Source organism: Passer montanus, unplaced genomic scaffold (genome assembly GCF_014805655.1).
Source record: "Passer montanus isolate IOZ18808 unplaced genomic scaffold, ASM1480565v1 scaffold104, whole genome shotgun sequence".
NCBI lineage: Eukaryota > Metazoa > Chordata > Aves > Passeriformes > Passeridae > Passer > Passer montanus.
In genome coordinates, this window is record NW_024356948.1 from 462,204 (window position 1) to 1,534,373 (window position 1,072,170).

General features: G+C 40.4%; 1 protein-coding gene across 16 annotated transcripts; it reads right to left on the reverse strand.

Annotated features, from left to right (window-relative positions):
* Nucleotides 1–16,993: 16,993 nt before the first annotated feature.
* On the reverse strand, nt 16,994–732,516 carry CELF4 (CUGBP Elav-like family member 4). 16 transcript variants are annotated; one of them, XM_039718767.1, is made up of 15 exons: nt 731,930–732,516; nt 640,939–641,021; nt 336,428–336,476; nt 139,101–139,229; nt 134,338–134,417; nt 115,841–115,984; nt 107,771–107,918; nt 102,661–102,810; nt 91,572–91,652; nt 90,498–90,560; nt 88,941–89,021; nt 82,777–82,920; nt 61,377–61,543; nt 40,968–41,055; nt 37,647–39,106 (listed from the first exon to the last, which is right to left on the reverse strand). In XM_039718767.1, the coding sequence occupies exons 1-13, from the start codon at nt 732,207–732,209 to the stop codon at nt 61,416–61,418; spliced, it is 1,560 nt and encodes a 519-aa protein (XP_039574701.1). In that variant the 5' UTR covers nt 732,210–732,516; the 3' UTR covers nt 37,647–39,106; nt 40,968–41,055; nt 61,377–61,415. The 16 variants fall into 16 exon arrangements, with proteins under 16 accessions (XP_039574675.1, XP_039574701.1, XP_039574709.1 ...); XM_039718775.1 differs by having other exon boundaries at nt 82,837–82,920; nt 90,495–90,560; XM_039718715.1 differs by having other exon boundaries at nt 90,495–90,560; nt 731,930–732,515.
* Between the last annotated feature and the right edge of the window lie 339,654 nt (nt 732,517–1,072,170).

Sequence of the window (1,072,170 nt, forward strand, 5' to 3'; positions counted from 1 at the left end):
GGACCTTGCTGTGTGTGGCTGCAGCAGAGGGTATTCAATTTAATAGTTCCTGGGGGAAGGGGATGGTCCTGCTGCTGCTCCTCACCTGGCTGCAGGTGAGGTGTAGGACACTGAGGACTTCAGGGAGGGGGCTGGAGGTGGCCTGAGGATGTCTGGGCTGCTGGCATCGTGGGGCTGGACAGCTCGGGAAAGGGGAGGAGGGGACGGGGGAGGGACTCCCGTGCTCAGGGAAGTGATGGCAGGACCTCATCTGTCAGCGCAGAAAAATGTCTGGCTAATAAACTTGCCAAACGTCCCTAATAAAGGGCTGGATGTGTTATCATGTAGAATGGTTTTATAGGGGACAGCCATAAAACGTGCACATTGCCCTTTAAAATGCCAGGACAAGGATTGATTCCAGCAGGGCGGAGGGAGAGGAGGAGGGGAAATGAGGCTAATTGGAAAAGGGGGATAAATCCAGGGGCTCATTTCTCTGCCGTGGGTCCCCAGGGTGTCAAGGAGTAGTAACAAAGTGGGATTCACTGCCTTATGGACTATGCCTGGGCTTCTCTGCTGCATCCCCACAACTCTGTGTAGGGCTGGGTTCTCCTTTCTGGCATCTCTTCCTGCTGCAGGACTCTTGCTCCTCCTGACACCCAGCCCAGGGAAAGCTGTGGAGATACCTCCATCAGCCTCGTCCTCATCTGCTCTTCTCCTTTTAATCCCTGGAGTCCAACACCCATTTCCTCCTCTTGCTGGTTCTGGTAGCTGTGCCCTGCCTGCCCAGTGGTCCCATCATCAGCCTGTCACTCCCTCTCCTTCCTGGTGATTTCAGCTCCCCTCTGTGTGGTGCTGAGAGGTGAAACAAAGAGGCTGGGGCAGCAGTTTTGTGTCCCCTGTTCCAGGGCTCAGCCTGTCCTGGGGATGCAGGTGTGTGTCTGTACTTTGAGCTCTGCTTGAACAAACAGGAGAGAGGAAGCTGGAGGGAGGCCCAGGGTGTGTTTAGTAGCAATCAATAAATATATTGTACTCCAGCTCACTTTTAATGCTGCAGAAAACAGGCAGTGATTTCACTTAATAAATGTGGACAGTATTGCAGAGCTACAAGAGCATCTCTCGTGTAGCACAGAATTTCTGCACCACCAGGCTGCTTGTGACCACTGCCCAGTGCTGTCCACAGCTGAGGCCCATCAGCTGCCACGGGCACAGGGGCCAGCCTCTGCTTTTTCATTTTCTTCTTTCAATTTCCCTGGGCAGAGACACTTGGCAGCCGAACCTCTATGAGATCTGGTGGAGGGAGAAATAAAAAAAAAAACCCAGTCTCCTCAAAGTCACCGAAAACCTTGTGTATTTCAACACGGGGTGGAAGGTGGGCAGGTACTGGAGAGATGGAAAGAGACAGGAGAAGCCAGACTTTTTGTTGGCCAGGACTGCTTCAAAGAAATTTGTCAGTGTGCATTTGTTGGTATGTGCCAGATCTCACTTTTCTGCCCACTCTGTGCATGTGGCACTGCCAGATTTCAAATTTGCTGAGTTCCTGGCAATCCCCATTGGAGCTGGATGTGACACCCCTGGGAGGGAGGTGGTGCAGGAGGGGTGCCTGTGTCCACTGGCTCTGAAAATGCTCTTTGGCTACCCATGGTGATGGACAGAGATTTTGAATTCTCCAAGCTGAATAGTCCAGGTCTTTCATCCCTCTTCCACAGTTGTGAAGTTCAGAGCAAAGTCCAAGCTCCTGAGGTCTGGATTTGCTTCTTTGCTCCCTCTTGGCTCAGGCCCATCTCTACTGCACTCACCACAGTGAAATTTTCATTGAATACAGTTTTAGTTCTGGATTTGTAATTAAATTTAAGGGCTGGTAAATTTTGCTATGAACATTTTTCTGGCTCCCCTCCTAAGCATTTGGTCTGTTCAAATAGTACTTAGTGTTTTGCAGATGCTGTTGGATGTTACACTGCCAACCACAAGGATGAAAAAAAAAAGCATGATTTAGAAAAATACTAATGCATTTGAAGTCTTGTTTTTGCTTTTATTATTACGCTTCAAAGCTTTTTCCAGTGTTTTTTCAGTTATAAACTTATGTGGCACGTGGGAATATCATCCTAGCACTTGACTTCAAGAGCTGTGACCTTTCCACTTCATCAAACCTATGATCAAAACATGGGCATGGCAGCACTGCCCATAATTGCTTTCTGAGTTAAAAAATTTCCTCAATCTCCAGTAATAAGGAAAATGAAATCTTCAGGTGGGGTTTAGTAGTTCACCCTGAAAGAGTTCCACCTCATTCTAAATATTAAGCCACGTAGTGATTTCTGGGCACTTCTCTGCTTTGAGACCCGTGGGAGAATTAACTCAAATTCATTTTTAAAGGGGATTAATTAAACTGAATCAGGGCTCTGTTTCAACACTCAGAATTAAGATGAGTTGAAGGAAGACCCCTTCAATTAAGCAAAAGAGATGAGAGACCTCTTTGACATCAAATGGACGTGCCTGAGGAGCTGCTGGTGTGGTGTGACCAGTCCTGTTTTCATATATTTAATTCAGACTAAATGACCCAGTGTAGACAAACCCTGGGATGTTAAGACTGGCTGTGATCACACTGGGAATATCCACCTTCCTAGGTGTTTTATGAATGTAAGATGTGTGTGTAAGATGCAGGCTGGTCCATAAAAAGAGAGAATCAGTCTTGTTCTGTTCCAAGTCCAGTGACACCATGGAGCTTTCAGAGCTTTAGCAGCAGACACAGTCCTTAAAAAAAAAAAAAAAAAAAGTCATTAACAGACACACTCCTTAAAAAAAAAGTCATTAATCAAGGATGGTAAATCTCAACAGAGAAGGCAAACTGGAGATAAGAGCTCCAAAACTTTTGTTTGACCAAGTTTTGTACCATATCACTTTGACTGGGGTCTCTTTGTTAATTTATGGGGAGGAGAGGGGTTAAAGTTTAATCAGCTTTTGTGTACATTGGGAAAATTTTTACTTTTGAGTAAAGACTCAGACTCCTTTAGCTAATTAGATACCAAGGTGATGTGTGCACTATGTACACTTCTGACAGTTTCTTTTTCTTATCTCTGCCATCAGTTACTTGGCTGTGAAGTCTGATGTCTGAAACTCTGCCAGGATTTCTGAACAGAGTCCTTCACATGGGATTTCTCCACCTTTTAGTTCCCATCTCAGGGTATAAGAAGTTTTCTGTTTACTTTTATATTTTTCTTTCCCTCCTTTCTGATTTCTTCCAGCTGGGGATTCTGACACATGATTTACTCTCAGTGTCTTGGAGACATTCTCTAAGTATCTTTAGGTGCTTCTTTTTAAGAGGAGAACTGGCCAACTCACTTTCCTGCAGCAGAGGGGTTCAGAGTGTAGTGAGAGTAGGGGAAGCTCATGAAATTGTTCCTTCAAGCTTTGCGCCAGTGTGTATTCATATGGGATTTTCCCAATATCCAAATAAAGCTGTTAAATTCTCCAGTGGGGTGTCTGAGAAGCATCTTGTGGCTCGGAGCTCAAGACCCACCCATGGCATGAATGTTCCAGTGGGCCTCAGTGTAAAGTCCAGCTGGGAAAGGACAGATTCCCACCATGCCATGCCAAAACACCCTTGCATGTCTCCTGATCAATAACCCGTCATGCAGTGTAAGACACCAGATGTGCAGGAGAACTGCCTAAGTACCCCCTAGAAAATGCCAGGAAAAGTCTGGGCCAGCCTTTGTGGTCCTTGGGAGAGCTAGGGCAGCCAAGCTGGGACGTGCCAAGGGAGCTGTGCAGATGGTGGGGTCTCTGAAATCCCTGAGTGGGGAGTGCTGCCCTGACAAGTTCTTTGAAGGGCTGGGGGTGCCAAGGACAGCCTGACGTGCTGGTTATCCTGAGTGATTTGCTACAGGTCCTTTAGCAGGTCCTGTGGGAGCTTGGGCAAACCCCAGAGCTCACTGCCTGCTCTCACCCAGCCTCTCCTGGGTCGGTGCTGTTGAGCTGGTGCAGTGTTCTCCCACCACTGGGCCTGGGACTGAGGGACACGTGAGGATATCCTGTGGGTAAGAAGAGGTGCAGGAGGAAACTTCCCAGGAACAGCCTGAGAATTTGTGTTTTTGCTGGTCAGGGCAGGGAGGCTGGGAGCCTTCCTATCCCTTCTCTAAAGGAACAGCACAGAGTTTTCTGAGCTGGAAAATTAAACTCTTTACATCAGAGAAATCCAAAGCCAGGAATTAATTTTGGAAGAAGAGTTCCCTATTTTACAAACTCCAGCTGCATCTGAACAGGTTCAGTGTGGCTTTGCTAAATGCTTCTCTGAGCCCTGACAATCTTTGGAAAGGAATGTGGTCCTCCCTTCCAGCTCCCCAAGAAGGTGAGCGTCAGCATGGGATGTGATTTCTACAACTCCTGCACAAAGCAGCTTAGCAATGGGCTCACTGGCTGGTGCAAAAAGCTCCTGGTGCTCCACTTCGTTGCTCTTTCCTGAATGCCAGCCATGGCTCTGCAGAGAATTGTTTGCAAAAAGGCAAATGAGTCCAAAGAGAACACAGTAAATGTAGCCTTGCATTATGCTGTGGATTTTTAGGGTGAATGTACTCCTCTCCCCCTAATATTAGCACTGTCCTGGGCAGGCTGTGCTCTGGGCCATATACTTCAGGGGTGAATTTTCCCATTTCCCATCACCTACCCCTGAAGGGGATACACCCCCTCGGCACGTGGGGCTGTGCCAAGATAAAGCATGAAATCCTACACATGACTCCAATGTTCTCACAAATACAACTGGAGCCAAAATCTGTTGTTTTTAATGTTAAAAGCTGATGTTATTTTCCTTCCTTGCAGAAGCAGTTGATTAACCAAAGGCTGCTCGCATGGAGTTTGCTTTGAGTTGAGGTTAGAAAAACGGAAAGCCTGGATAGGGCAGGGATTTGGGGAGAAAGAAGAAATTTTCTCAGGTTTGCAGACTGGGATATGAGTTGCTGAAGATTTAAGGGGCCTTGCAGTCAAGGGGCTTATCTGAAAATGTTTCATTTTGACACAGAGCACACAGACTCACTATGGCCTGCTTTCCAATTCTGATGGTCACAGAAAATTCCTCGGAGGAAAAGGCCATTCCCAGGAGTATTAGGATGCTGGAGTGGACAGAGGTGTGCTGAAAGAGCAAGGGTGGTGAAGCTGGCTGTGTGACCAGAGACCAGAGGTGTCTGATTTGGATCACAGGGTGATTCAGGATGGCAAGGACCTCAGGAGGTCTCTGGTGCACCCTCCTAAAGGCAGGGCCAGCTGTGAGATGGGCCCAGGCTGCTCAGAGCTTTCTCCTGATGGTTCTTATACACCTTCAGGAATGGGCATGCCGTGGGCTCTGGGATGGATAAGATGTCTGGGCAGCTTTGCCAGTGCTCGACTGTCTTCATGGGGAAGAATCTTTTTCTTATACCCATCCCAAACTTGTCTTGTGCAGAGGCGTTGGTGTCTGATTTGGATCACAGGGTGATTCAGGATGGCAAGGACCTCAGGAGGTCTCTGGTGCACCCTCCTAAAGGCAGGGCCAGCTGTGAGATGGGCCCAGGCTGCTCAGAGCTTTCTCCTGATGGTTCTTATACACCTTCAGGAATGGGCATGCCGTGGGCTCTGGGATGGATAAGATGTCTGGGCAGCTTTGCCAGTGCTCGACTGTCTTCATGGGGAAGAATCTTTTTCTTAAACCCATCCCAAACTTGTCTTGTCTCTGAGCATAGCTCAGAGCAGTCCCCTAATTCTGGCACCACTTGCAAATTCTCATCCTCTCTCCAAGCTGCTGTTGAAGAACTTGATCCAGACTGGTCCCAGAACAGACCACTCCAGTCCTCCTTTTGTCTGTGGCACTTCAGAGATCTGCTTGAGAAATGGAATTTTTCCCTCTTTCTGTGTCACGAGCCATGCCCAGATGTTCATCACTTGGGCTTGGCTCATCCAAACAAAGCTACAAGGATCCTTTTTTGTAGTAATTAACAACCATCCAGCTGAAGGTGAGGGCTATTTTCACCAAGTATTCGCCTCTCCTCCCTCACCCTCATTCCCTCTGCTCTCCCACCAGCAGAGAGAGGAGAAGAGCTGATCATTGGAGTCCAGCTGGGGAAAGCCAGGCTGAGCCATAACTAGGTGAGGCAGTCTTTATTGGGATCAGAGGGTTATGGAAAACAGACTGTAGAAATGCTAAGAGGAAATTACAATTTCTCTCTTTTAATTTTTTTCCTCCTTCTCCTGTCACTGGTTTTTCCTCCTAGGTGTTGGGGTCTTTCCAGAGGCAATCGTTACTGTTAATGATTTTAGCTTGTTGGCTATTATCACATTTGTGCCTGGGGACTGCAGCTGGCTATCTGGGCTCTGGCAGGCCTTGACAGCAATCAGCTCCTTCCAGCTTCACACTAATTTTCTCGGGGGATCTCAGAAGAAAATACTTTTTCGTTCATTTTCCCCTCTCTTTCTGCGTGTCCCTCCTGTCCCACTTTCCTGCCTCCCTCTTCTGAGAGCTCTGGCCCAGGATGGGGGCACACAGGGGAGTCTGCTGGAGAAACCCACAGTGAGGGATGGGGCATTTGGATGTATCAAGGGGGGAAACATCTCCAGAGAAGAAGCACCCCAGCTTTTGTTACCCAGGCCATGTTTGGATCCAGGTTTGCATCACTGCTGATCCCCCAGCTGTTACAGAGGCAAGGGGAGATCATTGCAGCTCTTTCATGAAAAGTGTACGTGGATCTTTTTCAGTGGCTCAGCCTGAGAGCAGAGCTTTTACAGCCTTGAGTTTAATATTCTCTTTTTTCCCTCCATCATCATTTTATATTATTCAAAGCAAATCAGACAGCCTTTGAAGAACAGCTCAAAACCTTTTTCTTACCTTCTTTTCTTCTTCTTCCTTTTTTATTTTTTTTTTTTTTTAAGGCAGGAAAGAGTGGGAGCCACCTGGTACATTTTCTTTCTCAATTCAGTGATTTTATTCATTGGGGAAGAGATCGCTTTGCATCTTGTTCTTTAAAGGAGCGTAAAAGGCAGGTAAGATCTGTATTTCTAAAAGCCCCAAAAGAGAGTGCTTTTCTGTAAGGGTGACCAGCATCTTCCTTGCACTGAAAGCAGCCCACCTGGTGAAAATGTGACTACTCATGTGGGGAAGGGCTCTGGTCTGGAACCACTGTTACGCTCGGAGCTGCTTAGCAAAATCATTGCTCTGAGGCATCCCAGTGACTGTCCAGACTAATCTGGCAGCCTGAGGATCTCCAACGACCACCCAATCTGGTGAAGTGACCATCAGGAAACACCTTCCCCTTGTGTAAGTTGCCTTTTGGGGGTTTTTTGGTGGTGGGCACTGCATTGGCAAAGGAGATATTTTCCAAGGAAAAGTGTTTTTCCCATTGGGGAAGTGGAATAGAGATCTGAGGCTGCAGCCTGTCAGGTGTCAAGGTGTCTGCCTCCACAGCTGTCCTGGGATCCCCAGGTGCCTGGTACAGCCAGCCCCTCCACAGTGTGTACGTGCCAGCTTTTGTCCCTGCTGAAACTGGGGCTCATGAAGGCTGAGAGAGAGTCTGCAAAGGGATTTTACCCAGCTCCCCACTGAGACCACGGAGACACTCAGGTACTCAGTGGGTATTTTCTCTAAAGAGCCATTGTCACCTCAGTCAGAGTTAAAACACACTCTGTTTGCTGTCACATCGTCCCCCACCCCTTACAGGTGTGCCATTGCCAGAGGATGACCTGCATGCTTTTGTTTAGTTGTCACCCTTCTTTTCCCCCAGTTTTGCAGAGCAGGAAAAATCCCTGACCTAGAGTTATGTTCCCTATCAGCTCTCTTCCTCATGCCCTCTTGCCCCCTCTTAAAAAGCCCTGCTTGGGGCTGTCCCAGTGACCCCACACAGGGGTGGGGGGCAGGCAGAGATCATCAGGGCACTGAAAACGTGGAGATGTGGAGCTTCCCCTGGATCTTCCCTGTGCTGCTCAGGACCTTCCAGACCTGCTCTCACCACTCTGAGAGGTGCATAAAACAAGTCATCAACCCCAAAGGTAATGGCCCCTCTGGGCAGGCTGCCAGTCTTTTAATGTCTTCCCTAATCATCTAGAAGTGGGAATAAACAACATGTTAATGAAATGTGTGGGTGAAGCTAAACTGGGAGGAGCTAGAGGGGCTGGTTTGGACAGTGGAAGTAAAACAAAAAGATTTGGGGGAGGGGGCTGGAAAGACAAGCGGGGAATGACAGCTTGATGTTTGTCTTGGGAATAGTGTGAATACAAGTGGGCAGGGAAGCAGAGGTAAAAGGCCATGTGAGGACATTAGGTACCTGGGGGTGAAGAGGAAATGCAGCTTCTGTGCGTCACACAGCTCTGCTGCACACTCCTGAAGGTGGGGACACAGCAGTCTGTGTCCATGGAGTGATGGGCACAGCAGGATACCTCTGGGACAGAGTGTGGTGCCTTTGGCCAGGAAGGTGTGGGGAAAACCAGCAGCAAGGTGGAGAAAGAGTGAAATCATGAAGAATGACTGAAACATTACAAAGAGGTCTGTGCCCCACGTGAGTGGCCTTTGATGGAAGGCCTTTGAGTGAAAAACACTCTCAAGTCTGTCTGAAATAGCAGCACATCAGGAGGAGGGAGTTACTGAACAGAAAGGAGGCTTTTTACTCAGATTCATTATGCCAGTTCCTGATGGCAGGATCTGCTGACCATGGGTTAGAAGAAGAATCCCTTTACTTCAGCTGGAGAGAGTCTAAAGGGTTTGGTGTCCTTAACCTGAGTAACTGGGGGCAAAAGGGGACCCAGTGATTCCCCAGGGGATGGGCAGACTGGAGGAAAATGCTTTGTGGCAGTGCTAGAATGGAAACAAACTGGTGTAAGTGTGCCTTGGTGAGCAATCCAGAGGTAGTTTTCCAGGCTTTTGTGATGATGGCTGGCAGGAGTCTGATCTGGGAAAAAAGAAGGAACAAAGGAGCATGACCATATTCTAAAGATATCCCTACTAGCACTGGAAATTTTTACAGTGCTAACAGCAGGCCCCTGCAGCCCTGTGTGGACAGGACAGTCTCTATCTTTCCAAGGAGGAGATGGCCAACAGCCCTAGGGGCTGATGTGGAGGCACTGGAAATATGAACAGAGATCAGTCAAAATTGTCTGAATTAGAATTTTCCAGTGACATTTCTGTTGACATAATATTGGAAGATTTTGAATGTGCCAATTCCCTTTCACCCTTCCTTCCCTTCAGCTTTCCCTGGCAGAAAAAGAAAAAAAAATCATCATATTAAAAAGCAAATGGATGAATATTTAATGAAAATGTGCAGCCAGTTCTCTGCTCTGCTCACTACAGAATAGCTGTTGCAAGGTACCAAAGTGCCTCTGCTCTGGTCTGAGCTTCCTCCTGGCTTCATAGATTGCCTTGGGTCCATTTCATGCTTGGTCTGGGTTACTAAAAATATTTTCTGAGTTTCTGAGTTGAACGCAAAGTTTTTCTATGCCTCTGCAAACTTCCTTAGAGGAATTTTCTAAGGGAAACATATGAGAACCTCAGGAGTCTGAGTCGTGGAGATGAGTTCTGCTGTAAGGAGTTAAATCCCTGTGCCACAGCAAGTAAGATGACAGACTGAAATCAGTCAGTAAGTTTGTTGGCTCATCTTTCAGTAGGAAAACAGAAGGAATTTGTGATACAAGGGTCCTGAAAGGAGATTGACCTAAAACTCAGTCCCAGGTGTGGACTCATTGATTCCAAACTGAGTGATTTTAAGAGTAAGGGGCAGCAAAGGCTTATTTCAAGAAAATGGTCCAAGTAAAGCTATCAGAAGCATGCCCATTAGAGAAGGACCTACATGTGTGAAGAATTTAAAGGGAAAGCAGAGTGGGGATTTACCAGGAAAGGCAAGAAAGCCACCTCTCTCATCTCTGCTCCTGGCTCGGGTCTCTCCATGTCCACCCAACTCTGATGCTTTTGCTGCTCTCTCAGGGAGGGAAAATAAAACAAGTCATCAACCCCGGAGATCACAGCCTCCTGGGCAGGCTGCCAGTTGTTTAATATTGCTGCTAATGATCTACAAGCAGAAGTAAACAGCATGTTAATGAAATGAGTGAAGGAGGCTGAACTGGGGGAAGCTGCAAGAGCTGGTTTAGAGAGGAAATTAAACACAGAGGTTTGGGGAGGGCAGAAACTCACCAGGGAGGATCAGGAGAGAACTGGTTTGGGGGGGCTCAAGGGGATATTTTGCACAAAGTGAGTGGCTGGAGAAGGCCCCTCAGCAGGACTGAGGAAACAGCTCTGGGTGAGAGATCAGGAGAGTGGAGATTGCCCATCAGAAGTGCAGCCCAGCCTGGTGTCTCCTCTCCACCATGGTGACTGCCCATGGATTTACCTCTCATTGGAGAGAGCCTGACTCTGAGTAGAGCACAGCATTGCTCTAGCCCAAAGCTCTTTTCCATAATACAAAAAGGAAATGTACTTGACAGGCATGGTTTCCTGGGATGGAATCAGGAAATCTTGAGCCTAGCCCAGTGAGCCAGCTGTGGAGGAGTGCAAGCTTTATATTAACATAGCAGATCTGGAACTCACTGGCTTTATGGATCTTGCTTGTCTTGAGTACATGTATTGGGAGATGGAAACTCTCACCAGTGCCACTACCCCGAGCCAGCAGTGAGGTGAATTTGTCAGCATCCAGTCCTTGCATGGCCTGCAGGGAGGGGAAGTTGCTTTGAATAAATGGTCCCCCCAACATTTCTTTCCTCCTGCTTTTTATCCCTCCCTCCCCCTCATCTGAAATTCATTGGCTCTAATTGCAGAGGTAGTCAAACTTTGGCTGCTTCTGAACTGCAGGTCTTCGAGGGGACTCGCACGCGAGACAGTGAGATGAATGATTTATTATTATATTATTATTTATTCATTTAAATTCATGAATGCTTATCCAAATCCAAAATTGCCCAGTTTCATCCAGATCTGAATTTATAGATTTTCAGGCCAGATGGGACCGCTCTGATCAGCAGCCTGACCTCCAGCGCCGTGCAGGCCAGGGAATGCCACCCGGCAATTCCCACGGAGAGGGGAAGCTGCTCCACTATGTAAATCAGAATTATCGAGCTCAGTGGCTTCTCTGAGATGGTCTCTAGTGGAATCTGTGCAATTGCCTGGTGGTTTGCAGCTCTGTTTCCCAGGATGTGGCTGTGCATCACAGAAAATGCAGTTTCTGCTGAGGCAGCTGTGGAGAGGGATACCAGCAGGAGGTAAGGGCCAGGGGATCAGGCACTCTTTCCTACAGCCTGGAATGGAGAAAAAGTCCACAAAACTAATGAAAATCCCTATAACACTAACATGAAAACAGTTGCTTTGGCTACAGAAGCTTCCAGGAGCCCAGTAGAAATGAAGTCCCCAAGCCAAGCATGGTGGCTGCTGGCTCAGGGGAAGTCTTTATGGACATCTGAGCACAGAGAGCTGTGGCCTTTACTGTTCCCATGTCTTGTGTCCTCAGGAATATCCTTCTCAATTTCCTGAATTGTTTCATTGCCTGTGTTGAAGTCCCTGAACAGTGAGACACCACTGAAAGCTCAAAAGCCAAGTGGCAATTTCTGTGGGTTGCCAGGGTTTTGAAAGGAGCTTGGGGTGTGCTTGGGGAAGAAATTGGGAAGTCTTGCAGGAAACAAGTGAATGATTAAAGGCAGATAGGTTTGATAGGAGTCAACCACATAATGGGATCTAGCCTGCATCAAAGAGTGGGGTAAGTACCCCATTTCCCAGAAGTTCTTGTGTCTGTCTGTACTCCAAGGGAATGTTAGAAATCTGTCAACAAAAACAAGATAAAGGAAACCTCACAGAGATTATCTTATTCTGTTTCCAAATATTTTTTGGTTTTGCTGTAAACCAGCTACTTGGAAGGATTTCCCCCCTCTCCAGACACTGAAACCTTAATTCCCTTCTCTTCTTTGCAGAAGAGTCTGGGAAGAGACCCTGTCTGCCCACCTTTTGTGCCACAGGGCCTGCAACCCTGGGTAGCAAGTTCAGGCTGTGGAGTGTGTGGGCAGGTTGAGCACAGAGACCTGTTCTGCCTTCAGGGAGTGGTCCCATCCTTCCAGAATTCTGCTTTAATCAGCTTTAAAGAGAGGAGAACTACAGGCTGGAGAGCTGGGTTTGTGCACCAGTGTTGTCTTTTGTAAGACTGTACTTATCCTCCCAAGTCCATTAGATCTTCCTCATCCACCCACCTTGTGTTCTTTAAAAAGCTCAGACTGGAAAAGGTCTCTGATACATGGGTTTGTAGGTGGTTCTCCTGTCTCCTTCTTGGCTGAGATTTGTTGCCTGCCACATGGCAATAATGATTGTGGTTGTGTGCTCCCTCTGGTCTCATGGTCACTAGAGCTGGCATGGTGGGCTCAGCAGGAGAGACACGCCAGCCTCGCAAAATGAATAATGGTTTTGAATATTTTTGCACACGTGAAACACAAGCAGGATAGAAAGAAGAGACCCTAGTGGTTTGTGCTGCAGTCATATCTCATGTGGCCCTTCAAAGGAGCTCCAAAGACTTCATACACTCTAACTTTCAGAAATTCAAAGATCAACTTATCCAGGATCAAAAGACAAAACCATTTCAGTGGTCCACAGCAGCAATTAAAGATTAGAAGCATTGTGGCTTTCTTTTGCAATTCAGGCTGGTGAAATTGAAAGGAGGGTGCAATCATCATCTGGATGTTGTCCAGGACTCTGAGGCTGCATCTATACCTGTAAATTAACTGTAGCTAGGTCTGCTCTCTTGTGCAGAGGCCAGCTGGCACAGGATATCCTGCATCTGTACTATTGAATTCTCTCACCCTCCAAAAAAGGGGGATTGCATCCAAATTGCCTACTGAGAATGGGCACTAGTCTGTGCTAATTCCCAGGCTGTGTCTAGGCATCATTTGGGAGCATCCTAGCTAGACTGTGCCAAAAACATGCCAGGTAGTGTTTTAACAACTTACAATACAGAAGATCAAGTTCTAATGTCCAGGGACATTTTCACAACTGGTGGTAAAGCTATAGTATAGGAGTTTATTTTAATGCTTTGGCTAGGAAATCTCTGGGTTCTGTGAGTACTGCTGGTTGGTCTCTTGTCCTCAGGTCCCCTCTGAAGGTCAGTGCACTACTGGGATCTTCTTCTTTGCTCACAAGTTTCCTCTGATCTCCTGGTTGCAGTGCCACACATGCTTTTGCCATGCTGTGGGTAAAACAGAGGCAAAGGGCACTCAGGAGAGAATCTCGCATTGTAAAGTACTTCTAAATAGCATTGAGGCCACAGCAGTTGTCAGACATTGGCCTTTCAGATCTTCAGTGTCTTTCCAGACTGGTTTTTGGAGCAACCTGGGGAGTGACGAAGTAATCCTGGAGCATGGAGGTGTCATGGAGGAAATGAGATAGAACCTGTCACTGCTCTGGATAGTGTTCCTACCATAAAGCCACCCACTCCACAGATTTGGTGATTGTACCTTTATGTGCTGTCTCAGAAGTCTCCCTTCCAAGAGTGTTTCCCATCTTGTAGGAGAAGCTGGCATGATGGTGCAGGATCTGGACTGCAGTGTGCTGTAAGCTGATGGCATCTCCCTGGGCTCAAATGAGGGAAGGGTCACAAGTTTGGCTGTGAAAGCTGTGATGGTGGCTGTCAAAGGCTTTTTGGGAAGGAGTGAGGGATGAACCGACCCCTCTCACCCTTGCTGACACCCTGCACCCTGCTAATGGCAGCCAGGATGACTTTCTGCTAATGCAAATGTTCACAGCTGTACGCTGGATGTTGCTGAGTGGATAATGGCTGATGAGTTTGCCTGTAGACAGTCACTCCACTACCAGTGTGTAATTAATTGCTATGTAAAGTGCTCTGAGATGCGGTGCTGCTGAAATGCCGGGTGTATAAATGCCATCCCCACACAAAAGGGAACAACATGCAAATTCTCTCAATATATTTTTAAATACGAGCATTTTTCAGCTGTTTGCTCTTTTGTAAAATTTATTAGGCCCCCTCCTGGGAACAGGGAGGCAGCAAGGGCAGTGCGCATGGATGAGCTGGCTTCCAGGGGCTCTGACTGTTCGTGCTGCTCAGCCCTAGACTCCAGGGGGTTATCTGTTTTTCTTCTCCTATTCCCTTAACCACTGCTTAATTTTTGTTTCCCCTTCCGCGCGCTTGCTCGCGTGGTGAGCTGCGGTCTGCCTGCCTGCCCCGGGAGGGCAGCAGGGAAGGAGGATGCTTTTTGTGCAAAGGGCAGAAGCTTGTAAGGGCTCCAGCCTCTGTTTCCTTGTGAACCAGAGAGGTTCGTGCCCTGCTTCCTAAGAAAATGTGTTGTCCCGACTGGATGCAACCCAGACAGGGGTGATTTCAGGCCATTGGGAGCTGCAGAGGCAGCCTGGTGTGATAAAGGACAAAGCCCTGCCTGGCTATCTGCAGACATCTAGCACCAGCTCCAAGGAAGGAGTGGGAATGGTAGAACTCCTTCCCTGGAAATAAGCCTGACACAATGAGGCTGACAAGGTGGCCTGAATGGAAGGCTATGAAATCTTGAGTGCTAGGGATTACATGAAGAAGGGAGAATGACTCACAGCTTCCCATGTGGCATAAACATCCAGTGAAAACATCACACGAAAGTTTAGAACAAAAAAGGGGAAGTAGTTTTTCTTGGGGCATAAAATCATGTTAGGGAGTTCATTGTGACAGTGAACAACTAACATGCAAACCACTTAAAAAGAAGTAAAGTAACTCAGGCCCACTGCTGACTGTAGGACCCAACAGTTTGGTTGCCATTGCTGCTCTTAAATATGCAGCTGCTAGAAGCGTGGAGAATATGAGGGGGTGTGGATGTGTTGCAGTTCTTGCAGTCATTTCCTAGGTCTCTGTTGCTGTTAAATGGAGAGAAATAGGACATAAAGACTATATGGACTGGAAATCTGTGTTTCGTTTATGTGCTGATATTTGATGGATTGAGCAATGCGTATTTGACAGATCTTGGACAGAAATTATGAGCAGGAAATCTGTTTAATGAGCACTTTCCTATGGCATTCCTGAGAAGGCAGTCATAACTTAGATGCAAATTAATGTTTCCATCAATGGTCTGGAAATACATAAAAACAACACTGCTGGCTAAATTGTACAGATAACCTAAAGTTTGGAGGAGTGATTAATATGGCTTGAGGATGTGTGTAAAGGACATCAGCAGTCCAGGCATGTAGAACATATATTTTCACAGTATCAAACCAGGAGACAGAATAGGAACCAGGAGGACAGGTGGAAATATGGGCTGGTGAACATCAGAATCACAGAACAGCTGAAATTAGAAGTGTTAGAAGGCATCTCTGGGGTTCATCTGCTCCAGCCCCTTCTGCTCAGAATAGGGGCAGCCAGAACAGGTTGCTCAGGACCACATCCAGTTGTATTTTGAATATGTCCAAAGACGGAGACTCTACAACCTCTCTAGGAATTTGTTGCAGTGTTTTAGCATGATCACAGTTAAAAAGAGCTTTTCCATGCATTTAAATGGAATTTCCACTATTTCAGTCAGTGCTCCTCGGCCTTTCCCTCACACCACAGAGAAGATTATGGATCTGTCTCCTTTAGCTGTACCCACTAGGTATTTATACTTACTGATAAGATCCTCTTAAGATCCCCACCTCTTTAACAGTCAGGCCAATGCAGGGCTCAGTCCTCCCTCACACATCAGATGCCCATTTGTAGTTTTTGTGGCCCTTTGTGGGATGTGCTGTTCACTGATACTGGGACAGAGCTGGACATGGCATTCCAGCCTGTCTCACCTGTGCTGGGTATGGAAGAGGGATCTCCTCTCTCCATCTGCTGGCAGTGATCAGCCTAAGGCAGCCCAGGAGCCTGTTGGCCTTGTCTGTGACGGGGGCACATTGATGGCTCGGCCCAACTTGGTGTTCACCAGGACCCCTGGGTCCTGCTCTGCCAAGCTGCTTTCCAGCTGGCCAGTCCCAGGGTGCAGAGTGCCTTGGGAAGGCAATATCCCTAAAGGTGATTAAGAGGTCCTAAAGGAAGGTCCTTGGCCTGGGCCTGTATTCTCAGTGTGGTGGTGGGAGCAGCTGATGTCAGCTTGAAGGAGACTGGTGAAAGGACAGGTCTCGTTTTACCTTTGGAAGGGGTTGGGCAGCAGAAACCCATCTCCAGTCTGGGGACATGTGCTTTGTTAAGAAAAACAAGAAATTGGAGAGGATGCAGAAACCCACACAAATCTGGGCTGGAGAAAATGCTTCCAAGAGAGCAATTTGTTCAGCTCATCAGCGAGCTCGAGTGGCAGCTTGCTGTGTGTGTGCACCTGCTGTAGAGGACTCTTAAACCTCCAAGGGAAAGAAGGGCACAAGACAGACCGGTGCCCACAAGCCGAACACAAATACAGGGATCCAGGCACTTCTTGTGTTGGTCACTGTCTCCAGGAACAAACTGCCAAAGGTTTTGGGGGAGATTTCACCTGCAGAGGCCTTGGAAGCAAGGCTGTGTGGCTGCAGTTGAACCCAGTCTGTCAGGTGGCTCACTGGGGTGCCGTGAAGCCCAAATGGAAAGGCTGGGCTCCTCTTGCTGTGGTCTTTGGCTCTGACTTGAGTGTTCCCTGAGGGAGTAATGAGCACAACACATGATGTATGGCCTTTGCCTCCTCTCCACCTATCTGCCAGGCCCTGTTTAGCCCCTCTTGATGTGTCTTAGCCTGCACAGGCTGGGATTTCAGGTGGTTTAGGGGGAGGAATAGCCGGCGAGTTTGGTGCAGAGGATAGATGTTCCTTGGGGATTGAGGAGATGCTGTCACTCACAGGACAGCAAGAACCCTACAGAAGGTTTCTAGAGCACCCAAGGGAACAGCTGGCTGGAGTCCTTCTGTCTCAGAGGACAACAGAGATCAGTAGCAAGACACTGTCATTACCTTTAGGCTTTGATCGGGCTACTGAACTTGAAAGGAAGAATCTGTGGAATCTTCACACGGCGTAAGTGTCACCACATTGCAATCCTGGTGGATTTCTCAATTCTGTCAATCCTCCTTTCTTGGTTTTCCTTGGGATCTCTGCTGCTGCTGACAATACCAGTATCTATGGCTAGTAGTGGGTGTCCTGTGTAAGGAAGACCATTTGCCCAATGATAAGAAGACCCAAAATTTTCAGCCAAGTGCACCTTTAAGCCAGCAAGGGCCACTACCCATAAGTACTGCTGTAGCTTCCTGCAAACAAAGCAGAAATAGAGTTGCAGGACTATAATGGGGAGAAATCTATAGGCATAAATGTCTTTTCCTTTTTCTGTGCTTTTACTCATCACCCACAACAGCTTCTATTTCTAACCCTGTTCTTAAAAAAACCCAAAACAAACCCCTGAAAGTCAATATTTATTTTTCAGTCTCCCTCTCCCCTGCTGTTCGTCTCTGAATTTAATGCTTTTGAAAGGTGAATGATTGACGATTTACTGAAAATGAAGTTAAAATATAAATAATTCCACGATTTCGCTGCTGTATTAAGCAGGCATATGAGAAAAGCCCAGAAGACCAAGGTTGGCTTTTATTATTAACAAGGAAAGAAATTAAATTTAAATAAATGTAATATTTATTAAAATTTCCTTTCACGCTGTTACCTGAGGTTCATAAAACTTTTGAGCTGTGTCAGCTTTGCACTCCCCAGTACATTGAACTCCAGGGAAAACTATAAGCAAATTCTTAAGATCAATGCAAACTACTTCTCCATTACTCAAAAAAGGGAATTTTAACTATTTTTGAAGGCCCCAGGACTCCACTAATCCAGATATAAAGACTTTTTTCACCTTCAAACTTCACAGTTCCAACTACCCTTTCACCTTCTCCCGTCCCCACCCCAACACACACAGCCCTTTACGCACTGAGGAGAGCAACTGCACATCCATTAACTCTGTTTCCGTCCTTCCCATGGCCGGTTGCTAAAAGAAATTTGCCAAAAGGTGAAAAAAGCCACTCTGAAGCTACTGCTGTGCCCATGGCAGTGCCAGTGCTGAGGAGAAGAGATGTAAGGCCGTGCTAGGTGGGGATTGCCAGGTGATCCAGGTTTGGATTTTAAAGATCCTGTGGGACTTGCCTTGGTGTTTTTAATGGAAGCAGACCTGTGTGAAGTTGTCCTGTCTGGAACACAGTTGCAGACCAGTCTGGGCCTTGGAAACTTTCCTACCTATGCCGTGCAGACACACTGATATTTCTAGAGCTTGACAGAACCTGGCTGAGCTCTTCCTTACAGTGGAAGAAATCAGGGAGAGAAGGAGAAGTTTTAACAGCTCTGAGGGTGTGGGGCTAGAGGCTTAGACCTGTTCTTGGGTCCAAGTTTTCCTTCACTTCAGCTGTGTAGACACCTATTGCTGGAATATGTCACCTCAGGGGGCCTGGGGGCTACACGGGGAGGGAGCACCAGGTTTCAGCACCTTCAGCACTGCCCTGCCATCTGGGTGGGCTCTGCTCTGACAGGACTTGGCAGTCCTGAGCCCTGGCTGCCTGCAGTGCAGTGTGGTAGCTGCAGGAGCAAGCCTTTAGCATCTCTCTGGTGACAACAGCTCAGAGCAAAGCACTTGTTTGTCTGGGCTGAACATCCCGGATGCAGCCTATGAGTATAAAGCAGCATGAACCTCTGGTTTGGTTTGGTAGGTAGGAGGAATTCAGAGGTGAGGTAGCCATCAAGATTTAGCTTAGGCACAGTGGAGTCTGCAGGAGTATCGAATAAAAATGCTCTGTCTCAGAGGAATTCACCTTTGTGTAAGGGATCTCGGTCCCTGCATTAGGATGTCAATACTGCCCAGATTTGAAGAAGATTTTATGCACAGAAGCAAGTTTGTTCCTGGTGAATTCACTGGGTGTGGAGAGAAATAGTAGTTTGGATTTTGCAAGAGTGGATTCAGAAGAGAAAACTGAGCTGTAAGAGAATGTGCTTTGATGTTGATAAACGTGCCTTGTGAAGGCACTAAAAAAAAGAAAAAGCGAAAGAAAGAAGGATGTTGAAAAGGATGATAAAGCAAGAAAAAGATCCATGGGATTTGGAAGCATTTGAAGAAACCTTTTTATAAAGCTGTGCTAGGCACGTCCTGTCAAATCTCTCCTGCTGTGAGGAATTTTCATGTTACTTTGCAGATAAACTTGTTGAGAGCACGCTGTCTGCCTCCATGGTGACAGAACGGCATTGCGAAGGGAACAGCCCTGCATCATCATTTCTCCTTCAGTTCCAGGCAGCATCTGTCACTGCAGGGCTGGGCTGGGAGCTGTGAGTTAGACCCATGTCCTCCCTGGGCTGGGAAAGCTAAGCAAAGCTGCATTTGTTCCATTTTAGCCTGACTTTGCCAGGGTTTCCTTTGGAATTGGTTGGGCAGAGCATCATTTGTTCATGAGGGACTTGTTGCTTGACCTAAGCAACAAGTTTTTGTTCCAAAAAAACAGCTCATGATAACCTTTCTAGTTGCTGTTTTCTGTCTCAGGTTTGGGTGGGAGGAAGGGAGAAAGAGGTGAGGCTGACATAGGATGTGAGATAACCCAGGTCTGGGGTTGGTCAGGCAGCATGCATGAACTATCAGGCACAAGGAGGAGGGGGGATATGTGTCACCAAGGTCTGGCTTCTGAAAGGTGGAAAGGTAAATGGAATTGTACTTCATGTGCCCTCCAGCTGGTTGGTGCCCGTCTAATGTTAACTTTTAACTCCTTTGAGGAAGAATTAGGTAGAGGAGAAAGAAATCTCAACATTCTTAAGCTCCTGTGTGTTTTGTGAAGAAAGGTATGGAGGAAGGGTGTCTGTGGAACTGCCCTGATGTCCATGGGTTGTCCCTTCATAGGCCCTGGTAAGCACAGGATTCCAATGAAACAAAGAGAGACAAAAACACACAGACACACACACACATACAAAAGGACTTGGCCTTGAGTCATTTGAAATCAGTCTTGGTTCTTTAACTCACAGAAATTTTGGGTCGCTCAGCTGAAAATGAGGACGAGGAAAAGGAATAGCAAAAAATGAAAATGAGAAGAAACAAACATGTAATATTAGGATATCAGAATAGATAAAGTGTTTTTCATCGAAAGAGATTGGCAGCTCTGGGCTTTTCCTGCGTGCCCTCAGCTCACACCTTTTCCTGGTGAGACTAGCAACTGTGCCAGATTTCCATGGCCCTGCGTTGCAGGGAATAAGGATGCTTGTCTTTACCACAGAGCCATGGAAGCCAGCTGGACATGTGTCTTCAAGGAGGAGGCAGTTCATACCCTGTGTGCCTCTTTCCTGCTCCATCCTTATTTCCCTCACTGTCACTGAGGAGTCTGAGGCTCTTTCTCAGATAAAGGATGTGTTAAGTCTGGTAGACCTTAACCTTTTTACACTCAGCTCTTCCCAAAACGACACCCCAGCTCTGTAAGACAAAGATTGCTTTGGTTTGTTTGGTCAGTGGTCCCCTCACTGTCACTGCACCACCTTGAGAAGTCTGAGGCTCTTTCTCAGATAAAGGATTTATTAAGTCTGGTAGACTTAACCTTTTTACAGTCAGCTCTTCCCAAAATGACACCCCAGCTCTGTAAGACAAAGATTGCTTTGGTTTGTTTGGTCAGTGGTTGAAAGGCAAGTAACAGCTGACAGCCCTGACTGAAATGTATCCCCTGAAAATATTTCTCATTAGAAAATTGGCGCTTTTTTTTCATTAAATGGAATCTTTCTATAAAACGTCAGTTCTGTAGAATTAGAATTCTTCCACTTTAACAGAAAGGTTTTCACCTTTTTGGTTTTATTTTCTCTTTTGCTAATTTGAAAATTCTTTTTGTTGTTCAGTTTAAAACAGGAAAAATCCTATGGAAATGTTTACCTGATAGAAGTTCTTCACTTTTCTGTTACTTTGGGTTGTAGAACAGTGAGTAGGTCACAGCTGCTCCCAGTATAACACTGACCACTGAAGAATTCACCTTCACTTAGCCAGTCATACTCCAAATAAATGAAGGAGGCCATTAGTTTAGTAGAGCTCTGTGTGATTTTGGGGAATATTGCCTTTGAGTTTGTGGGTTAATATCATCCTTTGGACTGCAAGACATTTGAGTTTTGCATTTCTTCTGAGTTTAAATCAGTACCCTGTAGAGGAGAAATGTAGCTTCATGAAGGCAAAGGGGGAAGGGAAGGGATATGGCAGAGGATGGGAGGGGACAAGAAGGAGGTGGGGATGTGTGGGGACTCCACTGCCAGTTTCATGATTCCTCCAGCTTGACTTTTAAGGGATCAAGTCTTCCAATTCTTACAGGATAGTCCCTGAGGCCATGTTAAGTCACCCTTGCAATTACTGTCTTTAAACAGAAAATTTGGAGTGCTTTAAGAGCATATTCCCTCATATTAAGAGACAGTACAGATATGAAGCAGTGTGCTCCAGTGAGCTGGAGTTAACTCCCCATTTTTCCACCTCTGTGACTCTGGTACCAATCTCTGGTAATTTTGCTTTAGCAGCTCGGCTGCGGCGCGTTAACTTCTGCTCTGTGAGGTGAGAATTCGGGTATTGCTGCGGACCACAGCACTCCTGCAGCTGTGCTGAGCTGGGAGGGGCTGCAGCTCCCCCCTCATGTCAGACAGAAGTGTTTCGGGCTAAGCCTTTATGATAAATTAGGGAATGTGGTCAGCCAGAAACAGCCGGAGCGCTGTTTTATTAATCTGCGGGTGGATAACAATAAAAATGATGAAAGATCTAATCAGCTACATTATTACCTGGAGGTTGGTGGGGCCAGGAGGGAAGAGGGGTGTGTGGGTGATGCTGGTGCTGGGGAGAGTTCAAAAACAGGGAGAGACAAGAGCATTGTCTTCAAGCACTGTCAGATGGTAACCTGAGGGGTGGATACCTTGCTAGAGGTGGCACCTTCAAAATTTTAGCCTTCAGCACCCCTTTATCCTTTGCCATTTTACAGCTTTTTAAATCTGGGATATTTTTTAGCAGACAAGTTGCCCATCAGTGCCTGGTGCTCCCTGCCTCAGTTACACCTTCCTCCAGTTCCCTTGGGCAAGGCCATGCCAGGACACCAAAAAGACATTTCCTTCCTGTGTGGCAGAAGGTGGGGAGATGCCCCTTTTCTGCAGTGCATTCTACTGGTGTGTCTTGAAATTCTTCTGCAATACTTTTGATAGAAATTAGAGGGGTTGGCTATTCAGGCTCCTTTGTCTTCATTATTAGCTGTAGGGGTGTTGTACATGGTGAGTGGGATGCTTGTGGTGGTGGAAAAAGCCTTTCGTGTATTCTTTTCTCTTTCTTTTGGTGTAGTAAGGTAAACACAATACAGGGGAATCCTGTCTCAGTACCTGAATATGGAAGAACTGGAAGGCTCCAAGCCTCCATTAAAGCTTTGATTTGGCAGCATCACAAAGTCTTGCAGTCAACACATCTGTATGCAAATGCATTATGGGCAGATAAAGAGCCTCTTTTCTTCTCTCTCTGTCATATTTTGCGTATTATTTGCTTACAATTCATGTCTGTCTCATAGTCTCTGTGGTAAAAGCATATTGAGGAAAGTCATCTCCTTTCCCAGCAATTTTCTCAGCTTCTCTTGATCATTAACATGCTGGAAACCACTTGAAAGAAACACTGCAATTTTTTAAGGGATTTTATTCATTTATTCATCAAGGTTAAGGACCCTGAAAAACTGCTGTCTACATCTTTTAGCACTTACTTCTTTCAAATCTCATATACATTATAGTTCTCAATCTGGAGATCTCTTTTGCTATGGGGTTTTCTCTGCCCGTATCTTCTGTTGCAGTCTGAATATACAATAAACCCCTTTAAAATTAGTTATACTGCTACAGTTGTCAGGAGAACTCAAGTAATCTGATGAATTTAGTAAGAATTCCAGGCTGTGAAACAGACACAATGAAATTCTCTCCTTCAGCCTTCTTGCCTCATTATTAAACCTTCAGTTTATAGTGTGCAGACAGTCGTGCACTATAATTGAGGCTGAATTGCCATTCTCATTATAAATCCCCTTTTCTCGCGTGCTCATAACTTCTACCAACACATGGGCTGAAACTGTGTGCTCTCACTTTCAGCCCACAGTAGAATATTTAACTCCATGATCTATGGGCTTTAGCTCTGCTGCCATGCTCTGCTGCCCCATATATTTCACCATAACAAGAGCTTCTCTTGAGGTTAAAACACAAAAGTTGAACATTAGCAGGTGTGCCTGGCTTAGGCACCAGGCTTGCTACTGTATTTTAGGTAGCTGGTGGGGGCAGTGGCATTTGTTAGCCAGCCATCTGAGAGGATGGGGTTTTTTCCAAGACCCTATCTGACAGTTTCAGTAAAAGTTGTCTCTCTGAAGCCTTGAAAAGCAGATGTTCCTCCCCACTGGCTGGACAGGAATTTAGGTGTTTCCTTCATTCACTGCCCAGAACTTAGATACAGGTGAGATCCAGCAAAACCAACCCCCTGCTTCCTTCTTCTGTGAGGCTGAGGTCTGCAAGCCTGGTGTGAACCTCAGTAGGGGACCCAAAACTGCTGACTGCATCCACTTGGACTCTGAGCAACTCTGCAAAGCCCCCAGTGCGAGGAGCGAGGAGCTCCTTTCCTCTCTGAATGCTAGCATGTTCTGACTCCCCTCTGCTTTTCTGCCAGTGCTGGCATGTGGAGGGAAACCCTTGGATGCAGTTCCACACGCCTTGGTATCCAGTCCTCTGAGAAAGGGTCGGTTCAGGTGGACAGTTCAGTTCAGTGCTGCATCTCAGTCTGCAGCCAAGAAGAGCAGAAAGGAGCAGACTGCAGCACTCAAGGAGGAAGCAAAGGCTTGAGGTTTGGACTTCAGTGCTGGTCTTTGTCACAGGTTTTGTGCATGCAATCTGATGATGCAGTCAGGTCTGATGACTAGAGCTCTGCTGACCCAAACAGTGATGATCTCAGGCTCAGATGTTGGTATTGGCAGCTAGATGGGACCATTTCCACTATAACAACGACTGAAGTGATGCCTGCAATGAAATAAAACAGAATATCTACAGACAAACCATGCTGCATTGTCCTGTACACATGCTCACTCCATACCTTGTCCACTCTCCACAAGCAGAGGAAGAGTTCCCCTGCCCAGCTTCTACACACTGACTTCTCCCAAGGTGCTTCATGGAGAAGACTCAAGAGCTGAGCTTTGCCTGAAACTCTTGCTCGGAGTTTGTGGAGAAGAGTGAAATGTGAAGGATAAAGAAACGCTAGAATTTATAAAAAACATGAGCCAAAAGGATTTATGTCAAGAGCTGGTTGTTTGGTTGCTGTTGGCTGGTTTGTTTTTTCTCATATATTTATAATGGGAGGAAGGAGATGGAGAAAAGACTTTTGCTTGAAAAGGAATTTGTCATGTTGGGAAGTATGAGGAAGAGCAACAAAATGACATCTTACAGCCAGGGGAACCGTGGACCAAGAGCAGTCCTGTCTGAGGACAGCTGGCAGTGGGGAGTGTTTTTGATGCCTGCTGCCACAGAGGCCGTGGCTGCTCACTAAATCCCTCCCTCTGCCCTCGCTGCCATGGTCCAACACCTCCTCAGGGAGCAGGCAGAAGCAGTGAGGGAAGCTGCTGCCATTTATCCCCACAGTTTATTACCAACCCTTCCTTCCTGCAGCAGAGGGGGGAACCTCTGCCTGTCTCTGGAAGTCTGGCATCTCATCAATTTCCCTCCAGACTCCCGTCCATCTCCCCCGTGTGTGAGGGTGCCCGTGACAGGAACTGAGGATGCAGAAGCACGTGGCAGGACCTGAGGACACCATGGCAGTGTTTGCAGAGCTCATCTGCCAGTGCCTGTATCCCTGCTCTCCTCCAGGCAGATGGCTCAGCTTTCTCACACCTCTCCCCCACTTTCTTTGCTCTCCAAGCGCTGCCTGTGGGAGTTGAAAGTGAAGTGACAGAGCCCAAGGGAACGGGGAAAATACAGTCTGTGTCTCTGAAAATGTAAAAGGGACCCTTCTGTGTGTTTTGTTCCACTCCTGATACTCATCCCTGTCCCCGGCTGAACTGCTGTGACCAACTGCACTGAGAATTTTGCTCCAAAAGTGCATTGGAGATGAGAAAGAACTAAAGAGGTGGGGGAGGGTGGGGTGGGAAAGAAAGTGACTCCTATGTTGCTGGCATGGGGAGTTTTCTTTGCCATAAACTTTATTTTGGCTTAACATCTTCCTTAATGCTGCTTCCGCATTGCAGGTCCACTCACTGGAGGCTGCACTCTCTGGAAGCTGGTGGTGTTCCCCTGTGTGGTACATGTGTGTTTTGTGATGGTGTCAGGCATCCTGACATTTAGGCAAAGCACTTCCTAGTGCTGTTTCCCTCCTTCCTAGTGGCAGGAGGGGTCGGCAGGAGCTCTCCAGTCTGTCCTGTTTCACTGGGCTTAGCAGCTTCTTTCAAATCCTTTCCCTAAGAAGTAACTTCTGGCAATCACTGTCCATGTGTGCCTGGGCTGGGCAGGGTTTTGAGAAGTAGGTTGTGTGGAATAAGGTAGCTCTGGGTTTTGCTGACAGAGTTATCCCTAGGAACCATGTGAAGCTTTTCTGCAGCCACCAGAGCTGTTGTGAATTTTTAATGAATTTGAAAACCATGCCTCAAGCTCAGTCTGTTCCAGAGACAGTGTGTAACAAAGAATCACCTCCAGTAAACATCCAGCCTAGAAAATTAGTATAGGGTGGTTTGGGTAAATCCAAGTGTGTCTCTGCTCAAACACTGTTGCTAAGACAATTCTGCTGCTCTCCAGTTTTGACCATCTGATGAAAGCTTACATGCAGGACAGCTAAGGGCACACATTTTAGGCTGAGTGGTTGGCTGGATTTCTGTATAAGTTTGTAGGTGAGTGGATATAAGAAATAGATCAAAGTATGTGTCAACATAAAAGACAAAACATTTCTGTGAATTCTGCTCACCCATCTCCACCTCATTATTATGTTCAGCCTTCCTCTGATGAGCTAACCAACCTCTGTAGAACTGTGGTAGCAAATGGGAGGGCAGATTATTGTGTGTGTTGTCTGTCAGGCACTGTTACTGAGCTGACCTGAATAGGTGTCATGTATTGGTTTTGTTTTTGTTGTTGTTCCTCAGCTTGATTTTAAGCTTTGTGGGCAACACCATTTTGTCTGTGTTCCTGCAGTGAAGGGTTTTAGGCACACACAGAGTGTGACAAGTCACATTATGACCACTGGAGAAAGACAAATCTTTCCTGCTGAAATGTTTTTCACAAAGGTCCATCCTGTCTCCTTCTCCATCCTTCAACTCCTTTGTAATCGCTAGTAAGAAAATGCATTTATTTTTTAGTTTGCTGGACTTAGAGGACTTCATTGTTGGTTTTACATGTCAAGGTCCATGTGAATTGCTGCAGTACCTGACAAGAATCAAGACTCAGTTTGTGTAAGCAATTCTTCCATCCTGTGCCATTGGTTCTTTTCCTTCACCAAGTTCCATTTCCAATGAAATACTGAAATATCTTGCTAGCTAGGAACTTTTCTGTCAAGTTTTGCTTCTTTTGATTGAACAGTTTTCTCCATTAGAGTTTACATGTTTTCAATATTTTGGCCCTGTCTGGGCTGAAAAATGTAGATTTTGCGGCTAGATTTTTTTTTTCTTTTCTTTTTTTTTTCTTTCCCTCAGTGCGGTCTGCTGTAGAGGTGTGTGGGAGATTTGGCTCCTTCCTTCTTTCCTGCCAAAGTTCAAGTAGGTCAAATGCTACCAACGATGTTCTAACTTCGTCTTTACTCCTTCAAATCCCCACCAGCCTCCTGGACTTGACTTTACAAGTCCTTTCATGTCACTTCAGACTGTAGTAGGAGGAAGTGAAAATTACGGGCCACAGGCAGGGTTCCAAAAAGTGCTCTCTCTCTCAGAAAGGGGCTGGCACCTTTCCATGGGCCTTCATTGTATTTTATAACCATACTACAGTATTTAACAGCATAATTTAGTAAGTGTCGGTACTCTGTCGTGGAGTGTGGAGAAACTGTCTTATTCAACCCCTGGCGACGTGCGCCGATTCAAATAATGCACCGTGAGGTAAAGTTAATGTTTTCTGGAAATGGAATTGGAGTCAGAAATGCCCTTTTTGGCCATCAGCATAAATATTGTTGTCATCCTGATCAGCAAGCAGAATTCAAAACCTTTTGCCCTTAAAAAGTGACTCTCTCTCGTGTTTTAATTAATCCCCCACCAACATATGAAATAATTAAAGAAAAACAAATCCTTGCCATGGATTATATCCTTGCCAAAAGTATATCCCAAAAGTATCTGAAGACTTACTGCAATACAAAATCATACTGAGACTGTTTCTCACCCTTTTGACTATGGTGCCTCTTCATTCATTGTCTGCTTTTACTGCTTGGGGGAAGATAGGTCTGGCTGGGATCCTAGATTGCCATCTGATTTAGGGATGGGAAAACAATGACTCTTCTGGGCTGTCACAGAGACCATTTCATGTTTACCTCAGCTGTGCAGCTGCCATCTGTGTCTTACTTTGATTATCAGGGAGGTCAGCTGTCAAATGGAGTAGGAGGAGGCAACAGTTGCATAAGAAGCTGGTCAGATATCATCTCCTGAAGAGATTTTAATATGTTCTGCAGACCAGAAAGCTGCAATAGTCCATCATAATTTCTATTTGCCTTACCAGACTCTGTACTTGGATTAAAAAACCCAACAACCCAGACATCAAATCCATGTAAAAATCATTCATCACACTTTCAGTCACAATGTCAGGCCTTTCCTGCAGAACTGGTGCAGTTTGGTTTATGCTGTATTGATTTCTGACTTGTAGCTAGGTTTAAGTTGAAGTTTCCTCTGCCTGTCAGCCAGGGAGCAGTGGGATTTCCCTTATCTTAGAGCTGAGGATTGTGTCTGGAACGTGTGAGTACCTCACAAATGGTGCAGGTGGACCAGGCCTGGCGAGGAAAGGCAGTGATGGATTATCCCAGGGTACCTCTGGGAAACCACCTATTCTCCACTGGGTGCAACTGGAGCTGCTGTGTGGGGCAGGATAGTTCCTCATAATGTGCACTGAGGTCCTGGTCCCTCTGCATAGCCCAGTATTTCTCTGGGTGACTGCTTTTGTGCTCACCACTCACTCTGCCCACACTGGTTTTCCTTAAAGAGAAACCCAGTCCGGAAAGGAGATGGAGCAAACCCTGGTCCATCTGCCAGGCTGGACAATGGTGAGGAGAGGGCTTGCATTGGTTGCCAGTCCCCACAGCATAGGTGTGATTGTGGCCATACAAATGTACCTGTGTAGCCTTTAATAGCTTTATTTCGTGAGAATAACAAGGGACCTACCCAGAAGGCCCAACCTAATCTCAGTAGGAGGCTGGATGAGGAAACCACAGGTCCTTCCCAGCAGCACTGCCATGATGTGGGGACTGCACCTGCTCTCGTGGGGAGGTTCAGAGGGTTGGTGTCTGTCATGATAATGTGCTCACACATCTGTGTACACCTACAACAACCACAGGCCACAGAATCATGAAACATCCCATGTTGGAGGAGACCTAGAAAGTCCATGTGGTGCAAATTTTCTTGGTAAAGGGATCTTAGGTGAGATTATCTAGCACCCAGTGGAATACAATGGCACGTTGAAAACCTCCAGTGATGTAGACTCTACCACATCCCTGGGGAGGTTGTTCCAGTGATTGATAGTTTTCACTAATGTCTTTCCCATGTTGAGAACAAACTTCTCCTGGTGCAGCCTTGCACTTGTTCTGCTTTGTCTTCTCCTGAGGCTCCTTGTCAGGAATGTCTATCCTCTTTGTAGCCACTTTAAATTAACAGCATAATTCCTCTCTAGCCTTCACCTGAAATTGTCAAAGCAGGCAGGTTTGTATTGTAACAAGAATGAGCTAGTTGGGAAATGGACTCTCTAGTTTTAGGAGCGCCCTTTGTAAATCTCAAAACCAGTATGAGGCAAAGGCATATGCCATTTCACAAATGGGTAAAGTGAAGTGATGCAACCCAGAAACGGTGCTGAGCAGCACTGCCACAGGCTAAGCACTGGTCCATAACCTCCTCTCAAGATGGCATGTGGCTTGGTAACTGTCCAGCTCCACCATCTGCAGAGACTGAAACTCAATTGCTGTTAACGAGAATGAAATTATGGCGATATTAGCATAATTAAAATGAGAAGAATCCTAGTTCGGGGATGATTGATACCCCTGGAAAGCTGTGGATGGAGGCAGAAAAGGCAGGTCCAAAAGTGTTGGCTCAGATGTTATTTACCTGCATGATTTCTCCAGGTATGGGGGGGAATGTCCTCAACAAAAAAAAGGCAAAAAAAAAAAAAAAAGAAAAAAGCTTAATGTGGCTAGTGACTGGTATTAAATAAATGATGCATGTTGGCAAAGCGATAGATGAGAATAGCGGAAAACACATTGTGAAAGGAACCAGAAGAATTGCTGTCATAAATCTCCCCAAACTATTCCAGCCTGAGAGAGGCTTGAAACTAAGCAGGTTATTAGGAGCATAGGGAAGGGGGCTTTAGAAGAAGCCCATGACCCTGTAGGTTCACTGACACAAGTTTTGCCCATGTGTCCACCCTCTTAGGAGAGGAGAAATACGTGGCCAGGGAAAGGAAAGGGTTGTGTGGAAGTGTGACATTGCCACTTGGGTTGTTTGTCTCTTGGGTTTTATTTTTTATTTGAGGCAGGTTAAAAGAGCTCCAGGTGTTCTCTCTAGAAAGAAAGAGATTAGAAGGCAACATTAATCAAGTTTACAACATATTCAAACAAGTAGATAAAGAGGAAAGAAAAAAATACCCTGAAATGCTTTTGTAATGAATGCATATTTTAGCTGAAGAATTCACAGGGGTCGACATATATATATGCAAAACTAGGGTTAGAAGACAAAGTGGGATTATTTTCAAAGCTCATAAATAATTTAACTGTTGGAAGAAAAATGCAGAGGTTTCTGTTGATCTTATTGCCAAAGAAATGACTTTAGGCCTGATAAGGCAAAGGGCTAAAGGTGTTTTCACACAGAAGAATGACAGAGCATAGCTGTTTGTCTATTACAGCTTGTCACACCAATCGTGGATTTTATTGCGTAAAAGATGGGCATGTTGGGACATTCTGATATTCTGGCTCCTTTGACACATTAAAATTGCAGTTTCTTGTTGACTTTTGTAAGGTGTTCACTGAAAACAGTTGTAAATGTTCCCATTAACTTATTTTTCTGCGGAAAGAGGCCATCGTTGAATGCTTTTCACAACCCCAGTTGGAAAGACGTGGGAGGAGCTTTGTAAAAGACCAGCCACTGGAAGAATTTGTGCAGCAGTGTGCCTTCTTCATTGGTGTTTCCAGTCACCATGGAAATGGTGCCATTTCACAGTGACCAGGGCAGGTCATACCAGAACCCAGTGATCTGTTTAGCACAGTGCTGCACAGTGCCCCCAGATTCACTCATCTCCATACCTGTCACACTGTACATTAGTCATGTAGTGAAGTGGCTGAAAATCTGAAAATCTCTGCTCCATAACATTTCCCTTCTTGCCACGTGATGCTGACCAATACCTGTCCCTCTGGCTCAAATTCCAGTTTTGTCCCTCCTCTATATTTGTTTTTGAATTCATATTTCCAGAGAGTGGGAGAAGCTGGATTGACACCCCTTGAGTCCTGCTTTCCTGTGGCCACTTGGCCACACCAACACACCTCAAGCCTGTTGGCTGGGAGTCGCTGCTGCTCAGCTCAGGGTGGAGGTGCACAAGAACACTGGCACTTCCCTGCATGCAGAACCCAACCATGTGTGCCCTCTGAGGCTATTTCAAACAGGGAGTACAAACCATGGCTAATCTGTTTAACTTCCTGCTTCACTTGTTTTCTCCCAGTCACTACCTCCCCAATGAGATTTGCTGGTTTCCGTCTGCACAAAGCAGTTTCCTAATTTAGCCAGGTGTAATGCATGGCCATGTCCACCTGTCACCTCTGGGACAGGCGAGGCAGATCTGTGTGCTCAGGCCCTGGAGGACCAACCACTGAGAAGTGACATCTCACTCTTTTCCTGGGTCCCCAGCTGAAAGTGCAACAAAAAAGCACCAGCTGGGCTTGTGAGCAGTGATAGGGACCCCGCTGATCCAGCACCACCAAAGACTTCACATGATCTGGGTGGAGGCAAATCATTGTCCAGTCAGGCCAAGTTTGTCCTCTCATCTCATCTGCAGACCTTTGCCTGCTGTTCTTCACTGTTTGTGGGGAGGAAATGCTCCTTTAAATCTGATGTGTGAAAAACTGCCCTAAAATTTGGCATTTGGTTGTATCCATCCCTGCATGGATGGACAAATTCCCCAGTCTCTGGTTAAACTGGATTTGAACTGTAATTAATTCAGGCAAACGTGTTGCTTTATGTGGATTCCTTACTTCTAGAAAAAAATAAACCACCTTAGATGTCCAGTATTTCACTCAAACTCAGCCCCCTTCCAGCACTGCAAAAGCTTGGTAATCAAAGAGAGAAAATACTTAGTAAAGCTTTAAGGTGAGGCTTTTAGGCTGGAAACTGATAGGTGTAAATAAGCCAGATACAGGACAGCTCCTGCTTAAGCTACAGAGCTTAATCTGTAGAGCCAGGTAGCTCTCTAGCTCTTTATCCAGGTTTGGCTCAGGTTGTTCTATACAAGCAGGACAGAACAGGATTTTTGGCAAGAGTGGGATGCAGAGGCTGGGCAGAGGAGCCTGGTGACTGTTCCCCCACATAGGTCAGCCTGCTCTCCTCAGTTTTCTATGTGTCTCAGTCTAAATCTCATATTTCCTCTCTTAGCCTTGGCTGCTTGCTGCTAATTAGCTATCAGAGTTGTGTACAGGGACCCAGACCCTCTTTGGCATTTGGGCTCTGGAGCACAATTAGAGGTGTTTGGGATAGCTGTCCCGTGTTGTTATGAGAGTTGGGTCTAGAAGGGAAAGTGTCTCTTATCAGTCTCCTGGTTGCCAGCCCTCAAAACAAATCAGCCTGCACCTCAGAGCAGCCAAGATTGTGTGAATTGTGGTGCAAAGTGTAGTTTGATGGTTATTGTGAGAAATCTGTGTGGTCCTGCATGTGCTAGGGCTGCTACAGGAAGCAGCAGCAACGGACCAGACCAAGTGGAAGGAGTTAAAACAAGGATAAGTTGGGCTGACACTTTTCATCTGTGCTTGTGTGCCATTGTAACAGTGGCTGGGGGCTTCTATTGGCTTGGCTTAAAAAAGACATTGCTAATGTCTAACGCTTGATGACAGATGGTTCACCAATGCTGCTAGGCCCATTGTCTCACTTAATAGCTCTTTGTTCTAGCTGAAAGAAGGTAATCGTTTCTTGTAGGAGTTGGTAGGAGGATCTGTGTACAATATGCATTCTGACAACCCTTCCAGTTTTGGAGCCTGCTCTGTAGCTCGCTGAAGCGGAATCATCTCTCACCCTCTGTAGGAGGGAATCACAAAGGAGGCATCACAGTCATGATGCCTAATTTGTGGGTGTTTTGCTATCTGGTAGGACTCACCAAACTGAATTAGGCAATTGCATTCTCTGTGCTGTCTGTGGAAGAAAATAAAATATGTGATCAGATCTGCCTCAAAGGGTGAGGAGAAATTTAGAGCCTCTCTCTCTCTGTTGGGGGGGGAGAGGCACCCATTTTTGGGATGTCAGGCTGAGGTTCCCCACTGGGGAGAGTTTACCTACCCACTCACCAGCTGACTAGAAACCTGCATGTTTGTACCTCTTCTTTTTGAATGCTGAAAGCAGTAGCTGCACCCCAGCAATGAGTACACCCCAAGAAAATGCCATGAGGGGCAGACTAAGGAGCACCAAGGTGAAAGCCAGTGTCCTGTACAATGTGTATCATATTCAGGAGTGGTGTTAGGAGCCTGGGTCTCCTAGGAGAGGTTATAGAGTCACCCACTTCCTGATGCCATTTCTATTTCCACCTTTCTAAACAAGATGAGGCAGATCAATGAGAGGAGTTGTGAACACCTCCCTGGGCTGATCTACCATTTTATAATCAGGGCCATCTTCTATGTCACGGGATTCTCAGGGGGCAAACTTCATCTGGATGGGGAAGAATCTGAACCTGCTGTTCTTGTGTCTCATGTGAATGTGCTGTGCCCTGCAAGGCTGCTGCTTACAGGGGGAGAGCATGTGCTTACCTACGCCTGTGCAAGGAAACACCTTCCCCTGCCTTGCTTGCTGGAGGTGGTCCATGCCAAGTTCAGAACTTACCAGACTGAGACCCAGAATTCAGGATACCTCATGAATGCCACACTGAGAGGATGTTTGCTTCGAGGGAGTTTCTTGCCCCCAGTCATCATTGTGTGTTTACCAGTGCTGATGTTACAGAGGTTGCTCAGAGGCAATGTGGGGAAGGTTTCAGTTTGTGTGGGTGTTAACAGCAGCTTGCACAATGGTGAGGGCAAGTGTGCAGAGGGATGAGGTTCTGAGCAACCTGATCCAGCCCCTGCTTCCTGCAGGAGGGTTGGACCAAATGATCTATAAGATTCCTCCCAACTCAAACAATTCCATCATTCTATGAGACACCAGAGTGACCTCATACCTTAATAAATGAAACACAAGGGCTCTGACTTTGAGCCTTCTGAGTGTTTTTTGGGGATGTGTTTGCTCTAATGTGTTTAGTGTAGTGAGAGAGAAGCTGTGGTATTGAAACCTGCTTTAAGAACTGACTTCCTCAACAAGTAGACAGTAATGCTATTCCAGAAGATATTTTCATTTTGAGTTTGCAGCCTCTTCCTGTTTCATTGGCTCTGGATTGGCAGGACAAGTCAGGCTGTTTCAAATCAGCTTTTCTAAGGGACATTACTAAGGAAGAGCATCAGCAGCTTCCCTCTCCAAGAGGTGCTAAGCACAATCTTCCACAGTGTTGCACTGAAGCCCCTGGTGATGAGTTTGCCATCCGCCAATCCCCCTGTGATGTGTGAGTTATTTCTGTGATCACAAACACCTTTCATGGTTCTACATCTATGGGGCTGTCGCTGCCCCCAGGTCATATTTGGGACTGGGTGAAATGTGCTGTTGGAAACTGAAATGTTGGAGGTGGAGGACTCCTGACTTTGCTTTGCAAGGACATTTCCAAACATTATTTTGATATTTGTTATAGAAAGGGAAAACACGGAGAACTCTGAAGCCTTGTTCAAAGTCCTTAATATTATCCTTCAATAAAATAAAGTTTTTTAATGGATATCTTCCTGGAGTAGGAATGGGATGCAGATGGGAAGAGGAATTGTTTCACCTTGTGTGTGCAACAGGTGAGTGGCTCAGTGCTTATGTCAAGAAATGCTGATATGGAAAAGTGACTCCAGAAGGGTATGAACTGCTTTCTTAGGGACATGAAAATGTCCTAACCTAATTGGTTGAGGTGTCCTCATGGAACTCCCCAAAGAATGGCAGCAAACCCTGCCCTGTTCTTGTACCAAAGATTGCCTTGAGCTACTCATGGGTATAGGAATGAAGTTTACTGTAATCACAGTGGTACCAAGGAGCACATTGGTGAAAGATGAATGTTTGACCTTTAAAAAACCCTTTAGTTTAATATAATGTGACTTAGCAGCTACAAAGTAGAGAGAGGAGTCAGCATCAAACATGCAGTGGCTTTTGAACCTCTGTAATACAGTGTTCTGTGTGCTGGCACACACAGACGTGCAGCAACAGGCTTTCAGGTAGACCTGGTCTCTCTCTTCATTTTCATTGCTTCAGATTGGGATGTTTCTTTGGATAATTACCTGTCCTATCAACACAGCCCCATGCTGAAGCAGGGTTGTGCTGCAATTTGTTTTGCTTTGCAGCACCTGCAGTGTAAATGGATGAACTTTTTCTGGGGAGAAGCATGGAGTCTCTCTGAGACAGGCACTTAAATCAGGGCTGGTAGTCTGCACAGCCCAGAAGAGGGTGTTTTAACCAGCTGTTAGACCCTCTCTATATTTGTGCTTCAGTCCATTTTGTTCTAGTCAGTGCCTCTAGCACAGCCAGAAAGCTGAGTATGGCAAGTACCCATCACTTGGTTTAGGCAGAAGTGTGGTGACAGCTGTGCTTTATTTCCCAGCACACCAGTGTAAATGAACCTCCAGCAGGCTGAGAGCCTTGTAGTGCTTCCCTGTTCCCTGGGACTGAACTTGGAAATTTGACCACTTCTTTGGGCTTGCAGTGTAACACATGGGCATGACCTGGGAGAAAGGACAGTACCATGCATGGTATCTCTTTTGTTGTCCCTGCTTGTCCTCACATCCAGTTTCCCCACTCCAGTAACCCCAAAGGTTTCCCTTCAAAGTGTAACATTTTTGGGGTGTTGACCTAAGTCATAGAGTCATCTTTAATAGTGTTTTCTGGTCTCCCTTTGGGAACTGATTGCCCTCCAACACTGGATATTTTATCTGCTGCATATTGCAGGGTACCTGAAACAAGACGAAATCTTGTCTCACAATCATCACTCAACAGCCCTCAGCTGTATCTCATTGGCCAGAAGTGTTCCCAGCTGGATGCCCCGGGGGTGCAGCCCATCCTGCTTGGATAACAGGGATGTGTTCTTGCAGATACATCAGGATGTGACTCATGCTGCAGAGACACAGCATCTACCTCGAGCAGGGTAGGGAAGAGCTCTGGGGACACTGAAGGTCACAGAGAAGGGTATGGAAAGTGGCCTGGGAAGTGGGGAGACAATCAGGCAGCACCTTTTAGTTCTCCCTTTGCTGTGCCAGTTTGGGAAATTGAGTCTTCCCTGTTTTTGTGCTGTTTTCTTCCTTCAAGTAGTGATTTTCATCAGCCCTCCCTGACACTTTATCCTCAACCTGGCCCAGGTAAGAGGCCGTGCTTTTGTCTGTTCATCCTTGCAGCTCAGGACAGGACCCTGAATAACCTTTGGAACAAAAACCTCTTCTTACTGGAAATCTAGTCCTCATTTTTTCTTTCAGTGGCATCTGAGTTCCCACATTTCTAACTTACTCTGTCCTCTGCAGAGCATCTTCTCTGCTGAAAAGCAGGGATAGGTTTGTTGTACGTGCAGTTCTGTATTTGCCTTTACCTTTGGAAGAAAAGCAAATACTGACCGTGTTCCCTCCTTGTATTCACAATCTTATTTGTATTTAATTTATTTCTACTGCCCTGAACAGACTTAAGTAACTGATAGTATTAATAATAGGAGTTTCTACTTACAGAACTGCTTCCTATGGAGTTCAAATTATAACAAGCACATTGGTCTCATTTAGAGGTGGATTTAGCTGGTGCAACTTGTCCAAATGCAGATGTGGCTGCAAGAATCAGGGAGAAAATGCAAAGGCTCCTGATCTCAGCCCCAACCTCAGCTCAGCTGATCTGGTACAGCCATTTCAAGGGAAAGGAAAATAACCGTTCAAAAGAAAAGATGTGAGGGATGCTGAGGAAGAAATTGAGCCTTGTCTCTGGAGACTGCTGAATTTCACAGAGTTTTCCCAAAGCAGCAAAAGGAGCAATGTCCCGAGCTTTGGCCTCTATACTTATCAGCATGAAAAAACCATGAGCGTGAAATCAAACAACAGGCTTCAAATGGGAGCTACAATGACACTAATTTGTATGTACCATTATTTGATCTTCTAACCTACTAGGTTTAAGGTAAACCACTCTGGAATATCAAGCAGACATTAAATGAAACAGTGTCATTAATTCAATCCAATGAGATACGTTTTATATAACAAAGGGATTTGTTCTGATACTCAAACAATGTATATTAATGAAAGAGTCGAAATAGATTCATTTTTTTCTCAAAGCAAACACATTAAGAAAAGCCATCAAGAAGTAAAGAACACGGCTTTTTTTTTTTTTTTTTAAACTGTGCTTTATTTAGGGCTAAGCTGGAAAGCGTCATTCAATAATTACAGAAGATTACAAGGAGTTTTAGGGAATTGAGAGTGAAAGAGCAGTTGTATGGAACTGCAGCTGCGTTACACATCTGTACTTCCTAGCTGTGGGCTCAGTTTGCTTCAGTCCTTACTCTGGCAAAATGCTCGTTATATCCCCATGAGAGTTTTGGAAGAGTAAGGACTGCACGGTCAGGCCCAATATGTAATCAAAATTAACATTAAAAAAAAGAAAATAAACCAAAAAGGAAAAACAATAAAGAAAGAACGTTCAAGATCAAGATAAAAAATGCTGAGAAAAACAAACAAGAGCATTAACCAAAACCAAGAGTATAACCAAATAATAATCAAAAACAATTATCACACTGCTCAATCGATGCAAACAAGTGTGAGAATTATGTAAATCAAGTTTTAAGACTGTGAAAATAAATTATAATAAATATGATATTCTTTAAAATATATGTGTTCTTAAATAATTCATTGTTTTTTCTGAGTCAGATTTTTTAAAGCAATGTCTTATTTTTAACTGCTCTAAAGTCATTTACCAAAGATAAATATCGTGCTTTCATTAAATAGTTTTCCTTGTTTTTTCTCTATCATTACAATTAAAAGTCCTACAAAATATGCAAATTTATTTACAGAAAACAGAGCCAGCATCTTTTTTTTTTTAAACATCCCCCTGTTTTTCAAAATTCCTTGTAAACAGTTTCAGAAATTCTTCAAAGAGATTGTTTCTTTAGTTTACTTTTTATGGTTTTTTTTAAGGTTTTTTAGGTTTTTAGTTTTTTTTTTTTTTTTTTTTTTTTTTAAGATTAAGGTACTAGGCTAATCCCTTGCCCTGAAGGTTTCTAGAGCAAATATGGAAGCTACTGAAGCATAGGATGATGGGAATTTTGCGGACAGCAGATCATGAAGACATGAAGCGTTTAGCTGTGTTTTGTTCAAGTTAGAACTAACGTCTGATAAAAAAAGATTAAGGTACTAGGCTAATCCCTTGCCCTGAAGGTTTCTAGAGCAAATATGGAAGCTACTGAAGCATAGGATGATGGGAATTTTGCGGACAGCAGATCATGAAGACATGAAGCGTTTAGCTGTGTTTTGTTCAAGTTAGAACTAACGTCTGATAAAAAGACAGCTGTTTTTTTTTTTTTTCCCGTTTGCATTGTCTACAGAATTGAGTCTTGTCTTGTTTATTTTTTAATAGCTGGAATGCTTGCAGTTAAAAAAGCTGCCAAAATAGCCATTTTTCTCCTTTTTCTCCTCGATAAATAACAGCATCCAACAGCAATTGGCAGAGAGTAGGAATTTATGCTCAATCTAAACTCTACAAAATTACAGTTCTACAACATCTTTGTTTTTAGCATTAACGCTAACTTCTATGTAGTATTATTTTTTTTTGCTTTTTTGTTTTTTTTTATTTTTATGTTGTCTAATTTTTTTCTATTATATAGGTATTTTAAACTTTCTTTTTTAAATTCTGTACAACTATTAGGATTTTAAATGGGGAGAGTTAGAAGCATTTACAAACCTTTTTGTTTTCCATTTAATATCAACCATCTTTCCTTTCTCTTTTCTATGCCTTTTTATGTACTTAATTATGTATTTATTTATTTATTTTTTTTGCTTTTCATAGATATCCATCTTACCTGCCTTTAACAACGCAATCCTTGCGTATTATACAGAAAACCATATGAAAGCTTCATAGACTCTAATTAATGTATAACCAAAGAACCTCCCAAAGTATCAAAGAACTATTATCTTGCCATTTTAAAAGCATTTAAGCATTTGTAATTTTTTGTGGTTTTTTTTTTGGTGTTTTTGTGGTTTTGTGGTTTTTTTTTGTTTGGTTTTTTTTTTATTAATTTTTTTTTTTTTTTTAGGTTTTACATATTTCATATAATCACTCTCAAAAACTGTTTTAGGAACAGCTCAGAGAAAAGGAAAGAACTTCCATATTTTACATACAGCTACAAGTCTGCGGTAAAAAGTTTTGTCCTTTGGTCCCTATATAGCTAAGGAATGACAGATAAAGATGCTCAGTGACTGTTACCATGGGTCTCGCATGGTAACCGCATCCTTGGTGGCAAACAGGCACTCCTTTGCCAGAATCCAGGTTTGCATCTCCTGTTTGAAGAAAAGCCGCTGTGGTGATATCAGTGTCTCTTCAGAAATCCCGGTTCATCTTCCTCCTGCTCTGATTTTACTTTATGTGTTTGTTTGTTTTCAAGCGCATGTCCTTCGAAGTCAGCAGATGTGATACTTTTCTTGAAGAAATGTTACAGTCTAAACAATCAAAGAGAGAATAGGTCTGAAGTCTTCAGCTTGACTGATATTTGCTGATATGTCAAAGATGTAATCCAACAGTTCACTTTTTTTTTAATATATATATACTTTTTTTTTTTCTAAATGTGGCCCATTCAGCTGCTGCCCTAAAAAATGAAGAAGATCATTGCAAATTAAATCAAAAAGGGGAGGGGGAAGTAGGGAAGGTGTGGGGGGGAATATTTGAGACAGGAGGGGGGAAAAAAAGACCTAAAAATGAAAATGAAATTAAAATCAAGCCTGTTCTTTTGGGCCCAATCCTGCTCCCGTTGAAAGTAATGGATGTTTTCTTCTCCCTTCAATTGGGACAGGATGGGGCTTCTGCTTTGGTGTTTTGCTTTTGATTGCCTTGGCTCTGATTCTGCTCCCACTTATCATCAACAGAAGGATTCCCCTTGACTTCAGTGGGAACCGGATCAAACCCAAAGAAAGCAAGGTAGTCACGATCATGATAAAGAAAACCATAATTGTTCCTATTAGTAATAATAATATTAATAATAAATAAAAATAAAATTAGGGCATGTCTATGTAAATCTGTATCACTGCACACATGAAGACAGCGGCATTTTAATTATTTTTAAGTGCCGCTCTGCAACGCCAGATCACAATCTTGCTTGTCAGGCTTTTGTAGGGTGAAAGGCATCAGGAAAGGGGATATAGACTATATTTTAATGGGGTGCCATCTTTGACAGTGTATGAGCTTTCTGTGGAGACGTAGCTGCCAATAACATCTACTCCTTTGTGAATGTCAGAAAGTAGGACTTTGAACAGGCAATTTACAGGAGGTTAAATAAAAGAGACTGTTGGAATAAACTTTTTTTTTGGAAAAAAAAAAAAAGGTAAAGCTAACATTTCTTAAATAAAAAAAATTATTTAAAAAATATAATCATGATCCGACTAGGCTTGACATTTAAGTAGGATGCTTAATCATTAAGGATTAGCTCTTATCTCCTTCTAGCAAACAGGTTCTTCTTATACACTCGGTGATTTATTACATCAAGAAACTTAGAAACTGCAAAAGGTCCACTCTGGTGGAAAAGTGTCATGCGGAATATCAATCCATGCTGGCAGGTTTTCACACTGTTGGTTCAACAAACAGCAAACCGTACACAGCAGTCTAAACAATTACAACACCAAAAATAATAATATAATAAAAAAATAAAAAACACTCGTCAAGGACCCTTTTTCAGTTGTAAACAAAAAGATGCATTTTGCTTTTTGATCTGGATGGGTTTTTTTCCCACTCAATCCCTCCCTCCCTCTAAGCAATTAATTTTTGCTGGAGTTGCTGTAATACGGCACCTTAGAATTAGGAATTCTTGAAAAGACATACAATGAGGCTTTTCTTGGGGTTGGTTTTTTTGATTTCTATAGTTTGCAAACTACCATTACTATCATTAGTCTTTTTAGTTTTGATTTGGTTTTTCCGGTTTTGTTTTTTGTATTTTTTTTTTTAATTTTTAGAAAGTGATTTGAAATATCCTAAGGGGAAAAAAAAGTGTCAATTGAAAAAGGCCCCAATTCTCCGGAAAAAAAAAATAATCACAAGATTTTCAGTGCAAAAAATTAACCACACATTTTTCTCTCTACATTTTTTTTCCAAATTATCTGTAGTTACAACAATCCCATTTTTTTCTAAAGAATTAGGAATCCATCTTTTTTTTTTCCTTCTATGTGACATCTAAAGAAGCATAAAACGCTGACGAGAAATCAAACGACAAATAAAGAAACCACTGCAAGCACCAAAAACAAAACGAAAATGAGCACAGCAAAAAATTGTGGCAGCACAAAGTCAAAAAAGGCACATGTGATCATGACTGGCCAATCATCAACTGATACAACATCCAAGAAAAATGCTTCAATCACGGCACCTGCACGAAACTTGACGGCATGTCATGCAACCAATTCTTAGCTTGTTACATGACGCCATCATGTCACACTTTCAACTTCGAGTTGATTTGAACTTACGGCCTGGGGAACTGTATTCTCCACTTTCATGTCATTACGAGAACTTTTTTCCTAGCTCAGCGCGAGACTGTGGTGGATTTGACTGGCTCTTGGTTGGAATTTGATTGAATGACAAAAGAAGAAAAGATTTTTTATATATATATATTTATATATAGTGTGGTAAAAGGGAAAGGTGGGGAAAGAAGATATATATAAAAATAATAATTAAAAAAAATGTTACAAACACAGCATCAATTAAAAATAATTTCTAATGGAAATACTTGCCATTAAACTATAGAAAACTAAACAAGAATGAGAGCAAAACAAACCAACTGAACGGAAAGAAAAGAAAGGAAAAGAAGAAAATAAGGAAGAATTAAAAAGAAAAAAAAAAAAGGATGGAGAAGGCCTAGCCAGAGACACACATAAAACACACACTTAAATGTGGACACACGGTCAACAGCGAACAGGAACAGAGCGTGATGCAGCGGCTGTTGAGGAGAGCATGCACTGAATGGATGAGCGCAGACACAGATCGGTTTGCGGAGTCTGGAAAATAAAAACATTCACTGCCAACCAGAATGCTTTCGTTAGCACCGGCCTTCCCCGCACCACCCCCAGCCTCCTGGGCTTCGCTGGAAGGCTGGCCAGAGTCCTCCGGGGCGGGTACCACTCTGATTTGGTTTACATCCCAGGTTTAAATTCACGGGGGAGTAATAGGCCAAGAACTGCTTTGGCTACTGAGAATAAATAAATAAAAAAAACCAAAAACCAAACAAACAAAACAGCAACAAAAAAAAAAAAAAGAAAACTGAAAAGGAAAGCAGCTACTGCTGGCTGCTGCATGTCCGTTTAGCAGTTCACAGGATGGTGGGCTCTGAAACAGCAATGCTGGTATGGTGTGGGAAGCAGACTTGTAGGAGGATTCAGATGATACAATGGTCCCTAAATCAGCATCATTAAAAGAAGGATATTTGCTCCTTTGGTATTTAGCTCTGGCTTGAATTGAAAAGATAATGGAAAACAAAAGGCAAGACAAAGAGAAGAGAAGGGAAGAGAAGACAGAGGAGAGGAGAGGAGAGGAGAGGCAGAAAAGAAAGGGGGGAAAAAGAGGAGAAAAAAAAACCCAAAAAGAGAAAGGAAAATAAAAAGCAAAGGAAAAGAAAAAGGAAAAGGAATAAAACCTTCCAGGGATTGGTTGCTACAGCCTATAGAAATGCCCTGTTCCTTTCCTGTGAAGGAAAATGTCCCTTTACTGGCCCACGGACTTTTGCCTCGGTAAACACCAAAAATCACTGCACACAAAAATACACTTGTCTCAGTCAGCAGCTCTGCACCCTGTCCCTCAGGTATTGCCTTTCTGTCCCCTTGGCAGGGCTCATATCTCTCCTTGCAGCCTATTTCTGAAAAGTCACTGCACATGAATGAAATTTCACCTCGTGTTGGGGTGTCACAAGAATATTTTTGGCAGTTCTTATCCTGAAGTCATGCATGCTGGCTTCCCCAGCTTTCTGTTTGCTTGTCTTGGGTTTCTTTACTGTTTCTGTGAACTGAAACATGCTTTCTTGGCTACAGCAGTTGTGCTTAGCTGACAAGAGATGATGCTGAACTAAGCCCCTGATCTGAGCTCTGGCTTCAGCTCCACATTTTCCCCACAGTTGGATGCTGTCTTGGTTGCAGCTGACTCCTTCTTGATGGCCTGGCCCCAAAGTCTTGCCCTTTGATGATCTGGAAGTGTCAGCCTGAGCTTCCTGGGGTTTGACAAAGACAATAGACTGGTATCCCCAAGGCAGATGCAAGATCTGTGTCTACAGCTATTTCACAGTCCAAGATGGGGAAAACTGTCCTTTTGAAGATGGCCCAGGGAAGAATTGTTGTCATTCGTGTCCCTAGGTACCCAAGAGCAAATGGTGTCAGCTCTACAGTTCCTGGAAGAGGAAAAGATCTCTGGCATCCTTCTTACCCCTCTGGGCTTTCTGGCCATGTCATAACACAGGAAAACAAGCAGCTGGGGAAGGAAGGAGAGCTGTCAGAACCATCACAGCAAGGCCTGTGTCTTTCCTTACCTCAGCTGCACTAGCAGGAAAAGGAAGGGTTAACAAGCTTTGATTCAATGAATGGAGGGCAAAGGAGGCACAGGAATAGGAAAGATCTGGTGGAGCTGACAATATCCTGCCCTATTCCTGGGAAGTAGCAACAACACACATCTCCTGTCTGGGGTTGGAATATGGGATAGATAGCACCAACTGCAGGATCAGGAGTGGAGCTTAGTGGGTTTACACATGGATGCTGCAACCAGGCAACTGTCAAGATGGGGAGAAGTTCTTTGCTATAATTTTTATTAAGGAAAATATTTAATGTGCAGAGTGGGAAGGATGGGACTGGTCAATCAGTGACCACTGCTTTGGAGGTGGTACTACCATCCCTCTGCCTGTCCTCCACAGACACCCTCAGATACTGCAGGTGACACACACACACGCACACGCACACACACAAAAACATATATATGTACAGATGAAGGATTAGGACTTGCTGAGGCTAAAAAAACAGCAAAAAAAAAAAAAGTCCCTTAAAAATATTATTTCATGCCAAAGTGACATGTGGTAATCCTGTCTGCCTAACTTGGGTCTGTATTTCAAGGACCAAATGAAGCTGTTCTTCTAAAGCAGGAGTCTGCAGCAGCTACCTAGTCAGTGGAGAGGAGAGGACACTTTGGTAGTCTCTAGGGACATGCCCAAAATCTTGCTCCACTGAACAAACCATAGCCAAATAAATCTGGTAAATGTCCAACTTTTTTTTTTGGAAGCAGCAAGTGCCTAACATCCTGGGGCTGTACTCCTTTAACACTGGGGAGAAATAAGGGATTGAGGTCCTAATGATGGAATTCAAGGTGCAGACATCCTCATCTGAACAGATCACTCTAGGACAGCATTAGTGGAGACACACAGGGATTTTAGGTCCCAATTCACTCACGCTTAGGAACTGTTTCAGATAAGACTGTGAGTCATGGGCAAAAGGAACCAGTATCTCTTTCATGGTTATAATGAGGACCTTGACTGACTTGCTGTGAAGGGAATAGTTGCAGTGTAGGTCTGTACCATCAGGGGAAATGAATCTCAGTTAAAGCCTTGGTTAGACAAACATAAATCTAGTCATGTCCTTGCAACCTGTGCTGTCAGCACAGTAGTCCTATTGCTACAAACACCTCTGTCACAGTAAAGCTTTTAACAGCAGTTTCTGTCTGGACTGTGAGGATAATCTCTGCATTTTGGGAGATGGGAGACACTCACTGCCCATGTAGTGTGGTACTGGGTTCTGAGGGAGCTGGCAGAGGTGCTCACTAAGCAATTCCATCATTATCAGCATGCTTGTTAACCAGAAAAGTCCCAGTTGATGTAAGTTAGCCAGTGCAATGCCCACCCAAAAGAAGGACTGGAAGGAGGATCTAGGAAACTTCGGGTCTGTCAGCCTGACCTCAGCACTGGGGAAGCTTGTGAAGCAGATCATCCTCCGTGCCATCATGCAGCACATGCAGGACAACCAGGGGAGCAGGCTCAGCCAGCACGAGTTCATGAAAGACAGGTCCTGCTTGGCCAGCCTGATCTCCTTCTGTGACAAGGTGATCCATGTAGTTTATGAGGGAAATGCTGGGAATCAGTAGCGGTGCTCCCAGGGCACAGCTCAGTAGGAGGCTGAGGGGAGACCTCATCACTGTCCCTCTGAAAGCGGGTTGCAGAGTGGTGGGGGTCAGTCTCTTCCCCCAGTAACCAGTGACAGGGCAAGAGAAAACAGCCTTGGGTGGCAAGGAGTGGTTTAGATTGGATATTAGGAATAACTTTGTCACTGAAAGGCTTGTTGAGCACTGGAACTGGCTGCCTTGGTAAGTTGTGGTGTCACCATTCCTGGAGGTATTTAGAGGAGGCATAGATGTCGTGCTTAGAGCCAGAATTTAGAGGTGGACTTGTCAGTGCTGGGCTAATGACTGAATTTAATACTTTTACAGGTGTTTTTACAACCTAATCTGTACTATGATTCCATGATACCCTTACAGCAGGTAGATGACCTGAGAGGGGTGTGCAAGTGGCACAAGCCTAACACTCCCTGACTATCTGATGAGTACCACAGGAGCTGTCATTGTATATTTGCTAAGCAGCAAATGCAGCCAGCTGCAGGTACAAGTTTGCTCTGTGTCCTTCACAGGATGACACAATTGTGCCAACACTGCCACCACCATGGTGGGCTGCCAGGCTGGGCTCTTCTTCCACTGCAGAAATCTACTGCCTCCAGTTCCACATAATTTCTACTGTGTCTCTCCCCTGAGTCCTTATTAGTCAAGTCTCCACGGATCATCTCTAGACCTTTTTCCTTTCTTGGAGCTAACAAACCTCTCCCTGATGAAACTCAAAGGCCGCCACTTCTTCCAGCAGGAAACTGGCAGCCTCCTGTTCTTGCACAGTCTCTGCTCATGGCATATGACAACTTCTTCACCTTCATACAACATATATTAAGCTCTAATTACACACATGTGTGCCTTTGCACCCAAAACTGCAGTCAGAGTCCTGTCCATCTGTCTGCTGGAGCTGTGGCCATGCACACCTACTGGAAGGAACTGGAGATGTTTTTTCTACCTGTGGTAGACCTGCACAGCTATTGCCTCTGAAGCTGATCAATATTATTAAAACTCCAGCCTGTGTTTTTCTCCCCTGCCTTTTGTACTGTTTCTATAGCAATTTCCCTCTCTGTTTTCGCCTCCAGTGCTGCGGGATGGCTCTGCTTTCCTTATGCCTCAGTCCTCCTCTTCACTGTATCCCAATCCAACCCACAGAGACTCCCCCCACTCCAGCTCCTGCCCGGACTGTCTGGCAGAGGTGGAAAATGGAGGCAGGGCTCTCCAAAACAGACTCTATCCCTATGACAACCGCTGCAAAGGCTGTGTGGTGAGCCCAAGATGAGGAGCCCAAATGTGCTAGAGTGGGAAGGGCAGCGTGGTGAAGGGGACTTTGCATCCATGCTGGGATTAAAAGAAGCCTGATGATTTATACCAGACATCAACACATTTACCTGGACTCTTGGGGTGCTATTTTTAGAGGGGGGGTGAGGAGGGAAGGTGGGGAAAGAGTATTTTTGTCAGATGCTTCAGTTCTAACATCTGAAGGTTAAAAAGCAGACAGATTGTATACATGAATCTTTATATACATGAAAATGCACACCAACATATCCATATGTATATGTACAGAGGTATTACATGTACATATGTATCAACAGAGACAATTGCACACACACAGAGACAGAGAAGAGAAGCCAATGTGATCTAACAGGGAGATGGGAGTCCAACATTTCACATGTTAATGTTTAATGTTTTCTTTTTTTTTTCTTTTTTTTTTTTGTTTTGTTTGTTTGTTTGTTTGTGGCAGTTTTTTGGGGTTTTTTGGCTTTTTTTTCTTTTTTTTGTTTTGTTTTCTTCTTATATTCTTAATGACCCTGCCTCATTTTTCCCATTTATAAATTTAAGGTGATGATAAAAATTAGCTCCTAAATTGCAATGCCCTTCTTTCAAATAATTGTATGACTTACTTGCTGTGCAGTGTTGTTACTAGGATTGCTCTCATTTAGCTATGTTACATTAAGAGCTAGTTGAAAAATGACAATTATTTTCTGGAGGAAAATTGCCATTATTTTGGCTTTCTTTCCTGTGAGTATTTTAGTTAATAAACAAAACAAGTCTGGGGGGAGGAGGTGGCCAGAGAAATAGATTAATTTTTGCCTTTTTTTAAATCACTCTGAAAACCAGTCCATTTTTAAGAGGAATTTAGTGTTTTGAAGGACGACATTTTTAATCAAGACAGTTATGTTTTTTGTGCTGTTTGCATTTATTTTTTAATCCACTGGAATGAAAATTTGCTGCGGAAACATCCAGTTTGGTCAAAATGTCACTTTTTGGTCATCCCCTCCTCCCCCAGCTTGTTTGATGAAAAATTGTCAAGCAGCAATAGCTGTGTCACCTCTGATTTATCTATTTTTCTAGAGCCATTAGTCTCAAGCAGCGGATGAAAAAGCACCACAACGGAGCAGCTGCTCCTGCAGATCCAGCCTGGGCAGTCAGAAAATGTCACTGGCTCCCTGAGCAGCGCTGCCTTTTCTCCCTCTGCCCCCCAGCAGTGGCAGAAGAGGTGGCCACGGGGTGGTGGGGCTCACAGGGCGGGTGGAGGAGCCCTGAAGAGGTGAGCTGGGAGGAAGGGCTGGGCTGGGCAGAGTTGGGGTTCAGGAGGGCAGGCTGCAGCACGGAGCTCTGCCCGCCTCCAGGGCTGCAGCCAGGAGCAGCTAAGGGCTTGGTGGGCTCTGAGTGGTCACAGCCCTGTCCACCCTCCTCAGCAGCACCCAGAATTTATTGGCTCATTCAAACACAGCCATGGCTCTTTCCCTCTCCCAGCCCTGTTTTGCCAATCAAGAGCTTCGCAAGCAAAGATCAGTGCAATGAACTCGGGTCATTTCGAGAAGCAGTGATGGTAAAGGTCAAATGAGAGTTAAATGGCTACTTTTGCATCAAAGGATGTAGCCTCTTTCCCTCCCAATGGCCAAATCAGTGGGTCCTGTGCCCTGAGGAGCATTTATCCTGCCTCATACAGAGTGCTCACCCCTGCTTTTGCTGCAGATGAATATTAGGTGGGAGAGGAAATTAAGCTTGCCTTTCTGCTTACAATGAAAGGTTCTTTATTACAAGAGGGCCTCAAGGAGTTTTCTATCTCCTGAGCATTGTACCAACAGTTTAATTAAAAAAATGTGCATGGTTGAGAACTAAGTCTAATTGGGAAGCTGTAAGAAAGCCTCTGTGCCCAGTCTCTGCTGTTTCTGCTTTTTCCCTTTATAGATTGACTAGACCTTATCAAAATGCTGATCAAACCACTGCCACACTCTCCTGCTTTTGTTGCTGACAGTAAGATGGGGATCCTGCTCCCCTCTTCCTTTCCTCAGCAGCCCCCTAGGATGACCTCAAGACCATAATGAAGTCCAGCTCATGGATCTCAGCAGGTGCAATTGAGCTGCCTGTGCCCTCCCAGGAACACTCCAGCAGTGGCTCCAGTGTCTGCCATAAGAAACAAGAGCCTACAGCTGCCTGCTGGGCTGGAGGGGTAAGGATGTGGTCTGGAGTTGCTCACCAGCTACAGGAAGGATATGTTGGAGCGCTGTCTGTCTGGGGCTGGAAAAGGAGGAGAACTCATCTCATCTCCCAGCCTGACATCCCTTTCAGGAACGTGCTCTCCAGTGACCCTCTCAAAGCTGGTCCTGTGCCAGTGGCAGGGCTGGCCTTTGATCCATCCAGGCACTGCTCTCCAGAGGTGAGATTTCACTCTCCTTCTGCCAAGGCTGTCCAGCTCCATGCCCTGTCTCTACACCCCTTTAAATCAGAATGCAGCCAGAAACACAAACTTCCAGCTTGCAGCACTCAATTACACCTTCTGATATTTTATTTTTTTTGCCTGCAGCTTCAAATTACCTTCAAGGTGCACAGTGCAATTAGCTAAAAATATTTCCTGCTTCATTTTAATTGCACTAAAGCTCCCATGTACCTCCAGTGAGGAGTAGTAAGGTGGAAATTGGTGCCCCAAATATTTCAAATTGATTAAAGTCCAGGATGACTCAATAAACTTACATAGTTCTATTAATTATTAAATATTCATAATTTTTTATTAAAAACCCCACAAACATTCTTGAAGCCAAATTCTGTATGAAGCTTCTAAAAGAAGATACTTTAGCTAAGGAGATGGTAGTTCTTTCTGAGTTGGAGAAAGATAAGAATTCCACCATCTAGTTGGAGTGGTTTCTGTATGAAGAATTCACATCTCTTGGTGAATTTTAGTGTCTCAGAATTTGATTCTGAAAACACTTATGCATGTGACTTATGAGTCTGTGACTCATTTCACTGCTATAGCTGAGGTATTTATATGATTCTAATTTAGAACTGGATCACATTTTTGTTTAAAGCTTTTCTGGGTAGAAAATGCAGGTGATCAGTCAAACATTATTACTGCTTAAAAATAGTCAAAACTTTTTGTCTGAAAATTTAAAAAGAAATCCAAAACAAAATAATTTTTTTCTGAAAGCACTGAAAACCAATGTCCTGATTCCCACGATGCCTGGTTCATAAAATTACTTCAATGTACTTTGAAAAGAGTATTGAAAATAAATCTCAAATTCTATTTGCATCCAGTTGAGTCTGATCAGTCTCAGTTCTTTGGGTTTCTGGTTCACTGTCACCTCAGATAGCCTGTGCTTGTGAAGCATGTCCCCTTGTGCCTGCAGCTGTGCTGGCTTGGGAGTGCCTGATCCACAGAGCTGAACCAAGCAAATTCAGCAAGTTTCTCACCAGTCTCATACAAATGACAGGATCATGTTAACCTAAGCCTCTATGCTCCTGCCTGTGCCAAGCAGCTCAGGATTAACCTGTGTGAGGAATGGTAGTGGGCAAGAGGTGGGGTTCAGTGCATGTTTCCCCCACTTCCAAGGCTGTGAAGGAGGCCTGATTGCCATGGTGGAATCCAGGGCAAATATCAGAAAGGTGCTGCCCATCTCTGCAACTCTCCCTCCCTCTTCTGTGCTCACCAGGGCGAGAAAAACCTCTGACCATCTCCAGAGAAGCTTGTGTCAGCAACTGATTCTTACACGGTTTTGAGGGAAATTGAAGTTGTTCAGCCTCTTGCCAAAGGGCACACTGAGAAGATGAATCTCGGAAAAAACCCAAACCCACCAGCCCCTCGCTGCTGGTGTGCAAGTCTGTGCACTTGTTTCCCCTGAAGGAGAGCTCCGGGAAGGCAGGTATTGGCTCCTCCTTCCCCTTGGGAATACAGGAGACAGATTAAAGAGTAGGGGGAAAAAAAGTTATTTCACAGTTAGTCTGCCCTGAACAAGAAAAGGTTCCTGACACCAACAAACTAATCAACGCTGAAAGCTCATGAGGTCAAGCTTTCCCTTCTCCTCCATTATTCTTTTGATTTTTTCTAACTGGCTAGGACTCGATAGCTCTGGCAAGTCTATAAATATAAAATCCTTTTTTGCCTTCCCCTGAGCACACCAAGGACCATTTGAATACCCGCAGGGACAAGTTAAAACTAAACAAAACCAAAACAACTCGCAAGAAACAGGTTGTCCAGCCAATCTTCAAATGCTGACCATTCTGTAAGTCAGTCCCAAGAAGCTCTCCTCTGCTCAGCAGAAATTGGGAAAGGCAGTTCTCCCTCTTAAGAGCACTCCCTCTGGATTCAGTGTTTTGTGTGGAGACTTATGGCCAGGAATGTTAATGCCAGATAACTGAGCTGGCTGAGCTGGAGCAGGGAGAGAGCTGGGCCTGAAGGAGGCAGCCCCAGACCATCAGGGTTAAGCTCTGGGTATGTGGGCTGCCTCCAACACCTCCATGCCTGTGCCTGTGCCTGCTCCCCTGCGCTGCCTTGGACAGCCACCAGTGCACAGCTGTGGGAGTTTCCCTGACTTGACCACCAAGAAGACCCTAACTTTAGTATAGTCTGAAAAGAGCGATACATTTGCTGGTGGAAACACTGGCCCCTACCCTATAGAGTGCAAAATGCTCCTGAAGTCAAGTGAGAAGTGTTTATACACCATCTTGGTATGGAGGGGAAACCACAGAGGAGCTGGGAGGATTTATGGTTTCTGCTGCATTGGAAATACCCAAAGCTCCTGTCCCAGAGCACTGCCCGTGTTCTCTCCACTGCAGCACAGGGAACTTTACTCAGCAGCCTTCTCATGGCAAAGGAAAGGCTGCTACCTCAGTCTTTCCTGTCCTTGTGCTCTCTGCTGGTATCTGTGTTCCTTCAGAGCTCTGTCTGATAGAAAAAGAGGAAAGAAAAATGCCACATTCCCTACCAAGGGCTGACAAACAGGAATCATAGCTGCAGCATAAGCTTCTCTGATGGATTCTGCCTCAGCAAAATGAAATTAAGATTTCAGCAAACAAGCTCCAATTCTGTGGTACCAGTAGAACAAATGACATCTGATAATTGCTAACTCCTTTTGCTTATTCTTTGCTCTGTTCACCCCATCAGTCTCTCCAGATTATATTTTCAGCTGAGTTTAATGAACGCCATTTATTAAACTAACACCAGGGTTCTGCTTTGGCCTCAGACAGATGTGCCTGCTAATATGAATCATTTTGTTCAATTGGATTATTCTGATGGAGAGCGGATCCCTGCCACTCTGAGGAGCACAAACAAATGGGGAACAGCTCGCCTCCAGTTGTGCCCAGCCGCTCGCCTTCATTAGGAGGGAGCTCCAGGCTCCGCAGGCAGCCTGGCAGGATGGTGTCCCTACTGCTCCCATCAGCCAGCACTTCTGCTCCTTTCCACGTCCCTCTCATGGGCAGGGAGAGCCCAGATCTCAGTGTGGCCCTGAGCCTGGCTGGTCACTGCCACCTTTCCTGAGTTCACCAGCTCCACGGGCAACAGGATTCACCTCCTCCTTTGTCACGAGGAATGTTCCTTATCTGAATGCACACCAGACTTCCCTAACTGTGTATCCTTCCCTTCCCTCCCCAGTATGGCATGTCTGACCTCCTTTACATTGACACCTGAGAAAATGTAGACTACTTATTTGCTATTGATCCTTCTTTACTCTGATCTTCTCCAAATATTTGGGCAAAGGGACAGGGATGATATGCTTTTAAAGACTTGTATTAATCAGAAAAATAAAGATATAAAATCCATCTGAAATCTCCCAGCCAGAGATTCCCTCAGTCTATTGTTTGGGATTTTAGTGTTGAAAATTTTGGGTCAATCTCTGTAATACATTGTGTGCAGGCACCAGACATCCATCTATCTGTCTGTCTCAATACAAATCCTGCCTTCTGTGAACCATAAAACTCCTAGCAGAGTGACATTACCACTTCTCACATCGACAGAACACACTGAGCACACACAACTTGGGGAAAAAATTACAGAGGCAATTTGAAAGATTAGAAGAGAAAAAGCAGAAGATTTCTTCTCCCTGAGTGTAAGTGGCCAAATCCCACAGCAAGTCTTTGGTTGGCACAAATCATCATCACTCCTTTAAAGCCTACTTTTTTTCCCCAGATGAAGGACAGGCCCAGCACTTCTTCAGATACCTGTGAACCTCAGGACAACTCATTTATTCTAGAGCATTTCTGAAGAAAGAAATTATTTGCATTTTAATCCTAAGCAGTATCCTGGGGTTACTTCCAGGAATCCCTGGTGAGCAGCAGAAGTCAGGCTGTCAAGAAGTGGGTCTGTGCTGAAAGAGAAAACACCCCAGAGATAACCATGGTGCCAGTCTGCGTGCCTTTCCTAATTACTAACAGCATGTTACATGCTCTTCAACAAAGCCATCAAAGGACATGAATTCCTCCATTCATGTTTAAGGGTGGGAATACTTCTCCAGGTATGAGCTATTCCTTTACTCCTGATGAGGATCTGTACACCTTTCTCTAAATTGCATTACACTGGTCTTCATGGGTAATAGGAACAAGGCCTGTAGGAATTCCTGTTGGGATTTTGTGTAACAAGGTCTGTATGATCTTGTAACCTGAACAGAAGACAGAAACCCTCCAAATAAACCCCCTTCTGAAAGCACCAAATCTCTTAAAACTGACATGTAGGAGCCCAGTTTCCTACAGCTGGCTTTGGGCTGCATGTCTGGTTTCCTTTCCCAGTGTCCAATCTGCCATGGTGGGGAAATATGTACCATGCAAGGAGAATGCACAGAGGAAAATAAAGAGCATGGAAAGCATTCACTTGTCATACATCACAGCAAATGGGATGCAACCTCTGCTCATGAGTGAAGATGCTTCAAGAGAGAAGAGAAATGTAGAGAAAAATAGAGAATCTTATCCAGTAAAGACAAATGTTTAGCTGACTGCACAACCCATGGATTTAATGGCCCAATTATTTCCAAATCCTTAAGAAATCAAGGTAGTGAATACCTGTTTTCTTTTGGAACAATCTGCTTTTAAGGGTCTACCATGGCAACTGTGGTCTACAGCACATCCAAATCAACCAAAAGATATCTTTGGCGTCAAGGACTGGGCATCACAGAGCCAGAAATTTCAAAGGTAGGCATCATGTCACTGTGAGGATTTTAGAGTGTTATTGCTCTGCATAGAATAAATGCTTCAGGCAGCTCAGCTGCTGGATCTGTTTTACACAGGAAAAAGGGATATCTGAAGAGCTGGGGAGGGAGAATGTATCTTCCAATAAACGGGAAAAATCTGCTTTCTAAAGAGGATTACTAGAGTGTGGAGCTGCAGCTTTCCATGGGTGCAAGAGATTTTCCTCTGTTTGCAAGGCATTATCCTAAAAAGGCATTTTTAAAATGAGCCATGGTGATATTTGGAGGTGGGCATGATCATTCCCTAGTGTCTCTGCTCTAAGAAGACCAGAGCACCCAGAATGGGGACATTGCATCTCCCTCTAGAACCGCAAATAATTGAAACATCTCTGCTAGGAGAACATTTAGAGTTAAATAAGTAATAGTGGGCCTGAATCCTTGGCTGCCATAAATCAGTGTCACTTCACTGGCTTCAGAGGAGCTGGTGATTGACGCTGCCCGAGAACTTAGCCCGATCATGGCTGTGGTTAGTACTTTTCCAGACAGAGCACTGAGTTTTCATTTACTCTGCTTCTTGCTTGGGGAATGACTTGACTGCTGTTCTCCTTTCCCCTCCAGCTCAGCCTTCTACCCAATATTTCAAAAAGGTTGGATGAAGCTCAGCTAAGTGGAAAAATGAACCGTTTGAAATAAAAACTCTCTTTTTATTTTTTTATTTTTTTTTTTGCTAACTGCAGTCACAGGGCCGGATGAAAGACACCTGAGAAGCAAGGTTTGCACCGTAAACCTTCAATTCTCTGCTACAGCTGAATCAAACACTTCAGAGACCAGAGTTTTGATATTCACTTGTATCTGGCCAAAGTTACCGTACCTATGAATTATTCAAATATGCAATTATTGCATTTGATGTATCACTGGGTATAACCGTGGGAACGAGAAACAGTGTTCTAGTGCAGCTGATTGTATATGCCTTCCAAACCATAAGGACATCAATTTAAGGTGCTCACATTGATGGAGTGCTCTGCAACCCCTTATTAAGATTCTTGCCAACTCCTGTAGCAGTTTTCCCCTGCAGAGTAAATTTCATGGAGTTTTTTAGCCTCCCTTTTCTTTATCTCTACAGTGCAAGTGCCAAACACTATCCCACAGAGCTTCAATTCATGGTTCTGCAGTAGCTCTCAAAGGTCAGTGACAAAAAGATCAGATCATTTTCAGCTTACTAATCAATGCTGCACAAGTGACCTGAGTCCTGTGCACATGTTGGGGCTAACTCATAACTCTGACTTCATTGTGAAGTTCCAGTTTCCCTTGAGGGGGTTTTAACCTTCTTCTTAGACATAGAGGGCTGTGCCCTGCTTGCTGTTCATATTGTCTTTACCTAGACAAAAAACCACATTAATGGTGCTGATGTTTGTGTTAACTGAACACACCAAAGCTCTATCTGCCCTCAAATATGGGGCCATCTGAGAAGAGCATCTCTGAAGTTCTCAACCTTTCTTTGCTCTCTCCCTGAGCAGCATTTGCAAATTGATAACACTCCTGTTTCCTGTTTGCTCACTTGTGAGTACTGGTCTCTCTGTCCATGTCCCAGTATCAATGGATTTTGCTGACTTGTAACTTATTGGAAAGTCCTGAAGAAAAATGACTGTGCTTGTTTTCTAGGACTCATCCTGTATTTTCACAATCCTCTTTCATTGTGGGTCTTTGCCTTCTCTCATTTGTTTTGTACATATTTTATTTAGCAGAGGATTCATTCTGTCAGTGTTTGCTGCTGCTGCTTGAACAAAAAATTTGGCTATGGATGTCTCCTGTGTTTTTCCATCTCTTTGGCTCTCATTTCAAATCACTGCTGTTTCAAACGCCTACTCTTTCCTTTTCTTATATTTTCCCATTTCTCTTCAAGTTGCAGTCCCTCATGCACTGGCCCAGCAGATCTGTGTGCTGAATGAACCCGGTAGAAATGTTTCTTCCAAGGCTGCTGTTTCCAGGCTACTGCAGCTGGCCATTAACTGATGCAACTGAAGCTTACACTGAGCCCAGAAAGGCTCTAAAACCTGCCTTACTCAGATAATCTGTGACACTGTCTGTATGATCTCCTGCACTAATCTTGCTCAAGTGGCTGAATATGAAATTACCACCCTCCAGTCAACCCCGGAGCTTTGGTGGTTTTGCTGTTGGAAGCCTTTGAAGAGGGCACCACCATAGCAAGCTCCTGGTCTTTTCACAGTGTTGTACATATGGGGAAAAACTCAGAAGGTTCTTTGCTGGCTGAGTCTTTGGCAAAAGTTCTCACAATTCTCCAGAAGTTTACTTCAGAGCACCAGGGCCAAGAGTATCACAGTGAGATGAGAAGTAGGAGGCTGTTTTAATATATATTATTTAATTCTGAAGTATTTACATTATCTAACATTAAAAATGAAAAAGTGGGGACTTGGGTTTTAATGAAGAATTCCTGCTCCAAACTGAGGGAAAGTGTTGTGGTATTGCCTTGTGCTGCTCTATCACTCCCATGACAAATAGTGCAGATCTGCTAGTGACCTACATGGACTCATTTAGATGCAAACACAGCAATACTCCTGAAAAGCTGCCCTGCTTTGAGGAAGAACAAGTTCCAAATATTGCTGAATGGAATTCAGTCTCAGAGCAGTAATTAGTGATTGTAATTTTGGAGTAAATGCAGTAATTAATTATTGTCGTTTTCCATCAGTGCATTGTATTGTGTGCCAATCTTAGAATAAAATAATTAGCAATGGGATTTTGCATGCTCTGGTATCGAAACTGTGGTTTCTAGAACAGACATGAGAATTTTGCCATAATAAAGTTATCAGTAATTTAAATGGACAGACAGGTTAAAAATGATCAGACAGAAAAATAAAGGATTTTCTTGTCAGTCTTGCAAACACCTTCAGGGGTCCTGTTTTAGCCTCCCCCCCTAAAATTCACTTCCATTCTCTCAGTACACGCACAACAGCACAAAGTTTAGGTTGCAAACACAGTGAGTGATGCTTAATTTAATCACAGGTGTCAGTGGAAATGAAAAACAAAAGTAATCCAAAGAACAGAAAAAAATATTGGCTGAGGTGATGTTTTTCCAGTACCTGAACAGACTTTCCAAAATTAAGCTGTGCTGATTTTTTTTCTCTCTTTATTCACTCATATTAAAGCTTGTGCTGGAGTACTGTTTTGATGCAATTATACTAGTGCAAATTTCCATAATGTAAGCAAGTCCTAAACGATCTAAGTGATGACTAAAAGAGGGAAACAACAATAATCTGTGCAGGTGGAAGAGAAGCTGGTTAGCATGATTGTAGGAGGCATAACTACAAGAAATGGGATTTTATCTTGAAAAAGAGTATTTGGAATGAATCTCAAGATGAATAGCCTAATAGAAAACAGTGAGATCAATGCAGCTGCAGAATAGCCTCTCACTAGAGGTAATAGAAAGCTATCTAGGAGGCATAAGCAACAAAAATTTCAGTAAAAAATACTCTCACTAGACTTTGCATTGAAGCCATCTGAAATGACAAGAGAAGCCAGAAGTTTTCCTCTCACATATTTTTGTTTATGGCAATTTGGAATTTTGCTATTTTTTTTTTTATTTTTGGCTGATAGTATATTCTTACTTTAAAATGGAGTTTGGGTTGCTGTTATTTTTTTTCTCTTGTTAGGGAACAAAAAGAGAAAAAGCCAAAGTTTTCCAGTTTGGTAAAATATGAACTCCAATTAAAAAAAAAAAAACCCAACCAAAACCAAAAAATACATCCTCAGAGTAAAAATACTGCCTATTCCAGAGAGCTGCAAAAACATGTATTTCACACATTTTACAATAAACCAGACATCAGTCCATATTAAAAAAGCTGTGAAGTAGGATCTTTGAGCTTTGAACTATGTTATTTCCCCTGTTTTTTTGTAGAAGCAGGTTGCCTGGGCAGTGCATCTATTCAATGTTTTGTCACTAGTCTGGAGCACAGCTAAAAAAATCTTGCTGTTGATCTTATTTCTTATTTCTTTTTTTTTTCACTTTTCTGTTTCCTTTTTGCCTCGCTCAGTTTGTCTTGCTCACACTCACTTTGTCTCACTCAGTTTCATGCCAGTGCTCTGGGTTAGCTTCCCCCAAATGTCTCTGCATCTTTAGCTTTAAATAAAACTTCAGCAGCAGTGTCTGTCTGAGGTGGAAAGCATCACTGTGCCACTGCAATGAAGGCACAGAAGGGGAATGGACAGGATTTTCAGGGCTGTTGTATGCTGTGCCTTTCATTGATCTATCAGCTGGATGCTCCTGGGCTGCTCTGCCCTGGGCTCTGGGAGGGCTGAGAGCTCTGCACTTTTCCAGGCAGTGCTGTCCTACCCTGCCTGCCTCTCCTGGCAGTGGGCTCAGGGCTCACACAGCCCCAGGCACTGCAACTCCTCATAGCACAGGGCGTGAAGGGCTCCTAGCAATGGCCACCTAAGGGAGATGTGGGCTTCAGGTTGGTTTTTTTTTCTTAATTATTTTATGCATTTTCTATCTGAAAGGCACACAGAGTGTCTCCGAGTCCTTGTTTCCTAGTCCTCAGGGGGGATTGGCAATAGAATATACTGATTTTGGCAGAGTTCCCTCAAATGATCCTCCTCTCTTTTGCTTTCTCCCAGCCCATCATTCCTCCCTTCCTTTTTGTCCCCCTGCAGCCACCTCTTTAATTATAAAGAAAAAAGAGAAAAAAGAGAAAAAAGAGGGGCAGTCATTTTGCCATCTGAATTCTTCAGGGCTTTGCTTGCTGCAGCTTTGGACTTATCTGCTGCATCACAGAAAACCTTTCAGTGCTAGAGCACTTGCAAAGAAAACAAAGGACTTCAAATCACTGTGGCCTAGACTTCTTGTGTCCCAAAAGGGAGATTTGTACGCTTTTTTTAATTATTTTATGCATTTTCTATCTGAAAGCCACACAGAGTGTCTCCGAGTCCTTGTTTCCTAGTCCTCAGGGGGGATTGGCAATAGAATATACTGATTTTGGCAGAGTTCCCTCAAATGATCCTCCTCTCTTTTGCTTTCACCCAGCCCATCATTCCTCCCTTCATTTTTGTCCCCCTGCAGCCACCTCTTTAACTATAAAGAAAAAAGAGAAAAAAGAGGGGCAGTCATTTTGCCATCTGAATTCTTCAGGGCTTTGCTTGCTGCAGCTTTGGACTTATCTGCTGCATCACAGAAAATCTTTCAGTGCTAGAGCACTTGCAAAGAAAACAAAGGACTTCAAATCACTGTGGCCTAGACTTCTTGTGTCCCAAAAGGGAGATTTGTACGCTTTTTTTTTTTAAGTGCATCCAGAATTAAAATCCAGTGAGGGCCTTTCTTTCTTAGGAAAAAACACTTTGGTGGATTATGTCAAACTGGGTGCTGATTTTTTGTTGTTGTTGTTGTAGTTGTTGGCAACTTCTTATTTTTTGAAAGCAGTTCAATAGAAAAAAGCCCTTCCTTGGAAAAATCCCAATTAAAAAGTTTCTTGAGCATCCTCTTGAAGTACATGAGTAATTACTCTGGTGTCAATACGGTTATACACATGCTTCAAATTGGAATTAAAGGCCCTGAAGAGCTGCATCCAAAGTAAAGATAGATAAAAAACACAGTGAAGTTATTATCTTTCCATCAGTTAGAGGAAGTTGCAAATCAAGCCAGCAGTGGAGGTGCAATAATACTGTGCTTAGCCAAGAACAGCTGGCCTATCCCTGAGTCAGGCGTATTCCTGAGGGCTTAGCCCTCTGCTGATCACCATCGCCCAGCCCTGGTGGGAAAGCTGACCTCTGGCCTTCCTGACTGAGAATCCTGCCTGCTTCTGGAGTGCTGGTATCAATGTTCCCAATCTCTGGAAGGCAGATGAGCTGAAGAAAGACCTGGGTTTAAGCCCATGTGACCTTCTGGGTATCCTGGCTGTCACCAAGTGTCCTCTGCAGCCTATTGCAGCATGGCTCTCCCTGTGCTAACCCAAATCATCCCCTGGGGAATGCTTCTGCAGGGTCCTCCTGGGACCACATACACTTGGACAATTCCTTCTGTCAGCTGGAAAAACACATGTATAAAGCTTTGTTTTTCTGGAAAATTCCTTTCTACCAAAAGTTGGGTACAGCTCCTGCAAGAGTCTTAACAAGGTGTGAGTATGCAAGAGAACAAGGACATGTATCTGAGATACATTTTGATAAGGTCTCTAAAACAATTCTCTAAACAAGGTTCTCTAACCCAAGGGTGGAAGTGATCTGGTGGTAAAACTGATTTTTCTGGACAGCAGAGTAGTGAAGCCAAAGTCAAATCCAGGAAGGCTAAAGGACTTCCTATCTAGAGGCAGCTCTTCAAGACTGTTATGCTTAGTAGAAGCAAAAGAAAGGAAAAAATGCTTAAGAGAGACATATGGAATTATATTACTCTTTTACTTATAATTTAAAGTAAATTTTTTGGGGGGAGAAAAAGAACCAATCCAAAACCAAACCAAACCAAATCCAAGCAACAAATCTTCATCCTACTAGTGAGTAACCTTTTGTAGGAAACAAGCTGAGACCTCAGAGCACTTCATGGTGAACCATGATGATAAAAACCACCATAGACTCACGCTGGTGAGTCTTGAACAGCACAGATATCCACAGCCCTGCATCCTCTTACACCACCATGAGAAACAAACATATCCTCAGCCAGAACAGCTATGCTGAGACATAAAGCCTGGTGCCTACCTAGGGAGACCTTTGTGTCCCTTGGTCCCTTTGCAGGTGTCACAGAAAGCCTCCCTGACAAAGGCAGCCCCTGCTTTAACACAGTTGCACGCATGCACCCCCCACTCTCCCCCAGCAAAGCCTGCAGAAAAAAAAAGCCAGTGTGATGAAGCAAAAAGCATTTGGATATGGCAACATGTTTTGGTTTCAAGCTTCCAAGAGGCCTTTTCATAAGCAAGGAAAAGAAAAGAGGTTTTTGAAGGGGGAAAATGCATTGACGGTTATTTTCATGTGGTCACATATAAAGGAGATTCTAAACTATGGAGGCTGTTTCCTGCACATGCACCTAATATGTTTATTGAAAGGTTTCTTAATCTCCTTTATGCTGTCTTCAGTGCAGCACCTCTTTCAAAGACATTTTGATCCCATTCCTGAACTCTCACTGGAAAGGATACTGCTCTGAAGACTGGAAAAATATGTTTTTCAAAGATATTTGGGATCCCAGTGAAAAATTAAAACACTCTGTTTTTCTTTGGGAAAATTGAAGATAGTGATTTCCTGCCTGCCTTAGATAAATCAAAGGAGGCCTGAATAAAAATCACAGAATCTTAGACATTACAGCTAAAATTACATAGAAGAGTCACCTAAACAATCTCTTTATCACTAATTCAGGAGTACAAATTGCTTAGGGCCTCCCTAGGTGCTGAGTTTATTGGGGAATCTCTGGTGTGGAACAGTTTTAACAATAGGGAGACTCCTGTCTCTGTAAACAAACACATAAGGGTTTATATTTCTGTTTCTCAAAGAATTACCTAATGAAATAGCCAGCCAGTGTGGAAAATATTTCCGTTTTCGGAAACACCTTCATGTTTGTTATTGGTGATATGTTGAGATTCCAATGAGACAAGCTGTGGCTTCTGATATTTTTGGTGTTGTTACATGTATTAGAAGTTCCCTTGAAACATCCAGCTGGCTTCTTTCCAGCAATACATGGCGCATGAGTCTAAAAATGAGACCCCAGGTCCTTACTCCAGCTAAGCTTCCTTGGCTTTGTTGGGTTTTATCTACACACAGGAGTTTAAAGCAACTGTCCAAGAAGTGAACATGGAACCTGCTATTAATTTCTTGGGTTTGTGATGAAATAAATCCGGGGTTATTTGGTTGTCAGGGAGACATATTTACATTAAGTTATTATGCTGAGATGGAATTGGATACAGACTGTACCGCATGAAGAATGAAGAATGCTTTGAAACGTTTGCAACACAGAGCTGTTGAGACAGACACTGTCCCAGTCCAGTCACCTGGGATTAAACTGCAGCCCAGTCCCACCTCTTAACTGCAGATTGTCTTCAGGCACCAGAAGTGCTCTCTTGCACTGAGCAGGGGGAATCAGGACAGCTGCTGACTCTCCTCTAGTGACCAGAAACACTTTCTAGAGATGGCAGGATGCCCCTGGGATGAGGGAGTTGTCTTATCCCTTGTTAAGCATCCTTCCACCTCTTTTTCTAAAGAGACACACACACAAACAGTTCCTAGTTTATGCGCGGGTGCGTGTCTGAGCAGAGTGGCTCTAGCCAGAGTCAAAAAGGCAGAAAATAGAGAGTCACAGAGCTGAATCTCCTTGAGGGTCTACGACACAGAGAGACGCTACAGGTGTAGCTGACATCCCCTTCCCCATGCAGTTACCTGTGCTAGTGCTTTGTATCCAGTGGTTCCCACAACCCTTCAGTAGGGACGATTAGCATCCTTTGGCCTCTTCAGCTGCACCTTCAGCCTCTTCATGCCAATCTGGAATCCATTCATGGCCTGGATAGCAGCTTGGGCACTGGCAGGATTGTCAAAACTCACAAAACCTGTCAAAACATGAGGCAAGGCATGGGACTTAACGAGCTGAAGGGTGCCAAGGCACGTACATGCAACGACCACTGAGAATGAACATGGGGAAGGGGGTGAGGGCGCTGAGAGGGGGGAGGTGATCAGGAAGGAGGGTGGGCAGGAGAGTGAGGAGAGGATGATTGCCAATGTGGGACAAAGGATAGGAGGGGTTGTTACAGATCAGTGCCCCAGGACAGTGCCTGGTCTGAGTGCCAGTCTGAACACTAGGCTATGTGGAGCACAGGGATCCAAACGTTGGTGCCACAAGATTTGGGTCACTTTGAGCTGGGAGGCAGCAGATGTAATGCATGGTCTCAAGGCACTCTGTCTTCCTCTATCTCCCTCCACTGTGACTTGGGTAAATCTCTAAACCTTCCTTAACTTGCCATCATAGCCTTTCCTTTGCCTTCCAATACTAATGATGAGGGGAACCTGACACACCTACTGCTACTTCCTTATTAAGGCAATATAAGTAAAATGTGAATTTAATAAAGTCTTCATTATTGTAATAGTCAGCATGAATGGTTTGATTGCTGGCCAGCCAAGCAATATGAAGGGCTTGAATCACTGGCAATTTCTGCAAACTCCATGTTACTCTGCAGTTGAGAGATGAACACAAAGTGTTTCCTAACATTATTTTCCTATAGAATTTCAAATTTTGCCAGCAAATCTCCCAATCAATCACGGAGCACATCCAGCACTAGAAACAACTACAGTGACTGAATATTGTATGTAGGGGTCACCTAAGAAATTCTTTGTCTTCGTTTGCTCTCTAACAGTCTGATAAAATAATATAGGTCAACTACACAGGATGCAATGCATCTAATGCATTCAGCTATGGGGAGAGCTTTTGGTGTAGCTTTACTTTTTTTTTCCTGTTTGTTTTTTTGATTTTTAAATTTATTTTTATTTTTAATTTTTTTCTCGTGTTTGATCCAAAAAAGGCCTCATTTCCCCATGCTGTTTATGGCTGTAGCTGGAGCGACCACAGGTCTGAGATATTAGTGAGGCAGGGGGCCATCACATTGTACAAGCATTGCCTCTGCTGCTTTTGCCAGAAATGTCCCTGTGTGCCAGCAACATTTCTGAGCACAAACCTTGGGTGAGACTAGCCTAGACCAACCTGCTCTCCAGACAAAGCCATCTGTTTACCCACCCCTGCAAGGCTCTGGCAGCACAAATCAATCCTAGGAGCCTGGTGTTGCTCAACAGGCAGGCTGAAATGAAGAGACAGTTTGTGCAAGCCCCTCAAAAAGCCAGTGCTGAGTGTTTGCTGCCAGGTATACACCTGCTCCTGACGGCAGAAACAGGCCTGGCTTACAGCCTTGGGCTGTGCTGTGGATTCATTCTGCAGCCTCTCCTCTCTGGTCTAGTTCCTGTTTGGAATGAGTCTCACAGGGTATAGGGTGTCTTGCATCTGAAAAAGACACAGAGCTGTGCATGCAAAGGCACCTTCTCACCCCTGCACTAAGCTGTGCTCCCTGACCTCAGCTAATCATGTAACTTCATGACAGGTCATGGAACCCATGGTCCTAGTCTCTCAAAGTGAGACAACAGGTTTGCTGAGTATGGCACATGGGGTTTTAAAAGGGAGGCCAATGGAATAAACAGAGAACCTTCCTTGTCCTCCCCTCTGGAAGCCAAGGCTCCAAGTAAACTGGCTGTCCTCACAGTTCTCCTGCCAACCCCCTGGATGAGGAGGTAGCAACACTGCAGCTCTGAAGACAAACAGACAAAATTCTGTTCTTGTACGCTCAAGCTCCACACCAATCATCAAAGAAAACTGGAGGACTATAGTGAGTAATGAGCTGTGGTTTTATTCAACAGTAATGGATCTCCTCTTGCCCTCATGTTTTAGGCAGTCAGTGCCTGGCGATGTTACCAGTTTGCATCTGACTACTTTAATAATCTATCAACAAAGACCTATGATTCACTCTCAGCAACTGGATAAACTAAACTCTTCCTGGTTTCACCCAAGTATGTTCAGACTTCTGGAAACTCCCTTGGGGATGCCTTGCTTGAGCTTCAACCTTAAATATGTTGTCTATATACCTCATATCCTTGAATACAGGATGTAGTGAAACCCATTTCTTTTTAAAAATCACATCTTGTTTGCTGATCTTCCTGGCCAACACACATCAGTTACACCTAAAACAGTAGACTAAAGCTATTCCAGGGAAGTTCAGAGAAACTGGAACATAACAACCTGTAGTGCTGAGGGTTTTTTTGATTAATGTTTAATATCAAACAACTCCTGGACAAAGTGTGAGTTTTAGCACAGAAGACAGGCTGTGTTCAGTGGTTAACTTGGATGCATCCACCATGTTCTGAAGTTGAGAGAATTTAATAATTTGGGTGTATGCCATTTTGTGCCAGCTGTCCCCAGTGCTAGGGAGAAGTGCCAGATATTTTTACTTTACTGATATACACACAGCAGTCCCATATCAAAGCTGAGTTGGCTGCAGCTGGATAGTTGTTTAGCTCATGCCTTTAGAGAACATACCTTGCCTGGGAACTGTGATTTCTACTCTTGCTAGAGGTCCTTTTGGGATGTCCCTCCTCCTGCCTACATGTGCACATCCAGATTGTGCCTGCACATCCATCCTTTTTTGAACAAGACACTTTAGAATCCTACAGTGGAGGTCCTGCCAGTGCAGTCAGTGGAGGGTAGGGCAGGATTTCTCTCTTTTGTCAGGACACCCTTAGCTGTGCTCAAATGAATCACTGGTCAGGGAGCAGTGCAGGCTGCAGTGAAGGCAGGCACCAAGGTTAAATCAACCTCTGTTTTGGGATCTACCTGGTTCCATAAGTTAGAACTGACATCTCAAGGTAAAATCCCTGGTGGGTCACTCCCCAAAGTGATGTTAATTGCTGAATCAAACCTCTTCAGAAATGCTGCCCACTATGACAGAAAATTACTATCTCTCTACCTTTGCCAAGACTAGACCTTTGAGGGATTATAAGCCCTTGTGCTTGTATGCTAATATAGTTGTGCCTCTGGAAGAACTTTGCTGCGAGATAAGCTCACAAAGATACACCAGTTTTTATCATCACTTTGCTTTTGAGATGGAATTCTTAACCCACTTCCTCATTCTGTGCAAAGCTGTAAATAATACAGCATTTTAACAAATGGGACTAATAAGAGAGATCAGAAGAGCATTCGCTCACTATATTTCATTTAGACCAGATAATGAAGCTGGGAGTTGTACTCTGATTCTGGTATTAGTTGCCTAGATTTGGACCAGATTTTTTTCTCTTTAGTTGTTCTGGTATTCACTGATGCAATATAAAAATCTTCTCTGTCTGGATGCTGAGTGTAGAGGAACTGGGATTGGAAAGCTGGGGAAAGAGATGGGCAAATGCCAATAACTGTGTATTTTCTTTGTGATCATATTCTAGGGACAGAGCAGCTAATTACTCTAGCTTCATTTCACTGTTTTAGTTTTCGGGAGCCTTGATATGCTCAGAAGTTGCTGGTGCATCCAAGTCTCCCCCTTTCCTATTATTTATGTGTAGCTGTGTTTCATATTGTGGAAGGTATTTGGATGAACTCCAAAGAGAAGAAAAGCTATGGCTTATCCTGAGATTTAAGACTTTACCGTGGATAAGGGATGGGCAGAGAGACAGGCATGTTGGGCTAACAACAGCATATTCCTTTCTCTTCTCAGGTCAAATGCCTACTGGGAGATTTGACTATTTTTGTTGCTGTTAGATGCAGTATTGGCAGTCAACAATCTTTGTTTCTCCTCATCTGTGCCAGCAGAATTCATGGTACTATGACAGATCTGAACACGTATGACTAGGAATAGAATGCATGTACTTGGTAAATAACTTAAATACTCAGTTCCTGAATGGCTTTAGCATTTGATCCTGTGGGCTCAAAACATGATGGCAGTATTACAGCTGCTATCTGTGTTTTGAACACCACCCCTGCGTTGTCATCTACATGCTTGAAGGACGAAAGAGAAAGGGAGAGGTTAAAAAGCTTGAAGCTCTTTCTGTGCATCAGTTAATTAATAATCAGAGAAATATATGTTCTGGTCTGAAGACAGTTGGTAGGAGGACAGCATTTTGTGATAAATCTACTTTATGGGGGGGATATTGGTGGGTTTTTTTCTTTTTCCCTTTTTTTCCCCCCCAGGGATTATGTAAAAACGCTGTTCTAATAAATGATTTATCAAAAGCGGCAGAGAATGGTGAAAGCTTCTAGGACAGCAACAGAGGGCATCTAATCTTTCTGATTCTGCACAGCATCTTCCAGGAAAGAAACTGTTGTTGAGCCCACTACTTCTGGCTTGCTCTTTTCCTAGAGGATTGTGTTAACTGTTGGGGGCAAAAACTGGGGTACAATTTTGGAATTGCTTTATTTTCTCCCCCTTTCTTCCAGAGAAAGTTCTTGTGGTGTGACATGGGGAGGAAGGTTTGTGCCTTCCTCACTATGTGATCAGCACAATCACCAATTGCTTTATGTAGCAGATATTACCTAAGGGTTGTTTATCTCTTTTAATCAGCCAGGATAATAAAGAAGGGAATTCACAGTCTATGTAAGCGTACATCTGAAGACTCTTTTGTAACTGTAAACTTTTTGTTTATGGTCTGTGTTTTCTCTGCATGTCCATGAATTAGTTTGTGCACTAAGAGCAGTCTTGAATAGGAGCACACAGTTATATTTCCATGGATCCTTAATTGGTCCTTCTGAGTTTTCTGGTTTGCTTTGCATCCAGCAAGGAGAATTAGTGGTTAATGAGCAAAACAGCCTCTTGATGATCTGTTACCAGGTTGGAATAGCACGTTGTCTCTCTTGGGCAGAGGTTTTCCTCTGGATAGAGCCCATGCCATGGTAACTATACTGAACTTCCTTTAAATCAGTCAAGAGCAAAATGAGCAAGCTTTTCCTCCAGACTCCTGAACTGTGGGCAGCTGATCCTACAGCAGGTCCACTCATATAACTAGGTTGCCTTCAGGCGATAGGAAGGAAAAGAGGGACCTCAAAGAAATTGATATTAAACTTGTCTTAAAACTAAGAAGAATATTTTTATCCATGTTCCAGATACTCACTAGCATCTCAGAGATACACTTTGCAAGATACTGCAACAGAAGCAAGTAGAAATTGCTGCTTATTAGCTTGTTTCAGACCAGACTTTTTTTTTTTTCCTTACTAGTTCTGGCCATCAGAATATTTGTCTGACTGCCATGAAGGATCTTTCCTGGTGCTTCTTGTTCCTTCAGTTTTGAAAGTTACCAGCTAAGAAGAGCATCTCTGAACTTTTTCATTTTGACATTCAACCTGTATTCATTTTACTAGAGAGAAATGAGAGTAACAGAAGAGCAAGGATCTGCTGCTCAGCCTCTGGGAGAGAAAGGGAAGAAATGCCACATGCATGGCCTAGGCACTAGCAAAGGAGAAGTCCATGCCTCTTGCTTCCCTTGTGTCCAAAGTGCTTCCCCCTAGGCTGTGGGAAGGAAGCTTGGCCAGAGTAGAACAGCTGGATCATGGAATATCCTCACCTGAAAGTGTGATCCCACAAAGATCATTGAGTCCAGATCCTGGCCTTACATAGGACAGCCCCAAGAGTATCACCATGTATCTGAGAATACCAAAATGGAGGGACCTGCAGAAAGTGCTGGCAATCGCTTAGACCAGAGATCTTGCTCTCCTGTCCTTTCTCCAAGAATCTGAGACAGTAATTAAAGAATTAGTTATTGATATAATTGGTTATTAATATAACTGCTCCCTCAGCTCATGGGTTCCTTGCTTTTGTTACTGAGCACTGAAAGGTGAGATCTAGGGAGGCACTTTTTGCTGTGAAGGCAGCAGTAAGGTGCTCACATCAAAGCAGTCTTCCTGAGGGAAGGGTGGTGTTCAGTAACTCCTGTCCTCCCCTCCATGAGGACCTGCCCACCTGCTCCTCAGACCTTCCCTGCTACTTCAGCCTATTTAATTCCTACCACTCCTCAGTTTCTTTTTCTCCCTGTTTATTAGTCTTATCAGAGAATGGAGGGTTTCCTTTAATTGCTTTGCAAGGTCTTTACCTTGCTGTGTTCTTTACACAATGTACTAGCTGCTGCCTCGCAATTTTTTAGTGCTGTAAAGAATTTCAGGATACAATCTGTATGTAAGTAGCTCTATAATGTATGTGTGCATTGGAAGGTATTGTATTATAAGGTGATTTATGGGTACTGGAATACTCAATAAAGGAGTGTGTCTGCAGAGCAAGGGCATAGCACCTCAGCTGTTTTCCAGTGTCTAATAGGGTTGGATGACTTTTTGGATTATTTAACCTTCCACTGCTGTTTAATCATGTCCAAGAGAGATCTGTCTACCCAGCTATCCATCCCATCCATCCATCCATTTATTTTGTTTTAATGTATGAACAGTCAGTAACTGACGACTGTGCTAAACAACTAGTATTAAATATTTCCCATCTGTGGGATGAGATAATTGGAAACTCAGAATATTCAAGGAATTGGCTCAGAAATCTGCTGAACCATTAATGTTCATTTTAGAAATTTATGGAATATTAGAAAACCTTCAAAATGTTCCAGGAAAAGAAAAAAATCTAATATTAATTTTTAAGGGTATAAACTAGGTGACCTGATAAACTTAGTTAAACTTTCATAAGTGCCAGAAAAAGTAAGAAAATTTTGATATGAGATAATGTGGCAAAGAATTTAAAGATACACAATTAGTACCAATCATCATGGTTTCATGGAACATAACATCTATCAAATGAAACTGATTGCATGAAATTGCAAGTTCAGTGAATAAAGTAAGTTATCATAAAGTGTATTTAAACTTTGCTACAGTATTTCAGACAGCATTTCTTTAGAGAAAATGAAACCAGCCCAGAAATGAGACCACAAAAAAAATCTGTCAGTTGTGACAAACAAAATTGCAGAGATTCTAGTAGGCTCCTTCAGCGGTGTGCTGAAATCTCTGTGCTATTCAATTTCTCTAGCATTACTTGGAAGACATTTGAAGTAATTACTGGTAAAATTGGCCAATCATACAAAAATGGTGAAATAATGACAGAAGTAAGTGACCTGGGTCACTGTGTAGGCTGGACGCAGTTAAAGGGTGTTCATTTTAATCCAATCAAATGCAAAATTAAGTATCTCCAGGAAAAAGCAAGTAGGTCACTCATAAAAAGAGGAAATCCTCATTAGAAAACAGTGCCTCTTAAGAAGAAGATGGGTGTCATAGTAACAGCCAAATATATGAGCTCTCAGGACTGTGTTAAAATTCTCAAAGTCTCAAGACTTAGTTTTGGGATGAAGTTGCCTTTGCTGAATGTCCTCTAGAAACAGCAAGGTAGTTTTACCTGAGTATGACTGAGGAAAGATCCTTTCTGGAATCCTGCATTTAGTTCTAGTGATTGCTCTAGGAAAAAATTAAATACTTATTTGGAAGTAGAAGAGTAATTATAGGTCTGAAAGTGTAATGATAGTGGCCACAGTTTATTGAAGAGAAAGTTAAACTTACTTCTGGCCATTGCCTATAAATAATACCTACAAAACATGAGGTTCTTTTAGAATAGGGGGAAAAAGAAGAGCTTACTTATTTCTTCTCTGCCTTCTGTAAGCAAGCATTTGTCAAATTTAAAATGGAAATAAGACACCAAGTCTGCATGTTTTAAATGGTGAAGGTAATTAACTATTTTGGAAAACATCTTGTTTAGCAATAGGGGTGGATCACCTATCACATGAAACCTTGATTAAGAGATTTTCTAAAGGGGATGCCATGACTCAAGCAGAAGGTTCTAACCTGTCACATGAGCTGAGGCACCTGGCATATGTTTTTTCAGACTTCCATCCAAAGGATCAGAACAGTCTCTTCTGGCACTGCATATTTGTCTGTGTATTGTTCATTTTGCAGTTCAGATATTTAGAGAATCAGCTCTTCCTCACTAATCTGGAATGGATTGAGGTAACAGTCATGATACAGGTGACAATTGATGTTAATGCCTTATAATGAATGGCCCCAAAGTGTGAGCTGCAGACCACTGAGAGGGCTGACTGGTACTCGTTCTTCATCTTGCTTCCAGCTGAGAGAAACTGAACAGATGGGAAGGGGAGATTAAATGAAGAGTGAAAGTAGATGGCATGATTAACTTTCTCTAAAGGTCAGAACACCCAGTGCAGAAGGTAGCTTGAAATACACAAGTATCTTCCTTATGTTGCCTTCCTGTCTTCCTGTGCATGAAACTACCCCTCCACATTGCAACAGTGTGAGCTGGAGTGTGCAGAGAAGTTGGTCGTGCATTGCCTGTTGGATGATCTCCAGGTGGAGAAACATCCAGGCAGAAGAAGCAGCGTCTCCTCTGAAAGCAAGGGGGGCCATAGCAAAGGGCTATAGATCCTGACCCTGAATAAGATCATTAAGACCACTGTAGCTACAAGTCTTCTCTTTCATAATCTGTATGGTGTTTCATTTTCGTAGGAAAATTGTTGTCATGATTCATGCTGAAAGCACAACCATAAGGCTTTAGATTAGACTAGAATTTTGACAATTTAAACAACTGCATGGTCAGATCTGATCTGAGGGTTCAAAATCAATGAGGGGAAATTTAGATTATATATATGAAAGAAATTCTTTACTGTGAGAGGGATGAGACTCTGGCATATATAGCCCAGAGAGGATGTGGATGCCACATCCCTGCTCAAGGCCAGGTTGGATGGGGCTGGGAGCAATCTGGTCTAGTGGAAAGTATCCCTGCCCATGGCAGGAGACTGGAATGAGATGATCTTTAAAGTCCCTTCAAGTCCAAATACTTCTATGATTCTGTGATCCAAGGTTTTGGCTCATATATATACATCTGGGCACGTGATCAAGACTAACTTTTTAGAAAAAGATAAAAGGGAGTAAAATTTTCAAATAGAAAACCACAGCAGATCTCTCATCATAACAGTGGAGTAAAGATTAAAACTTCTCTTTTTCCTGTAAACAGAGGTTTTCTAAAGGATGAGCAATTACTTGTCTGGTGCTGTGGACTGTGGTTCTGCCCATTCTTATAAGTAGAATTGATGAATTGATGGAAGAAGTGAAGGATTGAGGCTTCAGCCATTTTTTGGAGAGCCCGTGAAACACACTGGACCAGTACACATACATGTCTGCTGTAGACAAAAAGCACTGTAGTTCTTCTATATGAAACATAATATTCCAGCCCAGGTGATGATGATTATCTTCCTCACAAGGAACAAACAGCCAGTGATGAATCACGCGTAGATGACTAAATAGTATTTGTCCTCTTTTTGAATGATGTGTAGGACTGAAGCTATTTCCTAAATGCTCTCACAAATGGACGGAATTCTTCTTGACTTATTTTCTGAACCTTCCTTGAAAACATCTGATGTCATCATGTGCCAGAATAAGGTTTATGGGGGAAATCACATGGTTGAAAAAAACAGGTGAACCTTTGAGGATATATGCTCTTCTCCAATGTGAATAATGGATGGAATAATTATTTCTCCACTGGAAATAAAGGATGAGTATAAAGTAGGTTTTGCACAGGTTCTAAATCAATGGTGATGCTCAGTTAAGGATGCACTGAGATTGTTATTGAATAAAAATAAAGGCTATTTTTACCTTTGTTTTGTTGAAGTTTGGAATATAAACCAGATGAAAATAATTATTGAAGTTCCCACCAGCCATGTCATAATCTGTTTTTCATCTAAATCTAATTTCTTTGCTCCTGGCTCTCTTTTGGATCCTGCTTCATTTGTGACTTTTTGATAAAGATGAACAAGGCAACTGTTAAAATCACCACTCATCTTTCTTGATCTATAAGACACAAGTATCATAAAAAGTGACCTTGTTCTTGAAAATATTTAATAGTAGGTAAGGTAATAAAATTCCTTCCTGGACTAATCAAGAAAAAGAAAACAAAAGCCAAAACACCTAAACGAACTAGGAAATCTTGTGATGAAGGTGAGCTGTGAACTAGTCAGTATTTTTAGCAGTTCTCTCATGTCCTAGGAAGACTCTGAAATATATTTGCTTTTGGTGCAGCAATGCACAGAACCTTCCCACCTTGCTCTTGCTGACCATTACTGAGATCGACAGCTGCCCACCCCTTCCCCGCTGGTTGTTGAACACCTGACACCTCATTATGGGCAGTTTGGGACAACTCAACAGACACTGAAAGGCCTGAAGCTTCTTGTGCAGCATTCTGGAAGTTTCTGTTCAGAAGCCAGAAGTGGTGATGAACAGTTTTTGGCCATGATTTTTGAAGGAATATTTTACTTTCTATGGAGGCGACTGTGTGAAAAACAGCTAACCAAACTAAAAGTGAACTTAACAGGAAAACAAACCTCCTCATATGGAGTGAGTCATTGGGAAAGGAAAGGAAAAAAGAAAATCTCTCAATATCTAGACCAGGAGGTTGTGAACTGGCACTGGCCTATGCTGGGTAGCAAGAGTAGAAAGTAAAGAGTTTTATACATTTATCAGATTCAACCAGCTATTACATTTGTGGTACTTTCTCTGTCATTGTAAAACCTTCACATTTTCAACCACCCCAAAAGGCAAGAAAATTATTATCTGGCTTCTTTTTTCAAAAACAACAATGGGAAAGAAAAACTGTCTTATTACAGCAGAGATGCTGGTAAATTCCTGTGGACCTGCTAGCAGAATATTCACCCTTAGTGGCCTTTAAAGGCCTGAATTTTGGAGCTCTCAGTGAAGAACAGTCTTTAGCTCCTCAGAATAGTTGCATTCAGTCTGTGGGACCTGAATTGTAACACAGATTTACTGAATCCTGATTTAGTTCTGGCTCTGGGGCCTCTGCACAGTGACCCATCTGAGCTCTTGATCCACCCTTAGGTAGAAGATTAGAAAATAAGATTGTGTTTTAATTACTGAACTAAGAGGACTAGAAAATATATTTCTAAGACATGGTTTTGTATATGCCTTTGAACAGAAAAATTAAAGACCTGAGAATGGATGATATGTTAGTAGTTTGTAGAGGGATCTTAATTTGAATGGATGGGGTGAAAATATGAGCCACCCCTAAAAAAAAAAGTGTCTTTTTGCATCAAATTCAAAACCCAGTAGTAAAAATTCTCTCATTAGAATTTTTGAAAAACATAGCAAAACAATAATTCTTCTGAAACTTATTCAGCCATGTCAGAAGATGCACAAAGACCTGGCTAAAGGCTTTATGATTTCTGAAGACCCTTCTAAAGAAGAATTTAAAGGGTCTGTAGAGACCTATCTTTAGGAAAATAAATTAATGTCACCTTTAACTGGTCAGAACACAATCAGATTTTTAGGTCATACTGCCCAAAAAGAAGAAAATCTGTTTCCTGTCAGAGTTCATGGAGCATCTGGACAATGCTCGTAACCATATTAATTAGTTTTTGGTAGTTCTGGGAGGAGCAAGGGGTTGGGCTCTGTGCACATTTTATAGGTCCCTTCTAACTTGAGATATGATTCACAGAGCTGCATGGTGGGAGAATAAGAGATAGGGGACATGAATTGGATCAGCAAAGGTTCAGTCTGAGTGCAAGGAAAACTCTTCACCTTGAAGGCCAGCAAGCATAGGAGCGGGTTGCTAAAATTCAAACAATTGTTCAGCAATTTTCATTGTTTTCAATAACAATTGCATCTGCAAATTTTTATATTTGTTATTGAATAAATGTATGTGTAGTACTTGCATAATGTGAATACCTATGCATATGTTATTTAATATATATATAAAATGTAATTACTTATATATGTGTGGTATGACAGATCAACACAGGTGAGAGCAGAGCTGATGCCAAATTGTTGTTGGGGATTTCTTATCGATGAAACAAAAAATTTCATCATTAGGAATGATACACCTGTTTTTATGGGGATCTGCAAGTTGTTACTCTGATGACAGCTCTTGAATATGTCAATATATACTATTTGAAGATGCTGATCTTATCTGGGAGTTTTTGATTTAGGGTTACTTACTTAAAAAGGGAAGATATCACATGTAACCACAAATTGAAACAACAATAAGGTTGCAAAATGAAGTACTCAATTTAGAAATGCAAGAAATTATGTTACCTATAAAATTTTAATTCTGTATTGCTTTGTATATGCATAAAGGCATTGCTTCTAACCACACATTTCTGTATTTTTCTCTTTCATGGCATCCTTGTTTTAATTACTGTTGAGAATGAATAACATAACAGGGCAAGGAAAATGGCAATGTTTCAGACGTGTTATTGTAAGTGTTGGAATTTAGACAGTAAATAAGGCAGGGAAAGGATAGTTTTGTAGTTGTACAAGCAGATGTTGCCTTGGAAAACTGGAATTTGTCCCTATTTCTGCCATGACATCCCAGTTATGCTAAGTATATAATATATCACAGAATTTCTTTAGTAAGACCTCTAGGCTGTTTTTTTATTATTAAATAAAATAGAGCAGGTTTGGAGAGCCAGTGGTAAACCACGGCTTGAATCTATGTCATTAAACTCTCCTATCTCTCAAAAGTGGATGTTCCTGTCCCTTGTCATTGCTGAGTCATGCCTAAGCAAAGTCCAGCTATAGCTTAATTGTCATGGCCCAAACTGAGATAATGGCACACAAATGTTCAAAAAAAATGTAAAATTGTGTCAGAGTGTTTTTGCAGATGTGTGAAGCCTCTTTAGTTTTCAGTGAAGAGAAAGATTTACCAGGTTTTCCTCTTCTTTTGGTGCATGGCCTGAGATTTCACTGGCAGAAAGGCTGCTGCCTATACCTGCATCTGATGCAGACAAAAACATAGCATGCTCTTCATTATTCTTAGACAAGACAGGTAAATAGACTGATCAGGTTTGTGGCAACTCAAATTAAGAATCCAAGATCAAAAAATAGTTTTGGATATTTCTCTACCTCGTTGTCCCCTTGGTGAAATGAGGACACTATGAGCACCAGCAAAATACCATTACTTAGCTCTGTGAACCTCTCAAATGCTCTGCTGGGAAGAGTCTCAGGAAAACAGATTAGGAAATAAAAATAAATTCATATTCATGGCCAAGTTTGAGTATCATATAAAAGGAAGGCTTGGGGCCAAGCATGAAGATGTGAGGACCAATTGAACAGCTGCTCAGCAACTAACCAGGCAACAGACTTCAAGATGGTGAAGAGCAGACCTGTGCAGTGGATGAGGCAGAATGGGTGGATATAAGGAAGCTAAAAATAGGTATATGGGGGGATGGATGGCTGCATGGACTGATAGAGACTCATCCATTCTACAGCTTGAATTTTCCTTGCATCAGAGATCTTGGGACATCAAAAAATAAACCCAGATGCCATGGGTTGACAAAATGCTCTAGCGGGTTTGCAGTCCCACAAGAGTAGGATGTGTTACCTCTGCACTCTGCAAATCCATCACTTTGAGTTCAGAAATGGGCCTGCCCATTGGAGGGGTCATTATTCTGACTTCTGAACAGAAACTTCTGACTGGAATCAAAGTAGCACTAAAAGTCCTCTTCTGGTATTAACTCTTAACTCTTATTTCTATTATTCAGATAGTGACCATTTCCCTTTTGAATGTCACTAAAGGAGGAATCACAATGACCCTGCAGTAATGAGTTCCTTCATCTAATTACCCTTGGAGAAAGAACATTTAAAAAGATGGTGTAACTGTGCATGTGAGTAGGTACATACAAACACACACCCATAACTTTTAAAAAAATAAATCTGGGTAGATTTTATCTCTTGTGGGGGGAGATGGACAGAACAGCAATAGACACATGGACACCCAGATAAATAGAAGATAGATTCTGCTAACATATTCTTGTCTAATAAATTGTTGAGCTACAAAAGAAAGCAGAAGTTCCTGTGTACAATATATAGGTTTTCTGTAATGTGAGTTATTGGGAAAAGACAGAGCTGTCCCTTTAACTGGAGAGCTGCAAACAGCTGTTCCTTATGCATACATGCTTGCTTGGTCTGAAAGTTTTGGTAAGTCAGTGCATAACTGACAGTTAGATTTATCTCCCCAATAAGCAATCAACATTATAATAAAGGAAAAATGCTTTCAGTGCACCTTTGAGAGTGCATCAGAAATTAATCTAAACATCAAATTAATTATAGTTTGTAAATGAATAGTGGCTCACAGCCCTAATACTTCTCCCGCTCGTCCTCCTCCCCCTAAAGCCTCCCCCAACCAACTGCAATGGCTGGAGGTGCTGTACAGCAAGTTTGATGAACAGCTCCTTCTCTTTCTTACTCACACAACTCTTTCCTTATCAGCTGGAAGAGCTCCATCCTCACTCTGCAGACCTGAAATCTCAGAGCTTTGGAATAGGCTAGCAAATATAAAACTTCTATGTCTCCTTCCCCTTCTCTCTGAGAGCTCAAAGCATCCCTTTGGGGGTGTCCTCCTCCCCTTGGATTAGTTTCCAGCTGAGCTGGACACACCTTATGAGTCCCTCCTTGGCTCTCTGGCTGTGCCAGGTCCTTCAGAGTGGAGAGGACCACAACAAACCAGTGCTGATCTGAACTGAAACATACCAGGGGTCAGTCGTGCTTAATGTGCCTGGAACATAATTTCTGTTTTGTCTCTACTGTGACACTCAAGCAAGTGGCTTCTTCCATTGCTCTTTGAGCTGAGATCTGTGGGCTGTAGCCTTATGGGAATGACAAACAGATTTTCCAGAGCCTTGAAACAAAATGTATTGTCACTAGATCATGTGAAATAAAGGACAGAGCCCAATTCTAAGGGCTACAGGGAGGAATGATCAGGTAGACACTTCCTTAGGAAATCTGAAATCAAGTTAATAGTAAAAAGAAAAAAATAAATCAAACAATCATAGTACTGATAACAGAAACAAACAGAGTTACATCCCTCAAGTCCTTTCTAATAATGCATCTATTTGGTGGGAATTTCTTGTTTACCAAAAGAAGAATCAGAAAAGAAACCCCTAAAACCTTTTGTCTGATAAATAACTCTCCTCATCCATGAATCCTAAAGACCTGTGCAAAGGAGTCAGTGTACTTTTCCAAGAAGAGGAGTCCAATCCTAACAGCTAGGTTGACCTAGCTGTGATCACCCATATGGGCTATGAACATGCATCTAGAATTTCTTTCATTTACAACACCTTACTTCTGCACCTGCTAATTTCCTGGATGAACCCAAGGAGAGTTGCTGCCTTTTTCTAATTTTTTTTATTATTAAATGAGAAACTGCCATATTTGGCAGTGCATATTGAAGGCACATTGTCAGCAGGTGCTGTACAATATTTTCCTAATGTACCTCAGGGTCCCTTGTTCCACTCCTATGTCTTATGGAGTGCTGCCAATGCACTTTAGACCTAATGTGCAATGCCCCTTGTCCCAGGGCCCTGTACAGCATTGCCAGTGTCCTATCCTCTTGACACATCTTACTTCTTTCTATTTCAGCTTCCAGATTGAAACTCTGTAGATCATCATGACCTGCCTGCTGCCTTGCATCTCCCACTCCACCTTTTTTGCCACCACACTGCAGCATTTAACTGCCACAGCATGTTTTTAATAACAGGATACAAGCTCTGCCCATCCCTCAGCCCTTCTCCCGAGCTTCACCCCCTCCTGTGTTCAGTTCTCATTCCTCACTGCTTTTCTCACTTTTAATCTCTCTCCTTTGTCTCCCCAGTTTCTTTTCATAAGCTAGGAGGAGTTTAGTAGGGAATAGAATTATTTAACAGCAAACTTAATTAACTATTATGACCCTCATCAAATGATGTTATTTTCCCTATTTTGGCATCTTCATATAAGACTGGATGTTTTTCCAAATGAGGTGGCCCATTAGCAACCTTCAAATGCACTCCCTGCAGGAATCTGTAATGAAACAATCAATGTTCATGTTGTACTAGGAGTCAAATAAGACATTTCCTTTAGGACATATAAACCTATGGTCCTAAGAAGTGTTTGCAGTTTATAAGATGGAATGCTCCTTGTTTTGTTTAATGTGGGACATTTCAAAAGGGGTTGGGGCATTTTGTGGGTGTGAAAGTGCATCTGGAATGCGCAGAAAAGGAGAAAAACTTATGCCACTTGTGTTTGCTTACACCTGCGGTGCCAGAGCATGTCAAGCTGAGTGGAGGGAAACCACAGTATCTCTCTGGGAATTAGACAGGTTGTTCACAGCCTTCCAGAGTCACTGTCCATGGGGAGAAGCTGAAGCTGCTACAGCAATGGGTATGAAGAACAGGCACATGCCAAGGAGACATGTAGGGGACAAAGCAGGGACATGGAGCAGAACTGGCCTGACAGTGTCTGCTGCTCAATGGTGTGCAAAAAGTTGGCAGATCGAGGTACTTATTGCTCTCAGAAAGGGGTGACTGGAGAAAAGCAAGTGTTCCAGTAAAGCAATTCCTCCAGCTTTAATTTATCTACATCTTATTTGACACTTTGGGATAACCATTTGACCTCTGCTTCCCCATCCTTGTTCTCTTTTTTCTAATTTCTGACATATCTTCCTAATTAATACTGCCCAAGCCTGTCTCGCTCGCTCTCTTCTCTGTTAAAACATTTTTCTAGAATATGTCTGTCTCTGTATTTCACTAACTTAATGTTTTCAAGTGCTTTCTTTAGATGTGTCTCATAAGACAACAGTGAGTGTTGCTGGGTTGTGTTGCAGCGTCACCCTATGACAGAGGTAGAGTTAGCCATGTGTGGGCAGGGTGAAAAGTTGCCCTTCTCACATTGCCTACTTGCCTTAGCAGCCTTAATAGTGTTGTTTTACTGGAGTTCTCTTTTAGCCTTGTACACAAACTGTTCACATTTAAACTATCTACATAACTGAGAGGGGAGTTATCACCAGAACCACTGAGACCAGCACAGAGATGTAATCCACGTCCTCTGACATTTAGCACACCTACACACAGAATGACTGGCACACATGTAGTGGGAACGTGAGAGACCCAGTGCAAACTCTGCCCTGTGCAGACACAAGCTCTGGGTTCCTGCAGGTGTTGACATTCAGGCTGCAGCACACTTTACCTCCATGCAAGTCTTCCTAGACCAGCCCACCCTGAGAAAGGGAGTCACCGTCTTCGAGGAGTGTCCAACTAAGTGTAATTTTTCTCTGAGTGAGACGAGTCCTGCCATTTCACTGGGAATTGACAGCACGGCCCAGTTGGAGAAACATGCTGGCTGCAAAAGGAGTGTGTGGGCAGAGGCTACAGGGGTCAGCTGGGCAGTGAGTGAAGAACCAGTGAGAGAGGAGAGAGAAGGGCAGAATGGTGAACAGCTGTGAAGGTGAAATCACTAAGTCTGAATGCAAGAGTGGGGAGAGGACAGTGCCTGAGAAGAAACCCAAGGGGATGCAGAAATGGTCATTGATGGAGGCCTAGGTCATGGGGATACACAGGGTGTTGGTGCATGGGAAGGACAAGGATGGTCTGCATTTGGCCATGTTACAGCTGCATCAGAACAGGGACAGGAGAAAAAAAAAAAGCCAGAGGTTTGAAAAATTGCGAGAGAAAATGAAGGATTTGGGTCTAGCCTGGATGTGTGTGGCAGAAGAAAAGTCATAGACAAAGAATCCTCCCAGACCAAACTACTTTTTTCAGTAAGAAGTCAGGGTTGTTTCTTAAGCAGCCTTACATGGTAGAGCAGGCAGTCCCACCAGGGAAAACAACAGACATACTCTGAGCACCTTCACATTTTATATCTGGTGTTGGTGTTTACTGTAGCTGGCATTCCTCACTACTCTTTGTCATCCAGGAGGCAGTGGCCTCTAAATTGAGAATGTCAAAACCACACTATAGTTTCTTTAGCATGTGCAGGTGCTAGTGGTTCTCTGCAGGCTCATGGACTCCAGAAGAAAAGCTTTTTTCTGGTCTCATTTTCTTGCTAATATTCCTGTAGCTGCCTCAACACTGTCCTGCCAGTAGTGGCAAAAAGAGATAAATTTGTGTTCAAAATGCAGGCAAGAATTCAGATGTTTTGGGTTGGAAGGCACCTTTGAGTTCAACAAGTTCCAATTACTCTTGCCTTGTGCAGGGACACTTTCCACCAGGCCAGGTTGGTCCCAGCTTCATCCAACCTGGCCTTGGCCACTTCCATCATATCCACAGCTTCTCTGGCCAGCCTGTCCCAGGACTTCACCATGCTCACAGTCAAGAATTTGTTCTCAATAGCTAAGCTGTATCTCCCCTCTTTCACTTTAAAGTCATTCCCCCTTGTCGTATCTGTACACGGTTTTGTAAAAAGTCCATCTCAGCTCTCTTGCAGCCACTTTAAATACTGGAAGGTGCTTTCAGGTTTCCCTGGAGCCTTCTCCAGGCTGAACACTCCAATTCTCTCAACCCATTTATAGGAATGGTGACCCAACCCCTTGATCATCCTTGTGGACCTCCACAATTCTATTTTGACATGCTGCTCTACTGACTTGTTCAGTTTGTGCCAGCTGTTTACAGGTTGTTCAACAGTGAGACAAAGGCATCAAATAAAGTTTTTTCTGTTCCTGTGGAAAAAAACATGGTGACATTTTTCTCCATAGAATTTTTAAAGTTTGTCTAAAGCAGGACTTCTTGACAATTTCTCGACAACCTGGGGCTAAACTCTGTTACAGCAATTTATTTGGGATCTGCTTAGCAGATATATTTTAAAAGGTCATATAATAGTGGAATATCTTTCTGGGGCCAGACAGAATTGTCCCCCCAGGCTAGCAGTTGGAGAGCTCTAGCTGCACTAAAAAAAAGTGAAATAGGATGCAAATGCTGTGTTCTTATATGTTGAGTTTTGGGAAATGTTTTAGCAGCTAAGAAGGAATTTTCTTACTTTCAAAGTTAATAAAATCCCTTATTTTCCTTTAGGAAAAAGTAATTTATTTTTTTATTTAAATTTATTTCCTCAACAAAAATGCCAGCTGCAGTAGACTTAGCAAAACAATTGAAAGGCCTGATTTCCTCTAATATCTTTTATATTTTTGCATTGCTTTAAATCTGAAGGTCAGGAGGGTGGGAAGTTTTGAAAATCAGTGTAACCTACCTGTGATAGTTAGCTACCTGTGCTTCTATTATTTCTATCCTTCTGGAGGTGGTGGGTGTGGAAGCATAGTCAACATATTTGTCTGAGACCAGCAGTCACAGCAGTCACTCAGCTCTATGGAAAACTAGGAGAAATCCAGAGAAAACTGGGACTTGACACCTGGGATCCCAAGCTAACTGGACCTGGGTGTTTGTATCTCACAAGCAGATATAAGGTGACCAAGACACACCAGCAATCTTTAATTCCTTCTTTTGCATGTCTGTGTGCTTGAGTCAACACTTCCAAAGGAACACCTCCCTACTTCAGCCTTCAATATCCCACAGTTAGTTTTGCAGTTCACTTCACCCAACAAGCTGATGTTTAGTTTCTCCAAGTAAAACTCAAGAAAAGTTTCTGCTAAGCCCCCTCAGGTCCTGCTTAACTCCCAGCCTTGATCTCACAGCACCGTGGAAGTGGCCCCAAATCCCTGCCCACAAACGGGGTGCGTGTTGTGTCCTCTGGGGCCTTGCAGCCATCAGCCTTTGAACTCAGTGGGGATAAGGCTCACAGCTGCCCAGAAGACTGCCATTTATGTGGAGAACCAGGCCCAGAATTCCTCTAAACATAGATGACAATTTCACTGTCAAAGGTTCATTTCCATTCTGTGGATCTCCTTGGAGCATCAGTTTCAGTGTCACCCAGAACTGTGCTGGTCTGCTCAACTTGTTTGAGATTTATGTGTACACATATATTTGTCAAATTTGTATATAAAAAGCAGATGGGCTCTGGATTCACTGGGGCTAATTCGTAGTTTTGAGTTTTAATTTGAATTTGCCAACTTCCTCTGCATGCCAGACTCTTTGTCCTTCATTCCTCTAGTGCTGGAGAGCAACCCAGTGACTCCTGGTGACTGGGAGGGCTGTGTCCCTCTCATCAGGGGTCAGGGTTCCTTCAAACAAAACTGAAAATAGCCTGTTCAGACCCTCTGTGGATGGGCAGGAGAAAATGTGCATAGATAAAGGGCACAAAACTCTGGAAGTACTCTCTGACATGCACCGTGGGTAGTAAGGGATGAGGTAAGAGATTTGGGAGGTGAGCTGTTCAGGAGGGGAAAGGGGAAGGCAGCATGGAAAGAAAGCACAGTGTGGAGATTGAGAGTGATTTTTAAATCAAATGAAAACTCCAATGAGTCTTAACTCTGGAAGTTTGCCTGAGAGACAGAATCCAGATTAGCTGCAAGTAACAGGAAAAGAAAAGCAATAGTTTGTTCTGTTGCACTTCCCAGGGAGGGTCTGCAAGAGGTGCAGGATGGCAGAGAATCAAAAATTACAGATCCCAGTGGTGGGCACATGGCTGTGAGAGATCCCCTGTCCACCAGGTGTGATAGGATCAAATGTGGCAGGGTCCCCATGCTGCCACACTGCCAAAAGGGACCCTTAGGAACCCCAGCCTTGCAAAAGGTGGTATCCCAGTGAGAGCCCAAACATACATCACTCCATGGCTGTTGGCTGGCTGAGCCCTCCCACTGGGGGTGCAGCTCAGGGTGTCCCTGCCTGGGCTCACAGGCAGCTCCAGGCTGTGCTCCTTCTCTGCTCCAGCTGGTGGGATGGAGCCAGCAGTGAGGCCAGAGCTGTGTCAGCCAGGTGCAGCTTTCAAACCCAGCTTCTTAGCACGGCCTGTCAGCTGAAGCACAGGGTTACCTTGGCCCATCTCTATCTGCTGGGGTGCTGCCTCAGGTCCAGTAGGTCAGAACATGTCTGAATGTGATCTACCAAGCAGCCACCATCCCACAGAAGAACAGGCTCTCAGCAGATGCTCAGCCCTTACCCCCTTGCAGTCTAATGCTTCACAGCTGCAGGAAAGCTGACCCTACAGCTCTGTCTTCCCTTCAGCCCCAGGGCCTATTTGTCCTTTGCCTTAGGTACAGAAATTCCCCTTCTGCAACATGATGCCTCTGCTAATCTCATAATTTCACCTATGTCCAGCCCCCTCCATTTTGCTCCAGTTGCTTTAGTCTATTCTGCACCCTCCCCACCTATACAAGTGGCGTATTTTCTGACCCCACCAGTGTCTGCAGCACCTTGCTGCTGGTGAGAAGCCAAACCTAGACCTCTAAGCAGCACACACAACTCTGAGCATGAGACAATCAGGAGAGAAAGAAGGAAGGGGGAAAGTATTGACAGGAGTAAGTTGAGAGAAATCATAAAGCTTAAGCAGAAAGAAAGCAGTTTGAAAGGTAAAGTATTCAGAGAAAGCCCTTTCCTGGATGAATCTAATTGTTTTGTTATCTTTACCCACCAAAGCATTTACTTTGGTTTGTCGCCCGATCCACAAACACTTTCGAGGAGATGACATTACCGAAAGGCAGGAACATCTGCATCAGCTCAGCATCCCCAAACTCCTGGGGCAGATGGTAGATAAACAGGTTACAGCCCTCTGGTCCTATCAAGAGAAAAAGAAGACCCATGAATGAAGAGAAATAGGATACAAGAAAGCACATGGTGGAGATTTACTTTGGCATCTTCTCTCTCTGCCTGGTGAGTGGTCACGCTAGGAAGCAGCCTGTAGACTCTCACAGGAATGGGCAAAGTAGAAGACCAGGAACTCAAAAAGTCACCTAGATGCTATGGTAACTTCAACAGCTTTCCCAGGACACCAGGATAAAATCTAGAGAGAGAGGAATGCGCCAGCACATGTGGCCATGGAAAGAACAGAATGGAGGAATAAGAACACAGAGAATGAAAGAATATGGTTCATAGACTTTATTGTTCCTCATTTAATAACCTCATTTAATCTGCAGAGTTTTGGATGACCCACACTATCCCTTGCCTCTTTCCAGTGTCTGAAGCATGCAGAAGTTTCATTACCTTTCTTGAATCTGTGTGATGACAATAACATCACACAAATGATGATAATAAGCAGAAAGATATGCTCAAACCTACAGGCTCATCTAGTTCTGTAGAATTTTACATTCATCCCCCCCACTCAAATCAGCCTGAAGACTCCCCCTGATCTGGACAGTTAGGCCATGTCCTTCATTCTAGAGCATTCTGCAGGAGAGATTTTAAGTGCATTTAAATCCAAATTACTAGACAAGAGGGATTGGACTTTTTGCCTCAATCCTGCAACACATATCTTACCAATTTTAGGGGGTGTTCTGGAAGACATCCAGAGAGGTGTCTTTAGCTGGAATATGAAGTTAAAGTAGAGACCCTCAAAAAATATTCTCTTGAAATTGTATTTTGGGGCAGAAGAGGGCAAACCTGCCTCTTGTCGAATGTAAATTTTCTACCTGACTTTTATTTTTATGCATGCTGTCCTTGAGCAACAGTCAAAAATGTGTGTCCAAGTGGTTTTGTTAAAGAAAATTAAACATTTAAAACATTTGCAGTGTTCAATAGCAGAAAACTGTATACTTTGATGAGACAGGGATTGTTTTTTTCATAATTTTATTTCTAAAGGTACTTCCAGCTGCTGCCCAGCTCTGCACTGACCTCGACAGGTAACTCCAGCTCTGTTTGACTCAGAGGGATAGAAGTGAAGGGGATACATTGTGTGCCCTTTGCCAAAAGGATTAGAGGTCAGAGAGAAGGAGGGTTTCCTCCTTCCCCCTTGCCCATGTGCCTACAACCCTCTGACCTGACTCAGTCAACTTTCCCCTTTTTACATCTGGGGCACAGTGTGGGGAAGGAAAAGGTTTTTTAATACTCTCGTTTTCTTCATCAGGGCATAATTACAGTGTCATAACACAGCAAATTACAACTTTGCCTTTCCTGTTAGGGAGAGGAGTTCGTCTAGATGCTCCCACCTTTTATTACCCATTACTCATCCCCCCGGCTGGCAAGAGAAGTACGGCGAAGTCAGGATTCTGGCAGATGCCCATTTAAAGCTCATTAAAATTCCTGGGCCTCAGCATGATTGAAGTCACAGGCTCTCCACATTTCCTTTTGGATTAATGGAAAATGAAGCCCTAATGAATATTTGCTAAGCACAATTTTCCCCACTAATTTGCTAAAAGGACTGTCATGAAGGAACAGCTGATCCTTTGCATCTTGTGCATTTCCTAAAGGTCATGAGGATGGTAACAGGGTTTCTTCCAAATGGGGGGGATAGTGGTATAGTGGGATAATTAACTAATTAGGCACCCGGTCATCTGCTTAGCCAAATTACTTTTGAACCTCAGTGGCCCATAATCAGGCTCCCCTATTTCATGCCAAGCTTTTCCAGCTTCCCCCCACCTCCCGTCTGCCTCTTCTTTAGTCTTCTCACTGGGCAACTATAATTTTTCCAATCCTTGCTGCCATCCATTTCCACACAATACAGAGTTATTGGCATAATAAGCTAGATATGAAACAGTCTGAAAGTGTTAAACAAACACTAACCCCCTTAGGTGTCTGTTAAAATTGAGAAAATTCTGCCCAGGAGCAGACCACAGTCCAGAATAACAGGGAAAAAATTCATTCCTTCATCTGAACGTGCCCCAGAGCACTTCTGCTGTGGGATTTGAGATCCACATTATAATAAAATGGGTAAAATCTTGGCTTTGCTGCAGTCGGTGGCAAAATTCCCACTGACATCACCAGAGCCAGCAGTTTGCACTGTAAAACTGGCCAATTCTTTCAAAAATACCAGCTGCATTTCCTGCGGTCTTGGATGTGTTGTGCATGAGTAGGGAGTCTGCCTGTGTGTGCTGAGAAACACCTACCAAGGCATAAGGCAGGCCAGGAGGCACACAACTTTAGCTACACCACCCTTAGCCTGGGCTCAAGGAGAGAACAACCCTTAGTTCACCTTGAAATCAACTTTTCCTCACGTGACTCAGAGACCAAAAGGAATAGACCAGGGAGTGTGTGAAAGAGCAGGCACCATTCTTGTAGATCAGCTTGGCTCTAAAATGTGCCTGGGAAACCTGTGCTGCAGCTTCCCTTACTGACCCAGACATTCAAGGCTGAACTCACTTTGTTTCCAGCTACAGAGGGGCTTTTCCTAACTTCCAATACTGAAAACTTCACTTGCTTCTGAGAAAAAAAACCCAAAAAACCCAAACAAAAAATGGGTTGATTTGTTTTGTTACCCTCTCATATGAAATTACTGCCTTTAGAATTTAACAAGTGATTTTTTGTTAAATCTGCCTGTAAGTCACCTGTCACAGCCAGAGCCCTCGGTAAAGAACTCACAAAACAAGATCTGTCTTCTTCAGCCCTCCTAGCTTTTTTGGGGTATGTTTTTGCCTGATTCACTTGGGCACTCCATAGAAGGCTGTGTGTGTGTGTGTATGTCTGTCTTGTTGTCTACTTAGGTATATTTTTATGAAACCAAAGACAAGATCATAAGGAACAAATTCTTTACTGTGAAGGTGGTGAGGTTTTGGAATAGGTTTCCCAGAGAATTTGTGGATGCCCCATTCCTGATAGTGTTCAAGGCCAGGGAGGATGGAACTCTGCTCAGAGCTCCATTTGTTTATCTCAGAATTCTTTAGAGATCTTAGTCAGTTCTCAGTGCATGAATGCAATGAGTTCTGAGGGGCTTGATCAGGATACTGGAACAACAGAAAAAACACAGCTGGTATGGAAAAAATCTTAACAAAGGCTACAAATCTCTTTTTGGGGAAAAAGTTCTTGTTTTGAACAGAGTTAATGGGTTATTGGAGACGACTATACTTGGCAATTCAGGGCTGAATACAATAATAAAATTATTTACGACAGGCTTTACTTTTGTTTTGAAAAGGTCTGTAGTGTAGCTTGAAATCTAACCCCCATGACACATTGTCAGAAAAAATGAAGCTTCATTTCAACGCTGATGTCTGCCATGCCTCTTGGTTTTATGACATGTATACATTTTATGATACATATACATTTCTGTTCATTTATACACAAGAAGAACTGTTAGCCTTGATTCGGACAAAAAAGCAAGGAAAGCTTTAAGGACTGTACAGTATATGGATGTTCTGTAGATTACAGACAAACTGCCCTGGATAATGGAAAAACCTGCGACTGAGGGTGCAGAACCACATAGTGTATTTGGCTGGGCTGGACCTGGGCTGAGTTTTTGACAAGCCATTTCTCTGCCCATGCTCCTCACACTTGAGCTCATTGTCAGTTTTTTAGCACAGGGACAGCTGCAGACCCTGCCTCTCCCTGCCTGCCCACCTTCAGCATATACCTCTTCTGACATCAGCTACCCATCATTGCATCCCAGCAGGCTGCAGCATTTTATTAGCTGCACACCTCGCCTCTACAGCAAACACTCAGAGGATGGAATTTCTTTGCCTCTTCTGCTTGCCCAGAATGTTTGAACACAGCACTGATAAAGAGTTGCAAACTTGTACCAAGGGGTTGCACTTCTTAGTTTCAGAAACTACATCAAGATGAGTAATACAGACTTAAAATTACCTCCAAGTTTTGTGTGGTTGACATGGTCTGAATCAAGATTTTACCTTGAGCTTTGGTAGTTTTGGATCAGTTCCACCCTATACACCCTGTCAGCTGCCAGTAGCCTCAGTGCTCATGTGGCAATAATGACTCATCTCTACAGGAATGTTGCAGCAGCAAAACGTCCCCGGGCTTGTTATCCAACTGGGATCCAGGAGTGGAGAGCTGAGATTGTCATTAATAATGTGATCACTGGTGTTATTGTGGTTGTAGGGCTGGTTCACTAACAAATCAATGTTTGTGCACATCCTTGCAAACCTAAAATACTCTCCTCAGCACTGAGCATTATTGTTATTATTGAGTTCCCTCTCGCTGTGTTTTCCTGCTAAAGGTTAGAGATGCTTAAAGGTCTTGACCCTCTGCTAAGGGGGAGTATTGTGCTTTACAGAATATTCCTCTAGCAAGAAACAGAGAAAGACAGAGCCACTCAGCACTGCAGGAAAATGAGGAACACTGGGAATGGCAGCCTGCACTGGACATTCATCTCACATGGCTGTCCCCCAGCCATCCTCATTCTCAATGCCAGCTGCTTTTAGCAAGGAGCAGAGTTATGAGAGAGCTTGTCCACTGGGTGACACTCACTCCTAACCCACAGAGACACACCGTGCCTTGTGAACACAGGGGTCTACAGGCAGAGGGTCTTCAAAGCATGCACCACAGCTTGCTCCTGCTTCTGGTGGTTCCTGGCACAGCACTTTGCTGAGCAATGATCTGCTCGCCATTTTGTCCTGTGCTTAATCTAGCCCCAGTAAGTAATAAAAAGCAAAGTCCTTCAGCATGGGGGAAACATCTCTGTAATGATACGATAGGTCTGTGCATCTGTTCTCACAGCAGGGACATGTACTAGAGCTAATCAGGAGCTGGAAGTTGTGTTCCCCAGGAAATTCTGACATAGGAAAAAATTAATTCCAAATTAGATGGAAATGACGACATTTCTAATTTTCTTACAAAATGAGATTTCTCCCCCAAAGTAGTTTTAGATCATCAGAATGTTTTAGTCTGATGGTGTAATCTAGATTAATTTCATTTTGACTGTTAGACTGTATTAAAATATTAACTGTAATTACATACATATAATAACACATATAATATAGAATATGTCTGAATTAGTGATCTAATAGAGGATAAAATTTAAAATGTAACTATTTAAAATGAGAGTTGCTAAACTGGAGCACCTGACTTTAATGTCTCACTCAGGCAAGCACACTCCTCCTTGACAAAAGGGAGCAGTTGTCCTTGGAGGACAACTGGAATGGAACCACTCAAGTTGCCCCTGGGGACTCCACTGCTCCCCACTGACTGTAAAAGAAATATTACACGGCACGGTTTTCTCCCAAGGCATGTACATGCAAAAATGGTAGATTCACCTCTCCTTACTCTTCATGTCTTCCGTGGAGCCATCCAGTCCTGTGGAGTAGATTACCCAGGCAACTCTCATAGTCATTGCAAAGAAATAGGAACTTTAGCTACAAGTTTTTTCTCATCCTGATATAGGGATTGTGCTCTGCAAGGTCTGACTGATGTTTCCAGATTATCGGTGGAGGCTGAAAGGCTGAAAGGACTAGATCAGCTGCTCTAAATAGCAAGTCCTTGTTCTCCAAACAGCAGGTGTCTGAAATGACGTTACTGCCTTTTAACGAAGGGCCACTAATGCTTTGCTTCCCATAAAGCTCTTTATTCCAATACAATTGCATTTTTATCTGCATTCTTGTTGCTTGTCTCTAACAGAGGCCCTCACTGGACGTTAATGACTATGTTGCTAGCTGGTCTTTCCATGTCCCATGCACACCAGCATGCTTTCCTCCCAGGGGACTGAAGAGATCTCATCAGCAGTTCCCCACATGGACAGTCCACCACAGTACTGTTGGTGACAGTGACACCATGCCACATATGGAAATGGAGAAAAACTCAGTGGACCAGGCATTCAAAGCAATTGGGTGTTTAATGGATGCTCTAGGTGCACGAGGAGGGGAACCAATGAGATGGAGATGGCTCGCTGGGGTCACAAAAGAAGACATCACTTTCACTTACCTTCTCTCTGTTGCTGTGGGATCATGGGAGGTGGCTGTGGGAACGCTTGGCTAATCTGGCCATAAGCAGCAGGATAAGCAGCTAAAGGGGAGAGAAAGGGAGAAAAGAAAGGACAGATTTCAGTGCTGGGAAGCAAGGAGCTTTCACTCCAAACCACCACACAAGCCAGACGTGGCTCTGCCCCTGTGTTTTGGCTCTGTGAAGGGCCATCTCGTGCAGCCTGAGGTGTGGCAAAAGAGCCATGGTTGTGCTCCAGGAGTGCCAGAGCACCTGAGCCATCCTTCCTCCCTCCCTCCCTCCAGCTCCACCAGCAGTGACACCTTGGGAGCCATGCATTGTAAATGGGGGGCTCTGCTGAGACCAATCCCATCAGAGCTGTCCAACCATTCCACAAGGTGACAGGAACACGTTCACTTGTGAGCTCAGAGGTGCCCATGCTGACAGCCACGCAGAAAGCACGTGCCCACCTTTCCCCCACCTCACCTCTGGCACCCTGATTAACTCCCATGCTCATAAAAACAGTTCACATGTGTGTTTTCCCCTTCATGTGCCCACAGGCTGTATAGGCACAGTTGCACATACACTCTCAGATATACATTTTCTTTCATGCCCGTAGAGACTTCCTCTCTCTCACACAAACACAGTGGAAACAGTGAGCAGCAATTAAACAATTTTCCCCATCTCAGCTCCCCCACCAAGCAAACAAGGGGAGCCATTCACTACCACAGATGGTAGATGATGTGCCTTGCTGCTAAAAATACAGAGTATGGGTCGCTTGCAAGACCAGAGAGAAGAGGATAGGGGCCATGTGTGTGCAGAGGGGTTAATTAACAGCTCAAAGGGTTGAGTTGCTTCCCATCTATCAAACCTCACAAGCAATAAATGACAATAACTAAAACACCGGCAAATGAAGCCCTACATGGAGAATTAAATTAAGTTTCCAGATACAGCGCTGACACGAGATAATAGCCATTCCTCAGCAGGAACCCATGATTGCTCCAGTTACCACAGGAAATAATGACTTTGGGGTGGCAGCTTCCTCGCAACGCTGGCCATGGACACTCGTGAGGGGAGGCTGAACACGGCAGGGTCATGGTCTGCACCAGGTCACTTTGGCTGGTGTCAGTCCATCAACTGCAAAGGAGCTGCTCAGCACACAGGGCAGCTCGAGTGGAGGCTGAACCGTGGGGAGCTGTGGTGAAACCTGCTGGGAAGCAGGAGGAGGTCTGGGTAGCTCTTAAGTAAGGTTCAGACGGACTAAGTGGGGCATGGCCAGTAGACACACCCTAAAAAAACCCTAAAAAGACTCAGTTCTACTGATGAAGCTTCACTGGGGTGCAGGTCAGTGGGAGCTTCTCCATGGAGATTACCTCCTCTGGGAGAGAACACCCTGGATGTCTCGATGTTTGTGCAAGTTGAATCAGGGAGTCTGTGGCCCCCAGCCTGTCCCTGTGTCAGTAAAAACCTCCCTTCCCTCAGCCCCCTGAGGTGTGTTCAGGGGGTGATGGCTTTAGAGAAGAGAAAGGTTTATTGGGAGAAAGTGTTAATACTAACGACCTGCGTACTGCTGCACTCCAGCGTAGGCTTGCTGCAAGGGGTCTGCTGCAGTGGGACTCTGTGCTGTGGAGACACAAGAGAGACAAGGAATTAAGGGGTTAAAACATGATAGGCACTCTCCCCTTATCTTTTATCATCAATATGTGTTATGAAACAGACAGACCCAGGGGCTGAGGTTTGAAGAGGAGCAGCTCACTTGCCCTATGGACAGGAATGCAGAGAACCCCCCAGGATGGCTAAGAGGGCTCTGTCGCCCAGCCATCGCCCTGTGAGACCTTGGAGCAGAGGAAAAATAAACCTCTCTCCTCATTTCCCAAGTTAAATTATGGATCTGCACTGATCATGCAGATTTTTGGCACTAATCAACCCCAAAGAACCCTCATCTTAAGCCAGGACTAACACTGTGCTAGGTGCTGTGCAAACTCAGATCTCAGTGACAGCTACAGTCACATGAAACTTTCAATCAGAGCAGAAAACAACAGGGGCATAGCAGGAGGAAGGAGAAGAGAACAAAGCAATGGCTCCTGTCATCCCCACATCCCTTCGAAGGACTGTGTTGCTGCCAGGCAGCCCCCAGTGAGAGAGAAGAAGCTGCATGGAGGGGAGGGGGACACCACTTGTCTGCTCCAGGGAGGATGCTGTGAATCTCTGCATAAGGCATGCAGTCTCTTGCTGGCTTCAAAGTGTATTTTCTCTCTTTACAAGTGTGCATTCCTCCCCACTAAAACTGTTTATTTTTGTGAAACTTTGAAGTCTTGCTCAAATACAACCAAAGCTAGTTAAGAATTTTTTTTTCTTTTTCTCCTTTGGTTGATAGGGAGAAAAAAGAGAGAGAAACGTGTTGGATAAGCTCTTTATCTGCATCAATAAAAAATTTAAAGCAAAGCTTGGCTAAACCTCCAGTCCAAATGTCACCTTGGCCCTAATATTTCACTTCTTCTAATGAGTTTAATTTGTATTTATTGGGACTGCACAGTTCTACATTTATGCAGTCCCTCCAACTTATTCCTTGTAGGATGATCCCTTAGGGAACTGCCACTTTCCCACATCCATCCCACCTTTTTTCCTTCTTACCCGCACAGAGGTGTGGCTGGAGGCAAGGCTTGGAGGATGCAAAGGTGGGGGCCTCTTGGAAGGAAATCTGGTGCCATACACCTATCCAAGGAAAGACACTGACTGTATGGCAAAGTGTGGGGGAGGTTGTCATACGTGAGTATTACATACCCAAGGAACACGGATAAAGTGTTTTCTTACAAATAGAAATACCAGCTTGAAACTTAACTTTAAAGATCACCATTGGTCATGATGGAAACTTGCAAGGTCTTACACTTTTCTCCCAAAATACAAGGAGGAATGGTGAAACGACCAAATTTGAGGTGGCAAACCCAATTAGCTGGCTAAGGCTTGGAAGCTCCTGTTCATTATGGATATGACTGGATCATGTAGACTTTGAGGTTGGGGTAGTCATAGGAAGAAATAAGTGGGATTGCAGTCTTAGCTTGGAATGGTTTCCTGGCTGACTTTTGGCAAGTCCCTCAACATATGTGTATGTGAAATGGGAAAGCACTGTCTCACTGTAAAGATTTTCATTTTTTACAAAACAGTGTGTGGAGAATATGTTAAAACCTGTGGGAGGTCAGTGGCAGGCAGACTAGAGATTCTACACTTCAATTTTAAAGAGTAGCTGTTCCAGAAAAATAATGGAGGTAATGTTTGGGAAATACAATTTATTTTATTTTTTTTTTTACTTACTACTTTCTTCTTGAAGAAGAAATGAACTAAAGTTCATTCTTTTTAACCTCTGCTTAAAACTGTTTTCCTCATAAAACAGAATATTGGTCATATTGCTCCACAAGAAAACTGAACAGCTATGAAAAGTTCAGTGATACATCAGTTCCCTCACCCATTTAGGAGAATGGATTATAATAACTTAGACCCTTCAAGTCCTGTCAGGTAGAAGATATCTCCTGAGAGAGGTGAGGGAACCTCTCTGAGAGAGGCAAATCTTTTTTTAACTATGGTTTTACAGACTGCAGTTAAGGAAAGGATCTGCCATCTCTGCCCCAAAGGCAACTTCATAGCACAGAAGAAGAAATTGTCTCTGCTGCTCAGGAAACGCATTTACAGTATTTCCTGCCTCCCAGATGAGGCTGATTTGGATATGATTGTTCTGCCCCCTGACCTGCTGATAATTAGCAATTCACTGATACAAGAGGACTCACTAAGCAGGACCTGTCCTGTGTTTTTTCCCTTTATTCCTTGCCTTATCTGGGAGCATGTGGGAGCTTCCTGACCTCCCAGCTATAGCTGAGTCTATCTCCTGGACACGACCATCTGGCTCACTGCAGAGTTGCTCTGCTTATCCCACCTGTGGATATCTCACCTGCTTTTAGAACCATACTTTGACCATCAGAACTAAGGTATTCTGCTTAGGAAACACATGCTGAGAATCCCCCACTTTTAAGGTTAAATATTAGAGCTGGGTAAATAATTTATTTAAAGTGTTTGGGATAACAGGCCATGAAATGAAGCCTTTCTGCCTTCCACACTAAAGCTTTCAGAGTTCATTATTTTCCCAAGTATTTATGACTTGCCACCAAGGGTAATATCTAACTGAGTGTTTCTCTTGAGGCTGCCTTGTGACCCAGGTCATGCATGGGGTTTTGTCTTGGTTCACAGCACATGCAAGCCAGTGGGAAGGTTACAGTTAGCTTTTCTCCAACCTGGGAATCCCTTCCAAATGGGAAAAAAATATTCTAAGTATCTGTTCTAACACACGGGGCCCTAACTGACCCAACCATCCCTGGATGCTCTTGAAAGGAGAGCTGAAAACACCTCTGGGGGGGGACAGCAGCTCTGTTTTACTTGTAGATTTTGGCTTGTGGCTCTGTTTTACTTGTAGATTCATACCCTGCCTTGGCCATTTGGGAAAAGCCAAAGTTGTGGTGAGTCACAACCAGCAGGAATTTAACTTGATACCTCTTAAAAGTGATGACTTCTCTCACTGCAGGACATGCCTTCCTTAGCTTGGAGACTGTGTTTACTCAGCAAATGAAGACTTGACTTTAGCATGGTGGACATGTCCATGCTGGGCAACACAGCCTATGAAGAGGCAGGGACACAGGTTCCAGGGCTGGCTGGACACCCTTGCAGGAAGCCAAGGCATCTTGGGCAGCCATGAGCACATCTTCATGCTGCTGCCACCCTGCCAGATGAATCAGACCTAGCTAAGGGCATAGCTGCCTCTGCTCCCAGCTGTATCATGGATGAAGCCAACAGCTGGTATTGATCCAGGAATCTCAAGACACAGATTAGACATTTGAGGAAGTTGTGGCCATGCTGCGTTCTGCAAAGTGACAGCCCTCTTACATGTTAATGACCTATGAGGAGTTCATCAAGGGCTTGGTTATGTGAGGAGCCCACAATTCAGAGTTGACCTACCACATGGGTTAGGTGTGGCTGTAGCCCACCTCTTGCTAAAATTCAAAGTGATCAGGAGTTATGAGTATTTTCTGTATCTCAGCACAAGGAGACCATCAGGTAGGGTTGCTTTGCTCCTCCATAAGCTACACATAACTTCATGGGGTGGCCTTCACATAGATCATTAGTGGGAGAGTTAACCTGCCTCAGTCACCCTTTCTCCCCATCCAGCTTACCAGTCTTCTTTGATACTGAAAATATTAGTTGAACACAAACGTACAGGGCTGGGAAAACACCTCAGCTCCTCTGTGTGCTTCCTGTGCCAGGTGCCAGCCCGCAGTGGCACACAAGGTAAGTAGGTGTACAACGGCTGATAAGAGATATGGATGAGAGACATGGACATCACAGAGCACCTTACAGCAGCTTTTGGACCAGCAGCAGTATGTCTCTAAGTTGAATCATCATCCAAAGACCTTGGATGTGCTGACTCTGTGCAAATGTGCCTAGGGAGAACATCTGAAACAGATTTCCTTGTGGCCAGACCCATGGAGGTGTCGTGTCCAACACACAGACATTTCCGAGATTAAAGGTGTTGCAATGTAAATGCTGGGGATCAGCTGGTGGAGAGGAAAAAAAAAGCAGAGAGGCTCCTGAGAGGCCAGAGGAGAACTATCAATCACATCAGCCCCACTGAAGTCCCTGTGGCCTTGCTGCTTTCCAGGATCTGGCCTTGCCAGGGCAAACTAAAGGTGTACCGTGAAAACAGATGCTAATAGTAACTTCATTTGGCAGCTCAGGGCAAGAGCCTTATCCCTCGACATCTCCTCTATATTAATTTGATAATTTCCATATCTCCACGGGAAAAATCTTGCTCAGATACAATTGTCTTTTTGCAAGACAGTCCTGGCCAAGATGCCACAAGGTGACCATGGCAGATAACCTTCCATAAACCTGGAGACATAAAACAAGCCAATGACCTACTATATGGCCATAAATATAAATTTAACGAAGGCAGCACTTATTCATTAGGCAGAAGTCAAGAAATAACTCCCAAGTCCTTCAAAGAAAGTAGATCCGTTAATGTCACTTTCCAAATCCTCTCCCTGATGCCAAAAACTGAGGATGATTTCCCAAGTCAGCATGAAATACAAGTGCTTTAAAATTAACACCAGGAAACTTTCTTACTCCTGATATATCTCTATATTGAAATCCAACTTTTTAAAGGGGCTTTCAGTTAGTGTTGGGCCTGACATTTAGCTTTTGTCAGAGAATGAATGGATGGAGGTACCAGAATGAAGCACGCTGTTAAAAATAAATAAAATTGGTTGAAGTTATAGTCTATAAAGAATCCTTCCTGAGGTGGCAGTAGCCTGACTCCAGTGTCTGTCCAAGACAAGCTGCCCCAAGTGAAATTGGTTGCAGGGGACAGAGGGCTGGAGTCTTCTGTGGTAGTCAGGGGTGTAAATCAGGAGGATCTGCACAGAAGTGAGTGGGCTGCCAAGGAAAAGGATGATAGTTACAGCCTTAGCCAGCAAAAGAGACCTCCAAATTCCATCAGTGGACTATGGGACAGCCTCCTAGTCCCAGCTCTGGTAAGAGAAATCCAAAGTGGTCTGCTCTCTAAAACCAGAAGAGTCCAGTGCTTCTGAAAGACAAAAGCAGAGCTTGGCACATTTTTGGCTCCTAAGATGCTCTGTGATTTCACTTTGGTGGAAGGAGTGAACTTACTTCTGTGTGATATTCTCTCCACTCCTTGCTTCTGATTATCTGTGCATTCCATGACTGACATGCTCAGTTCCATCTATTCCACTCTATTTTGCACAGACGCTTCCTAGATAGGTCTGGAACAGCATGTTGTGATCTGGGTCCTCAGCTTTGTGCTCTGCCCCACCTATTCATTCCTCTCACTGTCCCGGGGGGGTGTTCTACACATCTCAGGAGCTGCAGCTTGGCCATGATCTCCTTTGGGAAGGTGGATAGGGGAGGAGGGCAATCAAAGAGAGGCAGTGCTGTGCAGTCAGTGTGGGGGGGTAATAACATAATGATAGGAAAAAAAAAATCTATGTGAAGGCCAGGATTAAAATAAATAAATAACTGAGTGGGAGGGCTCTATTCACCTTCTCCTTAAATCCAATTTAAATCACTCTCTACAGCCCTAATCTATATCCATAATTATATCATTTCGTACAACAAGCTTGCGAGAGGTCTTAAGAAATTTATGTAGATTAAAATTCATGGGTGCCATAGTACAGATTCCATATTATTAAGATTGATTAGGACAGCTGATGCTGTGATTAAAGAAGCCAGCGCTTACTGTTGTAATTAATTAGGTATTCAGACACAACAATAACTGCAATAACAGAAAGAATGTGCTGATCTGGCAGAAAACAGAGGCCGATCCTGTGTTTTATAGTCTCGTTTTGCCATTTAAGGGTGGACACTACTCAGTTAAAGACGTGCTGTCCCTCTGTCTCTTCCCCTACACATCAAAAGAGCAAAGAAATCCAGGGGTTTTGTACCCTCTGTTTCACCCTGTTAGTAGGAAAAAGTCCTTTTGGTGGCATCCCCAGCTATTGTATGTGCTCGTTTGGAATGACACATGGATCTATAAAATTAATATAGTTCAGTCATGGAAACTAGGATTATCTTTATTATTTTCTTAACAGTGCCACCTCCAAGCCCCAGCCTTAATCAGATTCCTTTTGAGACAGATGCTGAGTGAAAACATGATGGGACACATGTCTGGCAATGAAGAGCTTCCAGATAACAAAGCAGGAAAGACACAGGTGATTCAAAAAGGCAGACAGGTGGACATAGCTAGTCACGGTGACAAACACTCTACAGGAAAGCCAGGACCAGACTTCCCTCTCTTTGCCAAAGACTATAATCACAGAAGTCAGGGTCAGGTTTAAAAGCTCTTAAGGCACTCTAACGTTTATATTTTGGGAGAGCTTAGTTTAAGTCATCTTTAAAAATTAGGCTCAAGGTCTTAACTCACATAGATGCTACTGAAGACATCAGCACGGAGTCTGATTTGTGTTTGCACCTTCTTCCAGATCAAAGGAGAAAACACTTTTGCTCTGGAAAGGCTCACACAACTGCCTTAAACAACCCCATTCATTACAGCTGCAGCACGGTCATTGGAAGTACATGGCATCATTAAAGTGGTTTAGACTACAATTGAAGATGGCAACTTGTTATTATATTTTTAATGAGTGCATTCCTTCACTTGTTTATTTTACCAGTAAAGCGTGGTTTATGGCACATGGCAGATTGTTACAAATGGGTCAAATAAATGCTTCCTAGTCATAATGATGTCTCAGGTGCTCACTGTTGCAGTTTAGGAACTGCTGATACAAAATATGAACAGGAAAGCTCTCACCTGGAGATTTAGGGTGGAGAAACAATACAGAGCCAGAGATTTCCCGCAGTGAGGAACTTAGCCTCAGGGTAGCTGAGCCAGGCACATTTCTAGGCCATATTGTATGTCTAGACCAAATGCTGTAGGGTTTGGTTTTCATTCTGGACCTTCTACAGATGGAGGCAGGTCACTCTTTATCTCTTCTCCTGATTCGCCTCCTCTCTAAACTCTTCTTGTCTAACACCTTTCAGGCCTGAAATATCAGGGTGGACACTGAGGTGTGGGAAGCCAGTCTTTTCCTCTCCCTGCACTAGGGAAGCCCTGGTCTTGCCCAGTGCCACTGGTTGGTGCCTGCTGTGGTCAGGACTGGCACTGGACTCACTGGTCTGGAGCAGCAGCCTGTCCATCAGCAGCACTGTTAAATGACAAACTGCAAAATTAACTTGGGTAATGATAATAAATACAGATGGAGTCTGAATGCTGTCTCTGCTGGCAGTGGGTGAAATTGGTTCCTGATACCTCTTTGTTGAACCAAGAAAAATGAATTGATGGTCTTGGTTTGTTACAAAGTCATGAGTTGCTACAGAACAAAAATTCCCCTGTGAGGCACACCTTACTGTCTCAGTGGTGACTTGGAAAAACATGGGCATAAAATCTTGGCTGCCCACTTTTTACAGACAGCTATTCCTCACCAGAGAGGGCTGGACTCTGAACAGGGTATGAAGTGGAGATTGCTGTCTTGCTAGCCCAGATGTACTGTGTGCTGAAGGGTGGAGAAACTTGTGCTGGGTCTTCAGGGTGGAATGATAGAGCCAGACCTGGATGTAGTGAGCAGTCAGAAACAGAACCACTGTGTGCCTGAAAATAATAAATGAGCTGACACACTTTTAATAGATTACAAAGAACTGAGGGGACTTAGCTTATTTTTCCTCAGCAACCTAATTCCAGACCAAATGCACTTAATCAGAATCATGGAATATCCTGATTAGGAAGGGATCTATAAGGATCATCAAAAGCCTGTACAGGACATCCCCAAGAGTCAAATCATGTGCCTGAGAGCATTGTCCAAATGTTCTTAAACTTGTCAGGCTTGGTGCTAGGATGATAATCTTAGGGAGCCTGTTCCAGTGCCCAGCCATCCTCTGGGTGAAGAACCTTTTGCTGATATCCAAATTTACTCTCCTCTGACACAATTTCAGACCATTCCCTCAGGTTCTGCTACTGGTCACCAGAGAAGAGATCAGTGTCTGCCCCTCTGCTTCCCCTTGTGAGGAAGCTGAAGAACTCAGCACTCATTAAAGTATTCCCCATCTAAGGCTCCACAAACCTGCCAAACTGCTGGGCCATCCCTGGCTTTGGTCAAGTTGGACATCCTTTAGCCCAGGAGCAGTAAAGGGGTGTGAGATGCTATGTGGTGTATTTCCACTATTTCCACTTCTTTCTGGGCACATCACCGGACAGGAGATTATGGAGCAGTCTTCAATTTTCTGGGAGCTCTGCTTTGTTCCTTCTTCCAGTTTTTCCAATTTCTAATTTCACTGATTCTTGGACAGCCAGTCCCTTCTCTCTCATTTGTTACCCTTTGGTCTCCTGATTTTCTCATCTTTATGTCCCCTTTCTCTTACCAAAGAGGCTTTATCTTTGGAGTGAGAATTTTGTCTAGTCCCTCACAATGTAATTCAGCAGGGCAGGACCTGTTAGCAGAGAGCAGAATTCTGATGATGTGAACACAGCAGAAGCCAGTGCAGATGGTGTCTACTGTTACTGTACATCACACATGGTTACAAGAGAGGCTCTGTGTGGCTAAGAAGCTTTGGCAGAAGAGTGCAATCCCTGCTACTGTGACTAATGTGGAAATGGCAAACGCTCTTGTGCTGCTGCAAAGTGACTCACAAGATCATGGCACAACAGATTATGCTCTTTGTCCCCACTATATATTGTGACACATTGCCACGTTCAATAGCTCTGCAAACTGAAAGATTAAAGGGCAGGAATTAATACACAAAAAGGTCAAATCTCCAAAGGGGCTTAGACTAGTGGAAGGGGGAATACTTATTGCCTTGTTATTCACTCTGTGGCAAAAAGTGCACTGAGGCATTATGCACTTGGAGAAGGTGAGACCCTGGCTTGCAAAGGTTGTGACTGCTAGGAATGTTTTTTTAGTGCCATGGCATGAATCCATAGCCTGACCAGATTAACAGAGAAAGCTAATTCCTGCAGGGACAGGGGCTGTGATCAAAGCCCTGGCAAGTAGGGATGTTCAAAGTATTCATCCATTTGCCACAAAGGCGTGGATGGTTTGGTAATCTGACTGAAGTGACACCATGTACATCCCTTCTCCAGTCAAAGGGAATCTTGAAAAAAGAGCATAGGGAAGACAAAAGCAAAAAGAGTGGAATTATAGACTAAATACAATAATGTAATATGTTCTTGTTTTTATAAAGACTATGGAATTCTGGAGTCCTTTGGATGCAGAATCAAAAATAATAAGGTTGGTCAGAAAGGTGAACATGTAGACAAACTGCACAATTAATGGAATTTATTAGGGTCTGAGTGATATGGATGTCATGCCTCTAGAGACATACACTGTCCTGTTTTGCTATTTTCAGGCAACAAAGAATATTCTGCTACAGGCTATAATGATGTGAACCCACATTTGAGGTTTTTTTTGTGGAGTATGAAGGAGTATCTGAAAGCAATATTCAAGATTTAAGCAATATATGGCAAGTCATAATCATAGCAAGACTATGATTATGTACATAATACAGCAGCAGTCTTAGCCACTTTCAGAATGAGAGATACACCATAAAAGAAAGCTGTTTGGAAGATGCTGGGACTGTCATGATCTTCCCTTCTCTATAGTGTTAGTGCAATTGCCTGCTCAGCTGTAATATTTTATTTTTACCCTTGCATTTAGGGACAGAGCCATGCAGAACCACAGGGCAGTAAGAGATGCAATAGAGGAGAGTGAGAAAAATCCCATAATGATGGAACAAGCTGCCCTGTGATGAAATTTTCTTTCTAACCCCAAGCAATTAGTGGCTGGCTTATATCATAAAACATGAAGTTTTGTGTCCTATCTACATTTTTATCCAGTCTAATATGGCTGTGGATGTTCTCATTACCCATATAAATGTCTAATCCTTTTATTTTTCATGCTGCTAAGCTCCAGGACTGAATAAAGCCTGTGGCAAGGAGGAAAGTTTGGAGAGTGCATAAATGCTCATGAGAAGGAACACAATTAGATGGAGCAAATGCGTGATGTAAGCTATGTGGACTTGCTTTCAGCATTTCAGGGACAGACAAAAGCATAATGAGAGGTGGGTGCTTGACCTGGCACTGTTCCCTTTCCACCTCTGGTATAACTTAAGGTGTCACCACATTATGGGGAAACTGAGCAATGAGAAAGACAAATATATTGCTGAAGTTACCCTGAGATAAATCCAAACTTTACACAGCTCAGAGTGTTTGGATGTCAGCTCTACTGGCAGAAGGGAGTCCCTCTGCCTGCAGCAAAGAGGGGCAGGGTGACTGTCACCTTTCTGTGTGTCAGCCTGTTGGTGTTTGTGCAGGGACTTACTGGGAATTGCTGCCTGAGCAAGTCTCTCTGAAACTCAGAGAGAATCAGATTAAGGCCATTGGCTTTTATATATCCATGGATGAAATACCTAACTGAGGTATTCTTTAATTATGGGGATAGATGGGGTAGTAACAAAAGCTCAAGCCATTAAGATTCACCTAGAAAGAACATATTTTCTCTGTACCCACAGTAATGGATCATTGAAATTGGCTAAAAGGATCTAAATAAAGCAGAAAAAAAGGACAGACATACATAGAAGTGGATGAATAAACAGAGAAATGATTGACTGGCAAATAGGCAAACTGAAATAAATGGACAGAAGAACAGATGGCCATGTTTATACAACCTTAAAGACAGAATGCTTTCTCAGTGTTGTGGTTGAACTCACTGAACATTCTAAGGGCTTTCTGCAGTCTTCTGATAACTCAAAAATCTCCCCTGTCCTTACACTGCTACAACACGTATACACATGCCTAATTTTGAGTACAGTAAGTCACTTGATTTTAATTCTGATTAGAGTTGAACTCAAAGTCCATGTTTGCAAAGTGTTGGGAGGAGGATAATAATTTGTCAACACCTAGGTAAGACTTTGGTATTTCTATACTATATGGTATTTTTCCTTGTAGCTCACAAATTTCCCTATGATGATGAATCTTCTGAGTTTTCGAACTGGCTAAGATTGAAATAATTATTTTTTTCTTAGAGTTTTTGTGGCTTTTTGGCTGGAACGTTAAATTCAGTATTTGATTTCTTAACAAACTAGATCAATCTATCAGTTCCCCAGGGTAAAATATTCCTTTGCCAGCTGGTGATTAGGATCAATTAGTAACATTTACTTAGATTTTTTATTGCTATGATTGTTACCATTAGTTTGTGTACAGGAATGGTATAAAATGACTTTCTAGAGGAAGTGTATTGGAGGAGAGAGCTATCTCAAGTCTTGAGGATGCTGAAAAAATGTAAGTGCACATTAAGGAATGGTAATTGGTAATTACAGATTTAGGCTGTATGTGTATTTGTAAATACAGGTATAGGGGCAGGTATGGATCCTTTAACCTCCCTCATCCATCTCTGCCAGTGCTTGCAAAATCACTTCTGTAGTGCTGGCATCTTCCAGCTAGGCATAGTGTGAATCCCAGCAGCAGTTCTCCTGCAGTGTGCCACCAAAGGATGACCCTGAGCCCATTCAGAGGCTATATTAATGCAGCTTCACTCCCCAGGCCTGGTAAGGCAGCAGGATTTGTGTGCGGCAGGAATTTTGGAGGTCAACACCTGCTCCCTGCACACAGGAAGCCGGTTGGGTCAGCGGGCACGTGGACCTTTGGATCATCCTCCCAGAGCCATCTGGCTGCAGGGGAATTCCAGCAGGAGATACCAGTGCTGGGTGCAGACAGGCTTAGCACAGCTCCTTCAAGGCTAACCAGAAGCAAGACCCTTGGGAGTACTGACAGGGGATCTGCCAGCACGAACTGCTCGGGAGTCAGGTCGATTTTCAGCTGAAGCAAAACATGCTGGTTGTCCTGTGTTCACCAGACATGCTATCCAGCAGATGAGCACTCAAATATTCAGTACACAGTTTTTCCACCTCCAACATGCCCTTGATGTTTATCATCCAGATTGAACCGTTTAACACTGTAGCTGCATAAGACACAATACACCAATGCAATAATGAGCCCTGGTGGTGTGGGGTGTAACCCTTCTGAACCTATGCCACGGGCTTTTGTTGGGCAAAGCCTGTGGGTGTGGACAGTATCTCTAGGAGTGAGGCAACAGGCTGTGGGCACAGGATTAGTCTGGCTTACCTGGATAAGGGTGAATGCCATTAGCAAACACGGCTTCAGCGGCTGGCTGCCCATTAGCCTGCGGCGGGAGGCCAGTGAAACCATTCACCCCAATTGGAGATGGGATGCTAGGCACAGCTGGTGCAGTTATGCCAGGAGGCGTGCTTCCACCTGAAAAGGAGGAGGACACAAGGGCAGAGCTGGTGAGTACTGGAAACAACAACATCGTAGAGAAAACTGCTGACACAACAGCTGCGACCACCACCCGCAAAAAAACCAAAAACACCTGAGAAATGAAAAAGCTCCTAAGCTGTTGAGCAAATAAATGGACTGCTTGCAGTTGCTCCCCTGCTCAGAAAGCACTCAAGACAAGCTTGAAAAACCTCCAAAAACTCTCGGAGAAAACTGCTGACACAACAGCTGTGACCACCACCCGCAAAAAAAACCAAACACCTGAGAAATGAAAAAGCTCCTAAGCTGTTGAGCAAATAAATGGACTGCTTGCAGTTGCTCCCCTGCTCAGAAAGCACTCAAGACAAGCTTGAAAAACCTCCAAAAACTCTCAGCCCCAGCTTTCTACAGCAGTACCTATCAGATTCCCTTTGGATCTCTGTGGGTGTACTGATTTCCAGGACTGCTCTGTCTGCACTCTCTCATGAATACACCTTTCATGTGCAAACTCATTCTGAACTTTCTCAGCACTAGGGATCCTTAAAAGACTTGTCAAGTTTATTTGTAGCCTAAAGGTAGCCAGTGATACATTTTTTAATGTTACTGTTTGGTCCGAACTTGACTTCATACTGTTTTAACAAATATCATAAATATCTCAATAAACTGGGGCAAAATTTGGACTAAAATTGTTCCTTTAATGGAATCTTATTCTTTCCTTCTTCCCAGATGCAACCTGTGGGGGACTGTAATGCTGCCATTTCAGAAAAACAAAATTTGTCTTTATGTTCTGAGTGGGATCTTGTCACCCACTGGTAGAGAATTCTTGAATTTCTGGGGAGAGAATTAAATCTGTCTGCTACCTCACTGTCTTACTCCTATGTATGTGTAAAATGACTGGACAGTCTGTTCTTCTTGCAACATGTTCAGGATGATTTCAGGGACCAAAAATGAGTTTTCAATGAGCCTGAAATCATATCTTTCTCTTGCTAGGTGTGCATGGGAAGTTAAACTATTTTATCTTCAGCAATATCTTTCTGTGTCAGGGTATACTACTGATTGAAAGCATGATTTTTTGCAGTAACCTCTCTTTTAAACCAATTGCACATATTTTCTTCACCATTGCAGCATTCCATGATAGGTTAGTCCTATAACACCCTTTAACCACTGCTTAAATCTGTATTGGCGCTTTAAGAAAGCTGCTAGAGATGCATGAGATATTTTAATATGTTCAGATTTGAGTAGCCCAAAAAAAAAAAAAAGGCAGTACTTTAGCTCATTTCTTATACCCTGAGCAGACAAGCTGCTGCTTCCCCTTTTCTTATTTAAATGGTGTTGGCCTTTAAAAACGTTCTCTGTGGAGGTACAGGGAGCCAGCAGTGGCAACTGAAGTCCAAAGGCAATGCTCTTAGCATATGCCATCAACTTCCAAATCACAAAGACTACTTAAAATTTCAGTTGCTTTTCTGGATCTCTCCTTTATTTGCATAGAAAATGTAAATAATTTTTTTTTTTTTTCTAAAATTGCAGCAGGGGATTTGTGCTTGCTGTTTTGTGCATGTCTGAGGTAGTTTGGCATATTTATTGGAATTCTTCAATTTTCTTCTTATAAAGAACCCCCCTGGAGAGGTCAGATCTGTAGCTGGAGTAAAGCTGGCATGATGCCACCGTGGAAAACAAATGGTGGTGGTGCATGCCAGTTGTGGATTTCATCCCTCATTTGAGATCTCTTGCTGTAGCCACACCAGGTGCAGATTTACAACAAGGAGAGAGAGGGGGAGGGAGGGAGGCAGGGAGAGGAGGAAGAAGGAAGAAAGCCTAAATGAAATTTCATTTCTAGCCCCTCTCTGCAGGTAACAGAGTAGCAGACCCACTGCCAGACCCACTTTTCACCCAGATTGTCGCAGTGATGGGAGAAATGTAAAACCTGAACCAAACTCTCAGAAATGTCAAATTAATTGCCTCACAATTCTGGACTGTTTTGTGCGATAAACCTGGCCCTTGATGGAAGACTGTTAAAATGACAGCAAAAGAGTGTTACAATTTTCTTGGTCTGAATTACCCATAGGGAGTGCTTATTGCACTCCAGTCACTGCAGTTCAAATGAGATGTCTAAGTTTTGTATGGTTAAAGCCAGGTGAGATGGATACTGTCTCTCATCTATTAGATTTTCCTGGATCCAAAACTCTGAGCCCCTAGGTCCCATGGAAATGAATGAACTTATGGTCATATTCCCAGGAATCCACTCTCCTAGAGGTGGGACACAGAGGAAACCAGGTGTATTAGGAGGCCTGAAGATACCAGCACAGAGGCACTGTGGTGAGCCAATACCTCCAAAGCCTCTAGGACTTCTAGGTTACCAAAATCTTTTTTCCTAGCACAATTTTTCTTTTGCTTCAGCAAGATCAAAACACTTCCTTTCTATTTTTTTTCAATGTTCCAAACATTTTTTCTAGTGCCTGTTTTTTTTTTTTTCTGAGAACTTTGAAATATTTCATTTTCCTTCCAAGGCAGAAAAAAGATATACTTCAATGACTAGAAATCCTGCTATGAAGCAGAATGATCATTTTCCATTTGGCTTTCTGAATGCTAACAAAAGCCAGCAGGAGAATTAATGTTAGGCTTCAGATATCTCCTGGCTACTCAGAAATTGCTGCTAGTGTTGTAGGCTTGCTTGCTCAGACATTATGTGAAACATTTTATATGCATCTTATCACATGCTTTGTGAGTGTTGTAGTAATACAAGGAGTAATTTCAAAGTCTAAACATTTCTCCTAAGGAATAATTGTCAATGGACATTTCCACAACCCACCACAGATGTTTTTCATGGAGGAAGCTACTCATTCAAGGTAAATCTGAAATAATGCCAAAGTGAATAGGCTCTGTGATTGAAAATATGTCATTAGGAGAGTGCAAAATCGGCTGCCATGAAAAACATCAAGGGATCATCTAAACCAGCATCTTATTTTCAATAATGACCAGTCATGGGTGATCCAGAAAGCATGTAAAAAACATGAGTTTCCTCTCCTCTATTCTGACAGCGAGAGTTTAACATGAGACCCCTCATCCTGTCAAACACTGGAATAGGCTGCCCAGGGAAATGGTGGAGTTGCCATCCCTGGATGTATTTTAAAGACACAGTGATGTGGTGTTGAAGGATGTGGTTTTAGTGGTGGGCTTGAACCCAGTGCTGGGTTAATGGTTAGCCTTGGTGATCTTCAAGGTCCTTCACAACCTAAATTGCATGATTCTATGACTCTGAAAGGCACTGGTCATAGCAGAAGAGGAAATGATTACACTAAAAAAGAGCTGGGATGTTTTTTGCGAGCTGGAGATACTGGTGGGCACAGAACTTGGTTATTGTACAGGTGCTCTCACAGCCATGGTATAGAACACACTATTTTCAAAATAGACTTATATGTATTCAAAAGAGCTTGTGCTTTTTTGTGGTGGGTCCATTGCAAGCTACTGATATAGAACACACTATTTTCAAGAATAGACTTACATATATTCAAAAGAGCTTGTGCTTTTTTGTGGTGGGTCCATTGCAAGCTACTGCCTAGATTCAGCTTTACAGACCCTGACAATATTTTAATTCCAGGCAGTCTTTGTTTGATGTTCTCTTTGCTCCCACCAACACAAAACAAATCTAGCTAATGCAAATATGATAATCTTGCCAGCAGTCGGTTTAAAGGGTGCACATATAATTAAGCCACTTTTTTATTTGGATTTGCAGTAGCTCCATCGACTTTTTGTTTATACATTTATCATTGTGTAAACATATATTTTGAAATGTGCAGTATAAGATTTTTGAGTCAAGTGCTTTTCCTTGGGTCTCCATAGTCTTGTGGAATGAGATCTGTCTTTCTTACTCTCCCTTCTCTCCCCACTCTCTCGTGATATTCTATTACAAATGGTCCTTTAAGATGTTCCTTTGAGTCCTCTGCCTCCCTACCAGACTCTAGTATATTGAAAAACTATCCAAATGCTCACTTCTTTCAAGGTTTGGCCCCATTTTCCTGCTTCCCTACCTCCTTGCTGTTAGGCCACATGTCAGTCCAGGACTACCAGAGCTGATGATTCCTTCACCTGTTCCTGCCGAAATGGTCACTATGTTCTTGAAGCCCCAAGAGAGACAATCCTGTTCCCATCCCAGCTTATTTCTCTGCCTGCTTAACCATATACTGCAGCTCCTAGAATGGGCTTTTTACAGCCTAGTTAGATCCTGGGAGCCCCTCACTGGCTACTTGTCTTTGTTGCTGCAGCCAGAAACCCCTTCACTAAAGACCCTCATTCCAGGTAGCAGCAGATGTCTTCCTTGAGTACCTTCTGTCCAATTTTACAACAGGGGGAAATGCTCATGTGTCCTAAGGGCAAAATTCACCTTGTTAATGATATTGCATCTCCCCACAATTCTATTTTGCTAGTCTGTGGGACAGCCTGGCTGTGATAGCACCAACACTGACCCCCTGGACACATATATGCCCCAATAACTCAGTGTAGGTCACTATGGGGGTGTTTTGGAGCTTTCTTAGAGTAAAGAGAAGTTGTGTGTGGGATCAGACTAAGAAATGTCATGGAAGCACAGAATAGAAAATGTTCTCAAAGACCACTAGGATCATTGAGTTCAACCATTAACCCAGCAGTGCCAAGCCTGCCACTAAGGCATGTCCCTAAATTCCACATCTACATGCCTTTTAAATAACGCCAGGGATGGACACTGTTTCACTGCCCTGGGCAGTCTGTTACTATGTTTGGCAACCATTTTGGAAAATAAACTTTTTCTAATATCCAATCCAAACCTCCCCTGGTGCCACTCGAGACCCTTTCCTCTGGTCCTTTCACTTGTCCCCTGGGGAGGAGAGCCTGATCCTCTAAAGAGCTAACAAATCCTGCCAGGTGTCCTGTGGGACGTGGCCCGATTTCCCTGCCCTTTGCCCTCTCCAGCCCGCTGTCCCCGTACCTGAGGTTGGAGTCATGGGGGCGGCTGCCAGGCCGTTCATGTTCAGAGCCGCCATCTGCTGCATCTGGGCCGCGGCGAAGGCGGCCATGGGGTTCAGGTATCCGCCCTGCGCCACCGAGGCCATGATCGCCGCTTGCTGCTGCATCAGCTGGAACAAAGAGAGCAGGGAAAAAATATCACGCGGTCGCTGGCGGGGCAGCCTGTGGCGCCGGCAGCGGGAGGGCCCCCGGTGAGGGTGGGATGCGTCCCCGATGTTTTGGGGTGTCAGCACACCACCCCTGTGGTACCCCCCAGGCTTGGTCGTTCTTCTTGCGGGAAGCAAAGGGCGCCTTTGCAAAGTGGGGTCATTATGGTCCCCACCCCGCCACGTGCTCCTGAGTGTGGAGTGCTCCAGTGACCTGGACTCGGCCCAACAGCTGCTTGGTACTTCTCTGGTCAGAAAGGCAGAGAAGAGTCTTCATACAGACAAAACACAATACACCTGAGCAGTGCGGTTTTGTGGCTTACGTTGCTTATATCAAAATTCTGGAAAAACCTGGAGGTTACTGATAGGAGACCAGGAAAAGGGGATTCTTTCTCCAAAGCAGAAGTTTTGACTAGTTCTCTAGGGATAATCTGTTTTTTCTCCACCTGTCAGTGACAAAAAAGACTTTTTCTGATGCTGCTAGGAGGTTTCAGCTGGGTACTGAGAAAAAAACCACAACCAAAACTTCTAACCAGGTCATAGCACTGATTTCCAACACTATCAGAGACAACCAGAAGTGCTGTACAAGAGAAGGGAGCTCCCCTGTTTTAGCAAGATTAGATTTGTCTAATGAGAAAACCATTTCCCTGTATTTTTGATCTAGATTTACCTTCTCAGTTAATTTTTTCTAGAAAGTCAAAATGCTGCTTCTTTCAGGGCACCTATAAAAAGAAATAAGGAACCCAGGCTGCATTTTCAGGCATTTGGGGCTAAAAATTTTGGAACAGAATGCTGGTGAATGTTTATGAATCCTGGGAATGCTTTTTTCATTACAAGGCTTTGTAATCCTTATGTTACACTCAGAGCCCAGCACACAGCTGATGCAGCTCATGTGTGCAATATGGCTGGAGAGAGATTTTAAAATGGTCCTGGTGTGAGGAAAAAGACAGTTTGGTTGAAGCTGCTTTTTGTTTTCTTCCCTGATGCTGTACAAAGAGCCAGACAGGGTAGGAATGTCTGAGTATCCAACCCTCAGCAGTGACAAGCTCTGGGTGCTTAGAGACGGTGTGTGGGGGGGAAAAAAGACGTGCAGAAAGTTTGGGAAACCTCACTCTGTACATTCCCCAATCCCTGGTAATCTGTGACTTGATGATAATAGTGGAAAAGAGAAATGTTTTTCTGTGGTGATTTTAGAAGTGATTCATGTCTTTGCTGTCTCCAAAATTGGAGTAACTCAGTTTCACTGCTCTCTCTGATTTCACTCTTTCTCCCATCAGGAAATCACCCTCTGATGCTGTCCTTTAAGCACATGGGACATGCTTCTCAGAATTAAACAGACCTCAGAAGTCATGGCAAGGAACAGACTGTTCCCTCCTGTTCATTTTAATATTGAAGCATCAACTAAATTAACTGGTCTTACACATGTACACTAAAACAAACCCTTGAGATCACTGCAGTCATCCAAATGCTGAAACTTTCCGTGTCAGCATCCATAAACAGTCCAAAGTAAGGGGTGCTCTGACAACAACCTGATGAATAACTATTCACATGTTATGCAAACTTGCTTTGATTTCTCCAGCAATGTAATGCAGGATACCTGACTTCACACATTGTCTGTTCAACAGGTGAAATGTGTTCTGCTGGATTTGAGTCTTATTTTTTGAAGCCTAATAAACTGTAGTGGCAAAGTGGTGGCTTTCCCTTTGATGGTTAATCACCCTGTTTTATTTTACCCTGCACAAGGTACTTTGACATTTTAATTAGTGATATTTTGCTCTTTGCAATTACTCATGGAGTGATTAGACAACCTTTTGTATTATACACTATGCTGATCCTCCTTTAAGGAGTACATTTGTTCCTGGGCATCATTTGAGTTTATTCTCCAGAGGAGGTACTGAGCAGGCAATACTAGAAAGTATGCCAAGGAAGTAAAGGAGGAAGGGGAATCCATCCACCCTTCTTTAACACTGGATTGACTCCAACACTAGGTGTGCTGACTCACATCTCATTTTCTGTTTTGGGTATTTTTACCTGATTGATACCTAGAGATTTGTTTTAGTTTTCAAAATATATTTCCCATATATTTGTAGCTTTGTAGATGTTTAAAAAATAGTTTTATAGCCTCCAGCACTTTCATACCCCTTTTCACTCTGATGCGGCAAAAATGAAGTCCTAGCCTGTGATATGAGAAACTAGACCAGGTGCTTCTGCTGCAAAGCAGAGGCACTCCTGCAGGGAACAGTCACCCAATATCTATTATACTCAGTGCTCTGTGGATGTATTCTCTGAGATGTCTTAAACCCCTGGGAACCCCTCTGGCATGTTGAAATGAGCCCTTTATACCACGATCCAGAGGACACAGTCCTCTCTGCAGCCTTCAGACCTAGTCAGCAGGGTAAAAGTGGGGCTCTCTGGAGCTGGAAGGAGTAGAGCATTGCACACCTGAACACAGCTGTGTACCACAGCTGATGGCTTTGTTTCCTTGGCTGGAGAGGTGGCCTCAGCCAAGGCCCAGGAATGTCTGGGTGTTTCAACCCTTGACAAATTTCCTGGCAAACTTCTGAGGTCACAGATCCCATTTGTGCCCATGCCACTCTGTTTGGAGTTGCTCAGGGGTAAAGGTTAGGGGGAAAGAAGAGGAGGCTCCTACCCAGCCCAGTGGTTGATGGTCGGAGCTTGGCTGAGTCCAATGGCACCACGAGGGTGGGAGGACAGGAATTCAGTCACCTTGAAAGAAGCTGACTGCATAACACCTACCTGCTTCCCCCCCAGGGTGGCTCTAGGGAAATTTACAGAAGGAGAACAAGTCCTGTAAGGGTCACTAGTCTTCCTTCTGAAACCTCCAAGGCATTCCCAGTGAAAGTCACCCCACTCCTTCCCCAGCTCCCCCTGAAGACAAATGTCCCATCCACTGTCCTTTCACTTTGAAAGAGACCCAGTGTATGGTCCCAGTTAATAAAGCTGCAGAAAGTGAGGCAGTGACCCCACCAGAGGCAAATCAATAGCAGCAGGGCCCCTGGGTATTGTGTACTTTAAAATATGCCATTTGAAATGCAGATTTTCCCTGCCTGGGCTGGGGCTACAGAGCACTAATCAGGAAGGCAGCAGCCTTATTATCTCAGACTGATCCAAGGGGACAGAGAGGAGCTTTTCCCTCTCTTAGCTGAAAGGACGTACTTCCTTCTGCTTCTCTTACTTCCCTTGCATGACCTTTGCCTCAGCATTTAGAGTTTTTCCCCATCCATTTTAAGGATTTGCTCCTTCTTTCCTGCCATCTTTTCTATTGCTCAAATATTTATCTTCTGAGGAGACCAGGAGGTGCTACCAGACTGGTTCCTGCCTTGGGCAGCACCCCAGGAGACAGGAGCCTGCAGTCACCACCCCAGTGCTGGAAACAGGGGGAGAGGCACTGGAAAAGCCATCTAAAGCATGGAAAGGGGTGGCAGTGTTGTGTGGTCAGTAGAGACACCTGTAAGGGTTTGTCTCACACATCTTTTTCCTGCTGATGGTACTCAAGGGCGGGAGATAATGTCTTTTTCTTACAGGAGGAAAAATTGCATGGAGGATGAAGGAACTTGGAGCAAAAAATCCTGCTAGAAATAGGAAAAGCATACACAGCCTGCCTTCCCCATCCCCCAAAAGAAATAAGTGTGAAACTGAAGAAGGGGAAGAGGAGAAAGGGGGATTATTTCTGATGAGCTCTTTCTGAAATAGCGTGATCATTGCCCTCCAGTCTTACTCTGAACAATGTGATGACCTTCTCCTTTTTTTCCAGTGCTATTTTCTATCTTTGTGTCTGAACCACACAATGCTTTGTCTGACTTTCCATATTCTTCATTCAGTGATAATAGTAATACTACTAATAATAATAACAATAATAGTAATAACAATAATAATAGTAACAGCATCCCACACTTCCCACCTCTAATGATCTATACAGGCTTAGCTAATGAATCCTCATGGTATCCCTGTGATAGAAAGAGGCAAGTAAAATAATCAATCAGGCTGTGATACGACTCATATTTGGTAAAATTGTGTAATTGACAAATTCATATCTGCTATACCTAACTGGCTATTTGGAGTTAAGTCTAAAAATACTTTCTAAGCCTTGAAACAAAAAGAAGATAATTGGTAGAAAAATTAGAATTGTCCTTCATACTTCTTATGTTTTCTTAGAAATAGAAATTTCTGTTTTGAAAATAAAATTTAAATATAATTAGGGTATTAAAAAACCCTAAACAAATATGCAACATCTTAATTCATGTCTTAGGGTCTTTCCAAGATATGACATACAATACCTTGGGTTCCTTACTTCCTGAGAATTGTGGAAAACCCCCCAAAAGACCTAAAAATTTGTATGTAGAGCCCAAATCTTAGTGTTCTTTATTTCTGAATTACCTGGGAGCCAGTGGTCAGAAATATAGTATTATCCCTGCTAAAAAGTATTATGGCTTCAAAATAGCTTCCTCTTCTGGAACTGATCAGTGCAAATAATTTGCATAACAGGTAGTATTTACCAAATATACTGTCCCATTTTGGTAATTTAAATATATTAACTATTACACCCAGAAGGCAGCCCATAGTCAGTAATTTTTCCCTGATTTCATAGGGCTAGCTGATTTTTTTTTAAGTATCTCTCCAAAATAATTTCACAGCCCAAACTGAAGAAGTATTGGGAAAAGCAATTCTTCCTGTCAGCACTCCCTCAGATCATTTAGCAGAAATATCCTTTCATCTCCATGGGAGCTGGACAGGGAGGCAGAACGGGGCACCCAGGGTTTTATGGTCAGCATGGTAGTAACTGCTGCCCTAACTTCCCAAGGAGACCACTTAAGGTGATGTCTGAGAGCTCTGCTGTGCTGGATATTCCAAGTTTTTGCTGCAGTTATTATCTGCAGTTCAGGAGCAGCAGCCATTTGTACCTTTTCAGAGTGAGGAGAGATGGGATTTACTGAGAAAGGACTTGTTCCAGGCCAGAGAACAAGTGTTAGCATTGCCTATGCTGTCTCTGTCCCAGCCTGTCTGTTTTCACACACTAACTCTGTGCCTATCCCCTGCTGCAGGATGCAATCAGTCCCATGGCTGGAGTTTGGCCAGAAGACTGTGGCTAACAGTCCCACCCCATTTTTTATGCAAACTTGATTTATGACTTTGATCTTATCTTAAATAATTTAAAAATTAAATAATTTATACTGTATCTGTCACTTTCCAAGTCTCTTTCCTTTGTTCTTGCTTTGCTCTTCTGCATTTTCCCATCTCCCTCACCCTTTTTTGATCTGTGCACATTTCCTTTCTGTGTGGTGAGGCATCACTGACATGAGACAAGCACGAAACACTCCTTGCCCCTTTTATTCAAAGAAAGACCTGCAGGAACTGTAGCTTATTTGTGCCAGGACTGTACTACCATTCACAGACTGTTTTGATTGTCACTGCTTGTGATTTTGGGCTTGGCCACCCTAAGTGGGTGTGCTGTGCTCTGTGAAGTGGAGAGTGTTCCTGCAGGTTCTTCCTAGGCTGGCAGCAAATCAAAGGTGGTGCCAGGTAGCATCACTCTCCTTCTCTCCAGGCTGAGTCCAGATCTATACCTCAACCTGGCCCTAGACTGCAGAGGCAGCTGTCAGTACCCAGCTGATGTAAATCCACAGTAACCTGACAATGAAAAGGGCTGGTGCTCTGTACACTTGTGAAATAAAATAAATAATTGCTCCATAAAAGGGGAAGTTAAATGAGTATGGGAAGATATTGCTGAAGAGAAAAAACCTAAAACAACCAAAAAACCCACCCTGAAATAAATTAGAGTAGGGGCTCTGGGAGCTTTAGGAAGCTATGAAATCTGACTTGCCTTGAGCTGCATACAAAAGAGGTGAGGCAGGTCTGATGTGACTTTCTGTGCCACTGAAACAGCAGACAGAACTGGTGCCAAGCTTTGTCTGGTCTGCTGGAAGGTGGCACATGAGGAAGGGATAGAAAAACACACACAGTGGAGAACTCCCTTTGCTTCCTCATTTTTTTCCTCTGTCTGAGGCCAGATGGCTGCTGAACCCCAGGACTGGTTGCTTGGCTGAGACCATGGCTGTTATCAAGGTTAAAGTTGTTTAAGTTGAGGCTGAGGGGGTTGGCAGGGTACAGCAGCAGGGAGCTGTGGCATGGCCATTTGCTGGGCTGTAAGGGAGGTAACCTTACCTCCCTTAAGGGGAGGAGCTGGGTCTCAAATCTGTCCTGATGGCAACACTAAAGGTTATCTGTCAAACTCTGATGGACTGAGACCCTTGCTGCCTCTCCTCAGTGGTTCTGCTGGGTTGGCAAACCCATGGCTGCCCACCAATCCATCAAGCAGCCACACCATGGGCGCTCCTGCCCTGACCACCTTGGTGTACTGAGACTTTTTGGGAGCTAATCCAGTCACAGTGACATGCAAGATGCTTCTCTGGGGGAAATTCAGCAAGAAACTGCACCAACAGGGTCCTGAGCAACCTCCCCCATGGGGACAGACCATTACAAACCATTAAAAAACCACTGCCATGGGATTGCTTGGGAATTCTTTTGTAGAGACATCAGTCAGGTTTGGACTGCTGGGGGATAGCTGGGAGGACACGCTGCAAATCAGAGAGCTTGATGTCTCATTCTTGTGCTGGCCTTACTATTAAGAGCTGAGGGAATTCTTACACTTCTGTTACTGTCATACCCCTCTGAGAAAGCTCATGGAGAGACAGTACAAGAGAGAGCCATGTCCCTGAGGGAGATGAGAAAATAAATAAATCTGATCATCAGGTTTATTTGTACATGAGGAAACAAGATCAGGGGGTCAAACAATTCAACCAATGTCACAAGAGTTGCTGGTGGCAGTGGCATCACCAGTCATGACAGTCGTGCTCCTGATTTTTCAGCTTCCCTCCTCTTGACTTGGCTTAGCTCTTTGACTCCAGGCTGAGCAAAACTGCTGTCTCCCTTTCCCCCTCCCCTATCGATTCCTCCATCTCCTGCTGGCATTTGTGAGGTGGAAATCACCCTGATATCTGAGAGCCAGCAGTCCGAGCTGGATTAATCGGGACCACGGCAACGTCACCGCGCCTCGACGCTCCCTTCCTTCCCTTTCATGCGAGCCTGTGAGATGGAGCAGATAGGGAGGCTGATTGAGAGACAGCATCTGAGCACGCTCTGGGTCTACAGGCGCCACACAGAAATGTGATCCCATCATTTAGACAGCTCCCAAGTCCCCAGGGTAATTGGTGTCACCAGCTTGTCATATCCAATGGGTCAAGATCTAAAACTTATTTTTTTCTCCTTATTAGCATTTTTATCAGAAAAAAATAATAATAAAAAAAGAGTATGGGTCCAATTCTGCTTTCACAGAAATCAAAATGAAAAATATCCATTTGTTTCAAGCAGATGGGAGAAGACCAAAAATTGTTTTTCCTCTTCCTTCCACCCTGATTCCCCCTCATAATGCACCTGTATTATCTGGTGAGAAACAGAGGAAACTTTTGTGATGTAAAGGTGCAGACTGTATCCTTTCATATCAGTATAAACTTTGTCTGGAAATTAGAAGAGTTATTCTAGATTAAAAATAATGCAAGAAGAGTTTTTGGACCAGAACATCAGGACAGTGGTGTCTTTGCCATCTCTCCAGCTGCCTGACCAATGTCTGTAGAGTGACACTGAAGCCACTTCTTCTGTCTATGGCACTTTGGACACACCTGGGGGATTCCCAGAGCCTACCCTGGGCAGCATGTCTAATTTTTACTCCCATCATGTAACCAGTTCAACAGATAAGCCACCGATTCCTCTTCTGCTCAGGCTTTTTGCCCACTCCCACGAGTTTTTGTGCATTTCCAGGTGAGACTCCCCCTCCCATGAACGTGCAGAGAGCTGTTGTCTATACTTACTGCCTGTGCATAGGCTCCATAGGCTCCAAACTGGATGGCCATGGGGTTGAACATGCCCATTTGTCCTGCCATTTGCTGCATGCGCCTCATCGTACGCTCCTTGTCCGTGTCAGCAAACTTCACCACCAGGCTTGAAGAGGCTCCCTGCAGCACAGGAAACAAAAAGGAGACACACAGGGAATGAGCCTGATGTACACCAGCTCATCAGTTCATACATCTAACACAGATTTAGTAGAATGGGATCCAGGTGCTGATATTTTCCATGCAACCTATCAGGCTGTGAATTTTGACTTTTGCAAGAGGGTGAGAGCATCAGGAAGTAAAGAACATTGGAGGGTGAATGCTAGCAGCCTGGCTCCTACTTTCCAAAATTCAAGCTTCTAGGATGTCATTTACATTTTCTCTGCAAAAGCTGTTGCCATATTCCTTCAATCTTCAGGCCCAGAATGCTGAATCAGAGGACAAAGGTCTGGACACAGTGCAACAAAAGGTAGGAGGGATTGCTGTATGAATGTGGTAGGATTCGTAGACTGATTTGTTTTGCTGGAATGGGTGAGGTCTCTGCATTCCAGACCCCTGAACTGGATCACCCTTTCAATGCTGTGTCTTGTAACCCTCAAGTCCAGTGAGAAATCTCAGCCCAGCCTAGAGACAGGAGTCAGTATGCTGAGCAGGGTGTATGTGTCATCATGAAAGAGCATCTCTTCAGCACTGCCAGACTAAGGGAGCAAAAATAGTACTGAATGGACCTGAGCTCTCACTCTACAAACAGTAGGAAATAGAGGCTACCATGAAAGAGCCCACACATTTCCAGGAAAGATTTACAATATTAAGATTATGTCTGCAGTCAGCACCAGCACAGAACTATGGATGATCATGAGAGCTGCCTGCAGAAATCTGTGAAAAATGTAGTGCTTTGGGAATGAAAGAAATCCTTCTCCTTCCCAAAACCAGATGAAGGGTCAATAGCTGCAATCCTTAAATTTCTGATAGGGGGCAGAGAAAAGAAGAAATAGATCTACCTAGGAAGGTATTTTTTGGTCCTTCTCCAAGGAAGTCCTCACTTCATGCATTGGTTTCTTCCCCACAGGGCAGCCTCCCCAGGGAAGGAGGAGGTGTAGGGGAGGGACAATCTGGCTGCAGCCCTGACAGCAGTGGAAGTTACCCTGGGATCTGGGCTGCCCCCCAGCCTGGGGAGATGGGCAGGTGAGCTGTCAGGACACTGACAGCGAGCAGCTGAATAATTGTGCTCCCATAGCTTCTGTTTTGACAAACTGGTGTTCACTGGTCAAAGTACTGTCAGTGAGGAAACAATCAGCTCAATTTCTGGCTGTGGCAGTAGAGGAAGACCAGCTCCATGCCAGAGGAGCTGAACTGTTGCAGGACCCTTGTTTTCCTAGCAGAGGGTGAATTTTCTGGAATTGCACAAGAAAACTATTGATAACTGGCTTACACACACCCCTGTGTACCTGTAATCAGAAAAAAATAGTCTCAGTGAAAGCAGAATTGCTCTGCTACAAATTGGGAAGAGTATGGTAAACCACAGCTATAGATGTACATATATATAAGTCTAAGCTATACATATTCAATAGCCTCTTCAGATCCTCAGTTATGAATAAAGACTTGAGGAACTAACCTGCTAAAAAAATACCCCAACAATCTAACGCCACACAATGAGTGATGTTCCCTTGGATTAGCAATCTGTACTGGGAGAAAGTGATTTTCATTGGCAAAGAATCATTCTTTTTGACCTGTTAGTCTCTCTTTAATAAATCTATAACCCCCTCACACAATGTGATGAAGAGCAACGTTTTGAAAGAAGTGCTTCAGGAAAACAAAGAGATGCAGAGATGAATGCTCCATTCAAAGATGGAGAGCAATCTTCTGCAGTTATTATAAAACCTAAACAGAAGGGGGAGTGGAGGAGAAGAGAGAAAAAAAAAACCCTGTAGCCAAAATTCCCCTGCATTTCTGTTGAAGGCTGGGTGACTTTTAATTTTTCTTCAGATCACATGATGCAGATATTGATCCTTCCCCAAATCACACACTTAATTGCAGCTCATCGACAAATGAATATTTTAATGCATACATTTCCTGCTAATTATCACCTGGACCAGTTCTTAATTAGATTTCAACACTCATTTAATTAACCCTGATCCAAGAGACTGTTTGGTAACTTGCATCTAATGATTTAAACCTATTTGCAGCTGTATTGGAGGGAGGCACTGGTCCACAGCAGATTGGGCTGTTCAGAGCTGCTGCTGTGATTTGCAGAGCAGAGCCTGCATCATGATGGGCACAATGCAGGATGGAGGATTTTGAAACTGAGTGAGAGTATATTCATTGCTGCAGAAGGGGTTTGAAGATGTGACCTGCTCTTGTTAGCATGACAGAGAAGTGTAAATAAGTTGGTGTCTTCTTCCTTCTCCTTTTCTCTCCATCTCTATTTGCCCTGGAAGTCTTAGGGCCAGGCAACTGCCTCAGGCATTTGTTGATGCCTCACACTGTTGAAAACCAAGCTATTATTGTAGATGGCATCATGAAAACATGGGTAACTTCCACATGAAGTGCTCGCCCCTGGAGTGTTCTTCCCTTCTGATGTGAGTCATAGTGACTGCACAGCAGCTGTTTGACCCAATGGGATCTCATCTTGCCTCCTGAGAGATGTTTTTCTGGGTTGCCTGTCGCAGCAGGACTTCAGGCCTCTTTGAACATTGCTATCATATACACAGGGCAGAAAGGCCACTGGCAAATAGATTGAAGCTAGACCATACACTACAGAGAAGGAAGAGAAAAAGAAGAGGTTTTTCTAAGAGTTCTCTGCAATGAGATGTGCATGTAAGCGGTTAAAGATGTGTAGCCAGTAGAAATGCTGCATTGCTCTTGAATATGAAGACTGACCTTGGGATTGATGCTTTCACTGTGTGGTTCCTCATGTGCAGCTCTTTCATGTGGCCCAAAGGAAATCAGGCAGTAAACTGTATCAGATCAGCCAGTGCGGGACTTTTAACAGTGGAGCCAAATATTGCTGTTCACATACAGCAGAACAGGGCTGCTTTCTACTCCAGTGACTTCTACTAATCCACTGGATAACAATAGAAATGGTCCAGAATGGACCAGGTTTTCCATAGGGTAAAAATGCCACAGCCCTTCATCTGGACTATTTATTGTTTCCGTGAGGAGTTAAACCGTGGTGTAAATCAGCTGTTGTCTGCTGGCAAAGGGAATAGGTTCTGTCTGCTCTGTCATTTACTAGTAATACATAATCTCCTTGCTCTCTCTGGTTCTTGGACTGGACCTCATATTTTGCCAAACCCCATGAGAGTTACGCTGGGTAAGTCAATAACGTTTAAAATGTACTTCTGCATTTTTCAGAGGAAAGGACCTGTTCATTTCTCTACCCTGCAGATCCACAGTCAGAAGATACTATCATGAAAGTGAGCCTTCCTGCTGGTGCCTCTGCAATGGGCTGCTTGCAATTGGAATTTATCTCTTTTCCCCTCAAATCAACCTCCTTTTTCAAGTGCTTTGATATCTACTGATGAAAAGAATGATAAGGGCTAAGTATTATTATTCTTCTCCTATTCTCTCTTGGGCCAGCAAGTCTACTTAATATGGCTATCTTTCTTTCCATCCCCCTCCAATGCATGGTAATGAATTGCTCCCCTTAGTCAGCAGAGCCAGGCATTCTCTAGGTTGGTGGGGCGAGGGAAAAGATGGAGGAAAAATCACTCTGCGCCACACTCACTTTGTAATCCCTAATCAGAGTCCTCTGTGAGAAAAACTAATTTCCCAGGCTGTCTTGACGTGTGAAATAAAGTCATTCTTGAAAACAGGAGCTTGACAGGTCGCTTGTGAAATTTCATATTCAGCTAAAAATAAAATATCCATCCATTGATATTTCATTTAAAGGCAAAGGAAAACAAATCTATTGCCTGGTTGTTGGAACTTTTTCCCATTAGATATGGTCTTCCAAATGGAGTGTATACACAGATTAAGTAAAAGCGTTTCAGAAGGCCAAACATTACTGCCTGGCAGAAGGGAAAAATCACAGATTCAACTAGGATGGAAAAGACCTTTGAGATAATTGAGATAATTGTGACCAGACACTAATATGTCAACCAGACCATGGCACTGAGTGACACATTCAGTCTTTTCTTAAACACTTCCAGGAACTGTGACTCTACCCCCTCCCTGGGCAGTCCCTTTCAATGTCTAATCACCCTTTCTGTGCAGAAATTCCTCCTAATGTCCAACCTAAACCACACCTGGAGCAGCTTAAGACTGTGTCCTCTTGTCCTATTGCCTAGGAGAAGAAACTGGCCCTCACTTGGCTACAGCCTGCTTTCAGGAAGTTGTAGAGAGTGATGCAGAGGTTCCCCCTGAGCCTCCTCTTTAGGCTGAACAAACTCATTCCTCAGACATTCCTCATGGACTTATGCTACCCTTCACCAGCTTTGTTGGCCCTTTCTGGACACACTCCAGCATCTCAACATCAAACCTAAACTGGGGGCCCAGAACTGGACACAGTATTTAAGGTGGAGCCTCACCAGTGCCAAGTACAGGAGAAGAATGACTTCCCTGCTCCTGCTGGCCACACTGTTCCTGGTACAGGCCAGGTGCCATTGGCCTTCTCAGCCACCTGGGCACTGCTGGTTCATGTTCAGTCAGCTGCCAACCAGCACCCCCACATCCCTTTCTGCCTGGCCACTGTCCAGCCACCCTCTCCCCAGACTGTAGCACTGCAGGGGGGTGTTGTGGCCCAAGTGCAGCACCCAGGACCCCATCCATTGTTGGAGTCAGCCTATACAGCCTGTTGAGGTCCCTCTGCAGAGCACTCCTACCCTTCCACACTCTCCCACAACTTTGTGTCCCCTGCAAAGTTGCTGATGGTGGACTCAACTCCCGCATCCAAATCATCAATAAAACAGGACTGGCCCCAAGACTGATCCCTGGAGGACATCACTTTGGCCCCAGCTGGATGCAGCACCGTTCACCACCACTCTGGGCTTGGCCATGCAGCCAGTTCTTAACACAGCAAAGAGTGCTCCTGTCCAGGCCATGGGTTGCCAGCTTTTCCTGGAGGATGCTGTGGGAGATGGAGTCAAAGGTTTTGCTGAAGTTCAGGCAGACACATCCACAGCCTTTATCTGATCATCAAAGGAGATCAGCTTGGTCAGGCAGGACCTGTCCCTCCTAAACCCATGCTGGCGGGGTCTCACCCCTCAGCTATCTTGTAGGTGCCATGTGATGGCACCCAAGATGATCTGTTCCATAACCTTGCTGGAGACCAAGGTCAGGCTGACAGGTCTGTATTTTTCCAGACCCTTCTTCCAGCCTTTCTGTCGGATGCATGTCACATTGGCACCTCCAGCCATCTGGGAGCTCCCCAGTGAGCTGGGACTGATGAAAAATGATGGAGAGTGGCTTTGTGAGCTCTTCCACCAGCTCCCTCATCACTTTAGGGTGGATCCCATCTGGTCCCATAGACTTGTGAGCACCTAAGTGACTCAGCAGGTCTCCTCCTGCTTCTGCTTGGATTACAGGGGGCTGCTCTGCTTCCAATCCCTGTCTACTTGCTCATGTGTCCAGTTGCTTCTCCCTAGAACAATATTTGGAAAAGTTCTGTGAGGGTCTGGCCTTGCAAAATATATGCCTGAATTTCCTTTTTCTGCCAGCCCTATAAATCTGCTCTGATTCCTTTGGTTACTAATCTCCACAGATGGTTAGACACCTTTTTCCTTCAAAACTGATGAATCTGGGCCTAATTTGCCTAAGTCATTAAACTGTGTTTCACTTTAAGCTTAGTGAATTTCCTGCTGGAGGCAAACATACATTTAAGTACTTTAACACAAGGGTGTCTCATGTAGGTGGACCTTTACATCTTTGTTAGCTCAAATAGAGCCAGTTAAAAGTTCTAGGCCAAAACAATTTATTTTTTTTTTAAATTGGTTCTATTAAAGTTCCAGTGTCTAAAGCTCCTGAGCATAAGAGATCTGAATGTGCAGATCCTTTAAAATACCTTCCGAAATGTCAGCCGTGAACACAAAGATGCTTAAATGAGTAGGTGCTGCTGGACGCTCATCTTTTGGGCAATGACTGTATTCCTAAGTGTCACCACAAAAATGGGTTTTCTTGTGGCGGAAATTTTGCCTTAGCACTCCCTTTGTGACTACAAAACAGAGCTGGGAGGATGTTGACCTTCAGCAAGTCAATCAGGGTGATATTTCCATGCGAGGATCCTTGATGTTAAGGCCCAAAAGCCGAAGGAGGATTTATTTGCTTTGGGCTCTGTCATCTCAGGTCATTTGGCAAGTTTAAAAACAAATTTGGAATTTTTTTGGAGATGCCTGTGCAGCTCTATTGAAAAGAGGGCTGCTGAATTCGATAGTGGGGTTTGACCCCAGCCTGGGATTTTAGGCAAGCGAGAAAGAAACTACTGTCCAATTAAACTGCGAAGCAGTGGGAATTTCTGCTAGGCAGAAATGTAATTACCCAGGCTGGAAGGTGACCAAAAGACCAGGACTAACATCCCTCCCATCTTGTGAAATATGTTATTTTTCTGCACTCAGGGCTTCAATTTCATGTCTCATCTGAAAGATGACTAGGACAGCAGTCACTAGGAGCTATTTCCACTTTACAGTCCTGAGAGCTGGTTTAGACACTCTTGAGAGTGACAGAGATGGAGAGGGGAAAGGAGGCATTCATCCAGGACTGTAGTGATGGACCCTTTGATAATGCTGCTCCCTCAGTAGAGAAGATTCTTCATGCAATGTCTAAGCAGAGAGAGTTGCTGCAGGTACTTCCCTTCACAGGTCTCCGGAGCTGTTAATTTATTTGGAGTGGAAGCTTGATTTAGGTTTTATTTGCCCATACACTACTTACCAGGTGTCTCTCAGAGCTAAAGTTATTGCTTTCCACAGGACAACAGAATCATTGAGTCCTGGTGTCACTGTACCCAATTCTAATTAGGAAGAACTCAATATATAACCCAGGTGTTAGTATGCCTCTCGAATCAAAGCCAGGTATCTGAAAAACCTAAACTTAAAAGCAGAGTTCTTCAAACACTTTTTTTCAAACATTTTTCAGCTCAGTCTATGAATGATAAAAGTCCTCACAAAATCATTCACCTCCCTTAATGCATTATGAAGTGGGAGGTATTGTTACACCAACAGACTAGAGATTCTTTCCTGATATTTAGGACGGTGAAAGCAGTAAATAATTTTTTTTTGTCTATGTGAAGAAAAACATAAAATTAAGAAGCCAAAAGAAAATGTGGTATATTTCCCCTTTCTAATAAGAGCAACATGGTTTGAAAGATTAGGTATGTTTAGTTCCATATTAACTAAAAATATACTTCCTCATAAAATATGCTTACACCAAAAAAATCCCTTAATATTTTTTTATAAATTATGATTACTATTAAAATCATATATGGTAGCTGCAGTACAGAGACCTATGCATGATCTTTCCATTCAGTTAAACAAGCAAGGATGAAAATAAGAGAAGTGGAATTATTCCAGGGTCATAATGTGAATTGGCTATTGTCAAAACAAAGTAGAATCTCAACCAGGTATGGAGATCCTGATCCTTCAGGACTCTGCTCACAAGAATTCCACACCTCTTTGGCACCTGAGGATGAGGCCATGAACAGCCTAAGATGACTTGGGGAAAGAAAGAGATTTGAGGGAGGGCTGGCAACCTGGGCAGATATATTTCAGCTGTTCATATGACAAAAAAGAACATTTCCATGGCGCTGCATTGCCAGCAGCCTGCACATGACTGTGCCTCCCAGATCCCTGTCGTGCTGCAAGACTCCAGGCTATTGTGGTGTAAACCATGTTGCTCAACTTAGATAGCAAAAGATTTGAATTTTTGCAGCATGTTTAAACTGAAGATCTCTGAGCACTGTCTAGCCAGGGGCTGGACCAGATGGGCTTTAAAGGTTACTCTTAACCCAAGTTTTTCTATGATTCCACAGTTAATTGAGAAAATATTCTGCTTTCAGGGAGGTATCACCCATGCTTTAACACAGATAAATAGATGGTCAACTGAAGCAATGAAATGGTGTAAATTCAGTGCAGCTCTCCTGGGTTTTGGTGAAATAAGAAGTTGAAGGTTTATGTTGAAGGATCTGCCTGTGCTGCATTCCACTCTACTAAGACTGAAACACTCCACCTTCACAACCACTATTCCTGTGAGCACCATACCAGAGAGACCTTTGGAATGGGAAGTCAAACATGCTCTTCCATGTGATTTTACTTGCCAGTGGCCATCCGAGGCAAAGATTTTGGTGTCTGGTAGGATGCTTCATATTCATGACTTCTTTGAAAGTCATTGTTTTGATTCTTTGTTTTGATTCTTTGAGGACATCTTTGTCCTCTAAAAATTAATTTTGAACTTTATAAAACCCATTTGGAAAATAGCTACTGCATCACTAATGCTATGTTTTGCAGGGATAGCATCCTACCATTTTCTAAGATCTTTCTGTTTTCCTCACAAGAATGCATGCTATCAGTACTGAGCACACACCTGAGCAAGGCTGGGAAGGAGTGAATTAAAGGGAAAAAATGAGAAGCATCCAGAGTGATTGAATGCTGATCTAGAGCCTACTTAACTATGTAGGAATCTCCCACTGATATAAATGAGGCTTAGATCAAAAGATACAGGAAGAGAAGAGGAGGAAGAAAGAAATGCCCCCAAAGCAAGCAGAAGAGGTAAAGACAATGCTGATATCTTTAATCCTTATTAGAGGAAGGTGGTGATGCCCAGTGGAGCTACCTCCAGTAGGCCAGGAAGTCCCTTGGCAGGCAGGGACTGTTTCATTTCTCCCAGGTTGGAGGCTTGTCAGTGGCTCTGATATTCCAGGAAAGTCATTGCTTGTGAATTATTTTAGCCCCTGAAGTGCTAATCTCACACAGATTAGACAAGAGTGGAGTGATCTCACACAGATTAGGCAAGAGTTGAGTGGAGCAAGAATTGCAGGGGCTGCTGTTATCACCAGGACCTGGGCAATTATCAGGAGTGGCATGATCCTCTTCCTGCTTCCCCATGGCCACTTCCACAGCTGCTGATTTAAAGCCCAGCACCTCCTGGACCTGTGAAGGGATGGGAGGGTGCCAATCAAATATTTTCTTCCAGATTGAGGTAACGTGGCTCACAAGCAATTACTGCTTGTGTCCTGTTTGGAGGCAGTGCAGGCTGTGGGTCAGAGGGAGCAGGGAAGCCCAGGGAAGATGCCCACTGATCTCCCTCATGTCACTTCAGTGTCCTGCTGGATGACTGTGTGGTTTTGGAGGTGTAACCAGACAAAAGAAGGCCAGCTTTGGTGCCAGCTTGATTCACACCCTGTGTCAGGCAGCCAGGCTGCTTGGATCTCTGCTCTGGGACCCAGAAACATGATTAATTAGTTAATTTATGAAACTATGGGAGAGGCAGAGAACACAGTCTTACAATTTTACTTTTTATAGGAAGAATTAAGGAAAATTATGACAACGCTGGGAACCTGCTGTCCCAAAGCTTATAGAATCAGCAGTCTTGATGGAGGTGCTGGGTTGGGGTCTATGAGCTTTATTCCCTCCTCCATCCAGAGCCCACTGCTCCATGGAAAGCAAAAATGAGCTACCAAGAGTCACTGGACTTTGGTGGTAGAAATGGCTGCACACTCACATGTAGGTATTACATGTTCATTGCTTTTTTCATCCTAAAGGACAACACACACCTTTATAAATGTTGTTTAAGTAGCATATTCAAAAAATCATTCATTACTAGAAAGAGGCCCAGGCCTGCTGCTGGTGACTTATTAATGGCTTTCTAAGTTATTACTATTTTTTAACCCAAGGAATGGACGTGCTGTGCTTTGCCCTGAGTTAAACAAGACAGCCTCTGTGTTGCACAAAAACATTGCAAGGAATGTGTGTCCTTTAGAGACTTCAAGATCAACAGAAAAGAGAAAAACAGGGTCAGAGTCGACATCTCAAATTTCACCCATCAGTTTTTCTAACATCAGTGGCGTAAAACGAGGCCTCAGTCCTCTGCATTAATTTGGCAGGTGGAGTAGCAGTGATGGTACCTCACTCTGGGCTAGGCTTTTTCACTTTGGGCAATTAGCTTTCAGCCAAACTTGGGTATGAGTCATGAAGGACACTTAGATACTGGAGTTTCATCAACTTTCAGCCTGGGTTACCTCTGAGAATCTCCTTTTTATGTTTCTGTGATCATGTAAAAGAAAAGTCTAATGGATTTTCCATTTCCTATTTTAGTTTCAAGAAGAGGAGGCTCAAGGGGAGAATTTATGGCTCTTTGTGACCACCTGAAAGGAGGTTACAAGGTGGGGACTGCTCTTTCCTACTATGGCTGCAATGGAAGGTCAGAGGAAATGAGACAGGAGACATCTTGATTAGATATTAGAAAAAAAATCTCTGTTAGGGTTGTCAGGCTTTGGACTATATCACCCTAGTGGAGTCATTATCCCTGAAGGCATTTAAGAGGCATCTGGGTCTGGGTGATGTGGTTTAAGAGTCAGAAAGGTGGTACTGGGTTGATAGTTGGACTTAGAGATCTTTTCCAACTTTGATGATTCTGTGATGCTGTGATTCTATTTACCCTGTCAGCCTGAGGGGCTCAGTGACTCTGTCTCTACTGACTCTCACAATGTGGCTTTTACTAACTGAGAACTTGAGCCCATGCTGGAATCTCAATGAAAGTGAATTTTGTTGGTTAATTAATATTCTGAATGGTGGTCTGTTTAGTTGTTATCTGTTTGTACTGTGGGTTTGTCTATGATTCTGTTTATGTTACCAGGATGTTTTGAAGACATTTTCAGTGAGTGACAGGATGAACTGAAGGCTTCAACTTTGATATTCTCAACTCTGTATTTCCCAGATATCAATAAATAATAAGATTTAGATTCTCAGGTGTTCACTGGTTACTACTTCTCTACTGGAACCAGGAACAAGAACTGCTGTCACTTGGCTAAGAACAGGCGAAACATATAGATAAATTATGCAAAAGACTTCTTCACTCCCATTCATTGGATTGTTTCTTTTGCTTCTCTCTTGTGTCTTGTCTATTAAGGAGACATTCAGATGATGTAATTGCAGGCATTTTGGGAATCAATGCTAAACCTTCAGCTACTCAAGACAGTCTCTCTGAAGTCCTAGACCCTCTCCATCAACTGTAACAAAAATGTAGATGACCTTGAAGTTTTATACTTTGACTGACACTTCAAAGTAATTCATCCAGCCAGGTTAACCCTGGCCTTTAGTTAGCAAACTGCTGAGTGTAGGAGCTGTCCTGTCACAGGTTTTTATGGTGTTTAGCACACAGCAATTTTCTCTAGGGACAACAGTAACCACATTTCCAACAGCAGTAGTCTGAGAGGATGTATACCAGCGTTTCTGGGAGGATGAAAATAATGTTCTAGTTAATGAGAGACCTGCAAACACAAAGATGTGGCTCCATGTACCTGGCTCACAGATTTGGGTAACTTCCTGAAGAATGTGTCTTGATGGAAATGGAATGCACTACAGCTTTTAAACAGCAGCCTCACTACCCCAACTTCATGGAAGTGACAAACCCTTCTGAGCACTAAATGCTGCCATGAGCCTGAGGGGAGAAGGGGAGTGTGCAGCTGGATGTGAGTGAGTATTTGCGAAGAAGGGAGGAGCGATGAGGAAAGTTTCTCCTATGAAAGAAATGATCTAATTTGAAGCAAGTCCCTCATGGGAAGAGCTGTGACAGAGGCTGCTCTGTTCCTGTTAATTTTCACAGTGCAGCTGTCAGCGGGTCTGTAAATAGTACTCTGCGAAGCCAACGCTTCCTATCCACACATCAACCATTCAATTAACAGAAGAACAGAAGAAGGAAATAAAGTGCACCACAGCCTTCTATCACGGCTTTGATGTTTTCCAGCAATTTATGAAAGTGTACACAAATCTAATTACAAGCCCCACTGCTTCCCATTTACATGGAGCTCCTCAAGTTCAGAGCTGTTTATATCAAAATAATTGTTAAAAATACCTCAGCTGATCTACGGCATTGTGGCCCCCCACTCACCGGAGCCACCAGGCTGCTCCTCCCAGGGAGTTCTTGCCGACTCAGTGCTTTGGTGCAGCCTGCTCCTGCAGAATCTGCTTCCCCACCACTTCTAAGTGCAGCACCCGGGCTGCAGCTTCATCGTGCCCACAAAGGCCCATTTTCCTCCTTTTCTCCACCTGCTCAGAGCTCCTTCTTGTAGACTCTGCCATGCTTTCCCCTCCACCGCGATTTCACCTAAATATTCCTCTGCTGTGTTAGTGGGGGGTGAGCACAGCTGTTCAGCTGGTTTCCACAGTGGGGCTGTGTCTGAAGGCAGCCTCACAGAGCTCTGCAAAGCCATAGCTGCACCACGGGAATGCACAGCAATAACAGCAGCAGTCATTAGTGTCAGCTGGGGGTGGTTTCCTTGGTGGGGTTCCCGAGCATCCAAAGCCAGGAGGATGAGAACCAGTGCCCCACCATTTGCCATTAGCTTGAAAGAGGCCACTGCCAAAGGACAAAACCCCTTGTAAGTGTTGGTTTAGTGCCTGGCATCCCTGCCCATGCCAGGGTGTTGGAACTAGATGATATCCAGGGTCCTTTCCTACCCAAACCATTCTGTGATTCCGTGATTCTTGGGACAGTTTTTGATACTCTCATATTTAAGTCACTCGTACCTGACAGGTCAAAGAGGTGATAAATTCCTTTAGCTTAAATAATGGGAAAAAGATCTCTAATGGTATGAAGGGATGGACAGTACATTGTCTAAGGAAAGAAGACAATTTTTTCACCTGACTGTTACCCATGTTTAGCTGGGAGTTTCTGAGCTATGGGTGGACTTCCAAAGAACATGATGGACAGACGCACAAAATCAACCTCATTCAAGGTGTTATGCAATTCATTTTTTCATGCTCAGTAAAAAGTGTAAAGTACAACAACTAGAGATCTAATCTATATGTCATCTAACAACACTGAGCGATTATTACATAATTTGATATCAGTGGTTCCTGGACAGAGATTTGAATTTGGTTTTGCCATTTGTGTTGATAAGAGCTGCATGGAAAAATATTTAAATGAAAGCCTCCAAGTTAACCAAGTTGTGCATTGCAACACTACTGTTTTTTCAAAGTTCAGCTAAACTGAGTCTTTCTCTGAAAGGCAGACGTCTGTTCAGTGCTTCTATCCAAGTCTCACATTTTCCCTTTTCACAAAAGCAAGGATTCCATCTGAAAAGTAATTTTCATGGAAAATATTCAGCCAGCCGGAGATAGACTTGGAATGCTATTGCCTGGATGCAGAGGAAATGCAGTGCTTTGACCAAGCTGCTGCAGGCTTCTGTAGTAAAACAAAGAGAGGATTTGGCCTGTGTGGTAGGAGAAGCCACCAGAAGCTGGAGGCCTTGATGGCCTTAAACATCATTAATTAAAGAAAGATATGGAATGAAGATAGTGCTGACAATTAGTGTGTTAAGCAAGTTCACAGCACATCTAATGGAACAGGAGTCAGGGGACTCTGCTGCAGGATGCCTGGTTTCTGAATCCCAAATTGCTTTTTCTGGGCAACAAACATCCAGGACAGATTTCAGGTCTCTCCACACTGAATGTGAAGTGGTGAAGTGTTCACTTTAAGCTGCACTGGCTTTATCTTTAGTTTTTAAGCACTGGTCTTTTTTTCATTCTAAGTTGCACTTTGGATGAAGATCCACTATTTTGGAGCTGGAGTACGGTAGCAAATTGATGCCTAAAATTAGCTAAAAAGCACACTTCTATTTGGGCTTGCCTATTAGTTTGACAGGTTTCAAAATCTATTTCTGTAAAATAAAATTTCTCCATAGGTGTCTATTTCCCTCTATTGATTATAAGAGAAACTTAAATGACAAACTTAGATGACAACCTCACACATGAGTTTCTTAACTTCTGGATGTCTCAAATTAGGTTAGATCCCACCATCAGGTATTCAGTCTAAGTCTGTTATTGAGTTATCCATTATAATGGGACAGGCATGCCCAGAAGGTGATACTGCCCGTCCTAGCACAGAAAAAGTTAAGAATGCACAAATCTCTGGAAATGTCTCTCTCTCCTTTCTGCAGGAATCCTAGAAGATATTGAGGATAGGTCACAAACTTTCAGACAGTTAAAGATAAGTCAAGCACACCACACTCTTCACTTCTTCTCAACCCTGTGCAGGAAATGTACACAGTACAGTTCTACCCCTTGCAGGAATGAATTCATAAACAAAGAAATTCCAAGTTGCCACAATGGGCAAGATGGTGAAAAGGATGCAAAAATACTCTAATTTTTAACCCTGTATAGCTTCTGGGTAGGATAGTTCCTGTGACTTAAATGTGTGTGACTCTGCCCTCTACTCCACTCTCTTGAGATCCCTCCTGCAGTGCCGCATCCTGCTCTGGGCCCCAAACACAAGAAGGACGTGGACCTGTTGGATTGAGTCCAGAGGAGACCACAAAGATGCTCAGAGGGCTGGGGCTCCTCTCCTGTGAAGACAGGCTGGGAGAGCTGGTGTTGTTCAGGGTGGAGAAAAGAAGGCTCCAGGGAGATTTTGTAGCACCTTCCTGTGCCTAAAGGGCTACAAGAGAGCTGAAGAGGAGCTTTTGACAAAATGGTCTGGAGTGACAGGATGGCAGGAATAGCTTCAGACTGAAAGAGGGCAGGCTTAGGTCAGCTGTGAGGAAAAGATTTGTTACTGTGACAGTGGTGAGGCAGTGGAGCCTGTTGCCCAGAGAAGCTGTGGGTGCTCCATCCCTGGCAGTGACCAAGGCCTGCTTGGATAAGGCCTTGGCCAAGCTGGTGCAGTTGGAAGTGTCTCTACTCCTGCTAATGGACATGTAGGTGATCTTTCAGGTCCCTTTCAATCCAAACCATTCTATGATAGTCCAACGAAGTTTTGGGAAGAGTTTTTTCTGTGTGGGTGGATGGACAAGGCCACATCTTAGATTAGTAAGATGTGTTCTGCAGAATGACCCTTCTGCAATTTGGCTGCTGTCCAGGTATGAAGACATGGGGAGAAGGAGAAAACCAAGTGAGGATGATGCCTAGGAAGGAGCATGACTGACAGGTAGAATGGTAATATTGTCCACTGTGATTGAGAATGAAGGTGGAGGATAGAAGAGACAGGTTTTGGATGAAAAAGTTCAAGAGCTCAGTTTTATACACATTGAGCTTGTTCTGACAGCTAAACATCCAGCAGGAGACAGAAAGATGGACCTAGATTTTGGGTTGGACAGGAGTCAGTCCTGAAGCAGAGAAATTAGTTAAGCAAGCTGTCACTACAGCAATAGCAGCTGAATTTGTGTTGGTGGAAAAGGCTGTTAGGGACAAGACTTGGAATAGGAAGAGAAGAGAATGATAGGAAGGGACCTGTTTATGTCCCCATATGGATGGGAAACAGAGACAGGAGGGGATGGAGTAATCAAAACTAAAAGTACAGAACATATAATTACTGTAAATATATTACAAATACAAGCAAAAGTACATTAAGATTATGATTTCTTATAAAGGATGATACAGAGATCCAGTAAAATGGTCTCATAAAGTTGATGAGCTAATAGAAAATATGATCTAAAAAGACAAAAAGGCAGCTCTCTTGACAGGTAGGTATAGAAGGAACTTCGTGCCTGCTCAGATGTAGGGGATTTTGGGTAGCTTATTTCTAAAGGAAATTGATTGTGTAAAAATTGGAAAGATTTAGACTTGGTGGACCCTTAGGAGAAGCAAGTGCCTTGCATTGAGAAATGGGTTTGTAATGGCTGATGGTCAGGCACTTGTCCAAGGTAAGGCTAATTAAAAAAAAAAAAAGGAAGAAAAAAAGAAAGGAACTTTCATAAAAGAAAGTTGCCTTTTGAAACTATTAGGCAACATATGTTGTGTGAACAGGAAGTCACAGTAGAGCAATAATCCTGACAGCTGTGGAGAAACAGGAGTCTGCCGCAGGAAGGAGCGGCTCGAGACCTGACAGGAATGATGATGGATGCCCTGCTGGTGGTACACGAGGACAAACCAAGAGATGCTGAAATTGGCTGAGCCACAGCAACAACGTTGAGTTGGCTTCGCAGCCAGGCAAATGAGGCCAGTCCTAGTGGCAAGAGGAATGGAAGGGGGCTGAGGGAAGATGGCAGAAATGCCCCGCTCCCTCCCAAGCAGGATGGGCTGCGGCAGCATCTCACCACGAGGTGGCTGCATTTCCCTGTGAACGTCCAAGGAATCCCCAGCAACGCTGCAGGGCCCCAAGTACCATGAAAACAAGAATGGGCACTGAGATCCTGGCAGGATTTGACCTATCTCATTCGAAGAGCCTTATAAATTTTCAGCCTTATAAATTTTCAGCACCTGTTGTGCTTCACGTCTTCATTGAGTGTTGGTCACTCTGCAGGTCCTCACAGGTCTGCAAAGACATGGTAGCAGTGTTGTGCCTGCTTGTAGCTCACGGGAGACACAAGGCAATGCCATGTAAGTTAGCTTATAATGAAATTAATTTCCTCCTTGCTTTTTCTGTGAGCTATGAGTATGTACTGTAGGGTTCAGCCAGTCCATGGAAACTTGTGAAGCTATGGAGATGGAAACTTTATTCTAAGATGGCCACCTAGTAAAGGATAAATTGCATTGTTGTTTTTTCAGATGCCCAGCTCTGGTTATTAAAGAATATTTCTATAACAGGTGTTTGAGTTAGATAAGTCAAGAGGACAAATGGCCCCATAAAATTGATCCGTGAAGTGGCCAAATTCTCAGGTGTTTTGTATATCCTAAGCTCAGGTGATACCACCAGGAGGAAGTCATAAGTTTTTTCCAGGTGGCTGTGACATGAGTATGTTTTTCTAATCCAAAGTGTTCTGAAAGTAGGAAGGGAAAGGCCTGGGGAGGAATAATGATATTTTGGAAATACTAGATCTAGACAAAAGCTTTAACTCTCCTTGAGTTTTGTCTGTTTTTTCATGTCTTCCTCTTGCCTTTGTCACAGGAATTTGCAGGATTTTTGGGATGAGGACTGACTTTTTACCAAACATTTTTGTGGTACCACACCCTACTGAATGAAATTCTTGATGTCAGCTTATAGACTCTATCACTTTGGGTCAAAGTATGAAAAAAAGTTACTAAAAGTACCTCTTTAACCTGTCTCAGGAAAGATGTCCATAATATATCAGTATGGGATATCAGCATCAAGCCCAACATCTGTTTTTTTTTTTTTTAGGAGGAGCCTTTTAGGAAGTAGTTCTTAAAAGTATTTAAGTACTTCAAAAAATGGAGACCCCATATTTGAGGAGACTTTTTTTGGTACTCTCACTGGTAAATATGTACCATTTTTAAACTGATTTGTCTAAGATAGGGTTCCAAAAAATGAGATCTTGATAGTTTGCTACTTTTAGAAACCTTTTATGCTTGTAAAGAATTTCCTTTTTCATCCCTGCAAAGATCTAGAGAAAATCTGTCGGGCCCATTTTAAACTTATTTGGATAAATTCATGAATTTACATTAGAGTCTCTTACTGGAAGGGAGATTTTACACTCTCAAATATTTTTAATTGAGCTTTCTTGTATCCTTTCCAAGTTGTCAACATGCTTCTTAGCCTTCCATGATTTATACTGTGAATAATTAGTAATAAAAATAATACACTATTATAATAAACCAAAACAACTTGTACCAGATTTTCTTCTCATACTGACAGTGGAATGCCTTATATCCTTCTCTGTCTCATGGTGGTGCAAAAATATCTATTTGCACAGAAATACAACCCCATTTCTATTTAATTGAACAATCAGTCTTGAAACCCCATATGACTAGAAATTTGTGTAAGTGGACTGATCTCTCAGATATTTCCTGGAAGATCCAGTAACTGGTCTGACACAGGTTGGTACTTTTGTGGTAACAGAGACAGGCACCCATCACTGCTGTGATTTGTCTCTAGCCCCTACGACCATGATGTGAACATACTGCTCTCTGCTGAGAGCTGGCAAAAAGTTCTTTATCCTTTGCCTAGAGACAGACGCTCTCTGGGGAGGTAGAATGACAAAAGCCTTACACACCAGTTTCTACTTGGTTCATTCCTCTGAAACTTGAATGGTTGTGCCCATGGCAAGTCTGACCCAAAGTTTTTGGCATGTATGAAATGTATGTCTTTTTTTCAGGACATCAAAACTGCTGATGGCAGAACACAGCACCCAGTGGGGTATTGTGCCCATGGCAAGTCTGACCCAAACTTTTTGGCATGTATGAAACATATTGTCTTTTTTTCAGGACATCAAAACTGCTGATGGCAGAACACAGCACCCAGTGGGGTTCTGTGCCTGTGAGGACTGACACTGCCATCCCAGCCTTTCCTCTGCTGAGTTAAGCACACCCAAGGCCCTGGGCCTTGCTGGATGATGAGTTGCAGAGCACAGATTAATAATTTCCCCTCCTCAATCAGGCCACAGGGCAGCCAGGGCTGGCCCAATTCTCACTTGCCTGTGTTACAGAGCTACTCACCGGCATTGTCTGGCTGCCATGCAAGGCATTGATGGCAGCTTGGGCCTCTGCATGTGAAGAGTATTTCACAAATGCACACCCTGCAAGAGGAAAAAAAGAGCATAAGAAAGTTTGCATGGATACCATGAAATTCCATCTGGCTAAGTATCCTGTGCTCAGAACTGCCCAATAATATGGTTGGGAAGACAGTATAACAACAAAAGTGTCCTGGTCCTTTTTCACAGTCCAGACCTCAGCAACCTGAGGACCTCTTAGGGCTAAGCTGCTCCCAGAATTCCCACATTACTTGTAGTAAGTACTGACAGACCCAAACTTAGCAAGAATGTCTTGAATCGAGTCATGTTTTGATGTCCACAGCTTTCCATGGCAGAATCTTACACAGTTTTACAATTTATTGAGTGAAAAAGCTGTTTCTTTTATTTATATTAGACCTAGTGATGAGTGTTCCTCCCTCTGTAGTTGTGAGAAAAAACATGGAAGCATGTGCAAGTTACTGGAAAGCTGCCCATTCGTGACACAAGCAACCACAGGACAAATGTACAGAAGGTATTCAAGTTACTCCAAACCCACAAGGTACCTTATAATTTCAGTGCTTGGTAGAGCTCTGTGACAGACTGCCCAGAGCTTGTCTTGGCTCCAAGCCACTTAGGTCTGGCAAAGCATGAGACACCTTCTGGTGAAGTAGCAGGGGTGGGAGAGGTACCCATGTGTTGATTACCATCCTGCCACCACTAAAACTTGAATCTTAGTTTTTCATAGCTGCAAAGTCAGTGTCTGTGTAGGTGTTCTCTTCTGGACATTAGAGAAATGTGGGCAGTGTTTCTCTGGCCTGTGTTGCTGTGTGGGGAATCTCACACCGAACTCTTACATAAGGTTTCAGGGCAGAAAGGTGCATTTATGGGTATGTGCTGGAGTGCAAAAATGATCAACACTTCAAAGGGTTACATGCACTTCTAAGGTGGGGGAAAGTATTGCCAACACTCCCAGCCACAAGCAAACTGACTCAGAGATGGGAAGGGTAATTTCCATATGCTAAGGCAGTTTCTGGAACAGATTGGGAGAGATCTGAGAAGTTTTGGCTTCCGTTCCCTTCTATTACTACCAATGACTTTTGAGCTTTTAATAAATTTGCAAAGCCCTCTCGGTTTTCCTGAAGGGGTGCAGATTGCAGGGCATGGGATGCCTGCCCTGACAGTGGGATGGCTCTCCTTCAGCCCCTTTACAGCAAGTTTAGGGAGTCTTCACACCATGTTGGATCCCTACAGTGCAGGGTAAAAGTACAAGAGATGCAAAGTAGAAGAATGAACCCCAAAGTTCCCTAAAATCATCACTGAAGGCTGAGAGAAGTGAGATTGAAGAAAGCAGTGATAGCCTGTTCTAAAAATAAGCTACACATATCTTACAGCTCACTTTGAGGGCTGTTCACTTTGTGTTCACCCTCAGCACTGTGCTTGGGCTGTATTTCAGGAAAGGCCCAATGATTATTGCTAATAGTTGGATCTAATTTATAAGGAGCTGAGAAGAGACAATCATGAGAAAATGAGATAGATAAACTTCATCTGGAAACAATAGGGATCAATTATGACATAATCCCAGCCCAGCATTCCCAGGCTCCTGAGATACTGCGTCTTCCTCTTCATTAATCAGAGATAATCCAGAATTAGGGTGTTTAATTATTTGCAGAGATTCTTTTGTACTTTCTGCCTCTAAAAAGAAGATGCTGATTAGCAAATATACAAAAGCTTTCCAGTTCCAGCCACCAATTTAATTTAGAGCAGGATTTTTGGCTGTGGTGCTGCTGTCATGTTGAAGGCTTCAGTCTTGTCAGGTGAAATTCACCCCTGTGCTGAGGGTCCTGATGGATCAGTGGAGCTGGATAAAGGTGGGAATAAAGGGAGTAGCAGGCATTTATCTTGTTTAATGCTCAGGATGCTAATGGGATCCCTCCTACTGCTTTCTATTAACTGCTTCCAGCAGGTTTTGAGGTAGCAGGATGAGTGAAAACTCAGCTTTTACTGGTATAAATGGCATGGCAATAGCAGAGATCCCAACGTTTTGTCCTTTTTGTTTGTGCATTCAATCAGATGGCTTCTGTACACAACACCAGAAGTGCATATAATCTTCCTTCCCATTGTCACCAGAACTGCCTCCAGGAGCGGGTGAGCTGGGGATGTGAGTCATGTCACTCTTCTCAGAACAATGGTGTCCTTTTGACAGGAGCAGCTCTGGACTGTGAAGGGATTTTGACACAGACAGAGATATAACCTCTGCTGAACAGGGTGATACATGTGCTTAAGAGTTTCTTGTTCCATTGCTTCCAGACTAGGGCTGGAAGGGCTGCCCTGATTGTTTTGTCAGCTTGGAGGAGACCGCAGAATCAGGCCTTAAGATTGTAATTGCACAGGGTGGTAAGGCTCTTCTTATGGAAGGTACTGTTGGAAATTTTTACTTTTTGAGTTATTGAGGCAGACTGCTGAATGGGAAAAAAAATAGAAAGGGAAAAAGAATAGCTGCACAGAGAGCAGCAGCATTGGAGACTCTCTGGGTCCTTCTGGATCCGCTTCAGATCCCTCACTTGAGAACTTCTGTACTCCTGCCTGGACCGTGGTGAGCTTTACCTACAGTGGTGTAGAAGCACTCCATCCTCTCCCAGGAAACACAGGTTCTGCATTCCCCTTCAGGGTTAGAAATTCCTCAGTCCCAGCTCTTCTACCACTTGGTTACCTGCTCCAACCACTGTTCTAGCATTGCAACTCATGCAGGAGGTATTCCTGCAGACTCTGAAGGCCATGGCCCATGGTGCTCAGGAGAGCATCCATGGCTTCAGGAAAGGCTTAGGCAGCTTTTTGGCTATGCCTAGACTGTGATAGGATTATTGTACTGAGCTACCTGAAGGGTGTAGAGGCTCACCACAGGGTTACCTGGTGGGCTGGGTAGGATTTAAGTGCATGGGATCTGACTGCTATCTGGAATTTAGACAATCTGCTTAAATCTCAACTTACATAGAATTTAAGCCTTATGGGTTTTACCCAAAATAAGTAGCTCACAAGCAATGTGTGTCACATATTGGTTTCTAGCAGATGGAAAACATTGCAGACTGGGAATAACTTTGTGGGAGTTGTGGCTTGCCTGACTGTCTCCTAAGATAAGGGCACTAGCCTTAAGTTTTCCATTGGATTGACTGCTCTGTGTGCATGTGTGCATGCACAAAACCATGTGTGTGTAAATTAGGAGCTTCACATTCTCAGTAAATAGCACCAGCAAATGGAAGCTGGTAATATTAACTCTGTCAAGGCTCAGTATTGATCCTGAACAGCTCAGTGAAACGTCAGCCTGAGACTGCAGCCTGCTAGCACTAATAATTAAACTGGTTAGCAATATGGAGCTGCCACTCAGATTCTGTCTTATAATGAAATTGTTTTAGAAGGAAAAAAAAAAAGGAAAGATAGAGCAAGTATGAAGACAAGTCTGTGGGTTGGATGTCCTCTGGAATTTGTTTCTTATAGAACTCAGACTTTATTGCCTTTATTATTACTCTGTTTAACTCCTTTGTCATTAGATTTTATTCCAGGTGGAAGCAGACAGACATGTTTTTTTTGCTTTTCCCCAATTTAACGATTTGCTCAGTGAATGACATGCTTAACTGTCAGCTGTTATGATGGTTGGAGCTTCTCTAGGACATCCTAGCCTACTGCTTTCCTGTGGGCCAGACCCTGTCTTTGGGTGCTGTGGAAATGAAGTAACCCCAAAACTGAAAAATGGTGCCCACAGTTTATTTGCAGCCATTTATATCAAAAAGGTTGATCTGTGCTGATGACTGTTGAACAGCTATGAGGCTGGTGTAAAGTAATTTTTTTCAGCCACCAGTGATTTTATGGAATAACCGTATCTTTCTCCAGTGCATCACTGCAATTTGGATTTTTTTTGCCTCCCTGTTGCAAAAAATGTGCTTGTTGATGTTGTCACTTGTCAAAATATGAGATAAGAACTGTGTCAGCAGGAGTGGCCTCTTCTCTGGTGTTGCAGATGCCAACACAGTTTATGCTCTCTTATATGCAGATCAATATTTAATGGACACATTAGCTGCCAGGAGGAGAGGGTTTCCTATTCAGATTGAAGTTACTTTGTCTAGAGACTTTTGGGGAAAAATATGACCTTTCTGCACAAAAAAGGAGCCTCACTCTTGTGCCTAGGCTGTAGCAGAAGATCTTTTGTGCTATACAGGTTAAAAAAGTGGCAGAAGGAGGAAAGGCACCTAGTTTTGCAATGAGGTACTTGTGTATTTCAAAGAGTAAATGTGTAATGAGCATAATATTTACACTGGCACCTGTACACTTGGAGCTGCAAGCACTGGCTGGTGTGAGTCCATGCAAAGACCAGGTGAAGAAGGGAAAGACCTGGGGCTGATGGATGAGACACCAAGAGAGGTGATGACGGAGCCAGTGAGTCAAGATGTAAAGTACCAATATTGGATTTTTTTAAGGAAAGAGTCACCCTGTTCAACAGAAACAGGAGTGGGGGGAGTCCATCTTGAGTGCAAAGACTCTGTTCAGAGGGGAGGCATCAGTTTTCATGTGGTGACCCATAGCCCACTGGAGATTAGTGTTTTATAACGTCATCAGCTTTTTCCTCTGATGCACAAGCAGAGAGTGACCAGCAGAGTAAAAATGTGCCCCCTCTTAAATAAGAGGTGCTGTTCTGGGGGCTGCATGACACTTTTGTCACTTCAGAACAGGGTCCAGCCCAGCACAGGCATCCCTTACCTTTGCTGTTGCCATCGGGTCCCCGGAGGATCGTGCACTCCTCGATGTTGCCAAACGCCTCGAATAGCCTGCGCACGTCGTCTTCCGACTGCTGCTTATTGAGCATGCCCACAAAGAGTTTTCTGTCTTCTGGAACAAAATAAAGAGATGCTTACCATATTTCAGGAGGGATGTGAAAGCCAGGATGGCTCAGTATCACATGCAACACAAACGGTGACTTCACCGAGGTGACACATCTCAGAAGCTGCTAGTCTTTTCAGGTGGCTGGCTTGAAAAAGCTTAACAGCTTCTGACTTCACATGAGTACTTGGAAATGATCCAGCAAATTTCGGAAAAACCAAACCACCACACAACAAACAAAAATGGTTTGGTTATTTATTTATAAAGTCTTTATCTGCCTCTTAAAATCTAGGCACCAAAGTCTTCCAAATCAGCTTCTTCTGATCAGTTTTTGCAGTCAGTTTGCAGTAGCTGAAATGACAACATTGCTCAGACTGCAATCCAAGAGGAATGTGATAAATATAGTGTATTGGAACCAAGTCCAAATGAAAAATAACATAAGTTAGTAGCCCTCGCAACACTAAATAAGTTGCAGGAAAAAAATGTTTAACATAAGCTTTTTGAAATCAGGATATAACGGAAGTCACAGCCTGTAAACTGGAGATTTGTCATTCATGCCCACTCAGAGACATGTATCTACAAGTTTGGATGAAATTTTAATATATTTATAAGTTCATTTGAAATGAGCCCAAATTTTTTGAAACTTAAACTGTTTTCTGAGATATAAAGTTAACTTATACAATTGTTAGTATCTGAGATAGCTCAGGCAGGTGGTATTTCATGCTAAAGCAGGACAATTTCTGCCAGTGGACAATTGTATTTTGAGCAAGGATGCTCAGTGTGACCCAGCACTGTGCACTCAAAGGCCCAAACATGTCCTGGGCTGCATCCAGAGCCCCGTAGCAGCAGGGCAGGGAGGGGATTCTGCCCCTCTGCTCTGCTCTGCTGACACCCACCTGGAGCACTGCATCCAGAGCTGGGCTCCAGCACAGGAGGGACAGGGACCTGCTGCAGTGAGCCCAGAGCCAGAATTGGAACTGGATAGTCTTCAAGGTCCCTCCCTACCCAAACAATTCTATGATTTATACTTGGACTTAAACCAAGTTTAGGGATCTTCATGGGACACCTCCAGAAAATATTGGTGAAAAAAAAAATGTTTATCAGAAGGATCTCCTAGAAGGCTGAGTGACTCCTCTCGATCAGGTTCTTGTTCCAAGACTACTACCATTACACTGAGAAAAATGGAAATTTACATTGTTTACATCGTGTATATAAACAGGCCATTTGCACATGATTCATAAATGTCTTATTTATGATTCATTAAACTCTATGTAAATGTGTGAACCAAGAGGGTTTTTTCAGAGCACATTACAGAGCAGATGTAACTAATTTGAATAAGTATATGTAAATATCGAAATAATTTTTTAAAATTTAATTTATTTTTTTAGTGTACAGGTTAACCTAAAGCTGAACAAAACACTGGTTTGCAATAACCCTTTTCTGGCTGACTAATTGGGCAATTCATGTCACTTTTGTTCACTGAGAAATCACTGGAGTAGGCAATCTGTTCTGCTTCAAACCAGTGTTTGATCAAAATTCCCCTCTCCAAGATGCACCTGCACATTGGCAAATTACTTTACAGCCTTGGATGTGAATAATTTTTCATGCAGTGGCTATTGAATGAGGATATTAGGAGCTTTCAACCCTGCAGTTGAGTTATCCACGACAACGAAAAGTGTACTGCCCACAGAAAAGCAGGAATTATGTTGCCTTCAGCTAGGCTGCTGAACTGATAGGAAAAATAGGTTTAGGGAGATACAGATAAACTTCTGATAGGTGAGAAAAACAGAAATAGCCTTCTGATAGACCTATTAAAGCAAGAAATATTCCTACTTTATGTTGGAATTTGTTATGCAGAGAGGTGTTTTGAGGTCTTTGCTGGCAAAAAAATAGTCCAGACTGTAGTGGTGGGGCACAAAGCCCCACCAAAACCCATGCAACTTGTAGGTTGTTCCCACCTCACAAGAAGGTGATTTGGACATGTGAAAGGCTTGTTTGCCCAATGGCACTGCAAAAGAGACTCCAAGATGTGAGGTACAAGCCTTAGAGAAGGAGCTGCTGTGCACTGGGGAGTGTCTTTTAGTCTAGGGCACAATAGAGCCTTAGGAAACGAGTCCAGTCCAAAGTTCAAAGGTTTCCCAGGTGTTGAAAAAAAATCCTACCTAGCAAATGGGACCAGCTTCCTCCAAGATATTTTAGGAAGGGGGCAGATCAGCTGGAAAGAGCTAGGAACATGATTGGCAAAAGGTTTTGCCTAGAAACTTTGTGTCTGCTAAACACTTCCAGCACAAGAGAAGAGTGTCATATTGTTCTTTATACAGCTTCCCCTGTTTCAAATAAGCTGCATCAGCAAAAGCACTCCTCTAGCTGTGTAACTGTTTTCACCAGACTTTTTGCTAATATAAATGTATCATCTTAAAAAAAAAAAAATCACATCCCTCCTCTGTCAGCAAAACTCTCTAGTGTGGAACTGGCCTGAAACTGCCTTGTCTGGTCTAGTTTATGCAAAGCTGAAACCAGGTGTTTTAGGAACTTCTCAAATTATTATTTTACATGCCCCCACCCCGCCTATTTGCAGTGCACTGGGACTGCACTGGCTGGCAGAGGATGTGGTGCTTTGGTGAGCTGCCCATGAGATGGTCATCTGACCATCAGGTCAGCTCTGCCAAAGGCGAGGATCACCTTCCCCAGGAACTGCTGGTCCAGGGAGATGGTGTGAAGGGGATCCCCGTGGACAGCCACTGCTTGGACATCACCCCCAAACCCATCTCCAAACCAGCATCCTGAGAAACAGCACCCTTTGTAGTCAGGGGAATAATTTGTTATACCTGCCATCAGAACTCTACACAATCACACTCTAAACTGATAAAAAATGAGTTGATTTAACAAGTTTTTTTTTACTTTTAGTAGTTTCTATAACAAAGTGATGCATTTGCCTCTCACATCCCAGCTCTTTCAGGGAAGTCAACACTGAGTTTTAACAATTCTTGTCACATATACTGAATAGAAAAAGCGAGGGAAGAATCCAGCAGAAGGGACCATTTAATATGTTCCAGGTCTTGGCTAATGATTTTATTCTCTTATGGTCTTTTATGAGCCTCTTACACTCTGGGCATCATCATACACTACTCTTCTACATCCCAGGCAAAAAAAATGGCATGAAAGCACAAGAAAACTACTTCTGTTTTGTAAATATGTCTAAAAAAGGCCACGAGTTTGCAAGAATAAAATGAAAAGGGGATGTGCTGATGTCATCAAGGTGTGTCTTGAGCACGTGAGCACACCACTGGTGCTCCTCACCAGATGTTTCCAGTGTCCTCTAGTGAGATTTGAGGGTGCTACATCCTACAAAAATCTGAGTCTCAGGCTGCACACAAGCCTGGAGCAGTTCTAGATGATGCTGTCCCTAAGCTCTTCCTGCCTGTAGGGTCTGTCTCTACCAAAAACAATCCACCCATATAATCATCCTGAGTCCCATGCTTCCTCCTTTTTCAGTGAGACATTGTTCCCATTACACATGTCTCAGAATCCACACTTAAATTTCAGAGCACCGGGCAGCATCATCCTGAGTCCCATGCTTCTTTTTCAGTGAGACATTGTTCCCACTACACGTGTCTCAGAATCCACACTTAAATTTCAGAGCACCGGGCAGACTCAGTCCTCTATCTCCTCCACTGCCAATCTCAATGCTCAATGTCATTTCAGACTGTGGGACAAAAAATCTTCAGACCAGACTTCCTAAGACATGGGTCCCAGACCAAAATGAACACTGTCCAGGGCAGAAGAGAAGGGTGAAAAGAGGCCATGATCTGACATGTCCTCAGTGTGAGTTGTGGACATGACCTTGTGCCCCAACCTAAACTGGTCTGTGGCCACAGAGAGGCAGCTGTACCTCACAGTACCACACAGACCTGCTCAACAGAGATGGGCACACAGGAGGAGCATCCTCCATCTCCTCCCTGTGAGGGGAATGAAGACAGTGAGCTTACTCAGCGCGTCTAAGAACAGCTGTGATGAAAGAGGCTATTCCATGTAGCCTCCTCAAGGACAAACATGGCTGTGCATCAAGTAGTCATTCATATATGAGCATTGTCCCTTTGCTTTTGTGAGGAACAACCTGTCCAAATTTCTCTCTTTTACATTCTCCCATGTCACAATTCAGTTTCTGTCTCATCTCAGGACTCCTCACTAACCATGCTGCAGCAACATCTCTAAACTGGCACCACTATGAGCAGTGACGCTTCCTGGCAACATTGCAACGAATATGGTGTCTACGTGAGCCTCTTCTCCTCATGTTTTTGTCTTCCCTCATCATTGTACACCCCACTATCAGTCTTTTTCTACAAGGTGAGCCATCATGCCTGCTTTGCCATGGAAATGTCCAACCATGGGTGAATATTTTTGTGTGTGGTGCCACCCAGGAGAGCCAAGGAGGTTTTGATGGTGAATTCTGATAATACTGAAAATTAAGTTCCTCTAAGCTCTGCCCTATTTTGCCATAAATAAATCACAACAGTGACATAAGGTAACACTCTAAGATCCTCACAGGAGGAGAGGAAGGGGGAGAAAGACCAGTGCAATGACAAACTAGAGTTCCCAGAGATGTCCCTTTGGTGACATTTCCAATACCCCTGTGGAACCAGGCATCCCTCTTCTTGACCACTCTGCCAGGAGTGGAGGCTCGTGCCTGTCAGGAAAAGCTGGCTGCAAAGCACCATGATGAAGAAACACAACTTGTCAGATAAATATATATCTATAGACCTTCCTGCGGTGTTTATATGCAGCCTTAGCACCTTCCCCAGTGCAAATAGGGGTTAAATTATTCCCTGTTCTATTTGTATTTAAATGTTATGTTTCCATGATGAGTGTAAGGCAGAGGTGTCAGATGGGCCCGGGCGAAGGAGGCGGCACACGTGAAAGGTGAAATAATAGAGCACTGCAAACCAAGTGCTGAAAGGAGATGGGAAGGGGGGACACTGGAGCGAGGGGGAGAAGGGGGAGGACGGGCACTAATTAAAGAGACAGAAGGGACAATGAGATGCAGGATGTTTGACCCCATGCGGAGCAAGAGGACAAGAACAAGAATCACAGCAATTGTGGAGGGACTGGGGGAAAATTAGGGTCACTCGCAGGGAGACATGACACAGGATTGTGTTTATCCAGATAGCTCTTGCTAATGTATGTGTGTGCGTGGGGGTACATTTAGATAAGAGTATATAAATACACTTGTGTTCTTGTATTCCTCATGCAAAACAAAGAGGTTGAATCCTTGTAGCGGGAAAGCGCGAAGCAGCTTTGCCATCTAGAACTTCCCAGGCCTTGGAAATGAGGAGGGACAGATTCACCATCTCTGTGTCCCAGGCTAATTTATATAGCTAATAATTATTTGTGCCTGCTGCTGTTCCCCTCCTTCCCAAACATGCTTGCACACAGAGGGGGAGCAGCTGCAGTGCCTTGGTGCTGGCACTGGGAAGGCCTTTAAGTTTATCTCCTTGGCACCACGACACAACAAACAAGCAGCCTGGAGAAGTTTTCTATGCAGGTGTGGGTGAGAAGAAAAGCCGGTGCACAGGACCAAGTGGCACATTTACCAGAGAGAATGCATGAAGCAGAGTTGATCTTGCTTGCCTGCTCTCCTGATTTGTCCTTGGCAAAGAAGGAAGAGGAGATGGCACAGAGAATGTTCATGACATGCACAGAATGAGAATGGTTTGGGTTGGGAGGGACCTTTAAAGATCATTTGGTCCAAGCCCCTGGCAGTGAGGAGGGACATCCTTAACTAGAGTAAGTTGCTGAGATCCTTGTCCAACAAAATCTTGAAGGTTTTCAAGAATGAGAAACTCCCCTCTGGGCAGCCTATGTCAGTGTTTCACCAGCTTTGTGGTGTAAAAAGTATTTCTTGTATCTAAAATGAATGGACTCCCTTTTGTTTGATAAGCAGGAGCCCTTATCCTGTTGGTGCTGGTAATATTCAGAAGTCTGTGCCCATCTCTCATAAGCATCCTAAAGTATTTAAAGACCCCAATAAGGTCTGCCTGAAGCCTTCTCTTCTCTCAGCCTGTCTTCATAGTGCTCCATAGGTGCTTCAGCCCCCTGATTATCTCTGTGGCCTCCTCTGGATGATCCACAACAGGTCCACAACCTTCTTATACCAGGGCATCAGAGCTGGGTGTAGCAGTCTCAAAAATACAAAAACAGCCTCACAAAAATGGAACAGAGGGACAGAACCACCTGCCTCAACTTTCCTTTGATGCAGTGCAGGACAAGGCTGGTTTCTGGGCTGCAAGAGCCCATTGCTGACTCATGTCCAGCCTTTCATTTCTCAGAACTCCCAACTGCAAACAATGGGATCAGGCATATGCCAAAGTGACGTGGTGAAAAAGAGCTATAAACCTGGGTTTCTTTCAGACAGTCATGACCAAAGAATCCTCCACAGATCAAAGAAGAAAGAAGGAACTTGAGAGAAGAAGGGTGAGCTGCAGATGCCCTGAATATTATGAAAGTTTGGTTTGAGCTCTGAACTCAAATCTGCAAACTCAAGCCTGTCATTCTCTTGAGTGAGAGTGCCCCAACACTCCCCTTAACCTGTGCTAATCAGGTGATCAATAGGCTAAAAGCAGGGCATTTCCCAGGGCCTGGGTTTCACACTCCTGTTGCCATTTTCACAGCAGTCCTACAGCTATGTGATGATGATTACCAGCCTTTCCACAGGGGAAGTGATTATGAATACTGTTGTAGCTAATTGTAAATTAGCTAATTATCTTCTCTGTGGTACCTTGCTGGAAAATACATGAACCTTGTAAACTAGAGGTGGTTCAAAAATTAGGATGGGGGAAAAATCCAACATGATTCAAAAGCCCAAACAACAGAAGCATAGTGCTACCTAACTCCAAACAATAGCAAACAAATCCTCCTTCCACCTGCATCTCCTATTTGGCCCCTTTTCCCTCCTCCTCCCCATATCAAACAACACCCTTAAGGGGCTAATTCTGCTGCAGGCTTTAAAATGTTTGCTGAGTTCACCTCTTTGTTGCAGCTGGGTGTTGTGGGACATCCCTAACCACATCTTAGCAGGACTGATTTCTTTGCACTGATCTCTCCCCCTCCTCTCTCCTTGGTTTGGTTTTACTTAACAGATCCTTTATATCCCATACGTTAGCAGATATGATTGCACAGCTGCTGGTCTCCAACTGCTGGAGACAGAGGCTTTGAGACACCCAGGCTAGGGAGAATAACACTAATCTGAACAGCTGTGTGATGGGGACAAGCGCAAATGAATATAAACCCAGGTGTGGGAGCATAATTCTCCTGTGCAAAGAAGGAAGCTTCATCCCACAGGTGCGTTACTCTCCATTGTTGCATGTCAAAAACTTGGTTTGAAGGATTTCTCTTACTTAATTGCTTGGCTGCACTCTGAGTCTTGACTTGGACATGGATCCTGTAAACAGAGTGAAATAACAGCTGAACAAGAGACACAGGGTCTGTCTGATTCTGTTTGCTGTGTCTGCAACAGCTAATTTGGATATCTAGGAAACAGTAAAAGAATAGGGAATTTTGTTGATCCCCCCAAATACTCTCCCCGAATTCAGTGCTCTGCAATTCAGAGAATTCTGGAGTCTGCAGTGTGGGGGTTTTTTTTGGTGTGGTTTTTTTTTTTGGTTTTTTTTGGGGGGTTTTTTTTTTTTGTTTGGTTTCGAATTCAGTGCACTGCAATTCAGGGAATTCTGGAGTCTGCAGTGTGGGGGGTTTTTTTGGTGTGTGTTTTTTTTTGTTTGTTTGTTTGTTTGTTTGTTTGTTTGTTTTGTTTGGTTTGGTTTGGGTTTTTTTTAACTTGTTTTGTTTTGTTTTTTTCATATGTAGTAGCTTCTGATGTGTCTTTCTTTGATGTAATTGTTCAGTGGACTTTTGAACCCGTGTGTTCTTGCAAGCATCCAGCACATCCTGCAGCGAGTCATTCTCCAGCTTAAGCACGCACTGAGTCAGGAACTTCTGTCTTCTGCTTATTTTCAACATGCCACAAACTATTTTCAATAGACAGAACCTAGATCTTGCTTTGGGAAAGTGAGAGTGAAAATCATTCCTGATCCAGTTATGGAAGATGAGGATATTCAAGAGGTTGGCTGAAGCTCTTTTCTGTACATTTCAGACTGGTTTTTGGGACTCCTGCGTCCCTTCTTAAGCTGTGCTTTGGAAACTAGGGGAAGCAAAACCTCTTTACTCTTAGAGTAATTTGTTATTCCTTGTACCAAAGAGGTGGATGACTATGCAGTTACTGTTATTAAATACTTATATCTCTGCCAAGGACAGTGGTCTCAGTGGAAATATGGGCTATGTAAATTACCCAGTGAAAAAGGCAGCCTCAGTTTCTCCATCTGCAAAAAGAATAATTGGTGTTTGCAGCTGGCAAAGCTGGGCATTGGTGAGGTTTGCCATACTCCAGGAACACAGGTAGCCCTGGCAGAAATAGTGAAATGTACCTGGCAGGCTGAGAGTCAGATCTGTGGCTGAACTCTACAATGGCTTCTATCAGATTTGAGTGGCTGGAGCGCCTTTACATGCAAGACTGTTGGGCAAGTCAAGGCAGGGTTTAGTCCTCAAAATACGTCTACTTTGGTAAATTACAATGGCTGTGAGTCTTGAAGTTATCTTCCAGGCAGAGATTTTAATGTCTTGCAGTAGTGTGACTCCTAAAGACAGTGGTGCAGTGATCAAAGTGCTTGTGTCTAAGAGAACACAGTTGTTGGCTGCTCTTGGCCCTGTGAGAAACTGGAAAGAAAATTAACTTGTTGCCAGATGTTGGACCCAATATTAAGATGATGTTTTTAAATTAAACATGACTGGGCCTATTCTCTTATTTTAGTGTCCTAGTCTATATTACAGTCCTACCTTTCTGAGGAAAGAAAGACCTGCTCTAAAGGGAACTGGGAAAGATCCTTGATGTGCAGCAGCTGTAAACCACATCCAGGTATTATTTGGGAGAGCAAGAGTACGAGCAGGATAGAAAATAGTGCAGAGCCATGATGAAATATGGAAGGAGATGGAGACGACTGTTCAGAGCAGGTGGGTGGGTGTGGTTTGGGTTTGGCTGGTCTGTGCTGCTGTAGCAACACCCTCTGAGCACCAACACTGAAGTGAAACTCAAGTGCAAACCGAGAGCCTCATTTGGGCTGCTCAGATGAAAACACACTCAGACTTCCTCTGTGCACATAGGGTATGGACAAAACTTTGGCCGTGGGCCAAGCAAAACCCATGAAGACATAGTCTAAACAATCCTAACAGCAGACTCTTCTTGTACTGCTGCAAATATTATAACCCCAAGACAAATATCTGTGGTTCTGACTTGCTGAACAGCATCGTCACAACTGTCCATTGCCAAGAGATATGCAGATTCCCTGTACATAACTTAAATGACAGGTTTTATGGTGTTTGATATTGAGCTGGGAAAATAACTTGAAAAGATCCATTTTATTTGTAGCCCTTGCTTTGGAAAGCTGCTGGTAAAAAAAGTCTAAAACCCCGTGCCAGGCAAAGCATAAAGGTTCTGCCTCTGAACTGTGCCTCACAGCTTATGATTCTTCTTAGTTGTTATCTGAAACACACAACTGGAATATTTTTGAGAATTGTTCCTGAGGCAGTGTTTTTTTAGGAAAAGTCTTGGGAGTCAAAATCTGATCTTTCTAAACCCAACTTATAGCCTAAACACACACTTTCTTTTCACAATCCTGCCAAAACAGGAAGAATATCTGAATCTAAATCAACCTTTCAATCATGAAAAAAAAGTAATATTAGACCTCTTTCCATAGCTGTTAGCAGCCTGTTGTTACAGTTCCCATTTCCCAGGAACAACCCTGGAAAGGTTCTTGGAAAAAAGCACCTAAGGAGACCCAGCATGGAAGAGCGGATGTGTCCAGCTGTGCCATGACTAAACTTCACAGGAATTTGCATGACTGTTTTGGCTCCTTCCTCTTGTGAATCCACAAATGTTATCTTGGCCCAGTTTGATGGATTTCCAGAAGAAGAAGGAGATGAAGGAGAAGACTGTCTTGTACTATTAAATGACACCTCAAATGAGCAGTGATTTATGCTTTTGCACTCATCTTTCAGAGGCAGGTCAGATTTGAATACAACTCCCACTGCCTTTGGTTCTGGGGAATTTAACAGATCTTAATTCTTATGTGTAATATCCCCTTTTCACTCTGTGGCCACACAAGGCTGAGGCTGAGCCTGAGGGGCCATTTGGTTTTCACACCCATTCAGAGCTAAGCTTAGAAGCTTCTTGACAAACTCCGCAGGGTCAGTGGTGTCAAGACTGGTATGTCAGGAAAATAAGTTTCAGTTCCTAAACTCATCTCACTGGTGACCTGTCGAAGCTTTGAAACCCTTTCCAGAAGCCTAGAAGGCCAAGACATTAATCTGTGGTAGCACTCCAGCCTTGAGCACCGAGGACTATTGAAACAGTGTGGGCATGGGCAGGAAGGGGGGTGGGAAGGACATATTTTCTCTTGCAGAAGCTGGGACGACATTTCAGATCAAATTAAACTTCAGTTTTTAAAGACTTCAGTGGAGGTAATTGAAACACTTCCTCACAATTGCCTGAACCTAAGTGTTATCTCTCTTTTCCTCTGTATATCATCCCTTTTCCCCCAAGCCTGAGACAGCCCCGCACGGCCACAGCCTCCTTAATATTAAAGATGGTGATTAAATGGGATTCGCCAAAAGACAAAGGGCTGAAAACCTGCCAATTGTTAATCCCTCCTTTGCTGTGCTTAAAAATTCCATTTTCTTCATTTGAAGAAAGGAGGGGGGGAAGAAAAGAGAATTATACGTCTATGTCTAATTTAAATTCTGGTGTCGCGGGTCCTGTTCCCTTCTCCCTCTCTTGACGTCTGAATATATTCCTTTATTACCATTATTACAGCTTTCTGATTGCATTAAAATTCATCCACACGCTTCTCTCCACATTCCACTTTTCTTTTGCCAGTTTTTTTGCTAATTCCCTTTTTCTCTCTCCCCTTTTCTCCCCACTTTCAAATTATACAGAATGTCATTAAAGATCTCCACAAAATGCCTCAACTCCCTTCTCTATTGCTTTTATAAACTTCCTGGCTTTTTTCCTCTCCATGCCCTCATCTACAAACAAAGAAAATGAAGAAAAGGCAAAAGAAAACAATAATAATAAAGGAATCCAAGCAGCACGTCTCAGAGGTCTCAATAACACCTTTCCTACTTCATACAGCTCTTAGCCTAATGTTCACTTCATTTATGAAGCTGTATTTCACACAGAAGTTTTGTGCATTTCTTGTTTGATGCTGTATCTGGAATCCTTAGTTAAAATCAAAAGTGGAGTTTTCCAGGCTGTGTTTATGAGCATGTAAAGAGATAGTCTTGCCTGCAACTGCAAGCAGAAAAATAAGAAGCCTGGGGGAAAAAAAAAATCACCCTGCTTTATGGAGCAAGAGCTGAAATCCTGTAAGGGTTTGCTTGTGGATGTGGGCAGCGAGCTGGGTATGCAGTGCATGTGGCCAGGTGCAGCTGAAGAGTACAAGACCTGAACCCCAATAGGATCCACCCAGTTAATTCTCCAGACATCCCACTGACTGCTGGGACAGCCTAACAGTGACTTTTTCCCCACAAGCCAGGTCACCTAAAAAGACAGTATAACTTTAGTTAAACCTGTTCTGCTCTATCTGGATGGAAGTCCCATTTGGAGTGTTTTTTTGATAAGAATGAAGGTGAGAATGGGACACTGCTTCTATATAGAACACACCTACGTATGGGCAGCTGAACAATAAGGTGGAGGCACATGATGTGGTGCCAGTGTGATTAGGCTGGGGTGTCTGATCCTCCCAACCTGTCCTTGTGACTCTCCTAGCCCAGCTGGCAGGAAGAAACTGCTATTATGAAATTTTAATGCATTCTTGCCAGTTCTTCCCAGGGTGCCTAAGTCAGTTTTTTGTTATTGGTGGTAGTTTTACATTTGGTTGGGTTTTTTTTTTGTTTTTTTTTTTTTTTTTTGTTTTTGTTATTGTTGGTAGTTTTACATTTGGTTGGTTTTTGGTTTTTTTTTTTTTTTTTTTTTTTTTTGCTATTATTATTTTTGCTGCTGTCACCCTCAATTACACTGATATAATGAAATGACTGAAACTGGATGAAAAGTGGATTTTTTTTCTATAAGAAATACTGATGTCTCAAAAAATGTACTTCCACTTTGAATTGGAGAGGCCAAAGTTCTTGTGAAACGGAAATTCTTCAGTTGTGAAATGTTACAGGGTATTGTCTCAGAGGAATAAAAAGCCTTTGTCTTAATAACCTCAAAACATAAAATATATAAAGCAGAATGGCCATGGTTTTCAGCCAGACAAAAGAAAGTATATTTTCACACACTATATGAATAAATAAAAGACATTTCTGTCATGGGATGTTGCTGAATGCAAAAGTAATAAATTAGCTCCAAGGCGAATGAGACAGATTAGTGCTTATGTCCACTCAGTGCTATAAAACATGAATATCCAGATGCAAAATCTATCTTAGTCACTAAACCTCTGTCTGCTGGAAGCCAGAGGGTATTAGGGGGAGGATCACTCTTCATAAAAGCCTTATTCCTACTGTTTCTAATGGGCACTGTTGGAACAGAGGATGCTGGACTAGACAAACCTTTGGTCTAACTCAGGATGGAAGCTAGTGGTTTAATGCAATACAGACTTGAAACAAAATTAAATCAAAAAGATCCCGTTAAAATGATAGATTTGTACCTCCTGAAAAGAGAACTCAATGCATTAATTTAAAGAAAAAAAAAATGTCCCCTGGCAAAAATCTCACTGAAATGAATCTGTTCCAGGGGAATGCTTTGCCTGTTACAAAACTACACATTGGGCTAGGCACCTGATCTTTTGAAATACTTTGGCCAGCTTGACAAATGACCCAGGAAATGAATGGGTCTGCTTCAGGATGTCACCCAGCAGGATCTGGCTTGACTTATCCACATATTCATTTAGACTGTTACCCTAAGGTGTGTCTGAGGAGGAACATTATATTCCAGTGATGTTACACCAGTGCTTGAAATAAACATTGGGGATTCAGGGTTAGAGCTGAAGCTTATTGAAGTTAATGAAAAAGAGTGCCACAGAGCCTTGCAGGCTTTGGATCAGACTCTTGATTTGCTGAAACACTGCTCAGATGTCCCTGCCACTGCTGGGTACTGCAGATTCTCCCTGATGCAGAACAATGTCTTACACCCATGCCAGGAGAGATCTGGTGAGGACAGAGCAGAAGGACAGCAAGAACCTGGACTACACCTATCACACCATTTCTGTGCCAGGGTTTGGTAGTCTGCATGTATTTCCCTGATTCAGCCTGTTTGCTTACACTCCTTTCGCCGTTCTGTTGCAGTAAGGAAAAGGAAACAAACCCCCTGTGAAATCTCCTCCACAGGCAAAACTCATCCTTCCTCTGAGTAGGAGACTTTCCTCCAGGTCTCACCGCAGGTTTTAAAACAGCACTGCAGAGAAGTGAAGGAATGCAGTAAAATTGGAATCAGACAGGGTGCCCTGAAATGCCAGGCAGGGCTTGCAACAGAATTCATAATCAACACACTCACAGGGGAACTATAGTGACAGTAATATTCAGCATACACTTGTCACTAAGTAAGGCCAGCTGGACCCAAAAGGAAGTTATCCATAAAGGTGGGATATCCAGAGCCCTTTCTGGAGTCTTCCAGTCACTTTTTCCCCCTGCATTTGGGCTGGTTTTAAACTCAGGGGAGACCCATCCCACTGAGCACGTTGAGCCAAAGATTATTCCTCTTGGGGAAAGCAGGGCTGCTTTCTTTGATGTCACTTAACATCTCCCTACAAACATTTTATTGAAGATTATTTCTTCCACCCACCTTCCCACCCCCCCAGCTCTCAACTCTGGCTGGCTTTAAATGCCACTGTCATTTCCATCCGCTGACAGAGCTCTTTAACTGCCGCGCCGAATGGCATTCGCTAAAACCAACTAATAGAAGGAAATGAGGTTAACCTTTAAGAAAGGTGAAAACGAGCCGGGTGCTATGCCAGCAGTAAAGAATTAGTTCATAAACAGCCTCCCGCTGCAGAGGCAGTTTAATGCAGGCACTGGTGCTGCTGGCAGGGCTGTGGACAGGTGGGTCTCAGGGTGAGCTTGGTCAGGAGAAGGCTCGGCACCTCCCCATTCTCACAGTTTAGTCAGCCCTTCCCTGGTGAGCCTGTGGGGACAGTCTCATAATTTTTGATCTTGGCTGCTGTGGTCTGAAATCACAGAAAACAGGTGTTGGTTGTAGTGGATGTCTATGATGTATGAGTGGCTTGCATCTGCAAATATTTTCTCCATCATCTTCTCTCACATGCAGGAGGATAGGATTGCTCAGGGCCAAATCCTGCCTCGTCTGTCTCCTTGCTGAGTTTCTCCTTTCCATCAGTCTTTTTTAATCCTTCTCAGCTCAGCCCAATGCTGCCTAGTAACTCTTACTGAATGAGGGCTCTGCTTTTGTAAAAGTAGCATAGCTGGGTGCCCTTGACCTATCTGAAGGACCACTATTGTCCTTACGTTTTCCTTCAGGATTAATGAATTTGTTGTCTGGCTCATCAAGAGTTAGATAAAATCCTGGCTTTAAACCACACCTTGATCCTACATGTGCCACTCAAGCTCATACCTGAGACTCTGTGCTATAGAACTCATGGAGGAAAGCAAAAGGGAAGAGCTGGAGACAAAAGACTTCCATACATCTGCAAGAGAAGGGGCATCTCTTTGTCTACTCAGAAGACTCATGCGTTTAAGGCCAGATTGGATTTGGCTTTGAACAAATTGTCTGGGAGAAGGAGGTCCCTGCCTGTGGCAAGGGTGTTGGACTGCATGCTTTTTTTCTTAACACCAGGTGAGTCTTAATAGGGGGGAACTCAATCCCTTACCAGTATGGGCATCAGAAGGAGATGCAGCACAATGCCATGATGGGAGAAAGACAAATATTTGTCAAGTAGTTTTCTACTGACAGTGCTCTGCTCCATCTAATTTTAATTAGACCAGAGAGCCTGAAGGATGCATATACCACCAACTGTATCAACAACAACTGGCAGTATAAGATGGAGTCCATATGAAGTTTGTCTCCTGTTTTCAGTCAGTTTGTATAGATACATCTCTGTTTTTTTACAGAAGTGCTCTGAAGTTGGTCTTTTATCTCAGCCCTGTACTGTGCTGCCCATACTATTGTCTTTCTCTTGCCACGGCATATTTTCCATGTCAAAAGTGTTTGAAACAGAAAATTATACACCTGGACCAAATGATTAGTAAGCATAAATCTCGAAAGCTTCCTGAAATTATATCTTATCAGGTATAAATCAACATTACAGACATACACCATGCAATAATAGAATTATTTGTCCCACCAACACAGCTAAGGCAAGATCAGCATATATAAAAAACTGTTATCCCATTCCTACTCAGTGTTAGTAATGGGATAAATTAATCAGCTAATTCAGGGTAATGTCCAAGTCTCAGAAAGGTGTTTCTAACCACTAGAGCTCTACTGTCCATATAGTAAAAAAATGACCCTCCAAAGGCTCTTTCCACCTCAGATTTCATCATTATTAATAACGCTTTTTGGCTAACAATGTTTTTTGGGGTGTGTGGAGAAAGGAGGGCTATGCAAGCCAGATCTGAACTTGGCTCTGGTCCCTATTACTGCAACAGTACTGTAACTGTGCTAAGGGGAGTCATCTCTTCCCTTCATCAGTAGCCAGGACTCAGAGACACAGAGAGAGGCAGAGAGCGAAGGTGCTGTTTTATAGCAAGCCTTTTCTGAGCTTGAGAGCTCGCTGTGCTATTATTTTCCCTTTTCCCCTCGTTTCAGGCCTTTTTTTGTGTTTCATGTTTGGCCCTCGGCAGGCTGAGAGACGTGCTGACAAGTTGTAACTCTCACTCGGCTTGGCGAGGGCTTTGTTCTCTGTGTGCGTGGCACAGACTCGCTTCCTCTTTCGAAATGTGACAGCGAGCGATAACACTGACACACGGAGCCCGCGCCCGGGCTCGGCACGCTCCCCAAGCTAAAGACCCTCTCCAGTGATCTGCAGCATCAGTCAGCAAGCAAAGATGGGCACTGCACAGGGGAAAATATTCTAGGGGCACACTCCTCCTTTCTCCCCAAACCCCCTTAACCCCAGGCTAGTCAGAGGCTCACACTGATTGTTCCAGAGGGATTTGTAGGGGTCTGGTTTCTCCCGCTTGGTACCGAGATGCCCACAGAGCTGCCCCAGGGGGCTGAACCACTGCTGAACCACTTCAGGGTGCTGAAGCCATCCTGCTGCTGCCCCGCAGCCATCCCCATAGGCTGTGTTTTGGCTAAAATGCGTGTCCTGGTCAGGAGCCAACTCTTACTACGAGGACAACAGGCAGAGCAACCGACAGTATCATAGCTTGCTTTGATGAGCATCCTCTTGTGACAAGAGCCTGTCTCTGACTTCTCGCTTTAATGTGTTTGGCATCGTGTTCAAATCAGAAAAGTTTTGGGGAAAAGTGCAGCCTCCCTCCAGGTGATTAAAGTGCTCTTTTGTATATAGCCTATTTTCCCAGAAAAGATACTTCCATAGTCTCTTGCAGCTCTCTCAGGCAAGCATAAGCACAACTTTTCAAATCTGGCACTTAGATTCATATGTTTCATTTACACAGTTTTTTTGAAAAAATTATTACAGTTTTAAAAGATGAATGCCAGGCTTGGATCAGTTTTCTGAAGTACTGTCTCCACCAGTGTCACTTACTAAAAAATCATCTTTGTCCTTCATGCTCTTTGTTTATATAGAAAGAAGCCTGCTAGATGATTTTGCCCACCACCGTGCTGGGAGATGATGTTGTCTTCTTCAGCCATGCTAACCACTTTTCTACACCAATGCCTAGGTACTTTTCTAGGCTGCTGTCTTATGAAATACAGCCCCTCATTCTTTAGGCCCATTTTGCAGCCCTACTCTGCCCTGAGTCAACTTAGATTTGGTTCTGCAGAAACACGCACATAATGTCTTAGCCAGCCAAAGCTTGTTCAGAGTGACCTAAGTGACTTAGATGACTCTGTATCAGAGTTCTGTCCTTACAATTTTCCATTTTGTGTTATCCACAGATTTTATCAGCCGGGATATTTAATTCCACATCATTCATGACAATGTTGACTAGCGTCAGAGCTGGCTACTGATCCGTGTAGAGCCCTGCTGCAAATACCCTCACTCTATCATGGTTTCTCTTTGACAACTGCATTTTGAGATTTGTCCATTACCCACTTCTTAATCCATTTAATGTCCACCCTCTTGAACACTGTGCTCAGCAAGAACTACAAGGAAGTTCCAATTCTAGAGAACCTTTGCAGCTCAAGATAACTTATACTGATAAGGAAAACTCAATCAGTCAGTTTTGCCACGGGGAAGATAGGATCTCAAAGACATACAGCCCCTCTCCTTCCTTCCCTTGCCTCTGGCATTGTTCCTTCTCCCAGCCTGAACAGCAGGACTTCACCTCTGCTGCAGCACCATCCTCTAACAACAGTATTTAAGTAATACTGCATTTTCATTTCTCCAGATATTGCTATAGAAGATGGGCACAGACCTCAGCTATTTCTGTTCTTTGCTCTTGGTTATTGCAGCTTATTTTTAATGGCTGGTTCACTGGTAGGTTGTGTTTGCTATGGGGGAGTAGATGTTATCTTTGCAAATATAGTGACTCAACTATCCTAAGAATGACTCTGTTCTTCTTTATCATATTCTTGCCACTATTATTTCTGTGGGACCCTGGGATTAAGTACCCTCTTACAAGCTACTCCCAAGGAGATTGTGAGACCTGGAGAGACCAGCAAATAAAGGAAACCAAAGTCATAATTCCTAAGAGTGTTTCATGCAACAAGAAGCACAGGACAGTTTTTTTCCTTTCTCCACCTCAATATCTTTTTTTCCTGGGAGCAAAAGCAGTTGTACTGTATGCACTCAGAGACTTCCCTGCACAGTGAAGGAATGTAAAGGCAATAGGGTTTTTTTCATTCAGATTCCCTGAACTTTTCTCTGAGCTGGAAACAAAGCCCAGGTCCCAGTTGGGTTGACATTTATTTAGCATATGTAATGTTAACCAAAATATGCCAGGGAACATGCACTGAGTCCTGCTTTGTCCTTTTCACTGTTTCATCATTGACTTCCACTGTCTTTTTTTTTTGACCTGTTCCAGCCACATTGTCCCAGACTGAGGAAGATCTAGCCCTGGGTGGTTTAGTGGTCTTTGGTCTTCCAGACAGCTACTTGTCCTGTCTTTTTTTCAGGTAGTAACTCACGCCTTATCTAAGTGGAAGTTAGGACCCAGAGAGCAGTAGCTTGAAGGATTTGGTGCAGACTTTCCTGAATTTTAACAAAAAGACTGAAAGTTTGTCCATCAATAACCCACTCATGAGAAGATACAACAGTTTGCCCCCAGGTCCCTGAGGATTCACCTCATATTCAAGAGACAGCCTTTTATCTCCCTGTTTTTGCTGTGAGAGTAGTTCTGGGCAAACCTCTTTCTTTTCATTTTTTTGTTTTTTCATCTCTTCACCTGCAATCCAGGGGAGTTTTGGCCTTGATTGTTTTGATACTCAGTTCTGAAAGAACATGCTACCACAGCAATGATAGCAGACTTAACGAAGGTCTAACATAATCATTCAAACACTGCCTAAGTATAGTAGGTGGTGGTGTTGGCCCAGATTCAGGCTTGAGGTGGCTGAGACCCACAGAAGTTAAACAGACACACAGCCTGGAACAGACTCTGGGGATTGTGAGCACTTGCCTTGCAGCACAGCCCCGCAAAAATCATGATCCTTTCCTCTGGACTTTTCTACAGCATTTTTCAGAAGACTAGTCCATAATCCTGACTTCAGAGAGCTTTGCACAGGCTGCCTAAATTATATTAAAGTGCAAGATTTGTAGCTCAGTTCACCCAGAAAAATCGTGTGTCTGCGTGTTTGCATATGGATGCGTGCAGCGTGTGGGAGTGATTCTCTAAATAGGAGGCGAAGTGCCTATCACAGAGAATAGACCTTAAAAGGGTTTTCTGAGCTGTGAGTGAGAAACCAAAGCTGGGAAGAAAAAAATAAAGCAAAAAGACAACCTTACCACTACCACCGGCAACTCAAATTAAAAAGCAATTGTGTGTGTAAGGAAATGGAAGATTTGGAAATACAGGGATAAATGACATTTGTTGTGAAAGCCTCCCCCACTCCTGTCCCCAAGTGATAAGGAAATGAGCTGGATGCCAAGGGAACTTCAGGTTGGATTCAGAAGAAAGAAACATTTTCAGGTCAAACTTCATTTGATGTTAGTTTGGGTTCCTCCATCATCTGACATTGGGCAAAGTTGCCACTGTCATCACTTCCCACACCTGTGTGTCCCAACAACTTGATGGAGACGTGGACAGATGCCCATGGGCATGACCCTTTCATGCCTTCCCCTCCACAAACACTACCAGCAAAATGCCACCCCACCCTCTGGATTTTGTACTGTCCAGGGGTCTCCATCCCAAAATCCTACCGCTGCCTTTTAATGAGCAAATCTTCAGGAGGGCTTAGAAAGACTTAGAAAAGAGGAGAAACTTAACAACTTGATGGACATGTGGACAGATGCCCATGGGCAGGTGACCCTTTCATGCCTTCCCCTCCACAAACACTACCAGCAAAATGCCACCCCACCCTCTGGATTTTGTACTGTCCAGGGGTCTCCATCCCAAAATCCTACCGCTGCCTTTTAATGAGCAAATCTTCAGGAGGGCTTAGAAAGACTTAGAAAAGAGGAGAAACTGCTCTTTTCCAGGGGAGCATGTGCTACCCAGGATCCTGGCAGGAATCTCCACTGTCCTGATTCACTTTTTGGAGAAGCAGGGAGCCAGGCAGTCAGTGCTGCCAACTTCTGGGCATCTGAGGGAGCTGGCACTTGTCAATCAGTGCTGATACAAGTGAGATTGACCCAACTAAAAGGTGTGCCAGCAGGGGTGGTGGGTACCTAGCCTGGGCAGAGGCAAACCAGCTCAAGTGTTTAAAATGCCAGAGACAGTGTGAGAGTTTATTTCCCTTGTCTGTGGTGGAGTTGTGGCCATTGCCTAATCTCCATTCCCATCACCCAGTGAGTCCTCAGAAATCTCTGCATGGTGCCAGACCCAGCCCAGCACCAAGCACTGCCTTGGAGGTGTTGAAGGGCTGACAGGATGGGGACTGCTGCTGATTTGCTTCCTTGCTGCTGTTTGGGCAAGCAGTGAGGTAGGAAAGGGGGGATGATTGAAAGGAGTGGGAGAGAAGACGAAAGGGGGAAGAAAAGATAATAAGAAAGCCCCCACTGCCCTCTGCTATTGTGCTGCTCACTAGAAGACTCCCTACAGAATTACGCTGTCGTCTTGCAGGAAAGCATGTAATAACTGAAAATACAGTGTCAAAAGGAATTTTTCAGTCTTTGACAGCTCATAAATTACAGTTCGTTGACTTCTTCCTGTGTCTAGATTTAAATTAATAGGCAAGCAGATATATATTTCTTTTGCTCCTTTCTCCTGAGCAGTAGCAGTTGTGGAAGTGACGAGGTTTCTTGCATCTCTATCTCCCCTTTCCCTCCCTTCCTTACAATCAGTCTCACCCTGATGCAGGCCAGACCCTTCTCTCGAACCCCAGGGTATGGCACAGCAGTCCTCCAAACACTGTGTCTCCCCAGCACACAAGTGGCACTGCAAAGGCAAAAAAATGCTCTGTTCACTTTAGCAAATGGTCACTTTTTAAAATCAAACCCTTTCAGAGGAGGTATTTGGTGGGACACGGTCACAGGCAGTAAAGGTCAGAGATGCTCAAGTAAGTCATGGCTGTAGCATCCAAAGTGAAGGCAAGGAAAAAAGAATAGGTCTGCCTTCTAAATAAATCAAAGTGAGATGAGATGGCCATAAATGAAAAAAATCTGCATTGCCCTTTCCATGGAAATGTAGGTGTTCACTTGTAGTGAGAATAATGGTGAATATGAGGATGGATGGATGGATGGATGGATGGATGGATGGATGGATGGATGGATGGATGTAATAGCAAACAGACGAGACAGGCGATCGTTGCTGCAGAAAGTATTCATGCTCTAAAGGGATTGCATTCCACCTTCCTTGAATTTTTGGATGCTCCACAGTAAGCCTGCTGGTCTGAGCAGCTCCAGTATTTTGCTGCTGGGAGAAACGATCTGGGAAGATGGAAGCTTGCGCAGCACAGACGCTGCCCTGGTGAACAGGAATGCTCAGAAGTGGAGGTGTTTGGTGGCACATCAAAGCACGGTGGGGAGCTGTTATGCTGCAGAGGACCCCTTGTTCCTTTGTATGGTGACGCAATTATGAGTCTCGGGCAGGACAGCCTGAGGTCTGTCTGTGATGTTGCTCTGCAGGTGCAAGGAGTTCAGCCTGCATCAGGCTGTGAAATTCCTCGGAGGGTGTGGATTTGCAACATGTAGGCAGCGAAATGCGTCAAGTGTTTTGGGTCCAGCAGTTTGAAAAGGTCTCATGTTAAAAAGAGGTTATTAATAGTATTAATGGTTCCTGCTACAAGTTGTAGTCTGTAGCTGCTAAGGAGCTGGGGTGAATACTGGGATGTGCTTGACAGCTCCTGGGAAAGAGCAGTTCAGGACGCGACTGTTGTTTTGGGAGGGTGGCAATGACTCAGAGCTGGGGGCTGAACATTTTCCTTTCTTGCCAAAGTAACACAAAGAAAGGGAGTGAAAAGTGCAGAGCCAGAAGGAACACAGGTCCTGGCTGCCTTGATAGGGGTGTGTGAAGGGACGAGTGTGACAATCACACATTTGAATCATCTGAAAGGTCTTGGTGCTTTCACCACTGGTTATGTTCACAGGGGCACTGAGGAGTGATCATGTCCCTCTGAGGAGGCAGCTCCTTGTGAAGCACTGGGGGTTCAGTCACCTCTTGGCTCAGCATTCCCTATGGGATGTCCTTTGCAGTGGGGCTTGGAGGGCTCAGAAGATGGAAAGGCAACTGAGGGGCTCTGGGGGCACAAGCTGAGTGCAGGAATGGAAAAGTAGGAGAGACAGCTGTCCCAGGTGCCTGCCCTGCAGGGAGCTCTCTCTCTGTGCAGTGACACAGGGAAGTTTTTTATTGACCAACTTCACTATGAAGTGACCACTCTTGGCGGTATTAGGAGAGATCTCCAGGTGCTCATGGTATCAGCTCAAGTGCAGTGACTGCAACGATGCAGGAGGGACAGAAACCCTATTTCAGCTCATGCAGGACAGATAATCTAATTAGTACCTAAGGTTTCTCATTCTGCAGTTACTTAAGGCCTGAGTTTGACCCCTTAGAGGAGGCTGCTGTTTGGGTATGCTGATGTTTTGAATGGGGAAACTTCTAGCACTCGGTGCTTATTTTCTGTGACTCAGTTCAAGAAAAACTGTTCTGAGGAAGTCACTTATTTGTGATGCCTCATTCAAAGGGGTATGGAATATCCCAGAAACTGTGATCCTACTTAGGGAGGTGTGGGGTGGGTGTATGGGACAAGTGTTGCCATTTGCAGTTTAGGTGACAATTTGTGCAGCGATGGAGAACTATCAGTCTCTCTCACAGTCTGACACATACCTGTATCAGCACTATTTCAACTGGAGTTACTATAAAAAGGGTGTAAATTAATCTCAAATGAGAAAATGAGTTATTCAACAGATTTTCACAAACCCACTGAAGGCCCTTTTCCATGGCTCCCAGACTGCCACAGACCACGGCAGTGTGACCCTGGTTTCAGCCCATGGCTACCACCACCAAAGGGACTGCAGGGACAACCAGCCTATGCCAGTTTGTACTAATTTCAGCTCCTAAATGTTTCTCACCAGCTTCTTGCTTCTTCCCCTCACTTGGACAGTCTAACCTCTTCTGCCCCTGCAGCCTTCCCTGCCATACTCTGATGAATACTTGTTGCAATCCCCATCTTTATGATTTGCAAAACAGCATTTTGCAGAGGACGCAAAGGCAGAAGTGACAGAGAAATAAGGCAACCTTTCAATCCATTTATCAAAGTCCTTGAATTTTCCATTTCAAGGAAACAATCAGAAATAGGGAGCATAAAAATTGAATATGAAATCCAGGGCATTTTAAATAAATGGAAAGGTTAACAGCAAAGCCAGTTCTCCTTGATGATAATAAAATAAAATCAGTCCTGAGACCTGTTGATCCCAAATGGATCTTGTTTATTAGAAAGAAGTAATTGAATGTACTGATAGAAGAAAAACACAGAAATATAATGTTTATTAAATGTCCTTTTTTTTTCTGTGTTACCTGGATGCCTGGTTTTGCAAAATGCAAAAAATGGGTCCAATATGATGTAGCCAAGAGAGACCCACTTAAACACACTCAGTGGGTCAATCTACATTAAGCCATGAGCTGCATTGCCCTGGAAAATGCATAATTAAGCATAAATGAACCACTCCAGCCTCACCTGGAGATAGGAACAGGTACTGCAAGGACCAGGCAGGAACCTCACAACCCGGCTTGAGAGCTAAGAAGTCATGGTCACTGATTTACTGCTGCCCATTTGACTGTCTCCTGGCTAAGGAGAAGTTTTCATTATAGTTTTCTGGCATAATTATTTTCAGGCATAGAAATATTTAAATAATGAAGCTCAGAGGTGTGATTTTTGAGCTGAGATCTCATCTCTTTAGGTGTTTACAGCACTAGTGTCACAATGATGTCTCATCTTCAGGCTCAATGAACCAAAGAGACCTTTGGGAGGTCGTGTTCTCCCACGTCTGTGAAATCTGTGAGGTTTGCTGTGTCTTAGTCCAGGAAGTTTGATGCAGTCTCTTCTAAGGGAAATGGTGCTGGACAACAAGGCCATGGGTCCAACCTCCTGCTCATTAAGTGTTAAAGATCCAAGATAAAGTGAGGAATAGATGGAATGAGCCCAGACCTCTTTGGGAGAGGGAACTGGTTAAATGCAAGGCATACAATTAATTTCCCCCCAGGGAATTTGCAAAGGAGCCTATGAGGAATGTAGTCTATTTCAGGAATAATTGAATAACAAACTTTTTTTTGCTGTGCAGCAAATCTCGGGTGGTTTTTATTATTGTTTTTCTGTAATTTTGATCACTCAGAGCCAAATGTCACCATTTTTTTCACTGCCTCCAACAATGATCTCCAGGAGCATCACAGCTGTTTAGAATCACGTTTCTCTTTCTTTCCATTTGTCTATCTTTCTCCTAATTTTCCTTGCTAACTTGCACCATTAACATAAAGCTCCTTGCTGCCAGTGTTGGAGGTGGTCCTGCCTGTGCTCTGCTCCTTATGAGAGTGGATGATGGTGCCTTTAGTGTCAAAAGTGACTGTGTCTGCCTGTGACAGCCTTGTCCAGGCAGCTGGAAAATGAAAGAGTGGAGGAGCTCGTGCTCCTGTCTGTCCTTTGGTTTCAGGACCTCTGGGTCAGGCCCACAGGAGACTGTGGGGTAGATTACACTGCCTGTCTCATGACTAAGCAGAGGACTGCCATGCCCAGGGTGCACAGTCTGACATCTCTCAACATCATGAAATGTACTAATTGGGGTTTTTTGTGTGCATTTTTTTTAACTTAATGGTACTCTAGGACACTGAACCTGCATTTTGATCAGAGGCTGATGAGTTAAGGATATGGGGAATTAGGCTCAGCTGGGCTTCTCTGCCATGGGCTACAATAGCTTATTATAGTCTGCACAGTATTTCCAGCAAAATGCTTTGAAATCTCAGAGCACCTTCTGTGTGAGGGACAGGGAACTCTTTACCGTCAAGGAGGCAGTGTGGGAAAGAAAGCAGGAAGCTTTTAACCCCTGTCACTCATCTGTCTGCTTCTCAAACCAAGGCCCAGAAAATCTCCCCCTCTAGCTGATGGGATGCCTTTGCCATGACATCGTCCTGACAGCTCCACTCTCCCACCCCATCCCCTGCCCCCACACTGAAACACCAGTTTTCATGTGCTTGTGAGTGTGCAGTGTATATGTGCATTTAAACACATGCAATTTGAGTAAAATCTTACACCACCTACTCAGCATCCCTTGGATAATCAAGTAAAATAAACCCAAACAAGCAATGAACCAACAATGTCCCCCTCCCCGTCTTGTACTGAGGTTCCAGCCTTAATGCCTAACCCAATTCTGACCCCCTGCCTTCCTGCCCTGCCTTGCAGAACAAGTTGTTTGCCTTGGCATGCAGTGCAGAGGGGTTTTCAGTGCTGGATTTTGTTCTACAAGGACTAGTTGTTTCTGGGACTAGGGAAGAGACAAAATATCTATCACGCAGGATGAAAGCCAATGTCTAATTCAGGAAAACTGGCAAGGAACTGGTTTGGTGTAAGGCTATCTTAAAACTGCCTTCTGCTCCTACTAGGGCACCTGCTGCTTCTGAAAGCTTGATTGAAAACACGCTAAAAAATACAATTTCTGTTTTCTTTATCCAGTGTTGCTCTAACTGTTTCATTGAATTGCATGCATTTATTTCCCCTCTGAGATGTTTCTACAACCTAACCATGCACACATGATCTGAAGAGGGGTCTGATTCTGTTGGAGGTGATGACTCTGGGGTTCATGCCCAGCAAAGGACAAGACAGTAATATCTGCATGCCAGGGAAATGCAAAGCCAGACACCTGTGCACGTCATTTGGCAGGAGATGCATAAAAGCACAGAGTGTAGTAAGGTGTGATTAAAGAAGAAAAAGGAGCACTGGAAAGAAAGAGAGCAAGAAAAGGAAAAAGAAAAGAATGAATGTGATGAGGCAATGATTGCACCTCTCAGTCCTACACTTATCTTTCAGTACAGTGACAAGAGACATGAACAAGTGTGTGTCTGATGATGTGGACGTACAGAGCCAGGTCAGAGAACAGCTGGCTCTTTCATCCTCTTTTTTTGTGTGCTGGTCCACTGGCTCAGGGCAGGTCTCTGAAGGGCTGGGGGCAAGTCTTGGGCAACAGAAGAAGCTCCTGTGTTTCCTTAAATCTAGCACTCTCTTGGCTGTGAAAAGAGGTGATACCTTCTATTAAGTAAATATTAGGAAGAAATTCTTCACTGTGAGGATGTTGAGACACTGGCACAGGTTGCCTGGAAAGGCTGTGGGTGTCATACCCAAGGTCAGGTTGGACTGGGCCTGAAGCTGTCCCTGCCCAGGGCAGTGGGGTGGATCTAGAGATCTTTAAGGGCCATTCCAACCCGAAACACTCTATGATTCTAGTAAACTATAAAACCTCCTTTCTTTCAAGGAGGTAAAGAATAGGCAGGAGTATTTTGAAATGTACTGATTTGTCATGTTTTCCCTCAATTTCAGAGACAGCTGCATTGTTTTGTGGGATCCCTGAAGAGACAATCCAGGGTTTTTAGGGGGTTCTTGGAGGGCACTGAAGCAACAATTATGCAGTGGGGTCCAAGCACATGCTTTTATAACTCCACACAGGGCTGTGAATGGGAGCATGCTCCTGTACTTATTGGGAATAGTTCCAGGTGAGCTGATCCCATAACTCTTGTGCCACATCATCTCACCACAGGCACAGGGCAAAGGCTTCTGCCACCTTGTAAAGGCACTGGAGGGGTTTGTGCACGTTGCAGCAACGTGTTCTCCATTGAACAGATCTGTCCTGTTGCTGCACCGGATGAAGGCGGCTTCCCTCCAGGATCTTGGAGGGTCAGAAGCAATTAGCATAGTCCTTCCCTCCTCCCCTGGGGGCAGGATTGGGTGTAATGTAGCCCACGACTGATCTTGCCACGCAGTATCATCGGGGGTGACACAGCTGAGCCCCTGATGAGATGTGGGCTGACATGTGTCAGGGAGCATCACGGCATGCTTCCCTAGGTGCCCACGTGGATTGTGGGAGCCACAAAGGAGGCAGGGGGCTTGTAAACATTTTCTAATATGGCATTTAAGACAAAAAAGAGTGAGCTGAGGCAGAACAAGACAAATTAATGTAGAATGACAACTGCCTTGAGGAAGATCAGATGTCCAGAGAAAATCAAAAGAATTCCTCTCTCAAGACGCCAATGTAAATCCATATATCTCTATCTATCTAAACATACATATGTAGGTCTGTGTGTAAATGTGCATATTAAAGCAGGTGGCCAGCTGGTGCTAAAAAAAAATAAAAGTAATTTTACTATGGTAAAAGTCCACTGAATTAGGGAAAGAACATGAAGATGCCTAAACAGTCTTCACCTGTTTGCTTCTTTGGTTGAATGCTTTGACTTCTCTGTATATAGGTGAGCATGTGCAAATATTCCATTCACTTTCCTATAGATCTGGGATACAGAATTTTTTCAAAGGTGATGAGAATGAGCAAAAATTAAGAAGAAAACTGGTGTGTGTTTTGGATGTGGCAGCTATCTGCAGATGAATATAAAGCATCGAGAAATGGAAGAATTGAATTATGTGGTTCATGGGACTTTGACTGCAGGTCAGAGAGAGAAATTAAGGAAGGAACCTTCTACTGAAAATCTTCTTGGCTTTGAGTTCCTAAAACTGAAGAATTGCTTTAAAATAAAGGTGGTGGAAATACCACAGTTTGAGAACCTTAGACACAATATGACTAACATGCACAATCCTGGAACAGCTGAAAGAAGCAGAGATAAGAACTGGTGAGTGTATGGGAGTTTTATATTATCAAAACCTGCTGTTCTTTCAAGTTTATTTACAAACACTGAGATGCTTACAGACTACTCAGTGCTGCAGAAGCCACTCTTGTTTAACTGTAAGAAATGTGGCACTCTCAGCATATCTGCCTGCATCAAATAATTCAGTATTCATCCTCTTAATGAAGCCATATTTCTGAGGTGAGATTTCAATGGCAGGTTAAATATCCACATTTTTACCTACAGATAGTCTGTCCTTTTATGTTGCCAAAGCCAGTGGAGGGATTGTTGTACAGACAGGGGAACTCAATACACTCCATTTACCCTGTACTGGACATTTGGTCAGCTGCACTGATCTCTCCTACCTAAAAAAGGTCAGGCAAGCTGCTCTGAGCCAGTGCCCACCTCTTTCCAGTGAGTATGAAGTAACTTCAAACAACTTTAGACTTAAATATTAATATTCAGATGGCTAAATTTAGGGGAGAACAATCCTGCCCACAACACATAAAATAAACACATATAATCCCTCAGTCCCTCACTGTGCCTTCCTGTGTATTTTTTCTGGATCATGTGCATTGTAGTTTATCTAACTGATCACAAACAACCAACACAGCTGGAATAGCCAATATCAAATAAACACAGGGATTTTCTTTGTGATGAGATCTACAGAAGTAAAAAAAAAAAAGAAGTTAAAAATATGTTTTCTAATAATTACCCAAAATTACTGTTTGATAAACCCATAATCTGCTTGCACATAGTGCATGATGGAAAAGCAAGTCAAAAGGAAAGGTGAAAAACTATTATTTTTAAATATCACACCATTAACACAATATATTACTGCTACCTGCAAAACAACTTTCTTAGACAAAGAACAAAAGCACTATAAAATGTAGTGATACCTGGCAAGACACTGCAGCTCCTGAGGTTTCAAGGTATTTTATAAAATTAATATCTCACACATATGCAGCAGGTTTCACCTGAAGATCTCAAAGCACTTTGTAAATATATATGCATTAATTAATCTTCACAGCAGCTCTATGAAATAAGCACTGTAAATATAATTATCTTGATTTTACAGATGGTTAACTTGAGACTCAGAGCACTGAAATAACTCCCCCAAGTTCACACTATGAATCAGCAGCACCGTAGTGACTGGAATCCAGTGTTTCCACTGCCACTTCTCTTTGCTAACACAAATGACAAAAGTCCCTTTGCTTAGGGTAGCAATAGGCTCCACACAGAGAAAAGAGCTGCTCTGGGACTTCACACTTTCTAGCTGGTAAAGCATTTCCCACCCTTTGGATCAGGGACATGATAAATGCACACAGTGTTATTTATTATTAATACGCTCATTATCATCTGCGTCATTGCCACAGGAGGAATGTTATCGATAGAGGTGCTGGTGAGCAGGTCAGATCCTGCCCCAGTATTGAACATGGCCAGTTCTGGTGGCTCTTTGCTGCTTAAAAGGATGATTTCCTTAATAAGCAGTTCTTAAGAAGGCACAGGCAGCAATCACACTTCCTGCACATCTTTCGTCTTCATTTAGTGTGACATTCCCGTTGTAGCTTGTAAATAAACTGTGGTTATCCCACTGGAGAGAGGCACAGTTTGATATAATGTCAGCCTGAGCTGAAGCTGAGGAAGCTGAGCCTGCTGTGAAGGGGAGGGTCTCTCAAGCACCCACATCTGAAATCTTCAGCCTACTCTTACCTAATTAAAAAGTCAACCTGCCAGCATGTAAATGGCAGTGAACAGAAAAGGGATGACATATGGCAAACACAGGCAGTAGTCAGGGGTAACACCTGTGCATGGAGGAGGCACTTGGGTTGTCAGAGCTGAGGGGCATCTGCAGGGGCACCTGGTGATCCTCCTTCTCCTTAAAGTAGTGAAGGTCTTTCATAGGGTGAGTGATGCATTTTGAAAGCATTTAAAGTGGAAATTATTTACCATTTTCATCTAAACTAGATTCATTAGTGTCATTCCACACAATTTTGTTCTGTTTGGATTTGTTCTTTACACAGAGCCCATCTCTGTGTGGTACCTTTGTTTATGGCAATCTGTTCTTCAACACTGGGTCTTGATTTTTATTTTTGGTGAAAATAATCTGTTTATATATTATAACATTTTGTCCTACTGCCCTGGGATTTGGAAAGGTATTTTTACCCAGTAAGATCCCAGTTGTGCTCCTTCAAAACTGTGCTGGGTCTGGGTGTTTGTCTGGAATCATGTAGGTTCATACTCTTTCTGACTCTTCCCAGCACATTCATGTCAAATGGTATCAGACCTCACCAGCTTCCCCTAGTAATGGTAGCTAAATCTCCATTAAAATGTTTTACCATTCTCTTTCCTGATGTGATAGAGAAAAAGATAAAAATGCATACCCCCAAACTACAGAGGCAGTAATTTGATCTGGTGAGGGTCATCACAGGGGGGCATTTTAGGCTGACATTAAAGGCCACAGACAGTTCCCACTTCACTCCAGGAAGGCATCTCCCCTGCAGCTTGCAGAGAGCTGGATGTCAGATCTTCCCCAGGGTCACTTTTCCAGGGGTCTCTGGTCACCCTTGTCCCCACAAAGACACTTGGCCCTTCTTGGGGCAGTCAGAGGGCAAAACCTGTCTGCCTACATTTCCTCCTGGGCATCTAAGCCTGATTAAGATGACATTCAGTTTTGCTGTGAAGGTTAGGATATATCCTCCTTTCTTGCAAAATCTTGGCTGAGGAAATCAGCTGTGTGGGTGGCAAGCCCAGAGGACAGAGGATTGTGAGCATCATTCAAAGCCAGATCCTGCCTTGGGTCTGCATCATGCTGCGGTCTTACTGTTTGCAGTCCCAGGCTCTCTGTTTTCCAAAGATGCCATGCTTTCTGTTTTATTTTAATAGAGGCTTAGTTTCAAATCCACTGCCCAGCTGTGCCTGCAGGGAGTTCCCAGCTGAGGCCAGTAGCAGGTGTGTGGAGACATTTGAAAGCAGGACATGCTCCTGAGCTGCCCCTCACACACCACTGCTCTGGGGATGGACCTCGACCACTGGGCATCACAAAGGATCCCTGAAGACTGCTCATGCCAGTTTTACTCACTTGTCTTTATGAAAGTACATTGAGGTGAGAGGATAAGAGGGAAGAGAGAGAGAAAAGTGAGAGGAGACTCCAAAATCAGGGAGCAATACCCACAAACTCTCTGAAGCATCACATGATTCATTCCCTGACATTTTTTTTCCCAATTTTGAAAGATACCCTGAGGTAGATTGCCATGTCTGCATAGAGTTATTTGTAAAGGGGAAGTTCTTCTACTGCACATATCTGTGTTGATTGCCACATTGTTACAGGCACCTGGGGAGTCCATAAAAGAATCAAAGAATAAAAAAAAGGTATAAAGTAAAAAATTTACAAACAACAAAAGCCATAATGCATTTCTTGTGAAGTCCTGAAATAAGGATTTCTCACAAACGAGGCCCAGGAACAAAGCTAACACATGAACACAGCTCTTGGTGTAACAGACAATCCCAGATCTACATACTAATCTAATTACTATCTTCATTTCTGTGTGGGTCCTTACCATCATTCCACTTTACTGCAAACACTGATTATGTAGAGAAGCTTGAAAATTGAACACAGGACAAGAAACAGGGCTGAAAACCCACATCATCTCCCCAAAAAGCCGAGACAACTACAGACCTTTTCTTAAGAGCAGAGGAATTTCCTCACTGTGAGCTGGAATGCTGTTTGGCTGACGTGGGCACAGCCTGCCATCCCTAGAACTGGCATGGTTTGCCAGCTGTTAAAAACCATTTCTTTTTCTGGACTGCTTGGCATATGGAAAAGGTGCCACAGGACCCTCTGAAAACCTCGTGCTCTTCGTCTTGCAGCTCTCACTTGTGACTGGAGATGGCTTTAACTCTGAAATGTGGAACCAGCTCACCTATGCTTCCACCAGCCTGGCCTTGGAGGTGCTTTCCTGCTGCAGAGCGGTACCACAGCTGCTGAACTCCTGCTGTTCACAGCTTTCCTACAGAGCACCGTGGGTTTGGGATTCTACCTTGAGTGATGACATCTGGTAAGCTTCACCGCCCTGAGCAGCCAGGCTTTTCTCTCTGAAACTGCCATGCCAGCTACATCCACGCTTTGCCTGACAGCATTTGGGGAAGTGAAAAGAGACTTCAGTGCTTTGTTTTATGAGTGTACAAGTTGTCAGTCTTGAGGTTCTTTGACTAACTTCTGCCTCCTCCAGGGACAAATGGTTCTGCTCAAACAATGAGAAATGCCAGTGATGCAAAACCAGAGTCTAAACATCCATGTGAACTCAAAAACAGCAGGACAGCTCATGGAAGAAAAATCCATTGAAAACTACTGATACAAAGAATGTACCCCTGACTCTGGAAATCCCTGAGCTGCCAATTGCAGGAAGCCAGGAAAGAATATTGCTCTTGTAATTTTTCCTCTGCTTTATGACTGACTAGACTAGGAAATGGGATATGTGTTAGAAAAACTGTTGGTCTGACTGACTATAGTTGTTCTATATTTTTCCTGTTTTCCTTGGAAAAAGTGAACCCATGATGTTGGGATTCAAGCAACACTAGTTCCCAGGATGGCACTACTGTTTATTGAGACAGGGGAGAATATTGGAAGAAAGGAAGGTTTTGTTTATAATGTTTTTCTCCCAACAGTTGCTTAAAGTGTTTCCATGAAGAATACTTGCAGATATAATGCCCATCATTTAGAATACACAAAAGCCATAGAAACATGGGCTTCCCAGAAAAAAATCTGGGCATTATTTGGTTTTTTAAATTGTAAACTCAAGAATCAAAGCTCTTTAGAGCTGGAAGTGGGAAAAAAACCCAAAAAAACAAAAAAAAACCAAAAAAACCCTTGCTTTTAAAGGCTTTCTTTTGGTAATAAAGTGCCCTGTTTTACAAGTGGGTCTGTTTCCAGCATGTGCCTGTGAAAAGGGAAGATTGCTGCAGGTTTGAAAAAGCACTGTTGAATCATTACAATGTCAACATGCTAATCTGGATTTGGAACAAAATGTGCTTAAAAGACCATCAGACTGACAGAAATTTTTCTCTGTGATCACTCAATGCTATGAATCTTTTACTAAACAGAAATTTAACTAGAGCTAGATAACAACTCCCTCCAAACTCTAGAAAAACCCTTTTTTATTTAAAAGCCCTCAAAATATTCAGTAAGTTCTTAAGCACCATCACACAATGACTTTCTTTTAGACACACAAGGATGCTACCAAAACCAGGGAACTAAGCTATTCACTTCTCTACCCCCACACTCCAGTCTTGATTGATTACAGAAAGCTGAAAAGCAGCTATTGCAAAAAGAAAGGTGGTTTAACTCAGGAAGGTGAGCTGAAAGATGAGCAGATAGAGCTCGAGGTGGATGGACTGATGTTGGATCAGGGAACTGCACAGACAGAACCTGACTTTTGAAGTCAATAACTAGGTACAGCCTTAGCAGTGTAGACAATTACTAAGATAAGATGCAGTTTTACCAATTGTACATCTGTATGTCAAGCAGAACAAATGAAATCCTTGACAGTCTCTTATAGGATACCAATCCAATTTTAAAGTGCATGGTACAGGGATGAGAGCAATAGACACAGGTTAAGATAAATCCTTCTGTTTTTCTGTACTTTCCCAGATAATTTATTCAGTCATTTTATTTATTTTTTCATAGTATGGAAATCTCTGTGCATGCTCCTTCCATAATAAATTTGAGCAAACATTCCTGTTTGGGGATTGGCAGGTCGAGTCTCTCTTTTGTGATAATTTTTTTTTTTTTTTTACTCCAAGAAACAACATGCAGTTCACTGGTAGTCCAAAGCTTTGCTAATTTTGTATTGATTCTTACTAATTTGATATTAATTTACACTGAGGGTATACTCCCTTGAAAGATGCAAATATTAGATCAAAAGGTTAACATTGCTGCACAGGCTCACAGCACAGATAAGGTCCATGGCTGCAATGCTTAGGGATATTAGAAACAATGAGTTTGTTTCAATACTTTTTAGTTTCAAACTTTGCTTTTCTGCTGACTTCAAGTGGAGAGAGCTGGGAAAAAAACCTGCTAGGCTTAGTATCAATAAAATCACTACAGATTTCATGTGGGAGAAAGTTGTTTCCTAGCTCTGAGTTTACTGTAGCACAAGATATGGTCTAAAAGAAATACCCTAACTGCTAGCCATCACTCCAAGGTCTTCATTAGACACAAACTTTGACAGTGCTGTCAAAACCTTAAATTAATCAGCTGGGATCATGACTCCACTGGTGTAAAGCAACATATTATTTTTTGAAATCTGTAGCTCTGCACCAGTTACTGCCACTACAGAAAAGGCTGTGTGTTACTGGTGTGTAAAAGCTGCTGTGTTCTACCCCAAAGGAACAGTATTTAAAGAGCAATAAAGTGTTATTTTGCACTTTTGCCTCCTGTGTCCATTATATACATCTAAGAACTTGCTTTTTCACAGTGTCATTCTCTACTTCTGTTTCCCTTAGTGCTTTGAAAAAAACAACTGTGTAACTTTTCCCTGTTCCCTTCAGGAAAAAGTTAATAAGTCCAAAATATTTCAGTAGGAGCACAACTGCCTTCCACTTGGATGAAAAACAAGTCCCATTTAGCTTCATCCAGATGAAAGGACTCTTCCTTTGGAATTTCCACTTCCCCTCAACAACCATTAAGTGTCACAGCCATGGAAAGCAGAATGGATGTAAGGGGAGACTGGAGTAATCAACTCAAAATCAGCCACCCTGCACCAGCTGTGGTCATTTGAGTGACACCAAAGCCTTCTTCTAACATCCTCCTCAAGGAGCTGCACTAAGCAAAGGTAAGGGGATGGACCCAGCTGATTGCAACCATCAGATGTGGGCTGGAAGTGGTGTCCCAAGTGCCCAATGTTGGAACCTCACTTTAATGTTTAATTTCGTGTTTAATTTTTAAAATTTGATTTGATCATTATCATAAACATTAAACAATATTTCCTGTTTAAATATGAATAGGCTGCATTATTTGATTGAAATGAGTGTTCAGATGGCTAATGCGTTTTATTATGGCCATAGAATTTTACTGTTATTTCCCCTCCAGCTGCTGCTGTTGCAGAGAACTCAAAGGGATTCAGTTTTCAATAAGATGGGCTCTATTGGATGGCATGGTGTGGTACACAAGCTTGCCAAGAAGAGTCTTTCCCAGCCTGGGGATACTGCTGCTGGTAGTTTTATACAGCTGATGAGTGGCTGTTATGGTTCAATGTCCATACAGGGACCTCTGAAAGGCTCCTCACCGCCTATCGCCCCCCTACCTCACATCTCTAATTTGCTTTTGGAATGCCAGCTCCCATCTTTGGTTATCCTGTGATAACATCCTCTATCAGCCAGTAATTGAATTTTGCAGACAAGTGTCTCACTGGTTTCTCCCATGCCGGCCCTTTATGCATGGTAGGAGCTCCTTAAAGTGAGCTGCAATCCCATCTCAGTTTCCTGAAATTTCTCCAGAACTGGTCCCCCTGCACTCACGTTTGACTTTGACAACACTGTGACCATGTGTGCATTGAAACTATTTCTCCTCTTGCTATAGTTCTCTCAACTCCACTTTCTGGTTTTGTTTCTTCCTCTCTGTTACTCATCTCACATTGTAAAAAGTTTGGAGTTGAGCGTGCCTCTGGCTGGTCTTTGCAAAGTGTACAGTCCTTCCCCATGACAAGCACTTCTCAGCACTATCTTAATTAGGGTGAGGTGGGAAACAAGAATTCCATTTAGCAGAAAATGTCAAGTTTTCATACATAATTTTTGTTCCACACCAGTGACCTTTAAAATATGGTTGGACTGACATCATCACTCTTCCCCCTTGAACACCCATGAGCACAGACATCAGGATAACTCAGCAGCAAAGGTAATCTGTGCCATCAGAATATGGGTTACACACTGAAGCACTTGCTATTGCATGAAGCCCATCCTGGAACTCAGAAACCTGTCCAATAACAATCTTATTGAATCCTCTACTTTTGTCTCCCAAGTAGGAACCACGAAAAATTAGCTTTTTTGCCTGAAAAATTACCTCAGTCAGGGCTAATTATCCTGTGGATAATAAGTATTTAAGAAAGTTGCTTTCTAGCACAATGTTTCAATACATCCAGGCCAAATGTTACTGGCAAAGCACAAGTGGTAATGGAGCTGGAAATCGGTAACAGTTCTCTTTGATTAACAAAAGAAGCATTTACAACTTTGTTAAGATGAAGATTTAGTCCAGTTAACCCTTTGGAACCATTATAATGAGGAAACAAGTCCTTAATACAAGATTATTATGAAACTCCATCAGAAAAGATTCTTCTTCTTGTGCTGGAGAGCAAAATTCTAAGCATTTAGAGATGGGGAAAAATAGTTATAGGTCTTTGAATCTAAAATTTCTATCAAAGGGAATTTCTCCAGCTTGAACAGGAATAAGTAGTTAAGGGAGGTATTCTTCTCTGATTTTTGCCATCCAGGAATTTACTTAAGCTGGCCACTGAACTCCAGAAAATGTGGGTAGATAGAAATGAACTTCCACAAAGTGATTCATTCTCATCAGTTTTAGAAGTGAATGAATGATTGTATTGGAAAATATATTTTCTTCCTTATTGATTGCTGAATGTATCTCAAATGAACAGCTGAGAATAAACACCTAATCTTCCTAAGATGGAAGGTATTGTCGACGAACATACTCCACCCTCAAATCACTTGCCCCAAATATTACAGCAACAGTGAGACCAATAGAAGTAAATTCTTATTTCCAGACCTGTGTTCTGCTATCTGAAAAATGGTGACCTCTGCAGTGGCAATAATGAGCAAAATCTACAATCTATAACATTTCCAATCAGGTATTTTTCAGTGTCTTCTCTTCAATACCATCAACATTTCTGATTGATTTGAGGCTTTATAAAATGTATGTATTTTGGTACATCTGAATTTTTTTCTTTCAAAGACAGAAGCAAATTCAAAGTGTACAGAATGAGGGCAGTAGTGTCAGACAACACAGTGGAGATAACTTACAGCAATCAAAAATGAAAAAGGCTTCTTAGGGTTTGTGGGTATCTGATAATATATCTCCCTACTGAATATTCAAAAATATATCGCCTATCCTCATTTTAGTGGTCTAAATAACAAGTTGCACATGTTCCTCTTGGAGGCCTGGCCCACAGTCTGAGAAAATTCACAATGAGGAATTTTCTTCATTGAACTTTGTCCACATTTTATAAATATTGTTGGACCTAGTGATCTTAAAGGTTTGTTCCAACCTAAATGAGTCTACAATTCTGCAAAATTCCCTTTTATTTGAACTTTGCACAAAAGCAGGGCTTCTCCTGCTTCCTTGGAAAGTTTAATTGCAGACCTCAAAATTGTCTAGCAGAAATTTAAGTGTGCACACACAAGTATTTGACAGCCATGGAAACTACAGGTTGTCCTTATGCAACAGAAGATACTTTCAGCAAAAAGGACACATCCTGCTGAGTCTCTGGAGGTACCAGATACTATTAATAAATAGATATGATCTATCACACAAAGGCAGACACCAGAAAACTCAGAGCTGTGACCCTTTAAAGCACATATACACCCATGAATCTGTGTGCTCCCTGAACAAGATGTGGTCCCTGTAACAGTAGTTACAGCACTGAGATGGATTCCTTGCTGCAGCAGGCTGAACCAAAGAAAATCACTGCAAGTCCTCTCCAGCAGCAAGACAGAGTGTGCAGCCCACATGGTTGTGATGTTCCTGTCTTCTATACAGATATTTACAATATGCACTTACATGGTCCTCCACATTGGCAAAACCAGGCCCTAATTGTGTTTGATAATCAAATCTGCTTCTCCACTCAGGTATTGTACAGCTGGCAATTCACAATGAATATAACAAATAGGTTCAATTTATATATATATATGTATATATTTAGTGCTCTCCTTGCTTTTCCCCAAACCTTACGTAAAATACAGCGGGTATAAATGATCCAGGAGGCATTCTCAGAGCCAAGATGTTTATATTAATAAAAAATACTGGAAATAGGATTATGTTAATGGAAATCAGTCCCTCTTGCATTCTGAAAATATCTTGTGCTCCATCGTATGAGTATACTTGAAAAAGAGCTGCTTTCTCTCCCTCCTCCCTGGTTTCTCCCTGTGTCTATTACAAGGATTTTAATAGAAAGACATTCAAACTGTAACACTCACCAGCCCATGAGAATCAATTATTTTTTTTTTTTCAGTTGCTGGTTACCATATTATTTTGTATAATTGTTGATGTCTGTCATCTATATTATCTCACCCAAAAAGTGATTGGTCTCTGTCTTTCTCTCTCTCTAACACACCCCCCGCCCCACCCCCAAAGAAAAGAATAACAACAATTAAAAATTCTAAACCACCTTCATGAATCAGACACAACCTTAATTGAAGAAAAGCAAAAAAAACCCCGAAAGAAATAATAGTAATAGTAATTAATAATAATAATAATAATAATAATAATAATAATAACTACAATAATAATAATAAAATAGAAGAGCCCATCTAGCTAATTCATCTGCCCAGTAAGTGCATGTGTGTGGTGGATCAGATAGGCTTGATAGCAGGTGATGGGGGTCGGGGCTTTGCACACACTCTGAAAGGGTTTTGATGATTGCAATTACTCGCCCACGCTTTGACACAGCACACAATGAAAGACTACAATTAGACAACTATTATTCCTAACTGCTGATACCAAAGATGTCCACACAAAGGCAGCTCACTTTGTCACTGCATTATTCACGCTGGAGGTACATTTGTGTATGTGAATTTGTGAAAGGTTGCTGTTTGTATTTGTGGCACTGTATAACTTATCTAGATTTATGTGCACTGTCTCTGTAAATTTCTCTTGGAGCACACAGTCATGCAGATTGTTCCTCTGCCCCTCTCTGCAGGCTTTTGCACATGGAGAGGCAGCAGATCATCTGGTCTGCACTCAGAGCCCACAGCAGGACTTAGATCAACATTTCTGGGGTTTGGATGAAGCCCTGGATAGGTATGTGGGAGACAGGGATGAAACTTTTGTCCTGAGCGCGTGTCTTTTCATTCTCTCTGGTTCACATTTCCCTTGCAGCACTATGTGCTGAATAGTGGCTTCTGGATTTGGTCTTGTTACCAAGAAGTTTACTGCTTTACTGCAGAAGATCAGGACAGAAGACTTCTAAACTGATTTTAGAACAGAAACTACTCCCTCTGATGAGCAGACACAACCCAGTGCTCTTGGCAAAAGCTTTAAATGGGGAGTGTGGGGACTTCTGCTCAACTCAGAGCACACTGGCCATTGTATACCACTGGAGATTTTGGGATATAACTAAATGTGGTGAGTTATTCCAGAATCATCAGTTTCTAAGAACTAATATTAATAATGCTTAATAAGAGAAAGTGATTGTTAGCAAGAATATCCAAAGTCGATTAATCTAATTTGGGCTACAGTAGTCTGACTGAAAAAAAAAAAGCAACTAGACAGGGAATTAATTAAGAACAGCTATTCTTTGCTAAATATACACTATACCTTAATCTGAATGAACATATCTGTGTAGAGAGCCCTTTCAAGAGCCCTTTCGATTTATTTTATCCTCTGGTAAAGGGAATTCTAGTCAAATGTTGCCAAAAGGAGTTAAATCACCAGTGGGACAAGGTTCTGTTCTCTGTGCAGGAGTAGAGCTGCAGGATATGCCAGGGCCAGGTTTAGCCCTTGCTCTTGCCTTAGCTATATGCATTATTAGGACTACAGATAATAATACTCACTGCAGATACCAGCAAGATGATCACTACATGACTAATACATTGTCAGATTTATACTGACTAACTTAGGTCATGTGAAATCCCAAAGCAAAAGCAAGTTAGCCACAATTTTACAATCAATCATGTTTTTAATTGATTTACTGCTGCATCATCAGGATAAAAACATCCATTGAGCCCTGCAACACACTCATATCTCCTGACAGCAAACATTTATTCATGGAAGTTCTTGGACTGTACTGAGAATTCCTTCCTGGAAAGTCAGTCACAATGAAATGAAATGCAAGTGTACCCATTAATGACCAAATCATAAGATACAAAAATAATAAAAAACAAGAGTAATAATATAAGACTAAAAATAAAGCTCTCCAGGGAATAGCATCATTGTTAATGAAGCAAGTAATCAATTGACCATTGTTTGAAAGTGATGCTTGTTGCATGACTGCTTAGATGGAGACTTGAATAGCAGCAGCATCCTGAAAAATGCATCTTGAAAGTAGATGCTCTGTGAGAGTTGTTTGGGAATCTAGGAAATTTAGGAGCTTCTTTGCTGATGGCAAAATTTTCAAGTCTACACATTTTGTCTCCTCAGAAAAGCAGCACCCAACTTTTTCTAGCCCCTAAAATCCATGTTGTGATTTACCTCCAGGAAACAGAACTTTGGGTACCAAAAACAGTGAAGCTGCAGGAAACTGAGACCCCAGGAAGGTGCTCAGATGATCCTCTTGTGCTGATATCTGTGCTTCTATCAGTCCTTGTGCTTAGGAGACTGCCCAGGGGAAAGCATGAAAATGAGTAAGCAGGGAGTCATAGACAGGGAGGATGCAAAGGATTGTAGCAGCTTATGTTACTCCCAGAGTAGAGATCTTTCAGCCAGGGGTTTCTCCTCTCATGGGAAGAGAAGAGACAAGGAGGAGAGGTGGGGTGAAACACTAATGCCATTTGTTTCCCTTTCTCTGCTTGCCTTGCTGGTGTCCTTTCATTGAGGCTGTTTCACCCAGGGAGCCAGCTGTGGAGGTTTGCTAACATGGATGCATTTGGCCTGAGTCAAGGCAGTTCCTTGTCATAAGTCTCTGGGGTTTTCTTTGGGGAAGCTGGAGCTGTTAACAGCATGACTGGCTTTCCCAGCTTTTGGAATGGTTGCATCAGGTAGCAGGTGACAGGGCTTGTCACTGTTTGTACATGTCAGGTGGGGAGCCAGGGAGACTGTGCCTCAGAGTTCAGGCCCAGTTAGATGTACTTTGCCTCCTGCCATCTCATAAACTGTCCAGGTTTCCTTCATGTCCCCAGCGGGGTTTCCAGCCTCAGATGTCCCTGAGACCTGACAGAGTGGTGACAGCCCTGCTGCTGGGCCCGTGATGCACAGCAGAGTGGGCAGGGGATTTGCAGGGACTCTTGCAGAAGGACAGAATGCAAACAGGGCACAGGCGGTGCTTGTGCTGGTGAAGCACGTGGCATTCCAAAGGGTAGCCACACCACTGGTCCTGCTTCCTGCACTGGGTGTTTTCCAACTTGTTTCCTGCTTTTACAGTGCCAGGAGCAGAGCTCTGTAAAATGCCTGTCTATCCAACTAAAAAGGTAGTGCACCATGTTTTCAGTAGTGCTGCCTAAGTACATGTGAATTACTTGCTGCAAGTGCCTGATCCATGAGAAGGAACCTTTCCAGGTAAAATTTCCAGCACTCAAGAAATGAGCCTCTGCTGAGAGGAACTTCTCTAGCAAAAATGCTCATCCTAAGAACATAGATCCCAGCTTGGATTCACATGTGGGAGCCACATGTCAGCAAGGGCAGACATTCCTCAATCTGACTGTTCAGGACATTTGTTTTCCTGCCTTGGGAAAACCTTTTGGCTTTCCAAGACCTGAGCACAGAAGCTTGGCACAGGAAAAAAAGGAGCTTCCACAGCTGATTGTACCTTAGACCTGGAGCAGCTTATGGGCATGACAGTCTGTACCCCAACATTACACACATTCTTTTAGGGACTATGTCCCAGAATTTAAGGCAGGTTAGTCTTAAATACAAGAGCAGCTCCATTGACTTTGGTGAGATGGCACAGGATTTAAACTATGCATGTGTTTAAGCACCTGGCATATGAGACTTTCTCTCTAGTGCACTTCTCTCTCCCCTGGGCTTAATTTCAACTCCTTCCACTTTATAGTCTGTGGGCTCTGCTGTAAATTCAGAGAGCCAGGGAACTAATTTTTAAAAAATATTTTCTGCTTGAAATATTGCAAGTAAAGAGCAGATGAGACTATATATCAGTTAAATGCTTTTTTAAAGGCATATATGACACGACATGACACGACACTGGATTTTAAAATGAAGTACAGTAACAAGGAACCCCCAGCTGGAATTTCCTAAAATATGGCTTTCTTCCTCTGGAACCACTTTTAATTTTAAGTGCTGACTTTCCTGACCCAGAATAAAGTTACAGGCAATGTTTACTAGCCAGCATAGAAGGGAATTGCTCCCTTATTGCATTCCAAGCATTCAAGCCACTGAAAATCAATATAACTAAGTAGGAAAGAAAGAATAAGAGCATACCCCTCCTCTCCCCACCTCCACATGCACGACAGACACATCCATAGAGCTGTCTCTCTCCTCCCCACTATGACAGGTAGTGGCCCTCTCTAACCTTAGAGGCTGCCAGTGAAGAAAGATGAAGTTTGTCACATTGTTCCTGACCAGTAAGTTGTACAGCTAGGTCACCTCCAATTTTTAGCTAGTCAGTCAAGGCTACCTTTCCACGAGCAGTGCACAGCTGCCATTCCCCAACAAATAGTGAAATGATGAGTCCATGTCACGGTGGAGGACACCATCTACACTCCTGGTATCCCCTTCAGTTTGGTAACATGATGGGAGATGACAGGGACATGAGGTGGGGCTGGTGTGAGGCAGGAATCTCCAGAACAGGTCTCCTTGTGGAGGCAGTGAGGGGCTGACCTCTGGACATTTCAGAGACACAGGGAGCTGTGAAGGGGTGGAAGGTCATGTCTGAAAACTGCTGCTTCAGGGCTGAAGGGAAGAAGCTGATCACTACTTGACACCAGAGCCTGAAGGCAGACAAGATGCTGCAGCAATGATCCAGAAGACATCTTCCTGATGTCTTGTTTTCTTAGTGCACTTTGGTGCCAAGGTGGGAGGAAGAGGAGAAAAAAGAGGGAAGGAGGAATGACTCACTTGTGGATTCTGCATCAATTACTAAAGTTTCTGCAGAAAGGCTGCACTGCTCTGAAAAGAGGTTGGATCTTCAGTAACAAGGATACTTTTGATTTCTCTGTGGCATTCAGACTTGCTCATGGCAAAAAGAAACCATCCTGTCTACAGCCCTGTGTTTTATCTGAGTGCTGCTCTTTCAACACCAAAGCAGAGATCCAGTGCAGAAGTGACACTCTCTCCTGTCTCCCCATGGCACAGACTGCGTGCTGTGCTCTTTAAGACAGATTTTGATTGCTGGTGGGGGCCTGAAAGTGCTTTTGACCCTGGATGCAGTCAGGGCAGGTGCCTTGTGAGCCACAGGGTTAGCAACACTTACCAAATGATGGATTGTCACCTGTGGGAAGGTAACATGAGCAGCTTTGCCATCTCAGGTTTTTTGGGGGGTTTTGTGTGCCACACAGAGCTTTTCTTCCCCTGATAATGAAGATAAAAGAGAGGAAAAAGGCAGAACCCTGATGTTCCAGCACTGTGAACTGACCAAAGATGAGTCCTCTGCAAGATCAGCAAACCCACCCCTATCCTCCAATCTACTCTTGCATCTCCAATCTACTCTTAAAACACATCCCAAGATGTGTCTCTAAACGACACAGCCTCTGCCAGTCCTTGGAGGCCAGAGCCTTGCCTACAGCCTGACAACTTTATCACCTCCCTCCCTCCTGCTCACTTTCACTTGTCTTTTGGTGCATGGGGTATTCAGGGTGATGGCTAGTGCCAATGTTAATGGGAATAACACTTGGAGGCTGCTGGAAGGAATCAAGGCCTCTGTCTTCCCAAGCCATCACTGCTTTGCAAGCTCTGGCTCTCACCTTTAATGTGGAGTCAGCTTTCTTGGCACATGGAGGATTCACCCTGTGGGATATTTTGCTGACTTTTCTCTTCACCTTGACTCAGACATGCACAATAGAAATAGCAGCTGTGGACTCCTATGGTTTCAGACCCTGCCCTGTTTCAATTAGAGAGACATGTGGGTTTGCAGAGGAGGTTTTCAGGAAGGACGTGTGGGTTTCCTTTTGAGTCTTAACACTGAGAAAAAAAGAGTTGCACAGAGCTGCCTGTTTCTCCTGAGTATCCCCAAGTACCAGCAGTCAGTGTCCTGCTGCCCTCCTTGTCTGATGGGGGGGAGCACAGAGTGTGCCCAGAGTGTATCACCACCACATCACACTGGTCATACTGACACAAGCCACACCTGGCCTCATTTTTGGGCCCCTCATGACAAGAAACACATTGTGGTGGTGGGGTGTATTCAGAGAAAGGAACAGTGCTAGTGAGGGATCTAGAGCACCTGTCTGATAAGGAGCATCTAAAGGGAGCAGTGGGGAGGGGGGCACAGCCTGGAGAGAAGGAGGCTCAGAGGGGCATGTTCTCACTCTCTACAACTCCCTGACAGGAGAGTACAGCCAGGTGGGCATCAGCCTCTTCTCCCAGATTGCAAGTGACAGGGCAAGAGGGAATCAGGCTTAAGCTGCACCAGCAGAAGTTTAGATTGGATATTGGAAAAATTATTCACTGAAATGGTGGTCAGGCATTCAAACAGTCTGCCCAGGGCAATGATGGAATCACCATCCCTAGAATCATTCCAAAGTGCATAGATGTGGCATCTGGGGACACGGTTTAATGGTGAAGACAAGGCTGGGTTAATTGTTTGATTCAATGACCTCAGAGGTTTTTCCCTAACCCTAACGATTCTGTGATTCTGTAAAGAGTTACATACTCACAAACTCCTGTTCTCCCAGCAGAATGACATGAGAACAACACCAAGGGGTGAAGGGCACTGCTGAGAGAAAGAAAGCTTGGAGAAGCAGAGTGTGTCTCACCTCCATGTCACCCTGCCCTGGTAACTGTGGGTAGCACAGGCAGGTGCATGGTAGTGATCAGGTCAGCTTAGTCCTGGGGCTGGAGGGGAGGTGACCCCTCAGCAGTGGAAGGCAGTCTCCCAGGGCTGCAGGAAAGGAACATTTCCCAAATATCATTTCCCAGCCCAGGTACATCAGAACTCCTGGTGTGGAACTGGGCAGAAGCTGATTTGGCCCCCAAGCACCTCCTGCTCCTGCAAGAGGGGGGAAATAGGTGGGAGAGCAAAAGATGATGCCTGAGCACCCCTTGAAGGTCATGCTCACACCTGGAATACTGTTTTAGGGTATCCCTGTGTCCTGGACAGTCTCACAAAAGCACCCAGGAGGGTGAGAAAACCTAAGAGATAAAACCATTTCCACAGCTTTTCAGAGGTGCTCTTGTTACTGAACAAGAGTCTTCTCCTTGCCCTGCTCCTCCATCTCCCTCACTAGGCTGGAGAGAAATAGGACAGATCACCTTCAACATTAGGCACCATCCTGGCCCAGAACAGGGAGGAAGAGAAAGAGATGTTAACCAAAAGATTAAGGAGCAAGAGTAAGCTAAAAAATAATTTGAAAAAATAAAGAGATCAGCAATTCTGAAATATAAATAGCAATTCTACTCTTTTTTTGTCTTTGAAGAATTAATATGAAATTGTTCTAAAAAAAGTCAAGCTAACATCTTGCCTGAGACACTCACCTCTTGGCCCTGGGGAAAGGCTGCATGCTCTGCAGCCTCCCATGAGGAGCCTAACTGGCTACAAGGAGTAGTGCCTGCTAGAGGCTTGCGACAATGATAGGGCTTAGAAACCCATCAGGATTTTTACAGCAATCTCAAGCTGTTTGAGGCCTTGCCCTCTGCTGTCATGTGTACACTTGAGAGTTTTTTTCCTTTCTTGTTCAATAAATCCCCGGTTTTCTAGACCTCAGGAGCATACCAAAGTTTGAAAGTGACCCAAGTTCAAGCTAAAGGCTCAGCAGGAGACAAATAAAGGAACCTAAACTCTATTATTAAACGAGCAAAACCTCACGACATCCTTAGGTCTGACTTATATTTTCTGAGTCCTTGAAATTGCTAATAAACACTGAGAAAATGTCTGGAGCTCTGATCCTTAGATAATATTTGGGAACATATTCAGAAATATACTTGTCAACATTTGAAGACATTTTCAAGTTTGGGCAGCTTGTATACAGGGTTTTGCAAAGTCAGGCTGTATTTGGTTTGAGTAGCAAGGTAGTGGGGAGCAGCAGGGCTACTATCTGTGATAAAGTGCCAGAAGCTTCCCTGCATCTCACAGAGCCAATGCCAGCCAGCTCCAAGAGGGACCTGCCACTGGTCCACACTGGTCCCCTGTGGTAGCACCTCTGGCATAAATTATTTAACAGGAAAGGGTGAAAACTGCTGCACAACAGCTCAGTAGCTGGAGGAGAGGATTGAGACCATGCGAGAGGAGCAGCCCTGCAGCCAGGCAGGGCAGTGCAGGAGGGGCAGGAGCTGCTCCAGGCTCTGGAGCTCAGGTTCCCCTGCAGCCCCTGCAGCAGCCCAGGCTGAGGCAGCTGTGCCCCTGCAGCCCAGGGAGGGCAGGGGGAGCAGAGATCCACCTGCAGCCCCTGGGGGAGCCCGGGCTGGAGCAGGGGGGTGCCCAGAGGAGGCTGTGACCCCATGGGAAGCCTGTGACACCTTGGGGGACCCAGAGTGGAGCAGCCTTTTCCGGAAGGAATGACCCCATGGGAGAGATCCAGGCTGCTCCTGGACGACAGACCCTTTGGAGGGGGATCCACACTGGAGCAGTTAATGGAGGACTGCCTCCTGTGGGAGTGACCCCCCAGGCTGGACCAGGATAAGAGTGAGAGGAGTCCAACTCCTGTGGGGGCGGGAGCAGCAGAGACAACATGCAGTGAACTGACCACAGTCAGAAATAAGGAGTCAAGTTAAGCCCAGGAAGAATGGAAGGGTGGGGTGAAGTTGTTTTCAGACTTGACTTTCATTTTGCATTGCCCTGTTCTGATTTGATTGGTAATAAATTCAATAAATGTCCCTGAGTTTGGTCTGGTTTGCCTCTGCTGGTAATTGGTGAGTGATCTCTACCCATTCCTATTTGACCCAGGAACTTGCTGAGGTATTTTTTCTCTCCCACGCTCAGCTGAGAACTGGAATGATAGAGTAGCTTGGTTAGCACCTGGTGTCCAACCCGGGTCAATCCATGACACAGACTTTTAGATGCATGCATTGTTTTTCATATCTCTGGCATGGAGTTAGTAAGGATGAGAAACAGACGGGTCTCAGGCAGAAAGCAAGCATTGAAGTGAGATGCCCCCAAGGCACAGCTCTCCTTATTGTTATTATTTCATCTTCTGACCAGTGATTAAAAAAGAAAATAGTTCTACCACATATCCTTCAACACAGATTTGTCTTACAATCCATTTTTTGGAATGGCCTAAATAAAATGCATAGTCATGGTCATGCATAACCTTGACCTACAGATATTCAAAATATAGCTCCTACTCAGAATTTGCTCCCTGAAGGGTAGGATAAATTTAACCAAACAGTCCTCCTGACTGAATCTCAGCACAGACCAGCACCCTTTTCACTAAAGATATCATAAGGACCAGGTTGCAAAATGAGCATGGCCAAATGTGAACCCTGAAAGTCGATCAAATGACTTTCAGCCTGCTGAAGTTTTGCACATATTAATTACACTTTAAATCACCTGGCTTAAAGAGGAACAGCAGAACTACTTCAAAACCAACTTTGAAGTCTTCCTGCTGTGAGCAGGAGGCTAGACTCCTGCGTCTTCTCCAGACTTTCATTCCAACAAAAATGACACAGTTTCATGAAAACCGAACAAAGATGTTGAAACCCTGAAAGTGGATTGATGAGACACTGGAATTTTACCACAACAGGTCATGTTATCTCTTTAGACCTAGAGGCTGAGTGCCACAGTCCTGCTTAGTGTTGGCCATCCCCACCCTCCAAATGCCACCCAGGATGAGCCTGGGCATGCGAGCTGTGTCTCTGCTGAGCAATTGCATCACTTTCAGAGGGAGCAAAAGCGTGAGGTGTTTGAAGGTGTCTCTGTCTCAGCAGATTTGCATGACCAGGTCCATCAGCAATCGCTGTCTCTGGCATGCCTGGGTAGTCAGATGCTCTTCAAAGACTTGTGGTGGGCAGTTTTAGCCATGCATCTTTTCATCTTTTATAGCCACACTCCTTATGTCAGGGCCATTAGCAATGTTTCTAAACTCCCTTTCAATCATGTTTTACAGTGTCTGTTCAGAGCATTGAGGTACCTTTTATGGCTGAGATGGCACTTTCATTATAAGCTGCTGTTTTCAGTGGTTTATAACTTTCCCCCAAAATTACCTTTGAGGGTTGAAATTTTCTTATGCTTTCTTATTAACAGTCCAGCAGTGAATTTATTTAGAAAGTTGGAAGATAATCTCCACAGCTCTTTTGGAGCTGTCAAAACTTCAGGAAAAAAACCCCAAACCAACCAAAGCAAAACTATTTTGGATCATTAAAAAGAAAATGTAGGCATTCACTTTGAACATCCTGTAACAAAAAAGAATGTGGTGACCACAGGGTCCATGAGATGCCACTTTATTATTATTAAATTTAGGCAACAAAAGAAATTAAAGACAATGAGAAATTGTAAACCACTCAGATACAGTGCAAGCCTAATAGTAAGAGATGGAAAATGTACTTATGTTTATTGGAGGTTGAAGGACCTTTTCTGCTGGCTTCAGCATTTTGAGCTTCCCTGGCTTTGTGCAGTGGGCCTTTACTACAGCATCAATAAATGCCTTTTGAATTCATAAGCTAAATGGTCTTTTCCATACAACAAATATATAAGTAATGCAACTAAGGTATTTATCCACTGCTCTGAAGGTATTTGCTCACTTTTCACTACATGTGTGTTCCAGATGGTCCTTGATAATGCTTATTGATGCCAATTATTTTCAGACTTTATTTTGGCTGAAGAACAGGAGTAACAGTCTGGGCATATGCTGCTTCCAATTGTGTCTACTTTTCTTTTCAGGGAAAGAAAATGGGTATTGTCTTCTTTCCTTCTCAATGCTTAAATCTGTTCTTGGGATATATTTGTTTGTTTGTGTGACCGAAGCTTTCATTTGAAGACCTGAACAACAACAAGATGAGGCTGCTGAAGGAGATGGATACCTGCTTTGTTGTAAAGTGAGATAATCTTCACAACAAACAGGTAGATATTAAGGCTGTTACAAATCTACTTGGGCTTGTTTTAGGTATATATCAAGAAGAAAATAAATATGAAGACAGATTTGGTTTGGATTATTCTCTGTGGAATTGCTCCAGTGTTGGCTCCAGCCAGTGGGTCCCTTTCCATTGGCTTTAATGGTTTTCCAGTCAGGCTCTGGGGTCTTGTTTTTTGTTCAATGACCCAGTTGTTCATCATGAGGTTTCAGCAATTTCAAAGTAACTGGTGTTATATATAAATGGTTCACCTTCCTCATAAATTTTACCAAAGCAGCTCCACCTACAAGATCCACCAAATTAATGAGAGTCAAGCAACTTCTGCAAAAAGGGCTGCAAAATCTTGCTTGACATTTTAAAATTTGCATTAGCCTTTGGTTAGGACCCCACTGTGCATTTTAGCCTGTGCAGCACTGTCTCAAACAGCATCTCCTTCAGAATTGCAATAGCTTGTCTCTCATAAGGCTAAAGGCAGAAATCACCACTGAGTCTAAAACTCTAATTCAGGGAACACTTAACGATACCCTTTTTGAGAAAAGAACTTAACTACTTTATTTTAATTTGCAAAACAAGGAAACCTGAACAAACTCTCAAGGAAACACTCACTTAAACATTAGGTAGTGCTGAATGGTCTCAGCATGTCTGATCCAACAGAATGAAGCAAAAACCTTTGCCCTCTCATCAGAGGTCACAAAAAGGATGATGTTTTCTCCTTATAATGTGAGTTACTTCATCCTTCAGCATGATATGCTGCATTTAGCACTGCATTTTAAGCTGCATTGAGCTCAAATGAATACAAATACCCAATGGTCATTCTCTTTATTAAACTGGAGATACACAAAGGACTAATAATCTGGTTGTCTTGTTGTTCAGTCTAATTATAGTAGGGAGTGTGAGGAATCCCATGTGGCTCCTAACTTTGGATGAAAACAATTAATCTGCATCTTTCATTTTTTGGCTTTTATTATTATCATTATTTCAATTAATAAACTTCATAATCCACTGCCACAGTCTACTAAAGTGCACACTGCAGACCAGAAGAGAAAGGGAAAATGAGATATTCGGCTTTTACACATGATTTCTGCCCTGCTTTCTCGGATAAAATTCGTTTTGTATATCAGGAAAGTAAGCTCAAAAGCTGAATCCTGAAGAAGAATATTAGAACAAAATGCTTAAAAATATTTTTGGTAATGGAGGCTGATGTCAACATTTCTCAAGAGTAGGCCAAGCACAAACCTTGAAGAGGGGCCCTAGGGAATGATTTATAGTATGGACTGATACAGTAAATGCAATTTGTTTTAATTAAAGTGATGGCTTATTGCATAATTCACATTGTGCTGGCTGAAATGACCGCACCAGGTAGTTTTGGAGAATCACAAGCTGTTCTCATAAATCCCATTAACTGTAATGCAGCAAATGTGGCAGGAAAAAGAGTTTCATCAAGAAACAGAAATGCAACATTCCTACTTCTCACAAGTTTACACCAAAATTAATGCTGCAGAATGTCCTCAGCTCGTAGCACCTGTATACTTTGAAGTATAATTTTTCATTCTCATCCTCTGCTACACTTAGCAAAGCTGTAAATATGGTCAAGATTCAAAACACCCAGACAAAGCAGCAGCAGACAGCCTTGTGCAAAGGAGGCAAACACAACCCAAAACCCACCCAGCTGGTTGTGGTCCCTAGAACAGCAGAGGTTGCTACACTTGCGTGCTGCAGCCTACAAGATATCAATAAGAGTGTAATTTTAAAGAGTAATTTCTGTTTTATTTGGGCAAGGGTGTCCATCACGACCTAAGATGCCTGTGCTCTTGAGTGAACACAACAAGCTGATTCACTACAGCTTTGGCTTTCGCACTCTGTTTTAGTAGCTCTCAAAAAACACAATGTAATTATCAAATCAAGAAGTGAGTAGTGAAATAATGAAATAGAAATACAATTGAGAAGAATTAAATTTGCCTGGCTTGGCCTCATATTGGTATTGTCTAACATTTTCATAGACAATTTTATAATATTTATCTTCTTTTAATGTAATTTCATACTTCTAAGATGAATATCATGGAATTTTTAAGGCTGGAAAAAACCTCTAAGATCACGGAGTCTGACCATTAACCCAGCACTGCAAAGTGATGACTAAACCATGTTTCTAAGCACCATATTCACCTTTTTTAAAAACATTTCCAGGGATGGTGATTCCACCATGCTTTTGGCAGCCTGTTCCAATGCCTGGGCACCCTTTTTTTTCCCTAATAGCCAATCTAAACCTCCCTTGGAGCAACTTGAGCCCATTTCCTCTCAACCTGTCTCTTGTTACCTGGAGGAAGAGACTGATTCCCACCTGGCTACACTCTCCTTTCAGGGAGTTGTCAAGGTTGCCCTTCAGCCTCTTTTTCTCCAAACTAAACTGAGCTGCTCCTTATCAGACTTGTGCTCCGGACCCTTCACCAACTTCATTGACCTCCTTTGGATACGCTCCTGCTCCTATATACTGTATGAATAGGGTTAGAAAGAACATGGGGATCTGGAAAAAACAAGGTGCCATTTACTAGTTAAATATTTACTCTTTCAAATGAATCACATTGCACTTCAGTTACTCCAGTCCCAGAAAACTGCAAAAAAAAAATCAAGTACTTGAAATGAAAAAAAACAACAACAATAAACATCTTACCACATTAGTGAGGTAATTAAAGAAAGAAGGGAAGGAAGGAAAGAGAAAAGATCTCAGATCAGCACTGGAATTCATGATTAGATATAATCACTGTATGTATTTCCTCAGTGAAACAATGATAATTGAAGTAGATGTAAAAAGCTGATTCCTAATACCCTGTCATGGATTTAGTTTACTTAATACCAGCTACATAAAGCTGATATGTCTATTCTTCTATGGGCAACAGCTGTAGGTTTACAGAAATCTATTTACGGTCTGTGGATAGGATTTTAATACAAACAGGGTGAACCAGCAGGGAAGTGAATTTAGAAGGCAACTGCTTCCAGTCTACTGCATGGGTCTGTGGGAGAAAACCAGAGTGGTACATGTTGTACTATCTGAGTAACTCTTGGTGAAACAAGCCCTGCTGAAGCTTAGATTTCCACGTTGCCAGGGATGCAGTGGCACTGCCAGCCCAACACCCTCTAGCCATGGTGCTCTGTGAGCATGAAGCGATGTGCGGAATAAATAGACTCCACAGCCTGATGTAAGAAGCTTCAGAAATTTGCATTTCCTATGCCCTTTGTACCATGGCAGAGGTTTCTTAAGAAAAAGGTTAAAATTCAACACATAATTCTAAAAAATTAAATGCTTAATTCATTTTGTTAACTCAAGTGAACTTCTAAAATTTCTGTTTCAGGCACACTGGCAAATCTTTCTGCCAGGGGTAACTGGGCACCCCCAGAGCTGGCCCAGGATGCTCCTGCAGACAGACAGCACTGACAGATGGACAGCTTGACTGGGACACACCTTTGTGACTGTGTGAGCAAGAGTGATAGCCTTGCAATGCTCCTGCTCATCTTCACTTTCCTCACATCTGGCTAGTGGAACAGCCATTACATCACAGTGTTGCTTCTTCTGTCCTTCTGTGCTTGCCTTGTCTATTTTGTTCTCTGCTGAAGGACACAGATCTCTCCTCTGTCTCTGGGAAATGCCACAGTCTTGAGCTGACAGGGGAGAAGAGGCAGATTCAGGTGCTGCCCAGCTACAGATGAGTGTCAGCTTACCCTAAGTTGGTGGCTCTTTCCTTCCCCTCCCACTCCACTACCTCTGGCGTGGTGTTATCCGTTTGCCTCCTGCTCTTTTTTGTAAATCGTAATATATAACAGCATCGTAAATATAACAGGGAGCCAAAGCTTAGCTTTGAGCAAAGTTCCTCGCTGCATTATACATGAGTTTGGAAACAAGAGGAGTTTGTTCTGAATCCCACTTAGCCTCATGAACTTTCACAGGTGAATTTCAGGCCTATTTGGCTGGCTAAAGCTGAAGTTTGAATTATTGAAACAACAGGGGGGCGCGTTGGAGCTCCTCTGCCAGGAAGGCTGAGGGAGACAGCATTTCATTTTCAGCCTTATTAGAACTTCTCTATAGAGAGGAAGTCGATCTTTTCAATTGCTCTTAATCTCCAGAGAAATCTCCCACTGATCCCTAAAATGCCGAACTTGCAATCTTGGAGCAGTTTTTAACCTGCAGTGCTGGAATGTTTCTAATGTTTCCAAGACTGTTTAAATGCATCTCCCTTTGCCGATTATCCTGCTGTGGCTGGATGCTGCCAGACCCTACCACGGCGTTAATTTGCACAAGGACAATGCTTGTTGTCCACAGACGTCTGGGACCACCTGTGACAAACTAGACTAAGTGGTAGACCCTGCCATTGCGGGTCCTGGGTAGGGATGCTGAAGTACAAGCCTGCAGCACAGTTTCAGGTCTTTGGCTGTCAGAAATAAGTGTCTCACCTAACTCTGGGAGTAGGATTCAGCTCCGGGCTGCGCACATCTACTTTGGAAAAATGTTTTTATGCGGCTGTCTCTGTGTTTTGACAGACAGATTAGCCACATGTCCTACAGCAAGGCGTCATGTTTGTCTGCAAAATGCTGCCTGGGCAGGACCCCCTGGGTCCTGGCAGGCAAAGGGGCAGAGGGACAAAGAAACCGCACTCCGGGGGGAGGCTGGGAACTGCGAGAAAAGTTTCCGTGATGTGGACAGGATTTCTCTCCTGCCTGAGAGCCGAGGAGCGGAGCTGAGGCTGAGGCTCCACTGGGATGAGATGTTCCGCCTGAGGGGATGGAAGTGGGGGAGGAAAGGAAAGGGGAAGAATTGTCAGCAGCTAGATCAAAATGAGGTTTGCCAAGACAAAAGACAACATCCCGGTCCGGTAATCTGAAGGCATCGGCTGAGCATTACCTTTTACCTGCTCCTTTAACGTGCTCTGTTTAAAGATGATGAGCGTGAGATTAACATCCTTTGTTTTCAGATTTTAGCTGCCTCCCTTCCTTAGCCTAGAGTGATTCTTTATCTCAATTGCCAGCTTTGCATGTCATTCAGTTCAACTTAATCTCAAGGATCCACAAATCAAGCGATTTCAGGCTGGGGGCTCTGCCTTACAAAGCCTTTGCACGTCAGCAAATAGGATTTTCGTGCACTTCCTCGTGGACTTAACAAAGACACTTGCTCTCAGTTTGCAGAATTTGCAGAGAGCAATTTGGGCATTTCACAGTGCTGTTTGCATGAGGAGCCTTTTGAAGTCAGCGATCTCGGGTGGCCTCTATGAGTGAATAGGCATTAGCTCTGCATATACAATCGCATCGCGGCTGGAAAGCTCCTAATTTAATGACCAAGCAGTTAAAAACCAGATTCAAGCTCAAGATCTTCAGCTGATTTGAATAGGTGGAAAATGTTCACTCTTAAAGGCTATGGGAAGAATTACACCAACCGAAAATTACACGCTAATATCGGGTTATTAAGCTGAGTTATTGTGAAGCATTCACCATGATTGCTGCACATACATCGTCAGACCTTCATGCGAAATAGCCAGCACGCCTCAGTGGACATGGTTTATCAGAATGTCCAAATGTGGGAGAAAATCTGAGTCTGAGAACATCCTCAAGTTGGACCTGATTGCCTCCCAGTAATCATCCTACAGTAAGAGTAAGATATGTGAGATATGCAAATTAGTAAGATAAGCAAACCCGAGGACATATGGCACATGGCTGGCTGAGAATTTGTGGGGTTTTTTTTGGTCCATTACTACATTCCATGGAGAGGAGAATTTTGTGTCAAAATTTAAATAGTGGGATTTTGGATCAAGGAACAATTAAAAACCTTAAATGAAAATATTGCCCTTGGAGCAAATATTTGATCCTGTACCAAAGCCCAACAGCTGATGACTTCTTGTTTCAAAGTAATATTAAATAAAATTTGATCTGAATTCTGTAAGAGCAAATTGCTTAAATAACCACCACATTAATTACAAATGTATATTTTATACAAAAAGTACATTTTGGGTTGACCTGAAATTAAAATAAATAAATAAATAAAATTTTAAAAAAAGGTAGGCTCACTCTAAAGAACACTGTCTAATGTTCAGGGGATTCATATCATTTTAGCCGAAATAAGGAGAGAGACGTAGACCACAAAGGCTTTCAGCCTTTCTGATCCAGTATTATTATATATCCAGCAGAGATCAATGCCTCAAAGAAAAGTGTAAAATCCCCTTAACTGCCCCATTAAAAGATATACATTTGACAATTACTAGTGTATGGCTGTCTGAGGTTCCACCTCTTCTTGTTGAGAAAGTCGCCCCATCCTTGTTAGGAAAGGTAGCTCTGGCTCATGTGATGTCCCCCATCAGGGCACCTGGGATCTCATTAATTCCTGCAGAATTGCATTGAAGGAGAGAGAAGAAGCAGAGAAGGTGTCTTATCCCTAAAACTTGTAGGTTGCTTTGTTATCTAAACAGTGGATGCCCTGTTTGAGGATTAATTGCTCTGGCCTCAAAACTCGTCCTTCTGCATGAGTTGTGGCAATATTCTGCCACACCATAACCAAGTGTTTAGGGAAGGATGCAAAGAGGGAATTTGTAGCCAGTTGCTTCAGTTGTGTGAGGCTGAATGGGTGTGCAGATAGGCATAATGGACCTTTCAAATTGGAATTTGGCTCTGGAAAATGCACAAACTATTGCAGCTTTCCCAGAAGTGCCATGTTATCTGTAACAGCCACACACTTATGGTTATAGGCTGCAGGCTGTGCCAAGGAATCAGGCACTGAGCTGTTTCACTGGAGCAGTGAAAACTGCTTCCTACAAAGTTGGAAGCTTCATTGTTTGTAATAATAGGAGATCAAAGACAGAGTTGATGCATTTGTTGTTGCTTTGTCATGTCTTGGAGAGTAATGCCATTTGATTCAGACAGTCTGATTTGTCTGTCTCTGCTGACATGTTAATAGCTCATCAGACCCAGTGCTGCACTGCAAAGGAAGGAAAGGATGATACAGGGAACTTGTCTCAGAATGAGCAAGACCAGCATGTCTCAATATCACTATTCCAACCCCAGCACCTCTTCTATGAGTAGTGGATTGGGAATGGCAGAAGAGATATACACCTGTTTGTGTGGATCTGTGGGATCAAAATCTCTCTGCTCCATTCAAAGTTTTAAAAACCAAAGTGGTCCCTGATCCATAAAGAAGAATTTATTTGTTGTGAGAGCTATAAGCCTTTCAGAACTCCTTTCTCCAAGGAAAGGAGTTCTATACAAACATGAGGAAGGCAATCTCAGCCCAAGCTGACTAACCCTCCAAAACAGAAGTAGACAGGAGAAAAGGTGGCAATAGAGATGCTTTGCCATGGCCTCATTTCTGAACGCACATCCCATGTTCCCTCAGAGAAGGATGTCAATCCTTTTTTTCACTTTTTCCCTTGCTGAGCAATAATTTCCCTCCTAGTGCAATAAATGTGGATGCAATCACCTTTCATAACCAATCAAGTCTGCAGGCTCTGTTTCATGGCTGTTGAAGTAAAAACAGTGGCATTTCTCTGCCTCATCCTCCCCACAGAGACATCTGAAGCCTCAGTGGTCCCTTCACACCATCAGGCTTGTCAGCATAAACTTTCATCCCTCAGAGGTTTCTGCTCACTCTCTGTCTGAAGTGAACTGAGAAAAACTCATGTTTTCCAGTTCAGAGTGGGTTTGGCACACAGTATGAGTATATTGGGTGAACTGTCCCAAAACCTCTTGCTTTAAGGACATGGGTACATTAATGGACCCTCCAGGAGGAGCTGCTGGCAGCTTTATCAAAGCTGTTGCCACAGGACAGACATCCCACTCTCAGAGCCACAGAGGAGCCAGTCACGCGACTTGCTGTGTGTTTGTTTTTCCATCTCAGCTTTCAGAAAAGGCAGCACCAAACATTACACAAGATGCAAACATACACACATTATGTGCAAGGGTTGCTACACACACACACACAAAATCCACCTTGCCAAGGCTGGTAGCAAAGAGCATTTACTGGAGAGTGTGAACACCTCCTGGTGAGAAGCCTGTTTTTTCTTTGAGAAAAGCTGCTTTGCTTTCGTAAATAGGGGTCATTATTTTAAGCTGGGTTTTTAATTTTTTTGTTTTGTTTTGTTTTGTTTTTTTTTCTCAGGTGTCAAATATAAAAATGAGATGAGATGTCAATCAGGGCCCAGGGATCTGGGGAGGGGTAAACAGATAGAGACAAAGAGCCTGAAAAATGCTTCCAATGCAGGCAGCTTGTTTAAGCACAGAATGTGTTGCAGCCAGCTGGATCTTTGGAGAAAAAGATTAATTTCTACCCATTTAAGCACGAATAAGGTGAGATGAAGGGAGGGGGTAGTGGGGGGTAGGGGGATGGGGGGAAATCCATGAAGGTGAAAAGCCTTTTTTCCCCCTTTCCCTAGTTGTGATGGATGATTTTAGCCTAAAGTACTGAGCCTCCCAGTGAAGAAAATATCTACAGTGATTTTGATAAATAAATTGTTAGACCTTGCATTTGCCACCTTGATGGTGGAAAGAAAGAAGTTTAGACTTCATTGTGGGATTATTTTTTTTTCTTTGCACAGTATTCAGAAGGCTGGGACAGTCCTACTGCCACTCCTGCATTAAGAAGAGGAACTTAACTCTTGGTCATTATTTCTCACTGTTTGTTTTTTTAGCTATGTAGGGAAAACTGGAACAGTCACAGAGGGTGGTCTGAGGATAACAGCAGGTAAACTGAGGATGGCATAGATGAGAATGCCAAGAGCTTGGAAGAGGAAGGAAATGGGCCACCCTGTCCTGCACACCTCCAGTGGTGGCTTCTCTCTTTCCTCATACATTTAGCATTGTGCTGTGTCCTGGATGGCATGCAGGCTGCCTGCACAGAGGTGTTACTGACTACTTTTTGAGCAGAAATAAACTTCCAAACCTCAAAATGTTTTTAGTGGAGACAGATGCATTTATTTTTTACATGGATCAAGCTTGCAGGGGTTCTGAGGTGCAAGAGCTCCTCACGGCTGTGTTCTCAAACTGCAGGTGTTGAGGCAGTCCCTTACTTTTCTTTCCTTCAGACTGTAGCTTCTTACTCAAAGGAGCTGTTTTACTGCCTCTTGCAAAATGAGGTGCTTCCATGGCAAGGCATCAGGGGATACACAAAGAGGCATTATAGTTCTCTATGTTTTTGCAGGAACATAAAGAAAATTATTCAATACCATTGCAAATACAATTGGCAAAACACAATAACCCAAGCTGGAATATAAGCTCATAAAGATTATGGAAAAAGGAGTCTGTAAAGCACTACCCAGGACTTCTGTTTTACAGCTCAGAAATGTTCTGGAGAAGGGTGCTAGGGAAGTGCTGTACAGCCATTGACCAACTCAGACTTCTACAGCAGCAACATTTCTTCCCCCGGAGCACTCCTTGTTCTGCCTTGGCCGGGTTTAACACCACTCTGCTGATGAGATGTAAACAGATCAGAAGTGTCAGGCTATGTCTTGGAGAAACTAGATTCTGACACTTCTGTTGGGCCTTAGAATTAGAAACAAACATTGCTGTATTTCCAACCCAACCTTCATTTCAAAAAGAAAGAAAGAAAAAAAGAATACTGGAAAAAACCCAAAAGCCCCATTCTTTAGCCTTCAGCATACATCTGCTTGTAACTCTTGTCCCCTAACTCCAGCTTCCAAAGCCATGGAGATAGTTCCCCATCAGCACATGGCAAAGGGCACATGAAGGCAAAGTATTCAAGGAGCATATACCCTGTTCTTTCATTCTCTACCCCAGCATGGGGATTCCTGAAGAGGATGGCCATGTTCCTACAAAAGCCAGTTGAAATTCTTCTCCCTCATTCCTGCCCAGCAATGAGGGGTTTGGACCTGCTCAGTATGAGTGTGGGGATACAGAAAACCTGATAAAAAAGACAGAGCTAAATGGAGAACACAAATATATCTCAAAGCTACACTAATGAGAACATAACTAATATGTTGCATATTCCCAGCAGCATGAAGAAAACCTAAGGGAAGCACAGGCATTCAGAAGTATTATTTCATTAGCTGTAAGCTAGTTTTTTCACAAAAAGGTATATCTTTCTGTGTATTTAAGTTCCTCTATGGTTTCTTATACCACCAAAATGCTCTAAATTTTGTATCTGAGCCTAAACTGCTCTGTTGTCTGTGCAAAGCTACATCTGTGCAAGGCTTAGTGGGAGGGGTGAGCTTTGGTTCAGTTAAGGTGTGGAGACTCCTGAAAACCTGCATGACTCTTTTTATTCCCTCTGAAGTTTGCTGGGTTCAGTTAGTAACCACTGAGCTTCTGAGAGGCTCCAGATGCACCCAAGCTGCAGGATGAAAGGAGGACTATAAGGAGGGCTACAAACAAGATATCTGTGGGCTTTATTTCCTCTGCAGGAGGCTGTGGCAGAGGTGGCAGCAGACAAGAATGCAGATGTCCATATAATTTTCTCCCCAGTATATCAGGGGAATGACAAGTCAGCACTTGGTCTTGCATGATTTGCATTTCTGGGATGAGAAGGGTGACAATTTGAGGTGACATGACAGCAGGAGGTGTTTGTAGCTCTATTGGCGCTTAGGGAACCAGGGGCAGGACATAAAAAATGACATTTCTTATTTGGTCAATGGGCAGGACCTTTTGGGGGGATCTTTCCAGAAGAGGATGCCCATCCTAACACCTGAAAAAAGAGGTAGGGAAGATTTTCTATTGGGCCTCTCACAGGGTTTCCTCTTCTGCGAGAGTGAAGATAGCCAGAGGACGACAAGAAACTGAATTTAATTTTGTTCTTCCACCCACGGTGTCACATCCCTGCCAGTTCATTGTGCAGAGGTAGATAAAGTACAGCCTGCCCTTCTTTCCAATTTGGTGCAGGACCTGGGTGTGACAGGATGTGCCAAAAAGCAGTTGTCCTGGGGACTTGCTAAAACACACTGTGAAAGATCACCCTTTTGAGGCTTTTATTTTTTTCCCCTCTCCACCTCACTGAAGTTGATTTGCTCACTGGGGTCAACTAACTATCTCTATCAGTGGCTTCTGCAGTAGCAATTAATTTGTGTTAAAAAAAAGAGTGAAAGCAGGAGAGAGAGGTGTGAGACATTGGAGACAGATAGGGAACAGGTGTCTTTTGGCACTGCTCTTGCCTGCTCCCCCTTGCAGAGCCTATTGATGCCTGACACTGCTCTGCAAACAACCGAGTGCTGCTCATCAGTCTTCCTGGGCTTTGCATTCTCTCCTTGGAGGACATTTGTCCTTAAACAGAGGGTCTTAAACAGGCTGAGGGAGAGGGAAATACTGACACTTTCTCAGGCTGTGAGCAGGCTGATCAAATAAAAAAAAAACAAAAACAAGACAAGCTTACTATTTCAAGAACTTCTGCAAGAATATTTCTGCAATGTCTACTTGGAAGGCAAGCTTTTGAGAGAGGAAAAAATTAATCAAAACTGTGAAAGTTTCCCTAGCAGCTCAAGCCAAGGTGGAAGATATTGTCCAAACTGAATTACCTAAATCCCCCTCAGGCCTTTTGGCAGGTCTACTAGGCAGGTGGCTTGTTGGGCAGGAAAAAAACAAAGTAACACAAAAAGCCCTTACTATGCAGGCTGTAAAGGTTTTCCTGCCTTGTTTCTAGCATTGTGTTTAAGGGATTCCTCTTCTGCCCAGTGGAGCATCTCCACTGACTTACAGCAGACCCCTGGGCAGATATGTGGCTTTCCCTTGCTGGAACAGCTGATGTATTACATCCCACAGGAAATTGCCTCTGAGTACCATATAAAGCAAAACTAGAGTGTACATAGGAGCATGGCTTGAAGTCTTAACTCAAGCAAAAGCCCATGGCAGAAGAGAAAGATTTAGCTGAATAGGAATAAAGAATTTGTGCTTTGGGGGTTGACAAGACATTTGGGATATGCTATGGGGAATGCTAGAGTGGAAAGGACTAGGCAAATATAGGACATCATAATCATTATTTGAAAAAATCTGTATCTAGAAACCCCAGCTCTGCCATTAACTAAAACATAAGCTCAGCTGACTTTCACAGACTTTATCCCTGTCAGAGACTGGGAAGACACAGTCTTTCTTAAGCAGTGCTCAGCACATTTACTTAGTTATTTTAAATCACACTATAAATGAATCTAATTTACCAAGTTCCCAAATAACTCAAAACATCTATTACTGAAAATAACATTAATGACAGAAGGAAAGGAAGCTGAAGTAAAGAGCCCAGTTGAGGGAGGTTTTGCCTATTAATCTCCCTTATGGGAAGCAGATCTGCACCTGAAGAACTGCAGTTGGGCAGTGGGGTGCAATTAATTAGAGCAATGCTCTGTCAGAAAGAAGTGCTTCTCTTTTGGGTCCATAGAAACCCAGATCAGTGGGGAGGGGAAGAAAAAATCTTTTAGGTTATTTTGGATTTAAGTGACTGAGAAGTCTCTCTTTGTGCTGAAAAGAAAGAGTTGTGAGGTGAACCACTGTCTACATAGTGAAGCACTGGGCAATTTTGCAGCTTTCACTGTGGTTTCTTGTGGGTTTTTCACTATATGATTTTCAGAGAAGGAAAAACAAAAGTATCTTGCCAAAGCTGATCTCCTGTGGGTTAGAGAGTGGCTGCAGCAGAGGTCATGTCCTGCAAGCTGGGCAGAAGGGTTGTTTGTGGGAGGAAGCCATACTCTGGTCTCACCATGGAAAGCTGTATCAGACCCTGCTCCCAGCTTTTACACTGCTCTAAAATCACTTGTCTCCATCACCTTTACTCATAAATACTTAGAACTGTCTAGTTCCTGTCAGGGAATTACAGAAAATGTGGTGATGAAATTAATCCCACAGATTCTGTCTGAAATAAATTTTTGTCCAGGCATTACAGGTAAGCAGTCAGAGACAGACCTGCCAATCTGACCAAATCCATCCTTTCTAAGGCTTCCTGCACTACCCATACACTATTTGAATTTCCTTTCGCATGACAGGACCTTGTGCTGTTAAGGTGAAAATCTGGAACACCACTGTTAATCTACACCAGCCCAAACAAATCCTTCAAGGAAGAATTAATATTTCATAGGCTTTTATAATCTCTAAAAGGAAATTTTCGGTCACATTGTCTGGGTAATTAGACAAATGTAACAGTTAAGGACACAGGGACCTCCCAGATTCTCAGGCTGCCTCAGTAGGGGAGTTCAGGGTGCAAGTAAACTGGTGGGAAATTGTGTAGAGGAGACAGTTTCTTACTGCTCATCAAATGTATTGGTGGAGGACACCAGTGTGCTGGAGCTGGGTGTTCTCAGCCTGCTATTCCCCACAACAGGGAAGTGAAATTTGGAGCCTTTTTTTTCTGCTTTGGAGAATTAAATGGAACCTGTGGACACACGCACATGTTTATGCTTGTTTTCTCTGTATACACACACACACCAACAGTGTTTAGCTTGGCAGAGCCCAAAGGTGTGTCTTTATTTCTGCCTGTCTTTTTCTTCCACAATGGTGTTTTTTCTGTGCATATTCAACAGATATATTTTGGTCCATTCCAGCTGGAATGAAACTTACAGTCCAAAAGAGATAAAAAGAAAGAGATGGGAAGAGTAAGTGAAAGAAATATGAAGAGCTGGTTGCCAGAGGCTGCCATCCAGATTTTTTTTTCACTTCCCTTTTCTAAGAAAATCAGAGTGAAGTAGTGCTGGACATCAGATTTCCCTGGCATGGAAAAGCTGGCTGTCTGGGAGAGATGTCTAGGAAAGCCATGAAGATCTACATAGTCCATGTAATTTTCAGGGAAAGGGATCGATTTAGAGTGAGCAAGACTTTCTTCCTCCTCCTTCCCCCTATGCTATCACAGAGTGGGATTTTTGGACATACTTAGTATTAGGGGTCAAACAGCATGACCTCTTCCTGTAGCATTACATCTGCTTTCCAGCAGTTATGGCAATATTTGGGATTTGAGAGTTTTAGAATTAGTTCTGGCTCTGACACAAATTTCTGGGGCACAAAACTTCTCGTTTTCTGTGAAACACTGAAACATTTCTATTACAAGTGGAGTTTTCTTCCTCACCCCTGATGCAAGGTCTTTTTTTAACCTCTTCTGAAAACACCTCTAGTGTCTCATTCTGGTGCCCAATTTGCCTTATAATTAAGATTTTTTTAAACTAATATCTAAACTCAATATTTTCTTTTTTAGGATTCAAATAATTGCTCCTTGTTATGCCTGTTTCAATGATGTCTACTTAATATGGATTGATATGGCAGTCAGGGAGAGTTTCAAAAGAAGCAAATCTATTAAGGCATGGCAATATAGGAATGAGCCATATAAAGTGTCCATCTATCTGTATATACATTTCTCTCTGTGTGCAGATGGACACACAAACCATTTTAAATACACACACACACAAATCAGACTGCCGTATTTCAAGGATTTCCAGCACTCAAAGACCCATAACAGCATGTTATCTCAGTCCCTGGATATCCTTAACCCAGGCTCTTATTCCCTTGTATAAGCCCAGGAAGTTGAGGCTGACAGGAAATCACCTTGTCTGCTGCTAACTAGGACACTCATGCTCATTTTACAACCTTGTGATACCTGCTTTTAGGTAGTGAAAGTTGAAATAAATCCCACCCAAACTCTATAAAGCTGTAGGTCTGAAACTAGTAATTATTTTAAGCGTCTACATTTGTGTGATGCAATGAAAGAGGCCTCCAGGCCCTGATTAAGATCACTATTTGTTGCTCTAATGCAAAACAGTATAGTTAATATTGTTAGTAATAAGCAGTCCAGAATGCAAATCATGAGAACATAGGTTATCAAAGCTTGTGCAACTTTAATGGTTGAATGTTTATAATGTACTTTTTGATCTTAAAATCATAATCTATAACTAAAGTGATTTATTGTTATTACTATTATTGCTTCTACTTTACTAGCCATGTGTTTTTCCCTCACTTTCCTCATTATTTGCACATTAAGTGCTGGGCTGGTAATGGCACCTGACTTTCCTCAGACAGGGTATGATTGTGTTTGGGCTGAGGTTGAGAAAGAAGGGCTACTTTTAGATGGATCATGTAGGTACTGAGATCAAAGTTCGCTTTCCATTGAAGGTGGTTGGGGTGAAAAATGTGAAGGACAGATGTAGTCTAATGCTGCTGACAAGAATTTTTCTTGGTGCTCAGAAACGTTCAAGTTTAATAATTAGACAGAAGTAGTTACTGTTTTAATGAACAATTTGCTTCACAGTGATGCCCAAACTAGAATTCTTTGATCATCACAGTAGACTCTTCCCTCCTTCTGTTCCCAAAGCCCATTAGAATAACTTCCCTCACCTAAGTTTCAGCACAGCTTGTTGTTACGGGAAATTAGCTACTTTGTCCAATCCAATTTCAAATTAGGCAACATAATCAGAAGAGCCTCTGCCACTTCACTGGAAGGACCATACTTCCACTATCAAAAGAAAATCTTATAGTTGTCACACTCTCAGGTTTGCTTAATTTTCAGCCTTCTCCTAATTGCAATTTATTTGGTGCTCACAAGAGTGCCACATCTTTAATTTTCTCCCTCCCATTGATAAAAAGTTGTCATGACTTCTCTGCTTGAAGTGATAAGTACTTTTCCTTAAAAAGTTTTGCTATGCCTTTCTCTGTCTTGTGTGTGCAGTTACACTCCTTTTATTTTGGCCCTCAGAAGAGGACAATCTACACAGTGAGTAATATCACAGCTGCACCTTTGTTCTACATATGCCACATATTTACCACGGAGATGCTAAAATCTGGGGGCAGCTTTTTCAAAATCTTTTCACTGCTGTGTTGTTCCCTGCCTGTGTGTTTATGGAATGATAGAAGACAAACTGACCTCGAAGCCTGTACCAAATGAAAATGAAATAGAAATATGAGCAGTATCTTTTCCTTCTAATCTTAGGCTCTTACAGGAATGGATACAAGGTGCTCCATCTCCTCCTTGCATCTGACATAAGAGGGATACAAAATGAACGTTCAGCAAATTTCATTTCTGAAGATTACCTCCTACAAATCGGAATATGAGATCTTAACTTTGCTGCTGTGAATTAATAAAAAAGCTCTGTAAGAGCAAATCATATGTGCTATAGTCCTCCAGTTACCACAGCTGTACTGTGAAAAAAAAAAACAAACAACAAAAAACCAACCAAACCAAACACCAAAACAAAAAAGAAAAGAAAAAAAGAAAAAAAAGAAAAAAATATCCCAAAACAAGTGAAAAGTGTCACAAAGGGACAGAACCCCATGGTGAACCTATCTCAGCTTAGGCCAGAGAGAAACAAACATTGCCATGACAATGAGGATTTATATGGGTGTCTGGAAAAGCATGTAGAGCTGAGACACTGAAAATCAACATTGCTTTCAAAAGACTTTCTCACCCCATTGGTTAGACTACAACTAAATATTGCATTTGAATGTTATTGGTTATATTATGTGGTTTCTTTTGTTTCTTTGTATCTGGATGGAGACTTAGTTATCTAATATTGGAAAAAGGGGAAAGAAAAATAACCTGTTTCTACAGTAGATCATATTGACATATTGGGATTTCATCTTGCATAGCTGAATCATTTGTATCTGACAGGTACCACTACATTGAAGATGTTGGACTTCACAGATAAATTAATTTTAAGAAATGTTTATAAATCTAGAGAGCTGCACCCATTGACTTCTGCTCCAAGCTGAGGCAGAGTAACCACATTTTCAGAAAGTGGCTTTCATGTTGCTGTGACAGGAGAGTTTTTGGTGAAGTCATTCATTTTTTATTGCTTGAAAAAGACAGTGCCAGGGTGAAAAATTTCACAGTAATGTTCATGATGTTAATGAACATAAATCACAGGTCGATTTCACCAGCAGCAGTGGCTCTGGGAAGGCTTTCATTAGCTAAAGGGGTGTGTGGTGGTGTGGGTATCATTTGGTCCAGAGGACAAAGAAACAGGAATCAACTTTCTCCCTTACTGGTGTGCTGAAAGGCAGGTGCCTCTGGCCTTGGCCAAAGTGGATGTGTGAGGGAAGAGTGTTGGAAGTAACAAGATGCCAAATGAGGACTGCCAGTCATGGGGAGCTACCTAAAAAATGTGTCACTGAGCCAGTCATTCACTGAAGGGATAAAGATTCCCCATAGCTTAATACTGTGGCACATGTTAAGTAACAATGGAAATGTAATCCTTGAAATCAAGTCTTTGCCCATCAGCTTGAGGATCAAGAGTTAACCAGTTATTAAAAGAAATGATCCATCTGAGAAAAGGGAAGGAGTGGGAAATAGCAACAGAAAATCATACTATACATATATAATTTATTCTATATACATAATATATAATGTATAATTTGTATATTTTTTAAATAACAAAAAGTATGCTTTTTCCTGGTAGGCTAGAGCTGCAGCAAGATGCTTCTGATGCTTTTATTTCTATCTGAGTTATGCCTACTACACTAGTCCATATATGCACACATAGATCCCTTACTCTACAGCCATCCATTTCTTCATTGAGTCAATAATCACTTCTGTTCTAGTTCTACAAAATTTTCATGGCCTGAAAACAGTCAAAGCAAAGTTTTTTGTCTAATTAAAACCTGTGGCTGAGAGAATCAAGCTGAGTATGAAGAAAGAGAATGAAAGAATGGCTAAGTACTTTTTATGGTCTACTAGCTAAACTACAAGGACCCTCCAGCGTTCTGGCAAAACCAATGCACAAATCGGCTCTTTTCTTATTTAATTTGCTGGTGGATGAGGGGGTGCTACTGTGGTCACTGGCAGCTCTCCCAGAACTGAATCCTCTGAAGAAGTCCTGTAGATGAAAAGAACTACCTAAGTATGCTTGTATTTTTGAACACAAAGATAATATGTACCTCTACCTGAGAGAGAAATTCTTGAAAAGTTCCCCTCTTTTTCCTGTGGAAGCTGTTTACATAACTAGGTAGAGTTATGTAAAGCAGAAGGATTTTTTCCCAGAAAATAAGGAGATCATTTGTAATATCTTGCTATCCCTATTCCCATGCTCTCCTGTCACCACAGAAGATCCTACTGTCAGCTGATATTCTCCACAAAGAAGAAAAGAGATATCAGAATCCTGCTAGAGGTTTTCATGAGGTAAAGAGTAGGAGAAGAAGGGCAAAGGGTGAAAAATAGGTTAGAAAAAAATTATCTTACAAGTTGTAGGAAAAAAGTCAGAAAAGAGTGCAATGAGGGGGATTCAGGGAATGTGGCTGAAAGTGCCTCAGGTGCCTCTGAGTACGTGGGTTTTACTGAGTGCCAAGTTCCCTCTCTGGCTAGACAGCCACCTCTAGGAAGCTCTTGGCTTCAACAGCATTTCTGCTGGGCAGACAGAAACCAGCAACGCTGAGGATGGTCCCACAGACTGGTAATGAAATGTCTTGCTAATGAGAGATGAGTTGGGCTGGGTACAAAGATCATTGCAAGGTGCTGCTGTATATGAGGACATCTGTCAAGTGCAGCTGACCTGCCAGAAATGAGCTGTTTTAATTGGATGTGACTCAAACTTCCTCTGTCTCTACTTGATATTTTTATGCTTTATGGAATAAGTGTTTCTTGTTACCTTCGTTAGCATGTGTCATTGAATATATAATGTCCTGTCACTTTTGCTAGTATGTTCTATTGACTATATTGCTCCTGCAAAGCTCATGTAGAGTTAATGTACCCGATTTATTTATACAATTCATTTTGCTTTATTTCCAGAGACGTGCTGTAACCATACTGTGATGCAGATCCTGTGAGAGTGACTGTAATAAATAAACCCAGTGAACAATTATCTCCCAAACACAGCTTCACTGACACAAATCAGTGGAGTATAGTTCTTCACTTACATTTAAGAGCTGGTGGTCGCATAACAAATGTGGAGTGTAACCAACAGGGAGTACAAGCAATGCATTTGTGATCAGAAATGGAGGTGCAGGAGGAAAAAGAACTACCAAACAGCTTCACTAGTAATAATTTGGAGGGCAAAAAAATGTTTTGTGGTGTGGGTGCACTGATAAAAGCAATGGTTTTGATTGTCTGTAGTTTTTCCCAAGTTTTCTGATAGATAGATAGATAGGTAAATAGATAAGAGTAGGATTTTCTTTTTAGTGAGTTTTTTGTCTTTTGCTGCTGGCACTTAAAATTGAAAAGCATTTTGTCCTTCAGCAAGGGAGCTACATTTTTTTTCCTTCTGTCTCCAAATATTTTGTTTTTGACTGGAAAGCATTTGATTCTCTGTACATTTTCACTTGACTTCTCTTGCAGCAAAACTTCTCTATATACCAGCTGAGAAGGCATCAGTCTACAGCTGATGAATAGTAGTAAGTTCTCTAGAAACTGGAAGAAAGTTACAAGGGCAGAGTGCTGCAGAAACAAAGGGATCAGACAATCACTGACTTGCCCTCTTTGTAGTGTTATGTGTCTCTGGCACTGTTAAAACTAGATGCTTCAGACCTGGAGCAATTGTGAAATGGATCCCAGCTAACAGCAGGTTTTATACTGTAGGTGTGAATGTTTGAGACATTGTCCAAATGGTGCCCAAATGCCCTGACAGGAGCTGAGATCTCATCAATACAGTCAGTATTACGCAGGGTAAAATTCTTGTGACTGAATGATGGGGACTTTGAGCTGAAATAAACCTTGATCAAACTCCACTGACCATATTGCCTAACTCCCTGTTGACTGTAGAGGCAGCCAAGAGAGATTTTCTCTGGTACAGATGTATGCCCTGCAGATACACATAGTCAAAGGAATCACTGCCTTGATTTTGAGGTAAACAAAATAGAAGATGAAGCCCAGCACTGTGCAGGTTGTTGTTGTTATCATTATTAATATATAATGATAATAATAGTAATAGATAACCAGGATATTGGAGAGTCTTCCTTATTCCATGACTTGGCAGTTGAGTTACATTATCTGCATTGATGTTTGTAGTTCCTCAAGGCTTCATGGTGACAACACAGCATCAATGAGAAGACAGCAGTTTTGATTGCAAGATTGCTCCAAAGCCCTGAAAAGCTAACAAATGTCTTATCCACTGTCATTCTTGTCACTTTGAGCTTTGAGCTCTGAGGTATTTAACTCGCGCTATCCTGCTCTGCCTTTGAGTAAGATCTGCTGGGAGAATGGCAATATCTTCACGTGGGCAGCATCTACCACCCGTGTGAGCCCCATGCCACTCTTTCAAAGGGGATGGATTTCTCTCTCCAAGTGTGGCTCTGTTCATTAAGTCACGCCACAGCAGTCAAAAACTAGAAGAGTAGGATTAAGCCCTGTGAGAGGTGCAGAACCTCCACAGGAGGAGTTTCTTTGTGCTGGCACTTCTTTGGGAGATGGGAAATTAAGTCAGACACTGAGAGCTGAAATTTCTCCCTCCACCCTCTGACTTCACACACCCAGTGAGTGGCTCATAGCTCAGCCTGTCCCTCAGCATCACAGTATTCAGGGCCATGGAACACCCTCACAACCACCTTAGCTAGGTCCTGGCCCTAATCAGTCTGGAAAGAATGGATATTGAATATCAGCCAAAGAAATATGAAGGTCTGTCCCTCAGGCTCCTGTTAGCAGCCATGGCATGGTTTGCTGGTACTGGAGCTCCTGGCAGGAACAAAAAGACTGCTTTTCCATGGTGGTCATGCACAGCCTGTCTCCTGAAAAGCCAGTGCATGGCAGGGCAGAGGGAAGGTAGGATTTCAACCTTCCCTCCAAGCTGCCTCGCTTTCTTGGGTTTATTTCAGGCCCGTAGCGTTATTTGAACATAGTTTTTCTGGTTTAATTTGCATAATTGATGAGATGGAAAATTATCTCAATGATTGATGGATGTTCTGCATGCACCAGAGTTTGTCACAAAATATAATGCATCTGTAGGATGAGCCTGCTGTTCCTGCCATGTTATTTCCCAACAGGGCTATAAAATTCTAACTTAACACTGCAGGTTTTTAAGTTTCTTTTCTTTTTAATCTTTTACAAGACAATGTGCAACATGGTAGACAAGCACCAAGATGCAGCATCAACTAGAGTAACCCTCTTTCTTCATTGTACTCTAGGATGTTGAGTAATGAAAGTGAAGAAGCTGTATCACACTTGTGGAGTTGATCCAAGACTTTCCTACATGAGGTGTTCTCACTTTCAGCAGACTTGCTCTACAGCTCTATATACATTTCCACCTGCTTTGGGAATGGTTTGTCTCTTTCAGACATTTACATTGAAAAAATTGTCTTTTCATTTGCAGAGAGTCAACAGTGTGTATACCATAATTCATGTGACAAGTGGACTTTATTTTCATAATGGCTTGTAGATATTTTTATAATCAAAAGATGATGCCAAGTGCTAAAGTACTCTTTTGTAATTAGCAATGCTTCCAAAAAAACCCCCCAAAACAAACAAACAAAAAACAAAAACAAAAAAAACTCAAAAAACCCAAAAAAACCATCCTGGCTTGATCCATTCCTGTACAGCAAAGCACTGACACACATGGGTAACTTGAAGCCTGTCCTAAAACTGTGTCAAGTTACACACATATTAAGTCCAGCATGTGTCAGAGTTCCCTGCAGAGCAGAGACATGCATGGACACATGTAACTTCTTTGATGAACAGGGAATTTGGAGGGGTGAAGTCTCCCTTTTCCTCTCTGCAAGTTATGCACTGGCACAGGAGGTGTTTTTGCTGTGTTTTCATTCACTGGAGTGGTGTGGTAGGTGGGGTGTGCCCTGCATTACCCGTCTCAGCAATCAGGAGATGTAGCTAATGAGCTCTTGCCCACGTTAAATGGTGAACCAGTCCCTCTGGGCAGTCTCAGATGCCAGTTTGAAACTGGGCCTGACATCCCAGGACACAGTCCTTTAGGGAATCAGAAAGTGTGGAACATTTTAGACATACATGGGCTATGCTCAGGGAGGATTTATAAGGAAAGCAGGGAGAGGAGGAGGATGAGAAGGGAGTTTTCTTCATCCTCAAACAGTTCATGCACAAAGACTATGAACAAGACTTTCAGGGCACTTTCAAAGTTTTTTCAGCAGACTAAAAGCATAGGTTAAGTCTAAGATTATCTAAATCTTAAGTCCAAGATTTTCACAGCGCTTAGAAAACAATTTTGCAGTGTCAGGTCAGTTTTCTAAACAGGTCTAATTTTGGTATAAGGAGGACATAACTGCAGTGATATCAGTGAGGATGGAAAGATGAACAACACTGGCAGTGCTCCAACCACTTAAGAAAAGGTACCAAAGTATTTACCTCAAGAACACATTACTGAGACAACTCATTGCACTGAATGAAAATTTGCTTCAATGAGAATTTGTTCTCCGGGCTACATATGGATTCCTCCAAGCTGTGAATAGGTCTAATCTGCTTTTCTCAGTGATTTGATTTAATACACTTTAGTTCACATTAACAAGAGGATAAAAAACATGTTTCCAGTATTAAGCCTGTATGTGGCACTCTGCATTTTTTTCCATCATACAGCATACTTCATTAATGTTCCCTGCAGAAAAAGGATAAATCAGACCAGGAACATGGGAAAAAATATAAATATAAGAACTAGAGGAAAGCATTGACAAGATTGTGTCTATGCATCTAGAAAATTACTCAAAACCTGAACTATTCAGGTATGAGACTGGATCTCTGGTACTTCTAAGCACTGTGTTAGAAAAATCATATGGCGATGGCCACGGTCTTTTTCCAACAAGGAACTTTTCTGCCAAGGAAAATGAACGACATTCTCCCCATCCCTGGTCCAAGCATGATGCTGCTCCAGCCTGAAGTGACAAAGGGTTGATTAGTTATGATCGGCTGCTACAGCTGAGGCAATACAGAACTCCAATCAATTCCCCAGCAATCAATTCGTTACACTGAACTCTCTTTCTCTCCATTTGCAGCTGCCTGACATCCATCAGGGCCCCCTTCTCCTGCCTGCAAGTCGTGGTGAGCATCTGAAGATAGCTCAGTGGGCTGAAATGGAGATCAGTGGCTGGCAGTGCTGCTGGGCAGGCGGGCGGGCGGCGTCAACCCTCTGGAGCTGCTCAGCTGTGCACTTCAAGTTTCCACTGTGATATTATATTTGACATTCAATTTGAAACCCTAAACTCCTTTAATGCAATATCTCAGCACAATGATAGTAATAAGGCAGTACCACTTGCTTTCGATTTAACTACCAAAGGCAAAGTGGACAGGGGGAGAAAGCAGCCCCAATTATGTTAACCCCTTTGCTACTACCCCAGTAGGTGACTTGTTTTATAAGTACAAAATTCTGTATTAAAATAAAGTCGAGAGGAGAAAAGGACTGCTTTTTCAGCTAGCAATTTAAATGTTTTGTTTTGTTTTGTTTTGCTCCCTGAAAGTGCCAGAGGCTGCCATTTGCTCTGAAAATTTCAACAAAACTGCATGTAGATGGGATTGCTTTCTGGTAGACCTGTCACCTTGCATATATGGCAAGAGATAAAGAGTTCAGATAATATTTTTTCTAAATGCAGGGCCAGAGTTTGCCCTCACCAAAGTCCCTCTGATTCTTCAGAATTCTACTTGCATGGTACTGTCAGCATCCCACAACACCTGAGATGATAGCCACGGTTTCAAATACTCCAAGTTCTTGTCCATCCACAGGAATATGTGGAAAACAGTGCACCAGTGCTCAATATTTATGTTTTACAAATGGGAACACTGATGTCCAGTTTTGACGGGAGAAGGAAATTTTGTTTACTGTTCAAACTGAAATACTGACTCTAGGCATTTTCAAGGCCCAGATATGGGGCTGTCAGCTCTGGAGAACTTTAAAACACCATTTCTAGCCCAAATTTGCCTCTAATCCTAAGGCACAGCAGGACTGTCGTCCAGAATTTAGTCAGCCTTCCAGGATGAGAAAATATAAAGTGTGGCTGTGCTACACCAAATTTTGCTCAGGTCTTCTGTGGACATTCACCTTCCCCTAGATTCAGTGGATCTGAACCATCATAAGTCAAAAGAGGAGTCAGTGTGAGAGAAAGGAGACACAGACCTAATGGATCAAATCTAAAGGCAGCTAATATTTATACTATGCATACTTTGTAGGATAAGGATTCTTTCTTCTGGTAACTTAATTTCCTTCTCTTCTAGTCCTTTCTAACCTTTCTATCCCTTTGCTTCTAGACTGTGTACAGACTGATCTGTGCTGTGGTGAGGATGGTGTAAAACTTCCTGTCTGCCTCTTCCCAGCTTGTCCTTAGACACCAAGTGAATGTCAGAGATCCAGTCTCAAACTATTTAAAACATTTAGCCAGCTTTACACAGCAACTCTCTGGTCAAACTTTCTCTGCTTTAGGAAAGGACATGTCGCCCCTCTTGGCAAATCAATTATTCAGACGCTGTGATAGTCCGAGGCATCGTATCAGTAATAAAGTAGTGAATTATTAATCACGGCTTGTGCCATTTCGATTAGATTTGGGAAATTCAGGATTAAATTTCTGGCACCCTGTGTCTCGGATTGAGCTCAGCCCAGCTGGCCTGACAGGCATGAGCTGGCTTTGTACTTCAGAGGAGGCTGGTGGATAAAAATTACTTGAAAAGCCTCAGAACTTCAATTATTATTATTAGTAGTATTTTGGAAGGAACTGGAATGACTGAAAATAGATTTCCAATCTGCAGGGCAGTTTTGGTTTCACACAAAACTTCTGCTGTAATAGCTCAGGCTTTTTTTTTCTGTTCCTCTGAGCTCATCTGCTTGCTGCAAGAAAGGCTAACTCGGCTTGAAAGATGAGGCAGTCTTGTGAGGAGTCTGTGTGTCTCTGTACAGTATTTACACTTTCTACATTTTATCTGGGCTCTGAGGACACTCTGAGAGATCGAAATCATATTAATTAGAAGAACAGGACCAGCATTCCTACTGCTCTGGCACTAGCTGTTGAGGGAGGGAGAGCCTTATTGCAGGAATGTGAGCCTTGGCATCCTGAGAGGTTGCTTGCAGCCTGCTTAAGGCTAGCGTGAAAAGAGTTTTGGCTTTATCTGCCCTGTGCCCAGCAGACAGCCATCCCCTGCAGTGCCCTGCCACATATATTCACCTGACTTCACTCAGCTGATATTGTTTAGCTCTTGCCTGTGCTTGGTGCCTGCTGTGGAGAGCCTGCTCTGAAGTGCTGGTGAGTGCTCCTTTCACTGGAGAAAGGCTTTTTGAAAGAGTGTCTGCCACAGAAAGAGGAGCAAAACCAGGAATGGGATAGGCAGCTGGGAGAGTTGAGGCTGTTGGGAGCATATGGGAATGTCACCTGCCCCACACATGGCCAGGGGACCGGTGGAGAACTGCTGGGATGCCAGGCCAGTGTGTCAAGGTTGAGCTGGTACATCTGAGCATGGCATGGGGCAATGCTGTGTGTGGGAGCTTGGTACTGCACGGTGTTGAAGGGACACCAGAGCTCAAACCATCTGGGACAACTAAGAGGAAGTGTTCTGGTGTACCCCTAACCAGGGTGAAAAATGTGCCATAGAGCTATGAAGAGAGCATTTCTTCTTAGGTGACTTTCATCCATGGGTGAAATTTAATTTTTCCTTGTTGCCTATAGGCATAGCAGGTTTGCTATAGAAGTTAGTAGTTTCTTCAGTAGTTAGTCTGAAAAGTTAAGTAAGTTTGTCCAGGCCTTAAGGAAATCAAAAGGAAAACTCTGGTGACCTGACCCTACACTCACATCCTTGTCAATGTGAACTGATAGCATGGTCTGAAATGAAGACTGCCGGGATTCTCTCTGTGAAGTTGGCCTTTTGCTAGACATACAACTGAGGGAGCAGCTTTTGCCACAAATGTAGTCCAATTCAAACCCTGAACAAGACTCAAAAGTGACCGAGTTGAAAACCCTTGACATGAAGGAAATAACATTTCACTCAGTGCAGTTTTAATTTCATCCCTCTGCCCTGGAGTCAGAGGTTTTTGAGCAGAACAGGGACTGTGGAGTGCATGTGCATTGTGGGGAGGAAAGTGTGTGGGGAGATGCTGCATGTAGCTAGTTTCTTACTCTTAGAAGCCTCCATGACTTTCGGGGAAAGGAAAAGCAAAAAAAAAAAAAAAAAAGGTTTTAAAAGAGTTTTTTTGAAAGAGGAGCTGAAAAAGACATCAAAACAGATCAAAGAAACTCATGGAAGTGGGAAAAAAATGGAGAGAGGGAGAAAAAAAAAGAAGGAAAAGCTCCTGCAGTAACATTGGATGAAAATTAAGCTTCTCAGATCTGTTTAAAAGATATTCTGTTTGATCTTTTATATCTTCTGCTCTGATTATCCAGGTTCCTTTTGATGTTGCTGAGCCCTATAGAACTGATATGTAAAAATACACATACATATGTATTAGTGCAGTGGGTACACACGCACATGCAGGGACCCTCTCATGCTGTCACTGCTGCCTGGGAATGGGATGTGCAGAGCCAGCAGAGGTGAGGCCACAGAGGAGCAAATCCAGTGATCTGACCCTGTGATGTGTGTCCCGTGCCATGGTGCCCCTGGAAACATAAAACCCTTCCTGCTCCTCTCCTCAGCAGCAACCACTGGAAGAAACTGAGCTCTGAGGCACACAATTTAAAGGCAGGAAGATGCAACTTTTTGGTGATGCACCACGTTCTACTCCCTGCACTTCCCAAACCCTTGGGAAGTCATGGGCTGATGGTCAGGATGAGGTGCAGCCATGGAGAAATACCTCAGAGACCATGCAAAAAGACACCCAGAGACAAAAGGGGCATATCTACTCCCTGGGATCTTGGAGCAGGTTGTGCAGCCCCAAAGTCCCCAGCAGAGATGCCCCACATTGTCCCCTCCTGCCTCCTGTCCTCCCCCTGCCTGCACACCAAGGCCAGCTCCACACTCCTCAGCCCTTTAGGAAAAACTGGTTTTGTTTCTGCCCTCCCCTTACCACAAGGGAGCATGGCCAGCCCTAGGAGGGGTCGCTGATGCTGTCAGGAAGATGGGAAGATATTTTGCACAAAGCAGCAGAGAGCCCCATCGCGCTAAGCCAGCTGCTGCTGCTGGGGCAAGAGGAGGGAGGTGGATAGAAGCTGCATCCAAATCCCTTGTTGACCAGGCAGTGAGCCTACTTTGCCTTAGTGCTGCCACCTGCGATGGCTTCTCACACTTGTGTGACACGTGAAGGCAGCAGGACCCAGCTCTGGTGGCTGCAATCTGCTCTGCATCCCCCCAAGCCCCGGCTGTGCCACACTGGCCTCTGCTCCCCACTGCTGTGGCGCCCACATGCTTCCAAACCTTTAATCTGCTTACCCTCAGGAAGCCCTGGGAGGCAGGCAAAGTGGTCTTAAGCTCATTTTACAGCGGGAAACATGAGTGATTTCCATACAAATACTGTTCAGGTTGTCAGCAGAGGTGGGACCCACACTGCATCCACCAAGTCACTCTCCCTGGAAAGGAGGGCAGCTCTCTGCCACCCCCCTGCATCTTCACATGTTTGGTTTTGCACTGCTAAGTGCCATCTCGGGCAAGGAAAACTCTGTCCTGCATGTCCCACCCCCACGTGGACCAGCATTCCCCACACTGCCTCCACCCTCATCTCAGTTTTCCTCTGCGGGTGAGCACAATGAAGCACTCCAGTTAAATTTGGGCTCAAATGCATGCTTTCCTGCAACTTTAATACACCAACATGCTTCTGACTGTTATGTTTGGAGAGGTGTAGGCAGCTTGGAACAGCAGGCAGAGTATTTTGGGTTTTCTGAGCTGAGGCTGGTACAGTTGGTTGCTTCACCCCCTGGGCTCTGGCAACCTGATCCCTCCTTGCTAGATGCAGCTTCATGTATTTACTCTAATTTCTCCTCTCCTTGCTCTCTCCCCCACCCTCATTTGGAGATTTTCCCAAGTAGGTCTGCCTATTGCCACTCCCCTCTTTAAGCTCCCAATTTAAAGGAAAAAAAAAAAAAAGGAAAATACATGGGAAAGTTATTTTTTTATAGACAGCAGTAAAATGATCAAAGGCTTATTTGTAGCTAACAGTGGACGTACACCACTCATTGAACTAAGATGGAGTGGAAGCATTATCTTCATATCCCTACAAATGTGTTCCTTTAAAAAAAAAATCAATGAAGGCAGATTTTTAATTAAAGCAGATGCTGATCCTTCCTGCCCCTGATGCTGCTACATGTTTTGTTGTTGTTGTGGCTGTTATCTTATCTGGGCCTTTATTTATTTATGTATTAGCCTCTGACAACAGAAGATTGAAACTCTGATTTCTCTGCTAGAGTTGGGGGAACAAAAAGGAGGTGGGCCTGTTGGAGTAAAATCTTTTTGTCTCCAATTTCTTTGCTACCCAGGTGAGGGTCAAACACCCCCTTCCTTGGCTTTCCCCTCCTCCAGCTCTGGCAATGTATACAAAGGCTAAGCCTTGCTGTCTCCTTCTCTCCGTCCTTTTTACAGATGCAAATCCCCTCTGCACAAGCTCAAGAGTGTCTCTGGGAATAAAATGTGCTCTGTGGTAATGCCTTCATTTGAAAGTGTTGTAGAGATCTGGAGCTGAACTGCTGAATGGCGAGCTTTCCTTTCTTTTTTTTTAAACACCTTTTAAATTTTTTTCAGAAAACCCCATTAATTTAGGTCTCTGATAAAATGATCAAGGAAGCATTTCCTAATACATTCACCCTACTTCCTCACCTAGCAGATTTGAATGTCCAATCTCCTTCCTCTGTAGGGATAGGTGGTGGACTCCATGATCCTCATGGGACCCTTCCAACACAGAAGATTCTGTGATTCTTTCTTCTTCAAACTTTCCCCTGGCTGCTCCCATTCCTCACGAGATCAAGGGGTTCCTAACAAGATTTTAATAATGAATATTGAAACAAACGTGTGCTATTAGCCTGCCACAGTCCTGGTACTGGGTTCTGAGGGTTTGGGCAGAACTGAGCACATGGATCATCTCCTTTCCCTTTCTGGTGCGCTGTCTGATGCTTACACAGGTCCCTGGCCCTTTTCTCTTCAAAATCAGGTAAGTGCATAAAGAGACCTGGGGGTTCATTTGCTGGAAGTGACTGGCAGTACCCAGACACTTCAATCACCCTAAAATACAAAGCAGAGCGATAGTGCCTTACTCAGCCTAAGTCAATCAGGCTCATCCCCCATGTCAGGCTCTCCTGCTATGAATGGTGACCAGGCCAAGGTGGAGGGAGCTGTCCTGGGCCTGGGCTGTCCTCTGCTGCAGGCCCTTCCCGTTTCAGTCCCCACAGATGCCTTTTGTCTCTGGAACTCCCTGACTTCGTGCATGTGTTGTACCCAGACATCGCCTAAGGGGCTGTCTTGACTCTGCAGGTGCAAAGATGACCTGCAACAACCCAGAATTTGGACAGAGCATTTGTCTTTGTGCATGTCAATAGTTCACCAGGTCAGTCTGCAGGGCCTGAGGAGAAATTTGTCCTTTCCATGCATTTGGCCAGGTGCTGCCAGCAGGGAAGGCTTCACACACACCAGGCACAGCCCACTGCTGTACCTGACAGGATGGATCACTTGTCCCATCTGCTGGGCAAACTGCACCTTTGTATGGGGAAGGAAAGATAAAACTGCCCAGGGAGTGGCTTTTCCTTTCATTTACAGCTGTATAAATGAACACAAGATCCATACAGGTTCAAGGAATTGTTTAGGTTGGAGAAGACCTCTCAGATCATCCAGTCCAGCTGTTAACTCATCAGCACCAAGCCATGTCCCCCAAGGGCCACATCCACACACCCTTTGAGCACTTCCAAGGATGGTATTGTACCACTGCCCTGGGCTGGTTTTTCAATGTCTGATCACGCTTTCAATGAAGACATTTTTCCTGATATCCAATCTAAATATAGTATGTAATATATCTGTTTGATCCTGACTCCCCAGACCTCCCACACACCCCTGACCTTCCCCCTCCTTCAAAGACTGCCCTGGGCAGCTCTTCCCCAGGTCTGTGGTTAGGTGCTGGCAGTCATTCACTTGGACTGAGATGTGTCTGAATACTCATTTACCAAAATGCACATTTAAAAAAAAATCACCACAGTTTTTGTGAGTGTCTCTCCTACCCAAAAGGTAACAACACTGAGATGTGTCTGAATATTCTTTACAGTCCAAAATGCACATTTAAAAAAATCACCACAGTTTTTGTGAGTGTCTCTCCTACCCAAAAGGTAACAACTTTTCATTTTGTTGTTTTGTTCCCTTTTCATTTAAAGCAAGTAGATTAATAAAGGAAATTGAGAAAAATGAAAAGAAATAGCTTTGTTTAAAAAATACCTCATCAGCAAAATTTCTCACATTTTCAATCAAGTAAACTGATTGTGGTATCTTATTATTTGATAGGAGCATGCATATATTTCCATTTTCCAGTTAATAAAGTATTTGTACAAAATCCATCCTCACTCATAATCTTGAATAGCATTTTCACTATGTCTGAAAAGACAACTAAATATTGATTTCAATAATACACAGATTTAGAGTTTTGTGTTTGAAAGGGGGAGAGATGCATTTGGAAAAATATAAGTGTTTACTACAAGACATACCTCTGTCTGAGATAATCATCTTTGTCTTTCTTTTGTAGTTTACAGGGATCTGCTCTGCAAAGTTGAGGGCACAACTCTCCTCGTAATATAGTAATCTGCTTTCAGCCAAATCACACTTCCCCTAAAAAAGCACTTTTCTCTCCATGTTCTATATTTCAAGTCTTGACTGACTTGGAAGGATCCTTGGAAGGATCTGCATTTTAATTAAATGTCTTAGATGTGGGTAAATTTAGGGAACATTAAACCTGACCAACTAGTTTAAAAGTGAGTTTGTTCCTTAAAGCTGTTCAGGATGCTAACAGGATTATGCAGAACCTAACAGGGCCATGGTTTCCCTAAAGCTGGCTGTGCAACAGCACATGAAAGTAAATACTTCTAATTTCAGATTGAGTGCCTATGGGCAGAGGCACCAAATGTGCACAATAGTGCACAATTTATTTAAAATTGCAGATACCCACTCTGTAGAGGAAACACTATTAGCTGTGTCCCATCTCTGCTGAACTCATCTTCATTCTTTTAATATTATCAAGACTTTAAAATGCATAGAAAAATGAGAAGCAACATATAAACTACTTCCCTTCTTCCTGCCACCTATACTTACATAAGAAAACACACTCAAAAGAGGTAAACCACATATACAATTGTATGTATATGTATATATACATATTCAAGTATATGCATATATGTACACATAAAAAAGATAAATTCCACTTAAAAATGCAGTCTATAATCATGACCCGGTTTTGGTTTTGTTTTGTTTTTTTTTTTTTTTTTTTTAATTAGGTGGCAAGTTAAGTCGGTTTTGGGTTTTTTTGTTTTTGTTTTTGGTTTTTTTTTTTTTAATTAGGTGGCAAGTTAAGGCTTTCACATCAATAGAGTGTGAATTCTGTTAGTGAATTCTGCTAGTAAATATATTTGAAATTGTGAGCTAGTAAGATATTACACCTGAAAATTGACTTATATCAGCCCTCAGCAGAACAGGAGGGAAAAACTTTTGGAGGACCTTGGTTAGGGCAAGGGGTTTTTAGGCATTTCTCTGTGCTTTTCACAGTGATCTGAAGTAGGACACTTCAATCACAGCGCCTTGGTATAGATGTGCCTTTCACTGCAGCCTTGTATAACTATCCATGTTTGGGTGTTATCATGGGAGTAGCTGCCTCGCTGTATCCATCTTTTCCCAATTGCATGGTATCGATTGATGGTGTAGCAAAGTTTTTGAGTGATAGCTCAACAATGAAGAAGTTCCAGAATCCCTCTCTCTTTCCTCTGCTAGTAGAAAGGAAAATGTCTAATCCTCAGCATTAATTAAACTCTGTGAAACCTGATCCTGGCTATGTAAGACCTGTGTGTACATTCATACTCTCTGACAGCATCTTAAATTCACTGAGTGACATTTACTTGGTAAATAAATAAGAGAATCACACCAGTACCACTTTAGAGAGGTCAAGAAAATCTCTGGTCTTCAGTGTAATGCATGGGCCAAATTATTTGCTCTTGAAAACCACCAAAACTGTCCTGAAACTTTCTGATTTAAGCCATGATGAGCTTCTGTAACAAATTTTCACATAAGGGAAAGTGTGAGCTAGAGAGAGACAGAGATTGACATAACCAGAGGGACCTTCTGGGCCTGGGAATGAGAGAGCTCTGTTTTATGCCTTGCCTTGGAAAACACAGGGTGATCCCTAAAACTCCCAAGTGTGTTTTCTTTATTGCACATCCTTTTTCTACATTCTTCCTTCCTGTGTTTGCAATGCACTGGTAAGTGTACAATGCTGCATGCCTAAATCTGCTTTCAAATCAGACTTTCATAAACTTCATCCTCAAATCATCAGGTTTTGATCTGTGTCCATGGCCCTGCCTAAAGGTCTGTTCATGCTGTGGGGTTTTTGGAAGGGTGAGGATGGAGTTCTCAGGACACCTAGAAGGAGGACTAATTATATGATTATTTAGGTTATCTTTGCAGTAAATTGGGTGAGAAAAGTGGGTTAAAGCAATAGCCTGTAATTATAAAAAATCTTTTTTTTTGTTGCTTTTGCAGACAAAGCATTCCTGTTATTTCTTCTAACTCCCACACCCATGTATACATTCCTGCTTAATCAGTCCCTTCCAACAACTGCATTTTTACCCCTTGAAAATCAAGGGTGACTTTCAGCTCCCAGCATGATTGGGAAAAAAAGTCTGGCAGAGATTAAAGAAAAGAGTTGCTTTTCCCTTCCAGAATCTGTGTGGGATGATGAGATTGGCAAAAGCTGTTGGCCAAAATATCACTTAGGAGAGGCAAAGCTCTTCCTAGGACAGTCTCTTTCACATCCCACTTACAATAACAACAATAGCCTCAGAATCATTTTAAAAGAGAGAGCAGAGAAGGTGTGGGGGTGGGAAGGACAGGAATTACAGCCCTTATACTAATCAGATAGAAAAGCTCTGTCTCCCACAATTCTTTCATTAGCTGGCGAGACAGGTGCCCTCCGACCTCCAGCATCACTTACTTCCTTGGTAACAACTACTGCTGGCAGATGATCCCTCTTGTAGACTTCATCCATATTCAAAGAGTTGTCACATCCAACTGATGCTAAGAAGCTAATCAAGTAGAATTTTCTATCCCTTTTCTGTGTCTTTTTGTCTCCCCCACACCCCCAACTCCTTCTCTCATGTTAGAAAGATATTTCCCCACCATACATTCAAATTCTTTTGAACCCTGAGAAAAGACCAGATCTGTGGGGAAAGGAAGGAAATCCCTTTTTGGTTGACATGTGGAGCCTCTGGTGATTTGTACATTTTTACAAGCATAGGACTGTTTTGCATTGCCATTAACAGCTTTTAAGGATGACCAAGCACAACCAGGAATTTGACTGGGACAGCCGTAACACCACGCTTGCTGTTTCAGGCCAGATTAAAGATTCCCCATCAAAACTATTTTGAGATTGGAAATTTAACTTCCAGTACTTTCTAGGTTTTGGAAGAATGTGGCCTTATTAAAGGAGTTGATTTTATGACAGATAGAAGATGAGTTAAAATTACATTTTCTACAGACAACAGTAATATTTTCACTGATGTTTTCATTTTTCCCCCATGGTAAGCCCATCAGCTATACTGTGCTTCTTTCCTGTGTTCAGAAATAAACTTGCCAGCATGGTTCTAAAGTAGCTAGCAAGAGTTTACATGAGGATATTTTATTTGCATTTGATGCATTTTGTACAAAACTATTTTCTAACTGAGAGGGTCATCTCTTCTAACCACATGCAAAGACTAATATGAAGGAATTTCAAACTTTAAGGATGAAAATGTTGAATCTGAAACAGCAACTACATATGAAAAACTGTCTCTTACATCCTTGATGAGAAAAAAGAACCAGAAGAATAACGAAGATGCCACTTCTGCACTTTTCCATTCTGAGATTTATAGATTTCTGATCATTTGAATAACATGAATCATCTAGGGGAATGTCTGAGGCCATTGAGTTCAGATAGACAGCAACTCTTCATTCACAACAGTGTGCCAATGGTTGTCAGTCAAACATGAGGGAAAGGAAATCAAACTCAGGAGTTTTTGCTCCAGAAAACATGGAGTTTTATTTCAGCATGAAAATCCAGAACACCTGGCAGATATTATTTCCAACTTTTGAAATTATGTATCATTAGATGAGAGAGAATTCCTAAATGGTCCCCAAATTTTCTGAAAAACATTTGTCAGCAACTGACCTTAAGAATCTCTAATAAAAAAAAAATCATCTATAAACAATAGCCCTGTTACAATGCCACTGATTTGTACAATTCAGAGGAAATGCTGACATCCTCCATTCAAACACTAGTTCCAAGCTACTGAAAATGCTGTTTTCATTCCTGACGGCATCTGTTTCTCTTCCATGAGTTAATTCAAGGGGAATAAATGTGCAAAACAAAGGAAAGGAAGTCAAAGGCAGACTGGTCCCAGACAAACATCAATCCTACAAATCTCCCTTATTTCCACCATCCGCTGCCAGGTTTCTTGTTTGGAATGTGCAAAGCATAATTTACTCCTCGTGTCTTTCCTTCCATCATCCTGTGAGAACAGATTCTTCCTTAGGCATCCTTGGTGCCACCACCATTCCCATTGTGGGTGCAAAGTGGAGCTGGCTGGTGGTTTTACTCCCAGAGGAGTCTGCTCTCTGCAGGACTGCTGCTGCGACTTTTTAGCAGCCTCTCTCTTCTCGACACTATTTTTGGACCTCCCTCTCACTCTCTCTTGTCTAGTAATGTCTCGTCTTGTGGAGACTGGAGAGCTAAGTTCATTAAAATGGAATTTGGTGGGTTATTGCACAAAATTGCCTCTATTTACATCTGCTGCCTGTCACTTTCAATGCTCTATGTCTTCTATCACTTAATACTTCCACTGCCTCTCCATGCCAACTTTCAGTGGGCTGCAGTTGTAAACTCAGGTTAGCATTGTTTGCTGCATGTGCTCCTTCCTACAGAAGCCCTTTAATGGTCTGTGAGAGCCCGTGTCTTGGCCAAGAATGTTTGTTCATGGGTGAGACAGGGCTACAGCTGTGCCGGTATCCAGAAATGCCAAGAATACCCATACATTATTTTCCTAGGCTGAATTATAGTTCCTACGCTGTTGTTAACTCTTTGTCTGCTGCAAAATGCCTTTGTTGAGATCAAAGCTGAGAAGAAAAGAGTGAAAATGAAAGTGAGCTTTTGGCTGGATGGAGTGAGCAGTGAACTGAATGTTTCTTATCTCAGTGGGGTTGGGCTGCAATATTTCAGCTGAAAGAGAAATGCTGAATTTTTGCTTGTGGAAGACAGTTTAACTGCAAGATCAATGAGTGACTGCATAACAAAATTTATGCCCAGGAGGCATTCAAGAGGTGGAGACCCATCTAGAACCCCAATGCCTTGAATTAAAAGGCCATACCTGGTACCTGCTCAGGCACAAGGCAGACTCTGCTGTCCTATGGCCGAATCACAGACTCCAGAGCAGCGTGTTGCTTAAGTCTAGTGTGCACTCCTGATTGTGCAGCACCACCCTAGGCACTAGAAAATCTTGAACACAACCCATTTTCCTGTCTAACATGCCACATCTATCACCTTCACCTCTGCTTACTTGTGTGAGCGATTCAGCAGAGACATTGAAAGGTTAAAGAGCAGCAGAACACCACAGACCTCAGCAGGCACTGGCTAATGTCCCACTTCTGCAGAAGCTCAAGAAATTACATTTTTTTTCTTGCTTGCTGGTAGTGTGACACCTAAACCTAAATGACCACCGCAGCAAAGCCAGAAAATCTGCCTCCATGAAAATTAGGCACGTACCAGCAAGGTACAGCTCAGATCTGGATCAGAAATGATGGCTTTAATGTCTTCCTAACTCACATTTTCTTCCTGCCCTTTTGTCAGTGAGTTAACACGGCATCAAAGAGTCTGCCACCCTGATCTCTGACCATGAGCCCATTAAAATTGCATTGGAAGTTAACAATAAGGATGGAAAACAAAGATCAAATGAATAATGCATAAACAAAGCACTTCAATTAGATATTGAAGAAAGTAATATAAATATATTAGATAGCAAAATATCTTGAATTATAAATTAGATGGGGAATTTCTTTTTCTTTCCCCCAATGGGAGGAAAAAATGAGAGGAAATAAAGAGATACACAGTCTTTTTTTGGTTGATGGGAATAAACTGTAGGGTTATTTATACTTCTTTGCTGTTGAAGCTTAGTAATTTCATGTGTTTTTGCAAGATAACACTTGGGTCATGTGATTTCATCAACCAATCGAGCTGCCAGGCTCTTTGCTGACACTTGGTAATGAAGTGATATGGCAGGGTAGGACAAAGTCACCTTATCTTTTTATAAATGCATTGAGTGGCATTTGGGATGCCTCCCTACCTTTCTGGTTCATTTGCATTACACAAGAACCCTCTAAATGTTAAAGCTTTCTCTCGCAGTGAAAGTTTGACGCTTCCAGCGGCATTCAAGGATATCTGTCTTGGAGTGGCATAAAAATAATGATGTGCAGCTGTGTGTGTGGGGACGGGGCTGTGTACGCGTGTGCGCAACAGCCGGCTGAGAGGCTCCGGAGCTGTCTCCGGCACCAAAGCAACGCGTGTCGTCCATCCAAGCTGACAGGCCTACCCAACCTGAAATCATCTGAGTGCAGTTTCTGAAATCGTTTGAAAGTGGAGTGTCAGGAAGATGTTTGCATGGCGGCTGACATCTCCTCCCGGCGTGGTTTAATGACATCCCTCTCTTGTCATAACTCTCCTCACGCTTCACAAATAATAACAGCGGTGGAAGAACTTGGCAAGACAGAGTTGGGAGAGGGAATGGGAATGTGGGGAAGGGATGGGAGGCAGGAAAGTGCAAATCGCTGGAGACAAAACCACTTGAAAGGGCTTGAATCAGCCTGAGCATTTGTACCTGGGAGGGTTGTGGGTGTTTCTTGCTTTCCATCATTTTCCCATCTCGTTAAACAAAGGGTAGGGATTTACCTGCCTTTGCCAATCAGCCCAATCTAGAGGAGCAGGTGAGGATGAAATCCCTGTTGGTATGGAGACCTGTCTATAAAAGTACTGATTGTCTCTGTCTATTTATTGCAATATGTTTTCCAGGTGCAAGGAGAGAGAGGGGAGGAAATACACTGCTGCCTGGAGAGTTTCCTCTTACCCTAGCTGGGCTTCTGGCTTTGTTGGGACTGCCAAGCAGGCTACAGACTGAAAGAAACAGATGAGATCTTAAGGAACCAAAGTGCTGGACCAAGTTTGAACTCCTGACTTTTAAAACTGGCTCGGCCACCTTCCTGCTGACATAGCTTGGGCACTTTGCCCATTCCTCCGTGCCTCAATCACCTGCTTTGTGCTAGGACTGAGGAATGAAGGTTAATCCTAGAGCACACCAAAACCGGCAAGATGACATGAAACACGTTACAGTGCTGTCAATAGGGGATTAACATGGTTCTTATAAAATGTCCCATGGGCACTTCTTACCCTTAATTAAATACAATTATAGCTAGGAAAAGTGATCAAGAGATAAATGGCTATTTAGCTATCAGTCTATACTGATTTCCAAAGAAAGAAGAACATTTACTAAGTGTTTACTTGTTAAAGTATGGGAAACCTAACTTCTGGCTCCATTTGTGGTCAGTGCAGTGTGTGTGTGTAAGATGCTGCCTCTGGATTTCTAGCAGGGAATGTATTGTGCAGAACAAGCCATGTGACCCACAAATTCTGTGTGCTGCCAGGCAGAGGAAAGACTTGTTTCTGTCAGGCATGGAGACAGTGAGAGAGCTGAGGAGCTGGAGAACCAGGTACGCTGCTTCCCGAGTCTCCAGATGGCTGTCTCAGCTGTCTTCTCAGCCATACCAGGGTGCTCAGGAACTGAAAGCCTGCACCTGCTGCTGAAAGAAACATGATTTTGTAGGTGCTCGGTGCCTGAGGGTTTCAGTGTGCAATGAAAAGATAATTTATAGTAATCATAACAATCACGGGTGAAGCCTTGACTCCTCCAACAGTCTGCTGTGGGGCAGAATGGCCGCATAAGCTGGTGACAAATTTGTGGTCTCAAGGACTCTGTAAATGACTGAGGTGCAGTCCAAGGACTATCTGAAGTAATGATATGGCAAAGGGAATGCAAAGACCCTCCTTGCTTTAGCTAATACTGCTGAGTAAGTGCTTATGTACTCCAGAATTTTCTCTTTTCCCTTCCCTCCATACTTAGTGGTCTTTAGCATGAAAGCTAATATGAACAGAAGGGTGGGGTTTTTCCTTATTAATTTTGTCTACAAGGCAGATATGACAGTACTTCATAGAAAAATTATAGCTTGTTGGGCCAAATACATCTGACATTACATATTTGAGCCCTGTGGAGGTGTCTGCTATCCTCTCTGTCCAGCTATGCAGGGGGCATCTGAGGCATGTCTACAGCTCCCCACTGACCCTTGAACACCTCCACACACCAGCCATGTGCAGAAATCACCCAAACCCATTTTTAAACATCTTTCCAGCTGATGTAGAGTGAGCAGGATTGTGCAAGGATGGAGGACAGGTTCTGTGAGGACAGAAGCCTGCATTCCTTCCCTTTGGAAGGAAGGACTGACACATGTGCTCCCAGCCATTTGGGAGAGTATTTACAAATTAAATGAAAGAGATAACAGATGCTTTCACATTATTTCACAAGGAACTGAATGATAAAGTCAAGGAAGAGGGAAGGGAGAAAAGACATTTGTCAAAAGGTGTGTGCACCCCAATGGTGTTATCTTACATGGGCTCACACCCATGGCACTGGAGGGGTCCCTGAGCAACAAGGAAGAGTTCCTTTGGGTGAGTTCTTCAGCTAGCATCCTTTCCCATGCTTCTCTTGAATTTTATGACAGAGTTAGGAGCTTAGTGTGTTTTACTTGTCCAAAGTACATGGTCCTATCTCTGTGCCACTATTCCCTAACTCTGCAGAGCAGACTCCCCTCTCCAAGGCCTTGTGTCAGCATCTGGATGACACAAAGGGATTAACATTTGTCCCCAACCTACAGACTGCTCTTCCAGGTTTCAGACTTTGCAAGGAATACGACAGGCAGTGAGCAGAGATGCAGAGCAAGGGATCCTCTCTTCCCTTGAAGCTTGCTGCTGGTACAAAATGCATCCCCTGAATGTACTGGGGGTGGCTAAGGCTCCTGGCTCCTTACCTCTACCATGAACATGGTTGAGGCTTGAGGAGGTGTGTGTGTAAGTGATGGACAACTTTAAGATGGAAACATAAGCTTGATTTTGCTGAGGGGTTAGATGTAGACCCTAGAGGAAGTCTTTCCCTCATTCTCATTGGTTTTAAAGAGAAGGCCAAACTGGATGGGTGAGAGTCTCTGAAGTTCATTTCACCTGCCAGCAAATACCTGAAAATCTGGGATAAATCTAAACTGAGCTATGCAAACTCTCTCTATTACCAATGGGAAGATCTAGACTCCTCACCCCTGAGTGTGATTTCAACTGCAGATGTAGATTTATAGTATGAACTTCATGTGAGAAATTTATTCAGGTTACTGGAGCAAGTATAAGCAAACAAGAACAGCACTGTGAGTCAATCAGAAAGAGTAGATGCTGGAATTTTAGTTAAATCTAGAGGTGAGCTTCATAGACACAATGCACAAATTGTATTTCTGTTAAGTGCAGAATGGAGGTAAGGCTCAAGTGGAGACGCTTGTGATTTTCTTATACTTTATATGGTTTGGTTTCCCCAAATATCTACATGACCTCAGCTAATGCTTTCTCTGCCATTCACCTCACAATAGAAGTGGGAAGAGTACAGTTTACTTGTTATCTCCAGGGAGCATTTAAAGTAAATACCAACCAATTCCCCACATTTAACTAACTCCAAAGGGATAGCACATCTATCTGTTGCAATATTTTTAACAGAGAGGATACCTAATTCCATTTGAGATATTCAGGATGAAGTTCTTAAGTGATTTAAGTAGGTGAGCATTGTGTGAATTTTGGTGGGATATGTGCTCTATCTCTTTTTCTTGTTTGATTTCTTTATTATATAAAATCCACATATTTAGGGGGATTGCAAACGTGAGGATAGAGCAGCTCTGCATCAGAGGCATTGCACAGGGTGAGAAGAGCAGCTCATGTTTTCTGTTTCCCTCATTCCCCCATACACTGACAACACTGCAGTCAATATTTTGCATGGACACACAGAATCTCAGTTTTACTTAGCCCTTCATTCTTACCGACATAACTCTGCTGTTTTTTAAACAACTCTGTTTGTCTGCTGGAGGATTTTGGGAAGAACTATCCAATGGTTCTTCCTTCTGCAGTCCAGGCATGCTAAGACTTCTTGTGGGCTCATTTAATCTGCATCACATTCCAGGCAAAGAAGGAACCTCCCCACTATTGCACCCTAAAGTGTGAATTATCAGATATTTCTTACTTTTGGTTTTGTTTTGGGTTTTTTTCCCCCTCACTCTCTACTCTGCCACCTCTGAAATTTCTCAAACTCTTTTTGTCTACCATGAAAATTAAATAAACAAATAAATAATCCCCCAGAACTCAAAGATTTCTTATTAAAGTTCTGAACATATGCTACTTATGAAAAAAAAAATCCAAGTGAAATTGGCTGATAAAGTAAGAATCCCACAAAGGGCTGTTCTTCCAATCATCCGGTATTTCTCCTGTAATTTCCTCAGAGATTGTGGAATGATTTTCCAGATGTCTCCGTTCCTTCCAGGTGGCGTGTTCAACATGATTTGGAACAAGGCCAATCTTAGGCTTCTTCCTATTCAGGGGAGATGATACTGTGCAAGGTACATATCTGCACATACTTCCACATTTTTGGAAACATAAATGTGTGTTTCTTTCAGTGTGCAAGTAAGAGACAACCCAGAGGAAGGGTGACTTTCTTTGAAGCTGGCAAAACAGCCCTGTCTGAGAAAAGTGCTTTTTCTGATCAGTAAGAAGAAAACCAAGGACAGCTTTGGCTATGGGAGCATTTTTAAGGGGTCAGTACAGTTTCCTGCTGCCCTTTAAGTTGACTCACCTGTATCCTCCTTATCCTCAAAGCTACTTTGGTTCCTTCCCAAATGCTGTGGCTCCTTGTTTGCCTGTTGAACATGAGCTAGCTGCAGAAATGGGCAGCCCTGGAATTAGGGCTGCAGGGAGTGGGGATTTCTCTGGGGCAAATTAAACAGTAAGTTTGGGTCAGTACATTAGATAAAGCCAAAAAACTTTGTTACATTCAAAAGAACAGAAAGCCTATGACAACCTGGATGATTCCTCAATAGCCAAGTCTGCTCTGCTTTTCACCCCCCACTCTTTTCACCCTGCAAATTTAACTGCTTCACTGTCAGTGAGAACCATTTTTGTTTTTGGGACTGACTCCTGTCTCTGCTCTGCATTATCAGAGAGATTAGGCAGATCAGCACTATCAGTGGCTGATCCCTGCCATGGCTGGATATGGCAGTGTAAATGCCATGGATGGATTAACAGCCTGTGATTTTCACATGACAAGGCAGATCCTTGCTGGGAGAACAGACAGAGCTGGATTTTGGCTGTGGCAGAGAGATCTGGGCACTGCCCTTGAACAAGGTTTTTGTTTTGTCTCCTCCCAGCACTGATAGCATGACCAGTAATGACCTATTGGGTTGTAAGATGAAAGAAGAAGGAAAGGCATTTCCCCTCTCCATGTTGGCCCCTGTGATATATTTAAATACCTCCAGCATGTCATTGTGACAAGCTAAGCGTGAGGGACCTTGGGTTTACATTGCTTCAGCTCTGCAGTTTACTGCTGCAATTCCCTCAGCTCAGACTCCGTGTACATGTTTCTGCCATTTTCACTCATGTTTTTTCAATCAAAATCCAGCCTTTTAATGGAGAAGTTTTTCTCCCAGCAAAGTGCCTAAATGCTGTTGGAGAGACATTTCGCTTCCTCCAGAAAATAAATGGGATTTTGAGGAAAACATCTTAATCTTATGCTGTCAAAAAGACCCAGCTTTAATTGAAAATTTGTATCACTCGTAGAAAGTGTAATACACATCATCTATCTGTGCTCACCTCAGCTCTTTCTCCAGAAATGTCCTATAAGGCAGTTTGTCTGCTTCCATGTATGAACACAGGTAATTTTCAAAGAAAAACAAGAAAATTAGGAATGAGGTAAGTTTCAGGAATTCCTAATTTTTTTTCCTTTACTGAATTGGGGTCAAGGTGCAGATTTTTTTAGAACTTCTCTTCTAAGAATAAATCTGAGGAACAAGGAAGAACTTTTTCTTAGCTCAGGCTCACAAGACTTTCCCTCTCACTACCCATACAAACATCACAATGATGTGCTATGATATTAACATTTTACATATTTTGCCCTTTTTATGATAACCCTTTCTTCTCTGCTTCCCTACAGCTTTGCCTGCATTTCACACATTTCTAGCACATTTTTAGTGCAATAGTCTGTGCTTCCTCCAATCCAAACATATATAGATATATTTCAATACTGTAAAAAGAAATTGGCATAAATTCCACTTAGTGTCCTTTGCACTGGGAAAGATGTTGCAAGCAACATTTTGTCTTGAATGCTTTTCTTTGGACAACCAAGTTTCCCAATAGTGTGGGATCCATCTTTTCTAGATGAGGATGTCTAAAAGGTGGATTTCTAAGCCTGTCATCCTGAGGTTCCTTTTTTTTTCTCCTTTTTTTTGATATATAAACACAACCTGAGAGGAATTCATTGGGCATTTCTTAGAAATTTGTCTTCGGCTGCAATGAAATTACCTCTGGAGGCACCTTCTTGTGTATTCATTATAAAAAAAGGCCTGGTATGACTAACCCAAATTAGACATTTGGCTTTTAGGATACCTGAGGGAAGGAAGATGAACCTTGTCCTAACTGGAATGGCAGAAAATGTCCTCGAGCCCTGTTATAGACAAATGTTCATCCCTCTGTCTGGTGCCCTGGTATCTGTTGTCTCCTGGACATTGTTCATGGGCAAATGGGACCATGTCTTTAATCTGAGGGCAGTGGGGAGAAACCCACAGGATGTCACTTGCAATGCATAACTTGCTTAGAAGCGTTGCTGAAGGGCCAGAAAGTTTGGAGACTGGTTTCTAGCAAGCCATCAAAGAAAGCACTGGAAACCAAACTATATTTTTCGCTAAACACCTCTCTTTCATTTGCACCTCAGGTTTATTTCCCCAGAGCTCGCAGCAGCCGGGTTCTAATTTTGGATACGTGACTATCTTTTAGTGAGACAGTCACCAACAACACGAGATTGACAATAAGTTTTTGGATGTGGGAATCAGTGACAAATTACTTTTTGAAAGTAATTTGAGCAACTCTGAGTAGCTGATAGATTCAGGCCTCAAACGCTTTCACCTAAATCAAGACAACCTCCAAAACAAATTCACCAGCCTGGAAGAAATGGAGGGATGATTCTGGAGGGATGATTGGGTCACTGAACATAGCTATACTCCTTAGAGACAGAAAAACATAAGAAGAAGGATAAGCAGGGAGACCTGATATGATCCAGAGAGGAGAAGGGTGTAGAGGGAGGTGCTGAGAACACTGGAGGTACCCTATGATGTTGAGATCCTAAAAGAAAGCTAAATGGGAGTTCAGAAAAGTGAGGGAAGGTAGAAGAAAGCATGTTGGCCCCTGTGATATATTTAAATAGAGTTTGGCATCTATGGTCTCAGCTGAACCTGCTGTGAGTCTGGAAACAAGACTCAGACTGAAGAGTTTCAGCTGTGCCTCTGGTGCAGAGCTTCTCTTGTCCCAGTGGAGAAGGGCAGAAGGAGCAATGGCCAGTGTTTCCACCCTGGCTTTTAATTCTCAAGAGCCCCTCAACCCTTCTGTCCCAAGACAGGAATAAAATCTGCTATTTCCCTCCTCCTGTCACAGAAAGCAGGAGCAACAGTGTGAAAGCAGACCCCTTCATGAGAGGATCCCATGTTTTGAGGGCTATGAGGCCATTTTCTCTCTCAAGGGCACCCTGTGCTGCCCTGGCCCTGCTCCCAGGCAGAGGGCTCATAGCAGGCCCTCCCAAATGGAGCAAGGACAGACTGGACAGTGCAGGAGCTCTTTGGAAAGCGCTGCTGATCTCATGTGCAGCTGCCCAGCAGGAGAGGGCTGTCTCTCGGCAGGACCTCAGTGGCTACATCTACATTATCCTGAAAGGGCACCATCTGGAGCAGCAGGAAGCATGGCACACTCCAGCTCCTGCTGCCTGCCTGCCTGTGGAGAGTTTGTTTGGGCCTGCCTGGTGACATGCTGGCCCACCAGGAGTCCCTGGGCATGTGAGGTCTTGTGCAGTGGGAGTGGAGTATACTTGACACACCTTGGGCCATTCTTGCAGGCTCATTATCTGCACAGAGGGTGATTTCCTGGTCTTGAGCTCTCAGGGCCACCCTGAACAGCCAGTGTAGACATTTAACATCAAGTGTTATTCAATCCCACCTGTTCACAAGCATTTTTTTTTCTGTCTCTTGGACAAGAAAGCATTTTACATCTCTGTCCACCTGGGTCGTTCCTCCCTCCTTCTCTCCACCCAACTATGTAAAACTGCACACAACATCAGACAAGGAAAAGCTGATTTACCATAACCAGACAGAGCGTGGGTACATTGCATAAAATATGCTGTTTGTGACAGAGGGAGCCATCCAGCCAATTTGATAGCTCTGCTCCCAGAGGATTAAGATACCTCCTTCATCTCAGCAGAGAGTCTGTGTATAGAAAGAACCTGAATTAAAAATCTACCTTTTGCTCCAGTGCTTTCAAAACACTGCTGCCTCACATGGGCAAAGCCAGACATAATCCTGGATTCAGTTCTCTCCCAGTATTGTTCAGTTATCTTGCCTTGCTTGTTTGTTCCTCTTGTTGTGTACCCCTGACACAAGGATAATCAAAATCTCTGGAGGAGGGGAGCACCTTCCCTATTGTAATGTGTAGACCCTGGTGCTCCCAGACGGTCACCAGCCACTCTCATGGGTTTGTGGTGGTCCCCTGACCATGGCACATAAACACATCCCCATCTTTATCCAGCAGGGCAGCTCACAGTGAGACCTTTCTTTTAAATAGACACTGTTAGGTAAGGTAAATAAATCTCATCTTAATTGCTGGATCAAGGTAACCCAGGTAGTCTGTGACAGAATAAGACACAGCTTATAACCAGCAATCTATGTCCTCCCTAGCCACAGGTCCATGCCCCTAATGTGAAACTAAAATGCATCAAGGGCTACCAAAAAGGAAAACATCACCTTTGTCTCAGCGATCTTTTGAACTACAAACTGAATAAGGTGGGATAAATGCCTTAGGGAAGAGACACTGCCTGCTTGCCCTCATTTTACATTTTGTTTTAGACACACAGTCTTGGCCATAGTCAAAGATAGAACATCAGGCAAGACTGATGTGCTTGCAGTATGGTCATTCTTGCTCCTCCCTCTGCCTTGGATTAGTCACTTAGGGGCAGCTTTTTAGTAGCAACATTGTTACCAACTTTCTTTGTCAAGGTCACATTGGAAGTCTGTGAAAGGTCTGAGAATTAAATCCAAATTTCTCAAGCGAAATACCTACACATTGTACTGTCCACTCCCTGATTCATGGCTGCTACAGCTACTTTCAACTGCAGACTATCAAACTTTTCCAGGAGCTGTGTCTGATTAGTTGATAGTGTTTTAGGAAAAAAAAAAAAAGGAAAAGGGAACATGTCAAATAAATTCAAATAATAAATAAGCCAGCTGAAATCGAGGTCTGCTCATGGATATTCAGTAAGCTGCAAAAGAATCAAAATCTGTTGGATAAATTATTCATTGCAAATTATTTGTTCATCTTGACAGTCATAAAATTATACAATCCATTAAAAAATAAAATTAAAAAAAAATCCAGTCACAGTATTTGACTCTAGTCCTGTGCTATAGAGAAAAATCTACTATGTTGGCATTTTGGATGATGAGCCTGTGCCCCCACTGATAGGATCTGTGGGTGTCCAGCACCCTTCAATTCATCCTGGGAGATGGAGTTCCATACAGACAACCACTGACTGCCTCTGGGAGTGGTGGTTTTGTTTGCTTTTAGGGGATCTGAGGAAATTCCTTCATATTTCTCTCCGTACTTCAGTAGAAATGAGAAGGTGTGGAGGTGACTCCTCTCACATAGCTCAGATCCCAAAGTCATACAAATCCACTTCACTCTGTGCCAATGGCTGTGTTCAAAGTAGGCTGTGCTGCCACACCTCCTGCTTTGACCTCTCTGTGTCCCTTTCTGCTGTTGGGCATGACTGTCACTCACAGTGGTCCTGTTTTATGGGGAATCCTTGGATGTCTGCTCCAAGAGACGAAAGGAAGAGCAGAACTGTGCTGCTGGACTTCCCCAGTTTCCATCCTCCTCTCTCAAATACAAACCTGGCACCTTGTCCCTGCACAGCACAATAAATCTGTCTCCACACAAGGGAGGGGCACGGAGCTATTCTGATAACTCCTGGCTGGGGACTCCCCTTGTGCCCACTCTGCACTGCCAGGTGCAGAGGGATTGCACTCGGGTTGATAAGCACAGAGGCCATGTCAGCTGTCACTTGGCTGCTATTCTTCCTACAACTTACAGCCCGAATCACTGAAAATACCCTTTATTTTCAAAATGAAAAATACAGCAGAGGCCTTATCAACATACAGCAAGGTGTAGCAGAGGAACACAGGGTCCAGTGCAGCCAGTCCCACATGGCTCTTATAGCCCACATATGGACTGAAACAAGTGGAGATGCCTTTGGTTACTTCTACACACACAGGCACACACAAACATTCACATGAACACGTGTATATGTGTGTGTGCATAAAGACCAGTGTGATCTGATTAGTATTAGAAGCAGTGGCAGACTTCAGAGAGTAAAAAACCCTGGTTCAAAGGCAGAGAGAAAATAAGTTCTATTCTGTTCTATCCAGCATCTAACACACCACCTTCATCACCATGGTATTTATTTTTCCCTCTGAATTTTTCTTCTTTTCAAGGTTTGATCTGAGGCCAGGTTTTCTAATGAGTTTAGTGAAGGGATCAAAGGATCTAACCATCTGCCTAAAGAAAACAATAGTATTTCCAATTGAATGATGGTATCTGGCAGGGAAGGCAGATTGCTGGGCTCCTTAGCTACATCATAGAAGAGAGATGGGAAGCACAACAGAGAAGGAAACCTTATCTAACCAGATGCCAGAAAAACTTCAAGTCTTTCCAAATCTTATCAATTACTTTGTTTTGGCAGCAAAAAGGGAGGAGAGGAGAGGAGAGGAGAGGAAAAGATATATCTATGCTCTCCTGGAAGGAGTTCCAGCAGTGCAGGAGGACAGGCACCAGTCAGACAGACCAAGATTATCAGGAAGAATTTTGTATGTCCAAGGCAGATTCTCTTCTCCCCCATTTGTTTCATCTGTTGACAGATCCCATTAAATGAACAGTGAACTAACTGGTTTGCAGAGCCCTGTTGCAAGGGAGTGGATGCTTACACAGCTCTTCTTTCCAGTAGTTCCTCCTTGGGCAAGGTGGTGTAGGAACAATTTAGTGTTTGCTCAGACTTAGCAGCTGATATTTAAAACAGGGAGAATAATTTCAAATTTTTAACTTAAGACCCTGGAAATTGTTTGGACTTCCAAAAATCACAAAACACACTCTTCTATCAGTGTTTAACATATCTGAGAATAAGCAGAAGGACTAAAAAATTACAAGTATATTTTATTAGTCTTGGCATGTAAATGAATGTCTTCAAGACCATCAGTCCTAAGATAGGAAGAAGGATTTAAAATAGATTTAGACTGCTAAGCAGATGGCCATTCCTCTGTCATGGACTTCTGTATATTTGTGGAGTTTTGCTGTTTACCTCATCAGTGATCCACTATCAGTGTGACCATATCACAGAACATGTCCAGAAAAAAAGCACACAGAAATCTCAGACAAATGTACAGCAGCTCAGATTCTATCTCTACACAGAAACAAAGAAAGTCTCTAGGGGAAAATGTGGATGTGTGGTGATTCTGCCTAAAGAGAAATGATGGTGTTTTTGCTGTCTCCTTTCTGGCTGCTTTTGAAAAAGACCACCAGTCACAGATTCATCTGAGCCCTTTCTCCACAAGACACCAAGACAGAGGAGGTTGGGTCCCAACCCTAGACGTTAGAGATGCAACCTTTGCAAATACCTCTTTTTGAAAGGAGAATACTCCATGTTAGCAGAATATTTGTATTTTTTAATGTTGGCATTGTCCTCTTCCTTCTAGGCAATTTACAGGTATAGAAGGGCATGCGAGCTAAGTGGGGACTGAGGGAAGGGAGAGACTCCAAATCCACAGCCCTAGAGAACAAGCTAAGCAAAGAGGGACTTCTCAAGGCTTTAATGCAGCATCCTCTTCCTGACTAGCTACTTGGCATTCCAGCAGGGTGGGTTAATCCTTTGCCTTTGATGAATCTTTAATCTTGGCACCTTGTGGCTGAAGCCGGCACTAACTAGCAGATCCTGGCGATCAAAGTCATGCACTTAAATATTTCATTTATAAATAAAAAGTAATAAAATAAAAAATAAAGACTTGTCTTCATAATAGCAATAAGGCAACTCCAGAGGGGTTGTTAGTGCCAATTAATCACACTCTTGGGACTGAAGTGTAGCTCCTCTGCTCCTTGTAACTCTAATTGCCCTGTGGGTGCAATTATCCATACCCCCCTCTTCCTCTCCCTGTCCAGTCAGACCTTATGGCTTAATTCCAGTGTAGGCATTCTAGTTTTTAACCTCTGTTGCTCTACTCCACCCTCCTGATGATCCAGGCTGGGAATGGAGAGTGATAAGAGTGATTGTTCTGCTCTTGTGCATGTTGACTCTGGCCAGCTGCAATGCAGGTGTATTCATGCCTGCTTCCCCGTGCACAGATCCTGGCTGCCTGTGGGGATCCTCAGGGGCAGCCTTGTGCTGCAGAAGAAAATTCATGAGCATTATCTTTGTGGACAGGCTCTGCAGCTCATGTCCATGAAGGCACATAATTCTCACTTCCTACTCAGTACCTCAAACTTCCCACTGATGGAACCTCTACTCAGATCTTGGGGGCTGGACCTGAGACATGAAATTTTGAGCAGGGAAAGGAGCCTCTTTCCACTGCTATTTGTACTACTTTGAACATTTGGAAAATGCTAGAACTAATCCTGTTAAACATACTTATCCCTTTTTTTTTCTTCATTATCCATTATTTAAGCATTTCCCAATATGAAGCTTGGACCTGACCCACAACACAACTAAACCTATGGATAAATGGAGGCACATGCAACAGTGATGTGGGACTGGCAGGAACAGGGGCAAGGAGAACACATCTAGTGACTTTTTGGGACTATTTATATGTTCTGCAGAAAAAGTTTAGACCACCTGACTGGGCCCCATTAAAAATGAATTTCCCTGGATCCATTATAAGCATGCTGGCTGATAACTTTTCTCAATGTCCCCCAGCTGGGAGAAGCAGTGAATGACTATTCTCTGTTCATCTTCTCTGAGACAGTCAGTTTTACATACATCTGTCATAATCCGGTTTTATCGGGAGAGACTAAAGGTACCAGTTAGCTGCAGAAAATTTAAATTAAGCATTTATTTAATCTCTTTCTGTAGAGCAGAAATATGGGAATTACAGGGTCCTTTATTTTATTAGATGTTGAGGTAGAGCCAAATCCTAGAAGACAAAGTCTGAGATGTAATGAAGAAAGAAGTTGCCCCTTTTTAGAGTAATTAACTATTAGAAACCTTTACCAAGGACTATAGAATATAACCTCTCACTAGCTACTTTAAAATGGGATTGAGTATTTTTCTGAAATACGTATTTCACTTTGACAATAGCTCTTGGACTGAAAATGGGAAATAATTCAGAGAAGTCTGAAGGCCTGTTATATGTAGCAGTGTAGCTTAGATTGTCACACCAGTCTCTACTGGGTTTAAAATGCATGAATTATTGAAGTCTGATACTGAGTCTCCAAGGCAAAGGTTGCTTTTGCTGCAAGGCTGAAGCATTTTGAAGGTTCACTTGTAACTTCCTGTGATGTTCATCACCTGCCATAGTGGAAGACCAAAGCTTTGAATTCAGGTCTTACAGAAAAAATTTGAAAATCAAGGACTGGGTTCTTATTGTTCATACTTTGTGGCTGATCTGAAGTTTGTCATCTTGTACTGCCTAACCGTGTGATTTGAGAGCCGCAAAAGAGCTGTCATACTGTGGGTCCAGAGCTCTGAATTCCTTAACGAAATCTGGTCTGTAGCAATAGGATTTCCTCATATTTTTGTTCACTAGTATATACTCAGCTAGTATAAAGAAGCAGAGCACCCTTTACTTCATCTGAGCTGTAGCAATTTTCCTCATCTGAGAATGTGTCTCATTTCACCTCTCCCTTCACTGACACTGATGGCATCACCTCTTGAGAGAATAAGAATGCAAATTTAATTCCCATCACCAATTCATTCCTTACCTTCACTGCTAAGACAACTAAGAATTACTGCTGACCACACACGCATACACAGAGAGATTTGCAGAGAATTGCTGCATTTCTGCAGTGAAAATGCTCTAATTCTCATAAAAATCAGGGATCAAGCTGTTCCTATGCCTTGTCCTTCCCTCTAGCATTTAAGGCCTGGAAAGCTTGCTGCTTGTGTTGTAATCTTACCCAGCTACAGGGTGTGTAACTGCATTGCTTATTCCTCCCCTGTGGAATGTAGACCTCCATGCCTCACATGAGCCAGAGCCTTGTATGAGTTATACAGCTATTATGTTATAAGTGGGACTGATGTATTACAGAATGCTGCCATACATCCTATGAATGGCACCTGGGCTCCATTTTTTTCTCCTTGTAGTAAATTCTGCACTTTTTTTGGAAATGGACAGCTTCACAAGGATGCAAAAATCCCACCTGGGAGTGGCTCGGGTAGAGTTCAGGGCTTGCAGGGTCAGGTGTTACTCACCTGAGCACCTCACTTCCCCTCAGAGGCAGGATTTTTGTTGACCAGCCCCAGCTGAAAATCTTCTGTCTTGTCCAGCCAAGTGATTCTTCCATTCCTTCACACATTAGTCCACTGCCTGAACTGCTCTCACCATGATAATATTTTCCCTTGTTCTGAATTTACTCTTACCTCAGCCCCTCACTACCATTCATTCTTTTTCTGTCCATTGACAGATTTGCAGGCACCTGCCCTTTTTGAAACGCTCTCCTGCACAGGAGCAAGACACAGCGTGATGTTCACATAGAGTAGCTTTTTTTTTTACAGGGTGATTTCGATAAAAGAAATATTTTTCAGGATCAAACATTTCTGATCTTCACTAGATATGCATATTTCTGGGCTGCAGTCCCATTCTGCTCTCAGTTCTTTAGAACAGGAAGAAACAGAAAGCCCAGGGTACCCACAGGTAGGGACTTCAAATCTCTATCTGGATATGAATTAGACTCTTCTTTTAATAATCAAAATTGAAGCACAACATGAATCCTTTCCTTTCGTTGTCTTGGAACACAACTGTTCTCTTATGAAGTTTGGGGTTTTCTCAAGTTTACAGCTAAATACCAGGGTAGGAGTTGAAATGGAGTTTGCAAATGTTAAAGGTAGTTGAATGCGCTTTTTCTCCTTTCCCAAATTTTGAAATTGGCACAAAGGCTTAGTACTGGGCTTTGTGTCTATTTATCAGCTAAACCAATAGAAGGCACAGACCCAGACACTGTGCTGGGTCCATACAGATTGTTATGAGCCAGGCATCCTTTCCAGGGATGCCTGCTTCACTCTCTCTGTTCTGGGTGGAAGAGAGTTTAGATAACTGGATAAAAGCTGTATATGTCTCTTGTCCTGTGGGCCAGAAAATGGGCCTTGGCTGGTTTAATTTGCTAGAGTAGATATATGTTTTAAGATTACATCATGTGATAATGATAACAGGACAGTAAGACATGAAAGTTTAAAGATAACAGTATCTTCCCTGCTAAAAGCCTGCTGTGGCTCTCCTGTATCTTGCAGTTCACTTTCCTATTCCTTCACTGTATCTTCCCTCCTTCCCAAAACCTGGTTAACATGCACTGTGTGGCTTCTTACTAGATGCCTGGAAATGGATTTGGAAAAAGCTGGGTTCTCTCCTTAGAGGAACTGTGGGGCTTGGGTGCTCTTGGTGATGCCTCTGCTCCAGCCCAAGTAACATCCAGCAGCACAGAGAGTGAATGAATGAGTGGTTGTAAAGCCATGATGCAATCCTTGCCTGTCATATCTCATCTAGGAAACAAAGTCAGATGGCCTTAAAAAATGAAAAAAAGAAAAGAAAATAGCATAACCAGTACTTCTGTGTTGGAATTGAAACATTAACAATCAGAGGAGAATATTGAAGCAGCGCAGCCAGCACATCCATCTCAGGCACATCAGACCAAATGGAAATCCATGTCCAATATATACAAGGAGCCTAAATACCTCGATGTCAGTAAGACAGAGACTCACCCTGGCTACAGGGAGGCTGGTGAAGTGCAGAAATGGGGTCATAAAACTGGTGTGCAGAGTGTTATGAAGGCAGATCTGACCAGGGGCTGGGATCCAGGTCTGGCATAACTGTGTCGGGTGCATGGGACTAGGGAATGCAGGTCTTGAACATTTACTGCCACTACAAAAACCGAGATTTTTTTGTTGCTGTTTTGTTTTGTTTTGTTTCTTTCCCCTTCCCCCCCGAACTTCAATGTATCTCTTATTGATAATGAAATAAAGTGTAATAATGTGTGGATAAGGCTCACTAAAAGGAGGGGTAAGAGAGGGAAATTATATTGAAAATTATTTACATTTATCTGTGTCAAATCATCATATTTGGCTTCTTTATTGACTCTATTGACTTTATTGACTGGGGTTTGGGATAAAAGCAGCACACCAAGTCCACAGTGAGTGTTAGAAATGTGGCCTGAATTGGGGACAAGCAAAAGAGCACTGGCCTGTTTGTATCCACTTGCCCTGTATTCCATAAGTTTCACAAAACCTGATGCTGGGAAATTTTAGTCCCACTTTGGAGACCAACATATAAGATTTTGGTAAAACTTCTCAGAAGTAAATTTGTTAAAATGTGTCTCAGCTTTGACCCTGAGTTCTCCTGAATCTGGATACCTGAACATTTCTAGATGTAGATTTTATATGTGTTTTACCATATACAAACATACCTCCTTTTAATAAAGGGAGGAAAAGAAAGATATAACAGGGCAATTCATAGTTCTGTGTTTGTCCCACTGGGTCCAGAAGCAGAAAATGAGTGGTGGAGTAAAGAGAAGGTAGAAAAGAAAGGGGAAATCACAGCCATCTTGCCAAACTACCCTATTTCTCCATCCTACTTAGATTTATCTTTTTCTTCCTTTGTTACTATGGCCCTGAAGATGAAGGCAGTATCCTTTCTGGGTCACACTCCCACGGCTCCTGCTTGTGGACCATCTCTAAACCCCTTGCTGATACAATTTCACAAAGCTTCACAGCACTCTTGTGAGAGAAGACAATATCATTAAGGACGATTGTACCTTACGATACATTTCCTAACGCCCCATCTATGCCACAATTAATCTCCAGTTCCAATCCAGTATTTGGCCTTCCAAGGTACACATTTACTTTCCAAAGCATGTAGTAATGATTTTCTGTCCCTGGCTCCTACTTTCCAGTGGTGTAAATCTATACAGAGCCTGCTCTGGCTCATTTTACACCAGCCCATCATCTCAGATGTTCTCTCTGTTATTTGTTGTCTGGTGGTGTTGCAGGTCATTAAGACAGATGCTTGTGGCTACCTCGGGACGGACGGATGTCGGTGTTGGGAAGATGTGTTTCCTTATATATGGTTTGCTGCACTCAGTGGGATATTTCAAGGTGGGAAGAACTATCTGAATACAAAGAGGAATTGAGTTCACACACTGTCACAACTGTTGGGCTTGAAGGCACCCAGAAAGAGCTCATTTTTCTTCTCAGCAGACAGGATCAGCCATATCTAGGTGGTTATAGGCAAAAGTTTGCTTATTCTGTTCTTTTAGGTCTGTAGTCCTGAAGCGGCTGTGTGAACAAAGGATTTCAGATTTCTTGGACTTTGCCATTTTACAGTGTGTTGTTAATGTGAGTAAATTTTACATTATCATTAATGTTACCTCTTCCAGCCAATTTTTTTTACACTACCACCTGGAATCCTGTAATAAAGACAGCATTATAAACTCACTGTTTGCATTAGGTTTTGAAGCACCCTAATCACTGCACCTCCCTCTCGCCCCACCCCTCAGCTCTTGGGGAAATGAAAAAAAATGAATGTATAAGGTCAGCCTGGGCCAATTTACCTGCTTCATGCACATGAGCACTGAGTGTTACCCTGCCCAAACTGGAAGTGGGAAAGCTGAACAAAGCCTCAGATGACAGGTGATGATTGCAGCTGCCATTTGGGTATGTGGGCACAGACTGGGAAGAGGACAAAGCTTTTGGCTAAGTTTGTGATTCAAACCCATCCAGGGTCACACCTTGACCCTCTGAAAGAACACCTACAGCTCACACTGAGATGCTGGGGAGTTCTTTTCCTGTGTCTGAGGGGCTAATTGGGCTCTTAATTGCCTAGCATGTCTGCACGAGAAAGGTGTGTGGTAATAATAATGCAGTAAATGAGAACAATGGCTATTTGAATATCAGTTCCTTTGTCAGCTTTATTTCACTTAATAATGTGACATGGCTTGGAGTGGGAAAAAAATTATTAACCTTGCCATTTTTAAGCCTGAATTGCTGGGAGTTTTTCTGTTGAAATTCATATCCTTAACTTTCTTTGATATTTAGGAAATTCTTAGTTTTATCTCCATGGAAGACTGTTTCAGGAGGAATAAGAGCTAAATATCTGTTAGGGGGGGAATGAGGAGAACATAGGGCAAGCCATGATTTGGGAATTGCGTGTAAAGTTGCCTGGCATTGTTAAAAGAAAGTGGGAGGGGAAGTGTAGTGAAAATGAGTGAAAGAATGGTATTGTAATCTGCTTTATTGCATCCCGAGATGCTTGACTTAGCCTCATTGTCATAGCAAGATGATGTGTACCCTATGAGTGTATAAAAATATATGAACTCCTGGGACAATATAGTTCAATCTGCTCTGCTATTACCCATCATGCTCATCTGAGCACACTACAGCTATTAGATCTGTTTGTGAAACAGCTGAGCCCATGGATGGATCTCCTGCCACGGGGCCAGAATGTACAGTTGAGACAGGGTCTGAATCTACAATAAATGGAAGGAGAAACAATGGAAATGAATGTACAATGGGGATGACTGCACAATGGGAGGTGCAAGAGGAATGAATCTGCTCCTACTGTGGGCATGTAATGGTAAAATAGACAGATTGCCATCTATAATTCATGGTGTTTGCTTCCCCCTTCCCCTTGTCAGATAGCCCTCAATCAGTTTGACTTGCAGAAGCCATCCTTCACGACTGAAAGTTGTTAAAATGCTGTCGTGTTTAACCCCAGAGGTAGCTGCATTTTAAACACAGGAACGGAGTGATGCATGTACAGAAAACCATCTCCTGTGCTCCTTCCTTCTCCAGATGGACCAAAGAAGGGCTACCCCTGGACGAGGAACAGCAAGACCAAAGCAGCCTCCTGCAATGTGCATAAAAAGGTAAAGCAGAACAACACCCAGGGAGTCAAGAGCCCTACTAAAATTATTTTAAAGACTAAGAATATATGCACCAGACGATAAGAACACACACATTCTTGTCTGAAGCCTTACATTAATATTCTTAAAGGGGTGCCATCACAATCCTAATAGCAATTAATTTTTAAGGCCCCTGAAGACAAGTATTGTTCTGTACACGCTACCAACGCTGCAAACACTGATGCTGGGCCATCAGTGGCACCATGAAGTAACTGAGTCACATTCTTCTAATTCCACATTGCAACAGATTTTACAGTGTTTTTCTAACAATTTTATTTCTGAATGGACTGAAAAATACTATGTTTTCACACACCTACATCTTTGTACTTCTGTCTGTAAGTAAATTTCCTGCATTTGGCTTAGAAGAATTATAAAATGTTCAAAATGCATTTTCTTGACTATTCCTGCAATAATACTCTTCACCAAAAGAGGAAAAGGAGAGGGGGAAAAAAAGGCAAATAAGAAAAGCTTGTCTAGTTATTTCTTTCTCTGAGTAATTGCATTTTCCAAACCCCCCCCCCCCTTCAGAGGCATTTACAGTGAATTCTGCCTTCCATTGCTTCTATTGATTTGCAGCTCTGCAGGGTGAAAGCCAGACCTTGGCAAAGCCAAAGGGAGTTTTGACTTCATTCTTTAAGAACAAATCCACCGGTGTGCTGAATCAATGCAAAGAGTCAGAGCACTGGCCTGTTAAACTGGATTTGTAACTGCTGCTCAGAGCTACAGCCATGCAAGGAGCCAAACTGCACTGCTGTATGTAGCATTTACTTTTTGGATGCCCTTTTAATAGGTGGGTAAGGTGTGTTAGAGCCAGGTGAAGGCCTGGGACGTCTCTTTCCACTCACAATGTTTGTTTATGCACTGGGATTCACCTGCTTGGTTTAACCCTACGGGCAGGACCTGGTTCAGAGCTGCCCCAAAGGGGCTCTGATACCCTGCTGTGGGATGCCCTGCTGTGGGCAGAGCTGGGGAGAGGTGCAAAGCCACATAAAGCATCCCAAGCACAGCTGTCCAACCTGTCGTGTTTTGTGTAGCAGAAGGTAGATTTAATCCCCCCCCCAAAAAGTCATAACTCCCAGTACAGCCAGCAGAACCCCACACATGACAGAGGAAGGAATGGAGCATCATCTCTGAGAACACATCAAATTCAAGAGCTGAATAAGTTGTTGACCTTGGCCTGTTTGTTGGCTATATCATCAGATCAATTATATACAATGGTTAATAGCACAGCCTAATTACTTCCTAATTTCTTCAAGAATACCCCAAGCATAAGAATTCAATTAACTGCAACCATACAGAAAGTTTGAAGTCTGAACTATTCTCTTATTGACATCATTTGGATGAAGAGTGTGAGCACAGATGATACATTTCTTAGAGAATCCAATTTTTAATTAATTTTAACTTATAATCTAATGAACAGGTTTCCTTTGTAAATTCTCTGAAAATTTCTTTCATCCTCCAAAAGTAAGAATGCTGAGTTTCAGAAGAATAAGCTGCTGTTTGCTTGCAAAACAATAAAACAGAATCCCTTCATTGTAAAGCAGAAAATTAATTTTTAAATAACCAGACCAAGGCTATATTCCTGCTTTTATTAGACTTCCTTACATTGTATGCCCTCTCCACAAATGAAAAATATAAAGTGGTCACATGCTTCTAGAAAATGTATGGGATTGTGGTATCTAGTAATGTTTTGCCAGATTTTCATTCTTTTCCTCTAAGTTTTGCTCCACTTACTAATGATTTGCACGCATGATCTGTAAACCACTTCGATGGCTGCTGAAATGCACAGCACTGTCCTGAAATACCAGGGAAGAGATTTAATCCAGTGTGTCCACTGGAGTTTACTTCTAACAATCAAGATTCCTGGTTTTTTTTGCAGGAAATTTGTGATGGTGAGCAAAATGCACCAGTCAGAGAAGCCCAGGAGGTGAAATCCAGACCCAGCAGGGGTAACACCATCCCCTGGTGTCACAGCATGGGGAAGCTGAAGGTTCCGAGAGAGAGCACATGGGTGGCCCTGCCCTCGTGTGATCACTTGGATGAAAATCCCACTGGAGCCCCTCTCTCCGGGACACTGCAGGGATTACACACACTCAGAGCTGTGCACGGGGCAGACAGGTTATAAATAATGGTCACTTTGGCTAAGTCTGAGCCAAAGCTGCTACTTCACCCCCTGTTTGGGTAAATGCGCCAACACACTGAGGGTGCACACACTGCAGTAACTGCTGCCAGGAGGATTAAAAGTGAATCATGGTCTCCCTTTAAGCCTTGGGATGCTGAGAAAGAGTGAGGTCCTCCCCGTTTTGCAGTTTCATATGTGGGCAGCTATTTGGGGAGGTTTTTGCTTTTTTTTTTTGCACTGCCACAACCATGATACAACAATGAAAAGCCTTAAAAGCCTTTTGCACTCTTGCACCATGTGGTTGTTTTGGGTTGGGTGGAGTAAGTTTTCCTCACAGTAACTGTGTTTTTTACGGGTTTTTCTGCTGGAGATGATAATACAGGGATGTTTTAGTCATTGCTATGTGAGCACCGCACAGCACTGAGCCCCTTCCTGCTCCTCACCCCACCCCACCAGTGAGGGGGCTGGGGATGCACAAGAAGTTGGGAGAGGACACAGCCAGGACAGCTGACCCCAAATGACCACAGGGATAATTCTTATAAAGCTGGAGGAAGAAGGAAGGATGGCACATTTACAGTGATGGTGGCTGTCTCCCCAAGTCAACATTATGCATGAGGGAGCCTTGCTCTTGTGGAGATGATGGAACACCTGTCTGCCCATGGGAGTGATGGATTAATTCCTTACTTTGCTTTATTTCTGTGTGCGGTGCTTGCTTCACTTATAAAACTATCTTAACTCTTGAATTTTCTCACTTTTACTCTTCTGATTCTCTCCTTCTCACTGGCAGGGAGTGAGTGAGCAGCTGTATGGGGATGAGTTGCGAGCTGGGCTTAAGCCACAATATCCCAGCAGGAGGTTGAACTACTTGGATATGCTGGAAAATGAAGACAAAACAACTTTAATGAAGAGAGGATGCCCCAGGACTGTAGGAGACATTACCATAGGTCATATATAAAAATTTAACTCACAAAGAAGAGTCTACATAGAAGACCTAGCTGTAAGGTTCCCAAGATGGGCATTAGCTGTCGAATTACAGGAGGATGAATGCCAGTGGAAAGTTGCAAAAAATCCCACTGAACAACTAAAGGTGTTACCAGGTCTTAGGATGTTGTCAGCAGAGTTCAGCACCGGTTCAACAGAGCTTTGTAACTGAAGGTTAATATTCATATTTATCTCTTTTCAACTGTTTTGTTAAAATTTTACCACAATACTGTCAGTCTTTTTTTTTTTATCCTTGTAAGGAGTGACAAAAGGACATTTTTTCCTGTTTGGAAAACTGTGAAATTCATTTACTTTTAAATTTTGTTACAGAAAAAGAAATCCAGCCGGCCTTTGAACCCTGACATAGAGGCAATTCTCACTGAAGATGGGTTGATTTCTTCACTAGATTGCAGAAAAAGGAGGAGGCAAAGGCAGAGACAAGCATGTCAAGATGTGGTAATGAAAATGCTCACAGGAAATATATTAGATCAGTAAATACCCTCTAATGGCATTTGCACTTATTTAACGTCTCTTTTACACATCCAGTTTGGCTTAGGGAAGCCTTAACATAAATGTGAATTGGGGTCACAGCAAGAGAAGGAGATGGAAGGAAATGGGCACAAACTCCGGATGATGTTCTCGAGTGGGATGCCTTGGCACAGCTCCTAATGTGTGGTGGGTAAAGTTTTGGCCGTGCAGTGTATTCCCACACACCAATGAAGACACACAGATGCTCGTACTTTTCCTTAAAAACAGCAAGATTTCACTGGGCCCCACTTCCCATTAAAGAGGACTTACATCCTATGAAAATTCATAAACTCTGCAGGCGTTTCTACGGCGATTTGACGGAGTAATCTCCCGTCATCTCAGCTTCTTGGTGACAATGACAAGAGGAAGATGGATTTATCAAATACACAGTGACATGTTTATGACCCTGTTTTGCATAAGCAGGAACCTGAGCCAAAGGCTGTGCAGCTTGAGATAGCAAGAGGGTTTTTATAAATATTGTGACAAGCAGAAGTGATATTTGGAAGAACATGAAAAAAAAATCTTACAGTTTTTTGTTTTTTTTTTTTTAAATTTGAGACAGACCGCATTGTGGTGCGGCGGGGGAAGAAAGCCTTTTCCCACACTTCTCCACAGTTCAATTTCTCAAGAGCATGAAGGCTTAGCTCTCTGCCTCACCTTGAAAAGTTTTTCTATTAACCCTTCTCATCCCTCTGCACAGAAAGAACACCCTTTTAACAAAAGTGTCATTAGGAAGAGGGCAGGGGGAAATTCTCTCCATCTTTCATCACAGGAAAGTAACAGGGAGAAGCTATCAGGACACAGATGGCAACATTAACTCCGTGTATGACATGCACACAGACACGCCAGTCCCAGCTCCAGATGCACTGCTGCCTTCCCCAGCATGGCTCTCAGATGGGGAGCACCACTAGAGGGACCACACACCATCGGGAAGTGGTTTTGCCCTATTATTGCACAAAATGCCTTTCTGTTATGGTGTTACTGCAGCTCCTAACCAGAGGTCTGGGCAACTCACAGGGCACAGTTCACAGGGTAACCTCTCATGTTGCTTGAGGCTGTGTAAAGTTTTTCTCTTGGAAGCAGGGCTGGACCTACAGAGTTGTGAAAAGGCTTTAGTGCCCACGTTAAGCAGGGTTTGCAGCAGACACCAGGTCTTTGCCATCAAACTCACCCGTTCAGTGCCTTAGGCTGAGCACTGAGAGATGGGTACAGACTCGCCGTCTCAAACATGGGGATGGATGAACCCTTTTGCTGCACTGCCCCCTCAGCAGCCCTGCCTGCATGAGAAATAGAGCTGTCAAGGGCTGTCGAGACAGCTTCAGCCTGAGGTGTGTCCACCAGAGGCTGTGGAGATGCTGCCAGCTCGGGAGTCTGGGGTGTGCTGAGGTTTGCACAGCTGTGCCATGCCCGGGAGGATGCACAGCAAAGGCAGGAGCAGGGAGTGAGTGATGGTGCAGAGCCGAGGACTGAGCCCCACAGTTCTACATTCACAAGTCCCACTGCAGGGGGTACCCTGAACACTGCTAGATACTCTTCTGGAGGCTGGCAGGGAGATAATAACATGCTTGAGCTGTCTTTCAACATCTCGTGAAACCAGGAGGGCTGGTTGAAAGTGCAGTAAATGAATCACAAAGAGCTAAAGAAGGAAAACATGAGTAAGAAATGTACTTGGATGTGTTTTTCCTCTCTGGATTCCACAATTTTTGTGATAATTTATACAGCAAATTAAAGGATGAAGCTAAGAGAGCAACCGTGTGGAAGAAAGGGTTGTGGGTACCCAGAGAGCTCATGTGCTAGACAGACTCAACCAAAACCTGCAATGCTCAATGTGAAATACAGTCTTTGTTTTAAGATTGTTTTTCTCCCTTTCTTACCCTTCTTTTTTTTCTTCCTTCAGATAAATATATTAATTAAATGACCCTTCCTTAGAATTACACAGAAAAGGGAGTTCAGGAACCTTTATTGAACCGACCTGTAAAACTAGAGCAAAATCAGCTTCTCTGTTGTTTCCCCTAAATGATTTTTCCATTGCATTTCACATCTTATCAGGGACTTGTTTGGGCTTGAAACTCTGAAGCTTTTTCTGTAGGTCAGTTCAATAAGGCACTCAAAGCTGCTTTTCTCTCCATTGATTGGGGAGTTTGGTATGGTTTTAGTTTCCTTTTTATTTTTTTTTGAAAGTAAAATAATAATCCGTGGTTTTGGGTTCTTTTTATTTTCTCCCTTTTTTTGTCTTGTATTTCTTTTATCTTTAAAGAAAAATAGACATTTTCTCATTCTTGGTCCATGAAAAAAATATTCCCCTTTTTACAATGAACTTATCCTCTTTCCTTACCTGGTATCTAGAGAGGAGTCTAGTTTCTTCACTAACCCTGGAGTGTTATAAAATATGACTGATAGTTGCAGATTCAAACAGTTATTTTTACCAGACATGAGATAGGAGCAAAACAACAGCTTCACCAACAATTCTACCCCTGGGTAAATTTTGCCCTCTGTTTTTGCATCCTACAGCCTTTTGCACAGAACAGTTCATTTGTTCTGATATCTATTTTTGGTGCCATCATATCTAAGGAAGAGATGGACACAGGCTGAGATTCAGGGGAATGGACAGTGTATGAATATTTTTAAAAATTAAATAATAATCGGGTGACAGACAATACATGGGGAGATGAGGATGATCCACAGGTCCCTGGGATCTTCTCAGGTGCTGGGTGGTGGTGAGTTTTAAGACAAATATGTACCCACAAGTATGAAATCACCCATCTCCTACTCCCCTGCAGCTGCCTGGCACCAGGGACAACAGTCAAGCACAGAGATGGGCTCTGGACTCTCATCTCTCCTTGATGCCATTTTTCTCCAAGAGCCCTCCTTAATTTCATTCCTGGTTAGTCCTGTTCTCAGAGAAGAGCCGCCAGAGGCTGTGGTTTCAGGCAGCCCCTGCACATCCTCCAGCAGCTTCTGGGCCTGCAGCGATGAGCAGGGATACCTGAAATCCCAAAGAACCCAAGGACGGATTTCCACAGGGATTGTCTGGCAGGGTGAAATCCAAAAGCCCCTCTGATGATAGCGCTGCACAAACATACATGACAGCTCCTCCCCACAACCTCTGCTCCAGCTTGAGGCAGCACCTCAAAATCCCAGGTGGCCAGATTTGAAATTTCTATTTAAAAAAGTCACCTTTCTTTTTGAGCATTAGTAAAAAAATCCTACTTCCAGTTGACTGATTATATATTTTATCTTTTGTGTTGTATTTCTTCTTTCTCCCCCCTTCAGCCTCTCTCCCCTCACAGCAAACAGTTCCATGCAAACCTAAGATTTCTGTAGGGAGTGGTAGGCAATAGAACTCTGTTGTCTAATGGGATTTCCACCAGCATTTGGCATCCTTCCTGGCATTTCACCCTTCATATTATAATTTATAGTGTAATGTAATTTTTTTCATATCACGCTATAACATAAATTATTGCCAGTTTGTCCTTAACACTCAAGGAGACAGTCTAGGGCTTTTTGAAACAGGAAAAAGAATGAGAGAAAGGGAGAGAGTGAGAAAGAGATGGAAGGATAGAAGTGGTGGGAGGGAAGGGGGGAGACGAGCAAAGGAAGGGATGGGAGAGAGGGATGAAGAATGGAAGGAGGGAGAGAGGAAGGAAATTTATTTTTTAAAAGCAAAACTCCCAAAGCTAAACCAGCTTTTCTGAAGGCAAAGTTAGCAAATAAAATTAAAGAAGAAAACTTTTTGTCTGAATAACTTATTGTAATGTTCTGCTTCAGCCTAGGATACATCAATGAGTCCTCAGTGGGCCAGACAGGATAGTCTGAGGAAAAGACTATCAGCCTGAAAAATAATGTATTTTTAAGTTTCCTTATCTTTCTGTAGTATGCCCCTTAAATTATTAAAAGTGAAAGACATTTTAATATCATTTGGAGGCTGTTTGTTTGTTTCTGGTATCTCATTTCACCTGGAGAATAACATTACAGAAGACAGCTTTACTGTCTATTTACTTTATTATTGTAAGTTATTTCCATTATGCGCGCCGTTAGGAGCCCCACTTGGTTAGGTGCTGCACAGATATGTCCCAAGGCAAGAGCAGCCCATTTAGCTAAGGAGACTGCAGGGATTGTGGCCGTGTCCCCTCCTCTCCGAGCTGGCACAGCTCCATGGGCACAGCCACGCTCTGCATGCGGCAGTGCTGGCAGAAGACTGCTTCTGCGTTCTTCATTTGCATCACTTGAGGAAATCATCACACTCCACCGACTGAAAAATGCCCTCCCTCTGCTCACATATCCCCTGCCTTCCTTTGGAAGCTTCCCCAAAGCAGACAGTGACAGCAGCAGAGGTGCCCTTGTGTGGTCAAGCCCTTGGGGACACTCTGCGAGCAAGTCCCAAAGATTGCCACATTGTTCCGTAATTAACGGCTCTCAATGAGGGAAAAAAAGATAGGAAAATGGAAACAAAATGTTTTTAAAGATACATGTGATCGAGGCTTGAAACTATCAGGCCAGAAAGAATCATTTGGCTCCTGACTGTGGTTTCCTGTGTCTGACAGGCTGGTCTGTGTCCCTGCATGGCAAGGCACAAGCTGGTCTCAGCCTGGTCTGTCTCTGCCATGCTGCAGGCAAGCGTGCTGCTGTGTGCCAGGTGGGCATGCTTGTGAGCTGGGACAGCTGGAGATAAACGCTGCAGCCAGCTCCTGCTGACAGCAACCTGGGCCATTGTACCAGCATTTGGTGCTGGATCACATCACACTTCATTTTCCTACACACCCAGTACAGGGGGACATCATGAGAGAAAAGGAGTTTTGGAGGAAGCATGGAACCACAGAAAGGTTTGGGTTGGAGTAGAACTAAAGATCATCTCGTTACATCATCATTACACCCCCTGCCAAGTCAGGGCTTCCTTCTAATATCCAAGGCTGCTCAGAGCCCCATCCAGCCTGGCCTTGAACAGTTCCAGGGATGGAGCAGCCACAGCTTCTCTGGGCAACCTGTGCCAGTGCCTCACCACCCTCACAGTCAAGAATTTCTTCCTAATGTCTAATTAAAAGCTGTTGTCCTTTAGTTTAAAGACATCACCTCTTGTCCTTTCAGTACCTGTCCTTTTAAAAGTCCCTCTCCCATTCTCTTTAGACCCTTCAGTTACCAGAAGGTGCTAGAAGGTCACCCCAGCTGATGAAAAGCCCCAGCTGTCTCAGTTGTCTCCATTCCAGAGGTGCCCCAGCACTCTGTTCATCTCTGTGGTCTTCTCTGGACCTGTTCTAACAGGACTTGCCTATGTTGAGGGTCCCACAGCTGGATTCAGCACTTGAGGCTGAGCCTCGCAAGAGCAGAGGGGTAGAATCACCTCTCTCTACCTGCTGATCACACTGCTTTTGATGCAGCCAGAAGCCAGTGCCTCCTTCCCCCTTTTGGACAGCATCCATGAGGCATTAAGTGCTGGAAAAATAGATGGGCTTTTGGATCAAGGGTTTTGCTAGAGCCCAGCTCCCCTCCTTCCTCCTCTTCCCTCCTGGTTTTCAGCAGCTGAAGTGGAGCAGAGAGGTTACAAAACCACCCAGAGCCTCCAGCTGCAATAATCACTCAGGCTTGTGTAGGATTTACACTCTGCAGTTGTAGGATTACATCTATAAACAGCTCAGAGAAAGAAAATAAAAAGAAAAAATACTTTGCAACATCCTTATCCCTCTACTTTCTCCATACCCTCAGTTCTAAACCTCCCTGGCCCAGGACCTGTGAATACCCATCTTTGATGGAATCTCAGTGATTTTAACTTCTCTCTCCACACTATTCTTCTCCCACAGCCTTGCTCAGTTACTTGAGCATGGTATTTTAGGGCAGCATCTTACATATGTCCTTTCTTGCTATGGTGTGCATTTGCCTTTTCCCCCACAGCTTGTGCAGGATGCCTGTGGTTTAGTAAAGCCAAACACTTCATCATGTGATAATCAGCCAGATTCAGAGTTTGACACCTTTCTTCCTAATGGGTTACTCCAAGAGCCATACAACTTTTGCAGGGTCTGTTTTGTAAATATCCTTTCAAATATGAGCAGCTGTGTTGGAAATGTATAGCAGTTTGCTTTTCAGAGGAGGGAATATCAATACCTCCAAGTAGGAATCAAAAGCAATGAAGGTGCAGAAGGGTTCTGTCACATCAGCCTCAAATTGCTTGGGGGAAGAACCCAAAATAATGACAGCACTGCTGAAAGATTCTCTGTTTCCTGGAAGTCTGAGGAATTCCTTACTAACTTATGCATAAAATCTGCCTCCTGCTTTTTCCAAATGCAATTTTCCTGGACACATCTGGTCATCAAGCTTTGCTTGTGGCTGATCCAAGCCCTTCCCCTGTTTCACCACCAGGAGGGAATGCAGGTCCTGTTCCGCTTAATCTAAGGATTTATCTGGGTTTCACTTTCTGCCTGATTGTAAATGAAGTTTGTCCATCCTAATCTTCTCTAGGGGCAGTTTGTGAGAACCACAGATGTTTTCTGAGCCTGTAGAGACTCTCAAAAGAAGGATTGCAAGGTGGAATTGCAGTATTGAGAAAGTCTATAGTAGTAGACACACCTGTATTAATTAATTACTCTGCTGAAACAACACACATGCCTCAACTGATGCTCACTGCATGGACCCACACTGCATTCTTTTACCTCCTTTCATCTCCTTATTTCTTAGTAATATTTTTTCCACTCTCCAAGTCCAAGTTCATGTCCAGACTTGTTTCCTTTTCCTCCTTTGTCTTCACACCCTGAGCAGAATTTAACTTAATATGTTTACTTAGACATTTTTGTCAGCCAGCTGAGCAGAACCACTACACAATAGGAACATATGTCAGCCTCTCATGGACTTATCCCTGTGTTTTTGACATGATAAATTCAATCGATTGGTAAATGGGTAAATAGTGAGAGAAATTGCTTTCTCTCATTACTCTGCATGGCTGTGTCATTACCCTTTAATATTACATCATTATTGACTGATGCAGCCTGTCAAGATATGGCCAGCGGGATGTAGTGCTGTTGTAGGAGATGTGCAAAATATTACATTCAAAGTCTACCAGTGGATGTATGGGTGAAGGAGGGTGAAAGAGGGAGAGGAAGTGAAATGTGCAACCCTATCAACCAAAATAACCAAACCTGTTTCTCACTTTATCTTGGACTCCAATATGTGATGAATGCTCTGGTGCAAATTTGCACCTCTCTTTATCAAAAACATCAGATCCCATTTAAGCCATGCTAAACTTATCCTGCTCCTGACATTCTTGTTCCTTACTGTAAAAACTTCACAACTTTTCCCATTAAATACTATTATGGCTTGATCTAACCAGTTCAATATGATCCAAGATATATAAGCCAGAAGATCAAAATAGATTTCTGTTGTTGCTGAACTTCCTAGCTCAGGAAGGAAGGAAGGGAGGGAGGAAGGGAAGAAGGAAGGCAGGCAGGAAGGAACGATTGATTTAGTTTTCTCCTAAATTTTGGATGCTGTATCAAATCTTTGCAATCTTTCTTGATTTCTTTATTTCATTTGATATTTCCAAAACCAATCTTCTGCTAAATACATTAGTAAAAGGACAGAGAAATTTATTTGAAAGACATGTTAGCTATCAGTTAAGAGGGAAAAAACCAAATATAAAAAGAAATATTATCAAAGACTTTGTTCTCTACCCTACTGTTGTGTTTCCCCTTTCCCTTGTTATCTTAGCCTTCCTTTGGGGAAGAAGACCCGTCAAATTAAAGATGAATAAAAACTCATTACAAAACAAGAGGCCTAAATGAAATTGCACTGGGATTATACTGATGGGGTGGTCTTCCTCCACCTTTACTTCCTTTCAAAGATTGCAAATGCTTTTTCTCCACTAGGGCTCTTGCCTCCATCCTGGTCCTGGCTAACCACTCCTGCATGAAACCCTGGGCATGAAGGGCCCATGTGGAAACAGAGTAGGAGAGAGAGGGATTTGCTTGTTACGCTTCCTTTTGTTGGTGTTTTCTTTGCCTAGAGACCAAATCCTCCCACCCTGATTTTTTACACATGCCTGCATGCAGACTGCAAAAAAGTGAGATCAAGAGAAAGAAAACCAGAAATAGTTAGAGGGGAAAAGAAGCCTCTCTGTCAAAAGTAGGAGCATTACATATAAAGGGAATTGCATTCTGTATAAGCTTTAAAGGCCAGTCTTTCCTCATTTATTCTGATATGAAACAAACCCAAGGGGGAGAAAACACACTCACAGATAGACAATGAGCTACCAGGCATCTGCAGCTCAGGATTCCTGCAGCAAACTCTCATTCCGGGGGCTGGCACAGGAATGTCAAGGTTGGTCTTTGACACAGAGATGTGCAACATAACCATCCCTCTGCAAGGCCTTTCTTGCTTTTCAGCCCACACACGTCTTAAAGACGCTGATGGTTTCATAAATACCTGAACTTATCCAACAGATCTAAGGTTATAGGTGAAGTGCATAGGGGTACTTTCATCTCCCCTTGTAGGTGGACCAATTAGAGGTCAAAAAACCTATAAAATAGCCAACATACCACTTAAACAAGAAGACAATCAACATGGTTAACTTTTGCTCTGGTTGTTTTAGGAAAAGCAAAAGAAATATTTTACATTTGTATTGGCGTAAAAATATAGGTGGGAGGCAGGACAGGAAGATTTTTTGCTAAGCAGATAAACTGAGGCAAAACAAAAGGCTGGATTAATAATCTACACTTAAACTTTTGTTCCACACAAATGTAGATTGAAGATATCTGCTGAAACTGAAGAGCAGATTTTGGTAAAATCCTCCTTCTGTGGACTTGTTTGACAACAGCCCAGCATTGTGCTGTGGAGGTTGGTCACTTCAGCACCCCGAGCCATTCCATGAGTGTTAGAGTCCTCATGTTTTTGGTCTCTCTACTTTGCCAGCAGTGCTGTTACATAAGGGAACACACCAAATAACAGCTTTCCTGTGAAAAGCGTTATCTTTCCCAGGGAGATACAGACCAGCAAAAAGCTTCTGTCACTTTCAGTAGGAGCTTTGGGCTAAAGTCTCAGCTCTTGTAAATCACTGTAGCTCCACTGAACCTCAAGTTGATGAAGCAGTTTGAAACCACTTGACCATCATCCTGGAGAATCCACAGCAAATGGTGGTGCATGAGTCACAAGTTAAAATAATAATGGTAATAATGACAATAACATAAATGGAATTTGCTGGGGGACTTCTTGAACACCACCACCACGTTGAAAACATGGACAGTGTAAAGATGTGAGTATGAGTTTCCTATTTTATACACCAGAGCTGGGAATTCCATGCTTTGTGTATCTTCACACAGTTTATAATCATTCTGCTGCTGCCCTGAAAATAGTGAAATTTGGAAGTCAGATGATTTTTACAGTAAAAATAAAATTATTTCCAACATTGTATAATTGAGTCCCTTACTCATTCACCATGTGTCCTAAATTCAAGACGGAGTCACATATGTTCCTCATCACTCATGCATACATATATATATATCATATTGAATATCCATAGAAAATAATCATGAAATGTTTAGATTTTCACTTCCACACACCTGGATTTCTTTGTCTTGCTATAAAAGAGAAATCCAGTCACTGTTAATGGTAGCAGGACCCTTATTGTGACAGAATCAGCCACCACACAACAAAGTTATTCATGCACAAGGCAGTGCTATACAGGTGGGCTCTGTGAAGCATATGCTTATGGAAGCCTTAAATCTTGTGAAATTGAGAACGCTTCTGAGTTTTATGATGCACTTATAAACTATTTCTCCTATTCAGCACTTAAGGACAATTCTGTGTCTTCCCAAATTCTTTGCTATTTGGGTACCAAACAGACAAACCCCGAGAGCTGTGAGGGTCTTCAAAAGCCTTGGGTCTGCTGCCTATGAAAGAAGGGCCAGAGCCAGAGAAAAGGTTTGGCAGGAACCTCAAGAAGCTCCCTAGCTCAACTGGCACAATGCAGAACCACATTAAGTGTATTTTTACTGACAGATACTTTTCCCCCATTTTTAACCAGCCTCCAGTGACAGAGAGCTTCAGCCTCCCCAGATCATGAGTTCTACCCACATAGTTTCTTTCCTCCCTGTTAGAAAGGATTTCTTTTGGTCAGAAACCTTCTCCATTCAATTCTCTGCCTCTTTCCAGTGGCAATAAAGAAGCGAATAGATCTTCAGGCAGGTAACAGAAGCCCTGTTCTTTCATTAAAGATGTCTGTTGTAACATCCATTAAATGGCTGGTGCCACGAGATGCAGACATTGATACAGGGCAGTGAGTTATCCTGACAGGGACAAGGGGAAGGACATGTCCTTCCACTTTCTTTTCCAAATTTTATCAGAGCCAGTCTTTGAAAATTCAATATTCGTTCTAAACTCCTGCTTAATAAACTTGGCAAACATGACATTTTTAAAACAAAACAAAACCATGCTGTTCACTTTCCCTTTTCATTCTTAATTGGCCCATCTAAAAGCAATCAAGTGAACATTTAGCTGTGGTAGAAAGATCTGCAGGAGACCTCTCCTCCAAATGCCATTATTCAGGAGTGAGCAGGAGTGTGGATATATTTATGGAGAGTGGGAGGCATACTGAAAATTCTCATTCAACAGTGACAGAGGAGCAGAAGCGTAGCCAGGGCTGGGACCAGGGGGAAAACCAGACACACAGTGCCCTGTTTTTCAGGATTAGGTGTCCAGAGGAAGTCACAGCCTTCTCTGCCTGTGGATTAGGCTCCTTTGATAGTGTTTGGGGGAAATTAGACCTTAAAGAATAAACTGTATAAACAACACACAGAATTGGGAAGTGCCTAAACTTGGCAAAAGAAAACACCTCAGAGGAAGGGATCTATTTCAACGGGTCTCACATAGCACCCTTTCCTAGGGGATTGGCTTGCCGGGATTTAGGTGTGTTAGTCCTTCCTGCCACAACACGCCCGCCCAGGGGAGGGTCCCCTCTCAATCAGCTGCTCAGTGAAAAGAAAGGTAAATTCCAAGAGAAGGTGAGGCGTGTGTAAAGCGTGGCTGTCAGCCTGTCTCTCCCACAGCTGAAATGCAGACCTACTGAAGCACTTAATCTGTTTCACCTGTTAATGGGTTTGGGGGTATGAAATCCTCTCTCGGCTGCTTGGGGTGCGTGATGAAAGACATCAGGTGTAGATCAAGCTAACTTTGCACAGCAGGTAATACAATTTCTAGAAATGCACACACAAGTGTGTCTAGGGCAGGAATCAGATTTCAACAGTGGAGCCATACAAAATGTATAATTATATTTTGCATTTTTAATAGACTTATTAGCATAATAATACATTAGTCTAATAGAATATTAATGTGATGCAGAAATATTAGCATATTATAGATCCTTATTCATTAATACATTAGACCCTTATTGTATTAGTGGCACAATCTACTAGAGAAAATGTTGCTTTGTGTCTGATATTGCAATCCCCAAAAAAAATTGAGATTGGCAAATACAGAGCCTCTCTGTGTCACAGTCATGCCTGAGTCTAGGTGTTAATCCAAGAGCTGAGAAGAAAATGCTTTTGCAGGCAGAAAGCAGTTGATATTTGAGCCGTTTTCCCACTCCATCTGAATTCAACCTAAAAACTTTTAAAGCTGTTTCCATTTAAAAAAATAAAAGCCCTCTAAATCCTAACTCTTAAAAATCTTAGGGCAGGAGGAAAAAGATTCCATTTTCTGCCATTCAGATGCCCTCCTAAAATGTAGGGAAATGGGTTCAGATCATAGCTCTCCCACTGTTTCAAATTCAGAATTTGAAACCCCATTTCAGAATCTCCCTGTGTCGGACTCTTCTAAAAGATTATCTCAGCAGCTCATACCCTGATACCCCACAGAACCGATGAGCAACTTCATCACCTGTTTGCCTGGCTTTCTGGCATTGGCTCCCTTTCCTCAACCACCCACCAGAATCGAGAAGACTGTCCTGAAAAACACTTAGTGGAAAACAGTAGTGTCCCATGAAAAGACCTGACAAATCCTATTAAATCTGGCCCCCCAAAATTCCTCTGTATCTTTGTTGAAATGCTGTCAGGTTGACAGCAGCCCTGGTGTCCCATTACTTATCTGCTCTCCCCATCCAGCCCTTGCCAGGAGCGAGGCCTTTTTGAGCTCTTGTTGCTGTGCATCCCTTTGTCCTGGGGAAACAGACTCCAAGGGCATTTTTAAGGCAGGCTCCTCAGACATCCAGAATGTCAAATCAGGGCTGCTTTCTCTGATAGGGACTCGACTCCCCTATGAATGGGGCTGCACGCTGCAGTTGCCTGCTCAAGCTGCATATCAGGCTGCATGACCCTGATGTCCTTATGTCAACTGAATAAACATTCTCTATAAGCTACGGAAAACAAATATCATCTAGCGACTTAATCCCACATCTCTCATTCACAGACAGACTGACAAACAGGACTAATTCCTCTTATTAATACTTTGGGTATAGGCAGCAGCACTGACCAAGATGACTCATAGGTTAGATTACGTGCTTTTAGCAGAACAGGAAAATGTGTGAAACAGAAAAATGAGGAATGTCAGTAGGGATGCAGAGTTTTGAAGTCTGTTACTTCTTTTCTTCTTTTGAGGAAATGCAGTGCAGCTCTTTCCAGAAGCAGATATTCCCCAAGATCCAGGTAACCCTCCCAAATAAGGAAAACAAAGAAAAGGTGAAAAATCATAATGCTTACCCTCCAGAAATTGTTTGCTTCAACCTGGCATCTCTATGGCTCAGGATTGTTTGAAAGTCCTTCTGAGGAGCCCAGCAAAATAAGAATTTTATTTTAAAAAATAATGTACTAGATCCCCAATAAACAAAGCTCTTGAATTGAACTGACCATAGTGCATTTTTTTCTGTCTTATATTAGACCCAAGAGGCTGTTTTCCTGGGCTTCTTTTTTTTCCTTGATGCATTTAAACAGCGTCTTTCCTCTTTTCCTTGTGATCATGTTAAATGTTTAATTGCTCTTTGCATTTGCTGACGGCACAACATAAGCCCCTGCAGTAAAAGAGATTTGTGCTAAAACTCAAGTGCTTAAGAAATAAGGAAAGGGGTTATATTTTGGGTCAGTTCAATTATCTCTATTTTTTTGGAATTATATATTAATTTTAATATAAGCTGCAGCACAGAAGTGCAATTAGCATTCAGACAATGTGAGAAAGTCTTGCCTGAAGTTAAGTGATGTGTAGAATCCATGCAGGGAATTCAGAGAGGTTAGGCAGTGCAGCTCACTGCCATAACAGAGCTAAGCCAGGTCCTCAGATGGTGTAAATCAGCACCATCAGTAAAACCATCCTGATTTGCACCACATAATTATGTCCCTTCACTGCTATTTGAGATGGGCCCAGGATGACAGAATTGGGATCACCCCTGGAATACAGACCTTTTTAAAGTTCCAAATTACATTAAAGCCACCCAGTCAGACTGAGAGCAAACCTTTTATTAGCAGCTATCAGCCATTCAGAACCAATGCCAGATACTCCAAAACTCCCCTGATTTAAGTAGTAAGAAGAAAACCTTGCTCCCCACTTTCACAACTGTCCAAAGCATATGCTTTTAAATTCCTCCATTTTAAGTTAAATTAAACAATTGCACTCTCTTTGTGGCCTAAAAGGAATGCTGAGTGCAGGAGGGCCAAACTATTCTGGTAAGACCCATCTCCTTCTAAGTTCATGTTTTGGGTAGCAATAAGCAGATGTTTATCCCCTTTCCATATCTGTCTCCTCACACCTAAATTTACTGCACCCCCTCAGCAGGACTGATCTGAGGACTTTGCTGAGTTAGGACCCTTATCTGTTGAACAACACAAGCAGACCAACTCCCTGTGTTTCCAGTCCCAAAACTCCCAAGCAGTTCAAGCTGGGAGGTTCATTTAGTGGTTTTGCAAGAGAATGTTTCCTGGTAGAATCTCTCTAAACTCAAAGAATAAATGAGCTTGTATTCTGCAACAGGCTGTGAAAGGAAACCAGCCAGAGAGACCCTCGATAGGACCCTTAATGCTGCTTTGTTACTGTCCTTTGTTCAGCCCCCCAGCAGACTGGGGCACTGCTGCCGAGCTGAGAGGGGGCCCAGCTGATCCTGAAATGCAATTAATGCATAACAGCTTCAGCCCATCCATCCAATTTAATGCCTGCATTTCTTCTGGGCTTGCTTTTCCCTTTATTTTACATCTCATCATGAAGAGTAGCTCTTCTTAAAAAAAAAAAAAAAAAAAAAAAAAAAAAAAAAAAAAGAGCAAAAATAATGTGTTGAAGTTTCTGTTTTGTTCTGTGTGAGGTTTTTTGTTTTGTTTATTTTTTTATTTGTTTGTTTTCCATGGATTCACCCCGCTTTTTCCCTTCCTGAATGCCATTTTGGATCTCTTTTTATTTGACAAAACAAGGTCAGCTCATGCAAAAAAGCCAAGAGTTTCACAGGGTCCAAGACTGCTACCATCTACGGAATTACTTTTTAACACATTCTGAGTAAAAATTATCCCCTCTGAGCCAAATACAGATTGACAGTCAAACATAAAACAATCACATTTCGTTAATTCATTTACAGAGGTGCAAATGCTTAATCCAACACCACTTTACTCTGACACCAGTAGTGTTTTTGGGCTGTCTTTTTTTTTTTTTTACAAGATTTTTTGGAGGGAGGTTCTTGTTACTGTTTAAGGGAGAAGACAGGATTCCTGTGAATCCCTGGGGCTGTGGGATTGCTCACCAACATCTCAAGTCCATTTTGCTTGTTTATAGTTCAGAATGCAGCTTTTGTGTCAAAAACTGAAGCCTTTAACATTTTCAAAGCCTGTCTTCCTCTCAGTTGTGGTGCACATGCTGATGGAGCAAAACAAGGGCACCCAGAGTTCACTAGCTCTTATAATTGGACCTAAACTGATTTCAGTCTAAGGTCAATTCAAAGAGGAGGCTTCAGGTGCCATTCAGAAATGACAGAGAGCCCAATGTAAACCCTAAATATCACAGGAATTATGTAGCACTGGTCAGTTGGAAATCACTGCTGGAAAGTTGCTGTTGGGATTGTCTTGCTTGCATATAAGATGTGGATCTAGATTATTTAGAGAGACAGATAGTCAGACAGACAGATATGGGTAAAGAGATGAAATTCCATCCTTGTCACTCTGTGATCCAATTTAAGCTGATTTTCCTCTGTTTAATTTTGTGTGCGTTACTACAAAGGTGTCTGTAACCTCATTATCTAAGTATGGGAGATGTGAAATTAGACTAATAGGTGAGGGAGATAAATAGTCATACCATTCAGCAGCTGTGTATTTTCCCTTACCTATCATTCTACTCATGCATGCATCTTTCAGTTTTCAGAGGTGTTGAAAAGGGAAACATTCAAGGCTTAATATTTGTCCGCATTTTTTTGAAGTGGTCGATACAAACACTGACAGACACACTCACAGCTCTGCAGCAATCTCAGTCCTCTCAAAATTGGTTCATTGAGCACCTCTGAAACATCAGTGTGAAGGCATTAGATCACACATGAGACACTGGAAAGCTATGCTAGTGTTGAAAATTCACCTTCCTTGTTTGCTTCTGCCTTGTCCTGCGTGTACAAAAGCCACAACTCCATGACCTGACCTTTAGAAAATATCTGATTCCCACTGCAGTTTTAAAACGTTGAGCCATGGGTTGGGTGATTGTTTTTGAGGATACACAGCAGGGCTGGAAATACAGAGGAAATTTATGACATGGCCCTTTTCCAAACTAACAGGTGGCTCGGTTGACATCAGGCAGGGTTACAGTGGTGGAGCCGAAAATCATGCCACCTCTTAAGCAGAATAACAAATTCCCACCTTCCACTTTATCTATTTGTAAAGGAGGAAAGGCTCACAGGGATCTGCTGCCCACCCACTGTCCCAAGGACTTGGGGGCTGAGTTAATCCCATCACACTACACAGAACGTAACAATGCGTTGGGAGTACTTACCACATTCCTTGAAATTGAAGAAAGTTGCCATGGTTATTAGTGGCTCCTAATGATATTTGCATAGATTAACAGACTTTAATGCAATCATGAATGCTACAATCCCGGGGAAAATAATGAAGAAATCCATTATGAGGTAATAAAATAACTAAGTCAATACAGTAATAATTTGATCCCATATTAGTAATAATTTCATCTCCTGCTGCAAGGCAATTTTAATGCACATACCATTTCTGGACAGTTTTATAAATATCACCTTTGTTTGAGATAATTAATTAGCAAAACCAAAAAATATATTGCTGGTATTTTGTACGATAAATTAGTCATTAGGTTTAAACTGGCAGGCTGTAATAAAACTTATTAAGATAAATATGCTGGGATTCTTAACACTTCAGAGAAGCTGTTCTCTGTCTTAAGGCTCTTCTGGTGCAAAGCTATCATCACTGCTGGATGGTTACTATGTAAGTTAAAACCCAATTATGAAAATCATGTTTATATCCCCAACTTGCTTGGCAATAGGAGCAGAATGCATTAGTCCATATGTGTCCAGTGGACAAGGCTAAGGTGAGGGTGAGTTGCTGAGGGCCCTATTATCTCACTTCCCTTCACCACTGAGAGCCCAGAGCCTCCTGCAAGACTAATCCAAACTAACTTCACTTCACAGGAACCCAGGTCCAGGTCATTCTGCTGATAAAGGGGGAGGTTTGCTGTCAGAGGTAGGGAGAGGGAAAATATTAACCATTAGGTGGATGCTTATCAATTTTACTTTTCCAGTTATTTTCTAATTTTGTGATTGCTGAATTATTTTTTGCCTTCCAGAAATGCCTGGAATTACAAAAGAACTCAGCAACATCTGTGACAAAGCGGCCACTGGGGCCAAAAACTACTGCACTTGACAGTGACCGCTGTTTCCAGCACTCTGAAATATTCCCTCCGTGTGTCTGGGGCTCTGAGAAAGGCTTTGCTGTGTGTTTGGGGAGCTGTCCCAGGCAGATGGCATAGGTTGGCTGAGACTGTCAAAACTGGATAGGGACCAGCTTCTTGCAAGGAGTGCAGATCTTGCAGTCTAATGAGCTGATCTTGGCTCCCTGGAAGACTGTGCTGTGTGGCCAAAGCAAGGATTGCCATTCTGGGCTTCATGACACCACTGTCCAGGAACAGGAGTATTAAATAATTAGATAGCCTTTGCATGGGGCACCATTTGGGCCTCGCTTAAGCTTCCCCTGAGCCAGTTTACTGTCACCTTCTCAAGGCATTACAATTTCCCACCCTAGCCAAACTCAGCCCTTTCGCCACAGTTCCGCATCTAGCAGGGTTTCCAAATCCTTGTCACTTTGAATTTGAAATGGTAGTAAGTGACACAAATTGATGATACATCATACTCTAGTCTTCGGTGTGGGCCAATTCTTAATTCAAAATAGGAATGTCCCCAAAACCTCATTCTCATTTATAAAAAACACAAGAGTTTCCTAGCTGGGAGTAGGCCATAAGTGCTGTTGGAAACTACTATTAAGCCAGTTTTGTAGTAAGTCAAAAGATAGGGAAAGTGGCCAAAACCATTTCTCCTCCTAGTCAGAAAACCACATCTGTTATAATACTATTAGGGTAGAAAAACACATTAAAGATCTAAGGAACTTGCTCTACTGTGGACACGCTCCCTTTCCTAATACACCATGGGCATCACTCTTGAAATAAAATGATGGAATCAATACTTTGTCATACTTGTTTAGCTTCTTTGGGGAGAGCAAATGTGCAGCAATGCCATCACTTAGTATATACTTTCACATTGATGTACGAAGTGCTTTATGTACAAGTTTGATTTAGGAATCCCATAAGCTCTGGAGTGCTGGAAGAGTAACTGGGACAAAAATAATTGTAACAAGCACTTTGCTCTCAGTTTCGGTTTTTTAAAGCATGCTTTGCTGGCCAGTGTTGGGGAAGGTTGTTGGACTATAAGGACCTTTGATGCGACACAGAATGGCTGCTATTACATAATCATGTCACATCCCAGTACTAACTGGCATGGTCCATGGAATTCAGCTGGTGGGCTGCATGCCTTGCTTTTTAATGAGACCTTCCTTGTTAGACCTGAATTTCCAGTCCTGATATTGGGTATGTTAATTGGAAAGCTGTTTAAAAGTGCTGTGACATGAAAAGGACCGCAAGTCTAGGCAAGAGCTTAGAGATTATTCAATTTGCTGTTATTTGTGGATGCATGTCAACCCCACTGCACTCTTATGTTCTGTCATCTCTGCTTTGGTGTCTTTGAACACACATTTGCTTTCATTGCTCAAAGGGGCAGGCAGGGTTGTTGAGGACCAGATTTTTGGGTGCAGGTTTCCCCAGAGTGGTCTGAGACTCTTAATTATCTATTGGAGCCATTTCTTTGGCTGATCTCCATCATGCCAGGCACACCTGACCCAAGTTCTGCTCAGTGTCTGTGACCCATAAGTGATCATGTGTCTCCAAAATTATGTTTCAATTTGTTTATTAGGTGGGTACTCTGTTGGCTGTTATGGTTCTCTCCAGTGTATGAACTGAGAAATGTAAGCATAGGATTAAAAAAAGACCTGTTTTTAAAATTACCACATGAAACCACTGAACTGCTTGGCAGTGTTGTGACTGATTCGTGGCACCATGACTCTCACTAAGACCTTGTAGCTCCACAGGCTGTGGTGAAAAACCATCTAAAGGTGCTTAGGCCAGCCCTGGGGTGGTCTACCCCATTTTGGTCAACTTGGAAAAGTCCTTGCACAATTGGCCATTTTAGGATTGGCTGGATCCTGAGATCCAGCTGGGATCCAACTGAGATCCAACTGAGCCTTGCAGCTCAGCTCTCTTTGGCACCAGGGATCCTCATCTTCACAGACCTCCCAGTAAATCAAAAGCTGCGAGAGGTGAGGGCAGTGAGGAAAAGGCCTTCAGCATCTCCTGTGGAAAAGTGACTTTAGCGACAGGCGTCTCACCACTGCCATTCCCACAATCGTTCCCCTTGTCAATACCGTGACCTTTCCGAGGCGGAAACTCCTTTTTATTACTCTGTGCACTGGGGTAAACCAGGCCATGCTGTGTTATCTACCCAATTTATCAACACTATTTACAGCAGGTCCATTCTACTGTCTGGCTTAACTCAGTGCCCAGAGACTCTGCATTGAGAGAGGAGGTTGCTGCTGAAGAGAAAGAAATGTCAATTCCAGCCTAGTCCCCTAAAGTGAAATAAAAGAAACACAGTAAATAAGTAAAGAGAAGTAAATACAGTATCTCCAGGGTGATTACGTCTATCTACTCCAATACAGGCAAGCATGAAACCAATAGAAACAGCATCTTATCCTCTTAGTTATCACCACACACAGAATGTCATCTCTTGGTGGTCAAAAAAGAAAGAAGCACGCCACATCCATCTTTAATGAGTACAACATATCTCTCACCTGCTTGTATTTTAGCAACCTGAAACTGCTGAAAAATGAGATAGGAGAGTATCTTCTCCTTGCTTTCCCTGAATCATGAGGGGGGATTAAAATGGCTCTTGTTCTGCTTTGTTTTTCAATTATTTCTCTGGGTAATTTTGGTGGGTTTTTTCTGCTCTTCTGTGCTGTAAGAGTTCAGGTTCTCCAGAAATCTGATCAGGATGTAATCTTTTACTCTTTTTAAATCAAAGAAAAAACAGGCTTTTATATTCACAAATACTTGTAAGAGCTGTGGGTAATTGGAAAGCCCTGAGTATCATGAGACTTACTGTCAAGTCACAAGGGTAGCAGTGTGCTCTTCATCAGGCTCATATCCTTGAGCCTGCCTTTCTAGCAGGTTCAGGTTCTCTGAAGTGGCAAAAAGGCCATACCCTTCCTCTGTGGTCTGCTGCTTCTGTAGGGATGCTCAAGCCATGCAAAGAGGGGATGATGTTCTGATACTTTACCACATTTCTCAGCAGATAGTTCTTTACATCATGTCCTCCTTCTGTATGATCTATACTGCTCTCTCACTTCAACAAGAATCATGCTATGCCCATCCTTACGTCCTTGAAATGATTTATATATTTATTATAAGTTTTTCTGTCTTACTCCCCTCAAGCCTGGATTGATGTCAATCCTTGCTAGCAACACTAACTCAAGACTAAACTGTCAGTCATCAATATCTTGGAATTTATCTTCTATTATTTACACCTGTATTGAACCACTACATGGATGGTCCATGGGGACTGTGATGAACAAAAGAATTTATTTGTTTCCCTACAGCTGAAATATGGCCTCCACAACCCCCATGGCTGTGATGTATCACGATATCTGGACATGCTCAGAAATCTAACTCAACCATGTCCTCAAAGATTTACAAACCAATCAGAGCAAAATCAGGGGACATGGTGGAGGCTACTTTCTTAAATCATACTTGAAATGTGAAATTAAGAAAATAGCAAGAACAAAAGAGGAAAAAAAAGACTGGTGTATAATGAGAGATTCAGACAGTCCACTGAAACTGTGGGCTGTGTTCATGTTTCCTATTATAATTACACTTTATTGTTGCCTCTCTCTGATGGCTGTGTACAAACCAGCCCTAGACTGCCCTCCCTCTAAACCAGTCTCTGTATTTATTGCCCTCCTGGAGCCAGGAGCCATGCCTGCCTACATGAAACAGCTAAACAGACACCTGGCTGAGGCCCTAAAGAAACATGAGACTGCACATGCCTTCAAGTCAGAGCTCCATTCTAGCCACTGTGGACCTTGGCCATGAAGGTGATACAGCAGATGACAGGAAAGGAGGAAGCTGAAGAGATCAAGACCACATTCCTCTGGTGCTTGTAAGCGCTTCACCAGGAGATAAGGGAGTCAGGTCAAGGTGATGTCTCCTAAGGGGAAAGGCCCATAACATTGCACTAGGTTTGCTCACAGCATGGCTGTTGACAACCTCAGGTTCCCCACAGCAAGAGCAACAAGCCCTGGAGACAGCCAAAGGCAAAGCAGAAAGAATTTAACAGGGTTCTATTGCACCTGTTCCAGAGCAACCATCCTTCCTGTGATTCCCTTTGTAACTCCCTCCTTGTTTACTGCTGAGCAGAATGCTGCCCATCACTGGTGGTGGGTTGTTCCAGGGTCACTGTCATTCAGCTTTTGGTAGCTGCCTCCTAAGAGTCTCATGGTCATTTAGGCACTGCCAGCCTTGTGAGATGCCTTTAACACTCCTATCTGACTGGCAGTGAAGTGTGACACCACTAGCACTGAACTTCTGCAGTGTCTGTTAAAGATAAGGGGGGGAAAGAAAGTTGAATAATTTATGTAGTTTGTTTAATTTAAATAATTTATATGCTAAGCATTGCAAACAGAGCTGAAGTTAATAATGAGTCCGAGAAGCACATTTTGAACTCAGTTGCAGATTCTACTGCATTGTAATTCTTGCAGGATACAGGATTTCCTAGCAGTATAAAGGCCTGGGAGTGTAAACAAGGTAGTTGCTTGAGGAAGACTCTATACAGATTCCTTCTTTGCCAATTAAGCACAAGATCTTCTTATGTTCTCTACAGTTTGTTCAGTTTGAACCTCCTAAAACTATCAAAAGCTTCATGCATTTTTCTGAGCTACGGAGAGAAGCCTGGTTCCATTGTTTGACAAATAACAGTTTGTAACTGGTGTAATCTGTAATCAGGAGTCAATTAAAGAGATATCAACAGGAAAGGAAAGATAAGGGAAAACCAGGAGAAAATCAATGAACAACATAAGGGAATTGATCATTCAAAGGGTCTTTCTTAAGCCACTGGGCCCTCTCAGAGGAATCTTTGCTGCACATTGCACAGGTTTTGTCTTATCTTTCTCAGCTTTTTTTGTCCCTTTTACATGAGAAAACTCTTTTCCAGTAAAGGGGGAAAAATATATATATCCAAGACCCCCACCTTCCAGGTTCACTGAGTGGCCACTGCCTTTTATACTTAGAATGCAAGAGAAATACATCTGAAAGGTTGCTTAGAGCTAAAGAAAATTGATGCTAAACTTTGTGAATTCTTGCATGAATTCACAGGGAATATTTCCAGGAACACTTTAAAAGATGTACATATCCTCCTCAGGGATGCAAGCATCAAAGACATCACTAGCACACACCTCATGAAAAATAATTTCTCACAAAACTTTACACAGTTTAAGAACCATCTTTGTCATAGCAGACCAGCTATTTGCTACTGGCTTCTTTTATCAAGTTTTTTTTTTTTTTTTTATGCTTGAATTTCTAATATGCTTAAAACCTTACTTGCTAGTTTCAAAGAAGCCACTAGAACAGAGTTAATGAACCCATATTACCAACACCAGTGACTGCTTTAAGTGTCAGAATGTTTTGTGTTGATCCATGACTCCTTTCAGAGTTCTGCAGTTATGTGTGCAAATCACAGGTTTTCAGTTAAAAAATAAATACCTTTCCAGACATGAATTGCTGTGAACAACAAAAGCTTGGAAATATGAACCAAGTCCTGAGCCCTAAAGACTTGAAAAGTACAAGAGAAATTATAAGAAGCTAAATTTAACTGCTAAGAAAAAAAAAACAACCAAAAACTTTTTAAGCAGATCAGTGCTAGGATTTTTTGGGGGTCTTTTTGATCACTTTTTAATATTTGTACATTTGCACAGTTGTGAAACCATGAAACACTTTGGAGCTTTTTCCTGTAAAATGCCAAAATTTGTGTCATATTTTCTTGTTGACTGTACCATAGTTAAGGAACTCATACACCCAGTGAAAACAACACTGATGGTGAAGCATAGAACTGGTTTCAGGGTTTTTTCAGGATCACAAGGGCATCAAAGACAGAAGTGTGAGGAAGTCTAGAGGACACCATCAGACTGCCAAGGAAGACAAAGGGAGTCCAGGCTCTCTTTGAGCCCCACCGGTGGGTTTGGGAAAGATCATACAAGTACAGAAGACCAGTTTGTGGTAAGATCTGCCTCCAGTGAAGTATCCAGCTACATTCCTAAAAGTAGGAAAGGCTTTGGGAAGCTGGGGTCATCACCTGTGGGAGCAGATTTTACTAACTGCTAAGATGGGCATCTTCTTGTATCTTAGCCAAAGCCAAAATGAAGACTGTGCATTCAGATAAGAGCTCCTGCACACCACACCTAAACTTTCTGTCTGAGCCCTCTACCCTTTGCTTGAAAAATCAAATACTTTGGTATCTGAAGCAATCATTCCACTGCTGTCTGCCACTGACTTTATTATTCCACATGTATTAGGAGGCAGAAGCTTTTTGGTAAAGCCAGCACTTTCCTTTTCTAAATGAAGTGTGGGATGTATGACAAGGAAACCTGCTCTTTTACTAACCACATATAAAAGCAGCAGAGTCTAGCTGGCTTCTCTTTGTTCTGGCAGTTTATCTCATAAATCAAAAATATCTCCAACCCCTTCTGGTGCTGACCTAGATGAACTCCAGAGACCATTTCCAACCCCAACTATTCTGTAATAAACTGAACCTAGTTGAACTGTCTTTAGAAAACATGGGTGGGGAGTGGGGGGACAAGGAACCAGACAGCTGGGTATGTTTCACAGCACTTCAGCATATAAAGGTGGCTAGAAATAAAACATCCACCAAGTTAATTTCTTGTCCAAATTGTCGGCAAGTGTTCTGAAGAAAAGGAACTTGGATTTACACTACTGATCAGATTTCCTTCTAGACAAGGATGAAATAAACCACGGCAAACAGCACTAGACTTACCTACTTCAGCATTGCACATTTTGGGTTCTGGTCTATGTCTCTCCAGGTGAAATACTGTGGATATTAAAAGAGTCAACAGAATTTGCTGCATTGAAATTTATAGTGTTGGTCCTTATCTTCTGCCAAGTAGTGCTTGCTGCCTTGGAAGATGGTGTTCTCCCCATTTCACTCCCTATAACTCACAGGGTCAATTATGCAAAACTAAACAGAGAGAGCAGGAGAATTATTTCCTGACCCCATGCACAGTCAGTTCAAAGATTCCTTTATCTTTAGCTGGTGATGTCTTGATACCAACAGAAAACTATTGCAAATTCTGGTAAATAAAGGCATTTAAAATCCATTACAGGAAGATATAAGTAAGTTTTCTTTCCATCAAGATTTCTTTTTGTAGTTCAAAACACAAGCAGGGATGAGCCTTTCTCCTGGTGGTGGGTGGTAACAGCCAGAGCTCTTCTGACCTCTTTGCATCTGACAGCCCTTTCCCTCTGCTCTTTAGGGAGGGAAAGGCTGAAGGTCACCTCTGCCTTTCTTGCTTCCTTCCCTGATGCTCTCTGAGAAGAAAAGGCCTGAAATTCATATCAGTGACATCAAGCACAGGGTCTGCTGTGCTTCTGCACTTTTAAATTAACAAAGCATTCAAAATTGCCTCTTCTCCTCTCTCCGCCTCTTGGCTTCTCTCTTCCTGATTCAAAGCTAAGCTGACCAAGCATTTCCTCTGCCTGATTCCCATCCAGGACTGAGCATCCCTGCTCTGCCCTCCCCACAGCAGGCCCATCTTTCTCCATTCCTCACTGATGACAGGACCTCAGCAGAATGGTGGGAGAAGAGGGTGAAGAGCAAGCTGATCTCATCCATCTGTCTCTCTTGAAACACTCAATGCACCTCTCAGTTTCTTCCCTAAATCTCTGTTTCCACACATCTGTGTTCCTTAAAATGTTTTCCATTCCACCCAGTTCTTTGGCATCACCCTTCCCATTCCCTTAAACCCCTTAATACAATCCTTTTTCTTTTCTCTCCTTCTCTGAAGTATTAGAGGATTGAGGTAGAGTTCACTGAATTAAAAATTTAACCATCTTTCTTCCTTCTCATAAAATCTCCTGTCACCACTAGCACCACTCTCACCAGCAACCTGGCTGTGTGGTGTTGTAACTCTGACCAACAGGGAGAAGAGCACAACACACAGCTCAAAGTCAGATTTTTTCATCACTTCCACTTATTGGAAATAGCAGAGAAAAAGAAATAGGGAGGGTATTAAAAGAGGCATAGGGAAAGATTCTCTACAAAGGAGACAGGAGTTTAACTAGAGACCTGCTGTAATCCACTTGCAACTACTGCTCTTTTGCTAGAATCAGGAGCCTCACAGACATGACATACAACTCCTTCCATGTTCCTGAACTAATGCATTAAGACATGTAATTGTGCATGGTGTATATCTACAGCTCTGAAGCCTCTTATTTGGTAAAAAATATTAATAATTTCTTCTTTTATGTTTTTTTGTTTGTTTTGTTGTTGTTATTGTTTTTGAGAAAGTCTTACTAAAAAAAAAAAAACCAACCTGAATTGCTCAAGTCATTGAGTTTGCTCAGACCTGAGGACTGCATTCATTACTATTATTGCATTTAATTAGCAATAACATTAAATTATGCAACAGAAAATAAGTCGTGATCCTTGCCATAAATGTCTCAAAATCCAGTAGACTAGTGGATTCTTAATGAAGAACACTGGTCAAACTCACTGAAGTGCAAACATCACATCAAATAAATAATTTGCACTTGTTGAAGGGGAGAGGAGAGTTTTTGTTTTGAGTTCTTCTGTGGTTTTTTTTTTCCTTCCCCTTCAAAATTATGCACAGAACACTTAATTTCACCTTTCAAGAATGTGTTTTTGGTCAAATGTCCCATTTCTTTAATAAACCCACAGATCATTTTCTCCTTTAAATGGGGATAATTATCTGTTGTTTGAAAAAAAAAGATAATAGAAGGACTTCTGATTAAAGTGGAATCTTCCCACAATTCAAATAATAGTGCTGAAAGCCATTTCTTGTGAGAGCAATAGTTTTGCTGTCGTACATCCCCATCCTTCACAGGGCTGGGCTCCCCTGCCAGGCTACAAATCCCACGGTGCCCCCCATCCACAGCATTTGCCTGAGGCACGGTGGCAGCTCAGGTCTGGCCGCTTGGAAATTGAATTTCAATTTGAGAAAAGTCCAAATGTTTTTCTTCAATCAAAGATGTCAGACTTAAAAAGTTTCAGTGTTTCCAGAACTCCTTACCCCAAGACAGCTTTTGATATTCTGCCGTTTTATTCCAATCCCGAACAAAACCAAATGTTGACAAAACTGTAATTGCTTAAGTCAGCTTTCCTGCTTGGGTTCATTTCGTGAGAGAAGGGCAGAAGATTATGAGGACATTTCCACTTTTGCTTGGTTCACTCAGGAAGTTTTAAAATAAGGTGGAATCTGTTGCCCTCTTAAAGGAATATTAGTGTTTGGTTTAACTATTTTAAGTAAGGCCATGGTTAAACTTTACCCAGGTACATGGAACCAGCTAAAGGATCACAAAAGCTTCGGGCACATGAAAAAAAGTGCTGATCTTAGATACTGCTACTTCAAATGTCTTTGATGTTTTTGATGTTTTAACTGTGTTTCAAAAAGTTTCAGATTCAACCTTGGGTTCTGATAGAATCTGGGATTAATGCCCAGTTGCAGAAAATCTATTTTCTATTCTTCAACATAAAACTAATGTTAAAACTTGAAGATTGTACCAGAGCTAGCTGTTTCACTGATGTAATTTGACTGTGTGCTCACACTTGATCTGGACATTTTAACACCATAGTGTTTAACACACAGCTCCTATATTAGAGATTTTTCTGCTATGCATAATTTATTGTCCTCTTTCCGTTGACCTGATGTAACTCATCAAATAAGTCTCCTTAGACCTGCTTCCCTTGCAGGTAAAAGAAGGCACAACGAGCCCAAAATGTGGATGGCAACTCATAAACTTTGGTAGCTGGATAATTTTAGACTACGTGGCCACACTTCCATCCTGTGTGATTACACTAGTACAACGTTGTTGCGGGTTCATTCCTGATTTTAGAGCCATAGTCAAAAGTAGCTGCAATATCAGGTACCTGCGAGATGACACCAGTAATGTTTAGTCACCTCCACGTTAAAAATAGATTTTCTTAACTGCTAACCCTGCCCAATTCAATTGTGATTTTAGCACTAAAGAAGCTGGTTCAGTTTTTGACATAATTGTAAGAAATAAACATACCATACTTTATAACCTGTCGATGGCTGCACAGGGAGAGCCTGTGGATCCTGGCAGCATGTCCTGTCTCTGACAAAGGCCAGCAGTGGATGTGTGGGAAAACTCCATAAGAGCAGGTGCTGATGCTGCCCAGGGATGTCTTCCTAGCCTTGAAACTTAATTGATAAATTTATTGACAAGGCTCAGTCATGCAGGGTACCATCACCACACACTTTTTTTGCAGGGAGGCTGACAAGGTGAAGCTATCACCCTTTTACCCAGGGATGGACTTTGCGACACTCCCTGGGCGACTGACAGTCGTCATTGGGCTTTCACATGGCAGCAAGGGAAGGAAAGGCATTTCAAAACATGTTTGTGAGACAACAGAAATCAGCAAAGGATACTCAAGGACAAACATAGCACCTGAAACTACTTGTAATTCACATTTTGTTCCTGAGAGGTAGAGCATGTTGGCAGTGTCCCTTTAACTGCTTTGACACCGCAGAGCCTGCAGCAACAGACTCTCCCTGCCAGTAGCCAAGTCAGTGGTGACTCAAAGATACACTGGGTTGGGGAAAGGCCAGCATGTTGCTCCCAGAGCCTTCACTGAAACAGCTCACTTTTTAATAATATTGCTCTTCAGTCCCTTGTTTCTCAGAACACCTTGTAACTGAACTTCCTCTCTTCTCACAAAACCCCTCACTAAATCTAACCCATTTCCAATGAAAACAGAAGATCAAATACCGGTCCTGAATGCACCTGAGACCCAGCAGCAGCAGGTGTGCACCTCTGGGATAACATGGGCTTGGATGACAGGCATCCCTCTTTTTTTAAATGCTTAAGAATAGCTCCATGTATAATTGAAATATTTCTGCTGCGCATTATCATCGCTCAGTTGATCCTGACATATGACAGCTGCTAACTAAACAAGTAACACGGGCAATAGCACAAATAATGTGTTTTAAAACCAATCTAGGAACTGAACAGCTGAAGCAAGGCCTCGTTGTATGGATGATTATGCTGAGAAAGAGTGAAAAGCTGCCTGAACTGTACAGAGTTCAGCTGACTTATGGTCTCAATCAAAACTCTTTAGAGAGTCTTTTAAATACCTAAAGTTGATGAGGTTAAAGTGCACTCAGAGTTACACTTCTGACTCATGTGGAGAAACTATCTTGTGTTCCCAGTCTGTAACAAAAAGCAGGGCAGGCAAAATAAATCTTCCCATTTACTCTAGTGATTTTAGAAGATGCTCTGCCAGAACAGAAGTGACCTTTGCAAAGCTGCACAAAGTGACTGCCTGACAGTTCTGTTTTTGCACCTTAGGGGAGGCTGTTCTTGATTCTGTGTGGCATATATCCTCTGCTCTCTGCAGACCACCACTGAAATCACCTGAATTCATGCACAGAGAAGACAGTGCCATCTCCAGTCTTGTGTTCAGCACAGAGGGCGAAAAAAGAAGAAAATCTCCTGTCCTCAGCCAAGGAATAGCTATAATCTGGACCCTAGTGAAGGCTCCAGGATGAGCATTAAGATGGAGGATTTGGCTGTGTGCTAGCACCAAGGAGATTTTAGGGCAATTTACCTGTCTGTGCAGACAATTTCTTCTTAGAAATGCCAAGGACTGCATCACTTCACTACTGCTAAAAATATCTGTTAGAGGAAAGGATGGAGAATGATGGAGAAATGAAAAAGGGTTATAAGCCATGTTCTGGCCATATACTGGCCATTAACACCAGTCTAAAAGAAGTCATGCTGTATTTGGGTGATATTTACCCTCTTCAATGGTCAGAATCCAAATGTATCATGGACTGACAAAGCTGAATCTACTTGTGGGCAACAGTGACAGCCGGAACCAGCCATGGGTACTTTGGGTGCTGAACAGTCAAAGCAAGCTTGCAGGAACAGTACCACACCCTATTGAGACACAAACAGCTGCCTTAATGAAAGCAGGAGTGTTGTTTGAGAGCATCCTCAGCAGGGCACACATATCAGGATGGACAAACAGCCAGGGTGACAACAGCTCTCAGTGGAGAGGGGGACCTTCACAGTCCAATTTAGATAACTGTGGTGGAAAGGAAAGGTGTTAACCCCAAATTAAATTTTTGCAGCCACCCCAAGGGCCAAAATCCCCTCCACTCTCTTTTAAAATACAGGGTGGCTTGCGAACACTGTACTGTTTTCAGTGGGAAAATCAGTTTTCTGACTGCATGAGAGGAAAAAAAAGCTGAAACAAACCAACAGCAAAAAAAACCCCAGAGAGGCAGAAGGGAAAGAAAAGGGTGAAGGGGTCCAACTGCAATGGTAAAACGTATGTCTGCCTCTCTAGACACAAAAACACCCTAAACTATCTTCTGAACCAAAATCCTGATGTGGGAAGGCTTGCAGGCTCAGAGGAAAATAACTGTAATTTGTGTGAAGAAGGCATTTGCAGCAATTCATTATAATTCCTTGCTTGCTGTCACCCGTCTCGAAAGTCACTGGCAGTGCAGTACTTGTGTGAAGTTATTAAGGCCAAACTCTCTTTAGATTCATGGCAAGTGCCGAATGACAAGGCGAGAGCCCAGGCAGTGATAAAGTGAGGTGACATGCCATACCCCCTTCCTCTCCCCCACCCCATCACCACCATGGCAAGGATGAAAACACTGCAGATTTTGCAAATGAGAGCCACCTCTCCTCTCCCTGCCCTGGGCTGAGTTCTGCCTGACATGCACACATCTCCTTGAAGCATGCATCCAGAGGAGGGAGCAGGAGGGAGTGGAGAAAGGCAAAGGAAAATGTGCTTTTCCTCACTTCCGTTCCACAAAGATCACACAGGTTTCTCTCAGAGGTTCCCAGACAGATGGCATATATGTGAAATACAGAGATAGGCAAGCTGTGCAGAGGAGAGATCCAGGTGGGAACTTTTCACTTATATGAGATAAAGATACCTGTTAGAAACAAAAAAAATTATATATACATCTATATATATAAATTGATTGCTAATTTCATTGTGTCTAGGTTTAGACATCTCCCTCTATCTGTGTTTCGCTGTCCATTTTAGTAACCCCTAGACTAGATAGGGAATGGATGAATTTCTTGCAATCGTACAGACTTCCAGCAAATAAATTGGGTAGGTAAAAGGTGATCACTCTGGCAATCAGGGCTCCTTTCAAACTGCTTTTCTGTGTCCCCTCCTGTTTTTTCCTTGCATCCTTGGCCTCTATGTTTTTTCTTTCCTCTGCCTGTCCCTTCTTTTCTTAAGCTGAGCAGAAAAATCAGCTTAAAGGATAATACCGCTCAGCTTTCAGTAGGATAACACAGCCAGCCCACGGGGAAGAGAAAACCTCAAACCCAACCAGAACGATGAAAACAAGCAGGTTATTAAAGGTCCTCCTAAAGCAACAGCTAAACCCGTGTTTGCAGATACTCACAGGCTGTTGCTCAGCAGTGAGGATCTCTGGTTCAAATCCAAATGCTTGCCAACAGCAGAGTTGTAGTGGGAAAATATCCTCTCCTCTCTGCTAGCCCCTTACTCTGGAAAAGCCATATGCTAGTTTAGCAGTATTGGGAGGCTCTGAGCAGAATCTGTCAGAAGCCAAAGAGGAATCACCTTGCCCAAAAGATTTCTACAAGTTAAATTAACCTGCTCATGTTAGGTTTTAAAACTGCAGCAAAACCTACATTGCAAAACTTCAAGGAGATGAGCAAAGGCATTAAGAGGCATCTGATGGGACTGGGTGAATAACCACAGTTCACTCTATTATCATGTAGTGGGTCATGACCACCGCTAAAGATTTCCTTCACACTGTGGTGCTGATGACCCATCTCACCTCCCCTGAGGCTGGGGAGAACATGTAGACCTTTTGAAGTATGTCTGAAAATTCAATCATTCAAAATCTTGGGAAAGCAGGCTTGCAAAAGTCTTCCATAATCAGCACCTGCAGCCAGGGAAAGGTCTATCAGCAGCTGCCCCTCACTGTTCTCCCAGGAGGAAACACCAATGCTCTATTCTCTTCTGATCTTAGCAGGGGAGAGAGGCTTTGCCCCTCAAACACCTGAGGTTTCAGATGAAGTCACCTCCTTGACTGGACCAGATAAGTATATGAGGCATGGATGGATGCTCCATGACAAGAAAGAAGTGGGGCCCTGACTCCTCAAGGGATCAGGGAATACTCACTCCTCTGAATTCAACAGGAGGTGGGTCTTGAAATGTACTGGGGAACCTGGGAGTGAGTTAACTTGGAGCCAAGATTTAAGGCTAGAGCACAACATAAATGTGCCCACTTGTTTAAATTAAAATTGCCCATAACCCTTTTATTTTCTTGCATCTGATTCTTCCCTGGCAGATGACAAGAAATTGCTGGTAGTTTGTGGTTTTTCTTGCAGTGAAAAGCCGCAATCAATCACACTTTCTTCTGACCCTGCAGTTATAGGGAAACAGAATGAATTTGAGCTGTATTTTCAGACTCCACAGGTTGCTCTGACTCTGTATTTGGTGCTGCATCCTCCCTCTCTGCTTCCATGTTATAAAAGATCAGGACTCTCTTTTATAAAATAGTTCTGGCATTTCCATTATCACACATGCCTGAGAACAGGGATGCGATTGCACTGAATAGTGTGAAAAAAAGAAAGGAGAAGGGAAAAAAAGAAGAAAAATCAAAGCACAGCCGAGTTGATTATTTAAAGAGCTGGGTGAAATTTGCCATCCTTTTAAAGCATCCTGAGCTCTGGAATATCACTGTGTCACTTAATGTTTGCAGTTAAGTATTTACAGATCTGTTTCCATGGCAACCGTTTCTTCAAAGTTACTTTTACAATTCTGTTTTCTAAAATGTGTTTCTTTGGTTGATTGCACAGGGATATTTGGAAAGCAGCCAGGTCTAAATCATGATTTTTTTCCCATTAAGGAGAGGTCCTTTCTAATCATGTTTAGTTAGTTCTTTGATGGCTTTATCTTGATTCGAAAATGTATTTTGTTTTTTTTTTTTTCGTTAGCAGGTGGGAGAGGGAAAGGGGAAAAACATGAACAAGCATCGTGGGACTCTAGCAAAAAAAATAGTGTTGGAAATTAGGAATGTGAAATAACCTTGTCTGAGTTGATTTTATTTATCCCTTCCTTGTTTAGGAGAGTAGTCCTTTAACCACAACAAAATAAATAAATAAATGTCCCACTGACAGCTTGAATGCATTTTGAGGCCACAGGAGAAGATGACTCACTTATTAATTAGTCAGGGAGATGGCAGCATGGGGCAGGATGATGAACAGTAGAAACAGTGCAGAGACTGAGACAGGTGGAGTCAGTACGTGCGAGGATTGGCTGCCCCCAGCTGTACCAAAATACCTGAAAGGAGCAGGTGAAGGTTGGCCCCACCAGTAATGAGACACCTCGAGGAACAGCAGCAGGGAAACAGTCAAACCCTGCCACAGCTCCCTCTGCAACTGTGGGCAAGGTAGTTTGAAATGTGTCTTTGCGGAGATGTGAAGGATGCCTTGAGTCCACTGACCTGTGCTCTTCCCATTGTGGTAGCACCTCACCCCCATCCCTCCATCTGGCCCCAGCTCTTCCCAAGCAAAAAAAGGGGAGTACAAGAGCTTAATCTAGAATGCAACTTGTCAGGAGTGGGATAGATGGGAAAGGGATGTATATATTACCTGTCTTAAGGTATTATCCCTACCTGAAGTGAAAGACAAATTTAAACTTGTCAGGACAAATGATAAAGGAGTGTGCTTAGCAGTGGTTAAGGAAAGGTGTAAACTTTGGGCACATGGTGGGGAAAAAAATCAGACCAGATGTGCTTGTAAACCTCACCACAAGCAAAACGTCCTGCAAAGTTCAGCAAGTTGTTCCCTGGGAAACATTCAGGGTCAGGTTGGACGAGACTCTCAACAACCAGATCTATCTGAAGATATGCCTGGTCATTGTAGGTGTTGGCCTAAATGACTTTTAAAGGCCCTTTAAAAGGAAGGAAAAGTATTAGGTTATTTGGCTGGATTCAATTGTTCTGGTAGCTGGAGGTGATCCTTTTGATTTAATTAATAGCCACCATGGTGCTAGAGCAGGTGAGGGGAGAATATCTCAAGGGAAAGGTTATGACCAGAAGACAGAGTATTGTGGAGTAACCAGAGTATCATACAGCAATACCTAGAGCAGATTGGTGAGGTATTTGTCATTGATAAAGTAGATTAAATATGGACAGGTAATTAGAATAAGATGAAGAGGGATGGGGAGAGAGATAGTCTGATCTGCCTGATCCATATTTTCCTATACTTTATGTGAGACAACATCAGATGGTCAAATCAAGGAATGAGGAGTCAGGACTCTTGGGCTCCCTTTCTCACTCTGCCACTAATTAAGCACCTGAATACTCAGGCACTCTGTGCCTCCAATCACCTACACTTTCAGAATTGTTATCAGATTCAGTTAATTACTGTCTGCAAAGAGCTTAGAAACATACAGGAAAGATGTTAGACAGATATCCTGATTTTAATGTTAAAGTTCAAAATATTATAATTGGAGAACTGAACAGGGGTGTGCATCTGAAACTGAAGCAACAGAATTAAAGGAAAGCTTAAAAAGTGAAAAAGCAAAGGAAGAAAAATCTGGAAGAATAAAGACAAGAAAATGAAGACTTCTAGGCAGGTGACAGGCCAGGTGAATTTTGGCTGACTGAGATAATAAGCCACTCTTTTTAAACTTTTTCACTTTTTCCTCTTGCTGCAGAAATGCTCCATTAACTCTCAGGAAGATGATTGACCATTTGCCCTTTCTAGACAGAGCTGAAATAGTGGAAACATCATAGCAAAACATATGACCCAGCTTTTGGCACACCCTGTGGCTCCAGACCTTTAACGCATAACAGTCTTGGAGTCTGAAGGGAGATGACAAAGAGACACTGCCTTGCTACGATGTTTATTAAGTGGGAAACAGCAATGAAGAGGACCAGAAGAAGTTGCAGGGGGCAAAATCCTTCCTTGAGGAAGATGGAGGGACTTGCTTTCTCCTGATTTTTTACCCTTCAGTGTACTGAGTGAGAAGAAATCTTCATAGTGCATGACCTTGAGGACAAGGAATAAACAAGAAGTGGGTACAGTCACCTCAATGAAAACACAGAAAGGAGGAGAAAAGGAAAAGGAAGTAAAAATTAAATGTAATAATAATAATGGAGTTTGGTAGTTACCTGCTATATTTTTAATTTTATCTAGCTGGTAGGTGTTCATAACCTCATAAAACGGGATCAAAATAATGAAAATAAGAGGTGATAATAACAGGTCTTACACCTCCTCTTTCTTTCCCTGTTAATTTTTTGGCTGGTCCAGCTGAGTGGACTGTGAATAAATGCTGGTGTATGAGAAGGAAAAAGGGAAAGACCTCACCAGCTCACAGTAACTGGCCCTTGCGCCCCCAAGCTCGAGATCATATTTGGAGAAGGAACAGAAAAGCTCATCAATGCTTAAAGATATGGATTTTCTGCTGCTGGAAACTGTTCCTTCCCTCCCGAAAGTAGCAGAGCAATGTCTTCATGTCTAAATAAAACAGGTCTAAGGAGCCTTCTCTAGCAACGTGGCCAGCTGATATATGCTGACCACACTCACAGCAAATAGGTCTGTTAATTTGTGTGGGTTCTGCTCAGAATCGCAGGAAAGAAAACCCACATAACAAAGCGGTTTGAAAAACCTGGAAATCAGAACATGTGCTAACGTCCTGAGGTGTGGCATGAGGATCTATCAGCACCCATAAGCATGCAGAACCTGTGGAAACACAGTGTAGGGCAGAGCAGGGTGAAAGGAGACAAACCTGACAGAAATTTATTCATGTAGCTTTTAGGAATGGTCTTTGAGATGATGTGTGCCTTCATGTAGGGACCAGTGGTCAGCTGGGACACGGGCCAAAGCTGTCAAAGGATATGCCAATCGTTCAGGAGTGTGGGAATCTGTGGGGCAGGGCACATACCAACAACCTCTTTTATTCACAGGGAGAGATGTAGGCACTGTTGACCATGAAGACAGCAACCTGTCTGCCTTCTGCTGCTCTTTGCTTTACACACTGTGGAGAAACTCAAACACAAAAGGCACCAGTGTGTAGATTTTCTGGGGCTCTCTTTAACAGTATGCTATTATTTCATTAGGGTACAAGCACATATTTTTTTCTCCTTGTTTATATGGGAAATATGTCAGAGAAGAGTCAAGACAAACTAGGCTTTCTCTCATAAGCTATGCTCTATAACACATTCATTATTTTTATGAAGACATCTTGGAAAGAAACTTTTCTAAGCCAGCAACTCTTTAAGACTTTCATATACAGTGTAATAAGTCTTTGTCCAGTCCTTCTGGAATGAAACAAGTTGACTTCACTAATAGTCTAGTGAGTTCTCACATCTCTATTATAAATAATTTTAGTTGCAGACATTTAATTAATGTTGTAAATATACTATTTACGATGTGCTTTGGGAAATGACTAGTTCTCTCATTATACATCACGTCCTGGTTTATTGTTTTACTTTGCTTTGCTGCAGTGGCCAGGTGCCTCTCAGCTTCCACAGCAATCACAGCCCTTGCTGTGGGGGCTCTGCCTTCATATTCACTCTGTCACTGGAGAGATGGGAGCTTACCATCTTCCTGGGGTCTTTAGGCACCTAATTTAAATGCAAATGGAGTGAATAGCATGCAATTGAGGTTCATCTAAGGATTAAGTGCCTAAGTGTTAGATGCCTACCCTGAGCTTGTCACTTATCCTCCCTTATGCACTGAGAGGAGAGCAGCAAAAACATAGATATCCACCTAGAACTAGTTGGGTATACATTCATTACTTGCCAATTATTTTTTTTTACTGGTTCTGAAAGAAAACCAGCTCAGACCTCATCCCCTGACTTGTAAATGCTGAAAAGAAAAGAAATAGAAATCCTACTCCTATATAATGAATAGGTGCAGTGCACAGGGGCCTCAAAATTTCTAAGGATTTTCTTCACATAGCGACAGCTAGAGGGTATGAACACTCCCTTCTGTGTTCAGGCTTTGATCCACCCCTGTGGCTCATCTTAGAAATGTGCTGTCAGGCTTGGATTTCCAAAAAGAAGCCAGAGGACTGAAAAACTCTCTTGGGATGAAAGTGCCCATCCGTACCAGTGAAAAGCCAGGACTGATTTTTCAGGACAATGCCATTCCTGGGGTGGTAGGATTGCATCTAGCAAAGAGGGGTTTGTAGCAAATAAGTTTGTTGGCTACATTGACTAAGTCCTCACCATGTTTTATGCAGTAGTTCACATCAGAAGGTCTGAAACTTACAAATAAGTTTGTTGGCTACACTGACTAAGTCCTCACTAAGTCCTCACCATGTTTTATGCAGTAGTTCACATCAGAAGGTCTGAAACTTCTCACACAGCTCACTGTAGCAGAGCTGAAAACTCATGTGATGTTTGGCATTGTCATGACTCAGATGTTTCTTTTTTTGATCTAGTACACTAAGGCACATTAGGTTATGAGACAGCAAGGAGCACACAATGAGCCAGTAGAGCACCTGACAAAATATAAAGCTGCATAGATGATCATGTCATTAAAGCACCCACCTGAGATTTACATACATGCACACTGCAAACCAGTAAAATATTTCATTTTAACTAATTAAATCACGAATTCCACCCTGTACTAAGTGTGGTGGTATCTCTTGTGCTTGGGAAAGCTGCTCTGGAGTGTTGGTGGAGCCTGCAAGCTTTGACACGTGCGACATGCACACACGTACTCACACACTCACAAGATAGAGCCTTCTGCCACTTTTTATCCGGCAGCATATTAATCTTGCGTTTCGCATTCTCTAAAAGCTTCACCATTATAACATAATTACTGCTGAAATTGACCTTTAAAATATATTCCAAATTTCAAATGTCTTTAAACCCCTCAGTGAGCACCATTTTTCAATTTCACATATTGTTTTCTTTTTTAGGAGAAGTGGGACAAAAGATGGGAAAGAGCATTAGAAAATGAATGTCAGCATGTGACATATGCACGTAGTGATAAAGCAAAATCTTGCAAAAATTTACCTGGGCATTCTAATATCCAATCTTCAAGCAGTTACAATTTCCCTTAAGCTAAATGAAAATGTAATAAGACTAACTAAAATGTTGCATTTGTGTCTCACCCTTCCCTAAAGTAATTCAATCAATCAGTTTAGCTTCACTAATATTCAAATGTTATCTGAAACTGGCAATATTAAAGTTCAAGTACTCCTCAGCCTCTAAATACATTTAAACTACCTTTATTAGAACATGCACTTTCCTAAATTAGTATTAGTACCTAAAATTGGTTGTGTTTCTAACTACCCTTAAAGGAAAACATAACCTTGCCTGCAAATGAGATGCTGAACTGTGTGTGGAGGCACATTTCTGTAACACAGCATCTAAGACTGAAAATGTGCATATTATAATGCACTGATGAACTTGTGTGCTCACATTACTGTGCAAATAAGAAAATATAAAAGCACATGGTGCAACTTCCACCCAGCAGTATTTGCATCCAGCTTTATTCCTTCCATCTCCCTGTCCCAGTAAAGGGAGCACAGAGGACCTGGAGGAGAGGGAGAAAATTCCCACCACCCACAGAGTATCCAGGGGAAGGACTGCTGAGGCATTGTCCCTTTGGTCAGAGGAAATCTGACATGGGTTTATTAACATGGTTTTCAGTTGTGGGGAAGCCTAGGAAAAACTTGTCTGGAGCAGAGGGCTCATGGGCCTCTCACCCAGTCTTCTCTCATGAAGTCAAGTGTATGGTCTTCACACAGGACCACTTATGCAGATATGCCTCTACTCATCCCTGGAAATGTACGCTCAAAGGGGGCTTTGCAATCTGAAGCTAACAAAGCCCACTTAGATTGGGGTGGCAGGGAGGGATAGAAAGCAAGGGGCAACTGTACCCACAGAGGGCCCTGGTGAAGAGCTTGCTGCTCTTCAGAGGTTGTTTTGAGCACACAAAGGGGCCAAGTGTCTGAAGATGAGCACAGCCCTGGCTTTACACTCAGCAAGCAGACCCTTTCATGGCCTCTGCTCTGTCCTATTGACAACACTTCCTGCAACCCTGAGCAAACCCTGGGCCTGAACCACATCTGGCAGAAGAGACAAGCCTGCATGCTCTGCAAACCTTCATAGATTCAGAGAAAGTTTTGGGTCAGAACAGATCTTAAAAAACATCTAGTTTCAACACCCCTGCTGTGGTCAGGGACACCTTCCACTATCCCACACTGCTCCAAGCCTCATCCAGCCCTTCCTTGAACACTTCCAGGGATAGGGCAGCCACATTTTCTCTGAACAACCAGTGCCTCAGCACTGTCAAGTTTTGTGCAGACCTTTTCCTACTTGACCAGGAAGCTGCTGACATGCCAAAGGGATGCAACTTCAGCTCCAACCTGGGAGCCATGCGGGCAATGACAGGCAGAGTCACACATGAGTTGTGCAGCTCTGTGACAGACATAAAAGAGAGAGCCTCACTGAGGAACAGTGGGTTTGTGTCCATTTACCCTAGCTAGATCCAGTCCATTATTCCCAATTAGGTTTGATGGAGGATTAGTCCAATCTGGAGTGTCAGTGTTCTGCCCCTGACAGCTGCTTACGGAGAGACACGTGTGCTGTAACCTGCTGGCCCACCTCACCCCTCGCTTTATGAAAAAATGCCATGCAGAGCCAACCTTGGTAGAAATGAAGACAAATGAAAATCATTGGAAATCTCATTAGTGACCATCCAACAACTTTGGTGAAAGGTAGAAGGTTTTTGCTTTCCCTTGCGTACACCTGGTTAGAGGTTGTGTGGTTTTGTTGCATATCCCACACCCACACACACACACACCCCTTCTCCTTCATCCTTTCTACAGGGTGGTGAGATAATGCAAATAAATTGCTCTGCCTACTTTGCACAAAGGTTTACATATTGTTCTGTTGATAACATTTTTGGTATACCTAATAGATGTAAGGGGGAAATATCTGTCTGTAGCACTTCTAAAGTTTGTGTATTATCTAACTAGCTCATACTGCTTTAGAGGCTTTAAGCCCTCCATAAGAAGTCCTTTTGCCTGTGAATCTTTTATGTTACACCTAGGTGTCCTCATTATAAGGGCTCTACTATTTGACAAGCAACGCTTGTCTCTACAGTCGGTGATGAACACAGCATGACAGGCAATGTGTGCCTCTGTCCAAAGCACTGAATCACAATAAAATGGTAAATTACTGTCTGTCATAGCTAGAAACTTCAGTGAGTAATATTCAATTCCCTATTCTACATAAGATGAGGTGGTGGTGGGGGAAGGGTGCATTCATTTGGTAGTGGTGGGAAAAGATTTTTTTTTTTTTTAATCTTTGCAGTTGAAAATGTACCTGGACACTGAGAAAGAAGGCAAACAGGGGGTTTTAGCAGGAGGAAAAGGATGAATTACTAGCAAATGGAGTTATCACTAGAATATTTTTGGACAGCTTAGAATTTGTTATTGTTTGGGGATCATCAGGATGGAGATATTTGCAAATGGGATTCACTCTTCTCACTCTCTGGCAGAAATATGGAATTCAGTTTAGATTAAAATGCAATAATAATTGTGAGTTGGACTGTGTGTCACTGATTCTCTGAAAGGCCCCCATTAGAAAAGTCTCTATTTTAAAACAAGCCATTCATCATTGGAGTATAATTTCCAGTAAATATATTGTTTGTTCAACTGTATTGCTAGAGATAATGTTTAAAATTCTCTCCTCATATCTCATTATGAAATAATTGATAGCAACATGGCCATTTCTTTTCATTCGCGAGGGTTTTTTTGCTGTTGTTTTTCTCCCCCTCTTCCTTTAAGGCAAACTCTTGAAACAATCAATATCAGCAGTTTCAAAAGTGTGATACAATAAATAAATCTCTCAGACAATGACAGAGAACATCCTTATAATAAATTTACCATAAATAAAACTGTGTGTGAAATTCCTAAGAGCCATTTTACATGAATGCCTTCAAATTTTGTGCAAGGAGAGAGAGGAAAAGGAGGGGGAGAGACGAGGACAAAGATGTGTATTCAACAAATTGCTTCATTCTCAAAATATCTTACATTTGGCTGGCTGTGTGGTGCATGAAAAGAAAACTTCCCCTCCCTGCAGAAACACACTGTGCAGTGTTTGGACTTGTTTAATTGATATTGGCCTTGGTTGCTACATATGAATACTTTTTTTTTAATAAGACACATAGCTACAACAGAGTTTGTAACTTAACTGCTGTCTCACCAAACATTTTGAAGCCTTTATCTTAAAATATTGTAATAGACCAAAATCAATAATGGCTTTTGCCACTAAGGTCCAGTTTTCAAGTCACCTAGCAAGAGCACACCTAACAGATTTAAATACCAACACGAATCTGAAATGTAGTTTATTGTTTATACCCTCCATGGTACAGTACAAAATTTCCTATTTTGCAGTCTATTTTTTCTCATTTCATATGCCACAATCTGGAATTTCGTGTGAGGTCGAATTTTCAGAGAAAATTTCTCTCTTCCCTCTCCTTCCCATTCTCTCTGGCTTTCAGTAAAACTGGGGTTCCACCAAGAATCTGGCACCCAGCTTTCTCAAGCCTAAAACCTGTGCTTTAGTTTAAATAGGTATTTAAGCAATTTGCTGAGGAGGAATCAAGCATATTGTTTACCTAGGGAGATGTTTTCCTAGAATTTGAACAAAGTGCTTTTTCAGCAAATCACAGTTCTAAGGTGTCTACACAAAACCCTGGAATAAGGACAGGCAGATTTTTGTGAAAGGCTTGTGATCTGTTAGGATGTCATATTGGCATGGGGACACCATGGTACAGAGGTGGAAATGCAGGCAGAGCCAAAGAAAATGGGCTCTTCTGAATTCTGGATTGCTTAAATTGAAATGCTTTCCTGAAAATCTTATGCTTTCCTTCTGACTTGTGCTGGTGTAATCTGAACTTCAGAACTATATTTTTTAGAGGGAAAAGCAGAAATAATAGCTGGTAGGAGGTATATGTTTTGTTATTAATAGTAATACTTGGCACTCAGATGTCACTTTTCATCTCCAAAGCACTTTACATAATTAGCTAATTCATCTTCACCATCCCTGCATGAGATGGAGGTTTTCAACTGAGGCAGCACCACAGCTCATGTGTTCAGGACTGACTCTGCTCACAGAGACCAATTTTGGGTGACAACCAGCTGACTTGTCCTAAGGATAGGGGTGTCTTAGGAGCTTGTGCAAGGATAAGTGCAGGTTTGAGACCTGCTAAGGAACCTGATGGTGCACAAGTCCATGGAACCTGATGAAATGCATCTGTGGGTCCTGAGAGAACTGGCAGGTAAAGTAGCTAAGGCATGGTGCATAATTTTTGAAAGCTGTGGCAGCCTGGTAAAATTTCCAGTGACTAGAAAAAGGTAAGTATATCCTCCATTTAAAAAGGGAAAAAAAAGGAAGGCTCATCTCTGTGTCCAGAAAGATCGTGGAGCAGATAGTGATGGAAGCTGTGCTAGAGCACATGGAAAATAACAAGGTGATAGATGACAGCCACTATGACATCACCAAATTGTGCCTGACATTTTTCACAGCCTTCTACAGCTGGATGAGAGCCCTGGTGGATAAGGGAAGAGTGACTGACATCATCTACCTGGAGTTGCACAAAGCATTTGACAATGACCCACAGAACCTCTTTGTCTAGACTGCACAGCCATGGGCTTGACAGATGGGCCACTCAGTGAATTAGGATTTGGCTGAATGGTTGCACTGAAAGACTTGAGTCCTTTCAGTGTCCAGCTGAAGAGCAGTCATGGGTGGCATTCCTCCAGGGTGAGTATTGGGACCACCATGGGTTGACTAAAGGAGCATTTCATGTGAAAATACTGGCATGTGGTGTCCCAGGACACACCCCAAAGTTCTGCCTACCCATGTGGGGAGGGGTATTGTGTGGAGTTTGTTCTAGTGACTGCCCTTCCTAGGACTGTGCCTGTGTCCATCCCCGGCCCTTTGGGTGCTTGGGGACGGGCTCCCAGTCTTATCAGTTTATCCACACCGACAGGACCTACACACCCAGTCAGAGCCATCCTGACCATCAGTGGAAGCTGCTGGAAAGAGGGTGCTGCTTGATTCAGGTCAGTTTTCAGAACCTACACATGAGGAAGACTCCTGAAAAATCTGCCTTTCCTTATGTTTGGGTTGATACCAGCCTTTTTGAGCAAATCACAGTGACAAAGGGCAACCTGTGGGCTCTGGACACTCCACGTATTTGCTGACATGATTATACTACCTTCTATATTTTTCTTTTTCTTATATGATGAAAGAACTTTTACATTAGGACTTAATCTAAAGCACCTTGAAGTCTTCCTTTCAGCCCTTTTTGCAGTGGGCATACCTATAGGTCAAATACCTCCATCCTCTCTGCAAACAGTTTGGAAGAATTGGTTTAGTCTTGCCAAGAGCTCAGACATGCAATAATGACTTCAGTGGTCCTGACCCTGCACTAATGTTCATAACAGGCATCTCCCAGTCCTAAACTCTGGGGAACAAACATGCCAAAGCAGTAGAAACTAGTTTTAGGCAACAGTAGAGGGCAGAAATTCCATGCAGGTAGCCTGCTGGATTCTCCTTTGTCCCCACTGACAAAGAGGGCTCACAGACAAATGACTTTTGCCACAGGCTCCATAGAGTGGCACCGAAAGTTAGGCTGCACAATCTCCCCATAGCTTTAGTGCTCTGCTGACTGTGGGAAGTGATGAGTCTTTTCCTGGTGCGTGGCCATCCACACGTGCGTGGGAGGACCTCTCTGCCAGAAGGCGAGTTTTCAGAACTTACACTGAAAGTCAAACCCTCCAATTATAAGGAGTGGCTGTACTTAAAAAAGATGTAGAACACCCAAGCACGCGCTCGGATTTATCATATTGAAGGAACATAGTCCTTTTTCTATGCAGTTGCACTTTTTGATAAACGGCCTACATTAGGGTACCTCAAAGGTGCTCTGCATCATTAATTACTAGGGTATATGCTGAAGAGGAAGTTAATGAAACTTATCTCTTGCATGGAAGTGAGAAATCTTACTACCTGATGATTCCTGATGGAAGAAGATGTTTCTGAAACCACAGGTGCAACCTTGTACAGGTAATAATAACATAACACTCAGGGGAGTCTTTTGTATCTGAGGATGTCATTTTTCTTTTTGATTTATAGGATACTAATGGCTTTTCTCCTTTTCTTCCTTTTTTTTTTTTTTTTTGAGCCAAGAGCTATGGTAAAAATCAACTGATGATGCTCAGATTCAGAGAGTAAAAGAGAAAAGAAAACAGAACAGAATAAAATGGGACAAATAAGAGTCCCTCTGGGAGGAATGCCAGCCGCTAGTTTTGCTATTATTATACTGGAGAATCTTATAAAACTCTAGCCATTAATAACGGGCTCTGCCAGATATTGATAATTTATTCAAATTGTAGGTCTGGATTTGAGGGAGCAGATGTTCCTCATGCAGACACTTTCAGAAAACGAATTCCAAAGAAACAAAATAGCATTCGGTGCTATCAGTAGAGAAGAAAGGCAGTATTTTAGTGTGCAGTAAACATCTGGACTGCCTTCTATTTTTATTGCCTCTCTCACCCCTGTTCTCTTCTACCCATACACCCTTACCACTGGATGATTCTGTTGCTTTCCTTCTTAGATATCAAATAAATAAATAAATACTCTGCTTAGCCTCCTGCCTTTGTTAGAATAGATAATGACAGATTTCACTAGGAGTAATGGGACCTGACCAACCTCAAATCACTTTGAACAGGAGCAAAGCCTCCAAACAAGCCACCTATTAGGAAGAGTAAAAATTAATTTTGATTGAGAACAATTTTTTTTCCTGGTCATTTCAGTGTTTTGATGATGCTCTACCCAATATGGAGCTTGGTTCTCCCCTCCAGCAAATTCACAGCTGTTCCCACTTTCTTTCTCGCTCTCTCTGCCTTGCTAGGTTGGAGGAAGGCTGAGTATTCATAACCCCAAAATCTCACTGTCACAGATGGTCCAAATTGAAGCAAGCTGTTCTATCACCTTCTCCAGTTGTTGGCTGCTCCATTTGAAACCACCCTCGACATGGTGCAACAGAATGTGCTGTGTGTCCAAAAACTGTTAAACATATTTCCTTGGGCACAGTGACAACAGTTGATGAACACTAAACTGCAATGCTTGCTACCAGTGGTCCTGTTCTCTCCAAAAAAGAAGCTAATCTCTAGGACCAGATCCAGAGGTTGTAGTGAGATCATGTTGGCCAGATCTTATCCCTGGGAGATCACTTTGCTTTCTGCAGATCTGTTTGGTTCTGCACTGTTTGGAAGCATAAGTAGGTCCAAGACTGCCGGGGAGCTAGGACTGTGGTCTAATTTTCAGCTCTTTGCAAATGACTGTACAGAATTACATTCCCAACCAGTCCCATTTTACAATTCCCATCCATTTCCAGCTAATCTCATGCAATAACTTGTCTTCCAACTGGTTGCACGTTGCCATCTGTCTCTGCTCCTGACCGATCCCAAGTTGCCATCTGCCCCTGGCTGGCCTTTTTTTAGCTATACCCCATTTGGAGAGGTGCATGAGTGATGATGCTGAAGGATGTCAGTCCTTCAGACTGTCTGTCCAACCCCCTGATGGACACATGGCTTTCAAAGCCTGCAGAGACCGAGGCACAACCCTCCCCATCACATATTCAGCCTCCCTCTTTGCAGTAACTGCTTCAAAGGAGTGTTTGCCAACAAAGGGAACCAAAAAGATTAATCCAGGGATCTACACAACAGGATGTGGGAAGTACAAGGAAAAGAATAGTCACAAGCAATTTATTTGCAAAGGGCATGCAGATGTGGTTTTGAGTCACTACACATGGAAAATAACCCTAAAACTAATGGAGCCCCTCTGTTTTCTCCCTGCTTCTGTGCCCATTGTCTGCAGTGACAGACATCCAGGGAAAGCTCTTGCATGGTAGGAGCCTAAAAGTGATCATATCTAATTTCCCTTCAAAGCTTGAGTTATGGCTTTTGAGACCTTTTCATGAAGAACTTGCACTGCTTCTGAGGCTGTCACTCTTGGAAGTATTTTCCTTTTGTGAGAGAAACAGAGCGTAGCTGTTGCAACATTCCTCTGGGGTAAATTGTCTCCTTTTTGTCTTCCCTATGTTTAGGTGACAGGAAAAACCTCCAAGTTTCACTCTGATGGTGACAGCACTTCACAGTTCAATAGTATAAGGGGAATGGAGTCATCAGTTCACTTCCCATCCTTTGCAACGTTGCCTTGGCCTCTAGTGCTGCACTTCCCATGCATGACGTACGGAAACGACTGGAAGAATCAGAGCTTAAAAAGTGTCTTCTAATTTTTCCTATGCCCAGTTACCAGCTGCCACTAACTTTGCAAACTTTATTGACTACTGCTGTGTCTGGTGCTAAGTATCTTCAGACTTCATTCCAAGTAATAGGGAAAAAAAACCGAGGGGCAATCAGCTAGTTCCATGATGAATGAAGCCCATGTCACTCAGAGAAAATGAATATTTCTTTGCAATAATGACCAGATGGTAGCAAGACTCAGATCCAAATTAAAACATGCATGATAAATGCCAAGAAAACACAGAAAGACAAAAACCCAACCTGGAGTGAAATCTCTCTATAAATCTTTCCCCCCTACAACACAGGCACTTCTAATGGGAATTAAATTATTAAGAGATGTTGCAAGGAGAATACAAATGTGAGACTCTTCCTCCTTCTTGGAACTTTTTGAAAGAGTATTTCAGCACAGCCAGCTGGCTTTTCTTCTCCATATGAGAGAGCACTGGGCTGAATAGGATCTTTTCATGTAGAAGCACAGGCAAAATACTAATCCAGAAAATAAATTATACATTGGAGTTGGCATAGAAATAGCATATATTTTGCCTTCTCTAGAGTTGACCTATGGAGCTCCTTGCTGCAAGAAATTATTGCAGCTGAAGGTCTTTGAGGACTTAGAAAGGGGGTAGTATTCATAACTACATGATCTTTAGGTCCCTTTCAACCCACACCATTTTATGATTCTCTGATTCTCTGATTTGCAAATAGTAATAGAATTCAAAATTACACTAAACAGAGACAATGTTTGGAGTGGTTTTACGATATCTTATTTCCAGGTGGACAGTAAAAGCAAATTACTGGTGTTAGAAAGAACTGTTGTTATGAAAAATGTAGGGTTTGCAATTTTTTTCTGATATTTTTCATGAGGTATATGATATTTGAAAGTGCTCTGATCGTGACAAAGAACAACGAATAGTGCTGGACCTGAGCTAATATGGCATTGGCAGAGATATTTGAAGGAAGACTCTATTTTGGCATCCTCCTCTATGTCTTTTAGGTGAGCCAAACCTAGCCCTTCACTGTCCAAAAAAGCAATACCCTCAGAAGCTTTATTTTTTAACTTCCTGTTTCTGATCCTGCATGATCCCTTCTATGACCCCTTCCTTCTATTCACAGACCTCATGGTGACACAAATGGTCTCTCAGGGAGCTGTCTGGCCTCTCCCTGTCGGCACTGACACCTTTTCCCAGCACTAAGTTAATGAGAAATATTAAATTACAGAGATGCACACACACTTAAGGAAGAAACATGGTGTTTGATCCCGCCAAACTGCCAAGCTCTACTTAAAACCGATAAAAAATGTTCTTCCCCAGCAAGATGTGATTAGCTTTTATACCTGTGCAGATTGTACAAACACACAGGAGGGAGCTTTTAAATATCATTGATTTGCCTATTTGAAATTATTAATTTCAAATTCGGCTGGAACAACCTTTGCTAAATTACACTGTGCCAGTGGGAGTTAGAGGACCCACAAGTCTAAACTTAACTTTAGAATGGGAGGAGGGAGGGCTAAAGAAGAAGGAAAAAAAAAACCTGAAACAACTAAAAGTCCATTTAAACTCAGTAGGTTTCCAGTTAATTACATTTTCACACCTATCTCAGTAGTTACAGATGTATTTATAATGTATGCCTGCCTCTGTGGTTACTGAATACTGCATTCTCCACGGACTCTAAGAGCCAGGATTTCTTTCCTACATCTAAAAGACCTTCCATTTTAATTGCAGTCACATCCAAGTACTGTCTGGGTTCAATTGTAGTGGCTCAAAGTAATTTTCTTCACTTCCCATTTCCCCCCTTCTTTCCCTCTCTCCTCCCCTCTTCCCATATAAAAGGAACAGCTGGATTTCCTATGGGGAGACATGACTGGTGTCTGAAGAAGCATATATCCACCCTTTGTCTGTGCTGTGGGACAGATGGACTCAACTACTCACCACAGCATTCCCTCCCCGTCCTCAAACATACCTTAGCTCTTTTGAATGGAGTTACACTAATCCATCCCCTCCACAGGTCCTTTTCGGATGAGAATGCACCACTTTCCTCTCTAAAGAATTTCTCTTCTTAAACCTTGCCTGATGTAAAACCTGGGATCTGCTCTCCAGGTTGTAGGTCCCAAAAAAGGGACCACAGCTGAGATTCAGCCTTTCATCTCCCAGCCACAACTTGTGTCCCACTGCTCTGCAGAGCAAAACCCATTCCTCCTGAAGTCAATTGTTCTGTGTTTTTTCCAAGGAGATGAATTGCCGCCTGAAGTAACTTTTCCTCTCTGTTGGATTTTAAAGGAGAAATAGGAGACTAGCTCAGTCCTGAATAAACTTTCACAACACAAAAATTAAAACAAGACAAGAAAAAATTAAAATTAAGACAAGAACTTAAGGTGCTTGTCAGGGCCATTTAATGAAGCTTTCACTGAGGGAAGGACTCAGTGTGAGCACACCTCACATTTTACTGAGCTCTCTCTGTTCCTGCAAAGGGCTCCTACCTTTTTGGGGTAGCAAGGAGTGGAGACAGACAGCTAGATAATCAGATTGTCTCCATTCCATTATCTCTTCCTGTGGAATGACCAACTTTTTGTCAGCTTGACCCCTTGGGCCAGAAGTCCCCAGTTCTGAGAAGCACTGGAGGTGAGCCCCATTATTGCACTCCTTAGCCTGTATTCATTTCACCTCTCCAAATATCCTGCCTATTCACCTGGACCTATATGAACAACAGCTTCCCACTGAAGTAAGAGACACTGAATGTCAGTGTCAGGTCTGAAACCATGCAAAAGTTTCTCAAGGGCTTTGTAAAAGCAGCTCTCACCAAAAAGAAAAAAAAGTTCATCACAGACTCTAGACATTCCTCAGTTGTGGAACTAGAGACACTTCCTCGTCTTGCATTCTGTACTGTACACCCCAAGAGAAGACATAGAGACAGACTTCAAAAATAAGACCAGTGAAACAAAAGTGGTTGTGCACTTAAATTTGTCCCCTTCACAAGAAAATGTCAGAAGAGTTTCACTGGGAGAAACTGGTCATAGTACTTAATGCGTGACTGGAGGGCTCTCTAGCATGCTGTTGCTGAGGATGGGATGAAAACCTATTTGGAACAGAACAGCGCTCAGGAGATTATTCACAGCTGCAGCATAAACAGTGAAAATTTACTAAAGTATATAGACCACCCAAGCATGCAGTAAATGAACTTCATAGTAATGGAATTGCCATATCCCCCTGAATTGTACCTGTATGTAAGGCTACCCTGCTGCTTCAAAAGCAAATTTAGACTGGATGGTAGGTGCCCAGGTGATTAGAATACAAGCCATATTGAGAAGATAAACCATCTAAGTTGATAAGGATAGCGTAGACTGCTCTGATAGAGCAAAACCAGTGTGAGCATTCAAGGAGACAAATGGGTTGTAGAAGCATGGCAACAGCTAAGGTTTGCAGAAACACTCACTTGATGCAATATCATACTGTCTGGAAAACTAATCTGTGATTGCTGTAAATGGCAGCTTTTCATCTGGTGTCAATCAGCACAGATCCATTGATGCCAGCCTCTTTTCTCAGTAGTGTAATGTGCTGTTTCTTTGCTAATGCAACACAATGTAATTCCAGACTTTTAAAAACTTCAGTGGAGTTACATGACTTCCACAAAGTGAGGGTTAGGTTGACAGCCTCATGCTGCACGTGCAGGGGGAGGCAGTGTTAAGATGACAGAAGCCACCTTAACTTCCTTCCCTGATGTCTGAGTGTTTGGCTGCAGAGCCACAGCACTACTACAGGGAGGTGCTCTCACGAAACACATCAACCCCTCCCAATCATTTCCATTTGCTGTCCTCTCCCTGCCTGTCTTGAAGAGCCTTATGAACACAGCTGAGTCCAGCCTTCCTGCCCAGCTCTCACAGCTGATCAGCGGGTGGCAAAACTGATGCACTAAGATGTTGGCTGGTTCACAGACATCACACAGGTTTACCTTTTTCTGACTGATTTTTCACTTTCTCCCTGATCACACTTTTATCAGCAGCAGTCAGCATGAAGCCAGAGTCAGCAGCGTGTTGTTCATAAGCTGAGGGAGGTCAAAGCACCATGGCCATCTCATGGTCCAAGGAGGCAGTTTGGGCTCAGGTGTTTTGCTTTTGTCCTCCCTATTGTTTTGTTACTGATGTAGACTGGCACACTGCCAGCCCTGAGCAGCTAGCACTCACAGTCAATACCTGTGCATGGTTTGGGGTGTACCATGAGCCAGGAACCTTTCCCAGAAGAGAAAATGGTTGATGCCATCTGGCTTTAAGGAGAAAAATATTACTAGAAGTGTGGGCATGAGTCATGCTGGTTCACTTGCCTGCAGAGCAAGTCTGGGGCAAGAGCAGAGGTAGCTGCCCAGACATCCCTGTCCTGGCACTAACACTACTGTAGGGACTTTTTGGTTAGCCAGAGCTGTTTAAGTGAAACACCTCTACTAAGACATAGGAAAATTCCTACACAGAGTGTTTTGCAAGGGGGAGGTGCCTCTTGACGCCAAGAGCATCCTGCTTCTGAGATGCTGCTCAGCCAAGAGGTTGGATTTTGGTCTCTCTGCTGCCAGCTCACAGCACCTGGGTGATGAGGCCAGGAGTGGCTGGGATGGGCCCCCCCTTGAAGACAGAGCTCAGTCACTGTCCTTGGCTTTGAGTGCTCACTCAGCAGAGGAGGGGAATGTGAGGTGGGAAAAGACAGCAAGGAGGGAAAGCAAAATTAAACCCTACCAAACCAAACAAAAATGTTTTCAGTTCCAGTCGGGGAAAGAAAGATTGAAAATGACATCAAGTCAGCTCTCATTGATTCTCTTTTGTTATAACCATTATATAGAGCCTCCCAATCCCTTATATTCTCCTGGCTGGCAAATGCTGTATGAGCATCTTAACCCAGAGTCTCTGGGCCACCCTCTCCATCTTCTCCTTTAAAATTATTATTATTACTATTATTATTTTTTCCTCATTGTTTTTAAATCACTCTCTATATAACAGTTGCTTTTCACATTAAATAACATCAGATGAGAGCTCACCACAGTCAGAAGAATGAAACTGTCATCTCTAATTTGCCTGGCAGAAGCCGTGTTGACAAGAAGTTGTCTGTGGTTATTTAGAAATAAAATAATGCTCTGAGGAGAAGTGCAGAAACTTAATAGGACTTTAAAAACAACAGGAGCCATGGGGACTGCAGATGGTTCCTAGGCCTAAGGACTAAATAAACAATGATTTTATAGGCAAGAATGTAGCCTAGGGGAGATGGCCTCTAAAGAGATGTTCACACATATTGTGTCCAACATCATTAGACTGCCCGGTGGGAGCAAACGTTCGGCAGTTAAAGACATTTTGAAAAGGAAAAATCAGCCTCAAAAGATGCTTTAAATGAACAGGAGGTGGAAGAGCAAGCCGTCTAAAGAACTTCGCGCAGCTAAATGACTCACCAAACATCTGTCTCAGGGACCAATAATTTGAAACTGATTGACTTACTGGGTATAAAATATATAGATAAATGTAGAGGAAAAAGAAAAGTAAAAAACATCCAAAGGGGAAGGTGGGATTTGCTGCAGGAAAACAAGAGGTGGAGGTTGGTGAGGAAGGGGGGATTGGGAGGGGGAGATGGGAGATTCATAAATAAGCAGCAATAAAGGTAGCAGGGATAAGCTCTTTCAAAGGTCCAGAACATGGCTCATATTCTCTCTCTCTCTCTCTCCGGTTTCATTTAAGCCTGAAACATGAGTGCAGAGAAAATAAAATAAAATAAAAAAATAGAAAAAAAAAAAGACAACCTGATATTCACTGATTGAAAAAGCAAACACAAGGACCAGCTTTGAAAGGGATCCAGTGCTGTGATTTTGAAAATAAAGGCCTTGAAACAGCAAGTGCAATCTTCTACCCAGGGCTGCTAAACCCTTTCTGTCAAACCATTTACATTTATAAGGCCTTCAATCATGTTGTGGTTTTATTTTTTTCCCCTTTCCCCACTTCCTGCCTCCCACCCCACCTCCTTTCTCCCTCTCTTTTCTGCAGAACACTCATTTCAGACTTACTCCTTTGTTACACCTGTTTGCAAGTGGGTATTTTGCAGTTAACTTCAGCTGGCCTCTTCATATTTATGGCTTTTAAGAAGGCAGAAGGTGGGGTGAGGGAGTGAGCCAAGAAAGGCTTTTTGTGAAGAATGTGGTAAATTTTGCATCTAGCAATTTTTGGCTGGAGGGTTTGCTGCAAAGAAAGGAATGTTGATGTTGCAGCTGCTGCTGGAGAGACCTTTTTCTGCCATGGATTGGGAAGAACAGTGAAATCCCTATTGTGTAAAAGCCAAATCCTTATTTTTGTATCTTAACAGCTGTATATACAAATCTGTCAGATTCCACACATTTTCTTGTATTAATTACCTGGGAATAAGATTACATTTCTGAAATAACAAATTCTATTGTAAGGAGAAAGAACCCATTTTTTCCCTTTGGCAGCAATGTCAGAATACATTTTGACAATTTTCTGAGATTTTTCTCTGGATTTTGCCCCCCCTCCAGATGAAAGACACTGGTTTTAATGATCTAGCACTTCCTAGCAAACTTAGTAACAACAGAAGCCAACCTAAGCCAAACAAAATACAATTTAATTGAAAATCCCCAACCCTCACACTGGACAAGGTCTGCTTTTGCTATCCAATCTTACTTTTCAGCCTTCTTTTGGAGTTGGCAGTTTAATTGATGTGAACCAGGTTGACCTGCTTTTTTTTGCTCATCTGAGAATACTTGGATCGTATTCTGTGTCCCTTGAAGCAGTAGAAAAATAGCACCAGTGCTCTTGAAACTAACAGGATGCTCATCACCTTGGGTTTGTAAGACGAACACCAGATAAAGAGAATCAATAATCTATCTCAGAGCAGCAAAAACATCAGAGCAAGCCCTTCCACACAACCCTCAAAGGCTCACAGTGAGTCACCATCAGCAAATGCGGATCTTGTTTGTGCCTCTCGCTCTCAGGATAACACGCTAGAAATAACACTGCTATTTAGATCTTGCGTAGCATTTGTAGGAGGGAAACAAGCCTCTCAAAGCTCTTGGCAAATGTGGTTGAAGCATCACTATTCCCATTTTGCAGGCTGTTCAAAAGGGTGACCCTCAGAGAGGGTCTGTGAGATAAGCTGGAGACCCCCATGAGCAGCTCAGTGCCCCAGCACCCCTGCACCCCTTGTCACCACGGCCACCAGTGAGGATGCCAGCCTTGGCTGCAGGCACTTAGGGGGGACAGTCATTTCTAGCTCTCACCTCACCCATTTCCACAAACCCTCCATTCCAAGGAGCCAGGTTTAGTCATGCCAAGACAGAAAAGGTGATTCCTATCACCAAAGGTCCAAAACATCTCTGTAGAGGAAGCAAATAGCTGCTCCTGATTGAAATGTGCATTGAGGAGCAAGCTTGGCTCTGCTCCTACTGCTCAGCCACCCTCTCTGCATGTGACTTTCATCACCCCACCTAAACCATTGTTTTCAAATATGGGTCCCTGAAATTAAATGTCTGAATCCTTACTCAGACATCAGAATAGTTGGCTATCATCTCAAAGTTGCTAAGCAACCATTGCTCATATCGGAGCCGATGGGACATGCAAACACACAGTGATACCACCTCTGGCAAGCATCCCTCTGGTCCCTAAATACAGAAGAAGTTTGCTGCCTTTAAGCGACCTGAGGATGAACTTTCTGACCTTAAAGCCTTTGCTCCCTTCTACGAAATAGTGCTGCACCTCACTGAGCACGGGCAGGCAGCTCAACTGCAGCTCGTCTGCAAAACGCCCGACTGCTCGGGTGAAAGAAACTGCAGAGGAAACAGGATAAACAGGAGGGCAAAGCAGGCAAGAGCAAGTGAAAGCCCTGGCACAAAACAACGCAACATTCAGGCGGTGCAGGCACAAGCAGGTCTCTTTTTTTCTGTAGCTGTGATATATAATTAAATCCTCATATTGATAACTGACACCTCACAGACAAAACCCTGCTAAATTCACATGCTGATGCAGAGTCCTATAATAGGTGTTTGGAAAGCCACGTATGAGGGCTGGGATGGGGAGGTGGGGGCTCACAAGCAGCTATGAAATTCAAAGAACTTCTGGTGTGAGGGTGACCACTCTGGGGTCTGGCTAATAGGTTTGTCTGCAGCTGGGCAGGCAGACAGACCAAAACGCAGTGTGCTAAGAAAGCTGGTGTTTGAGGGAGGAAGTGTGACCCCCAGACTGCTTTTGTGGATGTATGAGGGTGTGTAAACAAGAATGCAGTGGTCTGCCACCCTAAACACCTGTCTGAGGATCAAAGTGGTCATGGTCTAGACTTTGGTGACACAAAGTGTTCTATGTTGGTTGGCCTCAGTGATCCTCTCAGTTCTCACAGCAACATTTAATTTAACAGCCACCAGAAAGTCAAGAATCTGGGCACTTTTCATCTCCTGAAATTCAATCTCCTGAATGCAGCAAAATTAGGTATTTCACCCATCAGCTTCTATGTGCAACTGGTTTGCCTCTCTTTAGGAGAACATTTAATGGCAAATTTTGTCCAGGCTTTTTTCTGTTCTCCCCATGGCTCCCACAGAAATCAATCAAGAGGATCTCACAAAAACAGCTATGAGGTAAAATCCTGTCTTTATCAGTATTTCATAAGGTTAGGAGAGAGAAAATGCTCCATGGTTCAGATCAAGAAGAACCTCAGTTAAACTGGGAGCAATGATGAGCAACAGGGATTTAGAGTCTACGGGTTAGGAGAGAGAAAATGCTCCATGGCTCAGATCAAGAAGAAGATCAAGATCATTGCTCTCAGTTAAACTGGGAGCAATGATGAGCAACAGGGATTTAGAGTCTACTCCACATCTGCTGGGTGAGGCTGAGGATGGTGGAATCTGGTATGAAGAAGGAGCCTGGTCAGTCTTAGGGAAGAAGACAAAGAAGTGTGGCAAGAAATAAAACAGGATGAGGGACATTATTAGGGATATTATTATGGCCCAAATAAGAATTGAAACCCTTGAATTTGGTCCATCCCAGATTTCCTGGACATTTCAGAGAGATTCTTGTTGCCTTGCTCATCCAGGACTTTTTCCTAAACTCATATATCCCTTCATTATTATTACTATTTTCTGTCTACCTTTGCCATATTGACCTTAAACAGAATTTAAGAGGTTCAGGAATCTCAAATAAATTAATACACCACCATTTTGAAAACACCAGATGTAAAGGAAAAACTGAGTTTGGCGGCAGAAATTTGCGCAAATTCTTATTGTTTGCAGATTCCAAGGCAGGAATGTTCAGTTGCTTTTTCGTGTGTGTAGCTCTCTGGCCTGACCCCAGTCTTCCCCTCCCCTCTCTTCTAGCAAATAAATTAGGAGAGATTCTGATGAGCAGGGACAGGAGGGAGCTGTGACATGTAAAATGGCAGCCTCTGCCAGGCTGTGCTGCACAAACAACCCCCCCAGTGCTTGTGAAGGGGACAAAAAGTGGGAAGAGAGAAAGCAGGAGCTATAAGCAGCCTGGCTATTTTGAGGTTCTGTTCCAGGCGAAACTGGTACTAAATTATTTACCAACCAATTGTGTGAAGGACTCAAATCCGGTGGCATCCACAAGCGGCACTCATAACCTACTAACTGCATTAACTCAGCTGAGGATTAAGGGAGATTTGAATCAAAGTAATGGGAAGGATATCATGTGCTGGAGTATTTAGATGTAGTCACTTTTCATGCTGCCTTGATGCCTAGGGACTCATCTTCCCCCTTCCCTGGCAAGTGGCCTCAGCCAGCTACTAACCATTGGTGCTGACAGCTTCCAGCTCAGCCAAGCTTCCATTTTGGAGATCGAATTTGCAGAGATGCAGCTGGGTCCAGGAGGAAAAAAAAAGAAAAATAAAACCAAAAAATTCAAACCAACAACGAAACCAAGAAAACAGACAAAGAGAAAGGAAACTGAAATAAACCCCCCAGTGCTTTGGGGACTATTTGAATTAGTAGCAGGGGGTTGGCAATGGGAAGGGGAAGTCTGTTAAGGGTCTCCCAACTTTTCCCAGATGATTCTGCTAACCAGCTGACATCTTTTACTGGATTACTGCCTGCTGGGATGGGGAAACAAATATGAATAGTAATAAGGCAGAGAGCTGGAGCAGTTAATCTGTGAATGAGCAGCCAACTGCTGCAGTTCTGGGGACAGACATCCTTCCCCTTGACTGAGGGAGGAGAAGGGAGGGGATCTTAGAATCTGGGAAAAAATAGGGGGATTGGTGACTGGATTAAGATACCCTCCTGCATTTTACCAGTACTAGAGAACTGCTACACCAAAGCAGGACTTAAAAGGTGTAAGTTTAATAGTCTATCTCCTGTACTCATAGGCATACCATCACTGCGTGGTGAAGGGAAGAACTGAGCATGGGATCTCCCTTATTTTTTTGGGTTTTGAAATTTCATTGAATTTTTCTGCTCCAGAGCTCAGCCATGCTGAGGAAGAGCTATGTGAGTGAAACACAATGAGAAGAGCAGGATGGAACAAATGCAGTACACAGAAGTCATAGAGGTAAGGATTAGGTAGTCATCCTCAGCATATTTTTTAATTATTGTGCAGAGGGGAAAGTCCAGCCCTTGTAATCAGGCAACATCTCAATGCAGATACAATGCAGAGGATCCTCAAATGGGTGTCAGAGAGCCTCTGGCTTTGAGAGCGAGTTTCATGCCATGGATCACCACTCTGACACTGCATGGAGTGGTGTTTGGTGACAGTGGTGGTGGGCAGGAGGTTGTTTCTGCAGAGCCAGTCAGCCCAGGACATGATCTGCTCCTGCTTCCATTAAACCCTGGAAATCATCATATGCTCAGCTCACATCTGGGCTTTATGTTACAATGAGAGTGGAACTTTGGCAAAGACATTGAGGTCACACCTCTTCTGGAAATGTTACACTGGGATATTTTTAAGCCTTTTTTGAGCAGCAGCCACCAGAGATAGGTAGGACAAGGGAGCTCTGGTCAACAGTTTATCTGAAGGACATCAGTGCTGAGGATGCAGACCTGTGCTCTGGGGCAGTAAGGGATTGAAGGATGGGAGCAGGCACCTCTCACCGAGCCATCTTTGCTGCAGCCTTTTTAAAGCTGAGCCTGAAATCTTTATTCACTTCCAATACCCTTTGTAATGTGACTTTTTACATGTCAATCGTTGTGACAGCTTCAAAGGGCAGTGTTTACTCTTGCTAGGAAAGAGTGTCAGGATCAGACCTTAATGATGGGAGAGGAGGGAACCAAGAATTTCATGCTGGGGTTGAAAGCTCCAAACATAAAAACTGTGGACTTCCCACAAATCCAATACTAAATGAAATCCAATAGAACTTTCTATTAATTTTATCCTGCAAATGTTTCTTTTTTCTCTCTTGTGCGTTGATTCTACAGGATAGATCAATACATGTCTCCTGTACTTTGCTTAGTTTAGGAAACTGAGGCATGGGCAGGAAGAAGAGGGGCATGACTTGCTCTGGAGAGGCCGGATTCACACTGGCATTTTAACCTCAGCCCTGGCACAGGACTGCCTGGAGTCCAGGGGCTGGCCAGTGTCAGCTGCAAACAGGGCTCCCTGAGGGATGGGCGGGATGCACTGCAGGAATAGGGTGTAGGGAGAGCCACACCTGCTGCTTTACCCCAATATAGCCAGCACCAGCTACACATCTTCCAAACTGCCCAACAGCCCTCAGCAAATCTTGTTTGAAAAGTACAGTCCATTCCTGTCTGTGTGAATGATTAATGCCAAGGACTTGCACGTGCAGACAAGGGCTCATCAATATCTTTAAATGGTGATGGTTCTCGAATGCTTCACCTGATTTCAATGAATTTTCAAACCCCATTTTATTTTACTTGAGCTTGTCCCTCAAGGACTTACGTTGTGCAGTTTCTCTGAAAATGTGTTTTGCTTTAGATCTGTGCTTTGGAGCTGGTTAACCACCTACTTAGCCTGTCATTTGGGATTTTTTTTTTGTTTATTTAATAGTCTTAAATCTTATGAAGACATGAGTCCTAAATAAAATTCCTTCTGCTAACTACCAGTCATGGAGTCATTATTGGAAAGGGCAGCTGGTGGAGGATAGCAAAGGTGAGCTCAATATTCCTATTTGTAGTGGACAGCTTTGTACTCAGTAGAAAAAAAAGTCACAGCGTGTTTAAATTGTGTTTTCCTACATCTCAGCATTCAACCTGATCAGAGTTTGACTTTCCTGTAAAGTGAAACTGTTGATTCAAAACCACACTGATTTTATTTGGTTAATAATAATAATAATAATAATAATAATAATAATAATAATAATATAAATAACACTAAAAAAACTGTGTTCATGGGCATCTCTCAAACAAAAGGAAGCATTTACAATCATGCAGGTGCCATTACACTGCTTTAAGCCAACACTGTATGAAAGCAGGGTCTAAACAAAAACCCAGCACATTTAAGTAGAATAGACTCCTCATATATTTTAACTTTTAATCATCCTATCAAGCTGATTAAATAAACAAAAAAATTGGTGATTTATTTGGCTAAGGGAGTAAGGCGACAGGGGAACTTTAAACACATTCAAGGATTGGATGTGATGAAAAACCAAAAATCAGGTAGAGAAGGAGGTACAGCTCTAATCAGTCTTTCCTTTGGACTACCTCGTTTCTATCTGACTTGTAGTCCTTTGTTGTGAGCAGACCCCAAATCTGCAAATGAAACAAGGTTTAATTCACACTGGAATTGAACTGTCTGCATCTTGTTATTTGGGGTACTGGAGGGCAACAGAACTGGGGAAGGGAAGGTTCATTTGGACATCAGGAGGAATTTTTTAATGTAAAAGATTGTCAAGCATGCTTTCCTAGGAAAGCTCAGGAAAGTTCTTGAGTCATCATGCCTGGAGATCTTTAAAAGATGTGTAGGTGTGGTGCTCAGGGAAATGGTTTAGTAGTGGAATTGGCAGTGCTGGGTTAACAATTGGACTCTAATTATATGATTCTCTGAATCTATTCTAGCACAATATCTGAAATACTGGAAATAAACCCAGGGGGAAAAAAAAGTTCAGATCTGTATTCTTATTTCGATGTTTTTGTTGTTTTTGTCCCAAGTCTAACCATCTCCAACACTGGTACAACTTGGAACAAGACCCAGTAAAAAACTACTCTTCATATTATCAAACCTCCATCTGCTGTCAGATATCACTCTTCAATTTTGTTTTTACCCCTTGCACTTGAGTGTTACAATTTGAGTAACAAAAGCCATACAAAACACAGATGAATCATACAGGGAGGTTAGGGTGAACAGCTCTTGTATTAGTCACAAAAGCCTGAAAAACGAGATGACTTATGTGCATACCAGTCGCTGGGAGAAGATTCATTAGATTGCTGGGCCTTGAGCTTGGTTAAAATCATGCCCTTTTAAATCACCCTGGAGAGGTTTTCTGGTGCTGGAGATAATTCACCAGAGAGTGACTGAGAGCACTGGGGTCTAGGCAGGCTCTGACACGGTCAGGAATATGGCCTTGGAAAAGTCATTTCCACCTCTGTGCCTTTGTTTCCCCTCTGTCTTCTCTGTACAGCCAGGCAGAATCTGCAGATCAAGAACTACTGCATGGCATCAGGTGTGAATACATTGCTTGGGACCCACAAACCACTTGAAGGGAGCACCTGGAATTGCTACCAGAAGGCAAATGATGGTGCTGAGCCCAGGCATGCACAAAAAGGCAGAGAAACCACAGTACCAGGGCAGGATCCCCATTGCAAAAATCTTTCAGAGTGAAAATGTAGTGAGGAAATTGCATTGGTCTTGTGAATTAAACTGGGGTTTAATTAATCATCCCAATACAAACTGAAGAGAGGGAGGAAAAGGTGAGCAAAGCCCTGACTTGCCCTGAAGAAATGGACACTAGCCCAAAAGCTGCAGAAATTTTACAAATCTTTCAAGGAGGAACAAACACTTAAGCCAGAGTTTGCATGTAACCAACAGGCAAGATGCAAGAAGCTTATTAAATGTTAAGTATAAACAAATACAAAAAATGAAATTAAATAGAGAAAAGAGCTGAGATCAATACTCCCTCAAATACCTGTCTTATCAAACCTGGCAAGTTGATTGCAGTCCAACCAATATGACCTGCTGTGAATGATTCCCAATCTTTTTCTCCTTCATTTTATTTTTTCATTCCTGAACTCGGATAATCTTTTATTGATATGATACATGCTTGCAAGAACAATGCTTCAGAGATAGTGGGTTTGCATCATTTCACAGGCAATGTCATGTTTAGGACTTTTGCATCCTGCCCACCAAAATACAGAGTGGCACAGGCAGGATTTTCAAAGGACTCTGACCCCAAACTAAATAAATGGGAAACGTGTTTTTCTGCTCAGTGCTGGTTATCTATACTGGGGGATCTGGCTCTTTGTTTATTACTTCCACTTTAACAAAGGTGAACCTGAGGCTTGGAGACACTAAATTCAGTAGGGAAAAAACCCTACAGCCACCTTGTTGTCACTGAAGAGAATTAGTGAGAATAATTAACCAACAAGGGTAATTAACCATTGAGGCTAGGGATGGGGAAACCTCTCCTTTGCTGTGAGAATTTTCAAGGCAATTAAATACCTCTGGCTGAGCCACAGGCTGCGGGACAGAAGCAAGAGTCACTATCTGAAATTCAGCATTGTGTATGAGGCCAGGAAAAAGAGTCAAAGGCTACTGCTGCCTTCAAACCTCCAAGGAAGTGCAAAAGTTGGAAGTGTTGTCACTACTTGTATCAGCCCTTTGCTTTATGCTCCCAGTACAGGAGACCAGAGCTTATCCACACAATTGCAGCTCCATCTCTTTTCTGACTAGGGAGTTGCAGCTTCTATATAGAGCTGGATTTTCTGAGATTTCCATCCAAATTTTCTCCCTTGAAATAGAAAACAAAACAAATAACTCCTCCCTGCCTCACATTTGACTCTCCAGCTAAAAGGAATTTGGGAAGGAATATCAAAGGAACCTATTTAAAGGGCATTATTTGGACACAATAATGAATCTGATTCAAACTAAATGATTGCATGAATCCTTTGCATGTATTCAACAACTCATGGGCCATTTGCACCCTCTAATTTTATGAGATTGATATGCTGAATGTTAGGAGGCAACATAATTGAAAACTCAAGGAGCTGCACAAGGCAGAAACTGAGGTCTGAAATACTCCAGATCTAGAGGATGTTTTGATTTGACTCAAAATCATGGTTGGAAGTCATGGTCATGGAAAGACTTGTTGATCCCTTGATTGCTTGGATGTAGGGATATTTAGGCAGAGATGGGGAGCAGCAGCCTACAGTCATTAGTGTTGTCAATATCTTCCTCAACTGCCCTTCATAAATAAAGAAGTTATTTATGAATAACTACATAAATAACTTCTTCCTGACATTGTCATCTTCATCAAATTTACCACAATTTAAAATCCTCTCCATGATGTCAGCCCCTTATGCAAACCCTTTTTACCTCTCCAACTCTCACCACTTATTCACCTTTAACTTCACTCTTTTAACAATACCTTACTTGGCAAATGTTGGGAAGTAAACAGAAAGTGTGTCCTCCTCTACATGATTTGCCATCCCTAAAGGAATGGCAAATTCTTTGGGCCTGCAGGTCTAACATCTCATTCAATTTGCCCAAAGCATGCTGAGGTGAGACAAAGGGCAAAACAGTTGTCCTTCCTGAGAGGGCTACTGGACTAGATGATCAGATTTCTCTTTTCAGTCCTCTCCTATCTTTTTAAATCTTTCTATCCCCTTTCACTTAGGATGAAAAAAGGAAGTGAGAAAGTCCACAAAAGTATCACAGAAGCTTGGAAAATACAAGAAGCTCTAAGAAGAACCTGATGAAGATGATGAGGTTATTCTAGGAACAGAACTTACCCAGAAAGAGGCCTGGATTAATGAAGACACAGTGATGAGCTCCAAAAAAGATACCAAGTGGCATCAGTGCCTGTTATTCTAAGAAAGGCAAGTGCAGAGAGCTTGGGATCACACCTGATTCTGTTGCCGAGAGTTATAAATATCCCTGTCACTGAACAGAGTTGAGATGATATTACCAATTTGCACTATTGCCCAGTGGATTGGATAAGCTACCCAGGAGCAGGTCAACTTCAAATGAATGTGCCAGGGCCCAGGAACACCTCCCAGCTCTCCCGTGCATGCACAAAGGGTAGGACATGAGCACCAGTCTTTGAATCAGTTCAGACTAAGATTGTATCACCCTGCAGTCGTCATCCTTCCAAATTTAGAAGGGGATTCACTGACAAGCTCAACTTATCTCTGCTGCTGACCTTTACTGAGTTACACAATTGGTTTCCTGAACTGAAGAGGACTCAGATTCACAGTTTACTATGCACCAGCTGTCTCTGCTTTTATGGTTTGCACTTTTACTTTATTATCTTTAATTTTCTTCTTCCAACTCTTGAGTGGATATTAGAAAGTCAATACAAAACCTATTCCGGCCTTTTATTCTAAAATAACAGCACTAAGCTTGTTTATTTACACTGAGACAAGATGATATTTGTGACAGCCTTGTCAATAGTTCAATGGCATAACGCTAACTTTTTTCTTTAAACTCAAATGCACTTTATTTATGTGTGTTTGTCTGTCTCTCCAGATTAACAATTGTTTTCCACAATCAATATCAATATTCTCCAAAGAGCTGAAAAACTTCTCAGACAACAGTTGGTGAGCAAGGCATTTGGCCTTTGAATGCCTCACCCTAGGGTAGGGATGTGCTGATTCCTATGAATGAAGGGTCAGCTACTCTGAATTTGCAGTTTTCAACTTAGTTGAAGAGGACCCTTTGGCAGCTCTTACCAATCATCAGAGATTTTTATCTTTCAGTCCTATACCTTAGTCTAAATCCTGTGTCTTTCTGTGCCTCAGTTTCCCACTTGTAAAAATGGATGGATGCAAAAATATGCATTGGTTGCTTATAGATACTAGGTAATAACACCATCCATATTTTTGAATTTTAAGTCTGAGAATGAACAGAGAATCTACATACACTCATCTCTCAGAAAATTAATGGAACATGTGTTCTAGCAGAGGCAAAACCCAAAAGCATTAATAGTGTATGTAATAGTTTCCCTAAAAACTTAGCACTGGGGTTAAAACCAGAAGAATGGTTGCTCATCTGAACTATGCAAAACCCTCAAGCCTCAGGAATGGGTGATTCAACTGAGGATGCTCTGCCAACTCCCCTCTTCTCAGCTGATATAAAGAAAATCTGCAGCATACTCATCACAGACAGCTGTGATAAATACTGGGGCACCTCTTTTGCTTTCTTTATCCTTTCTTAAGTGCAGGTTATCCATGCCTTGCAAATCCCAGACAGACAGACTCTTGGTTTCTTATTCAGACCTGGCTAGTCTTTGAGTCTCCAGTTATGGCTTTGAACCTTATTTGAACACCTTGAAAAATAAATTAGAGTGTTGCTTAAATCCCATCCATTTTCATTCCACGTGAAATCTGTGGGAAAAATTAGCCCCATAACTCAAAATAACATTCACTCTAAGTCATCTGACTTTTGGGACATCTAACCCTGATGTCCCAAGGTTAGAATAACATAAGATATACCTTCCTAATCTCTCTTGTTCCTGCACACTTTTCCCTGTTCTACCCAGCACACAGAAGGATTTTTGTCCCATCTGCTACTCCAGGGCATCATTTTTCCTGAAGTTTGTCTTAGACCAGGGACCTGCTCTCAAAACTTGCTGGGTTTTCTGTCCTGTAGGAAGTGTTGCTCATGACTCCTAAGCCCTGCTCCAGAAGCAGCTGCCTTCTGGTACCAGCTCCAAGCAGCTTTTTGCCAGCTTCTGTAAGGGCACTGTGGAGAGAAGGTGTGCAACAAAGGCAGAGAGAGGTAGGTTTTGAATTATTTTTTAACTCTGATTAGCAGTAAAGCCGTGCCTGGGAATAAATGCTAACTGTGGAACTCAGATGTGGCTGGATGATTATTTCCCATCTCCTGTTGACCCTAAAAGTCGATAAAGCTCCTGTACTGCCCTTCTTTGAGATTCCTCTTTCCTCTCTATAGCAGTGTGATTAAAATACCCTAGTTCAGGTCCAGCCTATTTGGATGGTGCCATGTGCCTCTTCCCCATGGATTTCTTCACCCTGGCTGCCGGCCAATCAAGGCTTCAGCAATCTGATCAGCTGCATGATTTAATGAACCCTGCTTTTGTGAGGAAGGGCACATTCTTTTATAAAAACTGGTGAGCTATCACATTTCACAGGATGACCTCTAGTTTCATAAGATGATGGGAGAAAATTGGTTTTGGAAATCGAGGAGGATTGCATCTTGTGAAACAGAATCCAGAGAGTGACACAGAGACCACCTTTCCATTCCAGTCCATTTAATTTTCAGGTTTTGGCTTTGATGGGAAGCTAAATATAGTTTGGGTCACTAGACCAGAAGCACAAATAATTAACAATGAAAGAAATTCCTCTTCAACTCCACTTCTTTACTCTGTGAAACTCTCACAGCAGATGTACCATGCTCAAAAGTGAATACAGAAAAAGAGCTTATCCTCCATGCTCCTGCAAGAGCAATCTTTGAGGGCAGAAGTGTACTTCTATTAACAATATCCTGCAATGTTGTTCTGTTGCTACCAGTCTTCCCAAAAGGCAGATTTGAAGCGGCAGAATACAACACAGTCATTAAGACTTGGACACAGAGATTATGTCTGTGGTCCAAAGTTTGGGACCCATTCAATTTTCAGGGTGCTATCCCTATTTCTTGAGGGAAATGGCAAAAAATAGTTAATGACTAGAACAAGTAGAGATTAACTTTGAGAGTTGTTTAGAGAACTTAAGACAGATTCTCTTTCATGAGGTCATAAACTTGATGCTCTGGGCTAAATAGAGTCTGACAGGCATGTTTGTTCAGGATACATTTATTACTGATCTATCCAGGGACATCCACAATTACTGTCAGGAGTCGTCTGATGATTAAAGAGCAGAATGAGCAAAACGGAAGATTAAAGGCACAGAACAAGGAGCAGTGATGTCTGTCTTCACTGAGAGTACCCAGCTGACAGGAGATTCTGAGCCATTCAGGAATCTGCGTGTGTGTGGGTGTGTGTACACTGAAATTTGCTGTATGTTTCTTAGACAGTGACTGCCCAGCTTCTACAACATTTTACACGTGTAAGAGGCCACCAAAGGGCACAGATCCTGCTGTCTGCACCCTTGGTTCTTCAGAGGTCTTGTTGTGAAGAATTTGGACGCTAGCAGGGACATAGAAATGCTGCTCAAATATCAGCTTTTTTGTGATGCCTTCTGTAATCTCTACAAAATTTCATACTATTTTCACTTCTAATATTCCTGGAAGAAAACTGCAAGTAGCAGAAGTACCTTTTTTTTTTTTTTTTGCTACCTAGTGTCTTTCCCCAGTATTTTCTGGCTGCCAGTTTAGTCTAACACTTTTACTGTGATACAGGGTGGACACTTTTCCACTGTCGTATAGCGGAAGTGCAGTGACTGGAGTGGACAGAACCTGTCGGATTTCACTTGAAATGGAGGAAAAAAAGTTTTCTTTCTGTGTGTCCATTCACTGTCCCTGCAAAGCCAGGCTTTGTTCCTGTCCCTACCAGGGCTTTGCTCTCCTGGGGATCTCCCCAAAGATGACTAACTGCGATAAAAACTCCTCATTTAATATGCGAATTTCTTGAAATGTGTATAAGGGCCTGAAACTATGACAACCCCTATATAATCACTAGGATCCATTCTGAACAGCCAAAGTGAGAGGAAAAATTAAAGAAATAATGTTCAATCTGTAAACTGTGGAGGAAAAGAGGTGTTCCAAAAGTTTTACCTCTGGAAATAATGAGATTATAATAGAAGAGGGATGTTTTCTAGTACAACCTGCAGCTGAGATGATTCAGTGCATCTTCACCTATTCCTTCAAAAATCCTCTCAATCGTTATATTCATGCAAATACATCCTAGAAAAAGTGTGGGGATACTCATGAAATGGCCTATTATGGACATAGCATAGAGAGGGTTGGATTATTTAATTGTCTGCTAATATCTACCTATCAATTCTTCATTCCTCAAGGAATATTTTCCCTTTGTCCTTACCTAGAATGAACCTGACAAGCACCCTGCCTATAAATGGGTTTGAAACAAACAGAAGAATAAAGAAAAAGGAAAATCCATGCCCCTGGAGTCTCTTCACCTGCAAACACTTTTCTTTCTGTGTGTGCATGGCTACATGTACAACAACTTCATGACTGCACTGTGTTCCCCAGGGAACTTCAGACTCTGTTAATGCTTATGACCACCAGTCAATTTCTATCCAGAAATAACCTCCACAGAAAAGATGAGAAATAGGCAAGGAGAAAACAAATATTCATTACTCCAGGAGTTAAAGAAACATCCATTTGAATTGCACATCTGTAAAAGTCCAATAAATTGAAGGCAATGCACATAATTATATTACAGGACAATCTGAAAAAAATGATGCATTCCTCCAGAGCAATTTGCTATTGTTGGGGCTTAGAAAAATTCTCCCTTCCTGCTGCTGCCAAAGGAAAAAAAAAATAGAGAGAGAAAAAAGATACTTCTTTTTTTGGATGTTGATGATTAAATAAAAGAACGCTGAATGGCAATAGTCATTAGACCAGCAGGAGGAATAAATAAGGAACATCACTGGTAGTTGTAAATAATGGATGCCGTTTTGAGCACAAAGCAACACATCTGGTAATTATTCTCAATTCCACTCCAATTGCTTTGATTTGGCGGTGCAAGGTGCCACAATGAATTCTGCCTTTATTTATTTATTTATTTATTTGCAAATCAGTATTTAATTGTGAATTGTCTCAGAGGAATCAATGGGATTTATTGCTTCTGCCTTGTGAGGTGTGAAATGTTTGCTATTACTGAACAATGGACTAGTTTTTAATAATCTCTGCCTAATGTCCTTTTTGTTTGTAATGGGGTTGTTTTGGCATGGGCAGAAGTTGCTTTTGATCTTCCCCTTTCTCACATACTTACACTTTTTTGTCTTGCTGCTAATTCATGCATATGACTGCTCATTTGATATCTTATTAACATTATTTTCTTTATTAAAATAGAGTTTTAACAAGACTACTCTGCTAAAACCTCATTATGTGACCTTCTGCAAATTATTCTTATACAGAGGTTTTGGAGGGGCACATTTGGACCCAACCAAGACATATTTCCTTAGCCAAAAAATATTATTTTGGATATCTGTTCTTGTGCTGATTTCTTTTTTTTTTCATTAGGATTTGTGTTTGTATTTAGAAAGAGTCCTCTCTATCTATTCTTTCTTCTGGAATTCAAGATAAGATTCTTTTTCTCCAAAACAAAGGATGGATGAAGAATGAACATATTTTCTTATCCTTTTCAGTCACTATTAGGAAACTTTAAAGAAAGAGTAATCTGGCAGAAATTTTCATTTTTAAATGAAAATTACTTTGACTTCTAGCAGTTGTGGCTGTCCCTTTCCCCTGTCAAGAATTTCAATTTAGTCTTGCACGTAGTATAGCCAGAATGACACCAGAGGTGATGGTGACTTGGTGATGATAATACCTTTAAAATTTCTCTGGGCCTTGGCTTCTTATCCATGACACAGTAATAAACGACCTGTTGTTTTTTTTTTCCCCTTTTGAGTTGTCTGCTGAGATTATAACCATGCCAGGACTTCTCTTCTATTACAGTGCTTACAGTACTTAGCAGAACAGGGACACAGTCACAGTTGCTTTCTCCAGATGATAGTGTAATTACCACATTAATTTGTATAACAACCTTCAATCCTCTGGCTGGGACGCTCCTTCCCTTGAGCCACACTTATTCCTGTACTAAGCTGACACATCCTCCCTCCTAAGGATAGGACTCAGTTTGGTTGAGCCTGAAATCTCTTTTCTTTTTTTTTCTTTTTTGGAAAACATTTTGGGGTGGGGAGGGGGGAACAAGGATATTTTAGAGGAAACACTGATTTCCAAGACATTAGTCTTACTTTAAAACCAAATAAATAAGCAATCCCCCCTTCTCCAGGCCTGTAGCACATCAGTCTGGAGCTGATCTCTGGGAAACCAGAGCCCAGGTGGTCGCAGGGACAAATTCTGAGACTGGACTGCAGCTCCCCAGGCTCCAGGGGAGAGCAGCAAGACCCAGGAGCAGATTTCTCAGGAAATCAGAGGGGAGGGGAAGGATGGACCCTCCTGTTTGCCAGCTGTACAGACTCTGCTCCCCTGGGGATGGGTGGAAAACTGCCTCGTTGAAAGCCACTGCTGTGCAGAGCAGCACTGGGCACAGCGTCCCCTCTCCCTCGGGTGGCAATCACTGCACGTGGAGCTAATTAACACAGTAAGTCATAAAGAGATGGTGCCAATGGGGAAAATGCATTTGGGTGAGCTCTGTGTGTTGGTACCCTGCGCAGTCCTCTGCCACAAGACTGTAAGTGTGTGATTGAGAGTGACAAGTGTTAACCCCCTCCTGTCCTGGGGGCTCTTGGCTCTCTTGCTGCAATGCTCTCGCTCCATTTTCTTTCTCAAAATTACAGCAATTAGGAACAGAAAAGACTTATTAATTCTTCTGTCCCACATGCTCACTCTGCTCCCTGGATGGAGCAAAATGAATCCCCCTATTCAAGCAGTTCATTGTTCAGCCAATTTTTAAAAGTCTTGAACAATGAAGATTTCTTCAGAAAGCTGTCTCATTGAGTAATGCCTCTCTCTTAGACTGATTAACTCCCATACTTGAAAGAGTAAAATTTATTTGGGGAGGGGGTGAAACAAACATTCTTCTTGTAGAGCATTCACCAGATGGCTCCTTGGGGTGCTAACCCTCTAGTCAGCAATTATATGTGGACCAGCACTCTCTGTTTTGCCAACTGATTTTGTTTTTGTGTCCAGTTGACATTTTCAGATCTGCACAAAATTTCTGATGAACTAGAGAGGCAAAACTGGAACTTACACTGCTGCAAAACTGTTATGTGATAGCTGTTTTGTTTAAAACGAAATTTGTCTTGGGGGCATAAAGGGAGGTTAACCTCCAGAGAATGGAAATACACAATCTTGATGATGTTCCCTCAGCATGATTAAGCTGGGTTCAGGGATGAGTGTGGCTTGAAGCCCAGAGTCACGCTTTGAATGGGTTTTTGTTATGTATTGCAGTAGATGAGTGTGTGGGAAGGGAAGAAGGGAAATGAGCATTGGAGAATGGAGGGAGAAAGTATTCAGTCTATGGATCCAGATTAATCCAAACTCAATGGCTCTCAGACCCTTATTTCCCCCTTGGAGAAAATGAGGATAAAGACATTTCTTATGAACAGCAGAACCAGAGGATCATCTTTGATATTATTTTTCTTGGAGCAAATGTCCCTGTTTAAATTCTACAAAATAATAATAATTGAAGACACACAGAAAAGCTAGATAAATTCCATGCACAGCAACCCATTGGGAATGAATGTCGTTTTCAAGTAATATTTGGTTTTGCATTTGCTTTACTTCTTTTTAGCTAACATACTTAAATATCCCCTGAAGGGAAAAAAATATTAAAACCTACAGCTGACATAAAGGAAAGGATTGAAAAGAACACCTGACTAAAGTGGTTATTATTATTCACCATGATACACACACACACATAGATATTAATCCTTAGCAAGATCTGTACTAGCAACTTCTCTGATAGTTGAGAGGGTTTCACTTCAGTAATAATAGTTTATTGCATTTTATCAATAACAAGATCAAAATTTCCCAGGATTGTCCTTTCAACTCCAACAGTCATGTGTGTGCCCAGACATTTCTGTAAAACTTTGCAGGCTCGCTGATAGTCACAGCAGTGTTAACATGATCTGTACTGGATGTCTGGTGAGATCCTCAGGTATGTTTTCAATCCTTGCTCATAAGAAAAATTAAAAAGAATATTAAAATTAAAGCCTGATCCTGGCAAGATAGACAAATCTTCAGCCCACACAGATGGAACATTTTTCTCGTGGAATATAGAAATTGAGCAATTTGGAGTAGGGAGACAACTATGCATTTTACATACAAAAATAAGGAAGTAAAATTTTCACTAAGTAGATCACTCCACCAATTTTTTTCTGTCTAGCACATTGCTTACATCACCAGAAGACAAAAAGCTATCCAAATCAGGGAATATTGCCCATCCTAGATTCAAAATGCTCAGACCTTATGAGTAAGTCTGCAACAAAAGCCAATCTAGTAAAAGAATTTTTTCCAAGTCCCAGCTGAATTTCATCTTTAATAAAGCAAGAGACCTGGAAATGAACACAACCTTCAACAGCAAGTTTGTCATTATAGGTCACCATGTCAATGGTCACCAGGTCACCATGGAGGAGGTTGTAGGGTCTGGGGCTTCGAGCCAGGATTTCAGAACTTGAGTTGGAGAACAAACTACTTCTGCAGGACTGCTGCCAGGAGTGAAAAATAAGAACTATTAAAAGTTCTTCAGGCAATCTGAATAAAATTGATTGGAGGCTTAAGACCATACTAAAGCCTGACCAGTGAAAATCTAGTCTCAAAAACACTAAGGATAATGTGGGCTTGGGAAATAAGTATTCCCATTGAAAACTTTACGTGCTCCATGCAATATCAGATCAGGTACGGCCAAGCATGGCCTGAGGGAGTGTGCTTGCTGCAGTTTTACTCCTGGTTTCCTGGCTCAGTGGTGTGGTCAAAGATTCACTGTTACACTGGGAACTGGGAAGAAGAATTTGCATGAAATATGCAAAGGAGGCCTACCAAACATTCCCAAGGCTCCAAGCTCTATTTCCCCCCACTCACTCCCACCTCTCCCCCTGATATTTCAGAGAGCTCTGCCAGGTACTGGATGGTGTAGGGACTTCATCTGCTTTATTGACCCAATGCATTTATGGTTCTGTCCCTTTACCACAGAACACCTCATGGGGTGACATTAATGGTGGTGGACAGTGACAATGGTGGACATTACCCTTGTGGCATATCAGAGAACAAGCCCAGCAATGTTACTGTTTTAACATCAGCTGAGTGAAAAGGTGATTTCCCTTTGTGCTGCTACATTGCAAAGGCTATAATCTGATCCCACTTGGCTGGGACATTGCTCCAGGTCATCTGCCCACACAGAGGTTAAGCTAAGAGGAATCAAAAGGCTTAGACAATGCTGCAAACCTCTGTTGTCCTCTTGACGTGCTTCTCCAGGAAGTCAGGAAGTACTAGAGATACTTGAGACAAGCATTCCTCATGTGATTCCTAGCTTGATGTTTCACATGAGGAAAACAACATTATTAGGGCCAAATAATTACATTGTAAGGGCTGGGGTGAATAATGGTCACAGAAGGGGGCCTACCTTCAGAAAATAAATTTCAGCTTCTTCATAAGACCAGGCTGGCACACCTCCTGCTGCCAAGCTGCTCTCTCTGGTCTGGTTCCTCACCAGGCACACATCCAGCTATACAGAGGGTGGTCCACGTCAGGAGAGAGCACTGTGCAGAATCCTTGCAAGCAGAAATGCCCTCCTGGTGGAATTATCTCCTCCTCCTTGTCTCTTCTCCTGTTTTCTGTTTCCATTCATTCAGGAGGGACAGAAACCAGCCTTTTTTTCAGCTTCATCCTATTGGTCTTCCATACATATAAACAACTTATCTGGCAGGATAATGTATACCAGAGCCTGCTCTAATGTACCCCACAGTAAATCAAACTGACTTTTAAGAACTCATGTGGAGTTACTGCTTAGTCACCACCATTTAAAAAGAAGAAAGGCTGATCTTATTCTTTTGCCTGCTTGTTATAGCTTCTAGAAATTATGGTGATATTACCTAAGAGAGAGGCAGGCAGGCAGGTAGGTGAAAGAGGTAAAGAAAGGAAGAAAGCCAAAACCAAAAGAAATAAAGAAGGTGAGAAAGAAAGAAAATAAGATTTTTGTACTTTCAGCAAAGAGAATATAGAAATGAAGCCTAAGAAAAAATATCCAATACTTTGACAAATTGAAAATAAACCCAATAATTTTTCTGTAAAACTGCCACTGAATTTTAAAAAATCTAAAAGGGCATAGGACCTGAACAATGCATGTGCACACACATCCCACAGAGTGCCTAGTTATATGCAATCCACATATTCAAATTAGTGTGATTTTCTTTGAAAGGAGGAATTAAACTGACTTTTCCTTTATCCAGAATACTACAATGAGAACAAATAATGTAAGTACACATGTAAGAAATTTTTGATCTACAGAAATAACAGGATGGAGAATTTTCTGGTGCTTATGAAAAGCAGTAGCTCTGACATGACGTTAATTTTAAGTTGTCTTTCTTTAAAACATAGGTTTCCATACGACTGATATCAGCTTGGGGTATATCCAATGCTGTTCTTGCAAAAAAAGGGTTTTTTTAATATATATATACATATATATATATATATATATATGTATATGCATATATTTTTAATGCCATTTATTCCTTGTACTTTTTAACCAAGTTATATCAAATCTACTTCAAAATTCTGTGTTAGAGACAGAGACCCATGGTTTGTCTGTAGTAGATTACACTGTATACTGTGAACACTTCCATCCACATACCTCTGTCCACAGATATGCTTGGGTAATGACCAGAGATTTAGCATCAACCCAGGAAAGCACAGGGATTTCAGAACTAAAGCTGAAGAGCCATTTTTTCTGTTGCTACATGCACTACCATGTATCTAGAGCTTTTGAGTGTGCTTTCCTGTTTTAAACTTAGGTGCTTTGAACAACAGCTCAGATTTCTTTATTCTGCAGAACAAAGAAAAAAAAAAATTAACACTACTAATGCAAAAGGGTTTGGAAGAGGAATTGAGTCAGTCTGAACAATGTTAAATGAAATTAAGATTTGTTCACACACCTTTTTTAATCCTGAAGTCTGTTTTGGACAACGTGAAGATATGATTGAGTAAAGATACCTGTTTATTTTTGAGTATTACTTTTTGTGATGCTAGACAAAAAAATTTCAAAAGACCGTACTGTTTTTCTTGTTTCCTTCAGGTACTCCTCACTGAAAAGCAGCCACCTCTGATGTTGTGCTACTTGTTAAACATTGTGCAGAAACTCTCCCCAGTGGCTTTGGCTGAGGAGGGAAGGGAAATGCAACCAGCAGGCTGACTTTTCTGCCGTGTGAAGCATTGTTGAAATCAGCAGAAAGGAGCTAAGAAATCTGTCTGACATCCTGTTAAAACCAAGAAGCTGTTACTACAGGAGGCCTCTTGACAGGGTATCAGAGCTCACACACTGAAACAAGTTGCTTCATGGGCAGCCGAATGTGTAAACCCTCTTCCAGTGTCCCTACCCCCATGAGTTCATTGATGTCTAATAAAAGATGGGCTTATGAACACTAATGAGAACCCTCTGCTCTGCATGGCTGCCTATTTTCATGAAATTTATAGGAACACAGTAGCTTTGGGACTTCTTCCACCCCATCAACGACAGGTTAAATTACCCAGTGGGTTCAAAGCTCAGAGGAGGAACCCTTGACAGATTGACTGATGGGCCCAGACATGCACATACAAACAGCTTGACTGTACAAGTCTGACTTCCTTTGGCAAGAAGGAGCAGGGATTTTATTGGTCCTAGCCAATAGACTGGATAACTTACAGCAAATTGCTTCATATTGCCTTCTGAAGATGTTGCTTTAATATCAACTCAATGGCAAAACACTTTCTGAAGTTTTAAGACATTACTTTATTGTCTCCCTGGGCTGAGTGTTCTTGCTGAACTTGAGAAACTGTGATACCATCACTAGCAAAGGTGGTACAGCTGCAAACATGCTGAAAACAAAGGTCTGGAGAAGAAGGAGAGCTTTTCAGAAGCATGTCCTTCACTTTAAAGGGCAAGACCGTGGCTTTGAGAAGCCAAACAATTTTTCTGAAGCACGATTTTTGTTTGTGCTGCAGGGGTATTTACTGTTCTATGACTTCCTGGCATTTGGGTAGTGTAGGTAGAACAGATTTACATAAAAAGGGGGGAAAATTTGGAACCTTCAAAGAAGATTTAAAAGGACAATATCCAGACTCACAGTCTGTTTGGGGGATTTTATTTGGTCAGAGCTGTTGCTGAGCCTTTTGTGACCAGATATTTGTACGTGTTATGCTGCGTGTTTGCATGGCTTGGAGATAATATAACTGACAGGAGAGTGATGATGAATTCCTACAGCACAGAGGGTGCAGGGAGGTCAGGAATAGGGCTACATCCTCTCCAGCATGATAGCACCACCTTTTCCTTTGTTTCCTGCAATGCCAGCAGCAAGGTGTTCCCCATCCACAGGAAAGATGCAGATGAGTGGGTGCTATGGTGCTGACAGGCTGGACCCACAGGGAACTCCCCTGAAAACTCTCTAACCCTATGCACTCCTCTGCCCTCTGATTCATTTTATAGCACATTTACAAAATCCAGAAGACTCGTGAAAATCTGGGGGAAGGAAGGAGCACAAAATGAATGAAGAAGACCAGATTTAAGTAGGGCACTGAACAGGATTTAGAAGACGTGACTTCACCTCCAAGCTGTGTAGTGATGTGCTGTTCCCAACCACATTAGTCACAGTTCCTCAGTTTCCTTATTCATACACTGAGCAAGGTGAAGAGGCTGATTGCATCTGAAGGAGGCTTTGAGAGTCACTGACAGAGATGCAGAAGTGCTAATATATCTACATCATCCAGCAGAGCAGCATCCATTTTAAATCCATCTTTCTTCCCTTCTTCACTATCCGGATAAAGATGAGGTGCTTTATGCTACTGCTACAGCAGTGGGGATGGGAAGGAATTGCAATTTCATTTTGCATACAACTCTCTTTTTGTCTAAGGTTAGAAGTGGGTATGTTCACAACTGGTACAGTGTTTAAGAAATTTCCATAGGAAGCAATTTCTAACTGTGGAAAGCTACAAGAAATGTGGGGCAGATAAAAAGAAGAAAAAAACAACCAGTTGGAAGCATATACACACACAGGGAGAAATCCTTCTGTAAAATTTCTATGCCAGTTTCCACTACCCTCAACTTATTCTTTTCAATACCATCTTGCCAAAATAAACGATAGTTTGCATTTTCAGTGGTTGCTTTTTTGGCTCTAACTTTTCCTATGCTCAATTTCAGCTCTAAATACATTTGCAGGAAGGGAAATGAATGTGTGCCCTTCCTGGTAGCAAATCCACTAACTGTCTCTGCACTTCATCAGGCTGTGAAAGGCAGACTTCACACCGTGAGAAACAGTCCAGGATAAATCAGCCCATTCACTCTTTTCATTCATCTTTTAATGTCTTTTGCATGTGTTCAGATTGTATCATGGTGTAGATAATGCTGAAAGACTCTTCAATATTCACTTTTAATTATTGGCTGTTACAGTGCTCAGCTTTCAGTGAGGGAACATGATAGCTGACAAAAATTCAAATAAGCAAACACCAAAATTATGGTAGGAGGGTGCCTAAGGCTGAGGTCCTCAGACTGTTCTGCAGGAACACTTCCATGGTGGTGTTCATCCAAAGCCTACTCAGACTCCAGAGTCATTCTGAGAGGGTTTTGAACCAAATCCTAAATAGTTTCATGAGTTCACCCCGGTTTTAAAACTTATTTTTGTACATCTATAGACTTAGGAATTTTCCCAGAGTAGAAAGAAAACCTTAAACCCATTCATTACCAGACTGCCTGATCTGGTTGCAGAACATCCTCCTGGCAGGCAAAGCAGCTGCTTACAAGTAGAAGACACTGTTGGGAGACTACTTCATGCCTCTAACCTGTCCTTTGATGTGTGAAAAAAGAGCCAGACACAGTCACAAGACAGAGTGTCACAACTTGTCAAGAAACCTTACCAAATCTAAGCATTTATGACGTGTTTCTGCAGGAGTAGCTGATCATTTGGACTATGGACACCCAAACTGTAATTTTTCAAGGATACCAGCTGGTGAATGTGAGGATTCCTGGATTCCCATCTTTATTCTGAAGGCAAGACATATATGGTCTATTGGCTCTACTGGCTGATGCAACCACAGTGGGTCCAACCAAAGGCCATGTATTTGTTTATGAGACAGTAAAGAGCTGTCTCCTGATTTAGTACTAGCGGAAATATGTCATGCACAACTAGGGCTTCCTCTATTTCAATGTGCAAGAGAAGGCAATTTCACAGCAATCTGCTTGTCCCGAGCCTAACCTGTGACAGAGAAACCCATGGCATTGCCCTGAGGTGGAATCAGGAAGAACTCTTGCAGTCCATTTGTTGTTTTTCCTGCATTTGAAGGCAGGATCTTGAAAACAGCTGCTAGGACCAATGGAAACCTCAGGGTTGTATTGGCTTCAGAACTTTCCTTTGAACACTTGGTAGGCAGGAGGACAAGCTTATCAAACAAGAGTCATGTGAAGTATAATTTTCTACCCTGGCACAGCTAAATAACAACACTTGTGATAACTCTTTCCCATTCTGCTGACTGAAATAGCAGCAGCGGGTACCTATATGCCCACTAATGTAATTCTTTCTCCTGTAGGCAAAGGAAAAGGTCTCACACAGCATTCTGCCTTGCATGCTCAATCTTCACTGCACACTGAGCTACGGGGAGGTACAGATGTAAAAAGCAAGCAGTGATGTCCCAAAGGAGCCCAGAGATATGGCCAAGGTAACTCAGGCTGTTAGAGACAGAGCAGACACTTGAACAAAATGCTCAGGTTGGATCTTTAACTTTTGGCTGTCCTTTCCTGCTGATAACCGAAGCAAGTGACAGAAGGAGCCCAGCAACATCCACCAGCTTAGTAACAAGCATTACTATGCTGGGAGACCGGATGGATAAAGCAGTCCCAAAGCAGGGATGTGAGCTAATGCCATCAGCATTGGTGTAAATAGGGTGTCTGCATTTAATTAATAAATAATGGGCTACAATGCTAATCTCCTTCTGTTAACTTTTTCTAAAGGTGCAATCTATTAATCACATGTCACTGCCAGCTTGGTCAGTTCTTTTTTTAGATTCAAGACAGAAGTAAAAACAAAACAGAACAAAACAAAAACCCAGCTAGAAATAAACGTATCCTAAATACAGCAAGGCAATTGAATAGCACAGCCAGAATTATGATCCACTTCTGATTTCAATCCTTAGCTACAAGTTTTTCTCTCTAAGGACGGATATAACGCTTTAAAGAGAGAGTGAAAGCTTGTGATGTTGTTAAAGGTCACCATGTTACAGATGTCTGCAAAATGGAGGACTTCTCTCTACTGATAAGTTGCCCGTGGAAATTCTGTCACTCCACAGTGTCTGCAGACATGCAAACAACCATTTCTGTGGTCACTGGATCAGGCAGATGAGACATTTCTTTTGAGTTGGGGACAGCATAACTTTCTGAAAAGCCCTGAACATACCTCTTTGGCACATGGTCAGAATAGGAAGTTAGAAACTGAAGAAGAAACATTTGTGTTGGTATGGACATGTAGCAAGAAGGAAATCTCACCTCTTTGGCACATGGTCAGAATAGGAATGTTAGAAACTGAAGAAGAAACATTTGTGTTGGTATGGACATGTAGCAAGAAGGAAAAGACAGCACTGAGACCACATAGGAGGAGCCATGAAGATTGCATACTCTGCATGGGAATATCTGCTTTCCAGGATACTCCCTTTTTATTGTTCTGAATGAACTCCATTGCCCATAAACATGAATATTTCTACACAGGCAGTTTTAGGAGAATTACTCTGTTGTGTTTTTTCAAAGGTCTCTCTAGAAAAATCTGGAAAATTTTGCCCCAGCAAAAGATTGCCCCTTGTTTTTTGTAGGGGAAACTGGAGAAGTTTCCAAAATAAAAGTGGAATATATTTTTCTATCAAATACCAAATATTTAGGTATTTGATGGAAAACTATATTCCACTCGTTACATGTAATTGATCACCAAAATGTATCCTTACTAATTAAATTGAATTATTAAAAGCTTTTTAGAAGGTTCATATCAATTCCAACTTGTTTGATATCAAAGTTGTACTGAAGCCTCAAAAGAGTAATTCTCTGGCTAAATTTCTTCATTCTTCATTCAAATACAAGCCAGAAGTCTCAGCACAGATCATCTGGGTGAAATTTTACAGTCAGTTTATGCTGAAGGTTAAATGAGATCTAACGATTTCATCTAGATCTAAACCCTATTCCTGTCCTTTTTATCTAGACAGAAACACCAGAATGGCTAGTGCTCCAGTGTTTTGGCCTTTCCTCTCAAAGTCCAAACTTCAAAAAGGAAACATTAGAGGCTCTAATAAAACCCCATTGCCTGTAATACCAGGGAAGAGTGTGGGATCACACACTGAGATCAAGAAGAGGCAGGGATAAATTCAGTTAATTGCAGACACTGGATTCAAATTTCTGTTGTGAACATGATTTTTGACCTCTGTTTTGTCTTAGGTGGCCTTGGTCCCTTTGAAGACCTCTTTGTAAATATACAGTTGGTATTTTGAGACATCTATAGCCTTGCACCCTTGTTTCTATCCCAGTGCCCAAGGACCTCCCTCCTCTGTAGCGAGTGGCATGGTGGCATAACAGGCTCCTTATGTCCCTCAGATATCTGCTAAACCTGAGATTTTTATTTTTTTTTCCTGCTAGCAGGCTTGTACACCACAGGCAGCTGTCTGGCCTCTGGTGTGATCTCATTCACCCACCATGTGGTGTGAGGGTGCAGGAGAATGGTCCTTGTCAAGAAGGAGGCCGTGCTGTTGGCTTAGGCTCTTGCGTGTGCTATTCAGGATGTCACTTGCTCTGTGTCAGAAGATGTGTCTCCAAAAGGTGCTTTGCTTGAAGGCCATCCTACTGTTTTCTTGCCCTGGGCAGACGCTAAATTCTCAGCCCCTGACTTGATCTACTAATTTCTACTAATGTGCAACCCACCAAAATTCTTTTTGTCACACCTGGGGAGACATTGTATGACAACTCTGTATCCAGACTCTGCCTCTGGTTGTCCTTAGGGACTAATTTTTTAAGGAAGAGATGACTTTTGTCTGTTCTATGTTGTACAGTGAACATGGTGTTGTCATTCCTGGCTGGTCCTCTAGGCATTACCACAAGAAAGATAGTAAATAATTAGATTTCTGGTCTAGGGAGTGCAGAGACTGTGTTGGTTTAGTCCAATCTCTAAAGCTATTAAACTCACACAAACTTAATTCTCCCTTGCCTGTGGTTCTGGCCCACTCTTCCACACCTCTGTTTCATTAGATATTCATAATAATAATTATAGCCACAGTCATTTGGGGGAAAAAGAAAAAAAACACCAAAAAAAACCTTAAAAAAACCCAAGAAAGCACCACATGCAATGTACCTTAGGCTGTGGCAATATAATTTCATGATAATTGGCTGTGTGCTTGGAAGTGTTAGTATATTGTGGTTTGCAATCAATGCATCTGACCATTCATCAGTGACTCCAGAGATGTATAAAATAAAGATTTTTGGGAAGTAATTACCATTCATATGGCAGTTCATAGCCAGGAAGTATTTTATTAACTATCAATTCCTTCATTTAAGGTTTGGTGCTAAAAGAAAGCATTCCTTCACTAAGGCAACTCCTAAGACACTTAAGTTAGTTTTCCCTTATTTTTAACACTCTTCCAGTCCTTTTCATTGGGCAGTCTCAAATTGTTTTATGAAACAAACCTGCCCTGATATGGAACATGTCCTCCTCACCTTCCACAAGCATCCATAGGCAGCTTCTCCTATGGGAAAAAGATAGAGCTGATTCCATCATAAAAGTGTAAGGACTCAGCCCTACAAAGCTGGCTCCAACTATTTGGAAGAACATCATTATTTGGGGAGATTTTCAAAGGGAATATTTAGACACCCAAGGCCCATTGACTTTATGTGAGATTTGAGCAGTGAAACACATTTGACACTTTTGAACACCTCTATTTATCTAACCAAGTTATTTCTGTGGAACTAATGATTAGAGAACCTGAGCACCTAATAATCTTTAATGCATGTATCCTTGCAGCACCAATATTATTTTATAGAAGGAAGCTGGAGTCAGAGCAAGATGTTCGGCCAATTTTACGTGTATATTCAGACAGTCAAAGGTAATAATAGTCACCAGATAGAAATGGAGTGAAAATAATAGCCTGATCCTAAGTAACCTCTTCAAGGTCGAGGAGAATATCCGTGGCAAGGCAAGAATTTAAGCCTCAGTCTTCCAAGCTGCAGTCTATTGCCCTGTGTAGAGATTTCTCTTCCCCTGTGCAGGATCAAGCTGCAAGACTGTCCTTAAAATTGAAAAGAAAGGAAACAGTCCCTCACTAATTGAAGCCAACTGTTTATCCTCCCTGGGGGAAAATGTTTCAGTGCAGTGCTGCCTTGAAAATTACCTCTCTGCAAATGATATTACAAGGGGCCATATTCATTTTCTATCACAGATTCCAAAGCAAGCTGGTTTTAAAGATAAAAATACTTTTCTTAATTATGAAAACACATTTTAAAGACACTGATGCTGCACACCACTACTTTTAGTTTTAAGGTTTTGGGGAGGTTTTTTGTTCACTCTCTGTCCTAAGCATGTGAGCGGTAGCAAAGTAAAATACAAAAAATGAAAATGGAAGTTGACTTTAAGAAGGAATTAAAACTGATCAGATAATCTCTATTGCTCAGGCTGATAGGGATGCAATCCCTCCTATTCTTCCCCTGATATTATGACGCAAACACAGTAATGAAGAAAGATACCATTTCTTTTTATAACAAACCCCCAAATTCTAAAATCCATAGTTTTTATATTGTAATTTTTATTCATAGATCTTGCCTAGGGTTTCAGAAAAGTCAAGTATCATCCTTCATATGACACAGATAGAAAACTGAGGCCTGAAAAGGTGAAAGTTGCGATTCATCTTACCTCTCTTTAGGTGTCTAAAAGTGAGATATCTAAATCTAAGTTAATTGCCATAGGTTCATTCCTGATTCAGTGAGGAGAGAGAGAAGGGAAACTTTGAAGTACCATTTATCCAATCTGTCTTAGGACAGGATGAATCATAGTTTGGAAGCTCCTCTCTCTCTCCACTATCCATAGGAGGAGACTAGGTGACTAACTTAGACTATATGCTTAATATTTTGTGATAAAGCTACAAAAAGTGAATTCTGCCTGAAGTAACACACTAAGAACAGTGGCATAGTAGCCCTCTTTAAAATTTCTTCTGTCCCTAAATCTAAGGCTCCTAAGAGGCCCAGATTCTGGGTAAAAGCACTAGATACAGTTTACTCGGAGAGCTAAATTATTTACATAGAGAGATGTTCTTCCTCCCAAGCTGATTTAATGTACGTACTGCAAAATATATATAGCAATTGGAAAATGCTGTGTATGTCACGAAGAAAAGTTTTCTTGACCTCCAGTATTTCCGGAGTCTTAAAACTTCTTGCAAGCTGTGATACTCTAGTCTGAGATCTCAGCAGGCAAGAGGCAAAACCCTCCCCACTGAAACTCCCACTCAGAGAGAGTTTGTCTGTGTCAAAACTGGGCTGAGCCAGTCTGGGTGCCAACAGCTGAGGGTACTGCCCATGGTACAGACATTTCCTAGCTCCTGCTTTCCAGAAATATCCTGAATCTCTCTGGAGTCTACAATAAACAAGTGAGAGTTGAGAAGAAGCAGGCGTGTATCACAGAATCATAGAATATTCTATGAGTTGGAGAGGACCCAAAAGTGCAACTCTTAAGTGAATGGCCGATATGAGGATCAAACTCACAATTTGGCTTTATTAGCACCATCCACTAATCAACCGAATTTACACCAAAAATCCACCACTCACCATCTTCATGTGCTGAACACTGGACTCAGTTTCTACCGTGGACAGCACTATAACTATACCAAGTCTGAAAACAACAATTTTTTTTACTCAGATTCAGGGTTTCAGAAGTGGTTAGGTACTTGATTGACATTGATCACACTTGGGGATAGTTGGATAAACAAGTACACATTAATTAAATGTGTATGCCAGATTCATGTCACTCTAAATTTCCAGAAAAATCTGAAATTTAGACTTGGAATAATGGTGGCAGACAGGAAAAAAACCCCTGGGTACCTTCTTAGATTTTTTTGTTGCTAAATACAAAACATGGCTCTGTGAAAGGCCCTCATACCTAACAGATTGGTGACTGCATAGGAGTGGTTAGAATAGCACTGCTCCAAGAGATGCATTTGGACTCAATGTAAGAACATTTTGATTCTTTGTGAATGTCAGACGAAATACTCAAAGAAGAAGCTTGGAAAATCTCAACAAGCAAATGAAATCTCTAAGGTGTGAGCATCAGTCACCCTTACTTTATTCAACACAGGCAGAAAATTGGTCCATATATTTCTTTTCCTCCAAATGTTTTTTTGAAAGAACAGCAAAATATGCCTTACTTTTTTTTAAAGGAATGACTCTGTAACCGTAACTAGAAGTTCATCAGTGGAAAAAATACATAATGAATGGCTTGTTATTTCGACTCTTTTGTGAGACAGGTCATTAGAAACTTCATTTGTCTACACAGATTGCACTTATTCAGCTGTATTCTAATAAAATGCACATTGCTTCCAATAAAGGGAATGCATTTGCTATTGATGTGCTATAAACTACTATACAGAGAGGTGTTATTATATTCCTGTGTAATAACAAGCCAATTACAGTGATCAGCAAAACCTTTACAATAAAGTCAATGCACGAGGAGTGATTATCATAATGCATTCTAACTGTTCAGTGCCATAAATGCTTTGCAATTAATTGTGGAGCGTATATAAAAATGTATTATTAATTCTGTATAAAACCCCATTGACAAGCAACCTTTACATTAAGAAAAAGATACTGGGATTGTTAGGTGTACCCAAGTTCACCTAGGGGGCTGAACTGTATTTATAAAGGTAGGGTTTTTTATAGGATTATTTTTTAAATTTCCTCCTCTGTTCTCCTCCCACTGCTTCTTCCATTTTGCCCTTTTACTGAAGAAAACTCCAAATATCACTCTGCAGTATGAGGGGTCTTGATTACCCACTGCAGCTGATTTTTGGCCCTGTACACATCCTCCTGTGTACAGCTACGGGCTTTCACTGGTGCCTTAACCCTTTGACACTGACAGCCTTTGCATGAATGCCAAAGGCACTATCTACAAGAAATGAGCAAATAAAAGCATACCACAGCCCAAGAAGACAATAAAGGAAGGGTGTGAAGGAGAAGGGAATCAAAGTTACATAACTGATCAAAAGTTCTGTCATAGCAAGAAACAGAACCAATATCAAAACCTCGAGGAGATGAGCTCCCCAGTCTCTCCTCCTTCTTGTCAGTAAATTGTTAGGTTACAGACACTTTATGAAAAATGTGCAGTGTGGTTTTTGGGTTTTTTCCCTTTTATTCCCCTAATACCTGATTTTAAAAGGTTGTCCTCAGGACATGTACTAGAACACAATGTCCTGTGGATCCTTTCCAGTTCCTATTGATGGGCACACTTCCATTGATTTCAATCACCATGGGAAGGGCAGATGTGAACAAAAGTTTGATGTCCCTTATATTCTTTCAACATTTGACTGCAGAACACAGCACATCAGCCTTCAGCAGAGTCATCAAATATAAAACACTACACGTGAGGATCTGCTGAAGCCCTTCTTCTCACCCAGAATTAAGTTTTAACAGAGAATGGAGAGCATGAACGGGGTCATCCAGGGCCACTTTGAATTAACTGTTCCATTTGCATGCTGGTACACTGTCTCTGCTTGAAAATATAGCTTTCTGAGGACAACAGAGTGTCAGCTGTCAGTAGGGTCACATAGTGCTGAAATTCCACAATAAACCAAGAGATTTTGATTTCCCATTGACTGTAATCAGTCCCACAACCAGCTACATCTAGGAAGACAAGATTTCCATGAGTACTAAATTGGTCTTTTCTAGATCAGATTTATCTTAGGGCTGAAGGAAAAACACTGCAGGATATAAGAGATGTTCAGATCTGAAATAAAATCCAATGGACATATTCTCAGACTGTTGCTCAAATTTGTGGGATACCTTAAGTGGCTGTTGTGGTCCTGGACCCATCTCTTCCCCAGCCCTTGACATTACAAACAGGCTTCAAGGCCCTGACATCTCTCCAATGTCAGCATCTCCTACAGCTATTCCTCAGGAGCCTCTGAAAATGGCACCAAGGTTTGCTGCTGGTCCTGACACTTTCCCAGCCTCTGAGGCAGAAAGGTGCCTCCCAATTTAATATCAAGACCTTTGCCTAGGTTCTAGGTTTTTAATTTAATTTTTTTTCTCTTCCATTCATGAGCTCATCTTCACTTCTGATAGACATTTTAACAGACTATTAGGTTTATTTTTAACCAGTCATTTCTTCTCTTTACTGTCCACACAAATATACACTACAGCAATTCAGCTCTAGTGGGTAATATTTGATATATAATTGATGGAGAAAAAAGATTTAGATTTAAATGTGGGAGTATTTTTTCCAAATACCTCCTGAAAGAAGTCAAAACCAGCTGACCAGACTGGGTACAAATCTCTGGAAGATGAGATGTATGAGAGTTAGGAGGAGGATTTGACATGGAGCTGGGAACCTCCTTTCAGACTGCAAGAATTAACAAGAGGGGAGAGAGATGCTCTTTAAAAGATTGTAAACACTGAGGGAAAAAAAAGGGAATATGAGACCCTGGGTGTAGAGAATTATTTTTTTCAGAGGTTTTGAGTCCAGATTTCATACAATTTGTAAATGTTACTCTACAACTAATAGTCAGCATCTCCAGTAAAAAAAAAAAATTCAGCAAAGGCTGGGATGCATATGTGGTGTGACAATTGCAAGTCTCTGTCTGTGCCATTTTCTACCTGGGCTATAAAAGATCAATGTGAGCCATACTGCACACTTTGTGATGTTGAAAGAGTTAATAGAGATGGGTTCATTGAGATCTTTTCCCCAACTCTGAGATGGGAGAAAATGATCTTTTTCACCAAATAGTTTGCTAGTGCCACCTGATTACTCCTACTGAATGTGTAGACCATAAGAGGAAGGAAAAAAAAAAAAAGAGAGCAGTTGAGGAAAAAGCTGTGGCAGGACACATAAAGGTAGTTTGTATGGATTGCCACCTTGGAAGAGATATTCCCTCCACCTGCTCTTCAGCCTCTTGGGTGGGAAAACTTTTTAAGGCAAAAGATTGGAAACAGCTAAGTAAGTATCTTCCAAAGAGCTTGATGTTGCAGGCAACATGTGTGGATCAGAGCTAAGGAAGGGATGAGAGCTGCAGAGGTACAGCTCTGACACGTGCACAGCCCCAGACATCAGCACTTCTTGCACACATGCACAGCCCACCCTACAGCAGGGCAGAAGAGAAGATGCTGAGCTCTGTCAAGACCACCCTCTGCTTTCTCATCCTTAAATATCTTCTTCAGACTTTTCTGGTCTAATGTATGAGCAATCAACTTATTCTTTACAGAGGGCTTCCTAGGAGGAAGGAAATAATTCCACGTGGGACTGTTATACCAGTGTGAAGCCAAACTAAGTTGAAGGCAACCAGTCTTTCTTCACTGCAGCACCTAAATAGGCCTAGATCTGTACCCTAGTACCTAGATGGGAAGATTCCTGAGAGATTCGGGCATCTGCACAAGCTGTGTAATTCTCATCAGTTAAATAGAAAACAATGGAATAACAAGTAATTACTGGGACCTAGGACAGATTACCCTGCCACCCACAGAAAAGAGCTAGCAAGTTAGAAACTACCTACTTGAAGTAAGAATTAGACCCAGGCTTTTGTCCTAAATGAAAATTTGGCTTAGAACATGTGGAGAGGCTGTTCTGACCCCATGATCATTACCAAGCTGATGGAAGGGTATAAAAAGAAACAGAAAGTTGTGCATGAGCAAGGCACTCTGTTTGTTATTAACTCTAATTCAGTTCTTGAATATTTTGCTCTGAATCAGGAATAAACCATGATCAAACAGATAGTTTCAGACTTTGCACATCAAGTAACAGGTAGAGAAATACTGCTGGTTAGTTGAAATATACAGTCCAAGCCTTCCAGCTGCCAAGCAGCAAAACATGACACATCACATGCCTCCCTCAAACATGCACAAAAGATAATCTGCTTGGAAGCACAGACAGAAACTTCATCAGGTTGCTTGCATGCAGAAAACACTGCAATACAATGCACCACAGTCTCTCCTGCAAACCTCTTAACACTATCTCTGCAGGACACTGCACCCTTTCAACCCTAAACCACTTTCTACTTTTCATTTCTTTAGTCCAGTATCCTTCTGTTTCCCTTTCACAAAACGCTGGAGGACCCCAAAACCACCACAAAACCATTTTGGTAGTGACATTTGCACTGAGCCAGGGTAGCACACCGTGTACATCTTTGCATGGTTTCCTTCACGGACCTTCCTCTGTCCTTTGAGAGGAATGTGGGAGCAGTGGAGCATCTAAGCATCACTAACAGACTGCAACTGGAGCAGCAGGAGAGTCCTTTCCTTTTAAAAAATGTTACTGCCTGTACAACATAGTGGGACCTCGGGGCTGCGTTTATCATAGGTTAACCCTGCCAGCTGCAGTGAGAGTTGCCTAGTGAGAGCTGGAGATATTGTGGATGAAATAAGAAATGGCTCCAAACTTTCGCCCCAAACCACAAAACAGACTTGAGATCATTGTCCAAGTTTGAGAAACTTTAAGTGATAGATACCTGCAGGCTATTTTTAGAGCTTAATATCAGACAAGGAACTGAGGAAAACCACCTCCACCAAGATGAAAATAATAGCAAATTCTAACACTTTAGTTGGGATTTTTTATGTTCAAAATTTTGATGTGGAGTTATAACTTAAATCTCTAAAATTGTATTGGACTAATTAATTTCTGGCAAAGTAGTTTCCATATAGTCAAGATAAAATTTGACCAAAACAAAGGCCGAAGAGAGTTTATAAGTTATCCTTAATAGAGCTAGACTCACAATCTGATTTTTCAGAACAAAATGTGGAATTGCTTGCTTTCAATCATATTCTATCAATTCTGTCAGTGTTAAAGTATAAAATCTCAAAGGAGTCTGACCTTCTGATCAGGTATTTGAAGCTTCATGAAGCATTTTGTAGAAGAAGTACCCCAATAGAACATTTTGTATCTTGACTATGCACATATATGCACAAACAATGTAAAATGTAAAATTTTCCCAGTAATTTAGACTATTTCCCTAGAGAAATATATTGAAAACACATTAATTTCTACTTCCCATGGGATTAGGCAAATATAAATAATGCCAATTTTTGTTTAAAAGGTTTTCATGCTTAGTTTTGCTCATAGTACAATATGGAGATTAACAAAAAAAAAAAAGAAAAAAAGAAAATTATTAAGGGACACTCACCATATCTATTTTGGTGGGTTGACTGTAATTTTGGGCAAACAAAATATTGAACACTTTCCTAAACTTAGATAGTCTAAATTCTAGCCCACACACACTAAATGCTAACACTCTAATTTCAACTGAGAATTAAGACACAGGGAAGGTTAAAGCCCAAAAAAAAATCCAGACTCCAGAACAACAGGAAAAACTTAGCTGAATCTGATTGAAGGAGAGAATAAATTTGTGACTCTCATCACCTTTTACTTGTGGAAGAACTTGCTGAAAAATCCAAAGATTCATGTTTTTGTAAAATGCACGTATTTGTCCCCAAAGAAAACACAATCTCAATTCCACAAGAATGTTGCTCACCTTTTCCAGTAAAAACCTGCTTGCAAACTGCAGTTCCAGAGAACACTGCATTTTTTTCATTAACACTGTGGCCTGGCATCAGAATTCCCCTTAATGCAGGGTGTCTATTCCCCAAAATCCAGAGTGTGGATTTTGGGCAGACCAAAAACTTGTGCTGTGTGGAAGAGCTGCTTCACCTCCCAAGCCCCCCTCCTCCCCCATGTCCCATCCTGATAGAGGGACAGGGTATAATAAGCTACAACTTAAGTTTCTTTGTTGTTGAGGTTGACCTTTTTCTTGCAGCCCTAATGAAGCCTTTTGATGTGCTCCTAAGACACACGGCCTCCTTTTTAGCATTCTGTTTGCTGTGCCTGCTTTAACCGGTGGGCTCTTGAAGAACGTAAGTTTTCATACAATGCCTCCCTTGGGTGCCAATTGTTCTTTTCTCCCACAGCTGCCCTTGAGTCATGCCGTCCTGGAACATCACCAGCCCAGAAGCAGCTTGTCAGTGGGGAATTAGGACAACGTGTCTTTCACACCAATGATGAGAGCACCCGCTTGGCCTCTGCATTATGATCACCACTGACAGAAGAAATATGGGAGCAGACTGGATGGGAAAAGATGAGGTTTGTGTAAGATGAGGAGATAATTAGCTAAAATACAATGGGGAGGGGGCTACGGGTGTGATAATGTGGAATCAAGCTGCCACTGGAGCCCTTTGCTGTTCAAACCACTGCTCCTGAAAGCAGCTGTTCTTAGCAAAGGAGTTTGAAAACCCTCCCCAGAAAGCAAGGCATGTGTTCTCTATTACTGATTTGCATTAAAAAAAAAAAAAAGAAAGGAAAAAAAGAAAAAGATTGGGAGCTACATACCCTGTAGGCGCACTAAGCAAATTGGCCAGCCTAATTATTATTTTTTGGTATGTCTAATTAAATGGACAAAAGGCCCTCCCTTCACTCTTGCTGTCGGCACGAACTCCACTGGAATGTTCTTAATGTCCCCTCATTTGCCCAGGCAGCTGAGCCTTTCCTTTTTCCCCTAGGAGATTGGCATTGACAACTGCCCATGGCTTACCCAATCCTACTCAGACACAGAGCCAGATCATCAGACAAGGAGTGAAAGGGGAGGAAATTGACCTGGTTCTATTAAAAAAACACTGGACAATGCTGGAGGATGTGACACGTCTTTCTTGCAAGTCAGAAATGTGCCCTGGCCCTTGAATGCAGAACTTGCCAGATCCTATCAGATACTTTCCATCCTGTATTAACCAAATTTCCCCAAATTTTCTTTAGAGAAAGAATTTTCAAAGAAATTTCAATATTTATCTTTGAGATTTCTGGTGTTTTTCCAGTACTCGGTTCTTCTGTTCTGCAGCTAGAGAGCCCCTTTCGACCTGGTTTCACCAGCCTGTAACACCAGCCCTTTAACTACAAACTACATACAAATTCCTCCAACAACTTGACTCACTGGAGAGTTTCAGCCTCACCCTGATGCAGCCAAAGTCCCTGAAATCCACAGCTTTCAAATGAAAAGAGAGAGAACATGGTGCCTTTTCTCAGTGAGGCATTTTTCTCCTTTTAAATAGCTGTTGCCAGAGATTTCCACTAATGCCAGCACAAAGATAGTCATCCCACAAATGATGAAGAGTTTATATTTATGGTGGAAATTGAAAAGTTTTCAGACATCTAAGAGCCACATCATTACTAAATGACAAAATCTACTCCCACATTTATCAGATACATAAGCATTAGAGGTTTTTACTGAAAAGATGAGGAAAAGGCTCTCTATTTTTTTCCCAAAGAGATAGGGATAGAGAGGAAAAAAACATGTCATTATATATATGCGTGTGTGTATATATATAAATGTACAGATACAAGAAAAAAATAGCAGGATGGTAATTTATCCAGCATAACAGACCATCTCACACTCTCTCAGTGATCTGTGTGTTTGATCTGACAAACAGGCTCCTATTAGAAGAGTACGGTGAAGTATCACCACATCAGTTCAGGTAAAAAACCTTTTACAGGAAACACCTCATCACTGGTGATCTATTGAACAATCACTTAACAAAGCCTTCCAAATCCACTGTGTAGAATAGAAAAGCAAAATACCAGCTCCTGATTTCAGCTGTACCTGTGCAAATCCTGAATAACTCCCAGGGTCTGAGAGAAGCCTTCAGTTCCCACAACAGGTTTATCCAGATAAGCTGATACAGGTGCAGAAAACTCTGCCAGCTCAGAATTTGCTTTTTCCAGAAGCAGAGTTGCTTCAGTGCAAGCAGAAACAACATGGTTAGAGAAACCATAAAGTATCTGCTTTATCCTAACCAAATTAAACACCTCTACAGCTCAGCCTGACACAGGCCTGAAAAAACCCCCATTGCTGTCCACTGCTGTTAAACTTTGTTAAGTCAGTGCCTGATGCTTCACTTCTTAACGAGGCAGTTATTTGTTTCTCAGGCAATCGCTGGCACCTGCCTGCCTTTTAAAATCAAATAATAATTGAATATGAGGAAAGTGAGACGAAGTAAAGGAGATTTAATAAAGAGAATCTTTGCTGTGGAGGGAATTTCTTTGGCAGTGATTACGTTACTAATTGATCAGCACATTGCCTGAGAGAAGCCAGAGACAACAATTATATTTAGCACTGTGGCTGAAAGCAATGCAGTCAACTACCTCCTCGGCTTTCGCTGTCCGCTGGCTTCACCTGGATCGGTCTGTTCATCTGTAAGGAAGAACAAAGACAGACATGTAATTAATGGAGGACTCAGACATTCATATACAGAGGCTTGCTTTGCTTCTTTACTGCGCATCATAATTAGCACCAGAATTTACTCCACAAGGAGGGGGGGGGAAAAGCAATTAGTAAACAAAGAAGTAACCATTGCAGGCTGCAGCTTGGTCTGAGGCAAATAAATCAGTGTCACTCCTCTTAACAGTGGCTGTGTTGAATCACATTGGGAGAGGGATCTGACTCATTTCACACAGGTCATGAAATTTTAAACGTAACTTTTAAAATTTCTAATAGTTTCCCCTAGAAACACTGGTGCATAAGAACAAAAATGCTTTGTCAGAACATCAGGACCAGTGAAACTTAAACTGCAAAAATTTCTTGAGATTGGCATGATGGGAAGGAAATTGAAAAGCTAATTTCCACTTCTACTGTTAGTTCAGTAGGGTAGTCATGTGTAACATAGCAGCCTCCATTTCAAACCTGGATTTGGATCTAATTTGTCCACATGCTGCAGGAGTATTGGATACTGAGAATTTTCTGGGAGTAGAGGACCAGATGTTCCTTCTATTGCTTTTTCAGATATATTTTTCCATTCTCATATCACGATATAAGTAGGTCTAAAAACCTTGCCGCTGTGCCATGAACAGGTTTATGTTATTCAAATTATCCTTCTCTCACTCAGTAAAATCACTGGGGACCATCACTATCCCCAGAGCTGCTCACTCCCAGGAGAGAGGGCAACAGATGCTCGCAATGTTCTTCACTGGCAGTGCCTAACAAGCTGTGGGTGCCTGAAGAACAGGGATGAGGGTATACCCCTCCTGTCAGTAGCCAGAGATGCAGACTGGATCAGAACCAGCTAAGAATTTAGTCTGAAAGCCCTTCCCTGCCTCATACTTCTTGTCACATAAAGCAATCAATACCCTGTGCAGATGGACTATTCAAAATATCTTTCTATGTGTGACCACCTCTGAGCAAAATGAAAATATCTTTTTGATTTGTCAAGCAACAAAGAAAGTATAAGTTCAAACAAGCATCAAAAGGAGCACAAGGTCAGAAGGCAACAGGAATCTCCTAACATATGTCTTCCCAGTAAAGTCAGACCACAAATTGGCTGATGAATATCACAGAATGCCTTCAGGGAATTAATCCATCCCTTATTTGTGGCTAATCATAGCTGGGCAGCAAGGCCATTAGTTTTATTTTTTCTTTTTCTTTTTTTCCCCTTCCCTAATTTTTGCCTTTTTGTTTTTTTTGGAAAGTGCTCCATAATAAGTTAGATTTATTCTAATTGCTCTGCACACATTTTTAGTACCAACAAGTTATCAAGCTAGCTGACAAGTAGGTTAAGATGATGAAGAGCCTAGAAGATCCTGCTGTATTGTTGTCTCTAGAGGAAAATGTACTTATCCATAAACTGACTACAGTTAGACTCACACCCTGCAAGAGAAGGATCCATGGCTACAGATGCTACTGAGCAGTTTCTGCTCTCCTCTATGCCTGTGCCATCCAAAAAAATCCAGACAGCTGAAGTGCTAAAACCAACAAAGGATCTGCTAATAGTTAAACCTTGTATCGGCCCTTGCCCCTGCCTCTGCAAAGACCAGTTGCTCACATAAGTGCCACAAGGTATTGGCAGGGCAGAGGTGATGTGTGAAGCAGCAGCAGCAGGACAGATATCCTGCCACAGAGCTCCTTTATGCTTTATGCTCACCCACATGTGAGCAGCTAGCTGTTACACACATTCAGAGATCTGACACCACGCAGGTGAGGAGAGTACTCAGTGTCATGCAACTCCAAATGTGTAGGAAGTGCAACTCTAAGCCACTCTTAAGCTTAGAGGTGCATAAAACCGTGTGTGGTCTTCTGCAGCACCTCTTCGTCTCTACTGATCATGGAGTTTGCCTTTGCCTTTAGACTTAGCTGAGTTGAACCCCACCTTGCTTCTCATGTGCTGGACAATGAAGCCAAATTACTTGGTTGCTTCCCCCAGCTGCTCAGCCTCTGACTGCTCGTGCTTGCAGCAGGCTGGTGTTGACCATCCACGTGCCAACGTCTGACTCGAGACCTGATTACTTTTAACACTTGCCCCCTTATTCCAAACTATAGGCTCCTGATGGGAGCCCTATGGCTAATCCAACCCCTATGGTCAGAAGAGGGGGGTCAGAGGTCCCTGGTGATCATTCCAAGAGAGCAGAACCTGCATCCCAGGCAGTCAGTAAGAGAAATAGTCACAGTAGCCAGGAATTTGCAGGAGGTGTGCAGCCTACAGCCTTGAGAGGCTAAGTCTGGAGTCCAAATGGACACAGCCTTGAGATGCAGAGCATCCCATAAATCTACCCACATAGGTACTGATCTGAACTGTGCTAAAGTCCATGAATATTTGCACTGAACTCAAGTAACTTTTGGATCCAGCCTTGAGGAAAACTAGACAGATTTAATCCTTCTTTTTGAGTTGAATGAAGTCAGTTTGCACAAGGCAAAGGACATTATCAGACCCTTTGGCAAAACTTAAAGGAGGGAAATATGTGTTTGGACTTTTGTTGGTTTTTTGTTTTGTTTTGGTTTGGTTTTTTGTTTTGTTTTGCTTTGTTTTTTTCCTTTCTGATATTAAGGAGTGAGTAAAAGCAGTCAGTTCTGAAGAAAAAAAAAAAAAAAGAGCATCCAACAGAGGAAGAAAAAACTGGGGAAATTAATAAGTAAAAGACTAGTGTAATTTAATGTACACTATGATTTATACACTTGACAATTTCTTTATAGACCAAAGAGAAAGTGCTGCCTGAACGGAGCCCATAATACAAATTGAGATCATCTTGACATGAAAGACACCAATTATAGGGAGAAACACTGAGAGGAAAATAATTAAGTTTCCTTTCTCCATCTATGGAATTTTTATTTTTTTTTAATACAGACTCTGGGAGCAAGGACCTGTCATGGGGACCAGAAAAGGGCTAAGTGGGGAAATAAAATGGCAGAACAATGTAGCTTTCTAACTCCAGGGAAATGCCTTCTTGGGGAGCAGGGTATTCAAATATTCAAGTTCCCTGCTTATTCTTTATCTGGAAGTGACTATAAGTTAAGTGGAATAAAACCAAAGTTTATACTCCAAAATGCAGCCTTCTGAAGAGTGTTTGGGGAAATACTGTTATGGACATTCTTTAATATGTGTAATATCCTGTCTTGGTGGACCCTGAGAGTGTGACAGGAGAAAGAATATTTTTCAGACAGCAAATTTGATTAATACCATCAGGAAATCCACCTGGGATCTGTGAAATTACAGATGTGGCTGTAAGGTGTTATTAAACCCTGTCACTAGAAGGCTTCAAAAGGGATTTGGCTGCATGGGAAAAGACCTAGGGCAGGCTGACCCAACCTCTGAGCTGGTAGATAGAGTGAGTACACTGTTAGGCTTTCTCTAGGATGTGCTACACTGCTGTCCTTTCAGTGGTCCTTCTTTCCTCTGCTCATGGATGCTCTTTGTGCTCTCATTTGAAATATGACCATGCTTCTTCCTTTTTCTGTGTTGTCCCTTTTGGGGTGCCACTGAGAAAGGAGTAAATTGTTTTACCATTTGTTAATCTCAAAAGCATTCATCTCCTCTTTAAATTCTCTACCATCACTTAAGACCTGACTAAAATTTTTTATTCTCTCCATAATATGGAGATATCTGACTTTATGGCACCAGAATGCTCTGTATTATAAAACCATTATAAATCAAGACAATGTTTATCTTCATTCATGATTCAGAATCCCATTTGGCAAAAATATTACTTTGAAGTGCTTCACTCAACAACAATTTGGTAGCAAAGATGTGCTGAGGACCACTGAGGCCCAGAGATTTAGGCAAGAGTCAAACAATTTAGTTTGGATCTCTGGTTACATATATAGGCACAGTGTTCAGAGAGGTGGTGAGAGACTGGCACACCGGAGTTTTATGCACAATTGTGTTCCCCGTGTGGAGTCAGGAAAAGCCTGTGGCTCAAGTTCCCCATCTGTACTGGGAAGAAGAACCACAGCAGCTGTGGATGTGCCTGTTTCAGGAAGAGGGGTTGTGTCCTTTCCCCGCAAATGCCATAAATATCCGTGTTACTGGTGGAGTTAGAACCTCATGTGCATCACATTTCTCATTTTCCTGTGATTCTTTGCGTGTTCATCTATGATGAATACCACATTTACTATCACCTTTGCGAACCTTAGGCAAAGTGATCACACTTTCTTCATTTTGGGTTGTCCTTCCTTTTTTTTTTTTGCCAAAAACCAACCTATCCAAATTATGCCAGATATCACCATCTCACACCAAATTGCCACTGCCCCACCTACCCCCACCCCAATTCTCCTAGCAAGTAGAAACACAACATCATTTTTCATGTCCAATTACAGCCACCGTGGTGCCACTGTTAAAAGACAGCGCAGGTACCCCTGTCAAAAAGGGTTTGAGTTACAAGAAGCGATGAATTATAGCAAGCCCTTTTTCAATTCTCCACAGAAATGAAATGTCAGAGCTTGCTGCTGTATTTTTCTCAGCACCATCAGCTACAGGCCACTGCAGGAATTAGACAGGGGACAGACGCTTTTCTGCATCATGATTTTTCTTTTCCTAAGGTTGTCGTTTTTTTCCCCCACCAACCTTTTTCTGCTCCCTCTGGCTTTGATATTAATTTAGAGCAGGTAGAAGGATCACCTGGGAAAGAAGAGTAGGAAGCAGAGACAGCTGATTTCTCATTGTCTCCATCTTTCTTCCTCTCACTGTTCCTACCACCTTTTTCCTTCTTGTCTCACCCACTTTTTCATTGCTCATCAATGTACCTTGTGTTTTTAAGTAGATTTAAAACTCTACTTGAGAATGGACAAATACAGAGATTAAAAAAAAGAATTGAAAAAAATATCCCTTAAAATTATGAAGCTATCCTGAATAGCTTAAAATGTTCCCTGAGACAGGAAGAAAAAGGGAAAAGATGAGGAGATTACTGAAGATGAATTAAATGCCACTAATAGGAAGATCATGACCAAACAGAAGAGAGGCTGGAGATAATCTTCTGGTTGTGCTTAAGGATGATGTCACTTCAGCAGACAAAATGTTATTCTAGAGCTTGTGTGCCTTACAGAACCATAGAAGATTTTCCTGTTGATCATGTGAATAATAATGACCGTATGAATAATAATAATGATAATCTTTCCACCATCCTTAGAGGCCTTAAAATAATTGCATACTCCTTCAGGACATATTGGGGGCTTTGGTTTGTATCAAAACCATGATGAAAAGATTTCTGCTGCCCGCGTTTCTGGAATTTTCCAAAGAGTGTAAAAAAGTAGCAGTGCTAACTGCTGGCAAGGCCTGTTTCCAGCTCCCTACTGAGTTTCTGGGTGATTTTGGACACATAATTACATCTGCCTCTTTCTCAGCTTTTAAAGATATCATCACGTACTATGAAAATGGTTGATGGGGAAAAAAGTATCTAAATTCTGGTTTTAAACAAACATACAAATAAACAAACATCCTGTCACTTCTATGCTTGAATTATGTGGACAGACATAATGGCAAATAACGAACAGTTCATGCTAACTGATGTTGTGTTGTGTTTGGTATTGTTCGGGCATCAGCCCCCTAAATTGATGATGAAACTCGTCTGTGACCTAATCATGAAGGATGCCAGCTAGCAGGTCTTAGCAAATGTTTACTGGGGACTCCTGCATCTCTGTAGTTGCTGGTTAGCTTCATGGAAAAAAAGAATAATCCCAGAGCAACTTCTTCCCTAAAAATACTACGGTGTTCTTGATGGTCTGGTGACATAGCTCAAATGTTAATTGGAGGGAGGAATAGTTTAATACCTGCCCTGAAATTTTCAGAAAATTTGTTTACTATTTATTTCTTTGGCGGGTTTTTCCATTTCAAATCTCTCCCCAAAACACTAAGAAGAATTTCATTTTACCATTTCTGCCAACTGAGTCTGCCATGAGCACAATAGTAATTTCTCCAAATTCAATACAGCTATTTATGTGAGCAAAGGTATTGGCAGGAATGTGTTTATGGGAGTGGGTCATAATTTTTAAAGCATTGAACAAAATCTGCCCTGATAGAGGGCCCTAAGGAAATGCAAAGTATATCAGTGTCAAAGTTGGAAAAGCCAAGAAAATCACCTACAATTGAATTGTGTATGTGTAATTGCAAAGTTCAAGTAAATCACTCTGTACCTGATTCTGAGTGACATAATTGAATTACAGTGATCTAAACTAGATAGCCATAAGCGTGAATCCAAAGCAATCTCCTTTCTCTGAAGAAAAAAAAACAAAAAACCAAAGTCACGGCTCACATGCTCAACTCAGGGAAATTTCCCCAAATGCTACAGAATCAGGAAGGTTTCTTTACCACAGGTTTGCTACACAAGTAGACTCCTATATTTGCCTATTTCAGCTATAGTGCATGGAGCAAAAACCTGTCCCCATGGAAATCGAGGTGAGGGCTGTGTTTGCATGGATTGATGTGTAATTACACATTAACCACATTTACTGTGGGCACTCCGAATTGATACAATGTTGGATTAACAAAAGAGTAAGGAGAGGAAGTATTTTAGAAATTTGTTTAAAAAAACAAACCACGAAAAAAACCCCAAACTAAATTGCATAGGTTTACCTTGCTAGTAATGCGTTGCCTCTGAAATGACTATCCCAAACTTCATCTTGGTAAAGGACTCTTAATTCATGCCCACCACCCTCTTCCCTGCCTGTTGAGATGCGTGCCATAGGTATGTACACAAACAGATGAGAAGACCTGAAATGGCAATGTGTGAAATATAAAAAAAACCCCATTGAAGGGTCTGACCTTTCCAAATCAGTCAATGCTCTGGTGCCTACCCCTCAGAATGATTGCTACCGGCCATCCCTGCTCTCTGAGAGTATTTTCTATATATCACATAAAACACATTATAATCCATCTGTCTAACTATTGATTCATCTTTCTCCTTTTCTCCTGTGTGTAGATGAACCTAAAGGAGCTCCAGCTCAGCTCAGGCTCACATGCACAAGCCTGTGGCTTCAAATGCAAAACTTCTTCCTCACAGTTTGGGCTTGAGTTTGAAGAAATTGCTAATCTTGTTAATAGGCAACTACAGCCTTTCCAATTCAACAAATCATTTTGTTTGTTCCTGGGGTAGCTGAGCATGTGGTGTTTAATCTTATGGTGTCTCTGGTTTTAAAGGAAGTGTGGTAGGGTAAAGGGAGAGCTCAGTCTTCAACATGCTTGAAGACAAAACACAGGATGCTTGGAGTGAAGCCTCATTCTCCAAAATGAGAAAACCAGATTTTTTAGCTTTTTTTGTTTGATTGGTTGTCTGGGGTTTTTTTTTTGTTGTTTTTTTTGTTTGTTTGGTTTTTTGTTTGTTTTGTTTTGTTTTGTTTGTTTGGTTTTTTTTTTTTTTAATAACTTACAAATATTGTTCCACATGCAAATCTGCATGTGAAACAGACAGCAGGAGATTCCCTAAAAGTTTTGGGTAGTGACGCTGTAAAAATAGTGTTCAATAAGTGTATTTTCACTCACTAGACTGTGTTGCCACATGGTACCTTTAGTGACTAAGGACAGAAAGTGATGCCCTGGTCACCTGTATGGGTGTTTATTGCACTCATGGATCTGGCTTGGCTCCTGCACTTGACCTTTCTTTCCTGGAAAAGAAGGGTGTCTTGTGTATCGTGACTTTTGAAAAGGTGTCTGTAGCCCCAGATCCCTTACATGACTGAGAAAACCCTCAACATTTAGTTGCTACACTCAAGCATGTCAAGAGTCCCAGGACTTGCCCTCTGGCCATGCTAAGCTACATAAAAGGGTATATTTCTATGTGCATCCTGACAGCAGAGGTATAACTCTTGAGTAAGCATGCTGCTCATTAAATCTCATTCTCTGCTGATATGATGAGCAACTACAATGTGAAATTCTGTTCATAAATGCATCAAATTCTAATATAAAACTAAGTCAGTCTTTTGCTGTCCTTTCCTCTCTTCTTCCCTAGTATCAGTAGGGAAATTTTTTTCCACAATCCTATCTTTCTTCTAATCTCCTTCTCGAATTTATTTCAAGAAAATTTGGATCCAATTTTAAAGTATGCCCATACACCTTCTATCAAAAATCATTCTTCTTTATCCCTAACTTTTTCTATTACCCAACTTAGCTTCTGTTGAGGAAAAAGAGACCTCATTCTCTTTCACTGTGATCCCAAATTCCTTCAAGGCAAAGCAACAGTGTAGTCATAGCATGATGAAATAATTAATGTTGGAGAAGATCTCTAGGATCACCAAATCCAACTGTTTATACAACACTGACAAGTCCAGTACTAAACCATGCCCCAAAAATGCTCCACCTACAAGTTTTTTGAACACTTCCAAGGATGAATAAATATTGTTCCACATGCAAATCTGCATGTGAAACAGACAGCAGGAGATTCCCTAAAAGTTTTGGGTAGTGACGCTGTAAAAATAGTGTTCAATAAGTGTATTTTCACTCACTAGACTGTGTTGCCACATGGTACCTTTAGTGACTAAGGACAGAAAGTGATGCCCTGGTCACCTGTATGGGTGTTTATTGCACTCATGGATCTGGCTTGGCTCCTGCACTTGACCTTTCTTTCCTGGAAAAGAAGGGTGTCTTGTGTATCGTGACTTTTGAAAAGGTGTCTGTAGCCCCAGATCCCTTACATGACTGAGAAAACCCTCAACATTTAGTTGCTACACTCAAGCATGTCAAGAGTCCCAGGACTTGCCCTCTGGCCATGCTAAGCTACATAAAAGGGTATATTTCTATGTGCATCCTGACAGCAGAGGTATAACTCTTGAGTAAGCATGCTGCTCATTAAATCTCATTCTCTGCTGATATGATGAGCAACTACAATGTGAAATTCTGTTCATAAATGCATCAAATTCTAATATAAAACTAAGTCAGTCTTTTGCTGTCCTTTCCTCTCTTCTTCCCTAGTATCAGTAGGGAAATTTTTTTCCACAATCCTATCTTTCTTCTAATCTCCTTCTCGAATTTATTTCAAGAAAATTTGGATCCAATTTTAAAGTATGCCCATACACCTTCTATCAAAAATCATTCTTCTTTATCCCTAACTTTTTCTATTACCCAACTTAGCTTCTGTTGAGGAAAAAGAGACCTCATTCTCTTTCACTGTGATCCCAAATTCCTTCAAGGCAAAGCAACAGTGTAGTCATAGCATGATGAAATAATTAATGTTGGAGAAGATCTCTAGGATCACCAAATCCAACTGTTTATACAACACTGACAAGTCCAGTACTAAACCATGCCCCAAAAATGCTCCACCTACAAGTTTTTTGAACACTTCCAAGGATGATGGCTCCATCACTTCCTTTGGCAGTCTGTTCCAATGATTGATCACCTTTTTGGTGAAGAAATGTTTCCTAATATCCAACTTCAACCTGCCCTAGCAGCTCTACAGCTTAGACCATTTCATCTTGTTATCCAGGAGAGGAGACCCACCTCCACCTGGCAATGAGCCCCTTCCAGGTAGTTTTAGAGTGACAAGGTCTCCCCTGAACCTCCTTTCTCAGTGGCTGAGCACTCCATTTCCCCCAGCATATGAAGGTAGTCCAAATGGACACAACAAAGCCAGTCTCACCCTAACAAGCACAGATCCTTACCCTGCAGATGGCTAAATGCATCTATGAGGCGTCACAGCATTTAAATGAGTGATGAGAACACGTGCTGACGTCCTGGATCAGCTTTGCAGTGTGTGCTCAGCTAAGGTGTTATTGGTGGTGGATCTCTCTCTGTCTGCACCAGCTGAAAGCCTCCCCTCAGACTTCACATCCTAGGGGCCCCATAGGTGCTCCTGGTGCTATTCTGCTGCTCTCTGTTGGACAGGTGGGGTTTTCTCTGCGTGTGGGGCACACCATGGTCACACAGAGCCCTGAGGACTCCTCAGCACGGACATGAGCAAGGCAGCAATCAGACCAGAGAGACAGTTGTGTCCCTGAAGGCATTGTAGACATAACCCTTGTTCCCTCACTAGGAGATGAACATCTGCTCTTGTCTCTACCTTATCCTGAGCCCATGAGCTCTGGCTATTGGAACTTTCCTGCTGTGCTCTTCCCTCTCTGAGCTTTATCTCTTCTTCTGAAGCAAGACCCAAACGTTGCCTTTGCCACTAATGGTTGCTTGGCTTGACTCTGCAGACTTTAGGCAAGGCCAAGCTCCATTGACTTCAATGCTTTGAGTGCAAAAAGACCTTGGCCACAGTCCATCCAAGAAGATTAGACCTTCTGTGCTTGTAGCTTTGTATGCCTGGCCACAAAGATAAGAACCACAGCCAGCCCTTTTGCCTATGGAGAAATGCTTTCCACAGCATTGCCATTTAACAAACAACTGAGTAAGCTGTGTAAATTAACTAGCTGCTTTCACCCACTGCCAGGACCATGAAATACAGGCTCTCTCACCAATCTAAATGTGCAGGTAGCTTCAGAGCATGACTTTAAACACAGCCTCCCCAAACACTGAAAGAGGCTGTCACCAGGTTAAGATTGCAAGCAAGGTTTTCCTTGGTACTGGGAAAGATCCACCCTGAGCCAGAAAGTGTTTTTCCCCCACCACTGGCTCTGCTTTCAAGGTTAGTATGTTCACTCTCTTCCCCCTATGCTAATTTTCCTTTTTTCAAAGGTTAAAGTCACCTGCTTGCTGTAGTATAACAGAGAGCAGTCCATCACCTCAGTTCTCAACAACAGGAGGCCCAGACCCAAACCTATTCCAAGCAGAATGCTCTGACATTGCTGCAGCACAAGAGCTTCCTTCTAAAGGTGTATCCCTACCCTGTGCAGGTGTTACGGTTGTTCTCTCAGTTCTATTAACAAACAAATAAAGTTTAATCTTTTTTAGATAGCCTGAAACAGGTTCCATCTGAGCAGAAGAACCCCCAGCAGCCATGCCACTTTATCTACTGACTTGTCTAAGCTGGTTGGAAATCACATCTCAAATTAGATGTGTGAACATTTTGTTCTGATGATAAACCCCTTTAGCTGTGCACTGGATTAAGGCTCCTGCACTGGTAAAAGTAAAATAAAAAACAATTTTACAAAAAAAGGAAATGAAGAAGGAAATACTCAGAGGAAGAATAAGATTATCTTAGTTTTGATAGTGCCCCTTTAGAGAAAATCTTCTGTGAAGGGACTTAGAGTATTAACTTTTTCTTTTGCCCTCCTTTACAGCTAGGAAATGCATACAGGGTGTGATTTTAAGCCCATCCAGATGCTCAAGTCAGTCCTCAATTTCTAACAGTAAGTGAATAAGCACAAGCTGGAGCCTTGCAAATTTTAGTACAGCCTTCAAAAAGGGGAAAACCAATATTCCATAGATTCCCAAATATTTATTGAATTGGGAAAAGGATGTAAGGCTTCAAAAAACCCCAAACACAAACACTGAAAAAAAACCCCACAATCATTCTGGATTTCAGACCCTCAGTGCAATTCTCTGTACCACTTTCAGCCTCTATCAGGCCCTCTGGTGCAAAAAGAGCTACCTCTCACTCCCATCTATGTATAACTGGTATCATCTGGTCCTATGTTTTGACAATTATCTGTAACATAATTACCAGACTGATGAGTCTTGCTGATTAATTATGCCATCCTTCAAAGTTGATCTGGGTACTTAAAATAAACAAACACCCTGGTTGGGTAACAAAGGTGATTTTCTCTCTCTGTTCCAGGCAACAAAGGCTAGCAAGCTCATTCTGCTGTGTAGGGATTTGGTCAGGGACTCCCAGAGATTGGTTTCTGATCTGTCATTCATGTGGAACTACTTCTCTTCTGGTTCCTGACCACACCCTGACTTCCACCCCCCGAATGATAAATATTTCCTCTCTGCTGAGAGCTATCCAACAAAACTGGTGTCTGATACTAATGCATCACTGATGCTTTCCTCCTGTAATTATGCCTAAATATTGCTTTTCTTTCTTTTCTGCCTTGAACAGCCACTTTTTTTTTCTTTTTTTTTTTTTTTTTTGCATCAACATGTACCAAAGCATTAAACAAGACATTCCATTAATTTCTTCATCATCATAACTTAAGCCTGGGACATACCCTTTAAATATTCATTCAGCTATGAAAACTGGGCATTAAAATTTTAATAATGTCAAGCTCATTTGAACTGAGCTCCTGGGGGACTATTACGATACAATTAGAATAAATATGATGATTGATTTGGTGTAAAGGTTCACCTGTCCACATGTGTTAGTGGCTGGAAGCAGCATGCCACCTCTGGCATCACAGCCAATAGCTCCAAGTTATTTAAAGTTATTTACTACCTTCCCCATCACCCCAATTCCCACCTGCTCACAAGCTTGACCCCCTCACTTGCTCTCACAGAATGTTCAGCTTGGATTGAGTTGGAAAAGGCAAAGCAGAGGGGCCTCACTAGGAGCTGCATCCAGCAGCACTCTCCTCCTTCCTTCCCCTTGCTGTGCTGTGGCTGAAGAGGGAGCATTGTTCAGAGGCACGAGAAGTTCAGCTGTAAACTTCCTGGAGGCTGTGGCCAGTAACTTTTTGCTAAGTGTGTGTCTGAGCTCCTGGGCCCTGGTGCTCCCGGGTAGGTGGGTGGCAAACCCAAGCAGCACTGACATGTCTGAACCAGCTTGGAGGAGAACAAGGCTTGTGTTTCCTAGCAGGATCTATCCAAAATCACAGTGCAGAGATAGTCTGGAGATGTGATGCTGACAGTAAAAAAAAATGCAGAGGGGGAAACCGAGCAAGAAATCACACTACTTAAGGAGCCTTCTGTTTCAAACACAGGATGTTCTCAAATGCACAGAGAGATAATTAAAAGATTTTGGTCCACTGGGTGCTGAGCATATTTGAAAATTTGGGCCAGATTGTACTTTCTCTCTCTGCAGTGTGAATTGGGTGCTACATGGTGTAAATATGAAAGGAGATAAAATGGAACCATCACCACTGAGAACAATCGTTGGGCTTTTTTTTTTTTTAATCATATACTTTAAATAAACTACTCATTAATTCTTTGAATAAGGGTAAAATGAAAACCTCTCTGCATTTAAAGGTAACCCTGATCTAGCCTTGCTTACAAGCACTGCCAGAGCTTCTAGCTTTTGGGGCTTTACCATCAGTCTCCTGACATATGGTGTTTTCCTTAAATCCTCAACTTCTGGACCTGAACAACTTTTTAACAAGAATTTTAGTTCCAGAAGAAAGAAAATTTTTAATGCTTAAAATATCATTCAAAGAAAACAAAAAAGTGAAAATAAATTTTCATTATTTATATTATCCTATCATACAGGATTTCTTAAGATAATTTATGACTGATGCATTTTTTTTGTGGTTAGCAATGCTAATTGTTAGAAACATTATTTGATTTTCAGTGTTTTCAGCTTTTTTTTTCTCTCAGTTATTTGTTAAAAGAATGTACTGATCCTAAATCTGTCACTTTCTTTCTCAAATTCAAATCAAGTCATACTGTTTTTCATATTTATCACCTCTATTTCTGTATGATTTCCTTTTAATATTAACTTTTAGTATTACTTTGGTTTTATTTACTTTTATATTCCTACCTCTACTCCTTCCAAAAAATAAAGGACTTTTTTAAAAATTAACTCAACCCATTACACATTACAATATGGAGACAAGAAAGGGAGAAAATGGTCATTTGGTGTTGCTTTGCTGTGAAGAAAAGCAGCAATTTGGGGAACCTTCTTACTGTGAATGCAGACTGTGGAAAGATACGCTCTTTTATGCTTTTCCAAAGTCTATTACCTATCATCTCCTTCCTCACTAAGTTTCCTCCATGGAAAAAGGGGTTAGACAGTAATCTTTACCTTCAGGGCCCATTGTGAGGATTAATTAGATACTATTCCTACAAAATTGTAAAGTTTTAAGATGCTCTATGAGCTCTCACTGTTATTATAACGTGCCATACCTGCATAACGTCTACCACTGCAATATTACCCCTTGGTTGTTCAAGACTACAGAACTGCTGCTTCTAATTGAGTTAATGGCTTCATAGGTTGGTAATTTAATAAAACAGACTGCTTAAACCAGCAAGGTTTTGATTAAATGGGGTGTGTGCAAAGGGGAATTTATATTTGTTAGAAGCTCTGCAAACCCAAGGTATCAAGGCACGGATAATGCTGGTATAATAGTACCTTATACAGAGAGGAAGGAAGGACAGAGCTGAAAGCTAAGGAATCATGGAAAATCTTGAGTTGTAAGGGGCCCATAATGATCATTGTAGTTTACCTAACACTTGTCTATGTGACAGGAGCATTGTTTAGATGCTGCTTTAACTATGACAGTCTTGGTGCTCTTTTGAGCCTGTTCCAGTGACCAGACACCCACTCAGTGAAGAATCTTTTCCCAGTGTTTAGGCTGAACTTCCCCAGACACAGTTTTATTCCATGAGAGAACTAGGAGGTCAGCAGCCCCATCTCTGCGCCCCTTGAAAAAGTTGTGGGCTGGTTCACATCCTGCTACAGTCAGGTATTCTGGGCTGGTCTCGGGGGTATGCAGAGGTGTGTGATGGTGTGCACATACAGATGAGGCACTGTGCTGCTGCCACTGCTCACTGTGACAAGCAGATCTACTTTAGGATATCATGTGCCTTGCCTGACTTCAGGGACAATTCAGATGTTCCTTTCCAGCTGGCCTTGCCCCCTATCTTACCTCTAGTTCTAGAGGAAAAATTGGTAAATTTGGGGGAGACTCTATTTCCTGAATGGGAGAACTTAGCTTGTGCTGAAATCACAGGTACGTCTTGAAATTGCCTTTCTGAATGAAGTGCCTGGCCGTGCCCATGCGGAGGAACGGGCTGCTTGGAGACCTCCAGAGGGAGCTCTTGGCTGCCTAAATTTAAACAACTAAATTATGCAAACCCAATTTCCTAGATGGAGAAATTAAGGATTTACTCCGGGAAGCCTGCTTCATTAGGTACTTAAAATGTACTCAAAAGTTAGTTACTTCAGTACACAGACTGGATCGCACCTCTGACTCCAGTGATTGCCTGTCTGCAGTGATTTTGGACTGCAGAGGCGGCTCCAGGTGCTTCCACTGCCTGCTGGAGTAAGTGGGAGAATACTGCCCTGTTCTTGGAAAAGCAAGGCAAATAATGCCTGCATCGTGACACTTTTCTGTGCTGTAAATGCCAATTCATAGCTGCTTCCTTAGCACAGGTCAGAGCTATTGAGAGTTAAAATTTTATTCTTGTATTCTCTCTCAAGAACTCCCAGTCAGGCAAATCTGAAACCAAAGCAATCCTTCCTTTCATCCCCCTGACCCTGAGAAAACAAAGAAAGCCAGGCACAGCAGCATGGCTATTTTGTGTATAAAGAGCAGCACCCACAAAGCTAATGAGAAGCTTTTATGGCTGTATGGAGAGCACTGATAGATAATCAGGAGCAGCTCCAAGCTGCAAAGTTTCATCTGTCAAAAGCTGGGCAGGAGCCTTCCATAGTAAGGGTCAGGCACAAAATTCAGATGCTGACACAAACATGGACATCTTAGGAGGACATATGGCAATTGTGCAAGTGGTTTGGGTTATAACACCTGGTTCGGAAATCTGGCTCAGCTAAACAGGTACTCACTCACATCTCCATCTGACCCAGCCAAGCACACCAACTCACATACCTGCACTTCCACAGGCCTCCATTCAGGCACAGGATGGGGCTGGGGTCTCATCAGGGTGGATGGGGGGCAATGCCTGAACTTGTGGATCCAGAGGGGCACCTGAGGCCAGCCATGAACCCTGAGTATGCTTTCAGAAGGGCGACCAACACTTTGTGTCTCCAAAGGACCTGATGTCAGCACTTCGGAGGGGAGCAGCTGGCTCAGCAGAAAGAAAAAAATAATAGGAAATTGGGAAGACTGACATCAAAAGTGGATGTTTTTCCTTTTCCCTAAATGTTGTGCTCTGGTTTGGTGGCAGGTTATTGGTCCTGGTAGTTAGTCTCTCGACTGCCTTATGGCAGAGGTCAAAACTGCTTAATGAAAATTGTCCTCCTCAGCCTTAAAATCTGTGAACTCTGCTGAAGTTCATGAAAGGTTTGTGCTCTCATGGAGCCTCAGCTGAAGACTCAGGACAATCTGCTTTTGGCTGCAGATATTGTGCTTGCTCCTCACAAGAATCTTATTTAAAGGATCCTCAGAGATGTTTTGATTAATATTAATTTCATGCCAGGCCAAAATGCCCCTGTGACAAGCTCCATTGAGCCAGTGCTGAACAAACGAAATTCAAAATTCAGCTCCTTCACGTGAGATGGTGTGTGCGTGTTTGTGTGTGTGTGTGTGTGCACTTTAACTAAATCATTTATGGTCAATAATGCCAGGTTATTATAGGTCAATAACTTTCCATTATTCACTAGCCTTGCTGTGCTCCCACTGTCAGCCAGCACAACGGCATGTTGGCTCTTGTGAAGCAAAAAGCTCCTGATGGGAGCTTTGGAAAAGCAAGCACGAACACAGCTTGAGCAGAGAAAAAGAAAACAGGGGAAGGAGAGAGTGTGAAAAGTTCTAGCTGCTCTCAGGAGTGTCTTGGGGAATGCGTGTGTGACATACTCCCTATTTCTCACACATGCATGCACACTCAGCCCCTAAATTCATTATTCCTATGCTCCCAGCTGGTCAGATGTGAGGCAGCCCAGATCCCAAGGCTGCATGACCACAGAGCTGGTCCTGAGCAAACATTATCTCTCATTAAGGTCTACAAGCTCGGGCTTAATGCCACAGTAGCCTGCGGGTTGTCTAAGCTCTGTGTGTGGACAGTTAACGCTCACAGCTGCCTGCTTTGTACTGGTACCCTGGAGAGGAAGTGTATCATGTTTTTTTCAAGTCAGGGTGCAAATGCCAACAAAGAAACAAAATGAAGAAATCAAAAATTGCAGGACAACACGAAAATTGTATTTGCCCCTGTCTCTGGTGCACTGGTACTAATGCTCTGCCCTGTGTCTCATGAGAAGGGTGGTCAGGAGCCTGGAACTGCAAGCATATGTAAATAATAGTCTGTCTCCGTGGAAACTGCAGGAGGCAAAAGCCAGCCCTGTGGTTTGGCAGAGACTCCTTGGTGCTCCTGCCGAAGGTCTGAGTGTGCTTCTCCCAACCAAACATTTTGAGATGGCAATCCAGGACATGGGAGCTGTGGGATGGACTCATGACTTGTAAAGGGCAACCAGGAAAATGAACTTCTGTGTGGAAAGTTAAAGTGGTCAGTAACTAAAAGCTGTGAGAGGAGACAAGGAAGAAAAATGCTGATTTTTCACTGAAAAGAGGTTATCTCAGATTTTTTGCCTAAAAGCCTTTTTTAGCCCTTTGCTGGGCAGTGTATTGGCCCTAATTCCAGATAGCACTGAGATGGTGCCTCCTTCATGAGACATCTTGGCACTGATCACCCTGCACATGCGAGACTCAGCTGGGGGAAGAATGCCAGCTTTTCCTGATGTTCCAGAGGCCACTGCTGGAGATAATGTCCCTGGCAGCCTTGGCTTTTTATACTCCCACCTCTACACAGCCGCCATGGGCAAGGAGGAGTTAACAGAAGCTCTGAAGAGCTGGTCCATTTTGAATGTGAATAATGGGAATACTCTCCTTCAATCGGTATTCAGCACAGGGATGTACAGAGGTATAAAGTTAATCACTAGCTGGGCCACCCCTATTTCCAGAAAAAGAACTTTAATGCCTTCTTTATCCAATGAAGTACCATTGTTATACCTGCATATTATGAAGGGTTTATTAAACCGGTGATAATCTATTCAAGATAAAGTGATCTGTATGGCCAACTGAGCACAGATCAGACAGAATGATGGGAGGTTATTGTTAAAATATGCAAATTCACATCCTATTGAAATGCAAACCCTCCAGATAAGATTTTTTAATAAATCTGGTCTTTTTTCACTGCATGAAGGTAACCTAATGTTTATTGACTTCAAGACCATATAATGGAACGTAATATCTATTAGTCAGATCCTTGCCTCTCTTTCGATTACTGGAGGTACATGTTCTGGCTCCCGAAGAATTTTTGTTTTATAGTTTGGTACAAAAGAAAAGAGATTAAAACCCCCAAAATTAATTAACTTCTTTTTTACACAAAGCCCCCCTTCCTCCTCACATGCTGTCATTAGTTACTCAAGCAAAAGGAAGCAGTATCCATCAGCTGAGAAACTGTCCACTATTTTCACTATTTTCAGCATTAGGAAAAGCAACCAAAAGGAGAAATGCTATTTGGGAACACCTCTGTACAGCATAAAACATAAATTAAAACTTTTGGATGCCTTCCCTGGGTTTACTATTACCACATCAGAGAAATTTGAGTGAAGCTTCATTTCAGTCTTCTGTAAAATTGGACTAGGAAACATCTTGACCTGAATTCTATATGTGTGTTTCTGTGTATAAGGCTTGTTTAAGATATATATTCAGTGTGTCTTTATGATTTGGGGTGGGGGGGAAGGGGAGGGGCATGTGGTTACAGAATCAGACACAGCTCAGATACCAAAGTGATGGATGAAATAAAGGCTTTTATTTTAGTGAAATGCCAACGCTGTGATAGCAAAAGTTGAGAACCCATTTCTGCTTAAAGGTCACTTCTCCTCAAACCCTGTAAAATTTACATGTTGATGTAGATTGATCTGAGATTTGGTGTGTCTGGTGAAGGTGGAAGGTTTGTTTCTGATTTCAAAATGAAGGTCAACAAAGTAAAACTATCCTGAAACAGGAGCTTCCTAGCTCCTGGAAAAGCTCTGCCCATCCTAGCGATATTTTAATGTTGCTGTTAGGCTCTGACATGTTTTTGTGGTCAAATCAGGACTGTGATTGTGTCTAAAATGGTCTCACCCACTCAACATTTTACTCCAGCTGGTTCTTGGAGGACACTGAGTGGAAGCAGTAGGACAGGTAGGGGCTGGGCAGGGTGTCACTGCAGGGGATGGGGCAGGCAGCTCAGAGCTGGGCACAGATAGGAAGAACCCAAAAGGCCACAGAAGATATGTCAGTCAGGGTGTGTAAAAAGCTGCCTGCACTTGGTTATTTGAAGCATCTACACCTGCTCTGATCTGCACTGTTCTGCCCACACAGGGCTATACAACAGCACAGGGACTGACTTTTCAAGTATGGCAAAAACTTCTACAGGACTGGTCCTCTCTCCCACTGCAGACCTCTGGCTTCCATCTCAGCTGAAGAATAACCCAAGCTCAACCCTTCTGGACACTTTGCCTATGAGGCTGATGGGGATGGGCATAAAATGAGCTGCCTGCCTGAGTGTCTGTAGTGGGAACAGCAGTTTCCATCCCCAGTCTGCACTGCTGCCAAAACACAGACTCTCAACCCAGGCACCCTTCTCATCAGTCACTTCATTGGGTATACCACCAGTTACAAATTAGCACTTAATCAAGATAAATCCCATAGGAAGGATACGGATAATATGCAATGCATTAAGCCTGCAAATTAAGATGGTCTGATTTAGCCCTGGCTTTAAAACTCCCAAGCTTGCATTAGGACTAATGATGAATGGATGTACGTCCCTGGTTGGACAGGAGCTCTGTCAGGACAAGGCTGCCCAGCAGCGACAAAGCCAGTGCTGAACAAGTGCTCTGCTTAATGTTCATTAGGCCTTCCACACTGTCCCTGCTTGGGAATGTGCTTTCCCTTGTCATGGATGGTTGTAATAGTGACATTTCTCCAGGATCTACTGACTTATTGGTCCTGGAGTTCATAAATAAAACCTGAGGGTGGTGGCTGCTGGCATAGTTTGCACACTGATGATCAGAGAGGGGAAACTGAGGCACACAGCATCCTGTTTGGAAAGGCTGACCTGCACTGTGCCCAGGGTTTTCCATTCACTTGCTCTAAACAGGATCCTGCTTGTCACCTTGCTCAGGCAGTTTCAATCACGCTTGGGAGTGTCTTGTTCTTTCACTAACTAGCTGCAGGGATATAGGTGGCATTTCAGCTCTGAAAGTGTGGCCCAAGGTAGTTAAAGCTCAGTGGCCTGAATTCTCCTAGATTAGTGGAGTAACACAGCAAGGAAACTCTTTCCCACTCCATCTTGTGGGCTGCAGCATGGGTGATGCAGCAGGATTGTACCTCCAGGTATGAATACAGCAATAGCTCATGAGTGTCTTGCTCTGAGGTGCAGCACATTTTGCAAATGGAAAGTGGGAGGCTGCTTCCATCTCTCTGTGACTGGGAACTCTGGTTATCCTCTCTTCCTACCTCAGCTCCTGAAAGACCTGAAACAAGCCTGTTATCAGGCCTCACATCTACTATATATAGTCCAGAAATTAATCTCTGTGTGAGATCAGGGAAAAAGAAAAACCCTTATCAGCTTGTTCACCCATCAAGGTCAGGGTCCACATGGGCTGGAGTACACCTAAGTGTGAGTCCTGTAAAATGCAGGGGAGCTGCTATTTTAAGGCAGGACGTCTCTGATGCAGGCTTCAAGAGGAACCAGTTTTAAGATCCACAGCTGGGGAGCAGGAAATGGCTATGGTCTTCTAAGGGTTAAAGGGCTTTCCTCTGGCTGCAGGAGTAATTTAGAGAAAGAAAATCTTTTAAAATAACAAGCATAGAAACATCTCTGGTTTTAAAGGTACTTTTCTCCATATTTGAACTAGTGTTCAAACTTGTCACAATAGGGTATTTTTCCTGGATGTCATACTGCACTTATTACTGGGAATGACTACCTTCTACAGTGTGTCTCTACTTTATGGCTTTTTAAGATATGGATGCTGTCATCATATTCCCTGGAGATGTGTTCTGGTTCATGGAGAGGCTGTTTTATATAATCTCCCGTGAAAGATTAAAACAACAGCAGCAGGAACAACAATAATGCAACACACTACCTCCTGAGAAAAACTGTGGAGTGGTGGCACAGGCAACAAACTCTCCTCACCCACTGCAAAGTAGCAGGCTTAATTCACATGGTCAAACTTTGCTTTCCACAGGAAGATTACATCACATTAATTCCCAAGAGAACCATGCTCTCACTCTATCCTGGAAAGGGCCTTCACCAAAGCTGCCATTTCTCCACTGCCCTCATACCCTACAGCATCTCCTCTCTCTTCTGTATCAACATTCTCCTTGGTGTCTTTCCATGCAGCAGCTCAGACCAGGTACCAGAGAGTGGGGCTCTGCCAGCCACTGCAGCTCCTGAGATATTCTTTCTTCCTGGGCTAGAAAATGTCAAATCTCATATTTTATGCCTCTTTCTGTTCTTGGCAGAGGAAATGCCAGTCAAAACAAAACCCAGACATGATGGCAGGAGAGAAACTTGGGGAGAAGTCCCAGTTTCAATTAATAAAATACTACTAGGGAGTGCAAGGGATTACACTGGGGTACCTCACTCTGTGATCCAGGGTGTCAGCTTTCCCCAGTCTAAGCCAAAAGTAAGAGAAGTTGTGTCCAGTCAGACATGCAGAGCAATTTGCCAGGTATTGCCAAGGCCAGAGGTTATCTTACCAGGGTGACTTTCACTTCCAAACAGCACTTTAAGCCACTTATCAATAACAAGAAGATTGGTGTGGAGCTTATGCAAGAGTAGAAAGGTGTCTTTTTCCTTTTCCTTTGCCTTTCTTTTATTTACTTAGCCTCCAAGATAAGAAGCCAACAGCTGTGGATCCACGTCTGCAGGAAGAAGAGGGCTTTGGGATGAGTGAGCAGGATTAAGGAGGCTACTTGTTAATTTTGATAATGCTGAAGATAGAGCTGAAGGAACAGGATATGTCTGTGCCCTGGGGGTGTGTGCCCTGTGTTTGTGTGTCTTTCTCCATCTTGCTGGCCAGAGAAAAAGAGGCCAAGCAGCAGAGGTCTGAGTGTGTGCTTGCTCTGGACTGTAATGTGCTTCTGGTTTTACTTCAAACCCAGATTAACCCTATGGAATTGAAAATTTGACCATGAGCATGTGAGTTAAATCCTGAGGGAAAACTGTTCAAACCATACAAACATTGATATGCAAGACTGCTGAGGAAGGACAAGGGAAATGATGTAAAATGAAAGCTACGAACCAAAGACCCACAGTATAAAGGAGCTGAAAGAATTGAAAAATTCTTATGAAAAAAGAAGTATAACAAGTGCTGTCATGGATGATTATAAGGGTTTGAACCTGTCACCCACAGCAACAAGAGCACTGGCCTTTCTCACTTGACCTGAGGAGATAATGCTGTTAGCTGAGGTTAGAGAGGGCAGGTGATGTGTCACTGTTCAAATACAAAGCAAAGATGTCCTTTCACTCCAGATAATTAAACCAAAACATAAGCAAACAAGGCCTGAAGTTCTGGAATTGCCTGGCAAAGACCCTGAAATCCCTTAGGAAATGCTGCTAGACCTTCTCATCTTGACAGCATCTACCCATCCTTATGAAATGTTATTATCTTGAGGATATTCCATTTCCTGGTGTCTGCTTAAAAAATACCAGTCTAGACACAACCAAACTACACCCACAACGACATCCCAAAATGTCCTGTGGTACTTTACAGTACACTGAATTCATAAGAAATTTGTGCATGGCACTGCTGAAATGCAGCCATTTATAGAAGATAACACAGCAAGAGCTGTGTGAGAAGGTAAATTCCCTTTTCAGAGGACAGGACTGAGTTGCTTATAACATTTTCTTTACCTATTTTGTGCGCTTTCTGTGAACAGTGAAATGGGTCTCTATAGCAATGAATATTCAAGAAAACCTCACATTTCCAAGAATATATTCAAATATTACAGGAAGATGAGTACTCCATAACAGATATGTGTCTGCTTATTGAATAGGGAAAATGAAACACATTCACCAAATGATTTTGTGATTTTGCTGATCAATCACAACTCACCAAAACAGCCTGGAGAGTGAATATACATAGATAACAATTCAAATATGCAAAAAGGGAGAGAAAATGTGATGTATAGTTAAGGAAAATTATGAAGAATAATTGAATTAACAATTAGCCACTCATTGCTATAAATTCTTTGGGATGAGGAAATAGACTGACCAGTTATGAATATATTTAGCCTAGAAATTAGGAAGAGAATTATCTCTCAATAACAATAAGCAGTCCTGGCCTAGCTGGAAAAGTGAAGAGCAAGATACAAGGTCATGTTCAAGATGAACCTTGACAAATTCATGCAGTGGTAAGGGATCAAAGTTGCTGATCCAGGAAGGTTTTTCACTACTATGTGTTTCTGTGGTTTTTGTATTACTTTTGATTTTACGCCTATGCTTTCAAAGCAAGGATGGCTTTTGCAGCACTGTTATCAGTGCTGAGGATTGGCTTAGAAATAGCTCAGATTCTTAATTCTTCTTCATTTGAAAGAGAATGTTGTTCAAGCTTTCAAATATGGGTTGACAGAAACATAAGTTACATTTAATTATTATTAAGGTGAATCAGTACCAATTCACATGCCTCCAAAGGCAGGAGATTTAGGAAACTGATTAACAAATGTTGTTTTTGTTTTTTTAATGATAAAAATATTGTGAGAACTGGCAGAATGGCTCAGGAGTTTCGGTTTTCAAAACCAGTTTCCAAAAACCTGAACAAAGATGTTTTGATTATCTCTTCATCTGTTCACGATACTTAGTTTTCTCATTTGAAAGTCAAATAAGCCAATGTCATTTGAAATGAGAGACACTGCCTGACGCATATGAATAGGAGTCAAGGATTTCTGCGCACAGTGGTTCAGAAAACTGCCAATTTGTGTGCGAGCAAAAGTATCACCACCCTCTTGACAAAGCCACTGAGTTTGAATCAGGGACCTCTGGATCAGCGGGCTCCAGATCTGCAGCTTGTCTTGAAAGGCTGCTGGATGCCAGCTGGAAGCTTTAAAACCTCACATCTCCTCAGAACTGGAAAGGATGGGCTTATAATGTGCTAGTTTGTGATGTTTTTAATTTCTCGCACATATTTTGGGAAGGGACAGGGAGGAGGCTTAGGACAGGAAAGATTCAACAGAAAAACTAAAATAAGCAAACTATTTTTTCCAGGTTCTGGCAAATATTTAGATTATTTATATTGTCCATGAAGAATTATAACATTACTAAATGCAAAGCCATTATTCTTTTAGTTAAAAGCTGATTTTCTTTCTTGAACTACCTCCTCTGGTATTTCATCAACACCCAGAAAATTTCAACTTAAACAGCAACAATAAAGGCATATATTTAATAAAATTTATTGTGTATGAAAAGCCATGTTTCATACCCATATATGCCCAATTTCAATCAACACTTTTTCCAGTGCTAATGTTATGTTTATATCTCAATTCCAGCATTGCCTTTTATACTTCTGTTTCTCTACAATGAGCACCTCAATCACCTTCCCCTTTCATCAGTATTCAATTAATCACAAATTCTTCCAAAGATGAAGAACAGAGAAGCAACCTTGAACCCTAAATATTTACTGTGGTGTCTGGATATCAGTTTTGAAGTGTGGGGATTACATCAAATGTTGTAACATTTAAAACCCAGGGATAGGGATTTGTGGTGGAGAAATAACCTAATAATCAATACCACACGAAAAATATAGATGGATTGAGAGATAATTCCTAGACTAAGGATTCATAACACCTTAAAAAATAGAGGAAAATAAAAGCAGGAGATGTTAAAAAGGAAAAAAAATAAGTACCACTGAGAGGTGTAACAGAACTGCCCCCAAGCCGAAGACTGCTTTAAGACTTCTCTGTAGGCATGATTATTCCTGTCTGGGAGAAAAGCCCCATTAAAAAGCTTTTCTGCTTCCTCCCCTGGCTATGGGATACCATCCTGAAGAGAAATCATTGACAAGCCTGTCTTTTTTCTGAAAGGGTTAGTCAAACAAATTGTCTTTCTCTCCAGAGCTCCTCTCCCTGCTTCTGCCCTTTTGTCTTTCTCTTTTCTTGTTATAGTTAGAAGTGAACATTTTGGCACGTTAATTAAAAATAGTAATAGTTGCAACAGAAGAAAGAAAAGGAGGGGTAAGGTGGGGGAAGCAGAAGGGGGATGGTAACTGCAGCCCTAATTAATAGAATTACTCTCAGTTGAAAGCCAGTCTGTTGAGGACTCTTGTCCTTGAGTAAACAACTCCCTGTGTCTGCGTATGTATGTGCATATATATAGATAAATGTACATGTAAACACAGCTATTCTGTTGCTTAGCAGCCAGTGGTGTCCTTTCATAAGAAAACAAAATATATGACAGTCTCAAAAACATGAAGTTCCTTGAGCATATTTCTTTCCTCGTAGCTATTCAGATGAGGTGGAGAGTGGCCCTGAAATTAATGTCTCATCCAACGGACAAAGGCAGAACTAAGCTAATTGGATTCCCATCTGTTCCAAACATAGTCTCAACATCACACAATAACAATAAATAATATGGTAATCATGACTAACAATTAATCTTTTAGTTTAGATTTTTTACAGGGTGCTGGATGGATCTTAATATCACACAAATGTAGATTGTTGTCTGAACATATCCTCTAGATTAAACAGAAAAAAAAATCATAGTCTAACCAGTCACAATCATGTTGCTTTTTCAGTTTATTTCAGGAGAGAAGAGGCTGCCTGATCGAAATGCCTCCCATAGCCAAATACAAATCAGAATTTAACAAAATCTAATTTTGATCTAAACCCCAACAAATGTGAAAAGAACTGTCAGAGGGCTGTGTAAAGTGACACGTGTTCCTTTTTTAAACAATTTCTGGATGAATAAGCACTGCGTAAAACTTTCCCACTTCACCTGGAAGAGAAGCAGTCCCCTGGGGCTCACAGGGGCTCGCAGAGCACCCCTCACTGCCTCCTTTTCCCTCCCTTGTGGCTTTACCTCCATCATTCCCTGGTTAGGTAATTTAACTGCAAACTGGTAGCCCCAAATACTGACTTCCAGTTCTATGTTGGTGGTGCAACTTTACAGCAATCCATGTAGTAGTAAACACCAATGGAAATCTGAGCAAACTTCTTGCAATAAGCCAGTGAGGGATGACAGAGCAAACACTACCTGATGAAGTCCAGCTGGGCATGTCACTGCCCAGATAAGAGGTCCTGCTGTTGGGTCTTCTGTGTGGGCATTGTTATAGGAAAACCTACACAGACACCCCAAATCCAGCTGTGACATTAAAGGGTCTAGGTCTGCCAACAGTAATCTCCCCAGAGACACTGCATATCTCTGAGGCAGAGGTGGATATGGAATCAAGATTTTCTGTGAACTTGTGAGCATCCCCACACATCTGTGTAAACTTTTAACATCTAAGCATCTGCTGGCAATGAGGTGCCTTACTCTGCTTTACTACGCAAAAATCACCTCATCTCTTTTTGACCTGATTCCTTGAGAGCTTCATTTTCTGCTCTCTAATTTTAATTAGTGCTGAAGTCAATAGAGCTATGGAAGAGAAGCAGGGCTATGCCACAGAGCTGTTACTCCACACTGATGTGAGCTCTTAAAACATCAGCTACATCCCAAATCTGGAAATGCCACCCTTTAGTGGTGAAAGAAGTGCTCTGTGTAAGACTATAGCTGTGAACAGATGGGTAGATATAAGGTGACGTGTGGAGCTGGAACAACCAGTTAGTAAAGTTTATAAAGTACTTTGGGAGTCCATCTGGATGGATGGTGCTTTATAAATGTAAGACCATTATCAGTGCCTCCACAGCACCCGACCATCATTCAGCACTTTTTGGATGGACAGTTAAAGAAAACACATAAAATATATTCCTCAGCAGATATTTCACCCAGACTCTTTTACTTGTAATAGCAGAGAGATCTTGGCTTTTATTTGTACAGACCATTCCTATTTGCAGTCACAGGGAAAAATCCACAATAGCTCAACTCATGAAGCTGTTGGATTTGTTATGTTTGAAGAATGAGGTTTCACAGCACAGCCCTGGAAATAAATGAGTGGTTTGGGAATTTGTTAATGGCAGGTCTCTTGTAGAAGTAGGGGACAGGATAACTAAAGGGACAGTAATGGGAGAGGCACAGGTTATTTTAGTGTTGTGTTTTGGTTTTTTTCCTCCCCCAGGGGCACTACCCAGAATTAAATTCTTGTTGGTAACAAATGAAAAAAATAGATCACCATTCTGGTGACAAGGGGTGCCATGTGTGAATATTGCACATGGGCAGCAGTTGTACAAAATGTTCATTTTCCTTGTGGTTGCCCTGACTGTCCTTGGGAGTGTGGCTGTGGAGGAAACTGGAAGCTATTGCTCCTGAATATGACTTGGAGCCAAGCAGGATGATCACAAGGATCTCACTGAGACTCCTCCACAAGGTCGTGACGATCTTATTCCTCACAGAACTTCTTTGGCTAAAGAAATCTGGGGATGGGTGGGTGGCTGCATTCTGGAGAAAGCCTCTCCTCTTGGGTCTTAATCACCACATAGTGTGAAATCAAGCTGTTTCTTCAGAGAAATGTTGTGTTTGAGTTCTATGTTTTTTTCATAAAACTAATGTGGTGTCTACTGAGAGTTTTTTGCTTTTTTTCTTCAAATCCCAAGCACACCAATGATTTCAGTCTGGAGATGCTGCCAGAGGAAGTGCATTTTCATTTCCTATGCTGCCATCGTGCTCTGCTGTGAGATAGCTTCCCCAGATGTACTAAGCCTCTCAGGATACTTTGTAGAAAGAAAGTTCCCATGATGAACTCCCTTTTTCCACTAAGATTAGAGGCTATTATATGTACCATATCCGTGGAGTCTAATTTGGGATTATGGGGTATGGAAGAAGATATAAGCATCAGTTACCCAAATTGCTATTCACAGCATGGTGGTCTTTCAAAGTATAAATAAATATTTATGCATTCAGTTATTATTTGTCCATGGAATCAAAATATTCCATAGATAAATCTTAAGGACCTCATATTATTGTTTTTTTCAACTTTATTTTTTTTATGAGGAAAGGGAGCATAAATGAAGTTGTTTACATTTTTACTACAGACCTAGTTTCTCTCTATTTGTGTTGCTTCTGACATGGTATTTAAACCCTTGTTAAGAGGTAATATTGCAATAAACTCTTTCTATGCTCAAACTCAATTTCCAGCTGCAGTATCTTGGAGGACTGGTAACAGAATTGGCCACTACTTATAAAATCATCTTTTGGGACTTAGGGATCAGTGCACTTGTATCTTCATTTCATTTTCAAAACTTGGACAGTCTCATTAACTGTCAAGTTGATGTCAGCTGAGATGAAGACAGTAACTTCTCAGGGAGGTCTGCCACAAGAGACCAGCTTGAACTTGTCTTTTGACTTCTAAAAAAACCTGTCCATCTGCCTTTCATTAGCCCTGGCTTGCGGGTGGAATGGGGAAAAGCAGACCTATTCTGATAATAAGAGAGCTACACAGGTGGTCTAGTCTTGACATTTTGGAACATTTTTACATTTGACTACTAGGGGACTTCACTGCCTGAAAGTAGATGGGAGTGCAGACACACTCGAAGTGTTAACAAAGACATATATAATCAAAATAGTAAAGCATGAAAAAGGTAACACACATGATGGCCAAACTCTCGCAGGCTTAGAGCCATGGTAGAAAAAGACATGGTAGGTAACATGAGAACATTTACACAGCACCCACAGGAATATCACTATTTAGGTGCTGAGTAAAGTCAGCACAATAAAGAAGGAGCTTGAACACCCAGAAAAGCTACTTTGATCCCACAAGGACTGCAGGATGAAGAGTGACAGGTTATATACAAGATATATACTGTATGAATGATTGCCTCCAAAAAGTACTAGGACAAAGAGAAGGAAGAGGATGTCAAGGTCAAATTATTATTTTTTTTTTCACTACAGCAGCCAGACAGTTCTCAAATGGTTGATTTGAACAGCTCTAATAGAACAATGTAATTAAAACCCAACAGTCAGTGCTCAGGGAACAACATTGCTGAGTCGCTACCAATGTCTTGGCAGGTGAATATGAAGGTTCACACTGTTAATGACTAGCATTTGTAATGATTGCTTTATTTCTTTCCAGCAAATGTTCCGTTTCCTAAGGAACTCCATCACAGAGTTGGGAAATTGAATCAATGTGTATTTTGGGCTCCTGCAAGGCAGTAGCCTTTAGCCTGGTCACAGGAAGATCAAGCAGGTATCTTTCTGCATTGATAGGCAACACAGGACATTACTGTTTCAATGACTTTCACATCTGCATCTTTTAGACCCATTAATTGGGCATTTGCACTGTGAAATGAATTCCGCCCCCCTTTGTGAAGGCCTGTTCACTATCAGTGTCATGGATTAGGTCTCAGATTCAGCAGAAGTCTTCAGCTTTTTCCTCCTTTCTAACACAAGCACCTACCTGATTCAGCTCAGCACAACTAGAGTGTGTGTTGGACATGCAGTGTGGGGCAGAGAGGCAGCAGATGGGGAAACTGGCACAGCAGAGACTGACAGAGCATGGTTTTGTCACAGATATAGCTACGTGGTTTTTGGGTTATTTATACCTGTAGGGATGAGTGGGGAGAGAATGAGGGACACAGGGGGAAGCAGGCACAGAAATTACAGGAGGAGGAAAAGACTGAAATCAACACTTTACATGTCAAGGCAGAAGGATTGAGAAAAGTTCTCTAAAGATTCCCCAGTCAGATTTGGATATTTTTTATTCCATTTTTATTTTTACTTTTCATGATAGTGTCATTCAAGTAACACAATGGGATGCCGAGGCTGTTTGCTAATGGGCATGCAGAAATCTAGTCATTGGAAGAAGACACCAAGGAATTGGAAGGATGGAGAGGATGTCTTTTGGGATGACAGTGTTCTACCAAAACAAACTCTAATATGAGGAAAAAGCTCTATTTTATAACAAGCACCTGCTAGAGACAAGTGAGCTACTCAGACAAGTATGTGAATGTCTCCCAGAAAGCTGAGTGCATCCTACTGTGCACAAAACAGGTAGTGCCACACTCATCACCACTGGTGCTATTTGATTAAAGTATATTTTTTAGCATAACAGGACAGGAGCTGCAATCATCTGCCTCATGATTCCACTCTGATTCCCACTGTGCACAGCTTCCTTAGGTCTTAGGTCTAGGAGACAAACAAAGCCTTCAATGTTCTCTCTTTCCAAGACTAAGTGCTCTCTTCAAGTTATTTGAGAAGGGATTCTGACCTCGTGCCATGTTAAGGCATTAAGTCAAGTCAGTGAAATCTGAATGCTGATACCATCTTTGGAAGTTCACCTAGCCATGGAATCAAAAGTTACTTCTTGCTCACTCGAGGTGAGCAAAGATTGGTAATGCAGGATTTAACTGGGACAAGTAGAGAGGACATCTCTCTCAGGCTTAAGAAGGCAATGAATATCCCACTGTGCATCTTAGAATCACAGAATTGCAAAATGGTTTGGGCTGGAGAGGATATTAAAGACCATGTTGTTTCAACCCCCTTGACGTGGACAGGGACACCTACCACTAGACTGTGCTGCTCAGAGCCCTCTCCAAATGGGCCTTGAAGACTTCCAGGGATTGGCATCCACAGCTTCTCTGGATAACCTGTGCCAGTGCCTCACCACCCTCCAGCTCCTCCAGCTCCTGGCACATGCTGAGCACTCTCTTCTGCAGGGTTTCTCTGATAGGGTTGAATCACGCTGGAGGTAAGAGCTAACTACTTCTGATTTGCTCCTGGGCCCCAGAAGCAAGTTCCCACCACAGTCATACCTTCCCCTCGCCAAGAGAACAGTGTTAAATACAAGAAACTAATATTAATGCAGAAGATTATATACCCTACATAGGTGACAGTAGGTAGAAGAGAGAGCAGCATGGGGAGCACAGGGGAGCTCTGTACATTCATGTCCCTCATAGGGGTGAAGAAAGGAACTGAACCAAGTGCAGCAATCCACAATTTAACACTCCCCCTGCTAGATCAGGAGGGGCCTCTTTGAGACACACATGCCAGAAGCTTGTTTGCAAGGCACTTCACCACTGACCCAAAAGCTCCTGGGAGTGTGCTGGGTACACTTTAGAGAGCCCTGCTGATTCCTAATCTCTGCGTGAAACCGGCTCTGATAAAGAGTAGCTCTGGTGGCCAAAAATGATGCAGCGATTTTCAAGCAGACTACAAGCTAATCCCCAGGATCATGATTAACATGTTTATTTTGCTCAGTTAAACAGATTCTAATGTCCAGGGCTGGGTGTAAGCATTGCTAAGAGCACAGTTCGTAAGCTGCCAGCTTTGGGTTGCCTTTGGTGGTCTAGATGGCCTCACCTGGCTCTCTAAAAACACTGACATTATAGAAAGTGAGGAGGTGGGTTTATTTCCTTTTGCTGTATGTATTTATTCATTTATTTCTTTGATTTTCTGGAACTTAAATCTGCTCTGGTCTGTCATTCAGCAGTCTTCCTAAATATAAGACCATTGTTCTTTTTAACTAGTCAGCTACTGTCCTAGATTTAGGCAGCATATTTTCCTTCTCATTGCTCATCTAAACAAAATTTTACAGGCTAGGAAAAAAGCTTTCTTCTCAGTAAGAGATAGAATAAAGTAAACAATGAAAGATGCAGAAAATAGCTGCTGTCTTCTTGTCTGGTTGCTGCCTGGTTCTGTAGTAAAGGTTACCCATAAGATAGGAAGTAAAACAAGCTTGGCCTATAGAACATTTGTTTGCTTTTTGCTCTCACAAGAACAATTAAGTCATCTGACTTTTAAATAATAAACAGTTCACTTAACAGCCACTAATAAGAGAGCATTTTTACCATCCACACCAGACATTTCTTGGCTGAGAGATGGGGTATCTGTTCTTATATGGTTTGATTTGTGTGACTTACATGTCAGCTTACATGACTAGTTGGGGGGCTGGGTGTCCTTTATGTCCCCAGGCATGTGACGAGAGAAGAGGCAATAAAGACTGAATCAGCTCCCAGGGAAAGCACAAAGCAGAGTGATATCAGGACAATCAGACCTCATCTAAGGGTCATGATGTGCAGAACAGGAAATGTTCTCTTGTACTTTCTGCAAAACACCATCCTGCTTCTGACACAGTCCAGATACCTCTGAAGCTCTCCATGTTCTTTGGATACTTTCCCACTATGAACCATCAGAGTGTGATGTACATGAACAGTTACTAATCACATCAGAGGAAACCTGAGCTTAATTTGAATTGCACACACACTGGCAGGACCTTTCTTCTCATCTTTGAGAACAATATCTCTGCCTTCTCATGGCATCTGGTAGCCACTGACATCCTCCATGGTCCCTGATGCTCTGCACTGTCATCTCCTGTGCTCTGCATTCCTCACCATCCCTTTCCCATCACCCACAGCCAAATGACTCAAGGGTTACAGGCCTTGATGACAAGGGATGACAAAAGGATGACAAAGGGATGACAAAGGCAGAACTAATCCTGATTTGGGGCCTGAAGGTAGTTAAAACAATCTTTGTGTAGCTCCACATTTCATCATTTCATGCCTTATCTTCCCAAACAGAAATTAAGAAATATGTTCCAAATAAACAGAAAAGTAATTTGAAATTTAAGTTTTAGGGGGAATCAAATAAGTCAGAAATTTGGTCAGCATCCAGAATATTTTCTGGGGAAAAAAAAAAGTACAAAAGAGATTTGGAAATAAAGAAAATAGATGGGATTTATCCTTGTTTCAAAATGGCATGTTTTTTCTTTTAAACTGAAAGGAGAAGAGTGGACTAACCCCTGAAGAACATTTCTCTGAAATTCAGGAAAGTCTGGCAGAACTTCTACTTTTCCCTTGGTATAATTGTTTATTTCTTGGGATTTTTTTGTTCATTTGTTGTTTTTTTTTCCCTTTCATTACCTCTCTTTCCTCAGACCACCTTCTCTCTTTCTCTCGAAACATGACAGAATTTCTGGAGCAGGGAGCCCATCACATGTTCACACCATCCTCTACATTTTCAAACCTAGGAGTCACTGAAATATCTCTTTAAAGGGCTAAGACCCCAAGTTGATGTAAACACAGAAACTGCAGAAGAAGACAATTCCAAGGAAATGCCAGGGTTCACCTGTGCTGTACACAGATGTTTTTGTCTGATCACAGGCAGAAACTGGGCTTTAGTCTGTGAGAGCACAGTGCTTTAGAGCATGACTTTTCAGCACACCCAGGAATGTGAGCTGTCCTCCTTTTATCCTTGGTGTTGGGTATGATCTGGGGCAGATCAAAGGTCTTTGTGCCAGGGAAATTCCTACATGGACTGGATGACTGGTCCAGCACTGTGGTCCCAACGCAACAGGCTGAAGCCTGTACACTGAGATTTTGAGCCCAAACTCAAGTGGTTCAGGTGCCCTAGCTCAGCAAGGGCAACTGTCCCATGGAAGGCAATGTCACACTCAAACCACAGTGTAAGTGGAATAAGTGGTAATAAGTCATTTAAATGAATATCTGAGTAGATAGGTTTCCATTAATCAAGCATATGACTTGGAGAACAAACAGCCATTGAAAACATCTAGACAAGCTTGGAAGAGTGCAGCTGTTAGCATTGCACACTACATTATCACCATATATTTAGATTGTTATTAAGTGAACTTGAAGTAAGGCATTCTCCATTTGTCATTTTCCCCCTGGTGAATTCAGCTACCAACATTGATTATTTTCTTTTTTTTTTTAATCTGAAAATTTGTCTATTAACTTCTCAAAACTTATTAATCTCTTTTCACTTCATTGGTAGCAGCTTCCCCCCACCCTCTACTTAGCTTGTTAAAACTCAGAGTTGATTAAATATGACACAAGAGTAAAATATTACATAAGCTCACAAGAAAATTTTTATTTCATTATCAGCACAAAGTGAGTCATCTTGAATATGACACTGGCTTTGGCTCCATTTTCTCACAGTTTTTTTCTCTGGTTTTATATTTAATTACAGCTTTTTTCTCCCTCTCTTTGCACTTACGATTTTGTTTTTCAAATCCACAGCAGAACGATCCAACTTTGTTCTTACACTATTAATTAACACCACGCTCTAGTTTCCCCCATACTTAAATGATGAATAAGGTTAAATTCCAGACAATGTTCTGTACATTGCCATCAATTAACAATTTTCGAGGCAGTGCTTCATTAATAAACACTGATCAGCAGAGCCCTTGTGTGGAACTCATTGGAGCTCAGAAATTGTAATAGAGCTTCTTTAATATGTGAGCTGGAGTGTGTTGTGTGGCTGAGCGTGTGCACAAGCGTGTATGTGTGCGTGTGTGAAAAAAAAAATCAATGCAATATCCTAGGAAACTCATCAGCACATCATCTCCTTAAAGGTTAATTAAGAATTTGAGGAAGAACAGAGGGGCTGAAGCAGAGGTGATGGACATCCGTGTCTCTCCAGATCATTAAGTACTAATTAGGTTTGGAAAGTCTATTGAGCTTCCTTGGTCTCATCAAGCCATGTGATGGTCCCTGGATACCTCAGTGTGAAATGCCATCAGCACTATATCTCCCTTTATGAACAGGATGCACTTCAGTCTCAGGTGTGCCTGCTGTCTCTCACTCTGTGTGTGTGTGTCTGTATTCTTCTTTTGGTGTGTGTCTGATTAAGCTATTTATTTTATAAAATGCATAAAAATTGCATGAAGAATACAGACCCTTTCAGATTCATGTGTAATGCAGCATTTTTCTGCTGGAAGGCTAATGAGGCAAAAAAAAAGGGGGTTAAAAAAAAGGGCAAGAAAAGTTGCTGTTATCTTCAAGCCCAGAATGAGCGGAGGAAAGACTTCCAAGTTCATATAAACCCTTTTTCTGTGCTAGGATATAATTTAGGGAGGACTTCCAAACTGGATTTCCTTCACTTATGTTTCTTGAGCTCTGTATGGGGGTGGGTCAAGACAGGAACTCTGCAGTGAAAGTTATTAGAGCAAGACCCCACCATGCAGCTTCAAAGAGACCATAATATGTATTTTGTTAATTACCTCTTTTAAAACTCTTAGCCAGAAGTTCTGCACAGCTAAATCCCAGAAGTGGTGACAGGTTTTTTAGAAATGGTTTCCATGGAATATGTGATGCTGCTTTTATCTTAATTTCCTGGCTTTTCAGTATTTTCCAGCCTACAGGTCTTACAGGGACAGATTTTTCTCAGGATGTTTCCTTTAAATTGGATTGGAAATACAAATTTAGATGCTCAGCTGTAGACAAGGATCTAGCAAGCAAACCAATCTGTGCCTGAAAGAGACCTTTGAGGTGCCCAGAGATTGAGTCAGCTCTCACTGCTAATGTACAAAGTAATTCAAACCAGATGCCAGTGATCAAATAGATTCTTCTGGAAACCAGCCTTGATGGCGTTATTAGTAAAACAACACAGCTGGCTCTGTTATGAGGGTTCCCTCATGGTAACTCAATAAAATTTGTTAATTCTACTTTTTAGGTGGTTTTAAACTAGCAGGGCAGCACAAAGCTGCTTAAAGGCAAAGGAAGCCTGGTAGTACTTCAACACTGTCAGTCCAAAGAGATCCTTATTCAGGAATATGCAAGAGGTGTCTTGCTCACATATAAAGAGATAACCCACACACCTACTCCCTATCTCAGCATGGAGAGAAGAATATTGTGCTGTAGATAGTAGCACTCATTTAATAAAATTACACCAGAAATGTTGTCCTCTGGGCTGGCATTTTCAAGGGACACTTGGTGTAAGGGAGGATGGTGACACTGGAGATGGTTACCATTGCCTTTTTGATCCCCACTGAACTCTGACTTTGATTGCAAACGATGGGAGGGAAGTTAATGGTTACTGGCTCAAACTGTTGCCCTGCCAATACGGTGCTTTCAACATTTTAGTTATTAAGAGCAAGTCTAGTTGCATTAGCAACATCACTGGGGGGAAGGCAGCAGACTGGGAACCACTGGCATGTGGGTTCTTTAGGATGCATCTGAAATTAAAAACAACTGCCTCCCACTCCCACCACGACTGCCACCCAGTTTTCAGCAGGAGATGGCTGAATTGAAAAGCTGCTGATAATGTTGCAGCTTGCACGTCTGCTCCAGAATATCAAGGACCCCTTGATAAACCCACTGCAATGCCTGGAGCACTTCATCTGCAGGCGACTTGCTCTCTTCAATATGGAGAGGATTGCCACTAATCCTGGCGCATTACTGTTCACTTGACAGAAGTCGCCTGAAACAACTTGCGTCTGTTCTTGTCCTGATTTGCTGTCGGTATTTATTAAGAGCAGTGTGTTTAAAATGGCACACATTGTAGCCTGAAGATAACATCTTAAGCTTCCTGCCTATACCAACAAAAAAACCAAACACCCCCTCCCGAGAAAATCTTCTCTGAACACTGCCGTGCCCCTCTTTGCTCAGCCATGTTGATGCTGTTGCTTCATCCCCAAGAGATCCCTGTGAGAGCAGTGGTGGCAGCACGAGGCACCTTATCTCTGGTTTTACTGATCACCACTCCTGAGCTGCTCTGAAATGATTATCATATGTAACTGAAGTTATGGAAAGCAAAATATTAACCGCTCAAATCACCGTGACTTCAGTAGAGAAAAATGTTAAACTGACAAAGCCTCTGTTTCTCAATTAACTAATAATGCAAAGATGTTATCCAAGGATGTAAAGATCCAAGAGCTTCTCTGAACCTCCAATCTTAACCACTGCACTTAGAAGTAATCAAGATTCACTATTAAATGCTGAGCATGATGGTTATATGTTATGGGCTTCTATTTACTAAGCATGTGGTCTGATTCACTGCCACTGATCTGTCAAATTGACTGGATCTACATAGTTTGACTTTTTTCATGGCAAAGATGGGGAAACTTCCCCACTTACTCCTACTCTGATTCTGATTGGTGTTTGGACAAGAGCACAGAAGTACAGTGAGATCTCAGAATAAAAAAACAACGACTAATAATAAATTTTACTCTGCAACATGCCTTTCCCAGTTTACAGCAAAGGCTCTACAGTATTTGTTGATGAGTTGGTGACAGCCATTTCTCCTGGATTTTGAGATCTCTTGGTTTCAATATCATCTCAAACAAGGAAACATTATCAGCTTTAGAAGCAGAAGAGTGTTCTCAAGCACACCAGAAAAATAGAATCTGTTTTTCTGTCTCCTACATAAAAACTGTGATTCTTCTGCCAATTCAACAGACATACCAAAAAAATAAGCCTGTGAGGAGATGAGTGATCAGATTTTCTTTAAATTAGGAACATACTAGAAAAAAATAATTATATTTCTCTGTGGTTCCTCTAAAGGCCCTTGAAGATTTTCTCCTGCTAAACTGATTTTGTTAGGGTACAAAATGTTTGGACCTATCAGGTCCTTAAAGACCTGTTTCTTCTATTCTTGGATGGGCACTATGCTCAAGAATTAAGTATCAAACAAGATTTTTATTGCTCTTTTTTGCTCCCAGCACTTTGGTCTGATGAAAAATCTCATCGCTTATGCATGTGAAGCATATGTGTGCATGTGTGAAGGTATGCATATGCATAAGTCTAGCATGTTTTAAATAATTTTATATGTGTATATATATATATTTTTTTTTTTTTAATTTTTTTTTTTTTGTGAAGAGCTAATACTATTGTACCTGGTCTGGGTGTTTCTGTACTTCAGGCAGTGTACAGATAGAAAGAGTTGTGACTTACGAACCTCAGCAAAAGAAGGTTTATTTTGAGGTAGCATTCCTGAACAGCAAAAGGAGTTAATGTGTAGTGTAATTCTTCTGATCTCTTTAACAGACCAGAAGACAAACCTGTGCAATACCTTCCTTTCTGTCTTTAAAACAAAGGATAGATTTGCGAAGCAAGGCCCTGTACATCAGCTTAGTCCATGCAGCATCTTAACATTTGTCTGGGACAAGCAACATTAGGTATGGCAGACAGTAACAGTGCTCTCAAATGAGGGACAGATGGCTGTCCAACACTGACACTGCAGGTGTTCAAGACTTTTAATTCGGTTTCATTCAGTGGACCTTTTGCTCTGAAATCCCTTGCTACCGCTGTCAAACTTTTTCCAGAAGCAAGAAAGAGTGCGGGGACAATGTGATAGAATTACAGAAGGTGGTAGAGTCATCTGCTAATCCATTGGGGAAATTAGGCCATCAGAAAACAACCTGCTTCACACACAGATCTCTGGGAAACAGGTGTGTGCACTGCCTGTGTGTAGGTGTGTGGGGTAGTGGTAGAAAGCTGTGGATGCAAGGGAGAGGAAAAGGAAGAGGACTAGCTAGTAAGATCTGGGTTGGAAGGTGACAGAAATGACAGCCAGGTACTGATGGGATATTACAGGGTATCTATAAGACTAAGATATAATGTCTGCCAAAACCAGCCTCCTCTTGGTTTCATTTGAAAAGCTCAGATCAGAGAGGGACACAAGTTCTCTGGCACCACAGAGGCTCATCTGTCAATGTCCTTGTGGAAGTGGATGAGATGGAGAAGAATAGACTAAAGGCTCCTTTGTACTTTTCTTTCTTTGTCCATTCCTGCAAAGAGCACAGTGCTTGAAAGCTTTAAGCATTTAAAGTCACAGATGGAGATGTCCCTGTCAGCATAAGGCAGAGTCCTTGGTAACCCTACCTCTGGCCCTGGGAGTGGAAGGTGAACTGTATTACTTTTGTGCAGTGATGGTCTTTTCATTGTGATGGTCCTTCTGGGAATGCAAACCTGCCTGCAGCTGCATATTTCTGAAGACCCCTGTGACACTAGGTACCCCTCAGCATGGCTGATGAAAGTTCAGGTATGGAGTCACCCCAAGCAGCCTTTTCTCTCAATTTTCTCTTGCCTATACAAACTTGTTCAAAGTTGGCCACTGCATAACTCCCACAGAGTTACTGAGAGCTGGAAAAGGACAGGGAGACTCTGCCTTTGCTGGCTACATCATTTACAAAAAAAAACTTCCCGTGATCCCTGAAGACACGAAGCCTGTCTGCCTAGCAGTTTGTACTGTTAGTCATGAACTTATTTGAATTTTCTGGTGTGCAGTGAGCGGTGTGCTCCAGCATGTCCCCTCTTTCTGTGTAAGTGTGGTGCTCACAGCATCACATTGCAATTTATTCCTCTATAGTAGCTACAGATCCAAATCACTGTATGCATCTACTCTGCTTGAGGAGAGGCAGAGGGAGGAATCATAAATGATATCTGGAAATTTTGATTATTTTTAAGGAGGAATCTCCAAATTGTTGTTCCCCCAACTTTTAGCGACAGAGATTTTTCAAAATATCAGGAAATAGCAAAAGAATTTCCAAAGCATCTTACTAAAGCCAAGTTTGTTTGGAAAGGTATTTTCCACTGAAAAAAAAAATAATGCAAGTGCTTTCTTTTAACCATCCTTTGCACAGAGTTTACAATGACTTGCAAGTCCTAGATATCATGTATTCCATCTTTGATGAAATTATATAAATAAATGAGCATTTTTCTTTACATTCCCAAAGAGTGACTGTATTCCCTTATTCTGGCTTCTGGGGATGCTAAACTGTTGTGCTTCTCCAGGACAGACAATGCTGCAAGGATATATTCCTACACATACAACCAAAGTGCAGAATATCCTTCAAGAATTGTTCAGGGAAATTGTAAATAACATTTTGAAAAGTCATGTTCTTTACACTATATCTGAGCTAACCCATCAGCAAATTTGTCCATGATCTCTGCAACTTTTATTTTATTTATGGGATGAAAGGAGTCATGATTTGGTCAAATTTAAAAGTTCAGATGCTTTTTACTTTTCTACATTAGAAACAAACCTCCCAGGTCTCATCGCTTTTGTCTGTCTTTAGCTGAGGTGAACAGCCTGATTCAAATTTTTGTAAATATACTTCAGCTGGTCTCTGAGAGGTACTCCGCACTGCAGAGGAATGAGTCACGTTGTTGCTTTCACTTTTACACTGGGGATACTGCTCCTGCCAGATCTTGCCATTTACTTGGAAAACTAGTCAGCGTTCCTTTGATAGTCCAGATTGTCATCCTAGCCTTCCCTTTTCCCCCTTCCTCCAACCTCTGGGAGCTGCAGGACAGCATATTTCTATTGTCCTGCAGAGATTGAACTCAGTTGAGTGAAGTTGCCTGATCCCTGGAGAAGGAAGGAAGAAAAACAAACCCCTAGCAAAACAAAACCTGTTCCAATTCACACCCCAAACCTTGAATATTATCCTTTGTGACAGCTGCACCATCAGACTCCTGTATTCTTTCTTGCCATGATTTTTTTTTGGTGGAGAGCTGCCTATCCAATCTGTGAGCACTGTTGGAACAGCCCAATTTTACAAGCATAAAGTATTATGATTGCATTGATTTCCATCATAAATCATATTTTCCATCCTCTGTCTCTCTTTCCTTGCACTGACTGAATTAAGCCTTGGTGTTTTCTTTAGCTGCTGCCAGAGCTGAGTCTTGAGATGATATTAGGGTAATGATGATAAATTTTAGCCTCAAGCCAAACCATTTCCACATTACAGATAATGTTTTTTTCCAAATAAGTTCTGTTATTGGAATCCAGGACCCACCACATCTGCAGGCTCAGAGGCTGCCTCAACACAGTCTCTTTGCTGTAATGGGTTTATAGATTTGAAAATTTGCTCTAAACAAATAAATGAAAGAAGAGAGGAAAAAAAACAAATGAAGGAATGGAGGAGAATCAACTAGAAGGAGGAGAAGGAGGGAAGAAGGTAAGAGGGAATAAAAGGGAGAAAGGAAGAAGACAAGAATAAGGAAAAGAAGAAATAGAACCATAAGGGGAAAAGGAACTAGGGGGAATTATACACACAGCAAAGTGCTAGCCAGCCTGCCAATAGCTGTGTTTAGGAGAAGAGCTGGTCCCACGGACAGGCACAAGTGCCTTGCACCAGCACCAGGTACTGCAAGCCTGCAGTCTCAGAGCTGTGTGTTTCAGATTCCACCTCTTCTCACAAGACCATTCCCTGTCATCTCATTTTATCTCATCTCATCTCAGAAAGGTCTCAGACAAACTATTATAATATTCCTGCAGAATTTCAGCTGTCCCCACAATGGACCAGCTGAACTAAACGTGACCCAATATTAGTATCTCTACTAAAGCTTCAGTCTCAGGTGGTGTCTTACTGGAATAAATGATCCTCATTTTTTGAAGCTACTACTAAGCAGGTCACCTTCCCACTTTTGTCTGAGGGGAATTCAGTCTGTGTAATCAGGCCTGAAGGAGAGTGTCCCAAGCTCTGGAGAGTATAGATTCTGGGCACAGTGACCTTCAGGAGAGAAGCTGAGGGAGGCCAAACCCATTACTTGCTTGTTCTTCAGCTGCTGTAAAGGCAGGCAGTTCACCATTTCACTGTGGTGTCCTTCGGGGAAGCCCTGTATAACCCCGTATCCTGTGTCCCTCACTAGTGCTCTGTCCCTGATTTGGAGCAAAGATCAATAAATCTTGTGCCCCCTCTGTTGCTTGCAAGCACATAAGGGCCTCTCTGCTCTTGTCCTCCCATTAACCTGCTGGAGAGTTTTTGTTTATTACTCTACTGAGTGAGTGAAGTCCCCCACAGAGGAGCCCAGGCAGAGAAGTCTGCTTCAGCAGCAGGTGGTCCCTGGAAATCATTCTGGCTCAAAGCAGTGCAGAAGTTCTGAGGGGTGCTGGTTTGAGAAATCACCTACACACAGAGACATTCCAGTGGGAAAAAAGCACACCTTGGTTCCTTACTCTGTTTTTCTCATGGCTTGCCCTGATATGTGAGACTTTCTGAAGGAGCTGCTTAACACCTGCCAGCAATTGCACATGCAGGCAAACAACAGCTTCAGATTCTCCATTCACCTTGAGCTGTAAAATTGCACCTTGCTAGCTTACACTGTGATGGTGGGATTCATCTGAAAGCAAGCAGGTACCTTCATGCCCCAGGTTCCAGAAAAGCAGAGGGATAACTAATGACCTGATTCATGTTTTTTCCTCCAGAGCTCAGCTCTTCTTGTTCTTCTCAGCCCTAAGTCAGAAACCCTCACTGCAACAAGCCTGGGCAGTGCTGAAATACAACCTGATGCAGATGGTAGGGGCCAGCTCTGATTCTGACCAACATATTTACAGCCAGAAGAAGGAAAAAAAATGGACCTGCAGATAGGTAGGCAGGTGGCAGGCAGTTTATTTCGCTGGCAGTGCTGAAGTGCCTACTTCACGGGATGCTAAATGCAGTAAGTGGGGACAAGAACAAATTTAAGAGGGAAGAAGAAGGCAGTGAAGCAGTCAGTGCTCTTCGGGGTATGAAGGGAACATCCTGCACTTCCAGAGGAATCTCAAAAATAAAATCACCCTCAGGATGTTGCCTTTTCAGGGTCCATGTCTTTATTATTCATATCAGTCCCTAAAGAGGTGCTTTCTCTTAGGACATGAGTCATCTGGGAAACCCAGCATCCCTGCTGCAAGTGTGGGTTTGCAAAGACAGTGTGTCCTGTGCTAAGAGTGCCAAAAGATATGTCCTTAAAATTGGGCTAAAGCATTCTACTTGCTCACCTTGTTTGGGTGAACCATACTGCGATCAGTTCCACTTCACCAGGCTAACTGCTGATCCTGCCACAAGCCCACCATGAAAATGTACCCGGTACCCTGCTGCTGCAGCCAGACCCACCCAAAGCTTGTCCTGTCCTCTGCAACTCTCAAGGCTGACTGCTAACAAAGGTAGTGTTGAGTAACCAAATTGGACCTCTGTCCTGAGCCTGTACTCCTATTCCTAAGTCCAAAGTTCTCTGAGAACACAGCAGGATACCAACACATGGGGCAGGGCTCAGAAATACATTTTCCTCTCTATAGTTCTTATACCACAGTGGAAGAATTCAGTGAAGGCTTTACATGTGTTTCTTCACCCATGGATTGCCTCTTTTTTCACTGTGCTCATTGCAGAAAAGGAGGGACCATAACAGAAATGTGGAATTTCTGTGCAGTAATGCACAGCTTACAATGCAGGACTCGTTTCAGTGAATGGATTGACCGCAGGGGAGGTCAGCAAGGTGGGCAATGACAGCTGATGCTGTAGCTATGCAAACTGAAGCAGACATAAAGGCAAGCAACACGTAGGCTAAAAGAATAAAACTGTGCACCTGCAGGTACCAGGACCAGCACCCTAAGACAAGCAAGAAGAATGTGGAGCAAAATTTCCAGAAGCTTCATGCCCCAAGAAAGACTCTTACACAGTTCTTTCTCCTCTAACTACAAAAATTGGCCAGAAATAATGGTACCATTTTGCCTAGTAAGTCTGCAGTAGCAAAGACAGGAGTTTGATTGCCATTACTAGGACCTCATGGACAAGGTACATAAGAGGACAAAATCACTCTCACATTTACTAACAACCAGTATTGCTGCTGGCAGATATACCACGGGAGAAGGCTTAGATAAAGCACAGAGAGCTGCCCCATCTTCCACCTTGTAAGGAACATTTAAAAGCCAGTGCAATGGAGTATTTATAGCTACTGTGGCTGCACCAGGTGGCTTCAGTCTGCTGGGCTGTGGTACTGGGTCTGGTTTGGAATGAAAAGAAATACTAAAATACAGTCAGACTATTTCATGGATGGTATCTTACTTTATTCCATTTGAACAGTGTTTTGGTTTATCTTGCATTTAATTTGAAGGATTGAGCAGGTTCCCAATAAACCCCATAGTAAGATCTACATGAGAAAAACACTTAAAAAAACCCCCCAACCCAGCAACAACAAAACCTTTTATTCTGCTGCTGCTGATAACAAGGCCTATTACTTCCCAGCCTGTGTTTGGTTTCAACACTGTATAATCTCTCAGTTGCAAACAAGAGACCAAGACAGCTCTGACTAGAGCTACCCTATAAACGATTCTGTCCTCAATGTTTGTTCTGACTGGAGAGGTGCCAAACTCTCTGCTCATGTGGTTAGGTACAGGTGGTGAATAGGCTTTTTGGCTGGTTCATGGGTAATTCACTGGTGGGTTGCTAGGGAAAGCCAGATTTGCACCCAATGAGAAAACAAAACTCTAAAAAACTTGTGTCCTGTGGTTAATGTTTCAGTTCATCATACTTTATCCCTATCTAGACACAGCAGGGGATGTTCTCAACCTTGTAGGTTATCTTTTTAACACCTAATCTGAGCAATAAAGATCCCATGAGGTTATATGGGCGTGTAGCATACAGGGAATCACACCTGTCCTTGGCCATTACCTCTACCAAGCTCTTGATAACATTTCTCCCTGGACCTGGCCCAAAGCTGACAAAGACTGACAGCAAACTGGAGCTTCTTGGCTGTCCAAAGTGAGGGAGAGCACCTCTGTTTAAACTGATGGGTTTGGACTGGCTGTGAATAAATTTAGTCTAGAAATTAAGAGGAGACAGAGATGTGGAAAAGCCTTCCAAACCAGAACAAAGAATGGGAGTGATCTGAACAAATGCAGATGCCTATAACAGAGCCAGGCCCCTTCTATTCAATGGAGAGAATGAAGCATCGCTTATGAATCATCTCACCCTAATGAGGCATCCAAAATAGACCAGATGAATCACAGTCCAGAAACACCTCTTTTTCTCCCGTGCTGTGAGAGCCCAAGGTAACTGGTACAGAGACATTTACACTGTAGGTGGTTAAAGTTAGGTGAGATGAATTAAAAAAAAAAGTAAAGAAGAAATAATCAACAGCAAATCCCTTAGAGTTTTTAGGTGCAGCAGAACACTTTCACAAAGGTTATCTGACACAAAAGAATATAATTGAATGAGATGATGCAAGGAGTCCACTGCAGGTCAAATGCGTTAACTCTTGCAACAATCTGTTAATAAAAAACTACCTTGATGCAAACTGCTTACAACTCCTGCTATAAAAATGCAGATACTTTCCTTTGAAACAAAAACAGAAGGTCTCTGTTTATATTGGTGTAGTGAAGAACTGAATCTTCCCTGTTAATTTGAATTTAAAACCTAAAGATGACAACATTTTTCTTCTGTCTTAATTAATCTATTTTTATCCAATATTCCTGTATTGAACAGAGGTGAGGCAAGGGTTTTGTTTAAATAAGCAAGAAGCAGACACTCAGTCAAGAGTGACGGTTCTCTTTATACTCTTTTCCTCTAATTTGTCTCAAATATCACCTTCTAAAACTCCTTTCCCCTTGAATAAAACCAAGTTTCCACATGGTGGCTCCTGCTACCATTGCTGCCTCAAATCTCATAAAAAACCCACTATTGCTTATGAGAGGCTTCACTTGCCAAAACTAATGGGAAACAGTGGTAGGTGATGCAGAGCAAAGATGAAGAAGCTTCTGTGTTCTGTGTGGCTCTTTTTAGCAAAACCACAGTGACTGTTTTTACAAAAAACCACCAGGACCTCTGGTACACTTTGGATCCAAAATGCAGACAGCAATGGATCCCAGCAGAGGATCCCAGCACAGGTACCAGTTAGCTGAGTTATAAAGGGAGCCAGCACACATGGTCCCAAAGGTGTTGGCACCTTCTCCCGCCTAGAATGAAGTCCTGCTTTCCTGCTTTTGCCAGGAGCTGTCAGAATTAAATCCCGCTTATGACAGTAGTGGGGTGGATTTTTTTTGGTTCTGGTTTTATTTGTTTGTTTGTTGTTGTTGTTGAATTTTTTTGGGTGAGGCAGCATCTCAGATCTGGCCTGTGTATTCTGCTCTTGGTGTCTCTGTGTTGCGCCTGACTCTGGTTCTGAAGGGTGAATTTTTCAAACAGCTTGTGGATTGTGTTTTTGGGGAATCTTTACCTCAGTTCAAAAAACACCACAATCACACATGGAGGACCCCTGGGACAAACATCCCAAGCACTCTAAGCTTGCACCTACAGCTGAATGATTTTGTTCAGAGTTTGGAATGATCACTAGGGTGAGCAGATCCAGAAACCAACAACAGGGTGATGTAATTTCTTGCTGTGTTCATTTCCCTACTCATATTTTTTCCTCACTCTGCTGTATATCTAGTTTGACAAAGGAATCTCTGTGTACTGCATGGCTTGTCCAGCATTTCAGATCTCCTGCAAATTCCCCCACACCCCTCTCAGATTTCACAATAGTGACCAGCATGCTCTGAGCATGGTTCCTTTGTGACTCCACCTGTTCTGAAAGGCCTATGCTACCATCAGCCTTACCACAAATGAGATCATTCAAACACCAGGTTTTCATAGGAAATGGGATCTCTTTACACTTCCATCAAAGTAAGGACCTGAATTATCTGAGCTTGGCCTTCTACTAAATAATAATAATATATTTTTAACATATCACCTGGTACTCCAAAATATGTGAAAACTGTTTAGAAGGAGTCTGCCAAGGTTTACTGGATGCAGGTGGCTTCAGAGTATCACTTGGGTCCATTCAAAATTTAGATTATAATATCACCCATAGCCATTCACGCCCCTGACATATGGGTAGATGCTCATAAATTGCTCCTTTTGGTTCTCTCTTTCCTTTTTTTCCCCTGCCCTCTTTTTACAAGGTAATCACCTAATTTGGGGAAAACGTAACAGAAAAACAGGCTTCATGACTGAAGAAGCCACAAGATGGCATTATAGAGCAATTAAACGAGAAACCTGTACTGGAATCTGCTTTCCCCCTGCCTGCGCAGGAAGGATGAGGAGCTGGGAGCAGTGCTGGTTGTAAGAGGGGACAGGTGTTTCGAGCAGCCTCCAACACAGCCACTATCCCTTCTGCTGACGGTCTCACCTGGTTAACTCTTATTAACATTTCCAAGATTTCAAATGAAAGCCCTTCAGGAAGCAAAGGAGAGCACATGCCTCGTCAGCTAGCCTTTGCTACTGTTGTTTTCCTATTAGTGCACTGGTTTTTTTAGCTTATTCTCCCCCTTACTCACAGGTGTATGTGCTCATGCTTGTGCTGTTCTTTTTGGGGTGCATGTGGCAGACCAACCTGCTGTCCCCTGACTCTTTGGGAGTGACATAAGAGTGGGTTAAAGGTGTAAGTGTGTGAAGAGAGAGGTTGTGGGCCTGATGGACTGAAGGAACAGGGAAGCAAGGCTGTGTGTGTGCCCTGTGACCCGTCACACCTGCACCCAGAGGTCACCACACGAGTGCAGGCTGAAGTGCTGGGGCTGTTCTCCGGCCTCCTCTCTGTGAAACAGCAAGAAATTCCAGTGGGAAGTGATGCTGGGGAATGGTGGTAGGTGCAGGGTGTACTATTTTTGTTGTGCCAAGCTCTGTAGCTACCATGGTGAGCCTCTCTGGCGGCTGCAGGGCCTGGGGCGGGGTGTTGACCATTCAGGCAAACTGTGGCTGTGAGGCCACCCTGGACACAGCCGTGCTGGCCAGGCTCTGCCGTGCAGCATGTGTGCAGCAGCACCCAGTGCTCCGTGTCTCTGTGGAGCCCGTGATTTACGCGTGCATGGACACGGTGGAGGGCACATACAGCTGGTTTTGGGCAGTCACTGCCCACTGCAGCAGTGGGGAGGGGGAACCGGTGACATTTGGCCTGATCCTGCAGCACTTGTCAGTGCTGAGGGGCAAAAACAGGGATGAAAAGAAATCAAACCCCTTTGCTGACTTTTCTTGCAGCTCAGCTGAGAGTGCAGCACCTGCACAAACAGCTGCTCGCCAATACCTGACACACACTAGCTTTTTTTTGTAAATAATATAAAGTCCCCTTTATTTCTCATTGTGCATTGTTAGGGGCCAGGTCACTGAATGTGTTAGGGCTGATTCCTCAGAGTATCCTGCAAATGAGACAGACCTCAGGCTGCACATGCTTGAGAAATCAGCTATTCAAAATAAAAGCCAGGATCGACAGACCACTCCAGTGTTTTCTTTTTCTTATGGTCAGTGAGGGCAGGTACTTGGTGGCAGCTGGTGAACAAAGAGATGCAGTGGTACAAATATTGCCGTTTTACAAACAGCACTATTTGAAAGATAGTGTAAATAAACTGTTTTCCTTTTTCTTAGAAGTCATCTTAGTATTGCTATTTCTATTTTTTCTACTACTATGTTTATAATTGTTACTATTATTAAATTACTTTGTAGTCCAATTGGCTAAGGGAATCTTAGATTTTTAGATTTTTCCTTTTTTTTTTTTTTTTTTTTTTTTTTTTTCCAGGCTATAAAGAGCTAATAAGTTGCCGCACTGGGGCTCCAAGGAATTGATGAAAGATTATTCCCTTATGGATTACTCTCTCAGTGCTTTGTCCAGCTTAATTTTAATATTACTCATCATTGTTTCATATTTGCATTGTGCTCCAGTCAGGGTTCATTTCAGCTCTGCCTTTCCTTAAACATAAAGCTCCCAAAAGCCTAAAGACAGAAAAGTGCTCAGGGGTGAGGCTTTTGGTGTACTGAGATATTATTTTTCATTGCAATCCATGCCACAGCATTGTCCCTTTTGTGGCTGAACCCCTCTGTTTTGGAGTGCACCTGCACAGAGGGGCTGCTCCTGGGTTTCAAATCCTTGTCTGGGTAAAGCCAGTCCCTGTTCCCTACCAAGCTGCTCCCTTGAGATTCCGCTACCTTCATATAAACCTGTTTTGGTGCTTGTAAGACACAAAGATGATTCAACCTGTCAGTCCAGTAGAAAGCTAACACCTCTCTTTAGTTTTTTCCCCCCACTGGTCCTGGTAATTTCTGTCAGTTCAGTGAGTGAATTTTGTCCAGATGGGAGAGATAGAGTGGAACTAGCTTCCAAGAGTTTTGTTTCTGAAAAGGTTAATGAGGATAGGTGTCCAAGGTTGAGTCCTCAGAGTGTGTCTATGTCCCATTAAGGGAAAGAGAGAGATCTCCTGCCATGGGCACAAGAACACAAGGGCAGCAGAGAGTTAACATAGGATGGACAAGGGAAAACCAATATTCAAATGTGGAGAAAACATACTGCAGGACAGTAGAAAATAAACCTACAATGCAAAGAGCCACAGGGAACTACTGCAAATAGAGTGAGTTGTTTACTTGGTGACACCCTCATCCCAAAAGTGGGAGGATCCAGGTTCCTATGTGGAATCCCTGTGCTGCTACTGCTATGGCTAGAGTATTGCTACTGCTGCTGCAAAACACAGATGTGATGTAGAGAAACAGAGCAAAAGGGAGCTGTCTGGGGAGCCGAGGTTCCAGTGAAATGATTCCTCGGCATAACTAAAAGAGGAAGGCATCTCTAGCTCTAAGAGCCCAATATCCCAGTTATTCATGTGATACGAAGAGACAGCTCTGCACAACGCCTTAGAGGAGAAATCCCCTCCCAGGAACACTCTGAGGTCCTGATTTAGCACAGACTTAAAAATGCATTTGAGTCTCACTATCTGGAGTGACGCTTGCTTGTGTGCGTACGCCATGGCTTTCAGAGGCTGCACCAGAGCACAGCGTACCCGAGGAGAGAGCAGACGTAGGCACAACACAATTATTGAGGCTGCAGATGCAGGCTGCCTGAGAGCCTTCCCTTTAGTCACTATCCCTTTGCTACACATGACGTGGGGAGACCTTTCTGGTAGGGTATCATCTGCTTCAGGCTGAAAGAGCCTAGACATTAACAAGGATGAGATGATCACCCTCATACAGGACATTTCTTCTGAGTCTCTTCCTTAGCTCTATTCTTGGGAAAATTCCTTTCCACTAGGCTATCAGCTACACTGTTGAACCCTCTGCCTCCTAATACTGTGAAATTGGTGAAAAAAGACAGAAAGAATATATATATAGCCAAAGAAAGGGGAGTGACAGGAGTATATCTCCACAGCTCAGAGATTAGAGAGCACACCTTTGAGTGGGAAAGTTAATGCATTTGCCTTTTATCCAATGCTGATTTCATGCAAAATACATTCAGAGATTTAATTTTTTAAAGAAGAGTGAAAGAGAGGTTGGTCTGTTCTTCAAGAACATGTATATGGTCTATTCTTCAAGAACCTATGTATATGTTTGCAAACTAAGGGAGAAATGTTTTATGAAATTATTATAGAGGCCAGTATGATTAGACAGACAGAGAAAGACAGAACGAGACAGAAAGGCAGAAATATAAAAGAAAAAGCCAGGAAGCTTGCTAGCTCTTAGGAAAGCTGAGTATTATGAGAAATTATTGTGTAAAGTAGTAGTTGTGTAGAACAATAGATTAGGGAGAAAGAACCCTTAGCCTGTCACTGGGAAGGAAAAGCAGCGCAAGTTCAGGATGCAGCGATGCATCTAAAGGATGCTTGAGTGGGTTAATAATGTCACAGTGACATAATCAAATTAGTAATGCAATCTTGGCGATGTGGTCTAGTCTATCAAGGCATTTACCTGGTTGCATTGTTCAAAACAATACCATTCTAGGGCAGAGGAGTCCAGATGTCCTGCCCATCCTACGTGGGCACACGCCATCCCCTCTTACGTAAGCCCTCACTACAGGGAGAGGGGAGTTAATGGGGCAGAAATCGCCGCCCAGCTCTCTCCTCTCTCCCTGCCTCCAAGCCCTGTGCCCTGGATGCCAGCTTCCAGCAGCCTTGCTGGGGCAGAGGTTCAGGGCCTTGCTGACACAGCAGCATGATGCCTTCCCTGAGATAGCGCTGCAAAACGGGGCTGGCAGCAGGGAAGTGGCACCAGCCTCTCCAGACATGGGAAAAGCCAAGGTGAGGGGGATGTGTGTCCCTGGAGTCCCTGCTAGAAGAAAAATATCTACTTAGGAAAAGATTAGAAGTATTATAAAATGCATCCTCCCTTCTGATTCGTAGCAAGCAGCACAGCATCACTAAAGCTGCTCTCCCCCTCTTTTCTTTCCCCATCATCTTCCAGGATTCTCTGACTAGAAACTGCTGTGTGGCTTTCAGCATAAAAGCAAGGTAGCCTGATGGATCTAAGATGAATCTAACTAGTCAGAGCAATGAGATAGGAATAAGGGGATAAGGACTGATCTTAAATGGTGTGTCACATTCGCGACACCCAAAAGATGAAGCAGAAGAAAAGGTCTAGGGACGAATGGGAGGGATGAATTAATTTCATAAGAATGGGTATGTCCAGGCTATAAATTTGTACAGGGAAGGGAGAAGGAAAGACAGATCTTAAAAGGACAGTGATTGTATTTTACAGTTTCAAAGAACTCATTTGGGCTACTGCTTCATGAGAAGAAATTCCCGTGTTTCACTTTGTCAGACTGAGGTTGAAATGTGTTTATATTTACATAGAGGTGTTTCATTTAAATACATATTTGTGGTGTATATATGTATGTACAGGTATATGGAAAAAATAGAATCAATAGGTGTGAGGGTCTTTTCTTCAAATTTCCACAAACTAGAAAGTACCATAAAGGCCACTGATATCTGGGAGAGAAAAGGCTGGACCCAGCCCCCTCCATCTGCTCTTCTCTTCCAGGGCAGCAGGAGGAAAAGCAAAGAAATGCAATTCTCCCTGTTCCACTTCAGTGAGGAAGAAGCAGCACAAAAGAGTCCCTGTGTCTGTCAGCAGGATTCAGAGCTGGGCACGGGGCTCTTGGAGAAGGAAATAGAAAATAAAATCAAATGAGGCTTAATCCGAAAAGCAAACGTTTGCTGGGACAAAGCCACCATAGGGATTGTCATTTCACAAATTGTATTAATCTGGGCAAATAGTGCTTCAGAAACAGTAACCGTGGTGTTTATGTTTAGTTCCCCTTCCTGACCTTATCTTGCCTCCCTTGCTCTCCCTTAATATGGGCCAAACCCTTATCACTTTGCACCAAAGGCCTCTTCCTCAACAGGGCAATCATGCAAACCTGGAATTTGTGCATGAATCCGATAAGGAAAAGCAATGACTGATGTGAATTTTTTTTTTCCCTTTAACAAGTAGGGGTAGAGATTAGTGTCAGAAGATGACAAAACGAGGCACCCATATCCCTATGGAGCAGTTCCTGCAGTTTGTAGAGGCCGTGTGTTGGTAAGTAGGATTGTGTTATCACACATTCAAGGTCCAAATAAATATGCAAGGCTAAGCAGGTAGATGGAAGCTTGGAAAACTAGACCATACGTAAGTGAAACACTGTAAGCAGGAAAGAGCAAGGAAATAATTATAACCAGGCTTGCAACACTTCCTACGCTCCTTTTTGGTCCAGCCAACACATTGGCCACCTGTTTGCCTTGCAAGATGCTTTGCTATAGCTGTAGTCTTTCATTTCAGAAGGAAAATGAGAGGACAGTTTTTAGATCTTTTTTTTTCTGGAAGCTGATGGAATCTGTCTCAGTTTGCCTGGCTTGTTATCTCTCCTTTGGCATCTGGACACTTACAAATCCAAGTTTCTCTATATGGCTTTTACCATAAGGAAAAAGATATGGGAATTTCTGTTCTATGGGTGGAGACAGCACAGAAACAATGAAAGAAAATCAGCATTTTTCCCTAATAAACAGTCACTCAAAATGGTGCTGAGAAAAGAACTTTTTGTCTTGTTATGACAAAAAAATCTACCAGACCTGCTAATGCTTTGGGGAGATGGGGACAATTTTTTCTTAATTTCGAAGCCACTAAATATCATGGTTTCAACTCGATCTCTAAAGCTATTGAGTTCATGTTCTGAATAAGAGAAGCAGTGAACCAAAAGAGCAGAGAGTGTGTGGGGGAAGGAGGTAAAAGAATAAAAATCAACACAGTGAAAAATCAGGCAGAGTGAAAAATATATTGAAACTGTGAAAAAAAAGAAAAAAAGCTCCAGAAGTGTGGAAAGAGCAAAAAGTTACAGCACAGAAAAAAGCTACCAACTATGTCTACCCAACAGTTCCCCCTAATCTTATCTGTCATGCTAATTACCAGATTTAGGTGCTTGTACCAGAGAGGAGGATGTGTGTGAATTGTGAGCTCATGTGCAGGGCTTCTGACAACTCACACACACAACCCGCTGATTTCTCCCCTTTAGCTAGAGTAAAGATTTCTTTCTTTCTTTTTTTCTTTTTTTTTTTTTTTTCTCCTTCAATTGAATCACCATCAGAATGAGCTGAATTACAGGAAAGACAAGGTTAGGCAGCTTTTGAGAAATCCAATAAAAAAATCCAAAGGAATCCCCAAACCCCAGAACTGCAGGAAATGTGCTAGTTCCTGTGTATTACATGGTTTCCTTCCCAACATATTAATGTCCAATACCCAGAAATATGCAATGGCATGTGCTGCTTTACCTTTTCTTCCTAAGGATTTCACTCAGCCTGCAGTTCTGTACAGTCTTCTGCACCCCTCTGGAGCTGCACCGAGTTTTGCACCAGGTTTACCCCCTCTGCACCCCAGTAATTACTAGTTTTGTTTAAATTGTGCTTTAGGATGTAAATGGAGCTTAAGCCAGGGAAGGTGTGCAGAGGGCAGCTGATGCTGGTTTAGTAATGCTGTGAGGTAGCATCAGCTCGAGTGACAACTACTCATTAGCAGCTAATCCAATCGCCCCTGCTAATCCAATCGACTGGAGGAGCTGGAGTCATTGTTTTCCAAGAGTGGTCATCTTGCTCTCTCAAAAATCCCAGGAAGTTAAGGGACGATTTAAGGCACAAGCTGCTGGCTGAGTCCACCCAGTAAGTTCACTCGCCACACCAGGGGATAGCTCCTGCAAACTGGCCTTGAGTCCTTGTGGCAAAACAGCAACAAGCCAAAAGTCAAGGTGCTCCATACAGTCTTTGTGAAATATCACAAACAAGCTTCTCACTGGCTCCCTCTGAGTGCTAGGGATTGGAGCCTGGCTGGGAGCAGGAGGACAATGAGATGGAAAGGGTTAACACACCGTTATCCCCTCCCCGGGGCCCCCACTCCAGCAAATTGCAATCCAGCCCTGAAAATTTTCAGCAGCCGCATCGATATCATTCCACTGTGCCTTCATTACCTCCTGATCTCTAAATAAGGGCCAGCTGGGCTCAGAAAACATTATGTGGTGCTGTTACGACTGACATAAACCACCAAAGTGGCATTTTGCAGATGAGAAGAACGAGCAAAAGCCCCGCAAAATCCTCTGCAGTTGGGTTTAAACGAGGGCTGTAACTTCTTACACATGTCCTGCTCCCAGTCTACAGGAAGAGGCTGATTAATCCTGCATGTGTTAGGCTGGAATATTGCATTACTGGAAGCAAAGAAACCCCTTAATCATATTGCTGGTTATGCCAGAGGTCTGTTTTCTCTCAAATGCATCACATTAAGAGCCTTCCCTGGGCTACAGCACTATCCCAGGCTATTTTTCAGGTTGCTGCACTACATATAGGCTTTTTCATTCTGGCTTTGTTTTAGGGGGTGGCTGGCTGTGTTGTGGTTGACCTTGAGGTAACCACAAGCAGTAAGGAAGTTTAGGAGAGAAGACAAAAATGGTATTTTATCACTTCCCATCTCCAAGAGAAATACAAAGAATCTGTGAAAAAGAGCCTTGCTCCTAGTCTTCCTTTACTGCTTGCTCCAAAAGCACAGGTATGGAAGAGCTAACACCACACATGGGATGGGATGGGAAGCAGTGATCTGTCCCTCTCCTCTTCTACTCTGCTTTTCCATGTGGACTTGAAGGAAGGATTTCATAGGGATAATTGCTGTCTGCACCTTCAGGCTCTTTTTGAGTGCATAGTTCAATTCTATCTTACAGGACATGCCCACAACCTCATTCTTTGCCAGTGTAAAGGCTGGTCATTAAGGAGACGAAAACAAACTCCCCAAGACCATACTCACTTGGGAGATCTGGAGCTTTGGGAATCTGTAACTCTTCCCTAGGGCCACTGTGGGATTGTACAGGGAAAGAAAGAAACTGTCTTGTTGACACAGTTCCTCCCTAGGAAGCCCAGGGGAGCACATGAGAAATACACACATCTTGTGGGGGGACACACAGTGCACCTGATCTTAGTACCCTCTCCCAAAACAATTGTGGAAAAGACTGTGCCAAGGGAGAAAGGATTTGCTTCTGATACTACAGGAAAGATCTTGTTCTTTGTTTACATCACGGTAATTGAGATTCATGCACCTATGACTGGTCTCCTGTAAAAGCAGGATGTGCACACACCACCCCAAAAAATCCTGTCCTTTCCCAGCTAGATCAGTTTCAGAGATCCAACAACCAAATTAAAAAAACAATAAAATAAAACAACAAAAACATCTCCAGCATGGGAAGTCCTGGCAGCAGCTTCAACCATTACAAACACAGAGACAAGGTCTGTGACAGTAAACGATGTCCTGCATGAAACTAAGCAGAAATATCTTTGGGGATGGCTGGTTTTCACACTCAACCCCAGGGAGGAGGAGGCAACAGAAGGAGAAGAGCCTCTGTTTGTACAAGCCACTTTGGACTTTCCCTTTGAACAGGGCACAGGGGCACTGAGTCTTACAGCCTTTTTAATAGGAGCATCTGCTCCTGTTCCCATCCCAGCTGGATGGCATCTATGAGTGTTTGCTGTTAGCGAATTGTGCCATGTGTCACGAGGAGGGGTGTATCCTGGGCAGGGAGCACTTGCACATCTTGGAGGCCTTTACACCATGGCAGCGGGTCCATTTGTTTGGCCTGGGCACTTGCTTGGGGGCAGCAGCTGCATTCTCCATCTACTCTGGAATTTCCAAATGGTCAAGCCCCCAGGGGTGGTTGTCATTAACAGGGTAATGTGTGCAAGCAAGGGTGTGGAGGGAGAGGGCTTCATGGGTGACTTACACATTATCTTATTTTATTTTACTTTATTTTGTTTTATTTTATTTCTTCCACAGACATCTGGAAATGAGAGCTGTCTCGCTCCCACAGACCCTCTGAACTCAGGCCATCTGTGGGACCATCTTTTCCTCCCCCTCAGTGATGACCTGCCCTGCAGGAGGTTGATGGTGATGGAGAGGGAATATAGGGAAAGTCACAGGGATGTCCACATGGTCAGTAGCAAATTTGCCAAAATGGGATTTATTTCTATTTCACAGGCTAGTTACACAGCCCTTTACAGTTTAGTAGGTGTTCACAGGGACAGAAATGCCAAAACAACCCTATTTATTTGCACTGTGCTCTCCTTATTCCATCTATGCATTTTTTCTGCAGAAAAGTCTGCTAGCAATTTGTAAAATGCTCACAGTTATAGAGTGAGTGGAGGCAGATTAAGTAGTTCACCCTATCCTACCCCGTGTAAAGGATTCAGAAGCCCCATGGAGACCTGCAGCAGTCTCCTCTGCCCATCAGCAGCAAATTTAACTGCCCCATCTGCCACCCCAGCCCTCCAACAGAACAGAAAGTGGGCCAGCCCTTACAGCTGAAGGACAGACCATACACAAACTACCATGTGCAGTGGCTGCTGCAGGGTTTAGTCCAAATGACTGGCAAGCAAGAGCAGCCCCAGCACCATCATTCCCCAGATCTGAAGTAAGAGCTTGCACAGAATGGGGAAGAGCTTCCGCTTAGTAAAGAAACCTTTTCCTGAGAAAGCTTACTATGAGGTTTGTAAAAGGAGGCTGCATTGATTCAAGCTGGGTGTTAATAATAAATCTGGAGAGCTGCAGCAGCACTGGCTCCCCGCCACCCACCTTGGCGAACCCGGCTGAACCGAGCAGACGCACATACAAGACAAACTCTGTAGGCTGGATACACAACAAGGTACTGTTGTCCCATCTGTAGCAGTGTACATGCCAGTGGATATCAGCCTAACACAAGGCGAGGAGATACACAGGGAAGCAGTTGCTTTCCTTCTTCCTTCCCACCTTTTTTTTCTGCTCTGAGCTGGGAAGGAAGTCTGGAAGCCAGTGCCGTGTCCATGGGGCTCCCAATAGACTGGCTTTGTTACAGCAAACAGAAGAGGATGCTCAACATACGCTCTGTTTGTGCTGTGACACAGGGGCAGACGTCGTGGGACTGATGTAAGCACTACCTGGGATGCCAACACCCCAAATTGCCCACGGTGCCTCGGCAAACCGGGCTCCCACTGTTCCAACACCAGGAGTGTGCTCCTACAGGGAGCCACCAGCACCCATACCAGTGCCAACACCCCTGCAAGGGCCAGTGAGAAATTTGCTGGGCATGACCTGGTTAGTGTCTCGGAGGCCTAATTGGCATCCTCTGTGACCGGTCTGGCTCTGGCTGCCAGGAGAGAGTAAAGCGTCTCCTCCTTTCACAGATGGGCTGGGGGAAGGGGTGACCACCGCGTGTCTGTGTGTCGGTGTCAGGGGATGGCAACAAAGGATGTCAGGAACGTGGCGCTGCCAAGGGGCTTGCATATTTGGCTTATAACCTGATGAGTACAAGGCAGGTGGCAGAGTCTATGTCATGCCCTGTGGGGGGTGGAGAGGGAAGGGAAAGAGAGGAGGAAAAAATAGGATTGGTGCAGATGGGAAGTGCCAGCTCCTCTCGCTGGAACAGAGCTGTTCGACTGGGAAACTCAGCCAGAGAAACTTAAAAGGAGCAGGATGGGAGAAAACTGAACTGGCCAGCATCAGCAAGTGCCTCCTGATACTTTCCTCCAATCTACCTCATTGCTATTTTAAAAACCTCATTTTGATGGAAAATTAAATTAAAACCCCCACGATTAAAAAAAAAAAAAAAAAAAAAAAGGAGAACAAGCTAAATCTCAGCGATTTTGAGTAAGTATGTGACATGGGTGTGTGTGAAGGAAGGAAGGGAGAAAGGGAGAGACAGAGATTAAAACAAAAAAAAATACAACCTAGAAAAAACTTGGAACAAAACACACACGAGGTAATGCCAAAAACTTGAGAAGGAGAGTGGTTACACACTAATTTAATTCTCTAATCCCCCTACTCCTGTCACTGTTTACTCACTGATAAATGTGCAGTAGCTTCAGCAAGACAGCCACATTTGCAGAAACTGACAGCCTGACTCAGAGACTATTTACCTAAAGACCATGAATATTAAAACAGGTTTCCAAAAGGCCCCCGTCTTGAAGGAGAAGATTAGCATGGGGCCTCTTGCTGACAGACTCTTCCCTCTCCACCCCTCCTTCCCCCACTCCGTGATGCATCTCTTGTTCAAACACTCGAGAAGTATCACCTAGCTGAAGAACTGAAATATTGGAACAATGCCCTGGAGCTGTGCATTCGGCTTTAGCCTGACAGCAAAAACACCCATCCATCCAAGAGAAAAGTTGGGGTTAGATTTTTGGGGTGGATTTCATTTTTGTTTGTTTGTTTGCTTGTTTTGTGTATTTGGTTTTGGTTTTTTGTTCCTTTAAAATAACTGTTTGAAAACAAAAAAAAAAAAAATCTTTTTTTTGCTATTTTCCCCCCTCCTTTTGGAAGGTGAACTATGAGCACAGAGTCCTTTAATAGAATTAGAAAAGCAACAAAATTATATTCGAAAGTCATGATCCTTAAATGAGTTTGACTCTGTCTCCTATGATGGTGCACAGAATTCACCAGCAAGATAGAAAAGGAGCAAAGTAACACTAGAAAGGGCAGAGAAAAAGATGGCTTTAAAGATCAGAGGAAAAAGATAGTTTCTATAGGATGGGGAAGATGAAATGGTCTAGATACCCCAGCATGAATGACAAAACAGAGTGGAAATCAAATTGATTTATATATAAAAAAAAGAAATGTCAAATGGATTTTTAAACAGAAAGTCAAGATTGACTTACTTGTAATATTAAAAAAGTTAAACGATATTTGAAATAAAAGAATTATTGTTTGTTTATGCCATATACATTTTACTGGAGGAACTCTCTGCCACAGAACCTTCTGGGGAATAAAATTATAACTAGATTCAAGAAAACCTTAAGAAATCTTGGAAAATAGTGCAAAATTGCTTCTAAAGGCTGTGAATTGTTAGAATACTGTTAGAAGAAAGGCAAATTAGCCCTGTTCTACTAGGCAATGGAGCTGGAAGCACAATTTATTTACACTGACTTATATTTCTCTCTCTCGACTGTGTGTGAGGGACACTCCCTGTCCAGGGTGAAACACAGAGACAAGGATGTGCATGTATAGGCTGGCTGGGCATTGAGTGTGACTCCCACCCCCTGCTAACACGTCTCTGAGTGTCTGACACCCCCTGGGAAAGCAGGGAGACCACATCTCTCACAGCGGGTGACAACACTGCGCCGTGATGCACTTGTCCTGATACAGACAGTACTGCTTATCCCTGGAAACTAGTGAATGTCCTGGCTCTGGAGACAATGACATCCAGTCTCCCTCTCAGGTCAGTGAACTATTCAGACAGAATTAAGAGTTCATGATTTCCCAGCCTCTCAAGTGACTCTAAGGTCTCTTGATGTAGTTGCTCATCTGGCATGGAATGACACAACCTTGTTGAAGTCAGTGGAATTATTCTGCTGGGGTTTTTGATCCCCACCTGAGGATCAGGTGTTTCACTGCAAGCCTTTGGGAGCGCTACTGCCAACTGCATAATGGACAATGCTAGCACAAGGATGAACATATTTGGCTTTGAGGGAAAAGGGCAGCCAGCATCCCTGGATACCTTCCTAAGTGCAACCAGGCAGTCCATGCCTGGAAAACTACTGCCAGTGAGGCTGCCCCTCAGCTTTGCCTTTAGCAAGTAAACAGACTTCAGTAGAGCAGTGCCAGAGGCTGCTTGGTCAGAAAGGCTTTGCAGACACCTTGTGACTGAGAGTGTGAAAGGGTTAAACCATGAGGCCACCTGGCACACAGCCCTTCTCTGGCCAACATCAGGCTTCTGCCTCCACAGCAGTTCCAGAAACAACCACGGCCCCTTCAATATTCATGGTTCTCAGTTGCCATGAGGCTAAAATTACATCTACCCAAAGGAAGATGAAGCCTTCTTGTGAGCATACTGGAAGCTCCCCAAAGACGTGTTCAGAGGGGGTGGGGTGAGGCAGGAGACAAAGTGAATGGAAATCTTTGCTAACACAGATGGAAATCGTTGATGATTTTTTTTTTTTCAGGCTGGATTTGGTATCTTGTTTAAAAGAAGGGTTTAATTATAACCAGAGCTACTATAATGAACAGGCAAAGGTGGGATATTAGGAGAGCTTCCTGGAATTGGAAATGCAACATGAGAGTGCAGATGAAATGCAAGTCACTGAAGCTGCAGAATCTGGCCCCAGGACAGAGTGGCTCCTTCCACTTGGCTTTAGAGCACCTGTCTCCAGAAAACCTCTTCCTATCACCTGCATTCACACCACTTTCTTTGGCAATCACAGGCTTTTAAGTAGAATCTTGGAAGCTGTATCATGACTCTAAGCATATACGTGCACAGGCAAATCAAGCCTACATTAAAAGGAAATTTTAGTCCATGCTCAAAGGTTAAATAAAAAATGCTATGAGGCTTAGAAGTGTTACTTGATGACCTCACAAGCAAACATTTTACTTTCTGGTATACCTTAAACAAAAGAGGTTTTGGATTCCCTGTGGTTTTGTGTTTGCAAGAACCTTGGAGTGGGTTAATGTTGGGAGGCGTCACTCCATGCTACATTTGTTTTTTAAATGCCTCTTCCAAGCATTCACTTTTAGATCATTGAACAGATGGGTCTTGGGTATGTCTCTCCCAAGGAGGCTGAACAGGTATGATTTTCTGTATTGATTGATAGCTTATTGTGGACTTAATTACTTGGGAAGATCTTGTCTGTATGTTGTTTTCTGTTTTCTCTCCATTAAATACAAATATGGCATCTACACATGTGGAATTACAGCATCCTGGAAGTATAGACAACTTCCCCTTGAATCGAGAGGGTCCTTGAGTTTTTATGAAGTAGAGACATGACTGGATTACCAAAGGTGGAAAAATCCACTCTAAGTCCCTGACCAGGTGACTCATCCATCTCACTTGCAGTGGGTGCTCTGCTGTTGAATGCCACATTTTGCCCATACACTGAAGTGCCCCAAACCCATTCCTGCTCCATGTGTTTGTGTGCTCTGCCACAGGCTGAACTGGTATGGGTGTGAGGTGCGTGCCTGTGCCTGTGTCTGTGTGAGACACCACAGAACCCCTGCAAGGGGATGCATCCCCCAGCCTGACTCCTTGCTTGGAGGAGCTCCTGTGTTGGCCAGAAATGATGCTGTGCACAGGCTGTTGCTCTTGTGATGTGCCTCAGCAGAGCAATCACACATCCCTTTGTACATTTGTGTGCTCCTAGGGCACTTCTGCATCCCTGATCCATGATAAGACCACCATGCACAAAAATTAACACACTGGGAAGGGAGAAACTTAAGTGATCTGAAAAGACATAAAGGTCCCTGACTTCCATTTAGATATTTTATGCCCAGTATAAGGAAAGAAGATTAGGGTCCTAAAGAAGAATTTAAACACATAAACATTTTCATGGGTGTAGGAGGCTGTCAAAGAACATACCACCAAGACTCTGAGGAAATAGTTTCTGCTTTAACACCCGCAACCACGCACTCATCACCCAGTAGACATGCAGACAGTCCTCCTCTTCCCTCTCCCTTACTTCATCTACGGCAAAACCACACTATTCAAACTTTTCCACTATTCGTAAAAGAAGCTGCCATTTACACATTTGCAGAGCAGCAGACACAACACCAGTTTAATGATATAAGGAGGGAAAGAAATAAGGAGCAATCTGTGTATAATGTATACACATATATTTTAAATACCCGGCAGGAGAGACCCTGCTGCCAATTTAGTTTATTGTGAAATAGCTAAATATTAAAGAGAGAGGGGGCTGATGGAATTGGATGGAAAGTTATATCTCTGAATCTATTTGTAATCACCTGTGTCTCTGCTTCTTTTCTCATAATACCTGCAGAGGCATGACATACTGCTAGCTACCCCCAGAGCATCTTATAAAGAATGCAAGGGTTTTTCCAGCCTCTGGCACTCAGGTGGTGTTGGACTGGAGCACATGTCAGCCCTGATAAAGAGGAGGGAGCTCAGACCAGGCACTTCCAGCATTTGCCCGGAGCAGGAACGTGTGATGGCTACTCTACAGGAGGGATCACAGTGTCAGCAGCCATGTGTGGCTGACCTGTGTGGCTATCAGAGACCTTTAAATTCCCCCCTCTTGCCTGATGATCCATGCTTGCTCCTTGTAGCTCCTGAGACAAACCCCAGACTCCTGTGCCTCCCAAGCTCTCCACGTGGATTCACCACGTGCATCTCTTTATCTGTGCGCGCCCGCCCTTCCCTCTTCATTTCATAACAGCTCCAGATGGGTGTGATTAAAAACACACAGGCCTTACACACCTTCTGTGGGAAGCAGTTTTCAGCAAATTTCCCCAAATTACTTTAATTTTACAGGTAGGCAGAGGGAAAGTGAATAACACAAGCCATGCAGCACCCCCAATGGAAAAAAAAAAAAAAGATGAGAACATAATGCAGATTTGCTTCTTCTTATATTTTTCTTCTACTTTCTAGGCAACAGAGTGTCCTGTAATACTGGTATTATAGGTATTACTGATATTCTAAAAATCAGTCACAGCAGGGGAGTTGAGAAAAAGACTGAGAGACTTTCTGAGATTTATTTTTTTTGTCTCATACAGAGGCTCTCTCGAAATTATTTTTTGAGTAGGTACTTGCTATTTTTTTTTGAAGAGCTATTCACAACGGTGTATGGGAGGGACATTTCTTGGACTGCAGCCAAGTGGCAGCCATTTGTCATCAAGGCAAAACATTCAATACCCTGTTGTAGTGGAAGATTTTGATCAGAGAAGGAGTTTAGCTGCCAAGATGGGTACTAGGTTTTAAACCTTAGTTCAATTCCTAGCTCTGCCAAGTCCGCTTGTCCTTTCCCTTGTCTTGTCCCTGTCCCACAACTGGCCATTGAGTTAATATTTTTCTGATTATCCACAGTTTTTGAGGCAGTAGGTCAAGTTATGATCAAGAGGCACTCCACAGCCTGGCACAGGGAATACAAGCACCTAGGCAGGCAGATAAATTGTTTGTGCTCTCTGGAAGAGCATAACTTCTTCAGTTGTGTGTTTTCAGTAGGAGCATTGGTAATTATGAATTCAGCCAGTCACTGTGCTGTGCATATTCCAGAGCGGCTCATGGAGAAATCATTGTCTGTGAAAAATGATTCTTCTATGCAACAGGCATAAAAATTGAGTGCAAACTGGCCATGAACAGGCAGAACAAATTCAATTCAGGAGTCACAGGGCTATTGTGTCCTGCACAATGGTTGTTGTCACAGAGCTCTGTAAAGGCATCAGGGAGAGATGTAGGAAACTTTGACTTAGTTTTAAAATTATTTTTAGTTTTGTTCCCTAAAGAAATTAAGGATTTAGTGATTATTCTATATCTTAATGTCTATTTACATCTCTGTCTATTCTTTTCCCCTCAATAACTTTGAACCAATTGACACAAGAGGTTTCATTTGCAGCTTGACAGACAAGAAAGAAAGCAATCACAAGAAGCTGCAAAGAAATAGTTTCTGCTGTTTCATTTTCTCAGGAATATGAGTTTTTTGAAAAACTTTTCCTGAAAAAGTGGAGGTGGTTTTGAATATTGACCCCCTCCCACTATTAAATGCATAGTGAATAAAATTAGTTTCTTATTTGAAGAAAGTTCTAAGCTAAGACAGCTTCTATTTGTGATTTATCTGGTCCATGTAGGACAGAGCAGAGATCCTCCAGCCCTTGGCCAATTGGAAGATCAAGGAATGGAGCAAGTGTTGTCTCTAGTACCTGGTCTTAACAATTCACTCCTTTAGACACCATCCCTGAGGCTGATATTGAGGGGTCTCAAAGGCAAGAGACTGTGAGCTCAGGCTTAGGAATCATGGGCTTAAACTCATCAGAAAACCATCAGTTAGGTAGTGCTGTCTACTGTTCTATTGCTAGTTAGTGAAATAATCAGCCTGGCTCTGTAAACTCATTGAGCAATTTAGGGACAATTTTACAGTCATCCTCACAGCAGACTCAGGTATGCCTGTGTTGTTTCAGTCCTTAAGGCTGGTATAAATAATAGTAGCCTTCACACTGCTCTAAGTTTTGTGGAGGAGCAGCTTCAGTCAAAGCCCTGTGTAAAGAATTTACACAGCCTGTCTGCTCCTTCTCTCTGTGTACACAGACCAATGCTGACCTTGCAGCAGAAAGCCCAGTAGGTGAAGAACCAGCATGGGACTGAGTTGTGGGTAAGTCATTAGCCATTTTCAGCTGCAAGCTCATTAATTTCCACAGGTGCCTAAAAAATTTCCAAGATCTGGAGTTCTGTGCATCTGTGCTTTGGTTTGTCACCCTCCAGATAGGAGGGAAACACACTGGTCTGTTCACAGGAGGATGGATTTCAGCAGTGAGCTCCCATCCTGCCGTTCCCAGACACTACAGACAATAGCAGTGCTGCTTAGCACTGGTAGTCATGCATATGCATCCTTGTAGATCCTCCCCTTGCACCACAAGGTAAAATAAAGCCAGGGCAGAGCAGGCTAGACTCAATTCTTAGCTGGAGTAAGTTGAGATAGTCTCATGAACTGCCATTTTACACCTGCCTGTCTCTGGAGTACATGATGAACTGTTCAAGCTGGGTTCCTCCAGACTTCTAGGAAAAGCAGTCAAGCAAGAATTCCGATTAAGAGAAGTGTGCACAAATGTTTTCTTAATAATAATTAATACATGATTAATAGGAACAGATTTTGAAAATAAATGATTATAAGATGTCTCTATAGCATGCCACCAGGATGATGGGGATAAATGATGCTGAGACACCTGAAAGTTGAGAGCCCATTACTAAGCATTTATAAATGGGAATGCATAAAAATATTTATCCATGTCTTTCTGAAACATGCTCTAATGTTTCTTCAAGCAATTTATCAGCCAAAAAGTAATTTTCATTAATCACTTATTAATTATTAATAAAGTGTTTGTAAGTGTCACCTTAATTTAAAGTGCTTTTGAGTCAAGGTGCACTTCCCGACTTTCCTTCTCAAAGGAGATAACTTCTCCTGGACCAGAGTCCTTTAGACACAAGTGACCTTGATGCATCCTTCTTCACCCAGCCCACTCTTGGCCTCCACAACTGTTAGGCTTGCAAATGGGACTAAGGCATGTTTCTGGAAACCACAATTTGTCATTTCAGAAGGAAAGTTGATCAGATCCTCTCTCCCCACTCGCAAAGCTGGATGCCCAGACCTGGGAACGCAGCATTCAAATGTTTCAATTTATCATTACAGTGGAACCCTGAAGAGATCACATCTGCTAAGACCATAAATTGGACAAGATCCCACTTCAGAAGGAGCAGGCTCAGCTCAATATTCCCATTCTTGAACAAGGGACCAATTAGGCAGGCTTATTTACCTGCCATAAAATGAGTTGTTAGCCAGTAGGAGAAGTCACTTAAGGACAACAACAACAAAAAGTCTTTCTGATCTCTCTGTTAGAAATGGCCAGCTTCAAATCCTGCATCTCTGTACATTCTCACTTCAGTCTATATGTCCTCTGTTCCTCCTGTTTCTTCACTGCTGCTTTCAAGTTAGTCCCTGCCCCTCTGCATTTTCTCTTTTGTCTTATACATTTTATCTTTTTCTGTCCCTTCTGTCTCTTTCTTTCTCTTCACTCTCCTTTTACTTAATTTTTCCTCCTCCTCCTTTGTTCTCTCTCTCTTTTTTTTTCCTTTACATGCACACATCCAGATAAGATTTAATTTTGAGCTTTTCTACTGAACTAGCAATCAAAAAGGTCTTACATCTTGGAACAGAACCTGGGCTACAAAACGAGCAAATTGCTCACACCTCCTTCCCTTCATAAGATTTTACAGTGGGGATTGGATCTTCCTTTTGCCAAAAACTGGATTCAGGCCCCATGAGACACTAAGGGGGAAATCTTCAGGCTTAAAAAGTGATATTTTCTGCCTCTCCTCATAACTTTAAATCTGCTTCTTCTCTAGATGGATAATGGTGTGCAAGCATCCAGAGTGGAAGCAGAGAGAAGCAGACACACATCTGTCAGGGATGGTCTGTGCACATTTATCCTGCCTCCGTGCTGGGGGATGGATGAGATGACCTCTTGAGGTCCCTTCCAGATGTACTCGTCCATGAGTCCATGATTAATTGCCTTCATGATCTGCAGTTTATCTATCCAAAGAAATAAGCCTCAAAATCTCCTGCAAATACATATCCTGTGGGCTAGCTGAAGATACTGCCCCTCCATCCTTGGAGTTTTGCACCCTAATTTAGTCTCCACAGAGGAGACATATCCCTGCTGCTCCCTGCAGAAAGGTACATCCTTTCACACCCAGGAAAGGAATTAAAGAATAAAGCTGATTTATCTCAGTAGGGAAAGGAAAGAAAAAGGCCTTTAAATGCGGGAGAAATTTTCTGTATTCTGCTTCCTCAGAAAACAAAGACAGGAAACAGGTAACTGAACCTTGGCGAGGACAGCTGACACCTTATTCCGGTTTCCCAGTATTACTTCCCCACCAGTACAAGCAGGATTAACCTGTGTCTGCCTTCCTGGGGCACTGAGATAGGGTATGGCAGAAAGCACCACCATCCCTGCCAGAGGGGAGCCACAGCTGAGATGACTGTTTCCCCTTATACTTTTCCAGTCAAAGGGTATTCTTTGCTGACACTGAGGCAATGCTCATCCATGTGAGGATGATTTCCTCCAACATGTTCATCCATATAAGGATGGACGTGGGAAATGGCAGACATATTTTGCCAAAGTGGGCCAAAGGAAGAAATGAAAATAGTGAAAAGAAAAGAAATGATAACAAGGAAGGGGCTGGAGAGAAAGCTAACATGAGTGTTTTAGGAAAGGCAGATATGAAGGTGGGAACTTGTGCCTGTCTGGAGATACAAACTTGAACACCTCTACCTGAACTACCAGATATCTCCATCTGGTTTTTCTCAGGTATTTATTTGACATTGAGATTTATTTAACCTCAAACTCATTTTTTCTCTTAACAGTCTGTTTTGGATCAGCACAATAGAGACTGTTGTAAACACTGGCATTTGTCCAAAGGGAATGTAAGATGTCTTCACTATGGCAGGGGAAGTTTGTAGTAGAAAAGTGTCTCTTTTCTGGAGAAGCTGGTCATGCAACACTAATTTACTGGAAAAGTTCCTGGTTAATCAACACTGTGCATAATAAAGATAATCAAGACTTAAGTGGCATTTTTAGGTAGGTCAGATCTAGGATATGAGGAGTTTATATTATCCTACCTTTCAAAGATTCATGACAAAAATAATTGGGGAAGTTGGGTTGGTATCACACTTTCTGTCCCTTCTGAATCACCAGAAATCAAACTGAGTTAAAAGTCTGTAGGGATGAAATTCAACTCAGTAAATATAGACATCTGTACCTATGTGTATCTCACCAAGTCAACCTCGACTCCCTTGCTAGACAAATGAGAGAATTATACATTTCCATGCACTTCAGCAATTTATTTCTTCCTAACGTATGCATCTAAAACACAGATAGGGGAATTGAATTAAGAAAAAAATCTTATTTCAGACATTGGCAGTAATGGGAACTTATGGCAAGCAGTTCAGATAGAGATTTCTAAAGCTAGATCAGGTTTCAAATTTGTAAGTTACAAATAAAGAAAAAAATATAGAAAGTATTCTCCTTTTCTACACAGTTTATCAGGAAAACAGTGTCATTTTTATGGTTCACTTTAAGAGTGATAGAACAGAGGTATGTTTTTAAACTGAGTATTTCCTGGTCATATGCAAAACCTCACAATTTTAGCTTTCTATTTTTAAACTTACTTCTGACCAATTTTTCATTACCATTCTTATTTCTCTCGTTTTCCCTGTCTCCTTCCAACAATCTCACCACTTGTTTCGCTACTTCCTTTTAATCTTGAATACAAAGAGCAGGTTGATCCCAGCTCTGGCCCTGGAAATGTCAGGCTGAAAATGTTACTCTTGGAGTGATTTGCATGCATTACAAAGTGACAGGTGACAGGAGCACACAACCTCGGCTAATAGATGATTAATGATGTGATGTTGGCCAGCACTGTTGACTCGTTTTCCTGCTCTTCGGGAAACTTCAAAGGCAGCTGGCATTTCTGTTGCCTTGTGACAGGCTCATAGGTGAGTGTAATTGTTTAGTCCATATGTGCACTGCGTAGAAGGAACCGTGGGCATGTTCATGGAGCACATTTTTCTCTGTGTGTGTGTGTGTGCATGAAGCAATTTGAAGGGCTGTATGCATGAGCTCCTGTGTGCTTCTGTGTGCATACGAGTTCCTCATACACAAATTGCCTGGTTTCTGCAAGTTGCTGAGAGCATCATTATCCAGCTACTGTATTCTGAATAAAATACCATGGCCCATTTGGGGTTACAGTCTAAAGGAATGAGGGAAACTCACTGGAATTTTAATCTGGATGGAGAAAAATCGCCCTAAAGTAAACAGTATGTTTGGAAAGGAGCCCAGTAAATAGCAATCAGAACAGGATTAGAAATAGGTCAAGGCTGTAAAGTTGAATCTTTTTTTCACACCCATTTCTTTATTTTTTTTTTCTCAGCAAAATTTGGGAGAGTTGAGGTCATTAAAGAGATTAAGGCTACTTCAGCTTTCAAGCCCACTCAGATTTCAAGGCATAGCCTCACTTCTGATGCATACATTATAAATCTAGAGTTCAGCTGAAGAAGTATTTGGAGTTTTCTAGAAGAATATTCTTAGGCAGGATCCTCTCAACACATATAGATGCCAATGTTTAGATTTAAAATCCTTGTACTCGGTAAAGGTGAAGGAAATCTCATTTCCTACTCCACACATGAACACCTCTGCCTTCTGCCCTGGGTTTCCTATTCCCCAGCCCGCTGTATTCATGAATCTCTTTCAAAGTTGCTCAGCATTAGTAGAAAAGAAAGGAAACAAACTGTAGATGAAGGACAGGGTTTGCATTTGTGAACAAGGATTTGCCAAATCAGCCTCTTTTTAAACAAAAATGAGTAGTTCTCTGAATCAAAACCCTGCATCAAAATGTGTGTGGTTTTTTCTTCAGATGGAAAAGTCTGAAATTTGAGTGCTCTTTAAACCAACAAATTTCTCAATGCCCAATAAAGCATGAAGCTGCTGTAGCATAGAGCAAGGATGTAAGGAGAGTTTAAAACAAACAAGTTTTTTCCTTCCTTTTTCCAAAAGCTGTAATTTGGGAAGGCACAATGCAGATGTCAAAAGCTGAAAATGCATGTCCAGAGACAAATGGCCAGAGGAGGCCCTGAAAGATTTGTATCTTCTGCTGATTAAAAGGGGAATGTAGAAAAGTCCTTGAGTGAGATAAATATTCCTGCACAGAATCATGTAAAATTGAATTTGAAAGGTCCTCAAGAAATCAGCTAGGTTCTGGGCAAGAAACCTGTTCTGGGCAACGGAAGGCCATGCCTGAGCTCTGAATGAGCCACAGCATAGGATACACAAAAAATCAGCTGGACCCAGGACAGATTTGAGTCTGTGTCTGAGTGCCTACCAGAGATACATTTTACAGTGGTTTCTCATCTCTCTGACACCATGACAAGCTGCTCTCAACTTGAGGCAAAGGCTTCAGTGTTTCTGAAGCCATCACTTTTTTGTTTTGTTTTGTTGTTTTGCTTTGCTTAGTTTTGTTTCCCTTGTCTCACGGATGGTTCAGTTTGTTAACTCAATCCAAGACTTGCCATGTCCACTTCACACTTCCCAGCCCTAAGTAACCCTTCAATTCACAGGACATCACCCACTCCAACTCTGATGGTGTTCCCGACACGGCAAGACACTAAGTGCCAGGACACCAGAAAGCAGAGAGAAAGGAAAGAGCTTGTAGGCTTTGATCTATTTCAGACCTGTCAGATTAGGTAGGTCTGGAGGTTTGGGCGATGAGGCTTGTGCTTCATGCTTGCTTAAGCTGGATTGCCTTGGAGAAAGCTGAGCATTCCCTCGTGGTGAAGTCTGTGTCGCCTTACCTTCCATCTACAAGCAGCAGCAAAAGACATCTCAGCACTCTGGGCTTGTGAAAATAGCAGTTTCTAATTTGTGACATTTATTTTGCAGAACTACAGGTTGACCTGGGTACATGGTAAAGAGGGGTGTTGTTTCTAAGGTTCCTGGAAATGCAGTTCTTTGTATCTTAGTCAAAGTCTGTTGAATAACTTGTATGCATGACTTTGGGTGTCAAGGTGTTCAAGGCCACTGCCAGAGTGACAGAAAAATGGCAACAGCCAACCCACAGAAATTATTTCTTTAACTTGTTAATATTGCTGTGGAACATAGAAATACAGGTACTGTCATGGTGCACATACACAAATAGTCTAAGAAAAAGACAAAGAGACCTAGCCATTCTGCAGTACTGTTGATATTTTATGTGATACATAACTAGTTTCTTGTTACTTAGCACTTTGAAAAGCTGCTTTGAATACATTTTCTTTGTTTACTGATAAGTATTAACTTCAGGCACCTGTACCATGCAGCTAACTTTAAAAGCCTGAAAATTTAAAACTATGAAAATCAGTTTTTTTATGAATGTGCTTTGTGAAGTCAAATAATTTCCAAGAACAGTTATAAAACCAGAAGGAAATCAAGATGGAAGTTTCTGGTTCACACTTGCTTTTTTCCCTCAACACATTCAAGAATTTGCCTTTATCGTATCCTATTACTTTAAGGAAAATTTGAATGGCAACACTTTAGATGACTGGCTGGTTAGCTTATTTTATTTTTCTTCCAATGCTTGTCCTGAGCTTGGATTCTAGACAACCTTGCTGGTTGCCATTTGCCATTAAGAATGTAAATTTTCTATTAAAGGTAAATTGTCTTTAGGACCTTTCTGGCAAGCATAAGAAAATTTTAGTGAGAAGTTGGTAACTGGTTGAGAAGTTGGTAACTTGCTACAGTCACTTGACCAGAGTCACTGTTCATCCACAGAGTTGTGGTGGAATGTACTAACAGCAGAAAGTCCCAGTCTTGTTGTTTAAGGCATCAAGGGTTCTGGCATGCCTCAGTGGAATCAAGTTTAACTATCCATACTGTATAGAGGTGGGGTACGTAAGGAACAGTAATTTCTTTCAAAGTAGTTCTAAGTCTGTTAGAATTAGAAAGTTTCTGTTGTGCTCTAAGACTGAAAGGCTTCTTTTCTGAATCCTGCTGCTGTGACTTCTGCAATTTCGGTAGTGAAAGTGGCAACACTGAGGAAGAATGCATTGCAAATGGAAACTATCACAGAAAGAGAGGTGCAACACTCTGAAGTTTATCCTGTCATCTCAGTCACAACTTCACGTCCCCTACAACCCAGCTCCAAAGGGCTGCCAAAATGCTGCTCATGCCTTCTAGACAGTGTGTGTGTATCTGATCAATCCATTTGATTTGTAGGTTAGGGCTAAGCCTCACAGTCAGACCCAATGATCTCATTGCTGCCAGCATGAATGCAAAATACTTTGAGCGAAAACAAGGGGATTGATCTAAAAGGACACAGGTAATTTAGAGCAGAAGTTGGGCTTTTGTGTATTAATTAAAAAGTTTGCTGTAACCTATGGGACACATCAACTCTCTTGCAAAGGTTGTCATCTCTGTGCAGCCAGCCATTTGTTTTGTTTGCTTCTGAGAGAAACTTGATTTTTGTGATGGGCTGTGCCTTTTGCTACTATATCCTCTGGGAGAGAGGTCTGGTCAGATGATTAACATTATCTTCTCTCTTAAACATTACATTATGAAAATTGGGCAGGTTTTTTTTTTAATAGCAACTGACTAATTAGCCCCACGTCTCATCTCAGCTGTCAAAAATCTCTATTCATTGACAGTTTACTTTAAGTGGTTCAATTAGCATAACAAATGACTCACCAAAAGTTCTGTAGGCATCCTATTGATTAATGTCATTTATCTTGCAAACCAGCAGTAGATGCGTGAGTTGCTCCTAACAATTATTATATACATTTATACATGTATATAATAAGTGCCTCTCAGAGAAGCAATGCAATTTAGGAGTTATTTGCAGACGTTTAATAGCAATAAAGGGCTTTCATCAGCAGCAATAAGATGGATGATTTCCCAGTTAAGAAGCAGGTAGAAGACAGGGCTGTGTTTCCCTGTACATCACACTGCATGCATCCAAGTGATATAAAGAGGAGAAATTTCTGTAAATGTGTGATCAGACTGAGGAGGATAGAGACTGATCAGGAGCCACAGTCTATATTTTTGACTTTTTCCTATTGTTTGCACAAGCTTTTCAGTACATTGGTATATATTCTATTAACAGTACATTGTATAATTTTTGTTCATGCTCTTTGTGTTCATGTTTCATATTGGGTAATGCACAGAAAGAAAAGTGCTGGGTTCTTCTGTTTCAGCTTCAAAGACTTGCCTTGGAATTTTTGCCTTTAAAACTCTTATGGGATTTTTGAAGGCCCAGTGTTCTCAGCCCCCATGGCCAGAATTGATAGCAAATCAAGGTGCACAGTACAGCAACAGGGCAGCTAATTTTCAGTTTTAACAGGACTCTTAACTAGTAACAGTACAGCAGTACTAGGCAGGTGGGGAAGAGGAAAGGTTTTTCCCCTCAGTTCTTCCATTCACCTTTGGCACTCACTTTGGCCTTACTTAATCCCCTCTCTCATTTTTTTTTCCATCTGCTTTGATTTTATCCATGCTGCTCATGAGGTCTATGCAGTCCTTGCCACCAGGAAAGTCCCTCACTGAATGTTCATGCAGTGCCTCACCCTACAAAAGGTCAGAGCCTCAGAAACCCCCATGATATAAAAATGCAACATTTCACCACAGAGCAAATTTGAGGTATTCACCACTGGGGGGAAAAATGGTCTCCCATCAGTTAAAGACTTTGATCAAATGACAATGTTCTGAAACTTCTTCAGAAAGATGTTTTCTGCCAATGAAATCATAGATGACTATATAGTACACTGAAAGGCATTAGTATGGATACCTCTGTAATCATAGTGAAAAAGTATGTGTATGTTTCAGTTGTTTCAAAGTATTTCTCCTAGAGGAAGAAGCTTTTATGACTGAACTCTTTAATAAGGGCTCTTCCCCCCAGTCTCAAGAGGGACAGTGCAAGCTTTAAAGAAAGTACAGCAAGTGCTCTCACTACTGAAGCCACTAGGAGTATATTTTATAAAGCAATATTAAAGAAATACTGAAAGCAGAATAATTTAATCAGATTCATGAAATCAAATACCCCCAAGGCAGCGATGAAGATGCAGCTCAACAGGTACTGGCATTTCATTCCATAAGAAAAGGAAAATTCATCAGCTTCTTCTTTTTTTTTTTTTTCCCCTCTTTTCTTTTTATAGAAGGAAAGCTTGACACTAAATAAAACTAAAGCTAAATAACCTTAGGACTGGAGGATTAGTGCAAAGGCACCTTGGGCCTGTATTCAGTTACACTCTGTCTCTTCTTGTTTGGGAGCTGGAAACTAGTCATTGTTAGGGAGTTGGAGGGAATGCTGTCAAGTGTTTCTTTAAATGACATTTTTTTTCCTGATCACACGATCGGTAACTGAAAAAATGTTTCTTCTTTTCTTTCTTTACTTGTGTTATGTTGCCATGACTGCATTCTCTTATGGTAAAGGGCAGCAGAGCAGATCTTTATCCCAACCTGGGGTTTCCTCATGCTGCAGAAAAACGTTAACAATAATTTAGGAAAATCATCTTGAAAAATTAGCACTAGAAGAACATTCTAAAACTTGAAATTTAATGTTCCCATGTGTCCTAATTTTCAAAAATCTGCTGCTAGTAAAGAGATTATAGATTTTGTTCTTTTGTGCCGTTACTCATACACTCAGTTGATGGCTGATGGCTTTCTTAGAGTGGTTGCAGGAGCAGTGTTTCTGTAATTATATAAGTGTAGGCTATGAAAGGAGGACTAAACTGACTTTGATAGCAACTTGTAATATTAGGAGATCTTGGGGGAGAAAAAGGTACGAATCCTCAGCACCTGCTGTGCTCTCACTGAAATACCTAGTAACAAATCAGAGTGTACATATCCTGCTAACATCTCTGGAGAAGTCAGACCATTCTCATGTGTCAGGTACGTAACTGAGGGATAAATTCAGCTCACTTAAACCAAACCAGCAAAACTCAGACATCGGGTTTGCTCCAGGCATCTCCACTTGCTGTGTCATCAACGGGGAGTCAGGTGCCCCAGGCAGTGAATCATTCTGTGCTGCAAGAGGAGTCATCCACTGGCTTGCAAGGATGCGTGTGTCTCCCTACTGATGACTAAGAGAGCTATGAATAGTAACCTAGACTGAGTACCTTCCCTTTTACTAGCACTACAATTAGCTGAGAAGATTCCCACCCAGCTGCCTTCTCCAAAGTAACAGGAGAAAGTGGATAGTAGAGAAAATGATGCTTTCAGTTCACCAGGCAGATGTGCTGTGCAGAGGATCACCTTAGCTTTTGTATGGGCATCAAATTGACTCTGCAGTGAGGCAATGGAGTTGAAACACCAAATCTGTGTGCCTGAGGTCTGGGTGAATGCAGCTCACAAGGACTAAAGTAATCTGGAGCAGCTGAGCAAGTACAGAGGGACAAAACATTTAGGCAGTGCACGATTCTGACAAGTGGCAACAATATCCCTGAGACAGAATTTTGAAGAGTATGGAGAGACGAGCATTCCATTTATGATGCATATTTAGCAGCTAAAATATAGCAGCAGCACTGTCCTCTCCTGCCTCATGGCTTCTTTCTCCAACAAGGCCATCATAAATTCTGCCTTGAGCAAAGCAGAACTGATTGGACTCAATTTATTCTTCTTTAAAATACACACACAAACACATTCACTAGGGAAGGATGTAGAAGTTCCAGGAAAGAGCCATAACTCAATTGCCATTATAGAACAGAAAGATAATTAAGTAAATGTTGGCAGGGGATAGCATTGAATAACTTTAGCAGAATGAGTTCTTCTTTGCTTTGCCCTTTGCAGAAAGTATACTGCATTCTCCAGAGACCCCACCCTAAATTGCTTTGGATAGCTTCCTTTTCCCTGAAGGAAATCAGAGAGAACAAGGCTGGGAGGGAGCTCCAAAGGTCGGTTTCCCTCAGTGCAAAGCAGGATCAACTCAAGCTAAGCTGGTAAAGATGAATGTTTTCTCTGCTGAGGGGCAGGAGGTCAGCCTGTATCCTGTATAGGTATGCTGTTAACCCTTCCCATATTTCTAGCTGGAACTTAGGAGGATCCAGGTAACATCTAAATCACTTTGGTCTACAGTCTGGAGCAAAGAGAAGCCTTTTAGAGAGAAATTAATAACAAGTGAGACACAAGTAGACACCCTGAAGTGTAACTGGGTTCTGTTTGTGCTTGAGTATCAAGAGTATAAGGGATCCAGGAGCTGCAGTTACTAATTAGTTCCAAGGGCAGATAAATAGCAGCTCTGCTTTTTATTCATCCCATGTGGTGATCCACTGGGTTTGTAGACTTTGGCACATTTTCTGTCTGAAATTTATCATGAGTTTACAGCCAGACAATAAGTTAAAAGAAAAGGAAAACAAAACACCCATCATGGTAAATCTTACAAGACTTTACTTTTAAAACTAGAATATGAGAAAGAACGTATGTGATAAGAAAAGAAAGAAAATAGAACAGTAAAATGTTAAATTAGCATGTCTAAGTTCATTCTTGTAGAGGTAGGAGGGTTTCAAGTCAGTGAGCTTCTCTTTAATGTTGGTAAGGTTTGGACAATGCATTTCTCCTTTTTGACTGCATCGAAAGAATCCTGTGCACAATCCTATGTGTATAAAACATATGCAGCCACCTCTAAAATCTAATTATTTTAAATCAAAATCTTTGAAATATTTTGTCTTACTGTCTATCATGGAAGGTTATTCAAGCTTCTTGGTAATGAATCTTTGTCTAAAACATATTTGGCAATCTTTGCATAATCATGTCACTATATGTCATAGACTGCACCTTCAAGAATCACCACATGATGTGTGAAATGAAGCAAAAATAGCTGATATCCTTAGAGTGACTTTGGTAAAACAGTGCTAATTTCTCAACCTTCAGAAAGATCAATGTAATCTCAAAGTTTCAAACACATCAACAAAAATATCTTTGTGGGGGAAACAGAGATGTGTAAGTGGGCTGTTTTCATTTAATAGGAAAGTTAGTACAGAGAAATTTTGGGCTGTCACCAAAACTGAAATGCATGGTAAACTTGGGATGAGAAGAAATGTTTCATGATTGCACAATCACAGGCATTTCCAGCCTTACATGACATCTTTAGAGCTGCATTTTCTATTTTAGGGTCTGTTACAACAGCACCTGTTTAAAAAATGTTACTTTCAACAATGCTGTCCTGTGCTCACATGAGAAAGAGAAGACGATCAACAAGAGAAATGCATCTGAATCAGAAAATACAAAAGCAGAAGTGTCATGCTTATCCAGGACACTGGGTAAAACAGACACAGGAAGAAGAGTGTGTATTTAGCATATGATTAATTTGATCTCTGTCAATTGGAATTTTAACAGTGTACTATTTAGTTTAACCTAATCATTCCAACTCATTCTGTGATCAAATAAAGAGATGCACATATATCCAAAGAGAGATTTCTTTTGTCATAGTTTTGTAATATACAAGACAAACTTTATTCTGTGATGATCCTTTTTCTCCATTGTCTATAGAAAGGTTTAGATGACCAGATTAACCTTAGCACCTTACTTCCAGACATCTAAAGTTTGTGTGTGTTGAATGTAATCCAGTAAGAGCTCTCATTTTGGTCTGAAAAGGGCAAGATAACAATGGTTGAAAAGCAGATGAAAAACCATATATGTTTTGTTTAAATATAATATTGGAGAAGAGAGATGACCTTAATATAATTTATGATTTATATTTTAGTGCTACCAGGAAGCTTAAGCTGCTTAAAGACTCCACAATGTAAGCAGAGATGACGGATAGGAAAGGATGGAAAGTTACAGGAACTCTAGTACTGAGATTAAGTGACTACATGAAGGTCACAATAGATGAACACTTTTTTTGCCTGTGTATTGTAAAGGTACAGATAGAGACAGTGCAACAATGGGCAGCTGAAGAGGAAAAGGAGAGTGTTGCACACACGTTTCCCTAATGATTTGAATTTAACCACAGTTTTCATTAGGCAAGACACCTGAATTAGTTGTATCTGGCTCCTTCTGCAGATATCTCACAAAATAAGGGCACTTCTTGAGAATAAGTCAAACTACCAAGAGACTGATTTGCAACCTGAGTGAAACCTAATACTGACCCCAATTAGAAATACAGAGTCAAGTTTGATGAGAAGAAAGTCAGTATGAAAATTAGATTAATCAATAAACAAATGATCCAATAGGAATCTCCATAATTTGTAAATCATCCTATGGATTAACAGGGTTTGGGCACAAATCAGAGCTTTGCCACTGATTTCAGAAGAACCTGGATTTAACTAATATTGCAGAGTCCCAGAGGAGGTGCTCTGGAGTTTACAGATAGGATTGCCACAGGCTGATCTTGGGACAGGCATTCAAAGGATGAATAGGACATCTACAGGTGGTCTAGGTTTAAAATAATCCTCTAGGACAATCTAGCAGATGACATCTGTATCTGAGGCTCATCTGTCATAATTTCTTAGTAAAGAAGAAATGAGGGACAAGATCTGCCAAAAATACATAAGATGGATCAGCCAAATTGTTTCTAAATGGTACCTTAGTCAGAAATCTCCACAGGGGGCCAGCAGCCAGCTGCGCTGCACTATAGACTAAATGTTACTGTTTTGGAAAAGAGTCAGTGGCAAGTGATTTGCATTAAACAATTTTTTTTTCTTTTGTTGTTCTTGTTGTTGGTTTTGTTGCTATTTTTGGCTAACATAGAAATGCATCAGCATGTGAAATTTACAGGGCAAGTGCCCAGTTGCTGATTTCCAGTACAATTTTTGTCTCCATGCTAAGAGATTTTGCTCCCAAAAGGCAGGGAGGAGGGGGAAAGGAGCAGGGTAGAAGTGGTGATAAGGAATCTAAAAACCCAAATCAAACAGAGAGACAATCCAGAACCACAAATGGTTTCCATTTTCCAACATTTTCTTTCCAATTCAAGAATACACAGAAATCTGTGAATTAAGAATGTCTGTGGTTCTCTTGCCTTAGAAAGGAGGGCATAGAACAAAACCTATGTTGAAAGCCACTGAACTCGTGAATAAGAACAAGGGGCTAAAAGAAATGAAGCTCAGGGATTCATGGATCTTGTCAAGGTCTGGAGATGCTTTCAGCACATATCTAGGTTGCAGCAGGGTCTGGAAATTTTCCTGGTATCTAGGCTGATTTTGGGACTGCTGCTCTCCAGCACATGTTTGTCCTGGAGGATGGTTTTCACTGATATGGTGTGATGAAACTCCTATCTAAACACTTGCAGGTGTATGTAGAGATGGATCTGTCCAGAAACCTGGTTGCTTGCCCAGAGAAGAACATTGCTAAGGGGCAGCAAAATGGCTCTGCTCCTCAGCCTGGCTGCTCTCATCTAGGCACTGTTTGGTTGTGCTGGAAATATGTGACATTAATTCTGCATCCATCACTTTTTCAGGACTGCAAAGATAAAGAGGAAGATCAGGTTTTTCAAGGATCTGCCCCCAGTTCTGTTCCTTCTCTTCTGTGACAGAAGCAGCCTTGCCAAACCCAGCCTTTAATCCTTGGACTGGAAAACGCTTGGATTCTTCCAAGTGTTGTCTCTACAGATGTTTTTCCCACACCCAGACACCCATGGATTTACATGTAAGTGCAATCAGAAAACCATGTGGAATGGTTGCTATAAGGATAATTGTACAGGTAGTTATCTACATTAACATGCATCACACTTATGGGTGAATATGAATGTATTAGAAAGATGAGGAACTACAACAGAAGATTAAAAAAAGTTAATGCCAGAAAAGACCACAAGAACCATCCAAGGGTTTTTCTGCCTTGCATTAGTCAGTCATTATTATCTAAAGCAACCTCTGCTAGGCTGCACAAGATGCTGAAGTCATACAGTATGATGAGAAAAGAAACAAGAACAAACCATGAAATATTTAATATCTTCCAGTGGCACTGCTGCAATCTTTAAGCACAGTGCATTAACATTGTTCACTATGCCTCCTAACAAAAGTGGCTGTAACTAGACCATGGGAGAAAAGAGGTGAGCAGTTTTTACAGTCCTTTTGGGCTGAAAAAGCCCCAGCTGAACCAAGGTTTGGCACTCTCCTTGAAGAAATATGTGGATTGATCAGTGAATTCAGAGGAGGGTGAGTTAGAGGCTGAGAAAACACTGTGCATGAGAAACAGTTGAAAGAATTGTTCCTGCTTAGAGTGCAGAAGTGAAGAATGAATAAAGGTATGAAAATAGTCTTAAGGCATATCACTGAGAAAAACTTTAGCTCAGTTATGAGGAAGTATCAGTTAAGGCATCAGAGGATTTTGTCCAGGAAAGATTACACGTCTTAGTGCAAGGTAACTCATATCTTTCTGAGATGCCACTTTCTCTCTGCTGTTTGTGGAACAAGTTTAGTCAACACTGTTAATTTTTGTGTGTGATGATGAGAACACTTTCCAGGCTTGGCAACACTGCCTGAAATACAGATGTTTAATGAATCAGTGCCATCACTGTCTGGTTACTTTGTTTTTGGTACTTTTTTCCTGAGGGTGTGTCACTTGCCACAGTTAGATGTTCTGCTAGTCCATGAATCTCTAATTTGACTCAACAAGATTGTACACTTCTACTTCTTGTAGAAAAAGCCCTACCAGAATACCACTGGATTTATTTTGGACTGATGTGGACATGGATCTGTATTTTATTTGTGATCCTTTGCCCCACAGATAGGGTATAAGGATGGAACTTATATCCAAGAACCCAGAGCTACATTTAAATACCCTGAAAATGACAAGGATTCCTGCACTCTTTTACCAAATTCATGAAAATCTTGACTTGTTGAATAAAATAATGGTCACCCAGTTTGACATGTATTTCCTAGCTTTTAAAATGTTTGTACAATCATCCATAGGTTTTGATGCCTTACAGAGGAAATGCTGCTGGAAGAATTTGGTTGCTTTTTACATTGGTTTGTTTGGGTTTGTTTCTCTTTTTTTCTCTGAAAGTTCTAAACTCCAACCTTTCCTCAATTTTTTTTTTCTGTTACTTCTTTTTTCCTTGCTGTAGGAGAAACACATTTACAAGTAATTAATACTGATTAAAGCTCTAGCAATGTGCAAGCCTCCATGACCTGCCTGAAACACCCTGCTTGTGTACATGAAAAGGATGCATGTACAGTGATTACCAGATCTGCTGTTCAAGCAGACCTTTTCTTTCTGGGTCTGTTGGTCCTGGGTCAGGGTAGGTTGTTTGTAACTCCACTTAAGGAAGAATCAGAAGAGTATGGAATTCACTGTAGCAGAAGAAGCAACTTAAAATTCAAACACCTCAGTCTCAGCTGACTAAAGACTTTTCCCCCCTGAGCACTTTCTTGACCGTCCTGCCACATCTCCAAGAGGTGTACCTCAAAGGCTGGCAGGAGCTCCCAGACACTCAGAGCAGATTTGGTAAATGAGATCCAGTGCTCAGACTGCAGGTGAGCTAATTCAGTGCCATTAGCTGCAGCCAGGACTCCATCTCCTCATTAGGAAAGAGATAAATTATGCAAAGTGTACTCTCAGTACAAGCAGCAAGAGCCGGCAAAGCCACAGAAGAGGGAGATGGAAGGAAAAATGGTCTGCAAAGCAGGGCAGAGAAAATGAAACACTGCCCTGGAAATGCTGGGAGGAAACTCTCATCTTGGATCAGCCCCTGGATGGAAGCAAAATGCTTCACCTTCTTTGACCTCCTGCCAGCTGCAGTGACTGTCAAGTTGGAGCGAGGGCTCTCCCCTTCTGTCCTTGCCCATGCTCCAAAGGTCCCTTGCTCGTTACTCCTATTGTACCTTAATCTTTTATATGAAATTTATTTACATAAAACTCCAGAGCCCAAGAGGAAAATATTTATCTCTTGTATCCCAAATAGACCCTCCACAAGGGATTCTCTTCCCTGACAACACTTTGCGAAGTCTGAATTTTTTTCCTTATGGCTGTTGCCTTGAAGCATGGCATCAATGAAAGCTCTTCCCTGGTACTGTGCTTTTTTTATTTCCAAAGAAAACATCCACAGCAGGGAAGTGAATGTGTGAAATATCCTACAACCACCTGAGCAAGATAAAATATCCCAGGTATAGGCAGGAAAAAATAGTTGACATTAGCTTAGATACCAGACCCCTCTCAATCCTGATCCCTGCAGGACTGTCAGCATGGTGACCAACCATTCTGGCACCCTTCTGTGTGAGGGAAATCTTGCCAGGAGTTGGGCTGGACTCACATTAATTTTCTCCTGGCCAACAAAGACTGACCAGATTGCAAAGACTGTGAACTCGTGACCTTGACTTGTTTCCCCTCCAACAGCTTCCTGGAATGTTTGGTTTCTCAGCCTCCTCTCTGCCTCCTCCTTCTCTTAGCCCAGGAGCCATTACGGGGGCAGAGACAGTCTCGGGTTCCCTGTGGTCAGGATGATCCTGAGAGCTCTTTTTTCCCAGCTTGATGATTGAAGAAGGAGTCGGACTTTTTCGGCTCTGGTTCACAAGGTTGTTTATTGTCTCTTATCTAAAACATTCTTTTTCAGACCCACAGAGCTTTGTCTAGCAGGTCTGTCAAGGGCACACTGTCTGCCCCCGGGCTGGTGTCCACATCTTATACTATGAACTAAGTGCATTTTATTTACCATTATTTTCCAATACCTATCACCTATATTACACTGCCTACTTCTATTCTAAACCAATCCAAATGTGCCAATGTCAATCAGAAGATGGAGGCTAGGAAGAAGAACGAAGAAGGACAGGACAATATCCAAATCCCTCCATCTTGCCTCCTAGATTCCTATAGTAAAATCCTCAAAATCCACTTTTCATCCTGTGATAAATTCATTATCATTCTACTTAAACTTCTGTGACTTGTAATTCTTCATGCAAGGTTGATAATTTGCTCCATGGGTGAGGATCAAAATCCCAAGTGTCTTTGGCTTCCTGCCAGGGGCTTGAGCCATCCAGGGCACCCAGAGGGATGTCTTGGGTTCTGACAAGACAGCCCTGACAGTCAAGCCCAGCTGTGAACCAGGAGGAGCAGAGGATGCTGGATAAGCTGGAGTCCATCCCTCACCCCCTCAGCACAGGTAGGACTAGGCTGGAAGGATGGCATAACAAAGACAGACTACATTTAGCTGGATACTTTCCCTCAATCACTGCATTAGCTTTTCCTGATCCTATAGTTAAAAACAGCTATTTATTCTGTCACTACACGCTGGCAAAGATATATTGCACCAAGTCAGTGCCTACAATTATTATAGTACAGAAAACCTTTGCTGTAGCACGTTTAGTGCTGCTATTTATCAGGCACAGCTATTACATCCTGGCTCCCAACAAGGCTATACAATTCTGGCACCCAGAAAGACAGCAGGTGCTCTGAATTAAACCAGGGCCCAAAGACATTCCCTTCACCTTGCTCTGGCTTCCCTTAATAGCCTAGCAAGGATTGGGGGCTATCAGGAAGGAAAAGGGTGGCAAGAAAGCACTTTGCTTATCTGACACTACGTCTTAGTGTCACAAAATACCATGTGTAGTGTGGAAAACATTGCTGTTTCATGAGGGAGGTGACAGGATCTCTAGAAATCAAAATAAATTAGGATCCAAGTAGGTTATACAGTTCTTCAAGGTGCCAGAACCACAGTATTTAATTATAGAGGTTATTTTTGTGAAATGCTTATCCAATACTAACTCATATCTAAAAATATTGCACATCATGGCCCACCTGCATATCCAGCCATCAGAAAGCATACTGATACCATTGCTACTGGTACTTCTACTGCTCCATTCATACACAGTCTCAGAGCTCTGGGTATATTTTTCATATCCTTGCTATATCATCAAAACCGTGATCTATTATTACCAGCAAAACTATCTTGCCAATGGTCTGCACTTACTTAAGATTAATTTGAATTCATGTCTTTGAACAGAATGATATTTAAAAAGTTGTTTCTTATAGAATCCTCTCCAATTTTCTAACTTGTTGTTAGCAAACTGAAAATTTGATTCACAGAGTACATAGATTTATTGCAATGATTAAAAAAATAGAGAAGGAAATGCTAGAGAGTAACTGACTGATCAGCAAAAAAGGAATTTTTTTGGATAACTACCTGAAAGCCTGCTAATCCAGAGTCCTCTCTCTGCCACTGTCACTAATTTTCAAAAGAAATTCAAGCCTGAATCTAAGAGACTTCCCTGATAATTTCTCTCGGAAGAAAAAAAAAAAAAAGGAAGAAAAAAAGTTTTGGTTTTTTTTGGTTTTATTTTTTTAAAACAAGATTTTTCGGTAGAAAAACATTGTCTAAATTGCTTTGATTAGTCCTCTCCAAGATGTTTCCAGCCCGGAGTTGCCAGCAGCTGTGTGGAGTGATGTGGGTGTGTCTCGGCGGAGCACCGTCGCTGGCGATCGCACGCGTTCAAAGCGCCAAAAGGCTCGCGGTGCCTGTCACCTCCAAATGTAGGGGCAGGACCAAAGCTGCAGAACTTCTAAGTTCTATAGGAAGGCCCAAAGGCAGGGAGCCCTATATAGGAATAGCAGAATAGGGATCAACCCTCAGCCAAGTATGCAAGAGTGAGTAATAATGCAGAATATTTTGGCTCACTGCCATCAAGGATATTTTCCTTAAGAGGTTTTTGGGGTTCTTTGAGATACAAAGATTTAGCTTTATTCACACCAGCTCCCAGCCAAAGATATCTTTTTGAATCTGCTTTTGAAAGTCTTAAGCTTCCAGGCCTTCTGTTGGCAGGAAGCACATTGCCATCATATTGTGGAGTTGCTACTGACCACAGCTGCCTGACTGCAGCTGCCTAACTACTTTGCATTTACAGCATGGGTGGAGGTGGTTCATGGGATTTGGTGTGATTTATTTGTTTGGGTTTAATGTTCCAAGACAACAGGCTCATTTTTTTAGAAGGAATAAGCACAATAATCAGATTGTGCGAGAGAGGATCAAAGAGAAAAGGAAATTAAAATATTCTCAATAATAATAGTAATATTAATCACTAATGCAAAAGGAACATTTTGCTTCTGGCCATTGTTCGTGATATACAGGACATCCACACTGAGTGGATCTATTGACCTGATATTCCTGCTTACTGTGCAAGTGGTACTAATGTTAGCAGGACTATATTTAAGACACAGCAGCCCTTAAGAGGCATCTGCTGATGGAGCTGCAGACACCACCAAAGATTCATGCTACTAACTAGGAGAGAGACTCAGACAGTGGAAATAATTTGCTTAAAAGCATGTTGATTTGAACATCACTAATCTCAGCATTGATCTTTGCCGGCATTAACTTTGCTGTTAATGCAAATAACTGAACATAAGGATGCCATTAATTGTATTGATATAATGGAAGGCATTGCCCTTGACTTCAAGGCCCCCCTCTTTGATTTAGTGCTTGCCAACAACTCAACATTTTTGTCTCCTCTCCCCTTTTCTGCTTGTCCAAAATGATGTTTCATTCCTTTTTATGTCCCTGTTATGCTTGGAACATCCTGTCTCCACGTTCCACTCCTTCAAATGTTCCTTTCTTCCTGAAGGTCCTGCATTCACCTTCCCTCCTTTCCCCAAGTGTAGCCTCACAACTATAACAGGAAGAAAGCAAGAGTGCACATATATCCAGAACACAAAGGCAGCAACACACACGAAGAATTGAGGTTGTACTGCCAGCATGGCAAATTCCCTCTGTGATTTCCAGGACCAAGAGGATTGTGAATGCCAGGAGTAAAGGCTTAATGAGGAAAAGGCAACAAATGTGACTTATCCATAGGGCTTTAGTGAGGATGTTAAATCAAAACAGTGCATTTTTCAACTGCCTGTTTTACAAACTGGATACTGATAAAATGTGAAGGCACTGGAAGGGTTAAAAAAAAAAAAGAGGCTTGAAACTTTTTTTCAGAAAAGGATTTAAGGATGTTGTATATGTAGCTTCTACAAAGGAAAGTCAGGAAAATTTGTTGCCCTTTATTATTACCTATCAGAAGAAAAAATAGCTGATGGCAGAGGCCATTTTAGTTTAGGATGTGAAGATATCACAGAATATCACATTAGGCAAATAAGCCTAAAATTACGGCATGGTTTGTTTTGATTGAGTCAACTCTCTGAGTCTTAAAATCTTTAAATCAACTTTAATTTTCTACAAGACATGTTCAAGATTTGAAGAAAAAAAAAAATTATACATTGGGGACAAAATGCTTGTTTTCCCAACAGAAATGTTAATTTAGACCAGAAACTTAACAAATACATATGAGAATCACTTTCTCTGACCCAAAGACTCAGCAGTGCCAAAAGGGAAGACACAGGAAGAGAAATACTATTGCAGATCTATCATGGGCAACCACAATTTTCATTGAAGAATAGAACAAGCATCAATTAACTTTGCATTTTTCTCAGCCATTATTAATTGTTTGATTTCCCGAGGGCACTATCGTGGTAGAAACTGGTATTGAGTCGATCTGAAGAAGTAAGGGTATGGGGAAGATGTCATATGTGTAAGTGGCTTCCTGCATCAGGAGGCCTTCAGGCTGTCTTTTTTAACCAATCACCACAGCTTCGTTTAAAACAGGGTTGCTGACTGTTTGAAATGCTGTCATCTTTGAGATAATCAGAGGCATAGCCTCTGGAAAGTAGCACATTGTGGGACTGTAAAAGGAAGCCCCTGCAGGGGAAAGTAGGAATAGTGTACGTAGCAGCATTAAATTGGCATCTATTTGTCAAAAACATCCTTCGCCACCTCATTTCTCCAGCAAAAATATTCCACTGCAAAAAAAAAACCACCAAAACCCACAAAAAACAACAGCCCACACTCATCCTCCAGTTCCTCAATTAACATCTGAATTGTAATCAACAACTAAGGAGTCAAGGAACCTTTGAAGAGATGAGAAATCAAATGTTGTTTTTCAAACTGAACATGAAAACACTGTGATGATAGTGGGATTATTTTGGAACTACATGGCCAATAGAAACCTCGGAGGGACTTGATCTATTCCAAATCCAAATCCTTTTTGGTCCCTTAATCCATAAATCTTACTAGAGAAGTATACTAGTGCTAAATAGTTGTGTTTAAGATTTGCAGCTGGATTTTCATGAACAGTTGTCTGTCATCATACATCTGTAAATTCATCTTCAAAAATTGCTTTGTGCTTGCAAAGGGTTTTTCTTTAAAAATCAGATGCAAAAATGTTAATTTTGAATAACATTTCTGTAAATGGGGCATATTTATTAGCTCTCACAAATTGGAAAACTAAGGGACAGAGGGTTAATTGAGCCTAGTTAAAAAAAAATCTAAATTATTTTAATCAAAAGAGCACATAAAGATGCAGACATGAACCAAAGCCTGCCTATAATCACAACCATAAAGAAAACAAAGAAAAGCGAATTGCTGTCTCAAGTGTCTTTCACCCTAATTATAAGACAATAATAGTGTGGACAGGTGGATTATCAGAAAAAAATACCATGAATAAAGGTTGCTTTGTCCTTTCCCTTTCTTTTCACTGTATGGCATCCATATGGGTCTTAATGTCTCCCGATTTAGTGAAAGGGACAGGAATTTCCTGGTAAACTGAGGAAATGGGTCAGTGCCCTCAATTTATCCTTGATTTTCATCCATGTGGCTCATGCCACAGGCCCCAGTTACCCTAAATTGTCATTCTGTGGTGTAGACTGTGAGGAATATCGTCTGGAATGCTCCTGCCCAGTAAAGCAGCAGGATATTTGTAGCATCTGCCTTTCCATTATCACATGGAATATAACAGGATCTGTCTGTCCTTTAAACTAAGAAGCAAGCCAAGACACTCAGAAGGGCCAAATTTTGTGCTGCTTCACTCCACCTCCTCTTCAACTCACTTCATGCTGCTTTAGCTCCACTTCAATATCCATGACCTGGGGACCCCAAACACGCCACAGATCAGTCAAATTTCAGTGGCTGCACAGCTCCTGAGGAGGAGGAACAGATGGACAGGAACACAAAGAGGCTGATTGCATAAATTCTGTTTCTTAAGAAACTAGACTAAAATTAGGTGGTTTAAAATCCAGATCGAGGGTTAATTTTGTTTGGAAGTAGGTGCCTGAATACTAACATATATGGCTGGGACAGTAGCTGTTTCTGTTGGTGTTGGCAAACCTATGTTCTGGTATAGCAGATCCAGTTTTGGTATAGTATTAGGGACTGTTACATCGTGAGAGATGCTTTATGGCCATTTCCACTTCAGCCATGCAACCTGCTAACAGTAACTTCTGGTTTCAGTCAATTACTTTATAATTATGTTTTAAAATGTCATGTCTGATTTGAGCCAAACACTTGGCTTTTAGCCTCCCCAAGAAAAAATGAAGACAGTGATATGAAATTGCAATATTAAAACCAGAACCTGTGCCATCTATAGACGTATTCACAATCCAGGGCTATATTTCTACACATAACTTGGGGCATGGTTCCACAACAGATATCCCTTTACTGGAAAGTCCTCATAAATGCCTCAATTTAAATGCTTGAGCAACTATCCATTGGCAAAATAAGCACCAAAACAAGCAAAACCCCCCAAACCTAGAAATCCACACTGCTAAACCCCCCAGTCTTAAGTAGAAATGTCCCCAGAAATGGAGTTAGTTTAAAGTTCATCCAGACAAGAATTTTTTGTTTGTAGATTTGAGAAGGGCAATAACCCCTTGCAGAACAGTGCTGAGGACAGGAGATGCTAATCCAGAAGATTAGTTACATTTGGTGATTATGAATATAATCTCTTTCTGAAAGTCCAGAAAATTTTCTCTTCTGACACGCATTCCAGTTCTCAAAATTCCAGAGACACTCCTTATTGAATTCTTTTCTCACATATCAAGATAAACGGTTTTTCTCTGAGAGGAATTTGCACAGAATTATGGAGAGGGTGAGTTTCTCTAGCACTGTCCTGGAATATGCACATCATGCTACAGGTTCACAGGCTGCTGCAAATCCCAGTACAGCAGCCACCTTACAGGGCTCCCACAAATCTTCCTCCCATCAATTCCCCCAGCGTCCCCCCTACATGTCCTGATATGAATCATCTTTCACAGCAGGAAAAGAAGCTGAAATTCACTGGCATTACCTAGATGTGCTGCTTTAAGGACTGGAGTTGTACCTCTGAAAGTACCTACCCTTTCACAAGGCCAAAGCTCCCCTTGCTGGGTAATCTATGAGAACTGCCATTAACCGTGCATTCATGGCACTCACATCCAGCCCAAATCTCCACTTTGGCTTTGAAAAAATTTGCCCCCAGTGTTATTCCAACGTGGTTGTTTGTCTCCTTGTGAACTTATAATGACAATAATGATAATAATGATAGTAATAATGATTGACACTTATATAGTACCTTTCATCCAGAAGGATCCCAAAGTGCTTTGTAAACTGATTTACAAACAACTGCACACCCATATTAAACACTCCATCCCTATGTTAATGCAATGTTAATGTTGCAAATGTGAAGTGGCAAAAAATGAGAAGTGCAAAGATTGCAGCTTCAGGAGCAACATCCATACATGATGTACCTTGCCTATGAGGATCTATCATTTACAACATCACCTGGAAAATGCTGCACAGCAAATAATGCTTCCCAAACTGAAGAAAAGGTGATCAAAACCTTGTGCATCTGGCCATGAAGGTAATTGGGTGGAAATTTTGCTCAGTCCCCTTCCTCAGGTGCTGATATGGAAAGCTGAGTTCTCTAATTTTCTATTTTTATTTGCTGCAATTGAGAGGGCAACATTAGATGTAGATGCCCAACAGTTAGAAGTAATGTGGCTAATGATGCTGCAATTGGAAAAGGGAGGGAATGGAAAGAATCCTGCTGACTTCAGTGAATGCTGGATCAAACATTTGTTGAAATATCTGAACAGTAGCAAAATTCCACTCTCCTAGCTTTTTTCTACTTATTATTGTTATTGTGGATTTCTTTGTGTTTTTGCGAAGGGGAAAAACATTCTTTTCTCTTTTGTACCTTTTTTCTTTGTAACTGTGAGTAATGTCTTTTGGAATCAGATCTCATATGACAAGTTTCAGCTGCAAGGGGTTTTGCATCAATTTGGGCTGTGTTCCTCTGTTGATAGAACAGATCAGCCCAATGTTAATGGTGCAAATGGTGCTGTTTTCAATGCACAATTAACCAAGTCAACACCGTGATGAATAAAAATTAAAGCTGGCATCAGGGAAGACCCCATAGAAGTTGAAAACCGTTGTTCAGGTGCCTATAACTCTGAAAACATTCTTATCTTTCAACAAACACTTTTTGTCCTCCATGTAAGGTCAAATTACCTGCACCAAAAGACTGAAATAGAAGAATTTGAAGGAGAGGCATTTCTGTTTGTGAGTGAATGGATTAGCAAAATCAACAGCTCTAACCTTTTTGACTCCAACCACCTGTGAGTTGCTTTTTTGGACCATCTGGACAGATAGGAATTTTTTAATTTCCTTTTTTTTCTCTATTGGCAGATGACCTGCTTAAGAGGGTGAAAGTGCACACCAAAACACAACAGAAAGTGACTGTATGCGCAGGGTAAACACCTACCAAGTCATTGCTATAACTTGTTAAAAGGAAATCTTAAAATGAAATCATCTGTTAGGGCAGTCATTTCTCACATATTGGAAAGTAGATTCTGACCATGCAGATCATTTAGTGATTCTGGCAGGAGTTTGGCATTAATCTGGACTTGTCTGTCTGAGCTTCTGGCATAACTTTTATTGCAGGATAAATCTCTCAGCAGAGTGGGGAAATACACGTATAAATTTATCTATCAAGATCCTTAAGGCTTTTTTTCCTCTGTTTTGAGAGGATATTTCCTGCCAGCTCTGTTTATCTTCACACTGAGATGGCACCCAGAGAAAAAAAGGGGAAAAAAATGCACCAGCATTATATAGAATATAAATTATTTACTTTGGGAAGAACTTCAACCTGTGTTTGTCTCAACATCCATACCAGCCCAGAAGGGTTCAAATTCCTTCTCCTGTAGCTGTTGCTGTCAAGGCAGGTGGTAGACTGGCTTCCAAACATATTGAAGTTACCCTGGGGGTGAATTGAGTTTGTAATTTCTGCACCATGAAGGCTTTCATTCCATCTCAAATGATAATCTGTGGTGGCTAGCTTTGCTCAAGTCTGGGAAAATAATAGTTAATAGTGTCATTTTGGAATTTCTTATTAAAAGGCCAGCAAAACTGCAAGGTTGACAGCACTATTAAATATGACAAAGTCTTCTTCAAAACACTGACTGTTTGACTGGTTAGAGAAAAAAAAAAAAGTCATGGCATGATTTATACCCAGGTGTACAAGTCACAGACATTCCTCTACATCTTGTGTCCAGAGAATGATCGCTCATTTATAGTCAGCAGTGTCCTCCCAAAGCTCATCACAGATGGCTCATCTTGACTCTGAAAGTTGTTTTTGTGTCACCCTGCACGTTTGCAGGACAAACCAGCCCCTTATGGCCCCGAATACATAGGAGGGTTTCCTCCAAAATCAAAGTGTTTGTAATTGATCCTTACAGAGGTCAGCTGTTGGTTCTGGGTGAGAAAATCATACAGTGGATGACTTCACTCTTTGGGGTGAAGATTTCATAGCTAGATTGATAAGGTTGGAGGGTATCTCAAACCAGAAGGCCACTTTCAATTAGAAATAGAGAATTTATTAAAAAAGATTTTATGTATATACCTGGGAGTTTTTGAGGCAGACAAGAAAAATGCATTGGAATTAGATTAGATGAGATTAGATTAAAAAAGCACAGACATAGAGGACCAGATCAACAGTCAGTCTTAGTTCAATAGCCTGTCTCAGACAGTGGTCAATACCATCTGCTTCCCTGCAACAGGCAGGGCACCCTTCAGTGGGCAGCTATGGGGATAACATACTCATAAGGACAATGTCTTCCTAAACCCCATTAATTAGAAGTTGGTTTAGGCACTGAAGCAAGAAAGCTTTTATCCACTCTGAAGCTCTGGGATTTTTTTTTTAAAATCCTCGCAATACTAAATCTGGATGTTCTTGCTACCTAATATAAGTCTAATCCCATTCTCTTCCTTCCCCTCCTCCTCCTAAACTCCCCTCAAAATTTTGGTCTCAAATAGTACTTTGTATGTGTATTTTTTTTCTTTAACGGAATTGAAGATGTTGCTTGAACAGGACAGAGAAACTTGTCTAATAGCTCACAGCAGCTCCCCCCATCTTAGAAGAAAAAAGGAAGAAGAATAACTTGAGAAGAATTACTAAAAACAGAGATGACCAATATTTTTGTTATCTGGCTGTGATCATTAAAGCAGCCTGAAAAGTGCCCTTCCATGTATTTTCACTTCCCACACTTAGCACCCATTTCCTTTACAAAACAAGTCTAGTAACTAAACCAGCTTGGAAGGGATCCAGAGGACATGTTTAGCATTCTGTATTTCAGACATTTTAAGTGCATGTTTCTTGGCTGGTCCACTGTCTTTACACCCCATTTGAATAATACAAGGTTTTATTGAGAGGAAGAAGAGGTGTTATCCAAGAGAAAAAGGAGATACATCAGCTCTGATTCATGCCAAATGCCAGTCCACTGTCTCATTTTACTGGATGAGTTGCATTAGGTCAAAAATACAACCAGGACTCAGAGGGAGAGAATATTTGTAGAATTTCTCCACATGAAGCTCCAAAAAAGTTTAAAAAAGCAACAAAATATTTTTTAGACAAGAGTGTATAATTGCCAGACATTTGAGGTTTGGTTATTTTGGCCAATGTTTCTTGTTTGCATTTTACAGAACCTTGAAGTGTTTGTGGAGGTTTTAGCATTGGTCTGGGCATCCCTAAAGAAATAGTATGAGGTACTGTTCTTAGAGGCAACACTTTTTTGGTTGATTCACTTTGTTATAGTGGTATGTCCTTTATCTTATCCAACAGTTAATTTGGTCACCTGTAAAACCTTTTAAACAATAATTTGTTTCCTAAGGAAAGTAGTTCTGGGTTTTTTTGCCTTGCAGAGTTTTTATAGAAGTGCCCAAATATTTTGGTAAAGATTTGTTCCAATGAGCTAAAGGGTAGTTGCCAGAGATCTACTTTGTCCTCTCTGAGTAGTGATCCCCAGGTGGACTTCATGTCTGGCAATAAATTGCCCCTTTTAAAGCACAAGAGACAAGCAATGCAACTTAAAGATTTAAACCTACAGAGATAAATAAAAATGTGAGTAATTTGAACTTCCACCTGGTGTTGCTCCGACATTCTTTAATAAAAAATTTACAGCTTTCAAATTGAATACCTTATTTTAAAAAATGTTCTTGTACATGACATGTTTGTTTGGTTTTGTTTGGTTGGGTTTTTTGGGGGTTTTTTTTGGGGGGGGGGGGGGGGGGGCGAGGGGTGCTTTTTTCCATAGTAAAAGGGTAACATATTTTGAGCAGTAGCAGTTTTGGTTTTTGACTGCTGAGCTCCAGCTTTGAAAGGCAGGACTTCCCATTTAATCATTTGGAGGTAGACAGGATTTAACAGTTCAGATCCAGAGTGGTATAGAGGTCCTAGGAGACACCTGAAAATCTATACCCAGAAAGCATCTGAAGAAAATGTCTCTGCTTATCTATGGTTGCATGTATATGTGGGGTTTTGTTTTATTTTATAACAAGATATACTGGCTAACTGGGAGCATTTTATTAAAGAGAGAAGTCTGGGTAAAGCAAGCAAACTATTCACTGCCAAAATTTACCCAGAAGTACCTGTATAATTGAATTTGGCCAGCTCTAGCAAGATATTTGATTTTCTATAATTGGATTGGCTAATGGGGGAAAGAGGGTGGGGAGAGGGAGGAACTGGAAAGTTATCTATCTCCCTTGACAAAATGATCCAGTGAGTTGCGAAATTTCTCTGCCCTCAGGGAAAGAAGGGCCAGATAAAAACAAGAAAACAAAGGAAGTGATAGACTGAAGCAAGAGGTAGAGCTGGAAAACAGGTCCGTGGCTCTGCTACAGACTCCTGAGATGCTTGTGGGCAAGTCATTCAATCTTCCCATGCTTAAACTCTCCACTCTGTGCCTATCTAATTTCATATTTTGAGTTCTTTGTGTTGCAAGTGCCTCATGAGCTACATCACATAGCAAAAACTCTCACTGGATAACCAAAAGCCAGTAAGTGAATGAGGATGTAGAAAAGCGTTTTTGAAGGACTATCATGTCTCCAGCATACATCTGTTTCTACCACATCATTGCAGATGCATTGGATTAGAGGTCTTGGGTGATTTATTCTGGGCACTTAGCAATCCTGGACATACCTGGAGTGTGCAGCTCTGCTCTGTGGGTGTGCATCTGGCATGAAGAGTCATAAGGTTTCCTTCCAGCTCATTTCCTGTGGTGATGGATGCTATGCTTCCATCACAGGACAGTCATGATAGTAAATATTTGTGAGGAATAAGACCAGTTCTATTGGATTATACAGTAAGTCCATCTAGCTGAAGTTCCTCTCATCAGAGATGGAGCATAGGGCAGAAATAGGCAAGAAAGATTATATTTATCCTAAATAATCTCCTAAACTCCAATAATTTTCAGCTCAGGGGGTTATTGAGATGCAGTCTGTGTATAACCAGCAGCCTTCACTGCATTCCTACCTCCAACCTGCCTGCTGAACCCATGATAGACAGAGAAAGCAAGGCAACCTCACCTTATCACACAGCCATGTGACTGCCAAAATTGAGACTTTTAATAATATGGAGCACAAACTTGTCACCACAGCAAGACCAGATGGTATGGGAGGAAAATTGCACAGAGAGGGTAGAGATAGAGACAGACATCTTACCTAAACCCTCCCCACCTGTTTATACAAGTAATACTTCTACACCGGTGTTATGAATCTATTAAGTTTGGCAGTATTGTGGCACTTTTGGATAACAATATCTAGAAATACTCTAGTGCCATCCTTATTCTTCATTAAAAATGCAACATTTTCATTTTAAGGGATTTTAAATTGTCTAATCAATCTTCTTTAAAACATCAGTTAGATTTAAAGCCAAGACAGAATAAAATATTTGGTTCTTGGACATAGCTGTAGATTGAAAAGATTGCTAGAGCCCTTTTTAGTAAGTAGAGCTAGGTTTTCTAAAAAAATTAATATGATCAAGTTGTGTGTGTGTTAGCCTATGACTCTTTCCTGATTACATTATTGCATGATTCAGCTGAACAGAATAAATTCTATTTATTTTGCAGATAGATGAGCTATTACACTGAGGATTGTAAAACTTTTTGAAATTAAAATAGATGGAGGAGGAAGAAAGAAGAAGAAGAACACATACCTAAATCTTTCTTTAAGATTTAATGACAGTCTTCTTCTAAGAACAACCTGTTGGGAGGACTGGTTTTATAGCCTTACAAAACTGCATCCTGAGTTACCCTCCATACACCAAGCCTTGCCTGCCTGCACTTTGTAGGAAATTGTACCCTCCAGTATCAATATACATGAAGTCAACTTCCTTAATCAGTTTAAAAACCTTTCGAAAATGTATTTTGTGGGTGTCTCACCAGCTGAATCTTTTATTTATGGCCTTGTACTGGGATGGTCATTTGAATTTTTGTTGTAAGTTTGTATTTTATTATGCATTTTATTTGTTTTTTATTGAAAGCTTTCTGAAGCGCTAAGAAAGGTCCTGGACAAGTGATTGAATAAAAGCAAACTCATTTCAAAACCCCTCCCATTTCATCCTCTTCCCACTGCAGATATGTGCACACCTAGATTTCTGCCCTCTATTTCACAGCATATACTACTACTTTATTTTAATCTTCTATGAAAACCTATCAATTTCTGTTATTTCTAAGAACAACCAGCCATCACAATGCTAATATATGTGATAGGCCCTACAGCAAGTTTATTTATTTTTTATTGAACCTGAAGAAACATAGGAGCTGCCTTATTTTTCTGAAAGTTTAGGATGGTTTTTCCCATCATGTTTCACTCTGTGAAAGAAATTTAATATAAACAGAGTAAACGTAACTTAAATAACTATGAAAAGCTTTTAATTATAGAGAAGATATTATATTTTTATGATTCCATCTTATAATAAAATCGATATAATATTATAATTAAGATAATATAATTATAATATTGAGATCCTGTTTTCTAGGCATTTTTTGAAAATGAATCATTTATCAAATTATCAAAATTTTGTGTGGGGAAAAAAACATTCTTCTTGAAAAGAGACTGGAAGAACAGTATGTTCTGTTTTCTGATTTGCTTTGTATTTTCTTCTGCTGCTCCCCATATACTGGCAATTTTTCAAAATGGGCTATTCCACAGACAGATGAAGTTACAGTGTCCAAGTCCATAAAGATACTTCCCACTCAGACTTCTGGCCTACTCTCACTTTCCTTTGGAAACTGATGAAAGGTAAAATCTTAAAGGAAGCCAGTGATACATTCCAAAGCTTTTTACTACTGGCTGACCAAGCTACAGGAGTAATATGCTGTCCTGGGTTCCAAGATGCCATCAGTTTGGAACAGATCATCTGCTGATAGAGTTACACAAAAATACAGGAAGAAAAATGAAAGACGTAGATGCCAAGGAGAATTTTCACAAATGAAAAGTATATTAGGTTGTAACCACCCTGGGAAATAAAGAAAGCTCTTTTATTTAGGATCTTGAATACTCACTCAGACAGATGTAGGGGAAATACATAACAGGAAACAATTGGCAAAATTGCATCCTACATCACCTGCTCCATTCTCCTAGCTCTTTTTTTACAAGAGTGTTGAGATTGTAGGTATCTTCTGAATACGGCTGTCCACAGCCATATGATTGGATATTTACTCACTATAAGCCTCACCACACAATTCCCCCTTTATTTTAAGGCATCCTACTTAGAGAGCCCTTTATTTCTATATTTTACTTAAAAGACTATGTCAGCATCCTTCACCATAGTAATCTGTATTATGTTTATCCAGCTTATAAAAAGCTAACTTTATAGAAACACCTTTTGCAGGTCCTCATGATGAAGAGCAGAACAGGTGATTAACTGCATTAACCAAACACCTTTGACCAGGTCACCTGCACTCTGTGCACTGATTTATCACCTCTGTGTCAGACAAACATGACTAAGGTTTCAAGAAAACAGTAGAAATGTTGACAGATCTATCCCCAAAGTGCTCAAATACCAGCATTTTCTTCAGCACTTGCAACTAAGAGTTACTCATATACTGAAGACAGGCAGATATACTCTTATGTACTTTGACATCACATGGTCCAGCTGGACACAGATCAATATATAGCTCATGTTTTCTTTTTTTATTACTATTTTTTTAACATGGGGAAAAAATTCCAAGGTTTAAAGACTGAACACCTGTAAAGTTGTGATGCACTCTTTGTAAAAAAAATAAATGTTTCAATCTGACTGAGCTAAAAGTCTTGTAAGAACATATTTCTTCTAAGCCTTTTGCATAACACTTAGGTCAGGAGGAGCTTTTCATCATGCTACTACTTAAAGCCATGAATAAGATAGCTGCAGATTAAATATTCTTTGGAGAAAGCATCCTTGAACTGGCAGGGGGTGGGGACTTGAACGCTAAAATGATGATCATGCTGTCACCACACGATCTGATTGATATCCTTACAAGATGAGGGCAAGCTCAAACAAAACATCTCCATCCCATCTTGGTAAAGCTGAAGCCAGAGTAGTATCCAGGAAATGTCTGCATGTTTGGGGGTTTTATTCACATATGGAAAAGGTGCAACTGCACCTTCACTAATTTCCAGGCGTGCGGGAATCTTTGACATCATGGATATCACAGCTCTGTCATGAATGATGCTCAGGAGTAGGTGATATTATTTTGGGTTTGGTACCTCAAGAACACTTCTCCTCCAGGAGAATAGAGTCAGTTTAAGTTTATCCAGCCAGATGTGGTCATTGAACACAGATTATTTCATCTGAGTGAGTCACATTTGATATTCTCTATAATCAACAAAGAAATATGTGCTTTTGGGACACAATTCATTTGACTAATTTTAGATTTCAACATTAGGATGAGAGGAATCACATCATAAAAGACTGTATTTCTCTCTACTGACCTCAACAGAAGACCATGCTGATTAGCTCATGCATAGGTAAAAAAAAAATAAATCTCTGTAGCTAGAGATGATGCGTAGAGCGAGTGTATAGACAGACCGTAATGGGAGTTCTAGTAAGAAAAGGTGGGACAAGGGAGTAATTAAATAAAATCTCATCTTTTCTTATTCAAAATTTAAATATAGAATATGGCAAAGTGTCTGAACAAGAATTAACTGACAGAGTTAATGAGATGGAGGAAAAAACACTTGAAACAGAACGAGCGCCAGGCTTGGTGTATCAAGATTCCTGTGTGTACCTTGCAAATTTACAATGTCAAATTGACATAATTTGAAGGAGATGGCGGGCATTATCCTAGGAAAAAAAAAAAAAAGGCAGCCCATTTCTCATTTGCATATGCATATTTATTTATCTGATATAGCAGCAAATTCTGCTGTTCTCTGAGCGGCACCTTTGCATCTTACAAATTTTTCCCCATTTGCACAATTAGTGCTGGCAGATAAATGCACTGGCTGGTGAAGCATTCCCTCCTATACTTTCCCCTGCCAACAGCACAGGCCTCAGATATTTTGTTGAAATGCAAAACAGGAGCACATCACTGATAGGTTAACCTTCAAATTTGTTGTGAAACTTCTCTGGGGGTGATGAAGGATGGGGACATCTCTAATGTGTACTCACAACAAGGGATACTTACTATTGGAAAACTTGGAATAATTGCACTAGGAAAGTGAAAGAGCGACCATCCCTAGAAGTGTTCAAAAAGGTTCAAAAAATGAGCAGACATGGCTCATGATATGGTTTAGTAGGAATAGTGGTACTTGATGAAAGGCTGAACTTTATAATCTTCAGGGGTGTTTTCAGACTTTCATAGTTCTGTGATTCTACTTAGACTCTAACCTGCACTGGCCACAAGAGATGTGTGAGATCCAACAAACACAGATGAGCTGAGCACATGGTGTGGATGGTGGTTAGGGTTGCAAAGTGTTTATGTCCCAAAACATCAACACCCTAACAGCTCAATAGTCCAAAAGCCAGAATTTCTGAATTAGGCTTCCAGCTTTGTTGTTTTGTGTTTTTTTTTTTTTTTTTTTGTCAATTTGTTTGAGAAACTTGTATTTCTCAATAGCTTTTTTTGTCCACTAGTACAGCAGTTGGGTGCTGTACTACCGATTGCAAAGCTTAATGGTCATAAATTGTTCCTTGTTGCTCATTCCTAGAAGATTAAAACACAAAACATGCATTTCCACATAGAAGACAAGTTTCCTCCTGTATTTCTCTTTGTCCCACTGCAGAACATGCTTGGAAGAGCAAATAAAGGAAGGTTAAACTAATGGAGATATCATCTGTAGGGGCAAAAAGTACCCCATGTCTTTTTCTCCTAGGCCACATAGACCTCCCCAGATCAAGGAAGGGATTTTCAATTAGACATCAAATTAATAAGACACTTCTAATGCTCCTTTCCTGCAGGAAGACATTAGTAATTTGTTTGTTCCAAAGGCGCTACTCATATTCACACAAAATGGCATTTAAATGTTAATCGAGTCAGGGGATGGGGAGTGCTTGCCAATCACTACGCAACTTAAGGTCAAGGTTTTTGTCTTAAAGGAGGACTCAATGTTAATTTTAAATTTAAAATTCTTGACAGATAGCAGGTTTTCAAATGCCTGCTACAATCTGACCTGTTTGATTCATTTTAATGAGTAAGTAACTCCTGGCAAAATGAAGGTTTTCCCATGTCTTCAAGGAAATGGAAGGGCAAAGAGGCACAGTGGACTAATCCTGCAACCACTACAGGGAACAGGAAGCAAAACCAATTTAGACTCCCATTCATCTCCTTGCTTCCCACATAGAGACCAAAAAGAGTAATTTACATTCCTAGGAACACTAGGCAATTATTGGAGGTTTCAGTTTAAAAGGAAGAAAAAAAGTTCTCAGTATTAAATTCAGCTTTGACTCTGTGCTGGAGAAGCATTTTAGGTCCATGTCTGTGAACATGTTTGGTTTTGTTGTTTCTGTGCTTTTTTTCTTTGATAGCTTTGAATTTTTTGGTTGTGCCTTGTTGTTTTTTTTGGGTTTTTTTTAACTTTTCTAACACAATGGTCATGTAGTGTATGAAACCTGTGAGCTCTTCCCTTTTTCCCTCAATGTACCAGTTCCAGAAAAGAGCCAGAGAACTGGGCTGTATTTACTCCTGGCTGTTGCAAGCTGGATTTAGGACTGACATCTCTTTCAGGCAGTTCTCACCAGAACAGCACAGGTGTATAATAGACTGAAAAACCTCCCAGGCAGCCTTGCAGGAGGTGATGGATTCAGATCACTGCTAGCTTGTGACGTCAGTCATGTTGGAAGGTACAAGGACTACTTCTGGTTAGAGATTGGAATAGAATGAGAATGGTCAGTGCAATCCCTGAGAGAAAAAAAGCTGAGCAGTTGAGCAACCTGGTGCAGTAGTAGTAACATCCCTGCCCATGGAATGACATGATATTTAAGGTCCTTTCCAACTCAAACCATCCTATGATTGTGTGCTTATAGAAAGGGTGTGACATTACACTTTGTGTTCAGGAGAGGAATAGTTTTTCCAGGGTACAGTGCCTGAAGTGGCAGATGAAGGAGGACATGGGGACCTCAAAAGTAAAAGAGGCCATATGATTGTCACGCAACCATTTCTCTATGTTGATGACTTCTTCCAAACATTTAACCCAAGGGCTGTCAAGTTAGCTGAACTTCATAACCACTGTAGATAGTAATATTGTGAAAGAACTTATTTTTATGTCTTCCTACATCAATGAAGCTGTGTTCTGTCCTTTCCTGTGTATAAACTGGAGACCCACTGACATGTGTGTTGCTGGTGTGCAGATATAGATGGACAGAACTCATGGTACTGGATGCTTGGCACTGTTGAACCTTTCTGGACCAATCCCTCCCTATTTTATTGCCACATCCCCCAATCCTCCTATAAACTAGAGGAATAGCATTTCCATGACTCTCCAAGAGCACTTAACGGTGTGGAGCTGTTCAGATGCCCAGCAATAACACCATTGTTTTACACAGAGGGTATTTGAAGAATTAAGAGGTTTGACTGCTTTTCTACCATTTGACTTCATCAAAATTGGAGAGAGATGGTGAGATTATGCCTCTCCATGGAGCTTTTCAGTACAGGATCTGAAGCAACTTCCAAGAATATCAGATTCCTCTGTCAAATGGAATTAATCTGAACATTAACATTGTACCATACTAGAGCTGTCAATTATATAAACACATAATCCTTGATAAAGAGGCCTCTGAACTGTCATCTTGACCTCTACTTGTTTAAATAATGTTTCACAAACCCTTAACACACATCTGTCTTGGTCATATGCCAGCACCATAAGCACATGTCCTTTCTGTGGTTACATGAGAAAACATGATTTCTTTCACTGAGCTGGTATGCAATCTACTGATTTGAGCTCCTGAAAATCTCCCAGGCTTTTTAAAATATGAAGGTCAGGGAAGTGGTAAATCCCATAAAACAAATCAAAATCAAGCACACAGAATCAGAAGAAATACCAGCAAAAAGAAACGTCCATTTAAAAAAGTTGCATAGTCCAGCCTTCAACTAATACAGAACTATACCTCAAAAACATAATGTTGTTATTTCAAAGCAACAAAAATTCTTGACATTCCAGGTTTGACAGTGCCTGATCTGTGTGATGGTGCGTAGAGAGAACTTTCTATGGATATATAGTTCCCATCTATTGGCTTTTATCTATATATTAATTTATTGCTATTTGTTTTATTTTCCGTTACCATGCAATACACTCTAACTCTGTGCAATTATACCTTCTCTTACTAGTACTTCTCTTTATGGAGTTACCTAATTTCTTAACATTTTTTCATAGAATATGTAAGTTCAAAAACACAGAAATGAATTCCTGGTCCTGAATACTTTTATTTATATATGACGGGTCACTTCTTCTGCAGAGTAAATACCAGTAAGATGGTAGGATACAGAAATATGGCACTAGTAAGTGTCACCATTGCTATCTGTTCTTCATTTCTCATTTAAGGAAACTAAAGGAATATCCCAGGAGGCCAAACTGACAAATAATGATATAAAACTCATTGTTTAAGGCAGTAGTAGAACAACTGCTTTGAATAAAATGAGATCAGTCTATGATTTTTCATTCCAAGGAAAAGGAAATCTATAGGCTCCATCAGATTTGGTTAGTTGCAGAAGCAGTTAAATCATGTCAAGCTCTTAATGTAATTTGAAACCTAACCACTGTGAGTTACCTACAGGAATTTCTAATCGGCACCTTCCCCAGATAAGTGTTCACATCATATTCATGTCTTTGAATACACCTATGTTAATACTAGAACTAGACTGGAAATCAGGACAACAAAGTTCCCTTCCTGCTTGTCACTTATCAATTGTAATCCTGAAAAACAGATTTCTCTGACCTTCTTCATCTATTCCCTGTCTCAATCCTGGTTACATTTATTTGGAGTTGTTTTTCAGTGGGGACTGTACTGGAGCAAATGCACACACAGCAGTGGGATCTTCATCATGATGGTGACCACTGGATGCCACTGAGATTCAGACCAACAATAACAGACAAAGAAACTCTCCTGCCTCCCTCATTCCACCTTCTCCTCCATCAGAAAAGGAGCAAGCAAATAAGGAAACCAGGCTAAATAAGTGCTTAAGTTAATAACATAAACTGTTTCTTTAGCTTTTGTACCACAAAAGGGATAAAAAAATATATATATGGGAGCTCCTCAGATATTAAGGTTGGAGAATTTAAAATTCAAAGAGAAATAGCCCCACCAAATTACCCTAAAAGAAGAAATTTCTGCAACTGATTATTTAAACTCTTCTCTGGACTTTGGTTTTCCAGCTTATTTCAAATGTCCATATCATATTCAGTTGTCTTTCCATGGCCAAAACGTGCCCTGGGTTTGATTTTTTTTTATTGTGTTTTTTTGTGTGGTTTGTTTTTTTTTTAACATCTAATATATATAATGTCCTGTAGTCTGAAATACTATCGCTTCTTAAGAAAAGGAAAATCTGGGGCATTTTAGTCAGTATGTGAAAAAAATTTATTTTTGCTTTGTCTGGGGAAGCAAGAACTGAACACATGAATGCACTGTGCCCACTGGGGTCTGGCTGTACATTCATTATACAAGGTCAGGGTCTCACTTCCATTCCTCCTAGTGTAATTTAGGTAAAGCCACCACACAATGCATGACCTTTCCATGGGACAAGCTCCCTGTGTCCCTCCTGACATGCTGCAGTAAATTTGTGTGTAATTAAACATAGTGTTCCAACATGCTGGGTCTCCACGGCCATCTGGCCTCCCCTCTCCGCCTGACCTTTCAGATTGAATCCAGCACAGACCACCAAGGCCGGGAAGTGGCTAGTGCTGGAGAGTGGCACAGCAAAGTAAGGAATGTCTGCTCAGATTAAAACAGGCTCCCTGCTGATCCATGTGGAATCAGGAACAGGAGTCATGGCTGAAGGGTAAGATTGCAGCTTTTCTTCCCAGTGATATTTCAGCTACACTTTGGGCACAAGATACATCCAGGTTTCAGGTACAGTGAGAATCCAACTGGCAAAAGAATTAGTAGGGAAGACCAGGTTTTCCTCTAAGGAATTTGTTTTCTCAAAAACCACCTTTGGAAGAACTGAAGGCTCTTTACAGCAGGTTCTTCACAAGGTTACATGTGTCGTTGTTGGGCTGCACTCATCCAGTTATCAGACAACATAAAACCTCTTGGTCGTGAAGGTGGGAGGAGATGGGGAATAGCCAGACTGAGAATCCCCCTACAAGAACCTGTTCTCTCCCACAGAACAATACCTAAAATCAGAACTCTGTCTGTAAGGACCTGTGAAAAAATTTAGGGATACGGTGCAATATGCCGTGCTTAAAAATACAGCTGCTTTGAAAAAAAAGAAAAAGGCATCTAAAGACATTCTCTGGAGGTAATACATATTGTTCTGGAAGAGCTATAAGAGCAGGAAAATAATTCACATGACTTGGTTAAAAGACTGAGAATCAACAGCCCTATTTTCATCCCTCTACGTCTATATTTGAATTAATTCTCAAGTTTATAATAAAAGAAAAGAAACTGAAAATTCCACACATCTGACCAGCCTGGACAGCTGTGCCAGGCAGAGGTTTCAACCATTCAGATTTGTAATGAACTCTTAGGTAGAGAAATCCTACCCTAACTTCTTTATTTACCCACATACCAGTGAGCACCATTGTGATGATATGCGGAGATCTCAAAAGTCCTTAAGGGCCCTGAAAGTCAGGCTGTCTGCTCCCAGCTATAACAACCTCAGTATATTTAAGAGAAATGACCTCTTTGTGCTTCAGTTTTTCTAATAGGAAAAAAAATAAAAAGACCATCTAACAAAATATGAAAAACTACTTTCCTCTCAATTACAGAAGGATATTGCCACCATGTCGGACTAGCATTGTCTGGAATAATTCAAAGTGTGAGAAGCCTAAAAATGAACAATTTTGAAATACCATTCCCTCAAACAAATATACTGAAATCTGGATACATTCCTTGGAAGCATTTCTTTGCCATGACAGGCATTTAGGACTAAGATTAACTTCCTGTTAGTAAGAAACATCATTATCATGCTGGTTCTTTTCTGCATTAGGAATGAAGACACCACAAGGGAAAAGGCACTGCAATGTACTTTCAGACCAGTCTCCATCATTAGAAACTCTGCTGTTTATCATCACCTTCTCTCACAGACAGCCTTAACAAGGAAGTGGCAGTATCTTAGGCATCTAAATGACCTTTTGGGTTCAAGATTTTCAGATGCACTCTATCAAACTTATTACTAAAATCTTATCATATAACCTTCCCTCTGCTTTGTCTTTACACTGATGTCATTAATTCTCAACCCCATCTTCCTTATGGCTCACGATCCCATTGTCCTCTAGAAGTTTCATGATATTTTCTCTGTCTTTATATTCCATTATTTTAGTGGGGAGAGAAGTTAGATTTATAAGACAGTAATTGCCAGGACCAGGAGAAAGAAAAAGACTTATATTTTTGTAGGTCATCCAGCCATTTCTATTGCCAGTGTCTGAATGTTCCTTCCAGTATATGTTTCCCCATTTTGCTCAATTTGTCTTGGGGGTCTTCTCAACTTTGGAATTTTCACCCTTTCCTTTGGGAGACCAGAGCTTGGTATACTTCACTTGATATATGTTGTGAGTTTTTATTTGCCTAATTTTATCCTATTATTCTTAGTTATGACCCCATGGATCATCTTAAATAATTCCTTCCTTCATAGGCAACTTTTTTCTTCCATTTGTGAATTTATATCTTGTCCTTTTAATAATCTTTTAAAAAAAATACAGTCTTTCAGCAACTACATCCTTGAGATATAGAGATGTCTCTGTCTCTACTAGTTAGGGTAGTGCTTCCTTTTCCTACAAACACAAAATACTTAAACTGGAAAAACTTTACCATACAGTGTAGGGGTGAGAGTGTTAGAAGAAAAAGCTGAAAGAAAAGGTTTTACAGTAAAGTGACCTAAAGCATTTAGGAAGCTTAAAGCCATAACTGGGGAAATTCTTTGTTATTGCTTCCTTCCAGGATCTTTGGAAAAGTGACCTCCTTTGAACTGGCCTCCTTAGTAACCTTCACTTGATCCTACATGGTGAATGATATGCTGCAACACTCTCCTAAAAGATAGAATCAAACCAAGGACCTGAAAAGAAAATTAAGCACTTCGGGACTATTAAAGCAAAATACCCTCAGTGAATCAAGCATTTGGGTTCTTTCTGTGCTGTCCCCTTCCCCCAAATTAGCAGTTTTGAAGATTCTCTTATCAAGGCTCAGAAAGAAGCAAAGTTTTTGCTGGATGAAAAATATGTTTCCTGCCTACTTTGAGTTTTAAGTCAATATTTTGCAATTTCTAAGGATCAAAAAGATAGGATTTCAGCTCAATTATAGGGTGCAGATTTGGTTGCACTTTGCAACTGAATCTTCAGTATCAATACTACCATCATATTTCTCATTATGCCACCGGGATGCAGTGAGGATTTCTTAGTTAATGCCTGTAAAGGACTGAGAAATGCTGTTTAAATGTTATTCTTATGAGCTCTTTGGTTTTTTGGACTAGTTTAATTTCTGTTCAAACTGTCACTAATACTTCCTTGACCTTTTGATTCAGCTGCAGCACCTCTGGCAAGAGAACTCACTTTCAAGGCTGATGATATTTTATCCATTTGATTTACCCCTGAGCCTGAAGCACAGTTATTTACATCAGAATTAAAGCATTGGAAAAAAGGGCTGTGGCATTAGTTCTCCAGCCCTGGTCAAAAATCTGCAATAAAAAATTATTAAAAGAAGAGCCAGAAAACAAAGTGTGTCTGTGTTGAGTCCTTCTTCCCAACATGCTCCTTTTGCAGCTTTTGAGGTGGGAGGAAGAGATGTAAATCAAATCCAAAGGAGTGTTAGATAGAGTAGAACTGACATTTGAAGCTGCAATACCTTAAAGTCAATATCATTATCTCTGATATTTACTGTAGCACACAATGCTTGGATGAAATGGTAAAGTTCACCCATTCTTCCCGTACACACCACATTGTCATATCTGCTATTACAGACGTACTCACACACACACACACACAGAAATTAGAAATAGCTTCACCTAAATGTCCAGTGTAAACTTCCATCTAAAGGCATCTGCTGCTCAGACTCCTCAGAAATATTGTGTTGGTGGGTGAGATACTTTTGGAATATGATTTGTCTTTTATATATATAGGTTATCTCAAATGCCATTTCAAAGCATAAATACTGGTACGATTTGGGATGAGTGGTTGGTGGAGAAGACTAAATACTAAAAACATAGTATCTGAAGGGGTCAGGTTGTGGGGACTTCTCAGGTGGGTGCAAGAATTTCACTTTTAGTTAGACATCTGCCTTCAGACAGTCAGGGCTTTATGTTTGTAGTCAATGGAAAGAAACAGCCAGCCCTGGAGACACACAGTTGGGTCAACTGAGGTGTGTATCTCAAGATGTGATGAATCATGCTCAGGAAAGCATTATTTCTCTCCATTGACCATAAAGAGAGTCTAGTATATCTAGTCCAGACTTTGATGTCTCTCTTTTGGCCTTCAAGTTTAGGACAGATGAGTCTCATCCTAGGTATTTTTTTAGTGTGGAAATACTGTAGATCTTTAGTATGGGGAAAAGGGAGAGTATGGGACCAAGAACTCCTGCAAATTCTTCCCAGCTCCGGAGTGGTCTTTTGCAAACTTAGGCACTGAAATAATTGAGTTATTTCTAAATATAACCGTCAATTTTCTACTTTACCAATGGGGTCTGCTGAGTGCTCCAGAAGACTTCCAGAGGAAAAGGTTCATTCATTTAACCACTGGACCACTGCTGCTCATGTCACAAAACTGTGTGTGAGTCCTCCTTTCAGTGATCAATACTTCTTCCCACGTACTATTTATGTCTTTAGACAACAGACTGTTATCTCTCATGGTGAATGCTGTCTTTTTTAACGCAAATCTCACCTTGACACCTCTTGTGCCTACACTGAACTCAAAACTTGCTTCTGCAGGCATGCAAGTCACAAACTAAGATTTCAGAAAATCTCTGGTGTCTCAGACACACACATCATGCTATTGACACAATTTTGTCTCAGAAAATACCCCACCACATGGAACTTTTGTACGTTGCTACTGCTGCTGTCAGTGGGTAAAGGCTATGAGGAAACCTGTGGACTATAGTAGGGACAGGGTTTCAGTCTTCTGACTGATGTAGACTGAGAGCAAATTATCCTGGTGATTAAAGGAAATGACTGGGACAAGAATTTATCTGAGCAGATAGGAATTTTATGGCTATTTTAAGGGATGCCAGTGTTTCAAGGTGCCAGGATACTCCAAGTGATTAAGGTTGTTTCTTCCAAGAAATTAAAAAAAGAGAAAAAAAAAATAAAAAAGCCACCCACAAAAAAGAGCCTCCCCTCTGGGTTCTCAGCTTCATTATTAATAAAATCAAGAGTTGCCTCCCTGAGAAATGACCACCAAGATGACGTAAACTGTCTTGACTTCAAAAGGAATCCTGCTCATTTTCATGCCTTTGTAATTTTACATGAATTAAACACTTTAGTGTGATCAAGAGGTGCATTCATCATGTATGGCATTATCTTGGGAGATGAAGGTATTTCCTTTTTTTTTCCCATTTTCTTGATGGAAATATTTCCCCTACTTTGCTGTTATCTGAAGGTTTGGCCTTCAAGAATAATAATTTCTATTACTGCAGCACAGCCAAAGTGGAAATAGCAAAACACATAGAGTAAAAGAGAAGACAACACTGGAATAAACAACAACAACAAAAAATCCTGCGAAGCACCTTCAATTTTTTAGAGGGGATTTGAAAAGCTGTCAATTTTCTGCTGCTAGCTGACTAGTTCTCTGTACCTCTAGCCACAACAAGCAATAATAATGAAGCTTTCCACTTCCTATTTCTTTACCTGAGCTTCTCAAAAGTCTTGACTAAATCTGAACCTGGAAGCCTGGCATCTGGGAAAGCTAGATAGGCTTTGCTATGAATTCTTGGCAGTTTTCAGGATTCATTATTCAAAGACATTCTCTTGGGTGACAGGAGTTGACTTTTTATAGGACAGAAGGCCAGGGCTGGAGTAGACTTGTTTTTTATGACAGGGAGCATAACAAACTAGTGGAAAATGGTGTTACCTGCCTTAGACACATCAACTTCAATGAAAAGAAAATGGTCAGAGCTCCTTTTCTTTTCTGGTGATACTAGTGCTTACACTGGTGCTCTTTTCCCAAAGTCCCAGGATCTCAGTTTTTAATTTAAATATCTTTGCTTGCTTTAAGCATGTGCTAAATGCTGGGCACCAGTTTACTCTGTCCTTGTTTTCTCTTATCTATTTATAAAACACTAAATGGTTTTCTGTACTGCTAAGAGTGCCTTCCAGCTTTGACTCATCTTCTAAACAGCAGAGTTTCTCTTATTTCTGCATCACAGATTCCCTTCAAATCACACTTGAATTTTAATTTTTCCCTGAAAAATGGGACTACACCTGGAGGTTCTGAGACTCAATTTATGTTTAATCTGTTAAAGATGCTCTACTTTCTCACTGCCCCCATCTTTAGGGAGCTAATATTTCATTCATCTGACGTGTGACAATTTTTAGTTATTCTGGGACACTCATTGCTTGGAAACTGCTCTGCAAACTGTTTTGTATTTTAAAGTTCAGATTAATGTATTCCTGTCAGGCCCCTCACATGATATCATTTTACTTGTATGGAATGCAGCCTTGTTTTACTGCAATTAGTCCATCACGTCCAACTGCTGACAATCCTATTGACCCACTGTGAAAGTCTTAAATAGTTTTACAAAGGGTGGGAATTCCTGACTAAGAAATCCACAGAAGGAGGAATGTGGTATGGCCATGCAGTTCCTGGAGTTGTGGAAAGCAGAACCCAAATTACAGGCAATGGAAGGTTTCTCTAGGCTTGCTCAGGCACCCTCCAGCCTAATCCCAGCACTATGCTTCTGCTTCTTCAGGGTCTCTTTCCTAAAAAACAAGAACTAGGACCTTCAATTTTTGTGCTGAGAGTAAAGCCCACGTGTAATACCAAACTTTTGGTATCACTTGTCTGAAACTCTGCTTTCCTCAGAAAACTGTGTTCTCTTCAGAACACTCCCAAATCCTCGTGCGTGCTCCAAATAGAAAGGGGAAAGAATGGGTGAACATTCCAACAGGGTCTCTTAGTTCATCCTGTAACCCTTCCTGCATTGAGTTAAAGGTTTGAGAAAGCTCTTCCCATTTCTTTTTTTTTTTTTTTTTTTTGTTTTGGACAACATGTGTTACTTTGCCAAAGAAGAATGAGACACAACAAAAGTGAGCCACGGGAGGGCTCATTACTTTCCAAAGCCAGCGCTGAGCTGAAGAAAAGAGACTGAGAAGGCCAGCTGGCTGATGTTTGGAGACAGGAGAGGGCAAGGAGTGCTAAAAGACTCACCAGTGAACAAAGATCTAGTTCACCAGGATGTGTGGTTTCCTTAACAGTATTTTAGGTGACCTTTACATTGTGACTCGGTTGCCCTACCTAAGGAAAAAAATCAAGGAAAAGATATTTACTGGGCAATATAACTGCCTCAAAACAGATCCTAGCCTTGAGGAGCATATTAGCAGCATGATAGCTCCCAGTACTAGGAGGCCTTGATTCTAATTAAACCCATATCCTATGGAATTTAGTGGGAATATCATTGGTGTGCCTTATATGGAATTCAATCAGGTTTACAGTTAATAAATCTACATGAAAAGGGGCTAATAAATAAATTACCAAAAGAAAAATCTGTCTTTCACAGCCAGAAAAAGGCCCCAAAACAATCCAGATTTTAGCTATGAGAAATGCAAAAAAAGGATTTTGTAGATAAAAGACAAAAATACACCTTTGGCAGCATTTTATTTACCCATTTAATTGATATTCACTCTCTAAGCTGACGCATTTTCGTATCAGAGTGGGATGATCTATTGCTTAGCAAACAAAAATGATCTAAAGTAGAGATGGAAGAGATCTACAGGGACAGATTTTCAAGCAATTTACATGCACTCTTATATATACAAAATATGAGCACCGTTGCACACATAACTATACATGCAAGCCTGTATCAATGCATATGCAAATAAGGCTATTGTGCAGGGTATTATGCCCAATCAGCGATTCAATTGATGCAATTAACCAATTTCTACACAGAACTCTTGTAACTGGGCAGGCAAATTAATGCAACTGCATGCAAAGCTTACACCAGCATTTGTGTACCTAAACGTTCTGTGTCTCTAGCCCATTAAATAAGGGTCTGTTTTAATTAGACTGTGTAATTCAATCCAGACCAGATCACAGTGTACTTGGGAGTCCAGTAAATAAAAACAGAAACATATTTTCTGCTGTGCTTTGTCATTCAAAGATACCATGAACAACCCCCTCTGTCCTGTTCCCCCTCCTCCTTTTCCTTGGATTATGAAATTGCAATCACGGCCTCTCAGACTTTAATACTGGAAAAACATTTCTCCTGATGTTCAGGCTTAATTTTCCCTCACTTAACTTAATCTTATATCCTCTAGTCATCCTCCCACTCTAAATACCATCTCCCACAGAACCACAAAGTGGCTGCTGTGTTTGTTTAATTCAATTACAATATTTCTAGGAAATGAATTATTCCTGTGTGAAGAAAACAGGAGGTGTAGAAGGGGGTCCTCTTCCATGGGTCTAGTTGATGACAAGAGTCCTATTTTGACAAGTTTTGACAGGGTCCAGTTCAAGCAAAGTTAACCTTGAGTGACACCACTGAAATAATCATACCCTAACATTTTCCTCAGCTCATCTCAAAGCCAGGCTCAAATAGGTCCTTCCTTGTGGGTGGAAAAAGTAAAGCACAGAAGAGGAGGTACCTTCCATGGAGTTTCATTGCAAATCAGTAACCAAGAAAGAATAAAGTCTAGATTCCCTGAGACCAAGGACAACAAAAAAAAATCCAGTGACTGAAAAGATTTTCTGAGAAATTATACCCAAAGCCCCTGTTCTTCAATTGGACCTACACTGGAAGGTCACTTCAAGCTTATACTGTGTGAATAAACAGTGGACTGATCTCTGAATTCATCATGGGAGTCCTTAAATTGGTACTATTCTGCCCTCAGGGCTGCAAAATCCCAGAGTTGCTTTGTTTGGAAAGGGATCATTTGATCCAAGCTCCACTTCAGCAGTGTCAGCTGGGATCAGGGTCCCTTCCTTAACAAAAATATACATATACATATAAAGACAATTTTTTTAGTTTCAGTCCTTTGATAAATGTATTTTCTATAAGTATGGGATGCTTACTTTGTTAATGGAACTGTGCCATGACAAAAAGGAGAAAAATTAAAGCCTTCAGAGGTAAAAAACTTGTCCAGCTGCAAAGATGAGGTTTATCTATGGATTTTCCTTATATGGGGGATGTTGTTAAACCAGTATAAACTCAGTGGTACACCACTGAGTTAAACCCTTGTCGCTACAAAACCTGCTTTAGCTAATGGCTTAAAAACATTCTGCTTTATCAGGCTTATGTAATATTATGCTTTGCAGATCACATATCTTACAACTGTACTAGAAGCACTTATTCTATGTTCAAGGTCCCCTTTCCTATATATCTAACAGCACAATAATGAAGAATTATACTGAGTTACTAAAATATTAGAGAGAGAGAAGGAGGGAGAAACACATTTTTGCAGTGTTTTGAACTTAGTGTCACTGGGATTTTTTTTTAATGCCTAAGAGGCAGAGTAATTTTGCTCTAGTTCCACATTAATTCCTGCACAATATGCATTGGGGATATTATTTTTTTACAAGACATTTTAAAACCAGGCCTGAAAACAAGCAAAATCCATTACTGACTTACAGTAAATTCCTAAAGGATTCTCTGTACTTCTGTTCCTACTTCAAAATGGCTATACACACACACACACACAAACAGATTCAGCAAACGTGGCAGTATATTTTAAGATTAACTACCCTGAAGAAAATAAAACAAGAAACAGTAGATCCCGTTCAGTAAATTTATTGTACTTCCTTAATTTCCAAACCTCAAAAGAACAATGGGCACTTGCAGTGCATGATCATTTTTAATTCCTAGAAAGTGATTTAAGATGGGAACATTCCTAATCGTGACTTCCAACAAACAATTCAAACATGGCCTTGTTCCTAGATTTGAACACTCTGGTAAGACTTCTAGCTTTGTTGAGGCTCTGTACTTAATATAAAATAGAATTAAACTTTTAAAACTATTCTTTGTCATGAAGCCAGGAGATGTTAGTAGCTGAACTGTATATTTGTAACAATACAAATATATAGGCATATATACGAATAAAAATATAAAAATATGTATAGATATATAAATATATCTATACATATGTTGTATAATACTGCAGTAATGGCAAAAACAAGCAATGAAAAAGGTTTCTCTTGAAGAAAAAAAGAAAAGGAAATAGTGAAGGAAGAGATACAGTGTTATATTTCCCAGCATTATGCATGGAAAAAAAACCTGGAGAACTTTCTCAGATGTCGGCACAGAGTGTACAAACCATGCCTGTTGAGGCTTTTTCTTGGGATTAAAGGGATTTGGATCAGATCCTAAGGAAAGCTGTGGCTGCAGAACTGGGAAACAAGTTGGAAGGCTGGTGAATGAACTTCAGACCTTCAAAAGTATGAGAATGAGGAGATGACTTTGCATACCTGATGGCCTGAATGCTAAAGAACCCCACAACAAAACAACAAAAAAGCAAGCTACAAATATCACAAAAGATTTTATTATCTAGCAAAACCAGTTTTGCGCATGTTATTTGGAAGTGCTGTAAATTCTGCAAAGATACATGCAGGTGAGAACAAAATGGCACAAATATTTAATGTCAGCACTGTCTAATTCTTATCCCATGTGATTTGGCTTAGGTTGAGGATTACCCAGGTAGCTGAATTTGCAGTCAGACTGCCACGGCTCTTTGCTAGCTGTCAGTAGTCAGGACAGTGAGCAGCACTTTACCAGCACAGCTCATGCTCAGAGAATGAAAGGCATGGTAGATAACAGGAATTACAGATGTGAAGATGAGGCCAAGAGAGTTAGTTTTTCAAGTTTCGATTGCAGCTTTGGACACCCAGTTTGAGTGTCCTAAAGACACTGATTGTCCTGACTTCCCTGTTGGCTCAGATTCCCATTGCTTCTCAGAATCTCACATTTTCTTTTCTCTGCAGTTGTTTGTTTGCTCCCTTCATCTCAAGTGTCCCTTTTTAAAGCATGCAAACCCACCCCAACAGATACTGCTCAAATTTTTCAGTCTGCCATAAGCACAGGAAAATCTCCAGGGCTGGGACTTGGGAACTTGCCAAGCTTTTTTGCTCTAATGTCCACAGATGGGCCAAGAGGAGACCTTATATGAGGGAAGGCTCTCTTGGATCCTTTGTCACACCACTCAGTGTGCATCCAAGGGACTGGGAGACACAACACATCCAAAAATATATGCACATATATAACCTCACCCTATGTGCACATTTCACACTAAACCAAAGTTCTGGAGATTAGAAGAAGCAGCAGTGAATTCAAGTGGCAACAGCAGAATAGAAAGGCATTTTGATGTCACAGGAAAGATTTTTGCTCTCTCTCCTACTACTTCCCTGTAATGTTTTATTAATGTACAAGCAAAATCTAAACAGCCACTGAGATTTCCCCATCAAAAGCAGGGGAGGAGGAAGACTTCATCTCAGTTCTATTTTTAAAGCAAGGGAAGGAGGGGGGATGTGATTTTATATTTAGACTTTTAGACAAAGAAAGGAAAGATGGAGCGAGTAAAATGGTACCTTCAGAGTACATCCCAGGTTAACATGATGCTGATTGTGCTTCCCCTCAGTCTTACAAAAATAAAAGATCCCTGGCTTATTCTATAAATTGCTGAGCCGTTTGCATATAAATGACTCCTCTCTATTTAGCCACCTCCTCATTTTTATTTCTTTTTTAACATTGGACTTTGTATCATCTCCATCTATTCTACCAGACAGTAAAACAGTTGAACTCATCACCAGAATTTATAGGCTAAGAATTTGCTCTGGTCACCAGCCTAGGGCAATTCAACACAAAGACATTCAGTTAGTCTAAAAAGAAGGTACACGAGTATGTGATAGGGCAAAATTAAAGAGAATTATTTCCAGGGATATTCTTCTATGATTACAACCAGATATATGCCTTATATGTACATGGCCTTGTACAAACAGTTGAAGCTGGCTTTGTTGGGCTGATCTTTTGATGTCCTGTGTCCAGCTTTATTGTGGAGTAAGGAATGTGCTGCTCTGTAGAAGCCCAAGTTGAAGTCTACAAACTGCACAGAGTTCCTGTGGGAGGTGTGCTCCTCTGGTGCCTTGTCCAGAAAAGTGTAGTAGAGTAGGAGATTTAATTCAGATGTCTGAAGTGTGTATTACAGCCACATATCTATCAGCACGCTCTGGCTCCCCTAAAGGTCTATGAGTACAAAGCCAACAGGCTTGTGAGAAAGTCAATACGATCACTGGGGTGTATGTCTGTGTGTCCAGGCACTTATGGATACACACTGGCTCACACATGGTTATGTCACACTGTTTGAGTGTGTTTTGCCTTGTTTGAAAGTCTCGGTGAGAGTGTATATATCTGCCTTTAAAAATTGCATTGCCGCAGCATATAAATATTTATATATGTAACTGTCATAAATCTGTCAGCTTGGCAAACGTATGAGTCGCCAAGGTAACTTTGGGAGATTTTTATTGAAGAACTCATAAGCTGGAGTTGAGGAATAGCTGAAAGAAATGAGAATTAATGGCTACTCAACATCACTATCATAAAGTTAGTTATCCCAAGTTCTAGAAAATGAAACAGTGAGCATGTTGGTAACCACAGGCACAGTTTATGCACACCAGATTTGCAAAAAAAGTTTAATATTTTGACTAAAACTAAATCAGGGCACTAGGTTAATATACTGTGTACTGCTGGGGAACCCTGGGCAGGTAAACATGGAAACCAAAGGCTGTTGTCCTCCTGCACTACACTAAGAATGCTTTTGGAAGAGCTGGAAGAATTTTCAGTTGGTTTGTGAATGTGTGGCAACTTACCAAAAATCCTTCAAAAAGAAAATACCTCTTAATTGAAACCACATTTGCATGTAGACAACTAATTTCTTGTGGTTGTACAGTTTTTTAGAGGTATTTGGTGATGAAGCTGGCTTTGCTAAGTTTTGGTTAAAGTCAGTGCAGTGGCATGATATTGCAAAGATGTTACCAGAAACTGAAAACACCTTTTCCTGAGGGCTTGTCTACACAGAAAAGTCCTTCCAGAGAAAGTTTGTGCCCTGCTGCCAGCTGGAGTAGAGTTAATTTTCTTTCCTGTGGTTCACATAGCGCTTTCTCTTGGACTTAGTATGAAAATAATATTGATAACACAGCAATGTTTCAGCTGTTGCTTACTGGTGCTCACTCTGATCAAGGACCTTTCAGAGTCCTGAGCTCTGCCAGCAAGCAGAGGCATGGGAAAGTGGGAGGGAGTATGGCCAAGAGAGCTGAGCCCAGCTGGCCACAGGGCTTATCCATACCACAGATTGTCCTGCCCAGTATATGAACACATAAACTGTGGGCAGAGCTGGATGCGTGTCCAGACAATCCTATGGCTAGACATCAGTTGGTGAGGGGTGAGAATTATTATTATTATTATTATTATTATTATTATTATTATTATTATTATTACTACTACTACTACTACTACTACTACTACTATTGCTATTGTTTTGGGGAGGTTGTTTGTTTTGTTTTGTTTTGTTTAATTAAACTTTATCCCAAACAAGTTTTCTCACTTTTACTCTTTTGATCCTCTCCCCCCTGCTGCTGGGTTTTGGGAATATGTAAGTGGCTGTGTAGAGCTTATTGCTTATCCATGAGAGCTGGCCAGTGTTTTTTAACTTGTGGCCCACTGGCCTCTGCTGGTTCACATAAAAAGCATTTCATAAGGCTTAGTGTTCCTGAAGACTGATTTGATAAATAATAATAATAATAACAATCCTTCTACATTCTATGGAAGGAAATAAGATAAGAGACTATTAAAAAAAATAAAATACATGCTTCTACTTCAAGTGCACTATCCCTAAAAGCACACCTTTAACATCTGCCAACACAGCTGGGGTTGGGTTGTTTTACAGCACTGAATACAACAACGAGCACAGGGTTATGAATACAGCATTCAGCCATGGATCTTGTTTGCTGAGGAGATGGGTTGGTAAAAATTTGGAGCAAATCTTCTATTATTTGGAAATTAGCACAGTGATATGCAAAACCAGCTATTTGCACCCTGAGAGACTGTGCAGGGACTCACCTCTCCAAAAACACTTCTAAGTCTTGAGGAGACCTCTGCAGCGGTGCAGATACAACTACATGTACTGAAATAATTTCTCTTCTATTTTTTTTAAATTTTATTTTATAAGGCATTTACTAGGATGCCTGTTCTGTGTCTCAACATTAATCACTGCAATGCCTCACAGGCACCCTTCACTTTTGGTTTCAAGAACCACCTCAATTTATTAATTTTAAATACATGTTCTTCTTGATGTCTTGACTTTGGGTAGCAAAAGAGAAATCAAAAAACTACATTGCTATGTACCCCTATATATATACATGTGTCTGTGTGTCTGTGTACATGTATATGTATATGTGTACACATATGTAAGTATAGGAATTCTTAAGGCTTTAAAGAGCACAGTTGCCTGTCTCAAATACTGACAAGAAATGAAATTGCAATAAGACAAATCACCATGGTGGGAGATAAGCACTGGAGGGAGGAATTTGCCACAGGAAGGTGTTAATTCCAGGCCTGGAGGAAGGAAGATCTGTTTAAGGGTTAACACACCTGGCAATAATTCCCTTTGTGGCAAAGTGTAGGTGACACCCATGTCACCCCCAGTAATGGGCACAGCAACTGAGACCACCCTGTGAATACCTGGAATTTGGACTGTGTAAAGGTGGTGCCTTTGAAGAATGACTCCAGAACCCCCATCACCAGGAAGTTCACAGTGAAGCATATTAGGGGGATGCTGATGGACCTGTGGTTTGTGACTATCTTCTGCCTTATCTCTTTTTCTGTGTCTCTCCCTCCTCGCCTCCTCCTCTTTTCTACTTCCATCTCTCTACCTCACATTTATTGTTAAATAAAACCCATTTGATTTGCTTTTGTATATAGTCTAATTTTCTCCTTAATTTTGGGCAGGTGCATCATTCACTAATCAGATGGATCATGACAGTATTTGTGTGTATGGGTGTATGCAGTTGTGTTTGTATGTACACCCATATTCATCCACTAGCATGTTACACACCCACACACAAAAAGAAGCATATTTCTACAAGTTTAAGTCTAAGGAAAAAGCTGTGATGGGCTGGAGAGTTGTTTGTAGCTGGTAAGAGCCTTCCCTGCAGTTGGGAGCAGGATAAGAAACCCAAGGAAGCAGGAAATCTCCTTTGTTTTCTCCCAGCAGTTTCCTGAGCTGTGGACAGGTCCACACTTCAGGCAGTGAGTTCGCCTCTGGTGACTGCTAAACCAAAACACAGCCGTGAGGGACAGATAGCAGGGCAATGCCAGAAGTCTCTGGGATCATGACACTGTTCTCCATCTGGGCTTGCAAGGAACAAATACCTTTCCTGCTGGCCTGGTCTGTCTGTGTGAGCACTGCTGTACAGAGCCTCACGTGGGAACGGCTGGTCAGCAGGAGAGAAGAACTTCTAAATCTGAAAGCACCTTTCATCTTGATTTCCATCAAGTTAGGCTTTCTTACTCTTTGTCATACTTCTACCCCATGCTTGCCTTCCTCAGGAATGACTGGCCTATCATTATTTGTACGTAAGAGATTATCTTGCTAAATGGGGAGCATAGCAGAGTGGGGGGAAGCAAAGAGAGGATGCCTCCTGCCTGCCTTCTTTGCATCTCACAGAAAAAGATTTCCTGTTTCTCTGTGATGGAAAACAAAGCCAAGCCCCAGACCCCACCGCTGAAAAAGCCAAGGATGCAAGTTTTCAGACAGAAACTGAGCAGTGCAGCATTATATCAAGTTGGATTTATGGCATCCCCGAGTGCAGGACAATTCCTGAAAACACACTCACAGTCAGGAAAAGTGACTCTATAATGCCATCTGGGCTTTCCATATTTTATTCTCTCTCTCTCTCTCTCATATCATTGCCAGGTTGAGTTTGTTAAGTCAAAAATAATTTTTTTTCATTTCCAACTCAGCTCTGGCACGCTCCCCCTAAGGATGGGTCATGCATTATCTAACTCTTACATCACCTTAAAAGAGAAGGAGTCAGCCAAAAAAAAAAAAAAAGCAGTTTGATCGTTTTCATCCTTACACATTGTCTGTCACCTTGCAATCCTATGGAATTTCTTTCAGACAGAAATGTGAGGCTACATAAAATACTGCTTTGAACCTATTTCACCCAGAGAAAATTTTTGCTAAAAGACATAAAAAACCCATAAGAATTGGAATTTCTTTTTCAGATATTTTACAATTGAGTTGCATAAATCTGTTATTTTAATTTTTTAAAATATTATAAACAGCTCTCTATACAGTATCTAAGCATTTAAACATGAAAACTGTAAGGCTATATCAAAGGTAAAATGAAAAATTTATTTTACTATGCTGAAACAACAAACATCTGTTATACTAACAGGCCTGAAAGATACCATTTTGGTCAATGCAAAGATTTTAACATATTAGCCCAGTCATAAAAATTAAAAATAAGGAAAAATAACTAATTATTCTCTGCTACTTGTAATACACCAGTGTGGAACCATGAGAGGAATGAGAAGGAATCAAGGTTGGAGCCTGGTAGGGAAAAAAAAAAAGTAATTTCTTAATTAAAAATTATAACTGTAAGTTTTGTTGTCTAGAATTCCCTACAGAATAGCTCAGATCTTCTTCACTGTGACTTCCAATAGCTACTTAGAAAGCTGGCCTCGACATCAGTACAATTATGATCTTCCTGGCTAGCCAGAGTGAAGCAAGAGGCGTCTCTTTGTGCATTGAGCCTTTAATTAAGAAATAATAAATGAGATCTACCCATAGTTCTGTGTGTCAGGCTTTGGCTTAGGAAATATAAAGACTGAGGAGCTGTGATTCATGTTCAAATATAATGCATGGTTAGGTAACATCCAAAGTGATCAGAGAGGGGAGCCAAGGTCCTGATTTAACCCAACCATTCATCACTTATCAGCTCTAACCTCTTGACAATCAGAGCACCCCTCCCTCCTTTGGTAATAGGTTAATTAATTACCAATTTAGAAGTAATCTTACAAATCAGCTGTTGCCCTTGATAAGAATTAATTGCAAATACTTTTTGGGGAGGAACATATTAAATGGACCTTTCTTTAAAAGAAAATATCATCAGGAAGCAGATGAGGAGCAAGACTCCTTGAGTGGTTTCAGAGATAGGAGGATCTGAATCCTCTTCAGCGGGGATGTAGATGACAACAGAACTCATTAATTTTATTTATTGAGGAATTACCAAGATCATGATAAAACTGTTCTAAGCTCATTTAGAAGCCTCCATAGCCCACCCAAGTTCAAATCCCTCTGAAACAGACAGTTCACCCACCCCTCCTTCTGGTGGGGGATTTAAATGCAACCTAGCTCACTTTCCACTGACATTAGCTGAGATTTTTAATTACCAGAAGGATGTGGACATGATCGAGTGAGTCCAGAGGAGGCCACAAAGATGGAAAAGGATGGAGAATCTTTCGTGTGAAGACTGACTGAGATCTGGGGTTGGTCACCCTGGAGACCAGAAGGCTTAGAGGGAGAATATATGGAAATTTCTATTACCTAAAGGAAGCCTAGAAGAGGCCTGTAAAGGGACTTTTGGCAAGGCCTGGAGTGAAAGGATGAGATGGAATGGCTTTAAACAGATAGAGGGCAAGTTTAGATTAGACATTGGAAAGAAGGAAGAAACTTTTCCCAAAGTAAAGGGACATTGGAACAAACTGCCCAGAGAAGTTGTGCATGCTCCATCTCTGGCAGCTTTCAAGGCCAGGCTGAATGAGGAACCTGGTCTAGTAGAAGGTGTCCCTGCCCATGGGCAAGGGGGTTGGAATGAGATGATCTTTGAGGTTCCTTCCAATATAAATCATTCTATGAATCCATAAACTTGGGTAGGATTCCTGTCAATCAAGTTTGGATATGTGGAAGATAGAGGTCTAGGCTTTTCCTTTAATCAGTGGAAATCTCTTCTTCTTGTTCACATGTTGACATGTGAGTGTCCACTCACATTTCATGTGGGGTGAGATGAACTGTGATGCAAAATTCAGCAACTGGCCTGCTTACCTACCCACAGAATGTAAACCAGCCTTGGGTCACATAAAGATATATGAAGATTGTAGGCAGATGACTCTTTTTGGATAGCATTCAACCTGACATTTTTACCATGCATGAACTTTTTCTGCTGTGCTGGTGACATTACAGGCAATGGTGGAAAACAGGTACCTCCCAGGATGCCTGCTTTAGTATGGAAACCCTCTTGCAAGTAGTCATTTTCTCTGTGGAACACAGAGGTTGCTTAGAGATATAGGTAGTATGGTGTCTACACTTGATAAGATGAATCCCAGCATAGATAGTCCCAATTTCTGGCAAGTTTCTTGAAATAAATAACTTGGGCATTTAATGTGCTTGAAAAATACTTCTATTGGTTTATTTCACTGTGTTGATGCTGAGATCTCATCATAAATGACCACAAGCTTAGACTGATCTTAGCACAAACATAAATGCAAGGTCATCAGGACAGTAGCTGATGTCAGACTATAATACTGAGCTCCAGAGACAGATCTTAAAAAGGTGAACCTCTTCTAGCTTTCAGAGGCTTTGAAACTGGAGACCCAACCCATCAAAAAAAGCAGGTGCTACCCATACAGATTTCAGTGATCTAGGTCTAAACTGTTCCAGAGTTGGAAGGGCTTTTCACAAGTAGAGTAGTCTTCTCTAATAAGAATTCAAACTCCCTGGACCTCCTGATGTTTATCCATTACTAGAAAAATATATGCTTCATTTCCCATTCCCATTAACATGGATAGCTGTGGCAAAGGTGCCTGAGAACCAGCAGGTTTATAGATCTGTAGCCATATGAATTATCAGCAAGATGCTTCAAAGCCACTGGAGTCCGATATTTACATCTCCTGCACAGAGCCATCGTGAAGTCTATGCATCACTTGAGTCCTACCTAAGCACTCAGCCAGGCTCTGCTCCTTCACATCCTGGGCTGCAAGGAGATCTACCCAAACTGTTGTAGCCGTCAGCAATGTCTGGCTCAAATTTTCAGGAAAAAAAAATTTACTTTTTTTTTTAGGTTGAGAGTTTGTTTATTTCTTAGGACAACTAAATAAACAAGAGGAGTGGCATATACTAAAGTCTCATACCTCAGTATTATATTCTTTCACAGGGTAATTTTACTCTAATTTTTTCTTTGGCATCACATTTTGGCATTTTGTTGGTCAGAAAGAACTGAAAATACACGCAAGAAAAATCTGCTAACAAAGAAAATCCCTCAACTTTCACAGAGAAAATTGAAAGTAGAAACTTCAACAACAAAATAATATAATAATATAAAATATATATAATATAATAATATAATCTGAAATTAATAATGATTCAATAATTTTAAAAGAGGACATGTTTAGTGAATGTCACTAGAAAATTACATTTTGCTTTGAAATTGTAGTTCATAAGTAAAGGGTGAATAAATGTAGTATGATGAAGAGAAAACGAAGTGGTTTAAACTCAATATTTTAAAATATATTCACCTGATCCAATCTGATCTTTGAAAATGTTTATTTGCCACATTTTCCCTATTTCACTTCTCATCACAACTGAAACAAAAACATTAAATCAAAAGTGATCTCAAAAACTCTTCTCCAGTGAGAGAAAAAAATAATTTCCCACCCAACTCCGACATGCCACTTCCCAGTTTCAGATATATAATTAGAGCAACATTATTTATCCATTCTGCTGCTAAGGAAGATTCTCATTTAACTCAGTGGCAGGGGATGGTCTTTGTGCTGCAGGAAAACCTAGATTTGTGCCTCCCTGTCACCATGAACTTCTGAGTGGTCACAGAAAGAAGTGTAAGAAATGCCAAGAAGTCACAAATACCAAAAGGTTTGTTACAAGAGCATTTGCTGCTATGAATATGAACAGCATTGTTTCCATTTCTGACATTTTGGGTCCCAAAATGTTCTTCCTAGAGCCATGCAAACCTGTTATTGCAAGAAAAATGAATGGAAACTAAGTTTCTTAGGTGGTGTTTGCTTCTTTTTTAGCTCGAATAACACATGGGGCTGAAATTTGGAATATGTTTAGAGATTTCTTAGGTTTTTTTATATATGTATATGCAGGAAAAAAAAAAAAAGTAGGTCTCAGATCCAAGAAAACCCTTTATTAGTTCTTGGGCAAGATTCAGAGGTTTTTTTCAAATTGGGAAAACTCTGCCAGTGAAAGCCAACATCTTTATGAGTCTCAGAGCAAACAGGGATGTGAAATTAAAAAAGAGATTTTTTTTTTTTTATTATTTTTATCTATGAACCTGTCCAAAGTAGGAACACAGCCTTCTCTGAGTAGAACCCCTAGAGATTCACAGTCCCTACTAACCCTTCAGCCCTGCGCATTCCTCACCAAATAGATGTCATACATCATTTCTGAAACTCAACCTGCAAATGGGAGCGTTTCCTAGAGGCAGGAGTAAATGACTCCCCTGATATCTCTTTCTCATATATGGCATTCCACCACCTATTGTCCACTCCGTATGCTTCCTTCTTCCTGGTAATACCCCCAAGAGGTGGCTGGTGTCCCGCAAAATAACCAGAGAATGCATCTTTAATTGGGTCCAGAAGAAACTTTATTACCCTGTAGCTAGCTTCTTTGGTTTTTTCTATAACAAATTATCCTAATGATCTGACCCAGGACCAGATGTTAATTGCAATGGAAAGTAATCAATTTCCTTTACTGAGCGTGAACTCATTTGCAAGGTTAGTCAGTGAGCAGATATGGAGTTCTTAATGAGGCAAGAACCTAGCAGACCTTCTGGGTTCCTTGTGTCGATTCCAGGTTTACTGCATTGCACCCATTTTCACTCTACCCTTCTTTAGCCAGGCCACCCTCTTAAAAAAACAGCAAAAAACCCCTGCAATCTGTCTCTGATCATTTGGTAAAGGATGGGAAAAAAATAATGATGCAACAAACAGAGCCATCTGAGAGCAGTAGATTCTGAGAGACAAAATCACCCTCTGTATATATAAAAATAAAAATAATAAATATGTAAATCACACGGGAAATTATGGCTAACGGCATGTTGTTTAATAGAGGGTATTATTATAAATATGGGAGATGCTCAAACAACAAATTAAGCCTGCAGTATTCCGAAAAGGAGCTCAGAGGACGCAACCTAAATTCTAACTTGGCTGCTGTCTTCAGTGCTTCTGTGCTTTTGTCTGGGTTTTATATTACCACTGAGCACAGCTTTAAGAGGGAAAGGTTGGGCCATCCAGAGTGATAAAAATATAAAGAGGGGAGGGCAATAGCAGAAGGAGGTATTTAATCTTCCAGTGAACTTCTCAGAAGATAGTTTCGCAAGAAAAAGGGCTTTTGGTGGGATTGGATGCAAAGAGTATTTTCCATCCTGGGGAGGATAAGTTGCTGTGTGTTCAGCAGCCACCAGGATAGCTGTAACCATACAACCTCTGGTGTATTTGCACCAGTGGAGCTGAAAATTGGAGTAAACACTATTGTTGTGAAGAGCAATTTAGGCTGTCTACCTAGGGGTTGTAGTGGGGCAACTGCTGCTACTGCTGCTCATAGTAATTCTCTAGTCTGCCCTGGGTCTGTGAAACAATATTTTTAATTTTTTTAGATTTTTTTATTTTTTAAAAAATATTTTATTTAGAGAGAGCTGTCCAACTCTCTCTAAATTTCTAATTCTAAATCAAGCCCTCCTGCTTTTAAGCCCAATTTTTGGTGTTAAAATCCCATATACACCATTTTATGTGCAAAAGTGGACCATAAATTTAAATCAAGGCCCCTTACAAGCAAACTTGGTTTTAAAATATTTAAGAATTGTCCCCACTGCACCAAGACTGAACCTCATATTTCTGTTAATCAGTAAAACTTAGCTCAGAAATCAAACAGTTTTTTCTCGCAGGGTAATGTTCTACAAAATACTCCAAGGTATACAAGCTATCAGAACAATCTCTATCCCAAGGATATATGTGGACAAGCAGAAGAAAAGCATGCTACCAAGTGAGTGGAAACAATGCCTGGGACAATCATTCACTTGCAGAAGGAAGTGTCTCTCATCTACAGTCCCAGTCCAAATGATTCTTGGAATTCACATTTTTGGGACTCCTGGGAGATGATCAAGTGAAACCAGACATGAGGACAGTATGCTATGGAGGCAGTGGGGGCAGGGGAGCAAGAGAAATCTAAGGAAAGCAGGATTAATCAAAGAGAAGGAAGGGGGAAAAAAATCCAACGCCATAAGATATTTTTATACATATCTGTTATAGCATCTAATTGCAAAACTGAAATTTCAGTGGCCCCCAATGGAGTTACACAAAGCACTAGTAATTTTCAGTTCATTCAGCTAGAAAGGAGTATTGAAAGGTGCATTCTGCACCTGTCTACATTAATAAATATTGGTTCTGTAAGAGATTTTCTCAGTGATGAGGTCTCCCCCATAATGTGCCTATATTAAAGACCCCTTTAAAATGCACGTCAGGTTGTTCTGCAACAACAAGGACAGGCTTTGGCAAAACCTGTAGCTTTCCAATTTGTTTGAGGTGAGCACAGGTCCTGGAGGTGAGAGGGTCTGCCATGAGGGGGGAGGAAAATGTGCTTCTCACATGTATTTTTAGGGACAAAATCCCTGAGCAGGGTATTTAATATGAGGTGTCTTTCCCAGAAAGTTGAGTTGATTGGGAAGGATGCTTAAAGAAGAAAATATCTCACCATTCTGATGGAGAAGAGCAAATGTGCATGAGGTTTCCCCACAACTCTGTGGATGCCCTGGAGTCATCTGAACTCTTGCAACAGGAGAAAACTTACTTTATTAAAGTTCTTTCCTAGCAGGTGTTCAAGTGCTCATCTCGCCTGTTGATACATTTGAAGTGGAAATGAGAAAATCACATGACTGTCAAAGACTTTGTGAGAAGGTGGGCCTGATAACTACTTGTGGTGTTGGGCACTGAAGAATTTGGGCCATTGTGCTGAAGAGGCAGCCTTGGACACAGCCAGATCCAGCCCTTGATCCCACCATGCCCCTGTCTGGCTGTAACAGGGGAGGCAGAATTGCCCCAGGGGCTATCAGTACAGGGCTGCTTTGGCCAAATCAAAAACAGTGCAGGGAACATCTCAAACCCCTTCACCTGGAGTTTGACCTCCCCTGCTCACTGCTCTTCAAGCCCAAAGCCTGTTCATCTGCCTGTCAGACACCAGCACAGATATCTGCATGAGTAATCACTGCAGATCCAAAACTCTGCATGTGACTTAAATGACACTTTCTCCCTCGCTTCTCCTTTCCCCATCTCACCCAAAATAACAATGACACGACTGCTATTTTCACCTGCTCCCCAGAAGAGATATCCAAAAGCACTTCCCTGTCTACCTATCACCTCTCCTTTCTCCTCAGAGTCTTTCTGCTCACCAAGAAAAATATGCTTTTTTTTTTTTTTTTTTTTTTTTTTTTTTTCTGGGTTATTCTGCACACCAAGAAAAAGATGCTGGTTTTATTTTTTTTTTTTTCTGGACATTCAGCAAATGCACCCTCACTTTTTGCTTGCAAAAAACTTTTCAGCAGAGGATGTTTAGTGTTACCAGAGAATGCACTAAGTCATTAAAATATATCTGCAAAGAAGCTGCAGGAAATATCACAGGTTCATAACCCCTACCATGAACCCCAGACCCCACACAAACACATTTTCTTGTTCCACAGAGGGTCAGCTTTGGACAGGGTCAGACAAATGGAGCCAGGCTTATTAGCCTGGGCTCCCAGCCAGCATGCTGGAGCTCATGGCAGGGTGCAGAGGCAAGGTGTGGGTGGTGCAGGAGGTGGGAAAGTGCAGACAGCATGGAAAGAGGCAGTTGGAGGCAGTGAGAGGAACCTGGGGCGCAGAGTGAGAAAGCAGAGGATGCTCAGGAAATGAGGAGGGGCACACCCGGAGATGGGGTCAGAACCAAAACAGCAGGCGCACATGGAGGAAGAAGAGATGGCAGCAAAGCGTGGATGAGGACACTGCCATGGTGCTGGCTTTAGTCACCCACTCCAGTGACAGCCAGTGTGATGGTGTTGCCCCTAGACAGAGCACTTAGCCAGCTGTGCAGTGCTGCATGTGGGGAAAAAGAAACTTCTTCCTGACCCCTGCAGGCAATCAGTTTATGCCCTGAAGCATGAGATTTGATTAGCCTCATTATCTCAGCTTACATAACTGTAAACGTTATTAATGGTAATAAAATTATCTAGCCTGTTTTAATAATACAGCCACAGTATTTGTCTCGATGACCTCCTGCGGCTGTAAATCCCACAGGGGACTGGCACATGGCATAGTGGTTCTTTTTATTTATTCTAAATTTACCAGCCATTAATTTCACCAAGTCACCCCTTGTTCTCCCATTATGGGATAAAGCTAGAAGAAGCCGATTATGCCTCAGTGCACCTTTCCTAATGCCAAACACAAGTAACTCCAAGTCTGACTAATAAGTTTGGGAATAGACACCACCAGGCCTTCACAACTTGGGATTAATCCTCTGTCCCTAGCTGTCAACTAATGTATTCCCATGATATCATGGGACTTGGCCCAAACTCCTTAAAATTCACCATGCAATTAAGGAGATTTAGTATCCTGGATATGAACTCATCAATTACCTGAAACCTAAGCTACAATTTCAGATTCCAAGTGTCCCAAAGTAGCAAAACTTCCCTGATCTCTGCAGAGAGGTCTTTGCCAAGGGAGATGCATCAGCATCACTTTAGATTTCAGCCATAGTATCTTACTCCATCTCTGATGTCCTGCTTTCTGGCTCTGCAGAAGCAGCCAAACCACAGTGCAAAATCCCTCTCCCAGTGGGTGACATTTCCCCCAGAGGTCTTCCCTCAGCACATTTTTAGGGAGTGCTCCCATGGGAGGTGGCCACAAACTATTCCTAATTTGATGCATGCTTGCTCCTTGCTATGAAAGGTGAAGGAAACTCCTGCCTTGTCTTGTCTCATGCCGAGAAATAGCTGGACAAATCAAATAAAGAATGAGAGAATCACGTATTCTTTGTCTTGCCTGCAGCAGATTGTACCTGTCTATATAATTTTTATGGAAATCCTGAGAATCTGTTCCTGCACTCACACTTTTAAATATAAAGAATGTTATTATGGGACGAAGTTAGGGATAATTTTGAGAAGAGAGGAGTAATAAAGACTTACTATTCTATTGTGCTTCCATGTACAGTGCTGCACTGTGTTCCCACATAGGGTATGAGGGGAAATCATAACTTCAGCATTATCTTTCAGGAGCAGAGATACAATGAGATAATTCATATTATCGTGGGGTTTTTTGTGGTTTTTTTTTTTTTTTTCTTTCTTAAACTAGGTTTTGCCTGCTTAATAAAAATACCCAATGTAAACATTCCCTCATTGTCACAAATTAGGCTGTCCCTAAGCAACTAAACCAAAATGAGCCTGGCTGAAAACAAACAGTAAGGTCAACAGGGAGGTTGTGCTGGAGGTTGGCCTAACATAATTCACATTTTAGGTTAAACCCTTCTGTTTCTTGCTCCTCCATTTGGAGAAACCATTTGTAGAGCCCTGCTGATTCAAATGAGAAACCAGGGTGAAGTATTGCTGCAGCTTGTAGGAAATCCTTCAGAAACCATGCTGGGGGCAGGGGAGCAGCAGTGGGGTGAAGGATGAATTTGTTCCGCATGCCGTGAGTGCAGCATTTGCACAGAGGGTGCCATCCCAGGAGCTGTTTTGTGCTACTTTCTCCAGAGGACACTACTAGTTTTCGGCAACAAAAGGTGTGCAAGGTCCAGACCTGATGTAACAAAATGTCTGCTGAGACTTCTACAAGCTCTTTTTAGTTTTGGGAGGGAGGGAGCGTGGGCTCCTGCCTGAGGTCACAGCTGCCAAAGGGTTGCTTCCCTTTCATCTGTTTTACCAACAACTCTTCAATGCCAGGGCTGAGTCCAGCCAGTGTCCTCAGGCCAGGCAGAAGGGGGGTCCCAGCACCTTGGTAAAAGCAGAGAGGGACAGCACAGTTCCCCCAAACCCTGTCAACTTTCAGAACAAAGGCAGGTCCAGGTGAGCCTTTTGGAGAGCCAGCATCCTCTGGGCCTTCCTTGTGCAGATGCTGCTCCTCAGTACCACCATGGCAGCTCAGATCTGTGTAGATAAACTCTCCAGACTGAAGGCAGAGCTGAATTCCCAGTCCACAGCATTGACCTACTAGTTAAGCACTGCAGTGCCGTTTGCTGGATTCCCAGCGTAAACATATGCTTTCAAACACAAATTGGGATTCTTCTAACAGATTAAAGCTGTTTTCCTTCCCTGGAAAACAGCCCATGAGGAAGGGAGCTAAAGGCTCGGCTGCCTCACCATGCTCCCTGGCTCAAGAGGATTTAATATTCAAGTCGCCAGCTTTTCATCCCCCCTTCCCCTCTGCCCGCCCCTTCCCCTCCTCACCCCCTCCTGCAGACCGACTCCATGTCTGTGCCTTCCTCCTACCGATTTCCCTCAGGTCAGAAGAACTCTGTCATCAATCCCCCACTGAGACTTATTTCCAAAGATCAGCACTGACCCAGAAGTCACTTGGCACTGCACCATCAGAACAGCATGTGCCGGCGCTGCTGAGAGGAGAATCTCACAGAGACCGGATTCAGGATGTCGGGCCGTCTGCTAAGCACTTGTCAGGTTCCCATATTTCAGAAAGAGCCCTTTATGCTGCTGACCTGGTGACTGGAGGATGTATTTATAAAAAAACATGCAAGGGTCAGGCTGGTTGACCTTGTTGTAATACTCTGCACTGCTGAGCAGGAGGGACAGGGCTGATTCCCAGCGCTCGCTGCTCGCACCCAGGGGCAGGAGATGGCTGCTTGGAGCTTGGAGATGGGGATGGGAAGGCGAAGACTGTCAGTGTTGGGGGTGTGCTGTGGGATGAAGGGCTGTTAGGACACTAGAGAGAGATGCATATGAACTACCAGAAGGAATTCTGCACCTGCTTGTGGACCTCAGGGCCCAAGGAAGGGGAAGGATCTACATGTCAGGGCTGATGTGAGGTAGGGATCAAAGAAAAAGGATTATTCAGCTCAAGAGCTGTCACTAGAAACCCTACACCACAGTGTTATGTTTCCTGCTCTGGGGCTTCCTTTGCTGCTCAGTGGACTACATGTTGATCAGACACCTCCATCTGATAGAAAGCCCAAGGAAAAAGGGAGAACCAACAGCACTGTGCTGTAAATTTACTTGGTCCAGGAAGCATCAGTCCAGTAGTTACATGAAAGATAGTTTGTGAGCATAAGCCAAAAAGTAGCTTAGATTTTGTGAAAAGAAGAATAGACCTCTGTGTTACAGCTTAAAGAGGACCTTCCAAGAAAAATAGACAATGCACAGGGATACCTTGGTGTGGAGAAAACAGTCCTTCCACCTCTCACTTAGTAAGTGATGGCTGCACCCAGCTCATAGTCTCTCAAGGCAATGTGATCTATGCAAAGGAGGGATTCCTTTCCACATGAGCATCAGGTACAATCAGCAAACATCACTCACACAATCTCTAAGGCCAGAGCCTGAAGAAACCGAAGTATTTTTCAATAGCCTAAATACATCCCTTGGTGCCTGCCAGCTTAGAAAACACAGAGCTTTCCCAAATCCAGGGGTGACTGGACTGCATGCTACATGCAGGTGTGGCACAGCTGATTCCACAATCAGGGCAGGACAGATAGAGAAAAGTGCTCTGCTTTGGAAACACAGATGCCAACAATAAAGGAAACTTGTGACAAGATGTGACTGCTCTGACTGTGTTATCTGAGACTGTCCCTTTTCACTGCATACAGGGAATTTGTGACACAGAGCATCAGTGCTGACTTCATCAGTGTTTGCTGGTGTCCCTAAGCAGTCAAGCACCAAACAAAAGTGATGTTCATTCAACCATTATCGTGGGTGCAGATCTGAAATTTGAATCACAGCTTTTCACTGTGGTTGGTCAGAGAATGACACATGCAGTTATGGATCTATCTTCCGGGGTGAACTAAACATATTTTTGTGGTGATATTTCTAGTTGTCATGCTCACAAGTCTGAATTTTGAATCCTCTGAATACTGTTAAATCCTCAAGGGCTTAAGCATTCAGAAGAAGGGAAAAGGCCACTAATGGGAGATGGAGAAAGAATTAAAAGGAGACACAACATAATGCATAGCTAAACACAAGCACACACAAACACACAGACAATCAGCTCAGTCCTACTTTGAATGAAATCACTCTGGGAAGAACAATTCCTTTCACTCCAGGAAATACTGGGTGAATTTCTCCAGCCCATGTTATGTAGGTCAAAGCAGATTATCGCAGTAGTCCTCAGGGCTTTAACATCTATGAATATACCCAGCTGATTGCTGAGCAGGCCTGTGGAGTGGCTTGGTGTAATATGTGCTGATACTGTTCAGACACAGAGGATAGGCACATGCCTGAGCTCAGAGACTGCATTGTTTTGGGTTAACTCAAAATTTTCAGTGCTGAGATGCTGTATTCTCATGACAGCATTTACTTACTTTCCCAGCCTTCACTTTTGTTTCTGTGCAGTCTGGGAAAGGGATCCAAGACTTCAGTGTCACTGCAGATCCATGGGACAGCATTTATTGGCAGCAGCATAAAAATATTTCTTCCTACCCTATTCTCAGGGTGGTGCTGGTGCTTGTCTGACACTACAAGGCTCCCACCCCAGGCCTGGTCAGCTGCATGAGCTGGCTCACCTCAGGAACTCTTCAGGAGCTTGACTCAACAATCCTTGTGAGTCCCTTCAAACTCTGGATATTCTTTGATTCTGTGGTTGTGATAAAACCCTCAAGCCTGATGAGTGCTACGCTGGCGCAGCAGAGAGAGCACAAACATGCAGATAAGGGCAGGGGATGACATTGCCCCTGCTCATGGCAGCTGGCCATTGGAGCTATTTACTCATATTATCCCAACATGTCCTTCTCTGTCCTGTCTTAGGAGCTGTGGTGATTGATATGGGGCTGACTTCAGACACTGCTCCCTTCTAACCCAGCTGAGTGCCTCAGCAGTGACGGCAGAAGGGCTGAAGACGCTTCCTTTCCCGATCTCTTGACAGAGAATGGCTCCAGCAGGAACCAGACCTGGCATCTGTTGCATGTTGCGTTAGGACCCCGGGCTGTGAGCTGTAGCAGCATGGAGCAGACATGCCTTCTGCTCCACTGCCTTGTCTGTGGGGAGCAGCAGACGCTGGGGAGAGGGGGAGACAGGCACCGCTACGGATTCGTTATCATAAAACACCAGGAGCCTGGAGTCAGGGCACGGGCCAGGCCTTGAGGCATTTTAGTCTGCACTATCCTAAAATGCTTCCAGCTAATTTTCACTGTCCTTTTCTCCCTCTTCTCCCTGCACATAAGAGCTGAGTTATCAGATCCTCAGTATTCATCCCACAGTACAGGTAAAACCAACATTAATTCTTTGCTCTCCCATCTTACAATTTCTATTTCAGCACCTCTCAGTATCTTGGGAGACAGCCCTTACACTCTGAGCTTAGCCCTCAGGTAAATCCTCAGAGGTGGCTGTTTCCACTCTTCCTATGCCCATTGCTCTAAGAAAATATAATAAGAAAAAATAAAAATATGCTCACATTAGTATACAGAGAGAGGCAATTTATACAGGGCATTAGGCATGCAGTACAAATGAGAGTACAGGAAAAGAAGAGTGAATGGTGAATGTTTATGGAATAAGTTAACAACTGGGAATGATGTTGCATTTTCCATGCAAGCAGACAGACAGATATAACACGGTCCCAACAGGGAAGAATAAATCCCTGTAGTTTGTGGCCTACTTTCAGCTTCATTAATGGAATAAAGGCCAGGAGGCATGATGTCATGAAATTAGCTTCCTAATTAAACATTGCCTTTGCCTCTCTTCCCCTCCCTTCTCTGGATGAAGTCAGTGGCTTTCCTGGCTCAAAGTGCTTTCTATTTGTCAAAGACTGAAGCTCCTTCTGAGCAGGGTATTTAGGTGTCTTTACCAACATCTCACAACTGCATGTTCTGCAGAGTGAAGCCTGGAGACTGGCACCCTGGCTTCTCTTCTTAGGACTCCTAGAAAACTCAGTTCAGAACTCAGACAGCTCTTTCACAGACCTGCTCATGCAACTTTCTCCAAGAACCTTAGAAGGAAAGTGCTAGACATAGCCATTAAGGATCCTAAAGTAAATTTGCTGGTTGGAACTCTTCAGTGAACTAGCGCTTGCTCTGAATTTGTTTTCAAGTCAACTTTTCATATAAAGAAGGGTCAGAACACCCACCATAACTTTGGACTGTTCAATCCAACTAAGTGATGAACCTGTCTTGCTAGGTAACAGGAGACTGGGTCTTTGTTGTCATGTCTCTCCTTATTAGCCCATTTCCATCTCTGGTGAAGAACCAGCCTGATGGTAAGATGGAAACAGATTAAAAATATGCCTTCCTTCTTTCCTAGACATGTACAACAATATTGAGAAACTGAGTCTCTGCCTGATAAAAAAAATCACCAGAATCAAGTTGTATACACCGTCTCCAAGCCTGTCTGAGAGAAGGGAAAAAGTAGTCCAAGAAGAACTTTGACTAAAGAAGGAAAGATTTAACCTTCTTTTCTTTTACAATTTTTACAATATGTTAATTGGTAAAACTACCTCCATAGCTTGTTCTTAATGTAGGTGACTCATACACAGAGAAAAAAAAAATCAGTATTTTCCCCCCATTCTATAATATAATTGTTTACAATAGTTATTCCAGAAAAATACCAAAATTCATTACTATCATAAAAAAATTGGACAAAGGCTTCCAAACTTATACAAAGTTTGTGGCAGCCTAGTAGGCCCTTGTAGTGTAATATTCTTAGACCAAATACTTATCATAGCTATAAACATAAGCAAACCATACCCCTCCCAAGTTTCTCTGCATCCATCATTGGCCTGAACAATTTTTTACTTTTCTTCTGAATCTACAATATGGGGAGTGCACTGACCTTTCTCCCAGAAAATGTCCATGGCTTTACTTTGTCCATTCAGCTAAAAATGCTGCAAATACAGTATGGCCATGAATAATAGAGAGCCCAAAAGTAGATGTTGCCAAGAGTGGGTGACTCAGGAAGTGGTTCAGACATATGCATGAGAACATTTAGCCCTGCAATTCATCAAATGTGGATGTGTTGCTCATATTTATCATTTTTATTCCAATACCAAAGCAGAATCTACTACATTTATTTAAGAAGTTACAGCTCCTGCAGTTCTAGCTCTTGAAGATGAGGACATCCCAGTGTGAGGCCACAGTCCCACTCGCATCACTCAGGTGATGTGATGGGAGGTCTATTGATAAGTGTCTGTGTTAGGGCTCATGGTGTGGGGCAGGAGTGGAGTGGGCTGCAGTTTTAGGTGGGACAAGGCTCTAGTTGCTCATCTTAATCTCCATATACAGACCCTGCAGGCACTGGAGCCACCCCAGAGTCTAATTTATCACCTATGGGCTCCCTCCTTCCCCTAAAATTCCACATGCAAAAATGTGGGGATTCTGAAATGAACTGAACTGCCCTGAAAAGAGGCATCCTTAGAGTGTGGCTGATATTCAGGGACTCGAATTCCCTTAGCCCCAGCCATCCACCCCCACTTCACAAACCACACTGATGCTGACAAACTGAGACACCAAGCAAGAGGGATGCACAAGGTCATGAAAGGAAGGGGTGAGGGGGCTGTGTGCCAGTGATACAAAACGTGAGCTACAGCCTTAACCCCAGAGCAAACATCCCCTCCACTCTGCACCTCTCCTCCCCTCTCCCTCTTCCTGCTCTGCCATACAAGTCCCAGTGTGATACTACTACAGGGCATCCCTGTAATGTATGTTAAGTAAGTGTGTGTCTCCGGGTGCGCTTGTCTCCCATCGAGATGGAGTTATTTTCTCTCACTCGGCATCTTTTGTGCAGGTGCATGCTTTACAAACAGAAAAATCAGCACTCTGCAAAAGTGTTTCTGTTAACATTTATCACCCCTTCCCTTAGTCATCACCACAGCAGCCCTCCCGGGGGAATGGGAATGCTAATTCAAGGGAAGATGTAATGCCAGACCATTGGGAGCCCTGGATTAGAAAAACAAGAGAAAGAGAGAAGGAGGAAAAAAGAGAGAGCCAGGAAGGGAGAAAGAGTACTAAAGACAGAGGCAGAGAAAGAGTTGAAGTCTCATTCCCTTTTATTGCAGCTCCATGCTTTTTAATTGTTCCGCCTGAGTAAATTCTTCCTCTGTGATCCTGTTGTTAATGAAAAAGTCCATTGCGGTCACTCTGATGGCTTTAAGCTTATGCTTGTACAATGTCTTCTTGAATCCCAGAGCTGTTAATATATCTGGAGTGGAGCAGCTGCAGGGCAATCTATTTCTATGATAATGTGTATACAGAGGTTTTTTATCTTTTTTTCTTCTTATTATTCTTTTTTTTTTTTTTTTGGGTATAGGGAAAGCAAAACAAGAGTGGTTCCTAACTGTTATCCTCTTTTTTCTCCTTCACCTCTGATCTTTCTTCTAAATATTTCTAGATGGTCTACCCAGAGCCCCAGGTATTATTGTACAACTTCAGTTTTGATAGGCCACTGTTAGGGGTTGAGACTTTATCTATAACAGAGTGGTATAAAGCTCAGTGTTGCCATTGCAAAATTATAAGTGTACAATGGTTAATCTCTATAAAGGACTAGGCTGATAAAATGAAAATCCCAAAATAGCCCAAAGCAAAAGATAGCAAGATAGCAGCAAAACCTCTGGTTCTGAAATCTAGGGGTAAAATTATTTCACCCTCCAAGAGTTCCCATAGTACACAGGGATTAAAATTGAAATCTGGAGTTTCACCCTATAATATTGTAAAATGTTATAATATGAAACCAAAAAAATTTTCACGCTCTGTGCAAAACTCACAGCACTCATGTTTGAGGTTGTAGTACCACATGGAAATATATTATAATTTTTGCCAATGTAGTTAAATTTAATGCTTATTTTTCTGTCACAGGGGTTGATCAAAAATTATGTTCCCTTTTTCCCTTGATTCCTTTTTCTAATGGAAGTTTTGAAAATTGACATGAAATAAGAAGCTGAATTCTAAAATGCATCAGATATTCCTGAAAAGGCAAGAAACCTTCACTCCATCCCTCAACTTCCCCCTTTAAAAAGTCAAACACATTTTTGATGGAAAAAAAAAATTAACTACAGTTTTCTAGTACATAGTATTCCTATTTTTAGCAAGAAGTGTAGTATAGTGAGGATTGCCCAACAAAGCTCAGCATGACGTGTAAAAACAGCACATTGAGACACAGAACTTTGCTTTGTTACATGTAGAGGTCCTTCAGATCTAATTTGTATTAAAAAAAATGATACTATCTTCAATTATATGCAGCAAAAGCACATTCAACTTGAGGACACACAATATCTTCTTAAAAATCTGTTGAAAATATAGAGCACTTTGCAGGCAGTGAAGATGTCAACTCATCTTCCTTGTACTTTTTAATATTTAAATCCAAATAATCCAAAACTCAAACCTTTATAAGTTTTGGCGTCACAATCTCAACTTTGGTGAAAGGTGTGGCCAAAACACAGCAAAAAATTAAGGGGTTTCCTTTTTTGTTCTTTGGTATACTATGAAATGGATGATTGCTCTAACTTCCCTCTACCCCCCTGTTATTATTTAGAAGAAACCATCAAAGAAAGATAGCATAACAAAAAACTTGACTCAGTTTGTTACAGACGTATGTTTGGGGATAAAAAGGGCAATGGAACTTCACATATGTTCTCTGAAGAAAAGAACATTTGGACACCTTACTAAGAGGGTTTTGTGATACAAAAAAAAATAAATTACATTCAGTATTAAACCAGAAGAGTCTACAATACATATATATGTGTATATATCTTCCCCCCCTCTACTTCTATATGATAAAGCAAATATTCTTCTAGTAAAGGCAGAAAAATGAGAGATTCAATGACCATCTTCCTGCAACTATGCAATTTTTTCAATCTAAAGACAACACTGTGTCAGTGAAAGGTCTTGTTTGAGCAGCTGGAGACTTGAAGATTTACATTTTTAGGCAGTGTAAAATAGTTGGCCAATAAGAGCAACTCAGAAAATGAAGGGAAAATTTAATCTGAAGTTTATTCAAATACTCGACCTCTATTTAATTGCAGCCCAGCTAAGATCCTTAAGGGTGCTCTACCTGTCCAGTTGTTTCAGGTTATACTCTACTAATCACTCCCCATATTGAATTAAGTTGACACTGTATCTGCAATTAAAAATAAATGTGACAGTGCAAGGAAGCAAGAGGATCTTATTCAACAAAAAAAAAGCAAAAAGCAGTGATTCATCTGTAATCTTTTGTATCAGGCACACCACCTTTACTGTAGTGAGATGGGCTACTCAGTCAAGCTTCTGTTGACATGTTTTGACAAAATTTATTTCTTCAGGTTGTTTGCTTGATCCTAGAGAGCAAAAGATAGAGCCCTGCTGTTTTATACATTGTATGAGATCCTAATAAGGAAGAGTGTCTTTTCCCTGGAGGACTTAAATTAAAAGAGACATGACAGAGAATAGGAACAGCAATAAAAGCAAAGACAAAAGTTGAAGGTCAGAGTTTTTGGATAATGTTTGGATACTAGAAACTTCCAGGGGTCAGTCCTTTTGGTTGTCTGGAAGAGGACAGTGGATTCTGGTGTAAATATCAATTCTGGATAAGGAGACAGGACAGCTGGGTTTGCTGCTGTGTGGACATATCTCCTGGCTCCAAATGAGCTCAGGCATTTGTACCTCAGAGCCCCCTCTGGTGCAGACATTGGTTGGAAATCACTCCCAAGCTCTGAGGTCACTTTGTTGCTTTTGGAAGCCTTTAAAAAAAAAAACTAATGCACAAGGCTGGTTGTGAATTCCTGTAAATGAAACCAGGGATGGTGAATGGAGTGTGGTAGAGCTGAGTTGAAACACACACTGCAGGCTTGGGGCTCTATTTGTAGCTCAGACAGCTTTCTCCAGAGGTCAGGTTTTCTATTCTCTAACAAAGGTACAAAATTCTCTTCTAGAGTCACCATTGGTGACTGAAGAGTTTTGATTTAAAGGACAACATCAAACAGAAAATAATAAAATCATCATGGATCAAACTGAAACTAATATATCTGGCTAGTTTAAGGGCCAGGTCTTGGCACCCTAGCTGGATCAGATGGTTTTGTGAAAAATATTTGTATTGTTAACCTACTTCTGTGTGGGCCTTGAGTTGAAATGGTGATGCTTCCAGGAAATATGCAGCTGTGTACAAGGAGAACAACAACTAACACAAGCCCAGATAGTGATATGCAGCCAACTGAGCCGGTCTGTTTCCTTCTCCAGAAAAAAAAAGTACAAAATGTGTTGACTTGATGTCTTGGGGAGAAAAGAAAAAACAAAGAAAAGAAAAAAAAAAAAAAAGCCAAATTCAACCAAGAAAAACAACAACAACAAAAAAGCTGGACTCATACCAACTCAGCCTTTACAAAGTCTAGGCTTGGCCTCAACCTTGCTGCAAGACAGAGATGAATGGAACAACTGCCTCTCCAGAGAACCCTACCAGCACATATCACAATAGTACCAGCTGAACTGCAGATGCTTTGTAGCAAGTAGCCTTTAAGGACCTGGGAAACCAGCCCACTGCCTTATTGAGCTATTACCTCCTATACAAACATTGCATTTACTATCCATATCCCTACCAGAGGCACTGCAGTTTCATTCTGGCTTACCAGGCACAATGACTGCTGTTCCCCTCTTGATCCTTTTTGATTTTTGTGCTCCCCTATCTCACTGTTCCTGTTGTCCTCAGGAAAGATGGAATCATGCTGCTCCAAAACTCACTGCTGTCTACAGATCAGTGCAAAACTGCAGGCACACATTTCCATTTGGCCATTATTGTCTGCTCTAGATGAGCGAAACCAGATTAGCTTTGCTCCTACAAGAAACTTTAGATTTTGAGAAAGCAAAAGCATTCCCGCCTTTAGTCTAAAATTACAGCGAATATAACTTTATACGCTCATTGCCAAGCTACACTAAACATCGTGCCTTTTTAGCTGCTGCAAGAACAGCAAATAAAAATGCAGCTTGCATGTTATAATTTTCAATACAGTAGTTGCTGGCTCAGGCAAAGCAAGTGGGGGGGGTGGCAGAAAACCATAAAGGATGCTGGGTATTTTTTTTCCTTTTACCTCATTAAGCTTTGCTTCCAATTACATTTTAATGATGCTTGATGTCTTCTGTATGCTAGCATTTACTGCAGTCTCTTTAAATTTAATCGTCTTGATAATGGGTTACTCTGACACTGCAAATTAGGGGCTGAAAGAAACCTTTTGCCACATCCAGGAAAAGCTGTATGTCCACTCTGCAGCCTGTTGCTACTCAGCAAGAAATAGCAGCCTGGCATTGTAGTGTTCCTTCTGCCTCATGGCTTCCTGCTTCCTAAATGGTGAATTAGAATGAACTAATCACACACGGGGAGGGGTAGGGAGAAGAAAAAAAAAAAAGGTTTATTCCTGGAGTGTTGTTTTCTACCAGTGTTTGAAGCCACTTTGGGCCATGGGGCACCATTTTGAGCAGCTTGTTTTCCCCCAGTTTTTTCCATCCTCGTCGGGAGCTCTAATGATTGACTTCTTGCTGTTGCTGGTAGCTAAGGGGAGTTTATGGATTTATTTTTGAAGATAGCCTTACCTTTTTCCAGCACCTCTCATCCTCATACAACAGGCATCTAGATAGTATCCACGCAAGCTGTAAACTCACAGCCTCATGTGGAAAGATGAAGAGTGTAAAATTAGAGGCTCATCACCCACATATTTTCACACTTGCCTGTGCTGTATTTTGGATACTGCTTTTGCTATCGGTTTATATGACTTCCCATCATCAAAACATCTAATCACCTAGCAACCACTGGGTCAAAACCCTTCCTAGGAGTCAAATACTTTCAGATCCCTTGTTATTCTAGGAGCACAGTAAACAGGAAAAATCTTCAAGAAAAGAAAAGAACAGAGACAACTAGAAAGAGCACTCAGAAAGAAGTTAGAAAAACCAAGTGCCACCAGTCATAAGTAAATTCAGTGGTGTAGTGCACTTTAGGTCAGGTCCAGGTTCTGCTGAGATCTAGAGTCTCCCCTTCCTCAAAGTTTAAAATATTTATTTAAAAAGCAACTCTGAGGAAAAAAAATAATGTTTCAAAGGTGCTTTATGAATTTGGCCCTTAATTCAAACATTGGTTACAATTCCCATCTTTGTTTTGGTAATTGTTCAATTTGCCTAATTACAATTTCACTAGAAATTAAGAGTCTCCAAACCACATGATATCTTTGAGTATATCAGGGGAATAGGTCCCCCTCCACCCACAGAGATAAGCAGGGAAGTAGTGTTTCATTAGCACATCCTGTTTGCCACTAGAAAAATGAACCTGCATCTTCAGCTTGATCCCTGCCTTCCAAGTGTTCCTCACAAACTGCACTGACAATGGTGCAATAGACTCAAAAAAAAGAGAAAAGTAGGGTGAAGACTCCACTTTCTGTCCAGCTCTTATCTTCCACTGTTAATGGAGCTCAGTAGTGGAATATATAGAGTGGTAAAATCATTCCCATTCTCCATCTCATAACAGCATCTATTCTGGAAAGAGTGGAATGTCACTGAGATGAGTACACAATTTTGGTTCAGAAGGTGGCAGGCTGGTGCAAAAAATGCAGATACTTCTCATTATGTTTACAGAAACTAACTAGTTTGCTTAATGGCTGTCCCATTAAAGACAATAATTAAATAGATTATGGAAGCTGAACTAATCTAACAGCCTCTATGACAAAGACAAACATTTATGCTATAACTCTGATGGATCTAATTTTTCCTTCCTGACTTTTTCTTCTGGAGGAACTGTTTTAGTGTAACAAGAGCCATAATTTCAGTCATCTCTGAAGGTCATGATGGAAGAGATTATTCAAAATGTCCATGTGGACACTCTGTAAAGGACTAGGCAGTTTACACCTGCAGTATAATTCTCAATTAATAGCTGATTTTTCTAGTTGTGACTTTAATAAACTTTAATCTGTATAAAATTGACCAAATTGCTTACCTTATTTTTCCCAGACTGGGAGAAGGTCTCTACTCTGATCTACCATCCTCCCACCCACAACTTGCCCTGCTTTCTTAAAGAACCATAAAAGCACAATGGGATAACTGTGAATAAAAATACATTTGTGAAAGTGTTTGAAATTTCTAAAATTAGTATGAATTTGTCTCTGAAAGTTGGCAATTTTTCAAGTGGCTTCGTCCCTAGTTCTTTCCAGTGCATAATTTTTACCTCCATTGTTTTCCTTCCAGCTCAACTCTTTTATGCTGAAATAAATTTAGAAAGGGGGAAAAAAAATTCCATCCAGAACTCACAAACCTTTTAATTTTAACCTTATAAATGAACTTGAAAGAAAATAATATACATTACTGCCAAGATGTCTCTCTTACAAGCAAGCACTACTATTTTAGGGAAGCAGAGTATGCGGAAGGAAAATCCTGGCTGTTCTTCTCAGTTCTAAAATAACCCTCTATACATTTATTTTTTTTTTGTTTTTCTGTTGTTCATTGGTTTTGGGTTTTTTTGTATTTTTTTTATTCAGGGTTGCTTTTGTTTGTTTTTAAGGATCTGATTTAGGTTAAGAACGGCATAAAAACCCAATCAATATCTCAAGGAAAATGTCTCACTTCAAACAACGCTCAGCCTAACACATCTCCATTTGTTCAGCTTCCTTTCCATTTCAGCGCTATTTTAATGGGGTCTCCTCCCTTTTGCTCTAAAATAATCCCCTTACATCTTTAGAACCAATTTCTCAAGGGCCCCAAATGCCATCCTGTTGCTTCTCCAAAAGCCTTGGAAATGGACTGGAAACCAGAGAGGGTAAGGCTCTGTCCCCAGAGGTTTCAAGTGCCCACTTATTCGAGCAGGCATTTGCTTTCTTGAGGGAGGCTGTTCTACTCAGCACGATAGTATTTCTGTGTAAGTGCTATGCTCCTGGCTGTTCTTCTCAGTTCTAAAATAACCCTCTATACATTTATTTTTTTTTTGTTTTTCTGTTGTTCATTGGTTTTGGGTTTTTTTGTATTTTTTTTATTCAGGGTTGCTTTTGTTTGTTTTTAAGGATCTGATTTAGGTTAAGAACGGCATAAAAACCCAATCAATATCTCAAGGAAAATGTCTCACTTCAAACAACGCTCAGCCTAACACATCTCCATTTGTTCAGCTTCCTTTCCATTTCAGCGCTATTTTAATGGGGTCTCCTCCCTTTTGCTCTAAAATAATCCCCTTACATCTTTAGAACCAATTTCTCAAGGGCCCCAAATGCCATCCTGTTGCTTCTCCAAAAGCCTTGGAAATGGACTGGAAACCAGAGAGGGTAAGGCTCTGTCCCCAGAGGTTTCAAGTGCCCACTTATTCGAGCAGGCATTTGCTTTCTTGAGGGAGGCTGTTCTACTCAGCACGATAGTATTTCTGTGTAAGTGCTATGCCAAGAACTCACACAAAGGCATAAAATAAAATAAAATTTAAAATAAAATTAAAATGAGGAGTATATGGCCCAGCTCAGGGACCCCAACATGAGAAAGATGTTGATCTGCTGGCATGAGCCCAGAGAAGATTCACCAAATTGAGCAGAGGGCTGGAGCACCTCTCAGTGAAGACAGGCTGAGAGAATTCATGTTGCTCAGCCTGAAGAAGGGAAGACTCCAGGAAGACCTTTTGGCATCTCCCAGTACCTAAAGGGACTACAAGAAAGCTGGAGACCCTTCACAAGAATTTGTAGAGATAGCATGAAGGGCAATGGCTTCAAGGTGACGAAGAGTAGATTTAAATTAGATATTAGGAAGAATTCTCTGTTGTTAGGATGGTGAGGCATTGGCATAGGTTGCCTGAAGAAGCTATGGATGCATCCTGTAACACTTCTCTCCTGCTTCCAACATCAAAAGTTACCCCTGGGTTACTTTTCTGGCTTTGGATGAACATGACTGTAATGAATGCAGCTTTCACCTAGGCTCAGGATCAACACTGATATATGCAAGAAAAGTCTATCTGAATCCATGAAAGTTTTGCTTTTTCATCAGCTACAGAATTTGTGCTTACTTGTGCTATCCATTTCTATTTTGCAAAAAACAGCTATCTCCTCCTATTCACAAGTGAGAAGTTAAGGGATTTGGCAAAGCACATTAAATAAATCTATGGCAAAATTATGATTAAACCTCCTTCCTCTGTTCTGGTCTTTTTCCTCTGAGCCTTGCTAGGTGATAAACTGATCTCTTATGACCTGTTGATCTAGGGCCCACATTCTCTTAATTATCATCTGGGCTACTATTCCAGTCTAAAATAAATAAATAACTAATGAGGAAAAAGGATTCTTTCTACAGATTCCCACTACCTTGAGTCTTGTTTTCCTCTCCACCAGTCCATTTATCATTCAGGGAACATAAATAATTGAAAAGAATAGTACATAAAATTAATTGTAGAAAACACAGGCTTTTAAATTCTCATCTGCATTAAAAAATAAAACAGGGATGCTTGAGCACTCCATTTTGTAAAGTCACTTCCAGCAGACTTTCTGCATCTGCATAGGATTAGCCACCAGACTAAGCAGCACCATTCAACCTGTGAAGATGTTCTTATCTGGCACCCACAGATCTATATCATAGGAAAGCATTAATTGAATATTTATTGACAAACACCAGAGAGAGGCAAGAAAGAGGTTGACAGAGGATGGAAGAAGACAGAAAGAGGAGGAAATGAAGTCATAAAAGTGGGAAGAGAAATCTTATGCATTTTTTCAGGACATACTGAAATACTGTATGTTTCAGGACATAGAGGCATACATTTCAGGAGATCTGAAATGTTATGACTCTATAAAAGGACCTGAAGACAAAGTGTACAACACTTTGTGCTGTTGCTTTCAGCACATCCAGGCAGGATGAGCCTATCCAGAGCACTCAGTTACAATGATCACTTCCAAGGGAAAGCTCTGACACTTGCCCTCTGCACACAGAATAAGTAAGAGGCAGTGATTGAGCCCATCACAGGACCAGGCTGAATCCTGAACACTCTGTTTTACCCAGTTTTCCTAAGGAAACGGGATTTACAGAACCATACTATGTTTATTACCTATCTCATTGTCCCATTCTTTCTCTGCCAATATTTCTTATAGGAGCTGAGCAATTTTAACCAAATTTGACAGAGTGAGAGAAAGAAAATTCTTCAAGACAAAAAAAGACATTACTTTCCGTGGATGTTTATGAGACTAGACAGCTGAGTGAAGGAAAGCTTTGTAAACCTCTTTTGAGAGAAAACTGAAGTATGTTCACCTTTTTATATTAGACATAGGGGAATCTACAAAAAGGATGTGATGAGAGAAAAGAGGGAGATTGGAAAACATGGGAAACTGGTCCCCATTCCTCTGCTGCACAAAGATGTTATTTACACCTTCAGCCCTTCCAGACATAAATAAAGCAATGTAACTGATGCCTGTCAGAAATGTTTTGTGCCCTCTCTTTTCTACCTCCCCCACCCAAGGGAGAAGCCTGTGTGAAGAGCAAAGACTTTGTTCTGAAGATTTGGTGGTGCTTCTTATGGGCTACTGTAGATGGTGGGCTGATGAAGGGCAGCTGGGACAAAATGCTTCAGGATACTCTGAAAAGAGGGAAAACTGGAAAGGGAGGTAGAAACTGGGATGCAGCAAGAAACAATGAATAAGGAAGGGATAAGGTGAAAAAGGTAATCTGTGAATTCTGTTTGGGTCAAATGAATGGATCGAATCCTAAGATCAATGAAATCAGGATTGTCATTGGATGTCATCTAAACCTGCAGCTGCATCACAGGCTTTGTATGGATGTGTGGAGTCCAATTTTCTCATCTCTCAGGAGCTGGGTATGTGTAACTGGTTTTCAGATAGCTGTAGAGGGATTTTGGGCTGGAGGAGAACAGAACCGGGATTGACCACAACCATTCTGCCATCCAGAACCAAAACCAGGAAGTTCTGGAGTAATTTACACTAATGATGGTTTATTGCAAGAAGTGATTATGTGACACCATGGGAGGGTAAAAGAGAGGAAGACTCTTGGAAATGAGATGATGCACTAGGCTCCCAAGAGAAATAGTAAAGGCTATTTGAAGATTAAAAACCAAGCCAAATAAAATACTCAAAAAGACAAATCAAGAGTCACTCTTACTTTCTTCACTATAGTCTTCACTTCACTATGACTCTTCTAGTGACTTTCTGAATGTTGGTATAGAAACCTTTCCCCACATTTGTTTTTCTTTTTTTTGTTGTTTTTTTTTTACTCCCAAACTTTCTTTCAGAAGACATTGAGATTCTCAGCTCACACGCTGCTATTGACAGAAGACCTCAGGTTTGTTTGCACCTTGACTGGGAGTCAGATAATCCTGACAAAAACATTGCAGAGACACGGCAGCTTTGCTCTCGCCAGCAAACTCACTGATGTGTGGCCCAAGGGTGTGTGTGCCACTGTTGTGCTTCTCTTAAATCTTTGTTTTTATAGTGGAGGCATAGCAAAAAGACAGATGATGCTAACTCCAGTATGGGGGGTATGTGCCTACCCCTCTCCACAAACCGCTTGGGGTTGCCTCTGCTCATGAGCCTCTGATAAAGGGATGTGTCCCTCTCCATGTTGTTGTCCATGGGCTCACTTTTGCTCAAAAATTCCTAGGGGTTGCTAGGAGGAAGGATGGTTCAGTGGTTAAGGGCTAACCGAAGGCTCAAGAGATGCGGTCTTAATTCCCTCTGTGGTTTCAGGCAAGACACTTAGCCCGACATCCACACAGCAAAATGTCAAAACACTGCATTTCAATGCAGTCAGAGACAAAGTGCTTTATGGTGGAAATGCCAAAGGAAAAAATAAAGCTTTTGTGTTTGGAAATTGGGGTTTTCTTTTCAAAATACTTTTGTTTTAAAAAATGAAGAAAAAAGGGCCCCAAAATGGGGGCAATTAAGAAAAAAAAACCCCACAAAACAAAACAAACAATAATTACATAACATTCCGACATCTGTCTTGTGTGAAGCAAGGCAAGAACAAAGCATTTCACATTTATCCTGAAAGAGATTACATTTTTTCCTTTCTTTCATACAGAAATTGTACATTTTGATTCAGTTAAATCTGAAGTTGGGTTTCTCCTCGTTCCAAACTGTAATCCTGCCTTGACCAACTAGCACAAAATTCAAGCTCCATCTGGGAAAGGATAAAGAAAGTTGAGGAGAACAAAGAAAAGAGTTGACAATGAGATAATTTCAAGTTGTTTCTTGTTTTGATAAACATGTCATAGATAAACAAAAATAAGCCAGGGAGACAAATCTAATAGGGGTGAGAGTCTCTTTGAACATATGTTCTTGACTCAGAGATTTCTGAAAAAAATGTAGTCTGGCTATCAGCCAGTTTCTCTGCTTAAGACTGATGTGACAACTAATTAGCTGAAATAGGGAAATATATCTTTAATGCACCAGTTATGTACATGTAACTTGCTCTTTGTCAATCTGTTTGTTTTCTCCCCCTCTTTTTCTGACCCCCACAGACTACTCTCATGAGACACTTTAAAGGCCCATTGCTTGGTAAGATTTTGATCTCAACTTTCCTATGGTGGTGGAAGAACTCTGGGAGGGCATTCAACATTTCATCCACAAAGCATTTAAAGGAAGAGAGAGTGAAAGACAGAAAGGAGGACAGAAAGAGAGAACTAAGGAATTCAGAGGGATGCATTATTCAGCACGCTTGGAAATAACCCTTTTCACTGGCTCCACTAAGCCCAAATGCCCTGGAGGTTTTCACTATCTATCTTTTTCCAATGCAGCTCAGAAAAAAAGCTCACATCTGTCAAGATCACAGTTTCAAGAGTCCCAATTTATTCAGCTGAATGGGATAAAAGCGCCTGTTGGAAAAAGATTTTAAAGGGGGGTGGGGGAGGGAGACTGTCCAGTTCCTACATCTATCTTTCTAACTCTGTGTGCATGTGTACAAAACACACTCACTCAAATACACACGCAGGCAAAGCTGCCTGCTCTCCTTCCAGCTCAGAACTGTTTTTCCAACTTCACGCAGGGCAGTTCTGCAAATCTCACATCTGTCAAGAGCTGGGCAGATTTACATGCATTGACCTATAGATATGCAACCTAAGCACATATGGATATGGTATAAGGAGATATAGATATATACAGGAGGCTGACAGTGTAAGGAGAAGGGAATATAAAGGAAAAGCTTAAAAATCTTGTTGACTTTTTTTAATCTCTGCCCTTCTTGATCTGCTAAATGCTGTCACAAAAACATTTATTAATATGCAAATTCTAAGTAGCAATCTGGAGCCAGTCAGGTTGCGCTAATTTGCACATTAATATCCCTCTTCTGGTTTGCCTTTGCTCTCCAGCGGAGGAGAGGAGACAGAGGAATCTCGTGCTGTATCCTTTTAAAAGGCTGCCGCCGCGGTGGTCTGAAGTTTCATTTGAAATGCTGATGTACATTTGAAGAGGAGAAATACAAACACCATCTAACTCAGATGCAGAGAACAGTCAGAGAGAACAGAGAGTGTACAGGAGAACCCATTGCCAGATGCTTCCTCCCCAAATCCCAGAGCGGCAAAGAAGGCAGCACCAAAATAAAATCGGTCTCAGAAACTGACTTTGGAGTTCTGGTTGTCCTCTCCTGGGGACTCATCCGTGTTTTCTGTGGCCTGGCTTTCTTCTGAGCCTGGCTTTCCTGTAGTTCACACACAGAGGGGAGAGGGAAGGGAAGGGAAGGGAAGGGAAGGGAAGGGAAGGGAAGGGAAGGGAAGACCATCTCTCTAAGGAGGAGAAGAAAGAGAGAGGGTGGACCTTCCACAAAAAATAGTATCTGGAATTTGGTTGTAGCAGAATTAGCATGTAGTATGCTCAAAATATAGAAAGGCAGTTGATTATATAGTACTTAGACTTGTTAATCAACTTGCTCCTAGATGTAGGTATGAATTACTTTCATAAATCCAAAAGCTGTGGAGAATTCAAGAAAATAAAATCTACCCAATGTTCCTAACTGCAAATGGCACACTTGAGAAAATGTCTGAGCTTTTGAACTAGCTGCAAGGGTGCTGAAACTTATTAATATTTTTTTTTTTCCACTAACACCTTTCTTTGAACATTTTCTTACAGTCACTGTTTCAGGAGAAGCTGCTGGACAAGGAGGAGTTTTGGGCTGAGTCAGTAAAGCTTTTAGGAAAGGTGGGGTTTTGCCTAGGTGAATAAATATATGACAAAGCCTATGAGTAATCATAAGAGCTGTACACTAGAGTAATAAAGTGGTTGACCCAGCACTTATGGGCACCTTCCTGAAACTTGCTTAGGTAATCCTGCTCCTATGTTGGGTGTATTTCTTCTTGGAGAAGGTGAGGCTGGGGAATAGAGTCTTGAATTAGTTATTACGCTTTATTAAGGTAGCTGAAAGTTTTAGACACTGTCAGTGTTGGGATATATTTAGTTAAAAAAATTGCCTTTAGAGAGAAACTGAAACAATGAAGCAATAGACTGGCAGATTCTCTAATGGTCTTTCAGACTTTCTTCCAATCTTATGTCAAACTAAAAGATTAAATAACTGTGTTCTTATGCATTCAGGCCTAAAACCAAGAGAACACTGGCCTTGTGATGTGAACCTAGTCAGTCACCCCTAGTATAACTTAAATTGATTGAGATTTCCATACCCTGGACTTATTTCTCCAGAGACTAGGTTGAGACCTTCAGCTTGCTCCTATCATTTGATAACAGCCACTTTTGCTCTTGACTGCCCTAAGTCAAATGTAGTCCAGAGACCCTGAGGTGAAAAGATCCCTTCCAACCAACTTGATCAATAGCCTGAGTCTGTTCTGCAAAATTGTCGGGCAGATTTGCCAGCGAGGTCACCAAGTGTATTTACCCAGACTTTCGTTCATGGTGTTGATTGTAAAGCTTGTGATATTTTATTCACACACTGCAAAAAGTATGAATTCTGTTATGGACTGAAGCCATGAGGTCCCTATTGGTACAAGTTCTTCAGTCCCCATTAACAACTGTAAATTTCTGATAAACTGTTGTAACATTGTATGCCTTTACACATATGCTTAAAGATATAAATGAGAGGTGAAGAAATGGATCTACTAATCTCGTTTATAAGTACAAGGCAAACTTGATGAGGATGAAACACATCTTGCCTAATTTTAGCTACCTTGAACACAAAATATCTGCTTTAACCTCTGTAATCCTCCTAGTCTAAATAAGGAAAATATCTCTCTTGGAAGAGATTTATCCTGTTCTGGACAGTTACCTGCTTTGGGTGTGAGAGTAGAGGCACCTTTCTCATCAATGGCTGCAGAAGGACCAGAAAATCTAGTTTGGATTGCATGCATTATTTTGGGACTTCTGAAATTAAATGATATGATCATCCCTCCTTCCAGGAACTAAAATGCCTGTGATCTTAATCCTACCTTTTGGCACATGAGGACCTACACCTTGTGCCAACATTTATCCTAGAGCAAAGTCAATGTAAAAATGCCAGCAAAAAAAGAACGTTGTTGCTTTCTTTTCCTCAGAACTATGAAAATAACATGGGGAGGAAAGTACAGGATCAACTATTGCTACCATGGGGGCTGATGCAGAGATGGTTAGAGAGGGAGATGCCTTTGGAGAAAGCTGGACCTACTGATGGCAATCACAGACAGGCAGGGGAAGGTGCAAGGTCAACCTGTAGATCACTGGAAACTAAGCACTTCCAATCCATTAATTAATTACACAGCTGGAAAGAGGGGACTGTAAAAAAAAAAAAAGGTGAACACAATGACATTGCTGACAACAGGAGCCCTCTATTTATCAGTCATAATGAGCTTCTTCCGCCCCCCTGCATCCTCCCTCCCCCAGAGCTACAGCTGCACTGATGTGACTGAGCACTTGGGCTCCCTTCTCACTCCCCAGCCAGCCCCCTCCTTGCCAAGGTGAAGGTGACTCAGTTATTCATATCACTTAGGCCTGGGGTACCTCAGTCTGTACCAGGCTTCTTGGAGAGTAAACACCACCCCACTAATGCAACACATCTGCCTGCTCTTTTCTTGGGATCCTTTGCCCATCAGCTCCTTCCCTCCCCTCTTGACATCTTGTGCAATAAGCCCCTGGCTGGAATTGAAGGGCTAAAGACAAAAGTGCTACCACCTGCTCTGAATACTTGAAGGTAATGAAGTCAGAAGACAAGCACATTGAAAGTAAAAGCTATTTTTTTCCCCCTGAAGTGGTACAGAATTAAAGCACTTGTTGCAGGAGATGCTGAGGCAACCAACAAAGTTCAGCAAAGAGATTCACAGGCCAATTAGTATCTAGTGAGCCAAATGGTTTCAGATCAGGATGTCTTTATAACATAAATTTCAGTAGAATGTTATTGCCTACCCTTATGTTATGTCTCCAGTCACTACAACTGTTTTTATAAACAGAATACTAGAATAGATGTGTTCTCACCTTAATCAGACCCTTAAGCTAGTGTGCTAACCAACACCCACAACATGTGAGGCACAATTTAGACCTGAGACAACACCAGCATTTGTTCAGACACATAATTTTCCATCTGCACTTGTCTAGCAGATCCTCCACAGTGCCCCATTGCTGGGGAACAGCCTTATAATGTACAGGGAAACTGAGGCTGAGCCAAATGATGTATGGAGAGAGGAAAACCTACTTTTTTTCAAGACAGGGCTGAGAAACATCACTTTCTGAAAAGTATATACCTTTTAGTTAACACAATCTTTCTCTTCCAGTGCCAACTTGGAGTAGGTTGGAGTTCATTCTAGAGAGAAGCATGTAACATCAAATAAAATGGAATATTTCCCGGAAGGGAGCTGCAAACCCACAAGTGTCACCCCTTATGAACAGAAGAATGGAAAGGTGTGGACTTGTCATTTAGAAGAGTGGAGCTGGGGTGCATATGGTACAATTTTAATAATCTTCTCTCATTTGCAAAGGCTATGAAAAGGAGCAATTCCTACCACTGTCTCCTGCTTTACTCCACACTAATGGATGCCTCTGAACCAGCAGAAGTCATTCCCATTAAATTCCTGCATTATCAGGCCATTACTTGACAGGGCAAAGATTAATCACAAACTTTCAGGGGACCATTTATTCCATTTGCCAATCTATCTCTCCCCGTTACGCTGCTTTGGTTGTGTTGTCAATTTTTCAAGTGCCAAGGAGTTTGGACCGATCCAGTTTTCTGTCCATCCATCTGTCACACACCTGTCAATCTGGTTCGATCTGAATGCGCTGTTTGCTCTGGGAAAGTCAGAGGGGGAGGGGAGGTGGGCGGGATGCTGAGTGGTGTAGGAGGCAGAAGGCCTGTGTTTGAAAAATAAACAGAAAACAGATTAACAGTCTGTATTAAATAGAGAATGAAGGATTCAGAGAAACCATGGAGGTAAGAGTGAAAATTTAACAACGTAAATTTAACATCTCCCTGGTGCTGTAGGCTGACTCATATTGTTAGTCTGAGAAACTATGAATGGGCTACCTCAAAACACCCGTGGATTTATGATTATAGTTCATTTTATTGTTCTGCTTGGTGGAGGGCAATGTGTGAAATGGATTGAATGGGAGAACAGATCTTTTAAGAAAATAAACTTTTAACTCAGTGGTCTAAGTCATTATTCAACATCTTCAGAGCTGAGCACCAGGAGTGCTCAGGAAATGCAGCAGAGGGAAAGTGAATTGTACAAACACTTGAGAGAGGAGTTAATTACCCATCCTGATTTCCTTTTAATCGGTATGCATTAAGGCTCTGAGTTTGTTCGCTGTTAGTTTGGTTTTGAAGAGGACGACCTTTCCTTTCTAGAGCTGTTCTACTTCACCACCAGCATATTTGTGCCATGACTAAAAGGTATTCTCACCTCACTGGTGGATACCACAGAAGATCCTACTGCTCAGCTCAGCTCAGAAATTACACCTTGTGCTTTGCCATGCAGTTTGTACAGGTTTCTGATTTGGAAATGGTCTTGGTTCTGAATAACAATCAGGGTAAAATCCATCTAGGTTCAAGAGTGATTTGATGAGACACAGTGGCCCAGATCCTTCCATGTATGTAAATAAGATACTAAAGCTTAGAGTGTGACTGTCCTGAGCTGTCACTGGAGTCAGTGTAGAAAAAATTAACAATTCAAATATTAAGTGGTTCTATTCCCTCTGGAAAATAACCCCTCCCCACGTTTAACAGACTTTGGTTATTATGAAACCAGTAGAAGTTTTTCAAGTAATTGTCTAAAGCTAGATAAGTTGACACTAAGCCCGTAGTCCCTCTAAGATCCACTTCTAGCTCAAATAATCCTGATCTCCAGAAAACAGGAAAGATTAGATTTCAAAACCTGCAGCATCAGTTTTAATATTTGGGACTCTTTGGGCACTCTTTTTCATTCACTCCTCTCTCACATTCAATTTTTAGGAAGCACATGGCAGAGAATATCTTGTTCCTACTATGATAATTAACTACTTCGTAAACAGCTTGACTCCATTCCAGATGGGTTTTAGTCATGTCTTCCTTAGAGCCATTGTCCTAGAAATCTGGGGACAGCTCCCTCAACAGGAACATGGAACAGCCATTGGGTTAGGATTGTTAGTTAACATGACAAAAAAGACCTAAATTTCACAGAAGCATCAAGTAACTAACAAACTCTAAGGAAATATGAGAAAAATTTACTCCCCACAAAAGGCTGGTTAAAAAAGTTTTTCATCAAGCTCCTATGAATGATGCCCAAACCCAGAGATGATGGTAAATTCCAGCCCCTTTACAGACACCCAGAATGGTGTCTTTCAAAAGCACCAGGGGTGGGGGAGAATGATTTTTTTAAATTTCATTTTTTAAAGTCTTCCTCTATCTGCACAGTATAGAAGTATAAGTGTACAGAAGTAGACAGTATGGAAGAAAAATCCTGATTTTTAAAATGCCTGACAGTAAATGACTTCCATAGAGTTTAGGCTTGAGAAGATCACTGCTCAGAATTAGCCCTTAAGAATCTTACCCCTTTCTTTTTGCCTTTCCCCCATCATTGAAGCTGAAGGTTAAAAATGAGATAAAGTGGAATGATGTTCTCAGACAAGTTTGAAAAATCAGACCTGCCACCTTTATCCCATTGCTGTGGAGTGCCAGCTCCACTTTCATCAGACCATATTAGAGGCCTCTCACCTTCAGTCCATTCAATCAAGGGAAACCAATGCAGGCAGATGGAATAGGACATTTGATCTAGCAGCTACAGGAGCAGATTGGAACAATCCTTCCAGCAAACACTTTGTGGAGATGGAAAATAAAATAAAGAAAAAATATTTCCTTTTTTATTCTTGCTAATAACCATTCCTCTCACATTTCATCACTGCTTTGCATGAAGTACCAGAGAACAGTGTCTTTGTTTCTGCCCTCTTGCATGAGAAAGCTCCTTTGTAAAATGGAGGAAAGCACACAGGACCTTGGGATATTTCACACTTGTTAGGAAACTTGCAATCCAGAATTACTCGTTTGAATCCAGATAAAAGTAACTAGCACAGTCTATAGGAATATTGGGGCAACCTGACTGGACTCGAGTGGGCAAGAAGGTTCTAATGGAGAACTTTGGAGTTGCCTCTCCTCCTAACAATGCACATAATTTTGCACTCTTGACAAAGCTCCAGGAGGACTGTGGGAGAGAAGACAACTAGATAACCACAGTGTTAAAGACAGATCCTTCAGGATGGGGCTGAGATAACCTGAATGTGTCTGTCTTGAGAAATGCAGCCTGTTTCAAACTTCAGTCTCCAAAACTAAAGATCTTAAACCATTCATCAAAAAGTATATGGTTGGGTAGGATATTTAGGAAAGAAAAAGGTGGACAGCAGCAAAATCTTCTTTAGAAGTCCTTACAGAGACACTCTTGATGTCAAATGAAGGCTGTACAGATATACAGATGCCTCCTGTCAGGTCCTCCTCCTCTGCCTCCGGGCTAGAACCATGAAAGATCCTGAAAGAGACTTTTTGAACACATCATAGCTACCTGTCACTGTTTCATTTCAACTCTTTCTCTTCCTGAAGGTTCCCTCCTCTCTTCTCCCTTTTAAGGGGCTGTTTTTGATTTTTGTGGGTATTTGTTTGTTTGTTTTGGTGTGTGTGCCCAATGAATCACACTTCTGATCTTCCCGGTTTCCCCTTAATAGCCACTCCTCCTTTCCATTCAAAACTGACATTTCGTGCCTCTCAGGTTTCTTTTTAAGCATTCACTTCAATTCCAAGCTGATTGCTACCTTAGTTTCTAAAGCAGACTCATTTTCCCAGTGATGTGTCCAAGTTTTTGTTATTAAGTATTTATTCACCAGAAATGACAGGACTTTAAACTCTAAAGCAATGCAATAGCGAAAGTTTCACATTTTTTAATGCTGAACAGGGAAAAAGGGGAAATGGGGGGATAGACTATGAGAAAGATGTAATATTCATCAACAATTTATAACAGGAGAAGACTTTGACCCTATCCCAGTATTAACAAAAATACTAGATGCAAAAGCCTGTGACACACCTGAAACAGCAAATGGTGCACTAGTATTGCACACACAGCAACAGCAAGGGGCAAAAGGTGTGTGGCTCTCTACTGTCTTACCAAAGCTGACTTATAGCACATTTATATTATTCTGGTCAATATAACATCAAGAGTAAACTTGATTTCTGAGTCGCTAGAAACCCACACAACAAATGTCCTAGTATGTAGCCACACCATATTTGCTTAGTTAGAAAAAGTGATGTAAACTCAAGCCTTCTGTACAGCTCCAGGATTTAGACTGTCCATGTGCAACATTTCAGGCAGGAAGACACAGCATTATAAAATGTCTCTCTGTTGTACCTCATTGTCTCTGCGGCTTGATTTCAGTGCCAAGCCAGCGTCATTGAAAACAGAGGTCAACAACTGATTGTGCAGGTGCCAAAGACAGCACAGAATAAGCCAGAAGACTGGGGAGACGTGGCTTTTTGAAAGACACATTTGTGAGAGACAGGTGCCTCACACAGAACAAGATACTGCTGATCAGCTGCCTGTGTCTTTCACTAGCAGTCTCCTGGCTCCTGTTGGGTTTCTACTTGTACATGTAACCTCTAATTTTGGAAATAAAATGCCTTACAGTGAAAAAAAAAAAAAATCAACATGTCGCTATTTAATGGTTGCTGATTCCATAGTTTAATTCATTATTGAAGTTTCACCTTGCTCTGAAACAATTAGGAGTGCTCATATGATCAGTTACCAAGTCTCAGTTGGGAGGTAACAATTTATGGCTGAGAAGCTGGAGGTGACAACTTCTGAAAGTGCCTTTCAACTGCATCTCCCCTCAGTTGTGATGAATGTGTATAATGGCACAAATAGGGAAGGGGAAGTTAGGAAGAGTGATGCTTCACAAGAATCACACCCGATGGTGCATGTTGATGTACAATGTATGTGTGTGTGATGTGCAATGCTGTATGCTGCATTATGCACTGCATAATAAATACTTGTGTGTGTTCTCAGGGAAGGCAAGGGCTGATGGAGAAATCTAAATTAAGTCCAGTGCTCTATTTGAAGAAGTATGATGCGGGATAAAGCCATTTATAAACTGACAGCCACTGCAGGCTTGAGGTGCTGAGGGAAAACACCCCATGAAGACCAAACACCAGTGAGAAAGAGGCAAGCAGCTAAACTGACAAGTGCCACAACAGGAACACACTCTGCTCCCGTCCTTCAGCTCAGCAGAGAGAGTTAAGTGTGCTTCAGGATGGCACTGGTAACCTTGCCCAGCCTTTCCTGTGTGCTGAGCTCCCACTGGAAACATTAGAATAGGTTCCAGCAGGGTGGGGATGAGCAAAGGGGGAGCAGGTTTCTCGTCTTCAGCGATACGCTGTTTATCCAGCTTAGCCATAAAGCAACGTAAATCAAGCATGTCATCCTACCTAATTGCGTGTTCATATAGGACTTAATTGGTAATATTCCTGCAACCCAGCTCCTCAACCTTCATGTTGCATTGAGTTCCTCTCAGAGACTAATGAGCTTTATACAACAACAAACATTTAGGTCTGTTGTTCTAATTCATTAACATAATGGGCAATACAATGAGCAGTTATGATAATAAACACTAATAAGAGGCACTAGCGACACTTATTCCTAGCAATGCCAGGGCTGTATGGTGTGTTTCTATGGTGGCAATGCCATGATAAAAAGGGGGTGCAGTCCTGCCTGGTCTTTTCTCAGTAACAACCCAGAGTAGCAGTTCTATGTCAGCCAGCTGAAAAAGACAGTGGTACATAAATAATATCTATCATCATGAAACAGGACTAAAACAACACAAGGTATTTTTGGGGTGGGGTTTTTTTTTGGTTTTTTTTTTTTTTTGGGCGGGGTTTTTTTTTTTTTTAGTGAAAAAATTTAAAAAGGAATATGGAAGCCAAAGGAAACTATTTTAAAAGTAATTTTGTGAAATACTCCAGCACATCACAACAGCTATGGACTTGGCTGCTCCCTGTAGAAACTTAAGCTGCTCTTCTATTTGTAAATGTGCTTTAGTATGTGCAAGAAAATGAAACATCAACAGTATGGAAATGTCTTGGTGGTTTTTTCCTTTTTTTCCTTTTCACTCAAGTCAGCCATCTTTCACTAAATTATTTTTCCACAAACAGCTAACACTGTAATTAACCAGTGGGACCATCTGGTCCCAAAATGCACATGTATGTGCACATATAGACTTGCAAAATGATTTTTAAGACTTCATTGGATAACATACTTGTTCCCTGCAGCTTAGTCCATGCGTTACCAAACTCTTTGGGATTCTGGGTTATATGTAGAACACCATGTTGCCATGAGAAAAGCTCATTCCCCTTTTTACTTCTTTATACAATAATGAGGACCTTGCTCAAAAGTGTACTACCTCATCCTGACAACCTTCAGCACAAATCCATAGCCATCACTTCATTCCATTTTAAGCAATGGTCTAAACAAGTTCAGATGTTACACTATCTGGTCCTTAAATTTTGTTAATCTCTGTCTTCCTCCTTTTTGAATAACAGGAGAAAATATTTTACAGATAAGACAGACCTATAGACTCACATTTTGCTCTTTGCCATGTTAAACAAAACACCTTGACTTAACAGACACATGCTTGGGAGCAAAGTGCCTTTAACCTTTTGCCTTGTTTCCTGAAAATGGTATCCCATTTACAAGACAGGCTTTTTTCTTTTTTTTTTCTTTTTTTTCCCCCCCTCTCCTCTTGCACTTCTATGAAGAGAAACCTTTCATTTTTAAGAGTCATCCTCAGGTTCTCAGTGACAGACATTTCCTGAGCAAAGAAATATAAGGCTACAAAAATGTATGATTTCTGAAATTTATGGCCAGAGCTTTATCACAATGGAAATATTTTTTTCTAATTGAAGTCTATGCTGCTGTTATGACACCAATTCAATTATTCCTTATATTACATTCATCATAATTTTATCTTCTTGTAAAAGAAGAATCACTTGTTTCCCTGACATTGGAAGAGTTGACTTAGGAAGAAAGGGGTGAATCTGCACTCTAATAATGTCCTTTTGCAATTAATCATAAGGGCGGTATTAAAATATAATCATAGAATCATTTAGGCTGGAAAAGACCTTAATATCATTGATTCTAACCATTAACAATAAAATAAAATAGAATAAATCCATGTGGAGTAAATATTAAATACCCAAAGGCTTATAACAAAAGATTATGCAAAAAGCCTTCTAACAGTTTAATATAATATTCCTGAGAATCTGGATACCTCTTTAGAACAGTTTGGGTCAGAAATACACTGGAGTTTAGAGAAGACTGAAAAACTTTTTGCTGCAGTAAACAAGAAAACCTTTCAAACAAGTCACAAATCATCATCAAAGATTTCTGGGTGATGCTGAGAACCTGTGATATGCAGTGCATTGTATAAAAAATGTCTTGTGCTGGAGGAGCATCATCTATTATAACTCTGCTATCCCTGATGGTCCCCACATATGTCAGGAATCTGTAAAATGACTCAGATTTTCCATGTGCTTCCTGCCAATAAACAGTGTTTCTATACAGGCAATGACTTTAACTATGGTGGGAGTTAATATCTGTAAGGACATGAAATGACCACTCTGTTGACAGTCTCAGATATTTATTTTCCATGCCTGTGACTCATGCATAGCACAGTTTCACCCATATGTTTGGCCATGAAATACCCTTATTGAGTAACAAAATGCTGAAGGTACAGCTATTTTTCTCATAAAATCACCAATGGCTCTCTTCCTATGAACCTCTCGGGGATTAAACAAGCTGAGAAGGTTGGTTTCCTGGCTCAAAAGATTCAGAGGAGACAGGGAAGGGTGTCTCATCTAAGACATTCAGATTTTAAGCCTAACCTCTATGCTAGTCATGTAAGGCAACATTCTAATCAATAAATAGTGATCTGTACTTCCATTGAAGAACATTTATTCCATCCTAAAGTTGATGATATCTCAGAAATACAGGCAACTGGTTTTATATATATTTCCTGGCCTCTTTAGTAAGGAGAAAATCTAGCTTAGTTCCATAGGAAGATAGGAAAGGCACCTACAGCAATGCTTTCCCTGAATGTCTCCCTTTCATTCTGCTGTGTGTGTTGTAGGGAGAAACCTCTTCCAGGCAGGACAGGTTTTAATGTGATTAGGTTTTAATGTGATTTCACATCTAACAGGCATTGTCATCAAACCATGCCATCAAAGATATCAGTTCATGTTCCACCCATTCAAAAATCTGCTCATCTTTCTCACTTGGACTGTGATCTACAGCAGCTGAGGAGAGGTGAGTGCATGCCACACTCCCCCTGGAAGGGATTTTTTCCCAGCCCTCAGTCAATGTTTTTACTGTCCTGCAACAGAAGCAAAGCTGTGATTCAAGGAGAGAGCTTATTTCGATTAATGGGGTATGAGGATGGGGAAAGACACGTTCATTTGTAACCGGGAAATTCTGAGGGGTACCTTTGTCTCAGGATCAATATTGTGGGAGCCACAAATGTCTCTGCCACGCTGCTGTCCCCTCGACAAAAACATGCATCATTTTTCTTTCTTTCAGGTCTCCTTTCTCCTCATCTCAGAAGCTTTTACAAATCTTACTCCTTCCCATCAAAGCAAACTACTAATGGAGTTTGGTCTTGGAGAAAGGGGAGTAGGGAGAGAAGTTGATTGTTTTAGAGAGGAAAATTATTCTCTGCTTTCTCCTATCACAGCTCTTTATTTTCCACCTGGAAAAAAAATATGTTGCACTTGAAGTAAATAATATTAAATAATATTATTTTTTCAAAAAAATCAAAGGATGAGGATAGAACTCATCAGTAACTTTGAATTCCATCTTTGACAATCTCACCATCCATTTATCTGCAGCTTGACTGTGAAAGATGTATTGGTGGCAGCTCACTTAATGATTTTAGAACTAGTACTGCTGGTGCCCCAAGCCAATTTGCCATTAAACAGCAGCGACTTGGAGACTTTCCACTGTACAGTCTAATTTCTGGAGGGAGAGGAGATGGGAATTGGTTTCTCTGTGTGCAATGAAAAGTTGATTCTCACCAGTAAAGATTAGAAATCTTAACAGATCTCCAGTTTTGTGATGTATATTTTAGAGGCATTTGACATTATTCAGAGTTCAGGTCCATGACATACAGAATTGGAAAGCTAAGCCCAGCCAAGAAATGTTAGCTGCCTCAAGAGGCAGCAAGAAATATTTATTTATTTACTTATTTATTTAGGCAAAGTGAACCCTAGAGTTAGTCCACAATACTGGCTGTAGCTAGAAATCAATCTTTCTAGACAAGCATGCAACACAGACGTAAATGTAACTTAAACCTTCAGACAGGATGTCTCTGCTACAATTGCAATTACAATTTGTGTGAATGTATGTTTTACAAATGCTGGCCTGTTGATAAAGCCTGATGCTCTTCCCAAACCCTTCCAAAAGGACCCTGACCAAAACAGTGTAGTTATATTTTCAGAATGTAAATGTGTTCATTCAGAAATGCATTTGCTTCTGAAGACCTCTAGATCCTTTAACTGCAATTGAAAATTTTTCAGGTGCTTCTTGCCAAATTTGCTTAAAACATGGCAGTAGAGACCAGCTGGTGTCATTCCAGGCCTCCATCAGTGCCAGGCATAACACCAATGCCAACAGTCCTCCATCACTGTTTTCTCTGACCCTCTACATGTAACTGGGCACTGATTTTCCTTATTAGCTATTTATTAAATGCAATGACTTTTTAAGTTGAAATTTGTCTTCGGAAAGATCTCTGTTTTCTTTTTGAAGAAAGTATTTTAAAATATTTAAAGTATTTAAAACATTAGGTGTTTTAAATAGGTAATTATACTCACTGCTTAAAAAAGAAAAAAAAAACAAACAAAAAACCAAACCCTTTTATCTATTTTCCACTTCTGATCTTTTATTTCTTGAAATGCTTCTTCCCTCAGATTGAAGAGTCATTTATTACTGCATATTTTCTTTCTTCTGAGGACTGGCCACAAGGTCATGAGCCAAGAAGTCAGTGCATTAGGTGTCAAGTCACCATCACAGGGTTTATACGTGCCTTCAGCTCAGACCTTTTACTGCTGTGGGATAATGGTAAGGCTGGCTGGCTGCTGTGTCTCACCAGGATAGTGGTGACTTCTTCAGAGGCAAAAATATTGTTTGTGATCGTGTAATTGGGCTCAACTCCTTCCCCTCTGCCTTTGCTTCCCCTCCCACTCCTCATCTGTGCATTTGGACATGTTGTTCCCCACTTTTTTCTTTTTAAGATGGACCTCCCTGACACCGTCTTCTCCTCCTCCTCTTTTCCCTTGCTCCATGACTTTTCACTGCTCCCAAAACCTGCTTGTCTTACAACACCACCTCCTCAGCTCCTGCTGGTGGGGCTGGCAGTTCTGTTTCTGTGAGGAGTTAATGTTAATAATGGCAGGAAATCTCATTAGCTTGGAAGTTGTGACTTCATTTTAATGCCAGTGAGCTACATTTCAGTATCAGTAGCCAGTGATTTAGATGGCAAGCTCTGTGAGACTTTGGTCTTTGGTATGCACAGTTATGGCATCTCCTCACCAGTGATGGTTCTTACAACTTCTGGGGTTCAGTAAAACATACAATAGGTGATTAAAATGATGACCTGCCCAAGTAATTAGGTAGTTGTCACTTCCCCTCACCTTCCCAGGGCATCTCTGCATGTGATCCCTGTAGCCTTTTTGTTTATCAAAATTGCTGGGACCCTTCCTGACTGTCTGTGAACCTGGATTAATTCAGTCTGAGTCTGCCTCACTTCCTCATCGGCTGAACAATTATAATAGTTGATGCTTCAAGGCTATGAGTGTTAATGTTACCGTATTTGTATCACAGTTTAGGGCCCTTCAGTACAAAGGTTCAGGATAAAAGTGGTGTTGTGTTGTTCCAGAATCAGAATACTGCACGACCTCAATATTTAAATTTCATTTGTGTTTCTGACATTAGGAATTTTTTTTTTCCATCTAAGGCCATATATTCTATGTCTTCAAGGAAAGACAGAAAGTGGGAGGGCACTGTGTTTTACTGGAAGATAGGAAGCCTCTCAATTTCAGTCCTTTTGGAAAGCTATTAAGTATTACAAAAAGATTGGTAAACCTGATGAAACTTTCTGGCAATAAATGAGAGATTCTTCTTTCAGGTCAGAGAATGAAAAAGTCAACCTACAGTAGATGTCACAACGCTCTGTGAAAAGAAAAAAACCTGAATTTCACAACATTTTTGTCACTAATGTTTTAACATGACCACACTAGGAAATTCACTGCTATGTTCAGTCCTAAGGAAGAGTTTGTGTGTGGGAAACACTGGATCAGGCATCTTTAGAACAGTGGTATTCAGCTATGAGCAGCTTCTGGCATGTTGTGATTGGAACTCACTCAGATGCTAAGGCAAATAATTTGTTCTTAAGACGAAGTACAAATTTCCAAAGATTTTATACTAGGCATGAATAGGATTGTGAAAATCAGGAAGTTCTGTGTGAACTTGAAAGGAAAATCCCTAGACCTGTGTTACTCTAACAGATTTAGGTTCTCAGGCTTTATTTGCTTTTCAAATCTCTTAGGATCTCCCTGTTCCTTTCTTTTATATATTTTAGTTTTAAGATAAAATTGACCCTTAGAAATTAATAAAGGATTTTTAACTGCATAGAGGCCTATATCCTGTATATAACTGATTTTTGATGGGAAATTTTGGCAGTCCTTGTCTAGTTTCTAGGATAATTAAATAAATGCAGTTTTTATATTGTTATTGCAATAATAAGAATTATCATCATAAATTTGTATTCTGTTCATGGTGTCCTACCATGACCTTTGCCTAAACTCTTTGGTGCATTTGTCTTTGCAATGATCAAAAGATCATTTTTTCTTTCTGAGGCTCGTCTAATTTGAGACTTGGGAAATATCTGTTATAAATCACACCCAATTTTAGGATTGACAGACAAAAAAAAATCTTGAAATGGCTGCTATGGACCAACAAACTTAGCTCCTAAAGAAAAATATGGCATATAGTTTCAAGTGTAAATGGTACCTGAATATTAGTATTAAACAGGCAAAAAGTCCAGAAAAAAGTTTAGGAGAAATATGAACATGTATGGGAACTGCCAGAGGATGATTGGGTCATTTCCTCAATTCCTAGTAATGGAGATGGAAGAGTTCAGCCTAATTTCTTAAACTTATGGAAGATACCCAAGAAATGTATAAGTTTCTTATCAGCAGTGTTACCCAGTTTCCCTTTGCTATCCATATCTGAATTCAAATATTTTATATATTATTAAGACAAAGAAAAAATATTTTTCTTCCATGTTGTCTTTCACCAAATATGATTAAATCTTGTTTTGCCTGAGTAAGTGGTGGTTTCTGCTTAAGAACGAATGTTGGAAGGCAGAAGGGCCTGGTGTATCATTGAACAATGACAACTATAATAAATTCATTTAGTGCTCCGTAAAGGTAATGTGCCTAATTGGACCATAAGGATAAAAGAAAGAAAGGAAAAAAGAAATGCTGGTATTACCCTTTCTATTCCTTCTTCTCCTTTTCTTTTTAAGGATAGCCTATCATTAGTCATCATGAAAGATCTTGGTGGCCACTGAAATAGAGGAGGGACCTTTGACACAGCTTGATCAATCCTAATTGAATAGACCAGAGGGACAGAAGCCAAAAGGAGGGGACCCATTCTTTGCATTTGACAGCCTCGTCCTTTTTAGTTTGTCAGCTGTCAGAAAACATTGGGGCACTCTCAGGGTGCATGAGAATGCTTTAAGTTGTCATGTAGTTTTTTGCTACATGAAGAAAATTCTTTTAAGCCTTGAAAGTGTCTGGTCTGCTCTGAGTATCTAACATTTTAATGTTGGGAGACACCTGGTGTAGTCAGTGAAATAAATGGGAACTTTACTAGGTAAGGACTCACATTTCCTCAAATTAACAGAAGGTTTCATTCCACTCCTCATCCCTGATACCCCAATCCAAGTTGCTCATCATCATACTTATATAATTTACTGTCTTCTTTGCAGAGGATTCGGTATAAGTCAGAGAAGCCTAAGACTCCTTATTTTCTGTGACAAATCCCACCTAGAATATACTTCTGTATTTCCCATGAAAAGTTTACAGCTGAAGAGAAGATCTGAACTCCTAAAAAACCTACATGTATTGTGCAGAATCACCATGGTTTTAGTGCTGCAAAGGGGTGACATTCTTTTGACTTCTCAGAGGCTGTCTTACATAAACCCTAGTGTAATTATTGCTGGACCTGAACAGATACTTCTAGGAATATTGAGGTGAGGGAAGAAAGGGGGTAGGAACTGTCTGCCTTAGTCTTCCTGTCCTCTCATCCTTTTTTCCTCTTGTGCTGGCACAACACTACTGCAACCAGGGAAGTGGTTTCCCATGAGAAATTTCAAGCAGTGAGTAGGGGAGTACAGCAGGGAGATCTACAGGTGGATAAAAAAAGAAGGAAAGTTTTAGATTAATGACCATCCATTGAGGCCTTTGCTTCACACTCATAGCAAGCACTTTCTTATTCATATCTTTACTAGTGGCCCCTTTACTGGTCATGCCTTCACAACTTCTTCTCTTGCCTTAAACTACAGGTACATATTTGGGATTCTTGCCTCTTGAAGCTTTGAATCCAAGCACCAGACCACAAAAGAAATTCACTGCTTTCTCATTACTTTCAGCTTGATCAGGAGGTTAAAATGCTGAAAATCTCCTCACCCTAAATGGGTCTCCATTTCAGTGGTAAAAACCCAAGCAATTACAATTGTTTGGAGGTGTTACTATCTTCTCGTTCTCTGTTAGTCAAGGCTCAGACATAATTTCATCTCCTTCCTTCTCTTGCATTTTGACAAGTCAGACAGGAGCTCAGGAAAGGTCCACCATTGTCACTTCCCGATTACCTCCCTCACTGCAGTGCTTATAAACCACCCTGTCTTTTCTGCTGTAAGGACTGCCTCAGTCATGTATTTGGCAGAGAAAATGCGCACAAAGATCACAGTTCCTCTAGCCACCAGCTGCATCAAAAAGACACCTTCTTCATGAGTTGTAGGAGAAGTGAAAGTTGTCACATTGACAGTTCCTCGGGGCAAAGTTTGGAATTTTGTATCTATTTCTACAACAAAGGATTTGCTGCAAACTCTTGTTCTTGTACTGTTCTCTAAAATACCCATCTGTAGGCAATGGATGCACTGCACAACATTAATATAATTAAACCAAAAGAGCAACCACTATAGAAAACTAGGAAAAAGGTACTCTGAAAGGAGGAATGAATAACTTATGAAAGGTCAAAATGGTCATCAGCACTGTCATCACTGCAAAGGTCTTAAATAGAGCCTGCATGGCCATAGAGGGAGTTGGCAGACATCCACAGGGAATGTCTGAAACCAGGCTGTGATGGTGGAAGTTCCTGTCATATTCTAAGAAGTGTCTTAGCACTGAAAAGCCATGTGAACTCAGCTGCTCTGAAAGCACCATCTGAGCTCTGACAGGTCATACCTAACTCTTAATGTAAAGAATTCACAGGAATCTGCTCTCTCACTATTCAGCTTATGCTGAGGGAGATGAATTTCACTTTGCTGCGTTGGTTACTCCTGCGACAGCTGAGTGGGTTATGTGTCCAGGAACAGCAAAAACCTTCTTATGCTGTATTTTCACTGAAAAATGTCTTTCACTGTGGCAACTTCATAGGATTTTAATTTCTGCATACAGCAGCACAGGTGCTGATGTTGGTCACCAAGTCCCTTTTAGTCTCAGAAAAGGAAGAGGCCATGAAAAAAGTAAGGTAAACTACTTCCAGACATGTCTCAGGCTGTAATTTAGAGTACTTGGGTCTCTGCTGAATTTAGTCCTCCAATAAATAAACAAAAATTATGTGGTTTCTTCACCTTGGTGTTTTCAACAGAAACTTTTGATTCTCCAGTTGCCCATGATTCACAAAGATGTCTTAAAAACCAATTTAAGACCCAGCAGTACTGAGTAGGCCACCACATTCAGCCAGCTGTGGAGATTCATGCCAGTGTTTCTGCTACAGGACAGATGATGAATGGCTGTTGGTGTTTGGGAAGATTCTGCAGCCCAGAGCATATTGCCTTCACCCTCAATGTCAACGAATAGGTCATCACATCTATTCATCAGATAATCAGAATGCCTGGTTCTTTTACCCCTTCACTTTATCATAGGGAAGAATTTTAATATTAGGAAAAGCAGAAGGAAGGTGTAATGTTTGAAAGTGGGTGGCTCTGAAAAATTACTAGCATAAGTTGCTGGGGTTGCTGGCAATGTTTCCTTCCAGCTTAAGCAGGAAATTCAAAGGTGTAAGACAGTTCTGTCTATAAGTAACACATCTCACACTTTAGCTTTGAGGAGAGGACTTGTTTTACTCAGGATAGAGATACCTGATGGAGAGAGAAGAAAGTAATCTGTGACTGTTACCATTGATGGTCATTGTTAAGTGATTAAATGGTTTCTATATGTACAGTCTGTTCCATGTGGATTGTCCACCTGCTTCAGAAACCTGAACAAGAATCTCTATAGCCTGTTGTGCGCAGAAACTTAAATATATAACATCCATTATCTCTACTGACCTCAACATTAATAAAGGACATGTGGGGATATTTTCACATACGATGACATTTTCATTCTTATCTGTGATCATACTGGATTTTCTCCCATCTTCCTTCATATACACATTTCTCAAGTGCATGAGTGTAAGAGTCTTGGCTCATATATAAAAACTCACGGTACTTTGAAGTCCCTCAGCAAGGGAAAAAGTTCCAGGTCCAGATTCTCAAAATGCACAAAGAAAGAGAGAAAGTATAGGAATAAAGTTTTGTCTCTCATACATATGGAAATATCATGGCAGGGGGTTGAGGGCAGGACAGAGAGAGAGTTAGACTGGATGAGCTCTCCAGAAATGACACACACTGAGTGATGGATGGACAGAGAGGGTCTACAAAAAAAAGAGACCCAAACCAGCTGCTTTATAACAGACAAAGATTTCAGGAAAATCAAAAGAAAGAACAAATATCACTTTTTTTTTCTTTTTTTTAAATTTATTTAATAATTCATTAATAAAGTAGTGCCTATTTAATAATTTCATCTCCTTGAACCTCCTATATCCCTCTACTGTTCTATTCAAGTCCAAAGATATATGCACCACTTCTTACTAACTGTAGTACACTTTCAAAATCATACATTAAAAAAGATGAGTTAGGAAGAAAAAACGTACAAAAAATAATGTAGATGTGTGCAGCAATTGTCAGTTTACCTTTGTGGGCAATTTGGATTTCATTGCCAAGGATCTATGATGTTCCAGAAACAAGTCTAAGAATTTGGTAGAAAGTATTACTTACTCAAGTATTCATGGAGTAATTTGGTACTGAAACTTTTATGAAACTAGTGAAGAATTACTCTAGCTTTTATTGTGAGGAGAACCTTTGATAATGTTGAAGTTGCCATGTCTTTAAAAGTCAACTGAGGAGCAGTAAAATTTGGTGTAATTGAGAAACAGTTGCTTAGCGTATTACAAAATCAGATGTGCTATTTTGCAGAAATTAATGTGAAGACAAGAAAAAAAAAAGAGGAAAAAAAGACAAGAGAATCACTATATGGCTCATTACAAGTAAATTTGATTCTGTTCAAACAACCCTGACTGCAGAGACATTTGAATCAGCAAAATGAGACACTTAGGAAAGGACTGGTATATCTCTGTCTTGCTGGACTGTCCTGACTCTTCATCCCTGTAGTAGTAATCAGTTCTGAAGACTCATTCATATTTCACATCTTCTTATTACAGAGATGGTATTTGTGCTGAAAATTTGAAAGTCCTATTTCTAAAGCAGAAACAGAATAAGGAATGACATCCTTATCCTACAAAGCCAAAAAAACCCACCCTGTGAGCAAATTTTTACATAATTTTCTGCTGTAGTGAAAGAAGGGAATTTTTATATATTTTTTGTTGTGTCCCTCCCCCTATCTTTTGCACGGCACAAAGCTATGTTGGTTTCACTCTACTTTAATGATAAAAACAGTGTTAGCTTTTAATTTCACTCATTCAAAAAAAATAGGGGAAAAGTAAAATGTCAGGTTTTTTCAAATGGAAGCACATTTTTCTTGCTCTGTTTCGGGGACTAACTGTGCAAGAAAGTCCATGGGCGGAGATTCCTAACCTAGCTATCAAAACCAATACTGACAGGCTATAACTTCTAATCAAAGACTGACCTCACTGAGAGTGTATAGGACTCTGGGGAAAATCTTGGGAACTACAGACTGGTGAGACTGACTTCCATCCCTTGAAAGATGACAGAGTCTATAATAAACAATAAAATCATACAGTACATGAACTATATTTTCTGTTGGGCAGCATGGCTTCTGCAAAGGGAAAACCCACCTCAATAATCTGCTGAAGTTCTAGCAGGGGGACTGTAAATGCATGGATGAAAGGCAAGGAATATTAAAGAAAAGAGACTTTTCAAGATACAAGTCAATAGGGATTGGTCCTGGAAGCAATTTTATTCAACACCTTTGTCCATGACCTGGAGAAAAAATAAGCAGATAACTTTGTAGCTATGAAGACCACTTTTCTGTTGACAGGAGCTGCTGACAGATCTCATAAAAGTTTACAAATGGCTGACAAATAAACTCCGATGTGGATAAACCTAAACTAATGCAAGTAAGAAAAAACCCCAGAAAACCTAAACAATGAATCTGAAAGTTCATAAAGCTGAACATGAAACTGGCAGTTATAGTTCAGGTAAGAAATCTTGGTTTCACGTTGTCAGGTGTCTGAAATCTTTGATTCAATGTGCAGTGGCTGCTGAAAAAGCCAATGAGATTCTGGGCGCTATCATGAAGGTGTGGATAACAAAATAGGATACTTATTTTTGTATCTAAAAGGTGTTGTGCACCCACATCTTGAGGAGGTTTGTGTGCTTTTCTGGCTTACACACCCCAAGACAGACATACTGAAGTTAAAGAAGGTAAAATGAAGGACAAGTGTAATGATCAGGGTGATGGGGTGGCTGCCTCTTGAAGGGAAATGGAAGGACTGAGACAATTCAGGAATCTGAGGTGTGATACCATAAAGATTTACTAAAGGTGAAAGCACTGAGTGAGCTGAATGTGGAAATGTTGTTCAACACATCATGCAATAAAAGAAGCAAGGAAATAAAGAAAGTAGCATTGGGATTTTTTTAAACTGACAAAAGGAAAAGCTTCTTTAAGTGGTGAATGTCTGGAATTTGCTACCACAGGAGATTGTTTGGAAGGACATTATTAGATGGTTTATAAAGGGACTAGCTGTTCTCAGACAGTATGTCTATAAAATAAAGACCAATAGGATAAGCTGTGGGACTACAAAAGGAATTGTTTTCAGATAGAGGCTGGTTTTGCTTGCTTGCCTTGAATAGGATCTCTTGTAAAGCCTGAATACTGGGACTGACGAAAAATTGGTCATTTCTTATTTTTCTTATGTCTGTGTACTAGTTTGATAGTAGACATGATGTCCATGGTCTCTTCTATGGCAGGCCCTACACATGCCAGCTCTAAAAAAGACACATAAGCAATGGCTGATTAAGATTTTACTCAAAGCTCAGTAGCTCTAGTGAAAATTAGAGAATTCAAAGTCAAGCTCAACACCATGGTAAAGCAACTGCTTAGCGAGGATTAAATGTGGTCTACATAGAAAATATTTCATAGTTATATGCCCCTGAAATATTATAATGCCAAAGACCTGCAATCACCTGCGACATTGAGTGAAATCACCTGTTCCCACAAACACATTGTTATCCAAGGCAGGAGTAAGTTTAAGGAACTTATTTTTCTGGGACTTTGGAAGCAGTTGATGTGTTCCATTCTGTCTGGGGATATATTTTGTGAAACCTTAGCTCATTATTTACCTTCTGGATATTTTATACCCCAGGTGGGCCAGTATCATGAATATTTCAAAAGAGGCTTTGTTTATCACTATGAGCATAATATAAGAAGAAAAAAAATGGCAGTTCGCAAAAGTCAGCTGCTTCTTCTGCTCCAAGAGTTTGGGATGTAGATGTCATTTTTATAAACCTAGTCAGCAAGGGCACTGGAGTCTAAATGATGCTGACGGATGCTATGAAAGTAGTTTGTCCTTTGTGGAGATGTTTTATCATAGCACTCATAATTGGAAGAGTAAGCATATAGATCCAAAGCAGAGATTCACCAGGGAAGTCCTGATTATGCTGTGAGAATGTCTTCTCTCTAAAAGGAGGGTAGATGTTATATCTTATTTTTGGTACCCAGCACATGACTGGGAGTGAGAAATGGGTAAAATTCTAACCTCATCTAAGGGTTTGCGAGTTCTGGAAGGAGTGAGCCACATCCTTGTTCCATTGCAGGTGTGGAAAAGAGCCTGACTGGAATCTGCAGAGCAATGGACACGGGAAGTTAGGCTCTATTAAAGAAATGCTGTGAGATTGTGCTAGCCAATCTACAGGTAAATTCATTACCCTTTTCTTCAAGAGGAAACTTAATTTTAGGCTGCTCTTAAGGTTTTAAACTGGTCACCATGCTCCTTCTGTGCCTTGCATCTGTCTCTCCAGAAACGTGAGCCTCATTCACCTGGTACATATACGATCACCACACCTAAGGAAGGAGAATACCTGAAAGCCTTTTGTGGTCCACATTCATTAGCAGTTAGATATGAAAATGAATATGTAAAATGCTAGGTTCTACATTTTTTCCTGAGAAGACAAAAAAAAACCAAACCACAAAACCAAACCAAACCAAATTCACCTTAAACAAGGCCTTGAATAAAATAATAAAAGGCCTATTGAACATATTGAATAAAACAATATGTTAGTTTTACCATAAATCTTGACGGTCCCTCTTAAGAACAAAAAAAAAAAAAATGGTGTTGTGCAGGTAAATAGCAAAAGATATTGTGCATGATATTCCACATACAACTTATGAATATTTTTTTGAATGGACTGAAATGGAGAGAGTTTAAAAGGAACTTAGGGGGACTATCTTGCTACATGGTTCTGCTTTTCATACTTCAGACTGGGAGGCAGACCAGACTGTTGGGTATGCTGACTGGATGAACCAAAGCTGCATCAAGGAATTCCTTCAGCTCCAGTATAGCATGTTGCTAAATCTACAGTGAAGATAAAACTTGCTATGCACACCACAATGCTCATCAGCACTAACACTTATAGTAGAAGATATTTTGGCCACGTTTTGATGCCTCATCTCTCATATTCATTCCTCAGAACCTCAATAATGATCTGTGAGAACTCCTTTAAAACCCACCAGGCATAAAATCATTTGCAACAGAGTTCATCAGCAAAAGATATTCTGTCATAAACAGATAACTTCTGAGTCCCATTTTTGATGTATGATTTCTGAGATTGCCTCTGCATGCAATGATGATAAACATGTGAAAAAAAGATGTCAGGTTGTAGGAAAAAATTGGGTTAATACTTTAACCCTTAAGAGGTATGGGTTATTTTTACACAACTTAGACACATTATAATTTTTGTTATGATAGCAATACTCCAGAGTCATTCATTTATCTGAAGACTTTTAGATTTATTCCAGCAAGATCAAAAGGAAGACAAATTAAACTGACATCCAACAAATAGCCTTCCAAATATGTAAATCAAGAGATATGAATCTGCAGTTATTGATAGGTACAAATTACCAGTAATTGGCCAGATGAGGTAAGAGCTTTGTCCTGTTCCACTCACTCTTTCTCAAAATTCAGAGGAAAGAAATTCAATTAATCAAAAAACTTGAAAACACCTAAGTACTCATCAGTCTCTTTCATTTATTCTAAGCATTATTACAGACAAGTGTTATTACTCACTTTGATTTTTTAAAAATTGCATATTATAACCACTAAATTTGTCTGAAAATGAGTAAGAACAGTTAGAATTAGAAAACCTGGTTTAGACCACTTACCACCTTAGCTGTAAGGACTGTTAGGTTTTGAGCAATTGAGTCAGAGGAGTGTCCAACTTCTTGAGTGATTTATACTTGCAAGTGAACCAGTTGAGATTTGATTATGTGATTAAGAACAAAACAAAACAAAACAAAAAAAAAAAAAAAAAAAAAAAAAAGAAAAAAAGGTTTTTTTTTATATTCCTGCTTTTTGATTTCAAATATTGTTTTTCTTCCCAAAGGGTGAAATACAGGATGCATAGAGGAGTTGAATCATAATAAGTGTCAGAGAGATACAGCATCTTAAAGCCCTGGAGAAGTCCTAATTTGAATTCTATTCTGAACTTCCTGGCTTAGGCCCCTGTCTACATCCTCCTGCTTTTATTCTCTTTAGTTGTGCACTAACAACTTTAAGGCTCGTGCAGCATGTAAGCTGATTGCTTTGAATATAAATGGGTAGACTATTAAAAGCAGAATTTAGGCTTCTACTCATAAATCATAAAAGGAAGCATAAATTCTGTGTTTTAGTGGAGATTTAAATTCCTAAATGGGTTTTATAGGTGCCACATAAGACCTATTGACAATACCCCTTTATGATAAAAAGTAAATAGAAGTGACAAAGTCAGAATTCAAAATGCCACTGCTTAGCTCCCACTAGCCTGAAGAAGACCAAAAAATGGCTGGAGGAAATCTCAGAGGGAAACAAATGATAACATGAAATTAAATGTGTAATATTCCTTTTTATGCTGTGTGGGGGAAAAAAAGCACTCAGAGAATGAGCTGGTACATTTGCATAACAAAGGAAATCAACAACAACAACAAATTGCCATCGTGTTCAAAGCTGATAATTGCACAGATGACAACAAGAAAGCACCTTTCTTCTCAGCTCTCTGGGGGACAAGCCTTGTCGAGATGAGAAAAAAAGGTGGAAAGTGACCCCACTTGCTTTCATGAAAATTAGCAACCTCAGAAAATGTCTTTGGTGCAAGGGGGTGGCCAGTGAATGGTGTGAATGCTAATGAACACAATGAGGGCAGAGGCTCAGCCAATATTCCCATCAGCTCCATCACACAATCAACAACTGGCAGCAGACTCTTCTTCAAACCACCCTCACCCAGCTCACCCAGTCCAACTCACCTTGCCAAGAAAGTTTTTCTTGAGAAGTAACTTTTGAGGAGTTTCTGGGTTTTGTGTGTCTGGTTTTTTTTTGTTTGTTTGTTTGTTTGTTTGGGTTTTTTGTTTGTTTGTTTGGTTTTTTGTTTTGTTTTGTTTGGGGGTTTTTTGTGGTTTTTTTTTTGTTTGTTTGTTCGTTTTCTTTTTTTTTCTTTTTTTTGTTTTGTGGGGTTTTTTGTTTGTTCGTTTTCTTTTTTTTGTTTTTGTGGGTTTTTGTTTTGTTTTGTTTTGTTTTTTTCTCTGATATTTTCTTTCAAACATGAACTGAATTTCAGTTCTTTGAGCCCTGTGAAATGTGGCAATCTCTCATGTTTCTGTACAGTCCCAAGTAATGCTCCTCAGTTTTTCCAAATCAGTGGTTTGGACTTTATCTCACCTTCAAGGTTAAGGTATTTGCAAACATTTTCTCCTCCAAGGTTCCCAAGACCAAGAACATTTCTCACACTGGAGAAACAGATGGTACTTTAGGCACCAGCAGATCACCAATTGTAACTGGTTTTGTCAGCATGAAAATATGTATTTGCTTCGTCTGCAAGATGAAACATAATCTGATTTATCCAATGACTTCCTAGAAGTACTGTGACTCCAGAAGTCTACTAAAAGTGCTGAATAGTGGTGGCTATTTTTTTTTTTAATTATCCAGTGGTAGGGTGTCCTTGAATAGATCTCCAAAACTCTTTGAAAGTATGTGACTTATGCTGAAAGTCCTAGACAAAAGGACAGGCTGCAAGAGACCAGGACCAACTGATATGTCCCTGTTTAACTCACCACTTCTTACTCTTTTCCATTCATACATCAATAATGCAGCAGGCAACAAAAATGAACAAAAAAGTATCAGACTCTTATTCTAGTCCTTATTTTGGACTGGTCCTGGTAGCACAAAAATAGCTCCCATTGGCAAGTCTCCACAGACTGAGAGGTTTAAACCCCTGAAATCTGTCCTTCAACTGTATAAAAAATATCTATAAAACTTTGAAGAGTTTAACATAAATAAAAACACTTTTAGACATATAAATTATTAAAGTAATGCATTTTAAAGTCTTTGCTACAGAATTCAGCTACAGTTTTAATTTTCTGTCTATAGAATTGATTAAAAAACAAACAGTTCCTACTTCACACCCCCCCTGCCCAATAACACAGAGAAGAAACTGTCTAAAATCAGTCAGTCAGGTATTTTGTTTTGTTTTCAAATCCCCTGGGATTTTCATATTTGGTGTCTGATGTCTAGTTTGCTTTTATTCTTTCCAGAATAAATGGATGGCAGTCAGGGAGACCTTGAATAGACAGACAGTTAAGGTACTCACATGAGATCCCTGGGTTCAACCATGGATAGCAGAAAAGACAGAAACTTTTGCCTGAGGCTTTAACATCCTACATATCTTAACCTGTCAGTCCTTACAGCTGGAACAGTTTCATCTTTTATAAATAATAAAACATTTGTAGGGAAAGGGGGTGCAGGCATGAAAGTTCTGTCATTGGGGGACTCATTTAGGAAGACTGAAGGCAAAGATTCAAATCCTTCAGCATACGAACAAAAGAGCAGGTAAAAGGCTTTCTTATCATCTAGACAAATACAATGAGCACTGGGCAGCACTCAGTGTCTCTCATGTGGGTGGATTTACCTACCAACCCTTCTCTTTGTGGACAGTAAATATGAGAGACCTTAACATTACTCTAAATTGTCATTAAAACATGCTAAATCCTCAAAAATCTGTCACTGGTTAGATGTCTTTCATTGCAGGCAACACTTGGCTCTTAGAAGCAAAACTGAACTGCTGTAGAAATGGATGAAGAGATGACCAGGAAGGTCATCTCTATATGGGATTGTGGTGTCCCATAGATAATTCTGATAGATCCTGTAGCTATCTTCAGACTCTGCTCCTATTTTTGTCTAAGCATATTCAATTTGAAAGCAGGTGAAGGAAAGTGCACAAAAGAAAATTTTACATCTACCTGTTCCTTTTGTGCGTATTCAATTCGAAAGCAGGTGAAGGAAAGTGCTGTAGCACAAAAGAAAATTTTACATCTACCTGTTCCTTTTGCAACCTGAGATATTTGTCACTCAGGACCAGCATCTCCATGCTACAGAGCACAACTGTCTCTGCTTCATTTCCAACCATCAAATGGAAATGAGGTAGCTACTTGTTTCTCATGGAGCAGTCTGGGATATTCACTGGTTGTACAGTTATTACAAAATGAAAATATTAATTTGAATTTTCTGAAATTGTGTGAAGTTGAACACTTTCTGTGTTTGTTCACTTTGTTTTGGATGAGTTACAGGATGAAGGCACTCTTGTCTGAAGCTTGTAGAGCAGCTCATCAAGACCTAATCAGGTAAGTGAGTCCTCTGTTGGCTGATTTCCCTGCCTGCAGTGACTGAAGCACCAACTGGCATTTCTCTGGGTGCAGGTTCCACTAGATGCATCTTTAACATGTTACTCCTGCCAGATTTCAGTTGAAGCAGCAAATCCAGGGTGTGCAGATGGATCAGTGTTTCCAACAGAGGACAGCAGGGGCACAGAGTGGACTGTGAAAATGAGGGGAATGGGACTTGCATTGATCTTGGCTGAGTGCAGCAATCTGAACCATGGACAACTCTCTCTAATGGGCTGTGAGAATTGTGCTGAGAGGCACAAAGTGTGGGACAGGCAGAAGGAAAGTTGGAAATACTTTGAAGTGAGAATCAGCCTAAATCCATGACAATACACAATCAAGTACATATGCAAAGCTGGTCTTGAGGTGCTGCCTAGAGGTTCATAAAATCAGTTGTCTATGCTGGTCATTAGCAATAGGTTGATTGTTAAAGCTAATAATTTTCTGTAGTGTACTTCAGTTTACTGATAGACAGAGCTGGAAGGTGCTTCCTCAATATTTTAACTTAGTTCCTAAATAGGAGCAAGTTATTTCAGACTTTGTGAAATTAATGAGGACTGTTTGCCAATGGCTTGCTTGTGACTGGGTTCTCTGATGTCTAATAAAGGACAACATCAATTAGCTCTTTCTTCAGTGGAAGCAGTGATAGTGTCTTTTCCTCACCATTTTACCTGTTTCCAAAATCCATACTAAAGCAGAATGTGTTTGAGTCTTTTCACCTCCACTGCTTAATTTATCCCAAATCAGCTGAGTTAAAAAGTTGAAGGACATACACAGACTGTGTTTCTTCCCCTTGAAGCCAGATTTATAATTTTAGATTAAGTCAGAGTTGCTTAGGGATCTCCATGGCAGTACTATATAATTTCTTCAGTGAACAAGTTGAGATAACAAAATATCATGACCACTCTTCAGCTGAGCTGATTAGTCCATACCTCACCAACAACTGTCCCTCTCTGGGGGTCTGATCCCATGATTCAGTCAGACCTGCCTATGTGCATAAGATGTGGTAGATGTTAAGAAATACCACAGTGTCTCTAGGGAAGTAACTGGAGTCTAACCCCAGGGGACAGATAGTGAAACGAGGAAAAAGGAAAAAATGAATTGTCCAAGGAATGAAAAAAGATTGTGGCACAAACCCACTTTTTTTCTCCCACATACCAACTTAGCACAATCAATAATATCCCACCTTTAAGCATTGGTGATTTGGTATTTGGTACAAGCCTGCAGTACTTGGAGTGTTGTGTCTAGGGCTTCATTGGGTTTTGTTTCCCTTGAACAAAATTCACATCTTTCAAGTATTAGCTTGCAGCAGGAACAGGGCTGTTACTTTTCTCTTGTAAGTTCATCTACATAACCAGACCAAACCATTGCCACTACAGAAGAAGTATTTAAACTCCTGCCATGTCCTCCAGATAGAAATCTAGTCCTGTGCCACCACTAGGTCAATTTCTACCAGGACAGTGAAGGCAATCTTTCCAAATCCCATGTCCCGGTTCCTCCTTAACATTGTGTTTCTCTGCCCTCTGTTTATTTCATTTCCTGTGCTCACCATGCAATGAACCTTCCCAGGTTCATTCATTCATTTCACCTTGCCAGCATGTCACTATGCAGAAAATCTATTGGGGATGAGATTGAAATAATATTACACTACCGAGCTGATAATTCCTGACTTTAATATCTCTTAGCAGCATCTCCATTGTGCTATGTCAGTGAAACAGATCAGACAGTCTAGTGGAAACCAAAGGGAGTGTGGGGGCAATACTTCTGTAATCAAAATTAAACTTCTGATATATCAGAAACAGAAGGTGAAGGGGCAAAAGAAACGCAAGGGAACAGATCAGTTACCTTTAAAGTTGCACCTCTGAGAAGGTAGCTAATAAACATTGATATTTAACTCCAAGTACTTTTCCTCCCTCTCTTTTCTCCCATCTCCTTGTCTTGTCTGCTCCCAATAATACACTAGGTAGATTATATATAGCTCATTTTAGTGACATCATAACCATTCCTTCGGTCATTATCGTGTTACTTAAACAGATTTACGGTCTGTGCATTTGAATAAAAGAAAGGATGAAGGGGGATATTCAAGGAGCCAGGAGGAAAGATATTAGAGAAGTGTGGTTGAGACAGCCCTAAGAAGCTCTGTGAGTTGCTTTGATCTGTAAATCCAGTCAGTAAGTGTGTGTTGTAGGTAAGAGACAGAGCATGGAGTTGGACAACCTTAGTGTTGTTATTGATCCTTCTGGTTTTTGGCTATCTGGTCTTCAAGGATTGTTTAGCTTTTATCACTCTTTCTCCACCTCAAGTTTATGTGTGAAAGAATATCTTCTGTGTTTTAACAGCTAGATGGATGGGCTCATGTTAAGAATATTCACTCCTCTGCTTCAGTTGGTATGGCAACAGGGGAGAACTTGGCTCAACAATTGTCTCTAATAGACCCTCATCATGGGTCAGATCTGATCCTGAATGCAAGCATTTCACCTGAGGAAGAGGATGGAGCTGGATGGAGGAGTAGTTCAAATTCATTAAATATCCTCTGCTGCCTCAGCAAGCAGCTTATCAAGGGAATCATTAACAGCGTGAAATTTTTAAATGTGTGTTTACAAATGAGTCTATAAAGAAGATGCCTGGAAGAGCCTTTCAGTTCTTCCAGGTGAATTTAAAAGGCCACATCAGCTATGGATAAAATGCAAGAAGTTGAAAAGGTTAAATGTGAAACAAATGGACCTCTGTTTAACTCTTCATTTCCTGGTGATGCTGGCTGACTTCCTTCTGCCTCCCTACCACTCAACCTGTCTTTCTGGCATTCCTTGTTGCGTGCTGATATCACAGATTATCCCTCCTGTGTCCTGTTGCTGGCTGGTGTTGCCATTGCTGCCTATATCTGAGATTGTAAACTACAAGTGCGAAATCAGATGCCAAAGAAGAACTAAAACCCTGCATCTCTCTTTCTGATATTTCCTCGTACCTATTTCTAGAGGAGCAGTCAGATTGAGATGATCCTCCTTGCTCTATTACAAACCTGGTTAAAAGTGTAAATGAGAGCCATGTTAAGGCTGAATAACTTACCAGAGAGAAAAAGCCAAAGGAAAGAAAATAAAAAATAAAGTTTTTAATGGGTTTCTGAACTTTCTAAAAGGCTGCAGACACAGCATCCTAGTTTTTGAGATCTACGCACTGATGAGTTTTCCCCTTTTTCTTTTGCTGTTAAAGTTCCTCATGCAGCCAAAATACAAGTGGTCCCTCGGCACTGATTTATATTATTTTTAGAGATGTGCAGGCAGCAACAGTTTTAAGCCCTCAAAGCCTAATGATATTTTTTTTTCCTTTAAAGAAGAAAGAGAAAGGGAAAGAAGTGATCTTCCACAGCAGATCGGAGCAGGAGGAGGTGACTGGTAGAAGTTGTGACTGGCAAATTGAGCACCATACCCTAATTAGATGGCAACTTGGTGTTTGCAGTGTGACTTCTGACCTGGTAAAGTTCTTCTCTGACCAGAGGAGGGAATAAATCCAACACCTCTTATAGTCTTCATAGTCTAAAATCTGTTTAGCTCTATGAGGAACCTCAAATTTAAAATTATTCTCACTTCAAACTCTGAAAATAATGTTCTGAAAGTAGTTTATTTTAAGATTAAGGTACTGGAATAAGACTGAAGACACTTCAGTCTTATTACCAATTCCATACCAAAACTTCAAAGCCACAGAGGGAAAGGTGTATAACTTCAGTCACATTTGTTGAAAAGGGATGCTTTTTTGCTTGTCTTGTTCCTGTAGAAAGCAAAACAAAACAAACAACAACAAAAGAATAAAAACAAAACAAAACCAAAACAAAACAGAAAACCAGCCAACCATCCAACCAAAAAAACAGCATTGGGAAGGGGTGTTCTCCTGGCACACAAGTCCTGATCTCAGGGATCTCAGGGTCTTCTAAAGCATAAACAGCCAGAAGCAATTCAGGACTGGCATGTCTTCATCAGAACACTGGGAGTAGTTTCATTGGTACAGATTTAGTCATCTACAGTACTGGCATTAACATCTCAGATAGTCATCTAGGTCACCTTCACAACCCATGAGAAATAGTCAATTCTAGAGGATGATCTATTTAATTCAAATGTAGATGTCAGGAGAATCACTCTCTGGAATTGCCTGTTTCTCTCCGCTGACTGTGTACAGAGTTTAGGCAGTTAGGTCAGATGTGTGTTCATTATGCACATTTATCAATGAATCCCAAGTTGTGACACCCTGCAGAAGACACCCGCCCCAAAGCATCTAGACTTTCCATGATCGGGTTTGTGGTTAGTTCTCAAATGTGGGATCCTAGTGACCTATGAAAACTCCCATCGGGAGTCAGCTTTTGCCCTGATCTGCAATAGCTCAGAGGCTTAGAATAGGAATGTGTGATGATGAAGGGAGTAGATTTACAGGCCCTTTTAGGCAACAACTTTTGTTTTCTAACTTTATATAAAGAAAAAAATACCCATCTATCTTCAAATAGCAATTTGAAGCAATTTGAGCAATTCCGTCTGTAAGGGAAGAAATGCACTTTGGCTTGTGAAATATTTTTTCATGTGTGGTGGGCATTCTCCACAGTCCACTAAGGCATCCTGTTTCATGAAGTTAAGGATAGCAAAAGAAACAGCATTTTGTTAATTTGGGAGCCTGATTCCACAAAGCTGGTGAGAACTTCACATTTAATTGGATATGTGCAAAGAGTTCAAAGGTTAAAGTTGGGGACAAGGCAGGGAGGAAAAGTAAAAGGCACCGAGGAAAAGATTGCTTAAGAAGATGAACTATAGGGGGAAAAAATAAAATTAAAGGTAAAAGAACATAATAAAATGAACAAGCCAGTATGGAAACCACCCCAGTGCCACAAAGGAAGCCATTCATTTACATTCGCAAGAAACGCAACAGCAGCTGGAGGTGTCTGGGCACTGCCATTCCACAGATGATGTCAGGCCTGCAGAAGATTTTTCAATTAATTTCTCTTGACCCTGTGCCTTGAACCCTCATTCCTATTTTTAACAACCCCATTCTGTTGAATGACCTTGGACCTAGTGACCAATAATGCCCATTTAAGTAACTGCAGGGGTGTCGGTAAGTATGCAAGGAGAATTTGCAAAGGGCTCATTATATAAAGAGTTAGTTACCACAAAGAAGGACTCTCTCTCTCTCTCTCTCTTTCTTGCCTGAAGGCTAGTAGTTGGGGACCTTAAACAGAGACTTGGTCACACTAAATGCACAAAAAAGGCTGTTCTGTGTGCAGATAGCTGCAGAACTTGGAGAAAAGAAGAAAGGACTTGTGAACATGCACCGATCAAGCACAGCAGCATCATGGAGAAACCATCAAAAACCACATATTTCTTCTTTTCCAATAAACTATTAGATAGAAAAGAATTGCAACTGAAATGAGCAAAAGAGAAGTGCCAGATTGTGTTTCACATCAAGGTGTATATCCTACACGAGTCCTGTTAATCATTTGGAAAGACTAACTCATAAAGGATTTGGCTTCAAGTTCATGTATGTACAGCAAATGCAGAGAACAATTCTTTATGTCACAAGAAAGTAAGATGCACTAAGCCTTTTTGCCTCACTAGTGTTACAGAAAACAATTTTATGCCCACAAGATACACACTTCAAAACATCCTGGGAGAGGTACAGCAATAAACCTTGGTTGCAAACAGAACATTTATTCCAGTATGAAAATACATGTTGCAGTCTAGTAAGCATTGTAAGATTATGAACATGTTCTCTTTCCATGTTTCTCTTTCTCTTTGGTACATGTGTTTGGCAGGCTGAAAAGTAAGATGTTTCTTTGTTTACTACACAAAAAAAAAAAAAAAAGGAAATTATCCTCTGTTGGATAGTGCTATGATGACACCATGGGAACAAACCCAGAAGGTACTGTGGTGTTATGCAAACCTCTCTGTGCTCCTCTGCTGATGGAATGAGCATCATCTTGGCCCTTAACTCTAGATTTCAACCATCTTTCCTTTCACGTAATGCTCTGGATCCAAGAGGAACAATAACAACAGATAAGGCAAGGCTTTAAAAAAAAGAATGATAAACTCAGTAGACTGTGTTGGATTTAAAGCTGGATTCTGCTGCAAGGGAAAGGAACATTTTCTTTGTAGTGTTTCCACTCCTGGGGCTCTGGCAGGTAAGAGTCAAAGAAGAGTTAAGAGGATTTATAGGAGTTGTGGGTGATGTTGGATTAAGGCTATTAATCAGAACGTAAAAACTGTCATCCTGGGTCAGACTAAAAGTCTGTAACAAAATAACCTGTTCCTGACAGTGACCTGTAACAGATGTTTGGGGAAAGTGTATAAAAACCATGGCAATTACAGAGTGATCTTTCCCCTGGCTGTACTCCTGAGTCTGAAATCAGCAGTTTAGAAACTTCGCAGGTTTTTATTTCGGAAACTTTCAGAAGGTTTGCATTAAAAGTTGCACCAGGAAGTCAGGCACTGCAGATGTGTACTGGTGAAAGCCTTTCTCTCTCAGGAATGAACAGCTTTATAATATTACTCCAAACAGTTTTAGTCCCTTGACTAAAAGCACCACTGGCATGTAAGCAAGAGACTGGTTTGCTCTGGGATGCTATTTCAGCTCCATGCCATCAGCTCTTGCCAAAATGTGCCAAACCTACCAAGATGTATGAACCTAGTAAATTACATGCTGAAGGACTGGATACAGGACTGGAGCAGGGAGATTTCAAGGCGCTCTTCTCTGCGAGTTCATTAATTATGATAAACCTGTTCATCCAGCATCCCTTGAAAAACTCCTCTCCGTGTAATGTCCTTGTACCACTCTTGCTGGGTCATCGACTAGCAAGGCGGCCAACACACTCTGCCCCAGCAGCGCTACAAAAAACTGATCCTGAGCAGCGATCAAAGGAAAGCAGAAGGGCAAAGCACCAGCAGAACAAAGAAGATAAGGACCACAGAAATCCATCAAATTTTAAAATGCATCGGATGCACTAACATCTCAGAGGAGACTCAGATAAGGACACAAGTAGCTCTTCTTACATATTCCTTCAAGGCTGAGCTCTGACACACTGTTTTACTTACTCTCCAACAAGTTTGTTCACCTATTTGTTCATTCAGACTTTCGCTTTTAAAGGAGAGATTTCGTTTTGCTGACCTCCATTGATTGTTAATAAACAAGAACCAAAAATCAAAATGCTGCTGTGTCTATTTCTCCACCAGTCACATGAATCTCACTTGCAGCTGTGGGGTCCTATCACTCAAGTTTCATCCAGGACAGAGACCTCTTGTGTGTGTCTTTAAAACAATCTTGTCACTGCTATGTTCAGACCTTGTTTCTGTGTTGTATATTTCCAGACATCAGGAAAATCCTCCCTTTTTTCTTGTCAATTCCAATTAGCTTCTCTTTTAACTTTTTCCTTTCCTTTCCTTATATGTTTTAATTCCCCCTTCTCTTTAATATATTGTCTCTGTACTGGTGCTGCTTAACTCCCAGGAAGTGTTTTGGGACATGGCTGATTAAAAAGATAGAGGAGATTAAATTCAAGCTGTTCTGTATTTTTACTTTTGCACTTCCACTTTACCCTTTCCATATAATGTCTGTAAAAACTAAAGTATTTATGTATTTGGTAGTTTAATTTTTTTTCAGTCAAAATATTCTAAATTCATTGTTGAGGTAGAAACGTTATGTGGTGGAATTACACTAAATTTTTCTTTTTAAAGCTTACTGTAGTGTTTTAACTAAATTATTATTTATATGACAGTCCTCACGTTTTCCAGACATTTAAAATAAATTCATATTATAGGGACAACATTTCTGTGATGTCATGTGGAATGCCTAAAGTACTTAGGGTTTGTATTTCTTTCTTTTCAAGCAGAGTTTTAGGTACTAATGGATTGACTTATTTACAGACATGGAAGTTTCAGGAGAAAAAATTAGATATGATGCTTCGGTCATTACAAGTTTAAACCTCAGATAATCCTCATCCTCCTTAACTGAAAACTCAAATTTAATGGATTTTATTTGAATTTCATTCTGTACATAACAAGGTGGGGATTTTTTCCCCTCCTTAAAAAGCTTGGCAACATGGCAGGATGTTAGAACTAGATGATCTGTAAGGTCCTTTCCAACCCAAATTATTCTATCATTCTGTGATAATCCTGAGGAAAAAAAAAATAAAAATCAACCTTCTGCCTGAAGTTTTGACACATATTCTCTTTCTTTCAAGCCTGATTTATTTGTAAAAACTTCTAATAAACATGAATCTGACATTCAGCCTAATATGTCGGAATCAAAAGCTGTTATTGACTTTGCCATATTGATCAATGGTGGCCCAAGCCCCATAATAGATTACGGTGTTTCTCTCTAAATGCAGCTGCTCACCTGTTCTCTCTCTGCATTAAATGAATGCTCCTCTGACAGGAACTGTTAAAATGACCTGGTTCAGAGCCTCTGCTACTTCTGTCTGGACATGCATTTCACCTGGTTCTTTGCTACTCACTGCTGTTTTATCCCTTCTCAGCAATGCCTCCATCCCCTTCCCCATGGCACATCTCACCAGCACTTGAGCTTTGCTGCTCTGCTGTGTGCTGTATTCTCACTGCATAGGCTGGGAACACAGCCACAGGGAGGCTAATTGCCTTGTCACACAGAGAGCTCGTGCCTAAGAGGGAGTTTGAAGACATTTCTTTGATATCAACAGTGGGTATATGAAATGTTGACTAGCTCCTCTCTCATTATGTTCCTCAAACCAAACTTCTACGCACAGCTCTAAATTCCAGCCTCTGAGTGAGGATAACTTCACCTACCTGAAGAGTAGGGTAGGACAGCTTGTCCATGACATCAGTCTGAGCTCCTAGGAATGTGGAGGAGGATTAGCTTAAGTAGAGGTGAATTGTCCTACAGCAGACTGTATAGTCATGGTCTTCCCTGTGCTACTGGGAGGTGATCACCCCAAAAAAGTTTGGGAACAGCACCAAATCTCTTCAATAAGCAACAGCAACAATCATTTGGAAGCCAGTGTCTATGCTTTGTGCTGTTCTGGGATGGGATTTGGGTCTGTGATCAGTCTAGCTAAGGTCCTGGAGGAAGCAACCTTTCATGAGGCATACAAGGATTCAAAAAACACAGGAAATGTTGCTATTTCTACAGCTGCCACTTCTCTTGAAGCCAGGAAAATAAAAAGGGCAACAACTACACGTGCTTTGTGGAAATATGCAATTCAAAAATGTTTAAATGCAGGGATTTCTAAGGAAAATTTCTTCTTCTCTTCTGAACAAAAAGATGTAATCTGTACTGAAGAGCCAGTTGCAAAAAGTGTTTCAATATTATCTTTTCACAGGAAAAAATTATATATAATGCTGAAGAAAAGTGAGATGAGCACATAAATGCTGTTTTCAGTGACATGTTTTATTTTTCTGAGATTGCTCTCCTGAGTTAGAATAGTTCCACTGGATTTAATCAGAAGAGAAACCAAAGATTAAAGAAAGGCAGAGAGGTTGAGTGATCTACTCAAGACAGGTCACGATTTTAAGCGAGACCCAAGAAGGTCAGGAGCAAGGTGTGTACAGGAGCAACCAGAGGAAAGCTATCATTGCTCTTTTCTGAGAGCAAGCCCAGAGCCAACATTTCCAGATCTATAAATAAACAGCCTTTCATCAAACTGGAAGAAAACAAAACTGTGCGATGAAGCAAACAACGGACACTGGTATTGAAATGAAAGGATACAGAGAACATGAGAGTTTTAGAGCAGGTGGCATCAAACCCTTCCTGAGCAAGTCAAGGGCTCGGTGTCCCCAAAGCAACTCAACAGAGAGATCCCCAAAGCAATCTCTTACAGAGTCTTCTGTAGTATGTAAATTTATTGAAATACAGTCCCCTTTGCCTACTGGGAGATGAGTACGCTGTGATCCGTCCTCTCAACCCACACTGACACAGGCAGCTGACATTGTGGTTTTGAAGATTTCCCTTTTGTTTTTACTGCCAGCTCGTGGGAGGGGGAGAGAAAGAGGAAGGGGAAAGAGGAGGGCGTATCGCGCCCGCGAGTGTGTGTAGGCAGGCCAAGAGAATCTGTGCCACCAAACACCCAGATGGCAGGAAAAATTCACCTTTTACTAACTGGATCCCTGGCAGATTTTTACAGCTTGTGGGTGGGAGAGAGGGCAGGGGCTGTGAGGAGGATGCAGGAAAGCAGAGCATGTAAATGCACATATGTTTGCACCAGAAAAAGGGAGAGAAGGGCATACAGTGAATTAAGAGGATTTCATCTGCATGTACAGAGTGACAGAGCGGCTCAGGAGAGAGGAGCCGAGTTATGGCAATGTCCTTCAGAAGCAGAAATCCAAACACCCAATAAACCTCTCCTTTGCCCTCCTCTCTGCAGAGGCACACAGGAGGCCTCTAGCTCCTGGTACACTTGCAAGGTATGTTACAGGACAATTTCATTCTCTCAGGATACTCTGAAATGGGCTTTGAAAACACTGAAAAGCTTCCTGTCTTGAGCTGAACTTTCTCTTCACCCTGTGAGGTGACACAGCCCATATGCAAGTCAAGGCTCACATTCTATGACTTCATGCTCCTGACAGTGAGGCTGTGCCTCTCCCCGCACGTCATTGCAGTCTGAGTTTCTGACTTTATGAAGAAATGAACCAGTGGAAGTCTTCCAAAACTGCTTTTCTGACCTCTTACATATCTGCTAAAAAAACGAAACCAGGCCATGGACATGAAAGGCTTGCTCGCATGTAGTTGCATTTCCTCCTTCTCTGAAAAACTGAGGACTGAATTTCACTTCCAGGGATTGGACTGCACCCTCAGTTACCTCTTACCAGAGCTACCTGAGGTGCTCTATGACTTGTGATTTTTGGCACACAAACACTACTCTGAGGGTCAAGAATTTTGTCTGGAGTAGGTGAAGTCTGCTTTGGGAACATATGAGATACACATAAAATGTGTTGCAAAGATGCAATTAAATAATTTAAAATATCCCACATTATTTGCATGCCTGAGTCAGTACTGTTGATCATCCTAAAGGTATCTAGAGACCCTTGAAATTCTCTCCATGATAGGAGGTGTAATGAAATTCATGCAAGATGACTTAAGGCCATGACCATCTCAATTTGGGGGCGTTTCTGAAAGATTTGTAATTGAGTCAGATCTGTTAAAAGACTGACAAGAATTTCCAGGGAGATCTGACCATACTGGGGAAGATGTAAGCCTTTTAATGACTGGGGAAAAAAAAAAAAGAAAAAAAAAAGGGAGAGACAGCTCATTTTAAGCTCATTTGGAGAAAGGATACAAAACTGTATAAAGAAAATCTGATAATGAATGATCTTAAATCTTTAAGAGAGTACACTGTGACCTAACATCTCTAATGTTCTAAAGCTATGGGTCCTGGGTGTTGTGTTTCAAGCCAGAATGGACCATTTGGATTATCATTTTGAATCCCTGGTAGCAGAATTTAAGTCAGTAATTCCCTGAATAACTAGGTGTCCTCTGTACCCCTCACTCAGTAGAACAAAGAGAATCCTGTGCAAATAGAGGTACTTTGCTCACCATCTATTTTCTGATAACCATGCAGGAAAAGACTGGGCTCCTTATTCTTGATTTAGCCCCAAACACCAAAGAGATTCCCTGCATTGTGCTAACAGACAGGTAGGTAAAGACAGCTGGCATGTGCCATGGGGGAAATCACTGGGAGCCTTGGCAGTGAGTATCAAGGCAAACCTTTTCCAGTGCCTTCAAGAGAAACCAAAAAGCAAATGAAAATGGGGAAGAAAAAAATCCCCTCATGTCTCCCTCTCTGAAGGCAGCAGATGATTTAAAATTCACCAGACAAGGTCTGCCTTGTGGCAGACAGTGGGGCAGAGAGGGTGGCTACTCCTCTTCTCCCCAGGCCTGCTCTCAGGGATTGCATCTGCTAGGGCAATTTTGGCATTTCCATGTATCTGTTCAATTCTTATGCAGATATTTGGTACAGGGAGCTGGTTTTGTCCCCTGGCCCACCCGCTGTCAGGGAGGGAGTCTTGTGGGTGGCTGCACAAGCCATTTGTAACCTACCAACTGGCCAGTGACCAGGAGCTGCTGCAAGCAGCATTTGCAGCTGACTTCGACACTTTTTGACATGCATTTCTCTGTCTAGAGACTACAAACATGGGGATGCCTCTCCATCCTCCCTCCAGCATTCATTCCTTGACCCAGAGTGAGGTTATTCCCCCTGAGAGGAGACAGCAACTGAAGAGTTTGCTGTAATGGCAGAAAGGAGCACCAGATGATCAGAGGCAAGGGCATGAACCTCAGCCCTCTTCCCTGATAATGCCCCTGATCATGTGAAGTCAGAGCTGGTTATTTCCAGGTTATCCTGAGTTGTACCTTGCAGAGGGCCTGCTTCTAAGGCCCCTGAAATCATCCCTCTGTCTTCAGGAGCTTCAGATCAAGCCTGTTAGGAGACATCATCTTTGTAGGCAGTAGACTGATTATTAGATGGCGCAGATCAGTGCAGCAACACTACTGTGTGCCACTTCTATGAAATGAGGCCAAAGTACATCAATGGATAACTCTTTCAGGAGCTCCATTAATGAAAGAACACAATACTTTTGGTGAAAACATAACAAAGCTGCAGCACCTGGACAGCAAACCAGTCAAGGCATTGCTGTGACTCCCAATACCTTCTATGAAGTCCTTTGCCCAGTTTTGATCTCAAAAGGAATCACTTAACATATATGTGAACTTCACTTGTGGAGTGCTTATTTCTCTGTTTTTGGAAAAGAACAAACAAACAAAAAACCCCAACAATATTTGCACTATTGTAACAAAACATTTACAGATTACTTGGGTCAGAGGCACTTCTATACATGGAGCAGTGTGCACAATCCACACTTGTAAATACTTATAAAAAGGACATATATATAAGTATTTAACTGCCCAGATAGTCAAAGTGCTGCAAGTGTCAGTAACTGGGTGGTTACTCTTGGGCTTAGACCCAAGTCCAACAGGGCCTGACAGTCCTTTATAACAGGTCACCATCCTTTCTCAGCACTTAAGGTGTTACAGACTTGCTAAGTTCACCTTCAAGGAAGCCACATTCTGAGCAAGTCCCTTCCTTCTCAGTGTGTTCCCTGAACATTTGTTGTTTTACCAGCTCATACTCTTTTTCAAGGATGCATCACATAACACAGAATTCTGGCAATATAGAGCAGGTTTCATGAAAAATTTACTTTACACTTTACGCTTCATCCTGAACCAAAAGGGAAAAGTCACTTTTTGTCCTAAATACAAGCATTGTGCCCTTCAGATGTACTTTGTTCTTGACATCTAAACCTTTGACATCTGAATTTGAGATACTTATCCAATTACAGATAATAGATATTTTGAATGGATTGTCATTGGACCCAAGTGCTTAGTATGATTATTTTAAGTACAGAGAAGTTGTTCATTCCCTCCCCTGACCACAGAAGGGGTGAAGTTAATAATCTCAGATGTAAATATCTATATTTGAGACATTTAAACAAATCCCATCCCTGAAGCTTAGCTTGAGTGGGCACATGGAAAAAGCTTGGTTTGTGCTGGAGAATTCCATGGGCAACTCTCTAAGCAAAGATCCCTGATCCTTGCCATGATGCAGATGAAGCTACTCCAGCCAGCTTGTTATCTCACTGAGCCCATATAGGGAGTTTTTGGCTCTCTCTGTACTGTGAACAGATTTACTGTTGCATCTGTGTCTGCACCAGGAAAACTTATCCTAGTTTCTGAGATGTGCAAGCACTTCTATCATGGATAAGACTGAACTGGCACTCATAGAACTGAAGAGAAGTTATCACCAGCATATTTTGATATTTCTCTGGAGGCACTGACTTGTGTCCGACTTCAAGCCAGACTCACCAGTATCTGAGCTCAGATGCACAGGATGGGTTTGGCATAAAACTGCATCCAGTTTCATGTGAAACCAGCCAGAAGAAAAAAAAAAATCACAAAACCAATGAACCAGGCCAACAACAGCAAAACCAACAAAAGCAAAAGCAGCTACAAAGAGCTGACTTAAAAACTAAGAAGGAAAAATATCAAGCAGAGTAAAACAGCTGTGCTGCAAATAACACTGGTGGTTTTTGCTTCCATGCAGGAAGTTCCTTTCAGAAAAAAATGAAATATAATAGTATTTGTCTGTATTCTTACTCAGGATGAATTCCCAGATTCTCTGAGTATGTGGGCAATGCTCTTCACTTGGGGTTCAAAGTAGACGAACATTTCACAGTGGAAAAAGTTAGTGAGTAAAAAATGTGAAGGACAGGAGTAACCTGAGTCCCGCCTTACAGGCTCACTATCCAGCACATTTCCCCAGGCACTGTTGCAAACATCTGGGCATTCATGTGCATGGTGACATTTATTTCTTTATTTTTAATGCTGTGGGGAATTGAGGATTAGGTTTGTTATTTCCACCAACCAGGCATTAAAACACCTTGCGCCTGTGGCACCCTCACTGAGTTTTGGCTGAAGAGCACTAGGCAGAGAGAGGATGACACAGTCCTAGAGAACACTAAAGAGAGATGAATGCAAACCACAGCGGCAGCACGAGCAGTGCCCATATGTAACACACCAAGTAAACAACTTTTCGTTTCCCTTCCTTTCACATCGTACTAGATGAGCCACCAGAGGGAGTCCAAGAGATCTCCAAGAGCTGCAGGATAAACAGCTCTGCTTTCGGCAAAATAAAGGTAATTAAACATTTTCTACCAGGGGCTGAAGAGTTCAAACCAGTGTGAACTTCTTTAGGTCACTGCATGATCTTTATCACAGCAAGATTTCTTAGAAAACCTAAATCGGTATTAATTTAAAGTTTAACTTCTCCAAGAAAATAAAGGGAATAAAGAAGCAAGTTTATATTTTTAGCATTATTGTTGATGATACAAATTTCTCCAGTGTATTTATAATTAAATACTTTTATGTGTTTCTAGATCAATCAGATAGAAAAGAAGTTCAGGTGACCGGAATCCAAAGGGCAAATTATGCCTTATCTATGTAGCTGTACACTTGCTCATGTGTACAGAAATACACAGATATTTAAATACACGTACACTGCACACTGTTCAGTCTTGTTTGGTAGCAGAGGGTGAGATATGAGATTTCACACTGCCTTGCATCAACTATTCTGACTTCAGTGATGGAGGAGGAAAACAGCTCACCCAAGGGCTCAAGAAGGAGCAAAACATGCCACAGGCTGCTCTTTATGGCCATGATGGGTGAATATGGGGCTTTGGGACATGGTTTTGTGGTGCACCTGGAAATGCTCTGCTAATGGAGCAGAGCACTGCTAATTGTTGAACTCGATCTTGAAGGTCTTTTCCAACCTAAATGATCCTGCAATCCTGTGTCGGGTTAGAGAGACACTACCACACAACCACCACGCTCCTTGTAAGGCAGGGCAAAGAGTAACAGTGCTGGGCCACAAGGATTGACATGCCAAACATCAGGGTTGTTCTCTGTTATGGTGTTTTTGTGGAACCACATAAATGTCAGGAAGAACACCTTATTCAAATTCTGCTACTCTCATCTGGTCTAAGTTGGGGCCATCAGCTTAATGTCAAAAAGCTGAGAATATGTTTTCAACGCTGAGTTACAAAATTGTCACCCTTACCTTCCCTCTAGAGCTTGCTGGCTGGAAAGTTGAAAAAGTTCCTTTTCCCCTCTGTCTTTTGTCCTGCAGTAATGAAATCTTACAAGACTGCTCTGAAAACAGATGGGTTTCTGCAGAATATTGACATTTTCAGCAGGAAATGCATGCATATGTGGAGGAGGAGGAGACTCCTACTATTCCTGGGTAATATGGGGCAGACTGTGTTTTCAGTATCATGATGGTAGTGGTAACTGAGCTATTCTATCCAAGAACATATAGTCAAAATAGATGAGGCAAAGGAAAGGTGAAACAGGAACTGAGAGATGTGATTTTGGGTGTAAAGTGGATTGGTGACAGAGTACACTCTTATCCACTACCCTAAATAGACTTCTGTTGCTATCTTTGAATTTTCCACCTGTTAATACCTAACCCATCGTTACATTTGGTAGAATATGATATTTCCACAGGCCTCTGTACAAAAGTAAAAGCTGACATATAAAAGAAAATATAAAATTCAAAAAGAGATTTTAAGTTATTTGGGAGCACTTTGTTAAGAAGATCAGGCTGTGGTTGGAGCCAAACAAGTGGCTCAAATAACATTAGCTGGACCAAAACGCATCCAAAGTCCATGAGGTGAGACTTGAAAAAGAAGCTTGACCTCTTCCTCCTACATTTGGAGTGTGAGATAACATTCCCTATCAACATGTCTGTTCTCTGGATCAGCAGATTAGTTGGGATGATTAGAAGGAAAAAAAGGATATTTTCCACTCAGTTATTTACAAATTGCACCTAATGAATTATTGATCAGGTGAATAGCCCTCTGCACAGCCCTCTAGGAATCTGTCCTTTCCAAGTTATGCTCATGGCCCCTGGCCCACTAGGGCCAGCAGAGATGTTTCACCCCCTGTGCTAACAGGGTGTTTGGCCACTGAGGCCACTTTTGTTTTTCTACTGCTTTCTCAGTGAAAATCAAATCTCATTAATTTAGCTGGAAAGCAATAGAAACAGGGAAAAATACCTGAGCTATGCATCTGTATAGATAAATGTACAGGATACCCACTACTCCAAACCAGAAAAAATAATTTCCCTGTTGTTAAAGGAGGTGAAGGATGAGTACAAGATTCAAATTCAAGAGACCTGAGCTCCTTTCTTGTCTCTGCCACTGAAACACTGAGCAGGTCACTGGCTGTATCAGCCAATGTAATTACCTGTCAGCAATGAGAGTGCACAGCCTGTGCAGGTCTCATCCATGGCTCCCTTCACAGCCACTGGGGATGGAACCAAGGGCCCCACCAGTCTGGAGTGCAATTTATCCAGCTAAACACAGGTATCTGCTCAAGGCCAACACAAGTCATGCCCTAAAACTCACCATCTGTCTTTCCTACCTCTCCATTAACTGTGAGGGGAACTGAGAAATAGAAGCCTACACTGAATGCACCTAAAGGTAGATCAAATGAACACCACCACTGATTTGTCTCTGTCCCACTATTTCATGCTCATGTCTGTTTTGTCTCTGTGTAAACCCTAGGCCATACTGTCACCTCCATCCAGGTTAATGCAAATCCAGGTTTTATTTGCATCCTTTTTTTTCCAATGCTTCTTTGAAGAAAAGATGAACTAAAAACACAGACATCACAATCTGGACCCTGGGTAGAAATGTAGCCTTGAATTTCACTGTACAAAATACAGTGAGGCCCTAAGGCTGTCTCTTAGCCTGCACTCTCAGACAGGAACATCTTGAGCTGTTCCATGCTAGACCTTCCTCCAGCACAAGGCAGTATCACGGTACTGAATTCAATGGCATGCTTTAAGTTATATGGTTGAATATCTGTTTATAATCTACACAGCAAATTTTTATGCTTCATGTAACTTCAGGCTTATTTTGGTTTTTGTTGGAGTTTTTTTTTCCTATTCCAAGGGAAAATAATAAGTTTTTATTTATTATTATTGGGTTTTTGCATAGCTGGCAAGAAGGGTAGAGTCAATCTCTTTCTCTCTCCTCCGCTCTGAGTACCAGCTGTTCTTCATGAGGGGATATATGAGCAGTTTTATACAGTTTTAATATCCACCAGAAATTACATCTCACTGCTTTGGGGACTGAACCTTTAAAATTCAATTTCAAATAAATATAATTATAAAAAGAAGTCTGGGGAAAAAAAAAAAGGGCAAGAGAAGGAAAGAGAATATCAAAATTCAGCTCCTTGCTATAAGAGCTTCAGGGCACAGCCAGCAGGGCTGTGTTCTTCAGCAACAGTAAGTAAAATGGCCCGGGGCTCTGAGATTAGCATGTTGATGTTTTGGTCACCACTCTCTATATGAACCCAGAGATGGAAAATCCCATGCTGCAAAGAAGGAATGGGAGCAGGAGGTTTGCAGAAAAGTTTTTGTATCTTCCTCAAATCTCTCATAATTGCTGAAATACAGAAAGAGGAGACATTGAAAAAACAACCTGAAACTGCTGAGGGGAGGAAATGAGGACTGCTGAAGTACCATACCAATGTTCATTCCCCTGAAAACAGACCTATCTCTAAACTAAGTAAGGCCTCAGAGAGCACTGGTGAAACTCTGGAAGGTAAAAAACAAACCACAAGCACTAAAAAACCAGCCATTTTGAGGCCAAAATTTTGCAACTTTTTAATTTCCTTCAAAAATAACAGAATGGATGATCCTGTTAAAACGTAAAACTACTGTAACAGTGTGGACACATTAGCCCTAAGAGAAGCATTGAACCTTATGTGCATGTGCAGTGTTTCTAACAGGCTATCATTTTGAACTGGAGAAAAATTCACATTAAATTAGGAAAGTCCTTGCCTACAGGTCTGAACAGACCTGAGCTAATAGGTGTTCCTTCTGCTTAGTCAAGCTAAGGAAAACAAAACATATTTAGCCTTTTGCAGCAGTGGTTTGCTATTTACTGCTAATAATACATGAGACTGTGCTGCAACACCTGTTGGGACCCCAGTAAATGCACATCCTGAGCATAGCAGCCAAGCAGACGCAGTGCTAGCAGGGGAAACATACACATAAAGTGCAGGTAGCTGATGCAGGGGTCACAGGGAAGGGGACTCAGGGGTTTGTTCCCTGTCCCTGAGATTGCTCTGAATCCAGGGAGAACAGACATAATGGGAAAATAATTTGAAATCTGGGGATGGGCTGGTTACAAGTATGGCTCCTCAGACTGGTTGGAAATATAACACGGTTCAATGGAATCCGTGTGGAAATTCATGTCCACTGGCAAAAGCCTTGCTTCAAATAAAAACATAGAAGAGACTTCGGAGAGGTGAGGTGCCTGCACCCTCCACACTGAAAACAGATGCTCAAGGCACTCAGCAATTTGCAAGACAGCTTTTGCATGTTGGTGCCCAATTCTGTGCCCAGCACCTCCGTGTGCTTCTCTGCCTTGCTTCTTAGGAGGGATCTGCTCTATCCAAAAGGCAACTTTAGAAAAGATGTACATAGTGTAAGATTATGGTCACAGACTGGTTGAGCCATGGGTAGGTATGGGACCCAGTAGCTCACTTCTGATTTTCTGAGCTAAATCTAAGAATGTATGTTCTCTGCAAATCAAGGCAAGAACAATTTTTGGGAAGAAACTTTTCCTTTCATAGAGAATTCTCAAATTTTAAGGCAACCAAATGACACAGTTGTGGAAAGCTAAGCATTCCTGAGGGTAGCTGAGAACACAAAAATCCCAGGAGAGGAGGGAATAATATTTCATAGTAACAAGCATATTCATTAAATAAAGAAATAAACTGAAAAGTCCAAACATTTCTTTGGATCAGACATCTTACAAAGAGACCCAGATCTTGACCAGTAGAGATTTTGTTCTAAGAACTGTTCTGGGAGCCAGTGATTCCAGAAAACCTTTCTCTTTTCCTCTATCAGTTTTGTCAGTTGCTGCTGGGACTTCAGTGGAAATCCTTGGAAGCAGATTTCCTCTACAGCCTTTCCACATCATGCTCCAGTGACCAACTTTGCTCTGTACAATCTGCCCAACCGCAGCAGGACACAGCCACAAATCAGTCGGCACTTAAGGAGCCCCTTCACTTTTATCTCACCTTGCTCTCCGTCTGCTCCCTTCCCAGGCCTTGTCCTTTCTTATACAACTTGTGTATCATCAGATAACCAAGTAAATATCATTTCGGAGAGCTGCCCCCTCTTGCCATGCATCTGAATGAGCACCAGGTTTGCAGTTATTTGTTTAGCCACTGAGCTGAACAAATTAGATTAACACAACACATGCAGTGAGGGGAGGAGGACACGAGGAGGGGGGCCCTTCTGACAGAGACTGGAAAGATGCTGGGGAAGTACTGTTGTCATGGCAATTAACCCTGTCTTGGCAATGGTGTTCTTCGTTCCCCCAGAAAATCTGCTAGGTGATTCCCCTTTCTTCTCTTTTCTGAGTGCTGCAGAACTGGGGCAGAGCTGCACAGGATCAAAGCTGTGCTTCAGAGCTCGGGAGGTTGTGACAGTTGCAGTAGTGTGAGGGGAGATGTGTGGGAGAAGCTTCCTTCTGCTAAATTTGGTGACACACTGTTAACAAGACAATACAACAGCAGGGTTGGTTGCTGTTTCCTCTCCCTTTCTCTATTTTTTTACAGCCCAATAAGACCTTTCATTATATTTCAAATGTGTTTCCTTTAAATCTGTTGTGAAGATTCCCTCCTACTGCTTACACTGCTCTTCCTCTTCTCTCACTGCAGCTGATAAGCATCTCACTCTCTCAGGTCCTGTTTTGTACACCAGACACACAGCATGGGGTTGTGGCAAAACAGCTTTTTCTCCCCCCTTTGAGAAGGGCATCTCACAAGAACTCTGCTCTTACACAGCCAACTAGTCACCCTCACCTTTAATTTCAGGCAAACTTAGTGTGCTCTTCACCCACAGAGCTGGAAAACACGTCAAAAACTTTCCAAGGCAGAATTTCTGCCGGTTTAAATCAGTACAGCTCCCCTGAAGTCAAAGAACTTACTGTCAAGAGGGACCAGATTAAAGCATGGAAACCTTGGGAATGTTGTTGCCCATGTTTTATGGATGGCACAGCAGAGTCAGAAAAGGGTGATTCACATGGAATCACTGTCCTGGGAGCAGCCAGAAACCTCCTGCATCATAAACCAGCAAGTCAAACACAGAACTTCTCTGGTGTGAAGCAGCAGTGACCATCTTCAAAACATTGTACCAGAAAGCTCGGAGACTGGTGCATTTTCCAAGTGGAAATTACCAAAAAGACTGTAGGGAAATTGGATTTGTCAAAAGATAACTTTGACTGTGTTCTACAACTTTGACTCGGAGCTGGTATTTTTTTCAACTCTGCCCCTCTCATTGAAAGGTCTGGAAGCAGTGACCTCTCACTGCTGGAAACACAGCACTGAATTGTGATTCTCTATTTCTGAGATAAATTCCTCTACAAAGGGGGAAAAAGTACACCCAGCACACAAGACCATCTCAGTGATTCCTCTTCCACCACATAAAATACCAGGCAAGTGCTTAGGTAATTGGAAATAGGATGAATCTAATTGCAAGAAAAGCTTTACTAGATTAATCAATTTAATGTCACCTCTGATAATTCTTGAAGCAATTCCATGTAGATAATCAGGATGTATTGATAATCCAAACTAATCAAGAGGTGTGGAGTGATGGAAAAGCCTTTTCACTCAGTGTAGTATTGTTACAAAAAGACACTTGAAAGACACAAGCAAGATTTTTTTTCCCCCCTCTTTTAATAAAATCTGTCTCCAGCAAGTTTTAGGCTGGTGGAAAAGGATTCAAATAACTTTTTTTTTGTCTAACCAAACTGTAACAGGCCTTTTCCAGGACACTCACAGATTCTATACTATTTTCCAGTGTTCTTCAAACTGAAGTAGGGACCTACAGCCAGAAGGAGTTAACCAGACTCTTGGCACCAATAATATTAACAGCAAGAATTCTCTGCTTCTCAGTGGGAATTTCCAGAGGGGCAAGTGGAGACAGTGGCAGAAGGCTGAGCTCAGAGTTAGACAAAAACTGTGGGGTGTATCAGTTGGGAAGGCTGGAATCTGCCCTTTTGTGAGGTAACAACACCAGAATGAGTTTGTTCTGGGGTCAGTAAAATTAACAGTCTTGGAGAGCCCTGTGGGCTTTTGGACACTGTGGTTAAGTTCATGCCAGGCTTAGGGGGGGATGATGGGGTGTGAGCAGTGGCAGAAGGAGCAGGGTGAAGGTGACCATTTCTCAATGCTCTGGCTGCTGCAAGTGTAAAGCAGGCTGTTAAATGGGATGGTTAAATGGGATGCCTGAGAACACAAAACCAAGACTTAACTAGTTTGTCTACTGTTTGCAGACTGAATGGTCCTTAGAGGCACTGGTATTTAAAGGGGTTTCCAGCTCCTAAATGCCATTGCAGAGGGAGGGTGATTATATAGATCGTTATAGAATATAATAATCTTGCCCAGAAAGATGCTGCATGGCTTCCTGCACTGGCTAGAGAAGAGAGCTGACAATGGGAAGGAAGATGTAAACTATAAGGCTGACATCTCTCTGCTTTTAACATTTAACAGCTGAAATCAGCAGACGTGATGTGGAACTTCTGGTCATGTTTTGGGGTTTTTATTTTTTTGTTTGTTTGGTGTGTTTTGTTGTTGGTTTTTTGATTTTTTTTTAAATTAAAAATATTTCTGGGGCAAAGCATTCAAATTCTCAGGTTTCTTTTTTTCCCCCATGTTTTGTTTCACTCATTTTTCTACTGTCCCATCTCAGCTTTCAAAGAAACCAGTTTTCCTGGGGGGAAAAAAATAGTGATTTTGATTTCTTTGTTGTCAGCAGATATTGTAGTTTCTAAAATGGGGGTAAAAAGACCTGCTTAATCCACTGGATTTCTCAAGATGTAATTTCTCTTAGCCAAAATCAGCAGAAAACCCCTGCACTTTTCCATAACCCTGTAGGCTGCCATGATGATAATGATTGTACCAGTGCAGTAAAGAGAGAATGTAATTGTTGTTTAAGGGAGGCATCTGGAGGGCCAGATTCCCCAGTTTTGTGTCTGGTCCCATCACCAACCTGGCAGCACTGCTTTGTCAAATCTCATAGGACTAAACTTTCAAAACCAGAGTGCTTAAACTCAAACACCTCTATAGGTCCTCTGAGATTTGCAATCATCAAACCTGAGGCCTTTAGGTGCCCTGTGAGTGTCAAACCATAAAAGAGAGCATTTATATCATGTCTCTCGTATCATCTCTAGGCAGCTCTGTTGTCTCCAGTTCTAAAAGGAAGTCAAAAGTCTGTACCCCCAAAAGGCCACTGCAGAGAGCTGAAAGGCTTTCGAGAGGTTTTGGAGGAAGGGAACAAGAGGTCTGAGAAGTCCCCCTCTCCCCCTTCCTTTGCATTCTCTGAGAGTAAAACATACTCCTGCTAAGAGAATGTCCAAAGAAAAAAAATTAGAGTCCTTAATTTGTGCTGGATACTCCTCAGCAAATGCTTTTCCAGATGCCAAAGGCCAGCTGCAAACTCCAGAGCAAGAGCTAAAATCAATTTGCTGCCAAAGTAAAAATGCCTGGATATCTGTCCCTGGCTCCTTCGCTTCCCAGCAAAGCCATGAAATGAGCTACTGCCTCTGGTTACATGGTTAATTTCAGAAATGAAAAGTCCAGTAGCAATAATGGCATCTCTGGCTACATATTGTGAAGCTGGAGAAAGAAGATGCCGGTAGCCTTTGCAATCCAAGCTGCCATATACCCTCTTGGAAGCAATTTCCTTCCAGTTTTTAGAGAAAATAGAATAAAGCTACTTCTGGGGAAGAAATTCAATCTTTGAAACATATATTCAGGTGACTGAGGAAGGGCTTAGATAAACAATAGTCAATATTGCCAAGGGGCAAAGAAAGGGGACAGAGATTATAAAAACAATGTCAAAATTTGAGTCATCCAGAGAAGGATCGTCAAGATGAAAATATTTCCCATAATGACATAAATAAAACTGCCCTTCAGTGTATCTGAAAGACGGGCATTTGATTTTCCTCTCTCCTCAGATTTCAAACAAAACAGAAAAAGGAAATTTTGTTTTCACAGTTGAGTAGAACAGTCCAAATCCTCTGACTGTGCTAAATCCAGCAAGAGCAAAGCCTGATCGCCAGTGCCACATCTGCCATTTGACAGAGGCTTCTCAGAGACCTCAAACACCAGGAGCCTGCTCTCCTGCTAAGTGAACTGTTACATTTCATGTTTGCTGTTCCTGCCATTCTTCTGTCGTTTTAGGATGAAAAAGGCTGGACTGACATACTTTAAGGAAGAAGGTGAAAATGTGAGAGATTTTTTGTATGTTTTTGTTTGGTCTTTTTTTAGCTGTTGTTGTTTTCTTGTTGTTATTTGTTTGGTCTTTTTTGGTTTTGTTTTTTTCTGCTTTGGTTTGTTTGTTTGTTTAATTTTGATGAACCAGAGCTTTTTGAATAATAGGAAAAAAAAGATGAAGAAGTGAAATACATGACATCCAGGAATATACTATGCTTAGGCAACTAATATTCCTCCAAGGTGTGTTCATGCTTGTGCTGAGCACCAGGGAAAGACCTCAAGACTAAGGACCTTTCACATCATTTAGATGATGGGCAGGACATGGCAAACTGTTTGCACCAGTGATGGATTTCTGCACCAAGGCTGTACCTACCCACACTACTCCTCAGGCAGGAGCAAAATTATCAACCTTATACCCTGGCATATATTATACTCTGAAAAGTGACTGCTGCCCAGTGCCATTGTATTTCTTTAACAATAAATAAATTAAAATAGGGTTTTGTTCCTACATGGTCTTCCAGACACTACAGCTTGCCTCAGTGTTCCCTTTTCATGACTCTTCCTTGATGTCCCTGCAGGAAATTACTCTTGAGTTTGTACTTTGTGCCTCAGCAGAACAGTTTTAGATACCTATAATCCTACGTGTCCAGCATGGAGACAAGAGAAAACACAAAACAGAGAAGCTCCCCGAGTTGCTATATGGATTTCCACTGTCCAGAGAAAACTTGCTCTTTTGAGTATTAAAATCCAGATATGTCTGTTCTGAAACATCTCCTAATAGAAACAAAGCACAGAGGTAAAGGAAGGACTGTGATAAAGTGGGACCAGATCTCCCAGATCTCAGGCTTAAACACAAAACAATTTAAACCTCAAGGGTGTTTCAGCATTTTACTACTCTTTTCCCTCTGGTAATTCATCAACTATTGCTTCTTCTTACAAGGGGTCAGTTACAGTTACTTCTCTTTTTTTCCCACTAAAATAGCAAATAGATGCCCTGAGCCTTGAGAAGAGAAATCTTATACATGAATGAAGAGCTTAACATCTTGCATGCAAGATATATAAAAGATATTGCTCCAATCCAACACCATTCACCCTTATCATCAGTGGCTACCTGTTTAGAAATGTGATGATAAATTAAATAAAGTGTGATGGTTTGCCAAGAAACCAGAGACTCCAGGGTCCCAAAGAACCTGTAGATCTAGGTTGTTATTTTTTCTGACATCTGAAGAGTTTCAGATAGCTGTGGATCATGCTGTTCACTGACCACCTTTGGCATGGCTGTTTTTGAGATAGTCAGTCTCATTCATGCTGCAAGCATCAACTTGACCTATGTCTTGCCCATTGTACATCAAACTTCCATGTCAAAATGAAGAATTTCCACCCTTCCCTGTTGAACATGAAAGCTATTTAGGGCAATTGTCAGCTTCTCCCAGATGTCTGAACATCCTTACTGTACTGGGGCTCTGATAACTGGCATGTTGTCTCCAAACCACCACATTACAATTGCGGATCAGTAGCTTTTCAAAAACATATACTCAAGGAAACAGAAATAAAGACTCCTTTTTGGGATGATTTCTACCATATTACGTAATAGTGAACAAATTGAATAAACCCCTGTGTTGACAGTTCTGAAGTGTTTCAAAGGAAAACACAAAGGGCGGGGAAAGGAAAATGCACCCCTGCTGACTTGCATTATTAATTTCTAAAACTAGTTCTCCCCTTTTGTGTTCTTCTGGAGAAATGGGTATGGTGAGAGAGAGGGAGAAAAAATAATATAAATTGAGAACTTAACTCCATCAGGACCTCTTTGTAATGCTTGCACAGCAAAGACTGTGGAGGCAGAAATAAAAATAACAAAAGTCATTGTCCCTTTTATAAAATGACACACCATGTTTTATAAGCATTTTAGATATTTTCACTGAAAAAATTGTGTTTCAGTAAAAGAAAAGTGCAAGACACCCCAACAAGGTTTGCAACACTATCCCAAAGACTTCATTTTTTTTTTAAATCCCAACAGTTAGAAAGTTGCCTTGTGGTACTTTTTCTATGCTTTTTAGCAATGGTGGTGGTGATTTTTACCTTTTTTTTCAATTTTTCTTCACTCTCCCACTTTTGTGTAAGTCTTCTTATTCTGCTCCCCAACTGAGAATAAAAGCATTGCCTTTGACAGAATGATTCCAGACTGGGACCAGTATTTGCAAGGCTTAAATGGTATTCAATAAATTTTCAAGTGCTTTAAATTTGAGGACAGCATCTCACCTTGACTAACATTTCTGAGTTTTTAAGTCTTCCCTACTCCCCCCTCCCTTTTCTTTTGATGCAGTTAATCTGTTCCTGGGTTTTGCTACAATAAACTCTCTAGATTGGTATTATTAATAAAACCCTACCATCCTCCCCCTCATTCAATTAATCTATGCATCCTTTTTTTTTCTGTGTGTGAAGGTGTCTGATGTCAACTTTGATGATTTAAAGGCCATAAAAAATAAAAATAAAATAATAAAATCATCCAATAAGCTCTTAAAAAATAAGGGTGTGGGGGGAGGAGTGAGGAGAAGGATGCCCTGTGGTACAAACTATAAAAGGTTAGATTAGACTTTAGCAGAAAAGTCTCTGTGATAATTACTGTTATCTGCTGATCCATAAACTCTTCACACAAACTGCAACAGTAAACCAAAAAACTGACACTTTAATAGCAATGTGCTTTGTAGCGCGGGGACGTCTCTCCTCCTCCTTCCCACATCTCTGTGCCTCCCAATGCTTCATTTCCTCACAGCCCTGTGACAGGCGGAGCTGACAACCCGGATTCCCAGCAAGCAGTGAGCAGCTAGAGGTTGGCACTAATTACTGCTAAACTTCTGCAGACTCACAGTGTGGTCGAGTTGGGCAACGAGGAGGAGGACAGGGTGAGGCAGGCCATCACTCTGGTAGTTTGGGATAATTTTTTTTTGTGGGTTTGTTTCTTTTTTATTTTTTTTTTATTTTTTTTTTTTTTTTGGAAGGGTGGAGGAAATAAGGGGGTGCCAAGAAATTCTAGGAGAATGTGCCCAAAATGAAAGCCCCAACAAGGTGCTCCATTCCCTGATGACCCTCAACTGGTGTAAAGCATCCCAGCCCCACCAGTTTGAGCTGGCTTCCATCACCAGCTCTGTGCCAGTCCCCAACATCTGTGGCACAGCCCTTTCATGGTTCACTGCATGGAGAGGTCTATCCACCACACAGATGGAGAGGGAGAGTTCCAGAAGCATCAGGAAATCTTCCTGGACTTGGCTTCTGTGACACCAAATAAAGAGCTGATTTATCAATGCCAACTTAAGGATGCAGCTCCGGACAGGAAAATTGAACGCTATGTTTCTCATGTTTGAAAATCGTTTTATGAGTGGCAACTTTGTACTGCTCCTGTAGCTTCACACAACGCCAGCCCCTTGCAGATACCAAGGCAGGAATCAGATAAAGTGAGGGAAGAGTACAGCTAAGAAAGGGCAAACTTTAAAAGAGAGGACTGGAGTCAGAGAACTGCCCTACATGTAGCCGTGAAAAAGGTAGTCTGAAGATAATGATTCCATAAAACAATTAAGAGGAAATTGCAAATTTGAAATATAATTGAAGACGTCAGCTAGCATAAATCACTAAGAGCAAAAAGAACTTCACTTCCTTCCACAGGCTCCATCTTTATCACATTTCTCAACCTGTTCGAATTTAACAGGAAATTATCAGCCATGCCTAAATATTTTGAGCCACATCATAACATTCAAGAGAGACTCACACCCAGTTTCTCAAGTCCTATAAGAATAGTGAAAACTCCCCCTGAAAAGATCTTGCTTTCTATTTTGTAGCATCAGGTTATTGACTCACTTCCTATAGAAAACTTAAAATCTGATAACATCCTACTCAGTTCAAGGGGAAGATATTCTGAACAAGATCTTCTGCAACACTTTAATTTAAAATAATTTTATGTGACCAAAAAATTCAAACCAACCAAAAAAATTGCAAGCCAATAACAACTGGGGAAAAAATGGCTCAATTACTTGGAATTAGGGTTAAATTAATTAAAAATAATAAACATAAATATTGATTCTAGAGTAAGACACTGGGAATACAAGGAGATGTTGTAGTTTTTAGTCTGACATGGTATATAAAGCACTCTCATAGAATCTTACACTGTAGTGTCTGCATCATGTCTCTCTATCTTGTCTGGTATATGGCTCATCTTCAAACACAATCCAATTTTCATGTGAACTTCCCCTACTGATGGAAGATACATCATGTTCCCAGATACTGCCCAGTAGCATCGACCTTTTTGCATATTCTTCATATTCTTTCAAATCCTATTTTTTAAAAAATTTAATCACTTGCAAATCCAGGGTCATGTTACCTAAACTGAATGTGTAACTAAATCTACTTTTTCTTTTTCTATGTGGCAGTGATATTGAGGCAAACACATATTCCCAAAATATGAAGACATAAGTGCCTGGAAAGAAATTAGTGAGATCAGAAAGAACAATCCTCATTCTTCCAAAAAACCATTATCATGATCAGCAGTCTTTCTGTGAAAAACCCTGCATAAAATATATATGCATATATTACCAGCTAGAGGGAGAGTCTCAGTAAGCTGAAAGGGGGAATGAATCTGAAGCCAACAAAAGATTTTTATTTATTTTTTAACTACACTGCATAATTACCCTGTGCAACAAATTGCCACAAGGTTCCATGAAATCTGAGACCTCACCATAATTCCAAATAGGATTAGACATTTATATGCATAATGAGAACATCCACAGTTGTACTGTCTTGGATAAGAAATGCTAGGAAAATCATGCTCATGCTTCCAGGCCTAAGTTAGACAAAGTGGGAAAGAAATTTGGTTTATTCTGTACTTACCCCTTAAGTGGACTTTAGCACTTGTCCTGTAACTCCAAAAATGGAGGAAGAAATGGATGGTGTGTTCAGTCAAGGAGTTTTAGCAAGATTAAGTTACACAAGTGTAATTTCCAAGTAACATGACACAAAAGGAACCCTCCTTCCTTGGATTAATTAGTTCAACTTACATAGATTTTTGTGTATAACAGCTATCCATGCTGTTTACAGATATAGGAGAAAGGAAACCTGGATGTCCACACATCTATAGGATTGAACAGAATATGATCCTAGAAAAATCTCTAGGATGTATTGAAATATCCAGAGCTATCTATCCGTGAGATCAAAACATTATCAAATGGATTATATGCCCTCTCAGAGATGTTTCTATAAAATCCTGATGATTTCACTCCTATTGAGTGTTGTAGGACTTTGCCATAAGAAACTGATATGTCAAGAGTACTGTGGAATTGGTCTCATTATGCCTGTAGAGGACAAAGACTATGTTTTCATCAATGGCTGATAATTCAATTAAAGAGCTATTTTGAAAAATTAAAGAATGTGTCGATTTGAAGGCTGCAATATGATGACAACCATATAAGACAGGGCACTGGGCTTCCTTGCTGATTCAATCACCTTCTGGGCTTGAGTCCACTTCTGTTCAGGACATGAATCCTCCACTGCTACCAAGAAAGATTTATGTTTTAGTCAGAGAGATCTTAGGTTATGAGCCACACGGACTACAAAACTACTGTCAGACACATTTCCCCTGTAAGGGGCAGCAGCCCACATCTCTCCCACTGTTCTAAGCTTTGCTCTCTGCAACGTTCCACAAAGACATCAGGTAGAAGGCTTTCCAGCAGTGTCTTTTCTACCCATCCTAAATGTCATGCTAGTCTTTGGTAAATATTCCTTTCTTGTCTTCTTGGGTCTTATAAGGCTGACTTGCTTTTTCTGTATGGGTTTAGGCCGGGCATGTGGCTTCCCTGAGCTCACTGCACATCATGAATAAGTGAACTCTCACAGACAATGTGAGAGAAAGCAGCGCATAGCAATTTGCTATTTGACCAGTTCAGTTTTGTGCAGAGCCCAAGACTGCGTTTAAAACCTCTCATTATCAGTATGCTGCTTGATTGTTTCTAAATGGTGAGGCTGTAACAAAACCAGCCCTTAAATTCAGCCTCCCTTGCCCAGCTGGTACCCTACAACGCACACAAGCCCTGAACACAATAGTCAAATCTATCTTTGCCCTTGCTTTGAGCTTTCCATCACACGAAAGTCTCATTAGCCCAGACTGAGATGCACACAGCAGCACCCAGCAACCAGCAGATCCCACTCAGAGATGAAGCAAAACAACATCAGGGGGAGGAGTGAGGGGTTAAAAATATCTCAGAACCTCAGTCTCTCTCCCAGGCAACTTTCAATCCCATTTATTTATTTATTAATTAAAATCATTTAAGCCACAGAAACAATCTCTGGAGACATGGAGTCTCATTTAGACTTTTTGTTTTGTTTTGGGTTTTTTTCCTGTGATTTTTTTTTTTCCCTTCCTCCTTTCTTGGAGCATCCTGGAATGATCTCTGTGTGCCTCCTGAGGGAAGACATGGCACTAGCAAGCCCAGAGGCAATTTCCAGGCTCTTGTTAGGCTATGAAAGTCCCACAAGAGAGAGACTGTTTTTTCCAGCTTTTCTGTCTGACCAGTCTAGGAAATAAGCCCTGAAGTTCTGGCTCCAGTGAAGTCAATTGTAAAATAGCTACAGCTTTCCTGCAGAAGCAAAACAAAAACAAACTATAGTCAAGACTCCTCAACTTTGAAGATGGCCTCAGAGGCAAGAGATAAACTCTGTCCACTTTGTTGCCCCTTGAAAAACAATCTTGAGGCATAACAGCATTAGGGTAGTGGAACTACGTCTTGCCTGAGAAATAAAATAGAAAATATAACACCTAGGTTCAAAATGCAGTGTGACTTCTTGAGATAGAGCTGGCCCAGCAGCCACTGACAGCAGAAACGAAGGAGCCAATAAAAAGCCAAATACCCAAGAAGTAGTGCAGTAAATGGCTTCATACATTTAGTTTGCAGCTTCCTAATTCAAAGCTATGACCCTTCCTCATGCCAGTAAATGAGGCAGGAAAACACTGAAAGAATAGCTCTTGATTTGGATGTTACAGTCACACACCTCAAAACTGCATCTGGATGTGACTCCAGTTAGCAGCAAGTCTCCAGGTGTCCTTTCCTAGGGAAAACACAAAGACTGGAAGGGCTGAGGAAGGGATTGTTTCAGTGCAAAGGCCCTGAGACACGTGGGGAGAAAAGAGGAGAAGTGGCTACTAAATCCACTCCTGATGACTGTTTGAAGGGATATCATGTATTTGCCTGAAAATCATATACATGCCTGAAATCACTCAGAAGCAAAAAAACACCACCAGAAATATAACTCCCTACATCCAACTCTTTGTTTAGTGTCAGGATGCCAAAATCTTCAATATTCTTTCAATAAAGACACATCTTTATACCTTCCTGAAAACTACTTTATTTCTGCTTTAGATTTATCCAGCTACATCGAGTCCTCTTCCAGCTACAGAGATCACTATACACCTCTAACAAAAAGCTCTGCATTGCCAAAGTGCTTTATAAGGCCCTTCCTCTGCCTACATCTCATTCTTGTTTTTCCTTTCTCTTCTTTTTTTCTTTTTTTTTTTTCCCCTCCGCAGCCCCTCACATTATTCATCATAATCATAAAACATTCATTTGCGCTTCTGACCAATTGGAAGACCCTCACGGGAGGCCATAAAGGGGGGGGTGTCAGGGTTATAATGAATGTAAATGCCAGGTGTTTAAGCTGGATAATGTGCAATTTGCAACTCAAGCAATCTGCACAATAAGCAAACCTAACGTTATGGTACCTGATAGGGGCACGATGGCCATTCTGAGAGAATGAAACATTTTACGACCTCTATGTTGCCCTGATCTCATGATCTAATAATAGTCCAGACAAAATTAGTTCCTGCTATAATGTCTTTGAATGTTTGGGGGGGGAGGTGGATGGGGAGGAGGGATTGCAAGGAGTTGGAGAGGGGGATGAAAATTATATCAGGTGGCTGAGCTGAAGTTTCAGAGGATCAAAGGGAATTGTGAGCTGGATGTGCTATTTAAGACAATAACCTTCTGCTGAAAGTGAGGAGGTCAAAGACAGGTCTTTCATAACTATCTCACACACATATAGACATGTACACAGAGCTGTTCCCCAGGATTTGGCTGCTGATGAATTAAAAATGGGTTGATCATTGTGAAAGGACTGATTTTCTGGCAGCGCAGGGCTGGACAGCAGATTCCCCAGAGCCTAATGGAGCTGAGAAATTAGCTAATCTCAGGCTGGAAATAACAGCGAAGAGGAGTTATTCCCGTCTTCCTCCCCTGATCCCAAAAGCAAGTTTCATTTTCTTTCTTCCCTGCATGACCAGGTCTGGCTTAGCAAGGGAAGAGAAAGGCAGGTCTCCATCCATTCTTCTCACCCCACTGAAGAAACAAGTGTAGTGTCTGTTCTGCTCTGGGGGAAGGGGCACCCTCAGAAAAACCTCTCCTCTTTTCTCTGCAGTCTGTGTAACGCTCTTTGAAATGCTCAGATTGTGAGGGACATATAAAGGAAAGACAAAGAGAAAAAATACCTTCCCAACAGATTGTTGAAAGCCTCAGAAAGTGCAGCTCCCTTTGGGGAATTCGATCAGGTTTGTTGCTCTAACCCACATGATATAAACACTTTCTCTCTCATGGTACAGCAACTCCAGTCAGTGCTCACTGCACCTCCACGGAGCAGGAGGGGAGTGCAGAGGCTAACCTGATGCCTAGGGAGAGCTGTGGGAAGCTGCAGGAAATAATCCTGCTTATACTTTCCTAGCTCCACTTCTGGGATGCTCTTTGTCCTCCCCAGCCACTGCTCCCTGGGGTGTCTGGGGATAGGCACACATCTTCAGGCACCCTGGTGCTCAGCCACAGCCACTTCACTCCATCTGACTTCAGCAACCATGGAAACACTGCCAGGCCTTTGGATATGGCTGTTTCTGTCCACCCTCTACTGCAAATGCCACTTCATAAAGGGATCAAAAGCATTTTAGAAATGGTCACATGTATTGTTTTCTCCTCTCTAAAGTAATGTCACAGCTCAGCACAGCCTTGTGAGCACTGTCCAGCAAGCTGGATGTAGTCCAAGTGTCCACATCTATTTAAATTTCATTTCACAATGTGGCAATGTGGCTTTTATATTTTCTCTCTTTTTTTTTTTAACTGTAGAAGAGAAACACTAAAGCTTGTTGGTTTGTATTTGTTGGGGGTTTTTTGTTTTTGTTTTTTTTTTTTTTGTTTTCCCTAAACGCTTTATGATAGATTCTTCCTCTATGTCACTTATGTTTACTCTTGAGTAGAAATGTGTATCTGTGGCAGGTGGATGAATATCCCACCTGTCTGACAGAGCCAGATAGCTGGGTCTGATTCTGATGTTGTAAAGCTGAGATCACCACCCTCACTCTCTCTTGAGGGAAAACTGCCACTCTGCTCTCATGAGATTTCTGGTTTGCTTGTCACAGGGAACTCACTTTCAGGTCATTTCTACTGGATGAATCTAATTTTAAAGTTACAAGTTTTTGCACCAACCCTCATTAACATTTTTAGAGTTTTAGGAGAGAAATGATGGAAATTTAGCCACAAACTCTCCCTGAGAAGTTCCCAGCAGAAATTTCACGCATACATGAATACAATAATTGCCAAACAAGCTGCAATCAAGTTTGGCTTGGTCTAGTTTTGTGGCTGTATTTTTTTCCCTGGACCTCTGTTAAATTAAAGGAAGAAGCCAAATGCAAAGAAGGCTTTGCCATGGGGCTGGTGTGTTTACCGGCATCATATTGCATTTTCTACTTCAGGCTTCTCAGAGTTCCTTCAATCACTTTTTCTTGCTGAATTTTTCTAAGATGTGGATTCAGGCTCTCTTCCTTGTAATTTTCTTCTCCTTCTGAAGTCTGTAGACTTAGTTCTGAACACAATTTTCTAGACTATATATCAATGTCTACAGCCTGACTTAGCTTTCTTCCATTCCCAACTTCACTTCCCACAGGTCTTTCCCCTGACATTTGCCTACCATAGTGCATTTAGCTCTCTCAAAACCTGGAAAAATCATCTACATGCCATTGCACTCCAACACTTACTTTTGATGTAGAAGACAGAAGACCACCAGTTCCTTGGTTACAGACTGACCTGTGCTGAGATCCCTGAATCTCAGGTTGTCCTAATCCTCAGCTCTTTACCACCTGAAACCTCTGAATGCTGAGGTCACAGAAATCACTCCATGCTGCAGCTGGTCTCTATGATTTCATTAATTGGATATTTGCACCCAGACTTCTCTCTACAGTTCTAAAGAAATAAAGTCTTGGGAGGGGCAGAATTACTTAAGATGTTTTACTAAAACTATTTCAAATTTGAAGGAGATATCCATGCTGTGCAACACAAAGATTAAAGTTGTTTCTTGTACATCAAGCTCCATCTCAGCACTTGATATGGAGTCTCCTTCCTAGAGCAGCATTAGGTATCTAACATATCTGCCAAAGGGATTTAGGCACTAAATAGCAGAACCTGGCAAAGCTAACAACTCCTTTCTTTTTGACCAGTGTTTCAACAGCATAGCCCTAAGCAACTGACATTTTACCAGAACAGGGATGAAAGATAGCTTGCCTGATTTTCTGTTATAATTTCCTGGTTTGGCTTTTTAATTGCATGTGTGTGGGAAAAAAAATATATCAGATCTTGGCAGGGAAAAAGTACCCCTTCAGAACCTGAATTTTGCAGATTTTATTTTCTGGAGCAGATGATGGTCTTTGTTTATAAGAAAAATTAGGCCAAATCCAACATTTTCACAGATGGAGGAGCCTGAATTATTGATCAGAGGTTCATGATTTTCTCTCTTTTTTTTTTTTAATTTTATTTTTTTTCCCTAACTGGTAAATAGTCAAGTCCAAAAAGGCTGATATTTATTTCAAGACTGGGATCAACTCCACACCAGCAAAGCTAAAACAATTTCTCTTCATTTTACTCCCTCTCTTTTTCTCTCCCTCACTTCTCCTGGAGATATTCCACTTGTATAAATAATTAAAGATTCATTGGCCAAGAAAGAAGGAGAGAAAAAAAAGAGACACTGACTTTTTGGTGTTGCAGTTGAAACACAGAAAAGAAAAAGGTTTCATACAATTGAGAACAAACAAAATGGCATAATTTAGCTAGTTCCAGCTGTTTCAATTGAGGACACAAGGAACACTGAAGTAGAGACTGATGAGATAATATGTTCCCATGGAAACTTTCATCCTAATGCCTAATCAGTGAAAGGTTGGTTTAATTCATGCTTTTGAAAGCTTTGCATTACTCTGTCTTAAAATGTTTCCTTTTTTTTTTTAATTTACGAGTTTCTACATGCATTTTTCTCTTTTCTGTATTTAAATCCTACAAAAATTATTGTCGTTGACTGTACTTGTTTAGTAATGAGCTCCTCTGTATCAGAGTCTGGAGATACAGAAACATCCCCGGAACAAGAATGGGAAATATGTTTACTCTAGCTGCAAAATGAGTTATAAAAAGTTTTTACTTTAGTTTTTTAACCTGTACCCACTCCCAAAGCCAATGAAGTTGCAGAATACTTCAGGTAGTTGAAAGAGCTGTTACAGTAGAAGGAAAAATAAGAAGGAAAACAAACTAGAAAATCTTAAAAAATTTGCACTGAAACCTTACACTGGCATGGAGATGCAGGTTATGTTATTTCAGATTACTCTTGAGGAATTCTGGACAAAACTCCATGGGAAAATAGAATTCTAATCAGCTGGATCTACCCATATCATGCCAGTACTGAGGTTCCCAAACCTTCTTCTTGGGTCCATATCTAAGGGTTAACTCCTCTCTACCAAAAAAAGAAACCAACCAACACGCCCTAACGTATTACTGCAGATCTCACACTCAGTCAAGACTGGATCCAGTTTCCAGCAAAGATCAGTTTCACAGGGAAGAATCGCAACACTGAGCTAGCTAAAAATAAAATAAATAAATAAATAAGAAATTGCTGCATATGAAACACCTTATTTAACTCTAGAACTTACTCTTTGATGAAAATGGAGTTTCAATCCAGAAGAAGGTACTTGGTGAAAATTCTGTGATTACTGCTGGTGATGCCTCTCTGGCACTTGAGAAGAAATGCAGGACTTCCTGCAGTTTGAAGGGAGGTTAGATCCCTTATCTATGCCACAGGAATGTCACATAATAGTTCTCATGCAAACATGTAAGTCCAGGGCTTGACAATGCCTCCTGAGAAATACCCAGTAACTTACTTTTATCACAAAGTATAGGGACAGTTGTGAGAGATCATTACTTGAAATTTAGCAAAGATTTGGCACAACAATCAGAAAAAAAACCCGCTACTGATCAGTCTGCCCAAAGTCCTGCAGATGCACTCCAGTCAAAGCAGCTGAAACTAAATTGGTTTTCTCTTTGATGGCCATTAAACCTCGGTTATGCTCCACTGATTAGTTGATCTAATGGAGAGGTCAATTTTCATGAAAAGTGGTGGATAGGAGAGCTAAGGAGATGGGTCATTTTTCATTCAAGTATCTGGCTTTGGCTTTAAAAGAAATTGTCTTGCAAGAAGACTGAGATAAATACAGAAAAGTTTAATTAATGTTCTAACCTTTTTCCTTATAAACTTCAACTCTATCACACTATTATGCTTTGCTTAATCTCAAAGAAATAACCCCAGAAAAAAACAGGGTTATGTCTGGACTAATCACAATCACAGCACAACAAATAATATGCTGGACAGTGATTTATCAAACATCCCACTTGAACTTCAGAAACTTTTCCCCAAGCTCATCTTCTTGCCAAGCTCTGCTAGCTCCCCTGGAGAAGGGGAGAGGAATGGTTTCCAGGGATATGTGGCATGGGGTCCTTTCCATCCAGATAATTGTGAGTTCTCTCACCCAGGGATTAGGTACAGGCTTTGCACACTGTTGGAGAAGAAGAAATTTGGCTATTCAAATGGATTTGAGAACACACTAGTCAAATAGTTCTTTCATGCCAATTTCACCAGTTTCTTTTTTAAAGATACAAATTCAAACTAGGATATTTAATTTAGCAAAAAAGCTAGATATATTTTCTGAGATCCAAGTAAATAGCAATTCCAAGTTTTAAAAAAAACAACCCATAGATCTTTGAACTATCAAATAAATTAAAAGAGTATTTTATAATTAAACGGGTATTTTGCCAAGGACAGCGTGACAGAACCAACTGAGTAGCACTCCTCTGCAAACATTTCTGGTCTAGATGACTGTATCTACAAAACTAAAACTTTGTGAGAGTTTTTCTCTGAATGAAATGTCAATGATAAACTAGGATAAAACTCAGTATGTAGCTAAGAGGCCCTTATTACATACCATTTAACTGTCATCGCTCAGTAATTGCAATTACAAATTACTGTAGTTTTACAGTCACCAATCTGAGATTAAATACTTGGGAAAACTACTGAATGGACATCCCAAAGTAAATGGTCTCTGTCCTAGTTTCCTAATAATTTAGGCATTGAAATGCTGGGACAGAACAGAATGGGGTGGGTTGAGAAATCTGGTACAGGGAAAGAAAATTAATTTGCTAGGCAATACCAAATCACAAATTGTCACTTAATCATCAAAGGACACGTGGGGAACCCCTCAAAGGCACAGACTATGCATGTGGAAGTGTCCTAGTGCTGTACATTATGGCCTGTATTTGACAGGCTTTGAAAGCTCGACAGACTTTTTCTCCATATGTGTTACTTAACTGGGAACCATGATTTTCAAGACAAATACAGTATTTCAGAACAAACACAGGAATGAAGGAGCATTCTGGACACATCAATTTCTTATAGCAAATTTAACCACCTCCTCCAAATATTCACATGGAGCAGCACATGGATTGCAGAGGCACAAGCAAAAGAAACCCTGGCAGAACACTCCCCCTCTGACTCTGCTGATGAGGGGATGGTAAAGAATATTAGCTACAGGTGACATAACAGACCTGCTGTTTTTGGACACTCTTGGAAACTGTCTAGATACAGCAATGAGTAAATAAGAAAGCTAGAGTTGACAAGAACAACTTGACTGGTAAAAGTATGCTTAAGGAAGAATTTGAGATTAATAAAATAGAGGAGATTTGGAAAAGGTGATACCAAAATAATCCAATCTGGTGCAGCATCCTTGGCGCTCAGGGAACACCCTCCTCCTGCCTGGAGAGGCTGTCACCACCCATCCACACTGCTCTGCTATCCAAAAAAGTGTGAAATGGGCTTTTGGATTCGAAAGCCCTATTCCAAAGCACCTGGAATTTGTATCTGCAATTTTAATTGACTGAGAGACCCTTAAAGGGAGGGAGCTAAGCACAGCCTGCAGGTACACAATGCCCGACAGCCAGTTAACAAGGACATACTTAGCTTGCCTGGAGAAACAAACAAGGACAGAATTGATAACTATTTCATGAATGAGCTGTAACATGTTGCTTTAAAAAGATGCTGTCAGAAGAAAGATACAAACAAAACAACACATGTTATTGAAGGGCAGTTGCTATTATCTGGGCTATTAGCAAATGGAAAAAACTATTAAAGCAGAAACAGTGTTAGAAATCTAATTCACTTTTCAGCATTAACACTATTTACTGCTTCACTCTTCTCTTAAGTTGGAACAGAGAAAACGGACTAATCAATTTTCTGTCCTAGTGCTAACACAATTTCTTAGCAGGGCCTGAAACTGTGGTTTTGGACTGTATACACAGAGCTTAAAAAGTAGACAGACATGATCTCAGCAGAGAAAAGGAATTATAATGGATGGGGGAAGTTTAGAAGTATGTTGACAACAACATGGGGCTCAGTTAACGCAATAATTTATGGCAAAATTTTAAATTTTCATGTAATTTACAGTAATTTTTTATTTTCTGTTTCTATTTAGAGTGTCAAAAAATGATCAGCAATGATCAGTGCTCCACACTGTTCTCAGAACAAAGCTTTTTCTCCTCATTCACTAATATATAGGTAGACAAGATACCTAATGAATTTGTGAAACCAAATACCACACTTGTCCTTAACTCCTCCTTTTCATAACATTTTTCATGTCCCACTCAAGGCTTCTAAAGCAACTCTGTGGCATAGACACAACCCACATCCTGAATTCTATTCCTCTAGTTAAAATCTCATTTCTAATGGTCACAGCCAACTTTACCATCTGTGAACCTTTTCAATGATTTTGACTGTATAAGGGAAACAAAAAAAAAAGAAGTAGCATGGCATTTGAGAAAAAAAGAGGGAAAAATCCCCATAAATTAAAATATGGATTTGTAATATAACTGAATTACTAAAGTTTGTAAATGTTTATGCTGAACTTAAGTTTGTGTAAAATCATGAGCATGTGAAGCACAGGATAAGCACTTTAAATGCAAGCCAAAGGAAAACAATATGCCCTCAGTACTATTTCCATTTAAACTGCTTAGCCACACACTTGCAGACATGAAACAATTCCACTGAGGTCCTCCTGCACTCAGGAAATTCTTCCTGGGTCACTGACCATCATTTAAAGGGCACATCTCAGCCCAGTGTCCAGCGTGAATTTTTCAAATTAGCCTACAGTTGCTGCCTCTGCAGTACACAATTGTGCTCAAAACCCCTGAGCTTTTCAGAAAGGCCCTTAAGCCCATTTAACATTCAAAAAGAAAAAAAAAAACAAAAAAGCCCAAACCCACAATTATATGCTTGCTATATTTCATATGCTGTGCAAACACGTACACAGGTCCTATTTAAGTGAGACACCATCTCCCTTCAAGGCTCTCTGTTAGGCTTGTACACCTTTCTGAGAGAGCTGCTGTGATTCAGCCCAAGTGACTGGGGCCTGGTGCAGGAACCACTGTAATCCCGTGGCCTCTACTACATCCAGAAGGTCAGGGTAAATTATGTGCTCTGTCCTCAAAACCCTCTGAGTCCTTAATATTGAGGTAGGCATGGGAGAGCCTTTTGTGACGGTTGGTTCAGATAAACATCCTAACAGCATGATAGTGTTGGCTTAACCCCAAAGCTATGTCAGCTGTTTCTACTGTCCAGAGACCTTTGTGTACCAGGGATGTGAAAGTCCTGCCAACATCAGAGGCATCTACTACAGAGTCCGCCTCGTCATCCCTCCTTGAAACTCACCTTTGCAGTGACACTTCCAAACCACTCAACACCCACGAGGCAGCCAGTGTGCTATCACTGCAACTTCCCAACCAAATCATAATCCGCTCTATATTACCTTGCTCTCCCTCCATCTGTTTGCTGTGGCCTCTCTCAGGCGCTCACATCTCCGAGCAGTTCAGGTCAAGGACCATCTTTTCATTTTGCATGTGGTAAGCACTTAGTAGTCCAGGGCTTTTACCTTCAAAGAGGAGCTCCTGCGCCCGTGGCAATGCACGCTACAATAAACCAACAACAGCAGCAGTCCTGAGGGCTGGCCCAGCTGTGAAGTACGACCAGAGTAGCTCATGCCAGCCTCAAATTTCTTCAGGTTATCCACTTGCTGTTGCTCACAGCACAGCAGAGATGTTGCAGTGACACCAGGGCAGTTTTAGCTCCCAACCAGAAGCATGGCACACACCTCACAGACACAAACACAAAACCATCCCTCCTCCTGCACCATGCCCTTGTCCTTGGTCCCTTTGGACACCACTTCCAGCAGTTCAGTGCAGTCAGAACTGGAATCCTTGGTTTTGTGCCAGGAGTGAGTGGAAAAATCCATCAGGATACTAATGTGGATTTAAAAATAACTTTACACTAATTTCCCACCTTAAAAACAACTGCAGCAATAAAAACCACTGCTTTCTTATTTCACTGCCAGATATCTGAAAACCTGCAGCACTAACTTAAGACTCCATTTTTCTTATTCCTTTAATTAAAACAAAAAAACCCCTTCGGTCACTTATGATTAAAAAAAAAAAAAAAAAAATAGAGTTGCGAAATTATATTGGAGAAGTTATTTTATCCTGTTCCAGTACACTAAAAGCTCCATTTCTCCAGAGGAAAAAATTAAATAAGACCTTATTCTTCTGTTTATTTTAGAAAGAATAAGTCATAGCTTAAATAAACCATTAAGAAGAGGGTATCACTTTCCCCCAAAGTGTTTTTGCAGGTATCCTGTCCCCTGGTCTATATCAGGTCAGCTCTGCCCACTTCAGAACAGGTAATATCTTTCTCCACTAATTCACTTTCCTACCTCCTTATTAACCTTTCCAGAGAAGGATCTGACTCCTACATGTTTTTACTGTATCTACTTCAGCATTTTACTGTACCTACTTCCGTGGAAATTTTGGTGTTCCCAGATTTTTGCTAGTGTTCCCTGCAGGGATCACCACCATTAGACTCAAGGCATATTCAAATGGGGTTTTACTGGCTTTGTAAGACACCAAAGCAAAGGGCTACAATGGGATCCAATTCTACTCTTTGGGAAGCCCTGTCCACTTACTCTAGCATAGACCCCAAGAACTTGGCTTTGAATACTGTGCACACAGAAGGTTTAGATCAAGGCTGGACATGAGTAAATCCTTTTCAGGACATTCAAGTGCATCCCTAGCTATGCATAGAGCATGTGTTTCAGTGTCATCCAAAAAAGGATTGATTTCCCAAGCTAGTGTAACAATTTATGGGCAGGACTATGCTGTTCATGTAACTTTAATTTTCTTTTTTTCTCCTAAGTCCTTTGTTTTACTATCACTCCACATACACGGAAAGACTTACAAAGCAACCTTAAAATTATACAGGGTCTCTCCTATACATTTTACAGTTTCAATCTGACAATTTTTAAACCAGCCTGGTGATCTTGAGCTCCCTGACACCGTTCTTGCTTTCCAAGCTGGGGATTCAAATACGCCACCTGGCAAACACAGCACCAGCCCAGGTTTTGTGGCAGAGCTGCCAGCGAGTCGTTGGGTAACACTCTTAAATCAGCCACAAACCAGATGTCCCAGACAGTAAGGAAGCGTGCTGGGCTGCTGAAACTCTTCTCCTGAGCAGACATAAAATTGAGTCGTGTCCACTTGAGGGTAGGAATGCTGCAGGGTCTTTTGCACAAGCATGCCCCAGTGATTGGGAACAAATTCTTTCCTTTCAGTCTATCCCTCTGGATTCTATGCACAGGGTTATGACTGTATAAATATTCCAGGGACCTGGGACTTGGGGGCTGAGTTAAGGAGTAGGAAGCCAAAGAAAATACATTTTAACTAGCAAGGACAGTTGCTTCTCCTCTTTCTGTCACCTTGTGGGCTTTTGCAATAGAAGGGATATTTTATTTGTATTTAATAAAGCCCAACAGTAGAGCTGCTTATGAATCAAGCTGCATCATGCATGGAGCTAGAAAAAATATATATTGGGATTTTCTAGCTCGCTAGAGTTATTAATCTGGCTCAAAGCCTGCAGTAGGATTTAATATATTAAGTGAAATTGCAGGCCTTTGCCCCTGTCTTTTCGCTAAGACAACAACATACATACGCCATATTAGATTCCATTTTTTGTACATTTCAGATAAGGAGTGGATTAAATAATGAATGAGATTCCCATTAGCTTGAAATTTTGCTTATTTCAGGCAACCTCCTCCTCCTCCCCCTTTTTTTTTTAATCAAAATGACTCCACTGTGGAATATTTTTGCATTGATTTGAAGGGATTTTTTACGCACTCATTAAATTTGCATTTACACATCTGACAATACCTTTTTTTTTGTGTCCCAGACACTGAACACTGCACTAGGAAAGGAAAAAAAAAAAAAATACAAAAAAAAAACCAAACCAAGAAACCCACTCTGCTTTTGCCTAGAATTGTATGAAATCTTTTTCTGAAAAAGTGTGTAAGGCTCAGAAGGTCTTTGGGATTCCCCTTTGCTTGATAAAGTGAAGTGAATGACTTGAGTGTGGGTTTGAGGGGCATCAGATGGGGGTCACTGTAATTGATGTGAGACAGAGAGACACTGCTTTCCATCCTACACACTCTTTCCAGGTTTCTATGGCACTGTCCCTTGCAAAACACATTCTGGCATTCCTGCCTCCAGGTCCTCAAGCATTGGCTTTCCACCATCCTACTAAGAAGATATCTTTCCTTGGGCTGGTGCTGGAAAATTCCTGTTAAGTTCAGAAAGCACAAATACAGAGCTGTGAAATGAATTGATCACAGGCTGGAAGGCAGAGATTATTTACTAAGTAAATGGCAAGTTTTCCAATGTTTTTCTGAATATAAGCCCCTGTCATGGGAAGACAGCCACATCTTCTGCTTGATCTGCCCAGGAAAATGTTCAACCAGTCTGTTTGTCTTTACAATATCAGCATTAGCTGATCAATGACTGGCTTACTTGACCAGGCAAAGTGGTCAAGGTCTCTCCAAGTTACTCCTGCTAGAGAACCGAAGCCATTTATGGTTAGACAAGGATTTTAGCCATCTTGGCTTCACATATTGGAGGGAAAGCTTTCCCTTTTCTGCGCTAAGCCCTTTATCAAGTAGTAGTACAGGGTGGAAAGTGATCTCTCCCTCTTGCCTTGAAACACTGGATGCAGGAGCCTTTGTGCCACCATTCTCCCCTTCTCACTATTGAAATGCTATATAAATATTTATCATTGTTATCGTACCCTTAACAAAATTCTCCTGATATTCAGCTGAAAATTTCCTTTGCTTAATTTCCTACTACAACTTCTAATAAATCTTCCTTTGTATTATCATAAGCAGTTCATCTCCTGCCTTGGAATTTACATCCTTGTATGTACATGGAGATAAATATCACATTCCCTTCCTCCCCCCTATCCCCAGTCATCCCTTAGCCAAGCTACACATACTTGGCTCTTTTTAATCTCTCCTCATAAGTCAACACCTCACAGGCCCTTCATCATTTTTGTGGCTCTTGTCTGAACTTCCTTCAATTTGTGAACATCTTACTGGTGAGAAGATACCAAAATGGAGAAAATGGGATAAAGCCAGTTTCTGCTATAGGTACTGCAGACTTGCTACTGACACTGTGTAAGGATCTCCCCACAGCCCATAGGGCAGGTGTCCTGGAGGCTGTGGAGGGTGGTTCCTCCATCAAGATATCCAGCTGACAGGAAAGGGCACCCTGAAACTTCACATGAAAATAAACTTATCCTGGTCTTACACCAGTCACGGATTTTTTTTTTCTTCCCAGTCACCAAAAAAAAACTACCAAAAAACCAAACCAAACCAAACCAAACAAAACCAAAAAAAAAGCCCCAAAAAACCAATCCCCCCACAAACAAGCAAAAAAAACCCCCAAAACAAAAAAAAACACCAATAAACTAAAAATACCCAAACCCATTAAAAAACAAAGAAACAAACAAAACAAAACAAAACAAAACAAAAACCAAAACAAAACAATTAACCCAAAAAGAAAATGTGATCTAATGTTAGGAATAGGAATTAATGAGCTAACCATCTTAAGGAATAACCACAGCTAGGCTCTGTTCCTCCCTTCTCCACTTAAATATCCTTCTGGTCCAGGACTGTGCAACTGAGTGACACAGGAAAAGGTCCTGAGTTACTGTATTTCTCTTCATTTTAGGGAGCTGCAGGCTTGGTTCACTAGAGCAGATAAAGCACTGAGATCCTCAGCCAGGCGTGCAAATCCTTTCTTAGCTGTTGGGATATACTGGCTTCTCTCAGGCTGCTTAAGGAACAAATGCAGTCAGCACAGTAATGACCTACCACCCAACACATAATTATGTATTTTCACCAATGCAACGTCCTCAAAATATTCTTTTTGAGTCAGAAAATCTCTGTGTTGGGTGCTACACAGGCAAGGCACAGAGCAAACAGCCAGCTGCCTCTCCACACACACTCAAACTGTTTCGGCTCAGTGCCAGCAAATGGCAGAGGTGTACAAAAGGACAGTTTTGTTCAGCCTGAAAATCAGTGATTTCCACATGGTGCCAGCTGACTACGGTTACTGGAGTTTTATTTACAGCAGTATGAGAGCTTTTTAATTGTGCAGGAAATAAACTACCAAAGGGCTCCTCCCCTTTATCTCTTTTTTGCAGAAGAAAGATTTAGTTTACAAATCTAGCCCGTAACAGATCCTTTGCACTTTTATTTTTCCACCCAAAGATATACTGATTATTTACAAACACAATTAAATGTGGAGAGGAGGGACTGTAAATTGCAGGTACTCAAGAGAAAGGTCTACCAGCCCAAATTTAAGAGCTCTATTCAATGAGTATAAAGTGCAGCAGTTCCTGTGCACTTTAGTGCACAACCACTTTGTACAGAGAACAGGGTAAAAATCAGAGAGTTGGAGAAGTCAAGTCACTGAGTTCTCTCATATCTCAGTCACTGTGTGATAATATTAAGCCGTTTACCATCCTTGTAATTCAGCAATTTTGTACATAAACAGGCAGATCTTCCCTTTGCAGAAAAATTTTTGGAGGTAAATCAAATGTATTAGAGTGGGCAGGGTGAAAGGTAAACCAATAACCTGTGTTTCCATGCCTGCCTCTATTCCTCCTTGGCTCACATATGGGTGATGTAGGGGCCCAAACACATTCATTAAAAAGTGCCAGGGGACAGGGAGAAGGTTTATTTATGGAGTTAGACTGAATTTCCCACTGATCAGGAGGGTCTGGAAGGTGCTTCCTTGGGCCCGTATGTTTCTACCTAGGGATCACCATGGCCTTGCACCCAGAATTCACACTATTTTTTAGAACAGAAGTTCCCATGCATTTCCACTGCTGTCCTCCCCACCTGCAGTCCCCAAAACTCCCATTTGGGAACTGCTTTTGTGTGGTGGTGGTGAAAAGCCTCCACACTACAACAGCCAGAGGAGAACCCGCTGTGCACCCAGGGCTCGCTCCACTAATGGGCACATGCAGGTCCTCTCAGGGCAGGCCAGCTGTCAAAAACAGACGTGTCAGGAACTGGAAACAAAACCCAGAGCAATGGGGTTAATGTCTATTAGCCCAAGCCAGAGAGACTGTGGGTCTGGGCGAGGCATTCCTGAGGTGGCAGCTACAGCAGCTGAAACCAGTCCTTCTTAAGGTTAGATAAGCTTCAGCAGCAGCAGCAGTTTGGAAGACCAAATAGGTTATAATTATGCATCAATTAGATACGGCTGGCCCTGCCTTGCAGCTGAACAGAGGCATACTTTCCAGATCCCTACCAACAAGTGCACTGTAGGAGGATTTTCTTGATAATGATTATCTGCAATGTGAAGCTGATACACAGAGCGAGAAGGGAATGGATAGATAGAAAAGACTGATGTTAATTTGCATGAGTGCTGGAAAAAAAGGTCAGTGAGAGCAACAAGGTGAGGGGGAGATCTTTCCACTGCCAGATTTGAGCAAAGTCTTCCCTGCATTTCTTCTTCCTTTCCTTGCAGAAAAGAGACCCCTCTGTAAATCTCAAAGGCAGCAGAACTCTTTTGTAAGAAATCAGGAAATGAGTAATAAATACAGCTCAAAAGCAAAGGAGCTGAGCTAGCAACTACTATCAGATTGTTCAAAAACTGCTATTCACCCAATAAAAAAGGACGAGAGGCGGGTGGGAATGGGTGAAGGGAGAATCCACTGAAATGAAGACAAATAGATAAAAGTCACTGTCATTCGCTTTCATTTTGTGTCCATGATATGTTCCTGTTTCAGACTCCAGTGTCCCACACTACCAGCTCTATTTTCATTTACAAACCAGAGGAAGAGCTGTAGGAAAGATCTGCTCTGCCCCAGCAGCAGGATGTTGCTGGAATGTCCTGCTCACCATGGACACGCTGTGTTTGTATGGCTCCTCTGATGTGCTCTGGGGCTGCTCTGAGCAGTCCCCTCTGTGCCTGGGCCTTTCACTGTCCCTGGGCACAAGTCCCAGCAGCTACATCAAAGGAACAAGTGAGAGCAAGGAAAAGAAAAGAAGCTGGAAGAGGCTTATTCTCTGCTGTTCTCTCCTTTTCGCCCACCACCTCTGCGGGAAGCTGTGGAAAAGGAGATATCCTACTGACTGATCAGCTATCCTGGGGAAAAGCAGTTATCCATACTCCAAAACACTAATGGGGAAAATCATCCCTCCTGCACCTGCCTGCAAGGGCAGAGTGCACTTTTTTTCCCCTGGATGCTGAACACTAGGTTCATTAAAGTGATGCTTTTGCTCAGAGGAGCAATGGAGAGGAGCCAGAGTCTATTCTTCCTATCAGACCTCATAACAGGTATATTTATTCTAGAAATAAGGGGAAAAAAAACCCAACCTGTTCATATAAGGTCATGCAATCAATGCTGCCTAGAACAGGTTTTATTATCCTTCATCTTTTCCAGGAAATATCTCCACTTTTCACACCAGTATTGTATTCTGAAGGGTAGGATGAAGTATGCAGCGCCACAGGAACAAAAGTCATCTTGACTTCAAATGGTGCTTGGAAAAGCTGTGGGCTGGGACCATTGGACTTGAAGGGAGGCATCAGTTCAAAGCTTAACAGGAGTTGTGACCATCATTTTGCACTGAGATGACAAAATTGTTGGTGCCTTTTCTGCTAGTGATGCAAAGCCTTTCAAGATATTGCTGATCAATTACTTGGTAATCCCTCATTAGTGTGCAGCAAGTTATAAGCCACTCCCACTGAGTTTTCATTAAAATAATTTTGAACTGAATTTGAAAAGAAAAAATTATTTAGCCACAACACTGATATAGGAGACTCTAAACTCAGCAAAAGTGCTTTTTTTCCCCCAGAAGTTCAAAATATATTACTTTCAAGAGGTCCTTTCAACTCTCATTCCCTCAATGTCTTCATTCACATGCTGGGGAAGTAACAATTTTCACTCTCCTCCCAAAAACTTAGCAACCACAACTGCCACCAAGTCCTATGGAATTCTGCTACTGTTCTCATCAAGTTGTCTTTCTTAAGCAAAATGCTTCACATTTTCCCAAAACGTTAATATTTCAGATAACTTTGGAGTACTGAAGCATTTTATAATGTGAGAAAATTCTGTTACCAGATTTTTCGTGTTTTCAGAAAGAAATAACTGGATGGAACCACAGACAGACTAAATCAGTGAAAGTGCTGATGTCACTGCTGCAATAATCAGATTATTATACACAGGGAACATTTGGCCCCCTGCTAATCACTGCAGTCTTCTCTTAACCTGTCTCACTTTTGTTTTAAACACACCTTTACAGGTCCCACAGGGACACTGCTTTCTGGCTCCCTGGTGGAAAGTTGTCCTGCTTTTATGAAGTGTGAAAGTAGCTTCTTTCCCTGCACACTTCTCTATTATTTGAAGCTTAGCCCCTGGGAGAATGCACAGCTTTTTAGATCAGACCCAGAGGAAAGTGTGTCATCAGGAGGAAAAATTTTGCATACTTAAAGTACCCCATTACATTATTTTAATATCTGCAAAAGGGTTAATGGCTCTCTACTTGAATTGAACGTTCCAGTGCCCGTTTATGAAGGTCATCATAAATCTGCCACAATTACCAGTTTCTTATCCCACAGCAGCTTTGTCAATCTGTCCATGGCTCCTTCCCAATGAATTCTGTTTCAAACTTCAATCCTTCAGTTACTAGGACTCAGAATATCCAGCAAATGAGGATGAAATAATAAATATCATAGTGTTGGCCCAGCTAATGACTCCTCAAATCCAGCACCTATATCAGACAGTAATTGGGAGATGTTTGTGGATGAAGAAATAGAAAGAATACAAGTTAATCCCCCCCAGCCAGAGCCTCTTATTCTCAGGAAATCAGAAATTACGGAAATGTCTCAGAAATGGGTTATATGGGTAACCATATTTGAGAGTCATCATAGGTGCCTTCTCTGGAAACTTTCCTAAACCAAATTTGCCTAGTGTTTTTATTTATTTAATTATGTAAACCTCCCACTCCACAAATACCTTTTGATCTTCACAGTGTCTTAAAACAATTGGTTCATCATTTTGCCTATTGCATGGAAAGGATTTCTTCATTTCAACAGAGAAGCTTCCACATCATACTTAGATCTTAATGCCTGCACTCCAAGCTATCCTAAATGTGCCCAGTTAGCTTCTCCTCTCTTTGTCTCAGGACTGACTGTACATACCCTGGATCCCTCAATGATACAGGTATTTTTCAAGGATGTGGTATTTTTTTTAAGCTGAGCAGCACATCCTCTGTACACTGTGAAAGCTTTGGAAATAATAATTGCTTCCTCAATGTATGAAGCCAAGCTAATGAAGCTTGGCTTGCTACAGATTTGTATCTCAGGCCTCCCATGCTCTCCCATCTCGCTAAGCCAGCCTCCTCCATAAGTTCCACTTTGTCCAAAAGCCTGTGAGCTCTGTGGCTTGTGCTGGGTCTGACACATTCCAGCTGCACTGGCTGCTGCCTAAGTGCAGACTGGAGCTGCTGCCCTGCACAGACTCTGGCCACCACCACCTCCTCAGAAGGGAAATGCTCAGGTAACCCTCTCCTCTGCCAATTTTTACACAAGCACTGGAATCACAATTACCATCAAGAGTTTCAGATGTGGTTGAAACCCACTGATAGGTTGAAAGGGGTCTTTGGGGAGTGTAGATGGAAATGGGGGTAGAAGGAAAGCAGGTGAGCAGATGTGGGTGGGTTGTGTGAATGAATAGGCTCTGTTTGCTTTGGAAACAAGACTAAAAACATCGCTCAAATCCAGGCAAAATGAAGGTTTGCTTCGATCCATTCCTCCCAACAGAACACTCCACAGCTGGAGCCAGTCTGTTTACTGAGTGTCCTATACAACCTCCTGCAGGCAGGAGTGAGAGGGGACAGAGTTTTGCTCTAGTCTTTTCTGAAGTCTGGGGTGAGCCCCTCCCTCAACAGGGAGCAAATCCTTCCTGCCTCTCATGTGTCTGGTGTGTCAGATGCCTCCTCTCTCCACACCCACCCATGTTTCCTTCTGAAGATGAAGAACAGAAATGAAGCTCTAGTGGTTACACACTTCTGTATCACAGAAATCCCTCCTAGAGTGATTAGGGAAAGGATACATCTCCTTCCAACATTCCTAAATATGGAGAATTCTTCACTAGGACATTTCCATTTTTAATTCTTTGAGTGGGTAAGTATTTGGGTGGGTCAGTGGGAAAAAGAAGAGGTATGAAGAATTTAATCCTATCTGATTGCCAAAATGCACACAAAATCTGTTCCAAACAGAAACAGAAGTATTAGAAAAATGAGGAAGAAGGAAAATAAAGAAGGCTTGGGATCTCTTCATAGCTACTAGTAATTTTCAAATGGAAAGGACACCAAGGAAAAAAAAAATCAGCATCAAGAATGAAGATTTCAAGCTAAGAGACTGAGAGGTCTCAGCTCCCACCTTGCCCAATACTTGTATCCCCCACCTTCTCTGTCTCTGAAGTTCTGCTATTAGAGACATTTCTTCAGGGGCTAAGTATAAAAGCAATAAAAGCAGATGATTATGATGGCAGTAAAGAATCAGGAATGTCCTTTTCCTCTAACACTGAGCCTGACTATAGTAGGGAAAACTGCTTTATTCCAACTCTGTGCCCCAAAGGTTCTTGCCACATTTCTTGCCACAGGTTTAAAGCAGAAACTTGCACCCTTCACAGGTTTCTCTCTCCTTCTCCCACTTGCAAAATTACCACCTGAATCAGCAGGTCCTGCTTCAGATAATCTCTCCTTCTCCCCTCCTTCCTCTTAGTCTTTCTTATCCCCTCTATCAGAAAGTGTAAACCAATGGCCCTTTAGGTCAAAATCCTTTGTTTAATTCTCTGAAAGATGAGACTCAAAATGGATTTTAAAAAGGTCAGAGATCTAAGCTTCCAATTCTCTGTGAACATGAAAAGCCTGAATCTGCTCCAAGATTCCACCAAGCAGAAAGACAGGGATGGGTAAAAATTTACATGGAACCACTGTTCCTGAATCTGCTTCCCCATTTTCCCCATCTTCCCCACCTACAGACTTTATATAGAAGCCACAGCAGCTTCCCTCTGCAAATCACAAAAATCAATAGTGCATGGGAAAATTTGTATTCTTCCTCTCCATGCCTCACTCTCTATTCTCTTTTTCTGTAGTGGCAATGCACAATATCCCACTGAGGTACCTGTCCTTAAAGACAGCTAAAGCTAAAGAAAAGGGGAGTAAGAAAGAAAAAAAAAAAAAAACACCACAAAACCAACAAACCCCTGAAAATAAAAGATGGGGGAAAAAAAAAAAGAAGAAAAGCTGGAATCATCCAACAGAGAACATATTTCATAGGCTTTAAGGGGTTCAAATCACAACTGTACCTGATTACCACGAAGTACATCACTCATTTTAGAACCAAATTTACCCACACAAACTTGGTGTTCTTTCCCTGTTTATTACTGTAAGTTATTGCACCCTGAAATGCTGACTCATGAAACTCAGCTTATGGAAAACGTTCTGTATGTTAAGGCAGCAAATCCTCACGCCATCTCAGCTGCTGCAGTTCATGTCTCTCCTACTACAAGTGTCAGCCAGGACATAAAGCAAGGGATTTGGTACTCTGGGTTTCTTATTCTTGTTCCTAACACTGATGATTTATATGATACTGGGCACAATGCTCTAAATTAGACTTCACCTTTATCTATCTAGTTCTCTATAAAATCAGAATTGAGCACCCAGGACTCTCAAAACCAAATGTTAAGACATATTGAACTGCTTCCCTCAAAATGTAAGATTTTTCTAAGTTATATTTTTTCCTAAGTTTTAAGTGTGTAGAGGTTAGAAATTTATTCCTAGAAAAGATGTGAAACAGAAATTTAGCTTTTTATACAAATATTATTTTAGCAGGAGAAGCTGTATAAAAGGTCCAAATATCATTATACAAGTGAAAAATATATGCAGACTCAGAGAGGGGGAGAAGGAGAAACTGCAGATCTGAAATGCTGTCCCCCATCAGAGGAGTTGTCAGGTCTCAACAGTTAATGTTGTCAAAAGTGCTTTGGAAGACCCTCAGGAGAAAGGTGCAAAAAAGCGCACAATGGTTGTTATTTGCTTTCTGAAAGCTAAATATCACATTTTAAAGGCCACAAATGCATGAGTCCAGAAAGGTTTAGGCACCAAGAGGGAATCTCTTCCAGCCAAGCCCAAACAGAACAGAACTGGGGAGACCTACTATTTACATCTGCTTTGCAATTAAGCAACAGTACAAACACAATGCTATAGCTTCCCTCAGCTCAGTGCTAAAGCTCCTGGTCCCCATCCTGCGTGGGTCTCCTGCACATACTTAACTTGGGTTTCATTGAGTTCAAAAGGATTACTCATGCATGTAATGTTATTCATACGAGTGAGTGCTCGCTGGATTCAGGGGGGAAGAAAGCAACTCTTTTCAAAGATTCAGAATATTCAGCAGCCTTTATTATTAATTATTGCTCTGATTTACCTTTCATTTAATATCATGCTGCATTTTTTCCTTCACATTTTGTAAATGCACACACGCACACAGATCAGCATCTGCCGCTGTGGATTTCAGCAGCAGCAAACCCAGTAAAGTACCATGAGAAAGACTCTTCCTGATTTTAAGTCTGGACCAACAAAACCAAGGAAGGCCTACAAATCACACCTGACAGAAACCTCCTAAGTGATTTGAATCACCAGGGGCCTGGATTAGGTCTGGGAAATGGATTTTTCTGTATGCCCAGATAGAGAAAAAGAAAGATTGAAAAAAAATAGCATTTTAATTTGATTGAGTCTATGGGAAGCATCAATTTTGCATTGAAAATCAAAATTATTTATTTTTTCCAAAATTTGATTTTCTACTCTACTTCCCCTTTTATTTTATCAATGCTAAATCACTATTTTCAGAGGGAAAAAAAGTATTTTCATAAAATCTAAAGGTCAAATATCTAATTTCTCCCAAACACAGCTCCGATAAAACATTTGTGCTATTCCTAATTTGGAGACAACTCACAAATAATTGTCTTCATTTTTGAGGTCCATTTCTCAGTCTTTCCAATGATATATTTTCTGATAGAAAGCTGGAAAAATCAGACCAACCTATCTTTTGTTATGTGAATTCTCACTGCCTTGCTGTTCTGACACATCTGTGGTCTTACACACCTTAAGAATAACAAAACATGGGTCTTGGAGCTAGGTAAGAGGTTCTGTCTGTAACAGATGAAAAGACTCTGAAATAAGCCATCTTTCATAAATATGGGGAAATGTCACTTCCAATGACAAATTTATTTGGTGACAGAGCCAGGCTCAGGACTCTACAGTCCCTTAGCACTCAGAACAAGCTGCTAGGGTGGGCCACCTCATAACTGAGGGTAGGTTTTCCCTGCGGAAATGGAGTTAGGGTTGCTGTCTCTTTCCAGAGTGCAATCCTGACAGGGACTCCTACATGTGCTTTATACAGAATGGGTTGGAAAAATCATATTCTCCACAGGAAATATTGCCAAGTTTATGTGCTGGTAGCTTTCCCCAGGGAGAATAAGGCATTTTCCATTACCTGTCCAGGGAAAGGAGAGACCACCAACACCAGGACGTGGAAACACCACTTCCTGATCCTCCTTGAAAGGCAGAGTGATCTGCCCAGGTCACACACTAGGCCACTGGAAGTCTACACCTTCTGAGTCCCACCCCAGTGCCTTCTCCACAGCTTTATGCTCTTCCTTTTGTTTTAGCTGATGCCCTCTAAACTGACAAGCCCAACTTCCAGAGCCCTCCTGGCCCCGTCTGTCATCCCAGCTGAAAGAAACTCCATTCAGGCTGTCCAACTTGGGCCAGCACGAGCAGGCAGAGCTCACAGATGGTTAAATGCATTTGACATTTCACTGCAGGGCCTGCAGCAGAAATCCTTGCCTGCTGTATCCGGAGCCCTGGATAGGAGCGAATCAAGGCTCGTGGCTCCAGCGCTGTGTGTGCACACTCTGCTGTGAGTTAATATTATTGGCTCGCCCCTCAATCATGCCTTTTCCAGCTAGCTGCTCCTGTCAAAGCACATCTCATTAGGCCTGAAGGCTCAATGAAATGGAAATTCATGTTTAAATTTAAAAACAACATATTGACCCTGGGAGCCAGTGATGTCTACATTTTTAATAACTTACTGAGAATAAAAGGAGTGTATGTGTATGGAGGGAGGGGGAGGGCCGGGTGGCAGGAGGAAGAGGGAATGTAGAAGTGGAGGGAGGACAAGCGGACAGGGCGAACAGCCAGCCAAGGACTCTGGTCCTCTCCACTTCCCTCCAGCCCCATTCTCACTTTTTTTGTCCCTCTTTCTGTGTGGAGAAGAGCTCAGGCTTCACTTAAAGGGACCTCATAGCCCCAAGGGGAGAGCATGTCCCTAATCTGGTAGTAAAACAGCAAAGGAGGAGGAGAGCCTTGTCTGCACACACAAACATGCTCACCCTGCACAGACACGTGCACACACACGTGTGAACCCTGGTCCCCCAGCCCCGAGCATCCCAGCGAGCTGCATTTCCCTTGTTCAGGGGAGTAGTGCGCTGCAGAGCGCGAGTAAACACGGAGAGGGAGGAGGAGGAGGACGTGAAGACAGCTACACTGCATGTGACTTGCCATGTGGCACAACCCCAGCCCCCCTGTGCCTTGCTCTGACATCATTCCCAGGGAGGCACGTACAGCTCCTGCCACCACGAGGGGTTAGGTAACCTGGGGGGGAGGCAGAGACAGCGTGTCTCATCCTGTGTGATTACAGGAGGAGTGATGCTCCTTTCTGCTGGGCTTTATTGTTCCCTGGTAGCACCCAGGGAGCTGAGGATGGGGAGGCAGAGGTGGGAGGCCCTCTTGTTGTGTGATCACTGTGGCCCCCATGGCAGTGTTGGGTTTTTTTTTTTAGGTTGTTTTTTTTGTTTTTTTGAAAACAAGAGATCTGACAACGTCATCTTGGCTGGCTTCCAGCTTAGGGAATCACAGGCTCTATGGATAAACCTGCTCTGGCTGCTGCATCTCCAGACAGAAATGGGTTGCTGTGTTGCTGCACTATAGCAAGAGTCTCCTGGTGGAAGCTACATCTTAACTGGAGGTTACAGTCAAAATCTGAGGAGAGCGCAAAAAGGTGAATTTATGACAAGTTTTAGAAGGTTGTATGTAATTGCTATAGATGAGCAAAGTACACATATCAAACTAGGGAGAGCTGAGATCACTCTCCAAAGAGCACACTGATTTCTGCTGTGCTCCCCTCCCTTCCTCAACTCAGTATTCCAAGGGTACTCTGGCATTGTCTCTGTCTCTGACTCAGCCTTGGTCTTCTGTCTGGCTCAGGGGGATGCACTTCTTTGTGTACCAGGAATATGAGTAGAGCAGGACTGAAGACTTCCTGACCTACATTCCTACAAAACTGTCCACTGCAATTCAGACTAGCCCTAAATATTGTAGGCATGTGAATTCCCCATGTTTTCCTCACTTTTAAAATGAGATCTCCTATGTTCTACCATTTGTCCCTCTGTTGTACTGAAAATTACCTTGTCCTTACTTCTAGACTGCTTGCCATTAGCCTCAGTTCTGAACTGTTTCCTATCTTTATTATTTGCCCTCTTTGAACACACTGATAATTTCTCCAGCATTCTTCATTTTTACACTGATGGTTTTTGTTTCATATTGTTGTTATTTTCCAGATGTATTTAAAGATTATGTTCAAAGAGTTTAAGGCCAGATTTCTCTAATCTCCCCTCATTAACATGATGCACCACAATTTCCACTCACTTACTGAACACCTTGCCCTTGGCTAAAGCATCTTCTCTAGGAAGCAATCCAAATGTTGATTTGAAAACTTCAAGCAATGAAAAATTCACCCATTTGAAGTTATGACAAAGTTCAATTACACTCATTGATTACAAAAAAAACCAAAAACATACTTATTTATCATTTTTTGTCTGGCTTGCTTTCATGAGTATTAGTCCTTGGTGTCATTTTCCCTGAAAAACTAGAGATATTTTGTTGTTTACATCATCTAAGCTACGACATTCTCAGGCACTTCTCATCTTTTGCAAACTTGCTCCATCTGCCTCATCTTCTCTTTAATTGCTGGCTGAGTGATTCTCCACGGCTAACGCCTTTTTCCTCATGTTCCAAATACCACTACAAGCCCTCACTCATTTCCTGTCGCCCAGGACACCCTGCTGTCTTTGTGAATAGTGGTTCACGTATGTAAGGACCTGTGGTGGCATTTCAGGCTGGTGTGCAGGGGCTGTGAATCCTCTCTGCAGATCAGATACCAGGTACCCTGCACTCTCTTCAGTCAGGACACTGCACATCTCAGCAAAGGGCTACAGAAGTCCTTGGAGCTGCTTCCACAAGCAGTAAAAGAGGGAGGGGGCAGAAAATCTGCAGGGGTCACATGCAGAAGCTATTAAATAGCCTTTGGGCTTCTGTTTTATTTATTTATTAAGCTAGACAAGGAGCACAAAAAGGTATGGAGGCACTTTGTTTCTTAATTTGTGTCTATTATCTATTGAAATTTGACATAATGTCTCCACAGTTCTCCTTAATATCCCACTGTATATAGAATGTGACTAGCTCCACCATCTAATGTGACAGCTTAGGAAGATTAAAAAGAAAAGCTAAACTAGCAGTAGTTGGAGATGAGGAAAAGTAGCACATTTATGAATAATTTCAGCTGAATTCTAACAACATTGCATTCCCTGGACAGGACACATTTATTATCTTATTCACCATGACTACTGCAACATTAGTGATTTGTTACTGAATCAATTATTAATTCATATGAGTGAATAAGGCTCTGTCACTTAACTCTTCAGCTGACCGTGCCCACTACACACTGATTGCAATTTTTAACTGTTTTCTGTCCTCTTATCTTTACCCTCCCTGAGCATCTGTATAAAAACAGATTGATGTTTTCCATTTCACAAATTTGTTTGACAAAAGCCACTTGTTTTTCTTCTACTTGTGAGACTCTCCCTTGGAAATCTCCCCCTTTGGTACATCAGCTTGGTACCCCAATTGCCAAGGAGTCAACTGGTTGGGTAACAACTTGATTTGTGAAAGAGAGCAGTTAAAAAGACAGACAAATAAAGACACCTTCCCTCAAAAGCTTCTTGCGTTCCTACCACTCAGGAGCAAGATTTTTAATGGGTTGATGTGTTTGGTCACTGGGATATAAAAGCTTTCTAGAAAAAAAACCAAACATATAGATAGCAGACTTTATCCTCCAGTGGTGAGACACCAGAACAGATAACATCAGGGACTCAATCAAGGCCACCAAACAGAGCAGAAGCAAAGATTCAAGTAACACCCACCCAATCTGATCTCACACTTGCAGCTAATACCACTCTGTCTGTCGGCTGGCCAGAGAACCAGGCAACAAATTTGAAGAGATGGACTTCAATCAAGGCTCCATCGTGGATTTACTGCCATGGGAAGTGACGGTCACATCTGACTTTTGTTACCCTCCTGACTTTGAGAAAAGACACCAGGAAGAAAAGAGAACATGCTAAAATCTTCCCAGTATCTCTTACAAGTAATTGAAATGACAGTCATTAACTTACTCCTTGTCATGTGCAGAGCACAGCCTACCTCTCAATGACCATTAGGAAGAAGGTGGAAATAACCATTTTAACAGTACTGTCAATGAAATATATTGTGATTAGGCACTAAGCTGTGCTTAAACCCCATGTGTATGGTCACAGAAGAAGGCAAGCTCCAGGACAGGAGTATTTTTTATCTCACATTCTTCTACAGTCCTACAGTCCAGTGGCTTATCTCTGCCTGACACAGGCAAGATGCACCCTTAGCTGCATTCCTGGTCCTCCCAAGTATATTGTGTCACCTCAGGGTAACCATCAATTTGTTCTTTATGTTGACCAAAACAGTCACTGTTGTATGAGTGAAGGATGAATATGATGCCACCTGTCCACTCCAACAAGCAGCAATGGCTTAACATAAGGAAAGGAAAAAGTTGCAGCATCCCATGAGTGTTTTTGGATCTCTCAGAAAGCTTGAACCTATTCATGTTCATCATTCAACAGCACTGTCTTCAGAGAATGCTATAAAATGATGTGAGCAGGCACCAAGCATCAATGTGCCTGCTGAAGCTTGGTGGTTTTCTTAGACAGAAGAATGCCTCTTACATCCCAACCCTTTGAAAAGGTTGAAGACTTTTCCTCCTTCACTCTGGCCTTCTCAGTCCCTCACCAAAAAAGTTTCAGCAGAAATGATTAAGTTTCAAGAAAACAAAAAATGATCTGGTGTTAAACCTTAGCAAAGACCTCTCAAAGGGACTGGTGTATGTTTTCCACGAAAATGTTTTGCAGAAAGTAGAAGAATGTTAGTTTCTGTATCATACCTTTGAAACACGTTGACATAAGGCATCTTCAGCAGTGATGGTTCTAAATGAAGGGCCTTCCAATATCTATTAGAGAGGGACTGAGTGTCTAACAATGACACCCCGGCATCTCTTAGATTATCAGAATTACCTGGGTAGCATAGGTCAGTACATACAAAGCCAGGAAGATAATGCTGAAATCAACAGAGATCTTCCAGCTGACTTTACTGCTCCCTCAAATGAAGCTTTCAGGGCATATGACTCACACCCTTACTTACCAAACTGCATTTCTCTCTCTACAGTGTACATTGAGGGTCAATGCAAAACCTTAATAGCCAGGTTTTCCAGGATAGCACTTACATGAAAAATTTCCACGAATTATGCTTTGTAGTTCTTTAATGAGAGACAAGAGAAGCAAAATAACATTTTTGGGGAGGTGTTTGTACACCGTGCTTACTCACAGCTAATGTCAGGCTGTTCCTCTCAGTGTTATCGCCTGATGTAAAGGTTTCTACTGCCATAAAAGGACTAAAGGCATCCAACTTACACATAAAATCTCTCTTCCCCCATGCTCTTTTGAACCCACTGTCCAAGCTCTGAGCACCACAAGAACTAAAGTAAATAGCCTAAATGACAACAGGTCAATTAGAGGATTGAAATCATGTCCGATTTCATAATCTGAGGTGTTATAAGTAACACAGAAAGGATTTGTCTACACCCACAAGAGTAAATATTTGATTTTTATCTTGACATTGTCCTTTCAAGGAAAGTCAGAGAGGGGAACAGAGAGAGATTATAAAGAGGATACTAATGCATTATAAAGCCAATGCTTTATGGATTACAGTGAGATAGCAGAGGGAGGATGACACCAAGTCCTTCTGATTGTTAGAGAATGGGACCAGTCTTTACAAAATGACCCATTCTTCCTACTAAGAGAGGTGTAAAAGGCCTTAATTAATTACTCTGTGTGGCAGTCACAACTAGCATTGCTGCCCCACACATGGTGAAGTCACACAAGGTAGGACATGGACTGACATCCAAATACAAACCCAAACACACTTGCATTGCTTGATTTGGTCAGTGAAGGGGTGTATTTGAGATAGTCACATGTGGAGGCCAATAGAAAAAGAAATAATACTCAACCCTCTACAGTCCTGTTAGAGAAAACAGAGAGTGAGATCTGTTTGCTTTTTTTGTCAATTTTTTGTTAATTTGTTCCAATTTTGCCCCCACACCTGTCTCAATATTCTTCCATATTCAAATTCTCTCTTGCTCTGATAAAGAAAATATTTAAGTCTTAAAAGTTATTTGCATGAATTTTACTCCATGCTCCAGCAAATGAAATTCATCTCTCACTTTGCCACAATACTTATTGCAATTAAGGTGGCTGTGAAAGATGGACAGGGTCTCTGCATCATCTGAGCTGGATTGACATGGAACTCAGCAAAACAAAGCTACTCATGGAAAACGTTTGTTTATAAAAGCCTAAAAGGACAAAACAAACAAAAAAAATATCCTCTATCATTTAAGCCTGTCCATAAATCCCAGTAATACTGCAAAGTTGCAGCTTGCTTGGTATATTTTATGGACAGAGATCTTGCTGACTTGGCTGACACTAGCTAGGAGGCGGGGAAGGCAGGAAAGTTGAGATTTGGGGTGGGTAAACATTCCCATCCATCAAGTGATTGGATTTGCAACTAAAGCTGTGAAAGCCACATCAGATTAATGTTGTCAGGGCAGGAATGATGTGAAAATCATCCGTCTTTAATTCAAGTGACAGTATCAGGGAATACACACTTGGGGCCAGGGCAGTCCTGGACCCTCAGTACACTCAGGCCAAGGTGCAGGGCAAAAAACTCCCACCTGATTCACACCATGCACAGCAGGAACATCTTCTCAGCCCTTTGCACTTGGTGCAGAGAACGGAAGGGAGGGTGGAGGACAGGGTCCAACAACCAGCCCTGCAATTTCCGTTCAGCTCCGCATCTCTTTTGTTCAGAGCAAGATGCCCCAATTGTGCTGAACCATGTGAAAAAAAAACCAACCTACAGAGGCTTTTGTTCTCCGAAATCTCTCATCGAAGGAAAGAGCTGAGGCTGAGCAATTTAATTCACTTAGGACTTTTGTGTCTTAATCCATGGAGCAAGGTTTTCAATCAGCGGTGGGGTGACAGGGGAAGGCGGCTCTGTGTGGGCTCCCCAGGGTGCAGGGCAGAGGGGGAGGCGAGGAGCTGAGCCCTGATCCATCACAGAGCCACACCCAGCCCGAGAGGAGCCGGCCAGGCATTACTCCACACCAGCTTTCGGGAATGCAAAGCAGCTTACGCGTGTAGGTCATTTCAGGACATTAATGATAATTAAAACGAACCCTAAAACACACTCACACACCAAATGACAGCAGGAAGTAGAGTCTGTGGGTGAAAAGAGAAGAGGTCCAACTCCTCCCTAAGGGGGCAGATGGAAGATGTGCAGGAAACAAATTAGCTTTAAGAAAACAGCATGTACAAGGAGAATCTATAGGAAAGAGAAGACTAGGGGGGGGAAAAAACAAAAGCAAACCAATGAAACTAAACAATCAAAGGAAAAAAACCCAACAACCAAATAAAAGAGGAATATAATTTGGACTGTAAGAGCAACGAGACAAAGAAAATTGGCTGACAGCCTTGGTTGCATGGCATGGGCACTACCTTCAGCATGTGTGGGGGTCAACTGCTTTCCATCCCCTGTCCCTTCACTCTTATGTAGCCCTGCCAGGGCAGGGACCACATAACACCCTGACACTGAAACAGGGGGAAGTTTACCAGGGTAAACCAGGAATGACCTCCGCTCTCATGCAGAATGGGATGTGCTTTGTTCCCTCCTCAACTACACGCTGACCCAGTGTTTCCAGCAACCAAATCATCACTGCTTGTCCTCACCATTTACAGATTATATCTGCAGAAAAATGACCCAAGATTTCTACAGTACTTGGAAATCAGAGGTCATCTGAGGAAACAGAGCAAAATTTTCTTAATTTGGGTCCCTATATATACACATAAACCCATCCACACACATACAAACCTGTTCCCCTACATCCCTGGCTTTATGAAAGTTTTGCTTCTACTTTAAGGACACAGTTCAGGAAGGGCAGCTGTTGAATCACATTTCTCCATAGAGCATGCAGCTCTGAAGCTAAATGTTATCATGAAAATCCCTGTGGGCTGAAGCTGGGAAGGAAAAACAGACTCCTGACCTGCAGTTGTTAAAAATGGCTTTTTGCAGAAGAATGGTAATGTGAGGCGCTATCTTTCAGTGGGTAGAAAAATAGCACCGTGAATTCAAATTGTGCATGCTTTTGGTACCTTGAAAACCAAAATAAAACAAAAAAAACCAACCCAGCACCGCATTTAATCACTATCAGAAAGTAGTACTGGAACAGGTCTGTGGTGTGCTGAGAGCTATGCATCTGCTGTTCAGATAATCTGACCGTGGTATCGTTGGTTAGAAGCTGTGAATTGCTGCTCAGGTCAGGTTGATCTCTACTGCACCATGCACATGCAGGTGAAAGGGTGTGAAAGAGAGATGTCCAAGTAAGACAGAGAAGGAACTCTCTACTCTGCTTGGGTGAGACCCCACCCAGAGCACCGTGTCCAGCTCTGGGGTCCCCAGCACAGGAGGGGCATGGACATCTCAGAGTGAGTTCAGAGAAGTTCAGATGAGCAGACAGGTGGAACTGCTCTCCTGTGGAGACAGCCTGAGACAGTCAGGGCTGTTTAACACAGAGAACAGAAGGCTTTAATCTGACTTTATTGTGGCCTTTCAAAACCTAAAGGGGATTTACAAGAAAGCTGGAAAAAGACTTTTTGCATGGGCATTTAATGGCAGGACAAGGGAGAATGGCTTTAATGTGAAAGGTAGCAAAAATATTATTTCTTGTAGGGGTAGTGAGGTACTGGCACACAATGCCCAGAGAAGAGATACCCCATCCCTGAAAACATTGGATGGGTCTCTGAGCAACCTCATCTAGTGGAAGGGGTTCCTGCACGTAGCAGGGAATTCTGGTGAGACAAACTTTAAGGTCCCTTCAAATGAAAACACTTGTATGTCCCTGTGGTTCTACACCTGGTTCCTCCCAAGCTCTGACTGCTGTAGAGACACACGACTAACAAGGCTGGAGAGATCCAGGTGGGCTGCTGTGATGGTTTTGAAGCAGCTGAGCCCATGACACCAAGATCTGGTAGCAGCTAGTCAGTATGTGTGAAGATCTCCATGGTCTGGATGCTGATGCCAACGCCTTTCAACAGAGCTCTCTCTGCCTCCAGCCCCCTAGAAGTGAACCACCAGCATCTTTCCTCCTTCTCACTGGTCTCCCCTAACAGAAGCTAGTGTAATATCTACAGATAGATCCTGTTCACTCAAGATCTTGTCAGGAAACTTGGTAAATAATGAAGATTTCCACAGAAAGAGAAAGCCAGCTCAGTGTTACCGAAATAATTAGAAATGCGTTGAATTCAGATGTTAGCAGCAGCATTTACAAATGTGAGGTGGAAACAGAAACGCTGCTTACACCATGTACACTGTACCTATGACAGTCATATCAGCTCCTTGACAGCTTGGGGAAGAGAAGTAACTGTCATCCATGGTTTTCAAAAAGAAATCAAGACCCCTGTGAGGCCAGACAGCTACTGAAAGTCTGATCTGAATTTACTACTGCAGATGGAAGGGGAAGTAAATGGCACTTTATGAACTCCATCATTTATTGACTCACCAACATTGTTTGCTTTTGGGGAGGCTGGTGATGCTTTTAAAACCTATTTTTCTTCACACTGTAAAGGGAGTTGCATTTGTTTGACTGACTGCAGTGTCCTGATGGCAGCATCACCACCTCATGTGGCTAAGCCAGCTCCTTCTCTTTCTTTCGAGTACTGAAAATGCTCCATTTCATAGCTGCTCTGCTTCAAGCCTCCTGACAACTGCTATAAAGATATCCCCTGGAAACCCCATGTTTCTGCTGGTCCAGGAGCATGCTGTTGCACATTAAGCAATAATAACTGGGAACACCCAGAGCTCTTGGGAACCTCCAGAGGGAAGACAGTGTCCCTCTGCAGCCTGTGCTGCTGAGCATGGACACACAGATCTGCAGCAGGCATCCAGCTCAGTCCTTCCTACCTCAAACAGGTCTAGCAGAACAAATGTGGTTTTGAGATCATAGTATGCCTTCAGGAAAATGGACTTACATAAGAATCACCTTTCCTAACTGCAGCCAGAACAGAAGTTGGGCCGTAGTGGATTGACCCTGGCTGGACATCAGGCACCCACCAAAATTCTTTTACTCCTCTCCTCAGCTGGACAGTGGAGAGAAAAAACACAAAAGGATCATGGCTCCAGATAAGGACAGGGGGAAATCACTCACCAGTTACTATCTCAGGTAAAATAGATTTGGCTCAGGGAAATTAGTTTAATTTATTACAAATCAAATCAATGTAATAAGGAGAAATTAAACCAAATCTTAGAACACCTTTCACCCACCCCTCCCTCTTTCCCAGGCTCAACTTCCTGATTTGCTCAGCCCCAGTGGTAGAGGGGAATGGGAAATGGGGACTGTGGTCTGTTTCATCACACACAAAGTTTCATTCTTTGCTGCCTCTTCCTCCACAGGGATTGGATTTCTCTCACCCTCCCCTGCTCCAGTGTGGAGTGCCTCCCACAGGAGACAGTCCTGCATGAGCTGCTCCACCCTGGGTCCTGCCCATGGGCTGCAGCTGTTCACAAACTCCATTCCCAGCATGGCCATACCTTCAGGAGCAGGATGTTCCAGCTTGCTCCCCACGGGATCACGAGTCCCACCTGCAAAGCTGCTCCAGCCTGGGTTCCTCCCTCCAGGGGCCAGAGGTCCTGTCAGGAGTCAGGCTGAAACAATGAGGAGCTGTTTTTTCTGCAGGAAGCTAATTGATTGCCCTTTTCTCATATTAAGATGAGAAGTGTAAGAACCAAATAATTTTTAATTGCAATAAAACAAGTGCTGGCAAATCCATCTCAAACCCAGGAACAAGTTCAGAACATACTTAATGGGAAAGGAGGGTGGGAAGAGATGGAAGGAGAAGAGATGAGAAGAGAAACGTGCACGAGGGGAAGTTTAGATTGGATATTAGGAAATATTTTTCATTGAAAATGTCAAGCACTGGAGCATGCTGCCCAGGGCAGTGTTGGGGTCACCATTCCTTTAGGGGTATAAAGACATGCAGGTGTGGCACTTGGGGACATGAATTAATAGTGGGCTTGGCAGTGCTGGTTGGACTGGATGATCCTAAAGGCCTTTTCCAACATTAATGATTCTGTGATAAGGAGAGCTGGAAAACGAGATGTTTATTAAAGAACATTTCTGTACAACGGGTAAGTCACACCAGAAAGAGCCAGAGATGGGAGAATCAGAAGCAGCAATCAGGGGGTGCATGGGCTCACAGCCCCCAGGCAAGCCCTGTTCCCTCTAGGAATGCTGTGCCTCTGAGGAAGGCGTGGGAGCAGTCTGGCCAGCTCCGTGCTGAGGGACACATCTCTGCTCTGCTCTTCACATCCACTCCCACTTAAGCTGCCACAGAATAACCTTGTGCTCCCCGCTGTGCCACTGTGCAAGGGCTGGCAGGGGAAGGGGCTCGGGGATAATGAATGAAGCTCTATATTAGCCACAAAAGCACAGGACAGTCAAATGAAAGGGTAAAAGTATGGTCATGAAAGACAAGTAGTCACTCCGACTGTGTGCTGGAGGTAATTACTGCTATATAAATAAACCAGAGGGAAAAAAAATCTTTTAAAAATCTAATTACCATGCAGCACTGTGGGTTTCAACCTTGGTCAAGTACAGGCAGACCTGATTTACGCTCCATCATAAAATCCTAAGCACGAGGCTGGTCTCCCTCTCTCTTTACAATATGAGTCAGGGAATCAGCATAGGACACTTCTCGGAGAGGAGCTGCCTGATAGATAGATGTGCCCGTGTCTGGGTGGGTCAGCATCTCCAACAAGCCCAGGACTACACAAGTACACCACCTGCATGTCTATTTATCACAGTTTTCTGTCTGCAAGAGCAACATCTCTTTTTTAAAAAAAACAAAACCTAATTCTCTCAAACCTCTGTTTCACTTGTCTTTTAGTATTTCTGATGATTAGTATTTCTCATGACCCTGAGTAAGGATATTTCCCTCTTATACAGATCTGTCTTCTCTCTTTCAAGTATGCCGTGAGGTGTTTCTATGAAACTCCTAATTGTGTGGGAAAGGGAAACTGAGGTCGAGGCTTAATTTATCACTGACACTGGTCTCCTACTCAAGCAAGAGTTTTATACTCTGGTGTTTTTTTAAATCTTAATGTGAATGCCTTACCCATCATCCCAAGACAAATAATCATCCAAACTTAGATCTTTATTTCCTGTGTATTTGCTTGTTGCAAGACAAAAATCATCCAGGAAGAACAGTGGGTGAGTCAAGTGCAGCAGCTAACTTTAAATGCATCACCATTTTGAACTTGCAGAATTGAGGCACATTCACTAGCAGAGCAAAGTAAATCCTAAAGCCCATCTGATTCTCCTCATGTGGAACCAAGTGCTACACTGCAGCTTCTTAACTGCAGAAACATTTCTGAGGGCAATCAAGTCCAGGCTGGATTTGCAGCTCCACGTTCAGAGCTGTTGATATAAGTGGACAGGAAGCAGATTTCCCATCATGAGCAAATAAGAGACACGTTTTTCCCATTCCAAATTGGGAGAGAAAAATCAGAGCCTATTAAGTCAATAATTTTTGTCAGTAGATAAGCGTTCACACACATACACAAATATTAGACGGGTGAAACATCTCATATGAATTTCTACCTGCAACACTGTTTAAAAGCACTGCAACTTTGCTCAACAGATTTCAGATCTCAGCGTTGGTTAGATCTGAAACCCAATCATGTTGCTTAAAGCCATATCAAAACAATATGCTTCAATAATTCCTAAACATAAGCACAGATCTGAAAGTGCTAGGACACCCTAGGGAAATAATAGCTCATTGTGTCATTTAATTGTTTTCAGCAGTTTTGGAAAACAAACAGTGAAACTAGAATAAGTATTAAGCAGTAACAAAAGTTAGGGAACAAACACCATAAGAGTTCAAAAGTAAGACAATTTCTCTATCATCGTTAATGAGATTTATTACCCAGCATCTGTTATCCTACCTTTAAAAAGTCAAAGCCCACTTTTAATAATTGCCTCTTGCTTTTATACAGTATCTGGCACTTGCACAGTTTCCTTGATTAAACCTCAAAGCAGGTAAGCACTGTGATTCAGAGAAAGGAGGATTCAAAGGTAAAACAAATTGCTCAGAGTTTCAGAGAAATCAGTGCCAGAGCAAAGAATTAGATGCTCAAGCTCACATCCCATACATTAAACCACCCTGCATCTAAAGGTTTAGCTACTATTGCCCACCCTCAGCGTGCATTTTTAGGCAACTCTGGTGGCAATGAAACCTCTGTAGCTGGAGAAGTTACACCAATATGAACAGCCTCATCAGAAGAGCCCCTGCAAGTTTAAGTAGACATAGTAAAGAATGTGGGTGCTGCTGTTCATGGGGCTGCTCGTGCATGGCACCATCACAGAAAACTAATAGGTGCCAACACTTTGCAAACATCTTTAGACCTGAAGGTTTGTGACCTGCAGACAAATAAAATTTTTGAAGAGCCTGTGTGAATTAATACACAGCTTTTCAAGGGCTGATGTGGCAGCAGTGGAGAGGACTGGGTAGCTAAGATGCCTCACTTGATCTTATGTTAAAGATGTTATGGGAGCGTGAGTGGTGTGGTGAAATAATTCACACCATCTTGTACTCACTTCTGACAATCATCTTTTTTAGCTTTTAAAATTAGGATCTAACCCCATTTTGATGAATTTCTTATTGGGCAAAGCAAGCAAAAACATTTGAGATTACATTTTAGTAGCTGTGAAAATCTCAGCTGTAGCATTCCTATAACAGCAATTCTTGAAATGTGTTTTATCAAAACTATGACCCATGCTTCTAAATTTTATCCTATCTTCCTGCAGCCCATTCAATCAGGGAAAATGTAAGCAGAGAGTTTAAACTGTCACAGATCCACTTAAATTATATTTAAAAGTAAAAAGAAGGGAACAAATATTAAAATTCTTTCACTAAGAGAAACACAGAGAGAACTCTGAAAGCAACTGGAATAGCTCTTGGGAAAAGCTCTTGTCTCTTGAATAAATACCTTGCAGTTTACAGCTTCCTATTTAAAAAAATTCTTTTTTCCACCTTTCTTCAAGCTATACAAGAGCTTTATGTTGTAAAAAAACTGGTGCATTTGTTAAACCCCAGAATGGGCTTCCTGTATGTGTGTCTGAATATGTGCATTTTAGAGTGGGTTCAAGAAAAATGCATGTACAACATGTGCCACACACCGAGGCTGCCCCTGCTCTAAACACTTTGCTACATGGCCACAATTCCAGGAGTGCATAAGTGGCACGATTTGGAGCTTCACAGATGAAAGACACCAGTGGAAAAAGGACATCAAGAGAAGCTCAGATGGTTCTCATCGTGCTGGAGTACCTACTCTTCCTTCCTCTGTTCTCCACTCTCATATTCCCCTTTCTTCCCCATTTGACTGTGGCCTCTAAGCTCTTGGGTATCTGCAGACTTTGCAGCATTCACAGTTTACTGAACTTTTCCCAGATAATATTTCTTGTTTGCAAATAGGGATTTTATTTTAAAAACTAAAAATAGGAGAAAAAATAATTCACGTTAGCAGTGCAGGAAGGGCTATTATTGCTCTAAAAAAAATAAATTACAGAGTCTGATTTTGAGGAAGACAGGCAGCTGTCAGCTCATAGCAGAAGAGCCCAGTGGTCACACATGGCTAATTCTCTTTTCGGGGTGATCCTCTCTCTACAGACTAGACAAGGAATAGTTTTGCTTACTCCTGTCTGATTCAGCTGACCTCAGGCAACCTTCCCCCAACTTGTCACAGTGTAAGAGTCATCAAGCAAAGAAAGTGCAGTGTGAATTTTGCAGAAGTTCAAAAGCACATCAGAGATTTTGACTTGTTCTTTTAAAGAAATAGGATGTGCCACACTTAAAAATGGTCCTTTATGTTCCTGAAGTGCCTGAAAGTTATAGTAAGAGAGAAAATGTTTCAAGTATTTAGCTCCTACTTTGCTATACTGAGTTAGTGACAAAGGCTTTCAGGCAGAATATCTGAACAATAGAGGCTGCTCAGTAAGAGACAATCTCTAGAAAGAAATGCACAGGGACTTTATCTAGGGCAAACAAGACTATGTATTTAATATCCAGGCTATTACTGTTACTCTGTTGTGTCATGTAACTTATCCTGTGATGCAGTTTTCCCATCCAGGAAAAAAGGGATAATATATTTACTGTTTGCTTTAATCTCACAGTTATGTGACACAATCCAACAGAATTTGCTGTGAATTGTGATTGAATTTCTGAACAAAAAAACCAAAAGAAAAACCACCAAAACCAAAAACATCTTTAGTCTGTTTCTTAAATGTTATTAAATATGTTAAATATAATGAAATATGTTGAATTCAAAGATGAGGAGCATTCTTATTTCTTTTTTACCACAAGAATAAAAAAAATTAAGAGTATATTGAATTTTTCATTGTACTTCCTGCATGTCTATAATATTGCAGAGGATTAATAATAGAAATTCTGAATTGCAGACGAGAGAAATAAATTCTAGATAAAAGCATAATTTAAAATGTAAAAAGACAGAATTAGGCAATAAGAATTATACTCTGGGAGCAAGAGAAGTGAGTCCAAATATGAGATGGAAACCTGACCACTGAGTCACAAGGCAAAACTCACATTTATCAAACTCGAAAATTAATGTATTTATTCCAGGCTTTACTGACTGCAGCAGGGATCAGGACAGTACATGCACTACTGATTCTGCCACAGTTCCATAACAAAGGATGGGAGGAATGTTTTGAAACTGGTTCACTTGTGCAGTTGCAGAGGAAGGCACTGAGCTACAGCACTGACTTCAGGGGGGAACTGTGCTCACAGGGCTTTTGGGATGCAGTGGAACCAGGTAATTTAACAGCAGTGTCTCGGAGGGACGAAAGCCTTACTCACTCCTACCTCACTAAACTCACACTTTAAAACAAGCTTGCTGTTAAAACAGGCTTAGCTGGGTTACAAAGGCTTAAAATGTGCCCTCAAATTCCTGCTCTCTTTCTGGCAAGGGCCCTCCAAGCCCTGAGTTCATCGCAGTGTTGTGTCTGCAGCACACCCAGCCCATCGCGGGAGATTTAGGGCTGTGTCAGCCTGGCAGAGGCTGGGTGAGGGTGGCCACACAGCAGTGTATTTATTGTGCATCACTTAGGAGATGCAGAATATTGCTTGGACACTTTAATAGATGCATCAGTGTTAACTGATTTGCTCTGAGGCACCATATGCTAATCAAATGGGGTGCGATGCATAATGTCTTATTAATGTCGTAATAAAGGAAATCTTGATGTGTTCTGTAATGTCTTTATGATTACCTTTAATTTTAGATAGCTAGTGAAGGAATGTGTGTTCAATACCTGGATCTGCTCTCTAATTACCTAGGATATAACAAGAACCAAATGTACAATAAAAGGCCAGGGTTTTTACTGGAGATCGCTGGTGACAAAATAAACCATAAATAAGTCTTACAATCTGAAGAGGCCTGAAACACCACATCCAGATTGGCACATGAGATTGTTTTAAGCATATTTTGATTTCTTTTTATCTTTAGTCACCAACCTGGAGAAAGAAAATGCATAGACTCAGAGGTATATAGCTTCAAAGCTGCTCCCAGGAGGTTTGAATACATGGGCCCAACAGATGTTTTACATTTACTTCTACAAATAAACACACACATAGTTCTGTCATTCAATTCAAGCCACCCCTTATGCTGACAAAAGCTTTCCAGGTAAATTTACCTTAAGCCCGCTCATCTTTTCATAAATGTTCTTACAGCTTCCCTTCTCACACACATACATACACACCACTACTACTTGGAATTACTTCTGAGAGTTTGAAGCAACATGGAAAATAACTCTTATTAACAGCATTTAGATTCAGGTGTTTCTTTTTGTGTAATTTGCCCAGTCCTCAATGTATTTTGCATAGGAAAATGGTAGCTGTTCTCCCTTTTATAACTGGGGAAACCGAGGAACAGAGTTCCAATAACCTGATATGTGTGACAGCACTTTGAATTTGGGATTAGGCATCAGGTCTCACAACTTCTAAATCAGCTTCTGAGCAAATAAGTGCTTGGAATGGAACTCCTCACATCAAACAGCATTGCTAGAAAATTTTGGTTTTGTTGTGTCAGATAAGAGAAGTTTCAGCAGTCTTGTACAAAAGATGAATTTATTAAAAGTGGCATCCTTGATCTATGAAGATTCTCACCTAAAATTTGGTGCCTTTGCAGATATGCAAATATCACCCTTTCACCCATCTTTTGTAGAACAAGTTTTTAAACACAGACCCCTGAGGAAAGATTTTGTATCTGAGGGAGTGAAATTGGAAACAGAACACACAAGGAAGTTCATGCATGACCCTAGACAGCCAGAGCGGCTTGGTAGTAACTTCTGTCCCCCTTCATACAGACAGGCTCCAAGGTGGCTTGTCCCTAAACACATTCAACAGGTGCACACAGAGTTATTTTTCAGGCAGGTGTTGATGAAACTAATATCAGCATCAAGCCATTGTGGCTGAAATGGAGAGGAGGGATTGGAAAGAGTGAATTCTGGATCTCTGAGTGAACTACAGGCTGCTACTTTAGCATGAATCAGAGAAAAGCCTCTGCAGGTCAGTGGAGTCACACCAGGCTAGAAGTAGTAAAAAGCTAAATGAAATCCAGGCCCAGGAATTAGAGCAGCAATGCTGCCTGGGCCCTAAGAGACAGCCAGAAACCCTTTGATAGAGTAAAATCCTCGTACGCTGCAAGAAACAACCTGCAAGAGTGTTCCCTGTCGGCATCATTAATGCATTCCCCAAAGCAGAAATCAGAAGGCTCTTTCCAGAGGAGGGATGCTGTGGAAAGAGGCTCCTTGTTTAATGACACCAGTGAATGTTTTGCCTAATGTTGAGACAAAGAAAATTTCCTTCTGACTTGGTATCAACACGGGTTGGTACAGGCCGAAAATTCATGGTCAGAATGGGTGCAAGGGAGGGTGACAAGTGAAAAGGAGAAGTCACTTCACTAGTGGGATAGCTAGAGACTGGTTTTACAATTCATGATCCCTTCTAGCCCTTTAGCTTCCTGGATCATGGGATTTGCTTCATTATGATCTGTTCCTCTGTCTTTTGGATTTATGAAAAATAGGGAGTTGGTGCTCAGGATCAAGCAGAACAAAATCAAACAGCCCTGAGGACAACACTGGCCCCAGGCGAGGAAGAGAATTCAACTGTGCAAGTAGGCTAAGAGTTACATTTTCAGCTTTTACATGATTTTAAGTCTGGACTTGTATTCCAGACCACCTGAAAAAAATATTACAAGGCACATAATATTTCCTTCTCCATCTTCTTCAAAGTCCAGGTCTCAAATCAGTATTCTTGTTTCTTAAGCTAGTGATCAGAACTGTGAGGAATCCCAAAAGATCACCTGATCCAAAAGGAAATATAAATATCCAGTACTTTGTGGATGCTTGTTTAATATTATCCTTACAGCTTCTATAGACTGAGTCAGCATGACAGTCCTAAAGCAGTCCTCTTTCCCTATATATTTGTGCTTGTCTTTTTTTTTTTGTTGTTTTGTTTTTTCTTCTTTTTTTGTTTTGTTTTTTTTTTTTTTCTCTCTTTTTTTTTAAATTTTTTGTTGTTGTTTTTTGGGTTTTTTCCTGCCTTTTTTGTTTTCTTTTCTTTTGGTTTTGTTGTTGTTTGTTTTGGTTTGTTTTTTTATTTATTTTTGTTTTAACTTTTATAACTTCTATGCCACAAGCTATGTTTTTTTTTTTTCTAATTATGTCTAATTTGTATGAATATGCCTTGGTTCTTAACCTCTGTGCACTGCTACTGTACTGGATACCAAAATATCAGTTTCCTCTTCTTATTCGGATAGAAGGAATTTGCCACTCTGGTACACTTGGACTTCTCAACATTAATATTACCAAGGTGATTCTGAAATGATCTGGAAACAGTAGAAAGGACAGATATTGGAAGAAGTTAGAAACAGAAACAGACAAGGAAGAGGAATTATAAAATATTCCAGTGTAAGGTCTAGTTTACATTTCTCCCCCAAAGAAGCATTGAAAAACTCTGACCAATATAGATTTATCCTATGAATATTGCTGCACCAGAGTAAAATAAAAAAAAAATAAAATTAAACATAGCACTTCAGACCAACTGCAGCTGAAATTTAGGATGAACCTGAATATCTCTGGGTTTGCCTAACCTGTATTCTTAATGCTGTTTGTTCTAAGTCAGCAAACCCTCGTTTCTACAGGGAATGTTTGAACTTAACTCCTAATCCATATGAACGATGGAAAGAACACATAAGAGCAGGAATCGTAAATCTAAAGCCTTTTATTTTATTTTCATTCCCTGGTAGTTCCATAGCTCTAAGCATTGTGGCTTCCACAGAAGGTAGCAGCAGACTGCCAGCAGCATACCTAATTAATTCCTCCTCGCTTGTTCCATGTGGCTTCCTTACCCCCCATCCAACTGACCTATTGCTTCTCTTCAAGATAGGCTAAATTAATAATGATAAAATTAAGAAAGAAGTGAATTATTTAATTCCAGAAAGTATCAGAGCTTACATGATCCCAGCACTGAGCAGGCCAGAAGGATCAGTCCATGCCCTGGGGATTGTTTTTCTGGGCTCCACCCAGAGTTCTCATAAAAATCAATGGGAATTTAGCCTGGTCTTCAGTGGGTGACCTTTTGATTCTCAAGAGGTGCATAATGCTTGGCATTTACTCTGTGCAGTGTCTTTCTTGAGAAGGGCTCAAAATGTCTCTCTACACAAGTCTCACAATATCCTCAAGGGGAAAGTAAGCATTATCCTCATTTAATTAATGCATTGCCAAAGGCTAAAAAATTTACTAAGGGAGGCTGATCCTTCAAGGTGCACAGCTTTCTTATATGCTGGTGAAGCTGGTGGGGAGATGAACACACTGAACACCAAACTGGATAAGCCTCCAAGACCAAGGTCAGTTTTCAGATCAGATATTCTTGTCCGTCGTGCTTCATCCAGTGTTTTCACTCCGTACTTTCACCCACTGCTGCATCAAGATCCAAGTGATAGCAACAACAAGAAATATTTTAAACTGATTGTTTGCGGTGGTATGTGTCCATAATCTATCCAATCCTGAAGCACAACATCCAACGTGGCCCCTTTCTCCTGTCAACCAGCACAGCACAGCAAGCAAAAAGTCTCACTGGGAAGCCACCAACTTGCACAGGACTTGTCTTTATTCTTGCCCTAGCCAGGACTTGGCATATGTCCCTGAGATAAGTCACTACTCTCAGATCATCTGTGCAACTCCGATCTATTACCCTGACGCTAATTATGAGTACCTTGCTATCAGCAATGTGCTGCCTAAAAGCAAGTAAGCAGGAAGGGGAACTGAGCCATAGACAAGCTAAGTAACTTCTAAAGTCATGTAGCATTTCTACTGTATCCAGGGAATTCAACAGAGTTGACTCAGGTCTTTGTGGAATTGAAATTCTGTCTATTGGACCATACGGAAAGAACAGAGATGTAAACTTCCCCTTGCTTATTCTCATCTGCCACCCACTCGTTCCCTCCTCCTTTATGGTCATAAAGCTGCTTATTTTCATTACATCCTAAGCACTTCCAGGCTTTCTGTACTTTTGAAGAAGACTTGATGGCTTGATTGAGACTCATAATAAACATGTAAGCAGGCAGATCCTTAAATTAGCCTGAAAATCCTGATAGATGCATTGTCATAAGAAAAGAAAGCAACAGTGGGGCTAAAGAAAACTTTGCCATGATGCAGACCAAGAAACAAGTACTCAGAGTTGGACTGAAACAGCATTTTTTTTTCCCTGCAAAGCAGCTGTAAAGCAGAATTAAGATAGCATGTCACTGAAAATAAGATCTCTCCTATGGAGGATAATGCCTACCATTATCTCAGAACCATTTGCTGCTCTATATTCAAAGAACTCCTGAGTCTCTACAATAGGCGGCCTAATTGCAAACATTTGGTGCTAACATTTGATGACCAGAAGCAGAGCAAACCCAAGGTGTATTTCAGAACAGTGCGTGAGTTTTCTTTGCTCCAGGGGCTGTACAAGGCATCCATTAGAAGGTGATGAGCTAACTGCAATCTTCTTGGAAGGTTTTATGACTGTACCAAGGTTTAAAGAGTTGCTGCTAAATGCACCTCAGCTAGGCCCAGGTGTAAGACCAAGTCACATATAGGTACTCTGACAAAGTCACTTTGAACTAGAGAATGAGGATTTCAGGATCTGAAGCCAAATAAAAGTGGCACTGAAGAGGAGGGACAACTCGATAAGTCAACGTCCAGTTATAAAACTACTGAGCATGTGTGCTGGAGGTGATTGAGCACAGCCTTGAAAATGTTAGTGGTGGAAAAAGTGTATGAAAAAAACATCCTAAAGATGTCAGCTTGATTAATGCCAAAAGGCTTCTTCAAAAAACTTGATTCTCCAAGTCTGTGTTTGTATTCTCTTTGGCCACAAGTTCAGTTGCTACTAAAGTGCAGGTGTTGTTGCAACAAAATCTCAGATCTGAGAACTTGCAAGTTGGTCAGAAAAGTAAAGAAATTTTAAAATTCAGTGTTTCTGGAATGTTCATAGGTTACCTTGTTTTTATTATTTAAATTTGTATTTTATTTTAGTAATTCTCTCTATTCTTTTATGCTTGGTACTTAAAGACATCTAGACAAAGTATATTTTGACAAAAGTTTTCTATTCTAATCTAACATATTTTTCTATTCTTTATTTTTTTTTTAATCTAACATTCCATGAGCAGGCTGCCACATTCAAGTATGGTTAATACATAGAGTTTATGAAGGAAAAGGACTCATGCAAATCTTCTGGCAGAGTAGTCTCTTTGATTCTTAGTTAGGTATTCCTTAGTGTGTGCTCCAACCAAGAGCACAGTTATAAGCCTATAAACAACATGACCCATAAAAATTCAACACTAGCTCCTAGTTATATATTGTTACTTACTATTTTCTTTATTATATTAGACATCTCCCATGCTCCAGGTATTTTACAGCTCTTAGGATAGTTAATGCAATTTAAATATATATAGTGACTGTACTGAGTTCTCGTTTGAGAAAGGAACTGTAATCTATCAGAAAAAAAGCTAATTACAGTTTATCCCATTGATTTATATCTCCCCAAGCCTCCCCTCCCAATTTTTTTTGTAAGTATTAAAAACCTTAGGTTGTAATTTTGATATATGCTGCTAGATAGATTAAATACCAACTAATTCTCATATAAAACTGGTAGTTTGATCAATACGGCTAAAAGCTTCATTCCTCACGTATGTATTTCTCAGCTTTAGAACTATCAATTTTAATCTTGCATGTTGGGATTAGATAATAATCAGGCCAGAAATTCATCTCCACAGAATTCAAAAAAACCTCCTGTTCAAATTCCACAGGAAAGAACAGTTGATCCCTCTTTGGAATAAGGAAGATATGCTAGATAACCTCACCAGATTCTGTCCAAGGCTTCTATCATCACCCCCTTGTCTCCCTCTCTCTCTCCCTCTATTCCTTCTCTAGTCAGCAACCTCGAGACAGATGTGAGAGGAAACACCCAAACCAAGTTAGAAAAAGCAATTTCAAAATTATTTGTTTCCCAGGCTCAAAATACAGGGAAAGATACTGGAAAACCACCAAGAAGGTTTGCCCTCACATTCTGCAAGCAACTGAGCAAATCTGTTTTGCTCTTCCTGTATGAAACAAATGGATTTCTCACTGAGTGAGTCATTTCATTTCCCAGATAGCCCCAATGTCCTTCTTATAAAGGAGGGCACAAGAGAGAAGGGAAGAAACAATAAATAAAAGTCACTTCAGCAACAATGGGTGTGATGTGGGAACCTGATTAGAATGTCATAATGTAGTCGTGATATAGGAAATTAAATAGGAGAGTGAATAAGTAGCCTACAAAGATTTTGGTTTCAAATAACATTTGCTGTCACACTGAAAAACAGAAAAGAGAAAATCAGGAAAGCAACAGATCTGGTGCTGGATCTCCAAGTAGTTTTCTACAATAATTTTGAAGAAGGTCATGCGAGGAAGAGAGGAAGCTTAAGTCCTTTCCTTCCACAGAGGAAAATAAATAGGTGATCCTATGCTAATGAAGACAGAATGAGTCATTCAGCAGAAGCAGGGTCTCTGTCCTGCCTGTTGATTCATATTCTTTTCCCTCCAGCATCAAGAAGTTGTCCTAAAAGGGTTGGCTGTGTGACCTACCCACTAACAAGTTTGGTTTTAATCTTGTAACTTATTTGGTATTAGCATAGTGTCACCCCCAGGAGATTTTCCCTTTAGTGGTTTCTCTGCCCCTCAGGCCCTGGGTTACCTTCTGTGAGGTGGGACAGAGGGAAGCTTGAAGCAAGACATGATGCCAGAAGAACTACAGAAGAAATGAGCCACAGGCAGGCAGAGTGTCTTTGGGTCAGAAGGTCAGCTTGGCCTCCACTCCACCAAAATTAAGGCAGGATTTTTTTTTTTCCTTTGAAATCTTGTTGTTGCTGTATGAATAATTCCTAATGGTTCTATTTCTCTTCCCTGCTTTGACACTCAGGAGCTTTTAAACAGACCAGCCTTTTGGATATGAGCTCAGATCTGAACAAGCAGAGGGATGGAACAAAAGGTCCAATTATGCAAAGCTTCCTTGAGCAAAATTGTTTAAAAATCAAAATAAAATTAGGATGTCCAAAACATCGGTTGTAAAATGAGAATCAGCTGCACCAGGACTGTACATCTGACCTGATCAAGTACAGTAAAAAAAATTATAAAGCTTGTCCTTCAGAACTAGAGCATTTTATTTTCTTTTAATGACAACCATGATGGTCTTTTTAAGAAGCAAGCAAAAATTAAAGTATTATTTTTAAACACGTATTTTTTAAATGTATCACTTTATGGAGACATTACTAACCAGATAGCTGGTATAAACTGTCATATTTCTAGTGGCTGAAGACAGCTGAATCAATACTTCAAACTAGGCTCAATATTTGAATGCAGCAGTAAGGAAAGTGGTGTAATCCACTGTTATAGATTAGATGGCATGTCAATCTTAAATTGCACATTACAGAAGATCTAGTTAGAGAGACTTTACTCTAAATATAGCTGTTTTTTCCAAATGGTAAATATTCTTTGTGATAAGTTATTTAGCCCAAGTTTTTTGCAGTGTCATACAAAGAATTTGTCTCCTGCATCCATCACATAGCCAAAACCACTCAATAAAACATCAAATTAATTATCAAAAAGTATTTAAGATCAAAATCTTTGATTGCCCGTAATGAGATGTCCAATGATGTTAATCACAGAAAAAGTGTCTGCAAAGAACTATCAGAAACAGATTTCAGTGTGAAATAAGCAATGATCATTATGACAGGGATAATAAAAAAAATGAATCAATTGCACAAATATTAAGCAAGAGCACTTGTATATTAAATATTCATTTTATGCGGCATATTCACACCTATAACTTTGTAAATAAATTCTAATGTTTATTGGGGATTTCTTAACTTTCAGCAGTGAACTTCTGAAAGGAAAACACAAATCTATTTAGAGAGCTCTTTGAAAGGTGACTTTCAGTGTCATAATTCAGACAAATTACAAGTAGTAAGTACTTTTTAACTTTGATAGAAAGAAATCCACCTTTTACTCCCTTTGTTTAAAAGGTTTATTTTCCGTCGACCAGGGCCCTGACTTTGCTGTCCACAAAATTAGAGACAAAACTCCCATTTTGCTCCAACAAAAGCACAGGGCAGACTTGAATTCATGCTATATTGTCTCTTTCAACAAGTCACAAAATCCTGCACTATATTCCCTGCCAGGCAGGCTGGTGCTGCATTGCTTGGGCAGACAGCTGAGGGACAGAGGCTTTCAGAATGACATGGGGTATTTTCCTATCTTCGACTATGCCTGTGAGAGTCAAAGGTAAGCAAGTGAAAACTGAGCTGTGCTACACCAGGTTTACCAAGTCCCAGTGGCAGCAGTACCTGGCTCAGATGTTGACAATGAAGCCTGAAGCCAGGAGGAGAAAGATCATTCGTGATGGGCAAAGATTAGGTGAATTTTGGAAGCTTTCTTCCTCCCTCTTGTTTGAATAGCAGAGGTTGTGCTTGCCTGGAGCTGCTGCAGTGGCAACCCATGGATTGCACTCCCTTATATCATCATTAGCCTGAAAAAGCATGTGATCTGTGCTCCAATTTACCAGTAAGGATTGGATGGATAGCTCTGTTGATGGCAGGAATATCCTGGCAGCCCTGCTGCAGTGAAGGGTGTCTTGTACTCAGGTCAGATCAGCAGAGCTGCTGTCTGTGAAGCTTTGGGATGCAAAAGGACCCAGCAGCTCCTGGAGGAAAGCTAATTTGTTTGGATGGGGATAGGTGGAGAGGGACGTATTGGGTGTATGGGACCACATGGGACTGTGCTCAAGTTAAATGTACATGTTTGCCCCTTTCAAGGGTCTGTGAAAATCCCTCACCTGCAATTTAGGGTGGGCTCCTGTCCTACAGCTCTGTGCAGTACTGCTGGGTGCTGGTCTCACAGCTGCCACACCCCACTGCAGGTTCAGCTCCTGTGGGAGACACTTCTGCAGCACTCTCAGGTCAGTGACACCAATCGCCATTTGTTTGAAAAGAAGGAAATAATTTCATATGCAGCTCCAATAGTATTTTTCTGTGCCAGTAAATTGCTTGTCCCTCTCTCCATCCCATGGGCCCCAGGGAGTTTTGAGGAAAGTGCAATGATTTTCCCTAGAATAAATGCTTACAAAAAGTCCTAGTTTAGAATTGGTTTGTGATAACAGCTAGGCCAAACTGGTCATCCAGGTAAAAAGTGTGATTTTTTTTGGTCTGAAATTAGCATACAATTCTTATCATATATACTTTTATTTTTGCTTTTTTTTTTTCCTTTTTTAAAATTTAATTGTTTACTTAAATAATATTACATTTCTGGAGGAGCAGATAGCCAGGAAACCTGCATATAGGTGCATCAATGGTAGAACTACTAAGCATTAGTTTCTCCAGTCTTCCTCCGAGTTTGGAATCTCCGCTAGTCAAAGTAATGTGCTTAATCTAAACTAAGGCTTTTCCCTCAGTGAGATTCAGGCTTTCCCTCCTCTATCCACAGCCTTATTTTCATTAGCTTTGTAGGAAATGAATACATTTGAGAGGGCTTATTCCAGAAGAGGAGGGAGAGAGAGGAAGAGAGAGAGAGAGAAAGAGAAGGACTTGGCTAATCAGTCCAACAGACTGAAAAAAGACAAAAATGGAAAATAGAGCTACAGTAAAAATGTTTAAGACTCATGTTCTCAGAAACTCAATCTTAAGAGAGAATCCAAAAAGTGTTGTGGTGATTTCAAAGATGTAGCTTCTTGACATCTATCTACACTATAATAATATTTACTCTCATTTTACTCACTTGTTTAAAAAAATGAAAAGTATAGAAGGCAAATAGATTAAAAATATGAGCAGGAAAAAGAATGACAATTCCAAACCAAATAACTGGTTACACTGGTCAGATGGTTAAGCTGCATACATTGGGATCTCCTGAATGACACTGTACTCTTCTGGCTCATATACACCTGTGTATTTACCAAGTTGTTGTTGCACACACTGATCATTTAGATCTGGCACACTTTCTAAACATTTATGAAGCTCTTGAGCCTCATTTGCAGCCAGTGGCAGCATTATACATAACTATGGCTCTTCCTGGCCTTGTCTGTGAAGCACTAGGAAGTAGTGTGAGGAGTGCAGACACAGAGCAACAGGAGGAGTGGAATCAAGGCATCACAAAAGCAAGGAGGGCTGAGTCCTGTCGAGGATGAAAAAGTCTCCATATGTTTTAGATGGAAATACAGCTCCTTTCAAGACAGAAGAGCCTAAGGCCATACACAGTGAGTTCAAAAGGCTGCACTCAGACCTGCCATGACAAATGGAGTTTGTCTTGTGGAGGGCGGCTTCATCCGCAGTTTCAGTGGGCTCACACTGGTGAGGGATTGAGCCTATAGGTGTGGCACCAAACTGGAAGCAAAAAGTACTGTTGCTAAGGAGCCTTTGGAGAAATAAAAAATTCTGTACCTATCTCTTCTCCATGAAACTCTTTGAGTAAAACATTGTTTTCCTCTGCAGTGTAACAAAAATGACAGCAGCCTCAAAAGTTTTGTTTTGTCACTTTTTGTGACATCTCCTGCCTGCTCAATTATTCAATGGCCAAGGGGACCAAACTTAGTCTGGTCTTGTTCAAAAGCTCATGGTGTGCTCTGCTGACCTAGAGAAGAATCTTTTATTCACAGGTAGCTGAATAGCAAAGTTGCTTTGAGACAGAAGCCTCCTAGGGCCAAAAAAGTGCAATATTCTGGAGAGATAAACATTCCAGTACACCACTTCACATCCTATTATTACCCAGAATGTCCATAAAATCTAACCCAAATGAGTTTAGGCCACACACTCTTGAAAAGCTAAAAAATTAACTAAAATGTCCAATTCTGCTCTCAGATCACTTGGACACAGGAAAATCAGATTTGAAATCTTATTGTTCAGGTTTCATCACAGGTTTTCTGTAAAACCTGTAAATTATATGAGGAAATTTAATGTGCATCATATGTTAGCTTTCACATCTCTCTGGATCATTCTGGAACCCCACCATGAAAACCTGCAATGCCTCAACGTCTTGCAGTTTGAGTCCAAGGTGCAAAATCAGAAAAAGACAAACAAGAATGAAAAATGAGAAGAGTTCATTATATATAAAACATTACCACTCCCATGCTGTTGTAGATTTTTTCTCCATATTTTGAGAAACACCAAAAACATCAGAATAGACATTGTGTATTGCTGAATTCTTACAAAACTACAAGCATAACAGATCACAACACCTAAGCAACACAAATAGTTTCAACTCTTACCAATGAGTCCTTTGAAAATATGTACCTGTTTCTAGATTTTACAAATTTGAGAAAACACACAAAGCATTGTACTTTGAGTCCAAAGTACAATGTCCAAAGTACTGCAACAAGCAGTCTTTTCTTCTCTACCATCCATTATATGTAATGAGTCCTTTGAAAATATGTACCTTTGAAAATACAGGTACATATTGAGAAAACACACAAAGCATTGTCCTTTGGACTGCAACAAGCAGTCTTTTCTTCTCTACCATCCATTATATGCTGAAAAAGGGAGAAACCCTCCTGTGTTGGACATCTAATTCTTCATCTACAAATTCTACAGGGACTCTGAGTTCTTCACCTCAGCTCTCTGTCCACATAAGCCTGTTTCTGCAGTAGACAGCAGAAAAACATAAACTTTTAAAGACTTCCCTCTTCAAGGAAAAACTAATGTACTTTACAATTTGACAGAGTGACCATATTGCTAGGTGACACAAAAGAGATGAAGGTCAAAAACTTGCTCAGGGCTAGGACAGCTGATACTTGAGTATCTGTAGCAGCAGAGTGGCCACCCCAATGTCCATGCACGGGATAGACACAGAACAGCTAAATTCATACGTCTGGTTTCTATATGGTCACTTACTTACCTAGAAAACTACTCAGCTCATTGCTTACTTGTTAGTTACGCTATACTCTTGTAAGTGTTTGATGGAAATGTACTCACAGTTCTTCTCAAAAGGCAGTTTTTGTTTTGGTTTTTTTTTCACCTGCAGATGACTTTTTGATCCACGCCAATGCTATCAGAGGTGAGCAGGAAATTTCTAATCAACACATTTGATCACTCTGTCTCTTCAGAGAGGCCACTGTAGTGATCATGTAATCTCCTTTGTCTGGGTTCCTGGAAATTACTTGGAAAAACAATGGTTGCAGCTGCAGAAGTGCTGCAGAGTGAATAGGGAAAAGAGGTGCTCCAGCCTCTTAGTTCCAGCATTTCTCCTTCAATTTAGAAAATGCAGAGGATCCAATTAGCAGCACTGAGTATGGTTTCCAGAGCTATTGATGGGGCTCTGCATGGAGCACCTCTCCCAGCTAGAGAAATAGCATATCTAACCAAAAATACAACATATACTACTAACACTTTTCTATTATATTGGCTAACTGGTGTTGGAGAGACTGAAGTCGTCATTACCATTGCTTAGGATTTGTCATGCTGCCATACCAAATGCACGTTGGAGATTTCAATGGGCAGAAGTGACAGCAACTTAAAGGGGCACCAACTGTTCAATTTATCTCATTAACTTCAAGCTCTTAAGTAACCTGTCCTTCAGAAACGCTTCAAGAGATTTCATTGACTGCAGAGCGAACTGAAGGAGATTAGCTCCTAACTTGACACCTCAGCTGGAGTGAATCAGGGGCCGGCACTCAAAGACACAAGGCTGAATCACCCAGTTCTCTTCACAGCTGTACTGCTGGCTGCTGGTGAACAAGCCCTCCTTTACCCCAATTCTCTGCCGTCCCTCTCTGCTCCTTCCCCACACTGGAAAACTCCCAAAGGCAAAGGACATCTCTGCACATTCATGAGATGCTTACCCTGCAGGGGCCTGCCTCTCACAGAGCCCAACATGCAATTATTGATGCATAACTTTACAATCTGAATTACTACATCACCAGCAGAACTCCTTTTGACAAGGCAACAGCTCACATTAAAAAAAAAAAAAAAGAAGAAAAAAAAGAAGCACCCTCTGAATTAGATGATTCTAATGGAAGTACAATCTTCCACATCTGAGTAGAATATTAATACAAAATTGGAAACAGCATCTTAATATTAGGAGTCTGGTCCCTAAGTTCACTATGTATTGAATGAGCAGAGATTGGCATAGCCAGATGGCAATTCAGATCCTAGGTAGGCTGAACTGACCCCTGGAAGTGTCTGTGAATATTAACAATTCCCTTTAATGATTTGGAAAGCACGTCTTAATTTATACTGAAGCCTCTAGCGTATTTCTTTCCTTTCCCACCCGCCTCACAAAATGTTGACATAGAAGACACCAAAGCAGAAAAACCCCCCAAAGAACTCTAAAAAAATTTACTTTTATCTTCTTCTATTTGAAGCTGTCTATGTAACAGATTGTTTTAACCCACTTAGTTGTATTTTCTGAAAAAACCACCATTGCAAACAAAAATTTTAGAATTCTGAATTTAAAGAAATAGATCAAAAAAACCTTAGCCATATAGTGTAACAAAAATGATAAATTCTGAATCCATTGACATAAATGTCAAGGGTCTCATTCTTTTTCAGGTCTCAGCTTTAAATGGTACCTGCTACCACATCACTACTGTGGGAACTACTGTAAATGATGGAGGAGAGGAAAAAGAACGTGAAATGAAATTGCCCTTACACTAATATATCAGTCTTCCCTGTTTCCACAGAGCTTAGCAGCTGAAGAGGGGAAAGCTGGACATAGGCCTATTCATATGAACAGCTGCTCCTGCTAATTACCTGTCGGTTTCTAAACTCCTCATTGGAAGACGAGGGAACAGCATTTCCACCACTGGAACTATTAAAATATCATCTGTTTCTATCATCAGACCAGAAATGGAGACTCATCTCACCAGGATGCTAGTGAGGGTATTTAGGAGGGAATTGTAGCAGACAAGGATTCATTTATCTCAAATTCTACCACTGAGTATCTGCTCAAGAGTTCTTCTTTTACCACCTGCTGTGGTGGGAGATTCTGTTTGAGGGTTACCAAGACCAAGCTCCAGTTTAGGGGCTGCACATTCACAGGTAGCATAGGAAGGCAATGAGTCAGAAGTCTATGTAAATGGTCAGAAACATGAGAAAAATGAAGTGTGAGTAACACTTCTTAAGAGTTTAACACTCTCCTCCGTTGGAAATTGACTCCTGGATGTTTCCTAGTCCCTTTGTGTGGGTTTTAAGTGGGAAGGAAAATCTCAGGCTACTTGCTTTCATGGACCATTCACAATAGAGTTAAGGATTCTCAGTAAGGATTCCTGAGGTTTGGATCAGGCTGGCAGCTGCTCACCAGTAATTTTCACCAATGACTGATTAAGACCCTACTTTAGGCAACCATTTAAAATCAGAGGGGTTTTAGGGAGAAAATTCAGTCATCTTCTGGCTCAGACTTAAAAATATATCCAGTCTCATCCAGTTTATGTAAAGAGCAGGCATCATGAAAAAGGAAAAACCCTAATCAGCTCTGTAAAATCTTAGTATTAGCCACTGTTAAAAGCCCAGAATATTTTTGTTATTATCAATATTGGATATGGAAACCAACAGAGGAGAGGGTTAGTGGATATTGTGTACCGTATGGATTTTTCATGCTGCCAACTATTAATTTATCCCACAAATTAACCACCTTTCACATTATTTTATTAGGGAGATACAAACTTGCCATCAGTAAGGTCTTTTGGCAATGTAATTTATACATACTTTTTTACCCATCTGTTAGCACTAAGGCTTTCCATTGTTTCGTTGGTTCTTTGGGGTTTTGTTTTTGTTTTTGGGTTTGTTTTTTTTTTAATATCCTCTTTCAATTCTCCCTGAAAATTGAACAAGATTAGGTTAAGATGAGGGTATTTTTTAAAGTAAAAAGTCACAAAAGTGGATGAAGATACCTTCAAAGAGATAATACACTGGGGATTTCTTGCTACCAATTTTTCTCCCATGGAAGGCTTTTTCCATATTTTTTTTTCATTTAAATCTCTATATAGTTTATAATAATATTTTGCTTCTTCTGTCAAAGTAAAGTGGCCAAGGTATCACTTAGCTTCATTTCCTGAGACCTGACCAAGGGTCAGAGATTACCTTGAACTGACGTCTGACATTAACAAATAAACAATCTCCTCTTGTTTCCCACTTGGTGAATCAGCAGTCCCCATGCTAATCGTGTCGACAGGTTTTTGCTAAAGCAGGGGAAGGGGAATTCCAGGCTGACAAATAAGTCCCCCGAGAAATGCACCTGTCAGTTACAGGAGAGTCTGCTCGGCACTGCAGAGTCAAGAGCAACAGGACGGATCCGTGCCACTGAAAGTGATATTCACAGGGTCACGGCAAGAGTGAGCTATCCTGGTGCACACAGGATACCAGGGCAGCACAAAAACTGTTGGTATTATCCACCACAGGCCCCAGGAAATAAAACCAAAGCAATGCATCATTTAAAAGCACAGCAGTGCAGACACAAGAGATGCGCTGGTCAAATGACCTTTTGCTCCTTGTGTGGTTTCTTGCTGTGTTGCTATCCAACACCTACACAGCATCACATACCATCATTCCCTAGTTTCCAGCTGTCCAAAAACTTTCCTCCACCCAGTTGTCCCAGAGAAAAAAAATGCTAAATAGTCTGTAACTTTCTGCTCTTCTACAAGGTTTCGTTCTGAAATATTCCAGAAAAAAATGCTCTCTATTTTTTTCCCCCACACTTCCTCCACATAGGGTCATTACTTCCCTTATGATAGTGAACACAAATTGACTGTTAGGCCAGATTCTGGATAAGAACCAAGCACGTGAGGATTTAGTCTTCCAAGAAGGAAACATAGAACCACTGTATTATTCAACGTGGAAAGAACAAGACAGACACGAGACCATTTTTCTGAGCTGTGGAAAATGTGATTTTAAAAAGAGTTAGATGAAGACATAGGCAATTTGGGATAGGAAGAAAGTGTCTGCATCATGGTTTGGTGTCTCTCTTTGCCTCTTCCTCCCTGCTCTCTGTACCCTCCTTTCTCTCTGTCACACCAAGGCAATCTGGGGGCCTCGCTGGAATCTGACACGATTTCATCCCACCCTGGGACCTGCAGTGCTGACACTATAAACCACCTCCCTTCACCCAGAAATCTCCACTGACTCCCCAGTTCTTGGGCAGCTCTGGTTACTGCAGCACTTCACCAGGGAAAATAAGCAGCACCCTGAGCTGGAGAGATCATCTGGCTGACAGCTCCCCACAGAGCAGGGGATAAGTCTGTTCAGCTCTAAAACTGCAACATGGCAGGACAAGGCAGAGAGAAACACAAAATTAATAGCACCAATATTGCCATTATCACATTAGCACAGGCTCCAAATCCTTTTGAATTCAGCCTTCCAAAACAAGCCATGGAAAATCAGGGAATATACTTCCCCTAGTTATCAAATTGTGCTCTTCTCTCAAGAAAAATGTAATTTTTGCTTTCAAAGAAATGAAAAAGAAATTCCATGGGAAGTAAGAATTTCTGTTTTAATAATGAAATTTACATCAATCCAGTTTTACTCATCAAGAAAAGAAAGGCTTTAAGAGTGCCCTGAATTTCCAGTATTCAGGTGGCCACTGATGCTCAAATTAGCTCTGCTTCACAGCTGTTATTAGTAGTGCTTTGTGCCTGCTTCACAACTAACAAAACAGTTTTATATTAACACAGGGACCTAAATAGATTTGTCCATTAAATGCTAGTACATTAGACCCAAGGTGTCCCTTACAAGTATCCCAGTGGACTTTTCTAAACAATCTTGGCTAGAGCAACCTTGGGAGGCAAGTTTACTGAGAAACATCACTATTAATAATAACCCTTCCAGGGCTGAATCCAGGGTCTAACACAGAGCTCTTTTGGAAGAGTGACTAAAGCTACACCATCCTAGTGGGAAGAGGGTAAAATAAACTGTTGGAAGTAAGATAAGGAAAAATAAAATCTCAGCAGAGAATGATGTGATCAAATATTTAGATTCAAAATCCATTACATTACATAGAATCTTCTTTGCCTCCCCTTGTCCCTGCACTGACAATGATATTGCAAAGGCAACAAAAGTTATATTCCTGACAGATCTAAATAAGATTTTTATCTCTAGAGGGGAAGAGACTTGTTAATTTTTTGGTGGGCTGGGCAAAGCAATGAGATTCATATTGTTGTAATTATTAATTTCTTCAGCAAAATGTTAAATCTCCAGGTACTTTACATATTGGCTACATTTTTTTTTTTGTATTTCCAGCAAAGCTATTAATTTAATACCATCTTCTCAAAGGAAAGAAATCTGAATGGAATTAAGGATGCATGATCACAGCTAGAAAAATGAGCAGAGGCAGGAAGAGGGACAGAGAGAAAAAATTAAAGCTCTGATAGTTTAGTCTGTTCAAGAATATTGGTGGAGAAGTGTTCTCTAGAATGTTAATTTGTCCTTATTCAGGTGGATTTTCTGTCATTATCAAAGCCATTTTTTGAACTTTGGTTGCGCCAATAAATAGATATTGGCTGTATCAGACCAAAAATATTCTCTAGAAAGGGATGTTCTAACAAGATGCCATTTATCTAGAAGTACCAGACAAAGACACCCAATCTAAATACGAATATGCATGTGTGCAATTTGTGCCTACAATTCTTTCTCAGAAGGTTTTGATTCCTGCCAAGGCACACTGGGATCAAGAACTCTGTGACTGCAGATCAGCCAGAGAACACAGTCTGGACAGAGAAGGGAAAGAGCATCCCTGGCAGGAAGTCACCACCACCACCTTTGCCTACACTGCACCCCAGGGAACAAGGCTGATCCAGGTCCCCCTTTCCTTGTCTGTGATCTGCTCTGATCCCTTATGGAAGGATGGACCATTATGGAAGGTCTGGGACCAGTAGCACCAGTTTGGGAGGCCTGTTGGACAAGGGGACCGCACTTCAACAGTGCCCCACATTTGCTGGATATGTGCAGGAGAAGGAAAATCAGGGAGGAAAACCCAGACTCACTTCATTGAAAGCAAGTGCCAGGCTAGAGAGGCTAAATGTATCACATTAGGTGATGCACTAGCAGCAGTTTGACACTTCTGATAAATGTCTGAGAAAATCTTTAAGTCCCAATTAAAGGATTTGCTCAGCCCCAATTTTTTTTTTAATTTTTGTTTTAGTTTATTGAAAATACCAAGCTGATTGTGCTGGGGGACAAGCCAAAAGGTTTTGCTTTTAATCTTTTATTTTCCTGTTTCCTTTCTTCTTTTTGCTTGCTCAGTGGTATTCATAAAGCATTACCACCTAGGGACAGGTTGCAAGGGGTTCAAATGTGATGATAGTTTCCATATCACTACCTGAGACTAGGAGAGGCCAAGGGGGAACGTGCTTCCTACTGAGCTTAATATTTTCAAGGAACAATGCCTGTTACAAACCCACAGTGCCGCTGGGCCCCAAATTCTCCTTTTATTAAGAATCAGTCAATGCAGCTCCACCTTGGGAAAATTCAGTCTCCAAGCCTCAGCCACGAGTCTTTCTCAGAAAAGGGGGTTCTTGCCATGCCTTTCTGGTTCCCTCCTTTGGCCTCACTGCAGCAGACCAGGATGTTAATTGGAAAAGCAAGGCTAATTAAAACCAGAGAGGCAAACGAAACTGTGGGGGGAGCGAAGGGAGGAGAGGGAAAAAAAAGTTAAATTCAAGCACATAATAAAGAACATTTCTGCCCTGCTGTTCCTAGGAGGGATCTCATAACAGTGGTGCAACAGCCCAGAGGCTACAAGGAAAAAAATTAAGCTACTGTGTATAACAATGAAAACATTAAACCCTTTGTGTACCATCAAAATGGAAACCAAGAAATAAAGTTAAGATGCTAAACATGTGTTTGAAGAGCACTGAAGCATGAGGCATGTATTTGACTTCCACCTTCTGGGGAGTGCAGGGAGGCATGACTGAGATCTATTAAATCCAATGATGGCCAAATGCTCTGCAGGTGCATTTGGCTCCAGTTAGGGCACAAACCCTGAAGAACAGATACAGAGATTTTAGAGAGTGGTGCCACCAGGCTAACAGGCTGCCTCGCTGGAGTGGGGTATCTGTCATCTCTTGGGAGAAGGTGTCATCACCTTTTCTCACTAAGGATTCTTAGAGACGCTGCAAATGCTCATGTTGTGACCCAACACTCACCTCTCTCACGCTGGGGCCAGCCTGGGACCCACCCCCATGGCAGGGAGGAGCCTTTGCATGCAGGGCAGTTCATAAAAACCTCTCCTCACAAATGTGACATCCCACCCTTCACAGCTGCCGGGGCACGGGTGCACACAACAGCTTGCAGATGGCAAGTCGAGTCAGCCAGGCCCAGAAAAGGTAAGTAACAGGATTTAAAAGATCAGGGATGCTTTTTTTTTATTCCTCTCCAATTAAAGACCTTCTTTATGCTTAATGTCTCCAAGAATGATAGGACCAAACTAAATCTCAGGTGATGCAGAAAGTTTTCTCTTTTGTCTGGCAAGTAAAGGGGTTGCAGAAGGAACTGAGAGGGCCAAGACTGATGTCCTCATTTCTCTTCTTGCACATCCCCTCCTCCCCTTCCTTCAGGAAAGTTTCACATCTTTTGCAGAGTCCCCAGGTGCCCTCAGAGTTGTTAACCCCTTTGCTGGCTCCACACAGAGCCTGCTTTCTGCAGGTCATTGGATGTTCCCCATCCCAACCTGCACACGTGAAGGAAAACTTGTGGCAGCAATTATGGACAAGGTCATATTCCTGATCTTTTTTTTTTTTTCAGCAACCCAGAGGTGACTGCCTCCTTCAGAAATACAGCTTGAGACTCATTTTAAGGCTGTTCAGAAACAAGGAAATTTAAACTTTCTTAAGTAAACTAAAAGCCTGTATAGTATAATCAAGTTTCTTAATAAAGAGGTAGGAAAGACTGATTTTCCCCTAAAAGACCACTTTAATTTCAGCAGAGAAAGAGACCTGACTATTTGAAACACACACAAAATACCAAAAGGAAAACACAGGGTACAATTCCTTTTTTTTTTTTTTTCTTTTACTCTCAAGATCACTTTTGTTATTAGCTTAAAAATGTACCTCATTAATTGGCTCCAAGGAGGAACACCATTCACATGACATTTAGCTACTGAGACTAGGAAAAAAAAAGAAGAAAGATAAAACAATATATATTGAGAGATTGAACACTACTTTGCATCACAAGAGGCTTTGTGGTGGGAGGGTACAATAACTTGAAGCATTTCTGTCCCCACACAGTGAAATTGCCCTTCCCCAACCTGCTTCATCAGCTTACAAAGAGTTCCTGTTTCTAAGCGATTTTGACCTCCCTCTCTTTGTTTCTTCACCAGGATCACAGTAAGTGTGATAGGACCTTAAGGACAAAGAGAGGAAAATAAATAAAAGAAGGCAAGGACAATTGCAGAGCGGCCAGTGTTAATGTCACCATATAAAGGGTCTGTCAGCATTTCCATTAGAAACTCCTATTTTCAAAGGTTTATAACTTGGCCATAAAAATTCACTCTGAGCAGCAGCTGGAAACTTGGCAAACAAAATCTCACTCAGCTTCAATTGATTTTTCTTTTTCTTTCTTTCCCCCTGTTCCCTATCCACCTTCATGCTCTCTCTCCTCCACTCCCCCCTTCTTTTACCCTCCTCCTAGACAGTAACTTTGAGTTGATTTAACCAAAGGATGCAAGAACAAGCATCCTGTTACACATTGTCAGATGCACTAACACTACTCATTTTTTGCCTTTTCTGGTCCCTAGTGCTTTCTTTGTAAGTCCTGCAATAATTTTGGGCTTTTGCTTTGCTTTATATATTTTTTTTAATAAAGCATTCTCTAAAATTTTAAAGACAGATCTCTACTTTGGACTGACTGCAAGTACCATGTATCAATGTATCAAACCCCCCACAACTTCTTTGAAGCGAAATAATTAATTAAGAAGAAGCTCATCAGGAAAGTGTGTGTTGCAGTCAGTCCTTTGTGGCATGTGAAGTCTGGTCAGAAGTGTCAGGATAGCTCAGCTAGGAATAGGAAATGTTGTGTCTCCTGGTTCGTGCTGGTTTTGACCCACCAAATCCCTTCTCCTGTCATACAAAGGGCTCATCTACATGGGATGTTTAAGTGAATATGACAGCAGCCATCTTGGCTGACACTTGAGAGCAAACTGGAGACTCTAAGCATGATGCTGTGCAACTTGAATTAAATTGCCAAGGCGGACGGACCAGGCACGGAGAGGGGATGCATAACATATGCTGAACAGCAGGAAGGCAGCTCTGTAGGTGTAAGGAGTGACTTGAATTAAATGCAGCTTGCCCTGGTACAAGTCACTCCCCCAACAGCAGCTCTGAGTGTTCACAGATGAAGAGAGTGAGAGGAAGGAGGAAAGGGAGATAGGAGCATTGTTGTGGTTGGATAAAGAGATTTCAAAAGAAGTCCTAGCAAAGGTAGGTTTTAATGTGATGCCAAGCAAACAAACATTGTGAAAGGAGAGCAAGGAGACTGAAAAGTGAGGCATGAAAGGCTGAGAGTTCAGGCTCAGAAACATCCCTGTGTTTGAGATGCTTTCCTGAAATGCCTGAGTCAGCAAAAGGGAGAAGATGATGGGGAGGCACTGGCCTCTGTCATGAGATTTTCCATCCCAGTTTTCATTGGTGACAGCAAAACCTCATACACAAAATCAAAACCATACAGGAGATTAAATAGGAGGAAAAAAGGACAAAATATTGATGGTCTGGATTTTGGGACGTGTAATATCTCTGTGTGTGTGGGGCGGGGGGGGATTATATACATGCCTGCACACTTGGAGTTGAATTCCACTGAGCAGTGTTTTTCGTTTCCACCACGTGCCACAATATAATTCAAGCTGGACAAAGTGAGATGACAAAACCAAAATATCCATGGTACGATTTATGGATCACCTGAAATATTCAGTGCACTCTTTCTATTTTTGCATTAATCTAAGAAAAATAAACAATTATATTAGAAGCCCATAAAGAAATTACATCAGTGCGGAAGTAGCCTCTTTATATCATGATCTCATTTTTCAGACTCTGGACAAAGAATTATCTTTACAGTGAGGCTTCTCCCTCTGCTTTGTTTTGCACATACTAAACCGCCTAAGAAAAATTTAGGGCAGTGTCTCTGTCTTCCTTTGAGTATTTTATATTTCTGTGTCAGTTAAACATGAGATGTGAGTTTAAATGCTAACAGTTCAAAACTGAATCCAAGCTCTGTCAAAATTAATGTTCAGGGTGTTTTATCTAAATTCCATACAATCATGTTTTGTCAATGTCCTAAGATATCAACCTACTTGCGCAGTGGCTTAGAATTTATCCAGTAGAACATATGAGCTCATCTAATTCAAACTTGTGTGTCTTGAATACCCCACATGCAACTGAGATAACAATACTTATCTATCATTTGGAAGAAATGCTGCAAAAATTGGTACTTTAAAGAAAATTTTAAAAGTCAGCTTCAAATTAAATGAGAAGAAAAATTTAGTTTAAAATCATGCTTATATTTCTGCCAGATTATGTAAACTCAGCAAATGCTTGTTTTCCCCTATTAAAGTAGTGGTGTCCCCTAGCAGCAAAAGAAAGGGCAAGCAAATAAAATGTCGGAAGAGAACTGGGGTTGCAAGAAAGCTCAGAGAGAAAGGAAGGAACGCAGTAATTAGGAGAAGGACTTAGGGAAACAGTTACATCATCCCATGGAGTAAGAGATCAAGTGGAAAGGAGAGGAACCAGGAGAGGCTTTGTTTTTGATGTTTTTAATTGATGCAATGCATGGCTGATGCCTGAAGATTTGCTACCAGTTTTGTTATTCTAATTAGCAAAGTGTAGAGACAGGCAACCCAACATCAAAACCCTGATCCACCGCCGCAGACCTCAGGCAGCTTCGGCAGCAACTGAGGAGATGCGTAAAGCACCGTGACACCAAACACCTACACACTGAAAGAAAAGGGATTTATGGGCTACACAGGCAAGGCTGGCAGGGAGACTGTCCCTGTCCCTTACCTCTGGTGAGCTGCAGCTTCCTCAGTAGCAAAGCAAGACTTGGCACAAGCACACCTCTGCTGGCTTAATCCTGCACTTGATGGGGAAGGGGCAGGGGGGTTGGTTTTGGGGTTTTTTTTCTTCTTTTGACAGAGATTCATGAATATGTTTGATATGTAGATGTAGATTTATATCAGTTAGGGTAGGCTGAGTAAAGTTAGTGGATAAGAGAGGCTAAGGAGGTGTATGGTTAGGGATTAGAGTGTGGTGATAAATGGTAATATGCTTTTGTAATTAAAGCAAATCTTGCATTTAAAAGGACTGGAGTCTGTTTGACTGGTAGATAGGGGTTTGGGTCTATTTACAGTCCAAAGGCACATTTAAACTGCTGAATCTCCCAGCTCCAAGTAGATCCTTTGACTGTGTGATAAGTGTGCTTTTCATTTTCTTACAGACTCCTCCTTATTCAGGGCACATCCTGGTTTCTGAAGGAATGAGTTTTTTCTTTGTGATTGCTATCCAGAAGTTGTGCTTGGAAAATGTGACCTAGTTCTGTAAATATTTGACCTCTCTATCCCTTGCACAATCCATCCTCACCTTCCTCCTCTCCTCCACACAAACTGCCAGCGAAACATTTTCCTCATGGTGTCACCTCTCATGGGGTAGGAAAAGGGCAGCACAAACCCAAAAATGGCACACAAAACGTAGTGGTGCTGATGTTTTCCTCTGAGGGTATTCAAGTTGTGCCTCACAAAATGTCTACCCAGCTATAAAACATCAGTGGGGGATTTAAGTATATCATAAATATATATGTAAAGACAAAATAATCTTGGATATAACTGGGTATATCACAGTCCCAAGAAAATGACTTGAGGCATTGCAGCTATACAGGAAGCTAATCTTGGTATCATATTATCCCAATTACCAGTTTATTATTTCTTCCACTTCCATTCAGAGATGGATTTTCCAGTCTGATAAAGCACATGCCAACTTGAAATTAAGAACTAGAGCTTTTCACATGCAAGAATTGGACCTGAAAATCATTCTTTGACATCTTGAGTTTGGAATTATTTCAGCAAAAATGAGCAGTTTTCATAATAAGTTTTTCTTTGGTTTGGTGGAGTTTTTTTGGGGGGAAAGGGGTGGGGTGCAGGTAGAGGGAGAATATGTTTTGATCATTCACAGAATTCTTCAAATCAAAACCCATACAAAATCTTCTAACAAAAAGATCTATACTCTGCAAAGGTCTCCTACTCACTGTCACCCCAATCTTCCCACCATTCCAACTTTTTTCCCCTTTTAAATGTCTCAGTGAAATTCCATTTATTTTGTTGGAAACCTTCATCTCACCCTTTTCCCTGAACAGCACTCGCCCCACATAAATACCACAAAATGCTGAATATATATATATATATTTTTTTTTTTAAATCTGAGGAATCATTTAGACCATGCTAAAGGTACAGCATGGCATTCAAGTTGTTTTAATTTCTCTGGATTCAGGCTAACCTGTAGCTCACTACTTCCACTTTATCTTGCAGCTGTAGCTAAATAAACCTTTACCAGTGCCCAGTGCAGGATACCTGTACTTAGAATGTGGCCACTATTTTATCCAAGCTGGAGCATATTCCAAGTTACACATGCCCGTGGGCATATGCACACAATTGAAACACATTCTCAGCAGATTTTTAAGCATCTTTTAATCAAAATACCTAACTTACTCTATGCAATAATCTCCTATTGAAAAAGAAAAAAAAAAGTGTCCTGACAAAAATCACATGCAGTGGGAAGAAGAGCACCATGACCAAGGAGACTAGAAGAGAGTGTAGGATTGAGACAAAGAATTTCAAGCAAAGTGATGCCAGATGATTTGCCTTTCAGCAGCCAGGCACTCAAAAACAGAGCTGCAAAGAGTTATCTGACCTCTGAGAACTGTGCCTTAGACACAGGACCTTATGGACATAAACACACACTGCTGGCTTCTCTGCCTCCAGCCTCCCTCTACTTTGTCCCCCAGGCAAAAAGCATTCGGGGACATAACCCCGTTCACTTACTCAGGGGAAATTCTGCATTCCCAAAATGCAGATTGCAATGAGATTCCTTCCCAAAACAGAAAGTTCACAGGATCCCTTGGCACCTATAATTTCTCACACACAAAGGGAAAGAGCAGGAGAACGCAGCTGTATTCACCAGCTCAGATTATTATAATTAAAAAAAACCCAAAAAACCCAAAAAACCAAAAACAAAACAAAACCAAAAGGCCAGCCAGACACATTCTGGACATCCACATTTGTATGGTTTATAACAGGTGCAAACCTAGACAACATTATGAAAAACAACAACAGCAACAAAAAAATCTAGGTCTTAGAAGATATGTCCAGAGTTTTTGCCTTTTGAATACCATCATTGCCTTCATTACACTGCATTTACTTTGTGAACTATCTTCCCCAAAAGCAGTTCTTCATTTTTTGCCTTCTCATCTTCCTTTTTTTTCCCCATAAATGGTTGACTTAAGCTCTTTCCCAAAAGCAGTTCTTCATTTTTTGCCTCCTTATCTTCCTTTTTTTTTCCCCATAAATGGTTGACTTAAGCTCTTGACCATCAGTTCCTACTGAAACTGATGTCATCTCTGACAATTTAGATAGATATTAGAAAATAAATTTATTGATTATGAAGTTCCCCATGCTTTACTGTATCCCTATGGGCTCCATGAAGAGTTAAACTCCCCTGCTAGAAGGATGCGTATCTAAACTTGAGTGGGAGTCTAATATATTCACAGCCTCAGACAAGTTACGTGTGACATCTCACAAAACCCCACATCCTTTACGAGCCGCACTCACAGCAAACGTGTTTACCTTCAGCACAACCAACTGAAGCCCTGTTTATTAGGTAACAATTCTCTAACCCACTGCGGCACAATGAAAGGTTTTCACATCCTCCAAGCAGGCCCAGTGCACAGGCAGGGAAAGCCAGTGAGCTCAGGAGGGTGGTCTCACAGCTGACAGTGAACTTTCCTGCTGTAGGCACCTCTCAAAAGGTTCTTGACCCGGCTGGCTACCAAGGGACATCGATCTGGCACCTATTTTTGGGTGGTCTGAGTATCCATTCCTGCAGGTCCTTTTCCCTCTCCTGTGAAAGCACTGCCTGCAGCAGCTCCTGTGCACTGCACAGGACCAGGAGAGCAGCGCTGATGGTGCCCTGGGATGCAGGGGGTCCAACCCAGCCTGGAGACACGGCGCTCCAAGGAGCACGGTGCCAACACACACCACAGCACACACCATCCTGAGTGCAGAAACAGTGCATGTGAGAATGGCTTCCTGCAGGAAGACAGGAAGAGTTACCTAAAGGTTAAGTGACTTATTTCAGAACTTGATGCGTTTGCAAAAGACATTTAGTGGAAACAGCTCCTATTTCCTCCTTAATAGGAACAAAAATTATAGTCTCTATGACCAACCTGAAAAGATGCTGGAAACTCTAACCCTGAAGCAAGATTTCCTTTTTATTGGCTATGAATATTTATTTTCCCACATTTCGTTAAAAACGGGTGGTTGTATGAGGAAAGGCAGTGGAGAAGCTCTGGTTCTTCAGCATCCTTAAGAACAGAGAGGTCTTTGCAATTTTTTTTTATTTATTTTTAATTCTGGTCAGTTAATATGCAAGTACATAGGGGCAGCAATTTAGGAGTGGGTTTAGGTACAGCTAGATAGATACAGATATCCTCACAGTGCACTTCCATGTAGATATATATTTATCTGTGTGTGTGTGTGTGTATATATATAATCTTCAAGACAGATAAAATGCACACAGCTGTTAGCAGCTGAAACGGGCCTTAATTACACTCAGGTTGTCATGGTAACATCTGACAAGCTTTGCCTTCCTGGATGGGAGCGTTTGCCCACTTGGAGTTTCAGCGTACCAAGAGAGAGGTTCTAAGGAAAATTAGAATAAATCACACAACTTTCCCTGGCCTTTGTGTCTTCCTGCCAAGGCAAGAGGACTGGGAAAGAATATTGCTCCACAGGCTCGACACATCAGAACAAAGCAAAAGGCAAAACGGTACAGGAATTTAAAGGATAATGGCACTTAAAATACTTTGTTTTGCTGAGAAGTAGTTTCCAGCTTAAGATTTCACAGCATTATCATTTTTTTAACATTTGTAAGGCCTTATTAATGTCAATAACTTTGGTACATGAAAGAATCAGTGGTAACATCTGAGTTTTTATTCCTTTTATTCAAGTAAGATGACTAATGGAGAAGGATGTTACCCATTTCAACCATCATCTTGTATCAAACCAATTACACAGTCAGGAAGGGAGCTTAGGTCAGTTCTAACTACAAGTCCATATTTTACTTAAGGGCAGCTGGTTTAATATGTATTCACTGATGTCTCATTGTCTCAGGTCTTGCCTTTCTTCTTGTAGGAATCAAATAATTCTTTGTTTTCCCTTCAAATGCCTTACAAAAGTAATTATTCCTATGAATAGGATGTTCAATCAGCTTCTCCCTCTTTATCCAGTCCATGTCATAAAAACTAAAAAAAACCCCAAAAACAAACAAACAAAAAAAAAACAAACAAAACAAAACCATCCAGTCCATGTCATAAAATCTAAAAAAAAACCAAAAACAAACAAACAAACAAAAAAAAAAAACCCCCAAAAACCAAAACAAAACAAAAAAAAATCCAACCCTAAAAAACCCACAAAGCAAACAGGAGAAGGCCTACTTAAATCACCACACATCAAGGCTACTTTTAGCCATCTGGCCCACATGCACGTTTTCCTGAATAGCTGGCAAAATAGCAGTCCTGTGATGCACAGCTTCAACAGAAAGCATCCATCTGGTGAGAGTGGTTCCAGCAAGTTAAGGAATCACAGAGTGGGAGTCAGTGATCTGAACTCCAAGTTTGAGTTATTCAACCTAGACTTCTTTTTATAGGCAATACAGACCAACAGGCAAAGGTCAATGTGTCTCTGAAGGTTCCTGTCCCTTTCCTGGCTATAAAATGGGTCTGGGACAGCCCAATCATGCATGGACAGTTGACTTTGAAACGCTGTAGATGGGGCAAGACGAATCTCCTCTAACAGCTCTGCAAAAGCACAGACACAACAAGTGGCAGCTCTGCTTAAATCACAGGGATGTGGCTCAACAGCTCTTGCACAAAGGGATGTTAGCAATGCAGAATTCATGTGTTTGTACAGCAGGCCTCCAAACACTGCTGTAATACATCTAAGAAAGAAGAACTGAAATTCCTAATGAAAGCAAATTTGCATACAAATGAAAGTTATTTTTGCACGCACTATTCCCCCACCTCCAGTTTCATTCTTTTCTCAGAACCTCAAGGATGCATAAGACACGAGGAATTACTGCTGGACAGAAACCTTGTTTCCATTTCCCACAAAGAGAAGAAACAGCAGAATTTCTCACAAAATATGCTTGGCTATTTCTATGCAACGAAGCGTTTAAGGAATAAGAAGAGGGGGACAAAATGACTTATCTTTTTTTTGTAACTTAAAAAGGTGGAAGAATAGCGTTTCAAAGTTGAAAGTCAAACACTTCAATTCAGAAAGCTGAAGCAGAAATGAGAAAAGAGATAAACCCCCTGGGCCTCCCCCAGAATTTCAGAGGGCACACTGCCCTAAAAGGTTTTATTACAAAATTACATTTTTACTCTAAAATCTCTCTTTAAAGCCAAAAAATATTTTAATTAAAAAAATATTATTATTTTTTACTGAGCACCGAATGTGTGTTGTTTTGTCTCTGAAGGATTCTCACATATTAACTTGGAGCATTTTGTATCATCCTTTCCTAGGAACCTATGTTTCTAACTTTCACTCCTCTCTCTCTCTCTCTCTCTCTCTCCCTCTCTCTCTCTCGCTCTCCTCCTCCCCCACTTTAATTTTATTATTATTTTTTCTTTCATTTCATAAGCTCTTAGCTTTTTAATATGAGAGCCTTTTATTTCTATAAAACTGCAGCTGCTTTCATTTAGTTTTATGGATTTAATGTATTTAGAGGTTCCAAGAGAAGCTTGGAGCTGGCGGTATTATCCAGACATTTGCTGCTTAGTGCCTTTTCTAATGACAAGACTTATCTGATTCAGAACATTTCATATCTGTAGAAAAATTAATTCTCTCTCCCTTTGTCTTTAGGCCTCAAGATTTAATTTGTTCAGGGGATTCTTTCAAGCATATTTTTTTTTTCCCTTTGCAGATACCCTGATGACTTACTTCCATTGCTGAAGTTGTTCTTCCTGCTGGCATTTTATTCTGAAGCATTTGCAACTTGGTACATGTGTGCCTTCCCATCACCACAGCATCTGAGCTGCTCTCAGTATTTAATGTATTTTGTCCTCCTCCTCTGTGAGGCAGAGGTTGCCACTCTCACCATTTTATACACAAGGAAATGAAGCCAAGAGGGAACCAGAGCTTGTATCTGCAATGGACCCATATTGATTTCAATATGAGTCACCCACCTCAAATACTCTTCTGAGTGTAACACAAATTGGTTTAATCCAGGCTGAACAGGAATTTTTCTGAAGGAGTGGAAGTGTACTTGGGTGTGATATTAAGGTCACCATCCTTTCTATGGGTACCCCACACCAATCCATGGCATAATGTCCCTGGAAATGTTGTTTATGTCAAGCTAAAGAAACATATCAGTCAGAGAAAGTCAGTCAATCAATAGCTGAAATTTTTTGGACATCAGCCTTCATACTGAGAAACACAGGATGGCAAATCTTATCATTTAAGATAGCTCTAGAGATAAAACTATGCCTACAGGTGCAGCTGTCCTGTACTGTCTGCAGGTGAACAGCATGTGAGGCAGCCTGTCAGCATTCAAAAAAACCCATGATCTTTTTGCGGGTGGGATCATTGGACAGGTATATTCATTTATGACTACTTTGTCCTCTCATCAGAGTAACCCAAGGACAGCAGCAGGATGCTAAGGCATGGACCAAGACTTTGCAATTACTGAAACACCAATTTAGTTATCACTTGCTATTACTCTGTCACCTCTGTTGCACAGGAGAAAACTGCACCTGTTCAGAAGCATGGTTATTATCCATATCTATTTTCTCTATTTCATCTCTCTGCTTTTTGTCCTCTGCAATAACTCCTGAGGACCTTTAGAAGGCCTCATACTAGCCTTCTTCTTCACCCCATCTATTAACCTGATCAGCTATGAAAAAGTTCATTGCAATATTCATACATCATTTTTAGGCTTCATTGTTAATATCCTTTAATACATTAATGGGGAATTTACACCTTACAGAAGCACCATTTCTAATCACTTAGGACAGTTCACTGTCCTTCTTAGAGTTAAACTCTTCCTGCACATTTCTTGCAATATTAAGAACTAGACCATGGATCCCTAATGTACCATTTTCAGATATTTATTTTCATCTGTTTAAAAACAAACAAAAAAAACCAAAACACCATACATATATCTCAACATTATTGGTTTTGAAATCTAAACCTGAAAATGTGTACATTAAAAATTGACAAATCAGTTATAATTAGATGTGAATTTAAATTTTTGAAATTGTGAAATAACTGGAAGAACAATATTGAAGAAGTAAGAAACAAACCTTCAGGTCAGAAGACAAACTTTCTCCAAAGTCATCAAAACTTTTGTGTTTGTCTTTCATGTCCTTTTCATAAAAATAGAAACCATACAGAAATCTGAATTTGAGGTGACTGGGAATGGGAGTGGGTCTAGAGATCAGAACACAGAAAACTATTGCAACAGCAAAATAAAAGTCAGTGCTTTCCCCAACTACATGAAGACTTCTGGAAAGTAAAAATTTAAAATATTGAGAACACAAGACTGACTGAGAAGAAAAGACATTCTCATGCTTTTGCTTCCGTTTGTTCAAAGATCTGGGGAGAAAAACCAAACTCCCTATATGTCAAAAACCTGCCATCCCTATCCCTTTAAAAGCTCATGTTTATGAGACATTTCAATGAAATGAAGAGAAAATTATTTGCTGCTTTGCTAAAGAACAAAGCCACAAAAAATACCTTCATGTTTACATACCATAAGGCAGCTAAAGGGCACCCCTCAAACCCTACTAAATGAATTCCCATGCACCTACTTTCAAGAATTTTGATGGGAAAGCTCATAAAAAGCTTGTGTTTTATCAATTCATGGGGCAGACTAGCTGTAACTGCATATGGCACCCTCCCTGAAACAGGGGAAAAGACAAGGGGTAGGTATGAGACTGTCTCTGTATTTCCAATCTGAATCCCACAAGACTATTAAATATTAACTATATGTGTTAGATGCCTCACTGACCACTGAAGAAAGATTGTGCTAGGCACTGCACAGGAGTGGAGAGCATCTTGAAGAGCTTACAACCCAAAAAAGGTGAGACAGCAAATGGAGGTGACAGCAAACAGGAAGTGACAGCAAGCTGCTTGTCAAGGATCACTGCAAAAAGGTAAAGCAAAACATGAAGCAGAAGCAAAATCCAACTTTTCAGCCCAAAACTGAGTAAGGTGCATAGAGAGGTGATCCAGCTGCTACCTCTACTTACAGGCACCTTCCCTCCACACACAGTTTTGGAAAGAACTTGTGCAGGGAAGTGCTTCTCCAAGGATTCTGGAGAGATGGGCAGCAGAGGACACCTCAGGATGAGACACGCAAGAGTCCACCCTGGAAACCCACACCTCAGACTGAACCATGTCTCTTCAGGCCAGTGCTTCACAATGGCCATGCAGGGTTCAGAGAAGGGGAAGTTTTTTATCTCAGGGAGGAGGCAGCACAGCTGGGATGGGGGGGTCACAGCAGTCGATGTTTGTACACATCACAGACCCCCAGCTCTCCTAAAAACTCGTTCTCCCTGGTTTAATTCTCCAACAGAGCCACAGACAGAGCTGAACTCCATACGCTCCATTTCATATCCCTTCCCTTATAAACCTTTATTAAGGCTTTATGTTACACAACTATCACCGATACAAAACATTTAGGCTTCCAGGAGACCGAGTGCATTAAAACTCCTTGCGTGGAATGGCAGGAACCAATTCCTCATTTTTACTGGCTGGGAACTGAACCTTAATAGGCCACAGAGCACAAAACTCATAAACCATTGGAGTAAGGGGAGGAGGGGAGAGGGGGAATAAGGAGGGAGAAGGGGGAGAAGTTTGTTGCTGAGGTTATGAAATTACAACAGAACAAAACAAAATATGTGAAGCAGGCCACAGCAAGAAATTCTCCCCACCCATGACAGAGTTAACCTTGCCACTGATGTCCAGCAGCTGGAGAGGACACAAATAAAGCAGGACCATGCTCTTAACAAAATAAAGTGTTGTTCCTTGGCACTGGAATAGCAGCTACCCTCATCTCCAGCTCTGGTGCTCCTCGGGAGGGTTTGGGGATTGCTGGCTCAGGCATGAGTTGCCTTTGCCTAGCAACCAGCACAAAGTCCGTCTGTCAGCCTGGTCTACAGTCGCTTCATCCTGCCTTCCCCCTGCTCCAAGCACACAGCAGGGTCTCCAAGCTCATTTGTCAGACTTTAGCTCCATCACCTCTAAACCCATCTAAAGAGAGTGTTCTCCTGTACCAACTGCAGGTAGCAAGATGCTTTGTGCCTTTGTGTATTTCATCCTGTTCCCCTGCATCTTATTCTGCTGTTGCAGCCCCTCATTGAGAAGCTCTCAGAGGAGGCACTACATGCTCTGAGGAGATGGTTAACCCAACAGACTTACTTAGGAGGAAGAATTAGTCAGTTCTGTAGCCACACATATCTCTGTCTGCCTGGCTGTGTTGTTAAAATACCCGTTTCTGCTGATGGGAACATTCTGGGTGCAAAGATGCTTTTAAAGTAGGATGTGGGACAGAGAAAAAATAATAATAAAAAAAATAAAAAAACCACCAAAAACCCCCCAAAAAAACAAAACAAAAACAACAACAACAACAACAACCAAAAAAAAAAACCACAAAAAAAAAAAAAGACACCAAAAAACAGAAAACCAAAACCAACCAAAAACCCACAACAGCTGGAAGCTGATTTTCTAAGGGCAGTTTTCCCTAGCAAATATCAGGTTCTCTAAATGCAGACACAGATCTGCAGATTGGAGAGAAAAAGTCAATTCTGCAATTCAGAACACTTCCCAGGTGAATTAAATTCTGCAACCATTTATTTTGCTGCAGAAAGTTACTGGTGGGATCCCCACCATGCTGTGTCACTGTGACCCGAACCACCTGAGCCAGGAATGGCTTGACTTCTTGGAAGAGTGAGAAGTCACTTTACTCCCCTGCCCAAGAAGAGGAACTTATTAGGAAATTAAACAAGGTGAAATGTGCAAGAGAAAACTGGTAAATTCAATTGTGCTCCCGTCAGAGTCAGAAGAAGTGGCTGCTCTCCAAAAGCTGGAACAAGTTAGTCCCTGCATCAGGGTTTCTTCAAGTCAGAATAGAAGATAATCACCCATTCTGGGCACAAGAGGGATATTTACTTAATGTGTTCTGACTTTGGAAATGGAAAATTATGAGATACATGGCAACAGTTACCTTCCAGAGCTTAAAGTTATCATAATGTCATTCTTCTAATTACAAATCAGACTCTTAATACCAAAGGCCAAAAGGAGCCCGATTCCAGAGGTAAGAGCAGTATCAGCTAAAATTACTTTGGAAGCTGCCTGGTATCACATTACAACCTGGCATCAGGAACCTTCCCCCCTCACCAATGGACACCTCTTTTCTTGGGAAATTGCCACCACGACCCAGTCTAAGCACAGAGCCAGGAGATGCTGGATTCAGCCATGATAATCCTAGACCAGCAATGGCAAGGCTGAAACAGATGTTTGGTTATTCTCACTCAGCTGGGTTGCTAGGGCAGCACCAAAGTTTCTCATTGAGAAGCTTTTATCTAAAAAAAAAAGGTGGAAGAGACAATAGTTTTTTTAACATTTTTAATGACATCAAATTCAATTGAAACGAGCTACTTTGTCATCACGGCTTGTTATCGATTGCAAGCTGAACATTCTCGGCAAAACTGGGACGAGCAAGAGTAAATCTTACATAAAAAGCACAGTTCTATTGATCACAGCAGCCGCCACTGGCCCTCCACTGAAGCAACAACTAGCTACTTTAATAAAAATGTAATTCTCCAGTAGAGAGGAACCCATCTGCCTTCCAAACCACTCTGCATCATACTCTTCCAAATGCTCTTGAGAGAGAAAGCAGACCAGTTCATCCCCCTGATAAAACACTATTACTATGCAGTGACACCATCACACTTGATTTAAATACATCTGGCATTTTCAGGTGTAATGCCTGAAGCAATAATACTAAAAAAACCAGAACAATCCTAGTTACACCCTCAGGGAGTTGCACGTGTGTGAACTAAGTAACTTATAGAGTTCCTATTTCCATAGTATCAATCTCTTTACATTCTGAAATGTATTTATCCTCCTACTGCTCAGGGGAAGGAGAGATCATTGCTGCTCCTATTGCTTTTCCAATGCCTTCTCAGATCTTGATTTTCTATGGCATGGGATTTGGAGACCAGAATCTTGGTGTGGGCTTGAGGCCTGGTCATGGTCATGCAGGAAGACAGAGCTGTGTCAGAAATCTGGCTTGACACCAGCCACAGATCAGACCCCAGGCTCTGCTGGGAGCCATTTGGCCAAACTGACTGTGATAATTATGGCAGGTGTCCCTGAGGATGTATTGGGACTTCTATCTCCATTTATACCACTAGGAAACCATATCTGGCTCCAAAGAGACTGTTGTACATATTGCCCTTACCACCACCCACAGTGACACATCAACATGCACTTTTAAGCTAGGCTTGGGCAAAAGGAGGCCCAGAGCCCCTCGTTCTTTTACTGAGCCCCATGAGAAGTCCCTCCCTTCTGTCACAAGCTGGATCCTTGCAAAATAAAGAACACGTAGCTCCTGTGTGGCCGTGTGATACTGGGGACTACAGGGCCTCTGCTCAGCAAGCTGAGGAGTTAATAGAAGCAAAACAAATCCCCCTTATTTGCCTCAGGGTTAAGGGTCAGTGTAAGTAAATCATTAATTAACAGGCTGGCACCTCAGAGCTATTGACAGGGTTTTGTGTACACAGTGGGACTGTGGCACCCCCTGCAATTAAGCAGGCAGTGAACTTTCCTCCTCCTACTGCCTCCCACTCAGCTTGAGCAGGCTCACTCTCCCCTGTCCTCAACAGAGGCTCCTCTTTATTCCTCCTCTCAGCACAGGTTACCAGCTGCCCCTGTGCTTATGCTGTTTGCCTGCCCAGCCCAGCTGCCTTCAGAAACCAAGTCCCCTTATTTTGTTGCTTTCCAACTTGATGCATCACCTGCCCCTTTAAAAAACCTCACGGGCCATGCATCCATCAACTTAGTAATTTATTTCAGCCCCCTGCTCTGGTAAAGATGCACCTACAGACTCAAGAGGGCTCACAGGTAGGTGGTGATAACTCTCCAGCCTTAAGAAACTACATTGTTTCAAAGGAAAAAAAAATTATTCAGCTCTCAGATCTAAATAAAAATTTGGGATCCTAATACATTACTAATAAACTAACAACACCTGGATTTTTTTTTTCTTCTAATCAAAACAGGTGTGTTGACAACCTGATTTCTATACCAGATGGAAATTGCCATAAAAAGAGCAATAATTTCAGAAACTCCACAGTCACAGATCTTCTTAACAATCAGGCCTACAGTGTCAGAGAAGCTCCTAAGAAATTTGTTATTTTCTTGGCAGGGGAGTCTGCTTTCTTTTGGTTGCTTTGGGTTTCATAAAGGTCTTGGCCTGCAGGCTGAAGGTCTGAGGTTGATAACAAAGACCAGCTGCCTCAGAGCTACATCATGCTGAGTTCAACACTGGCTTTGGAGCTGAGCTTAGAGTCCCAGGGAACTTCAGCTGGAAACTCAAGATCAAGGTTCATCATTCTCAAACCCAAAATTAAACTCCCCATCGATGTGACGTGGGGGGACAGCCTGCAGTCTGCCAGTTCCCAAACTGCAAATCAGAGACTGCCTTGACAGAAACTTAATGTGTGTTTTTGTGGCTCATAATCAAAACCAGTTACAGACACTCTGATCTACTCAAACTTTTGAAATAGAAGCATCTGAACAGCCAACTTTGTCCACTCCTGAAGCATTGTATTAGTTTAATGTTGTCTTAAGATCTTTGGCACTACGTTTCATTTCAGATAGAAATGACATGAAAAACATGATTGTAACACAGTAGAACCTGAATCCCCCTCTCCAAACACCTACAAATTGCTGTCATATTAATCTGATTCCTACAATGGCTTGCCTCCCCCACTTTTTCACTTTTTTTTTTTAATTTATTAAATTTTGAAAGTGCTTCATTATACCATTGAGAAACTACTTTGGAACACAATACAGTAAAGGTCCTATGGTACAAAGTTTCCACAGCACTTTCTAGAGGCAGAACAAAAAACACAGTATGCTTTTCTCTCTCAGTTGCAGTCACTGGAAGTTCTGATGAAAATTGGGAGGGTAAAAAATAGGATATTTCCAGAATTTGTGCAAGGGCTTTGCTCAGATTTTGAGGCACCTTTAGCTATGATACACTAGCATGTCCTCAAGAATTTAGATAAATAACAAGTTTGTCTAATTTCAATGCTTGCATGCCAAGATATCACTAAGTTTAAAGGTACCTTCAAAGCAGTTGAGACAACTGGAAGTTCAAGTATGCTGGTGGAAATAGCCTGTCCCAACCTAGGGCTTCCTGTCTTGCCCTTGCAAACTACATTCTTTCTCCTTGCACTTGAGCATAGTTTCAGAAAATACTAATCTTCCTTGTACACTCTCTCTACATGAAAAGAGTACATATACACTGGAAAAATTTCTCTGTGCTAGAAAATTTTATCTATACTTGTGGATCATGCATCCTAGTATTTCTGGACACCAAGACAAAAGAATCAGCACTTTTCTCCTCTTTCTGAGTGCTCCACTGGTATATGCTGCCTTTGTCTTTCAGCACCCAGTTCAGAGCCCTTGCACTAGTTACATGCAAATGCCACCCTGTATGGTTCCTAAATCAAATGGATGTTAAAAGCAGAAAGCTTCTAGCAGCCAAATTAACAGCACATAATTAGTCTCATGCATAAACCACTTAAAAAAGTACAGGGCACTTGGTGTCAAGATTAGACAATTAACTTTGTCAGAGCACAGGAGAATGCACTGAAACACTTACATTTGCACCAGTGTGTATAAGGTCTGCAATTCTCACTGGGATTCGTGTGAGTAAATACTCTAGGTCAAAGCCTTGACAGCCTTATTTAGATTTTGCTCACTTAGTGCAGGCTCTGCTCAAGTAAAGACCACATATAATCCAAGGAAAGACTTCAGTTTGGTTCTCTGTTTTGACAGCCTATAAAAGACAGTCTGGAGCATAAGCAGGATCAGCAAAAGTAAGACCTTCCTCATACACAATTCTGTCTGAAACCAATGCTGTTTTACATGCTAGCCAAAACATGACTGTTCACTGCAGCACATTCTGCAGTGCCCCAATCATCCAAGATTTAAAAACATCCAAAATTTAGAAAGGGCTTCAGCCAATTCCCTTTATGGTGAGATGTGGCATCAATAAAATATCCATCAGCAGCTCATGTCTATGACCAAATGGGCTCTTTCCCTGGGGAGTGGCAGGCCCAGGGAGATTAGCACCTGTCTCTCTTCTGTTTATCACTGGCAGGTGCTTAACTGAAGCAAGATATCGGCTCTGCTATAGTGAACAAAGCTCCCAAAAGATAAGATGAATGTGCTGGGCCACTAAGCTAATGCTTGGTCAGGAAACAGAGCAAATGAGTCTGTTTATCAAAGGTGGCTTTGTGAGCTGATAGGAGGAACATGGTAATTCATTAATATGGGGAGTATTCAGAGTCGATGAGCAGTTACTAGGAGAAAGCCTTCTGCAGCGCAAACAAAAGAAATCTACTGGTCCTGCAAAACCTGGGGACCTTGGTAACTGTACAACATAAGGAGCAGGCTGGCACAAGCTGGCTCTATTCAAGGTAATCCCTGGGCTGAAAGATTAGGAGATGCCAGGGCAGAGGCCTCTCTGCTCTGGAGGCTGTCTGGCCACATTCATGCAGCACCTCTGCTGACAAGCTTCCCCAGATGGCACTGGTTGTAGCTTAACTCCATCAGCTGGATACAGCAAATTGTAAACCAGCATTTGCAAGTAGAACATTTAGGTTTCATGTGACCATGTGAAAGCTAGAAGAGGATATGTCTGTGAGCATAAGGAATGAAAGAGGAAAAAAAGCTTTCAACTTTTAAGTCTAGACATCCATAGGAGCATGTTTCTTCTCTTTAAATTACTGAGCATATAAACACAGAGCAGCTCAAAGGTTGCACTCATTCCACTTGAAGCAGAAGTTTAGAACTGTGGTTCTGCTTCCTGTGCCACTGAAGTCTCCAAATTTTCAAGATTCAAAGACTGTGAAAATATTAACTCACAAACACTAAAAAACTTGCCTGATATGAGAATGGAAATGTATGTCAAAACACCTCACCCAAAATGTTGATGTCTAATTTTTTTTTGTAGAAAATGTACAATCATTTCATTTAGTAAAATAAGTAGGTGCCAATTGTTCTTCCTAGTTAAGGAAAAAATAGTTCCTTATGAATTTGTTTAATGTAAATAAGCTCTCTATTTGTCTTTAATAAATTCATACATTATTAGAAAATCCTTTATACAAGAAGACCTACTGAGCTATATCATCTCATTTTAAAATATTTCCTGTTGGTGGAAAACAAAGCAGCCACCTGCAAGGGCCTTGTGCTCAAAAGGATTTAAATAAACACACACAGATAATTAGATCAGTTAACCTTGCAAATTAAAACAAGCACATTGCATTATCTCCAGTTTATCCTAAAAGAAAATATGAAGTTACCTCAGATAAATAGTTTAATAAAGACAGTGAAGAGCTTATAGCAAGCTGCATAATGCTAAATCTTCTAAGCATGTGGGTTAATAGGATGAAAACCTAGTTTCTGACCAGCTTCATTTGGAAGACTAGCTACTGATTTGCCTGGGTCCAGGGGATTAATTCACCAACCATGCTGTCAGAGCAGTTTCACCTAACGTCACTTGGGCAGCCTTAGCCTTTGGGTCACTCTCCATTAAGGGAAAAAGAAAGATGGGATGACTGGCCACACTCAACTACTACTCTGCAATGGCTGTAAGAAGAAAACCAAATATTATACCTTCATTAGGCTGAAGTTAAGGAAGATGAAATATAACCATGATCACAAAGTACCACCAGGGCTGGCCAGAAAAACATTACTCCATTTAATGCACACTTCAAAGCTATGAAGCTTATTTCTCTCCTGTGAAGAGAAAACTGATATTTTAAGAGGAGAAATAACACTGTGTATTATCCAGTGATTAGATACCATTTTAGAGGAGAATTCTCTACCAGTATCAGAGCAGGTTTACTTACTGATTTGTAACACCAGATGTCATCAAAACAGGATAAAGGGAACTTGTTGGTCAAATTACTGTTCTGAATCTGAGACACCATCCCAGTAAGAAATATACCGAAAGCAATATTGTTCCAGAAAACATTTCAGTGCTTTCCAGGAGAATAACTTTTGTGTTATTTTTCCATCATTTCTGCTCATTAAATTTGGGATTTTCCTGTATTTTAAGCAAGAAAGGATGCAGTCACAATTTTAACAGTGAACTTGACTGCACTACAGATCCTACACACAGGTAGCTCCTCATCACAGGCCAGTTGCTCCTCACTGCTGGGGGATGATAGGTGTTGGTCTTGCAGTCAGGAGCTGCTGCTATTCTGGCAGTGCTGTCACTTCTGTGGATGACACCTGTTTTCATAAGCAAAACTTCTCAAAAATATTTGGTGCAAATCTGCTCTCAATGACAATTTTAAGGTTTTCTAGTTTTGGTATATATCTATACATACACATAAAGAGTGAATGCCATTCAAGCACCATGGACAAACATATCTGTTTGCTACAACAGTGCTTCAGTTTTTTGCTTCAGTTTTGACACCAAATCATGACTGTTGAACATTCAGAATCAAGACCCTCTGTGACCGAAGTTCAGAGATCTAGGGAGGTATAAGGTGGTGCCCCAAACAAAACAAATTAAAAAGTTTAGAGTGAGCACTTGCTGCTGTACCACCTAATCTGATGTGCAGTGTCATGTGGGTCACAGAGGTTTTTGAAAGATATTGCAAGCCCTAGCAGAAATTGGTACCTGCAGAAGTAGACTTTATAGAAGTAAACTGAGAAGTGAATGGACATAGGGCTAAACTGAATTTTTTGTTGTTATTGTTTTGTTCAGAGTGAATTTAGGTTGCACACCAAGCATAAACCAGAATCTCAGTTTTTTCTTCAGCCTCGTTTCTGTAGACATAATAAAATTTCTAAATCATTTTTTTGTTGTTATCGTTTTGTTCAGAGTGAACTTAGGTTGCACACAAGCATAAACCAGAATCTCAATTTTTTCTTCAGCCTCGTTTCTGTAGACATAATAAAATTTCTAAGTCAAGGCTTGATTACCCAATGTCCTTGGTTACCAAATCATGCTGGTTAGCCCAGAAAACAAGCCCAAATTTACATCTGCTGTTTTGCAGACAAATCCCCTGGGCTAGCACAGGAGAAGGTCATGGTATTGGAAGTGCATCCCTTAATGCCACAGGCTGTACTATGCAGCCCTGTAAATAAACCCTGTAAGCAAACACAAGGTTTGGATAGCAAGGCTATCCCTTCTGCACTTTGCACTTCTTAACCCAAACATTAAGAAGAATAGAGAACAAAACTAAAAACAAGAAAACTCAACATCCAAATAAAAAAAAAACAAACAAACAAACAAAAAAACCCAAAAATCAAACCAAAACGAACTACGACCCAAAAAAAACCCCAAAAAGCAAAAAAACCCACAAACCAAAACAAACTAAGAAAAATACCCAAAAAGCCAAACCAAACCAAAGAAAAAAAATACAGAAAATAATCTGGCTGCTTCAATGCTACAGAACAGCTCTTCCCTCATCTATTTTACACCCTCAGCTTTCTGCTGCTGATCCAACACACTTGAGTTTCATTTCAGAAAGTGAAGCTGCTAAGCAGCTACCAAATGACCTTTGGCTCTTGGATGAGTATTTATGGCAGGCAACACATACATCAACAACAACAAAAAGTTTCCCCAGTAACGGAAATGTTTCTGCCAGCAATGAATCTTTTACAAGCTTGCAAGATGTATCAAGAGTCTAATAATCAGATTAAAATCACATCAAACTATGTTGGGAAGTCAAGGTGAAGGCCTTTGGATTGTTCTCATGAATAGCCCTATCCAGACCTACTAGGTGATGATAAATTCAGGTTTTTGCTTGGTTGGTGTTTTTCAAATTTATTTTAAGGGCTTACAGTTTTTAAAAGCCAAGAGGTGGGAAAACAGTTGGTGTTTTAGCAGTTCTTGCCAGCATCTGACAATAGTGAAATGGTTAAGAGGAAAAAAAATTGAAATTTTTCCTGTGCAGGGGGAGCAGATGACTGGACAATAAATACTTGATCTTTCTATGCTACTTTGCGAAAGAGTTCAGGGGCTTTGTCTTCCTTTTGTGGTGAAAGCCCAAGATTCAGAGAGGCAAAATTATTTGCCCAATATAATCTATATTTCTAATAGTTGACCTGCTAACAAATTTGAAACCTCATGTCCCAGACTGTGGTTAGCATTTCTTCCCAGGATCACTGGGAACCAAATTTGTGGATGGGTTTTCCATCTACTTCAGAACAAGAATGGTCAGCTTTATTTTGCCAAGCACAAGAAGAAATGCTGAAGACCCATTGCTTTATTTCCATATCCCATGGAGTGCTTTCCTGAAAGTCTGGCTTGAATATTTCCTTTCCAGATATGTATCCCATGTACAAGTGCTTGAAATAAATACATTGCTCCCTGACTTTTTTTCCCCACAGAAGGCCACATGGAAAATAAAGCCAAGCATTGACAAAAGAAACAATGTCATCTGTCAAGGTGAGCTATTAGCTCCTTCCCACCTTCCCAAGGTGTGGCAACTGGAATTCAAAGCATTAACAACTGCTCTGAAGATGAAAAGTATAGTAACCCAGGAAAGTGTGCTACCAAAGGTAAGCAGCTTCTAGCCATACTGGCTGCAGATGAGCATCTGAGCTACAAAGCCCTACCCAGCTCATGAAGCAGTGCCACAGTCACCTGGGCACCTCTCTGCACTACAGGGAGGCATTAATCTTGCTTTCAGGCTCAGATTAATCAGGTTTGCACAAACCAGAAATTCAAATAACTTCAACCACCCAGCTGATTGCTCACAAAGACAGTTTGGGAATGTTCAGGTGAGACTGAAAATGGGCAATAATCTCCTTCACCCTGTCCACTCAGTTTTCTAGAGGATGGCTGACCGTACCATGAAGGATCATGCATCAGGTCTCACTACATTATAAAACATCAAAGAAGCATGGGAAAAAGACAGTGAGAATACTAAGTTGGCCTTGAATATCTATAAAGATGCCTACAGCTAATATTGCCTAAAATACCAAATCTCAGGGAGAGAGTTTTTGAGATGGAGAAGGGTTAATATCTGGATAAAGGGGCTAAGATCAGTGAGCTCACACAAAAACACTGCAATACCAGAATATTGCTCCCACTTTAGCTTCATCTAAAAGTCAAATCACATGACTGCATTTTCCAGTTTAACTTGCACGTCTGCCACTACCAAGCCAGCCTCTGAGAATTGTATTCACCTACTCACTGCAGAACTCCCACCAGCTTCCCAGTATAAGAAAAACAACATCCTTGGAAATAAAAGAGCTCTACCATCAGCTTACTAAGCCCTGTTCCACCTCCTCCCACACATACTGGGAATGGACATAATGGATTGCTCACATGAAAAGAGAGGTTTATCGTGTCCTTGACTTAGCTCTACTTTCTGGGAATCCAGATGAAGACTTTTCACTGGTTCCAACTGAGAGCAGAACAAAACAGATACTGAACACATATATAAGAAAAATCTACCCACATACTGACAGAAAATCCAATCAACTTCATCCCTTCCCCCAGTACTAACTTGGGTTCTCTGCACTGAAATGAGTCATTTGTAATTGACTAATTCTCAGAGAGAGAGATCAAAACCAGCCACAGACAAAGCCTGAAGAGCCTCCTCATTGTCTTCCCTTTGGAATAGTAAAACTGTGCTTTAATTCCAACTTCAGAAAGCCTCTGGTTTTTCCACGCAACCTCTTAAAACTGCGGACTCCCAGGATGACATCAAATAAACACCAGTGGGGCTTCACCGCACGGAGAGGCGACCTCTGGCAGACACGTGCGCGCCGGCTGCGGAGGCTCCGGTGAGTCAGCAGCCGGCAGAAATGCCAGTGCACACACTGGCCATATGCTGCTGGGTGCCTCATCCTCCTGTAGTAGATCCCACGGGCTCCAACATGTTCCTGCTGCTCCCCGCCTACCCCAGAGGGAAGTGGTCCCCCGGATCACTGCCCAAGGTAGGCATTGAGGTTGTAGCCCTGGGGCACCCAAAGGTCTGGCTGGGTGCCCGAAGAGCCAAACATCACAGGGTAGTTCACACAGCCCAGCACCCTGAGCTTATCAGGAAATTGGCAAAAGATGCTTCAGCAGCCTCAGTTGTGCAGAGCAGGTCTGGGCCTGGAAGAATTTGCCTGTGGTAGTGAATAAGGGTGTAGGGAAAAGTTGTCTGTGCCTCCTGCTCTTTAAAGACTCTGCTAAACTGTTCATTCTGGGTCATAATATAGAGAGCTTAATGTAACCAATCTCTTCTTTTTAGTGTCTTCCCCTTCCTCACTGAGAGTTGTTTCAGCCCTTCTTGATGTTTTTCAGTTTTGCAAGGGTTCTCCTTTTCTTTTAAATCACTTTAAGATCGTTCTTTGGGTTATTTTTCATAAATTTAAATCTTACTGAGAATTACACTAGTGTTTAATTTATATGAAGCTGTTTTCATTACATGAAATTGCTTCAGTGTACTTTTGTATAATGCTAATTTTCACAGAGAATCTGAAAAACTATGAGTGCATTTCTTTAAAAAAAGTAAAATTTTAACTCCATTGAACCATTCCATATTTCCCATAATACAGTTTTCCTAGGTTTCCACTTGAATTTATTTCTTTGAGGGTAGGTAAGACAATGAAATTATCATCCAGAGGTAGAGAGTTGTACTTGGAATGGATTTGAATATTTGTGAGATTTTCAATGAACTTGTTGGAGTCCACATCAAATTTCTCTAAGCCTCCCATGTATTACTCATATTTCCTTATATTAGAGTGCATATATACACACTATGATTTGTTTTGTGTAGCCATTTCCTGCCTTGTGGAGGTTTGAAATTTCACTCCAGTTTGTGAATTCATAATTTTTTTGCCGATTTGTTGGGGTTTTTTTATATTCTGTGATGCTTCTCATGCATCTGAGTTACCACATCAGTTATCTGTAATGACCAGCAGGGATGTTTCTTGGGAAGGAAAATTAAACATTACTTTAATTTGTGATAAAAGAATCTGAAGGAATTAACTGTGGGAGAGAAAGGCATACTGCATCTCACTTGAGTACGTGGTGATTAGAGGACTTTCTCTCCTGATTGTCTCATCCAAACCAATACACAAAGAAATTCTTCAGGGGGAAATGAGCTCCTCCTCTCTTCAGACAAGACAGAAAATGCACTCCATGCAGCAAGGAAATTAGCATCTATTTACCCTGCATGCACTCCAGAAGAGAGGCCATTGAAGCAAGCCAGCAAGTGTGTGATCCTATAATGGATAATCACAGACTGATATGGGTTCCTGTTCTTGCTTCCTGACAAACAGTTTTTCAGAGCATATGATCTACATTTTTCAGATCTTCTGAGGACCTGTGAGCCAGCTACTTGTAGCCTAAGAAGAGTGGATGTTCAAAATCAGAGAAGAAATATCAACTAGGAATGAAACTAAGACTCTCCTGGTAAATAAACAGACCCTGATGAAGTGAGCATCAAGGGAGAATTTCTAATTTTCTTCTTGAAAGCAATATGTTTCATCTGTATGCCACTTATAAGTAAGTGCTTTTTTCCATCTCTGTGATTCAGGATGAACCAGAACAGTTCCAAACCCAGTAACATTATGAGTAAACAGTAACATTCCTGAACTTAATTATTAAGAAGAGCTTTCTACTGATTGATTTTTTAATAATAGAATGCAAATTATAGACTGTGAAGATTATTTGTTCAGAAATATTAATCAGCAATTATTTTCTCTAGCAAAAATATAGATTTTTCTTCCATTAATGTGGCGAGGGGTATTATTTATTGTTTACATTCCCTACTTTTCCATTTTTCTGACTGTATAGAAAGTGGCAAAGAAAATATGTTGCTTGGATTTTTTTTTTCCCAAGGTTCAAGCAGAATAGTCTTTTGAAAATAATTTAAAAGGGATTTTTGTCAAATGGTCTGAAAAATAAAACATAACAAACCCCTAAGTTGTGCAGCGAAGAGCGTTCTCAGAGTACTGGAAACTAAAGTGAACCTCTACAAATGGGATTTGCAAAATTAGTATTTGCATTCAATTTTCAGCATCTACGTCACTTGAATTTTCAGAGAGCTTTTCAAAAGCCCCAAGAGATAGAATACAAAAGATACAAGCTAGTCATAAAACTGTACATTAATACTTATATTTTCACTTATCTCCTTTGAAGGTCTGCTTGAAGTTGTACAAAGACAGGACTCATAGGAAATAGTTGCCCATAGTAACTAGTATCCTGTATTGAAACCCATTTATCCAACTTTCAAAACATACTCTGGACCCACCTGTCACTTCAAACATCAAAGGTTGTATTGAAGGGATATTTAAACAGAAAGACCTTATTGGGAAGTGGGGACCACAATATATTAAAAAATACCATCAGAATGACGTAAGAAACACTCAGGCAAGTGTCTGAGTCCTCTCTCTTTCTTGCTTTTTACATTAAATACATTCATCCTTTGTTAAAGGTCTCTGTCTGCTACTTGATACAACAAATAAAGCATACAGCATGGGAATATTAAATCTCTCCCCAATGTTTAAAAAAAGCCCTTCTTCCCTTTCCTCCAAGCAAACTGAGTGGGGTTTCTTCCCCTCCCCCTCTGCCTGAAAAACTGGGGGGAAGGGCAGGAGAGATTTCTGTGTGAAATCAAAAGGTACCCTTGAATCAAGTCTGATAGGCTGCTGAAAATTCAGCACAGAAGCGTGTTTCTGTCAGTGAAAGACCTTGTTTGTTACCGTAAGGATTGTATGCAGCACGTTGTTTGATCCTGAGAGGACTTTGATCTATGCTAGCACCTAAAATATAGCAAAGGATGTCACTAGGCTTTGGAAAAAGAAGGGAAAGGAGAAACAGGAAGGGAGGGAAAGTGCAGGTGTGTGATGCCAAAGCAGGTGACACTGAATTATTGATGTATTGGTCAAGTGAAAGTGGTTTTGTACAGTGGAGAGCTTGGTGTTGCACTTCTGGGGGAGCTAGATTTTGCTGTCTACCCCAGAACACACTATTCAGGGACAGCAAAGGTCCAGCAGAGCACATCAGAGCAACTTTGAGCATTAAATTCAGAGCAAATAATTACTTTGCCTACATGACCTGTCTTCTAAGCCTTTTCTGAAGTATGAGTGATATGAAATCAGTCTGCCCTCCTTCTTGTACCACCAGAATTGGAAGAGGTTTGATTGAGGATCAGTGTTGAAAGTATTCTTGACCACTACAAATGTGCTAATAAACAAAAAGATGGCTATACAAAGGTACTCCTGAGCCACCACACTGCTGTGGGTGCTGATCCAGAACTATCAGGGAAAGACATATGAGGCAGTTAAGGCCAAGGGCCATCTCTGGATGTGAACAGGTCAGAGGTGGGTGCAGGTCCCTGATAGCACATGAATTTTTCTGGTGTTCATGGACAGTGTAGAGAAGTAGCAGGAAATCTTATTGCTAAGACAAAGCAGGTAGAACACATATTAACACAATTAAAATACATACAGTTGTCTGATGCTTGTACCTGTGAGCAGCATGGGAAACCTTAAACGAAAAACACTGAAAGGAAGTTGCCTAGGACCATCTCTTTCATATGCCAATGTGTGATTCCCTCATCTGTCCCCAGGACACCATTCACAAAAACAACCCCAACATACACCTTGCGCTTAAAAATAACAAGAAGAATCTGAAATTCCCCTTGACAAAAACAATGTTTTCCTGCGATTCTCACCCACAGAAGTGGAGAGGAGACATGATCAAGGAAGACAATGGATGCTCCATTTTTCCCTGTCCTTATTGATGCTGGAGCAACTTAGATGAGTTTTACTCCCTGCTAGCCATCTCCCCTTTCTCTGCCCTTTGGTGAGATGTGGTGGAACATGATAGGCATCTTGTATTATGTCTTGGAGAGATGCAGAGAGGAGAGAAGTGAGGAATACTTAATATGATGCAGAGGTTCACTGCAGTGACAATAGTGTCTATTATTCTTGACATGACCCTAATGCAAGCACAGGGCTGTTTGTAGGATGCCTCTTTTTATCGACAAGTGTATCTGACCCAAATTTTATCACAGATGTCAAATACAGTATGGACAAGTACAGCATGAGTCTAAGAGAAATTCTCCTTTCTTAAAATAAATATATAAAAATAAAGCACTAGTAAGAATGTCACTCTTTCCTTATTTATTTTCAGGTCAATCATGAGAAAGAGAAGAGAGGCAACCCCCTTCTGAAAGTCTAGAATCATCCTGAGCCATCAACTTATATTGGAAGAATGCTTTTCCCTCCCAACAGTTATCATCCTTTGTCAGCATCACAGGAGTGTCTAGGACACTGTAGTCAAAAGCAGGAGTTGTCACTGCTAAGCACTGCACACAAACACAGATGAGTATGAAAGGAAAAAACACTTTTCTGGAGGACTCTAAGTGTCTACCAATCAAAGAGGAATGTTGGGGGAGGGTTAATTAATTCCATTTAGTAGTTAGAACATCAAGGCAAAAGTGGATTTGTTGAACTCTGTTACGTAGGCAGGTATTGAATCCAGAGTATGGAAACCCTAGTTCTAGTTCAGCCCTCAAAACTGCTCTTTATTCTAGGTATTTCTCTCTCCACTTTCTCACAGCCTCACTTTCCCACCTCGGGGAGGTTTGTACAGAGGCAACTGAGGAGCTGCTGACATTTCAATGGAACCTGAGGTCCTGTGCAGCAAACTCCATCTGTGTGCCTGGTCCCATCTCATCACTGCACGTCAAAAATCTATACATTCATCTTAAAATCCAGGTCTGGTATTGTGCCTCAATGAACCACACCAAAATATTCATCCACTCAAAAAAGTCCTTAGCATTTCCAGAAAATTATGTAGCAATTTGTATAAAAATGAAGGGAGAGGATGAGAAAATAAAGGCAGCATGTGTGTAAATATCTTCAAATAGTCAGGGATCAGGTGAGTAGGAAATTTAGCTTGGGTGGGCAGAGAAAAGCCAGTGTTTGTTCACTTTTTAGTTTGAATTAGGTAATGCAGGGATTTGTATCAGGGAAGCTACGTATGTCAAGCAAATGTCATGCCTGCCTGTTTGGGTTGATTTCTGCTTTTCTGGCCTTTTCATTCGAGCAAGAATTTTCTATCAGATCCAAAACTCAATCTTCACATAAATGCATGATCAAATCCACTATGATCCCTCAAATGAAAAGGTCTTGAATTGACATTTTCTAGAGAAAATACTTTCATTTAAAAAAATAATAATAATAAAAAATACAAAAAATCCACCCTAAAAAAACCCAAAAAAAACCCCAAACAAAAAAAAACCCACAAAAAAACAAACAAGCCCCTCCTACAACCCTAAACTAACCAATCCAAAAAAAAAAACCAAAAAACCCAAACCCATAATGCTCTAAATGCTCTAGCAAAGTCTTGTGCATTACCTAGCATGCTGTCTAGGTAAAGACAAAAAATACAAAAGAAGACAAAGAAAAGAAATAAAAGGAGAAGCCACATTATGAGATGATAGAGACTAGTGGACCTCTCAGTCAATATAGCAGTACTGATTTCCTCTAGATATGCAGAATTGGTATATAAGCACGGCATTTGGGGATGAGATAAACTTCTTAAAGAGAAATCGGAGTTTTAATTTTATTTGTTTCAGTCAAAGAAGAAATTTTGCAAAGTGCTCATTCTGGAATTTGCCTTTTTTCAAAGATTAAGAAACAATATTAGGATGGAAAAATGTGCATAAATGGTAACTCACACTTCAGGTTCAAAGAGTAAATCCAGGTTATAACAACTGGATGAACTGGTGATTTTAAATTTGCATGACAGATACTGTGGTCTCCATAGTTTTGGATTTCGGCATGTCACTGACATGGCTACTGCTTCATTAACTAAGTCCACTCACAGAAAACCTTTTTTTTAAGGGAGACAAAAAAAAATTTGGAGGAAGCTTCTGCAAAGCCAGTAGTGGACACAAAGGAAAGAAATAGGTGTGCAAGCAGTTGGAAGTAGCTGTACACTGATGTGATCTGTGACTGGATGGTTGTGTAACCTCTAAATGCTGAATGGTGTTAGTTGTTAACTGTTGTTTTAACTTTAAGTTTATTGAACCAAAGGCCATATAACTAGAGCCACTAGAGTAAAAGATTCAACTACTTGGCATTTAAAGAAGTTTTTCTGGTGAGTTGTTTTGTGTACACAGGATATCAGAAAGATAGTGATGAAAACCTAAACATATTTCTATGGGGAAAAAAAAAATCTGTGGTGGCGTCAACATTTTCATTTTTAAACTGTTTTGGATTTATTTTTTAACAATGTTGGGTCCACTTGGTACAGTTCTGATTTTATCCAAGTTGACTTAAGTGCTTTAAAAATGAAGAAAGGAAAAAGGATTATTCACTTTGATTAAAAGGGCATTAGGCTAGGTTTCAAAAAGCCACAAGGTAGCATATCATCTTAGTCAAAGTTCAAGGTTAGAGCTGATATTAAAAGGCAAGACAAGTGAAATCAAGAGGGTTGCTGTTAAACTTGGCTCTTGTAATGGTGTCGGCTTCTGTTCAGAGTTCTCTTGGCCTCTGGACAAGATACTGCAATTCAATAACAGCTAACAGAGACTTTCTAGGACTCTCAAGGATGTTTTCCGAGTTTCAAATGGAGAGACCTCCAGTGGCTCTGATCTGTATCATCAGGCCACCTCAGATAGGTGCAAGACTTCAAGTGACATCCTAGGAGCAGTGCTGGCTGACTGGATGGGCTATGAATAACCATAATAACAACGATTATAAAGAGCGTTTGCACATCAGTGCGAAAGAATGAGGAGCAAAGAGGATAAATGTGACTCTTAATCTTCAGCTATCTGCATGGGAAAGTATGATTAATAACTACAGAGGCTTAACATAACCTCCTCAGATAACGAGTGAGGTGGCCTTCTCCAAGCCCTGATTATCCTCTTCTAATGGGCTTCATATATTGTGTAAACTAATAACCAAGGCCTAAGCATTGCACACTCCAGGGTCTGCAGGAAAAACACTGGGCCCAAATGTGATTAAGTTGGTGAAAATTGCCCAGCAACACAGTGTGGTCTGCTTGAGCAGAGGGGGGGACTGGGAGGAGGGAATGAGAAGCAATGTATCCTGCAAAGAAATGAAGCAGAAAGTAGCAGCAATCTGCCTTTTAGCGTTGATATGCTGGTATAAATCTCTTGCCTTTCAACTGGGATGGCTATGAGTTTTCAGCTGGAATTGGTGGAGAGGCAGGGCACAGCCACAAGGTGTTAATACCAAGAAAGGGAGGCACCCGTAATGAGGAGATCTGATTGTGGTACTATTCAGAAAAGTCAGCAGCAATGCCAGATCTGAAGGGTAACTCAAGTTGTCAGTCAGTGTTTCAGTGCTGGAGAGTGAAGAGGCGCTCAGAGAAAGCTGGTGTCTCTAAAGTGAGTGAGTTCAGCAACACATTCCTGGACCAGGGAAAAAAAAATAGAAAAAAAAAACAAAATAGAAAAAACAAATGACCTTCGAGCTCCCTTGGCTGTATCTCTAAAGTGCAAGCACAGCTGAAGGGACTCAGCTGTATAGGGCATCTAAAGAAAGAGGACAAGATTCTCATTTGAGCTGCACTGATGTAAAGAAGCTTAAACTCTGCAAGAGCATATGGAGTTACTCTGAATTTACATCTAGCCAACAAAAGAATGACAGCCCCTCCTCACTGAGAAACATAATTCTTAGCTGCACAATGAATATCACATTAGATTATCCAAACTGAAATAATTGTAAATACTGGATTTATCTGGACTCATTTGTGCTGTCTGCTTAATTGTTGCACTTCACTCAACAAGGACAATGAAATTAGTTTGGACAGGCTCACTTTAGAAGAATTATCATTGTGCTGTGGCAGGTTGGATTCAGAGTACTGGTGGAAAAGGTTTAAGGCTTAACTGACTAAAAATGAAAGAGGAATAGCAATATTCATAAATTTGGGACCTCCACTGGGACATGAGCCGCTGTCTTTGAAGGGTGTCACATCTGTACTCTTTGTAGTGTATCCACATTTGTAGACCCTGTACTGTAGCTTCAAAAAAAAAAAAAAAATACAAAGCCCTCAAATATCAGCATTTTCTCAGGCTCCCCTTAGAAGCTCTGTGCTTCTTGAATGCTAGTAACACATGCCCAAATTCCCCAGGAGTGTCTCTCCTCTCATAGGTGAAAGCATGAGTCATGTCAAGCAAAGTGAAGATGCTGTGGCAGAAAAAACAACAAGGTGGGAGCAGCAGGCTGCTACCAACAAAACAGGTACCCTGAAAGGTTAGAAAGATGCACCCTCTGCACATCCCACTCCCTTCCCCTGTGCAGGATAAACACAGGCAGAGAAATCAATCCCCAGTTGCTCTGAGGAAGAACAGACAAGAGAACACAACATGTACAACCCTCTCCTGGGTGTCTTGTTTCTCTTGGGCAACATGAGTATGCACTGAAAAGTTCATACACACTAAGACTCATAATTTCAAGAGACATGAGGTTTAGGACAAGCCAACTCTGCAGTCTATATACATGTGGCATCACAAAAGGTGGAAATGTTCAGTAAGCTGAGTCTCTCCCTTTGTCTTGAGAAAATACATGCTCTCCCAGGCAGAAGTAGTTGGGAAGCAGGTTGTTCCTCCTCAGCAGCTGTAATCTCAACTCATTTCACCAAGCAGGCATTACGGGAACACAGGGTAATGTTTCCAGAAAATCTACAAAGGAGATAAGAGATGGCAAGGACAGACGTGCATGATGAGATGGGATGTAGGAGAAAAGGAGAAAATGATGCTTGGCAAGACAGCAGATATTAGTGTGACTTCATTGAGAAAGGACACTACAAAATAGCCTAAAAGACATAAGCAGCACCTCAAATGTTTATCAAGGAAGATCTCTACATTAAGCTAGCCATAAATAAAAATACCAAGAAAAACTGATTCCAGTTTTACCACCTTGAAAACAAAGTGCTCTTCCACTGATCAAAGCTGTAAATGAAATCAGAAACTCACGCCAGCATGTCTTATCAGTTACATATTTACCGTGCAAAGTCAATATAGTAGCATAGAAATTACTGAGCCATTCTAAGAACAAGAGAAAAATAAATTTTCTCCATCTGTTTGAAGGAACAACCTGAGCTTGGAATGGATTAGTTATAGCTGGACAAAACTTGCTCTGCCAAAACCTGCCTACAAAGCCAGTGATCAAAACACTCATTTTTTGCAACATGTCAAAGAAAATATGCACTAGAAAGTAGCAGAGGATTTTAGGATTGTAGTATACCATACCTAAAGGGAAAGTAAGAGAACAACTTCATTTTAGCACCAGAGGATTCATTTGGCGCTGAAAATGAATGCATATCAAGGTCAAAATATGTTACAGAAATCAAAGAAATTTCAATGCATGTTTTTACAAGAAATTGTATTTTAACAAACTTTTTTTTTTTAAAGGAGTGACATGGTGGGAAGGGGAGGGGGGAAAAAGGTATGGGACACAAGATATAAGAAGATCCCATTAAAGAGAAAAATGGGAAATGCACATTTCTTCTTTGAAAAATAGGTTAGGCTTAATTTTGTCCTTGTACTTACAGAAACTAATCAGAGAGATTTGACATTGCTGGGAACCTGCCAAGTGCAGCAGCTCATACATGCGGTGCCACTGTAAGTCTCTCACTGCAGCTACTCAAAAGAGCAAAATCACTTCAGATACCTGCTCACCTCAACTGATAGTGCAATCTCATGGTCAGTCACTCCCCACCACTTTCTCCCTGCCAGAGACAGAGTGCAGCAGAAGGGAAACACGGTGGCTAAATGGGTTGCATCATGTCAAGTCCTATCAGAAGCTATCTGCAAGAGGAGAGATGGGACAGTTTCTGCCACTCCCAAAAGCAATCCAGCTCAGATAGTTCTTTAAAAGGTGTCCTTAACTTAAAGAACAGTTTTAAGTTTAATGCACAAATCATGCTCTTAGATTATTTAATGTAGGGAACACAGCTTATTTTTTAAAGGATCTGCAGCCAGTGGATGGATTTCACATGGTAAGGCTGGCAGGCAACTGCAACTGAAATGTTTTCAACAAGCATAGATGTTCTTAACCTACATAGCATAAGGAGCACTACCAGAAATAATGTTTCAGGAAAGATTCAAGTCCTTACTGTAGAACTGCCCACCAGGAATTACGGTCATGGAGTGCAGTTACTCTACAGCATTCAAGTCCATGTTTTTGTGTTTTCATTGCTACTACATAGACTATTTAAATTAAATTAGATCAAGACATAGGTCCATGTGTTTGAAAGACAATGATTTTGATGGCAGACATACACATCTGATCTATCACTCTTGTGCATGGTCTTCAGCCATGTATTAAAAAAAAAAAGAAATTATTGTATTGCCATTGAGTATCTGAACGATTTTAAGGGGTGTATACACTGCATGAAAAACATCAGGCAGACAATGCTCACACCAATGTAAGCTATGAATAGTACAGCTTGTAAAGCTCTAGTGTAGGTGGGCATATCACCCCATGAAGAAATGCAACTTACACAAATATATAGGCTCTTTTACTAAGTGCTTTACTAGAAACTTACAGTGGCCTTACAGATCACAAGCAGCGCAGACTTTGCAGTGCAAATATGGGAAGTGTGTGTTTATGGAAATGTTAGCCTATGAACAATGACTCCTGGGCTAGGTAATGTCTCACACCATTATTGAAAATATGAAAATGTAAAGAGTGCCTGTTCTCTTCCTCTGTTTCTCTGTGACTGAGAATGTGGGATGAGGAATGAAGGTTTACTGCTTTCAAATTACTCCTGGGTGTATTCCATCATTGCCATATCAGTAGGGTGATGCAACTGGCAGTGCTTGGGGTTCATTAGTATCTGATTGTTAGCACTGTTGAAACCCCAAGACATCAAACACCTTTAATTCTTACAGTTTGGGGCTGGGGCCTCTCTCTAGCAAAAGGGCTGTGGGAGCTATTGAAGGGCCCAGCAGGTGTCAGGGATGCTCAGTGTTTGTGAGATCATGCATTCGCATGCAAAGATTCTTGGTAAAAATATGTTTCCCCATTTAGAGCTACGGTACTTTTCACGATGACATCATTTCAGCAGTGACAAATATAGCTGAGTCTGCTCTTTCCTACGCCATATAAATCCCTTGACCTCAATCAGATCATTGCTGATTTACACTTGTGTAAATGAAGTCAGAATCCAGCCCGTGGTATTCACAAATGTAGGCCAGAGTAAGCATTACTCACAGACAAGAGACAACCCTTCAAAGGAAGGAAAAAAGATCATTTTCATGCAAATATCCTTAATAATAAGGAACAAGAGTTAGAAATAAGAGTATGAATGAAATGCAATCAAGAACTGCTCTGAGATCAGATTTGCTTCTAACTTTATGATGCTGCATCAGCTGCTCTTACAGCAGCTTAAGCCCAAAATTTGACCTACCTGAAACTTGTTATACATAATTTTTCATCAGGGATCTCTGAGCTAACTCAATCTCTGAGCTTGACTTTGAAGGTAGCTGGAGGTGCTCAGCTACTTGTAGGGTCTAAAAAATTTGTTTGCTGTTCTATGAAAATGGAAACTTTTTTTCCTCCTGATATCCAGGTTTTCCCTCAAATTGTTGCACATTATCTATTTATTTATGCATAAACAGTGGCATTATGGTTTGGAGAATAGGGGCCCTTTGATGGGAGGTAAGCTTGACTAGCCTATGGGAGTTTACTGCTATGCATGTAAATGAGGACATACATACAAATATGCAGAACAGACAAGTGAAAATATACAGCATCTCTTTAAAATGAAATACTTTGATTGCTCCAATCACAAGAAGTTGTAAAACTACCCTGAAGAATTAACAGCCTCAGTACATGCTAACTACATCCATCATAAATTCGTCTTTAGTTTCTGTTATCATATCACTGTCTCTTGGGACCCCCAGTCCTGTCATCATTTGCCCTTTATAATTTATTCAGCTTGTACTTGCCTGAATCCTTTCTACTTATCATTCATCTTTACAGTTGTACATAAAATTAGATTGATCCTCCTATGGCAGACACGTCAGAGAGAAAAGTTGTCATTGAATAACACATAAAGCAAATGAAGGTCCAGCAAAAGCTTTTGTTGAATAACTTGGAAATCATCCTCTGAGATCCAAAAGGTGTCAAATCAAAAAGAGAAGACAATGCTACCTTTATAATATTATTTTTTCTGCATTTGCACATCATTTTTCAATTGCCATCAAATCTCAGACACAACTGGGAAGCCTTTTCCCATTTTGCATCTCAGGCTGAGTGTGGTGAGCCACCACAAAGGTGATGAATACACCAGCCTCAGCTGAGATAACAGTGTGCATCCAACACACTGGCTCTGTCAGGATGCTGGCACTGTGTTCTTTCTCTGCAAAGCTCTTTGGACTGGGTAGCAGAGAGAGAGTTTACTTTGTATTCTAGAGGCTGCCTTGTAGGGATACAGAAGCCAATCTTTAACTAGTGAAATGGAACTTTAATGTTTACCAAGCAGATAGGACCCAGGTGTTTCATCTCATCTGGTGAACAGAGCAGCACTGTCAAACTACAGGGGTTTTTAGCAAATGGAAAGTGCCTATAGCTTCCTCTTCCTCTCCTCTTCCCTGCTTTGCCCAAAGCAAGGTCCAAAAGTACTTTTTCTGCCTGGTCACTCAGAAGGAGGAAACCAGGGGTAAAAAAATAAATATCACTTTAAGCATGACATTGATATCCAAAAATCTTAAAGGGAGAATTTCTGGAGAATTTTGAAGGACAGTTTTTCTTTTCTTTTTTTTTTTTAATATGTTTTTTCCCCCTGTTTTTTTTTTGGTTTTTTTTTTTTTTCACCAAGTCTCTTACCTCAAATCTGCTTTTATTTCTTTTCATCTTCATTTTTAACTTCAGAAAACAGACATGTTTCTCCCAAGGGAACAATTAAATGTGTTTTCTTTCAAAATCTAAAGGGCATGGTGAGCAGGCTGTGTGTTCAGCAGGCTACTTTAATCAATGGAACCCATCCAGCCTACCACTGCTGACCAAATTGCAATTTACATCAGTAGAGAAAAACTTTTGAAATGGGAAGTTGTGGGAATATAATACCATTTTTGGCACAACACAGCATGCAGGGTGATATGTGGTTTAATGGTTTTCTCACAAGCTTTTGGAAAAAGCTTTGAAACATTAAAAAAAAAAAAAAAAGACAATAAGAGAGTAAAATTTCAAGGCCTGCTTAAACAGACAAATCCATGCTATATGTGCAGGACTTCTAAGTCCTGCACATATAAATGAGACACTTATGTCTCATTTAAGCCTTATGACATGGATTTAAGAGAGGCCAGATCTTGCAAGGTACCCTCCTGCCTCTCCTCTCTGTTCAGGTGTTTTTCCTCACATATACATAAAAACTAAAGTGGTAAGACCAGTAATGTTGGAAAAACCTTTTTTATTAAAACAAACAAACAATCAAACAAACAAACCCCCAACAAAATAAAACAAGCAAACAAAAAGCCAACAAAACAAAAACAAAACCAAACCAAAACAAAACCACTCAAACTCTGGGCAACTGAAATTAGACGGAGGGTTTTTGTTTCTTTAAAAAATGGGTTTAATATGAGTTTTATGAGCTCACCTGTCTTCTAATGTTAAAAATGCATATTTTTGCATATGATGAATAAAACAGAATGCATTTTTTCTAGATGGCAAGAAGAGACAAAGAATATCAGAACAGTTAGGGAGAAAACTAATTATGTTTCGCACTGAGAAATTTAGCATACCAGTAGTACCACTGTCTCTTTCAAGAGGAATAGATGCAGTAAGAAAACCCAGCCTATTTCCCAGGCTGAAGAAGCCCTGCAGATTGCTGAGGTTAACAGTTTCGTACATACTTAATTTCATAGTTATTCTTTGCAAGTCTTAAAGGAAGGTTTTAACATTATGCAAAGAGACAGTGCCTTCAACCAAGTATACATGGACTGTTCTCTCCTGTTGCCTGAGAGAGCCACAAAGAACTAGGGGAAGAAAAATGCTGCTGTGCTTATCATACAAGAGCTCAGTTTATTTGTGCTATAAATAAAAGTAGATCTTGATAGCGTAATTACATTTCTCAGCATTATCCTCTGCCATTCACTTGAGAAAGAAAAAAGAAAGGGGAGAAAAAGTTCGCTTCACTATAATTTGTAATCAAAATGACTACACTTAAAACATAATTTTATTTCCCCGATTTCATTTCCTGTGGAGCTTTGTGGGGCAAATAGATAATATTATACAAAATCTGCAGGCAGATATAATTCTCCCATACGTTGCACTGTCATTGTCTAGATCATTTTACCCCCCTAGCCTTGCTTTCCTTAGGACCATGGCCTGTGGTTTGATATTACATTTTATCATTGTGGGATATATCAGCATCAGAAGTCCCAGGGGTGAGTCAACTTCTACTTTCTGTAATTTCTCTCTTCTGCTCCTCCAAATTACTCTCCCTTGCCTTAATTCGCTTTTTATAATGCAAGTTAAAAAAAAAAAAGGTGGTGGTTTCCAGCTATGAAGGATTAGCACAGATTATGGTGAACAGTGTTAATTATAGGTGAGGAAAAAGAATAGTGCATCTCTCCAATCTGTTCTTGATTTCCCCCGTGTCTGTCTGTCTGGTAATAAGCCTCCTTTAATCTGGCAGTCCCCTTGGTGAAATCAGCGCCATGGACAGCAATATTGATTGCTTCTGAGAAACCATCACAGCTGCTCAACCAAATTACCTTTGATATGTGACCTTTAATGTAATTACTGCAACATCAAAGCATTTCTATAAATTATTAAAGAACTAATATACTTCATCATCCAGCCACTCTATTATATGTAAAATAAACAATCACAAGTAAACACTAGAATTTGAATTGTCCGAAAATCACAAAGTGCTCTTTACACATATGTGCACACTGTGCCACATTGACTTTCCATTTTAAACGAAACAATTTCAAACTCTCCAAAAGAACCTCCAAAAAGAAATTTACTCATTCAGATGAAGAAGATCCAAATGATAGCCTTATGTTTTACATTCCATTCCAGTTGTTTCAAAATATGTATCATGTTTCCTTCCCACCGAAAAACAAAGTGCCATAAAGACTTTATTAATCAACACATACCTGCTTGGAAGTCTTTTGATTATTCTACAAGATGAGTTTATGTCCTACATATAACATAGAAATATGTGAAACATATTTCTGTCATCGTACAAAGCACATCCAGAAAGTAATTACTGTAAAATATGTGCATGTAGCCACTCTACTAAAAACAAAGTGATACATAGCTAAGAGGCGAGGCATCTGAATCTGGACAAACCCTCCTCACGCCTCACCATTTCCATACATTACCATTCCTGTGCATATTATTAAAAATTACTCAGTTCTGTGTTTTACAGTACAAAGAATACAAACAGCAACATTGCAAGAACAAGAAAGTGTACAGTTTATCAGGGAATGGGAAAGAATGGCTTAGTCTAGTGCTATTTATTTTTTCCTATACCATGCCTGTTAATTGTTTTTGATGCCTCCTCAGTCGAGCTGTTTGTGTCACAGACAGTGGAGTGTCAAGAGAAGATGTTATATATGTCTCATTTTGAACTTATGTGAATAAGGACTTAGACCCCTGACCTTAAAAGTGCCTCTTATTTTATGGAGATGAACTATGGTTGATATTTTTGGTGCATGTTATCAAGAACAGTCAGGTAAGTCATAAATAATTCTCTGCTACTCAGATAGGAACCATAAAACAGTATCCAGGCATGATACTTTATCAAGAGACAAGACTGGTTTCCTTAAATAAACTACAGTGACATCATTCAGAGGATGAGTTCAGAAACTTGGCAGAAAGCTGCATGAAGAGGATTTGCTGGTGGAAAGTAAACCTTTATCCTGAGACAAATAGAACTGGAAATGAAAGGGATGGGAAAATCAGTGTTCAGAACTCTAAGAAACCTGGTTGCTCTTTTAGACAGAGGATTCACTGCTCCTAGCTCAATGAGATCCTTATGTGTCTCCTGAAAGTGTGTAAGGAAACAACAAAAAAAAAGGCCTTCTAGAGACAGTGTGGCCAGTATGGAATATATGTAACAGAAATTGCACAAACCAAGGAAGTAATTGTTTGCCTGTAGTTCTAACAAAAAAGTTGGTTGAATTTTACCATAGTCGAAGAAAACAGTTTTGACTTTTAAGACTTTTGTGATTTGAAGTCTCTAACACGGAGATTGAGATTCAGAACCGTGAATATATAGAGAACTTTGGAAAATAAAGGTCCTAAATTATCACTTGCCCTCCCTCTCCAACACCTGAGTCCTCAATCTCACTGACCCACTGTGTTCTTGAAGACATTATCATCACAAAATTTCAGGATAAGATTTTAAACTCATAGAGAAGAGAGAATTCCATTAGCAAGTGAATGATCTACCTCCTAATGAGAAGTACATGCAGTCTCAGTGGAAAATCTGGAATTTCAATTATTCTTTTTTTAAATATACAACACCTTATTCATCACATCTTTAGTTTAGATAAATAACTTATTTTATTTCAAGCATATTTCAGTTAAAATGTTACCTGAAACACCCCTATTCAACATATTTCCACTTTTTTTTTTTTTTTTTTTAATCATTCAGGAAAGTGAGAAGCAAAAGGAAAAATATTGGAGGGGGGAAGAGGAAGAAAAACTGAAATTCCCCCCAAGACTGAAGTTACTTTCAATCTGCTGCTAAGGAGTTTTTAGGAAAAAAATAATTCAGAGGGAGTTGTCAGCTGACAGAAATATTTTTAGGCAATGAAGTATGAAGTATGTATATATTTGCATAAGGTATGGCCTTTTAAGCAAAGATAGATGTAGATGAGCAAGTGCGTGGGCATCTCCATACTGGCAAGGTGGCTTAGAGATAGGTAAATACACCCAGGATGATGGAAACAAGCAGAGCAGAATCAACACTTCCCTCAGAACACAGAGCAAGGGATGTGTCTTAGATCTGGTGGAAAGGTAGGTTATAGCCACACAGCAATCAATCATTCAACACCAGCTAATAAAGACAGACTTTTGGATAGATTTCCTCTCAGTTTCGATGCAGCCTGGAAGCCTCAGAAGCCCATTCTTAGTTACGTGGTCACTGGCTCCTGGTCACTGTGACACCAGTTCCATTCCAGTTGCAGGAGCACTTGGCTGTTCCCAATCCACGTACTCTGGCTGAATCTAAATAGTCTCTCCCTCCCCCGGGTAACCGCTTAACTAGAAACCCATCCCAGCAGGGCAGGTCTTCCCCACATAATGCTGATTCTATTTTTAGTTCTGCTTGTGTTGTCTGAACCTTAGATCTTGCTCATGTGAATAATTTTCCTCATTATCTCGTGTGCGTCTTTCCTCTCTCTCTCTTTTCTCCTTGTCTCACCGCCTTTCCAATCTGCTACAGCTGCTTGAATACTAAAGTAACTGAGTCAAACCACTTTGTCATCAGGAATATGTTTTCATTCTGTGATAACTCAATAATGTGATCTGTTTCTTGATTTCTTGCTGCCAAACCTTGCTTCAGAGAAGAAAAGTAGCGAGAGGAAGCACCTGGTGAGGACTTCTAACATTTCACTGTAGTGGTCAGAATCTTAAAGCAGTTTATCAGCTGAGTAAAGCTGGTAGAATCCAGCCCATAACCAGTTGATTTGTGTTTTCCTGACTCCCAATAAGGGCAAAAGGTTTTTAGTTTTGTGCATGGAAACCTTTTGGGTGGGTTGCCGGTATCTTGGTTTTATTAGCACAATGGAAATTCTGAATAATCCAAACGGGGACTTTCTGCTTCCAAATCTGAGATAAGAACACCATATGTAACCCATTTTAGATTTAAAAGGAAAAACAAAAAAATCAGTCTGGACTCACCCCCGGCAGTGTCTTCTGTTCATGCAGTGCGCTCTGGGCCTTTAGAGCAGACTCCCTTTCGCAGTATGTTAGGAAGGCACAGCCTGCAAAGAATAAGAAAAACCTTGGTAACAACACTGTTTCAGAGAAGATCCTTCTGAAATTGAGACATAGAACAAACCACTTTCCTGTCATCATCCCATTCCCAGTAAATCAATCATAAAATTCTCTCCTTAGTGTGTCAGTGGTAAAAGTCAAGAAATGAAGCTATCATAGCTTCCTCTGAACCCTGGTGGAAAGTAAGCAACAGTGTACCAGTGAGTGCTTATTTTTCCTTCAAAACATGTTTATGTGTCAGGTACAGAAGGCTGGACAGGATTAGGGATCTCAAAGGTTCCATATGATGGCAAGGTGGGGCGTGAGATCCCACTCCTGCTCCAGCAGCAACATTGGGAACAAGTCCCTTGCTGCCACATGCTGAAAGGTCTCACACCTTTCTTTTGTACCAGGTACGTTAAGTAAAAGGGCATACAAGGACTTGGAACTTCATACTGCAGAGGAAAATTTCTGTTGTTTAGCCTTACCTGCACCAAAAACTCATTGCTTTTTTTGCATCACACCAGAAATCAACCTCCCTGCACTGGCTGCTGCAAGGACTCACTGGCTTCCAATTATAAACACAACCATGCCAAAGCCCAAACAATCACTCCAAAACATCCCTGACCCACAGATCACTTGAACTTCAGAGATACACCAATGGGTTACATCTTTGATTCTTTCAAAGATTAACTTATCAACTACAAAGCCTAAAGCCCTGTCAAAGTAGAAACCTGCTGTGTTTTCGTTCCCCATCTCTATGCTTCCCTTCAGGTAAAACTGGATTATGTTGCAATATCTTACTCCATTTGTGTGTCTGATGTGATCAAACTATTTCTTCTTACTGCAGTATACTGAAAACCTGCCAGTTCCTGCAGCAAAAAATATGCTTGTTATGCAGAAGACATTTTCTCTGAAATTACTACAGGATGTCTCCAGCTCCTTGAAATGGAGGTATCATAACTTTCAAGGTTCAGGCAGCATGTCCCTCAAACTGAGAATGTCTTTCAAGAGCAGCACAAATACAGAGAGACTACCAAAGAAACACACAGGTCCCACAACCTCATCTTGACCCACCCACCCTCTCCCCAAGAATATTTAAAGTACGTAGCAGGTAAGTAAACAGTAGACTGTAAAGTGATTTTCAGCTTTGATTGCCACTGTGAGCATTTTGTCCATGCAATGGTCACTGTTTTTTCCAAATCGTTTCCTTAGGGAATATTACTGAAATACACACTTTTAATGGGTTAGCATAAGAAAGAGAATAGGATTTTTTTCTATAAATTTACATTTTTTTATCAAAGATTGTCCTGTGGAAGTCACTGTACTCCTCTCACAATGAAGCTGTGATATGGGATGAAAAAGAAGAAAAAGAACAATTTTTTTCACTATTTCTTACCCTGCATTACTTTCTGGAGGTTTTCTTACTTTCTGTTTATTCAAACCACCAATAACATTTATTACGTCTCAATAACTGAGATTCAGATGCAGAAGATGACAGTCAAAAAAGGAGACTGAGCATAATCAAAAGTTTGCATAGTTAGAATTATTTTGATTTGTTCCCCTCTGGCTTTAAATGATAAGTTTTCAGTTTGTGTGTATCCACCAAAAAGAGGAAGAAACTGGCAAAGTGTTTACAGCTAGCAGAAATAATGGATTGAAAAGGATCCTTAAAAGTCACCCATAGCCTGATAATCAAATGGGAAACTATGCTTAAATTTAATTTCGGTGCTAAATCACAGGCTGAGAGCTCTCTGTTTACTAGGTACAATAAGAAAGTCTCCCTTTAGCAGCAGACGTAGAGCAGCTGATACAGTCTAATTAGGCACATCATAGCACACTGTTATAGAGATAAACTATGCAGTGTAAAGCTCTCATAATGATAGCTATATTTTTCTCCTCATTGTGATTGCCACGATGACAGTTCAGGGTAACAATGTCCTACTCCTATAGTACCATGACTGTAATTCAGGCTGAGTAAGCAGAAGACAACTCTTCTCTGGAGGTGGGTGTTTTCCACCCAAGACCCACCATGTGTGTGGAGGCAAGTCCTCACCAGGGAGCAACCTCCACTAAGTTCTATCCAAACCTGTTTTCAAAAGTGGTAGAAGTACCAAATTTCCCCAAACAGTACACAGAATGCACCCAAACACTGATATAACTGTTATGAGCTAAAATACTTTGAAATTGAAAATAAATCTACTTTCTCATATGATCAGACAAAAAACCCCTCCTGTTTTCCAAAAGACAAAATGTATGCTGTGTGGAAGTTTCTTTTTCCTTTTTCATTCATATGTCATGCATATCAATGACAATCTATCCCACACTTGTTGGGCAAAAAGTAATATATCTATGAAAAATAATATCTTGTTTTTTAAGTAAGACTTGGTTTCTTAGAGACGGTAAGAAGTTCCATCCCAGCAGTGGCCAAATGAAATAAAGTAGAGATTAATGTTCATAGCAGGCCTCAAACCTGAACTTGAAAAGGACAGCTCATGGGGATTTTTTTGTCTTCCCTTTCCTTACCACAAGATTGCTCTGTAAGGCACATATGCAGCATTAGACATCAGCTAAAATAATAAATTTTTTCAAAACCTGGAGAACTTTCATAAAACAATACTTACCTATTATACCATCCTGCAAGAATTTCTTGTATCTTAGGATGAAAGGAAACACTCTTTCTTGCACCATCCTGCCTGCCTCCCTGAAACCAAAATTGATCTCTACTTTGTACTGTGAAGTTTAAAGGAACAAGAACGTCTTTCAGGTGTTACTTTTCCTAGGCTACCTCTTTCAATGTGCCTCTGTATGACCCCAACAAAGGGCTCTTCCTTCCTAGAGAATGTTGCTTAGAAAACTCAACACTAGACACTCAGATTAACACTATGGAATACAGTATCCTAAACATCTGAGTCGTGAAATAATGTCTTATGGAGCAGCTATGTTGGGTTGTTTTGTTTTGTTTTTTAGAGAAAAGAAAATTTAAAAAAAAGGGGTTTGTTTTCATATGATTTTTTTTTCTTTGTTTCATTTTGATTTCCCAGATGGAACAAAATTTTAGAACAATCAATTTTCCCTGGTGAACCTTGTGATTGTGTACAGAACCATTTATTTCACTGGAAAAAAAAAAAATTTTCATAGTAAACTCCTAAGTATCGAAACTTAACTGTTCAATTTCCTTCAGCTGTTTGGTCTGGGTGTGAGCATAACTTCTGGTTTGAAGGCTTCATATTCCATTACAAAACTTTTGCACCATCCATCCCCTTTGAATTGCCCAAGTTCAGCAGTGTAATGAACAGTTCTCAACATATCTCTTATGTAAGGATGGTGTGAAGGCAATGCATTATTTCTATTCTCCACTTCTATGGGTGGTGATGACTCAGTCTGTACAGTGTTTGTGAATTATATCAGAATTTGAACAAAAATTCTAATTAACTAATTGATAATTAAGGGCTTGGTCCAAACTATTCCTAATTTCAATTCCATTTTTCCCATGCATTCCAGACATATGTCAATCAGCTAAGGAATGCAAGTGTTTGCATTGTGTCTTTCCAGCTGTTCTTTTGCTACCAGTGGACAGCTTTTTGGGTATGCACATAAACATCTGGAAACTCCCACCTGCCTATTAACCTTTTGAACTACAGCCTCTTGGAAGCATGAGGACATATCAAGCTTTCTCCTGGGAAACAAGATTGTTAAAGAGATGGTGGGAAACAAAAACAAAAGCTTGAGACAGAAAAGAAATTACAAAAGCTCTACTTTAATTTTATCTCTGGAGAATTCAATAGCACAAATAATAATTGTATGAGATACAGATGGATAATGATTGTGGTTATGGCAACTTCAACTTCATAGCAAGTCTTCAGAAGATTTTGCACAAGCCTAAGAAGCAAAACTGTCAGGAGACACTCTGTGAACTGAACAAAATAATTCTGAAAACTGAGAGCCAGTCACACAGCTTGAGTTGAAGAAGGCAAAGGCAAGACCTGGGAGAATGGACAGCAACACACTTTAGCAGAAGATCGAGTATGAGACCATCCAAGGAATGTCAAAATGCACAGGTCCATGGAATCTGATGAGATAAATCCATGGGTCCAGAGGGAACTGGCAGGTGAAGTGGTTAAGTCACTGTCCATCATGTTTGGGAGATCAGCAAGGTACCCCCTAATTGGAAAAGAGGAAAAAATCCCTGTTTTTAAAAGAGGAACTAGAAACACCCAGAGAACTACAGGCCACTTTGGGTAAGATCATGGAGCAGAGCCTCCTGAACAACATGATACATGGAAAATAAGGATCTACTTAGTGACAGTCAAAATGGCTTCCCAAATGGCAAATTGTGCCTGGCAAACTTGTGGGCCTTCTACAACAGGATTATAGCACTGGTGGAAAAGGGGAAAGCAACTGACACCATCTACCTGGATTTGTAAAAAAGCATGTGACACTGCCTCACAAAACATCCTTTTCTTTAATATGGAGAAAAATTGATTTCAGGGATGGGCTAGTGGAATTGGCTGGATGGCCACACTCAAGGGGTTGCTGCCAATGGTTCAATGTCCAAGTGGAGAACAATGACAGATGGTGTTCCTGTTTGACAGGATTTGGTATTTGAGCTGGTGCTGTTACACATCTTTGCTGGCAACATGGGCACTGGGTTTCAGTGTACCTTCAATAAGTTTACCTTGAAACAGAAACTTGTTTTGTGGAGCAGTCCACCCTCTGGAGGGAAGGGATGCCATCCAGAGGGATCTTGACAGGCTTGAAAGGTGGTCCCATGCAAAACTTGTGAAGTTCAACAAGACCGAGTGCAAAGTTTTTACCAATTTTGGGACAAACATTTTGGGACAAGTACAAATACAGATTGGGCAGAGAATGCATTGAGAGGAGCCCTGCCAAGAAGGACTTGGGAATGTTGGTTGTTGTCAGCAATGCACACTGACAGCCCAGAAAGCCGACCATGTCCTGGACTGCAGCAAAAGAACTGTGTCCATCAAGTTGACAAAGGTGATTTTCCCCTCTAGTCCACCCTTGTGAGAGTCCACTTGGAGTGCTGCTTTCATTTCTGGAGTCACAAACTTATGAAGGATGTGGAGCTGTTGGAGAAAGACCAGAAGAGACCACAAAGATGATCAGAGGGCCTGGGGCACCTCTCTTGTAAAGACAAGTTCAGAGAGTTGAGTTTGGAGAAAAGTTAAGCTTGGAGAAAAGAAGCTCTGGGGACATCTAATTTAAGGAGCTGCAAGACAGCTGGAAAGGAACTTTTTATGAGGCCAAGAAGTCATAGAACAAGGGAAATATGGCTTAAAACTTGAAGAAGGTAAAGTTGGATCAGACATTAGGAAGGAATTTTTCACTGTGAAGGTGATGAGGCACTGTAACACATTGCCCAATTAAGTTGTGGATGCCTCATCCTTGGAAATGTTCAAAGCCAGGTTGGATGAGACTTGGTGCCTTGGTCTAGCAGAAAGTGGACCTGTTCATGACAGGGGAGTTGGAACTAAAGTGTGAAATTACATTGAGGATTTGAACCCTAATGCATTGCCTCTCTTGGAACAGTTCTTGACCCACATGCTTACCTCAGCCACAATAATTCAGAACAGTTAGGATAACCCTAGGGATTGAGAAGGCTGGCTCGAGTGATCTAAGCCAATTTTTAATTCACAAACTTTTGTGACTAAAGCGTATGCACTCAACCAGTTATCACAGCTCGGCTGACAGGTGATAACTTCTGAAACTACAGCCTTTCCAATACTTGTGAGTGTAACTAAAATCAGAATCATTGCCCAAAAAAAGATAAAATTTCCACAAGGCTGTCAGGTTTTTTGTTGGTTTTTCTTCTTTGAGTCAAATACCTTCTTGCTTTTAGTTACAAATATATTAGTTAACAGTGAGGATTTCCTTAATTTGCCTTCCTGTGTTGTGTCATGTTAGAATCCTTCGCAGTACATGAACTAGTGAATGAGAGAGTCTTCTGTAACAGAAGAAAGAACACAGATCAGCTCATAGTATCTACTTTTCCCCCTACCATCTTTGTGCATCTCACACCCTAAAACCCCAAAGCAGAAAACCAAGGGCTTTACTCCAGCAGACCACTATGGACTTTCAGAAAGCAAACTGCAGTACAAGCACAACTCTCCAAGACCCTTATGCTGTGTACTGAAAATGGAGGCAAGTAATTCTGCATACCTTGGGTCACAGGCTAGTGGTCATGCTCCAGCTCAAGAAGAGCTGCAGTCTTCTAGAGAAACTGGTTGGAGACCAAAAAGTTTATGTCACTGGTGGGGAAAAAAATAGTAACTCTCAAGTGGTCACAGGTCTGAGCATCTCATTTAGTGATGCCTCAATTTCTCTATGCTCTAATTACCATTGAAAAAATTAGACCAAGATATATTAGTTATCTGTGGTGGACCAGAGCTCTGTGCCTCATTTTTCAAACTCTAGGCTGGTGTTTTAAGAGAGCTCCTTCTCTGAAAATAATGAAGTTCATTGCTTCAAAATTCAGAGATCTGTTATATAGAGAAAGATCATGATACTTAAGAAAACTTTTGCCTTAAAATCAACATCTCAGGTTACATCTCCCAGCTAGGATTTCAAAGTGAAAAAGAAATCTTTTTTCGCTTTAACTATCCTAGCTCTACATGTCTGGGTTTGAAACAATTCTCATTTGCTCTGTCTACAGTGGACTGCCCAAGGTTTAATCACTTGAGGGTTTCAGAGATTGAGCTGAATTTTCTTGAGGGAGACACAATCAATAAAGACTTTTGGAACTGGAAATGTTTTATCCAATTTCTTCATCTGTTTCTCTCTCAGTGATTAACTACCTTCTGACAAAAGTTAACATCTTTGCTGGTAAAGAACATTCACTTGGCCAGAACTTTCTTTTTCTCCATCTCCCCTGCTGCACAACAACTGAACACTAACTGTTTAGAGAAAAAGATAGGAATAAAAATCTTCCCAGATATCAGCTTCCCTGTCAATTATATTGCAAGGCAGATTAACATCCGAAATGCCCTGCTGTGTGGAATGCTAATTTTCTTTTTCCTCTTATGCTATTTTCCATTAACTATTATGATGCTGTAATATTCCAGCTATAGATAACTTGATAGGGTTCTCTGTGTTAAAAGCATACAAAAGACCCACTCATATACATCCATGAACAAATACTAAAAAGCAAATTAAGTGGTGCAATCTGCAAATGCAGAAGTTAACCATATTTACAGAATATTAGCTCACTTAAAATGCATTTATGATAGTTCAAAATGAGACATTGATATGCACAGTCCAAATCAGAGTCAGTCCTCAGCGTAAGCAGTGTTTAATTATATTTAGCAGTGTACAGGCAGAGAGCAGAGACTTGAGCATCTGTTGGTAGATGTGTTTCAACAACACAGACAATGGTTTTCTCCTGATTTTTGATAACAAGTAGGTTTTTTTTAATGGAAACATCAGTTTTTAAAAGTCAGAATTTCTCATAGAAATTTTTAACAAGATAGTTCACCAAGTTTCTCAGCCCCATGATACCATTTCTGACAAGATCCTTCAGTAAGAGTAATTTATTTCAGGACAGCCAGTAGTCTGGGTTCTAACCTGAATCAGGCTAACAGGATCTTGAGTGCAGATCTTTGACACAGGAGAGCACATTGTCACTGGCAGACCCCCAAAGCTTCACATTTATTTTTTTAAGTAACACCATAGTCACCTTGCCTCCACACCACTGCAAAACTGGAAGGCTTTTGATCTGTCAGACTTTCTTCCCCAGGATGGGGGAACAGTTTCTGGCTCTAGAAACACATAGACGGTTTGTTCCAGGGGTCTTGAAAGTTCCTTGCAAGATTGCTTTGAACGATCATTTGCTGACTGATTCACTCAAAGCAAGGTGCAGAATGAACCATTGATTTAATATACCATGTACCATGTGCTGTTCTCTTATAACCGCCAATGTTTCAGCTTTAAATTTCATCCTGAAACTCCAGAGATAACTTTGATCATCCCAGCCAAGTCAACAGAAGACTCATCACTCAAGTTTCTGCAATTCTGACTATCCAGAACATTTTCTGCCCAGTACAGGGGTCTAATTTCAATACACACAAGAAATGGCCAACGGATAGGCTCACCATTAAAGAAATCAGAATGTAGATTACTGGTTAAGATATCTGTCTACCACAGAGGGTGCTGGTGTGCCCAATAAGGCCTGGAAACATTTAATGCTTTGAGTTACAGTAGAAAACTTACTTTTAAACAGAGCAGCCTCTTCAATTTCTCATTTGTTGCCTAATACCTGTGTACTCCTTGTTGTAAGGCATGGTGTATGCCTTCAGGCCCTAATAAGCAAACAATTAGGGCTTTTGATTTAAAATAAGGAAAGACATTCAAGAGAAAATTATAGCCAAGTACTCTTTTGGACCAAGCAAGAGTGTTCCCCAGGTTTCAGAACTCTGTCATTGATGAAAAAGTCATGAACAAACTCTGGAGATCACTCATGTGAGAATAAGTAGATTCCAGTTTCCACTCCATAATGATGCATCAAATTTGAGTTAAAATCCTGATCATCTCTCAGCTTGACTCACTTCAACCTACCTATTACTTCAAAAAAATCCAACATAATTGTGTTACCTATTTTACATTACAGATTCAGGAAAAAAAAATAGTTTGAAATCTTAAAGATTTCTTGTTTGCAGTGAGGTGATAAAGATACAGAAATTGGGAGGGGTTTGTGTCTTGTGATTCATTAGTGAAAGAGAGGAGAATATAATCCTGCTGTTGAAACAGTAACACTTAAATTCAGAATGTTATGGGTTAAATCTCCTTAGACTACATGCATTAATTAGACTTTGTACCTGCTGTTCTGGGTCCTGCCTTTTGAGTTCTTTCTATTGTTAGCAGCATATGAATAACTCAGTGGATTTTCTAAAACATTTAGCTCTTTCAGAAACTTTTCCTCCACTTCATTTTGTTTTGATTTTTGGATTCACTTCTTTTGGAGAGACTTCTTCAAGAATGCTCATCTAAGTCTCCAGAGGTTATGCTACTGTTAAGCAACAATCACTTTGAATGCCTTGAATCTTTGCAAAATAAAGCTAAAGAAAAAACATCTCTGAACTAATTAGACTGCTCTGCTACTTACAGCTTTGTCCAAGCCTTTCTTTTCTGCATCTATATAGAGTGAGTTTGATTTGGGTTTTTTCCTCTTTTCTTTTATTTTTTTTTCTTTTACTGCTCATTATCTTTCACAAGGATGAGGAACAGACATTTCTTGGAAAACAACATCAAGTCTATGTGCAGGAAATGTGTTTGTACTTTTGCATAAAAAAAGTTGGTATTTTCACCCTTAAAAAATGTCAGGCCCATGTAGCAAACATCTTGTTGATAGCATCATCAAATGATTAGTTATTTATGCTTTTGTCTCAGAAACATGTAAGTAGCTTGTTCTAAATACAGACTTGTATGCTCTCTAAACAACCTCATATTCTTTATTCTCTCAGACAGGGCACAAGTGTCAATATAGATTTCTGACATTTCCAGCTCAAGGTTGAAAAAAAAGGCACTAAAACAACTGCAGAAAAGAACTATTATTAGACAACTCCTGTCCCATTCAGAAACAAACTATTGTAATTATCTCTATTGCTCTTAACAAGTTTGCCAGCCCACACTTTTCTGATTCAGTAAATTCAGATTCAAAATGGAACCTTAGAATACCTCTCAAAATCAGCCTTATTACTCACAGTTATTGAGTTGTTCTCCACACCACATATGCAAGAACTGTAAACTGGACTACATCAGAACCTCTCTGCTAAGTTCCACAAGTTTTAGTAAAGTTTGAATTTAGGGAAGTACATCCAAAGCCACCTTAGGATTTTTATGTTACAAAAGCAAATCCAAACTCACAAAAAATATATTTCCTGATTCTAGCTGATATAGAAATGAAAATCTTTAAGCAGCAGCTGCTCCTACAAGATGATCACCCTGAGACTAGAAGTCTCCAGAAACTTGTAAGAGTCACAATATGAGCCAGAGAAAACTCTACAATACCAGCTGGCTTCATGAAATTTCTGGAGACAAATTTCAGCTGTCAGAACAATTAACATCCAAGCTCCCATAACCAGATGCTGTTTTCCATATGTTTTGACTTTGAATAGCTTCTTCTATCCTCTAAGAGATGTTGGAAGCAAATAAGTATTGTCTCTTATCACCTATTTCTTTCTCTTTATCCTTCTTTCTCAATTTGGTTTGTTCTTTAAGTATAGGTAGCAGAATGGTATGAAGTAGGATCAAGTTCTTCTGCAAGATTCCAGGGATGAAGTAATCTTCCTAATCAACAAACCTCTATCTACTTAGGGCTGAGAACCATGGGGCACAGTCTGTGTGTGTGCATGAGAGAGAAAGGGAGGTGAGGTGAGGTGCTCTGGGAGCATGGCAGGAGAAAGATGAAAAGGGCTCCTCAAAGGCCCTATCAATCAGTAATAACACAAAGGAAGAGAGTTTTGTCCCAAGGACAAGGGCCTCTATTGCCTTTCTGACAAAAAGTGGTACAAGCTTCCTTTAAGAGCCTGCCTCATGCATAAGGAACTTAGGAATCCAGACAAGGCAAGCAGAGACTAAATAAAGACTTTACCACCTGTCCAAAGCCACAAAGAGGCTGTAGAAAAGGTTGAACTTCAACCCAAAACCTCCCAAGACCCTATCTAGAGCTATGAACTCCTATCAGTCTCTTTTTCTTGACACATTCCAGTGCAGATTCACAAATACATTGCATCCCCAATAAATTACCTCAAAATGGCAGCCTGGGAAAAACACTGTTTTCCCTTGTATCCAGGTGCTTTTTCCCATCCCTAGTATGGGACAAAGTTTCTGGGTAACAAATTTAAAACAAACTGCATGAATTTAAGCCTAAGACTTCAGATTTTTACAAAAGGTATAAGGATGTAATCGTTGAAGTGAAAAAGAAACTGAATTTAATTAAAGCAAGATCTGTACAATTTAAAAAGCTTCAGTGTACTAGGTTTAAAAAGGGCTCTTGTCAGGATGAAGTAAAGGAGGTACAATTTCCTGACACGTAGAGAACAGAATGAAAAGCATGTACTAATCAACTACCAGAGATATATTTTGATCACATTTTTGTTGATCAACTTAAAAATTAGTGAATGCTGCGTATATAGTAAATTATTTCTATCAAACATTTGAAACAGCTTATAGCAGAATTTATTTTTTTTTCTTTGAGAACTGAACTCATGTTAGATGATGAACAGTGTAGACCACAAAACACTGAGGGCTGGCAGGAGGAACGTGCATGATAAATGTCAGTTGTAGAAGAACTATCTAGCAAAGCAGAAGTTCTGATATTAAATTTAAACAGCACAGCAGAGAAGATTTCACACATCAAGAGGAATGGAGAATAAGTTGCAACAGATCCTAGAGGGTGCTGAGTGCCTTACTGGCATGGTCAGTCACCTGAATCCCTGCTGGAGAGGATTAACCATGCCTAGAACCCTGTATATGGTTCAGCTTTGGAAATACAGGTAAAGAATAGCCACAGATGCAAGTGCTCAACAGTACCAATGAAGCTGAAAGGCAGTAATGTCAAAAGACGTTTTCAGATGGCAATGGGCAATATCATGTACAATAGCGTGTATGTCTCTTCCAGATCAGACATCCCTTCCTTTGGTGTCAATAGAAAACCCACATCTAAAATGATCCTGTCAGCTCTAATCACATAAAAGTGTTCAGAAACACATGGAAGGAAAAAAATGGAAAAGAAAAGATGAATTTCAGAGATGAGTAATAGAAATTTGTAATGGACTGGGAGGACTGACTTATGAGAGAAGATTAACTAAATGTGTATGACTTGGGTAAATGATGACTCAGGGGGATGGATGATAACAGGCTGCAAATCTTGAAGGTATAGGCACAAAGATTGGAGAGAAGTTGTTCAGGGTGATACCAGGGAACAATAACTGGAGGTAACAACAGGAAATTCAACATTGGAACATTTACCCTGAGCTTTAGGAATGCTTCCTAATTATTCAGAATGTTGGTGTTTGTTCTTCCTGCACAGCCTCAAAGTGGCTTTTGCATCTGAACAACCTGTTAGTCTGGAACATAGTTAATTTAATTTTTATTGGCATTTATTTGCATGAGTGTAGTGAATGACCACATAACCTGAGATTTTCAGATCATACAAGTTCAAGGGCAATAGCAGAATAATCTCTTAAGGGGTGTCTATGTCTGTGTGTGTTGGAGGCAGGGTTGGAGAAAAGGCAGGGAGGCAAAAGATGGAAGAGTTAAATCAGCACAGAAGGGCAGAGGGTGTTTCTAGTGCAAACTTTTAACTCAGTAATTTTCCAACACCTTTCTTTGTCACTGTTCCATCTGACTGTTCTGCAAGGTTTTTGTCTCCTTAATCTGTTAAAAGGCACTAGGAGAGAGAAATTCTTGCAACTCTGGGAGAGAATCACAGCCACAGATTCTGATGCCATTTAGGACAATTGCAAGCTCTAAGATGGAAGTTTATGACCCTACAGAAGGTAAAAGTAAACATTACTAACTGTCTCTCCCAGCCATTAGTGGAAATCAGTCCTTCATGGAACTTTTATTACTTAAGTGACTTGAAACCATAAACAAAAGCTAATACTGATCCAAGAGCAAATGCATTCAGAGGGCCTTCATTTTCCCCCTTCTTCCTATTTCTAACTTTAATGATTCTATGCAGAAGTTTAACACATTGTCTAACCCAAGAAAAAGCCCATTTTTTAAGGAAACAGTTTCAATAGCCTTTCTTGGTAAAAAGAAATCAGAATGTCAACTGACTGTGATAAAATTTGCATTAAAACACCATTCCATCCATGGTCAGCTGGGCAATTGCCAGTAATTTTCAAGGGGTTGGACAGAGCTGTGCAGTCAGCCAGTCACCAAATTTTCCTGAGTGATATAATTTTTTTTTTATTATTATTTTTATTTTGTAAAGATTTATTTCAGGGAAAAAAAGAGAATCAATCTCACAGACACAGACACAGACACACACACACACACACATATTCACACACACACACAGACACACACACACAATCTATTATAATTTTCCTTGATTTTTTTTTTTAATAAAAGTTTAATATGAGATCTTGCTTGATATTTTAGTATAGACTGAGAAGCTCTAGGCCAGAAATGAACAGAAAGGCATGTCTGTACCAACACAGTACCAGCAAATAGCTCCCAGTGGGGAAGTATTCAGACTGTAGAGCAGACTCCTCAAAAGAGACTGTTGGAAGCCATTTTGACCAAGACATTAAAAGACAGATGAAAGAAACTTTCTAGGCTACCTCATGAATACAGTGACCTACCAAATTTTTCCCTGTTACCAGTCAATGAATCAGTGGATAGTGGATGCCTGAAAGCAGACACACATCAAAGATGTGGTTACATTTTACTATTTTTTTTTCTGTCAGGAAAGCTAAAAATAGTGAGCCAGCTGCTGAGCATCTCTGGGAGGCTAAAACTCACTGGAGAATCCCTGCTGATGTCAGAAAGTAGGAGAGTAGAGTTTAATGAGTTTAAAAATCCCAAAGAACAACTACTGCTGCCTTCAAAAGTAGTGACTAGAGCATTATATAAGGACAATGGTGCTAGACCAGACAAAGTCCACCTTATTCAATATCCTCATTCCAGTGGTGGCCAGAAGCAGAAGCCCTGGCCTCTTATAAGCAGAGATGTGCATCATGCTTCTTCTGGGTATTCTTCTCAGATTTCAGCCTTGTGGCTCAGGGACTTCTGGTCCAAATGTGATCTCTGCATATTCAGTAATCACTTGAGGAAACCAAATCTCTCATTTTCCACAGCCATTTGTAATATTTTAATGTTTCTATTTGTGTTGGGGGTTTTGTTTGTTTGTTTGCTTGGTTTTGGATTTGGTTTGTTTTTTTCCGCCTGTGAACTGATTTCAGAGTGCTTGACTCTTTGTTTTGTGGGTTTTCTTATAATTTATAGTAAATAAGTTTTCCAGAAAAAGTAGTAGACCCCTGGCTAGTAAGCTTCAGTCTTAAAAGCACTAATTATAACAGTCTACTTCCAGAACCACCTATAATTTGATTTTATGGAGCAGTTCAAAAGGTGAATCAAGAGGTTATATATTTAGAAGTGCCCTACAGGGCTTCCAGTATCTTACCAACCCATTTACAGACCCAAATATACAAGATCCACGTATAACAGCTGGCAGAAGCTTTGAGTTGAAGCATTTCTCAAATATTTTGGTTCCTGTAAAACAACATTGCTCAATAGGGAACTAATTTATCACAGAATTTCTTCTCTAATCTACCTCTGCTGATAAACCAAATTTCTCATGATAATATGTTCTGCATGATAATGGGAAAATACCCACAGGAATGTTAAATAATATTTCTCCTACCCCCAGAGGAAAAAAGAAACCTTGCATAGTCTCCTTTCACCCCTTCCCCACCCTCCCTCAGACAAGGACTATAAAATCTCTGCAAGATCCTTAGATTTTCAAACGTGAAAATACAAGATTTTGAGGTAATTTTTTTAAAAATGGAAATTAGAAGCCAGGAAACAGCAGAATTTAAATTGCCTCTGTAGAAAAACTATGTTAATATATGTATGCTTTATAGAAGATATCAGTTATAAGGTTGCACACTATTCTTCTGTTCCTTGTACTTCAGCTTCTCTCACTGGACTGTGTTTGTTCCACTCTTGTATGGATCCTAGCAGATCAGCATCCTCATCAAAATAAATCCATGCAGCCACTTTCTCCAGTACAACTGAAGCAATACTTCATTTGCATTGAAACATGTTATATGATCATCATAGGATTTAATTGCAACAAATTAGGTTTATCAGGATATGCAGAATGTTATGTTATAGCTAAAGCAGCAGGAATTTTTACCTTGGTAAAGGAACAAAAGAGGCAATACCAGAAACTTCTTATCCAGCTATTATTAAGTAGCAAAAGTGCTGGATATCTCTGAAAGACCCACATCTTCTTCCCCACCCCTGACACACGTGTGACACTTCTTCACACAACTCTGACCCTAATCGTGCAGTACCTTGTTTTTAACCTCTCCTCTCTCTACAAAAAGATTTCAGAATTGCTTCTCACCAGGATGCTTGCCATAAGAATTCCATGCCCAAAGGTAATGATGACATGTTTTGTAGATGCATGCTGCAGTTTGAAGTTGCCTTACCAAGCTTAACAGCTAAACAGATAAAATTTAGCATCGACAGCTCAAGCAGAAGTTTAGCATCGCAGTTTAACAGGACATTTGATGACTCATGGTCAGCTCTGTCCAACTGCTGAAAAACCCTCCTCAGTGACTTCTTGCTGACATGCTGGGCTAGCTAATGGCTGTGTTACTCTACCTCTTGTCTTTGCCCTCCATGGAGCACTGCCAGGTATCCACAAAGTCTTTCAACCGCTCTGCATTTCCACGTCTAAGACTTTCACAGTTTTTGAGAGGATGCCCTGCAGCCATATCACTGCCCCTTTGGCTATGATTCCTGCAAACTCATGGAACTTTTTGTCCCCAGAAGAACTCCATTTGTGAGGGCTTTATTTGCAGCTCACGTGCACAGCAGGAGGAGCTACATGACACTGGTCTTTCCCCTTACACATTGCATTCTACCATTACAATGGTATCACATTGTGAATAGAAGGACAAAGAGCAGCTTGCAGCTACTGTGTGTTCTGGTTTTGGTCAGCATTCAAGGTTCATATAGGTCTTCACAAATTTGGAGACTGCTTGGAAAGCTGGTGGTCATCTAGTGGACTTTGTGTGACAGGATGTGATGTGACACTTTGAAATGCACACCCCAGGGTTTCCCTGTTCCAAACTGTTTGCTTAAGGTATGATTGCATCCCGTTGTTCACGTGCAAAAAGGAAAGGACAGTGGATTAATCTCAGCATGTTGCTTTAATGTTGTTTCCAGTAGTAAAAGCCAAAGCATGTGTCAAGAAGAATGTTCAAAAATCAGGGAAAAGGGTACTATTGCCATTAACAAAGCTGTTGGGAAGGCTCAGCATGAAGAGGGGGTACTGTTCCCCATTCCAAAAGGTGGAATACAATACCTGGAGCCAGAGAGATATTACCAAATTCCTGTATTATGCAAGAAATAAGAGCTTGTTCAGTCTGGATGGCAAAACGGAAAAAAGATCCACATAGATAGGACTGCTAGCTACATCCCCACAGTAAATATCAAGGAGAAAAGAAGCATTTTAAAATAAAGGACAATGTTGCACAAGGACAAATAAGTATAAATTGACCATGAATAAATTTGATTTGGGAATTAGAAAAAGGTTTCCAACCATCAGAGGAGCGATGCTCTGGAACTGCTTTCCAACAAGGATAGTGAGAGCAAACGACCTAATTAGTTTAAAGATGAGGCTCGATAAACTTATGAAAAGGATTATGTGATGTGGTTGTCTGCAATGGTAGGGAACAGATCCTGATGAGCCAAAATTTCCCCCCAGTCCTGTGTTCCAGGCTGCATTCTGTCAACCTAAATCCTCCTCTGCAGTGCAGTGATTTACCAGGCATCTCAGAGACCACCCTGTTCTAAAACAGGACTGGCTTCCTTTTTTCCAAATATCATACATTTCAACTTACATTGAAAGGGAGCTTCTACTACTGAAAATGTAAGGAAAAAAGAGGAGGGGAAAAAAAGAGAAGAAAAAAAACCCCTAAAATTCTTTATAGATAGTGGGAAACGAGGATCTTATACATTTGCCATTGAAATAAAGGTGGAGGGAAGAAAGATTATTTCTATTGGAAACTTGGGAAAACTACACCATTATTTTGATAAATAAACATATACACAGGAAACCATTTTGATATTTAATAAAAAATAGTCCATGCATTTGTAAGTTTTGTTGTAAGAAGTAACACATCTAAATAAGCATGTTAGTCATGCAAACCTTATTTTCTGTTCAACTCCGAAAACTGAGACCAGCAGTCTTGGCTACCCAGCAGTTTCAGGTGAATCACAGAACTGTCAATTCACACCAATTACTATGAAATGGAGGCTGCGAGATCAGCTCATCCAACCAGCTACCAAAATGAACTGCATACGTAAAGCATTAAAATTTTTTTGTCCAATCATTTCCTAGAAACCTCCAGAAATAAGAAGAATCTGCATTTTGGAATCATAGTGCAATATAAACTGCCTCAGTCTGAATCCCATTAAGTATTAGGGTGGCAGGTGAAAAAGATTTAGCATATAACCACTCCTCCTTTTTCAATAAAAAAGCCTTATCCTACACTTCTGCAAAGTTAAAGCTGTCCCAGGATTACCCCAACAACAATCCTGATATTAGCCATTATTTTTTCCTTAAGATAACTGATAAAGTTCCCAGGAAAGATGAGTCTTGATATGCAAAGCAGTTTCACACTGCAAGGGAAATTATTTTCTGATAAGAATATAGAGCAAGTACCTCTGGTGTCTTGAGAAATCTTAAGGGTGTCATAAACTCACCACACAATTCAGAGCAGTTTTATGCCTGACCACTCCAACAAAGTTTCCCATCCATGTTTCTCAAATTAGATCACTTCAGAGTCATGGCTATTAAAGCCATAGAGACAAACCTCCCCATTTCTATATTTTCCAAAAGAAAAATAGGCTACAGAGACACAGTCCAGAGTGTCAGTTGTCATCTCATCCTTCACCTCACATAACTGTCCTCTATACAGAAGCACAATAGTTGATAAGTGCAGTGTATTAAACTTCCTAAGCCATGGGGGTTTTTTAGCCATGTTGCATGATTCCTCTTCTGCACCAGTGCTAGTGAAAAGAGAGAAATTGCTATCCCTCTTCCACAGATGTTGAAAAACTGCCTAGAAATAAGCAGAAGAACTCTGACTACCTTTCTCATCTATGCATACAGAGTACTTAGTAGGTCAGGACTGTTTATCCTAGATACCAAGTTAAACCCAGTACTTTGCCTCTTTCAGCTTTTCCCAACTTGTCCATAGAGCATTTTACCTTCTCTCAACTGAGTCCATAAAGAGATTTGGGATCTTTTCTGAAATGGAAGATGTTCTACAGCTACAAGCTGTTATAGCAACCAGCCTGCCTACTGCTCTCCTGGGCACCTGCATTATGCAGAGCTTGGTGTTCTCACTCTTCGCTTCAGGATTTGGTGTGACACTTCTGAAACACAGCAGACTAGAGATAGGATATTTAAAAGAGATAAAAATCCTTAAGATTAACTTCAAAAACTTAACTTTTTCCAAAGTTGACAAGAAGAGAATATTTGAAACCTAAAGAGATATGGATAACTTGGAGAGAAACACAGAGAGTAGGATGGATGTAAAGGAGTCAGAATGATCCCGTGGCAAACATTAATGTCTGCACACCTTGTCCCTCTTGCTGTGGTTTTACATGTTAAGAAACAGAAATGGGTTCCTCTGTAAAACCTGTCCTCCAACTCACTTTCAGGAAGCATGGCTAGCTCTCAGTCAACAGATTAACCAAATCTCCCTGATTTTGGTCTGCAGAACAAGACCGATATTTCCAAATGCCTAAACAGTTCTTGAAACTTTGAACTCCTCCACAAAGACCAAACAGCTCCTTCCTTCCCTCACTCCCACTACAATGTCAAACTCTTTTCCTAACTCCCTCTTACTTCTGCCACATGACATTCCCGAGTTTTACTTTAAAGATGAGCCTGTTCTGGAATCACACACGCACCCTCCCCATTCTTGCAGGAGCAGAATAACATATATTCAGAAGCACATTAAAGATGCTTAAATGTGAATGTAAGGGCTCATCATCCTGTATCTTTATGAGACAAAAAATGAATGTCAGAATCTTCTTTAAATTCTCTAAACTCACTTAGGAATCACTTTCTCAAATCACTCTGGAAACTTCACCCAATGTTTAATGCCTTTACTTATGCCCTTTTAAAAGCTGCCAAGCTGCATCTTTAAAGCTTGGGCTTTATTCCACCAATTTTGTGAAAACAAGCCATTTGTGACTCAATTCCCTTAGGCACACAAGAGACCAAGAATAAAAACACACTAACCCAGATGATTTCAAGGAGTTTACTTGGGAATAGGGAAAGAGAGGGAAAAAGGTGCAAGGCCAAAACAATGACATTATTCCTGAAAGAAGAGTCACATATCTGATGTTTGTAAGAAGCTTTGTTCTGAATCAAAAGACTGTGATGAATCTTTCTGTACAAGGAAAGAGGCAAAGGGACCAAAAAATATCAAAACAAAGCTTCATTTTTTGTGCAAGTTATTTATCTGTCTGTGTCAGCAGCCTACTGCTGTATCTGTAAGTCCATGTTGTGGACAAAGAATAATTTCCATTTCCACCTCTGAGCTTGATTTGTTCTGAAATCTTAGTGTTAAGTTTTGAGTAGCTGAAGGACCATTTTAAAAAATCCCTGGAAAAGGAATAAGTAGATGCACCCCCAATCATGCAATTTTATATCAATGACACTAAACACCAAGTAAAGATTTCCAAAATACTAAAGTCACTGAGAAGTGGCATTCTATTTAGCTCAATACTATTTCTGAGAAAGGAGTTCATGGACTAATGTTCAGGCATTTCAGACTAACTACTGCTGAAGTCAAGAAGATACAAGGGTGGTCTAGCACTGAAATTATGTATTTGCTTTTATGATGCTTAGGTCAGCAAAAAGGTTGATGGCCAGTTTTTTCCCTGTCCACTCTCCACCCTTCCATGTTCTGGCTTGAGGCTTTGATTCCTGATGTCTACTGACAGAGAATTGATTTAGGACAGGTTGCTTACAGATCCCATCTGCTTTGCAGCAGCAGATGTCGGGCTCTTTCAGGAAGGATTTGGCAGCATCTTCTCCACTATTTGGTGTGGATCAACCACCATGGCTGCAGGAAACATTAAATAACAGAAAGAGACAGGCTGAACACAGCTGACTGGTCCCTCCATGACATGGATAAATATATACTTTGAGCACAAAGCCTTTATTCCCTTTCTTTTCCCTCTGTCCTTTAGATGAAGCACACCATGGGCTTGCACATGCCCTGCATTGATGGACAGCAGGTTGGAACTCAAATGCAGGCTTAGATCCAGGTTCCTTGAACAGCGCAGATGTACCCTGAGGCATTTGGGGAAGAGCTACAGTAAGAGAAATCCACTTGTTTTCAGCACAGAATACAGACAAAGCCACAATGTGTCTGGATGGGGAGCAGTTGGCTGCGTTATAGAGTGTGGGGAGTGAGAACAAAACTAGGCTCTGGGCCTGACCAAAGTTTGGCTCTAGTCCTCCATGGCTTTATTCTGGTTTCATCTACAAATGTGTGAGTCTACAATTTAGTAATAATATACTTCTTGACTGACCTTTTCTGGCAAGTTAATGACAGGAGGGAGTAATAAGGACATGCTTTTTAATCTAACGTCAGTCAATAATAGTATACAACTAATAGACTTAGACATCATACATTCAATAATTGTTTTTACTTAATGCCCTTACAGTTTGCCCACTGAGACACAACATGTCAGCAGCAGTCTCTGCCTATTGATAGGCACTGGTGAAACATTTATTCATACCTTCCTGGCTACTTTATCTTCTCCCAAAGCATCCATCACTTGAGCATCAAAGCACTGAGATATACATTAATTTATATACACACACATTTTGGCTCAGACGCCTCAGAAGCTGGGATCATTATACGTTTCTCAACAGAAAGCTAGCTCTCATACAAATACACACATTTATTTCACTTCATTTCAATAGGAGATTATTTATACCTTCTAATACCTAGAAATCTCAACCAGAATCTGTTTTCTTCATGTTAAGAGGCACATGCATACCTGGAACCATCTTCAGGTAGGCTGTACACAAAGCTTTTTCTTAAATCTGTGTGCCTAATTGCTCTTCAGAAGACTAAATAAAATACTGAAGAGGCAGCGAATGAACAAGAAGAACACAGGACTCCAGGAGGATTGAATGAAGCAGGGTATGACCTCAGTCAATGGCCAAGAAGTTGAGGGACTCCTGCAACAAGTTCCATAATGCTATCACAAGAATATTTCTTTGCCCAAAATCACCTATCTGGTAGCAGGATCAGAATGTTTTTGTCACCCAGAATTGGTCCAGGGTACTCCTCAGATATAATTGCCACTCAAGCATCAGTAATTTTAGAGAACATAGAATATATTACCAGGGGTTCAGTTACAGCTAAGATATCTAGAATGACATTAACTATTTTTTTTAGTTAACATTAACAATTAACTATTTTTTATTTTTATATGAGCATTATTCTTTTTATTTCTTTTGATAGGGGGCAGGATAGGCACATTAATAGTTAGTTATTTAGATAGTAGCTGCCCTGGGGTTAAATTGCTAAAAACACCCATCTTGTTATCCTTATTTTGTTGGAAAGATTAGGTTCACCTCATTTTACATGGGAAAGATGAATGACCCAGTTCACCAGCAAGGTCTAAATTGCAGCCCTTTGCATGCTGAAGTCTTCCACCACTTACTCTTGTCACAAACAGCACCCTGAAATCCATTTAGTTTCATTTACAGCAGATTAATTTCTCTCTGACCTTTGGCTCTGCTGCCAAACAGGCCTGAGACAGACAAGAGCTTTGGAACTGTAAGTGCATTTGATGATGTCAATCACTGGACCACTGGGATATTCTTAACTTCTTGTGTGCCATAACAACATATAGGAACTCTTTCTCCTTTTTCTTTCTCCTTCTGCTTCTGGATGTCTTTGTCCACACCAAACATGTTGTTGCCAAACAAGCCCTAGACAGCCCCCACAACTGCCCATAAATGAAGATGGAATGCAAATTTTTAATTTATTTTACACTTATTTTCAAATCTCACTCCACACTTCCTCTGACAATTATGTTTCTTTTATTTTGGTGTAATTTATGGGCAAATTCCTTGTCACAAGGGTCATACTGCTCAAATTGCTATGCCAGCAATTTTATTGCCTTATTGCCATTTGCCTTCCATTACCCAGTGGGCCTCAAAGCATCATTAGCTTACTTTCAAGCCTCCATCTCTCAGAAAAAGAACAAGTTATAATCACTTTTCAGTAGGAAAATAACAGCTAAATTCAATGGCAGTGTGTCCTATTCTACACTAGAAAGTGTAGAATTCATTCACTTACACCAAGTGTGAAATCATCTGAATTGAATTTACACAGAATGAAAGGAATTCAATTCCCACTAAATTCACACCGAATGAACAGAACTGATTCCAGAGCAGAGATTTTGTCCAGAAGAGAAGGAAGACAGTTTTGGTTTTTTTTTCCCCAGGCACGATGACTGTGTGTGGTTGCAGGCTAGGAACTACTCATGTACACCTTCCTTCCAAAAGGAGAAGGAGCTAATCACATCCACTGCCAGAGTTCTACTCCTCTCTGGACTTCCCCAAGACAGAAAGCAAGGCTGAAAGAGAGGCAGGGCAGTTAAATTACAAGGTTTGGTTGGGTTCCTCTGCAGTACTTTTCTCCCAGCTCAGCAGTGCTCAAGAGCATGACGGGACTTGGACTCCTTGCAATTTCCAGGACACCACCTGGCAGAGCCGCGGGACTTCTCATGTCACCTAGCCTCAGTGCCAGCCTCTTCCTGCTGCACTACGCAAGTCCTTCAGCTTTTTTTTCTATGCTCCATGAATTTTTCATGGGGACTTCAAGGTTTACTGCAGCAAGTTAGACATTTCCATTAAAGAGAACACCCTGAGTGGAATCAGAAGCGTCTTTTCAGTCTCTGTTCAGGAAATCCTTTTGCAGAGTTGGCAATTGCTTGTGGAAAATTATTTTCCAGAGCACATCCAAACCCTCTTCCTCTAGCCATATGCTAAGAAATCACGCTTCATAGTCTGAAAGGCCCAAAATGATTTGAAGGTCTGTCATTTATTCTTTCTCACAGCTGTAAAATTCTTAAAATAAGACCTCGATTTCCAAAAGAATATGCATTAAAAAATTTAAACAAAAAACAGAAACAAAAACAAAACCCAAAAAAAATACAAGAAATAAGGGGAAATTTGCACAACTGAGTCATTTCTGTCAGCATGTCTCTTGAAATTAATAATGTCTCTACTCCAGAAGATCCAGTTCCTCTTTCTGCAAAAACTGCATTCAGATTCTCACCTTCACTTTTAACTATTGCTTGTTACAATTGGGACTAAACACAAACATGCAGCAATGGGAGCAGTTCCTGCTATTTGTCTGTTTCAATAAGCACTCCCACATGAATTTACACTTTGAGCAATGTCTCTGATTAGTTCTTCACTGCCTCTTTCATTTATCGGTATTTCAAAATTAATTTTGTTTAGTAACTAGTAGAACGGGTCCACTGATTTCAGGTGGTGCACCACTACTTCAAAATGATATGTAAAAACATTAATGAAATCTGAATATAAAAGCACATTTTTTCAAATACTCACCTATATTTTTTTGTATATAGAACATCTGCTTGCAACAAGTTTCAAGAAACATTGCTGGCCTTCACTGGCATGATATCTTAACTTGAAAGAAACCTTGCCAGAGATGGAATAGAGTTGTTTTAAACTCTGTCAACAATTTTCTAACTTCCCGTGTCAGGCTCTTAAGTGCATGACAGAAGCTCTAAGTGTATTGTTCTCCTTTACAAAAGGCCCCGAACAAATCTGCATAATTATTATTAACAGTACCATGTATTATTGCACGCCTGTGAATTTGTATGCAAGACACTCCAGGCATATGAATCCATGAAGAGACATGGATGCACAATATCATACCAGTAAATACTTAGCACTAAATAGCCTTTCAGTTAAAAAAAAGAAGATTGAAACACTCCCAATAGCTGATGGAAGATTCAGATCATCATTATCACAGAAAAAGGAGCCAGAAATTCTGTGCTCAGTGCCAGCTGCTAGGTCATACACAATCACCTGATGAGGTATGGTTGTGTTGGTGCCACCTGCTCCTCTACCCAGATGTTTGTGTTTCTCATGCACTCGTGTGAAGAAGGAATCAGACAAAGCTGAGTTTGTTTAGAGTTCACCGTATACCCACCCATTTCATACTCTTCTGACTAACTGCTCTGGGAAAGTTATTTTGTTTTCTAGATACATGGCTAGATACATTGAATGGTAAAATCTTGCCTACACCACAAGCACATGCCTGCCTCTCACTTTTTTGTTGGGGTTTCTAAGCATATTTTATAGAAGCACTTCAGTTTTCACATGTGATTTGGGGATTTTATGTTTCCCCTTAGTGGCTGTTTTCCAGATGTGGACAGTTACTTATGATGCAGAGCCTACAGAACAATTGTAGAAGTAGAACTCAAAAAAGAAACAAAAATTAAGTGCCTTTATAGAAAAGAGCTTAGAGCTTTCTCAGTCTGATTACTTGAAAAGTTGTCCCTCTTCTCACCCTGTCTCCAGCTGAAGAAAATGCCACAGACCTACTCCCCATGTCAAAGTTACCAAAACTGTCTATCACATGTTAGACACAACACATATGCACAAGAGAAGACTTCCAAGTTCCTCCACCACTACCGTCCATGAGTAAGAAATGGACATTTATCAGGAAGTTGTACTTTCCCCAGCAACGAGTAACCTGGAAACAAATTCCAGGTCTCTTCATTCTCTCCCATCCCCAAAAAAATCCAACATAGAAGGGTAGAAACCTTTTTTCCATCTTAGAGGTGCATGAATCACTTCTAAGCTCAGAGGGGGCCAAGGACAGATGACTTGCATGAGACTTGCAGGGAGCAAGGTAAAGATGAATCCTTCATTTCTCCACAGGAAATTTGTAAACCTCACTACTGTCTGTAGAAACAGTTTCCTGAAGCCTCTGCACTCACCATTGCTTTCATAGGTATACTCTTTACCACTATAAAGCTATTTCAGGCCCAGAAAAGCAGTGACCTCAGTGATCAGCATTGCTACAGCTGATCAGGAGACTGTGCTTCATGTCCTAAGCAATGGTACCCCATCTTGCTCCTAGATCTCTTCTGACTTATTTTCAAGATCTGACAGATCTTGGTTTCTGAACAGTGGACAATTCTGTAATTATATACATTTAAGTATGAGGGGAGGAATCAAGAGCAATTTTAAGGGCATGTGGATTTGGTCTTCTGCCAAAGTGCTTTATTCTATAATGAACTCTTCCTTTTAAGCCACTTTGCAGACACTTTGGTCTGAACCCAATATCAATAATATAGGTTAAATTTCACATGCTTAACAATATTTAACCCTGGGGCCTCTTCTTGGGCTGTTAAACATCACACAGTACACCAGGCTGGGGTACTGGGACAGTGGGTGAAAGCTGGGAAGGCAGGCCACTGATGGGTAGGTAAAAAGAGAAAGTAACACCTTCACCTGTACTGTATGAGTTCAGCATTGTAAACGGTAAAGCAGACCTTCTCTTTCAGACTGTTTGTAGTCACATTTAAATAGTCAATAATTCATCACTTACAGTGAGAATGTTAAATGCAGAAAGCAGCAGAATGTAAATTGAAATGGCTAATCCTTTTTAGCATGATCCATTAACATCAAAATATTAAAGGTGAATGAGAAGAGACTTCATAGGCAAGTGCATTGGCCTTTTACCTCTGAGGAAAGGTCTGTACTCAAAGCTTCATTAGGTTACATGCATAACTGGGTCACACCAGTCTAACAGACATTTGTCCATATCACAAAACCAGTGACAGTCTGCAAGTACAACCCAGAGCCTCCTGTAAAGCCAAGGTTATGAGAGGACTCTGTTCAAGTCTGTGCAGCTCCCAAGCTGTGTGTGGATCTGAGCACATTGGTTCTTCATCTCTGCCTCCCATCTGCCTGTTCAAGTCTGCGCAGCTCCCAAGCTGTGTGGATCTGAGCACATTGGTTCTTCATCTCTGCCTCCCATCTGCAAGGGCATGTAACTGCTGTGGGTCTCCATAGTGCTGGAAGGGTTGGAAAGTTAAACCAATTGCTTGGGGATTGTCATCACAGGGGAAGGGAGAGGATATTAAAAGTGAAAATGACACTATCTAGAATAATGATGTCATTCTATAGGAAAGCTGGAGAGTAAAGTAGCAAGAGAAGATGAAGCTTAGGATGCATTTTACACTTTTACTGTGTTTTTGTTTAAAATCCTACAGAAAAGATTAAAACCCTAACAGAATAGTGTGAAGTCAGAGACAAAGCAGCTTAACAAGTACTCCCTGTTGATTTGGCATGACAGCCTCCAAACCCATAAAGCAAATCAAAAGATCAGCTGTCCCATTTTAACCAGGATGCTGAAAGACTAAAAAACCAGCTCTGAAAGTAGGCGTTAGAAACTTTGAGAGCTTGAGCCTAACCTATTCAAATTGAACACTGACATCACCTCAGATGTTCTCTGCACAGCCAGAGGTTTGGTGTCAGAATAATGTTTTCAATTGTTTGTTGAGATATGAGAGTTCTAAAGAAATAGAAAATGTAACAAGAGCAGTATTTCAGAACTGAGCCCAAGGGGGCTTTTTTGGACTTTGGGTGTATTCATCTAGGATGTGCTCATTCATCTTCTCTCCAAGACAACTTATTTACTCCAAGATTTTTTTGGGTGTTCATGATTTGGGTACCTCCTACCACACCATCACTTTTTGCTTGTGAAATCTGTGCTCTGAAACCATTTCTTTCTAGGCAGTGCTTCAGATCATAGCATTTCTACTGGGAAATGACGACTGCAAACAAACATAGCATCTACTTAGCAACAGAGAGAAAAAGAAAGAGAAGTGGGTTTTCTTTTACTTTTTATAAAAGGCGCAATAATCTCTTGCCTGAAGAGTAGTATAAGTGCTTCTCATAAAACATCATAAAACAATACAGTCCTGTAAAACCAAACAACATGTCAAAGCCCTATTTATTCCTTTCATTAACCTGATCTAATCCCAAGAAGTTTCTAATGGAACATGCATTGAATTGATGACTCTTCCTCTAGATCCTCAACTTACCCAAAAGAGGTGGAACAAATATAAATATATCTACACTTTACACTCAGTCTTAATTTGTTCAAACCTTGGAAGAGCTTAAAAACCCACTAGTGCCTCACGGAAAACTAACAAATATTCAATTTAGAGAGGTTTTGGCTGCTTATGCCCTTGTTTTTCTCTTCCCCTGTAGCAAGGACTCATTCACATTTAGGATATGAAATTTTTAGTGATATTTGAAGTGGAAGGGCCCTGCCACCCAGCCCAGACCACCCCTGCTAATGGGGAATTGTTGCCCATGGCCGTCAGTTGTGGAATAAGTAATCAGGTAAACTGCATCTCCCCCTTTCAAGACCTCCCCACTCACTGTACGAAAGGGATACTGAAAAACCAAACCAAACCAGCAAACAAAAGCACCTACTCTACAACAAACAAACAAAAACCAACCAAGAACAAAAAAAAACCCCAACCAACAAACTGCTATGCTTTTTTTTTGTCCCCAAGAGAAACATATTTATCAGATTTAATTAGTATGTTCTCCCTGACCTCTATAATGTTTCCCACAGTGTTTCCGGCTGTTTAGTTTCATCCCCATCTCTTCATGAGCTCCAGTACAGAGCCCACCTCCCATTTAACTACGTTTTCTTCAAAGGTCTTTCTGCATGAGGATAAGCTAGGGGAAGACACAATGTCATCACTGGAAGGGAATAGTCCACTGAGGAAAGAACCTCCCAAAATTTAAGCAAGAAACTTTGTGCTGGAAAATAAATGGATGTGTATGCTCTAGTTCAACCTGGGGAGAACAGGCAAACATGCTTCATCTCTACCAGAAAGCAAACGTTAGCAAGGGTGTTGCTCTGTGGAAGGCAAAAAAAGTATATAAGCAGATGGTGTTTGAGCATTTAACCACCGCAATCCAAGCATGACTTGGCAATGAGCATACTCGAGGCCCTGTTTACCCTAGAGCTTTGGACAGCGCAGCTGCTACTCCAGTTCTGGTCGAAGTTTTCAAGCACAGGTATGCTTGGTGAGGGACATGGATCACTGTCCTGGATGGGCAAGAGGCACTGCCTCCAATTCAGCAGCACGGTCTGTACACAATCTCTTCAGGCTCTCTCTATTGCTGGTCTGCATTCTAATCCTAACTGAGAAGGCTGTTTAATTGATATTTAAGAAATAAGTGATATTTGTCCTATTCACACTTAGTCAACCAGTGTTTAAGGAGCTGGCTGCTTTCTCAGAAATCAGAAATGTAAATGTGTTTTTTAACTGCCCAGCTGTAAAATTCATTTTATTCACACCCTTCTCACACATTTCTTCTCCACTATCTGCATGAGATTGAGAAGACAATCTTCAACAGAGTACTGTCTTCTGCCCATGTTGTAAATAATTAGCAATGTTTGGAGATGCTACTTACACATATCTAAAGATGGGAAGAAAGAGGATTGCCTATAAAGGAAAAAAAAGTCAGGGAAATAACCAATAACACTACATGTTCAGGTAAAAACATTAATCTCTGAATGAATTGACAGTGATTTAGTCTAAATCTATTTCAGCAAAAGTCTTACTTGGGCATAAAGGCCAACGAGATAGACATCTTTTTTTCTACTGCAAAGTCACACCCTAACCTCCAAAATCAGATCCCAAGTATCTCTTATTTCTTAAGCAGCCAAATATAAACAAGTACAAAAACAAATCCAAATTGCCTTAACGTCACATTGCCTGCAGTGCAATGGTGAGGTGATCCCTTGCCTCCCATTACCCACCCCAATAATTCTTTTATATGGAGTGTGAAATAATTAGGAACAGCAAAAAATAATTTAGGAAACAAGAAGAAACTAATTGTATAAGCTTGTTTTGGGAAAACACAAAGGACAAAAGCAAACCTGGTATAGATGCTGACAGATACAGTACCAGTATATTAAAGCCCACACATGTATTAATAATAAGCTAACTAATGGTCCCTTGCACAATACACAATGAATTTACTACACAGCAGCCTGCTGCTGTGCTGTGCTGTGGCTACACGCCACGGAGAAGATCACGGTTTGTGAAGCAGGAAAGTTTAATATTGCGTCCAGTCCAATGACTTTACACTGTGTTTTGGGAGAGACCAAGGTTTCAGAGTGCAGCTCTGGGAATCCAGAAGTCTCAAAGCCAGAAATGTTGCTGATTACATCCTCTGGATCTGGGCAAGTTGCAATCTACCTCAATGCCCACCTCCCCAAAGTGTTAGATTAACATACCAAGAAGCAGCATTACTCCACAGCAGCAGTGCTAAGGCCTTTTAACTAATGCTGTGGCTAAACCTCCAGGGGTTAAATAAATCTTTCTACTTTCTCAGCTGAGCTAAAGGATGCTCTTCATCAGTAATACAAATCATTGGAAACATATCTGAAGTCTACTTCCATTCCTTTGAGCATGCTGGTGAAAGAGGAGATTACTTTCGCCTGCTAAATGGTGGTGACTGGAACACTCATTGAAAATCACAACTAAACAGTAGTTACTGCATCCATGTCAGACACTGACAGATCAAAGGTCTTCAAAAACCAAGGAGAAGAGACAGACAGCCCAAGGTCAGTGTTTGTCCCTGACTGCTAAGCATGACACTTACTTGACTGGACCAGCAAACCCTGACCTCAGGAAACGAAAGCAGCTTACCAGTAGGCCAGGCCACATTATCACTTTAAGACAGACATTTGCACTCTCTTTCACACTGTTTTGTACCATATTTACTTGTGACCAGAACAACTGGGTACCAAGTGTGGATTTGCAGATATGGTAATGTCTGAACTGCTCACAACCATTCTGAAAACCTCTACGTTCCAGCAAAATTCCTCCTTCACAATGAAGAGGCTTAAAAGAGACTGCAAATTGGGAACTTGTCTCACTGAAAAAAAGGTGTCTACTTAAACAGATATCCTTTTGGGGGTCCAGTCATGTACATTTTATACTCAAGCAATGCTAAAGTTGCTGTCTATACAGTCCAGTTTTGATCTGCTTGCAGGATGTTGTTTTCTTCATCAGCTCAACTTCACTGGCTGAGCTTAGCCTGTATCCTGAGTTTTAGCTGTTAGGAAAAGCCCTCTGTTCTTTGAGTCCCTCTCTCAAAGAAAATTGCTCTCAAAGAAGATTGGTACACTTGATCCTCCAGAATTACTTTCTCAGATTGCAAGCTACCTAGCTCAACACATTGGTTTAGACACAATGCCCTAACATACTTTGAAAACTCCTTCTTTTTTTTTGTTCTGAGCTAATGGCATTCACTTGGGCCTTACCCAAGCTGTCTATCCAAAACTCTTCAGCTGCTTTAGTGCTTCTTTCCCCAGCACCCAATGCCTCTGTAGCTGCTGTTTGTTTACCCACCTGCTGCAGATCACCCCAGCAGTGTCTGAATGTCAGTGCCAACACTAAAGGTCTCCTCTGTGCGCATGCAGAATTTCGTAAAGCACTTCAGGATCAAAGGTGTCAGTGAAACACAAGGATATTATAAAAGCCCAGAGTTTCCTCACAGCCAGCTTGTCAACTAATTACAGTTGTGTGCTTTGCTGAGAAGCTCAGAAAGGTATCAAGAGCAAAACCCCATGGCATCCTCTGACACTGACAATGCTGTAGCTGGGAGTGCTGCCATTTTTTATGCTTTCAGGACTGTCTTTGAACTGAACATGAACTTGCATAGATATGTGCCTGATGCACAAGTCAAGTGCACCAGTGCAGTGATCCACCACACTTTCCATCACTTTACACTTAACTGCATGCCCAGCCTCCATAAATTACACTTGCTGCTTTCCAGTCTGTCTCTGACAAGAGCACAGTCGACCTCTGTGTCATGAGCACAGGCACAGCTTGGATGGAGGAGGACTGCCCAGCAGAGCTACTCCTTCTGGAGGAGCCATCACAAACACACTTCTTTCTGCCTTGGCCTCTCTGGAAAACTGCAAGTCATCTGCAGTATCAGTGGACAGACAGCAAAGACCTTGTCAAAGAAATTGTTTTTCTGGGCTTACTTAGGAAAAGTCCAGGACAAAGACAAGCAGGACTTGGTCACATGAACCTCAGTGCAGCATCTGAAGCTGTAACACTGTCCTTCTCTTCAGAGAGGACTTGTGTATCAGCACCATGATTTCATTGATCCTGTCTAGTCTAACTCACATGGATAACACCTTCTAGCAGGTGACTGCATGGGGTTAATTGGAAAAAAAACTGGAGAGAGCCACATCTTCCTGCCTCTTATTCTAAGTGCTCTAACAACACATCTCCATTTCTTTGCCCTCTATACAAGGAACATCAGGGGATGAGGGTTTTTTTCCCTCCCCCACCTCCCTCACAGTCACTTAAAAAGGGATTATTCTGGCTTTTAACAGGTATTTTATGAAAGGAATTAAATTACGTGGTTGCCTGCTGCAATAGCAGGGGGGCAGACTCAGTGACCCAGGGGATCCTTTCTAGGACTGTGTCAGCCTATGACTAACGTCAATAAAAAATTATTTCATCCCAGCTTTTACGTGTAGGCAGGAGAGCAAACAACAAATTAATGAGAACAAGAAGCTCAGAAAAGCTGGAAAGGAGGGGGATGGAAGGGAATGGCAAAGCACATGTGCAATATTAGGTAGAGAAAATCAAGTATTCAACTTGGACTAATATATGACTTATGAGGTTGTTGATTTCCACCCATACTCCCATGTACCTGATGGGAATTAAATTTAAGTGTCCCAGCTCTGGCTTTGTAAGTGATTTGACAAACAGTTTTCTGTGCTGCTGCCACAGTCACCCAAAATAGGTAAAATATTTCATTTTGGAAAGGAAAACATTTACATGAGGACTTGACCTTTAACTCAATGTCAGAAGCTCCCCAGGTGGGAGGCGAGACTGATGGGAGCTTCAGTAGAGTCTAGAAACCTCCTGGAGTAATTACTGTCTCCATGGCAACAAAACACTGACATGGGAAGAGAGGGAAGAGGAAGGAGGGGTTATGAACCTAAAAACCGCATGGGTTCCCATCTCCCTGCAACTTTCAGCCATTAAAGAAGGCCTGTTCACTCTTCTGGAGTGGAAAGGGCTTGGACAGTCCGGTTGGTTTTCCCACTTGCTTGAAGGAAGGCAATAGCAAGGATGAACCTTCCAAGTGCCACACTTCAAAGCAGGGTCCCAGGAAAGGAACAACTCCTACTCTCGGTCATATCTCAGCTTTCTGCTGAGACCCTCAAAGAAAGGTTGAAGAAGGACAGGTTCAGAGAAGCTTTTACCAACTCTAGAAGCCTCAGTTCACCCAGATGTGGAGGTACAAAGCAGCCAAAAATCCTGGAGACAAATAAGTGCAAGTATTTAATCAGAAAATTGAAAAGCATTCCATTTAGAGGAAAAAAAAAAAGAAAAGAGAAAAAAACAAACAAAAACACAAACAAAGAAGGAATAATAAACACCAAAAAAACCTAAAGACAAGCAGAAGAAAATGGTAGCAAAACAGTCAGCCTTTCAGGGTACTCTTGGCTTATTCTCATCATTACTTAACAAGCCAAGTGGACTAGCTGATTTTGAAATTCTCCACCATGAAAGTAGAGTTTCTGGCAAAAATTTTTGACACACCAAAAAAAATCAAATCAAATCAATTTGAAATCAAAACTATGACCTCTCAAAACCAAGGAAGCATGAATGTTGGTGACCATCCTGAGCCACAGAATTGCAGATACTGGGAGGAGAGTCCAGAAATCCTGTTGCCCAAGATGACCAAGATCTACCCTCTCCTTGGATTGTACAAACTCACTCAAAGCATGGAGAGGTGATGTGGGGTCATTTCTGACTAAAAAGACATTCTCTATTTAGGAAAATTTGCCACAGGACCAATGCTGTGTCCAGGTCCTATGTCACATTCTCTGCTCAAGTCTCTTAACTCATATTCCTTGCTAGTCACTGGAAGTTCTCTAAAAGAGAAAGGAAGATGGAGGGGGAGAAACAAGAATTTTGCTTCTGGATTTTTGTGGAGAGAACATATTTTTTGTCTTGGTGCTAAGCAACAAATGTTTCCTCTTCTTCCATTCAAGGTTTGTGTTTTAAGCCATTTTGTTCTTTTTACTCTTCTTTTCCTCCCCCTCTCTCCATTTACTTACAAAAGCTGTTCCATTCAGTCTAATTGGAACAGATGGAAATATAGAAAGTTCCTTTTAAAAATATAAATAAATTATATACACATGCACTACTTATATTATGATCTGTAGAGGGGAAAAAAAACATCAAAATTTGAGAGCAAAGAATACGAAGAGCTAGTACTCATTGTTCTGATGCTGAAATCTAATTTTAGATGTGTTTACAAATGTGTGCCTCAAAAAAATAAGTTGCAGAAAGTGCTGCTCTGTAATATATGGTTTTGTTTCTCCAGCAGCTAATGCTTTTTGCTAGAAACTATCGTTTGGAATCTTCATGCAACGCAATTCTATCCTTCAGAAGATGTGGTCTATGAAGTTCACCAAACACTTCCCCCCACACACGTACCTTCCTGCTCCATATAAACAACTTATCTCATTTTCCCACCACCCCCTTCTTTTGACCCTGGTACATTTAACTTTGTCTGCAATTATACATTTTGCATCTGAATTTAGTGCTTCTGACAAGTGACAGCTATGGGATTGACAGCCTGAGAGAATGGTATCCTATTTACCCAGAAAAGGGTAAAACTCTCAACCTACCATGTTAATCCCACCACGGTCTTAGAAATTATCATGTCTGAGTAGGTCTCAAAGCACTTAAGGTCAGTGTTTTTATTCCATTGGCTAACAAGAAGACAGATACTTGGAGAAATATGAAATGACTTGGCCAAACTCAACCAGGAGAGGGGTAACAAAGCTGTGTATGAAATCCACCTTCCTCAGGGCCAGCTCCCTGTCCAGCTACACTCCCCAACCCCTCTTTTGTAGAAGGTAACAATTTCCTTCATCTCTTGCCTCAGCCAAAGTGCATTTTGAGGTCAGATAAACACACCGTGGACAACATGAACCACAGAAACCACTGGAGCTGTCAAAGCCTTCTTCATGGTGTCCCTCTGCTCACCATAAATAGTAAGATACATACTCCTACTCATTTCCTGCAGGCTATTAAGGCAGCAGTTAATGGTATTACTGCCATCATGAATAACCCTGATTTTATATATTACCTCTTTTTCAGGCACGAAGAGGATCAAATGTGCAGGCAAAATAGAAGTCTGAAAAGTCTACTTGCATATCTCCTCCCAGCAGCAATGAAGACCTCTGAGTAGGAACACATCATCTGGGAGATGTTACCAGTCTGTTGATGGCCAGAAGGCTTGTATTTATTTCACTTGCATTTTTTGGGGCACAAATTTTGCTTGTTTGCCTTCCAACTGTTTGCTGAAGGATAAAATTCAGCCTGGAGTATGATTTTATGAGAAAATGTGTTTTTTAATGCAAAGGCTAAATATTGTCTTTTTGGGAAGTTCAGATGCGTAGAATTTATTTCACTATTTAATTCAATAGTAAAAGCTTCACAATTAGCACTGCTCTTTGTTTATGAGTCTCTTGACTATCAAAGCTCTTTGTTCATATCATAACCACAGTTAAAACCTCACAATACAGTCCAAAAAGCAGAAATATGAGAAATTAAGGGAGTGAGGAAAGGGAATTTAAATCTAAATCTAGTCTTGTTTGATGTTTTGTTCACCTGAATTTACTTGATGCCTTTCTATCTGCACTGTACTGCAAAAGAATGTTAGAATTTCCAGGATCTGCTGCTGTGAGTCAGAAGTTGTTAGGGGTACACACTTAATACAGGTTAAAAGAAACTAAAAAAGTTGAGCTTTCTTCTGTTACTAGCAGGCTTTTGGTAAACACTTTTCCAACTACGAGTCTCCAAAAGGAACAGAAAACCAGAGAGGTAGCTAAGAGACATTCCACCAGCTGAGGCTAGCAAAACTCACATGCTGATCCTTGAGTCTTCTACAGAAGACCCAGAGGGTGTCCAGACGGATCTTGGACTCACACTTGACTCTTACATTGAGACAGACACAGGAGACCAAGACTTGGGCTAGAATTTTGTTGAAGAAGGATCAGAAGTGATCTGGATGAGAAATCAAGCAGAGGCACTTTGTTCTTCTGAGGGTTCAAGGGGGAGAAAGAAGGACAGTGTACAAGTACATGTGAGATGCAGACAGGAAGAAAGATTAAACTCCATTGTTCCAACAATGAACCCCTGACTTAGATAAAACGAGCTTTCTCCCTCTGTCTCTCAAGGAGGATGTTTCAACCACCACTATGGGAAACAGAACAAACAAGACAAAATACTCACAATAGGACTCAAGTCTCATCACCCTTCCTGTTCTTTATATAAAATTTTGAAATAGTTGTACCATTTCTGTTCCTTTCCCTTGGGTTTTCTGTCACTTTCTGCAAGTTTGCATCATTAGGCAGTTCCCTGGCTCAGGGAGATGAGAGGAATCAATGTGAATTTGCATCCCCTTGATACCACTCTAAACTAACCCTTTTCCTCCTTGAAGTTGTGCCAATCATTCATGACATCAACACCATATGCCTGCTGATGTGAAAGGTGTAGGTTCAATTCCCGTCTTCACCAAAAGCTTCCTAGGTGGCAGGTGGGATTTTTTTCTCCCCTCTATAAAAAGAAACACTCAATTTCACTGCCCCACAGGGAATTTAAGAGGATAGAACCACAGTGATGCTTCAGCAGCAGGAAGGTGGAAACCTCCTATTAGGAGTACTTTGGAACTGGGTGATGTATGCTATTTACCTGCCATGTTATTGAAAAAAAAACCCTCCACAAGCACATTTATAAGTTGTTGCTGTAAAAAGGAAGAGGAAATTCCAGGAAAAATTCCAGGCAAAGAAACTTCACCTGTGCATGCCCACAGGGCTAATTTATTCAACAAAAATACCAAGAACCATTTGAAGTGACACATGCCAATTTTTTAAATAAAATTCTTGTCCCTTTTTAGAAAAACAGCACATTCTGGTCAATTCTCTAAGACAGGTAAGAGCCTTGCTCTCTTTAAAATATGTCAAGACAAGTATTAATTTTTCTTTATACTGACAAACACCACTGTGGAACTAATGGGTGAAGATCAGAGAACCTTTCCTCTAAGCATGAAGGACCCACAAAAGCAGGAGTTACAAGGTACCAGTTGTACACCTAGACAAGACAGAAAGGAATGTAACTCCATACAGAGACAGGTAATTTTAATCAGAAGGACAATTTAAAGATGCATTTTGCCTCTTCTTCTTAATTGGAGATGAACATAAATCACAAAGTAAGAAAATCCTCAGTGGTCCCTTTCCCCCCAATTACCTGCCCATGAGCTCTAAGGGAAGAGAAAGCATGAAAGAAATGTTGGCACATTTTATTTTGGACCATCAGGCAGCCGTTTGTACTGATAGATGTATTTTTGAGAGCATACAGCTGCCTTATTCACTAATTAAGGCTTCTGAGAGTGTAATGAAAAACTGTGTGATTTCATTGCATGGCAAACAGCCAGCACAATTTGTTTCAGATACACAGAAGATATTTGAGTTGCAGATTATCTGGGTTCTGGTGGGGTAAGTTTCATGCAGGTGTGCAGCAAAGGCAAGGGAAAGGGGGCTGGCCCTACATTCCCAGCACATTTGCAAGTCCTACCATTGGAATTTTTTCCAGAAAAAAAATCACACAAAGCACTGGTGAAACAGTCCTTACCTGAGCAATGGCCATATGTACCTGGTGACATTATGAGGAACGTGTAGAAGAGGAGGAGGAGGAAGAAGAAGAGTTATGGTAAATTTATAAACTACCATAACTTTTATAGCATGTCAAAAAGAATATTCAAGAAAATGGCAGGATTCTGGCTTTCCAGATTTTATTGTGGCCTTTCAGTATTTGAAAGAGGCCTATAAGAAAGATGGGCATAAACTGCTTAGTAGGGTCCATTACGATAGGAGAAGGGGTCAGGTTTTAAAGTAAAAGAAGGAAGATTTAGATGAGGCATAAGGAAAAAGTTTTTTGAAATGTTTTTTAAAACACCAGAATATGTTATCCTAAGAGGTGTCAGGTCCCTCCTCCCTGTAAACATGCAAGATGAGGTTGGACAGGGCTCTGAGCAAACTGATCCAGTTGAAGATATCCCTGCTGAGTGCAGAACTACTAGAACAGATGAACTTGAAACATTCCTCCCAACTCAAAAGTTTCCATAATTCCACAATTCCTTCTCTTGCTTTATATCTGGTGTGAAAGTCCTGAAGCATTAATTTTTTTTTGTGCTTCCTCCCACATGGGGGTGAAAATCCTCTTCTATATGGAGAGAAAATTGTGCAGCCCTCACACAACACAGTTTGGGCAAAACAGTCTCCAGACAATGGCTGGTGTATGCACACATGTCTGAACAAAGTTAACAGTAAAAAAGTAAAAAAGATGGAACTTAGGCAAGATGCCAAGACCAGGAACCCCAAGAATTGCTGGCAGGCTAGAAAAGCACCAATTCCTCAACAGCATCAGAATATCATGGCAGTCTGTCACCCTGACCACACTGGCAGCAGCCCTGAGCTAGCAGAGAGTGTGAAAGATGTACTCTATCAAATTTACATAGATCAAGAAGACAACAATATGAGCAAAATTAAAAAGCTGCTAATACATAGCAATCTGCCAAGTTGAAATTCTGGACTCTTCAGACATCCAACTCCATGTCTGTATCTATTATATTATGAGCATAATCTCTATGACTATCAGCAGCTGGAACATAATAGGTTTCCTTTCCTTGGTATTTGGAAGACACCCTCACTCTTTATCCCAGTGCTCCATAAACAGCTCTTTTCCCACCATATTCACTTTCTATAATCAAGATTATATCCCAAACTTTCAGTTAGAAGCCATTGGCTTTTAGATATTAAGGAGACCACTGATCCATGGAGAGAAAACCTGCCAGAGCACTAGATCCCTCTCACTGATGGAGATGAACATATTTTTGGAGATAAACCTTAGCTTTGGACACAGTTTTAACAGTATGATCAGTACAAGGAAAAGTTGTTACTAAAAGCACTCAGAATCCTTAAAGGAAGGCATTCCTAGAAGGAGAGGGAATAGGCAACTTCTTGCAGGCTTGTTTAAGTTTAGGAGAGATAGCATCATAATCTACACCTTTAGCTACACAGTTTTAGAAATCATTGGGAGTCACTGGAGTTTTTAGAAAGGATGTTGTACTTAAACTTGCTGACAATTCATTTTTACTAAGGGAGCTTGAAAAACAATAACATTGTCAAGTACTGGCCACCCCTGTATAAGCAGGTGCTTAAAGGCACCTTTCACCATTAACATAGCTGCAGGGAAAGCTTTGGTAAGTTTGGTAAGTTTGTTTGTTATTTCTAAAACATAACAGATTTTTCTTTGGTTTTCAAAAAACTTCATTTTGTTTAGATGCTTTTCAAAGTAATTGTTTGCTACACAGGAAAAATTTCATTAGAACTTGCAATGGATTTTTTTCCTACTTTTTTCTGACCTCGGAATAAAATATACTATCTTTCTGCCTGCCCTTGCTAACAGTGACATCAGTCAGCTGTTCTATGTCTCAACAAATCACAGCAATTAGCAACAAGCATCACCACAGCACAAACATTTCTAAAGACTGTCCACAGAACACGTCCAGAGACAATATTCAGAACACATGAATCAAGAATCTCTTAACACGCCAGTCATGGGAAACCTAATTAATCTGATTCAAAACAAACACTGCAGCTAAACACTAAGTGACATTAACCAGGCTGGAAAAGACTTCTACAGGAGCAAAGTGAACCTTTGACATGGTCAGTGAAGCAGTACTGCGATTTACAGAGGGAGGAGGGTTTGAGGGATGGATTGGTGCAAACCACAGCGTGGCGAGAGTAAATCAAACAGGACAGAAGCTCCTGTTCAAAACACTGAGCTCCATATGATCCTGGTCTAGGCATACCTTGCCTCAGTTAGATATAGATTATGGGAGAAAGGAATCATCAGTCCCTCTGAAACTGTCATGGTATTATTTCAGATCTTCTGAGCACAAGGACACCACCACTGATTTTGGTAGGATCTCCTGAGTGTTTGGTGTCTCTGAAAAGCCAGGCTGCACACTTTGGTTCCTACACAGAGCATTAAAAGTCTGACTTTAAGCATGCATTTAAACACAAGCTAAAGATGTTTTAATGTCTATTCCTGCCTTTGGAACCCACAGGGGGCCAGCACTTTCACTATCTTCACACATCCTACTGCACTCCTCAAAAGGGAGGGTAACATTCAATCTGTTGCTGCACCTGTAAAGACTGCAGGTCAACACCTTGGCCTTACCTGTGTTTGGGCTCAACAAAAGCATCACGGTTGTGAAGGAATGAGGAAACCAAGGTACCCACCTCTGTTACTGAAAAATATGTCAATATCTGCACAGAGGTCACCAACAAAATCTTCAGTTCTTCATTATGATTAGCCACATGTCCTTAGCCACTACCTAAGGAACAGTGCCCTAGCATGGTTAAAAAGCTGTTTTGCACCACCCCAGAGCGGATGCATTTTCCTTCTTAAATAAAAAATAAATTAAAATCCAGTTTATAGTGAAAATGGCAGGTCACCTTGAACACATCAGGAGAGAATATGGCACTTCCAGCTTTATGTGATTTAGAGATGTTAACTAGTGACTTTACCAGCCTGCGCAGCTTCTGTAGTATGTTAGGTGCTTCAAAAAGTTTATGACATTGCCTGTTTTTAAGCATGATAATATATGAGGACATTACCTCTGAACAACCACTGTACTTCATTTAACAGAACAGGTCATAACGAGCCTTCACTTTACAGTTTTGAAGCTTTGAATCAAGGCTAGGATTTTTGTCCATTTCTGTACTGAAGTTGCTAAAATTGAGGTCCCTTTCCTCTCCTTACTACAGAGCTTGTGGGGTTTTTTTTCTGCAGTCCTAAAACAAGTGAATACTCTCAAAACAGGGACATATATTGTCCTAAACCTTAATATTAAATTACAACAGCGAAGTATGAAAGGACCAAATACATTATTGCAGCTTTCCCACTGATGAACTAAGGGTTTATGAATGTTCAGTTTTCTTCACTAAACCGTTTTTTGCCACCAAAAGGAGGCAAAGCAAATATACTGCCTTGCCCAACATTGCTTCTGGGGTTTGGAGAGCATTTGTCATTCACAATTATTGTTTTAGTTTTTGCTCAACAAGAGTAGACCTGGAGACAGAGATTCCTTCCACTTCACTTTAGATACATGGCTGAGGCTCTCAGAACAGACTGTGATGGTTCAAAGTTATTTATGCAGCCAGTGAATGCACAGAGAGGGTTCTCAGGAGGGCTGTTTGTAACCACAGCCTGCTGGGTCAGACCCAATATCTATTTATCCCATTGTCTCTCCCATCTCTGGTGATGGTCAGTAAAGGCTATAAAGTGAAAAAGCACAAGAACAGGGCAAATATGTACGTGGTTTTCCTTGTATACTCTCTTAACCTCTGCTATCTACATCTCAAAGATTTGCTGACTCCAAAGTAGCAACCTTAGATTGAAAAAAAAAAAAAAAGCAAAACACTCAAGTGGGGGTTATCTGAACATTTGCCTAGTCACTTTGAGATGGGAAACCTCTGCCAACCACTTCATGCTGAAAAGATAGGCAATGATGTAGAAAGCAGTGCATAGGCAATGATGTAGAAACCACTGCCATAATATCATTGCTTCAAAATCTTAGCAGGGTGCTTGTATCAGGTGGCAGGATATGAGTTGGTATCAGTGAAAAAACTCCAGCAACACTCCAACCTCTGGAAGCAGAGGTACAAATGCCACACAGCCAAGATCAAACTACTCTTTGAGCATCCAGGTAAAATGCAGAAGCACTGTGGGCACTTCTGATAAGATGAGCCAATGATATTTGTCATGTTTTGCTTGTGAGGGGCTGACAGGTGTCTTGGTTCAAGGTGCAAAAGTGTTAGGAAAGAGTGAGACTCTCAGCTCTGGTGTGTAAGTCCCCATCTGGGCATCCTCTCAGATCTACAGCAACTATTTACAAGGAGCAAAACCACTGCTGCATGCTAGAGAGGTTTCCGTGGGTCTTGCTGGGAAACACTGAGATACTGAGCTTCTGTTTTCGGAGATGGTTTCTAAGCAATATATTTCGATTTACCAAACTCAGTTTAAAGACCCAAACTTATAATAAAGTTAAAAAAAATTAAAAAGACCAGAAATACAGTCTATTTTTTTTTTTTTGTAACAAATGGTTTTTACACAGGTTTTTTTTGTTTGTTTGCTGGTTTTTTTTGTTTGGTTGGGGTTTTTTGTTTTGATTTTTGGGGTTTTTTATAGGGTTTTTTTTGTTGTTTGTTTGTTTGTGGGGTTTTTTTTTTTGTTTTGGTTTTGGTTTTTTTGGGTTTTTTTAGGTAGCAGCAAACACACATGGCCTTCAAAAGGCCATGTAAATCACTTTCAATCCTACTGCTTTTTTGCTTCCAAAGTGATCAAGCAGTAATCAGGTATCATGTTATCTGTTTAGTCTGTCCAGTCAATACATTGCTATTTAAGTTGCATTGTCACTGAGATATATTTGGTACAACATCTGCAGGGATTGTATTACAGAACACTTAATTGTTTGCATAGCCAAAAGCAGGGCTATTCAATCGGCCCCCATGATAGTCAACAACAGACCTCAAAGCATGACCCTGTCTCACCCCATATCTGCATTGCTTTCCCAGCCTGCTTTAGGGACAGGACCAGTCTGTGTCTGCAGGACTCTACTACTGGTTTCCACTGCAGTGACTGTAGGAAACTTAGTGCTTGTATGCAGAGAGATCTCTGCACAGCACTGAAAAATACCACAGAGCTGCTTCATGCTCTCTCCCTCAGTTAAACATAGGCTGGGTTGAAAATGAGCCAGTGGTGTCCAATGTGATTCATAAGCAGTGCTTTAGGCCACAGTGAAGGAGGTGGGCAGAGCAGATACCTCTGGTACAGGGCTAAGGTTTAAAAGGCAGAGTTCAAAGGGGTGTGTGTGTGTGGTGAGAGGGGGAACAGTGTTTTAAATTAGCTCTACGTTCACAGTGTCCAATTGAAGAAAAAAGGAAAAAACACCCAGAGTCACAGGACTCATTACCTCTGCATGGATCTGCCAGACAGGCCGTGACATAAGAGTAAAAAAAAAAATATTACCTTTTGCTTTGCATGAGTTGCTTATTGCCACATTCCTCAAAGTCTCCCATACAGGGGGAAAACATCTCCTGCTGTTGGGAGTGACACGGATGCTGGGAGACTCACAGTGCAGGTACCTACTACAGAGAGGTAAAAAGACAAATCTATTCTGCATGTGTGACCAAGGCTTGTGGCTCAACTACTTCCAGCTTGCTGCTGGCAGCCTGGATATTACCTCTAAGATAAATGAATAAGAGTTTAGGTCTTATTGGATTACTGTTTATTGAACTTTATAAATTCCAATTAACAGACCCCTGAGCAATACGAGACATGTAGTGTACTCTTCATTTTATAGTGCAATTATTACTGAGTTTATCCTCAGCTGAACAAGAGGTATTAATGGATAAAACATGGGAAAGAAGACATACTAATAGATAAAAGCAGATATTGGAGACACAGAGATAAACAGATACAACCAGAAGAAAATGCACAAGGCAAGAAAGAGCACACGTGTTTGGCTGATTAGGTTATTTCATTGCTTATACTACTATGCAGGAGGCCTACAGGAAATAGATGAGACAGTTACACAGATGAGTAAGTGTCCTAAATATGCAAGCAGAAGAAGAGAGCTGGGAGGGGAATAGCGGGGGGAAAAAGAAGGAAAAAAAAAAGAAAAATAAAAAGAAGAGATAAAAAGCAGTCAAAATAGGACAGATTTTGGAATTTATCATTTTCACAGTTGTTCTAGAGGCATAAACATGTTGAGAAAGATCTCCCAATTCAGCATTTTGCCAGCATGCAGAGAAAGTTGTACTAGTGAATCTTTGGTACTATTTAATATAAGAAAACATGTGCAGGGTGTTCACCCATTAATTTATACGATCAAGATGCAATGTAATCTCTCCTTCCCCACCCGAATATGGGACAGAAACCAAATTGCTAACACAAGATCTGTAGGAACTCAGCTCCATTAAAAACCAGGATGAAAGAAAGGTGTTTTTAAAGCTGCTACAGATATTTCAGGCTATCTCTGCTCCCTTCTCATTCCCACCTGCCCTTTTTTTTTTTATTTATTGAACCTGTGCATACTGTCTTTTTCAGAGATAAGAGGAGTATGTATGTATATAAACTCCAGCAGTAACTAACTACATTGACCCAGTCTGTGTTGCCAGAGCTTCATGGTACTTTCACATGCTAAATATAAGAGATCCCCTACCTCTTTTCTGCAGGTATTATGAAGTGGATAAAGGAAACAGATTCATGTTTTCTTCATTTCATGCTTGAACTTTCACATTATGATTCTCTGCTGGTGGGAATATTATTAGCAAGGTAGTTTCCAGTTCCTTCTCCCCTATCCCACCGTGGTGTCAGAGCCCAGGTGCTCCCTACAAATTTACATGTCTCTCAGAACTCACAGATTAGTATAATACAAAAGGTGGGTATCAGGTGTTTTGCTTCCTAAAGCCCCAAATACAAGTGGTATCAGCTACTTAATTCAGGGACTGAAGCAAAACAGATAATTTTTAAATTTGGATGACTTCTTCTTAGCCCATACAAAAAAAATGACCCAGAAACACTGCAGCAAGCTGAAGGCATGGTTTCATCAGCAAGCTTAACACTCTAATTCCTGGGAACAAATGTCAAGGGAGATGAGGGCTGGTGAAGTAATCAGACATGATGCACCATCTCTAGCAAATAAGATTGTGTGCCTACACCCATGTGTTGTGTATTCTTGCGATGAAAGCCCTGAACCAGCACAGCTGAACAGTGAACATCAGGCTTGCAAAGGCAGGGCAGGACAGCAGAGCTGCACACAAGAAGAATCACCACTTTGGTATTTAGATTTTTCCCCACCTGTGAGTGACTGAGCTTGAAACTGATCCTAGTTCTGTTCACGTTTTGTGAACATGTTTTATGTTCACAAAATATTTCTTCTTGTCATACAAGAATTGCTAGGAAGAGTGTGCAATGGTCTTGTTCTGTCCCCCTGCTCAAAAGAACAGATCTAATTGTGGCCTGGACCAAGTTTTGTCTTCTAAGGGTCCTGCATGTGAGCTCCACTGGTGTCAAATATAATGAACTACAGCAGCACATACTGAAGTAAAAGATCAAAACTCCCAAATTCCTCTCTGAATTCTATCTGGAAGCCTCTGCCCATGCAAAGAAGGTGTAAGAATGTTGATTTGGTAGTGCCTTGAATGAAAGAGTCTGTTCTGGCATGAGGAAGAAGATACCAAAAATAACCCCAACCAAGGCTTGTAACTGCTTTTCAAAGCCTTTCTCTAAATATCAGGGTGATTTTACCAGAATATCTGTACAATCAAGTTTAAGAAACCTGTCAACCTCAATGCTCTTCTTATAGGGATATCAATCATAGGAGTAACTTGCCTTCTCAACTACTTTCCTGTATTCCCTTCCCCTTTAGATTCTTGGAAGCTGTAATACCCATCCCCTTTAAAGCTATTAAGTAGCAAGTGGAAGTGAAATATTTCTCCAAGAGCACCTCTTGCTGATGAAATACAACCTCCTTATGCAGGCACTGACCCAACACGGGGCCATCAGCAAAGCTGCAAACTCTCCCTCAGGTTACAGGTTGTGCAGCTCCTCAACAGCTACATGAAAGACAGCAACTGAGTCCCAGGTCAGGCAGAGTTAATCTACTCAAAGGGCTGAACATACCCGAGAAAGGAATGCAAACTCAGGATGGCCCACCCCCTGCCTACTCCCCGTACCACCCCCTGAGCCCCACATCCTGCAATAGATCATACAGAATGGATCACATTAATTTTCTATAAACTCTATCAACTTGAGTGGCATGTCCTTAAGGGTTAGGTGATTGATATCCACAATGAAGTCTTATAATCTAAAATCATATTAATATTAATATTAAAGATTTTCTGTCCTTTATGTGCATCATTAAATTCTGAGTATAAGGTGAAATTGACAACATACATTTTGACAGCTTATCTATAATAAATATGCAAATCTTGATACCAGCATGTCATCACAGACTTTGCTGCTCCTTGAAATATCAGAGAGATCCTTTCTTTATATGACATTTACAGTGAAAGATCAGATATAAAGCATTTTGTATGACTGAGATTTTCATTGGTTTGGTCTTCAACTGCAATGATAGGGGCTTCATATTCCATTGGCACCAGCATTATCCCTCCTCTTTGTGACATCATGGTGTGGTGGGGAAAAATTTTAAGTGCTTCCACTCTATCTCTGCACTCCTTACACAAAATGAAATTTAAAAATGTACTCTCTTAATGAATCCTAGCAACATCTTCTCATAGGCTCACACATACTACCAGAGAGGATGATTGAATGCAGGAGAGTTGTATTTAACCCAGGAGAAATATCAAATTACTTAGTAGACAGGATGCCAGCTGTACTTAACCCCGTGAGTCTACCTCAGACCTCTGCAGTGCCACCCCAATCCTATAGAGAATTTAGAAGCCCAGACCTGATGAAGGCAGTATTTTGGAGCAGTACCCTGCCTGTTTCAGCCCAATATTCACACAATCCTAACTCACAGATAACCACTCCATCATATCACCTCATGCACCTCATGCTTGTGTATGAGCTCACAGAAGTTCAGAAGGCTGGCAGCAAGATTTGAGTTTTCAGCCTGTTGCTTGTGGGATTCTGCACATGCAGTGTGAAGGGATGTCACTCCTGGGGCCACAACATCGGCACTTAAGAGCTCCAAACCTACTATCCTGTGCTGACTTTTATTCATTTTGGAGCTCTCAGCCTTCTCCTACCTCCAGTTAATCCAGAGTCTGCTGGCAGACAACAGTGTCAGGAACATTGCGGGAAGAGGGGTGGTTATGGTGAAATTGCTGTGACTAGCAAAAAACCCATCTAAATTTTGAGTGGGAATTTGAAGCATGACTAATCTAAACAACTAATCACAAATTTTACACTACCTTTAGAGAGAATGTGTACATGTCCATGTACACACACAACAGCTCATATCCTCTCCTTCCAAATTAGTCCTTGCATATTCTTGCAGGAAAACAATTGAAAGAAAATATAAAGAGATTCTCAATGAGGACAACGATTCACAAGAAACCAACCCAAGGCTATGAAATTTGTTGTTTCAAGGTCTGTTATAACCATTTATTTCTGTCAAGGGCAGGACACTAGAACAGGAACAAAAAGATAAAAAAATACTGAGCCATTTTAATTTCTTTTGTCTTCTGGTCACTGCCTGATGCTAGCCATGAAATGTGGAATATGAGCAGGGCACCATATAACCCAGAAGTCTGTGACAGAGGCTTCACTGTAGAATCCATATGTGTGTATGGACAGTTGTGCTGAATGAGAATGATAGGGGATAGTAGTTTACCCTACAGTCATTGAAGGATTCAACCCTGAGCCTTTGCCATATGGCAAAAGCATGAACCCCAGAAGTTTGAACAGAATAGGCCCCCTGACCCTCAGGGAAGACAGAAGTTTTATAATTTGTTCAGGTGCTGAAACCTTCAGGGTCTTTCATTGAAAAAAAAATAAATAAAAGAAACAAACAAACAAAAACAAACACACAAACAAACAAAAAACCCAAACAAACCGAACAGGGATTGGCCAGGGAAGACTAGACCCTTTTTTCACCATCTTTTCAATGTTGCCAGGTCACTCCTCATCTTTCCCCTAAGTCACAGGACCCTGTATTTAATAGCAACCAGCTTTACTCAACTGCATCCTCCCTCCCACAACAGGTTTGCATGAAGAGTTTTAATGCTTCAGAAATTTCCACTTCCCAGTATAGCTAAGTTGTTTGGAGCCTGTAAGGGAAATCCTTCTGCTAGAGAACTAAATCTGTGTCAAATCAGGCATCTCCCAATTCATCCTGTCAGCAGCCAGCCCCTGCTCACAGCCACATCACACAGCAGCTGCAAGCCACGAGATGGGGCTGAGGGCTGCCACCCTGCCTGCTGTGTAGGAGGCCTAGCAGGAGCTTCTCAATCTAAGAGATGCAACTCCAAAACCTGGGATATAAAGACAATGAGTTCCACAGGAAGGAATGCAACCTCTGCAAGCTACAGAGAGTCGTGTCAACAGGATGTGTTGTCAATACTGACCCCACAACAGGCTGTGTCTTCAGAGAAGTAGGGGGTAAATAGAAGAGGTTTCATTTCTTCTTTCCCTGTGCTGTTCTCACAATTAGCACTCAGGTCCCGTGTTGCATTCATCTTTGACTAATCCTCCCCTGCATTATTTTTTACTTGTGTTGACTTGACACACCTTAATCCCTGAGTCAGCTCCTATTTCTTGCTAAACCAAAGGTAAATTATACCAAGTCTACCCAGCAATGTTAAAGCCAGCAGGATTTATAATGTAAATGCTAAAAATACCCAGGCAGGCACATGAACTGCAAGAGCTTTCCACAGCACCATGAGACAAACATGTCACACCCAGAAGATGCAGAGCAAGATGGGGGTAAAGCAGTGTGAGAGACCAGGTCTCTGTCCTGCACCCAGGACCCAATGAAGCATCAAAGGCAGGAGAATTTCCCTCTTGGTCCCTGCTCATGCTGTGATTTCTCACACTCCCATCTGCTGGAATCATGACTGTGTCACGAGTGTCACCCCTGTCACTCACTATGCCATGCCTTCAGAGCAGGCAGAGTGCTCTCTTTCCTTCACACACTTATTTCTGCTCCCTCTCGGGGACTCCTCACCCAGGGCACTGCCTGTGTGTACTCCCTCACTTCACACACACCCCACCAGCACCACGTTGCTGTGCTTTATTTTTGCCTTTCTCCCCATTCCTATTATCCTGCCCAGCTCAGCCTCTCCCACTCATCCCACTCTCTCTGCATCCATGTTCCAGGCACTCAGTGTCACTTGCTCCTTCTCTCCCTCCCTCCTGCTTCCTCTCTCCAGTCTCTCTTTCAAGCTTCCAAAAGCCCATGTGCCAGGTGGGAAGACAGTTTTTTGATTCATCCACATTATCAGCAAAGTGCATCCAGATTTGAACAGCCCTGTCAGCTCTTGAGAAATGAAACAATAGCAAATATCTGGTGAATTTCATGGTTATCAACACTCCTAATCAGGCAGATGAACTGTAAAAAAAAAAAAAGCATTCATTACTTTGAACTAATGATTCCTTAACATCTTTGCTTTTTGAGACTTGACTCCCTTCAGTTTCCTATATTTATTTTTAATTCAATTGGAAATCCAGTGCTTTTTGCCCAGGAATTTCTGCAAAATCCTGGAGCCTGAGGTCTCCTTCCCTCCTCCCCCTCCTCCAGCTTGTGTTTGCAGAGCATCATTATCATTATGTAATGATGTTTCTGTCGAGCTAGCAGAATTGCATAGTAAAGCGCATTAACCTGGCGATAACGGATCACTTACATTTTTTATCATGATCTATTGCCGAGTTAGCACACCGGGCCACTTCCAATAGCACCACGAACTCGATAAATTAGTGTGCTGGCCTAGAACCTGTGATGGAATATTGTTTGGATTTCTGGTGGCTCTGCAACTAATTGTATTTTTCCCCATCTGTTTGCTTTGCCTTGACTCAGGGCTGTCGAGGGAGGAGAGTGTAGGGGATGAGAGAATAAGAGAACCGTCTGTGGAAGATTTATCCCTTGGCACTAATTGTCTCACCCTCTGCTTCATTAGGACCTCTCCCATCAACTCATTCCCTGTTGGTAGCCTCCAACTCTGCCTGATCCAGGCAAGGTGCTGATCCTGCCCTTACTGTTTGTTGGGAGACAAGGTTTTCTCAAGGCTGTCAGCAGTTTCTGTACCCAGATCAGCTCAGAAGCTCTACTTCTCTGAAATTGCCTCAGACAAATCTGGAATAGGACTGGGCACTCCGGAGTTTTGGCTTAATATAGTATTGGTCTCATTTACAAACCCATATGCCTCAGGAAAAAGAAATCCAGCTGCTAAAGCATGCATCAAGCCAAGGGAGAACTCAAACCTCTTAAGCAACTAATAGCAAAGGCCATACAACTTCTAGGAATTCACCCAAAGAATAAATTATGTTTTTTTGGAATTCAGGGTCAGTCAATGAGGTCCTTGTACAATGATGGCAGGAACAAGAGAAGGGCATCTGCAATCCTTGTAGCTTACCTGCCAGGCCAAAGAGAGGAGATACATATTGCTATACCCTCTTCACTCATAGCTTCTGCAGTGGACACCCCTGACAAAGAAGGGTTTCTTGTGTCCTTTTTCTCGAAACCCTCACTTCTTTTCCTCTCACTTCAACAATCAGGGCCAAAAATAAATCATATTGCCACTACTTACATCGGACCTGCAAAGCCAGATTATGGCACTGGGTATCTCTGTGCATAGTCCTTTGAGATCTGCCCTGTTATTACTGCAAGCTAAGCAGGTCACTAGAGAGACCTAGAGGTCCCAATTCTGGAAACTTATGCATGTAATCCTTGTGCCACTGCTGACCACAACAAGTTTATTTGTGTACTTAAAGTTAAAAAACTTCATGAAGTGCTTGCAGGATCAGAGTCCTATTTCCCTGGATGGTAGTTCTGCTGCTGGTAAATAAGTGCCAGGAAATAGAGCAGAGACATGCTGGTTTGTGCATCCCCAGGCACACAGAAGACAGAAGCAAACTCTAATATTTACCAACCTGAAAAAACTGTAAAAACCTGGAGTTTCCAGCTTCCCTGACAGTAGTAGCAGCAGAAGAGTGAAATAAATTAAATAATCATGCCATAAATACTAATTAATTGCCATTAAAAAGTACTCAAATCGTTTAAAAGAAAAATGCAGCCATTAATCAGAATAGCTCAGGTACCTAAATAAATATTTACTATTATGCGTGCATATTTAATCTACCTACCCATCAAAGACTAATGCTCTCTTCCTTGCCAGTGAGGCTTATTAACATCCTAGAGGGATAAAACAGCATCCCAGAACTGTGCAGGAATGTGGCATAGGGATTTAGGAGTAAGACAGTTGCACAGGCAGAAGCATAAGCCGGCAAAGGTGGTGCTATATTTAGCCTTACATCCAGGAATAACCTCATCTTATTACTTGTGTTTAAACTAACAGCTCTAGGCCCTAATACACAAACTCATTGTCCCAAGCAAGCCCTTCTTAATGGATAGATCCCATCCTGAACATCTCCTAAGCCTACACATCAAAGTCTTCTCAAGACTGGGATTTAACATATTGTATTAATGAGAATTACTTCCTAGGAGCTGTGCAAGAATGAGTCTATCCATAGCTTTCAAAAAACAAAAAAAAACCAAAACCCTGCCATGTCTGAAGGCTGCTTAGAGATGATTTTTTAGGGAGGCATGTTGGAACAATTTTCAGGAGAACAAAAATCAACTAGGAAAGAAAAATATAACTATTTAGCTTTAAAGCGGGGGGAAGGCGTCAACAGTTTTGTTTGAGACACACAGTCAAACTCAAAGCTCACAAACAAGAAATAAGGATACTCACAACCTGAAACAAAGAGATTTAACAGTCTACTACCTGCTGCAAAATTGACTCTTTAGGGTCTTTGCAATGTTTCTACCCCTTGTGTTAAGAAGTCATCCCTCCAAAAACTAGGCTAGGAAGTTTGAGGGGAAACCTTGGCAAGATGCAGCTTGTGGGAAGGAAATGATAATAAGAGAGGACATTGGGGCTTGTATATGATGCTTCTGGTGCAGTCCTGCACTTGTGTCCTCCTGCTTTTTGAGTAAATTGCTTTTCCAGTTATCTTGAGGGAAAATTAAATATTAAAAAAAATTAATAACTATTGGAAAGACTATATTTAATTGTTTTCAGGAGCATTTTCTATGATTGCCATTATATCTAATAAAATAAATTATTAGGAAAGTTTTGAGGTTTTTTCTAGTTTTGTTTCTTTTTGATTTTTTTTTTCCTTATCGGGCTTCAATAATTCCCCCTATGAAAAACAAATAGACACTTCAGTAGTGACAAAATCAACAAAGACTCAAAGACCTAGCAAGTCAGTTAAGTTTATAAGGAGGGCTTGCTGCAATAATTTTTTGTACAGTTTTCCAAAACCTCTCCTAACTACTTATGTAGAGAGAGTCAAAGGATTGTGAGCAAGAAGGGGACCCTCTAGGAGCTAAGCTTTTTTGAACACAACTGCCTGTAGAATAACAAATACTTTTTCCACTTGCTAGCTTTTCTGATGTGATGTTTGCTTCTGTTGAAAGTCAATTTCAGAGCTTTTACATTCCTTAACCGTTAAGGAGTTACTGCCCTATGGCTGTAACTCACCAAATTCCATTCCTATTCTTCCTGAAAGAATTAAATGACCACATTCTAGGTGGATAGCAAATGAATTTATGCTCATAAATAAAGAAATAAGGAAGTATTTCCTTTTTAGTGACTAAGAGCTTAATTCAAAACCAGAGTCAGGTGTACATCTTCAAAGGGATTTTAACAACAGGTCTGCTATGTAAACAACTTTTTAGTTGCAACTTTATATCACCCTTTCTTTGGATGGATCATTAATTCACCCAGAGTAGGTCTCAAAAGGAAGAAGTTAAAAAAAAAAGTTCAGAAAAAAGAAAATGGCTTTACAGCCAACACTTGAGCTCTAGCTTTATTGACTTTGGCAAAGTAATGTGAATTTGTACCAGCTGGGAACCTTCATGACAAATGCAGTGAGTGGGAACCAGGTCTGATCTTACAAGGAGCTCCTGCCTCCAAGTGAAATCACTTCAGGAGAGCTGTCAGGAACAGGAGCAGAGCTTTGCACAGAAGCCTGCCAAAGTCCACCTTCATTTCTGAGAAAAAAAAAAAAAGTGTATCCCCTCTCTGAACTATGCAAAAGAATCCTTTTTTGTCCTAATCCTCTCTTGTTGCACCTTCTCTAGAGAATCCTAATAGGAATAAGAGCAATTTTCAGGAACCAATTTGATGGGTTTTAGGGGAAACAGTAGAAAGTGTCAAGACATCAATTGCAAGTCTTATACTTCTCCAGAAATGAAGTGGGTTTGTCAGGGGAATAGAAAAAAGGAAGAGAGGAGGGAAAAAAAAGGGAAAAAAAAAAAAAGAAAAAAAAAGGAAAAAAGGCAGAAAAGAAAATAAAAAGGAAAAAAGGCAAAAAAGAAAGGTTTTGACTCAAAAGTTTGGGTACACCTGTACTAGAGGAATTATGTAATAGAGAAGCCTATGAAGGTGTTTAGTGTTAAGGAGCACATTTCAGACATGAAATATCTGTTGACAGGATGTGGACAGTGTCTTCTAAACTTGGTGTTTATTCTGTGACTGCATAAAATTGATATGTTCACAGGTTGCTGTCGTGGCAGCTGAGAGAACCAGTGTTGTTTTGGTGTTTTCAAAAAAAGAAGAAGACTGTCCTATCACTCACCTTTCAGCAGTGTTGAAGAATCTCCTGCTTTTCAGAGATGACACTGTGTTTTTTTCTTTGTTGTTTGAACAGCATATGTGCTGCTCTGCCCTGCCTTGTGGCTCTGTGCAGCCAAACAGGGGAGCAGAAAATGGAAGCAGTTCCGCGTGGCTCAGATGCAGTCTGGGACTTGCCTGTGCAGAGACAGAGCAGGTGTGACTGTCACTGTAACTGCGTGGGGTCTCTTGCATGAGCAGTCCAGCGTGTGTGTCTGTCTCAAATCTACGTCAGCCTTCCAGCTGTGATACCTTCCAAAGATGTTTGCAGGAGGGGGATAAGCTAACCTTGGTGACTCTGGCATCCCCTTGAGGAGAAAAGTCCTCTTAGGATGTTTCAGTAGGAAGACCTTTATGTGAGCAGTTTAGATTTACTATAGAGCTCCATAAGTTTTGATATCTTGTGGGTTTTTTTGCTGATTCTTTCTTAGGATTTATTGTCTTTCTGTTTTGCTTTAAGTGTAAGGCAGGTTCAAATCAATGTTTTAGAAAACAGCACTTGATTCTTTGTCCTTGGCCCCAGCCTGTTTTTCTCTGCAAAGAAGAAATGTTGGGTTTTTTATTTTTCTTTTTTTTTCTTTTTTTTTTTTTTCTTTTTTCCTGTTAACTGTTAGAGAAACTTAGAAGCTTTGTGTTTCCATGACCCAGCCTGGTTTTTAGTGCCAAAGAGATTTTAACAGAAAATCCTCAGAAAACCCAGCACCCTAAACATTTCAGATAAACATTTCTCTTGTATATTTGTCTGGGGAGAGAAGTTTTTATTGGGGATCTCAGGCGCAGAGGGGGGCAGGCAGCTGCTCTGGGTGTGCTGAGCACAGCTGGGGATGCTGGTGCTGGAGGTGGCTCTCTGGACCAGTACAGGTGAATGAGTGCCCCACAAAGTACATGGCAGTGATTTGATGTGACAGCTACTACTGTTCCCAAAACAAACAGTGTGCACCAAAAAGAATCAAGGTGGTGCTTTGGATCCTGCAATAGCAGGAGATAAAAATGTTTTGCTGCTTCTTGTGTCTTAATTCTGGACCAGAGATTTGAGAAAATGATGCTCTGGTAAGGGCATTTATGCGACTCAGAGGAGACCTCAGATCTGGGCCCTGTTCCAAGATATGGATTCATTAGAGAAGGAGTATTTATGCTGATGGAATAGGTGCTTTTGGGGTTGAGTAGAAACTGAGCAGGGCCTTTGAGGTTGGGACATAAGCACCACAAATTATAGTCTAGACATTATTTATTTATTTGTTTGTTTGTTTGTTTGTTTGTTTGTTTGTTTATGGCTGTAGCTCCAGCTTTTTCTTATATCTCAATTTTTCTTACGTTACTGGGAACAGAAGCAGCTTTTACTTTCTTGGGGAAAAATAAGAATACAGGCTGTGAGGTGCTCTTGCATGATGATATTGTGAAGTGCGTAAATAAAAACCCTCTCTGACCTCACTGATGGCACAAGGAATGGTGCAGCATAAGGAACACTGGGCTGGTGGTCAAAAAACTTAAGTTCATTTTTTCCCTTGGCTGCTGAGTTGCTGCACGGCCTTGAGTGTATGACTTCCTCTCTTCTGTTTCTCTTGGCTTGTGTTTTTGTTAAAGAATGAACAGCACCTTGCACTGTGGGGCACTGATTGCAGTTGAGCTTTCCAAATGCAACCATATTGCATAAGGCAAACTTATGAATTATTTCTATTGGTTGTCTGATAGAAAACAAATTTATTCTTACTCTTGTAGTAGAATGTCATTACTATTGCAAGGAAATGGAGTTTCTCCCAGCTGTGCAAAGCTGGTGACAGAACTAGGCAGCTTTGAACTTCCCGTGAATTTGCTAATGCATGAATCGTCACTGACTGGCAAATAAAAATTTTCTTCATGTTGTTTGTGGGTGAATTTCATTCCTGTTTGGGCTTCTACAGTCATTTTAGCTGAGGCTGACACAGAAGGCTTGAGGATTTCAGAGGTGTGAGATTGCTCTCTGCAGAGGAGTTCAAGCTTTTCATCTCCTATCTGTCCTTAGTTTTCTGTTAAGACGGATTATGTGCTGTTAATGTTAATTTGGAGCTAGAATCAGAGTTGCTGTGGAAAGTCAAAGAGTTGGTGAGGAGAGTTAAACAACAGTGATTTCAGTGAGCGTCATCTATTTACAGTCGTGTTCTGAATCAGACACTGGGAATTTAGTTCAATGACTCGTGGTTTTGCATTGGTTGACTGGAAGTCACATAAACTGTCTCCTGCCTGATGTAAGGCCAGAAAGAACAAAAGAGCTGCTTCCTGTTGCATCAGCTTCTTTTCTAATGCTAGACAGAGACACTCATTTAAACCTGGATCTCATGAATCATTTCTTAAACACAAAGGCTAGGTAAAGTCTGTGTTAGTGGAAAACTGGAAAAGGTTTCTGGACTCCTCACAATAAATTCAGGATACTCTTGCAGATTACCAGAAAACTGATCTATGGAGTGGGATCAAGAAAGCATGAGGGGCAATCCTCCTGCAATCTAATGTTATTACCTACCTTACCTCCTTTTAAAGAGGCTGTATTTTTAGATTAGTTTTCAGAAGACAAGCCTACTGATGCTGGTCTTACTGTCTCTGACTCTCCCCTACTCCACTCCAATGCTTTCTTAAAATCCATTCAACCTCAGAAAGCTTGACCAGGTCCAAAATCTGAGTGACTAAACTGGAAGAAATGCTAAGAAAATGGGTATCTGTGTAGAGAAGAAAGGTTTAAATTAAAGGTGCCTTAGTGAGAGACCACAGAGATAGCCCAACTATGCTAGCTGAAAGAACTCAAGTTCTGTTTTGGCCACATGAAGCTCTGTATTCATGGCAGGATACTTCATCCTTCTGGACTAACTAACTTTTCACTGAAAAAAGTAAAGGCAGAAGCCGGAGTAGTGTACTTCTGCTCTGAGGTTGCTAAAATAATTGCACCCAACTTGGTCAAAGCTCGTGAAGTTCCTTGAGTGCTTGATGATTCAACAGCCTGCGTACCCTGCTATGAAACCAACACAGAACTCATTAGGAAAATGTGCAGGAGCTTGAGTGTACCTTCCTCATCAGGGATGCGTCTGTGTGAGAACACATAAAAGATGACTTGCAGCAATTATATCAGTGGTACTTTTAAGCTGAGTCCTTAGTGAAATGTGTTTTTTTCAAGCAATATGCTGTCTGCCTACCTAGGGCTGGCTCCGTCTGTCAGTCTGTCCTTCCAGCGTAACCCTGAGAAGCACTGGGTGAGTTTGACACGATATGACAGAGAGCAGAGGTCTCAGTGACTGTTATAAACTTCATTAATGGGATGACTGATAGTGAAATCACCGAACAAAAGGCTGCTAAGCTCACTGTTTAGTAGACATTAGGGAACCTGCACGGAGAGCAAGATATCAAAAGTGAAACGTCACCAGCTTTCTCTGGTCTCCAAACAACTTGTTTTTAGCTGTGCTGAACCTGAGTGAGACACGGAAAGGACGGATTTAATTCCCCCGCCCTGGCAAGGGAATATGCTTAGCCCCTGACATCATTATAGATGAATCCCTCCAGGGATATTAAAGATGGAGAGCATAGTTCAATCTTGGTGGCGTCATGTCCAGAGGGCCAGTGGGAGAAATCCTCCTTGCCTAGTTAGGCTTAAAGGGAAACTTAACATGAGGAGGATTACTAAAGTGCATTTAGAGCGAGTGATTTATGTAAAACTATAACCTTTATAAAATAGGATTAAGTGCCAATGTGCTTACATTTGGATGGGGAACACTTGTTATTTGCCCTGCAAGAGTTATGGCCAATAGGTCTCTGAAGCAGAGACCGAGCAAGAGACAGAGAGTCTCAGTCACTTTTTCTTTTTCCCTTCCCTCCTGCCTGGCCCCCTCCTTGTTTCATTAAAGCTACACATCATGCGAAGTGGCACCAGACTCAGAGAGTCTCTGACAAAACCATTGCATGGAGCCTCAGGACAGAACTTGCTGCAGTTCATGTTCTCTCCCCCTGCCCTTCCTCTCTCTGCCTTTTGCTTTCCAAGTGTACATCCAATAAGTCAGATGAAACTTAATCTTGTTTGCTCTGTTTCTAATTTTCTCTTCCTTTCTCTGTTCTCCCTTTCTCTTGCAGCTCTTCTTCCTTGTCTCTCCTCTGCCCTCCAGCTTCTAGAACAGCAATGTTTTTTGGGCTTACCTTTATCCTTTACTGTTTCTGGCCTTCTCCCTGAGCTGCAGATCAATAACTGCAAATACTGGACATGGGAACATCAATGGAATAAAAATGAATTTATGCTATTCATTCCTTACTTTCTCTCTCTTAAATTGTTGAGTGGACTGGTTTTAGAGCAGAGGTGTGCTTGGAGCAAAGAAATTTGCTTTTTTTCTTCTAAGACCCACAGAAATTGGGTACCTCTGCCCAGAGATCCAAATACTGTCTGGAAGATGAATCCCTTTCCCAAGAGGTGGAGGATGCAGCAGAGGTGTGCTTGGAGCAGAGAAGAAATTTGCTTTCTTTCTTCTAAGACCCACAAAAATTGGGTACCTCTGCCCAGAGACCCAAATACTGTCTGGAAGATGAATCCCTTTCCCAAGAGGTGGAGGATGTCAAGTAAAATGATGCTCTGATCTGTGCTGATTAGCTGGAAGCTAATATCTGCTTGTCACCATCTTTGTTTTCCTATTGCACAACCCTGGGTGCTCTAGGATCTGCGTTGGTTTTGTTTGGGTTTTTTGTTTTGTCAGCTTCTGGGTATCTCTAAAAACTTACCAACAAGGGATCTGCTCCTGCAGCATGGATTCAGCTCTCTAACAAGATGAGCAACATTGTCTAGTATTTTTAGTTGCTTCTGGTTTGGTTTTGTGTTTTGCTTTAATTTATACCCCATAATTTAATTAGCAGATAAGGTATGCAATAATCACTAAAGTGTGAATTCAGTTTGTATCTTTATTTCTGTTCAAAAATGTTCTCATTTTTAATGCCTTCCTCTGTGGAAAATGCATGTATCACCCACCTGAAATGATAGAAGTGGATAGCTCAAGCCACTTAAAAATAACCACTGTCCAATGCATCTGACTCCAGTAATTTCTTGAGTTTAGGAAAATCTTTCCCTTCTCATGCCGGGAGGAGAACAGAATTATTGGTAGTCTTTGCTTTTCACATCCGCTGCAGCTATCTCAGAAGGAAATTGTGAGTATAAATCAGTTGGGGGCTCTGATCCAGTGATTCTTTTCTCTTTTTGAGTGCAGATTGCTATGTTTTCCTCCCTATGAAATGGGAATTAGACTCATGGAAATGCAAGGCCCGTAAAGCTGATTTTTATCATGCTCCAGTTTTCTGCTGATATTATTGCAGTGACTTCCGTGTTCTTTGCTCTTGGTATATATCAGGATTTATGAAGATAAGGATTGGTGCAATAAAGTTTCTTAATATTAGCGAGAAAATTAATTTCTAGTCTGTGCCCTAACATGACATGTGCCAGTTATTGATGGATGAATAGTAAAAGGGGCAGAGGCTTTGCTCAATTTGAATTCTCGCTCCTCCAAACCTTTTCAATATACTTTCAACTTTAGCCAGGAGCTGTAATGTTACATTTCTGCAATAAGTCCTTTCTCAAATTTTTCATCTTGACTTAATACGACCTCTCTCTCAAATGGTTACTTGCAGCTGTCAGGATTAGGAGCACTGATCTGTTCTTGAGACAAAACATGAAGACACTTTCAGGACCTGATTTTCTCAGATTTTCTCTATTCTCACAGCTAAGCTGGCCGTGCTCAAACAACAACTTTTCTTCCAGTGACTCTGCTTTAGTACTGGAGCTCTAAGCCCTGCATTGAGCAGGGAGCCAGGAGAGCACTGAGGTAACTGAACTCCCTTCCCAAAACCTAAAACATCCCAAATCAGTTTGATTACAGCTTTGCTTGAAAGCTGCTAGGTCTCTCAGAGCCGAAAAGGTCCTGTTTTACAGATGGATTGTTCAAAATCCTTAGGGAAGGGAAAAAAATTAACAAGGAGGATAAAGGAGAAAACCACCATTGCAACCATCTCACCAGCTCCAGCTCCCCGGCAGCCGCTGCTGTGTAACGCGATCCCCACATGCGGTGCATTACTGATTTCCAATATGTGGTAATATTTATATTAACATTAGGACACCATCAAACCTTTACTTATCCACATAGTTAAAATTGTTATCTGTATATGAACCCCAGAGATGATATATCTAATTGTCAGCAGTGACCTGATGATAATAGCAGTACAATTTAGTTACACTATACAATATCATTAATCATCCAAATGTAGCATAAACAGAATGGACCATTTGCTAAGGTCTTTCCAGGGGTGGGAGGAAGATCCCTCACTTTTAACAGCTGTATATGCCAGAGGCTTCCCTAAGAAAAAGGGCTGGCAGTATGGGGGGGGGAAGATTTCTCTATTGAAATCAGAATCACCTTCAAGGGTGGTACATGCCTCTATTTATTAGTGTTATGCTACATATGCTAATGGCAGACTGTACACTATTTCTGAGCATTAACATCTGCTCAAAGCAACAGACTTTCACTTACAGAAACTGATTTAAACTCAGTGAAGCAGATAAACACAGAAATCTAGGCAGGTGGCTGCAACCGAAGGAAGAATTCTCAATTCCTGCACTCAACCGATGAACTTCACTAAAACCATAATTAATATTCAGATAACTGTATTCCAACACATAGAATAAACAAGATCATTTAAAGGATGCAAATGTCTACCTGGGATGAGGGGAGGTAGGGGCTTGGGTTTGGAATACAGAGTGGTTTGAACAGAAATCCAAAGCTCACATGGGCCAGAAAACACAGAAAGCAAAAGGATGTTATTATATTGTTCAGAGGCACAGAGTAGGAATTAAACTTTTAAACTAACATTTTGTGTAAGGTGATGATAGAAATTGATCTTTCATTGTAAGATGTTGGATGGTCTAAAGATCTTGTTACAGAAGTGCTGGTAAATTCAGTCACCCCTTTTAATAGCCCAACCTTTCATTTGGGAAATGTTGTAAAGGCATGATAAAAATATGAACAAAATAAATCTTTTCCTGCTCTCTCAAGTCACACTTTTTCAAGGTTTTTTTGAGCACTGATAGCTGGTTCCAAGTGAAATGTTCACCACTGCTCCATCTACATGATAATGTTGAAAAAACAAAAGTCCTTCCTGTTTCTCTCAAACTTCAGGCTCATCTGAAATGTTGGACACATTTTAATTCCAATGTATCTGACCCTGAAACTTAGAGTGAAACATTAAATGCATGTGAATTTTACTTGTATTCAGCTTTTACTACAGATATTTGATCTGGTTCCAGAGGTAGTGCTTCTCCAAGGAATTATGCCATCACTCTTTTTCTTATATTCATGATGTATACTCCTAAAATGCCAATCCTCAAAGGCAAGCCTTGGATACTCCAGGCAGGTCTCTGGACTGGTATTTCCTCTTGGGTGTTTCCATAAGACTCTGCTCAAGGTGTTATTGTGCCCTCTGAATTACTTTTCTTCTCTCTTCTGACCAGATGCACTGGCATAGATTGAATATCTCATGCCCCTGTGGTACAAGGCCTTCAAGACTTGTGGGTTGGAGCTGCATGGGGATGAAGTAGCTCATTATGGTTCACCACAGAAAGAAGTGAGCAGCCTCAGGCTTTGGAAGCCCCTTGGGGTGAAAATGGTGAGAGTCTGGGAGAATGTGTGAGGGAGGTGTTGCACACACTTGCCCTGCTGTTTGTTTTCTCTTTCTTTTCTTTCTATTTTTTCTTCCCATTGTATCCTCAGTGTTGAAAGGGTTTTCTAAGCAACCCTCAAGGTGTCAGCTTTGTTTACAAATCTGATACCATATTCACTGGACTCCAGGAGATGAATGGGAATGAGTAACAAGAAAATCAAAATTTAAAGGGTAATTTTGATATCTGACCCTGAAAATAACTAAATGTACCATGTGCATACTCAAAGAAAAACATTCTTTTTCTTATTTTGGTTTTGCTCTCTCTTCTAGTTCCTCCAAGTCTGGTGTGCTTTGCTCTACTTCCTCACAACCATTTCCAGAATGTGTAAGAATATATGAAAATCTCAACTTTTTTTTTTAACTGTACATTTTTCAGTCTGTGTGTTAACTGAGAAAATCTAAATCTTATAGGTTGAAATACTGCAAAACAGAATGCACTGTTTTGAGGTGAAATGACTGAATATATTTTGTCTAGAGATATCCAGTCCAGCATCATAATTTTGGATGATCTCTTCCATTTTTCTGAGTGCATGAGAGCTGACAATACAACCCTATTAACCTTCAAACATCAATTTGGGTTTTTTTTAAATCAAAAGTAACCAGTTCATGGCCTTCCAAACTCTGAGTAACTCCCTCTTCTGTGTACACTGGGAATCACAGGGTACAATTGGGTTGCTCTGATCTCTTGGGAATGTGCCTAAGATGTCAGATACTAAGATTCCTATTTTTCTGTATGGATTTGAGATTTATTCCGGCTGGTCCAAAGTTTTTCACCTTTATTCCCCAGATACAGGCTCCTCTGTTGTCCCTCTATGATTTCTGTGTATTGGAGTGCATTAAGTGGGGGGGTTTATGTGTACACATAATCAGAAATATGGGGGCAAATTCTGTTACATCTGTGCTGTCCATTTGACTTGAGGGCGGCTGCACCCCATCAGCTACTTCATCATATGCTCAACAAAGTCAATAATGAAGCCCCTACTATCCTCAACTCTATAGGATCAGGGGCAAACTGGGGGCACAATGTATGACAGTATTCTAGATTTAAAATTATTATCTTTCATATGTTCTGAATTTTGTTGGTGTATAAAATTATTGTTAGACATATGCATGAATTTTTAAAATTCTGCTCAAAAAGGACTTGTTGCTTCGGAATATTAGCCAACTGAAGGTTTTTTTCAGATGAAATTATTGGCTGTTGTAGCTGTAGCTTTTTCCTGCTTTCACCCCCTCCCTTGTGCTTAATTGTATGCATGCAAATGGTTTCATTGACTGCTTTGGAGGGGTGCAAAAAGATCTGCCTGAAAAAGTGTTCTGTATAAAATCACAAGGGGGAAATTAAAAGAATGCCTACCAATCTGTTAAAAAAAATAAAATCGCCCAAGTGTGTGGTATCAATTTCCAGGGTGTTTTCAAGAGCCCCTAATGCAGTCCTAAGTAAGTCTTCACTGCCAGTTTAAAAGAAGAATCTGTCTGAGAGAAAACAAAGCAAGAGCAACCACCAAAGATGGAGCAGGCCTGAAAAACCAAACTTTCTTTGAAAAATGTACTTGCAGCTTTTGTCAGACCATGCTGCAAAATGTGACGCAGTTGCAGACATCTTTTCTCTCCTGAGTGCCCCTGCCTTTTTCTGCATCTGTATTAAATGCCTGGCTGTTATCCACTCAGCACAGTAGGGTCACTAAAGATCAGATGATGTTCTTTTAGTCAGCCATGACTGAGCGAAATCCAGCATCTACGTTTGGAGACGGAGCCCTGGCTCTGCACCATGAGGAGGCACAGACCCCTTAAAATGGGAACAGGAGCAACTGTGGGGTTGAAGTGAAAGCTGTGGAGATGTTTTCAGGATGTGGGCAGAGGGCAGGAAAACATGTGTGACGGGAGGACTGACTCTGCAGCTAAGCTGTCCTGCTGCCCTAAATTGTGAGTTGCTCTGTGCCAGGGTACCCCTCTGGGTACTGGGAATGCTGTAGTTTGCCTCCTCTCTGCAAGTGAAGGAGAGGCATAAGGTTTGCAAGGCAGTCAGAAATCTCTGTTTCAGCAGTAGGACAGCTGTACAAAGATGTATAGTTATTATAGACATATATATAGCAAATAAACCCGACTGGAATCAGGACATCAAAAGACTGATGCTCTCTCCCAAGTATTCATCCTTTAAGTACTGTGTCTTTCTTTCTTTCTTGTTTTGTTGCCTGCCTATTAGTGTGCTAATCTCTTGGGGGAGATTACTGAACAAATAGCTGTTGGACAAAAATAATGACAGGAAAGGAAAGCACACACACACACACACACACAAAATCTAAATCATGGAGGAGAGGCCAGTGATTCCAGAAGCAGAGATATATGAAATCACACATCAGATTCAGAGTGAAGGAGAGCAAAAATACTGATTTCCCTACAGGCTAAAGAGAAAGAGAAACCAGCTCTGCACAGGGGGATCTCAGGACTCTTGCAGGATCTGTCCATGTCTTCCCCAAAACCATGTGAAATCACATCCTGTATGAGAGCAGCAGCTGCCACTGTCCAATTCCCCTCTTCACTGTTCCTGAGAGGGTGATGGTTGCTGTCCCTGTGAATGCTTCAGGTTAAAGCAAAGACATCAGAGCTAAAAAGCCTGAGTGTGAGCTGGGACAGAGCTACATCCTCCATGGGTCTGGTGTGGATGGGATGCTAGCAGCATATCTCAACCCATGGGTGGTCCCAGCTACCCTCTGGACCTTCACCAGCCCCGAGCCCAGCACCCACAGCCCCCAGTCCTGGCCTCAGTGGAGGCACAGCTCAATGTGAGGCAGAGCCCTAACTGATTTTCCAGCTAACTTGTTCAGAAAACAAATCTATTGTCCACATTACGTGCCGCACAAATATTGTCGCTTCCTGGGAGAGGCTGTTTATCTATATTTGCCTAGGATTGCTTTTGAACCGGACATTGAACCCATTTCCATGCAATGATTAACACTGATGGTGGAGCAAACAAAGGGAAGCGGCTTGGAGTGAGCTGGTTTTAAAAGAAAATAAAAAGAGGCAAAAAAAAAAAAAATCCCTGTGGACTGAAAGTGCTACAGTCAAGGGAAGGCATTCTGTAATCTGGGAACAGTCCTATATATAGCAATATGCCTGAGTGCCTCTGGGGAGCTGAAGCACTTATAAATCTCACGTATTAGATGGAGGCAGAGTACAGCACTCTCTCTGTTCATATGGAGGTGGCTGTTTCTAGTGGTTCTTGTGCGTCTTGGAGTAATATCCCCGTACTCCAGGCTGATGATTTAAGAGAATAAATCCTTTTTGCTTTTGTTCTGGTCTCTTTGGCTCTTTCCTAATTTCTTTTCTGTTTTGTATACTGTTTGCTTAGTTTGGAGAGACTGAGAGCAGACTGTTAGCTTGATGACTAGACTTGCACAGTTTTTTTTGTCAGCTGATATTTGTAGGGGAAAAATAGCTTAGCAAGAAGGAAATCTGTTCACAGATTTGGAGGAAATTTGGCAAGTTGTTTCAAGCAGGACATAAAAAGGATAAATATAATACAAATTGGTTTCATTATCTTAAAAAATAAAGTTTATCTGTGGGAATAACTTTTTTCTTAAATGGATGTGACCTGGTTTTGTTATTGTATTTTATGAAAAGTATAGAAGATGATCCAACACAGACATGTTAGAAAATAAAATACCTAAATGGTTTTTTTGTTGAAAAATAGCAAATTAAATTTTAAGCTTAACCTAAACTTATTTTTTCTTCTTTTTTTCTTTTTTTCTTTTTTTTTTTTTTTTTTTAATCCCCACTGGGAAAAAAATGTCCCAGACCTCCCAAGCAAGACTTGATTAGGTGTGTGCAGTTCTGATTTCTCCCTGGAGCTGCAGTCCCTGGCTTTCACTGCAACCTCTGTCACTAATGTGCCCTATGTCCTTGGCCAAGTCGCCAAATCTCACTAAAGGTTTCTTTTTCCACACGTGTGTGTGCAGTGCCTTGCACAGAGGGGACTGGTTTTGGTAGTAACCTGAAGGTGTCACTACTACACAATGAATACTGGTACCCACCATGTCCTGCTTTTTAGCAGCAGGATGGCTGCACTGCAGCTACAATGAATATGCAAAAAGAAAAAAAAAGAAAAAAAAGAAAGAAAAAAAATGCAATAGGTATCTCAAAGTAGAGTTTTAGCACTTAAAAGACACCAATATATTGACCCACTTATGTCAATATTTATTCCTTAGCAGCTGCATTACTTGGGCTTATAAACCCCCAACTTCCATTAAAATCAGTGACAAACTCCCATTGACTTAAATGGTGCAGAATAGAGCCCTAAATCTTTAATGTAGTCATGTGCATTTCTCTGTTTTTTCTAGATAATGTAACCACTACAATGTAAAAATACATCTATTATATGCACTTTGCTCAATTATCTGTAAATGTGACAGTAATCACCCGTTCAAATTATATGCTGTATATCAACAAGTTATTTCTATTTAGTGATAAAGGAAAAAAAAAGTTCATAAAAAGTTCTTTTCCAAGAATGCAAATGTACCTCTGTGTAGAAATTCCCAGCTAAGAGCTAAGATGGTCTATAAATATTAATTCTTCATAACATCTACCAAGACTGTCTCACACTAGAAATTTCACTCCGAAAGATTCAATCCTTGCGCAGTCACTGCATGCAAATTTTCCTCGGTGCCTTTACATCTTCTCATTAACAGCATCCACTGGGTTAAAATAAGGCTGGCGCTTACACCAAATGCTGTCACAGAGGATGGCAGGTCCTTTTCAGCCTCACTGCAGCCTGATCCTGCAGTTGGGATCAGGTTATGGACAGTTTTACTTCCCGCAATCTGCAGCTGCTCCTGAAGTGCTTTCCCCGCTGCTGCCCCGCAGTGCTCTCACCTGGCAGCAGAGAGGGCATCTTCTGGACTGCTGTGGCTTCCACAGGCTTGGTGGGCAAAAGATGTCACACTGGTGCCTAAATGTCTCTTCTCGCTACCTTCACAAGTCTCGCCCTCACCAGTGGGTGACAAATCAAGAGACTGACCCTTGCAGCTGCCGAGGGTTTGGTCATCTCAAAGGAAAGAAATGCAGGAGAGCAATTTCCCCAGCCGTGCTTGTAGCCTTTCTCACACACTGCCAGCTCCCTCGTTTTCCCTGCCCACATCTGGAACTCCTGATTCTTTAAAGGCAGGGGTGAAGGGCTGCAGAGGTGTCACTCTGTGAAGATACATCAGTAAAGCCGACCCTTTCAGGCCAGGAATCAGCCCAGTACTGCTGTCAGAGCAAAAAAAGACCCAAGCACATGCCTCCCTCCCAGCATTTCTCAAGCTGGGGTAAAGAAGAGCTGGAAGGGCAAGAAGCAACCTGGTGAGAGACAACCCCAGATGGCTGTCACATTTGCTGGGTTTATAAGCCAAGACCAAAACCCCCTCAGCTGCTGCTGAGCCCCTTCTCACCCCTGGGTCTTGCCTGGGAACCCAAAGTGGCTGGGTAGGTGAGATGGCTGCCAGCCACGTTGCTGAAAAACATCTCAGCACCGACTCACACTTGCCCTGTCTGCCAGTATCCATCTGCTGTCTCCTGTCTGCTGCCTGGCATCCCAGCACCTTGAGGCTGGAGGTTCTGTTTGTCCCCCATCTGTGCAGCACCCAGCAGTGGGGCTCTCAGCCCCAGCAGAGGTGGCAAACTCTTGTCCAGAGTCAAGGCAACCCCAAGGTGTAACTATGCCATCTGCAGCAGGAGGGTGCATTTAATACAGAGAGGAGTCTGAACTGCCCTGCATCTCTTTTCTGTCTGCAGACCATCATGTGGATTTTATTACACCCTAAGAGGAGACACAGACTCATCCCATGTGCCCCCCAAAAGCTGTCTCACCACACCCTCTAAGGAAAAAAACACCCACACAGGAGTGCAGACAGCTGGGCCAGCAGCGGTGTTTTTAGGCTTGGTCTGCAGTCAGATTTGAAAGATGGGAATTAATATGCGTTAATCCTGCAGCCTTGTTGATGCAACGTCTAAATAGCTTATATGAATTAAACACTCACATCCCTGGCTGCCCGAGCCTATTACTGCCTTTCAGCTAATGCCTCTAGAGAAAGTCCTAACCAGACACCAAGACAGAACACGAAACAAAACTTCAGACAGCCTGATCTTAAGAAAGGGTTTTTGGAGAGGGAGAATGAGGGACACAGATTGCATCTCAAGTGACCCTGATGCTCTTTTAACTGGCAGGTTTCCTGTCGTCCTGGCAGGTAAATGCACAGAAAAGCATAGCCACAGTTTAGTGACTCATGGTCCTCTAGAAAACTCTCCCTGTGTGCTCCAAATCCTCTCTTCAACCCTGCAGTATCAGAGCCAGCAGGCTTGTAGGAGATGAACTTAAATCAACGCCTTCAGCATAATTTTTTTGGGTAGGCTTTAAACCTGTTCTGTGAATCAAAGGAGCTGTATTGGCATAAGGGCTCCCCCACCCCATTCGCCTATATAATTGCATCCAAACTAGCAGTCCATTAGGGCTGTGATCTTTTTGGAGAGTGTAACACACGCATTCGCTTGTGCAACATCTTCTGGTCCCAGTGGCTTTGCAGTGACTTTTGGAAGGTTTGGTCCTGGCCCCTCCTGTTGTTCGGTAGCTGCCTCTCCAATTTTGTGAATTTTAGTGTCTGGCAAAGGGAGATGAAAATGGTCCCCATCTGTTCTGGTTCTGAGAAACACAAGCCTGATCCTTCCCTGAGTAACACTGCCCTGCCAGCCCATCCCAGGCAACAGGGAATTATTTGTGGGGAGTAAAGGTGGAAGAGGAGAATGTCAGACAGCCCCTCCTGGAAAGATTTATAAATGCATCATAACCGACTTCACAGGCTTAGTGCCTTGGAGAGTAATTGAAAGAGATGTTCCATATTGATCTTTTCAGAAAGTTCAGTTTGTCTAATCCATCCCCTCCCTAGAGCCAAGTGAAAAATGCTTGAACTTATAGTGCTGGGGTTGGATTCTGCTCTCTGTCACCTGGGTGAAAACCTAGGGAGGAAATTCTGAAGACCATGGAAGATTTTATGGTGTAAAAAAGAGCAGAAGCCAACCTCAAGCACAGAAGAAATGTGTGTGTCTGTAACTGGGTTTGTTTTGAGACAAAACATTTTTGTCACTGCAGGTTTCCAATTATTTGATGGGGTAGACATTGTGTATCCATGTTGTGATGTGGATGCTGGGGATTTATTTCACAAATATGGAGAGAAAAGATGATTTTGTGATTAAGAAATCAGACTGTAACTTGTAAAATCTGTGTTTAATTCCCAACCCAGCTGTAGATTGCTGCTCTGCCCTTGGATAAGTTATTTATGCTCAGATCCATAAAGCTATTTAGGTATCTAACACCCATTGATTTCAATGGGAGTTGGGCTCTAAGTGCCTTTAAGGATCTGAGTCTTAATCTCACTCCAACTCTGGGTTAGGAACCCAACATGTTTGATCATGATCTGGTACTTCTTTTCTCCTGCTGGATGTGTGCTCTTTTCTGTCCATTTGGAATATGGCAGCTCTGCAAGTGCCTGTATCTAGCACGGTGCACTCTTGATCTCAGCTGTTGCTGAAAAAATATAATGCAAATATGATCACAATTGCCAAAAAAAAACCCAACCCAAACACCCAACACATGCTGAGGATTAAACTGAAAGAAAAACAGCTAAGGACCTTATTATTGTAGTCTATTTGTTAATGTTCTCTTGTGCTTTAAAAAATATCAGCAAACACCATGTATTTTGCTGTGCATTGATCTCCTGTGGCCTTTTCAATTATTCAGTTCTTCTAGTGACCCTTTCTCAAAACATCTCAATTATTTTACAAGCATGAACTAGGCTTTGCATGTTGCCCTCCCAGACATGGGATTGTTTCTTTGCTTACTTTGCAGTCCAGGAAACTGAGTCACAGAACTTTGCTCCAGAAAAAGGATACATAAATAAGCACTTAAGTTTTGAAACAGCAAAACATCCCCATAAATGCTGCCCTGAAACAGACACACATTCCCCTTGTTTTGGCCAGATTTACAAGTATCCCAATTTTAAACGTGTCTCCCAGGATGAGAGTCACAGCTCCACTCCTCTGGCTACTAAACTACTCCTTTATGACGCCTCTGTCTGCACTTCATGACGTTTGTTTTTTCCCAAATAACAGCACTCAGCGCCCTAAAGCTGTCCCTCTCCCTCAGTAAGAGCAGGCAGTGCGTGGTCCTTCATGCCAATAGGAGCACAGAATGGAACAACCACAGAGAACACAGTGTTTTCTGGGTTTGTAGAGTGTGCAAATAAGGAGCTGTTTAAACCTTGTGGCAGATACACGATGGGGCATGTGGCAGTGTTTGCACAGCACGAGGGCTGCAGGTGTGTCTCTAGATAGTAGCCACCAGGGACAGATGGGGCAGGGGAGTTTTCTCTGTTCTCACTCCCTCGGGCTGCTCTGCCCTGTGCAGGATGTGTGGGGAAGTTCCCAGCCTGCAGGTGAAGGTTGGGGTTTGCTGGGACTCTGTCACAGCTGTTTCTTACTGCACTTGAGCATGTTCCCAGGGAGTGTAAGGCACGTCCATGGATGAACACTGGAATCTTAGTGACTGGGGCACATCTTCTCTTACTGCACTTGAGCGTGTTCCCAAGGAGTGTAAGGCAGGTCCATGGATGAACACTGGAATCTTAGTGACTGGGGCACATCTTCTCGGAAGTAGTGACTACCCTTGATATGCCTCCACTTTTTTGAAGTGCAAGTTCCTAAATCGTGGCAGTTCTCTCCCGCTTTTTGGATTTCAATATCTCCAAGGGGCAGATCCTCTCTGAGGAGGCAAACCATGCTGTCTAGTGAGCACTGAGGATGAGCAGGGAGCCGGAGACATCCAGTGCTTTCTGGATGTAATGTTCATATCCCCATAAAAGAGTAAGAGAGATTTGAAGGAACTGCTATGGCCTTATTTTGAAACAACCTTTCGGTACAAAGAGATGGATTCATTTAAATTAAAAGGAGCTTTGGAATGCCTAGTAGTGTTGCAATACAGCTAAGGCTTGCTTAACCAGGATGATGTGGGGAGAATCTCGCCAGGAGGAAGCCATTATCCTTATCATATCCAGGAAAATGGGAGCAGTTCCACCTGGCGTTTCATTCATGTGAGTGTTGCTGGTGGGTTTAAAGCTCTTTCGGTTTTCTCATGTGTCTAGGGAAAAAGCAACAACCAATGTCTGAGATCTCCAAATAAATTAAAGGACCTTTTTTTCCTCTGCTTAGTTACCCTCTCTGTCACATCCTTTTGCTCTCAGTCTTTCCTTTCTCTCCTATAAAAAATAATCAGTGCAAAACAAATGAGTGAAAAGCCAGCATCTTACCAAATCATCTTTGTGCAAAGGTTTAATTTCCTGTCCTGCTGCGTTCTTGTGTGTATGTGTTTTTCTTTTCCTCAAAGGAAGGAAGGAAATAAGAAAAAAGCATTGGTAGAAAAAAATAAAGAGGATCAAGAACCTAACAGACAATAAAGAGAAAAGATATCTAGGAAAAGAGTGGCCTGTGTACATTTTTCTTGCACCAAAATCACCAGCCACCTCTATAAGGATCTGGAGAGGAGAATAAAAACGGGTGGTGTCTATCTGAGAATTGAAGTTTGACATCCCTACACCCTCCCTTCCAACTCAGAGGCTCTTAGTTGGAAGCACTAGGTGCCACACGAGACAAGCTATGGGAATGCACAAGGGGCTTGCAAAAGATGACCGGCAGAGGGTTTTGTTGCTCTTTTTTTGTTGGGTTTTTTTTTTTTTTTTTTTTTTTGTCTCAACCTGTTCTGGAAGCATGTGGGGCTGGATGGCACCCCCGACCAGGCAGTGTGAGAATTGGAGTGTCACCAGTACTCCCTGGAGAGAAAGCTGGGATGATCTCTGGCAGGAGGAGAGCACTGGGTGAGTGTGTGCAGCAGAACAGAGAGGAAGGAACCACAAAGTGGCAGCATTGTATCTGGTGTGTGGAAGACACAGCCAGAGTCAAGCCAGCCTGACCTTGGTCCTGCCTGTATCAAATTCTATCTGACTTATTAGGAGAGGGTCAGTGCTGAAGGCAACATATGAGGAAGTAAACTTTGTTCTCAGGTACTGGTGCCTCAGAACTGCCCCTCTCTGGAGAAGAGGGGAAAAAAAAAAAGAAAAAAACAGGGAAAAAAACCATAAAAAAATAAATTGGGGTGGCTTGATTATTATGCATCAGATCAAGCTGGATTCCCTTAAGCAAGAATCTGGCAAAGTATTCCTGTTAGGATATATCTGTTTACGCAGTACGTGCAAGCCCAACAACGTCTGATCCCTGATACTTCAAGTGACTGTCAATTGCTAACCTTTTTGGAATATCTCAAAGTTCTTTACGGGAAATTTTATTTATCCAGTTTTGCAAAGCAAGAATCAGAATGGAAATGTCAACAAGTTAAGTATTTGGAAATTTTTAAATCAATCTCGAATTTAGCGTCCAGCTTGAAACACCAATTGTGCTTCGGACCCCTTTCCCCAAAACATGCATATTACAAGCACACAAAACCAGTAGGCACTAAAGCCAGTGACAGACAGTTTTAATTTTTCTCTAGAAATTACTTGCTCAGCGTCTACAGAGTAAACCAACAGCTGAGCTAGGAAAAAAAACCAAAACAACTATGTCTCCTAACACGCAGCTCTCAACAACACTGTGTGTTAAAAGTCTAGAAAGGGCTATGAAACAGAGGTTGTGCCTTTGGAAGGACCTGGGTGAGGTGGGTGTCTTTTTTGGCTTCACTTCAGCAGCTCACCTGGAATGGAGGGTGAATGAGCAACCAAAAAAGCCAGCTTGCTCATGAGGTTCATTTAGTCTGCAGCTCCTCAGAAGGACTCCTATGCCTCTCTTTCTCCACCCCTTAGAGAGAGAATGTGTCCCATTGGGGCGGAGGGGGGAGAAGGAAAATGCATCTGGGCTGTATAATTTGAGCACGAAGCTGACATAAAAATAAGGGCTTCATCATTTGGGCTTGGCGAGGGAGGGGAAGAGGGAAGATTTGGAGGAGGGGTAAGGAAATAACAATTTGCTGTCTCCTGAAGTATTGTTTAATGCTTTACTTAAAAGCGCTGACAGCTTCTGCACAGCTGTACCCACCATAGACGCAGCTTGCTGGCACATTGATAAAGTATTAAGACGAGCAGAGATCTGGGCACGATACAAAGATGAGAGCTCCTCGCAGCTGAATTAAGGCGACGCGCACAAAGTAACCGTTACCTGGCAAAGGATCGTTTTGATGCCGGCGTCTTTTGTTTTGATTCCAGATCAAAGAGAGGAGGATAGGTGGTTTAGGGCTGGCACTCCGAGCTGCATGGCTAACTTATCTGTGCCATTAAAGCAGGCATCACGTTGCCTGCTTGTAAGCAGAGAAAGATCTGAAACACATGAGGGAGGGATGGGACACATGGGGGAAAAGCTACACCAACTCCGTACTGGGAAGACTTGCTGTCTGGAGTGCTCCAAAGAATTTTTAAATACCTGTCTTTCTTATTTGAAGAACCCTGGGTGTAAAGTCCTCCTGTTCTCAGTCTGGATTGTCTCACTCCAAATCCAGATCTAGAGGTTGTCTCTGCTCTAAGAGAGCCCTGGTTCCTGTGTTGGGACGTCTTCTGGGTCTGCAGAGCTAGTGTAACAACAACTGGTCACAGAAAATATTATCCCAGTAGAATGGCCACGGTCAGATTGGTTTAAAAATGCCTAATGCCAGCTTGCTTTTTCTTTCCTTTCACATTTTCTATATTTGTGTGTATGCTTGTGTACTTATATGGGACTGTGACCATTTCTATATAGGTAGACATTTCTCACACAGAAGTTTTGCCATCGTGATCATGCTGCTGCAGTTAAAACAGTGCTGTCTTTTCCTTCCACAGACCTACAATTCTGTAAGATGGCAAGCCCTGTCAGTTCTTGCTAGCTTGGGGGGAACCTCAAAGCTTCTGTTTTGAGGGTCTCAGCAATTCTCTCTGCACCCCAAAAGAGAACTGGGCCCCAGGTTAATAAAAAGTAGGGCAGCCTTATCCTATCAGCTGCCTGAGAGGGTGCCTGGCATTTTTAGGATGAGCAACAGAGAAAATTCAAGTTACCAAGGCAATGGGAAACCTCAACATAGTGAAGACAGACGTAAAAAATACATGCTGGATCCACATAGCTGCTCTGAAACAAACTCACTGCATGCCCTGACTCCCATAGGTTTCCCATAGGAAAAAGCTTCCTTTAAACCCATTCTGTCTAAAGCGTGAGTGGGTATCTGGTTTGTGCTGCATCGAAGTCAAATAGATTGGCTTTTCTGCTACCTCTGCTGGAGCTTCTGTGGAAATGAGTTGTACGGTGTGAGATCCCAGCTTAGCCCATGCACACTTGGAAAGGAGAAGGAGAACTTGGGCTCTTTCCCTTCTTTATTTCTCTGAGCAGACTGGGCCAAATCTTGGTCTCACTTATATCACAGTAGTCCTAGAAGAAATTCACGAGAGTCCCTTCCTCTAGATTTACACAGATATAAGCAAGAGGAGAATTCATCACCATGTCTTCATCGATGGTTCATAAGCAAGGAAAATACTAAGGCCTCCTTTATCTTGACAGCACAAGATGGCTCAATAAATGTAAAGCACATGTTACATAACAGTAGAATAATCTATGGTATTGAGGGCTCACAGATTCTGAAAGTCTTTTCCATTTGCAGGGGGTGGGGGGGGTTAGGAATTAAATAGGGAGAAAAATATATATTGAATAAAGTGCTTGTTGCAGAATAATTTATTTTTTTTAAATACAGAACTGTGAAACCTAAAGTAGGGCAATACCCTCCCTTTCAACAATACTTTGACTTCCTACAGTCAGCAGATGCAATATGCATAGGATTCAGAAAGATCCCATTAAAATTCATTAAACTGTGTTTCCAGCTATTTAGTAAATTTTGAAGAAAAGAAACCCATTGCCTCTTTTGCTCCATACGATGGCCTCTTTGAATGCAATTAACCCTTCATTCATGGGTCCTTCTATCCAACTAATCTCCCACCCCGTGCCTTCCGATGCATTTTTAATACCTCAGCTAATACTGCCACCTAAAATCCTCCAGCAGACACCATGCAATAGAGCTCTTTGCGCAGGCAAGGAACTGTAAATCTCCATAAACAGTGCATGAATGAACAGCAAATTCAGATAAGTGATGTGTTCTTTTTCATGGCTTCCAGTTCTAAATGGGGGATGCTCTTCATCCTTCAAGGTAGACTTTTATCCAGCAATTATCATGGTTTCATACCTGCCCAAGGGATTTAGCCACTGGGTTTGGGGAAGCTGGGCAAGAAAGGGTGTAAAAACATTCAAGGGAGCATAAACAAATACTGAAACAATAAAGAAATACCTAGTAGTATGCAAATAAACGTTCAAAATTTAAAAAAAAAAAGGAAAAAAAAAAGAAAATAATAAAGGATAAAGATCCAGAAAAATCAGGAGATGCTATATGAAGTGTCAGATCTATCTGTTTGAACTGTAAAACTCTTTTTTCTTTATTAGATGGCTGACAGAGACTCAGGACCCAATCTGGTCTCATCCTGAGTTCGATAAACTGTGATCAATTTCAGATTGGAACTCCTATTTACGGAGGTGCTAAGTGGAGAGGGGGATTATATCATGCAAAACAGAAGCAACCAAAAATATTCCTGTTCCCCCCATCCTCTTTTCCCATCTGATAAATGAGCTGGTTTGTCAAAACAAGGAGTGGAACTGGAAGGGCCAGGGAAGAGGATTTGCTATAAAAAAGAAAACAGAAGACGAGGACTGAAAATATTCTGTGTTTCTGTTTGCTTGAAGCAAATCCCATTCCCAAGCCAAATCGAATCAGAATCTGTCCATGAAGATAGAATTCAGAAAGGAAATATTTGGAAATATAGAGGTGGTCTCAGCCTGATCCACCCTGCAAGGTGTTCAAGGTACACAGTGCTTCTTTCATTATTTCACTGTTCTGTCACAGCTATGAAGGAGTGTTATTTCTGAGTCACAGAATTATGCTTTTCACTTGGCTTCTGTAACACCCCTACGCTTAATTATTTCATCTGAACTACAGATTTCCACAGATCCAGCAAAGCATTTAAGCACCTGCTCAACTTTAAGAACCTATTGCGTTCTGGGAGGCTTTCCACAATGTGAATTAAGCGCACACTTTGCTGGATGGACAGCTCTATACCATAACTGCATTACATCTGGAAGAGAGCCATACTCTTTCCCAAAGGGTTCGCTGCTTTCCACTATATCAGTCTAAAATTTTTCCATAAGTGTATGAGCCTTTTTTAATTGAAGATTTTGTCGTATCTAATTGAATATACACAGTGTTTGCAAGGAGTCTTGGATACCTTGGAAAGGACTGATCCTGGCACTTCAGAATGGGACAGAAGCACTACAGTTTGTGTATCGGATGTGAGTATCACCCTAAGCCACTGGGAAGCCAATGTGAAATCTGCCTGCTTAACAGAGAGGCACTGCTACTGCTTTGCTCTGCCAAATCAGGGTATTTTAAAGAGATAGCAGAGTGATTCTGTTTAAAATTCACAATGCATCTGTGTAGAGGATGAGAATTTCAAAGTACGGCACAAGTCTTACTTTATGGGGAGGTATTATTCTCATTGTTCTTCCAGAGCTGGAAAAGGAGGAGAAAAAAAATATATATTGCTCAACTCTGCAAAATTTGTGGACCTGAGTGGCAGGTTAAGAGCTACACAGCAAGCTGTGGAAAAATATCAGTAATCAAAAGTCAAAAATCTGGTCCCGGGGCTTCCTGTTCAAAGACATGCAATGTACTATCCTCCTACCCAAGAAAGAGTGGCAAGTGTTCACTAAAAATTTAGAGGTTAAATGTCTGTATAGGGTGATCACGGCTACCTCACACTCCACTGGGACTGGTCATGTTGCCTGTAATGCCATGGAAATATTGTACAATTAACAGCAAAGTTCAGTTGCTGCAAGGAGATGAGTATGGATTCAACCACTTTAATTTTTTTCCATGATTTAAGCATTAGGCACCAGGAAATTAATCTGGGCGATAGTCAAGACAATCTGCAGAGAGCTGGGTCCAGTGTTGCTAAAACAAGCTGGCTGAAATGAAAAAGTGCAGCTGTGACTCTCTTGCTGATACCAATACACAAACACACGCACACAGACAAAAACCGGCCCTTATTCTTATTATTTATGGACACAGATGAAAAGCTAAAGGGGGGCAAGGTAATGCACACAGATGCTGATTAGCTGGAGATTATATTGATGATGTAATAAAAATTCACTTTGTCTCTTAAGCTGCACCAGGACAATCAAAGAGAGATTAGATAAAAATCAGAGAGAATGAATAATAGAAGGGAGAGGTAACATTTTAAACCATGACTCCCTGCAAAATGTTCTACCTTTGACTGTCCTCAGTCAGAATAAACAAGAGCTGGAGGGTGTAAATACAGCCCAAATGCACAGAAGAAGGAGGCAGATGTGGCTTTGTAAGTGTATTATTTATCAATAAGCAGCCAGCTATGCACATTTACCTGAACGGGTTTGCAAATACACGCATACACATATCTACAACCACACACCTTTCTAACCCTGTTGAAGAGATTATGAGAGGGAGTGCAGGAGAGAAAACATGTTTGGAGAGGGACAGATGGACAGAGAAATGTATGGGGCGAACAGTTAACAGCATATAGGAAATTATCTGAGTGAGAAAGAGGAACTTTTTGGGAAAAATCAACTCTGTCTCTACTTGGCAGGGTAAGGGACACACATTTGGAGACCCACATGCACACCTGTTTATCCAGACATACACCCATGTGGATCCCTATATGAAAAAAATCCCTCCAGCCGCAAAAGGTCTCCAACAGAGAAAGACAGGAGAAAACTTTCCTCTCTTAGAGTGCTTGCTTGAAAAGGAACAGAACTCCTGCATGTCTAACGTTGGTTTAAGTTTACTGACCATGTTTAATATTTGATTAAACCTTTGGCATAGCTGACTATCCTGATCTGAATAGATGATCCGACACTTTCCCTGGTAGTAAAGCCAAGCATAAGTAATAGCTGTCCTTTGACTACTGCTGCCTTATGCATACGAGTCAGATTTTGCTGTGTCTGAAAACCTGCTATCTGCTTCTGGATTCTTTTCTGCTACTCAGTATTTTCAGCAACACTTTATGAAATCAAACAAACAAATAGAAAAAAACCCACCAAAACACTTCTCCCAGCCATGGAGGGGGCTGCAATTTATTCACAGTTGCAGAAAAAAATACCTTCCTTCCAAAGTCTTCCCTAGCTTAAGCATTTTACCTGTTGTCCTTGTACTTTTTGCCTGTGGTTTGCATTATTACTTGCTAAATACATTAGAAAATGCTCATCAGCTTGCTCGGCAGCTTGGGGATGTTTGTGTGGTTGCCCACACACATACGCACACACACATACACGCAGCAATTTTTTAAATAAATCACAGTCACAGGGGTGAGGAGAGGGCATGTGGTGCTTTGGAAGGGAGAAGAACAGCAAAAAAGGAAGGACATCTCCAGGATCAGAAAACAGGCACTGTCAGAGTTTCTCTGCACCTCTCAATGCCTGTGAGATGGCCACCGCTGCTGATCACAGAAAGTGAGAGGCAGGAACACCAACCTGGGGTGCTTTTCCCCTTGTCCACCTAGGTGAGAAAAAGTCTAATCCCTCAAGACAGACAAAAAACAGGCGTAAATTACCAGTCTGCATGCTTTACACCTCAAATGAGACAAGCCTTGCTGGGAGAGGTAATATCTTTTATTAGACTGAGTGATACAATTGAAAAAAAATAGACAAGCTTTCAAGCACACAAGGAAGTCTGGTTTTTTGGTTTGGTTTTTTTTTTTTTTTTTCCCCAGCTATATATGCTGGACTAATAAAAGATATTACCTCTTCTTACAAATTTGGTCTCATTTATAACCTTAGACCATCACCGCTAAAGCTACAGCATGACTTCTGACTTAAATACACACAAAGCTCTCTGCAAAGCTGGACATCATAAATTCCTCTTTACACATAGCAAACTAAGGAAGAACAAGGTCTAGGAACGGGATCAGGTAAGATATGGAACGTTAGTAAGAGGACTGGGCTAGAAACAGGCTCCTAATCCCTTCCTACCTACCTTTGAATGAAGAAGACTCTGATGCAACACCACATCAAATGCTTATTTTTCTTTCTCACGTTAGTTTTGAATTGCTAGAGAGGTTCTGGAAGTGAAGTTCTGGTAGTTATGTTTCAAAACAGCAAGAAAAAATATTTTTTACAAGAGGCTGAAGTGTAGTCCCAGAATGGACTGCCAGGGATCATTAAGAATAAGATCACAATTTTTATAATTCAAAGGAAAACATATGCATGATCTTTGTTCAGGTGTGAGAAACCACCTGCTTATTTAGTGAAACAAGCAGAGTTAAAAAATAAAAAGGTGCAATTGTCTTGGTGAAATTAAATGCTTATTGCACTATTTATTTTTTTTAATCTTTGAAAGAGGATATTGAGCTTTGAATCCCAAAAGGGGAAAAAAAAGGAAAAAAAAAGTTTTTCTGTCTACTCTCTTAGTAGTTTACATACAGAAATGTGTCTGTGTATCTGCTTTCTGCATATTTCATGAGTGCGGGTCTTTCGACTACTACCCATGGTTATTTTGCTTTCTTAAAATATGTAGAGCATGGTTTCCATTTCCCAAAACCTGCTAGGGAAGGAGATGGGAAAAGAGAGGAGAGATAGCTAGCACGGTCGGAGGGAACCCAGGTGGTGACTCGCGACATGAACCAGTGAAGTGTTTTCTGCAAGGGACGGTGCGAGGGCAGAACATCGGTGCAGAGCTGAACCAAGGGAAGAGGAGTGTGAGAGCTGGGGGAAATGATCTGTATCTTGGCTATGGAAAATAAACGACTCATGAACACGGTAAGCTGACAAGTGGGAATGGGCAGCGAGCCTGGAGTGGCACCTGGGGAAGGGACCTGATCTTGGACGGGATCTAAGCCTGCAGTCCACACACCCACACCTGTACTTGCAACCAGGCTAGGAAGGCTGGGAAGCCAGGATGAAGAACTGGTCTTGGATTCAAGCCCAGTGAATGAAAGCCTGGGTGCTGCACTTGAACAGCAAAGGCAGGGGCCAAGAATAGAGGCCCGAGCCAGGGGAGCAAGCTGCTCGCTCGGCAGTCGGACCTGTATCTTTTGTCACAGCAGGGTCATCTGGTTTGCTGGTGGCTCAGCTATATCTTTTTGAATTAAGAAGCTGCTGCCAGAAGTCCTGTCCCTGGATCGGGGCAGAGGAAAAGACAGGGGAATGACACACCTATTGTGCAACTCCTTTTATGAATAAACTTGTGAAATCTAATTCTACCAGCACCTCTCTGGCCTTTTTCAATGAGCCGGTCAGTAATAAATGACCATTTAACAGCACAAAGCAGCTGTTATAAGGGAGAACAGATTGAGGCTAATACAATACACATTCCCCTCCAAACAAGAACCCAACTTCGTTTTTTTTTTTTCCTTTTTTTCCCCCATCTGCAAACACTGTCAGTAAAGCTGAGTAAATATATAAATAATTAAACAAACAAATACTTTCTCTGCTGCCCCCAGGCCTTTGAAACTGAGACTTAGTTGGATTTCAGGCAATCAAACAGCATCGTGTTCACACACTCACACTGCACGCAGGCTTCCTCTCCACCTTTGACAGAATATCATTGACTTGAGTGCACTGTGATGATTTCAAATAGACTAGGGGTTAGATAATCGACTCCACACACACACACATAACTGCATGCACACTCCAACTCCTTCATTTATTTCATGAAACACATGAGTACAGATGGGATGGAAACACCAAAAAAGACTACAAACAAACAAACAAAAGAATCCCATGTACATAGCTACTGATGAACGAACTAAAACCACAACTGAAATAATTAAAGAAATAAACACAAGGACCCTGATTCATTTGTTTGTCAGATCTTTGCTGTAGACAATGACCTGAAACCTTCCTCTTTGATGAAAATATTACTAAATTAATTTTTTTGTGGCTGGATCCCTAAGGACACTGGGATGTTTTTTATTCCCCACAACCTACACCTTGGGTAGCAGTAGTGAAAACTCCCTTCTGGACTACCCTGCTCTGCCAAAGCCAGGGATATTCACATCCCTGCTTAAGGATTCACACAGTGTCTGTCTGTTGTTTGTGAGGCTGGGTCAGAGTCTAACTATTGACTTCAGAGAGTGTTGGGTCGGTGCTCGGCAAATGGGCGACGACTGCCAATTCCTTCTGCCTGTACTGAGGGCAGGAGTACACTTGTCTAGAGAGAACTTGCTCTTTTTACTGACTCAGTGAAGGCAGATACCTTCAGCTTGATCCAAACTGTGTTGCAAACAATAGCTTTGGATCAGGCCCTCAAAGAAGAAAGGTGGGATGCAGCCCTTCATCAAATCCTTGCTTTGCAGCTCCCTCAGTTGCCATAACAATGAAGAGTATGTATGTGATTCACTAAAAGAAGGGGAAAAAAAAGTATAAATCAAGATCCTGAATCAGTGAATGATGACATTCCTGTAGAGACAAATTACAAAGGCTGAATCCTACTCACACAAAGAAAACTGGCAAAATTGTTGTTGACCCTTTCTTAGCAAAGCAGCGACAAATATGCATTTACAAGTGAAATGAGCAAAGCTAATTTTCCATGCCCCCACTGAGTGTTTTTTGAAAGCATGTTTTCCGGATCTACGCTGAAAGGGGCTCTGATGTAATACATTTACCAGCAGAGACACACCAAAACCTTTACACAGAAAAAAGTCAAATGTATGCCATTACCTTCTCCCTCATAAAAAAAAAAAAAAAAAAAAAAATTAAAAAAAAAAACCAAATCCTGCTGGCCTAATATTGCAGTTGGGGAAATGAAAGATCAATAGCTCAGTAGAGCCAATGGGAATCTTTCCATTGATTCAACAGGTTTCAGTTCAGGCCTGAAGGCACCGAGCTTAAGTGACTCCATCAGAGAGTGTTGGTGAGTAATTATCCACGCTGTGATTAGAACCTAGACGTCCTCACTGCCCGCCCTCACCCACCAGATAATGCCCTTCTTTTGAATGAAGCTGCAGGCACAGGCAGCAATTTTAACAGAGCAGCTCTGAGGTGTCTTAGCCATTACAAATATTCAGAAGGAGTGGCAATGATTGTGTTCCTTGGGTTTTTTTTATTTGTTTGTTTAATTCCCTGTTAACTTTTCCAAATCCCTAACAAAACGCAACACTCTGGCACCCTTGTCTCCTGCAAGATCTTTAGGTGCCTTTTCTGCCAGTGTTGCTACGGGTTGACTCACTTATTTTTTTCCCTTCTCTGTTAGTTACTAAACTTGGAGTTAAATAATTTCTAAGATACTCTTTTTTTTTTGTATCAAAATTGGCTGTATCCCTTCTTGCAAATAAACAACAGGCAATGGTAAGCTTTTAAAGAGTTTGCCAAAGGATTTTTGTTGGTTGTCTTGCCCATTCCTCATTTCCACTCCTACTTTTCTCATTTATTGCCAGCATCTTGAATGAGATTTCTTTTTCTAAAAAGAAAAAAAAATCCATATAAATAATAATAAAAAGAAGATAGGAAGAAGGAAAGTGAAGTAAAAAAGTAACCAAGCTCCCTCTGAATGCACAAAACAGAACAAATACCACAGAATAGCATAATTGAATAACAATATATCTTTATAAAAGAGGGTGAAAAATTGCATCCTCATCCATGTATTATTGAAGATGGAATACGATCAAATAAATCGCTTTTAAAAGCAATTAAATGCTCACAAAAGAAAAACACTTGCCCCATAAACTGGAAAAAAAAAAGGTGTAATGAAATGCAAGCCTTCTTGAAAGTACCATATAGACACTGGAACGAGAATGGTTGAAGCTGAATGGTAGAGCAGAAGGAGTGAACTAGCTTACCTAGGTAAGGCAGCCTATTGTTGCAGAGGGAGTAGTTAGGAAATTTGGATGGAGCCAGGTCTGTGTGTCTGGGCTTAGGTGAGTAACAACCTTAAGTCAGTCACATCGCGTGTGATCGGCCGCTCCTGCTTCAACCAGCGGTATTTTGCAGAGCTGCCCGTAACTTCGGGCCCAATCCAAACACTGCTGCAGGCAACGAAGAGCTTTTCCTGGGCTTTGGGGCAGGTATGTGGCTGCTCTGCAAAGTCCTTTCTTATCAATTATAGATTTTACACAGTGCTGAACGTATGTTATTTCCGCCATGTTTTTCCTCCCATCCCTTAAGTGCTGATAAAGGTATGGGGGAAAAAAGATGAAACACTTTCATTGCAATTCTGTGTTGAAAAAGAATTCTCTAGGATTAATCCTATTTTGACGGGGGTTGAAGTTGCTGACCAAAATGCTCTTCGCTGCAAGAAGTTTCTCAGGTCCCTGGCTTATGTGCACCTGTCAGGCCAAGACCCGAACATACAGAAAAGCAAATCTGGTTTCTGTCTGTGTTTAGTGAAATAATGAGCAGGAAAAAGAGCCTAGGTTAGAAAACTGAATTTTCTCTAGGTTAACTTCCAGAGAAGTGCAAACCAATTCAATCTCTTCGGCAAAGATATTTCACTCTCCCCCTGCTTCCTCCATGCACCATTTCAAAGAAGTGCATCTTTACCTTATTATATTATTAGAATCAATCAATATTATTAATATTACATGTGGGAAATTCTGTAAATTCTTCATAGTTCTCCTCCCCGCCTGTTAACAGCAGGTACATTATACAGTCTCTGGTTAGATTGGTCAACTAGGCTATCGATAGTCTTAATAAGCAATACCTATATTGTGACCTTTGCTTGCAGAACTGAATCTCTCATATAGGGCTGTCAGATTCCTTAAAGAAGTATTGATAAGTTCATTACTGTATTGCTACATATAATTTTAGGTGTGATTTTCACTCACCCTGAAGCATCTAGTAACCTAACACCTTTTTCTTCCCTCCTAAAGCATTGGCCCCTTTACAATTGATCAAATAGTGAATTAGAGCATTATAGAGAGGAAACATAATCAGGGGATTTCTACAAGCACACTGTGATATATCTTTTGATCTTCTGACAACCTTCATCCCTCTCGATCCTAGGAAGGAAGCGCTGTTTTATAGGGATATTATTAGGCTGATGTTGCTTTATACATCTACCTGCAAGAAGCTACCGAGTCCGACAAATATATTTGTGTGCGTTTGCAGTGAGTGATGCATATTATGTGATGCGAATCTATCCTTAGGGACTGGGAAGGAGAGGAACTATGTGCAAATGTAAGTCTGCCCTTTCGATACATGCATGCGTACACAGTCCCTCTGTAGTATATACACAGGCATTTGAATTAGAAACAGACCAAATATGCAGTCAGATCTCATCAGACCAACTCTGTCTGCAAAGCTCCGTTTTTATTCTGTTTGAAGAAGCTTCATGTCCAGAGTTATCTGCCCCGGTGCACTGGGAAGGCAGCCTGGTAGCCTCTAAAATATTTTGCAGGCTCAGATGCAATGTACAAATAAAGCAGAGATGAATTAATTAAGTGTGACTGTATCATTAAAATAGTATAATGAGTAAATGGTTACGTATCATATTAAACTCTGCATATAATTCCAGGAATACCTTCTTAAGTCACCTGCCGCTTTCACATAAGAGTATGTTCTCTGTACTGTCTTTCAGAAAGGAATTATTTAGAAACCTATATTATCCTGTCTGTACTGAATACATGTTTTCATTTACATGCACATTACATAAATAGTTGCATGTGTATGATGTACAAACGTCAGGCACACTTCTATCTCACTGCATACGCAGTTTTCCCATAAAAGTTCATTCTCAGCTACACTTTTTTGCGTATGGGATTTTTTTAGGTTTTTATGCTTTTTTTTGTGTTTTCTGGGTTTAAATAAGGAAATTAAACACCTTAGCCATGTAAAGGGATAAGAATAGTCTGCACTGCAAACTGTGTCTGCATTATACCTTAGTCTACCAAACCATAAACAACTTTCTGTTTGCAAAATACTTTGAGAGACCTTACAATGAAGGTCCCCATCACCACAACCTGGAGACATTAAAATTACCAGTGAAGTAATCTATTAAATAGTTAATGTTAAACAATGACTTTACGTGTTCAACAAAGGAGGGAGAAATAAACAGATAAGGGTGAGGTAGATCGAAATCTGCATGCCTCATTGGCTGAACTGTCGGATATTCCTAATGCATCTGAAGGGTTTGTTACTAAGAACCTGTTAAGTATCTTTAAACCTTTGATCTGTAGCCAGTCTTAACAAAGGTGACAATTAATTACAGGAGAGTGCATTGCAATAAAGTTACATCGTGGTCAGTTTATATATACTGTCCAAAGCTGGTTCACAGAAGTCACTGTCAATTAAAGTCTTCTTGGAGTCCAGTTCATTATCAATTTTTCCCCCTTGCCTTGATCAATATTTTTGGCTGCTTCTGCTTGACAAACTTAACACAATGTCTATATCTATATGTCTTGCCATTCATTTACATGGAATAGATGGCCGTATATGATTTATTTTTAGCTACTACGTATGGTCAGGCACTTTATTTGAGAGGTTTAGAGCTCTCATCCATCTTTATTTTAAGGAGCGACAATAATAAGCCTGCTCTTCCTTCAAGGGGATGTCAGTTGGATATAATGAATGCACATTAAAAGCTGCATTCACCTGTATGTGCATTCAGGCTGTGGCTCACAGTGACAAAGGCAAACAAATGCAATCTCTGTGGTGATATCCTGACTCCAGACCACACCAAGAGATGCAGCGCAGATAAAGTGACTCAGTAGATCCTGAGGTCCCCAAAATGTGATGATGGCTCCCTGGAAGGTACAAGGAAAGAGAGACCCTTGCAATATATACCCCAGCTCAGTAAGTGGAGAAATGGGGGAAGAAAACCATAACTTTTTACTCACTACGGTTAATATTTTTCTCTTTTTCTGCAGCAGATTTTACTGCATAAGGGTCAGTCCACCATGACAAACCACGGCAACCGTCATACAAGTGTCGGTGGAGCATTTAAGTGAGTGAGAAATGTGGCAGAGATCAGGCTTTTGTCAGTTCCTTAGCTTTGTTTTAGTTTTAGTTTCACTTACAGAAGTAAAGCTAAGTAAAGGGACAAGCCAGCAAGCACAGAAATTAGCAGCATTAGCTGCAAGTATTGAGGTTTGCTATGTAAACCCAAAATCCAGAATTATAAAGGGAATATGAAACACTGAAAAAGTGCAAACCTGCAGCAGGATTTCCAAACATGAAGCCACTTAAACAATGGCAGAAATCTCACTGCGCTCTGTCCAGTAAGCAGGTAAAGGCCTTTGCTCCTGAAGTAAAGGTGACGCAGGGATTAATGAAGCACCAGCTATTTGTTAAAGTCAGGATTCAACTTAGCACCTCATTTGCTTAGTGCAAAGTCTTATGGGGCAGAAACCACACAGTGCTTGATGGACAGGTCCTGTTGAGCTCTGCAGCCCCCTGTTTTTTTGGAATATTACTTTGAAGCTTCAGCCAATACCTGCATGGGTCTTTGGGCATCTGATGCTTTCTCTCTATTTTAAATGCAGGTAAGCGGTCCAACAGCCTAGATCATCTCCCCCACTTTTTCTCCCTTGGAACCATTACTGCCTGTCACATACAACCACCTCAGCTCACACTTGATTGACGGGAGGGACAGTAACAGCTCCTTTAGTGTCGTTATGGTCTGTCGGGTCAGTGCGGCTGGCTGGTATTGCGTGCACACAGGGTATGCATGATAAAAAACACCCTGATGTCTTGCTGAAAATTGTGGCTGCATACCTCCAGCTCCTAAGGCTGGAGAAGACCCTCCTTGATCACCCTTCTGTCCCTCGATCTTGAACACCATGGACAGAGAGTTCTCTGCCTGCCCTTCCTGACAGGTACGAGCCGCTTTTCGGTTGAGCACAAAACACTTTCCATAATCTCGGTCACTCTTTACCCAGACAAAATTTCCAGGTGCTTTCTGACAATCTCCTTCAAAAGACTATTCCATCAGCTGCCTGGCTTTTATTATGCTGTGCAATTTGAATTCTTTGCTGAAGAAAGCCCTGCCGGTGGCACTGGCCACTAGCAGATGCGGGATACAGGACCAGATGAACCACGCTTCTCATGCAAGGTGACAAGGATCCTCAATTTTTCCCTTTATTTCAGTGCTGAAATTTCTGATTTTTTCTGGCTCAATATGGGGAAAAAAAGACATAAAATTAACCAAACTGCTCCCCATTCCTATTGTTTCTTTCAGGAATTAGTGAGTTTCTGATTCACTCCTTAATTAAAACCTTGGTAGAGACAAATAAATTCTATGAAATTTGGTTGTTCTTAATTTTTTTTTTTAAGGACAAAAAGTACCCTTTTTTATTTCATAAAATGCTCAAAGGCACCAGTATATGTGGGTATTGAGGGACAGAAGCAATTATAATCTGTAAAAGTGTAAGAAATGTAAGTCTAAACTGGAAAAATGTAAGAGAAGAAACAAAAGCTGCGGACACACAAACTTTAATATCTTTCTTTTTTTCCACATTAATGTAACTTTTAAACAAATCTGTATTGTAAGGATGATTACTTCATATGGTTGATATGGTTGTGGGACTAGCTGAGGAACAGCTTTCAGTGCAAAACTTGACAGGCAAGCAAGAGATCCCAGAAAATTAGAGTTTGTATTGGAAATGCTGACACAACCGTAACAACAGCATCATAACTGTATGCAGCTGCTTTTAGAAACCAGAATCCATGTCCAGATCCCTGGAAAAAAAAGCGTTAACGTGTACCCTTCGAATTCATAGAACAGTCTGGGCTATCTGTTTGACATAATCAAAACACATTGATGCTCATATATACAGGAGATTTTAATGAACAGGGGGTTGCTTATTTCCTCTCTTCCATCAAACTATCAAGTTTCATTGTGATTGTTTTAAGGGATTGTTCTTTAGTCTTAAGGCTTGAAGTCTCTTCTGTTTTATTCCAGTTTATTTGTTCTTTACCTCCCTAAAACTTGTTTGGTTTACTACCATACTAAATGCTCTATGTGTTGCTTTCAGACAGGCAAGTCTTATGCTTCAATTATGGAGGAGTTTATTCAGCACCTGTATTGCGCTGTGCTTCTTTTCAACTAAATTTCCATTTCCCAAAGGCTGTACACATGAATGTGTACACATCTCTTTTTCTGTATGTATACACACACAAATCTATACTTTTCTGCATGTAAACATACACATCTTATTAACTGAATGCTCATTTTCATTGCGCATTTGAATTTCTGACATATCCAAAACCTTCATAAACATCCTTAAACTTAACAAGGTTTAATTTTTCTATCATCTATCTTTGTAATCAAACAGAAAAGAATATAATGAATGGAAGCCTTGTTTTTCTACTCCAGAGGTGTCTTAAATTTCAAAATTATTTATACTTTTAAGAAGGTTAAGCTGTAAAAGAACTAAACTATTCTCTTCATACTGCATTTTTCTATCTGCATTGAATGCTTACAGAGTGAGGTTTGGGTCAGGTAGGAAGAACACCCTAACCACGGGACTGCAGCAGTGGATTTCAAGAACATTTTGGGGGGTTTGTGCTTTTCCTTCCCCTAAATAAGGATTGAAAGAGTGCTGTTGATCTCAAGTCTGTGCAAGACTCCTGCTTTTCCAGTGCACACTATCTCCACACTTTAAGTGCATTCACCCGCATGCGTTTCCGTAAATCTCAGTTAAGTGTGGAATGCTGATTTCTTCTGACTTCCTAAATAGAATATTATGGAGACCTGTGTGTTTTAAATTAAAACATTTCCCAGGCCTTGGGTACAAGCAAGCTTCAGTAGAAAAGAGTGTTTAAACCTATGGGGACAGTCCTATATTTAGATAACATTAATTCATAAATATTATACTAAATACCACTTAAATTGGCCTTAAATGACTTCAAAGATAATGCATTATAATATGGCTGTCCTGAGAGCACTAACCTTTATATCTCCCAGTAACTCAGCCTTTAAGCATACTCCACAGCTAGATAAGATGGGGGGAAGTTATGAATGAATGTCTTACTAAATTGTTAAAGTGTGATTAGTTAACTGAGTGCATGTGTGTGCGCATATGTGTGAGCGCGTGGGTGGGTCAGCTCAGCCCCGGTAGATTTCTACCCGTGGATCTCAGCACACAGTCTCTTCCCAATCCTTCAGCAAAGTACCAGAGCAGGAGCCTCTTCCTGCCCCGTGTGGAGAAAAGCGAGGATGGGGGAAATATGCAGCAGCTATGCTCGTGCCATGAAATCTTATTTTCTCGGGGATCTGGCAAGCCTTTCCTGCCTTCCCCCACATGCTGCTTCCCCCGTACCCTTTTTCTCTTTGTGTATCTGCAAAAGAATCATAATCCCCTGCCTCTTTCCTGGTGTCTGTACTGGTATCATCCAAAGCTGCTGGTGAGAGAACCTGGGACTTCACTCTCCTTTTGTGATAGTTTTTCCTAGAGGTGAGCATAGTAATGTACTTTAGGTTCTTAATTTTCAATTTCCTCGTGCTATACAGGGGCGCAGCAATAGGAGATCTTCAAAATATTTTCAAGAATACACATCCTTTGATCTCGTTTCAATGGATTTACACCTGAAATTACTCCAGTTGCTGTTTTTTCACTTTAAGCTAATTCCTCTCTCTTCCCTCCTCCCAGAACAGTCCCACCTTCTCCCCCTCTACACCCAAGGTTTGCTCTCCGCACACTTAAATAAACTACAGCCTACTATTAACCCTTCAGGGTGTACCACTGCCACAGCCTCATCCTCTGAATTAGGAAAGAAATCAACTGAGAGTGATGGATCAATTAATGTATAAGCATTATGCATCTCTTATGGAAAGCATCTTGGGGTTTTGTATTGCCAACCTACCCCTGTGAGCCAAGTTGGACTATCTTTATGCAATTCTTCACCTATGCCTGCAAAGCAAAGCCAAAATAAGGACATCTGAGGCAATACAATGCTTCACATGACTGCATTTAGAGAAGGGAAGAGAGAAAAAATAGATTAGAAATGAAATAAAATGAATAAAATAATAATAAAAAAAGCCAAACACAACCCTCATCCTTCAAAGCCCCATCACGCTTTTTGACTTAATAGTAATTAATCACTACTGGCAAGAAAGTAATTTTTTTCCAGGTAGCCAGAGGCACATTTTTATCAGGATTAGCTAATAAATCAGCGGCATCACTAGAAAGGAGTTCAAACTCTTCTCGGATGTACTAAATAAAACCAATCTGTGAAATGCTGGCAACTCGGTGTCTACTGAAGCTTCGCTCAAACCCTAGCCCGCAAAATAACAATCATCACCATAAATTTTCTTTCCAAAGTCCAAAACTTATAGCATGTTAAAAATGACTGTTTCGTTTGAGATGAACTCATGCAATTTGGTTTGATGAGGTGACAAGACTCCCAACCTGGCTTTTTTCCTAGGTTGCAGCTTTACAACAGAAATGAAATGAAGGGAAATGAAGTTAGTATCTTGCTTAATTCAGGGATATGTGTTAAACACATCCAAGGAAGATAAATGATTCTCTCTCTCCTTTCTCTCTCTCTCTCTCTTTCTCTCTCTCTCTCTCTCCTTCTCTCTCTCTCTCTCTTCCCCTTCCTGAGTTTGTCTCTGTGAATACAGGCACACAATAAAAGCAAAACTGAACTGAAAGAAGGGGAACTCAAATCTATGAAATAGAAATTGAAGTCAGCGCATATAATAATTAATTTCAGGTTTAAGATAAAGCATAGCAAAAGAATAAAATCTCATCAACAAATCACAATAACCTCCCACAACCAAAAAATACTTTATCGAAGTGTTAGTTCGAAGATTTCCTCTACACTGTGTTGAGTGATTCTCTTCAGTGTAGCTTTTACTGCTGTTATTTTTATTTTGCAGATTTTTTTTTTTGCAGACACATGCACACACACACACACAGACACATGAGCTCAGTGTCTACTCTCACTATTAGACAAAATCTCTCAGGACCTTTTCTTCCCTGAAATTCTTACTATTATTTTTATTGCTGTTATTAATAATTGTTACAGCACAGGTGTCATGTTTAAATAATGCCAATCAGACCTCGATCTGGCATCTTGGAAAACAGTCTGAAAAGAAAGCAAGGTTCGAAAGAGCTACACTGATCATTTTAAAAATGAGAAGGGTGTTTGAAGCGACCGGCAAGTAAGGATAGGAGAAATATCCTATAACTTAGACTGAGTCCCTAGTCCCCGAGCCCTGGATATTTTCTCTAGCCTGTGTAAAGCTGGTACTTTACACTGTCAGGGTATATTTTCATTTGCATTTCCTGAGAGTGGAAGCAAAGAAGGGAGTGAGTGGGAAGGGGGAAGAGATGCCTGCTGAACATGCCGTTAAGTTCAAGATTTACAACTCGCCAAGGCATCTGGAAAGCTGGGAAGCCAGTAATGCCATTACTGGTGACTGTCACTGCCAGGAGTCTGCCAAGCTGGACTAGACATTGGTACTGAAGCTGTCCTGTAAAAGATACAACTTCCACTCTCCCTGTGGCCCCGTGCAAAACGCTTTCTCCTGCTGCACTAAATCTGGAGTCACACCCCAATCACTTCTGACCCAGTCTTTTTCTTTTCCCTTTTCTTTTTGAAAAATAAATATAAACACACATACACACATGCATACAGAATCTGAGTTAATAAGGTGGCTTATATCACTTCTGTTTTTCTCCTGTTTCTAAGATGGGCTACCATGCAAATTACCTTCAACTTCCTCCCTGCGAGTCCTACTTTCCTACCCGAGGATCTGAGCATCTCTCCCCCACTACACACACACCCTCCCCCACCCCCAAAACGGAGCACCATCTAATCTGATAGGCACCTCCGGAGAGCCTAAGCTGAGCAGGGAAATGAGCGGGCAGAGATGGAGCAAGTGAGGCATGGTGTGAGGAGTACATCTCCACTACCTTTAGAGAAAACCTAAAAAGTTCCTGGCATGGACTTCGGGCACATTAAAGTAGTGCTTGGAATATGCCTGGTCAGAGACTTCTTCCCTCTGGAACTAAGCTGCCACCTGTCCTTTCTGTCTTGCCTTCTCCCACACAAGCAGACATACCGAGATTTTGTGCACACACCCCTGCCCCGCTTGAGATGGGCTTCTTTATTGTTGTTTATATCCCTGTTCCCATGTTGAATAGAACCAAAATGAAACAGTCCCCCCGGAGCAACTCACTCTCCTCCACTTCTTGCTTTGTAGGGGACTACAAATAATAAATGTGACACCAGTAAAAATAAAAAAAAAAAACTACCAAAAAATTAAGAAAAAAATAAAAATAAAAAAATAAAAGAAAAAAAAAGACGCCGGTGCCAGATACAGAACAGCTGTAAAATCGGGGGCTGCCAGCAAACCCAGGGACAGACAGACGGACACACACACCCCTGGGCTGACGAAGAGCGGCTCCCGAAGGTAAATACAGAGCACCCGCTCCGGCTTCAGCACCGCGGACAGCTGCCGCCGGCCCCGCGCCCGCGCCGCCGCTCGCCCGGCGCTCCCCGGGAGCTGCCTCTCGCCCCCCAAAAAAGCGGGGAAAGAAACAAAAATACTAATAAATAAGCCAAACGGAGTTGACTCCCTGCCCTGACTCTCGCTCTTCTCTTCCCAGGATGGGTCTATTATTTCTTTCCCTGCCCCCCCAGCCTGCCGCCTCCGCCCCCGGGCCAACCAAAAATGAAATAAAATGAAATGAAATCGAAAGGAAAGAGAGAGAGAGAAAGAGAGAACCAGGGAGAGAGAGGGAGCCTGTCTTTCTCTCCCGATCTCTCCCGGGAAAGTTCAGGAGGTAACTCACCTTTGTGCATGCCAGTGAACCTGTCCTTCAGCACCGTCAGTTCATAGATCTTCCCGAACTCCTCGAAGAGCGGTTTGAGGTCTTTCTCGTCCAGGTTACGGGGGATCTGCCCAATAAAGAGCTTAATGGCATCGTGGTCCTTCATTGGGATGGTGGATGGGTTTCCGGGACTATGGTTTAATCCGTTCATATGCCCGTTGGTGCTGGGGTTGCTGTGATTGCTACTCAGGCTGGTATTGTCTGGTTGTCCGTTTGCTAACGTGGCCATCTTTATATACATAGAGAAAATCTTCTTTCCTTTTTTTCCCCCTCTTCTTTTCTCTCTCCCTCCCTCTCTCTCCCTCTCTCTCTCCCTCTCTCTCGCTCTCTCGCTCCCTCTCCCTCTTTCACACACACACACACACACACTCACACACACACACACTCCTCCCTCTCTGTCTCTCTCTCTCTCTCTCTCTCTTCTCTCTCTCTCTCTCTCTCTGGGTCTGATCTGATTTTTTTTTTACATTGAAGATCTGTGTCCTTTCCGTTTAAACAGGCTGGATCGGTTCAAATTCCCAGCCAGACTAGGGGGTGGGGTGTGAGTGTGTGGATGTGTGTGTGTACGGGGAAGGGAGGCTAGGGGTGGGGGATTGCTTTTGCCTCTACTCTGGCTAAACCCCCTCCTCCTATCCAACCACCCCCCTGTCTGTCTGCCCGGCAGAGGCTTAATGGTATCTTCCAACACAGCCCCTGGCTATAAATAGCACTAGGCGCATGGCTCTTTGAGAGACAGTCAATTTCTATTGTGCCAAGTGAGCAAAGGGGAACGGTTGCGTTTTTAGGACCAATGATGATGATTTTTTTTTTCCTTTTCCTTTGCAAGCCCTCCGATCAATCGCTGTCGTTATAATTTCAGTGATCATCGGGAAATCTTCGTTTTTATTTGAGAGGGGAAAAAAAAACCCAAACACAAGGTGTTCTGACTTCTTTCTGTTATGATGATGCTCTTACTTATTATTTACTCTTATTCTAATTTCGCAAATGATAATAAAAAGCAGTTCAGATACGGATGAACCCCCCGGCTCAGAGGTTGCTTTTGCTGTTGTTGTTGTGATTGTGATGTTACAAGCTCTCTTTACTATATCTGTTCATGTTGCATCTAAAAAAAATGCATGCTCTTTAAGCTCTTTTTTAAAAAAATATCAATTATGTTACTGATGATGGCATCAAACTAGGAAAGCACAAACTATATTATTGTTACGCTTTGAAGAGAGTCGAAAAATATCGAAATGATTGTTGTTAATTTTCGTGCTGCCGATATTTATGTTATGTACAGTCAGTGCGGGCGTTATCTCCTATACGGGCTCTGTGTGTGTGTGTATGTGCGTGTGTATATTGGAAAGGGATTGATTAAGTAAGGTTTTCTTGCCCGACTTTCAAGCCATCAGGATATTTTGTCTGTCTCTGATGGAAACATAAATCGTATTTTGTAGTCATCAGTGATCGGGAGTTGCTTGTCCGAACAATGCTCTCTAGACAAAGTGTACTGTATGGTGGAGACGAAATCAGCTCTTCTTTCATAGCATCTGGGGGTGGGGAGGGCAGGGAGCCTCGGATTAAGGACACAACTCCCCCTTGTCCCCCAAATAATAATAACAGTAATCCGGACAGCAGCGAAACGCGGCTCTGCGTGCGCTCAGAGCAATCTCCCCCTTGCTCTTTTTTCCCCCTCTTCCCCTCTTCTCCGCTTCTCCCGCTTCCCGTGCGAGCCGTGCGGGGACGAAGCTCGGAGGAACACCAGCAGGCGAGCTCGGAGCAGCCTGCGAGTTACCTGGCCCGAACCCCCGCTCCCCTCCGGGCGGGCTGCTCCCCTCCGGCTCTGGCCGCTCGCCCCGGGGCCGTCCGCAGCCCCCGCCGCCCCGGCCCCGCGGGGCCCCGGCCATTGTTCCCGGCGCCGCCGGCTGAGCCCCGCGGCGGAGGCGGCCGAGGAGGCCCCGGGGAGTTGGGCAAGGGGGGCCGGGCTGGGAGCGGGACCCCCCCGGCCGCCCGTCCCCCGGGAGCGCAGGTAGCACACGCGTGTGGCTGCCGGCGGAAGGGGCAGCCGCGGGGGAAGGAGGTTATTAGTTTAAAATTTCAACCTTCCTGCCTGCTTTACTGACCGGGATTTTTTTTTTTTTTAATTTTATTTCTGTTTTAGAAACAAACAAACAAGCAAACAAACAAAAGAAAGGAGCAAGCTTTACCGCCTTTTCACTTTATTTGGCTTTTGTTTTAATAACAGAGAAGGAAGGCAGTGTCCTGCCAACACCTCACCTCCCCCCTGTCTACCCGTCCTCCGTCCCCTCTGCCTCCCGTTACAAACAAAACCAAAAACCTTAAAAAATCACCCCACTGCAGGTGCCTCGGCTATTCCAACTACTCCTGTCTGAGAGTGCTGCCGTGTCCTGCCAGCAGAGGAGCGGGGGTGGATCGGAGCGGGGGCCGGCAGGACTGCGCCCCTCTCCGGGGCCACCGCCGGTCCCTGCGCGGGGAGCGCTGCGGGCGGGGGGCGGGACGGGACCGGCCCCGAGGAGCCTCCCCATCCCACCCTCCGGGGCCCGCGCCGGGGGGCAGCAGCCCTGCGGAGCCCCCCGGCAGCCTGCGCTGCCTTTTACGGCTCTTTAAATATCTCGGGGCGCTGATGGGCAGCAGCGGCTGTCAGCCGCCTGGTGCCGGGCTGGTGGCAGGCACCGCGCATTGTCTGCCGTCTGACCAGGCGTGCTGTGCACTGGGGTCCAAGCCGGGGGGGTGAGAGGGCTGCTCTGCCAGTCTTCCCTTCCTGGGCACGCTCCTGCAACCTTTAAAGGCGACAAACACGGAGATGTGACAGCCCAGGAGCCGCGGGAAGGGTGAAACCCTCAGACAGCCCCACTCCCAAATTCCCAGCCCCGTGACTCACCTGTTTTCAAATCCTGCCTTGTGCCTTGGACTGTGATAAAAGAATGACAACAACAACAAAACCCACATGAAATAAAATCTTTCAACACTCCTCCCCGCCCCCCCCCCCGCCCGCCCCTTAAAAATCCTAATATCCGCTCTTTCTGATCCTGAAACCACACCCGTGATAGAACTAGGAGGACTAAACATTTTTTTTTTTTTAAAGAAAAAATATCCACTACAGTGAAAAGTGAAACAACACCCGGCACTGATCCATCCCAGGGATAGCTCTGTTAACACCTTGTCCACAAGCAGGCCACTCTGTCTGCAATCACGGTTTATCCCAAATGAAAACCAATTAAAAAGAACAGGGCAGTAAAAAGAGTCATTTTGCTGCTCAGTGCGGGTGCCCCCTTTATAACAATCTCTATTTTTTAAAACTTTGAGCTGGTTCACGCCCCGTTTTCACAGAGCTGTAAGTATAGTCATTTAGAAATGGATGCTGTTCAAGTACAGCCCCCTGGTGCACAGGCACAGCTGTGAGGGGTGGCAGGATGAAATAATACGGACACAAATATTGCTACAAGGGCTCCAAGATGAACACAGCTGCTGCTGTGGGTGGAAATAAGCTATACCCCATAAGCACCTTTACACATGTACAAGGGGCTGTAGCAGATTTTAAACAGATACAGGCAAAGAAGGAGTGAAATTGTTGTCTATAAACCAGCTTTTGCTGAACAGTTCCCCAGTGAGAAATGTTCCCAGTGTAATCACAGTGGGTCCAGTTCAGCAATCCAAAAGCAGAGAAGTCCACAAGAATTTTGAAAGGATAAGGTCTTTTGTAACAGGCTTCAGTTTCTCCAGGAGACCAAAAATTATTTATCTGCTTGGGACCAAAATAAAGCACTTCACTTTCGTTTTTCTTTTTTTTTTTTCTTTTTTCTTTTTTTTTTTTCCCCTCGTACTTGCAGGCTAAAAGCAGCCCCCTCCCACAGCCACTTGCAGTCCCATTTTATCCTGCTTCTCACTCAGATTAGTGTGTCTTTTTTTCTCTTTTTCTTTTTTCTTTCTTTCTTTTTATTTTTTAATTTTTATTTTTTATAACACAAGCACCATTTATTCTGCGGGTAGATGGCCATCAATTTTTACCTCCTCAGAAGAAATGCTACCCCAAATTCACACGGCTGGAAAAAGGCAGGAACACGGCCCGGCCGGGAGCAGAAGGATGCAGCAGGACCAGCCACAGGTATACACACACCTCCTGTGAGAAAGGGCTTGCAGACCAGGCTTTGGCTTTTAATGTGCCTTTCAAAGGGCTTGATTGATTGCTGTTAATCCTGTGAACAACTTCGGTGTTGTTAACAGGACTGGCCGCATTAGTAAAGGTACTTGCATGCATTAGTATGCTCCTCGTCCCCATGACGTCAATAGACAGCTTTCCAATGACTTCCAGGAGGGCTGGATCAGGCCCTTGCTAGCAGCAAGTTTTTAATGAACACCGTGTGGTACAGGCAAGGGGGACACAGCGATACATCAGTCCTGACTGTCTTCGTTCTCCAGGAAACGAGCAAGTAAAGAAGAAAGGTAGGAATAGGCCAAAAGGTTGCTGGAGGGGGATTCTTCTGCTGAACTTCAAACCCCTGGACCCACAGCACTCAAAACCGTCAGTCGTTGTATGATGTAAAAAGAATTGCAGGCAGGTTTTGTTCCAGACAAACAAGCAATATATGTGAATTTTATTTTTAAACAGACAAGCTAAGTAGCAGCAAGCTAAGTTTTGCTCCAAAGAAATAAAAATTCGTGTGACTCTTGTTTTTAAATAGCATTTTCTCTTTCTTTAGATTTAGTTAGCTTTACCAGCTCATATACTCACAGATTTTCTGCTAGTTTTTTTTTTTTTAATTGAGATAATTTCTAAATTAAATATGTGACTCTTAATATCAAAGATATTCTGATAACAAATCAGATACAGCTCACAACTGCTATTAAAGGGCCCAATCCTGCCAAAGCCTTCTAACTCAGCTGGAATTGTTTACTTCAGCTTGTTAGGCTTTGCAGGGAGTGCTGACAGGATCAGGGCATATTAGCTATGTAATCAAATGAAATAATTGAGAGCTGCATGTGGGCCTCTAATAACATCTAACAAAAGATGAGGGACCATCATTCACTAAATTTTGGGTGAGAACCCAAACATCAGGGTATGGGCCCGATTCTGAAGGTCTTAATCTGCATTGTTGTTAATCACTCTGCTGTGGTCAGAGGGATTATTCATCTGAGGAAGGATTACCCATATGAACATTTGTAAGATTGGTCCCTGAATTAATGCATAAATCAGTGTGGGTTGGTTTTGTTGTTTTTTTGTTTTTGTTTGTTTGTTTGAGTTTTTTTTTTCACTCTGCCTTAGTTAGAATTAAGAAGGTTGATTGAGGAGAGAAATGAAAAATTATTTGTATCCAAAGGAGCTTAGCACAGGATTGTAGTCAATGTAGGAAACAAAAGGTATCGCTGTTACAAAAAAAAAAAAAAAAAAAAAGTTTGTTTATGGAGGCATTTTGTAATTAAAGTAGCACTGGTGAATTTGAGGCAGCAAAAGGAGGGCTGCAAAGAAACCTATGGTTAATAGGGACAGAAAAGTACAAAAGAGCATGCATGCATGTGTTTGCAGGTTTGTTTAGACACAGGACTTGTGCAGACACATACATGCACATCATTACATTCCACACAATGGAAACTGCCAGCTAAACAGAGCTCGCCAGAATATTCCTATTGCCTGTGCTGCACACACTGTAAACATGGGTTGGATTAGTCCTTTGAAAAGAATATCAAGTTTATTATCTCCACATCCCTTTTCATAATAGGTATGTCCCTGTACATAATGAGTAATGAAAGCAGGCAAGCCTGTATTGTAGGGACAATAATGCTTCATGTTAATACAGTCCTTTTCATCATCAAATCATTGTGCAGTCATTAACAAATTAATGCTTACAGCGCCCCTGTGAGGAAGGGAGATTTCACTTTAATAGGATCTGGTAGCACCACCAATTAAAAAGGTTGCCTCAGTCTAATAAAATCCTGTTCAGCTTTGATAAACTGCACGTGTTTTGGCTGAAACTCTAAGTTGGGCACCAGCATGCAGCTCAGATTCTTTAATTATTTCTCAAAAATTTTGTCTGGAACTATTTGTCTGTCCCTGAGAACAACCCGTAGGAGAACTGGGCTGGTTTGAACTGAGTCAAATGAGATGCTTTGAAAAGCACTCCTGTCCCCACGCTTTACAGCATGATACTAAGAGCTGTCAGGAGGTGAAGCTCTTTCTCAAGATTTTTTTTGCTATCTCTGGGAAAATCTGCCCCAAAGCGGCCAATTAAAAGCCTGGGGAAAATGGCAATTCTCAGATGCTCACTAGAGATGCAGATTTCCAAAACCAGATTCCCCAGTGACTCTGCTCTCACCGGGTTTGCTACAGCAGAGAGAGTTATTCCTGTCATTGCAGCTCAGGGCCAGGACAGGCCAGGAAAAATTTGAGTCTGGATACCTAAGACAAAAGCAGGGAATGTATCTTCCCTTTGCTTTCATGGGCTGACAGGGAGATCCAACAGTGAAACTAGAGCAGAAACTAAAAAGAAACAGCTGGGGGGAAATTCAGGTAATCTGGAAAGACAAGGAGGTTGGAGTATCATTTGGTTGGATTCAAAAGTGACTCAAATAGGGAGCAGACTGAGATTCAGATTTAAAGATAGTATGTGTACCAGGAAATGAACGACAAAGTTCAGAGTACAAGTTTAAGAAAAGTATTCATTTCCTTAATTTTAGCACAGTCTTTGACAAGTTTGGTCCTTACCAGCCTCCCAGGTACCTTCTGGGTGCAGCTTGGAGGTCATCACGGAACAGTGCAGTGTTTTCAATAGGCCCTACAGATAACATAATGTGGGGTTTTTTAACGGTAAAGAGCATTTAGCCATATGGATAGTTGGTCACATGTCATTTGGACCCAGGTTTAAAAGAATTCTCTGTTTATTTATTTGTATTGACCCAGTTAGCCACAGAGAGCTTTGGAGAAAAGGTTGTGCTGAGACACAGCAGTCTGCTTCTCAGTAGGAAGAAGCTGGGAAAATAGAGAAAAATGCGAGGGCAGATAAATCTAACAGGCAAACATCTGTAGTACAAAATCAGAGAAAATGGAGGTGTTAATACACAAAACATGATGTAAGAAAATAAATTCTGGTAAAGCACAGAGGACCTGAGATCTCTGGGGCTGGTAAACTCACAGGCAAGGCACCTCAGCCTTTACTGAGGCAGAGTAAAAGAGACAAATTGAGAAAGAGCCAAAAAGGGAAATTTGGTATAGGACTGGGACAGAGAAAGGGAATACAGAGTGAAAGGGGTGGATCTGAGATGAGGATGAGTTAAAATATCAGGAAGACTTGCCTGAAAGAATACTTGCCCCTAAAAGTCCACTATTCTGTGTACTCCAAATGTGAGGCAGAGTCCCTCAGTCCTCTACAGTCAACAAAGAGAACTACACATGCCATCTACTCTGTGAATGATCATGTAATTAAAGTCTGAATTAGAATGCATCTGTACAACAAAGGAAAATCCAGGTTGTGCAAGTAACCTCAATTCTGGGAGCTCTTAATATTTAAGTGCTTGTCTTTGCAACCAGAATAATTTCCTTTTAATTAGGGCTTGTGTGCAAGGAAAAAAAAAAACCCAACAACAAAACAAACACCACCACCAACAATAAAAAAAAAATCACAAAAAAACCCCAAAAAACAAACCACCAAACAAAATCCCCTCTTTTTTTTCTTTTCTTTCTTTCTTTTTTTTTTTTTTTTTTTTTTTTTTTTTTTTTTTTTTTTTTTTAATCCTGTTTGGGATTTGGGGACCTTAACTCAATTTAAGGTTAACGATGGATTACAAGCTAGCTTTTGGAGTGTGTTGTCTTCCAGAGTTGCAGTCACATCAGTGTTCTTGAAAATCAGGCGTAACTCTGAAAAGAACTTAAAGCGGCTAATTCATATTTAGGCACCCAGCTGCTGGCTGAACTTTTGAGAGAATGGAGCATGGAGATTAGGTGTGTGACGTTAGTATCCCAATTCACTGGTCTCTTTACACATGGACCTTTACAGCCTCGGGGGGAAAATGGCAAAGTCAGAGCTCAGATTCAGAGCACCCTGACATCCTGTGGCATGTCTTGCTTCTGAAGATATGCCCAGCCTTTCTTTGAACAACACATGTTGTAGGCACAGTCTCACTGCTGTATTTATTTGCATGACTGAATACTTGTTTTATAAAACCCACTCTTGCTCCTGTTTCATTCTCCAAGTGCCCAGAGGGAATGACAGTCAGGGTCCAGCATTAATGCTGCTGATTTCATGTATCTCATTCTAGCGCAGATGCATGGCAGATGACCAAGTGCTGACTGTGTGTGTGTGTGTGTGTGTGTGGTGTTTTTGGGGGGACCCCATGTAGGAGTGCATCCACACATGCACATATATGGAAATACTACAGAGAAGGAGACAGCCAAACATGCAAAAATACTCCTCATCAGTTTTCTGCTAGAATATCATAGAGACCTTAAGGATTTTTTTCCCTCTCTCCACCAGTCTCCCTGCCTATTTCACTCCCTTCCTATCAGTTTGTCTACATATCTACAAATATATCAGTTCTTTGCTGTCTGATAGATGGTATCTCTACATGCATTATTTGTTACTGGTGTTGCAAATATGCTCAGTTTCCTTAATGGTCAAATTTATAAATCTGTCTTAGAATTTATGAATGTAATAAAATGTAGATCTGTTCTTATATCTCTTTAAACTCCTATTGATTATTTCTTTTTTGTCTGTTTCTGTCCAGAATAGTAAATCACCTGTACATCGAGCTGCCTTCTGAAGGCCAGGCATGCAGATAGAGACAGTAAAGGAAATAAGCAGGGTTATTTGAATTGTCCATGGCTTCAACAGCAGTGGGAGAGAATACTCATGGTTTTAGTTAGCTGTGGGGCCAAGCACACATTAGTAAGCTTATGGAACAAATACAATAGGTTTTCTGGCTGCTGTGTGCACATTCAAGTGTGCATTCTCTAGGAAAGTGGAGGGTCTTGCTCACTTCAGAATGACTTTTCCACCTGGAAGCTGTTTTTCTCTCAGCCAGCTTTCCAGCATCTCAGGAAAACTCTGAGTTGCATGTACCTCCCCGTGATCTAAAAGTAATAGTTATAGTACAAGTGACAGCATAATACAAAGATTCAGACTCTGTTTGTTCCATTGACTGAAATAGGAGGGTGAAGAGGTCTTTTCCTGTATTTCCAGCTGGTGGGTTGTGCTGGGCCTGAAATTAGAACAGACAGTTTTCATCCTTTGTGCTTTCTGCATGTATCCATTTAATTTAGGAGCCCCAGTTACATCTGCAGTTGATGTTAAAAGATAGGTGTTACTGAGGGCTGTTCATCTCTCCAGACCTTTAGCTGAAGAGGAAATGGTAGATTAAAATTCAGAAAGCAGAAATGCCAGATCTCTAGGAGGCAGCAGATGAGAAAAATGCTCAGAGAAGGTCAAAAGAGGAACTGGGAAAGGGAGGTAGAGAGGGAAAATTGAAAGGAAATTCAGGAATCTAAGTCACAGTGCAGGTGGGAGAAGGTAAAACAACTACATTTCCTGGAAGAACTAGCAGAGTCTTGGTGAGGGTATTAGTTGGGTCAGAAAAATGAAGAGTTATTCAGAAAAGAATTGGGTAAGTAAGGCTACTGAGGCCTTTCTGAGGATGGTTTGAACACTTAATTAAACTAGATGCAAGAGCTTGGAGGGATAAAAGCATAAAGTCAAAGAGGTCATGCATGGGGAGAAATGGCAGAAAACACATAGGCAGTTCCAGAGTCCATAATGGAGTAACCTCTGAAACTGGCCATAATTCCACAGCTCTGAATTAATATAAGAGTCTGAACAAAATGTTCCAGCTCCATCTACAGCAGCTCCTGAAGAAAACCTTCTATCACTAGCATCTATTGTGTTGTGACGGGAAATAATGCGAGTAAAAGATATCATGAACTTTGTGAATTTAGTGATACCAAAAAAGGGCATGGGATGAGCAGAGAAGTTTGTACATGTATTTACATGCATATTTTGACGCTGAAACTTAGGATATGCCAGGACTAGCTTCACACATAGTTGGAAGCCATTTTTTTTGTGTGTAATAATGGGGCAAGCTTAAATATAGGCTTAAACTTCCACCCACTGGCCTGGTTGGAAGGTCTGCCATTAGAATAAACAGCAAGTCACCTGAAGCACATGTAACAAGTCAAAGGAAGCACAGGTATCCAAAGTAGGATCAGTTGGAGACTCAGAGGCAAAATGGGAGAGTTTCTGTCCAGTAGTTTACTTCTGTGTGCTGTTCATGCTTCTTCTGGCAAGCAGCCAGAGAAGCACTAAGAAGAGAAGAAGGAGAGCCCTGCTTGGTCCCAGACTGACAGAATCAGACCTTGCTTTCCAGGGGCAATTGATTTTGAATAGAAAATGCCTGGTCTTCTTCCCAATCTGTACAGAGGAAAGGAAATACTGTATTTCTTGGTTTTAACTGCAGGAAGTGTCCAACTAACGGGCTAAAGGAGAGCATGGTGTCTGCTTGCTTGCAGTGCAACTTGAGCAGAACCAAGAATCCACAGAATGGGATATAAGGGTGAGGTTATACCAGAGATATCCAGCAAACACCAGCCATGTGCATTATTACTCTTGTCTATGAAATCAGTGGGGACAGAGGGTTCCTTAATAATGTCTGTGAGAGAGAATTCTAATTCCTTGAAGAGCTGGGATCAGGTCATGTGCAAATTGGCTACTTTGAAGAATTTTATGTGGCTGATAAACATTATGTAATGAGATTACAACCCTGCACATAACAATAGATTAATTGTCTTTGGGGCTCAGTTGTTATAAAATATTTTTAACAAAGGGTTGCTCATCTCTAGGTGATCTTTTTTTTTGCATCCACACAGCTGAATCAGTTGAATTTCTGTAACTCCATATAGCCTGTGAGCCTCAGGCCTGGGGAAGCTTGTCCTACTGACATGTGGTCAAATCAGGCTGTTACAACCTGAAAGCTTGGTTGTCTTCCACAGTTACCTCAAGGGGTCAAATTATGACAAAAGCCTTGCTGGTGGTTTTTTGAGTTTCCATTACATAAAGTGGATTGCTCTAGGTTTCAGAACCCACAGTATTTAGTGCTAAACTGAAGATGTAGGATACAATTTTTTGAGACTCTATTTTGCAGGAAATTTTCTTCCCAAGAGAGCAAATGTGGCTGCCCAAAGGACAGCAGTTCCCTCTATCTTTACATCTTCCAAGCTTTACAGAAAATTTAGATCAGATTTCACAGCCCATCCCAGAAAAAAAACACGGCTTTTTTATCTAAAAGGAAGAGCTCCTTCATGCAAATGTAAGTTCTGTTTTAATGATTGGTATCAAATATCTTAGTCCATATCAAGAAAGGATCTGCTCTTTCATGCCAAACAATTAAATAAGAAACCTTACTGCTGTTCAAATTCTCTATTCTACTTTTTAAAATGAAAATAAGTACTGAGAGGTCAAAATTTCTGCCTAAGCACATAAGACTCAAAGACAGTGTATCCCTCACCATGCCCCTCAATTTCAAAGCACTAAAACTCATCTCAAGTGTTTCTAAGTGTTGAAAGCTGCAAAAAAAAAAAAATCTTTATTATTACCTCTCAAATATATGCATCAAATGCATAAGTATACATTTCAAAGAACTCTTTTAGCTGCCATATCCTCTTTCCTTTCTTTCAAAGCAGTCAACTTGGACAGCAGCAGATTAAATACCAAATCATCCCCAGTCATCACACCTCATTGATTTTGCTATACTTGCCATAGAATGTATTGAAGATTTGAAAATCACGGATTCTAATATAGAACTCAATAATGTCAGGTAGGCTTGGGAGAGAAATGTGCCTTCTGATTAATCAATACATCAGCTGAACAATCTCATCATGGACTCTAATACTGACCTTAGTATTCTGGGACATCTATCCACATAGAGCCTTCAGTGGTTATAATTACTGTTGGAACATTAGTAGGACCATGTACTTCTTGCACTTAAGCTTGTGTAAACTAGCAGACACTGTTATTAACTGATTTACATGTGGGCTGAGTCAGGCTGAGCAGTATTAGTCTCCAAACTTCATTGAGTACAGAACAGTTTGTAGACCCAACAGTGTTTTGAGTCCCCGGGCTCATATCAGGATGAGTTTCAGGACTGAATCAAGGCTCCTGTGCCATGGTTACCATGGAAAGAAATGTGTGACATGCAGTCTGGATGGGAACTATTGTATGCCTTTTCAAATCCCCTTAGTTTGAGCAATCAGTGAATTAGAACAATAGTGATTTAATAAAATGAAGAAAATAAATAAGTATTTGTGATTCAGTTTGGATATAGTCTTCAAATATGTTGGCTTACACTGAAGCCTAAAGCAACTCAGTAGACTTTCCAAAGTTCTGACACAAGTTTGCATTGTGCTGGAAGTGAGGGATGTGAATGATAAGGACAGAATTTCATTCCTGACTGTAATGCTGCTCACAGTAGGGACATCATCTATCTGTGCTGACCTCCAGCTTCCCACTAGAACTGAGTAACAGACTCAGTAATGAAATCAGTAATGAAGAGACACTGTTTTTTCAAAAGGGATGAATTTAGATTTTTTGCCCACACAAGACCCCAGAAAACAGGAGGTAAACCTCCACCTGAATCTCTGGATGATATTTTATTTCTGACTAATCAAAATTGGCTGCTTGAGATGCTTTTATCCATTCAATAAACACAGAGTATGACATGGAAAGACCCATAACTAGTCACTATCTTGAGTGAATTCCTGAAACTATGTGGAAAATTTCAGTTCCAAGTTCATAAGTGGTCCATGAATGCATTCAAGAACGGTGACTATGGTACACAATACCATATAAAAAATAGAAGTTCCCTTGGACTCAATCATTTCCTGGGAGATAATTTGCATGATGGTGGGCTGAGATGCCTGGGAATCTTAGCAAGGATGAAACATTCTTTTTCAATATGACTCAATGCATACAATGAATGGAAAGGGCTGAGTGTAATGCTGCTGTTGGCCCTTATCCAGTCTTCTGATTGAATAACAGTCTGATATCCTCAATCACACACACTCGATCAGACAAGGCCCAAGATGGAAGGAAAGAAAGAAAAGACCAATACAGTCATAACTGTGCTGTGAAACGTGAGTACTTGGAAGTGATAATAGCAGGGGTTTTTAAAGAGACTGGAAACTGTGATGCTTTTCAAGCCATCCTCTCAGAGGCTGTCCAAGGAGAAGTTCAACATCCCTTGGCAATAAGGAAACAGATGAATATAGAGTTAATAATGTTCCCAAGACCATTCTCCTGCTGAAACAGATTCTAATATAGAAGGCTACATGTGAGCTATTTTTGTGCCTACAATGACTTCTGTGTTTGCCTCTACTCCCGGCATCACCCTCATTGTACTGTATGTAAAGCACTTTAGGACACATTGGCTATGAAAGGAAGTTCAGTTTGCGAAACCAAACTCTATTTTACCCTCAGTCACTGCACACTGAGCCAGGTCAGCTCTGCATTCATTTAACTTTTTTTTTTTTTTTCCCCAGGATTTCCAGCGCCTGCCTGCCTCCAGAGTTACCAAGGAAGCACACATACGATTTTATATAAGTCATACAGATATTATGGTTTTCTGTGTAAAAATATATACACTCTTACACATGCACAGAGAGACTCTGTAGAAATGACTCATAATGACAAGCAAGAGACAGGGAAAAATAGCAGTTCATGCCTTTCTTTGCTTGAAATTTTCTGTTGCTTTTCTGCTGAATGATGTTCCTTTACTATCTACATAATGAATACCCTCTTTCTTCAGATAATTAAAGAGATGCTGCCCATATCCAGCCAAAATTATATATTTACACATGGTGACCTTCTATTAATAAACATGTGAGATTGCTGCAACTGAACAAAACCTCACAAGCCTTCATTATTTCCCTCCACTTAGAGTCTTTGTTATTCTTCTCCTTATGTGTTTAGCACTAGTGAGAGATGCCAGGGAAACCGTCTCAATAAAAGGACTAGGAAATATTGTCTTCTTTCTCACACCTGGAGTCTGATGATTTGGACTGACTCCTTGGTACTGATCTCTGAGGTGGCTGTGGGCCATTTTGTTTTATGTTTCATGAGCTCTAAAATGGAAATAGCTTTATTTCTCCCTTACCTCACTCCCCCACACACAGTCTTTCAAGGAAACAATATAAAACCATTATCTTTTTTAAGATCAAATACTCACACTTGGAATATCACTGTTCATCTCCTGACTGTGATCCTATGTCCACCACCCCCAGCCTAGAAAAACATCCCTCTGAAAGTATGTGGTGGCTCATTTTGGATTCCAGATTTGTGGTCTTCCCTGTAGCACTAGAAGCAGAGGAAATTATGTTAGACCAGCAGGTAAAACAGGAAAAGGCCACACAATCAACCACAAAAGCCCAAACCCAAAAAGCTCATGAGCTTGAAGAAGACCTTGGAGAAATCTGATGGGTGAGGAAGTATTTATTGTTACATTTTTCTCTTGTTTTGTTTTGTTTTGCTTTGTTTTGTTTTCCTTAACAATATGGCTGGATTAATAATAAGATTGAACTTCCTTCTAATCTAACTCACCTTAATCCTATGCTTAATTAATTCTCACTACAACACCAATGCCAACATCATGTATTACACTTCTGAAAGAAAAAAAACTAGCTGTACTCCCTTGTGTAAAACAGTCTACAAGGAAACAGACATTTCTCCACCTACAAAAGGCAAACATACAAAGAACATATTGCAGCCTGCCATCTTCCCTGTGTGCTAAGGAACCTGAAATCAGCTATTCTTGCTCCCTAACCAATGGACTCCAGCAGCCTGCAAGATAAAGAGGTGAAGAAGGAAGCTTGATTTTTTTTTTTGTATTTCCCATTAAACAAATACATTAACAACATTCTCATACGTGTCTCTTACTTTCAGCCTGACTGTGGTCAAGAAAAAATGCAGACAATGAAGCATGGCTAGTTCAAGTCTAGGCAATATGTTATTTACCTGTTTCCCACAGCCTGGCCTCAAGCCCAAGCAAAAGGATTTGCTCCACTCTCTTTCCTGCTCAGCATTCATCATTTCATCTCATCCTCCTGCTCCCCTGCTAAGGTGTGAGTTGGTTTTTGTTTGATTGCTTTATTTTTTCTCTGTTAAAAAGCATTCGTTCTCTTTCTCCTCTCTTTTGTTACACTGGGCCCAGGAGTTTGATTTTCTGAAGGCCTAGTTTGGTGTCCCTTGTTTTACTGTTTTAACTCATTTGGTTGCCAAAAAACATTTCAATTCACGTTTGATTTCCCCAATAAATCCTGTTATCTCTGCCTGGTTGCCAGCCTTCTCACTCACTGTCATTATCAGTTATATCCTATTTGCCCTAATCTAGTTATCCAGTCTTTTTATCAGCTTATTTTATCAACCCACACACAAGCAAAACTCCTTTGAATGCAGTGGTAGGAAAAGGCAAAGGTGCTCCTGTCCTGTTTGGAGTGGATAATTCAAAAACTCACAGCATGTGACAAGGCAGTTCTGAAAGAAGGCTTGGAACCAACATCCATGTAAAGTAGCTCAGGACAGCAATTCTCCTCAGAGGCCAGGTAGTCTAAATGATTCCTCCCAAGCCATGCTACAAGCAATAATCTGGGAGCAAGATCTCCAAGATTTTGCTTCATAACATCACACTACATAGCCAACAAAATCCTCCATTTCTCCCACAGCTGGCAGCAGAATGTTTTTATGCCTGGCCACTTTCTAGCCTCTGGCAGATTCTTCCAGGTACTCACTGATGAAAAGCACTCTCCTGGTAAAGAACATTTTGGCAATCTACACCATGTGTCCCTATTTCCCATTAATATAAGTAGTTCTTATCCACTGTTATATGTATCTGAGTCTGGGCTAAAATTTTTTACAATTATTTCTGATTGTCTAAAGGCATGTCTTGAAATGTTTTTCACCTGTCAGATCCCTTAGAAAATCTCCTCCATAGTTCTCTGTGTTGAACCAACAGCCCAGAAGTGCAGTGCAATGGCCTGCACAGATGAGGTGTAAAATTGTGGTCCCATAAGGACAGAGATTGTGGAGAACAGTGTCTGTTTAACAGCAGACAGCAACCAGGAAGAGTTTTAGATCTGTGATTCTCCTTGACTGATAATGAAGGATCAGTATATGGAGAGTAACTGTGATTATGCCTTTTGGACTTTGGGTAGGACAGGCTCTGAGAACTTCAATAACTATCAGTAGTCAGGACTTGATTTTATATCTCATTTGAAAGAAGGCATCTGCAAGATGAAAATATCCTTCATGGCCTCAGCAGAGCCCTACTTGGTAATTGGCATGAAGTGGAAAAGGAAAGAGGTCTTATTTCCTGAGCCATTTAGGTTTCTCTTGCAGATCCCCAGCTAAATATTATTTTAAGCTTGCACTAGAGGCAACAGCATAGTTAAAACTGAGTTGTGATACCTTACAATGCAAATTTCTCCTGCATTACTTTTAAGTGATTTAATTGTTTCTAAAATCTTTTACTAAAATTAATCAAGAAAAATATGTTTCCAACAAATTGTTTTCTCTTTGACATGGAGATACACTGATATCTTTACTGACTTAGAAAGCCTTTAAAGCCATTAAACACAACTTATCTAGCAATGTGATTTTTTTTTCCTTTTTCTTTTTTGGATTTTTTTCTTTTGTCAGATATTTTTTCAGCACACCTATTAATTTAAAACAATCTCTCTACACTTTCTGTTTCACCCTCTGACTCATCTTTAGGATTTCTCAGTCATCTGCTGTGTAGTGGGAGTTGAAATAATCAGGAGAAAAGTTGGGATCCTGTCTCCCTTTTTTCCTAATGCCATAATGGAATCGAGATATGTCAAATAAAAATGGACTTGACAAAGATGCATTAAAAAACAGATACAAATAATCTACAGTGTTAAACTAAATGAATGCAGCAGAATCTAATTAGTAGTAATATTGTTTTTTAAACCTTTGTCTGTTGTGCAGGCAATCAGTTTTAACAACATAAGAGGGAACAATTCAACAGCTACAATCTAGGAGACGGAGACTCAATTTCCTTCTTGAGCACAAACTCTCTGCGTGACTGTTTCTGTTGCCCATATGTCAGGGAGGAATTATAGCATCTCTTTCCTTCACAGGAACGTTGGTAGGATAAATACATTGAGGACTAGGAGGCACACAGGTCCAGACTCATCCCACTTAGCTGTGACACTTGTCTGAGGAAATCAAGAAGAAGGTTGGTTATTCAAGGATATATAAATTAGAGGCAGAACCATGGACATCTGCAGATGGGTTAGGAGCTGTTTACAATTTTCCATTGGATTCACAACACCATGTACCTGAGGATGGGATGCATCTGAACACAGGTACCCAGTGATCTCTCAAATGCCCTACAAAAGCTAAGACAGTTGCTTGGGGCAGAGAGATACAACCCAGGACTCCCAGGACAGAGTGGGATGTCCCACTGCTCCTTTTGTGACAGAAGATGTCGATGTTGAAAAAATTGGATTTTGCTCAAAGTGTTTAACATAGGTAAATAAAAGCCTCAAGCCTTAAAAAATGACTAAATAACTTTCCTGAGGTGCTGCGTCCATTAGTCAAGGGCACCTCTGCACCCAGCCCAGGAACCCCAGCTAAACACATCTTTACAGGCCACAGTGGTTTAAAAAATTATATTTAGACAAATTCCTTCCTCAGACAAATTCCTTCCTCAGCAGTGGAGATACAACCCTGGTGCATCATATCAGTGGTTTCTTTACCCATCTCTCAGATCTGGAGACTTGCCTCTGTTTTGCTGAGTGTGAAAGATTGTAAACTCTTCTCTGTCCTCTTGATTATTCCTTCCAAACTTGCTAATAGCTGACCAGCTTTCCACTGTACTGTAGCACAGTATGTAATAACCTGCAATTATTGTCCATTTAGGCTTTCCCCTGGGTCTGCTTTATTCCTGCCATCAGTGGGCCCGTACACTGCTTTTCTGCTGATTTTACTACCAGATTCATTGCTGCTGAGAAGGAAAAAAAAACCACTGATGATCTACAACCTGTTATATAATTTTTCCGTCTGTTCTTATTTTTTTTTCTTTGCAGTTCCTTGGCCTACTGTAGACATTTTATGAAAATTGCTTTATAATAGGCCTTGCTCAGCTGTTGCATCCTGTTTTGTTCTGTAGGATAATTCCTAAAGTTTTTTGCTGCTGTTTTTTCACTTCTGTACTGCAGTTAAAGTTTACAGACTATCTGGAGGTCAGTTTACAAAACAGCTGTGTTTTCATTCTCTTTGACTTGGCTTCTTCACCCTCTTTTCTGAACAGCCAAGGTGGACAGAAATCCTAGCTTGTATATAACATTTTATTGCTTTTTATTTTCAGTAGAAGGGAGAACAGTTTTACATCAGGTCTGACTTGTTTCTTAGTATCTACACAGGAAATTCACTCTATCTCCAGAGCTTCCGTCTTTCTTCTCAGTCTTGGGCTTTGCTTCAGGCTTGGGGTGTGTAGGCTAGTAAACCTTTCATCCTTTGGATTGACATATAACAAATTTCTCATGACAAAGTCAGGAGGCAGTGATGTGACTTATAAGCCAAAGGGTTTTTAGTGGAAGCAAAATTTCTAAAGAATTCAGAGAATTCAGGCTACGTACATTTGAATTTACAGAGGCACACTGTCACTACTCTCACTTCTTTCATATGTTTTGGGTATTTTTTTTCAATATTGCACTCATTAATTGAGTAAATCAATTAATTGCACACATCATTGAGTTTATCCAGTTTGTCCCTCTAAATATTGCTACTAATGTCCTGCACATTCTCAATCAGATCCAAATGAATGCTGCCCAAAGGGTTAAACAAAAACAGATCCTCATTTAAACAAAACCAACCTCTGCTGAAAAACATTAATATACATGCATGAATACCCTTCTCTGTCTCCCCAAAACCACACCTAGGCCTGGTTAACAGGAATGACCCATGTCTAGACCCACCTGGTTCAGGGGTGGCTTCACTGCTGAGTTCAGCAGATTCAAGGAGTTCTGCCCACAGCCCCTCGCTCCTGCTTCACCACCCTGCTCCACCTCTCCTGTCCCCCGTGGTCCTCCTGGGGGTCCTTGGACCTTCACTCCAGGAGGCTGTTTGTGCTACCCTCTAGTGGCCAAAGCACAGAGAAAACACACAAATTAGAAGCACAGACTAAATTTTACGTGAAGGAAGGGGAAAGAGGAAAAAAAATAAAAAAAAACCCCACCAAACAACCCAACAAATAAATCTGTTTAAAGATGAAGGCTGGGAATGAATCGGAACATCTAAAATATGAGTGTCTTCTCACATTTGCATAATACAAAACCTTGATGAAATGGAAGGTGATTTTGTAGTCTAGGCAGGGAAGCAGAGTATTTTAAAACATCAGAGATTTCTTGTGTGAACAGAAGGCAATAGTTTGATGTTCCCACTCAACCTCAGAAAAAAATATGACAAAAATACTGTGTTTCCCTCACTACTTGTTTCTTTCAACTATAAATTTTTCAGCAATAGAAACTCTCCTACATTGTTCATACAGCTCAGTGAAGTTCTTCTCTAGGCTGAACCCTCCCCCAACAGTGAAATTAATAAGTAATGTTTGATGAGTTACAAGACTGTTGAATGAGGTGAGATGGAACTCAAGGGTGGAGAACTCTTGGCCAAAGACAGATGTCTGAGAGCAGTGGGGGAGAAAGAGACCAGTTTTCTGAAGTTGCTGATCCATCTGAGGTTCTAGATTCTACTGCAGGATTCATGCAGGGCTAGGGGGAAAATTCAGGTGAAGATAAGGAAGGTTAAAGGGGTAGTTCAGCTAAGTCACCTCTGAAGAAAAATAAAGAAAAGATGTGAGGCTGAGTGCTGCAGCATCACAAATGGCACCAAGATTTAATACGTACTACAAAGCAACTAAACATCCCCCAATGTTCTATTCCTTTCTAGCCCTTACCGAGAATTATTTGAAACATTCAATAGGTGCATTTTTGGTCTATTCTGACTCTCTGAAAGTCATAGATTTTTGTAAAGGAAATAGGCTCAACAAAAAATATATGAAATGCTGGGGAACAGAACCAGCAAAATTCATGTTTTTCCAGACTTGCTTTTCAAACCAGTGGAGACAATATTTGGCAGAAGACCTCTTTCAATCCCAGACTTGAAATAGGGATTTCATGGCTATTTGTAAGCTTTGGTAGAGGTGTTCACACATATTACTCCTGGTCCTTTTTTCTTTCAAAAAGCTGAAGGCCTTTAGCAGAGTTTCATACTTCTCAGAGGTCCTCCTTGTTTATCTACACTGAGGAAATTTAATTACTAGTTATCTGAATATTCAGATGGTTCAAATTGTTTTCAAAACACCATGTTATGACTTCTGTGAGGCATGTGCTCTCACTTGGGATAATACCAAATTACAATACAGATGACAGAGAAGACACTTAGGTGAAAGCATTTACCAGTAGTATAAGGTAAACAAAACAAAACAAGCCTTTTTAACTGGTTTAGGTAGAGTGAGGCACCATCAAATTGTATTACCTGGTAGCACATAATTATCTTACAGTGAAAATTGCCCAGGCAAATTTATTTCTAATACCAAGCAAGTAGAAGAGTGTTACCATTTTGTTTGTACTTTGCTGCTGGAGACATATTCCAATGAGGGTATTTTAACCTCATGAAATAGTAACCCTTAATTTGAGGGGCTTGATGCAGCAGGCAAAAATCAAAGTAAGACTTACATTTATAAAAAACTCATGAGTTTGTCAAATAGAGGATAAAACAGCAGCTGAGAGTTTTGAACAGTTGCTTAGTGTTTGTCTTGAAACACTCCCAGGGAAGGAGGGCAGGCAACCTAGATATAAATTGGAAGAACAGATTAACCCTGACATTTCTAGGTCAAGGGAATAACTGAGGTCATGCCTTTCCCATGCCTACCAAAGTCACATCTGCACTGATCAGGAGAGCTCATGGAAGTACTGATACAAAATTCAGGAGGGTAAATGGTGCCACTACTCTTCAAAATGCAACATGTTAACAATTACTTTTGTTTTCACTCACTACATCACTGTGCATGTTCTACCCTGTCTCTCTAAAGCAATTTTATAAATCATTGAAGAGAATGGTTCTATTTTTGCCTCAAATATCCTAGCCTTGAAATCTCATGAATATTTTCCAAATTAGGTCTTCAGTTTACTAGATCATATGCTTGTCTCCTGGTTCTGTATGTTGCAGAGAGTTTCCGTTAAAGAAGAAATAAAAGTCAGCTCTGGTTAGTAAGACATGGAAAATAACTCAGGATTAGGATGTAGAATCATGAAATCATCTATTCCTTTGTCCTTCTAAGGCTGATTTTCTGCCTGTTTGAGGCCTGACAGGTCTCCACTATGTTTTAAAGAACCCTTAGCAATGGAGATGCTGCAAGACTTCCCGTTTACTCAGTTACTCAACTGTACCACATCAGGAGAACATACTACTAGTGTCTACTTTAACACTTTGTTGTAATTTAAGCCTTCTTTTCCTGTTCATGGTGCCTCTGAAAAATAACTCATCACTTGCCTTGGTAACTCTTGAACTGAAGAACCATTACTTTGCCTCTCATGTTTTCGGACAAACTACCCTAGTCCCTTCAACTTTTCTTTTGGAGGACAGGTGTAACTTAACCATGTATCACCATATTTATGTCCATTATATTCTATTCTTTTCTTTTTACATTAGGATTTTTGTAGTTGGTGTTAATTCCTGCCTCACACACCAATATAAGTAGGAATTACTTTCTATTTGGCCTTGGTTGTCTGTAACTCTGCATCTCAGCCTCTGCCCTCTGGCAGTAGTTTAGAGGAGGTGCTATGACCCTGTAGCTCTGGTACCACCAGGTGCAAGGATTTCAGGGGCTGTGCTTCAGTCTGTGTAAGAACTGTAGGTTTCAGCACAGTTACTGCAGTTTTTCTGTCTAGGACTCCAAGCTATGCCACCCAATAAGTGAGGACACCCCTGAAAAATGCTGAGCCCTGCCAGTGGGCAAGTAATTTATTTCTAGGACTTATGGAGTGGGAGCAAATGTTGTCCTCACTGCACATTACACAAAAAATCCTGTTCAGCTATCTTATTGCTACCTGTATGACTGTGGGTAAATCACTAAGATTTCTCTTGCCTAAGTTTTTTCTCAGTTTAAGATAGAGGAGATTTCCAGACCTCATAAGGAGAAAAGAATTTAAAAGTGCATAATGGTACTAAAAAAATGATAAGACGCATAAGCACCATTATGGAAAGAACAACTGCTCTGTAACAAACTGAAGAACTGACACTCCTCAGATGAAGCGCAAAGATCTAGGTACACAAAAGCCTTTTACTGTTTAACTCATAAACAAATGCATTTGCTCCAGGAACAAATCATAATATGTATAAAAAATACATGCCAGTTTACCTCAAATGAGATTTCCCATACATATTAATTTTACAAAGAATTTATACTGTAGGCATTTCTTGTTTTGCAGGGTACCAAAATCAGGATGAGAAATAAACACAAAAATTGGTTTCTTAGTGTAGCACCACTTTAAATGTCAGTTTCTTGATAACTTACATGACTCGTGCATTTGTCTATTTCACAGGCAATGTGGAAGCCTCAGTGCTTTCAATAGGTAGATTTTTAAACTGTCTAATTTATAAACTATGCAAACGATGGCAATTTGCAACTGTAATTATTCCTTAAGTGGAGAGTTTGGCATTTTGTAAAGCAGATAATAGTTCAGATAATGGATTCATGAGATGTTGTTGGGTCTTGTCACCTCGATAAAATAGGCCATTTTCTCTCTGATAAGCAGCTCTGGTTTCCCTGTTTCTTCCTAAGGTTGATGACACTACCCATCATTTGGCCCTAAATTCGGTTCCTTACAGCTCTGACATCTTGGGTACTTGCTTGCCTTCTCAGTGAAAACAAAAAAAACCCCAAACCCCAAAAAATAAACAACAATAACAACAAACAAACAAAAAAGAAACAACAAAGCAAAAGAAAAACAAACTGCAATGAAAACCAACCAGCAAACTCGAGTCGCCCCCACCTCCCCTAAAAACCCCAAACAAAAGCAAAACAAAAAAATTAAGCCAATCCAACCCTCAAAAAGTCCAAAATAACTAGACTTTATGTTTTTTTCCCAGATAACAGGACTAACAACAATAACAACAACAATAACAACAAACAAACAAAAAAGAAACAACAAAGCAAAAGAAAAACAAACTGCAATGAAAACCAACCAGCAAACTCGGGTTGCCCCCACCTCCCCTAAAAACCCCAAACAAAAGCAAAACAAAAAAATTAAGCCAATCCAACCCTCAAAAAGTCCAAAATAACTAGACTTTATGTTTTTTTCCCAGATAACAGGACTAGAGAAAAATATATTGCTTATCCCATCTAGGGATTTTGGCAGTATTTTGTTAATTAAGCTCTAAAGCTCTGATAAGCTGTAGTAAAGATTCAAGATCTCAGTGGGTCACTTGCTGTGACCACGATTTATTTAATGTACAGGCCTCTAAAATTGACAAGGTCCTTGAGTTCTTTGAGACATCTTACATTTCAGCTGCTAAATTCAATTTCAGCTCCAACTGTAGTATGGGTGGTGGGCTGTGAAACTCAGCATTTCAGTACCTGAATGCAATGACTCTCCTGTGCTTTCCTGGTATATATCCTTTCTCCTCTTCTCGAATGAGTCTTGTTTGGAGAAGATGAGGAAATACTTGCTGCACACATGAGAAAGAGAAACCTGGCTTGAGAATGTTGGAAACAGCTCAGGACAAGAAATTTATATGGCAGGAAAAACAGAGGAGAAGGAGTGAAAAATAAATTGGAATTAGATACTGTTGAGGAGGAAAGGAGGGAAACTGAAAATGGACTGGACAGTTAATTCATTTAATTAAAAATGAATAGGTGTGGGACAAGAAGAGAAGAAGGATCTGAGGACTAATGTTGTGCTGTGGGCAGAAACCATTGTGGCCACACAATATATGCAAGAAAGGACAATTATCCTAACTGATGAAAATGCTGAGTCCTCAGTGACAAATTAATTCACTACAGCTGGATTTTGAACATGCAAAAGGGAGTGTAAAGTGAACAACACAGTAAGGTCAGGTACTGGCCATTTTCATAGAGAAACTGTGATTTTAAACTTTAATATCTCAATGCCTCAATTTCCCAGTATAGAGGATATGCCATCAAAACAATAAAGAGCTGTAAAGGAATACCCTGATCTATCCGTACGTTGAAAAGTAAGTAAATTTTTTAAAAAAGCTTTTTAAAAGAAACAAAGATACCCTTTTAGAGCTTTTCTTCCTCCTCCCCACCTTCCCCCCCTCACAGTTAAGATGTATTATGACAATAATGCATGTTTCCCTTTGTTAATAAAATAACTTTTTAATATAATGGGGTTTTTTAAACTCCCTGGGAGCAAAATATCTGGCTGAGTTAAAAATACACCTCTGTCCCTCACATGAGTGTTTAATTATATAAAAGACTTCAGTTTTCAGTTCTACTCGTCTATGCTGCCTGTTTTCCTCAGAGTCATGTGAGAGGAGCTAGAAATAAAACATAAGTCTGTGAATGTCTCCTGTTGCAAGCCAGGAGGCTGCCAGCACAGTGCTCCTTGATGCAACGGGGAGTGGTGTTTTTTATCCGAGACGAACATTTGCAGCATCTAAACTCACTTCCCCAAGCAACCATCAGATGGTAGCAATGCTTGTTTGCTATCTACCATGGGCCTGATTCAAAATGGGATGCAGAAGCCCGGGCATTGCCTCCAGCCCCAGCAGCCACCCAGTTGCCTTTCGAGAGTGCCCCGGTGTTAACATTTCGGAGGACGTGGAAAAAGCTGCAGACCTGAGTGTTAATGCTGAGCTAGACACTATGCAAAGCAACCTGATCTTATATGCACAGAGTTGTAGCCAATAGCCCCATGCATGAGGGAACAGATGAAACCCAAGGGAAATGCAGATGTCCTGTCCCTGGGTTTGTTCCCTGGGTTTTGGTTTGCTGCAAAGGAGGACTCAAAGGGGTGTGGAAATAAAAATACCACGAAAATTAACTTGGGACCTTGAAACTAGCTGTAGTAGAGACTTTCAGGGAAATCGATCCAATGTCGCAAAAGGGTGATAGAGCAGACTCCTGTAGCATGTAGGAGTCCTTGGTGAAGTGATAAAAAGCTTTCTTATTGAAGGCCTGGCCTAAGGTCCCTGAAAAGGTCATGGAAAACAGCTGTCTCCTAGGGATACTGTTAGTCAAGCATCATCCTTGAGGCTGGGGACAGGAATCAGAACCCCTGATTCTAAATGTCACACAGTAAGACACTTAAGCCAGACTTCCCATCTGTGTTCCCTGTACAGCCCATGGTGAGACAGACACACACACAGAGAGAGAGAGAGAGAGAGAGAGAGAGAAAGAGAGAGAGAGAAGGGAAAAAAATTTTCCCAGTTTAGATTCCTGGCTTGAGGTGTGGAAAAGCATCCTATGAAGATGTCTGTTTTTCTCCACTTGACAGAAATGGATCCTGTTTTTCTTGCTTAGATTTTAATCCTGATTTTAAGTGTCTAAGGTGGTACAAAGCAATGCCTGTGTTTTCCATTGAAAGGTGCAACTCCAGCATTTGTTCTGCTTTACTGTCCTAGGTAAAAGAAAAAAAAACAAAAACCAAACAAAGCTATAAAATATAGGCAAATGACATCCTATCACAAATATCTGTAACCATCTAACCATCATATTTACTTCATTAACAATTTTAAATTAAATCAGGCCTTTCTAGTTTCTTAAATTACTGAGTTTCTCCTGAGATGTCAGTGGTATTGGGAAATTCATCAGTACTTAGAATCTGTTCCCTCATGCTATTTTTTCTAGGACTGACTCCTTTAAAATGTGCCATTGCTGCTCTGAAGTACCAGATCCAACTTTCCTGGGAGGGTTATCTTTTTGGGTTTTCTTGCTTTGCTGTTTGATGCTTGTGTGATGGTTTCTTTGGAAAAAATGTCCCTTTTATTATCTCCTCTGTCAGCACATGACTTTCACTTGGTATTCCTGAGGTTGCTGAAGTGAGCAGCTCTGGCCCCGGCAGGACTGGCAGCAGAACACTCTGGTGCAATGCATAACAGAGTTTCCTGACCTGAGGGAAACCCAGGAGGAGATGGCAGAGCTGCTGGAAGCCCACAGATCATGAGGCTTTGGTTGACAGAAGCCAGCTGGGACCAGTGGAAATGGTGGCCAAGCCTCCACACCTAGGAAATGAGGCCTTAGGGAGCGCCAGCAACCAGGAGTGACACCAGCAAGGTGGGAAAACAGGGCACAGCACAGCCATCAGGCCATAGCCTGGCTGTTTGGCCGGCAGTTCCTAACAAAATGCATGCAAGAAAGGTGCTGTTAGCTCTATCAGGGAGCAATGGTGTCCACAGGGCAGAAAGGCAGGACCTCTGTGAGCTCCGCACCCACCATGACTGAGGCAGCCACCCTGGCAGGGCTCTGGGAGAGCACCCAACTGCAGGGTGAGCCCTGCTCTGATGACAGTGGGAGATCACCCTGGCAGAGAGGCTCCTCCATCTAGTGACAGCTCCTCTCAGGAGGAGACAAGTAGTTTGAGGAGTGTTAGGGAACGTGAGACAGACTGGCATTGCACCCTGACTTCCCTGAGATAGGCCCGACAGACAGACAGGGCACACATCCTTGTCCTCTCCCCAGCCGATTGTCCCTTCATGGACTTAAGGGACAGAGGGAAAGGGGGGTGAATTCCTGCCCAGAACAGCAGGTGTGTCTGTGAATGCAGACCGGCCCGATTCCTTAGGGAATGCTGCTGCTGCCCTTGGGCCCAGTTACCAATGTGAAGGGAAGGACCTTCTCTGGTGGGGCTCTGAATCAATTATTCAGTATTGATTTCCCAGATGGGAACTCATGAAGTTACAACAAGAAGTCTGAGAGCCAGCAGGAGAGACTTCAGAGCCTTGGGAAGAGTGGCTGAGGGCGCCTCAATCCTTCCAGCTGCAGGGAATAATGAGGGAATAAACAAGAAGAAACATGGTTTGGCTTCTTGAACCAAAGACACAGATGGTGTGCTGAAGCAGATGGTTTTAACCTCATCAGAAGGCAAGGAAGGAGAGGTAGTTGAGGTAGCCATGTATGTTAAGGAGTGTTTTGGTTGTCTAGATCTTAAAGATAGCTGATGATTTATAGGTAAGGATCAAGGGGAAGGCCAAGGCAGGTAACAACTAGGACTGTTCAGTAATGATGTGATCACAGAATGGACTGGGTTGGAAGGGACCTTAAAAACCTCTCAGTTCCAACCCCCCTGGCATGAGCAGGGACACCTGCCACCAGCCCAGCCTGCTCAGAGCGGGAGGCAGTACTCCAGGCGGGGTCTCACCAGAGCAGAGCAGAGGGACACCTTGCACCTGGTGTTGCACCTGGTCCTGAGGATCCCACAGACATTGTCATGGCTGGTCTGTAGCAGACTCCCACAATGGCCTCTGCATTATCTGTTTGTCCCTGGACTCTTACCCAGAGCTCTCAGCTGTGCCATTGCTGTCTGTGAGCTCCACATATCCCAGCCCTTCTGTTACAAACAGTGCCATCCCTCCAGCTCTCCTGTCCTGCCTGTCCCCCCTGAAGCATCTGTAACCCCCCAACAGGGCTCTCCAACCTCAGCGGGTTTCACTTACACCTCTGATGTCAAATCTCTGTGACTGGGCCAAAGTTTTGAGCTCGTCTTGGTGCAATGGGACAACCACTGAACCAATTCTTTATCCATCTAGCAGTTTGCTTGCTAAATCCATCTCAGTTTGGAGAGAGGGATGTTGAGGGCCACCATGTCAAAGGCTTTACAGAAGTCCAGATGAATGACATCTATATCCCTTCCCTTCTCCACTGATGTATCCACCCATCACAGAAGGCCAGTGAGCTGGTCAGGCAGCCCTAGCTGTCAGTGATATGAGGTTCAGAGCCTGCCCCAGGCATAGTAATCATGGAATAATAGATTTTTTGATTCTTGGAGAAGTAAGCAGGATGGAGCCAGCAACACTGACACCTTGGACTTCTGGAGGGCAGACCGTCCTGCTTAAGAGGCTGGCTCCTCACAAAAAGAAAGAAATTGAGAGTGTCCAGCAAAGGGCAATGGAGGGGAAGGATCTGGAGCATAAGTCTGATGTGAAGGAGCTGAAAGGATTGGGGATGTTTATTTTGGAGAAAAGGAGACCTTATTGCTCTCTGAAAATATCTAAAAAGAAGTGAAGTTTAGTCTCTTCTACCAAGCCACAGCAACAAAACAAGAGGAAATGGCCTCAAGTTGTGTCAGGGGAGATTCAGATCAGATATTAGGAAAAATTTCTTTATGGACAGGGTTGTCAAGATTTGGAACAGGCTGCCCTGTTGGTGTCATCATACCTGTAGCTATTTAAAAGGCATGTAGATGGGGCTCTCAGAGACATGGTTATACGGTGGACATCACAGTATTGGGTTAATGTTTGTACTCCATGTTCTTAAAGTGATTTTTCAATATAAATAATTACATTATTTGATGATTCTAAGGAGACAACTTCATTAAACCATAGGATGGATGCTTGGGACCTCTTTACTTCTTAATATATCTAATTCTCATCAATAAATTACAAAACTGTGGTCCACTGTCAGACTTCATGATCACAGGTGTACTATATTTAGCAAAAATAGATTTGGCATGTCTGATTACCTGTTTAGCCGTAATGTCCCCTAATAAGCTCTCAGGGAAGTTAGAATAATATTCAAGAACAAGTACTTTATTTTCCGCTGTCAGCATAATCAGACCTATGTCAGCTTTGCTCCAGAGAGCCTTTTATATTTTTCTCCCTGAGTCAGTGACATTGAAGTTTTTTGACTTGGACTGGACTTATATTTGCAGCATGTATAGCAAGTCTTGACAACTTCTTAAATGTCAATTTGTATTTGTCCAGCTGTTTGGTTGGGTTTTTTTTTAAATGTTTTAGCGTGTTCTTAGGCTTTTAAATTCTTAACTGGCCCTAGTAGATTCCCAGAATTAGTCTGAATTCATCCACAAAGTGGGAAGAATGGAAATGGAAATTACTTTTATCCTACATACATGTCACCAGACAGCACAGTGAGCTTGGTCAACCTGGTGGTGTCTCACCAGAACTGGGATACTATGATTTAGCTCCCAAGATGTGCAGCTTCTCTTTAGAGTAGTTTAGCAAATACAGTGTGATTGTTTTAAGGCATTTTTTTGTGTTAAATCAGAGAATAAGTGCAGAGGGAACCTCTGCACTGTGTTCCTTCACACTTCAGCAGATGTTCCAGAGAGAGGGACTGAAGTTTCAGCTGTCTGCAGAGTTTAGTTTATTTCACAAATCATATCAAAACCAAAAAAATATATTTCTAGCATGACAATAAGAAGTCATGAGATGGTTACACATGGTTTATGGTCAAAATGGAAAAATACCTCTTATTAAATAAGTACACACTGCCTTTAGCACTTAGAGCAACTTATGGCTGCAAATGAATGTGTTCTGTTTACAGTTCTTTACTGAGACTTGATCACATTAACATCCAGGTGGCTTCTCTGCTTGTCACTTTTTTGGATAGTCAGCCTGGTGGTCAGTTTTCTGTATTGCTCAACTGTGCAATTTCCCTTTTTTTTTGCCACAGAGTGACTAGTGATGAGTTAAGCAGTTGACTTCAACACATCAAAGTAAATAATGTATTTGCTTTCATGCTCACAATTGTTTGAGGCTGCCCAAATCCATCCATTTTGGAGTTCTAGTGTCCCGTGATAGAGCTATCACAAATAGCTCAGCTATCTGCTCTCTATGGTATAGCTCTCTGTTGTCTATGGTATAGCTCTCTGCTGTCTATAGATTCTTTGTAGGGACCTGGGTCAGGAGCTGAAACCAACTGAAACATCAGAGTATGGAAGTGGTGACTCCTGAATGTGCAGAGATCTATGGCATTTGTAGAAGCACATGTCAAAGTTCTATCTTATTAAACAGGAAATATTTTGCATTAAACCTGACCTTTTTCCCCCTATTTTCAGTCCTACTTTTCTCTTTAAGGATGATAGGACACATTTTATTTTTGTTCAGTTTGGAAACACCTGTAAGTGGGAGATACCTTCCTTCTCCCCTTTACTCACTTGAGCAGTCTCATGGCAGCAAGACCATATCATATTTTCTTTTAGCCTCCTTTTTAACAAGAAGCTTGGTTTCCTGACAGTTGCAATGGACAAAAACTCACATATGTCCTGAGAACTTTTCTCTCTCTCTTACAGATGTCCAAAATGTTTCCAGTCCTCTAGGTTGTTCATTTTTTTGTTTGTTTGCAAGAATGTGACAATTGCCACACAGCAAGCATTTCTGCTAAATGAAAAATCTTTACTTGTGTGACATCATGGAAAGCAGAAAACTTGGAAGAGAGTATGATGCAATAAATTGCTTTTAACTGCTTGTTGGTGACCTTACTGCATAGCCTGAAGGTGGAGAGTTTCTCCCCACAAATTCTCTCTGGCCCAAACACCTATGACTGAGCCACAACACTACTTTCTGAGAGCTGAACCCATTTTGATCTCATTGATGTCATCAAAGGGAAGGAAGTGGGTATGCATAATGCAGGTGCTGACGAGTTGAGCAATGTTTCTCCTCTTGTGGCAGTGACAAGGCTTGTGCTTTGATGTGGCTTTGAAAAACCCAGCTGTATCTCTGAGCATGAGACTTTATGAGTCTAAGCAAATTTGTGGGAATTGTATTCTCTTGACTTGCAGCAAGAATAACAGCAGCTGATATATACCAGACCTCTATTTTAGCCATTTTTTTCTGTTGTTTTCAGAGTGATGACTAATGTTTCTTGCTTGATGGGCAACAAAATACGGTGGATAGAACATAGTGAAAAGTTAAATCAAAGTCATCTCTGGTTACTAAAAATCACCATTTGGCAGAAGGGAAAGAGATCCAAAATCTGGGATCTCAGATTTTAGCCTTTGGTTTGAATGTCAGTCATCAGTAAGAAATTTTTCCAAGTCTGTAAAATTTAGATTCTGAATCTTTAAAATAAACTATATTAAATGAAAATAAATTAAACTAAAAGAAATTAAAATATAGTTTCTAAATCTTCTGTTAGCTGACCCTGACCCTTTCAAGGGTCTCATGCAGCCCTCACTCAGTTATCCAGTATAAGTGAGAGAATGTTCAATGACCTCTGTCTAGGGTCAAATCATGCATGAAGAGCAAGGCTTCTTCTCCCTTGAGACAATGTACCTGTCCAAGGAAATTACAGAGATGTTGAAAGAAGTGATTAATGGTTTGAAGAAGCTGAAAGTTATTTAGGTACTTTTTCAAAATAATAATGGAAAGATTATAATGTACAAATTGAAAACCATACATAAATGACAGCCATCTGTTTGTTTTACAATTTAGAATCTCCCAGAACATTACCCCTCAAATAAAATAACTCAGCTGTTTGCCAAGAAGCACAGAAAGAGATTGCTGCTTCTTCACCATTGGTAAGACTTATCCCCAGTTTCAAAAGATAATGTATTTGGAGGGAAAAGAGGAACAGGGAAGCCCTAAGAGATGAAAATGTGGTGGGCAATGAATATCCACCGGCATCTGTCAAACCAGGGCACTTTGCTGTCTGTCCTACAAGCTTATGAGTTATATCAAGTAAGATTTCTTCATTATATTGGACATACTTTATTTTAACCAAGGAAAATTCTCAGATGCCTTGAACTGATTTTGTGGTAAACATAAGCAAACCTAAATAGCTGTTTTATTATAGCTTATTGTGCAAGTGTTGGTTCATAATAAATCATTGTACTCTTTAGAAACAAGCTTGAAACAAGTGCATAAATATTAAATGGCCCCAGGAATAAAGACATTTTTAGCAAAATTATTGAGTGTGGTTTGCCAAATCCATTGGGTAATCCAAACTCCCCATAGTCATTTAAGGACCAACGTGTACTACCATTTATAGTAATGTAAATCCACTGTAACTCTGTTGAAGTCAATAGAGTTATTTGAAATTCACATAAAAAATAGTTTGGTCTCTAAAATATAAACAACATAATTGCCTGAAATTCTATCCATTAGGATAAAAGAATAAAAATTCTATACCTCTCAGAAGTGAGAACTAAAGCTGTCTGTATTATGTGTGTAAATTTAGGCAAAAAAGATTATACTGATTTCATTCGTGTAATAAAGATCTTATACCCTAATCAGAAATGTTGAAGCAGAAGTTATTAATTTAAAAAATAAAATGCTATTCTACATTTTTATAATTGCAGCAGAAAAAGAAGAGGATGAGATCTGTGGCTTTTACAAAACAGAGATATTCAGACCAATATTGCTGCTTGAAGGCCTTTCTGCTTTTAGAAATAAATAATAGAAAAAAAGGCACAGTCAGTTTCTAATACTCCATAGATCTCCCACATCACTTAGGGATTGCCCCTTGGAGATAACCATGTTGTGCCTCAGTTATCCAAATCTTAAATCACAGCTGCCCAGGTTATCTTTTTCTCCTCTCTTGCACAGGCTTACAAGATAAAATGTGCCTGTGTGAAGGGTGGGCAGGAATGGGAGACAGCTTGAGTCCATGAGAGACACGAAACTTCAAGGTATCCATCAGCAGGAACACCAGTTATGGTACAGCCCTGAAAGAGAAAGGAAGGACTGAAGACCTGCAGTTCCCCAGTGCAGCACATGGCAGTGCCTTGGGGGACTCCCTAAAATGCAAATTATTGCCTCAGAGTGGCAAGGAGTTGACACTGAGAGTGAGCAAAGACCAGGCAATGTGGCCTGATCCAGTAGGGAACTGCTGGCCAGGGACTGTCAGAATGTTGAACATCCTCCCAATTACTCCTGGGCAGCAAATGGATGTTCATTATTGCTCTTCTGCTAGGGGATGCTCTTCTTGTGGAGGTGTTGTGAGAAACAACACACTGGTGAAAGGAAGCACTTAGTCAGTGGTGGAATCACTGTTCCTGTTGGAAGGAACACTGAGCAGTATCACCTTCCCCTTACTTATTTACTTGTGTATTGATAAGCAGTCACACCCCATTTCAGCCCAGCAGGTCTGTACTACAGACAGTGTGCATCTGGGATGCTTTTACAAAATACACACTCTAAAGCATCTGGGATGCTTCTGCCCAGGAACATCGCTTGAGGTCCAAGCAGGGCCCCAAGGTGCTGTGTGCAGCCTCACAGAGCACAGCAGACACCACTGCTGAGAGCTCCCCTGCTAGGACACGACCGCTGACTTACTCCCTACCCCGCTATCCATCAGGAGCAGACTCAGTCGCAACTACAGGGGACAGGGGATGACTCCAGGACATTGTGTCGTATATTTGAGTGCTTGATTTATGAAACATAGCAAAGGCAAAACAAAGCTGGAATGACTTGTCTATAGGAAAGCTCCCTGTGCTTCAGCTAGAAGACATGCTTTTTAATGCAACCTCAAAACATTTATTATAAAATGGAACAATTTGTATTGTATTCAATAATGTTTTCAAAGGACTGTCAACCTCTGTCTGCGGGTGCCTTTCTTACAACATATAATCTATAACACTCATTTCCACCTCCACCCCCCCCAATAATCATATAACAGAGATATGCATTACAGAAAATGTGTATAGGTTTGCTTCTATTATAGTCATGATCAAAAGGCTATGATATATTGAAATATTTGCTTTGTACAAATGCATCTGTTATCAGAGGGTTTCTTAACATAAATGGTGTATTTTCTATAATGTGCTCCTTCTAATGAATGGTTCAGTGAAGGCATGAGAACCGAGCTATGTGGGGAGAATGCAGTAATTTCTCTTACCGTGCAGGAATTCTGAATACAAGTAAATGCATGCCAAATTTTATTGCTTCTAAATCTGAATAATTGTATTTCTGAGCTGTGCATCTGGGTAGATAATAAAGCCACAAAACAATTTAATGAAACATATAAAAAATCGAATGACATTACTAAATATTATAATATGCAGAAAATATATTTTGCATATTGTCACCTAATCTTTCATCCACCTACTAACAAATAATGCAACAATAATTGAAAGTCTTATTATCCATCTACGTAAATTGAGACCAAATTTACCTTGTTTCCTTTTCTTTTTGTGTGTGTGCGTGCGTGTGTGTATATGGACATAAAAGTGAGATTGATATTATGGCTTTATGTTTATGATACATTTTTTTCACAATAACTAAGGTGACCAACATAAGTCTTTTCTCCATTCAAATCAGTCCTCAGCTCATACTGTGATTATGTTACCTATCCAAGTACTTATAAGAGGCAAGTCTTGAATACATGGACTCTATAATTTCATGTGTTTGACTCCGCAGAAGTGAAATCTGGAATAGTGGAAAGTGGAAAGAAAGTGGAAGTCCTCATATATAAATTCAGTGTCTGAAGTTTACAGGTATGGACTGCCCTCATCATCCATTATAGTCAAAGGACAGATATGGGTAATGCAGAGGGCAGTACTGCTGACTCATTCCCAAAGACTATTTTAGGACAAGGTGAACTGCCCTTTTGGAGGTTTGTGTTTCTTTCTGTTGACTCTTAAGGAATCATAAATGGCTAGCTTAGACTTAGATGTCTAACTTTCAGAGGACCATGTGAGGTAACAAGAATCTCATCTAAAGAGGTTAAAATAGTCTCCAGGAGGGAGGAACCTCTTTTGTTCTTGCAATGATTCTAGCACTTTGTCACTGATTTATTCTGCTCTGCCATGGAAGAGGTCATTGCAGACTTCCAGCTGGTTGTAATGTCTGGATTTAAAGGACAGCGATCTGAACTGTCTGCTGCAAAATGTCTTTTGCAAAGGTGAACTTGTATCATCAAAGGCCACACAAACAGTAGGAAAAGGACTGAATTTCCCAAAAACCAGAGCTTGGTAATGCTGTTCTGGCTTTACTCAGGACAGCTGTTTTCCCCTTCTTTCCTTGTGACGTGTTGGCTCAGATTCTGAGGAGTTTGTACGGAGAGCTCTCCACTCAGAGGTCCCATAGCACTGAAAGCGCATTTGATGTCAGTGCAGGAAATTGTCCAAGGTTAAAGGTAGGTAAGAATTTTCCTTGTTTCAAGAACATACAACCAACTGCTTTTTGATAGTTGCCATCTATATATACACCTATCTCTGCTCCCAGTGAAAGGTTATCACCACCATCCTATCTATTCCTTTGCTTGTAGAAGGAAAACATTTATGTCCTCTCTTCCTTACTCTGCTTTCATACATCAAGATCAGAGTCTTGAGCGTCACTTTATAAATTATAGAAAGGCAAACCTGGGACTGATAAACACCCTGAGACTATTAGTGCAGACTTCTTGTGAAAGAAGGAACTGTCCTCAGTTTTTCTGAAATAAGAAAGAACCATTGTATAAATTATAATGCTTTCTACTCTGGGTGTCAAGTGCACTTCTGCATTCCTTCTGCTGGTCTTAGAGACAGCTCAGACTGCCTTGATATGAAAGAGTAATTGAAAAAATAAAAATTTTCTTATCAGAAGAAGGAATGAGAAAGACCTGGACCTAACTAACCCTAGTGGCCACATTTGTTGAGGTGTTATTGGAATGAGCAAAAAAGCTTTTTTAAGGATAAAAGAATAAATACGCTGAAAAATAGAGATTAGGAATTGTCATATAGAGATTTTATACAGTGAAATGGTGAGCAGAATAATCAATGCATATAAAAATATTCTGCTTCCTTGATCTAAGAATCAAATGCCTGTAGACAAGTTTTCATCTCACTCATACCATGGTAATTTATTGTGCTTCGCAGAATGCAGAAGAAAACTTGGCCCTTAATCTGTGAAAGGAAGTTTTCAGGATGAGGAATTTGATTTGACTTCAAAGAATATGAATCGGTTCTTTCTGTTCTGTAGTCAATTATTCCTTTTCAATGCAACTCCCTTTGGGAATAAAGCTTTCTCTGATGAGGTTTTGCCTTGTAGTCCACTGCAATCTCCCTGGATTCAGCCCTGCCTGAGATACTAGATCCTTCCTTCCTTCCTTCCTTCCTTCCTTCCTTCCTTCCTTCCTTCCTNTCCCTATTTTTTTACCTCCTTCAAACTAAGATTTTCCTACAATTTATGGGAGATTTATTTAGACAGCCACTACCTAAATCAGAACTAAAATTCAGGTAAAGAGTCATTATTAAATCTTTGAAGCTTAAATGAAGGAAATTACATTGTCTAGTGTGTCTAATAGGAGATTTATGCTTCAGATATTTGCTTTATGTATGATTTATGATGTCATATAATGTTGAAAAAATAAAACTCCCAATAGGTCAAGATCTGGGATTGAAAAGATGCCTGCTTCCTAAAACTGAAAAAAAAAAAAAAAAGTAAAAAATAGTCAAAACTCTCAAAACTCATTAATTCTCAATCAAATTCTTTATTTAAAAGAGTAGTAATGATCTTTAATTTTTTCATATTTTAAAATATTAAACATGTGGAAAATGTGTTTCTAAAATAAATCTCCTTGTGGTTACCCTTTGTAATGGTACTGATGTGGTGACTGCTACTTGTTTGGGTTTTATTATTCTTTTTAGGAATATTAATTAATTAATTACTAATTAAAATATAAGGGTTTTTTTTTAATGTGGACCTAATTACAGGGTTTTACAGAAAAAAGTAAATTTGCAAGTGAATATAGTTGTAACATACAATCCCAGATTCAAATTTAATTGTTTTTTGGAAGGTGTGAAAGGTAAGATTTTTCAACTAAATTTTCAAATAACTTACTATTAACTACTGAGCTTTGCCTCCCATATTTTCCTCTGGCCAGATGTGACAATGTTTAGGAATTTAAATGGAAAGAGAACTATTTAGGAAACGTTTCCCATAGTTTAAACAGAGAGTTCATTGCTCAGTTAAATAGACTCTGTATATTTAGTTGGGGATTAATATGTAGGTTTGATACATTTTTATTTTCTGTAATTTAGCTATAGCTACTTCATCTTTCTCTCAGTCATAAAATTTCAGAAATATCTTCTAGAGGAAATTAAAGAAGGGCTATTGAAATTATCAGAATTTGGTAAAGGAAATGTGATTTAAAGTTATGCATAAATGGTGTATGGGGCAGAAAAGTAGAAAAAAATGAATTTATCTTTTCCTAGTTTTTATGTATTTCTAAACTTTCCTAACAGTCAATTAAAATTGTCATTTAACCTACTATATATAAAGTGTTAAATATCTCCATATGATGCCTTAAATGCAAACAACAAAATATTCCAAAATTGTAATTGGAAATGAGGAAGTGAAATAGATTGTAAACCTGAACTTAAACTGATTTTTCAATTTCAGTGTCCCATTATGCAGAAGCATAAAACACAACAACAACAAAAAAAAGGAGATCAGATTCTTCATTAAAAAATTGAGAGCCAAATTACTCACTCTGGAATCACTATCTGGAAAGAGGGAGGGTTGCAGACAATTTGGAGGATTCACATGGGTAGAGGCTATGCCTCTTTCTTCCTTTTTTATAGGTGAGAGGGAAGGTCTGGTACTTTTTGTTCTTGCTATATGCCTTCAAGATATCGAAAAGAGGGTGATATTCTGTGATCTAAGCTGGAATTTATTCAGACAAGGAAACATCTCTTTTTTAGATACTCAGCTTTTCTTTCATGTTTTCCCCCTTTAATGTTAAATGGGTCACAGGACTTACAACCTGCCCACCTTTTAAAACTATCCATGCTTCCTTCTCTTGTCTGACTTAACCAGCAGTGATTAGAATTGCTTGATATTTCAGGCAGAGGTGTGGGGTGGAAATGCTCTAGCTTATTGGTAAGCAAAATAGGCAGCTCTGGTCTCACTGGTAGCAGGAAGATAAGCGGTTTAGCATCAGACATTATATACTTGGAAGAAATAAAAAAAATCACAAAAAATATAAATAAAAAAGAGTGCAAAGTTTTATTGTCAAGCGCGGCTGTCACTTCATGAAACCAGAGTCATATATAAGATATATGTGACATACTAATAGGAAGTAATTTACCCAAGGATGTTTTTGTGCCTTGAAGTGCCTTCAACATTTCTGCTTTGAAAACTTTGCAAGTGTGTATGCATCAGAGCAGTTACCGAGGCGCTGAAGTTCCCAATTTGTGCACAATGTGACTTTTATAATGCTATTAAACTCATCTCATGGAAAGTGGTGTGCACAAAACAATGATACATGAGATCTCAAGGAGGCTGCTGAGTGGGGGAGAAGGCTGGAGTGAGGAGAAAGCTTTTATAAAGTCACTTTGAGAATGTACCTCTGCTCCAGAAGCCCTCTTTTTATTCTCATTGGGAATTGTCTCCTGTGCTTTGGGTGGAGATTCTTGCATGTGCTGTTTTGTCTGGGATAGTTAATGTGCTTCACAGTATCTACCACAAGGATGTGTTTTGAATTTTTGCTGAAACAGTGTTGATAATACAGAGATGTTGTCATTATCACTGAGCAAGGCTTGCACAGGATCGAGCACTTTTCTTCTTCTCACCTCATCTCAGCAGTGAGTGAGTGCTCAGGGAGTTGGGATGGGACAGAGGCAAGAGACCTGGTCCCAGGTGATCACAGGGATATCATGGTAGGTATCACTCAGCATACAAGAAGAAAGTGTGTGCAGGGAGATTGGAGTGATAGCATTTGTCTTCCCAAGTCATCGTTGTGTGTGATGGATCCTCTGCTGTCCTGGGAATTGCTCAGCACCTGCCTGCTGATGGGAAGTGCTGGATGCATTCCTTGTTTTGCTTTGCTTGGGAATGTGGTTTTTCCTCTACCTGTTAACTGTCTTCATGAAAAAGCCATGTAGTTCTTCACTTCTGATTCTGTCCCCATCCCACCATGGCCAGGGAGTGGCTGTGTAGGGCTGAATTGTGCTCAAACCACAACAGTGCTGCTTGCATTCCTTATCCCCTCAGTGTAATAAATTTCATGCATCTGTTTCATTAAAGTAAATTTGTTATGATACTCATCTATTTACCTCTAGCATGAGGCAGGCAGCCCAAGATTCCCTCCTGTCAAAGGACGTCTGACTTGAAGGGATGGCCTCAGAGGAATCTGTAGGATGTGTAACTCTACTAGTCATGCTATCAGGAAAAAAAGCTCACAATTTTCCAACTGAAGTGTGACTCTTTCTCTTGTACCCTTGCTCCTGCCTTGCCACTTCCCCTGCTCTTTTCTCATCTGTCTCTTCCTGCATCCTGACTGTTAAATTAGGGAGAATTTTTGTTACCTGTGTGAGCAGCAGCAGATCCACAGTGCCTAGTCCTGGGCAATTGATTTTCACGGAGTGCATTGGAACACAAATATGCCCATCCTCCTCCTTTTTTGTGTTCTGGAACAGTTCTGAGCATTACTTTTGCCCCATGGGAGACAAACTGAGGGCACAGATTAATTACCTACAGAAAAGTGGTGAGATGGTGGTAGACCTGGGAAGACAGGACAGACAGATTTCCCTGTATGATGGGAAATTTTTATTTGTTCATTTATAAAATACAAAAAAACCCCTCCTTGAGAACAAACATCTTGCTTTAAAATTAAATTCCTTAGAGGAAAAAAATTGAGGGAGTTTAAGGTCAGTCCAAATATTTTGCAGTACTAAATTCAGAGAATTTAATTCACAGTAAAACTATGTATGATTTTTTTTAATGCAGTAAACCAATGATTTTTTAAAAGTATTTTGAAATAAAAAAAATTATCCCATGTGGGAGCTTTTGCCACAGTACAGTTTGCCACCATCACTCTGTTTCATTTGTTTTCCTCCTTGCATGAAATTTGCTTGAAAACAATATTTTTTTTAGGCATTTTGAAAGATATCATTTTCCTCACCAGTCAGGCACTCTGACAACATTGTTTTGAACAGCTTTAAATAGCAGTAGCATTGGCTCTGGAATGCTCTGATCAGCTTAAGGCATCTAAAGGAGGAGTGCAGGCAGAAACTCCAGAGTGGTCAGTAGGTGTGGCCTTTTTCCTCATGAAGACTTGGACTAGAGAGCCCTTAGTCATGGACTTAAATATTTTGGATTTACTCAGGTGTGGATTCAACAGCTAGAAACAAATAAACCCCATTGTAGCTGGGTTTAGATGTTGGAGTATTTGTTAGCTAGGAAAAGGAACAGGCTTGGCTCTGTCCTCTTTCGCCCCTGGCCTTCACAGCTGAGGTTGCTCTGCAGCAAATAAATGGCCTTGCATTAAAGCAAGGAAAAAGCAGTGGAAGAAGATGAGCCAACTTAAGACCTAGTCCTGAGATGGTCCAATTAATACATTTTCTTTTGTCCATGCCTCCTTCTATCTGAACACACAGCTTGAGTCTTTTTCTGGGGTGTGATTGTGAAAATATCTATATGTGAGCTCGTGCCCCTGTTTCTCTCCCCTCCCCTTCAATTTTCTTAATGGTATTCAGGGAGAGTCATACTTTTATTTTTCAAATTACACCAAGGCATTGTATTAAATATAGGATTTGGGACTTGGCAAATCAACAAGCCCATTGTACTCCTATGGAGACAAAAGGTGACTGAACAGTTTAGCCAGCCGACATACAGGCAAAAGTAATGCTCCACGGTAAGAGGATTGCTGGCTCTATTGTTGAGCCCACAACAGGAACCAACTTATTGCAACATTAATTTCCCATCTCACATGGAAGTTATTTAAGGGAGAAGACTAACAAGCAAGCAGTGCCCACAGTTTAATCCTATTGTCACCCTGATGGATTTATATTTGCTGCTGGGTTGTAGAGGTGGAATGAGGCTGCTTTGTTATTATTTCAACTGCATTTGTTGGGGGAAAAAAACAACCCCAGGATTAGGAAAACATGGCTTCTGCTACCTTTAGATAGTCAGGAACTGCTGTTCTGTTAGTGTAGGTATAAGATGACTAAAATTATATCTTAGTGATGCAGAAATTCTTCACTCAGGAATGATAGAAATGTTTTTAACTGCAATTAAGGCTTGTGAAATGTCTCTTTTTTTTCTTCTCTACATCTGTTCTTATGACTTCATTTCTCACTTGCCTTTTTAAAATTTGTATAGCAGCAATCACAGCAGTAGATGTGGGCCAAGTGTAGTAGTTACAGCATCTTTCCTGCTCTCTGCATCTTGAAAATATTTGTAGAAATACATCTATAGATGCGTGTTTCCTCTGCAACCAGAAGGGGATCCTCTAGTTGGTTTTGCAGTTACAGGCAACTACTTTGCTGACATTGAACAGCAGCAACAGATGTCTCCAGTACACCAGGCATTCAAATATTTACTTCTCTATATTTGGACTAGGTGTCAGAACCTGTGGTGATCCATAAAGCTGTTTGACCTTACAAAGATGCAAAGAGCCTTACAAATGCAAAGAAGGATGGCCACAACTTTAGACTACCACACAGAAATAGTTCAGATTCAGTTTAGATAAATCTTCCACTGACGTTGATCATCAGAATTGCATTAAAGTCAGGAAGTGTCACAGTGGTTTGCATGAAAAAGATGACTACACCTGTAGCTTTTATGGCTCCCTTTGAAATGGATTGCTGCTTTTCAAGGTATTCACAGTCAGAGTGAGTAATACAGGAGGAAATCAGGAGTTATCATTTTTTCTGTTGAAATCACAAATCTGGGTCATTTACAGGTAGTCACCATTTCTTGTGCTCAGGAACTCCAAGGAAGTTTTATTTGAAAACATAAACAAAAACCCACAATTGTTTTGGAATGAAAATGACCTACAATTTTGGTTGTTGTTGTTGTTTTTCCACAAATGCTTATGATTTTGTTGTTTATTTTTTGTTTGTTTGTTTGTTTTTCTTTCAATTTGCTGAAACACATACCTGCAAGTGTAGACTCAGCATTTTTATCTTGATTTTGAGGCAAAAAAATAGAAAATAAATCCACTCCCAACTTTTTTGATTGCTTGTGAACAATGTTTACTTACTTTAATTCATCCGGTATTAACTGAAAAAATATTTTTGCTGACAGGCAACTGGCCTAAAGCAGGCTCTTTCTTCCCTGATGAACATGCAAATGCTGTCTTCCTCCCCATTTCATTTGACTGCATCAGTCTAGCATTCAGAATGGCACCATGGCTCTTAGTGCTCCTCATTATGTCATTTAGTTATGTATGTTTTTTTTTCTTGCATATGCATATTATATTTTTTGCTGCTCAATACTCTATTTCTTACAGATGGAACACATTCAAGAGCCTGTCAGCCTGACAGTCTTTCTCAGTCTTCTTTAAAAATAATCTCTTTAAGTATTTCTTGATCTAGATCTCTGCCTTATGCTCTTTGGTGCAAGGAACAGATCTGATTTTTAAGTACAAAGAGTTCCTTTCTACAATTAGTAAACCATTTTCAAGGGTGGAAATGTGATACACAGTTCTCTAAAAGGACAAAATATGCAAAATATCAATCAGTCCTCTTCACGTAACCCTGGTGCTAGCATTGAGGTTTTATACTCCCCAAATACCTTCCTCCAGATAAATTTGAGACAAGTCTATTGGAAGTGTCTATCTAGCACCCTTTTAAGTCCTGTGTGAGGTTCCCAGTTTCCTCTTATAGCTTGTTACTGAACTTTAGCAGCCATCATCCTCCAGCCCAACTCTGAAATCTTTGATCAGAAATTACTGCAGATCCCTGCTCCGTGGCTCATTTGCATTTAATATAACTATAGCTATTTAAAAATTATGAATTTGGAATTCATTTCACCTAATTTTAGTTAACTGCAGGGTAAGTGTCTACATAAGAGCTGGTTTTCTGAGCTCCAGTTGCTAAAATTGTGTGACTCCTCAGAGGGATTCCTCTGATTAAATGCCGTGCCTACTTCAGGCAGAGTGTGATTATTCCCCAGAATACACTGGCTCTCCCTGGAAAAGGATCCTAAGCATGAAGTTCATATTGCAAGAGGCACCTGGAAGGTCCTGCATGCTGTCCTCCAACCCAGCCTGGATGCCCTGGATCATCAGATGTCAGTGCATGCAAGTGAGCTGAGCCATGAATGTCCGGGAATTTCTGAGCTGTCTTGGTTCCCTCTGCAGTCAGCAAGGAGAGAGAACTGGGAGGAATTTGTTTTGGGAGGTGGGTATTCCTCACTCTTTGCTGAACAGGAAAATTGTGTGCCTAAATTTTAAGTCAGATGGAGTGATCCGCAGTGAAGCTCATCCTTGGCTACTCATGGCAGATAATGTAGATCTTTTAATTGTGCTTTTAGAGAAACACATTGTTTTGTCATGACTCAAAAGTGAATCTTGATCTTAATCTACCTTGGTTTGGAAGGTTGTTTCTGCCCTTGATTTGCATAGCAGCCTAGGGCAGTTGCCTACTTACTTATTTCCATTTTTCTTTACCTGAACAATTAATAATAATCTTACAGGGTTTTTATTATTTATTATTAACACTGATACAGCACTGATTACATACAGACATATTTAGTATCACATTATGTTAGATGCTGTAAAAATAAATCAAACAATACCATTTTTATTCCACAGAATTTGCAGCCTGAAAAAAAAAAAGCAACAAAAGTGTCCTAATAAAGATGTGAGGTTGGTAAGGAGGAACAAAATTAATCATACAAAATCCATAGTCCATCAGAAGTAGCAATTATAAGTTATTACCTGATATTTTTCAGTGCTTTTACGTGTTTAGACGAAAGTCTCTAGACAGGCTAATGCCAGTGTAAATGAGTTTTGTAGGGGATGAGTACTTGTAAGCAGACTCACTATATTTGGGAGAATAAATGTTTGTCTTATGCCAAAAAACCCAGTAAAAAACAAAAGACACAACATGCCCAAAAAAAAAAATAAAAAAACCCCACAAAAACAAAATTAAACAAAAAATCCTCAACAAACATATTTGTTTTGAAATATTTTGAATAGAATTCCATTTACATTTAGTAAAATTCATTGTTATGGAAATTAATTGCTTTACATTTAATGTGCAATGCTTCAGCAAAAGATTATGAAAACTTAATTTTAATTTTTTTTTCTACAATAAGCATGTTTTTAGAGTGCGAGTAGTCAAGTGGATTGGATTGGAGAAAAAAATATACCATGATAGAAGAAACAGATTAGCTGTATAGGACAGGGAATATATATACTGGACTAAAGCAAACAAGACAAACATGCACAGAAGTGCAGACCAATTTAACATAGAACCCTCTCCCTAGAACAGTGTCATGCTGTCATGCACGAGGTGCTAAGGCACCCATGTGTAGTTATCCTAGACAACATCCACAGCCACCAGAGAACAGCAGTCACATATTGAGAATTTTTTTGCAGCATAGCTGAATCTCAGCCAAAAGATTTGGTGTTAAAAAGACCAGATTTTGGCACTAAAAAGGCCATCAGAAGGTGAAGCTAATTTAATTGTGAAATATACTGTATTTTACTAATTTGGATGCACATATGTGCAGTCACCTATGCAGGACTGTGACCTAAACCTACAACATAAGCAAGCATAGTAGATTCCAGCATCTGTGTAAGATCAGGTTCTTACTCACATGCTGTCCTAACTGTTGAAGGGTCATCTTCCCTGTAACAACTTCAGTTTGTATCTGATAGTCTGGTATTGAAGTGACCAGAAAAAGGAAAAATGTATACGATTGAATTAAAAAAAAACAAACCAAACCAAACCAACAATGAAAAAAAAAAACAAAAAAACAAAACAAAAAAAACCACCACACACAAAAAACCAAAAAAAAACCAAAAAACCAAAAAAACCAAACCCAAAACAACGGAATGTATTATGAGGAAAGGCTGAGAGAACACCGATTGTTCAGCCTGGAATAGAAAAGGCTTTGGAATGACCTAATTGCAACCTTCCACCTTCCAAGAGAGCCTACAAGAAAGATGGACAGGAATTGTTTACAGGGGTTTTGTACTGACGGGCCAAGGGGGAATGGCTGCAAGCTGACAGAGAGGAGGTTTAGTTTACATAACAGGAGGCAATCCTTCCCTGTGAAGATGCTGAGGCCCTGGCACAGGTAGCTCAGAGAAGCTGTGGGTGCCCCAACCCTGGAAGCATCCAAGGCCAGGCAGGATGGGGCTCGGAGCACCTGGTTGGAATGAACATTGGTAAGGTTGCAACATTATTATCTTTGAGGTGTATTCTAACCCTGGCTATTCTATGATTTTGGGATTCTGTGTACAGAGCACAGCCTAACTTTTCCAGTTAGGATTGCTGAGTGGGTTCTTTCTTGCTGTTGCATAAAGATGCAGCCCTTCCTTTTCCTGGCTCACTGTGAAAGACAACTGCACAACTGCCAACATAATACATGGATTGAAAATCTAACTTTAACAATTTTCCATTTTTTTTTTTACCATAAGTACTCAAGTTTCTTAGAAAATTTCTGAAAAGCAGCTATTCCTCAAAGTTGCCCAAAATTGTAAGATCAATTTGAAGTTCACGAATCAGAATATTATTTTCTTAATTTGTGTGTTATGTGTATTCTTCTCTCCTACCCCTAAAAGTATTCCCTGCTTTACTCATTAAAAATGAACTATTTAAACAGGCAAAGATGGGAATGAGTTGTGTCTCAGTCTTACCTATCACAATGGAATACCTCTGTTGGTTATTCTTTGGTTGTTAGCATACTGTATCTAATAAATAGTAGTGACAAACTGCAAACACTATGGAAAGTTGCATTGATTATAATATTAATTCAAGAGCAAACAAGACAGATTTTTTTTTCTTTAATTCAGGGGGAACAAAACAAAGCATAGAAATTGAACATAAACAGAGTTGGGATCTGCAATTCATTTTTCTTGTTTACTGGGAAATTGGGCCTAGTTAAGTTTCAAAAATGCTAATGAGGAAATAAATTAGGTAGCAATTTTCCAAGGCAATATCTCATTGGATTTGTATTTGTTTACTTTTATCTATATTTGTCCTTGTTAACCCCTTTTCTTCCCAGCCATTCAATTTCGTTCACTCTGGTTTTTTAACTCCTTCTATATTTGCATATTTGTTTGGTATGATAGCATTTATATGTTTCTGAGAAATTAATGTTCACGCTTCACAGAAAAGAAAGAGGGATATAACCCACTTTGAGGGTCTTGTCCTCTCAGTGTCAACTGAATGACACAACACTCCCGCTGGATTTCCAAAAAGCTCCTGACATTTGACTATTCAAACTAAAGTTAACAGTAGTTCATTGAAACCAGTGAGATCAGACTTAGGCCAGCAGTAATTACTTTTGAAGATTCCATTCTTAATCCCCAATAGTTTCTATTGACCTTTGTGAGATGCTTCTCTGGAAGGAAACTTTAACTGAATGAACCTTAAAAACAAGAAGCAAATTAAGAGTTGTTTTGTTTTTTTTTCCTTAAGGCTAAATTATATACTCATAAATTTAAATATAAGTCTCTGTAAGTATGTTTAGTTTTTGAGGTTTGGTTGTTGTTTTTTTTTTAAGTGAGAACTATTTCACCATTGTAAGAAAAAGTTTAAGAGTAAATTATTGCATGAGATTAAAGGTATATAGCTCAATGTAATATCATTGCACTATAATTCCCTTAAGTTTTGCTCTGGGTAACATACTTAGTGCATGGGCATCAATCTGGGGAGAGAAAAGACAATGCACTTGCATCAGAAAATTCATCTGCAATGCAATTCCTTTCTGTTTCACAGGATTGTCACCATTAAGTAGTCAATTTTCACACCCCATATAGTGACTTTGAGAATGGCACTCGAGGACCTGCTGATATAAAACCTATCATTATCAGGTCAATCATTTCCCAAAGCAGTGACAGATATTCAACATTATTTTCAGAGATAAAGGAATAGTCTTCATCGCAGCTCCTCTGCTTGTTGGCAATTTCAGTAAAGAGGCCAAGAGGTGAATAGCCTGCAGAACTGGCTCTCTTTTTTTCATGCCTTGGGTTGACTTTTTTAAGTTAAAGACCTTTTGGAGAAAGTTTGCCCCCTCACAGCCTTTTTTTTGCAAAAAGTGGCCATGTATGTGAATTTTGAGCAACCAGCAACACCCATTGCTAAAGGGCAGGAGCTAACCAGGGAAAGGTCATTCCAATTCACAAAGGGCTTTGATATTTCAGAATAGCTGACTTTGTTATGAACTGAAGGAGAACCTCACATTTCAAATTTTTTGTGTAAAATAAAAAATGTCACGGTCTTCAGGAAACCCACCAGAAGAGCCATCCTGAAGGTATGAACACTGGAAGCTCCTGGGAGGGTGGCTGTACAGAGGTTCCACAAGTTTTCTGTTTCTCTTATCCTGCACTTTTAAAATGGGAAGCCACTTCAGTAAGTAGCAAGATGAGGAGGTTTTTCAGGAACTGAAGATCCAATAGTTTCCAAGTTTTCATCTTCCCTTCCATATAGAGAGGCACAGTGTGATCCTGGTGATCCCCATAGCCAAGCAGTGGAAAAGATGGAGAGAGACAATAAACAAAGAAAAGACAACTTTTTTAACGGAACCCAGTCTTGGATTCCAGTGCAGCTCTACCAACATTCAACAGCTGTCATAAAACATTTATATTTTATGAATTTTAATTTATAAATTATTATCTCCTGAGGGAATATTATTATTCAGGACCTTTCTACTAAACAGTAAAGAGGATAAAGCACTTCCAGAAGTTTTGTTGTTGTTTGTTTGTTTGTTTTTCAATTTTACTGCTATTTTATGTTAACTGCTTATACATAAATTTAGGGGCCACAATCCTAGCTTTAATAATATTTTTCATGCTTATTCATTCTTTATTTTTCAAAATACTTTGCTATCACGTACTTCTATTAACATATTAATTCAATGTCAAATATAAGGTAGATTCAGAAAATAGATTTTATTTCTTTGCTTGTTTGGGGTTCTTTATTTTTCAGAACAAGGAAGTGAGGAATCTTCTGTCTGGGAAAAGATGAAAAAAGTTTTCTGAAAATAAGGCTTCATAAAATTTCTTCAGCAGAGTTATGGTCCTAAGACATGGGAGGAGGAGAAAAAAGTGTACATGAGAAAACTTAGTGCTTGGCTAATATATTTCTGTTTTGATTGTTACCTTTGCATGCTCATCATCCCAGACATCAACTATTTTTTTAAGCAGACCTTTTTACCTTTTGTAAAGCCTCATCCCTGTGAAATGAAATAGGTCACTATAAGTTTCACATGTAAGCTAGATCCATCGCCTGCCTGAAACCTCCAGTAGAGGCCTCTTTGCATCTGGCAAATTCCTCTGACAAAGTCCAAACTGAGAATAGCCCATTTTTTATCCTCTGCTGGGGTTTTCCCCTACAATCCCATGCCTTCCTGCCTTCCTTTTTGTACTCTCTAAACGCTGGCATCAAGACCTCATTCCTTGAAAGAAGATGCCTGTGCTAAGCACCTCTTTAACAAGCCTCGTTCTAAATAAACATCATCCATCACATAACTGTGTGATTTATACTTTTCATCTAGGAAGGTGTGCTGATCCAGGCACCAAATGCAGACTAAGCTCCCTTAGGGAATGAATTCATCCTTATGAAACTTCCTCTTCAAACTCCATTTCTCATTAGAATGAGTGTTTTCTTTTTCTTCTTCATTTTGTCCCACATTTTACTGTCTCCTGTCTTCCTCCCATGCATCAAACAGTTTTACATTATTCTTCCTACATTAAAAAAGTACTTTGTTACAGGCAACCTTTCAATTAAATTTCTAAGTAAAATGACTGTATTAGGCAAAAGTTTGTGTAGTAGCCAATAAAATGTCAGATAATATTGAACACAGGCTTGGACTAACCTTGCAACCCAATAAGTTATTATGTGCAAATGTTACAACTTGATTTTGAAGAGAATACACATTCATGATGAAGCCATTTTATGGCTAAGCTGAGTGATTGATTACAGCATTCTGATCCATCTTGACAAGATAAACTCAGATAAAGGAATCTGATGATATTTAAGACTTGACAATTTATTATCCACAGACTCCTGTAAAAATGATTTTATAATTCTCTTCATTTAACTGGGGTTTTTGAAAGTAATAAAATATATTTTTCAGAGTATAATCTGACTATGATCAGAAACTCTTTTGCTCGCTAGCAGCAAATTCCACTAAGAAATAAAAATGCGAGGAGACAAAAACAAACACTATTGTTTGTCCCAGCTGCTTCTTGAAGCAGCTTTATGAAAGCTAGTCAAATGGGAACTTGTTTGTCTGTTAAAACTTTAAGCTTTTTATTATGCTTAAAATCTTGTTATGTGCTAAAAGGAAATACACAGAATACACGAAGTCAAGAATTTCTTATTAATAAAAATGAAATCTTAATGGTAAAGCTAGACAAGTATTGTTGGTTCAGATTTACAGGACAAGAAAATAAGGAATATTTGTACCAAAATAAGAAAAAAGTATCAGCACTTTAACAGAGCAAGTATAATTGTATACACACAATAGCACCTATCCCTTTCATGAACATTATGGTTACCCTGCCATTGTCCCTCTGGATCCTGTACCACACATCTTGCTCAAGCAAATTGGGATCAAGTCATCAGTGTTCCCAGCTCACAAATGGAAAAAAACATGCTGTGTTAATGAGGTTTCTTCATTATTCCTCTTTTTTGAGGGAATTGGCATGGGTTATTTACTATTTTCTAACATATACACTTACACTTCTAACACATGCACATATACACTTTGCTTTTTCTTCTTTGTTTGCATCCCATCCCGGTAACTGCATTACATCCCTGTTTACTACACATAGTGTGCTCCATATACATTAGATATACAGTCTTTTATGTCTTCACTGCCCTTAAATCTAGTTTCACCCTGTTCCAATTCCTCATTTCTTTCACCACTGGAGACCTGCTCATAGCTGCTCCAGAACTAACCTGTAGGGCAGGATGCTTTTCTCCTAACTGAACGTATTAAGTTGGTCCCAGTCTTTGATTGAGGAAAATGATAAAGCACTTTCAAATGGCCAAAAAGGAGTGTAAAAGGTATGGAATTATATACTGGAGGCATTTGTCTTTCTTACACTCTGAGAGTTACATGGCCTTCTTTTGGCACCAGTAACAAGTACTCCTTATTTCCGAGCAATATTTAGCATATAATGCCAAGATTAGTCTATCAATCCACTGTGCTTTTATTGTGGTAATGTAGATCCTAGTTTATTATGAAAATATGAGAAAATCTTCTGGAAACCATTGAAGGTTACACAATCTTCCCCTCATGTTCAATACTGCCAGGTCTCTTTCATTACACCCAGAGTCAACAACTTCAGTTTAGCTAAAGAGAAAGTAAATCCACTAAACTTCCAAAATAACCAAAATAATTTTTTGGAAAGCTCCTGTTGACTTCTCTGAGAACTAGATATTCTGTATTTTTGGACGTATTTAGCCTTCTTGGATGTCAGACAAATATTTTGTAAAATGACTGTTGATGTGAAAATCAATACATTTTGGTGATATAGTTGTAGGAGTAAGTCAGATATCTCACACTAGGAGTTTTTTCAACTATCACTCTTAGTTCTTTTTGGTCTCAATAATACAATGAAACATATTGTTCCAGAAGCAATTAGAGCCAGAGGACTGTGGATACCTGTTCCTACTAATTTTCTCTCTTTAACCTTGGGCAAGATTTTTAATAATTATTTCCTTCTATTTCTAATATATAGAGTGGGGAAACTGTTATAGCCGGATATCAAAGATAGCACATATCAACACTGTGGAACTGTCTAACTACCATATGAATAATATTCTGCATATATTCCCTATATATACTAATAATCATAATAAATGTCATAATAGATAATAATGCATTTACTTGCTGTGCATATTCTTTCAAATAGAGTACAACCAGAAGAACAGAAATAATTGGTATGAGTAATCAACCATCGCAACAATGAAAATTTAAACTGATAATAAGTACCAGATGTTGAATGAAGAATAGTGTAATAAATAACCTAGAGGTGTGAAAAAGAAGTCAATTTCATTTCATCAACAATTTCTGAGTTGATGAAGTTATTTTTTTCTGAACTGTATAAAATACACCAAACGTTCATTAGGAAAAATAATATTTCAAAGCTTTTTCTTTAACAAAATAATGAGGTTTTACCTCTAATTAAGTCATTAAAATCTTGTTAGATTGCATCTAAGATGAAACATTATCATAATATAAAAATAATATTGTAACACAAACACCAAGATTTTGTTCTACCAATACTGAAAAGGGACATTACAATGCCATAAAAATACTTCCTATATTACTTTAAATTAAACTGTAAAATTAAATCAGTCTTTCTGTCTAGAGCTTAATTTTTTACTAGTTGTCAACTTATAACCCCAACATAGGAAGAACATGGACATATTGGAGTGGGACCAGAGGCGACCACAAAGATGATTAGAGGGTTCCTCTTAAGAGAAAAGGCTGAGTAAAATGGTATTTGTCAGCCTGGAGAAGTAAAGGCTCTGGGCAGAGCTTATAACAGACTTACAGCACTCAAAAGAAGTTTGCATGAAAGACGGGGACAGACTTATTAGCAGAACCTACAGCAAGAGGACAAGGGGTCATGGTTTTAAACCAAGATGGTAGATTTAGCTTGGATATAAGAAAAAAAATATTTACTACGAGTGGTAAAGCACTGCCACAGGTTACCCAAAGGCATGGTGGATGCCTCATTCCTGGAAACATTTAAGGTCAAGCTGGAAAGGGCTCTGAGCAATCTGATCCAGATGAAGACGTCCCTGCTCACTGCAAGGCTTTGGATTAGACGATCTTTAAAGGTCTCTCCCAGCTTTCTATGACTCTTTATTCACAACAAGTTGCAGTCATAAGTAAATATGTCTTGTTTCTGCCAGCAACAGATGAAGGAATATGGATTGTTTTTCATCTGATATTACTGCATGTAATATCAGTATGTGATATGAATGACATGTTTTAAATTAGAGGTTCTGTCACACACCCCTGCTATTCCACCAGACATGCTGTGACCATCATTCAGCAAAACACATGATACCCCTCTGGAGAGGGTCACATCCCCCTGTGTTGGCTTTGGTGGAGGTTAGACAATCTTGTCTAAACCTGAGTTTAGAGTATAAGCTTTGGTGAGAAGTGTATGTCATGTGATAAAGATTGTCAGTGATTAATTTTGGTTTTGTACCAGTATTGGAGGTCACTCATCTAGCTGCAGAAACTGGGTTACTTGAAATTTAGCAAGACTATACCCCCATTCACTAAATAGATATAACCTGCCTTTGGAATTATCAGTCAATCTTATGTAACTACTTTCTAGTGAACATTTATTTTCCCACCAGTTGAGGAGATTTGAATATAACTGAGTTTCTTGTGAGTTTGGGACAAACAAGCAGGCACACTTACTCTCTTGAGGAGTTTCTAATAGTTTCAAAACAATTGCTATATGATATATCTGTTTAGTTCAAATATATAGTTGCATCTCATTACTATCTGGAAATGCAAAACTGTTTTGCCACACTTTCAATTTATTTTGAGACTTCATTTTCACAATCTCAGTTCACTGGATCTCTATCTCTACCCTTGTGAGTAAAGCTCAGTATTAAAGATTTAAATTGTTGTGAAGAAAATTGTTAACTCCAATTCATTTCACCCTAAAGCAGCTGTATCTTGAAGGAATACTCCATCCACTGCTTTGTCTTCACCCTGATCTGATGGATGTGCACTGCTCATCAGGCTGACAGAGGTGCAGCCATTTCCTTTGCAGGGTGTTTTTTGTTTTTTTTTTGTCTTTTCTGTGTGGTGTCACTGAATGTGGTCAAGAGTGGAGTGGTTTTGTGGAGGTCAAGAACTTCTGCATTGTCCCACCAGCTGGCCTTGGAAATGGCTGTGCACAAAAGAGCTTGGGGGCCCTGGTGGACACTGAGTTGAACTTGAATCACAGTGCATCCTTACAGAGGTGATGGCTCACCACAGACTGGGAAACGAGCAAAACCATTGGCAGAAGGGTGAAGGAAGTGATTACAATCAATTCAGCACTAGCGAAACCAGACTTGTAGTATTACATCACCCCTGCATCTGTGTCTTGGTTTGAAAAGACAGGTGTCTGCTAAGGAAGGCAGGAGCTTCTTTTGAAAAGGAAAATGTTAACCCTCTCCCTTTGAATTATTTTAATTTTGAAATTAGAGGGCCCTCAGGAAAAGATACGGGAGTAGGAATAACAGTTCTTTATTAGGGAACGGGAAAAAAAAAAAAAGGTAGTAATATAAAACAGCGGTGATAGAATCAGAATAGGACCTGACACTGACACTCCGTGGGTCAGGGTGTTGGTAGGAGCCCAATTAAATGGTGGCTGTAGTCCTCCTGGAGTGACAGATGTAGTTCTGTTGAAGCAGTGATCCTGTAGAAAGGTAGAGTTTTCCTCTGAAAGTCTAGTGGTGGTGTGGATGGGCCTGATCTTCCTCTGGGAATCCAGTGAGAAAAGTCTGCTGTGGTGTTCCCAATGTCAGATTATATCCAGTTAGGAATGCTTGGCTCCTCCCTCTGGGTGGAGCATCTCCCAATGGGATGATGTAATTTAACAGTCATGCAGGGACACTCAATGGCCCATCAACAGAAGATATTTCCTGGACGGAGGATTGGTTGTAGAAGAGATAAAGAAAACTGCCCAATTGACAGAAAATAATTGCTTCACTTCTAACAGATGGGAAATATAATACACACCCCCAAACCCTGTCTTACAACCCAGGAGAATCTGCAAGATACTCAACAGGCAGCTGCATGGTGCAAGGTGTGTGGGTGACTACAAGATACACAGAAGAAAACTGTGGCAGCTGGGTTGATTTAGTCTTCAGAAAAACAGAATAAATAAATGTCATTAAATAGGAATTAGGCAGCTGGATAGATAGTGAGGCCAGGCTCTGTTTGGAGGTAGACACATAAAAGACAGGAGTCTATGACCAAAGGCTACAGAAAATGAAATTCTTATTAGAAATTAGGAAAAAAAAAAAATCATACCATCGTGTTGGTCATACATTAAGGCAGAGGCCCAGACAAGAGGTGAAATATCCATTTTTGCAGACACAAAAAACTAAGCTGAATGAGGGCTTATGTCAAGTGGTACAACTTTTAAATTGGTCCAGCTCAGTGCTGGCCAATTCAGGAGGACCAACTCCCGACCCTTCAGGAGCTCCTCACTACTGAATTTCTCTATGATTCTCTGATCTTAAACATGTAAAGCCGGAGTTCAGGAATCAGGTTGTCAGATCTCACGGATACTGATTCAAAAGTCTAATTGTATATGCTTTACTGAAAACCATAAAAACATAGAAATAAACATAAACTGATATGTTCAAAATCTGTCGGTACAAAAATAAAATTAAAGTCCTAGTCAAATATATAATATGAAAAAACCCCAAAACCTTTAATTAAAAAGAAAACAAACCAAAACAAGTTTCTCACTTCCTCAGCAGCAACCCTAAAACGATAATTTGTGTTTCTTTTTTGGGATTATATTCCCATTTATTGACCAACATCTAAACATTTCTGAAATGTCTGGCTTTACAAAAGTACAGGACAAGTCTCTAATGTTTGATAGCTGTGAAGTCTGTAAAGGATATTTCAACTGATCATTTACAGTCAAGGCAGTCTGTAAAAGAAAAAGGGAACACAAATCAGAGAGCAGTTTCATTTTACATTTTTCATGTGGAAGCGGGGAACCACTAGGGTTTGTGGGATGATGACCAGGAAAGAGAATAAAGTATTTTGTCTCAGAACTAATTGACTTCTGTCAGATGACTTTGAGTTGGTTTTATACCTTCTAGTGGGCAGGGGGTTCAGGGGGTCAAGCTCTACTTCTTGCATAATATTTGCTGACATAAATACACATTTCACTAGTTTAAAACTCTTCTGGGGTAGCTGCACATATTCATGATAAAAACCTGTATCGGGTAAAACAGTGTGAAGTATGATAAGTGAGAAATATCACCCCTCTGTGAGAAAATAGTCCCCTCTGTGTATTTTCTAGGTCTCACTGTCCAGTTTCCATTTAAGGTAGTGACACATTTCACTTTGTCTGTCGTTTTGCCATTATAACTCTTCCCGACTCTCTTCTGGACTATTAATTTGTGGTAAAGTTTTATGCAGGAAGGGCATTGGATCTCAACAACAGAGTCCTGCTTATCTTCTTGACTCTTCTTCCATGTAACATACCACAGAAGGAACATACAGGAACACATACTGAAAAAGCCTCCTTCTAAGGTTTTCAGAGCACCCAGTTGTGTGAACATATGTGAAGTGCCTTATGACATGCTCTGGGTTTTATATGCAGATGGAGTAGGAACTGATATTTACCCTATCCATATTCTCAGCCTTGACTGAAAGACTCAAACTGGCAGGTAGTTTTTGACCTCAGGAAAAACTTCAACCCTATCCATTTAAACAAGGCTTTTCCCTGGGATAAGGACTGGGGGGTTTTATCAGTTTCAGGGAATACAGTAATTCTCTTGGAGAATAAGTCTTTCCTTTGTATTGCAGGTGCCTGTTTTGCCTTGCTCCTAGGGTCTAGAAAACCCCAGAATTGCATCTCCCCTGCTATGCAGTCACAGCCAGGAAACTTGTTTTGAGCTGTAGTTTCCAGCCTCTCTGTTCTATCAGAACCATATTGGACATTCCAAATCTGATGTGCAGAATCCCTTGGCTCCTCTCAGATTCTCATTAGGAAAGAGTGAACCTGTCATATAACTTCATGGACACTCACCACATCCATACTTCAACTAATATTGTCTTCCCTGTGAATGGTACCACTTCATCATGGCTGTCTGAAGATAGAACTTTTCACTTCCCAGGGAAGCAGTTAGAAAGACAGGCTCTTAGTCTTTTCTGGCCTGCAAGGGGAAGGACCAACAAATGCTGCATTTACTAGGAATATGAGACAGAATTTCTTCAAGGCAGTAAAGGCATTTAACATGCTCATCTGTCACTGGAATTTGACTGTCACAACAGGGGCAAATTTTTAAGTCTAGGGACTGTAGGAAAGCCATGACTGTAGAGAGGTTTAATAAATGTCCCAGACTGGGTAAAGAAAGATGTGTTGTGTTATTTGTTCTGATCAAAACAAAATGAAAAAAAAAACACTCCTGAATATAATACTAATTCTACCCTGTAGCTCACGTGGCACAATGGGAAAGGGAAATGTAAGCTACAGGGAGGGAGCAAATGGATCCAGTGCAATCAGATGTCCTGTGGCAAAGAGCACAGGGTGTAAAAAGTCAGTGTGTCCAAGAGTGTGTCATAACAAAAATACTTTTCACAGCAGTTGTAAGCATTTATAATATTAAGCAACACAATGAATCCTAGTCATGAGGATCAACCAAAGGATAAGCCTCTTTATTCAAACCTATCACATTTTACTTCTTTTGTAATTAAGTGAACTGGATCAGTATATGCAAAGGATGGTTTATTTAATCCAAAACCAGCTAAATTTAGATGAACTAGGTTACCAGCTGGACATGCCACCTATTCTCCAATGACTGTCAGAGCCTAAATTGACTTGTACATCTAAGTTCAGGTGCCTAAATATAAGTGATAAAAATCACACCAATGTGACTTTCACAATCACACCAGTCATTTAATTTAATGATGGAGTGAAACAGTCTAAGAGTATAGTAGAACAGCCATAATGCTGGTCATTTCATGAAATATCTGAAAATTTCAGTTATTTCATGAAATGACTGCTTTCACCATCTGACTGTAACATACAGCTAGGATTAGAAATGAACAAGCTACAACCACATTCCTAGTTACTGCATTTGTATCTGAGCATAGTTCTCTTGCCGTGGCTAAATCCTTATGTAGGTTCTTATCAGGAAATTTTGCTATTGCAGTTCCTTTTTAGCAGATAACAATTTTTGCTGTTCTGTTCTTTTTTCCCCCCCTATTGTTACCAATATAAAAATAATTATAAGCATCACTTTAAAAGCATGCCATGCTAGGGATGGCTGTGCTGCAATATATCATTTTGAACTCTACCGTATTCGTTTATGGTGAAGCATTTTATATTAATGTTTCCATTGCTTATCACAGACACTGGCATTATAAGTGCTTGAGTCAACTCAGCTTGGTTATTTATTAGGATGGGTTTCACTGCAATTTCCTTGAATAAAATCCTCTCTGTCCCCATTCAATGAAACTTGTTTATTCCTGCCAATCACTGATCCTAGACTGTCTTTACCCATTACACAGTTCAGTTCATCAGCATTAAATAAATTAATAATACATTGGGCTCCTGGTAACTAGTAACTGTGTTTTTCAGAAATGCAGATTATGTGCTTAAAATCCCACAAGATTTATAGCAATTAGAAAACAATGCAGCATCTAAAAATTCAGCCACATGTGAAATTTCAGGTGTTGGAAACCTCGACCCTTGAATTCCAAGTTCAACACTTCTGGGCTGTACTGATTCTTGTTATTCCACACAATTCCCTGAAATAACCTTTCTGTTTAAGGCCTTGACCTTTGCTGATGAATATTAACTAGTCCAAGGCAGTGCACAAGAAGTTGTGCTTCCTTGTATTCCTTGTCAACTTCCCTGTACATCAGTTGTTATTTTTCCATAGTGAAAAGCTCAGGTGGCAGCAGGAGATGACTTTCTTTTTTTTTTAACTGACTTCATTAATCTACTCTTAAATATGTGTTTTATTCTCAGGTCTCTTACTGAGTGTCTCCCAGCAGAGAAGATTTTGTACTGAGGTCTCTGCTAAAACCAGATCTTCTTGTGCTGAACCCAGTGGAACTGGACTTCTTGACTGATGGTTTGCCCCCATGTTATTACCTCTTCACCTGGCAAACTCATGTACTTAGCTGTTTCTAATTACATATTTGGTGGTTATTTGAGCATATTGAAACTAGGATGCTTAAAAGGCTACAGCATAGAAATATTCTAGGAAAAAAAAGTCAGATTTGAGAAGGAATTTGTAGCTACTGCAAAAAATAGGGACAGAGAAAGATCATGCAGAATATTTGTGCAAGTCCAGTCTGAAGACAATAGGGTATTCTTTAGCCTCTAAATAATTTCTTATCAGGAGGGAAACAATTATTAGTCCAACTAAGGTGTGAGAAGTTGAATTTGATGGTGGCCAAACAGAAACTCACTAAATGGTGGGATCAAATGAAGTCTCATTTTAAGATTTCATGTAAAAACAACTGAGTGCTGAAAATTCTAGGGCTATCTTTAAATCACATTTTTTTCCCCCCTGCAGAAGCTACACATATATTTTTAAAATATAGATGGAATTTCTTCTCCTTCTTCTTGTCTTTTATTACATTTTTTTGTCTGCACCTTGAAGAATGGTTTAAAAGTGCTACTTTGTACAGATGTAAACGAAAATTCAATGGCATTGTGGTCCATGATATGTTCTATTATGTGGAAAATAATAATGAACAAAAAGCATGTATTGTCTGATAGCTAATCCTAACAAATAGCCAGACCTGTGCAACTAATTGATTTTTCACTTGGCTGGTAGACCCAAAAAGATTTTTTTTCTTTATGTCACTGAAGAAAACCCCCAAAAAACACTGGAGAGAAGCAGAAGACCAATTTGACTTTCCTAACCCTTAACTTCTTTGAAATTACCAGAACAGCTTTGAAAATAAACCAAGAAGCCAAAAAACAAATTAGGTTGTATTTTTGTTTGAAAATACAGAAAAGAAGCAACATGAATTGGCCCATTTCTGGAGGCAGGAAATTAATTTTCCTTCATTATTACTCAGTGTGTAAATACTTCTTGTACTGCAACATCTCGGAGCATGGTCTCATGTCCCATCCTGTCCCCAGGATCCTGCCTGGCAATGCATTTATATGATTTAAGTTGAGAAGGGGCTCAAATTTTTGCTTGATGAAGAATTTTAGAGGATCTAATTTATAAATTCTGCAAAAATTAAAAATATCTAGCAGCATAATCTGCTAGTAATGGGCACGATCTGATAGGAAGTAATACTGAAAGTTCAGCAGAAGATGTTTCTGATGTATCAAGAGGCATGGTAGTTAAGTTTTCTATTTCCTGGAGAAAGAAGTGTTAGAAGAACAAATAAACCCCTTTGCTTCATGAAGGACTGCTTTCAAAGCACAGAAAGAACTACTAGTTCATAGGGCATGTGTCATTACCTGCCAAGATCAGCAGTAATTGGTTTAATTTTATCCAAGAAAAATACTTCAGAAAAGTAATCTAAAATCTGGAGAGGTAACAGAAAGGGTGGAAAATGAGTATAATATTGATTTTTGAAATAAGAAAGAAAGAAAGAAAGAAAGAAAGAAAGAAAGAAAGAAAGAAAGAAAGAAAGAAAGAAAGAAAGAAAGAAAGAAAGAAAAGAAAGAAAGAGAACAAAAGAAAAGAAAGAAAGAAAGAAAGAAAGAAAGAAAGAAAGAAAGAAAGAAAGAAAGAAAGAAAGAAAGAAAGAAAGAAAGAAAGAAAGAAAGAAAGAAAGAAAGAAAGAAAGAAAGAAAGAAAGAAAGAAAGAAAGAAAGAAAGAAAGAAAGAAAGAAAGAAAGAAAGAAAGAAAGAAAGAAAGAAAGAAAGAAAGAAAGAAAGAAAGAAAGAAAGAAAGAAAGAAAGAAAGAAAGAAAGAAAGAAAGAAAGAAAGAAAGAAAGAAAGAAAGAAAAAAAAAGAAAGAAAGAAAGAAAGAAAGAAAAAAAAAGAAAGAAAGAAAGAAAGAAAGAAAAAAAAAGAAAGAAAGAAAGAAAGAAAGAAAAAAAAAGAAAGAAAGAAAGAAAGAAAGAAAGAAAGAAAGAAAGAAAGAAAGAAAGAAAGAAAGAAAGAAAGAAAGAAAGAAAGAAAGAAAGAAAGAAAGAAAGAAAGAAAGAAAAAAAAAGAAAGAAAGAAAGAAAGAAAGAAAAAAAAAGAAAGAAAGAAAGAAAGAAAGAAAAAAAAAGAAAGAAAGAAAGAAAGAAAGAAAAAAAAAGAAAGAAAGAAAGAAAGAAAGAAAGATAATGGTAGTTATCACCTTCTAGGCCCAGTTGAAAACTACACTGATGTAATTGATTAAGTACTGCAAGATAAAAATTATGGAATTTCTGGATAATTTCATGAACACAATTAACACTGTGAGTTTATTAAATTAAAATGCTTGAGACTCATACCTTGACATCACTGCATCACACCTAATATAGATTCCAGTATATATGCAAAGGCAGAAAAAAATAGATTTGCCCCACTAGTAAGAGAAAAGCTTTCCCTCAAATGCCTATAAACCCATCCACAGAAGGTACCCTGAAGGCGTGGGAAGAACCTACATCAAAATTCCTCTGATATGCATTTTGATAAAGCTGTTGAAACATGTATTTTCTTGAAGCAGAGAACTGTCTCATAATTTATGAGTTATATCATTGTTCAGATGTTAAAGAATAAAGTGTTGGCTTCCTGGTATGAAAACTGAGACCTTCTGAAATCCCTTAATATAGCCAGGAGATGGTAAGAATATGTCTTAGACTTTTAATTTCTGCCATTTTTTCTCTCACCACTAAATTGATTTGGAGTGCATCCTTTGTTTTGGACACTGTCATAGCTCCTGTAAAAATCTTGGATGCCACTGCAATAAAGAATGAGTCATTTTGCATGTGTATAACTGTATAGCAGCTAGATTTTGGAAAGAGTTTTGCTGTCTATCTTAGATGGGAATATCATCAGTCAACTTGAGCCTTTGTCTGAAGGTGTAAACCCATGCTGGCAAAAATTACATACTTTCCCCACCCCACCTCCAAATAAAAAATACCTAAACTATAGCCAAGTGGCATCAAACTACCACAGCTCTTCCATCATTAAAAAGGGTGCTAAAATATCTGCGTTTTCATAAGGCATGATGGGCTAAAAAAAGACCTTCATAAAGAAAAAAAACACAACATTTAAATGCCATGTTAAACCTCAAGAATTGAAAAAAGTTGACAGATATTAAATAAATCATAGTTATTCATGTAAACTTTTCAGCTGAGGCAGTCTCTACTGAGGTTGATAAAACCATTCTCAGGAGTAAGTGCTACCTGAAGAAATAAAACTTGCCAGGACTGGGCCTTCACTTTCATCACCCTTTTCTGAACTACAGAAATTATATTAAGGGTCATTATTAATCAAAAGCTAACCAGTGGGGAAACTGACACATCAAGAATTGATTTATTAAAGGTCATAGAATAAATCCTGATTGCGGAAGACAGATGAAAAGATTTCCAGGCCTTTTCTTTAACATAAGATTAACATTTCCCATCACATGAAATTCGTGTGCATGTACACGAATTCTTAGAAATACAATAAGAAGTGAATAAATAAATAACTGCATGTATAGGTATGTGAGATCTTAGTGTTTCCAGAGCAGAAACATCTCTGTTGCTTTGACTCCATCCACACTAACTGGCTAACAATAGGAATCTGCATGGTTATTAAGAATTTTTGATTAAAATGTGTAATAGGTCTGTGGGGTTGTCCCATCTGAAACCAGATTATTTCAGATGGTTGTCTATCTAAAACCAGGTTAACCTAGACGAAAACAGGATACTGAAAATGCATTATGAGCCATAAAGAAAATGAACAAATGACAATAAACTTTTTAGTCTAAGACAGATTGAAAGCAAAAATTTTACTCTCTGAACATAAGTAGCCATTCAGCTAAAAGGTATGTCCACAAATGGCTCAAAAGCAGGAGTTTATGAAGAGTAGGAGGCCTTTAGTTCTGGGTTTCCAAACTTCAGTCAAAATGGATAGGGGTGGAAAGGCCTACAAAGAAACAAAAAATCTTATTCCTCATTTCCACGTGAGAGTCAGGTATGATTGCTGTAAAGTATTTGGGACATTTGCAGTTGCAGAGAAAAATAAGTAAGAACAGATATGCTTCAGAAGACTTTGACCGGAGGTGTGTAATATCATATTTTTAGCTACAAAGCCATCTGTTTATTCTTGAGGAAAAAGAAAAGGAAAAAAGAATGAAGAGAATTTCATTAAACAACCAACCAATGAACCTGCATCTCCCTCCACTCAAAACGAGAGAGAAAAGAAAGCTTGAAAAAGTTTAACAAAGGACCAATTTTTGGTGTAAGTTGCTAACTCTGCTGAATTCACTAGTTGAAAGGTGCAGTTCAATACAAAGAAGAAGGAAAAAAATATCATTATAATGAGTTTTTTACATAGATCTCAAAGCTACTTCCTAAGCTTTGTTCTTTGGGAAGCACCTGGCACAGGCTGGGGGCTGCAATAACCTAAAAAGAAATAAGAAAGGATTGGCTCTATGGAGCTACAATGACTTGCTGTACAACATATGGAAGGATAGAGGAACCTTAGCCGAGATGCCGATTACTGGATGCTTAGGAAAGAAAATCAATAACATATCCCTAAGTCATATTACAATGTGCAAATGCTGATATTATTGTGAATCAACCCGTAATACTGCAGCATTAAGTTTTAGCTTGTAGTCTTCTTAAGGAAGCTTTAGTTTCTAAGCTCTTGGGACTTAAAGGGTAAGTTCCTTCTCTGTTCCAGGCACAAACCAGTGCTCCAGAATTTGCCAAAAGCCTGGGGTTTTTCAGCAATAACATAGCACAAACAGTTTAGTGGTGATATCTTTAACCTCATCCAAGACAATTATAAGTTTTGGGTGAGTCAGATTTCATTGTCTACTGCACTAATGCAGTCCCTCAGTCAGCACTCAGAATACAATAATAAATTCAATCAATGGCTATAATATTATGCTCTGTTCTTGTGAGCAGAAATCCTGGGAGATGCTAGATAAGCTGCCAAGAATCTCAGGGGATGATAAAGTTGCTCTGGACTTTGCACAATTCTGATTTCTAAGTGGGCTCTTGCGCTGAGTCTAACTTTGCTTTAAGAAGGTTCTTGCCTTCTATTTTTTTTCTTCCACTGATTTTGACTCTGTCAGAGCAGCTGTCTGAATCTAAGGATGCTGGAGGGAATTAGGACAGATCCCCCACCATTTTTCATTGAGTCAGACTGAGACTACTCCTCCCTACCCTTAATTTAAAAAAATGATTAGTCTAAACTGTGAGCTGTTGCAAGGTGACATTCATTTAAAGGTCAGCCTTTTCCCTGAATTCTGCATAAATTATGTCATGACAGAGTAAAACTACTTATGATACAAATGTCCTAACACCATGTCTTGTTTCGCTTATCCAGAAGAGAAATTTCTTTTCCCCACATTACCAGTGCTCTCTGTACATATATTTTAATAGGAAAACAACATTGCAAAAAATTCTTTTTGCTTGGGCCCAGTGTTTTTTTTCCCTCTGAAGAACACTCAAATTTGACTTTATTAAGTGGGAAGGACAAAAGAAGAAAAAGAGGGAATTTGTGGAATCAGAATTACCTCTTCTGCAAGTATAAAAGTGAATAAAAATGTGTCTGACAGTGGAACACACACAAATTTGAAATACAACTTCAGTGCATACCCAGTGACTTGGAAGCATCTCTCAGAGCCATAGGAATTTAGAGATGCTCCAGAAATATGGGTCTATGTTTCCTCCCTGCAAAGAATCACCAAATGTCAGTACAACAGCTAAATTATTATTTTTACTCTGTCCATGTGTAAGATCAGAATTACTAAGGAAGCACTTACTAGTTATTGCTGATTCAGAAAGAAAAGCAAGTGCGACATGATGTAAAACTATGTGTTGGAATCAGGGTGTACATGCATTTGCTTTTAAACTCATCCTACTTAGGGACTGTGCAGTTAGGGCAGAGTCAAATCCCTTGGGAATTATCAGCCACCATGACATCAGCCAAGCTTTCTTGATTGACTGGCTTTCTGCAGCTGAAACAGAGCAAACAGCAGCATTTTCCTGTTTTCTGATTTCCCCTTGCTGTTTCAATTGGATATGTGGGGTTGAGGACATGCATCCTAGTGAAACCTCTGGGTGCCTAATAACAGATGTTTCTATATACAGGCAAGTGGTATCATATTATTCTCTACATCCTCTGTGCAGGGAGAGAGGAAAGATAGATTATCTGGAAAAAAGGGTTGTATTCATTATTGCTTGGCCTTAAGAAAATGTGCCTATCAATCCATCAAAAACAAATTTTATTCTGTAATATTAATGTTTAAGGCTATGCTCTTCTGGCGTATTGATTCTCCATAGGCAGAAGAACGCTGAAATGGAAACAATTTTAGAAATGTAGTTTTCAGTTTCCTTAATATCATATGTTCCCGTTGTGAAAGAAAATGGCTTTTCCTTACCCTTTCTCTCTTTCTGTACTGTATATATTAGTCACAGGAAAGTGGGCCAAGTTTATCTCTTGCACAAGTCCAAGGACCTTACATCTCTGTGAAATTTCCCCAACCAGTTTGTTTCTTAAATAATTAAATACCACCGTGTCTTTATTTATAAATATTTCAATAAAATCCTGGCCCAAAGTCAGGATTACAATTAGGATTTATTTTTTTATTTTCATTGAGTCCCCACATGCAGGGCAACAACTGAGTCAGGATGCTGGTTAAACATATGTTTAACTTGGGCTGTGCCCTTTATGAATTTGAACATTTACTACTTCTAAAAGATGGAGTTAAACATGTGCTGAACATTTTACTTCACTTGTATAATTAGGGAATGTTTGGGCAATGAAAAGTAGAATCTTCAACTGCTTTGGAAGAAAAATCCTGTACTTGAATGAGTACTGGGGATAAGCATTGGAGAGCGTTATGGAAATAAAAGGTGCAGTATTGGACAAAGTTCTGAGGAACTAAATTCTAGATCTCTAAAGTTGAGACTGAGATGGCAACTAAAATCTCCTCACGTCTCTACATCTGGTGCCTCTCTATCGTGGCTAACATACATGAATGCTTCCATTGCCAGTGCTTCTAGTATGTGACGTGGTTTGAAATCTGTTTTTCGCTGTAGGGGAACAGAAGGTTTAGGTCTCCAGTTCTGTCAGTTTGACACCTCTTGACAGCACAGACCTCCCACTTTGGCACTGTGTTTTTTAGCTTTTCTGTCAAACATCTCCTGCTTTTTGAAGAAAGAAATCACTTAATTCATTATGGCTGAAATGCAGTCCTCTACAGATAGCCAGCATATGATCTGTGTAACCCTGGGGCATTGTCTGCCAGGATCTAACACAATGCCTGTAAAGAGGACTTTGGAGACATTTCAGAGGTGAATGGATCTGGTTCTGGGCCACTGCCTACAAGAGAACTTCAGTGTAAGGGAAGAAAATGCACATGAAATAATATCACAGATTTCATCCAATATGCTGTTATTTATGTAACAGCTACTGATAACCCACAGAAGGTCTCTAAGCATGACTTACCAAAGGAGATCATGTAAACAGGAAGGCTTGATAGACAGCTGTTCTCTTGAGCCAATAAAAAGAACAAATGTAGCTTGTTTATAAACTCCGCTAAAATGAGATCTAAGTGGCATTAAAAGAAAAAAGAGAAGTCCTATTTATAAACTCTGCTTCCACACTCAATAGAAGTCTGCAGGCTAAAAGTGTGAAAAGCCTTCCACCATACGAGTTTGCAAAACACATGGAAAAATAAAGATGTGTGTGTTTACAGAAAATATCCCAAACTCTCAGCGCCCTGGTGATGATCACAGTTGACGAGTTCCATGGTGTTGCTGTAGGACTCATTATGTCAAGCATCCATCTTGGCTCAAAGATTTCCTACATTCCTGATCACATATCGCTGCTGAAATTAATTCTACAACTCACAGGAGGGAGAAGTGGCATGCAGAGGAGGCAGCAAAAGTTAGGTGGAAGGAAAACTGGTTCCAGCCCTGCTCTGGCAGTGCCGTGGGGAAACGTGATTCCTGACATCCATCTATTAGTTATGGTCAGCACTAAGTAGGTATTCCTGAACAATTTCTCTAAGGTGTAATTCTGCAATTTTGAACCACCACACAGTCTCACACAGCTTCCCAATTTGTCAAGTTTAGTCACCCATAGATCCTGGTACAAAGATGCTCCTTAAAGTTCGGGCTTTTAGTTGTGTGAGTGGGATTAAACCTCAAGTTATTCCCAGTCCATGCCTGTATCCTTGCTCTGGAGTTCACAACACAATTTAGAACAGTATCTACTTCAAGGATGACATGTTTCCATATAATTATATTTAGTATCTGTGGTATGTACATTAGGCAGTATTTTAGAAGGTGGGTTGACCACATCTAAATTAGAGATGTAATTGTGAAAAGGAAGCAATTCTTGATGGTTGATCAGGAGAGTAGTACAGGGGGGAAACCAATGCAGCAGAGATGTGTCTTTAACTTGTGCCAATTGATTCAGTGGTGATTAACCAGGGGATGAAATCCTGAGCTCTGGACTTTTAATAAAGTGTTAAATAAAAATTAAAAGGAAGAAGAAAGTGTAGTCAAAGAAGAAACCAAGTAAGCTTCTATTTTATTACTGTCTTTTTATTCAGTGTAGATTTTTTAAGGCCTATATATTTGTACCCTCACATAAAATCCTGTAATAGTGATGGACATTTAGGATGCAATATTCAAATACACTTTATGGATTTGAAAGCCTGTCTGTTATCAGGTTGTTTTTCATGTTACCTAACTTTGCAATGCATTAAATGGAATCCTAACTATTTACAGTATCACTTTTAAATATAAATAGATATCTTTGTTACATCATTTGTCTTAGCTATATTAAAACTTCACTGCAAAGCTCTTAGTAGTTTCACAAACCACTGATCACTCTGCAGATTTTACACAGCTTGGATAACAATTACTTGGGAAAGCAATGTTACTGAAGTCAATGGACAGAGGTATTGGTGCTACTGTACTGTGAATGTGGGTCATGGAATCAAAACCTGTGGTAGCCAAACTACCTTACAGACTACAGAAGACTTATTAACATGCATTAGAAGCACTCAAGGTGCTTCTACTCTCCAGAGCCAGTGATTCATGCCAGCTATTATTATCATGTTTTGAGGGCTGTTCAACAGCAGTCCATCTCATCACGTAAAAAGAATTTAATTTCTGGAATTCGCCACAACAATTTTAACTTCTCTTTTGGATGGGAAGAAATGGTAAATGCCTAAAATCAACATGTGGGAATAAAATTCTCCTTCAGGAAAAAATAAAAATAAAAAAAATAATTGACCTGCATGTTTTTCTCTCAACATCAGGACTGAACCACCATGGGACCTTGGAAAACCAGGCTCCAATTGCTCCTGCATCTTTGTGGTGTAAAGGTGTCAAACTACTTCTTACCAGCCCATGTGCAGTGGCTTTGTGATGCTTCCCAAATGTTTCACTGCAAAGGGAGAGATGGAATATTGAACATTTTCTCCTAGTTGAGGACTTCTAGCATAGAAGCTGCTGTAATAATGTTGTAAGTTTACCAGGAACTTGCCATGCCAAGTGGAATTTGAAAGACCATCCTTTATATCAGTTACAGCCATGCCTAAAAGACTAAAGTAGGAAGACATCCTGTCTGGAAAATACAGGGCTTTCACCACTGCAGCTGCAGTGAATCTTGTTAATTTTCATGAGTGTAAGGAATGAGTGAGTATAAACACTCTTATCATGCAGTGAAATAGGTACTTCTTGAAAGTGTGACACAGAGTCTCCACTTTCTTTGCTTTAGATGTCTGGGAAAAAAAGGATGCTTTCTCAAACATGGAGAACCTTCTATTTATTTTACACTAAATTCTAACACTAAATTTGGGTTGTGGAAGGGTTCAACCTGCCCTCTGAAAAAAGGAATCTTTACCCCTGCAACTAATGAAAAGAAATGCCACAGTGAGGCTTTGACAGCTGCAGTTCAAGTCAAGCATAAATTTTTTTGTAGCAAAAGTGCTAAATGAAAAGCAATATTTATGATGATCTTGGTAGAATCTTTTCCAATTTTGATCATCCACACCTCTCTATATCTCTTTTCTGTCACCATCTGGATTAAGAAAATTCTAGCAGCTGGTAACTGGAACTCACAGAAATCACTCCATTAAAGGGTTGACTCTAATAAACCTGCTTTGCTTCTATTCCAAGTTCAGGTGGAAAGCTGATTAACACAGACATTGTCACCAAGAAAATGGTAATTGTCTATCCATAAGCTCCATAAAACATGTGGTTTTTTTTCGTCTTAGTAGTTAGATCAGTTTTTCTTTCCTTTGTGCTGCAGTCCTGCAAACTTTCTTTAGATGAAAACTTGCTCAGCTTGTCTTTTACTGCTGGGAATATACGCATAACACTGCTGTGAAGAAGTGCTGAAGTTAAAAAAAAAGTTTCTTGTACATAGCAAACATATGAAGAATGTTTGCCACCTCTGCCTATTTTCATTGCTGTTTCTTCTAGTTTCCACTGCACTGTTCTCACAGGAATGTGACTTTTAACAGAAACAAACATTGCCTCCCTGATCTTAATTTTTGGACAGCTTGGGGGTTGTAGTCATGCTGTCCTGTTGGAAATAGCTTTTTGAAAACAACTCTTTTGTGTTGAATTGCTCATTGCATTCGTGCCTGGGGTGAAACGTGTGACCACTGGCAGAGACATACTTTTTGTTTCATCTCCCACTGCCACTTCCTGGCCTGCATTACTGGGCACCATTATCAGGAGAGACTTGTTTGGATAAGCAGATGCTATAGTGTAACAGACATAGCCCATTTACAAATCCAACACAGTTGGCTTAACATAATAATAATAATGAAAAAATATCAAACATAAAATAATGGGAAAATATGTGTATTGTTTGCTTTGTTTGACGCCATAAAAAAGGTGCACACTTGGGATGCTTATGCCCCAGATTGTTATTTTCTGATAATGTACCTGGTTAAAGTAAAGTTTTCCCTCTGGATGCATATATAACACTTAGATAAGAACAATTCACAAAATCCTATTATACTGCTGCTGTACACAAACACATTTTCGAATGCTTCAGATAATATCAGGTACATATATATACAAGAGGAAAAGGTATTTCTAGGAATATCATTATTGGTGGCATATCTGTTTAAGTTCCCATATGCACTGGTGGCTCTCTTTCTGAGTCAGACACTAAAAAACATGAAAAAAAAATACATTTGAGTTTTTGAAAAAGCAGTCTTCTTTATACACACAAACAAAGAAACACAAAGTTTTAGTATTCTTCCTCCCCTTTAGCTACCTCTATTCCATCTTTATACCCAGAAAGAGAATCATCACCTTTAGATCTCCAAGATATTATATTCCTTTTAGCATATGTTTAATTCCATCCAAAGGGAGCATGCATGAAAATTTTCAACTGTCAGAAAACATAAAATTTAATTCTTTACCTTGTTTTTTAATAGTTACCTAAATAAGTAAAATTACTAGACCTTATACTCTGGGAGACTCTGCTTTATTGCTGTAGCACTACCCTGAAGGAGAGCAGAATTCTAAAAGGGGCATGCAATCACTGCTGATCCTTGATAGCATTGGAACATATTATTAGCAGAATTTACTCTGGCTGGTTAGTGGCTTGCTGGAAAATTTTAAGATAGCTTTGTAATTGTTTTAAATCTCATATGTTTAAAATAGGTTTAAAAGTATCTGGGTGTGTATTTTGCTAAAATATTCAGGCTATTCAAATATTCAAGCTAATTAAAAATAGTCCATTCTGGTCCTATTTCTTTTATCCAAGAATCAGCTGTACATGTTAGAGGAGGATAATACCACAGGCTATAGAACAGCCAGTATTACATGAAGTCTGAAAATCAGCTTGTATAATTATAACATTTTCGCTTTCACTGTCTTCAGCTATTCTTGGCAATATATTTATAAACAATGAATATTTTATAGCACCTATAAAAAATACTTTCAAAAAGAAAATAATTGACATCTTTTTAGTAGATTTAAACTGGATTTTAAACTAGAATTGATATAAGCATTGCATTTTTTTGCTTTGCATAGAATATTAAATAAAAGCCCATAATTATAATGTTGCAATTGAAATATATTTGTAAAACTAGGAGCCATTTGGTCAAGAATCAAGCTACTAGCATGAATGTCTCCTCAAAGAACAAGACTCCTTGTACTAGACATCCAGCTGGTAGAGACATTATCATAATCTCACAAAAACAGATTTTTATAAAATATGCTTTAGAAAGAATCCTGACTTTCAAAAACGTAAAGAGCAAAGAGTAATGTAGGAATATGTTAACAGAATATATCAGAATATAAACAACTCTCATTCCACACTCTAAAAAAAACTTCTTGTTGAAATAAAATCATGTCTTCCTGATGATTTCTTATTGAACATGTTTTCTTCTAAAAATGCTCTCAACTTTTGAACCTTCAGAAGCATATTTATAACTCAAAAAGGGTTTAGAGGAGAAGGCAATTACTTCTATATTAAATGTGTTTTCTTTTATTCTTATAGATGCTTCTTTGTTTTGATCTCCTTATAACCATGAAATAGTAACATTCCTTGAGACCTCTATCTACAAATATAATATTTTAGTTTGTCTGTGACATGAGCCTAACCTTTTGCAGTAACTGAGGCAGGTATTGTAAAATAAAATTGGGCTTAATTTTACCATGCTTTATTACCTAAGAGAAAGGAGTCTAATCTAAACTCACAGGTTCCCCCTGTAGTGAATACAGGATGATTTTATCCCTTGTGACGTTTGTCAGGTATTTGACACATGACATGAAGCCACCTGAAGCACAGTGTCCTGCAGCTGCCTATCTGACACAGGGCACATCTTAACTGACCAACCCAATGAAATGCTAAATCCACACAGTTGAGGACAATTGAGATGAACTTTGCTGCAGGTCAGTAAGGAAAGGTTGGTTTTTTTATAGGGCTCTTCCCAAGGGGAGATTGTGTCCAAATAACTTAAACACCTAAATTTGCATAGGTTTTGCCTTTATTTAATGGCTTTCAAAGGCTTATTTATTTCCCTCAGAGAAATGAGAGATTGTTCAGTGTGGGACGCAAACAATTTAGGACCATAAAAACTTGCCTTACCTTGACTTGCAAAGTTTACAGAAGGCTTATCCAGCCTCATGGACAGAGAGGAACTGCTCTTGTAAAATGACTGGTTATTAACAGAAAACCTTTCAAATATAAGAGTGCGTGCTGTTCTGTAGTGTATACAATACCAGATGAATATTTCAGTAAGACCATGTATTTGTTGTTTAGTACTGGATGTACTCATTAAGGTTGACCTATGCTGAAGATTAGGCTGAAAAAAGAGAGAGCTTGTTATAGCCATTGTTCAGGCAGAGCAGAAGTGTGCTCTACTGAATAAAACGTGGTGTTCCTTCCTAGTTCTGCTTATTCATTTAGGCTTAGTGTGTTTTAACCAAATTCTTACATGTTCAGATCAACCTAGCAGAAAAGTTGAACCATTGTTCTTGCCAGCAACTGATATCATAGCCATAGCCTTCCTTACCAAATGGGAAATGAAAGAAAAAAAATAAAATAAAAGAGACCAAGCTTGTACACACAGGTTAATAAGTCAAACAGAGGTGGTTTTTCATGGTCATTCAATTTGGAAAGCCCTCTTGAAAACCAAGTCTTAAAAGATTTTTATGAGGAATGTTACACTGTTCCCTTATTCTTTTATAAAAGGGAAGTTAACTGCAAGTTAAATTGAAGCAGAATTTCAGATTGTACTGAGCCTCATGTAGCTAAGTGGCTCAAATAAATGCAAAAATGTAAAACCTTGCCTTGAAAGGAGCTCTGAGTCATTCTTTCCAGATACACATACATACAAAAGCCAGTTAGAAGTGTCCTATATATGTATTAAATTGACTGCATAGTCCTGAGCTATGTTTCTAAAGCCATGGAGGTGTTAAGGAGTAGATGAAAAGGGCTGATTTTGAATCCAGTGAAGCCTGAAAGAGATGCACATTTTTTCCTGCCTAAAGTAAGAGAGAAGGTTATAAAATCCCCTGAAATAAAGAGGCAGCTCTCCTACTGCTCAGCTTTATAGTATGGCCAACAGCTTTTCCAGTTCACTCCTGGGAGTTTTCAGCAACCATAGGCCTAAGAAGAAGGACTGAGAACAAAAGACAGTACGACTCAAAATAAAACAGCAGTATTCAATAACTCAGCATTATTCCTGCCATATGATGACATCACTGACGTGACATTTGAAGAGGTGATATGCAGCTGGAAAGTTTTGCCACAGAACTTAATTTAAATTCCTTTTGAACAGTTCTGCCAGGATGTGGTAGTGCTGTTGCCATGTGCAAGGCTGGGGGTTTTTTACTCCTGAACGCCAGCTTTTTTTAGAATATATATTCCTGGAGAGGGCATTGAAGTTACAATTTGGTAAACAAAGATAAGTAATGGGATTTAATACAGATTTAAGGTTCTTGATATTCATTGATTTACCTGCCTCAAGACAACTGCTTGACTGGCTTCTTTTGATTAACTGACTTAAAGGCTTTCTTTGGTTTCATAGGATTTATTTAAGATTAGTCACATTTGCCCGTTTATAAATTGCTTATGTTGTCCATGATACACCAAATAGGATTCACCAAACCTTTAATTAATTTTGCCCATCTATAAATTATTTTAATTACCTGTGATACAGTATTACTTGTCAGCTACTAATTTTGATACTGGAGTTCTTGGTTCCCTCAAGAATCAGCTGAGCCTCCAAGATGTAATATCTCCCAAAAACCCTTCATAAAGAAATGTGCAGGAGACTGAGGTAATCGCTGTTTGTGTACTGTTTTGTTTTTAATGCAATTCTGTTTTTCTGAGAATGAAATGATCATAGCAAAGAACCATCAATTTTTCCACTTTTTTTTCTTTAATTATGACATGAAAAACAACCCAGTTCAAGAGACTAAATGAAGGGAATCAACCCTGATTCACCATCCAGAGAGACAGATATTAAGATTTAGTTTCTACCTTTAATGATTTCTTCAGATTATAAATAGCCCGAAAAATTTTAAAGAAAATGAAGTTATACTCAGTAACTTGAAATAACTCCTCCTTCTAAACTCAGAAGTGTTATTAGCAATCAAGAGTACTCCATGGTCATCTTTAATTTGATTATTAGCTCTTGCTCAAGAGGAAACCTTTTTATCAGGGATTCTTTTTTTTTTTTTAGAAATGGGGAACTGCAAACCAACAAGTGTGACACAGTGTCAAGCTAATTGGAAGGAACTGTAATCAAGAACAGAACTGGCAGACAAGTAGATTAATATAATGTTATGTGAAAGAGGCAACACAACTTTTATAGGAGGTAGTTCTCCCTTACAAAATTTATTATAGTGCTTTTAAGGAGTCAACAAGCATATAGATAACAGCGCACTTGGATTTTTGAAAAGTCCCTTATCAAAGGCTTGTAAAGAAACCAGGGTATTGCAGAAAGAAGTAGGAAATGCTTTTCTTGGGTTAATAACTGCCTAAAGAAGTAGATGTGAAGTGTAGTAATGAATGTTCAAATTTTATTTGAGGCAGGTGACCAAAGGAGTCCCACAGGAATCCTTTCTGCAGCAGTAGAGACAAAACTCTGTTGATAGGATTGAGATATTTAGGGTAACTACAATAAATCTGACAGCTAGAAACACAGATGTCCTGATGTTGAATGATAAGGCAAAAACAAAATGGCAGGTGAAATTCAGTGCTGATAAATTCAACGTAATTAAAAAGGGAGAGAAAATCCCTAACTATATAGATGTTGTGCTAGGATGTGCTTGGCAGTGCTGAATTTATAGTTGGGCTTAATCAGAATGTTTTCCTCCAGCCCAAGTGATTCTGTGATTCTACAAAGACAAAATAATGACAAAAGTGTTGGACATGGAGAACAAGATATTATATGATCAGGAAAGAGATTAAAACTTTTACTAAGTATCAGAAAGACAACTCAATTAAGCAGTTGCTAGTGACTGTCACAGGTATCCTCAGAGTACTTGTGTGCATTTAACTCATGCAAACAGACGTGTAGATATAAAACATGAGGGTGACTTATTTTCCTTTTCTGTACAAAGGTTCATAGTACATACATAAGAAAAATATATATCTATGAAATGCTCGCCTGCTGTGTTTTTCTTTATATGCATATATTAATATGGTCCTAGCAAGGAAAGCTTCATCTCCTGACCTGTAGGTCTTAGCAAGGATTTCACTGGATACGGGACTCCAGTTTCTGCTAGTAGGAGAGGTCTCTTCTTTGTTATTCTGCTTTAATTTTGGCTGGCGTGCAGCTGAAATGATGCAATGGGACAGACAGCAACCTGCCTCCCACCAAGCAAACCCAGAGCAGCCTCACCAAAGCCAGCCACATCCTTCCCAGTGTGCAGCAGCTGAGCTGAGAGCACACCCTTGCCACACAAAGTTTGATGAGAGCTTGCCACCTCAGAGCTTCTGGAATAAGGGATTACAGTCATATGGCTTAAACTCTGAAAGTTTCTGACATTTAATATCAGTAATTAAGAGTTCAGATTGGTGGCTGAATCAATAACCCCTTGCAGTTATTGATCAGAAGCTGCCGCCCTGCCAATCAAGGAGCAGCACTGACCTTATGAAAGCTGGTCTCTGCTTCCAGCACCGTCCCCATAACACCTCCTTATGGCCTGTGTGCCTCAGAAGTGCTTAAAAAGATGTGAGGATGCTGTCACCAAGATGTGCTCTGACAGGAGGCTTCTGGGACACCCAGCAGCAGCTGCCTGCTGCAGCTCACTCAGGTATGGAAAAGCCTGCAAAGGCAGGGAAGGCAGGACCACTGGAGATGGGCTCCTTCCCCCAGCTGCCTCCCAATCTGCCACTTACCTGCTGCCAGCCCCGAGCAGCTGTCCCCTCTCCCCAGACTGAGGCTGCACCATCCTTTCTCTCCCACGTGTAAACACAAAAGTGCTCGAGGCACCACTCTCTGCAGACTGGAAAACGCCACAAACCATAGGGTGAAGCCTCCCTGCCATCCCTCCTTGCTAACTGCTGCTGCCGAGGCACCCCTGGGCTCCTCAGACCTGCACGACATCCAGACTGTGGATGAGGGTGATTACTTTGGTGTGCAAAAGGCCCTTGTGTGGAGAAAACACCCACAGAAAAGTTTAGATGGGCAGTTGTTTATTTCACCATTGGGTCTCTAATGTCTTCCATAAGATCTCCCACCTGAGATGCAGGAGCAGCAGCACAGTGCTGTCAATGATTTTAAAAAGTATCATATGAATACACATATTCAATACACACATTCAATACACACATATATCTACACACACACATATATATATCAATAATAATAAATTACTATTACTATTATTAATGTAGTATCACAACGTGATATTTCGCAAAAAAAAGGTTTTTTGCAAATAAAATGGTGCATTTTTTTTTCCTTTCACCCGTAATAATTCTGTGGAACAACTCTTCTTCCCCCCTCCCAGTTATATGAACAAACACAAATATCTTAATTCATGGATCTTCCTCTTGGAGTGTTGGCCTGGTTAGCTGAGTTCAGGGGCTATTATACCTTTGTATCTACTCTCATAGTATGTAGAAGCTCTGAGGTGCAATGGGAAATGTAGTTTAACCAGCAAAATTCAACCAATCAAAGGGAATGAACACGCTATATTCCCATAAAACCTTTGGTAACTGTGACTCCTATGAAACACCCGGGTGACATTCTGAATAAAAAACTTTTCAGATCTTTATTTTTAAAAATTTGTAAAAAAAAATCAGGGAAAAAACCCCCAACCAAACAAAAAATCACAAAAAACCAAAACAACCAACCAAATAAACAAAAAACAAAACAAAACCAAACCAAAAAACCCAAACAAACCACAAAAAACCAAAACAACCAACCAAACAAACAAAAAACAAAACAAAACAAAACCAAAAAACCCAAACAAACAAACAAATAAACAAGGTACATAAAAAACAAAACAAAAAAAAAAACCAAAAATCCAACCAAACCCGCAAAGCCCAGCTTGTAAGATACATAAAAAACTAAACCAAAAAAAACCCCAAAAATCCAACCAAACCCGCAAAGCCCAGCTTGTAATCCATTTTTTTTACCAGCTTTAGTAGCACTAAGCAGATCCCAGCATCCCTGCCATTTCTTCCACTGTAGCCTGCCAAATGGGTCCTAGCCAATTAGCTTGGAGCTTTAAAAGATTCACAAGCCAGTGTTCTGATTCTTCCCCCTACTAAATATTACACTTTATCTTGGCCTTGTGCTGTGCCATGACTGGCATGTGACAGTTTCACATCCTCCTTCACACAATGCATCTCTACAGCCTGGTTTAAAACCTGGCCCTGAAGGGGAATTAATAGTTATTTAACATTTTGGACTAACAGTGGATAAGTATTTTTAGGCTTGGAGATATCTATAGATCTGGATTTTAGTCTTTAGAGATATTAATGTCACATAAGGGCTTAGATGTTAAAAGAAAATTTGAATAAAGTTTAAATTAAGAAATATCTGAAGAAGCGGGTGTCTGTGGAAAGCAGGAGGGAAAGGCATGCAAAAGGAGCATCTCTGGTTATCTTTCCCCTCTTGAGACAGCTCCCTCCTGAGCTGACCCTTCTGAGATGGGACCTGCACTCGGTGCACCTCCTTCAGCAGGCAGCTGGGAGCAGTAGGAGCTGGAAAATGCTGTGAGTCTGCTCAATTAGCTAATGAAAATTAGCTCTGCTGATCAGGTTCAGCATGTTAGTGGCTGAGTGCAGTGAGACTTAGTTATGGATGAGGAAAAGTCACTGTGTTTGTCTCCACTGTATGCTGCCCAATTAAGCCCAGTCATTATGTTTATCCTCATTCAGTGCTGAGCTTCACCTTCTTCCCTTGGCAGAGAGAATGGCATGCAGCAGCAGCAGGCAGGAGAGAAGACAGGCTGAAAATGCTTTGAGAGTCTGGTTCATGGACCACACCTTGCTGCTGCGTGGTTGGACTATGTGACATTTATAAGGGTCTTTCCAACACAAACCTCTTGGTGATCCCATGAGCTCATCAATCTAAACCAGAACCTCAGTGCTCACTGTCAGATACAGTCATTCACAGAGAGGCTCTGCTTCACCCTAATGTGTTTTAAATGAGAGAAAGACTGAAATGATGCTCAGGAGCTGAGACCTGGGCCCAGCCAGCCAAACATAATCATTTGGGTGTTTCTGTGTACCATAACGTGCAAATACTGGGAAGGAGTTCCTGTCTGCACAACAATTAATAATCAGATAAGGAGTCTGCAATGTAGTGTAAGGTTTCTATTTTTCTCAATTACTTTCTCAGTCTTTAGAGTAGAGAATATTTCCACCATGGGCACCAGGCATAGCACCGAACTCAAAGTACCTTAGTCCAAATTTCAGGAAAGAAAAGATATTGCTTCAAACCACTTTAAAAAGACTGAGGGTTTAAAAGTTAGTTACCATATTCCTGTGTGAACACTTTCTTTTCTGTACTTCTGGATAAAAGGGAGCTTTTTCTAGCAGAAGAATTTGTCAAATGCTTTCAAGATATTTCTTGAGTGTGACTTAGATGTGAAACAGTCACTCAACAGTTTAGTATGCGCAGGACTTCATCATTTTTGGTCAAGTTTAGGAACACATGTGGACATCCTGTGGCACTTTAAACTAGCAAACAAGATCCTTTCAAGAGTTCCAAGAGCTCTATGCAGAGAGAAGTGTACCCAAAGTTAAATGTTTTCCCTTTTATATCAAAAGTAGCAGTAGGTACTAGTATCATCTATGTGTGTTATACTCCTTTTTGTGCAGTGGCCCATCTGGGATAAATATCTCCTCCTGGAGATTGCTTCAGAATAAGGGTGCTTTTGTCTTGGGTAGTACTTGATATTATGGATGATGAAAACTTGGTCTTTCTCATGCCCATGTTAATACACCTTTGAAAAAGAGTTTTTGTAGCATATTTTAAAAGCTTTCTTATCAAAGAAGGTAATGGCACAACAAAGATATGGTGAATTCATGCATTTTTTTTACTTCAGTCTTTGAATTAGATGCTTAAATCCCTGGCTAACTCCTATGGGACACGTACAGCCTCGTTGTTGGCTATTACTTCCATAGAAGCCTCCTGTCCCACAGTGCTGTGTGCTGTGGTAAGGTCTCCCAACCAAGCCAGGCTGATCCCACAGTTTGCTTTGCAAAGAAATTAGAAACGATTCCCAAACAGGAAGAGCTTTCACCAAAACTCACTGAGCAGGAGGCAACTCTCAGGATCCAAAGGGTGATCCAGACTGTGAGCGGGCTATAAATTGTTGTCCATGATAACCTTCCCACTGTCATGTGCTTCTTGTTTCCATTACCTGTGCTTAGGAAAAGCAGCTGTCATGCGTGTGCCTTTCCTTATGCTGTGAATATACCTTAATTCTGTGCAAACACACACTCAGCTGTTCTGCTCCTCAGCACCCCATCTGCAGAGAAGGAGATGACAACACTTTCCCACCTCAGAGATCCTCATAGTGGAGGCTGTCGTGATTTCAACAGATGGTGCCTTTGAATTTAGGGGAGGAAATCAGCTGGTAATCTGGATTTAGAGAGCTACATACACTTCATTTCATGTATCACATTGGGACAAACCTCCTGGAGTCTGTTCCTCAGGCTGGGAGCTTGCCCAGGGGAGGGCTGTGTAGATATTTCATTTTCTACAGTGGCTATTTCAATTTTAGCCCCATTTCTGAGCAGGGACAAATGTCTTAATTTTGCAAATAATGGCAGAATGCGTCTAAGGCAAGACAATTTAGATGGATGGATTTTGGCTGATATTTAAGAACTGTAATAAATAATCTCCTCCTCGCCCACGCCTCCCCTAGAAATCTACATACCTTTGTGCATATATTATAACAAACCCTAATAAAGAAGTAATCCAAAATGGCACATGTTAAAAAAAAAAAAAAAAAGAATAACCCCAAAACGTAGGTTATTGAAATATGAGTGCAATATAGAAAAGATAGCAGTGCTGATATTAATGACCTGTCTCCTGGTACACTTAAAAAGTCTCTCATGTATTTTATTTTATTTTTTATTAGAAACTGTATCATTAGCTCTAAAGATCTTACTGGGAAGGGCAAAGAGAAAGATCTGACTTTTTAAAAGCCAAATTCATCTAGATTTTTTTTCTCACTTAAAAAAAAAGATTTTTTTTCATAAATATTTTTCCCCTCTGGCTAGAATATTAGGACAGTATATTAAATTCCTGCCCCCGATTCCACAAAAGGAAGACCCAGCTACATTTACATAATAATGTCCCTACTGTGCTTTTGACAGATGGGTTTCATCGACACAGACATACTGTTAGAGGCCTAGCAATAGATTAAAAAAACAACAACAATAGATTGTAACATAATAAAAGTGTATTGTAATGTACATCATAACTTTTGGCCAAGGTTAAATATCCAGTTGGTGTATGAAAGTCGTATTCCATTAGACAAAATAGATGTCACGCAGCAAAGCATTAAAGATGAGTTGACTGAGCCATTTGTTTTTATTTATATTACATTATATTTTCTTTGATTCTATTTATGCAGTAAGTTGAAAAAAAAAAAATAGATCCTCTACTCCCCCTTTCTCACCTACGCTACCACGATGTTGTTGACAGTGAATGCCTCCGTGTGAGGCTGCCCATGGAGCAGGGTGCTGCACAAAGCCACAGGATCCACTTGCTGAAGCGCCAGCACTCCTGTGTGGATGCACCTGAGCAGTCTGAAAGCTCCTACATGGTTAGCAAGCCAGACAGCACCACCAAGCTCACCAAGTACTAGCCTTTTCTTATGATTTCAGAGTCCATGTTGAAAGTCACTTGCTCAGCTGCCATGAGGTCCCTCACTGCTTGCTGCCCCCACTCCTTGCTGTCTGCCCTAAGGCTGAAAGAATAAACTGATTTGTAATATAGGGACTCTTGGAGGTATTATTCAGGTGAATTTATTGGGGTGGCATGTGTACTGCTACACTAGGGGTCCTGTCCATTGCAGTGTTCATGCTGGGTCAAATTACAGGTGGGTTGTGTGCACTATTCACTCCTTACAACATCTCTGCAGCTGCCCTAGTCCTCAGGAGATTCTCCCAAAGCCTCTGAAGAGAAAAGAGAGCAGCATGTGTCTTATTTTTATTGTTGTTGGTTCTTTCTCCTTTCCTCCCCCCTCCAATCTCCTGCAAATTTGTGCCTTTCTTAGTAATGGCTTTGTGCAGCTTCACGATAAAAGTCATCCACCAAAGAGACAGAGCAGTTTTCTCTGCATGTCTCCCTGAAAGGTACTCTTGGTTGTGAGAGCTTCACAGCCTCTCTTTAATGTCAAGTTATATGGTTTTGGGGGCTTTCCCAACTCCATCAATCGCCCTGACGGCACAGACACTTTGAGTGGAGTGGTGAGGACAGCACTGATAAACTGCAGCCTCCTCCGGTACTGGACTCTCTCCAAGGAGACAATAATGCTCTCCCCAGGAAGCGGTTTTTGCTCCATATAAAAACATTTTCCCACCAGGAGGTGGTAGCCAAGATGCACACGGGGAGGGAGTGTCACCAGGCATCCAGTGAGGCTGACCTCACTGGTGGCACCATCCTTCCCTCGACGGCTGGGGTGGGAGCAATGGACTTGTTCCTCACATTGTCATGACTACACACAGCCAGCAGGTCTCAACCTGCACTGGAGAAACTTTTGTGGTGCCCAGAATAGCCCAAGAACAGAGAACTGTTCTGGAGATCACTGAGAGAAGCCATTCACTAGAAAGGAAGGACGAAGAGAAGGAAACACAACCTCTAAAGATCTGGGAATTAAAAAGTCTGTCACTCTAGATTTGCAGTGATATGTGCCTACTCAGGCTACAGAGAGTATGGCAAAGGTAAAGGAGTTCTCATGGAAAGGAGTCACAACCTGAGGGAATGGACTTGTGCTAGAAGAAATTAAATATATTTTGCTTCTCTGTATGAAGGAGGCGAAGATAGAGTCAGTCCATTGCACTGTTTACACGTTGTGTCTGCAGAAGAGTAAGAAAACTAATGTCAGACAATCTGTAAACACACTAAATATATTCTTGCTTTTATTCCACTATCAATGAACTCCAGAAATAAGCCTTGGGGCGTAAGAGGTTATCTGGGCAGACAAGTGCTCCTCTTTCCTCTTTTGGTCCTGACAGTCTGTAGGTACCTGTCCACAAAAACAAGTCCTTGCTATGGATATGCACCACACCAAGAGGTAGAGGCAACAGGTTTTATTTTCTTTTCTTTACCCTGTGTTCTAATCTGTAGAGGTCACATGACATTTTGGCTCTTTTCAGACTCCAACTCTATGTCGTCATAACACCAGGATCATGTCCATAAGCAGAACCACCATAACTTGATTTACTTCCCATCCTGGAAAGAGGTTCTTTTCCTGACATCACACTTCTGAACTTGATTTCTTAAATTAAAAACTACATATACAGAAATTCATGTTTTGCAGTTGGTTAACATAGCACTAATCCAAACTACTCTTTATTCATAAGTACCAGAAGGAAGGTTTTTGTTTGTTTTTATTTCCTAATCACATTCTGAAGAGGTCATATGTGAAGCACAGCTGCAAGAAATTTTATTTTTCTTTGGTTTTTTTCTCAGCCTTCCTCCTCATTTATTCTTATAAGATTATACGGCTATCTGCTTTTAATTTTCTGTTTAAAGCATATCTCCAACTTGTAAATAAATATGCTTTTTCTAGTTCAGGTCAAGTTTTAGTCTCCAATTAATGAGGAAAATGCATTAGACATCAATGCCCTCTTCTAGGGTTGTTGGTAAAGTAAAATCTAATTATATTCTGGTCTTTGCACTTGTGTGAGATGTTTACAATTTGTTTATATTCAGAGTCTTGACTGAAGGTAAACTGACACATCATTTTTGCATTTTGAGAACCTACATCTACCTTCACTGACAGAAGAATATTTTTGTGGTCTAGCATCTGTCTGCACAGGGATGCAGGTATGGAAGAAGAGGGAGAAAACCATTTTTTTGATGTGTTCAGTTTAACCAGGGAAAACTCGGACCAGCCATTTGAGATTAGTAGAAAACTTCCACATAAATCCATGTCCATAGAACCAGGATATTGGGATATACACAAGCGTAGGATCCAGCATTCTGATTAATGTGTGGTCCAAACTAGCAAGTAAATCTCTGGTGAGGTAAGGGTAGCTCTTTCCATCAAGAGAGAGGAAGAAATTCAGCAAGGTCTAGAAAGTACTCACTGTTGGCCCTGGACAGAAAACAGCTTTTGTTTCTGTACCTAAACTCGGATATTCAGTGGGTAAAAAGAGAGGCATCCATGCAGATAAGATCCTCAGATGCTGCTGCAGGGCTAACTCAATTGCTTTCCTCCTGTGTTTGCTAAAATTGGTACCTCCTGTGCAAAAGCCATGATAAACAAATAGCAGTATCATTCCAAATGTACTGTCATCATCATCATCACAGGCCTCCTCCTGACCACTACAAGATGAAGACCTGACCTTAAAAATGGCACCCCTGGCTGGGACCAAATGTGACCACTTTTGTCTGTGCCATCTGTCTATTCATCTTGGTGACAGGCAGCCCTGGCTCTGCTCTCTGCCCAACCACTATGAATAGGAGAGTGACTGCAAATGAGCTTCACTTAAATGGAGAGAGTTGATACCAGCCTCGGGAAAGTATTTCACACATCACAGTGGGAAAGGGCCGTTGCTTTTGTTCAGATTTGGGTTTTATTTCTTGCTGAGCCTATAAGGAAGGAAATTTTGTTCCTTGGGGGTAATGCAGATGTTTGTATGGGTAGTTAGTTAAGGGACAATAGAACAGTTTCAGGATGTACTCCAAGCAGAAAGGGCATCATGGGGCAAGAACTGAAGAGACCAGTGAGAGAAGCAAATTAGTGGATATTTTTTTTCCCCCCTGAGGTAAATACTCAGAAGTAAGACCATAGGGAAAGTAATAAGTCTCTGAAAGGCATTTGGGATTTGTTTTGAAAATAATATGATTAAACCATGCTCCTCACCCAGCCAGTAAAGACACAGCTCTTTTTTCTCAAAAAAAATTTTACCACCTAGGAATTAATGAAAATTTAGAGAGTAGAAATCACAGTGAGAGAGGAAATAAAGAGCAGTGATCAAGATGCAAAAAGAACTGAATTAATGTTTCTGTTCTGCCATAAAGTGTTTTTTATACATCTGGACAAAATAACCTCTCTATACCGAAGTTTCACAGGTGAAATAAGCATAAAAACCACTTATTTACCTTTTCAGAGCTTGGAAAGGGCACACAAAAGTGAATGATATAACACAGGGACATAGTTTTCTAGTAACATCATTGTATTTTTGTGCTGGGTCACTTTAGCAATAGGGTGTGCTCTTCAGGACACAGATTTTGCCACATGCTCATACTGGTTTCTCTTTCACAGAATGACAGAAGTGTTGTAGTTGGAAGGGACCTCTAGAAAACACCTAGTCCAACTCCCTGCCAAAGCAGGAACACCTGGAGCAGTGATTCAGGAACACATCCAGAGAGGGAGACTCCAGGACCTCCCTTGCCTAGTCCAACTCCCTGTCAAAGCAGGGCCTCCTGGAGCAGGTGATTCAGGAACACATCCAGAGAGGGAGACTCCAGGACCTCCCTGCACAGCTGTTCCAGTGCTCTGCCTCCCTCAATGCAAAGAAGGTTGCCCCCAAGGCAACTTTTTATGAGAGGAAACTTTTTATGTTTTAGTTTATGAACACTGCTCCTAATCTTGTACTGAGAGGAAACTTTTTATGTTTTAGTTTATGAACACTGCTCCTAATCTTGTCACTGGGCACCACTGAAAAGAATATGTCACCATCCACTGACACCTGCCTCTGAGATACTTATATGCATTAATGAGATCCCCCCCCACCAATGTTCTCTGCTCTGGACTAAAGCAGCCCAGCTCTCACATCTCATAAGAGAGGCTTCAGATTCCTTTTACACCAGATCTTCATGGCCTCTGCCAGACCCTCTCCAGAAGTTCCTTGTGTGAGGAACACAGAATTGAACACAGCATTTCTTTCAGGACTGAAGATGGGAATGGTATGTTCCTTGGCAATATATCATACTGATTCTGTAAATCTCTTTTGCTCTTGATGCACAGAGCAGTGCTTTATCTGATGGAGGACAGGTGAGAAAATAGGACAGGTGTTAGGAAGGGAGTGCATGGAATATTTTGGGAGGGGGATGAGGAAACTAGAGGAAAACCACAAGTGGAATAGGAATGGGGGAGGAGAGAAGGCTGGATTACAGAGAGTAGACTGGAGGAGTGATGAAGTGAGCTGTGGCTCCTGGGTGGGAGTGAGGAGGGTGGCTCAGACAGCAGTGTCATTGTGTGCTGCTTGGCTGCTTCTCCAGATGGAGACTTTTGAAGCCAGGCATAAATGACAGTTTGCCCATAGTGGTGTGCCAGTGACTGAAACATTTATTATGCCAGGACTATTAATTACTCACTTACACAAGCACTTAAGTTCACTGACAACTGTTTAAAAGTCGTTGATAGTGTTTAACTGTGGAAAGATGATCAGCTTTTTGTTTTGCCTCTAAGCATCATTAACGTAGGGGACAAAGCCAGAGGAATACAAAACAGCCCTCTCATTGGTACAAGAATATTGGCATTTGGTTTTCAGTGTGATTATTGTAATTACAGGCTACTACCATTCCTGGACAGTTCAGATGAGATGAGGTTCCATTGGACATCAGTATGGAATAAAACATACTGTCCTAAGAACTGGTGATATAAATGGGCAGGTCAAAGGAAAGGTGGGAGGGGAAAAATAAATAATAGAATGGTTTGGGTTGAAAAGGACCTTAAATATTATCTAGCTCCAAACTCCATGGGCATGGGCAGGGATGCCTTCTACAAATGCAAAGATATTTGTTCCAGGAGCCACAGCAAGAGGGGAAAAATATAAAAATCCCCTGATTACTGAAGTTCCCTTTAATCTACATCCTTAGACTTCTGGACCAGTATGCAACATGACTGTCTAGTGTTCCAGGAACCAAAACAGATGGCATCATATGATGAAGATCCTTGACTGCATTGTGCAGTTTTGCTCAGACAGTTAGTCAGATTATGCAGGAAAGTACTCACTGTTTTTTCCCCAGATCCCACCATGAGGTCTTTCTACCACAACACAGTCAAGGAATCTTTCTTATAGAAGTAATGTGGTGGAACAGATCTGGCTAATATGTACAGAGAAGAGGAAAAGCACCCATGATGGTCTTTAATAGCTCAACCTACTTCTGTGTGGGCCTGAGAATCTCTATGTGGTGACTGGATCTAGAGATCTGGCATTATGCATAATATTTTCAGATAACATTTGTGCGCCTCTACTGCCCATTTGAGACTTTGGAAGTGTGCAGGCAGGAAGCCACATGTTTTAAAATGTGCGTCAACGAAAGCACAGGCCACAAGAGTGGTAAATCCAAGCCTGGAATTCAGATAGAAAAGGAAACATCACCTTAGCAAGGAACTGAGATCTTTCTGCAAGCAAGTGTACAGCATTTTAGCACGGCACATTACCTAGATTTAGGTGGCAGCTTGTCACTGTGGGACCTTGTGCTGCCTCTCTGTTGTGACTAATGAGCCTGTATAGCCAAGTGGGCTCCTTGCACGGCTACCAGAGAGGAAAGGGAAAGGTGATCTTAGAGTTTTTATGGAGTTTAATAAAGCCCTCGAGCACACAGCCTCTCTCCTTCCTTCTGTTTCTGTTCCAGATTCCATTTTGTCTTATAAAGGAGAGAAAAGGACTGCAAAGAGAGGAAAGGTGTTATTGCTTCCAGGTTGCACATATGGAGTAATGGTGAAAATTGGACAGATTGCCCCAGAGGTGAGCAAGCATGGAAATCTCATGGCCTTGGCAGAGGCAGGAAGTTCCATGAGTGAAGTCTGGTCTTGGCACGCATAACCTGAACAAGTTACTCAAAGGACCAGCTTCCCCCTGCATGACTACACATCTGATGTCTCCACTGAAGAAGCAGAAAGGGAGGGTTTCAAATCAAAGCTGGTCTCGAGGAGTGTATGTACTTGGCCCAGGGATTACCTTTGTAGTTGGTGTTTAGACTTTGAGACTGATTCGAACAACAGGTGGAAAATATCCATTTTACTGAGGGAGATGCTCAGTTCAGATGGGTTTTTTGTAGTATTGTAGAAATTTGCTGCCAAACCTTTTTTTTCTTTCTGCCTGCATAAAAAACGACTCTGAATGCAATAAGAACAAGGTGTTCTAATTAAATAGATTTGTTTACATCTTGTAGCATGAAAAACTAATTCAGTCTGATATAATGTAGGTTCTTGCACTATCTCTCTCCCACTTCATGTAAAATTACCCTTTTTAAGTAGTATTTTATTTAAGAATATTTAAAAAGTGGACTTGATTAAACAAAAACTGATTTAAGTTTCAAAGTGTTTGTTTCTAAAACAAAGACTTCACATCACAGTGCCAGAAGATGGGAGGGGGAGAGCAGAACCTGTGCTGTATCTCACAGTATTTCCTCCCTGTTTTTATTATATTGCAGAGGTCCCTACCTTTGCTAGTCATGAGAACTCATAGCCTGTGGCTAGAACACATTTTTATTAAGTGAAGGTTAAAGTCAGAGCCCAAACAGATCTACTATAATATGATTACAAACATAATATCCTGACCCAGACCTATGCCACAATATCAGCTCCAGATCATAAGCAAAGGCAAAAGCTTCCTGACTGTAACTGTGTTCTTACCAGTGTAAAGAATTCTGCATGTTCTCCACCCAAGCAGAGCTGGATAGCCCTTATAGGTGCCACCACATGAATTATATGGAAGCTAAAAGACTGCAGTTAGCAAAGGGTCCAGCTGCAAAACAAGTACAAATCTCAGCAACTCACAGGACAGGCCTGCCCATCAAGTAATTTTTGTAGGTTTATACAGAAAGGCTGGATGAAACTGTTGAAGGGAAGAATAATATTCCAATTAATTTTATTTCTCACATAATCAAAATGAGATAAACAGGAAACTTTACTGCCACTTAGACAAAATTAACTTAGGGGATGGGAAGCTGAGAAGAGAACAGCCCAAACATCCAATCCACCCTTGCAGAAAGACAGCAATGTCTGCATGCAGTACCTATCAAACCACAGCTCTGTGTGTTGTGTTTCCATCCATGTGGGCTGTAAGTGGTGAAGTAATGGCCTGCTTGAGAAGCAGGACAAGTACCAGATTGGCCAGTATTCTTTAAGATAGAAAAATAAGAATAGGACCTGTATCTTTCTATAAAAAGATAAGAATAGGACCATTTCCCAAGACCACTAAGTGTCATAGTAGCAAGATAAGGAGACTCAAACCACTGAATAACTAATTGCTGCACTATCCTTTAATTCCTGGTACTGCATATGATCCCTGTAAGAAGCTGTATTCATCCTGAAACAGAGCTTGGGAACTGGTGGCTCAGGGAAACTTGGTCAGCTCTTGGCCACAGGAAGAGGAGTGTCTCAGTGTGTAACCCCAGCTGACAAAGGTGCAGTTCTTAAGACATCAAAGCCACTTTTACACTAATGTGTATCAAAGGAAGACAAAGGTTTTAAACATCTCTCTTTTTTTGTTAAATCCTTTTGCCTAAATGAAACAAAATTGTGCTAATTTGCAAAGCTCTTTTTTTTGAGGGGTAAGCAAATTGCTTTTGCAAGTTCTCACTCTGCTCCAGCTCTCTGGCAGCCAGAGTTGCAGGAGAGGTGGGGATGCTAAGTGACTTGGGTTTGTGCCTTTCTGGCAGCTGGAGCTGCAGGGAGACTGGGAGCTGGGCAGGAGCTGGGTGCTCAGCCCCTGGCCCCCTGCCTGCTGCAAGGCTCCTGCTTTCATCAATTGCCTGTCTGGGCACAGAAAGCTAAAGTGACAAAAACCTTCTAGGGTGGAGGATAAAGGGAACAGACAGGCAAAATCACAACCATCTCTCCAGAACCAAGAGAGAATTATAAAAAAGAAAATAAAAGCCTCAACATTTTTACTGGTTTGAATTTTTCCACGGGAACATCGTTTGATTGGAGAGGGAATGTTCTACCAGGAAATTGTTCCAGTGGGCAAGGGAAGAAGGTGAATTATGGAAAATTCTCCCAAGCTGCTGATGGTCTCACTGAAATGTGCCCACCACCTTTCAGGACAATGATCAGTACTTTCTGAGACACTTTGCCCCTTCTGAGGGTTTTGCCTTAAATTTGGTGTTACATGGAGATAAGGCACACAGAGGGTAAGAGCTTGAGGAAAGAGTAATTTTCACCTTTCTGGTGCTTACAGCATGATAAAAAACTTTCCTCCGTGCTTTTGAATTAATTCCTCAAAAGTTCCAATGCCTGCACACCCATTTGTTTCCTCATTGTTTTTATTAAACAAGAAAGGCGAGCTTTATTACTGCGCAAATGAAAGCATCACCAGAAGATAGATACTTCCCAGATTCTTATTAATCTCTAAGACTTATGAGGCTGCCTAAGTTCCACAGAAATTAACATACTCTACAGATTTCTTCCAGCAAGTCACTGAGTCCTTGCTACCCTGTATGTGGAGTGAAGGGAAGCCAAAAAAGAAAAACCAAAGGAGAATAAATCTGTGTTATTAGAAGGTTGTTCCAAGTCAAAATGTGCATGTGCATGCATGTCTTTGTCTACAGATGTAGGACAAAGCTCTGTGCTATGGAACATCATCTCCAGCACCATTATAGTAATTTACCATAGACTGTGGCTGTACAGACTGAACTGTATGCCACAAAGTAGAGGTCATAATCATAATTAAAGTCCAATTGGATTTGCAATTCAAAATAATTTATGACTAATCTCCAAAACTGCGACTGTGCAAATTAATATGGTAGGGCATTGAATTTATTCTTTTTCCCCAGTTTCCTCTGTAAGATTACCTGTGCCTAACTGCAGGCACACTTAATGCCTGTGTGGTAGCAACATTTAATATCCCTAGCAGAGACCAAGGTCCCACAGCAGTATCTGTTTTACAGAAGACAGACCCAACTCTGTACATAACAGTCAAGGAAGAACACAGAGGAATAGCAGATAGGTGAAACGACTTAATCATCCAGGTCAGTGCCTGAACACACAATTGAATACCTAAATCAGGACATTCTATGTCCAATGTGTCAAAAAACGGAGTGAGAGGTAAAGAGAGAGAAGTACAAAGAGTCCAGAAAGTCCTGTTCTAGGCCAGGAATAACACACATGAAAATAGGGCAGAAGAGACTTACATTGTCAATAGACAGTGACAGTGAGAAGAGACTTGCACAGGCAATATTCTTTGTATGTTCTGCTCTTTTGTAGTGACAAATTGCATATTTTGTATTTTTTGGTTTCTTGTGCTGCAGGGATCCATTCAGCTGTATAAGGATGTGCAGTTCTGGGAAGATTTTTCTAGCTTTTTTTTGTATGTGCAGCCAACTTTTTTTTTAAATTCTTGCCATGTAAATGGCTAAAACAAGTTTTTCTGGGAGGAGACTCTTGATGTTCATGTGACTTGTGCTGCCCAGTTACTATGTTCTCTTTGACTCTTGAATTTCCATTAGATCTCAGTTATTCTGCCAGCTTTAATCTATGCATCACATATTTTTTACAAGCCAATACTGGTTAGCCAGTGAGGGCAAAACAGAGAGTGGGTGTGCTGGTTTTGGCTGGTGTAAAGTGAAGTGTCTGGTGTGGGGCTGTGCTTTGGGTTTGTGTTGAACACAGGGCTGATAACACCAAGATGTTTTTGTTAGTGCTGAGCAGGGCTTGCACAGAGCCAAGGCCTTTTCTGCTTTTTGCACTGCCAGGCTGAGGAGGAGCTGAGGTTGGGAGGAGACGCAGCCAGGACAGGTGACCAAAGGGTTTTCCAGACCATGTGACATCGTGCTTAGTATGTGAAGTGAGGGGAAGAAGGAGGAAGAGAGGGGATGATTTGGAGTTTGTCTTCCCAAATCACAGTTGAGCATAGTGGTGCCCTGCTCGCATGGAGATGGCTGAACACCTGCCTGACCATGGGTAGCAGTGAATTAATTCTTGGTTTGCTTTGGGCCCTGCTCGCATGGAGATGGTTGAACACCTGCCTGACCATGGGTAGCAGTGAATTAATTCTTGGTTTGCTTTGCTTGTGTGCATGGGTTTTTGCTTTCCCTATTTAGCTGTCTTTATCTCAACCCATGAATCTTCCAGCCTTTACTCTTCTAGTCCTTTTCCCAGTCCTGCTGGTGTGGGTGTGAGTGAGTGTCTGTGTGGGGATTGGTGGTCACTACTGATGCACACAAAGCTCAGCTGCCCTCTACTTGCCCCAGGATGTAGACAGTTTCAAAGATGAGCTGAACTACAATGACTTAGAATCAGCTAAACCTACATTTCCAGAGCTAAACTGATCTCTTCCAGCTGATAATCTTAATCCTTGGTAGCTAATTTAAACTTCTTCCCAAAGAAACAAGACACAATTGTTTGGTTGTTTACTGTTTTGGGTGTTGCTTTGGGGGTTATTTTTTAGGGGGGGAAATTGGTTTTTTTGGTTGTTTTTTTTTTTCCTTTCCTCTCCTTCTTTGCTCTCTTTGATTTTGCTCTGCTGAGGTTAGCATTTGCAGTGTTCCTTCTTTAACAAAAAATTCCAATGTATACGCATTGTGTTCCTCATTTATGCTTCCCCACTACCCAATTAATGTCACACTAAATTATATACCTGCAACAGATTTAATTCCAGACCACTGAGCTGTCGCTTTTTAACCCTCTGCATGTATCTCTACAATATTTATGAGAAAGCTGTAGTTACTTTAACAAGTAATGAGAGATTTCAATATGTATTTAGCAATTCAATTTGTTATAAGAAAGAATATATTCCTCCATTGAAATCTGTGGGATGATTCCAAATACATACAGAAGGATTTTGATATGTATTCAGTTCTCAAGGTTTTAGAGTAGTTTTCCAAATCCCTATTATGCTGCTATGGAATGAAAATGGATGGATCTATGGCTGGAGTTAAGCAGAGATCTGGGCTCATTTCCAAGATCCACTGAACTCCTCTCAGATGACCTTGAACAAAGCACTTGAGATGTGGTCCAGGGTGTTTATTTCAGTGTCCAAATGGGGCTTTGAATGAACTTAAAACCTTAAATTCCAGGAAGCTGTTTTCAAGGGATTGTCTAACCTTGGAGCCTCACAAATCTCACTGCAGATTTCCATGATGCCTGACCTCAGAAAGAGCAGGACAATCATGAGTTTCCTGGCCTGAGGCATTAGAGTGCAGTTAGGCCCATCACATATGTGGATTGCCTTGAAAAATTTCTAAACATGAAATGCCTCCCACTACTCTGTTATTCAAGGCAAAACTTGAAAGGAATTTATTTGCCCATAACAAGGAAAAACAAAAACAGCCCCCAAAAAAGTCCAGCAATATCAGGCCCTCAGCTGATTACTGCAGACTGATTTTTGCCTGTATTTTCTGCAGGGATATGACAGTGGCCATTAAGTGAATAACTGGAATGAAATCCAGAGGGTTCATGATCATTCTGTTTTTAGGACCTGGAGCTGTGAATGTCTCATCCTCTCAGTAACGTTTTTTGTTGTATTGGAAAGGAACCTTTCACCCCTTTCCTTGTGGTACCAAACTATTGTATAGGCAGAGAGATGAAGGCAGGTTAATTTTAGATATTAGCAAGAAATTCTGTGCTATGAGGATGGTGAGCCCTGGCACAGCTTGCCCAGAGAAGCTGTGGAAGATCCTGGAAATGTTCAAGGCCAGGTTGGATGGGGTCTTGAGTAACCTTGTGTAGTGGAAGCTGTCCCTGCTCTTGGCAGGGGTTGAAACAAGATGGTCTTTATAACCCAAATAATTAAATTAATGAGGAGCTCAGTCCAAGAGCAAGGAGGGATCCATTTTTACAATGAAGGTGTATCCTTAAAAACATCTACAGGTTGTAGGTGACTCTTGAACAGTTCCCACAGAGCCTCTGACATGAGAACTGGGAGCTCTCCCTGCTAAACAGCCAGCATAGAATCAATTAAATTGATTTTTGGCCATTATGATGTGAAAGTGAGTACTCTGAATATTGCTTTTAAAGTTTATAGCTACATCTGCAAAGATATTGCTATATGATGATTTCAAAAGGAAGTAGGAGGTTAAATACCTTTCTGGTTTGGCCTTCTTTGTCTCACTTTCATATAAAATTGAAACAAATGTACTCACTACTTTCCATAGCTGTTGAAATGGAAAATACATGCCACTTTAAAGAAATGAAATCCCATGAATGCTATGATGTAATTTCTGAGGGAAAAAAAATTAAAAACAACCAAAAAAAATTACTTACATAAATAAACACTGTTTGGTCTTGACACAACCAGTTTTCAGAGGACATTTTTTGTACAGAGGCACAAATAACCTCTCATTAGGTAAGAATGATCACTTTCAATTCTTGTACAAGTTTTGAATATTTTTTGACACTTTTGTCCTATCCTGTCCCTGTCCATGTTCTGCTTTCAGAAAATTTTTAGTGTTGATGTCATGGCTACAGTGTTTCAACTTCACCAGACTTATCTGAAGCTGGTAGTCAAAACTTAAAACTTTGTATCTCCTTTATTTATCAAGGAAAAAAAAAAACTCTCCTGATATTTCATAAAAACAAAAGCAAATATAATCACCCAAACAAAACCAAATCCCTCAACAACAATAACTGGAAAAATTAAGCTCAAACCCAACGAAACCAAAATCCCCCAAAATACCAAAGCTTGAGTAAACACTTTCAACGAGGTAAAGTCCACACATGCAACTTCATGGAGCTGAATGTTACTTTACTCACCCCTCTTGGAAGAGCAGCCAGAGCAGATCTGGTTTAGATCCTAGTGCTCAAGCTTAACAAGGATTTCAAGTGTTGGCATGAAGCTCTGGTAGTAAGGTTACCCAAATCCTCACCAAATCCTCAGTCAGGTCTGGCCAGTACTGCCTCCCAGGTGGAGAAAATAAACCACTTCTGCAGCTATCTCTTAACAGAATCACAGAATCAGGGAATAGCCTGAGTTGGAAGGGATGGAATCTAACTCCTGGCCCTGCACAGGACAGACCAAACAATCCCCGACTGTGCTGAGAGCATTGTCCAAAGGCTTCTTGAACTCTGTCAGGCTTGATGCTGTGACAACAGCCCTCTGTGAGAGGAACCTTCTCCTGATGTCCAGCTAAAACCTTCCCTGACACACTTAGCTTGATGACAGAGCAATCCATTTTTTGAAGTTTTGATTGGTATTTAATGGCTATTCAGAATGAAGAAGCAAATTTCTGTGTACATGAAACTGCTGGGTTTTTTTTCTTCAGAAGCTGTTTCTTATATTCCTAATTTTCCTAATTTTTTTTTCCCCTCAATTCCTGCAATTCATCGAAGGAGAAAGCAGTGTGGTCATCTACTCTTTCCAACTAAGGGCAGATGAAAGCTCAAAGAAAGCTTGAAAATGGTGCAAAGGTCTTGTAGTTTTCAATTAATTTATCTTAATTAGGAATCTAAAAGTTAGTGGTGTGATTAGGCTCATGGATTAAGACATCTAATTTTAGATGTCCGCATGCAAGATAAATGGCCAGGTACCCATTAAAGAGAGTAGAGGTCTAGTCAATACAATTAGTGGTTTAGAAAGAGATGAAGCAAATGTCTATATCTGGTCAACCAATAGCTCTCCAAGCTTAGGCACCTAGCTCATATGCAAACACCTAAATTTAGATATATAGTGGCTTGAGTCAGTTTCCTGAAAATAGAAGTCTGACAACACTTGAAGTGTCCTTGCATTTTGGAGACACCAACACAGAGCTGGCCTACATGGAGCAGGACTTTAGGGAGATGTTTGGGACTGCCTGCCACTGGCAGCCAGACGTGGTGCCCTACCACCTGCTTGTGGTCTACTGAAAAGGTCCTCCAGCACTGAGCTTAACCTGGGACTTTCAGCTGCTCATGTAAAGAGTGGTAACCTCTAGAAGTGCTCCAGTCAGAGACAGCTAAAAGTGCTGGAGGATACCACATACTATCAAAAGGATGCTGCACCAGAAAATACAGGTCGATCAGAGTAGGCAGGGACTAAGTTTAAGAAATTGCATTGAGCTCCAGTTGTTAAGCTCATTGTGTGGGTCTTGTTTTCATAGTCAGTGGAAAGGAATACAGAAAGAAGCTCACCTCATTCTAAGATAAAGGTCAAAGGCAGGTCAGATCAATTGCCCTCCAGGTTTCACTCTGTTGGTGCTAAAGAGAAACCAGCATGGCTTGTCTTTGTTTCTAGTTTGGGAGACAGAGCTGGTAAAAATGCAGGTTGCACAGGAGTCCATGTAGCATCCTAAGCAGCCAGGACCCATCATCCTTCTAACAAAATATTCAGATATACCATATGCATTTATACTGTCACTATATGCCTTTCAAACTCTATTACCAACAACTGACTGAAGAGACTGACACACGATGTGTATTACAAACATCTATATTGGGATGGAATCCCTGGCAACAGTACCCATCAGTATAAAACAAACCACCACATCTTGCAGTCCTGAATAAGATCCAGTGCAGAGATAGCATATGACAAATTTGCAGACAGCTTGTTTATGACCAACAGACCATTTTTTTTCTGTTTGCTTTACAAGCTAATGTGGTTATACTGCATGGAGCTTTTCTCCCAGAATGATCCCAAAGCATTTCATAAATTGAAAAGATGCAAAGGAGCTGGGGGCAGAAGGAGGAGGAGGAGGAAGAAAAAAAGTTTCACTTCTGCTGGGAAAATGAAGCAGTTTTTTCCAGGTGAGGAGTCTGGCAGTTAAAATCGCTTAAAGGACATTGGCAGCAGATATCATCTCTGAGCAACTTCAAAAGGTTAGTTCTTTGGAGATGTAAGGTTGGATCTTTTAGTTATGTGATGTGGCACAGACTGGAGGGGTAGGGCCAGAGGCATTTGCTGGGTTTGATTTCCCCTTTGATTTCCCCCTAAGCAACAGGTCTGATTCTCATTACACCTTAGAACAAGTTCAGGGAGTGAAGGGAAAGAAATTCCCAGCAAACCATTCATGCTTACTGCTAAAGCCATATGCACAGGAAATCGTATGCCTTGTACTATTGACCAGAGGTTATTTCTCATTTATATGTAGAGTACAATGCATTACAGTTTATGTTTCACTATGCAAAATCTCAACTTCAGGCTAGAAATCTCTGTGTAAGTCCTACTTCTTCATACTAGCTAAACTGTCTTTCCTAGGGTTGTGGCTGAGCATGTTTCAGTCCATGTTATAGTTGGTTAACTACATTTCGCCTGCCTTTTTACTGCTTTTTACAAGCACAAAGCTTAATGATTGCTTGGAATCGGCAGATTCCCATTTTTCCTTTTGGTCTGAGTGTTTTGTTCACTGGCATTACTGCACCAAGAGCTCTTACATCTGCTCACAGAACAGAGATAATCACTGAGTTCATTAAAGCCAGATACTGTGTTAGACATGGTCTTTCAGATTCAACAAATGAAGCAAGAAGACCTCTTCCTGCAACAAAATAACAAGGGATTAGCAATCCCAAGAGACAGATGCATGATAGGCAAAAGGGTTTAGCTCTCTAGCCCAGAGTGTGGTTCTTCAAACCCAGGATTAAAGGGCTGTGTGTGCACCCCATGTGGTGGGAGGCTGGGCAAAACCAAACTGGATCCAGAGCAAAATGAAAACCACAGTTTAAAGTTTACTGGAGATGGAAGCAGGTACTTAGAAAGAAAGTAAATGCTGCAGAGAGGCTCACTGCCTGCAGGAAAATGAGGTAACTTCCTCCACGTATTGTGTACAAGGCTTCTTGTAGGACAGCTGCATTCTGCCACAGTGTTCTCATCCTGTCACATGTGCTCACCCCACCCTGAAGACAGAGGCTGGTGAACTTCTGGCTGTGTGCCCTCTCTTTGGATTGACATTTGCCTGTCAGCTGTTGCAGAAACGGGAACAGATCTGATGGAAGGAAAACTCTTCTGCTTTCAGGGAAGACTGTGTAGTGTCTGAATTAAAATAAATATTACTCAAACAGGTCATTGATTTAAAACTGATGCCTCGGCCTCGTTCCAGAGCTCCAGCCCAGAGCTTGCAGTTCGGGTCAGCCTGACAGTCCCCTCCCTCCACGGGCAGCTTTGGTCACCCACCTGGCAGCTCCTCCTGCTTTGTCCTGGGTGTCCCCAGCCTCTCATGTACATCCTCCAGGAAGCACCAGCTCCTCTCTCTGCCCTGCTCCCACCACTGCTGCAGTGGGAAATGTTATTGCACTGGTGACATTTCCTTGCGCAGGCTGACATTTCCCTTTGGAAGAAGCTACTCACTTTACAGTCCCTTTTATTTATTGTTGCTTTGGCTCGTGGGCCACTATAGAGGTTATTTTAACATAGCTGTAATTAAGCATCTATGATGATAAAGTCCTTTAAGTAGGGGTCTGCTATTTTTATTCTACTGTAAAAATTACATACAACCAAAGGGATTGTGAAAACCATAAATATGGACATGGTTGTGACTCAGAACTCAGCAGCAGTGGTGTAAATCACAATAAAAAACACTGTGTTTAGGAGAGTCATACTGCTGTAATTTAGGAAAAACTCTATATAGTATTAAGCATTCTAAATGTATAAATTTTGAAATACAGTGGTAGAAAAGTACCATCTTTTCTTTTTTTTAAAGGTGGATACAGAAGCTCCCGGGTCGTATTCCAAACCAAGCTGGTAAAGAAACTTTTAAAAAAAATATTTAGGATAATAACTTTTGACTAGGATAATAATTTTTTGACTAATGCAGTAAGATTGGGAGAAGTCTTAGAATAATGATTATTTGTTGTTTTTGCACTTTAATGTTGAAATAGAAAACTACAGAGTTGGAAAGAAGGAAAACATATCAATATGAAACTGTTTTCATTATTTGAATTTTTTTTTCTCTCAAATATGAATACACAAAATGAAATGTACCACAAATGGATCACTGAAGAAAACATTCAAATAAAAAAGTTGAACTTTTTCTTTTATTTGAAGATGCAGCAAGAAGGAGAAGATTAATCTTTCAAGGGAATAACAGAAATGATATTTTGGAAATTGAAAGCTATAATGTTTCATTTTAAAATATGCCAAAATGTGGTATCATAACAAAATCGAAAATTGACACTAAAACTTTATTTTTATTCAGATTACTTTTTTTTTCATAAAGACAGAATAAAATAAAACAAACACATTTAAAAGTAACAAGTAATAGGACGAGAGGAAATATCCACAAATTGAGTCAGGGGAGGTTTAGATTAGATGTTAGGGAAATAATTCTTCATCAAAAGGATTGGCAAGCATGGGAACAGTGTGTCCAGGGTTGAGTCACCATCCAGTTGTGGGGCTTAGGGACACGTGAGCTTGGCAGTGCTGGGTTTGCTGTTGGACTTGATGATCTTTAAAGTTGTTTCTAACTTAAATGATTCTATGATCCTGCAAAATATTTTTTTATGTGTCTTAGAAATTCCTTCTAAATCGAGATTATTTAGTAACTGCTCATAAAAATACATTTTTGCTTTCTAGAGAACAACATAAGATGTAAAATACTGAATTCAGAATCTTAGAATATTTAATACACAAATTATGGTGTCCTCATGACTTATTTTGTATCACTTAATACGCCTTGATTAATAAATTTAGTTTAAAAGAAGTGATCCAATACATGTTACAATAATTTAGCTACTTATAGAATGTATTGGTTGGGAGACATCTTTTGAAGCCTCTAGTTCAGCTGCCTATTTAAAGTAGAAGGTATTTTGTTACGCCAGGCACGTTTTTACCCTCCTGGTCTCGAAAGCATCCAGGGCTAGAAACTCCTTCAATATCCTGTGTGATTATCTGCAGGGCTCCACGGATAGCAGACATTTTCCTACTGTCCAGCCTGGAGTGATCAAGTTGCACTTCCAGGGGATCTGTTATTTCTAATTTCTTTAATATTTTCTAATTTCACATTCCCCTGTTCTTTGATGCTTCTGTGCTCTATACAGTAAATCATGTGTCAAAATAAAATGAAATAAAATCAAAAAATAGTATACTTCTATTAAAACTTTCTCTTATTTGATTAGAAAACATGTAAAATACAGAATTCTAGACAAATTTTTACTGAATTTTGTAAGGTTTCATCAGTTTCTCTTTGGGTCATTTCAGAGGGCTTTACATCAGGTTAGGTCAGGATTTATAATCTCAGCCAGAAGTTATAAGGCTTAAGCCAGTTCATTTTTCAGGAATATATTGAGTTTTCCTAAATCCTTGGAAAGTTGACTCCTTGAGTACATATAAAGTGACACAGGCTAGAAACAAGGAGAACTGATGCAAGTGTTTTCTACTGTTACTGAAAACCATGAGACATTTGCACAAAACCAAATATAAAAAAATGTTGGTGGCATCATCTTTTACATGTTTTTCATCTCTTCACTCTAAGCTTCATTCTTTTGAAAAGATATTCTCCATGTGCCTCAAAGGCTTTTCACAAAAGTAGAACCAGTAATTGTAAATTCTTATTGAAATCCTGATCCATACACTCTTAAATCAAAGATTTATTCCTGTAGAAGTTGCTGGCCAATTTTACCTCAGCTGTAAAGTCTTTGGTGTCACTATTGCATTGTGTGTTTGGTCTGGGTACAACTCAGAGGACACTGAGACCTAACTGGGGACTCCAGCCATAACCATATTCCTCTTATGAGCTGATGTTTAGTGTTTCTTTATAAACTTGACATCAATTGTTTCAAATGACTTACCATGATTTATGGAAAAAAAAATGGAGAAAATGCATTATTTATCTTAAAGGCCATTCTGAAATCAGTATCCTGTCTAATGTAGTGAGAAGGCAAAGAAGAAGCTGCACTTAATAGCACTTGTCTTGAATTCAAATTAAAAAATTGAAATTTAATAAATACTACCTTTCATTGAAATGGCAACCCTTAATTGTGGACACCTTTAAAAATAATTAAACAGCTAGACTAAATCTCAGAGACACTGAATTAATTTTTAAGCAATTTTTGAACAGGAATGCATTCCTTCTTTAAATGTGTACAAACAAATTAATTCAAAGTTGATACACTTTATTTATTTATTTATTTATTTATTTATTTATTTATTTATTTCTACTCTTTATGTTTTGCTTTGGAAAAAAAAAAATAAATCAGATCTGCTTGAAGCCTCAGTATAGTGACCACTCTGAAAACATCAAATCCAGGTACTAAGAAGGTACTTGTGCTTGATCACAGAGTCATAGCATGGGTTAGGTTGGAGGGAAAGTGGTGATCACCACAGTGGTGATCACCACAGTGGGTGATCCCAGAGCTCATGGCACAGGATTGCATCCAGAATGGGATATGCCCAGTGAGGGAGACTCCTCACCCTCTCTGGGCAGTCTGTCCCAGTGCTCAGTCACTGCACAGGGAAGAAGCTCATCCTCTTGCTAGGGTGGAACTTTGTGGCATCTGCTCCTGCCCATTGCCTCCTGCCCCATTGCTGAGCAGAGCCTGCTCCATCCTTGGTCCCCTCCCTGCATACCCTGACAGACGAGGATGAGGTTCCCTCTCAGTCATCTCTAGACAGCTCCAGCTCCCTCAGCCTTTTCTTGCAACAGAGATGCTCCAGTCCCTAATCATCCTTGTAAGCTCTCCACTGGAATTGCTCTGAGAGCTCCATGTCTCCCCTGTCCTGAGGAGCCAAGAGCTGAACACAGTGCTCCACATGGCACAGGAGGGTCAGGATCACCTCCCTGACCTGCTGGCAATCCTCTTCCTGAGGCACCCCAAAGAACCATTGGCCTTCCAGCAGGGAACACTGCTGGCTAAGGGGCAAGGGGGCAAGTTTTTGTCCACCAGGACCCCCAGTTCCTCCTACACAGAGATGTTTCCCCAGAGTGTACTGGGACAAGGATTCCATGGCATTATTCTTCCCCAGCACTGCACAGTACTCTGGGGTTATCAGCAAACAAAGCAAGAAAAAGAAAACAAAAAAAAAAAGGAAAAGAAAAAGAAAGGAAAAAAAAAAGAAGAAGAAATATATTTTGCAATGGCATTAAAATCACAACAAAGCAGAGCCATCTGGAAATAATAGAAGGATACATAGTCTGTATAATCATCATCCCTAATATCTGTTTGTCTGCTTGTAATGAGAAAAGTAGCAAGTGTCTAGCAGCATATTAAAACTCATGCCACACTTGTGCAGGGTACATAGGTTTCCTGGAATAATTGGTAGAGAAAATGGCAGCAGTCCCTTTATTTGAGACATTGTGGCTAACAAATTCAAAACTCTAGCAGCACAGCTCACATTTTATTAATGTGTTTGTGTTTAATTTTCTAGTTCCTTTGTGTATTGTTTCCCATTTTTTCTCTGTATTTCATTAAAAATCAAAAATACAAAAAACCCCACAAAACACCCAAATCAGTCAAAAAGACTCAGAAAGGATATCTAGATTTCAATCACTTAATGTTATTCACATGATACATTTAAAGTAGAATATTTATCCTTGAAATTGGAAGACACCTTTGCGAACTGTAAACCCTGAAACCAAAGTTCTGACATTGTACCTGGTAAAAGTCATATTACTATTGCATCTCTTTAGGGATATAAAACATATCCTTATTTACAAGAAAGGATATTTCTATTGGGTGCTTCTCAAAAAAAAAAAAAAAAAAAAAAAAAAAAAGACAAGCTGCATTTCCTTGTTCCAACTGGAAAACATGAAAGAGTCTTGAGACTGGAGTTTTAATATCTGGGCCAGATTAGTTAGCTCAGCCTCATTCTTGTGCTAACTAACTACATTCACTTAGCTTTTTGTCATCTCAGTGCACATCAAGAGACCCCTTCCACCGACCTGTATCATGTCAAGCTGCACAAACCTGGGCTGAGCTGTCTTTTTAGTAAGAAATAAAACTTCAGCCAAAACAGATCTGGACTAAAAAAACAAACAAAACTGTCTTTTCTGATTTTGAAGATATTAAGCAATGGAGAAAACACTGTTTCCCTCAGTAGTTTGTGACTCTGGTTAATCATCTCCTTCGTTGTGCCTAATTTCTAATTTGAATTTGTCTGGCTTCAGCTCTCAGCCATTAGTTCTTGATGTGCCTTTCCCTACTAGATTAAAGAGCCCATTAATACCCAGTGTTCTTCCCCTGTGAAGGTACTGATACGCTGTACTGCAGCCACCTCTCAGTCTTCATTTTAATAGGCTGAACAGATTGAGCTCTTTAAGTCTCTCTCTGTGAAGCAGTTTCTCTGGACCTGAAATCACTTCCATGGCTCTTTTCTGCACCCAGCTCATTTTTTTTAATAAACTCTTTATTTTTATTCATGCAGATGCCACAATTGTATTCTAGTCTCAGTCCTATGAATGCTGAGCACTGAAATGGAATATTTTCTTCACTCTTTCCTACTTCTTCCCTTTTTATGCAGCTTAGCATCAGACAACCTTCTCTTCTATCAGTGCCTCACTTAAAATCATTGTTTACACTTAACCTTTTCAAAGTCTTCAGTTTCCAGTGTCCTGTGTCTGGATATGATTGCATTTAAAGAACCAAACACAACAAAACAAAAAAAGGAATAAAAAACCCTAAAAACCATGGATGGCAGAGACCACTTTACCAAGAAACCCACATGCCTTTGTAAGGCTGCTTGGGTATTGGTAATATTTATCCTTCAATCAGCTAAAGGAAGGATGAACATTGTGTCATCTGCACATTTCACCAGCAATGACTTTATATTTCCTTCCAGTTCCCTGTTTAAAATGTTGATGAGCACAAAACTGTTTTCTAACCTTTTCATATTCACTGATGATTCTCTATTGATAAATTTTCTTTTTCACAGCTGTCAGTTAATCATCTGGCAGTATAGCACATAGTGTGTGTGTGTTGATGATGCTCAGAAGTACATATTTTTAATCAAAATGGTGTGTTAAAATAAAGAATACTTTAATGTATAATGTAGTAGCAGAATTATTCTTATCAAGCCACCTGTAAGCATCTCCAAACGTTAAACCAGGATTAAACCAGGTAACCTATTTTCGATAAAGCAGTATTATTATTGTTATTGTTGTTGTTGTTGCTAATTATTGATCATAATCTACCAATCTACCAATTTTCAACCAATTATATACTATTCAATTTTCTATTTTCTGAGTGTCTGGTAAATTTTTCCATTGTCTTACACAGAATTGAGATCTTATATACATATATATATATATAAAATGGAAAAATAATGTTATTTTTTTAGAATCCTGTAAGGGCTTAGTGTTACTTTGTTTTTCCTTTTTCTAAAAAAAATTAATACAAATTCACATTAACAGGAAGATGAGCACTTAGGGCACATGCTGATATTCCTGATATGAGAATTTCAGTCCCATGATCTGTAAATGTCCATGTCTAGAAATAATATTTCTCTATCTTTATTGGTTGTTGCTGGACTGAAAAGTGCTTAATTGACCTCATCTGCTACAAGTACTTCATATTGCCTGTTTCAAATATGAAAGCTAACTTCTCATATAAAATATACCCTTTTTTCATCCTTATTATCTTTTTTTTTATTGCTACTTAGTAATGGAAATATTCCACTCTTCAAATCTTTTTTTCTCCTAGTATACTTGATAAATGATTCTTTTGTTTGTTTTGTTTTTATTTTTCAGAGCCCTGCAAGAAATACATTTTTACTCGAGACTTGTATAAATTTTCTTTATATTTTAGTTTCTGTTCCGGACAAACCAGAATACTCATAACTAATATTTTGCTAACATACTGTTGGTATTGGCTGTAGCAGGTTTAGATGGACTTCAGTTTACACTAAGCACTTGGGATATCTCCATGATTCCACCAGTCCAGATAATAATTTTTCAAGATTTTCAATTGCCAATATTGTAAAATGAAAAAGAGTAGTAGTTGTGACTGTGGTGGTTGTGTAGTGCAAAACATGTTCTAAAATTTAAAAAGTAAGAGGATATCTATGGTGAACACTGTCTTTTTTAAAAAAAAATTTCTATTTTTGACCAAAATTATATATCTGACTTTTTATCTCATATTTGGCATTTTTTTTCCTACTTAGACCAACAAAGACAAAAGATTTAGGGAATTAACGTCTACTCATGGGTGGCATGTGCTAGGGTTATTGGACACACCCATTGATAAGGATATCTAGAAAGCTAAAACTGACTTGCTCATGGCATTTTGCAGAAAGCAGTCTCAGTTTCTATTCCAGATTGATGCCAAGTCAGTTTGGCTAAATAGGGAATACCTCCACATTCCAGAGAAGCCGTGGATACCCCAACACTGGAAGTGTTGGAGCCCATGTTGATTGGAGCCCTGAGCAGCCTGGTTTGGTGGAAGGTGTCCCTGTCCATGGCAGGGGTTTGGAATTGGATATCTTCCAAGATCCCTTCCAACTTAATTCTGTTACTCTGTGATCTTTTCATGATTCTTACTCATCACCAAGCAATATGATTCCTGTGAGGGTCATATATAAATATTAGAAAAAAGGATTTGCATTAGCTAGCAGGGAAAATTCAGAAAGAAGTCTGAACATCTCCTGAGATTTGTATCAATAAACAGGTTGAAGACATGGCCATTTTCACAAGAATTTGACCCTTATTATTATCATCACAGTATTTTCTCTTTAAATTGCAGTGTGCAATATCCCATTATATCAGTTCTTGGGCCTGGGTATTCAAGAAGTTTAGGGTGACTTTAATTTGCTGTGGTAATTGCTTATATTTTTTCCTTTGTTCCAACACAGCTTTCATATCTTTGATAGAGACAGGAGATGGTGAAATATGTAAGTATTGAAAAACCCTACCCCAAATGCTCAAAAACCACCCAAACCCAATTAACAGTAGTCTGAACAGGCATTTATTATAACACTTTGAAATGTCTACCTGGTGTATATTTTCTTTCCCTATGCATATAGATATGCATATCTACATGTATCTGCATGTACTTTTAGATACACATACCAAAAAATATGTACATGCATATAAATAATTTCAGATCGAATATGCATCAGTCTGATATCTCTCCCCTTCTCTCTACTGTTCAGATAAGAGTAGAAACACATCTGTTTTCCTGAAGCTGTGCTTCTTAGATTGCTCAGGGAAGACTATAAAACCTGGGTTTCTTTCAAGCTGTCTGTATGAAGGGCTGTCTGAGGGACTGCAAGAACACAGTCCACACTGACAAAGTAACAAGTGAAAGGGAATGAAATGAGTGGTGAGAGAAAAGGTACAGGAGGTATCTGTCATTTCACCTTACAGAGTCTCTCTTGATATTTCTGCTTTTTATATTCTCAGCCTTAACACGTCTTGAACTTTTGCGGAAAAACCTATGCAAAGTGGGATCTTGCAGCACACACGTGATAAATGGGATGCCTCTCAGGAACATAAATCTGTGCTGGTGCATCCTGATGCAGAATTGGTGTTGATGCTAACATGTCATTTTCCCAAATGCTTCAGAGTCCTTTGGGCCTGCCATGGAGGTAAGGATTTATCTTCTAATCTCAAAACCACTTTTCTCTGTCTGGATTAGCCATGAGCAGGAAAGTCATTAACATTTATGAACTGGGGATTAATAACACTCCAGAGCATGTTATGTGGTCTGTTTATGCCCTGGCCAGCTCCTTAACCTATGTCAGAGATAGGGAGGGAAAAAATGGTAACACAAACCCAGGGAGGGAAAAAATGGTAACACAAACCCCTACTCACTTGGAAATTTAACTCGATCACAAAATAGCTGAGGTTGACAGGGATGTCTAGAGATTGCCTGGGCCAGCTCCCTGATCAAATCAGGGTCAGATTAGGTCCAGAGGGATTTTGAGTATCTCCATGGATAGAGACTATGCAACTTTAAACAATTTATTGCAATGTTGGTCACACTCACAGTTAAGAAGTTTTCTTTATGTTTAAATGGAGTTTCCTGTATTTTCTCTTGTGTCCATTGTTTGTAATGCAAACATGCCGAGGGTTCATTTTCCCATCATTCAGTTTATTAATACAGATTTTAAATAGTACTGGTCCTCATTAAAGACACTTGGGATCTATTATTAGTAAGAGGCCTCCATGGATTTTGCTGATCACCAATTCTTTAAGAATAGAAGTTAAGCAGATTTCAGACTACCTCACTGTCTAATTAACTGGCACACATTTAATCAGTTAGTGGAATAGTTTTGTCATAAGTTTTGACATAATCAAGAAAAACAAAGATTCACAGCTCTTCTCTTTTTCACCAAAATATTCCTTTCCCTTAGATGGTTATCGGGTTTGTCAGACATGATTTCCCCTTTTGTAGGTTATCAGGTTTGTCAGACATGATTTCCCCTTTTGTACTGACTACTCCAAATCACTTCCTTGTCCCTTATGTGTTTCCTTCCCTGAGTATTTTGTCCATCATCTCCCCAAGGACTGACATAACATTAGCCATTCCACAGTTCCTTAAGTCCCCTCGATTGCTTTTCTTGCCTGCAAGGGTGGTGTTTGCTTCCTCATGAACCTCCCCCAAATGACATGACATTTCAAAAATCATTTTAAAAGTGGCCTCACAATGGCATTGACCAGGACCTCAACATTTGCAAGTGCATTCCATCAGGTCGCAAGTTCTTGTGTATGTTCAGTCTATTAAAATGTGCTTTAAGATGTTCCTCCTCCACCAAGAGTAACTCTTCCTTCCTCACACTTTTCCACTGCTCCTGGTGTTGCTTCAAGAGCCTTGGAATTCCTGATGTTAAACCCCACCATTAAAAAGCATACCAGGGAAAATGTTGAATACCTCAGGCTTCACCATATTGCAAATCCTCTAATCCATTCAGAAGCAAACTTAAACTTTCTATAAATTCTCCTTTTTTTTTTTCTTTTTGTCCTTCATGTCTCTTGCCAGAATCAACTTCACTGAGTGGCCTTTCCTAGCATCATTCATATGAAATCAGTCTCTGTACTCTTCCCAGGTCACCAGATTATTAATCAATTTTTCTACACTTACCTTCATATCTTGAGTTTGTCAGGTTAGTTTCCACCCATGCAGGCTTTTTGATGCCTTTTCTTGGTTTCCTGCTAGTTGAGACAAACTATTTTACTGGTTGGCCTTTGGAAAATCAACCAGCTGTACTAGACCTTTTTCGCTTCAGGTCTGTATTTAATGGGATTCATTCAAGCAGATCCCCAAACAGATCAAATTTTGCTGACTCAAAATCTAGGCTTGTGATCCTGCTGTTAGTTTTTTTGACTTTCCCTCATGGTCCCAGACTCCACCATCTCATAGTCAGTCTATGATTGAAGAATCAGTCCTAGAAACAATGAATGAGAAGTATTGAGCTTTCTGTTGTATGCTAGTGCTGGACCTCTTCTGAGATACTCTAGCAGAAATTATTATGAGCCCGATACAAAGGACATGGAGGTCAATAAGAAGATTTTCAGACTTTATGCTCTACAGATTACATTTGATGACCTTTTTTTCAACACAGAAAATAGAGGACATCAAATTCAATCATTAAAAAGCAAACACAAATCTAACAAATCAAGAGTGTTCTGACTGTAAAGACTAAAAGCCTGATGAGTTGTTGAACTCCCTGCTGCAGGAACATTTGAAGATTAAATATCTATATAGGTTCATAAAAAGCCCTTCATGAAAGAAAAAGCCATCAAGGCTAACATAAAAAGGCCATCCCTTATCTTAGAAATCTCTGCACTGCAAATTGCAGTTAACATTGGAAACTGAAAAAATATTCTGATAAAATGCCACTATATGTTTATCTTACCTGGGCATCCACCGATTGCCAGTATTAAAGAGGCTACTTATTTTGATGAATTAGAATATTTCAAAATATTGTGACAGAGTCCTGGTGGTGTAAGCTTCTAAGTTGTTTAGGGCAAAGCATTTGAAATGACATTTGCCACTGTTTTCAGCTGACTGGGGTTCAGCTCTCAACAATTCATTTTAGCAAATATCTCATATTTTGATCTTAGTAAAAACCTGTGGATCTCTACCCATTATGGAACTGTGGGCCAAATTTGTAAAGTGTTTTATCATTATTAAAAGGATCTGCTTTTCTAAAAGAATGAAATTTGTGATGGTTTTTGGATACCTGTCTCATAACTAAAATTTGAATTTCCAAACAGAATGGAAAGAGAAATAGTGCTACTGCTTACAATTTATGTTGTAAGTAAATATAATGCAAGTTCTATAAGGAGTAAATATATTGCAAGTAAATATAATGCAAGTTCTTTAATCCTTGTATTTATGTATGTATAAAATGAAGGAATAATCCCATTCTGAAGTAGTTTGCTTCTTTTCTTTTTAGTGCTTCTTTTATACAAGTAATTTTGTTGGTCCAGATTAATTTCTGGTGAAAGTCTACACAAAGTTCTGCATCTACAGAAGGGATAGATTTGTTGGGTAATCTTTTTCCATTCCAGTCAATGATAAGCCCAGCACTTTACTCACTGTTTCTCTTTGTGAGTTAATACACAGTATTGAATTTCCTCTTTGTATTCTCATTCTTCCTTTGTGTAGGCATTTGTTTTTTTCTTTTATTTTTTGTTAGTTTCCTTGGGGGATGAAGCAAAGGCATCATTACCAAGAATGCCTTCAAAACCTTAAAAAAAAAGAAAAAAGAAAAAAAAAGAGACAGTCTGTTTGTCCTTGTTTTGAACAACATTTTATAGTTAATAATTACTGTTTTATGGATGGATAGGATATTGGAATTATTAGTAGTCAGAAGACATATAATTATAATGTAGTAAATCATAACTGGATTGAAGAAAAGAAAGGGGAGACAGAAAGGACAGAATAGAGTAGAAAAGAGAGAGTAAGGACAAAGACAAAAAGAGCAATGGACCATATCTTTCACTGTTGTGAAAAACACATATGCTTTTATCAACAAACATAGATTAGTTTCTGGTCCTACTTGCTATTGTGTGAATCCAAAATCCTTAAAGGATTGATTTTGTTTAATTGTTGCTTTATTGTTGTTTTGTTACATATGGGGTCAGGATCAGGATCCTGTGGGAGGACTGACTGACACGTCCTGCTGTACACTGAGACATTGTCCTGTTCTCTCTGCTCTGTTGGCTGCGGATGGCACTGACATTTTCAGTTTTGTTTAACACGCATTAAAAGCTAATACTAAATCTAGCTGAGGTTTCTGAAACTGACCTGAGAATTCACACAGTTGTCACCTGGCATTGCATGATTTTAGTGGCAGGGTAACAGCAGTCAGACTTCTGTTATAATGGACCAAGCAGGGCTTGGGGTCTAGTTCAGAACAACAGAACTAGGTGCTAAGGAATGCAAATAACATAATAATTCTTGAGTTTTGAGGCAAATTATGGCAAGAAAAAGACCAAAATAAGACACACAGAACCCTTCCTGTCCTGTGTTCTTATTAAAGCATTCTCACTATAATATTTTCTCTGCATTTATTTGCTGAAGAAACAGAAATATAACTATGACTATATATCTGCCATGAGTACTTCACACCATTCTAAGATGTATGAGATAAATCCTGTGGTGACACCTGCTTTTGTCCATGGATCCCAGAGATAGTCTAGATATTTTCTTAGAACTATTCACATCTAACAGTAGATGACATAAAACCCACTTCATGTATCTACAAAATTGCTCACTCATGGTTTGACCAATTTACTTTGAAAAGTAGAACCTGGCTGCAAATGTATTTTTTGTTTCACAGAAAATTACATTATTCCCATAATTTTCACTCTTTTTAGCTGGATAATAATAATAGGATAAATGTGAAATTTACTCAGGAATGTGAGCCTCAAATAAAATAATAATGATTTTTATTTGAAGCCTGCTTTTTCAAAGAAAGTGAAATGATTCATTGTAATGCTCAGCTTTGATTTTATACACTATGAACATCTTTAAAATGATATACAGAAAAGGCTGTACTGAAATGGAAACATCTGAACATTCTGTTCCATTACAAGCTCATCAGAACAATCTTCTCAGATTTCTTCATAATGGAATTTTATTAGAATTGATAGATTTTCACACAAGCATGCAGTTTTGACAAGCATATTCTGCAAGAAAGGTTGGTAGAGGACATTCTGCTAGTTTTATTTAAAAACCTCTGTATTACATTAAAAGAAAAAAAGAAGGAACCCCACCAAAAAATAGCTAGTCAGTTCTCTCTAGACACTTATCTACTATGGTTCTTCTACAGAAAGATTTAATTACTTTTTACCTAAAAATATTTTTCAATTCAAGGAACTTTACCTCATATACATTTTATTCTCAAAACAGCCCCAAAAGATTGGAGTCTGATATATGTGCACTTATCTTCTCACTAACATGTTAAGATATGAAAACTCTAAATTATTTGGAAAAATGAAATTAGTTTGGTGCAGAATTTGGACTGAAGCATCAAATAAGGCACGACTGTACATCCCTGCCTCTCTTTTTCAAAATAAAAGAAAATTCATATTTTTTGGATAAATGTTACTGCTCAAACGTGTGCAGTATAAAGGGAAAGCTGTCATGTCAAAGAATTGAAGAAACACTTATGAGGAAAAAAAATAGTGGAACATCCCATTTTTCCTTCCTGCATAAATAATGCAACCCAAGGGCAATTAGCATCTGGAGAGTGGTTTCTTGTCACATCAAGCACCACTTCAGCAACCAAATGATACAGACAAGTCCCCATTACAATGGAAAACACAGTGGGACAAAAGAAAATATTTCACTTCACTAAGTAAAATCCTTGATATAAAGGCCAGCTACAAAAGAGACAATGATCTTTGCTCCTGGACACCTACTAGCCATTAATGGAAAAGTTCTTCTGAAAACATACACATGCACTTACAACTCAGGCTCTAATGAGGACTTTGCTGTTTGATGACGACACATCTGGCATGCTTTCAGAACTCTGCAGTCCCAATTATAAAGCTGTCCAGCAGGAAGACCCATTACAGATTTGAGCTGTCAGACCTCCAAAATGAGATTGAAGAAAAAGAAAAAGAAAAAAAAAAAAAAGAGGCAAAGGAAAGAGCTTAGAGATGAAGGAATAAAAAAAAGAAAGAAAGAAAAAAGAAGGAAAGAAAGGAAGCTAAGGCTTGATTTGCTGGGAAAAAAAAAAAAAAGAAAAGAAAAAAAGAAAATAGTGAAGTGTAAAATGCCTTTAAAGAAAAGTTGTTCCTAGAGGCCCCATAATGTGACAGAGCTAATTTGTGCTTTTAAAGATCTAAAGAGCCTGCTAGCTGCAGGTGCAATAAAGAGGTTACTTCTGGCCTGGACTATGGGCATCAGATAACCTAATACAAAAAACTTCTGTCCCCCATGGAAAAGTTAATGAGATCAACTCTTTTAGGATCCCCTGAAAGAGTTTCTTCAAGCTCACCCCATCCACATCTCATTCCTGCAGGCAAACAAAAAGTGTCTTGTTGAGTTTAATTGGCCAGCCAATACTTTGATATCCAGGGATTTTTCCTTGTCCTTGGGGTTACTAAGTGTAGCAGAATTAGGCCAACTTGCTGACATATGAAAACCAGTTTTCATCCATTTTTTATTTGTTTGTTTGTGTGAATTTTCACTGCTGTTAAAACATCTAGATTTGCTAGTGAATTTTAATTAATAGCAAATATTTTAAATTTCTTAGCCTATTCAATGTTAGGTCTTATCATTTCACCATTCCTTTTGAGGTCTACAGGACATGTCTAAGCAAAGTTGACATAAGAATAAGAAATGGCACATATGTTTCATTTATATTTGTAAGAGGTATAATATTATGGAACTATTATGGAGCAATTATGTCCAAAATGCAATAAACATGCACATTTTGGAATCACAATTTGGGGATGACTCCACCAAATGGAGTGGTTCCAAGATGTCCAGTTTGTTGTGCATCCATCAAACAATATTCAAAGCACAGAAAAACTGAACAAAACAATTCAGCAAAGTTATTCCACATTCCACAAGCTACCATATTAGTCCTTATTACAGAACAAATAGAGATCAGATGAAGCAAGAAGAAGTCTATGTAACCTTAAACAGAGGTCTTACATAGGACTGCTGTCTCAGTAGTGTCCTTCAGCATGCTGATCACTGGGATGGTTGGTCTTCCCACTTCCAGTTTTTCTCAGTAACTCAAAGCACATAAACCCACTGAAAAGGTCTGAACCCAGGACATACACAAAAAGGATGGACTGCAGGGCATTGAGTCCTGGCTGTATATCTTCTGTTCAGCCAGTCTGTTTTCTAAGAGCTTGGTTGGAGAGAACAAAACATTCTTGGATGTTCCCCAGCAGGGGAGCTGCAGATCTTGGCCCCCATCCATGCCTGCCTGGAATCTGTATATAGAACAGAAAGTCAGGGTTAGAACTCATCCTTTCCCAACAGAGGACTCCAGGTATCTTTGTGTGAGTCTCAGGAAGTGTAACAAGTTCTCTGATGCCCCAGCCTCACATGATGTTCTTTTTCAACATTTCTTGTCCAGGTAATCACTCCAGCTCAGCTCTTTATTTTCTCTACACCTCCCTTCACAAACTCTGCTCTCCCCTGGCCTTCAAGCACCATGTTCTGTACATCTTCCAGACAGAGACCCTTTAACTCAGCCCTATTGTCATTTATCCAGGCCATTCTCCCCTCTGTCAGTGGTGCTATGGGAAATCGCCCCTCAATGTAAGAGGCCTGGCAGTTTAATCTCTCTTCTTTTTCACCTCTTAGGATAATGTGAAAACATTTTCCTTCAGAAAACATGTTTATGCAGCATCAGCATCAAAAAGCCATTTTCTTGTTTTCCCTAATGGCTTTATCAGACACACAGAAACACAATGAAAGATGTTGTTATTCCTTTTCCTTTACTTGATCTTTATGTTTTCAAGGAAGCATCATTAGTGAGGATAATATTTGTGCCAGAATATATTCCACACATGGGCCTGACACTCTCACTCTAATGTATCACCAAGATTTGGGTTTTTGCCTTGACTAAACTCCCCAGTATTCATCAAAAGCCATTTCAGAAACAAACTCTGTGTCAACCTTCTGCCCTCATTCAGAGGACAGAATGAAAGGATTTATACAGAAGTTATAGGGTCCGTACAGTGGGATTGGTATATGCAGAGGCTGGTAGAATTTGAATTATCAGACTCAAACTCAGACTTGAACTTTCTCCCTGGAGAATAGGGAAGTTGGTCTTCGCCAGCTATGCTGACCACCAGTATGATGGCATATGATCTTACTCCAAATGCTGGCAGAGACCTCTACATAATTAAAAATTACATAAACAGACATAAATTAGAAAACAAACCAACTCCCACAAAACCTAAACTCCATCCTGGGTTTTTTTGTCCTTTTTAGCCTAGTCTTTTTATCAGCAAAGCTTTTTGCACTCAGGGATGCCAGTCTAAGTCCCAGCTTTTTGAAAGTGTCAAAATCTATCACTAGGATGACTTTGCTGAGGGGTGCCACTGCCTTTCCTATGCTACTTAGCAGCTGCTGGAGAAAGTATGACTTTAGTCTCACTGAGCAGTCATTTTTTCTAGGAATTATATACCAGTTTTAACCATCTGAATCTCCATTTCTCTGTGAGACGTTAGCAAGATATGCCTACAGAAAAATCAATATCCAAAGAAGACAACAGTGCACAGCTATGAGGCAGAGACAGCCCGTGTCCTCAAGAGTTTAGAGACCTGCTAGACAATGGAGGCAGAGTGTAAATAAGGACATAGTGTTACACACAGAGCAGTCCCAGGGAGAATTCACTTCCCTGACTCCCAGTGCAACACGGTTTCATGCATTTAGGGCATGTCTTTGGAGAACAAATTTCCAGTAGTTTATATTCAGAAACTGCATATACCTGAACTTTGTATGGAAGAGTCCAAATAGATGAGCTTTTCTTTTACTTTGCTAGCTTGCAGTCAAGGGGTTTATAGCTTTTTGGATTGTCACACATGGAGAAAGCAGGTCCAAGCCTTTGCCATCATCTGGTTTATCATTTTCCCCTCCACAGGCTCCCTCTGATCTCTGATAGCACCCACTCAACCATAATCCTTGCTTGTATGCTAGTGAGTGTGTATATATGGAATGCGAATGGCTGGCTGCCATTTGAGTTTGCTGCAGGAGGTCTCTGTTTCCTTAATTTTGCAGACTAGTTTGCAGAGAATTATGGTGGGGGTTTGTTTAGGGGGTGTTATTTGCTCAAAGAAAAAGGCTAGAAATGCACATTTTATTTTTGAGCACTTTCTTGGCTGGTCTCTTAAGAAGAGGCTCCTTGAAGTCTTCCCCTCAGCAGCTTTTCTCTCTGTATATCACTGAGTCCCCTGCTCACAGTTCATCTAGAAGAGAGCGAACTGCTCAGCCTCACTTCATAGCTCTCAGGTCCCAGCTGAGATCTATTCATGAGAAACTCTACAGTACAAATCAAGGGACCCTTAGGGCGCTGTATAAATTCATAACAAGGAATAATCCATTCTCAGCATTGCATGCAATAACACTTTAAACAAACCCCAACAAAACACTGTAGAAAACATTGGGGGAAGGCAGAGCAGCAGGGGAATTGCAGAATGGTGCTGCAGAAACACCAAATCATCCTACCCCCAATGTCGTCAGGGTCCCTGAGCACCAGGCAGCACAGGCAGGAGCTGGGCTGTCTCCTTCAGAGAGGGGATGCAGGCACTGTGGAGCAGGAGGTTGGGTACATCCACTTTGAGGGGATGCCCACATGAGGAGTGGGATTTTCCCTGGTTTTCTTCAGAGATGAGGCTGGGATTTGGACTGCAGTCCAGATCTGGACAATGTTCCTGAGTCTTCTCTCTGTCTGTTTGTTAGGTTTTCCTGGGGGGAGAAATAGGGTAGTTATTCACCTAAAGAAGATAAATCAAAAAACAATAAACATCATTACATGGGCCCAAGACCATTACCCAAAATTAAAAGAAAAAATTATGACAGCCCTCAAATTACGCCACAGTTTACCAGGCTCCAGAGTAGCTGCAATTCATTTCTCAGCTAGAGCCATTTGCCTCCTCCTGCCTTTCTTGTCCTCTCTGTTGTAACACAGAAATAAAACCTGGTAATGTAACAGGATCTTGGGAAGTAACTAGATGACAGGAAAGTTCTATTGTGTAAAGGAATCCTGGAGCAGCTTAAGGCAGAGCTAGGTTTTTGCCTTTTACAGAGATCTGTCTCAGATATGAGAAACAACAGATTTTCATTGATGAGTGGTTAAGAAATGCTATTTCTTCCACTCTGTAGGGGCTCATTAAACAGTCCTTGTGTGCTGAATTTCCCCAGAATAAACAGGAGCAGCTCAGAGGGGCTTCTAACCTGGCACTGCAGCCAAAACACTTTTGTGATGGCCCACACAACAGCTGAATCTCTCTGAGACATAAAACCTACAGGTCCTTGTTCTTTCACTAATTCTTAGTGTAGCACTTTCAGTGTGTGCACTGTTAATTTGTGCATCTCTGACCACAGCAGGCAGGAAAGCTGGTTATGGACTAAGACTGTGTGCTGCCAAGTGCTGGTCAGTATTTCACAATATGGAAGATTTTTATGTGTGTTCTTGAAATAACTCTCTTTTGTGTTTATTAAGCAGTCTATATTCAAACTTGATCAACTGTCTCTATCCAGACTCAATACAGACAGTTTAATGACAGCACTACCTCAAGAGATTTCCAAGAGTTTTAAAATTTATCTGGGAATGTAAACGCTAAGAATTATTTTCTCTCTGTATTAACATAATTTATCTTTCCAGACAAAGTTTTGGAGGGAAAAAAATGAAAATTTGACACAATGTTTTTAAATCATTCAAAAATCCCCAAAATAACTGGATTCATAAGACAAAAATGGAAAAAAAACCCCAAAAAAACCCCCCAAAAAAACCCCAAAAAACCAACCAAAAAAAACCAACCAAAAAACCCTAAAAAACAAAACAAAACAAAACAAACCAACCAACCAAAATAAACCAAACCAAACCAAACCAAACCAAACCAAAAAACAAACAAAAAACAAAAACAAACAAACAAAAAAAAAACCACACAAGGAAATATTACCAGGGACTAATCTTCAAATTATGAAACTGAATTTAAAACAATGTACTTTTTAGTCTTGATTAGCAAGAGAAATCCATAGAGCTTTTACTTTTTGGACAAGTTAATAACAAAAACATATGAGATTTTGCCCTGAATACATGAGTTGTAGATTTCTCAAGTACTGAAAAGAAATGTCTTGGAATAGCAATGAGGAATGGGCTTTGCCAGCACTCTAAAAGGTGTCGTAGCTCCTAGGAATTAGGGAACTCCAAGTATAAGAAAACAGTGATAGTGTTTTCTAGAAAAATAGTAGATGGTATCACAGAAACATAGAATGTCCTGGGTTGGAAGGGGCATTAAAGATTACTAGTCCCAGCTCCCCTGTAATTGACAGGATCACCTTGCACTAAACCAGGTTTCTCAGAGCTCCTCCCCTCTGGCCTTAAACGCTTTAAGGGCTGGGCTACCCACAACTTCCCTGGTCAGCCTGTGCTAATGCCTCACCATCCTCATGGTAAAGAATTTCTTCCTAATAGCTAATTTAGACCTACATTTTTTTGATGTGAAGCCATTTCCCCTTGTCCTGTCACTACATGCCCGTGTATGTAGTCAGTCCCTCTCCATCTTTCCTGTAGGCTGCCTTCAGGTACTGTAAAGCATTCTTTTCCAGGCTGAACAGTCCCAAATATATCAGAATTTCCACATGGGAGAGTTTCTCTATCCCTTGATGATCTTAGTGGCTTGCTCTGGACCTTCTCCAGCAGGTCCCTGTCCCTCCTGTGCTGGAGCCCAGCTCTGGATGCAGTGCTCCAGGTGGGTGTCAGCAGAGCAGAGCAGAGGGGCAGAATCCCCTCCCTGCCCTGCTGCCCACGGGGCTCTGGATGCAGCCCAGGACACGTTTGGCTCTCTGGGCTGGCAGTGCCATGGCCGGGGCATGTGCAGCCTCTCACCCACAGCACCCCCAAGCCCTTCAGGGCAGGGCTGCTCTGGGGCTGCGCATGCCCAGCCTGGATTGATACAGATCATGTCCCAGCTCAGGTTCATCACCTTGCATTTGGTCCTGTCAAACCTATTGACACCGATCATGTCCCAGCTCAGGTTCATCACCTTGCATTTGGTCCTGTCAAACCTGATGATTTTCCCATGAGCCTTTTTCTTCAAGCTGGTCCCCATTTCCCTGAACCACTGTAGACCTCATCAAAAGTCCTCTTGAGTCAATGGGAAAACTGTTCTTAGCTTTACTAGGCTTCAGTTGGCTTTGAATTAGGCTTTGAGTTCAACTGCTTTGACAGGGCTGAAGGGAAAGGATGAAAAAGAGCAGAATAATAAAGAATAGAGCAGTAGTAGGGTGAAAGATGTAGTTTGCAATAGCAAGAAGTAGGAAGGAAGCTGGGCTGTAGTGGGCCGTGGGGTGGTGAGGGGACTGCAGAGCTGTGTGTGAATTCACACCACAGCCATTCACACAATTTCTCAGACACTCACTTTTCTGAGCAGTAAATTCAGTCAGCATTTTTTTTTAAGATATATTAATTTATTTCTAGGAAAAGAAAAGCATGCTGCTGAATATTGGTGACTCCAGGATGTTGAGTGGGAAGGTAATGATTTATAATACATTATAGGAGTGGGCATGATAAAAGTCTGAAAAAAGATTCTATTGCTCTGCAGCCTCTGGTCTCTGCATAACTTAAGCAACAAGGTACCTCTTGCAGACTGCATGGTTTTAACCTGAAGCTATTACCAGCATTTGAGATAACATATTGTTTAATCCTTCTAACTTCAACATGAATCACTCAGAGGAATGAGGGGAGGAGGGGAAAACTGAGGGGAGGGAAAGAGAAGAGCTCTTTTAGGAATTATTAGAAGTGTGAGGTGCAGGATCTGATGATAACGCAGCCAGGGCTGCTGAGCTATCTGAGTAGAGAAGGTAGAATGCTACGTGACAGCTCTTGGGGATCTGTGAGCACATCTACCAGGCTGGGAAATGAGGAGCACACAGAGGATGTCCCCTAGGCTTTGCTTTCTGTCAAGGGCAATTTGAATCCCTGGCCAGTGATGTCTCTTTTAAAGCCACCTTTTTCATTCAGCAGTGACCACTTCTGGTGTCACTGGAACCTTTTCCCCATGGTGGGTCTTTATCCCATGGTGAATCTCTCAGTACTGCCAGGCAGGACCACAGCAGAGTTGAGCATGCACCTCACATCTCATACTCTTCCTCCAGGGTTAGGCAGCCTTTGGGCTGTCCAAGGCTGAGCTGAGATCTCAGGGATCATGTCCAGGTAAAATCTTGGACAAGACTATTTGCATACAATTACCAACAGGCAAAGCATTTTTGACTGAAAATAAAGTCAGTTGCCTTAGTCAAGTCAGTATGTCCATCTCACTGGGACATTCTCCGTGCTAACGGCCCTGTCCCTCTGTCTTTGGATCACTCTCCCAGACCCTTGGCTCACTCCCTCAACCGCTTGGCTCACTCTCAAAGCCCTTAGCTTATTTATTTCTGTTTTAAGAGGATTATGGAATGTAACTTCTGGTACTTTCTTTACCTACGGGAAGCCTCCATTTTACTTGTCCCCAGCCTGTCAAGTACTTTAGTTTCAGATCTTTGACACAATCCAGCTGTTATACTGCAAAGAACAGCTTGTTTCCTGTTTTTGCTGAGCCTGAAGGATATTTTTTGGCCAAAACATTAGCTTTAATACATCAATACATTTAATGAGATTTGTATCTGCATCCAAAATTCACCCATGGTGGCCTTTCAGCCTTTCAGTCAGCTGTTGGCAGCCTTGTGGTCTTGACTATTTGTTTGAAATTCAAGCTTGCAAAGAGTGTTTCTACCCATTAAGGTGACATGAATTAAATATTCCCTTGGAGTTTACTTATGCATAACCAAGAAAATGCTTTTTTTTTTCCTCAAGACAGGAGAAAAAAGCCACAGCAAGTAGCTGGGTATCAGTCATATAGACTCTCTAAGTCCTCTTTGTTGCTTTAGAATAAAAAAAGACCAGTATTTTTATTTTTCACCCTGAATAAAGTTGATTTTACTAAATTGACCCATTGATTTTAAATTGCAGTGAAGAAGAATCCTTGAAGCCAAGAGATCTCTATTTTGTAAGTGACTTACATATATGGTGTTTCTGTTAATTTTGTAATACCTAAATCCAGGTGTCTGAATACTAACCAGTACCTATACTTTCTTGTACTGAACAAAATATTACTTTGGGTAGCCAATCTCATGCAGATCTGTTTTTTATATTTTTTGCATTAGTAGAATGAAGTACATCTTCCTTTCTGTCGTTATTTCTCTTTCCATTTCAGTAATGATATTTTCAAGGGAAAAAAAAAGAAGCATCAAAGTTTGGAACACAGGCTCATTTTAGCTCCATTATGATTGTTATTATTACAACCAGTAGTACTACTTAGCTCTTTACAGTTTTTTTCTTACATATATTTTAGAGAACTTCATAAAATAAGGAAATATTCTTATCCTTGCTTTCCTGAGGCATTGAAATAATGAAATAATTTGTTAATAGTTAAAATGGAGGTTAGTGGAGTGGCTGGAAATAAACCATAGCTCAGACAAACTTCAAGGGTCAACAGAATAGAATAGCAGTTTCCAGTGAAAGTTTGTCAAATGTCTGGCAGAGTACCCTGGTTCGTATTGGCACTTGTTTTTTTAAGACAGAAAACTCTGTTTCAAATGAGAAGAAAGAATATGGGGCAATGGGTGAAGAGAAAGTTTCATAATAACAGGTAAAAAGAGAGAACACTGTACTTAAGAATGAGACAAATGTGGTTGGAGAAAGTAAGTCAAATATAAGCAAAAAACATGAGCAGGCCCATTCTAGATGATGTTACATCTTACCAGAAAGGGGATTTTAGTCTCTTTTTATGAAGGTTGGAAAAATATTCACACGTGACTCTTCAGCCCCTTTATAAACATATAAACTCTACAATTATGCTGAAACCAGGATTTCCTCTAGACATATTTTGATCCTTGAATCTCTGGTTCCTTTCTCAATCCCAGACATATGTAACAACAACAATAACAACAACAACAAAATAAAAAAAAAAGAGAAAAAAAAAAGAAAAAAAGAGGGAAAAAAAGACAAAAAACCTCTCTACACACTGCCAACTCCATTGGTATCAGTCACAAATGCTTACAAGGATTACAGCACGGTAATGAGTTTTGTACTAATGGTACATCTTTTAATAACTGCTATCTGCACTTCCAGTTGTAAGTGATAAGTGAGGCCATATTGTTAATGACAAAATGCCTCACCTTTCTCCCACCCCCCTCCTGATACTTCATCTTCCTCTGCATTCCTTGGCTGGAGGTTGGAGAAAAATTAAGAGTTGATCCTGAAGCAGTTCTTTGTGGCTGGTGTAGTTCAGCTGATCCCAGGGCTGAGCTCCTGCTCTGCTGCTTCCTCTGAGACAGACACTGGGTACCCACACAGGAGCCTGGGGAGGATGGCCAAGTGGAAAACAGTGAACTGCTTTCAACCACAGCAGGGACTGAAAAAGAAGGGTAGAAGAAAGAGTAAGAATAATAGTTGTGTTTCAGAGGCAGAGAGAGCTGTGGAAGAAAAGCAGGAACAGTGGCACTCAGGGAGTGGCTTCAAGCTTTCTGCTCTGCTTTCCTGTGATGTTGGCCAAAGCATTTATTTTTTTCACTGTCTCCTCCAAACCAAGGCTAACAGCAGTTTCCCATCTCACATGAAGGATTGGAAAGGAGAGAGAATGGGATACAATCATTCAGTGAATGTCAGGTCATTACTTCTTGTGATGGAGATGCAATGTTGTGAAACTTTGTTGCTTGGGAGGTTTTTAAGAAGAGATTAAACAGTGTCACTGCCAGACTGCTTTGCTCATCCTCCCTTGGGTGCAGATAGGCCTGTGTCTTGTGAGTCTGTGGCTGCAGCTACATCTTTGTTTAAGCTTTGCCTTCTCTGTCTCTGCTCATGTGGAAGCATCCCTCTCAGTGCTAAGCCAGGCTCTCTGGGGCCTCAGCATCAGCTGCAACCCCTCTCTCAGCCCAATTTACAGTCTGTACCCATATAATCTGTGATACCCTTGTTCCCAAACAATTTGTATTTCTTTAAGAAGGAGTCTATGCAGCAGTGGGGGAAGATGTTGAAAACTTCTTTCAACTTTAGCACATACTGAATGATCCCTATATTCGTGGTTAATACTTAAGTTTGTACATGGAGTGCTTAGTGCAAATGCCAGAGAGCAATGTGGCCTTGTATTAATTCTCTACATCATGACTAATAAGTCTTGTGCCAGCTAATGTTTCCGTATTTACTTATATCAGTGACTAATATGTACTAGTAGATGTCTTAGTTTTGAGAACAAGGATTGTGTGTCAGAACAAAGAACAATAAGGGAAGTACATTATGACCTGACCTCTTATTTGAAATACTCTCAAGGAGAAAAAGATTAATCAGAAGATAGAGAACTATATCCAAATAAGTCCACTGAAATCATTAGCATATATGAATGTATTGAGAAAATGTGCTGAATATGTATTAATTTCAGGAATATAACCTGGTCTCTTAGGTTACTGGGCATGCATGTTTTGATGAGATTTCTCCATGCATCCAACACTGCTAATAAAGTAATTTTTGCTCTCTAACATAACAAATTTTTTAGAGAGTTTATTTCCCAGTTTTTGGTGACCCTAGTTGGTGTGGGGTTTTTTTTGTTTTGTTTTTGTTTTTTGGTTTTTTTTTTGTTGGTGACCCTAGTTGGTGTGGGTTTTTTGGTTTGTTTTTTTTTTTTTTTTTTTTTTTTTTTTGTTTTTTCCCCATGGTCTCTCTTGAGTGCATGAACATTTCTATTCAAGGCTCAGAGGTCAAAGAGATGCTTGACTGCTGTTTGGGAACCTGTTTGAGCAATATCCTCTATCCTGGGTCTCTGGTCTGGCTCATCAGTTCCAGCAAACCTGGTCCACACCATGGCAAACTGTAGGAGAGACAAAGCTGGAACAGACTAGTTTTGAAAGAATAACAAAAAACTAATAAATACAAACAAGAAAGGATTAGGCATCTTTACAGAGTTGGTAATGATAAGGAGAATGAAACCTTTTGCAAAGCATTTTTGATGGGTGGAGATGCCACCCATACTTGTAACAGCTGAGAAGCTGATCTTCTCATCATGGGTCATTACAAAAGAAAAGGAAAACATTTGTAAATGTACTTGGTTCTTTAAGGGATACATAGAGCTAATCTGAAAATGGAAATTGTTTAAAGATTGCAACTCTTGAACACTTTTGTTTTTTTAAAATTTATTTTAATTTAAAAGAAAATGTAGTCTGGAATTTCATGTGAAAGAGAATATTTACAGAAGAAAAAGTCAGAAGCACAGCAAATGCAGATATCACTATCACCTGGAACTGTTTAAAAAAGTTTCTATGGAGAATTTTATCAAAATTAGCACATTCTAAAAATATTTTGGTTTTGTTTAAATGGAACTTTCAAGGGGGAGAAGAAAAGTTATATAAAAAAATAGTTTGAGCAGTTTTGTGGGTCATTTTTTTTCCAGTAAACTCATTTGCTTGGATTTTCAGAACTAGAGATAGAAGAAAATCACTAGACAATGTAAGTGCGGATAATAATCCTACCCTGGGAGAGAAATGGAATATTTTAATAATGTGAGGTCCTTATGATCTCTGCCTGCTAAGATTATATGGTAATAATATTTTTTTGATGCAGAAACAAGTGTAAATTCTTTACTGTACAAAATGTCATTGCCGAGAAACAGTGCCATATAATTCCAATACAAATATGAAAGAAACTTTTTAAGAATCCCCCCCTAGAAATATATGTAAACATACTTGCTTCAAATTGTCAAAAGACTTTAAAAAATATGTAATTCTGATTATCTGTGCATTTATGTATTCCATATGAAATAAGGTAATTTTCTTTGTTCAACTGTATTTTGAGATATTAAATTTAAATATCCCATTAAGATGTTCGAACAGAAAATGTACTACTTGGAGTTTCTCCTAAGACACTTGAAGAAAAAATATTTATCAGGACTTCATTTCAGAGATGTATATTCATACACACATGAACACACAAAGAATAGTTGAAATATGTTGAAATATGTTGAAATAACATTACTGATGGAATTCAATTTTAAAAATCTTTTTCTGACCAGTTCCACTGAAGAGATATAGGGTCAGAAATGTTGTGTGAGAAGAGAGGAGTGATTTTTTCCCCTAAATATCCTTAATCCTATTGTTTCAGAAGCATTTCTTGTTCCAGTTCCAAGGGCAGTACCAATGAGAATAAGTATCAACAAATTTTCTACTCACACTGTTTTTTAAAGCCATAAGTATTTTAGCATACCCAACAATCTGCTATAAGGAATTCCAAGAAATGCTTCCTTTTGTTAATTTCTAAATTTCCATCTGCCAGTTTTATTTCATGTTTTAGCTTGTATTTTGAAAGATCCCATAAACATTGTATTCCTAGATCCTTATCATATCATCTTTCAGTCATCTCTTTATTTAGGCCTCAGAGTTTCATGGATGAATGTAATTTTATACCTGTGATATCTCTTATTGCCTTTTTTCTGTATCTTTAGTTCTCTTACTTGCTCTAAGAGATGAGGAAAGGTAGAACTGCACACAGCATCGTGTTAAGGGACTCTGCAGACTTGCAATGCTTTTCTCTCTCTTCCATTCCTAAATTTAACTATTGGTGAGATGATACTTTTTTAGCATTATCTTTTATCATGCCAAGACCTCATTTCCAAACAGCTCTGAGACCATCATGGCATAAATAAAGTGAAGATTTCTGTTCCCAGGTTCATCAGCAAAACCTGGGACTGAGTTCTTTGTGTGAGGAAAGGGAAAGTAAGGGACAAGAAGTTCTAGATACACTAATACCTTTAGATAATGATCCTAGGCAAGATGTTCGGAGTGAAAATACTGCAGAAAGCTGTTATCTACAAGAAAGGCTGAGTGAGCTGAAAGATGATGAAGAGCCTGATGCCCAGGGTATAATTTGTCAGAGAATATAAGATGGGGAAAGGTTAAAAAAAGGAATTAAAGAAAGATTAGCATTGTTTGGAAACTCTGTATAGAAAGCAGTCTGCTAAAGGAGAGCACTGTGGTGAAAAAGCATTCAACATAAAGTCTGCTTATCCAGGAAACTGAGGAATAAAGTGCCCAGAGCTAGACACTATCATCTCTGCTGCAGTACTGGCAGTTCATTTAATAACTTTCAATCTTGTGTATTGGTATTACAAGCTTTAAAAGCTCCAGCTGAAAACAATTGCTATTAATAACCCCCCTGCTTTGCAATATGAAAGCAGCAGGTACAACAGAGAGACACCTCTAATCCCCCCATGTTAGACAGCAGCAGAACAGCACTCAGCCAACCATGGAGGAGAATCCTATAAAAATACCCAAATCCATCTCTCCATGATGGATGGTCTTTGTACAAGCACTAAAGTGTATTCCCTTTAGTACCACTGTCTATTGATGCTGAGCTACTAAGTAATCTGAGGGAAACTAGGAAGCGATCGCCATGATAAAAAATAAAATGGATTGGGGATAAAGATGGAATTTCGTCAAAACCATCATGATCAGAACAATATTGCCTGAGAAATGGGGAGCTTTATATCTGTCAACATGTCAGTGTTTGGACAGGAAACCAAAGCCTTGGAGATTGGTGTCAGAAGAGCGATCTTTTTCTTCGATAAGCACCATGCATGTACCAACATGAAATACAAGTGCAATCTTGCTGACTGGAATTCATGACAAGTAGCTCCTGTGAGAACAGTCTGAAACCATAAGACTGCTCAGATATTCCTGGATGACTTCTCATATTCACTAAGCATTTACTCAGACTTTACTCATGAAATACATTCTGCTAATTCATAGGACTTTTCTGAACCATTCAGAACTTATTTCTGATTTTTGAATTGTGCCAAATCTTGCATACTTTTTGTGGACTAATGAGAAGAAATTATTAATGCTGACAAAATGACTCACAGGATTAAGGGTAACAGGTAGGATCAAGTTCTACAAAAGTACTGAGACTGAAATGCTGATAGCATTAGTGGGATTGAAAGCTGACTTAGAGAATTAACAAAAAAATTAGGAAAGATGTATTGACACTATGATTTGAGAAAGAAAAACTGTGAGAAAAGTCACAGAAAAAAGTTAACTAGTTAGGATTTGGCACCTGGGTGCCACCATATTTCAGAACAGTATGGACACAGAAATTAATATCTAATGACAGAAGAAACTGTTCAGAGGGAATAATAACATGGCAGCCGGAAAGAAAAGCAGACTGAAACCTATTTAATCTCTGCATATGTTAGGTGTTCACAACAGCAAGCAATCATAAAATCACACAATAGGTGACAATGGGAGGTGCCTCTGGAGTTCCTCTGGTCTTACCCCCAACTGATTAGGGTCCCTTCAACAGATTACTCAAGACCATGTTCATTTGTGAATCCACGATTTTCAAGAATGGAAATTCTCTAACCTCTCTGGATGACTTGCTGCAATGTTTGACCACCCTTGGAATTAGAAAGTTTCTTCTTGTGTTTGTTTGAATAAATTTTCCCGTGTTTTCATTTATGCCCACTGCCTCTTGTCCTGTTTACTGTGACTTCTTTACTGTCTCTCCTGAAGTATTTATGCAGATTGATATAAGATCCCCCTGAACCTTCCTTCCTCTAAGATGAACTGTTCCAGCCCTCTCAGCTTCTCTTCATATGCCAAATGCTCCATGTACCTCATCATGATTATGGCCCTTTGCTGGATATGCTCTGGTGTATTCATGTCTCAGTTTTGGGGACCGCAGAATTTGACCCAGCAGTCCAAATGGGAGCCTGATTCCTTTTTGTGAACTAGAACCATTTTATGTCTCTGGACAAGGGGAAAAGAAATAACAACCAGCCTGTGGAGTGAGCTTTCATAGCCTTTTTTCAGGAGGATTTAAAATAATTCAATAGAACTACTGGAAAAAGATTGACAGAGAAGAAGAAAGTGAAAACCATGTGAGCAACTCTTGCACCAACAAGGGAAAATAGTGTCCAATTTCTGTTAAAATGTTTTTGGAAAGAAATTGATTGAAAACACAAGGTTTCTGAGACTTCCAGGCTTTTGAAGTCTGCAGAGGGACATTCGTGAGTGGTAAGGCTAGAAACGTTCAGCTGCTCTGAACTTGATCATTTCCTGCAGAGTTCCAGTGCTACTCATGAGAGTATTGTCTGGTTAAACTCCAACTAGGACCCTTACAGCATAGCCTTAGCACCTTTAGCAGTTAAAAAAAAAATCTTTTGGCATGGGACAAATTTCTCTAGGCTGAAACACTTCTCACTTTCTGAGCTGAATAGTTTGGGATTCATTTTTTTTTTTTTTTGGTTCATAAAATGTTGTCAAATCTCATGGTTTGAGTTTTCTGGGAATTGCAAGCACTTTTCGTGCCTGAAAACCATTTCAGATGCTTTGCTTGTGCACAAATAATTCAATGTTTGGGGAAAAAAATCTTGGCACGGAAATCATCTGCAGCAGATAAGAAGATTGTAGCTTCTTAAACAAGGAATAAGAGGACCAGAAATGAAAAAGAAAATTGGAAATATTAAGGCCATGGGGCTAAATAGCCTCTTTCTCCAAGGAGATGTCATGACTCAAAGGCTGGGACAGATACTCATATAAGATGAATATGAAGAATTATAATAAGCATTTAACAACTACCATCTTTCAGGTTTTAAGAAAGAATTTTCCAGGGGCAAGTTATTCAGTAACCCATAGCAGCCTTTTTAAATTTGGATGTTTGTTTATTTGTTTGTTTGTTTGTCTTTTTTATTCATTATTAATTTCCTTCTGGTGTTGTTGTCTGAGATTTTTCTTTGAGTCAGATAAGTCTCTTTTCATGGGAAACTCTTTTCATTAGCTCTTGTTCTGAGACACCAAAATGGGCCCTGTGTTCCTCTATTATGCATTATCTGCTTTTGTTCATATGGATCATACAAATAATGCCAAAGCATGGAAAAAGATGCAGAATCACCTGTGGTTGCAGGGGAAACAGGGCAGATTTTTAACCCAGGCTTTTTACTCTTAAATGCCATATTTAAGATGGCTCACCTAGGTTCTCCCAGGATTCAGGACAGGGATGTATGCAGGGATCTGCAGGTCTTATCTTGGACAATGATGTCAATCTCTGTTGAATCATCTGCTGCTCTTGTAGTTTCTTCCATTGATATCAACACTGCTTGAGCAATTTGCACAGATTAATCACTAGTGATATGAAATCCATCCCAAAACTTGCATTAGTGTATAATCAACACCGATGTCATATTAGAGGATGATAAGGAATGTGGATGCTTTCTGGAATGCCTGTGAATGAAGAGAAAGGGAAATAAACATGAGGGAGCAAGAAGAAACTATTATGTTAAAAGTCATTATTGGCTCAAGGGTATATGTAGAGAAATTGGCAATGAATAAATGTGGGATGGGAAGAGAAAGAATATTCCAGGCCAAAAAAAAAGTTAATTAAAAAATTTATTTTTAATTTATGTGCCTAACATGGATGCCCCAGCATTGTAATATGAGGATCATGAAAAGAAAACCTAATTCCCTTTTAATTCAATAAATAATAAAAGCAATTTTCAGATGTAATACCTGCATTTTGTGAACAGAAAGTCTCTACATTTCTGTGATACTGATTGTATAAGAAAAATTTAGTTCATATAAATTTGTTTCAATGTATTTCACAAATTGTATGGGTATTAATAATTTTAATTCATTAATGTGAATGTTCATTGCATATTCATTTTATTCCACTGTTTAATGTTAATACAATTGCAACAAACTCAGGCAGAGTACCATATTATGTTAATGGAAGTAAAAATTTTGCCTGAATTTTTAAAGTGTTCAAATTAATTTAGTGAGAAATTTAAAATTCAGATTCAGGAGCCAGAGTATGCAGAAGCCATCAAGGCTGCCAAGCCAATTAGAAGCTCCAACTTTCCCAGGGAAAGGATCTGGATAACTGTCACCTCTATGGCATTTGATAATTACCCCTCAGGATCTCAAGGCATGCAGGGAGAAGAGCTAATGAAAATAACAAAATTGTATTTCCAATTAATTTCTAAGATTTGGGTTTGTAAGACTCAGAGAATTCTGGGTTGTGTTTTTATGATGCTCTTGAGAAAAAAGTTATGTCAGCAAATCTTTGCATTGAACTCCGAGGTACGGTGAAGATAAAGTGAGGAACTTCACATGCCTCAAATTGGTTGAGAATAAATTTAGGCTTGGTTCTACATATCAGTGTAGAGATATTACAAGATACAATCTGAAGAAATTATATCAGCAGAGTAAACCTGAGCAAACAATTTTGCTTTGTGATATGCATGTAAAAGTCACGGAGAAAAGTAAAATTCTTAATTCCCTGACTTTTATGCATATCAATTTTTCAGCTGTATAGCTTCATTGCTTTGAATTTATTACATTTTGGAGGTTGATTTTTATAATGTTTTCAACTGCTATTGTTTTTTGAACTGAGTTTGGATGCTCAGTACACAATCCCTTTTCACTGCGGAAACCATAGCAAGATCAATCTGTGTAACTAACATGTACAGGAAATTAGGATAGAGTTTTCATAATTCGTGGGCTTGCATACAAATCTCCAATTTCTGAAACACAGACAGCACTTCCCTCCCTCAGAGCTGAGGATAAAAGCCTCTGAGTGATTCTGAGGTGCTAAAATATGATGGAGACAAGGAACAGATAAGAATCTTGGTAGATAGGATAGACAGATATAAACACTAACCCTAGATAAGATTTCAAGCAAAAATCTAATCAATAAACATATGGGCAAAAGAAAATGCAAATGAGCCACAGAGGTATAAATGTTCAGGAGGAAAGAAAGATTTCTGTAATACTTACCCGTATTGCATTGACTTCAAGTAGCCCTTAAGTGGAACTGACGGTATTACAAACACAATAAGCACTTCTAGACAAACTGGAATAACAATCACTTCAGGAGCCTGGAAGCATTCACAATTCTGCTGTTGTCAACTCTTTCAGTGGCTTTAATTTTCAATGGTAAGCACAACTCCTATATAGTGTTGTCAAAACTGCAATGAAGTTATGTCATTGAATATTAAAGCGCTGGCCTGTGGAATGCCAAACACAGAGATTTGAATTTCATGCTCTCTACTAAACATCAAGACAAATATGTCTAATTTCATAAAAAACCTCACCAGCCCAGAAAGGCTGACAATCAGGGCCAGTGTTGCCTCTTTTCCAGCTGAAAACAGGAGTTTCTACTGTAAAAAAACTCTTCCTATACAACCAGAGGAGGGAAGAAGCAGCATGGGGTTAGGATTCATGGATATAGCATGAGCTCAAGAATGAAGAGGCTGGGGTACTAAAGGCTACTGTTCATCACTGGGCAGAAAATTCACATTTGTATATGAAAATCCTTTTATCTTGTTGTTCAGAAGAGTTTGGGAGGCAATTCAAGAATTACATAAGGAGATTGAATTGTATGCCCCAAAAGATAGGAGATTCATTCACTGTGGAATTTTCACAATTCCAGCCTTGATTTGTAAGCCTTGGTGGTGGCTTGTTTGACAGGAGGAGTAAGACACTTGTGCTCCTCACCAAAACCCAGTAGGCTGCTGCCTCCCTTGTCCTTCCTGCCAATGCTACCTGATGCTCCAAGACATTCTCAGGGCCTCTGTCTTCCCCTGTCTCTCCACGTCTTCATAAGACTAGAGGTAACCTGTGGTAATCCTTTGAGAACTTGTAGTCTCTCTGTTAGATCTACTCAGGCCTGAAATGAGATTTTTCCTTTGGGGTAGGTTTATTCTGTCTTACAAACAGTAGTGGAGGGCTCTGACCACTGGAAAGACCTGTGAAGCCATATGAACATGACATTCCTACTAAACTTCAGCCTATAAAGGCAGTTTTCTTCTGGGATATTTTCCAAAAGTTCTTGGTTTGACCTTGAAAGTAAAATTTTGTACCTGCATTTATTGGATGAAATAGGTCTATTCATGGAATAGATACCCAAAGCTTACCAATTATACTCAGATGCTCAAAATAGTCTGGACACTGATATTCTGGACAGAATGAGTTCCATGCTGAAGTATTCCTGGCAGGCAACAAAAAAGAGAAAATTAATTGCTCAGTTTTATTTGGCCTACAGTTTATAGATAGCACTGTGAAAAGAAGTGTTCACTATTCTGTGTTTGTGCTCTGTGACCTCTCCAGCATGAGTCTGACTGAGCTCCACCGAAGTCTTTTCACTTTGGTATCTTAAAGCCTTGAAAATTAAAAATCATTCATTACCCTGATTGTATTTTTAGTGCCTAACAAATAATCAACAATTATAATAATTAATGGGGATTTTTTTGTTGTTGTTCCATAGAGAACCAAAAGCATATTAGAAACAACACATTTCTGCCAAAGTTACATTGTTTTCAAAATATTTCCTTCTGATTACTTTATTTCCTTGGGGGGGCATTTCTGTGCTCACAGAAACCTTTTGGATGCTCTGTTTTACCAGTGCTTATGCCCTCTGAGATCCTGCATTATTAATAACACTAATTATTGCAATTATTTATTATTAGATGAAGAATGAGAGAGTTTCCAGCAATTCAAAAAACACAGAAGAGGATGTAAGCCCTATCCTGTAGAGGCTGTGGTTGAACTTTTAGACCTCTGTGCCATGACAAGCCCCTGAGAATGAGGAATTGTACTTAGAAAGAGCATCTTCTAAATGGACATGGAAAATAAATAAAGGCCTCACATGTCACTGGACTTCTTACTCAAAAGGTCCCACTGGAGGGTGCTGATAAAAAAAAAGTATCCAAGATTTTGTAATAATCCAGAGCACAGGTCACTATCTGAAGAGGTTGATTAACATATGATAATTTCATGTGGTACACTTTAAATTTCTGTATATGACCTTTATCTGTTCTGGAGGACAGAGAAATGCCTGGTCACGAAGAGGAAGGTGCTCTGAATGTTTAACCATAGCTCACAGTGTGCAGTGTTATGCAAGTTTTCTGAGCTAAAGCAAAGATAAGAGAGATGCTTTATCTGCAGATGCAGAACCAGAGCTCCCAAGCCAGCCAGAGAGACCAAGTTCAGACACCAACCAGAGTAATGACCCAGCATGGCACAAGGTCATCACACAGTCTGACCAGCACAGCACTGTCCTAGTCAAAAAGAAGATTTCAACTTGAACTTGCAACAAGGACTTCTGTTGTTATGTATGGGCTGTAGCGAGGACTTGGAGCACCGTGTCCAGTTCTGGGCTCCTCAAGACAGGAGAGATGTGCAGCTGCTGGGGCAGATCCAGTCGAGGGCTATGAGGATGGTTAAGGGCATAGAGCACCTCTCTTATGAGAAAAGGATGAGGGAGCTGTGTCTCTTCATTCTGGAGAAGAGAGAACTGAGAGGGGACCTCACCAGTGTCTCTCAATATCTGCAGGGAGACATCTAAGGATGGACCAGGCTTTGTGTGGTGGTGAGCTTAAGCAGATCTAGATCTAGAAAAATTTTAATATTTAGTCTTCTAATATTCTCTTCTATTTGTCAGGCAGATATTTGTTCATCACTGCATAATTCTGGTTAGATACTTTAAAAGAAAATGCATTGCTCTTCGCATAGAACTGGAAAGCAAAAGGTAACTGTAGATCAAATATTGTGCCTTAGCTTGGTCTAAAGATGGAGAAATGTCATCTGCAGTATTGCTGAGCAAAGCACATGAAGAAATTAGTGGCAAAACACAGACAAAATCATCTTTGCAACTATGGCTAGAGAAGCTTTTAGGTATCGCTTCTCCCTTCAAAAGATGGGCATGCTTCCCCTTTCTGACAGATGCCTTTCTACCCAAGCTCACAGCAAGTGATTTTTATATCTGAAACACACTCAATAGAATAAACAACAATAGATGTTGGAAATATATCCAATCCAACAATCTGAAAGACTGCTTCTGAACAACTGACTCAGGAGCTTAAAAAAAATTATTAAACTAATTCAGAAACAAATATTTGTTTTGTTTTAGTTTGCTTTGTTTTTCAGATGGGCTTACTCCCACCTCCCTTTATGTAAAAGGAGAAGTCCTGTTTTAGATCCCAAATGCCTTAATGGCAGTGAAGTATGTATTAGATGCAATCACAGAAAAACAGCATTGCAAAGGGTCTTAAGAGGGTGTGTAATCCATGTAGTTCTTTCCCCAAGGCAGGATCAACTATTCTAAGCCATTTGCAAGAGAAGATTGTCTATCTCATGCTCTCAGTAATGACCAGTGATGTATTGCAAACCATGTACTTACATATATTACACCAGAATTTGGAGAATACAGGCCAGATTAAAGTTTTACCAGCTGACACTGTGCAAACCTGTGAAAAGAAGCAATTCCAGTTCCAAACAGCCTTTGGTCTCAACAAAAAAGCATCTAAGGGAAAGAGAAATAATGCGTCATCAGGGTTATTTTGTATGGAATTTCTAACTTTTTAGTATTAGCCTAATCCATCTTTGGTGTTTTACAGCTAATAGCAAAACTCCAGCTGACCACAACTTGTGTTAACAGAAACCACTACATATTGAACAAATAATATGCAGAAAAGAAATCTCTGTATGGGACTCCTGTATAACCCACCTCTCCCACATACTTATAATGGAAACAAAGACCTCTATACCTAGCAGGATGTTTGTGGTTGGTTTATTTGTTTGTTTGTTTGTTTGTTTGTTTGTTTGTTTGTTTTTTGACTGCACATTTACGGAAGAAAAAGCTGCTTTTGAAAATAAATAATAATTAGAAAAGCATAGCACATAATGGAGTTTTCCCAGCCCAGCAAGCAGCTGTGGAGCCAAACAAGCTTATCCACATTCCCTGAGTGATGGTTTATGTTTTGACATTGACTAACTCATCCATGCTCAGGGCACAAGCACTCAGACAATCTCCATCACCAGTTTCCCATTAGAAATCTTGATCTCTGCTGAAACAAGCTCAATTCCCTTCATTATTTCCCAGCTGACAGACGGCTTGAGAGGGAGGATATTACAAGTGTCAGTCTCTTTGCCTCCGGACAGGCCATGGATGACACAAGAAGGAGAGAAACAAACAAATAAAAAATATCTCTCTTTGTGTGGTAACTTTTAATGTGTTTGCTGTACCACTATGCTTCATTCATTCTCCCAAAACTAGTTTAGCCGGATTATTTTCTTGGAAATCCTTCAGAGAAGGTGCTCTCTATCCTCTTTTTCTCTGAATTTTTGTCAGGCTCTTGCTATTTCACAGAAAGAAGGAGGTGGCAATCCATCTTGAAGAGCTATTTTGTTAGTACAAGGAGTTATAAAGCTCTTCAAATTAGTTGTTTAATAAAATATAGCAAATCTTTTTGAGAAGGATATTGTTTTCTTATTAAACAAGACAAAGAAGGAGAAGATAAACATTAATGTAGGCTTTTCCATAAAAATCTTCAGAAAGATCATTTTATTTGTATTAATAATTGCATTGTTTTGGCAATGAGAGTTGAAGATCAAGATCTCTAAGTTATGACAACAATTGTCATAACTCCTTTAGCTATGACAGAGGTATGATGTTTCACGCTAAGAGTTAGTCATAAACATAGTGAAAAATATCCCCTGACCTGAAAATTCTACTGTTTGAAGGCAGAAAATAGACAGAATTGAGAAGGAGCATGGAAAACAAAATACAAGTGTGTTTTCCACTCAGTACAAGTCATTTGAGAATACGAACTGGTTCTAAACTTGCATGCAACTCTTCCCTCATTCTCTGCCCTCATCTTAGTGTGTTTGTGGGTATATCCCATGGTTTTGTGTGTGGAGGTACCCCAGAACTGTTCTTAGACAATATAATTAGGCATAAATTAAGCATTTGTTGGTCCATTCCTTGATGACTGAATGTCATGAAATGACTCTCATTCACATTGCAACAATTTTTTAGCTTTTAAAACATGGCTTTCACTGCCTGCTAAGAACAGTCCCTAACCCATACTGGTTGCCTGCCAAGGAATATCTTGGGATGTTGGTAATTGTCATAATCCAAACTCATATCTGGAGCCTCTCTGATTAGTAGTATCAGAAATCATCTTCCAGTGTCCATGAATGTTCCCAGGAAGTGTTTTGCTCATTAAGATAACCATTCCCTATGTGTCCCCTCAGGAGAGCTCTGTGATGGTCAGAGAAAGAGCGTGACCACGTGTGAGTTTTATTAAATGCATGTGAGTAATACCAGCTGAGATGAAGGATAATGAAAGATTGGTAATGTAGGGATGTCACAAGGGTAGTTATTGCCAAAGAGTATCTGTAGCCTCTGGAGTACGAGAATACAGGTATGGACCACATCAAAAATTAAAACACTTCCTCTTCCTCTTAGATGTTAACACACTATTTGCAGGAAAATTCTCAACTAGTTTGTTTTTGGGTTTTTTTGGGGTTTTTTGGGGGGTTTTTGGGTTTTTTGTGGGTTTTTTTGTTTGTTTGTTTTGGTTTGGTTTGTTTTTTTTTGGATATACAATAAAATCACATGAAACAGAAACAAAACACCAATATTCTGGCATTATAAGATGAGAAAAAAATAAATACAAAAAAAAAATATACAATAAAAGGCTCTAATCACATGAAACAGAAACAAAACACCAATATTCTGGCATTATAAGATGAGAAAAAAATAAATACAAAAAAAAAATAAGGTAAATGATGCAAAATAAAATAAGTCATGGAAAAGAAAAGGGAGGATGGTAAAATATCTCAAGAAATCTAGTAATGACCTGCTACAGGATGGAGGAGAAGGAGGTGCACTTTGCTTTATTGTGTATTTCTGTAGAGTGCAGTAAAAGAAAATTCTACCATCTGTCATCTTCAAGAATTTGGCATGCTATGACATTGGGCAGGTTTGTTCATACTTCCAATCTGCTGCTCGCTCATTTCTGCTGAACAGTTTTGTTCTCCACTTCTCCCACATAGTTTTTATTTTTATCATTATTGTTATTATTTGAAAGTTGGATTATGTTTCATTATTCTTCTATAGCTTGAATTCTGTGAGCTGAAATAAAATAAAATTATAGTAATAAAAAAGAACAAGCTACCAAAAAAAAAAAATCCTATTCTGCCTCCATTACCTGGCTCAGTCTATCTTTTGATTTTTTCAAATGTCATTTATGTGTATTTTTTATGGTGATTAGGCTTTTCCAACTCAATATTTGGGATAAAATATTAAATGAAATGTATCATAATGAATATTAATATAACACTAATTTTTACTGATATTAAAATCCATAAGTAATATATAAGCAAAGTATGTAAGTAGGTTATATTTCCTATTAGGAAAAGTATATTTCTTTAGGATATAGCAGGAAAATGTCTCTGTCAGAAGTTACAATTGCAAACTCAAAAGATGGAATTTCCTTGCTGTATGCCATTGCAAGCCCTAGATGTGGGATTTGTTTAAACCCTCTGGCCCATCTGGGTGATAATGTGGATATCAACTCTCAACTGATCTCCCACCTGGAGAGGTCCCTGCCACCTCTGTATGCTCCAAACAGAGTCCACCAAAAGAGAAGGGCTTTATGTTTCTCAGTGGCAACCAGAAGAACCTAGACAACCATTTCACGGTAGAGCCTGACCTTTTCTATAAATTCTAGACAAATAAACCTATTCCTAAATCACACCAGAGGAGACAGGTTCCTAAACCTGCTGTATAAGAGCTTTGAAAGGATAAAACTTGTGGCCTCATAGTCCAGGACACAGATTAAGTTTCCTTGATTTCCTAATGTCCTGAAAGGAAGGAAAAAAAAAAAAAAAGAAAAAAAAAAAGGTTTTTAATTTTTTCAGCTACTTAAGCTTTGGTTAGAATCTATCTCCTATTTCATATTCCAGATATCCAAGAATGATATATCTTCCTGTTGCAATCACAATTTAACTAAAAAGCAGACTTCAAGATTGTCCTGAAAAGATCCAAATTGTAAACTGCAGAACGAACAATGTCAAAATACAATACATTTGAAGCAGATTACTGAAAGACTATTTCATGGGTTTTCAACACAGTATGTTTTCAATATTTTAAAATTTATTTATGTGAAAGGTTTCTTATTGGTATAAATTAGGACAGTTAAAGCAACTTTGGTGAACTGAAATTATTATAATATATAATTAGGTGAGGATCTAAGTTTGAGGGAAATGGGTATTTGTTCAGATTAAGGAATACTTTGTGTTGTTTGATTTTAACCTGAAGGGAAAGGACAAGGATTTGGGATTATCAGGAGAGGCAAAGAAAAGCTAGAAAATGATTCATTAGGCTAAGAAGCAGATAGACCTGCAGGGAAAAACTTGAGACTTGAAATCTTGAGAGTGGTGATGACTCAGGGGAGTTATACTAGACTTGGAGCAGTGAGTTTCATAGCACAGTTTGGCCCACGGCCTAGAAAGACTCTTCTTGCTGTCTGTCAATGTTCAAACGAATATTCTTCAAATTTAGCACTCTCTTTATAGTGTCTTCCATCTGGGGATCTGTAACATCATGGTGTAAGAGAGATCAAAATTTGGCCAAGCAGTTTACAATTAGGGGGAAAGTGTTTCTAGCCATGGTGACACATGCTACGTAATCAATAAATAACATTTACAACATCTGTGTGAAGAATTGCCTTGGAACTAAGACAAAAGTAGACACCTTTCTCATAAGTCAGGTTTAACAGATCATGGATGGAATGCAGATTTTCTTTGCCTGGTTGGTTGCACTTTTTTTTTGTTTATTTGTTGTGTGGCTTGGGAGTTTTTGTTTGTTTCTTTGTTTTGGGTGTTGGTTTTTGGTTTGTTGGTTCGGTTTTTTTTTATTTGGCTTTTTGCAGGGCATTGGAGGGAGTGGGGCAACATGAAATTGAAGGGTTTTAGTTTTGGTTTGTTGGTTTGGTTTTTTTAATTTGGCTTTTTGCAGGGCATTGGAGGGGGTGGGGCAACATGAAATTGAAGTTAGAAAATGAGATTTGTGGAATTTCCAGGAAAAATAACTGACTTCTAGAAATTTCATACAGTGAAAATTGATACAAGCAAAGCAGAGAAATTAAAAAAAAAAACAACAAAACAGACAAACCGCAGACTAAGGAAAGATGAGACAAAACGCCTTGATTTGCTACAATCTCCTCTGTGAAGAGTCTTTCTCAGCATCCTTTGCACAACACAGTGCAATAGTCCTGACAGTACAGAAGTCTTCCCCACTGTCTGTGTGAAACTTCATAATCTCATATTATCTGATCCACAAGTCATTGTGTATGAGCCACTACTTCAAGGACTTCCACAACTCACCTCTCATTCTGTTCCCTTCCACTAATTAGCCAAAAATCCAATGAAGACAAGTAGCATAAGAGAAAAAAAAGAATAAAACAGTAAGGACTATGTCCTGCTAGGTAACAATCCCAGGAGAAGGTTCCTGTCTCCAGATCTAGCACTGAGTGTGACTTCATAAGAGTAAACCAATCAAGAGGTACTTCAGCACCATTCTCAGGCTTTATACAAATGCTCTCACATGTGATTTGTAGATGAAGTTCAGAGAAGGTGAGCAAACAAAAATCATTAAACACAAGAGGAGAAAAAGGTGAAGAGAAAAATCTTTCCTTGTCCATTCAGATAGTGACAAGAAGTCATGAAGCATGAGCTTAGCATATACCAGGAGACAACTGTCATACTTCTTACTGGCATAATTTTTCTCATCAAAAAATCCTTGTTGTTCTGCCTGTGACAATACTTGGTTGGCCTTTTGTTATGTTCTCATCTGCTTCTGGTTATCTAGTCATTACCCATCAAACTCTGCTGTCATGAGCCACTACTATGCAATTTTTTGGTTCACTGTAGGTCAAGGATAACAAATATTTTTGATTGCATCTTATTTTCTTGGTGTCTTGGAGGGGGAAAAACAAACAGTTAATCTATTTCATTTTACTGATCACCATCAGAAGTTCTGGATGGGTAATTTTCTGTTGTTACTCTGTCCCCATCTCATAAAGTTTCATTTACTGCCTTTTTAAACAAATGATGACTCCAAATCTATTTGTCACACAATAGCTCTCAAACATGCCAAACAATAACTATTACTATTCTTGGCTTGTTTGATCCAAATGGCATTTGCAGACATTATTCCTCCCCTCTCTTTGATATGACTTCAATAGAAACCTTTAAATAAATAAAACAAAACCCAGAGCAAACCTCAAAAACAATAAACCAACACAGAAGACCTGGAAAATAATTACAAAACAGTGGCTGTTACCATTATAAGTGGGGAAATCCAATTATGAGTTGTCAATATTGTTCCCTTTCAATTGCTTCAGAAAGATTCAGATGTGTATAATTTTTAGGGTGATTTCATTGGCTTTGTCAAAAATAAGCAGAAATTATGTAGCTGAAAGAGGAGTTGACCCCCAAAATTCTTCTTGTACATAAACATGCAAATACACACACATATATAGAAACACACAAACACAGAGTGGTCGATATCAATTTTCAAATGTTCTATTGATTTCAGTAGCCCTTAATTTCAAGACAAACAATAGTTTCTTTTGTAATTTCCATGCTGCTGATATAACTGCCATCATTGCTGACCTGTATGTTGTCAAATAATATTGATTGGGCATGAAATGGAGCAAGAAGGGGCTGGCAGCAAGGTGTGTGGTGGGAGTGAAGACTATGGGTGCCTTCTCATTAATTAAAGAAATAAATGACAGGGATGCAACAACTTTATAGTGAAGTAGCTGAGAGGGCTGGGTCCTCAAGCTGAGCTTGGATCTCTGTCATGAATTTGGGACTCTTCTTTGTACCCCTGTTCTCATCCTCTCCCATGCTGGATTCTTCTATCAGTTCAAACTACAGATTCATGGGACGTTTTTCTGCTTCAATTCTTTAAACACATTTCTAAATAAAGCCAGGGAAGGATGCTTTTATGAAGAAACCACTGGGGACTCCACAGCCAGAGGTTTCTCTCTGCTTTACCAGTTGCTGGTAAATCCAGAATCATGCTTCCAATTGCTAAGAGTTCTGCATGGTCCCTTTGCACCCTCTTCATTCTCAAAAGTGTGGTTTCAATTTCTTTATCTGTCTTATCCTTTAAACTGTACATTCTTATGATAAGTGATTAAGTCATTTCACAAAGCTCTTACAGGGCCATGTCCTTGAGCTTCTGGAAGCTGCTGGAATTGTCAAATGCCATAACTGAAGTTGCCCCACCTACGGACAAAGAAGGCAGCTTCAGGACTAGACTTCAGAAGCCATTCTGGTGACTAGAGCCTTTACTGGGATTGTCAGTCCTGAGATTTACTTTGCAGGACTCCATCCAGTGTCTTGTGCTCTCTAAATCAATACTAAATCCAAAGTATCCTCATAATCATGTCCAAACTTGGAGTTATGGGTATTTGAAAGAAGCCTCTGGCTCTCATGCAGAAAGGAGAATATTCATTCACTTCCTAGACAACATGCTGACTGGTGTAATTATATTCTACCAGCTCAGATTTCTCCTGCAGTATCTGCTGGCTTTGAAATCATTCTTAACTTCCTGTCCTGAGCTGCTTTTTAGTATGGTTGTGTGTTTTAAATCATCTGAATCAGCCATGTATCTGCAGTGATGATACCACAGCTGACTCATGCATTAGTGTACATACCTCAGCCCAATTAATCTTCCTCCAAGGAAACTGCATAAATAACCTTTTATGACTATACGTTACCCAGAATCTTTCATCCTAAAACATTTTAGTATGTCTCACTAGACCATATGTAGGTACACATATATACATGTATGCATACGCACACACAGCAAGAAAGGAAAGGGCAGTAATGCAGTGTCAGGATCCAAATTCAGATCACAGATGAAAAAATTCCAGCTTCAGGGTATTCTGGTAGTCTGTGCACTTATGTACACTAACATTTTGCTTAACTGACTTGATTAGGATTCAGGAGAATTTAAATGCAATATACCAGGTTAATCTATAGCATTGATATGAGCCTATGGGTAAAATACTAGGCCCCTTTGGAATCATTATAGAAATTCCCAAAGGACTGAAAACTTCTTTTTGTCTAGGAATCATTCCCTTCGGCATGACAGTGCACCCCTCACTGGAGTGAGAAGCAGCTGCAAAGCCTTAATGAATGAAAAAGAATATAATATCCAGCTAAAACTAGAGTCGGAATTATAAGTAGGCAAATCAACCAACAGTTACTCAAATTTAAATCTATTGAGGATGCTGGGGTTAATGACTAGTTTATGCACTACATTTCCTTCCTTTAATATTATTTTAATATTGTTGTATTTTATTTTAATTACATTCAATCTTAGCTTTTCTGTTACTTTATAGAGGAAGAACATTTGTGCTCGCTAGCTTGGAACAAAGCAAGAAGCAAATGTCAAACTTACACCACCACCATGGGATCTAAAGCTCAGTTTAATTCTAGTTAAGACAGATCTAAATTAAAAGTACTTGCCTTTCCCTGTGGACTCCTAATTTAAAGATGACAGGTCCTCAAGTGTGTGTGTTTGTGAGACTAAATGTTTTACTGAAGGATCATGAGCAGAGCCCAAGAGAAAGATGGATAAAATAAACAAATAGATGTAATGGATTATTTCAGATACTAAGACTTGTTTGAATTTCCCACCCTCTTAAAATGCATGTGTTCATCTTGTTCTGTGTGAAAAGGTCTTTTACCTTTCAGTCTGAAGAATGCAAACTATAAGAATCACATGGCAAATGGAGAATTGTGATGTGCATGGGGAGAATCTGTTGTGGAAGTAACTGGTTCCAAGCCTTCAAATTTGGTATTCTGGTGTCTGAGAAGGGAAATCTTGCACAATCTCAAAAAATCACTACTGTGTTCTCTAGAGACTTACTTATTTAGTGATAGGGAAAGTTCAAAATATTCTGGAGATCCACCAAGATAAAAGTCTCAAGTATTAGATGATGGTAGCTAACTGCTGAAACCTACTGTTCAAATTTTGCTGCATTTACAGGAATGTGTGCCAGTAAGGACAAAATGGTTGAACAAATAAAGATAAAGTAGATGTGAACACAAATGTGAGCACAAGACTGTTCAAATCTCCAGAAACATCTGACAGCTTGGGAAAAAAATTTCTATGGACAAAATTTCTCCCAATCCCTTAACTTCACGTGGTCAATGGATGGCATTCTTCACAGATTTATCAATAGAATGGAATGCTGGCCAGATCAGTCTGTCAACAAGGAACAACATCAAACCATTTTGTCCATATAAATAAATCACCTGCTCTTTAATATTTTTCTTTCTTTGTGGATGAAATGGGGCTATTAAAATGCCCTCTGCATACCAACATTAGAAATAGGGAAAGACACTTCATTGTAGACAAAGCACATAGTGCGGGCAAAATCACCATCATACAAAGAACCTGAGGATGCAGAAGATAAAATGTAATAAAATGCAGTAATAAAATGAACACCAAGGAACCTTTCACTGTCCAGTGCCTGATTTATAAAATGGATCTGTGGTAAAAATGATGTTTTGTGGTTCAGATGTTGACCTCCCCGATATAAAGTAAATACAGTAAACACACACAAAAAATCACAGTGACTGTTTTACTCAAGGGCTTGAGCAACCATTGTCACCCCTAACCAATATGTTAGAAAGCTGTGAATGTTCACTTAAGTGGATATTCCTAGTTCAATGGTGTCTGCTTCTGATAGAAATGAGAAGTTTCTAATTTCTCATGAAAAAGATAAATATTGGGGAAATTCAGAAGCATAGGAGAGTGTGTGGGGTTTAATGAAGCATCTTTTCTGAGTTGTTTCCTCAAAGTTAGCATTAGAGAAAGACACTCCATCCCACTCCAGTCCTTTCTCCCACTCAGAAGTCACTAATTCCTTCCCCTTTCCACTAATTCTCAGCCACTTGTGGCTCCATCAACAGAATCACAGAGTTTGGAGAACTTCTGCTAGTATTAAGTCCCTGACAGTATAAGCTCTGTGTTACAAAGAAAAGAAATTGGCTAGAAGATTAAGAATTGGAATTTCTCCAAACAACATTATTTCGAAACAGAACCTCCCTGGTTTTGGTTGATCTAGGTTTGTGTACTTTCATACAGCAATGGGAAGATCTTTGTCATGATCTGGCATTCCACACAGAGGGATGGGTGACTGTAACTCTTTTTACATCCTTGCAGATCCACAGATTTTGCCAGGATAAGAAGTTGTGTCATGTGTCAAACCAGGACAGGACTATTGGAGGCCTGCTTTGCTAAACAATAAGTTATATGTAATAAAAACAAACAAAAAAACCCAAAGCAAACAAAATAAAATTAAAAAAAAAAAAACACACCAAAAAAAACCACAAAAAACCCACCAAACCAAATGAAATCTAAACCAAACAGTAAACTCATAAGGACAATGATTCTCACATCATTAGGTAAGCAAGGATTCACCAGGGTATGTGGTAAATCACAGCAAAAAAAGATCTAGAGCTAGCTGTCTGTAACTCAGGGTATTTACAGGTCTTTGGATGACACTTGTTCTTAGCACCAGGAGATCTCAGGCACTGGGATACTTTGAAATGACATTAACTCTCAACAGGACTCTAAAACTTCAACGGATACAATGGCTAGAGTGATGAACACAACAGGATCAGCCTTTACATCGAACTGCAGCATGCATTGAGGGTAAAGAGCTTAATAGATGTAAATGAATACATTAAAAAAGATGAATACTTGAGTTCATGTTCTCAGAGCAAAACATATGCAGACTAGTCAGTTGACTTAAAAGCTGCCTTTCTCAGGAGAACAGATTCCTATTCTAGATTGTTTGAATGATTTGCTTCTTCTTTCATTCATGGCCACAAGTGTTCTTTCAAGCTTAGCTGAGTTGGTAGTTGTAAATTTGCTGTAATCTCAGTAGCCAGATCACAGTCTGGCTTCCCTCTGTGTTTATAGTGATTTAAATTCATACTTCTCAGTTGTGGATGAATGTACTAGCTTCAAGACAGTATATTGTTTCATGCATGGAAATATTATATGTGGACCCAGAATTTTTCAGAGGTGTTCATAAATGAACTGAGAAAGTCCAAAGATCTGAGAAAGCTTCAGGCCAGTCTTTTCATTTCAGCCAGGCTCCCAAAGAAGAGGCGTTAATGACATAAAGATAAAATAAGCTCTTTGGTATCTTAATGTTTTAAAAAAAAATCTATACAGAATGAAACCATTTCTAGCAGAGGACTTAAGCTCAAGCCTGTCCAGTGTGTCTATGCTGTTGAGCAAACATACTAGGAGATTGGCATAGGACAGATCCTTATGGGTCTAAATGTTGTACAATGGAGAATTTGGACCCAGAAATTTCAGTGATAACTGGGCAAACATTAACCACAGACTACCTCCATTCATCCAACTCTGCACCAAATAGCTGACCATTGCATGCTGGAGGCTCTTAACCTGAACCAGCTGTCCCTTAGACAATAGCAAATATATCAGTTGCCTTCAGTCTGATTGCTGCTCTGGAAAAGAGCCAGAGTGGGTGGGGGAACAGAAAATGATCCTGACAGTAAGTCAGGCAGAGAGCCTTTTGCTCTGGATGATTGGAAAGCTGTGCTCTTAGGGCAGAGACCTTAAGGAAGGACAATGGTTCCCTGTGCCCCAGTCTTCCTGCCTCTGTATTTCTTGGTTATATTCCCCTCATTTTCCACACTCCCCTATGTTTGTTGTCAGGTGTAGTTAATGTGAATACAAACTGTAAATGCCTTAGAGTTTGGGGTTTTTTTTTTCATTTTTGTTGTTGTTTTGCTTTGTTTTGTTACTGCTTTTCTTCTTCACATCCCCAAAGAAACATCAAAGTACAAAGGAAAGAAGGCAATGCTAAGAACAAGAGTGAAAGCCAAACAAAAAGGCAGAGAGAAAAAAAAAATATAGAGAGAGAAGAATAAAAGAATCTAGTGGTGGCCCTGCGGAACTTTCTTCAAGGGGGTTAGGCTTCCTTCAGAGAAAGTTTAGATATATGTTTGTTTGTATTTTCAAATTGGGGCTGTTGGTGCACATTCAGAGGAGAACAAAAGCAATGCAAATTTCAGGGGAGGTGATCAGTGCAGCAGGCTGCTGACAAGGGCCACCTGGCTACTGCAAGCAGCCCATTGCCTGCTGTGCTCACCTGCTTAAATATTAACAACAAGGGGGAAGGCGGAAATGTATCAATTAAACATCAGGACTGTCTGAGCAGGAAGATGGATTGTTTTCAGGACACAATGCAGGCAGTAGCATCCCCTGACTTCTGATCTTGCCTGCCAAACCCCTTGAATGTTAACCTGTGCTAACGTGTTTTATCTCCCTCCTCACCCTTCCCTACCAGGACGTGATTGTGACACATAAAGGGAACATCATTAATTTTCCAAACGTGAGGAACAGATATTCAATCCCAGTCCAGAAGCAGATCTGCACTGACTGCAGCTCCAGACCAGAACCTGGCACCTTTCTTCTACATATATTCCTATTACCACAAACACTTGGTTTTGAAACATCCACTTATGGGAAGTGTCTTCAAATTGTGGCACATTTGGTGAATTGGTTTTGAAAAAAAAAGTTAAACTAAAAGTCTAAAGAAAAGGAATATCATGCACAGTGACCTGTTTGGGTGATGGCTTGCAGTTGTGTGCAGTGCTGCCCAGGCAGTGGGAACATGCTGTCACCTACACAAGTTCACCTGCAAGCCTGGTAGGCATTATGGCAGATGGCCTGAAATAAGCTGAAACCTTTCAGCTCATACTACTACCTTAATTTCATACTGGCCTCATTTTGGTTTGAATTTCAAGAGACTTAAACTGAACATTTTTCCTTCTTCAGCTGCACTATATAAAATACTTGCTGACAGTTCAAATCTGCAGATAATTTACTATACTCGTATTTCTAAGAACTAATTACCTGTTTGTATAAAACGATGAAATCTCATTATATTAAAAAAAAAAAAAACCAAAATCCAAAAACCCCCAAACCACCATTCATTTCATTATGCTATCCAATTACTGCTATGCTTGTACAGTATTATGTTACTGCCTGATCACAGGCTATATACTGTACAGATGTGTTACTTTAATTAAACAAATGTAACTAGTCATACAAAGCAACAATAATTCAGAATGAAGTTCTCAAGTACTAGCCATTGATCCTGAGTTTAGTTTAACCAGTGGAGGATGAATGCAGGGTTTTGTCTTGCAGAAAGATTGGTCTTTTGGTTTCCATAATCTTTTTAAATGCAGTGATTGCTTACAGTTCCTTCAAATCAAAGCTGACAGTCTAAAACTGGACAAAAGGCTTTTGTTGTGAGTCAAAACCCAGAATAATGTATTTTAAATTATTGTGATTATTTTTTCTATTTGTTGTGGTGAAATCAGATAAAGAAAGGATGAGTGAGAACATGAGCAGAGATATCCAAACAGAGAAGATGAAAAACAACTGAAAAGGAGAAGGGGAGCAAAGAATGACAAAATCACTTGGCCGAGTACCCTCACTAAATCAGTTACTCGGGAGATGAACCTCTGGTCTCAAGAGGCCCAGAATATTGTTGTATCCTCTTTACCCAGTTACAAATTTACAGTGATCACATATGATCAACACATCAATGGGGAAAAAATACTGTTGACTTCCAAGAAGATTCTCTATTTTAAAACATATGCGAAACACAACAATAAACATTTGCAAAGAAAACACTTGTGGAAAAAAAAAAAAACAAACCACCTTTTTTTTAAGAGATTGAGTAACATTGAACAGTGCTACTTCTCATTGCAGGCAGTTATCTTGGTCTTGACAATGTCTTGGTCTTGCAGCTGAAAGAGGAATTCATGACTCTATATGAGGGCTCAGGTTGATAATGTATTGATATTTTATATGTTACTTATTTAACAAAACTTATAAGATCAAAGTTTGGATCATCCGGCTTTCATGGACTTCAAACCACTTCCCAAACTGCAATTCTGTGTTAAGTCAAAAATGTTATGACAGAAAAAAACCCTTCCTGAGCTGTTTGCCACAGCTTCCCACAAAGGAACTGCAGCAAAGATCTAAGAATGATGCAGCATTTCTAAAAAGAGAAGCTTGCCACTACTCCAGTGGCATTGGCACCTCCTGAGGCTGTGTGTGAGTGCCACCTGCTGACCCCTGCCATGGGGAAATGAGGCAGAACTCAGTGGTCACCTCACTGCCCCTTTGGGTCTGCAGATGCTCCCCACCCCATTGAGAGTAAACCTGTTAATGTCATGTAACATATATAAGGGAGGTGCTTTCCTGGCTGCTCCCACTTACTGCCATTTCCTGGAGATCTTACAACTATACAATCACTCATCCACTCTAAGATGCAATGATTTTTAAGCTAACAGACTTTTCCAACACCCAAACTTTACTTGAAGTCTTGACATGATCCCAAAGTTTTCCTTAGGTCCTATGAACACAATGTCTACTAGAGATTCCTACAGCTAGGGCATGCCTTCATAGCATAATGCCTTCATAGTGCCACCTCCTTTTTTTTATGTTATATGGAAAAAAATTAGCCCAGTGGGACCCCAAAATCCATGTGTCCTATAATTTTTGCTTATATAACACATTAAAGATGTTGCAGCAGTAAATCATCAACCTGAAGTTGAGTCTGATATTGGACTTGTCACTGAATCATTCAGTGACTCAGGTCTCTGTCTGTGAAAAGGGGAATGGGACAATTTCCTGTATTTTCTTGATCTGGGTGGGTTGCGAGCTTGTTAAGGCAGGCACTTTTTCTTTTAATGTATTTCTTACAGAATTTGCCACAGCATGTTCCCTCTGGCATTGTGAGGACCGCACAGCTGCAGTACATACAAAAAGATAGTAACATTAATTTAAAACTCTTTGGAGAACTCACATAATGCTGGTTTTGGAATTTCTCATTTTTTAAAGTCTTCTTCACAAGGGAAATTTCACTCAGAAAAAAAAAAATATACTAAATTTGGCTATGAAACCATTGGGAAAGATCCAACCACTTCCAGTAACTGTATTGATATCTATAAGTATGATCTAGCTACTGTGGTCTAGAACTGACAAATTAAGAAAAACAGAAAAATTGTCTCAACGTACAGCAGTGGCAGCATCTCACCTTGATAACAGTCTCTACTTGTCAGAGTAAATATTCCTCATTCAGATTAACTTAATTTTTGGATCATCCAGAGCCTTCCCAACACAGCGTAGGGTCTAAACCAGAGCAGGGATTTGCTATCCTTGTCCCACTCCCATGCAGGAGTTAAAGGCCAGAGAGCTGAACGCACATGTCCAAGACTGCAAATACGGCCACGCTGCCAAGAACAGGAATTGAACAGAGACCTTCCTGGGATTACACTGCAAAGAGACACACACGCACCCTGAGCCAGAGCTATTTACATCTGTTGGTCCTCTAATACCGCGTGATTGTGTTTGCACAGAGCTGAGCCCAGGTGAGCAGGCTCTGCCTTTTGTCTGGGCTCAAAGTCTGGGGCACGATGGCACATGACGCGTATTTGTCCAGGTTTTAGTTGGCCCACAGCACATGCAGCGAGTGTGCTGGCTGCAGCCCTCAGTGTACAGCATCACCACATTATAGCCATTAAACTTTGGACTGAAAAAGACCATTTTTTCAGAATTTCCTTCTTTAAGGCAGCAGTGGAAGTCAAATAATAAACTTCTTCCTAAAAGCCACAGAACAAAGTGAGAAAGAAAAAAACCTAATCCTACCTCCAAGAAGCAAAGAATTCCCCCCCCCGCGAAGGCACCACATCTCCAGCCTTTAAATAAATAACAACAGCAAGGCCAACCTTTCCATGTCCCCTATGTAAGAGGAGAAACATTCTGGCTTTGCCACATGTCCTGTAATTATGGGTCGAACCCCTGTTCACAGGGGTATCGATCTGCTGCTAGCTGAGTCTAACTCATTAGGTATTCCTTCATTGTTTCCTATGCAAATTAAGTTAATGAGAATTAGGAACATAATGGAGCCCATTCACCGTTCTAGTTGGTGGAAAATGGGTTTGACTACCAATTTTCCATTACAGCTGTTTTGTAATTACTCTGGAGCACTCTGCATTCTAATGGAGATCCTGAGCTGATCTGACAGTTGCTTAGCTTTTTTTTTTTTTTCCCTCCTCCTCTCTCCCATCTTCTCCTTCTTCCCAGAAAAAAAAAAAAAGAAAAAAAAAGAAAAAAAAAAAAAGAAAAAGGGAGATTTTTTTTTTTCTTTTTAACCCAAAAGTGAGATTTTTTTTCCATTATAGCTCTGATGTTTGATTTCTACTGCAGTCAAAAAAAAAAAAAAAAAAAACAAAACAAAACCAAACCATTTCCTTTATTTTTCACCCCACTGGAATAGCTTGCACCTTTCTTTTTCTCCTAACTGTGATGTCAAGGTTGCTCTGCTTTTAGTGCTGGAGTTAGTTTGCCCCACGGATAAAAACAAACAAACAAACAAAAAAAAAAAAACCCAAAAACAAACACCCAAAAAACCAAAACAACAACAACAAAAACAAAACAAAAAACCCCCCAAAAATAAAAAAAAAAATTAAAAAAAAACCACCACCAAACAACAACAACAACAACAAAGAAAAAGAAAAAAAAAAACGAAAAACCCCACACGCACAAAAAAACCCCAAAAACTAAAACAGAGAGAGAACAATAAAAACGGAAAACCAAAATTAAACGGAAAGCATTTTTTCACCTGGGTTTCCACGGGAAATGAGGCTTACCATGGTCAAAGAGCATACACATCTCTTCCTATTTGTCTGTCTGTCTCACTTTACAGACCGATTAGCTCATTTCAATCAAATTTAGCTGAGGGTTGAAGGTGTCAAGGGTATTAAATTACTACGAGGTTCAGAGAAGAGGAATTTGAGTAGCAGAGAAACACACTTTGAGCATGGCCACTAAAGACAGGCTGCAGCATGAGCCCACTCTCATTAGACTCCAAAGAGCCCACAGAGAAGGAATGCAGTTTTGAAGATGTCAGAGCCAGAATTGGGGTTTGTACCTTCCCTGACACACATGGTCTGGCCCCAAGACACAATGAGTGAAAATCAGATTTCATTAGTTCTACTGGACACAGAACCAGTCATTGTTAAGCCATTAAGTCTAAAGCTACATTTAAAGCTGCAAAAGAAGTTCAAGGCTTCAAGCCTTGGAAGCTAGTCTCAGCTATTTCTCTGCAGAACATGTATTATTAATTATCTTAATTACAACAATGCGTATGGGCAAATCAGGTATGGGGTTCCACTGTGCATTTAGGGACTGAGTAAAAACCAAATAGCTGGTCCTGTCCCTATTGGACAAGTCACACATGAGGAGGTTTTGGAAAGTGTACTTATGGTGCCCCATCAAAGCTCTGTCTCATCTTTGCTGAGGGTGGGAACAGCTACATTCAACTCAGATCTTTCTCTTCATCATGCAGGTTATTGCCACATTGGAAACATTCTCAATACTAATGGGGGAGTTTTTTCTGCTTCGGAAGAGAATGGCTGTCATGTGATCCTGAAATAAAATTAATATAATTCTGAAGGATGGTATAGTAAAGAGCAGTCCCACAGTTTTCACATTGAAAGAGAAAATTGCTAACATAAAAAATATTTTTGCTATTAATAACATATTTATATGGACAAAGATAATAAGAGGCTTCAGCACAGTTTTGCACACTGCTGTGCTAAGAAAAACAGAGGTGGTTTCTCTTCAGAGTCCTTACAAATTCTCTCTTTGGGCTCCACCTCAACTCTAGGGCTCTTCTGGTGTTCAATAAAGAAACCTGAAGAAATAACAGCTCCAGACCCAGGGTCCACAGGCCAGAACAAGCCCAGATTGTTGTGAATGTTTACCAATCCTTGCTCCTTTTCGAAAGCTGGGCAAATCTGATCCCACGAGGTTTCATTTCCAGCTACTACAAGACTTGTTTGAGTAAGCAGAAAAATCCCAATCTTTCTTTGTGGGAGAAAATTGAGATTGAGAGTTGAGAAAGGATGGAGGCAACAGGAACGGAGGCACCAGGAATACAGCTGGATGCCAGCCTTCAAAACGAAATGAACACAAAGTATGCTCTACCATTTGGATTACAAGAGAGGTTTAATTGAAACGCACAAACCAAAATGCCAAATTATGTAAAATTAAAAGCACATTTTTATTATTTGACATGGAACAAATTGTAACTTTTTATTGCCTTTAGATGCAATTTTGTTCAATGAAATTAGATTAAGCTAAAATAAAACACGCCCTGTAAAGTGTAAAGATGAAATATTAGGACTTATTATGGGTGGAAAGAGATTTTGATTTCTCTAATATATACCAAGGAAAATATTTGGTGGAAAGTACAGCCACCTAATTTGCATTAATACAAATGAGAACTATTAAGTTTAGCTGATTAGCATATTCATATGTACTATAGGCACCACATTTTCAAAATAGTCTCTGATTACTAACCTAAAGTACTACATTTAAAAGCAGAAGTTTTGAACCTCAGAATTCACCAGTCATTATGTTTGGAACATGGTGCCAGAGCAAGGATTTTACAATGAAAATAAAATTGAACACTCAAATTTAATAATGTCAAAAAGAGATATAAATGAGACAATGGTAATTGTTTTGGAAATATTTCATTTTAAATGGAATAACAAATGAAAGAGAAAATTGTCAGGTGAAAAGAAAATCACAAATACAATACAGACGTGATATCTTATCAACATGACATCTTGACTTTAAGATATTTTATCCTGATAATATTTTAAGATTATAGGAAAATGATTATCCTTATTTTCACATAAGAGGCAGAGTAAATGGACATACACCCCTTATTCTAGGAAACTACTGTCGTACATATTTTCAACTATCTGAACTAGAAGGATTATCTTTAAAGTTCTATTGACTTCGCTAAAACTAATAATGTTTAAAGGTCTCAGACATCCTAAATACTTTGATTTATCATCATATAAAATAGTGGTAATTTCAATCCTTCAAATACCATTCTAATCTAATCTTTTGTACATGCAATATACTTTTCACTCTTTGGATATTTTGGCTTAGGTTGCTTGAATTGATCTCATTGTTTCATTTTTTTTTCTTCTAGAGGCAGGAGAGTTTAAAGAGCCCTTGTCCTGTCATGAAGAAACAAAGGGTGTAAGTTACTCCTATGATCTATCCAGACCCTTAAGGAAAAGAACAGAGAAGAAAAAAATACCTTTTTTCTTTTTTTTTTTTCCCCCTCCAATCGTATTTAATGGCAGTGTTGAGCTGGTGTGGCTATTTAAAAAAAATTACAAGAAAATTCCTTGAAAAGTGTGGGATGCTGAGGCCTCTGTTCTTTGCTTTAAGTTTTCCTTGGAAAGAACTGAATAAATATTGGACATTCATCAGTGAAAAATTTTATAAATTAGGAGGAAGCTTTAGGTTCCATAATGGACCTTATTAATCAAATGTATAGCATTTAAGAACATCAAATTCCCTTTAATTGTGAGCTTCTCACATTAGCATATCAGACAAAAGCTGGAATTTCATATCTGGTTGCTCTGATGATTCTAGCATTGTTTTAAACTTGTAAATGTAATAGGAGCTTGGGATATTTTACCCTTTCTTTTTTATTATTACTTTATAAGGCAGTCATGTCAGCATTCAATTCCCCATCATCACTGTTTTTTGTCTGTCTGTTTTTTGATTAACAAGGAAAGTGAAACAGGGCTACTATGGGTGTATTCAGCCACTGAGATAAGATTTGCCATCAGAGATTTAACCCTCAGATTTGTATTTTATCTCCCTCTTTACAACAGTTATATTCAAATCTGGCAGTTTCTATCCAAAAGATTATACCTCCAGCTGTCATAGAATATTTAACTCTAATAGAATCTTAGGCAAAAATAACAACAGCAATAGCAACAAATTGTCCACGAGGTAATTTTCATGGTTCCACTTCCCTGCCCAACATTTCTGGAAACTGGATAAACTGCTGATAGAGAATATGAGAGTGAATCACTGAAAAGTACTTCAGAGAAGTCCTTCTTGGCAAATCCTATCCCAGATAAGGGAATAAGAAATCACAGTAAGAGAATTTCAATGAAATCCATAGCACCAAGATGTATCCAACACTACAGCTGGTGCTGAATCTCCCAAAGGGGAAAAAAATGAAAGCCAAAACCAAAACAATTGTTAAATGCATGTTAAACTGGATGTAGCTAAAAACCTACAAAGATGTATATGATAAACACTTAGATAAACTAAAGGGAGCTGAGTGTAAACTGACCCCATTTTCATAATATTTTTACATCTTTACACTCATCCTCACACCTCACATGTATTATCATCCTTGCTTTGCATGCATCAAGTCACAAAAAAAGCATCTCTCATTCAGGCCTCAAGGCTTAAACAGTACCTTCCTTCCTTTCAGCAGAATTCAATGTGGCATGAGCAACACAAATTTCTCTAAAATAGAAGGAAAGGTCCAGATCCTGGAAAGTAGAAAAAGCTAAGCATTTGGTGGGATAACTTTTTTTGCTATAGAGACCTCAATGAGAGTTGTGGGTGTGCAGCATCTTTGAGGATTTAACCTGTCACTTTCAAAACAGGCAGTGTGAAGCTTATTTTCTCCTGTCCTCACTCACCCAGACTCTGCTTTGTTAAGAACTCTATATTCAGAGCAAAGGATAGTTTTGGATTTTATAGTCAAAAGGTGTAGCTTGAATTCCTGAGTTAATTGAACCAGATGAATGGTTTTCCCCTGCACCTTACTAGACCTTACTGGGATCAAAACTAGTCATTTTTCATTTCCATTAATGAGATACTACAGATATACACTGGCAGCAATTCTGGAAAGAATGAAAGTGGAAAGGAGAGCAAATGGTCAGGCTATGCTTTTTAAACTTAAACTCTGAAGGCTGTTAGAGAACTTTTCGTTCCCTGCCTTACTACTGGGGATTTTTTGACACTTTCTCTAAATAATCTACCGTTCATCACAGAAGGAAAAGATCAGATGGAAAAACACAGATATATTAGAGCATCTCTTACAAAAGCTTCTACACTTCCTGTTTTCCCATTCTTTCTTTCACAGAATAAGACAGACCTAGGTGTGACCATATTTAACAAAACTGAACTTAGAATTCCTCATTAATTTTCAGCAATTTCCCAGCACAGCAGAAAGTTTCCCAGGAGAATCTAAAGGGGGCTAAAGCTTCCCATCAAAGTCAATATAACCTGTTTTTGTTGGGGGGGATGGGAAAGTAAAATAAAAGTTCCCCTGGGAAAGAAAACAGGTTGGGGAGTTTATGTTCTGTTTGTTTGTTTATTTGTTTGTGAGCTTTTATGAATTTTTTTTGTGTTTCTATTGTTTAATTGATTTTTTTGTGGGTTATTTTTGCTGTTTTTGTGTATGGAGTTTTTGTTTGTTTGATTGGTGGTTTTTGTTTGTTTAAAAAAAATTAAGGCTTTTTAAAGGGAAAATTAATTATAATAGAGGACTTATAGAATTATTTGGAGTACAACCCAAAGAGATGATGAAAAAGCATTTTGACTGTAAGAAATAAACTGGCAGTTTGATGTAAATTGACATTAGACCAAGGATCTAGGAGAGATTTTGCCTTACATTTTGCACTTGCACAGACTCTGATCAGAACTACTTTGAATCGCCTTTAGAAGCCATGCTTGGAGGAATGTAATTTCCTGTTGTGGCAGAAGTGATGCCAGTAGACAAAATCACATGATTCTTTAACAGGAAGCTCTCTAGTCTGAGCTCATTGAAATATCTCAGTGGTTAAACATGGTCAGGCAGGGTTATAAGGGATTTGTCTTCCAAAGTTCTATCTCACATGAGGGAAGAGGCAAGGTTAGGTTACTTGTCATTTCCACCAAGATCTTGCTGCTGTTTTCTAAGAGCACTGCTTATGAAGAATGACAATGCATTTCAAGTATTGTTAAATACTTTACTTCCCCTTCTCTATTCAAATTGGAGAAAATAAAGTACTCCTCTTGACACCATTAGAGCTTCCATTCCCTATTCCTCCAAGCCGAGTAAATGTTCCTCCAGCCATGATTAGTACTGCCTTGTGGTTAGAAATGTAAGACTGGTGCTTCAGTGGGAATTAGTCTTTAATTCAGAACTTAATCTAGTTGATAGCAATATTGCCTATTATTATCCTTTTAATGGGAACCACCTCTAGGTCATGAGAGACAGTTTTCCCTGTCTCTCTCACCCACTGTCAGGTATTCAACCATACAAAGTCAGGATGTGTCTATAACCACTGGCATGACCCAATTCTGCTAGAGATTTTATTTTTTCTATAGCCAGAAGCTTTCAAAGAAATCTCAAGCATTAATTTGTTTGTGGAACACCCTTAAGCAATGATAATGTTTGGACTTTGGGCTGAAATGAGTAACCCTCTTACTATAAAAAACCACTAGAGACAAGATTAAGAGTGGGACTGTAAAACCACAATGTGTAGCTACAGGGCAGGTTAGTGCCCCTCTTTTAGACTGAGGCTTATTCCCTGTCACATTCCAGAGTACAAGTATATATTAAATGAAGCCAACCAGAAACTGGTGTAAATTGGTACTGTGTAGTCCTCTGTGAGCAGAAGTCAAATGACAGCTGGGGACTGAATAGTCTGTCCCTAGGTCCATGAGATTCATGACTTTGAGAAATAACATGTAAAATATATCACACAATGTCCTCCAGGGAAAAATTTAAGTGCCAAACTCTATTTTCTGCCCAGGGCTGCTTGGAAGCATTAAATAACATTCCTTCAGTTTTGGGGGCTTTGAAGAACTTCCAGTTTCTTATTTCTAAAACTCATCAAGACAGATGTACCAAACAGTTGTTTCATAACGATATCCAACTCTCTTAGTCCTTTGGCAAGAAAATTCCTTCTTTCCTTCATCTCAAGTTAGTATTAACTACATCCAGAAGCTGCACTGTTTTTTAGTCAGTAAGCTTTCCAATACAAGTTAGAGTTGGTTTTACTATATTCAGTATGAACCTGTCTTTAAGCAAAACAGGTAAGACAAGCTTTGGCAAAACAGAAAGAAAAATTATCTCAGCCACTGGGAGGCTGCCATTTAGTTTTGGATCTTGTCAGCAATTATAAGTGGAGGTGCATCAGCATAACTGCAGAAATATTGATTCAGTTTATGTGTCTGTGGAACTTAAAAAAAGAAGACATAAAGCACAAACCAAGCCAGATTTTCAGTTAAGAGAAACTGTCACAAATATACAGAAGAAAATAGAATTACCCTTGTTTACATCAGTGAAGAATCTGGTTTATTATAAAGGCAGAGAAAAATTGAAACAAAAATTTCAAATATTTGCATTATTTACATAATTATATGTGTATACCTAGATGCTGCTTATGGACTTTATAAGGTCAAGAACTCAGGCATTGGTAAGCATCAGAAATAATGTTGCTAGTGATTTTCCTTTTCTCCAGTTGTGTCTGTCAATTATGAAGGCACTTTTAATTACATGAAGACATGTTGCTCACTCCATGGGTGTCCTGCCTCATTCAACACAGGTTGAATAGGCCTCATTTTGTACATAATGATCCTATATGTGCTCTCCTACTGTTGATTAGCAACCATGGGATTCACCTCACCTCCTTCAGAGATCTCACACATATATGTTTATATCTCAGCTAGCTGCTCCAGGCTTCCCCTCCAAACAGGGGGAAGAAAGACGTGTTTTAAGAGGTGACCCAGTTTAAATGTGTGTTTTAGAGTGAAATGAATCACCCCCTAAGGAGAAGTAGAAAGAGACTGTGACTAGTTCAGGTAGAGCCCTCTGCACTGTGGGTGCATCCCAGTGCCTGTGACCCCACTCCTATCTAGCACATGGTCTTTAAACACTACTTCAAGCAGAGAGATATTATCGGCCCTGTGGGTAGTCTGGTTGTCCCTGTAACAAGAGCTGAATCATTCCTGCGGCACATCCACTCTGTGAGCAAGAGGGTCCCACTCACCCAGCTCCCTGGACTAGAGCATGCTTCCAGAGCTACCAAGCCAGTGTATCCTCATCCCACCAATAACCAATAGAATGAGAGATTCTTCTCCAGAAAAACAGTTCTGCTCATGAGAGAGTGCAGGGATGCATAAAGTGCTTAAAGTTGAACTGAAAAACTTTCTCACCCAGGACTTTCTTTCCTCACGTAAAATTTTACATGCTGAGTGCACAGTCCCTCTCTCCTTGCATTAGCTGCTCTGACCCATCACACACCATCACAAATCAGACCCCAGGGCCTGAATCCAGGCACCAGAAAATGAGGAAGAAGACATTATTGACCACACCTGAGAAGTTCAAATCTTCATTGGCAACACACATATAGCAGAATCCTGATTTCCAGGTCAGCATCTTGTCTCTTAGCTCCATATGTCCTTTCAAAAGAGTTAAGAATGAGATTTCATTTGAGTTTCACAGTTCTTTCTAAACACCATGATATAGCCACCATTTTTGAACAAAATGGAGAAGACAGTCTTTGAACCATAGATAATGTCTCACCCTTTGCCTTCTCATGACATCTATGTAGGTATTTTAAGCTGAAAAACCCCCCAAACCAGCAGGAATAATGCCAGCTTCCTTCTTTGTGAGGTGTGGCATGACCATAAGTAAACAGCTGAGGGTGAAAAAATATATATGAAGAATGGCCCACAATGAATTCAGCACAAATTCAGACAAGTAGAAATGGCAGTATATTATATGCTCCACGTCCTTGAACATTAAATGCATATAAATATATAAAATTTTGAGGGGGCTGGGAGCAGGGGTTAGGCTCTCTTCTGTTTCTCCTTCCCCCTTGTAACTTTTTACTGCTCAGATCCTTTATAATTTTTTTTTCTTTATTTGTGCTAAAACCCTAGTGATCTTCATCTACCTCATTCCTGGTCCCTATCCATACCAAGGGATGCTGTGCCTTTTCAGTTCCAACTCTCTATCCATTTGGTATTCAAAAGTTTGCTCAGGTTTATTTCACCCATTCTGTTGGACAAAATCTATCACCCAGCTCTGGGTCTAGTTCACCCAGAATTCAACCAGAGACTTTTTATTATTAATGCTTATCAGAAAAAGAAAATTATCAAGAGACTTAGCAGCAGATATATAGTGCCACATAACCTGTACAAACTTATATTTTTAAATATATTTGATTTTGCCATATTGGAGAAGTCTTTGCTGTCTAGAAGAAGACAGTGAGGGAAATGTTCTGTGATAACCAAATTTTAGCCATAGTTTTACCAAAGCATGGCAACATTTAATCTTTTCCAAAACAAAACAACTTTTCATTCGGGCAAAACAAAACAAAACAAAACAAAACAAAACAAAACAAAAAAAACCCGAAAACAAAACAAAACAAAAACAAAAACCCACAAACAAACCAAAAAGAAAACAACCCAAACATGGTGGTTTTGTTCCCTTTTTTTTAAATGGAATAATGACCCTTGTTCCCTGAGTTCAAAGAGTAGAAGGATAACAAATCAGATCTTACTTGCACCTGGAGCTAGACTCAGTGCTAAGACAAATTCAGTTACAGAGGTTTAAGTTTAGCTCTTATTGTTGGGATTTTATGACAAAAGCTTATTTTCAGATCATCACACAGTAGCAGCTAGAGAACACAGCAGGTGGAGGAGCTCAGTGCACTGCCAGGTTACTTCATGCCTATCCCAGAGTCCATAAATCCATTAAATACCCATGCCCACTAGCCCAAAGGACCACAAGGGTACAATGCCAGACAGGGAACCAAATCAAGGACTTGTTGTAAATAAATTCCCTGTCTTCCCTGACCCAAACTGTCCAATAAGGCCTTTGCCTCACTATGTATGTGTGACACCCACCACCACAAGGCATCAGGAGCAGCTCTTGGGGTCACCGTCCAGAAAAAGAGGCCAGAAGTGTGGGATATGGTAAAGAGTGCAGAGGAAAAGTGTTTTGGAATTGCACCAGACCTGTAATGAGACAATGAGAAATTAGGTGATTCAGGAAGGAAAAAGTTCAGTAAAACAGAGAAGGTAAAGGCTAACAAATGGTCAGTCTCATATAAATAATTTGCTGATCAACACACTTTTCTGACTTTTCCCCTTGCCTGAAGCACAATCTGTCCTTTCTTAGAATCATAGAATCACAGAATCACTTAGGCTGGTAAAGACCATTAAGGTCATTGAATCAAACCTTTAACCTCACACTGTCATGTCCAAAAAATCATTCCTGGATTAACTTAGGGCAGAATGCACCCCTGGAGAGACACTTGTCTGAAGTCTGAAGGCAGAAGGAGCAATCAATATAAATTAAAAAAGAGCTATAAGACAACCATACAAACAAAAGCAGATGACCTACACCAATTCTTCACCAATATTACCTCGACATCAAGCTGCATGTAGAAATCCAAGGATCAATAATTCATATTCTGCACGCAACCTTGTATGAGCCACAACCAAGTTGTGACTTTGTGTGATAGCCAGGAGGGCAGGCTGATAACCCCTGGGAACACACAGCCTGCCTCTGCAAGACCTTTTCTTATGCAATGTGGACACTTATCTCTGAAGGGACCATTGATGCCTGCATTTACTCTTGTAAAATTCTTTTCTCTCTCCTGAGCAAGGTCTGCTATGCTGTGTGTCCACGCATTGGAAAAGGTGTAGAGTAGTTTGTTTCATGTCTCATTCTCACACAGTTCAGATATGACCAATCACGATTTTTTTTTTTTTTTTTTACAGACATCGCTATTGAGTCAGCTAAGGATGTCTTGGGATATTGTATTAAAATGATACAATCCACTAGATTGAAGCTGGAATAATCTAGAAATTAAAAAAAAAAAAGAGTATATATAAATTTGCCACTACTCATTCACAGGAAAGTGAAAGAGCAAAGATTGTTATCCACGTTAAAGGGTTCTTTAAAGAGAAAATGATGCTGTTTTTTCATCTGGAATTGTCAGACTCTCCAACTGATCTGAATCAGGAGGAAGATGGGAGAGATTATTAAATTATTAATAATATCTTAGCTAAATATACTTGGGAAGCTTTGGAAAGAAAACAATTTTTCATTATTTATCAGATCAGATGAAATGTTTTGTTTAACCTGCCTTTTTTCTTCATGGACTGGCTTTGCACTGTGATATTTGCTAGGATTTCCCACTGTGCAGCAGGTATTCCATAGCCCTCATCATATCAAGCAGACAGCTTGTTTTGCTGCAGCTGTTGAAGACACCTCCATCTCAGGTTGTATGAGCCACATGGTTCAATCCATGGTGTTGGAATCTGTAACAATCATCACACCCAACCCCATTTCTGACATGCCTCTTGTTAGAGTACTAGAAGAGTTTAGTCACACCACAGTTTGGCATTCCTTAGGTCACCTGCATCCTGATGCTCTTCTGTTTGCAAGTACTATTTTAGAGCTAGATGGATAGTGAAAGCTCCCTTGTGTGCAGGAGGACAAGGATGAACCATAAGCAGAAAATATTGAGTCATACTCAGCATGGTAAATTAAGAGGAAAAAAAGAAAAACCTCCAGGCCTGTCATGTCAGGGCTGCAGCTTTAACCAGGACTGACTGATGGTCCCTGAGGTCATGTTGTTCTGCTCCATCTCAAATACCAACTGGGAATCAAGGAAATGAAGGCTTTCCAGGCAAGAGATGTCAAGTACTGGGGAAGAAGAGGACATGTAGAATGGTTCAAACTCTTCTCAACTCCTGTGCAGAAAATACGGATTTAACTGGCTCAGGAAATCTGTAATGGGAAATTCAAGCCCACAATAATGAGTGGTTAATAAGGGCAAGACAGAAACAGGCAAAGACACTTTAGTAAGTCATGGGTTCTACCTTATCGCTGACCTGAATTTATTTAACAATAACTGCAGATTATACTTACATATGTTCTCATCATTCTTAAGGACAGGACACTTAATCTTTTGGAAACAAGATAATCACCTTTCTTTTCTCTTTCTACCAGTTGTGTAGTAGGAGGCAAAGACTACTTTCTTAATCTTTTGGAAACAAGATAATCACCTTTCTTTTCTCTTTCTACCAGTGTGTGTAGTAGGAGGCAAAGACTAACTCAAAGAAATGTAGCAAATATTTGAAGAATCTTGAAAAGACTTTAAAATTCTCCATGAATTTCAATTTTCTTTACTAAATCTTCATTGTCACCACCAACAAGAAGGTGGAGATTAGATGAGCAATTTCCCCCTTACAGTGCACTTCACAGACATTCATCATTATGAATGGTTTTCTGAAATGAATGGTTATCTCAAGAGACTTTATTCACGTATTTTTTTCCTGGTTAAGACCCTACTCCATTTGTTATGCTGTCTGTGGCACAAGTACAAAAACAGAGTAAACAGGAAGATTTCTAATGACACATTTCACAATTTGAAATAGATAATCTTAAAGAAAACCCCAAAACATTTATTGTGGGGTCTGAGTACTTTCATTCAGCACACAGACTTGTTTTCCCATCTGCTTTTCCACCAGTTGCAAACTTAATTTTTTCTTGCTCCTTTAAAACAATTTTGAGATATTCGGGAATTCATCGTCATTTTATCCCTTTGGTTAATTCTGTATTCAATAGTGTGTTTGATCATTTAAGGGCCTACAGTCTAAGTAACTCATTATTGCCAGTAGTGACTGGACGTTACATCCTGATAAAAACACAGGCATTTCGATCTCTTAAACAAAATTAGTTTTGTTTGTTCAGGCATTTCTCAAGATCTTGTATGTACCATGGGAAAGAGACACAAAAGGATATAAAGTGACCAACCAGTTCACTGAGTCCATCTGTCCACCACTGCTGAAAAACACACGTGACTCTCACACCCCTGTACAATCATCAGATTTCCTTTTGAATCTCTTTGGCTTCTTGACCTTCCTGTTTGGGTTGAATAATGTTTGGATAAATAGATATATACGTAAATAGACTGACAGAGAGCTGAAAATACTCTGGGCTGATTTCCTTTGCTGATGATCTATTGAATATACCTGATGCATTCTATGTGTTCATTGACTTTTCTATTTGTTTCATACTTGTACTCATTTTTACTGATCACCATCCTGCCTTCTGTAATGTCAAGATATTATGAAAAATATTCCACCAACAAAGGTGTCCTTTGATATTTCTTATAGCTTATATATCTTTTCCCCTTGCCCACTCTCCCCCCCTGACCCCAGATCTGTGCCTGTTGTTTTTGATGAAGTTTCAAATGCAGAGCACACAGTCATAGCTTGAGATTTGGTAGCAGCTGGGGTATTTTGTCCTTCCTTTCACTGTTTCTTTTTTTTTCCCTTTGCTATTTTATTCAGAACTGCCATCATTGTGTAGAATATTTATTAAGGTTATTCATAATATTTTTATTATCTAAGAGGAAACTAATAACTGTTCAGGTAACTGCACTAATAGAAAATATAAATCTGGGTATTGGTCAATTATTTTGTCACTCAAATGATTGTCAGGAGGGACAATGTTGGCCAGAGCAATTTATCTACTTCAGAAAGGTGGGAAGTTTTCTGTTTAAAAGGTATCAGCGACTTTGCAGTGCATTTGTGTCAAAAGAGCTTATCTGAAACAGAAGATCCTTATACAATTTAAAGGCTTTTTAGAAACTGTTTTCTAAGTGCACTGCTTGTTTGTTTTGTTGGGTTTTTTCTCATTCATCTTTGCTTTTCCTCTTTTTTTTTTCTCCTTCTGTATTTTTATTGTTTGAACATGGAGGACAAAAAGACCCTGGAGGGCAGACTTAAAAGTGGTGTTTTGTCACCTTCACGCACACTGCTCTGTAGTGGAGGAAAAGACTTAGAGCAGCTCTCCAGGGAGGAGGAGAGAAGGAGAAAAGGGTTTATAAATGGATTTTTACTAATATTTTGCATCCTTCTTATCCAGAACAAAAAAACAAAAAAAACAAAAAAAAACAAAACAAAACAAAACAAAAAAAGTCTGATTCAAACATCTGCAAATTAACATGCAGAATACATAAAACAAAGCTACCTTGCTGGAAAATTTTATCTTTAAAAGGCACACTAACAGGAAAAGAAAAGAAACAAAAACTAACTTTTCTGTACTGGCACCCTCAGTAAGAATCCCAGTAGCTGTGAAAAATGGCAGTGATCTGGAAGGTCTGATACCCCCAGCACACATGGATGTGAATCAGGGCTACAGGTTCCTGCGGATTTATCTGTGGCCAAACCTGCTGTTCAGTCAGGGTAAGACATTTGTCTTAAGAGGCATTTTTATTGGGTGCTGTACATGAATTACTGGGTGAGGTTCCCATAGCTGTATTCTGCAAATTGATTGTGAACTCCCCATGATTTCATTTCATTTCTCACGGTAATTTTTTTTCTTTAAATGCCTACTTTCCAGATGTATGTGTTTTGGAAAATGTCTGCTTATATGCCTCTCTTCTCCTAACTAATTTGTAGTGTCTGTGGCTACATAATCGAGTTTATGAACATGGCATGAGAAGATTCCTCAAGAAAAATAAGACTAAATCTAGTAGAGAAAATCAGGAATGTGTTTGTCAGCATATTCTCACAATTTTCAATGTGTTTTATGATTTGTTAGGGGGAAGGGCTGAATTTAGGTATTCACATTCCTGAATCTGTCGGCAGTGCGGATAAGCATCATATCTGGTGGCCTCAAAGTTTGTACATATTAAATATATATTAACACATAAACTTCTAAATATAATGTTAATAACAAAGAACACCTGTGTAAAAAAAAAATGTCTTGCTTGCATGCTGCCTGTTCAACGAATAGAGGAAAAATAACAGACTCTGTGGTGTCAGTCTAGTAACTTTTTTTTTTTTAGCTAGCACTAATTAATTTTGAACACAGAGGAAAAATGATTGAAGGGAAAAAAAAAAAAGCAAGCTTGGGAGAGCCTGCCTAAATGTGATTAACTTTCTTTTGTAATTAAATTGCTAAGAATTGACCTTAAGTGCAGTTATGTAGGCATATACTTAATTAATACATGATAAATAAATATCCTGATTCAGAATCTGACTTCTAGAGGACTAGCAGATCTCAGTAGACAAAGGGGCTTAAACAGTGAGGGAAAGAGGAGAGTGTTGCTTGGCTCTATCTGCTCTTTATATTTGAACAGAAAAATCACAGGCCATGACTTCCCTATTTGCTGTTAAATTGTTGTGATCACAGTATCTCTCTGCTGGCCAAGAAGAGTGAATTCTGAGTAATGTGAGTTTATAGCATCTGGGTACACATCAGGGTGGGTCTGCATCTCTTCTCAGGGAAGCTGTGGCAGTGGAGATCCACTGGTTTTGTTCTTTCCTCCTCTGTGGCTAATAGAATCAAAAAACATACATCCTTCAGGCACCTCCTGACACTGGGAGACATGTTTCCACCATGGTGATTATACACCAGGACTACAAGATGGTGTTGTCTTTCACCATCTCTCCTGAGTGCTCAGAACAAGCCAGACTTGGTAGCCTTCAATGTAGTTTTGAAGAAAAATATGGATATGCTGCAAGGACAAAATGGTAATACATACTGTCATTAAAAGTGAAGCAATTTACTTTAAATGGAGGGGAAAAATTAGTTGAGTGGCCTACAGAATTGTTTAAAATTATATTATTATTGCAGGTTTTTAGAGAAGAAAATGAACTTTTTGATTTCGAAGCCACATCCAGTCTTTTCTTGAACACTCCCAGGGACAGTGTCTGCACCACCTCCTTTGACATCCTTCTCTAATGCCTGACCACAGCTTCAGTGCAGAAATCCTTCCTGATGTCCAACCTGAACCTCCCTTGACAGCTTGAGGCTATGTGAAGAAGCGTGTTTCCTGGGCTGTCAGGGTCCACTCTGGCCAGCTACAGACCCTTGCCCACATGATACTTCATAGACGAAGGTAAAAGACTGAGAAGCACTCTCCTTCATGTGGGAAACGTTGTCCTTTATTCCAAGACACACATCATGGACAAACCCATGGGAGAAAAGAGGGAGTTCCCTGGCAGCAGGGAGCTTTTATACCCCTGGATGGGGACAGAGGGAGAGGTCCACAGCCAATGGGACACCAGTGAGGAGTGGCTAGGGGAGGGGTAACCCAGGGGAGAGACCACCAGGGGATACAGGGACAGGTGAGGGAAACACCATGTGATAGGGAAGAAGGGGTAACAAACCATGTGATGTAACATAAGCTATGCAGTGCAATATAAAACTATTCTGTGCAAATTCCCAATCACCCAGTGGAAAATAACAACTAAACTAGTGCACCAGAACAGCTATGTCCTCTTGGCCTGTTGAACAAACAAAATTTTTTAAAACAGAAAATATTTGAATTGTGTCATATCCTTGGAAACAGATAACTCAGTCCCCTTTCTGATGGCAAAAACAGGCACTAAAGTGCTGGGAAAATTCATATTCTTTAAGTTAGCCCAATACTTTCATGAGTATGATTCTCATATGGTCTTGATAGTTCAAAAGGTTCTGCTCAGGTTTTGTTGCTTTAACATCAGATTGATGAAATGTTTGAAGGAGTGTATCTCCTTTAGTCTCACAGGACTGAATTGGAAGTTGTCTTCACATTTTGAATGAAGTTTTGAAGAAAGTAAAAGGAATTGTGAGTTCACTCCAGCCTGCAATTATACTGCTGATAAGATGTTAATGAAGAGAAACACTGAATAGAGTCTGCAAAGTAGTTATAATCAAGTCTTGTTGTAATTAAAATTGTCAACAAATTGACAAAGACTCTTAGTGACTTTTACTAAAACTGCTAGGAAAGTGGAGCTGGGAGCATCTGTGCATACATTGAGGTCACTACTTGAAGCATTGCTTCTTTTCAGGATGACCTTTTCCTTAGGAAATCTTCCATACACAGAATCAAACAGAAAGTCCTGTTAGCCTAAAGCATCAAGTCTACCTCAGGCCAACCACATCTGCTTTGTGAAAGTATTTTAAAAAATCAGCCAAGCACAGAATGATGCTTTGCCTCTTTGCTTCTCCTGGCAATGCACAGTTTTAGGCCTTGATGATCAAGACCTTATGCATGTTCCCAAACTTCTGAACCTTCTGGATTCTTCCACACCAACAAAGGAACTGAACTTTCTGTGGGCTGAAAGAGCTGCATGCACATTTGTGTACATATCTACACCTCTGTATTTCAGTCTGCTGGGAAAAAGATTGTTATGTACACTACTTGCTTTAACAAATGCAAGTTCTCATATGTAACACCAACTTTGTGGACATGTAAGATAAAAATCACATTCATGCAGAAAGGATCTCAAAATCTTTTAGAGCCTCTATAAAAAAGTGTAATTCAAGTAAAAAAAAAAACAAAAAACTAAGGTGATTTATTGGCAGCAAGGACACAACCCAGGGAAAATGGAATTAGAAAATTAGAATATTTCACAAGGAATAGGACTGTATTTGTCTAGTATGGACAGCCAGGCTACAGATGACTACAGATTTGGTTGTCTGGTTGCAATTTGTGTGAATAAGGTCATCTCTTCTTAGTATAATACTATATTTTTTTCCTTCTATCATTCTATCATTGCATCAAAAATTCATGGAAAATCATTAACAGCTCTTTCACAATCTTCAAAAGGTGTCACCACTTTTATTCTGCTGTAGAGGAAAACACACTATAACTCTCAGTCTTTCATCTTCAAGTATTTGCCACTTAAAAACAAGTTTGAAAGCAACTTAAATGTACAACACATATAGTTATAAGTCAAGAGTAGAAATCCAACAGCCTGGGCTTGAGGGAAGGCTGGAAATAGCTCACATCTATTTCTATACATAGAATCTTTAGCATATGGCACATAACCTCTGAGTCAAAAAATATTCTAGCAGGAGGTGTGAAACAACTCCTTGCTTCTGAATAGGGCAAATGCAATGTGATGAGATTAAAAGGATGATTGTAATATTGTATGTCCCAAAGCATTAATAAGCTGGTATTACAAATACTCCCTTGTAACTGGTTTTGACATCAGCACTATTAAGTCTTAATCAAGGAAGAGGAATCACTAGATAAACATTAAGCAATAGTGATCGTGGATTGTTAGCAAACATGCGAATGAATAACATGTTCATACACATGGCTAGAGGTAGAATCTATACTACATTTCTTTGTTATTGTTACCACTTCTCAGCCTTTTTGACAGTCTTGAGACACTGGGCATTTTTGTTGTGGAAGTGGAAGTGTGAATTCATTTTTCTGCTTAAATTTTGCTTTGTTTTTGAGCAAAATAAAAACCTGACTAGTAATATTTTGAAAAGCTTTGAAGTCTCTAATTACTGCTTGCAAAATTTTTAACACTTTCTTTAAAGGCATCACACATCAGTCTTCCTAGAAGTAAAAAATGAAAAGGGATGGAAGAAAGTTCCAAATAAAGATATTCCCCTGTTTTTTTCCATTTATTATTTCTGAAACTCAATCTGAACTTGCAAAGAATGTTTTCAAAGTCTGAGTTGTGCAAACTGAGTTATTAAAATAATCAATCAATCAATCAAACAAAACCAGACCAAACAAATAAATTTAAAAAATCAAAGAAAAACCAAATCTAACCTTTTTCAAACATCTAGTGAAAATGACATTATGGTTTTTTTCAGGATAAATGTAGACAAGTAAAAGAAAAATAAAGGAAAAGGAAAGAAAAAGTTGGATGGTTCCTCTTGAAGTGAGACTGATGGGTGAGTTTACAGCAGAATTCCTTCACTGCTCTGGTAGTTGCTTGTCCAGGCTCAAACAATCTGAAGGCTGTGAAAGAGCAGCCACACAGTTTCTCTAACGTGCACTGATTGAACATTTCTGCCAGCCTGGATTCAGCCGAGAGGCATTGCAGTCCTACTCAACTTTCTCCTTCTTTCTACACCACTGACATGGCCCCCAGCCTGGGGGGCTTTTTTGTCAGCTGTGGATCCTTCCCTTATGGGGAAATTCTTAGTGGCTAGTTTAAGGCAGCTGGAGCTGTCCTTTAAAACACTGTGGCAATTGGAAAAGGGGGTTTATCAAGTCTGTCCTAAATTTTGATTAGGAAACTTAACTTATTTGCTTGGACTTTAGGAACAGAACAAATGAGACAAGGAATGGACTTTCTTCCAAACACAAACTGTTCTTTTTCATGGTGTTTGTTTTCCAGATGCTTTTTTGACAATGAAATCACATCCTGCTCCTCTATCTGCAGGTAGTTATTTTGTGCATTTCTGTCAATCTCTGTCAAGACCCATAGGACAGGTGTATTTTCCAACACCTCCTCAGATATACAGATGAAAGTATGTATTTCTGGTTGCCACTTTCCTCCATGCTGTGAGGTGCACAGCTTACAGAGCTCCAGTGAAATGAGTGTTGAGTTCTCACAGACAAAAGTTTGCATATACAGCCAACCAAACCAAAAAAGTTTTTTTTTTTTTCATTTCAGAGTACATAACTGCATGATGCAAACCCATTCATTTTAGGATATATAATCTGGACTTCCTACAGTAAAGGGATGGCCAAGCCTTCCGTGCACTGTTCTTGATTCATTTTTCACTGCTGCCTGTTTCTTGCAGCCAGGCACCTGGAGTTTTTGTCTGTCTCTTATTTAAAGCAAGTGACTCAGGTTCTGTACCTGAGCTCTCTGAGGCTGCACTCCAAGCAAGGACTATATCCATGCTTAGGCACGAGGGAAAAGTTATCTTGATGCAGTCAATGCCATGAACACAGGGAATTGATGACTTGGCATTCAAGTGCCGAGTCATCAATCATAAAGAATCAATCTTCACTCCCTGAGGAGCTGGCCCCAGGCAAACATAATTCTCTCTCACTGCCACAGACCTGATAGCTCTTGTCCCATTTGTAGGGATTGTATTTGTTCTTATTTCAACATTGATTCACTTGGCATTCAGGAGTATTTTCCAGATTCCCAGAAAATGTCACCTAATTCATCCTCTCTAAAAAGGGTGGTGATGCTTGTATATTAGAGGACCCTAATACTTGTTTTTTGTTGGTTTTTTTTCCTGATAATACTTTACGGTCTAAGAGCTGAATTGAAAACAAGATCCTGTTGGTTCTTCTATTGCCTTTTGTGCATGTGATTTGAGGGAGTGGAACAGTAGACACACAAGGAGGGCTGTTAAAAGCTTTTAGGTGCTTTTAACTCAGTCAGGCTTTTCAGGTCTGTCAGCAGGTAGGTTAATCAGTAAGCCTTATTATTTGTATTCCAATGGCAACTCAGAGGCATTGGTCTGCACCACAACAATATTGTGAGCCAGGACCTATGCTTACCATGGAATGAAAGTTGGGCCCTACATGCTTAAAGCTTATGCACTAACATTAGGATTTTACTTCTTTTTTTTTTTTTCTTTTCATTCCCTGGGGCACAGTGCCCTGGAAAATATCAGGACAAGAGGATAAGTAAGCAGTAAGCACACTGAATTCCAAGAATTTGGAGTGCTGTTCAGGAGCATAGTTGCTACACTCATAGGGCAAAGGAAAACAAGTGGCTTTATGTGTTTGTTTCTTCTTTTATTTTCGTTTCTATTATTCTTGGTCCTAGACTGGGGCAGAACAAGCCAGCTTCCAAACACCAGGATATGTAATTAGCTAATTATATGTTAAAGAGTGCAGTGCATTTACAGTGTTCTCTTCCGCATATGTTCTTCTTGTAATTTGGGACTTGAAATCTTGAAAGCTGGTATTTGGAGCTTTTAAATCTGCATCAAATTTTACTCATTGGAAGCAGAGCTGGTACTCAAAATCTGCTGGGGGAGTGCTTTTTCAGAAAATACAAAACTTCTTTTCAGTGTTCCTGCCATGCTGAGGGTGGGTAGGAGAGTAAACTCAAACACCAGTCCCAATCACCCGTGCACAGAGATTGAGGAGGTTACATTCCTCTTTCAACTTGACCTGACCTGATCTAACATTGTGCTGCAGGCTAAAAGGGTCATGTCAACCATCCCCAGCTCCTGACTGTGTCAGGACTCCTTACATGAGTCCCAGAAACCATGCAACCATGGAGTGAGATGATGCAGTGCAATATCCTGGCTGGAAATTATTTTGGGGAAAAAAAAGAAAAACCCTGAATGTTTGATTTTTGGTCAGAGCAGCAAACTGATGAGATTCACTCTGAACCTGGAACAAGGTGAGGAAAGGGATGTGGAGGATGGATGGATGGATGGATGGATGGATGGATGGATGGATGGATGGATGGATGCATTCTCTCAGGCACAACTGGCATTAGGTCACGAAATGACAGTGCCTGTGTTTGAGATATTGTGTAATCAAGACTGGCCAATTCATGACTTTATAATCAGGTTGTGTAAGAGGGTGCTCGGGGCATCAGAGATCTTGAAATTTCAAACACTGCTGCCAGAGCTAAGAAATTAAAACCTTTTTTAAAAAGGAAGTCATACAAAATGTTCTTTCCTCTTCTAACTGGGTAGTTGGCCAGCTGTCTAAAATGGTTCCTTATTTCCTACATTTCTTCTATTTTCCATAACATAGAAAAAATATGCAATTATATTAATTTTTTTTAAATTTATTGTTTAAAGCAATTATGGGTAATGACTCAAATCAATAATGATGAATCTGAGGATTTAAACTCTTGAAAGAACACAGACTGTTGTCATTTCTCAGAGTAAGATAAACTGAATAAGAATAAGAATCTTTTCTTTTTTAGGGGGAAAAGGAAAAAAAAAGCAACTAAAGAAATTGTATTCAATCTAGATGAAATTCTAAGGAGTATAATGGCAGCAACTTAGCATTCAAAATTTAGCTTAAGAGGGACTTTCATAGTATAGGAAAATTATGTGAACTGTGGATATAGGTCTGAAATTCCCTTCTCACAGATAAAATGGGGTAATGATAGTGAATTTGCACCTTGCTGTTCCAGCACTAAATTCCTGGTCTACAGGGAACTTGATAATCATATTTAACTAGCCTAAAAGAATTTTTCATCAAACTGCTTTGCTTATCAGGAATAAATAATTAATAATATCAGAATTTAATGAAAAACTCTCATTTATCTTATAAACACAAGAGTTGCGAAATACATTTTTGCAAAGTTTGGGCAAATATCTTAACAGAACCTTTGAACCATCTGAGTTTTGCTCATTCTAAGCTTTAATGCTTGAGATAGTGTCCAATGAGGCATAAAGCAAATCTTATTGCTTCATCAGATGGTGAGTGCAATTTATGATCTACTGACAAACCCAGAAGAGAATGCTGAAATATTGTGGTCACGCCTAATAAAATAGCAGGTACAGCCTGCAGATAGGGCAAAGACTAATCTCAGCTTCATGCAGTAATCTCTGCTGAAGCCAATGGGAGTAACCTTGGCCTTGGTTCAACAAAATATTTAAGCACATGTTTAAGTCTAGAACTGTGGCTGGAGTGACTGTAGGCTACAAATGACAGAAAGAGGAAGCAAACTCTCAGTGAAACTGTCTCACTTCACTCCTTTGACTAAGCTCTATAGGAAGAGCTCTTAAACACTTTTAAGTGTTTTAAGTTTCCTTTGCAATATTTTTTTTTCAGATTTGAAATGTTCTTAAGTAAATGCTGTAAACTGAGGTTTTCCATTTAGCTGAATTAAGGTTTGAATAAAAAATTTGTTCCAGAGAACTGGGACAGTGATGATTCTGCTGGCCATAGAAAAGCACATTAGATGTGTAAAAAGTGGGTTAATTAGCCAGAAAGTCTCCAGGAGACCCAGGCAGACATTCACAGTCCTTGCAAAAACAGAGATGCAGAGCCTTGCTGAGACAATGAGGGACTTGCTTGCATGATGAATCCATGATTATCTTTCTCCCCACACATTTCTGCTTGTCCTTCCCACCTAGCTTAGGAGAGCTCTTTTCAGAGAGAATTTCAAGGGCTGCTTTATTTGTTAGGAGACAAGGAGGCACTAATAAATTCCTCTGTGTGAGGTATTTAATTACATAATAATGTGTACACTAATCAAGGTAAATGTGTTTGTGAAAACACCTTGATATGGGAACAGTTAATCACCCAAGGCATTGCTTCTTAACACACCTTGGAAGTTAACTTAATTAAATTAATTAGAACAATGAAAAAATGAACTGTTTATTGGTCTACAATGGCCCGAAGCAAGTGTTTTTCCACCAATGTTAGGAAACCTCACAGACTGCAAACCATTTTTTTTTTTTTAATTCTGCACCTCTAGTTCTTGCTCTTATGGTAACCTGTGAGGAGGCTGAAAGGGGTGGCATTTTCCTCTACAGCCCTGGTATATGAACTCCTCATCTGCAGGAACCAGGTGATTGGTACCCAGAAGTGCTGTACCTGCAGCCAAGATCCAGAAACTAAACACATCTGTGAGCTGATGTGTGCAGCTTTTGCTAGCTGGAAAAGAGCAGTTAATACACTGGGGATGTATTTGTTCCCAGGAAAAAGCCAACAGAGATGTGTGGAAAGGCATCTTCATACCTCTAGAAAGCTTTGGGATGTCTCATTATCCATTATTGGTTTCTACTTCCAAATATTGCATACAAAACAGCTATTTGCTGTCCTGTTTTTCTGGTGTACCTGGCTGACAAAGACAATTATGTTATCCTCCATGGCTTCAGCAAATTTTGTTGACCACAGCTTTGACAGACATGCAGCTGGCCTGTAGGATCATGGTTGTATGTTTGGTTAGACATGATGCTGCTGTTTGCTGTATGTGGATACCAGGGCTGGCTTAAGCTGCAGATTTATGTGTAATTTATCATTCTGTCAGGGCAATATTGATGTGGAAAAAAACCATGGTCTTCAATGTCTTTCTTTCCTCCTCCCTTGTCTCCCCCTCTTTACCTCCGAAAAGGAAAATTCTTATATCTTTATGGAGAGACAGATCTATTAGATGAAATATATTATTTATTTCTTTCTGTTTTTTTTTTTCTTTTTGCTTACCTTAAAGCAAAAATTGCCTTGACTCAATTCCTGGTGTGGCCACACCAAGGTTTGTTTTAGCAGAATATGGGGAGGATATGCTGAAGAGGTTGAAGGAAGGGTTGGATGAGTATGTGATGAATCTTCTCAGGGAAAACAGTACTTCTGCTTACTTAAATCATGCATGAAATCAATGCTGTAGCAGATCACGCTGAGCAATGTAAGCAGTAGGGTTGGAAACTCATACGGCAAATGGTTGTTCCTAGCTTTTATCATGAATTGACCTTTTAAAAGTGACCTAAATCACTCTTATTAGGGTACCCAGGGATCAGGTACCCTAGGGACAGTAAGGGTGACTCAGGACCCTGACACCTGTGTCATTTGCTCTCAGATGAAGCAGTGGGGAAAGAACTTCTTCACTGCAATGGAAATTGGTCTTTAAAGCAAAAGACTACTCCTTCTTTCTTCATCAACTTTCTTCACATGGTCTGCAAAAGAGAAGAAGGTTTCTGAGTAGACTGGTCTTAAAGACATGTATGTAAGTTATCACCAGTGCTCAAGGAATGGGGCAGGACTGCCATACTTATAGGCATGTCTATTTCACAGACATTAAAAAAAAACCAGTAGGGTTTGCTCCAAATTGGTACTCTAAGGCACTAGGTGAACTTTCCAAGGACACGTATTATCCAAGGACACTTCCAATCCAGGATGCTTCATAAACATGGGACTGGTTTTGTGTTTGCCAGTCTGAAGAGCAGAGTGGGACTGTGCACTTAGAGGTCCATGGTCTTTCAAACTTGATTGCAGTTGTTGACAGGACACAAATGGCAGCTTCCACCCCTCTGTAAAAGCTCAGTCCTTTGTATTTTCCAAGAGTCTAGTAGCTGGTGCATCTGTTCATTCAGAGAAAAACCAGTATGCTCCCCCAAATGGATTTCTTCCCATTGTGCATCCTTGGAATGTGTGCAGATGCACACGTGTGAGAGCTAGAGCTCTCAGTGTGGTTTTGCATCCCTACCAATGTGTGCTACTGCTTACTTTTGCAGTTTGATTGCAGACATATGTACATACAGCCAGTTTAGTCCCAGTTCTGGAGCTAACACCAACAACAGACCAAGGCTCTCCTCATCACACACTTTTGGTGAGTGCTGATGAGACTCGTGGTATGGACAGCTTGATTTACTGAAATGAGCCTGTTGGTGGCTAAGTCATAGATGAAAAACATAACCAAAGCACAACTGTGAAAACAAGAACACTGTGAAAACAGTGTTGGTATTTTCAGAAGTGATTAAGTATTTGGATAGACATTTTCTTCCTAAATAGCAATAATTTCTGCCATTTTCTTTGGTTATCAGGACCACTGAAGTCATCTAAAATGAGGTTGAGAAATAAGGACTGTTAAGAAATAAGGACTGTGAACAAATGAGATGCAGTTGTGCTTCTGGCCTTCATTTTTTCAGCCATGTAAAAATGTTTCATGTGTCACTGCAGTACCTCCCTGCTACTCCTCACTCACCTGTATGATCCAGTCTGTCTTACCAGAACTGGAACCAGCATGTGAAAAGAAAGGAAAAGGACATATTCTATAAATATGTGATACCAGTGCTTTCTGCTTGCATTTTTCTAATTATGCTGTTTATGAAATCTCTATTTTCTCCTGTTTCCAGATTTTATATGCACTGGTTTTCTACACATATCAGTTGTTCTCATTTGGCTTACTTGTTCTTTCCCCCCCCACCCCGTTTCTTTATGTATGTTTTATTATCTTAGAATGTTTTTGTTGCTTTGTGTACATGTGCAAGTGTGTTAATAATTTTCTTGGGACTATTTCATCAGGGGCTATTATCACAAACCTATGTCGTTGCTATGTAACAGAGCTGTGCCACTGTCTCAACACTTTTTAAAAAAATCTCTGTGCTTCTTTCAATTCTTAATTCTCTTTTTCTTCCAGACATTTCTCTCTTCCTTCCTCTCCCCTGAAGAAATCCAAAAGGCATACCCACACCCCCCTATGCACACACACACTGGGGGAAAAATACCCTTAAATTGCTCCCATACTGTTTGGTGACTTATTTATTTAATTTCAAGGTCTCTTCTGAAGATGAGAAATAAGACACAACAAAGCATGTGTTATACTGAGATAACGCATACCTTTGGGGAAGTGTGAAACACAAGGCAAAGAGGAGTGCCTTCAATGACCCAAGATGAGAGTTATCTTGTGGTAACACACACCTAGATGTGTCCCATTATGGCTGTGAAGGATGGGGATGCAGAAAGTGGAAATAAAAGAAATAGTAGAACTTAAATTCCTTTTATTGTTATTATTATTTTAAAGTTAGTCTTCAGCATGTCCTTCTACCATAAAAAGGAGAGAAGGATTCCAGCCAACAATCCTGTGGGACATCCATTATAATACAAAATAATACATGCGGAGATGATAAAGCCAGGAGGGACACTCACATTCACTCTTACTGTGGATAGTTCCATATCGCAATTTATTAAATGTCACAGAGTTATTCAGCATTGAATTCAAAGTATTTGATTACATTCTTTCCCAAAAGGCATCCATACTACTTCTGAAGACATCAAAACACAGGGAATCTGTTTCTTATTGGGTAATTTGTTCCAATAGTGTGTGACCCCCGCTATTAAAAAGTTGTGCCTTCCTAAGAAATTGATTGTCTGCCAGTTTGAATGCATCCAATCATTCTTGCTTGTTCTGTTATATTGCATAAGATTAAACTACATATCCTACCTTGTCCTAGCTGTGTTTAAATCTAGGCAAGTCTTGGGTTTCATTTCAGAAAATTAAGAGAATTTATTTATTTTAATACTTCATTAAGAATATATTTGAAACATTATGATTATTTTAAAGATTTCTTTGACCATTGCTTTATGTCAGCAGCTTTATTTCTATGATGGTTTTGCTGGTATAGAGTTAATTTTCTTCAAATGCAGCTGATGGGGCTGTATTTTGAATTTGTGGAGGAAACAGTGTTGATAATGTAAATTCATTGACTATGCAACAAGTCCAGTTTCACTAATACTGAGTTTCTGTTTTGCAAAATGTTCAGAGTCTTCTTTATGAAGAAGGCAAAGACATTTTGGACCTTCTTTTTCCATGTATAACCAACCATGTTACAGTGAATCTTGTTTATTGGACTGCCATTTCATGAGACAGCTAGGTGATTTTTCCTGTTCCCATCCTTACTTACCAGTATGTCAATCCCTGTGCCATCTGCAGATTTTAGCTGTAGTGATTTCTTATTTACTTATTGATGAAAATATTGAATAATGCTGCACCAATTACTAAACCACATTAGAAACAGCCTGCTCCTAAATCCTGGGATCATACAACATTAAGCACTGCATTTTGAAACCTTATAGTTAGCCAGGTCCTAATCCACTTAGCATATGTTTTATTCATATTGTATGGTAATAGTTTTAAAATTAAACTTTTTTTCAGTACTAAATTCAATGCAAGCAAATGTATTGTAAAAAAGAATAGGATGAGAGTCTTATCTTTTTTTTTTTATTAGACCTTTCAGCCATGCGGAAATAAAAGAAAAAAGAATAAAAGCCAAACAAAAACCAAACAAAAGAAAATAAAACAACCTGAGACGTTCAATCTACATTTATTGCCTTAACAAGTGGCTCTTCTTTTTAAAATATTAAGCCTTTGAAGTCACTGGAATTTCTCAGATATTTAAAAAGTGTGCTGATCCAAGAAAAAAGGTGAGAAAAGATTGCTGTGGTCTTTTCTTTAGTACATGAACTTAGCTGATACCACGTGCAAAATGTTTCTAAGTGTAATCTTAAAAACAACTGTTTTCCTGTGTGACCTGGGTGAATTGAATTCAGTATTTGTTGTAGCAAATTGTGCACAATACCCAGTAGAATGAAATCCTTAGATTAATAGATTTTATGGCTGGAAGGGAACATTATGATTATGTGCTCTGACCTCTTGCATAGCGCCTGTCACGGAATTTTAGCCAGTAATTCTCACCTCAGGCTCAATATCTTGTGATGCATAACAGTCTATTACTACAGCAATTGTTGGGCTTCTTTGGTGCTGCCTTCATGAGAGTCAACCCTTTTCAGCATCAGTTTGGCAGTAGGGTGACTATGGAAAGGGCTGCAAAATAACACGTACATGAATGTGTCTTTTTTAAGGGAAGGTAATATATGTCATATGAATATTAGCATATGTATACATGCATGCACATGGAATCCTAGAATCATGGAACCACATGATCTGCCCAGGTTGGGAAGAGACCTCCAGAGAGGATCTGATTCCATCTTCAGTGGAAAAGGGAGCCTAGATAAGATTTTCTAGTATCCAGTGCAATTGCAGCTTGAAAGCCTGAAGTAAAGACAACTTTATATGTCAGTGTGGAGGTTGTTCTGAATTGCTGCTCTGACTGTAAAAACTTACATGAAGGTGAAACTATTACCCACAGGAACTTCCTCCCATTGCTGTTTGTCTTCTCTGTGTGACTCCTTGTGCAGAGGGAGTCCCTGTCCTTTTTCTAGCTAATCTTTACGTTCAGGAACACAGTGATGGAGTTGCCCTGAGCCTTCTCTGTTCCAGGGTGAAAAGATCTAACTCTTTCACTCTTTTCTCAGAAGGCAGTTTCTCCAGGCATCTGCTGATGCATATTTAGCATGTTGTCCACCAGAACCCCCAGACCTCCTTTAGCAAGATTGCTACCCAGTCACAGGGAACATAGCTTGTACTGATCTCCTTGAATATGTCAGCATAGGACATTTATATTTTGTAAATATTGAAGTGTTATGGAGAGAAAGTGTGCTCCATGCTCTAGATGACTGAAAAGCCTGAGGAGCTGACATGGTTCAGGGTGTGTCTACCTTGTTGAGTGAATTTGAATGAGGAGTGTATTTTGGAAGTGACCTTCGGGACCTTTCTCAATTATTACATCTTGCAAAAAGTGAATATGAAGTGTCTAAACAGGCTCTTGTATGAAAAAAGCTGATGTCAGTGATGATCTTTAATCAAATATCCAATGTTCTCCTACAGCTTGGTTTTATGGGACCACTGTCGGGCTAGTATAAACTAAAAAAACCCTGAAGGATCTATGCTGTGGATACTGGGCCCTCAGCAGCAGCTGATTGTGTATACTTAATGAAGTTGCATCATCCTGCTTGACTGTGTGAAGCTGTTCTGTCAGATTAAACCTGATAGCACTGACTAGCAGTTTCCTGGGGTACTCAGAAACTTGTTTATAACAAAGAGAAAGATGAAATGGTAGGAGTCTTATAAAACCAGAAAAGAGTGAGATTTTCAATCTCATGGTATGTTAAAATCATGATTGCAGTGGTCAGTGACAGACCCATGTGGAATGAATTTCCAGACTCTCTGTTTCTTTTTTGGGGCAGGCATCCAAGATGACATCCATGTAGGTAGTCCCAACAGTTCATTTCCAGATCATATGGGCCTATATTCTGAATAAAATACATACACCAGGGGCCGAATGGAAATTTTCATGCTGTGAGAAATGTGTTTTGTGAGGCAGACAAGGCTTTGAGTATTCAGTGGGACCAACGCATCTTGTGTAACATACAGATAACTGGTAGCAATTTTTCTGAGTGCCCTTTCCTCAAGGATGATAAACTTGTTATTTCTTCACAGAGGAAAAAAAAAAAAAGCTTTATATACCCGTTTTTCAGTTCTTCACTTGATTCTCAGGGTGCTGGACAATATGGCAGCCTTTGCAAATATGAACAGTGTTAAAACCAGTAGGGATGTAATGAAGTGAGTTCTTAAGCGTGTAGTAGAAGCAGATTTTTATACCAGTCCTGCCAAGGGCTCTCACCATGAGTAACATGCTCAACATTGTATTCCCAGGTACATAATACTTAAATTCTTTTGAACACACTGCTTGAAATAGACATGCTAAGGAGTTGTCATTCTACCGACTAATAATGCCATATCCATTATTATCTTCAGATGCCCTCTTTTAGAACTTTGCTGATCCCGTTGAATATTCTGGGTAGCTGAGTTTTCAAAACATATTCATTCTCAGTAGAGCTGTATTCTCTGTTGATTGGCTGCCTCCTTTCCTGATCACGCTGTGAACTTTAGTGGATGAAATTTTATACATAATCACGCTGTATTCTTTGCTGATTGAGCCATCTATTATCACTGTTTATATAGCTATTTCATTCTGCATTTGCCAGTCCAGTTTCAAGCTTGTTTTTCCCCCAATATATTATGCAAAATAAACTGAACAGGAATTACAGTATTTCCAACCTGCTGTGTCTTCAGAATCTAAGATAGCAAAATGCTTAGGTTTTCTTTCAAATAGTAGGATAAATGCTTCCCCAAAGATTGAAGCTGCTGGTTATGGAAAGCTTGTGCCACTTACTATATGCAAAATAGGAAGATTTACAAAGAAACTGATTGCATCTTTATTTGCTTTATCAAAGAATCTAAAACCATAGCTGAAACTATAGAAAATGCACTTTAGTGATCTTAAAACAAATGATATCCCCAACAGATTTGTCGACAGCTTAGCACATAAGCCCTGGCTGCTGAAGCAAAAAGCATCTGGAATTTCTGCTGCTAGACTATGCACCTTAATAAGGAGAAGATGCAAAAGTTCAATTCCTAAATTGTAGAGCTTGGTCAGCGTAGTTTTGCAGCTGAACAAGTGTTGTCTGTGCAGCTGGTTTTGCCAAAAATAAATAAATAAGGGGAATGAATAAACCAGTGCTCAAAACTATGAATCTTCCCTAATAATAAAATATGCAAAAATGATAGTAAACTGTCTCCATTTATTAAATTAAATTATGCATTTCAATCATCAAAGTGTGCAACAACTGCACTCAAGAAGGGCGTCACTAAATCAGGGGAAGATACAGCCCAATCAGGAAAATTTAACAACTCCTTCATTAAATTAGGCAACACTATCAGAATGAAGGTAAATAAAAAGGAGATAAACTGGGCAGGCTGATCTTTTCTGGCCAGAAAACTGAGAGGGAGATTGAAAGACACCATTTGATGATAAATAGGGCAGTCTCCCCAGGGGGAAGACCTTTAGGAGATGCAAATGATAATTGCTTTAATAAAGTCACTGGAACTGAATCTATTCTTTTAAGGTAAATACCTGGTACAAGAATTGTCTTGTCACTCTTTCTTTATATAATACTAGCTCCTTTATACTCTGATGAGCAGTACCCCATAAGGACCCTACTCCAATAGGTAAGCATGGAATTGCTGTTTAGTTTTTATTTTTGTGGTAGTCTTCTTTTTCCACCTTTCCCAAAATAGTTTCCTTATTATTTGGCTTAGGGGAAAAGAAAAAAAAAAGTGGAAAAACCTTTTGATCTACAAAATTTGATGTAAAAACTGTCCATCAGTGATAAAGAAAAAAAAAATTGTCCTTCATGCTCAAATGTTCTCTGCCAGCCTTGCAGCAGACAGTCTGGAGTAGGTGTCAAAATTGCCCACAGGGGCTAAAAGGTATAGGGGGAAAGATCTGAATACAAAGAAAAAGGCAAGTAAAGTGGTGATTCCTGGAAATGAACAAAGAAGTTTGATATTGGTTTGAATATGAGAAGAGACTTCCAGGCAGGACTGCTGATAATTTTTAGGCTCTAATGAGACCTGTTGTAGGATGGTGTACTTGGATGACCTGAGGGTCATTGGATATTACAAAGAAGAGAAAATGATACAAATACATAACATGGTATTAGGTATTAGCCTTGCATAGCAAAAAAAAAAAAAAAAAAAAGGCCTGTATTGTCAACAAATATATCAGCCTTTAATTTCTAAGTTAAATCTAACCTATTAATGATTGCTGCAAATGGAATATGACTGCAACAAAAGAGGCAGCCACTGTCCTGGACAGTCTGCAGTCCACCAAAAAGATTAGATGAAAAAAAAGGAGATATGAAGTTATCAAATGGCTGAAGTGAGGGGATGTCAGCATCAAAGCTGCTGAATCACACTGTCCTGACTTGATCACAAACTTCCACAGTTCTGTACCCAGGAGTTCCTAGACTGCCTTCCCCTAACCTGTGTCAATTGTGAACTGTCAGCCTTGCTGATCGGCATCCTGTCCATTTGTGAGGACTGGGAGCCTGGATGTTTACCCAGGGCCTCTGGTGGCTGCATATGAGTTTTCCTAGCCTGTGTCAACATGCCATTCCTATTATCTTTACCTGTATCAAGCAGACTAAAGGCAATCTGATCTGAAATTGTGTCTACATTTTGCTGGATAGACATATGCTAAGTCAAATCCTTAAGGAAAGCTGCAACTAATACAGTGTATGGAGGAGCTGCAGTTACTGAGCATTACAGGTGTTTGTTTAACCTTGGCATACATGGGAAAACTGTAATGATTTGTTTTGTACCTGAAGGCCTAGAGAGGATTATGCTGCCTGTCTACTGTCTGTATGTGAGGTGTGTGAGCAAGGAAACTTAAAAGACACAGCCAATTTCTGTGCTTCATCAAGATCAAACATTTCTATTAAAATACTAACTTTTAAACACTAATATTAGCCTGAAATAATTATTGAAGATTTCTCCCTGTGGCCATTATATCCTTAAGCGAGACGAGGTAATTTCTGCTGTTAGTGTTCTGAGCATTATTTTTCCATTTTTCGTCTCTAGCAATTCTTTTCAATAAATTCCGTGCACTTGAAAATCAGATGCTAATTTAAAAAGCCCAAGAAGGAAGGTAGTAGAGAACAATGAAACACAGACATACATTAAAATGTGCTCACACACACATACAGGAGATAAATGCCCATACACACACAACCATGCAGGATGTCTCCTGAGGCTTTGTGTTCTTGATGGTTCCATGACCTGTCATAATTTACAGGTCATGGGGCCATGAGGAAAATACATGCACAGTTTAAATTCAGTTGCCACAAACTGGCAGATGTCTGAAGGAGCTGTAGTTTCAGAAGGTGACAGAGTATATGATTCACAGGAGTTTAACAGGGCTCTGGAAAGTAAAACATCTTTTCAACATCTCTGTACTTCCCATGGTAGATTACCATTCTGCTCCCACTAGGATCCATAGGAGGTGAAATATCCAGTACATCTGGGCAGGGCTGGGTGCCCACAAGTCATTGATTCACCAAACACACAGGTGTGTGCTTCAGAGCCTCCTACTTCAATAAGAACCCAGCTCTTATTGAAGCCAATGGCTCTGAAGCACATGCCTGCATGCTCTGCAGGGACAAAACCTGACACTGGTTTTGATACAGTCATACAGACACCTTAAATTAAAAATCTCACAAAATATGGACACACATTTTGCCACTTTATCATGCCCTGAAAATCATGGCATTAAGAAACAGAAGAGCTTCTCTATAATGTTGGATAATGGATGAAAAGGTAAAATGTATATGATACGGCACAGTTTTATCTGAAATTATTCCTTAAGGAGCATTTGGACTTTACTTAATGGTGCAACTGCTTGAAATAATAAGATTTGGATATTTGTTTATCCATTCACTTACTTATTGGAGGGTATCATTATTTAATTTTTAAAGTGTCACACTAGGGACATGTAGGATTGGGAAGAATTTTCTCATTTTCTAGATGAGATAGGAGGGAATTTTTATGCGTACAATTGGGGAAGGACACTTTAAAAAGTATAAAATGTTTCATTAAACAGAAACTTACCCCAGCTGTTCATTTCATTTTTATACCTCACAGAAAGGAAGCTGCAGCTGATAGCTGTTCAAGGCATTTGGTGTCTTATTTGAGGCAGTTAGTTGCGAATGGACAATCATATATGTCCCTGTGTTGGGGAGACTTTGTAAACAATCTTCTGACCAGCTCTCAGCACTGGAAGCATCTGCAGACTTTTATAACCCTCAGCTCACTGCAGTGACTTAGTCTTACGTTACCATTAATGAACCATCAGGATATCATTAGTGCCAGGAGAGAGTGCAATTCATCTCTCAAAATACAGAGGTTTATATATGAGGTGGCCAGTTCAGGACTCCCTTACACTTGCTGGGCAGAAACACATTTAGATCATGTAGACATATAAATTGGTGTAGTAGACTCATGCTTTTTTATTTTAAATCAATGCAAAGAAACCTCCACGACAGACACTATAGAAGGAAAGGGTCAGAGTTAATGTTTCAATAAAACCTCTTTGAGAGGAATACAAACTCATTATCTTTCAGCCTCTTCTTGCTACTCTTCCCCTGTATGCACTCTCATTCCTTATTATAAGGAAAAATTCTTGTATTAAGAGAAGATGTGATGAACATTTTGAATGATTACTGTCTTGTTTATTACCTGATGGATCTGATATACACTGATATAACAGGAACAAGCTCTGTCATTGATTCAGAACTGAGAACTTTGTCTTAGAAAATTACTTAGGTTATGTTAAACTTTTTCAAATTTTAAAAAAAAACCTTACTAATTTTTGAGTACTTAAGTTTGTGACTTAGTAATATTCTCTTAGCATAAGATGTGTAATTTTAATGTCTTCTGCATTCATGTATTGTACATTAAGAAAGCCTTTTTTAAATCAGACACTGCTCTGAAGAGTAATTTATTATCACAGTACTTCAGAAGATGCTTCTCAGAAATACAGAGTAATTTTTAAAGGGAATAATTTTTCATATAAAGTCTTATTTGACCATGTGTCTTCCATTATGAAAAAGTGTAATTACTTTATTTTTTCATGTGACTTAGCTTCAAACTGTCATTTGAAAATATTACTTTTACAAAGTATGTATGCAATTTCTTTAAAATATCTTGGTAAGATGTTTCTTTAATGAGAATCTGCATGCAAAATTTATACTGTATGTTATTATCATTATATATATAATTGGCCAAGTGCAAGGAAATGGAAAATGAAATTCTTTTTTGATGGCAAAATACATGTATGTTTCCAGGTGTAAAGTATTTAATCGTAATAATCTACAGCTGTGCAATTGTATTGCTGAGTCAAACAAACAGTCTTGAAGTAATTGATGATTAAACTTTCCATTTAATTCCAAATATCTGCATTATCTGTTCCATTTTCCCTATTATTAAATGTTTTTAGGACAGTCCCTATACAAGAAGTCCTTTTCACATAAGTACTTTACTCTGGTGTAAAGAATAATATGCATCATAAGATGCTAAGGACAGTATTTATTTCACTTATTGTTATTGTCTAAAAATTACATACTTCATCCAAGGCAGATAACTGGACCCTTTTTATATTCAGTGGAGAGAAATGGGCACCTCAGAGACTGATTTGTCCTGTCTGTGTCAGACATCTGGCTTAAGTTGGGACAAATCACTACTTGGAGTTGTCTGTTTTTCTCTGCTGACTGCAGAGAGACCCTAGGTGATTATTTTCGGCCATTCACCTTTCAGACAGTGAAGGTTAGTTGAGATGAATCCTATCTCTAATTGTGGAAACCCAGATGGCAGGGAAGGAGAAAAAAAAAAAAAAAAAAAAGGAAGATGAAGAAAGAGAAACAAACCAACATCTAAAATATGTTTCTTGCATTTATTTGTGAAAGAGCAAGCACACACTGTACTTAAACCCAGAACATGCTGTGTGCTTATTATGGAAAAACCATAACAAAAAAATCTGTGTTCTTCATATGTGTGGATGTGTGTAAAGGGATTAAGCAGTTTAACACATGTTTATGCTTCCAAAATATCTTTTGGACTGGACCCAAATTAAATTTACCCAAGCCCAAACACCTGTTTAAGGCTGTGATGACACTGCCATATGGTGGGTCAGTTGCTGCACACATGCAGACATGATCAGTTTTATTTGGTCAGTTCAAGTAATAATACCCCAGGCACCCACCCTGGCCCGAGAGCGTGGTTTTGGCACATGAGATCCATAAGATTCACATCTCTGCTTCCCCAAGGTAGCCAGCCTAAGCTATCTTGGGCTACCTGCCTGTGGTACAGTAACATCTTGTTTTGTAGAGTTTCCTGAGGTCTGCCTTATGCTGCCACAAATTTTTGGCAACACAGGGTGAAAAAACCTTACCTTCTACAAATTCTTCCTCACCTCTACTTCTACCTCCATGCTTTACCAATATCAGTGTGAAACTCAGTATAGTCTCACCTGAATGTTCCTAAAACCTGAAAAGTAACAATAAATCCATACACATTTTCCAAGCTTGGGGGTTTCCTTCGTACAATTTTTGGTCTTTTATCAAGCACAAAGGAGACAGAATGTGATGTCACAGGCCCACCCTGGATGTAGTAGACACTGTAGTGTGATTTGAAAAAAAAAAATTATCAAAGCAATTGGCCTTTTTAGAAAAAGAGTGGTTTCAGCAATGTTTTTAAGAAAAATACTGTAATTAGAAATCTTGCTCCTTTTGGACCATAATTAAATGCAAGTACAATTATAAAACTACTTAAAAATAGGGGAAATTATTTTAAATCAGTTAATTCAGGATTTAGAAGTAATTTGCATTTTACAGAACCGAAAAACCCCAAAGACAATCTTAAGCTGCAATATATTTCTATTGGTGTTTTTACTAAGCTTTAAAAAAGCTGGTTTTCAAAGACAAATTAAGCTGTAGTGAAATAATTTACAATATCGTGATTACATTTCTTTTTTCCCTGAGAAGTATGGATATTAGAGCAACCTAATGAAACTCCTTGTTTTTTTTTTTTTTTTGTTTTTTTTTTTTTTTTTTAAGAACAAAAACATTTTAAAGTAGATTTTAGACAGGTATTCCACCTGTGAAATGCCTGACTTTATGAACTGCTGTTAGTGGATCCAAATTAGTGTGTAAAAGTCTTTCAGACTCTCTGGTACGTTCATTTGAAGTCACATGGATTGCAGTGTGTGATTGTGATACCACAACAATGTGCACTGACAACATTTTACTAGCTTTTTCTGTGTTAATTTTAATAGTAAATAATGAGTTCCTTTAAAGTCAAAACAAGATTTGCCACTGACTGTTTCAGCCTTTAGTCATAGTCATTCATGTGGACAATTACCTGTCCCAGTTTTGGATTCTCTTACTTCTCAATTTGGATTCTCTTTCTTTCACCAGAAGGTGAAAATCCTCCTGGCTTTTTTCTGTTTTGCTGATCACCAGACAATCTGGACATCACTCATGGGGGTTAAAGATGAGATTTCCATCTGTGCTGGTCACCAATGATCCCTTGCAATCAATGGCGAGAAAGAGAAACTATTCAGTCACAGTCCATCTCATACCCTAAAATTGCTTATTTCTCTACTAGACTGCACAAAACTTTAAGACAATTGGATTAGTTTTTGTTCATCAGATTTAGATAACTCTAATGACACTCAGTGAGTCCTGCCTCTTCTGTTGTCTCACCCACTGCACTCCAAGGTGACAAGTCTCTTTTCCCAGCCTTGCTGGCTCTGTGCTGGTCATCAAAATTGATTGAAACTTGCTCAGATTTTTTTGTTTGTGCCTATACAGTATCAATAAATGGGCACAGGGGTGCCACATAGTACAAGAAAGCTGTGGCTCCAATGTGTTGGCTTGGACCCAGTTTGACTCCATATCCCTATACTAAAAGATTGAGAATTCAAAATAAATATCTACTGTGGAGAGTTACTAGAAAATCATAAATCATCTCCCTGATGGGATATTATCTTTATCTGTAATGTCTAATAAGGTAAAAAAAAGAGATGTGTGTAAGGAAAACAGATGGTGTTTAGACTGTGATGGCCACAGCATAGACACTTCAAAGAGTGTTTGGTTTGGATCAGTTAGAGTCTGAACTCACAGACTTCAGCAGTGATGCCTCTGAAGATCTCCTGGAATATCCTCTGGTCCAATTTAACCTCAAAGGAATAGTTGTCATGCTCCAAGACTGCCACAAAAGCCAAACCAATGCATGGTAAATAAAGGCATTTGGGAATTTTGTTTTGGAAGCACACTTCTAGCCCAAAGAAAAGGTCTGATGTTAGTAAGTATGATTGGGGCTTATTACTATACAAACTGCGTGCACCTACCTGCGCTCAAGACATTATGTAAGTTAACAATGTAAAGGCAATAACTTTATTGGTGAAATACTTTCTTATTAATTTCTCTAATCATAAGAATGAGTGTGTTAATGTAATCACAACTGTTTGGCCATTGAAGTTATTATATTTTCAGGAAGCAAATCCTTTTTGTTAAGAAATCTGATTACATGTTTGAGTTATTGACCTTTTTTTTTGGAACACTTTTTATTTTTTTAAAGATGCTCATTAAGATCTTTTGTCTAGAAAACAAGTGTGTTTTTCTATGCCATAGAGCAACCAAATTCTAATTGCTGGCTTCATTATACAGAAAAGTAGAAGTGTAACAATCAAGAGCCTTATTACACATACATAATTGAGTTTCATTGCAACTTATGAAAACATAAACTGTCTTAAACACACTTGCAGAAAATGTTACATCATCAAATCAACACTTTTATTATACAAAAGTAATTGTGTTTAAAGACACCAAACATATGTTACATATACAAGAGAAAAACACAACAAACAGAACTCTAATACAACTCCAAATTTTTTAGCAATTCTCAGATCTTCAAAAGTTGCTTTTGTTCTGCCTTTTAAATTAATATCCCACAAAATGAAGGTAGGTGGAACTCTCATCAGTGAAACAGAATACAGTTGTTTTTGGATAAAGGCATTTGAACATAGTCTCATTTGATACAGCAGATAGGATTCATTCAGAGGTTTGCAAGGTAGACATTTGCAGCTGAGTTTATTGTTTAACCTCACTGACTATATTAGTACCTGAAGATAAACTTTTAGTAAATATGTTCCATTTCATTCTTATTTCTTTCCTTGCAGCTGAATGTAGATATCTGCATTGTATGTCTCGAGCTAGATGGGATCAATCCACCTTTTATCACTCTTCAGCATGCGTCATTAATATTGTTTGACCTGAGACATTCAGTCCACATCAAAGGCGAACTTCTGTTGCTGGACTTTCTTATAAAGAAGAGGCATTTGGTATATTTTGAGATGTTGTTAGCACATCTTCTAGTATTAAATTTGTGCTTTGATACCCTGGTTTCTGCCAGAACACGGTTAACTTTTTGCAACAGCTAGGAGGGGAAGTGGCCAGGACACCAGTATTTTTTGATACCTCCACATGTCATTGCCAGGGAAGAGGGAGTGGGAATGGTACTCTTAACTTTCCAGGAGAGATGAGTTCCCTCCACTCAGGAGGAATTGGGGCAGGGAAGAGCCAATTGGCAGTTGCTGATTGTTTTGTTTGGCCTTTCTGTGTAAACCACTTCTTTATCTTACACCTTTTGTTATTAACATTGTTCCTATTACTGTTGGTTTTCTTATCTCCTTGCTGTTTCCCTTAAAATCTTCTTATGTCTGCCCACAATCTTTGCCTTTTCTGCTTCGATTTGGAGGAGGAGAGGGAGTGAGTGGCAGCATGTTTTAGTTGGTGTTTAAACTGGAAAACACCATTGCTAAACCATGACAGCCTACACTGACACCCCATATAGGGCACAAAACATTGAGATAACAACTGATCTGCCCAGAGCAGAAGAAAATTTGATCTAAACATTTCTGTGTTACACTGGTCACAGTGTTGTTTGCTATGTTCATGTAGATGAGGTATCTAACCATAGATATGCTTACATATGTGCAATATGTTCTCCTGACATGACCTTTTTGAGAGCAGGAAGAGGGATCAGGGTCTCTTTGTTGGAATATCAGCTTATGGCACAACAAAAACAAATGCAATGACGATCACGTGGGGTGTATATTCAGTGCTGCTCTCCTGCCCTTACCTCTGAGAGTTCTTTAATCCTTATACACAACCTGTGGGTAAAACAGGGAAGGATGATTTTCCCCAGTTTTTCACCCTCTTCAGGCCTGTTACCAGAGCTTTGGCAGATTTGGAATTTCACCTGGATATTAAGGAATACATGTTCTTATTGCTAGGTCTGTCAGATCTTCACAGTACAGTCCACATCACATTCAGAGTTACAAAAAAAGAGTTTTAGGAGGGTCTTTCAGAGATCTGCTCACTTTGTCAGCTAAGGTGGCAGCCTTCAAGCACACCTTCTCCACTTCAAGTCTCAGTGTAGAGCACAGTCTCTGATCATTTATCACAGAATCCCATGGCAGGCTTGTTAACACAAATGTATGACTTGAGTCCAAGCTTCCTCTTTGAGTTCCTGTCCTAAGGTGATTCTTGTATTCCCAATGGTCTGTTCTGTTTATGCTGGATATTGTATCCTGTGCCTTCAAGACTGGCTCTGAAAAGTGAATGTTTTGTTTTGTTATCAGCCTGCTCACTCCCCCACAGTCGGCAGGACACAGCACAGTACGTAGCGCTGCTTTTGGTTTTTGCTCTTTCTTTCGCTTTGCTCTTGCTCCTGCTTTGCTCTTGCTTTTTTTCTTTTGCTTGTTAGTTAGCTTAGCTAGGCAGCCCGAATTTTCCCTGGACTGTTTTTCCTTCCCTTTTCTTAGAACCATTTGAACCTGCTCTGGGCTGGGACCTGGGAAACACGGAATTTGCACCTTGTGGCCTGCAGCAGCTATCCCCAGCACCAGAGGGACCGACAGCAAAGCGACCACTCCCAGGAGAGACTTTCTGAGTTTGTCATCTTTTTCAGAGCGGTGAAAGAGTACAGTCATCCAGTGTTGTTCATTTTGTGTGCTGGGGGGTGCTTCGCCTGATAAATAAACAGGTTATTTCCACTTTTCTCCGAGAAATCCTTCCCAAACCGGTGCGGGGGAGGGGCCGTGTGGGTTTGCTTTCTGGAGGGGACCACTTTGGAGGTTTTCTCCCAAATTTGCCCTAAACCAGGACAGTTCCCTTCTGGAATTAATGAATGAAACAGGTAAGAAATCTTCTTTTTTTTATTTTTTAATTTTTCATCTTCCTAGGGTGTTTCTTCATGACAGCAATGTGATGAGCCTTCAAGTGTGAGATAGGCCCAGATAATATCTTCCTGGGGTGTTTCTTCATGACAGCAATGTGATTTGCATGGGATGAGCCTTCAAGTGTGAGATAGGCCCAGATAATTTAAAAGGGAGAGGTGCAAAGCCCCAGGCAAATGTACATCATGCTATAGACCAGTGTACGACTAGAGGAGTCAGATACCTGAATTTCAGTGGGTTGCAGTATTTTCTCCACCATAAGCATATACTGGAATATATGTATTTAATGTGTTACTGTTGAATCACAAGTTGTTAAGCTTGGAAACCTCTAACATAATTCAGTTGAACCATTATCTTCTTTTCCACTGTCCTACATCTTAATTTTTCAATTAACCAAATTTTATTCTGAAATTTCCAATTATCTGTTAAAGAAAAATTTATAAATCTGTATTTAATATTTCAATTTCACCAATTGCTCTAATTATTACCAGTGATACTACTAATGTAAGCACTATATGAAGTTTCTAGGTGTGTTTGAGATGTTGCTGTGTTTTGAAAAAACACATGGAAAGAGTCAACTCTCTGAAAGGAGAGATTAGACTCTGCATAGGACATCATCAGCTGGGATGGATGAATTTAGGCAAAAGCTAATAATATACCCATAGCATTGAAGAAATTTCCTGGTTCCTATTTCAGAGCCTTATCCCAGAGACTGCAGTTCTAATTCAATCTCATCTCGATTAATCTAATAATTGTGTAGTAAGTTCCAAATTACACTTTTTCCTGATCTTTGGCAATAAGTAATTAGCTCAGTGTAAGCATTTAACATTTTCTCCTGACCATTAATAAATACCAGTGCAGCTATTCACTCCTGTCAGCAGCACCTTGACTGTCTTCCCCTACAAATAAATGGTGAGATCAGGAAATAACATAAAGCTTTTTTTTTATATTATTATTATTTTCCTCAGGACTCACAGCTTCTCCTTTGCCATATCCATCAACACTTTTGCTGGTATTTGTAATGTGCCTTATTGTGACACCTTTGCTTGGTTCCACATGTTTAATACATCAGTTCTTCTAACATTCAAGCAGACTTTATAGAGATCTATTCGGCGACTGATATATGTGCACTATTAATTGTATATATTATATATAGTATATGAAGCGAGAGAGAGAAAGAGAGAATCTGATTACTCTAGGGCATCAGCTGCTTTCAACCAATAATAATTTAACATCTCTATTAACTACCTTTTGATGTTCTCTGTAGAGGGTACATACTGTTTTATATACAGGATGCATAATAAATTCCTATGAGATTATGCTGCAATTGAGTAGAAAGTCTATAATGCATAAGTGATGGAGCTGAAAAGCAGCTAGGAAGGATTTTCCTTTCAAAATAAGGTCACATATTTACATCTCATAGAGCAATATGATGGGTGCTGAAGAGCAAGAGGCACCAAGCTGCACTTTCTGGTGTGCTGAGCCTTTCTGTGCACTCATTACTGCTGGAAAATGAGGTGGTACATGACAAGAGGAAGATGAAGAAGAAAAACCCACAGCATTCTGAACCTCCAGCAAGGATTTGGTGTCACTTTCATCAGAGTATAGGAAAACATGGAAGAAATTAATCTCAGCTGTCATTAGCTAAATGGGACAACTCTTCTCAAGCAGGCTAGCATTTTCAGTCAGCTTTCTTGGGCGACATTGTTGAACTCTTAGAGGTTCCCACCTGTGCTGCAGGTGATGCCAGAGCAAACCATGGGGACTAACACACACTGGATGCCTACCTCTGGCAAGACATAGTTTGACAGTGGGTTATACAGCTCACTGCCTGAAAGAAAGATATTTAAGTCCTAGCTCTAGCTCTGATCCTCTGAGACTTCTGAATATATATTTTAAGTTATATATTTGTCTATATATAAAAAGTCTCTTTGTGGCAAAGAGACTTTATTATATAAAGTAGTGTGTCTGCCTCAGAGAACAGGGAGCTATATTCTCTACACTGGTTCAAAATCACCTTATATATTGTGTGCAGTTTTGCTCACTGCAATATAAGAAATACATTAAACTATTAGAAAGCTTTCATAGGAGGAAAAGAAGATGGTGAAGAGCCTTCAGGAGCTCTGAGAGCACTTGGTCTGTTCAGCATGGAGAAGAGGAGAGTAAGGGGAGACCTCACTGCAGTTACAACTTCCTTGTGAGAAGCAGAGGACAGGCAGGCACTGATCTCTTCTCTTTGATGACCCATGACAGGACCCAAGAAAATGGACTAAAATTGTGTTAGGGGAGGTTTAGGTTGGATATCAGGAAAAGGTTCTTCACCCAGAAGGTATTTGGGCACTGGAACAGGCTCCACCAGTGCAGTGTCACAGCACCAAGCCTAGCAGAGTTCAAGAAGCATTTGGAGTATGCTCCCAGGCACAGGGTGTGTTCTTTGCAGGGCCAGAAGCTGAATTTGATGATCTTTGTGGGTCCCTTCCAACTCAGCTTATTCTATGATTCTGTGACATGACAGAGAAGGGACTTGAGATGAATTTTATCAGCTCCAGAAAGGTGATGCACTCTATCATATATTCAGTGTGTAGCTGTCCCTCACTCTTGCAGATCCAATCCTTGGCCAGCCTGAAGTTCTGCTAAAGTCATATAGTTTTCATAGTAAGTTTTGTTTTGTAAAAAACAGTGTTTTCCACCTCAGAGGAACAGACTAAAAAAAAGATCCAGCTATTTTAGATGGCTAATTTTGCACTGGAAGTCTTAGCTTGTCAGTTTGAAAATAATCTTTTTTAGCCATTCACCTTGCTTATATTTGAAAACTTGGTCACAACAGTTATGTTTTTCTAGAGTAGCTTCATATTAAACAACAAATATTCTGATATTCTTAGCTATAAATATAAATAAAAAAGTTATTTAACTTTATTCATAGAGTACTGAAATTCATCAGTTGAAAGTCTCAGAGAATTGTCAACTTTAAAACACTGTTTTCTGAAAGTATCAGTTTGTCATGAATAGAGCCATACATAAGAAAGGATGAATTCAAAACACAGAAGCATCAGCCTGAAATCCCAGATTGTGGAAACTATGTAATGGCTAAATAATTATATGCTGATTTCTAAGCAGAGAACCTAAACAAAGAAATAAAAACCAAAACAAAACAAAAAAATCCCAAGCTGGGGCAGATGGTTTAAACAATTTTTTTTTTCTAGATGTAAGTTAATGTATTACAATGTATTTTAAAAATAATTGCAGTCACAGTCAATTTTAGGAGCATCAGAATTTTTTTTAAGTTATGTTTTTCTTCTCTGGGATAAGAATACCATTTTATGCATTCATAGCTGTCACTGATTAAAAAATAAGTAAATTATGTCTCGATCTCACCTCGATTTTTCTCACATCCTGGATGCCACTGCATTTGTATCTATTGTCTGTGTTTACCAACCAAACCACATATGAGTCTGTGCCTGTTTGTGCTCACAGTTAGGTATACAAATACAGCATGGGTACAAATCATGCATGTTTGGGAGAGGGAAAGAGGGATAGAAGTATTTTAAAGACCACACTTTTTCATCTTTGTATCGTACTCTTGGCTGATTCTCCTATGAGGCATACATAAATTCCGTAGATTTTGGACTTATGGAAATTGTCTTTTTTTCCTTGTCTAAAACTTCTGACTTTGAGTCAGTTTATTCCTGCTTCTCATGTTTCAACTTCCCTGTCTTTGAGAGGAGTGAATGTCAGAGTAATTTTGAAATGGTGTTTGATAAAGGCTAGAAGACCTAGAAGTGCATATGTTGCTAAAATACAGCTTGGGAGCTCTCCTAACTGTCACATGTTCCTTACATGAATTGCTGGATAGTAATTATGAACTCATGCTTCACATCATGAGTGGGATTGTTATGATTATTTGGAGGAAAAGAAGAACATGAACTATTCCTTGAAGTGGTTGCAGGTATGATCCTGCTTTTTCCCTACCTTTTTGCTTTTTTTTCCCTTCTCTTCTTCTTCTGGAACAGTTCCTGCATCTTCTACACCCCAAAACATCTTTCTGAGGAAGAAAATATGCCTCTTTTTAATGGCTACATCTTGCTGCATTCAATGACTTTTTTTTTTCTTCCCTTTATTTTGGGTATTGCAGCTAAATCTATCTCACTTCAGCTCCTCTTACACCTGTAAAATTGTGTCATTCTTCTGCTAGTAGGAATGCAGCCTACTCTTCACCACTTTCTGCTGTAATACTACAACCCCACTATCCCCGTTATCCTTTCAGGTCTTAGGTTACACCATCACTGCTCCTGCTCTCTGCCTTCAGGGCTATTTTTGTAGTATCTGCTTCAATTGATGGTCTCTCTTCTACAGCTGCTGTTTTCTTTTCCATTTCAGAATGAGAAGTGAATCTCACCTGAGCAAGGAAGGTTGCTCCTGTACTCCTGGGGATATTGCTTAGTAACTGGCTTTTTCCTCCTAAGGTTTGTCGCTGTGATTACTTGTAGTGGTTTTTCTTCAGCATGAGAAAGCACACCCTAGGGAGTGACATTTGCCTTTAACCTTTTATGACCCCCTCTGCCTGTTGCACCATATTCAGGGTAAGGACACCTCATAGTTTTCATGCTGCCTCTGTGTTATGTTTAGATGATTACAGTGGCTGACCATTCTCCATTTGGAGAGACCCAAAAGACCATTGATTTGAAAGAGCTCAGAGTAATCAGGTATCATTTCAAGTCTTTGGAACTGGATGGAGAGAGAACCTGCTGTGTTAAACTGGAATTTGCACTGATTAATCCAGAAAAGAGGTCCCATTTTCTCAAGCAAAATATTCTTCAAAGCTAAAAATTAATAGAGGAATGAGGAACTGTTTACTAAAAGGATTCTGTAAAATGACTGGGAATTTACTTTGAGGCCTGAGGATATCCCCTCTAATCATGTGTGAAATTCAGAGAGTGGGCTCATGGCTTATGTTTTGCTTTAGATGACAGCTTTCATGTTAAGCTAGCTCAGTTCTTCTCAACCTGTGATCCATGAAGTATTAAAAATCAAGACATAATCCAGGGAATGATTGCAGGAAATCTTTGTAGCTTCTAATTTACTTTGCCTATTTAGAAGGTCAAATCTCCAAGTCAGATATCTTCATTCCTTATCTGCATGATGACTTGCTTGAAGGATATGGAACTTTCTACTGAGACAAGGCAGATTCATCTACCTTGCTAAATTTATGTCTGAGAGATCCCTGATAGAGCTGGGACTGAAGTGGTCAGTCTATAAAGCACACTGTGATTAGCTTGGCTGACACACTGGATGGATATGTGTAGACAGTTTCCATTTTGGCATTTACTTACTCTGAGCTAATCTCTCCAGAACATCTGAAACCCTGCTCAAATACCAAGAGTGAAGTAATAGATGGTGATTGATAGTTTTCACTTTGCTTGCACGGTACATCCAGCTCCCCTCATTCACTGCCCATTTAGGTAAGTTGCCTTTCACATTTTAACAATTCAGCAGAGACTGAGGTTGATCTCACACCATTACTTACCATGCTTGCAACAAAAATATCTTTGTTCTGAATTGTCAGAGGTTCTTTTCCATCTACAATTTCTTCCTCACAATATCAGAAATTAGTTCAAATCTGTCAACCTTGTTTTATTTTGAACATAAACTTAAGGACACCTGTGGAATTTAAGATGAGCATGTAAAAAGGTATGAAAGAGAAAAGCTATAACAAATTTGAACAGAGGTCATAAGGGAAACTGTTTAGACACTTGGACTGCCTCGGTAAGATATTCATGATCTCTTGGAAATAGAAGGGAGGAAAGGAAATGCTTTAGTCAGATTAGGATATTCAAGACATTACCAATATCTGAGACTGGCAGAGTAAGGGGCAGAACTGTACATGTTTATATGTAGCAAAGAAGCCTGAGGAAAAAGAAGAAGAAAGCAAGAAAACCCCACAACACTGATCATGGGCAAATTTGTAATTATTCTGATGCTGTTAGAGATTACTGCTATACAGTCTCTTGGAATGGCTGCATCCCTTATCAGAGAATAGAGTATTATCACTGCTAAGGTAAGCCCTTCCGACAAATGTTTTTGCAGAAATATCTGAATAAACAATTCGTGTGTTAGTTGGAACTTTTTCAGTCTTACTATGCATCTCAAATACACATATCTTGACAAGACTAAGCAAATGTACAATAATCTTCTTTTTTCTTTTTTTTTTTCTTTTTTTTTTTTTTTTTTTTTTTGGAGGGTGGAGGTGGTATTACATCTCTATGTATCTATACCAGCCCACTGGTTAAAAGGCACGTACAGGAAACACCTCATTCCTTCCTGAAGCCTGTTTTTTCAATCACTTCCATGCCCAGCAAGTCAGACTGGGTGTCTTTTAACGCCGTAATGAGAAAATCATGGGCATCCTTCTCCTGATATTGCCATTAGTATAAGCTGAATTTGTCAAGTGAACCCTTTAAAGAAGCAGTAAGCAAACAGGAAATACAGCCTATAAACAGTGTCTTCTGCAGATAGCCAAGTTTAAATCAAAACAGTGCAGTCACAGTTTCAGTTACCTTTCCCTTAAATATTTGGCTCTGTACACAGTGGCCAAGATGGTGGCCAAGATAATGGTTTTCTGGAACACAGGATCATAGAATTCCAGAACCTTTTGGGTTGGAAGGGACCAGAAGTTCATGTAGTTCCAAACCTTCTGCCATGGGCAGGGACAACTTGCACTAAGCCAGGTTGTTGAGAACCCAGTCCAACCTGGCATGGGGCCATTCCTTCCAGGACTGGGACATCTACAGCCTCTCTGGGCAACCTGTGCCAGTGCCTCACTGCCCTCACAGTAAAGAATTTCTTTGTAATATCTAATCTAAACATCCTCTCCACAGAAAAGTTGTTTGGTTTCCTTACAGAGCAACCCATTTCTCTTCCTCTTGCATACTCTGTTTTCTGAAGAAATGGGGACAACTTCATGCAAATAATTTCTCCATTGCTTTATACTTTTTTGCTCATAGATCCTGATACAACTGAGCTCAGGATTCAGCAGAGGTCTCTGGCTTTTGTAAGTCTACAAAAGGCAGCAGTGACGCAGAAATTCCACCTGAAACAGCCGAAACACCGATTGAAAGTGTCTACTTTCCCTAAGTGATTAGTATTTTTTGATACCAAACACAAGAGGCACATTTACTTCCTTCCCCCCACCCCCGCCCCTCGGGGAGCTCGCTTCTATTTAAAATATTATCTGGATTAACAACTCCCCCCTGCCACACGCACAGCCACCTCTCCCCATGCCTTTATGACAGCTTTGCTCCCAGGTTTCACCTTTAAATGCTTACTTGCAGCAAAGCTTCTGAATGACCTGTGAACCATACCGAAAGTCTCTGAAGCCCTGGGGCAAAAGGGTTAACTACAGATGACAAAGTGCAACCGCCACTGCTATAACTAACCCTTCATGCCATTTTTTCTAATAGGCTTTTGCACTTTCAAATTGCTCCAGTCTCAACCTGAAAGAAACAGCTACTGATCCTGGGGCAAGAGCAAGTCAAAAATAAATGACAACTTGATTTAGCTGGGATGACCTGTCACAAACAGACTGGTGATTTGTTGCTTTCTGCAGTTGTTTAGTATACTGTAGCCCAGCCAGGTACAGTCATTTGTATGGGAATGGCTGGCAGCATTTGCTTCCCTTTCTGATGAGGCTCTTCAGAAAGGTTTCTGAGTTTGCAATCTGTATTTATAGCATCCACTGCACTGCTGCAAGTGCTGGCTTTTCCACCTGGCAAGAGCTCTGTGCCACAGGTTTTGAGACATGATGCCCTTGTGGTACTCCTTCATGCTGAGCATAGCAGTGCACCCATTTCCATCTCCTTACTAGCCCCTCTCGCTAAAGGAGTTTGTGCCCTATGCACATCCAGCTTTCTTCTGCTCCACTCATTCACCCCACAGAGCCTCAGGCCAAAAAAACAGGGAGATAAGAGGATTGGATTGAAACACTGTTCAGCTTGGCCAGTGCATTGTCTCTGTGAGTGAACAAATGCATTCACTCTCTCAGCTTGTACAAAACTATTTAAAAGTCACCTATCTCCAACATTTTGAGGGAATTTCTTATTCACACACGGGGCCTTTAGTTGAAAGCTTTTAATGAATATTTTTTATCATCAGCCTGAGTCTTTCAATCTGTGTTATCTTTTTTTGCCTTTGTACCAGCTTTCAGTGAGGTGAACCAGAGGCTCATCAGATGTGATTAAAGACACAACCTGCTAACATGCCCACATCTTGCCACCTATCTGTCACTCATCACTTCACCCTCATGTTAATGTGGTGTTGGCTCTCTGTTTCTTAAACAGTTCTGAATGGAGGCAAAAAAAAACAAAAAAAAGGGTCCCTGTAGTTTCAATAAATGTCTAAGTACACAAGACTTGCATTCAAAATATTTGTCATTCCAAGGCATAATGTCTTTTATCATCTCAAAATTTATTAGTTAGTCTTCCCATTTTCCTATCATCATTCACCATCTCAAAATTTATTATCTAGCCATCCCATTTCCCTGTTTATTTATTTCAAATTTTTTGGTTATATCATCTCCCCATTAATAATTTAATGACATTCATACTTAAGATATAATTTTCTGTTTCAGTAGAATAGAGGAAAATCTTTGAATTTGCAGGTGGGAAACTTTGAGTTTTTAGTTGCATTAAAATGGGCTGAACTACATTATTAAGGGACACAAACAATATTTAACTTTTTGACAGACCCCTATAAATCCCACCATTAATCTTAAACATGAAGGATGATTTTGATGTGAATCCCTGATATTTTTCTGTATTTACATCCAAGTGGCAGACACAAATGAGAATATTACATTGAATCACTCACATTTAGAAAAGACCTGTGGTATGCAGGCTTTTAAATTAAAGGCCTTGACTGTCTAAAGGTAACCATGATGAAACCATGTTTGCATCATTAAATAGAGGCCTCCTAGGTTCAATTTCTTTACTTTGTTGTTAAGTGTAAAAATGCCCCAAGCCCAGCTTTCTTGCTTTGATTATTTTCCACCAACATTCACAAATATGTGGAAGAAGTGTAACAGGTAAACATGTCTAGAAACAAGGGTTTGTAGCATATTTAAATGTTATATAATTTTCTTAAATTGTAACTTCTGCATCAGGGACCGTTTCTAAATTCGCTTTGTGATAATTCCTGATACACTGCACACTTAAGCCATGACTATAGTTTCTATTCATTACTGTGCTACAAATAATAATTTGTAATAAAAGAAAACAGTATATTTATAGGCAGGAGACAAATATAACCAACAGCAGAATTGTGCAATACCAAAATGGCATTAGGAACCAGTCATCTGAAAAATAAATCTGTTTGAAGAGATCATATTATGATGCTGTGACTTTACTGATTAGAAATTCCATAGGCCAGAAACATAATTTTGTTCAAGCTACCAATAATAATTAGTGATATAGAAGTGTAATTATTTGTTGCTCTTTCCTTCAGAAATTCCATTTCAATCATTCAGAGAGTCTTTGTTTATTTTTTGCTAACTAGCGTAAAAACCCCAATTTATACCATGAAATTAAAAAGTGGTTTTGGTAGGAGCTGCCTTCATGCTGCAACTCATATCAAGGAGGGGAAAAGAAAGAAAGAACATAGTGCTGCTGTTTGTTAATTAATAATAAAGCAACCAAGCATTGCAGAACACTAAACCCACTCCACTAAAGCTGAGATGTAAGCCTCCTTTTTTTCTTACTATCTATATTTCAGTCACTTCTAAAAGCCCATGACTGGTTTCAGGGTGGCATTGTGCAGATACAGAATTGATGCATGTCCTTGAAGAATGCCAGTCTGAATATAATCAACCAGAGAGAGGACTGAGCCAGTGAAGCAGCTTGTCCATTAACACATAACAATAAAAGTAAGGAAATAAATCTGTCTCCTTTCTTTTAGTGTAGTATGCAAGTCAGTGGATCCCATGCCTGCCACTTATGCAAAAATCTGAATTAATTTCTTTTTATTTATATAATTCCTCTGTTTCTCAAATCTTGCTGATTGTTCTAGAATTAACAATTTGTAAAGGAATTCACAACTTTATTGTTGATTTATTCTTTTTTTCTAAGCCTCTTATGCTTAACAATATTCAGTTTTTCAATATTAGAAAGCATCAAAACTATCTGAAGCCAACAACAGAGATTAGCGGAACTACAAGCAGTATATGACCTGCTTGGATTTAGTCATAATAATGTAAAATAAGGTGGCTGCTTTTCAAGATGGGGAAATCTCTCAGAATTGAGAAATGGGTGAACAAAATGTCTGTGGGCTATCATCAGAGCATGTTAAACGACAAACCATCTTTTTCCTCCTGTTCAATAAGATAATCTTGTACTACCAACTCTTATATACCTTTTAAGATTACTAGACATTTTTATTAAGATAGCTGAAAATTAAAACAAACAGACAAACACATTCTTTTTTCATGCTAAGAATTTTTTTCCATTTTTTTTGTGTTGAAATTATGTTCCTTTGACACTGAACCTCTGTTCTCACTGTGGTGACATAGGTAGATGTTCTGAAAACTTCCTTGAAATGTAATTATCCAGTATACATAAAAGAGGTAAGATCTTTTTCTTTCGTAATAAGTTGGCCATTTCTGAGTAATATTCAAGTAAAAGCTTAAGTTTTGAATCCAATAAGTTTTCATTGTCATTAATTATCCATAATCACTCACTTCACAAAACTCATGAAGCTGTGGCATATGTATTTTAAGCTTGTTAATTGTGTTAGACCCTTTTTTAATTAACCCTCAGGATTTTATTTAAGATATTAAGAGGTTTTTTTTCTCTGGTTGACTTAATTTCTGTCTTCATTTGAAAACCTCATACCTCTTTGCCTGGTCCCTTGAGTTTTCTATTTTTTTGGAAATTCTTTTAGATTTTATCTGGCCCTTTCCAAACTTCTGAATTTTTTTCAAGGTCCTGAAATATTTTTTTCCCCACCTCAGGGAAAAAAAGAAAAAAAAAGAAAAAAAAAACAAACCAAAAAAAAACCAACCCCAAACCAAAAAAACCCAACAAAAAGAAACTCTGAAAAAGAAACAAAATTCTGTAATGAAAAATTAAAACAATTCTTATTCCTCTATTCCTTTAGCACAAAGTTTCAGCTACATGTGAACTTCTTTCTAAATTTCAGTTTTGCTGGAGATCAATTCTTATTGAAACAGTAAGGATCTCTGTATTTGTTTATAAGATCTTATTCTGAGGGAAGTTTTACCTTCAAATATTTGCACATGCCTACATTTTAACCTTCTTGAAAAAGAATATTTCCTAAAAAACTCAAAAGTTAAAAAAAGCCCCATCTGGATGCTTTTCTTACCTTATTTCAAGTGGTCAAATAAAAAGAATAGTTGCCACTGTTTCTTGTTCTGATCAAACTGGAAAAAAATACCCACTGGCTGCAGGTGTCTCAAATTTCACATGTGCTTAGTGTGTCTGTTCTTTCCCTTTTCCACTGACCCCAGAGAAAACTTAACCTGATGAAGTTCTTAATTTAGAACCTCCTAATTTGACACCTCTTTTAAATATCTCTAAATAGGCATCATAATTCTTTGTCAGTTGTGTGACTGGCTTAAACTCCCTGTTTTAATAATCTGGATGCAGCTCAAGAAAGATTTATTCCAAGCCAGAACTACACTGACTAATTTATTTGAGTCTGTGTTAGGATTGGTCAAATACTTGATACACTTATTCATTTTTGTTTTTTCCTTTTTGGTTCTGGTTACCAAGCATGCTAACTTTGTCTATTTATTAAAGAGCTGTTCACATTCTCCTCTGGTTTACTTTTTACCTAACACCTACAAATTTGGATATAATTTTTGGACATACTTCTAATAGTTTATGGACTACAAAAAAAAATGTTTGGCAACTAACTTAGCTTCATAACATATAATTGAAAGTACAGATGCTGAATATTCCAGTGCCAAATATCATTTGACTTAACCAGACAAGCAATCTGGCAGTGAATGAAGTGACACATGACCAGAGTTGTGATTTATAAACCTCATGTTCTACCATGACTTTGTAATTTTTTTAGACAACATGGGAACAGAGTTTTGGGTGGGGTTTTTATTTGTTTGTTTGTTTGTTTGTTTTCTGTCTGTATATATTTTATATATTTACTTACCTTTCTGTAGGTAAAAGTGAGCTGGCTGCTATGGCTAGAGCAAAATTTGAAACTCCTAGATAAACAAAACATCTATTACCTTTGCTTAGAAAAAACAATTTAAAAAAAAATAAAAATTGATCCACTGACCATAGATGTTTTAAATCTGCCTATCTGCCTATAAAATACTCTAACAACATGAAAAGAAATATTCTTGAATAGCATAATAATAACAGAAGAAATTATTTTGAAAAATGGACTAATTTCAAAGTGAGACATAATAAATGTACAGATTGTATTATAAGGTGTAATTACATTTGGTATCAGTGAACAGGATTTGTTAGCTCAGATATCCTCTCTTACATCTGCATTCTCCTGTTATTCACTCAATACTTTAAACAAAGCTCTTTTTATCAGAGATCATAAGCAGGAAATTGAAGAAAGTCCACCTATTTGGACCATCTGCATATATAATAATTTATGGCTATGTATCATGATTTTAGCACGCCTGCTTCTCTACTGTCTTGAGCCACCTGTCACACATTTTTGTGAATCAAACTTTATGGCAGGTATTAACTACTTGCATTTGATATGCTACCATTTTATTGCTGCCTTTTTCAAGGCAGAACTCAGTATTGAATCAGATCAAAAAATGTTGTAGATTACAGGATTCCTGGCAACTTAGAACTATGGTACAGTTATGGATAGAATTTTGTATATGGATAATTTTTTCTTAGACTTCTGTTTCAGCTGATATCAGAGAAGATTATACCTAGTAACAGAGCAACCAAAAACTTATTGAGGAAAACTTAGTGAGGTCCTTACAAGAAAATGTTTGTTTCACAAAATACCAAAGGAAATGATACAAGAAATGTGAGAGATAAGGAAATTATGAAATATGTCCAGCAATATATATTGACTCATTTTGATGAACAAAATATAGAGTCACAATATATTAAAACCAGTAATGTACATTTTTTCCTTGCTTGTGCAGAAGTTTAACTAACTTCTTTCTTTCTTTCTTTCTTTCTTTCTTTCTTTCTTTCTTTCTTTCTTTCTTTCTTTCTTTCTTTCTTTCTTTCTTTCTTTCTTTCTTTCTTTCTTTCTTTCTTTCTCTCTTTCTCTCTTTCTCTCTTTCTCTCTTTCTCTCTCTCTTTATCTCTTTCTCTCTCTCTTTCTCTCTCTCTTTCTCTTTCACTCTCTCCCTTTCTCTCCCTTTCTCTACCTTTTGCTAACTTTCTCTCTTTTTTCTCTGTCTCCTCTCCTCTCCTCTCCTCTCCTCTTTTTTTTCTTCACTCTTTCTTCTTTGTTTATTTTTTAAAAAATTTATTCCATCTTTTCTTTATTTTTTCTTTCTTTCTTTTTTTCTTTCCTTCTTGAAAAGTAGGGAGATAAATTGTAGTTATTGAACTCAAGGGCCATAAACACAGTTTTTTTATCATTCTGCCTCCATTATCTTGCTCTACACCTTTATGGAGATGCAAAAATTGCTCTGCTATCTCTGGACATTACAAGGTCAACCTGCCATTCACTTCAGTGGACTCCTTAAAGTGCTATTGTCAACTCAGAAAGCTGAGTCAGATGAGTTGAGTGCAGGTGGTGCCTCTACAGGAGAGAATAAATGCCTTTCCCTATTCCCCTCCCATCCTTCAGTGTGTTCCACAATGAACCCAAGGAACCACAAGTGCAAGCCATGGATCAGTAAATTGGCAGAGCTCAGAGATCAGTCAGTCAGTCAATCTTAACAGCAATTCATTCTTGGATTTGTGGATGCTGTGCAAAAGGATGCTTAGAAAAATCTCGGCTAGGGTAGTTATTAAAGGAGATTAAAGGGTATTATGGAGTGCTTCAGCAAGTTATAATTAAAAAAAAAAAAAGATAAAAAAAAGAAAAAGAAGACAGAGCAAAAGAGAGTGAGTGAGAGGGAGAGTAGGCTAATTTTTCCAGTCAGTGAAGTTTCAAGGATGAGAAGCCTAGTTTTGCTTTGTTACTGGCTTCAATATTAATTATACAGTACTTTTTCCACTTAACAAAAAGAATCAGCTCCTTCAGTCCAAATTCCCTGGCTAATTTCTTTAAGGTAATAATGCGTACATAAGACACAGACTCAATGTTTATTGCCAATTGGAGGTGGACCAATGTAGCACATTTGCTGCAAATTCAGTCTCCTCTGAAAAGAGAGTGGCTTATGACCCACAGATAACGCAGGTATGAATCCTGTCTAAATGGAAAAGATGATTCAGCATTGGCTTCAGTCATGCAAATTGATCCTACAGGGAAATATATTTCTGTCTCTTCATCTGCGGACAGAATGGGATGAATTTTGTGGTGTTACACAGAACACCAGCATACATAAGTTGATGGTCACATATGCCCTTAAAAAACAGTCTGTTTTTAAAATTATTTAGCATATTCACCCTCCATACAGCAGCTGAACACCCGTATATAAGATATTTGAAGCCAAAAGGCATTCTTATGAAGTCACTACTGAACATACATCCCAAAGGAAGCAAAAAAAAAAAACCAAAAACTTCTCAAATTCCTAAGGAAATGAGTAATTTTATATTTATAATTTATATATATATATATATATATATTTTTTTTAACTTGGGTCTATATTATATTTCCTTGGGTTTTGCTATTCTTGGTCAAGACTGCAAATGGCAAGATCAAATTTCTGTTCAACTGGAACCTGGGAGGGTTTAGTTCCTCCAGAAAATATATATTTTTCCAAAAAGCAAAATGCAACCTTGAAGGAAAAGTGGTTTTGATTCTTCAAACTTGTTCTGTCTTCAGAGGTTGTTTCAGTTTCCAATAGGTGATGGAGTATGATCTACTTTTGAGGTCCTTGGATTTCTGGGCTGTGCCTTAGGATCCCATTTCTTCTAAAAGTGAAGGTATTCCTTTCCCACCGACATTCTCAGCAGTGAAGCATTTTTCACATGCAACATCAAGGACTGGCACGCAGCAGATTAACACTTGTTGACTGTGCTGAAACCTGGTAGCCATGGCTCTTTCTTCCCCTTGCATTCAGACTACATTTAAGATTCAACTGATAGAATAAAAAAAAAAATTATCAAAAGATGAAATCTTCCCAGCATGAGCCATATCTTTCACTTATCAATGCTCAATTATTCTGTGTTGTGCTTTTTGCCTCCTAGAGTAGTGCTACATGGAACCCAACACAGCCAGAGCTTGTAAAGACCCGTTACGTCCTTAGATTCCAGACCTGCAAGGTCACTTCATCAAACCAAAGCTCATTAAAAAGAAGGAAGAAAGGTGATCTACCATTCTGACCTCGGACATTGTAGCTGAAAAAGCCCTTTGCCATTTATATTTCAACTTTCAATGAGTATATGACTCAGTACTGGAAGGATTTGTAGCTGACACTCAATAGAAGCTGCTCTCGAATTTTGACAAATCCCATCTTGAGCCAAGAAGAGAAACAGATATTGATCCTAAGTGTACCTAATTCATCTCTGCACTTGTAATCCCAAAAGAAAATGGCTTCTATAACCAGAGGGCGTTCGATATTTTTTCCATCTTGTAAAATAAACAGCAGTTATTTTGGTGTGTCTTCATGCGTCGGGAGCAACATTGGAAGTAAACAAAACACTGTTTTTTTTTCCTTTCCTCTTTCTTGAGCAGAGTTACAAGAACTGCTGAGCCTTTTGATTAGACTAATTAAATTGTATCAAATAATTTAGACTGATGAAAGTGTAGAAGCCACAGCAGCACTGTGAGATCTGTTTCTCTGAAAGGAAGCTCCATGCCCTTGTCAGAGAAATGTATTTCAGCAGGGATCATATAATAAATTCTGAGGAAATTCATTTCACCCTGATGATCCAGCCTCTGTAGCAGTGTGGTGGCACTAGCACTAGGGGAGTTCTGAGTGATGATATGTGGAGAGATAAAAAGCTGTGTTCTCTTGTCAATTACATTTGTGTAAATTTGGAGAAATTAGATTGATTTTTCTGATGCTGTTAAAGATAGAGACTGAGGTCAGGACCTAACCCACAATTTTCCTTATTGTTGCCTTTTTAAGCATGTCATAGGAGAGCACCAGACTGTAAATATAAAAGGTTTAGAAGTTCTGTCCGAGAGTCACTCATGACAAGAACTGGATAGGAAACAACCAAGAATTCTACCTGAGTAATAATTTCAGTTCCTAAAGTGAAATCACCTAGAAGGACTAATGCATGTATACAGTGTCTGAAGTCATCTTGTGATGTGGGAGAAACAGTCTGCTCGAAATTAACAAGCCAGGCATTTGAACCTCAGACTCCCATCATTATCGAAGTATTGAATTTTGTGGGGCAGCTGTGACTTTTTCCTGACATAGCTAAGATCTACTAAATATGCTGAGTTTCTGAGAAAAGTTTTTGTTTCAATAAATCAGTCTTTTCTGACAGCAATGTCAACAGATGTTGAAAAATTTCCTCTTAGCTGCAATAATCATACAAGGGAGCATCTGACTGCAAAAAAATGGTGAGCAGAGAAGAGTATTTATTTGTAGACAGGTGAGACACATTAAGAGCAACTCATCAGGGACTTGAAATTTTTAAGCAAGAGACACTTTAGATGTGTCTCTTGCTTAAAGGTGTCTGTTAAGATCACTTAAGATCTTTCAGATCTTTGAAGCAAGGGTAACATCGTGCAACTTTGTGTAGATGGATGATTGTCAGGAATCAATATCACACATATAAACACAGAGATTTTTCCTTGTGCCAGATCTAATTATTTTCTTTTTAGTTTTCACAGAATTGCAGAACTGAGGTTGCAAAAGACATCCAAGATGATCAAGTCCAACCTTTGACTCCACTCCTTATATCTGCAAAAGGTGAACGAGCAGTTCCTTCAAAGGAGGTAGTTGGAAGGTGCTTATCTTAATTATTGTCTTAATTGTCAGACAATTCACTTAATTATTGCTCCCCCCCCCCATAATTTCTTAATTCAGTGCTGCTATGGGTTTGATGGTGCATAAAAACCATCTCATGATGATGTTTAGTACTTTTTTCTGGGCTCAAATCTCAGTCTTCTGATAAAACTGTAAAACTTTAATTCAAGCAAGTGCTATTAAGGTCAATGTCCAGCAAGACTTTCCAAAATATCTTATAATGTTGAAATCAATAGACTGCAAGACAGATGGAGCTATGTCTCAGTAGGATCACAATCATGGCCTAAGCAAGATGTTCTCAAAGAGGCTACCTGTTAGCAGTGAGATGGTTAAAGTGGAGAGATAGCAAATAAAAAGCAAGATTTGTGCTCTATTGAATGATTCAGACATCCTTCTCTTGAAGTAGCTGCAGGGATCTGGCCTGTGGGACTTGAGGGGATTGTTAGGTCATTGCTAAAAGTGAGTGTGGTTGTCCAGCTCTGCCTGCCCCATCAAGTTTCATGTAAGAGGAAAGGAAGAGGAACTCCTAGATGCCTATACATAGGCAAGTGAGGATTTGTCTTCAAACACAAGTCCATATCTTCTTTCATAAATATCAAATGTCTTTTGGATTTTCACGTGCAAAGGTAAGAAGGGCAGATTGTCAGCTAAATTATATCTGAACAGGAAAAGTTCATTCTGTGAATTCAGCAATGCTTCAGTTCAAAGAGGAAGAATTTAGTTTCAAAGAAACATAGAAGTATAAAATCATAGATGTGTTTAGGTTGGAAGGGACCTTGAAGGACATCAAGTTCTACCCGCCACTTCTGCTAGACCAGACTGGTCAAATCCCCATGCAGCCTGGCCTTGAGCACTTCCAGAGATGGAACATCCAAAGCTTCCCTAGTCAACCTGTGGCAATTCTCACCATGCTTAGGGAAGAATTTCTTCATGATATCCAATCTAAACCTACTCTCTTTCAGGTTTTTTTTCATTCCCTCGTCCTCTCACTCCATGCTCTTGCAAAAAGTTATTTTCCATCTTCCTTGTAGGCTCCCTTCAGATTCTGAAAAGCTGCAATTAGGTGACCCCAAAGCCTTTTCTTCTAGGCTGAACAAACCCATTGGTCTCTGCCTTTCCACATGAAAGAGTTTCTCCATCCTTCTAATCATTTTGGTGGCTTCCTCTGGACTTGCTCCAGCAGGACAATATCCTTGTGGTCAGAAAGGTACAAATAAAGTGTTGCCATTTTCTTTCTGGCAATATCTTATTGTATTGGAAAACCTCTAAAATTTCCCTGAAGGGCAGGGAAATTTCTCTTTTTTTTATCTCATAAAGAAGAAAAATTCTTAAAATTTGTGTCAAATTGGATGTTGTGGGGAGAAAAAAAATAAAAGCAACACTGGATTTTCTTTTAAAGGAAGTTTACATATAAGTTTTTGGTCTTGCTTTCAAATAGTTTTGTTCTTTTATTTTTTAGGGCAAGATTGGTCATTGATTGATGACAATGCATAAGTAAACAAAAAATAGGACTTGAATTTCTGTGAGTTCTCATGAGTAGCTGATAGAAACACCCAGTTACTTCCTAGCCTGAGTAACACAGAGCTCTGCTGAAGTTATCATAGCTCTGCTGCAGAACAGCTTATAATTATGTGGAATTAATATTGGACAATAAAGAAGGGAAACTACACAACCAGGTTTGAAGATGTCTGTTACATAGACAGAAGAATCCAGGTTTAGGTGAGGCTGCAAAGATGATTGTTGAGAAACAAGTTTCATAATGATGGTGTGTAATGGACAGGTCATTGAGGTGTTCTGGTCATCAGGTGTACAGTGTGGAATCTGTGACATATAGAAATTACCATTTATTTACTTTTTTCCTATGGCTAATTCCCTATAAAACAAGTAAATGAAAAAAAAAATAAAAAAGCCAGCTGGCAAGGCTGCAAAGCATTGAACATAAACATTAATGGCAGTGCTTTTTCACTTGCATATCACTTTTAATCTAAGGCTCTTAAAATGATCCACATTAATTAAGCCTTATGATTCTTTATTGACATCCATAAGAAAAGGCAGATAATACTTCCTGATACTCTATGAATTAGAAAAACTTAAATCAATGACAGTAAGATTCTCAGATATTTTTAAAAAGGTGGGTTGGTTCAGATCGTATTCACTCAGAGCTTTGCATTAAAATTCTATTAAACAAAAGTATCTATGAATATCACCTTTTTTTTTTTTTTTCTTTTAAGTGACTGATTCCAGATTTACTGCTACTTAATTTCTGGGACTATTTTCCTTACCAGACAGTGAATGATTGAAAGGAAAAAATGAGCTGCCTGAAATCATGGAGGATTCTTAATTTTGAGCGCAAGCAGATTCAATTTTTTCTGTCTATAAGGTGGGGGAAAAAAAATCCAAAACATTAAAAATGAAGGACCTGTCCAAACTGTCTAACCAAACTCTTTGGAGCACACTCACAAAGGTCTAGATTCATTGTTCTATAACACCTGACTGGCTATAATCATACAAAATATTCTGTGATGTTAAAAGCGGGAGCTTAATTTCTCCAGAGGTTAATTCAGCTTTCCTGTTATCTCAGTTAACTGGTGAAGTGACTTATCTCTCTTCATTGACTAGACAGGGAGCTGAAGGGAACTGTATTCCAACTAAAAAAACCTCAAATGCTTCACAAATTAGCAGGATTAATCCAAGTCTTGACTCTTTATGAGTGGCTGAATCCTTCATATAATACTTCCTTCAGAATACTACCTTAAGGATTCAATTGTTTAATTGCAAACAATTTGAGTGATGGTCAAAGTAGGAGTTTTCTTTTTATAAATTTAGTTTAATCGAGAAGAATTAATCTAGAAAGATGTCAGTAGCCTTGGAAACCCAAGATGTTATCGTTGTTCCTCTCCTTCCTGTAGGAAATGATATCAATTTTTGTAGAACCATGTTTTCTCCTCATTTGCTGATAGATACCCAGCTTTGAGAGAGTTCTGGATCACCTCAAATCTTCAGCCCATGTCAAATTCTCTCTTCTTATTAATAAGGACATTGTTTTTTACTTTTGACTCCTTTACCTCTACATGCGGAGAGACATCATGCCTGACTATTATATGTAAATATGTATAAAGTGTTTTATCCTACATAGCAACTGATTAATATAAATTATGCTATTCATTGCTATATCTTCCAGATGAATGGAACAGTATCAAGAGTATTCTTCCCTGTAATAGGAACAATAATATGTTGTCAATACACAGATACTATAATAAGATGAAAAATAAGTTCAGTGACAGAAACAATAGATTTCATAAGAAACTATATGACAGGGAAGAGGCATTGCATTGTTTGGAACACCTGTGGTTAATTATCAGAGCTGAATACATTAAATTCGGTTTCCAACCTCATATATCTTCATAGACTATTTGGCGATATTAAGCGATAAAGGCTTAATAATCAAAAGTACTGAGTTAGCAAATGTTTTCTAATTTTAATAACTTCTTGTTGTAATTACCAAGTCTTGGAGTGAAATTATTTAATTAGAAAGTAATCAAGAAGTGTCTACTGTTAATTGAAGAAATTATAAAAGATCTACATTTTTAATATATTTCTTGGGTAATAAAATTAAAGTCTATGATAATTATTTTATAAACCATGCTGATAAGAAAAGTTTGATACCAAAATGAGATATTGTGTCTATTAATTCCCATAGCTACATTTGCCTTTGGCAGGTAAAACCCAAAGAAAAGGTACTTTGGACATATCCATTATCTGTCGTTTCACATCTTAGCGTACTGAAAGAATGTCCATTCATGCTCACTGCTCCTGTGAGAATAGCAATAATTATCATCATACCTATTTTCTCAACTAATAAATTGAGGTTAAATGCATTGCTATAAATCATAGCTATTTATAGCTTAGAATGAAAAGTTTCTATCTAATATCCTTTCCATAAATAACTGGATTTATAAGTAATGTTTTCAAAAGAAATTGAGATATTATATTTTTGTAAATATTTTAACTTTTCAGAGATTAAATAGATGCATTTCAAATCAAAACAAGAAAAGCAAAAATCAGTAGTTTAAAAATATTCAGCTAAACCTGAAAAAATTTTAATTTAGAAAAAGTCTGTAGAACATTTAGTAGGATTTATCATTCTTATTCTCAACCTTTTCATTATCCTCTGTCAGCCAAGTACTGAGAGTAAATAGTGCTTCCCAAAATCTTCCATGGCTATGCATTTCCATGCTGAACCATGCTTGGCAAGTGGAGTGCCAAAAATGCTGAATGTATCATAGGTATAAAACCTTTTTTTTCCTGACTGCTGCTATTTCTGTTAAACATTCCAAGACACTGACAGCAAGTGGAGTGCCAAAAATGCTGAATGTGTCATAGGTATAAAACCTTTTTTTTTCCTGACTGCTGCTATTTCTGTTAAACATTCCAAGACACTGATCATCCAATTTAAAACTTCTGTGGTGAACTGCTATTCCCTCTTGGTGTCTGTTAAAGTTAATTTGTCAATGCACAAGAAGCACTGGATAAAGATCTTCTAACACAGGTTTGTCAGAATAGACATGGTGTATGTAAGTTTCTGGAATTGTTATTGCTCCTAGGTCCATGGCTTGCATGAAAATCGTGTACTCTAATAAATAAATGCTATTGAAAATATGTTTTCCATGAAAGGGAAAAATTACCTGCTTGCAGGAAAAGTGACAGAGCTAAAACCACACACAGAAATGCTTCCCAACCTGCAATAGAAACAATCTGAGAAAATAAATATATTCTAAAAATGACAAATGGGCTAATTCTTTTTATAAGTATGCCATTATTGGTTTACACCTTTTTAGCAAGTTCTCTTGATAGAAAAACATATCTAGATAATAACAAACCAATATCACTGTTCTTTTGGTTTTTGGTCTTAATGATGAAAAACTTTTCAGACAGTCAACAAATGATGTCATATGATACACATGGCAAATGGTCATTAGCAGGAGAAAAAGTGGCATCTTTATCTTTGTAGAAAATTCAAATGATGTTTTTGACTACAAAGACTGCACCATGTTGGAGTAGTGATTGACAAACTAGCATATACTTCAGACCAGATTCACAAAGACATGTACATTTTCATTCCTAGTTTATGCAGTCTGTTAATGCAATGGTAGCTGTAAAAAATACCCTCACATGCTAAGAAAAAAAAAAAAACCTACTAAATGCTGTAAACAACTGATTCAAGTGTGTATGAGGATTCTCTTGTCAATTCAATTGGCTGCTCTGCACCCACACCTTTTCTGAATTTGTGAAAGCCTTCACAACCCAACCAAGCCTAAAATGCAGAAAATACTTTACTTCTCCAGAAATTTATACATCAAAGTAAATGTAAATTATTTGACCATTAATTTAATTTCTGTTCTGCCTGAATCAGACACATCACCTTGACACAAGGTATATATTAGGGGTTAATGAATGGTTGGTGATAATGATCTCTAGGTGTTCTCCTGGACAACAGCTCCTGTGAGCTCTTCACAAACCCCAAGAGGTACATTTGGCCTTGAGCATTACAGCTTAAAACAAATGCAACTTGCAAACTTACTAGGTTACCTTTCATTCACCTGCCATCTAAATTCGTTCTTCAGAGACCCTCTGTCAGCAAAGTAGATATGAGTCAGTGTCTTCACTGTAAGAGGAAAAGAAAGAAAAACCTCACGCTATGTCATGTTTTATATGTAGAAGAGAAACAATAATTATATGTTACCTCTTTTGGTTACTTTGCAACAGAGACTTTTCTGGATGGCTTCCTTGACAGAATAAGAAAGTCTCTATTGCAAAAAAAAAAAAAAAAAAAAAAAAAGGTGGGGGAAAGAAATGGAGACACTGGGGAAGTTGTGCATCCTCTAGGATAACACAAAGGGAAGTATTACAAAGACTGTTCCCAACTGGGCATGGATTTATAAGTTACACAGAACACCCTTATCTACTGAAATGCAGAACTATATGCATGAGAAATTCCCAGCTGCTGACATTTTGTGAGCTTTTAATAGTACCATTAGTCAATATATCAGTATGCAGCATATCATATTGACTAGAGCTGATGTTTATAGTGGAAAGCTATTGACTTATGGGATGAAAAAGTGGATATAATTCAGCTTCAGGCATTATTGCCCACTGGAGGTTACTTTTTCATTTACAGGGACAATAATTTGCCCTGTAAACTGAAAACTCTTGGCTCACTATATATTTTACTATGCACTTTAATAAGACTTTTTTCTGCCCTAAATGTTCTTTACATAGAAGCTGGAACTTCAGCAGCAGTAGTATATTCTCTGTTAACATAGCCAACACTGATAAAAAGCACCCCACAACTGAAAAAAAATAAATACCTAAACCAATGAAGCTTGAATGGCTCACTGAAATATCTTCTTTTAAGAAATGGTCAAGTACATGTTTAGATATAAATGCCAAGAGATACCTCTTACATATCTATCATGCCCTGGGATGTTGTGAGCAGTCTTGAGGTTGACAGGAGACTTGGTTGTGCAGAGAGGTTGTGCAATCCTCATCCAAGATTTCTGTGGAAGCCCTAAGAAACCTGGTCTGACTCTCCTTTGAACAAGAATTCAGACAGGATGGCTGCTTGAGGTCCCTCCCAACATGAGTCCACCTATGACCACTCTGAAAGTTTTAAACAGGTTCTTCCTGCACTCATTGGAGAGGCACAGACTGTTACAGAAAATCAGATCCTACCAGCAAAAGACAAATGACTGTTAAAAAAGAAAAGAAATGCTCTCTGGAGACACTGTGGAGGGAGCCCAGAAGATTAGCCTGGGTTGGGTAATGGACACATGGCTAATAATGGTGATATGGGATGGCTTGATTTCACTTTGACTGTACAGACTGGCGGTTAGTTGAAGATGGCATGATTATTCCAAGATGTTTTATTTGCATGGGGCTCACTCATCCCTGATAACAACTGATGGCTTAGAATGCTAACATAGCACATAATTTCACAGAATAAAAACTGCCATATGCATTGACTGATGAACTAATGGTCTGGATCCTACAGTTTTAGTAAAAGATCAGCTTGCTAACCACAAGACACACACACTTCAGCTGACAATACATCTTGATAAGCTAAAAAAATTTCAGAATTAGCTTGTCAATAGCAGAAATGAGTCAATAGCATAACAACTGCTATCCACATCTAATCACAGTAATGGCACAATAGACAATATTCATTATCCACCTGTCAAATCTTGGTGTGAAAAAAGGCAGTAATAGATCAAGGATAGTATAACAATAACAGTAACAATAATAGTAAAAACAAGAGCAGCAGCAAAACCAAAAAACATCATGTCCTAAAATTAGTGTCATAAATCAATGAGTGTTTTCTTGTGTCAATTCACATTAAGATACACTGTACAAGACATAATATACAAGAGTATCCTAACACAACATGACTTCCTAGTTTTATTTCAAGAATTATAATTTCAGACTTAATTTTTTTTCAACTGTTGAATAGTTACTTGGTGTAAATTAATACACCTATGGATTTTCTCCAGGTTTTATGGTGAGATACTCGCATCCTAGGAGAAAAGGCAGCTCTTTCTTCCTGCCTTTTTTTGGTAGCATTCATCCCAACAGTGCTACTGTGTAACAGGACTAAATCACTTCAATCACAGTTTGACAGCTTAATGCTGACTTTATCTCATACAGAGGAAAGTCTTTATAACTAGAACAAAAGATGGAACTGTTTTGAGAGCTTAGGTGGAGTTCTGGTCTTGTTTGCTTTCTGTGAAAACTATTTCTTCTACTACCTGTTTGGCCCTTGATTATTAGTGACAGCATTACTGGTTCTGTTAACCACATAGGGGATTTTGGTCAGTATGGATGCCCTTTTGTTGAATGGACAATTTTTTATTTTTTTTTAACAGATGTTTCCCAAATAAAATTTTTCAGTGCATTGACTGAATTTTCATTGGCTGCAACAAGAACAAAAGTGCCATCAGTGCCATATGTGTACATCTGAATCTGGAGCTGAAACTTACAATTAATGCTCAGTCTAGTTGCCTAAACATCTAGGTGTGTAGCATCACTGGAGATGCTGTGGGGTTGGCAGATATGACACCATCTATAGGCAGGTAAAATCCTTCTATTCTTTTGAAATGGTAACCAAAAGGGACACTCAAGGGCATCTCAAATGACAGTAGATAATTATGTCTAGGCAATTTTACTTTATTCTTAGCATCTAATTTATGACAATCATTAAGAATATATCTATACTGAGAAATTAAATGGGACCAGGAACATTTCTGGTCATTAGGGTCAAGCAGCAAAATATATTTGGGTCTGTGCTGGGGAATTCAGTAAGCCTCTAAAAAGGGTAAGTACACCTGGAGCAGTTACCAGGAGTGGGCAGTCCTAACTCCTAAAGTATTTCCTAGTTTTGGCAATGTGTTAATTGTCATGAAATAAGACTGGACAAGAGACCATCCTAATATCTGTCTAATCTGGTCAGGTGAGAGTCCTTTTGAGCATTATATCCTTTTTCAACAATCACAGCTAAAGTGCATAAGAATCCAGCCATGTTTAGGCACTAACAGATAAATGTTCTGGATTTGGAATATATAAATGATAAAAATTCTCATCTGCTCACCTCCCCACACCTTGGTCCACCCAAGTACACCCAAAATAATTCCAGACCTTTGAAGCATCATATTTCTGGATATTTCAGGTTCTACCAGATTTATTTTTCTCTCTTTGGATGTAATTGTCATTCAATCCTAGAGTTGAGGTATTGCAGTAGGTTTCTATGGGTTTGGTTTTATTAATTCTTTTCTCTGTCTCTGTTTTTCTCTTTCTATTCAGACACAGAGAATAATAGAATTGCTACTGCCAAAACCCTCACTCCATTGGAGTGAAAACCATTCATTTGTCATCTCAATTTTAAGATTCCTGACTCCAAATGCAAGGATATTCCCCATGGACCTAATGGGACATTTAGCAATTCACTCATTTTCTTCACATGCTACTTATTTAGACACTCAGCAGTTGGCAGCTTTGATGTGAGTGGTAAAAATTATAAAGACATTACATATCATAAAAATATAAATGAAAGAAAACATGGCCCCTGTTTTATATCAGACTAAATTGGCTAGTGTCATACTCAGAATTTTTGCTTTATGAATTATAATTGTTAGAGGAGGTGTTCCCTAGTGAAATACTACCTGTCTCTTTCATACATAACATCAGCTTTTCACCTTTTCCTCCTTAAAGAAATTGCTGTGCAAAACTTAGGCACAAAAAAAGCAGATTTATAAACTCAGATAGAAAAGTGTATAACTTTGTTTGAAATAATTTACATAATTAAGGTGCCTGTCAAAAATGAAAATAAATAATATTATGTGGAGGAAGTGGTAAAACTCAGCTGAGCAAGTAAGACTATGATTGCTCAGAAATATTCACATAGTAGAGGAAAGAGTAAAAAAAAAATTGTTTTCATGCTGCTCTTCTATCCTGGCCATTTGTTGAGCATTCTAAGAGCATCTAAGAACCTACATAGCTGCTTACTCAGTCCTACACCTTTGCTGGGACAGTGGAAAACACAGATAGAACAAGAGTGAGAAAATGAATTGTGAGCTAAAGATACTTTAATAAAGGAAGAAAAGAGAGGAATAAAACTCAAGCAGAACTGATGTAAAGGCGATCAATCATCACCATCCATTATCTCTGAGAAACAGTGACCTTTGAAGACATTTCCCTCCATGCTTCAGCTTTGAATTGTGGAGCATGACATTAAATTCTTTTGGCCCATTCAAATCAACAGTCCTGCATGTTCCCCCTACATCTGCTTGCACACCTCTAGACTATCTCTTGTAGCACAGCAGAAAAGAAACAGAAAATGTTGAAGCTCTGCAAGCACTGTCCATCGATACACAAATTGTTAGTGGGTTATCAATACTGTTCTGATCACAAATTTGTAACACATCACCATATGGACTCCTATGATGAAAATCATAGTCCATTCCTGCCGCACTAGGCGCACCATCATGAGTTCTGGTGTTTAAACTGTGATCTGTTTTCTCTGCAGAACACACATACAGTGAGAGAAAGCCTGGTAGGTATAGAGTGAATCTCTAGACATGTCTTCCATATTTCAAATAATATGCCACCTTAAACCAAGAATCATAGTGGGATCAAGATCTCCAATAAGGAGAGTAATAATTCTAATGCTCTTCCTCTTCCCTATGATGTTTTTTCTATTAACTTTCTTCTAAATTTTTTCTCCCTCATATCTTCTCATTGGACATTCAACAAAATGTTGGAATTCCATCCTTGTAGATATTTCTTGTAGATATTTCCTGGACAAGATGTTGAGAAACCTAATCTAAGTTGGTTTGGCTTTGAACAGAGAGGTGGAGCAAGGTTCTTCCAGAGGTTTTTCCCAAAAGACACATATTTCTGCTCTGTGGTTCCACCTCTGACTAATGCCAGCAGTCCTGTACACAGCTACCACAATTTCAGCCACATGATTTTGTACTATCAATAAATATCCTGACTGCCATCTTGTCTGTTTTGGTGTTCTCACTGCTATCTCAGTCCTGTGACTCTGATCTAGTGGCAGTTATTAGTGGGTAAACAGAGGGAACTAGTGAGAACTAGTGGGAAAACTGTGCTAAAACTCTCACAGGTGACTGACTTTTCTGGTGTAGGGAACAGTAGCAGTGAGGCTGTCTTCAGATGTGGATTTTGGGAAGACATAACACCTACTAAATTTGTCTCTGAGGACTTTACCTTCTGAGACTGCCACCAAAGGATCCAGTCAGGCAAGATAGAAAATTGTATCTTAAGTCTGCACAATGCTGGTGTATGTCAAGTTTACATGTGTGCCTACGCATGCAATTGAAACCTAAAGAAGAAAATCTGAAGGAAATTTTCATCATAGATTTTTTTACTATATAAATCTATAAGGTCTTTAGATTTACTGCAGTAGTAAGGTCAGGGCACCAGAAAGATGGTCTACTCACACTACTTCAGTATCACAAATAAATTTAGGACATTTTCCAGGCCTGAGTAATATCTTTCAAACACAATGACTTACAAAATCATGCTTTACAAGACAGCTTGTCTACTTTCCTTGTGTCTTTCCTTATGGTTTCAAAAATTATTTAACTTTAAATTTTAAAAGTTTAGTCAGAGATATACTGATCAAAATCAGTAGATGGGAGGGATATTCAGCTCAACTGTCTTTACAATTCTGTAAATGCACACCAGACCTCTAGACTTTGAGTTAAGTAATGACTGACATGCACATTTTGAGAGATGACTAGTCCTATCAGTTCCAGGCATCTGGTCTAGTGGAAGATGAGCTTTCTATTCCCTTTCCACCTCCAAAATAATATTGATTTCTTATTTGAAAAAAGAAGAAACTACTCCACTTGAAAATTTTCAAGTATCTTGATTACACTTTTTAAAAATTAATTAATATTATATATGTTAAAATGTCATTTCATTGAAATATTTTTAATTTAAAACCATAAGTAATCCAAGCCTATGATGTTTTTTTTACTCCTATAGACCCTGTTTTTGGGTATTGTATGCTTGCATTCTCTCCCGGTCAGTCCCCAGCTTGAAGATATTCTTGTGATCACATGAATGCCAAGATGCACTGCTTCTTCTCACAAATAAAGGACACTTTGTGACTGGCCTTGTTCCCCTTTTCCAGTAAGGAATAATGGATTATAGAGCTATGACAATAGAATTCATTTAAATGGGTTTATCAACTGAAATAAATTGCATTGGCCAGGGTGGTTCTAACTTTGTTACTTCATCAGTATTCAACACATGCAAAAGATTAAAAAAAACTCCTATGTAGATTGTTGTTTCTCATCAGACAGTGTAGAAGCAGAAACTTCCTTGTATTCATTGTTAAAGAACTTCTATATTTAGAACTGATTTTTTTTTTTTTTAATGAAGTTTCTTTACAAGAAGTTATAAGGCAAATATCAAGTTAAAAAAGATGGCTGGCAGACCTCAAGGAAAGATATAAATGTTACAAGTTCTTTTCCCTGGAAAGCAAGCAAACCATTCATACTAAAATTGCTTATGTCAGACTTCATGATAATCATAAATCAAACACAAATCTGTCATAAGATTTTGAAGACTCAGATGCGACAGTTGAATGTTCTCTTTTCTGCAAGTTTTTGTTTTAATGCAGTTTATAGAACTGGGGTTTTTTTAATTTGTTGATTTTTAACCTGTCCCATTTCATAATTCTTGGAATTGGGAAATATTATTCCTTTCACAGAGTTAGGTTGAATTGGTAAAATGTATGGCTGAAATATATTTAAACAGTTATGATTTTATATTTATTCTAGTTCCTTTCTTTAATTCTGCTTGAATTTCCCTTGACAACTAAAGTATATATGAATTATTGAAACATAGTAATTTTTCACCTTAATCTTTATCTCTTTCATTTTGTATATATTGTTTTCTTGCTAATGACTCTTGAACACTGGCCTCAAGAATATTGGCCTATTGATAGCCAAAATAATTTTGCTATGTCTATAAATGTTCTTGACTGCTATTCCTTATTAGTGTTTCTTTTTCCTTACTGATCATTCTGTTACAATTTTTCATTCAGTGCAGCCTAGTTACATTTTATTCAAGTGTAATTTTTTCTTGTGGTAGAAATTCTCAGTAGTTTTCCTGTGTTGGAAAAAGAAAATATACAGACCTTCTTTATATTCATGCTCTGGATATGTTACACCCAGCTGACTTTTCTGCCTAATTTACTTTTGTCCTTTACCACTCAAAACCTTAGTTACAGACCTGCTTTCATTCTTTTATTTAATTTGAATAGAATCAACTTAAAATCATTCTATCCAGGGTTAATTTCCATGCCTGGCTTATCTTCTTGACTTATCACTACCGAATCTTCCACTGGGATCAGAAGTCTTTTAATTCTGGCGTGTGGCAAACCTGTAGATAACAAGAACTGATATTCTATGGCAGTGAAATTATTCCGAAAAAAAGGTATGGTCAGCACAATTTTGATTTTCCATGGTATAAGAGAATAAGCTACTCTAACCAGGATTAGTATGGGAGAAGGCTAATTGGCCTTTCACCTTATTTTTGCTGTCATTCCTTCAGGGATTAGGTTAAACCTCAGTGTGTGTTTCATCAGGGAATTACAAAGATTAGGCTTCGTCTATCTGTTTATCATTCAGACGCTTCCTCTAATGTTGACTAGATTTTTCTAAGTCTAACTACTCATCATGTAGTTCCTTTCAATCAAAAATAGGTATATAATTTATGATATCAAAGGCTGATCCTAGGTTAGTAGAATGAAAGGTGTGAGACCATCACATGATTCCAAAATCTTTATTAAGTTTCCTGATTTTCCACCTTTCACCCATGACAAGTCTCACTTTATCTATGGGGTTTTTATATCTTTAAATTAAGAAGATGCTAATAAGGTGTCTACAAGTCTGACCTCAGACACATAAAGCATTCTGGGTAGAACTGAGATTGCCTACTATAAAGTAATATAACCCAAAGTCATGACCTGGTCCTTTAAAATAAAGCTCCCCTCAATGACAAAATAGAACTGCTGTAGGAAAATGTCAGTTACTCAGCAAAATTTTAATGAGGCAGAGAGACCAACCCTCTTTCTTCAAGTTCCAGCAAGAAAGAAATCTTCACGAATATTGTAAAACTGGCTATCATAGTTATATCTGAATGCTTAATTATTCAAAGGATTTCCTTTCAGCCTAAAGGCCATGACAAATTGCATTAACTAAGGATGGAATTCATCTCATACAACTGTAAATGTAAAAGACTACAGGATCTGCAACTGGAATATTAGCACTTTAAATTTAGTACAATAAATAGGTATTTTTAAGGAGCAGTTCCTAGGCCCTGCTTAGTTCTCTTTAGGATGAGCTGAGTTATGCACTAGAAATAAGAGTTCTGGTTTTGAATTGAAGGTGGACAAAAGGTAAGACCAATGTAGATAGCTATGTTTTCTCAGACAACACTTACCCATAACCTCCCTCTACAATCAGAAGAAAAGGGTGTTTTTTGTGGGTGTTTCATCTAACCAAAGATCCCTGTCTAGAAAAAGTGAACAGACATATGAAGGTGTTAGTTTTATCCACTGTGTATGGAGGAAAGTCTTTTTGCATAGCCATCTTAGATAAAACATCCAATTTCCATTTGATATTAAAATAGGTTAATTGGATTTGAAATTTTAACTGCACTTCAGATAAAGACATTACTTCCATGAAGAAATTCCAGTTTTATTTCTGTGATCTATGCTTGTACAGTACATTCTGCAAGCAAACAAAAACTCTATTTCCTTATTTGAATGTGCTAGGTGATGACAAACCTACTCTAGTTCTTTGCCAGTTGTTCTACTGTTTTTTATAATTTTTGTTAAAAATGGATATTCCTTTTCGGAATCTGTTTGGCAAGTTTCAATTACCAGCCACTGGATCTTTTCAAGTTTTTCCTTCTAAGACTGAGGAAACTTCTATTATCACATTTTTATTCTTTCAGGAGATATTTATAGACCATGTCTAGTTACGCCTTTATCTTCCTTTTGAAAAATTAAATAGAGAGTGCAGTACTCCATTGCACAGTGTTTTCAAACCTGTAATAATTCCAGTGGAACTTTTCTGAACACTTTCCAATCTTTTTTAGATATCTTTTCTCAGCTGCAGGTACAAAGACTGGACAGTTTTCCTATAATGATCATATCAATGCCAAGTACAAACTAACAAAAAGATTCCTTTCTCCCATCTGATATATTTTCATTTTATGTGTTTAAGGATCATATTGGTCCTCTGCAACATAACATCTCATTGGATCCCATATTCTGCTGATGAGCTATTACTGATTGTCATTTTGTCTTTCACATCTTTTACAAGATCACAGTTCTAAAGATAGAATTTTCCATCCAGTAAATGCAACTTTGATTTTCTAATCTTGGGGCAGAAATATAATCTTGGGGCAGCTGACTGAGGTCAGTAATTCTGTTCTATGGAATTTTCTGCTAGATAAGGATCTGAGCAAGGATTTCATTTGAAGAACTTGTTATATGAACTTGATTAAGTCTTTTGCTTAATTTTACACCAGGAATTAAAACTAACCTTAATGCAGTCCTAAAATCATTCCTTCTGAACATCTAAACTATATTTTCGACTTTTACCATCAGGAGCCAGACATGATCATCTTGGAAACTCTGCCTCAATTCTGACCATGTTGGTCCTACTCCCTTATTTATTCTAATTCTTTCCTGTCTGAAATGTTTATATGACCTTCCTATTTATGACAACCTTTCAAAGCAGACTGCCCTTCATCAAAAAAATAGATTTTCCTACTCCTCATTCCCTTTCCTCTTGCATCCTTTCTTTGCATTACAATTTGTCCATCTAAAAAAAAGTCAATAAAAATATTTTTTAAAATGCCCACCTAATGAGCAATTTCCAGAAATGTTGCACTCTACAAATAAAAATCACCCTTACAGTGAGACTGATTTGATTGTGAATTGGTTGGGGAATAAGCCCCACTACAGGACTGGGAAGAATTGTTCGTGTGGTTTCAATATTATGGAGACCACCAAAGATTCTGTGTTACATACCCATGTAGAGTCTCACGATATCTCTCAAGCTTAATTTTTTTTTTAGATGATAATACATTCCCATTTCATAACTTGATTGCTGAGCTGAATCAATTAGGAGATTGTGACTAAGAACTCATTGTGATCCGAGACAGGAATTAACTCCAAGTACTGGCCTGTCTCGTACAGCTGCTTTAAAAGATTTACATCTTTCTGAAAAGGACATGTATGATTCTTCCTCCATTTTGAACAGAGAGCACTTAAAGGAGCTACTATGGTTTCCAGAGATGTGGATGCTAATTCACATCTTATTGGCAGCTACTTAATGTTATCAGGTGTACTAGGTGAATCTTAATAAAGGAATAATGAAGACAGCATGTTTCTTCTTGCTTTTATTATTGCTCCATTAAACTTTCAGTGCATCACATTTTTTTCTTAAGCCTCCTTGCAGCCCATGAACAAGTCACAGTCATGCAGAAGGAAGAATGTAAAAAAGATGTTTTCCTGCCAATTCCTGGAAAAGTATTTTTTTTCTTGTCATACAGAAATCCCACTCCTTCTCTTAACTTGTTATGATTCTCAGAAAGTAATCATCTGGATGTGGATGCACCATTGCAGTCAAACATGGTGGGTGTATAATAGTTTTCCAAATATAAAATACTGCTAAGTTCATTCTAAAAGCAACACATGTTTTGCAAGTGTACCTGGATAACCACTGTAAGAGACAAAATGGGTTCTAAAATGGCTAGTACTTCTAAAACAACTTTAAGCACTATGTATGCGCCTTCAGAAAGTGCAAATTGATTGGGAAAAAAAGGGTTTTGTAATCAGTCTTTTAAATAACATGTTAAAGCAACATAATTTGGACCATTTGTTACCATTTGTTACTGTTAAGATGTTTCCATATCTATCTGACCTCTATACAACTATAGAAATATTTGGACTGGAAAAGACTTTCAATTGTCCAGCTGTCAACTCTGCAGTGCTGTGTCCATCAATAAACCATTGCACCACACCTACCCATCTCTTAGGCATCTCTGGAGCTGGTGACTCCACCACTTCTGTGGACACCATTGCCTGACATCACTTTTGATGAAGAAATTTTTCCTAATTCAGTCTAACACCTCCCTGGTGTGATTTCAGCCCATTTTCCCCTTGTCCTGTCACTGATTACTCAGGAAGGGAGAACGATACACAAAATTTCACTATGTGACAACTGCAACCCATTCAAAAGTCATCACTCCTTGTTCTGTACACACTTCTTCTAACTTCTTTACCTAGAGAAAACTGTCCTATGAGACCATTTCTGCATCTGCAGGTGCAGTTTACAGAATTCTTCATGCGCAGCTCCTTCAGGGCTGGCCAGACTGCCAGATCTGGGCAGCTGTCAGGGCAGGATAGACAAGGAGTGCTAATCAATAACTCAGGAGAGGGATTCCAGTTGTTTTTTTGGAGAAGGAGTTGACAGCCAAACAACTCTTGATTTTCCACAGGAGCCGGTGTCGGGACCCTGAACCCTGAAACTGCCAGACTGTGCTGAGTTTCATCAAGCTGGAGGTAGAGGCAGGGAATATCACCAGACAAATTTCATGGGTACAGGCATTCCTCCTGTCTTTTTGGTCTGGGACCCTGAACCCTGAAAATGCCAGACTGTGCTGAGTTTCAGCATCAAGCTGGAGGTAGAGGCAGGGAATTTCACCAGACAAATTTCATGGGTACAGGCATTCCTCCTGTCTTTTTGGTCTGTAAATGCTTGGGTCCTGCCTGGTGACTCACCACACCCACTAGAAGGGGGCAAGGAAGTGGTACAAACATCTTTAAGGGACCTGGTAACATGATCCTGAGGGATTTCCCCAAAATAACTATCTTTGTGTTGCTGTGTAACAAGAAGGGCTGGAACTGTGGAAAGGACATTTGGTGGCTCTAGAGAGGAAGAAGACATTGAGGGAATATGTTTCACAAAAGTCATAGATGTCTAATATCCAGGTACCTGCATGATAGGCAGGAGGTGGAAGAGGCTGAGGAAGCTCCCGATGATATACTGGAGGTCAGAGTGCATCCCCATAGCTTGGGTCACTGCCTTCATGGCCCACCCTCTGTGTTGGTGGTCAGAGATCAGGCAGATCATGTTCTGCCCTGATCTCTTCACTGTGCTGATTCTTGCCCCTTGCTCCTAAATGACCCTGAATTCTCACTCCAAGGACTTCTTTCTTACTCTTAGTGATTTGCTGTGAATATCTGTTTAGCTTCTAGTAGGTTAGGTCAGGAAGATGAGAGGTCTATATGAAAAGTTGTCCCTGCTGAACTGAATGTCTGTTCAACTGAGTGTTGCTGATTTTTGGGGAACACAGATCTCATCAGAAGCCTGTATCTCCTCCCAAAGCTTCTGCTTAGGCCCTGGCCTTATCTTTGCTTTCTGGCAATCCACAGACCCCAGTTGTTAATGTTTATTTCTTCCATGATCTCTCAGAACCTTTTAATAACCACTATGGAAGTTATTCACCTCCCTCAGCTTTAGTCATATGGTCTCCACATTTATCTGTTTATATGTTTATTTGTTTATCTATTGGTTTATTTTATAGATGATAAGAATAATAATAATGTGACTCATTTATTTTTAGGAATGTATCTGGCTTGGATCATCCTATAGTGAGATCATTACAGTGGCCATAGGAATTCAGATCCAGTTAAATGTCAATTTGGACCTACATGAGTGTCTGAGATACCATCACAGATCTCTTTACTCATCTGAAGGAAGGAATAATACCATTGAACCAGTATTAAAACGTTATTTATGATTTCTACATAAAAGCAACAGGATTTTTCACCCCTAAGGTGATGACAGAATGTTTTTTTCTCCCCAGAGATTACACTTGATCATTCTGTTTATATGAAAGATGGGTGTCTGTGGACAAGTGATAAGAATAATATTTTGAAATGCTGTAAGAAATACTTACAGAAATTCCTATCTGGTAACTATAACATTTATGTTAGGTTATATATTACGTTTTTGGAAACTAAATAATACATTTGTTCTGACCCAGAGGATCACTTGTCACAGAATAGAAACCTCTGCTCTGAGCTTCAAAGACATCTTGACGTTTAATGAAGAGATTTTTTTTAGTGTTTTGACTGAATATCTTGTGTCAAATGACGCATCACTACTTTCCCCAGCAAAGCTCTCAGCGTGAATTTGGTGTTGTTACCAAAACTCTGCAGATTGCTGGTCTGCTTTTTGAGGCTCCTGTTTCTTGATATCAGGCTTGTGTTGCCCAGAGCTTGCCTTCCTGGATCCCATCTCTGGCACGCTGTGCAGCACAATTCAGCTGCATGGGCTCTCCAAATAATACAGCATCACTCACCCGCCGGCCTCCCACCGCGGCTCAGCTCTCATCGTCGGCTTCAAAAAGGCACACAGCATGACATGCATTTCTGAATGTGCACAGACTCCAGTGGTCAAGCTGAACAGTCAAAAGTCTGCGCCAGTTCTTTCCTGGCATTTAGATCTCATTTACTGCCAAACCCTGTAAAAGAAATAATCTCCCAATTGAAGACATTTTGTGGTGGAGTATGGTGATGGGGTGATTGTTGAAATAGCTTCATTTGTCTTTCAGAGACAGAGTTCTCCATTGTCAAAGTCATTGATTACCAGCTCAGCCAGTGGAGGAGGTGTTTTTCCCCCCTCTGAGCTACAGGATATTAAGTTCCATAATTGTTTACAGTCAAATGCCTATGCAATACTTAATTGCCTTCTGTAAGCTGCTTGGCGATGGAGCAAGAGCAATGGTTTGATGAGTAGAGCTAGAGTCCAAAACACAGTGGAGCTTGCAGCAATAGGATCCCTGCTGATAAGAAACAAACACGTCTGCTCCTGTGTCATTGTTTTTTTGGCTGCATCAGGCAAGTTTTGGGAAAGTTATTGTCTCCTAGCAGGCGGTGTAATGGGCAGCCAAAATGTGCTAGTTCACCAGTCTTTCCTCTCCAAAACCAAGCTCAAATTTTGGCTCTAGTCACTCTTCAGAATTACTTTAGTACATCCACATTCATACTCATTTCAGTGTCACGGTGGCTGGCACAGACAGGCGAAGTTTGCTTCAGGTTGCTGCAGACATACCCAAAAAGAGTCTCACAATAACTCAGTGCTGAAAGCTTGAGCAGAGGTGTTTTAGAGCGGTGTGTGTGTGAAGAGACAAGAAGTCAGACTAAAACAGTCTAACAGACAAGTTTTGGGTATAAGCCCTAACATATATGCAAAGGTACAGTCCTGGCATAGCCAAGAGCTATAAACCAGGATTGAAGTTGTACTATTTTTCCAATATGATTGTCAAAATAATTAACTTAGAAACAAAAGTCCTTCTTAATTATAAAAAAGCAAACAAATAAACAAAATATTTCCTTTTTTTTTTTAAATTGTATTATAGAACCGTGTTCAAAATTCCTTCAGGGATTGTTTTTGAAGATCAGGGGATTAAAATTGTTATCCAGATTCCTGAAACTGAACTTCTTTAAATGATTTTTCATGCTTGTTTCTTTTGAGGAATCTTGTAATTTACAAAGAGATAAAGGAAGAAGAACAAATTAAAGAAAACTTATGTGAAAAATAAGTCTTAAGGTACTTTTTAATGGTAAGTCAATGCAGAGATGTAGGTAATATGGTGATACTATTTCTAGAGTAAAAGATATTTAAAGATTTTTTGTCTCTTGCTGGCACTTAGGTACATAATAGAAACTCATTTTTAAATGTACATATTCTTAGCTTTAAGTAATCAGGTAGTTTCATTATTTTTATAAATACATCATTATTTAGTTTCATCGCTTTAAGCATATTACTGGTTTCATTATGATGTTAACTAAATTCAAAGTAGTAAGGGATGTAAGTAAAGCAAGATGCTATGCTTTTTCAGGAACTGAATTTTACCATTCTCATGCTTATTTTACAAAAATCTAATCTTGGACCACTTGGGTAAATCAATAATTCAGTTAGTAGAAGTTAAAAATAAAAACTAAAAGATTGCTATAGATTTTTAGAAAATACTATTTTGCTTCATTTATTTTTGCAGAGGACATATTATTTAAGATTTTTTCAATTTATTTTCTGAAAATGAAAATAGAAAACATGGCCTTTGGTATAAATTTGATGTTATAAATTAAGTGTTTGACTTTGTTAGGTAATGGCCAAGAATTTTGGAGGACATAAAGATAGTGAAAAAATAAATTACTTTAAAATACCAACAGCCTTTTTGAGAGGTCTGGATTACAAAACAAAAATCTGATGCTTCTGGAACTCTGACAGGCTTGGTTATTTGACCACTTCCCTGGGAACCTGCTCCAGTGAGTGACTACCCTCTCAGTGAAGAAGCCAACAGTTTCCACACTGATGGAGAAGTTTGAACATCTGTTATTGCTCAATTGTAAGTGTTGTTCAATTGTAATTATTTTTACTTTTGTCTCTTTTTTTTGGAATTTTGAATTTCTAGTAGGGCAGGAAAAGTTATTTGAAAGCTCACAATAAAATTATTTTGACTTTTATTTTGGCTACTTTCATCTTTAATGATTCAATCTGTTATGTGGAACTTCTTCATTCTAGTGATTCTCTTTCTGAAGTAATGTCTCAGAATTGTCACATTTGCAAAAGACTGTTTCGGCAAAATAACACATTGCACATTCTACTTGTTGAAGAAGAAGATGATAGTGATAATTAAACAAACAAAATCCCACTTTTTTTTTTTACAGCTTCTGGGATTCTGAATGATAAAAAAAAAAAGGAAGCACTGAATTAAGTTCCGAAAAGCGGTGGGAGTTACTTCAGGCAAAAATCAGTTGCCTGAATATGGCTGCCTAATGCTCTAAATCTATTTTCCAGAAGTAGCTGAATAGAGGTGGGACAATTTATGATATCTAATGCAAAAGATCAGTGTTTGGGCAATTGAATCACAGTCCTAAGATCTGTGTCTTTGAAGTGGTTTAGGCACCAAATGCCTCTGTTGAAATCAAAGGGAACAAAGCACTTCAAGGGTTTTGAAGATTGGCTAAAAAGCCTACATTTAATAATGTTCACTGATACCTAAGTCATAATTTTTGAAGTTATATAAATAAAATTAAAATTGACAGGTTTTGCCATGTTAAAGACTAAATGTCCCTGTCTTCCTCCCAGTGAACAAAACCTGAATTATTCCATATACATTACATACATTTTTTTCATCTTTTCATTTTTTAATTTGGGACGCCTCTTTTGTAGACTACAGAAATAGTGTGTGGGTTAATTTTTTATCTACTTAAACATTGTGAGCTGAAAGTCATTATTGTAGTGATTTATGGCAGCTACTCTATTGCCAACCTTAACACAATATTTTTCTTATTGCTTAATTGTTCTAGTAGGGCTTCAGCTATTAGTTTCTTAGTTCTGAAAATAGGAAACAGGAGTTTTCTATTACAGATGCTTGGCTAATTAGTTCGGAGGCTGTCTAATGGGGACTATTAAAAATGCAAATAAGGAGTGATCAAATAGTGCAAAGTTTTGTCCTGACAGAGTACACTAATAAGTTTCTGCCAAAATAAATACATAAAATGATGGAAGAGAATCAAGCTTTAGATGGCACCCTTAACTGTAAATGGGATAGCACAAAGATAACATGGATGAAAGCCAAATACCTCATGACATTTAAATTTGGATATAGCTATGAGAATATACCTTGGGGGAAAAAGGGGGGTGATGAATCCTGTGCTGACTTTAGAGTAAAAGATAAACAGTAAGTAGGTGTTTCTCTATCTATGATCTGATCTGATTCATAAAACTCCAATGGGCCATGAAAATCTCCTATTCTTTATCATTGCATCATATAAATATGTACATACAGGTAAGCAAAAGAGCAAAAAAGGTGTTGTGAGGGAGCCATAATCAAACATTCACAATCTAACCCATTTTTTTAAGATGAAAACCATTATGAGAAGTTTGTATATGTTACCTCACATATTTTTTAGGATGTTATTTGAATTTAAAACAGTTTGAAAAAGCTGCTTTAAAGGATTAATAAAAGGAACTTCAACTTCCATGATGGAGAAAATATACATGTCTTCAAATCTCAAGAAACCAGTACAAAGAAGAAGAAGTTATGGGGATAAAATCTTATTTGCAATTCAAAATAACAATTTGTATTGTAGCTTTATTCACCTTAGACATGGTAATAGACTGGTGGTGTGTGACCCACAATGGTGTAACCAAATTAAAAAATGGTTTTGATAGTCCTTATACATTATGAATTGTCCAGAGAAAAAATGGGACATGTCAGATGTCCTGTGAGGAGATTACATGGCTATATGCTTCATAGTTCCTTTTACGTATGGTGAAAATGTTTTTAAGAAGCAAATCACTGCAGAAAGACTCTAGAAATGGAAATTGCTCAACTGCTCTAGACTGCTCTGGAAGAAAAACTCAAGGAAACAGCTTAGACAGATAGACAGAATGGATCTTTGCAATAATTTGGGACTATTTTTTTGCTTTGGCGAGTTTTATCTCACCTTTGGTGACAACTTTGTTGTCATCTTCTTGCTCTTATTCCATTACTGAGATGCCTTTGTATTGACCTATATGCTATTTTTAGGAAATAAATTTTGACATATTTCCCTTCTCTTCCTGCTCTGTTTCAGATAAATCCCAGTCTAATGTTTTGCTCCACAGTGGTCCTTTATTTGTTCCCTATTATTGTTCCCACTGATAGGGCAGTGTTATTGATTTTCTCTTCCCATTGCTACAGCGGGATTGTCATTTACATGGCTGTCATACGCTGAAACCTCAGGGCCAAATTCCTGCCCATTAGCAAGCTGCCTTGCCCTATTTAAAAGACACATTTGGTGTCCTGTCAGTCTTCCAAATAGGCCTCTTGCTGGCTGTAGCTCCTGTTGGAAGTGTCTCTCTCTCTCTGTGCTGATTAGAGTCTAGACTGAACATTTGCTAAGGAGGTCCAAGACAAACTTCTTTATGCACAGGGTAAGTCATGCATAAGATTGGATCCCAAAGGCAGCAGTACAATCAGCAACAGTTTATATACAAGCTAAACAAACACTCAGAGGGGAAAAGTCTTTACGGGATATAAACATGAGTAGATAACTAGGCTCATGACCTCCTTTCATTGTAAAATGTTACTCCTCAGCTGTGGTCATGAGCTAAGTGACTTTGCCTTCAAGACTTTTCCTTGAGCATTAGTCCCTCTGGATTATTTTGGTAATTTCTACTGAAACAAAAATGAACAGGATCTGGTGGATTTGAGAAGAAAGGCCTGTAATGAGCAATCTGTTCCCGCTGAAGATTTCAAACACTTTTCTGTTTCAAAAAAAGGCATATGGTGGCTTTAATAGGGGATATGACCTGCATTCACTTAACCATGTTCAGCAGACCATCATCTTTCCCTCAACTTTGCTTGTTAAAACACTAATACTCTAATACTCTGCTTACATTTCTTCATATACATACACAGATAGATAGATAGATAGATAGATAGATAGATAGATAGATAGATAGATAGATAGATAGTCATACGGAAATATGCTGAATAATTTGATGCTAAAGTAACTAACACATGAGAAAAGAAACAATGCAGAAAAACCAGAAGAGAAACTCAAAGCCGCAGCGCCCACACATCCTATCTTATGGGCTACCCCAAGATGTGAAGCTTTTGCTTTCTCTGTTTTTAATCACAAGCCCCAGTGGGGAGCTGAGGAAACTTCTGTGAGAAAAGTTTCCTCTGCACAGCCACATCTTCGTGAAGTTTCAGTTTTGATGATTCATCATTTTCACACACACACAAAAACACATTGTGTTGAAAGATTTCTGACCAGCCCTAGTAATGAATCCATCTGCTGCAGTCAGCGAACACAATTACGAGACAAATCACCCATCTTGAACAGTAAAGCTGAGAATAGAACCCCCTCTCTTTTTTTTTTTGCTTATAAAAAAAAGAAAATAAAAGAGAGAAGGAGAAAGAAAAGGCACAAACTGTTATCCTTTGATCTTAAGGGGGTTTTTACTATCCTTTATTAGGAGATGACTTATTCTACTCTCCTAGGCATGGCCCAACTGCAAGAGAAAGAAGTGATCTTATACCCACACAGAGATGCACACAGAGGAAAAGAGAGAGAGAATCTGTGTATGTCCTTTGCTTACTCTGTGATCATTAAAAATCTGATAACACTTCTGTTCAAGAATGAAGGTTAGACCCCACCTGCTAGTCTTTCTACCCAGGTATCTGCTAAACACGGTCTTCGTTATTCTCTGTAGCATGGCTAGGTAGCTGTTATATACCTGCTGTGCTCTGCACAAGGGATGGCTGCATATGAATAGGCAGAGAATTGCTCTTCCTTTGTGCCTGGTCTACCTTACAATGCATCAGTGTGAAAGCCCATTGCTTCTGAAAATGATAAGAAAGTAAAGAATGTTATTGAAAGATCAAACCAGAGGCCAGATTTTGCCTGAAGTCTAAACTGCTTTATGAGCAAAACACTGAGGTTCAGGTAATCGATGTTCAATGTCCATTTCTACCTCAGATTTCTTTCAGCCCACTGGGGACACCATTTAATTTAGCTGTTTGCTGTAAAACAAAGATTGTGCTCATTCAGCCTCTACCCTCCAGCCTCTCCCTGGTCTTCTTTACTTACAGTGTAAGATCTTCTATTGGGGGAATTTAATGTGTTTGTACAGCACCTCACAGGTGGGGACCCATCTCCCACCTGGGGCCTCTACACATCACAAAACCCACAGAAGCCTCCGTTTGGACACGAGAATTTAAACCTCAAAGTTGGCATTGTTTGCACCAGCTTAGATAGAGTTAACCCATTCTAATACCTTTCTCTTTTCCTCCCCAAAATGCAGGTATTCCTCTGTAACACATCTGACATTTGGGGACAGTGAAGAAACCAGGTAAAAAAAAAAAAAAAGAAGAAAAAAAATAAGAGAGAAATAATCACAGAGCAGATACCACCTGCCTGGACTTCTCCATGGGAATGAGTGATCTGACAATTATAGACTTCAGGTGCCGTGAGGAATCATCTTTCCAAACTGCTGCCAGGGGGGAAAAGACTAGTTCTGATGTGATATCTAGACAGTCTAAGAGTTATTTTTGTCCTTGAAGTCTAATAGTGGGTTATTGGTAATTACAGGAAAAAAAAAATAACCTAGAAAAGGGGTGTGATGTCTTTTTTTACTTTTTCCTCATCTATTCAGTTCCACAGAAATCTTGTGGGGTTAGTATTCCATAAAGAACCAGTTTAAGGAGATTTTAGCCCTATTCATATTTAAAATTTAAATATACCTATTCTGTGAGATACATTTTTTAGTTTTAAACCTAAGTGTTTAGATTATTTTTGTAATTTATGTTTAAACTGCAGCAAAAAGCTGGTACAACACTGTCCAGAGAAACAAAACCCATTTTGCACAACAGTGCTCTTGGACTGGGTGGAGAGATATTAGTATTGCCAGAGAAAGGGGAAACCAAAAAAATGAAAGTCAGGAGCAGATGGCAAAGGAAGAAGATAATCAGAAAGGAAAGAAAATAGGGCTGAGGGTGTAGAAAGGAGTTTGTGAGTGAGGAGGAAGAAAAAGGAAATAAAAAAAATATAGACGAGTGGGAGAAAAAGGATCACAAGTTTCCTGTATGGACTTGGCATTCCTAAGAGAAAATTTTCAATATAATATTTCAAAATTTTATTTAACTTTATTTAGGGATGTGGCTGAGAGCAGCCTAGAGGGAGCCTTGTTTAAGAGCCCCAAAGGCTCCTACTGGCTATTCGAGCTAACTGGAACAGGCAGCAGCAATCTGTGTCCATCACTGGGCATCAAGGAGCAGGAGGGCACTGCCAAATGATGAACAGGAAAAAAAAATATATATAAAGAAAACAAAAAAAAAAAAAAAAAAAAAAAAAAAAAAAAAAAAAAAAAAAAAAAAAAAAAAAAAAAAAAAAAAGGAAAAAAAACCACCCCACTACTTCCATCTCTCTTCAATCTCTTTATTAGGCTTTCAGAACAGATCACTAAATGTCACAAATATCCTATTATCATTGGTACCTCTGCAAGTGCTAGGACAGAGGCAGAGAAGGGTAGGCACAGGTCTGAGAGAGCAGATGTAGCCCTTCATGGTAGCACTTGTGGGAAAGTCTGCACCAACATCTTTGATTTTGATGAGAAAAACAAGCTCATTTGTCATTACATCAGACCCTTTGTACTGAACATTTCTAAGGAAGAGCAGGAAGTAATAGGACTCAGAAAAGGCAGGTGGAGGAAGACTGGAGAGGATATACAGGTTATAGAAATTGAAAGCATTGGAGAGCCTGGATTTGAAACAGACAACAGAAAGCTTCATCAAGGAAACCTGGTCCCCAGCCTTTTCTGTTGCAGAGATGTTGTAGCTATTTGCTGAACTGCCTGGCATTTTTTTGAACTAGCTGAGAAACCAGTGGCATTCAGGGCAAATTACATCTAATTTTCTGTACAAATTGCTGAACTATTGGACCCAGAAAATGGGTTTATTAAAAATCAGAGGCATAGGCATGGGTCACATATTTGTGGCACCTGATAATCAGAAAGAGACTAAGCCCACTAATCTGGACAAATTGCATTTGATTTTTCATGCTGGAAAGCCAAGAAAAGCTCCTTCATCCTTACTTTCACTGTCCCGAAGTATCTGTGGCCCACAAGGGGGTGCTTGGCTATTCCAGCACTACTGATTTATTTGGGGACCTTAGTCATTGACCCACACTCATGATTAGGACTGAGTAAACATTCCTCTCTGTTTATGACTCATGACTTTTCCTAGCAATGAAGAGGAAACTACAGAGAACTTAGATCAAGCTGGAAAACCTGTGTGAATAACTGGGTTTCTTAAGTCTCTTTTTCCATTTTGCTGTGAAAACTCAGGAGCTCTTGATGCAATGGAACTATGAGAATAGATTATGAGAGAGGCCTTTTGGAATTATTCAGGATGTTTAAGAAATTAGAGTTAATCTAAACATAATATTATGCAGGTGAAAAAGCCCCACATATGTGGATTGTGGTGGTACCCGAAATCTCTCTCTGTGATAGAGACTATAAGAAATAATTTAAAAAAAAATTACATCCGAAAGAAAACTGAATGACTCATTCAGCCCAACACTTCCTGTCCTAAATATATGGAGAACCAGGTTAGAAGTGCACACATACAGAAAATAAATCAATTAATTGAACCTTGTTACAAACTGAGGCTGAGATTTGTAATTTGATTGGAAATTAATAAGTCTGCATAGGCTCATGTTGCTCTGTTAACACCTAGCTTAAATGGATCATCTCATCTAGAGCCCTGTTCTATTGAGAACTGATCTCTTTTGTGCAAGAGACTTATCACAGTGCAAGCTTCCATTAATTTAATGCTATATTTCTAACACTAGAAAATATGTCTGAGTCATTTTTCATAAGTAAATTCATTGAATGCTAGATGACGACATTTGGAATAGAAAATACATAGCAAAAATTTTCCATATTGGAAAGGAAGGGTATTATATGAAATTACTAAGAATTCTCTAGGGATAATTTGTAGAAAAAATCGGGAGATATATCCAAGGTCAATCATAAAAACTACAGTGGTAATGAAGAAAAGGAAAAGAGTAGAGAATTTTTCCTGAAGTTTCATCTTTACCTTGTTATAAAGGGACAAACATGCAATTGGGAATGTACTTTTCCCCTCTAGCATGTTGCCAAATAATTACATGGATCACTGTATAATTACTACATTCAAGGTTCTCCAAAAAGCTTGATTTATTCAGCATTGCAAAGACTATGCTTCTGATTCTAAAAGGTCTTTGTTTCAATCCCCACTTACGTAATAGCTGCCATCTTGGCTGACATTTAAGGCTTGAACTAGATATAGTCAAGCTAAAAGTGTAAGCTGCTGTAGCATGAGCACAAGTTCCAGGGTTCTTTTGTTAGGGCTGAAATAAGCTCAGAGCATCTGCAAGCTGAGCACACAAGGAGGTCTGAAGCACACAATCTCAAAAGAACTGTGAGTCCTCTGAACATAAATTTTACTTGAACACAGTTTAACATACTATGAGCAGTCACAGCTCCTATTGGTTTCCACAAATATAAGGTTGAAAATTGTTTCAGAAAATCATGACTGCTGTCATCAACTCTGTTTTTCCTTTCTTTACAACCATTGCTCATAGGTCAAATTCATTTCCCAGATAATGTTCCCAGAACTTAAATAACTGGTGCAAAATATTAAACTGAAAGTCAATGATGAATGGAGGTGTGAAATTTGTCCATGATTGTGATGCAAATGATGGATAATCAACAAAACTGCTGCTTTTTCAAAAATGTGTGTCATCTTTGCAATGTTTTGTGAACAACTCTTTAAAGCAACAATGATCACTTATGTGCTTGTATGCTCTGATGAGATTCAAAAGCTTGAGTACTCAGTAATTCTGTGGGGTTTGCTGCAACTCATGACCTGTATATTGAAAACACAGCAGGTGCTAGTCTGCAAATGAGTAACATTTCCAAATTTACATCTCATGCAATTTCTGAAATTTCTGCATAGCAAAAAAGGGTACTTATTTAGATTTGCACAAACCCTTCTCCACCAGAGAAATCAAGGGCAATATTTCTTTGTCAGCAAGTGTTTCAGTCTGAACTCCTCAGGAAACACTGCAAGCATCACCATAGAGAATGGTTGAAAAGCTATAGGGAAAGTGAAGATGGGTACAAAATCAATCAATATGAAACTTAAAATATAAACCTAAACAAAATGAAGAATTTCAGTGAGGTTCATCTGCATCACAATCATTTTCCTGTGATATATTTTCACAGGAGAGATAATAGAATGAATTACTCCAAATGTAAATGGATTGAAAAGTTGAAACAATTAATTGTTTCAAATGATATCCAGATCTGACTTCTGGACATATTCTTATTGCAAGTATTTTTATTCTTATTTTACTTTATGTGAAAAAAAAGTAAACATTTCTTTTTCATAGTACATTGTTTTCATTCTCCATTTTGATCTCTCACAAAAGTTAAAGTACCAAAGTGGTTTGTAAAAGCTGACTTGAGAATTTTTTCTCTGCTGGAGTTCATTGTGGTCACTGTTTGAAATGCAGCTATTCTGATGACTGAAGGTTAGAACACATGTAGGTATCAGAACCAAGTACTTTGAAGAGAGAAGTGTCCAAGGAAAGTCCCCTTTGGCAGACAGTCATGTAAGGCTAGACAGTAGTTCAGTATTCCTGCTAGATCCTTCAGACATGCAAAAGTCTGAACTATTCCCCGTACTTATGGATAACTTTTATTTATATATATTTTTGCTTAAAAATCTCCACCCTCTTCCAGAAGTTAAAATTCTTCTCTCTCTTAAATATATTATAAATGACAGCATTATGTACCTGGGAATGACACCACCAATGCACAGAATATAATTTACTATAAATTTTATACACATTAAAATGAGAAACTTAAGTTGACAAAATCTATTCAATGGTTTTTACTGGAAGGTTCTTAGATACATCTGTGATAATGACTATATGAGAAATAAAAGTGAATAGAAAATAGCTCGTGTTCTGAATTTGGTAGACTTTTGGTTTGCTATCAAATTAAACTACATATATTTAAAGGTAAACCACCTTAGCCAAAGAGTTATGCTGGAATTTTGTCCCACCTTTTTCTTTGTATGATTCACAAGATTTTACCAATATATAGGATCTGAATTAAATTTTCTGGTAGAAATAAGTATTATTTCCACTGCATAACTACATATGTGGTTCTCAATGACAACAATATTATAACTAATGTACTAGCAAACTGTACAAGACCTAACCACGATGCTTTTTATTTTCCAGGTGTCTGAACTCAGATAGATTCATAAATCATGAATGTTGGACTCTGGAGAGTTTCTTGGTAACTCTGTCATGTAATGATGCTTGGCAAGGTTAATTTTCTTTTTTAAAATCCACATTTTAGATAGGAAACCTACAGCATTCAAATCCAAGTAGTACTTATTTTGATCTTGCCTACTGTGAAGAGAACTGAGGCTACTTTTTTTTGTGGCTAGCAGGGATAGAAACTTCACAGATTTCACAGAATATTCTGAATTGTAAGGGGCCCACAATGATCATTAAGTCCAACTTTAAGGTGGCTTGTATGGAGATTGAGGCTGTGACCTGGGTTAGAGCATGTTAGCAGCACCATGTTCTCTCAAAAATTTGACTTTCCAGAGTTTTCTGCCTGTTTTCATCAGACTTCTCAGGGCTTTATGCATGTAAGTGCTTTATACATGCATATTAGTGAGATAAATACACACCAAGCTGTGTGAATTAAATGAGTAAAAGAAGTAAGTCCTGGTTTTCTGATGTCACTATAACGTGCACTCTGCATTTCCCCCACTCTCCCCCTGCCCTTTTCTCCCTGTCTTAATCTAAATACAGATCCCCCATCACAGAATATTTTTAATGCTTTTCACTGTTATCTAAGGATGTTATAGAGAATAATTCCCTTGATGTCATGATGGCTGGGAGAGAGTACGGCACACGCCTGTCCCAGTCTGTAAGTGGTTGTCAGTAGAATGCTCCTGTGGTGTGGTGTTTCCTGCCAGTGTGCACTGCAGTTTATCACCATGCCTCATCATCCATCCTGGGGAGTGTGCATGACAACAAATGGCCTGCATGGTCACAGACTGCAAGCCACACTGCAACATTGTCCTAGCAAATTCCAGAGGTGGCAGGCTTTCAATTAGTCATATTATAGCTATTATTATGGAACAATTGTCGTCCTGCATGAAGTTGAGGGCCCTTCTTGCATGGTATCAGGTCTCTGACAATGATCAGCAAAAAAAAAAAAAAAAAAAAAAAAAAAGGCAGCAAAAAAAAAAAAAAAAGAGTGTTAAAGACAGGGAAAGTTGTCATCCTGCATGAAGTTGAGGGCCCTTCTCACATGGTATCGGGTCTCTGACAATGATCAGAAAAAAAAAAAAAAAAAAAAAAAAAAGGTACAAAAAAAAAAAAAAAAAAAGAGTGTTAAAGACAGGGAAAGTACAGAACTAATATTTCCCTGTTATAGCATTTCAGTTTCTAGCATTCTTCTGACAAACCTTCCAAGAAGACTGAATTAACAGACAGTAATGACTTCACAAATTTTTGTATATATTTTTGGCTTTAGCTACCACCTCATAATATGGCAGTGAATTTCATAACAGAATGACATGCTTTTAAATATTGCTTTCGGTTGGCTTCATAATTATTTCATTGGTTCATTTTTACATTGTGTGAAATACTGAATCATTATTTTCTGGTTGCCTACATGATAATATTTGCATCCTCTTTTTATCCTGTCTTATGTTCTTTCAGCTGTCAGACAAATAACTTTTAAAATACCTATATACAAAAATATATTTCTCTAGAAGATTTGCCAAAGAAACACTGACAAAGTCTGGACTTTTAAGAGATAATATAGTAATTTTCAGAGAGAAATGAATTCTCTGTCAATTCAGTAGGCCTGCTGTTTTCCTGAAATGGAGCATGTTCTGTGCAAGTCTGTAAAATGTAGTTTCTGAAACTCGGTATTCTGAAGTCGCTGTTTCTTGATCCATGTCTAACATTATATGATCTCACCATGCCAAAACAGTTCTATTGAATAAAAATTTCTGGTACAGAGGATACTGCAATAGTGAAAGCAGTCATACTGTTCAAATTTGTTATATAGTACTCAAAATAATTGCATTTTCCCCTTGTCACATTCCTGTGCAGTCAAGTATTGATTAAAACTCTGCAACCCAAATGCTATGCTTTGTCACTTCTTTTTTAGGACTATTTTAGATGGAAGAAACTTGGATTAAAAAAAAAAACAAACCACAACAGCCTTTCTTCTGCCTCTCTTGCTGACTCCCTCCTATTATGTCTATTCCAATTTTACTGATAATAGGTTACCTATAAGGATGGAAGTCTTGTAGACCTGTCCTTTCTCAGACTTAAGAGAAAGTTAAAGGGAGATCTGTAGACATGATCATCTACAACTGCATGGTGGGAGGCTGTAAAGAAAATGAAGACATATTGTTCTTGGAGGTGCACATGGGAAGGTGGAAAGGCAATGGAGAGAAGCTGGAGCATAGGGAATTCTCAGTAGATGTAAGGATAAGTTCAAACCCCACACCTACCAGAAAGAAAAGTTCACTAAGCTATGTCCTTAGAGATATGTAAAACTTTGACAAACAGCTCCTCTGTTTTAACTGGGTTTGCATTGAGCTGAACTGCTCAGGTAAACTCTAAGCACCATGATTCTATAATTTTATGATTTTGCATGTGTCCCTGGTGCAATTTCTGGCCACAACTGAGCAGTAAATGAGTTCTACATATTTTTGTGTAACAGCAGGGGGTGATAATTTCTTGTATTTGATTAATTATTATTTATATGATGCATAAAAAATGTTTCTCACAAAAAAAAAGAAAAGTGATAATAAAAGGTAATGAAGGGACTGGAGCATCTCTCTTAGGAGGAAAGACTGAAGGAACTAGGGCTGTTCAGACCTACAGACGAGATGACTGAGAGGGAACCTCATCCATGTCTTCCAGGGTCTACAGGAAGGGGTTTGAGGATGGGCCAGACCCAGCTCAGTGTGGCCCAGCAACAGGACAAGAGGGAACAGCAGAAATTGATATACAAGAAGTTACATCTGAGCATGAGAAAAAACTTATTTATTGTTCCATTCATTTGAACAAATTGTCCAGAGAGGGTGTGGAGTCTCCCTCCCTGTGCCACATGCTCTGGGATGACCCTGCTTAAACAAAGAAGTGGGACCAGGTGACCCAGTGTGGTGCTTCTCAACCTGACCCATTCTGGGATTTTGTGATTCACAGAGGAATAGCTTAGAGTGGCCATGACATAAATAATCCACATGAATCTCCTTCAATCTAAGTTGACAACTTTATATCAGCAAGTCACTTCCTTCTGATTTTGCTGAAGCCCCAAAAAGGCTAACACCTACAACAGCAGCAGCTCAGTTCTTGTGGTTTGGAAAAGAGTTTCAATAGTTAAGACGCCTGCCAGTAAAAAAAAAATAAATTCCAAAGACAGTAAAGAGACCAAAAAATGGGATTGCAAAGTGAATTGTTTCTAGCACAGAAATAGTAACATGTAACAAAGAAAGGGAAAAAAAGGAAGGGAGGGAGGAAACAGAAAATGTATATATTTTATTTAATATCTTAAAGAAAGAAAAAGAAAAATTTAGGAACTTCTTTATGATTTCTGAAAAATAATCATTCAGTCAATGGATTTGAAGATCCCAGAGTGGCCTATATAGTCAAAACTAGTGAATAGCCTGGAATCCGTCTGCAGCATCACGTGTTCCTGTATTTCACCAATTTCTGTTTATAATTATATTTGTGGACATATCACTGATATTTTACCTTCTCAGGATGAACTTATCTGATAAATTGTCCTCCTTGTTTCCATGTTCAGGTCTCTTATGTTGCAATCAATTATATATATGTTCAATTCAAACATGCCACTTAAGAATAGACAAATGTTTCTTGCTTATTGGTCAAACTTTTGGAGAAATCTAGTGAGGAAAGAGAGGAATAATATCAACAAGATTTTCCAGGTAAAATTCTGATCCTTCAACAGATATCTGAAGTCTAAGGCTCTTGAGGGAGAAGGCACATGTACAAGTCCATCAAAAGCCTGGCACATGTTGCCAGCCTTTCCTTTATTTTGTTCCTCCCTATAGCAGAGTGATGCACACACCCCTCCTGTATATATTGCTATTAGCTTCGTAAGGCTTTGGATCTCAGAAACTTTTAATAAGCCATGCAAGGCTCACAGTTTAAAAGCAATAACTGACAATTATCCACTTAGGGGGTTAGAAAACTGCCTTGAGAATGTAAAGTACACTACCAATCATATCTTTGTTATTTAATGGAGAGCTACTGTAATTTAGTTGCTACAACTGTCACGTAATGGGCTACAGTAAATTCACATGAGAAAAGGAGACCAAAGGCAGGATATATACCACTGCAATTGCTCTGAGGGTCCTAAATTTATATTTTCTTGTAATGCTAAAGATGTTTTTCAACCCATTTTCCTCTCCAAAGACTAAATTCTCCAGACTGAATAAACCATCACCCGTAAATCCACTTTGACAAACAAGGAGGAGAGTGTATGTACATGAAATATAGATTTAATAAATATTCCCCATATATAGGGAAACTGCTGGTATGCATGCAGTCTACTGGTGTTCTGCCATGGACTTTCCAAAAAGTGGAATGGCAATGTGTCATTCATTCTGGTAAAATTCCTGACAACTTACCACATTTCAGGCTTTCTTTTTTTTTTTTTTTTCCTAGTAAAATAGAGTTTTTTTCCCTAGTAAACCTTCAGAAGCTCATATTCGTGAAAGTAGTGGGAAGACACACCTCAGAAGCAAAAGATTGATTGCAAGCTGCATTCAGTGCTGGAGGAAAGGTTGAAATATTTCTTATATTAACTAAGCGTTTTAGCTATGCCTAGTTCCAAAGTTTCCTCAGCTTATTAACTCACAGGTCCACTTGTGGATCAATTATTAATGCAAGAATAAAACAGTGTGGCCTTTTTGGACTGCTGAAGCTCTGTCAGCTCATTCTGCATGTCTGTCTACCTAGGTTTGAGCCCAGAACCTCAATCATTGAACACTTTATTAAAGAAAAGAGAATATGTCTCTTTCTTCTTCTCCAGACTGTAAGTGTTCAGCTGAACTATTCAATAATACAGCATCTTTATTATTCACTGTGTGATTTGTGCTTATATTATTGCGCATTATTATCGCACAATTAATCATAGTGACGTGAGTGTGGACTAGAGAGAAATGAAGTACGGAACAGACCTGTTTCAAAATATTATTCGCATGTTAGAAAGTGTTTTTCATTATCATCTTATCAACATTTTTCAGTAAAAATATCTTAAACAAATATTTGTATTTGAAAGAGGTGCAAGATCATAGAAAACTGCACTATATAACTACTTTAGATTCCTAATAAAAATACTGAATTTTTTGACCAAGGTGGGAATTTTTCTAAGGGCAGGAAAGGGGAAAAAAAGGAGGAAATTTTTCATTATTCACAGTTCTAAGAAAGCTTTAGCAATACATTTCTTCTTTAATAATCTTGCCATCTTGCAACAGATGCAAGGAGTTTAGTTTATGGAGCAATTCAACAAATAGGTCTGAAAACCAAATTTCTACCCTTTTGTGTTTTTATTAGACATAGATCAACATTACTCTTATGCACATATTCCATCATAAATGAAATCCTATATCAGTTTACTCTTTAGGAATGGGTTACAGCTTGCATGAAAGAATGCAGTTTGCCTTATTTTATGTTAATTTTGTTCAAATTCTACCTCAAAGGCCAGCATCTCCCTCTAAACAACATACCACATCCTGGGGTTAATGTGCTGAGATGCACCCTGTTTGCCTGTCTATTAGAGCTGGAATATTTTAAAAATATCCCATTCCAATTAGTACTGTGAATGATTATTTATCTATCTTGACTTTATAGAGCATGGACTGCAGAAGAGGTTACCATTAATGCAAGGTACAATGAGGGCTAATCAGAAACAAGTAAAATTTACCACTTTGAAGAGTAATCATTTACTATCAGGATGCTTTTGAATTTCACCTTTCATCACACTTTCAGTGTTAAAAAAAGGTATAGAAATATGTTGTCTTGTTAAGCAAACCAAGCACACGCCTGTAAAATAAATCTGTTTTCTGGACAAAAAGGCAGCTAAAAAAAACCAACAAAGTTTTGCAACTCAATTTTTTATAGTATGAAGGACACTTATCTTACTCACGAGACCATTTTTTTTTTTGCTTCTGAATGCAGACATTAAAGATATTGCAATTTCCAATCTGCTTGTAATGTAATTGATTCTTTGATGTCCGGTTTCTGTGTTACAAACATTAAACAACTTGTCTGCAGGTCGGTGATGATTTTTATTTTAGTGGGAGGTTATATTAGGTTTTTCTGTGTAATTGATGAAAGCTTTCACTTATTTATTTATTTCCTTGAAACTGCAGTATATGAGCTAAAATCTTATGCTTGCTTTAAAGGACTATAAATTTTGAAAAGAACTGACGTATAATTAAGTTACTTTGCTTTTTTATATCACAAAAATACAGAGATTTTGTGAGAATATATGACTAACACCATAGAGAAACTCAACCAACCAAATTATACAGACCAATTTTTGGAAGGAAGGATTACTCTGGAAAAATAATAGATGATCAACATTTTTTTGTGTTATGTAAAAATGAAAATTGAAAAAATATTGAAATATTTCCTGTCTTGAGTAATGTTAAGAAGTCAGCCTTTTGAGAGGTCTTTTCCTATTTTAAAATATGTAGACAAAAAGGTCTTTTGTCTATCAATTTACACATTAATGTTTTGTCTTGACCTTCAGTACTTTTCTGCAATATTTCATCTGATTTTGAATAAAAGCAATTTCGTATACAAAAGTTCTTATAAAAGCAATTTTCTTATACGATGTTTGACAACATTGAAATGCAATATTTGAAACTTTTTTTTTTCAAAAATGTACTTAACAAAGAAATTTCATCTGAATGGTAATTGTTCTTTACCTAAAAGAAGAAAAAGAGAGTAAAAAGAATGGGAGAAACTTTAAACACTCATTCTTATTTTTAGGACTGTACCAAAAAATGGTATGATAAATATCAAGTAAATCATTATTAGAATGTGCATTTCCCCAAGACAGCCCTCTGATATTATATTTAAAGCAAATGCAACAAAAAGACTATTTGATTTCTAGGACATAAAGTGTTAATATTAATTTGATATTAAACCTCTCTTCAAAGGAAAAATGGCATTTACCTTTGCTTTCAGGTTTATCTAATAAAGTGGATAGTTCCTATAAATTTAAAAGTACAAGAATAGCATTTTTTTTGATGTCAGGAAGCCCTTGTTTTGGATGGTATCAAGGAAAAATCATTTAATTGCTAAAAGCCTGGTTAGGCTATTTTATTAAGTCAGTAAATGGTTTATTTAGCAAGACATAGTAAATAACAACTAAATGGCAGTAACATAATAAAATAAAAACAATAATAAACCCTACAAAAATGTGACACAAATTATGCTATGTCAAAAATCCTTTGAACTGAACATTCATGTAAGTTCTTATGTCCTATATAAGAATATCATGATTATATAGATATGAAACTATTTTTTGTATTCATTAGATTTTATATTTTAGTCCACTTGTAGTCTGCTATTTCATTGTGGATCTTGTAAAACCATGGACGTGCTCATTAGAAACTACTTCTTTGATTACCTGAAAGTCTAATACAGTATTTTTAGAGTAATCAGTTGTAAGCCAAGTAACCAGCTGATAAAAGCTAAGAAGAACATAAACTAAGAAATTAATGTTACAGAATTCCTTTAACATGGTTCCACAATGTAAGAAAGAAAAAAATGGGCTGTTATGTGGGCTTCAGACTCAAATGCATGTGTTGGTGGTGGTCCAAGACTTGTAAGTATCTGACAATCATCAATAACGTTCAAGTACAAGAAGTGTTGAACCCAACAGTTCCTAGATTTCAGCATGACATTTTGTGGTAAGACAGCAGCGAATATTTAATTATTTTGTCTAGGTAGCAGTGGTTTCCCCTAGCAGGCAGAAGAGAAGTTTGAGTGAGAATATCTATAATGTAAATGGATGTGGTCCTGACAATATCTGGTTAATGCCGCTTCAATTAGATCAGGATGACAAACAGAAGTAGCACATTAAACACCCTGATCTGAAGTTCTCCAGGTGTTTCTGCTGGAATTTTCCTTTTGGGCATAGCCATAAGTTCCAGACCACAAGAGACAGTGGGTTATTTCCAACCTGCCATGTCATGGGCATACAGTTCAAGCTCCTTGTGAGGCTCTGCACCTAAACTTCTTGACCAGAAGTCATCAGGACTACTGAAAAACAGGGGAAATATAACATATTGCTTGATAGATTTTGTTCCTGATGGTTTCTTCTTTGGAAGTATGAAAACATGGTGAGTGGCTTTCTAAGGTTAAGAAGCAAATTGATTATGAACTGGAGTTTTGTCTACCAACAATTTTTAATATGTAGTCTTGTCATGAGTGAACTAAAGTCATTAATAATACAGTAAGCAAAATGTGCTACAGTTAACCTTAAATTATAACTTACAAAGAGCATTCTTGCAGTTTCTGCTATGATTTATGGGCTCAGTTTATTCTATGCAAATTCATGCACAGTTTCTAATAAGAGGGAGGAGGAAAGATAAAAGAGCCCTGAATATTTTATAAGCTTTTTCCACTTACCTTAATTTAGAAATATGAAGCTGAATATGTAAGTAGAGAATAATTACCTATTACTAATCTCCCACATAGTTTATCTATTTCAGACCTGAACATCCTGAGCAATGCAAAACATAACTGTTTTACTACCTGTACCACTGTAAATATGATAATTAGGTATACTTCAGTGCTAGTTTTTGCTGATACATGAGAAGATAGATGCTGTAATATAATCAGGCAGTGCTTCGCTATTGTTTTATATCCCTTTTAAAAATAATATGCCTGCTGTTCAGTATTTCATTCATTGGACACAGTAAAGTTAACTTTTAAGAGGATGATGCCCTAGATAAGTTCCTTGAGCATGCTTTTCCAGATGCAATCCTTAAATTTTAGAAATGGTGTAACAAATTTGGGGTTGCTGTAGAAATCCTTGCAAACAGCTGCGCCAGAACTCAGGACTCTGTATTCTGCAGCACAAGTTCTTCAATACTCAGTACTCAATTGTGGCCCTGGTTCATAAAGGCACTAGGGCACCTCAGTTATATGTTAGACAGTTGGATAAAACAGAGCAATGTGCCATGGAATAATAGAATGACAGAGTCATTTAGGTTGGAAAGGACCTCCAGGATCTTCCAGAGTCCAGCCTGTGACTGATCACTTTGTCAGTCAAGCCATAGCACTGAGTGCCACATCCAGTCATTTCTTGAACAACTTCATGGGTGGTGACGCCACTACTTCCCTGGACAGCCCATTCCAATCCCTGACCAACCTTTCAGTAAAGAAATTATTCCTGATGTCCAATCTGAACCTCCCCTGGTGCAGCTTGAGGTTGCATCCTCTTGTTCTGTCAAGAGTTGCTCTAAAAGAGATTAATGCAAACCCCCTTCCAGTTGTTCCCCTTGTTTCTGAAATTTAAACTGGAACTCATAAAAAAGGAAGAGAAAGAGTGACAATCCTGGTTCATCCAAGATTATAATGAACTGTCTTTATACTGAATTGTGTTTTTCATTAGTCAACAAATTAGGAAAAATATTTTTCTGTTATCTTCACTTCCAGCTATCACAATAAATTTAGATCAAATCACAAAAGACAAATAGACATACTTCAGCCAGAAAAGCAAAAAAACCCCAACTTTTCCTACAAACCATAATCTTGTGTCACATTGTCAACCCTTTTCCAAACTGGTTACCACTGATTTTTTTCATGCACTTGCATATCTCTCTAAAGAATGTCTCAGGTGTACCTCAGGTATGCATTAGTGTATAGCTTCTACTGGGGTCCTAAAAGACCAATAACTGTCTTTCCTTCTTTTAAATAGTTGGTTTGAGTTTCATGGGCTTAGGCAGCATTGTTTGCTACACTTAGCTGCCCCACCAACACAAGATTACGATTTACTTCATTCTGATTTACTTCCATTCTGATATTTAGAACCTGTGTAAAGTCTGATAGGGTCCTCAGGGTGGATCTTTTGCTTTCTGAATCTGGAGACATAATTTGTTGTCTAAACATCACATCAGCAATGCAAATCTTCAAAAGTCAGCAGGGAATGTCTGGATCAGATCCACCTTAACTTCATTAGGGGAAAGGCAAGAACCCTTCATTTGGAACCACACTTAATGTGACATGTACCAAAACCAGGACCTACATCATCATCATGTGGAGTGTGGCTGAGGAAGCTGGGATTGTTCATCCTAGGAAAAAGGGGGCTTAGAAGCAGCAAATCACTCTTTTCAACTATCTGAAGGAATAACCAGAGATAAGGCAAGAGGACATAAACTTATTCTGCACAAGGGGACACTCAGGTTGGACATCTGGAAGAATTTTTTCAGTGAAAGGGTGGTCAAGCATTGGAATGGGCTGCCCATGAAAGTGATGGAGACACCATCCCTGAACTTGCTGAAGAAATGCTGGTCATAGCACTCAGTGGTATAGTTTAGTTGAAGAAGGTCATGGTCTGTGGACTTGATGATTCTGGAGGTCATTTCCAGCCTTGGATTCCATGATTTTATGATTCTATCACAAAAGTTCAGACTACCAGAAGCCTCAATGCATATAAACAGTTCAGCCAGTGAAGATAGTGTCAAATGTTGAGCATATAATTCCTCATTCTCTTAATGACTTTTTGTCGTTGTTGCTTTTTGTTTGTTTGTTTCAGGAGGAAGAATATATTTAGGTTTTGAGTCTTGAGTGAAATTTGAGGGGGGGATAAAAAGAATCTAGTCAATTCGAAACTATAAGATTGTTTCATGTTCAGAGTCCTCAGGAGTCAACTGCAGAGCAACAAAAGTGAGAGGGAATAAAGAAAATCAACTTCCTTGGCTTCATCCCCTTTTTGAGAAATTTTGAGAGTGACCCTGCAAGGTATTAAGTGGTCTTTTCCCAGCAGACTGAAGTCACAGCTGAATTACTATTTCTTCCATTTTGGAACTAACAGAAATAAATTATCAACATATTTGTGCTCTGGCTTTTGCTAGAAATGGTGGAATGAAATAATCATATCTAGATACCAGATTCATATGCTACACTTGTAACTCCTAAAGCAAGAAATGATACTCACTTAGTTTATAATTTTAACCTTAGTTAATAGTATAACTAACAGAATGAGAATAAACATTCAACTTGAAAATCGATTCCTAATTTTCAGCTGTTCTGTAAGGGGTGTAATCACATGTCTGCAAAGTGACTAATGAGTTAGTCCAGTTGAAACAGAAGCAACAACGTGGCATGATCACTAGAACATTTTCTAAATTCAGTGAAAGATTTAAAAAATAAACTTTACCATACTACATGAGTTTCTGAAGCCTTCAATAATTTACCAGTTGTTTTACTCAGTGCTGTCCCAGAGACTGATGTATTTTTTCCTATCTATTCTTCTGCTCAAAAATGTTTGGCCAGAAATTCTCAAGAGTTTTTACCTTTTTTTCCAAAATTTGCAGATACATAAAAATACTTGAAGTTAATACAAATTTCCAGAATGTATCTAACTTCTGTTTTCTGAATAACCATGGGCTGAACTTGGTAGCTTTATCTGCAAACTGCAGGTGATACTCAGAACTTTAATTTAGAAACAGTTTACCAGGTCAAGAGTAAAGAAAACTGAATGAGAAAATTGAAGACCCATGATATCACTTTCATGAAAAGCTGCATACTACAAATGGAAGTTCACTGTTCTAAATTTCAGCCGTGCTATTTTTATGATTTAACCCAATGACAAGTATCATTCAGTCTCTTGCTTACTCTACTATCTGCTCCCTGGTGAGAAGAGAAATCAGAAAGAGTAAAACTCATGAGTTTATATAAGAACAGTTTAATAATTGAAACAAAGTAAAATATAATGATGATAATAATAATAATTTTAATAATAACAAATATAGAAGAAGATAAATAAAACTGAAGAAAGACAAGTAATTACTCACTATCCACTGACTGAGATTGTCCCTGAGCAGCTATCAGCCCAACTTCTTCAAGTTTATATACAGAACATGATGTTCTATGGTGTTGGGTATCTCACTGGAGTTCAGGTTAGACTTCCTTTTCCAAAAATTTTTCATTACAATTTTATGAAGTCTTGATCTGAAGAAACACACTTCAGTTTTTCTTCTGCCAGGGAAAAAAAGAGCTCAAAATGTTTTGTTGTTTTGTTTTATTTTTGTTTTCCTCCAAACTTAGATTTTTAGCTCAATTTTTAGCCATAATATAGAAATGTGACCTGATGTGCTGGTGTTATCAACTAGAGTAAACCATTTACTTATGACAAAATAGCAACTGAATAACACGGGTTTCAAAAGTGTAAGTTTTTATTGTTCATCTCTGCCTTTCACTGGAACGGCCTCACCTCAAGTCCTGGGGGCAGTTTTGGGTGACATCTAAACACCTATAAAGCTATTGGAGACGGTCCAAATGAGGGACATGAGGATGGTGAACAGTCTGGCAGAGAAGCTGTGTGAGGAATGGCTGAGGGCACTTGGCCTGTTCAGCCATCCTGGGGGCAGTTTTGGGTGACATAGTACAGGAAGCATATAAAGCTATTGGAGACAGTCCAAATGAGGGACATGAGGATGATGAACAGTCTGGCAGAGAAGCTGTGTGAGGAATGGCTGAGGGCACTTGGCCTGTTCAGCCTGGAGAAAAGGAGACTGAGGGGAGACCTCAGTGCAGTTACAACTTCCTTGTGAGAGGCAGAGGACGGGTAGGCACTGATCTCTGCTCTGCAGGGTCCAGTGACAGGATCTGAGGGGATGGCACCAAGCTGTGTCAGGAGAGGTCTGGACTGAATTTTGGAAAAAGGTTCTTCACCCAGAGGGTGGGTGGCTGGGCACTGGAACACTGGAACAGGCTCCCCAGGACAGTGGTCACAGCACTGGCAGAGCTCAAGGAGAGTTTGGACAACGCAGTCAGGGACATGGTGTGACTCTTAGGGTGTCCTGTGTAGGGCCAGGAGCTGGACTCAATGACCCTAGTACATCCCTTCCACCTCAGCCTGTTCTATGGTCTGTGATTCCATATATCTTCTGGAGCACCAAATTTTGCAGAATGATTTGTATGCTTGAATGTTAGTGTATACCACAAGGAGGGGTTTTGTTTGTTTGTTTGTTTGTTTTTAAATGTATTTTACTGCCTTATCACATCTCATCCAAAATCGGAACTTTTGGAATGACTGAATGCACTGGAGGATTGAACATAAACCTGGCTAATGAAAAGATCTGCTAGCCATAGCAATTCTAAACTTTGACTGAATTCAAGGGATACTTTATCTGTTGATCCTTCATAGGAGTTTTGAGTACTAAAGTGTAAAAGGAAAAAAAAAACAAAATAGTTTTGAAACCAAATGTGTGCAGCAGACAGAGTTCATATATGAATTTCTGAGGGAATGAAAAACATGGTAATCTCCAATGGTTAAATTGCTACTGTTCTGTTCCCCAGATGCTAAGAGAGGCTTTTCAATTTTCTCTGATGCATAAAAGGGGACAAGTTGTGGGAAGAAACAAAACAAAAGGAGCTATACTCTGAATAAAGCCACTGCTAGGAGGGAAATGAGAATGCCAGGTAATTGGTGGGTATAGATGGTACCTGCCAACTAGTCAAGCTGTTTGATAGCTCTCCTCTCTGGACCCAAGGGGGACATTGGTAACACAAGGCAGAAGGGTTAGCAATAGTTTCTGGGTCTTTCATGAGGCTTACTATTGATCACAAACCATTGCTGTCCAGGAAAAAGGTAAAAGAATACCTAGATAAATAGGAATTGACAAAGCTAGGCAACTTAGAGAGAAGTCTCTTGAGTCGCCTGTAACCAAGGAAGAGATATTGAAAGTGATAGAATCAATGTAGCCCAGGAAGACTCTGGGGAAAAATGAGTTTACCCATCAAGTAACCATAGGTTGAGGCATATTGTGGCTGGTATGTTTGTTTGTATGATGTGCTCACTATAGCATCTATACCTTCTACATTTCATTCTGCATTTTCAGGACTTCCTTGGGTTTAGATGGAGACCATCTAAACAACTCACACAGTTTCACAAACCCTTTCAGTTTTAAGCAATTCATCAGTATTTCCAGCATTAAGAGAGAGATCTAATATTGTCTGGGACAGGCATAAAACAGAGGAAAACAAAAATAAGTTTATTCTGTGTCATTAATTTCTTTCCTTCTTCAGAGAAACAGAGATTGAATATAGATGTCTTCAAAATAAGCTCTTAAAAATGAATTTAATCAAAATATGTACCTTAAAAATAATGAAGGAAAAGGCAGACAAATATAAACAGAACCTGGAATGAAGAAGGCTGTAGAATTCATAGTGCTCAGAGAACTAGGATACAGAAAAAAAAACACCTGAATTTTCCACCAGTCTTGAGTTTTATAGTTTATTCATAGATGAGACTGGTCTCCCTAGTGTGTTCTGAAGTCGTTGATGAGAGGCTTGTTTATTTAAACACCAGTTTGCAAATAGATTTTAATCTAGATCCTTTCTGCATCTCTGATCTCTTAAAATTGACGAATTTTTTAGAAACAATTGTTAGATCATGAGAAATCTAACTGCAACTTAGATGCTAAAATCAAGAGATTCTGGCTATGATGTTCTGTGCTTGAGTCACAGTCTGAGAGACACAATTTAGGAGGAGAAAGAAACCATTCATATCCTCTTCATATGTGTGTAGGCCATACAGAGGAGTAAGAACCTGTTAATGCTTAGGCTAAAAAACCCAACTTTTGTAATTTTTTTTTTTTTAGCTTGTGAGGGTTGATTTAGAGATCTCATGTGCAATATGAAAATAGATTTCACAGTATTTTGGTATATGTCACAATACATGCCCAGCTTTTCCCTGAATTTAAAGACAGCCCTTTTATATACAGCAGCTGTGGTTTTCAAAACCAAATTCAGGTAGCATTCAACCTAAGCATGGGCTGAATTTAGTACAGTGTTGGTTTTTAGCAGGGTATAAAAGCAATCTGAGTTTGAACTGTCAAGAACTTCAGTAAGATGTGACCAGTCATCTTCTGGGAATATTTAAAAACAGGTCAGAAGAGTCCCCATTCCTCCTAGAAATCCTGCTCCTGTAACTGCAGTATAAATGGCTAACTAAAATGGCATAGATTACTTCAGGTGAAATGTCACAGGAAAAGATTGTCACTGTTGACTGTTGGCCAAGTGGAAGAATGTGGCAAAATACCAGTTCCTGCAATAGTCTAGGGTATAGTAAAATTCTGATGTGAGGAGTAGGGAACAAGGCAGCAGGAGGGATGAGGGAATGTGTGAAAATCTTGTGGAGTAATTGGATGACAACGGAAAAGAGTCACTGGACAGAGAGGTTGGACTCACCTTCTTTTAAGTAGTGGCCTATGGCTCCAACAACCTGGAGAGGTTAATCTCTCTCCATCAGGTACAGAGGGAGGTTAGGATATCCATTTCAATTCCATAAATACTAAGTTCTACACTTAAAATCAAGTGAGAAGCATCCAAGCCTTTATTTGTACAAACTTCAGTTTATCAAAATGATCTCTCCTAATCTCAGTTCACCCTCCCACTGCTTCCAGACAGTCTGGGCTTCATGCATAGTGGGTGCTTCCATGAAGGAATTACTGCCAATGAAAGGACTAATGGAAAAGTTGAATATTCAGTATATATTCAGTATTCAGGGGCCTTGGTGCATTTTGGTTGTTTTGTTGTTTTAGTTGGTTGGGGATTGTTTTCTTTTTTTTATTGTTTTCTTTTTTGGTTTGGTTTAGTTTGGTTTGGTTACTTGATGAGTTGGTTGGTTGGTTGGCTGTTTTTGTTGTTGGGTTTGAGGTTTTTCCTCCTCTGGGATGGGGGTAGGCAATATTATTTCAAAATTTTTTCTTCCTCAATGCCAGGAGAGTCAAGTCAAGACTTCTTGACTTCTAGCACTTACAATAAAGAGTATGCACATATGACTAAGAGTCCAGCTGTAATTGTCTGTATCTCTGTAAGGATTCATCCACACCAGTCCCAAGTCAAGGATCAGGACACTGGGAATAGAACAATTTCAGGAGGACACACAGATCTGCATATAACTTTATGCTGAAAGGTACAAAATTACAGTTTCACTGGAAGAACTGCAGCACTGAGAGTGGCCCTTAGGGCATAAAACCCTTCTGTATCACATGGTACAGCCTCAGCATGTGAATATAAGGACCATAATATTGAAGGTTTTACATATTTAATTTCCTGGCAGAGACCAAGCTGTAGTGATTTAAGCACTTGTTTGCCTTATCCAGGGCCATTTGCCTATGCTGCTTTTAGCACCAATGATGATATACTAAAACCTTTTGTTTGTGGGGCTACAAAATAAGAACTTATCTCCTAATAGCAGCAGTTTAGCTATGTTTATGTCAGCGCTGCACTACATGAGGACTGGCATGTCTCTGCTGATTTAAATTCTCCTGAATACAAGCCTTCCAGAGCTGTAAATAGAGAGAGGTTAAGGCCAGATCTTCCAGCTCAGATGAAGTTGCTTCATCGTTTATTATTGTTCAGTTACAATCAAATTATTGATGTTCTCAACATTGCTGGGGCTACTGCATGATGCAAGCCACATGAGTGAGATAGTGGGAAACAAAGAAGAGAAAAATAATAACGTAGAGAAGAATAGAACTCCCAGGACTTGCATACACAATCATATGGGAAATAAAGCCCAGAATGCAGCAAAACTGTGCTGTTTTTTCTCTTTACCCCTGCTCATGTGTGATTTGAAAATCTTTTGCATAGGAGAAGAAAAAGAAATAAAGTTAAACATTTTCAGGGATGTTAAGATGTCAGAGTACAGCTTTTTTCCCTTAAGCATATGAAATATTAAGAATGCTCAGCAAAAGCCAATACGAAGCTGCTTAGATAAGAAGATGAAAAATTAATTTTAATGCACAGAGGACTAAGTAATATACTTATTTCACAACCTCAATCAATTTTAATATTTTAGTATTTAAAATTTGCATCTCTCCAATAATATTTTAAAGGTTGCTTGTGTGTTTTTATTAGTATTTCAAGTTGTTCTGCTTCTCTTTTTGCCTCTCATGCTCTCATTCTTTCTTTCAGCTTGCAAAAGAGAATGCCTTAGGTGAATTTTCTTCTTGGCAACTATCAGGATAGAGTGATTAATGGATTCCTCTCTTTCATGGTGTGGAATTTCTTCTCTACTTTTCTCACATTTGAGAATAGAGGATTCTTGCGAATAAATAGAGGCCAAATTCAGTGCATAGAAAACACTCATCTTCAACATCAGCCCAACAAAGTTGCAGCAGAAGGTTTCAAAGACACAGTCAAAGTACTTCTTAGTTAATTACTTAGGAAAAGGAACACACAGGAGCCAAGGTTTCAGTGCAGAATGTAAAAATGCAGCCAGGAAATCGAGTGAAGATAAATGTGTTCAGGCCAAGATTCTCCATGGCTTTACGTATTAGTATTATCATTAGTATTAGTATCATCATTACTGCCTGGATTGCGCAGTTTAAACAGATCTCCTGTATATTAACATGTGAGAGTTGTCCCTTTTAGGATACAGTACACACATATTTGGAGATGGAATTCTCATCTTTCAGCTAAAATAAAAGCAAAACCAAAGAACACAGTTAAGGGAGAAAACAAACAAAAAAAGAAACAAAAATAAAACCAAAACCCAAACAAATTCTTGATTTATATATTGACAGTCATGTCCACAAATGCTCTTAGGACAAAAGAAAAACAATTTTAAAAATAAATTTAAAAGCTACAGGTTCCGTGCTGATTTACAGGTGGATCCCTAAGATCAAGTAATCTTCCTTTCCTTGTAACACTGCTCCTATGAGGTGCCTGGGAAAATGTACCTGTTACAGTCATTAAATACTGAGCTATCATAGAAAGATGTTTTCTGCCTTGTACCTACATTTAGGCATTTATGTCTACCACTATTCACCTGACTCATTTTGTAAAAGAGCTAGTGATGGGTAAGTAATTTCTCTTGCATTTTCCCCTTAATTTTATTTGAAAGCAGCACAGATATAAGTCGATGCGAAGGGAGAACTCTCTGAAACCAGGTTCCTTTTAGGCAAAGAAATTTGTCTTATTTGTGCCTAACAACCTCAGACATAACTGGATAACATATAAACACAGTACTACACATTAGAAAAATGGCCATGTGCGCTATAGACAAATATATCAGCCTTTCCTGATCACATTTTCCTCTTCAATATACTACATTTTCTAATTATGATACCATCACATGACTTAGAGAAAGAAAAGATTGGCTAAATGTTATCTGTGATGTTATGGCAGAAAGGGTTAATTTTTATTTATTTTTATTTTATTTTATTTTATTTTATTTTATTTTATTTTATTTTATTTTATTTTATTTTATTTTATTTTATTTATTTTATTTTATTTTATTTATTTTATTTTTTCATTTTTATTTCATTTAGCTTGTCATTTTTGTGTTTTATTTTGTTTTGTTTTGGTTTGGTTTGTTTTCATTAATTTTCTTTTATTTTGAAATATCTTATTTTTTAAACTTCATTTAAAACAGATCTGGAAATTAGAATTATATTCAATCAGAGAAAAACGTATGAAAGCACAAATGTCTCTGATAATATGTATAGCTTCTAAAAAAAAAGTCTATATGTCTGACTGAGAACATTTCTACAGGAAACAGCCTTTATGTGTTTGAAAACCTAGAACAAACAAAAACAATTCTTAAGACAGAAACACGCAGTACGTCCTGGATATGATGTAGTCAGTCATTATTTCCTTTTCCTTCTTGACAAATGTTCATCAAAATAGGAATAATCTGATAAAAATAGCATCTGTGATTTTGTTTAGATAATGATTAGTACACAATGATGTTTCTGGAATTTCTCAGACTATTCTACTTAAAAATAGAAAACTGAAATGCAGAACAATTATTCCTGACTCTGTATGCCAGGTACTCTACAGCCACTTAGATTCAGCTGGATAATTCTTCTTTTGCATTCTTGAACATTTTTGTTACAGAAGAGTCTTTTATTTTTTACAATACCTGAACAGTTTCTAGCATTTTTCTTCAGTTGATTAGTATATGTCTTTTGTTGTTGTTGTTTTTGGTTTTGTTTGTTTGTTTGGGTTTTTTTTTTGTTTTATTGGTTTTTCTTTGGTAGTTGTTATTGCTGTTATTGTTGTTTGGTTTTGTTTGGTTTTCTTTTTTTTGATTTGTTTTGCTTTGTTTTGTTTTTAATTTTCTGGCTTTTGTTTTATTTTCACTTCTGCTGGTACTAAGGTGTCTGACCTTGTTTGTGACATCCTAAGAACAATCTCCTTAACGAGGTAGCTGCTTATGAAACACATCTCTCTGGGGTGTTATTATCTTATGAACACTGGTAAAATTGTGTCTCTGCTCCACAGAACCTTGTTCCGACACATCCAAGATGGATATGTAAGGAATCGGGCTAGACCTAAACAGTTCTGATGAAAAATATTTGTTTGCCTGTATGTTTTTTCTTTGAAAAATGACCTTTCATTATATTCAAACTTGTATGTAGGGACTGTCCATTCTGATGATCTTTCTGATTTTAAAAAGCAGTAGTTTGGAACAGAATAAAAGATTTATTTTAAAGACCCAGTTCCAATTTAACACTTTTACTTTGAATTGGAATTTAAATTAAAGCAGAATTTGTGTGGCATTTCAATTTATGGTACTAATTTGATGTAAAATGTGTATTTCACATCAACTTTTCAAAATGAAACCTTTCATTTCACATCAATGTTTACATTCAATGTTTCATTTTAATCTGCCAAAACATCTTGCCTCAAATGAAAAAAAAAGCAACTATACAAATTAAGCTACTTCAGCCATCTCTACCCATTTCTTTCTGAAACTCAGATTTGTATAATTTAAACCTAGCTTATTTATCAAAAAAAAGTTAAGATTTAATTCACAAACACAAAATCTATGTTAATACTATTAATTCTTAAGAATAAATAAATTAAATTTTTATAAAATTCTGAAAAGACATTTGGAATGTTCAGGATAAATCTTAACTATCAAATTCTAAAATAATCTTTAATTTCACCTTAATGAAAATTAAATAAATGGCCAGGTTTATATACACGGTGTGTGCATCGTGCTGAAGTAAATCTCATATTCCTAAATGACCTTAAAACATTGTAAAAAAATCCTTTAAATTATTTGGAATAGAAAGAAAAATATTTTAAAATGAGAATAATATTATAATTGAGTTAACTAATTGTGTAACTTAGAAATCAGAAAAGTCAGTCATTAGGAAAGGCTCTAAATTTTTAGTATTAATATTATTTATGTTCTCATTAAAATCTGAATGATATTAGAATTGGTATTTTTAAAAATACCCAACAATCCTTTTTACAGGTTGCAAGGGATATTTTAGGAATGGAAAAAAAAAATTTTTCTTATCCTTTTTCCTGTAGACGTAAAGTTTCATTATTGTTTTCCTATTTTTAATTAACTTTTTTGAAACAGCAGTTTCATGTAAGCATTCCCCAAAAACAAACCACCATATTTTTAAAAATAAAAATTAAAAAAGGAAGCCATTGTTATAAAATGTAGTTGTCTGAGGACAGGAATTAGAATTTGTAAAATGGAATTTGCCAAATTTCTCTTATAAGAAAAATATTTTTTCTTATTATTCTTATTAGAATATTTTTCTTATTAGCCAAACCAATGTACTCTAAAAACCAATATTCCAAAAGCAGTATCTCTAAAATAGTATTAACTTTGGGCCAAAATCCTATTTGAGAACTGGAAAAATCCTATGTCATACAGTACAGGAAAATAAAAGCAAAATAACCTTTACTCTTGCTTATCTTTTATTTCAACTGCTTTCCTTACGTTATTTATAACAGTGACTAATATTCTCCTGCATACTTATTGTGAACAATATTTTGCACATAAACCATAGTAGTTGATAAGTAAATTTTACCAAGATAAAACTCAAGCCTATTAAAATATTTACAAATCTTAGCAGAAATACATATGTATAATAGACTTCAGCCTATTCTGGTAGCCATTTGAGAAGTTCTTTTCTATTTGCACAATGAATGAAAGCAATTATTGTTCATTCTATTGTAAGCCCCAGAGGTTCCATTATGCTACAAGTCCAGAAGGATGCTTGAAAATACAGTGCTCATTCTGAAAACTTTATCTGTCCCAAAATAAGAGAAGAAAGAAAGGAAAAAAAGAAAAAAAACCAAAAAAAACCAAACAAACAAACAAAAGAAACAAAAAACCCCAAAAACACAAAACAAAACAAAAAAAACCCCAAAAACAAAAACCAAAAAACCCCAAAACAAACAACCAAAACCAAAAGCAAACCAACAGAAAATCAGGAAAAAAAAAAAAAGAAATTTAAGATTGTAATAAAGATGTATAGGAAATGAAACAATATTCTCACACCTGCGCAGAAAACCTTTGAAACCATCAAGAAGAAATCAGCAACTTCCTTCCCATAGTACAGTCTTCAAACCCAAGACCACATCTCAGTACTTAAGGAGGAATTAAGTAATGAGATTTCAGCCACATTTCTCTGTTTTTAAGCCAGAGACAGAGCAATAAAGTTCCCAGGCCAATTGAGGGAGATGATGTTGAGTCACAACAACTCAGCTGTTGATTTTATCACTCACCTTTGCTCATCCTTATACAGGTTTAGCACTTGAGGAAAACTTATACTCTGCCAGGACTGACATGCAAACAGGATGAAGACCCTGGCTATCCATCTAAATTCACCCTGGGGACCTTCCCTTACTACACCAAACCTTTTTGCAAGTGTACCTACGGTACAGGCAGTTGTTTCAGAGTACCTGTTCAAGAAATGCAGACAGCAGTGTCACTGGGTAGCAGTTAAACCCTCCAGAAAGTCCATTTACTGGAATAAATTGACATTCCTGCCCTCTTAAAACTGCATGTGACTTACAGAGACTGAGGTGAGAATAGGCTCACTACAGGTAAGTCTATTAACTGCTGGAATGACTCCTGCCTGGAGTAACTTGATACTATTGAAGCAGTGGTAGATCTGCACTGATACCCACATGGTTTGGGTTTTGTCTTTCATCAGCAAGAAAATGTTTTTATATCTCAGCACATGGACATTAAAAATGAATACTGTGTGGTTTTCTTGCAAAAAATCTCAGTAGATATCTAAACAGGCAGAATGATGTGATGCTGCAATGTTTGAAGAAACTAAAAAAATTTTATTAAAGATTGGGGTGTTTTTTCAAAAGCTTTAAAGCTTTTTGTTATTCAATGAAGAAGAAAAGCTAAACACAGAAGGATCCACTTTGCTTTAATCAAAACACAACATTCAGTTTAGAGAAAGACTATACATATTTGAAATCAATTGTAGGGAAAAAATTAAAAGGGGTGGTTTTTTTTTACTAATCTGAAACAATTAGGAGCATGTGGAAATGGTGGCATTTCTCACAAAAAAACCCAAACCTCAATATCCACATCTTATTTACAGTCTTACCTTTCAGATGTATGTATTTTCAGGCCACTGTTTTGAAGATGTTTCTTTACTATATAAAGCCACTACTGAAATAAGGAAGTTTTTGTAGAAGTTACAGACATGAATCTCTCTGCTCCTCACTCTTCACTGTTCTTTTTAGTTTTCTATCTGCCTCCATTTAATTTGCTTTCTTTGTAGCCTCTTATGGAAACTGCCAAATGCCAATTTTTAGTGTGCAGTTTCCTAAATTAATCACACACAAGCTGTGAGCTCTCGTACCCCTAGAATTTCACTGGAGAAAATGAAAATAGTTAAAAGTGATAGTTTCATATTATGTTTTGTTTTCCTTGTTTTGTTCTTTTCCATTGCTTATTTTCATGCAGCTTATTTTCCTGGCAAGACAGAAACATTCTGCAACTACTGTATTCTTTAAATGAACCATGTTTTATTTTAACTGGTATAATTTTCAGTTTGTTCCCAAAATCAAAATGGAAGGATTATGTATTTATTTTGTGGTTTATTTATTTTATATAAAGGGGCTTGAGAAGGTCAGAACATTCAATTACAGGAAAGGCTGGTAAAGCTTCCATGGACAGGGCATCATTACCAGAGTTTTTACTGCAATCTAACTGACAGCTTTTGAGCACAATTTCCTCCTTTCGGCTGCATCCAGAGAACTCTTGGAGACAGAGGCACATTTTGAAAAACTTTATCTTTATCCTACACGTCAGAAATCAACCTCCCCAGCTTTGTCCCACTCCCCAGTGGGGGAGAAGCTGACCTCTCCCTCTCTGCCCCATGAAGCAGCCCCACTGCGTGGCATGTGATGGACATGGGGCTCCACAGTGGACTGGATTAAATCACATAAAAGAATCTCTGACTTCAGCACTGCAGTTTGCTTCTGATGATATTTATTTAGCACACAAGGTAAAGAAATGAGAAGCTTATGCAGTGTTGTTCTGGCTTTGTAAATAATGCAAGACTTGGAAGGAATGATTAAAATTTATTTCTCAAATAAGATTTATCTTTCATTGGGAAAAAACCCCCAAACCCTTCATGTGTTCTTTGGAGTGAGATTGGGCTTCCAGACTAAGTTTTATGAGCTCAGTTTTCTACAAAAACAGCAGGTGTCTAAGCTTTTTTTACAGAACCTGGCAGGTCTAGTCAATCATGGATTTATAACAGAATAGCTTGGATTGGAAGGTACCTTAAAGATAATCTTGTTTCATGAGTAAGGACACTTTCCACTAGAACATTTTTCTCAGAGTCCCATCCAGGCTGGCCTTCAACCATTCCAGGGAGCCAATTTCAATTTCAATACAGGCAAAATTTTCATTTAACCAGAAAAGTATACTGAGTAGCAGCTGAGATGTGTTAGGATTTCAGAGGTATCCACATGGGCCTGAGATATGATGTGAGGTTATGGGATACCCTTAGCTGGAGTCCGTATAAAGGACTTTGGGCATCATGATTGTTTCAATGACGTGTTTTATAAACTGAAGCAAGTTCCACTAAATGAATATTTGGAGTTCCTCTGAAAACTCTAGTTCACGTGTAGGAAATTATGCAGTGACTTAACTTGTTTTCTGCTATGAATTGAATCTCACTTCTTTAAGGAAGCATGCCATTTTTATGATCACTGAAGAATATACACAGCTTTCAATGGTGAATCAAAACTGAGATTAAGGAATCATTCCCTGGAGGTGATGCTCTCTAGGAAGCTTAGCAAGCTTGAGAGATGTTTACATTTTGGAAGGATGAACACAGGTGGTAGTGGCTATGAAAAACACAGCAGCTAAACAGAAAATGGTTAGTTCAGACAGATTTCCATTGCCATCTGAATGTGTGCTAGCTGACTGAAAAGTGTGTGCCAAGACCAGTGAGTACAGCAGTTCAAGGCTCTGAAATGAAGCTGAGGCCATTTTTGGCTGGCTGCCCATTTGAATCAAGCTGAGCTAAACTGGAACCTAGCATAACCTAGCATCTGGTGGTGGTTTATGGCAGTAGGTCTCACACAGCTTGCAGATCTCCAAAGTACAGGAAGGCTATGCATTGGGTTGAAGGGAGCACAAAAGCACAAGAGCACAAAAGCACAAAAATAGAGTGTCCCACCAGCTAAATCTCTGTTGCTAAGGAGATCTTTCTGTGCTGATCTCTACAGGTGTGCCAGTGGTCCTATTCTCTTCAATGTCCTCTTATTTATAAAAGTTGTTGGCACTGAAACCTTTCAGCTTTGTGTCTTAATTTCATCTTTATCTGAGACACCATCAGAAAATAAGACAATCTGTGTGAACATTCTTACTCTTTATAACACTGAGTTATGGCCTTGGATTTGAGAATTAGCTTTTTTCCGAAGCATTCTCCTATTATTTCCTGTTCCTTGTTCTTCCTCTCTTTTTTGGGTGTGACAGAATTTAACTGATGGTCAATGGTCTGAAGAACTCATGACATGGATTATGGATGCTGTACATTGGATAGGACAAAGGAATTAATTATTGCTCCACAAGCATCAACTCTTCAGATTTATAGTGTTTGTAATCCAACAGTATTATGCTGGACATGAGTACACTTCCTACCTTCTCCAACCAACCTATTTAAAAGAAGTAATTAAACATGTAAGAGATGTTTTAAATCACTGAATTTCCACTAGACACTAATGTAGTGCAAACTATCCATGCAAATAGATATTTGGGCAAATTGTCTGCTGGTCCAGCTTCATTGGCTTTAATCAGCAAAGAACTCAGCTGAGGTTTCCCAAGGGAAAATGTTGGATTTCAAACTGATGCTGTGTTTGAGTTTGAGTTTGAGTCAAGAAGCCACAATAAATTAAATCTATACTCAAATATGCCAAAGAATGTTTCAGTTCTTCAAATGACATTTCAGGCTATTTCACTTAAAACAAAAATAATTACTGCATAATGTTTTATTTCCCTGTTTCCACATCCTGAATTTATGTAAATGTCCATTTCTTAATGTTTGCATAGCATTAGTTGAGGTGGAATTGTCCAGAAATGGGAAAACATTAAGTTCTGATGAAGGAATGTGAAATATAAAAACATCTTCTTTTTCTCCATGAATGAATAAAAAGCCTTATTCTGCCTCTCGCTCCTTTCTCCATGCCTCAAGAAAGGAAAATAACAAACAAACAAACAAACCAAAACAAAACCAAAAAGTTCGAAGAATATACAGGGAGATTTTTCCTTCATTAATGATATTCAAGTGTTCTTAGAAGGAAAAAATGGTACTAAGTATAATGAGATGCCAAATACAAAAAAGCCATGCTGCTCATCTCTAAGCCCTTCTGTTCCTTGAAGTGAAAACTCATTTTAAGAAGATTATGCTGCATATATTAGAAGATGGGCTGATATTCTGCATTCATACTCTACTGGGGCTTTGGCAGTAAAATAGAGAAAGGAAGGGAAGGAAAACAGCCCAGCTAAAAACAAAATTTGTTCCTATTTTCCTAATAGACTAATATGAGACTCTTTTCATTAATTTATCCTTGAATGTATATATTTATATATATATATATAAACATATATATATTCATATTTATCTTTATATATATTCATATATATCGAGAGAGATAGATATATAATCTGATGGATTCTTCAGCTGAAAAGGAATCATATAGGTTTTTTTAATTAGCAAAGAGGCTGCAGAGAAGAATAAGGTAGTATTTGAATGAATTACAAATTTAACACGAATTACAAAATTTCTGATTCCAGGGGGAAAACAAAAAAAGGATGAAAAAGATTCTTTTGACTAGAGAAGAAGGGCTCAAGTTCCCCCAAAAAAACACTTCCAGACTTTTATAACTGTTAGAAGTTTTAATTCCTTTACTGCATGAGAAGCAGGGGCTATATCTCCACAGAAAGAATGACTGAATCCAAGTTTCTTAATGTTCATTTGTAATAAGCAAAATCTTTTCAATTCATACTCAAGGAAGATATTTTTATGGTTGGTGCTGAAATTTTAAATAAGAGATTGTGTGTCTGTTCTTCACTTTAATTATCTCTCAATTATACTTTTTCTGTGGGAATTTCCTGTAAGTTTTTAATCTAATTATTTGCACAAGGAAAGAAAAATGTACAAGATTTTAGGTTAACTTTTGAATGTTAGTATGCCAGTTTAAGGGTAAGTTTTTTCTCTCTGTGGTTGGAAATGCAGGACTTGGACTGTACATATCTCTTTCCTAGACCCATCTAATTTATTTTTCTAAAAGAATTAATACAAAACTGTGTTACTGACCTCATGTCATATTGAACTCATATTGTGTTAAGGTCCTGCTGTGAGTGAAGAGTTGGGCCAGATGACCTCCCACTCCTCTAACATAAATTATTCTGCTTGTTTGGCAGTTATTTCATCTGAAGATTTGCCACCCATTTTATTTCCTTTTGTTATTTCTTTTCCTTTCATTTCACTAATGTCAGAAACAGTGTTCTGGGAAGAAATTAGGGTCTGATCCTGAATCACTACACTTTGAATGATTTTTGCATTGTGCATGAGAGGAATTAATTTGAGTTGCAATTATAAAAAAATAAATTGGACAGTTATTGCCTTTTCCCCCTTCTGTAAAACTGAGGCATAATTTACATTTTTTCCTCATGAAAACAAACAAACAAAAAAAAAAGGAAAAAAATTCACTATCATAAGTTTATACTTGCACATACCTCCTTACATTTACTTGTCTTATTTATACCCACGCACATAAATACACACGTGCATATGGCATGGCAGAAAACAAATACATTTTAGGTGCAAAGATACATGTATAAAATAACCCAGGTGCTTAAAGGCATTGGGGTATAATTTAACTTTCATTTGTATCTTTAATGCTTTAAAATCTCATAATATTTGAAATACAAGGGATTTAGAATTCTGAATGCTGACTTACCACTGAAAATTGAATTTAGCCTTCTAAAATAATTTATGAATTTGGAAAAAATAAAACAAACCCCTTCAAAATTTGCATAGGTTTAATCAAGTTGAAAATATGTAAAATGAAAGTCTTCTATTATTAAACTGAAGTTCTCTGACTGCACCTGTTTAATGAAATGAGGAGGGAAGAAAATTGCATTTTAAACTTATCAATATACCGTGTTTTTAATGAAAAATTTTTAAATTCAGTTTTCTACCTGCTGTTTAGGAAATTAGCTGAGATAACTGTTCAGTTTATAATGACAAGATATAATATGTATTTTTATTGAGTTTTGTGGAGTTATTTCTGCCCATGTTACCCCACTACCCAGTCCAAAACTATGGTGTCAGAGCTAAGAGACCTGATCAAAGTAACTTGAAATGCAGTTCATGAAAGTTGAGCAGTCCGGAAAACTTACGATCCATCTAATGTTTTATGCATACCTATAGGTCGATAATGTTATTTATCATTACAGCACACTGGCATGTAGACAGAGCCTGAGAGAGGGCCACAGGGCTATAAGCTGAAGGGAAGTGCTAACAAATGACAGCCCAGCGCTGCAGTGCATCTATTTGGTAGAAATTATCAGTTTGTGAGTAACTACTGGAAAAGCTGCAGAAAAAAATGACCTAATGACCATGGGTGGTTTTCAGAGACCTCTGCAACTTGTGTGGAATAATACTGAAATAAACTTGCTAGCTGTGGGACAAAGTAAGTTATTTCTTAACTAAGCAGTAATAAAAAAAACCCCAAAGCTCTCATGTGTTACTTGCAGTGACATTACACAATGTCAAGGAATGCTTTAAAATTAACAAAAGAAACAAGTGTCACAATTAACGAGACTTTATTGAGTATTTTGTTTATTTATTGCTGCCACCTCAAATTTTAATCAGATAAATCAGTTAATGTTTTCCCATGGAAGTAATAATAAAAGTACTCAGGCTGTATTACCTAACGTGTCACACATATGAAGGAAAAAATCACTGTAAATGCCCCTGCAGGAAAATAGGGTATTCACCTCTTGTAAACGTTACTGCACACAAAGGCTCAACTACAGTGAATTTTAGCCATGCTGATCACAATCCAGGGCTGAAACCAGGCTTTCCTTGCTGAAAGCTTGAGAGAAGAAGAAATGTATTCTAATGCCTTGCCCACTCCTTGACTACTGATATAAGGAAAGTTGTGTTCTCCAAACTGAGCTCTAGGGAATTAAGGGAAGAGGAAGGATGTGAAATGAAAACTCAGCAGTGGAGGAGGAGTTACTGGTTTAGTAAATTCTTTCCTTTGTGCATTCCTCTGAACCATGTATTGGCAGATGTTAGCCCATAGAGTGCACTTAGGTGTTCTCCAGAGATTTTCCTCCCAAATGGCAAACTCAGTCTTACATTCCTTAAGCTGACATTCCCTTCTTATTGCAGCCCAGCCTGTCACCCCTGAGGAACAGCCTGGGATGTTATTCTACATTTCTCTTGGTGAATTGTTTCAGTAGCAGGATTGTGACTTCAATTTCTGTTGCAGAAGGCTTCATGTTTGGAAGGGCAGTCTACAAAAGGGTTGCTGGAGAAATGAAAGTTTCAAGCATCTAAAAGTCTTTTTTCAGGGAGGTCCAAACTGATGCAAATAAGAGGTTATAGTCAGGAAATTTCATTCATGTTCTTAGAAAATGTCAATTTTTTTAGAATTACTTTGAACATGAAACCCTTGTCATACACAAGGTAGAAAAATAAGCTCTCACCCATCTCAGCAAACAGGTAAGATTTTAATTCTAACTGTGACTGAGGTTCATATGCACCCAGGCTTTCCCTCTGGCTTTTTTAAATGATTGCAATGACCATAGAGAAAGCTTAATTTAGGTGCTTCAGTCAAGTGCCTAAACTTGGATGGCATGAGTCAAGTCTTTAAAGATTGTGATTGTCCTTTGAAGAGTGGCTAACACAATGAAAAAGGCCCAGTAAAACTCTATTACAAAAATAATATATAGGAATAAGGCACATAACAATAAGTGAAGTTGTTTATTACAAATCAAACAAAGTGGCATCTCTCAGCCACGAACCTTGATTTATTTCCTTTTTCCTGGCATGGCTTATGGCATGTGCTAGCACTGTTATCCATGCATTATAAATATTTATTTATGTATTTATGTTTTATGCTTTTACAGGCCAGTAAAAACAAATAACTGAACAAGTTTACAGGCAGTTAATTTGGTGTTTAATGGAAATAATAGTCTGAAAATGTCCTGCTTTGTGAAAGCACTGAGCTGAGTTTCTCCAGGGAACTGTTTACAGCACCAGAGATTTTTCCCTCTGGGTGATGGGAACCCAGTCTTTGAGTCCTATTTCCCTACTTTGCAAAACAATGAAAACAAAATCCTGTCAATGCTGTGGAAAGTTCCCAGTAATTCTTCATTTCAAGAACATAATTGCTGTATCTGGAAAAGAAAAATAAGTAACAGCAGTTTGCCATCATGATCTGAGAACTCTGTCCAGACTGATAAAAAATATTAATGAAAATTCCAGATTTTTATGAATAGAAACCCATTTTTATATTTGAAAAAATATTAAGACATTTAAAAACTGGATGCTATTTACCTTCCTTTTTTAAAATTAAAAAATATTTTGGAAAAACTTAGCGAAAAAGTGGGAAGATATCAAAAGAAAAATGGGAATATAAGAATAGCAAAAGATATTACTTTCAAAAAATGTTAATTGAATTCATTTCAGTGGTCCTGTTTTTATTAGTTCCTTTGATATTTTTAGTTGTGGTTTGCTAAAAATGATAACAGTTTGAGTACAATAATTTTTTTATGGAAAACACATTTTTCTACAAAAAAAAAATTAACCAGCCTTATTGCTTCAAAATATTTATGGACAACATTATTTCCTCCCCCTTCCCCCAGGTCTTATGTGGTTCAACTGTCTCTTTATTACAATTTTACCCTACAAAGGGGCTTTTACTTCACTGAAAGATCATATCTCATATGGGACAATGTCCTGCCTAGCTTGGAGCCAAATTCAGCTCTACATCATGGCAGGAGAGGCACAGAGAGGGAGTGGCAGGGAACAACATTGTGAGCTCAAGCTTGTGCTGGAGGCCAAGTGCCTTCTTTAAACCTTGACAAGCTCAATAAATAAAGACAGCAAAAAATGGTGAAAAGACCAATCTCTTTCTAATTTCTGTTTGGAAGAGTATAAATGAGCATTAGCTGTCTTATGAGGCAAAAAATATGCAACAAGTTTCCTGCCACTTTACTTATCTGTTTGTTCCAGTGTAATTTGCTTGATGGAGGATTTTGATTTTGTTATTTTTCTTACCTTTGGTTTGTTTTTTGTATTTTGATCTTTAATGAATTTCGTGATTTTTTTCTGTTGGTATTAGTAGTAGTAGTAGTAGGAGTAGTAGTAATAGTAGTGTTTTAAAGCTAGTAGTAGTAGTAGTAGTAGTAGTAGTAGTGTTTTAAAGCTAAGCCCCAATTTGAATTATTTTCAATAGTTCTAAAAGACAAAGGAAAACCCACTGAATAGTCCATTACTTTCTCCCACATCCTCTAAACCGTTCAGAATTCAGCTTTCATTTTGATGGTGCTTTAACAGGACTTGGTTAAAAAAAGTAAACTAATTATAATGGAAATGCAGCTCTGCAAAACTTTTAGAAAAACACATTATTTTGTTTTAGGGTTCAGTTAATATACATTCATTTATCATCTTTATAAGAGATGTACAGGGCAATGATGAATAATCCCTGGCTTCCAATCAGGAAATGCAAATTATTCTTCTCTCTTTTTTTTTCTCTCTCTCTTTTTTTTTTCCTTTTTTTTTTCCTTTCCAATGAATAATGCATACTAGTAAAACTGGAGGGAAAAAAAAAAAAGTGGTGCCAGAAAGCTGGCAGGATGTAATGACAAGCAAGAAATGTAATGTGGTGTGTTACCAAAAAAGCCTCTAAAGAGAAGCCAAATGCTGCATTTCCTTTAGTCACAATTACATCATCAACCTTGAACTTAGGGGAAAGTCTGCAAACTATAAAGCACAGAAAGAATGTTATCCACGGGAAATTAAAAAAATAAAAAAAAAAAACAACTCTTCTTCTGGGGGCTCTCTTTTAGTTTATACTGGAGCTCAAATCATGTACCCTAACCTGAGACTCCATCTGCCTACTCGAAACTCTTTAATCAAAAGTGTCATCAATCTTGGCTTTCTTTATAGAGAAACAAATCTGCACTCTCACTGCATCACAGGGATGTTTGGGTGATTGAACTGGTTGAGCTCCCAAGCTTCCATCACTGTGGCTTGAAGGAGTTTTAGTCGATTGGGCTTTTACTTGAGACCATGACTTTAAAAGCTTAAACTTGTGTGGGTTGAATTTAAGTTGCAGTTTCATCCTGCTGCCACAGACAGGTGTCAACTATAATGAAACCAGCTGAATAATCACAGTTTAAATGTAACACAAGAAGGTCTCAGTGGAAGATGTATAGCCTTGCAAGTAGCAAAAAAGAGGTATAAAGCAAGGTCTAGAGCATTTCTCTGGAATGTTGAAACAGCAAAAGCCTATTGAACTTAAGAGCCTACCACTTTTGACTGAGATCGTGACTTTAAAACAGTGCACTATCATATCTGAATCATAAAGATCATAGAGAAAAACAGAAAGTTATTTTTTTCCTCTCTCTCTTTTTTCTATTTTTTGTTCCTGCCTTGCTTTGGATTGGTTTCTTTTGAGTTAGCTCATTTCAATTTGGTTTCTTTTAATTAGGTTTCTTTTGGCCTGGTGTCTTTTGTGTTTTCTTTCCAGTTCCTTAAAATCTTAAGAGTCAAGAGTTGCAAAAAAGCCTTGGATTACAGTGCCCACGCCTATCATAAATGTTATTAGACTGTTTGAATTTCACTCCATGTGCACCCCAACACCATGTATTGAAATATAGCTTCTATAAAAAAAATAAAGTATATTATCTCTAAATTTAACAACAGACTTCTGAAATAAAGGCTACCTTCATTTTCCTTCTCTCTAGATATTGGTCTCTTCTCCTAAATGATAGAATGAGAGGAAAGGGACTCAAGTTGTGCCCGGGCAGGTTTGGACTGGATAACAGGTCAAGGTTTTCCACTAAGGTGGTTGTCAAGCATTAGAACAGTGTGACTCAATGCAGGTCAGTGCTCGAGTCACCAGCCCTGATGATATTTGAAAGATGTACAGTTGGGGTGCTTACAGACATGGTTTCGTGGTGGACTTGGCTGTGCTGTTTTAGTGGTTGGACTTGAGGTTCTAAGAGGGCTTTTCCAAAACAAATTATTCTGTGATTCCATGAATTTCAAAAGCATTTGGATCACTAAGCTCCTGCAGGTTTCCTTAAATATCTCAGCTGTCATTGCAGACATATGAACATGTCACACGGATGAAGAAGCACTTGAAGCACCCTTCCTACAAGACTATTACTGACCCAGACCTAGGGAGTGGCCATATTTCATCCTATATCCATTTCTGTTAGTCACCAGCATTGCTAAAAGTCGTCATACAGTCAATGAGTTTCTTACTGTTTACAGGAATCACTTCTAGTTCTACTGCTAAAGGACTTTCAGTATTTATATTTTCAGAATTTATGGTTTGAATCCTTTCTGTTGACCAAATTACACCTTCTTCCTTACTCACATGCCTCCATTCAGGGCATAAACACTGTGATGTCTGCTGATGAGCACATGCTGTTTCCAAAACTAAGTTTTCTTCTCATTTTGTAACAAGATAGAAGCTACAATTTTTATTCTTTACACTTGTAAGTTCTGTAGCTGCTGATATTTATTTCTTCCCATCTCCCTTCTTTCTGTCCCCAATTCCACCAAAAATTCCTGGCATCAATTGCCTATGTAAAAACATATTTCATGGACGGATAAAGGCCAAAACCATGTTATTTCATTAAGACAGAGCAACATGTCTTCTGGCATATGTTTAAAAAATCAATAAATTGAGGAAGAATGGCACCTCTCATTGTGTTAGAAGCCAAAATATATTTATTGTCCAGATGTAATTTCAGTTTTATTGCCCTGATCACAGGTCATTGGTTAGCAGATGCTGGGCAGGGAATCTAGCCGGTCAGCTAATAGCCTCCCCACTGCTGAAATTAACTAACAGTCAAAAGGTTTAATAACCAAAGGTCACAATAGGCTGTTTGAAGAGTCGGTAGGAATCCATCTGATAAATTATCTTCTTCTGTTCTGGGGCAAATTCTGTCTCACCTCCCTCCGTGATATAAAATGAGAATTAGGAATGTAAACTCTTTCTCCAGGCCAAAAAGTTGATTTTCACAGCTTGCTAACATCTACCAAGAAATTCATGTCCTGTCCTAAACTCTTGCCTCTGTTGTTCCTTATTATTCTGAAACCAAAAGTGACGAAATTTGGAAATGGAACAAAAGCATTCATTAATAGGTTGTGAGTTAATGCAGATTTTGAGGGTTACTTTTAAAAATGTATTTGATAATGTCAAACTATGCAATAACAAAAAGTCTTGTAATATTCAATTTCATGTTTGAATTTCAGTTATTACCCGATTTATCATGACAGGGTTAACAAAACCTACCAGAGTTAGAACTAGAGTCCTCAAATTGATAACAAGCTTACCATCAAATTATACCAACCCAGAAGTCCCGAATGTAATTGCTGGAGGAACACAGAAGTGTATTTTGTCCCTTCCCTTGTTAACTTCATCATTGTTTCTAAAACACTAAGAAAATGAGAGTCTGCAGCCTTGATAAGTTGCTGATGTTTTCAAGAAAAAAATGGCCATTAGTGCACAATGAATGCTTCTTGATGATCAAAACTACATTTTTTTCCACTCCCACACCTTTAAATTCTCCTTGAAGTAAGTAGAAGTTTATTTTGCACACCCAAGACCTTGGCCTTATATTGACGCCTGAGGTAAGCACTACCATGACAGAGAAATTTTGAGTGAGTTGTTAGGAAAGTTTTCTCTGCTTTTTCTTTATTAACTTCTTCCTTATGGGATGCCTTATTCATGGAATATTTGCAAGGTCACATCAAGCTGTAATCAAGGAATTTTTTTCATGCTTTATAGAAAAGGTCTAAAGTTCAAAAGGATTAAAGCCATGACATTACTGTTAGTGGGGAGGGGCAATAGGTTCCACTATTCTCACCCTACTGTGATGATAGTTTTAGGCTTGAGCTTGGTCTTCACTCTAACTCAGCTCTCATCAGTCAAATCCATGCTTCCAACAGCAGGAAGAGCTTGCACCCAGATACTTAGCATCTGGATTAACTCTTGTGCCTGGGTTTGCCCATCTGGATGACCTTTCAGCTCCTTCTAAATGGAAATCAAGTCATAATCAGCTTGAAAAAGTGATGAGCATGATCTGGAGGATGAACCTGTGTACCACAAAAGCATAAATGTACAACTGCAGTCTGACCGTGACAGCAGGACTAAGTAATAGGAGTGGACTTGCATAGTCATAAATTATTGATGGCCCCAATGCAGTCACAGATCTGGTTTTAAAGAACAAAAATCTCACCTGCATGGAAAAATTTCTCTCACAGTCTCAAAGACTACAGTTTATTTTGTGTTTTTCTACAGTTTTTCATATCCCTGTACTGCACTCAGGCTGAATTAATCATCTCCTTTTCATTTTAAATTCATGCCCTGGTTCAAGGAGTCTGAGGAAAATGAAGAAATACATGAATCTCAAGACCAGTGCTGCAGACACACACGTAAAGGAGAGCATGGCCATCACTGCAAGCAATTTTAAAATACTGCAGTATACACACAAGCCCTCAGCAAAACAGAGTGAGCTCAGCTCCTCAATGTGAGCATGAGGAAATTGATGCAGTGAGCACTAGACTAGGAAATAAGTGAAGAACAGCTACAGGACAGGACTCATGGTACTGTAGCAGAGTATTATCAGGAATCTGAAGTTTTCAACATGGCAAGAAAAGTGGGAGTTCAAAAACTTTATGACCTTTATGACCTGCAGCCCAGAGTAGCAAAAAAAGTCATTTTTTTTTACCTTTTAGGTTATATTCATAGCTTCATGTTTTCAATGCATGGGACTCCTGGCACTGAAATTCACCTGCCACATACATATTAGAAGAAAAATGGCAATTTACTGTGAATGAAGGCTGGAAAAGAAGAAAGAGAAGGGTTATAAAAAGAAACAATTAAAAAAATATGTTTCTGATAGAACAGTTTGTATTGCTAGGTGGGACTCATTTGTCCAAACATAGATGAACTGATCAATAAATCCTTCCTGGAGTGATTGGCTCACTTTAAGATATATATCAAACTTAAATGAATACAAATCAATCTCTTGAAATGTCTGTTTCTCTCTATTCTGGACTGTCATGAAGGAATTCTTAGGTAATGAAATCAGACTTAGGCCTCCAAATTTTAGACAACCAAAGTTAGAGAAGATGAATCACATCCTTAGTTATTTGTGATAAACTAGTCCTCAGGTAATCCGCCTCAAAAAGACACACACAACACTTTCCAATAATAGTACAGTCAGGAATATGGAATTTACTGTATCAAAAAAAAAAAAGGACTGATTAGGTTTTCTTGCTCACTAATGTATCTAATGATGAATTGCCAGTGCGGATGTTGATTTGATAAACACAATCCTACAAATAGCATTGGTGTTTAGGTTGCAAGTGATCAAAGTCACTTATTGCAAACATTCAGTGAGATTTTATAGGACTCTTTTTATGAGGTGATGAGGCCTCAGTTTACCATTTAGGCATTTAGTTAAATGCAGAAACAGGTAATATATAGAACTCTAAGTCAGGCAAAGGCAATTCAACATTCAAAGACTTTCTCTGTACTTGAACAGAGATTCTGGTGTTGGCCTTGATACAAACATTATATCAGAGTCCCTTTAAACCCTTCCTTTTCCTACTCAGCAGTTTTGCTCTCTTAGTCCCACACTTCCCTTGACCAATTACATTAATGTGTGTTTGTCAATACCGAATTTCATTTGCTGTGTAACAGCCCAGAGCCCAGAAATCTTGTTGAATTTTCCTTGCCTCTTAAGCCTGAGTTCCTGTGTCTTCCCAGTTTTGTGTTGTCAGCAAAAGTTAACACATTTACAATAGGTCTCTCGATCTAGGGCAATTACAGAGAGAAGCAATAGCAAGTGCAAGAAGCTTAACAAGAGACGGATGTTGTACTATCATTGTGGTCTCTGATCCTGCATTAGTATCAGAGTTGTCAAATTGGTTCAAATTAAATTGACATCGCGGTGGAGTAGGTATCACACAGTTGTTGTAAATCCCAGACTTTCTTGGCTCTGATGCCTTGAGAGGAGACAAGGAGAGAGAGTCAAAGAGGAGGGACAAGCACGTGCAGAGGCAGAAACTGAAGGTTGTCATGGTTTGACCCTGGCACAATGCCAGGGGACCCCCTGAAAAAAATATTTCCAAAAAGGTTACTGTGAGATGTGACCCGGAAACAGAACAAAGCAGGCTCCCAATTGGGGATGGAGAGAAAAACACAACACTTTATTAATTACAATATCTAAAAAGGAACACACACAAAGCTAAGAATGAAAACCCTCCAAATACATTCCTCCTCCTCCCTTCCATTTTCTCCACAGAATGAGATAACACCATAGATTCGCACCACGTCACCATCTCTCAGATAATTAATTTTCAGTCCATCATCACCCCTCAAATAATCCACTCCCAAATCCATCGGGGAGAGAGGAGTCCCCCCTTGCACCATAGGCTTCCCCTGGAAACACAATTGAAACCTCTTGTGTTTCCATGTCACTCGTGGCACCGCCCAGAGAACATCGGCCCTCGTGACTTCTTCCCTCCATGTCCAGTGCTCTCACCACTGCACATGGGCCAGGACTGCTTTTAGGGTTCACCGTTTAAGGATGCTTCACCCAGTTCCAAAAGCAGCAGTCTCTCAACTTCGGGACACCAGTCCCCCCCAAATTTGCCCCCTGGGGCCGAGGGGCCTCGTGAACAGACATCTTCCCCTCCACGGAGACAGAGGGCATCCCACACCCTCTTCAACCATCTCTGTTCACTCCACTGCTTCACTCTTGACTCCAAGGTATTGCTTCCCCCTAAATACAGTCGCTGGGTCTCAGGAAAAGCTTGCGTCTGTCCATGGCCATACAAGAAAGAGTCCAGCCCAAGGCCATTCCATCATCTCTTCCCACCTAGGATTCTTCTCACCTCTTCCAACTTTCCTCACACTTGCCCATTTCATCTCTCATTTCTCTCTCCTCATTCTGATTCGGGAGGATCAGTATTTGTAAGGTTTCCATTATTCTACCAAGGGGTGACCTCGACTTTTCCAGAAACTCACTTCGGGGCCAAACCACGACAAGGTGAAAGTGAATGCAGGAATAAAATGGGCAGAAAAGCCTTTAGGAGGCTACCTACAGGCTCTGGATTATCATAAGGAAACAGTTGATGAGGACTTGCATAGTTCAGAACGCCTATATCAAATTGCAATAATTTTTGAATGAATGAGGAGGCTAAAGTTTATAAAGGATGAAATCTTCTGTAACTTGACGCCATATCACCCAGATTTTCCCCATCAGACCCTCTGTTTAATGCAGGGCTCTGAAATGAGAGCACCTGGAGTGTCTTTCTGGAAAGAGTGAGGAAGAAATTTCATGAAGGTCTGCCATAACTTGAATGATCCTCTGGGCCAATATACTGCAATAAAGTTGGCACTCTCTAACTGTAATTAAACACTTTGAGAGATTTGATTCTTCTAAGGACTTATGGAAGGGATACTCCTTCTATGAAGTAAGAAAAAGGTAAAAAGCCTGTCAGACTGATGCATTTGTTCACATGGATTGAGAGAAATTTTTTCTTCCAAATAAGCCTGATGAAGTATAGAAGGTTCACAGAGCTATTCAAGTCTAGAAGATAGCAACCTTGAAGTCCAGACAAAGAAATATTTCCAGAATAAGAAGATCTAAAAAGACAGCAAAAGTTCTTCAACTAAAGAAAATGTTAAGCCTTGGAGAAAAATAACTCCAGGTACCAAGATGAGCTGGGGGCTAACTGTCTGTAAAGCAACATTGGCAGAGAAGGACCTGGGGGCTTTCTGGTGGGCAAGAAATTGAATAAACAGTCTGGTTTTGTAGCAAAGAAGGACAACAACTCCTTGGGCTATATTACCAAGAAAATTATCAAGAGTTCAAGGAAGATGACCCTTTCCCTCTACTCAGCACTGGTGAGACATTTCAATTTTTGTGTCTGTTTCTGGGTCTTGCAGTGCAAGACAAGTATAGGTGCACTGGATAAAGTATAGTGATGGTCCAGGAAAAAACTGATGTTGAGTTGTCTACATAGAGAGGATATATTTAAGTTTACATAGTAATCCACAGATGTTGATTGTCCAAAAAAACTACGTACTTAGTTCTAAAACCCACATTTTTACTTTGTGAGCTGAATAGCTCTGTAGGCTTTAGTGTGTTTGTAAGAAAAGGGTTTGCTTCAACTGACTGAAGTAAAATATCTACTGTCATTTGTGGTTATGAGAGAGTATGAAATGTCCATATGGGTCTGTCTGGACTGCAAAATGCCTGCACTGCTCTGGACTGGAATTTGGAGGTCAGAAGCAATTATCTAGATTAAATTGAGTGAATTAGACACCTGTCTTTTAACAATAAAACCTCGGAGTTTTCTTGCTGGTAACAGGAGTTGAGAAATCTAGTTCAGAGGTAGACCTTTACATCTAAATATTTGCATACATTTCTGCTAAAAAAGACTAGTAAAGCCAATAATAACCTTATCCCATGCACAAGAGAATTCTCTTTTCTGTTCCATCACTTGATTAGTCAGAAATAATTGAGTTATTTTTACTGTTCTAAGGCCTTTCACTGAATCAAGTGGTCCTGGAGTGAACCAGCAGTTAAGGTCCTGACTCTGCATACAGCCTTCAGTTTCTGAACTGTACTCATCTTTTCTGTCCACTATTGAAACAAAGGCCTGCTCAGGAGCCAAGGTGTTTGATGCTGCATCTACATTTTAGGGCGATTCCCTAACTAGACTATTGTGCTGGTAAAATTCCCAAGCCCTATGTTTCGAAGAACGTTTGTGTGAGGGACACTGCTTTTAAGGGGACTGCTGTGTGCGGACTGGCTTCACTATTTGAGGAAAGAATTAAAGCAAACAACTTGACACGTTAAGAGAATATTTAACCATTAAGATCATTATGATGATATGGACTTTTTCCCATCTTCACCTGTCTCTTTCAGAAACCAAGCCTTTTTCATAAGGACTCATGAAAGTTACTATAGTGTGAGTGCCAACCACTCAATATTTATCCTTTTGATACTTTTAGTCAATCCATTCTGTTTATTCTTCCACATGTTTCCTATTTAATTGATTGTTTCACACCAACACTCACCTGTTTTTTTCCCTCCAAATTTGACTTTCTCTTCTCTGCCTTGCAGTCACCATTATTTTATCCAGAGGTTTACATGAAATTGGGATTATAGTCCTCTCTGTTAGTCAGCTATCCAAACAGTTTAAGGAGGGGATAAATATAAAATTGCACAAAAACACAGCACATTCTTTCCCTCTTCTATCTACCCCTTGGTGCTCTACAGAAGAGAACCTATTGCTTAAAGGTAAATCCACTACTCAAGTATACATTTTTCAGCAGTCATGATATGTTTTTCCACCAGATTCCTGAATTCTGACATCAGCCATAGACTGGTTGCAATGTACTGAAACTATCCTACATTTGTGTTTGCCTCTCTTGAAAGCACATCTGTAATTAGAGGTATTTTGAAATGATCACAATAAATTCTGTCTCAGGGTCAATTGATCTTACTTGACCTTTTACTAAAACCTGAAAAATCAGTCTTCGTATATGAGTGTGAGGAAGGTTTCTGAATTTTTTTTAGTAGCATTTTGTTTGGCTCAGTTTTTTTTTAGGAAACATACATTGTAGAGAATTCAAAAATTTTTATGCAATTCTTAACCATAAGGATTGTTTTGAAGAAAATATATAACCATACTATTGAAGAACAAATTTTTTTTTTTGCTAAATAAAGGCAAAAAATAATTAAGGTAGATAAAGGAGTACAGTAATGATGAAAGACATAGAGCAAATGATCAGCTGAAAAGTATACTCTGGAAATGTTTGGTTGGCTTGTATGATTCTCCCAGGGAATGTTGGGATATTCTCCAGCAGATGTTGCTCAGACTTTTAAAATTATATTAGGAAAAGCAATAGGAAAGCAAGTGCAGTGAGTAATAATTAAAAAAATGGATAACATTGCCATTGGAACAGATTAACTGATTCAATCTGCTTTATTAAATATTACATGTGAAGATCCTAACATCCCTTTGTAGCTTCTTTTTATGTTTTTAAGGCATTATCAAATGGAATAAATAGCAGGAAAATTTTTGATTAAAATTTAACCGGAGATTACATCTTTTAGATATTTAACTAAGAAAAATTAAACCAAAATTGTGATGAATTCAATGTTCAGGTTATGACATAGTTCACTAGTGCCAAACACTTTAATACTGACTGTTTTAAAAAATATATACATACACAAAATTTGCAATAGAGGAATTATGTCGCCTACCCCCTTCACATTGCCTTCCTCCACATAACATATCCTTACACTATAAACCACAGGAAATATCTTGTATTTTCTTGTTTCTGGATCATCCCTAGATTTCTGGATGGCATTATAATCTCCATCCCCTGAAAAATAAACATATACCAGGTGCCAACAAATGGAAACAACTCAAGACAGAGCACTGAAGCATAAATGATTCCTTCCAGTCAGGGTGCTGTGATTTGTGTGCCTGTGTGGGTGCATGGACTGTGCACAGTGGTGTGGGGAAGCTGAAGACTAAGGAGAAGAAATAAGACTGCACTTGAAAATTAAAATTACAACCCCACCAAATGCAAAACAGAAAGAGAACAGAATTTTAAATAGGTTGCTAGATAACATCAGCTCATTAGCAGTTCTATTACAGCTTACACTGGTTTGTTTTCTCTGAGCATAAAAAACACCCAAGTGATATGTTTGTGTCTATGTGCCTGTGTATGGAAGGAAGTAAATTAGACAGACATAGCACAAATTATGTCTCAAAATTTAAATGCACCTTTCAAGATGACAGGAGGTGTGAAAGGGAGGATTGCTGAATATGATTTTTCAAAATGCTGATATATCTTGGGTAGACCCAAGTCTTGTGCAGGACTTCTCCTGCCTCACTCTGACCATAACTTCTTCCTGCTTTAAAAACATGATGTTCAAAGATAAGAATGTTTTCAGACCAATGGAAGCGAGAGCCTTTCTCCTGCAGCTTGTGTCACAGCAATCAATGTCACAAGCATAAGTCAAAAGAAAGCAAAGGAAATAATATACATTCTAATTATTTGCATTTACAAACAAAAAATATACCACACCAAAAGGTTTATTGGAATTTTTTTTCCAATATCTCTTTAGAAGAAATGAAGAAACAAGAATAAATTAGAGATTTTACAGTACAGATGAGAAAAAAAAATCAAATTCCTTGATACTTTAAAACTTTTCATTTGCAAAAATATCCTATCATGAAAGTTCTAAGATCTCTGTTTATTTAAGAATTTGTTGCTATTTTCTCTGTGAGAGCAAGTCAATATGTATCAGCTTAGTAAAATGAAGACTGAACAACAACTGCATGCAAATGTTAAAAAAGATCACTGGTAGACAGAGAATTGATTTGTGGACAACAGAACTGTGAACTGGACAGGGAAGATTTTAATGGGATACAAGAAAGAAGAAGCAATAAGGTTTCAATGATAGGCTCAAACAGGATGGAAAACAAAAGAACATGCAACTTTTGTCTATTTGTTTTCAGGTCATCATGATATTTGTTTACAGTCTTGAAAATATATTTTTCTTCCAAGGTTGCTTCCATTCTGAATTTTATAAATTTTTTGTAATTGGATGAAATCTAATCACAGGAGCCATAAAAGGACTGATGCATCTCAAAGCAGCACAAGTAATTTTGCAAATTTTAACATTTCAATTCTGTTTGTATAAAGAAAATTATTTTTTAAAGAAAAAAAAATAAAGACATGACCTTTTGACTATATAAATCCAATTTTCAAAAAGTGGTTTGCTACCTAGTTTACACTGAGTCAACCAAACTTGAAGGTAAATTAATTTCACTGACTGTGGTTCATAAAAGCAATCTCTACTCAAGGTGGGAGAGTCAAACAACCTAGAATTTTAGATCTAGATATTTTGATTGGATTGAATATGTCCCATCATTCATTTACAAACAATGCAGTCTGGGCCACTATATTCTTTCTACAGAATATTGACACCAGAATGAATTTCTATGATCAGACAAATATTCTTAATTACTTTTCTTTTGTAGTGTTTAGTCAGTGGACACACTGTGAAATAAAACACAGTCAAACAAACAAACAAATAAACAAAAACCAGAAACCACTAGAAAATAAAATACTGGCTGCTTCACACTGTTGAGTACACTTATAGATTTTAGTTTCCTAGATCCTGAGACTATCTCCTGACCAGAACACAGGTCAGTCCTGAATCCTCAGTAGGTTTAAAATTACATAGCTGTGCTGGTTTGATGGAATTATGCTATCCAAAATTCCTCTAAAAACATTAGCTAATAGGTGCTTTCTAGCTTAAAGGAAGTATTGGGACATTGTACAGTCTTGTTTCATGTTTCTAAGAATATTCATGTACATTGGAGGCAAACAGACATTCGTGGCTGTCATCTAGTGTAGGTGGAGAGGTCCATCTGGGTAGGTGCCTTCCATTTGGTCTAAAATAACATCTAAACAAACTAAAGCTGCTGTAGTTCATGCCATGGAAGTAAAGAATCAGGACTTTAAGGTGAAGGGTCTCAGTGTCTGCAACTCATGGCTGTTCTTTCTGGATGATTAAAATTGAATTGAGTTCATGGGGAAGACTGAACAAGTTTATATAAAAAAGAAAATAATGAAAAAAAAATAGAAATGGAAATAGAAGACAAAAGATGCAAGAGAAATAAAGAAAAAAGAGAATAGATAAAAAAGAGAAATTAAAAAAAAAAAACCAAGAAAAAAGAGAAATTACAAAAGGAAAAAAAAAGAAAAAAAAATGAAGAGAAGAAACAAGAAAATTAATTTAAAAAAGAAAGGGAAATAAAAGACAAAAAGAGGAAGAAACCTGAGTTTATCATTCTTACTTGCATGATTTACCATAAAGAAGTCTGTAGCATCAAGTGATGCTACATAGTGAAGACCCTGTTCATATGTTTATTTATTGTGTTGGATGGAAGGTTATTGACAAACTGAAAATTAATTCTTACATAGAATCTTCCTAGAGCTATCGAGTCCATAATTGTTATCCAAAAATAGGCAATTTATCTAGGTCTAGTTTATCTGTAAATAAAACCCCTTATTTTCTCTATAAGTTACAAAGAGAGTTACAGATAGTTCAGAATCAGATTTGGTGAACTAATTTACTATTACTCACTTATCACTGAAATGTAACTAAAACAGGGAATATTTGCAACTTTTCATAGCAACTATCCTCAAGAATCTTGTTTAGATCATAGTCACAATGGAATCAATGCAGAACACCTCCTCATCTGGGGTTTACATCTTCAGAGCTGTCTATTACCCAGTGGTGATGAAAAACACTCCCGTTCCCCTGGAGTTTTCCACCAAGCATAAAAAACCAAACAGACACTGGGAGCAGTCAAGTCCAACCTCAATGACTTCACTCATGTTACATTTAAATTAAGCCTTCTCTCCTCTAATTTACTACTAACAATATTTACACAACATGAACACTACAACTCCCTCCCTCATCAGTGCACTCAATACAGAAAAACAAAAGCAAATTTAAAAAAGAAACTTAAGATGGTATGTATTGAGTCAAATACCCATTAAACAAACAAGGAAAAAAACCAAAACCCTGGAACATCTGGAAACCCAAATGAAAAACAGTACTTCTTCTGCTTGCGAGATGCTGCTTTAAAAATCTTTCAATCAAAAGCAAATCCATAATGCCAGGAGAAAGGGAGACAATGTAGCTAAAAGTACTAGGACATCATCTTTTTTTATGTGTTCAGAGAAAGGTATTTTCCTAAAAACAGTTATTAGAATTGTCTGAATATTTTTGAATATTCCACAATGTACTTCAATCCTAGTGTTTCTGGTAAGGTAAAAGAAAAAGGTAAGAAAAGAAAAGGTAAGAAAAGAAAAGGTAAGAAAAGAAAAGGTAAGAAAAGAAAAGAAAAGAAAAGGTAAGAAAAGAAAAGGTAAGAAAAGGTAAGAAAAGAAAAGAAAAAAAAAGAAAAGAAAAGAAAAGAAAAGAAAAGAAAAGAAAAGAAAAGAAAAGAAAAGAAAAGAAAAGAAAAGAAAAATCCCCAAGACATATAGATGACTTGCAAAAAAAGAAAAACAGGGAGATTGAAATCAGGAGAAGATAGGAGTTATGAAAACAAGACTGTGTAGATGGGGAGAATCAAAGACACGAAGTAATGGTGGGAGAAAGAATGTGGGGAAAAATCTTCCTTTTTGTTGTCATTATATGCATACCTCCTGTTTTGTTGCTGAAACAGAGCTCTCTGTTCAAATATTTTGTTTCCAGAGAGAAAGGATGATAGCCATGGAATTACAGATAGGTACTTTGCATGAATTACATTACATGCAATCTTAATGTTTCATTTTTGCAGAAACATGACATTGAATGGATCCCTGAGGATCCCATAGTTCTAGTTTCCCAGTACTCTGAACATGCTGAAATCCCCTTCATAAGTCCAATTCCCTACCACTGTAGTGAAATATTCTTCCATAGAATTATTTGCAATTTGCTATATAAAATTGGCTTCTAGATTAATCTAATTTTTAACATTGCTGAAAGTGCTAGCCAGAGCAGGCTCTTTGATTTCAGTGGCTATTCATGGGCTCATGTCACTCCAATCTCTGACTCTTGAGCCCTTAGTGTCAAAGAGAATCATTTTTCTCCCCAAAATGTGTACAAAAGCAAATTCAGACACCTTAATCTTAGTGGTCTTGACAATCCACTAGTGATATTGACAGTGAAAATATCACCTTAAGGCAGTGTTCAGGTATTATTTTTCCATTGAATGCCTGTAACTGGCAATAATGCCTGAACATGAATTTTTTTGCTACTCTCTTTCCCTGCATGCATTCTGTCCCTGTTTGTGAATCGTTGAGTGTAACCACCCTTGAATGTATTTTTTGCCATGTAGAAACAGTTTTGAATTTAATCAAAATACCATTCTTCCCAACTGAGTATTAACTGAAATATTATCTGTATTTTTTCACAGTTAGTTTAATTCTCTAGTATAAAACTATGGCAATAAAATAGTCCAACTCACCAGCTTTGAACCAGTGTAATTGAGGGGAGAAACTAGTGAGATGGAATTAGACCACTTTTGCATCAAGATAACTGAGTTTAATTTCCTGATTAAGATTTGAAGTTAGCATACATACAACTCTTAAACAAACAGCCATGTTATTTGTTTGATATTTTTACAGTGTCAAAATTCAGATAGGTATGGAAATTCCATATGTTCCCAGAATTATAGTATTTTTAAAAACACATAGAAGGTAAAAAAGTGTGGAGATGTTCTCTCCAGACTTCAGAGACAATGGTCATGTTTCCCAGTGCTTACACACAAATGCAACCTGTGACCTGAGTACTTATGAACATCAGAGTAGCTAAAATAAATCAGACCAGGGATCTGCAGAGCCCAGCCTTCTGTCTCTGATAGATGTGAAAAGCAAATGTATCATGAAGACTAAAAAAACAGGTCAGGAGATAAAGGAAAATGTCTTTCAGTCCTTTCTGAGACTCCCACCACTTGGGGTTCAAAAAATCCTTAAGCCTGGACAATGTCTCAGTATCCAGTTGTCTGAGGAGGATTTCCCTGCTAGGTACTTTCCCAGTCTCCCTTGAAAATGTATGACTGTTGGTATTTAGTATTCAAAACAACAGTGACAAACAATAGTGTGGTTTTGTGCCAATTTGAAAGGGATCCATAAGGACCATCAGTTCCATGTCCTGACTCTGCCAAGAACAACACCAAGAATACAGCCATGGGCCTGAGAGCATTGTCCAAATACTTCTTGAGCTCTGTCAGGCTTGGTGCTGTGACCACGGAAGTCACAAGGAAAAAGAAAACTCTCCTGACACAACTTCAGGCCATTCTTTCAGGCCCCACCACTGGTCACCAGAGACAAGAGATCAGTGCCTACCCTCCCTGCTTCCCTTTGTGAAGGAAATAGTTGCTATGAGCCATAAAAACCATTTCAAACCGCACCTATTTTTAAAATTAGAGAAGTGGAAAAGCAAAGTCAGTGATTTTGAGAAGGAGGCGAGTGATTCTCCTCTGCTAAGTATCAGTGTCATTCACTGAAGTTGTGAGTAATCCAGTTTTCCCCACATGGAAGCTTGAACCAGTGATAGAATCACAAAATCACAAATTGTTTGTTTTGGAAGTGACTTTAAAGGTTTTGTAGTTCCAAGCCCACCACTATGGGCTGGGGCACCTCTCATTGGACTTGTTTGTTCAAAGTCCCATCCAATCTGGCCTTGATGTTTCTTTAAACTGTTTTAGGCTGGTGTAAATGCTGCAGTCAAAGAGCACAGCATAGGCAGTGGCCTGTTCATGGCATTGCATCTCTTATCTAAAGACAGCAGCATAATTAAATAGCATTTCATGGCAAAACTCATTTAAGCACTTTCAGACACCTAATGTAAATTTAGCAAAACATCTGCCAGGAGTGACTATTTCCCTCCACTGAATGAAACAGAATGTCAAGCAACGAGCTCAGCAACCAAAAAAAAATTGCTCAGCTCTAGATGTTTTATACTTTCTTTTGGTGACGACAAAACTGAAACACAGTAAAGGTTAATGAAGCATTCACACAAGTGGAACACAACCCAGCTTGGCACAGCAGCTCCACTTAGTCCCTCACTTTGGTCAGCTCTGTTTTAGTCATCTACAAGTATGATACTACCCTGAGAGAAGATGGACCTGAAAACCTAAGTACAAATTTTCTGGAGTTTTTATTGTTTTCCTTTTTTTAAGAAATAGTACTGTGAGTGGCTCTTTGCACTAACTTTGGGAAACATCAGTTTTAATAGAGCTTGACATGTGTAACAGCCAATGTAAACTATGCTTTCACATTGATTATGTGCACTTTGGACAATTTTCTTTCAGTGAGGACTTTATGGAAAGAATAACATGCTTCTCACAATTTTCAGTGTGATTCAGTTACATCCTGTAGGGCTTTGTACAACTTGTGCGCATCAAAACACATTTGGCTTCCTTGACAATAATGTATTTTGGGTTGAAAGAAAAATGAACCACTGCATGATTCATTTTAAATTTGTACAGCGGGTTTATTTCAACCTTTGTAAACATCACACAGCCAAGCCCAGAATTAGCTGTGAAATGCCAGCCTGATGGGTTTTTTCCTGTAATTTACAGTAATTTGTATTTTGAGTAGATCCAAAATTTATTGGCTGGAAGCAACTGGTCTGCCTTCTAGGATAATAGATCCTCTCACTGATTTAGAAGCTACAGTTTCTGTGTTTGAGAATTTCCCTCCCTGGAACGAAAAGCACTCAGTGTGCTTGCACACACAGCTCTCAGCACGTCACTGGAGCAGAGGGGTTGCCAAGAGCAGAATACCTACTTTGACTTAAATCTGCCCTCAAAGCCAGGGCATTTAGATCAGCAAGTGGAACAGCTGCCAGGATTTCCTTTGAACTTTACTGGGTCTCTACCCCAAAATCTTGATTGCAAAGAATCGAGTCCATCATGCGTAAAGAGCAAATCTCGGTAACTGAGAATGGAAGAGACCTCATGGGAAGCTTTATGTAGTGTTCAAATTGTTCATGGTGCTGTTGCTTCCTTCCTGTGATGCAGAACTTTTAGGAATTCAGTAGTCATGATGCAAGTGGTAATGAGAGAGAGAGAGAGAGAGAGAGAGAGAGAGAGAGCAGGAGAGCAGCTTTTGAGGCATGCAAACCCTGCAGAATTTTCAAGAATTTTATTTTCCTACAAAAATCTTTTAAATGTAAAATAGTTATAACTTTGGTAATAGTTGTCTGAGTTTATATAGGCACTAAATAACTTCTCCAAGAGATAAAGCACTTTCCTGTTGTCTCATCACCCAACAGATCTATCTCTCCCTACTGAATTTTATAGAACTATAAAGATAGAAGCTCATGCAGCTCTGCATGCATTCAGATGCATGAAAATGCGGAAACTGTACTGAACAGACCCAGTGTCCCCAGTTTAGGGTGCTGAGTAACTCTAAAGCTGCAGAATGCAGAGAGACTTGCATGGTAGCTGGGGCAAGGAGCTGGACTGTTCTCAATGATTTATGTAGCATGGGGCACAGTGGACATTGAAGGAAGAGTTAAATGGAAATCCATCAAGCGTAAAGAAATGTCTTTTGAGAAAAGATTTATAGAATGACCCAGTGGATGGACCTTGGCTGATTGTAATCTGCATATGAGGCCAAGGCAGGGGGAAAAGAGACTAACAATCAACACTAGAGTAATTTGCCTGATAATAGAAAATTAAAGAACTAGAGAGGCAGGCAGCAGTCTGCAAAATTCATGCAGATTTGGATCTGCTGTATAATTAGCCACAATAGTTAAACTGAAAAAAAAAATGAATGACATCAAATTAGAGAAAGATTTCTGTAATATACAATAAAATTGCAGAGTTTACATAAAAAAGGAGGCTTAGATAATGGGGAGAAATTTAAAAAGCTAGCAAAGTACTCATAATCTGAACAGTAAAAAGTTTTGATATGATTAGACAAGCATCTGTGAGTTTACAATCAGTACAGGTTGTAGTGAGATAATGAAATAAAATTGATGTACAATATACTTGCACAGAACAAAACCACCATACAAATATATACTTCAGGGATGAGTTTGAATGACACTCAAAAGAATGTATTGTAAGGGAATGATTCGGAGTTTTGTACCCTGTATGAATCTTTAATTACATTGTAAAGATGAAATGTACCAACATTTTATCCTGTTTGGAGCAGTACATTTGAAAGCTAAGTTACGCTAAAAATTAAGTCAAGATAAGGTTCTACTGTTGGCTTTGTCTGACTTTTAGAGAGGTTCTCACCATAGGTGAACTTAAGTTCTTCTGTGAAAGATACTTCCTAGAAAAACTAATGGTTGTTTGTTGTTTTTTTTTAGGGGGGTTTGTTTGTTTTTTTCTTTTCCTTATACTGTCACCCAATTTTCCTTCCAAAGAGAAAAGACAACACTTTTTAATATAACCAGGACTCGGTCAATATTGGATTCAGGAATCAGGACCACATGAGGACCTTAAGTCTAATCTGTCCTGAAATGCAAACTCAGAAAAATATAATTATATCCTTGAAGTAGCAGGTACTTGGTGTTCTCACTGTATACTTCCAGCATTGGTTACCAGGGACCTTCTACACTGTTTGTAACTTTATTGCACATCAACATGTAAGCTTCATTCAGGTGAAAATTCAGTTTAGAATGTACTTAAGGACACTCTTGTTCTCGTAGTGACCAAAAATTCCTGACCCTTGGGCTGTCAAAAGTTGACTGTGGTCTGGTAAATTAGGGGAAAAATAAACTGGTTTTCTTAAGGGTCTAAAATTCATAACTGAATGAAAGACACAATTCTTTAATAGTCAGCCCTTCATTCTAATAATTGTGCCGTGCCACTACTCCCTTTTCTTCTAGTTATGTCCTAATTTGTTAGAGCTAAGAACTGGTTTTACTTTTACAGCTGAACAAAATGAGCATACCTGTCTGATTCTGCTCATTGCTATATGGTTTCTACTGTGATTAGAGAAAAAAAATAATGTTGCAAGTGTGTTTTGAGTGAATATATGTGTATAAAAAGCTGATTCATAGACATGATATTCAGAAATATGAGGAAGTGCATCTGGGATCTGTGGAACATGTATTTTTGTGTTCTCTTGAGAGCAACTGAGTACTTGAGTAATCTCATATCAACACCTGGTCTCACACTTAGGTAGGATATGGATGCATACTCTGCCACTGTTTATTATAACAATTAATAATGTACTACTTGTTATTTACCTTATAGGTACCTTGGAGCTGGAATGAATGAGGATTGAATGCACGCATACTCTCATCAACTATAAAAAAGAACCAGCTGAAACATAAACCTACCTTCTCAGGCTAGGTGTATATATTTTTTAATGATGAATATAGATCCTTTCTTTTTTCCTCATCAAGTTTCTACATATCAGAAGCATAGTGCAGAGCTAGAAGTGACAAATCTACCCAGGCAAAGAGAAACAAGAACAGATTTAACCTCTGAAATGTCTTCTTTTTTAGTCTCCTTTTTTGTTTTCCTCACAGTCATCATGATAAACATCTGTTTTACTTTTATTAGTAATAGATAAGAGATAAACAGAAGATATGATAAATAAGCAGAATTCTGAACATTAGTCTACTGTCCAATTGGAACTATTACAAGATGCTTTATATAATGACCAACAGCAGTTTCTGCAAAGCAGAAAAGTTGGTTAGAGAAATGAAATAGAATTTTCTCCCCCCCCCTCTTTTTTTTTTCTTTCCTCCTTGATTTTTTTTTAACTACCTATTATGACGAAGGCAAAAGAAAAGGGTTGAAGGACACTTGAAACTGAAAGACAGGTTTCTCAATTCAACAAAAGTAAAATATAAGTGATGTCTTCCCTTGCTTGGTATAGTAATTTTTATAAGTTACAAACTAAATAGTGCTTGAAAACTCATTTTACTTTTCCACTATCATTTCTATATAACAGCTGCTGACCCTGGATTGTGGTGTGCTGCAGACACTGGGTCTGGTCTTGAGGTCTTCATAATTAATAGCAGTCAGAAAAAAAATAGTTTCATTTATATGACAGAGAGGAATACTGGGATTTCAAATAGTATAAGGAGTAACTCTCTTAGAAAATAAAATAAAAATTTGTCTAACCTTTATTTATGAATAAAATAAACCCAATTTATATTATTAACATATATCAATACAAAAATGAGAGTTATTTAGTGGGAATAAAGACCGACAAATTTTCATGATGAGAGAAAGTTCCTGGTTATATTTCTCATGTGAATGTGAAAAGCTATCTTGTAGACATGGTTGTTTTTCTGCTGCATTTTCTTGCCTGAATTCTCTATTTCCTATCCCCTACAGGCAAATTTTCCTTCTACATTTAGCAGAACTATTACACTTTAAGTTTTTTCTCAGTAAAGAGCTGATTCAGTTTCCTTTAAAAACACCATGATAATCAGAATTGTGCTAAGAGTTTTTATGAATTTTCATGTAATTCTTAGAAAAGTACTTTCTATAGAGTTGACTACCAGTTGTCCACCAGTTCTTAGCTCTAACAAAGTCAGAAGAAAATTTCTGATTTCTCTGACAGCAGTTTCCTAATAAGAGTAATTTTATTAAATATTTAATCAAATCCAAGACCTTTTGCTTGGGGCTGTAGTCAGTCTTTCCTTTCCAACTAAGATGTTTTGGGGGGTTTTGCATTATAATTAAGGAGATGTCCCTCTGCTTCTCTGTATTGGTCTCATATATTTTTGATCCAAACATTTAGCAGAATTTCACTTATCATCAATAAAATATTTAATAGTTCTTAAAAAAATACAAAAATATTATCCAAACTTTTTTTAATATTTAAATCTATCTATCTAAAATGTTCATTTACTCAGCCCATCCCTCAGATTTTATATCTATCTTTGACTGTAAAACAGATAAGAAAATATGAGAGAATACACCCTCTCAAAACTGAAAGTCTGGTGGGTAATTTTAGTTAAAAACCTAGATTTTTCCAAGTATGCAAATATTTAGTTAAGTTGTGTAAGGTATATTTCCATTGTAAAACATCAGTGAAAACATTTGGATGTTGTCAACATTAAGAAGCCAGACTTCAGCCTCAAGAGATGCATTCATCTACTTTCAAGAAAAGGCCTTCATTTCACATTCAAGATGGCATTTAAATAGAAAAAAATTTAAAATAGATTTTTTTTTCTGTTTTAGGTGTGTGTGATGTAGTTGCTAAAAGTAGCAAAGTTCTAATTTTCAAGAAAAAATGGAAGAAATCATTTATGCACAATTGCATATTTTGTACATTCCTTAAAATGTAATCAAGAATAAAAAATCAAGAAGTTTCACACAATTTATTTCATTCAATTTCCATAAATTTCTTGGTATTGTGACATTTTGTTAGATTCTTTTTTTTTTTTTTTAATCTCTATTATATTTTCTCTCAGATATTTTTGGCTTGGCTTGAAGTGTCATATTGATCAGACTGTGGACTTATCTGATTGTCTTTCAGACTGAAGTCCTCTATTTAATTAATAGTGCAAGCAGAGAAAAAGAAAGGGTACTATCAGCTGTACTGTGTGTGCCAATTCCAAACAATTGACTCAACTTTCCCTGGGGGAGAAAAAAAATAAAAAGATGCTTAAGGCAGGAATAGAAGCAAAGACATAACATACAGACTGGTAGGGTCCTGTAGTTTTCCTCTGTCAATGTGTAGATCCCTCATGAACCTCCAGCTGTAAGAGACCTTATTCAGCAATTGCACCTACCCACCAATCAACTACTTCTGTTCTATAGCTTATGATTTTGGGTATACCATGATATTTTTATAATCAGCTTCACAGTTTATAAAGTTGTTTGTGATAGCTATTTTACTGAGTGCCCTTTATTATTTTGCATGGGGGGAATGACATTTCTGATTTCAGTTTCTTTACCGTTCATGATTATAGATAAATTGTGGAAAACTAGCATATGCCCTTCCATCTGTCTTCTCTTAGGCCTGAAGATTACCACATGATTTCCAGTGTTCTGATCTGAAAAATCCTACCAGGCATCTCACTGTCCTTATCTCTCATTTTAGCTTCTTGATCTCTCCTAAAAGTGATTTATTTACTAACCTTTACTACTATACATATATATGTGTGTGTATGTATGTATGTATAAACCCTTACTTGATAATGATAGCCCTAGATGCTGTTAAATGATTTATTTTATCAGGAGGAAGTTTGAGACTTTGAAAACAGGCCATGGAGTCAGTCTGTGCAGGCCTAATCTGTATGTACATCAAGAAATTAAAATTTTTAGTTTAACTTGTTCTTATAGAAGGATGAAATATATATATATATATATATATATATATATATAGTGTAGAGAAAAAGTTCCTTATTGCCAAAAGTTAATTGGGCCATTCAGGATATAGTATTTTTCAATTCATTTGCTCATTGCTATCTATATCCAGCTCACTTTATTCTAAGATCAAAATAATTATTTCAGCAAAGAGTGACCTGTACAAATTATCCAACTCTTTTGTGAGTGAAAGGGCAAGAACACATATGTATTCTGTTCTTTTTCACGATTTCCTTTCCCTTTAAGTCCTCTTCTACTCTACCTAATTTAAAGCAAGCAGAGCAAAGACCCAGAGAGTGTACTGAAGGATTTCTCAGGACACTTAAAGCCAGTCTTCTTTGGCTACTTTGCAAAAACAGTTTTTGATTTAAAATAGGGAGATGACATATCCCCCCCGGGAGAAAACTTGCATCCGCTAATGTTCCTCCAGAAGTGAGTTATGAGAAGAAATCTCAGATGGATTAGAGAGGAAGGTTAAATTCCAAAGAACTAATTTGTTGAAAAGGTGAAGGTAGCTAACTTAAAAAAAAAAAAAAATTAAATTGATACACCAGGTCTGCAATATCTTTCTCCCTCACTGAATAATACTGGGTAACTTTTAGATCTCTAGAAGAACAAATGCCATAAAATAAAAAAGGTTGTTTCCTTGTTTTAAGATATTGTTGGGGCAGAGTTAAGGTAAAAGCAAGTACGCACCTTTTTGACATGTTAAGGTCTTTCTATATTGAATATAAATTTTAATTTAATTACTTAAGAGGATTAATAATATAGAGATACTGTTCACTTCTAAAAGCCAGATAACTTTTTTAGGCTATTTTATCATTTCTTTACCTCCTTAAAATTTCTCAGAAATTTAATGGCCTATTTTCTGGTGTAAATCAAAATAGCTTCAATTATGTCAACTATGTAAAGCAGATAATTTTGGCCCAGAATTTTATTAATAAGTGTACATGAAATCAAATTTACTTGGGAAGTGAAAGTCATTGCACAAAACTCTGACAGACTACAGAAAAGATTTGACTGGTTATGACAAAATCCACACTAGTTAGTGAATTTTAGATACTTTAAAACTATTTCTTTTCTCATACATCTATCTGAACATTGTTCTAATCACATAATCTGACCACAGAATCACAGAACATCCCAAGCTGGAAGGGACCCAGTGAGGTTTCTTCTCAGTCTGCTCTTGTCCAAGCTAAACAGTTCAAATGATCTTCGATGGAAGTCCCAACAGCAGAGGCAAATAATGAGCCCTCAAACATGAAAAAAATTTTTTACTGCTTTGCAAAAAGGGCATCTCTGTAAGTAAGCTCTGTAAGTAGTAAGCTCTCACTATCCCTAAGATCCTATTCTGAAATAAGGCATCTTGTAAGTTAAATGGCTTTCAGTTTCTTTTAAAGTTAAGAGGGAGGCCTAATTGAAGCTTAATGTGGAAATTCTGCTCTCAGAAAATGGGCTCATGATTTTGTCCCTTTTTCTTTACTCTCCTCAAAACCTCTTTGCCTTCCCTTTCCTTTCTATCTTGCCTAAAGAAGTTGCGTTTTCTTTCTTTCTTTCTTTCTTTCTTTCTTTCTTTCTCTCCTTCTTTCCTTCCTTCCCTTCCCTTCCTTCCTTCCTTCCTTGGCAAAATTACTTTGAATATATGTCTTCAACTCTGCTCAAAATCTCTGTCTTTTCAGATTTGGGTAGTTAAAGGTTTATCAACCTTTCAAGCAACTTTCTGGAACAGAGGAATAAAAAAACCCCAGCATTTGGCCTTTTTTCTTCTTCAGATGTGCAACAGATTCAATGAATCTCTATTTCAGACAGGGTAAGACCACAACCATTCATGACCTAAGCAGCATCTCGTTCACTAACACAATTTAAGCCTGTATCAGTCAATTATTTGTACATTTTCCCTATGCTTGAAGCTGGCTTTGTCTGCAAGTGTAGTGTATATATGTGGTGCGGACACACTTGTGGGCTCAGAACAATGACAAAATTACCAAAGTTTAGCAAGTTAATACACATTGTGTCTCTGCTTGTGTAAGTCCTTAGTGAAGGTGAGATAATGAAATGGCTTTCAGATAACTTTCATTATGATTCATCTGTTACAGACTCATAATGTGCACATCGAACACAGCTGAATCTCAGCTGATGCTCAGTTATCTGATGAGCTGCAGGGACTTGACTGTGTTTACACCCTCAGAATGGCAAATGTGGGCAAGGTTTGATCAAGGCAAGATCCTTACAAAACTGAAAAACAGTCAGAGAGCAAAACTTGATCAGAAGTACTTAGTGGTTGGTCTTCATGTAAGATAGGAGGTAATAATAATAAATGTAATAATACTAAAAAGTAAAGCAAGATATGAGAGAAAACCTTGTCAGGGAGGTTAAAAAACAAGAGAGAAATGTCCTTTTTAAAACTTTTCTCCCACTCTTGTCACAGCATTACTTTTTATTGTTACATATTTAATGCGGTAGAAGAGTTTAACTAATACAAACACAGAATAGTACTTCGATGCTACTTTGATTTCAGGTCATCAGTTATGATAATACAATAGAAAATACCAAAGTTTTCAGTAAACAGAAGTTTAATACATGCCTAAGCTTATTGATTACACTAGTTTATGTGATAATAAAAGTACAAACGTATGCACACACCTTTTGCAAATAATAAAAATTATTTGTCTTCGGCTATCTCCTTCTTTGTGCTTTCACAGCAATTCAAAAGTCATAACAGATAATGGGAAAACAAAGTGTTTGCATTTCATAGATGACCTTGGAAAAGTTGCTGGATTTCTCTGTATTGTAGTTCCAGCTTTGTGCAGGAAACATTTTCTTGTTATAAACACTTGTGAGGATCTGCAATTCTTGATGAGACAAAAGAAAAAATACTCTGTGATAGTTAAAACTGAAGCAAAAATACTGAAGTCGTTAAACAGAAATATTGCTGTTTATCTGAAAACAACATATATATTTTAAGTCCCAAAATGTTTTGCAAATATAAAAAAAAATCTATTTTTCAATATATAAAAAATATAATTAATGTAGATATATTCCAGATAAATGCAGCTCTTTTATTGAATGAGAAAATAATGTAAGCAGAAATTTTATGTTAAAGTTTTTTTTATTTCCATTGAAAACCTCAGCAGGTTTTTTTTTGTGATAAGTAAAGAAATTATTTTCAAGAAGGTCTGGATCTGATTTCTCTCTATAAATAAAATTGGTTTAGCTGGTTTAGCCTGCTCTTGTTTTCTTTTTTTTCTGTTTTCTCAAGTTTGTCCACATGAGCTTTATGAGCTTTGATACATCAGAGAGGCAGGGGGTTTTTTGTTTGTTTGTTTTAGGTTTTTTTTTTTGGTGTGTCTTTTTTTTATTTGCTTGTTTTGTGATTTTTTGTTGTTGTTGTTTGTTTCTTTTTTGTTTGATTTTTGGGTTTTTGTTTTCTTTTTTGTTTTATTTATTGCTTTTGGTTTTGGTGTTGGTGTGTCTTTTTTTGTTTGCTTGTTTTGTGGTTTGTTGTTGTTGTTGTTTGTTTCTTTTTTGTTTGATTTTTGGGTTTTTGTTTTGTTTTTTGTTTTATTTATTGCTTTTGGTTTTGGTGTTGGTTTTTTTATGTGTAAGAAGATCTTATGCCATATTTGGAAATGAGTGTAAGTGTGGCATTTGCCATATGTTCCAGTTACTGGGACATCATATTAACTACAGACTAAAGCATGAAAGATACACCAAAAAAAAAAAAAGAAAGGCATGAGAAATAAGGTAAATCCTAGGTATTTATTTTGTGCCCATAGCTAGGGAAACGAAACACAAAACGTGGGCAGCCTTAGCTGATATCCTGAGTGTTAATGTTTATCCTGAGATATCTGCACAGCCCTGACTGGGGTGAGTGGGTGGATCACGGTTTCAGCACTGGTCAATTCATCCTTTCTCAGTGGGGATCTCTTGCTCGTTATGTAACTGAAAATAAAAAAAAAGAAAAAAAATCCAGAAAGGGTTGGGTTTTTTTTTCCCTTTTCATCCAACTCTTGTCTTTTCCAAAAGGCTCATGAATGTCTGTTGTCTGTCCTCAATGGGCTCCATTGATTTGCCATGTACTGGACGCCCAGAGAGGTGAAGCACAGAGGAGTGGCTAGCTCAGGCTTTGAGTGCACGTGCAAGGGGAGCTCTTGTGCCTAAGCTGGGGTGCAGTCAGTGCATCCCATGGCCTGCAAGGTGCTCCAGTGTCTGCGTGTGCTGTGCAGACATGCCTGGGATGGAGCCACACACACCCTCCACCTCTCACCCCAGCCAGACCTGGCTCATCCTGCTGCAGCCTGAGCCCAACACCTTTTATGCACCTCCAGTTATGACTTATGAACTTCTGCAGGAGAGTGAAGCACTGGAGTGCCTCAGGGCAAGTGATGCTTTCTATTTGTGTGTGGGGGGTTATTTTATTTTATTATCTTATAGAATAGCTTAATCAATGAACTCAAGCAGGTAGTAGAAACTGAGACTTCTGTTTATGGGGAAACTTTTGAGATTTATTTTGGCCATTTGTAAGTAGTGCCAACAACTGAGCTCTGGAGGAGGAAGAAATGGAAAATGACCTGATGTACTTTTTTTTGGTGTGCAATGAGTCAAAATTTCCTTTCCTTTCCAAGGGCATTACAAAGCAGAAAAGTGTCAGGATTGTCCTATTTATGATGAGGTTTTTTTGTGCATCTGTGTGAAAATAAATAGATTATTCCATATGAATTCCAAACCAAATTTATGACTAAAGTAAATTTTTCTTATGGATATTGATTGTATTGACTGAAACTTCCTTCTTACAAATTCCCTTGTTTGTACAACATAAGTGTTATAACTTGGCTGAAGAAAAAAAGGGGTGTGTATATAAGGTGTTGGCAAAAGAGGGTTATTTACTTTTTTGTTGTTGTTATTTGACTTGGTTTCTTTTGGTAAAACTTTGGGTAATCCTGGGGTCTTTTTTTTTTTTGGTAGATTTTCTCTACAATACTGCCTGCATTTTTGCACTCAAATAAACTGAAATATGAAAGGTAGAACTGGAACAATTGTTGGAGCCTATTCCTGTTTCTCAGGAGTCATCAGACATTGCATTTCTAGTTTTCTCTATGCCTAAGCTAGGAAAGAAAAACTCTCATGCTTGCCTCTCCCCTTCCTTTGATTTTTGTTTTGATTTGTTTTGCTATGATAATTTAGCTAAATAATGACTGTGTTCTGCTGATATACATTTGCTAATAACACAAGGGCAAAAGAAACTAAATCTCAAAATGCATTAGTCTGCATTCTCATGTGAGTAAATTTAAATTGCTCCCATACTACCCAGCTGAGGTGATGGCATATTGTGTAGTCTCTGTCTCCTTCTGCAATCACCTGTCTTCCTCACACACAAGGTTATATATATCTACTCACAGGAGAGCTTCACCACAAGCATAATCATAATAAGACAGTGATGGCCACTTAAAATCTCTAGGACCAGCCAGCCAGCTTGCTTTCCTCTCAGTCGGCTCCACAGACTAAGTAGACACAGATTTAGGCATTCCTAAATCAGACCCTTGGGTAGCCAGATGAAGACAAGTGGAAGGAATCTTGACCAGTGTTCCCAGCAAATATTTAGGGAGAGACTTAGCCCAAAGAAAAATGGTCCCTAGTCCAGAGAGAGGCAGCAAATTGACATTGGGATGATTGTATAAGGTTCAACACGAAGTAACCGATTACTCTCACTAGGTGCAGCATTAATGATAATATTGCAACAGGTGCAGCATCTGGTTCACCACAAGGCTCTGCAAGTAGACAGTCAGATTTTTAGTGTAGACGTGGAATTCGTGTCCAGATTGTGGCAAAAGTAAAACATAATATATCAACTAACAAAACACTTCAAAGTCAATTTTGTTTTGTGGCAAGTCAATTTATGTCAACAATAATTAAATATGATTGGCTCACCATCATTAGAGATTTTAGGTGGTGTGGATGGTTTTATCTAAAAGTTTTGATCTGGTTTGCTTATGATTCTCCATTTTTTAACTTCTGTGTTTAAACAGGAAATCATGAAACAAGAGTGGCCAAACTGTGACGTATTCCATCATACTGATAGCCAGGTTCAAACTGCCCTCTATTTCAGTCCTTTCCTTTTGTCTGCAGTTTACAGTATGCAATAGATCCCAGTATTCAGAACACCTCTGTCTCTCTTTCTGCTGCAAATATACAGAATGAAACACTTTTTTTTTGTATTATAGAGTCAACAGAGAGGGCAGGCAGAGGATGCGAAGGGTTGACGGGCTGGTGGTGAGTGTAGGAGCAGTTTTACACACAAACCCTTCCCGGCTCCCAGTCACGTGGCAGACTCATAATCTTCAAGCTGCATACCTGGGCAGGCATGAATGGGACACAATTTGTTGGACTAACTCAAGCATGTAAATTCGCATATATTCCAGTTCTCTCTGAGGCCATACAAATGTGTATATATATATATATGTATGTGAACATGCATATAAATGGAATTCTGCTCATTTTTTTCTTGAAGAAACAGTCTTCAGTAAGGAGTTATGGAGATCTACTTTTTTATCCTGCTGCATACTGAGAATCTAAAGCACCTGACAAGTAACTTGAGTACTTCGGGATCAAAAATCTTTGGCAGAATCAACAAAGTAAACCCAAGTCTCTTCACTCATTTTATTTTATTTTTCTGCTGCCACAGAGTGATTTATTTTACCTTTCCACATATCAGGTTGGCAACATTTTAGGTTTAGCATTTGAAACCCAAGATTTGACACCCTGGACTGTTCATTCTTATGCCACGAGCAGGTATGTGTGCCTATCCGTAATCATTCTGTGCCTTAGTTTACTGATCTGAAAAATAGGAATAGGCTGAATCTGGCCCTAACTCTAGGAAAAATTCTGTCAACTGCATTGTCTGCATAAAAACTTAAGGATTTGGCCCTGTGCTGACAGTCAGTAAGCTGGAGTGAAAATGTTCTACATGTGCTATTTGACCTCTACAGTTGAGGATTTAAAACTTTAATTATAGGAACGAGAAGATGAGAACAGATTCTGAGTTAGCTACTTTTTTTGAATAGTTATTCAGACTCCAGGGGGAATAGTGATTTGCAGGCTCATTGAGGGAGAAAAAGGATGTCCTTTCTTTCCTAGGTGTACGGGGGGAGGAACAAAAGGGGGCCTTGATACCATTCCATTAAAATAAATCACTTCTCAATCCAGGCGAGAATTTGTATCAGAATATTTGATATTCGAAACTTTACCAACAAGAGCAAATCAGAGAGGGCATTTGATTATGCAGGGCTAGATCCTGCTAAAACTCCCTAAGAGGTGTCTGACTGAATTCAGGAGCAGATCAGTATGCAGGAAGTTACCTGGATAAGGCTTTTAGACAGTGGAGTCTATGAAAGAGAGAGCTGTGTTGCCTTTTTGTTCTGGGGAGAGCTGGCAGTGGACAAATTACAGGAGTACTAATCATATAGCCCGACCTCCAGCTGCCATTGAAATCAGTGAAAAAAAAATCCTTTGACTCATGCAGAGACAAAACCGGATGGTTAGGGTTAATTAATTAATTTACTTTCCAGAAAATTCTTTGAGATTTTGTGATGTCAAGATCCTATATAATGGCAAAGTGACAGTGTAATTCAGAGAAATGTTTAGAGAGCTGTCATTCATTGGTAACATATAGAATACAATCCTTGTAATTCAGTAAATCTGTTCATTTCCTTCCATTAGGACAGAGAGATATTTTTAGGTTTTAAATTTTCTAACAAGAGCAGCAGTCTGGGAACAGGCAAGGGAAGGAAGCCAGTAAAAAATTCATTTGGTGGGCCTGTCTAGAAACAAAATATGACATAAATATGCCAGAATAGTCAAACACTTTGCTGAGACATTCTCCTCAAAAAGGCTATGTGTGTCTGTGTGTGTGAAATATCATTACTTGATGAGTAGGTTATTTCTTTTTTGCAATTCAGCTAGACATGATATAGATTTCAAAAGACAAAAGTAAACAGGATATTTCAGAAGGTGAGGTTATTTATTCTTGTTTTGTTTTGTTTGTTTATTTGTTTGGGGGGTTTTTTTGGTTGACTTTTTTGTTTGGTTGTTTGAGGATTTTTTGTTCGTTTGGAGGTTATGTTAGGGGTTTTTGTTGGTTTTTTTTTTTCATTGTTTAAAAAGAAAAATAACCTTGAGTAGAACAAAATTATACTCCCCTCCTTCTTACCCCACCCACATTTGTAAAACTAATTCCCTAGTATTTCTCTATTATTCTCACAACTTTATATTCTGTGTCATTTTCAGACTCTTAGAGAGAAACTACTCCAAAGCATCCTAAAAATTAACTTATGAGCCTATATGTATATGAATACATATATATTTAGAAGAGATAAGAAAGTTAAAGTTCCTGCCCCAAATTGTTATTAGCAGTAACAAATGGCCTGTCTGTGTTCTCGTTCAGCTATGGATTGCAGTTCATCTTACCAGCAGTCATTTAGTTTTCTAACACCCTGACAACGTAGTACAGTATTACCATTCCCATTTTATAGATGAGAAGAACCAAGGCAGAACGATTAAACAAGTCACCCAAAGTTATACAAGGTCTGGGGCACAGCCAGGAATAGAATCAAAGTCTCTTGAGTCCCTGACCTTCATATTAAACACAAGATCATTCTCCCTCTGTTTCTAGTTAGAGCATTCAATTCACCCCATCTGGTGTGCATGTGTAATTTGTACCGGAGGGGTAATTCATCCCTAGAGGAGGGCAGGCGGGGCTTGCAAGGGGTGTCAGCTGTGAGCTCAAGATTTGCATAGCCTGAACATTCATTGAAATGAGAATTCCTCCCAAGGAGCATCTCTGGAAAACACATAAAAAGGGGCAACGCAAAATTCTGTTTAGAGGTCTCCAAGCTTTCAGAAGGTGATTTTCCTCAACTGTTTTCTTCCTTTGATTGCAAAGCTAAGAATCAAGTTTATCTGTCAATAACCCCAGGCTTCATTTACTACCTTGAAACTGTCATTTGGTGTTTGGGACAGGTGATCATTTAACGTTGTCTTCTTAACCCTGCAGGGGACAGGCTGTTGATGGTGAGTGTGTGCTGATAGAACTGATCCTTTACGTGGCCTTCATACGCTTAATTAGCCGCTGCAAAACGAATGCCTCTCAGCTATCAGTGTCATCGTTTGAGCTCAGTAGCATTCCTTCCAGAGCAGCACTAAAGATTGGAGGGAAATAATTGCAATAACATTAAGGAAAGACCCTTAAATTATACATGTGTTTTTTGGGGTTTTTTTTGGTGCATGTATGTGCATGTACATACATATGTATACACAGAAATATAAATATTGTCCAGGGATAATAGAAAAGTTCCCACTTTATGCTGCAAGAAAACCTCCCTGGATACTTAAGAATTGTTTGTCTGTTAATTGACAACTTAATTGATTAGTGTTTTTCTTCATGGTACCAATTAGGACACAAAACTGATCTAATGTGGTGGTAGGTTGTCCTGGGAAGATTTCAAGACAAATAGCTCAAACTCAGAAATAAGTAATTAGGATAAGAATCCTAATATTTTGATGATTCATTGAAATGAAATATTAAGCTGCTCAGATTCATCTAGGGTTAAAAATTAAAAGCATATATTGTCAGAAGATTAAAACTTCAGCAACTTTAAAATATTGGTCATAGACAAATCAGATTCTGCTCTCTCATCAATTTTCTCATGATTTAATCCTGTTGTCATCAAGAATTTTCCTCCAGAATGATGTCACTGTATGAAAGTGGGAAGAGAATCAAACTTAGTACTTGTGCTCAGGGCAGAAAGCAAGATAACTTGATTTTTTTTTGGCATTACAACAAGAAAAGTGTCACTCACTTAAGTACATAACTTCTACAGGTATATTGGGCTGCTTCCTGTTGAGGGTGAAGTCAATGACTTTTCCACATGACTTCAGTAGTCAAGAGACTCATATTTGCTTTAATAATTTCCTTTCCCACGGGATAAAACTACTTCTGCTGACTTCTTCTGAGGGGTCTGATCAAGCAAACTCTTACTGACAATGTGCTTTCCTGATTTTGGCTCTCAGCTGCTCTGAATAGGAGCTGAGAGTGGCCAGAGCAGAGGAATCTCCTGTCTGCATGGACCTGCCAAGTCCTCACCCTTCCTGCTAGCCTGTGACTCTGTCCATCTGATTCAGGTGCGTGGGGATGGGTCAAAACAAGTCTTCAGTGTCCTTTAATTCATCATCACAGTCTTCAGTTTTTTATTTGACTCCTTGCCTCTACACCAGACTACTTGGAGACCTGTTAATTTTGGAGGCCAATGCCTGGATGGGTGGAACTTATATACTCATCCCTATTTCTTCTTCATTCCCAGCCTTTCCCCAGATCAATAACTTTGCACATAGATCTCCAGTAACCCTTGCTCAGGCACAGATTTCTTCAGAGAAGACAGAGGTACTCACATGAGTAAAGCTGAGCTGGATCAGCCCCAAATTTAGTATTAAATCCTGGCAGTTCCTGAACTGTAACTTTAACAAGGCTTATTTGAGATGAAGGCACATTTTTCAGTGCTCATAACAGCAGCAAGATTCTTATTATACAACATTTAAAAGCAATAATTTCTGCAGATTTAACCTCATAGATTTTCTAATACAATAAAATTAAATTTAAAAACCCTGAATGCAGCAGATATAACCCCTTCATGTGCAATTAGCAAATTTTAAATAGAAACTTTAATATTAACATTATTCTTTATGCCTCGATGAGTGGAATATTATTTAAATTGATATGACATAAGAGGATATAAATAATTCCTAAGTGTAGATCTAAACTAGAATTTCAGACCACATTGAAATGGCAAAACATTATCAATTCCCTATTTCCCAATCTATCATTCATTACAAGCCTGATGACACATTTTTTCAAAGAGATTAAATTAGCATTAGAGTGCTAATAAACATTATAAATAAATACATAAAGATATTCTAAAAATCCAGTATAATATAAAAATAAATGTTTATGCTTCACCAAATTTAATCTCCTTTCTGGTGGCTTAGAAAGTGTTGCAGGCAGACACATAAGATGAAAGTGAACTACTGCTCTCTTCCTTCCAATAAAAATGTAAACATATTGAACATTAGAAATGTAATTTAATTAAGGACTATTCTAAATAAAGCTATAGTTTATAATAGAGAGAATGACAAGTGACATTTTTACAAAGGAAATGAACTAAAAATGTTTTTTGCTGCTTTATACAAGTTAGAAATTGTTTTCTCTTCCACAAGATATAAGACTAAACCTATGAAATCATAGTAATTTATGCCTAGAAAAAACCCTATTATCCTTTTATATATTTTTGTCAAAGTAGTAAGGTCAGTCCAAGAAGGTCAGATATATTGTGATCTGAGTAATACCTTTCATTCAATTTCCTCATAATTTCAAGATTTTTTTTTTCTTGGCAGGGAAGGTTTGTTTTATAGTTTTGGTTTTGGTTATTTGATTTTTACTGGCTGTTTCATGTAAAATAAATATGTATCTAATTAATATTATTTTAGTTGTGTGTGATGATAACACATCCAGCAGGTACCAGACTTCTGTAGTTATTATAGGAAGTCACTTTTTTTACAGGTAATTTAGATGCTTTGAGGACAATAGTGTAGGGTACTTATCCAAAAAACCTTTGACTACAATTCCCTGTTAATTCAGTCAGATTTGGCCTTTTCAAGCAAAATTTCAATTGCTGCTTTTATTAAGCAGATAGGAAGTAAATGACAAGAATCAGGCATTATGTAAACTTTTTTTCCTCAAGATGCTTAATAAGGAACTTTATCTAAGGTAGGAAAAAAATATCTTGCCTAAAGCTTCACCTTCTATTTCTCACAGTGGTCCTCAGAAGCAAAAATGTGTTTGTCTTCTTAAGACTATCAAGGCAGAATAATTAATCCATACCTCCGTACTTCTCAAGATTGCTTGATATCTACAGCCATGAAACACACACAGCCCAGTGTCCTCTCTGACACATCAACCCAACTTTCCCCATACTCACAATTAGAGTTTTGCCCATTTCATTTTTAAGGTTATGTAACAATCCAGTATTGTGACTGATACCACTTTTTTAGTGAAAAATCCACTTTGCAACATCACTCAAAAACTGCATCACCTGAAATAGGCTGGTCCCTGGACGCAGCATGAGAAAGAGAGTGGAAGGAGTGCTCTCAACAGATCGTGCCTTGCCAGGCTTTGTGATGTTATGGATAACTCAGGTACGTGCTTCACCCCCCTGACAGTCAGTGAGGCCAGGCATGCACACAGGTGCTTAAATCCCTAATAATTACATTGCAAATTACCTGCACCTTAAACTCTTCATGAAATTATAAATGCCTGTAATTGCATGACCTTGACATCATAAATCCTTACAGGCCCCATGGCCAACTCTTCACCAAGAGTAAATTGCCAGAACCGTAATGAAGCTGATAGAGCTGTACTGAATGGACAGAGTTAGTGCCTCTTCAAATCTGCAAGTCAAAATAACAGAAAAAAAAAAAGTAGAAGAAAAAAGAAAAGATAAAATTGAGTGCCAAAATTAATAGGTAGGTTGATACAGGACTTTGAAGATGACAGGATGAAGAGGATCTCACATGGAAATGAGAAAGAAAGAGAGAAGGAAGGATAGTCCTGAGATTCTTTTTTTATGGACATTCCTACTTAATTATGAAGGCTAAAAATGAAAAACAAACAAATCAGAACATGCAATACTAACCTCCATTTAGTCTCTCTACGATTTAAATCATAATTCAAAGATACCTCCATGTGTTGCAGGAGAGAACAGACTTCTCTACCTCTAGTGTTTATAGAAGGATAATTCATTCTTAGTTGTAAAGCTTCATAAGATGGCAGGCACTTCACAGTAATAAGGGCAAAATAATTTTGTTTTCTGATACATATCAAAGCTTGCAGGCTTCCCAACCTCTCTGTAAGAATAGAGCTGTTCTGTATAAGGCATGTTGCAGTGCAACCAGTAGATTTCAAATTTCTGTGGCAAGTGAATGAGGGGGAAAAAACGACAAAAATATCCTAGAACTAACATGAACTTTGTTCTTTCTGCAGCTAAGAGTAGAATGGCAAATAAGGGGAAGTGCTTCCAGACACAAGCTAATCAGCCATATACTCTGAAGCATAAGATTTGATTAACCTTAGTGTGTGCAGGTACAAAAGTGGCTCTGAAGGTAACTTTATTTTCCTTTTCTTCTTTCCTTTGAAGTTATAGGGCCACCTTTTCTGTTTAGTTCTGGTCACTATTTCCTATTTTGTATGATCAAGCATACAGTCTAGGTAATGACATTCACAATGCACACAGCTCTTTGAAAGCATAAAATAACTCACAAAAGCAGTCCAGCCCTGCTAAGAACAGGCACAGTTCTTCTTGTTGACCTGTATGAGATTAGGAGAAATTAATATTAGGGATTCTAAAGTGTATACTACAGCCAAACACAACCCCATAATATTTTTGGCATTGTATTTACCTCAGATATTTGGAAATCCATGAGCTGAACTATTAGGTGCCTGAAGGCAGGTAACTGGAGTGTCTTGGGCCTTATACAGAGTTTGGAAAACTGAGACACATGGTCCCTCCTGGTCGTCTGTAGACATGACCACAGCCAAATACAACAGCAGCACAGTGAGCTGTCAACAGAACAGCAAAAACTTAAAACAGGGAAACAAAAATGGTTCCAGATTCGTCTCTACTATTTCTCCTTGATATGAATTAGGAACAGCATGGCTCAAAATTGTGCCAGACCCAAAAGCCAGCAGCTTTATTCTTCAACTGTGCTAATGCAGGCAGGTTAGCTTTGTTTTCACTCCAAGGCTGGCATAACATAAGTGGCTTATGACTGGTAGTGCACTTTCCTGGTTAGACTTTGTCCTAAAGAAAAAAATGCAGCCTCCTATGGTTTTGCCTCTTCTAGTCTTTAAGGAGCCACATAGTTGGCTCCTGTTGTATTGAGTGAATAATTCGAGAGATCATTTAATAAAATATTGAAAATAATTAGGCACAGTTATTCACTCAGATTTCTGGAATAATCACCTTCATGGAGGGAATGAACACTGCTCTACACGTAAAGCATTCAAAGAAAAAACATCAGAAAAGATTTCTCTTTTTCAACATCATGCAAATTATTTTCTTAGCTCTGTAGGGAGGAAGCAGAACCAGCCCTGCATTTTGTAGGAGAAGAATAATTCCCCTAAATCCTTAAAAATACCTCCCTGTGATATTGGCAGGGCTGGTAGATCCAGTTCAGAATTTGAAAAATTCTGAGAGGAAATAGATGAAAATATTATCTAAAGCTTCTAGATTGGTGGATAGAATTCAGGTCACTTCTTACAGAGCAGTTTTGGGGGAGATCTGCATTATTGGCTGCCCCCAGTTCTGTAGTACATTTTGCTATGAAAACCAGTGCCCCCAAAGTGAAGACCTAGCAGCTTATTTACAGATACACACATTTTGAAATGGGTTAGCTGGGATGTCAGACTGTTCTAAAATACTTCAGGAACATGCAATAGTGCAAACCAAAGATGAGTTCCTTAGGCTTTCTTATAGTTAAGATTTTTTTTTCTCCTCTTCATGGTTCACAGCACTCAGTCTTGCCCATTGGGGTGCTTCTGCCACCAGACCCATTGCATCTGGCATGTCTCCTGCCAGGTCAGTCTGTTGCATTGCCCCAGAGCCTCTTGCTCTTTTAATATATGGAACTCTTGCTTCCTTGCATCAGGGTCTTTGACGCCCTAAGGGTCCCCCTTTATTATCTGTTCTCATTCTTTTCTGGTTTACCCCTCAAGCAGGGGAATACACCTAGAACGTGCCACTCTGATGACTTCAAATCCCTTTTCCTGTGCTTTCCTCCCCTGTTCTTTACTTCTTCCCAGGGAAGATGTACATATCAGTCATGTCCTTTTCACCTTCTTAGGGATGGCAAATATTTCTTTCTGTTGAGTTTCCTAGTTGTAGCACTACCAATTTATATTGAACATAAACTGCTCCATGTTTGTAGCCACTTTTTTGTTCCAGTGCCCACCAAAATTTTTATTTATTTTTCGACTTTATAGGAAATAATGAACTACTTTACACTGTTCTGGGAAAAAAAGACTAAAACGAGGACTGTGAGTGTTCACAGAAAAAAAAGGAAATTAAAAAATGGATGATTCTTTGATCTAACAAACACAGGACTGGCAATATCCAGTGGATAGCACTTGAACAGTAAAAAAATACCTACTCCCACCTCCTCTCCAAAAACCCAAACCCTACAACAACACTAAAGAACAAAAAACTCCATCAAAACCAATACCATCAAAATAAAAATTATATTGGCACTAGTAAACTCTGTAGTACTGGCACTTTTCCTTCACCTTTTATTTCCTCCACCTCCTTCTCCTCCTCATCCACTTTATCCTCATCCTTCTTCTTTGTTTAACACCCATTATAATTCCATGAAGAATTAACTCAAAGCCTCATGAACTAATTTTGTGTTCCACAGAAAATTGTGCTGCATGACTACAAAGACTGTTTACATCATAAACCATGAAAAAGTTCATAACAGAGTGTGATTTAAATGGCTGTCAGGAATGGTTTATTTGACTATTACAAGACATTTGTGGCTGGAGGGCTACTGAAGTCATGTAAAGTTCTTTGTGTCCCTCATCCAAAACAGTGCTTTTCCCCAAAACCCATTTACAGGCCTAATCAAGTGGGAAAAAGTAACCCTAACCAACAAACTAAACCAACCCAACCAACCAACCAACCAACCAGCCAACCAAACAGAAATAAACAAACAAACAAAAATAAAATGAGGCAGATTTATTCTCTTTCCCTTTTCTACTGATTATGGTATCTTGTTTTTTTTGAGACAACCCACATAATAATGGGACACGAATATCTAAACCTAGCTTCACGTCTATATTTATGATTGTTTTATTAATAGTTTAGAGGTATATATCAATATTGGTTGAGCAGCTCAGCTATATGTAAGGATCACATGTGTGTACATCTAGAGGAGAGTACACTTGTTCACTCCAACTCTTAATTTTCACATGCAAAAGAAGCCATCTTCATAATGATAAGCAATGTGAGAAATAAGTGGAAGTAAATATTTTAATTAAGAGTAAAAGTGGTAATTACTTGATAGTAAGCTCTGCTACAGAATCAGCCCAGAAGAAGAGAATAGGGGAAGAACTGAGAGCACCTAGACAGATACTCCTTTCCTCTTGCCTGTCAGGGATAGGATTGTCAGGGATAACAAATAATTGCCTGTTTTCAAAGCAGTGAATAAAAAAAAAAAAAACTCTACAGAAATTTTGTTTTACTTTGCTTGTCATTCCTACTCAATAAGGAATATTATCTTTCAAACTTTATTGCTCTTACAACATTCTTGCTAACCTCTCTGCCTCTGCCTACAAATTTCCTCTTCAGTTTTATCATTGTAACTTCTGATTTTTCTTCAAAAGTGCCTTCAGTGACTTGGTTTCAATGGCTAGACATTTTTTTAATGGTAACATATTTATTCCTTTGCAGTCAGACAGGGATTTTCCTAGCTCCCAAAGCCCTGCAGACTAGCTCCCAAAGACTCCCAAAGATTTTCCTAGCTCTCAAAGACTTCTATTATTGTCTGGTTATGGTTGATCTAGGTGTTGTCCAAAGCTCAGAAATAAGTATTGCCTTTGCTTCACATATGAATGATAAATAACACTTCCATTTATTAAGGTTTCTTGGACATTGTAGCCTTTTGTATTCCTACAGTGTGGATATTTGGAAGTTTGTTTGGAATACAGGATATGAGAAAAGAAGCAAGAAATCCAGGGTTTTTAATGAATCGAATGAAATTTGGTCTTTATTTCAAGTTTCTTTTGAAACCAATGACTAGCCAAATCTCATTATTTTTATATGTCTCACAGCATTAAGGACTTTGATCAAAGGTTAAAGTTCAAAATTATGCCAGTTATCAAAAATATATGGAGATATATAGTTGTGAATACTGAAAACATAGTTGACACTTATATTGAGAATCAGAGTAGTTCATTGTTAAAAATTCAAGTGTATTTCCTCAATAAAAGATCGATTCTACCCAAATAATTTTAGATAGTAGACAATAAGTTCCTGAAGACCTCCAGTGATGATAAGTCTTCAGCTTTCCTTTGCTAATACTACCAAAACTTCACTATCATTATCAAAGGGGATTTACCTTTTTTTCTGTAATAAAATGTCTGTTCCCTTTTATTCTCTGTGATAAACAAATAGTATCCCTTCCTCTTAGACACAGCTAAGTGTTTACTGCTTCCTAGTGTCTTCTCTAATGCCTGTGTGTTCATACAAAATGGAGTCAAAAGGGCTGCAGACAATTATCATGTCAGAAAGAGTTTTCTAAAGCAAATGAATATTCAGTGTTCTCTCCTACCTCCACCAGATTTTCCTGCAAAAAATAGATTTGTTTATGAAAGATGTATTATAAACCCCAGCACATCCAGCTATTTCTTCCCCCTTTCCAGATTTTTGTGTAATAAACAAAAGGTCCCAAATAAATAATTAACAAAAATTGACTTATTTATAATCAGAAATGTTTGGCCACCAGATGGTCCAAAGTGTATCTTCATGTAATAGGATCTAGAGTACGATTTTAGCTCTGCGGGAACAAACAGCAGAGTATTAATAAAATGTCAATTAGTTTAATTTAGTCTCATAACTATTGAATATATATATTGGCACCTACATGTTTTTAATTTCATTTTAGGATTCCAGCTGCTATTGAACACAGAAAACTTTTAAACAAGTAAATTAAAAAAAATTGCAAAGACAAATAAATATGTCAAAGGATAGAAAGAAATAATTTTAAATGAAGCTGACAAGAAACTTCACTGGTAATATAAAAACTTTTTGTGCATCTGCATTGTTAATGTGCTTGATTGTTTTGTCTCTGACATTAAAATTAAAGTGTTACACTAATCAAAAATAAATTTTATTATCAATATGATCTTGAAATTTTCCTGAAGTCAATTTTTATCTTTCTCTCTACTCCCTGCTTGCAGACTCCTGAAAGTTTTTGATTCATGGACAGATTTTTGTATACCTCATACTTAGCTGCCTCCTCTGAAATACACTACTAAATCCTGCATTGAAAGTCACTGGTTTACATAGTGTCCTGGATGACAATGTTCGTAAAATAATCTCAAAGAAATTCAACAATTATAATAATCTCACTGTGAGTTTATCTCAGGATTTATTTGACCCTCTTTCAAACACAAGGGTCAGGCTGAGAATGGGTGATGAGGGCAAATACATCAAACTGAAATTAATTTCCACTGTTGTACTGGATCTATCTGGTATGAAATAACTTTCTTCACACCAGCCTGTATATTTCTGTGTTTGGGATTTCTGATGAAAGCAATGCTGGCAACACACCACTGTTTTAGTTGTTGCTGAGCAGTGTTTTCTGTGTCAAAGCTTCTCCTGTTTCTTACTCTGCCACATTGCAATGACCAGCCTGGGAGTGGGACAGAGGTTGGGAGGGACACAGCTGAGATAGCTGACCCAACTAACCTCAGTTTGGTATTCTTTACCACACTGCAATCTCATGCTCAGCAATAAAAACTGGAGAGTGTGTGTGGGTTGTCTTCTAAGTCAGCTCCTGCTTGGAGACAGGCAGGGCATTATCCTTCTTGTGGGATATGGCAATTGCCTTTGTATCACTTGGGTTTTCCCCTCTTGCCTTCTCTAGAACTTTGAACAACTTTTATTGGTTTTGCTACTTCTATTTTCTCCTCCATTCTGCTGGGGACAGGTGTGAGTGAGAATCTGTGTGGGTGCTTAGGTGTTGGCTGTGGTCCACCCACCACAGGTGTTCATCAGTTGCAGCAAAGGCTGCAAAATCCCTCTGGGAAGGGAGCCAGTGTTTGATGATTAGTCAAGGCTAAGCTCAAAGCTATTGAAAATGTAATATAACTACCTGAGTCCACTGGGTTAGATGTACCTGCAGCATTAATGTTAAGTTATACATATTGAGTTGCAGGGACCTTTTGTTATCTAATACATGCTGGCTGTCACAATCTGCAGACTGGGCTCGATAAAGCCACATTGCTGCTAGGAAGGGCTAATATGGTCATGCTTGATGTAGGAATAAGCTCTTGTATGTTGTGCTCTGTGTGTGCCTCCTTTGATCAGAGTTCATGGTGCATGGCTCTCATTTTAGGGTTTGAGATAACCTAGGATTTGTTCCACCCAAGTTCCAAAATTTGCACTGTGCCTTACTTTCACCGAGGTGCTAAAAATGACTATGTTAATGGTGATTGAACACTGAGTAAAGAATAATCTCAAATTTGTGCTTAAATTACAATGTTTTCTTTAACTTAAACTAGGAATGCCTACACAAGTAGACATCAGAAATTACTGCATTAAAGAAAAAACAATAAGACTGTATTTCAGGATTACTTAACTTTATATCCGTGCTGCAGCACAAAGTTCAATCCCTGAACACTTCTCCAAAAGTTCAGCAAAGAACATTCACAAGAGTATCCTGTGCAGGAAAGCACCCACATTTCAACTTAACATTCTGTGCCAGAAGAATCTAACCTGTCCTTGTAGCCTTGTAGTGGATGTTAGAGTTATGTAGATAACCCTCTCTTACCAGGCTCCAACTTTTTTTTTTTTTTTTTTTTTTTTTTAATACTTTTCTGTGAGGACAAAATACACAATTTCACACACCCTGGCTATAGTAATTTCTTTTAGGGAAGGGTAAAGTACTATGGTGAACATAGTTTCTGCTAAATTATCTGAGGCAAAACAGGCCCAGTACATAGGGAGGGGATAACAGAAAGGACTTTGGTCCCTTTCCCTCCAACTCGTTTCCCAAGGAGGAATCATTCCTCTCTATCAAGGATACTGTGCTTTTAGAATACCAGGCCTCTCAATTTAATTTTTTCCCTTGGAACTCATGTACTTTATCTCTAGATGAAAAACTACATGCTTGTACTCTTATTAAACCCTATATTGATATTTTTTCAGAACCTGGATTTTTTTTTTGCAGTAGGACATTGCACTAGAATTGCCGGTGTCACTAAAATCCTGTGTCTATTCCTGGGACAGTTTTGGGGTTTTTTCTCCTATAATCTGGACACTGCTTACTACCAAGAAGACTGCAGGAATGTAGATTAATATTTTCACTGACAAGTAGATCGTGGTGGCTTACTTCAATTACTATTTGTAGGATATTCCAATGCAGAACAGAGTTCCTTTGCAGCTGGGGGTGCAGAACCATGCAGCAAAGGATGGTGCTTGCTCTGAAGAGTTTGCAATATAAATATAGACAACAGAGTGGTGAGGGAAAGCTTGCTCAGAGACTAGCCTAAAGTCACACTGCAGGGAAGAGATGGGAATAGTATCTAGGTCTCCTGATTCTCCCAAGTCCGTTACTTTATTTACTAGGCCATGTTGTCTCCCTCCATTTATTTCCCTTCTTCTTTTCTTTATTCTACTGGATAAGATTTGTCAGCACAGGTTCCCATATGCAAAAAAACCCCATTAATTTAAGTGGGAAAAAGACTCCAGAAAATCAACCTCCTGGAAAAACACCCCTTCTAAAGATTTGTTACAGTGCTCTTTGAATACAGCAAACATTCAAAAGGGAAGCACTATTCATGACTTTGTCTTTAACATATTTGTATGGGAAATTTGAATGCATTTTTGTTCATCATCTTTGAACCAGTGGCAAGCTTAGCATGGCATGCAGCATGAACCTCTATGGGAAGTATGTACATGTATATTTACTAGGTACTTGTCATCTCTGGGATAAAGGAAATGAGTTTCATTGGGATGAAAGGAGGATAAAAACAGATGCCTGTCAATATTTCTTACTACTACTTTTTATTTCAGGGTTGAGAAATATCAGTTTGAAGAACTTTCCTCAAGTGCAAACCTAATTGCTCTGGTATCTCCAGATGTCGCCTGGAATTGCTATTAATCTCTGCTGTAAGACTATATTTATATATGTATTTATTGCAAAATCAGATGACATTTAAACAGAATTGAGTAAAATTATTAGGTAAAAAAACACACGCTTGACTAATGGTCATTCCTCATAATTCCCATGTCTTTTCCACTTGTATAATTATCTGTAGTAGAGCAAATATGTACCACATTCAAGACCAGGTTGTTATATAAACTGTGGATCTTGTAGAGTAGTGAGCACATATGGCTGCAAATTGAGTTTCTTGGATTGTCCTCACTGGAAAAGCTTCTGCTGGTGATTTTGGCAGAGGATGTTTGAGGTAGCATTTTTAATACATACAATAGATCCACAATCCTTTAGTGATATTTTCCTTGATTTCTTCTGAATTTTTGGGTAAGCAGGAGCTGAATGTAACCAAACCAGCTTCAGAGTGTTGTTCTTAAACCACTTTCCTAAGAAGGTTGTGCTAGTAATGAGCTTCCTTGCCATTTGACACAAGTGCCACGGTTTGCAAGAGAGGGTCCATAAACCCCATTGAATGCTTTATCCCTGTAATCCCTTATAATAATAGGGAATACTTCTCTCAAGTATTCAGATATTTCTCTCATTTTTTCTCATGTATTTGTGAGAAAAAACAGGGAGTTACTCTGGTGGGAATGCCTGCCTCCTGATCAGAAAGATGATTTCAACAGCCATCTCATTAGATATCTGAATTCAGTCCTGTGTCTTCCCCCAGACTAGTACAGTTACTACCTAGGATAAGTCAGCTTCCCAGTCACATGGCATTTCTGTTCACCCTGTTGCAAAATAGGGAATAATCACCATCCTTTGCCTTGTTTGATTAAAAAGCAAGTTCTGCAGGCAAGATAAAATTCTTTATTATGCATATGAACAACATCTGGCCTAGTGTGCCAGGTGCACAAATAATTTATTTATGTAATTAGTTAAAAACGTGAGCTAGACTGTGATAACAAATCCATGTAGACACTCTTAGTCCTAGATGAATACAAGGTAAGTAGGGTAAGTCTTTCCTTTAAAAGCTTAATGCATATTACCTCATATTTGCTACAGGATAAATACACGTGAGTTGTCCCTGCTGAGCTGACACAGGAACATTTGTTACGACTTCATATTCACGTGCTTGAGCCTTAACACACATGACTTTTAATGCTTTCTAATAAAGTAAGGGATATTAGTTGCACTGGACTTAACTTTGGAGGATAACCCAAACCTCTTGCTTAGGCAATGTCTGCTATTGCTCTTGGAATATTCCACAGGTAAAAAAATAGCAAGAAACTCAGTTATCCAGAGGAGCTTTTCTCCCTGATCAATTAAATGTAAACTGAATTAAAAGAAATTTGGGAAACTAAGAGCTGAAAATCAGTACAATGACTGCTTTTTTGTGAACTGGTAAATGGATACATGGTTATTTATTTCCTGGTGTAGAGCATGGTCAAACAGGTTATTTCAGACCATCTGTGCTCTGCATTAACTTGTTTGTCTTCAAATTAGAGTGGAACAGGAGAGATGAGCTTTTACATCCAGCTACAGCACTCAACTGGGATCTAGCAGGCAACAACATAATTTTCCAGAGATTATGGTACTTGCTACGTTTCAGCTCAGAGATAGAGGGTTGTAGTAAAGACCCAACAGAACTGGTTGGACCAAGGGCCAGGCAAGCCCAGGACAACACAAAAGTATCAGAACTGGTATGATTTTCCAGATATATAGCAGAAAAAGTAACCATATAATGTCAGATACCTCTGCATCAAATTCTGCTTTAAGGTACATGATATAAATCTAGGGAAAACCATTAAATTTTACTGAATTCACACCAGCAATACTGCTGATGTATGACATCAACCACAAGGGCATAGCAGGAGCAGTAGATACTCGCTCTCATTCTAGAAACCCAGTAATAGCAGATACCTGCTACATGTAACATTTCTCCCCCTTTATATTCTCCATTTCAAGTTAAGTACACCTTTAATGAAATTGAATCATTATTTTCACTTGTACTTCTTTCTCCCCCTGTGTATTAATTTGTAAGGTAGAAGCAGTTTTTTCTTTCTTTTTTTTCTTGTGGTTTTTTATTTTTTTTCTTTTTGTTGTTTTGTCAACCAACATTAAGTGAGACTGACTTTTCTTTGTATCTTTACTTTAGACAAATCTATATTAGTAACAACATCAATACTGTATTAAACCTGAACTATGGGAATAATTTGTAATCATACTAAAATTAGTAATGTCGCATATCACATGGTAAGACACAGGGTAGAGAAGTAGAACTACCATTAGCTTGGGTTATTATTACCTTATTAAGGCCATTTAAATAGGCTGTAATTCTGGGAATTTAAAGGTCATTTTGATTTATTCAGTTTAGTTTTTTATGTGTTTAGAAAACTAATTAAAGAACAAACAGCAGGCCTATATCATTCTTAATGGCAAATATGTGTGAAGGGGCTGCCCATTCTGAAAGCCAACAGAATAATGACCATTGTTACAATTTTCAACATTGAACATTACTTCCTCTTAAAAATTATTTTTCCATTGCATTAAATCAGTTCCATACAATTTTGCTCTTATATATTTAAAGGGATTTCCTATGAACATTTCTCCCTAGACTTGGAAGGCTCAATAGTTTGTTTGAAGGCTCAGTCTCTAGCTTGTTTGAGCTTTCAGAAGAATGACCATAAAAATAAACACAGGGAAAAATTATAATCTCTGAAAGAGTCTTTAATCCCCATGAATGGTCAACAGTTTGGTCACAAAGAAATGCTTGTCGATTGTTTAATTTTTCCACAAAACCTTACACTATGATGGCAATCTTCCTCACTGCTTACTAAATGTTGTGCTTAAGCCTTAAAAAAACCCCAAAACTTCAGCTTCAAGAGTTTTGAGCACTTTAAAAATGTAAGGCAGCTTTAAACTCTTTGTTGAATAGGTATGTTTACTCTTTCTTGAGTATTTTGCAGAACTGGACCACAGCTGTTTAATCCAGTTCTGATTTGAATGCTTCTATAAGATTGATGGTGGCAAATTTTGATCCACAGAGCCCAGACCACGGCTACGTAGTGTGGCTGTGTGCAGGTGGAAGAAGAGCATTGCAGACAGGTGAAAGTTATGGGTGACGTTTCTATACAATATATACAGAATTCTGAAAGAACTAAGTGCAGCCATGACAAGAAAATTAACATTGTGATTCTACATAAAGCACTGTAATTTTCCTTTTGACCACCAATGGCAAAATGTGCCTGTTTCTCCAGATCAAGTCTCACCTACAATGTACAAAAAATTCCAAGATGTTTGACAGCCTCACGAGTCAAAGTCACATGAATTCTACTTTCTTTACCACATAGGCATTGATACAAATTCTTCCTCTCTAAAGAATCCAAGTGACAAATAAAGTTTAATAATACTGTAGTTTCCTAAGGAGGAGAATCTCCTACAACATCAATCAACATTTTAATTCTGTAGTTTTGGTTTAAAACTAGATTTATCCATCAGGAAATGTTTCCCAAAGTCTGTGGAGCTCTGTGGTATTTAAAGGTCATGCATCTCTTTCAAACACAAGAAAAAAATAATAATTCAAGATCCAATTTTTCATTCAAAGAACAATAAAAATAAAGGTACAATTCTAAATTTTAGAGATTATCTTATTGTTGAGTTAATTGACCTTTCACTTAACTGTAAGGATCTTCTAGAATCATAGATATTAAGGGCACAAATGATAGGTTTTGTTAGTCCAATCCACTGCCCTAAAAATATCTAGTCAATACCAAATATGAGCCCATTCATTACACAACACCTGATGCAAACTTGATCAAATACTCAGGTTAACTTCCCTTTGTTTCTGGAAAGGGAGAACCAAAAGCAGCCTCCATGCTGAGAGAAATGGAGTGTGTGGTAAAGATCTCAAGACCTTTTCATCCAAATGGCATTCCAAGCATTGAGTCAAGTTGAGCACCTGACTCCATTCTACTTTTGCCAGAGAGAAGACCTGTTACTAAAATGAGTCATGACTCAGTGTCTTATCTAGAACATGGTGTTCTTTCAAAGCTCAATATTCTGGTGCCAAATATAATTGGCAGGGAGTAGTCAGTGCCACTTGTGTATCACCAGCAGCATTTCCCACAAAGTCGGGTGATGTCACTGCAACTCTTATTCAGAAAACAACTTTCCCAGCTTGTCCAGGGAGAACTAACAAGGTTATTACCAGAGGCGGGTTGCTAGAGGCTACAGCTGACAACAAAAATGAGGGTATGTGAACATTAATATCCAAAGAGACAGCTACCTGCTGGAAGCACTTGCCTGGAAGAGGTGCAGGGACTGTATAAATATAACCCTCCCTTTGTCTCATTCCAGGAAGTTTTGAGACCAACCCAAATCTGCAATAGCCGGAATCTAACAGGTAACAACAGGAATCGTCCTTTTGTTATTGTGCTGTGGATAAATTTTCCATGTGGAAACTGGTTAACCCTAGCTGTGGTTTCCATGTCTGCTTCTATGCAAGACCTTTACCAGCAAATCAATCCTTACATTGTAATGGCACTCACTAGACAAAGAGTGTTTGGCTTAGTGCACTGCTGCTATTTGTTCTGTGTGCAGCATCACAGAGGGATGTGATGTGTGAGAAAACCAGGAAGAGAGGCTGGTTGATATGCACAAAGGACAGAGAGAGCTGGCTCTGCAATGAGATGGTTGAGTGGAGAAGGGCACAGTTGCCCTCGGTGCTTTGTGACACATTGAAGGTACCCAATGAAAATTATTTTAAAAAAACAGTAAAAACAGATAGACGGTTACTTCTGAATGTATCTCTTGTAAATACTATTCATTAGTTTGTTCTTTGATGATGTGCCTCTGATTTTATTTGTTCAGACATCTGGGTTTCCCAATTAATGGGTTAAGGGTAAAATAACAGGCTTGGAGAGCTATGGGCACACAGATTTGGCTGCTATCTTCAGGACATCTTAGAGCACTGCCCTAAAAAATGCTGTGTGCAGAAGCTTTCCTGACCCAGCAGGCATGACCCTTGCTTACATTTCCCTGAAGAACTGTCTCTCTAATGCTTCTTGCTTGATCTGACAAGTGGAGAAGCAAAGAGAAGAGGAAAAAATTCCTGTCTGGAAAAGTGAAGTCCACCACACAACTGGTTCACCCACAAACTAGCAGTGCAGATGAATACTCCCACTTCTCCTCCCTCAGTGGGACTGCTGCCTCTGGAAGACCCAGAGAGGAGCAGTAGAGATTTTGCAACAACCTGTAGACAGAGGCTGGGAGAGTTCCTGCTCTCTCTGCTAGTCCAAGATAAAGACATGCAGAGAGCAATACTTAAACAGAATTTAATTTAATTTTTTATTATTATTTTTGTCCACTTTTAAAATTTTTTTTAATTTAGTTGTTTAGTTTGATATGACTCTTCGCATGAAGCTGGACTCCATTGCTTGACCTTGGACCTTTATGTACTCTGAGTTTAATTGTGGAAGTGCAAAGCTCCAGAAATTCTTACCCTGGCCTTAGGCTTGCTCATGCAACAAAAGACATTGAAGTGCAGATGAAAATTAGGTGAGATATGGACAGTAATGGCTCAACACTCATTTTGCCTACAAATATATTCTTAAATAAAAGGGTAGAAGCAGACATATACCTTAATACCTTAACCTCTTCTCTGATAAAACTTTTAGGCTAGCTTCTCTGCCTAGTCACGAGGAATTCTGAGACTTTCTAGCTCCTATTTACATCCTGGTACAACATCAGTGTCATTTCTTCTTACAGACTGAGATTGAGCTGCACATCCACTGTGCAGAAATTTCCTAACTGAGCTAGCTCTCAGCTGGCACTTCTAAAAACCTGGAGTATAGGTACGAGGCCTGTTCTTTATGAGATTATGCGGAAAGGAAAGGAAAGGAAAGGAAAGAAAAGGAAAGGAAAGGAAAGGAAAGGAGAGGAAAGGAAAGGAAAGGAAAGGAAGGGAAAGGAAAGGAAAGGAAAGGAAAGAAAAGGAAAGGAAAGGAAAGGAAAGGAGAGGAAAGGAAAGGAAAGGAAAGGAAGGGAAAGGAAAGGAAAGGAAAGGAAAAAGGAAAAGGAAAGGAAAAAGGAAAAAGAAAGGAATCTGAAAACAAGACTGGAATCATTGGACCAAGACTATCTTCAGGTAGTGATTGTCAAAGATGACCCAAATGGGAAGTGTTTTCAGAGGGCAAAATCCCTTCTCCAGTCTTCTTTTCTGACCACATTCCACTTCTAATGTGAAACTAGAGAGTATGTCAGTTGCTTCTGCCCTTTTAGTATCTAGGCTTGATTACTTTCCTCTATCAGAACCAGGCTTCAAGCTTCCTCTGATCAAATCAGCTGATTTGAACCAGATGGCTTCTGACCATACAGAACACCAGGACTGTTTTTTCTGAGGCTTTAAGAGACACATCCAGATATGCTTACAATTTTCAGGTTTTTTCCCTGTGGGTAGAATAAATTAAACAAACAAACAAACAAACCAAAAAAACCAACCAAAAAACAACAAACCAAAACAAACAAACAAACAAACAAACAAACAAACAAACAAACAAAATTTTAAAAATAATAATTAAAAAAAAAAAAAAGCCCAACAAGCCAGTGGTTTTCAGTATGAGTTGACTAAGCTAGCTTCAAACTATGGATTGCTTGACTTGTCTTACAGCAGCATTAGACTTTAAGTACCACTGCAGAACAGCCAAAAACTGTGTTAATACATCTCCACCTCATCCAGAAAAATCAGAGGACACAGAGGGTAAGCACCCATCTGTCTGCAAGACTATATAGACTTTCACTGTGTCATGAGCTGGACTTTGTTGATGTGTAATGAAATTAATTAAAACCTCTCACTTCCCCCAATATTGGTTAAATATTATGACTCACCTGGTTTCCTTCTGAGCTTAATAAAACTTGGCAGGATTGGAGGAGGGGGGAGACATGGAGGAAGGAGAGGATGTGAGATGTTTCTTTGTCTATCTGGCTTTTCAGTGCAAAGTCACATTCTGTCATGTTATATACGCACCAAAATATTTAGAAATACACAGGGCAAAGATCAGCTTGCAAGTGTGAGTTCATGAACTCTGCCAGTGCACAGATCTCTCTGCCAGAGAAGTACAGCATCCTAGAGGCAAGTCAAATGAAAACAGTCAGAATAATACACTCAGGGAACAGAAAAGGCAATTGTACCACCAGGACCAATCCCAAACAAAATATATTTTGGCATATATTGAAACCTTGACAAAAGGAAGCCTCCAAGGTTACCACCAGAGCTGACTTAATATTTTTTTTTATCTACCTTTTTTTTTTTTTTTTTTTTTAAAGGAGAAAGAGTGTTTAATTATCAGTTCTCAAGCAAACAGTGGTTCGGCAAAATGTCAGATCCCCAGCTGAGATGCCACCAGTTTGTGCTGGGGATTGTGTGCCAGGCGGCTGTATGGACAGGCGAAGACCTCCGACTGCTCGCTGAATGAATTTCCACTCGTGCCTCTCGACATTGATTGAAAGCGAAGGCTGCTGTTGGAACCCTCAGGCTGTCTGAAGAAATCCATCCCTCCCCATGCTAGATCCTTGATGAGTGTAACTCCAGCTTCAAGAGAGATCGGGTGAAGTGGAAGGAATTTAACCCTTTTGGTTCCTGGAAGCAAAGTGCTGTCAATGGTTTGGGCTGATAAAGAAAAAAAGAAAAGAAAGGAAAGAGAAAAATTATAGAAGAGGCAAATGAATTTTTTTTTTTTTGCTATATTTATCCCACCCTTCTTCTTTTGTATGAAATAAAAGACTTCAGCACAACTTTGTAAGATATTCCTCTATTTTCTAAGCTTAGCTTCTGTGAATCCATTTTAACACCCAAAACCAGAAAGAAGGGTAAGAACAAACCCATGAATTTGGCATGAAGAATTAATTGCAGTCTTCTCCAAAGGAAGGCAAGCTGAACTAGATATATATATTGCTGCAAACACATCTTAGAGCTCCGGATGATAGTATTGCCTGAACTGTTTGTACTCCCCAAATTAAAATTTGTGTAATTCTTTGGCTGTGCAATTCCATTTGCCAAACACCAAATGTGAGTTACACACCATACCTCAGGTTTAATTTATGTTCTCACAGATACATCTGATTGCAGACATGCAAATGGGTGTTGTCCCATTAGTGCCACCATCCCATTCTTTGCAGGAATGTAGCCCATGAAATACAACAAAAGATTTTTAATCACAACAAGCATTTGGATTCACTTTTATCAGGCTGTGCATAATTTGTCCTAGAAATTATTCATTCACACTTTATTTTTCAAACTGGGAATTAATTGCTATGAGCGTCAACAGGGACTGCAGTCTAGATAGACCAATTAGATCTGTGTTGTCCTTTTTGCCCTTCCTTCCTTCCTTCCTTCCTCCCTTCCTTCCTTCCTTCCTTCCGCCACTTCCTTCTTTCCTTCCTTCCTTCCTTCCTTCCGCCACTTCCTTCTTTCCTTCCTTCCTTCCTTCCTTCCGCCACTTCCTTCTTTCCTTCCTTCCTTCCTTCCTTCCGCCACTTCCTTCTTTCCTTCCTTCCTTCCTTCCTTCCGCCACTTCCTTCTTTCCTTCCTTCCTTCCTTCCTTCCGCCACTTCCTTCTTTCCTTCCTTCCTTCCTTCCTTCCGCCACTTCCTTCTTTCCTTCCTTCCTTCCTTCCTTCCGCCACTTCCTTCTTTCCTTCCTTCCTTCCTTCCTTCCGCCACTTCCTTCTTTCCTTCCTTCCTTCCTTCCTTCCGCCACTTCCTTCTTTCCTTCCTTCCTTCCTTCCTTCCGCCACTTCCTTCTTTCCTTCCTTCCTTCCTTCCTTCCGCCACTTCCTTCTTTCCTTCCTTCCTTCCTTCCTTCCGCCACTTCCTTCTTTCCTTCCTTCCTTCCTTCCTTCCGCCACTTCCTTCTTTCCTTCCTTCCTTCCTTCCTTCCGCCACTTCCTTCTTTCCTTCCTTCCTTCCTTCCTTCCGCCACTTCCTTCTTTCCTTCCTTCCTTCCTTCCTTCCGCCACTTCCTTCTTTCCTTCCTTCCTTCCTTCCTTCCGCCACTTCCTTCTTTCCTTCCTTCCTTCCTTCCTTCCGCCACTTCCACCACTTCCTTCCATCTGCCACTTCCTTTCCTCCCTCCTTCCCTTCCTACCTTCCTCTCTCTTTTCCACTTTCTTTTCTCTTTCTCTCTTTGTTCACCTTCTTCTTTTCTTCTCTCGTCCCTTCTCTGTTTTCTCCTGCCTCACATTTCTAGGGCCATATTTTGACTCAGTAGTTGTCCATCATGTACCACAGAAGTTTTCTGATACATCATTGAGAGTATTACATTATCTGCAGTAAAACCTGCAAACCAAGGGAATCACTGCTACTGCAGACCCTCATACACATCAGGTACAAAATAAAAAGGTGAAATATCAAGCAGAAACTCTCCTATGTAGTAAAGACAAAAACCACAGTTCATTAAAAAATCACACAAAATGAATACTAAATCTACACATCTGTCTCACTGCTAAGGGTAATCAAAACCAGCAGTGATTATCAAGGGATTTTATTTAAAATTTTCCTCTAAATTCCTGACAAAAACACACCTTTCTAAACCAAGCTACATAAAAACCTTTTCTTCTGTGCCTTTGGATTTTTGTCACATAGTAAAATTCATTTTACTGTAATCTAAACCTAAAATGGAAATAATAAAGAGTTTTCAAAAGAAAAAAATGTTTGGAACAAGAAAGCAAGTAAGTTAGTTTGTTGTGTATTATTTGGAGGTTTAAATTTCATTAAATTAAAACAAACAAACAAACAAAAAAACTTCTTTTTTAAAAGTATGTATTTTTATTCGTCTCTCCTTTCCCAGAAAGGAAAATCAGGAAAGTCAAATCAAAGTCAGCATTTTTATTCAAATGGAGAAATTTTCTTTGCAAGTAGCCTTTCAGTATAACACTAAAAGAACCCCATTTGCTTCATTGGTTGATGGCTTTAATTAATGTTCTTGCAACATGTGGAGCTTAAATACTCCCTACTGAAAATACTGAAACTCCTGTTATTGGCTTGCCTGCCGGATTGGCCCCTAGAACAGGCTGAAGAAAGAGGGGGGACTCTAGCCTTGGTTTCTGTCCCTGACATCCATAAAATAGTTGGAAATTCTAATATTACCCTCAGCCTCTGGGCCTGCAGTTGCTAGTCATACATTAAAGCCAAGAAGCTTCCTAAAACAAACTGGCACAGATGGAGAAGTTCTGGTGCTGTTATCCAGTGGTGAAAGACCATCTTCAACAGCATGGAGTCACTGAGCCTTCTTCTCTGACCAGAAGGTTTGCCCACAGTGTGCTCTCCTCTGCTACAAAAAGGCACATTCAAAACATTAGGCAGATTTTTCATCCTTCTGAAGCAATGTTTGAAATAAATGTCTGCTGCACTCACTCTCTGTCTGCTGCAAAGGACATGGCTGTAGTGCTGCCCCTCTCCTGGGGTAATCACCTTGCATAAAGCCATGAAGTGGTTTCTGGCAGTGGCATCTCCTCCAGAATTGTCTCAGTTTCTTGTTCATATTTCAAAATACCTGTGCAGCCCCAGCCACAGGAGCTGTCCCCCAGGGGAACATCCAGTAGGCCCCCACAGGCACTTGGGGAGGATACAGGGAATGTGGAATCTTCCACCTGGGGATCCTCAGTCCACCAGTACAACCTGAGGAGCAGGGAAGTTGCATTCTGTCAGGGTACAGGAATGAAGATTTTGGGCTTGTGGAGAATGTCATAGCCAGTGAGAGATCAGAAGAGAGGTGTGTGGTAGAACACCTCTTGCCTCCCTTAAAAGAAGTGAGCCATATGCATTTAATTCAAAGAAGAGATGTATGAGACTGCCCCTGATGCGGGGTCCTGGCTGCCAGATACCAGGTGATTGAAGCAGATACCTGCAGTCTTGATCAGTAGCTTGAATCTGACATACGGCCAGGATTTTCTGACAAACCTCAGTATTCAGCGTGGGGCTTTTTCTCCTTTCTCATCCCTTGACTTTTCTTTGTGAAAACACTCTTTGAGGTGCCTTATACCTTTATTTTATCGTACAGAACACTGAGGTGCCCTAGAGGTCCAGTAGTCTATTCTTTGAGGCAAGGACTGTTAAGTTACTTTTTTTTTTTTTTTTTTCCAGAGCTTTCCACATTATGTGATTTAAATGGCAGGTAAAAGGCCAGTGTTATCAGACTAATACCTGAAAGTAATTAGTACACACAACTCATCTGAATTTGTTTAAAGAATTAATTTTTATCAATAACTGCAACTCACACTTTTTACCAGTTTTCCCCTCTATAGCTGGCAAATATCAAAGGTTTGCTCTTGCATAAAGCGTACCAGAATATATATTTCAAAAGTTTCTTACACATATTTTTTGTTGGAGAGTATTACATTAATTTAATGATAAATTAATTTAATGATAAAATTAATTTATCTGGTTAAGTAAAAGAACAAGGAGTAACTTGTAAATTCATTGTTGGTATTTGTTTACACTCTTAGGAAACAGAACTGTCTACACTGCAATATGACCCTGTGTATTTGCTGCCTGTGACGACCCAGTACACATAAAGGAAACTTGTTCAGATGGGTATTTCACCTCAGGCACAAAATTTAGTTTGTGAATTTTTGCCTGCTTTTGAAATGTTGAATAAAGAAGAAAAAAAAAAGAATAGGTAGAATCTGCTTCAATTCCAGATGCTAAAAAAGTGAAGCACCTTGTCCAATCGGACTGAGACATAAATGCATCACTGGTTTATTCACACAGTAGTCTGCTGCAAGTTACTGAAAAGCAAGGATGGATGTCAGGAAGCTGTATAAGAAGGCACAATTCTGAGCTCAGGTTTGTAAGGCCTTTATAGGAATGCAATAGCTAAGACTTTTTTTTTCTTTTCTTCTGTTTTAGAAATGATTTGAGCCTTCTGGCTTGAGTATGACTTCCTAAGTGTAATGAAGAAATATCTGTAGAAGTAATCCTGTAAATGCACAATCCTGTTATATGTTTACTTACATCAGCAGCATTATTCCTCCAAATAGCTTTAGGTGAGACAAGTATGGTCTAACTCCCATATAAAAGCTCCGTGAATGTTCCCTTAACTTAGTTCTGTCACAGCACAGATGTTTGGATGCTTATAAAAAAGGTTGGAAACTCCCCTGAAATTTGGAAAACAGCCATGTGGATTCTTGGATAGGGCATAGAGCAGCCTGATCTAGTGGAAGGTGATGCAGCCCATGGAAGGGGGTTGGAGTGGGATTATGTTTAAGGTCTCTTGCAAACCATTCTAAAATTCTATGATTCCTCAGCCTTAGTAACTGACCTTAAAGTACTCATTTTGGAAAAAGAGGTCTTAGCAATGTCATGGTTTGGAAAGACAGGTGTCTGCTTAAGGAAGGCAACAGCCTCCCCTGAAATGGAAAATGTAAATCCCTTCCCTCTGAATTGCTATAAGTTTTAAATTATGGGGCTCTCAGGCAAAAATATGGGAGAAGGAAAAACAGTTCTTTATGAGGGAAGAAAATAAAAAAAAATAAACAATGAAGATTGACAGAGTCAGAATATGACCTGACACCCTGTTGGTCAGGGTGTTGGTAGCTGTCCAGTTGGAATTGTGTCTGCAGTCGTCCTGGAGTGTCAGGTGTGGTTGTGTTGGAGCGGGGATCCGGTAGAAAGGGTGTAGTCTTCCTCTGAAGATCAGAAGTGGAAGAGGCAGCTGTTCCTCAGGAAAATCCAGTGGAGAAGCTGTGCTGGTGTTCCAGAAACTCTAGATTATATCTGGGTAGGGATGCTTGGCTCCTCCCTCTGGGTGGAGCATCACCCAATGGGATGCTATAGCTCTTATCAGTCATGCAGTGACATCCAGTTGCCTGTTATCAGCAGATGTCTCCCTGGAGGAAGGATTTGGTATGGAAGAGATAAGGGAAACTGCTCACTTAACAGAAGACAGCTACCATGCAAATGGCAAATAGAGTACAATTTGCTTGGTGATCCAGGACAAGAAACTTCAATAGAAGCTGCATTATTGGAGTCCTGTCCTGCCTGCACCTTATGGAACTGAGGGAATGTTTCAGATAGCTCATACAATTGTTTTTGCATCTTCTATTGTAAATAAATGGTACAGTTGTACATGGCATGCTGTTAAAACTGAAGCCTGTTACATCTATTATAACAAAACCTCTTGTTAGCATTACACGTGACAACTTTTTTCATCAGAATAATAGAATTATTAAGGTTGGAAGTGACCTCTAAAACCATTGAGTTAAATCATTTACCCAGCAGTGACAAGTTTACTACCAAGTGTGACTCACAGCACTGCATTCACATATTTTTTGAACAGTTCTAAGAGATGGTGTTTCCACCACTTCCCTGGACAGTCTGTTCCAACGCCTGAGCACCTTTTCAGTGAAGAAGTTTTTCCTAATATCCATTCAAAATCTTCCTTGGCGCAAGCCGAGAAGATTTCTTCTTATCCAATTGCTTGTTATGTAGGAAAAGAGTTTGACTCTTACCTATCTACTACATCCTTTCAAGTAATTGTAGGGAGCAGGGATGTCTCTCTTGGGCTAAGTCTGAAATTAAAGATGCATACTCTACCTTAAAGCAGATATTGAGAGAGCATTATTTACCTTCTCTGTGTTCTCTCTCATTTTTTTCCATTAGGCATCTTCAGGAATAACCTAATTTCATATTTTGTAAGTGGTTTTTCCTAATATCCATTCTAAATCTTCCTTGGTGCAAGCTGAGAAGATTTCTTCTTGTCCAATTGCTTGTTATGTAGGAAAAGAGATTGACTCCTACCTATCTACTACATCCTTTCAGGTAATTGCAGGGAGCAGGGATGTATCTCTTGGGCTAAGTCTGATATACTCTACTTTACCCTAATACAGATATTGAGAGAGCAATATTTACCTTCTCTGTGTTCTCTCTCACTTTTCCATTGGGCATCTCCAGGAATAACCTAATTTCATATTTTGTAAGTATTTATGAATTTATCAAAGATGTAGTAATACCCCAAACCCCTCATTTGTCTTCTCTCCAGGGTGAACAGACATCACCTCCATCAGGCTCTCTGTGTTCACACTGTTCTCCAGATCCTTGACAATCTGGATGGTGTTTTGCTGGACTCTGATGCACCCATATTTCTCATGTCCTGGAGAGAAGACCTCCCTAGAGATATCTCACCAGTACTGAGCAGAGAAGGATTTCCTTTCTCAACCCACTCTCTCTGTCTAATGTAGCCCAGGACATTGTTGACCTTCTTGGTTGCAAGAACACATTGTTGTTGTCTCATGGTCTACTGGCTGATCCTGCCCACTCTATATCCTATTTTGCCAAGCTGTTTCCTACCTCAGCCACCCCACAAAATATAATTACATAACACAACTACAATAAAAAGAGCGTATAGACAATTCTAACTAGCAAAATTATTTCAATATTTTCTTTTCCAGTCAGGACACCAGGCTGTTTCCTACCCCAGCCACCCCACAAAATATAATATACACAACTACAAAATAATATACATAATATATTATATAAATATAAATTATATAATATAAATATAATAAAAATTTTATAATATACAAATATACACAACTACAATAAAAAGAGCATATAGACAACTCTAACTAGCAAAATTATTTCAATATTTTCTTTTCCAGTCAGGACACCAGACACAGAGAGAACAATATGTCATGGGAGAGACATGACCCTCCTTCCCCTGGGGATCTGGGGTCCAGGGCTGCCAGCCCGAGCAGAGTGGTTGCCTCCCGTGTTTGTTTTACATAAGAGGAAGGAAGTGTTTGCTGATCTGCTGTGCCTGTGTTTAAACTGACTTTAGAAGTCTAATTGCCTGGTGTTTTCTATTGTGTATTTGCTTGCTGCCTTGTCTTGGTTTGGACTGGAGTGTGTTTGTTCTGAGTGATTTTGGAGTTTGTTTGCTTTAAGGGAAGGCAGGGATTTAACTAGATGGAAACTTATGGTGTGACTGTGCCAGCTGCTTCAAACAAGGAGGAGGAGCTTCTCTTCTCTCCAGACACCACTTTCTCTGGAGCTTTTTCTGGTTTTTTCCTCTATAGATGTAGGAATGTCTCATGCAAAAAGTGATCATCACTTGTTTCCCGGTTACAGGTCCATTGCAAAAATAATTCTTTAAGGAGAAAGAAGAAAATTCCCTGTAAGATAATTTCTAAATAATTCCTCTGTGGTTTTTGTTTGTTTGTTTGTTTGTTTTTGTTTATTCTTTCCCCAAACAACAAACTTATTAAAGTAATTTGTTCTTTTTTAACATAAGCACCTGTGAAACTAAAAAAAATCCAACAACATCCACAATTATGTTTTCTGTGAGGAACATGGAGATTAGAAATGACAAATACTATATTTAGGGTTATTTATATTTAGTCTAAAGGTTTATATCAGCATCTGGCCTATCAGAGTAGGAAGACTGCAGTTTTTAAGAAGAAAATTTCTTTAGTAAAGCCTCCAAGGAAACAAACATAGGCAAATCAACAACAACCACAAAACCCCTCAGAACCCAGCAAAACCTGGGCAAAAATGTTGGCCAGTTTTGGGGGTGAGGGAGAGGGCAGGGCAAGAGGGTAAAAAAGTAGGAAAAATCTCAGTTTGCATTTTCTCTTCTCATGAGCAGTAACATATCAGGGAAATTTCAAAGTAACACAAAATTGGAAACCAGACATATTTTTATCATTCTGGAAGTAACATTAGCCGTATAATTTCTACACAATTTGTACCACCACTGTCTTATTTTTCTGGGTCAAAACAAGCATCCACTGCTTCAGTGTAGCCTTTTCATTTTTAATTGTTTGTTTGCAGAAGTGCACTGTAAGTGATTAGACAGGAATACATTAAGCAAAGCACAGACCACGGAGGTGAAAGAGGATCCCGAAGCATTTTTGCTAGAGAGAACTATAGGAAGGTATCTCTGAAGCATCACCTGCATTTCCATCAGTGGGGAAATTATATGAGTCCCTAGTGTCCCATTTGAAAGGACTGGGAAAAGGGATCCTTAAAACACGAGGACAGCTGTGGCTGTTTGTGTGTCTGGAGGCTTGTGGAGAGAGGGATGTGATGATGTTTGTTTGCAGTCTATCAGGCAGCCACTAGATGTCTCTGATTATTGCATACAGTTCCAGCACAATTCAGTCTCTGGTAAACAAAGGAGACAAAAGTGCATCTAAAGAGGAGTGGAAGGCATTTGATGTAGATCCTGACTTATATTTGTTATTTTAGATAAACATTGTTCTTTTAAAATGATCCTGCATATTACAGAAATATACTTTTTCATATACACAAACTTTCCTTTATCACAAAATATCCAGATGTTTCTTCTCCTCCTTGTGAATTCCAGATTGTGTAAATAAGTATTTTTTAATTAAAAAAAGATAAAAATGAAGACATCGATAAAAATCCTCACAGTCTCTATTATTTTAGTTTGATGGAATACAGCACTGTATACAACATATTATTCACTTACAAATATGCCAGATAATGAATGAAATGTCTTTAATAATACCATTTTTTTCACTGAAAATCCCTGAATATTTTCTGTATGTACAATAGAGAGTTGAGAATGATATGCTGGCCAAATTCAGTTGAGTATACATCATCCATTGAAAATCTCCAGGAGCTGGAGATTTTGTTTGAAAAGACAATACATATTTTTCCTAAATAATAAAAGGTACTATAAGCAGTAAAATATGTTATAAACCAAGCCAAAGTGAACCTTTTTTAGCCCAGAGCTCTGATGACAAGATACACTTGCACTCACATGCATGCAGATATATAAACTTTTGTGTGTGTGTGTGTGTATGAGTGTATAAATATGAGGGCCAACTGATTTCTGCCTTTTTTCTTGCAAAATTTTGTAAAGTGAGTTTCAGAATGTGTACAAAACAAAACTCATCTGTAACTGAGTTGATACAGACATACCATTTAAAAGAAGAAGGAAACCCAAAGTACTGAATGTAATGGCATGTTAAATTCAAGGTCTATTGAATCTGTAACTGTCTTTTTGTGTCCCCTATTGGCCCAAATGAAAGTAATGGCTGTAAAAAGGAGGAAACATGTAAGAAGCACTTTGTAGCAATCTGCAGGTTTAGCTGTTGACTTTTCTAAAAAAAAAACCCCTCCAGAGCAGATAGAACCTGAGTCTGACAACCCAGGCGTCGTCTTCAACTTCAAAAATTCCCTAATAATGTTCTGAAGTGGCTCAAAACCTCTCAGATGTGCTAAAGATACCATTCCATCATTATAATCACCATTGGAGTGGTTTACTCATTGCTTATTGTTGGCCACAAATTTTTCTCTGTGCTGTGCCAACCCCACTGAAGGAGAGCATCTCCCTAGCCCACGTTGTGATTAAGTGTGCTGGGATGTCACACTAGAAAAGGGCTTCTTGGTAGAGAGCAAAAGTGATAAATGGGTAGGAGAGATTTATTGATGAAGCATAGATAGTGCTAAGAGTAGAAGTTAAAATAGCAGAAAATGAGGTTCAAGGGAGCAAATTGAGGGAAGAGATTTGTACTACAGGGAAAAGCAGCAAATGGAAAGTGCATAGTCCTGAGGAAAGAGCATGAAAAACATGGGCAAGAAGCAGAGACATGAAGTTATAAACATCTCCTGGTCCTCCCATGTGGGCAACCTATTTTAGCAATCTACCTGCAGTGTCATTACCAGAAATGAAATTTGGTATTTACATGATGGATCTGAAAGGCAGTGGGTCACATGTACTGCTGCTGTAATCCCACTGGTGTCACCACAGACTGTAAAGTTCCTCTGGGGCAAACACACTTGAATGCTACACCTGCAGTTAATAAACCTCATCACATCTCAGCACACCTCAGCCCCTCTTCTCTGATTAGAGGTGGTGGTTCATCATAAACCAGACAGAACAGCTGGCTTGAGGCTTTTGTGCCTGCTCTTAGGAGCCAGACTCATTGTCAAGATTTGCTACACTCTTTAGCTAGTGTAAGTCTTACTCTATTCCTCAATTTACACCTACAACAGATTTGACCCAGAGCTGTAAAAACTTATCCTGAACAGCCTTTGCTCTAGTTAGTTAGCACAATCATAATTATTTATAGTGGTTTTAAATTCAGAGTGCTAGGAGAACAAATGATTACATTTGCTTGGATGTGTCTGCAGATGAGGTTTGTAACACAATTGTAATGAACTTTGACGGAGAGAGTCAGCTAATTCTGCTCCATTGAAAGGTAATAATTCAGTGCAGGATGAAAGTCATCTGAAGGGAAGGATGTCATCTAAACTGTAAATGTAAAGAGGATTGACTCTTATAAGAATAAAGTCAGATGGATAGACTGCAGTTTAGGTTACAAGAGCATAAACTTGACGTAACTATTTCTGCACCGATGAAGCTTCAATTAGAGCTCGTTGTTGCTCAACCAGGTGCTAGATCTCAGTCAAGCTCAGGATATGATTCTTACCACTCACACACTCAGATTAATACTGATCACAGAGATGTTCTTCAGGTATTTTAATTAAAGGCAAATTACTCAAGGTACTTAGGTCAGATTTTGAAGCTAGTGCAGTATGCAGTAGCTGGTAGGGCAGCACACTTTATCCTGACTGATCCACTGGAATTACAATTAGGTGTCTGCCCTCTGCAGTGGAAGCACAGCCCAGAGCTATGATCCCAGGGATCACATCTGACAAAGAAAACCAAGTACCTGAAATTATAAAACACATTAGCTACCTGAAAACTGCCAAGGATAGTGGCTCATTCAAACAGGATTTAAATGCCTTAGTCTGTGATAGAAACAGGCAGATAAGCCACTAACACTTTTGTTTCAAAGTCAGAACATGGGAAACTTATTTACTTAGAAGTTAACAACAATAGGCTGTGATCCCTTCTATTGCATGGGCTAGACTTCATGGCTCTGACCATACATTCCTCTTCAGATAATACTTACAAGCAAATCCCACCTATATGAAGAAGTTAACTGTAACAGTTGATTATTCTTATTTAAATCAAGGTAAATGGAAGACACAGGAAACCCAATTATGAATATTCAACCTGCTAACAATGTCATCCACCCAGGAGAAAATAAATTGTGCCAGTAACAGAAAGAAATAGATTGTTTCTGGTCTCTGCTATTCCCAGGCATCTGGGTTACGTAGAAATAATTAAGATAAGAAGTCAGCCTTCTATCCACCACTCATGCAATAATAGTTCCCTCTATTCCTATCTTGCCTGACCAGTGAGTTCCTTCAAATTGTGCATTTTTCTAGCCTGACCATGCTTTCAGACAAACCACATTCAAACCCAAGCTCAAAACTTAACTCAAGCTCAATAGTTTCTTCACATAAGTGCCTGTAGAGAAACAGACATAGACGCAGCTCAGCAAATAAAACTATTTTCCTCTTCTGGGAAAGAGGAAAAAGAGAAAGATTTTAGCTGTCCTGTCTAGTCTGAAATATTTGAAACCTACTGAATTACTGCACTGATGAGACCATGATTTCCATGATAGAATGAGACATGTAGGCCTCTCTCTGGGAGGTCTGACTTCAGTAGAAACATGCATGTTCCCCCAGGCTGGGATGCAACTGGAAATATTCCACTGATCCACAAACTGGCTGATTTCTTATTCTGCTTGCCATGCACAGTGTTGTCACTGAAGAAGCTGTTCCGCATTTAAAGCAAGAAGCAACTTCAGACCAGGTCTGGTGGGGGGTCATGAGTGTATCTGTTATCCTAGATGCCATATTTCAGGAAAGGAGAGAGGATTAATGCCATTGGGAAGATTCCAGCTGCTTATGCTGTGGTAATTTCCACATATTTTTGGGTCCATCAATACTATGCCCTCTCTCAGTTTTTAATTTGCCATGATGATAAGCTAAAGATTCCAGATTCTCCCCTCCACCCCCTGTCTACTCTGCAGACTCCAAATGGAGGAAGAAGCAACATTTTCACTACTCAATTCAAACAGTAAAGCCCAAGCTGATGTCCAGGTAAAGCATCAGGGTCTGCGTTAAGAAGGCACAAAGAGCAGGAAATTAAAACCCATAGGAGAATGTGAAGTATTGCACAGTGACACACATATCAAACCTGGACTGGCCCTTCAGTGGTTTAGACTCTTCCATAGTCTTCTGCTCTGGTCTGGCAGACCCATCTCAGAGATCAAACCTGAAAGGTGATTGTAGCTGGGTGAAAGTCAATCTGTTCTCCCAGTAACAAGACAAGATGAGAGGAAACAGCCCCAGGGTTGGGCAGGGGAAATTAAGAATTTACATTAGAATATTTTTCTTCCCTAAAGGGTAGTCCGGTATTGAAACAGACTGCTCAGCTGCTCAGGGAAGTGGTGGAGTGGTTCACCATCCCTGGAAGTTTTTAGTTTGTTTTTTAAAGTGTGGATGTGTCATTTGGGGACATGGTTTAGTGGCAACTTGGCAGTGCTGTATTACCTCGATGACCTTAGAGGTCTTTCCCAACCTAAATAATCCTATGATTCTATGATCCTTAGTCACCTCCTTTCTTCCTCAAGCAGTGTAACCCTGATCAGCCTTTAACAATCTATCACTGGATAGGTTGTTCAGGGATTTAAGATTAAATGGATGAAGAAATATCTGCAAATGAAGGGAAAAAAAAAAAAAACCCAACAAAAAAATCCCCACCATACTACTAACATAAATGGTATGCTGTATGCTGATAAACAGTGCTGCAAAGCCCAGACTTGGTACACAGGATCTCCTCTTTGACTGTTATTTCACCATTTAACCCCTGTCAGTGGATTCTATGTCCCTCTTTGTCAGATTCCCCATTAAAAAAAAAATAAAAATCAAACCCTCAAAATAAGACACATCAAAAATCTCAAATTTCAGTATTAGGGTTATTTGTAAAATGCCTTAATGACTTTTGGCAAGCTTTTATTAGAGGCTGGTAAGTTAGTGAACATCCAGGTGTGAATGCTTGCTTTCAACTGAAAACATGATGAAAACAGGTTTGAGGTGGAAAGAACAACACAGTAAAGGATTGAATGAAAGAAGATAGAATGATAGAAGAGAGAGATAATAGATGAATAAGGAGAAGTGGCTTATTTTTATCATTTTAAGTAGCATGTTCCCTTTAACTCCAGGCCAAGAAAAATGGTTGTGTATGGGTTAAAATAAGACATAAAGCATGAAATGTAGGAACTTGTCTTCCAGCATGTTGTTCAGGTGACAGTTGACTTTGTAAATGTCACACAACTTTTCCCTCCCATATGATAAAAGAAAGAACCTGATCAATTCCTCCCTGCTCCCCCCGCTTCCCCAGACATCTTCTGCAACCTATGCAAAGGATAGCATTCAGTGTCAAAGTCTGTTACATGCTGCTATCTCCTAATAATATTAAAATGAAAATGAAAGTAGCTCCCAAACAATCTTTAAATCAATCCTAATGTGATAAAAATGAATATCCACTCTTTCTTTTCCTCCTCTTCTCTCTCTGCACTGTCTTTTGAATGTTTACAACAGCATTTTGTCTGCAGCAATGGGTTCAATTGTCACATCGCTGATCAGTGTCCAGTCTCTCAATTTTAGCATAATTATTCTGTCCAAATTGTTGCTGTGCCTACATTTTTAAAACTTGGAGCTGCAGATTTTTTTTCTTTTTATTTTTTGGTGTAACTGAACTAGTTGTTGGGAGGGTCTGAAATTTATCTACTCCAGCTTCCCTGCTTCAGTAGGGTCCCCTACAGCACACTGCTCAGGACTGCATCCAGATGTTTTTGGAGTATCTGCAGGGAAGGAGAATCCACAACCTTTCTGGGAAATCTGTTCCAGTGCTCAGTTGCCCACACATTAAAGAAATTCTTCCTCAAGTTCACATGGAACATTTTCCCATTTGCCAGTCTCTGACATTGCATTGCTTGGCATTACTGAGTAGAGCCTGGATCTATCCTCTTGACATCCTCCCTCCAGACACAGTGATAAGAACCCCTCTCCATGTCCTCTGCTCCAGCCTAAAAAGAAGACAAGAATTTTTAAAATGAAGGGGAAGTGAGTAACTTCTCCCTCTCCTGGTCTAAGGATAGCCTACATAAATTGGTCTTTATTTTCCAGACTTTTCCTTTATATGGTCCAGCCTTGGCACTTACCAAAACTGTTGTTTCTGGATCCTCCCTCCTTGGCTTCTACTGCTGCTGTGAAATAGCCACTATAAAAGTGTGCTTTGGCACTTTTCATGCTTCTCGTGTGCATGTAACTTGTTCTGGGAAACTAAAGTCGTTTGAAGGATGCAGAAAAAAGGTATTTTTCATGCAACTCCCCCCTCCCCCACCAAAAAAAGAAAAAAAAAATCAACCAAAAAAACCCAAAACAAAACTAAAACTGAAAACAAACAAAAAACCAAACTAATAACGATCGACATTGTGAATAGACTAAATTAATTTTTAATGCATTACTCATTATTACTTGGAAAGACTGATATTCAGACAAAAGCTTCAAAGTCCCAGACAAATGTTGGTCAATTATAAGAATATTTTTGCAAGAAGAAGTTAGAACACTTTTCTAAGAACAAGCGGAAAAGGTAGTTGATACTCTTGGTTTAAATAATTAATATAGATTACTTTGGCCAGTCAAAAATAATACTAAGTATTGGATTCCAAAATATCACATAAAATGTGCAATCAGCCCTCAAAAATTCCTTTTGTTGGAATTCCAGTGAGGTCATGGTTCACACCTATCATGATTAAATGGTTTTATCAAGGACATAGGGAAAAAAATAAACATAAAATAATTTTCTGAGAGCATTTTCAGATTACATAAATTTGGGTGCAACAGTAAATAATGAGCAGAACGGATGACTGACTTGGAGCTCTCTAGATTGTTTGATTGGTAAGCTGGGTGTAAGCAAACATTCAGGACCAAATGTTCCATTGCAAATCCAGGGAAGAACCAAAATTGAAACTGACTATACAAACAGGTCAATGCAAAGAATTAATAATTTTTAAACATGGCTAAAACTGCTATTCATTCATGTTTCCTTTGTACAGTCTTTCCACATCAGGGTTCAGATAATTTTTTCTTACTCATCCCTATACGAATTTGGTATTTTGTTTGATTTGACTTGGCAGAGGTAAAACACATGTGGAGATTTGATTAGTCTGTAAATATCTACATAAAGGACATTGTGGACAATGTTGCAGCAGTGTTCAATGGCGAGTTGTTAAAGCTACAGAAATTCAAACTGAAAATAAGTACAGATTTAAACAGTAAAACTGCTAACCATGGGAGCTATTTACCAAAGATGATGATAGATTTTCTATCTCTGGGTGTTCTTTAAATGAGTTTGCAGTTCTTTCCCTACTTCAAACAGAGATTTGGACTCAATGTGGGAATTAATATAAGGAACTCCTAGGGTTTTCTTTGTGGAAAGAGGTTTTCCTTTATTCAGAAAGATAAAGAAATTATACTGTCAGCAATGCTTTGTTTGGCCCAAGGTTTAACCAAGTAGAAAAGTGACCATGAGGAGTTCAGCCATATGGTTTTTTGCTTCAAGCCCAGTTCAGTTAGCTCTCAGGACATGGTCCAGAAGATCAAGGGTGCACTATTAATTGTTTATCTGCCTTTAAAATAACACCTATTTTCTCTGATACACTCAACCTTTTCAACTCAATCCTGAATTTGGCACTTCTTCAAGCTATTTATTATGATTTAGAAATAAATCCTCCATTCTCATGACACAGCTTTTGTCACAATAACAACCACCTGGGTACAACGTGTCCCTGTGGTGAAGTTTGATAGGTTAATCGAGCTTCACAAAGCTTGCAATGAGGTTTGAGACGCTTGGATAAAAATAATACATTTTTATTTAAATTTTATTGGGTGGAATCATATTAGCATTCTTTAAAATCTCTTATATATAGCAGCACTCAGACATGCTAGGAGCATTAGCAAAGTATTAGTCAATATATATACATTAACAGCATTCTCTCTTCAAACTTCTTTTCTATAGGAACACAGAACTGTTGGTTTTTTGCACAGATTCAGAGCTGAAACATTAGAGTTGGAACAGGGACCCTAGTGAGTGGCATATCTTGTGCTTGTGCTTCATAGCAAGACTGAATTAATTTTCCTTAAGACATTACTGTGAAACTGATTATAAGTCTGTCCTTGAATGCTTCTCAGTGGAAGTGATGTGACCTCCCTTGGCAGTTTGTTCCATGGATCTAGCTATCCTGGTACTTATAAAGTTTGTCTTAACCATTAACTAAAATTTCCCCTTTGTTGCAGCTTCATCCCATTACCTCTAATTCTGACCTTGGTGACTAATTATAATAATTGGCCCTTAACCTCCTTTTATGATTTTTTATGTATTTGGAAGAGAGATGGGTGAAGACAAGAAAACATGGAACTATAACCTAATGCCCTGAAAGCCTCAGGAAAACATAGAGATTTGGGACTTTTCTTTGACCTACAGTAAGATTAAAATACATGTTTTTATGTGTTAGAACAGTATTTTGTGAAGGGCAAGAAAAGCTTCTTTAGGTACATTGGTGATAAAAGGAAAGTCAGGGAAGATGTGGGCTCTTTATGGAAGGAAATTGGATGCCTCGTTGCCTGGGACTGGATAGGTGGAAGTTGCTGAGATATTTAACAACTTTTTTTGCCTTAGTCTTTACTAGAAAGTGTTCCAGCATAAGAAAGACATGGGCTTGCTGGAATGAGTGCAGAGAAAGCCACCAAATGATCTGTGGGATGGACAACCTCTGTTATAGAGACAGGCTGAGAGCATTTCTTTGTTCAGCCTGGAGAATCCTCTGTGAAGAACTTCTGGAACCTGCCTAAAGGGTCTACAAGAGCAATGGAAAGGGACTTTTTACAGGGACATGGAGTAACAGAGCAAGGAGGACCAGGTTCAAATTCAAATTAAGAGGTTTAGATTAGATATTAGGAATTAATTCTTTCCTGTGAGGGTATTGAGGCCCTGGCACTGTTTGTCTGGAGAAACTGTGACTGGAAAATCCCTGGAAGTGTCTGAGGCCAGGTTGGAGGCAACTTGGAGAAACCTGGTCTAGTGGAAAGAGACCCTGCCCATGACAGGGGCACTGTAACTGGATAATCTTTAAGGCGCCTTCAAACCCAAAGTTTCCCATGATTCTGAGGAGATCACTTATCTCTAAGCTGCTATGTAGGTTGAGCAAATTTTCCATATTAACCACACAAAAACTGTTTACTGAATTGAACTGCCCTTACCAGAGAAATTTTGGTAATCTTTTAATGAATACACTAGTATGTCTTGTACCTGTGGTCCTCCTATCCATCAAATATGACTTTCCAAGAAAAGAAGCCTCTGTATTCCTTTTATTTCATTAGTACCTAAGGCTTAGATCAGCCATAGGCATTGCCTAAAATTTCCTTAATTGAAATTATGTCTTGATAATAAGACTTACAACAATATTCATAAACAATTTAGCTCTATAATAAATGCATTTTTTAGAAAGAAATATAATTGTTTTGTAGCTAAATTATACTTTTGTTTTCTGTTACAGGCTGTGCCAAATAGTTACAGAGGGTTGCAAAAAGGTAAATATATATTTACTCAAGGGCCTAATACTTCCCCTGTTTGCTCCATGGGTCTTTTACTAAGGAGAAGAACAATTACTTCATTTATAACCCTTTTAAACAATTTTATTTTAAAGACTGCTGCTGCTTCATTATCTGTGGAGGTGGAATACTTTTGTACTTGGCTGTACTTCTCTTCCGTGTTGACAGTCTTGGTGTCAGTGTAATCTGTAACTCATTGGTTTCAAGAGGAGTATATGAGAGCTGACCTTTTTTTGTTCTAATAAATGGATTTTTCATGTAAATGGTGGAGGGAGAGGATCTGGTGCATACAACAGCACACATTAATTCAGTGTCCAAACTCACAGGTGATGTGTATAGAGACTGAAAAACCTTTTCCTTAACTTCTTCTTCATTAACACAATACTTTTCTGGGGTAGTGCAGGAATGGCATATTGAAGTGTTGGTCCTAAATTAGATAGGGAGATAAGTAAATTTTACCAGAGGGACCAGATTTCATGTCCTGCTTGACAGCTGTGACAGAAGGCAACTTCTGAGTTACAGCACCTCCTCATTCTTGACATGTCACAAAATATTAACACCCTTGAGTATGATTAAGTAAGTGACACTTCATAATAACTTATCATATATCTTGAAGTAAGTCAGAAGTCAGTGCTGGCCTCGTTTGATGATCTCAACTCAAACCAAATGTGAAAAAAACCTGAAACATTATTTGCAAACCGAGACCAAACATCTCACTAAGACATCCTGTGAAATGCTTCTTCAATAGTAACTGAAATGAAATTAAAATAACCCTATCAAAATCAAGGAAGAACTATGTAGCCATCAACATAATTCTTGTTTGCACAGTGCATATTGCTCTGAGATGAAATGATAGGTTTTTCATGGGCATAATTTATCTTGGAGATGAAGGAGTCCAACACAGGGTCAAAAGGTCTGAATTCCCAATAGCTCCTCATCATTGCCTTATCATGGGACAGAGGCTGCTAAATTAATTTGTGATTATGCAAATTGGTGTTCTCTGATTTGAAATAGACAAAAAACCAGATAGAAACTGGTTTTAATCTTTATTAAAAATATTTCTAAGGCTTATTAAGGAAGAAAATCCCTTCCTGTCATAAATATTTTATCTAAAATATTAAAATTTTGAAAAGTTACTTGGAAATTCAATATTTACTAAAAGAACACTAGTTTTCTTTGGGCTTTTTGTTTTGTTTTGTTTTGTTTTGTTAATGAGTAAAATGATTTGTTGTTGCTAAAACCCCAGTTAATTTTCCCTGTTCATGTAAAAAAAGTGCAGGTTTACAGATTTTTAATTTTTTTTTAATAAACTGCAGACAACAATTCTGAAGAAGACTTTTGATAAAGAGTATAATAAAATCGCTATTTTTTTTCAAAATCTGTCATACCGAAAAGCAGACTTTCCCAACAAGCTTTTATCTCTTTTCATTTGAAACCTTCAAAGAGAGGTATCAAACAGTCTTAAGAGTGTATTTTTTATAATTTACATTAGTTACTTTGCCTTTCCATATTTCATTATTCTATGAAGCTTGTATCAGCTGTCCTGAGATTCTTTCTCTTTGTATTATAGAGTGTCTTGATCACAGTTCTTCTACAGTAGAGGCTCACTTAGCTTTTCTTCACAGGACTGCAGCTGAGATCCGTATCTCCCTGGAGACCATCTGTGATACAAGGTAAGTGACTCCCAGGAGGATATCACACAAATTTGCATCAATTAGTAGGTTCAGAAACAAGAAATATCTCATAGCTTGTGAAGAACAGTTTAAAAAGAAGAAAAAAAAACCCAAAAAAAAACCAAGATAGCCCCTCCTCAAGATTCATTAATGTCCTCTTTCAATTACACAGCAGGATTATGAAGGAACCGTGGCCATGGAAAAGACAGTATTAAGTGTCTCTGAATGTCTCAAATGTCACACTGGTATATTTCCATAAATTTGGTTCAAGGTTCAAATATTTAGATATATCACAGTACATTCTTATTTCTCCATGGCAAACAATCCACTCAAGATTTAAAAACTCATAGTCTCTGTTTTGCAGTTTAACAGCATGACACCTTTTAAGCTGAAGACTTTAAGGGCAGTCAAAGGTGTGATAGACAGAGACAGAGATATAGATAGCGACACATGGAAAGCCCTCCAGGAGGAATTTCCATCATCCCCCAGTAGGGAAGAACCAGAAATTTCATGCTGCACTGCTTGAAATGTTCCCAGCATCAATCTAAAGTGCATAAGGGTGTAAAATATTAAGACAGGGAGTGTAGCACCTCAAGGTAGTACAAAAACAATAGTTTGCTATTTTCGTGAGAATCTTCCATCATATTTGGTCTTCACATAAATGACTCCAGTGTTTTTAATCACATAATGAAATATGAGTTAGACACGTGCACTCTGAATACTTCAGAAGAGAAGGAGATAGATAAAGTCTGCCAGAGGAATATCAAACTAGACAGAAGTACAATGGTCATTGCTAGTTCTATGAAACAAACTTAAATCAAGGGTTCTTGTGGTACATTTGTACCTATAGATTATTTTCATACCTCTTCCCTATCTTCCCAAGAAGGTTGTAAACCACCATGATATTTGTGATAAAAAGAAACTCAGACCACAGAGAGTAAGTGGCATAGCTATGACCATCCAGAAGATTTGTGGCAAAGCAGGAACTTTAATTATATTAGGAAGTATTTCTTCACTGAAAGGATATTCAGGCAATGGAAGAGGCCACCATGGAAGTGCTGGAATCACCATCCCTGGAAGTGTTTTGAAATGTATGGATTTCCACTTGGAGATGTGGTTTAGTGGTAACAGGACAGAGCTGGATTAATGGTTGGACTCAATGATTGTAGAGTTCTTCTCCAACCTTAACACTTTTGTGATTGCAGCACTGCTAATCTAACTGCCTCAACTTCCTGAACAGGACAGAGAGGTGTCAAACAAGTAAACTAGAGATGCAGTGCATTAAGAAGAGCCTGCATGGCCTCAAGTTGAGGAAATCAATTACTTAAACTGTTGAAAGTAGATGCAGTTAGATAAGTATAGTTAAAATATTCACATTAATTATTTACTCCTTTCAGCTTTTTAGCTTTTTTTATTTTATCAGCAGAATGGAGGAAAATGGATCAAAAAAACCCAAAAGTGACTGTATTAGAAGTGATCAAAAAGACCCTTTTCCTAGGGAAAGGTGTAACAAGGCTTCATAAATTATAAACCAAGAAAGACAGGGGTAAAAAGATTGTTTGGCATGTTAGTTTTCTGTGGGTTTTTTGGGGGTATTTTTTGGTTTTGGTTTGCTTTTGGTTTGCTTTTTTGTTTAGTTTGCTTTGGTTTTTTGTTTGTTTTATTTTGTTTTATTATTTTCCTTCCCTTCATTCTTCCTTTGCCCTCTTTGCTCTTGTGCTCGTTCCTCATACAGAAGCAGTTTTGCCACAGTAAATGCACACCTGATATCCTGCACTGGTTTTGATTGATACAGTGGGCAGGATTTTTGGGCTGTAAGGGCAAGGGTGGAAGGGGGTGTTTAGGCTTTTTGTGGATATAGGACATTGTGCTTCTGTGGCATTTTGCTTCTGAGGGTGTGGTCTTCTGTCCAGTCTGGAATGATCAAAGGAACATTTGCAAAGGAACCATCCAGTGAGAAGGTTTAATAACATGTATTTATGTTATTCAGTCAAATGGGAGAGAGAACAATTGTCTTTTAAAATCTGATAAGTTCTCTTCCATCTGCCTGCACCATGACTGCTTTCAATTCTGCTGAAGAACTAGTTTGCTCTTTCTCATTCCAAGCATCTCTTTTCTTGTTTTTTCTTCTCTTTACCCCTTTCTTTCTTTTCTTTTCCTTTTAGGTTCTCAATTTTTCTTTTTTATCTTCTACCTCTTTGTTCCTCTTCTCTATGGACCCCTCTGCTGAGATCAGATTTCTTTTGTTTTTGTCAGTGTCATTTTCACTTTCTAAAACTCATTATTTCTTTTGATGACCAGCATTCATACTTCTATTAATTCAGATATAAAGAAAGGCAGTATGTAAAGAGAATAGCTAATAACTTCCCCTGTTAACGTTTCAGTCTGCAACAGGAGCTGACATCCTCAGGAGGACATGGTAACAGGTTTTGGAAAAACTTGAGAGGGACCTGCCATGGAAATTAACAGGAGAGACCCTAGTCACAAAGAAAGAATAGCAAATTCTTCCCTGGGCTGGTGACAGCCCCTTAACTCATTTGCGTTTTCTTCTCAGAAGCGTGACAGAAAAAGCCTACGGATGGGAAAAGGAGATGCAAGGATTGATGTTCAAATATCATGAAAATGGACCAGATCCTCAACTGGCATAAATCAAGGCAGGCCCACAGGAATCAATGCAGCAATGCCAATTTACACCAGATGAAGACCTGGCTCAATAAATCTATCACTCTCCTGATAAAGGGGTGAGTGGGGAGGGGGAATGCACTATGAATTAGTGTCTTTTCAAATAGCAGTGAAATAGAAACACATCTCCTTCTTGTTGCAAGAGGGGTAGAAGTGGAAAATGTTTCACTTGAAGCAAAAGTCTACCCCTAGGGACTCCTTGCATACCTTGCTCCTGTTCCTCTGAAGGAGGAATGTCCAAAGTATCAAATCCAGTGCTTGTCCAAGGGTCCAAATGAGATAGAGACATTGATTCTGTATTTTTCAGAGGAGGCTAATAACAAATAGCTGTTTAAATGTAAAGGAAGCAACCCTTCTTTAAGGGTTTTGCTCTGAAAACCCTAGCCAGAGTGTTCTAAGCTGGTGTGTGGCATCTTTCCTATCAGTCATACCTATCAGTTAACCTATAGCTTTCCAGCACTTGTGGATTTGTGGTAATTAAATGAAATACTGTATTTTCTTTTTCATCACCTTTTGTGTTTAAAATAATGCTTTTGGGCTTGTTTCTGGTTTTGAGCTATGTGATGTGAAGAGAGTGACATCTTGGAAATGTTGCTAAAAAAATAATGTGAGTGACTTTCCATTTTCCTCTCACTGGTGTTCTCCTAATATTTACTTTTCCTCACTTTCCATCCCTAATATCAATACAGATAAGAAGGAAGTGAGGAACAGGAAGAAAAAAAATTAAATAAAAATCATAAAGAAAGTACAGATTTTTTTTTTCTTTTGAGGAGTAATAAATCTCAATTAAAAACATCATAGAAAAAAAAAACCCAAACAAATATGAAGGTTGGGTGAATGTGAACTTTTGCTTAATTCTTCATATTTTAGGTTGACTTTTTCTTTTTGAGGGGAAATGGCTTAAGAGACTACAAATCTTTTTCAGATATTGTCTTTTATGCCAGGTACTATTAGAACTTTCCTTTATAATTTGCTGGAAAGTTTTTACTTTGTTTGGTTTTATGTGATCCTCTCCTCTCCTCTCCTCTCCTCTCCTCTCCTCTCCT

Bases quoted from the DNA above. Each gene is read 5' to 3' on its own strand.
- CELF4 (XM_039718741.1), bottom strand. From the start codon at position 732,209: ATGTATATAAAGATGGCCACGTTAGCAAACGGACAACCAGACAATACC. The intron at 139,230-336,427 runs GTAGTTGACTGC...ATTTTGTTCCAG, and splicing joins GGACAGCGAAAGCCGAGGAG to AAGACAGAAAACTCTTTGTG. The intron at 89,022-90,494 runs GTTAGTATTAAC...TCTCCCCTTTAG, and splicing joins AGTGCAGCAGTACGCAGGTC to CTGCTTATCCTGCTGCTTAT.